Consider the following 1,153,433-nt stretch of genomic DNA (forward strand, 5'->3'; position numbering starts at 1 on the left):
TGAGAACTTCATGCCATTCCCTTCTGGCCTGTAGAGTTTCTGATGAGAAATCAGGTGTCAGCTTTATTGGAGCTCCTTTTTAGGTAACAGTTTGCTTTTCTCTTGCTGCCTTTAAGATTCTCTCTTTGTCTTTAATTTCTGGCATTTTAATTATGATTTTTCTGGGCATGGGCCTGTTTGGGGTCTTCTTACTTGAGGTTCTCTGTTCCTCCTGGAATTGTGTTGCTTTTTCCTTTATCAGGTTAGGGAAGTTTTCTGCCATTATTTCTTCAAACATGTTCTCCATTCCTTTCTTTCTGTCTCTTTTGGCACACCTAGTATTTGAATATTGTTACATTTCACATTGTCCCACAGCTCCCTAAAGCTGTCTTTCTCTTTTTTAATTGTGTTGTTTTTTGGTTTTTTTCCCCCTGCTTGGTTTTCTGATTGAGTAATTTTTTTAATCCTATCTTCTAATTTACTGATTCAATCCTCAGCTTCATAAAATCCAATGTGTTCTTTATTTGTGCTATGTTGTTGTTTTTTTATTTGTTTTCATAGTTAACTATATTTTTTCTCATGCTGTTGAGCATCTTTACTATTATTATTCTGAACTCTGTATCAGATAAATTTCTTATCTCCATTTTATTTATCTCTTCTCAGGAGATTTCTCTTATTCTTTCATTTGGGGGGGTATTTCTTTGCCTCCTCATTTTGGCTACCTGTTTGTATTTGTGACTATTTATTAGGTAAATCTGCTATGCCTCTAAATCTCTAGTCAGGACAGTGTCAACTGCTACTAGAGCAGTGGTCAACAAACTCATTAGTTAACAGAGCCAAACATCAACAGTACAATGATTGAAATTTCTTTTGAGAACCAAATTTTGTAAACTTAAACTTCTTTTAATGCCACTTATTCAAAATAGACTCGCCCAGGCCGTGGTATTTTGTGGGAGAGCCACACTCAAGGCATCAAAGAGCCGAATGTGGCTTGCGAGTCTCAGTTTTCCGACCACAGTTCTAACCCAATATCTTCTACTCCCACTGCCCTCTACAAATATTTGAAACTCTTACCAAACAGAATAACAATCTTGCTTCCAATATTACTCTGCGGCTAGTTTTAATCTCTCAAAAAGAAACTTTTCTTTAATGTCCTACTTCTGCTCCTGCCTCTCTTCAGTCTTTCTTTTGTTGTTGTTGTTAATCCTCACTGAAGGATATTTTTTCATTGATGTTTAGAGAGAGTAGAAAGGAGCGGGAGAGACACAGAGAGAAATATCCATGTGAGAGAGACACATCGATTGGTTACCTCCCACAAAAACCCTGACCTGGACTAGGAATTGAGCCTGTAACTGAAGTATGCCTTTGACCAGAATCAAAGTTGAGACCCTTCAGTCTACAAGCCAATGCTCTAACCATTAAAAAACCAGCTAGGGCCTTCAGTATATTCTTAAAACAGTGCAGACTAAAATGTAAGTCAGACCATGTCCCTCCTCTGCTTGGAAGCCCACAGTGGCTGCCCACCTTACTTAGAGTAAAAGCCATTTTTCACCACAGTCCACAAAGCTCAACACGATCAGGGCCTGGCTCCTCCCTGCCTGTCTCCTGCTCCTGCCCTTGCCAAGGACCCCCACCACAGCTGCTCCTTGCTGCTCCTTGAGCACCCTAGGCCTGCTCCCTCCTCAGGGCCTCTGAGCTGGAGTTTCCTGTGGCTCTGCCTGCCCTGCTGTCCCTGAGCGGCTGGCTCCCTCATCTCCACCAGGTGTCTGTCAATTAGGGTCCCTGGCAGGAAGAGATGGTACACCTGAATTGGGTGACTTGAGAAAAGTTTAATAAAGGGGCTACTTACAGAGGTAGGGGCAGGGCATCTCGGGAAACCACAGGGACAGTGCAGTATCCTGGCTGGAAACAGCAGGAGTCACCTTGGGCCTGAGAGAACAGGGGACGGGAAAGTCACAGGAGCCTGGAGAGAGGGAGCTGTTTAGAGAGCTGTCCCACAGGAATGCCGCCAGCCGGTGGCGACCCCACCCTGAGTGGGCAGGAAGATTGTGTCCCTCCTCCTCCTCCTCTTCTCTCAGTGAAAGCCACAGAGCCTGTGAGGAGAAGCCCATGGATAGAACACTCAGGGTCACCTCCCAGGCTGAGGGGGCAGAGAGCTAATTCGAGAGCAGGTGGAAGACATCATGAGATCTTCACCCAAAAAGTCATCTTTTTCAATGAAAATGCTCTGAAATTAGATAGCAATGGTGCACAGCTATGTGAATATACTGAAAATCACTTAACTGTAGACTTTAACGTGATGCATTTTATAGTATGTGAGTTACACATATATTTTATTTATTTTTTAATCCACAGTTGAGGATAGTTTTTTTTTAAGTTTTATTTATTTATTTTTATTTTTATTAAATATTTATTGTTCATATTATTACAAATGTTCCTCATTTTTTCCCCCTCCATTGCTCCCCTCCCGAGGTTCCCACCCCTCCCTCTTCCCTTTCCCCACCTCTCATTGTCCTCATCCATAGGTGCAGTTTATGTTCAGTCTCTTCCCACATCCCCCACTCCCCTTTTCCCTGATAATAGTCAGTCCACTCCCCTTCCATACCTCTGATTCTATTATATTCACCAGTTAATATTGTTCATCAGATTTTTTAATTCCCTTGGTTTTTAGATTCACTTGTTGATAGTTACTTATTTGTTGTTCATAATTTTTATCTTTATTTTCTTCCTCTTCCTAAAGAATCCCTTTCAGCAATTCATATAATTCTGGTTTGGCGGTGATGAACTCCTTTAGCTTTTTATTATTTGTGAAGTTCTTTATCTGGCATTCAATTCCGAGTGATAGCTTTGCTGCGTAGAGTAATTTTGGCTATAGGTTCTTGTTATTCATCACCTTGAATATTTCTTGCCATTCTCGTCTGGCCTGCATGATTTCTGTTGAGAAATCAGCTGACAATCGTATGGGTGCTCCTTTATAGGTAACTACCTGCTTTGCTCTTGCTGCTTGTAAGATTCTCTCTTTGTCTTTTGCTCTGGGGATTTTAATTATGATGTGCCTTGGTGTGGTCCTCTTTGGATTCCTTTTGTTTGGGGTTCTGTGCGCTTCCTGGACTTGTAAGTCTATTTCTTTCCCCAGGTGGGGGAAGTTTTCTGTCACTATTTCTTCCAATATGTTTTCGGTATCTTGCTCTCTTTCTTCTTCTGGGCCCCCCATAATTCTGATGTTGGTTCGCTTGAAGTTGTCCCAGAGGTTTCTTACATTATCTTCAACTTTTTGGATTCTCTTGCCTTCTTGATTCTGCAGAGGAGTGTCCTCTGGCTCTTTGTGTTCCAAATCTTTGAATTGATTCTTGCGATCTTCCATTCTGTTTTTAGGACTCTGTATAATATTTTTTATTTCAGACAACGTATTCTTTATTTCTAGTTGATCTCTTTTCATATCCTCAAAGGTCTCACTTATTTTATCGACCTTTTCTAGGAGATTCTTGAAAAACCTTATAAGAGTGGTTTTGAACTCTATATCCAGTTGCTTGTTGTCCTGTATTTCTTTCATTTGTGATGTTTCCTTGTCTCGGCATTTTCGCTGTTTCCCTGAGTTGAGTTAGTAGGGTGGCTTTGTGTGCTAAGGTGTCCTATATGGTTCTGTGGGTCAGCCTCCCAGTTACCTGAGGTGGACACTCTTGGTGTACCCCTTTGTGGACTGTGTGTACAGCCTTATTGTAGTTAAGTCTTGATTGTTGTTGGTATCACTGGGAGGAACTTACCTCCAGGCCAATTGGCTGTGAGGATCAGCTGTGTCTATTCTGAGAGACAGCTTTATTCAAATAGACATGGAAAATTGCAAAAGCCTCTGTGCTCAGCTTGGATGGTGGAGTTTCAGGGTGGAGCCTACAGCCTTGGCTTCCCCTCAGCCCCTCCCTATGAGGTTCCTGAGTCTCAGTGTTCCTCAGTGTCCTTTGGTTCTCGCTGCAAGCATCTCTGAGAGAAAGGTGCCCTCGAGTTTCACCTGCTACCAGACAGTCTAGTCTCTCCCCCAATGAGCCCAGAACTGGGGTTCAGAGCAGTCCGGAGCTTCTGTCTCCTTTCTGCTGGGGCAATCCAGTGGCACAGTCAACAGTCAGTCCTCTGCGTGCATTCATGTGCATGCCTCCAGAGCTCTGCCTTTCACCGCTCCCCTGAGCTTCCACCTTACAGCCCAGATTCCCTCCGTATGAGCCTGGCTCCCGGGGTCTGGCCTAGAACTGGGGTTCAGTGCAGTCAGAACTGGGGCTAGCACAGTCCGGAGCTTTTGTCTTCTTCCCACTAGAGCAATCTAGCAGCACAGTCAACAGTCTGTCCTCTGCACACATTAACAGGCATGCCTTCGGGGCTCTATCTTTTGCCACTCCGCTCCCCCGAGTTTCCGCCTTACAGGCCAGATTCCCTCTGTATGAGTCTGGGTCCCCAGGGTCTGGCCCAGAACTGGGGCTTAGCACAGTCTGGAGCTTTTGTCTCCTTCCTGCTAGGGCAATCTAGCAGCAGAGTCAACAGTCCATCCTCTGCTCACATTCACATTTTGCCGGTCCCCTGAGTTTCCACCTTACAGTCTAGATTCCCTCTGTATGAGCCTGCAGTTGGAACTGGGGTTCAGCACAGTCTGGAGCTTTTATCTCCTTCCCGCTAGGGAACACCAGCCAGGCACTCAGTTGTCCCTCCTCTCCGACTCTGTCCTCTCCCCACACACACACCGTGTCTCCGTACCTCAGGGTTTTATAGCTCCTCTGATTTTCCTTCTGGTTTTCTCTTTCCTTCTAGAATTTCCAGTCAGTCAACTTTCCTGTAGTTCTGGATAATGTCCATTTTGTATTTTAGTTGTACTTTTTGAAATTGTTGTGCGAGGCTGCAATTAGGCATTTACCTATGCCACCATCTTGGTTTCTCGAGGATTGGCTTTTATTGATTTTTTTAGAGAGAGGAAGGAGGGAGAAAGAAACATTGATATGAGAGAGAAACATTGATCAGTTGCCTCCTGTATACTCTCTGACTCAAGATCAAACCCACAACCTAGGTAAGTGCCCTGACCAGGAATCAAACCCACAACCTTTTGGTGTACTGGACGATGCCCCAACTAATAGAGCCACTCAGCCAGGGCACATTTTTATGCATTGCTGTTTCAATGTTGAAGCCTTGCCTGATTGTGGGATCTGAAAATTTACCTGGCCTCCACATTTCACATCCTTCTTCCCAGCATCGTTCTTTTCTTTAGTGGTTGCCATCAAACACACCACATACAGTATTTCCTTATGTCCTATGCTCATGTCCTGTTTCCTCCACTAGAGCATAACTTCTGTGAAAGCAGGGGCTATGGCCTGATTGGTTCTCTCCTAAAGCAGGGCCCAGCACAAGTAGAATGGACGACTGGGTGAAGGTGGGGTTACTCTTGTTGGAGGTGATGGTGGGGGCTCAGGCCAAGTCCTACCTGTTCCCACACCTCCCGGGGCCTTTAGACAAGTCTCCCAGTCTCTGCACTCAATCTGGAAACCACCACAAAGCCATGCAAAGGCATTCCTTTCCCCTCCATTTTGCAAATGTGTCTTCGGAGCTCATTCCTCTTCAGATGACAAAAAGGACATCCCAAAGGGCATCCACAATATTCGCACACAGGTCAGGTTCATAACAGCCTGTGCAATAACTGAAAGCTGGAAGCCATGCAACTGTTCATAGAGGAGCAATTGAATGGATCAACAGAATGGGTCTATTAAAAAGACTTAAAAAGATGAAATTCTGACACATGCTGAAATGTGGATAACCTTGGGGGCATTATGAAAGAAGCCAGTTACAAAAGGACAAATACTGCATGATTCTGCATATATGAGTTGCCTAGAACAGTCAAATTTATAGAAACAGAAAGTAGAATGGTGGTGGCCAGGGGCTGGAGTTAGTGTTTAATGGGAACAGTTTCGGTTTGGGAAGATGAAAGGGTTGTGGGGATTGGTTGCACAGCAATGTGAATGTACTTTACACTCAGAAATGAGCTGTATACTTAGGTTAAATGGTAATTTTTAAAATATTTTAAAAAGTGGGGAAAGAAGGGGAGTGTGGACCCCTGCTATGTCTTCCGGAGGTGGCCTCCATTTTAAAAACTTCCATTGCTACACAATCCCAGTCCTGGCTCGATTCTAGAGTTTGAAAGGGAGAGGAAAGGTTTAGATTCCGAATGTCTTTAATCATGGTTTGGGCAGGTTTTCCTCTTAACGAGGGAGAGGAAAGGAGAAATGAGGCCACTGAGCGAAATGCTCTGGTCTAACTCACACACACCGCCTCCAACCCACGCATACACCCTCCCTGCCGACCACAAAGAAACACAGCTTGGATACAGGTGATAACTCAGGCATCTGCTGAGTGTCAGCCTAGATTTGCTATCGTGGTTGCCGGAGGGACATCAGGCCCCTGGCTTGTCCCTTCTGCCAGGAGAATCTGAGGCACATCAAAGGCCCAGGCAGAAATTAGAGGCAACCAGGCAGCCAGCTGGCTGCAGGGAGAGGGCCCTGTGGGACCTGCTGGGTCTATAAATACCTGGAGGGTAACTCGTTAGAGGAAGTGTGTGTGTGTGTGTGTGTGTGTGTGTGTGTGTGTGTGTGTGTAAAGGGAGGTAGAGATGAGGCAGGAAGAAAGGGGAGAGGAGGCTCTGAGGGGTCTGGGAGCTGGGGGAGGCAAGGAAGGTAAAGGAGTTGGTGAATTTGCACAGCTGCCTGCATTGCTCTCTGGCTCACAGCCCAGGAGGATGTGGAGAAGCCTCAAGAGGAAATCCACATCCCAGGGAAGTGGCTTTGAGAGAGAAGGCCAGAGGAAGTGCCTGCTGACAGGCACCAGCCACAATCCAGTCATCCCCGCACTTGACCAGTAAGTGAGCCAGGCTCATGTGCTCCTGACCCTAGGACCCCCACATACACACAGGGAAATGGGGACATTGTGGCAATTTGACAGGGGCTATGCCAGAGGCTGACCAGCATCTACGGGGACAGCAGCTTCACCGGGGACCTGGATGAGGAACACAGAGGCTCTCTTCTCTGATCCGGTCCAAGTCTCACCCAGGTGGGCCGGGAGCTGTGGCACCGCGAGGGAGCTCCAGAGACTTCTGGGGAGGCTGGAGAGCCCACCTGGGAAGGAGGCCTGGCACTGGGTTTCAGCTCTGCCTTTAACTGGAGGTGACTTTGGGCCAAGCGCTTCATCTCTGGGCCTGTTTCTGCATTGTAAGCTGGAGGGGCTAACTTGGACCGGGCTGCCCTTGACCTCTTGCCCCACTGCAGATGGCCTCTGTCTCAGCCCTGGAGAGTCCCCCTCAGGAGGGGCTATCCACGTGACTAGGGCCAGAGAGGGGATACCAGCAGCTCAGAGAACAGGGGCTACTGCACTTGATTTAATACGAAGACAAGCCTGTAAGTGTCCTCTTTGAAATCTCAAGTATACTAGTAATTTGCTTAACAAACTCTTTATAGGCAATAAGAGAGCTCAGCTGTGATGTACAGGTTTCTGGATTTGAACTCTAGTATGATTTCTTCCTTACTTAGTTGTCCAAGGCATCTCGTTTTCTTATCTGTGAAATAGGGCAATGCCACCTCTGTGTCAGGCAGGCATTCGGCTGCAAGTAACAGGAAACCCTTCTAACATGATAATGACCTGTTAACACAGAGACAGGGCCTGGAGTCAGCAGTTGCTGGTCTTGGTTCATGGCTCAGCGAAGCCCCAGAGGTCCAGGTGCCCACTCTTTCTTCCCTTCTCTCTTTGGCATGCTGTCACCTCATTGTCAGAGGATGGCTGCTGCCATTCTAAACCTCTCATCCAACGTGGAGAAAAAGAAACCCTTATGCAGGGCTGGTGGGAATGCAGACTGGTACAGCCACTGTGGAAGCCAGACATTTTTTAATGTTTCCTCAAAAAATTAAAAATGGAACTCCCATTTGACCCAGTAATCCCACTTCTAAGGAATATATCCCAAGAAAACAGAAACACCAATCAGAAAGGATATATGCATCCCTACGTTCATAGCTAAGATTTGGAAACAGCCTAAGTGCCCATCAGCAGATGAATGGATTAAAAAACTGTGGTACATCTACACAATGAAATACTATGCTGCTGAAAAAAGGAAGGAACTCCTACCATTTGCAATAGCATGGATGGACCTGGAGAGCATTATGCTAAGCAAAATAAGCCAGTCAGAGAAAAATAAATATCACATTTGTGGAATATAATGAATAATATAAACTGATGAAGAAAAATAGAACCAGAAGAAAAAAATATTTTCTACAGTTACGTGATAATATACTATGTTAGCACAGTTTTGGTAATAATATTTAAAAAATATTTTTTTCTTGAAATATTAATGTTTATTGCACGTAACATTATGTTTAAAATATTTTTTCTTGAAAAAAATTAAAAACAAATAAAAGCTAAACTTCACATTCGAATTCAAGGTAGGGAAAGGAGAAGGGCCATGCCCAAAGCTTCTGTTCTTTTTAGAGTGAAGGTACAACCTTCACTCACTCAACACCTCTGCCAGCAAACCTATGTTTCTGACCCAATGGCCAGAGTAGACCATGTTGTCCCATGAGCTGCAAGGTTGGCTGGAAAATGTAGAAAGGACATCCCACCTGGTCTAAGCATGATGTCCTGCCTGGAGCTGGCAGTTATCAAGGAAAAATAAAACAATGTAGCAGGATATAAAATTAACACCCACAAATCTATGGCCTTTTTATACACCAACTAGTGTATAAAAAGACCATAGGCAGGTATGTGTGTGTGTGTGGGGGGGGAGGGGGACGGGGTCCCTCAGCCCAGCCTGCACCCTATCCAATCAGGTACTCCTGTGGGATTGAGCCTAAACCGGCAGTCAGATATCCCTCTTGCAATCTGGGATTGCTGGTTTCTAACTGCCTGCCTGATTGCCCCTAACTGCACTCCCCTGCTGGCCTGATCTTGCCCCTAACTGCTCTTTTCTGCTGGCCTGATCTCACCCAGTCTCTGTCTCTCTTTTTCTCAGCAGTCCTCCAGGCCTCCCTGCCTCCTTGTCTCCCTCTTCTTTCCTGGCTGGGAGGGGGCGGAGCCAGTGGAGGATACTCCACCCTCTACCTGCTCTTCCTTCCATCCAGGCCTCTTCAGGCCTAGTCTGTTTTGTTTCCTCATTCTGAGAGTAGCTCCTGGAGCAAGCTGGGTGGGAGGAAGGAAAGGGAGAAACTGGTGGGAGCTGTGTGTGTGTGTGTGTCTGTGTGTGTGTGCGGTTGTGAGTGTGAGTGCCAGCCCTGCCTTGCCTGTCCCTGTCTCTGCTGCCAGAAGTCCCCACCCACCAGAGCCTGCAGTGCATGCAGCCTGGGCGTTAGGTCGAGCCTCCAGTCAGCGTGGATGTGACGGACCCAGGGTTTTTAGATATTAAGATAACAAACTCACAGAAAGAGAAATGAGAAAAAAAAATCATATTTACCATTGTAACAAAAAAAAAATTAAAATATCTAGGAATAAACTTAACTAAGGATGTAAAAGACTTGTGCTCAGAAAACTAGGAAGAACATACCATGTTCATGGATTGGTACAATCAACATCATTGAAATGTCCATAATACCTAAAGCCAGCTACAGATTCAATGCAAACATTAAAATACCAACACCATACTTCAAAGACCTAATACAAACTCTACAAAAATTTATCTGGAATAAAAAAGGACCCTGAATAGCCACAGCAATCCTGAGAAAGAAGAACAAAGTTGGAGGAATCACATTACCAGATAACAAGCTATATTACCAAGCCACAGTTCTCAAATCTGCCTGGTACTGACATAAGAACAGACATATAGACCAATGGAACAGAACAGAGAACCCAGAAATTGACCCAAGTCATTATGCTCAATTAATATTTGACAAAGGAGGCAAGAGCATACAATGGAGTTAAGACAGTTTCTTCAATAAATGGTGTTGGGAAATTTGGACAGATACATGCAAAAAAATGAAACTAGATTACCAACTTACAGCATAGACAAAAACAAACTCAAAATGGCTAAAGGACTTAAATGTAAGATGGGAAACCATAAAAATTCTACATACTCCATAGGCAGTAAAATAGCAGACATATGTCCTAGCAATATTTTTACAGACACAACTCCTAGGGCAATGGAAACTAAGGAGAAAGTAAACAAATGGGACTACATCAAAACAAAAAGCTTCTGCACAGCAAAATAAACTATCAACAAAACAAGACAGCCTCCTGCATGGGAGAACATATTTGCCAATGATATTTCCCATAAGGGTTTAATCTCCAAAATTTACAGAGAATTCATACAACTTAATAAAAGGAAGGTAAACGATCCAATAAAAAATGGGCAAAGGACCCAAATAGACACTTTTCTAAAGAGGACATACAGAAGGCTGAGAGACACATGAAAACATGCTCAAAGTCACATTGAGTGATGCAAATCAAAACAACGAGATACCATCTCACACCTGTCAGAATGGCTATCATCAACAAATCAACAAACAAAAAGTGCTGGTGAGGATGTGGAGAAAAAGGAACCCTCTTGCACTGCCAGTGGGAATGCAGACTGGTGCAGCCACTGTGGAAGACAGTATGGAGTTCCTAAAAAAATTAAAAATGGAACTCCCATTTGACCCAGTAATCCCGCTTCTAGGACTATATCCCAAGAAACCAGAAACACCAATCAGAAAGGATATATTTACCCCTATGTTCATAGCAGCACAATTTACAATAGCTAAGATTTGGAAACAGTCTAAGTGCCCATCAGTAGATGAGTGGATTAAAAAACTGTGGCACATCTATACCATGGAATACTTTGCCTCTATAAAAAGAAGGAACTTTTACCATTTGCAGCAGCATGGATGGAACTGGAGAGCATTATGCTAAGTGAAATAAGCCAGTCAGAGAAAAATAAATATCACATGATCTCACTCATATGTGGGATATAATGATCAACATGAACTGATGAATAAAAATAGATCCAGAGACAAGGGGCAGGAGAGGGGGTGTTTAGAGAGCAATCAAAGGACTTGTATGCATACATATTAGCATAACCAATGGACACAGACACTGAGGCAGCAGGGGCTTGCCCAGGGTGGGAATGGTTGAGGGAGAGGGGAGGGAGGTCAAGTGAGAAAAAGGAGACATATGTAAAACTTTAGGCAATAAAAAAAAAAGAAAAAGAAAAAGAAAAAGGACAAGCAAGAGACCAGTGTTATGTGGGCAGCAGGTAAGCCTCACTCCCTCTAACAGTAAATGAGATTCTGGGTGAAAACAGAATCAGGATGTGGCACCCAAAACATTCTCTAATATTATTTGCATATACATTCTCTTCCAACGCCAAGGGATTGATGGCAAACCTTTACTCCTAGGGCACTTTAAGGGGAGCTGGCAAAGGCATGGCTCTCTTCCCCAGATGACCTGGCTGTAGGGCCATGGTTTCTGGGAACCGTTTCCTGGCCTTTGTGGTTTGAGCTGCACCATGTAGGGCTCAGAAGACCTGGCTTCGCACCCTCACCTGATACTAATCCCCTGCACCACTGGGGCCTTTCATCTCTTCATTTTGTCATCTGTGTGCAATAATGTATACGGTTCTTACTGGACAGAACCATACAAGATGGTGAAGTGAGGACATGATGTTCTATACAAATGCAAGCCATTTAAGTCCTGTGGGAAGGAGTGAGGCGCCCTCCTTGGGGAGCACAGTGGTTGGGGTGAGGAAGTAAGCACACACGCATGCACACACACCCTGCCAGGTCCCATTTCAAACACATGTATGTATAAGTGCCGGTGAGTGGAAATTCCACACATTAAAATATTAATTGTCCGCCAGAGTGGTCCCTGCTGGCAGAAAGTGTAAAGGCTTGTAAAGGACTGGGGCTGAGGATGGCGGCCTTCACAAAGGGGTCTTGGCAATTCTCATCCTGTCAGGCCAACAGGAAGTTTCCAGAGCTCTGTCTCCAGTAGAAATGTGTAAACTGTGACAGCTGCCCCTGGGAACACCCACACTGTCCTCTAGAGGTGGCTCTCTCCGTGATGACCACATCACTACAGAGACTGCCCTCCCACTGTCCCACCTCCTTCTGACGGTCTGGAGGCTGTGACTGAGCCCTGAGACCCTGAGGAGGAGAGCAGAGAAGCAGGGGGTCTGAGTGGCACTTCAGGGAGAGACCTCTGGGTGCCCTAGGAGGTCAGGGAAGGAGGAAGCCCTTGGCTACTTCACCTTGAACTTGTTCCTCTGCAGCCACTAAAGGTCAGAACCCTGAAGAGGTGGGGGCAGCCTGCAGCCCGCTTGCCTATTTTCCACCCAGGAATGTCGGAAGGAGCACCTGGCCAGGCAGCCATGATTGGAGAGGAAATAGTCCCACAGGACACACCATTGCGTATGTCTGAAAAATAACAACTTAAATTTAGAATCATTCAGCCGTATCCTGGCAATGTGGTTCTCAAAACGCGGCCCTGTCGTTAAAAATACTGGGGCCCATGCCAGCTAGAATGAAGTGTTGGAAGCCAGTGCTGAAACGTAGCAATGTTCAGCAAGTAGCACTGGTGCTAAACCCCGCAGGCCACCGAGGGCTGGAGGAGTGGAGGCGAAAGCAATTAGGAGCCAGAGGCGCTGGGCCCGGCAGGGAGCAGACTGCATCCTCGGGGAGCCAGGTTGTGTGAGGAAGCCTGGTCCAGCTGGAAGCTTGCTCAGACGTCGCAGCTCAGTGCTGCCCAGGGACAGCATTCCAGGAAGGCCAGAAAGGGCTGTGGCTGACTCCCAGGGTCAGCATTATCCAGGGAGAACAGTTGAGGAGCTCTGGCCGGAGCCAGGTCTGCTGGCCAGAGTGTTCTCAAAGCAACCTGTGAGGAGAACACTGCCTTACCTATCAACCCCGCTGGGGGTGTGCAACTCAAATGAACCCCCCAGACCTCAGAGAGCTCTCCTCTCCTCCCCACTGAGGGAAATACAGGAGTAATGCAAAGCTCTGTCAGTTTCCTCCGGTGAAGAAATTAGACCAGCACTTCGGGAGTGGTCCCTGGCACTCATCAGTGGATGCTCCTTCCCTTGGCTGGCCATCCTCCAAGGGACAGTTCTTGGTTCCAATGCACAGTCCAATCCACTCAGAGGACCGGGGAAGGAGACACTAAGTCCCAGGTCACGTGGCAAATGAGAGTTGGAGTCGCTTTCTGTTTTGGACTCCCAGTTTCCTCTTCAGTAGAATGGAGGGCAGCTCCCGCAGGTGCCAGGAGCTGAGACGATGCCCATTACATTCCTCACGCTGCTGGCACACGGCACACTCAGGAATGCTGCGGCCATCGTGCTTCCCATCACTGCCAGCACCCCCACACCATGGACCAGTCACCCGGAGGCAGGACTGTCTGCAGTCGCAGCCCTGGAGGTGGGGGCGGCGACATCTGTGCAGCCTTCCCTCTACTTGCGTCAGCAGCTATTCTGGAGCAGCAGAGTGAGAGGTGGAGTTAGAAAACCAAAGTTATTGGTTCGGATGAATCCCCAAACCAGGTTTAGGAATCACGGCTGGACCTACACTCAACCAGAGGTTTATCCCTCCAAGCCCAAGCCATGTATTCACTTGAGAGAGAGAGAACAGGTGGGGTGTGGGGTGAGGAGAGGGAGGAGGGAACAGATAGACTTGATAATGGTTTGCTCAGGTTCCTTGTATGTCTGAGTGACCACTGACCTCTGAGGCCCCTGGGCTCCATCCTTCTGCTTTACAGCTTCTGCTGGGTTCCCTGAGGAAGCCACACTTTCTCTGCAAACCATCTTAGGAACCTCCCTCCTCATTTTCTCCCCTTCCCTAATGCCGTTCACTTCTGCTAGTGCCCTCTCCCCTTCTCCTCTTCTCTTCTCAATTACTCTTCATCACTTGTCCACACTCAGCAAACCTCTGTTGACCACGTCCTCTGCACCTGGCATTATGCAGAGCCCTGAGGACTCAGAGCCTCGGGGATGGTGGTAATTTCTTGCCCTGGGGAAGCTCATGGGCTGCAGAGGAGGCCACCACAGAAAACCCCAAGAGGTGAGTGTGGGGACCCAGAGCTGGAGTAGCTAACTCGCCCTGGGTCTTTCCTTTTGTTCCACACAACTTGCTTTGTGCCTGTGACAGTAAAGTAGTGGCAGTGAGTCTGAGCACATCTGGAATGCCCGGTGGTCCTGAGAGTACAGAGCTGACTCTGAGTAGCCCCTCTCTTCAGGGAACTATCCGAAAAGTGTCCTAACACGCCGAAGGGGTGGGAATGGAGTGAATATCAATTAGTGCTTGTGGCTGAAGGTAAAAGATAACCCCTAGGCAACTGACTTAAATAATGCCTCACATAAGAAGTCTAGATGGTTTCAGGGTTGGTTAATGCAGCAGCTCATCAATATCACCGAAGACCATCTCTCTTCTTTCATCCTCAGTATGTGGATGGTCCTCAGGTCAGCGCGCCTCATGGCCACAAATGGCTACTGTTTTCCAGACATTCCACTCAGACATGACAATATCTAGAAGGAGAAGAAGGTCCGATTTACCCGTGCCTCTCCGACCTGTGGGGAACATTCACTGCAGAGATCATGCAGCAAACTTCCTTTTTTTTTTTTCTTTTCTTTTTTTTTTTCTTTTTTTTTTTTTCCAACAGCCAGATTTGATCCTATCCCCATGCCTGAAGAAGTCATGGGCAAAGAATGGGGACTGCCGTGACCAGATTAAACGAATCATGATTCCCTTCTTGTCTGCTGCTGGGCCTCATCTCCCCAAAAGAATGTGGCCACACAAAGGATACCCCAAAACTTGAGATCTGATGGAGAGGAGGAAGGGGATGGTGGATGGTTGTTTGTGACCAGCCAGCATGGTCTGGAGTGCCTGGAATGTGGGTAGCAGGATCCATGTCCAGTTAGTGGATGTCCTCTTCACACGTTTCAGGAATATTTGGGCACAGAAAGTGATGCCACAGGTGTAACCCATGGGTGAGAGGCAGAAAAGCATCATCAAGGAGAGGGGTGACAGCGGGGTCCTCTGCTGACTGCTCTTTCCCTGGATTCCCATATGGCCCCCGAAGCTCCTTCAGGTTTCTCCTCAATTGTTTCCTCCTCAGCGAGACCTTCCCTGGGACCCAATCACAGAGTGCAAACATTGCCATTTGTGGCAGCGTGGATGGATCTAGAGGATATTGTGCTCAGTGAAATAACTCAGTCAGAGAAAGACAAATGCCATATGATTTCACTTAGATGTGGAATCTAAAAACCAGCCAGAGAAAGACATATATCACACAATCTCACTCATTTGTGGAATATAATGAACAACAGTTCTGACTCTGGCACTCGAAGTTGAAGGTTCTCATGCCCAGTGTCTTCACTAGCGATTAAGACAGACTAAACCCGAGCTGTGCATTTAGCAGCCCATCCATGTACACCACGGCCAGTTTGGAAGGATCTCATACACAGCTATGTTTGGGTTTTTTGGCTAGAAAAACCCCAGCCACTGGTCAATGGGTCTTGGTATCTGAGCAGGAACATGTCTCATGGGAGTCACTCAGGCCACCAATGACAGACACCAATTAGCCGAGGAGGAACCTTGATTTGTGGAATTTCAGTAACATAGCGGTTTGGGTTGAATTGTGTCCCCCAAAAATTCAAATGTTGAAGTCCTAATCCCAATACCTCAGAATGTGACTTTATTTGGAATTAGAGTGTTGTGGCAGATGTAATTAGTTAAGGTGAGGTCCTTTGGGATTAGGGAGGACTCTGATCCAATACAACTGGCGTTTTTGTGAAAGGGGGAATTTAGACAGACACAGACAGAGGGAGAGCACCATGTGAAGATGGAGATCTCGGAGTGATGCTTCTACACATCAAGGAACTGAAGATTGGCAACAAACCACCAAAGACAATCAAGGGTCACAGAACAGACTCTTCCTCCGTGTCAGAAGGAACCAGCCCTGCTGACACCTTGATCTCAGACTCCCAGCCTTCACAACCTTGGGACAATCCATTTCTGTTGTCTAAGTCCCTGGTGCACAGTGCTTCGTTACGGCAGCTCCCGGAACCTGACGCAGTGGTCTAGCACAGGCACTGAGGTACTTGCCTTCTCAGTCCTGGCCTTCCCCTGTGGGCCTCTACCAACTTCATGGGAGAAAAAAAGGAAGGATTATTTCTCCACAGCGTGGAATATGACTTGAGCTGAAGAGGGTGGGACATTCAGGAATGGGATTTTGGGAGAGGGGAGCACAGTGTGAGGCTGTATGAGGTGGACATCCACTGGGCTGCTGGTTGGGATTAAACTACTGGGAACAAGGCTCAGGGATGCCTCAGAGATGCAGTCATCAATGGGGCTGGCAGAACTTTGTTGAGGGATGTAGCAGGCCACTGGAAATGGGTTGGTGCGTGTGTGTGCACACACACACATGTGGACACGTGTGTATGCATGCATGCACATGTATACATGTGTGCGCATGTGTGAGTGGATGTGTTCTGGAGACTGAGAAGTCACAGAAAAAAAAATAGGAGAGGCCCCCAGCAGGGGAAACTGGTCCATTAAAGAATCCTTCAAACTCTTCTTTCCTTCTCTCCCTCTTGGGCTTGCTGTGTACCTTCCTTAATTAATGCCTGTAAAAGGCTTCAAATGCTGGAAGAAACACAGCAGCTTTATAAATACACACAGACTTCTAAAGGCTGACTAAAGACTCCATGCCCTGGGGAGAGCCGTGCTGTGCTGGGGGCAGGGCCCACTGCACCCAGAGGAGAGGCCGCAGTGCAGAGCCAGGGCCATGAACTTGGGCAGGGCAGAACTGCCCTCTGGGCCTATGTCTTCATCAGGAAATGAAAGGGCTGGATTGTCATCCCCAGAATCTTTCCTCATGCTCACTTTTTATAACAGTGCCTCTGGCCAAGGTCCCGGGGGGTCTCAAGCTGCACACAAAAGGGCACAGAGAGAAGCAGGCCTGGCCCACTCTACCAGCTGAGGGAGGCCCAGCACTGGGTTCTCTGAGGCTTAGAAATGGTCTGTAACTTGCAGGGCCTCAGGAGCCAATGGCAGAGCCAAAATGGGGCTGCAAGGCCGTTCCACCATCCTTCAAAGCATCCCTGTCCTGGCCATGGAGGAGCCGTCTGCAGGTGGTAGTGGAGGCAGAGAATGTGGGGGTCAGTTTATACTCACGTGCATAGGCCACCTTTGGCAATGACCGCCCCTGAACTTACATCTTAATCAAAAGGGAAGGGCCCAGAAGGAGAAAGAGGGCTGGGTGTTGAGGCTGGAAGAAATCACATTTTGTTAAAACCCTTCATTTGATAGAGGAAGCTGTGGCTCCGAGCGTTTACCTGACCTGGCTGTAGTCACATACAGCAAATTAATGGTAGAGCTCGGCCTTCCGACTTTAGGGGTAGCTGTTTGTCTGCAGTCTGACTTCTAAGGCATGCTAGCTGAATGGCGGAACCAGCGGTTCCTCAGGGCTGAATGTTGGCAGATATGCATGGTGACACATACCATTGGTCCCCATTTGCCCAGAATGCTCCAGGTTTATGCCCACTGTCTGCTGTCCTTATTAATAGTTCATTCTCACAAGTAACCTAATCTAGATGGGCCATCCTATGGATGACAATTGGGTGACACTAAAGAAGAAAGAGGGCTTGAACCACCAGAATCCTAGGTTGTGAGAACTGAAAGGACCTTTGCCCATTGCAAAATCCCTCCGCAGCTGCAGGCCCAGCTGAGACCGCGCTGTGGGCTGCATCCTCCACTCTTCCCTAGTGGAGTGGGTCTGATGGAAAAAGGCAGGTGCCCAACCTCCCCCAACTCAGGGCAGTCCCAGACCAATAGTGGTAGCAGGCCCTCATGCATGGAACGGCCTCAGCGGGGCCTGGTTCACAGGGTGGCTGGATCTGGAACTGCAAAAGCTCATGTGGAGCAGGATTCTTCGTTGTCAAGTCTTATTTTATAAAGACAGAAGCTGACGTCCACAGAGGAGAGAAGAACTCAGGTAGCAGGTTAATAGCAAACTGTGAACTAGAGCCCAGGTCTCCTGGGCCTTACCCTGCTCTCCGCAGAAGGCTGCCTGAGTGCCCCGCTGGCTTCACAGAGAGGAGGGCACCCTGATGGCAGCTAGGCTTGGGTAGTGGGGTGGAGGGGAGAGCAGTCCCTGGCTCCTAGTCCTTCCCATACTCACCCCAGGTCCATCCATAAGTCAGGGGAATGTCTGTAGGTTTATAGGGAAGTGGCTGCTGCTGCTCTCAGAAGGCCAAGGGAGTGGCAGCTGGAGTGGGTGAGAGGCTCCTGGGGCTCGCTGAGGGGTCTGCCTGGGAAACACTGGCAGAGGCATAGCACCTTCAGCCTAAGGAGGTCAAGAAGCTTTCAGGAGAGACTTTGTGAGAGCTGTGGACACCCAGGGATGCAATAGCATGTTGGGGTCAAACCCTGGTAGGTTGTCTATCGGGGCCCATGGGACCCAGATGCCCTCAATCCTATGACCAGCCCTGTACTGCTGTCAGCGGCTCCAAGGAGGATCTGGGTTTGGGAAAGGCATGTGTAGGCCCCCCTGCCCAAAGCCCAGGATATCTGCAAATGGCCATTATGCCTCATCCTGCCCATCCCAGCATTGAGCTACGCTGATGGGAAAGAACAGCTCTGCCAATGGACCACCAGAATCTGCATAGACTGAGTAAAAAAGTACAATTAAGAAGAAATGAACTTAATTCCAGGTTCCTTGATCATAAAATATGGGACACTTTGCAGGGTTTTAGTAAGAAATAAATGAAATAATATACTAAGTGTCATGAACAGTGCCTGGTGCATATAAAGAAGTTATTAGGTGCTCTCTGTTATCAGTATTAACTCCAGCCAGCATTTCCTCAGTTCCTCTCATTATCTCTGACCCAGCCAACCAACCTAGAAGTCAGGGTCATCATTGACTTCTTTACTATTCAAGATCATGATCAACTAGGTCTTAGAAATTAAACTTCCTAAATATTTCTTCAATCTGTCTCTTCTCTCTATTTTAAATTTCAACTACCATGGCCTGAGGTCAGGCCATCATCCTTCCCCATGGCCTCCCATATACCACCCCCCACACACAAGCTGGCTGAAGATCTGACCATGGGTTCTGTGCTCAAATCGTCAATGAGTCCCCCATTGTCTACTATCTCTTCAATAAAGTTCCAGCAGCTCTACATGGCTTGAATTTTACCTCCTCACGCCCTTCCCAACTACACACACACACACACACACACACACTCCTTTGTTGTTTCTTGCTTCATATACCCTGCCATCTTTTATTTACCTTGAACACCTGCCTACCCCTCTCTTTGTCAACTCTCACCTATCTTTTAAGACCCCGATTATGCACCCTCCCTCTAGAAGCCTTCTCTCAATCTCCTGTTTGCCTTAGCTGAGCCATTATATCCCAAGCATATCAATTATTGCCCTTACCATGTTTTATAACTAGTCTCCCTCCAACCTAGACTGTGAGATCGTTGGAACAGGGACCAGGTCTGATTCATCTCTGTGTCTTCACAGAGAAGTTGTTACATGCTTGCTGAGTGAATACATGCAGAAATGAATGTATGAAGTGGCCCCCTAAAATGGCATGTGGGAACAAGTTTGGGGAAAAGCAACTCATTCCCAATGGATGGGAAAGATAGATAGGCTTTCTGAATATATGAAACCAAATGAAGCACATTGCTCTGACATCTCCCGTGAAAGAAGACTAAGAGAGAAGAAAATGCTTTGAGGAGGCTGAAAATTTTTCAGGAACTCAACACTAGCAACAGCTCTTAGCTGTCATTACTGAGTTTGGTTTAGGGAAGACAGATGCTTCTTTAAAAAAAATATTTTATTGATTTCAGAGAAGAAGAGAGAGGGAATGCTAGAAATATCAATGAGAGAAAATAATTGATTGGCTGCCTCCTGCATGCCCCCAACTTGGGCACGTGCCCTGACCAGGAACTGAACCATGACCTCCTGGTTCAACCTCTGAGCCACACCAGCTGGGGTAAGAGACACTTCTGACAAGTCACAGGCTGGCATTTCACTGCAGGACAGGGTCCTTCATCCTGTAAGGGTCTGTTATTCATGGATTTTCTGTCAACCCACAGCTTCTTAGTCCCTGGGCACGCTTGGTCAACTACTATGTACACAGAGGGAATAAAACTTCAGAAACGCATAACCCTGGAAAGTGCTATGGGCAAAAGTACAGAGGCATAAAACAGAATTCTGGACAGATTTATGACAGAGCCATAAATGGCAATACAGAGAAGCTGAGCCACACATCCCTTGAGGCTGATGGGAGTGAAGAATAAGCTCCTCCTATGCATGTTCCATAGACGACTGTCCGAAAGACAATGCCACTGCACAAAACAGATGGTCATTCTGATCCAAAGTGCCCAGTTCTAATAATTTAATAATTTTCACCCTGATACTCACTTTGTTGAGGAAAGAGACAGAAGGTGGTAGGATTAGAATCCAGATCTCTTTGGCTCTAAGTATATGTGGGATAAGGAGCTCATAGCAACTTCAAGGTTGGGACTGCCTTCTTGGTTTTTGGAGCTCCTAAGTGGATATTTAGACTCTAGCTGTGCTGAGAGAAGACATAATTGGTGTTACATGTCAGCCAGGCAGTAGGAAATGGAAAAACATTTCTCAGAGGAGCTGGGGCCTCCTTTCCCTGGGTGATGTCTTCCATAGTCGTGTGAAGACCCAGCTAAATGGGACTTGCAACCTCCATCATGGGACCCCTGCAAATATCTGGTCTCCTAGGCAATGGCCTTCTTGTGGCTCAGCATCACGAAGGGCGGCCACTTCCACCTTTCCTAAGTGTCTGTTTCAAGGCCGGCCAACTTCTGTGGCATGTTCTACAACTTTCACTTTGATATTTAGTGCCTTTCATCTTCATCCTCAGACTTGTAGGGGAATTCTGATTTTTGACTTACAACTGTGGATCTCCCATAGTTTCTCTTGCCTGTTTGGAACATCCTTTGCTTCTTTCCTGCTGTGCCCTTAGTTAATTGTCCAAGAAACCTGGCTGCATAGCTTGTGCGGTGCTAGCTGGCTCGGAGCCACTGTGTCTGTCTGCACTGTCCAGCCCCTGGAAAAGCTACTGCCGGTGCTTTGCTTTCAACCTCCCCCTGGTGTTTTAAGACCATAATCTGCACACACAGTTTTTATTTGTGTAGTTTTCTCAGGGCTCTGAGCTGTTGGAAGGCATTACTCACAATTCAATTTAGTAGAAATCTATTTGGATACTCAAGGTTGAGTTAAATTTACCAAGTATTTGTAAGTGCCTCCCTCATGCTCCTATTTATAAAGGGGGTGGGGGGAGATGGAGAGAAATTGAAACCTAAAAGTCAAGTATTCAGCAAAACATTAGTGAGACCCACCTGTCTGTGCAGGCAAGCAATTTTACGTGATGAAGTGATGCCATACCTGCTGGCTGCAAATGGTAGATGCAACCTTTTTATATATATATATATATATATATATATATATATATATATATATATATTTTATTGATTTTTCACAGAGAGGAAGAGAGAGATAGAGAGCTAGAAACATCGATGAGAGAGAATCATCGATCAGCTGCCTCTTGCACACCCCCTACCGGGGATGTGCCCGCAACCAAGGACATGCCCTTGCCCGGAATCGAACCCGGGACCTTTCAGTCCGCGGGCCGACGCTGTATCCACTGAGCCAAACCGGTCCCGGCGATAGATGCAACCTTAAAGATGGCTTGGCATGCCAAAGCCTGTGAGGCAAGCTGCTTTCTTTGAACAAGGAGGAGGCACTATGAAAAAAAGGCTTCTCTCTGGCTAGGAGGCACCATAGAGTCTGGAGACATCACTCCTAACACTGCACCCTCCACCCTACCCCACCCAGCCCTGCCTGACAAGGAACTCTCTCTGCAGTTCAGTTCTCCTTCCCTGTGTCAGCACTGGCATGTGAGGTGAAGCCTCGTGTCAAAGGCCTGGTCTTTGATTGACACCTCCTATCTTTAGCTAAGCCTTCACATGTGTTAACTGAGGGTTTTCTCTTTAACACCCAAGGAACTAAAGAGGGCTAATGTTATTCAACAGTTGAAATTTCTTTAGGAGGAAAGGCACTTTCTTCTCAGATTTGCACCCTGCTCATTCAAGAGCAAGGAAGCAGAGTCCTATCTGTCTAGAAAAGTGTTGGGCTAACAGTGTTTGAGGGAAGAGTAAAGTTACCAGATATAAATAACGTGTGCCTTCCTTGGAGAGCCTCAGCCTGGGAATTTGCTTCCCTGGCCTATCTTTTGTACAAGGGGGAAGAAGCCATTTGTGGTACCAGCAATGGTGGGTCTGCATACCAGGAACTTCTTAAAGATGCTACAAAAGTATTTTCTCACTCTCCAATTACACCGTGCCCAGCATCCTAAGTGGGAAGACTGAGCAATATGTGTATTTTCAGACCATTCAGGGACCATAAATTCTACCAAACAACATTGGCTTTGCAATGAAAATGGCACTTTACCCATAAATGTAGGGCAGTAACAATAATACTATCTCGGGTTAAACTGGCATCTTTGTCTTAAAGAGCTCATGCACTTCTTTTGGAAGGAAGGGATAAGTGTAACTGTTTTCATCTTAGTGACAAAGAAGTGAAGGGAGGAGAGGATATAGCACAGTGACCATAGATACATATCAATATCAGACTAAGCACAGGCCACAGTAGCTGGCAAATGCAGGGCAACCCCGGCCTCACCCCAGCGTCAGAGGACTGGCACAACAGATAAGGCAGAGGGACAGGCAGGGACTCGTACTCAGAGGGCACGGCAGGAGCAGACATGTTACAGATGGGGCTCCTACTCAATCCTCCTAAGGACCCTATGAGTGAGCATGGCTTTCATTCTACAAATGACAAAACAGTCCCCAAAGTTCACCTACCCAGGAACTGAAGGCAAGTTTGTCTGACAAAAGCTGTGTGTCCTGCCCCCACACCAGCAGGACTTCTGTGACTTCACAAGGCTGAAATCCCCTGCTGCCCTTAGCAACAGGGCTCCACCTGACATTCAATGAGCTTAAAACCGCTGCCTAGAGCCAGTGACACCTCAGGGCAGGGTCCACAATGGTCTCAGATTTTGGGAAAAGAAAAGTTACTTTATATATGAAGTCTAATTTGGGGTGCCTTAGTTAACCTTAATCCATTTCCTGCACTCTCTATAGAAAGCTCCTGTACAAAGAAGCTCTTATCTGCATCACCATATAAAGAATAAGCACCCATCATCAAATGTCTTTTTTTAAGACATTTTTAAAAAAATAAATTTTTATTGTTCATATTATTACAAATGTTCCTCATTTTCCCCCCCTCCATTGCTCCCCTTCATCAGGTTCCCCCCCCCCTCTACCCTTTCCCCACCCCCCACTGTCCTCATCCATAGGTGCACAGTTTATGTTTAGTCTCTTCCCACATTCCCCACTCCCCTTTTTCCTGGGAATCATCAGTTCACTCCCCTACCATACCTCTGATTCTATTATATTCACCAGTTAATATTGTTCATCAGATTTTTTAATTTCCTTGGTTTTTAGATTCACTTGTTGATAGTTACTTATTTGTTGTTCATAATTTTTATCTTTATTTTCTTTCTCTTCCTAAAAAACCCCTTTCAGCAATTCATATAATTCTGGTTTGGCGGTGATGAACTCCTTTAGCTTTTTTTTTTATTAGTGAAGCTCTTTATCTGGCCTTTGATTCTGAGTAATAGCTTTGTTAGGTAGAGTATTTTTGGCTGTAGGTTCTTGTTATTCACCACCTTGAATATTTCTTGCCATTCTCGTCTGGCCTGCATGGTTTCTGTTGAGAAATCAGCTGACAATCATATGGGTGCTCCTTTATAGGTAACTACCTGCTTTGCTCTTGCTGCTTTTAATATTCTCTGTCTTTTGCTCTTGGGATTTTAATTCTGATGTGCCTTGGTGTGGTCCTCTTTGGATTCCTTTTGTTTGGGGTTCTGTGCACTTCCTGGACTTGTAAGTCTAATTCTTTCACCAGATGGGGGAAGTTTTCTGTCACTATTTCTTCCAGTATGTTTTCAGTATCTTGCTCTCTCTCTTCTTCTGGGCCCCCCATAATTCTGATGTTGGTTCTTTTGAAGTTGTCCCAGAGGTTTCTTACAATATCTTCAACTTTCAGGATTCTCTTGTCTTCTTGCTTCTGCAGAGGAGTGTCTTCTGGCTCTTTATGTTCCAAATCTTTGACTTGATTCTTGCGATCTTCCATTCTGTTTTTAGGACTCTGTATAATATTTTTTATTTCAGACAATATATTCTTTATTTCTAGTTGATCCCTTATTATTTCTAGTTGATCCCTTTTCATATCCTCATAGGTCTCGTTTATTTTATTGGCCTTTTCTAGGAAATTCTTGAAAAACCTTATAAGAGTGGTTTTGAACTCTATATCCAGTTGCTTTTTGTCCTCCATTTCTTTTGTTTGTGATCTGTTTCCTTGTCTCGGCATTTTCGCAGCTTCCCTGAGTTGGTAGCCTTAAAAGTCTCTGTGTTCAGCTTGGATAGGGCGGGGAGTTTCAGGGTGGAGCCTACAGCCTTGGCTTCCATCAGCCCCGCCCTATGAGGTTCCTGAGTCTCAGTGTTCCTCAGTGTCCTTTGGTACTCGCTGCAAGCACCTCCGAGAGAAAGGTGCCCTCGAGTTTCGCCCGCTACCAGACAGTCTAGGCTCTCCCCCAATGAGCCCGGAACTGGGGTTCAGTTCAGTTGGAAGTGGGGTTGGAAATGGGATTCAGAGCAGTCTGGAGCTTTTGTCTCCTTCCCGCTAGGGCAATCCAGTGGCACAGTCTCTGCGTGCAATGTGCACGCCTCTGGGACTTCCTTTCGCCCCTCCCCTGAGTTTCCGGCCAGACTCCCTCCTTACGTGTCTGGGTCCCCAGGGTCTCGCCTAGAACTGGGGTTCAGTGCTGTCGGAACTGGGTTCAGCACAGTCCGGAGTTTTTATCTCCTTCCCGCTAGGGAACGCCTGCCAGGCACTCAGCCTCCCCGTCCTCTCTGGCTCCGTCCTCTCCCTGTGCACACAGTGTCTCTGTACCTTGGGCTTTTACAGCTCCTCTGATTTTTCCTTCCGGTTTTCTCTTTCCTTCTCATTGTATAATTTCTAGTCAGTTGACTTTCCTGTAGTTCTGGGTAAGTCCATTTTGTATTTTAGTTGTATTTTTTTTTTTAAATGGTTGTGTGAGGCTGCAGTTAGGTGTTTACCTATGCCGCCACCTTGGTTTCTCCCCACCAAATGTCCTTTAAGAGGTGGCTTAGTCTTTGGTCCAAATGAATTGGGCCTATCACTTTTAAAGTGTATCACTTCAGTAAAGGATGGAGAATTTCTTATTTTCAAAACGTATGGCTGTGGTATTGACCTACAAAGGCCTGAGTGAGGCCTGCAGTGCGGTTGGACTGTGCTGGGCTGGGGTTCATGGCTTTCACACCACACACATCTTTCTCATTAACTGCTGCAATTGATATTTTTTAAATTTTCTTTAATGCTGAGGTAAAAACATATTTCATGTAATTAGCCATTTCCTACCACAAATATACTAGAAATATTTAAAATGGAATTAATTTCTCCTTAACAACTCTTAACATGTAATAAAAATAAAAGAGATGTTTTTTTAAAAAAGATTGGCCAGCAGTTGAGTATATCACTGACTTTGTTCCACATTTACTGTATGTATTGCTGAAGTGAGCAGTCATTGATTTTGTTTCTCTTCTTGCCCTAGAAGAATATTAAGATACTAGAGGCCTGGTGCTAGAAATTTGTGCATGGGGGGAAGATCCCCCTCAACCCAGCCTGAACCCCCTCAAATCCAGTACCCCTCAGGGGATGTCTGACTGCCAGTTTAGGACCAATCCTGGGGATCAGGCCTAAACTGGCAGTTGGACATTCCTCTCACAATCCTGGACCACTGGTTCCTAATCGCTTACCTGCCTGCCTACCTGGTTGCCCCTAACTGCCACTGCCCCCACTGACCTGATCACCCCTCACTGCCTCTGAGTGCTGGCCTGATTGCTCCTAACTGCCCCTCTCTCCCCCCCGCTGGCCAGGTCACCCCCAAATACCCCCTCTCTGCCAGCCTGGTCGCTTCCAACTGCCCCCCTGCTGGCCTGGTCACCCCTTACTGCCCCCTCTCCCCCACCAGCCTGGTTGCCCCACACAGCCTGCTTGTTCGTCCCTCACTAACCCCCCTGCCAACCTGGTCGTAGACAACCATCTTGTGAGGGCATGATGGTCAATTTGCATATTACCTCTTTATTATATAGGATATTATATAGGATTATATAAGCAGTTACCAATCCAAAGTCTTTTGTTAGAATATCACATGGGTTTTCCACTATGTTAGTGGTTGTAGGATAAATCAAAGAGACAAAAGAAACCATCCCTTCCCAAATATAGCATGACAGTAGACTCCTCCACCTTGAGCATGGCACCTAACAGGTTTCAGTAAGAGTCACTGCCTTGCTGGTCAGTGTAGCTCAGTAGTTGAGTGTTGACCAGGAGCTCATGGTTTGATTCCTAGTAAGGACACATGCCCGGGTTGTGGGCTAGATCTCCAATAGGGGGCATACAGGAGGCAGCTGATGCAATCGATTATTCTCATCATTGATGTTTTTATCCCTCTCTTTCTCTCCCTTCCTCTCTCTGAAGTCAATAAAAACATTTTTTTTTAAAGAGTCTTTCCACCCACCTCTTTTCCTCGGAAGTACCCTCCTGCGGAAGTGGGGAGGTGGTCTTGTGATAAACCCTTTGCTTGATGGCCTAAATAAAGGTCTAAAGCCAGAGCCCCGGTCTCAGCACCTACCTTCCCCATGCCTCTTTTTTTTTTTTTATAATATATTTTATTGATTTTGTACAGAGAGGAAGGAAGAGAGATAGAGAGTTAGAAACATCGATGAGAGAGAATCATCGATCAGCTGCCTCTTGCACACCCCCTACTGGGGATATGCCCGCAACCAAGGTACATGCCCTTGACTGGAATCGAACCCGGACCCCTTCAGTCCCCAAGCTGACGCTCTATCCATTGAGCCAAACCGGTTTCGGCCCCATGCCTTCTTTTATGACCTATAAAATGAGAATAGAACCTGCCTTCTGTGCAGTCATCCAGAGATCTTTTTAGGATCCAGAATAAAAAGGGCGATAGAACTGCAAAGTTTTATTTATTACGATTACTCAGCAGGGAGTTGTTCCCAGGCCTTCCCTGGCAAGGGTTCTTCTGACTCTACCCAAGATTGAGCTAAACTCTGAACATAGAGATTAGTCTGCTACATAGCTTGGAGAATTCTTATCATTATGCTCTGAACCATCCACTATCCATCCTCAGAGGTTAAGAAAAAGCTTTAAAATCCTCTGTGACCTTCTTCGCAGCATGATTTTCTAAAAATGGTAAAATGTTCATCTTGAAACATAGGTGGGCATACTCTGCTGGTTGGGTCCAAAAGAAATAGCATGAGCTGGGATAAATGAGGTGTTGCTAGAAACTTGGGCTATTTGTGGACTCCTAGAGAACAACTGCCCTCTAGAAAATATCTATAATATCTTTAGAAATAATTTCCCTTCAAAGGCCCGGGAAAAACATGCCAACTGGACTTTTAAAGAAGAAAGGTTTATTTTGTTTGGTTCAAGCAAACCAGCATTAAATCCAAAGGCTGGGTAAGAGCTGTGCAGGTCAGTCTGTGGGGTGACACTGCCACCTTGTGGTGGGTACACTGCAGCACGCGGAGCTCAGCAATAGGAACATTATACATTCTCTCTGTTCACAGTATAACCAGAACTATTAAAAAAAGAAACCACGTTTCCAGAACAGCCCACTCTATGGAGAGGCTAATTCTTCTAGAAATGGCCCAAAGTAAGAAAAAAAATTAAGCTTGGCATTTACTGTGTGATATGAGCTAAGCACTTTTTCTACCCACTGAATCCTTAGTTGCCAGGTGTACTGAAGCATGTATTTTTTAAATTTTTTTTTTTAAAGCTTGACTGGAAAAAAGTTGGAAACATTTTACTTCATATTACACATACTTTTTAAAAAAGGCAGGAACATTTAAGGTAACAACACTTAACAGGAAAAAACCTTGAGCTGGAGGACCTTGAGAATCAGTTTTTAAATGTTTTGCTTTCACATAGTCTTTTTCATGGCTGCTTGTGTCATGTTGAAGAGATAAGCTTCGTAGATTATGTTTAAGAAGTTGTCGTCATTCTGGAAAACAAAACCAAAAGACCCAAAGGACTGTGATTGGTGGGCAGGAACAAAAGGCTCCCCCGTCTCGAAGCTGGCCTGTTGAGCCCAAGATGCTCATCTCCTTGTCTGTCTACCAGCTGGCAGCTGTAAACTGCACATTGCATGGTAAGTGGGGCTGAAGCCAGGTTAGATGAGTCCGCTGTGGTTTTTCCATGGTCAGTATGTTACACACATCACAGCCAGGCTGCCCAGCTATGTGTGTATGAACAAGGCTCACTCATGAGGAGCCTGGGTTTGTTGGCTGGATAGGAAGGACTTGATCCAGGTCAGTGGTTCTCAACATTTGGTTAGGAGATTGCTAGCAGATACTTTGTTTTTGGAATGAGTTAAGATTTTACTTGCAATGTGCATCATTGGTATAGCAAAGCCGGTGTAATTCTCCGTTGGCTATGGAAAGTTTCTGGCCTTGGCAAGTGGACAGCAGTTAGACCGGCAGTCACTGGGCTCTTCTGCCTGGCTAAGGGCTGGTGGAGAACCATGGGTCTAATCAGTGGTTTTGTTTTTAATTATGGAGACTTTTGCTTTCCACCCAAATCCTTTAAAGCTTTAGCAAGTCACCCACATTGCACATTCCCTCTTGGCACCCACACACAGAGTTAGCATTATTCTCACGCAAGGAGAGCTACATATCCCTATTTTTCTTAGCAACTGACTGCAAAGTCCCTACTGTGTCCTACCAATAGGCAAACACTAAAAACAAACTGCTTAGTGACTTCAAACAGCTCACAAGGAAAGTATGTCTAAAACGTGGGAAAAGTATGATGAACGCAGAGAGTGGAGGAAGTAACGCCTAACACTGTACAGGGACTGCTCTAGGCTTCAGTCTTGGCCCCTGCACAGAGATCTTTGGAACAACGTGATTAAATGGAATGAGCCAAAAGAAATATGAAACTTTAAAATTTAAATATTTTCAATTTATTGTTCTCAGATGGTCTATCTAAGTCCACATGAACTTATCATAAATGGCTTTAAAAGGAGGAAACCATTGGCATCCTGATATTTGTGACCTAGTAAAGTACAGTATGATCATTTGTTACCTCTCTTGAACAGATAGTCTTCCACTTTCTAGCCCAATTCCTTCCATTCTCTCTAAAATACGTCACCTTAAAAAAATGTTTTTACTAATAGAGACCATTTTCTTCTTAAGATGAGACAGCTGCAAAAGTGCTAGCCTGCTCTCTAAAAGCCATCTCTGAAGCTTAAGCCAAATATCACAAAAGTTTTCTTAAAGACTGTCTAACGAAAAGTACCTAAAGATGTTAGCTGAAGTGTGTGACGTCTGGGAAAAGCATCCCCTGTTCAAGGCCTGCCACTTATCTGTGGCTGTGCTTTGCTGGGCAGACAGCCCAGAGGCCGCATTACTGCTGCAGCCCCCACTGCGGGCAGCGGGAAGCAGCGCTCTGGAGCCAGCCTGGGGTTGGAGCTCAGCTCTGCTATTTACTAGCTGTGTGACCTCAGTTTCCTTGTCTCTAAAATGGAAAAATGATAGTGTTGCTGTATAAGGACTCGATGACTTAATGAAAGTAAACATTGTAACAGTGACTGACACAGCTCTGGGTGTCAGCTGTTATTATCTCATAAAGACAAACTCATGGCTGCCAAAGAAGTCCCATCACTCTATCCTGTCCTAATTAGCAGGCTTCGAAATTATCTGTAAAATAGCCCTAATATCACAGCCATTACTTGCTCCTCTACCTGCTGGCTCCTTGTTCAACAGTCTGCTTGAACTCTCCGCTAAGCACCGTACTTGTGCAGGCAGCATCACTTCTACTCCCAGAGGTGAGCTCTCAGTTTGGGTACCCGCAGCAGCATCTAGTCCTTCTTTTCTGACAGGTGACAGACTGGAGGACTTAGTCAGTCCTCCTCCAAATTACAAAATCCTTAAGGTGTCAAGTCACCTAAATCTGCAGTTAGTATTCTGAATCTCACCCAGCCAAGTGGATGAGGGAGAATTCTTACATCGCTCTCTTATTCCTGGGCAGTACTACTTAGGCACTCGCTAACGGAGGCCTTATCTCAGAGTGGCAACTGTCAGGCAAGCAGGACTGGCAAAGGTAAGAAGAGAGACGTGGCCTTCCTACCTGGATGAGGAACAGCAGTGCTTCCTGGAGCTGCAGCTTGGTCAGTGGGCTGAGCACGGAGGGCTCTGGGTGCTTCAGAGGCAGGAAGAGGCTGGTGGAGGCGGCAGCTGGTTCCTGGCTTCCCAGGGACAAGAGCCGGCTGTCCCTCTCCTTTGATGGGCTACAGGTAGGTTGTGTGAACACCATGGGGCTCATGAGCAGAGAAGAAGCAACTGTGGCAGAGATGCACTGAGGCGAGATGACCTGCTCGTACCAAATACATACAAAGAGGGCAGGTGTAAGCAGCAACTCACTGATACAATGGGTACAGAGACAAAGAGGCCACTCGCTTGCAAGAGTGGATATCGGTGAACTTAAATCCAAATTGTTCAAAATTTCACTAGACAGGAAAAGCTCAAGGAGAGCTGATTCCGGTCCAGTTCCCCGCATATTGCCCTCGTCCTTCCCCAGCAGCTCCGCTCAGGCCGCTCTGCTGACTGTTGTTCCCTCTGCAGGGAGTGCTTGGCCTCTGAGCAACACTTTATTTTCTGCTTTATTGTCATCACTTGGCAACATGCATTTAGGACTGCTGGCCTTTTCCTCAGGCTAGCTGTCTACTGCTCTGGCCTACAGTTCCAACAGCATGCATGAGTTGTTGGAGGCACACACATTTCCACTCCATTTTTCTATGGAGGAACCGCTGCGAGTGGTCCTCCTCACCCATTTCTCACCAGGAGGGAGGCATGATTCCCGGGTCCATCCCCATGGGATGTGCCTGCCTGCAGAGAGCACACACTTCCTGCTTCTCCGTGCTCCAGAGGCAGGAGCAGGTCCTGGGGCTGGCCATGCCAGCACTGCCAGTGACTTGTCTGTCTGGGCAAGTCTATCTACCTCCCTTGGGTAACAAACATAACACCAAGTCTTCCAACAGCTTTTGCAGTTATGCCAGTGACACTTAGATCCCTGTTTCACTGATGCCTACAGCCCTCCCTGTTTCTAACTCAGGTGAGAAAATGTTATCATCAGCCTAAAACTCCGTAAGAACATGAGGAGAGGTGTAAAGGCCAGTGATCAGGAAGCTGCTGTGATTTTTTAATCACTCCCTTGGTATTTTTTTGGGCAGAAGTCAGCCCTGAGGAAGGCAGGCTGTTTCCTATCCCACTGCTGTTCTGAGAGGGGCTGAGGCGGAGGCTCCGAAGGAGGATGTCAGCACCGCGAAGCTGACAGTGTGCGCTTTCCTCTCGGCTCCATGCCTGTGAGCACTGCAAAGCCAAGAGAACTGTGTGCAGACGTTTATGTCTAACTATCAACCCCAATTTTCCTAGTGTCCAAACTAAACCATCAAAGAGAAAACGGGACAGGATTATATTATAATGAGGATGAGTGACAAATACTGTTTCCATAGAAATAGGTCCTCAGCTTTGAGATTTTATAAAAAGTAAACACAAGCTCTCTGACTCAGCGCCACACAGACACACTTACGCTCCATGCTTATGATCCTGGTTTCGAAAGAGTGGAAGGTTTTGTTGTCTACTTGCCAAGACATGACAAACAACCAATGATGAGATATGTAATAAGGAGAACTTCCTAATTTTTAAACCTATTGCATTTTCAATGAATTTGTACCAATCCAAATGAGAAAATAGCCCAATCTCCAGATGTTACCCATGGGCAATGGAACAGCTTGTGGTTTTCTCTGTTCTAAGCTACTGATGAACATAGAGATCATCTTCCTTAAAGGATAAACAACTTCTAAAAACTACAATATTTTCCCCTCTCTGGAAATGTGTGTGTGTGGGGGGGGAAGGTGTACATGACATATTTATCCCTCTCTCCATCTTCATTAAGCTATGCAGAGGGTGTAAACTAGAACAGGCCGGCCTTTGCAGAGTGATGGCACGTTTCTCCCATTGACTCCGGCCCCAGGCCTGTGGGCTCTGCAGAGGCAGCATCTGTGCTTCTCACCACTCTGCACCCGTGTGAAGCACAGTGCCTGGGAGGGAGCAGTGCTCAGAGATATTTACTAATTAAATGAATAAGCAACAATTACTTAGACTAAAATAAAAGAGGTCAGACATTTCATATCCCAGAATGAAGATTAGGATCCCTTTCCATGTCTATGTTCTTTCCCACATCCATGTCTTCACGCCTGACAAACTGTGAAGATTTAACTCTACAAATAAAGTATCTGAAAGGAGGGAAGCTCCTAGATTGCTAAGCAAATCAGACTCTCTTTCCAGCAGGAAGTTAAGGTGACATACGATGCATAGAATTGGCTTTGCAACACTGTTCAGGACAGACATGTCCCTACAGCACAGAAGAGGACTCTGCATTTCACCGCTTCACAGTAATGACCCCGACCCAGGGGATACTTACCTGGAAAAGGGGAATCTGCTTTTCCGTGCTGGATGTCTTGTCAACCCAGGGTTCCCAGGGCTTCCCTGCTCCAGAGCTCTGAGTTAGCAGAGGAAACTTCGCTGCCAAGGCTGGGCGGTTAGATGTGTGCAGCTGCTGCTCCTGCTGCACAAGCTGAAGCTTTTGCAGTAACTCTTGAGGGGAGATCACTCCAGAACCACTAGTCTGACTGCCAGTAAGGGCGAGCATTTGTCTTGGGCACGAGGACTGATCTTTTTCATGAGCCTGATGTCCTAGTGCCTGGGGTGGAAGGGAGCCATTGAAATGTACCAGTGGCGGCTGAGCCACCGCCTTTACGGGAGCGGCAGGGGTGGCCGCGGAGAGGGCTGTGAAGTTCAGGGCTGCTGGGCCAGCAGGTGCTGGTGCACCAGGGTCGTACTTGTTCACGGCCGCCGGGGTGCTCTGGAGCTTCTCTAGCAGGGTTTGAGTTCTGGAAGCACCGTGGACTCGATGGGACGTCCCAAAGCTCTGGGGAGACCCCAGGTGGGCAGGTCCAGTAAAATCCTCCCCAGCAGGAGGCTCGCTGCCATTTTTGTAGGGCTGGTTTTCAGGCAGCTCTGACAGTGGGTGAAGGTCTGCACTCCTGACCAGGAGTTTCTGAATGGCTGGACATAGCTGCTTCTCCATGGGGGGTGAGTGTCCTTTGGGTTCCTCATAGGACAGGGAACGGATAACCCCCTGCCGAATTGGAAGTTTCTCTTGCTGCTGCTGGTGGAGTGTCTGTGGAGGCCCCACAGTTTCCTGACATGTAGCTTTGTCCTGCTTCCCAAAAAGTGCTGTCAAGGACAAGTGTTGGGGTTCAGGGTCTAAGGCCTGAAAAAATAAAAATGTCTGAAAATGGATCTACATACAATTTGGTTATATGGGGCTATGAATCACAATTCACCTAATCAATGGTTTCTTTTATTTATAAAGGATTAATTAGAGAGTATAAAAAACTTAATTATAGTAAACGTCACAAAATTGAAACCTTAAGCCAATAATTTTCACAGCATTCTTTCCTACTACTTCTAAGATAGCTGTTATATTTTAATATCTGTTGAATGATGAAATAGGAATGTGAGCCTGGGGTTCACATATTGGGAACCACTATGGTACAGAATTATATACACCAGAAAGTAAATAATCTCTTCAATAGGAAGATCTAACCCTGCAAAGTATAAGATACTGAGAATACACAGGAATATGAAGATTTCAGAATTTCTGATAGCTTTTCACACAATTATAAAAATTTAGGGTGAGAGGAAACATGTCAGTTAGTCTAACTTGATCCTTTCAACTCTGTGAACTCTGAGAAGAAAGATAACTCCTATGTAGCTAACAGGGCTCAAAATTTTTTTAGAAGGAGCCTACAAGCCATTTCTGCACAGGGACCTCTAACACAAACTGCACTTTATGGGGAAGCCTGCACTCTGTTTCTGCCATCTGAACCAGCCCTTATAAAGGAGCTCCTGGAATCCTATTTTAACCAATGGGATGGAGGCTTTCCCCATCCAATCAGAGCTATGTAGTTCTGACCAACCAGAGTGGCACTATTGGTGCTTTTGGACCAATCAAATTTCAAGGATTTGGAGTCCTCATGTAAAGGAAAGAGCAATTAGGGACCAGGGACGGAGACTTCTGTCTACATAAGCCAGCTCCCCTCTGGCTCTAGGAGCACATTCTTCTCTTTCTGTGGGAGACTCAAGACTGTTTCCCGGCTGACCTGAATTCTTGAAGATGTCTTACAGGAGCAGAGTAGACCAGCACAGAAAGAGCAAATGGGCACAGAGTAGAGCAGAGTTGTCCAGCTCTGTGCCCAGTGCTGCCTGGCCCAGGGCTGCCTCACAGCCACGCTGTACCACAATTGAGCTATTTTACATTGAATAAAGTTTCCTTCTTCATTGAACCCCAAATTGAGGATTCCCGTTCACATTAAATTGGTACAAACTATTATTGTTGACAACTATATATTAGTAGCTTTAAAAAACCATCAAATCATAAAATCTACCTTGGCCCTGCCAGTTACAAAGTTGCTTCCTTCCTGCTATATATCATCTCTGCCTCTTTCTGTTGCTTTCTGTATTATTAGGCTAAGAAAAAAGGAGCTTCATTCTTAAATCAACATATTCTCACTTCTCTATTAAAATAACAAATTTCCATGAAAAGCAAACAATAAAAGAAAGCAAAAGATAATTAGAAAAAACTTATTTTTTAAAAAAAATTCAATATGAGACTTTCATTAGCTTATCTTTGTGTCTTTTGGTTCCATTTTATTTTTAAAATTAATTTAAACCAATTCCTTGAAAAAACAAAACACCCAAAACCGTTAATGAGGCATAACTCCTAGAAATGGAAACAGCCACATTATATTTACAATAAAAAATGGGACTGTACCCTGGCCCATGTGGCTCAGTAGCTTGGGTATCATCCCATGCCCAAAAGGCTGCCTGTTTGATTCTCAGTCAGGGCACATGATGGCTTATGAGCTCAATCCCTGATGGGGGGTGTATGCAGGAGGTAGCTAATGATATTTCTCTCTCTCCCCCTTTCTTTTCTCACTCCCTAAAAATCAATTTTAAAAAATCTTAAAAAAAAAATAACAGGACTTGTAGATTAGCAATTTTGTTAATGCTTTACTATTCTGAAATATATATTAATATATGTATATACTAGAGGCCCAGTGCACAAAATTCCTGTATGGTCAGTGATCAGGGCCAATCTGTGGGGCAGCTGGCAGGGTGATCAGGGGTACCCCACCCTGGGGCCTACGGGCTGGGGGCACATCCTGCATAGATCGTATGCCCCCTTGGTGGACAGTGCACGCTGTAATAACCAGTTGAGTTGTTCCAGCGATTGGTCAATCTGCATATTAGGTTTTTATTATATAGGATTCTTTCAAAAACTGCTATCATAATTAGATGCAAATACAATGGCAAATCATCAGGTCTAAAACGGACTTTTATACCATTTCTTAGGACAGGAATCCCATTCTGTATTAACAGTGGCCTAGCATTAAACCTGGTACAAAGGAAGTGTTCAGAAATGTTAAACTGAATTTTGTTGTTCTGGCTGCTTTGGGAAACCAACCATCAACCTCCGCAGAACATGGGCCTCTTGGGTAATATTCCTGTTAACTCTAGTGATGTTATTAGTTTGTTGTTGTTTTTTAAAAAACACATTATCGCTGAAACCTGTTTGGGTCAGTGGTAGAGCGTCGGTCTGCGGACTGAAAGGTCCAGGGTTCGATTCCGGTCAAGAGCATGTACCTTGGTTGCAGGCACATCCCCAGTGGGGGGTGTGCATGAGGCAGCTGGTTGATGTTTCTTTCTCATCGATGTTTCTAGCTCTCTCTCTCTCTCCCTTCCTCTCTGTAAAAAATGAATAAAATATATTTTAAAAAAATAAAATAAAAAATAAAAAACACATTATCCTGTAGGGTAGGGGTGTCGAACTCAATCAGAGAAGGGGCCAAAATCTAAAATCCAGCCTAAATTGCGGGCCGAATGGTTTACTGAACAGTCATAAACTGTCATTGTGATGGAAACGCAGCGAAGTGCAGTGATGACAGCGCGGTGCGGGCCACATTGCAAGGCCTGGCGGGACGGATTTGGCCCGCGGGCCTTGTGTTTGACACATGTGTTGTAGGGAGTTCAAATCCACAAGAGATTATGGTAAATGCCAAAAGTAAAAATGTTAACACCTTTTGAGAAAGAGTGAATTATTAATAATAAAAGAATCTTTAACTTGAAATCTCTCTCTTTTTTTTTTTAATTTTTTATTTACCCTAAAAGATCCTCAAACAGGACCAGGCACTCCTGCTTTGACTACACTCTGGATAAAAGTTTGTTACGAACCTTATACAGACACCATGAATAAAAAACGGAGAACTGAGTACCTGGCTGGGTGGAGGTACTCGCTGCTGCTGGTTTTCACTGGGCTTCACTGGAATGGGTTTGATGAGATTGGGGTTGTCATAAATGGCAGATGAACTGGTTATCTGTTTTGGCTCAGAACAGGTTTTACACTGAAATAGAAAAAAGAACCTTATTTTTGGTATAAAAGAAGCTTTATTTTTTTAAAAAAGAACATACCTTCCTTCTTATTCTTTATTTTATTTAATTGGTAGCTATTTTTTTGGGTAGAGTTTTATGTACACACAAAAAAATCTCTTAATCTTTTTCATATTTGAGTATAAATAAAATTTAAGTTTATTTATTTATTTTTTACTTACACATTCAGTGCTCTAAAATATTACCAACAGTATCAGCCTGCAAGACCTAGAAGATCTTAGATACCTGGATACTTTAAAGGCTATCTATATATTAGGTCTAGTAATAATTAATGTCGTTTTCTAATACTTTTTAAAATCGAATTTATTTAAACAATACAACAAAATTTAATCAACAATATAGTTGCCGTTGTTTTCTACTACTTGTGCCCAATGCTCAGGAAGCATTTTAATCCCTCTGTTGTAAAATTCTTGTGATTTTGATGCAAAAAATTCGGTCAATGCATTTTTGAGGCATTCTTCATTATTAAATTTTTTTCCAAGAAGAAAGTTTTGCAAAGAACAAAACAAATGGTAATCGGAAGGGGCAATATCAGGAGAATATGCAGGTTGAGGGAGAACTTCCCATTCCAACTGGTGCAGTTTTTCAGCAGTGATTCTTGCAGTATGCGGTCGTGCGTTATCATGGTGAAGAATTATGCCCTTCCGATTAATCAGCGCGGGTTCTTTTTCTCTTAAAGGTTGGCCTAACCTTTCCAATTGGGCACTATACACTGCACTTGTAATGGTTTGGGTAGATGGTAAAAGTTCATAATGAAGAATTCCTTTAAAATTCCACCAAACACACAACATCACTTTTTTCGCATGCAAGTCAGGTTTTGGCGTGGGCTGCGGAGCCTCATTTTTGTCCAACCATTGAGGCCGCCTTTTTAAATTAACATACAGCACCCATTTTTCATCTCCGGTAACAATTTGCTCTAAAAACGGCAAACGGTTTTGACGAGAGAGGAGCGAACTGCAAATTGTGACTCTTTGATTACGGTTGTTGTCGGTCAACTCATGAGGAACCCATTTTCCAAACTTTTGGACTTTGCCAAGTGCACGCAATTGATTGGAAATTGTTTTTTTGTGAACAATTTAAAGTTGTCACAAGCTCTTGTTGGGTAATTTGAGGATTTTGCACCAAAAGAGCTTGAAGAGCTTCTTGATCAAAATTGGACACACGGCCTCGACCACTCTTGTCATCTAACGAAAAATTTCCCTCGCGAAATTTCTCAAACCAACGCTGGCATTTTCTGGTGCTAACTGCATCTTGACCAAGAGCACTACAGATGTTTTTTGCAGCCTCACTTGCTTTTCTTCCTAATTGGAACTCGTAAAGCATGCAGTGCCGAATATGCTCTTCATCCGCCATCTTCTTAGCCCTAGTTTTGCAACAAAAACCAAAGCAAACACAAACTTTTTCAAGCAAAACTTGTTAATTGCACTTCACACATTCTGTAGATACCACGTGTTTGAAGGTTATGTCAATACAAGTCAATGCCAAGCAAGATTTTAAACGAATGTTTAAAAACGACATTTATTATTACTAGACCCGATACTTAAGAAGTAATAGTTTAAAAACATAAAGTCTAGTGCTTTTTAATGATAAATAACGATAAAAACTATTCCTTAAATACCATGTCTGGATGCAATAGCAATTGATTTCAAGTTGGAGAGTTCCAACACCAAAGTAACTAACCCTTTTTGTCTACAAACCAAAAAGCAAAGCTGACTCAAACCACTGATTTAAATATTATTAACATCATCTTTATTTAATAAGTGGCTTTTTGGATAAACAGAATAATTCAAATCTGAGTATTCTCAGCCGCTCACTACAAATTAGAATTTCACAGAGAAAGAGATGAGACACGTCTCATCATTTCAAACACCAAATCATTCTCATGCACCAATCTAACCAACCATGCAATTCTCAACACAGTAGAATTTATAACAGAAAGAGCACAGCAGCGACATCAGCATCTGACTTGTTACAAATAAAATTGAGTATAAAAACACTCACTTCTCTACTACAGACTCTCTATAGCATTGTTGGTTTCAATTGTACAGTCAAGGCCCCAGGTCAGGAAATATTTCACAATGGAATGTGTGACAAATACAATCCTGTCCCTCAAAAACCCAAGGTTCCCAATGTGTCTCACAGTTATTGGATTGTATTTTATAATTCAAGGATAGACAGGTGTGGGGTCAACTACCACCATGTTCACTTAGGTTTATAAAGGTAACTGTACGAAAGACTAATTATTTTCTTTCAAGAATTCTGTAAATAATTGGGATTTGGCATTAGTATTAAATGGGATGTGAAATACGTTATGAATCATAAAACATTATTTCTAATTCTTCTGAAGTGAATTATGATTAGTGGCATGGACCAACAGGACTGGCTTTTCAAGATATGGCTAAGCAGCACAAGATTATACAGTCACTTACAACATTTAAGCATGGAAAGACTTTAACTTCTGCTTGCGTTTAAAAGAAAAGTGGATGTTTAGCTTACTTCCACCAAATGACCCTTCTGTACTTCTTCATTCTCTCTATGATCAGGGACCTTGAATTTTATACTAAGGAAAAAACAGATATTTCCCACCTTCACTATGCACATATCACGTGGGCCAACAGGCTTCTCTGTCTTTTGCTTGCATAACCCCAGGTTGACTTTTCTAGGTAAAATTTCCAGGAGCTGTTTTCTATGTTACTGCAATTGTCTGCCTATTTATGAATCTTTGCTTGTATATGAAAATAGCTCCCTATCAAATTTCTCAGAATTAAACAGCACCCACCTCAATAGTTTATAGCTCATTTTTCAGTTGTTTAATTTTATATTCCTCTTTAACCCAAATAACTTCAAAATACTTAGAAAAAAAATAAGTTCCTTAGTAAAAAATGTATAATGGATTCTTTACAGAGAACAAAAACTATGTCACATAGTTCTAATTTATCACATACAAACACACAAACATATTATCTATGCCAAGAGAAGAGTCTGAAAGAAATTGCAACCTAAGTGTATTTGGGTTTACAGGGTTGCGGGTGGTCTTCCTTTTTAATTTTTCTTTTCTTTTAAAATTTTTATTTATTTACTAGAGCCTGTGCGTGCACTAATGGGGTCCCTTGCCCTGGCCTGCGCCCTCTCGCAATCTGGGACCCCTGGGGGGTGTCGGAGAGCAGGCTTCAGCCTGATCCCCACAGGCCAGGCCGAGGGACCCCACCAGCGCATGAATCTGCACTGGGCCTCTAGTGTGCATATAAGATCTTTAGTTAATCTCTTTCCGCCCTCCCCTCTATCCCCTTCTTTCTGAGATTCATCAGTCTGTTTCTTGTTTCCAAGCATGTGGCAGGCCTCTGCCCCCTGGTGGTCAGTGTGCATCATAGTTACTGGACGGCTGGTTGCTTAGACATATATATATATATATATATATATATATATATATATATATATATATATATATATATTTGAGAGAGATGAGAGAGAAAGAGAGAGAGAGAGATCAATTTGTTGTTCCACTCTTTTTATGCATTCATTGATTGATTCTCATATGTGCCCTGACTAGGGTCTGAACTCACCACCTTGACATGTTGGGATGATGTACTAACAAACTGAGCTAACCAGCCAGGGTTATTTTCCTTTTTGTTTCTGAATTTTTTCATTGAACACCAAAAGAGACTTAATAATTTCTTTAATTTCATAAATAGATCTCAGCAATATCTAGAACTATTAATTCTTGGCTAAAACCACAAAATGCAGAATAGTCCACTTCTGAGTAGTAAGGACCTAACTATGTAGCCTACAAATCACTTCCAGCCTGGTTCCTTTTCTTCCTGAGCTTTGTTATCTTATGGTTTATCTGCATCTCGACAAGGAGGAAGGAGGTAAAGGAGATGCCACTCAAATTAATATCATTGCTACTTTACAGAAAACTCTTAGAAGGTTATTTCTTAGGGAGAAAGCATAAAATATTAACCCAAATAAGTGTTTCAAATTGTTTTTACTAACTTTACAGAAAAAGTTGTATCTGGTACCACTAAACTTCATTTATCAATATCATATGCCCACAGCATAAAATGTTTCCTCCTCAAATTTTTTGGAATTTTTGTGAATTAAAAAATTTTTGAGTTGGAAAAAAATCTCAGAAGTAATTTATTTAGTTTAACACTTATACAGAGAAGTAAAAAAAATTTATACTATCCTCAATATGTAATCATTCAGTTTCTTCTTTAATGCTTCCAATAATGAAAAATTCTCTTCCTCATAACAAGAATTCTGAGGAAAATTTTTGTTTTCTTTCTCTATTGTCCTCTTTCCATATCCCCATTTCCTCTATTTCAGAACCATTTGGCTCATGTTCACCATTTTCTAAACTGTCTGCTGGTGTGTGAGAGAGGAGGAAACACAAATGCAAAGTAAACAAAAGATGCAATGGATGTTAATGGGGGAGCACAAACATCTGGTGGGTGGATCAGAAGTAACATGATGGGCAAGGAACATGTGAAATGGGCCTTGAAAGACTGATGATATTTTATAGGTAAACGAGAGGGGACAGCATGGGAAAAGGCATGAAGGCACTTTTAGGAAGCAAGATTGTTATTCTGTTTGGTAGGAGTTTCAAATATTTGTAAGGTGCAGTGACAGTAGAAGGTATTGGGTTAGAATTATCTGAGCTCGGCTGGTGTGGCTCAGTGGTTAGATTCCCAGCCAGGGCACTTGCCTGGGTTGTGGGCTCAATTCCATATCTCATCATTGATGTTTCTATCTCTCCCTCCTTCTCTGAAATCAATAAAAATACATATATTTTTTAAAAGAGTGTGCAAGTTCACACGAGAAAACAAGAAGGATTTAGGCCAGAGCAGTACCATGATCATTCAGGTTACATTACATCATCTGGCCGTACTAGCTGAAAGAATAATTTCTTGTGTTGTTTACCTCACAGTTGAAGCAATTGACATTATGTCTGTAACATATTTGATTGAATATCTGCACTTTCTGTCAACACTGTAAGAATCCATCTATGGGAGCATAATGATGAACAGAACATTGTTTTGACCTCAACAAGTTAACACTGTTGTGGGAGAAGTTGACTTAACTGTAAAAATTGAGAAAGAACAAAATAAGTTCTAAATACTAATTGATGGTGAGTTCAATGGAAAGAATAATTAGTTTGAATGACGTGATCTGGGAAAACTCCACGTAAAAAGTGGCATTTTAACTGGGCCTTGAAAGACATATAGAGTCTGAAGGGCAAGTAAAAACCATTCCGAGTTGTAGGTATAGTATAGAGAGAAGTCTCCAAAGCCATGAGTGCATGTGAATTCCCTGTTATGAGGCAGTCAGGTGTTGCTATAGGAGGCAGCACTGAAGAGGCTCAGGAAACTAACTTTATTCTACTCACAGGTCCTAGAAACAGGAGGCACAGCCCTCTACACAGGGCCACATGGAGAAGCCTCTTGGTGGTCTGGAGGGAGCACACAGGAGCAAGGGGAAACCAAGACTAAAGCCTTTTACTGGAGCTTCTGCCCCCTAGGACTATCTCCTTTGAATCATTTCAGCAGGATGTCAACAATAGGGGGGGTCTCTAGCTGCCTGACCCGACCCTGATAGGAGGAAGGCAGAAGAATATTGCTTCACGGTATACACAGATCAGAGAGTGGAGAATGGCTCAGGATCATTAGTTTGCACATCGAAGGCATGTTTCTGGTTGTGTCCTTTGCTCCCTCTAAGAATTGGCAAGCTCAGGGAGGCACAATCTGTCCCCCAACCAAAAGATTTTAAGGTGCCAAAACATTCTATATAATAAAAGCCTAATATGCAAATTGGATGGCGGAATGACACACACTGACCACCAGGAGGCAGATGCTCAACACAGGAGCTGCCCCCATCCTGCAGGCCTCAGGACAGCTAAGGTGGGTGCCAGTGGGGGCCGTAATCACCCCGCAGGTTGCCCTGCAGAGAGAGGCGACTGGTGGCAACGGTGGGTGGTGGGGCCGGCAAGTGGGCAGTGCCAGGCTGGCTAAGGCGGGTGCTGGCTGTGGTCCCACCAGTCACCCCACAGATCAGCCCTGATCACTGGCCAGGCTTAGGGACCCTACCTGTGCATGAATTTTGTGCCCTGGGTCTTTAATTATAAAATACAAATGGTACAGTGTGGGCTGGTCCGAGTGCAGTGGTGTCTTACAACAAATGGTACAGTGTGTGTGTGTGTGTGTGTGTGTGTGTGTGTGTGTGTGTTTGAGAGAAGAGAGGGAGAAAAAGTATTTGTTCAATATTTACATTTATTATTTACTGGCCACATACCGTGTTTCCCCGAAAATAAGACATCTCCGAAAATAAGACCTACTTACAGGTTTCCTTCTGAGTGAAATATAAGACATCCCCCTGAAAATAAGCGCGCCCCACCCCCCCTGGCTAAACATGAGAGATTTGGTCCACTGATTCTGAAAGAAATGGAGTCACAAGAAATTCACCAGGAAATTCAGGAATTGGATTGTTGTGATAATGTTCCAGAAGATGATGACATGATTGTCATTGAATAAATGAGTAAATTCTTGATACTGTAGGATTCACAGTTTGTCTGGTTTGTGTTGACAACTACCGTACTACCGTACCGTATACAGGTAATAAATTTCCTTTATTTTCATTTAACAATAAATGTGTACCATATTCTTCTTCATGGAAAAATAAGACATCCCCTGAAAATAAGACCTAGCGCATCTTTAGGAGCAAAAATTAATATAAGACACTGTCTTATTTTCGGGGAAACAGGGTAGAACTGAAGTTCCTTGGGGGTAAAATTTCACTTTTTAAAATTAATCTATAGCCCTGACCGGTTTGGCTCAGTGGATAGAGCGCCGGCCTGCGGACACATCCCCATGGGAGGTATGCAGGAGGCAGCTGATCGATGTTTCTCTCTCGTCAATGTTTCTGATTCTCTATCCCTCTCCTTTCCTCTCTGTAAAAAAAAAAAAAAAAAAAAAAAAAAAAAAAAAAAAAAAAAAAATCAATAATATATATATATTTTAAAGATTAATCTATAGTGTGTCTAACATAGTACAATTAATAAAGTATAACTCATTATCTGACTAGTTGCCAATTCATTAGGCTACCTTTTAAAGATTTTAAGAATTAAATAAAATAAACAATATAGAAATAGTTATTACTGACTAAAGCTGGAATTAAAGCATCTCTTTCCAAGCCCTCTGATAGAATAATGAAACTCTGATTTATTCATATTCATATTCATATCCATTCCTTCACTCAACAAACAATTATTTGGCATTTATCATGTGCCAGGAACTTGGAAGAAGACTAGGAGCTCACAGTCTAACAATAAAGATTGAGTCAACAATCCAGTCAAAGGCATGTGAAAGACACTCAAGTCAGTTGTCCTTTAGTATGTCCCACTTCATTCAGGACTTTTCTGATTGTTTCCTTGTCGTGTCATTTGTTTCCTATCTGCTCCTTCCTCCTTCCTCCCTTTCATTTTCTGTAAGCTAGAATGTTAGAGCTCAAGTCTTAGATTCAGAATCAACTGTTTTGGCAAGAATATTTCAAAGTGGTGCTATATCTTTCGCATTATATCACAGTAGGAGGCACATAATGTCTGGTTATTCAATTTTTAATTATGTTCAGGTGGTGGCACCCTAAACCCTTTCATCAATTCTTCTCATATTACTAATATTACTGGTAATCATTGCCTGAATCAATTATTTTACTAGAGAGTTTTTAAGTTCTATCATTCTATCTACATTAGGAAGGGGAATTCTTGGAATCCTTGAATAGAGAAGGACTTCCCCTCATCAACAAAAACTATTTGGTTATTCTGAAATATAGTCCACACTGGCCAGGTAGAATAAATGCTTATTTTTTCATTAACTACCAATTTTCAGAGGAAGGAGCTGGTGTCCTAGTATCTCCAAGGATAGCCAATAATTATATTTTTGTTTTGTTTTATATTTTTGGTTGCTTGCTCTCTCTTATCTCTATGAACTCAGATTTTATAAATTCAGTGGGTTTCAATCCACTGCATTCTTTTTTGTTAAAATATTTTTATTGATTTCAGAGAGGAAGGGAGAGGGATAGAGAGATAGAAACATCAATGATGAGAATCATTGATCGGCTGCCCACTGGGGATTGAGCCCATAACCCAGGCATGTGCCCTTGACCAGAATCAAACCCAGGACCCTGCCGAAACAGGTTTGGCTCAGTGGTAGAGCATCGGTCTGCGGACTGAGAGGTCCCAGGTTCGATTCCGGTCAAGGGCATGTACATTGGTTGCGGGCACATCCCCAGTTGGGGGTGTGCAGGAGGCAGCTGATGGATGTTTCTCTCTCATTGACATTTCTATCTCTCTATCTCTCTCCCTTCCTCTCTGTAAAAAATCAATAAAATATATTTAAAAAACAACAACAACAACAACAAAAACCCAGGACCCTTCAGTCCGCAGGCCAATGCTCTATCCACTGAGTCAAACCAGGTAGGGCTGCAGTCATTCTTGTTGATGTTAGAATTCGTTACTTTGGTTGGTGGTCCCTTCAAGCTGACTACCATGCCCTTCCACATGATCCTATTTGTTTGACTTTCATATCTTGGAATTAGGAGTTTCTTTAAAGAGCCTGGAAACCTTTCATGAGGAAATAGTATTTAGAAACACTAATCTGGGGGCTAGAGGTATTTATTGCTCCTGGGTTTCACTTATTTCTAGGTCTTTTCAGGGGAAAAAGTTAATAACTACATATTTAAGGAATAAAATGTCAACTAATTCAGACATTTGCATTTAAAATGTAACATTATACATTCATTTGTTTTTTCTCTTACACTGAAGGTTTTATTCTGACATAAAGTTGACCCTTGAACAACATGGATTTGAATTGTGTGGATCACTTATTGCAATTTTTTTCAATACAGTACATGTGCCCAGACAATGTGGCTCACTGGTTGAGCACTGACCCATGCACCAAGAGGTCACAGGTTTGATTCCTGGTCAGGGCACATGCCTGGGTTGCAGGCTAGATCCCAAGTAGGGGGTATGCGGGAGGCAGTCAATCAATGTTTTTCTCTCTCTTGTCAATGTTTCTATCTCTCTTCCCCTCTTTCTAAAAATCAATAAAAACACATTTCAAAAAAATAAATACAGTACATGTATTTTCTCTTCCCTGTGATTTGTTCATAATAACATCTTTTCTCTATCCTTTCATTGTAAGAATACAGTATATATTACATATAACATACAAAATACGTATTAATCTATTTTTCATGTTATTGGTATGTCATCTGGTCAATATTAGGTTATTAGTTAAGTGCTTGGGGGAGTAAAAAGTTATACGTGGATTTTCAACTGTGTGTGGTAGGGGTGTCGAACTCAATCAGAGAAGGGGGCCAAAATCTAAAATCCAGCCTAAATCGAGGGCCAAATGGTTTACTGAACAGTCATAAACTGTCATTGTGATGGAAATGCAGCGGAGTGCAGTGATGACAGCGCAGTGCGGGCCACATTGCAAGGCCTGGCGGGACGGATTTGGCCCGTGGGCCTTGTGCTTGACACATGTGGAATCAGTACCCCTAACCCACACATTGTTAAAGGGTCAACTGTACTTATTTGTTATCTCGCAATTACAATGCTAACAAAACCACTGAATAAAGTTTGTAATTTCTTTGTAGTTCTTTTTGTCCTTAAAATATAATCCACTAGGGGTATTTAGTTCAAATATGGGGTTCTGAAGTCACTCTAATTTTTTTCTAAGTAATTATGTCATAATATATTTAATTATGTACATGTATTTCATCTAATTTTCAAATTCTAGCTTTTCTTTTCTTTTTAAATTTTATTCTTTGTCCATGTTCCTAGAGAGTGTTAATATTTTACTTCTCGATTTTTATAAAAGTGCTTTATAAAATAGGAAAATTAACCCTCTTTCTATTATCTAGCTGTAAACATTTCTTCTTAGTCAGTGCCTTTTCACTTTGTGGTTTTTTTTAAACCAAGAAACACTTTTTTTTTTTTAAAGTTTCATGTAATTTAATTAACTGCTTTTGGGTTTTGAGTCATGGTTAGGAAAAGTTCCCCTTTCCCAGACTACAAAGAAATCCATACAAGTTTTCTCCTGGTACTTGTATAGTTTTATTTTTACATTTAAATTCCTAATATATTTGGAATTTATCCTGCATATGGCATAAGGAAGAGATCAATTTTGCATTTTTCCAAATGGCTACCAGTTAGCCAACATCATTTATTTAAAAATCTATTAAAATAACTGATTTGGAATTTTCATCTTTATCGTATCCTAAATTTCATATACACTGGGTCTCATTTTGGACTTTCTCATCTGTTCCTTTGGTCTACCTGATTGTTTATGCAGCAACACCAATACCACTCTGTTTTAAGTGTTCAGGCTTTAATGTCTAAATATCAGGTAGAGCTAGCTCCCCGCATCTCTCCCACCCAGTATGGTTTTTCTTTGCCAGGGTTTTTCCCAGTTATTCTTCCTTGTATATTTTCCCACAAAACCCTATAATCAACTTGTCTGACCTCAGAAGAGGGAAAAAAAAAAGAAAAGAAATCAGTTTATATTTGTTTAGGAATCATTTTAAATTTATAGATTAATTTATGGAGAAGTGAAAATCTGAAGTTTTATCTCCTTGTCTAAGATCAGGACATATATTTCCATTTGTTCAAGTCTATTTTTATGCCTTTCAGGAGTGTTTAAATGTTTTGTTTATATGAGTTTTGCTCGTTTCTTGTTATTTTATTCCAAAGAATTTATATTATTTTATTGCTATTTTTGTTGTTAATTTCACATGAGAATATTTTATCTATTGATTTTTAGAGATAGTGGAAGGGAGGGGAAGAGACAGACAGACAGAGAGAAACACCAATGTGAGAGAGACACATTGATTGGTTGCCTCCCACACAAGCCAACCAAGACTAGGGATTGAGCCTACAACCAAGGTACCTACCCTTGACCAGAACCAAACCCTTAACCCTTCAATTCCCAGGTCAATGCTCTAATCACTGAGCAAAACCAGCTAAGGCAGTTTGCTGCTTTTTTTTTTTTTTTTAGTTTGTTGCTATTTTTATGGGGGTCTTCTGGTAAACCTTATGACTGTGTACTATTTGTACATAAGAAGGTTACTGATTTCTCAGGCTACCTTTTAACCTATCTAAAAGCAAATAGTCATAGTCTCTTAAAAGCAATATTTTCGTTTTCATATAATTTTGTTTGGTTGAAGGAACAGCAGTTAAGGCTTTCTTAATGAATGTGTTCCCACTGTGGGAATTACCTATGTATCACAAGGACAAACAAAAACTCACCTTTGTATATTCATCTTTGGCCTTGATGAGCATTTGTAAGATATCTACTTCCTTCCCCTCTCCTGAATTGAGGATCATTGGGGATATTCCTGCTCCAGCTTCTTGATGGGCTTTCAATTGTTCATACTGAGTTAGGCTAGAAAAGTAGAGGGGAAGAGCCACACAAGGAAAAACAATTCAACACATATGATTTTTGAAACCATCCAATTCTCACCCAGTTGCTTTTATCCTGTTATAATCATCCCATTAGTATAAGACTAATATGCAAATGAACCAAATGGTATAACGACCAGTCACTATGACGTGCACTGACACCAGAGGCAGACACTCAATGCAGGAGCTGGCTCCGGTGGTCAGTGCGCTCCCACAGGAGGAGCGCCGCTCAGCCAGAAGCTGGGTTCATGGCTGGTGAACGCAGTGGTGGTGGTAGGAGCCTCTCCTGCCTCTACGGCAGCACTAAGGAGAGCGGGCCTAAGCCATCAGTTGGACATTACCCAAGGGCTCCCCAACTGCAAGAAGGCACAGGCCAGGCTGAGGGACGCCCCTCCTCCCCCACCTTCCCCACCCCATGTACGAATTTTGTGCACTGGGCTCTAGTATTAAAAATAAGACTGCTTAAGAATTTAAAGAAGGAAAATGAGATTTGAGGCAGGTCCTGAGTTCACTGACTAGATATATGAATCTAGAGTAGAGGTGGGCAAACTCCAATCTGCAGACCAAATCCTGCCCACTGCTGGTTTTGTGGCGTTACAAACAGCCCCTGTTCTTAGACTGCTGCCTCAGATTGCCTGCAGAGTTGGGTAGCTGTGACAGAGAAAGTGTGACCTTGAAAAAAAATATTATCTTTGCCAACTCCTCATTTAGAGCATTTGAAAGATTCATTAATTGCTGAGGAATCCTGATTTTAGAGTTCTCAAAAACTGAGCAAACTGTATGGCAAGTCAGATTTCCCCCATCCTCCAAAGTGCCTTAAAGTCAAAGCGAGGTTAATCCCAGGTACTCAAATCATATGGTTCTCTGGAAGTTTGGAAACAGTGAAGATTCCCTTCTAGGAGAGGGGGATATAAAAAACAGCAATAAGCCATGTCTTCTGTTTTACTGAAAACAATACAGAAGGGAGACCATATGCTTTATATGTGCTAGGTGGCATTGATAAAAACACTTGTTCCTTTTTGTGCTTTGACTCACAGCTCAAATTCTTTTATAATTGCCATGAAGTTGGTCAAAAAGGTCTGAGAATGAATTGAGATGTTTAATTCTAGCTGAGGAAGGACTGTAATCCATACACATCAGCTGCTATGTGTATGGATTCCAGCCCTTCCTCAGTTAGAATTGCTAGTTAACAATCAATTTCCTGCCCCAGCTGTTAAGTTATTAGTGCAGATTGCTGGCAATTTTAACATGGCCTTTGGCTGAGCTGCAGGGTAATTTTTAATCTATATGAAATCCTGCTATTATTATCCATTGCACAGCGGACAATAACATGAATGTTCTAAGAACTAGTTGTTACAGGATAAATACTAGTTTGAACACAATCACAATCTGAAACCTGAGCTAGTTATCTATAATTAGCTATCACCACAAGCTAGATTTTCAGAAATCAATTATATTTATATAAAAACTAGAGGCCTGGTGCATGAAATTTGTGCACAGGGGTCCCTCAGGGGTCCCTCAGCCCAACCTACAATCCAGGAGCTCTCAGGGGATGTTCTACTGATGGCTTAGGCCCACTCCCCGTGGTTCTCTGCTCTCTGCGGGCCTGGAGGTTTCGCTGCAGCCATGCCCTGCTCTCCGCTCTCTGCCTGCCTCCGCCATGCGCCACACACCATGCGAAGGAAGCCCCAATGCCCTGCAGTGTGCTCTGTCTGCCAGGCCTGGGGGCTTTGCCCACACCTACACACTAAGGAAGCCCCCATGCCCTGTTGTCCTGGCTCTGTTTGAGGGCCTGAGGGTGTTCCCACCGCCACCTTGTTAAGGAAGCCCCCAAGCCCTGCTGTCTGGACTCTGTCTGCCATGTCTGGGGACTTCCCCGCCACTGCCATGCTAAGGAAGGCCCCAAGCCCTGCTGTCTGGGTTCTGTTTGCTGGCCTGGGGCTTTCCTGCTGCCACTGCGCTAAGGAAGCCTCCATGCCCTGCTGTCTGAGCTCTGTTTGCTGGACTTGGGGCTTCCCTGCTGCCACCTCACTAAGGAAGTCTCCATGCCCTGCTGTCCAGGCTCTGTCTGCGGTGTATGGGGGCGGATCAAGCCTCACTGCTTGGTCCCACCCAACCCCGATGGGGTCTGACAGGCCCAGACACTGCAACAATGGTGGAGTGCGGAGGCTGGATCCACCCCCTCCTGAGGCAGATCCAGCCTCACTGCTTTGGGGACAGGCCAGACATTCCAGTAGCCAGAGGGGCTGAGGAGACTGGGCGCTGCCATCTTGTGGCTATGGGGGGGGGGCACCATTTTTGTCGTGGAGTGATGGTTAATTTGCATATTACTCTATTATTAAATAGGATAGTCCCAAAGTTTCATTTTTGAGAATCACTTTTTAGCAATTTCATTGCCCAAAATTTAAAATTGGAAATGGTTCTTTTGCATATAGAGCTGCTTTGTCAACTCATGTGGGCAGCAGCTACACTATGTGTTCAGCTGAGTCCAGTCACAACCTGAGATACAGCACAAGTAGGAAATATGTCATTTTCTCTAAGCAGGCGGTCGCCAAACTTTCAGACCTCAAGGACCACCAGTGGTCCGTGGACCACTGGTTGGCAACTGCTTGTCTAAACCATTCCCATAAACAGCAGGGAAGTCACTGCCTCACAGCACAAGCCCTGGGCTCAAGAACTGCTCAAAGATGGGAGAAATCCCAAGGTAGCATGAGATTAGAAGAAAACAAGATGAGAGAGAGAGAGAGAGACCATCCTAAGTACTCCCGGTGTTGGAGGGTGGGGAAACCCTGACCCTCTACAACTATGGGTATGCACTTAAAAAGGAAAGCATTGAGGCAGGAAGAAAATTAAAGATCTGAGAGAATCTGGAGCAGCCTTTCAGAATGTCTCTGAACATTCTTTCTACTACTAGGTATACTGATAACTTTCAAAGAAAAAGCTGCTAAATGACAAATAAGAAAGATATTAAGGAAAATTGCCATCTGGAGTAATTCATATTACAGGTATTTCACACATGCAGAAAACAATGAGGTGAAGCCATTCCACATGACAAACGTTACCTAGTGAAAATGTTGTATTTATGTCTCTTTTTCACTTTTAAAGTAATAGTAAATGTTTTTCCTAACATCTTGAAAAGAATTGCTGTAAGAGATATATTCTGCTAAGATTATGATATAGTTACACAAAATGTAGTTACACATTTTTCTGACTGAAAAATACTACGCAGTCTTTCAGCACTTACTTTCTCATAAGTTCTGCAATTCTTTGGCATTCTTCCTTATCATAAAACCAAATTCCATAAATGGACACTGCAAAAATACATCAAACAAATTATGAGCATCTTCAAAACTACAAAATGGAAAGTCCCTCTCCATCTTGAAAGAAACACACAACTATTGAATAAATGAAACCAATAATTGCAATTAGAGCTTGAAAACCTAGCACTAGAATTTTTTTAATTTATTATTTTTCTTTGTTGATTAAGGTATTACATATGTGTCTTCATTCCTCCATTAGAATTTTTAAGCCCACAGAGAAATCTATAGTGGTCTTATGCACACATGCATGTATGCACGTGCACACACACATATACACACAGGCACTCCCCCCCCTCCCAATATAAGTCTGTTGTCCTTAAAAATATAGCACTGGAAAATAATAAGCATTTGGTAAATGTTTCTTAACACATGACTAGAGATTGAAAATGAAATTGGAATTCTAAACTCCTGGCTTTGAAACATGTTTCCATATTCCATTTGCACATTTCACACACATATTTCATCTTTATTTTCAAATATTCAGACACCTGATGCACAAATTAGGCCTAGGAACCCCTCTTCGTTCTCCTTCTCCCAGGTAAACATTAAGAATTGGCTTTTTAAGATGTAAGTTACTAGGATAGAGTGAGAAAAATTAGATTCCATAATAAATCTCTGACTTCAAAATGTCTGTACAGAAAATGTCTGTACAGAAAATGTTGATAGCTTAAAAACAACTGTGACTATCATTTAGTAATGAATGAATAATTGGTATTGATCAATATAACAATTTTCCAATAAATTATATATCTTAGTATGCGTCTATCTATATCATTTTTATAGCCAAAGCTAAATAGTTCCAAGCAATGTATAAATACCTAATTGAGGACCTGATGGTATCACTCATGTACATTTTTAAATCTTTGAAAATAGTAGTAATGTTATAAGGCAAGGAAAACCATATTTTTAAAAGGGAAAACATTTATAATTTACACTTTCAAAATATTTAATTATATGAATATTATTTGGTCATTAAAACATGTGATGTTTTATTATTATTGTTGCTGATTTCAGAGAGAAAAAGTGAGAGAGAAATATCAATGATTAGAAAGAAACATTGATTGGCTGCATTCTGCACACCCCACAGTGGGGATCGAGCCTGCAACCCGGGCATGTGCCCTGACTGGGAATCCAACTGTGATCTCCTGGTTCATAGGCTGACACTCAACCACTGAGTCACTCCAGCCAGGCTGTGATGTTTTACTCGTAACTACGAAATTTCCCCCCACTCACCAGACCAATGCCTTAGTGTAGATATCTGCTTCTTGTCAATACTGATTTAGATATCAGTAGGAATAGGAAATGTCTTTTTAGTATAATTTGAAGCAGGCATATTAAAAGGAACCTTATAAATCTGAATTACTAACTTGCCAAAAGGTGGCAACGGGCTTTTCCCTTTTTGTATGATTAGTGTACCCGGAATCTTTATCTTACCTACCTACATGTATGAAGGGGTAAAAGTGGAAGAAACCAGCTTTTCCTTGAACAGGGCCATTTTATCTGCTTAGAAATACGTATCATATCTTGCCTTTAATACAATGACAAGCTTTTGAAAAAGGACATTGGAGTTCTGAATCTAATGGGCTGGAACAGCCTTTAGGTCAAAAGGAATTCTTTCATCTTAAGATCATTAAATGTATATCTTGAAACTTTTATTCAAGGATGCTTCCAGTCCATCAACATTGTTTTACCCTGATTGCCTACCAGTATTTCCCAAACTTTTGACATATGTGTACCCCTTCTATAATTTTTGTAACACTGAGTACCCCTCATACTCATGAGAACATAGAATTCGGCGCAGCTAAGCACGGTGCAGTGCATATCCCCACCAAACTCCGGTGTAATGCGTACCCCCAGCAAACTCTTCCATTACCCCCGGGGGTATGCGTACCACACTTTGGGAAACACTGGACAGATTCCTACATACTAACCCACCTAGTTTCATGTTCTTGTAAATAAGTACATGGCGTTTGACTATTTAATAGATTTAAGTGTTTTGGTGGTCTTAATTTTAGTTACAAAACTAGGAACCCGGTCTATTTTTTGGTTACCCATTTTTTTCCTTGGAGACAGAGTCTTCCAAAACTCTCAAGGAGAAAAGGGGTAGCATGGGAAACAAATAGCACACAAGGCCCTACGGCAGAGCAAAAACAGCCATTTGGTCTCATCAGTAGGACATATTAGTAGAAATATTTTGGGTAACATTTTTTTAATGTTACACATTGTGGCATTTGACATAAGGAACTAGATTTTCATGAGGGTAGGATGCCAAGTAAACGGTTGATACAAACGGAAACACAATTTGACAACACCATTACCGTGAAGTAACTGAAATGCAAAATTAGGGAAGGAAAATGCTACAGAAACATCTTTCAGATGTCAAAGAATAAAGGGAGACTGGGTTTGAAAGTGATTATACAAGACATTGTGGAGATTATAACCATTTATCTATAAAGCAACTTGACTTTAAGATTAAAATGGACCATTTGAAATAGCTCTTTTCATTCTAGTTAATATTTAGTTTGACCACAAAATTTAAAAAGCCAAGGGGTGGGAACAGATTTACCAACAGTCCTGGCAACGGAAAGGTAGCACCGAGATAAAATGTAGAACTGCGCCTAATTTTTTTCTCCCTAAAATAGTTGTGCCACTTGAGCTGCATTCCACTGGGAAAGGGGCAGCGTGAATTACATTAGAGTGCACATTCCAACTCAAGTTTTCTGTTTCTTGGGCCCGAGGTCCACCGACCCCTGGACAAACCTATCACTCTCCTACACAAGAGCGTGTATCAGAGCAGCTCGTGGTGACAAATACAAACCAGAGATCATCATGCCTCGGGAGGCGATGAGCTGCCAGGCTGACAGAAACCATTGACCTCACATTTCAATCCCAGTTTTCCTGTAAAGCCACTGGGGGAGAGGCCACCTTACGCAGACAGTGAGCACAGCAGGAAGGAAAGAAAAAGACAAGGTTGAGAAGAAGCACAAAAGAGATGTGGCTTTTAGGATTCTAAAACTTAAAGTCATTCCTGTCAGCCTAAATTAGCAGTGATATGACACGGCCGCATTAACTTGTGCAGCTCAGATGTGACTGTGAGAATGATTTCTAGGCTTTAAAAAATTACAAGGAGAAAAGCTCACAAGCAGGATATTTGCCTATTTTAAAATTTGACCTATTAGTTCGCATCTGGATATTCACCATGCTTCGAGCCTTTGTCCAGCCTGCTCTGCCTGCATACCAGCCGCTTCCCAGTCATCCGTCTGCTGAAACAGAGGTGAAGTTTAAGGGCACTTTGGTGCATGAAGCTCAACTCAACTGTTTTTACACCCCTCCTGGAGGTAAGAAACCCAAAAATGGAGTAAAGAATAAAGAACATGTTGAAATTTACTCTAAAATACTTTAATGATGCCTAGAATGTGTGAGTCCCCCACGCTAAGGACTCGTCTTTTTGGCAGTCCTCTTCATATTTAATATAGGATCTTTAACAGAACGGTTGTGAAAGTGTGCCTAAAATTGCACTGCCCTGGTTTATGTCATGATTTGGAAATTCTCAGTTGGAAAAAAAGAAAACCAGTGTTTGGGGCAACAGGCAATGCAACATTGCCTCTACTTGTCTGCTAAAACACCAATCTTCTACTTGCCTTTCAATTAAGCAAGAAAGATTAAGGAAAGCAAAATTTCCATATTAGATTTCATGTTTGATGAGAGAGAGTAAGCTGATTATTTCATAATGATATTTTCTTCCTTTTTAATTTCTTCAGCAGAAAAATCTAAATCTGATCAAATTAAAGAGGCTACTTAAGAGGTCATTAGAGACAATATCAAATATCCTTAAATGCACATCCATTTAGAACCCCTTTTGCTTATTAGTATGTGCATTGTTCATTCTGGACATTCTTTGGGAATTTACTTCATTTAGTTTATGTCCTAGTAAATATTTCTATACAATCTGTTTTTTTAAAAGACATTTATCATTTGTTTTATATTTTACCCAAATATCTTTTAATTCCAAATCACAAATGGTAGCTTACAACCTTTTAACAAGGATTCGTGCTAATATTTGTGCAAGTTTAAAATAAGGCATATTTCCATATAGGTAGTAGTAAGTAGATAATAAATAATTACATAGGTAAAGTTTAAACAGGCAGAATAAGAATATCTGATGTGTTAATGCTCTTCTCTCTCTAAATTGCAAATTTCTCTCAAAATGATAGGAAAATATATTTTTCTTGGTCAGTATGTAGCAAGAAATAATTTAAATTCTCTTTTTACTAGGAAAGTCATGAAACAGTGACAGTGTAAATTATACAGATCTCTTCTGTGCATTTAATGAAAAATCAAAAATTTAAAAATTCCTTCAAACCCCATTCCTTTCATGAAGTCTTTCTCAAATGAGTGGACTGATAATCCCAATGTAAGGACCAAGAACATTTAACCATGTATTTGGTGTAAACAATATTTCTTATTCACTATACCATTGACCAGGTTTTTTAAGTTTGACTACATTGTTGACTTGTTACTGGCATCTGGTAGTTAGCCCACACACTCAGCTATTACTCTTGGGAAAGATCACAAGATAGTTAACAAATTGAAAAGTTAGAACTATGAAACTTTAGAGTTGGAAGTAAGCTAAGAAGTGTGGACTTCAATCACCCATTTCGCTAATGAGTAATATTTGGTCTAACAAGGCTAACTGACTTAGCCAAAGTCATTTTTCTTGGTTCAAATTCCTTTCTCTAAAAAATGCCACTCTCCATTCTTACAAATGAAATGAAAAAGTATTAAAACAATGTTTATGTTTGATTGATTTGTAGGCTTGGTTATGTAAGTTTATGTGGATTTTCAAAAGGAAAAAAGATGGAAGGAAGGGAGAAAGGGAGGAATGTTGAGTGGAGGAGAGAGAGAGGAAAGAAACAAAAGGGAATTGAGATTTCTAGTACTGGCTGTATTTTTACGGCAGAAAATGCTCGAACAACAATCACGTTGCCTGGGTTCTGCACGCACAGATGAAAAACATAGGTTGTGTTTGGCTGCTCTTTACTTCTACCCCATTTGGAATGCTCTTCACTAAAATGTTTTCTTTCGGCAGGTTCTTTAATGCCTTTAAAATAATGTTCTTTCATTCACCTCTTCCTTAGCTTTACTGACCAAACACTGGCACAATCTTATAAAACAAAATTTTAGCTGGCCTCTGAGAGTCCACATAACACTGTTATCTTTGGCCCTTGGTCTGGTTCTTTTCATATGACATAGTTTTACTACACCTCACAAATCAGCGATCCCATGATCTCAGAATATTGGAAGGTTTACAGTAGATGAAACTTCTTTTATGGGTGACTAATGGTCATGAAAATTTTGGGTGAAACAGTAGAAAACGTAAACAAAATACTGTGAAGTAAAACAACTTTCCTTTCTAAATAAATTACCTTCATTAGAAAGTTAATGTCATAAAAACAATAACAAAAAATAGCCTCTCAATTAAAACATACTTATTTGGATTAAATTAATATGTCTCTCAAATGGTAAATGAGAATTTATTATCTTCAAGAAAAAATATGGATTTATCTTTTTTAAAATTTTCATTTATAACAAATGCATTATGTCATTAGGCCTTCCGAATCTCTACAGAGGTCATTATCTTCCCACAGTGGGAATCTTGAGGTCTGCTACTACCTACCCTCAGGTGCACAAAAGGTCAGACGGAATCTTCCTCATTAACACTAACTTCCTGATTTTATTTATTTCAGGGAAAGTTCCTTTAATCTAAGAAATTTAACATTCTAAATAAACATTTTAAAAAAATGAGAAAGCAGAGAAAGCCACAGGAAATAATAAATTTAAATAAGAACGACTCATTCTATTTTGTTGGCCATTTAAATTTATATTTCCATTTTGTTCATAATCTTGGTGATTAATTTCAAAATCTCCTGGGCCACAGATAACAAACAACATGGGTTCCTAAAGTGTCTTCACCTTTCCCTGAGCTCTTACTCAGCCTTAAGGACTCAGTCTTTCTCATAATCATTCAGGATACTTTTTCTTTGCCCCCAGTTACTTGTACATCTTTTGATTAAAACAAACAAACAAACAAACAAAATACTTATTAAGTACTATGCAACCGTTCCCTCTGCTAGACTATGAGCTCTGGGAAGGTAGGATTTGGTTAATACACCCAGCATGACGACTAGCATGAGCACACATTCAACAAATGTTTGCTAAGATGAGCTGAAATCTAAGACTTAAAGATCTTATATCATCAACACCACTTATAATTGCTCATATTAATAGTTCTCACTATTCTGGCTTAATAGAACATCACAGACAAGATGTGCCTGGATCCTCTGTATGGACATTACACCTCCTACTGGGGTCACAGCAGGGGTGGACTCTCTTCACATCGCCCATTCTGTTCTACTAACTTCATTCAGAGTTTATTTTCCTTTAAACATTTAATAATTTTAGGCATAAGTAGTAGTGATGGGAATTTGTCTTTAGGGTATAAAATCCTTAGATGGTATATTTCTATTGATCCAGCACTGTGTAGGCATTAATGTACTCATTTTATGTGTATTTATTATACAACAGTTTTATCATATACTAGTCTTCCTGATACTGTCAGGCAATGGCACCTAAGAGTTCAAAGAATGCAATCAATCTGCCAAATTACATGAATTGTTTCAGAGTGTAACTAATAGTGTAACTTTAATCTACCAGAAAAAAATTGTCTCACAATAGTAATCTAAAGGTTACATTTACAAGTACCTACATTATCTTATAAATATACGATTTATATGCAATGTTATTCTAAGAATGCACTGAAAATGTATTATTTTATGTAAATCTCAATGAAGCAAATTGAGTCTAATCACATATAAACTACTGTTTGTGAGAAAGATATGTTTAAGGTAAACATAAAACAGAATATTTCTATAGGTCAAAATTTGTTCTAATGAAAAGCAGTCTTCCTCATATTTGTATCAGATTATTTAATCAAGGGTTTAATAAGTATAAGAAAAGCTTTGCCCCAAAATATCCTAACTATAAAACATAAATGATCACTAAAATTTTTCTAAGATTTTACATAGTAGTGTTCTAGCAAAAGGAGACTAACACTACTTCTTGATTGAAGAAAAGTGAGTCAGAGTTTCTGTCTTCTTTTCATTTTGACCTTAATCTATAATTATGAATATAGTAGATACCACTTTCCTAAAGTCCTTTATGTTTTAAATAGTTAAATCACGTTTGGGTTCTACTATTAAATAAGAGCTCTAAGATTGTATGTAGAATAATTCTAATACCAATTCTTAACTAAAATTATTTTCTTTCTTAAAAAAAAAACTAAAAAAAAACCACCCTAAGAAACATGAAAAAAATATAATTTTTCCTTCTGTGGGTTAAAAAGTAAATTAACCCAAAAGTTTCAATTTGATTACTTAAAACTGTTTTCTAAGTGATTTTTGGACAAAAGTCAGTAATATAAAAAATAGACTCTAAAAGAACAGACATGAACACTCAATGTAGCCAAAATTGAGCACTTACTATATGCAAAGCACCGTGTTAGGGTAGAGAAACTAAAAGGTCCTTCACTATTAATCACGTTAGATGTTTTGGAATCCAGCTTTTCTCTGCCAAAATTTAGACTTCTACCATGCCAAACTGGGTTCTCAAAAACAAAATATGAAATATACTTCAAGCCACAATATTACTCTCTGTATGTTACTCTTACATAGTATCTGTACATCACTATATATGGCTTTGCCACATGGGTTCTTCCTCATCTAAACATACCAGATTGTTAAGTTAAATAAGTTCCGAGATGCATACACATTTTCCCATTAAATTCATGTGAAGGTCCTATATACAGTGAGCCCCTAATCATAAGTTATGGAAGTGTAGAGACTGTGTAAATTAGATAAGTATTGTTTACCCGTATTGTGTATGTTTTAAGGAGTTACCAAGTATCACAACTCAACACACGGTAAAACAAAGACATAAAACCCAAAGGTACCATAGGGATTCAAAAGTGACATTTTGCTATACACGAGGCTTTTCAGAACCATCTTTAAATGATAGAATGCGACCCACAGGTTGAGAACCGCTAGCAGGGTCACCTAAGAGACCATCGGAAAACACAGATATTTACCTTATGATTCATAACAGTAGCAAAATTACAGTTATGAAGTAGCAACTAAAATAATTTTATGGTTGGGGGTCACCACAACACGAGGAACTGTGTTAAAGGGTTGCAGCATTAGAAAGGTTGAGAACCACTGCTTTAGAGGCTTCAGGAGTTCAATAAAATACCTAAAATTGTATGCAGAATGGTGTGTGTATATGCGAACAGATGTTTGTGGAAGTAGGGAAATACAAAGCATAGAGCCCTGGAACAATGCCTGGTACGGAAAACATTTGAGGGAGGCAGGCAGGAATGAAGGAAATTCATTTGATTCTTAATGGGATTTGTGGCTCAAAGAAAATTAACTACTATTTAAGGCTATCAATATACCAGTAAATATTGTAAAATAGGAAAACAAACTCTCAATTATTTGTAAGCAGATAATGTGGCTTTCATTTTCTCAGTAATAAATTCACACATCGTTCACTTTTAAACTTTCATATTGCTTTTGTAATAATTGCCGGAACTGATTCCAAGGTTAAGAAAACAAGGTCTCGAGGTCTTAGAATTTGTAGAGTTGGAAGACCTTTTATTCCTCACGTGGCCTGAAGCCTAGGAGAGGCTTGGAAAGCATCTTCAGCCATGAAAAGGGCGAAGCACACAGCTCAGCTTCCCTTACTGCTTTGCATTCACTGGGAGGTAGGATCTTCCATCTCTGCTGCCAAGTGAGAATAGGGAACAATTTTGGAAAAACTGGGCAACTTTGTGGCTCTTTCTCAATCACCCCAAGCAGAATACCTTCAAAGTTGGACAAAACATCAGACATATCTATAATAATAAAAGCATCATATGCAAATGGACCTAACGACCGAACAGCAGACAGCAGAATGACCGTCTGGATGACCTTCCAGATGACTATGCTATGACACGCACTGGCCCCAGGCCAGCCAAGGCGGGTGCGATATGATTGGCCGGGGGGAGGGGGGGGGGGGCATCACCCCACAATAGCCCCACAGAGGGAGGCCCAGGCCACCCTCTGCGGGGTGACTGATGTGGGGGCTCCGTGATCGATTGCCCCAAAGAAGGAGGCCCAATCCACACCAGTGGTGGGAGTGTGTGTGGGGTCAACAGGTGCAAGCAGTGGCAGTGGCAGGGAGGTGGGAGGGGCACGGCAGCTGGGGAAGGAAAGCTTCAAGAGGCCCTGATCGCCAGCCAGGCCTAGGGACCCTGCTCGAGGGGTCCCAGATTGCAAGAGGGTGCAGGCCAGGCTGAGGGACACCCCCCCTTCCGTGCACTGCGCCTCTAGTGTACACATATAGCACTTCTAGAATAATATAAATGATTTGGGAATTGCTTTAAGTACCTTGGATGTATCTATTTCTTATCCAGATCTGTTTGCTTTCTGTGTTTATGTGGTACCACAGAATATAAATAAGATATAAAATGTAATCTCTGTCCACACATGGCCCATAATTCATTACTCATGCCACTGCTTTCTCAACTAATTAATGGTGATATAATGGCAGAGAAAACATTTCACAAAATGCATTCTTAGAGAGCAATATTTCTCTCAAATTATGACCTATCTGTGATTGCAGTTTTGATGCTTTTACTGCTATTATTTATCATAGTATATATGGAACATTTCAATTGGTGCTTTGGAATAAAGTTACACCTTATAATACTATCTAATAAAAGAGTAATATGCAAATTGGCTATAACTCTAAGACACAAGATGGCTGCTCCCATGTGGTCAAAGATCCTGCTCCCATGTGGACACGAGATGGCCACCACAAGATGGCCAGCAGGGGAAGGCATTTGGGAGGGACCAGGCCTGCAAGGGAAGGCAGTTGTGGGCAGTTAGGGGTGACCAGGCCAGCAGAAGAGGGCAGTTGGGGGGGACCAGGCCTGCAGAGGAGGGCAGTTGTGGGCAATCAGGCAAATAGGAAGGGCAGTTAGTGGTTACTGGGCCAACAGAGAAGGGCAGCTGGGGGAGATCAGGTCAGCAGGGGAGGGCAATTGGGGGACCAGGCCTGCAGTGGAGGACAGTTAGGGGTGACCCAGGCCTGCAGGGGAGGGCAATTGGGGGGACACACCTGCAGGGGAGGACAGCTGAAGGAGGTACCAGGACTGCAGGTGAGGGCAGTGGGGGGAGGGAGCACCAGACCAGCAGAAAAGGACAGTTGGGGGTTACCAGACCTGCAGGAGAGGACAGTTGGTGGAGAGGGGGACTAGGCCTGCAGGGGAGGCAGTTGTGGACGATCAGGCCAGCAGGGAGGACAGTTGGGGGAGACCAGGCCAATAGGGGAGGACAGTTAAGGGCAATAAGGTCGGCTGGGGAGCAGTTAGGCATTGATCAGGCTGGCAGGGGAGTATTAGAGGGTGAATTGGCTGGCAGGCGGAAGCAATTAGGGGCAATTATGCAGAGGCAAGTGAGCAGTTGAGAGCCAGCAGTCCTGGATTGTGAGAGGGATGTTCAATTGCCCATTTAGGCCCACTGGAATTGGACCTAAATGGACAGTCGGACATCCCTCAAGGGGTCCCAGATTGGAAAGGGTGCAGGCTGGGCTGAGGGTCACCCCTTCCCCCATGCACACATTTCATGCACCAGGCCTCTAGTGTGTTCTATAATAGCCATCAAGAAAAGACCTGTAATTCTATTTTAAAATCTAATTAGATGTTTACCATATATTTTGTTCTAAGGAAAGAATTGCAGAATAGACACTAAGGATTATCTCTGCTAGAAAATTCACTTTAAAAAGATTGACCCTTGAGAGGGAAGCAGAGAGTTAATTCCTTCTACTCAGGAGAAAGATTAAATGGTTTTCAGATTTTCAGCAAAAGGAAATCTTTTTCCTCTGACCATATGGAGAGAGCAGATGTCCCAAGCCAGAGGAAAGGGTGCAAAGCCTTTCTAACAATCTGGAACTAAATTAAACTATTTCCATCACCTGAAATTTCTTAAGACTTTCAGTTGAAGTTATTACATGGAAGCCTTTGGTGTCATGTGATATAAAGTCCTGAAGATGTATTTTATAATAAGGATGGCTGTATTTCCAGGTTGAGAAAGCCAAGATACAAACTTGAGAAGAGTTTGTGTAACAAACTAATAAACTAAGAAGAAGAGATAGAGGTTAGATGAAACAGTGGTTAATAAATGTCAGAGTAAAAAAAGAAAGATAACACGTTATACTTAGGTATTCATTTCTTTAAAGTCTTCTTTTATAAGGTTCAACTATTTCTTTTTAAAAAATTAAGACAAAGTATTCTGTTTCATGAGTTCTGGTAATAATATACTCTCATGTAATCAATCACCACCCAAATCCTATAGAATAAAAGTGTAATATGCAAATCAACCAAACAGTGGAACAATCGGTCGCTATGATGAGCACTGACCTCCACTCAGCCAGAATTCCACCTCACACCTAGCAAGTGAAGCAGCAGTGGTGGGAGCAAGGGGTCTTGTACTGTGAGAGGGTGCAGTCTGGGCTAAGAGACTCCCCCCCCACCCCATCCCCGCTCCAGTACCACTTCCACCCCCACCCTAGCAGAAACAATCATTTCCTGATTCCTATCACCATAGACTAGTTTTGCCTATTCTTTAGACTTCATATAAATGGGTTCACACAGGGTTGACTCTTTTGTGATGCCTTCTTTTGCTCAGAATAGATTCATCTGTGTTGCTGAATAGATTAGTAGTTCATTCCTTTTTATTGCTGAGTAGTATTCCATTATATGGGTATACCAAATTTCTCTATTTATTGATGGAATTTGTTTCTTTTGTCTCAGTTATTTTACTATTATAAATAAAATTATAGCATGCTATATGTTTTCATCTCTCTTAAGTAAATACTTCTGAGTGGAATGTGTTGATAATTATGTTTAAGTTTGTTCTGTATTACTCTCCCAGCAACAATGTTTGAGAGTTTCAATTGCTCCACATCCTCATTAACACTTGGAAATCTCAATCTTGTTAATTTTAGCCATTCCAGTAAGTTATGCGGTATTCACATTCTGATTTTAATGCACATATCCACTCAATATCCAATAAACATATTAAAAAGTGCTCAATACAGTTAGGACAAAATGCAAATTAAAACTACAATGAGATATCACATTAGAACTCCAAGAATAGCTCAAATTAAATGGAAAAACATATCAAGTGTTGACAAGGATATGAAGCAACTAGAACTTTTATATCCAATACATTTCTAGTGGCCTAGTGCATGAAATTCATGCATGGGGGGGGCATTCACTCAGCCCAGCCTAATCCCTCTCCAATCAGGGACCCCTTGGGAGATATCCAACTGCCAGCAGTCAGACATCCCTCTTGCAAATGGGACCACTGGCTACTAACTGCTCACCTGCCTGCCTGCCTGATCACCCCTAATTGCTTCTGCCTGCCTGCCTGATGCCCCCAACTGCTCTCCCCTGCTGGCCTGATCACCCCTAACATCCTCTGCCTGCCTGATCACCCCTAATTGCCCTCCCCTGCTGGCCTGATCTCCTCCCAATTGCCCTCCCCTACTGACCTGATTGCCCCAAACCCCTGCCGAACTGATTTCATCAACTGCCCTCCCCTGCTGGCCTGATTGCCCCTAACTGCCTCTGCCTCAGCCTCCACCACCATGGCTTTGTCTGGAAGGGTTATTTAAAAAGTATTGTTTAATTTCCAAATATTTGGGGATGTTCCAGATCCTTCTGTTACTGATTTCTAGTTCAATTCCTTTGTGATCAGAGAACACACTTTCTATGGTTTTAATTAAAAAAAAAAAAAATTTTTTTTTTTTTTTAAATTAAGGTTTGCTTTATGACCCTTCAAAAAATTTATCTTGGGGAATGTTCACTTGAGAAGAATGTGCATTCTACTGTTGTTTGATGGAATCTATATATTTAAAGGCTAATATGCAAAGTGTCCCCTTAGAAGTTCAACCGGGAGACCAGGAGTTGGATCATTCGCTCTGAGGTGTGGGCACCTAGCAGAGGCGGTGGGACACTGAGGGAGGGAAGGGGGAAGGCTGGGGGGATGATGTGGTGGCAGCATGCGTGGCGAGGGGAGGGAGAGACGGGGAGCTTGATTGGCCCTGACCACTGGCCAGGGCTAGGGACCCTACCCGCGCGTGAATCGTGCGCACCAGGCCTCTCGTGTTGTACAGCAATAGTTTTGGAGGGATCAAAACTATTGTCGATTATGTCAAGTTTGTTGTAATGTTGTTCAGGTCTTTTATATATTCTTCCTGCTTGCTGTCCATTTGCTCATCAATTATAGAAATCAAGCACTTAAGTTTCCAAATATAATTGCAGGTCTTTTCCATTTCTCCTTTCAATTCTAACATATTTTGCTTAAAATATTTTGAAGCTCTGTTGTTAGGTATAATAGATATATTAATGATTGTAAGATATTTTGGGAGAACTGATCCTTTTATCAGTATGTAACATCCCTCTTTATCCCTGGTAATTTTGTTGATGTTGTTCTAATGTCTACTTTGATTAAAGCTAATATAGCCACTCCAGCTTTCTTTTAATTAGTATTTGCATGGTCTATCCTTCTCCATATTTCTATTCTACACTTATCTATATCATTTAAAGTGGGTTTCTTGCACTGCCTGTTTTGGCTCAATCCCATAGATTGAAGGGTCTCTGTTTCCATTCCAGGTCAAGGGCATTTATCTCGGTTGTAGGTTCATTCCCAGCCCAGGTCAGGGCACATGCAGGTGGCAACCAGTCAATGCATCTCTCTTACATAGATGTTTCTCCCCCCCACCTCCCGCTCACTTTCACTCTCTCTAAAAATTGTCCACTCTCCCTTTGACTCTCTCTAAAAACCAATGGGGGGGGGGGAATCCATGGGTGAGGATTAAAACAACAAAATAAAATAAAATGGGTTTTTTATCAGACTGATGGTTGACAGAATGGAGACAGATTGGAGGACTGGGTGAAAAAGGTGACAGAATTACAAACTGATAGTTACAAAATAGTCATGGAGATATAATATATAGAATAGGAAATACAGTCAATAATATTGTAATAACTATGTAAGATAGCAAGTGGGTACTAGAAATATCAGGGGAATACTTTGTATATTATTGTCTAACTGCTATACTGTACACCTGAAATTAATACAAAACAATATCAGATATTAAAAGAGATTGAGAGAGAAGGAATCTTAGGAATAAATGGCATCCAAGATAATATTTCTGCTCAGTTCAAAATAAATACAGTAACAGCATAGTTAGGTCACAATTTTTTGTCTAATCTGACAAACCCTTCTTTTAATCAGTATATTTAAACCATTTACATTTAATGTAACTACTGAAATGGTTGGGTTTATATATACTATTTTATTTTTTGTTTTACGTCTCCTCTGGTTTTTTGCTTTTACACCCTTTTCGCCTGCTTTTGGATTACTGGAAAAAATTTTAATATTCTATTTTAATTTATCTTTTGGTTATATCTCTGTTTTTTGGGGGGTTATTTTAGTGGTTGCTCTAGGAATCATAATACATACATTTAACTTTTCAGTCTACTAGTTATTTTATCACTTCAAATAAAATATAAAGGCTTTATAACTATACTAGAGGCCCTTTGCACAAAATTCACGCAAGGGGCTCGGCCCTCGCAGCCTCAGCTGCCTTGAATGACCCTCACAGCCCCAGCATCCAAAAGGTCGTCCAGAAGGTCGTTCTGCAGTTGGTCTAATTAGCATATTAGCTCTTTATTATATAGGATAGGTCCCTTTGTGCTCCCATTTCTGTTATAATTGTCACATGTATTACATCTACATACATTAACCCCCTCCTAACATTAATTACTTTTGTTTTCAACAGTCATATGTATTTTAAAAAACTTAAAAAAGTAAAGCTAATCTATTTACCCATATTTTTACTATTTCTGTTGCTATTCATTCTGCAGCTCCCATTTTCCCTTTGAATTCTGAAGAACTTTTAGCATTTATTTTAGAGCAGGTCTGCTGGTAAAAAAATTATTTCAACATTCTTTTATCTAACAATATCTTTATTTCACCTTCATTCTTGAGGGATAGTTTCACTGGAGATAAGAGTTCTAACTTGACAGTTCTTTTATATTTCAGCACTTTAAAATGTTGCTACAGTGTCTCCCAGACTTCATGCTTTCTGAAATCTAGTCATTCAAAATATTGTTCCCCTGTATCAGTGGTTGTCGGCAAATTGCAGCTCGCAAGCCACACACGGCTTCCTGCTCTGTTGACTAATGAGTTTGCCGACCACTGCTGTAAGGCATTACCCTTACCCAGAAGTTTTGACTTCAGGTTAACAACATTAATACATTATTAAAATGTTTTTTTTAAGTGTTTTTTCCTAAGGCAGTCATCAGCAAACTCATTAGTCAACAGAGCAGCAAACAGTAGCTTACAAGCCGCTTGTGGCTCATGAACCGCAGTTTGCCAACCACTGCCCTATATGTAATGTATTGTTTTCCTCTGGTTGCTTTCAAGATTTTAAAAAAATCTATTTTTTTTTTTTTAGCAGTTTGATTATGATGTTTATGGGCATGGCTTTCTTTGTGTTTATCCTCTTTATAGTTCATTGAGTTTTTAAATCTATGTTTATCTCATCAAATTTTGAAAGTTATAAGCCATATTTCTTCAAATATTTTTTCTAAACCAGTCTTTTTCTCCTTTTTTGGGACTTCAATGTCACAAATTCAGACCTGATATTGCCCTGTTTCTGAAGCCCAGAGGTTTTTGTATTTTGTTGAGAGTTTTTCATTATCAAGTTTACATTCATTATTTTGTATTTAGTTTCAGGAGTACAGCATAGTGATTAGGCAATTATATACTTTATAAATGGTCACCCTTATATTTCAAGTATTCATCATGCATAGTTATTAAAATATTGAATGTATTTCCTATGTTGTACTTTAGATACCCATAACTCTTCTGTAACTACCTCTTAATTCCTTCTCCTTTTCACCCAGCCCTCCTCCTCCAGTTCCCCCCTCTTCTGGCAACCTATGAGTCTGTTTCTAGTTTATTTTGTTCTTCAGATTCCACCTATATGCGAAACCATATGGTAATTGTTTTTCCCTGTCAAACTTATTTCACTTAGTATAATACTCTCCAGGTGTACCCATGCTATTACAAATGGTTAAGATTTCATTCCTTTTTATGGCTGAGTAATATTCCATTGTATATATGTGTACCATAACTTTTTATCTGTTTATCTATTGATGGGCACTTTGGTTTCTTCATATCTTTGCTATCTGGGTTTTAATATTTGTTTCTTAATCTTTTCCCTCTGTATTCTTGATGGATAATTTCTACTGATCTTTGAGTTCACTGACTTTTCTCCATCATCTCTATTCTATGAGTCAGGCCACCCATTGAATACTGTAGTATTTTAGTTCCCCAATTTCCATTTGATTCTTTCTTATACCTGTTTTTTTTTTTTGTTTTTTTTTTTTTGAAAATTTCTACCTTTCCATACATTCCAAAAATATTCAGTTACCCCTGATAGTATGGCTCAGTTGGTTGGAGCATTGTCCTATACACCAAAAGATGATGGAGTCATATCCAGGTTGTGGGTTTGATCCCCAATTGGGAAATCAATGTTTTTTCTCACATTGTTTCTTTTCTTGCTAAAATAAAATAAAATAAAAGTATTCAGTTTTACCTCATGGAGTATAAAAATACAAGTTGTCTTAAAGCTATGGTCTTATAATTACATCTAGATCATCTTAGGGTGGCCATCTGTTGACTTTTTCCCCTTAAGATTTGATCATATTTTTCTGGTTCTTTTCATTAGTAATTTTGTATTGTCTCTTGGACATTTTGATAATATTGTGAGATTTTGAGTCCTCTTAAAACTTTCCAGAGAATGCTGATTTTTTATTTGAGAATACAATCAATTTGGTTATGTTTAGACAAGTTCTGTCTTGCCTTTTGTGTGCAAAGGTTCCCATGTCAGATTCATTTTCAGAGCTGTTTGTGTCTGGAACTTGGATGGTGGTTTATACTGTAGGTTAGTTCTCAAAGTCTTTTCTATGTTTCTTTGGCTATACTTCATGTATATGAAGCTCACAAGTGTCAGTTTATGTACAGAATTAGGGGATCTTACCAGCTCTCTCCTCTAGTCTCCCTAACTCTCTAGCAATCAGGGACCTATAGCCAGAAAATCAAAGGTTTTTTTTAGAGTTTTAACTTCTCACACTGTCAGACAGTCTGCATAGCTTGGGCTGCTCACAAGGTGAAACAAAACAAAGATGAAAATATATAACTGGATTTCCCCCAAACTCCAGATCACAAGGGCCCTTGTTTGAATCCTCTGGCAGTGACAGGTTGTTTCCTGGGACTCTCATTTGCTTGTACCTCCACCATTACCGACACAGTGGTAGTTCAGCTGCAACTGGCTTCAGAGTAGGGCTAGGAGAGGGGGGGGGGGGGGGGGAAGAGGGGGCAATTCTCTTCACACTTTGTAACTCATGGGAGTCAATTTCTCTAGTCCCCAGAAGAGAATGTAGGGCTTCTCTTGTTTTTGTTCACAATTCTGTGACTTGGCCCACTCTTGAGTCAAAGCCAGGAGATAAAGAATAAAATCAGGAAACTCAACACCATACTGGTTGTTCTTTGGGTTTTTACTTCCCTCCCAATATGCCTGTTATTGCTTATTTTCAGAATCCTCAAATTAGGATTTTTTATAACTTTTAGTTATAACCAGTGGGATAGATAATGTTATATTGAACTTACTCTATCTTGGCTGGTGCCAGAAGCTTATTGTCTTTTGGTTATGAGGAGTTATGAAATGCCTCAAGTAATACGTAATGAAAGCCTGAACCAGAATGGAGGTGGGAATAAAAAGGAGAGCAATACAGAAATGCACAACCAAATAGAACTAAGGCTTAGCAATAGACTGTAAAGGCTTCGAAGTTTACATTACTATGATCATATAATTTATAGGAACATCTAGCTTTATAAATGATCTGTTACTATAAATGGGCAATACAAGTCCTCTGCCCTGCTGCTAAGGATGTTATACTATTGGGGATCTATCCAAGTTTTATTCTTGAATAAATTTTCCTACAGAAATAATGCTATACACACACACTAGTGCTACCAGTGTATTTCATAGGTACATCATTATAATGTTAGTGTGCTACTTTTAGGTAAGTATACACTGGGCTAGAAAGACTCTTGTGAGTTGACTTAAAAACCTAACCACCAATTAAAAAATTGCTTTTATGAATGCAATGATATCCAATTATATTTTTAATTTTTATCTTTATCAAAATAATACATGTACATAAGTTAAAATCAAACATTATAAGATTTGACAGAGAACTCTTCCCTAGCCATTACTGTTCCTTCAAAACAATCTTAATTCTACCCATAAGTTGTTTTTGCTCTTCATTTATTTCTTGTCCAACTTTTCTCCTGACATTTAAATCTTTTACTATATAGCATGCATACACTACTTCTTGATTTTTAAAATCTATTGAGGATTTAGTTCTCTGATAATATACACACACTCTCACAAACACACACCCTTCCAGTATAATATAATTTCACATTCAGTGTTTATAATTTAATTAAGTATTATGATCTGTAGAACCATATGGTAGACTATTACATTTCCTTTCTTATACAATATTTTGTTTTCCCAGGAATTAAGAATTGTTTCATTTTGTTACTGTTCCTCCCACCCCCACACTTTTCAATGTTCCTATATCATCAAACTTAAAAGGAACTATAAATGTTTCAACAGATTCATGCTACCAGTTATAAAATTTTCCTTGGACACTCATCCTGAAGACTTCTATCCTTTTACTTTAATTTGGCCTGAATGATCTTTAGTTTAATTGCATTGGAGTCATTATGGGATTCCTCTTTATCATGGTTCTCAAGATTCCTTTACCTCCATTCTGTGTTTGGATCCCTTTTTTCTTTGATGGCTTGTGCATCAGTCACAGTAGCCCAAGTTATGCTGCAGTAACAAATAACTCCACAATCTCAAAGGCTTACAACGACAAAGGTTTATTTCTCATACACATTACATGTTGATCATGGGTTGCTTTTACCTCTGTACCATGTTATTTTCATTTCAGGACGCAGGCTGACAGAGCAGCCTCTGCCTAGAATACTGTTAGTTATCATAGCAGAAGGAAAAGAGACATGATGAATCATGAGCTAGTTGTTAAAGTATGTGCTCATAAGTGACATATATAACTCTTACCCACATTTTATTGGTCAAAGCAATTCATTCTTATTTGAGTTCAACAGGTGACCACATAATATCCTTCTGGAGGGGTCAGTGTGGGTGGAGGGGTTGAGGGGAAACCAAAGTATATAATCAAGTCTGACATGAACAAAACAGAGATATAATCTCCTGTAAGGAGACAAAGTTAATAATTATGAATAACATAGCTATCATATTATAGCATGCTTTCTTCTCTCGTCTACTCAATCTTTTACATGAAATACATCCAACACTCTTGTGGGTTTATCTTGCCCCCCCCCCTTTATTGTCATTTCTATAGTTTCAGGAATGTGTTTAATCTACTGCCTGTAACTAAAATACCACCAAACACTTTATTTATTTATTTATTTAAATATATTTTATTGATATTTTACAGAGAGGAAGAAGGGAGAGAGATAGAGAGATAGAAATGTCGATGAGAGAGAAACATCAACCAGCTGCCTCTTGCATACCCCCTACTGGGGATGTGCCCGCAACCAATGTACATGTCCTTGACCGGAATTGAACCTGGGACCTTTCAGTCCACAGACCGATGCTCTACCACTGAGCCAAACCGGTTTTGGCCCACCAATCACTTTAAAAGGGAACTTCTAGACTAGGGGTGTCGAACTCAATCAGAGAAGGGGCCAAAATCTAAAATCCAGCCTAAATCGCGGGCCGAATGGTTTACTGAGCAGTCATAAACTGTCATTGTGATGGAAACGCAGCGGAGTGCAGTGATGACAGCGCAGTGCGGGCCACATTGCAAGGCCTGGCGGGACGGATTTGGCCCGCGGGCCTTGTGTTTGACACATGTGTTCTAGACCATGGATTATCTGAAAGATAACAACTGCTTGTAACTCTCATTTCCATTCAGTGTACCATTTCCCATTATTTAGCAAATTTTCCCAGATCCTACAAATATCAATAAAGAATTTAAATTGTATTTCTTTTTTAATACAAAACTACCAAAGCAAAGTAAATTCACTTTAAAACTGAGGAATTTTCTAAAATTCATTTGATCCTAAATATCTTGATTTTGCCTTTTATAATTTGCTTTGATCTCCAGTCTTATGTCTTCAATAAAAGCAAGCAGCTCAAAAGAATTTCTTAGCATAGACAATAATAATTCAAGCTGTTGGCCTAGCTCTGAAATCTACCTGTCATTATTGTCTGTAAATTATCTTAAATATTATTATATATTTGGGAAAATACATTTTTAAAATATATCTCCATATACCAAAATCTTACTTAGATATGAAATAGTAAAAGGTTACTAAAGGGAATAATATGAAAGAAATGGTCAAATTCAGCTTTTTGTTATATTAGTTTTTATTTGATAGTCTCCTCTCTAATAACTGGAATACAACATATACTCAACTTTTTACAAAAGAAACTTGTTTTTTCAAACACTGGAGCTTATAATAAAAAGATTAAGTATTTTTGTGAGAAGTAAACCTTGCTCAATACATCATTCATGTGTTAGTACTTTCACTGTTTGGGCCTGAGCTTTTTTTTTTTTTAATATGTTTTTATTGATTTTTTGAGACGGGAGATAGAGAAGGGAAAGATATAAAAACATCAATGAAAGAGAAACATTGATTGGCTGCTTCACACACTCCCTACTGAGGATCACACACTCCCTACTGAGGATCAATGTGCCCTGACTGGGAATAAAACCAGCAACCTCCTGGTACATGGGTCAATACTCAAGCACTGACCCATGGCTGGGCGGGCCTGGGCTTTTGAAGTTAGGCTTTCTCGGTTCAATGCAGTTTCCATTTCCAAATAGTCATGGGCCATAATAAATTACTTAACTCCTTTAACCTCAGTTTTTCATTTTTATAAAACATAAATATTAGTATTTCTAAGAAAAAGTTAAGAGAAAGTAGAATCTGTGAATACCTGTCAGGTCTGTCACCTCACTGAACTTCAGTTTGCTCATTTGCAAAATGGCAGTGAAAATGTCTATCCTACAAAGTTGTGATTATAAAATATAGTAAAGAAATGAAAATGATGAGGTCATTGCCATTCAATAGAAATGTAAGGTGAACCACAATGTGAACCATATATGTAATTTTAAATTTTAAAATAAAAAAACTAAAAAGCAGGTGAAATTAATTTCAATAACATTTTATTTACCTCAACATATTTAAAGTATTATCATTTCAACAGTTAAATCAATATAAAATTGAGAATTTTTTTTTACATTTCTTTGTATTGTCTTTGAAAATCAATGTGTATTTTACACTCATAGCACAGCTCTATTCAGACTAAGCCACATTTCAAGTATTCAACAGCCACATGCAGTTAGACTACCATATTAGCATTGGCCTGGAACAAGGTGAGGCTTAATATATGTTTATTAGATTCAAATAGTATTACCTATCAGATAAATCCTCTGGGACTTAGGAAAGTCAATTTTAAAATTAACCATAATAAAGAGTTTATATTTCTTATATTTTTGTACATAATATGTGATGCATAATATTATAATAAGAACTTAAAATAGTATCTGTACTAACTAGACTAAGCATTTATACAAAGTAAGAGCTACCAAAAATGATTACTGTAAGTCATTAATATTAATTTATTTTATATTTATTTATATGGCTATATTATTAGTATTTAAATTATATATTATTTAACATAGAACCTAATAATCTCAAAAAATAAAATAAAATCTAATGTTACTATACAAATAACTCAAACTACAAGCTACAACTGTTGAAACTATATCTTCTAGCAAAGAAATAGGAATAGAAAATAAAATATTTATCTATTTTACTAAATATTTCACTCACAGGACCTATCATTAGTAAGTCATTAATAGCTTTCATTTTTTTCTCATGAAAATTTACTCATATTCTCTAAATAATAGGATGACCACTTATCATAACTTAATTATATGCATATAATTATAAGTACCGGTAAATATAGCATTAAAAGGATGTTATATTTATTTCAAAACAATTCATTGGAGTTATAACATCAAATATCACTTGTATTACATTCCTTATTAAGATTACACTGAATAGTATATAGTGGCAAATTCTTATATCTTGAGCTCAAAAAGCAGGGTGGAAAATGAATGAAAAACATTTAACTGCAAGGTCTTTCTGAAAGGTATCTACAAGCACAGAGCATGGGCATGCACAAACACACATAGATGCTCTTGCAGTTTATATATTTTCCATCAATTTTTCTCTGGGCTGTCCAATAGTCCAACACAAGTGGTCAGATAAAATGCACGAGTAAAATAAGCAGAATATTGGCTAGGCAATTTCTACCTCATTTCAAATCTGGTAGAGGACCACATAGTTACCTAAGACTTCAACATTATAAAGTCTTATGAAATTCTTAATGACTAAAATTCTTTAGACTTTGCTATATATTCAAAAGATGGCAATTTTAGAATATTAGTCCTCTCCCCCAAACATAATATCAGAAGGCTCACACGCCGCGAAAAAGTGCCACCAGCTGAATCATTCATTTTATGGCCTCCAGCACCACCTAGGTGCCCCTCTGTAGTCTCCTGACCCAAAACTTTTCACCAGCACTGATAAGGTTTAGAAACCCCGATGGGTTCACACTGCAAAGTGGTCTCATTGCAGAAGACAGGGTTTGAATACTTACATCATTATATTCACAATGTTTTCCTGTAAACTTTCCCAAGGAAAAAAGTGGGCATGCATTTCTCAAGCTAACCAATCCTGACTCCTAGAATCACTGACACTGTACATACACTATACAATTTTAAAAACTTGGAAAAACTGCCGAAATAAAACCACCCATTCATTAAGAAAAACTCACATCTGGCATTTCTGTAGAGAAGGAAAGGGTCCTGGAGCTGGAAATCCAAGTCTTTAGTAATGGGTTCTGTCCTATTTTCCATGCTCAGCCTATTCATAATGGTGAACCCATGTTTTGGAGAAGCAGACCTAAGAATCACAAGAGTTGGGGAGAACATCAAAAAACAAGTTGTTCAGTATAGTATAGGTATTTTTAGTATAACTACATTCCAAATGCGCCTTTGACTTTTTTGTAAGTCTATATAGCTTTGTGCAAAAAGATTGTACAGCAATGATTCTTTACTAGTAGCTAATAGCACTAAGGTATTAATTTACATAACACATGCAGCATGACTCTCATTACCAATCCTTTGGTAAAATAAAATTCTACTTATCCTATTTAATAAAGAGATAATATGCAAATTGACCATCACTCCAATACACAAGATGGCCACTCCCATGTGGTCAAAGATGTCCACCACAGGAGAGGGCAGTTGTGGATGATCAGACCAGCAAGGGAAAGGAATTTGGGGGGGTCAGGCCTGCAGGAGAAGGCAGTTAGGGGTGACCGGGCAAGCAGAGGGCAGTTAGGGGTGACCAGGCCAACAGGAGAGGGCAGTTAAGAACAATCAGGCCGGCAGGGGAGCAGTTAGGCATCGATCAGGCTGGCAGGGGAGTGATTAGAGGGTGATCAGACTGGCAGGCAGAAGTGGTTAGGGGCAATCAGGCAAGCACGACAGTGAGCAGTTGGGAGCCAGGAGTCCTGGATTGTGAGAAGGATGTCCCAGATTGGAGAGGGTGCAGGCTGGGCAGAGGGACACTGCCCTGCCATGCATGAATTTTGTGCACTGGGCCTCTAGTTTAACTACATATATTTTGTTTCCCTATCTAGATTATAAATTCCTTTAAGGAGGAGATGGTAATTACATGATAGTTAATAAAGAATGTATATCACAATTACATAAAGAAAATTTTCACAGAAAATCTTAGTGTTGGCCTGAAATTAAAAGCAGTGAAACTTTTTAAAGAAATGATGCAACTCTGGTCAATAAACTGGCAAGGAAATACAGTATAATTAAAAGTTTATAGAATTTAATGTACAAAGCGATCTATTGTTCTCTTTAAAGCAAATAGCTTTATAGATAAATTACTATAAAGTTTTTCTCTATAAAAATGTGGCAGATAGTGACTTTTTATTTTTATTTAATAAACCTTCAGTGCCTACTCTCTGTTAGGCAGAATGAACCCAAGTTATACAGAGTATAAACTCTAATAACTACACTTGCATTTATCTAACCTTGGGTGACAGCCATATAGCAATTCAACTACGCAGCTTCTGTGACAAATGAAACCCCATATGCTTACAAACTGAAAGTGAAAGCAGAATTCATTTATTTACTTTAAACTAGAGTACCGGCGTTAACAAACCCACAGAAGTGTTATGAGTAACAAGGTATTTATATCTTAGTTTGATATAAGCTTGACATCTGATTTGATAATGATAAAAAAAGTAAAATACAGCATTTCCTTTTGAGCCCTCCAATTTTAAAAATTGATGGAAGCCAATCCTTGTCTAATTAATTTTACAGAGAGGTAAAGTGGTGTTAGGCATATAATCAAAACCAGACATAATCATGATAATCATTTCAACTTAAATTCTGAGGAAGAATGAAAATTGACTTCCAAAGATCTCTGACAGAGTCTTTTAGAAGTGTTAAGTTCAGAAATCACCAGTGGGTTCTCTATGAACTCTATTTAAAAAAAAAAAAAAAAAAAAAAAAAAAAGAGAGAGAGAGAGAGAGAGAGAGAGAGAGAGAGAGAGAGAGAGAGAAAGAGAGAGAGAGGAAGGAAGGAAGGAAGGAAGGAAGGAAGGAAGGAAGGAAGGAAGGAAGGAAGGAAGGAAGGAAGGAAGGAAGGAAGGAAGAAAGAAAACATGAGAGAAAAAGAAGACAAAAATTTTTTAAAATAAGATTAGGTATTTTTACACATAAACATACTGACTCTTCAAGTATTTCATTAACCTCTCAGTCTGGATACAGAGCAAAAAATATCACTGGCAGCTCCATTACCTGTACCCAAAACTCCCTTTTGATTTTTATAAGCTTTCTGCCATTCTCTGCAGAGGAAAGACCTCAACATCATAGAAACTGGCACTGGGGCTGGGGGGGATCTTGGGGAAGATGGTAGGGGAAAGGAACTCCTATTAAGGAGGAATAATATTTGAAGAAGAGATTAAGATATAAAGATACTAGAGGCCCAGTGCACTGGGGGGTGGGGATGGGGAAGGCGGGGAGGTCCCTCAGCCCAGCCTGCACCCTCTCCAATTGGGGACCCCTTGAGGGATGCTCTCCCCTGCAACCTGGGTCATCCCCCCCAACTGTCCTCCTCTGCTGGCCTTGTCACCCCTAATTGCCTTCCTTGCTGGCCTGATCACCCCTAACTGCCCTCCCCTGCAGGCCTGGTCCCCCCCAAATACCCTCCACTGCAGGCCTGGTCCCAGGCCTGTTTCCCCCCCCACCCCCAAATGTCCTCCACTGCAGGTCTGTTTCCACACCAAACTGCTCTACACTGCAGGCCTGGGTCCCCTCTAACTGCTTTCCCTTGCTGGCCTGGTCACCCCCAACTGCCCACAACTGCCCTCCCCTGCCAGCCATCTTGTGGTGGCCATCTTGTGTATTGGTATGACAGTCAATTTGCATATTACTCTTTTATTAGATAAGGATTTGTTTCCCAATTTAATGTATTTTTTTTAAAGTGACAGATCCTCTAAGAACTCAAATTAAGAAGTATTTGAAAACACAACCTTACATTTGGTTTGGGTACACTAAAAAAAAAATAACCCTACTAAAAGTCCACCCCACAAAATAAACCATTAACACATATTAATATATCTTCTTAAAATAATAATACTTATTTTCAGAAATGAATGAGAATGCATATTGTGTGCTTGGCACACAGTAAAGTTCAATCACTTGCTTTTCTTTTCATTCTTCAGAATTCTTAAGAGTAGTCTTTCCTGAACAAGCTCACTTGGTGGTGTGCTCCCATGCTTTTGGAATGTTTGGAACACAGTATAAACTACTATAGCCAACGACTCTTGAGCACTCCCACCGCTTTTCTGAAACTGAATAAACTAACCTCCTTACCTGTTCTGATGGCCTTGCCCATCCAGGCCTTTCTTCCCACTCCCACTTCTGCTTCCACCTACACACAGACTCACACTGTTCCTGGCTATGCCCACAACTGGCCTCTTTGTATTGTTCGCTCTGCTTTTACCTTTATGGCTGACTCTTCTCTGTATCCTGCAGGCTCTAAAACCAACCATTAGTTTTCCTCAGTTTCCTCTTTCTCCTTCAAAGAACCTACTTTCTCTCATGGTTTCAGTGACCAAATTAATGCAGATGTCTCTAAACTCTGCATTCCAGCCCTGATCCCACTCGAGTGACTGGACATCTCTATCTGAATGCCCTGCTATCATTTCAAAATCATTATTTCCAAAGAAATTTTCTTCAAACCAGATTCTTTATCTACTTTTCCATTCCATCAATAATTGTCATTCTCTCAGTCTTCCATTCCAAAATCTTACTATTATTTTTTAAATGTTACCATTCCCTCTATACATGCATTATTTCAATAAATCCTTTCCATTTCAACTTCCATCCCTCTTGTCCACTCTCATCATCTCATCTCCACTGCACATATCTACTCAATATCCTGCTTCAATTTATTCTAGAGTCAACACAACCTCATGATGCCTACAATGACTTTCCTCACACATTTGGTTATAATTCTATTATTCCCTTGTTCATAAACCTTCAGTGGCTCCATACTGCTAAGAAAATAAATTTCAAAATCCTTAGTCTGACATTCCAAGGCAGCAAAATTGCTTTACTCTTACTGTTAATTTCTCACTAATATAAGCCAATGTAAACTCTGCACCAGAGTTATTTCCCTTACTGTCCCTTTATCACTATAATAGGTTTCATGTCTCTGCTTATGCCATTGTTGCTGTTGAGACTGCCCTTCCCTCTCCCTTAAGCATGTTAAGATCTATCTGTATTCCTGAGGCTGACTCAGGACTCACCACTCTACAAAGTGCCCATTCATTGCCTATAACCTATCACCTGGCACTTAGGGTAATCTGTCTACATTGTGGTTTATCTTTAAATGTGAGTGCATGTGTGAAAAATATATACTTGTGTGTGTATATTTTCTGTGTCCCCAATGAAACTGTTAGCCCTAAAAGGGTTAATACAGCCCTGACTGATGTTGCTCAGTGGTTGGTGTGTCAGCTGGAGCACTAGAGTTGCAGGCTCAATTCTTGGTCAAGAAGTCATACCTTGGTTGCATGTTTGATCCCCACCCCAGCTGGACAAGTGAGAAAGGCAAAGGATGTGTCTCTCTCACGTCAATGTTTCTCGCTCTCTCTTTACATCCCTCCCTTTCACTTTCAATATTTGATATAAATTATTAATAACATGAACTTATTAAATTTATTCACAAAATAGTGTATTAAATCTATCCTGAAACGTATTCTATTAATTAAATAATGGAGGACTCAGACATCTTTAGTTTTGGATCATGCTTCTTTAAACAGTCAAGGGTAGTAGGGGAGACAGCAATAAAACCCTATTGGGTGTGGAATATTTAGACAAATACCATAAGATTTCACTTATATGTGGAATCTAAAGAACACTATAAATGAACAAAAAAAACAGGAACAGACTCAGAGATACAGAGAACTGACAGATGGTTGCCAGAAGGTTGGAGGACTGGTGAAAAAGGTGAAGGGATTAATAAGTATAAATTGGTAGTTACAAAATAGTCATAAAGAACAGCATCGTATAAAGAACAGCATCGTATAAAGAACAGCATAGGGAATATAGTCAAGTCAATATTGTAACAACAATGTCTGGCGCCTGTTGAGTACAAGAAATATTGGGTAAAGTATGATTATCTAACCACTATGCTGAACATCTGAAACTAATACAAAACAACAATGAATATAAACTGTAATTAAAAAATAAAAATTTAAAAGATAAACATCTGGCCCTTTCTAAATATTGATTAAATAATCTAATATTCTTAATAGTGTATCTCTAGCTCTTTGCTAATGCATTATATTCAAGAACTTTGTACCATTTGTTTAAACTAAAGAATAAATATTTAATACTACTTTTAGAAAATACATAGATTTAAGTTCATCTATACTGAAAACTTAAATTATGTTCTAAAATTATATTCTGAAATAGTCACACTAACCCATGTGACATTACATTATTCAGTATTCCCTTGTGTTAACTAAAAACTTCAAACTATGGCCACTTCTTTTACTTGTCTTAAAAATAAAACTACAACCAAAGAATGACTGTCAGTTCTTTCTAAAAGTACTCTTACCTTGTGTAAACAAATAAGGTTCCTTCCACATCAGTCTTCTCCTAGAACATAAAAACAAAACAAATAGCAAAATATGTAATTCTCTTCATTAATAAACATTCACAGAGGTTAAAGAACATAAACTTCTTACAGAATTGTACACAGGAATTATGCCCAGTTTCAAGTGGGACCAAATCTAAGCAACATCTAATTTAAGAGGGGTTATTCTTCAGGAAAGGAGAAAAGCAGGATCTCTGCCTGGCTGTAGCTTTGCTGATTAAGCAGCAGGAAGCAGTAATTTTTCTTTTGCAAAATAAACCATCATTATCTTCCTTTACTAAAAGCAGGAATGGCTGAAACAATAACAGTGCTCCATGGATCTCATCAGAAAGAAGTTATGTGTGTTGCCTTTCCTCTGCCCTGTGACCAGGTTCTATGGCAAGCTGCAGAAATCACTGATGAGTGCACCTCATTACCCTCCTCTTTGTTTTCTGGGTTCATTTTCTCTTGCTCTATCCTGTCACCTAGGAGAACAGATGATCTGCCAATAATTCTACTTTGACTACTACATAGAAGACAACAACAATGCCATTGTTTTCAATCACCTACTGGGTGTGGACTAGAACCAAGGTTTTGTTTTTTGTTTGTTTGTTTGTTTTAAATATGTTTTTATTGATTTCAGGGAGGAAGGGAGAGGGACAGAGATAGAACATCAATGATGAGAATCACTGATTGGCTGCCTCCTACATGCCCCTCACTAAGGATCAAGCCTGCAACCCAGTCATGTGCCCTGACCAGAATTGAACTGTGACTTCCTGGTTCATAGGTTGACACTGAGCCTTGCTGGTCAGGCCAGAGTTAAGTTTCGATTTTCTGAAATTATGTTAGAAACATTACCAAACTAGTACTCAAGAAGTTTGCCTAAGAAAAACTTGGAGAAGTGGTAAAGTTAACATGATATCATTTTAGGTCATTCAGAAAGGCTCTTTTCCATTTCAACAAAGGCAGGATCCCATCTCCTGATAAAAAGGCTCATTAGTACATTACATTATAAAAAGTATTTAAGTACCCATTTGTTTGATTAACTAGTAATCAGACTGTTATAATTCAAAAATTTAAATGTACATTTGCTATTTACATGGCTTAATTTCAATATTCTATTTAACCTTAGTATTTTATTAATATCCATTACCAAAATCATTCAAAGTGCAAGTATTCTGTAATTTTGGTGAAAACCACACTCTTTAAGAATAAAGGTATAATGTTAAAATTATAATTTCTAAAAGGCACTCAGAAAAAAATTGGAAGCATGGTCCTCTCACAAGCTCAAGTAATTTCAGCAATCTTCTTGGTCACTGTAGTTCAGTGGGTCGCAAAATTTAGTCTCACAGTTCAGTGGGTCCCCACATCTGCAGCAGCAGCATCGCTTGAAAATTTGTTAGAAACGCAAATGCTTGGGTCCTTCCCCAGACTTACAGAATCAGAAACTCTGGGGCTGATACCCAGCAGTCTCTTTTATTAAGCCTTTCAGGTGATTCTGATGCTATATGAGAACCACTGCCTTAATTCAATAACAATCTCTGTCCACAAAACTGTATTAGGAGTCATGAAAACAAAATCCACTATGGTCCAAGTTATAACAAACTGATTTTTAAGAGCAAATAGCTATCAAGAGTAAATTACTTAGCAACAAGTACAATTTAATGATTTAATATTATTTAATATAAAAATAATTCAACAAATGCTAAAACTTAAGCAGTTCAAAGTTTGAAATAAAACAATGGAAAAAATAGTGTTAGTTTACAAACTATTGGGACTTACCACACTATTTGACTCCTCTGAAAAAACTCAATGCAGTCTGTCTTACTGATTATTTTATGTTAAAATAATGAAAAAGTAGGTCTCTATTTACCCTCTAAACCTGTCTTTCTCAGTCAAGTAGGTGGCATCCAAGACACCTAAAATATCAACAAATATCAAATGCTTGGGCCTCATATCCAGAAATTGTGATAACACAGAACTCAGAAACCCTTACTAGCTAGAAAAAATAGGACACTAGTCACTAAGGTAGTTTCTCAAGCTCAGCACTTGTGTAGGATATTTAGCAACATCGCTGGCATCTACCCTCTTGATGACAGTAACACCTCTCTCAGTAAGACAACCAAAATTTTCTCCAGACACTGTCAAATCAACTCAAGAATTACTGCTCTCATGGCCAAGAGAAATAACACCAAGATTATATTTTTCCACACACAAGTATGGAAGTAGTTTTTCCTAATGGTAGGAAGTAGGTTTAGTTCTAAAATTTCTATTTCAGTGATATCTTTAATTCTAAGCAGCTCATTTCTGTTCCTTCTTCCTACTTCTTTCTGCTCTGACTCAGTGTAGTAAGAATTCCCTTCCTTTACACACCTCATTCCTTCTTACATATGCTTTCTCCTCCATTCTCAAGAATGTTCTTTACATGTTCACTAGGTTTGTATTCAAAAGGCTCCCATCCAAAAGGCCTGAGTGATGGCATATGGATACAATGGTGACAATTTTACTCCTAGCAACTGCTCTGCAGCTAAATGGGTCTCTTATTTTCTGGCTAACACAGCCTTGAAGATTAGTACTTTGAAAGAATGATCTTTTACAGAATGAATTGTGCCTTGTCTGAAGGAACAAGTCCAGGAAGCAGGATAAACATAATCTTGTAAATAACACATTATGACTCTTCTACCTTTTCATGAGGCTTTAGTGTAAGGGTCTCACTGGGTATCTAGTAAATATCTGTAACTCTTTTTAATAGGTATCTGTCTGAAAAGCCTCTAGGAAACAATTGTTATTCAAGAGGAATGATCTCTGTTTCAGGATTTTCCAGACTCTAATCCTGGTGTCAAGTCAGTTTACTGAACTATGCATCTCTGATCCTTATCTGTACTGTAGAATTATCTTGACAGAATTATAACATTATGCCTCTGGCATTTTCCTGTAGGGCAGTATAATAGCCATGAGTAGAACATGTTTTTTAAGTTGACAGAATTGACATTATGCCTCTGGCATTTTTTTAAGTTGCCATTTTTGAAACTGTCCATTATGTTGCTCAATGTCCTTTATATAAAGACCCAGGTGGCAGAACCTTTAGAATAAATTATACATTTCCTATTGTAAAACAATGAATATTAACGAGCTCTCATGCTTTGTTTTTATATTATTATTATTGTTGTTATTGTCTTGGCTACTTGGAAAGCAGCCCTAAGCCCATTTCAGAAACATTCCTTAGTTAAGAATTCAGGGCAAAACTGCTCTTCTCTCATTTTAAGACTTAACTTTTTATCTTTTTATTTTTGTCAGTGACTTTCAGATGAGTATGTTTAAAAATATATGAATTTGTTCAATATGGATGTTTTCTTGCTTACATTTTTGATACCTTCTTGGAGAATACATTTTTTTACAAATCTGAAATCCATTCTTCCAGGCTCAATGCTTCCTATTGTTTTGTAGCTTATTTGGAAGGAATGGATGGAGAGTGATATAATTGACAAATTAATATTATTTGGACAAAGATCACTAGGAGGGAAAGAGAAAAAAAAAATCCGTCTCTCTACATTCAAAATCCTCTGGTAACCTGCTGGAGGGCTCAGGTGTCTTATGCTCCTACCCGATTCTCATGGTGAGAAAACTAAAGTTCATTCTACTGCTCTTTGTTGGTGTTCTTGCTTGACAAGAGTCCTTCGGCTCCCACGTGGACTCAAACATTATCCACTGTTGGTCTTGATGGGCTGTGGAGTACACAGCCAGCCTCGCCTTTAGTCCTTTATTCCCCGATGTTCGCTCTTTCCTCGGTGCATTCCCTGAGTGCGGGGTTTCACATTTCGCCCAGCTGTCAAGGTTTGGTCTCTGGTCCCCGCAGGGAATGAAGTTCTAGAACCGCACCATCTCTCCCGCCTCCTCTACGGCCACCTTCTACCGCTGCCGCTCCGCCTCCGCCGCCGAGTCCAGTCTTTGGCCGCAGGGCGCCGGGTCCCGCTCCCCGGGTTCTCCGCTCCGTCCCCATCCGTCGGGTCTCCCAGCTCGGGGGTCGCAGGTATTTAAGTCTTGCCCGGTTCCCGATGGTTTCCCCGATCGGCCTCCCTCTCCCCCAAGCCCCGGGGCCATGGGTACAACCCCCCCCAACTTCAGCCTGGTGCCCGCGAGCCACCGCCGTCCGCCTCGATCCTCGGGGCGCCGCGGCCCTCCCCGTGGGGGATTCGACCCCGTCCCCGCCCCGCCCCGCCCCGCCCCGCCCGCCGGCCGCACGGACCGCCGCGTGCGCACGCACCCACTCGTTGGCCCGATGGCCGAAGGTGTACAGAGCCACCTGGCTGGCCACGTCCACGATGCGGTTGATGTAGGGGTCGTGGCGCTGCAGGGCCGCCAGGCTGATGTCGCGCCCCTTGCCCACGGGGCCGCGCGCCGCCACCGCCGCCATCTTCCCTCCCAGCCCGACCGTAGCCCGAACCCGCGGCAGCCACTCTAATGGAGCGCGGAACCGGCGAGCTCCCGCTGCCCCTCGGCGGCCGCGCGTTCCGGGAGGGCTTCCTCCAGCCGTGAGGCGCGACTAATCGATGGCCGAGCTCCCGCCGCTGACGATCGTTGCCACTGGCAACTGCAAGCTGGGCCGGCGTCCTGACATCTCTTCCTCCCAAACCCCCAAGAACTGTTTTCTTCCTTAAGGGAGCCTTTTGAGCTGCTCGCGATGGAATGTATCTCTTGGATGGGTTCAACACCTTGGCAAGTCTTTCGTTTGACGCTCAGTGATCAAATCTACAATAATAAATAAGCCTCAAGCATTAAATAAACGGAAAGAATTGTGATTTCTGTCTGCTCAGACACCCAGTTTTTAGTGTGGTCCAGAGCCTCCTGGAGGTTCGTGAGACCCTTTCAAGGGGTCTGCCAAGTCAAAATAGTTTTGATGACAATGCTAAGGCTTATTTGACTCTTTCTCTGTATTGACATTTGCACCAACGGTGCAAAAATGGTGGGTAAAAGTGCAGGTGTCTGTCTCATCCTGAACCAAAGCAGAGGCACCAAACTGTGAAAGCCAGTGTCACTTGAAAGAGGTCTTGATAAAGCAGTAAAAATAATCTTAGCGGGGAGGGGGGAGAGGGGAGGGAGGACTGGGAGAGATTAGCTAAAGAATTTATATGCATAATCCCTGGACACAGACAACAATGCCATGAAGGCCTGGGGTGGAGTGGGGGCTGGGTGGACATCTGTAATAGTGTCAACAATAAAAACTAAGTCATGGAGATGTAATGTACAGCACAGGGAATATAGTTAATAATATATAAACATTATTAAATCTATTAAAGTTCAACCCTTCCGTACATTTTTTAAAATTCAGTGTGATAAAATAGGAAGTATGCATAAAGCATGTGTGCTGAATACCAAAGTGCCACATTTATTTCCAGGAAAACACTTCCATGCTTGAATTGTAGGCTGAACTAGTGTTTTTACTTTTACTTTCATTGAACATGTTTTTGTCTTGAAAGAACGATGGACAAACTATGGTTATTCAGACAGGTAATTGACAGACGTTTTTCAAAAATAACCATGTACTTGCTACTTCCAGGAAAACAAGAGGCAATTATTGTCAATGGTAATTTTTGAGCCTTCAAGTTAGAATTATAAGTTTAGAAAACATGTATCCATTGCCATGAGCTTGACAGCTTCTCAGTACTTAAAAGTCTTTTCTGATGAAGTCAATGGGCATTGGAAAGTCTGTGATGAGGAATTTGCTCTTTAAACCGTGGGAGAAAGGTGAACATTTGTCACTCTGGTATATGCATCACAGAAAGTACATTTTGTTAAAAAATTTCAATAAGCTTTTAACATTTCTTTTGTAAAGGGTTGAATTGCTGAGGCTTGGGGCCTTTGGGCAAGGCCTACCTTCTAATCATTTCAGGGAGCATCAATACTCCCTCACTGTCTCCCTAGCAGTTGGTCCAATGCCTTGTGCTGAATGGAGATTTAGTAAATGCTTATCCTACTGAATTGAAACCATGAATTCGTTGAATTTTTTACTCATTAAATGTCAGCATTTAAAAAAAAAATCTCATGATTTATAAAAATTCAAGTTGGGATAAAGGAACATACAATAGCACCCTGGCTGGTATGGCTAGATGGTTAGAGTGTCCTCTCCCATGCTAGGAAGGGTCAGAAATTCATTCCCCATTAAGGGTTCATACCTGGGTTGCAGGTTCAATCCCCTGCACAGTCAGGGCTCTTGCAGGAAGCAACTAATTGATATGACTCTCCCACATTAATTCTCTCTCTCTCTCTCTCTCTCTCTCTCTCTCTCTCTCTCTCTCTCTCTCTCTCTCTCTCTCGTAAATTTAAAAAGTGTCCTCAGGTGAAGAATAACAACAGCAATACAACAACAGACAATAGCAAGTCTTGATCTTTTGAGTTCACATTCTAAGAAAGATAGGAAAGAATGGGAAGTTAAAAAAAAAAAATTCCATATTGTAGCCCTAGTTGATTTGCCTCAGTGGCTAGATAATCAGCCTGTGGACTGAAGGGTCCCAGGTTCAATTCTGGTCAAGAGCACATGCCTGGGTAGTGGGCTTGATCCCCAGTAGGGGAGGCAGCCAATCAATGATTCTCTCTTATCAATGATGTTTCTATCTTTTTCCCTCTCCCTTCCTCTCTGAAATCAATAAAGATTTATTAAAACACACACACACACACACACACACACACACACACACACACACAACTTCCCATATTGTAAAGAAAAAGCCTTGAAGATTAAAAAATCACACTCAGAAAAAAAAATGCATAGCTTTGTTCTCTTTTTAACCGCCTCTACCCGAAATTCTAAAAGTTCTAAATTTCTCAGATGAAGACAGATTTCTGTCTACTTTCTGCTTAAATAATCTGTTTGTAAAATCAAGTCATCATCACTTATTAAAATATACTAAATTGTAGGCCCTTATCAGTAAAAGACCATTTAAAATAAGCAAATTCTCTCTTAATCCTTAACACTTCAGCTTCCATTGACTTCCACAGTGCTGGCATACTTCCACTTTGTTTCCAGAAACTTTCTCATGATACTTTGAACAAATATTGGTAACTTTGGCTTCTATGATTATTTTATGATTGTGATTATGAGATAAAATTGCTGCTAACACTTGGTATTATAAAGTTGTAAACCAAAATTTAAAACAAGTTTGTAGTAAGATAAAAAATATAAATAATGTCTGGGTCTGGAATTTTTATACCACTGCAATGACTAAGATAATATTCACTAATCAATCAAGATAATTATAAGAACAAGGATGTTTAAATTGTTTGTAAACATGAGTGTAACTGAAAAATGTTTGGGTTTATAGCCACATATGAATATCTGTATAAAAATATAAACTGATTTTATGGCATAACAATCCAAAAGATAAATACACTGTCTACTTGATTAGTACTCTTTTCATTACTGTGTTTTGCACTTGTCCCAGAGTGGAATGTGTTGGAGTGCAGGGGGGAGAGGAGCTTCCTGTGAGCCCCCTAAGAGTTTGTGATTCTAAAATGACCTGTGCTGCCTGTGTGAATTGCCCTTTTTGCTAGGAAATTTACACTAGAGACGGACAGAAGTGAAGAATTCATACGCTCTTCCTCTCAGCGGAGGAAAACAGCTTGATCTGTGTGTTATCAGTTGTTTTCAGTGCAGGGTTCATTTCTTTTTTAAGCAGCAGAGCTCAGTGGAAAGGTCACCCCCTGGAAAGCGAAACAAGTTAGCTTCTTTTATCTGTGTGACTTTCAACGGATGACCTCACCTGCCCCTTGGGGATCATAATATCTGCCCTGCCGATTTCACAGGGTAAATGAGATCAAGTGAGAAAATGTACCTGAAAAATAATTTGCAATCTGTTAAATGTTCTGCAAAAACAAACAAACAAACAAATAAATAAAAAATTTAAAATACTATTTTTTAAAGAATATCATTATTTCTAATGGAAGTCCAGGAGGGACCCTTCGTATGCCATTACTTAGCCCAAGTTCAAATCATCTTAAAGTTCTGTAAAAATAACAAGGAGCACATTCATTCTCAAGGCAATTCATTATCAATATTTTTATAAGCTAAAAGATGTGAGCTAACACATAATCATCAGAAACTTCACAATCAGAGGGAGAAATTATATAGGATATAGAGCTCTGTGTTTCTTTAAGACTGCAAAGGGGTTAAGATTTGTAATAATCATCAGAGAGACTTGGAGCGAAGTGAGAAGGGGCAGATGCGGGGGAGGAAGAGGCCTATTGAGTGAGCCTTCCCTAAAGACTATGTAAATAGTCAGAATTTTTCAATCTAGGTCCAGCAGTCTAGGCCTGGACGAAACCTCTGTTAATCTGACCAGGAGAGGGCCTGGGATGAGCAGATCTTTGAAGGAGGGATATCATCCATGCACATATTCTTTTATCTGCCTTTACCTTTCTCTGCCAGTCCCATAACATATATTTATTTTACCGTTATTGGCAGGGGTCAGGTGGGCCTAGGATCTCTATAATAACAACATCTTTTTAGTTGCTTCCCAATGCCCCACACGTGCTAAGACTTGAGGAAGTGCCTTCAATGTCACAGTAAACTTAAAATGCAAATACTTGTCTGTGGAAACTAATACCAGCACCTGGTTACTAAGAGGGAGAGCAAGATGGGGGAAGGTGAGTTGAGACAGCAGAAGACAAATCTTCCTAGTTTGTGAGTGCACTGTGGAAGGGACAGTGGAAGTTGTGTAGTCAGTGTCTGCCATGTCTCTAAAAACACGAGCAGCTCTAGGTCAGATAGATGAAGAAGTTGTTATTTAATATGGCTGATTTCATATAGAAGAGTTTTTGTCCTGGGGCCAAGCAGAGGTTTGGGGTTGTTAGTAGATTGCCCCTTAGAACAGGGAATCTGTTGCCTCTCATATCAGCGAGAGGTGTGCGTAACTGGCTGGTTCGTAGTAGGAGCATTAAGGTCATATAGGGATGGCTTTATGATTATTGATTTGAGCAAAGAGTCCACTTTTCTATGCAAGTCACCTCACTTCTCTGTAGAATGAAGGGATTGGATTAGAAGGGTGCTTCCCAATTTCAAATTGCGTGACCATCTGTTGAACCATCTCTATTCATGTCAAATGTAGCTCTCTTGATAAATATGTAGATCAACCCAGAAAGAATAATGAACAATCTCTTTAATGTGCATTAAACTGAGGTCAAGGTAGCAGTCCCTTAAGGACATTTTATATATCAAAACTGAGGGTTAAATAGTTTGATTAAGAGAAATGATTTTTTGTCCTTTTCTTTCATTTGTTGATTTCTCTCATTGTCAGAGCTGAGCACTCACTTTGGGAGGACAAATGTCTGTCCTTGCCACCCTTTAGGTGGCCTCCTGCTAGGGATGATCAGCTCTCTGCAGATTTTTAACTCAGGTGAAATGCATATTCCAAATCATCTACGATCATTTAAGTGGCAATCTTAGAAAAGCAGTCTGGAAAAAGTGTTAGAGACTCCTGGGTGGAATACTTTGAATAATTTTCTAATTGCTATTATTGTTACAACTTACCATGACAACTCTTTACTTTGTGATTGATTTTTATCTTTTTAATCTGATTTATGAGGACCTGGCCCAGTAGCTCAGTTGGTTAGAGCGTCATCCCCATATGCCAAGGTTGCAGGTTCAATCCAATGCTCCTGCTACGAACCAGCCAGTTCCGCACACCTCAATCCACAAACAAGAATCAACACATTAATGCAAAAATAAGTGGGAAAAACAAATCTCTCTCTCTCTCTCTCTCTCTCTCTCTCTCTCTCTCTCTCTCTCTCTCTCTCTCTCTCTCTCTCCCCTCATCAATAAAAAGAATTTAAACTGATATATGAAGCCCCAGAGGAAAATGAACTGTAAAATACTGTGCTGAACTAAACTTCATCTAGGGTGTGACTTGGCTTGGTCAGGAGGTAGGACTCCATGGGCAAGAGGCCTGAAGGGAGATACAAAATCTGCTGTCATAATGCTAAGATTTGACATTTCCCAATTTAGTTCCCAAATCTATTTAATATCATAAGTAGGCTCTATTGTATTGGCAAACTACAGACCATAGGCCAAATCAGGACCTCTCCTGATTTGTAAATGAAGTTTATTAGGGCGCAGTCACACTTATTATGTATGGTCTATGGTTGCTTTCACCTACAACAGAAGAGTTGTGTAGCTACAACAGAAACCAGATGACCTGCAAAACCTAAAATGTTTACTATCTTGTTCTTTACAGAAAAAGTTTGCTGACCCCAAGTGTATATTATTTAAACAAGTCAATAAATAATTTATATTGGGGACCTTCTACATGCTCAGTAGACACCCAGCTTGTGCACATGGTAACCACACAATAGATTGGAAAGAGAACAAAGTCTGAAGATTACTTTGTAGTCTTGGGAATTAAAAATCTTGTTGAGGAGATAAAGTTTAGCAGGCATGAAAAAAATGGTGAACAATAAAAGATAAATATAAAATCAAAAGTTAAACTGTGAAGTATTGATAAGTTCAAGAATTTGGAGAATGTGAAGGAGGATCAGTGAGTGAGTCCTCTAACAGTTGGTGAAGGCAATCTATATATATGTATATAAAAGCCTAATATGCAAATTTTCCCCTCAGGAGTTTGACCAGGAGACTGGGAGTTCAATCACTCACTATGATGTGCACTGACCACCAGGTGGTGGCACAGAGGAAGGCTCTGGAGATTGGCCTTGATCTCTGGCCAGGCCTAGGGACCCTACCTATGCAGGAATTTAATGCACTGGGCCTCTAGTATCTAATATAAAGAACTAATATGCAAATTAGCCAGGATGCTAAACATCACTACCACTCTGTAGGAGGCTGCACATGCAGGTGGGTGGGAGGGGACTGCGTGCTTGGTGAGGAAGCCATGGATGGCGCAGGCCCAGAGAGAACAGGGCCTGCCAGCTGCCATGGCAGCGAGGAGGCCTGCAGAAAACAGGGCCTGCCAGCCATGTGTACCAGCAGTCCACTTCTGCATGTGAGAAGCAGAGGAAACACCTTTTCTGACTGCTCATTGGCTAAGCTCCCTGTACGACACTCTCAGTGTTCTTGGTAACTTGGTAATAAGAATCCAAGAAGGTGATATAGGGTTTTTCTACCTCTCTCCTGGAGGAAAAAACAAAGGCCCACTGCTGAGGGCCCAAGAAATGTCATATCCTGCCCTACCAGTTTGGCTCAGGGGATAGAACCTCAGCCTGCCGACCGCAGGGTCTAAGTTCGATTCTGGTCAAGGGCATGTACGTAGGTTGCAGGCTCTTCCATGGCTGGGCCCCAGGTCAGGGCTCATGCAGGAGGCAACCAATCGAAGGCTCCCTCTCACATTGATGTTTCTCTCTGTCTTTCCCTCTCTCTTCCTTGCTTTCTAAAAATCAATGGAAAAATATCCTCAGGTATTTTCTTTCCTAAGGAAAGAAAGAAAGAAAGAGAGAAAGGAAGAAAGAAAGAAAAGAAAGAGAGAGAGAGAGAGAGAGAGAGAGAGAGAGAGAGAGAGAGAGAGAAAGGTCATATCCTATGAAAGAGACATCGTGAAAATACCTAAAGAAAGTTGTCATTTTTTCATGGTGAAGGGACTGGAGTCTGTGTTGATTAAAATACCTTGGTGGCTGCAGTGGCCAGCAGTGGCAGCATCTGTGGGGTGATGGGGGTGGCGCCTTCCCCTGATCAACCCAGTTGCCTCCTGCAGAGGGAGGCCAATAGGACCTCCCCTGAGGGCTCCCAGATTGTAGAGAGTGCAGGTTGGGCTGAGGGGACCCCCCACCCCCATGCACAAATTTCATGCACTGGGCCTCTAGTTTAATATAATAAAGTTTCAGGACTCACTAAAAGTTTGGACGCTCTCTTGAGATCCTCTATAATTGGATTTGACCTGTATTTCTAGTATCATTTACAATATATATATATATATATATATATATATATATATATATATATATATATATATATATATGATTAAGACTGTGAGCTTTGGAGTCAAGGAGACCCAGGTTTAAATCTTGCCTCCATCTTTCTCCATCTTTTCCCAGCTATGTAACCTTTGGGTGAGGGAGGGTTCTGTAAAACTGGGTCTCAGTTTCTTCATCTACAAAAATACAGACAATGATACTGTCTATCTCTTGGGGTTGTTGTGAGAACTAAACAATATGATGCATGTGTAGTGCTTAGAATGTAAAGTGCTTGGTACAAAAATAGGGCTCCCTGAGTGCTTAGTCATTGACCCTGCTCTTGAGAACAGCAAGATCTGTGTCCTGGACAGGAGAGTTATACTTCCAGAACAAAAGTGAGTATTTTGTAGTTTATGAAGGTGCTTAAATGCAATGCAAAGTACAAAATTATGGGTCGCCATTTTTTAATTTACTATTGGTGTGATCCTTAATTTTCCACATTGTCCCCATTGCTAAGCCCCTCTTGATTTGTATTACATCCTTGAGCACCTTCAGATGGGGAGCAAAATATTTAAAAATGCAATTACAGACCTACACAAAAATGTGCTGCAGGAATTTTGGCACTTTTAGGGTCTGTACTGTCTGTCTCCAGAGGTCAGGCAGGTTGGCAGTGGGACCAGCACTGTGGATTGCCAAGCAATATCCCTAGGTTTTCACATACTTCTGTGGTTATAGAGGAAGTCATATAGAAGCCATACCAATTTTCCTTATCTGCAACAAGGGGATAATAACATTGATTTTTGTGACTATTGTGAGTATTGCTGAAAGAGCTTTTTGAAACAAACACTTTAAATGGTTTGATGTAATCGTAGGACATGAGGCTTTAATACCACCAGCATCTGAGCGTTCAGAGAGGCTCTGCTTCCTCTGTGGATGAAGCCACTGATAATGTTGCTTTTGTTTTCTGTGAGGTAACCTGAAGGTGAAAGGGCAGGGTGTTTTCTACATTTCCTGCTGAAAACAGAGCTTTGACCATTATTGCTGTTATGATACTTCTAGGAGCAATGACTGCAACTCCAGCCAGCCCTGCTCAGGTCAGCACAGGGCTGCTGCCTCTGATGGCTTTTATATTAATACATTTTTATTTATTTATTTATTTTTTAAAATATATATATTTTATTGATTTTTTTACAGAGAGGAAGAGAGAGGGATAGAAAGCCAGAAACATTGATGAGAGAGAATCATCAATCAGCTGCCTCCTGCACACCCTCCCTGGGGATGTGCCCGCAACCAAGGTACATGCCCTTGACCAGAATCAAAACTGGGACCTTTCAGTCCACAGGCCGACGCTCTATCCACTAAGCCAAACCGGTCTCGGCTATTAATACATTTTTAAACAACTGCAAACACTGAAGTCATAGTTTGGCTTTGTAATGAAAAATTATTAAGTGTAAGAATTATATGGGCTTCATAGGAAAACAAGAAACTGTCAGGAAAGCAAGTATCTTTATTTAATTCAAAGAAGCTATGTACAACCTAGGCCAGGGGAATCTTTTTTTTTTTTTTTTTTTTTTTTTTTGATTTTTTACAGAGAGGAAGAGAAAGGGTTAGAGAGTTAGAAACATCGATGAGAGAATCATCGATCAGCTGCTTCTTGCACACCCCCTACTGGGGATGTGCCCGCAACCAACGTACATGCCCTTGACCGGAATTGAACCTGGGACCTTTCAGTCTGCAGGCCGACGCTCCATCCACTGAGCCAAACCGGTTTCGGCAACCAGGAGAGTCTTGCCATACGCAGAGCAGCTCATGTCTTACAACTTCTCCATGAAGTAGACAGCAAGTGTTGCTGTGTTCACTTGTCAGATAACCTTTGCATTTAATCATTTGTTCACTCAATGAATATGTCTGTAGCTCTTAAGAGCAGACAGACATTAGGAGCTGAGGACACTGCAGTGAACAAGACAGGCCTGCCATGCCTACCTGCGGCTTACAGTCTCACTGGAGAAATGGACCCCGAAACCTGGCTTTCAGCAGTGGGGTTGGTGCTTTGTGAAAAGTTTGGAATGCTATGGAGCACATGGCAGAGACACAAGAGAGGTTTTAGTTTCTTTAAATGAATTGCCAAATATAATAAAAATAAAGGCATGGTATATCTCACATTTGTGCCTAGACCAGAGTGAAATGGCCTTAAGAGTTACAGGCTGGCCCCTGATCATTTTTAGTCCAAAAGACTTCTCTTGGGTGGTTTGAACTTTTGGTCTTAGAGAGGAGCTAGAGACTTGTCTGAGTAGTGCCTTCAGCACCATCCTAAAGCCACTTTGATCCCCATTGACCTTGGAGCATAGCAGGAGAAGACAGGCCCTCCCAGGGGCAATCCTTTCCTCCTTGGGAACTACCAGGTCTTGGCCCAGGCATTTACCTTCCGGTATGTGACTACTGGAACCACCAGTAGTTTCTACCTGGTCAGCTGTCTCTTATCCTGCTCATTGGGATTCCCTTCCTAAAAGGACAGGCTGGGTTTTCTATATTTTCACACCTGTCACTAAGGCAGGCGGAGGAAACCAGGTCAGTCCATGGTTTACCAGTCAGTGGCTCGTCTGTGCTCTCTGTCCCTTTGCCTGGGACTGAAAGAGCAAGTAGGTGTATTCACCAGTGACCCTCTTCACGTGTTGGGGGGTGGAGATGGAGCAGGGATACATTCCTCAAGATTCAAGCTCAAATTATCACCAGGGTAATTGGGTCCAGCCACCTTAGTATGGAAGACACCGAAGCTGGAGAAGTGGCTTTTGGCGGACACATCAGCTTAGAATAGAAAGAGCCTGACGTGGGAGCCGTCAACCCTGGATGCACATTGCAAGGGCTGGGAAGTGTTCAAGAAGTACTGATAACCAGGGCTCACCAGCCTAGTTCGTCGGACTCTGGGGGTGGGCCCTGGTAAATCTCCTCAAAGTGATTCAGCCTGTAGCCAGGATCGGGGGGCAGGCAACCTCTGTGCCAAGGACGAACTCACTGGGCTCGAATCTGGCTCAGCTGGTGTCGGGACTTGAGCAATGTATTTATCCTGTGTAAACCTTAATTTTCATTTCTATGAAATTAGGTTACTAATGATACCTCCATTGTAGGAGTGTTGCTGAGTATTAAATAAGAAAATAAAGTAAAGCACCTGAAACATATCAATCATTTCATAGAAACAATTATGGAAATTGTTTTTGGTAATGGCAAAAAAGGACTGAACTTTGGGTCTCTTGGTTTCTAAGCAACGCTCTTCTCTTTCTACCATGATCACTTTTAAGGTCTATGGTGATCAGCTCAGTAGAAAAATGGGGTGCTTTGTCCTTTAAAGTGATTCCCTTTGTTTAAAAAAAAAAAAGAAAGAAAAAAGAATGACCTTGTTTCATAAATAAGAAAAATGATTCCTTATTTTTAAGGCCTCTTAAACCTCACACTAGTTCAATGTCTTGTTTGATATACTTCATTTATTTATTTGTTCATTTGTTATTTTACTTGACAAACATTTACTGGATGCCTATTAGGTAACAAGTACTACCTAAATATCTATATACTAGTGGCCCAGTGCACAGATTTGTGCACATTGAGAGGAAATCAGGAGCCCATGCCTGCATGCCTGGGGAGCTTCCATGTCCTAGGGCACCTCCTATAAATCGCTAGTCCTGTGAGGAATCTGTCCTCCTCCCTGCAACTTCCTAAGAAAATATATTTCCAATGTCCCTTCTGTGGTCAGGGCTGCGCCTTACCAGCTGGGAGGTCCCCTATGGACGCCTTGGGCCATGCTGAACGATTTCCATCACTTGGAGCTGGATAAGAGACTTTCGAGGTGAACAATACAAAGTTGGGGATCTTGGGGGGGAAGGGAGGGGACGAAGAGAGGAGAGGTGTGCTCTCTTGTCCACGCCTCTACCCTTCAGATCCACCTTTCTGACTTTTACCCCGATTGCCAGTTGCCACCTTGTGGCCACTGTTATATTGCTGCCTTCCTCTGTAGCTCTGGGGCAATCTGCAGGGGATGAGTCTTGATCTCGATGCCCGATGCCCAAGGCAGAGTTCCAGGAGCCTGACTGTGATATCAGGCTCATTCCTATTACTCTGAGTGTCCGAGCTTCTTCAGTTCCCTGCAGATTGTACCTGCAGGCTAATGGGGTATAGGCCTCTTGGCAAGTTCTGGCTGAGCTGCAGGCATCCTCGGGCTGGGTTTGGCCTGGAAATGGCAGCTGAGGAAGGGAGGAGGAAGAGGCCGATTATGGTCCGGATAAGGCACATAATATGTTAGTTCCACATCCGAAAGAATACGGCAATAGCTAAGGGGTGAAACATGGTCTTGATATCTGAGGGGGAATTCCAGAGGGCCAGCGTAGGTATCAAGGTTGTCCAGGTCACATGCAAACGGTCCACGCTGCATTTGGTCGCAGTAGATTGTACTGCAGGCTAAAGGGGGTGATTTTTCCATGCAACTGCCAGCCCAAGTGTGGGGCTGCCTGAACCCAGCAGGTCAGGCCAGCATCTGCTGGTGCCCCTCCTCCCACCAGCGCCAACCAGTGCTCTGCAGGGATCCAGGAGCAGGCATTCAGTGCCAGGACACCAGCCTTTTGGGGAGATGGGGCTGGGTGATAGGTGGAAGTTAGGAAGGGCTTGCCCGTGGACACACATAGGTGTTGGTCACTGGGCTGGACTCCACTGGCTCTCACTCTCAAGGTGGCAGTCGGCCCAGGCATGTAGCGCCTCTGTGGGTTCTTCCTGAGCCTGCATCTGGAGACCCAGAGGGCAATAGGTAAGGGGTGCAGTGCAGCCACAGAGTCAAAAGGGAGAGTTCCAGGGGCCAGCAGCGGCTGATCCCTGGTCACCCCGGCTACACTCCCACCACCTGGGTGTTGGGACGGCAGGCTGTTCACTGGAGATTATGCCTGCTGGAGGCAGGAGAGGCTCGAAGCTGTGAGCCTGGCTTCTGGCTGAATGGTGCTCCAGCTGTGGGAGGACACTGACCACCAGGGGGCAGCTCCTGCATTGAGCGAGACCGGGCCAACTCTCAGACATTCCCCGAGGGGTCCTGGATTGCAAGAGGGTGCAGGCCAGGTGGAGGGACCCTATCAGTGCACAATTGGGGCCAGGGAGGGACTTGGGAGGTTGGCCAGCCCTGAGGAACCGAGGGAGGGCTCCAGAGCTTGTCTGGCCTGTTTCGCTCTGTCCCAATCTGCTGAACCCCAGCAGCAAGCTAACCTACAGGTGGGAGCGTCTGCCCCCTGGTGGTCAGTGCATATTATAGTGACTGGTTGACCAGTCAACTGTTTGCCCCTGGTGATCAGTGCATGTCATAGCGAGCAGTTGAGCAGCCTTAGCATATCATTAGCATATTACGCTTTGGTTGAATGAATGACACTTAACATATTAGGCTCTTATTATATAGGAATATGCTAAGTGTCCAGTCATCTGGCAGTCTGTTTAACCAATCAAAGCGTAATATGCTAATGATATGCTAAGGCTGCTCAATCGCTTGCCATGACGTCCACTGACCACCCAGGGAAGACGCTCTAAGCGGGAGCTGCCCCCTGGTGGTTAGTGGATTCCCACAGTAGGAGTGCTGCTCAGTGATGGGCGCCGGATGCTGGGCTCATGGCTGGCTAGTGCAGCTGCAGCTGCGCAAGCCTCTTCTGCCTCTGCAGTAGTGCCGAGTGGTGGCGGTGGCAGGTGCAAAGGGGCCAGGATGACTGGGAGCAGCGTGATGCCCAGCCACCTGCTGCTTCAAGCACTACTACATCCCTTGGCAGTCCAACATCCCCCGAGAGGTCCTAGATTGCTAGAGGGCACAGACGAGGCTGAGGGATGTGCACTGGGCCTCTAGTTATCAATATAACAGAAACATTAAATACAGACCCTGCCTTTCGGGACCTTAAAGTTGAATACAGGAGATATACTAAAACAAATTATTGTACCATGTATCCTACCTAATAAAGGAGTAATATGTAAATTAACTATCACTCCATTCCACAAACCATGCCCACAAAGCTACACCCACCCACCAATCAGAGCAAGTATGCAAATAAACCCAACCAAGATGGCTACAGCCACAGAGAACAGGAGGGAGGCATTTCCCCAGCGACGAAGGAAGCTAAACTTTCCACCTGCCCTTGTTGGCCTAAGCCTTCACTCAAAGCTACAAAGTTTTAATTATAGAAGGTAAACAAATCCAAACAGAAACGGTTGCCACCACTGAGCAAGTAGGAGGCTTGGCTGTGCTCCAGGCTACAAAGTTTCAATTGTAGAAAGTAAATATATCCCAGATACCGGGCCTCTGCTTGGGTCACTGGGAGGCATGGCCGGCCTGCAAACTACCACAGGCCCCTCGCTCAGGTCGCCTCATGCCCCAAGGGAACCCCCACCCTGATCTGGGACAAACCAGCTGGCCTCCATCTTTCCTATCTAATAAAAGAGTAATATGAGATTAACCATCACTTCAACACACAATATAGTTGCCCCCATGTGGTCAAAGATCCTGCCCCTATGTGGACACAAGACGGCCAGTAGGGGAGGGTAATTGGGAGGGACTAGGCCTGCAAGGGAGGGCAGTTGAAAGGGACCAGGCCTGCAAGGGAGGGTAGTTGAAGGTGATCAGCCCTGCAGGGGAGGGCAGTTAGGGGTGACCAGGTTGGCAGAGGTGGGAAGTTGGGGGCAAATGTGCTGGCAGGGGAGCAGTTAGACATTAATCAGGCTGGCATGGGAGTGGTTAGTGTGTGATCAGGCTAGCAGGCAGAAGCAGTTTGGGGCAATCAGGAAGGCAGGCAGGTGAACAGTTGAAAGCCAGCAGTCCTGGATTGTGAGAGGGATGTTCGGCTGACTGGTTAGGCCCAATCACGGTTGTATCAGGCTTAAACAGGCATTCAGAGATCCCTCGAGGGGTCCTAGATTGGAGAGGGTGCAGGCTGGGCTGAGGGACAACCCCCGCCCCTTTGCCCCTGTGCATGAATTTTGTGCACTGAACTTCTAGTTTATAATAATAGGTTTGAAAAAAAAAGTTCTAAGAACAGTTTCTAGTCCTTCACACAATCTGAGTAACCAAAATACCATTATATATTTGACTAGAGGCCCAGTGCATGAAATTCACGCACAGATTGGATCCCTAGGCCTGTCTGGTGATCAGGGCCAATCAGGTTCCCCACCTCTCCATCTCTCGCCTCCTCCTTCCCTCACAGTCCGAGTCTGCCACCACCCACCCTTGGTTCCCCATCCCAGCCTAGGGCCTGGCCCCAGTGGGTGATTGGGACCTGCTGGCCAGGGGGATGGGCCAACTGATATCATGGCAGGTGGGCGGCAGGCCATCAGGGCCTGGCTGCTGGGGGAGGAACATGAGGAGAGACCTGGGAGTGTGGCTGCCAGCCCCAAGGAGAAAGCCAGCTGTCAGTCCCCCTGGTAAAGGGGTCGTGTCCACCACCACCCATCCCCAGTACCCCACCCCAGCCCAGGGGCAGGGCCCCAATAGGGAGATCGAAGTCTGTAGGCCAGGGGGAGAAACCTGGAGGTTGGCTGGCAAGCCCCATTGGTGATCAGGGCCTGCAGGCTGGGGGCAACTTCTGCATTGAGCATCTGCCCCCTAATGGTCAGTGCAAGTCATAGTGACTGGTCATTCCGGTCGTTCCATCATAATGGTGGCTTAGGCTTTTATATATAGAGATGCTTCGCCCAAAGAACTGACTGGATTGATGTTGCTGTGACCTTGGCATCAGGATTTTTAGAAGCTCCCAGGTGACTTTAATGTACATCAACATTGGGAACCAGTGATGTATTAGAAGTTCCTGCTCATTAAGGATGTAACTCTGGAAAGAGAAACTGGAGCTAGCTGCTTAGGAGGCTTCTGGAACCTGGCTTAGATTTGGGATTTATTCTCTGGGCAATGGTGTCCAACTGAAGATTTTTAAAGAAAGAAGTGAAATCTAACTTTCAGAAAGATAATTCTGGCTGCAATGCAGGAAATGGGTAGGGCTGCAGACAGGGTAATCCATTAGGAGGAAGAGGTGAGCCTGAATTAGACTGGGATGGTGGAACTCTGATGCTTGGGTATGGTCAGAAACCTGGGTACACAGCAGAGATAAGGAATAAGGAAACTAAAGTGTTTTACTTCTGCTGAGTTTCAGCTTTGAGGTTTAATTGTTGCCTTTATGGTAAATATTTAAAGAATTCAGTTGATACTTATTTGGTTGGTCTTTAAGTGAAGGCAGTTCCTTAAAAAACTCTCAAGCATTTATGGATTTCAGAATGATCCAGAGATGAGTTGTCATCTTAAAAAGAAAAAAAGGACACATTTGTAATTACCCAGATAATTTTGGCAAAGTAAATCATTAAGCTTCCAAATAGTTTTTTCTTTTAGGGATAGAGGAGAGAAAGGATAATCTGGCCACTTACATTGATCCAATTACCTGAATAATTGCCAAATATCCGCTTAACATTGTGATCTGATGATAGGGTTTATATATATATATATATATATATATATATATATATATATATACACACATATATATATTTAGGGTGGTGCCTTATTTAATGCTTCTACTAATCAAAACCTATTTTTACCTTTGTTGGGTCTTTGGAGCTAATTTGAGTCTGGTGGTGAGATAATTGGATTCATTTGCCTTGTGCTCCATCAAATTTAGTTGTCAGATGAGTCCCAATGCCAGACTTATCATCTCAGTGAGGAGGTAGAAGAAGGCAGGAAGAGCCTGGTTGGAGGCACATGTCCTGGCTGGAAGGCAGAACACAGCAAATTAGAAACACCATGGGCTGCCTTCCACACTGACATAACACAGTATTAATGTCTCTTCCAAAGTGAGGCTCTGAATTTTTTTCACAATCCTAAAATATAAAAACCATTTTACCTCAAGGGTCATACAAAAATAAGCTCCTGGCTAGAGACTGAAGACCTCTGGTCTAAACAATTAAAAAAAAACACACCAACGGCTGATATGTAGTATAGCATTTCCTGATTTCTCTGCTATAAATACTCTTATTATGACTTGATTTCAAAGAGCAACATGACTATTTCATGTCAGGAAGGTGGGGTTGAGAAGAGACCATAGTAATACATGATGTACTGTGTACAGTATTTCCACTATACAGATACTATACACCAGTGGTTCCCAACATGGGCACATACCTCACAGGGGTGAAATTTGATTTTTAAGGAAGGCAATTCAAGAATGAGTTATTAGCAATGATTTTTTTTTTGTTGCATTTCTTATGGTTCTAGGGGCCTCATATGCAGTATATAAATATATATTGTGATATATTTATGCATTTCAGTTTTCTATTATATGTTTTGAAACTTTATTTGATATTTTTTCACATCACTTCGTATTACTATTATTATTATTTTATTTTTTGACAATTTTTTTTTAGCGATTTCTTTCTCAGTATTTCAAATGTCCTTTCGTTCTTTCTTTTTCTCTTTCATGGGTGCCATGTTCTTTGGAAGTTTGTTTAGACTAAGTTAATGGCCTTTTAGGCTTCCTCCAACATGAGTAGGGTTCATTTTTTTAAAATAATAAGAACTATATGTCAGAGGGGGGCCATCAGGATTTTAGAAATGCTTTAGAAATGCATGGCAAAAAAAAAAAAAAGTTGGGAACCATGGCTATAGACCTAATAACTCCAAGAACAAAGATGCTCAAATGTAGTAAAATAGTTAAGAAATGATGGATTTTGAGTATTTCTTACATGAATTGTTTTTCATGTAATTTATTTAATTGTACGTTTATATAATTTAATTTTAACACTAGTTTATGTTTAACAATTGGCTCACATAATTTCTGAAAATTTAACAATCTTCTCTGATAAACTGGTACAAGTTGGTTCCAGCACACACCACTATAGGAGAAGGGACATTAGAATGTTGAGAGGCAGTGGGGTAAAGTGAAGCAGTGAGGAATGATGTAGCTCATGGCTGTGGACAGAGATGTAGGCAAGTATGGGTATTGCACAGGATGGTAGTGACATTACAGAATTAATTTGGTCCCTCTATCTTAATAAGCATGATTCAACTAATTTTATTGGGAAAAAATCAATCTCAGTTCAGTTTGACCCAAACCTGGCATAGATAGATAATTTGACTTAATATATAATAAATCTGAGTTTTAAAACTCAGTACTCAAATTTACATGTAAAACAATCATGATAAAACAAAAGACAGAGCTTTTCCCTTACCATAATATTGTTTCCCCCAGCCTAAATTAGCTTTTTGACAAACTGCAAATATATTTGAAACCAGCTAATGCAATGGTCCCAAGTCCCTAATTTAAAAAATATTTAACCCTCCCTCAAACATTGCTCAATGAGGGAGTAAAATTTATTGCACTGACAAATGGGATTCCTAATTTCCAAGGATGCTACTGATGGGAAACATGTAGAAGCCAAACTGGGTGATGCTCAAGTCACATTACTTCAGCTCTAAACTAGGTGTCTGTAAGTGCCCTGGAATGGTACAGCATGATGCCTTGGCAGGAAAGAAGGAGGAAAGGGAGAAGCAGAGGTGGATGTGCGTGAGGATGGGAAATAGAATTGGGATGGCCTCTAATGCAACATGTTATTTTTGTGAGAGATACTCTGGAACCCCTCAGGGGATATTGGAGAGCTGGTTTCAACTTGATCCCGCAGGCCGAAGGACCCTATCAGTGCACAATCAGAGCCAGCGAGGGATGTGGGAGATTGGCCAGCTGGGGAGGGACCAGGGGAGGATTCCAAAGCATGTCCTGTCAGTCTAGTTTAGTCCCAATTGCCAGACCCCAGCAGCAAGCTAACCTACAGGTGGGAGTGACTTACATATTAAGCCATTCAAAGTCAAGCCTGGCCAGGGGGAGGGGACAGGGGCAGTTGGCCGGCCTGCCTGCTGGCCAAACTCCTGGTTGAGAGGACAATTTGCATATTAGTCTTTTATTATATAGGATATACACTGAGTGGCCAGATTATGCGTTCAGAGATCATAATAATCTGGCCACTGAGCGCATATATATATTAGAGGCCTGATGTATGAAGATTCATGCCTTCCTTCCCCTGGCTGCCGGCACTGCCTTCTCTCTGGCCTGGAGCCACCTTTCTGCCTTCTCATGCTGTCCAGAGGCCTGGAGTAGCTGGGGTGGTGCAGAATGCCTGTGTCATCACCGTGGTGACAATGCAAGTGTCCCACCCCTGGCCTCTTGATGCTTGTGTATGCAAATTAACCCACCATCTTTGCTGGGTTAATTTGCATAGCCACTCCTTATTGGCTGGTAGGTGTCATGAAGATATGGTCAATTTGCATCTTTCTATTTTATTAGTGTGTGTGTGTGTGTATATATATACACACACACACACACACACACATATATATATATATATATATATATATATATATATATATAACTTTATTTTTTATTTTCACTTTTCCCCACAGGGGATTTAATTTTTATTTAATTTATTGGGTTGACATTGGTTAATAAAATTATAAAGGTTTCATGTGTATAATTATATAATATATCAACTGTATATTGTATTGTGTGTTCACCATCCAAAGTCAAGTCTCCTTCCATCACCATTTATCCCCCTTTACTCTTTTCTACCTCCTCCACAAGACTTTCCCTCTGGTCATCACAATACTATTGTGTCTATGTGTTTTTGAATTTTAGTTTGTTTAATTCTTTCACCCTTTTCACTTAGCCCCCCTAACCTCTTCCCCTCTAATAGGTATCAGTCTGTTTTATGTGTTTATGAGTCTATTTCTATTTTGTTTCTTAGTTTATTTTGTTCATTATATTCCACACATAAGTGAAATATGGTATTTGTCTTTCTCTTACTGGCTTATTTCACTTAGCATAATATTCTCCAGGTTCATTCACGCTGTTACAAAAGGTAAGATTCCCTTTTTATATATATATATTTTACAGCTGAGTAGTATTCCATGGCATAAATGTACCACAGCTTTTTTATCTACTCATCTACTGATGGGCACTTGGGCTGTTTCCAAATCCTGGCTATTACAAATAATGTTTCAGTGAACATAGGGATGCGTATATTCTCTCATATCACTGCTTCTGGGTTTTCAGATATTATATATTCCCAGAAATGGAATCACTGGGTCATAAGGCAGTACCATTTTTAATATTTTGAGGAAACTCCATACTGCTTTCCATAGTAGCTGTACCAGTCTGCATTCCTACCAACAGTGCAGGAAGATTCCCTTTTCTCTGCATCCTCACCAACACATGTTTATTAATTTATTGTTGATAGCCACCTCAGTTGACAGCTGTGAGGTGATATTGCTTTAAGGGTTTAATTTGAATTTCTCTGATGATTAGTGATATTGAGCATATTTTCATATGTCTATTTGCCATCTATATGTGTCTTTTTTGGAGAAGTGTTTATTCAGGGCCTTTTGTGGTTCCATATAATTTTTTTAAATAGTTCTAGTTCTGTGAAATAAACCATTGGTATTTTAATAGACATTGAATCTATAGACTGCTTTGGGTAGTATGGATATATATATATATATAAATATGTTTTTATTGATTTTAGAGAGAAAAGAAGGAAGAGGGACAGAGAGGTAGAAACATGGATGAGAGAGGAACATCAATTGGCTGCCTCCTGCATGCTTCCTACAAGGAACTCGCCAGCAACCTGGGCATGCGCCCTGACTGGGAATGGTCAATGCTGAGCCACTCTGGCCAGGCAGTGTGAACATTTTAATGATGTTAATTATTCCTATTTATGAACATGGTATATACTTCCACTTATTTGTATATTTAAAATTCTTTTTCTTCAGTGTCATATAATTTTACATCTTTGCTTCAGGTTATTCAAGGTATTTTTAATGCATTTAGAAATGGAATTGTTTTCTTAATTGCTCTTTCTAACAGTTCATTACTGGTATAAAAATTCAACTGAATTCTGGATATATATTTGGTATTCTGCTATTTTCCTGAATTCATTTATCAGTTCTAGTAGTTTTTTGGTGGAATCTTTAGGACTCTGTATACAGTATCATGTCATCTGCAAACAATGACAGTTTTACTTCTAATTTGGATGCCTTTTATTTTGTTGCTGTTCTTGTTGTCTGATAGCTGTGACTAGAACTTCTAGTAATGTGTTGAATAATGGGAGTGAAAGCAGACACCCTTGCCTTGTTCCTGATATTAAGGGAAATGCTTTTAAGTTTTGCCCATTGAGTATGATATTGGCTGTGGGTTGGTCATATATGGCCTTTATCATGTTGAGGTATGTTCCCTCTTTTCTCACTTTGCCAAGAGTTTTTATCATAAATGTGTGCTGGATTTTATAAAATACCTTTTCGGCATCTACTGGTATACTCATGTGATTTTTATCTTCATTTTGTTTATGTGATATATCATGTGTATTGATTTGCAGCTATTGTACTAACTTGCATCCCTAGAATAAATGCCACTTGATCATGGTGTATGATCTTTTTAATGTATTGCTGGGTCTGGTTTGCAAATATTTTATTGAGAATTTTAGCATCTATGTTCGTCAGGGATATTGGCCTGTAATATTCTTTCTTTGTCATGTCTTTCTCTGGTTTTGGAATTAGGATAATTCCAGCCTTATAAAATGAGTTTGGATATCTTCCTTCCTCTTGAATTTTTGGGAATAGTTTGAGAAGGATAGGTGTTAGTTCTTCTTTGCGTGTTTCATAAAATTTACCTGTGAAGCCATCTTGTGCGGGACTTTTGTATGTTGGGAGTTTTTTGACTACTGCTTTAATTTCATTAGTTGTAATCTGTCTAGTCAGACTTTTTGATTCATCATGACTCAGTTTTGGAAGATTGTATGCTTCCAGGAAATTATTCATTTCATCCAGATTGTCCAATTTGTTGGCATATAGTTGTTTGCAATATTTTCTTGCAATCTTTTGCATTCCTTTGGTATATGTTGTTACTTCGCCTCTTTCATTCCTGATTTTAATTATTTGGATTCTCTCTCTCTCTCTCTCTCTCTCTCTCTCTCTCTCTCTCTCTCTCTCTTTTTCTTGATAATTTGGTTAAAGGTCTATCAATCTTGTTTATCTTTTCAAAGAACCAGCTCTTGTTTTTTAGTTTCTATTTTTGTTTATTTCTGTTCTGATCTTTATTATTTCTATCCTTCTAACTGTGTGCTTTATTTGTTGTTCTTTTAAGTGTAATATTAGATGTTTACTTGAAAATTTTCTTGCGATAGGCCTGTAGTGCTATGAATTTCCCTCTTAGGACTGCTTTTGCTGTGCCCCATAGATTTTAGGCTGTTGTGTTCTCATTTTATTTTTTAAAATATATTTTTTTTATGGGCCATAAAAGAGAGGGGAAGGGAGAGAAACAGAGAAAATCATTGATCAGCTGCCTCCTGCATGTTCCTCACTAGAGATGGAGCCTGCAACCTGGGCATGTGCCCTGACCATGAACAGAACCGTGATCTCTGGATTCATGGATTGATACTCAACCATTGAGCTAGGCTGTGCTCTCATTTTCATTTGTTTCAAGATACTCGTGTTTCCCCGAAAATAAGACCTACTTATAGGTTTCCTTCTGAGTGAAATATAAGGCATCCCCCCAAAAATAAGCCCCCCCACCCAGGCTAAACATGAGAGATTTGGTCCACTGATTCTGAAAGAAATGGAGTCACAAGAAATTCACCAGGAAATTCAGGAATTGGATTGTTATCATGATGTTCCAGAAAATGATGACATGATTGTCATTGAATAAATGAGTAAATTCTTTATACTGTAGGATTCACAGTTCGTCTGGTTTGTGTTGACAACTACCGTACTACTGTACCGTATACAGGTAATAAATTTCCTTTATTTTCATTTAACAATAAATGTGTACTGTATTCTTCTTCATGGAAAAATAAGACATCCCCTGAAAATAAGACCTAGCGCATCTTTGGGAGCAAAAATTAATATAAGACACTGTCTTATTTTCAGGAAAACAGGGTATATTTTGATTTTGGAGAGATCTTATTGTTAACCCATTCATTATTTAGTAACATGTTATTTAGATTCATGTCTATGTGTGTTTTTCAGTTTTTGGTTGTGATTGAGTTCTAGTTTTATGCCATTATGGCCAGAGAAGATACTTGATAGGATTTTTATCTTTTAAAATCTATTGAGATTTGTTTTGTGTTCTAACATGTGGTCTATCCTAGAAAATGTTCAATGTACAGTTGAAAGAATGTATATTTTGCTGCTTTAGGGTAAAATGCTCTGAAGATATCAATTAAATCTGTCTGATCTGGTGTGTTATTTAAGGCTGCTGTTCCCTTGCTGATGTCAATGGGGTTGACTGTATTATTGCTAATCTCTCTTTTATGTCCATCAAGATTTGCTTTATATACTTAGGTGTTCCTATGTTGGATGAATAAATGTTTACAAGGGTTATATCCTCTTTTTGGACTGGTTCCTTTATCATTATGGAGTGTCTTTCTTTGTTTCTTACTATAACCTTTGTTTTAAATTCAATTTTGTCATATATAAGTACATATTACTACCCCAGCAACACTTTTTAAAATTTCCATTTGTATGAAATGTAATTTTCCATCCCTTTACTTTTAATCTCTGTGTATCTTTCAATCTGAGGTGGCCTCTCCTAGACAGTTTATATATATAGTCTTGTTTTCTTATCCATTTAGCTACCCTATGTTTTTTGATTGGAGCATTTAAACCATTTATACTTGAAGTGTTTATTCATAGGTACATATTTATTGTTATTATATTCTTTTAACTATGTTCCTCTGTATTTCCCCCTTGTCTTCCTCTTATTCTTAAAGAAGACCCTTTATAATTTCTTGCAATACTGGTTTGGTGGAAACAAACTTCTTCAGCTTTTCTTTATCCAGAAAGTTCTGTAGATCTTCTATTTTAAATGACAGCCTTGCTGGTAAAGTAATCTTGGTTATCGCTCATTGATTTTCATCACTTTGAATATTTCCTGCCAAACCCTTCTGACTTGAAGTATTTCTATTGAGAAATCAGCTGACAGTCTCATGAGAACTCCATAATAGCAACTAACTATCTTTCTCTTGTTTCTTTTAACATTCTCTCTTTGTCTTTAACCTTTGGCATTTTAATTATGACCTGACTTGGTGTAGGCCTTTTTGGGTTAATTTTGCTTGGGATTTTCTGCATGTTTTGGAGTGCCTTTTTTCTTTATTTAGTTAGGGTAGTTTTCTGTCATTATTTCTTTAAATAGGTTCTTAAACCTTGCTCTCTCTTCTTCTTCTGGTATTATAATGATGTAGGTATTGTTACACTTCATGTTGTCCCAAAGGTCCCTTAAACTATCCTCATTTTTAAAAATTATGTTTTCTTTTTGCTGCTTCAATTGGGCTTTTTTTTCTATGCTATCTTTTAAATCATTGATTCAGCCCACTACTTCATCTAATCTACTTTTTATATTTCAGATATGATATTCTTCATTTCTGACTGGTTATTTTTATGGTTTCTATGTGCTTTTCCATGCTATTGTAGTCCCACTAAGTTCCTTGAGCATCCTTATAACCATTTTTAAAAACTCCATATCTGGTAAATTGCTTGTCTCCATTTCATTTAGCTATTTTTCTGGAGATTTCTCTTGTTCTTTTATTTGGGGCATATATCTATACTTTCTCATTTTGGCTGTCCCTTTGCATTTGTTTCTATGTGGTAGATAGACCTGTTATGATTCCCAGTCTTGGTAGGGTAGCCTTATGTAATAGATTACTGTGGGATCCTGTGGCACAGTCTCCTTGGTCACCTGAGCTGGGTGCTTCAGGAAGGACCCTTATGTGGGGTATATGAGCCCTCCTATTGTAATTGAGTCTTGATTGCTATTGGACTGTATGTGTGTGGGCTTGACCCTCAGGCTGGCTGGCTGTGATGATCAACCCTGACTATAGCGTAGGAGTTGCTGTGCAGGTGCCGACCACATGAAGCAGAATTTAACTCAGCAGGATCTGGTGCCTGCCTAGATCTCCCTTTGGACATTCCACTTGTGAAACTTATTGGGTCCTGCTCTGATGTTGTCTGAAGCTGGCCACTGGGTATTTTAGTTTTGGGGCTCTTCGGAGGGACTATGGTGCAGGGCAAGGTAAGACACTGCCTGTGACTAGCCCTCAGCAACCTAATTGGTACTACACAGCAATCTACAGCTTGTGGCTGCCTCTATTGGGACTGGGTGTGTGTGAAAATGACCAAGCTATGTACCAAGTCTGGCTTTACAGCCCTGGCCTGATGACAGGTTAGCAAAAGTTCCACGGCACCCCAAGTTTCAGTCCTGCCTGCCTCTACCTGCTTGCTGCCTGTTAGACTCAGTCGCTAAACAAGCCTCTGGTGGTACTCGAGTTACATGAGGTAGGTTTTCAGGGATTCACCATGTAGGGGTGAATGGTGCTCACAAGATTGATACAGATTCAAACTTAGTGCCAATGCTTGGTCTAAGGCTACTCAGAAAACTCCACAACAGGGAGTCCAGAAGGTAGGGCTATTGCACCAAATCTAGGTGTCACCTGCTGAGTGCTTGCACACCTTTGTGGTTGGAGGAGGACTTAAGGAATTATCAGGGTGAGGGCAGCAGTTTATCAGGTCCAAACAGAGCACAATTAGGTTGTGTGAAGGGAGGACTTTGTACTGGTCAGTTGTTCAAGGGAAAAATGGTCCCGTCCTAGAGCCACATAACTCAGTATGTCCCAGATTCTGTCAGGAGCCTGATCTCAGCTAGATGGGTTGGTCTCTCATTAGGAAGAAGTATGAGTCAAGCTTGGGAGTAGAGTGGAGGGGAACGGCCCAGAGCCATACAACTCAGCAGTCCCGAATTCTGCCTAGATCTCAGCAGTGCTGAGCCACCAAGAATTGGGAGGGTGGGGCGCTGGTGGCCTGGAGATGGGGCCAGCAGATCCACCAGGAGGAGGAGGTACCAATCAGGTTCATAGAAAAATGTAATTGTGGTATGGTGTCAACCCCAAAACTAGACTCACTGACACCTCTTGAGTTTGCCTAGACTGCTACACTACTCTGACTTCAGCCTCACATGGATGGGGCAATAGGGAGTCCAGAAGGTAGAGCTATTACATTCCCCAAGGCTGATGCCATAAGGAGAGCAACACCCAGGAAAGATGGCTTTTGTGGTGCAGGAGAGTGCCCCAGCACAGAGGTTCTGGTGGCTGTCCCTTTGGCTCTCTTCCCAGTGCCACAACCCTCATCTCTCCTCATATAACTGCAGTCTGCTCCACCCTCTCTTTAACAGGTTGGTGGCTGCAAATGAGATTTTGTATATTGGCCCTTTCAGAGGGTACCTGTGTCTCTAGCAGACTCTTGTCTCTCCCAGGCCGACAGAATCCTCACTGATTTTTGCAGCCAAATGTTATGTGGGCACTTCTTCCCAACGTTGGTGCTCTGGGCTGGGGAACCCATCATGGGGTTAAGATCCCATGCTCCTCAGCAGAAATTTTTGCAGCTGAAATATCACTCCAGAATCTCAGTCACAGCTTGTGGCAATGAGGCCCGTCCTTTTCACATTTCTGGCCTTCTTACCAGTCTCAATGTGGCTTCTTCTGTAAATCCTTGGTTATAAGACTTGTCTTCAGTTGGGTATTCAGGTTGATTATGCTACATTTTAGTTGTAATTCCAGTTTGATTCTGGGAGGAAGTGAGTATAACATCCACCTAATCCACTGACATCTTGAATCTTGGGATACTGTTAACTATATAGTGTTAATTTGATATGCTCATAGAGAATTTTTAATGTCTATAATATGTTAAATAGTATTTAACATAAAATAACTACCACTAATGGTATTTTTAAGATACCAATAGTAGATATTTTTATGTTTTATTTATTTTTCATATTTTTAAACTTTCAGTAGAGAGGAGCCATTTGTTAAATTTCTCTTTATATTTCTTACTATATAGCCTCATTCTATCAACACAGTGGGCAATCTTTAAAATACTATTAAAGAATTGGCATACAATTCTTTAAGAGTTCTCTCTCTGTCTCTGTCTGTATCTCTGCCTCTCTGTCTGTCTCTCTCTCACACACACATGCACACACACTGGCACACACACACACACACACACACACACACACGTTACTTTTCTTGGAAGCTGAAGAATAGGCAGGAACAGGATCTCATCAGCAAATGCCCTTTGGTGGATATCAATAAAAATAATTGCTAAGTTTGAGGACTACTTATATGCATTGTGTCATTCAAATATCAGAATAACTCTATGAAGTAAGTGCTAATATTATACAGATTTTTCACATAAAATAATGAGGGTCAGGAAGATTGACTAAGTAAGATATCAATGGTAGATGTTTTTATGTTTTTATTTATTTTTCATGTTTTTAAACTTTCCTGTTTCTTGGCTTTGTTCTATAAAAACTGTGGGCAATCTTTAAAATAGTATTAAAGTCAAATATAAAATAGCATACAATTCTTTTAAAGCTTCTCTCTGTCTCTGTCTCTGTCACTCATGGTATGTGGGAGAGCTGGTATGTATGCCTACAGCTAGTTGTCTTCAAACCAATGCTCTGAATCATTAACTTTAGTACCTCCCTTTCCAAATAATTTAATCAGGATAGGTCTCATGAAGTAGATGTAAAGGGAGTTAACTTCAGAATGAAGGAATAAAATTAGAAGGTACTGGGGAATGATAGAAGGTGGACTACTTAAGCAACAGTGAACACTGTAGAAAAGAAGATGCTTTAAAACTTACCAAATTTATAAGTATACTTGGCTACAATTAAGTGATTGAATGGGAAAGAAGGGAAGACAGAAGGGATTATTTGGTGGAAGGCCATGGAGGGAATAAAATTAGACACTGTTGTTGCAGAATTAGAAGCACTGAAACTACACAGAATCTACTGCATTCCAGGAATAGAAGAGAACTTGAATGCCATCTGCCTAATACATAAATTTGCTCTGCATCTTGACAAGATGGTTATTCCACCTTTTGAATGCCCTTGAATATGGAGAACTCATTATATTCTGTCAATAGACAGTGCATTAGAAAGTTTTCCTGTATGAAACACATACTTACCTACCAGTAACTTCTATTCAGTGGCCAGGAACTGATTTCTTGGGGCCAATCACAACAACTCTTCACAGAATGGTTCCTAGGGTAAATATAAAAATATCCACATGTGGACTATTTTACCCAGTAGTAACATTATTCCTAGTTACTGAGTTCCCTAATCACTGATTTTCAGTACATTTCTTAGTCTTTATATTAGGTAATAATAATAACTGGTCACAGCTGAATGGGTGTTTACTACATTTCAGGAGCTTTGAATGTATCATTTCCCAGGTTGTCATATTTATCTTACAGTTGAGGAAGCTGAACCTCAGAAAGCTTAAATAACTTGCTTAAGCTCACCTAGGTTACAGACAGAGGAGTTGGAATTTGCATGCAGGCAGCTTGTATCCAGAGATAATATAAAGAGAATGCTTTGGAAAGTAGGATCTTCTCAGGGCTGGTTCCATGGATGTGCAAGTTCTTCGTTTAGGAGGGCTCTGAGTTTGATTTATTGTTCTGTTGTCCTCATCTTGAAATTCTTAATACATTTTGATCAGGGAGCCCTGCATTTTCATTTTACACTGAGCCCTGAAAATTATAGCTGGTTCTGGTCTACCATTGAAAACAATCGATCTGACAAAAAAGCCAACTTTTTCTGGTGGCATGGTGATCTAGTGTTCTGTGGTTCCGAAGGTTAACACATTTTGGCACAATTTGTGGAACCCACTCCCCATTCTGTGGCTCCTGACCTCCCAACCAAAAAAGCCCTAGTGGACACCCATCTCAGCCGGGGGGCAGGGAGCATTGTGGGTGGTTTTCTTCCCGTATCTTCAGTGCCATGAGTGGGGGCCAGGCTGAGCTCTGGCAGGGAAGCTTTTACATTTGGGGAGTTTGTACTTTCTGCTTTTTTGACACTATTTTTTTTGTCAAATGAAATTTATGGGTACATTATAGGAGTTGACAGGAGCAATGAGCCTCCAGGATTTCCCTGGAAGAAACCTCCACCTGCCAAGGGAGAGCTTCCTCCTTTTGGCTAATGTGGAGCTTGGCTCTCCTCGTTCTTTCTCAGCCTGTTGTAAACGCTGGGAATGCAGGCTTCCCTAGAGCTGGCCGAGGAGTGAGTGATATGCAGCTGCAGCTGGATCTCTTAGGAACTGTTCCAGGAAAAGTCAGCTGGGAGAGGTCATGGCAGAGCTTTTTGGATGTCTGCTTTCAGTGGCTTAGCATGTCCAGTTTAACAAAAACTGTGCCTTCCTAAGTAAATGTGGCTCAGCCCATGGCTAACAAGATAAAGGACAAACAACATGTAATAATGCATGCCTCCCAACACCTTTATAACATCAGTCGCCTGTTATGATGCTTCCCTGCTGAGCAGTCTTCGTTTAAATTGTGGATGCCTTCAAAAAGGAGGTACTGTGTCTCAGAGAGACCACTGAACAGAGAGCGAGGAAAGCTGGATTTCTAAGTAGCTTTATCTTTCCCAATTAAGTGAGGGCTTGATGTAAGCAATTGCTAGGTTCTATACCTTATATCCTGCTCAGGAATTTTATAAGGCATCATATTTGGGAAATGGACAAATTTTGCTTTGCATTGGCTCAAAGTGCATTGGCTCAAAGTGCATTGGCTTTTAATCAATAAAGATATATCTTCTGAGGACTTTTTATTTTCTGCACTGTGAGTACGGCACCAGAGTAATATGTAGCCTGTCCAGGCGAACAGGAGGCTCGGTATGAGAAAATTCCATAAAAGGGTACTTTCCTGGCTTCCCACACAGGGCCATGGAATCTTGGCTCTGACTGCCAGGCAGGATCCATCTGGGTCAGGTATTGTCGATGACATCTTTAGATAGGGATACAGATTCAGCTGCTAGAAAAGAAACCCCAAAATAACGGTGAATTAAATGGAGACAGACATTAATTCCCTTTCGAGCAACCCAGAGTTTCCCAAAGTCAGACACCCGGGCCCCTTCCATCTTGTTCCTTCTCCATACTTAGACTGTTTCCCCCACCTGCCTGGCTCAGCAAAAGGATAAAAGAAGGGAGATGAAAGTAAGCTGCATCCTCACTTTCCCTCCCAGCTCAACCACCAGAATTCAGTCTGTTGGAAGAAGGGAATGTATTCTTTATTCTGGGCAGCTATGTGGACATGTGCTGGGAGATACTGGCAGATAAGTAGCAGTCTTTGACATGTGGTTTTAATCTTGGGTTTGATTAATATGAGCAAAAGGTTTGTTGGGAGCATATGCACTCCTGATCTGTCAGGAGATCCCTCTACACTTCAGTCTATACACTGACATGCAATTAATTAGGAAGACTAAAGCAGGTTAAGGCACCAACCATCCATCCATTCTCTGAGGAGTGGGTGCAAACCCTTAGCCTGGTCTCCATGCTGACCCGATCTGAGTGTCCTCTGATCTTCCTACAGGGTTCTTATTAGGATGTGTCTTTCTTTAAACCCATTTGACTTCATTTAGGTACTTGTCAAAGTGTAGTTTTTAAGCATTGATTTCTATGGGAGGCAAGCTCAATTTCCTTCGGGTATCCTCTATAAATGCCACAGTTTCCAGTTCCTTTAATGTGAATTATCTGCATGTCCTTGTGGGATTCACGTTTTTGTGATTGTAGTGAAGGCAAGGAGCCTATTTTGGTGGGAAGAGTTATTTCCTACTTTGAGTCAGAGCAGATAAATAATTTCTAGCTGTATGAAAACACGCTCTGTGGTCCCATGTTCCATGCAGCATCTGTGAGAGCTGATTCCAGGCAGTGGTGTGTCAGCAAAGTTAGGGCAGATGGAGAATCTGATCTCTGCAAGGCTGACATCTGGTAGGCCAGTAACAGGGAGCATTGAGGGTTACATTAGGGATTCCAGCAGTGACTATGGTCCCATCCTAGCTTTGTACTTTCTGAAGAATGAAAGGATCAGGTATTTTATTTTTAAAATACATTTAAAAATAATTTTTATGTTTAATTACAGTTGACATACATTATTATATTAGTTTCAGGTATATGCCCCACTGGTTAGGCATTACATAACTTATTCAGTGATTATCCCGATAAACCTTGCACCCATATGACTCCATGCATAGTTATTAGAATATTATTGACTATATTCCCTATGCTCTACTTTACATCCACATGACTATTCTGTAACAACCAATTTGTACTTATTAATCCTTAACCTTTTTTACTTATCCCCTTACCCCCTCCCATCTGGCAACCATCAAATCATTCTCTGTATCTATGAGTCTGTTTCTGTTGTGCTCATTTGTTTATTTATTTTATTTTATTTATTTATTTTTTAAATCAATCTTTATTGTTCATATTATTACAAAGGTTCCTCATTTCTTCCCCCTCCACCAGGTTCCCACCCCACCCTCCACCCCCTTCACACCCCCCATTGTCCTCATTCATAGGTGCACAGTTTATGTTCAGTCTCTTCCTCCCTCCCTTTCCCCTCCACTCCCCTCCCATATCGCCGACTCTACTACAATGAACCGCTATTATTGTTCATCAGGTGTTTCAATCTCCTTTTTGTTGTTGTTGTTGTTGTGTTTTTTTTAATTAATAAGCTTTTACACTTCTAAGAATAAATTTTAAAATCTAATAATTTTAAACCTTGTTTTTTGGTTATTTTGTTTTTTAGATTCAATTGATGATAGATGTGTATTTATCCCCATTTTATTATTCATATTTTATATCTTTTTCCTTTCTTCTTCTTAAAAAAAGACCCTTTAACATTTCATATAATACTGGTTTGGTGGTGATGAACTCCTTAATCTTTTCTTGTCTGGGAAGCTCATTATCTGTCTTTCAATGCTAAATTATAGCTTTGATAGGTAGTGTAATCTTGGTTGTAGGTTCTTTCTTTTCATCTCTTTGAATATTTCTTGCCACTCCAAAGTTTCTGTTGAGAAATCAGCTGACAGTCTTATGGGAGCTCCCTTGTAGGTAACTAACTGCTTTTCTCTTGGTGCTTTTATGATCCTCTCTTTGTCTTTAACCTTTGGCATTTTAATTATGTCTTGGTGTGGGCACCTTTGGGTTCATCTTGTTTGGAACTCTCTGCACTTCTTGGACTTGTATGTCTACTTTACCAAGTTAGATAAGTTTTCTATCATTAGTCATTATTTTTTCAAATGGATTTTCCGTTTCTGGGAGCAGGCTTTTTGTCGTTGTTGTTGAAGACTAGCTTATTCCTCCAAAAAATGGTTCCAGGATTATTTTATTTTTAGCCTCCAAACATGATTTGGGCCTTCCTGCATTATTATTTTTTTATCCTCATTTGAGATGATGTTAGGTTTTAGAGAGAGAGAGAAAGTAAGAGGGAAAGGGGGGGAAAGAGAGAGAGAGAGAGAGAGAGAGAGAGAGGAGAGAAACATCAAATGGTGGTCTTCTGTATGCACCTTGACCAGGGATCTAATGTGCAACTTAGGTCTGTGCCCTGATGGAGAATCAAACCTGTAACAATGTTTTGGTGTACGGATGACACTCCAACCAACTGAACCACTTGACCAGGGCCCTGCTTTCCTTTTCTCTTTCATGTTCCAGCCTCCTGGAATGTAGTTGCACTTTCTGTGTTCTAATTCAAATCCTCTTCATCTATTGAAGATTCAAGTTCTTTCCCATATATCAGCCTCAGGATCCTATGACACTTGATTGTCTCTCATATTTCTTTTATTCATTGAGTTCAACTGTTACTGATCTGGACTGTTAAGTATTTAACTTCACATATTTTTATTACCTTTCTCACTTGTGTTGTAAATCCCTGCATTCTTTTATTCATGCATTTATCAGTCATTTACTTGTCATCTACCTAGCCATTTACAAAGCCTGCTCTGTGCTGGGCATTGTGACACAGAGACATATGTTTGCCCTTCCTAAGATAACTAAAGATGGAAGGCGGTTATTGGAAACAACAAGATCAGAACAAATGATTATTCTTCTAGTGGACATACATGCAAATGCTCTGAAAGACCAGAAGAAAACCAGCTGGTTATAAATGCTGGGAAACTTCATGGAGGAGCTGGCATTTTTAATGGCCTATCAGATAGAAGAGAAAGGAAGGAACTGAGGGAAGCATGAGAATAAATGTCTATGTTCAATGGTTGGAGAGAAGTGAGTTGAAGGTCAGTGCTTGCTGAGTGGGGGAAAGAGGAAGATAAGTAGGATAAGTAGGCAGAAAGGATAAGGTGGGCAAGATGGTTAAAGCTTTTGGATTATCCTGTGATAATAGAATAATCTTAAAAGTTCTTAAACATGGGGTGATATGATCACATCTGTGTTTTAGAATGATGATGTTGGATTCAGCCTGAAAAATAGATTGATTGGGATTGTGGAGTGAGATTCAAGACGGTCAGTGAGGTACAAATTCCTGTTAGGTGATGATACTAGCAAGATGAGAAGCGCGGAGAGGGCCTGAATTATAACATGAACAATGGCTAGGAATGAATGAAAGAAGCACATTTGAGAGTTGGTGATGTTGAAGAATTAGATGTGGAGGAAGTTTCAGATGCAGGAAGTCTTCATTAGGCCCTGTGTTACCTTGTATCAGCTGATTTTCAAACAACACTGTGTACTAATGATGTATACTTTTATGGACATTTAATTTTTTAAAAAAATATATATTTTATTGATTTTTTTTACAGAGAGGAAGGGAGAGGGATAGAGAGTTAGAAACATCGATGAGAGAGAGTCATCGATCAGCTGCCTCCTGCACACCCCCTACTGGGGATGTGCCCGCAACCAATGTACATGCCCTTGACCGGAATCAAACCCGGGACCTTTAGTCCGCAGGCCGACGCTCTATCCACTGAGCCAAACCGGTTTCGGCTGGACATTTAATTTTTGACATGAACTCCTCAGATTTAGATAATATTGATATTTATTATTTTTAAATGTCTTTTTATTGATTTCAGAGAGGAAGGGGGAGAAAAAAATATCAATGATGAAAGAATTATTGATTAGCTGCCTCCTGCACGCCCCCTACTGGGGATGAGCCGGCAATCTGGGCATGTGCCCAGACCAGGAATCCAACCCTGATTTCCTGGTTCATAGGTTGACATTCAACCCCTGAGCCACATTGGCAAGGCTTAGTTTTTTATAGTTGATTAGAAACATTTCACCTGAGAGTTTACTGCATAAGTTCAAGATTTTTTAATGGTTTTTTTTTTTTTGAGAGATTAAAAAAAAAAAAAGATTTTGGAATGTTGAGGATCAGCCAACAACTTGGTATCAGAGATTTTCTTATTCAGCCCCGTTTGTGACATTTGGGAGCGCACAGTATACATTCTGAAAACACACAATCAAAATGTATTTTCTGCTATGCTTCAAAAGAAAAACTAAAACTGCAAAGTGATTCTTTTACTTCAGTTTTTATTGGTTAAGAGGAAGTAGAGAAATAGCTTTTTAATTCTTTCTTGCCATTCCCCAAAGAAAGGTACTGTGATGTTTTCCTAATTTCAAACAGTGATTTTTGTTGTTGTTGTTTACTACCATCTGGCCAGCAATCTGAACAAAGAAAAGAAACTGTTTCTTCATATGATCTTTCTTCTAGGATTAAATAAATGCTTTGCCCCTTGGGTGGTATATGCCACCCAAATGGCAGAATGGGGGTTTAGGAGAATGTCTTTTCCTCTTTGTTTGGTGCAGCCCATAACCACATAATTGTTAGTTAGTTAATTAGTTCAAATGCTCCATTGTTTCCAAAGGAGATCGATTTTTCTCCCCTCCACCTCTCTTCTGCTCTTTCCCTATTTGCTAAACTCCCTTGCTTTAGTGCCTAAATGCTTAACAGGCTGTCTGCTAATCTCCTCAGCTCACAGATACTCAAAATAAATTATCTTTATGTTATGGCTGCTATTAATACATTCTTGTTTGTCTTGGCCTCTGAGTTATGGGTATCTGTCTGCCTTGAATATTGCATCATAACAGTTGTATAACCTCTTCCTGGCGCTGCAGCAAGCTGGACTTTATAAATGCCTGCAGGGTGAGAGGAGAGAACGGAGTTGACTTGCTCATGAATGTTTAAAAGAGAAGTTCCCTCCCCTGGAGGTCTCTGTCAGTTGATCTTTCCAGAATTAGTATGAGAGACTCATACTCTCCCTATCATTTCTTGTCTTGTTGTTCACTGTCAAAGTTGAATGTAGGGATCCAGCAAGATATCAGTACTACGTTTTATGGAGAAAGAAGTGGTGCTACCTTGATTGATGTTAAAGTCTAGCTTAGTAATTTTAGAGCTGTTTAAAGAACACACAGATTCAGAATTGAATAGCTGGTCTCCTGTGAGGAGTCTGTTGGGCTGGTAATACTTCACAGTTAATTCAGAGTGACTTGAGCCCTTGGAAGGCTTAGTTTCTCCACATCCTTTTAATGATCCTTGGTTATGTCCTCAGAGGGGTCCACTGCACTTCTTGCCTGAAACCTTCACCAACTCTACAAAAGGCATCAATTCAAATACTGTAAGTATCTTTGAGCAAAGTGACTAGATTATTCTATCCACCCCCCCCCCTACACACACAGTATTAAAGAATGCCTAAGGATGCAATATTTTAAATTAATTTTTAGGGTTTCTCCTCCTCCTCCTCCTCCTCCTTCTTCCTCTGTTATCTTCACTGGAGGATATTTTTCCTTTTTTGGGGTGGGGGGAGCAGTGGAAGAGAGAGAGAAAGACAGAGCAAAATATCAATGTGAGAGAAACACATTGGTTGCCTCCTGCACATGCCCTGACCAGGGAGGAGTCTGCAACCAAGGTATGTGCCTTTGACCAGAATCGAATCTGGGACCCTTTGGTCCTCAAGTCTACGACACTCTATCTACTAAGCCAAACTGGTTAGGACTAGGGTTTATTTTCAAAAGAACTTGATAAATATCTATTCAAGTGGTTTTTAAATTGTGTTCCATAGAGTCACCAGGGTCCAAGAATGTGTCTTAGGAACTGCTTGTGGCATATAGAGAGAATCTGTATCCCTCCTCCTCCACCTTATGCTGGAATAGCTTCACATTTTTATGTTTAGTATATTAGGCTTCAAAATAATGTTTAATTTTAAGAATAAGTTCTGCTGCTTAAGTAATTGGAAAACTATTTATCTAATCCAACTTCTCATTTCCACAGAGAGGATTGTAAGGACTAGAGAGGTTTTATAATCTGCCTGAAGCCACAATACCAATAACCAAGATGAGTCTAGAACACTGATCTCCTGTCTACCAGTCTAGTGCTCTTTACTTTTCCCAATGGTGATTAAGATTCCTCACTGTAGCCAGAGCCAGCATGTGCCTATGTACACCAACCTCAGAACTAAAATAGAACTTTAAAGAAAATGGGTCCTGTCTATGGAGATGCTGTAAAGCACAGAGGTTAACAGGAAGACTGTGGATGTGGACTGTCTGGGTTCAAATCTCTTCATAACCTTCATTAGCTCTCTGACCTTGAATATCCTACTTATCCTTCTTGGCCTTCTGCTGCTTCACTTGCATGATGACTTCCTTGATAATGAAATAAGTCGAGGCGTACCCAAGTTCTGCCAACAGTTTGTGGCAAGCACCAAATGCTCAATAAACATGAACTTGTATTGAAAAGCTTGGTTTTTGGCTTCTGGGCTTTCTGTAACCTTCCCTTGGATGCACTCTAACCTGTTGAACTTATTATGTTTGGTGCTGAGGATGGCCAGCATGTTTCCTTGTGTCTGGTAAGATCATGCAGCAGGAGGAGTGCTGGGATCACAGGCTGTTTGAACTGGGCACGTATGTTACAGATAACTGAGGGAGAACTTTACAAATATCTATTTGTAAAGCCATAAAAATGATTTGAATAGGCTTATGGGATTTTCTAAAGGGAGGGCAGAGAAGAGGAGACACCTGATACAATTTTGGGAAGCCTGCAGTCCATCCTAAAACCACTTCTGGTCTGTTGGACCAATATATTGTATTTATGTTGCAGTTACAAACATTTTTTTATTGAGGTGAAATTTGCTTAACATAAAATTAACCAGTTCACAGTATACACTTTAGTGTCACTAACCACATTCGCATGACTGCCTATATCCAACTCATTTTCATAATTTTTAAAGGAAACACTGTACCCATTAAGCAGTCACTCCCTACTTGCCCTCCTCCTAGCCCATGTCAACCACTCATCTGATTTCTGTCCTTATACTTTCATGTATTCTGGATTTAAAAAATATAAATGGAGTAATACAATATGTGAACTTTTATTTCTGGGTTACTTCACTTACCGTATTTTTCGGACCATAAGACGCACCTTTTTCCCCCCAGAAGTGGGGGGAAAATGTCTCTGCGTCTTATGGTCCAAATATAGCCTACACATATACTTTAAAAAAAAAAGTTTTTTTACTTGCCCGGCTCTGTGTGGTCTCTGTGTGCTTGCCCGGCTCTGTGTGCTTGCTGCAGCCACTGTCCATTCCTCCGTGCCCAGAGTGTCTGCCCCGCTCTGTAAACCCCGAGTGGTAGAGGAGTTCCCATGTATGGTAGTCAGCCTCCATGCCCTCGCTGCAGCCATATCTCCATGTCAGCCCAGGTGCGGTGTACGGTAACTGCGTAATCCAAACCGTAATCATCGCCTGTACCCCTTGCTGGCCCGTACTCCATGCCCGGAAGAATGCCGCGTCTATTCCCCCAATCATTCCTCTCCGCCCTCTGTTGCCGTGCTTGACTACTGGGTAGGAGTACTGTAGATCTCCGCCCACCAGTAAACTCCGCCCTCCGCTGGATGCCCTGATTGATAACGCTGCTACGTCAGAATTTCTCTTCATACTATTATACCAGTAACTGTCAGAATGTTTGTACTGCAACAAACTTCATACTGGTATATTGTATGCAGAGACTTTCTGTGATACCAAACCAATAACATTTACCATAATGTAAAACACTCTCCAGCCTCTTCTCTCATCACTACAATGTGTAGATACCCATAAATTATGCAAAGAAAGCATAGAAAGTCTCTGCATGATTTATGGGTTTACACATTGTAGTGGTAACACTGAACTTTTTGTTTCAGAATCTTTTTTTCTTCATTTCCCTTCTCTAAAAACTGGTGCGTCTTATGGTCCAAAAAATACGGTAGCATAATGTTTTCAAGTTTCAGCCACATCGTGTCATGGATCACTTCTTCTTCTTCTCCTCCTTCTCCTCCTCCTCCTCCTTCTCCTCCTCCTCCTCCTCCTCCTCCTCCTCCTCCTCCTCCTCCTCCTCCTTTTTTTTTTTTTTTTTAATGATTTTTATGTTGCATTTTGGTTACATTTCCATTCTCCCCCTTTGCCTCTAATATGTCTTGAAGTGAGGCTAACTAGCTGTAATACAATTTTCTGTTTTACTGTTTCTCTCTTTCCTCCCACTCCAAACATCAGTCATTGATAAGGGGCTACACAGTGGATCTATTTCTTACTACAAACATGTCCCTAGTTTCTCAGGGTAGAGAAAGCTCAGTTACCTGCTATTCTTGTGGTGCTTTCTGCATTAGCCCCATCCCACCTGTCACTCAGACACATGCTCATGTCCAGGTATTTGTGAACTTGGAGGACTGGGCTGACAGCTGCAGCATGGAGAAGACATGGATGCCAGAGGCTGGACCTTTCAGCCCCAGGTGGCACCTGGGTTTTGTGCAGAAGCCACGTGGCAGCAGAGAGACTCTCCCCTCAACAGCGCCACCTCTGTCAGCTTGTCGTCACATGTCCCCAGCCTAAAATGGATGCCATGGGACACCAGAACGATACCTGGTTATCATTTTACGGTGTTGAGGTATTCCATTTGTTCATGGGTGAATTCTTTGTGTGTAAGGATGAACTCTGAACTATAGAGGAGAGATTTTTAAAAGAATCACCATACTAATTAGGAGCAATAATTCCTATTTTAAACTCAGATCTAATGCTGAGGAATTTCTGCCATCTTCCCATGGAATCAATTACAGTCAATTTCTTCACATTTTATATCAGTTAAAGGAACATTGTCAAGATAAAATCTTGCCCAACATAGTTTTTTTGTTTTAATTTCCTTACTCTCATCAATGAAAAACTTGAAAAGAGTTTTTTCCAAGATTTAGCTTTTGTCTGTTTATTGTGTGACTAAGGGCCCAGTGCACAAATTTGTGCACCTTGAAAGGAACTGTGGGCCAGGAGGAGGCTGTGGTGGGTACAGGCTCGGGTCTTGGCCCATCCTCCACACCCTACCAGGTCCCTTCAGCCAAAGCCCTTGTCCCCAGTCTGCCTGCTGCCTTGCTCCTGCCTTGCCACCACTTTCATGCACTGACATGCTGGCCCTACTTACGCCAGCTGATGGCACAGAGTAATTGGGGCTAGTGCCAGCAGTGGGTGCAAACACCCGGTGGGGACCATGGAATGCAAAAGAAAAGAATTTTCAGTAACCACCAGAGGCTTGCCCTGATGACAGCAACCAGCACCCTGCTTTAGTCTGGCATCCCACTCACCTACTCCACCATCAAACAGTGGCCAAAATCCGCCATGCTATGCCTGTGCCCCCTGGTGGCCAGGGCACGTCATAGTGACTGGTTGTTCTGTTGTTCCGCTGTTCGATTTATTTGCATATTAGGGTATATATATATATGCAAATCATATATATATATGAGGCCTCATCAGCCTCATTACCACAGTGAGTCCCTAATGTGGGCCATGGCACATACTGCAAATGGACTGTTGCTCTTGAGAAGGATTTTAAAAATGGATTAGCATTTTGATTTCTCTTCCTTTACTAAGTAAACACTAAATGCATCTTTACTTTAACTGAAGTCAAAGTTAGGACAGCTGATGAGTCTGAATAATTGACAAGCATGAAAATCTGCTGGAAACAGCAATGTTATTAGGCGTCTGTGTTTGTGGGTGTTCAAATGTGAATTAAGCCAATCCATTACACTCGTTTGGTATTCATTTGGCTGCAATATTTTTATGCAGAACCCAGGAAGGAGACACCATGCTGTGGTGTTTATTAGTGACCTTGTCTTGTCCTCTGGGTTCTGAGCAGGCAGCTCAGATCATCAGGAGGTCGTGCTAACAACTGTGCTGTGTTTTCTATGCATTTCATATCCATGAGATGCTGCTGCCATCTCGGGCTTGGATTTTGAAGTAGAGAAAGTGAATGTGGCTTTTAAAATCTGAAGTATTTATAGAACTAGGTTCTGATTTAACAATTGCTGAAGCCCTTCTGCTGGAAATAACAACACAAATCTGTAGCGAGAGAGAGAATATTTTTCCCCATAACACCCCCTACACACACACACACACACACACACACACACACACACACACACACACATGCTCCAGTACACACACACATGCTCAAAACACTAGTGTTTGCTCTTGGGGGCCTTCTGTGTGAAAAATTAAGAGTTTGCCAATCTGATCAAAAGGGTTTTAAACTGAAGGTGGTGGAGGAAAATGCCAAAGAGCCCTCTGGCACTGGCAGGAGCAGTGGATCTGGTGCAGTGATAACCTGAACAATTCCTGGGGGTGTCCCCCTAGCCTAGTCCACTTCTTGAGAGGAGGTGTGGCCTCCTCAGTCCTTGACTAACAAGAAACCCTGGGGAATGTGTGGGCAGCACCTCCCGCAGCAAGTGGAGCCCAGCGGCGTCCTCTTTCTGGCTCCCAACACAGTTGCCTGAAGCCCACTCCCAGTGGTCCTCAGTCTCGGCTGCAAACCTAACCTAGGAAGCTGTGTGTGGGCTTAGGCACCTGACACAGCAGTGGGACTCAGAACACTGACCCCTTCTCCTCCAAATCCCGGCTACGGTTACACCTTCAAAACAGAAGTTTGATTATAGCTTCTTTCTTGGAAAATTGATCTTCACCCCCATTCTTCCAGGCTAAATGTTTTCAATTGTCTTCATAGGGTCAGTAGCAATATCTCCAGGGCCTTAAATATGATTCATACTATAATCCTAAGGGCAAAGATTTTCTGGCAGTCTCATGCTAAAGCAGATGAGAGAAACAGCAAAATTCCAGCTCCCTCTCATTGAATCATAAGACAAGTCTCCAGCAATCATCGCCCTATAGAGATAAGAGTAACGTGGCCAAAGTGCCCAGGGCCACAGAAGATGTAGCTTAAAGCTACATAAAGTAATGAAGCTAAAGTAACCTTAGGCACCACGAATAGAAGTATAACATCTAAATGAAGGTGGTGATGTTTGTATTGCTCTAGTCACCCCACATGGGAGGACAGCTCAGATCTGGCAGCACGTTCAGAGGAACATTGATAAAGGAGATGAGGCTGCCAGAGGATGTGTAAGTAGCTCACATTTTGGCCTGGAGAAGAAAAGATTCATGGGAGAAGCAAGGGAGATTTTATACATATTTTTTTAAAAGATATTATCTTCATTATAACATTTACTAATATAATAACAATAGCAATCACATTCTGAATATTGGTATGACTTAGACCTTTGGGATATATTAATTCATTTTAGGTCTTCACAACAAAAATTGTGTGCTTATAATTATTTCCATTAAACAGATGATGAAAATGAAGTTTGGAGAAGTTAAGTAACTTGCCCAAACTCACACACTTAGTAAATGTCAAAGCAAAGATTCACATCCAAGTACTTCTAGATCCAAAGGTTTTGTTCCTTCTCCCATGTCTCCCTAGTATTTGAAAAGAAGAACTTAATTAGAGCTACAGGGAAGACACAAAAAGAACACATTCTACTTAACACAATGAAGAACTTTCTCATAGTCAGAGTTGTTAAGACATGGAGTGAATAACCCTATCTGGAGCTGTGTTTCTATTTCCTCAGACAACTTTGGACCTAGGCTGAGAGGCTAATGTTGAGGGTGCAGTGGCAGTTATTTAACATTATAAGGAGAGTTAGCAGATGACACTCTAATGATCTTTTCTGTTTTATTTCTCTTTGCAAAGTAAACCCCAAAACACACAATCTCAAGTAGAGGTCAATGTAATATGCTGTGCCAACATCCACTTGCTTTGAAATAATACAAGGGATACTTGTGCCATCTAGTGTTATCATATTCATTCATTCATTCATTCATTCATTCATGTATTCCACAAATATTTTTTCTGAGTGCCTCCTTCAGGCCAGGCCCTGGAGACAGTGGTGAATAACACATAGTCCCTGTCCTCAACCAGTCTGTAGGTCAGAAAGGCAGAGATGTGTAAACAGGTGGTTTTAATTCTTTGTGTAGATATAATTAGGAAAGTATAGCATGTTAAGAGATACCTAATACAACTTTGTGGAAAGCGGGATAAAGATTTGGGAGCTAGCAGGGTGAGGGGTGAAGAGGTCAAAGGTCTAGGCAGAGGCAACAGCATATAAAAGCCCAAGAGCAGTAATTTCCAACCTTTTCCATCTCATGGCACACATAAACTAATTACTAAAATTCTGTGGAATGTATTTTTTTGCCGACCTGACAAAAAAATAAGTTTGATTCACTTGCATTGGATGGCTATTGTGTTGGCTGTTGTCATTTTTTTTTATCTGACAATCTAAGGGAAAAGAAGTCAGTGCCCCTGACTAAATAGTTAGGTATTGCATGTTTTTAAAATTTGTGGTGGCACACCAGTGTGACCTAGCACACCAGTTGAAAATCGCTGTCCTAGAGGCTTGGGAAACGATGGCCAAGATGAGAAGGGTGAGTAGCCCCGTGGCTCACGTCAGGTGCTAGAACCCCCTGCTGGTACAGAAAGGCTCAGTGCCCCTGCAGGGCTGGGCCTCCTTTCCGCAGGCCCCAGGTATGGAGCCTTCCCTGAGGATGCACAGTCTGTCCCAAAGCAGTGTCCAAAACTACTATGTCAGAGTCCTGGAAGGGATTCTTTCCCCCAAAATGCTCAGTAGGCCAGAGCCGGTCTGGATTTTTTAAAAAAGAAATGGGGGACTGTTCTTCGTTCCTCTGGGTTTTATGTTCTGTCTCTGAGAAACAAAGCAGGGCTCCTGGTGTCTCTTGGTTCTGCAGGCATCAGCCGCAGTCCATTCGACTCACATGGCAGGGAGGGGGTAGGATGAAGTTACAAGGGGCCAGATGTAGGGTACGAGGCCTGGCAAATAGACATCTCCACTTACCCATCTCCCTTCTTTCCCCCTAGAAATCCCCAGAAACCTCCATGCAAACATCTTCCCACTTTATCCAACTAGAGCACTGTGGGCCTCCCACACGCTTAACGACTCAGACACATCGAGTCCCAGTGGAGGCACAACCCCGATTCAGCCTGGGATCTTCCTAATGCACCTGCATCCAGGTGCAATTTCAGAACCCCCAATGTGACAGGTGAGGGGATTATCTCATTTTCTTACCTCCAAGGCAAGACTGTACTTAAAACATCTCAGACAGATGGCTAACTGTCCTATTTTAAAAGATCTCCAGAGAGGACGATTCACAATTCCCTGTGGCTATCTCTTCTAGTATTTAATCATCTCCATTACCAGAGAGTTCTTCTTTATGTCGCATCTAAATCTCTTCAGTTGTGATGTAAGTCTTGTGTTTTTTGTGTGTGGGTGTGTGTGGTTGTTGTTTTTTTTTTTTTTTGTGTGTGTGTGTGTGTGTGTGTGTGTGTGGTGTGGTGGTTTTTTTTTTTAGGTAAATGCTGTGGATCTTCTGCTTCAGGAGAGGGGAGGATTCTGATCCTAATTTTGTAGCCTGGGAATCATCTATTTTTAACACCCTTCTTTGTGGTTTGCTACCTTTATTGGTAAACATGGGGGTTGAGTTAGGAAGATTCTCACTCTTCTAGCTCTAAAAGCTGTGTCTTCTCAAAATTAAAAGTGATGCCTAGGTATCCTGGGCAATTTAATACTCCATGGGAATACTAATGCTTTGTTACATGAAGAGCTGGTAACTGAAATTTGAAACAACGCCATACAGACCTAGCTCAGAGAGGCATGTCTCCATTAGCGGTGTAGAGTGAGACTGTAGAGAGGAATGAAAAGCTGAGGGGCTGTGGCCACTCAAAGTTAGACCCATTAGAGTCACTGCAGGGTAGACACCCTACCCATCTATAGAATGGAGAAGGGCTAGTCTCAGTTTGTGGCTGCTGCCCCAGCCTCTAGCTCCTGACGGCTGAGAAAGTGAATGCCCAGAGAAAGGGCTGTTGCATGGGAGGCGAGGTTTTCACCCTCCTTGCCCTTCCCTATTTTGAAAACCAATGACCTGGGGAGGATAATACCTTAGCCATTGTCAGATTGCTCAGTAGTGAGCTGTTGACTCATATCAGAAGAAAGGAGCTGGCACAGAGTAGCTGCTGGTCCACAGCAGGAGGGTGAGCAGAGGAGATTCAGGATGCCAGGAGATGGGGGTTTGCCAGGGACAAAATCTCCACACGAAGCAAGAGGATGCTGAAGACAAGGTTTACTTAATTTCCAGTTTCTTCAAAACATTCACTGCTGCTGCCTTTGGTATGCGTGTCCCAAGGACCCAGCTTGCATTAGATATCTGACTTTAGGGGAGAGCTGTCATGCGTGGTTCATCTGAGGCGAAGTTCCACCAGCTAAGCCGCCTGAGCCTCATCTGTACACAGCAGCGAACCCAGCTTCAGCCAAGGACCGGATCACATCATGAGACAGATTAACCTGCCACTCACTTGTTTACTCTTACCTCCTCAAGCTCTTTAAAAGGAGACAGAAATAAAGAATTCATTGTTGGGTAGGCATGGGAGGAATTTTAATCATCTACACATGTAAATTTGAGCTTGTAGACTTTTCTTGCTTTTATTACTGGTGTCATCAAACACTGCACTCCCTGTCCACTGACAGCAATTCTTATATTATTAGTTCAGTGTTAGCTGTGGGTAAAGTGTATTAAGGCTCCACTCAGTCTTGCAACTGTTTGTCACAAGACATGGAGTACTGAGAAAGCTACATGCTGTATGATTCCAACTATATGACATTTTGGAAAAGGCAAAACTATGGAGACAATAAAAATATCAGTGGTTGACAAGGGTGGGTGGGGGAGATGAATAAGTAGAGCACAAAGGATTTTTAGGGCAGTGAAAATACTGTTTGATATTGTGATGATGGGTATATGACACTATACATTTGTCTAAACCTACTGAACATACAACACTGAGAAGGAGCTCTCAGGTAAACTATGCACTTGGGGCGATTATGAGGGTCAATATGGGTTCATCCTTAGTAAAAACTGTACCACTCTGATGGAAGATGTTGATAATGGGGAGACTGTGCATGAGTGGGAGTAGGGGGGAATCTAGAGAATCTCTGCTCCTTTCTCTTAATTTTATTGTAAACCTAAGACTCTTCTAATAAATAAAGTCTTAATAAAGCAAAACAAAAGGACAACAAAAGCTGTTGGGGACACCAAAAATTGCCTTAGGCCTCTGAAGGGGTAAGAAAGAGCAGAGTGCTCCTACCTGAATTCTCCTTGGATGGGCCAGTGTTCTCCCACTGTGTGCAGATTGGAGTGGGGGGAGAATTACAGAACCAGTTCTTAAAAGTCAGGCGATGATTTAAATAAGCTCAGGCTTCCAGTTGTGCCCCACATGATGACTTGTACAAAGTTTGAAAGACTCTTGAACTTCTATTATATATCACTGCCCCCTACTCAAAGTTTGGGGACTGGCAACATGGGCCTCAACAGGGAGCTTGGAAGAGAAATGTAGGGTTCCAGGCACTATCCCAGATTTACAGAATCAGAATATATGTTTTGACAAGATTCCCAGGTGATATGAATGCACAGTAAAGTTTGGGGAGCACTGGACTAGTCCTTTTCAGGTAGATTTTGATTGCATGGTCCTAGGCAAAATTAAGAAGCAGGCAAATTTTTTTCTTTGGGAACACTGCTCTATTTTATGATATTCTTTTCTCTCATTTAAGCGTTATTTCTCCCTCCATTCCCCTTTACTCTTACCCCCCCACCAAAAAACAAACAAAACCGCCCACAAAACAACAACAACAATAACAACAAACCCCATGACAGACAATAACAAAGACTACACACTCAGTATGGCCCAAGTTCCTTACACAGAGGAGAAAAGAGACACGAGAAAGTATTTCCCATTAAAGTGTTATGAGTTAGAGACTGGAAGAGTTCTTTCTCATAGGGTATTGTACTCTAAAATGGGATACTTAATGAATCACTGTTTGACCTAAAGATGAAATTTCTGTTCATAGAAATTGAGTCACCATGGTACTTTGATCTGATGCAGACTATAGCTATCAGAGGGATACGGGGACTTTCTTAATCAGTCAGTTGACACTATGTAGGCAACCACTTATTCTAATCACATAGCAGACTGGCCCTTACTGAAAGGGTGAACCTAAAAGTTCTCAGACTCGGAAGTGCCCATTATGCTCACAGACACTAAATTGTTAGTGCTGTGTCTCAGATACTTCTTTAATATCTATGTTATTGTTGATATACTTGGCCACTTAAGATACCAAGTCCAGTTTTAAAAATAAGCATGGATTTTAGAAGGGTTTTTGATAAGCCAGAGAAACATAAAAGAAGAGAATTGCTGAGATATGACTCTGGAACTATTCTGGGAGCTGGCTGTGTCCGTGCTGAATAGGATGCTGTAGTCCGCCAGGCAGCTTTGCTTCCGTGTCCATTTCCTTCCCAGCCATTGCGGGGACAGATCCACCCTGCACGGTATTTCTCCTTTTTATTACGTATTCTGATTTTCTTTCACTCAAGTTACTTTCCAGAGATCCTTTCAACATTACAGCAACTCCCTGAGTGTCCTGGGCCCAGGTGTTTTCAGAGGTGAAATCCCTAAACCTGGATTTTGTCAGTAAGAGCTTGTAAAAAACAGATGCTGGGTAAAGGAAACCAGGTGTTACAGATGGGACATTGCCAGACACAAGAACTGCAAATGTTATGTAAGTAAACACAGCTTTCATAGGTAGGAAATTGCAAAAGACACAAGGATGGTCTGTGGGGCCAACAGTTAGCTGCTTGCACTGTATGTGGGCCTCTTACTAGAAAAGTAAGGGTCCAAACTCTGAGGCAGAGTCCCAGCCGCCTAGCACACGGCCTGTTTAGTTTGGCAGCCCACTAAATAATGATGAGAGGACAAGTGAAGCAACCTTGCTAATCTCCCTGGGTAACCGACCAGGGAGATTTTTCGGGAACATTAACTACCAGCTCAAGGCCAGCCTTTCATGTAGATTCTTTTGTGAAATGATTGAGGGAAGTAGGGCACATCTTCTAGTCCTAAAATATCTCCTCTTCTAGCCTCCAACATGCCTGAAATTTCACCATTAGCAATCATATTCCTTTGGCTTAGCTCCCTGCCACCTCCAGGGATTACTAGAACAATCATTCATTCCGTTTTCAAATGTTTCTTAAGCATGAACTATGAGCCAAATACAATTCTTAGTAAAGGAAATTTAAAGGCCAGTAGGACATGATTCTTGCCCTTGAGTCAAAGTCTAGTCAAGGAGACAGGGGTAAACAAATACACAAATGAAAATAAGCAATGTAACTGGTGCTTTGATACAGATAACCACAAGGCTCTATGGGGGACAGTCTGGGGAGGTTTGGGGATATGACTCTCTGAGCCAAGACTTACAGGATGCAAAGAATGCCAGACAGATGCCAGACAGATGCGAAGGATAGAGGTTGACAACTTGCATGTGGGAGAGAAAGAATAAGGGGTGATTTTGGACCACGTGGCTCTGTGGGTAGTGGGGAGCATCCTGTGCTTGGGCAGAAGATTACAGACCTGGATTCCCATGTAACATCATGTACGTGTGTGACACCTATGTATGTTCAGAGTGCTTTGAGCGGAGGGGGATTTATACAAAGAGATGGAGATGGCAGAGACTATTTTTTTTTGTCTATTTTTACTGTTTAAAGCATGTCAGACCAGATTTTTTCTTTCAAGCCATCCCCCCTTCATTTAATGTTTTGCCACCAACGTGCAACTTTCCTATCAGCAGAGGCTCACCATAACTTCAGCAATAGAGGATTAACCAGCAGATTTTTTTTGAGGTTCGACAAGTAAAACTTCATTTGTGTGTTGTTGTTTTTTAACATTGATAATTTGGGCATTGAAGATGGCTTAAATAAGGTCGATGTACAATGGGAAATGTGTTATCCCCATGCTTAGCAAAACCTCTGTACAATTGATCAGTCCCAGGAAAGGAAGCTTGCTCTGTCCTCTGCAGAACGATTCATCTTGATGGGGCCCTAGCGAAATGCATGGGCTTGACAGCAGTAAGTTAGTTAATATAACTTCTACCCCTACCGAATTTGCTGTCAGGGTTATAAGGGAAATTTTCAAGTAGAAAATGGTTACTTGAATGAAATTGTTAAAATTTAATTTGCCTTTCTTGAGAAATTTGGCAGAATTTGGTTAACAAAGTCTAAGTGTAGCCTGGGTAATGCAGAAACGTTGAATACTCTTGACTTCCACTTCTGAGTAATTGGTTTCAAATATCTTCTCTTCAAATAGAGAATGGACTCTTACATAAGGGATGACATCCATCTGTTCTCTTTTCCCAAAGAGAGGAAAAAAAAAAGACAAAAAGAAAAGGGTTGGAATTGCAGTTAATGAGATTTAGGTTGGACCAGGAATGATTAGTAGATGCTACTACAAATTATCAAAAGTGATATAAAATTCTATCTTCCTAATAATAAATACCCTGCTATTTATATACTTTTACTTACAGCTCCTTTTCATAGTAATATTTCATTTTGTACTCAGAACTCTCCCCTTGGGGTTTTCTCAGTTTATGGTTGAGGGAATTGGTACTGTAAAAACACAAGAGAGGGCTAAATCTGGGTAAAAATAGGAACAAGCTTTGACTTCAGAGTTCATTCTAATACTCAACTTTTTGGCTCCTCGGCTGTACATGAAAATATGACAGATTTGGGTATGTCTAATAAATCTTGACTGAGTGCCAGAACAGAGAGAATTTCTTCTGTGGCTGAAAAATATTCAATTTCAAGTCAATCAATGGGTGGATATAGGCAATAAAGTCCCAGTGTCTGTCCTGTTCTGCCTTTATGGATTAAAATATACTTTAAAAAGGAAGAATTCTGCCATGAAATAACATACAAATAATCTGGAGTCAAAAAGACCCCTTGGGAGGGTTTGATTGCCATGCTCCTAAGGATGTTCTCTGTACCCTCTGGGTATGTGACCACATGACACTTTGCATTCTTTTCCTAAGGACCTCAGGAAGATTAGAAATCTTGAGAAGGGAAGCAAAAATTGTTCAAGATCACACTGGGGATAAAAAACAGAATGAGAATGAGAAATCAGAGATTTCCCCCCCCACAAATATGTATTTATATGCCAAACACCTGCTGTCTGTAGCCTGTCCTTCCTTCTGAAGAGCAGAGCCCCCACTGGTGCTCAGAGTCAGGGCTGCCAGTGTGGGTCTTCCACGGCCTCAGCCTGTGCTGAATCAGGAGTCTCCACATTGCTTTGCTTGCATATTACCTAGGAAGAATTTTGAAAAAGTATGTGCCTCATCACACATTTTCAAGTTGACATCCAGAATTTTTCATGATACATTTAAATGGTTGTAAACGATGCAATTTCTAGTTCTTTGTAGATCTTGACAGTTTGAAACAAAACAAAGTCGCTGCATCACTCTTTAAAAAGTTCCCAATGAAATATAAACACCATAGCTATTTAAAACCTTCTATTATCCACTCAAAAATATATAAAAGTTCTCTTTTTAAAACAAATATTTTGCATAATTTCTTTTCTCCTTGAAAACACATTTCCATTCAATTTTTTTCCCATAAAATTTTGCCCTTATACATTTTAATGCTTGAAATTTTTCATTGATCATACTATCATACTACTCTGCAACAAAAAGAGGTATAAAAACTTTAAATAAAAAAATTTCCATGACTATAAGTCTTGCTGTACAAATTTCTTCTGGGTTGAATTATCATTATAAATGTACTAAAGACCCTGGGCATGGTTTCATGCATCATGGGTCCCTCAGCCTGGCCTGTGCCCTTTCACAATCTGAGACCCTTCAAGGGATGTTGGGCTGGGGGTTTTGGATGGAGCCAAGGTTTTGGACGGGGCTGAAACCCACAGTCCGATATCCCTTGAGGGCTGTAGTAGTGCATGAAATGGCAGGTCACTGGGGAAGAGCCTGAGCCCAAACTGGTGCCAGTGCTGCTCTCGCTCATCCTGGCCCTGCTGCCGCAGAGGTGGGAGAGGCTCGCGCCACCAGAGTCTGATACCAGTTGTTCAGCTGAGCAGCGCTCCTGCTGTGGCTGTAGGAGTGCATTGACCATCAGGGGGCAGGTCCTGTGTTGAACGTCTGTCCCCTGGTGGTCAGTGCACATCATAGTGACCAATCAAACGGTCATCTGGTCACTTAGGGTTTTTTATAAATAGACAATTGAGCACAATAACATAATTACATTGTGAGCTTTTAAAGTGTTCATTAATATAAAATTGAAAAGGTATTAAAATCTCTTTATTTCAGAGAGAGGAAGGGAGGGGAAGGGAGTGATAGTAACATTAATGATGAGAGAGAGAGTCATTGATTGGCTGCCTCCTGCATGCCTCCTACTGGGGATCAAACACACAATCTGGCATGTGCCCTAACCAGAAATTGAACCATGACCTCCTGGTTCATAGGTGCTCAATCACTGATCCACATTGGCCGTGCAGAAATATATCTCTTAAAAAGGTGGATGATTAGAGGGCTATTGTGGTTGATTAAATGAAGCTTCTGGACACCAGTATTCAAATGTCTCCTTTGATAGTGCCCTGGTGGTAGTCACACCAGAGGGAAATAGACTATGAAGGGAAGAGGTGGGAATGGGATATGAAAGGCATGCCTCTTATGTGTAGTGTGGAAGAAGGATGGCGGTGAAAGGTCAGAAGAGAAAGGAAAAGTGGCAGGCAGCCTCCAACCTCTGCCCCAGATTGTCTTCCAATCAGTGTTTAGATTGAGTACAAATGAAAGTTGAGGATCTGGAAACTTATTCCATTAAAACCATCTATTTACCATGAGGGTTATTCATACCCTAGTTTAAAGATGCCATAAACTACTCCAAACATTTCCTAATCCCTCTTGGGATATTGTTAATATGTCCTTGATTCTTCCATCCAAGTGTAGTTTGTATAAACTATTCAATAGAAATACAGCATCCATATTCCTTTACTTCAGCAGAGTTGGGGATATTTCATCTGTAGACTCATTTGAAGTGGATACTTGTCATTGAGTTAACTAGAACAAATAAAAGCTATTATATGCTACATAAATTATAAATGTCTCAATATTACTCCCTCATAAGCTCATACGGTTACAACCTGCTCTTTTATTAATTAGAATCATTGCCTGATTTTATGTTGATTGGAATGGAAACTTATTCCACCAATCAGAACTTGGCAAATCCCTAATCACACATGGATCACATGCACAGAGGTAGACCCATGGTCAGCAAACTGCAGCTCTCGAGCAACATGCGGCTCTTTGGCCCCTTGAGTATGGCTCTTCCACAAAATACCATGGCCTGGGTGAGTATATTTTGAAGAAGTGGCATTAGAAGAAGTTTGAGTTTAAAAAATTTGGCTCTCAAAAGAAATTTCAATCATTGTACTGTTGATATTTGGCTCTGTTGACTAATGAGTTTGCCGACCACTGCACTAGACTGTTTGTCAGGATAGGCAATGTTACATGCTGGTGATGACTTCCAAATTCTTGGAGCTTAATCCAATATAAGTTCATTTCTTGCTTATCCTATATGTTCAGGAGTCTGTAGGAGAGGTTCTGCTTCACAAAGTCATTCAGGGATAAGGTTGAGAGATGCTCTTTTATTTTGTAGCAGCATCACATGAATTATGTGGCAGATGAGAAAAATAGGAGCATCACAATGGGTCTTTCATCACCTCAACTAGGAAGTAACACAGTCATCTGTACTTATATTTCATTCGTCAGAATGATTCCAAAGACAGAGTGGTTGAGAAGTACACTTTTCCATGTGTCCAAAAAGGAGAGAGAGGCAGAATATTCTTGGAACTAACCTGTAGTAGAATTTAATATAGATGTCACTTTATAAGTAGCATTAAAATGATTTCTAAGGGTTGATTAATAACAAAATAATGAGTTTATAGTCACTTCAGAAGATGATTATAGAAGTAGGACTGTACATATGAAGGGTAGAAAATAGGTAGAGTTAGTGCTATAGGATCATATGAAGAGATTATTGGAAGTGTCCTGCCATACTTGAAAACTCTTCCAAGTTCTTGGTTCCACCAGGCTCCACCTGGCTGCTAAATTGAAGTCCTTTGGCAAGTTAATGATAGTTACAACTAAGAAGATAGGCTTTTTGTGAGCCATGTAAACCCTTTGACTTTGCTTTAAGTTGTTACCGAAATGCATTATGTGGCATTGACCTCACTGGTGATATTTAGCTGTAACTTCACCAGCTCCTGGGACTTAGATCATCTTTCAACAACTTATAAGAATGAGTTAATAAGCAAGATTCAGTATCAAGTATAATTAGTTATAGGGCATTATAGTTTGCTTTCTGAGAATATGAATATTTGGAATTATTCCTGTCTGTGTAACATACATTACTATTCTTCTAGGTTTGATATAAGGATGGGGCTGCTATAGGTTGATCCAAGGGTATTCCTATGAGGTCCCTAGCCTCTGAAATCAGAACAGAAGATCATTTTTAAAAAAAGAGAGCTGATAGAATAAATATATGTGTGTGTTTTTTCTCTAATAAGATGTCTTTGCCTCAAACAGGCAAACAGGTTACTTGACCTATGGCTGGACTAGGTACCAGAAATTTTCAAGGATAGATGATTTCTGATATTACAGAAAAGCAAGCTAGAAATTAATATCATGGAATTCCAAAAGAGATATATGTAAAGTGATCATTGAGGAAAGAATAACCCAGAGCACAAATATGAGCTGACCCATCATCCATGGGTAAGAAGGAGAAGAACTAGAGGATAGAGAAAGAAAACATTATTGATTGAATGCCAGCTGAAATACTAAAGCTGAAATTACCTTTGAAGGCAGGAGGGGATGGGTGAGTGGGAAGAGGTCACCAAAGAACTTGTATGCACACATGCATAACCCATGGACATAGACGATAGGGTGGTGGAGGCTTGGGGTGGGGGTGGGCTATAAGGGATCAATGGTAGAAAAAAGGGGACATATGTAATACTTTAAATAATAAAGATTAAAAAAAAAGAAAGAAAGGTGAAATTACCAAGAGGTATATTAACAGGAGGGATATAAAGTTAATAGAGAGATGAAAGCTGATTTCTGATTGCCAGAGAAAGGTGATTCCTCTGAGGATCATGTTTTGAAGATAACAGAGAACTTAGAATGCATTCAAAGAAGAGTAAAAGAGAAGAAAGAATGTTTATAAAGCTGGTTAAAAGAGGAACATTCTGGAAGGCATACTAAAGAGAACATTTTCCAGTTTACTTTGAGAAAACATTTTCTGTCTAGTGCCAGTGAATTTGGAATTGGCCTGGAACTGTTAAGAAGGTAAAGGGGTTAGGGGGGCTGGCTAGCAGAATGAGCTTTGATTTTTAAAGTCAGGTCCATTCTTAGCTAGCTGAGTTGGTATGGTCAAGTTATTTAACTTCTCCAAGCACTCAATTTCTCAAATTTAAAAATAGGGGATAATATTTAACTCATAGAGTTGTTCTAAGTGTGAGATTGAATACTGAGGGAAAGAAATACCTTCTATATCTAGTAACTCTGCTGGAGTTATTTATGCCCATATTTTCCACTTTATAAATGAAGAAAATTCAACTTAGAAAGGGAGAGAGGTTGCCAAAGTTTCAGTAAGTAGTGAATGTTTCACTTGAGATTTAAATGAGAATGGGGGAAGGGACATTAGTATAAGTTATGGTAGTATGGTGGGTTGAATGGCAGCTCCTTAAAATATATGTCCACATCCTAATCGCTAGAACCTGTTAATGTTACCTTATTTGGAAAAACAGTCTTTGTCAATGTAATTAACTTAAGGATCTTGAGATAATGACATCATCCTGAATTATCTAGTGAGCCCTAAATGCAATGACACACCTTTATAAACGAGAGGCAGAGGGATATTTCATGGCCACAAGAGGAGAAGAGCATGTGACTATGGAAACAGATATTGGAGTGATGTGGCCATAAGTCAAGGCATGCCAATAGTCACCAGAAGCTGGGAGAGACAAAGATTGGATTGTTTCCTGAAGCCCCTGAAGGGAGCATAACCCTGCTGGATTTTGGATGTCTAGCCTCCAAAGCACATGTATCAAACACAAGGCCCGCGGGCCAAATCCGTCCCGCCAGGCCTTGCAATGTGGCCCGCACCGCGCTGTCATCACTGCACTGCGCTGCGTTTCCATCACAATGACAGTTTATGACTGTTCAGTAAACCATTCGGCCCGCGATTTAGGCTGGATTTTAGATTTTGGCCCCTTCTCTGATTGAGTTCGACACCCCTACTCCAAAGCTATGAGAGAATAAACTGCTATTGTTTTAAACCACCCAATTAGTCGCATTTTTTAACGGCAGCCCTAGGAAGCTAATTCATGTAGGAATGGCTTCCATTCTGTGATGGCCTTTCAACACCTCAAAAGTGGGCACAGTTTTGGATTGGGTCTGAACCTGGCTGAGCGGTTCCTTCTGGGAGCCAGCAGGTCTTCTATCTGAAACTAACTTTCTTAGGGTCTTGATAAATAATTAAGAAATTATTTTAATGATTTAGCTCTTCTTTTGGTATCAGCTTTTCTTCATAAAGAGCCATAGAAGATGAGGCCACATGTCCCCATTTTACAGATGAGCAAAGAGGGTGTCAGGCTGCTTATATGACATAACATGGACCATTGACTTGCTGAGGTAGAAAGAGAGAGCCATAATTTGAATTCATACGTGATGTGTGAGTTCTCCCACCGGGAGAGCCAGTCTCAGGATCAGGTCTTTCCTACATTTGATGGTTAAGTACAGCACTGATGAAAATCACAAGGGTAGGCATTTACCACGATGTAGTTATTACTGCAATTTGAGGTTGCTGTAGCATGAGGAATGAATTCCTCTCACATGTCAAACACTCTGGTCTCCCCTTGGGATTGAAATTAGGGCTGAGCTGCCAAGAGAGTTCTCCTTAAATGCATTATATACTAGTAAAGACAGCCCAGTCAGTTAGTTGGGATCTGGTCTGTCCTGTGGCTTCCAGACAAGTAGGTGCGAAGGAGAGGTTTCAATGTGCTGTAAGAAAGGACAGTGCCTGGAGAGGTCCTTAAATGCTGATGTGAATTGTGAAGGCATCAGTGTTATGGGTCTTTCAAAAGAAGGGAGGGTTCACTCCATACCCTCTTCAGCTCTACTCTCTGAATTGTGGGGCAGTTTTCCTGAAACCATCCTCTCCCTTTCATATTAGAACATGAAATGCCTTGTGTAGTAAGGTGGGCTGTGCACAGCTTCTCGATTTGCATAGAGTTGGGTTCAAATCCCAATCCTATCACTTACTGACTGAGCAAATTTGGGCAAAAAAAAAAAAAAAAAATTAACCACTTAGCTACCTTTAAATGGGAGTGGTAAGTCTCTTTGGCAGGACTGTAGTGAAGTTAGGACACAGAGAAGACACTTGATAAATCTTTCTTATGGGATTAAAGGATGATAACAGCTAATGTTAAATGAGCACATTTTTTTTTTTTCATTTCACATACTTTCCCTGTATGATTTAATTCTCACAACCAACCTAGGGAGGAGGTACCATTGTCAGCTTCATTTTATAGAAACTGGGCATGAAGAGGTAAAGTCAAATGACAAGTTACCATAGCTTGTAGCAGGAAGAAACAGGCTCTTAATGGAGTTAAAGTTCATGTCATTGTAAATGACATTCACTAAGTGTTATTAAATGATGGCAATTGGTATGAATTCAGCAAACACATACTGAAGCACCTAGTGCCAGGCACTAACTATTTACTAATAAAAATATACAAGGAAGTAACCTGGAAAAACTGATGCACCAGCTGGTTTTAACAAGGAAGCAGTACAACCATGAGAAAGGGATTAATTGTAGGGATGATTCAACCATATCCAGTTGTGGAACCTGGTGACAAGTCTGCGGAAGGCTCTCGCCTCTGCATCTGATGATGGCTCTGAAGTTGCTATAGATCAGCAGAGTCAGAAATCCAGATGACAAGCTGGTTGTGATGTGGGAGAGAGTGCGGTCAAAGTGGAACCCCCTATTTGTCTCTTGCCACTTCCAACCTTGACTGTGGGATGGACGTGGGCATACATTTTGTCCAGGACTGAGTAGCTGAAGGGGAAGAGCTGGCAGGAGCTGAAGGAGTGGGGGCCCATACCAACAGGGTAACCAGCAGACAGGATGGTGTGTTGCATGTTGAAGCAGCCCTGTAGCCGTGCACTGACCTTCACAGGATGAAAGCTGCTGCTTCACTTCTACCTCTCAACTCTTCCGCAAATATCTTTTGTGGACACCCTAACCTGGAACCACATAGGAAAGGTAATTCTGAGAAATATAGCTCAGCTTGGGTAAGTTGACCCAATACCAAACCAGCACAATGATATTCCAGTCTCTGGCCTCTGAGCAGGAACGGTCCTGTGTGGCCCTATATTAAAGTAAAGAAGGTAAACTGTTGGAAGACACATTGAAGCAGGAAATTCTGACTCACCTCTTCCTACTCTGGTTTGCCATAAGGTTTGCCCATTAATTTTACCTCGTCTGAAAGGCCCACTTCTATAGGTACACACAGACAATCTTATGGAGCAGAAATTAAAAAAAATATGACATATTCTCAGAAGGTCAGTTAAAATATATCCATTATGTTGGTGCTCCTAGCTCTCTAGCATTAGCACAGAATAGATGACACTTACCAGGCAACTGGAAATGCAACCAGGAAACTTGAGCAGTTGTAAGAGGCACTGGAGGGATATTTTGGCTGGTGGGAGGAGGCATTTAGTGCTGGGAGGCTGTGAGGGTGAGAAGAGGAGGAGGAAGGGGAGAGACCCCTGGTGGCTTTGATGGGAGAGTTAGTCCAGAGTGATTTATTGAGATGTTTCTACAAGGGGTAAGAGCTCTTGCCTGCAGATGTGGGTACCTAAGGAAGAGAAGATCATGCCTGACAACCTGGCTTTCAAAGGAAGAAAAATGTACCTGCAGTCCCATTTCCCAGGAAAGCTATTGTCAACATTTTGGTGTGAACCCTTTGTAGGCTATAATCTAGTTCCAATACACAATTGTCTTTTAAGAAAAATAGAATTGCTTGAACTGGTGTGGCTCAGGTAGTTGACCATTGTCCTGTACACAAAAGATCTCCAGTTAGTTCCTGATCAGGGCACATGCCTAGGTTTGGTTCCAGGAAATAACTGATCATCATTTCTCTCTCAAATGAATATTTATTTCTCTTTCCCTCTCTTTCCTTCTCCCCCCCCCTCTCAAAACAAACAAAAACAAACACAAACAAAAACAAACAAAAAAACCCATATTAAAAAATTAAATGGCATCATAGCATACATGTATTTTATATAATTTTTATATAAAAGAACCTGTTTTTATTTTAATGTAAATAGCATTTTTTCATGTCATTAATATTATTTCTTAATTAGAGGCCTGGCACATGAAATTTGTGTGCAGGTATGGTCCCTAGGCCTGGCCTGTGATCAGGGCCATCTTCCCTGACTGCCTGCAGCCAGCTCCACCCCCTTGCTGGTACCCCCTCAGTTCCCTGTTTACCATCGGGCAATTGAAGTTTGCTGGCCTGGAAAAGAAACCAAGAGATGGTTAGTATGCTCATATTGACTGGTTGAACAGTCATTCTGGTCATTCCACCATTAGGGGAAATTTGCATATTACCCTTTTATTATATAGGATAGGATAGAGGCCTGGTGCATGAGTGGGGGCTGGCTGGCCTGTCCTGATGGGGGCCCTAGATCAGGGTGGGGGTATCCCTCCTGGGGGTTGGAGCCTGTCGGGTCAAGGGGTCCTGTTCGTTCTGGTCTGTGGTCGCTCTGGTCAGTCTGCTGTTTTGGTTGCTGGGCTTTTATTATATAGGATATTGTTCATATCCATGTAAAGATTTCATTGTTTGAATGCACCCTAGTTTATCTATGAAGTGATTAACAGCATAGACTGAAGTCAGACTTCTGGGGTTCAAATCCCAGGTCTTCCAACCTTTACAAGCTGTGAAAACGTGGGCAAGAGAGTTGACCCTTCTGTGCTTCAGTTTCCTCACCTATAAAATGAGGATAATGGTACTTCCCCTCAGAGGGCTATTATTTGGAACAACTGGAGTAAATAACTTTTTATATGCGAATAATCTATGTTGTTATTTAGCCAACATTTTTGTTGGATATTTAGATTGTTTCCAAGCTTTTCACTCTTACAAGTACACTATAATTAGCAAATTCAATGTTAATTGCTTCCAAAGGAAATATTTGTGGTCACATTAAGGAATCTTTTCTAGAGTGAATCATGTGCTCAACATACATTGAGTGTCCATGTGTACAAAACATGATGCTATGCACAAAGAAAAATGGACACAGTGCTCTTCCTTAAGACATTTAAAATACAGTGGGGGCAGAGAAAGGGCACATTCCTATATAAATATAATATTATGCATAAATATAACAACAGACTGGCACAAGTAAAGAACTATGGGAGAAGAGAGAGGGTACCTTCAGCTGGAGAATCACATCGGGCAATAAAGAAAGAAAGACTTCTTCCTCAGTCCCACCTCTTCCCAAATCCCCAATTCAGAATTCAGAATGGTTTCTGTTTGTCTTGTTGAGAATTTGTTACCTTGAAAGAGAGCACCAGGGGCTGTGTTCCAAAGTTAGATGCCGAGATACGGGCTTACACTGCAAGACCAAATATTTAGGAAATACCTTTTTCTGGAAAGGAAAGAGCACATTTCACAACTGAGAAGAGAAGTGAAAAATGAAACTAAAGAAGCATGAAGGTAATATTTACTTGCTAGATTTATTCAGTGCCTACCTTTAGAAAAAGCCTGGCTATAAATCCAGCATGTGCCCCTCTCCCCCTTCCCTGCCAACACATGCACTCTGTTCTCAGTTATCTAGCTATTTGTGAATTCTCTGAAGCACATTTTACAGTCATTTAACTGCCCCCCAACCCAGCTCACCCTCGGTCATTCCCTCTAAGAGGGGGGATCCTGGAATGAATGGGAGTTTGGAGGCTGACACTCCAGCCTAAGTGTAGTTTCTACAGTTTATCAGCTGGGTTACCCTGGACATGTAACTCAAGTCTCTGACTCTTAGTTTCCCATATGTAAAATGAGATTAATAATAATATTTCCTACCTTATAGGATTGCAATGAGGATTAAATGAGTGATGCTTATAAAGCACCTGTCACAGCAGAGCACTCAATAGTGTTCGTTATTATTATTATTCCTGTTCTACAGTGGATAAAGGTGATGCAAACCGATTGTAATGCTAATTGAAACAATCTAGTATATGGGTCTCTGCAATACAGGCCTATAATGTATTCTAAAGCTAAATGCCAGGGTATTTGGATTTGTGTCATTCTATTTTTTCTATTAGGTTGAAAATTAAGTATGAAGACACCAGAATGGTAAAGAGGCCAGATTTCTCTTCTAACCAACAAGATCTAAACTGCTGTTCACAGTAGAATGAAGATGACTGACAAGCTTAATGCCTCTCACAGGGACATTTATTTGCATTTTAAACTGTGGCCTAAGCCCTTGGCCAAAGGGCATGATGCTGGAGTGGTGAGGTTTCACATATGAAGCAGGGGACATAGGGGAGCATTTTTGATGCAGTGAATTGCAGCACTCCTGAAACCATCTCACTCACTCATTTATTTATTCATTCATTATTCAATACATATTTATTAAGTGCATACTATTTGCCAGACTTTGTTCAATGCACTTGGGACACAATGGTGAACAAAATGGACAAAGATTCCTGACCTCATAGGTTTACATTTTAGTGGGGAATACAATAAAGAATACAATTAATGAATAATTAGATTATATTATATGTTGGATAGGAATTAAATGCCATGTGAAAGATAGAGAAGGGGTGAGATTGGAAGTGCTGGGGGCAGGATGGGATGTTGTAGTACTAAACAGGGTGGTCAGAGTGAGGCCTATGGAGAAAATGAAATTTGAGTAAAGTCTTGAAGAAAGTAAGTGAGTCCACCAGGCGAATATCTGAGGAAAGAGTGTTCTGGGCAATGGGGACAGCTAGAGAAAAGGGCTCAAGACAAGAGAGAGATAGAGAAATAGAGAGAGAGAGAAAGAAACAGAGAGATATTCCTGGAGTCTTTGGGGAACAGCAAGGAGACCAGTGTGGCTGAAACAAGTGGGAGAGCAATAGGAGAGGAAAAGACAATAGGATTGTGCCTGGCTGTTTATGTGGATCCTCGCAGGCTGCTCTAAGGACCTTGGCTTTTCCTAAGAAATGGGGAACCATTGGAGGGCTTTGAGCAGAGGAGTGCTGCGGTGTGACATTTTCGGTTATATTGAGAACAAACCACAGGAGAGGTTAGGATGGGGGTGGGGGAGACCAGGGAGAGCAGCTTCTGCAGAAACCCAAATAAAGGACAATATTGGCTCAGACCTGGGGGCAGCAGGGGAGACACAGAGAAGAGGATTTATCTGGAGGTAGAACCAAGAGGATTTCCTGAAGGATCACGTGTAGGAGGATGAAAGGAGTCAAGAATGAGTCCAAGCTTTTGGCCCCATCACATTCGATGGGGAAGGCTGTGTGAGGTGCAGGTTTTGCAAAGAAAAGGGGATTTGGTGTTTGGATATGCTAGGTCTGAGCTGTGTATTGGACACCCAAGTGGAGACTGAGGTTGGCTGTGCAGCCTGGCATTCAGGAAGAGAGGTCTGGCTGGAGGCACAAACTCAATATAGACATCTGCTTTAATTCATGGAGATGGAGAGGATCATCCAGGGAATGAGAGTGATGGAGGTGGGGAGGTCAGAGGGCAGGGAGATGGCGGTGTTCCCAAGAGGGAGTTGTAGGCTGCCCTGGCTGTGTTTAGGAAACCCTCTCTAGAGGAGCCCGGCCTGCAGGGGGTGCCATGGAACTTGCTGTGGCAGAAATGAAAGGCGGAGAGAATCCTTCGCTTCTTTGGAAGGAGAGGGCTCAGTAGATTCCTGCCAGAGTGACAAAAATAACTAAGAGAAGCAGGTAACGATACCCTAAAACACGTGCTTCATTGCCTCCAAGCAATTAGAGAACCTGGTCCATTAATCTGTTGGCACATCTGGGCACCACTGCCTTGTCTAGGTGGCTCCGCCCTCTCGCCCTTTTTCTCTCTTCCCTTCCCCTCCCCTCATGCATCCTCCTCATTATGTCACTTCTACAACCGCTCTGATTATAATTGATCAGACAGAATCACGGAATCACGGCTCATTTTGCAGTTTTGTTCAGGGGCCCGATAGGCACAGGGACTGGTAGTTGGGCAGATGGTAGTCCCCTCTTGTTGGAATTCCGCTCACAGAGGCCTTCCCGTCGCGGATGGCCGCTCAGGGATGCGCTTGTGCCGCCCGGGATAACTGGGGCGGGTGGCAGGAGGTGGCGGGGCGCACGACGGGTGCCCGCGCGGCGCCCGCGCCCCACGCCCGCCCACGCCCCGCCCCCGGGGGGCGCCGCGCGCAGCCCCCGCCGCCGCCCGCCCCGGGCCCGCACCTCGCCCGCGCCCTTTGACGTCATGCGGGCAGCGGGGCCGGCCGGCGGCGCGGCTGAGGGCCGAGCGTGTGCTCACCGGGGGCTCGGTCCGCGCTGTGCGCCCTGCATCGTGCGCCCGGTCTCCGCGCGCCGCCGCTGCCGCCGCCGCCGCCGCGCCACATCTGGAAGCGTTCAGCGCGTCTGCTCCAGCGCGCCGGGCGGGCGGGCGGGCGGGGAGGCGCGGGCGCGGGCGCGGCGGCGGGCTGGGCTGGAGGCGGTGAGCGCGCCCGTGTCTCCCTCTCGCAGCCTCTGCAGGAACAGCTCCTGCCAGAACGGTGCTCGGCGCGGAGCGGCCCGGAGCGGCGGAGCCTCTTCCTGCCTCCGCGCCTCCGGAGTTGCGGGAGCTTCTGGACGGAGCGGAGCCGAGCCGAGCCGGGGCCTCGAGTCTGGCCTGAGCAGCGAGGCTCTTCTGCACCCACGGGCCCTCCTGGTCTGGGGTCCGTCGCTGCCCTCGCCCCTCCTCTCTGCCTCTCCTCGCGCCGCCTCCCTCGGGTGATTTTTTCAAACGGTGCAGCCGCCAGAGGTGCGGGGCTAAATTCTTGGAAGGGGCCCGGATGTACTGAGGATGCATTGCAATTTCACTCAAGGAGGCAGCAGTGGAAAGGAGCAGTTTTTGGTGTTTGATGCAATAATGGGAATCAGGTAATCGTCAGGAGGGAAGAAGAAACACCGCAGGTCCACAGCTTCCTTGAATTTTGCACGAAAGCCGCCAGCCTCGGAGGAGGGATTCATCCAGACCCGCGGAGGAGGGTGTTTTGACATTTCTGCCTCTTTGTGGCTTCTTCGCTTTTTAAAAACAATTTTTTGGTGGATGGTCAATGAAAACACGAGGATGTACATCCCAGAGGAAAACCACCAAGGTAAGGCTGGCCCCCCACAGCCTGGCCCAGGCCCTGGCGCGGGCTCCGGACCTCCCTGCCCGCCGGGCTCCGGCTCGCCGGGCGACGGCCCCTGCGGAGTTGCCCGGGGCGCCTCCGCCTCGCCGGAGCGGCGGGACCCCGGCCCGAACCCCGCGAGGCCGAGCGGAAAATTCCCGCCCCTCCCCCTCTGGTGCCGGCTTCTTCGGCGCATGTGTTTCCTATGAGATTCCAGGCGAGGGGGGAAAAGTTCCCCAAGTGTCTGTGCTCCAGCCTCGCTTTTTCGCGTTTGCCGGGAAAGCCCAACTGCCCGGCCCGCCGCGCGCAGGGAAAGGGGCGCCGCGGTCCTTCACCCCCGCCGGCTGGGGTCCCCGGCTCCGCTCGGGGCGCGGCCGGGAGCGCGCGCGCGCACCCCGCACCAGGCCGGCCCCGCGCCCGGGCCGCCGCCCGGAGTCCCGCTGGCTTCCAGGGGCTCCTGATGGAGAGGTTTGCGCTCAGGGGCTCAGGGAGCCGCGGATGCAGATGTGAGCCTGCGCCTCACCCCCACCGCTCACCTACACCCTCCCGCCTCTCCCCTGCCATTGACCCCGAGGGCGCCCACGCCCCGTGTGTGCTTATTCGCACCCACGCACAGGCTAGCACCCGAGGATGTAAGCGGTAAGAGTCGGGAGGCGTGGGGGCTTGGCTTTTTCATGCCTTAAGGAGATAAAAGGTGTGCCGGGCTCACAGGGCTCCACGCTGTAGCCCAGCGTTCTCCAAGCATCTCCATCATGGGCATCAAGTGTCACCAGCTCCCCCCTGTGAGGGGAGAAAAAGGCTTTCAAGTAACTCCCCACTTCCTGGAAACTTTCTCCCCCGCCCCCCTTATTAACAAGTTATTATTTTTTTTGGCATCACTCAGCGATTGAGGTCACGATGGAGTATAGAGGGATGGTCTGGCTGGAGGGTGGCAGCCTCAGCTCTATCTCTGTCGTTTTCCAAGGCTTTCTCTCTCTCTCTGGGTGTTGCCGCTTCCTTTTCTCTCCCAGTTTCTCAAGCCTCCCTGTTTACACTCTTCCTTTCAGTCTCTCTTCCCCCCCCCCCCCCCCAAATACCTGTCGCTGTTGGTCCTGTTACTTATTGGGGTACTTCGAGTGACCCTCTGAGGACCAGCCTGGGGGTGGGGCTGTCTCCATGTTTCTTTTTGCCAGCCTCCTTCCTTTTGCCCCCATTTCCACCATTAAGGGGTGGGGAACGACCGGCCATCCTTATAAGGCCCACGAGATCATTTGATCTGGCCCTGCCAAGCCATTAGGAGTGAGTTAATTAAATGTTTGACCAAATAGAGCAGGCTAATTTTTAAGTTGATAATTTTATATGGCCCCCTGGATGATGTTATAAATACCCAAATGGCCCATGGCAGAAAAAAGGTTCCCCGCCCCTGCTTTAGAGCCAGAGGCTGCCAGGCACCCTGCCTGCCTGGTCTCTCCCCATTGTCCATCCTGAAACTGAGTTGGGGGCTAATTGTCCCTCTGCTATCGAGTTTGGGTGGCAGTGTGGGGATTTGGGCCTCTTTTGGTGGGAAGAATTTGGTCAAGAGTCATGGGTCTTAGGGTCAGCTGGGGCTTTGGAGTCACAAAGGCAGCTCTGTCCCTGATTTCTCTCTACCCCGTGTCCCAACCCCACCTGTTCCCCTGTCCCTTTCCTAACTCTTGGAATAGTGGATGGATTAGGTGAGAGGGAATGAGACACACAAAGGAAAGGGTGATATTTGTGACCAGCCGGGGTGGTATGCTCCCTTCCAAGTTCTCGGCTCAGTTAAACAGCCTTGAGGAGGAGAGCTCAGTAGTATTGTTCTTACTTTACCAGCAATGGCAGTGCACTGTGGTAATGATGATTCACATAATGATAACCTTAACTAGTTCACAAGGTCTCCTCTTAGTGCAGGATAAACCCCTTCTTAGCCCTTTTCCTTTCCTTTGCCCCCTTGGCCCCCAGCAGCCCCCTACTCACACACACATGCAGGGAGCAGGCATTAAAAGTAGGAGCTGACCCTGGAGAGGTTTGTGCAAAGATGAAGGAGAAGGGAGAGAGCAGGCAGGGCTGGGAGCTCTCCCTTTCCAGCAACATGCCTCCGAACACTATGGCAACCTGGATTCCAGTTCTCTCCCTAGAAGCTGCAGTGATTATATAATTCACAGGAGCGATTTTGCCTCCATTCCTGGATGCGGTTTTCAGGTGAAAGAGCACCAGGATCCCGGTCTCCCTCCATTTCCCACCCCCTCTCTGCCTCTTGGGCATTGCCCTGGTGTTTTGGGGGGAGAAAGGGGAAGGGTGACAAAGGTGGGGAGAAGCAGACTTGGAAGAGTATGAATATGTACACGGAAGGGGTTGCTAATATCCAAAGGGGCAATGGAACATAATTGGGGGTTAGAATTTCAGGAGAGAGAGAGAAGCCAAATGATTACCTCAGAGTGGTGATGATGAGGAACCAAAGAAGAGAGAACTGAAAAAGTTGCCAGTGGTGGGGCTTCTCTTCCTGACAGACTTTAAGGCACGGACTGCATCAGCCCTTTCTCTCCCAGCTTCTCTCTCTCTCTCTCTCTCTCTCTCTCTCTCTCTCTCTCTCTCTCTCTCTGTGTGTGTGTGTGTGTGTGTGTGTGTGTGTTGAGAGTCCAGGCATGGAGGTGGTGGTCAGTGCATGGGAACAGCCTGGAAGTTCCCTGAAGGACTGGCTCTGACCCTGGGTTTCGGGCTGGAAATGGCTCATGTAGGCCTCACCTCTAGTGCCCTCACTGCTCTGGTCCCACCCTCGCCTTCCACTTTTCTGGGTTGATTTTCCATTTTGGTCTACAGTTAGCAAATGGGTTTCTTAATAGTCAGACATTTAGCAAATAAAACATTGGTATGTCCCTTAGCTGCTAGAGGAAGGGAAGAGGAAGAAACATGTTCTGGGAGTGGGAGACGCAGTGTGCCTTCTTTTTAACTACTTAGCAACACAGCAGAATAGCAATTATAATAAAGGAATAATAATGATCATAGTTATCTCTCTTTACAAATAAATGGTCAAAGGACAATTGCTTGCACCTCAGCTTGTGCAGGTTAAAGAAAGTATGACATTAGCTCCTCTTCCTCTGGATACTGCATGAAGGAAACTGGAGAAAAAGGACTATTGAAGTTCAAAACATTGTTCCTAGTATTGTTCAGATACTTTGCAGCTTATCGGAAAACTACATATTAGACTATATTATAAGAATCAATTATTCATCATTTCAATAGAGCACATGCTAACAGTGTTAAGGGCATACTTGTACACACACACACACACACACACAATAGGGAAAAGCTATTGTAAATAGACTACACAGTGCACTTCGGGGACCCAGTGTGTTGCAGAGGAATATTGGTAATGTGGCCTCCTAAGATTGGACATTTCTACCTCATATTAAGTGGAGAATTGTTCTCTACAGGTAGATGCTCCTCTGCAGGTATAGTATTCTGCAAATGCAATGGTGACCCAGTAGCCCTTGGAGCCATCTCTGAGCTTTGGTGATCACTTAGGACTCTTCCTTCAGTTTCCTCTTTGAGGTATAACTGCCCGAGGTGGGTTCTTCTGTGTGTGTATAAGGCCTAGAGTCTAGGCCTTAGACTGAAGGAGTCCAATGGGACTTTTGAGGCCCTGCGCATCTTTTTATCTCCACTTCCTAGGACAGGCCCTGGCTCATTCTAGGCCCTTAACCTGTTAACCAAGTGGGACCTATAAATACGTCAAACATAAACACTATCGGGAACGGGTAGGACATATGAATACGTCCTTGAAATATATGTTGCGCCCTGAGAGGGATGGTATATATTTTTTGTAATCTTTTTTTTTTTAAATATATTTTATTGATTTTCTTACAGAGAGGAAGGGAGAGAGATAGAGAGCTAGAAACATCGATGAGAGAGAAACATCGACCAGTTGCCTCCTGCACACCCCCCCACCAGGGATGTGCCCGCAACCAATGTACATGCCCTTGGCTGGAATCGAACCTGGGACCTTTCAGTCCACAGACTGACGCTCTACCGCTGAGCCAAACCGGCCTCGGCTGTAATCTTCATAATTGTTTGTAAAATTTATAATTTTTTAATTCGATGTTTCCATTTTTTTGTTGGTATTCTTTTCTATTTGTTTGTAATTTTGTATTTTACTTTGTGCTTTATATATAAATAAATGAAAAAATATATATTTCATTTATTTTAATTAAGTATAAATAAAAAAATAATAATATAAAATTACATCCGCTGGGTGTGACGTACTGACACATCCTAGTGAAAGAGTATGCGCCCATTGTACGTTGCGTAATTAAAAAGGGAACTCCCCGGTTAACAGGTTAATACATGTCAGAATGAATGCTTGCCTGCAAGAACCAATGAGTGCACACCCAGCAAGACTTAAAGGGGCTGTAGCTTCTGCCTCCCCCAGTAGGTGGCGCTCCAGTGCTTAGGAGTCAGTACAGGGGCACTCCTGTTGGGTTTGGTGGGGAAGATGTCAGGAGTTTGAAGAGAATTTCCTGTCCTCAGTGACTCGCTCATCATGCCCACATCTCCCCCGGCACAGAGAACTCCAAAGACCAGTGTGTGTTCCCATGCCACCACACACACATATCAGTATGACTGAGTCCCTTGGTGACTTTGCTACCCTCTGGCAATGAAAACACACTTTGGATTTCTCCCACTCTACTGCACACTCTTACCTCAGACTTCTGTTTACCTTTCGCACAGACAGCATCCTACAGAGCCTTGAGGGCGCCTTTTGGGCGATTAGCTGAATTTGTTATGGCTGTGTATTAATTTTCTCCCTAATTTACCATGGATGGTTTAACCAGAGGGGCATGAGGCAACCTAAAAACCGGGATCTGGAAACCCTAACCTATAGGGTTACAAAGCTTGTCAGCTCAGAGATAAGAAAACATTTCCCTAACTTCATTAAGGAAAAAAACCAAAAACAACTGGGTATACTTCACAGCTGATTTCTGTTTATGAGTCTGGCTGGTCTCCTGCTGGGGTAATGGCAGAACAGCTCTGGAGATCTAGCTTAGGAAATAACTGAGATTTGTTCTCATTTTTAGTGATGTTTTCCAACTCCTGGTGTTTTCTTTTCTATCTCTTTTTGCATTTGGCTTTTTTAGTTGTTGTGGCAAGTTCTCTGAGGTCCGAGAAACCCTTTGCCACCGTGTTAAGAGAGGGCGAGGGAGGGATGACAGCACTTTCTTCCTTTTACAGTAATTCTTCCTGCCTGGTGTTACAGCTGTTTGTCATTTGGTAGCTACAGGTCAGCCAGCGTCCTCTCAACCATTCCTTCCGGGACTCTGGAATCAGTGCTCAGCATTCAAAATCAGGGGACAATTTTATTTTCTAATGTGGACTAAAGAAAGCTGATAGATTGGGAAACACCTGAAGACTTAATGGCGAGGCTCATTAGCAAAATAATCACACTGATTTAGTCTGTAGTTAGAGTCCATCCTCACTGTTGCCTAAGAGAATGACGGGCGCAGTGGAGAGAGCAGAAGTCTGACAAAAAAGGCATGGGGATTGCTCTGAAAAATATCAGGTGCTAAATATTTGGCGACATGAGTGTTAAACATTCCAATGATGAGACAACACTCCACGCCATGACTGTCATTATTAAAATAATTTAGTAAACACCTGTTTACATGTACCTCAAGGTTAGATACTCTAAAAAAAAATGTGACAGGATCCCTTTGCAAAAAGGGAATGCTTTTCACTGCTGTTTGAGGGGTAGGCGCAGAAACTTTAATGGGACCTGTTACAGAAAAAGCAAAATGGATGGCCGAAGTCATGAATGTGATTGTTTGAACCTAAAACCTAGGAACTGTGGCAAAGGTCTTCTGCATCTTAATTTCTGGATGGGGTGCTTACTTGTTAAAGACCAGGCCTCCCTGGCCCAAGGTCAATGTCACAGATTTCCTTGCTGTTCCCTGCCAGGCTTTAGGAGCACTTGGAGGCAGCTGCTTGTGGAGGGGATGGGTCTGGAGTGGAGTGGAGTCTCAGGCTTCCAGGAGCCCTGGGGCCCTGAGAGCCTTGCTGCAGTTCCAGCCCAGTGCACTGTGTGGGTGGAGCCCAGAGGGCCGCCTTGAGGAGCAGAGCTGTGAAATGGCTGGGACTTCAGGGAGCCCGGCTGGCTGGCAGGAGATGTCTGGAAAATGCAACATAGGAAAATGGCCCAGCTGACAGGGGGTGTCTGTGGCGTAATTTGGGGAGCACAGCTACTACTGATGGAACTGAGTTAAACGTAAATGGAATTTAAAAGACATAAGGAGAGCACTTGGGGCTTAGCTCAGGAGTCAAATAGAGGTTGAAAATAGGCTCTAACTTCCCCAGCGACCAAGGGAAGTAAAGGAATAGTTAATCTGGCTTTGAACAGAGGGTGAGGAATGGGGACGGTTAAGTGGCAAGACCAAAACCTCTCAGTCCCCCTTCCCTCCTAAAAATCCCTCAAACCATGCTCTCTAGAACACGTGTCAAACACAAGGCCCGCGGGCCAAATCCGTCCCGCCAGGCCTTGCAATGTGGCCCGCACCGCACTGTCATCACTGCACTCCGCTGCATTTCCATCACAATGACAGTTTATGACTGTTCAGTAAACTATTCGGCCCGCGACTTAGGCTGGATTTTAGATTTTGGCCCCTTCTCTGATTGAGTTCGACACCCCTACTCTAGAACATACTCACTTTAAAATGGCCTTGTTGTGCTCTCCTGTGTGTGTGAGTGTGTGTATGTGTGTGTGTGAGAGAGAGCGAGAACGAGAGAGAAATATATGGGGTGGTCTAGACCAGTGTTTTTCAACCTTTTTTGGGCAAAGGCACACTTGTTTCATGAAAAAAATCACGAGGCACACCACCATTAGAAAATGTTAAAAAATTTAACTCTGTGCCTATATTGACTATATATAAAGTAATTCTCTTGAATAGGAATCAAATAAACACAAAGAAAGTATTTTATAATTACTTTATTATGAAATATTAAGTAAACAAAATAGTGAAAAATTATAAAATTCTTGTCTTGTCTGCACCTACGGCACACCAGGCAACATCTCGCGGCACACTAGTGTGCCGCGGAACAGCGGTTGAAAAACGCTGGTCTAGACTCACGTGCTTTGAAGGTTTGTCAGACAGACATAGAATAAATGCAATGTCTCTTTGGGAATTTACTTTCTAGGACCAGAACTGTATAGGGACAAACTCTGTTTCCTGTTGAGAAAAACAGAGGCTCCTAGAGAGTCAGTCACTCAGGCAGGGATGTGACAGAAAAATTCTTCATTCTCTTTTCCCATCTGCTTTCTCTTGACCACCCTTGGTGTATGTGAAACCCAGGAGAAGACACTGCTAGTGTTTCTGGATAGTAAGGCTCAACCTTTCCATGTCCTCCCTGCCCTCCCCCACAAACCTACTTTTGTACAGACTAAAATAATTTCTGAGACGTTAGATTTGGAAACAGCATGGGGGGTAAGTGGAGGTATCTATCATTGGAAGGGTTTAAAATTTTTTTTTAGAATGTAAAGTTTATACATATTCATAAGGAACTCCAGCAAAATTCAGGTCACTATTTGTCTGCAAGAGGTTATGTCTCCAAGCCTTTTTATTTGCTCCCATCCTTTCTGCCCCAATCTAGGCTTGTCTCAGCCCCTTGGGGAGAGTGGAGTGATGAGAGCAGACGGTGTTACAGGGCTTCCCTTGACGAGCTGTTGGGCGTTCTTTGTGGACTGGCTAGCTTTGCTGTTGGCCAAGGCACGGAGACATAGATTAACTACAGGATGAAAACCGTGGGGACAGTTAGGTCGCAGCTGGCCTGAGGACAGGCTGCCATGAATTTTTCTGAGTTGGAAGAACAAAGGCTTCTCCTTGCTTCCTTTTCAGGGTTGGTCTCTTGGGACGATTCTTATTTCTTCCCAGGGGACATTGAAATAAGGATCCGTGGCCTAAATTCAGCACAGGGAAGAGAGTTTATCGAGGACCTGCCTCTGTCATTCCCATCATCCTTGGAGTGTTCATGGGCTCACTTGTTGATACGTTCACACATTGTCTCCCAGAAACCAAGGGCCTTTGAGGCGGTTTTGGTCTATAGCTTTATGCAAAGGCACGAGCCAGACTTTGCTTACAGATGTGGCCTTTGAGATCCCTGGAGGATGCCACCATTTCAAAACATAGTATTGCGATAATTTCATGAAATATTCAAGCTGCCAATTTGCCAACAGGGGTTTCTAGTTTCTTTTCATACACTCAGCTACACATGGTACTGCCCACTTGAGCCAGCTAAAAGGGAAATAAAATAATCTTGTCTCCTGTCCTTTAGAGAGCCAAGCCAAAATCCAGACAGTAAATGCATGTTCTTCCCCGTATTGCCTGTGGGCAGAAATGTTGTCTTGATTACTCAATTAAGCTCTATTTACTTTGTGACCATTGTGTCATGTTCAGTCATACACACACACATACACACATATTTCCTTCCAAAATAATCCATGTTGAGCTATAACCTTTCAAATATACTAGTTAGCAAAAGAAAGAAAGAAAGAAAGAAAGAAAAGAAAGAGAGAGATAAAAAAAGAAAAATAGAGGAAGAAGAAATAAATAAGGCTATGACTAGATTCTCAGTCTCTGTCTTGATCTCTTTCTCACAGAGTTTTGAAGGAATCAGATCTCATACTTTTAATCCATAAAATGGAGACAATTGTCTTTATCCAGTCAAATTCTTGGGGCATCTTCGAGGCTCTGAATGGGAAAATAAGTGTGAATCACTGTGCAAATATCAGTTATTCTTATCAAAGAGCAGAGCACTAGAGTTTGGAAAAGCAGCACCATGAAACAACTTTCAAAGCATTTCAAACAGCTTTTTACATGTTGTTGGATGGCTGACACTCAAAATTTCAAGGATGGAAATGTAAAACAAAGAGAAACAGAATCTGAAGTGCTCTGGCCAATACCGGAGTAGTCAAGGGAGAAGTGAAAAATCAGTGACGACTCCTGGCACATATTAGGTTTTCTTGACAACTGTCAGCCTTCCTTAGGCCAGTAGGATCCCAGACTGTGGGGCCATTTGGGATGCACGGTACCCTTATGCCCAGCAGCTGTCCACTCCACGCTGCCATCTTCTCACAGCTGAGGAAAAGCTCCCTGTCTTCAGCCTCGAATATCTGGAAATAGGGCCACTGTGAGCAGGAAGGATACCACCTGGGCAAATAAACTCCCTGATTTCCAACATGAATTCCCAAATCTAAACACAACCCCTTAGTACAGAAGGACAGACTGCCTGGGAAATAAAACTTTGCTTTAAATGTAAACCTTGGCTTTGTAAAATAAACTATTTTAAAAAAAATATATAGCAAACTAGAAGCCTGATACACAAAATCCATGCATGGTGGGGATGGGGGTGGGTAGGCGTTTATCCCTCAGCCTGGCCTCTAGCCTCTTGCATCCTTGGGTGATGTCCATGGGAAGTGGGCCTAACCTGGCACTTGGACATCCTCAGTGCTGGCACGGAGGCAGGAGAGGCTCCCTCACCGCCACTGCACTCACCAGCCGTGAGCCTGGCTTCTGGGTGAGCAGCACTCCCCGCTGTGGGAGCGCACTGACCATGAGGGGCAGCTCCTGTATTGAGTGTCTAACCCCTGGTGGTCAGGCTCATCATAGCAACCAGTTGTTCGTCTGTTCCATCTATTTGCATATTAGCTTTTTATTATATAGGAAGTTTTAGAGGTCTATAGATAAAAGGAGGAAACAGTTCCATATAGCATCTTATCAGGATAGGAAAGGACTATAATTTTACATCTTAAGTGACAGATTAGCTTTTAGTTTCCTGAAGCAAAAATAACCTCGTCATCAATGAGTGTCCTGGAAAACTTGTAATTAAGTGTGCCTTGCTCCCCACACCAAGCCCCTCCCGCTCCCAGCGCCTGCTTCTATGATCCATGGAGTCATCATGTTTTCATTTTTATTAAAAAAATAAACTATATTGAAGAATAATATCTATATTTTTATATTTGTGGGGTAGGAGACACCAGGCATTCTGGAATGCCTGGTGTCTCCAGCAATATTTTTGGTGCTTCATGCATTTAGTATCAGGTTATCCTTAAAAATATTTTTCAGGTGGGGAAACTGAGAACCAAAGACCTTGAGTAATATGGCCAAGGTCACCCTGACAGTATTGGAACTGGAATTTAATCCAGGTCTTTTAGATTTTCAAAGCATATGTTCTTTCTGTCCTCATGAGGTGAAGAGGAGGAGGAACTCACTCTCTGCCCATCTTGTAAGAAACTACCTTGAGTTGGCCTCATGGAACCTTGCCTGGGTTCACTGTGTGGAAACTCTGGTGCCAGAGCCCCCTGGTCACGTGTGGTGGGCAAACAACTGAATGCCTGTTCTTCCGTTCTGGCTGCTATGTGGTCCTTTAGGTGTCTTTCCTTGCAGTCCCTTTCCCTAGCTACTTATTCATGCTCATAATTCCTGCCTGGGTCTTCTTTGGTTCCGATCCCTTGGTAGACTTTACCAGAAGACCTAAGACCAGGGGGCAGGCCTGGGCTTTGAGATGGCCACTTTGTGGGGTGCATCATCCATTCTTACAGTGTCTTCTCAGGAATTTCCTGTGGGGAAATAGACACTTTCCAGCCCAAACAAGATTCCTATGAGTCAGAGGACCATCCTTGCAAGCTGAACTCTCTGGGCTGCATGCCTTATTTATTTAGTTATTTAGTTACTGATTTTTAAATAACATCTCTGCAGATATAATTCATATACCATAAAACTCTCCTTTTAAAGTGTGTAGTTCAGTGGTTTTTAGTATTGTTACAGAGCTATGCAATCATCACCACTAATTCTTGTGCATTTTCATCACCCCCTAAAGAAATCCTCTATATACTGGCAGTCATTCTCCATCCCCTCTCCCGCCAGCCTCTGACAACCATGAATTTACTCTCTGTTTCTATGGATTTTCATGTATTATTGACAGTGATAATAATTCTACAATTGCAGTTCACCTGTATATTCCAACTGTTGATAGCACATTTTATGCATCTCAGGTTTAAGTATGTTGTGACAATCTACATGATAAATGATGGAGTTAAAAGGAAGCATATGAGATTAGTTAGGGACCTTGAAGCCATTTGCAGGTGAGATTAAACACTTTCTTTCAGTTATATGAAATGTGGTTTTAAGATTTATTTCTTTGAGCTATTTCAGGAAAGCTAAGTCTCTAAGTCACATCTATTGATACTTGAAGATGACGTGAATTATGACCCTTTAAACATTACTTTATTGTGGTAAATATATATAACAAAGTTTGCCATTTTAAGCATTCTTAATTGTAAACAGTTCAGTGGCATTAAATATATTCACAATTTTGGACAACTATTGCTACTATCTATTTACAAAACTCTTTCATTGCTCCAAACAGAAACTCTTTAACCACTAAGCAGTAACTTCCCATTCTTCCCTCTCTCCAGCCTCTGGTTACCTCTAATCTACTTTCTGTTACTGAGTTTTTCTATCCCAGATATTTCATAGAAGTAGAATCACACAGTATTTGTCCTGTTGTGTCTGGCTTATTTCACTGAGAATAATGTCTTCAAGGGCCATTCATGCTATGGCATGTATCAGAACTCCATTCCTTTTCATGGCTGAATAATATTCTGCTCTAAGTATAGTCCACATTTTGCTTATTCATTCATAAATTGAGCTGTTTCACTTTTTGGCTATTGTGAATAATGCTGCTGTACATATTAGCATGCAAGTATCTGTTTGGGTCCTTGGTTTCAATTCTTTTGGATATATATCTATTAATAGTAATGGAATTTCTGGGTCTGAATTAGGGCTTTTTAGTTAAAAAGGCCCATATCCTTGTGTGGCTCCCCAAGTCTGAATCCTATGAATATGAGACCATAGCATTAGGAAATTTTACTATGTCAGTAATGAGGATTTCTTATTTTCTTTGGACTCTCAGTGCCTCTATCAGATGTTTGACTTTAATTAGGTGTTCAACAATTTAACAGCTGCCTTTTGTTCATGAGTGACTGATGCTGCCTCCGTTTCAAAAATAATGAAGTTCTCTAGATGCAGTTCAGTGTTCACCTCTGTGCCAACTGGGCTTTGTAACGTGGGAGGAAATGGGTGTTTGACAGGACAAAGCTATTTAGTCTGTCTGTTTCTGTGTCTTCATCTGCCTGTCTGACTAGTCCAGGAGCACCCATGGCTGTGGACAGAGATGTCCAGTCTGGCATTTGTCAAGACCCTGGCAGAGGCTTGCTCCCTGCCACGTGGTTGGGTCCGGGTCCCCTCAGTGGCTGCTGTGTGTCTGTGCTGGCAGAGGGCTGCATGGCCTGGTTGGGGAGGGGTCCCTGTCTCCCAGGTTTGGAGCTGCTTTGAGCGGGAGCCCAGGGCCCTGGCCTGCTCCTCAGACATATAAAGGGAGGGAAAACGCGTAGAAAGAAAAGAAGCAGCCAAGGGAGAGAACCAGGAAAAGAGGAAGGAGTGGATGAGGAAAGCGTGGCTGAACAGGCGGAATCGTAACCCTTGGTGGGGTTTGTGTTGGCCCCGTTTGTGACTCACAAAGCCCCTTTCCAATATTGGAGCGGCTGTTTTTTTTGTTTTTTTGTTTTTGTTATAGTAATTGTTTTAACTAAAAGTAATAACATCACCTTATATTTTGACTGTTCCAGATACCTTTTTTATTATTAATTTATTTAATGATTAAGGTATCACATATTTGTCCTCAATCCCCCATTCCAATCCCCCTCCCCCCCATGTCCCCACCCCACTATTGTCCTTGACCACTGATTAGGCTCATATATGTGCACATAAGTCCTCTGGTTGATCTCTCCCTTTTATCCCCCCCTCCCTCTGAGGTCCAGCAGTCTGACCCATGGCTCCTTATCTCTGGGTCTGTTCTTGTTCATCAGTCTATGTTGTTCATCATTTCCCCCAGTTACCTTTTAAAGCCTTTTCATCTCTACTATTTCATCCATTCTTTAAAAACATCTGTTAAAATAGTGGGACAAGTTTTATTATTCTCATTTGTTCAGATGAAGAAACCCGGACTTAGAGAATTTGAACAACTTGCCTGGTTAGGGAAGGGGTGGGGAGGACTGGTCAGTTTTATTTTTTGAGTGAATATTGTATGTTAGACTTCATTGTATGTGTAGCCTTGGTGGCCTCACATATGCTATTCCATTTATTCCTTAGAGGCACTGCATTAAAGTTGAACAGCCTTTGGTGACAGAATAGGCTAGAATCCCCATCTCTTGATTCTGGTTCAACTTCTTTTTGTAGCCTCTATCAACTGTTTTTTGTAGACTCTATCAACTGTTTAGGGTGCCGTGTCCTGACTTACGTACAGATTTCAAAGCCTCGTAAATGCTGACCCTGTATGAGCCTGTGCATCTTTTCACCCATACCCAGCTCCCCGATGGGCGAATTCACCTGGTGTGTGTGTGTGTGTGTGTGTGTGTGTGTGTGTTCTTTAATACAGTGCAGTATGCTAAGAAAGAAATGCAGGTAAGGCACTTTAAAGGCCAATACGCTTAATCTAATCCAGCTATTGGTAAATTCCGCCTTTGTTGGCTCTGCCTTCACACCGCCTCCCTGGTCCTGCTCACAGCGGTGTGTTGGCCACTGTGGAGCTGAAACATTGCCTAGTGTTTCTCTCAGGTCAAAACCTCTGTCGCTGTCTGGCTGCCCAAGACTTCCTGGGGTCTGACCCCACATCCTATGGGATTGCAGTGACTCAGGTTTCATATTTGGACTACAGTAGGTAGGATCTTGCAGCTCTGTTTTTCAGTTATTTGAAAGGCAAAAAATTTGACCTCTGCCTAGCTGTCTGAAAGACCAGGAGATAAGACGTCTTTTCCCAGGATAAATTGACTGTGAAATGTCTCTGAAAATGGGGCATCTCCTGCCAGTTGTGGTGAAATAATACTAAATTGTTTGTTTCCCTCCCAGAATTGGGATCGTTAGTCATCCACAGAAAGTTACTGAGCATCTGCTCTAAGTAAGGCAGTTTGCCCACAGGAGACCTGGACTCAAGGTTGCAACACCTCAATTATTCCTTCCTTTGGGAAGTGTATAATCTAATAGGAGGTAAGATATACACTCACGTACACAGACACCTAGATTCCCACACTGTAATAAAAGTTAGAGCATGCTGATGTTACAGGCGGTAAAGAAGAGAGGCTCACAGGCTTAAGGGAGGGTGGTATAGTCACATGGAATAAATGGAGAAAGGTGGTAACATAGCTGAACCTTGAAAGTATGGACAGAAATAAGGCAGTGTGGAAGGATGGACATTCCCAACATGAAGTATAGTCAATAATGTGTTGATAGGCATGTGCATTAGATTTTAAAGGAGTAGTGAGTTTCATTAAAGCACAGGTTATATGTGCTGGAGAAATGGGAGAGAAGGTTGGAATGGCAGGAAAGGGATAATGTAGAGAGGCTTCGAATTGGGCTGAGGAGTTTGCATCCCATTTGGCAGGCAGTGGAGGGCCATTTAAAGTGAGAGAAGGACTGGTATGGTCAGAGAGTGGTCAAGCAGCAGGGCAGAGGATGAGGTGAGGGGGGGTGCAGAGACCGAAGGTAGAGGGACAGTTCTAAGGCTTTGCCACAGTCCAGCCAAGAGAGGGAAGAAGGGATTTTTCTTAATAAAAGCAAGAGAGTAAGAGAATCCTTTGCTGTTATCTAGCTGGATAGGGGGAGGGAGGGGGGTAGTGGATTTGGAGGACAAATAGAAGATACCAAGTATACATGCAGAATTAGAGTTGTTTTTTTAAAGGTGATATTTGAAGCTGTGGAAATGGATGAAAGGAAATGGTGAAGAAGCTGAAGACAGAGCACTTAAGTACAGGAAGAGGATAAAATAGAGGAGATAGAGCAGGAGTGGTCAGGAAAGTGGGAGAACCTTGCTGCTGCGGGGCCAGAGGGCAGGGAGAGGCCACTGCTGTCATTGTTGAATAGAGTAGTGGATAGGAAAGGTGGGAAGTGAGAAAACCCCTCTACATTGGATGATTTGGGAATAATCAGTAGACTCTGAAGGTGGGTTAGAATGATTGTTGTGCAGGCAGACTGTGCAGTGCTGAGGTGTGGTAGGCATGAAATGGGGCAGGGTTCATGTGGACCATTCTTTCAAGAGTTTTGACTGTGAATGAAAGAAAGAGGGAATGGATTTGTTGGCACAGGAAAGACTGGAAAGGCAAATTGGAGGAGGATATTGATAGGCAGATCTAGAAGAAGGCAGTAGGTAGTGAGGTCACAGACAACTAGAGAAGTGGAATTCTATCTTCAGAAAGAGGATGAGAGAGTATAGAATGGTATTTGGCAGGTAAAGCTTTAAAAGGAGATATTCGTGGCCTCAGACAGGGAGAGCTGGATCCTGAGAGAGAGAGGAGGGCATCTTGGAGTGGAGTTCGAGTTTGAAAAGACAAGAAGAAGTAACAGTCAGTAGAAAATTGCCAGGGTCATCCCGAAGAAATCACTAATGGTTCCTAAGTCTGAGAGAGAACCCAGCTGAGGTCAGGAGGCATGAGTTAGGAGCCAGCAATGGTCAGCATTCCTAGAGAATGGCTCCCCAGAATTGAGTTTGGCAAAGTGACATAGGTACAAACTAGGTCAAGGGGGCAAAGAGCTCCAGTTCTACAATATAAGGAGACAAGTGAAGCTAGAGTTGATATGGAGACTTGGGGTGGCTGGTGGGAATGAAGGTCCCAGCACTCAGAATTTTAGTAGGAGTTTGAAATCTGACTGCTCTAGCCTGCCTCTGTTTACAGATTATTCATCAGAATAGTGGTTGGCTCCTTCAGATCTGAATGGATACGGTATACAAAGGTGTGGGTGGACTTTTTTGGGGGTGCATGAGTACAGGAAGAAGATGGTGATCCTGGGTGGTAAGATGTTGGAAGCGTTAGGAGAGTTGATGCAGGGTGGTAGGAAAATAGTACCAGTTGCCTGCCCAGGAACAGTGTGTTGTGTCAGTCTCTGGGGATCATCATAGCCAACCCTGTGGCCACCATTTCACCCTGTCTGGCCTCATCTGGAAAACCTACCTGCAGCATCTGGCCTTATCTGGAGATACTCAAGGGCAGCGTTAACTCCAGCTCAATGTCTTGTGGGATCTGGGCAGAAAGCTGTGAGTTTTTCCCTTTTTCTTACTGCAGTGAGACTTGTCAGAATGCACTGTTTCCCTCCAAGTGTATCTGTTGTGGAATGGATTTGGTTCCCATGGATAAGTTTTCTCAGTGCCACCTGCTGTCACTTCCAGACATCTGGTCTTAGGCATTTCTTCAACATTTGACTTTGATAGAATGGAAAAGGAGAAAAGAAAATCCCCAGGAAGAAAATGACTGGAAGAAAAATGTTGTTGGGTTTGGTGAAGCAGTGGAATGGGCCTGGTGTCCCTGAAAAATGGGCATGACTCAATTCAAGACACCCACGGGTGTCACAGTGTGTAGTCCCATCAGGTACACTGGCCCATGGACAGGCACAAGCCAGTGCCTCCTACATGGTTCCATTTAGTTCGTGGTCTGTTTGACAGAGAGAGGATAAAATGGCAGTAAATGCCATCTAGCTTGTGTTTTTCAGGCTCAGAAGGAAATGAATGTAATTCAAAACCCAAGGCTTTTAGGGAAAGATTCCTCTACCACTGTGGGCCAGTGCATGTGCGTGTGAGAGAGGGAAGCAGTAGAGAGGAGGGGGAGCAGTGCGACTTGAAACCCTGAAAGATAGCATGTGTCACAGGAGCAGGCATATTTGAGCACAAGGAGACCTGTGCCTAGAATGGCTTCTACCTTTTGCTTTGGCATTTTGATGGACTTTTAACTTCAGCATGCCTGGGGATCTGCTGCCCTCAGTCCCCCAATTAAGAATCTGTTTATTCTCCCAACCCCATTTATAAATGACTATTTCTTGAACATTGCAAAGGGGTTGATTGAAATATAGCAGCAGAAGACTTTGTGTGTCTGGTCCTTTATGTATTGTCAGTTACATGGGTAAATTGTAGTAGAGGCTTAAATGCTTAAAGAGTATTTCTGAGCTAAGTTTTCTCTGAGAAAGATGTCTTTGGAGTGGGACAGGAAGCGTGTAAAACAACTCTGCTGCATGACTTCACACACAGTATCAGAGAAAAAGGGCTTTGGGGTTCAGAGGCACAGGGTTGTCCTGTGTGTGGAACTATTGAGAGGGGATTTGAATTGGTGTGCTTTATCTTAATAGATAGTACATGTGACTAAGAAGACACACCTGCTCCCAAGGAAATCTTTGTGAGGAAGCTTTATTGCAGCTTTCATACTTTCCTTCCTTCTGTTTTTTAAAGGTTTACTTGGTTCTAGTTGGTGTGATACTTGAATAATTGGCTGCATTATTTATTTGTTTATATGTGGACTTTTCTTTTTTACATTACATGACAATGTACAGGAGTGTGATAATACAGTACACAAAATCAGATCCTTAAAACAGTTATGCACATGACATGCAATATTAAATTTGTACATTGGGTTCCAGGATGTGATTGATTGGAGGAAGAAAGTTGGACTAGGCATGTTTGGTAAAGGAACCACAAGTTATATAACTCCATGGACACACATCTAGTTTGAAGGGCAAAGGTAGTGTATGCAGCATTGGCAGTGGTGCCGTTGAGGAGGTGGAACTATTTCACACAAGATGTGGAACTATTTCACACAAGATAAGGATGGTCCAGCATCAGGACACAGATGCAGGGTTTTATGAGCCATTACTATTTCTACCTTTCAGAAACTGGTGTTTTTAGTCACAGATCAAATAAAAGGGACAATATGCACATTCTCCAATTAAAATCCTGCTGTAGCCTCGACAGTGAAGTCGTAGGACGTTAGAAGACTTGAAAACTAGAGCTCTTTCTGGATCCCCCAAAGTTATCCGCTCTCTTCTTCAAACGGGCTCGTCCTCAGGTGTCAGAGTCACCTTCACAGCATCAGAGGTTCCACTCTGTCCCAAGAGGAAGGAGCACTGAGGAGGACGTCTTCGTTTATTCCGTGGAGACCCTTGATCATGGTGGGATTGGATGCTCCTGCTTAAGATTCTCTATCATACTTCCTGCCAAATCTGCCACAGTGGCCCAGGGTGTGTAGCCTTTCAGTTTGATCACCTCACAGGCAGTTCAACCACCTGTTTGTGAACTTCTTTCCACTGCTCCTTATCTGCATCACTGCCTAAATCAGGGTGCAGATCCTTTGGGGAGACATCAGCAACATTCACTCCACTCCACACAGGGACACTAGAGTTTCATTGCTCCTCAAGACCACACCCATGACAGCTTAATGGGTGAACTCCCAGCCTCTCCCCCATTAGAGAATGGAACCAGGCTGAATCCAGATTGCAACCACTTCCAATAAAATGGTTTTTGAGAAAGTCACTTATCTCCCAAGCCATATAGGTCAAGATACCCACTGGATTGGAAACAACAAGCAAATTGCAGTTGGGGTGTATTTCACATTAGGAATGATGAAGTTAAAGATATTCATCCTGTCCTAGCTACACAGGTAAAGCTAGACCCTTCACATGCTTCTTCCCTTAGCTGATTTGAATCTATATCCTTTTCCTGTAATAAATCATGATAATAACACCCTCCCCCCCAAATAATAAAGATGTTCACATATGCTGGATCAAATTAAGATGGCATTCTCCCTCGTGTTGATGTGTCCCAGCTGTGGTAATAACCAGCTTGGAGTTTGCAGTCTCTCTCTAGTCTCTGTCCGACTAGGTTCTAAGCATTCTGAATTTTAGAGGTGTTGCATTTGTCCCCCCATGGGCAATTTTAGTGGCTTCATTGGTCTATAAACAATTTTTAATATTAGCTTCTTGACTTGGAGTGTCCACAGTATAGCTGTGCTTTAATATTTCATGAGAAAGAATTTTCAAACCCAGAATCTCAGACAGAGACAAGTGGAACGTGTATATAGTTGGGCTGACTCATATAAACAGGGAACATTTTTATTTTTCTAGGATTGCAGCCTTCAGACCTGCTCTGTTGGGTTTTCTTTTTCTTGTTCACATAAACTCAGGCCTATATTAGCTTTCCACTCACATTCAGTTTTTAGAAAAGTCTCATTTCAATAATTAAGAGTCATTTTACAAATATTAGAAGTTCATAGGCTACTTTAAGTCTTAACCATGGCTTTCAGATTTATCTGGGGGTAGAAGGTCATGACCTACTTTTTTTCTTTCTTCTAGTTCTTCCATTCCTTCCCTACTTCTGGCCTTCTAGGATTAGGAAAGAGGAGAGAAGCTTAAAGGAAATGGGGCTAAAGCTTTCCTCCTTGGTGCTGCTTTGCCTGACATTGGCTGGCTGTCATTCTCTACTATGGTTTAGCCATCCCAACACTGGCTCTTTCTTTGAACATCTTTGTGGGCTCTTTTAAGGTCCCCTTGGGGTCCTTTATATCTCATAGTTCCATGATGTGGTGATGTGGTCTCTGCAAACCTTCTTGTGAATTGCATAGCCTCTTTCTGCTGGGGCAGCCCTCTTGGGTGGAATACTTTCATAGTAGCTTGAATCCAGCGATCTCGCATATCATCAGCTCAGCCCAGTAGAGGCTGCTGAGTTTAGTTAAAAGTTGGAGTTGCAGGCTGTCTTCTATTGTTGCCCCTATTCCTTGTCCTGTCAGCACAGCTGATCCAAATCTGGAGAATTTTCCAATCTCGGTTGTGTGCATCCTCCAGATTCTAAATAGCATGGTCAGTGCTTTCCCAAGAATAGTGCTCTGCTCTGGTACTCCAGGGTGGGCACTGGGTGGGGGTAGGGGGACAATGAGAGGCTGGTTTCTCTTTATCCCATCACAGTCTCCAGAGATGCCCCCCTTGATGCCCACTTCACTTGATTTGGGAGGGGGTTGGGGTAAGCACACGCCTCAGCCCATCCCTTACTACCCCCAGGATGCCTGTGTTTCTAGTCCTCTTCTTATGTAGGCTGGGTGGGGTGCTGGAGGGAGGGATCAAGGACCAGTTTGGCTGCCTGCTATTCCCTGCATCCAGTGCCTCTGTTGTTTGAGGGATACTATGTAGCACAGCACAGTCCCTGCTCATCCTGGCAGTCATGGACATACCTTGGGTGGGCTCTATGTCCCTGGAGGCCAACTTCATTGAGTGGGTGGGAGGACAATGGTTTCTCCAGGAGGAGTAGGGTCACCTGGACCCTGCTTAAAGGGAGGCTAGAATCAACTATTTACATTTTTATTTAAATTAATTTTATTTCTTCTCTGAAGTATTTGCATTTTCAAGTTTTTGTCTAATTGTGAAATGAAAGACTTGGTCTTTTCTCCAGGAATTCCAGTCATCAGCAAATAAGTTTAGGAGAAATTAGTAAGGCTAAAAACATTCTATGGATGATTTTTCTAACCTTGTGGTTTCAAATTAAATCAGGTGAAAGATACATCTGTTAACTGATGGTCATTGGCACCAATTCAGTGCCAACAGGAATCCCCAATTTGGGGTGTGGAGAAGAAAGAAACTTTATTAGTAGCACAATTATGATATAACACTACCATGAGAACAGCACAGCTAGGAACAGCTCAATTGTGTTACAGCTCAATTATGAAGCAGCATGGCTGTGAAAAAGCACTGTTGTGAGATGGCCCTGCTCTAGTCCAGCCAGGAAAGTACAATCTTCAATCTTTGGTAGAAAGGGAAAGTGTACTCCCTAAGCAAGAGGTGAACTGACTTATATAGACAGAAGCCCCGCCTTGGACCTTGATTGATTGGTAATTATGAAATGAGGAGTCCAAATCCTTGCAGTTTGATTGGTCCAAAAGGCACTGTCCTGATGTCAGAATGGAGCTTTCTGATTGGTTGATGAAGATGCTGATGGAAAATATAGCTAGGCAGCTCTGATTTGACGGGGAACACCTCAGTCCTATTGGTTGGAATATAATTTCAGGAACTCCTTTGTTAGGCTTGCTCAGATGGCAGGAATACAGAGCAGTGGCAGGCAGTTCTGTGTGGGAGGCAGGTAGTTCAGTGCTGGCTTCTCCCTGAAGTGTGGTTTGTGTTAGAGCTCCATGTTTAGAAATGGTTGCTGGACTCTGTTTTTAAATTTGAGCCCAGTTAACTACCTGGAATCCTTCTTGATAGGTATCTTTTTTTCTCAGGGTCCACACATCTAAGATGATCAATAAGTTTCAGGTCCTGTGCTGATTTAGGACTGATAATGGAGTGTCTCATGTTGAAAGGATTCTGAAGTATTGCTTAAGCTCAGGGGAAAGAGTGCAGTGGTTGATTAGTGATGTCTTCCATTGACTAGGATGGCGGTAAGGAATGTAAAGCACACCTACTACTTTGACCATTTATTTTTATTTTTTTATTGATTTCAGAGAGGAAGGGAGAGGGAGAGAGAGATAGAGACATCAATGATGAGAGAGAATCATTGATCAGCTGCCTCCTGCACACCCCACACTGGGGTCGAGTCCACAGCTCAGGTATGCACCCTGACTGGGAATCAAACCTTGACCTCCAGGTTCATAGGTTAACACTCAACCACTGAGCCATGTTGGCTGGATGGCCATTTCTTGTAGAGATGGACAGATGCTTAGGTTGTCCTTTATTCAACCAGCTGATTCAATCAGTATGTAAACAAACAACTAATTTAGTGGGGAAAAATCAGTTGGTATGTGTATTTGGTAATGTGTAATGTAGAAACAACAAAAAGAAAAAAACTTAACTTTCTTATAAATTCTGTTTTTCACTTTTTATTCTGCTAGGTTGGTACATCATAGACATATTTTTAAAGTTGAGTTAGATCCAAGAGCTTCTAAATTTCTGGTCTAACCTCCCTGAAGGAGTCACTAGATAGTACACACTGTCTTTCTAAATATTTAAAAATACATTTCACTCTTATTATTTCATGTTATTATCACTTGATCCCTGTGAGAAATTTGTTTTCAGTGCATGAATGGGGACACTGATGCTCAAGATGATTTGACTTGCCAAAGGTTGTTATGTGTAGGTGAAGGATTGGGTCTGATCCCTGGCCTTCCTCCTTTTTACCATGAACTTTCTGTGATTCCTCTGGGGTCTCTAGGAAATTTAATTATTGTTGATATCCTCTCTTATGGCAGGAGACCATTTTGGAAAGTGACTCAAAATAGCATCTTTGCTTAAGAGGTTGCCTTTTTAGCAGTAGGGTGATAAATTAGACCCCACCACTTCGATAAAATACTTTGGGATTTATAGGATGGAAAATTTTGTTTGGATATGAAAATAGCCCATAGTCATTCGTACCCTGAAGTTGTCAGATGATACTGCCTGAGTCACCCCTCACCATCTTCTGGCACTCGCTGTGGGGTGGGGCTCCCTGAGGTTCACCTAGAGTGGTCTTGGCCATATTTGGTTTTCTAGAGCTTGTTAGCTTTGGAAGTGCCTTTCAACCTGCCAACACCCAAGTGGAGACCCAGATCTGCGTGCATTTAAATGGCCTGGCTGTAGAGAGAGCTCAAGTGGAGACATCCAAGGGATGTGGGGCCATTTAGTTAACATAAATCAGCTCTCTGAGCATCAGTACCTAATGCATTCCTTTGGTTATAAACAGTTTAGTGTCTTGACAGCTAACATCTTCTCACCCCAGCCCTTCCTAGCACAGACCTCCATTTGGATTTGTTTCTTTTCACAATTGGGCACTTTGATGATTGCAAGGCATGGTAAGGAGCTTTTCTGAAGAATAATAAGCTATTGTATGTCAGGCCCTTCCTCCTAGAGTGTTTGTGCTCAATGGGTGCAAGCAGACTCTCTGCCCTCACTTATTGCTTTCAGTGGGTACTTTACTAAGTATATTACATAACTGTCTCATTTAATCCTCACCTCCAATTCATAAGGTAGGAACTGCTATTAATCCAGGAAAGAAAACTGAGCTTAGGGAACTTGTCTAAGACCACAGAGCTAATAAATGGTAGAGCTGGAATTTGAATTTAGCTTGCTTTCTGAGCCATTGCTTTAAAAAAACCCTGCCATGATTCTATTGTTTCCTTTCTAATTTGGATAGTTTGCTGTTGGATATTTGAGATTTTTCTTGATAGTTTAAATAGCAGTCCCCATGCTGGTAGAACAAGCCTGTGGATCTTCTCAGTCCTCCTCTGGCAGGTGGAAAGTTTGGGTTAGGAATGTGTGTCATCATGGAGGTGGTGTCAGCATGATGGCCTGGTCCCAATCTCAGATTTAGACCAGCGAGAACCAGGGTCCCAGAGTCATGGTTTGCACTCTGCTTCAGGTTTCTCCTGGGGGTGGTTGTGCCAGAGCTTGTGCTTGGCAGGGAATTGTTTTGGTATAAACAGGGATTGGTATATTTAGAAATAATCTCTAGGGATTGTCATATGTGTTTATCTACATGCTCGAGAGATAAAAGTCAGGGAGGTGGATCAGTAAGAAAATACTTGGATTGACATCTAGTTGACACAATGGCTCTTTCCCAGGGATACAGGGCAGCCTGATGCACAGGGCCTATTTTAGAGTCTTTCTTTATCAGTGTGGAATTGTCGCTATCTGCACTGCAGTAAAACAAGACTAGCCTGAGTCTGCCTATCTTGACTTGAAAAACATCATCACACAGGCTTGCCTTAGTTTTATTTTTTTCCTAACACATGTCGTGGGACTCTATTTTCTCTCCCCAACCTACCCGCAGATGTAACTTTCTGATTCACGGTTTCATTTAGGGCAGACATTTGCAGAGCAATGTCAAGAGGGGTTGTTTTCACTTTGGATATTACTCATACTTGATGTTCTTGCTTTGAATGTATTCCAAGAGGATACAGTAAATAAAGGAGTATGTATACATCCATGCAGGAGCTCATGGGGATAAAACACATTTCTTTTCCTGTTTCTTCCCCTCCTCTCTCCTCTTCTCCCTTCTTCTACTGTTCCCTCCCACCTTCTTCCTACCTGCTTTCCTCCCTTCCACTATATATATATATTTATTTATTTTACATCAGGTTTATTGGTGCATATTTTACATATGGTGAGGTTCACCTTTTATGTATACAGTTCTGTACACAATAGTCAGGCTATAAATAATTTATAAAGATTCCTCATACCTCATTTATTCAATACTCTCTCCAACCAAGGTCTTTGGCAATCACTGATCTGATTTTGCTTCTTTACATTTTGCCTTTTCCAGAATGAATGAACAATAAGTGAAGTCATGTAGTATATAACTGATATGAGTGAGTGGCAGGCTAGATTTGGCACATGGGCAAAAGTTTGCCAATCCCTCTTTTAAGGGGTCAGCTAGAAATGTATTCTTCTATTTTACATAGCATTTACCCAAGAGAAATAAAAATATATGTCCACATAAGGACTTATAAGAAAATATATAGTCGCTTGATTTCTAAAAGCCTCAAACTGGAAATCACCCAAATGTTATTCTATTGTGAGTGGGGAAACATTGTAGAGCATCCATAGAATGGAATACCACTCAATAATGAGGATTTACTCAACAACATGGATATGCCTTTAAACCTTTCACTGTGTGTGTGTGTGTGTGTGTGTGTGTGTGTGTGTATATATATATATATATATATATATATATATATATATATATAATTGATTTCAGAGAGGAAGGGGTAGAGAGAGAGAGACAGAAACATTAATGATCAGAGAGTCATCAATTGTTTGTCTCCTGCATGCCCTATACTGGGAACCAGGCCTGCAACCTGGGCATGTGCCCCAACTGGAAATCGAACTGTAACCTCCTGGTTCATAGGTGGATACAACTACTGAGCCATACTGGCCAGGCAAACCTTCCAGTATATTTTTAATTCAATAAACAAAACATTTCTCTAAGAGGTAGGAATGGGCAACAGAGATTAGAGCTCTAACATCATATATTTTGCAGTCATAAAGTTATTTGCCTCCGGCCTTTCTTCCAAGTTTGATTCACATTTATTCTGGGGTTAAATACACTGATATTGGGATCATTGCTGATTTTTATAAGATGATTCAATTAAAGTGAACCCCTGCTTTATATAATAGGACTTCTTAAGTGGGATATCTATTAGAAAGACCCAGGAAACCGGTTCTTGGCACATGCAGCTGCTGTGTCTGAAGGACACATTTGTGTGCTACAGTATGTAATTTTCACTGAAAGGAGAATCAAAATATGGATCCTGATTCCTAATAGCCTCCAGTTTGAGGCTGTATATATCAGGCTACTATATATTTTCTTACATGGACATAAAGGTCCTTACATAGACATATATTTTTATTTCACTTGAGTAAATGCTATGTAAAATAGAAGAATACATTTCTAACTGATAACTTATAAAAGGGATTGGCAAACATTTGCCCATGTGAAGTTTAATGTTTTAGCACCGAGGCTGATGGGTGTTCAATAAAACACTAATATGCCAACCACTCAAAGGGTGAATGGACTTAGATTTAAAATGTGAATCTTTTATAATCAATTGGGAAATTTAATTTAGGTACAACTAATAGCTGTGTGTGTGTGTGTGTGTGTGTGTTAGATTGCTGAGAGTTTTGCACATTTTGTTTAAATGTGAACAAATTTAGATTTTGTTTAATCTTCTAGGCAAGTGTTTCGTATTGGGGATATATCATATGTAAAAGTGATTTTGGGTGTTAAGGCTTTGAAATTAATTGTAGATATCTCTTTTATTTCACTTTTCTTCTGCCTTTTTCAAGAGAAAGAGGAGATATTTATGTATGGGTAGTCTTAGGTACATAATGATATATATTATCATTTTTTAAATTGTTATTACTTAAGAGGAAGGAATGCGGTTTTGACTGGGGTGCGTTTAGTTGGGGTTTAGAAATAAAAATAGCCATGATTTATTGAGTCTCTAGTGTGGGCTATTTCTTATATCAGGAACTTCATTTGAATTGTGTAATTTAAGTCTCAAAACAGTCCTGTGCCATAGATAATGTGTACTTTTAACTGCACAACAGAGAAAACAGGTTCAAAATAGCTAAGTCCATGATGAATGAGAATTATGGCCTCGTAGGATTTGGGGAAGCTGGGATGGAGCCATTGCACAAAGCCCAGAACTTTGAAGAGTTTCCTATTCAAGGAAAGGAGAAAAGCCCTGCTTATTGGTCTGGAAGACAGTAAGGAAGTGTGCTGTCTGTCCTGGAGCTTACTGTCCCATATGTAAGAGAGAAACACTGTATGTCTGTACCACTCACAGGTATGGAGTTTGACTTCATGCTATGCACCTTTCACAGGAACTTTAGGAGTTAAAGATGACATTGAAAACTATATTTTGGACATAAAATATGGCATATTCTGTTAAGAATGAAATTGTGCTCCGCTCCCCAATTTATGTATTGAAGTCCTAAGTGATGGTATCTGGAGATGGGACCTTTGGGGGATGATTGCGTTTAGATGAGATCATGATGGTGGAGCTCTCTTGATGGAATTAGTGTCCTTGTAAGAAAAGACAGTGGAGCGATGTGAGGACTTCTATAAGCCAGGAAGAGAGCTCTGGCCAGAAACCAATCAGGGTGGTTCCTTGATCTTGGACTTCTAGCCTCCAGAATTTCTTTTGTTTAAGTCACCGAGTCTATTGTATTTTGTTACGGCAGCCCAAGATGACTAAGACATATACAATGGAATGTTAGCCAGCCTCAAAAAGATGGAATCTGGCCATATATTACAACACGCATAAACCTTGAGGACGTTTTACTAAATGAAATAAGCCAGATACAAAGAGTCAAATACTGCATGGTTCCACTTATATGAGGCACCTAGAGTAGTCAAACCCATAGAAGCAAAAAGTGGAGTGGTGGTTGCCAGGGGCTGGGGATGGCTGTGGAGGGCTGTTTACTTGGTGTAGTGTTTCAGTCCTGCAAGATGAAAAGCCCTAGAGGTCTGCTGCACAGCCGTGCACATGTAGTTGGCACTACTGTACTGTACCCTTAAAATGGTTAGGATGGTAACTATTATGTAGGCATTTTTTTTTAACCACAATAAAAAAACCTAGATGGAGAATAATTAATATGCATAGGCTCCTCAAAAATAAACACGAACAATGCTAAAGCAGAGTTGTATAGTTCAGGGCCCTCAACACTTTCATAAAATGAGCAATCCTGGCTGAAGAGGTGCAAACAGCAAAAATTATAAACCTCATAACAAAATAAACCTCCATGGGGAAGAGTCAGTAGATACAGCAGGCGTGACTATTAATGCCCTAAAAACTAAAGTAATAGGATGATTTGAGGAGACTATAAAAATAATTTGTTTAAAAAGTTAAAAGAGATAAAAAGAAATAGCATAATAAAAGAATAGTACTCTCTGAAAAAGGAAATTTGAAAATAAAAAAGGTCCTAATAGTTCTCGAACTGAAAACCACAGCCATTGAAATAAATAAATAATGAGTGGGTGAAACATTAGGTAAGAAAGTAGAAGATAAAATCTGTGATTTGAAGTTAAGACCCAATGAAAATGCCCAGAATTTAGCACTGAGAGGTAAAATATTGAATCTATGGAAGAGCAATTGAAAGAATTGAAGGACAGCATGAAAAGTTACAATATATGTCAAAATGGAGTTCTAGGAATAGTAGAGAGAATGGTGAAAAAGCATTATTTTAGAAGATAATGCCAAGAATAATCCAAAATTTAAGAAAGATACTGATTTTCACATTGTGGCAGCACACTGAGTATTGAGTAGGGTAATTAAAAATATAGCTACAGCAAGACTCTCAGTGTAGGAAACTGCCCAAATGTTAAAGAAAATGAGAAAACCTTAAAAGCAAGCAGGGAGAAAAGACATCATCTGTCTACAAACAGCAGACTTCATCAACCACAATAGACAGTGGACAATGAAATAATATGTTCAAAGTGCTCAGTGAATATTAAACCAGAATTCTATACAAAGCTAGATTGCCATGCAAGAATTAGGATGAAAAGACATTTTTCATATCTACAAAGACAGAGCACTTACCTTTAAAGCAATCTTTCAGCAAGCAACACATTTAATAAAGATATTTTTCTCCCTCCCTCCCTCTCTCCCTCTCTTCCTCCCTCCCTCCCCCCTCCCTCCCTGTTTCCCCCCCCTCCCTCCTTCCCTCCCTCCCTCCCTCCCTCCCTTTCTCCATTCCTTTAGTAAGACTAAGATTTATGATTTAAGGTGATTTGAAAATAAGAAGGCTTTGAATATTGAATAACAATAAGGTCAAAGATTAGTGATAGGTGGGGGTGGGTGAAAATAAGGTCCTGATATTTTTCAGAGAAATAAGAAAGTATTATTTAAATTATTTCCTGATTTAAAACAAAAAAGAGAAATATCCTGACATTGATTCTTGGACACCCATCATTATCACTAGAATAACAACCAACATACTAAATTCTTATTTGTGCCAAGGTATTTCATTTGATCACACAGCAACCACATTAAAATGGTCATGTTCCCATTTTGAGAGGTAAGAAAGCAGGGGACATATTACCTTTGTATTCCTATTACTCACATTAATATACAACAGTAGTATGTGTTCAAAAAATGTGGGTGAGCCAAACCGAGCTGAGGTTAAAATGCAGTCAACAGTTTGCCCACGTCACAATATTAGAAAAGTGGTAACATCTCTGTTCTAACTCCAACCTGCCTAACCTTACAGTCCTTGCTTCTCTGTGGTGCTCTGCCCTCATTAGTTACTTCTCTGGATAAGTGACTTCCTACAACTCGCTTCCTCACTTTCCCCCTCTCATGCATTCTTTGGTCTCCTGTGTGACGTGTCCATTTAGACTCGATGTCCTGGCTTTGTTTTCACCCTGTGTCACACAGATGAGCAGAGCCTCTTGATCTTTGTTTTATTTTCACAAGCCTGTCTCTCCCGGTTTCTGTGTGGCACTCAGACAACATTGCTAGCACTGTGTTGCTAGGATATGCAATAATAATCATAGCATTTAGAGCATGTGCCCTCTCTCTTCACCCCTGCACACATCTGCCTTTACCATCTGTTCAGGATGCCCGCTACCACTGCTTCAGTACCTTGACCCTGTGCCTCGCTGTCGTTCCCAAACCTTGGATTTCTTTAATCAATGAATTACCAGTGAGAAAACCAGCACCTGGGGTTGCTAAGCTGCCCTGCACCCTGTTCTAGTCACACACTAGGGAATTTATCTAATCTCAAACTAACTGGTTAAATATGTGAGATAACTTTGTTGTTGTTTGCCTCTTGGTGTGTTTAATCATGGATCGTACTATTTGGTTTCCTGAATTGCTTTCAGGCTAAAATAGTCAGGTAGTTCCACATCATAGAATGGGGTTGCACATAGAATGAAAGGGGAACTCTGAATGTTTTTAGGTTCCCATTACTGGCTTCTCACACTGTCATCATCCTTTAGACCAGTTGTTCTCAACCTTTCTATTGCCGAGACCCTTTAATACAGTTCCTCATGTTGTGGTGACCCCCAAATAAAATTATTTTCGTTGCTACTTCATAACTGTAATTTTACTACTGTTATGAATCATAATGTAAATATCTGTGTTTTCCGATGGTATTAGGCTCTACAGAACTGGTTTTCGACCTGTGGGTCATGACCCAGAGGTTGAGCACCACTAGCAGGGTCTCCTAAGACCATAGGAAAACACATATATGAACATTACGATTCATTAACAGTAGCAAAATTACAGTTATGAAGTAGCAACGAAAATAATTTTATGGTTGGGGGTCACCACAAATGAGGAACTGTATTAAAGGGTCATGGCATTAGAAAGGTTGAGAACCACTGCTTTAAGAGGATTTTTTTTTTTTCATTCCTTCCTTTTTCTTTTGGTGCATTTGGATAGACCTAACATCAAATCCGTCTCAGGGGTTTACACTGCCAGAGTTAGCAGGCCTGGTGGACAGATGGTATCTTGAAGGCAAACAAAGGCTCTTGGTTTGCTGCTGATGGAGGCTGTGGGCTCCTCTGGTCTCTCTGCTTTTCCCCAGAAAGGCCCTGACTGTAGGTCCCATCAGTACCAGTTGTTGAGGCCCGTGTGCTGCTGTTTTGTGGTTAAGACAAAGCATTCCAGCTTCTAGGGTGGCCAGAGGATCAGGTTCTACCTCTCCTAGGGAGACATCTTGAGGCAGCTGAGAATAGCATCTCCCTTGCAGTTGGAGTTGTTGAATTCCTGACTCTACCACGTCAAATGTAGCCTTGGGAAAGCCTTTGATTTTCCGTTTCTTTAACCGTCAATTCAGGGCTGTAAAGAGAGTTGAGTGAAATGATAACATGAGAAAATGCTTTGTGAACCTTAAAATACAGTGCCAATATAAGGCATTATTACTCTTAGTGCTTGGGGAATGGATTGTAGGAGTTAATGGCCCTTGCTGTACCATATTTCAGTGCCAGAAATGACGAGGGCTGTCAATAAATATTGATTAATGATGAGGTAGAGAAGCTGTTGGACTCAGTGTGGAAGCCAGGGCTTTATATATTAAATGCATGCATCTATTGAATCATTCATTGAGAAAATATTTATTGAGTGCCTACTAAATGCCATGCACTGGGAATACAAGCAAACAAGACAAATTGAATCATGATTAATGTTTTCTCACAAAATTAGAAATATATGATATGTTTTTTATCTAGAAAGTTAAGTTTATTTAATACAGGGTCGGACAAAAATAGCTTTGTAGTTGTTCATATGGAAAATAATACAATAACTAATAATTCAAGAATAAACTCTGTTTTGCATACTCACAACTATAAACCTACTTTTGCCCAATCCTGTATAAAGAATTGCCCTTTATGCTGATAATATGTCTGCCATGCTCTTTAGTGTTAAATGTCATATTTTGTGATATGGTAATGATAGTAGATGGCAGTTGATTTTTGAAAATAATTTCACATAGTAAATTAAAAAGAGGTGCTACTGGCCCTTGAAATTCAAAAGCTTGGGAACTATTGCAGCCCAGTCTCCCACACAATGAAAAACTCCCTTTAGCATTGCCAAGAGGTAGGCATAGCATTTCTAGTTTGATAATTCTAGGGAAGGGGACCTCACTAACTTCACAGAACAGCCATTCCACTCCAGTTTTGAATAGCCTTTATCTTCTGAAATAAGATAAAGTTGAAATCTGACATCTTATAACTTCTGCCCATTCATCTTACTCCTTCTATCTGGAGCAAACAAAATGCATTTTTACTCCATATGATTTAACCATCCAGATTTTTGAAGCAGGCCATTTTTAAACATGTTTTCCAGAGTTCTTGTCCCCACTCTTTTTAAATCCTCACCTGAGGTTATGTTATTTTAAAATTTATTATTATTTTTATTTATTTTTTATTTTTATTTATTTATTTTAAAAAAATATATTTTATTGATTTTTTTTTTACAGAGAGGAAGGGAGAGAGATAGAGAGCTAGAAATGTCGATGAGAGAGAAACATCAACCAGCTGCCTCTTGCACACCCCCTACTGGGGATGTGCCCGCAACCAACGTACATGCCCTTGACCGGAATCGAACCTGGGATCTTTCAGTCTGCAGACCGATGCTCTACCACTGAGCCAAACCGGTTTTGGCTTAAAATTTATTTTAGAGAGAGAGGAAGGGGAAAAGAAAGACACACACACACACACACACACACACACACACACACACACATTGGTGTATTGGTGTGGGAGAGAAACATTGATTCATTGCCTCCCATACACTCTGATTGGGATCAAACCCGAAACCTAGGTATGTGCCCTGACTGGGAATTGAAGCCACAACCTTTTTGGTGTATGGGACAATGCTCCAACCAACTAAGCCACCTGGCCAGGGCCCCACATTCCTTACCCAATTCTCCTATTTCTTCATTCTTCAGCCTCTTCCAGTCACCTGCCACTTTGCCAGTGTCCCTCTTGGAGCCTGCTGCTTAGAGGGATATAAGCTTTATCTGCAGACTAACCTATGCTGAACGCTCAGCCTGCTGCTTCCCTTAGTCTGGGCTCTGAATGCAGATTAAGGGAGTAAAGATTGCATTTGCCCTTTTGGCAGCTGTGCTGTATTGTTGACTCATATTGAGCTGCAGTCTACTAAATCCTCTGGGGTCTTTGTCATATAAATTGCTGATAAGCCAGGGTTCCTCCTGCATTATGTTTAGGCAGTGATATTTTTTTCATCTAAGTGCAGTACTTTAGATTCATGGCTATTATATTTCATCTTGTCAGTTTGGACCATTGTTTCAGCATATTGAGGTCATTTGAATCCTGATGCAACCTTCCAACTTATTAACAATTTCTCCCAGATTTGTGTCAGTAGCATATTTGACAAATTTGTCTTCATCCAGATTTTTAATTCAGTGTTAAAAAAAAACTGGAGCCAAAGACAGAACCCAGGTTCACATCAGTAGAGACCTTCCAAGTTTAGGTACATTTGTATCTAAATGCATCTCTGCCTGCACCAGTCATCAACATCAATGCATCCATCTATCAGTAGCTACAGGTCCACCCTGTGTATTTATTATCCACCCCGGTGAGGCGAATTCTGTTTGTGACTCTTCCACTTATCTTTCCTTTTTCAAAAAATATACTTTTTATTGATTTCAGAGAGGAAGGGAGTGGGATAGATGCAAACATCAATGATGAGAGAGAATCATTGATTGGCTGCCTCCTGCATGCTCCCTTCTGGGGAGGATCGAGCCAGCAGCCTTGGCATGTGCCTTTGGCCAGAATCGAACCTGGGACCCTTTAGTCCACAGGCCGACGCTCTAACCACTGAGCAAAACCAACTAGGGCTCCACTTATCTTTCTTTACAGGCAATGTCAACCATGTCCATTATTGAATCTGCCAATTGGTATGATTTTAACTTTCAAATTTACTTTTTCAGCCCACATATCTGTTTCAAGTTCACATTTTTATTTTTCTACTGGATATCTTTAAAATGTTTCAAGTGTCTCAAAATTAATTTGTCTGCCCCTAAAACCTTTTTGTTTTTCTATGATCACTATTTCAGTGATGGCACTACCATGTTGGTTAATTCAGATGCCTGTGAGCCATTTTCATTGTCTTTGTTTTCTTCCCATTCCAACTAATTTTGTTAGTTGGTCTTATAAAATTTCCTTCCTTAATATTTCATAATCCACCCCTCACCCTCTAATCTCTTTATATGATTATAAGAGCCTCTGACTAGGTTCTCTATACCTGGTCTTAGTCGTTTTAGTTCATCCCCTACTATGTCACCAGAAAGCAAAAGCACAAATCATTTTACGGCATTGTACTTCTTTAAACCCTTCACTGGCTCCCTGTTGACTGTAAACGGTGGCTGGCCCTTCCTGGTCTGCCCTTGACTTGTCTTATTGACTTAATCTCTTCTCCCCTCTACTAACACTACACTTTAGGTATACTATCCGCTGCTGGTTCCCAAGCGCAGGGCATTCATTTGTACTTTGCACAAGCTGCTCCCTGTACCAGGAATGCCTTTTCACTCTTTCCAACAACTCATTTCCACTCCTTTTCCAGAACTCAGGTAAAGCCTGCTCTGCTCAGGGACTCTTTCCCTGTCCGTTCCAGAATGAGTTAGGCGTTCCTTTTCTGAGCTGCCATGACACTCTAGGTCAGTGGTTGCCAACTGGTGGTCCGAAGACCACTGATGGTCCGTGAGGGCCGAAAGGTTGGTGACCGCTGCCCTAGGCATACCCACTAGATAACTTGTCACATGTGGAATGACAACTTGTCTACATCTTCCATTTGGTTGGGGCCCTTTAGGTAGTTACTGTAGTTACTGTAGTTACTGTGTAAAGAGAACACAACTCCTGTAACCACAACTCCTAGCACAGGCTTAGTGCATAACAGGCCCTCAGTGTTTGCTGAACAAAGGGGTTGATGGGAGGCTTGACAAATCACTTCCCATTTTATCTGGACTATTAATTTCCCTGACCAGCAGTGCATTATGATTTTGTGTCTATGGCATCCCTTTGATTCTCTTCTATGGCCTTATATTCTATTTAAAAAATAAAAGAGGTATGTTGGCATCAATTAGGTTTTTCCTCCACAGGTGTTCCAAATCATCTGATTTCTCATCCATTAGTGTTAGACTCCCTTTTTACCGCTTAGTACATGTTTGCTTCTTGGACCCTGTATTAGTAAGGGAAGGCTGTCTACCATAACAAGCAGCCCCAATCTCACTGGTTTGATACAATTAAAGTTTATTTTTCAGTTGTAGCAATGCAGGTATTCCTTATCAAGTGGCCTCTCCATTCGGCTGATGTCTGGGGAAAGAGAGAGGATTACAGATGGGAGAGCAGAAACACTGTGTGGGAGGTTCTTTCAGACCAGAACTGGATGTAGCACCAGTCACTTCTGTTCACATTTCATTGACCAGAGCTTAGTCATAAGACCATGTCCAACTGCCAGGGTGGCTGGAAAATGTGGGCTGGCTGTGACCCCAGGAGGAGAGAAGGAACAGATAATTGGGAGCATTTGCAGTTTCTGCCTTTGCACTCAGTCTTAGGTTCTGACCTTGTGTGTCCCAGGCTGGATTCCAAAGCCCTTCTCATCCAGGGCTTTTTCTGTGCTTCAACCCTTTTGATCTCCTATCTTCCAACCTGAGTTGTTGCTTCTTGCTCAAACCCTTTTGTCACTTGTTACTTAACTCCACTTCGCTTGATTTTGGCTGGATTTGACCCCTCATCTCTCTAGTTTTTCTAGCAATCCTCCTTGCCTCATTCATGTGTTTGGGACTGGGCCATCTCACTCTTGTTACCTGCCTGCCATCAATTGTGTGCTCCTTGGATGAGAGTCCAAGCACCAACATAACAGAGGAGAATCCTTTCAACATGTCCAGTGCTTTGAAGTCCTTCCTATGAGTAGTAGTGGGTATGGATTGGAACTCTACTTCTAATTAGAGAATGTAAAGCAGTAAGAGCCATAAAATATAAGGCACTGGGAAATACAGCTTTGGAAAGCCAAAAAAATCAGTGCTGTGCATCTTGAAGGGGACAAGTCCAAAGAGAAGAGCCGGTCTTTATATATATATATATTAGAGGCCTGGTGCATGAAATTTGTTCACTGTGAGTGGGAGGGGGGGCCAAGGGCTTAGCCCAGCCTGCATTCTCTCGCAATCCGGGACCCCTCTGGGGATATCTGACTGCCGGTTTATTGTGGGATCAGGCCTAAACTGGCAGTTGGATATCCCTCTCGCAGTCCGGGACCACTGGCTCCTAACCACTTGTCTGCCTGCCTTATCACCCCTAACCACTTGCCTGCCTGCCTGATAGCCCCTAACAACTCTGCCTGCCTAATCACTCCTAGCCACTTGCCTGCCTGCCTGATCACCCCTAACCACTTGACTGCCTGCCTGATTGCCTCTAACCGCTTGCCTGCCTGCCTGATGTTCCCTAACTGCTCTCCTACCTTCCTAATTGCCCCTAACTGCTTGCCTACCTGCCTGATCACCCCTAACCGCCTCTGCCTTGACCCCCACTGCAGTGGCTTCATCCAGAAGGATGTCTGAAAGGTCATTTGGCTGTCCAGTCTGATTAGCATATTACTCTTTTATTATCATCCTACCTAATAAAAGAGTAACATGCAAATTAACCATCACTCTGCTACACCCACCAGCCATGCCCACCAGCCACACCCTTAAGCCAATCAGAGTGAGTATATAAATAAACCCAACCAAGATGGCTACAGCCACAGAGAGCAGGAGGGATGCTTGGGTTTCCCAGGCAACAGAAAAAGCTAAGCTTTCTGCCTGCCCTAGCAGGCCTAAGCCTCCACTCAAGGCTAAAAAGTTTCAATTATAGAAGGTAAACAAATCCAAACAGAAATGGCGGCAGCCATGGAGCGAGCAGGAGGCTTGGCTCTGCTCCAGGCTACAAAGTTTCAATTGTAGAAGGTAAATAAATTCCAGATACCTGGGCCTCTGCTTGGGTCACCAGGGGGTGTGGCTGGCCTGCAAACCACCACAGGCCCCTCACCCAGGCTGCCCCATGCCCCAAGGGAACCCCCACCCTGATCTGGGACACCCTTTAGGGCAAACCAGCCAGTCCCCATCCATGCACCAGGCCTCTATCCTATCTAATAAATGAGTAATATTCAGATTGACCATCACTCCAATACACAATATGGCTGCCTCCATGTGATTAAAGATGGCTGCCCCCATGTGGTCACAAGATGGCCACCACAAAATGGCCAGTAGGGGAGAGCAGTTGGGAGGGACCAGGCCTGCAAGGGAGGGCAGTTGGAGGTTATCAGCCCTGCAGGTGAGGGCATTTAGGGGTGACCAGGCCGGCAGAGGAGGGAAGTTGGGGGCAAACAGGCTGGCTGGGGAGCAGTTTGACTAAGGTGACCAGATATCCTGCTTTTGGCAGGACAGTCTCGATTTTTAACAATTTGTCCTGCGTCTTTCCAAAAATTGGGACTTCTTTAAAATGCCGGAGGACGCGGGACAAATTGTTAAAAATTGGGACTTTCCCGCCAAAAGCAGGTTGTATGGACACCTTAAGTTAGACATTAGTCAGGCTAGCATGGGAGTAGCTAGGGGGTGATCAGGCTGACAGGCAGTAGCAGTTAGGGGCAATCAAGAAGGCAGGTAGGTGAGCAGTTGGGAGCCAGCAGTCCTGGATTGTGAGAAGGATGTCCAACTGCCTGTTTAGGCCCAATCCTGATCGGGCAGTCAGACATCCATGATTGAAGAGGGTGCAGACTGTGCTAAGGGACATTGCCCCCTGCCCCCCATGCACAAATTTCGTATACTAGGCCTCTAGTAGATATATAAAAAGGTGGTTTAAAAATTGTTTTAAAAGTGATGGTGCTAGAGTAGATATTCTTTTGTTACACTAAAAAAGAAGAAAGTGTTTCATATTTTAGTGTGGGATTTTTAGGTAATGAAGAAAGAATTAATGACTTCCAGAATTTTTGGATCTAGGGGTGGGTTCCTTAGAGAGGTTAAGTCATATGTTTTCCTGGAAAATCCTGTGAGTGGGTGAGCCCATTGCAGGTGCCTTAGAAGTGACCTGCTGGGTGGCAGGAGGCGGATGAGCAAGCTCAAAATCTTTTCCCATTCTGTGATTCTAAAAAAGAGAGAGAATAATTTAAAAAAAAAAAAGGCTGAGTAGTCTGCTTTTGGCTCATACCTCTTTTGAGATGCTAATATTTAAAGTATTTGTTTCTGGGTAATATTTCCCAATGATTTCATAAGTGAAAGGGTTATTGTCTTGAAAGATTTCAAGAACTATGATGCCTGAATTCCATTACCTATTTCACTCTGTAGGTCAACCACTTGGGCAGGTCACTTCTCCATTCTGGTGGTCTGATAATCTAATAAGTGGAGATGGGATGGGATGGGATGAATTTTTCTGAGTTTTGGATAAGAAGTAATTCATGTTTGTAACATGCTTTAGAATACATAAGTAAAATATCTTATGTAATTATACTTTTACTAGAGACCAGTGCATGAGGGGGAAGGGGAGGTGTGTTCCTCAGCCCAGGAACATGCTCTCAAATCTGAAACCCTTTGAGGGATGTTCGACTGCCTGTTTAGTCCCAATCCCAATGTCCGACTGCCCATTTAGGCCCGATCCTGGTGGGAAATCCCTCTCACAATCCAGCTGGCTTTCAACTGCTCACCTGCCTGCTAGCCCGATTACTCCTAACTGCCTATCCCTGCCAGCCTGATCATCTCTAACTGCCCTCCCCTGCAGACCTGGTAGCCCCTAACTGCCTTCCCCTGCTGGCCTGGTTACTGCTAACTGCCCTCTGTTGCCAGCTTGGTTACCCCCAACTGCCCTCCCCTGCAGGCCTGGTTCTCCCCAACTGCCCTTCCTCTGCCAGCCAGGTCACCCCTAACTGCCCTTCCCTCCAGTCCTGATCGCCTGTAACTACCCTCGCCTGCAGGCCTGATCACCCCTAACTGCCCTACCCTACTGGCCTGGTTGCCTCCAACTGCCCTCCCTTGCAGGCCTGGTCTCTCCCAATTGCCCTCCCCTGCTGGCCTGATCACTTACACTGCCCTCCCCTGCTGGCCATCTTGTGTCCACATGGGGGCAGCCATCTTGTGTATTAAAGTTATGGTCAATTTGTATATTACCTCTTTATTATATAGGATTAGGTGCATTTCTCTGCATTTTGGTTCTTCGGGTCTTGCCTTGAAATGTATAGTTTTTTGGAAATACTATATTTATAAATAGCTCCTTAAACATTGTGTCCCTCTCCTAGTGAGGCCTGAAATAGTACCTTGTGTTGGGGAGAAGGCTGGAAGCTGACAACTTCAGGCCATGAACCTAACTGTAGAGATTGTGAGTGAACAAAGCACATGTTCTGCAGTAAAGCCTGCTTGGTTTGAACTAGTGTCTTTGTACAAGTTAATTAGTTCCTCTGTGCCTCAGTCTTCTGATATGTGAAATGGGCATAATAATAATGTTTACATTGTGGAAATGCTGAGAGGATTAAGTAAATCAATTTATGTAAAACTAGAGACCTATTGCACAATATTCGTGCAAGAATAAGCCTTCCTTCCCCTGGCTTCACTCCCAGCCGCCTGGGAGCCAGCAAGTCCTTGCTTCTATCCATAGCACCACTCCAGTAACTGCCTCCACTGCCCCCTTCCCCTTCATAGCAGGCTTCACACCGCTCTGAGCCTGCATATGCAAATTAAATTCCATCTTTGTTGGGTTAATTTGCATACTCACTCTGATTGGCTGTGGGTGTAGCAAAGTGATGGTTAATTTTATGTTTCTCTATGAGGTAAGATTGTGATAACAGGATCTGGTCCATAGTAAATGCTCTGTAAATATTACTATTGTTTTTAAGCAAAATTTTCAGAAAGGTGCCCTTGTCTCATTTTCTCCTTTGTTAGTTGCTAAAAAGGGACCCTCCCATACATTGCAAGGGCCCCAGGACTGACTTTATGTTTACAGAGAATAGGAGAAAGCTCTTTCCACTTAAGTTATGTGTCAGTAGATGACCATCAACACACAGTAATCAGTGTAACCAGTTTAGTTGAAGTGGTTATTGTATGTAATCATACCACAAGGGAATATCAGAGAATCCACTGCATGAGACAGACCTAGGAGTATGCCCTCTGTTGATATTCTTAAATGAATCAAAGATATGCTCAGTGGATAGATGAGGGTTTCCAGACCCATGTTTTTACTTCTGTGGGGAAGTAAAAAGACTTTGTGTATTTCAGTCTTAACCAAATCCAAGCTGTTCCCATTCCTGGTGAATCATTCTGCCTTTACCTGTGATTTTGTTCTTAAGTGATTTCACCTGTTTCTTGCCATATGGGAAAGGCAGGGGCGGGGTGTGTGTGTGTAGGAAAGTCATATTCTATGAGCATGTAGAGCAGGGGTGGGGAACCTTTTTTTCTTCCAAGAGTATTGGATATTTATAACATCATTTTTGGGCCATACAAAATTATCAACTTAAAAATGAGCCTGCTATATTTAGTCAAACATTTAATTAACTCACCCCTAATGCCTTGGAAGGACCAGACCAAATAATTTCATGGGTCTTATATAGCCCACAGGCCAAATGTTCCCCATCCCTGATATAGGGAATAACTATACTGTGCTTACCATAGTCTGGCCTCTTCTGTAAGCCCAGATCCACCCATTCCTGTCTCCTTAATGCTTAACCTGATGCCCCTGGCTCTGGGGTAATTCGTGGAGGGGGTGTTGAATAAGCATTGCTTTGGAAGAATAGGATTAATTTGCAGGAGGCTAAGGCCACACACTTGGAAAATTAAATTTAACAACTGTTCATCGAGCACCTCTTATGTGTAGAGTACTGTCCTGGGTGCTGTGTGAGGTACTTGGGTACTCAGACCTGCCTCCTGTCCTCCGTGAGCTCTTGATCTCTTGGGAGAGACAAACCCATCAATAAACCAGATTGTGGTGGTGCAGGAGTGATGACTTGGAATCAGGAATGACCACACCTGCCAAGCTGAGAAACATTGGGGCCCCAGTTGGCTCATATACTCAGATACTTTTTATTATGTTTGCTTGTTTTATTGTGGTGAAAACACATAACAAAATTTGCCATCTTCACCACCTTAAAGTGAAGAGTTCAGTAGTGTTAAGTATATTCACACTGCTGTGAAACAGATCTTCAGCACTTTCTTATCTTGAAAAATGGAAGCTGTACCTATTAAATAACAACTCCCCTTTCTGCACCCCTGGTAACCATTTTTATATTTTATTTTACTTTTTGTACCTCATATAAAATGCTGGATGTATTAGTTTCTTATTGCTGCTATAACAAATTATCACAAATTTGAAGGCTTAAAAGTATATATAGTTCTGGCGATAAGAGATCTAAAGTGAGTCCCCAAGGCTGTATTCCTTCTGGAAGCTGTAGGGGAAGAATCTGTTTGCCTTCTCCAGATTCTAGAGGCTGCCTACATTCTTTGGCTCATGACCATTTCCTCTATCTGCAGAGCCAGCCATGTGGCATTTTCTCTTCCTCTCCTTTACTAGAGCCTTGATGCAGGAATTCATGCATGGGTGGGGTCCCTCGACCTGGTTGGTGATCAGGGCTTATGGGGACTGTCTCTCCCAGTCCAATTGGGGCCAGGCTGATCAGGGCCTGCCATCTGGGGGGAAGGGTGGAGGAGATTGGCTGGCCCACTGCTGGAAGGGACTGCAGGAAGTTGGCAGGCTGGCCAGAAAGAGAGATTGGCCAGGGGGAGGGACTGCAGGAGGTTGGCTGGCCTTGGGAGGTTGGCTGTCGGAGTGCATTGACCACCAGGGGGCAGCTCCTGTGCTGAGTGTCATAGTGACTGGTCTTCAGTCTTGTTCTGGTCATTCAGTTGTAACAGTTGCTTAGGCCTATATATATATATATATATATATATATATATATATATATATATATGTGTGTGTGTGTGTGTGTGTGTGTGTGTGTGTGTGTGTGTGTGTGTGTATTGTTCACCATTTCCAGGGATTAGAAATGGACATTTTGGGGATGGTGGTGTCATTATTTAGCCTACCAAACTGGGCCCCTGCTAGGTAAAAGCAGTGGTTAGAACAGTTTTTGTAGCTCAGTTACTTTTTCTGTGTTTTCCAGCTTCAGACTTTAACCTGGGCTAGTAGAAACAGCATATAGGAACCTGGAGACTTGGGCTCAAGTTTTGGCTTGACCTGGACTTGGCTGTAGAAATTAGGGCAAGCAGCTTGCTTTCTCTGAGCCTGAGTGTCCTCACTTCTGGAAGGAGATGCTTGGGTCTCTAGGGCCCATCCAGCTCTGCATGGCTGAGTCTGTTTCCCTTCCTAACCCAGCTCATTTGTCCTTTCATTTTCTCATGCTGTTCTCTTCCATCAACTCATGGAGAGACCAACGCTGTGTTGAAGGGGGGAAGAGGACGGGTATGTGAGGGTTTGTGAAAATGGCTTCTGTGTGCCAGTTAATTAAAGGGAGACAGAGATAGCAGAATTGAAGGGCACAGGCCATAGCTTTATTTTGTGTCCCTTTTCTGCAGCCCTCCACATAAAGTATCCTTGAAACAAATGAAAATGCTAAATGCCATGTAAGCCTAACTGGGTCATACATAATAGGCACAGTGATTTCATATGAAACTTCAATTATCCTTCTTTTCTAATTCAAGCCTGATAAGGCCAAATATTTGTAAACTGCCAGCCAGATGGAATTTGTATCTCCCAGTAGCCGGATGTTGTGTAACCCCATCTGTGTGTTGACTGGTCCGGGCTGTTGTCTTCAAGGAAGTGAGAGAGTCTTGCCAACTCTGGATGTGGTCATTAGGTGTTGTTTGTTCTCTTTGAGACAGGTGGTCCAGCTGTGCTCTGGAGCAGGCTGGGACAAGTGTCTGGAGGACAAGCAGCATCCTCTGCTGGCTGGCAGGGGCTCTAACTCCTTGTGTTTCACCTCACTCTTTATATAATTGCCGACGTAAGAGAAAGTGTAGGCTTCAATACTAGGGAGCATTAATTGGTATTAGTGAATCTATCCTACGTAATAAAAGGCTAATATGCAAATTGTCCCTGCGGGCGGGAATTAGACCAACTGGGAGTAAAATGTGTGCTGACCACCAGGGGGCCCCAAATGGGCCCCCATAAGAGTGGGACCATGGTGGGATGGTGGAGCAGGTGAATGGGCGGCACCACACCAAGGTAGGTGTGAAGGGAGGCCCTGCCGGCAACTGCTAGGGACCCTATCTGTGCACGAATTTCATGCACTGAGCCTCTAGTTTTCTTTATAATATTATACTCATTTACTATTAACCAAGCTGATGATCAAATTTGACTAGCAAAGACCACACACCTGGAAAGTGAGAGCTGAGACTCAAAGTAAGATATGTCAAATTCTAAAATTCATCTTTTTATTATGGCAATTTGTATCTCCTGGACTCTTTCATTCCCCTAAAACTCCTTTAAATGTGGAGTGTGGGGTCCACTGCTGATGGGGTGGGAAGAGTCACAGTGACAGCGCTGAGCCGCAGCCTGGAGAGTGTGATAGCTCAAAAACACATGGAGCAGCAGAGGCAAGACTGGAACTAAAATCTGGGCCAGTTTTACATTGGCTGCTTTGGTTTCAGGCCCAAATTTAGTTACAGACTCTGAAAGAGCAAGGTCCCTGGATGGGCCAATGTTGCTGGAGTGCGCATGTGCCAGTTGTGTGGGTGAATGTTCAACTGTGGCCTCTCCTTCCTAAGGAGGCTGATGGTTTGCTGAGGCAGGGAGAGTATCTTACAGGCCTGTGTTCCCCACAGCTCCGGCAGCAGTGGGCCGTGAGACACACACCCAGATATTCTTGACCACTCACCCGTGCTTGGCACTGTGGCTGCTATAGAGTACACTGAGACAGAGGCTCTGCTCTAGGTTATGTCTGAGCAGGAGAAGAGAGGCACTTGCATACTTGTGCAGATAGAAGGAAAGCAATAATAAAGGCCATGAGTAGCACAGAGGAAGGTGACGGTGTTCTGTCAAACACCGGGAAACACATGTATTTGTACACATATATTTGTATGTATGTGCATGTGTAAGTGTGTGCTTGAGGGTAATAACTCCATGGTCATGTGAGGGATTTGCTTTTCCAGACATCTTATCCCTTTACATGATTATATTATCACTGATGATCTGGGGTCAGTGGGTGGTGGCTTTATAACTCCTTGGCTGAACTGGAAAGTTGGATCAGGCCTTTGCCATTCTGAATGAGAGCCATAAGCCCGTAGTTGTTTTTGTTTGTTTGTTTGTTTGTTTTTTAGACTGCTGCCTGGCCAGTGTTGCTCAGTGGTTGCATGTACTCCCATGCACCAGGAGGTTGCTGGTTTGATTCCCAATCAGGACACATGCCTGGATTGCATGCTTGATATCAGTAGTGGGTGTGCAGAAGGCAGCCAATCAATATCTCTCTCTCTGTGATGTTTCTATCTCTCTCTCCCTCTCCTTTTCTCTCTCTGAAGTCAATAAAAATACATTAAAACAAACAAACAAAAACACTGCCTTTCTCTTATGATGCTCAGCAAACAGGGTCTGCAGGTGCAGGCTGCCAGGGGTCACCAATAACAAAATTATGATTAATCCATCTATGTTGTATACTGAAAGGGTACTTTTCTTCAGTGGAATACTGAGTGCATTGAGCAGACCAAAGCAAATGCTCCCTTTGCCCCAAGAACCTTCTCGACGTGTTTGAAAACTAGTAGTTCTCATTTTTAGAAACATGCTTTGTGTCCCCCCAAAGATTGCCTATACATGCCTTTATTCATTGTTAACTAGTTGTGATTAGCCCCATTTCATAGATTAGGAAAACCACTTACAGGAAGGCTGCCAAGTTAGTCAGACATCCAAGGGGAGCTAATCAGCAGGTAGTTGTAATCCAGTGGCATCCTGCTTCAAATCTTGAGTGCATTGGAGAGGGCCAGGAGGAGCAGCTCAGCAGGTCAGGAGGCTTTGCAGGGGCTGGGCCCTGTGGAGGTGTAAACAATGCATGTCCCTCTTTTAAGGCGTCATAGTGATCCTGGTCCATTAGCTGTGTTTGTTGAGACTGAGGATCACGCCCTATTTCAGTGACTGACTTAGTACTAGGTAGATGCTTTTCAGATTCAAGTATTTATTATCATTAAAGGAGGGAATTCAGGGTTGGGGTGCGGGGCACTGAGGATCCACTTTGGAAGCCTGTTTCTTTTGACAGTATGTTCCAAATGGTATACTCTTCTGCCACCCACATGTGAATTCTAGAGTCAGTGAATATCAAAACAGTATATAGGACCTTAGAGATTATTTGGTGAACTCCCTCATTTTATAGGTTAGGTCACTGAGGAACGGGGCAGGGGGAGGTAAACTTGCCCAGAGTCACACAGCATTTTAGTGGGAGAGTGAGAGGGGACCCATGAATCCAGTCCTACTGTACTTCATCCTTGGTCTTCTTGACTGTAAGGAAGAGCAGACCAGGCAGTGTGAGTGCTGGAGCCGTGGCAATGGGAAGGCTGTGAATTGCTGACATGCTAGGAAAGGTCTGTATTAGGTTGCCTGCAGAGCCCTTCCTGGTGTGAAGCCCTGGGGCCCTCCTTAGGCCAGTGGTGCCTCAGACCAGTGGCGTCCCCGTTCCTTTCCTTCATTGCTGTAGGCCCTGGGGACTCAGTCACTTTAATAACAGCAACAACTAAAGCAATTCTAATTAATGACTACTGTCCACTGAGAACTTCGTAAAAGGCTGCACCATGCTAAGTGCTTATACATTTTTTAAAATCTTTGAAACAGCTCAGCGGTACCTAAGTCTCAGATATATTAAATGACTTGCCCAGGCTCTCAGAACTTTAAGTGGCTATGCAGAATATGAACTTTGGTCTCACATGACTCCGCATCTGTGCTTTTAACCTCAGACTCTACTGCTCTCTCTTGGTTGCCATTATCCACTCAGTTCCTTGGTTTGTCCCTAAGACTCAGTATTTCCACACTCCACATTCTGATTCCTACACTTTCATGACTGTCTTTATAGATCAGCACTAGATCCAATTTGTCTTCAAGATTATAACCCTCCTAATTACTATGGGGACATAGTCAGAGGAGAATAAGGTAAACAGGATGTCAGAGTTAGAAACTGTAGAGTTTTACAACATGTTTGCAGCCCTGGTTTCTACTCTGTGAGTCATAACTCCATTCTGAGGTGAAAAATGAAAATACTTTTGACCTCTGCCTTCTACTTTTGGGCTCTTCAAGATGGACTTGGCCAACTTTCCCCTTCCACTCCTTTTTGGCTTAGGCTTTAGTTGCAATTGAAGTTTGGTGATGCCCTTGGCTCAAGTAGGGAACTTGGATTTCCGAGGACCCCCAATTGAGGTGTCAGTCACTGCCCTGAGTCTGCCTCACACAAGGAGGGCACTCCTCATCAGATGTTTTTTCTGTCTTCCAAGGAGAAAAAGATGGAGTAGAGGAGCCAGGAGGGGACAGATATGACTGGTCTAGAAAGTGTCAGAAAAACCCAAGCAGAAAGAAGAGAAAAGGAAGCTTGGATCAAGAAAGATGGGAAAGTAAAGGGTAAAGGGGATCAAATATATGGTGACAGAAGATTTGACTGGAGTAGTAAACACAATGCAATAGAATTATACATTTAAAGCATACCTAATTTTAAATATTTTAAAAAGATATATTTTTATTGATTTCACGGAGGAAGGGAGAGAGGGAGAGAGAGATAGAAACTTTGAGGTGAATGGGAAGGAGATCCAGACACGGAGGACTTGGTGGGCTGTGACCAGTTGGGGAGGGAGATGGCAGCAGTGAGGTGCTGGGACCAAAGGGTTCTATAGGACCTGAATAATGAGCTCAAATGACCTCCAGTGGTGCTTGGTTGAAACTTTTCATTCTGAAGAAGAGGAAATTGAGAGCCGAAGAAGGAGTGTGATTTGTCTGAGTGTGCAGAACAAATGGATGGTGAGCTGGGACTGGGCTTCGGCTCTCTTGACTTCTGGCCTGTCTCTCCTCCCACCAACTCAGGGAAGAGTCCAGGTGGCTTCAAAGCTACTTGAAGTTTCATATTTATCAGGAAGCAAGAGCCGCGGGGGGCTTGCTTATTTTTCCTCGCCTTTCACCTTCTTGTCTGCCTGCTCTCTGGTAGCAGTTTTATGAGGATTAATGAGATAAATGGCTTTGCCTTTTCTAGATGAAAGAAGCATTATCCTCTCTACAAAGCATCATTATTAAATGGCCTCTGAGTGTAGAGGAGTAAGCTAATGTGTTCCTTTTGTTCTGCCTTAATTAGAACTAGAGACGACCAGGAGTGGGACACATAGTCTGTGTTGGGCGCATTCATGTTATGTTTTTCATGTGTAAATACGTGTGACCCATTCCTCACACAGTGCCGTTCCACTGACAATGGAAGAATTTCAGAGTCTTTCACTAATAAAAGATCCGTGGAAAATGAGCACTATTTATAAGGCTCTCTGTAGTTCTCTGTATTCTGAATTCTCTGTATAGATTCACTTTTCCACCAATCAACACTATTAATATTTGTATATGAGAAATAGGAACTTTTAAGAGGTGGTTGCTTAACATGGAGGGTGTGCTTCTGGGGAAAAAGATTAAAACAAAACAAAACACTTTCAAGTTTTATTTCACTTCACTGAAAATGAGTTATTCTTCTTTGGTGTCCTGAGGCTTTATATGTGGGCATCTTTGGAATGATTCTTATTGAGCAATATGTTCAGTTTAGGTATTACTTTCATAGACATAATCTCAGTGAGTCTTTACGATTGTCCCGTGAGGAAGGCATTATTATCTCTGTTTTACAGATGAGAAAATTGAGCCCCAGAGAAACATACATGTTAGTACTTGGTAGTGTGAGCGAGTCATAGGGTGAGGGGCCCGGACTATGATATTGCGAGGCTGGGCATGTGGAGGAAGGCCACTCCCTTCCTCTGATGTCCAGTCCTGCTGGACCTTTTTCCAAGACTCTCAGTTATGCAGATGGCCTGGGTTATGCAGCCCGGGGCCCTGACTCATAGTCCTGGTATCTTTCACTGTGAACACACACCTGTTTATCCTCAGGGGGCCAAGCTGATAATAAATAGAATTGCTGTTAAAAATTTGAGATGCTCATGCATCTCAAACACTTTTCAAATTTCACTTTAAGCTTACTTTTGTGTCACAGCTGGAGATATGGGGTGCAAATTATCCTTTGTCCAGGGTTTAGGTTCAAGTCTACAGAGAGCCACTGAGGTTCAAGTCTATAGAGGTGCGTACTGAGTTCCCAAGGGTTTTTCTGTGGTTTGGCAGGTGCTTTCATTTTTTCAATGGTGATGCAGATTCCAGGCAGGTGAGGAAGGGGGGCAGCCAGTTGCCAGGTGGATTCTGTGGGTATCTCCTCCCGATGGGTGGTCAGTATGTGAGGCTGGTTTGGCCATGGTAAATTTTGCAAGCATACTTAAAAAAACAAAACAAAACCATAACTATTTACTATCTGACTACCAAAGAATGATACGTTCTTTAGAATGTGGCTAATGCCATGAAAATAGCTAGTACTTTATAAAGTTGTTATCTCAAGCAGTATACTGAGTTTTACATTTATAACTCATCTGACTGTCACAACAATACTATGTGGTGGCCACTGTAATGATTGCCATTTTACAAATTGCCTGTCTCAGGTACAGAGAGTCCTGGCTGGTCCAGTCACACAGCCAGAAACTGGCAGAGCCAGAATTTGCAAAGTGCGCCTGGATTCTGAGTCTGTGGTCCTGTGTGGTACATGGATCTGCCTTTCTGGGAACAAGTCTAACTTGTCACCTAAACGTGACCACTAGTAATATTTTGATGTGCTTCTTTTTAGTCTTTCTTCTATGGAAAAAAGTGTCCCTTGCTAAGTTGGGATCCTACTGTGTGTGTGTGTGTGTGTGTGTGTGTGTGTGTGTGTGTGTGTTTGTATATATATATGTATTTTCTTTTTACTCTGTTTCTGTTGCTTAAAATTATGTTGTGGGATTTCTTCCCCCCTGTGTTGATTTGCAAAAACATAATTTTTATGTCTGCCTAAAATTCTTTCATATGGATGTGTATTGATTTATTTAACCAGTCCCCCAGTGATGGGCTCTTTGGTGATTTCCAGTTTGGTATTGCTATAATTCACACTGCTGTGAATACCCAAGTAGGCACATTGCTTGCCAGACTCTTCGATTAGTCCTTTAGGATAGCTTCTGAGAAGGGAGGTCAAGTGTTAGAATTACTTAAAAACTCTGATTAGGAGTGCTAAATTGCTTTTCTGACAGAGTTCATCAGCTCATGTTCCCTTCTGGTAAAGTGGAAGAGGGCTGGCAGGTTCCAGGCAGAGTGGAGGAGCCCCAGGCACAGCTAGACCTGCTTTCCTGAAGAACAGAAAGGCTCATGGCCATGAGGGGCTGAGTGTATGAGCTCTGGGCTCCAGGCCTCAGCTGGGTTAAATCTCTGCTGCAGGACTGCTCTGCCACCCCCCTGAGTCAGACTGTTGACCAGGACTGGGCATTCACAGGCATGAAGTGGAGTGAGAGGAATTACTGTTGGTTCCCAAAGGTGTCCCGCCCACTTCAGTGGCTGATAGTAAGCAGGCAGGGTGAGGGTTGGCCAAGCCTTCCTGTCACCCCATCCTCCCAGAGGTGAGATGGAAGGAGGTAGAGGCCACTGAATAGACCAAAAACTGTCCTCCCAAGATAGTACTTCCTCACTTGTTCTATTATAATTCTGGTGTTTGGGAAAGGTGCCTTCACTCTGTGTCTGTTTTCCTACCAGTGAAATGGGGCCAAAGCAATTAAATGTCAATATCATATGAGCAAGAAGTCTAAGTAATTAATATGCTGGGGCAATTACATTTTGAGCTACTCATTCATTCAACACATTTCTATTGCGCACACACCATATTCTATACCAGCAGTTGCTAACCTGTGGTCCGCAGACCACTGGTGGTCTGTGAGGTCCGAAAGGTTGGCGGCTGCTGGTTTAAGGAAACCTTTGGAGCAGCGGTCTACCATAGTTTGTCCGTAAGGTCTGAAAGGTTGGCTGCTCCACGCTGTCTGGGCTCTGGGTGTACAGCAGTGAACAAAATAATAAAGGTATCTGTGTTTTTTGGTTTCCCTTCTGAGGGGGGACAAAACAAACATTTACTTAACCTATAATAAACACCTTTAACATATGGCAAACATCATCTAAAAGAGTCGAGTAATATCATCTCTGTAAACTTTCACTAGAAATCTGTGAAGGCTAAGTGAAAATTCTACACAGGAACATCCATGTGGCAAATGTGTTTTGAAAATCTACTGACAACCACTCTGCTAGGATTTCTGAGGCTGCAAAGCTGGTTCCTGCTGTCAAGGAGCTTATGAATCACTGAGAGAATAAGAGAAGGGCCCAAAGATTGGAGTGTAGCTCCTTTCAGGCACTCACCAGCTGAAGCAGAGGAGAGGAGGAGTGGGGTTTTGGTCCCATCAGTGCTGTGCCAGGCTATGGTGGCACTCTTTCCTGTTTTCTAAAGCCCCTGTCCATCCCTCTGTGCCCCTCACCCCCATCAGCAACCTGAGCGTTTCCCATTTTTCTAGATAAGTGTCTGAGCTCAGTCAGGGCTGAATATGTTTTTACAGTGCAAAAACTACTCTGTGGTTATACTTAAAAAGAAGAAATGCGCTCACTTTTGATAAATTTGAAATGATCCTCCACTACGTTCTGTAATTTAGGTTTTCCGTCCAAGGTGGTGTGTGATTGATAGGTGCCTTAGTTCAAATCCTGCTTGGAAATAAATGAAATAACTATTATATTATTAATTTGCAATTTATTGTCTTTGTTTGGAAAGTATGATTTAGTTGTTTGTATCTGTTCACTAGTGTTCATCTCACTTTTCTTCCTTCTGCTCTCTGATGTCAGTATGACTTGAGTACCATGGGGGAAATGGCTTTACAATTAGGGTCTGGCCAAGGCAATATTTATTGGCCTCCAGGCCTCTGCAGATGAAGCTAGTTTACTTCTTCTGGAGTCTGCCCTAGGATTCCTTTTCCTCTTTTCCTCCCTTTGACTAGCTGCCCCAGGAAGAACAGAAAAAGCCCTAGTTTTCTGGATCACTAGCTCTCCCCTTCTAGTGATCCAGAAAACTAGGGCTTTTTCTCTACCAGTTTACCTCTCTTCCAGTTGGTTGGGGCTTTTGGAATGCTCCAAGTTCTCTGCCTTTGCCCCAGTCATCAGAAAGAGGTGGGATGTAGAATAGAAAAGAAACAGCTTCATTTAAGACAGCACCAATTGAATGAGTCAGGGAGATGGCCACAGATGTTCTTGGTCCTTCACTGTCTCCTTGTGTTGGAGCATCTCTGACTACTTATGGTCACAGGCCTGTTCTGAGCATCTGAACCTCTCATGAACTGTGTTCATAGCAGGATGAGGGATGAGGAAGACAGTGATAGTAAGAGAATGCTGTTGAAAAGAGTGTGAAGATAGCTTATAAACGAGACAGAAATGTCAGGGGGCAGATGTAGAGCACCATAGTTGAAAATACCTTTGGGTGCTTGCTGTGGGGAAAGGGCTTTCAGCTCAGCAGGGATGTCTTGGGGCTCTTAGTTCAACTTAGTTTAGGGGGAAATGCCAGCTTCCTCATCTGCCCCTTGGGAAAATTAGTTTCTCATTCACTTGTCAAGAGCATTAACTACTAAAAAATGACTTTTGGTTTCTATGTTGTTTGTTAGGTCTTAGAATCTATGCTTTGAAAACATGTCTTTGCACAGGTGGTTATTTTTCTGATCAGAAAATCCACCCACCCATCAGAATCTGAATCAGTTTTTGATTGCTGTTTTTAAAAGTTTTTTTTTCAGATTAGAATTAAGTGCTTCTGCTAGTACTTTTTTCCATTTCTCACACCTGATTCCTCATCATGCTTTTTCCATTATGACTACCTCTTAATATAGACCTGTGCTGTCCAATATGGTAGCCACATGTAGTTATTTAAATCTAAATTTATATAGATTAAGGGAAAGTTAAAATGTAGTTCCTTTAAAGTGCTTAATAGCCACAATGACTGTGGCTGCCATATCGGACAACCCAAATTACAGGACATTGTCAACATTGTAGACATTTTGTTACACAGTGGGACTGTGGATTGTATGGTTTAGACCTACAACAGATACTAGTATAGCCATTAAAATATATATTATTGATTTTTTTACAGAGAGGAAGGGAGAGGGATAGAGAGAAACATCGATGAGAGAGAAACATCTATCAGCTGCCTCCTGCATGCCCCTGACTGGGGATGTTTCTACAACCAAGGTACATGCCCCTGACCGGAATCACACCTGGGACCCTTAAGTCCGTAGGCATACACTCTATCCACTGAGCCAAACCAGTTAGGGCTAGTGTAGCCATTTTAATAGGAAAGATACTTAATACAGGCACCTAAGGCTTAGAAAGTAATTGGAAGGGTTGCGAGAACAGGCTCTGGTCTGGTCCTCTAGCAATGATTCCCAGAACAATACTGCAGAACTGGCCTGCTAAGAGGACTGGGACTCTGGGATAATTAGGAAGCTGGGGAATATGAAAGTTGTTGTGCCAAGAGCTGGCTATAGGTTCCAGGGATCAAGAAGCCATTGCCAGTGCCTTGCTGGCCCTTTAGTGGTGAAACAGATACCCTCCCCACCTGACTTAATTTCAATTCAGTTCTTGAATTGACCAACCCCATAATCACATCAGGAAGTCCAGCTACAGGGCAGACTGGAGACTGTAGTTTTTAGCTCTCTGCCTTTGCAGGACAGGAAGGCACAGCAGAAGGAAGTTGGAAGAGCTATTGTGTTAGTCCACCAGTCCACTCATCTGTCACATTTTGCTGAGCCAGACCCGTTTCTTCTCTGGATGAGCACTGCTAGGCCTGAAGTGGGCAGGGTCTCAGGTGTCTTCTGAGACCAAGATCAGCATCTTCCCTGTCTGAGTTTCCTGGCTATCTTTGTAGTACACTAGATAGAGTGTTTTCTAGTTATTTGGTCTTTAATGGGCAGAGAAGGCATAGTTTCTGGTTTAGGTTGACTGCCACACTCTTAAAGGAAATGCAGGCCCCTTGTCACTACAAGGAGATGACAGACAGTAAGAGCTAAATGGGCTTCTGCAAAGATCTTTGGTGACACTTGGCTTGAGTGAAAGCATTTCCTTTGCTAAGCAAGAGGATAGTCAGGACTTTAGAAGAAATGCATGTACAGTTCTCTCCTGTCCAGGGATGAACTATTGTTTCTTGCTCTTGATAGGTCAGCATTGGTTGTAGTTGTGTGTACGAAGACTGGTCTTTAGTAGTGACCTCCTTTGTGCATGGCTGAGGGACTGAGGTTAAAAAGGAGGCCATGCTGTTGAAGCAGGCCTGTAGCTCGGTGCCTTTTCCCACATAGGTGCCTAATTCGGGTTCTCTTTATGATGCTGGGGGTTTGGGATCTCTGTTGAAGAGTAGTGTGGAGGCAAGGAAATGGGAAGCACACTGGCACCCACCGTTTGAGCTATCCTTATTGAGATTGGGGAATCAGGGTTGGGGGTTTTGAAAAAGAATCACTTAAGTACCAACCTGAAATGTGAGAAGGAATCATCAAGCAAAGAGCAGAGGGAACAAGTTAGGTATGTGCAAAGGTACTGTGATAGACAAGAACTGAGCATGCCTGAGGGGTGAAGTGAGGCCAGTGTGTCAGGAGTGCATGGGACTAGGCCAAGAGACGAGTGAGATGAACTCAGAGAAGTGGGTCAAGGCTCACCTATGCAGGCTTCATCAATCATGTAGAGTTCAGATTTTGAAGAGATTTAAATAGGAGAATGACAGGTCCTGATTTATGATTTCTATTTCTAAAAGGTCACTCTGGCTGCTGCATGGAGATTGGATTGGGGATAGGCAAGAGAAATGAAAGCAATGTCAGGGGGCTACAGCAACATTCTGGGCAAAAAATGGATAGTGGCTGGCTCACAGCCTCTTCCCTCAGATATTCTTCCCCACTATCACAAGTAAGTGGAAGGGCCTGAATATCAAGTAAGTGGAAGGGCCTGAATAAGCCCATTCCTTTGGACTGTGATCCACAAATTGTGGCTCATGAGCCACATGCAGCTCTTTGGCCCCTTGAGTGTGGCTCTTCCACAAAATACCACAGCCTGGGCCAGTCTATTTTGAAGAAATGGTGTTAGAAGAAGTTTAAGTTTAAAAAATTTGGCTCTCAAAAGAAATTTCATATTGTATTGTATTTGCTATTTGGCTCTGTTGACTAATGAGTTTGCCGACCACTTCCTTAGGGCATAGACCAGCTAAGTCTACCTGTTATCCACCTTCATCTTTATCATATCACCACTGTTAATACACTTTAGTAAACAGATATTGAGCATCTCCTGGGATGTGACCCTGAATCAAGCTCATGGATACAGATGGATTAAAAGGGAAAAAATGGCCGAAACTGGTTTGGCTCAGTGGATAGAGCATCAGCCTGTGGACTGAAGGGGCCCGGGTTCGATTCTGGTCAAGGGCATGTACCTTGGTTGTGGGCACATCCCCAATGGGGAGAGAGGGGGTGCAGGAGGCAGCTGATGGATGATTCTCTCTCATCGATGTTTCTGACTCTATCCCTCTCTCTTCCTCTCTGTGAAAAAATCAATAAAATATATTTAAAAAAATAAAAGGGAAAAAATGAACCTTTTTATCATTGAATACCTTTTAGGTCCTCAGCACCACACCTTTTCCCAGGGGTGGAAGGGTGGGTACCAAGGAAGCATAAGCCAATGCTCCCTGACTTGGACTCCTCCATGGACCTTGCAGAGCAGAATGACCTGGAGCTGACCAGTTCATTCTGGGGTCTTAGAAAGTAGTTGGAAGAGTTGAGAGAACAGGCTCTAAGCTGAGCCTCCAGTCTGTTGGAGAAGCAGCAGCTACTGTGTGCAGGAGGACGGAGCTGCTGCTGTCTTCTGGCAAGCTTGGCCCTTTGACAATTGGGAGTCATTTCCTTATGTATGAGAAAGAGATCACTGCTGTGGCACCCACCTGTGTGTGTGTGGCCTGATTTTTTGAGCTGCTGCCCTGGGGCTCATTCAGGGACAAGAGCATCAGTGGAAATCGTCTGCTAAGTCAGGTGCCAGAGCAGACTTAAACGGTGGCATCTTTTCAGCTGGCAACTAGCAGGCAGAGCTTTGAATCATCTTCATAATTTGAAAATTGATCTCTTTGCATTGGGTGGTTTATTTTGTGCTTCCAAAAGCCATCAGGGACATAATACCGCTTGCCTTTCCTCCTTGGCACTGCTCTGGATTAAAAAACGTTGAGCCTGAGATGGGGATTTTTCATTCCCAGGATTCTTGTAGAATTGTGCCCCTTGTTGTGGTGGACCTGGTGGTACTCATAGAGCCTCCAGTCTCAGGGGCGGGGAAATTGCTTGGAGAAGGGGAGGCCAAGCTGGGCCTTGGAGGATAGCCCTAGTGGAGGAGCCTCAAGGGGCCACGCCTGCCTCACCTGTGTGTGGCTTTGTGTGGCAGTGTCCTTAGTCATGTCACAGCGCTACAGCAATGTTCAGAGCTGCCAGGACCAAAATACTGAAGGCTGTTTTCTTGTCTTCCAGCTGGGGAGAGGTTGAAATTCCATTTTTCCCCACGGGCTTATTCTTAAGTGCTTTCTCCAGATGGTGTGCTCCAGAGAGGTCCTTGTGCCCTGGGAACGGTTCACAATGTGAATGAGGTCACCCATGGTGAGGGCTGGCTCACAAGGCAGCCTACCAAGGCATGGCTTTCAGAACCCCTCTTGGTTCTCTGGAGCCACGACCATTTAGCCGTGGTCAGCACACTCCACACACAGCCTTTCCAAGGCTATGGATATGCTCTCGCACTGGTGCTTCCTGACTTCTTTGCAAGCATTGTCCAAATACTCCTTGGTTTTTGGGAATGGCAAGTGGTGTGAGAGGGTGATTAACAAATGCTTGGGGGTGAGTACAAATATTAGAGTGTGAAGACAGTAGGAAGGTGTGAAGTGTTGAGGGCTGGTGTGAGGAGAGAATTGAGGTCTGGGAAGAATGATGGTTGAGACATGGCTGCTTTTACTTAGGTGACAGGAGAGAAGTCAGTCCAGGAATAAAATAATCTATTAAGCATTGTCAATGCCAAACTGAGAAGGAAGGAAAAACAATATATCTCAGATTGAACGGGGACAGAGTTGCAGCCCAGTTTGGTGAACCCAGTAAAACAAGAGATGAGGTTGGCTCAATCACTCCAATGCAGCAAATAGGAACAGGGACACCTTCCACTTTCATTCACCCCAAAATTCCCAGGGGTTTTTTTTTATTGGGCTGTTCATGTGGTGGATGCTGTTCTGTGAAGATCATGTAAACATAAAGAATGTTCCTGAAGAGGGATCAGAAATTCAACCTCTTTAACCTCAAGGCCCATAAGCCAGTAGGAGGTATGTGCTTTGTTTGTGGCCACATATGTGAGCACGCATGTGGTTATGCATGTGGACTGTGTATGAGATCCGAGGAGGTGGAGGATAGTCTAGTATTTAGCTGTGAGTCCTGTGTGTGCTGCAGAAATCTTCCATTGTCTCACTTTGTGACCTTTAATGAGTCATACGCTCCTTTGTTTTCTTATGTGTTCAATGGAAACACTTGTTGGTTGTTAAAGCAGTTCTTGTGCTCCAGGTGCCTCTATTAATTACAATTCTCTTTTCTAATTTTTTCCTCTGGGATCTTATAAGAAAGGAAGAGGCACAGCCTTATTGGGGTCTTCCTAGCTTTATACTTAAGCTCGAGGTGAGTGCAGGGAGGTATGTGAGAGACAAGCCTTCAAGGAAGTGTTGGGTTCTCTGTGATTCTGGCATTCTGGTTAACATACTTTACCCTCTAGGGTGTGGCAGCTGCCTGGAGCAGCTGGAGCAGAGGAAAAGCAGAGGGTGAAGGGAATATACTGTGCAAAGGGAGTCATTGTCATGTTGAGAATATAGCCATGGATTGGGTATAGCAGAGGCAATTTTCCAGTCCTTAGGGGTTGGGAGTGGGGTTCTAATGCTACAGGGACCAGATGCAATGGTACAGGAGATAATTGTTAGGACAAGAATTAAGTAGACCAGCTGGCACTAAAGAAGACTTGATGTGCTCATCTTGGTATCATACAGGGTGGCATCTGCAATACCATTCTCTACCCTTGGTGCCCTGCAGACATCACTGATTTATCATGATACACTCTCCTGTTGTGCTCAGAAAAGTCTCAGAATCCTTTAGGTACAGCATTTTGGACAGTGATTGGCATCAGAGTGGAAACTTACTGTCTGTCACTGGTGTGATGATGGAAAGGACGTAGACTTTGGAATCTGGCACTGAGCACGCATATTAGGTCTTTTTTGGTTGTCAGGAACAGAAACGCAATTCAAATTAGCTAATCTAAGTTACTTAAGTACTAAAATCAGAAAGCTCAGGGTAAGGCTAGCATTGGGCTGGGTGCAGGAGCTCAATGAGGCTGTTGGAGTCTGTCTCTAGAATAGACGTTCTCATTGGCTGAGCTGGGCCATGTGCTCATCTCTGAACTGGTCCCTGTGGACAGGGCTGGTGGTAGGGATGATAGGGTCCCGACAGCAGGTCACACTGGAAGCAAAATTATCTTAAAGACAAATGTTGATAAATCAGCCCCTGATAAGAGCTGGGGAGAGGTGATTGGCAAAGCACCAAGTTTTCATTGGAATCCTGGTGAGTTGTAGTGAGGAGAGGTAAGGGTAACTATTTCTGGACTCAGAAGTTTCCCTGGAAGGACCTTATGTGCACTGAGCAGTTGGGGAGGTCATGATGGGGGGTACTGGAAATGATGTATGTGCAACTGGTCTGCCTGCTCCAGCCCCAGTCTTCCAGGCAGCTGACATGGCATCTGGATGCCCGGCTCTCTGCTCACAGTAGCACCCCATTCCCTTGATCCAGATGCACCTACCCAATTGACCGATCTCAAGGTCATGTTTCTGTTCTAGGGCATTCAGGTTTGGGCCCAGGCCGAGCTGATTACTTGGCAAACCTTGGAGGGTTCTGGGGGAGGCATCAGGCTGACCAGAATATGTGTGTCTTAGGGACAGTCTTGAAGGCTCCAGAGCACTGCACATGTCCCTACTCTGGACTTCACTGGTTCCTACTCAGGCGTCCTTCCTGCAGTGCCCTTCTACCCCACCTGCCAACCTGTCACAGGAAGGGCGGGCTGGGTGGTTCTGGCTTGGGGTCTCTCATGTAGTTGCAGTCAGATGGTGACCAGAGCAGCTGGAGGCTGGCTGGGAATCTGTCCCTCTGCATTCAGTCTCTATGTAGGGCTGGTGAGCTTCCTCACAGCACCCAGGCTACCTGGTAGGGGTTTGGCTTCCCCGAGGGCTAGTACCCAGAGAGAGTCAGGTGGATGCAATGTTATCGTCACTTCTGTTGTACTTTATTGGTCAAAACAATCACCAAAAGCCAACCCCATTTCAAGAGAAGGGTGTATATGGATCCTGTTTCTCAATGGGAGGCAGATGTCACAGGATTGGCTGATATGATTTAAAACCATCACAGTCCTCTACTCCCTCCTATTAAACCAGCTCTCAATGTCCTGAGGGTTTTAAGGTACCTGGATGTAACCTTACTTTAGTCCGACCCCCTAATTTTGTTATATATATGTTTTGGTGCTCAGGTGCAGAGATTTGAATCATACTCTTCAATTCTTTGGGCATTTGTCATTGATCCATGCAGTAGCTCTCTTATTCATTTCATTTGTTCATTTTTCTTTTTATCTTCATATCCTACTCCCATTTTCCTCCACACCTTCCTTAAACAATCATCTGTTCTCTTTAATGAATATCATTTTATATATTCTTTTTAAAAAATATTTTATTGATTTTTTTACAGAGAGAAAGAGAGAGGGATATAAAGTTAAAACATCAATGAGAGAGAAACATTGACCAGCTGCCTCCTGCACACCTCCTACTGGGGATGTGCCCAGAACCAAGGTACATGCCCTTGACCGAAATCGAACCAGGGACCCTTCAGTCCGCAGACCGATGCCCTATCCACTGAGCCAAACTGGTTTCAGCTATATATTCTTATATAAATGTATTTTAACTTAAATATATTACATTGTATATTTACCTTTCCTGTATCCTGCCTTTCACACTGTCTCTGAGATCTATACATGTTATAATACACATCTTATTCTTATTTCATGTCTGTTAAAATGAGCCAATAGGACTAGAGAAGGGGAATGACAAACAGAAGGTCACACAGCTGAATCAGGACTAGAACAGATTTCTGGACTCTCTTTTCTCAGCATCACACACTTGTGTTTCCATGTGCCCCTTCCAAAGTGCAATAGTTTGAAATAAGGTTTCTAGGTAATTGTGAATCTGGGATCCAAAGAGTATCACAAGCTCTATCTTTGTCTCCCTGGTGTGACTGTTGTCCTCTGTACTCTTCTCCTGCAGGTTCCAACTATGGGAGCCCACGCCCAGCTCATGCCAACATGAATGCCAACGCAGCGGCAGGGCTTGCCCCCGAGCACATCCCCACTCCAGGGGCAGCCCTGTCCTGGCAGGCGGCCATTGATGCGGCCCGGCAGGCTAAGTTGATGGGAAGTGCTGGCAACGCGACCATCTCCACAGTCAGCTCCACCCAGCGGAAGCGGCAGCAGTACGGAAAACCCAAGAAGCAGGGCAGCACCACTGCCACACGCCCACCTCGCGCCCTGCTCTGCCTGACTCTGAAGAACCCCATCCGGAGGGCATGCATCAGCATTGTCGAATGGAAATATCCTTTGTGCCCTGATCTGGGCAGAGTGTGTGCCCCAGTAGGGCCAGCCCCCCAACACGTACCAGCCAGTGGGCTGTGTTGTCCCTGCTGAGCTCGTGTTATCCGACCTGCTGCATCTGCTGGGGTGCTGTAAAACGCAGAGTTCCAGGTGCAGCTCCAGACTTGATGAATCACAATCTTCAGGGATAGGACTTGGAATCTGCTTGTATAAAAAGCTCCCCAGGTGTTTGTTTCTCTGTGTGTGTTTTCATATAATAAGCAACATTTGAGAAAATGAGCTCATCTTACCTAGCTGAGCTTGCCAGAGACCCGCGTGTTGGGTTAAGTGGTTTCATGCTGCTACTGCATAGCCTTCTTTTCCTACCATGTCATGACTCTGGCATACTTTCATGACCTCCCTCTCTCTAGGGTGAAGGAGCCTAGGAAATGCAAGATGGTGGTGGTCAGTGTCTGCAGCTAGTGTCAAGGCATAGGACAGTGATTCTTAACCTTGGCTGCACGTTAGCATTACCTGGAAAGTTGTAACAAAATACAGGTGCCCGAGCTCCAACCAGCATATTTTTTAAATTCTCCAAGTGATTCTAATGTGTAAAGAGGAGATTCTGGCCTGCAGTGTTAAACACAGAACCACTCTGTATAGAAACTAGTGACTGGGTATTTGAGAGAAAATGGCTTTCTTTGAAAGCCTGAGCTCTAACTGTGCAATTTACAGGCCCCTTGGCATCATGGGAATTGTGGGTAGAGACAGAAAGGACAGTAGGTCCACTCCTGACTTTCCCTAGTGATGGCATTGAGCCCCACAAAAGTGACTCTTAGGGTCATATGGTTGGTGACAGACAGGACTAGAACCTGGTATTATTGTTGGGCATTTTTATAGTAAGTCATTCAGGCCTGGCTACCATGGTTCCAAAGGTTCATGATGGGAGTGTTAGATTTCATTCATGAATTTCTAGGGAAAAATTTAAAAGTCTTGGGTAGTAGTTAAAAGGCCAAAGAAGATGACTCGGGGAGAGAAGAAAGTTTGTGTTTAGGAAGAAATGTTAGTTCTATAAATGTTTGAACCCCTGAACTCAAAAGTAACTTTAAGAGAATGCAGTTCAAGCCAAGTGGCTGCTCCAGAGCTAGCCAGTCTGTGGTTCTGGTTCTCAGATGACTGGGCAGAAGGCTCGGCTTTGTTGGCCCCATTAGGCCATTGTCAAAGCTGCTCTCTCAGAATTGTGGAGTTGGAGGGCAGGGGGCCCTAAATGCTGGGGTTCTTGGGGGAGAGGGAGCACTGGGGCCTGGAGAAGCTGCAGAACTTTCCCAGACCGCATAGTTAGCAACTGACAGTGGGGTTTCAAACCCAGGCTCCACAATTCCCAAATCCATGCATTTCCTACAGCCACACCCCCAAAGCACAGATGTTCAGGGGACACCATCCAGTCCCCCTGGGACACAGTGGGATCTGGATCTGGGGCCTGAACACTCATCCCATTGTGGCCTTGCCACCTGATTCCCCCGAGCTTCAGTTTCCTCATCTCTAATGCAATAACCATAGTTGCCTCCCAAAGATTAGCAAGAGCCGTAGAATCTGTGCATCTGGGAGCACCTCAAAAATCTACCTTCGGAGACATTTCAGTGAGTGCTAGTTAACCTCCTGGATTGGATGGGTCCCTGGTGCTGGTGACATATAAAGCCTAGAAAGAAGGGGAGAGAGGAAAGATGAGAGTAATATACAGGATAGGTCGGGGAAGAGTGGTCAGGTCCAGTATGCCAACTTGGGCCTCAGCTACCTCATTGCACTGCTCCCCACAAACTTGGGCAGAGGGGTGCTGCAGTCACTCTCCAAGGGAATGTTTCCTCCATCCACAGGAGAGGAAGTAGACCCAGCCTTGGCATGTGTGTTGGTGGCATTCTCAGATTGTCTTTGAAAGGTAGCTGATGTGTAAGGAGATGGTCTGGCATACTAGCCAGTCAGTGCTTTGAAAGAGTGGAATTTGACCCTGTCATTAAGAAGAGAAGGCAGTTTAAAAAATGATCTGGTTGTCTCGGGTCACTGAACACTTCCTGGGCTTACCTGGTTTTTCACAGCTAATGGCTTTTCTTATCCGCCTGATTGATTTTTTCACTCATAATCTTCCCCAGCTGTAGCCAGTACTTTTAGCATAAGATGATGGATGGATAACTGGATAGGCAAAAACAAAACAAAAAAAACAAAACAAAAAAAACCCCCAAACCCCATCCCCCAAAACAAACAAACAAACAAAAAAAAAAACACCCAACGGTAGCCCTCCTCCACTCTGGGACCAAGCTGACTGTTTGAGGACTGGATCTGTGAGGTCAGGCCTAGTTGTTAATGTGCCCTTGTCCTGGGGGCAGTGAGGGAGCACAGAGGATTAGATGATGGGAACCAAACTGACCAGCCTTTGGGCTGAATGTCACTCTCCTAAGCAGGTGGGGGAAGGCTCAGAGGAAACAGGAGTGTGTAAGAGGGCTGAAAGAACTAACTTCCCTAAATGCTCCAGGGTAACTTCAGGATAGATCAGTGTAGAGTTGTTCTTACACACCCAGACCCTGGAGCTGGGCTTCCTGGGTTTGAAGCCCATCCTTCCACCATCTCTGTAACCTTGGACAAGTTAACCTTTAACCTTTCACTTAGAAATGGGGATGATAATTGTGCATTCCACTCAGGAAATTTATGTAGAGCAGTTAGAACAGTGCCTGGTACAGAGTAAGTTCCCAATAAATGTTAGCTATGTCCTCCCTGTTGCCATCACCATTGTCCTCATTAACATCACCATCATCATCATTGTTCCTTGGCCAACCCAAGGAGCAGCAGGCGTGTTGGAAAAGATGAGTCAGTAAGTCTGGTTCTGATCTTGGCTCTGGTAGTATTTCCCAGCTTGGGGTCTGGGAGAGGTGGTTTTATTTTCTCTGTCAAGTGGGGAGGTTGGAGAGGCCCAGTGCATGCTTTATTTTTTATATCAAGGTACAGAAAATGACAACTTTATGAAGTATGTTTGGTAAATGCACCCCCTGTTGCACCCATATGGCCCAGGGGGGATCAATAACCAGCACACAGCTGGGAAGCCTGGACTAGATAGTCACTAAGATCCCTTCCCAACTCGGGGTCACCTGTTAAAGAAGTTAGAGGCCATCTATGGCAGGGGAAGGAATGCTGGACTCAGAGGGCAGGGAGTCGGGTTTTAGTCCTGGCTGGTCAGGACCTGCTGTGGGGTCACCCTTGGGAAAGTTTCTTAGGCTCTCTGGTCCTCAGAATTTTGGACCAGCTGATTTTTAAGTCTTTTCCTGCTTCAAGATATGTTAACTTGATGAATACAGGTTTCATGTCCTGGGAGATGAAGATGAAGCAGGAATTCTCATCCTCTCCTTCCTTCCTCAGACTCCATAGACTAGGCTAAAAACTTGGCAGTGTCAGGGGGTGGGGGAGGTGAGGCTGGAAAAGTATAAACTAGGAGCTTCCTCTGAAGCCTCCCCCTTTGGCCATTCCTTGTGAGTGCAGGGCGGAGGGGTAGTTTCACTGGAGCTCATTTTTCTCCCGAGGTTGTGTCCTGGGCTGATATTTAGATAAATAAATCCAGGCACAGGATCCCTGAGTGCACTGCTGCTGGTGCGTGGGTCTTGGCTTGTCCTGCTGGATCCCAGCACATCCCAGGGGAAGGGGGAGAGGACCTGGGACGGAAGCCTTATCCCTGGAAGCCAGCCCTGCTGCCTGGGGAGGCTTAGGGGTTCTACATGGAGCTGTGTTTTAAAGAAAAGGCAGTTCCCACCCTGGAAGCACAGTCCACGTGCTTCCATGCTCTTGGGGGTCCTGAGGCCTGGTCATCTTCAGGTTATCTGGAAGTTGTCAGAGAATAGGGGAGAAGAAGAAGAAGAAAAAAGCTTTCTGAACTTCAAATTAAAAGGAGTAAAAATAAAATCTCCAAATTTCAAATGAAAAATCTTAAAGTCTAGTGTCTGCCTTCAGTCCCACTCTGTCCGCCTTTCCCTTCCCAAGCTTGAGTCCCTGGGTGGCAGCATGAAACCACAAGGGGAGGGGTCCCGGGATCACAGGTCCTGGCTGGAGAGGCCCTGCTCTGTAACAGCAATCTGAGCGCACATGAGGGAAAATGAAGGCCGATGCAATCTAAATAAATAAAAGAAGGAGAAAAAGTTTTTAGAAATCTGTGTTTACTCTGGCACGCGACAGGCCTCCACTGCTTTTGACATATTAGGAAGAATTTTGGCGGGGACCCATTGGAAGTACTTAAAAAGGCATATGTTTCTTTTCAGAATACAAGGGGCTTGGAATGTATTGTTTAAACAAAATTCTTATGAATCTTTGATTCATTTAAGAATATATATATATACGTATGTATGTTTGTTTCACTTGTGCTTTCTGTAACATTAACTTCCTTAACTCCCTTCCTCAGACCATTTGAAATAATTATTTTACTGACTATTTTTGCCAATTGTGTGGCCTTAGCGATCTATATTCCCTTTCCAGAAGATGACTCCAACGCCACCAATTCCAACCTGGTAAGTCCACCATTCTGATTCCATGCTTCTCTTCCTTGGCGGAGGAGCGACTTGATCACGCGGCTTCAGGTTGGAATGTGGGAGAGCAGGGAAGCACGCGGGAGACGGGCTTGTACTGTGTACACAGTGCTCAGGTCTCGTGGCTGTTCTGTTCTTTATTGGAAGCAGCACTTGTCTTATCATAGCCTGCTTTTAGAAAGGATATTCCAACTAGGTGATAGTGCGGTTTGTGTGTGTGTGTGTGTGTGTGTGTGTGTGTGTGTGTAATCTCTGCCTGCTGCCACATGCAGCATGCATTACAGGGCAGGTGTTTGTGGAGTGAACTTTTATTCTCTGGTCATTTGTTGTATTATATTTAGGTGCCTCTGTTCATTGGTAGGACTTGGTCAGGTGGTCTGTAGTATCGCATGGTAAATAATTTCTAGGAAGCTTTTAGGGAAGTTTGCTTTTGCAGCCAAGATATATTATTTAGTTAAAAGGGTTTTATTTTCTTGGGGAAAGGCAGCTTTCCATTTGGACTGTTGAGAGGCCAGTGCTGGAGGTTTGGGGTTAGGATTTGTCCGTGGAAAAAGCATGGGGAGTGTTTACTTTTGGCTGAGCATGAAGTCATTACAGAGGCCTTTGCTCCATCTGGGCATGGGAGGAAAGGAGCTCTGGAATGCGGCTGGCAAAACGGGGGCACATGAGGATGCCTCTGCGACAGGCATGCAGGAAAGTCCTGTCCTCCTTCCCGGGCAAAGACGCCTCATGTCTGTAATCCCCATCTTCCCATGTCACCAGCATCTTCCCTTGATGAGTGAGAATGGACTGTCCTATGCGGTCGTTTCTAACAGAAGCTGTGGGGTTACAAGGTTCTCCTTTCCATTGTTGCTAGTGCTGATGACATCATCAGTATAATTCTTTTGCTTTTTAACCTTTGACATTTTCTTTAGCCCTTCAGCAAATAAATCTGATGTACACTTTAAACTTCTCTGCCGTTCCCTGGTTTTAGGGTGAGCCCCCACTCCGTAGTGGGCAAGGTGTTTGCAGTGAGCCAGGCTTTGTGCGTATGGCTTGGCTGGGGGCTATGCTGGTTCCACAGCAGGCCAGCGAGCACTGAGTGATGACACGGCCGGAGTCAGCAGACAGAGCATTACCTGCAGTCCACACAGCCTTCTGAGGTGTGACCTTTCTCTTAACAGTTGAGAAATCATTACTGTGTCAAAATAAATATAAGCAAAGCATCTCCCAAATGCCCCCTGGAAAGGCAGGCACTGATTCCATTCATGGTAAGACTTCTTTTCTGTGTGCACAAGCCCTCCCCTGCCATGGTCCTCCAAAAACCCTGTAGCTGAGCGCATATCCTGCAACTTAAAAAAAAAGAATCCGTGTGCTGTTCTGAAACAAGTGAAATTCTGAGTCTTCTCTAGGCTAAAGTAAGTAGAGGAGTGTGGTTTTGTCTCAGGCTCCAGAGATGACCCCATAGCAGCCTGCACCACAGAATTCACTGGCGGATCAGCAGGGTCACCAGGGGAGCTGCACTAGAGGGGAGCCAGGGCTGGCAGATCCATGAACTCCCTGCCTCCGGAGCAGAGGGGCCAGCTGGAGAGCCAAGGTCATGATGGATTACTCGAGCTAGAATGAGGTTGCCAGGTACGGAGAATGCTGGAGGGACCACGGTTTTTAAAATCACATCCCGGAGTGATGGAAGTGCTCTAAAACTAGATGGTTGCACAACTGTGTAACATGTAACTAAAGCAGGGAAAGAAATGTGACTAAAAATCATTGACTTGTGTATTTACCAAGGGTGAATTTTATGATATATAAGTTACACCTCGATAAAGCTGTTTGTTTTTAAAGAATAACACCAGCATGCAAACCCAAGCTTCTCAAGGCCTCCCCGTAGTAGGCTCTCTATTCCTCTATTTCTTCCAAATGAAGGGTTAGAAGGTGGAGGCAGCCAGTGAACTTTGTCAGTCACGTTGCACTAGGAATTGGGGATACAGAAGACAGTGTGTGGGATTAAAAAGGGGCTTCTAATTACCAAGGCAATTCCTACCTCTTTCAAACTATGGGTTAGGCAGTGATTTACTAAATTAAGGAAGTATGCTCAGGTTACCTCCTTCTGAAACACACACACACACACACACACACACACACACACACACACTCTGCCCTAATTCTGCCAGCTCTATCCTTGAACTTCCTTTGATGGAAATGTATACAAATTAAAAACATTATTTTTTGAGGAAGAGGCTGCATTTGCTATCCCTGCCAGTTCAATTTTGCTCTCTCCTCAGCTTCTTGCTCACTGTCTTCCATTCCATCTCTGAAATGTAATAGAGATGGGTCTCAGTTGGCAAACTCAGCAGGGAAAGAAATGTAACTTTTCCTGTAACTGAACATTATGTCTGATTTGGGACTTCAGGTGGCCCGGTGGCATAAACCTCATCTCTGTAATGCAGGGCTCTCGGGCCCTTCCCTGGAGTCATAGCTTAGTCCTAAGAACAGCTCTAGGCCCCTGCAGCAGGGCTCTTGACACAGTCAATCCACACTGTTAGAATGGCCTTGTCCCTTCATGGTCTTTGATCCATGTAGGCAATGTGGTCTCTTGTTCCCCAGCATGGTGCCTCTCCAGTTCTCAATCTCTCTGTCGCTTCTGAGATTGTGGGACGGGAGATGGGGAAGATTTCAAGTGCCCTTTTGCAAAGACACACTCAGGGTCTCATTCATTTTTGGTTTCCTTACTGATACTTCACTGTTTGCCATCTCGGGACCTTAGTTTGGGACAGAGTCGCCCAATAGGTCTCTTCCAGACTGTCATCAATGCCCTGCCCTATACTCAAATTTCAGTCACATTCTCACTCCTGTTCTCTACTTTTCCACTGTGTCATACCTTCCCTGTGGCAGTGAAGGCCACTGACTAGATTGGGGGCCACAGGGTCAAAGGAGTATTAGAACCTCCTGAAATAACCAAGCAATATCCACATCAGCTTATAGATTGGGATATTATTCTGCTCCACGGACATAATCAACACCAGTTGAACTGGCAAGGATAGCAAATGCAGCCTTGCACTTTCTCCTTCTCTCCACAGCATCTTAGATTATCAAAAGTTTCTTTGCAAAATTCTTTTATTGCTCAGCTTCAGTACATAGTTAATATTAAGTCTTCTTCTGTCACTCTTACAATTTTTTTCTGTTTCTCATAGTTTCTTTCATGCTTCTACAGGAACTTCTACAAGGGTTCTCTCTGGGCCATTATTTTCTCTTTCTATACTCTGCCCTTATGAACTCAGCTACTTTCACAATTTTATAGTCTCTTTCTAGGTAAGTTGTTTCTGGACTTAGGTCTCCAACTCCAAGGGCTCCCAAAAGGCCTGGACCAGTATTTTCTAGAGCAGAGGGGCCTGGGGACCAGTACAGTGATGCCTGGCCACCTTGGTTATTATAACACCTGGAGAGCTTGAACCATGTGGACTCCTATGCTTTAGTAGCTCTGATTCAAATTTAGTAGTTCCAGGACATGGCCTAGGAATCATCTTTTTAAAAATTCCTCATTGGTGGTGGTGGGTGTGGGTGTGAGTGGGATGCTAATGATCAGTCAGGTTTGAGAGCTACTGGTCTCTTGGAGAGAGCAGAATTTGAGTTTAGCAAATCTCTGTCCAAATCTTATTTTCTCTACTTTGTAACTGAATCTTAATCTGAAGTTCTCTAGTCTTTCTTGACCTCAGTTCCCCAGCCTGTTAAATGGAGGGGTCATTTCTTCACAAGGTTCTGGGGAAGAGGAGAAGGCAGACAGTGATCATAAGTACCCAGTTGTAAGTGCCAGGATGTCTTGCAAACATCCATGCCAAGAGTCAGGATGATGTTTGGGAGACTTAAAGAGACAGACCTCGTGTCTAACAGGGAAGATAAATATGGTCATATAAGGGTTCCAAATGTTGGGGAGACATTTTTTGCTCTTGGGAAGGGAATAAGAGAAGACTTCACATGGGAAAATAATTTGAATTGCATCTTGCAAGAAGAGGTGATTTCCAGACCAAAAGAGGCTGAGGTATGCCCATGTGCAGAGGTCTAGTTATTGTGGCCTTTATGACCAAAGGATGGGGTACCAGTTTCCAGTGAATGAAAAGAGCCAGATGATGGCCCATCCCAACAGTCAAACCTAATTGTAGGTAATGAGGAAACCCTAGGGATTTTCAGAGCTGGGGAGTGCTGGGTCCAGGGGTATATTTTAGAAAGGGTGCTCTTGGGGCTCCAGGAAGGTGGCCCAGAGGGAGGCCTCACTGTTTGTGATGAGAAAAGGAAACTGCAGAAGTCCAGACAGTAGTGACAACATGGTGAAGAGGGAGTGGTGGATTTAAGAGGTAAACTTGCCAGGACTTGTGACCAGTTGGATGTTGTGGAACAAAGGGAGAGCTGACTTCCAGGATGGTGATGTGAGTAACTAGGTGCTGTTAGCCAAGAGAATGTCTTCAGGTGAAAGGTCACAGTTGAGGGGAAGGGAATGAGGGGTACAACTTGTGATTTGTTAAGTGAGGAGTCCTTGGAACGTGCAGATGGAAGTGTACAACAGTCAGTAGATACAGGTCAGGAGCTCAGGAGATCGTTCATGCCAAAGAGAGAGACTAGGGGGAGTAGGAGGATGGATGAGGAGGAGTCACAGACCTGGTTCAGAGCACTGTGTCAGGGTGGAGAGTGCGAGGCGGTGACCCCCATGGCTGAAACCCCAAAAGCACCAATGTGTGCAGAGTGGGTGGAGGAAGAGGAGCCAGTAGAGGGCGTGAGGAAGGGCTGGCCTGAGAGGTAGGAGGGGGAAATCTAGAGAGAGGACCCTTAGAAGCTAGGGAAACCATGTGTTGAACAATATAACAAAGGGACTGGTTGCTAGTTCAAACTCGTCTTTATGACAACTCAAGGCCGCTTACAAGAGGACTGGCTTGACTATGAGGAGCAGCCGGGCTCAGGGTTTGGTGTAGGATGAGAGGACGTTGGTAGCCTCGCTGAGGCCCTGGAATAGTAGGTGCATAATGACTGTTTATGGAGCTTCAGTGATGAAACATTTGTCTTGTCATGCCATACTGTGGTCCCCAAATCATATAAGTGCCCCTAAAACGAAGCGTGAGAACTCCCCCATTGCTTTTATAATACTTCTATATATTTAAAAAAAAATAATTGCTGTTTCAGAGTCCTTCTCTGAAAAACAGCGAAGGATTGATGATGATGCACCAACAGCTGTGGTTCTCAAACCTCAGTGCACAAGAATCATATGGAGAGTTTGGTTAAAATGTAGGTTCCCAGGCCCGATCCCCAGAGCTTTCTATTCTGTGAGTCTGGAGTGGGCCCTGGAGTCCACATAGTTAACAGGCTTCCCTGGTGCATTTGATGCAGGACCCAGGACTGCTCTTTGAGTGGTGACCTAGGATGTGGCCAGCGTTATCTTCTTCCACCTCACACTCTCCTGTCTGCTCTTGTCTACCCTCCTCTCACTCTAGGAGAAAGATGAAGTGTGTCAGCTGCCTAGAGGTTTCCCACTGTATTGAGTTCAAGAATAACCTGAAACCGGTTTGGCTCAGTGGATAGAGTGTTGGTTCGATTCCGGTCAAGGGCGTGTGTCTTGTTTGTGGGCATATATATCCTCAGTGGGGGGTGTGCAAGAGGCAGCTGATCGATGATTCTCTCTCATCGATGTTTCTAACTATCTCTTTCTCTTCCTCTCTGTAAAAAATCAATAAAATATATTAAAAAAAAAAAGAATAACCTATGTAGCAAAGTACACTCACACATTAGAATTACACACACTTACAGATTCACATCTGTCCTTACCTTGACTCATGCTTTCTCTCACAGGATTTTTCTTTCTTCCACCTACTTAATATAACCCCCATGTATTTTTCTAGTACTTGCTTTCCTCTCTTTCCAAGAGATGAAAAATATTTCAGTATGGAATTTTTAAAGGTCTTTTTCTCATTATTTACATAAAAGTCTGTTTGTGTTATGCTCCGTCAAACATATGCCTTTGCACCCAAATCCATCATCTTTGTTCTTTTCTTTATGCAGATGAAGAATAATGAAACCTGAACTGGCCTGTGTCATGGTGTTTCTTTATTATTCACAGTCTTGTTGTTGGCAGTGACACTTACTATGCAGTACATCATTTATAGTATAGCAACTGTAAACCCATACTATGAATAGCTGGTACCTAGGAGGTAAATTGTATGTATGATGTCTGTTGAACAACCCCTGTGAGCAGAGCGACCTCATTGTGTGTGGAAAACTCCCAGTTCTCTGCAAACCCCAACATCCACAAAAGCTTGGCTTGAGTGAAATATTAAGAGGATATATTTGGCATTTGACCTTGTGCAAAGAACAGTGCTGTGTACTTTCTGAGCAAGAGCCAGGCTTTAGGCGGAGGTGGAGAACAGAGGGAAGGAGCAGTTTGGGCCTGGTGTTTCTTCTCCTTAGGCAGAGGAAGGAGAGAGCTCAAGGGGAATGAGTTCATTAGGGCGCTCAAGCTAGGCTAGGAAGGAGGTGGGCTGTCAGGTTCCCCCCCCCCCCTTTTTTTTTTGCTGTGAAATTGGGGCAGTAAATAAAAGTGGCATGGTAATCAGGTTGTGAGGATTAAATGAGTTGACGGAGGTAAAATGCTTAGAAAAATGCCTCGCACGGACAAACGTGTGTTTCTTTGGAACTCAAAAACCAGCCCCAAGTTCCTAAGGTTCAGTCAGGATCAGTGGCACTTCAAGCTGGCTTTTGCCTCGGAAGTGTGGGAGAGGAGACCCCAAAGCTCTTGTTTCTGGCAACTCTAACCCAGGAAGACCGGTGTCTGTGCACACCTCAGTGTTGTTATCACGCTACTACATGGGGGAGGGGGGGAACAGACATGCATTTGGGGCGAAATATGAGTGCAAAGGGACAACCCTGAGTGGCCTGTGGAGACCCCACCCCCTCCCCCACAGGTGGGACAATCCTGCTCCTAGTGTAGGTGTGCCTGAGGCACTGCGAAGATTAGGTTCCCCCTCTCCTAGACAGTGCTGGATTGAAGACGGTCGCACGGGGTCCTGCATTTAGACCACCAGAGTTCTGAGACGAGTCTGAGGCCTTCCTACCAGGCTCTGAGAAGGATATGAGGCCCCAAGTCGGAGCCTCTACTTGACAAGTGAATAAAAATGCCAGTTGGGGTGTCCCTAATCTTCCTACCATGAGCAGTGATTTCTTTTATCATGAGATTTGCCTGAGAGCACGAAATCTTTGTGGGGCTCTCATGCATCAACAATAATGATCATAACAAAAGGAGATTTATTATTGCTCTCTTGTATGTGTTATCCTTAATGCACCAGGCACACACAGTACAGGGTTATAAAATACGCTGACAGATAATTGCAGATAATAAGCCACATGGCTATTGTATCATATGCTAATTCTCTCTGCTGGGTGGTGAGTGGGGAGAGGGGGTAGGGGAAGCAGCAGTAGAGTGTGTCTTTAGATGAGAGAATTAGGTTGACACCATCTGTTGGGAAGACTGAGTACATCTCCCCTCTGGGGTTCTGATTGAACTGTCTGAGTGGGACCTGGGCTTGGGTATGTCTTAGCCATTCTGAAGCCAGGGTGGTAGGGGCTGACCTAGGAAGCAAGATGGGAAATATGTGGTCTGAGGTCAGTCACTTAACCTTTCTGTGTTTCTTCTGGCAAGTGGGAGTCATAAAACTTGCTTAGTCATAATAATTACCTTTAGTGAGTGACTACCAAGTGCCAGTGCCTTGCCTACAATATTTCTAATGCCCACGACAGTAAATTATATTATCTCTTTACTTGAGGACAGAGAGTTTACCCCTCTTGTTCACTGCTGTGGTCCAGGGTCTTGAGCGATCACTGGCACATGCCAGGCTCTTGTACATACGTGTTGCGTGAATTAATGGGTGAGTGAGTGAACCCTGCCAGGTAGTGAGTTTTTATTTCAGATGAGGCTACAGTATCCCACAGAAGTAAAGTGACTTGGTGAGTGAGTGACAGAGCTATAATTTGAACTAAGACTGTATGGACCCATTTCTTGGGCTATTGGCTCCGTTCTCTGGCATATATAGCATAGAATGAGGTAGATGTAAAAATGTTTTAAATAATTATGTACAGTGTCACAGGTATTAACAGGTATTAAATAAAAACTTGATTATGTTGCAAAATAAAATTGGCAAATGCTGAAGTAACCGAAGTTAAACAAATTACTTTATTATAAGTCTCCTCAGAGTCTTTAGCACTACTTAGGAATTTTTTTCTGTGTGCAGACTCTGTCCTATGTGCTTTGTGTAGATCAGTGCAGTTAAGCATATTATAACCCTATGAAATAGTTACTATGATATGCAGGTGAGGGCACTGAAGCTCAGGAGTGGAGCAATTGGCCCTGTGAAACGTAGCTGTGAAGTGACTCCATTGTCACATAGATGGAGGCAGTTATGTGCAGATGTATGTTCTTAGCTTTGCCTCCTGTGTGTGAAAGTGCCTGGGCTCTCTGGACCAGGCAGGGTGTGCACTCCCTTTCCAGCCCTCCCCTCCCCAGGCAGCTTGAGGAATGGTGTTCTTTGGAACACACTGTGGTAAATATGCTATAATAATGCAGTGGTTTACAGCCACAGGCAGAAGGGAAAACTGTGCCCAAGGACTGATGCCATAGGACAGGACAGAGCTGGGAGTGTGACAGGAGAAGGTGCAAGGCCAGGGTAGCAAAGGAGGCCTGCGAGGCGCACCAGGTTCCACAGGAGCTGGTGTTCCAGGCGGGAAGGCCAACTCCCTGGCGAGAGTTGTGCTTCATCTAATCAGCATAAATCCATGGAGGGCCTGGGGCATTGGTTTGACTCAGAGTTTCCTCATTAAATATTTCAGAGAAGACATTGTTTGCTCCACCTTTGCCAGCAGGTGGGCAAGAGGAGACAATGCTTTGAAGTCTAAATATGGTGATTCCTCTTACTCCTTTTGTACCCATCTGTACTAACTTTGGAGGGAAATGTTTCATATATAGTCACACTTCTTGTTATGGAAAACCTTTCATGTCCAAATACCCCTCCCCTTTTTTTTAATCAGAAAGGAATTTAATATCAGGTTGCAAGAATCTCATGGGAACCTAAGAGCAGCCAACAAAGCCCTGTCAGTACCCTAGAAACTGAAAATTTACCATTTATTTATTTATTTTCCTTTATTGATTCAGTTATTATATATGTGTCTTTATCCCCGTGTTCTTCCCCCATCTCCCCCACTCATGCCCTCACTCCCCTGGTGTCTATGTCCTTTGGTTAGGCTTCTATGCATGCATACAAGTCCTTTGGTTGATCTCTCCCCCTTACACCCACCCTCCCCTACCTTCCCTCTGAGGTTTGACGGTCTGATCGATATTTCTCTGTCTCTGGATCTGTTCGTGTTCATCAGTTTATGTTGTTCCTTATATTCCACAAATGAGTGAGATCATGTGATATTTATCTTTCTCTGATTGGCTTATTTTGCTTAGCATAATGGTCTCCATTTCCATCCATGCTGTTGCAAAGCGTAAGAATTCCTTCTTTTTTACTGTAGTGTAGTATTCCATTGATGCACCACAGTTTTTTAATCCACTCATCTGCTGATGGGCACTTAGGCTGTTTTCAAACCTTAGCTATGGTAAATTGTGCCGCTATGAACATAGGGATGCATGTATCCTTTCTAATTGGTGTTTCTGGTTTCTTGGGATATTCCTAGAAGTGGGATCACTGGGTCAAATGGGAGTTCCGTTTTTAGTTTTTTGAAGAAACGCCATACTGTCTTCCTCAGTGGCTGCACCAGTCTGCATTCCCACCAGCAGTGCAGGGGGGTTTCTTTTTCTCTGCATCCTCGCCAGCACTTGTCGTTTGTTGATGATAGCCATTCTGACAGGTGTGAGATGGTACCGCATTGTCATTTTGATTTGCATCTCTTGGATGATTAGTGACTTTGAGCTTGTTTTCATATGTCTCTTGGCCTTCCTTATGTCCTCTAAAAGTATCTATTTAGGTCTGCTGCCCATTTTTTGATTGGGTTGTTTTTCTTTCTTTTGTTAAATTGTATGAGTTCCCTATAAAATACAAATCCCTGAATCACATAATTTTTCTGAACACATTTCATCCTTTTCTTGAGAGTGCACAGTCATTAGAAATTTCAGTCATCAAAACTTCTGTAAAAACTGGGAGGCCATTGGGAGGACGGAGGCACCTCCAGATGGTCCAGGTACACTCTTTGGACACAATTGTCATACACTCCCCCTCCTTGTGTGTGTGTGTGTGTGTGTGTGTGTGTGTGTGTGTGTGTGTGTTTTGTATGTGTGTAGTGGGGGAGGGGAGGTCCTGCCTGTGCCATACTGACCCTTTTAATTTGCTGCTCCCCCTCTCCTGTGGGCTTGGAAACCAGGTGACCAAATCCATCATAATTATGTGCAAAGCAAGAGTAAATAGATTCTTAAAAAAAGAGGGAGAGAGAGAGAGTAAATAGATTCTGATTGAGGAGACACATTTATGAATAAAGTGCATTAGCTTTAATTTATGGATTTTATGACATTGATTTTGGCTTCTCAGAAGTGTTCCTCCTCTTTATTCCCTTTGTTCTTATTGGTTTCGCTATGATTGAGTAGGTAGATTAGTGCCTTCCAACTAATGATAATAGCAGCATTAACAGCCGCCCTCATGATGCCTATACTTACATTGTTGGTATTACTCTACGTGTATCACAGTGTTAACTCATTTAGTCCTCTCAACAACCCAGGAGTCCTGAATTATTATAATCATCCCATTTTAAAGATGAGGAAAATGAGGCACAGAGAAGTGAGCTGACTTGCCCTAGGCCACTCAGCTATGAAGTGGTAGAACTAGTATTCCAGCCCAGGTGTGTGTGTGGCTCTTCAATCTGTGTCCCTAACTGCTATGCTATGTGACCCTTCTAAGGTGTATAAGGGAGAATATTTTGTTTAGAATATGGCCCTTTAAGTATTGGGATCTCAGTTAATGTGTATGTAACATGAGATGATCTCCTTGCCAAGGGCCACCAAAGGAGAAGCCACAAAGAACTAAGGGGATGAAGGTCTCAGATTGTTGGTGTTTGTGAAAGTCTTTGGGCTGTGACCCCAGAGCCCCTTGCTAAGGCCATTTGGGAAGTGTGGGAGGTGGGTGAGGAAGAGGCTCATTTCCATCCATCACTGCCTGAGTGGGGAAACTTGGTTTTGAGGCCCTTATTCTCCCAGGGACCAGGGATTCATATTAGCTAATATCTTTGACCAAATAGGCCCAGGTCTCCTCCTAAATAGATGATAACCTTTGTTTGGGGTGGGGGACCCAGAATCAGCCTAACTTCCGGAGACTCTTGCATTCTGAATGAGCCTTCTTGGGACTGAGTCATTAGAGGCAGGTCCTGGGAGCTACCTGGGTCTGCATGTGAACTGGGAGCTCTCTTGGGACCCCAGTCAATACAGTCTAGTGGCAGGGGCAGAAGCATCAGATGTGGGGGGAACTCAGCCTTGGACAAGATCCATGGTGTAAGGCACATGTGTCAAACACAAGGCCCGCGGGCCAAATCCGTCCCGCCAGGCCTTGCAATGTGGCCCGCACCGCGCTGTCATCACTGCACTCCACTGCGTTTCCATCACAATGACAGTTTATGACTGTTCAGTAAACCATTCGGCCCGCGATTTAGGCTGGATTTTAGATTTTGGCCCCTTCTCTGATTGAGTTCGACACCCCTAGTGTAAGGCCTCATGGCGTCTGTTCCATGTCTGTGCCTTTAGCTGCTACACTACATGAAGGCATTGTAGAGCCTTGGCCTAGATCAGAGGGTGGCGTGATGGGCAGCGAGAGGGCCTGGGGGAAGGGGGACCATGCTTCTGCATGCTAGCCCCCAATTAGCCACCGACTCCTGGACTGGCCTTGTCACTCCACTTCCCCAGACATTAGGTTTCTTGGCTGTGAAATGAAAATATGTTCTATCTCAGACACAGAAAGGTTCAAATGAGAGGATGTGTATAAATGCTCTGGAAAGCACAAAGTACCATATAAATGTAGCTGCATCATCACAATAACTGTTATTACTGTTGTTAAAAGTAGACAGATACATTCTGTCTCTGATTTGTTTACTCCTTTTTTTTCTGGCATATTTCTAACTCTGTGAATGTTCTCCCTCAACCTCCTCTCAAGATAACAGAGATGCAGAAGAACTAAAATCCAAGCTCCAAATTTAGTTCCTGACCTTTCTGAGCTGGATGTTGAGTGGTGTGGCCATACCCTGCTTGCTGCTGAGAGCTGAGCTGGGCTGCTGGAGCCTGGGAAAGCCAGGCGAGGGAACAGCTGCCCTGCCCTTGACTTTGAGAAGGCCTTGAACCAACCAGTTCAGGGAGCAGGTTGTTTTTTCCTTCGGTCTAGTTTAACTCTGGCGCAGCTAAAATGTGGCCTGGGAAAGGCTCTCTTGCCAGTGTGTCTGAGCCCTTAGGATCAGGGTCAGACATTGAGAGTCGGGAAGGATGGTGTGTCCACAAGCAGACCTCGTGGACAAAGCTGGTGGGGCTTTGGCAGATGTGACCGTAGTGCTGTAGGACTCATGGTGGGTTAGGTTGTCACAGGACCAGGGAGCACAGACCTCAGATACTGGTCGTGTTGGGGAGGCCAGGCAGCAGGGGTGGATATCATAATTGAGAGCTGGGTATGTACACTGTGGGAAATGCAGTTGTGTTTGGATCATGGCAGTGGGACAGGGTTGATGCAATGGGCCTTACAGAGAGAGACATGGAAGGGCAAGACACGACTCTGAGTCCCACCCTCCCCAGGCTAACAAGAGAGAGAGAATGACCCAGGCAGTGGTGAGTTCCCCACCAGCTGGAGGTGGCTCCTACTTTCCCCGTCGACCGGAGGAGTATTCCCAAAGTTGGCACACGGTGAATAGCAGCTGGCCTCTGACCAACAGTGAACTCACAAAGGCTTTGCTTCAAGCCATTGAGTTTGTGTTCATTTGTCACGCGGCAGTGGAAAACCCATGTACCGCCTCTCTTTGCTTCCCTCTTGTGCTTACCCTCCGGGATTGCTGGGCTGGGCAGGTCTTTGCCCCTTCACTTTGGGGCTTCTGCCCACATTGTTTCCTTCTGGATCACCTTTTCTTCCCCTTTGCCCAGCTAAATGCAACTGGTTGTCAATGTCTCAGCCTCCTTATTGCTCTCTGGAAGCCTTCTCTGATCCCCAGAAAGCAACGCTATGCATCTGTTCTCCTGGCTGAGTATTATTCGTCCTCCAGGCACAGATTAGCATCACTTTTGGTAGGAAGCTTTCTCTGCCCTCCACGTTTCCATGGCATTCTAAATATCCCTTCTCAGCCCTTTGGACCTCCCATTTGCCCCTATGTGTCTCGACAGTGCTCATTTGGTTCAACTGCCATACAAATCACCATAAATTTGGTGGCTTAAAGCAACAGAGTTTTCTCTCACAGGTCAGGAGGTCAGAAGTCCATATCGAGGTGTCGACAGGGGTAGTTCTCGGGCATTCTGAGGCAGTGTCTGTTGCATCCTCTCTCCCAGCTTCTGGTGTTGCTGGCAGTGGTCGCCTACAGATACATCCCTCCAGCCCCTGCCCACCTGACCATCACCTCCTCCAGATGTTTGTCTCTCTGTGTCCCGATTTCCTCCTCTTCTAAGGACACCAGTCATTGCAACTGGGGCGGTCCCTAACCCATCTTTACTCAATGGCATCTGCAAAAACCCTTTTTCCAAATAGAGGCACATTTAGAGGTACAGGGTTGGGACTTGAACAGACCTTTTTGATAGACACATTTCAATCCAGAGAACTCACTAGCAGTAAGATGCATGTGAGCATGGCTCATCGTCTGCCCAGTACCCAGCACAGTGCCTCCAGCCATAGGAGCACAACCTGTGTCTGCTGAGTGCCTGGCGGTGCAGTGCGGGCAGGGTGGGCTCCTGCCGGCCTGTTATAGCAGAGCTGCCTGGTGGACAGCAACTTGGGTGGCAGAGGAATCCCGAGAGCCCCCAGTAAGGGGTCTGTTCACTGCTGCAGGCAGTTTCTTGGGGATGTAGACAAGAGGCTCCCAGTACTTGATGTGGACTCTGTTTGAGGCCTGTTGTTGAAAGAGATAATGCACTCAGTGAATATTTGCTGATTAAATAACTGTGTGTGTTTGCTAGTAAGAGAATCTGTTCATGGAGGGGGTCCTGGAGAGGGGCAGTGTGTCTGAAACAGCGGTCACCAACTGGTGGTCCATGAAGTCCGAAAGGTTGGCAATCGCTGGTCTGAAACACCAGAGGAAGAGCCAGGAGCCTTGCATCTCAGACCCTTCTCTGTTCCTCACTGGTGAGATGACCTTTGGTAGTGTCTTTGCTACTCTGATCTCTGTTCATTTTTGATAACCCTTTTGTATTTTTTTAAAATATATTTTATTGATTTTGTACAGAGAGGAAGGGAGAGAGATAGAGAGCTAGCAACATCGATGAGAGAGAGAGTCATCGATCAGCTGCCTCTTGCACACCCCCTACTGGGGATGTGCCCGCAACTAAGGTACATGCCCTTGACCAGAATCGAACCCGGGTCCCCTCAGTCCCCAAGCCGACGCTCTATCCATTGAGCCAAACCGGTTTCAGCCCTTTTGTATTTTTCACATTGTGGTGCTTTGCCTGATCAATAGACCATTTAACTCCTGAGTGCCTTCGTGTTCTAGGCTAGGGCTGGAAATACAGAATGTGCAGAAATTGATAAGGGTTCTGCCCTCCAGGAGGTTACTTTCTGTGAGGTCAGTCAGTAAACAATGAGGCAAATTAATAAATAATTTCAGAGTACTATCAACACTACAAAGAGAAATGCATGCGAGGCTAATGAGAGATTTTGGGGGAAGGTGGTTGGGTGGGAGGGTGGGTCTCTGTGAGTTGTGGTCCCTGAACTGATATGTGATGATGAGAGGGACACTAGAAGGCTTATGAGGGAGCCTATGGAGGGAGCCTATGCCAAAGCCCCTGGAGGTCTGGTGAGTGTGGACAGAGCACATGGAGTGAGCTAAGGAGGTACTGAGAGGAGTGGAGAGGTGGACAGGGCCTGGGTCCCATAGGCCACGCTGCGGAGTTCGTGTTTCATGCGAAGCATGGGGGTGGCTGGTCCTGTTAGCTCACAAAGGCCTCCAAAAGAGCAGGGAGTATTTGGAAGAGGGGTAGGGGTCAACAGAAAAAGGTGAGGGTCACTGCCTGTTCAATAGCATCCCAACAGTGATGGATGTGTTGCCAGCAGGCCTGGGTCAGTCTTACCAAGAGAAGAAAGCCCTGGAAGGTGCTGAGTCACAGAAACATGTCACAGGGACCTGTCAGAATGCTTCCAGGACAGGGAGGCAGGCTCCTCGGTAGGCAGTTTTCCTGACATTTCTGTGCAGTGTGGTCTCAGTGATCCAGCTTAGTTACCTAGCAACGTCTCTCCATCTAGATTCACAAGGGGAACCTTTTTGGCCTTTCCATGAGGGTAAGTGTGAAACCCCCTGTGCCCTGTGGGTTGGAGAGGTTTGGGCTTGTCAGTGTACTCAGCAGGCTGCCCCAGGGCATCTGGCCCTCACAGCATTTTGCTCTCAGAGGAAAAGGACCTCAGTGCTCTGGATGGCCTTGATTTCTGTATGTCTGGAGTGCACTTGGCCCTCATCCGTCAGGAGGGCGCAGTCAGCCTCACATAAACTAATCACCAGTCCATGTGAGGATCTCATGAACCAGAAGCCCAAGATTTGGAGAAGTAATGTTAGCAGGGTGTCCACTCCTGTCTATTAGTCCCTTGGCTGGGAAGTGCTGCCAGTTTAGCACATGACTCAGGTGTGGGGAGTGAGCCCTGAGGTGGGTGATCCCTGCGCTGGCCCAGGCATAGTCACCACCTGCCCGCTTGCCATTGCGATGATTCCTAGTGTGCACGAGCACTTCTAATGCACAGCTCTGCCCTGCTTGCATCACCTCATTCAGTCCTCCACCCCTGTAGGAAGTACAGGCACTCTTATCCCCTGTGACAGAGAAACAGGCCAGAAAAGTGGATGACTTGCCTGGGTGATTACACCAGACAGCTAAGAGCCCAGAGCTCATGCTCTTGGGCTCTCTTCTGCTTTGGCAAGTGGCTTCAGCTGGCTGGCCTTGGTTTGCTCATCTGTAAGATGGGTGATGAGATGATCTCTAAATTCCAATGCTAATGTTACGTGAAGTCCTCTCATGAGCCCAGCAGAATATAAATTATTGAGAGCACCAAAGTCCACATTCCAAAGGGAGGAAATGATAGCATAATCAGTGAACAAAAATTATTTTTAGTAATTGATCAGAAAGAAGGCAAATCAAGGATTTGCCCTCCTCTTCCCCTCCACAATGGGACATGCCATCTGTATGTTATAAGTTGTATCTTTAAACTTATAATAACTGGTTCTAGTGCTGTTTGAAGAAAATAACCACTGTAGGCTAGTTGGTTGTTCCATCCAACAAAGATGAACTGAGCCTTACTCTGTCTCCTGTAGCTGGCTCAGTGTGAACATTGAGAAAGCAGAACTAAGATACAAAAAAATTAGGTGTTACTATGTAGGATTAGTGGTAATATGATTAATAGAGGCCAAAAGGGACTTAATTGAAGAACTTGGGCTTGAGTGAAGCTTACAAGATTTTGGAGGAATTGGCTAAGCCCATGGTAGGAGTGAAGGGATTCCAGGTAAAAAATAGGAGATATAATTCCATGCAAGAGGTAAAATTTTGACATAGAAACATGAGTTCTCAAAGTTCAAGTTGAGAATGTTCTTGGGGTGATCTGCATTCATTCATCAATAGAGATTGAGCACCTGTTATGTATAAGACATAGCAGTGCTAAGACACACATTTCCTGTCCTCCTGGGACATCATTCTATTCAAGGAAGACAGGTATTCCACATCTAATTAAATTACTAATTATTCAAGTATAATAGGCCTCTAAAATGTTTATGTTTGGGTGTGACTATATTTGTTTTCAATTAATATTTTTCTCAAGCTATTGAAAAATAAAGCTGGAACTAATAATGGTCACTTTATTGTATGGAAAGGAGGGCTGTATCATAAAGATGCCATTTCTTCTAAATTAGGATTAAAAATATTTTAGGGTAGGTTGTGGAATTTTCCATTGTGCTAAAGTGGTTTCTAGATTAGAAAACTTGAGACTTGCTTAATTAAAAGGATGAAGTGTGAGGAGGAAATATAAATCTCTATGGAGGAAGAGATTGTTATTTGAAGCAAGGTCATACCTGTCATAGGTACTAGGAGAAGATTCCAGAAGGAAAGGAAGCATATTCCAGGGGAAAGACTTAAGCAGTGTCTGGCTCTCTGCCACCTTAGAGGCTGGAGGGCAGCGCTGCACTGGGGAGACTGTTCTGGGAACTCAGTCGGCAGCCAAAAAACGTTTCCGCATTTAAAGGGTGTGTTCACTGTGGGAAGATGCTGAGCCTGTAAGTGCTGCCTGCTGTCAACAGGATGATTTGAAATCCTGGGTTGCCAAAGTCACTTTTTCTCTCTGTATCTAGCCATTTCTAGTAAAGCTTGTTTATTTTTGAAAAAAAAATTTTTTTTTGTTATAGTCATTTTATCCTTTTGGGATCAGGAGGGTTTTCTGCCTGAATCAAATGTTTTTTTTTTGTTTTGTTTTGTTTTTTCCTTTTCTCCAATGTAGGATTCTTGGATTTGGCCTTTTGGAGCTAACTAATAAAACTCTGTGTTTATTCTGGTGGACCTTTGCTTATAGTTAGAACTGTTTTATATCGAACATTTGTAATTCTATAAATTGAAATCAGCTTTTCTTCTTTAGATATAAAACCTACTCTTGATTACATTTCTAGTGACAATATATCTCTTGTTGTAGGTTTATACACGTGTTTGCTTATTCTTTTACTTTTCATCCTTTGCTCATTCAGATCTCATCCATTCAGTATCTTCCATGCACCAGGTCCTGGGCAAGGGGCAGTCAATTATTGAATGTTGGGAAAACACTATATTAATCTGGGGTTTGTGAAAAGCTTGTATTTTCCTGGTGTTTGTCTTTCTTGCTGAATTATCTGGCAGTTCTGGCCTAGCCTTTCAGGAGTCTGGAGAGGCCCTGTAGCCTTAGAGAAAGTGCTGACCCGGGACTAGACATGCTAACCTGGCTCTCTGCCCTAGGGCAAGTTGCCTAATCTTTCTGAGCCTCAGTTTCCATCTGTTACTTGGGGCTAATTATACCTACTTAACTCACAGGCTTTTTGTGGGAGCATTATTTCATTAGAGATAATGGTTTTAAAGCTCTTTGAAAATTGTGCAACATTATGCAAATGGAAAGTATTGTTATTCTTGTTATTGAGTACCTAATTTCACACCAGGGGTGGTGACAGTGCAGGAGATAGGCCTTCTCATTACCCCTCCCTCTGTCACTGTACTGGGTATCCAGCTTGCCTTTGTAGTTCAGGGGGATGGGGATGGGGACTTCAAGAAGGGACCAGAGAACGGGTTCTGCCCTGGAGTTTAGGATTAGATTCAGTGACAAGAACCAGTTAGAGAATCATGTACTAGCAATTGAGAGAACTGAGAGGGGGCTTGTGAATTTCCCTGTGATTCTGGTCACACTGAGGAAAGGTTGCATTTGGAAAGTGGTGTTTGAGTGTGGCTGTTATCAGCATCAACATCAGAATCACCTATCATTAACAAGATAAAGACAATGAGTACGATTTGGTTGGCGAATTAGGATATACAGTACCAATTTTTAGTACTAGGGCCAAGACTGTAAAGCCAGAGGAGAGCACAGCCTGGGTGGAGGCCACCTGGAAGGGAGAATGAGAAGCAGGAAACCTTGACCAGGAGGAAGGGCGGGATGAAGACAAAAGCAGAACCATCTGCAGAGACATTCCATGTTTCTCTTTTTGATAGCATTGGATTATTTGTTTTTCCATTAAGCATGAAGAGAACACTGTCTCCTCTCAATACTTCATTTTGTTTACCTGCCCCTTAGGAAGATCAGCATAAAACCCCTTTCACAGAAGGGGTTTTGTAGTAATTTGCCTTTGATATTTCAGGCCATGAGTCATTCAAGGTAAATGTTTAAGGGTTAATATGACCAAAGAAGGGCTAGATGTGTGTGTGTGGGGGGGAAGAGGGATGGAAGCAGGGAAGAGCCTGGGTCTCCTATGAGGGGGACTGAGAGAGAAGCAGACAAGTCCCCTTGAAGAACACTTCGGCTCCTTCAATTATCAAAGCAAATTCATTTCACTGTAAGGCATATCTCTGTCCTTATGCCTATCTCTATATCTACACAATTCAGTGCTTTAAGGATGAGGCTGGGATTTAGAGAAATCAAACAAGTCACTGAGACAGGTGGCAACCTGAAAATGTTGAGATTTGCTTGTTGAGTGTTTAGAAGCTGCAAAGGAGTTAAGCATTTTAGGTTACATGTCAAGAAATGGGGCCAACCATAGGAAAGAGAATGTTAGAAACTTGCTGCAGGGGTTGATAATTATTCTCCTATTGCCAGGCCATTTTCCCTTCCAGAAAGCAAGTTTCTGTGTGACATTAATATAGTGTGAGGATTATTGACAGCTTCCTCAGGCAGCCTTGGGGAGTGAAATGCCAAATATGGACAAAGCGTTACTGCTGTTGAGCCTTCACCAAATGATCCACTATGAAATACTTTCCTGGGACCTGTTGCTTCTTTATGACACATGTTAGATGATTTCTAATAACTCCTTTACTGATAGAGAAGGCAGAGCAGTGAGGCAATGAAGAGAGAAAAGACCAAGTGAGGTTCGGGATTAACTGGAGGAACAGGGAGGATGAAAAGGGAAGTGGAGAGGAAGTATGTTCTTAGGACAATAATATGTAAAAGGAAGCCATGCAAATACTATGATCAAATTGGAAGAGAGGAAATGTGGGTTATAAAGTGAAAGGAGACCTCTTTCTACTTTCTGAAACCTTTTGGGAGACCTCTTTTGGTAAGAGGCAGCAGGCTTTCTCCCAGGTGAATCATTTTGAGAAAGTTACCCCTAACACTGGGTTTGCATATTCTTGATTCATAATCCTTGGATTACCACTGTCAGCTGTGTGGGTTCCCAGAGGAGAGTACTTCACTGTCAGAGCATCTGGTAGTAGTTAGGAGGATGCTGGAAACAGGAATATGTTTATGCAACTTTGAGGGCTTTTTATTGTTTGTATGTTCACGTGCATATGTATACAGACATGTACTCATATAAAAGCTGTCAAATCTTTCAAATATTTTTGAAGGAATTAGCATTATAAAGACATAAAGAAATCTCTGAAGGGACTTTAGCATAGAAGAGGAGGAGGGGAAAAGCCTAAATATATCACTCTGCAGCAAACCAATCATCTACACAAACACAGAAATTTCTCATAAATCTTCGGTGAAATAAACTCCCCCCTCCTGACAGTTCTCTTTGGAAATGCTGACTCTACTTTTCATATTAAAAGACTGCATTGAAAAGACCTGCCATGGAGATATTGATCCCACTTATGGGCAAGGGAGTATCTATCTTAACCTGTCTTCCAGCCACTATTTAAAGATTCCACGTTATTGTCTCCTTCCACATTTGTCTATTTAATCAAACTCTTTCCATGGCCAGGCCATAGCTCCTGGTATTTGGGAATGCACTATATTCCAGGAGTTCTGGTTCACATTTCCTATTTAGCTGCCATTCACCTTTAATCATACTAATAATGATTATTAGATAATTCTAGAGCATGTGCCCTGTGCCAGGAACTTCAGCCTTTATAACAATTCTGCAGTTCTAGAGTCTTCAGCTGTTGTTTGCAAATGAGAGGGCAAGTTTAGAGTCAAGGTAACCTAGCTAAGGTCACACAGCTAGAAAATGAGGGCTAGGGTTTGAGCCCAGTTCCGTGTAACTCTAAGCACTTGTTCTTTCCAAGGTACTAAATGTTGGCAAGTATGTCTACCCCAGATATGGTGTCATAGGGGCCCGGAGGAGAGGGGAGGGCCTGGTGTCAGAGACCACAGGACTGAGCGAGTGGTTGGAGGCGGGCCTGGACATGTGCTTCCCCGTGTGCACACTACTAGAAGCCATCCTGTGGGCAGGTGGTGGGTGTCCATGGGACTCATGTTTTGCATCCTGTTTGGATCAACCCTGAAATTTTTTTTTTTTATAGTTTTTTAGTAGAGATTTCACACAGGATTTGATTTTTCCAGAGTCATCTGGGTAAGGATGTTTTGCCTCTGGGAAGATGTAGGCTTATGGTCACCTGAGCAGCAAAAGAAATCTTTCAAGATGCCATTTGGGGCTTATGTGGAATTAGTAAGGAAACTGACGAGTTTGCTGGGGCTGAGAACTCACAAAGGGCATTTAAACATCTGAGGCTGAGGAAGAAAGGGCAGCTTTGACTAGTCTTGGGATTTTCTTCTTTGTTCTTGTGACCCTTTGGAAATGCTCAGATAAGTGCATATGTTGAGACTAGTGCCAGGCCTCTATGAAGGATCAGGCTGAGTTTTTATCCATTCCAGGCTCAAAGCCAAAGGAAAGAGAGACAGACCTGACAAGATATCATGGGAAATGTCATAGTCTCTTCTTTTAGGCTCATTAAAAAGCCCAGGGCCCATTTAATATTTTAGTTGTAAGAACTATCTCTATTAATGGTGCTTTGGAAAGCAGGAGTCTAGGAAAATCCCAGCAGTAGGAATTCTTATAGTGGTAGAGAGAAGGCTACTGTCTTTTCTGGTCTTCAACTATATGTTAATTTTCCTGACTATTGATTAACTGTCTGCCATACCAAAGGGTTTTTTGGTTCAGGATTGCCCTTGAGTAAGAGATGCTGGCCTTAAGTTCAGGGAGAGAGGTTTGTGTCAGCTGAGGGCAGCAAGTGGACCCGGACTAAGGAGAACCAATTCCCAAATAAGGAAACCCCACACTCAGAGGGCATATGTGGGTCCAGCCTGGGCAAATCCCAAAGCAGGCTGCTGGGAAAGCTGAGAGGCTGGGCCTGGGGTACAGCCAATGCCTGGGCAGTCTGAATCGCAGGCAGAGTTTAGGGAACCAGACTGGCTTTATGAGTCACAACTGGGCAGTCAGCAGGAAGCAAGGATAAAGATCGAGGATACGACAACTGGTGATGAGGTATTGGGCACAGAGATCACATGGCAGAAGCCAGGGATCCAGCAGGAGAATGAGCAACAGAGAGCTGAGCTATGACAGAGTCTGGATGGTGAGAGGAACAGCCCCCATAAAGGGGCCAGTGCCTCTGCATTAGCCCAGGGCCACTCTATACTGCCAAGAAGCTGGCACTTAGTACCAGGTCTGGCTGACTTGGGTATGCAGGTTGAGATGAGTTAGGGTCCAGATGGAATAAGGAAGGTCTTGGCCTTGGTCTCTAGAAGAACCACTGCATGACTGACCAACAGAATGCAAAGGAGCAAGGTAGCCTCCCACCTTACTGCCCCCCTCCTGGGAACAGAGCAGAGGGCATTGAGGAATGCCCACCAGCGAGGAAGAAGCACCTGTTCTATCACGGTGCCTGCTCTCAGAACTCCCAAAGAGGGTGACAGCAGTGCGTTCCCTCCCCTCTGAAAGCAAGGCTTTAAAATAGTGAGGCCAACTCATTCCCTCTGTGAGTTTTGATGACAAGAAGGGCGTTTGGTGAAAAATGTGTATGGGTTGGTATGTAGGGATACTTACTTACATTGATGTGTTGAAGACAATGACACAGAATTAAAATGTAACCCGCAAGTGTGATTTTTCAGTTTCCTCTGCTTCTCTCCTCTCAAAGGCAATCTGTCTCTATCTTTCCTATTTTCCTTATCTAATAGCAATCCCTTTCAATGCACTGTGGGTATGTCTCTTAGGAAGATAATGTGGGAAACACAGTGTTAATGTTATCCATGTCAGGTGCCAAGGGCCTGAAGCAGCCCGTGGCTTGTGTCTCATGTGGTTTCCTTGTGTTGCTGGGCTCTTATGGCTGAGCTCACTGTTGCTCTGTCTCTGACAATTGTGAGAAGTGTGCATGATAGTCATAGATTTCATTCAGTTCCACTGAACTCATGTCCATTATTCACAACAGCCTCTACAAGTGATATGGGATTCCTGTAGATACAACTAAACGTAGCTATTGGAGAAATCAAGGTTTATGGCTCATTGAAGCTAAAAGAAAACTTGAAGATCAGTTAATTTAATCCTGACTTTACAACGTGAGGAAACTGAGACTAAGTAAGATTTTTTTCTCACGTCTAAATAAGAGTGAAGCCACCTTTTTTCATAGCCAGTGTTATTTGTATACTCTGCTCGCTCACAGTTGTTAGATAGAAAGGAGTTTGGGATAGCAGGGGTGGGTGTCTGACGGAAGACCCATTTTATAGACTTAAAGCTGTGCTCATCGTTTATAAGGCATTTGCAAAGGTTTGGATAGCAGGACTCACAATCATCTTTTCCTTTTCAGGAGCGACTCCGCATAAGGCTCACTGGCTTTGGACTCTGTCCCTATCACACGCCTTTCAGTGTCCAGGCCAAGGGATCTGGCCAGGAGGCTCAATACCTCCCAGCCAGAGAACAAGCACTTGTCATAGAACGTGTTGTGAAGCTGGGCGCAGAGCCATGTTTGCAGAAATGGTTTTGTGTTGATGGAGAAGGGAGGTTTATGCCTCGTGTTGGTCTCCATCATGATGACATTGCTACAGAAAAATAACTATGACACTAGGCCACTTGGGGAGACATATTAAGCTTGTTTTCCTCAATTTTCAAATACACAGTCCAGTGGACCCTCAGGAATCCCCTCTGATACATGAGTGGATGAGCCAAAGATTGTGCAGAGGTCCATTTCAATAGCTGTTACCTGCTAGTATATCCTGAGCCTACACTGCCCCAGGACATAGCACGCCTCAGACAGATCTGAACTACTAGCAGTGGTGTGGCAACCAGTGGATGACTGTGTGGGCAGATTTTAAACTCTCATGTTTCTAGGGCATGTTTCAACTAGAGATGTTTGGAACCCAATCTTTCATTGATAACCCTGGTCAGTTAGCTTGAGGATAACAGCTGATGGACAGTCAGCCACATCACAATTGACCACATTAGGGTATGCATATTATGGTTGGGGTTATTCATACAAAACAGGACACAGCACCATTAGTGACAAAAAAGGACCCGTAGCCCTGGCCGGATGGTGCGGTTGTCTAGAATGCTGTCCTATACACCAAAAGGCTGTGGCTTCGATTTCCATTCAGGACACATACCTAAGCTGTGGGTTTGATCCCATCTCTCACAATGATGTTTCTCTCTCACTCTTTCTCTCTCTCAAATTAATAAAAAAACAAACCCAAAACAAAACCCACACACACACACACACACACACACACACACACAAACACATGACCTTAAGTGAGGATTTTTTTTTTTTTTAAAGGATTTGTATTCACCCATATCTTTTCTCTCTATCTTTTATAGTAATATAATTTTCAGCTGGGTTCATGACTTTCTGGAACAAGGAGCTGCAGTTTGGAGCCTGCCTGTGGTTAGTGAGGCTGTGGGACTAAGTTTTAGCCAATGGAATGTAAGCATAAGTGTGTGTGTGTGTGTGTGTGTAGCTTTCAGGTTTTGCTTTTAAAGGGAAAGGTATGCCCACTCTTTCCCCTCCCCTCCTTGATGCTGGCATGAATGCAGTCACAGTACTGAGCCATATCAGATCATGCTGACCAAAGTAACACCCAAGGGAGGGCGGCGCACACATGCAGAAGGTGCCTGCACTGTGGACGGCTGGCGGAGGAGAGCCCTCACAGCAACCTGGACTGGACTTCCATGTGGGAGGTGGTAATGACTCCTATGTGTCATTTCTGTTATTTTAGTCTCTGAAAACTACAAATTAATTTATATTTTAAGTTATACCTTCTTTATTGGTAGTCTGAATAAAACTTAAGATAGCAGTTATAGAAGACGGTCAAGTTGAAGTGCCATGAAAAAGGCAAGATTCAGAACCAGAATGTGGAAGCCATTGTTTCTGTTCTTCCCTTCCTAGTTCCCATCTCAGAGAGGCTGGTGTGTTTTCTGGGGAAGATTGCAACCCTTTGTACTGGGTAATACTGGGACTACTATCCACCTTTGATTGGAAGTGGTGGCAGACAATTAATATTAGGTGATAGGTGAAGGTTCAGGGAGTTAAGTTAGTTTCAGCAAAAGCAGTTTGAAGCATTCGGCTGCCCATCATGATCAGCATGGCAGAGGAAGGCTAGGAGAGAGCCTCATTTCTGATCTTACCCAGTAATGAATGCTAGTGTCCAATGAGTCAGTGGAGTACTTGGTTCCCCCCTTTAATCCCGCCTGTGTCTCTTTGTCCTGAAGTAGCCTTTTGTAACTTGTCTGAAGAACTGGCCCTTCTTCTTGAGACTAATGATAGCACCCTCATATGTGAGCATTCTATTTGCATAACTCCATCTATTTTAGGATGGAGCCTTCTTTTTTAATTGAGGTAAAACACACACAACAGAATTTACCATTTTAATCATTTAAAGTACATGCGATACATTCAGTGGCAGTAAGTACATTCACCACATTGTGCAGCCATCATCACCACCCATCTCCAGAACTTTTTCATTTTTTCAAATTAAGACTTTGTAAGCAATAAACACTAACTTTCCATCTCCCCCTCTCCCCCCAACCCATTCCTTTAGGCCTGACAACCACCATCCTACTTTCTGTCTTTCTGATATGATTATTGCAGGTACTTTGTAGAAGTGGAATTGTACAGCATTTGTCTTTCTGTGGCTGGAGGCACTTTTGGCTAAGGTGGAGAGAGCGAGAGAGATGAATTTCTTTCTGGTGGGAAGGAACCCAGGACTGTGCTTATTGGGAATATAGACTCCAAACTGTATTTCTGCCATTTTCCTCCAGTTGGACATGGCAGCCCTATGATAATTTTTCATCATTTCATCTTTTAATTTTCCTTACTGGGAGATGAAGAGAATGGTGTTTGCCTTCTTCATTTAGAGGCACACTGGCATGAATCATAAATCATGAATAAGACAGTAGGGGTGTACTTGGCAAAATATTAAATATTACCTATCTCAGAAAAGCCAAATGATCACAGAATCCCTCCAAGCTCTGCTGCTATAATTATACTTTCAGCTTACACGTTTATTTTCCCTTGCCCCCACTCTGTTCTCTAACTCCCAAAATACTGGGCAGAAGTTCTTCCAAATTCAAGAAAAATGTAAAATTTCATCTTTCTCCCCAGTGGTACTCTTGAGGCCTCTTCTCTGACCAGGGCATTTCCTATGTGAAATTCTACAGTATGCCTTCAGAGAGGATTTTTTTTTTCTCGTTAGGCTCTCTATTTAAAAATCTTGTTTTTTTTCCTGACAAAAGGAGGTTTTGTTAATTCCCTCCAGTGATAGGCTTCTTAGAAAACGGAGAAACTTACATCCCACTGCAGCCATGTGTTGCTGAGATTGGCCAGGGAGGGCTGATAGGCTTGGAAAGGTCATTCTGAGACTCAGGGTGGTCTGGCAGTGAGACAGAAGGTATCTTTCAGAAAACCAAATCTGTTGTATTGTCTAAAGGACACCACCTCAGATGTATGGAGCTCCTTCCTTCCTATGAACACTAGAGCTTCTTGCCCCCCAGCTCACTCACACGGTCATGGCTGGCTGAATTCAGCATCTTGGTGCCCACTTAGAAATAGGGACAGAGGCGCTAGAGGAAGGGACACTTCTCACTGAGGCCGAGGCCGGTGTGGGCCTGTTAAGGTCTCAGGATTGGGACTCAGGTTTCCCAGCATGGAGTCCTGTGTTTCAGTTTGGAGTCCATGGTATTTCTGACTGCAGCTCCAATGCTGTGGGAACTGCTTAGAAGAGAATAAAGGACCCTAGGATAGAAGTCATTGTGGGCTCACCAAGGAATTTTCTCTATGGGCAGAAACTAAATCCTCTTAGGATTTCTACCCAGGCTATGTCCTTCCTTCTCTCAATCCAAAGGCATAGACCGTCTGATCAGAATTTAGCACACTGCGTTCTACTGTTTTCTCACAGTTTCAGGTGTCAACCTTGGCTTGCCAGTGAGACTGAAGCTCCAGCAGGACAGAGGGCAGGTGGGTGTTTCATGATGACTGTATTTATGTTGACCCCAAAGTGGGGGTTCCCCAGACTTGTTTCCTGAGGCAGCTCTGTGTTACAAAAGAAGCCCATCCTGCCGACCTGTGGTGTAGGTGTGATCTCCCTGTTTATTGAGTTATGTGGGCAATGAAAGATCTTTGGGCTGGTGAATTTTATGTCATTGTGGGAAGAAGCTCATTTTTTCTTTTTTAAATATATCTTTATTTCAGAGAGGAAGGGAAAAGGAAAGAGAGATAGAAACATCAATGATGAGGGAGAATCATTGATTGGCTCCCTTCTGCACGTCCCCTACTGGGGATCAAGCCCACAACCCAGACATGTGCCCTTGACCAGAATTGAACACAGGACCCTTCAGTCCTCAGGCTGATGCTCTATCCACTGAGCCAAGCCAGCTAGGGCAAGATGCTCCTAATGCAGACATAATTCACTTTGCTTGCAATTGCTTAAGCGCGCGCGTGTGCGCGCGCGCGCACACACACACACACACACACACACACACACACTCACACCCTTGATGTGTGAAGGGCCTCATTTTGCAGGAGGACATAGAGCATCAAGATAGTTTTCTCTGTTGGCAGGTCCCTTGGTGTGGGATTGATTCACCTGTGGACAATAGGCCTTAGCGATCATGAAGTACAGCACCTCCACAGATGAAGACACTGTAGCTTAGAAAGCTGAAAAGGCTAACAAGCTTTGCAACTTAAATAATTTTATTTCACTTGGGTTTCAATTTTCTTATCTGAAAAAATAGGATTATTCTAAAGGATCTTTAAGGAGATTTAAAAAATTCTATTCTTAATGAGTTTTAATTGCCATTTTGTTACCATTTTTTGGCCTTCTTAAAACTGACTAAAATAACTGGATTATTATACTTGTCAAGGAATTTCTGTTTATTTTCCTCATATAAATGTTAGTCATAGAGATTCATGTCTCCTGATTGAAAAGCACTATTGAAATATTGGATTGCTGAGAGAAGATACTGACCAACTCTGAGAAAACATTACCAAGTCAAAACCAGGTGTCTCCCAATTAAAATAAGGGCACATAGACTAATTTTCACCTACCCAGGGGTGGGAGGATGAACCAGACATTCCTGAAAAGCCATTTTAGGGGAACTTTATACCTGCTTTGAAAAGTCTAATTATGTCTTTTAAGAGAGAAATAGTCTGAACATTAATATTTGAGAAATTATTAACTCCTCTTTCTCCACAACTCCTTAACACCTCTCATTTTTACCATTAATGTTATAAAGTGTTTTTCAATAAAGGGTAAAGATGAAGAAAAAATTCAATAGCCTAGACATAACAAAAATGGATCTGAAAAACAGATTGAGTGAAAGAAGCAATCAAAATAGTATGTTTGATAGAATTTCATTCATGTAAGGCTAAAGCCAGGTGAAACAAAACAATCTTTTAAGGTGCATATACATAAGGTAAAACCATAAAGAGGCCGAAACGGGTTTGGCTCAGTGGATAGAGTGTCAGCCTGCGGACTGAAAGGTCCCAGGTTCGATTTCGGTCAAGGGCATGTACCTGGTTGTGGGCACATCCCCAGTGGGGGGCGTGCAGGAGGCAGCTGATCAATGATTCTCATTGATGTTTCTAGCTCTCTATCCCTCTCTCTTTGTCTCTGTAAAAAAATCAATAAAATATATTTAAAAAAACGTAAAGAAAAGTCAGGATATGGTTATAGCAAAGGTTTAGAAGGTGATGTTGACTGGGGAGGAGGGATGAGGCATGATGTGGGAGGGACATATGGGAAAGGGCTTCTGGGTGCTAGCAGTATATGGTTCTTGATCTGGATGGTAGATACATGGGAGTTTGCTTTGTAATTATCCATTAATTTGTAAAATATATGTTTTATGCATTTTTCTGAATGTATACTGTATTTTACAAAAGCAGAATAATGATGTGGAAATCAGAAAAAACACACCTATAGCAGTTTAGAAATTGCAGATAAATATGGCAGATTGAATGCTCTCTTCCAAAACCACACTAAAATGATGGTTAAAAGAGTCTTTAACATATGCATAAACCATAAAGACAAAAATAAATGGAAAAGAAGACAGCAGCAACCACACACACACACACACACACACACACACACACACACGGTTTAGTTTTTATTTGTCCATTTTTTGCATTTGAAATATTTTTGGATGACATATTTAGCCTGAGAGTATTTGCCTTGGTTCTTAAACATGCAACTTCAACCCACTGCTTTACAGGTCTTTCTAGAGGCCTAGCTGTTCCTCTTGTTTTCGGTTATGTCCCACCTCAATTAAATTAATCAGGTGTTCAGTACACAGTTTTTCTACCAGGTTTTTCTACATAGACTCATCACAGTTGTATGGCACACACAAATTTCAGAAGCTGGTGGTGATGGACAAGGGCATTCTTTAGCACCTCTTTTAAAGCAGTTTTAATGTCCATTTTACCCCCAAAGAAGTTGTGCCTTCCTTGGCCATAGTGATTGCTTAAGGTTGGAGTTGAATCCTGAACTCACTTGAGAGGCCCTGACTCCACGTAACCCAGTGGCACAGGGAAAGACAGCAAAGGTAGTTTGAAAGCTGGAAAGCAGATGGACAAATAGTAACTGACTTTGCATATACAGTTTGCTGAATCCTAAACTTCAATGGGGAAAATTGAGACAATTAAACTTGCAGCTCAAAAACCCCCTCCCCCAAATTTGGGAATTAGCGGTATCAGACATGTTTGGAAGTGGTGGTGAAAATGGGACTAAAAAACTGGAGAATTTGGTCAAAGTGTGTTTAAAATATATTTAGATCCCAGATTCCTACTCTAATGCTAGCAGCCAATACTTTCTCCCTTTCAGTTGAAGACTGGAAGGTTGTTCTCTACTGAGGGTGAAATAGAAGCTCTCTGGAGTGGGGCAGGCTGGCACATTAAGGAGGACACTAGGAGTGAATACAGGGACTGAGACCTCTGCACTATCTCCCCACATGGATCTCACAGTGCTGGCTGGTAGGCCTATCTCTCTAGGCAGCAGATTTGAACATCATTCATGCAGAATAGACTAACCTAAGAAAGAAAGCACTGAAGATACACCATGATCTACCAAACAGAACAATCCAGCCATAGATCTCTATGGGAAGCCGACTTGACAAGTCCCACCTACTGCTCAGAATGTTCTTTTTTTTTTTTTTTTTTGGTTTGGTTTTTGTTGTTGTTGTTTCACTTTAAAATATGATTAGTCAATTAAGGATACCTAAATATTTGAGGAAGCCCCTTAAAATTAAAATAGAAACCAAAGCAAACAAGCAAAGGGTACATATTTAAAATGGAACATGCAAGGTGAAGAAAACAAAACTAAAATATACCACCACCACCATTCTTTTCTGTTTTTGGAGAATATGAGAAGATACTACATCCCTGAAACAGAAGTTGATTTCTATATAAAGGGAACATTCAAGGAAACAAAAAAGAACTATTGAAAAAAAAAAAGTGATAGCTGAGGGCTCTGAATGGTTGAAAAACAAAACTGATGAATCTTTAGGAAAGTTGGGGGCAAAATTGCAGAAGGGTATTAGAAAAAAGTATGACAGTTAGACCAGTATAAGTCCAACATTTGAATATTAGGAGTTCCAGGAAAAGAAAAATGAAAAAACAATGGGGAAGAAATAATCAGAAATAACTCTGGTACAATTCGTAACACTAGGCACTATTTGTTTCCAGTTTGAAAAAGCTCATTTAGTGCACACAAATGGGTAAGAAAGGCCTATACCAAGGGTACATTATTATGAAATTTCAGAACAATGGAGACAATTGGATGATTTTACAAGTTTCTAGAAAGAAAAAAAACACACACACACATATTACAAAGAATCTGTAATCAGCTTGGTCTCAGGTGTTTTAACATGGGAAGCTAGAAGACAATGGACCAATGCCCTCAAAATTCTGAAGGAACATGATTTCCAGTTGAGAATTTCATATCCGTCCAAACTATCACTCAGGCAAGAAGTTAGAACAAAGATATCTTCAGGTCTGTAAAAGTTCCAACAACCACCCCCCTCCCTGAAAAAAAAATATCACACACACACATTCACACACACACACACACACACACACACATTCTCTCTCTCTCTCTCTCTCTCTCTCACACACACACACACACACACACAAAACAGCCACAACAACAAAAACCAAATCACTTTGCTTTTATGCACCTGCTTTTATGAAGCTATTGGAGGAATTTCTTTACCATAGGAAGAAGGAAACCAAGAAAAACATGCAATTCAGGAAACAAGGGATCCAATATAGGAGAGCGGCAATAGAATGTCATTGTGATGAGGACATAGGATTTTGATCTAAATTAAATTATGATATAGATATTGAGGATATGTGAGTTAAAAGTGTTAAATAAATCTTCACTTACCATAGTGAGAAAAAAAGTTAAAAATCAGCAAGAAGCTATATAAGCATATTATTTTAAAATATGGAATGAAATACCTAAAGAAACAACTAAAAGAGGTTTTTGTTAGGAAGGGAGAAATGGGGGATAAGGAAGAGAAATGTAGATTTGATTGATTGATTGATTGATTGTAATGAACCTTTTAGAATTATTTGATTCCTTAAATTATGTGGATTCATAACAGATAAAAATAAAAAAAATTGAAAAAAATAAATAGCTTATTGCAGATAAGTGGCTATTTTCTTTGGAATTAGCTCACATAAAATTAAAACAAGAGTCCTATTCTGTCCATTTATTTGTTCAATAAATCTGTTTTTGAGCATCTGTTAGGTGCTAGGCATTAGGGAAGATTCTTCTTTTAGCATTTGCCCTTCTTTGCTCCTGTTCTGGATCTTTCTGCTTGGACCCTAAGTTTAAGGAAGTAGTGAGCTCCTGTTCCATACACTCCTTAGATTTCTGCTGGGTGTGGCTGTGGCTCTAATGTGGTCTCCATAATGCTTTCTTCATGCTCTCCAGTGGTAGGTTGTCAGGAGTGATACTTTTTGCTTTTTCTTCTAAAGGGAAGAGCGTGCTGTAGCCACAACTCGTGGAGGGCACAGTCTGTGGCTTAGCACAGTGCCTGACACATGGTGAGAGCTCAGTGGATGACCATGGTGGTTCTGACATGTGCCTGTTTCCTCTCTCCTGCTTCTTCTCCTCCGGGTGGACCACATATCCACCTTACTGCATCCCCAGAGCATCCCTTAGCTTGGGCAGAGTGGGGCCATTAGGGAGTCTCTGCTTCAGCCTTCCTGATCCCCAATATTTAAACTTTTGCTTCCTATAATCTTATTTCATGAGATTTAATACTTTGTCTTAAAGTATATTTGAAATTTAAGAAATTACAAATGCCTCTAAAAAAATGCTATGAACCATTATCATGGTAATTTCCAACCTGGAGTTCCCCACTTCAATGCCTCATAAAAGGCATAGTGGTGGCCAGAGAGCTCTTTTTAATATTTCAAAACATCTAATGGAAACTGCCCATTTGTTCAAGACGAAGCAATAAAGAGTAACTAAAATGTCAAGGTTCTTTGCTCTTAGTTGAAAGAGATCAACTTGGTATGGTAGCTCTAATTTTTCCCTGCTGATTAGATGCTCTGATTAGTAGCCAGCTATCTTTGATAAATAGAGGAATGACAGGGGGAGATAATAATTATCAGTACAGCTTATTCTGTTGGTAAACCCTTGCTAAAGGATGTGTCGGTATGGCGGAAGGTGAAATGGCCCTTTGGGAGTGAAGAGATGAGAACATTGAATGTTACCTTACTTGTTTGTAGGGATTTGTTGGGAGCTGGGCTGAGGGCAGAGGAGGGGATGCAAGGATTGGTGTGAGGGACCCAAAGATCAGCCTCACTGACCTGCTTCAGCACTTTGCTGATGGCTGGCCTGAAGGCCAGTGCTGCTGCTCAGCTTGTCAACTCTTCCTGCAATTCAAATGCCATTTCCCTGCAAATCAGGTGCCTCCAAGAGGCAAATGAATCCAGAAAGAACAGGAACCTCAAGCAGTGAAAAATGATGGAGATCATGGCCTACTTTCTTGTCTTACAGAAGTCACTTGCACTTCTGGGGCAGTGCCAAAGTGCTCCATGCTGGGGAATGGAGGTGCGAGTGGAGATGTGCCAGGATGCTGTTTGGCAGACAATGGTATGCTCTGGCCCCTAGCATGACTGGCTTTTGAGCCCAGACAAAAGAAAGCCAAGCTGGAGGTTATACATGAAACTTTTCCAGCCCCTTTATCTCATTGGTGACTTGGGGTGGAAGTGGTTTGGGGATTTTGATTTTTGTTTTGCTTTGAAGGAGTGAGGTTTGGAAGCAGAGGCATTCAGTACATACACCCTGACCTTGTGTGGCACTTAGAACTGCTATCGCAGACTTTGGTACTTGTTTTCTATTTGTTTAGATGTTTGATGAAATTTTGTGTTTCCTATGAGCTTGTAAGGTATGGACATCAGTTTATTTAACAGTAAGCCCAAATCTTCTCATCTATAAAATGCCTATTTTGCTGGTTTGCTGTGAGTGTTATCAGTTCAGGGGTTCAGTTTTGGTTCAAATCCTTCCATTTACCTTTCCCCCTTCCTAGGCTCTTTCAAGAGGACTACCAAGTGAGAGACATGACCGCTTTCTGGAAGTGCTCAGCCAGCACCTAATCATCACCCTCCTCCCATTGAGGACCCTGTGTCTTCCCACTGAGTCCAGACAGCTGGCTCTGAGCAGCAGATCCCAGCCCATTTGTCCGGGGGTGGGGGAGCGGGGGAGGGTAAGAATTTCACCTCTGTTGAGGAACCAGCCCCTACTCAGTTTGTTGCTTTCTACATGGAAGCTGGGAATGGAAGAGTTGGAGGAAATGAACAAGGAAAGTTCACAGGGAGTATGGTCCTTTCTTTAGCATCCATAAAAATGAATGAGTCAACATAAACTGATGAACAAAAACAGATCCAGAGACAGAGAAGCATCAATCAAACTATCAAACCTCAGAGGGAAGGTAGGGGAGGGTGGGGGTAAGGGGGAGAGATCAACCAAAGGACTTGTATGCATGCATATAAGGCTAACCAATGGACACAGATACCAGGGGGGTGAGGGCATGAGTCTGGGTGGGGTGGGAGGGGAAATGAAGGGATAGGGACACATGTAATACCTCAATCAATAAAGAAATTGAAAAAATGAATGAGTGGATAAGGAGGACATGCTCTTGATGTACACTAACCCTGCCCATTGAATATCCCTGGACATAGCTAATTAGAACAGCTACTCATCTATAGGAGACATAGAAATGGGATGGAAAGAGGGATGTAAGTGCCCTTAATTAATAACAGAGTAATAGAGGACTGGAAAGGGAGAAATTGCCTTCCTTACAAGGAGAATTAGAGATGATGAATATAGAACCCCTAGCACACTGCCTGGCCCATTGGAGGGCTTCCCCAAGGGTAACTTAGTAGTAGTAGTGGTTTTGCTATTCCCAGAGTTGCTGTCCTTGCTGCATGTAAACACAATACTTTGCCGAGATGAAATGGCTGTCATTGTCTTTGTTGACCACTGAGAATCTACACGAAGCAAGTGGCCTTCTTCAGCATTTTTCTTTGAACTGGAATAATTTCTGTCCCGTATTTGCCCATGCCTCTGGAAAACTCATGGGAGATACCTTTCTTACCTAAAGATATGACCATCGAAATTTGCATAATTCTTTAGAATTTAGGTAATTTTCTCATGTTATTTGAACCTCATGACAGCTTTGTGAGGTAACTAGTATGAGTTGCTCACTAAAGATAAAGAGACTGAGGCTGTAATGGTTCAAGCAACATGCCAAGTTCATATGCAATATTATGGCTGAGGGGACATAAGTCTCTGGACTCTGCGACCCATGCTCCTTTCTGTAATCCATAGTGCTTCTTCCGCACTGCCTCATACCCAGGCTGGTCCCTTTATTTATTACCTCCTGATGGGAGGAGGCATTATGCATAGCCTTTTCTGTTTTCTAAGAAGGAAAGGAAAATGGCTTTCAGCTTGTGGTGAAGGTTTATAGAAAAATGGGATCCAGAAATGTCTTCAAGTTTGGTCCAGGTGCCAGAAGAGTTTGGCAAGTGAGTTCACCATCGCTGAGTCAGGCCCTTCTCCCCACTCCCCCTGGATTTCAGATCGATGTTGCAATGACTCTGGCGGCTCTGTGCATTTCTCTTGGCCTCAAAGGCATTCATTCCAGTGATGATGATGGCTTGTCAGGGTCATGGCCCTAGTACAAAGCAAAGCTGTTAATGGCTGATCTAAAGCATAACTGGAGCCACCTGCAGGCAAGGCTGGCTTCTCAGGCTCAGGCCTGTATGCAGCTGTAGTAAGATATTTATATCACTGTGTGTAGCAGACATCAAAAGTACAGCAGCTTTGTCTTTAGGTTTGTTTGAGTAATTGAAAAGCTAAGTTGTCTACTGCCATGCACATTTGACCAAGCTACTCAGCTTCTCCTTCTATTCCCTGGGTCTGAACCATCCCTCTTCCCTCTCTTTGTTTATTTGAGTCCTACTTGCCTGCAAGGCCTGCCTCCTCCGCAGAGTCTCCATTCCAGAATTCGTGAGATCCTGTTGTTTGTCACCCAAGTTGGTGCTTTATTAAACATCACTGCCTTCTGATTGCTGTGTCTCAGAGTGCCTGGTTGTGTGGAATATAAGGGAATGCTGACAGATTCGTTTGGTGAAATAATCAGAGTTGTAGAAAAAGTAGAAATCTCTAATACATAGATCTGGTTTTGTTACCCAGGACAAAGCCCTTCACATTTTGGTGTTTCTGTTCTTATCTATAAAATGAGAGTTGAACCTGATGATCTCTAAGGTCCATTCCAAATCTAAAGTCCTAGTACTAATTATAGGTTAATCAAGAAAAATTCTCATTGTTTCTACCTGTCTATGTGCACACCCATTTGCACCTATTAACCACTTTTTTTTTGGCTTACCAACTGCAACTATGATTTGTCTGCATGTAATTAAAAAATTATCTTCATGTCTCAGAGGAAGGTCACAGGGGAGAATGAGGGAATACCAAGTAGTGTTTAGAAGCAGAGACTTGGAGTCAAACAAACCTGGTTTAAGTCCTAATCCCACCACTTACTACCCTGTTTTCTCGAAAATAAGACAGTGTCTTAGATTAATTTTTTCTCCCAAAGTTGTGCTAGGTCTTATTTTCAGGGGATGTCTTATCTTTCCATGCGCTAGGTCTTATTTTTGGAGGATGTATTATTTTAGGGGGAACACGGTAGTATGTAATCTTGAGCAAGTTACTGCATTGACAGCACTTTTATCATCAGAAATATGTAATTAATAATACCAATTTCACTAGGTGATTGAGGAATAAGTGAGGGGAAGCATACACAGTGTAAATGCTCAATAATTAGTGGTGGCATTATTACTGTAACTGGGAAGCTAAAGGGTATGCCTTTTCATCATTCAGTGAGCATTTTCTGATTGTGTAAACTATTGGTTATATTTTAAGATAATACTTTTATCATTTTAATAATCAGTGTAATGATTTGAAGAAAATCATTTCAATTCAATTGAGAACTAATTCTGCATATGATAGCATTTTAATAGAGTTCCATAGTTTATGGAATTGGGAGAGACTTATAGAAACATGGCTTGACTCTCTGAGTCTCAGATTTCTGCTGAGTGGTTCAAACAGACTACTCATACTTCTGGCAATTGCAAATAAATCAAATGTAAACCTTTACTTTTTTAGCCAAATTGTGAAAAATGGTACAGATTCAATGATAAGAAGCTGTTTTTAACAAGGCATTCCCTTCTTGAGGTGATTTGCTGAGGAGAGACTCTCCAATTTGTCGCTGCACTACCAAAAGCAATGGACCTACTACTGTATCTGCTTTCTCTCCTCCCCTTTCCCCCCCTCAGGCTGCTCTGGGCACAGGTAACTGAAGCTTCTCAAGTATTAATGTTGGAGGGTTGCTCAGTGAGCTAAGCAATGGAGACTAAACAAAGATTTTGCATCTGAATCAAAATTTTCTCACTGCCTTGCTCTGAGATGCTGGTCACTTACAAACCCTGGATATTTCAACCTCACCAACTGCAGAAATGACATGATGACGATTAGCACAACCTGGATTTGGAGAGTATTAATGAGGAGATGGAGTGTTAGATGATTCTTTTCTATTTAAGATAAATGAATGTGTGTTGAATGAGTGCTATCTTTCAAATAACTTTTGGACAGAGTCCAGGTGTATGTGTATGTGTGTGTGTGTTGTCATCAACCTGAAGGTCAAGTATTTGTAAAGGTTTCTAGCACACAGTGTCTTTAAGAAACAGAAAAATGTTGCATCAAAATAATGTCTTTTCACCAGTAGTGGGTGAATGAGAGTTAGCACTTCCATATCTCCCATGTCTTATATTGATAATTTATGTTTAACTGAGTTTCAACATTGATTCTCAGAGTCAGAAAGAATTCTAGAATGTAAGGAGAACCAAAAAGTCAAATTTTAATAAATACTCATAGAACAAAAAGAAATAATGGAACAGCATACATTGCAGAGGGTATTTGGCTAATGAAGAAATAGCTTTGGATAAATCAGGACAGGGTGAAACCTCAAAGAAGTGTTTTCTGCCCATTAACCCCATTAGTGCTCCAGTGACGTTTCAGAGAACCTTTATCTCTGGGGAATTATGATACATCAGCCCTCCAGCTATTTTCCCAATACAAATAGGTTCAGCAAATATTCTATGCTATTTGATGATGTGCTTTTGATCGGTGTTTCCCCACATTCCTCCACCTTGTGCCCCTCCTCACCAGTCCCAGTCAGGAGCAGAAGATGCCTCCACTCCCAGTAGTTAGCATTTTGGATTTTCACTCTATCTCCTTGAAAGGCGAGAGAACCTCAAACAGAATGGGAAGGCAGCATGTGCTTAGGTTATCTTTAGGCTGGCTGACCAATTCTTTATATGGTATTGGAAGATTTTCGTGATGGGTAGAAACACTATCTTCATTCAAAATACCTCTTTAAATTAGAAGTGAGATATGTAGGGAATATCAAAAATGGGAGGAAAATTTGCTTCTCTCGAAGACTTTCTATTTGTTTAGTATGGCCAGCAATGCTAATTGCTAATTGCTAATCTTATAAATAATATTCTCACAGTCTCAGTTTTGTAACATGTAAAAGGCAATAATAATAATAACACTTCTCTCATAGAATGGTTAGGAGAATTAAATGAATTAGTGTTTGGTAAATGTTTAGCACTGTGCCTGCCTGTAATCATAGAAGTTAGCTAAAATTATGTTAAGGGGAAGGGTTAATAGGCATGTTTGGAATTGATATTAAGAAGGAAAAAGATCCATACTGGGGAAAGTGAGAGCAGGGAGAAAACTGGCCAGAAGGCTTCTGAGCTTGGAAATATGCAGGATGTGAGCACATTTCTGTTCTCATGTATCTATATCCTCCTTACCACAGAAATAACCTGCATCAGACACAGAAAGAGAAAAAGGACTCACCCAGTTTCAAGACTGTGGGAGCATGATACAAAAGTGCTACCCATGAGTCAATAGTACTCAAACTTTTAATATCACTCTCAGTTACTTTATTCATTGCTTCATTCATTTGGTCCACATTTATAAAACCTGTGCTGCTGCACGTTGTTGCTATAGGTAAAAATGATCCACTTCCTTCTCTTAAGAAAACTGAAGGAAGAGGAAGGCAATTAGCCAGACAATTAGACCACACATTTCTGAGTGATCAGGAAGAATGTGGTACACTGGGAGCAGTTAATACCTGAGATTAGATGAGTGAGAGTTATCTAGCAAGGGGAGAGGTTTTTTCTCAGGCAGAGGATGCTGCATGTGCAAAGGCATGCATGACAGAGCACTATGTGTGACAAATCCTTGTCTGCTAATTCCAACAACTGAATCATATCAGTGTCAGTCTCCATTGATTGTCTCTTAAGTATGGACCACATTGTCTGGTGTCTAGTAATTTTGATTGTATTTTGGACATTGTCAATGATATATGGAGTAGAGGCCTCTTGTAATCCGGACTCCACTCGTGCATGATCAGGGCCAGAGAGGGACTGTGGGAGGGCTCCAGCGTATGTCTGGCCTGTCTCACCCAGTCCTGATCTGCTGGACCCCAAGAGCTAGCTAACCTACCTGTCGGAGTATCTGTCCTCTGGTGGTCCGTGTGCATGATAGCTACCAGTTGAACCTGTCAAATAGTTGAATTGTTGTTTAGGCTTTTATATATATAGATTATATTACTATTATGTTCCTGTGAAGAGTATTAATTATTTTTTTTAGCAGGCATTTAATTATACTAAACTACATCTCTCCTGTGGTGGGCAGAAGGTGAAGTCTTTGATCAGTTCTATTAATCTTAGCTGGAGTGCTTGAAATCTGTTCATGCATGTATAGCTCAGGATTCAGCTAGAGATTTGAATGGAGTTTATATGCATAATCTGGAGCTCCTTTCTGAGGCTCTTAACTTCTAGGTATTTCTCCTTTCATTTTCCAAATGCCCCAAACTCTATCTTCTGATTTAGCATATTTCTATCTGATTTCTATTCTAGAGGGTGCTTATTGAGGCTTCCTCTCAAGCTAAAAGTTGCAAAACACAGAAAATTCATCTAGTGCTCTCTTCTCCCAATTTCTTCCTTCCTTTGATTGCTGCCTTGCACACAAATAGTTATTTTTAATTTTCTATTAGTTATAGATATGAACAGAGGATTGGTTCAACATAAGCTACTTCAGGATATTGGAAGTAAAACATCCACAATTATGGATTTTTCAAAAACTTGAATAGTTGGAGGGGAGGGAGTGTGTGTGTGTGTGTGTGTGTGTGTGCGCGCGCGTGTGCATGTGTGTTTTGAAGGGATTTGAAAAGGCACACAGCACAGATACTGGTAGAGGCCAGATACTCAAGAGCTTCCTGTGTTATACTAAGGACTTTAAGCTTTATCCTGAAGAATAAGATAGCTTTAATCAAAAGAATAAAATGATTGGAATTGTGTGTAAGAAACATCTATATGAAGGATGAGCCAGAAGAAATAGGAGCATAGGAGTTTGATGGATAAAACAGAATTGTTTTCTCTTCTGTAAGATGAGGTCTCTTATAGCTCTACTATTCTGATCTTCCTGTTAGTGCCCTCACTGGCCTTACTGGAGCTGCGAGTTCTTGTAGGTGTGTGTTTTGCAAAGTACTGTACACAGCCTTTGATCTTAGACTTTAAATTACACCATTAGAGACAAATATAGTTAGTGATGTTCTATGGTCTATGAATCAATTAAGGTACAAAACATCACACATGAATACAACATAAGTAGTTAACATCCTTTAAATTTATCTGGCTCTCTCTTCAGACCTGTACCACAATAGGTATTTGTTTGTTCCATGTGATCTTAAATGGTTCACTATTAATCTGGATTTGATTGTTTTCAGATGTGCACAGTAGGAACCCATTGCATCAGGGACACCCAAATTGGGAAGGGTGAACAGATATTCTGTTACAGCCCCTAGAGGTCCTCAGGAGATGCTGGGGGCAATGTGATAGGCATGTTAATTTCACCCTTTCCTGGTTCTGAACCAATAGGAAAGTGAAACATCCCTGAGCTTCAGGATGCCCTGCACTTTCTAAAGCTTCCTGGAGAGCCAAGAACTCCTTTGTGTCGGAGATTGAGGATAACATGCTGAAAATCAACATTTGTCCTTGGAGAGAAAGGCAGTCCAGAGTCCAGTAGTTCACCTTCAGCATGACACGTTTTTAATCCGTAGTAGTAGCTCAGGCCTCTTAATGTTAAAGATAGTTAAATGTACCACCCTTGGCAAATTAATCCTATGTGAAGTTAATAAAACATTAAGTTTTAGGAGTTACAGAAGCATCAACGTAATTCTTGAATGCTGTTGCTTGCATGCAACTGTAAACAAGGTTTCCCTCCTGGGATTGCAAGGCCCGGCATGGTGACTGGTGATTCTCTTCCTGGCTTTTCATTTTGATGAATGTCATTTTAAACTCAGAGTTGACCAGTGGATAGTGTCTTGTATCACTCTAATAATTTCCTCTGGTCTGTTCTCAGTCTGAAGTGTATGAGTACATCACTTCAGATATTTACAAGGCACCTGGGCTGGCCTTGGGAATATTCCAGTGATTAATATAATTTTCCTCAGGGAGGAAAATGAGCTTGTAAATGATGAACCTTTCCATAGTGGTTCTCTTTCTTCTGGCACATTGTGCCGCTAAATTGAATTGGTGAAAATGCCAGGAAGTGGGAAAATGTGCTTGTGCCATGGGATGCTTAAGTTAGATTACACTTGACATTTTGCCAGCTTCTGTTTTATTGGTTCAGGTGTAATCAGGCCTTTGCTTAGACTCCTGTGCTATTACTGGAGGATGTTATGAAGTCTGCTTTAAACTTGTCTCCTACTTCCTTGCCTCCATTCCTGAACTTTCTGTCACTGGTATAACTCATAGCATCATCGTGGATCACCTCCTGGGTCCTTATAGGTTAAGGCATTGTCTCCAGAAGTCTCCTGTTTATAGGGCCCATCATATTGGAAGGAGTTGATGGAGGAAGCATGCTGACTTAATTATGATGTTACATCCGGGAACTATGGATGGCAGGAGTGGGAGGTAAGGGTGACTTTCAGGGGTTGAGAATGAAGCAAAAGAGCATGGAATAGGAAGTTTCCTGTTGGAGCTTGAGCACACACTGACTGATTTTTCCCCCCCCCATTCTTTTATCCCCACCACTTAGCCCAGTATTTGGCATGTTGCAAATGCTCAGAAAATGAAAATCCCAGGTCCAATTTTGGCTGACAATTCGATCTGTGATTCTCAGCCCTTGTTTAAGCCTGCCAGTATTGAGTCATTAAAGGATTCTTTGCATTTTAGGATAGTGGAATTTTTGCTTCGTCTCATTCTTTTAAACATAGGTTCATCGTGACCAGCATTGTGAGGGAAGAGGTATTTTTCCCAATGTGAGGGTCAGCCTTCTGCTCTGATTTACCCGCTGTGATTTAGGCCAGACACCCATTTTTAGAGGGAAAAGTCCATTTTGGAACAGGAGAGAGAAGGGGAGCTCAACCATGACCTAAGAAAAGGAGAGGGGCCTGCTATTCTGGTCTGGCTGCGTCAGCCAAGTTTGACTGTGGTACTGGGTCTTGGCCCAGGATGGAGAGTACCCACTAATGAGGCAAGTGACTTCAAGATCAAAATAATTAGTCATTTTTCACTGCTCTAGTGAGTCACCATCTTAAAGACATTATGTTCCAACTTCAGAATTAGGGAGCTGAGGTAGAAGACGCCTAGTTTCCACTCCCTGGGGAGTGTGGCTTGTGAGAGAAGCCTGTGAGCTGTGGGAGATGGAAGGGGATCACGTTCTTTCCTGCTGCCTCGCTTCTGCTTTCTCCCTCCCGCCTCCAAGGGGTAGGAACACGAGAGAAACAGTGTGTGCGTGCAAGCTTGAAATGGCATAACATGTGCCAAATGGAGGTACAAGAGTCACCGAGCAGAGAGGAATGCAGCTGGTATTGCTTCTAGGCCCCTGAAGTCGAGATGCTTGCCAAGCCTGCAGGGGCTTCTGAGCAGTTTCCAGGAGTAGGACCAGCCCCCAGTATTTGAGAGGGAGAAGGGCATCTGTGACTCCTGCAGAATGCCCTGTGGTGGGAGAGGTGGACTTGTACCCTGGGGCCAGTTTACAGATGCTGTTTAAGTTCTGGGCTGGAATACTGGGGTATCCTCAGACAGTGAAGTGGGATGTGGGTCTGGAAAGCTAACTGACATATGTTGTGGGGCCGGAGCAGCATGACCTGTCAGCGTAATAAGTTCTATAGCGGTTTGGCCAGAGTTAGAGGTGTCTCTGATGGGACAGAAATATCCTAGAGACTGAGCAAGTTGGCCCCCTTAGAGACTGGACCCTTGCCCTTTGTTCTCATGAGTCCCCCATTGCAACCCACTGGCAAAGGGGAGGCTGAAGAGAGAGTGGGCATGGTTTACTGCAGGAGGAACAAGTCAGGAGGCTTATTCTCTACCCTGTGCTGTGCTGTGTTGAGCACCACTTGAGAAGTCTGCCAAGAAGAGTCTGTAGCAGAAGAGTACAGGCCGAGGAGCTCTGTTCAGATTCTGCCCCTTCCTGGATCATCACTTCTGGACATCACTTAAACCTCCTTTCCGCTGCTCCTTCTTCCCCTCATTTTCTTTTCTTCACAAATACTTTTTTGAGTGCCTCTCAGGGATTGTAAGTGATGAGCATGCAGTGGAAAATTATGTAGACAACACTGGTATTCTAATAGGAGGAGAGCAATAGAAATGAGTTACAAACTAAATAAGACTATTTCAAATACTGGTAAGTACTTTAAAGAAAATAGGGTCAAGAGTTGGAGCATGCCAGGTGAATGTGCCCCCCCCCCCACACACTTTTTTTCCTTACCTACCACCCATCCACCCTCCCCTGCCTTCCCTCTGAGATTCTACACTCTGTTCCACGCTTCCATGTCTCTGGATGAGCAGCCAGGGAAGGCCTCCCTGAAGCAATGCTGTTTTGGCTTTGACATGGTAGGAAGCCCCTCACTGAAGGTGTGGGAGAAAGGTCATTATAAACAGAGGCAATGGCAAAAGCAGTGGCCCTGATGTGAGAAAGACCAATGTGCAGATGGCCACCATGCTCTGGGACGGGGACGGAGCCAGCGGTAGAGGAAAGCTTCAGAATTGTGAGCAAGAAGTAAACTTCTGTTGTTAAGCACCTAGGTCTTTACTTGTTACAGCACTTAGTGCCACCCTGACAAGTGGAGTGTAAGCCAGTTGTACCTCACAGTGCAGAGGGCCTGAAGCAGAGATGGAACCGGAGCCCAGGAAAGGAAAGCCAGGAGGCGCTGAAGAGCCAATGGGTGCTCATCTCCAACATTGCAGTCTGAGTCAGAGGCTCTGTCCTGCTCTAATGTCAGTTCAAAAGGCAGCATTTCCAGACCCTGTTCACGTTACCAGGAGCACAAATTAAACAATAAAAGTCCTTGTCCTAAAGAATCATATGGTTGCAATGAATCAAGACCAAATTATTTTACCTTTGCAGACTCACAGAGAAGTTAGGAAAATGACTTCAGACTTGAAGATCTCTGTAAAGATAGCTCATCTTCCCTAGCAACCAACCAGCATAGTGTGATAGAATTAGGGAAATTGAGTTATCTTAATATCACAGTAAGGAGATGAAACACAAATAAGGGATTGAATATTACAAAATGCCAAGACTGGAGAGAATAAAAACAGACTTACCCTGATGAAACTGTCTATGGAGAGAGGATATGGGGTGAGGTCAGGGAGCGGGGAAGGGAACAAGCCAGCTTTAGCCAGTAAAGAGGGATTGATTAAGAAGCATTGAGTTCCTTTTTGAAAAAAATATTTTTTATTTATACTATTACAGGTATCTTCCAACCCCCCCGCTCCCCTTTATCGCCCTCCTCCCAGCCCCTACCTGCCCCTAGGTCTTCATTACCCTATTGCCCATGTCCATGGAAAGAAGTACTGAGTTCTGAGTAGCAGGGGCAGTTGAGGACAAGAGACTGGCATCTATCTAAGAGAGAGCAGTGTTTAATGGGAAGGAGGTAGACGATGGATTGAGAATGTGCCAGGGACATCTCTTACTTAGGAGTGACAAAGGAAAAATGCAGAATGTTCAGAGTTTGGCTCTAACCCAGATCCACTTCTTCATGGAACCCCAAGATGCTGTGGGGTAACCCAGGGGAGTTGGGGAGAGTGGGTATTTACATTTGAGAGAAGTACTTATGAAAGGGCTATGAGTTACACAATTCAAAAGAATTGCCAAGAAAATCTTAGAGACCATCTCTTACTCAGTTCTCCATTTCCAGGAAGGTCCCATCACCTTAAGATAATTAATTAATCTTTTATTCAAGAGGTATTAATTGGCTATGATGTGCTTTTCTTATCCTGCATCTGAGAAAGGAAAGGGAACAGTATTAATAATTATGTGGATACAACAGGCACACAAAGACTGGCTTAGGCAAACTGGGACAAATATCCTGACCCCATTTATGACACATCACTCCGCTCAAACTGGGAGCCATGAGATGCCTGCTGTGCGCACAGTGCATGTTTCCACCTTTGTGTACCTATCTTCTGCTCGAAGTGGGCTCCTTTCCTCCCACTGGAGCCCATTCTCCTTGTTGTTAGGACCTACCCCCACTCACCCCACAACCATTCTGGCCAATCACTAGGTTTGTGCAAGTTACTTAACCTTTCTATGCTTTAGTTTTCTGATGAGTAAAATGGTGATAACAACAGTATTTCCCCTGAAGGGTTTTAATGAGGATGGAATAACTTAATGTAGACTTATACTAGGACATAAAATAAACTCTAAACATGTACTGGCTATTGTTATGCTTAATTCTGTGACAACTGGTGACTTACTCAATCTCTTCCATTTATTTATTTATTTATTTGTCTTTGTTTATTTTAAATATATTTTTATTGATTTCAGAAAGAAAAGGAAAGGAAGTGAGAGAGACAGAAACATCAATGATGAGAGAGAATCATTGATCGGCTGCCTCATGCACAGTCCCCACTAGGGATCAAGCCCACAACCAGAGCATGTGTCCTGATTGGGAATCAACTGTGACCTAGTTCATAGATCAATGCTAACCTCTAAGCCACATCGTCTGGGCCCCAATCTCTGCCCTTAACGTTCCTCATCTGGGAAACAGACAGTAATACTTCCTTTTTATGGGCCTGAACTTCAATAAAAGTGAGCCCTCTTCCTACTTAGAGTCAGAGGCAAACATCAGAGGTGCATTCATGGATTTATTAATAATATTTGAATGTGGTTCAAGAACATCTCACTGAAGGGACAAGTGTGTTGCCCCAGGGGAAGGAGGTAGGCAGGGAGAGGCCTTACCCGGAGAAGGTAAGCCGAGATCGGAGAACTGGATGGCCAGTCTTCATAGCACTCTCAGGTAACAGAGACTTTAGAGGTCCTGAGAGTCTGGCCTTTGTCTCGGGATAAAACTGGAGGGGTTTTCTCTACATGAGGGAGGGAGTCAAGGCACAGCGGCACATCTGCAGCCAGGAAATGACCAGCTCATCTGCTTCTCCTGCTTGATCTCCATCCAGAGTAGCACAGAATTATTCTAGGTACTCTGAATTTTGTTTTACTTCATTAGGTTCATCTATAAAACAGGAAGTTACATTTAAAAATGTTTTTGTAATGGAAAATTGCAAACAATCAAAGTAAAGAGACTTCTATGATGAGTTCCCATGCATCCATTGCCCAGTTCCTCAACCTCAACTCAAATCAGCAATACTTGCCAATTTAGTTTTATGTTTTTCTCAAGATTTTTTTTATATATTTGAAAGGAAATAATAGTTATTATGTAATTTCACCTTAAATACTTCATACATCTCTTATAGACAAGAACTTAAAAAAACACCCACATGTCTGTATCAGCCCTGACAATAATACCAGCTAACCCAGTAAGTCCTTAATATCCACTATTACTCAGTTTATATTTGAAGTTCCTGTATTATCTCAGAAATATCCTTTGACAGCTGGTTGGTTTGAATTAGGATCCTAATAAGGTGCACCCATTACATGTGTTTGTATGTCTCCCAACTCTCTTTTTTTATTTGCTGTTCCCCCTCCCATTTTGAATGTCATTTGTTTCTTGAAGAAATTACATCAGTTGTCCTGTAGAATGTCCCACATTTTTATTTGGCTGACTACCTTCTCTTTTGTCATTTACCTTGGCCCTTATCCTCCTTGTTTTCTGTGACCTAGAAGTTGGACGTGGGGTTTCTTTGTTTGGAGGGAGGGTCTGGATCTCCTGGCTGGGGTGTGTGCTCCTCAGTGTAGCACAACAGGAAGCATGTTATGGTGCTGAGACTGGCGTGTGGGTTCAGGACTGGCAGCTGCCACAGAGTCCCCACCAACTTTTACCTCAGGTCTTAGGATCCATTGACAATTGCTGCCCAGATCCATTATTTCAGTAGGGCTGATGAAATGTCCATTTAAAAAAAAATTATTGATTTTAGAGAAAGAATGGGGGGCGGGGAAGAAAGAGAAGTAGAGAGGAGAGAGAGGGAGAGAGAGATCAATTTGTTATTCTACCTATTTATGCATTCATTGGTTGACTCTTGTATGTGCCCTGATTGGAGATTGAACCCACAGCCTTGGCAAATTGGGATGATGCTCTAACCAACTGAGCTACCTGGCCAGGGTCAAAATGTTCTTTAAAACAAAAAAACAAAAAACAAAAATAACAACAAAGTTCAATCATTCCCTTTGCCTTATTAGCTAGCAGTCTCCTATAAAGAAGAACATTCCCTCATCAGCTTGTTGGTTATCCCAAAATACAGTTTGACAGAAAATGCAGGACAAGTACTTTTCTATTACCTATCAATTTTCAGAAAAACAAGTTGGTTATTTAGCAAAGGAGGATTGACCTTTAATTAGTTAATTTAAAAAATGTTTATTGAGTTCCTACTTTATGTTATGCGTGATTCTAAAATCTGTTAGTTCAGCAATGAACAAAACAGATCAAAATTGCTGCTTTTTTGGAACTTACATTCTAGTGGGGTAGACAGATAATAAACAGACCAGTAAGTTGATACTTCTGTTAGGTGATGACAAGGGCTATGGAGAAAAATAAAGCAGGATGGGGCATAAAGAGTCCTGGAAGGGGTGGGAATTGGGCTTGCAATTTTAAATAAGGTCAGGAAGGCTTATGAGGAGGGGACATTGAATTAAAAACCTGAAGAAGGTGAGAAATGAAATATCTATACGTTGGAGAAGAGCATTCCAGGCCGAGGGTCTTACGGTGTGAGCATGCCTGGAGTGTGTGAGGAAAAATGGAGGCTAGTATTGCTGGTGTGCCGAGAGCGAAAGAGGAGTCAGTAGGGATAAGGTCAGAGAGGTGGAGCAGGGCAGACCATGTGGCTAGAGCTTGTGGACCATTGTAAGGGCTCCAGTTTTTTTCATCTGAATGACACAGCCAGCCACTGAAGGATTTTGAGCAGAGGTATTGTATGACCTGACCTATGATGGGGTAGTCAGGTAAGGGAAGAGCTGAGTTTAGACTTGAAAGCAGATGCTTCCTTCCTGTCAGCTGGTGCCTGGTAAGGGGGATGGAAGGTGCTTCATTTGTTTGGAGGGAAACTGGGGCGCCTGGCTGGAAATTGGACAAGAAATGCTTCTCTCTTAAGCCATCCTTTAAAGTTCCCAGGTTTCATTTGTTGTAGGCATTGTTGAGCTTTTTATAACTAAGTATCCAGGGCAGAAACCTCCTCCCCTAGGCTCAGAGACAGAGTGATTGCATGTTCATCATTCCAGGCAGGTGTCTTCAAACTATGGCCCACGGGCCACATGCGGCCCGCAGAGGAGTCTGATCCGGCCCGCCAGGTTTTTTGGGCAGTGAGCGCAGCCGAGGTGTTACAGTAGGAATTAGTAGTTCATATAGTCCGGCCCTCCAGCTCTCTGAGGGACCGTGATCTGGCCCCCACTTTAAAAAGTTTGAGGACCCCTGTTCCAGAGAAACTGAATTCTGTCCCATACTAAAAGTATGATGTGAGGGGGAAAGGCCACCACTTTTACCCATCTTTTTAAAAAATTTTATTATCTTTTTAATGCTTGGTTACAAGTCTGTTGAACTTATCTTCACCAGTACTAAAGAATTGGTGATGGCTAACCAGGTGCATCTAGTGGGATTTCTGATGACTCTAAAGCTAGGTCAGCATTTGTGACGGCATGGGACATCCATCTGTCCAGGGTCACCACTTTAACCATGTGAGGGTTGGCTTCACTAAGAGTGACAGCTGGTTGATTTACGACATAGAGGTGCCTTACGACAAGGTGCAGATAAGCTGGATACCCCCCCCCCCTTTTTTTTTTCCATCCAGACTTTGTCAGCTGGGAGCCCACCTTTTCATCTTTGCTGCCTTCTCAGCATCCAGAGAGCCTTTCTGTAGATGAACATCTGTCTTGCCTATAACTCCCACCTACCATAGACTGCCTATGGTTTTCTGGTGCTTAGCAACCAGCAGAGGATTCCTATAAAGTAGCTGTTTCTCTCATTTTCTCATCTGGGTTTGTAAATGCAATGAAAGCAGCTAGAGAAATACTCAGCCTCAACTCAAACAATGACTTTAATTGAAAAAAATTTAAACCAAATCTAGTTCAAGCAGATCTTGCCTCAAAGAAACCTAGTAAGCATCCCTTTCTGTCATGCCTTGTCATTACTTCCGGTGCTTCTGTGTAACCTTCTGAGCTTCTTTCCCACAGCCAACATGAAGATGAGGGGCACCAAAAGGAGTGAGGAGGTTGGAAGAGGCCAGGCCTCTTCCCACGGCAGCAATTCTTCTCAAACTGCAGGTTCTGCAGAGAAAAAAGGACATGGTGAGGGAAGCAGATTCTTAGAAATGGGCTCCCTGCCTGTTATTAAAAGGAAGACTGCTTGCTGGGGGGAGTGAAAGAACATATCAAATGATGACAGTTCTTGATAGCTGCCAGTACCCATCAATGTAGCAGGACAAGAAATGGAGCCCTCATACTGGAGGCTCCTTGAGGAGCCAGAGGCTGGTTGGAAGGAAGGGAATGCTACAGTAATTTACTGAGTGTCTATAAGGGGTCATAAAGTACTACTATTAGCTGTTTTGTGTGTGTGTGTGTGTGTGTGTGTGTGTGTGTGTGTGTGTGTTTCTTTCCAAAATACCTCTAAGGAGGTATGAACCTTGCTTTTTGCATGGGATGAACCTAATTCAGAATTGATGTTGCCTGTGATATTTTTTTTTCCCCTTCAGACAATCCAGGATACATGGAAGGCTTGATGAATGATCTGAGTTAGAATCCAAGCAGTTGTCTTGTGGTATGAAGGCATCTATGCTTGGGGAACTGGGTGCTAAGACTTGGAGTTTGAGCCCCTTCCATGGTTGCTGCAAAAGGCTGTGAATATTTTTCAGCACCTGGAAAACACTCCTTTCTTAGCCCCTGGGCAACATCCTTCACGACTTGGTTCCCTCCGGGGAGTTTTTGGTGCTGTTTGTGTACAGATTCTTAGCAGGATCTGTGGGTGTCCTCTTTTTTCAGATGAATTTTACAGGCTCCAAGAGGAAAATGAAAAGATAGGAGCAATGGTTTTTCCTCCCCTGTGGTTAGAACAATCTAATACTTGTTTAATGGATTAAACAAGCATTAAAATGAATGTTAGAATACTTGGAATCTGAAATCTTTTAGTATAGTCAGAATGCTTATATCTCCAATGCTCATAGCCATTACAGGCATCCTGCCAGTTGGAGCTGGGGTACAACATAAGAATTAAGGAGTGGTACATTGCCAATGAGTTATGAAGTGTTCCCTGGGCCTGCTGATGCTAGGTCAGTGAACTGATGTTTTTGGCCAGGTTCTTGGTCAAGTGAGCTGTCTAACAAATGGAAAAAGTACAAACCTGTCAGTGGGATTAGTGTCTTAGACTCATAGATTTTTAAGACGGAAGGCCTTTGAGGTCATCCAGCACATTGTCCCATTGAATGCTTGATGGTAATTGATGCAGAAACTTTGGACTCTGCATTCTGAACATTGACCCAGGCCCATATTGTTGGTATAGAATATCATTGTAATTGCTTGAATGCTACAAGAATATTGGCTTCAGACTTGAATCCACAGATTGGAAGAGATTCAGAAACAAGAAGTAACAGACATTAGCAAAATTAGAACATAGATACAGTGAGCAAATAGTAAGTCAGTAGGTTCAAAAGAAACAATCAAGTCCTATAATAATGATCATGAATGAATATTCAATAATTAAACAAAAAGTATCCTGGTTCCACACTCATTTAATGTGAGTCTTATTTCAGGAAGAGCTCTTATCTTCCTGCCTTTGGTTTATTTACCCTACAAACGATCGTGCACATCACTGCTGGACTGTCTCCTGCAAGTTTGCTGCTTCCATGTTCCTTCACTACAATGAATGAAACTCTCATAGTTTCTCTTTCTCTAACTGGACAAAGTTAGAATTTTTTATGCTTGATCTTCAAGCCCCCAATCTTCTTCCTACACCCTTTGATACAAGCTTTGTTTTGGTCAGCTGGGTATACCCACCACCTCCTGGACAGGCCTTACTCTGACTCCTTGCTCATGCTTGCTAGAATGGAAAGCATGTTTTTTTTAGTTCCTATAGCCCCCATCAGTATCTGTGCTAAGGCTCAGAACATGGTAGATGCGTGAATGAATAGCCTGCACTCTGAATAAACAAGCATCCAGGTACAAGAACACACTTGCAGAAACACTAACACTTGTAAGCACTTTTCTCGTCCCTGCTGTCTGGCTGAAGGTGAAGTTCCTAGAGAGCTATAAACACCAACCTGAGGGTCTGGTTGATAAGAAAAGCATAAGGATACAGAGGCTCCAATTTTCTCTCCCTGGAACCAGCATTTGCTGTAGACCCAAGCACTGGCAAGCCTGGCAGGGAGGCCTTCTCCCTTCAGAGGAAGCAAAGTGTCCCAGCAAGATGAGTCAGTGGGAGAATGGAACCAGAGAGTGAGTCATTTTGGGAGAAGAGGCTAAAGGATCTTCTCTGCTCAAAGATATTTTAGGTTTTGGTTGGTTTCTCCCACTTCTCTCATTTAGATATAAATTTGGGGCATGTGACTGCAGTGGTTAAGTTCTCAAACATAATGCAGAAAGCTTTTCCCTGGCTGTCCAGGGTTCTGCATTCTATAATAGAACATGTTTGCTGACATGGTGGTAGTAAAATGTGTGGTTCAGAGGGCTGGCTTTGGAGCTACACAAACTGGATTCTAATCACAGCACGTTCCAGAAGCAGCCTGGAACCTTGAGTAAGTGGTTAATCTCTTGAAGCCTGGTGTTTATGATTTTAAAAATGAGGGCTGTTGTATCAAATGAGATCACCTGTTCATTTATCCCACACACATTTATTGAGTACCTAATGTGCATGTGGACAGTGCTGAGTGCTGAGCACATGGCACTGAGTGTAGCAGGTGCTGGCTCTCCCCTCTGGGAGGGTCACAGTGGCAGGGACCCATCTTCCTAGTGACCCAGATGGGAGCTCAGCATACGTCAGTGATTACAATGATCTTTATTATCTCTGTGGTTTCCTGTAAGACAATTCATCTTTTGCACATCAGTTTCTTCATTGATAAAATGTGGAGCTGAATTAAAACCATCCCAAATGGGAAGTCCCTGACCCTTCCCTCCTGGACTGAAGTTTTTAAAGTCAAGTTATTTAGAGAACCTCAATACAATGGAGAGACAACCTTAAGGGCAGCATCCAGGCCTTCAGTGCAGGATGGAATGAAGATCAACATGGTCACAACAGATTGTGTCTGATATTTAGGTTCCCAAACTCAGTTGCCCAAACATGTAATGGGGGAGAGTAGACTTGAGGGTAGATTTTTATTTTTATTTTGTGTGTGTGTGTGTGTGTGTGTGTGTGTGTGTGTGAGAGAGAGAGAGAGAGAGAGAGAGAGAGAGAGATGTGGGCTGCTAAAAATAGGACACAATTCTAGGCTGCATCCAAAGATGAATGATGAATGATGAATAGTGTTTAGGCTAGGGGAAGAAAAGTAACATTAGTAATAGCTAGTAATTTGAAATTATTGTAGGCCAAGAGGCATACATACATGAAATAATTTACTTACAGCTGATTATTTAATCCCCACAAAAGCCTCTGGGTAGATATTATTATTACCATTTTATAGATGAAAACACTGGAGCTTAAGTGAAGTAATGGATTGACAGGCATCCTTGGCCATGACCTATAAGGAACAGCTGTAGGATCCAGGCAAAAAGATGTATTTTAGAGGGTCCTGGAGAGAGGGAGTGAACTGGCTGTGGGTTGCTTGTTCCTGTAGAACTCACAAGTACTGTGGCTTCAGTAAGGAGCATCTTGAAATAGAACATGTTGAGAGGCCACAAGTTCTGCATCCCTAAAAGCATTCAGGCAGAGGTTGGAGGATTGTCCGAGATGTGGGAGAGGGAGTTCTGGCATTGGGGTGGAACTGGCCAGGCGATGTGTGAGTTTCTGTCCACAAAAAAGTAGCAGTGGCCCCTGCCTGAACTCACATACTTTTCTTTAATAGCATCCCCAACAAGATCAATAATAAAGTTGTACGAGCAAATGAGGTAATCCTAATGTAAGCCAAACCCAAGCACGGGTGTCCTGAAAGTGAGGGACATGAGGGCACAGCAGTGACAGGACCAGTTTTCTCACAGATGTCCTGGGCTTCTGCTTCCACAGTTTCCTCTCCCCATGCCTTCCCCAAGTCTTTCTCCCACTCTACCTTTAATTGAAATCCCCTGATATTTGTGGAGGTTTCAGTCTCCTTGCCTATTGGGGAGCCCAGTGGAGGTCATTACTCTCTTATATCGATAATATAATATTGAGGTCACAAAATCTAAAGTCATTCTGGGAAAATGGCTTCTGTTAAAGTTTTTATAGAGAGAAGTGGTCAGCTGGGCTCTAGACTCCCTCTCTCCCTTTGTCTAATTTATCTGGGAAACCTTTGTCTAGGGTCTCCTAGAGACCAGAACTGTGCTGGGGCTGGACATTCAAAGCTGACTAAGGTGTGTCCCTGTGTATTGTTCAGGTGGGGAGATAGGGAGGTGAGCAGGCAGTGATGACACAGTGTGATGAGCATTGGGACAAAGACACACAGGGCCTGTGTCAGCACAGGGCAGGGACACTTACCCACATATTACCAGGTGGGTTTTGATGGTGTTGTCTTTGTGAAGAGAGGACTTTGGAATCAAACGGGCTTTAGTTTCAGTTCTCAACCCACTACATGCTGTGGAATCATGGGCAAGTTCCTTAGCTCCTCAGAGCCATTGGCCTCCACCAATTAAATGGGGACAATATTATTTCCTTCCCATGATTTCTGTGAAAATCAAGTTAAATGTGTTCATTTAGGGAAATCATTAGCATAGTGTCTGACTTTAGGGGGGACAGATACCCTGACCCTGAGGTGCATGACTCCTTTGGCTGTGGTCCCCAAACTCCTGGTCATAGATTGGTGCCCAGTTGGATGTTCTCCTGAGCAGGAATGTTTTCTTAAATATGCATTCGGGGCACCTCCCCTAGAGTGTCTGGGTTAGTGGGTGTAGGAAGGGGCTGCACAGGATCTGACAGGTTCCCCAAGTAATTCTGAGGCATAGCTAGGTTTGGAGACCTGCAAAAGTGTGTGTGCGCACGCGTGCATCTGTGTTTGTCGATCTTTCTGGAGAAATGTCTCTCCTACCCCTCGGTTTTTATCAGATTCTTAAAGTGCCTTATGATCCCACAAAAATTATGACCTCCTCTGTGTGCTATGTGTTAGTGGGCACAGAAAATGGGCCTAGAGAACATGGGCTCAGGACAGGAAAGCTGCCCCAAGGCTAGCATGTTTGGCCCTTCCCCCTGGTCCTCCACTCAACACATGGTTGGTCACCTGACTCTCTGGCAGGTAGGTACATGGTTGGGGCTTGGGACGTCTCATTAACTCTGTCTCTAGAAGTTCTTAATATACTTACTGGTAAGTTGTAAGCAGCCTGCAAAGTTGGCATGGAAATGTTTCCGTCTGGTTCCTGTAAATGTAAAATCTGTTATGAATTATATTCATCTGAGTGAAAGAGAGAAACAGGGAGATTTGGTGCGTGCAAGAGAGCCAGCCTCGCCAGGGTCTAAAAGCTTTTGCAATTTTCCTAATTGGCCCAATCCTTTCTGTAACTATCTCCTTTTCTCTTTTCTCCATCCCATCCCCCATGTCCTAAGCATCTGATTTCCTGGCATGGCAGACAGGCACCAGAGCTGGGATGTTGTTGTTCTGAAGTGTTTTCAGGTGTGTGATGGTAAAAGCAGGCAGGAAGGGAATGTTGGCTCTAGGCTTGGCAGTTAAGGGGACTTGTTTTTCAACATGTCTTCCAAGGTTGGGAGACTTGGACTTTTCTCTTGTTTTCTGTATTCTTTGTAAGTGTCCTCTAAGATGCTCCATTAGCTCTGGGTAGAAATCCGACTCCACCTGCAATGCCCTTATGCTCACCACTGAGGGGCCGAAGTTCATGGCTGCTTCCCACCCCATGTGGGTGACCCACTTCCCTGACCATCTGAGCTAAGTTCCTGTGAATCTGCAGTCTGTGATGTTGACTTAGGGCATTCATTCCTTTGTTGCCTGATGTCAGAGCGAATTACAGACCATGTGGAGTTGAGAACTGGTTTGCCTTACATAGAATCCAGGAGACGGCCTCTGAAATAGGAAATAATCAGCGAGTGCCATATCTTTCTGTATAGTTGCTCATTTGCCTGTTCATTCTTCCTCAACAGATACTTCCTGCTTGTCTAACCCATGCCCAGCACAGTCTGAGGCACTGGGAGTCTAGAGCAGGTTAAGGCTAAGTCTTGCTCTCGTGGACCTTATATCCTGGGAGGAAACAAGCAACCAGGCAAAGTGATGAAGCAGAATCTTGTTTTCTAAGCATGGGCATTTGCTTTTAAACTGGAGTGAAAGTCTTATGTAAAGGCCGTGGAACTAACCTTTTGTGGAGCCCTGGACTCACCCTCTGCAGTAGCTCATGCTGCCCGCGGGCTGCAGCTCATTCACCATGCCCATGGCCAAGCCATGTGAGGGCCGGATGTCTCCACTGTCACCCTACAGGTTGTCTCTCTTGGGTTCCTACTTCTTTGGTTTTCTTCCCACTTTACTAGTGGCCCCGTTTCCTCTCTATTTCAGTGTGTGGTTGGCAGGTCAGACTGAGAGGCAGGAAAGAAGGAATCCTGTAGCAGGGAGAGGGCAGGTAGCTCTTCTATTGCCCACAGTACCTTCCCTACAGCCCCCTCCTCCACTCTACTCTCCAGCCCCCCACTGTGCCTTCAGGGCCTGGTCCTAACCCCTCAAGGCTGACATGCCTGCCCATCTACAGGGGCCGTCTCTTGGCACTCATCTGCTCCCTGTGTGGCCCTGGACAGACGCTGCCCTGAATCCTTGGTGATCTTTTCTCATGTACCATGTCTTCTTCATCTTATATTTGAGACCATCCCATACTTCCTGCAACATGTTAGCCATTTTTGTGGTCCTCACATGAGGAATGCGCAACAAACACTGTGGCCTGACTGATTGATTTTCCCCACCATGCCACCAGTTATAATATTTCCCAGCCACAGTCTGGCTCCTCTTTTGAGCACCTCCCCTCCGCCCCTCTCTGAGGAGGCAGTGGCCAGATTCACGTCAGCAGCTGCCCCCTCTGCGGACTGCGGTTTTTGGTGAGCCACCTTTTAGGCCTCCCATCTCTATGGGAAACCTGCCCAGTTCAGGACTGATTAGAATGAATGGTTGCGATAAAGTTTTCCCTTCCCTTCAGTGTGGCCGAGCACATAGCCTGTGTGACTGAAGTCGGCCACACTGGATAGTGGGTTTCCTTCCTGGGCTTCTGGTCACTCTCTTTAGCTGTGAGCCAGGCTGCTTAGCTCATGCTACCCAGACAGGACGAAAGTCAGGCTCTCACGGTTTAGAGCACATGTGTCAAACACAAGGCCCGCGGGCCAAATCCGTCCCGCCAGGCCTTGCAATGTGGCCCGCACCGCGCTGTCATCACTGCACTCCGCTGCGTTTCCATCACAATGACAGTTTATGACTGTTCAGTAAACCATTCGGCCCGCGATTTAGGCTGGATTTTAGATTTTGGCCCCTTCTCTGATTGAGTTCGCCACCCCTAGTTTAGAGTGTAGGTCACTGGGTAGCATAGGTAAGGGTAGGTGCCCACACTTCACCCCGCTGTGGGTAGGGTCATCTGGAGGAAAGCCAGACAGTGTGTGCAGTGGGTCCTGAAGCAGGTCATGGAGTGGCCACAGATGAGTGAGGACACCTTTCAGGGAGACATGTGCCTTTTGCTTAATTAGAACTTGGATTTCATTTTTTTTATTTTTTATTTTTTTTTTTAGCAATACTCTTTAAGGAATGAAGAAAGAAAAAGTCTAAGAACTCTAGCAGTCAGAGTCTGAGAGAGACAGAAATGGAGACAAAAAAAGTCAGAAAAGGAAACTTAAAGACACAGAGGTGTAGAGGCAGTGAGGGGCAGAGGGGCACATAGAAACTGCCCTCTGAAAATGTAGCCTCGTCCCAAGCCCCAGTGTCCAAGTCATGGCTTAGTTTGCTTATTCTAGGAGTTCCTGGATAGTCTTCCCTCTAACAAAACATAATGGTGATACCCACATTCAGAGGGAGCGTTTCAGTGACTGGCAGCCAGAGGATGGGGCGAGATGGAGAGAACCAGGCAAGGTCAAAGGGATCAGGAGCTGTCCAGGGTAGGGAAGACATCTGCCTTCTTTAAGGAGAAGTGCTAGGGAAGCAACAGCAGATTTCCCTCCTGTGGCCCCTCCTAGTGGTTGCAGCAAAAGGACCACTAGAGATGTACTGGTCTGAGAGGTGGGTCTCTCCACATCACAGGGACTCATCTGGCCCATCTGCACAGTGGCAGGAGGAGGGCGCCCACAGAGGCACCTCCCCTAATGGGAGCAGCAGCAACAACCTGCAGCATCAGCCTTGCCTTGACACCTGGCTCAGGCCTCAGGAAAGAGCGGCTGTCACAGAGATGCAGATACTCAAACAGGACAGGCAGCCTGTGGAGAAGTATTTCCATTCAGAATTATAGCAAAAAACAAAAAACATATCAACACAATACCAAGGGGCCACATAGTATAATAACCACCGTCTTCCCCAGGGTTAAGTTCTTCTAGGCCTGAGGCCTCAGATCTGGTATCTCTACCCTTCAGCATATCAACATCTTCAAATATATCTACAAACTACTTCAAATAGAATATTTCTGCTGTAACCAAATTAGAAAGAATGGTTACATTTTTAATAATGTTGAGTTTTATTAATAATACATAATTGATTTTGGTCACGAAACATAGTCTATTATATTGATAGAAAATTCTGTGGGTGGAGCTGAGCTGCATTTGACTAGGTGACACATGTTAAGCTTTGTAGAAATTGAGTTAATACTGATTTTGATTTTCAGATTTTTTTAATATTTTGGACCCAATCTAATTTGTTTTTTGTTTTTAATTTCTTTCTGTTTAAAAACAATTCTCACTCAAGGAATATACTTTTATTGGTTTTTAGAGAGAGAGAGAGAGAGAGAGAGAGAGAGAGAGAGAGAGGGAAAAGAAGAGAGAAACATTCATATGTCTCCCACGCTCTGGCTGGGATCAAACCTGAAACCTAGTTATGTGCCCTGACCAGGAATCAGACCCACAGCCTTTTTGATTATGGGACAATACTCCAACCAACTGAGCCACCAGGCCAGGGCTTTGATTTTAATTTCAAGTGATTGTCTGGGACAATGAAAATATGTAGGGTGTAGGTATTGGACCTCTTGTGCCTAATGAATAAAATATCTTCTTCCCTGGCCACCGCCCATTCCTAAAAGGAGAGAAAGAGACTAGTCTAGCAAATATATCTTGAAAACTAAATTTCAGTTATTTTTTTTAAAAAAAACTGAAAAAAATTCCATTTCTTAGCCTAAATTATACTAGTCTCTTATTCAATGTTGTTTCTGTAACTAAAACATAAGTAATGTTCAGTTAGAAATGTGGAAAGTTTCTAAGTATTCCAAACAAATCAGTTACCTCAAATCCTTTGGCAGAAATTTGGGTATAAATTTTAAATGTGATTGTATCAAATAGCTCAGATTTTCAGAAGTGGAGGGTAAAGATGTGGGGAGGGTTGGGTCTTCCTGAGCCTCCAACTAAAATTCTGTGTGGCTCAGGCATAATGTAGACATTGGATTTTTCGCCCCCTCCAAAACGGAGCCTGGCACTGGATGCAGCTGTGATGGGCTGTGTGTGCAAACACTGAGCTCTGAGGGGCTACCGAAGCACAGAGTTGACTGACTTGGGTGATAAGAGCTGAGTACTCATGAGGAGGGGAAGGCTGGAGAACGCCCTTCCAGGCAAAAGGATCTCGCTCACCCTGACATGCAGGAAGTCCAGTGCCTGGAAGATTCTCTGCCATGTGGGGACATACTGGCTTCGTAGTTAGGGACTGAAGCTGGGCCCTGGATACACTGTCCAAAATGAGGACACCAGGCTTAGCTTCTAAAGGGCAGCTTAAAGGAGAGGGCTGGCAACTGTCTGGAATCCAGAGCTGAAATATCATTGCTGACATGTACACATAAGGAACTGTTTGACATTGAAATTGGGTCTCAAAAGAACTGATGGCCCAGAAAGTAGCTCACTACAGACTAATTCATATACCTTTCAGCATAACGATTATTGTTTGTCTCATTTTTTATTCTTATAAGTATATTTCCAGTATGGCATGATCTCACTCATCTAGAGGAAATGGTGAATAACATAGACTGTTGAACAAGAACAGACCCAGAGATAGGGAGCCATGGGTCAGACTGTTGGACCTCAAAGGGAGAGTGGGGATAAAAGGGAGAGATCAACCAAAGGACTTATGTGCACACATATATGAGCCTAACCAGTGGTCAAGGACAATAGGGTGGTGGGGTGGGAGATTGGAAGGGGGGGTTGAGGAAAAATACATGATACCTTAATCAATAAAGAAATTAATTTAAAAAAACAAAACACAAACATTGTCAGCAAGCTGAGTGAGAGCTGGTGGGAAGAGGGGCAGGAAGGAACACTTGGCTGTCCTCAACCACTGTGACTTACTAGACACAGGAAAAACAAATAAAGCAGCATGAAATTGTAGCAGGCCCCTTTAATGTGACATCCTCATTAAGAGCTCTGATAAATAGTGATGGAAAAAATAAAATCAAGAAAGAGCTCAGCCAAAACCGGTTTGGCTCAGTGGATAGAGCGTCAGTCTACTGACTGAAAGGTCCTGGGTCGATTCCGGTCAAGGGCACGTACCTTGGTTGCGGCCACATCCCTAGTAGGGGGTGTGCAAGAGGCAGCTGGTCGATGTATCTCTCTCATTGATGTTTCTAACTCTCTATCCCTCTCAATTCCTCTCTGTGTAAAATCAATAAAATATATTTAAAAAAAAGAAAAGAGCTCAGATAACTAGATAAACATGTTTAAAGAAGAAAGAAGAAAATTCAAAAAAAGACCTGAGGATAGTTACTACAGGAAAAGGAAATATAGATCCCTTAAGATCACTGGTGTAAGAGAACAAGTGAGGTCCTTAAAGTGGCTGCCTTCGTTCAAGGTAGAATCTTTAGGGCTGGACTCTGGCACTTCTTGAACCCAAGAAAGGTATCATTTGGGTTATGCCTGGCATTTCTCCATTAGGGGAACAGCACACTTAACCAGAACTTGCTCTTTGTTAACGGAATGGAATCCCCTTGCTTCACTCTGAATGAAGATTCTGTGAAATCCTTTAAAATTTATTTGAAAGAGGGAAGGTGTTTCTTTTTTTTACATGAGCCATTACCATAAATGACACTGTCTTATTCCTTATTGCCTAATTAGTAATCTTGTACTTCTGTGTGAAATGGTGTGTTTAAACATTGCCAATCGATTTAAACAAAAGATTTCAAAATACTGTAGGATGAAGCACGGTGAAAAATTCCTGCCAGCCAGCATTCCCCTCGGGTGAGGTTTCTGCCATCTCAAGGTGCGCGGGTGCAGGGGACTCCTAGCAGAAGAGGAAATGTTTTCCTCCTCACAAAGCAGCTCAGCTCAATCGCCGCCCTGTTTTCTGACCTCTCCATTCCCTTCATCCAGGGCTTAGCTAGTGCTGAGGCTGTTTTTATAATTAATTTTTGCAGGGTATTATAGATATATGTTTGGGTCTGCTGGGCTCATTCATTCATTCATTCATTCATTTATATGTTATACACTTAACAGACACACAAACTATGTATCCCAAGTGTTAAGGATATAGAAGGAATATAATACAGTTCCTTTCCCTGAGGAAGTTAGCGCAGTGGGAAAACAGATGTTTTTGTAGAAAATCAAAATACAACCTGGGAGGCAAGAAGGATAGTAGGGAGATGAACAAATTTTCATGACTGCCTTGGGAAGGAGTGCATTAGTCAGAGCAGCCCATCTGTTGTAACAAATAACCCCCAACTGGTGGTGGCTTAATAGGCTAAAAGTTTATTTCTCATATCAATTGAATGAACCTGGAATGGCCGAGTGGTGAGAGGAGTTATTCAGGGACCCAGGCATCTTCTATTTAGGCTCTGCCATCCCCTGGGACTTGTAAATTTTCCTCTGGATGCTCAGAATTTAGCAGATAAGTAAGGTTAAGAAAAGAGCATGAGCCATGGCCAGTGTTCTCAGTGGTTAGAGCGTGGGCCCTTGCACCATCAGGTTTGATTCCTGGTCAAGGCCATGTGCCTGAGTTGCATTGGTTCCCTCCCAGGCCTGCTGGGCTTACTGACTCTCCTGGAAGATCTCGAGGGAACTTGTCACCGGAGGCACTGGTTCACCTGAGGGATCCTGAGGGAAGTGACTGACACAGCTAAAAGGTTGCCAGGTGCTCCTCTTGAGGTTCTGGTGTGGGGACCCCTTCACCTTTACTTCCCCTTAGGAGGTAAAGGGCCTCCTAAGCAGATGTGTGAATCGGGCAGGGGCCACTTGAACAACACTGTCCTCTCTCCCGCCATTGCCATTTCATGGTCCCCTAGAGCTAGAAGGGGCTCTGGGGTCACTCAGCAGAGCTGGCCTTCTGCAGCCTTACTAAGGTTTGGGGCTGTCCAGTCTCTGCTGTGGCACTTCCAGGGATAGAAATCCAGTTGGGGGATATCTGTAACCATGAGAAAGGTGTTTCCTAGAGCTGCCTTTATCTTCCATCTGCTGCTCTTCAGTTGCCAGCTGAAGGGGGAAGGATGAACTCTTTCTTATGGTATCCTTATTGCATTCATGGCCTCACTGTCTTCCGTTGGGTGACTATCTTGATCTCTGTACCCTCTCTTCTCAGTCCTGCCCACCTCATTTGAAATCTGTTGTTTGCCCTTGACCCACCATGTTTCAACTCCACCTGGTAGAGGGAGGAAAGGCTGTTGTGTCTGTCATTTCCATTGGTGCAGCCTTCCTTCTTCTTCCACCTTCCTTCCCCTTTTCTACCTTCTCCCCTCCTCTTCTTCTCGTCCTCTTTTTCCTTCTGTCCTCCTCCTCTTTTCCTTCTCTCCCCCTTCTCTCTCCTCCTCATCTCCTTCCCCTCCTCCCCCTTCTTTCCTTCCCCTCCTCTCCAACCCTCCTCCCACTCTACCCTGTCTCCTTCCTCTTCCTCCTCTTCTCCCCCCCTTTCCTTCTCCAGTTTCTCCTATTCTTTTCCTTCTCCCTCCTTTTCTCCTCCTTTAGCCTCCTTCTTCTTCTCCCCCATCCTCTTCCTCCTCCCTCCTCTTCTCTCTCTTCCTCCTCTTCTCCACCTCCCTCCCCTCCTTTTTCTCTTCTGCTCCTCCCTGCCCCCCCTCCTCCTTCCATGTTACATTATTTATTCATGTTGACCTTTCAGGCAGTCAGCATTCCTCAGTCTTGTTTCATATATGCTGCTGCTGGCAAGCTTTGTTTCTCCTCCTGTCTGTCCTTGGAGATTTCCTACTAAGTGTTTTTCATTGACACACCTTGGCCCTCTTTGGGTCCCCTTTCCTATTTTTGTTTCTTCCCCCTTGCTCTGTGACATTCTTGTTCCCTTTACCACTATGAATACAGTATCTCAGTGATTGGAATAGTTTCTGGTCTTACTATCTGATGAGCTTCTCACCCTGTGAACACTATTTCCTCTGACTCCATCCCATTTTCCCATTCAGGAACACTGTCCCTAAGTCCTGACCCTGACATTGAGCACCTGAAGGGAGGTGTCATGGTGTTCATAAGAATATAGCTTACATGCTACACCAAAATATTTGAAAATCCTATCACTGGAGAAACCATAAGTGCTTTCCAAACTCAGGTCCTGTGAGAGCACTGGGGATACTTCATTCCTAAGAGCATACACAGACCAGGATGTCTTTTTGGCTATAATGGGATCTGATAGAAAAGTTTTGACCTACCAAAATATACAATATGTTCTAATATTGTCTTTTAAAAAATATGTTGTTATTCATTTCAGAGCGAGAAAGGGAGAGGAGATGAGAGATAGCAACATCAATAATAAGAGAGAATTATTAATCAAGTGCCTCCTACAAGCCCCCTACTGGGGATTGAGACCGCAACTGGGCATGTGCCCAGAATGGGAATTGAATCATGACCTCTTGGTTCAAAGGTGGAAGCTCAACCACTGAGCTACCACAGCAGGTTCTAGTGTTGTCTTGCAAATGAACCAAGTACACTTTCCTTAAAGGAAGAAAGACATGTGTGGTTTTAAAATCCCTGCTAATAATAGCAGTGATGAAGGGACAGTCATTACATGCCTGGGTTGTGCTCTCTCTATGCATACCTTTGCATGTATGAGGAGCAGTGTTAGTGTCCCACTGCCTTGGGCAGGAGGTTACCAGGCCTCCCCTGCAGGGTAGACTCCAGGAACCACCTCCTGTGGAAGCAGGGACTCCCAATCAGAAGGTCATGGTTTCCCACAGGCAGGACAGGAGGGAGGGGAGCCTCTGCTGCTGCTTCTTGAGCCTCTGGGCCTTGGTTTCCCCTGCAGTAAAGGTAGGATTGGATTAGATGTGCTTCAGAGTGTTTCCAGCTCTATAAATCTATGATTTGACATCTTTGTTATTTCAGAGACATGTTCCTTTGGAAAATAGTGTTGTCACAAGAAAAATATTGCCTTCTATTCCAATCTTTTCTGGTCTTGGAGAAGGTGAATGAAGTTAGTGCCAGAGACCGGAAACCATTTCTACAGGAAGTAGGGATGCAGATGCGGGTGAGGGCCATGAATGGGTTTGCATTCTCAAATGAATAGGGAAATGAGTTCCTGGGGCCAAGAGTATGCATCTTGGATGGCAGCCTGCAGTGGAAGCCTGCCAGAGATAGCGAATGTCCAACCAGTCAGGCTCTTCCTCTCAGCCCCGAAGCAGAATCCTCATGGCAGGTCTGGAAGGGGAACCCAGTGACTGTTCAGTCCATCCCTTCATTCCATATCAGCATCAGTGGAGCTCCCAGCACTTGGAAGAAAGAGATGTTCACCTCCAGGCCATATGGTCCAAGTTCTAAGAAGAGCCCTGACAGAGAAGATTGTAAACCAGGTGGGCATGGTCAATGGAAGTTTGGAATCTCAATTGCAGGCCATGCCCCGCAAGTGTACCTCCCCACACGTGTATCTTCAAGAGGGGCCTTGGTGGAGTAAGGGTGACTGTAGGAATGAGGACCTAATAAGGCTCTTTCAGCTTGTCTTCCAACAGCTCCTGCTTTGGAGGTGATGGGGTAACTGATGCAAACTCTTGAGACTGACATGTCCTTAAAAGGAGCGGGGAGAAGTTCGTCTGCCAGGCTGTTCACTAAGTGTCCCTGGGACAGGAGCCGGGAGCTGCTCTGTGGCTCAGGAGGCTTTTGTCCATCTGACCCGAATACCTGAGGTTTGCCTGCTCACCCTGCAACAAACCGCTTTTTAGTGGAATTAATGAATTCAGGCGTGACTTCTCAGGTGCTAAAACCCAGTCAAGATTTTCTACCTTAGGTACAGTGAAAGTCTGAACAAATCTTATCCATTGGTAAGATTTTTGAGTATTTTTCACATAAAGTGTAGATGATCCCAACTTTTGAACTGCTCTTTAATTCATTGTTAAGTTGGATTTCAAACATAGAAAATTGTAAATTCTGTTTAACTCACAATGTAGCGGAAACATTATACTGTCTAGTTGCCATGAGTCACAATGAAAAATAATATTTTTGCAAATGAGCAATAATAGAGTTGTAGTTACAGATTCCCTCTGTCTTGAACCATTTTTGGAGGAAGGCCTTTAGCAGTTACAACCAGAACACAAACATTTACATTTATGCTGAAGCATAAAAGGAAATGATAAGAGGGAAATGAGGAAGGAGCAAGAGGCAGGTGGGTCTCTCTGCATTGCAGTCCTTGGGAAGCAGCCAGGGATCTTAAGGTCGTGGTTATATGCAGTTCTGGTGGTCTCCTGTCAGCATTTTTCCCCTGGGTATTGCAAATATCATATGAGCCAGTGGTCCAGGAGCAAGATGAGGGAGGGAAGACTCTAGGCTTCTAGGTTTCTTCGCAGGGCAGACAGAACCTGTTAGCAGCCTGCCTTCAGGCTCAGAATGGATGGGTTGAAGCTGCCCACCAAAGCATATTTTAGCCTTTTCTAGTCAGTGGTCTTATGTCCTGGGCTACACCAGAAGTGGCTTTCTACCAGGTGCAGGCTGGCCCAGCAACCCTTCCTCCAGGGGGCCCCATCCTGCTTTTCTAACTTGGAGCGAAAGCGATCTGGCTATCAGAACAGGGAGACTGTAGTAAGGTCCCTCTCTATCTCCCAGACTGTGCAACGTGGACCTGTAGGGAATTTAAATCCCAATAATCCCAATGCTCTCCTGGCTGCTGCTTTTCTCTATAAGGCATATGCACTGAGATTCCAAACTTCCCTGGGTAGATCTCTCCTTTTCTCTATGCTTCCTTCCCTTCTTCCTCTTCCCGCCTCCTGCTCCCTCTTTTCCCCCTTCCATCTCCCCATCCTCCTCCCTTTCTTTTCCTGTTCCTCTCTAGCTTCACTAAAGCCACTCACTGACATAAAAAAATGCCCAATTAAATCCTGAGCGCTGTGTAACTTAAATTCAAATTTTACCCATGGAAATCTGACACAGTCTGCATTTTCCATTGATATAAAAAATTAAGAGTTCATGATATAATGTAATTCATTATTATGCAATAAAAGTCTATTATGGATTGTAATTTTTCAGTGACTAACTTAATTTTACTTATTAGCATTCATTTAAACCTTAGCTTATTACTACAAGTCCTAGAACCCCCCTGCCCCTTCCCGTTGTCGTTGTTGTTGTTGTTTTTAATTAGCTGTTTGGAATGTTTTCAATAATTTAGAAAAAAACTTTCCTCCTTCCTCTTTCTCCAAAAGCATTCAGATGAGATTTTCCTACCCTGTTTCCCCGAAAATAAGACAGTGTCTTATATTAATTTTTTCTCCCAAAGTTGCGCTAGGTCTTATTTTCAGGGGATGTCTTATCTTTCCATGCGCTAGGTCTTATTTTCGGGGAAACACGTGTACATTTAAATCAGTGATTGAATAGGACCAAACTGAAGGATAATTAATTTTTAAACAGAAATGCCAAACTGAAATGAATTTTATTAATTTAAAAATCTGAAAATCTGAGGACCCTTTAATAGAACCAGGGCTTCTTAAATAACCACACAGTGAATCAGTACAACGAAGAAATAAACCTGTGTCTCATAAAGCAATGTTAAGGTCCTTTCCAAAGGGAGCCTCAATTTCTTTAGGAATGTGCCCTGATTTGCATTTTCTGGGTCTAGTAAATTCAATTCAAATGTATTTCCTCCAGAATTTTTACTGCCAGAGGAAATCCATTGTATGGTGGAAATGATCTATTATTCTGTGATTTGCCTACCCCTGAGGTGACATGAAATATAGAGTGCTGGCCTGGTTTGGAGAGGATTGCAGAGCTCCCATTCAAGGCTTCCAGCTAACGAGAGGCAGGAGCAAAGGATATCCTCAGGAATATGCCTTTTAAGATGAAATTAGAGGCCCAGTACACAAAATTCATGCACTCGGCAGGGGAGGGGGTGGAGAGGGAGTGGTCCTTCAGCCTGGCCTGTGCCCTCTCCCAGTCCAGGAGCCCCTCAATTGATTGCCCCACAGAGAGAGGCCCCGTCCACCGTCACAGGCCAGGTAGCTTGGGCCTCCCTCTTTGGGATGATCGCAGAGCCTTGGCCAGTGACCGAGGCCTCCCTCTACAGGGCCATTGTGGGGCAATGGTGGGGGCCCCCCGACCATTCACATTGCACCTGCCTTGGTGGCACCAGTCAGTGCTGGGTCACTGTGGCGCCCTCAACCCAGGAGGGACTGAGAGGTTAGCAGTTCAGCCTGCTTGCCAGTCCCCGTTCACCTAAGCCTGCTGCACACGCAGCCTGGTGTTTGGTCATCTGTTCAGTTGTTTTGGACGTTACAGATCCTGGTTCTTTATATATTAGGATGTCCTGCGTCTCTGAAGGCAGCAGGTGCCCAGCACCTAGGGGCTGCCTGCTGGGCTTCTTCTCCCCTTTACCCCTTTATCACCTTTGACTCTCCCCAAGTAAATGGCTTCTAAGGAGGCTGCTGAGATATTCCTAGGAGTCTATTTAGATGTGTTCTTGGGCCATCAGGATGATTCACTATTTAGTAATTCATTACAGTCCAATACTGTAGGCCCTGCATGTGTGTGTGTGGGTGTAATCTCAGTATTGCACAATGTTAGTGAACTTCTCCTCACTACCCAATTGTGAAGACTTCAGTTTAGAAACAAAACATTGAACCAAGTTTGGAAGAAAAGGTATAATGTCTTTGATAGAAAGAAAATCTTTTCATTTTCTACCCTGTAGCTCTCAGGTTATACCAGAGTCGGGCAGAGAGGTGATGAGGGAGGCGGGAGGATCAGACTAGGGTGCCTGGTGTTAAGGGCAAAAGGAATGGAACCAGCCCCGGGAGCACTGTTGTGCAGGGCTGCTGTGGTCCACATACAGAGTCATCAAGAGGTGATGTGCAGAGTGGTATATTTATTTTATGTTATTTTTAGTTTCAAGCTGAGGGTTGCATTTTGATATACTCTTAATTCGTCTCAGTTATATATTGTGGTCTGTTATCTGTGTGTGGGGAGGGAGGTGCGGGGGGTCATAAAATTAACTTTCTTCCCACCTTCTGTATTCTCTTCGATGGACTAATCAGATTAACATAAGACAAAGTAATAGGTGAAATGTTCAAAATTTATTAGGATGTTCACGTGGGGTGGCCATACGGCTATAAACCAAGGAGGCATTGGGTGGTTGGTTGAGGGCCATTTGCTATTCTGGACTAAGGAGAGGGGGTAGGGGTCTGCGATTTCAAAGGGAAAGCAGGCAATTCACAGGTAAGATGAGAAGAAGCAAATATGTGGCAAACAAGTTCTTGCTGGGCCACCAGGAACAAAGGAGTCCAACACAGAGGTTTACTGGATTTGTCCCTGCCCGCCTCACTGAATTCATACAAGCTAAGGCGAACATGCTAAGCTTTCCTTCCTGAAGCAGGTTTTCCATCTGCATTCCTTTAGGCAGATAAAGCATAGGATGTGTCAAAGGTTCTTTCTGGGTCATTTGTTTCTTAACATCCTGCTTAAACTCAGTATCTCAACAGTAATATTTTGTGATGGTAAACATTTTGTCCCCTTTATATGGATAAATTTTTTCTGAAGAAAATGTGTCTGATGTCTGATGTGACTTAGCCTTTGTATGTTAAGTATTGGCTGCCATAGGTCATCTCTCCTGACACTTGTTGCGAGTTTGTCCCTTTGTCCTTAGAAGAATATTCCAAGTTGTTTGGTTACTCTGTGGTGGCCATCGTGTTCTGGCCATCTTTGAGGCATCGTGGTCTTTCCAAGCTCTGCCATTTTCTGCGTGGCAGCTCTGTCCTCAGAGAGCTCTTACTTGAAATCCCAAGGTGGCCACCTCCATTTTGGAAACCACAGGAAGAAGCTATATTGTCCAGAGGAGAAGGAGATACCTCGTCCCTGAGGAAAGAATGAGGAAACCTTTCCTAGAAGCATCCAGCAGACACCCACTGTGTTTCTTGGCCAGAAGTTAGTCAGATGCTCCTTTAGCAAGAAGAATGATTGTCTTCATTGGTTTAGATAAATTAGGGTTCACCTCCATCACTGGATCCAGACCCTCCCAGCCAGGGAGAAGGAGGGATTGCTTCTAGGGAGGCAGAGATTCCAGTTTTATCATTCTTTCTGGCCAGGGCTCAGATCATGTTGACCATTTATATTTTTCTAGTCTTTCATCATGTGCAAAAATATGTGATTTTTAAAAAATTATATATGACTGTCAGCTGATTTCTCAACAGAAACTTTGCAGGCCAGAATGAAGTGGCAAGAAATAATCAAAGTGATGAATAGCAGGAACCTACAACTAAAATAACTTTACCCAGCAAAGCTATCATTTAGCATTGAAGGTCAGATAAAGAGCTTCACAAACAAGAAAAAGCTAAAGGAGTTCACCACCACCAAACCAGTATTACATGAAATGTTGAAGGGTATTCTTTAAGAAGAAGAAGAAAATAAAAAATAAAAAAGATGAACAATAAAATGGCAATAAATACATAGCCACCAGCAATTGAATCTAAAGATCAAAATAAACAAACAAGAAATCTAATGAACAAAATAGAACCAGAGGCATTGAAATATGGAACAGACTGACGAATCTCAGAGAGTAGTGGGGAGGGGGACGGGAAGAGATTAACTAAAGATCTTATATGCATATATGCATTATCTATAGACACAAACAATAGAGTGGCGAAGGCCTGGGGCAGAGCAGACTAGTGGAGGGAGGTAATGAGAAAAAAGAGGGACATCTGTAATACTTTCAACAATAAAGATTTAAAAAAAAGTTATAATGATTAGAGAAATGACAATTTGAGGGCATTGCTTTTGATAAATTAGGGTGACTTACAGGATTATAGATTTGGAGTGCCTTTAAGAACACCCAGCTCTTTTATTTTACAAATAGGGAAGCTGAGGGTGTCTCACAGCTAGTTTACGGAAGCCTGCCTTTAGTGCCACAAGTCTCTGCTGTCCTCCCCTACCACTGTATGCAGCAGCCATGGCCCTGTTCTCTCTCTCTCTCGTACAGTAGCTCTCCTTTGGCTGCAGCCAGCACTGTGACCAGGTCATTCTTTGTCAGGGCCCGTCCCACCCATCACAGGGTGTTTAGAACCCATGGCTTTCACGCCAACTCAGTGCCCTGGTGGTGACAACCAGAAGAGTCCCACTGGCTCCTAACTGCCTCCTGGGACAGCATGCTGCTTCTGGGTGGGAATATCTCTTAGATCCCAGCTCATTAAGAGCCAGAATTTGGAAGCTCCACTTGGTCATATATCAAGGTCTTCTGTCCTTTGACTTCCTCTGTTTTGAAGGCAATTTTCTGAATCTAGGGAAGGAGGGCACTTCTCCCTTATGTTCACCTGACACATTATGGCTTCAGTCAGCAAGTAAGTGAACATTGATTAACGTACATTTATCCTCTCCCACCAATGGGCCTTTCATTTACACATTCTGGAGGCTCTTTTCAACACCTAAGAGATTGCTCTTCGGTGCCCAGTGGGGCAGCTTGGGGTACTGTGACCAGAAAGGTCTTCACAGCAGGTCTGCCTCTTGCCAAATCTCAGGGCCCAGAGCCTCGGGTCCTATTCTTCAATGCACACACAGGCTGCCTGTGACATCTGCATAACTACCACTTCACAGGGAGACACAGGGTGAAGGAGGCATGGCAGTGTCCTGGACATCAAACAGCACTTGAAAACAACAATTTGGTAAGTCATGAATGAATCAGAACCAGTTACATTTCTCTCAGAAAGCATATTTAAGTTTCATACACACACACACACGTTTCAAAGAACATTCATCTCTTTCTGGGGGTGGGGTCTTGGCCACATGTGTTGGGTTTGAAAAGCCAGCGTGCTTTTCCAGTCCACAACATGCACACATTCTTGACCCTTCTCTTTTGCTGGCCACCAGCCCTCCTAGAAGGAGGCCATTCATTTGGGTCCTTCTAAAGAGTTGGGTGAAACTGGTGACAGGTTTCTGCACATTAAACTGAGAGATCAGAAACTGCCCATTTAAATACTTTATTTCCTAATGTGATAGTTTATATGATTTTATGTGATACTATAATGTGATAGTTTATATTATATTAAATTACACTATGTAATAAACATGCTGGGTTTTAGTTACATTTTAGGAAATTGGTTTTGAGTTAATGTAATACAAAACATTATAATTTTTCCTATTTAAAATACTGAGAAATACGCTAGCATTTCTCACAGAACATCCTACTTTCAGGAATGGATTACTGACATGTGCTTTTATACATATGATCCCTATCTTTAAGGAATGTAAGTTGGGGTGTTAAAACAAACAGCAAGACTTGAACTGTTGCATAAGGAACATAACACAAGATGATGTATGGTCAAGCTGGGTGTGGGAGTGTGCAGTATGATCTTGATTGTGTAGGGATTAGAACAGCAGAATGACTTTGGGCAGGGGTCCCCAGAAAGGTTTCATGGAGGGGATAAAACCCTGAGGGCCTTTTAGAACATCAGGGTCTGGACAGGATGGGAATCAACTTATAGGCCATGGCTGTTTGAATTTCAGGCTTTAGAAGTTTTGTTAAGTGAACATTCCTTAATACCTATAATATATCAGGTGGTGTGTTAACTATCTTACCTAATAATAGACAAACAATGTAAATTGACCATACCTCTGCTACGCCCACAGACAATCAGAATTAGTATGCAAATTAAAAGGCCAAAGATGGTGGCACATTTGGGAAACTCAGGATAATGGCTATTTCCCAACCAATACAGAAGTGATTTAGTATTTAATGACGATGCAAGTGTTCCCCTGTACCCTGCAGCTCCATGCCTGCTGCCCAGAGGCCCTCATTCCTCCTAGTAAAAATCAACCGGTCATATTGAACTGGTTTAAACTGTCATACACACAGTTCCCTATTAGTAATTTGATTAAGAATAAAGAACCCCTCCCTAGCTTTGGTCCAGTGGGTAGAGCATCAGCCTATGGACTGAAGGGTCCTGGATTCAGTTTTGGTGAAGGGCACATGCTGGGGTTGCAGGCTTGATCCTCAGTAGGGGGCATGCAGGAGGCAGCCAGCCAATGATTCTCTCTCATCATTGCTATTTCTTTCTCTCCCCCCTTCTTCTCTGGAATCAATAAAAATATATTTAAATAAAAGAATAAAGAATCCTTAATTATATTTTAAAAATACAATTTAAGGAGCTGAAGTTTAAAATAACTCTCTTGAGCTTCAGAAAATTCACCTCTGAAAACTATCTATGGGAGGATATTTGCACTTTCCAAGAGGGTCTGGTGGGGCAAAAAGCAAGTTAGATTTTTCTGCTTTTCAGTCCATGGCCTTCTGAAAGAGTTACTCAGCATTTCTCTAAAACAGTAATTGACTTGGTTTCTCAAGCACCCAAACCCATCCTGTCCCCCAATCAAATTCTCAGCTAAAATCAGAAGGGTTAAAATCCAGTTATTTTAAGTGCTGCCTACTCTTAAAATTTGTGACTGGTTATGTTGTGTATAAGCAGCTCATATCAGAAATGCAGCAAGTCAAGCTATTTAGTAACACATGCCAGAGAGAAGATACAGGAGAAAAGAGAAAAAGGAGAGGGAGACACTGATATTCTGATCCTTCTCCTTTTATTGCAGGAGAGGCTTGCATTTTACTTTCTAAATATGATAATTGCAAAATAATAAAACAAGTTTATCTGTTGCAAGAGGAAGGAAAGGAAGGGAGAAGCATCTACTCTTCAGCGTGGTGTGATTTATTTTTGTCATACTGCTTTTGCAACAGAACATCTGGGGGCCAGAGCAGAGTTGGGGGTCTGCCTATGTTGCAGCTGCTTCATTAGAATCATAGTAGAGATTTATTTTACCAGGACCATGATGAAAAATAAGAACTCTTTACAAAGTTGGGAGTTGAGGATAGAGCAGGATGCAGTGATGACATTTGAAATGGTGTGTCAAGTGAGAGGGTGATGATAGTGCTGCTTTAGAATTTATGCCTTTTCATTTGAGGCATCCAGGTAGCTCACCTTTGTCCCTTTTCTTAGGAAGAAGCACAGTACTTCCACTCAGAAATTTGAGGTATGGTGGAGGGTTAGGTGACTCGGGGTTAGAGGGGATTTCAGTCTTGTTTTCATGGAGCTGACATTGACCTTTGATGCTAGTGTATATGATTTCAAAGTCAGTAATAAGGCAAACTTGATCAATTTTGGACTAGTGGAATCTGAGAGAGCTGGAATCTCATGTTTCTAAGTTTGGAAGCATCTCATTAATCAAGTGAGTTAGAGAAAAATCATCATGTTAATATTTCATTTATTCATTCAATTATTCAATACTAATGTCTTGGTGCACAGATTCATGCACATTGAAAGGAAATTAGAAGAAATATTTTAATATCACTATTCGCCCTTTCTCTATAATAGAAGTGTCAACAAAATTCACAATTGACAATGACAGATTGAAACACATGCATGTGATTGGTATCAGCAAGAGCTTTATATGTATCATGCATGCATGAGTCAAGTTAGCCTTTTATAGATATAGAATAAATTTGCTTAATTAGACCTGCCTTCTGACTTAGCTAAACTTTTTCCAGCCCAGTGAAGCACCCCAACTTCTTTTTTAGGTAGTTGTCAGCAACATAGCAGTAAATATCAAAACAAAGTAGATTATTATTGTAGATCATGCAGGAGAACAAAGGGTAAAATATTTAACTGCAAAAGTGTTTGACTATATTCTGTGCAGTGAGAAAACCTGAAGTCATTTTCAAGATCCATCATTTCTTCTTTTCAGTCAGGTCAAGTTTCTAAGCTTTCTAAATCTCCATTTTTCAGCTAGTAAAAAGAAAATAGAATTCCACAGATTCTCCTATCTGCCAACTCCAGGACTTCTGTGAGGATCAAATGAGAAGGCACATGAAAATGCTTCACAGACATTTGGTTAAAGTGTAAAATGTTTTACCTGGCTATAAAGCAAGGTGTGTTCCTGGGCTGAAGGAAGCTAGTTGCTAGAGAGAGGAAGCCAGGTGTTGCTACATGATGTCATTACCCAGTGTTCACAGCCACTGTTTTTGAGCTGGGCTGGTTTTGGCAGTGTCAGCTGTGATTCGGTATGGTGTTGCTCTGGGTGGTGGTGATGCTTGGGTCCCACTTAGGGGAAGCTGAGTGTTGCTTTGTGATCACCAGGTCCACAGTGCCATTTCTCTATAAATGGCCAGTGCATGTCATGGCAGCTCCTGCATTGAGCATCTGCCCCCCTGGTGGTCAGTGCATGTCACTGCAACAGTTGGATGGTTGGACATTTACCTTATTAGCCTTTAATATATATAGTAGAGGCCTGGTGCATGAAATTCATGCACAGGGGGGCTCCCTCAGCTCAGCCTTCACCCTCTCCAATTGGAGACCCTTGGGGGGTGTCTGATTGCTGGTTTAGGCCCAATCCCTAAACGGGCAGTTGGACATCCCTCTCACAGTCTGGGACTGATGGCTCCTAACTGCTCACCTGTCTGCCAGCCAGATCACCCCCAACTGTCCTCCCCTGCTGGCCTGGTCTTGCCCCCAATGGCCTTCCCCTGCCAGTCTGATCTTGCCCCCAACTGTCCTTCCCTGCTGGTCTGATCTTGCCCCCAACTGCTCTTCTCTGCTGGCCAATTTGGTTCTGATTGGTCAGTTTCTATGCCAGTGTTAAAAGTGCCGCATCCTAGGCAGCCATTGGCTCCCCACAGCACTCAGATTTGGATCTGATTGGTCGGTTTTTATGTCATTCAGCATCTCCAGGCCTATCTCTGTGCCAGATCAGAAAGGCAGAGCTTAACAGCAGCCGCCACAGAGGTAGGGAGAGAAAGAAAAGCCTGACTACTGGTGAAGCTAAGAAAGAAAGAGGGAGAAAGAGAGAGGCAAGTACTGCTCAATAGCTGAGGCTGTGGATCAGACCCTGCCTCTCTCTCTGGGTCTCAGCCCCCTGGGCAGTCAGTGCTGGGTCACCAGGCTGCAGCTGGATTGTCAGTGCTGGGATGTCCAATCAAACCAGCGCTGACTGAAGAACTTCTGGGTTGGTGAGCCTTCGGTTGTGATCAGTTGTTACAACCCTGGCCTTTTATATATTAGATATGTAGATTTCTTGACACCGGTTAGGTGCCCAGCATAGTGCTGAAGGTGGATGGAAGCCAGGTGCAATGTCATCTTCTCCTTTCCAGTAGCTCCGTTCGATGGGATCTGCAGCTGTAACTCAGTCCTTCCTGTCATAGAGAAAGAAGGAAGCATAAAGATGGGTAATGAGGCCAAGCTGGGATTTTGTGTATCAAGATGGTGATGTAGCAATGGTAAGAGCTGTCTTTTGGGGCACATATTAGCAGAAAGGAACATAAAACTTTCAAAAGAGCCCTATTCTGTAGTCATTGCCTGTTCTGACTTTTGCATTTGTTTTGTCAGATGAAGGCCCTGCTGTGTTCCAGAGGTCCAGGTGGGAATTGGCTTGCAGGTGGCCTTGGCTTCAGTGGTGAGAGCAGAAAGTTAGTTGAGTCTTGCTGAATTAGGAGCCCTCCCATGTCTGCCGGGTCAGGGTCAGATATACTTTGGGATTCTATAATTTATAGGACACTACCCAACTTTCTCACATGTACAGAAACCCTGTGCTAATAGCATAATTGGATCGGTCAGATTGTGCCTAGCCATGAGAACATCAGCTGCTGTGAACTCAGGATTCCTCCAGTACAGGTCCTCACAAGCTTGGGGGATCTAAAGCAGGAATGGGCATTAGGTTTAATGTTAGATATTCCAGGACAGTTGAGGAACCAAGAAATGTTTTGTTCTGGATTATCTATTATTCTGAGGTGATTGTGAGAGGAATAATATCTATTATTCTGAGGTGACTGTGATTTTAGTTTCCTAAGTATGTAGTTCTTGCACAGATTTTTAAATTAGCTACTGTTTGCATTTCCAAACAGGGAGAGAGAACCCAAGGGCGAGTGCAGTACAAGGAAAGAATGCAGGAATTCAATCATTGCTCTCATCTTTGCTCAAAATATAGTTGAAGTGACCACATATTATCTGAATTAAACAAATTATACTTTGAGAAAATTAGGCTGATATACATTTAAGGAAATGTTATTATGATTATCTGTAAGGGAAATTATTGCCAACAAAATTCTGGGTTGTAATTTATCTTATCTGCTTATGACACACCTGTATGTATGAAAAATACTTTATTTTAGACTAGAGACCTGGATAGGGAGTAGGATTTTGTTTTAGAATGCTGAGCTTAGAATTTTAGAAAGAAAGGCATTTTGTCTAGATTAGATATTATTACTATCACTATCTTTGCTGTTTACCCACAATGCTGTCTGTTATGTTTGAGTCAATTGCTCCCTACTTTCTCCTCCCCCTTTTCTTCAGAGTGTCTCCTGTGCTCTGACCATGTATCTGGGATGAATGCAGATACTGAGTTATGGGGGTGACTAGTTAGATATGTTTTCTGTCTTCATGGAGCTTAGAGTCTAGTGAGAGGGACAGACCAAGGGAACATACAACTGTTGCGGACACTATGCATTTTCTCCTCTGATAGCAGAACTGACCCAGAAGACCCTGTAAACTCCATTGCCTGCCCTTGAAGGTGTTTTTTGTTTTGTTTTCTTTTTAAATTCTCACCTGAAGATATTTTCCATTGATTTTTAGAGAGAGTGGAAGAGAGAAAGAGAAAAATATTGATATGAGAGAAACACATTGATTGGTTGCCTCCTCCATGCACCCCAATCAGGGCCCAGGCTAGGGAGGAGCCTGTAACTGAGGTACCTGTCCTTGACCAGAATCAAACTTGGACCTTTCACTTCATAGGATGACACTCTATCCAATGAGCCAAATCAGCTAGGGAAACCCCCCTGAAGATGCTTAAGAACTGCTCAATGATTTTCACTGTTACAGTACATTCCTTTTTAGAATTAGTGCACTGACGGCGCTTTTGATGGTGTCATCCTATGTAATAAAAGAGTAATATGCAGATTGAGTGTCACTCCAACACATAAGATGGCCACACCCTGTGCTCAAAGATGACTGCCCCCAAGATGGCTGCCAGGGGAGGGCAATTGGGAGGGACCAGGCCTGCATGGGAGGGAAGTTGTGGGGAGACCAGACCTGCAGGGGAGGGCAGTTAGGGTGACCAGGCCTACAGGGGAGGGAAGTTGGGGGAGACTAGGCCTACAGGAGAGGGAAGTTGGGGGAGACCAAGTCTGCAGGGGAGGGCAGGTAGGGGCAATTGGGCCAGCAGAGAAGCAGTTAGGCACCGATCTAGCTGGCAAGGGGTGGTTAGGGGTGATCAGTCTGGCAGGCAGAAGTGGTTAGGGGCAATGAGGAAGGCAGGCAGGCAAACGGCTGGGAGCCAGCAGACTTGGATTATGAGAGGGATGTCCTACTGCCTGTTTAGGCCTGATCCCATCAGTATAGGGCCTAAATGGGCAGTTGGGCATTGCTCGAGGGGTCCCAGATTAGAGAGCGTGCAGGCTGGGCTAAGGGTCACCCACCCACCCCATGCAAGAATTTTGTGCACTGGGTCTCTAGTACTTATAAAAAAAAACCCCACGAATGCTCATGCTGCTTGACTTTCACAGGCATCTCTTGGGCCTGGGTCTGGTTAGGTATTTTTCCAAAAGAGAGGTGGTCAGTTAGGAGAGGCACAGCACTTCTCATTCTCTCAGAGCTAGGGAGCTGGGCAAGTATTGGAGCCTGGACTGGCCCCAGTCTGGTGTCAGTTGACCCAGGTAGCTGCCTGGGGGAAGGAAATGTGCCTCCTGGTTTTTGTGCTGTCCTTCTTTTTGGTACTGCTTGTTGATTGGCCTTCAGATGAGCCATTGCATGTCGTCAGGTTCCTCTTCCTCGCTGCCTCAGAGAAGAGACCTCTACCTTTCTGTGCAGGCTGCCATGGTGTGGGGTGGGCCTACAGGGCTGGGAGAGGGGCTGGGGTGAGAAGGGGCGGGGTTATTGCCTATTACACATGGGCATCAAGACCAGGAGAAGAAACTAACAGCTTTATTTTTAGGCTTTGCTAATTCTCACTTCTCCTAGTTCACTGCTACCTGGCAACAGCTTATTGTCATGGCAACACCAATGTTAATGAGTGAAGCTCTCAGTGTGTCTGTTTTCCCCGGTGCTTGGTGACAGCATGCTGTGTGGAGCTCGCTCTCTCTGGACATCAGAAGCTAAACATCAGACTCCCCTCATCTCCATCTCCCAAGGCCTCCCAGGCTCTGTTGGCAAAGGAAGGGAATGGAGGCAGAGATGAGAAAGGGCTTATAGTTCTGCTTACACATTTCTAGCTTATTCTGTGTTTACAGATGGGCCTGTTGGCATCACATGTTGCCCCTCCTCCCACCAGGCCACTCCCTTTAGGTTTGTGGGTGGCAGCGTAGGCTGCTGAACAGTAACCAGTTTTCTCATGTGCCAGCAGCTTGGGATTTGTAGTTTTCCTGGCCCCTTTCTGCAGTTGGTCAGCAAGCCTCTGAATCTTAGTCCTGAAGAGAGGGGAGATGGCCGCTGGGAGTGACAGCTTGAGCCCTGGCCCCTGGCTTTCTTTGACATCTGTGCTGAGGCTGCCATAGTGACCTCACGTGAAATGGGAAGGAGAGCAGGTGGTATCTGCTACAGCCTCTTCTCACCTCGGATTTTTCCACTTCTAAAGTGGTGTGTGTCTGAAACTTGATGGTCCTCACTGTCAGTCTACTGAGGTGTGACTGTGGTGCTCCAGGCTCCTGCTCACCAGTGTGGGGGTGGCTTCCTGGACCTCTTGGTGACTCAGTTTCTCGCTTATAAATTAAGGATGATAGCCAGATAAATATGTGCCAAGTGCTTAAAGCAGTGTCTGGTATAAAATAATGGTTCAGTAAAATTAGCTGCTGTCCTATCTGGTCATTATTTAATCTTCACACTGATCTTATGAAGTAGGTACTGTGATCTTCTCAATCACAAAGAAGGAAAGAGGCATAGACAAGTGGAGTAACTGCCCAGGATCTCCAGAGGGGCGGCCTGAGAAGCCTCAGCGGCCGGGCCCTGGTGAGCCTGGTGGTGGTGTTCCTCCTCCCCACTCAGGCTCCTGGTCCTCACAGCCACAGCGCTGCTCCCTTTTCCTGGGGGGCTTTGGGGCCTCAGGAATGTGCAGGAGCACTTTGCACTTCTTGAGTAGAAGGTGCCCTGTGGCCAGTGTTACAGTCATTAAGTGTCACCCTGGGGAAGTGGCTCTTACTGTTGGGGTTACTGTCAGTTTGGACTGCAGGCCGCTGGAGTGATGGAGTCAAACTGCCTGCAGCGCTGAGGCCCTGGACTGCTGCTCAGGACGCAGGGGCCCTGGTGGCCGCCTCTCTGTTGGGCTGAGGAAACACATCACCGTTTACTCCACTAGCTTGTCCAAAATTTTAGCTCCTTGTAACTGCTTAGTTCTTTTAAGTAAATCATTCTATGTAGTTTTTAAAAAGGTAACATGTATATGGTACGAAATAAAGTTACACAAACAGATACGTAGTGAAAAGTCTGCCCTCTCCCTTGCCCCGCCTTCTAGTGCCTCTCCCTGCAGAGTCCTGTGCCTCAGCGGACAGACGTACAGATAGATTCTTCATTCCTGACAGGGACACTGTGCACTCTGTCCTGCCTTATTTTGTTCACCCCTCTGTACCTGGGACACTGCTCCTTATCATACACAATCAGGGGAGGGACCTCTGTCATTTTCAACAGACAGGTTAAAAGTACCGCTGAGTTTTTATTCCAGGTAAGTAAGTATGTGAATAATTGTAATGTACTCTTATGAAGAAAGCCTAGTATTGGCAATAAGGTAATAGTAATAGTGATCTGTTATTGAGTACCACCAGGATAATAATACTAGAATTCTTTTGTAATTCCTAAACCGGGGTTTTATTACCCATGGAAAAGCTGACGTCCAAAGTCAGGGCTAAAAATGTCTCTGAGCTGCAGTTTGAACGGAAGTCTGTCTGCGTTCCCATCCCTGTGCCCTTTTTGTCACCCATGCTCCTTCTCTGATGTAAATATGCTCACACAGGGGTCTCAGCCACAGGGAAGGGCTGCCGGAGTTAGCTCCCCGGGAGTGACCATGATATTTTAATTTCGTGCTGGCCTCATGGCACCCAGGTCTCTTTCCTCTCTTCCTTGTAGGCTCAGTGATAGTACAAAGGCAGACACTTCTGGTGTGCAGACAAAATCTTACTGTTGTGTGAGTTCACTTGAACTCCATCACTTCTGCCCTATGCTTGTTTCTTTACCTATACAACGTGCAGCACTATCTCACCCCCGCCTAACGAGGTACTGAAGAAGAGATAAAAATACTGCTCAGCGTCTCACTGCTGCCTCTCCCTCCTCTCTCTGATGTGGCAGAGGGGCGCCCTCTGATCAGGACTCAGCACCTGTGGGTGGGAAGTCAGGAGGAAGGTGTCACAAAGTCCAGGGGGTGCTTTGAGAGTGCCTGCGTGCTGATAAGTAGGGGCTCACCAAGGATGTGCTGTACTAGATGAAGAAACAGACCCAGGTATGGCTGCATATTTTGGTTTTTCTGTTCAGAGAATGTCAGATGCATGCCAGTCTGAGTTCCCTGCTTTAGCTTAGTCTCTGCTATTTGTCTTATTCCACTGTGTTATTGAGGGCTTCAGTCTTCATTTTCCTTCACCCTTCCCCTCCCTTCCTTATCTATGAGTTTGCCCACTTATTAGGGTAGAATCTGGCCCTCTGTCGTGGTTCCAAGTGCTCTGTTAACCTGATTGCTCATGGCTTTGTGGGGCCAGCATGCCTGAGAGGACAGGAGAAGAGTGCATGCTCTGGTCCTGTCCCCTGGGCAGCATGTCCTCTTCCCTTCTGCTAGGCCTGGCTACATCCTCTTCATCCACCTCTCCCTCCATAGGGGCCACCCCACACCTTGCCTCTGCAGCTGCCATGATGTCTCTAGCTCACATGTGTTCTCTCCTGTGACTGCTGGTATGCTCCTGTCCCCACACAGCCTGACATTCTATTACATGAGCATTTCACATGGGCAGAGAGCATTTCACATGGACAGAGAGCCTCTGAGAACAGAATCCTGCCTGGTCCGGGGCAGGCCTGGGAGAGAGATGGGTGCTTTCTCTGGTCCCAAATGGGCCAGTCCATGGGAGTGTGGCTCTGCTGCTGTTTGGTGTCCAATATGCTGTTTGGAGGGCTGTCTCCAAAGAAGAAGAAGAGCCACAAGGTGAGGTAAAGGGCCTCAGAGTCCCATGTCTGACCCCTAGAAGAGGAGGACTGTCCTGGGAGCAGCAGAGAGAGAATCTGTTTTTAGGATGTGTCCTGCTGATGCTGCTGTCATGTCTACCTTTGGCGATGAAGTTTCTGACAAAGATTTAGGCTTAGGCTATTGGGGAAGCCACCCCGTTCCCCTTTCATCAGCATTCTCTGTTAAGAACTCCATAGTCAGCATGGCTGCATTCTAGGATGTAGGTTACAGGAGGGAAGAGAACAAATTCAGAGCTGGATGACACCACATCAGTGTCCCCAGGACACACCTCATAAGTGCCTGGGAGTCTTGGGTGAGAGTGCCTGGGGTTTCAGGGTTGGAGTGATGCAAGGATGACCTGGGTCCTCTCTTCTCCAGCAAGTCCGGGGACCTGTTCAGCAGCCTCCTCCATGGAGAAGGCCTGGGACATCTTTGGTCCATCTTCCTGTCCCTGCTGCCATTCAAGGACTAGATTATAATTACCTCAAGGACTGAGTAGGCCTAAGAATACTTCCCTACCTGCTTACCCACATCAACATTCCTTCCAGGAAAAAAGCCAACCCATTGCACAATCTATATATATAAAAGCCTAATATGCAAAGTGTCCCCTTGGGAGTTTGACTGACTGGAGTTCTATCACTTGCTATGACATATTCTGGTCCCCAGAGGGCAGTTCAGAACAAAGGGAGGCCCTGGCCTGCAGCTGGCAGCTGGGGAAGGAATGCCCTGGTTGGCAGCTGGCAGCTCTAGGGACCCTACCTGTGCAAGAATTTTGTGCACTGGGCCTCTAGTTAGAGATAAAATACTTAAGTTGGAAGAGATAATGCTGTGGAGGGAATCTTTCTCAGTTGAAATATAATCAACTAGTCGAACAACTAGGGCCATTGACTGGTTTGCAAACCCTTTAATTTCTGAGGGAGTAAAAGAGAAAAGTGATTATAGGGCAGAGATTTTATAAATAAAAAGAAGAGGCTCCCAAAAAGAGTTTATAGCAGTGATTCTGCTCCCACAGAATAATTGTGGGAGGTTGTCAGGGGTGTTGCTTTAAAAAAAACACACACACAAAAAAAAACCCAAACCAAAAATAGGTTCTCTGCCTCAACCCAGGGATGGGAATTTAGGGATCTTCACAGGGACCTGGGTATTGGTATTTTAAAAAAGCCTCCCTAGGTGACTCTATATACGACCAAGGCTGAAAACCACTGCTTTATAGGTGTGTAAAAACAGAAGGCAAATGTGCAGGCCCCAGCATAGAAGTTGCATTATTTTCCAGGCTGGAACCAATAAAAGACATATCCTGATCTTAATCTTCTCTGGCACATTCTAAAACTACACTCTAGGATTTAAGAAGGTTAGGTGCTTTAAATAAAACTATTTATATGCCTATGTTCATAGTAGCACTATTCTCAATGGCCATAAATGGAAGCAACCTGAGTGTCCCTCAGTGGTTGAAGGCATAAACAGAATGTGGCATACACATATGGTGCTATATCATTCAGCCTTAAAGAGGAAGGAGATGCTGATACACGCTACAATATGGACGAACCTGCAGGACATTTTATTAGGTGAAATAAGCTAGATACAAAAGGATGAATACTGTATGAATCCACTCACATGAAGTGCCTGGAGGAAGCATCTTCATAGAGACTGGAAATGGAATGGTGGTTTCCGGACCTGAAAGAGGGCTTTTGGGATTTACTCTGATGGGGACAGGGTTTCTGTTTTGTGAAACGATGGTGGTGATGATTGCACAGCAGTGTGAATGTGCTTAATTCCTCTGAACTGTACACTTAGAAATGGCTAAGATTTTCTATGTGTATTTTACCACAACTAAACATTTTAATTTAACATTAATAAGAATCATTTGTTTGTTTTAATATTTTGGAGAAACAGATTTATGAAGAAGAAAATTTAACAATCACCACTTGGTATTGAGAAGTGTTCTTTCTTTGGCACGTGTGTAAACACATGTACTTTGGCCCTCACTGTATGTCTGACTTCGCTACTTGGTTTTCACTTGGACTGACTTTGGTTTAATACTCATTTCTTAGAGATGTTCCCTTTCGGAAAGAGCTCTCTTTCGAGGCGATATGTTAGTTAGGCAGCACAGCCTGGTCAGGCTTGAAGTTGAAAACAATCTTAGTTCAAAATGCAGTTGTGCCATTCAGGATCTGTGACCCTGGGTCTGAGTCTGAGCTTAGTTTCTTTACTTCAGGGTCATTGTGGAAATTAAAGATAAGAGATGCCGTATCCCCTTGGGCCCTCAGGAAATGGTAGTTGTCACTGAAGAGTCACCGTAGGCCTCTGCCAATATGTTAATGTATTTGTTGGAGGCATCTGCTCTTTGCTTGCTCCCCTTGTCTAAACTTGTGAGAGGGCTGTGAATAGCCCCGACCTGAGATTTAGGAAATCACTGTGGCCACCGCCCATGCTGTGACCCTGGGAGCCCCATTGTCCTTTCTGGGTCTCAGTTGCTGCATCTATACAGTGAACACGTCAGTGTACAGGTCTTGTGGTTCTGACATGGTTTGCTTTCCTGTCACCTTTCCTTACCTGGGATGATGCAGAGTCCTCGATGGGTGTGCAATAATGTTTATGGACAACAGATTGCCAGTCTGCTGAGCTCTTTTGCTATCCTGTCAGGTTAGACAATACGCTCCAGCATCCATTTATGAACCGCTAAATGGATGCTAGAGGGCAGGCTGCTCCATGGCCTTTGCTAGGAAGTTACATTTCCAACGATGCAGCCCTGTGTTTGCGAGGTGCTTGGAGAGGTTCTTCTTGGGAGAGGGATATTTCCCCCTAAAAACAGGACATAGGTGCAGAAGGACAGATTGCCCCTTTGTGACCCTTAAGTGCTTGGACTGGGACAAAGGAAATAACATGGATTATCAAGAGCATGGAAAGAAGTTGTAAGTCCAGCTCAAAGCTGAGCAAATCTTTTAGCTGCCAAATGCAAGGTCTCTGCAGCAATGCCAGGAGGGAAAATTGAGTTAGGCTGGCTTGTTCCAAATAAAATGCTATATTTAATTTCAAGCTGGGAAATATTTGAGGTCCAGGCTACTGCAATACATAAAATATATTTAAGAAATTCTGTTTTGTTAAAACAACAGAAACACACACACACACACACACACACACACACACACACACACAAATAAATAAATTGCACACAGAAAACTAATCATTGCAATCCGGTTTGAATCCTACTGACCGTCTACTGGCAGCTTCTGACCATAGGTTGACTAGCCAGTGTCTAGCAGCCGGAACATCACTGTGTGAGTTGTATATGTCTCAATATTTTAGCCTAGGAAATGCCTTTCCAGCAAAACAAGACACTTGGCACAGAGTGGTGTGCATTTGTGTGCTTGACATGCAGGGGGAAGGGTTGCGTCTACATCTGTGCCAAATTGAACTAATCCAACAAGTGGTGTCTAGGTGTCTGTCTATTTGTTTTAAAAAAACAACCTGATGGAGTTTCATTTCCAAAATTGCTGTATCCTTGTGATCGCTTTAAGCAGGTGGCTGTCAAATGCTTCTCCCCTCAGTAGAGGACCACCCTGTGCCTTGGGGAGCCACACAGAGGTTAGGAGAAGGAGCCCACGTGACTGCCGTACTTCTCCCATGGTCCCTGTCCCTTCAGGCCTCCCTGCACCTCTGTTCTGACTGCAGTCACCCACCACTTAGAGCGTCTCACACAGCTCAGGAAACTCCTTTCTTATAGATTGCCTGGCCAACTACAAACCAAGCGTTTTGTTGTTGCTATTTATTTGTTTAAAAAAATACAGAATCAAATATTTTTGAGGATAGTGCTGCTCTGTTCACTTGTAAATAAAAATGGTCAAATATTCCTCCTGTCCAGCATCCTGTCAGACTTCCAGAGGCAGAGCTCCAGCCTCCTGCCCCCAAATTGGCTTGGCTTTATCTCTTGGCAGTGATGCAGAGTAGAGAGAGACTATTTTTTTAAATGGCTGAAAATGTCTCTGCGTCATCTGAGACCCTGGAAGCATTTTCTTTCACACATACCCTGGGCTTTATTATAACTGAAAGGGGTTTGCAGAGGTGCTGCTTCAGGGAGGGTCCTGGGAGAGTGAGGGATTGTTTGGCGCACTGACCCAGGGCTGGTCCAGAAGAGGGCTGTCCTTGGAGAGCCTGGGTAACTGGGGACATGTCACCGACAGAGGACGGTGCAGGGAAAGCTGTGCTTGACTAGGAAGGATTTTCTGCTCCCAGAGGCTGAGGGATGGTTCCTTGCCCCTCACATCTAGAATCAGCACCAGCTAGTGGAAATGGTAGGGAACTGGGAATCTGGGCACCCCCTGCTCAAACTGATGTGCTGTATGTAATCGGGGCTGCAGTGCATATAGCACCTATTTGGAGTTAGATGGGTAAGTGTTGGGATCTTGATGCAATTCACTTGTTCTGTGACCTGTTTCCTGTTCTGTAGCAGTGGGGGCACGATGACCCAGAGAGTTTGGGAGGTTTATAGATGGTCAAATGCCAGGCAGTGGGTAATTGGTATCAGCTCCGCCTCTGCTACCCAGAATGAAGGAGTGCTGACAGCTGTGTGCTTTGTGCACATCCACTGCTCTTGCTGTCATCTGGAGGTCTGATAGATACATTTTTTTATGTTTGTTTTTATTAGTACGCTGGGCATAGCAATCCTAAAAAAACAGTTGTGTTCCCTATACATGTATTATTGAAATGACAATTTAAACAACTCATCTGAAAATACCTAAGAATACATGCTCACACATTGGATTTTCTTAAGGTAAAATTGTCTTTTCTTTTAGAGGTGACTTTCTTAAAGATGCAGCCTTGTTCTGCACCTGATGCCTGGTTAGTTTCTGCTGGACCCGCCTCCTGCCGAGGAGGCGCCACAGCCTGAGCCTGGGGGTCTGCACTTCCCCACCAGTCCTGACTCCATGTTGTTTGTAGTGATTCTTGTCTTTTCCCTGGTTTCTGGAAGGCAGCGGGTGTTCTGTTGCACATTAGGTTTAGCTCTGCTATGATACTTGGTTAGTATAATAGTAAACAATTCTTGGTTACTAAAATTATTCTTTTCTGTGCAGTCACTTACAAAAAGTATTTACTGAGAATATACTATGTGTCAGGCACTCTGACGGGCACTGGTGGTGTCCAACAAATAACATTCTCTGTGCATGTGGGGAGTGCGGGGTAAAGGGAGAAGAGACAGAACATATAGAAGTAAGCAAATCCACAAATAAGAGATCTTCATATTATTGTAGATGCTGTGAAAAGGGAAGCAAAGCAGAGTGATAGGGTGGGGGTTACTTTAAGTTGGTGGCTAGGGAAGACCCCTCTGGGATCTGCATGACAAGAAGGAGCTAGGCTTGCCTTCTGGAAGAGAGAACCACAGGTGCCCTGGGGACAAGCTTGGTGTGTCAGACACAGAAGGACAAGGCTGGCACAGAGTGAATGGCCAGGAGGGTGGCAGGTGAGGAGGTCAGAGAGGTGGGCAGGGGCTAGATCATGACTGGTAGGGAGGGTGTTTTTTTATTTTTGAATGATCATTCTGCCTGTGGATTAGAAAATGGACTTGGGAGGAGGTGAGATAGGAGTTGGAGGGCCAGTCAGGTGGGAAAGATGGAGCCTGGGATCAGTACCTGCAGTGCAGGTGAGATCAAGGGACGTTATCTGTCTACTGAGAGAAGGAGATATGCTTTGGAGGCAGAACTGCCGGGCTTGCTGAACTACAGAGCATTGTAAATGTCTCACTTCAAAGGGAGGGTAGTTTGATGACATTTTCAAAAGCATTAAAAATGTTAATTCCTTTTGGCCCAAGAATTCCATAGGGTTTTTTTTTTCCTATGGAAATAAACAGAATATGCACACAAAGACTATTTATAGGTATTTCACCATAGTTTTAAATTTAACTAGAGGCCCGATGCACAAAGTTCGTGTAAGGGACTCGGCCCCCACCTCCACGGTGGCTGCCTCTACCTTGGCCCCCTGCTGCAGTGGCCGGGGTGGGCATGCTCTGCCTCGGCCCCACCACTGCAGCTTTGTCCGGAAGGATGTTCAGAAAGACATCTGGTCTAATTAGCATATTATGCTTTCATTTTTATAATAGAGTCAAACTTGAAATAATTTAATTACTCTCCCCTATTTTTCAATCTCTAGGGGACTGGTTGACAGGGTTAGAAGCCATTCATTTAATGGACACCAGGTAGCCATTCAGATATGAGGTGGAAGGATATTTAATGGCATAGGAAGATGCTGAACTTATAATGAAATGGAAAAATATATTATAGAATTTTAATAATACCCTATAAAATTTACATTTTATACAGTAGAGGAAGGCTATATACTAACCTGGAGAGTCTACTAGAGTGTACATTGGAATGTTAACAAGCCATTTCGGAGAATGAAATTATAAATTATTATTTTATTCTTTGAATAGTTATAATTATTCCATATTTTCTATGATAAATATTATGAAATCAAGGGTAAAATAAAGTGTTATTTTTGAACCTAGTAATGGGTGGTCTCACCATGCCTGAGAATAAACCAGTGAGCTAATGGTCCTTCTAGGTACCCTGCCATACCTTGGGCAGTGTTGGTATTCAGAAAGTTTGTATGGGGAAAGCACTGGGTTTGAGTCAGAAAAGTTGGAGCAGGAGTTCCAACTCTGCCTCTTACACTAGGCCTCTAACATACAGACCACTGGCTTCTTCACTTTGCAACTGATGGTAATGCAAAAAGTAATAATGATTTCATGGAATTGTTGTGAGAATTAAATGATAGGAACTGAGAACACATTTGGTAGGAGGAATATATTAATGATTACCTGCTGCTCACTAGGCACTGCTTGGGGAGAAAAATGAATAAATTATGGTACCATTCCTCTAGAAACATACATATTATTTTTGAGAGCTTAACAGCTATAGCAATAATTATTGAATCAACATTAATATATAAGTACATCCTAGGTTGGTTTACAGATAGATACCCACAATCCAATCAGATTATGATGCAGCTCATAAGAGAGGCACATGTAAAATCCTGTGGAGTTTAAAGAAGGAAAAGAATACCTCTCTTTTTGAGAAATCAGGAGAAAACAAGTTGAATGTAAGTTTTAGATGGACCTTAAAGAAGAATAGGTAGAGATGGGGAGGGTTATTTCCCATCTGACGTTGCCTTTGCATTATAAACTGAACCTGCTGCCAAAGTTGGTTTGGCTCAGTGGTAGAGCTCCAGTCTGCAGACTGAAAGGTCCCAGGTTCGATTCCGGTCAGGGGCATGTACGTTGGTTGCGGGCACATCCCCAGTGGGGGTGTGCAGGAGGCAGCTGGTCGATGTTTCTCTCCCATCGGCGTTTCTGGCTCTCTGTCTCTCTCCCTTCCTCTCTGTAAAAAATCAATAAAATATATTTATCTAAACTGAACCTGCTGCCAGCTGGTCGAATCTTACAACTGCCCCTGTGTCCCTGGTTTGTTCATCTTTGTAATTTCACTTCTCAATGATATTTACAACTGAGAACTCAGAAATGGAGTTTTATTATAATAAACATGGTTGGTCTCAAGACACCTAAATTATGATTTCTAATCTCTTCCTCCACATCGCTGAATGTGAGTAGATCACACTACTGTCTCTTTATTCTAGAATTCTCTCCTGTACTTTTAATACACCTGGCTGAGCATCTAAATTTGGTTATCCAAGCATTTTCTTAAGCTTAAGTGTAAAACAGAATTTATCATGTCTCCAACCTTTCTTCAACATGAGCTTCCTACTTCCCAACCACCTGATCTGCTTGAACCTCATGGTGGTAACAGGGAGGTCAGTTACACTGCATTTTATTGTTAGGGAAAGGATGGGTGACTCGTCTAGAGTCCTGTGTTAAAAGGTGACCTTGGAGGTCGAGATCTTTTGTTGGCTCACTTTGGAATCTTGGACAGTTGCATAATTTGCCATCAATTTCCTGAATATAAGCAAACAAATCAGTGTTGGAGATTATTAAAGTGTAAAGCACCTTGGGGTCCAGAGATGAGAGGTCTCAAATAAACATCACTGTGCTGTTGCCATTGTTGTCATGAAGGGGTGATAATTAATATTTGTTTACAATGTGGTTTCACTTGAAGGAGACAGTGTGTACTTGAGCCAACTGTTAGGGGGCTATTTTTTTTCTATCACAAAAAAATAGAGTGCTTTTTAAATTTATAAAATGTTTTTGTTACACCCAGAATTTGCATGACCAGAGAACTTGGGTGTGTAAGTTGTGGCTTTTTAGAATGAATGTATAAACAAGGGCACTCCACGCTAAAGAGTGTGAAGACTGGTCTTCGTTTCTGATTGGCTTTCTGTTCTCAGGCAAGGCATTGCGCCTCTCTGCTGCTTTGTTTCTCCATCTGTGAGACATTGCTCACGTAGCCAGGATATCTTCATTCTGAATAAGATATTTTGTGTGAAACCCTTTCAGCTGTAGTGTCATTAAAAAGCATGTAGTCAGCACTTATGTGGTGTTGTGCAAAAAAGAATTGTAAAGATGAGGTCTCTGCCTTGCCTGCTAGATTATATTCTGAGATCTTCTTAAAAAGGAAAGGGAATCACCGAAACCGGTTTGGCTCAGTTGATAGGGCGTCGGCCTGTGGACTGAAAGGTCCCATGTATGATTCCAGTCAAGGGCATGTACCTTGGTTGCAGGCACATCCCCAGTGGGGTGTGTACAAGAGGCAATTGATCGATGATTCTCTCTCATCGATGTTTCTAACTCTATCCCTCTCTCTTCCTCTCTGTAAAAAATCAATAAAATATATTTTTTAAAAAGGAAAGAGGATCAATAATTTAAATGCTATCTTTGTGTCATGCAATACAAATAACAATGTGTAAATAATTAGGAAGAATTGATATGGAAAGAAATTTGGTTATCAAGATGGAGCTCATGTCAAAATTACGTAGATAACATGATTGGGAAGTTCTTGCTTATCTGGAACTAAGTGCTATAGAAACCCTTTTTTTTTTCTGTAATAAAATTCTTAAACATTGTCCACAGGGCCCAAAGAAGGGGATGATTTTGGTATTTAGGTTTCTATTACTGCCTCTTTACCCCCAATGCAACTAAGGCACGGACATTAAGGCTTAAGATCCCGAAAGAAGAAAGGCCTGTGCTTTATAGAGGGTGCTCTGGGCAGTAGGTAATTTCCACTTTATTTTCTGAACCTTGTAGTCCTAGTTATGGGCCTTTGTGAAAATGAGCTCCAAATCAAGCTGGATGAAGCCCTGGAGAACAAGGTGGCCACACAAAGGCATTCACTGAATCCTCTGTGTGTGAATCATCTGAGGAACATTCACAGGTTTGCATATGACTTCCCCATCAAGTAAACACTTAGAAACGGAGCCCCAGAGGGAAGGATGCCATTTGCTTCCCCAGTGCTAGGAGGAGGTGATGATCTCTGGGTTACTCACTAAATTATTTCCTGTTTCTTGGAAAAGCCAAATCCCTAAGGAATGCTCTTTACACACACACACACACACACACACACACACACACACACACACACACCAGTATTTTTTATAGAGAGATTGATAGGAAATTAATTAAAATAGCTATTATTTGTGCTTCTCTTCATAGTTTATAGCATCCTTTTGCTGGTGTGATCTCATTTGACACCAAAAGCTAACTCTCAAGGTAGGTGACACTGTTATTGATGATCACCATTGTGCACATGAGGACAGTAAGACTCAGAGGTTAAACGACTTGACCCAGGTCACAGAGCCAGTGTAAATCTAAGACGGAGACCAGGTCATTGAACTCGACATTTACTTTCACACTGTGTCTTTCTCTCTAGAAGATTGTCAACATTAAAGCCACCTGTATTTAGAGGCCACCTGTCAATGACAAAGTTTACATATAAAGAATTCAAGCCCCATCTAGACATCTGAATTTCCTTTCAACATCACATACTTTTAAATGATTATTATATGTCATCGTAGCACACAGTATGGTTACAACCTGACTTGCTGCTTTTAATAATTCCATAGTGTCATTATTTCTTCCAAGGAGACTCCAAATCGAAGCTAGCAAGCCAGGAATTTGTCCTTCAATGTACTTCAGCAGCTATTAAATTCATGGAGCTTGACTCCCATCTTCCTCTAGTTCTGTTGTTTTTCAGCAAAGGTTTCAGGTATTCTGCTGGTGTGAGGAGGTCTGTTGAAAAATGACCTATTGTAGTGCAATTCTTTTCTAATGAATGCATTGTGTAAGCAGTAAATCTAAATGAGTTGTCTCTAGATTCATGTCGAAATGGAATGCGCTAATCTTGCTTAAGACATAAAAATAGACCTGTCCTGGGCTCTATTAAAGATTTTGCCCTTGCTGCTATCACTTTGGCCCATGGTGGAGGGAGGTGATCCCAGCGGACTGTTCACTCTCTGTCCCAGGCTTCCTCTTGGAGCTAATCACCTCCTTTCTGAAATTCTCTCTTCCTGACTTTGCCCATGACCTCCTCCCAGGTCCTCTCTTCCTGCTCACTAAGACCTGCTTTTTGGAAAAATTATTTTTTCCCTTCAATGTCAAATTTTCCTAAGGACACCCACATTTCATGATTTGGGTGCTAATTGGGGAATCTATTGAGCTAAAGGAGCTGGTGTAGTCTCTGCTACCTGACTATAAACAACAAGTGTCAGTTGATTTCGGTTTGATATACTGTATTTTATTAATTCAGTTAATTCTAAGACATATATTTGCCTCTAAAATTGGGATGCATTTTATGATAGATGGTGTATTACAGTTTAGTTGGTAGCATTTTTTCTTTCTTATTGGTATGTAAAATAATGGGTATGTCTTACAGTCCATGGCTTTTTTGATTTGATGAAATGCATTAGCTATTTTTTAAAATATGAGTTTAAATTCTCTCAAGTGACAAACAGCTGCTTTGATCTGGTGACTCCTGATGCTAATGCTTCCCAGGCTCTTTGTTCTGGGTCATCTGTCCAGTATCTGAGGGAAGGAGCAGCTGAAGAGTTTCTGGGCTTCTGGGAGACATTTGAATAGGGGTGATACACACTGGGGATTGTGTTCTGCATTTGAGCTCAGGTGGCTTGAAGCAGCTTTGTGTGTTTGGTCCCCAAATTCCTTTCCAACACCTTTCAAAGGAAGATCCTCTTGTAGATAATATGTAGGTCAGGCTTTTGTCAAACACTTGGTAAGCACTCACTGTGTATCAGGAACTAGGATGGGCACTTGACATATATAATTAGTTCAACACCTCTATAAAGTAGATACTGCTTTATCTTTACCTTTCAGGCAAGGAAACCCAGGCTTAGGAGTTAACTCACTTGCTTAGGCATTGAACTCAGGTCTGTCCAACTCCAGCATCCAAAGTATGGACTACTCCGTCCTGCTCTTCTTCCCCAGCCTGAGCTGGTTAAGTGCATTCCTCTGACCCTGCCTTAGCTAACAGCAAGACTAAAACCACATAGGAGCTGAATCTGAACTTGGTTTACCAAGAATCTAGTTGGCATGCCATGTGCTAAAGACACGGGGTTGGTAGGTTATGGATTATCCAGGTCAGAGAGGATAGAAAGGAGGAAAACAGTTCAGATGTTGAGCCTTCCCAAGTGAGTTGTCAACTCCTGTTCCCCAGCTTCACTAGGTCTACCTCTTTGTGTCAGCAACAGACCCCTACCTGGGCAAAATGGGGGTGGGAAGGGAGGTGGGTTCAGGTTGGGTAGGGGGGGAAAGGGATCAAAACAGTAGGTTGCATCTCTCCCTTCTGCCTTGAGTCAGATGCACCCCAGTTGCCAGGGAAAATGAAATACTAGTAAGTGCTTGATGATCTATTAACTGGTGGAAAGAAAATTAGCATTTCCAGCAGTGAGTAATTGAGACCAACTATGTCCCAGGAACATACTCTATACGTAGGTCCTGGAAAAGCAGAGACAGGGGAGACAATGCTATGACTTTTAGGAGTGCCACCCTGATAGAAAAGGCAGGGGATGTACTGGCCAATTATCATTCACAGCCAATGGTCTGAAAACTGATAGACAGTGCTGATTAGTGGAAATAATACAGGATTTGGAGTTTTAAAGTATAGCCAGCTTTGTCTTTTCCTTGCCAATTCACTTGAGCAAATTCAGTTTCCTCATCTTCATAGTGTGGGAAAGTATATTTTTCTTGCAGGCTCATTGAAAGGATGGATTAGATTTCATTTAAAGTACTGTACTTCATACAGACCTCTTCCAGTGACTGGGATGTACTTGGTGTTCTGTAAGTAGCAGCTATAATATGTAGGCATAGTAATATATGCACGTGTGTGTGTGTGTGTGTGTGTGTGTGTGTGTGTGTGTGTATGAAGATTTTATAATTCTTTCATTTATTCAACAAATATGAATTGAGCACCTGTTCTAGGTGCCAGGGATTTAGCAGTAAATAAAGCAGCCCATATCCCTGCCCACAGGGAACTTATATTTTAGCACGGAGAGACCATAAATAAAATAACTAAAATACTTTGTTGGATGGTGATGAGTGATATTGAAAAAGTAAAGCAGGAAATGGGGTTGTGGGTGTGAGCGGAGGTTTATATTGTGAATAAAATGATTAGGAAACTCTATCCAAGGGGATGTGTAAGGGAATCAGCCTGTCGGATATTTGGGAGAAAAGCACTGGAGGCAGATGGAATTGCAAGAGCCACACTCAGAGATGGGAGCAGCCTGGCGAACTCAGGGAGTAACAAAGACTGGTGCCTCTGGAGTGGCCTGAACAAGGCGAGTAACCACTGGAGGTGAGGACAGAGGGCTGACCACAGGCCAGACGGAGCAGGGCCTTTTAGGCACAGTAAGGATGTTAGTTTTTACTTGAAATAAAGCAGGAGCCACTGGAAATTTTGAGCAAAGGAATGCCATTGGCTGCATGTTATGACAGGATGACTGTGGCTGCTGTATGGAGAAATCATGTCTGGGGGAAGGATACTATGTGAACACGTGCACACATGCGTGAGTTTTTATCAATAGTTCACAGCTGGGAATGTGATTACCTTGTGTTAAGAAGGCCAAAAGAGGAGGGGGGAAGCCTGGAGAAATATGGTTCACATTGTGGGTTTGGCTCTTCCTTGCTTTTTGTCTGAATGGTTTCTCATCACTGTGGGCTTGGAACGTGCAGCAGGAAGCGAGGGGCTGTTGTTTGTATCCAGATTGTGGCTGAGTGGGCCAGGCAAGGGCCTATTGGTGTGTGTCAGAAACAAGAGCACGGAGGAGACCGAGAGTGTGCTGAAGGCAGGAGGGACTGTCTTCCCTGGCTTTCCTGCTGTGCCTGACAAGGAGGAAGAGGGGTTCTCAGCAGAGGAGGGGTGGTGAGAGCCTGGAAGCACAATGGCTGGGCAGTGAGAAATTCCAGCGGTGTGTACCTGGATCACCCCAATCCCTCAAGAAAAATCGGAGAACTGGAAAGCTGAGAAAGCGGCTAAAGTGTTCAAAAGGCTAAGTGGTGACAGATGGAAGTGGTGAATGACGTTACGCAACACCCACCCTGATCATCAACAGCACCAGGAACTGCTGACCTGTCCTCCTTCTCTTCCGGTCACTCAAGGGGACCTGGGCTTTTCCAGAGCAAGGCTTTTGTAACTAGAATTCTATTCTAGTTTGTTTTTCTCCTCACCTTCAGTCATAAGCCATAAATACATTTTCCCAAGATAAGAAGAAAGTACTAACACCAATAACTAACTCTTAAGTAGTGCTCAGTGCAGTTCTGAGTACTTGATTTGTATTAATTCCTTTAATCTTCAGCACAATCCTGCTAGATATGTAGCATTGTTATTCCATTTTTCAGAGGGTGAAATTGAGATTAAGGACCTTGCCCAAAGACCTTGCTAATAAGTGCTGGGACCACAATTTGAAATCATGCTTCTCTTTATCCCTTTTCCCTCTGTCAGTCTCATAATTATTTCTTATTCACCATGTAAAATTTTGGGAGGGAGTTTTGGGGAATTATTTGTACAAATATACACCAAGGAATTTATGCTCACCAAAAGAAAAAGGATGGATTCTTTCCCCCCATGTCTGTGTGGGTACCTGCCTGGAAATTCCTATTTCTTGTTTTATGCTATAATTTATTGACATATATGTTATCCCTCTTCTTAAGGCTGGAAACTAATTGAGGCCAGAATCCATGTAGAATTTATTTTTGTATTTAATATCATATATAAGCAATGCCTTAAACATAGTAGATGTTCACTAAATATGAAGTCATTTCTAAAGTTGAATGGTTGCATTTGGTAACCAATTCTCACTTAAGCCACTCATTCCTGAAAACAATGAAAAGGAGAACATTTAAATATGTGAATCACAGTATGGTTACAGTGAATAATGTTTTTAAAACTCTTGATTTTCAAAACTCTTCCATACAGTTTCTCTCACTCCATCCTCCTGCCAACCCAAGTAATGGGGGGGTAGGGCACAAGTTTTTCCCCCAATTTAATTTAAAAACCAAGCATAGAGACAAATGATTTACCCAAGGTCACAAACAGGGTTGTTGTTTTAAATTTTTTTAAAATTTATCTTTTATTAAATCAGAGCAGAGATCAGACCCAAATCTTCTGATCTCCTATTGTGTGAGCAATGTCAGTACATATACCTATGGGTACAAAGCTTGAACTCAGTACCTAATGATACTCATTCAGCATAACAGTAGTGGTTTTATTTCTTAATTTCTGGCAAATTGCAGACAATCTAGTTAGTGCTACTAAAAATGTGGTCCCCAGCTGGTACACCAGTGACCAGTTACCAAGTCATGCTGAGATCATGAACTTGTGGCAGAATGTAAATCAACTACGTCTAGTTGTACATGACATTTTTTCTTTTTTACATTTTATTTTGAAATAATTTTAGGCTTATATGAAAGTTGAAAAATAATACAGAGAGTTCCCATTGAATCTTCATCCAGCTTCCTCTATTGTTAACATCTTGCTCTCAACATAATATAATGATTTAAACTAAGAAATTACCATTGGTAGAGTACTTTTAATGAAACTTCAGACTTTATTTTAATTTCACTATTTTTTCCACCTATGTTCTTTTTCTGGTTCAGGATCTGATCCTGGACCCCCACACTGCATTTATCAAGCCTTCTTGATCTCCTCCAATCTGTGCTAGTTCCTCAGTCTGTTCTCCTTTTTCATGAGTTGAAGAGTACAGGTGTCATATCTTAGAGAAGGGCCCTTAATTTGGGTTGTCAGATGCTTCCTCAATATTAGACTGAAGTTATGCATTTTTTGCATACTGTATATATGTATATCACTTCTGAATATCACAGAAGTGATGTGTCCTACACATTCTATCTTATTTGGGCAAAGAATCTTGCCATGGTTTTTTTTTTTTTTTTTTTTTTTTCACTAGTGCTGTTAGCCTACATCACTTGGTGAAGGTGGTTTCTGTTGTTTCTTCATTGTAAAGCTGATTCCCCCATTTCTAATTAATGATATCTAGGGGAAAGTATTTTGAGAATATGAAAATGCCCTATTTCTTCCTCAAACTTTTGCTCATAATTTTAGCATGTATCATGGATCTTGATTATAACAGTTACTAGCTAATGATGATTTTTTAAAAATTGTCCTCTTTCCCTTAATTGAAAAATTTCTGTTAGGAAGAGCTCCTTTCTTCCCAGTCTCTCTTTATTTAACTATTAGTTACCATCACTATCAGATTGTAATCCATGTTGTTTTATGGATTACAATCCAATATATTATTTATTTTCTTGCTCAAATCATTCTAGCTTTGGTCATTGGCTGGCTCCTGTACCCTTTGACCTGCCTTTCTTAGATTTTTTCTCATATGTTTTCTTGCATTTGGACCAGGAAATGCTTCAGGATCATCTTGAATGTTTCCTGCCCCATCCCTGGAATCAAACACTTCTCCAAGGAGCCCTGGTTCCTTTTATTGGAGAATGGTATTTAAAAACCAAAATCTGGGCACTAGGTTTGCTCATGGCTATCCATTTGTTGTTGTTTTTATATCAATAGTTTCTTGATTCACATTTTGAATGAGCTCCTTATTTTGTCATGGATGAGTCACAATTTGTGAACCTGCTACTTTGAGTCTCAGTGGTTTTGTCACCATGTACATATGACCCATCTAGTGGTAATTTTAAATTCCATTAAATTAAAGTTATGAATCAGTGTTATTCTTTCACTCATGTACTAGGCCTTGTGGTCAGTGCTGGGTTTACAATGGTGAGTAAAATTCTACTCCTGAGGAGCTTATACTACTACTAGAGGCCCCGTGCACAAAATTCATGCACTGGTAGGGTCCCTGGCAGCTTCTGGCTGCTAGCTGGGTACTTCCTCCCTTCTCCTGGCTGGGCCCACCCCTTGGTTGAACTCTCAGTCAAGGGGGGAGTTTGCACACTACACTTTTATTATATAGGATCTTGTGTGAAATCCTGGAGGAAGTACTCCCTTTTCTTGGTCACTGGATATTATGAGAACTCATTTCATATTATTCTGCATTCTAAACCTTGAAAGTTCAGCCTATATGATTTAAAATTTTTATTTTAGACTCAGAAGTTGTTAGACTATGAAGAGGCTATTTCTTAGCACACCACTTCTTGGTGCCATTAAAAACTTTGCCCACAACTTGATTCTGACACATGGGTGGTTGACTCTCTTTGGTCTCATGCAAGGAGAGGACTGAAGATCTATGCCTTGACTTTTGGAATCTAACTGCTCTCTCTAACTACCATGTGAAAGGAAGTCTGCTGGCAGGAAGGAAAAAACGCTTTCTACAAGAGCCCGGTTCAGTATTCCATGCTCCCTTCTCCCACCAGGCTGGGCTAAGAGTTCTCCTTCAGATTGCTTTCAGATCCCAATAGGATCCATTCAGCAAAGTGTGTTTTCAAGGATTCTGTTGCTGACTTTAATCTACTCCATCTACACATCAAGTTGGATCTAGGTCTGGTTGAAGGAGATTAACAATGATGTCAGTTAAGGTCACTTGGACATGCATTTTCCTTATTCCCACTTCTTATACTTCCCAACTGAGTTAATACAATCTAGCATTATTCCAGTGCTTCTCAGTTAGGCTGGTTATTGGTATTTACTTTGACTTTTTTTTAATATTTATTTATTTATTTATTTATTTATTTATTTATTTATTAGTATAAATGGACTAAGAATCACTTTCACAGCCTAGAAAAGTGTCCCTGGCAAAGAGGATTCTGCTGGTGGGAAAATGCAACTCTTTCAAACAAGTCAATTATCTGGAAACATCTATTGGTCTCCTTTACGTTTGAAAAAGATAGAATGCCAAAATCTCATGTTATGCCCTAGCTGGTTTGGCTCAGTGGATAGAGTGTTGGCCCTCAGACTAAATGGTCACAGTTTTGATTTCAGTCAAGGGCACATACCTCTGTTGAATGTTCGATTCCCATCCCTGTTTGGAGGCAATCAATCAATGTGTCTCTCTCACATCAGTGTTTCTCTCTGTGTGTCTCTCCTCCTCCCTTCCACTCTCTAAAATTCAATGAAAAAATATCCTCGAGTGAGGATTAACAAAACAAAACAAAACAAAACAAAACAAAACAAAAAAAACAACTCATGCTAAGCCTTGTTCTCTCTTCCTTTGGCTCTTTCTGGCATCTATTAAATTATGAGTCTTTTATGTTACTAAACAAATGTGTGTTCTCAACGTGTGAAGTATACACACAATATAACTTACTGCTGGTTCTTGCGAGGAACAAAGCAATGGAGCTGTGGTCAAGTTGACTGCCATGCATTCTGGTCAGAAAATGTGAGGGCAGTAGGGATCACATACTTTTGCCATGAAAATCAATGTAAGATCCAGGCATCTGAGAATCCATTTGCATGAGGTGCCAAAGATGGAGAACTAGGTACATATTCCTCAACATGTAGAGTCATCATGTAAGGTGGCTGATCCTTCAATTGTCAGCCTGGAGATGATTGGGAAATAATGTACATGGACTTCAGTATCTATCTCAGTTTTTATTTGGTGCTTTTGACAGAAATTTTCTGTGTGTGTGTGTGTGTGTGTGTGTGTGTGTGTGTGTGTGTGTGTGTGTTATTACATTAAATCCAGTTTAGAGAGCAGCTTTGTATGCCCCATCCAACTTGTACTGTGGTGGTTTGCCCTTAATAATTTTAAGTGAGTTGACCTACATTGCTTAATTATTTCAATTAAAAGTAACAGAGAGTATAGATTGGCAAGAGGTGGAGGACAGGGAGGGAAAGATCTCCCAGGTAAAACAGAAGTGACAAGAGGTTGGGGGTGGGAATCATAATTGATAGCCATCATGGATGCTTTGACATCCTGCCTTGGCTGAACTCCTTGTGATGGTGGCTTCTGATATCCCTTGCTATGGATCTGCAATCTTCTTGGGATTGGGCAGGCTAATTCTTTTTAGGGGAAGAATTCTGGTATATTATTCCTTATTTTTTCAAACACCCATTCTTTCATTTTCAGCTGTCTCTACCTGTGATTTTCTGAAGGGGTGGTGTTCTCCCTTTCTTTCCATCCTGGTCCTAAGGGAAGATGTGGAGAGGAAATGCTGTTCACAGGATAGCCATTCTTGCATTTCTGTTTTCCATTTTTCCCCCTATCACTTTGATACCTGATTCCACACAAATTCCTAATTAACTCAGTTGCTCTACATGAAAGGCTAACATCTGGAGCTACCAAGTCCGGAAAACCATTTGGCCTGGATCCAGCATGCATTTTCCCCTTCGCACCCAGCTCTGCAGTTGGGCACTGCACCAACCTTGACATTGCAGTATGAGGATGCCAAGGGATGAGGCAACTCAGAGCTAATTGTTTCACTCAGAAAATCATGGATTAGATTTTTTTTAATTTATGGCTTATTTTAAAGCTTTATGTTTCTGGTAGGAGATCAGGAGGCTATGCGATCATCGGAAGGACCAGCCCTCTCCCACATGCTGCCTGCACAGTGTTCCTATGCCTGGACCATCTCAGGATGATGAAGGTTTATTTAGGGCTCTGGCCAGATGAAGTATAGCACTCTTCCGATTCTGTCTATGGCTCCTCAGGGATAGGGGGCAAAGAAGAACCATGCCAGATAGGGCAGGGGAGGACATGAATAAGTAGCAAAGAATTATCTCTTGTCAGTCCAGATGGAGACAATTAGTTGTATAGGAAATACAGAAGCCACTTCCAGGTCTATTCTTCAGTTTTGGTTTATATCCATCCTATTATCTGTCTGCTTAGCATATATAGTGCTTACTGGTGACTGGTAATATTCTAAGTGCTGTCTGTGTATTAATTTATTTCATGCTCACAGGACCCTTTGAGATAGATACTGCTATTAACCCTGTTTTACAACCAGGAACTCTAGGGCAATAACAGGTTAATAAATTTGCTCACAAACATTTGCTTTTTAGCTAGGGATTGAGGCCTGGAAATTTGGGTCAGAGTCCAGTCTGCTATACCAAAGGCAGTATCATTGGTTCTATTCTTTTTCAGCCCCAAGGGCTTTTAGAGAATTCACAATGGGATTCGAGCACTCAATTTCCAATGGTCAGTGGGTGACCTTTCCTGGGACATTATCAGTTGGGAAGGCCTTCCTGACTCCTGTGGAATTTTATTTTAAAAAAATATATTTTCTTGATTTTTTTTTACATAGAGGGAGGAGAGAGATAGAGAGCTAGAAACGTCGATGGGAGAGAAACATCGACCAGTTGCCTCTTGCACACCCCCTACTGGGGATGTGCCCACAACCGACGTACATGCCCTTGACCAGAATGGAACCTGGGACCTTTCAGTCTGCAGACCGATGCTCTACCACTGAGCCAAACTGGTTTCGGCGGAATTTCATTTTTAATGATATTGCTTTATGAAGATTGACCTGAGGATGAAATGGGCGCAACCAATGATTTTAATTTCACTCACTTTACTATTAATTTTTATATCCAAGCTTCAAGAAACCAGTGTTAGTGAATAGCACTGTTTTCACTAAGTCAAACTTCAGGAAAGCACATCCTTTAATAGAGCATTAATTAACAAATTTGCTCGCAGTCTAAATTAAGCCTGACATTGCTTACCTTTGCTCTCCCAAGTTCTATTCTTAAATACTTATATACTTACCCCAGGTCATTTCAAGTACAGAAGAGACAATTTTTGGTTTTAATGTTAAAAACCTAAAATGAGTAAGTGCAGTTTTGACTTTTCTCCTGTCCATGTGCTCTTTTATGTAGGTTTATTTTAAAAAAAACACCAGTACTGCTGCTTACAGAGACTCTTTGTTCTAATCTTCATCAAAGCCAACAGAATCAGGTTTGGGAGCAAGGCTCATGCCCATGAAACTGGGAAATGATTATGCAGAGTAATCAGTATAGATCAATGGTCGGCAAACTCATTAGTCAACAGAGCTAAATATAAATAGTACAATTGAAATTTCTTTTGAGAGCCAATTTTTTTAAAACTTAAACTTTTTCTAATGCCACTTCAAAATAGACTCGCCCAGGCAGTAGTATTTTGTGGAAGAGCAACACTCAAGGGGCCAAAGAGCCACATGTGGCTTGCGACCTGCAGTTTACCAACCACTGGTGTAGATAGTAAGTATAATGTGTATATAAATCAAGCAGCATATCCTGTGAATGAGTAACTGGGAACTAGTTAATTTTGACACGATCTTCCCATAGAAATAACGGCACTGGAGCAAATACACTTTTACTTAACTTAGGAAGATCTGAGCATAGCAAAACAGTGTGTCTCTCCCCCAGCCCTTGAACTGGTTTCTGGGCTGCAGACTGAGACGTTTTAATAACCCATTCTCTGGCTGTGATAGTGGTGAAGGATGAAAGGTTTGGGAAATGGAGACTGTGGTAGGAATTCCACCCAAATCACATTCAATCTTATAGAAAAATTGGGAGGAAATCAGTCATTCTGAGTCAGAATCAACATATATATAGTTCTGATGGGACATTGAAGGTTCAGGTGAATATGATATGGACTTTGGAATGGACCCATGAAGTGACTTAGGAGAGGGAGGGATTGAACATTCTCTGGTGTGTGTGGGGGAGAGGGGTTGAGAGAGGGTTTGGATTACTTGGTCCTTTGGATAAAAAATCACTGTGTCCAAAGGAGTTTGAAAAGGTGTTGTCTATCTTCATCTTTTTTTTTTTTTTTTTTTTTTTTTTTTTTTTTTTTTTTGAGAAGCAGAATCTGAGGCTTGTACTTGCAGGAAGTGTAGAAGAGGTGAAGTTAGGAGAAAATCTCCTTGGCTGTGGCTGAAATATGGGAATTGATAATCCAAGATTCTAGAACCCCTATCCTTTATTTTAGAGGTCAAAGTTTTTCAGTTTGACTAGTTTAGCTTCAGAGCTTATTTAATGTCTTTGATCAAATTGTATAACTACCCTCAACCTTTATTTTCTCACCTGTAAAGTGTGGATAATGTTTTGTTTTGTTTTTTTTTCCAGAAGGTTGTTAAGATGATTACATGAAATAATATAATAGGTGAGTCATTTATCTAATGTCATGCCTACCACACAGTAGCTATTGAAATTTTAAAAGTTGTTATTACTGCTTGTAGTTCTGTTATGCTAGCCTGAGTGGGAAAGTGTAATTGGGACAAGGGGAAGGGCGTTGTAGGTAGCGATATACACATGAGAGTTGGTACAAAAATGGTAGCAGAACTGTACAGGGAGAAGTTACGTACAGAACACCCCAGTTTGGTTCCATTCCCTTTTGGCCCACTGGCCACCGCGTGGTGTCTGAGTTCCCTAGGTCAGCGGTCGCCAACCTTTCGGACCTCTGGTTCTCCAGTTGGTGACCTTCGGTTGGTGATCACTGCCCTCGGTGACAGCAGGGTTGGGACAACATGGCCTCTTTCAGCCCTGAGGCTTTCCTTTCACACATGCTTTTTCTTCCACACACCATATTTTATCCTGGAAAAGGCCCTTGGTGGAGGCCACAGCTGGAGAACTGTGGGAAGAGATGGGCTTGGAAACAGTGTCAGAATGTGTTAGCATGGAGCCAGAGGGTTCATGGCCCCAGTTCCTGCCTCACAACCATTGTTCATTCCTAGTGTTTCTCTCACCAGCGTAGGGTTTTAGTTCCTTCCTGGGAAGCATAGTTTTTAATGGGAAGAGGTTATATGCCAATAGTCTCTTTTAGTTCCGTTTTCTGTTTTTGATTGTCCCTCTTTTCTCCCACCTGTCCCCCCATACACCCTGCCTTGTTTCTAAATATAACGGTGTTACCAGGGCAGGTTTTCAGAAAGCCTGCTTTAGTGCTCTCACCTGGGCCATTTGCACAGTGGCTGTGTGCTGGGTACCACTCACAGAGAGTCATTGGGCCCCATCTGTTCCTCTGGCTGCAGCCACCAGGCATCTGTGGGGTAGGGGTTGGTGGAGTGAAGGCTGAAGATGCCCAGACAAGGGCAGAGTGTACCTGGCTGCATGGTGACCAAAGCAGCAGGAGTGCCCAGCGAGAGAATAAAGGGTCCTCATGACCTGCAGCAGTGGGGGGAAAAATGGAAAATGAAAATCAAGTTAAAATTAGAATGTTTTAAAAAGTCAGTTTGAAGAATTAAACACATTTCTTTCAAACTGGTTTATTACTCACAGAAATTGTATCAATCAACAGTGAGCGCTAAATTGCTTGATCAGTTAGAAAATATTGTTGCCGCTGAAGAATCGATGCTAATTGAGTCATTAGGGCATTATTGCATGAAGCACAAATGGCTCGGGATGATAGCGGGATGATCTGCTCCATCTGTAGTCTGCCCAGATGCAGTGGAACTGTGCCTGCACCGCCTGGCCTCCTCATAGGGTTCCCTCCACGACTGGCTTTCTCACTGGAGTTCACAGTGGGTGGTGGCTCTGGGAATTTTCCCTATTATGAAAAGAAGAATAACATAGCCTATCTTGAAGTCAGTGATATGAACAATCTTGACAAGTAAGAAGGATGAAGAAGAATTTGGGTTACATTTGGAAATTTTCCAGTGGGGTCCATGATATGTGAGGCTGTATTTGCAACTTTACTGAAATGGGTGAAATCCCCCAAAAAACTATTCACCAGGACACAGTATATAGGGCAGGGCCTGCAACGGGTTGCTAGTTACAGCCTGGACACTCAGGTCTGAGTCCCATGCTGCCTGGAGTGACTCCTAGAGGAGCAAGACATTTTTAAGGTCTTGGGTGCCCGTATCAGAGTTGGGTTCACTTTCTGTCCTCCCAAGATTGACCTTTCCACATGGCAGATACTGATGGATGTTGGTCAAAGGAATGGGATACCTTCTTCATCCATGGCTGGTCCTTAGTAAATGGTAAAGTGGAAATGGCCCAGGTGAGAGCCACACTGGCCTCCACAGTCCCTCCTCTTCTGCTCCCTTTCCTTGCCCCACCCGCAACCCAACCTCTGGTAACCCTGAGTCCTGTCTGTCGCACTCACCAGGCTGCCTTTCTTGGTCAGTGGCTTCTATTCTGAAATTTCTCTCCTAGTAACTGCCCTTCGGGTATGTGCCTATGCAGCTCAGATTTCCATGGTGAGCATCTCCTTATTCCCCCATCTTAGTGCGTGTTTTGGTCAGTGTGAGAACATTTGCCTTTTAACAATGAATTATTGGGTATATAAGTCAAAATTCAAATGGAATTATGATCAAAGGGATTTCAAATATTTCTTGAATAATTCCAGAGAGATAGCTCACACAACCAGTCTTGCTGTGTCTCTCCTAACAATTTGAGGTGCCAGGGAGAAAGGAGAAGCATTTCCTTGTAAGTTTCAGCATTTTTATTTCTGATTTACAATTGGGTGAAGAAGCATAACTCCTCCCATGAGTTGGGGAGAGTTGGCACAGTGAGAAGGATGGAATTTATTGCAGACCCACTGTGCCTGATGCAGGACTGGCTGTGTCCCTTCATACAGGTTGTCATCTACTCTCATCAAATGAGTATTGCCCTCATTTTTTAACTAGAAGAACACAGAAACTTACCAATTAAGTAACTTGCCCAAGATAATGTAGAAGAGCTAGAGTTCACTTTCTATTATAGTTATTCCAATTTCAGATCTGTGCATTATGCATCATTTTTTCATTTTCCTCTTCCCTTGCCGATCAACATAGCACACTCATGTGTGCGCACACATGACTTCTCTCAGTGGATTCTAACTCTCCTATATCTGTCTGAAGTAGCCTTTCTTTCTGCTCATTCATCTGCAAGCCTCCTCTTTACCTTCCATATCCTGCTCCCCTTCTCAAGCTTCTCTGTCCTTCTCATCCGTCCTCTGTCAGGCTACCATCTCAAATGTTCTGGCCCTTGTTTTCCCCTTCCCACTCTGTTTATCATCACAGCAGCCCCAGTGGCCAGCACAGTGCCAGGCATACAGTACATACTTATGGAAGGCATTAGCCTATAATGGCTTCCCTCACTGCATCTGCCCAATTCATATTCCTTTCCTCCACATCACCAACTGCAGCAACTGCTCCTTCTTTATGTGCCCCTCTCAGCTCTGCAGTGATTGATTGTTAGAGACTGGGGAGCAAAACAAGTAGACAGTGTTTGGTCCATGTTGGATATAGTTAGCGGATGTGTGTACTTAGAGGAAGAAATATTATGAACACTTCTCTCAGCATTTCTCTTGGCCACTCTTCAGTGGAAGAAAGCTTTCATCACACTTCTGCTTTACATGGAAATACTCAGTCATGTTTCCTTATTTGCCCCAATAATTACTTTTTCTGTCTCCTCCACCAGTGGAACTAAAGAAATTATCATGAGGTACCATGAGCTGTGCTTGTGTGTTTTCCCGTTTTCTAATTACAAAATACTCCTTACATAAGACTATCGTGTCAAGATAATAAGAAAAAGCTAAAAGATAGGTGAGTGAGTGAGTGTGTGTGTGTGTGTGTGTGTGTGTGTGTGTGAATGCACACGCATGCATGCACTACAGTGGGCAAACTGAAGAGATCCCTGTGTGGGGGAATATGTATGTGATCAATCACACAATGTGAGAAGCCTGGAAAAATAGGTCAAAGGAATGACAGGAGCCAGTGTCTGTGCTGTAATTCTGAAGTTCGTCCAACATTCTAGAAGATTAATGAGTGGGATTTTGTGTTGCTTTATGCTTTCATGGGCTGAGCAGTGGCAGGCAGATCATTTTCAACCCCATATCACCTTCCTCTCAATCTGTTCAACAGTCCTCTAGGGGGAAACCATCAACTCTGCCATTTGTCTGTCCTTCCTTGCTCAAAAACGCTCATCCAAGGCACTTGGCTAATGGGAAACAATTATTAACAGGAGGTAAGATCCTTCCCAACTTGGCTGTACATGCCATGAAAGCAGGGCTTTTGTCTTGTTTTATTCTTTCTTGTTCTCCCAGTGCCTAGGATGCAGAGGATACTGTGCTTAAACTTCGCTCCAGTCTTCCCAGATCACTGAGGCCAAGCTGGTCTTCCCTTTCCCGAGTGCTCCTTAGAACTTGAGGGCCAGCATCATGCAGTGGACAGACCATCAGGAAGAGAGACCACTGACCTATTCTCTAGTCCTGGTTCTGTTGTTGACCTGTTTCCTCATTTGTAAATGGGAACAATACTAATGAACTTTTCAGTTGCTTGGCTTATAATTTCAAAGTGCTTTTGTATGCATGATTTCCTTTGACCTCCAAAAGAACCTGTGCAGTAGGCTTGGAAAGTGTTATTATTCTTAACTTAATAAAAATAACTAACCATCAAAGTGGTTAAGCAACTTAATATCATATAGCTTAAAGTGGTAGAGCTGGAACCAGCATTTGGGCATTTTGTCTCCTGAGGTTTGTGTTATGTTTTGTTTTACATACTTTTGGCTATAATGAGGTCCTCTATGTTGGTAAGCTTGTAGGTACTATGTGGGCACTTTAGGAGAAGGAAGGAGCTTATTGTTATATGGGTTATTACCAATAAGGCATATGCCATATATTTCTGCATATCTGTACACAATGGTAATTGATTTTGGATGATCTGAAATATGATTATTGTACCAGACTGTGAATACTCAGAGTCAGGTAAAAAAGCTAATGCAGAAATGCCTGTCGAGGCATTTGGTAAGCAAGTGCTGATAAACAAAATTGAAGGAAAGGGGTGATGCCACCTTAGAGAGAACCATATCCTGAAACCAAAACCCAGCTATGCCTGAGGAAAGTCAAGGCTTGGTGACTCTGAGATTCTAAACCCTCACTTCACTGTCTGCTAGTAGCCATGGTCCGATGTGTAATACAGCATATGTGGCAGCTGCCATGAATGTGCCACCATTCAAGACCAGCATATTGGGAGATGGGAAGGATTGAATGACTGTAGCATTTTGAGGTCAGATCTGAGTTTGACTAATTCCTGGCCATGGGCAATCTAACTGTTGAGTCTTGTTTCTTCATCACACAGTGAGGATAACAATGCTGACCTCCAGTGAATGTGAGGAAAGCTAATAATGTCATAGTGCTAGTGCATTGCACAGTGTATGGTACAGACGGGGTGCTCAGTGCAGTGCACAGCAGTCAGAATGTCTTTGTTAGAGCAATATTCATTAAAGCACCGTTTATCTGCTTTTAACTATGCTGGCCACTGAATTCTTCCCTGCAACTGTCAGATGAGATTCACTCAACTGGAATATTCCTTTAAAACAGTACCAGGAGGAACTTTTAAACTTGAGATTTTATGAAAACAATAAAAATAGAGTCCAGGCCAGAGGGGCTTAGGTGAGCATTGCCCTGTGCACAGGTAGGTTACAGGTTCCGTTCACAGTCAGGGCACATACCTTGGTTGCAGGTTTGATCCCTCGTTAGAGGTGGGTATGGGAAGGGATCCATCAATGTTTCTTTTTCATGTGGATGTTTCTTTCTCTCTCCCTTCCTCCCTCTGTAAAAGAAAAAAAAAAAAAGTGATGATTAGGCATACTTCTTCTTCTTTTTTTTTTTTTAAGGAGAAAATGACTAGGTCTACATAATGGAAAGAGCTATTTTCAACTTACTTAAACTTAAGGCCTATTGTACACAACTGTGGCTAAATGACGAAACTCCTGCTACTCTTTTCAAAGTCCGGTTAAAGCCTTCAGCTGGCTGAGTAAGAGAATGGTCTCTGGCTGCTCTGGAAGGCTCCACCCATCCTCTGCAGCCAAACCGCTCTGTGCAAGGATCCCCTTTTCTGTTTCAGAGCTTTCAGATCCTTTCACTGTGGCTTCATGAATCACAGTGTGGAGGTGGTGTGGACTCTGATTTCAGCTCTAAAACACTCCAAACGGTGTCCTTCACCAGGCAGGGAAGGCTTTTTCCTTAGGGGGAGTTTCTAGGTGAAAACGGCTCTCATCCTCCCATCTGTCAGCATGAGCCAGGCTGCCAGGAGCTGCCAGGACTCTGCTGTGAGCTGTGGCTCCTCCTGGAACTGCCACAGGTCCCAGCAGTGGCCCAGGATTGTCCTGCAACCACTGTGTGCTCACTGTCGCTGAGTCAGTACATGTTTCTCCCTGGGAGCTGGCAGAAGGGCGTGAAGAGTCCTGGTGTGTAGGGCTCATGAAGTGTAAGGCAATGGGCTGGTCCTGTAAGCACCTGCCCCCTGAGAGCAAAGTCATGTGCTTGCTGTGGTGTGCACGGGGGCTCTTGGTGGGCAGTTCCGAGCCTCCCGTTGAACCACCCCACAGGAGTGCGCCGAGGATTATTGGTTAATGCCGGTAAAGCTCTAGGGTTATAAATGTCAAGTTTAATGTTAATAAACAGGGAGATTAGGTTCATTTATACAAAAAGGAAGTCTCTTTACAGTGGACTTGGGGAGCAGACTGCACTTTTATCAACAAAAACAGAGTAAACTGTAAGCACAGATTCAAGTCCGAGGCCTTTCTCCAGACTTCTTACCCTGCAGCTCCCACAGGGTTCTCTCATGGCCTGTAAACTCGGTTCTACTGCGGAGATGATTGCCTAATTGTGTTTGTATTTGAAGTCTTTAGAAATGAAAGTGTCTTAGGAAAGTGTTGAAGAGCAGAGAGGACGAAATTGCATGGCTAAGTGCAGAGGTCCATGCCATTTGTGAGCAAATGCAATATGTATTACTTGGAGTTCTGCATCCTGTAAAAGAGGTGCTTCAGCTAATGGTGTTCTATTTTTCCTATTCTGTGTACAGAAGCATAAGCATTTGCTGAGTCTGTTTTCTCTAGGAAGCTTCTTAGATAAGTTCTCTGCTTAGTTCTCCTGAGGGATTCCTTCAAACTCAGGGTACTCAGCAATGTAGAAGTTTCCCCTAACCAGCTAGTAAAGGGAAGAATCCTTACAGAATCTCTGGCCAACAATTTGCTGGATGCTTTTATAAACCTCACTTTGTCAAATATGTGCCATCCCATTTCACAGACATAGCAACCGACGCTCAGAGACAGTGGTTTATAACATGCCTGAGCCTGTATTTATTTTTACTGGGCCATCTAAATGCAGCAGTTATATTGACTATTTTTATTTCAAGGCCTACTATAGATCCCTAGTGCCCACTCCCCCCCCCCCTTTTTTTTAATTCTTAAACCCAGCAAAAATTGAGTGGAGCCAGAATGGACCTACTCTGACACAAGGGAGGGTATACTCTTTATTTAACCTGCTTGGAGTGAGTATGTGATTCATGGCAGAAACGTGTTGGCTTGTGGGATCCTTCTCCCTGTTATATATAATATATGCACAAAATACCTTTCTAGGACCTGAAACATTCTCAATTCTGAAGTGCAGTTGGCCCCGAGAGGAAGGGTCTATAGCCCTCTCTGAAGCTCTATGGCGGCACACTGTCACTCTGTGAGCAGTAGACCTCAGCATCTGGACATGCCTATGCTGTGGCCTGTAGCGAGGTGCTCATAGAAGTCAGGTGACCTGTTCAGAATCTTATTTAGACACCTGTCATACGGTGGTAAGAGGAAGACGAAAGAAAGGAAGGAAGGAAGGAAGGAAGGAAGGAAGGAAGGAAGGAAGGAAAGAAGGAAGGAAGGAAGGAAGGAAGGAGGGAGAAAGAGAGAAAGAAAAAGAGAGAGAAAGAGCAGGTGTTTGGTGCAGACCATCATTCCAGGACAGTGTGTGGGTGACAGCTAAGGCGAGGTGTGTCCTGTCCTGTCAGTGCTACAGGACAAGGGCCAGGGCTGTTAATGAGAGGGGAACATCCTAAGGAAGTATAGGCCCTAACTAGGCAAGAAGAGAAAGTGAGGGAGGGGAGCCCTGGTGGGAGGAAGCTCAGGCTCAGAAGCGGATGAGCATGGGACATTCAAGGAAGGGCAGAATTCATACAATTGGAGGAGAGCAGGAAGGACGGATCCTGGAAGTCTTGACTCCCTAGCACGCCTAGTGCTGTGGATGTGGAATTTTGAGCAGAGATATCACCTGCTGAACCTTGGGCTTTGCTGAGCTTTCTGGATGTCTCCATAATGAGTTAGAGTATAAATTCCAGTTCTTGTTCCTTTCCTGAACTGTGTTTGAACAATAACAACAGACGCTGATATAGCACTTTCCATGTAATTGACTTGTTTTTCATGCTTTAGGTAATTAACACCCAGCAGCTCTGGGAAGTAGATACTATTATCCCCATTTTATAGATGAAGAAACGGAGACACAGAAGTTATAATAGATGGATGGGTCAGTTACTCTGGGTCCCATGCATAGAATATTGAGGCTATAGTGAGAATCCAGCCAGCAGTCTGTAGTTTTAAATGTTTCCCGGTTCCTTAACCTATTCTTCCACATACCCCAGAAATGAAGCTGTTAAAAATCAGCACTGGCCCAACTGATGTGGCTCAAGGGTGGAGCGTCGAGAAATTCCCGGTCAGGGCATATGCCCAGTTGCGAGCTAGATCCCCAGGGTGGGGCATGCAGGAGGCAGCCGATCAATGATTCTCTCGCTTCATTGTTGTTTCTATCTTTCTCTCCCTCTCCTTTCCTCTCTGAAATCAATAACAGATATATTTTTAAAAGTAAAATAAAAAATAAAAGTGCTGCATTCTGGGTGTGGAATAACCCATTAGCTCCAATGATTTCAGTGAGTACTTTGTTCTCCCTTGGGAATGTGGGGGTAGTGGAAGGGGGTGCGGTAGGACAGGTGGTAACCAGGGCACAGTAGACAAGGGAGGGGTGCTGTCCTGAAGTTTATGATCCCGTTGATAAGACATGTAATTTGATGTTTTAGGGAGACCAGTGCCCTCGGCTGACAGCTTTATGCCTAGAGGCTACACCTTGCTTCCCCTCTCCACCCACTCCCAGGCCTTTCTCTCCTCAAGCTCTCACTTTTTTGTGTGTGTGAAGGCCCCTGGGATAAGTCCCTGATAGGTAGAACTAAAATTCTTTCAAAATCAGGAAAAGCTAAGACATTAAATTAAGAAAGGCTACATCAATTCTGCCTTCCTTCAATCCTTTGGCTCATAAAGATCTATAGTTTCCTTTAATTCATTCTGGGTTTGTCTTTTCCATTTCCCATCCTAATTATTCCAGAAATAAATTGTATTCTTTCTTAACAATGTGCTCTGGTGGGTGGCCTTTCATAAACCTGCTTTTCACCCTCACCCGATGATATTTTCTCCATTAATTTTTAGAGAGAGTGGAAGGGAGGAGCAGAGACAGAGAGAGAGAAACATTGATGTGAGAGACACATTAATTGGTTGCCTCCCCACAGGCACCCCAACTGCGACAGGGAGTCCAGCCTGCAACCTAGGTATGTGCCCTTGACCTGAATAGAAGGCTGACACTTTAACCATTGAGCAACTGGCTAAGGCTAAACCTGCTTTCTTTACATAGGTGTGGCACATTCCATGGAAGTTGGAGCACCGACACCTCCCCCCACCCCCCCATTTTCTCAGGTCATTTTGGTCTCCCTACACCCCCTCTGCCCTGTCAACACCAGTAGGGCCCTTCTATGTATGAATCTGATGCCCTCCTGTCCTTGGAGTCCATCTTCTGGATGGGCTTTAGTTAGCCAAGTTTGCATGTGCCAAATGGCTGTCGGCTCTGTTGGGAAGTTCCTCAGGGATTTCTGGCTTTCTGGCATGAAAGCCAACCATGCCGTATTGTGATGTATCATCAGGTTTCGGGCAGGGTGACTGCAGAGTTCGTCCTCCTAGCGGGTCCTTTGTCCCTGCCCTGAGCTCCAGGCTTCCTGATCTCCCTGGTGAGCAGCCAGAAACAGGGTCCAGACTTCCTGGTCCTTCCTCAGTTGCCCTATGGATGAGGATAGCAAGGTTTTGCAAAGGAACCTTTGCTGAAACTTTGTAGGTCTTTAAACACTCATGCTTTTTTCTTCCTAAATTCCAAATTCTTGCCAAGCCTATTCGTCCTTCTTCCTTTAATTCTCTATCACCCCCACTTACCTTTCTTTTCACCTGCTGCTCTTTCTCTTTGCTCCGCTAGGGAGGGGAAAGCCATTTGGATTTTCGGAACAAAACACAATGTGGGGAAATGCGGTAAGCCCTGCAGAAGGTGGACAGATGATTGAGAACCTTTGTAAGCCAAGAACAAAAACTCATTTTCCCCTTTCCATTCTCAAAAGTTATTTCTAAAGTTGAGCTGGATTACTGGGTATCTTTGTTCACTCAGAACCTTTTTTAAACTCAAAAGTTCTATGTATGTATTTACATACATACATGTGTGAGTGTGTTTCTTTTTATTGTGGGAAAAATAACACCACAACAACTTAGGTAACCTGTGAAGTTTTAGCTCAGATGTCTGTTGTAAAGGAGTTAAGAAGCAAATCTTCTCTACTTTGTTTATACTGTACATTCTCTGCCTGTTTCAGTCAGCTCAGGCTGCCATAACAATATGCCATCGGCTGGGGCACTTAGACAGCAGATATTTCTTTCTCCTGGAGGCTGGAAGTCCAAGATGCCGGCAGATTTGGTTTCTGGTGAGAGCCAGATTCCTGGCCTGCAGACAGCCTCCTTTCCACTGTGTGTTCACAGGCCTTTCCTGGTGCCTGTGTGCGGAGAGAAATAGCTCTGGTGTCTCTTTCTCTACTGATAATGTCCCTAATCCCACCACTCATGACCTCATCCAAACCTAATTACCTCCAAATACTACCATAAACATTCACACTGCAACACGTAAGTGCCACTTCCTGGCAGATGGAGACTTCTTTACAAGCACAAGCAGTGATCAGTGTTTCTTCCTGCTCAACTCCTGACCAGCTGAATCTGGAGTCAGAGCTGGAATGCTGGGAATCTTCATGATGTCCTTCTAAGGAACATTCCTCTAGTGCTGCGCCAAGGACCCGAGGGGACATCCTTTTACTGTGAAAGAGCTGGGCTCCATCTCCCATAGTTGTAGTTAGCAGATGACAGTCCATGGGACAAGGAATCTGACAGGTGTTGTGTGTTGCTAATTGACATCCAGGACAAGCAAGAGCTGATGCTGGAGGGGGGATGGCTGCACCTCGGAACTAAAGTGGTCCTTCCTCTCTGGTGTGGCAGGTGTGGTTAGTCCCACGTCAGTGCATAGAGACACATGTGTCCAAAGCCTCTTAGGAATAGCGGCCAACTCCATTTTCTTTTAATCCTCACCTGAGGATATCTTTCCATTGATTTTTAAAGATAGTGGAAAAGAGAGGGAAAGACAGAGAGGAATTATTGATGTGAGAGAAACATTGATGGATTGGCTCCTGCATGAGCCCTTACCAGGGCCCAGGCCAGAGATAAACCTGCAACCAAGGCATGTGCTCTTGACTGGAACCGAACCCAGGACCCTTCAGTCCACAGGCTGACGCTCTATCCACTAAGCCCAACCAACCAGCTAGGGCAACTCTATTTTCAAAAGTAGGTGGGAGAGAGGTGAGCCAGAAAAGGGAGCCGATGCAGCCCCCTGCTATGGTGGCTGGTGGGGGAGCGGGAAGAGGACTGTCCTGGAGTGGGCTGCCTCAACTTCAATATGGCAGTGGCGTTTACCAACACCGGGGCTAATACTGCAGCCCACTGTTAGTGTGCTGAGGAGGCCGTCTGCAAGGGGGCAAGGAGCATAGACTCTGGAACCAGTTTTTCTTTGGGTCCCAGCTCTGTCACTTACCAGCTGTACAATCTTGAGCAAGTTAACCAACATCTCTGCCCTTCTCATCTGCCAAGTAAGTGTAAGTGATAGACACGTCATGGGGTTATGGTGAGTGAATGTGTGTGAAGCAGGAGTTGGCAAACTCTGGCCAATAGGCCCAAAACACTACCTGTTTTTTTAAACAAAGTCTTAGTGGTTCAGGGCCCTGCTCTCATTTATATGTTGTTTGTGGCCACTCTTCTGCCCGTATAGCAGATGAGGAGTCGTGACGGAGGCCGTCTGGCCTATAGATCCTAAAATAGTTCCTCTCTAGCCCTTCACAGAGAAAGTGTGCCGACTTGGGATTATAAAGGTTTAGACAGGACCTGGCACAGAGTACGTGCTGGGTAAGTGCTTGCTGTCCTTACTGCAGTTGTGGCCTCAGCAGACCCTCACTGTCATCTTGTGAAGCAGGTACACATGAGCTGTCATTCCCCTCTTACCAGTGGGGGATCTGGGATTGAAAGGACATAGGTGATCTGCTTACGGGGACCCTAAATTCATTTCATGGCTCGCTCTGCTAGTGGCACCACGCCAGACACATCTGCCTTCCTTCTCTGCGGATTCCTCAGGGACAGGGCCATGGCTTCCATCTGTACCTGCTCTTCTCCGATACACTGGCAGTGCACACAGCAGAGTCAGCTGAATCCATGCCTCCCCTCACCTGCCAGTCCCCAGCACTGAGCTTTCATATAAAGACATTTCCAACTCTGACTGCTCGCCTTCCTGGCTGCTGGAATTGCGGGGCAGGGGATGTGGGGGTCGCCAGAGAGGCTTGGTTTATTACAGCAGCAGAAACTGCCCTAGTTGCACATGTAACATGGAGTCTGGCAAGGTGCAGCCCAGACCCTCTCCCATCCCGACTTTCTGTCAGGGCCACAGTGTGGCTGGTGATAGCTGACCTGGCTCACTGAGCACCTTTAGGGTGTGATCTCATTCAATCCTCACAGCATCAGCTCGGGAGGACTAGATAGGTGATGGTGTGGCCAACAGCTGAAACTGAGAGAGACTAACCCCTCACCCATGCCCATGTGTTAATGCAATAGCTGAGAGAAATGGAGTCTTGGTCTTTCACTTCAATTCAGCTATTCTCCCCTACCCCCGCCCCCCATGCCTGTGGCCTTTTGACTTGATCACTGTGGCTGTGCCAGCACCATACCCTTCATGTACTCATTCCATTGTCTAATGACCTTCGCAGCCTGATACTTCTTTTGGGCTGTAACAGACATTCTCTGTGCTGCAGGAGCCTTTTCTGCTCTCAGTAGAGATGAAGAGAAGCTACCCAAATAATAACTCTATTTTTCAACCTTTAGCCTTAAGTTGTCCTCTGCCCAGTGAGTTTAGGCCAGCATTTCTGTCCTTTGGGGTTTGCTGGAAAAAGAGACTATCCCACCCCCTCAGAGCAGCTACTAGTGTGAGGCAGGAGGGGACTGTTTGCTCAGCGTCAGTTCAGTTCTTTTGTAGAGCAGTCATGTCACTCTGGAAAGCCCCAACTTGTGTATGTGTGTGTGAATACCCCTTGATCATTTAACTTCTATTTCATCAGCTCCAAGTTGTGTATGTGTGTGTGATTATCCTTTGATCATTTAATTTCTATTTCATCTACAGAGTGGAAAATAATTCCTGAAAGCTTCTGAAGAGCATAGGAGAAAATGGAACACATTTATAGCCATCACAAGGTCATGGGAGTGAAGGGTAAAGGGAAGTTGAGTTACCACTAGAGAATGTGACTTATCTGAGCTGTCACCTGGGAACTGCTGTTCAGCACAGAGGTGGAGAGTCAACAGCTAGTCAGACCTCCCCCCAGCTGCTATTGCAATAAGATGAAGGGCTTGCTGAGCCAGGTTGAAACCCCCTTCAAAATGAAAAGCAGTAGCTCTGCTCTAAGGGGAGAGCGCCTGTGCAGTTTCTGGCAGAAGCTTCCACAGCAGGGAGCTTGAGGGTCAGCAAGGAAGCTAGATAGCACCCAGGTCTCCTGGCTTTTACCCATGTGGACCTGTTACAGCCCTGAGTTCCCCATTACTAACCTTCGCAATTCAGAGATGTCCTTCTAGACATCGTCAATGTAGTGTAGCCGAACCCAGCCCCAGTCCCCTGTGAATGCGTACACACAACTTCCGGTGGGCAGAATAAGAAATTGCTTTATAACTCAAATACTCCTTTGGTTGTGTGTCTGTCTTAGGCAAATAATCAGAAGCAGCTGGCCTGCAGTTCAGAGAATGGACTCTTACTAGGCTCCATGAAGCGAAAACACTGGAAATCAAAGCAACGTAAGGGCTGGGGTGAGAGGGGAGGCTTCAGTGGACTCCTGGCACCACTTCGAAGGATCCCAAATCCCTTCCTTTCTCTGGCCTTGGGCTTCTACCTAATACATCTGTTAAACAAGGCCAATGAAACCTGCTTCTTCCTGCAACTCGTACTGTGAAGATTGATTCTGTCATCTTCAGCAGGCAAAGCGGCCAGCCACATAAGCAGCTTGAATCCTTGCGCATGGTGGATGGAGGCTGTTTATTGACTGAAACTGTGTAGCCTACTCCATCTGCATCTGTCCTACCATGAACATTTTTACTGTTATTTGTGAAGTAGCCACTAGAGTTCAGAAAAAGTCTGCACAGCACTAATCGAGTCAGCTCAGCTCCTGCTGCAGTTAAAATGAGTGCTCTAACCCCAATTAATAATGATTTTTCCACCAGAGATGACTGCCTGCATGAATGTATTATCTGCTCTGGAGCTCTTGTGGGGCCTGCTCCCAGTGTGTAAATATTCAGTCTGCCTAAAGAAGAAAGTCCAAAAAAGGGCTGGTTTATTCAGAGTGGCTTCTGTGATCTGGCCACAGTCAAGGGCCTCTTCAAATCATCAGCTCTGATATTATACACAAATGTTTGGGTCTCCATGATAACCTGGAAGGAAGATGCAAGAGGGTGGGCAGAGTGCTGAGTGGGAGGTGGGAGGAGACAGACAGAGAGAACCAGATGGCTGAGAGCTGAGAGGTTGGGAAGCAACTGAGCCAGGGCCTATGGCTGTGGTTCGTGGCTTGTCCTTAGATCCAGCCTTTACTGTGTATCAAGAAGAAGGGACACGAGCTCATCAGCTGCGAATGTCAAGGTTGTCTCTGTAGGTGGTAGAGGCCTGCTTTGTGCAGGAGATTATTCAAGTTCTACTTGGAGCAAATGCCAGATTGGATCAAGGTACCTGTCCTTGGACTGTGTGTGTTTTATACTGCAGACTAGTTGGGTCAAACCCCTACTTCTTTCTAAGCTTCTACTCTTCCCACTTATATTTTACTTCCCAGCACCTTCTCAGGTCCTTCCCCAACCTCTGTGTTATCGCTTAGAGGATGTCCCTTTGCTTGGTCCATGGATTACACTACTTTTTCCCTCCGTATGCATTGGAGCTAGCTTGAACGATGTAATGACACTTCCACAGAGGACTACCACTTCCTCCCTACTCCTGTGTCACCACGGGTCCCAGGAGAAGGTATGGGAGGAGCAGTTCCCACTCCTCTCTGTCTCCTATGCCCTTGGCTCTAGGGGAGGAGAAGGGACGTATCTGATTTGTGGGTTTAGCTTGAGCTCATCTGAAACTTTCTTTTGAATTTCACCAAATTGCTGGCGCTGACTCTGGCCTTGGGGAAAGTCAACAATGGTCCACTTTTTGGTTGGGTAAGTTTATTTTGGGTAAAATATTAGGTAGCTCTTTATAACCGCACATCTCAATCGTATCTTCCAATTTAGAATTTGCTCAGAATAAAGCTTTTAGCTTGATTTCAATCTGTGTGCCTCCATATCTTATTTCTTAATTGGCTCTGCACTTATAAGGGAAGAGAGGATTCTTATTTTTTGGCTACTGCCCAAAGCTTTAGACTCTGTCCTTGCTCATTGATTAATGCACATAAAAGGCAGTCTGAGCAGTTTTGGGTATGATGGAGGCAAGGCAACATCTATGGACCCTTTTCTCCCCCCACAGTACTGTTTAGAACTAATCAGAACCTAAGCTCCTGTTTTTTTGTTTTGTTTTGTTTTAGAATGTCTGCTATATAAATGTTATTATTTTCTTTATCTTTGAAATAATATTTGCTGGACAGGAGGACATAGAGGGTTAAGTGAAGTAACACACATTTGCACATAGTAGTAGGTCAATAAGTGCCTGCTGCTCCCATCCCTTGGTTGCCTATACCTTGGTTAAATACTGCTTGCTGTCAGAAAGTTCATTCTGAAGTCGAAAACACACCTTTCTTGTTGAAGGTCATTTCTTTTATCTCATTTGGAGAAGTTTATAAGCTTCAAACATGATGAGAAAACCCAATATCCCATATACTTGATTTATGGGACCATTTGAAAATAGAAAACTTCAAAACCAATAGAAGTGAGGGATGTGTGCAAGTGGGTGAAGAAACAGCAAGTAATCAGATAAGGTGAGATGTGGTAATGGGCCTTGGAGCATGGATTGGTTGATCTCATGTGGCCACTTGAGTTTGTGCCTTATTTGTAGGTAAGATGACAAGGTCCAGGTGAAGCTGCTGGAGGCATCCTATCTATATATATATAAAAGCCTAAGCAACTGTTGCAACCAGACGACTGGCCAGTAGCCATGATGTGCACTGACCATCAGGGGGCAGATGCTCAATGCAGGAGCTGCCCCTGGTGGTCATTGTGCTCCCACAGCCAACCTTTCACAGTCCCTCCCCCCTGCAGGCTGGCCCTGATTAGCTCCAATTGCCCACCAGGCCAAGAGACCCCATTATGCATGAATTCATGCACTGGGCCTCTAGTGTTAATATATACCTTTCCCACAATTTGGAATGCAAAATCAATTTTTCTGGAACTTGAGTATATATGTCCAGCACTGTACTCATTACTGTGGAGCCTCTATATAGACATCTATACTCTAGTTGCTCACAGGGAGACTACCAACCCCAAAGAGCATCTTATAGCTGCACAGAATGCCAGTCAGCAAGCTTTCTGAGGACAGGACCCAAGTCTCATCTCATAACCCTGGTCCTGGAGCAGCCCTGCCATTTCATTGCTTTCTTACAATGTGTCATGCCTCTTTTGTTCTAGCTCTGGATGAGAACTCTGTGGTCCTGCACTTTCTGATTGTCTCTTGGATCTGAGACAGCCAGTTTGATGACCTGTCTGATCCCCTATGGCTGTTGCGTGTCAGTTCCATCTCTACTGCGGTACTATGTACTGTCGATTGTCTGGGGTCAGAGCTTGTGCTGTTTAGCTTTTCTCCATTTGACTTCTGATATCAACCAGAGAATGATGGAAGACTGCTCCATTTTATTATTTGCTATGGAGTCAGGGTTGAAGTCAGTTTTGTCAACTCATCAGACTCTCTGGGGAAGGGAGAACATGTGTATTGGGAAAGTTCCTATGTGAGTCTCTATGTCCCACTACCCTTGCCCCACACGTTTGTTTCCATTGTCAAGGAAAAGATCCTGCATTATTCCTTTCTCCTCTCTTCACCTGCGTTGGCAACTGAGGAACAGTCTGTCTGAAAGAAACCCAGCCCAAAGGTCTTTTAAATGAGGGGAGACAAAGCTTAGCTTGGTATTTCTTTTCTGAAGAACATATGCTTTGTTTCTCAGAAAAACTACAACAACAAAAAAACCTTGAGCACTAGCCTTGAATTAAAGCAGCTGTGGTACCCCATAAACCCAAAGGCACTTGGCAGGAAAGCAGTGGCTTTGGATACAAAGAGCTTGGATGCTCTCTCTGGCTTCACAATGACCTGCTATGTGACCTTGGGCAAGTTAGATTTCCTTTCTGTTTGCCATCTGCAAAATGTGGATGAAGACACTTGTAGTGAGAAACAAAACCTGCTGATTAGGAAAGTATCATTTCCCAGGTGCAGGGAGTCGTGAGAACCTGTGCAGGTCCTCCCAGAGTGTGAAAGGAAGGCTCTCACTCCAGGTCTGAGTCTGTACCAGTGTCCTTGCCCATCTGCATGGGCAGAGAGAAAGGGATGTCTGAGCCGTTGGGAGCTAGTGGGGACAGATGGTCTCTGGCAGAACAAGAGGGAAGTGCCAATCAAAGGAGGTCGGGCTCCTCAATTAGAACACAGAGCAGATGGGTCTGAGGCAGTCAGGAGGGGCACTTCCCAGTTTACTAAGTGTGTGACAGTGAGCTGGTGGCCTTCAGGGAACCAGAGGAGCCCCCCTACTTCATTTCCTTTCTCTGAGGAAGGGCAGTAGTTATGATAAATTTGACAGATGAGTATCATTCAACAAGTAGTTACCAAGCTTTACTGTGAGCTGGGAAGTATGCCATGCCCTTTGCACGTAATATTACACAAGACGGACCTGATTCTGACCTCACCTCACCAAGATTACAACCACACCCACTGTTTCTTGCTACTTGCATAGGAATTGTGGATGGGGTGGGAAAGGGAGGTCATAAATGCAAATTCATGGCTTCTACCACAGAACTACTAGATCAGAAAGAACATTGAGGGGTTAAATCCAGAAACCTACATTTTAAAGAAGTTTTATAGTTCATTCTTGTGCACAGTAAAGTTTGAGAATAGCCTTTCCATCAGAGCAAAGAATAACCAGCCACTTCCTTGAGCACAGTGGTGTCTGAAAAATGAATTACATATACACTTGGAATGGTTTTTGTTAGTCTAGCCTCCTATGTCTAGGTTGCTAAAAAGTTTCTCCCCCCCCCCCTCTTATTCTGGTTGTATGGAAAATAACTGCATAATCAAATGAACTAAAGTGTTGATTAAGCTTTTATTACCTGCCTAGCTCATGCTGTTCAGAAAAGAAATACAAAAAGTATAATCTTGGTCTGTGATGAGCTTACAGGGTTCCTGGGTTGATAAAACATAACAGGTAACCACTTAGAGATGAGCAGAGGATGGAGTAAGATAAGGGACAATATGTAGATTGGATGAAGCTCCAGGTATATAGAGATGAAAACATTGATGGGGGTAGTTCTGGAGCCACATCCTGTCCAATCATCCTCTTATTCCAATTAGAAGAAAGAGTCAAAACCTAGTATAGATGTTAAAAATATTCTGGGAAAATTCAAGAGATCCAGGGTAGGAGGTAGGGGAATCTGTACTGATTTAAAAACTCCCCTGGTGATTCTATGTTGCCAGATTTGGGAACCAGCACACTATATTTTTAAAAAGTGAAAAGGGTTGTTGGCCTCTCTACTCCACATAATGTAGTTCTGTCTTCTTTGGGCACAATTCCCTTATCCATTTCTTTATTACACTAGCTGCACATACTAGTTGAACTTTGAAACCACAGCGGCTTAACATAGTTTATTTATCATTCATGTAAGCCCAATCAAGGCCTCTGTGGTTCTGCTCCTTACTTATTGAGGGATGGAGGCTTTTCCATAGTGGACAAGTGGCTTTCACGATCTCCCTGGTGTTGACACTTAGCAGTCAGCCAGCCAGAGGAATGAGCAGGGAGGATAATCGTGGTCCTTCCAGGCCAAGCCTGGAAGTAGGGATGATCAAGTCCACTGATGTCTATTGGCCAAAGGTCACTTGTGTGTCAGAAGAGGCTGGGAAATATAGTCAACCCGAGCACCCAGGGGCAACAGGAACTGGGTATCATGGACAGCCAATTTTGCTCTACCACATTCCCTAGCACAATTCCTTCTTCCATAACTCTTTAAGCATTTTTATCAGTCTCCCCTTCTCCGAATCCTCCAAGGTTCTCAAGCATGAGGTTTATAGCTGGTTACACCACTCTAGGCTTCAGAATGCCTTTATATTTATCAGAACTGCAAAGATGTCCTTGAAATTGTATATTTCTTAAACCTGTCCCTCCTTCCCCTCATTTTTCCTTTCTCCACTTCATTTACTCTTCCTCTTAGGCTAAACTGTATTGCATTGTTTTCATATTGATATTTTATATTTTTTGCCCTACAAAATGGCATTTTAAGTAGTTCAATTGCATATTATACACTCGACTTTCTCCTGGGATTTGCCTTTAGTAGAGCACATTCCCAGTGCCCAATAGACAGAGATTTCTTTGAGAATCAAGGAAAAGGGGAGAGAGAGAAGAGGTAGGCAATTTCTTTGCATTAAGTCCTATTACCTGATGTGTTTGAATCTGCCCTGTTCCATCATAACAGTGAGCTCATATCTCACCTCTTCCTTGAATCTTAATAATGGCATTTTCTGGTTATTTGCTAAAAGCTTTCACATATATTATCTCATTTAATTGTTTTGAAGAATTGGTTTGTTTTTGACTCTCAATTAATGAGACAATGAGAGTTATATAATAATTTCCTTCTTTAGCTCTACTGCCAGGAAACTTAGGCTGGCATTTGCGATTAGTCAGAATAAATTACACTGTGCTTTCTGTTAGTGTATATATATATATATATATATATATATATATATATATATATATATATATATTAAATATGCTTCATTTACTACTTTTTGATAATTGTAATTTTGTCTCAATTTTTTTTTTTATTCTTATTGATTTTAGAAAGGAAGAGGGAGAGATAGCAACATCCTATATAATAAAAGCCTAATATGCTAAGTGTCCTGTCTACTGGTTGGCCATTCAACCAATTAAAGCATAGTATGCTAATGATATGCTAAGGCCACTCAACTACTCACTATGATGTGCAATGACCACCAGGGGGCAGATGCTCCAACCAGTAGGTTAGCTTGCTGCTGGGCTCTGGCTGATCAGGACTGAGTGAGATGGGCTGGACACACCCTGGAGCCTGCCTGCAGTCTCTCCCAGGTTGGACAACCTCCTGTGTCCCTCCCTGGCCCCAATTGTGCACTGGCGGGATCCATTGGGCTGGCCTGTTCCATCTCTCAATTGGGACCACTCCGGTGTCAGAAAGCCAGTTTTGGCCCTATCCTGCAGGCCAACAGAGGTACCCCACTGGTGCCCAAATTTGTGCATCGGGCCTCTAGTCAATGATAAGAGAGAATCATTAATCAGCTGCCTCCTGCATTCCTTCCACCTCCTACTGGGGATCTAGCACACAACCCAAGCATGTGCCCAAACCAGGAATTGAACCATGACCTCCTGGTTCATATGTCAATGCTCAACCTGAGTCACACTGGCTAAGGCTCAAGTTTTTGTTTATTTGTTTAAGATATGAGATTCAAGTCCCTTTAAAAAATGATGTGCTATATAAAATAAATTTAATTATAATAATCTTTTAAGGAATACTTTATTATCTTTGTTTTACATATGTGGAACCTGAGGTTCATGAAACTTAGAAGATTTTTCCAAGCCCTCAAAGCTGTTCAATGTGGTATCAGACTGGGAGGCCCATACCCACTCCAGTGTTCCTTCCTCTCTAGGGTGTGGCCTTTCCCAGTGGCCCACATTACTTTAATCTCTGCCCTCTCAGACTGTAAGAGACTTGAATGCTTTTCTATTTTATTTGTTATTATAGATGCATGAGCATTATCTCCTTAAAAGGAACTCACTATATATTTTTAATCAAATTCTGGTTAGTTTTATTCCATTAAAATGAATTTTTAAGTTTTCAGAAGAGATGGAAAGAGGCAAAAAGCACTTTTTAGATTTGAGAGATGATTTAATAAAATAATGTTATAAATTCAGAATAAATGAACTTTTATACTCTTTTAAATTCCACTTTTGAGTAAGCATGATGATCAATGATGGCTTTTCCTAACTGTAGGTTTTACTTGGGCCTGAGGAAAATCAGCTATCTCAGTATTTCCTTTTCATCTGAAAGAAAAAAATATATGGAGCCAAAAAGATGCCAGGAAAGATAGCTTAAGCAGCAGTCTTTAAAATGTGGTTTAGAACCAGCAACATCAGAAAGTACCCAGGAGCCTGTTGGAAATGCAGAATCTCAGATCACAGAACCCCATCCGGGGCAGGACTAACAGTTAGTGTTCCAGCCGAAACCAGTTTGGCTCAGTAGCTAGAGCATCCGTCTGCGGAGTGAAGGGTGCCAGGTTTGATTCCAGTCAAGAGCATGTACATTGGTTGCAGGCACATCCCCGGTAGGGGGTGTGCAGGAGGCAGCTAATCAATGATTCTCTCTCCTGGATGTTTCTAGCTCTCTATCCCTCTCCTTTTCTCTCTGTGAAAAATCAATAAAAATATATTAAAAACAAAACAAAACAAACAAACAAAAAGTTAGTGTTCCAGCAAGCACACACTGACATTTGAGACCTTTTGGCTTAAAATGGCCTGTGAGGCCAGGTGGAAGCCACTTAATTTGAATAGGAACAAGGTCGTTAAAATATCTCTAAAATTAAAATGCTAATGAGGAAAATTAATGTCTTTGTCTTTTAAAACAAACAAAAGCAAGTTGAGATTAAAGACCTGAAGTAAGTTGCATGTTAAGATTTTTTTTTTTTTAAGAAACAAAATTTTACCCACGTGATGGAGTGAGAGCTCAGAACAGGAGACATTCTGTTCTTTTTTTTATGATCTTAAAATTGAATTGATATTTCATTTTCATTTTTTTCATTTTTTAATTAAGGTATTATATGTGTACATATCTTACCATTGCCACTCCCTGCCCCCTTATTCTTGAGGGCTTCTTGATGAGCAGAAGTGGAGGAACCTATATTCCATGGCCAGCAGCCTGGCAGTGTTGGATTGAAATTTTCTTCATATAGAGTTGTACTTAAAATTGTTTTTTAACGTGAATAACTAGTCAATTATGCTTTGATTTTATTTTTTTAGTAGGAAAAGCATTACTTAAATTTCTTCTTTCTTGGGTGTTCACACTCACAGAACTCCTTTCCCATCTGGCATCCCCCAGATAGCACACGAGTGCCCAAGAGAAAGGATTGTCCTCAGAAGCACTGGTCAAGCAACCTCAATTGGCCCAAAGGAAAGCAGGCATCCTCTCTTCCATAAGATCACTTACTCTCACCATGCTGGGCACATGTGCATGATATAGGCACTTTGTGACAATCTGGGAAGAAAAGAATGCAGATGGCCCAACCCTACAAATGCAAGGACTTGCTTCTGCCTGGGAGGTCACGGCCCATCTGGGAGTCAGTGTGGCATAGTGGTTGAGTGTGTACTGGGATCCACATGGAACTGGCTCAGGTTGTGTTTCAACCACTTGTTAATATGGGATTTCAGACAAACGATTGCTTCTCTCATCCTCAACATTCTCTATCGAAAAATGGAGGTAATAATAATATATACAGCAATATATATTTTGTGGGAATGTTTTGAGAATTAAGTGAGTTAATGCAGTAGTTCCCAGCCTTTTTGGTCTTAGGACCTTTATACTCTAAACAATTAATGAGGACCGATATGTGGGTTATGTTACTGTATTAGAACTTAAAACTTAATTCATTATAAAAGAAAACCCATTGCATGTTACCATAAACAACATATTTTTAATGTTAAAGAATAGTTGTTTTCCAAAACAAAAATAAAATGTAGTGAGAAGTGATACTGCTTTATATTACTAAAATTTTCTTTAAGGTCTGGCTTAATAGAAGACACTTGAATTCTCATATCTGCCTGTGACTCAATATGTTATGGTAGCACATGTCACATAGCCTCTGAGTGAAAAGGGAAATAACATTTTACAATTAATATGGAAATAGTTTTGATCTTGCAAGACACACTAGAAGGATCATAGGGGCTCTTAAAGGAACTCATTTTGGGAACCAGTGAGTTAATAATAAATCATGACAAGAGTTTAGTATACTGCCTTATACATAGCATGCACTGAATCATAAATTATGATTACAAACACCATCATTAGCTAGGCAGTTTCTCCACATATATGGGCTGAGCTCTAGCAGAGAATTTGGCTCTGCTTTCTGCAGGACCTTGCACAACCCACACACCCCACAGATGCTTCTGCTGCTGCTGCTGCAGAGCAGTCCCGAGACATCTCATCTGGCCGTGAGTGCCCTGACGGCACCAGAGTGTGCTTCAGGCTGCGGTGCTAGGATGTGTGCACATGTACTAATATGGGAATGTATGGGAATGATGTTAACATAACCTAAAGACGTCACAAAGCAATCTCCTCTCCATCATCTTGTTTGTATTCTCAGTGTCCCCATGGGGAGTCAGTGGACCAAGGTGAGTCAATGCCAGGGCCAGGACTTGACCCTGTGTTTCCGGACTTAGAGCCAAATCAGGGCAAGGAGTGAAAGAGGGGGATTGGCAGGGGCCTGCTAGGGGGCACAGTGTAGTGCTTTCAGGACTCAGTGGCCGGAAACAGAACTTACCAGCCTTACCCAGTGGATGGAGATGCGGGCCAGAGCCCATGACTTTGCCCTTCCACCATGAGATTTACATGCCACGTGACAATCAGCTGGCTCTTGTAATACCTTTCCCTTGGCCTTTCTTTGAGTTAGAAAGCTATGAAGCAAGCAGTGGGCTGAATGCTGTGGCAAGCTGCTGTGTTGGCATGTAACTTGGAAATCCTTTTCACTTAGCCATCTATTAAACACCTGGTGTTTTGAGTCCCTAATCTATTTTTTTCTCTCTTCTCCCACCAAGGGAAAGAATAAATGAAATTGACCAATCAATATATGTACAGTCTTTCTTGCAGCCAATGCCTGCATCTCTGGCATCAGCAATGAGTGCATGTGGCCATAGGCAGAAGGGCAGAGAGTTTGGATCAGAAATCTGACCTGCACCAATGCCCAATATCATACAGATCAGCATCTGTGGATGGGAGACCTAGAGCAAGTCAAAGGCTGGTGATGGAGAAGGCCAGGAGGTGGCCAAGAACCAGAGTGATGCTTCACAAGATCTAGGTGGGGGTGAGGATGTCTAAAGTGTGGGATAAATGGTAAAAGTCCAGAAAGTTAGTGGAGGTAGGAAAAAGTGACAGTGAATAGAAAATCAGAAACACATGGCAGATCTGGGAAGTGGCTCTGGCCCTGCCTTTGGGTACTAACAAAAGATATTTATTGAGTGCCTATTATGTGTCAGACATTGTTGTTGATATATCAGCTATTATATTGGTGAACAAATAGGAGAAAATTCCTCCCTCAAGGAACTTATACTTTATGGGAGGAAGAAAATAATGAAAAGGAGGAAATAAAGAAAAAGATAGTAAAATTTTATATTATATTAGATATAGAGGGGTAGTAAAATGCAGGGAAGGAGAGAGGATGCTTCAGGATGGGTTTATAATTTTGAACAGAGGTGTCAGAGAAGGTTTAATTGAGAAATGACATTTGAGCAAAGACCCATAGGAAGTAGCCCTGTAGGAATCTGGAGAAGGGCAGAGGGAACAGTGGGTGCAAAGGCCCTGAGGTGGGAGTATGTTTGAGGAGCAGGGAGGAGGCAGGTATGGCTGGGGTATAGCAAGTCTCTTGAGATGAGGTCAAAGAGGAATAAAGGAAGAACACTTGGGACCTTGGAGTTCATTGTGATGACTATGGCTTTTCCTCCAAGTCAAGTGTGGGCCAACTGAGGTTGGTAGAAGCAGGCAGACCAGTCAGGAGGCTAGATCAATAATCCAGAAGGGGGGACTCTTTTCCCCTCCCCCTGTGGGAGTCCTTTCTGTGGGACTCTTTCCCTCTTCACACATGGGAATCTGTGTTGTGAAATTGTTTTCCCTTCCCCACATGGGAGTCTGTACTTGTTCTTCAACAAAATTTCTACCTTTGCTATAAAAAAATATACAGAAGGCAGCTGTTAGTAGCTTGGATCAGGGTGGTGATGGTGAAGATGGGAGAAAATTGTTAGGTTCTTAATATGTTTGCTGACATAGTGAACATTAGGTACTGGAGAAAGAGACCTAAATATTGACTCTAAATGTCCTGGCCTGTGCGGTTGGAATTCTGGAGATATCCATTATCTGAGATGAGCAGGAGAGGGTTGGGAGTGGGGGAAAGTGTAGGCATTGGGATTTGGACACATTAGTTTGAGACTTCCCAAGTGGAGACATCGAGGAGATGACTGGAGAGGGCCAGGCTGGGACAGGCAGAATTAAGGAAATGACTTGGGAGGTGCCAATGAGAAAGAGAACCAGCAGCAGCTCCAGTGAAGCCAAACCCTAGCCTTTGGATGAACTGTAACTCCGAGCAGCCACTTCTCCCTCCTCCTCGTTGATGCTCCCTACTGTGCTACAGAAGACAGTGCTTCAAGTCTTACTTTGAAGAGGGCTGAAACCCAGGGAGTGGGCAGGAGTGTGAGGCTCTTCAGGGATTGGAATGGACGCACTGTGTGTCATGGTGTCCCCTAAGACTGGGGATAGCTCTGCAAGGGCTCCCAGGGGCCTTCTGAGGAGGATCAGGCTCTGTTTTTCCCAGATCGGTCCTCTGGCACTGTGGTTCTCTCTGGGCCAGGGAGGTGGACTTGGCAGATCAGAAGCTCTTGATTAGATCTGCAGAATTTCAGAATTGACAGAGAGAGCACCTTATCCAGCCCTCTCTTCAGAGAGAGCTCCAGAGAGAGCACAGTGACTTGTCCAAGTTAGAAGCTTCATGACATAGGACTTCTAAGTCATAAAAGGCAAATCACTTAACTCTTGGCCAAATGCACTAGCTTAGAGATAGCTATGGTCTCATGGTTCTTCTTGTTTCCCTTCACTCCTCTTCCTGGGTGTTTTGATGCCAGATCAGGGCTCAGAGAATAATTGGTAGCCCCGAGGTCACCCAGCCCTTTTAGCAATCCAGCTACCCAATCAGATAAAATGCTAATTCCTTGGTAGTAATTCCTCAAGAAGTGTGTTTCTTAAAATCAATGGTACCCCTTTCCCTTTCTATTATCCATGTCCAAGGTGTTCTTCATCTGCCAGAGTCCACCCCACCCCAGAGCTGTTTTCTCTGGCCTGCTCTATCCTACATCAGTTTCTTTTGTTCTCTGCAAATCTCTCTATCCTTCCAACTGTCTGAGCTGCCTTTTTCTTGACTACTCATAAGCCTCTGGATTTCTCCTTAAATATCAGCTCCAGGATGCCTGCCTGATGAGCTGAGGTCATTCTTACCCTCAAGTGACCTGGTGAATTGAGCAACAATACCAGGGATTCCAGGGCAGTGAGCTTGAAGATCAGCATCTTTGCTGGCCTGGTGGGAGGCCCGTGGCCCTTCTGGAAGTAGGTAGTGATTTTGACCTTCACCTGAGGCTTTAGGGGGGAGTGACTCATAACCATGAGCGTCTGCCTCTCTAGGGAAAGAGCCCCGACCCATTTTCGCCAGCTAGTGGTTTGAAACTTATAGAGCTGGAATCAGTAAATGGGGGCATTTGTTTCACCCCTTTTTCATGTGGAAATTCTATACCTGGGCCTCTCTCAACTTAGAGGTGCTTGATGCTTCATTCCAAGACAAGGAGGTACGGTGCACCCTCTGTCTTGCATTGTGTTCTCCTCCTCTTCCACTTTGCTGGATAGCGGGGAGGTGGGATGTGAGCAAGGATCAGGGACTTCTATGCCTCATTCTCCTTTCACCCCATCTCTTCTTCATAGATATGGAAACCATTTTCTTCCTCTGGTTGCTGAATGGCACCTCTGGAGACAATCTTGCCTGCAAATACAGGATGAGGTTGCTTCTCTACCATTATCTTTTCTCTGTTGTAGATTTCAAAGCTCAAACCCATGGAGCTATGGAATGAGACTGGAAATAAGGAGGAAGATGCCTCCGTGTGCCTATATGCTACCTCCCTCTTGGTGTCCACCTGACATCTGCATTACAGTCTCCTATAGAAAGGGGGTGCCAGGCCGCCAGCAATCTCGGAGCCTTCTTGGTTCAGACATTCTGCAGTTCTCTGTAGTCTTTTCCTTTTTAGAGTATTTTTTAAAGGATCTTGTTCTATGTCAGTATCTCTGCTCCCCTCCACTGCACAAACCCTGCAGTAATGACATCAAAACACCCACACTGTATCTCAGCAATCTGATGAGATAAATGCCTCACGCTTGGGCTCTGTGGACACAGTAGCAATCCTCTTATCCCCCTATCAAAGAGCTCAGAAAACAGGCTGCCAAGGAGGAACAGGTAGGCCTGCAGATCACCATGTGTAGATCATTAGGCAAAAGCACATTCTCTCTGTCTCAAAGCCCCAAAAGCTACCTTACTTTCCCCCTTCCTGTACCTCTAGAATAATGCTTCTGAGCTTCTTGGCTTTTGAAATGTGTTGGGAGGGCTGGTGTTTGGAACATATGGCCTTGTTTTCCTGTGTAGAACTCCAAGTTGGATGTGCTAGTAACTGGCCAGGTTTTGAAAGCAATTAAGCTGTGAATATTGATTCAGGATGGCACAGGGGCCTCAGACACCTGCTGTTATGCTCTTTCTGCAGTGACCCACTCTTGCTCAGGGTTCACCTATTAGATGGAACCTGTAAATCTTGAGGTTGGCACAGCTGGGACTGGCGTACTTCATTTGTGCCCCTGCTCCCTTTATGAACTCAGATGCTAGGATTCCAAAAGAAGTAGGAGCTGGTGTGGTGATGTAGTGAAAATAGGCCTGGCTCTGGCAGGTTGAGTGAGTGACCTTCAGCCTTAATTTTCTGATAAAGGTACATCTCATTCTCTATGCTTCATAGATGTTGGTGTTTTTATTTTTGTTTTTGTTTTTATCCTCACCCAAGGATAGATATGTTTTACTGATTTTAGAGAGAGGGAGAGGGAAGAAAGAAGGGAGGGCGCAAGAGAGAGACATTGATGTAGGAGAAACATTGATAGGTTTGCCTTCCATATATGCCCCAACTAGGAATCATAGTAATCTAGTTATGTGCCCTGATTGGGAATCAAACTGGCAACCTTTTGGTTTATGGGACGACACTCCAATCAACTGAACCACCCAGGCCAGGGCATGAATATTGTGTGTTTTACAAATTGAAGGCAAGTTTCTTCTTCATCGAAGAAATTGTGACTCCCTTTATAGTGGTGGTTTGGAACTGGCCCACAATATCTCTGAGGTTTGCCCATAAACACAGAGGAGATCATAACGAGATCTTCAACTTCCAGGAGTGCCATAGGATCTGGAGAGATAATGTGAAAGCACTTAGAGAGGCTCAGAGGGAGTGTTCATATCAAACAGTGTCCTATGTGGAGGTCATGGCATACCCAGGGAAGGGAAAGGCCTCTGGAGCTAAGAAGGCCTGGGTTGGGATTCTGGCATTTCCCTTCTGGGTATGCGACTTGGGGAAACATACTTAACTGTTCAGAGTTTTTCTTTACTCATCTGTAAACTGAAGAATATTAAAACTTCATTGACTGGTTATTGTTAATAATACCAAGAATTGCTATTATTTACAGAATGCTTATTATGTGCCAGGAGTCATTTCTTTCATTCATAACACCTCCATAGAAAAAGCAGGATTGGCAGTCACATATTACCTTGTGGATTTTTATTGGCTTGGGTGATATCTCCCTGAGGAGAGACAGTAAGTGGCATGAGAGCAGGGGTTCTGTTGAATGTTGTCAACCACTGGGTTTCCAAAGCCAAGCCTGGTGCCTGGCCCATAGTAGGTGCTTTAGAATGTTTATGAAATAAAGAGAGACTAAGGGTTTCACCCATAATCTTTTGATTCCTACAACAAATCTGTTAGATATACACTGAGTGGCCAGATTATTATGATCTCTAAATGCATAATAATCTGGCCACTGTGTGTGTGTGTGTGTGTGTATCACCTAATAATAGACAAACATGTAAATTAACCATACCTCCACCATGCCCACTACCTAATCAGACATGAGTATGCAAATTAACCCACCAAAAAATGCAGTTAATTTGCATACACAGATGCTGAGTGCAGGGGGTGAGGGACCCTTGTGTTTGTTCCACACCACCCCAGGTCTATCAGGGCCTCTGAGCAGCATGGGAAGGCAGGCAGGAGTGGAAAAAGAGGACTCTGAGGCTGGGCCAGAGTGGAAAGGTGGTGTTGGCAGCCAGCAAAAGGAAGGCCCTTTCTACAATAGCATGAATCTTCATGCATCGGGCTTCTAGTAGATAGATTGATGGATGGATGGATGGATAGATAGATAGATAGATAGATAGTAGATATTAGAGGCTTGGTGCCTAAATTCATGCATGGGTGGGTGGGATCTGGCCAGCCTGGCCAGGGGGAGGGGACATGGGCAGTTGGATGGCCTGCCTGCTGGTTGATCTTCTGGTCAAGGGAGCAATTTGCATATTAGACTTTTATTATATAGGATATATATTGCATTCAGAAATCATAATAATCTGGCCACTCAGTGTATATGATTATTATGCCCATTTTTATATATGAGTAAAATGAGGCCCAGATGTGCCCAAGGTCATATAGCTAGGAACTGATGAGGTAAGCCACATTGCACAGTGCTTGTTGGAACTCCCTTGGACATTTGGGAATTGTGTGTGGGCAGAACTGGGGCAGGGAGGAAACAAGTGAACACCCCACTCGATCTACAAGATACAACCCATAAAGATAGACCATTTATCCCTCATGGTGGCCCATAAAATGGGCTTATTCCCATTTTACAGATGAGAAACTGAGGTCCAGAGAGAGAAAGAACCTGAAGGACTGCTCAGCTCTGACTTGTAAGAGTCCAAGTGAAAGAAATGAATTTCCCTTGAGTTCTTTCATCTCAGAGCTGGATCCTTAGCCCTGCCTGGCAGCCTGCACTGTGCTCCTCCCTCTCCTAGGAGGAAGTGGGGTTGGAATGTCTGACTGCTGAGAGCAGAAAGAAGCAGGCCTAGGGTGGAATTCCTTTTGTGTGGCACATCTGTGCGGGGAGAGTCCCCCTCTGTGATTCTTGGGAAATCTTGATGCCTGGCTGGTCTTGCCAGCCCTGTTTCTCTGACTGTTCTTTTGCTCTTCTTGGAGTGCTCGCCAAACATCTGACACTGTTCAGGATGATTGCACGTAAAATGAAGAATGGATATTTAAAAACAGGATTTTTGTCCTACCCCTACCCTCACTCCCCATTGTTGTCTAAGAAACAGGTTTAAGGGTCTTCAGTTCTCCCCGAGAATAACAACCATATGGGGCCTCTAGTTACATGAACAGCCTGTGCCTTTTGCAAGGGACCAGTTTTGTTTTCATTGGTTGTTCAACCTTGATTTGCTCCAAAAATTTTTCATTGGGTGTTGACTGCAAGAGGGAGAGACTGAGGGGGGAATGATGACTTGGTCCCTCAGAAGAGAGTTTAGCCTCAAGGAGCTGGGCTGAGAGTGGGGCTGAGAAATGGTGAGGTAAGGCTCCATGGAGCAAGGGTCACTGGCGGGACCAGCGAGACCCATGTCCATCCGCTGGAACAAAGAACGCTTTGAACCATGCAGTGTTCTGGCATGTTTGTTGATCAACTTACCCAGGGCCCGGGCCAGCTGCTTTTGTTCAGACAATTTCACGGATTAACTCCCTGCACTTTGGAAAATTATTTCTTTTTAAGAAACAATATTTTTAAGAAAGGGAAGTTTTAAGGTGGCTGCAGAGGAAATGCTCCTGGGCAGGTGTGCTGGGGGTTGTGCGTTGGGGCAGGAAAGTAGGAGTCACACAGTCATTGGTTGGATGTCCAGGCTCCCTGGGCAGGAACAGTTGGACTTAGAGTGTCCACACTCTTGTGAGGGTGCTGCCAAGGGCCTTTCCAGTAACTGCTGTCTGGTGGAGAGAGGCGTATGGAGGCCTGTGGCCAGGCGTGTGCTGGGCATTAGGCTAGGCCTGGAGCAGCAAGGACTCCCCAGTGTTGAAGGTTGCTAGGCACTGAGGTGGTTTCCTAGGGAGACCACAGCTAGAAACACCATCTGCTAAAGATGATCTAGATCCAGAAGAGGCGAGGGAAAGAATGAGATGGTCCTTTTTTCTCCTAGTTAATCTTGGTTCCGTTCACTTGTGCCAAGAAATTCTTTCCTCAAGTGGAAGTGAAGGCAAACACAGTCCTGGGCAAACCAGGTATCTTGTAAAGGAAGGACCCCACCTCCTCGGCTCTCCCCCACTCTGCTCAGGCCTGGGTAGGGGAGCACCCCTTCTTTGCCCACTGTCCTGCCCTGGCAGCAGGTACAGTGAGACCACATGTCATGGGGGAGGAGTGTAACAGGCATATGATTAAACTCATACTTTGTCAAAACACTGGCAGTTACAAAATGCCTTTGCATCTACTCAGGGAAGGGTGAGCAGTGAGCAAAATGACTTCAATATGCAAAGGACATTCCATGGAGGCTGGAGGGAGTGCTAATCCTGGAGCAGGAGCAGTAACAGGGATTAGTGCTTGATTTATCGGCCTGCTGAAAGCAAGCAAGCAGGCTGAATCGCTGTTCATGTGTGTGCTGAAGGAGATGGGCTGATCTGCTTTGAAATCCTGTCTTGACTCCATTGATGGGAGTGGGAGTAAAGTGCCTGACCAAAATTGGGGGGAGGAACTCTGAACCCCTAGGCTCTGCATTTGAAATCACACGTTGCCCTCTAGACAATAGAAATGTTGTCTTGTGTAGAATTTGGAAAGGAGAGTGGTGATGGACTCATTAGAACAGGTTTGGTTACAGTTCCTCTGGAGGGAAGGAATCAGCCTCTAATGGAGGAAGCTTTGCATTTTCTCCATATACTTCCCTTGACTAATCTTAGAGAATGGGTATCACATGTCCAATGTACATTACAGTAGGAAATGGAATCTTACCCAGGTGGCTCACTTAAAAAAAGGGGCTGGTGATAGAGGGAAGCTGTTACCTGAGGTCCCAGGGGAGGAAACAGTGTTTCTGCAGCCCAGTTGAGAGATGGCTGGGGCTGCGGTGGGGGAACCATGAGCTGGAAAATGGTTATGCAAGAATGTGGCCTCTGCCAGGACCATGGCACCACCTCAGGGGCGGTGGAAAGAAAATGCCCTCCCTTGTCTTTTTGTCTGTTTGCCACTGTCCTGTTGGTGCTTCTCACTGGCCAAACCAGCCTGAAGCCAGAGAGCAGGAGAGCCTGGGAGGCACGGTCCAAGGTATCATCTTCCAGGACAAAGAGCAGCGATGGGGAGGATAGAGTGGATCTGGGGGTGCCAGCAGGGAGCAAGAGCTTATTTGTAATATTAGGTTAGTTTAGCCAATTCTGGAAAGACTATCCTGTGATGGCAGTGGAGGGCAGGAATCTGGATACACAAGTGGGAAACTGTGGAGTGTGCTTTGGCTTAAGGCTGGCCATGAGCATTTCTCTGCCGACCTGAGCTTATGGTGTCTGTGCTTCCACCATCAGATTATTCTTTGGGGTGAGGTCTTTCTCCATATATGAGAAGGTGGGGGGTGTGAAGTCATTAGCATATCTAGAAGAACCACATGGTCATTGTACTCCCTGGCCAGGTGAAAAGGGCTGGGCCAGCCTAGGGCCAGTCAGTCCCTGCTGGTGGAGTGCCAGGTGAGGTGAGAACCAGACAAACCTGTTGTTGAGGACAAAGTGGACCTGTTAGGGACAACAGCCAATCACTCTTCTTCCTCATGTGACTGTCTCTTGCTCTCCAAATCTTGCCGAGCATTGTTTTTCCATGGTCTCCGGGGATAGGCAGGCTTTGTCATCTCCAGCCTTTTTGAGGGGCTGGCTGCCACTGCTTAGGCTGGGCTGCAGTGACCCAGGTAGGGTAGAGTATGGAATCCAAGTTCATGTTTTCCAATGACAGTTTGGGCTAAATGCAAATTTTCCTCCACATTTGTGATTCTCTTTTCTAGTTCTATCCTCAATGGAAAAAAAAAAAGAATTTGTAGGTTGAAGCTGGTGTTTTGACACAAAACAGAAGATAGAGTCGGCAGTGGACACAGTGCCTGGGAGAAGCACCCAGAGAATCTCCCCTGAAAAGCCATGTAGCTTGAGGATCATGAGATGGACTGCCTGAGTTCACCTTCTGTGTAGCCAGTTCACAGCAGGTGTAAGTTATGTAACATTTGAGTTTTTCAGTGGCCTGATCTGTAAAATTGAGATGATGGATGTATCTACCTTGGGGATAAGTGTGGCAAAGAACACTTAGTGCCGAGGTTTTGCTGATGCCATCATGAGGCGTACCCTTCTGGGCGGGGCATCCCCCGGGGGTGGGGGAGATGGGGCATCTGTGGGACCTGAGGGGGAAAACATCCCCAAGCCTCTCTTCCATCAGGAAACCTTTGGTGCGTCTGCTTACTTGAAGATATACTCTGGATCCTCTCCGAAGTCTGGCTCCCAACCTTACCTGCTCCTCACTGCAAAACCTCGGCCTCGCCAGGGAGATATTAGTGGGCCTCATAAGAAATTTGCTTTTACTTCTATATTTTGAGCCTTTCTAATGAACACAGAGAAAGGGGCTACTTGGTGGATGTTACTCCTATGCCTGGCGTTACAGAGAGTGGCACACTTGGTTTTATAGGGAGTATCTTTATTCAGGCAGTGGCTTCTTCCTTGTTTCTCTCAATACATAGTTATTATAATGCAGAATCACAATAATGACCAAGGGGCCGTGGCTGCAGCCTCTGCCTCTATCATTTCCGGAAACAGAGGCAGGTCACCACGTGGCCAGTACCGCAGTGTGGCAATGTTCTTATCTGTTCTATTGAGCACATGTTCATAGGCCCAGAACTTGAATAAAATAAGTCCACATCTAACAGGAATCAATTCATAGGCAAGTAAGACTTTGATGTTGGCTCTTAAAAAGAAACTATGCATATTATATATTACACCAAATTTTGTCTCTACTACAAGTAGAATGTCTCATTGATACTTTTGATTATTAACTATAGATTAATCCTTAAGGGTCATGTACCCAAATGACTTTTTGACCTTCTAAAGGTGAACATCAGCACCTCAACGTGGTGACCCAGAGGCCAGGCCGATTATATCAGTGAAAGGAATAAAGCTGGTGGAGGAGAGCCTTGGCCCCCCAAACCTGCTTCTCTCTGCAGCCAGGGGGACATTGCTGGGTGATGGGTTAGGACCAACAGGACAGCTGGTACTTGGGGACATGCTGTTTCTTTCAGAACTGGTGAGAGAGCCTTGATTTTTTCAGGGAATGAAATCAAAATGGAACCAGAAGAAGGATGTAGACTTCTTGAGGTAACTTGGCAAATAAAGCTCAAGCAGACAGAGGAGTATTGGGGACCTGCAAGCTGTTCAGTGGGCTAAGAGAAGGACACTTGCAGATCTGAATGGCAGAGTAGTGAGTGATCCTGTAGAGAGGGACAGGGCCATCATCCTGGCTATTGAAAGCCACACATCTAATGGGAGTCCCTGAGGAGGTGGCTGGCTTACGAGAAGTGTGCAGTGTCACCTCAGCAGCCAGCCTAGCCTGCCAGCCTGGGAAGCTGGCTCCACCACTTCTTATCTGTGACCTTGAGCAAGTACCTGTACCTTTCTGTGTCCCAGTTTTCTTCTCCGTACCTGGTGATGACAATAATGCCCACCTCAGAGAGCTGGTGTAAGATATCTGAGTTAAGGCATGCTACCTGCTTAGAACAGAACCTGACATACATGAAGCTCTGAGGAAGTTATTATTATTTCAGTAGTCACTGCTTATTTGCAGTTTCACTTAATGTGGTTTCAATTACTCACGTTCAAACATGGTCTGAAAATATTAAGTGAAAAATTCCAATAATTAAAAATTCTTAAGTTTTAAATTGAATGCTGTTCCGAGAAGCATAAAATCTAGCACCATCCCATTCTGTCTTGCCTAGGACATGAATCATCCTTTTGTCTGGCAAGTACATGCTGTATACGACCCCCACCTGCATGTCACTTGGCTTTCTCGGATATCAAGTGGACTGTCACAGTATCACAGTGCTTGTGTTCAAGTAACTTTTATTTTACTAAATAACGACCCCAAAGTGCAAGAGCAGTGATTCTGGCAATTCAGATAAGCCAAAGAGAAACCATAAGTGCTTCATTTAACTGAAAAGTGAGTACAGTGTAGTAAGTTATTTTGCGAGAGACCATATTCACATAATTTTATTATAGTATCCTGGACACCCAACAGTCACCTCAAAAAGCCCTGAGAAGCCCAGGTACCACCAGATAGTAACACTCCTGAATAGTTTAGCTGCTGCTGGCTTCATTCATTCAGCTGTGAAGTATCTGAGCCGTGAGCATTCCCTTCAGTTGGGAGAGGTCCTGAGACACTCCAGCTACCGGGAAGCCTCCCACATCCTCACTGAGTGAATCAAAGGGCTCAGCAGTTGGTGGCAGTCAGTTCAGACTTGAGAGAGAGACCATAACAATCATGATGAACATGGCAGCTCCTAGTAGAGCATGCCAGTTGGGGGTGTTGTACATGCATGACTTCTAATTCTCACAACAACTACAAAAGGTGGGCATTCCTAAAACTTATTTCCTAATGGGGAAACTGAGGCTGATAGAGCTTCAATATCTTTCTTAAGAACACTTAGCTAGGAAGTGGTTTGGCTGGAATTCAAGCCTGAGTCTGATTCCAAGGCTGTGCTCTCTCTGGCTAGTGCAAGGATGCAATCTGGAGCAAAAAGTGATGGGTTTGCTGTCAAGAAGCACCAGATGGTACAGTGCAGGACTAGTTGCATGGCAGCTCCTAGCTGGGCGGGGATGCAGGCTCCTCCCAATACTGAGGCATCAGGCATGGGACTGATGTCTTTGTCAGAAGACATTGGTCCCCAGGCGGCCAGGCATGCTGGCAGCATTCCCGGCCCGGCACACCCTGCACAATTCCTTCAGCACGCACAGGCCTCTTGACAGGGAGCGACAGCTGTGATTCAACACGTGCACCAGTGGCAGGAGAAATGCGGGTGAAACAAGGGGAAAGGACTGTAATTACCTCTTAACACGTTCCCACATTTCTCTGCTGTCAGAATGGTTTTGTTTTCTGATTTATTTTGATTTGTTTGAAAATTAGTTGCTGCATTGAGTTTAGTATGTAATCGTTGTCCTAGCAAGCAGTCACCATCAGCAGTGTAAGCCCAGCAAACGTGATTTTTCTCTCCTTTTCTCAATTTGCACAGTTTGTGTGTGTGTGTTGAGAGCCAGGGGAAAGGGATGTCTGTGTACCTTGGCTCCTCACCATGACGCTAAGAGGGGTCAGTCTTGCAGGCTGTGCTTCCTCAGAAGGTTCATGCTCCTATGGATTGCCCCAGTGAACCTCCAACCTGAAGCCTTTTGCCCTAGCTTTCCCCCTGTTCTTCAGCTCCCTCTGTTCCCCACCACACAGGCACACACTTTCCATTTCATGAGCAGATCCCACAGTCCCAGTTCCTGCCCTTGACCTACCACCACCATCGGCTTCAGGTGCCCACTCGTGGAGAACAAGAGAGCTGGGCCTGACATCCCTCAGTCCACGGCACCACCAGACCTTCACATTGCGTTCCATGGGAAGGTGGCCAGTCTCAGCCAAATGGTGTAGCAGCCTTTTCTCATATGGTCAGGACAGAAGGAGAAGGGAGCTAACACACTGCCATGGAAGCTTAAGTGGGGAGAAGGGAGCCAATGCTGCTCAAGAAATGCCTGGGTTATTGAGACTGTGACTTCATTGTGCTGAGAAAACTGAGGCCTGAGGGAGGCAGCTGGTTAGCAGTGGGTCTGGCTGACTCCTGGATATCTGTTGTGTTCTATCCAAAAGTGGGCTGCTACTTTTATGATAGAAGCTAGTATCGGGGGGGCTCTCCCATTTCCTCCCTGGGGTTCCTGCGTTATCACCACCTTTTGGAATACTTCAGGTATTAAAAGCATTGTATAGCTAAAGAACCCTTTCTTCTGACAAAACCTGACACAGAACAGAAAAGAGCAGGGACACTTTGGTTCAAGTGTATGAGGATGTGTGGATGATCCAGTGTTTACCTGATTCTGCAAGGAGGCCTCTTGGGCATTTCTCTAGAACATTCAGCTCCATGGAATATAGTGAGAAGACAGTAAAGACCCCTGTAATCGGAGCATATGAATAGACAAGAACACTCAGGGCTTCCACATCTTAGCATAGGCTTATTTGTAAGAGTAATTAAAAACAGGGATCATGGCTATGAAAGAATGGCATTCCCAACAGGATTGTTTTTGAATTAAAGAGATACTTAGAAAGAGAAGGAAATGGTTGCAGCATGGGGAGGTCAAGCTCAGCCAGGGTGCCTTTGGGTTCAGGGTGGAGTAGGTCAAGAAACAGGGCTGCCTAAAGGCTGGGTGCCTGAATCAGGGGTGTAGGGACCAGAGAGACTGGAGAAAGCCTCTCACATAAATCTAGCTCCTTGATGACATTGCCTGGAGTATGCAAACACTGACACTCCTGCCACAGCTGACATTTTCTTTAGCAGGTCACAAAATCATTGAAAAAATTACAGTATTAAGTTTTCCTATCAGGACTATGCCCTCAACTAACATTGAAAATTGACATTTGCACAGCACTTCACACTTTATAAGACTCTCATGTTAGGTGATTCTGCCAGTACCACCTGGAGCTCTATTATTATTATTATTATTATTATTATTATCCCCATTTACAGATGAAACACAGGATGAGCCATTGCTTGGAACCATCATCATTAACAATTGTTCCTAAGTTATATTTATCAGTCCATGTTCTACAAACATTTATTTTTATTCATCTCTTTCTCCTTTCATTAGACAGGCTGGCAGAAAGACACACTTTTTTTCTCTGAGGATTGATAGGAAAAAAGCTCTTGCTTCTTAACATAAATATCTCTTTCTTTGCTTGCTAATAACAACAACAAAACCATCTTTAGAACCCCCAGCTTTTCCCAGAAATCTCAGGAAGCTTCAGGCAGTAGTCCCTCCCAGCCCTACTCCCAGCTCAGTCATCCCAGCATAGCGTGGCTAGAGTGCCTCACCTCTGGGTCTTGACTAGGTGGTGTCCCAGGTAGCTTTTGTTGTTGTTGTTTGTTTATTTTGTTTTGGCAGTTTCAGGTGAGAGTGTAAATTTAGCCCTGTTATCTCATTTGGCCATAAGCATAAGTCTTCAGTACTATGAATTTTGTCAAAAATGCATGTAATCACATAACCACCATCACAGTCTGGATAGAAAATGCTTCCCTCATCCCAAAAATCTCTCTCATGCCTCTTTGAGGTTAACTTCTCTTTCCAGTAGTTAGCAACCACTAATCTGTTTCTATCTTATAGCTTTGCCTTTTTCAGGATATTATGTAAATGAGATCATATAGAATTTTGAATCTGGCTTCTTTCAAGTTAGCAAAATGGTTTTGCAAGTCATTCATATTATGGAATATATCTGCTGCTGTCCATACCTTTTTTATCGCTGAGTATTTTTCCATTGCATGAATGTTATCACAGTCCTTTCAGTGATTTGTGAGTAATTGCTCCGAAGAGCCATAGCTATTAGGAGAAAAGATCAAATTCCATGCACCACGCCTAAGTTTTTATGCTTTCCTCTTTCTTTGCCCTCTGTTGTTTCACACACCCCCTCCTCCCTCCTGTCCTGCTTCTCACTTTCCTTTAAAAGTACCTAGGTTTACTAATTAGATTTACCTAATAATTTGATAATGATTATTATTTTAAAACAAACCCAAACTTTTCAATCTGCAATACACAGGCTCAGATATCTTCTATTCCTCAAACCAGACTAGTAGTTGAAGTTTCTGGAGGAGTGAAATCCAGGGTGACATTTCTGGGATTTGGTGGACTTTACATGACATCACACTTTGGAGCCTGGGTTGGGATACATCCAGTTTCTCCTGATTTCCCATTCTCTTTATTTCCTGTCTTCAAAGTAAGGACAGTCAAAGTGAGCCAAAAGGTATATGATATCCTGAAAGCCTTCCTGGATTTCAGAACCTAATGCTTTGATTTCCATTTCAACAGGAAAAGATCCTGTCTGGGGAGTGAGGCAGGACTGGTAGCTCTCTGCAATATTAGTGTCAGCTACCCGAGAGAAAACATGGGCTTCCCTGAAGGGCCTGAAACCCCTGCCTGGGACAGTGACATTAGGAGGGGGTCATCATGACCACTTCTTCCCCAACAACCACATCAGAGGGGAGAATGTGGTCCATGTAAGAGCTTAAGAGGAGGAGGAACAAGCATGTTCTTTGCATGTGTGTGCACAGTGGCAGAACCAGCTGGGTCCACTGAATGAGCTATTGAGAGCAGGTGAGGCTCAATTAATTCCTACCAGAGATGGGATGGGGCAGGGAGACCTGCAATCTGGCTGTGGCAGGTCTCTATAGGAGATTTAGCTTTCTCAGGTGTGGTCAACTCCATTAAGACTCTTCCTCATTCTCAGGGACTTAGAGTACATGTCAATTAAGAATGTTTTCAGCTTCCAGTAATAGGATGTAGAGAAGTCTGGAAGTAGCCTAAGGATTGGTCCAACAGTATAAGATGACACAAGTGACCAAGAGTCTTATATCTCTTTCCACTTCCTCACACTAAGCCTGCTCATACTCAGGCTTACTTCTGCAGACTTGCAAGATAATTGATGCAGCTCCAGGCATCATACCCACACTTGAGGCAGGGACAATCAGGAAGGTGTGTCAGTAACACTGTCCTTTTCACAGAAAACAGGCATTCCCAGAAGCCCCCTAGGATAATACACCCTGAATTTTAATGTTCATAAATATCTTGTTAAAACACAGGTTTGGCTACTGCAGTTCTGGGCAGAGGGGGAACCTAAAATTGCATCTTTTGACCCAGCTCCCCAGTATGTTAATGCTGTTAGAAACCACACTTTGAGTGGCAAGGTACCAGACTGCTTCTCCAGAATTCAGTCACATGCTTAGAGCTAGCTGCAAGGGAGGCTAACAAAATACTTTTTTCAATCTTTATAGTGGAAGGGGCAAAAGAGAAGATAGAAGGGGGGAGTTTGGGTAGGAAATCAGCAGCTAGAGTTCTTCTGAAAATGCAGGCTACAGAAGCTTCTGAAATCACAAGGCTGACTTGGGACAAGTCAGAACCTTTCTGTTCACAAGGGAGGACCAGAGACCTGCTTGTAACATGTCCACACCCAGCCCACAGAGGCAGGGTGTCCTTTGTTCCAGGCTGGGTGGTCCTGTGTGCCAGGCTGTGAGCCACTTCGCAGAGCAGGAATTCCACTTACAGAATTGCATTGCCCCGGCACCAAGCACAGTGCCCAACACACAGCAGCTCCCATAAAATGTCTGTTAAACTGAAATGTTACTAGCACATTTTCTTACTATACTGATTCTGAAGCTGTAGCCTGTATACAGTTTTCCCAGTTGAACAACGGGAACCTTGTCAAAATGCAGATTCTGATTCATTCCATCCAGTATGGAGATCCTAGATGCTGTGTTCTGAATAAGCTTGCAGGTGATGCTGCTGCTGCAGATCCTGGACCCCACTTTGAATAGATAGGGCCAAGAACATACAGAGTCAAGTCCTTTTTCCTGACTTACCAGTAGTCACTTGTCCTTCATTCATGTAACGGTGTTAGCAAATATTAGATGTCAAACTTTGAGAGGGGGAAAGAGAGTGCGGGTGGTGCTTATTTTAGGACAGGGGGCCTAATATCTTATAAATCTTATCTCTTGCTCCCCTGGGCCCTCTCTTGCCCCAAAGAAAAATGAGCAGTGCACCTGGAAAAGCCAAGACAAATCTTTCAACAACTCTTAACTTGTTGCCTCCAGCCATGAAATAGGACACTTAACCCATCTCTGACCTTCCGGAAGTGCTGGGGACTCAGTGGCTGTGTGAGGGGCCCTTGCATTTTAGATGTTTGAGCTTCCCTGGCACAGCATAGCCTTCGGGGGGGGGGGGGGGGAGGAGGAGGAGGCAGTGGGGGAATCTAGGAGAAGGAGGGAGAAATACATTTTTTTTTTTTTTTTGTGAACATTTGTGCCCTGAGAAAAAGCCGATTCTCTAGAGCAGAACTCTGGATTTAAAAAAAATTTTTTTTTTTTTTGTAATGTAGTGGGAACCGAGTTACTGGAATTTCTTCTGAATTAAAAGTCAAACAAAAAGTTTATTGCGGTTTCAGTTACACAAGAGGCTGCTGCCAAGATGGAGTGAATGAGAAAAGCTGCAGAAGGAAGAGGCGGTGAAGGGCTGAGGGTGAGGGTGAGCAGGACAGAGCTCAAGGCCATCACAAAGCAAGGTTCTTGGTTGGAATATGCTGTCAGCTTCTATGCTGTCAACATTTCTAGAGAAAGAACTGATTGTACCAGACTTTCTCCCATGATCAAAAAGAAAAAAAGGGGGTGGGGTGGTATATGAAAGTGATGTTTATGCTGTAAGACACGTTCACATGTAAATGATTATGGTGTCTTTGTAATTTACTGTAATTCAGAGACTTGTGGTCTATGGGATCTTGCTTTGTTCAGTTTCCTAATTGATTGGCAGCCAGACAGACATTCTTCTGCCCCTCACATATAAGGCTCCCAATCCAACTTCCTTCAAATGTGAGGCTGCAGTCAGCACTCGCTGCTCCCAGGGCAGGAGTAATTCTACTGGCAATCCCCAAACTTCATTTTACTCAACACCTCAAGCCTTCTCCCTACTACCTTCCTGGTAGGTACAGAATGGGCCTGGACAGCCCTGGCTGGTGTGGATCAGGTGGTTGCACTTTATCATCTGATACACCAAAAGGTCGTGGGTTTGATTCCCGGTCAGAGCATGTACAGGAAATAATCAATGATGTTTCTCTCTCACATAGATGTTTCTCTGTCTTCCTTCCTTTCTCTTTAGATCAATGAAGAAAGAATATCCTTGGGTGAGGACTAAAAAATCATAATAATACCGGGCCTGGCAAGAGCTATGTCTCCTTTCCTCTCCTCACCTTCTGGTGAGAGTACTTATAGCAGTGATCCTGAGGTCAGGTCTGCAGGATCCTGGCTAGGCCTCTTGTGGTTCCTGGCTTCTTCCCTGGGGAACAAGGGGTCACTAAAGGCTGGAAGCAGCTTGTCTCTCAGACCTTGTTCCTTTTTGATAAATATGTTTCTCTATTCCATCTGCATGTTGACTTGATCCTCTTCCTTGGATCAGATAGGTTGATCATAAGAGAACTCATAGTTCTGAACTTTGCATTCAGTGTTATCAAGCTGATAGCTCGAAGTGGACAACAGTAGGGGTTTTACACCATGGAAATTGGCAAATGCTACCAACTGAGGCTTCTCTCCCACCGTCCCAGGTTGTTAAATACTCACCAGCATACCTCTGGTTGTGACCCCTTGTCAAGGTGCTGTAGAGATAAGGAGAGCTCAGGTGGCAGAGGGAATCCTCCTTCCTTCCCCATAGCCAGTGCCAGCCACCACTGACAGCTTGGTTGAACTTAGGATCCTGTTTTCTGGTCTCTTTGGACACTTCTTTCCTCCCAGAGCGTTGATCCAGTTCTTCTGTTTGAGGTCTCCACTGTGAACATAGCTGGACTAACTCCAAGCTGAGTAGTAGGCAGACTTATTTTCTGTGTTCCTAGTCTCCTTTCCATTCCCTTCCACCATTCCCTAATACGCAAATCTTATCTTACTTTTCTACTCATCATTTCTACTTTAAAAAAAAACAACTTAATGCCAATGTGCTCATCCAAAGAAAGATGGATGCATATCTAATCAGTAATTTTGGAGGGTGAGGTAGGGGTGTTTCATTAGGGATTAAAGTTATAAGTTCAAGGAATGCCACACTCATGGTGAAGTTTAGTCATTTTACACTGCAGGTAGGGAAATGCTTTTTAAATAGCATAGTTTTCAGACTTCATAGTATTTTAAGTCATCACTATTGGGGGTTGGAAGTTACCTAAGAATCTTTAGCCCTCATTTTACAAGCAAGGAGGCTGAGGCAGAACGGTTCCCAATGGCTGAACACCGACTAAAAGTAAGCTCTCCCAGGCCCTTTGCCTGTTTCCTCACTTGAGTGTGGAAAGAGCCAACATCCATGTGAACTGGAGATAACTGTCAAGAGCCAAATACTCATCATCTGTATCTGGCCATTTTTGTCTTTCCTTGTTCTTTCTCTTTGCAAATAACTTTGGAACTAGACTGGCCTGTTTGACTTTATGTGTATAGAGTTAATTTCAAAACTCAGGCTTGGGAACCAGGTTCGATTGTTTACATGAAAAGGATATAGGAAATAAGAACCTTGATTTTCCATGGTTTTCACCTATTATTTAATAAAAGAATGCGAGGGAATGTCCTAGAGGCTGGTTTTCCTATAATATAATTTTTTTTTTGAGGTAGAGCAAGCTGATGAAAATGTACCTTGGGCAGAAGCCACATTTGAAGGCCAGTGTCTATAGGTGTATGCCAAGGATGAGCCATAGGCCCTATGGCAATGTATAACCTGATGATCTGATAACCAACTGCTGCTGCTGCTAGTTGGGGTCCACATTTGGAGAATCACTAGTGCAGACAACCCAGGGACAGTCTAGAAATTCTGCTAGTGAGATCTGGGCATCGGGATGTTTCAGATTCCCCAGGTGACTCTAGTGTACAGCCATGGCTCAAAACTATTTCAGATCCCTAGTGTATCCCATCATCTGATAACCATTCATGGTCTGATTGTGTACCAGGCACCATGTTGAAGTGGCAGAGATCTTTAGGAATGCCACCCATGACTGAAGCATCAAAGGAAACAGAGCCCTGACCAGGGTTACCAGCAGCTTGCCCTGTTCTTTGGAGAAGTGAATTTAAGCCTCTGCCCTCCCATCCCTTTCCCTTGAGCGTGAAGGTGCAGCAGGCTGCTGTCAGCAATGCCATCTGCCCTAAGCCTCCTTCCCTTCTCCAGAAAGCTCCCCTCTGAGGTTTGATGGTTTCTTGCCAAATACGTAATGATGGGCTGTTTACCTCACTCTGGAGGTAGAGACTCTTGTGTAGATTCTGCCCCTTGGGCAGCTCAGGCACCAAGCAGCCAGCTGGCCCTGGATATCTGGAAACCATCATCAATTGCTCTGGAATAGGTTGATTGCACCCAAAAGTGCCCTTTCCACTTCTCCCCATCAAGTGTGTTTGCAGTTTCATTTTCCTCTGTGAGCTGATCTTCTGGTATTGGATTTGTGTCCCTTGATGGGGTCCATGTTTTCTGAGGCCTTTAGGAAGGGCTGCTTTTACCCAATTTGGGTGCTAGGCTTAGAGCTGCCCTGTGTTCTGTGGTTTTTGTCCTTGGCAGAGCCTCCTTGGCCCAGTCTCCCCAGGACCTCTCACTGTCCCACACTTGTATCTACATCACGTGAGTAAATGTGTTTGCTGCCTGGGCTCTGGATGAATCCTCATGCTGTAGGATGCCCATGTCTCGTGGTTCTGAACGCCAGTCAACAGACTCTTCACTTAGTATAGTCTTTGTTGGCAGGGCTGCCGCTGCCAGCCACCAAAACATAGCATTAATATGCATGTGGGGACCTGAAAATTGCAATGTAAGTGGCAGGGTAACACATGTGTAGGAAGACAAATTTTAATTGAAAGTCTGTTCTCCAACTCAGCCTGCCTGTAAGGATAGAGCAAGGCTGTCAGTCAGTTTAAGTGGGTTTCCTCATGCAAAGTGGACTAAGTGTAAAAACTGAAGCTTCATTGAAATTGGATGACTTTGAGTAATTGTGTACCAAATGCATCCCATTTGGGGACTATGTCCTCCCCACCCCCGAGAATCAAAAGTTTCCTGAGGAGTGCTAGGTTTCCTGTCATGCAATATGAAAGGAGTAGGGCTCTGACATAGTACAGAAATCAGATATGTACAATGGAAATTCATTCCTGCATCAAATATTTATTGAGTTCTTACAGCATGTTGGCATGTTGGTAGGCACTGGGTCCCTGCCCTCAATGAGATTCCTGCATGGTCAGAAGCTATGAACATCAAAGGGTAAGTGCATGATAAATGTACCAGGGCCACATGATCAAAGGTGCTTATGGTTGCCCACCATGGACACCTAGATCTGAAATGACTTGTTAAGATCCTACGTGCTCTAACCCAGATAATTCATTATTTATTTGTTTTGCTTACAAAAGTACAATTTTCCTATTTTGCTTTTTACATGCTCACACTCAGCTCAAGTTCCTCTTCTACTGATAAGAGGAAGTTTGTGTCAGGTCATGTGGAATCACTGAGTATTTGCACTTGGGAAGTCACCCAGCCCTCCCCTTCTACTTTAAACGTGAGGATACTGAAGCAAGAGAAGTTAAGGAACTTGCCCAAAATGATGCAGGTGATTAGCAATAAAGCTTGGATGGAAATCTGCTTTGCTGACTGCCAGTTTAGTGTTCCTTTGACTTTGCCTCACTGTGTCACCTTTGCAAAAATGAAGCCCATTCAGGGAAATTCTTGGGCACTGTGGCCAACTGCTCCAACTCTGAGAACTGAGTTAACATTTTAATTGGCACAGCAAAGCTGAAGTCTGTATGTGGGAAGGTGTGGACAGGTGGAGAATCAACATCAAAGAGAGCCTTCTGGCCAGCACCTGGCCCTCAGCAGGTGTGAGGGTAATGGGGGGTGGGGCATCGGGAAAATGATGACTCTGGGACACTGTCTTCTGGTCCCCTGGTCTCAGCAGAGCAGATGCCTCTTTCCAGAGAGAGATGTTAATGATTCCTCTAGAAAGCCTTGCAGGGTGGCAGTCCTTTGAGTGAAATATTTGGGGATAAGTATAAGAATGCAGGAGAAAGTGCTGGTTGCAGGCAGAGAAAATGTCGTCTTTGGGGGAAAGAAATTACGTATGTCAAGGCACTTCCTTTCCCAACCATGCAGATGTATGGTTTTCACAGGCATCTGAGATGTGTGTAATAGGAGTGACATCCCAGAAATGAAATTGCCAGTGTCATCAGCTTTGGTCATAGAATCTCTGGGACAGAGATGACTTCCTGACTGCTCTAAGATAGTACATCTTTGGCTTTCCAAAATGGGTTGTCTGAACTAGCATAGAGGGAAAATGGTGGTTTCCAGCGTGAATTTTGAAGTTATGTTGACTGGATTTAAATACCTAGTTCTACTAGATGGCCAATCATGTGGGCAGTTCACTTGAACTTGCAGAGGCCTAGATCCTTTGTAATATGAGGTAATAATCAATACATCATAGGATTCATAGTCTCTAAAGCACCTACTAGTGTGCCTGAGTCATAGGAAGCACTTAGATGGTACTCCTTATTAAAACAAAACAATAAAAGGTCCTTCCTTTGAAGCCAAAATTTTTTATTTGGAAATAAAAGCAGTTTTTTAATGAGGGAGCCTCAAAATCCAGAAACACCAGCCAAAACAACCAAAATGGAACCCAGATGGTTATTTGCCTAGGGCCCCTTGCTTCCCTACTTCTCAGCTCTGCCCTCAGCCAAGAGGAGAATTTGTCTGCACCACCTACTGGTAGGTTCTTGGAACTTACAAATTCTTTCTGGCTTTGGCTTCCTGGTGAGTAGGACACCAGGGAGAATGGTGGGAGAAGAAAAGGAAGGTAACTAGTAGTTTTGCAACTGTTTTGATTACTTCAAATTGAGATGTTTGTAAATAAGATGTTAGAGTCTGGAGATTTTGTTAAGCATAAATATAGTTTTATTAAAACTTGTCACAGCTGCATGCTGCAATGGAGAAAGCAGGATTTGGCTGTGATAAGAGCTAGATGTGACTTCTGAGTGGCAGCATTGGGAAGTGCTTTTTCTGGTAGCATAGGCAGGCTGTTTGTCCCTTCTAAGAAACCAGAGAGGTAAGTGTAACCAACCCCTGAAGTTGGTTCCTTTGCTATTCATGCCACTTCTGTTTACTATGTAGGAAAAGTGGTACACAAACAGGAAGAATTTTCCAGAAATCCTCAGCCAGAAGGGAGATATTCAAATTAGGGAGCCCTGCTACATTTTGTTTTGAGTTTTGATTTGGAAGTATCTCTCCAATGAGAAGGCAAAAGAGGGTGGTTTCAGCTTTTTATTGCTCAGTTGGGTTTAATGACCTGACCCAACCTGGGACTGCTCTGTCAGTAATGTACTAGTAGTAGGAGGGTGTCCAGAGAATTGGAAACAATGGGAAATCAATTGGCAGACATCCAGTAAGCACTACTAAGTGCTAGTCCTTAGGGAGGCAAAGAGTCAAAGGACCTGCCCTTATCCTTAGCCATTTAGTAGCTCTGAAAGTGAGTTCACAGTAGTGAAGTAAGTGGTGATGAGTCCCATAGGTCTATTCTTTTCTGGAATATTATAGAAGGATGTTCCTGACCTCTAAGATGATGGTTCATTTTCATGTACGCTTATCATGTCCTTTCTCTGTATGGAGGATGTTGTTGTAGATGCTCTAAGGTATTTGGAGAAGGATAAGACTGGGCACCCTTTGTTACCCACTGTGCTCTCCCACTCCCACCTGGTATGGCACAGAGGTCAGGTGCACTGTTTCAGGAATCTCCCCACATTTGAAACCTTCAGCACTTAGCTCTGTGACCTTGACCAAGTTATTAAACCTCTCTACAGCCTCTTGTATTCAATCAACAAACATGTATTGAGCATCTACTGTGAGGGCATTGGGGTGTTATGTTGGCCAAAGCAGACAAGCTAGAGGACTTGAGGTGACATAGAAGCATAAAGGATGCACAAGTGTAGGTAAGCAGGGTGGGAAGGCAAGGGAACAGTATCTAAACACAGCTGCCTTTTCTAAGTGGCCTGGGGACCTTCTATTTCTCAGCCAAATCTCTGCCCCAAAATGGGCAGACCCTGGTGAAGGGCCACATGGGAATGCATTTCTCCTCATTCCATTTAGTCTGTGCCCTGCAGCATAGGCCCACTGGAGTGCTGGTGGGAACCTGGCGTGCCTGGTTACAGGGCACTGCCAAGGAGCTCTCTATAATTGCTTCCTTTCTTTTATTTTCTGGTGTATTTATTAGTTTGAAAAGCCCTTGGCAACTCAGGAAATTCCACTTCCCTCTGTAGCTCCTTTATACCTTCCTTGGAATATGCCCAGATACAAATACTTGTGTGTATTATTCAGTTTTTCATGGGGCTCTTGTAAAATCGGAGCCCTGGTGGTACATTTTGGGCCCAGCGATGGGAGAGGAAAAGAGTGGAAGGGGAGAAAGCAAGGGGGCATCTGGACACTGAAGTCTCAGGAGTCAGGGTTTAGCATGTCACATTGAACAGTTATCTCAGTTCTTCTTCATGTATGAGCATTCATCCCCTAAGTGTGGTCCTCTCATCTATGAAGGTATCTTACCACAAAACAATAATGCTTTAAAATCTTCTCTGAAGACCAAAAGAGAAAGATAGGGGCTCTACCATAGCATAGGTGGGCTATAAAAGACATGAGTAGTTTTTTCCTGATAGAGGTAAATGCACTTTTGCTTGTTAACAATAAGCGTTTAGTAAATATGAGTGATTTGAATGTGCCATGATGATATAAGTGTGGTCCTATCTGTAGGCAGTGGGATAAACAGAATGTGTAGAACACTTAATAAGTGCTGGTCTAATTCATGTTTTTCAATCCTGTGACTCCTGAATGCCTCTAAACTTAGACTCTTTAATGATTTGACCTTTAGAATAGCTTGCTTTGGCTTATTACATATTTTTATTGTATATACTTTCCTAACTGTATAGTAATTTATCATTTTTTTTCATATTTCTACCAGAGCCTAGAATAGTGCTTGATTGTTGTAAATAATAATGTTTGAAAGACCAATTGATTATAACCACTTCTAGATTGTGCCAGTGCCTCTAATTTATCTTTATTCCTGAGGTGACAGGGAACTCTTGTAATAACTCTAATGTCAATTTTTCTACTGTATGCACTAATATATTAATTTAACCATTTATTTGCACCAGCATTGTTAGGTGTTGGTGACAGAATGTAAGACAAGGCACAGTTGCAGCCATCTACATGGGAGACAGACATTCAAATTGACATAAACTACGTAGTCTTTTTATAATTTAAAATGAAATATCAATTAACAATATGTTAATATAGAGTATGTATTAGTACTTTAAAATTAAGGGAGTGCTTTTTACCTACTGTAAAAGGGGAATGTACAGGGAGGATATATTTGATTTGAATCTTGAAGCTAAATAGGAGCTGGCCAGAAAAAGGTTGGTGGTGGTGGGGAGTGAAAGAAGGAAGAGTTGCCTCAGAAGAGAAAAGGGTACCTGGCCCATGACCTGAGCCCTGAGTCTGGCTGGTGTTGGGGAATCCTGAGTAGGGAGCTTGGTGAAGGAGAGGAAGCTGGAGGTATAGGCTGGGCCCAGAGCATGGAGGTCTTGAATATCCTGGGAAGGAACTGGGTCTGCTCCTGTGGACAGTCGGGGAGTGCCTGGCGAGGCTTGTGAACGTGAAGAACAGGTGGGAGGAGGAAGAACAGGTGGGAGGAGTAAGAGTGGACAGGGAGGCTGGTTAAGAAGCCACCATGGTAGGTCAGGAAGCTAAGAGCACCTGGCTGGCAGTGGTGAGAGTGGGAATCCAGGTAGGAAGCAGGTCTGAAAAGAAGTGGTCCTGTGTAGGTGGGGATGACTCGGTCTCTGCTATTAGAGGACATCATAGAGTTTGAAAGGTGCCAGCAGGACCAAGAAAGGGATAAGATGGCCAGTGAGAGTAGAGCACATGCCACTCAGATCAGATAAGTCCAAGGAATCAGCTGGTGTCAGTGGCTTTTCCAGTTAATATATGATATGTCACTGTAATATGAAGCATCTCTGGTGGCTGCTGGGACTGGTTACATTGACCCAGACAAGCAGTCAAGCCAACTTTCACCATCGAACTGGGCTCACAGTTCTGTGGCATGCTCTTCCCATGGAAGGGGCTTTTTGTCATTAGTCTCCCATCTTACCATCCTTCCTTCTACTGTGTCATCTGCAGTGTTTGCTGTGTCTCCTGGAGCCTGGATCATTGCAGTAGTCTTCCAGCAGGCTCCAAGAAAGCAGCCTCACATTACCTAGTTCTCTTTGCATACCTCTGCTAGCGTTTTCTCCATAAACTCCCTTTGCACTTTAATTCTCTTTTGAAAAAGTTTGTTTTTGTTCTTTGAAGCCTAGACAATAAACATCTTTAATTTGACAGGTGGCCCTTAGCAACTCCCCTCAAATGTATTCACCATTATTCTCCTTCTTAAATTTGCCTAATGGTCAAACTGATTAATTCCTTATTTCTTATTCGTAACATGGTGCTTCCCACTTTTGTTACCTCCACCTAAAATGCCTACTTTCCTCCTTCAAGATTTTATGCAAACCTCATTCAAACCCCTCTGAAGTCCTGCAGCCTTTACTGTACACATCACACATTTGGCACATGGCAAGTGTGCCTGTGTGCTATTTTCCGAGCAGGGAGTTTTCTTATATTTCCCCGTAACTGTAAGTGCTAGACCCATTGCAGTCATCACATGATTTTATTGTTTTAACCACTGTATGTGGGTCGGCGTTCCCTCTGTTTTGCAGATGAGACTCTGGGAAACCAAAAGTCACAGATAGGAAATGGCAGATGTGGAAGTAGAACAACTGTCTGATTCTAAGCCCACACCCCTCTCTCAATGCGCACCCTCTGACCTGTCTCCTATCGCAGATTGCATAGGTCTTTTCATTGTTTTGTTTTTGTGAGTGTGTTGCCTCTTTATCACTGTGATTGAGTTTTGCCCTCCTCTGGAATATGGGAGCAGCTTGATGAGAAGTGAGGAGAATGGAAGGAGTGTCACATGCCAGAGTGGTCAGAAAAATGAGGTTGCTCAGCAGGTGTCATAAAAATGGATGACTTGTGCCTTGTGCCCCAGAGAAAAGATGGAAAAATGAAAACGGAATGGGGAAAAGAATGATGTTGACAGATGACAAGTGAGCACAAGTGTTTATCCATGCTAATGCGGTGGGGACATGATAGCCACTCCACTCTAGTGGTCATGAGGAAGCACTAGGAATATTCACTCTAGAGACAGGGGCACCAAAATCCCTGGCTGTAAACAGGGCTGAAGCTTTTCCAGAGTGGTCCAGTCTCACAGGACAAATGACAGAGTATTGGCAGTGAAGATAGTTGCTATTGAAGGAAACGTGATACTGGTCTTGGCTCTTAAGCCTCTGGGCCTTCAAGGAGCTCAAGGCCACTTTCAGCTCTGAATAGATAGAAGGCTGAGGAAGGTTATTGGGGTCAAAAGAGGTGCAGGATCATTTTTCTTTCCCTTCCAAGGTCAACTCAAAGAAATATTTGGAGTTGCTTTCAAATATCATCAACCCAGACCATTGCTGCCTACTACCACCACCACCACCACCACACTGCAGCCAGGCTCTCTGTCCCCAGCCTCCCACTCTGCGGTCTTCCACATCAAACAGAGGCAATCTGAATTCTCTACCACAGAGTGAGGGAAGGCGTTATAAGGAACATAAAGTAGTATAAAATTCCCCATGTCTGTGGTCCCAACAATATGGAAACACCCATCTGTATGGTTTGGGAATGTATCTTCCCTGTAAATGCCTGCTGCCTGAAAAGTCACCATTATTGCTTTGCTTTGCTTCCTCCAGGGAAACACAGAACTTTAACTTGCTAATACTCTTATCAGAATCTCTTAGTTCATCACAGATAGAAAAATTCACAGAACTGACTGAGGGAAATGGAGACAGGCTTAGAAACCAACTTTTTCTTTGTCACTACTTTGCCTACGTCCAGCCTTGGGGGTGCAACCCTCTGCTAGTTTGTGGGAGAAAAATATCCATGGCCAGAGGAAGGATGTGCTCAGAAAAAGGAAGCAAAGAAGTTAGTACTAAAATCAACCCCCATATGTCTCTAAGCTTCCTGAGTGTGACCCCTTTAGCCTACCCTTTAAATTTCTGTCTTCCTTTACTTTCTAAAAAGAGAGAGCCCAAAAACATGTGGCAGCCACTGCTGGAACTGCCTTATTGATAGCATTTACCAGTGGCGTTTGAAGGCTAATTGTTTCATCCACAGTACTGGCTGGGCTTTGAGACAGAAATTCTGCTGGCACAAGGAGGGTAGGACAACTAGAAAACCATCACCTAGAATCAGTAGGTTGTCATTAGTGGATAACTACACTGGCTTGATTCACTAGTGATGTTATTTTGGTTGTTATATTTAACTAGAGGCTTGGTGCATGAATTCGTGTACCAGTGGGGTCCCTTGGCCTGGCCTGTGGGATCAGGCAAAACTGGCTCTTTGACATACTGTGAGGGTTCCCAAATTTTGAGAGGGTGCAGGCCAGGCCAAAGGACCCCCAGTGCATGATTGGGGCCAGGAGAAACACAGGAGGTTGGCCAGCCAGAAAAGGACTGTGGGAGGGCTCTAGGGCATGTCTGGCCAGTCTCGCTCAGTCCAAATTAGTCAGATCCCAGCAGCAAACTAAGCTACTGGTCGGAGCATCTGTCCCATTGTGGTCAGTGCAAGTCATAGCAAGGGGCTGAACAGCTTTAGCATTCATTAGCATATTACACTTTGACTTCTTGAACAGCCGATTGGCCAACTGGCTGGCTGAATATTTAGCATATTAGGCTTTTATTATATAGGACTAGAGGCTGGGTGCATGAAAATTCATGCACTGGAGTGGGGATCTATCAGCCTGGCCTGCCCTCTCTCACAGTCTGGGAGTCCTCAGGGGATGACCTACTGATGTCCTAAGCTGAAGTCTGGCCTCCCTCTGTGAGAGGCAACTGGCTGATCAGGGAAAGGCGATGCCCCCATCATACCTCTGCTGCTGCCACAGCTAGCCGCAGTGGCTGCCTGAGCCTAAAGCCGGACCTCACAGTGGTGGCCAGCTGCCATCCAGGCTTGACTGAGCCTCAAGCAGCCACTATAGCTTTGTCCAGAAGGACATCTGGAAGACACCCATCATAATTAGCATATTACCCTTTTATTAGTATAGATTCCTCAAGAGACAATAGGTTTTAAGAAAAGGGGCTGTTGCCTCTGGCTCCAAGAGGAAAGATCAAGGGGAGAGAGATGCTAAGGAATGTTCTCTGTAGAATTCAAACCTCAGGTGCTGTATTTCCCCCCATCACTAATCCTTTCAGTGTGCTTGTGAATTTTGTGAGTGATATTTGTAACATGGAAATCATTCAGGTTGCATCTCTGAGAATTTTGGGTCCTTTCCTTCTGCTTGGTCTGCAGTTATATATATAATATATGTGTATGAATATACATATAAACATATATTTGTGGCCCTGGCTAGTGTTCTCAGTGATTAGAGCATCAGTCTGTGCACTGGAGGGTCATGGGTTTGATTCCCAGTCAAGGTCAGGTAGCTAGGTTGCAGGTGCAATCCCCAGCCCTGGTTGGGGCACGTGCTGGAGGCAACTGATCAATGTCTCTCACATATCCATGTTTCTCTCTCTCTCTCTGTCTCTCTCCCCCTCCCCTTTCTCCTTCCCTTCCACTCTCTCTAAAAATAAATGGAAAAATATCCTTGGGTAAGGATTAACAAAAACAAACAAAAACACACATGTGTGAATATATATTACATATATGTATGTGAATATATATGTGTCTATACACATCTATATTTTATATTTGAATATTTCTCCGTACCTCATGCATATACATATGTATGTAATGTGTGTATACTACTATCTGTCTCTAACAGCTGGATATATATAGATGTGTTGTAGCACTCTAACCCTTGGCCAGAAAAATACCAAAAAACAAATACAAAACCCCACATATTTAAAGAAAGAGAAGGGAGGAGGAAAAAGAAAAATATCTGAAAGAAGTCATCTTTTCTTCTTCAGGGCTCTTAGCAATTATTCTAAAACATATTTCCTTCCTGGCTTGTCCTGTCTGAAGGAGACAGTGTTCCCAGTGGCAAGGGCTTTGGAGTTGGATAGTTTGCTGCAAATCCTGAGATGTGCTGTGTGATTCTTGTCCAGGCTCAGCATCCCGGTCTGAGGAGCGTGCAGCCCTTCCTGCTGCTCATGAGTTGTAGGATGCGGAATTCTGGGAGGTGCACGGAGAGAACATGAATCCCGCCTGCCCTGTGGAAAGTGCTCAGAAAGGGTCTCAAGTTTCACTGACAAGGAACAAAATCACTCATAGATGATTAGCACTAGAGCTTAAGATGAAAGAGTCCCTTAACTGACAGTGTCTTACATTGAGGCCTTAGTGACCAATATTATTCATTTCTGCCCTGAGCTTGGAAAGTGAAAAGTAGAGCCTGGAAGCCTCTCTGGCTAACTGCCCCAAGGCCATGGTGCTGTGTGAGGCCGCGAAACTGGGTTCCAGTCCTAGGATTGCCACCAGATCTAGGCAAGTCACTTTCCTTAAGGACCACAGCTTGCTAACTGAGGGGCTCTGAAGCCCTCCCCAGCCCCAGCCTTTACTGCCCAATAATTTTAATTGTGTGGGCAGTGTGCCACACCTGTTTTTCGTCTCCCCACCTTCCCCAGACATCTGTATTTTTGTAAGTTCTCCAGGTGAGTCTAACATGCTGCTAGGGTTGCAGCCCACTGGACAACCTAAAATACATTTCCCAATGTGTGAGGGGATTAAGGGAGGAGGGAGGTTGGCATGCCAACCAGTGGTTTTCCCACTTTGTGGGTGTTAACAAGTGTTCACCAGAGGTTTCTTGTCTTGGTTTAATTCAGGTGCTGTGGATGGAAGGGCACAGACATAGTTGGTGCTTCTCAGTCCTGAAAGATTGTCAGAATCGCCCAATGACCTCTGAGAAAATGCATTCCTGGGTCCTAATCAGATTAGCCGAAGCAGAATCTCTGATGATGGGAATGAGGATTCTTTATTATTATTACTTGATTTTAATAATCAGCCACATTTGGAAATCACTGGGAGGGAAGCTTGATCCTCATTTTCTGGGAAAGAGACTTTATATCTTTCCTTTTGATCATGATAGCTCTGGGGCCACTAGATAGATCCCCTTAGGAGCTGTGGGCACCTACAGGGACTCAACCTCCCAGAGCCTCATTTCTGTACCTCTAAAATGCGAACCATAATGATATGCACTTCATAAAAATGTTGGAAAGATTAACTGAGTTAATACACTTAAAGTGTTTGGCACATGATAGATATTTTATTTAACTGTCATCATCATCATTAGCGTCATCATTTTATAACTCAAATACAAGCTATTGTCTAAAAGATAAATTTATAAGGTTTAAAGAGTATGACCTCAAAAATTCTGGCCCTGGCGTTTGCCATGCCTCTAGGGATCAAATTGGTATTGAACTTGTATCTGAACCAAGAACCTTTCTGAGTAGGGTTGAAACAAGATTATATATGTCACATTCAAGACATATATAAAGAATAAAAGCCATCATTAGGAAGCAGGTCCTGATTACCATCTCAAAAGAGTTATCATTCATTATTGAGTGCCTACTGTCTGCTCAGCTTTGAGTTTGGTGGCATAACAAAATCAGACTGTACTCCTTTCCTTCAAGCTTTTGCAGTCTGGTCTGGGAAGCACAATTAGCCCCCTTTGAAGAACAGGAGCAAGTTGAGAGGATGTGTAATTAAGTTCTAAATTGTGTCATTTGGACTCTCCAGGGCAAAAGATTCAAGGGCAGGAACTCAATGAGCCCTGAAGATGGTTAGAGAAGGCCTCTTGAGGGAATGGGGCCAGAGGCCTGAGTCAGGAAACTGCAGCTGCTAGCCTGCCTATGATTCCCAAGCCACATGGCCACTTCTAATCAGAGTCACTGTACTCTGAACACTGGACAGCTCTCTGTGCATTGTGGGTATGCACCCACTTCCTGTCCTGAGCAGGTCCTCAGGGCTAGGTCTGCCTCGCCAATTGTGGCCCGGCCTGGTGTGCCATAAGGACACCGTCTGGGCTACCATTTAAGGGGCATCGACTCAACCTTCTGTCCTAGAAGGACAACTGCCTGTCCTGATTTCCTATCTATGAGTCTTAAAGGCTTTTTAATCTTGTGAAATCTTAAAAAAGAAAAAGAAAAAAAAAGGTTATATTTTATTTTTTATGTCAGAAATGCTATAGGCTTATTTCTCCTAGAGAGTCATAGAGATGTTCATTAGTGTTTTCAAGGTTCAGAGCAGTGTTACAACAAAGAACCCAGGTCACATCTAAACTGCCTGATCCACAGAACCCTTCTTCACTGAAAGCACTTATGAACCTTCTGAGAGACTAGTATCTTAGGCTAATCTTTGAAAAACCTGGAATAATAAGGTCCTGCAAAGTGGAGCCTGAAGGAGCCTAACAGGTATCATTTTCCAAGGAAGGCATGCAGAGGCCCTGGACGCTGAAGAGATTTTCCCAAGATTGCCCAGCTGGCCGTGCAGTGGCTGGGAGCTCAGGTCCTGCTCCCACTTAATGTTCCTTAGTCATTAACCAGCTGGAAGTAAAAATGAGAGGAGACTGTAGGCAGGCTTTGCAATAGAATGAATTCATTCTATTGTGGTTAGGAGACTGTTTTGAAAATACTTTAGATTTGTTTCTGGGTCAGTACTTTTACAAAAAAGAGTATGACCCAACTGATTTCTTAGGAAAATTTTTGAAAATTTTGGTTCACTTATAAGAAGAAGTGTATGGGTTCTGAAAAGAACACAGCTTTTGAGACTGGATGACTTTTGTGACTGACAAGTGTTTACAAACTAAAATCTGACTACTCTGTGAACCTCACACAAAGAATTTCTCCCAGAGTCCTCATATGAAGTAATTTAACCATTTGCCATCCTCAGCCCTCCACCACCATGCTGGGCTTTTGGTTGAGGGCCTCTTCCCCAACTAGCCCATTAGGATGGAGATGCCTGGCCTATGTCTTGGTAGGAGTAGAGGAAGATATTAGGAACACAAGGCTTTGTGTGGTTGCCCTCCCTCCACCCTCACCTCACGAGGGCCAGGCGGGCCCAGCTGCTTAGAACAAATGCCAGGCTCATCTTGCAGAGGGGGCAGGAGGGGCGCTGCCGAGGTTTTCGGCTAGCTTGTACTCTCCATGCCCTTCAAAGGTGAGTTTCAGGAAGCCACCAATCCTGGAAGTTCCTTCTCTTGTATTTATGCCTCTTGGAAGCCTGAGGAATTTTCTGCTTTGCTGGATGGGGGCTGTTCTACCTAAATCCGTGTCCACAGACAGACGCTCTATCCATTGAGCCAAACCAGTTTCAGCAACCACGGGGTAGTTCCTTACTCAGTAGGGCTCTATCTGTCATCCCATGTCAGCCCTACCTGTACCCAGTACCTGGGCTTGGATCCCAGAATTTAAAAGCTGGGAGAAGCTCTGAGATCACTTCTGTCAACCCCATCATTCCATTCCTGGGAAGCCGAGGCTCAGAGACTTGCCCACAGTCACAAAGCCAGTTCATGGTGCAGCCTCAAGAGGAGGCCGGCTCTCCTGATCCCCTTCTGGAGCTTCTCTCCTATGGGACAACATATTTGTCTTATTTTGGACGTTATCCCCACCATCATGCCTTTCAGCTCTGCATATTTGTAGAGACTCAGAGACTACTCAGGCTGGGCTATCCCTTCTCCGCCACCCCAAAACAGTTTGCCAGTAAGGCCAAGTTGTGATATAATGTTAATAATAGCACACTTCTAGTGCTTACTGTACTGTTTTAAGTCTATTACTTGTGTTAACTTATGTTAAGGAACTTGCCAGAAGTTATGTTGCTCTGGGTGGTAGAGCCAGGATTTGAGCCCAGGTATGCAGTCTTGCTCTAGATCCTGTGTTCTTAACCATACCTGTCTCACCTATGAAGAGAGGTCCACTGTGTCACTGTCTCCTGGGTGATAGGCTGCTGAGATGTGTATAGGACTTTGGAAACGTCCAGAAGCTGTGTTTGGCAATGCAGGTTGTTCTATGGTGGGAAGCCTGGAATGAACTGACAGCACACCTCCAGCCTGTGCACGCTGCCGTTCGACATGGATGGCGCTGCAAGCAGGACCAGCAGGCAGCCTTCTAGGAAATAGTGGTGCAGGCACTGATGGCCCTGGTCATGTCTGTACCTTTTCCTGAGATTCTGTCAGAGAGAGCATGTGCTCTAGAGGGACCTACAGATGTCTCATAGATAGCTAGTTTGTCTTTGGACTTACTTCTTCATAAGATTAAGTCCTGTAGTCTTTCATCCCACAGAATATAAATTTAAAGGGGGGAAAAACCCTAAAAATCATTCCATCTCTCCCCACCTCTAAATTCTCAGAATGTCAGGTTTTTTTCCCCCCAAACCCACACTCAAATACTTCTGAAACTATATCTCTGTGTCTCACAGACCATTTTCCAAAGAATGTTGGACAAATTTTACTTGTAAAAAGAGTCTGTCAGCCAATAAAAGTTTGGAACTTAATGGCTTAAAAACATGTTAAACAGGTTGATTTGCTATGGGACTTATCAGGGGTCTTGAGTATGCAAACATGCTTTGGAGGAAGTTCACATACAGTGAGTTTCCAAGGCCTATTTTTCTGGGAGCTGCTTCTGCTTGGCAGCGATAGGAAACAAAACAGTGGCCATTTGCTGTCAGGGGAATCAGGCTATGGCTTGACTTAGGGGGATGGGACCTCCTTTCCCAAACCACCACCTGCTGCCCAGAGCCCTCTCTTAGCCACCTGTGGGATACCTAGCTGAACCCATGAGACATCTTCCTGCCAGCTGTTCACATCTGTTCGTGGTTGTGCTAATGCCTTCCCTCTCATCTGTTCCTGGGGTGGAGTCTGGGGATATAGAAGCTGCAAGTCAGACCTGGGCCTTAGTTAGATCAAGTGGCCCAGAGGATTCAGGATCCTGCCGAACAGCACCAGGGCTGCTGTGGGTGGTACTTGTCCCTGCACTTTTACCTGCTTTCTGTACCCAGGTACTGGGAAGGCTGCTTCTCCAAAGGATTTTACTCCTAAACCAAAATCTGAAAGCTGCTGATTTAGTTTGCCTCCCATTATTTAATAGCTGAGACAAGTTAAGGCTCCAGGATGCTCAGGAGCATCTTGGAAGATCACTCGGAGCCTTGGGAACAGCAGAGTCAGAACTGGAGCCCAACTTCCAGATTTCCAGGGTTTCTTGGTCTTTTCTCTGCATAGCGCTGCCTCTCGATAGAGCTAAGGGGGTGGAGGCGCGTGGCCTTAGGCTGTGGTTTTCCAGTTTTCCCGTGCAGCACAACCACCTAGGTTACTTTCTAAAAATTATAGAGCCATCCATCCTGACGGATCAGCACCACGCAGGACACACCCAGGCACATTGCCTGGGAAGGATGCTCTATATTCTGAGGCTCTGGACAGAGTTTCCCATCTGTACTGCCCATTCTGGAGCCCTGAGAGACTGTGCCTGCTCTCTGGTGCCTTGGTTGTGCACACTATCTTGACAGGCAGGAGATGCAAATTCCTCTGGCGTAAGCCCACATATGTAACTAACTGGCCACACCCTGAATTCCCAAAGAACAAATGGAACTGTGGTAGATTCTAAAAGGTCAGGGTAGAAACAGAATTGCTTGGAACCACAGAGGCTATGCCAGGTGGGTTTATTTAAAGGGAAGATTTCTGGCTCTGTCCCCACAGATTATGATTCAGGAGGTCTGGGATATAGGCCAGGAATCTGGATTTTTAATAGCACATCCTCTTCCCACCTGAACCCCATGTGGTGAAATGCTAAACTACATAGTGGAGACCCCAAATTGCTTAATTATAGGAATTATTTAAACATCCACAGCCTAGAATATGAGGAACTCGGCCCATGATTGTCCAAGTGGATTAGAGAGAGAAGCAAGGCAATTTAATTTTTAATGTGGCGAACATGTAACAGTGATGTCACCTTGATGACCATTTAAGAAAGTATTTATTAACCATCGCATTGCAGGTGGCATTGTAAGCACTGTACTGCCCCCGTAATCTACAAAGTATGGTTCCTGCCTTTTGGCAATTTACTGGAAGGAGGGGACTATGAAGTGGAGCTGCACCAGCCTTGGAATGCTGGATCAGATAGCAACACGGTACACGGGACAGCTGAGGTCTTGGAGTTTCCAGGAGGGAGAATCTGGGTGTACCCCTGCCACCCGTAATCAGTACATTGGTCTGGAAGCCTATGAGTGCTGCATGGTCCTCAGAGCCACTCAGATGCCAGGATGGCTCCATCTAGGGAGTTCTTAGCCTCAAAACCCCTTACAACTCATTTAATACTTTAACAACCCCATCAGAGGACCTTCATATTATCTCCACTTTACACACACAGAAACAGAGACTCAGAGAAGCTAAGTTAACCCAAGTCAGGGCCTCAATCCAGGTCAGTTTGACTCCATAGCCCACTTTTATTCCCTTCAGTTCCTGCAATTGGGAAGATGGGGCGGCATCCTGTCCCCTGCCTCACAGGGAGAGGGAGATAATGTAGGACTCTTAAGTGTATCACCGATAAATCTATCTTGAGTTTTGAATGAGTGGGAGGCAAAATGACTGACAGATAATAGGATTTGCATGAAGTTTTGACTTGTTTAGAGAAATATTGTAAACCCTTTACTGCTATTGACTTATTTGGAAATTTGACTTCCAAAGGAGCAAATGCAAAGTAGTTTTCATAACCCAGCCCTCCTTTCTTAGATCTGAAGGGAAATGGTAAGGTAGGTGACTGAAAATCTAGAGTGGCTTGTATGTAGCTCAGCCTAAAGGCAGGGGGATGGACTAGCTTAAATTTGCGAGGCCCTTCTGCTCGCAGGATTCTTTCATTCTGTGACTCCAGCTCTCAGTACATAAGAAGTGCCTAAGGGCCTGGTGTGTTTTAGGGATATCATGCAACCAACTTGTAATGTTCAGAAAAACCAACTGTTGTCTCCAAAAACCCTTATTAATGCAGATGGAATTTTCTGTGAAGCCTGAAAGGGGCCCTTGGGTGGGAGGTAGAAAAGGAGCAGGGAAAGGAAGAAAACCCACAATTTTAGCAGACCCCAGGACTGGTGTCTGTATCAACATGAAATAATTTCTAGAAATTGGATCCTGATATAAGTAACATCTTTCCCCCCAGGCCCTTGTCCCAGACTTCCTTTCACGCTGATGTCAGCAAATGGTGGGGTTTCTTCCCTCTGCTCAGAAGCCATAGGACATCACACTTTTACTCTTGCACTAGTCTGGTTCTTTCCTTATGTCAGCAACTTAGGGGAAAGCCAGTGTCACCTCATCTCTCTCAAAGCACATTTAACTTTTCCACATAGCAAACTCTGTCTCTTTTAGCAAATGACTTCCAGATGCGAGAAGCAGCGGCCAGTGGAATTTTATTGCCCCAAAACTGTGGTTCTGGGCCACATACTTCTGACTTGAAGGTAATTTGGAATGTAAACATGGAAAGGCATGTACTGGAATTAATTAAAGCTACCCTGTATTCTCCAGGGCATATAAGCCTGCAATTAACTGTTTACATTAACACCGAGCCAGGCAGATCAACTGGAACACTCCAGGAACCCTTGATTATCACTTTCCCCCTTCACCTTCAGAGAAAAGTGAAATCGGACCAAAGCTGACCCATTTCCCCAGGGGTGGTTGTCAGTCCCAACATTAAAAAAAAAAGGTTTCTGAAGCTATCCTCTGTACCAAAGCAAATAGAAGACAGACTGTGCATGGTTTTCACATGTTCACCTGGAATCAGTGACAGGCATGACCCTCTTTTCTGCTGGATGGAAAGCTTGTTTAACTAGGAATGCAAGTGTGCACAAAGAGAGGGATGCTAATGTGCCTGTGGGCCTGCAGAGAAAGTCATGGCATCTAGTATGTGGCTGATAATACTAGAAGCAGATTTTGGGAATAATTTTTTAACTTTATGATGGCATTGAAAAGTAGGATGAGCCCTTGCTGGTATGACTCAGGGGTTAGAGTGCCAGTCCAGGCATCAGAGGGTCTTGGGTTTGATTCCTGGTCAAGGGCACATAGCTGGGTTGCAGATTCCCCTACTTCTCCTGATCAGGTGCATGTGGGAGGCAACCAGTTAGTGTGTCTCTCAAGTTGATGATTCTCTCTCTCTCCCTCCCCCCCCCCTCTCTCTCTCTCTTCCTCCCCCCTCATCTCTTCTACTCTCTTTGAAAAGCAATGGAAAAAATATCCTCTGGTGAGGATTAACAACAAAAACAACAAAACAAGGAAAGTAAGATGAAAGTTCTGGAGTTGAATGGTAGTTGTAGTGCATAACAATATGAATGTACTGACAGGATCTAGGGATTTTATTATCTTTTCTGTTGACCACCATATGTCCAACATGTTAGATTTGAACCATTATATGATTTTCTTGTCCTTAAAAAAAAAGCTTATGGTTACGCAAATCTTTCCATTTTTTATATAAATGACTGTTGAACAAGGCTTCCAGTCTTGAAGTTAGGTAAATTTATTAAACCTAACCCCAGAAATTTACCATAAATCTTATAATTCATTATGTTGAACCAAGCCATTGATATTGAGATTAAGCCCTGATCCCCTCACCCACTCTATTTTCTTAGCTTTGTGTGTGCTTGTATCTTCATCTGAGTCCTAACTCTATGTATCGTATCACTGATATAGGAAATGCTGCACAGGACCGGCCAGGAAGCACGGAGACCACCTTTCCCATTTACAGTGAACCATGAGTCATGGCTCTGGGTGTGATAAAGCAGCTCTGGTCCATATAATCCCCATCGTTCCATCCGTGGTTGTCCACTCTGTTCCCAAGATTGATGGCGCCTCTGTACAGTGGCGGGTTAAAGGAGGTGCTTCTGTATTAGCCAGGAGGCTCAAAGGGGAACACGGTCCTTGGCACATGGGAGGTGGGTAGACGGTACATTCCCCAGTACGTTCTGGGGGGTGAGTTAATCAGTGATGATGCTGGTAAGAAGTCAGAACAGTGGTCACAGGAGAGGGGGATACAGGCAGGAAGGTGACACATGGGGTGCCAACTCACCAAGCCGAACTACACATTTTGAATACACAGTGCAGAATAGATAAAAACACTGTGGTCTATTCAAACAATGGGATACTATTGAGAGGCATCTCTTGGTAGGTGATAATTCAGACTCCACTTCCTCTTCACCCAAAAAGACTATCTTCAAAACTGCTTACAAAGTAAAGTGGGGGCTTTGAGATGTTTTCTCCTGATGCCCTCTGGTAGGAAACAACCTCAGAGGTCTTTGGAAGGAGAAGTAATGCAAGACTGATGGCCTAGAATGTCCCCAGATCATCCCTGTAACACAGATCAGAGAGGATAAACTGAAACACAGTTTGAGAGGACAGTTATTCACTGGCTCATTTAGAGCACTGACTCCGCGATTTGAGGAGTGGATTCTCCTGACTGAGAGAGGTGGAGGCCTTGCAGGGCCATGGGACACGTGCTTGCTCCCTCTCCCTCAGGAGACAAGCCTGTCAGGCAGGAGCTAGAGAGGATCCAGAGGGCCCTTCCTGCGGGAGCCTCATTAGCAGGTTGGTCCAAACACAAGCAGACAGGGCGAAGGAAGCCAGGCTTTCAGCTGAAGAAGCTTTTATCTCTATCTATTGACACTTTTTCAATTAAGGAGCTTCCCCTGAGATGATCTATCACCTCCCTGTCTGAGCAGGATGTAATTACCAGCAAAGCAACTCCATCCCATGCCAGGCTTCTCTTGGTCAGGAGGCTGAGGAGAAAGCTATCAGCCTCCCACGTGCTCTGTGGCCTCAGGGCCCAGCTCTGAATGCCCGTTTGTCTTTCTGGAAGACATCCCTCCGCTTTCTGCTCTGTTCTCCCCTTGCTTTGTTTCTTGGGGCTGGTGGCCATATGTTTACACCCTGTCACCATTAGGAACCAGGGCCATGTTACCTGCTCTCTCTGAGGAGCCAGTGGTCTCTCGGGGCTGGGAGCCCCCACTTTGCTCATTCCTGGGACCGGCAGGGCTGCTCATCTCTTCGGATGTTTAAAACTATGATCCAGTAGGGTTACTTCAGGATTATATTTTTATCTTACAGAGGTGTTTTCTTGTGTGTTTTTTTTGTTTTGTTTTGTTTTTTGTTTTTGTTTTGTTTTGTTTTGTTTCAAAATTCCCCAGGTCCATGATTTGATATTTTAAAATAAATCCATTAATTATAAATGTTATTGAAGTATAATATGTGTATAGCAAAATGTCTAGTTCAGCTTGGTAAGTTGCCCCCCCCCCCCCTGTTTCACCTTCCTGCTTTTATCCCCCTCTCCTGTGATCACTGTTCTGACTTCTTACTGTGTAGATCAGTTTTGCCTTTTTTGCTACTTTATATACATGGAAGCATATACTTTTGGTCTAGCTTTTTCTATTTAAATTATTTGTGTGAGATTCATTCATGCTGTTGCCTATAGTTGTTTGGTCATAATTATCACTTAATAGTATTCCATTGTTTGAATAGACACAGTGTTTTTATCAATTCTGCTGTGATGGCTTTTGGTTGGCTTTTTAAAGTAGTAAACATATGCATGTGCTTTAGTTAAGCATAATTCCTGGGGTGGGATTACTGAGTTATTGGGTGTGTGTGTGTGTGTGTGTGTGTGTGTGTGTAGCTTCATTATTGCCAGCTTCGCAAATGGTTGTCCCACTAGGAGTTTTACCAATGCAGGAAAAAACTAAGAATAGTGTTCTACCTGAGCCCCCACCCACCACCCTGCTTTTACCAAAAGAAACACAGAGGTATGGTGGCATGTTCAAAGTCAGAAAGGTCAGATCATTTGAACCTTCACCTGATAACCTTTCCATTAGCCTCTAAAAGACTTCCTTTCGATAGGTGTGCGGGAAAAGGATGCAGCCTCCTTATCACCCTCAAACTTTCCCTCAACCCATTCTTACGCATTTATAATTTTTCACACGGTGCCTGGATGGAACTCCGGATGTTGAAGCACCACAGTGGTCACATTCTCCTTATATTTTGGGGATGATTTGGGCAAGCATGAATCCCTGTCCCTGCCTTGATGGATCTCACTTGTAATTATGTGCTTTTCATTTTGTACAAATGATGTGAGAAGTAGAGAGAAATGAGTTTCTAATTAAAATTGAATTCATGTCAAGGGACCAGCCTCTGTCAGCTAGATTGATGGATGCCCAGGTGAGCGTGCCACATACTTGTGGTTTTCCTTCCAGCTGCCCTCCTTTCTTGATGTATTGTCTGTGTTTGACTACTGAGGCAAAGGAGTGGGCTTCAGCAGTCCCTTATGCACTGTGATTTTCTTAAGGAAAGCACACAGGCAGAGCTTTGTGCCCTGTGCCAGCACGAAGATGCAGGCTCACCCCCATCATCCTCTGACTTCCTGATAAGGACTTGGACCCTGGAAAAGGGAAGAAGAATATTTTGTTTAGCAAAGATTAGTTCTGGGCATTATTTTAGGCATGTGGATACAGTTGATTGGTCAAATGAATGAAGGAAACGTTAATTTTAAAAATCAATGAAAAGAGCTTTTGCTCACTTGCCCATATCAGAAATCTGAGCTTTTACTTAGATCTAGGAGTAAGAATGATCTAAGAATATATGTGTTTTTGGCAAAAGTCCCTTAATGTTCCCCACTCCTGGAAATCTCATTAGGCAAAAGGACAACAGCAGCAACAGAAGAGCAGTATTACAGTTCTTTGTATAGAAGGTCCTCCTACACTCTACAGAACCAGCTCTGAGCATGAGAATCATCACAAGCTGTTGACAGAGGACAGGGCTTTGTGGGGAGAGAACAGGTGACTGGGGTGTGTGCCCCCACGGAGGAGGCTATTGGCTCTACTCAGAAAACTGGGTCTGAGACAGTTCACCTGCCACCACTAATCTGGAGTAGCCCTCATAGCTGGATACCTCCAGAAGGAGGCAGGTCAGAGCAGTTGGCAGCCTGGGCTCTGGTGTCAGATCCCAGCTTTGCCACCTCTTAGCTGCAGGGCTTTGAAAAAGTGCCCATGTTCCTCCTCAGCTGTGAAATGGAGATAATCACACTGACTCCATTGGGTTCTGAGAATTAAATTGGTCAATGATGCAATGGTCAGGGTGCATGATAAACATTCAGAAGTGTTGGCTATTGTTGTTGTAACAAGTGTTGGTGAGGATGTAGAGAAGTTTGAACCCTTGTGTACTATTGATAGGAATGTGAAGTGATATAGCCTCTATGGGAAACAGTATGGCAGTTCCACAAAACTTAAAATAGAGCTACCATATATGGCAATTCTATTTCTGTGTATAAATCCAAAAGAATTTGAAAATATCCAAAGAGATATTTGTACACCCATGACCATAGAGGCATAATTTAAATAGCCAAAAGGCAGAAGCAATCAAAGTGTTTCCAATGGATGCCAGGATGAACAAAATGCAGGTTATCCATATGGTGGAATATTATTCAGCCTTAAAAAGGAAGGAAGTTCTGACATATGTTACAGTGTGGATGAGGACATTAAAACTAAATGGAATAAGCCAGTCACAAAAAAGACAAATACTGAATGATCTAATTTGTATTAGGTGTCTAGAGTAGTGGAAGTCATAGAGACAGAAAGTAGAATGGTGGTTGCCAGAGATGGGGAAGGGGTGGGGTTACTGTTTAATGGTTACAAAGTTGGTTTTGCAGGATTAAGAATCCGGAGATGGATGGTGGTGATGGTCACACAACAGTGTGACTGTACTGTACACTTACAATGGTTAAGATCGTACATTTTTTGTTTATGAGTCTTTCACCACCATTTAAAAATAATTTAAAATATATAAGAAACTCAATAAATCAATATTTGCTGCATCCGAATCCAGCTTACCAGGAGAAATGCCCTGGTGTGTGTAATCACCACAGGCCAGGGCAGTTGGGAGGGTCTGGCTAGTGGCAGGATTGAGGGACCCAGAAGAGAGAAGTGCATTCTGGAGGGATGGCTGCCACTCCTCAGGTTCCTTGCTCTCTCAGGAGAGCGGAGAGAAAATCGCAGTTGCCTTTCATTTAATAATTAAATGAGAACCAGCCCTGGGAGAGGTGAGAACGCAGCAACTTGAACTCATTCTAAGGAATAAATAACTGACATCCTGGTGTAATTAGCGGGCAGAGCTCAGAGGGCTGGGCCATGAGGAAATGTGCCACCTCCACGTGCCTCAGAGGCGGTAGGGCGGCAGCATCAAGGGCTGGAGGTCCTGAGACGCACTGGCAGGTTTGCTTGGTTGGGAGCAATGCTGGTGGCCGGCCATGGCTGGGCTCTGACTGGCCGCTGGGCAGGAATGCGCACAGGTATCGGAGGCCTAATGGGCTTCCCTGACAAACTCCTGAGGTGTCTGAAGAAGTATCCCTGGGCCCTCAGTTGAGTCTTTCTCCTTCCAGAGCTGGAACTCACACAATCGGAAAAGGTTTTGTTAGAACCATGAGGTGTAATTACAGACCTGACAGGGGCTGCAGTCAGAGGAGCTGAAACCAGTCTTTATTCTCAGGATTGCAGCTCAGGCCAAAGAGAGGCACAGTCCATCGTCCCACCAGCCAGCCCGCATTCTTCAGGTAGCTTCTCTGTGTGCTAGCCACTGGCCACACAATCTATGCGGACATGGCTCCTGCCCTCCAGGGGTTCTTAGTCTAGAGAAGTCCTTGCTGAGGGTCTCAGGAAACAAAGGAATCAAGGTGGCTGCTTGGATACAGGTGGGCACACTTGACTTGGTCAAGTTTATAGATACCCCATGGCAGGCAGGCACTCATACAGCCACACCTAGATCAGTGGCTGGCAGGGGGTACCTGCCAGAAGAGGGAGAGGTGGAGAGAAGGAGACTGGGAGGCAAGGAGGGAAAAAGGAAGGGAGGGAGGCAGGCAAACCTACTCCGCTGAGCTACTCAGGAACAAGGACTGAGAAATTGAGACCTGAGCTCCTTTCTGACAGTAGCCATGTCTTCCAGGGGACTATCCTGACTCCAAAAAGGTGCTTACAAGCCTCTTACACCGGCTCTTTCCTGTACCAGGTCCACACGACCCCTCCTGAAGAAAAGAAGCATGTTTATCCCAGGGCGTATCAACCGCTCTGAGCCTTTCCTGGCTTGGCAGTGTCCCCGTGGTTACTGAGATCTCATGGGCTCTCTCCCTTTGTCACCCCAGCTGCCGTCGATATGCAGCTGCCACGAACCACACAGGAGTGGATCGTACTCCCACTAGCAGTCAGGAAGCTGATGGCCCTCCTTCGTGGCCCCAGCTTCCTGACACCCCTGTGCCCTGCACTCCCTTGCTCCTCAGAAAGAGGGCCTGGCAGCCTGGTTGTCTGGGTGTCAAGGTCCCATCTAAGCCTAGAGGTGAGCCTTGGGGGTGGGGGCATGGCTGCTGCTCATTTCCCCAGGTCTCCACACACAGCTGCACTCCCCACACACGCAGGCCTTGTCTTCTCCTTCCACTTGTCAGGCGCTCCTCAGACATTGTCTTTACTCTGCCTGTGCTGTGAATTTTAGTCCGATCTGATGCACCTACAGATATTGGGGGCTCATAGGGTGCTCTGGGCTGGGCTGAGCATTCTCCGAGAAGGACACCACAGGGGCACTTGGTGGAAGGGGCCAGGCCCTGAGAAAACTCAGCAAGGCACGCCTTACACGGGAGGGACCCCCCTGGACATCTCAGTTCCTCATGCTTGAGTCATTTGGACATTTCAGGGAAAATGCGAATGCTTCCCAGGGCTGAGGAAGCCCTAGGAGCTATTCTGGTCTTGGCTCAACTCCCACCCCTCCAAAGCGCCCGTCCCCTCGGGGTTCTGCTGCCGGACAGTCTCTTAACTCTGCCATCACACGCTTCCCTTCCCTTCATAGACAGCCAGTCCCTCCACTCGCCCCTCTGGGGATTCTACTTCCAACTGACCCTGAGATCAAGCCACCGGGTGTGTCCCCTGCCTGGGGACAAGCCACATTGTTACTGACCCCTGGGCCTCTGGCTCCAAACTGAGCAGGAAAATTGGATTTCCAGCGGTGAGCCTGTGCTCAGATCCTGGCCTCTGGTCCTGTGGGATCCAACCTCCTTCTCCCCGGCTCGCAGCCTTGACCTTATTCCAGGCAACCGGAGCAGCCTGGGGCTCTGCCCTCTGTGCCTGTCTGTTGTTCTTGCTTTCATTTATTCCCCATGTATTTGTTGAATGTATATTTAAAAAAAAAAAAAAAAAAAAAAAAAAAAAAAAAAAAAAAAAAAAAAAACAGAAAAGAGAAAACAGCAAATACCCAAACACCAACATATCCTAGTGCCACATATGCACTCCCAGACTGAGGAAATACACACAGAGCATTAAATGGCAATTATTGTCATTAGTGGCGTGTGCACGCGATCAGTCACCCTTGGGCCCCCACTCCCTCTCTCTCTATGTCTCAGTATCCTACAGCATTAAGGATACCGGAAGGGACACAGAGGAGGGAGAAGGGGGCTGGTTCCCTGGGCTTTTCTTTCCTGGGGTGGGTGCACAGGTCTCTCTAGGTTGCCACAGCTTCCCTCTGAGGCTGCTTTTCTGTTACCCACCCTCAGGACACAGCGACCCTCCAGAGAATTACTGTGTTAATAAGCACGCCTCTGAGGTTTGCAGTCTCAGTCAGGCATTGAGGAAAGGCAGGCCAGGCAGGAGCAGACGACAAGAAGAACGATGCTCCTGACGTGCTTGAACCTCAGGCTGTCTGCACCCACACCCTCCCCCACTAATGGCTGGGCGAAAGCCAGACCTGCTCCATCCCCCACAGCCCTGGAGGGAGGGCTCCAGAGGCCTTGTCCGCTGCAGCAGCAGCTGTTTAAAGCTACGGATGGCTGCGGCTGCAGCCCCTCATCACATATTTACAATCACTTCGTTTTTGGGAATTAAAGGTGTGTGAGGCTCAGCCTTGTCCTCCAGCCAGCAGGGGCCTGTCCTTTGGGTTCAGCTGGCACCACTGACCTGGCTTCAGCCCAGGTGGCTCTTCAGACCCTCCCACCTTCCCAGGAGGACCTCATTCTAGCCAGCTTCCGGGGGTGTGATGAGGGAAGGAGATGGTGCCTGTACGAGGAGCCTTGGCCACTCTGCCCCCAGGGTCTGACATGATGGATCTGTCTTCTGTCCCCTGGTTAAGGCAGTGTAGGTATGGAGTCGGGTTATCAGCAAGCCAGGACCTTAGGCTCCTCATCTGTAAAATGGGGGCACATACCCATCTCATAAGACAGATGAGATGATTAAAGGCAATACCACTCAGCCTGTCCTTGACGTTAGTTAGTTAGTTAGTTAATTCTGGTGATTCACTAAATATTGAGCACTTGCTGAGTATCAGCTATGAACTCTAGGTTCTAGGGATAAAGCTGGAAGAGCGTTCATTCGGTGGTTTGTGTGAGTTTGGCAGGCAGTGGAGGGAACAGACAAGCAAGTAAATAAATAAGGTTATTTCAGAGAGTGTATGTGCTATGAACAGAGTAAAATAATAGTGTTGTATCTGAGAAAGTAACATTTGAGTCTGGACCTGAATGAAGAAAAGAACCTGAAGGAAGAGCATTCCAGGCAGAGGAAACAGCCAATGTAAAGGCCTTGAGACAGGAATGAACAAAGTCAGATAATGCTGTATTAGTCACTGGTTCCTGCTTTAAAGGAATAGTCCAGCTCACATTTGCTTTAAATCCAGACTGGGACATGTGCATTGAGAGAACCTCCACCTGTGATGGGCTATGTCCCGGGAGGTGTCCCAGATTGGCCAGAGGTATCTTAAGAAATTAATTAAATCTGCTTCTGGTTAACTGGCCTTACACTTGTGTGTCCTTATTTCTTACCTCAATGAGCTGCTTGCCATGCAGATATGCCTGCTCTGGATGAACAGGGAGCAGTGCTTGGGAACCTGGGAAGGATCCTTTCTTACCTGGCTGTAGCCTCGGTGGGTCTCAGGTGCCTCAGGAGCCTCTTCAGATCAAGGTGTCTTTAACTAAAGTAGTAATGCTTTTCTAGATGCCGGAGCTAGAGGACTGACTGGAGCCTAGAGGGGCTGGCACATTAATTCCAGGGCTTATGTATTCCCACCACCTTGAAGTGCTCCATGGTCCCTGATGGTCACGATGCCTGCTGTGCCTGTGGAGCTGTCCAGTCTCGAATCACTTTCCCCTGCACCCCATCACCTGAGCTCTGAACAAGCCTGTGAGAGGCAAAGGACAGCTCCTCTCCATTGTGAAGATGAGAGAAGTGAAACAGTGCTGTAGTTGGGTGTCCAAGGTAGAGATGGGACTCACACTCAGGAATTCCTCGCCTCCTGCTCCCTCCCTTCCTCCCTTCTTTTCTTCCTTCCTTCCAGCCACCCCCACCCCAAACCCTCTCTGGAGCACCTGCTTACCATACAGCATCTCTCTTCCCTGGGCCGAGGCGTAATGGCCACACCTAATTGCACACCAGCCTGCCCTGTGACATCTGAGCACGTGCCGGGGGAACCTGCTGTGTTGCATAGTGGTTACGAGTGTGGTGCTGGTGCCGGCCAGCTAGCCTGGGCTCAAACCTCAGCTCTGTCATTTAGCAGTTATAGGAGTGTCTGTCTACAGAAGTAATTGTGAAACTGAGCTGATAAAAGCGCTTAGAGCAGTGCTCGGTCCATAGCAGGCAATCAGTAAATGTTTCCTGCTTGTATCATATGCCAGTAATTGTGACCCCTGCACTCGTCATCCACAAGAATGTCTGTTTGAAGGTCCTCATCACGTTCCCCCAACTTTGAACCAAGTCCTTCTCGATTCTCTCCATTTATCTATCATTATCTATTACTGCCCTCAAGTCCACTGCTTGCCTCCATCCCCTTCGTCTTCTCATCTCACCTCCACACACATACAAAAAACAGCCAGGCACCAACAGCTACAGCGTTTCCAGCATAACTGGGCTCCTCTTTCTCGATCTTAGTGATGGTAGATCCCATCACTAAGTTTGAACTTTAGAAGTTGTTCTTAAGCTGACAATCAAAAAATTAAAAAACACCTGAGCGGCCTTCGTTGGCAGTGAAGTGCTTGGGCTCTGCTCTCCCAGAAAGGGCCAGGTGGGTTTGCTGTCACCACCTTCATCGCTCCTGGTAAGGACCCTGCAGAGGAGTCCAGGCTTCTCTGTGTGGAAAAGGAAAGCATCAGCAGAATGGGGTGGGGCGTGTTGGACGCCGTGGGCGAATGGAGATGGGCCATCTAGAATGGGACTGGATAGAAATCACACTGGAGGAAGGATCTCAGGCTGGCCACCCATCACCCTCCCATGCTCGCCATGCCCTGCAGTTCCCCACGCTAACAGTTCTGCCCTGAACCTATCCCCTTCCAACCCTCAGGGGACCAGACTCTGCTAATTGACAACCTGCTCACCTCTCAGGTTCTGAAGAAAGGTTGTATCTTAGCAACAGGGGCTTCGGGGAAACTGCACTGATTCAAGAGGGACTTTAATGGGGTCAGAGGGCATGGAGGGCAGGGAGTTGGTTTTGGTAAGTTTTTGGAAGATCCCTTCAGACCCTCTCTGGGGGTGGGGGTGGGTAGGAGTGTGGACCTTCTGTCTCTCTCTGGGCCCAAAACCTCCCCTGTTTCCAGCAGAGGAAGATGCATGAGGGTCAGGAGTGGGGGTGGGGGGGGGGGGGGGGGGGGGGAGGATGGTAAAGGAAGGGCACAGAGCAAATGAAATTGGAGGCCTTCTGCCCAACCCCAGGGCCCTCACCCTTTTTGTTTCTCTGGTGAGTATGGGTTGTATAGTCAGTCTGGACACTTCCATTTGAGAACAACCCAGTTTGGCTCTATGTATAATCTAGATATCCAGAAAATTATCAGCCTTTTTCTTCAAGTCTAAGAATGTGAGTGCCAGTTCTGATGCTTAGAAATGACTTACCCTAGCCTCAGTTTCCCTCAACACAGCAGCTGATGGGCTGTCACCCCAGGACCTCCTTGCATAAGACGTGAAGCACCTCACAGGGTAGTATACACTGACAAGTGTTCATTTTTTTTATTATTTTGCCTTTTGGAGGTTTTTTTTTTATGTTTCATATTCTCTCTTCTTTGAGCCAAGAAGGAAATAGCTATGACCTTTCTGCACACACCCCTGACCATGGCACTGAACATGTGCCTGGATGACACGCAGGATTTGCCCCACAGTTTCATTTGTGCATGAGGATCACCCCACCCTGCTGCTCAGGCGCCTGCCCAGGAGAACACGCGCCCGCAGCCCACAGCTGCTGGAGGAGGAGTGGTTCCAGGGTCCGATGGTTTCAGCAGCCTTTCTGCTCTGCCCTCCTGTCTGAGGCAGGGAGCAGGGCAGGCCTGTGTCAGGCTCCAAAGGCCACTAAAATGTGAAAAGAAAATAAACAGGCTCCATAAATCAGCTCCTGGACAGGCCCGCCTGGCAGGGCGTGGGGGGGGGGGGGGAGGTGGCCCTGCCAGGGGCCCAGCTGGATCTCTCTCTCCTCTCCTGCCTTTGTCCTGTGCTCCTCCTGATGAACCCCATGGAAAAGCTGTGAGAACCTACTGTGCACAAAGCGCTTTGCATTAGCTATTTAATCCTCACCACAACCCTCTGAGAAGGGCACTTCATCTCCATTTTCACAGGTGAGTGAACGGAGGCTCAGGGAAGTTAAATGACTGACCCCAGGTCACACAGATTGAAATCCAGGTCAGTTTACAAAGCTGTACCTGGGCGTGGACTCTCTTTCCAAAAAGCTTTGCCATCTGCACACCCTCTTTAGTGCTGTGAAGTGCTCTGTCCTGCTCCAGCTCCCTTCTCTCTCTCGGGGACCCTTGGGTTGCAGAGATGCCACACTCATCCCTTCCTGAGCAGTCACTGCCCACTACGAACACCGTCTAGGCTCCAGTCTCCTGAGCTCCTCTCACATTAGAGATTACCCACTGAGCTCCCTGGACAGTACTAGTATTTGGTCAGGAAATGGTAGATTAGTTCCCTAATAGGGCACTTCCTTAGGGGCATTTGTTTTAACAGAGGACTCCTAGAGGCAGTCCCTAACAAGTAACTGCCTAATGGTTGAATTGTCTTTTTTTTTTATTTTGGATCATGATATACTGTATGGTTTATTGGAAGGAATATAGGCTTGGAGTCACATACCAAATCCTGACCCTCACTAGTTGTGTGAACGTGGCTGCATTACACAAACTCTCTGGGCTCTCCACTGTATCGCTTGTAACATGGGGATGAAGTGAAATTGTGCACATGAAGTATAGAGCACAGAACCTGGCACACAGAGAAACCCTGGAGACACGTTTGTTTCACTTTTATCCCTTTTGAGGGCAGGCAGGTTTTTTCCTGCTTTCTTGCAAGTCAATAACAGCTGCCAACTTCACTTGCGTAAGACCATTCTGGCCACCTGCATGGCGTGGCATTGCCCTAACCTCTTACCTGGGGGCACTCAGGCTGCCAGCTCTGCGGTGGCGGGCACTTTCTCTAGAGCAGGAAGGAAGTGGGGAACTGAAGGGAGATCTTCTTCGGACCACCACATCAGTCCCCACTGCATCTGCTCCTGGCTTTTCCCAAGGGTCCTCCCCACCATGTAGAGTAGACATCCAGCCTGCTTGCACCCTCTGCTGGTCATCGTGGGGGAAGGACATGTGAGGGTGCTCAGAGGCTCTGAGGCAGCGAGTGGGAAGCCAGGCCTCACCAGAGGAGGAACATTTTATTCTTCATTACTAATTTTTAAGAAGGGATTTTGAGGAAGGACTAAGAAAAGCAGGGAGAGAGAAAGGATAATGGAGAAAGAGGAGAGAAGAGACTAGAAGTGGGGAGATTATTTATGGTATGTGACCTGCCTTTCTTCAAAGGGAGCACTTGTTTCATGTTCATTAATATCACCTGGGAATTTTGTTAAAAATGGCAAATTTAAAAATATTAGTGCACATTCTGGAATTTAACCTGATTACATAAGTCTGAACTGGGGCCTCAGAGTCTGCATTTTGACACACTCTTCTGGAAATTTTGATGCAGATGCTTGGAGACCACACTTTGAGAAGCAACTGATGTTTTTGAGGGGTAACCACTGTGCTTATACTTCCTTTGCAAATCTTACAAAGTGAAACATACTGCAGGCGTATATAATGAACCAAACAAAGACTTGGGTTGATTGAGCAATTGAGTTATTAGGTGACTGTCCTCCATTCCTTCACAAAGAAGGTCAAGTTCCTTGATAGAGTCAGAAGTCCTGATTCTGACAGTAGCTAGCTCTGTGGAGCTAGCCGCAGTCCACTGTAGAAGGACAGTTTTTGACCAGAGGACCTCATGCTCCATCCCCTTCTAATGTACCATGAGGATGACCTCAGTTTAGTTCTGTAAGTCGTTTGTATGGTTAGACAGGAGTTCAGAATGCATGAACCTGATTGGTTAGCTTACCTTATGACACTGCTGGTTGGAACATGACTAGGAAAGAAATGAAATTGGGGGATAATTCAACCGTTTAGTTGGAAGGATAGTGAATTGGAGGGTTGTCTTGTCAAAAGCAAGATGAAAGTTCATTTGCCTCATTATATGTACTCATAAAGAAGAAGGAATCTGAAGAAAAAAATTACACCTGACTAGACTTGGTGATAAGTGAGGACATGGCGAGAAGTTTTAACCATGGGAAAGTTCTAAGCGTGGCCTATATGCACTCTATGAAGCTTACTTTGAAGAACAGAATTGGACAGGGGCAAGACATGAAAGCCCTGGGAGGTGAGGTTATGTCTGAAAACTGGCACCCTGGGGGAAAGCCCACGGATGGCTCCTCTCGCCTTATCTTCCTTCTTCACCTATGGGCTGTCTTCTTGAATATCTAATCCAAAAGATAAGATTATGTAATCACTTCTTAGGAGAACACATCTCTCATATGCCCTAGACAGGGAACCAGTTCTTTGCAAAGGAGAATTTTGATAAAACCTCAGCCAAAAGAGCAATCTTGTTAGATCCATTAAGGAGGCAATGCTGCTTGCTTCTTTTCTCTTCAAGTACTGAGAGCGCAGAGGGTGCTTACTGTGACATCTGTTGCCCCTAAAATGATAGCTGAGCATTGAAGGTTCAGGTAAGCAGCATGGATCTCTCAAACTGATCTGCTCATTCTTATTATTGTACGGGCAGCAGAACGTCCCTGTGTATGTTCAGTTCCCCTAGTTGGACAGTGTCTGCCCAAAGGGGCATGATGTTATTATAGCAATAAATCCATCATGATTCTAATATTTTAAAAAATCTCTTTCTCTTTTAAATTGTCGAAAGTTGTCTCTTAGTTCTGCTCCCAAAATAGGTAGTGACATGACCTGGAGGTGGAGATGGATGGGTAGGCCCAGATTGTCAGGTGTGTGCTGTTGTGTGTTGTGGGTCAGCACTCTTCAGACCAGTGTGAGCTTCTTTGGTACAGAGAACCTAGTCGGGCAGGTAGGATGATAACTTTCACATAAGTTTGGAACTGAGTGAACGAACACCAATGGGTCTGTTCTCAGGCCACTTACTTGCCATTCTCTTGTGACTAGAAAGTGATGACTAGCTGGGGGTTTTATTGTCAGCCCAATTAGAAAGTCCTTTAGTTACTGTTAATGCATCGTCTTTATGGTGCCATTGGTTCCTGTAGTGAGGTAGACAAGGCCATCAGTGCAGACTCTCAGAATGACTCGGGCAGTGCAGCATCTCACCTGGGACCAAGTGGGATCTGTCTGCAAAAGAGTCAGGTGAGATAAGTCCTGTTCAACACGCTGTTCTAATTTTACCTCTCAGATGGATTTTTGTCTGGAGCAACAACAGTATGGGTGTGAGCAAAGTTTGCTGCGAGCACCTTCTGTTTTTGTGACAGAGAACTAAAAAGTGCTCTTGATAGTGAGGGTGTGTAATGGCTTCTGGGTCCCTTTGGCCACCTAGTGGGTGTGCAGACACCAGGGTCCCTGGTAGATGCTGCCGTTCTAATGACTACATTGTAGTCTCCATGTGTTTTCTCTCCCAGAAACATGTACTTTTTGTGTAATTTCACAATGGTTTTGATTAGTGGAATAATAGGATCAACATTTTCTACTCTTTAATTAGTTTAACTTTTTAAACACATGCAACTCTATAGTTTATTAGCCAGAATCACATCCTCTGTCTTGATAGTATGATAGCTGTTTGCTCTATTCAAACCAAGCAAGGAAACTTGCTCACAAGAAAGGCTCAGGGCCTCTGCAGTGGTGCTGTACCCATTGGTGTGGGCCCGTGTGTCTGCCTTCAGGAACGAATTCAGTGTCTTCAGGCTTGGCATCAAGTAAGCAGTGCTTTTCTGCATGTGCCACACAATCTACCTTGACTTGTTACCTCAGACTCTGATTCTAAAAAAAATAAAATAAAAATTTATGTTTAGCATATCAACAAGAGGAAGACATTTTTGTTTACCCGCTGTGGAAGCCGTGTGGCTGTGTGAAAGTGAGAACACGGTGAGAAGTTTTAACCATGGGAAAGTTTTAAGCATGGCTTGCATGCACTTTATGAAGTTTACTTTGGAGAACAGAATTGGACAGAAGAAAGACATAAGACAAAAAATGTGTGAGATAGGTGGCTATGGCATTACTGTCATGGTCTTTGTATTAATAGTTAACAAAAAGTCCCCCACAAATCCTACAGGACTCTGCCAGGCTGCAGAATGGCTTTTCACTTCCGCATAAGGCCCAGCAGCTGGGTTTGCTTCATACAGATTAAAAGTCTGTAGTTGGGGCAGTTGAGGCCCAGATGGAAGTACAGAAATTGGTTTGCATTTAAGGCCATGCTGTTTTTAAAAATACATATCTTTGCCCTCCTGATGTGGTTCAGTGGTAGAGTATTGACCTATGAACCAGGAGATCAAGGTTCAATTTCTGGTCAGGGTACATGCCCAAGTTGTGGGCCTGATCCCCAGTAAAGGGCATGCAGGAGGAAGCCAATCAATGATTCTCTCTCATCATTGATGTTTCTATCTCCCTCTCTCTCTCCCTTCCTTTCTGAAATCAATAAAAATACATGTATTTTTAAATAAATAAATATATATATATATATATATATATATATATATATATATATATATATATTTCTCTGCCCTGGCAATATGGCTAAATGATTAGAGTGTTGTCCCATGCACGAAAGGATCTCAAGTTTGATTGCCAGTCAGAGCACATACTGAGGTTGTAGATTCAATCTCTGGTGGGGGCAGGTATCAAAGGAGGAAACCAAAGGATGTTTCTTTCTCACATCTATGTTTCTCTCTGTGTGTGTCTCAATAATGAAAAAAAAAAAATCCTCACAGGATTAAAAAGAAAACACATATTTAATGTGTTTTTGGAAATCCACCCAACTTGGTGAGATGATATCTCCTGGAAAGGGTCATTGGAGCTAAGGAATACTAGGTGAACAGCTGGAATTTTTCCTATTTGCAGAGGGTGTACATGTGCTGAGTGTAGGGGTAGATGGTATCACACACGCTATTTGAATTGCATTTTCCCTTCTCCCCATCCATCTCCATCCCCCTTCCTCTCTGAGTATAATTTGCATAAGCAGGTGATGGTCCTCTGCCAGAGTAGGAGATGAGAGAGGACCTGTCTTTTTTACTTTCTTGTGGGAGATGCCTCAGTATGGGAGGGCTTGGATGTGTGACTTGGAAGAGTCAGGATACATTTCTGAGCCTCAGTTTCCAATCTAAGACATAAAGGGGTTAACATAAAAACAACAACATAATTATAAAAATAATAATAAATGACTAACATTTACTGCTTTAAGCACTGTAAGTGTTTTTGGCTCATAGTTATTATAACCATTTTCCAGGTGGTAAAGTGGTAGACCTGGATTTGAGTTCCAGAAGCTTGGCTATAGGTGAGATGCTTAGCCAGTGTTCTCCTTTTTTCCAAGATTCTAAATTATGTGAGCTTAGGAGAGAAAAACAGCTTACCCTGCAACCTTTCTAAAAACCACTTGACCAGATGGAGATACAAAGAGCTATTTCTAAAAACAACAATGATAAATCAGTGATGAAGGGAAGGATTATATAATAAATGGTGCTAGGACAATTGCTTAGCTACTTGGAAAAAAACGTCAAAGCAATTTCTATCCTCATCGCATACAGATTGCCACAGTATATTCCAAGTTTATTAAATAAATTAATGGAAAAAGAAGAAAATAGAAGTGAGTGTCAAATCCCTGGTTGGGGGAGAACTTTAATAGCTCAAAACAATGGAACAAGTTACAAAAATTGATGATACTTCTAACTTCAATAAATTAGAAATTCTACATCAGAGCCCTGGCTGGTTTGGCTTGGTGGACAGAGCGTCAGCCTGCAAACTGAAAGGTCCCAGGTTCGATTCCAATCAAGGGCATATGTCTGGGTTGTGGGCTCGATCCTAAGTAGGGGACTTGCAGGAGGCAGCTGATTCATGATTCTCTCTCATCATGGATGTTTCCATCTCTCTTTCCTCTTCCTTCCTCTCTGAAATCAATAAAAATATATTTTTAAAAATTCTATATCTATATAAATAAAATTGTAAATGTTTGTTCAAAATCTTAAATCTTTGAAAGTTCTTTATCGATTGCTTTGAAATTTTGACACAACATTGCATTTAAATAGGCGTGTGTTTCTATATACAATATACCTACTATTATATAGATGTCACACCAACATCATGTACTTCCTGATATGACACTCTAAAATGGAGACAATTTCACTACTGTGTATTTCTACCTAAAATGCATGACCTTAATCTAGCCATAAGCACCTATCAAACAAACCCAAAATTACTATAGTAAGGGACATTCTACAAATATCCTGGCTTGTTCTTTTAAAATAATGTCAAGGTCATGAAAGACAAAGGCTGAGAGAACTATTCCATATTAGAGGAGACTAAAGAGGTATGATCTTGAATTGAATCCTGGACTTGATTTTTTTCTCTACTATTAAGGACATTGGGTGAAATTTAAGATCTCCAGATAAAATACAGAATTTATAGATGTAAATTTTGTGAATTTGCTAATCACACTATGTGAGTATGACGTTATTCTTATGAAATACATACTGAAGTATTTAGAAAGATCCATTGCCTTTGTTAGTATCAGATTATTTGGAAAAAATTATACATATATTTGTGTGTGTGTGTGTGTGTGTGTGTGTGTGTGTGTGTATTACATATGTACATCAAGCTCTGTATCTTTCTATCTTTCTATCTATCTAGAGAGGATTTCTAAAGCAAATGTCGCAAAATGTTAACAATTGGGTAGTCTGGGTGAGGAGTATATGAGTACCTTTTATTATTTCTGTAATTTCTCTGCAAGTGTGAAATTGTTTCAAGATAAAACGTTAAACAATAGCAAGTGCCCTGTTTGGGCCTCTAGAATTAATTAAGGATAAGGGATGAGACAAGAAGGAACTCCTGAGCCTTGTTGGCAGGGATGGCTTGGCCCAATTTTTCTGGCATGCAACTTGGCAACGTGTATTAAGAACCTTAGAAATATTCATAACTTTAAGCCCCACTTCTACTCAAAGAAAATATATAACTATGCAGAGATTTATTCACAAATATCTTATTACAGTGTTATTTTCGAAAGTAGGATGTTGGAGATAGCCTAAATATTAAACAACTAGAGGCCTAATGCATGAAATTCATGCAAGAGTAGGCCTTCCTTGACCTGGCTGCTAGCACCAGGTTCCCTCTGGCATCTGGGACCTGGGCTTCATTCGCAGCCCCGGCTTCATCCAGAAGGTAGTCTGCAAGGATGTCTGGTCTAATTAGCATATCACGCATTTATTATTATAAATAGGGACTGGTGTGACCCCACTAAATGATGTCTCTGAAGAGTTTTTAACAATATGACCAGATGCTTATCTTACAATGTCCTATGAAATACCAGAATATAATGTACATACAGTAGAATCTCAATTACATTAAACATATTAATTTAAAAACCTGGCATAACATATGTCAACATCTTAAGGGTGTGCTTCTTGGTGCAGCATTGCCCTACTTTTTAATAGTTTTAAATAATATCACATTTTTTATCATGTGCAAGTATTCTAAAATCAGAAAACAGGAACAACAATCAAAGTAGCAATGAGAGTTTGAGCCTTTCTGTGGCCACATGAGTGAAGTCTAGCACGTGGACAGTCCTGAGCCCCTACTTGCCCCACTCCCAGCTCTTGAAAAAAGGGATGAAGATGGAGAAGCAGGAGGACAGGTTGATGTCAGGTGACGATGTGGAGGGCAGCTCTCCGACGCCTCATGGTGGTCGCTACAGAATCTTCTTTCATCCCCAAGGGAATGAGGAAACTGAGCCTTGGAGAGATGAAATGATTACGCCAGGCCAACATTAAATGAGTTTTGCCAGGAGTTCCGAGTGAGGTCTAATGACTCCAAAACCTGTGCTTCTTCTTCCCAACCTGACCAGCCCCCAGGCCTCACCAGCAGCGGAAAGTTGGGCTGCTGGTCCTGCATTCCCATCCTGACTAGTCCTCTTGCTTGTTTCCTTCTCTCCATCTTCGTTTCCTCAGGCTTGTTATTAAATAACAAGCATCTGTCTTTCTTCTTTTTCTGCTGGAATTCTCATCCCAGAGTGATCTGAGTGTCAGGAGCATTAACCTAATGTCCAGTCCACTTCCAAAGCTTATTTACTGAGCCCTCAGGAGCAAGGAGCCGGTGCTGTTAGGATGGCGCTGACCCCATGTCCCCTGTCACCTCAGAGGGCATACCTGCAGGAGCCATTGCAGGGAGAGGTTGAGTTTGGCATCCAGAGCACTTTATAAAGAGTGGATAAACAAAAATACATGGCATAGCGACACCATTCACTCTGTTCAGAGAGCCCTCAGAAGAAATGCCTCACATTTGGGCTCTCTTTTTGGTGTTCAAAGCACTGTTCACCCAAATTCCCACAAGACTGCCATGAGAAAGTCAGGGAAGGAATCATGATCCTTAGAGGAGGGACAGAGACTCAGACAGATCACGTCACATTCCTTTGGGTCATTGGTGATTAGGTCAGTCCAATGGCCTCTAGATCCTTATTCCTTCTACCCCATGGGTTATCCTTGTCAGCTCACCCTGGGCAGGAAGGTGAGGTGGTTTGTTCCAGCACTGCTCCTGCCCGGACAGATGAATTTACCTCATGGAGGTGGGCTCTCCATGGTTATACACTTTTTTTTTTTTTTTTTTTTTACAGGTTGCCCCCAAATAGTCAAAAAGTTTTATCAGGGGAGAGAGGGTGGAAGTTCCAATCTGGCCCTCTTAGTCCGACCTACTCTGAGGAGAATGAAGACACAGCATTGTCTTAGTGATCTCGCAGCACATGTCAGCCCTCGCCAATGCGGCAGGATTGTGGAGAGCTAAAGCGGGAGGCAGGAGACCTCCCTCCAGGCTTGAAAAGCCTGTGGTGTTGGTTCATTAGGATGATTCAACTTCCGCTTGGCAAACTGGGCGAATGTTTTAAGAGAGGAATTGTGCTATCATGAGACAAAAGTGGACTTTGAAGTCTGACAAGTCAGGATTCATGGCTTCACTTCTTAGCTGTGTGGCTTCCAGCAAATTCTTTAACTTCATTGAGTCTCAATTTCTTCAGCTTTAAAACAAAGGCAAAAATTGACTATCTTGTGGTATGATTGCAAGGATTAATGAGATGGTGAATACCAAAGGCCTGGCACAATTGACTCTCATCAATTTTATTTCACTCCTAAATTCAGTGGAAATGTTACCTTTTAGGGTGCCTATTGTGTGTTTGAGAAAGACAAGCCCATGACTCATTTTTAAATATCCGAAGCTGCATTCCCAGGACCTCTGTCGCCCTTCTTCAAGCTGCACCCCCATGGGTCTTTAAGATACCTCTGGTGTGGCACCTGAGAGCCTGACTCAGGGCTCTTACACATGCCACCACGCTAGTGATGGCCCAGCCTTGTCTGAAGATGTCTAGATGTTGGCAGTCATAGTGTGTCAGTCCCCGAAGGCCAGAGTGTGACTGTGACTACCGCCATTGCTGTCACTCACCCAGCAGTCTCACCTGGCTGCCAGAGTTTCAGTTCTTGCTACACAAGTGGCCTCAACAGTTTAGGCCCCCTGGCCTGGGCCTGCAGCCTCCTACCTGCTGGAAGTCATTGGGAATTAAAACAAACAGCTGCAATTTATTATTTCCAGAGCTGTTTCCTTACTCTTGAAGAGTCTCCAGAGGTGACGTTCTTTAGGTCACCTACTCTGTGTTGAGCCCATTAGCTAAAAGGTGACCTGAAATGAAAAAAGATATGGGAATGTAGAAGGGGGAAATGCATTTTTCTGTGGTTAACAGCCTTTCAGACAGAGCAAGATGTCCATATGTCTCCATCCCCGGAAAGCAGGTCTGCTCTATTCTCTTCTTCCAAATGCTTCTCCTGTGTGGGCCTCCCAGTGGGACCCTGGGTTAGGACCTACTTTGCCACTTGCTATGGAGTGACCTCTCCCTCCCAGCATCTGCTCCTCCAGCATCGGAGTCTCAGCTGTTGACCAGAGTGACGACTACCTCTGGACTTCCTTCCGGGTGGTTGAGAGGTCAATGAGGCAGAGAAGTGGTAAATTCCAGAGTGGAGATTCAGAATGAAGTCAGTTGTCACCAATTTTGCCCAAAAGAACACATGACAGTGGTGTAGATGGCTTTGCCCGAAAAAGTAAAGCTGAAATAAAATCAAGGTGTGTCCAAAGGCCACTCGAGTACAAATAGTTTGTGAGGAGTGGGAAAAGCTATAAGATTTTAAGAAAAAGAGATCTCAAAGCTTTGAAAGGATATATAAAACTACTCAAAAAAATAACACCCCCCAAAAAAAACAATAAATAAAAAGCCTCTGCAAGCATCCTCTTTGTTTCTCAGTGACAATTTCCTAAACTATTTTAAGCCACATTGATTCTCAAGGGAGAAACTACCATCAAAGCATGGATGTAGAAGTTTCATTTCCCTACCACTGCTGTGAAAATACCCCTGTGCTAATTTAAAGATCTAAATTTTTCTAATAAAAACAAGTAGGATGTGTTAGGCATAATTACTTCATCTTTGTCCTGCTTTCTGTCTGTTGTATCTGTCCACATAGCCTGTTGATTCCCAAAGGATTCGAGGTCGCTTTATTAAATTGAAGACCACGTGGGAGAAGACAATGATAGTCCCCATTGGGTTTTTATGGTACAGGTAGGGCAGCAATTTTTAAAGACCCATATTTGTCTTGGTCCTATGTGGGGGCCCAGGTACGTGGTGTCTATTTTTAGCAGCTCTGTGGTATTGGGAATCCAGAGATTTCAATACCAGTGAGTCAGGACGTCTGGCTGCCCGGAGATGTGTGACTCAGATGGGCAGGAATGGTCTGTTTACCAGAGATGAGGGTTTAAAGGGGATCTCTGTGCTTTGTGAAAATGTAAATGAAAACATAATGTGTAAATAGCAATCTATTACCTCCCAGAGGGTTTTTCTCTTCAACCCTGAATGTTCTCATCCCACACCCAGGGAAGAGCCCATGCCAAGACATTAGCCATTTTCTCCTCTTTAGGAGCCTCCAGGGTGTCCAGGGGAGGAGGTTTCTGGATCCCAGCAGCCCTCAGAGTTCACAGACCTCCTCACAGGCAGAGATGATGGAAGAAAGAAGCCGATGGGGTGGAGCTGTTGGGTCAGGTGAGGCTCACAGGGACAGGTTTTTCTCTTTTTAAGAGTGAGAAACGGGAAGAAAAAGGTGGCTTCCTCTGAGAGAGGGAAGCAGCAGGTTGGTATTTTCTTGATTAGAGAATGGGTCAGAAATGCAATAGAACTACTTATTCATTCATCATGCATCTATCTGTCCATCCAGGCATCTAGTTATACAAGCACCCAGTATCTATATATTGAAAGCAGACCATGTACTGGGCTCATTGCTAGATACTAAGAAATGATACCGCCTGGTGGAAGATACACAGGAAGAGAGACAATCTTGCTACAAGCCCTTCCAGCGCTAAGATCTATGGCTCCAAGTCAGGAACTTTGGTTCTTCCCGTGGTCTCTGTAGACTAGGTTCTGCTCCTGTAGAGGCAGATGAGCACTCAGGGTAAATCACTGGACAAGCAAACCCAGAGTGAGCCAGGATCATTGGCTGGGGCCATGTGAGCACCCCTGTCTTCACACTATTTCCCCAGATCCTGGCCCCTCTTTGGAGCTCAGCACCCTCAGGCCAGGTGTAGGCTCTCTCTGGCTGCAGGGTGTCCCAGTGATCAGGAGCTCACAGCCCCATCCAGTGAAGATGCTTTTCATGGAAGATGGGATAGTTGTGTTTTTAGCTGCTGTTTAGATTTTCCAGTGTTCCATGAAAGCTTCTGAATCTCTTCCCTAAATAATAAAGTCCTGTTTGGTATTTGGTGAGATATTTAGAGAGTAGTGTTCAACCAGGCAGAACTAAGCCACTGACAAAATACTGTCTCAGCCATTTAATAATAATAGCTAACATTTGTATAGTGCTCTGCAGTTTAACAAAGCTCAGTGCAGCCTCCCTGCGAGATCCTTCTGAGGGCAGGTTGTCATGTGGTGTCACCCATGGAAAAAAGCTGCCCAGAGGAGCTGAGGACCATGCTGCAGGGCCATGGGGTAGGAAGGTCAGATGCAGGACTCTGAGTCCTGAGCCAGAATCTGGGCCCTTGGTTACTCTCTCTGAAAGCTTCAGTGACCACACCCTTCCTCTGACCCCTGATTTGGTCCCTTCTTCTAGGACCCATATTGTAGCTACAATATGCCACAGACTGCCATCAAACTCTCCTTGATTGTGCCCTTGTCCTCCTTCAACACTACACTCACTGTCTGAGGATGAAGTCCAAGTTCTCAGTGTTGGAGTCCCCTCCCTGCACAGCCCACCTTCACCACCACCAGCCACTTGCTCTGAGCCAGTCTGGGCTTTCCTCCACTGCTGGAGCATGCCATGGTCAGCTACAGACCCCACTGTTGGTTATATACAAATTGATAGCACTCTGCAATTTAAGGGAAGCCATAAATCTTAGCATTGGAAGGGCTTGTAGCAAAATAAGGTGGCAACTCTTTTTCCCCCTCCTCCTCCTCCTCCTCCTCCACCACCTCCTCCTCCTCCTCCTCCTCCTCCTGCTCTTCTTTTTCTTTTATTATTTCTTCTTCTTCTTCTTCTTCTTCTTCTTCTTCTTCTTCTTCTTCTTCGTCGTCGTCGTCGTCATAGCCTCTTTGGTGTCTAGCAAGGTTAATGATCCCCTTACTTACTTACTTCTAAGTAAGTCAGAGAATATGAATGACATGGGCATCTGTGTGGGCATGATAGCATCACCATGGAATCAAGAGCAAGACGAGGCCCCAAGGTGAGCCCCTTGTGGGCAGGGACTGCCAAAAATAGATGCTGAGGAGGGGGAAAGGGGAACATTGGTTCAAAGACCAATGGACCAGTACCTTCAGCAGGACTGGTTGTGTTTAGTGGCCTGCAAGCCATAGTTGTTCTCTGCCCACCAGTAGCACTTAGTGTAGCTGGAGTTCCTTCCAGCTAGTGGGCAGTGACCACAGATGGTTCATCTAAGCTGTTCTTTGGACATAAATCATTCTGTTGCTGCTCCCAAGAGACTGGATGAAACCTGAGGGAATAATTTTGGTGGGAAAGGAGACTTTCAAGTGAGTGAATTTGGAGCAGACAGGAACTTGGTTAGTGGGGCCCAATGAGTGATCCAGTGTTCAAGGAAGCATAAGGATTTTGGATGCCTTAAAGTGGGTGCCCTTGGATGTGGAATAGGGTTATAAAGGCCTGAGGAAATGAGAGGACTCCCCCATGTCCCTCCCCCCATGGATCTGTCTCCTCCTTGCAACAAATCCCCAAATAGAGCTATTAAATTTATTACTTTAAACCAGTTTTACAAATTGTATGGGATAACTTGATCATCTTAAGAGTTACAATATTGGTTTACAGGAAAAATGCTTCCTTCCCTCTTTCTCCCCCCCTCACTCCCCAGATTTCAGTAATAGCCTTTATTTTAATGTAAAAAATAATTTTTATATTATAATTACACAAGTAATACATAATCATCATAGAAAAATTAAAAGACATTTAAAGTAAAAAAGAAAAATCCATTGAAATTCCCAGACCTCAGAGATATTACATGCATATATCCTTCCAGCCTTTATCATATAAACACATCTACACTAATAAAAGAGAAACATGCAAATTGACTGTACCTCCACTATGCCCACAAGCCATGCCCACCAGCCAATCAGGAATGAGTATGCAAATTAACCCAACCAAGATGGCTGTGGCTACAGAGCAAGCAGGAGGTTTGAGTTTCCTTGGAAATGGAGGAAGCCAAGCTTCCCACCTGCTCTGGCCGGGCCTGGCCTCTGTTCAAGGCTACAAAGTTTCAATTATAGAAGATAAACAAATCTCAACAAAAATGACAGCAGCCATGGAGCTGGAGAGAGCAGAAGGTTTTGGGTTTCCCCTGGTGATGGAGGAAGCCAAGCTCCCACAGCCCTGGCCAGCCCTGGCCTCCCCTCAAGGCTACAAAGTTTCAATTATAGAAGATAAATAAATCCCAGATACCAGAGCCTCTGCTTGGGTCACCAGGGGGTGTGGCCAGCCTGAAAATCACTACAGGCCCCTGGCCAAGGCCACACCATGCCCCAAGTGAACCCCCCCACTCTGATCTGGGACATCCTTCAGGACAAACCAGCCAGCCCCCACCCATATACCAGGCCTCTCTATCCTATCTAATAAAAGAGTAATATGCAAATTGACTGTCACTAGAACACTCAAGATGGCTGCCCACATGTCACTAGAACACACAAGATGGCTGCCACAGGATGGTCAGCAGGGGAGGGAAGTTGGGAGAGATCAGGCCTGCAAGGGAGGGAAATTGAAAGTAATCAGGTCAGTAGGGGAAGGTAGTTAGGGGTGATCAAGCCTGCAGGGGAGGACAGTTGGGGTGACCAGGCCTGCAGGGGAGGGCAGTTAGAGGCAATCAGGCTGGCAGGGGAGCAGTTAGGCATCAATCAAGCTGGCAGAGGAGTGGTTAGGGGGTGATCAGGCTAGCAGGCAGAAGCAGTTAGGGGCAATCAGGAAGGCAAGCAGGAGAGCAGTTGGGAGCCAGCAGTCTTCAAGGGATCCCAGATTGGAGAGAGTGCAGGCTGGGCTGAGGGACACACCCATGTGCATGAATTTCATGCACTGGTCCTCTAGTAAATACATAATTAAAAAATCCTGTGACACTTACTTCTGTGTAACCTTATTTTTCTTTAATTACATACCATCCTTTTGTGGCATTAAATAAGAATCTACAGTATCATTTTTATATTTACTCCTTAACAAAATATGGCTAGACCCTAGCCAGGGGAATCCTTATATAGATAAGACAAGCAAAATTCTGACACAACAAAGGAATTTGGATAGATCCTAGAATATTAGTGAAATGGGATTGATTTGATCCATATCTGAAATGTCCTTGGGGGAAAAAAGATATTAATAAATGTTTGATAGTTTAATTTATGCCACAGGACCTTGGTTTCCCAGCCCTCTTTGGACACTGAATGGAATTCAGTGTAGGCACCTTCAAGGGAGTGAAGAACGCACTGGACTCAGTCAGAGCCTGGGCCTAGCCCGCTGTGCTGCCCTTCTGGTCCTCACCGGTGGAGGTTTGGCACAGGGAGGAAAGAGCTTGGGCATTTGTTAAACAGTCCTGGGTTCCTCACCACCTATGAGCTGTCTGACTTTGAGCAAATGATCTGTGAACGATTATGTTCTGTACTTCCTGGAATTATTGTGAGGATTAATCAAGGACATGTTAAGAGCTGGCACCTGATAATCATTCTCCTTTGCCCTTTCTCTTTATCATTTGTTCAAATGAGTGATTAAATGATCTGATCTCTAGGAACCCCTTTAGGTCCAATTTTCTTAGGATTTCACGTCAGCACAGGTGAGATCCTGCCTTTTTCGGCATATTTTGGAGTAGCTATAGAATCTTCGTACAGGGAGATGATGTTTTGCTAGGTTTGCATTTCACATAGGTTGCCACAAGCCTTATCTCGAGCCTGAGACATTCTCCTGCTCAGTCCTCTTTTGTAATGGCATTGTCAGGGTGCTTCCTTAGCAAGAGTCTGTGGTTATCTTTTTGCCTCTGTGGGTTTTGTTGCTGGTTTAGAAATGAATTTCCTGAGCACAAGCCCCTCTTGGTCATCCTCTTTGACACTCTTCCCCCCACTGCCCCACATAATATATCACCTGTTTGATGGACTACATTCAGGCATAACTAATTGTTTAATAGGAAGTTTGACAGGTGAAATTTTATTTGAATGGGTTAGTCTTGCTGGATTGGCTTATTTCAGCTCACCTGTCCAGCCCCAAGATCCCCATTAAGCTCAGAGTTGCATGTAATGCTCAGGAGAACCCTTTTAGGGGCTAATTCCCTGTTGCTAGGCAAGACTGTACCTGCCCTAGTGGGTTAGAACCATTAGAGTGGTGAAGGGGCATATCCACTGTTAGGAAACCAAAACAAATTATTTCTAAGTATAGAGAAGTAGGATTACTCATTAAATATTAACCACTTAAATATTATCTTCAGAAATGTCTTCCCTTTGGTCCATTAACCCATCCAATCTGGCAGATTATAATAGGAACATAATTGCTGAGTTGTATTGCCAACTACCTCCTTCTACCTCGAGCTGGGTGAGCTTCAGTGATGGAGCAGAGTTCTTTTTGTATTCCCACCTGGTCACATATGGTGCCTTTTCTTCTTTCTGCCTTGTGCTGTCACCAGCCCGTCAGGAGAGTTAATCCAGCCACAGATATGTCATGTTTCCAGCACTTTATAACTTCACCCTGGGAATTCATCCATCCACTGCTGCATTCCCTCAGTGAGTGTTTACTAGAGAGATGATAGCCAGTTGGTTTGAACAAAGCTCATGTATGTGGATATGCCTGGCACATGGTAAATTATAGATATAATTTACCATGTGCCAGGCATATCCAATAATTTAAGTGGTTAATATTTAATGAGTCATCCTACTTCTCTATACTTAGAAATATTTATATGTATTAAGAAAGTATAAAAAAATATATATATATATTCAGAAAGCAATTCTCATGGTTCCTGAGGGACCATATCAAATACTGAAGCCCCTGGGTCTAGATAGATTTGCCTGGGTAAAACCCTTCACTGCCTTTTAAAACAGAATACACTGAATATAATCTAATCTTTCTTGATGCCCCGAAGTTGTGATTTTGAACATCAGAGCCTTAGTGGACTGAAGTGACCGTGCTGTTTTACTGAGGCGTACAGGTGCTCTGTGCCTACATTAAACATGTTCAGGGTGCTATCTTTGTGGCTCTGTGTTTGATTTTTATGGTTTGATTTTTTTCCTTGCATGATTCATAAGTCAGTGTCAAACCATACCAACTTATTCTGTTAGTGTCTCTTTGTGATAACAAGTATCTTATACTTATTTAGCATTTTTCATATGCATTGTTTTATTTAGTCCTTATATCAACTCTGTAAGGTAGGTAGGATCATTGCCAATTTGTTGATTAAAAGGGGGGGGGAAACCCCTGAAACTTCTAAGAGTTAAGTGGTGTATCAAAGATCCCCTGGCTAGAAGGGGGACAGGAGACTCTTAACCAGGTCTTCTGCTTCTCAGCCTGGGGTTCCCTCTGTGGCAGCATCATTCCATCTTCCTCATGCGCTGGTAACCTGCCACAGTCCTCATTAAAATTGGTGTAAAAAGACTGGGTGAAGGGTTAAAAGGCTCTCCCTCGAAGAGTGTTTGAAATTGAGCTCATGGACTTCATGACCTCTTTTTATTGGCCATTCACAGACCCTTTCCTTCTTTTTCACTGATGTGTAAGCAAGGAAGATGAATAGCAGATAGAGTTGCCAGATATAGCAAAAACAAAATAAAGCAAAAACACCCTGAGATATCCCCTTAAATTTGAATTTCAGACAAATGACAGGTGTGTTTTTTAAGTATACATAATTCCTATGTAATATTTGGGTCATACTTATTTTCAAAAGAATTATTTTTATTTATCTGAAACGCAAATCCATCAGAGTGGCCTGTATTCATCTGCAGCCCCAAGAGCAGAGCTCTGGCTGCGTGCTGGGTCTCGGCACAGTGAGGACAGAGGGTCTTGAGTAAGAGCGGGCTGGGAAAGCAAGCTGGGGTTGCAAAATCTATAGTGTGACGTAGATAGTGCTTCCTGGGAAGGAGGGCTGGGACTGCTGTTTACATGGCAATGGGGAGAGGGTTTGCAGCCAGCTGGAGAAAGAGCAACTCGCATGAAAAAAGAACAGCAAACTGGGGAGGGGTGAGGCCAGAGACAAGTGCACAAACCAAACAAGGGTCAGTTTACATTGACTCAAAGTAAATTACTTTTCCAGTTCAACAGTGTTTTGTCTCCTGCCTAAGGTAATGACCCAGAGTCGGTCCCTGTACTAAGAATGCTGGAAACATGCCTCCTTCCCCAACCCCCGTTCTCAAGTTGATCTGACGGTGATTGTTTGAAAATCTCTGTTTCCCTCAGGAAGTAAATTTAAGGAGCAGCCAACCTTAAAAATGGAATGAGTTTACTCAAGATATCTAGGCAGTGCAGAATTTATTGAAATCTAAGATATCATTTTCCCTCCCAACAATGTCTCCTTGAAGTCTCAGGAGCCCTCCTTTGGAGGCTGTTTGCTGCCTGCTCTTAGGGAGTTTGCCTGTGAAGTGCTCAGGTGAAGGAAGTTTGTGGGATTCGTTGAAAATGCCAGCCTGTCAGATCCAGCAGGACATTCTTTGCATGTGTTTCACACACGGTGTTTGCCGGTGTCTGCGAAGGTTCTCTGGTTCTCTGGTACTCCTGGGAGCAGCACAGGAGCAGGAACATGCCTGACTCGGGCCCTGACTGAGTCTCTCTCTCTTTCCCTTTTTGCGTGGTTTACATTACAGATCCCAGGACCAACCAACTCCCACTTAAAATTTATATTCAAGTATTTTTGAGTGTCTTTCTTCCACCAGATGGACATGGAGGGGCACAGTCCAAACCTCCTTCCTCAGGGGGGTTTTAGGTACCAACTAGGCACCTGGCCCTATGGCAAGCTTTCCACCTTTCCTTCCTTCTACAGTATCCCCCTCCAGAGGGGACACGGGTGTGGAATTGAGGGAGTAGGGACTTGCCTCATGACCCACAGCTAAATAATAGCAAAACTGAGATTCGAACTCACGTCTTCTGACTCTGCTGTCACACTTGTTACCTGCCCTGTCATCAGTTCAGACAGTGGTTACAGACTAGGGGAGGTGGATGGTGCACAGTTGTGGTAGGACTACAGGGACTGAACTCCCATTTCTTTAACAAATATTTACTTTGATGAGTCTGTGCTGTGGCCCCAAGAGACTAGCCTTGGGGGTTCCCTAACTTCACAGAAGTGTGGACATTGATTCCAGACATTTAGAAATGAAGCTGGGCATCACGCAAGGCCAAGCTCTCTGGCTGTGAGCCTGTGCCTCTGGGTTTGCCCAATCTGGGGAGGAACCGCGTGCTCAGAACCAGGAGAAAGCCCTGCAGTGCCCTTCTCACCAGTGGACTGCGGAACAGCTGGCACTCACAGAAGGCTTGTTTCCACTGAGAGCCCCAGGAGGGGGTGTTGTGAGCACTTGTGGAGTGTACAGAGGCAAAGAGGAGTCACAGAGTCTATGGAGCAGGGGTGACGTGCAAAATACGGAGCCATGCTGGGCACAGGCATCACCTCGACACAGACACAGAGACAGACACAGACAGACACAGACACAGACAAACACAGACACAGACAGACACAGACAGACATAGACACAGACACAGACAGACACAGACATAGACACACACAGACACAGACACACACAGACAGACACAGACACGGACCAACACAGACACAGACACAGACACACACAGACACAGACACGGACCAACACAGACACAGACACAGTCACAGACACAGACACAGACACAGACACAGATACAGACAGACACAGACACAGACACAGACACAGACACACACACACACACACAGAGAGACACACACAGAGACACAGACACAGACATGGCCCTCTCTCCTCCCTCCCCATCCTGGCCTGCCCAGTGTGGGCTCCTTAGTAGCCGCATCACGGACGTCCTGGAGCCCCAAGGAAGGGCCAGGGATGAGAGATGCTTGAGGACTTAGGGCAGTAGCTATTAACCAACCAGATCTGAAATATCTTAATAGTTTACATTCTTAGTTAAATATATAAACTTAGGTAACCTTCACAAATAACTCTAGGAGTCAGACTGTGTTAACATCGCAGTTTCATATATATTGATGCTGTTGCGCCATCCAGCCGTGTCCTCAGGAACCCACAGCTGGAAAGTAGCAGAGCTGGGTTTGAACCCCTTTTAAAAATCATGCTCTTAATTACAAGGAGATTTTGTATGCAAGTTGTCACGCCCCTCCCTGGAGGCTGATTAGACAAGCCACCAGAAGTTGTTCATTTCAGAACAGTGACATAGAGGTGACGGACTAGGCTGGGTCACAGTGCCATCTCTCTCTGAGCTCCTAAAAAGAAATAAGGTGTGATGTTTAGGTATTGGAACTTCCATGGAGTTCCCTTCTCCTCTCTTCCATGCCAAATTCCAAGGTCCTGGACCTGGAAAAAAGGGGGAAATCTAGCTCACCCCTCAGGACCCTGCCCGGGACAGCAATCCCACTGATCACCCCGAACATCTGCTAAGTATGTGAAGGAGCTCGGGCCATGTGGTAGCAATCAGAGGAAACGCAGAGAGCATTTATGATGCCCAGCGTGTCTCTGTGCTCCACCTGGAACCACTGATGCCTCAGGGGGCTCAGGGAGCCCACCCCCCAGGCTCTCTGCAAACAGACCTTGTTCCCCTGTAATGTGAAGGCCATACTCTGGCTATCTGTGGGTGGAGCCAAGGAAAGCAGGGTTGTGTGTGTGATTATGTGTGTGTAAAGAGTGTGTGTGTTCTGTGTATGCGTGCACATGTGTGCCCCAGGCCTGGGGCATCTCACATGTCACAGGTCCTAGAGGAAATGAAGGGCTTGCTATTTTTAAAATCCGAGGCCACAGGAAGAGATGGTGCTGTGTCAGGATGAGGCTGTGGCTCAGCTTATCACTCCCAGCTTCTCTGAATGCCCCGGTTCCACTCAGACTCACTGCAGGGCACAGGGCGGGCGTGCCCTGGGAGCACAGTCACACATTCCCAGCCTGAGATTGGCTCCTTGCCTCTTCTAACAGGATGAGGCACCCGTTTGCTGGGTCTCAGCGGGGGTGTGGGCAGGCCTTATAAGGTAACGTTTAGAAATCAAGCTTATTTCTGACAAACCTGGACTCTGCATCCATTCCATGATAGGAATGTGTAGGTATATGCACACATATACACAAAATAGTGTGTGTGTGACAGTCACCTCAATTTCTCATTCACTGCAGAGGTGCCCCAGGAATCTCTCTCTCCTGGATTTGTCTGTGCCACCCCTCATCCCTCCATGCAGCCCTGTTCCTCAGGCTAGTGCCACAGGCCCTCTAGGACTCGGGACGTCTGACTCTGTTCCTGTGAGAGGAGTGCCCCCCTTGTGTGTAGCATATCCTGTTTTAGCCATCTCCCGCCTCCTTGTAATTCTTTGTTTCCCTACGTTTTCCCATGCCTTGGGAAGCCAGCCAGCCCTGTGTGTGCAGCTAATATCCAAATGAATGAGTGAGTGCTCCCTCTCTCACCTCCCCACAAACCCTGCACTTTCCCCACATTTATCAGTGAGGAATGAACTGAGACTTACCAGCACTGTGGGTGCCCATCTTTCTGATCATTTCATGTTTATTTCCAGTTTAGCTGACATCTGGGTGCTGTGTGCTAGGCACACTCACAGAATTATTTCATTCCATCTCCAAGGCAACTCTGTGAGGCATTGGCCAGCTGCGTAAGATTATACTTTCTGGAGGTAGAGGAAGGAAAGAAGGGAGGGAGGGAAGGAAGGAGGAAGGAAAGGAGGATGAAAAGGAGGGATGAAGGAAAGGGTCCAGCCAGGCTACACATGTTTACTTGTGGCTTTAGTAAAACTCCACAGGAAAGGTCCTATATGCAGCCAACTCAGAATCATCAATGTTAGGGGCTTGGACTTGACATCCATATGCTGGCAATTCAGTGACTCCTCTGACCTTGTGAGTGGGGTGCCACTCTGAGATCTGAGAACCTCAGATGACAAAAACCCACGAGTGAGCAGGACCAACCTTACAGCTCCTGTCTATATGGGTGCATTAACCTTCTGGGATCCTGATGCCTGCACCCCAGCCAGGCCTGTTCTCTCTGTGCTTCATTCAAGCCCGGCCAGATGTGCCTAGTGATTTTCTGGTCAGCTTGTGCAGCAGGATAATTTACTCAGCCCCTTCTCTCCCTGGGAGCAGGTCTCAGACCCAGGTTGCACTCCCTCCTCCCCCACTCCTGCTTCAGGGGGCTGTGTGAATGGTGGGATGGAGTCTCAGATCTCATACCAGATCCCAGAGGAGGGGTTGGGAAAGGGCTGTTTTGCCCTCTAGCTATTTTCTCCAGGCTGTTGGAATATGCAAAAGAGCCACTGCCAGCCCATCTCCTGTGAGGTCCTAGGGAGCTCAGCTTGTCCTAGAAACAGCAGTGAGGTGACTCTGCAGGCCCACTCTCAACTGGGAAGAACCTCTCCTCCTGCAGGGAAACGGGGAGGGAGGCCGAGTGCCACAGCCAGAGGTGCCCTAGGTGCTGAAGCCCAGGCTACTTCTGACTCCCCAGGCTGCTGGCAGGTGGAGACCAGGTCTGCAGACCCAGTTCCTGCCTCGGGGCAAAGGCAGGCAGTCCTCCTTCCTGGCCACACTGAGCCAGACCCTTCAGACCCAGTGTGCAGGGACCTCCAGTTGTTTCCAGCCCATAGCTGAGTCATGCAGCTTCTTAGCAATTTAGTCAACCCAAACTGGAGGTGATTTGCATATTTAAAAGCCCCTTTCCTGCTGGCATGTTTGTTGTCTTCTCACTGAGCAGCAGCATCTGGTGAAGGGCCACAAATAGTTTCCCCGAGGGAGCGGGACTCACAGGCTAGTGGGCCAGGATTTCAGGCGAGTAGTGGGCACAAGAAGAGGCACTATATTAAGGCCTGGTTATGTTTAGAAGCCCTCCCGAGAATGCTTGGTATGCTGAATATAAATTTGTGCTTCCGTCTGCTTGCCACACTCTCTGATTTTTCCCGGATGGACCTGGAATGTGGGTGCCCTTGGGAGGAGCTAGGAGTGTCTCCAGGGAAAGGTTCCTTTCTCAGGAACAGGGGACGCTGGGAAAGTTATTACGGAGCTTGCTCCTCTCCTGGACTTCCCAGATGTGAGATGGGGATTTGTGTGGATGTGACCCAGTAATGTCAACATTCAGATTCCATCAGGAAGAGGCCTTTGAAGTCCACCCAATCCCCAAATGCCTCTGTAATGGATGTCTTCTTAGAGACAGATGGGTCTTAACTGCAAGGATTATGCTTTGGAGTGGAGTTCAGTCAGCCGGGAGCAGTGAAAAAGGTGGCTGTCTCCCGACCTACATTGGGTTAAAGGATGTTGGCTGAAGAAAGGACTGTGTGTAATCTTATCCAGTCCCCTCATTTGATAGATGGGGAAACTGAGCCCAAAGACAGATGCTAACCTGCTCAAGGTCACGTAGCCTTTCAGCCCGGAGCCAAGGCTCTGGGCTGCAGGACTCGCTTGCTCCCTCCCAGAGACTATTAAACCACTGCTAGGGCAGAAAATGAAATAAGCCATCCTTAAGGATTGAGATGTCACCAAGATGCAGCTCAAGAGTCCTGCATGAACTAGAACTTGGTTTGGGAAGTGGCCTGTAGCAGGTTAGGCTGGGTTTCAGCCTTCTGTGAATTTCAGCAGGGGCGTCTCCAGCATGGTTTCAATTGGAACCATCTTTTAGAAAGTTAAGTAGAAAATGGAAGAGCTCACATGGGATAAATTTTGTACAGGCAAGTGCCTGGCTCTGCCAGGTCAGGGCATTTTAGTAGGGGCATCATGTGAAGGGAGGAGGAGCCCTGCACCTCCACCCTGCCCTCTTCCTCCTCCCGTGCTGGGCATGGTCATGGTCATGGTCATGTCATGTGGGAGCTGGCTCAGGGGGAGGAGGGACTGTGGGCTGCTGGGAAGGGCTCTCTCTCTGCACGCACATGTGTCTGTCCATAAACCACAGACTTGCTGCTGAGTTGCCTTACAGAGACTGGAGATACTGCAGTTCTGGAGCCTGCATCCCCTCCATAGAACAGGGACAGGACTGTGTGTGCATGGTGCCTCCACACGGTATCCTCTAAAGCACATGTGTCAAACACAAGGCCCGCGGGCCAAATCCGTCCCGCCAGGCCTTGCAATGTGGCCCACACCGCGCTGTCATCACTGCACTCCGCTGCGTTTCCATCACAATGACAGTTTATGACTGTTCAGTAAACCATTCGGCCCGCGATTTAGGCTGGATTTTAGATTTTGGCCCCTTCTCTGATTGAGTTCGACACCCCTACTAAAGTCTCTGCATACAGTAGGTGCTCAGGAAATACTGCAGTCTGAATTGGATTTGGAAATTTGCTATTTGCTTGGTCTTAGGAGGAAAGAAGAGTAATTTTCCATGAATCAGGATATGTAGATACAATGGTTGCAAGAAGATCAAAGAAAGACATGGCAAAAATAAATAAAAAAAAAGGGATGGCCTCAGGGGTCATGAAAGATTTCATAATTCCTTTTTGGGTAATTATGGAAGCTCTAATGAATTGACTCTTTTCTTCTAGTAACATCCGTGTGTGTGTGTGTGTGTGTGAGAGAGAGAGAGAGAGAGAGAGAGAGAGAGGGAGAGAGATTATAAAGAATTCCTTCTTGTTGATATATGCCTTCTCTCACCACTGAGTGAGACTAGAGACCCCACTTAGCCTCCATCAGCCAAGGATGCAAGGTTGAGAGAAGTCCCTGACTGGACCTTCTTCAAGGATAGGTTGTGATACTATTGATACTAATCCACACTAATTGAGTGGTCACTGTGTCAGCTAGTGTCCTGAATACTTCATAGCGGTCTTAGATGGTAGGACACTATTATTCTCCCATTTTAAAGATGAGGATGCTAAGGCACTAGAAAGGTCATATAACTTACCCAAAGTCACACAAATAGTCAGTGGCAGTACTAGGATTTGAACCCAGACACATAGCTCTAAAGCCTGTGTTCTTACCCGCTATACCATACTGCCTTTCAGTAACAGAAAGATGAAGGGGAGAGGATGGGGCTGAAGGTAGTAAATGGAAGAGGAAGTACCCTGGATTTGGTGGCCAGTTATTTCAGGGACCTGAGTAGCCCAAATGCTCAAATGTACAAATGGTTTATTGAATGACTGGACAACCCCTTAAATAGGTAACAGTTGCACTCTGCAGGCTCAGTTATTGTTGGCCTGAAAGAACTGTGAACTCCCCTTTCTCCCCATCACTTTTCCACTGAGCAATAGCTGAACTCTGCCCCCTCTACCAGGCAGTCGGCCTCCCAGCCTGTTCATCATCTCCTGGCCTCAGAGCCTCCTGATGGCTGAACACTAGAGTCTCCAAGGTCAGAAAGGACTAGGGAGTTCACCCAGTTCTTTCTCCACCCAGATCAGTAGTCTCTCTGTAGTTTTCTTGCAGGACCTATGGTACATCTAAGGATCCTGGAGACTCCTTCACATACCCATCTAATCGTCGGAACACTCTTGGACATAAATGTAAGCCAAAGGCTGCCTGGCAATGGGTTAGCTGCTAGGTGGGCAGGCCCTCTGGTCTGCCCCTCAGGGCCTGCTGAAGGAACTATCAGATGCTCTAAAAACTAATCCAAGGTTTCTCACCTTGACCTTATTGACATTTGGGGACAGATATTGCTTTGTTGCCAGGAGCTGTCCTATACACTATAGGATGTTTAGCAGCATCTCTGGCCTCCACCCACTAAATGCCAGTGACATCACTCCTCCCCACTGTGACAACCCAAATATTTTCAGATACTGCTCAATGCCCCTGAAGGTAAGGAGGACAGATCTTTCCTGGCTGAGAGTCACAGCTCTCATTCTGCCTCGCCAGCTGCTCAGAGAACGCCCCCCCCCCCCCCAAGCTTCTCATGTCCATGGCTAAAGAGAACCACCTTTCCATCCAGCCTCTGCTCACGTGCTGACCCTGGTGACAGCCAGGAGTCTGTGGGCTACATCCTGGCCTGAGGTGGTTTGGTGTCCTCAGTGCCCCTGTTGGGAGTTGGAGGTGGGATGGGTGAGTCACTCACTCCTTGGGCCTGCCCTGCCTCCTCGGTCCTTCCCTCCTCAAGGGAGGCTACTGTAGCTTGATGAGTGAGGACTTCCCAGGGATTGAGTGAGTCTGAAGTAGAGAGGCCCATCATGGGGGTCAGGTTGATTCTGTTTCATTCCCATTTGTCCTCTCTCACGAACTTTTCTGCAGTGACCATCTCATGCAGGTTGCTGTCTCCAATGCTGAGGAGTGGAGATTGTTGTGAGCATTTCTGTCCTGGCTTGGCTGTAGGAGAACACGTTTCCTCGCCATAGGCTCAGTAGTTCTACATTGCCTTGGAGTGTTCCTTCCCCACCACAGCCTCAAGTCCACAGCCCCGCCTCTCCCACACACCCTGGGCCCAGGAATTCTCCAGCTGGGAAACTGGAGCAAGAAAGAGACGGTCTCCATCTCCAGAAAAGCCTAAGAACGGAAACGGGGTTCCTGTCTTAGCAGGTGTTCTGAGCACCCCGTGCAGAAGGCCCAAGTCACCTGCGCTCTTCCTTGTGGCCTGACTTAGGAACGTGTTGGCTGAAATGCCTGGCTTTCACCCAAAAGCAACCCAATTGCCGTGTCCCCAGAGCGACACGCCCTTACTTGGTAGCAGCTCGGTGAGAAGATGGGCAGTGTGTGGCATCATTAGATTAGACACTCATCTAATGTCCCAGAACCTCCAGGGTGGGCCTTTGGCAAGAGACTCCTGCTGAATGCCACCTCATATGGCTCTGTCATCTTCTCCCCTTCCCTGCTCAGCTAATGAAATCTCCTTGGCTGCCTGAGGTTGTCAGAGGTCTATAAGGTGAGTCCTCAACTCACAGCCCCTCTGGGAATGCAGTTCCCCTGTAATTAAATTCTTATGTTAAAAAAAAGAGTCCTCATCAGTCACATAAAACTAGCTGCCTGCACTTGATGTGTGTGGGTTGCAGCAAGAGTTGATAAAAAGTGTTTGAAGACCTTCAAACCAGGTGAATTGCCAGTTATCCCGCTTTTGTCAGGACCAGCCTTAAACCCTGTCTTGGAGGGTGGTGCTGGTTATCCCCAAGGACCACTGACTCAGCACCAGAGCATAAGGGAAACACATTCTGTGGATAGTTGAGTGTTCAGGAAAGGGAACTAGTTTAGGGTTAACCTTGACCTCGGGGAGGGCATGTTATGGGAGAATCTACTTTAAGCAAATCTAAGCCCAAAGGCCCCCCAATGGTGCTGGGGATCAGGGAACACACTCTAGTTTGGAGGGCTTCCTGGAGGAAGTGGAGCATGAACTTTGGACAGGATTTGAAGGAAGGATGTTCAGGGGTGGAGCTGGGATGCACAAGGCCTGCCTGGGGGATTATGACTAGATCCGCATGGTTTAAGCAGAGCCCTGTGGAGAGAAGTGGAGAGCAAGGCCGGCAGGTGGGCAACCACACCTTTCAGCTTCTAAATGTCGATTATGGTGCTTCAGTGCCACACTATAGACAGTGGGCTCTTCTGAGTGAGGAGGGAAAGGTGACAGAAGATGATGCTGGGCATATTTTCACGTGATTGATCTGGCAGCTGTGTTCATGGGAGTGGAGAAAAGAATCTGAAGACAGACAGCCGTCAGGAGACAATTTCTGGTTCCAGGAGCCAAGGAAAGATGACAGACTTGGGGGTTTGCTTCTGAACTGCAGCTGGGGAGGGAATGAGGAAGAGATTGTTTGGAGGGAATTGATGGAATCTATTTCCCAGAAACTTCTAAAGTGATAGAAGCCCCACCTTCCATATCAGTTCTGCACATGGAGCTGGCAGTCCCCGCCTCAGACTGTGGCACCCCACTCCCCTGTGCCCCTGGCCTCAGCTGTTGCAGCAGCCACTGCAGAGCAGGGGATGGAGAGTAGCAAGCAAGGCACAGAGCTGCATGTTCCCTCCAGGGTCTCCAGGTCATTCTTCAGCCACCAGCTTGCAGTTTTGATCAGCCAGATCTTTCTTTGGAAGAGCAATCAAACCAGCTAGCCAGGCATGCTGTCCCAGGGTGTGGCCAACACGGAAACACTGGTGGGATGAGAGATTGCTTTAAAAAGAGACTGAGTCTAGTTCACAACTGAACTGGACCCAAAGGGGGAACTGTCTCCCTGGCTGTGGTGCACATTGTGTGTGTGTGTGTGTGTGTGTGTGTGTGTGTGTGTGTGTGTGTGTACACGTGTGCACACACGCTTGCTGGGCCACAGGGGTGGTCCAGTATTGGTACAGAGGCCTGTGATGTGGAAGAGACCAGAAATGGAATCCACTTCTTCCTCTCCCAGGCAGGGACAGCAGGCACTCATACCCACTGGATGGATTCTGATTTAATTTTTCTGAGCATGGCAAGAGAGTGCCGAATGGTAGCTGTTCTGTCACCCTTGTACTGTCCCTCCAGACACGAGGCTGGCCTTGACTTCTGCTTCAGTCTCTTTTCTCTGGTTTGCCCTCCACCTTCAAATGCATTTCCGATCTGGTTTGTCCAGTTTTAGCTTCTGTTTTGGTGAGGAACTCCACATAACCCAGGTTTGCACATTTGTAACTCTTCAGTGATGGGGAAGGAACACGCTGAGGCACATTTCTCAAGGAACCTGAAGGAAATGAAGCCAATGCTTGGGACTCTGAGGGTAGAAGAGAACTGGCCAAGGAGCTGTCACATTCTGTGAACTTGGGTATTAAAACTACAGCATTAAAATGAGCTTTGCCCTCCCCCAGTGTTTATAGTATTGACTTTCTGTTGACTATGCCATCAGCATGAACTATTGAATTGGAAAGAGCCTTTTCAACATTGTCAGACCACACCTGTTTTAAGCCTTCATTTAACACCAAGAGTGGAATAAGTTTGGGGTCTGCCCTCCTCCAGAGGGGAGAGCAGGCTGCCATTCAGGGGATGGGTGCCAACAGGGCCATAGCAATTGTTAAATTCTGGAAATGTTCAGAAGGTCCTCTTACCTCCCCGTATTTCAGTAACTAAAGGTTGATGCTGTGCAGGGCTCTGTTGCTTTCTACCCTCAGATCCTGTCCAATCAGCGGATGCCACAGTGGTTGTTAAATATTTTCAGAAGCTCTCTATGGCCTGCAGGATATATTAAGTTCCTCGACACTGGATCCTAGCATTTCCTGCTGCTTTATTTTCCCCTTATTAAGATAGAATTGTACTTAGCAAAACCCAGTTGCTATCTTAGGCACAGCCCAAATGTCACTTTGTCTGTGAAGTCTGCCCTGGTCAGAACAAGTCACCTGCTTCATCACTCACATTACGCTTGGTTTATACCTTTTTTACAGAAGTGATGATTTCTAACCTCAGATGACTGCAATGGTTCACATCAGGGGCATTTTGCTCCCCAGGGGATGTTTGACAATGTCTGGAGACATTCTTTGTTGTCACAGCTGGAGGCAGGTCCTGCTAGCATCTCATGGGTGGAGGCCGGGGATGCTGCTCACCATGCTACAGTGCCCAGGGCTGCTCCACAGCAAGGAGTTATCCAGCCCAGCATGCCGGAGTGCTGAGTGGAGAAACTTGCACCAGAGACCCCTCCCTGTCTCCTTGTCTCCCAGCTCCTCCCACCTGTGAGCTCCTTGTGGGCAGGATACTGCTGTCCAACCCACTCCTCCCTACCCCATCCTCAGGCATAGGGCAATCCTGCGCATTTAGCTGGACACTCAATAAATGCACTGAATTGAATTCATTTAGGTAAATTGAATCAAATTGAATTGAACCTAAACTACCCTGCCAATCATCAGGCAAATGTACCAGTTATCGTGCACACTAGCTCATTGTTACTGCTGCTTCATACTCAAGCCCATCTCGGAGCCCCAGTCCAGGCCCCAGAAGAAGGTGGACATGGGACTTAGTGACAAGTGTGAAGACTTGAAAGGCTTGTAATCTGTGACAGTCAGTGGTTTTAGCTCCTCAATTATCATGCCTCTTGGTGACCTCATCACCTCAAAAAAGATGGGGCTAAGAACTACCACTGCCCTGATTCTGTTATGTAGGAGCCTTTGGAAAAATTCAAGACTGACCAAAGTCTGTACCAAGCCCTGGCTGGGTGGCTCATTCGGTTGGAGCGTTGTCCCATAAACCGAAAGGTGGAGAGTTCAATTCCCAGTTAGAGCACATACCAGGTTGTGGGTTCGGTTCCCAGTCAGAACACTTGTGGGAGACAACTAATTGATGTTTCTCTACTCTTCTTTTTCCTCTTTCTCTGTAAAAAAATAAAATAAAATAAAATTATGAGCTCAAAAAATCTGTACCAAGGGGCAGTATGGTATGGAGCAAAGCAGCATTTTTGCCGGATTGTAACCCACAAAGAAAATGTTCATACCCATGCCACGTTGGCAACCTGTGGGCTTAGTTCCCTTATATACAAATGCTTTGAGGTGGGAACTAGATTTGATGTGCCTCCAAAAATATACTAAATGTTCCCTTTACATTGCTTTATTTACCCCTCTATCAATATTACCATTCCATAGATGAGACCATGAGGCACAGAGAGGTTGCATTGCTTGCCTGGGTCACACAGCTAGAACGTGGTAGGGCCTGGTTCCAAACCTATTCTCCACACCTCACCCACTTTAGACACTGCTTTAATCTTTCCTCCTACTTCTCAAAAATTTAGTTTATACCCATCCTTCCATTCTCTTCATGGGGTCTTAAAAACAAGGCCATTCTGCCTGGGTGTTTTAAAACCATCCTTGAAATATATACAGTGATTTCTGAGCTCTTTAGGTTTCAATCACTGACTAGAACCAAAATTGTCAGGGTTAGAATTGGAGCTTTTCCTTCTTTTCAAGATTAAATTTTCTATTCCCATCCAGAGTAGCCTGTTGTTCCCTGGCACAATACCTGGTTTCAGGCAGATCTAAAATTTAAGAGAACTAGAGGCTCAGTGCATGAAAATTAGTGCACTGGGGGAGGTCCCTCAGCCCGGCCTGCCCCGCTCACAGTTCAGGACCCTCAGGAGATGTCCTACTGACAGCTTAGGCCTAAGCTGCAGTCTGGCCTCCCTCTGCGGAGGCGATCAGGCAATCAGAGGAAGGTGCTGCCCCCATCACCCTGCTGCTGCTGCCACTGTCAGCCACTGATCCTCCTTGGCCCTCGCAGCTGTCAGGGTTGCCTGCCCTCCTCGGCTCTCACAACTGCTGTGGCTTTGTCCAGAAGGACATCCAGAAGATGTCTGGTCTATCAGTCTAATTAGAATATTATCTTTTTATTAATATAGATTACCTTGCTTGCAGGCAGCTGGTGTTTCTCCTGATGTAAGATGAGAGAGCATGGAACTACCCAGAATCCAGGGGTGGCATGTTGGCCACATGGGACACAAATAAAGCTTGCTTTCTTTTCTTGGCCCTCTTAAAGTTATATCTAGTGTGGGGCCTGTTCAGTTTCATCTTGTAACTGGAGAGGTACTTTTCCCCCTAAATGACATCTTGCTTGAGCACACAATTCCCTCTTCTCAAGGTGAGCAATCTCTCTCCAGCTGTTCACAATCACTATCTAGTGAACAAAGAAGCTAACAAACAAAATTGGCTATTGGGCCATAGTTTTTGAACCAGAGGAGGAAAAAGGCCTCAGTTTTGCTTTTTCTCCACCCTAAAAAACACTCTCTCTCTCTTTTTTTTCAAACTTCAATATATCCACTCCAGAAAGGGATATAGGCGTTCATATTCACTTGGCATGTAATTACATCACCTCTTAAATCCCATTACAACCCTTTCCATTTATTGAATCCAGAGATTGCATATAAGACTTGAAGACTTCCTCAGGGACATGCCTCGTAAGTAGCAGTACCAGGAATTAACTGTGGTCTCACTTTCAATGCTCACAGTCTCATGAATTTCTCACTAATAGATTCCAATTTTGCTGGGAAAGGATTAAAAAAAAGTACTAAATTAGGAGATTGTAAGTGCAGTTGGCCTCCTGGAAGCTGCACAATTCAGGTTAACCATGGAGCAGCGGGCGGTGGTGGGAACGGGAATAGCACACTCTCCCATAGGCTGTCCTGTGAGATCACCTCTCGGGAAATATTTAGAACCTGTGCCACTTCCTGGCTCTCTCAGTGAAGCTCCATGGTCACCTCCTTGCTGGGTGATGCAGCGATCCTTTCTGGCCACTTGGGCTGCAGAGACAAATTCTCTCAATTTCCCTGCCTCTGCTGCCCCTCTCCCCTCATCTGTGGACTTCCTTCTGCTTGATCTGTGGAAACCACTGAACTCTGCCCCTTTTGCATTCTACTCTTTATGTTGCTTCCCTTTCTCCTTCCTACCCGCCTGCTGATTTTTTGTATTATACACAGTGGAACATTTTAAATGCATCCCTTAAAAATCTTCCTCAAAGTGACCTTGTGCTTATGACAAATGGATGATGTTATCACCGGGATTACTGATGACCCACCACCTCTCACACCCCTTCCCTGACTCTCTGCCTCCACATTCCATTCCCTTTTTGCCACTGGCTCTGTTGCTGAAGCCCAGCCTGCCCCGAGTTTCCTCACTTGGATCAACTGGAAAGCTCAGCAGTCCCTCCTGTCTTTCTAGCCGGCCACGTGGTGGACCTTCAGCCCTGTAGACACACCTTGCCTCTTCAGCAAGCACCCCGGGAACTTTTGGGGTGCGTTGCCATGGAAATGATGGAGTCTTTCTTTCCTATAGGACCTTCCTTAGATTGTCTTATGCAACCTGCCCTCTTTCTAGATTGCTGTGGTGCTGCAGGGAGGTTTCTTAAATTAATCCTGTCAAAATAGCCTTCGAATTCTTTTGGAGCAGGGATTTTTTTTTTTTAATCTCACAAGACACAAACTGTTCGAGGGAAGAACTGGGAACAAAGACAACTCAGGAGGACTAGAGGAGCTTGGAGAGCATTTAGAGGAGAGCATGGAGATGATTGATGGGCTGGGAAATGGGACCACGGATGAAGGGTACGATGAAGGGGGTTATTTAACTAGGAGAAGAGGAGACTGACAGATGACCCAGTAACAGCTTCCAGTGTGTGAAGGGTTAGGATGTGGAGGCTGGTGATTAGCTGGTCCCCCCTTACCCCAGAGAAGGAAAGATGCTTAAAGTGGGAGGCAGGGGAGTCTGAAATGCAGGAGGGACTTCTTACCACAGAGTGGGCAATGCAGCGGGAAGTGGATCGGGCACCTCCCACCAGACAGTGTCTCCCCCAGTGAGACGGCGCTGCAGTGGGAAGGAGCTGTGCCCACGAGCCCTCCGGTGCAGAGGATCCCACCACTGTCCGCACATTAGTGCCTGCGTGGCAGCAGCATCCTCAGGGCACCTGTTAAAAGTATTTCCTGGATCCACCCATATCTCCTGGTTCAGAGGGAAGTCCAGGAGTGTGTTCTTAGCCAGTTCGCCCAGGGGAGTCTCCGTGACTCCTTAGCTCATTGAGAACCAAGGGCTGGGGTATGGCGATACCTACCCAAATGCCTCTTGCTCCATTTAGTGCCCACCAAGCTCTTACACCAGAGCCCAGGCCACAACTGCCCAAGTGGCTCCATCCAGTGTCCATACTGGCCCCCTGTGGATCACAGCTGCCAGCAGCCCTGAAGGAACCCTGCGCCTCTCCTTAGGCAGAAGCACAGAGGGGCTGGAGAACACGCCCATTCCTCACTCCTTGTGTTAACTTCACTGGCCACCATCTGAGGTCTTCGGTGCCAGCTTTGTGGAGTTTGAGAAGTCCCCCGGCCCCCAATCCCTGCTGCTGGCTCAGCGGGGCTAGAGTAGAAAGAGCTCGGAAGCCGAGAGCCCATGTCTCTTGCTTGTCTGCTGATCCTTTTATGTCTGGTCGCAGTTTCTTCCCTGGAATTGGAGGAGGCTGGACAGATTATCTCTAAATTCCTTCCAGCTCCAACCCTCTGCCTCTGCTGGCCGCTTGAAGGATTGCAGTACTTGACAGACCTTGAAGATAACACAGTCAGATGCAGTGCAGCATTTCATAGTGGAACATCTTTAAAAGTATATATTTTTATTGATTTTAGAGAGAGAAAGGGAGAGGTAGAGCAAGATAGAAACATCAATGACAAGAGAGAATCATTGATTTACTGCCTCCTGCATGCCCCACGCTCCTGCACGCCCCACACTGGGGATTGAGCCCACAACTGGGATCAAACCATCAACCTCCTGGTTCATAGGTTGATGCTTAACCACTGGGCCATGCAGGCCAGGCCCACAGTGGAACATTTTAAATTCAGTGATTTGTTTTGTTTTGTTTTGTTTTTCCATTATGTGTCTTGGGAGAATATATTACTCTGCCTGCATCCAGTTAGCTCAGTTCATGTGTGAGCTTGCTGCTTACCACATGAGAACATGGATGATCTTTTCTTTCACTTGGTGGCAGCATACCAAACTGCAGATCCTGTTCTTTGGCCTTGAGACACTTTTAGTATGTTTTAAATGTGGAGCCTGTAATCAAAGAGTAGGTGAACAGGAATGTTTTGGGGAGGGTCATTATTTCATAGCTTTATTTGCTTTATCCCTGCTGTGTTCCAGGCTGCAGTGGTATCAAAAGAGGAAGAAAGAGAAGGAGAAGATGGGGAATAGAAGAAAGGAGAAGGAGGTGAGGAAGAGGTAGAGGAGGCAGCTCTGATGGCAATTATTAACTTTATTTCTGAGCTATCAGAGACTAGCCACACCCTTAAAAAAAAAAAAGAAATGAAATTTTAAAATAATAAAAATTTATAGTTGTCTACCCCAGCATCGAATCTAGCCTTCTCCTGATTTCCAGCTTGGCACATGACTACATAGACTAGATTTTCCAGTCTCCTGGAAGGCATGGTGGCAATTTCTGGCCAATGAGCAATATAAACTAAATTATTGTGTGTTGTAATTTAATGAAGGCTTCTTAAAGGGAAAAAATGAGCCTTTGTCTTCCTTTCTTAGTCCATTCTGCTTCCTGGAATGCCATTGTAATGCCATTGTAATGGCTGGAGTTCCAGCAATCACATTGGACTATAAGATAGAATCCAAGTGTTGAGGATGCCAAAACAGAGAGATGAGTGCCTGAGCCTTAATGAATATGGAGCTGCCATCCCACCCATCACCCTGCAGACAGCTTTATCTGAGAGAATAATAAAGTGACTATTAATTATGTTTTATTTATGCAGCTGAACCCAATATTAACAGTTACATAGAGATTCCAGGCAAGCTGGCTTAGATGGTGAGAGCGAATGTCAAGGAGCGGCCTTGATAGCAGATGCCACAGCTGAATTCTTCTGAGCATGGACTTCAGACTCAGCAAACACAGGAACAGGCCCAGGTTTTAAAGTCAGCCTGGATGTGACATTCCTGCTCCGATTAACCATGGCCTTCAACAGATTATCCTCTCAAGTGTCAATTTCTTCATTTGTAAATTATAATAATAATTTATACCTATAGATTCTTTATAAGTATTAGATATCATATTTATAAGGTATCTTCTTTAGTACCAGCATATTGTATCTAAAAGTGGTGGCTACTTGTGTGTGTGGTTGTGTGTGGTTGTGTGTGTGTGTGTGTGTGTGTGTGTGTGTGTGTGTTTATTCTCTCCAGCTGGACTATAATCTCGAGGACAGAGACCAGATCTTACAATATTTTTATGTGAAATATAGGGTAGGTGCTCAGTATTGTTATTGAAAGGCAAAATTTTACAGGTTAAGCATATTTTTCCTCTCTGAGAGAGATTACCAGGCCTATAGTTCTTCTCTGTCTCCTGTCTCTGCAAATGGTATAATGAGGCAGAAAGGGAAAGAGTAAGCAGAGCAAGGGACGCTTGGTTCAGAGGCACACACATTGCCAGCCACTCCTGGGTGAGCCCTCCTTCTGCCCACGTGTGAACTGAACCCTGAGCATGCAATACAGTGAGCAGATGGTGCGCTGTGGAATAAATAATAACTAACTAACTAACTAAATAAATAAATAAATAAAGTGAGCACTAAAAAACAAAGTGGTTTGTCACCCAAAGGACACCTATACATAAAAGAGCTTCCTGAGTAGTATTCCATTGTATATACATACCGCATCTTCTTTATCCATTCATCCATCGATGATGCTGTTGTAGATAATGCCAAAGGATAAAATATTTCCATTTGTGACAACATGGTTGAATGTTGAGAGTATTACGTTAAGTGAAGTAAGTCAGATGGAAAAGGACCAAAGCTGATGATTTCACTCATATGTGGGGCATGAAACAATTGAAGAAACAAAACAAAAACAAACTCATATGCAACAGATTAGAGGTTACCTGAGGGGAAATGGGGCAGGGAGAAGATGAAATGGGTAAATGCATGTAACAGATGATAATTAGACTTTGGGTGGTGAACACATTATTGTGTATACAGATGTGGAATTATAATGTTGTACAACTGAAACATATACAATATAATGTCATTAATCAATGATATCTTTAAAAAAATGAAGAAGTTCCTTCATCAGAACCCTCCCAGTGCCTGTAACACACTGTCAGTTGTATGCCATACTGGCCTGAGTAGGTATCAGGCAGCCAAGATGAACTGCCTCCTTCTGTTAGGAGTGAACTCATGAAATCCCACACAGTCACATCTCGGATCTCAGAGGGACCACAGCCCTCACTCCAGGAGCCACCCCTGCCTCTTCTGCCCCTTCTCATGCCCTCTCTGTGGCTAGCTGATGGAATTTCTGTCCTCAGGATTACTTGTGAGGATCAGGAGACAAGCCACCTTGGCCGGCTTCTACTTTTCCTAGAAATCCACTTTGGCTGATCTGATAATACACTGGAAAGGCCTTGGAATGTACTAGAATGATTCTCCCCACCCCTGCCTTCGTATTATTTCTATATTTCTCATTTTGTAAATCCCACATTATTTTGATCTGACTCAACTTGTATTGTATTCCATTCCACATAACTTACTAACCCATACCAACAAAACCAGTTAGAGCTGGCAGAGGAGTGTGGCTTATTGGGTCCTTCTCACTTCTAAGTCACTTCTTTCTGGTCTGCTGGCCTCAGTGGAAGAGTACCTGCTAGTACAAGTGCTCACTGCAAGCCCAGCATGGGCCCTTCCCTGCCCTCCAGCTTCCTGGTTTCCAGCACCCCTTCCTTCCTTACCTCTACATGGACCTCTGTGGACGGGCGGGTGGACATGAGGTACATGCTGGATGTTGAGGACGATAACCTAGTAATTCTCTTTCCGCCCAAGAATTCTCATCTTCCTAAGCATCTTGGTGAGAATAGAAGTGTGTGCTAAGGTTCTGTAAGGGGGCAGGGAAGATAAATGTGAACTGCCACTGAAGTATGGTTTGTGTGTGATCCCAAACTTAGTGGCATGCCTGGAAGCCAGGAGGCCAGTGCCACCACATGCTCCATGCCTGGCCACGACCAGGACTCAGAGCAGTGAGTGCTTGATTAGCGAAAGGTGTGGAGGAGTCCTCAGACTCCTTCAAGGGCAGCCCTAACTCATCAGGCAGCTTTCCCAGTCCCAGTCCCAGCCCCAGTGTCCCTGCTTCTGGTATGAGTTTTCAGACCTCAAGGAGAGTCTAGGTCAGAGTAAAGGCTGATACCTCACCCTCATTTTAGCTTTTTCTTCCACAATCGGTGTAATCTGAAGATATCTAGGTGAATGGATATAAAAATAAAGAAAATAATTAGAAATGCTCATACAAAAGGAAAAATGCAATTTTTACAGACTTTTCTGATCGTGGGTATGATTCAAGACCGGGCAGTGGTGGTCCTTGTGCACAGCTTTGAGAGGTGCAGCTGCTGTGGCAGAGGTTGGGAGTGATGCTGGATGTTTCAGCGAGTGCTGCCTTCTTACATAAAGCCATCACCTGAGCATGGCGGCTAGTGCAAACCTAGCAAGGATCCAAAGAAGGCAGAACGTAAGTTATGTGGAAATGTACCAAGGTATGAATAATGATTTCTTAGGAGAGGTCATAAAATAGCTGCAGAGGCAAAATAGTCTCATTTACTGCTAGGAGACTCATTGGGCCAAAAGCAGAGCATCTAAATATACTCTTGCCATGGATTACTGAGAGTCCCAGCTTTCAGAAAAAAGGGAGCAGCATAGAGACTGCCATGCTGGACCTGATTCTGAGTAAGGAGAAAGACTAGCTGGAGGGAGGACACAGTGGAGGAGAGTGGCCATTCTTAGGGTTCCTACTCATAAAAGGAGAAGCTGCTGCACATAACACAGCCAGTTGATGTCAGGAAAGGATGTTTCAGAAAATATCGAGAAGAGAACAATCTTGTGATTCCAGGAGAGTCTCTGAAAGAGAAGCTGGTTCAGTAGAGCAGGATGAACAGACGCTAGAGGAGAATGCTGAGACGGCAGGGGCTCCTGCAGTGACCAGGGCAAGAAGGAGAAAGGGGAGGCCTGCAGACGAGACGCAGAACAACAAATATGCTGACAGAGGAATTGAACAAATGCATTTACAATATTTATCCATTTTTAAGGGTGAAAGTCTGTCTTGACTAATTTTATCTGAAGGAGGAGAAAAGCCTCCTAATATATTCTTAGTGCTTTTGACAGTGATTCCACTGAAATATGGAACATTTGTAGGGGCCAAAGAAATCAAACATTCTGATTTTCTAAAGTCCAGAGGCTTTAGAAGAGTAAGCTTGATATTACTCTTTGGCAAATTCTTAGAATAAATTCCTGAAAAGATGGCATTGTGTGCTTTAGAAAGAAATCAGTAGTTTTAGGAACATCAAATTAACTGAATTTTCCTTTTTCGTGGGGTTACTAGGCTTATCTCAAAAGTATATTTGAGATAGAGTTTATTTAAGGCATTTAGGAACATCTATTATGATTTATTTGTGACAAATACTGAGAAAGAGATTTTTATTAGCCAATTCTGATCAAAGAATGTGGATTAACAGGTTGATGTCTGTCTGGAGAGAGATCCCCATTTTAATGCCTTGGGGCTTAGGCCTACTCGCCATGTTTACCATTGAAACTGAAAAAAGGAAACTTAGTAAATTTGTTGAAGACACTAAGTTGGGATAGATGACTAAGGCCGTGATAGAAAACAATATTTACAAAATTCATGTTAGCTTTTTACTTAACAAGCATCTACACTAATAAAAGAGAAATATGCAAATTGGCTGTACCTCCACAACACCAATTAGCCTATAAGGAGTGAGTATGCACATTAACCCAACAAAGATGGCGGGTTAATTTGCATATGCAGGCATGGAACGAAGACTGAACACTGAACACTGAAGAGGCTTGTCTTCTCCGCTGCAGCTGGAGCAGAGAAGCCAAGCCTTGCTGCGGCTTGAGTGGAGAAGCCTAGCCTCGCTGTGGCTGGAACGAAGGCCTGGGTCCTGGGTGCCGGAGGAAAACCAGTGCTGGCAGCCAGGGGAAGGAAGTCCTATTGCACAAATCTTTGTACAACAGGCCTCTAGTATTTAATATGTTTCTTAATAACTTCCAAAATACCCATAAACATAACATCTTTAAAATTGACAATCACATTATAAATTATGGAGCAGTAAAAGAGCATACATCAAAGAACAAATGGAATGGATGGGTTGAGAGTCACATTCCTGGCCTGCATTCCACATGGCTACCAGTTGATAGCCCACAACGAACTGAATTGTTAAATAAAATGTAATTCAAACAAAAAGGTCTTATAAAGACATATTAAGATATGCAAGGGCTCAGCAATAAGCCATTGAAGTTGTCCTCCTGAGACAGTGAATCAATTAATACTAATGTTCCAGGTGATTGAAATCCAGGGCTCTGGGACAGTATAAAATGAACTTGAAACCAATTAGAGCAAGGGTATAAGAGCACCTGCCCCAGGATCAGAGACCAGTAAATGAACTGCAGCTCTGCTTCTTGCTAATTGTTGGACTGCACAGGAGGTACTTAACCTCCTGAACCTCACTGGAAAAGTGGGATTTCTATAATGATTAAGTAGGAAATGTAGGTAAAGTGCTTTATGTAGTTCCTGACACATAGCAAATGCCCAATATATTATAGCTCTTATTGATGCTGTTAATATTATTAATAAAAATAACTATGTTTACTGTGGTTACAAAATAGAAAAGTAAAATTTATTTTAAAAGTACTTTTTTTGATAAATAATTATATGATAAGAAATTGCATATGTAAATATGATTAAATTAATAATGACAAGGAAATAGTGGGCTAGAAGAAAGCTGGTATTACATGTATTTAATAAATTAAATATACTTGTCTTAATGAGATGAGGCAGAGTTTTATTTTGGACTTCTTAATTTATAGAAATTTCTGCTGCATATGTATTAATAAGTAAAAAGGTTAAAAACTAAGTTATCTACTTTCAAAAATAGCAAGAGGATAAAATATAGTCTATGAAATAACAAAAAAGAGAAACTAAATACACAAAAATATCCAGAAGCATAAAACAAAATGGCAAAAATAAGGTCAAGTGTCTCAACTATGGTAAATTATATAAGTGGGTAGATTAAATTATTATTTAGACTTTCATTATTAAAATTCTAAGATTCTCAGATTTAGCTTTAAAAACAAAGCATAGTTGATATGAAACATTAAAAACAAAAGGCTAAAAGTAAAATTAATACTATAGGAAACAGTATAAGAATAGATTTGATAGCCCAGCTGCAGTGGCTCAGTAATTGAGCTTTGACCTATAAACTAGTATTCCCAGTTAGGGCATATGCCTGGGTTGCAGGCTCAATCCCTAGTGTGGGGCATGCAGGAAGCAGTAAATCAATGATTCTCTCTCATCATTGATGTTTCTCTCTCTCTCTCTCCCTCTCCCTTCCTCTCTGAAATCAATAAAAAAAATTTTTTTAAAGAATAGATTTGATAAATATACCAAAGAGCTAGTGCTATGAAATAAAAACAAATTAGGTGACTTCTGGCAATTTTAGAAATAAAAATATAAAATTAATAAGGAAACATAATAACATATGCATATGAGAAGATTTTAAGGTTAAGAAGATGAATATTCATATTTGTATGCTAAGGAATTTGAAAATCTCAGTAGTAATTTTCAGGCAAAATATAAATCACAACTTAAAGAGAATATGTTCTAAAACACAGAAAGAGATAAAAACTAGAAATTTATTTAGCAAAAGAAGTATTATCCCGACAAAGATATTATGAACACACAAAAATGTACAGTAATCTTACATACATACACATAAAAGAAAAACTGAGTCCAATTGATTAATAATTAGGTAGGATATAGCCAATGAAATCAAGGACTATTTGAGAAATTTATTACTATATCACATCATAAAATCAGCTAAAAATGTAACTTGCAATAAAATCCAATATTTGTTTTAAATAAAAATCTTAGGATATATCCAAAATAGAATGCTACCCAATATGATAAAGACTATCCATCTGAAACCAACAGCAAAAGCATTTAGTGATGAAACCCTGGTGGCATTTTCCTCAAAATCAAGAACAAGAAAGAGATGTACACTGAACCATTGCTAGTTGGCATTGTGAGAGGTTTAGAGGTATAACAAAGCAGGAAGTGGGAAGGAAGAGATCAAAATGTCAGTACTTGCAAACAATATGATTTTAGTCCAAGAAAATGTAATTCAGAATGATTAGGCACTAGCTGGTTTGGCTCAGTAAATAGAGTGTTGGCCTGTGGACTGAAGGGTCCCAGGTTTGATTCCGGTCAAGGGCACATGCCCGGGTTTGGGGCTTGGTCCCGTGTTGGGGATATGCAGGAGGCAGCCAATCAATGATTCTCATCATTGATTTTTCTATCTCCCTTCCTCTCTGAAATCAATAAAAATATACTTTTAAAAAAAGAATGGTTATGATTATAATAAAAGCACCCAAAAAGCTGGCTGGATATGACATACGTATTTTTAAAATAAATAGCTTTTTTAAATATAAAAAGTTAAATACATGAGATTATATGACAAAATTTAAATTTAATTGAAAGACATAGAAGAACAATTTGAATAAATGGAAACAATCATATTTTTATAAGGAAGACTGACCATTATGAAGATGCCACATCTTTCCAAATTCATAACTTAAATTCCAATCAACATCCCAGGGTATTTTGGGAGGAGAGGGGAAGATGAAGGGTACTTGACAAAGTAATTCTAGAATTTATCTGGGAAAATAACAGCTAAAATTTATTAAGAAAAACAGTTAAGAATACTAAAGAGGAAATAATCCTATTCTATATAAGAAAATGTAGTATAGGTAACAGAATCCACAGGTCAAGCAGTGAAACAAAACAGCTAGGAAACAAACTCTAGTAATGATATTTGCTGGTGTACAAAATAACATTTTTTAAAAGAAATGTGTGTCCAGGGTAGCCTGTGTGCAATAGTACCATTTTCAGAGAAGAAGGTTAAGAGCCCTAAATAGTGGGTCAGTTGAAAGGCAGAAGAAAATTTGCCTCATCCCACTGTGTACTAGAAAACAAAAATTTGCTCTCCCTTATAAAATCATTTTAAAATCACCTCCAGTTATGTATGGTAAATTTTTGAAATTTTTATTAAAAAATGAAATTAGGGTGTGTCTTATTTGGTCTCAACTATGGCTCTTGTTAACCTTCTAGTATAATAAAAGAGACAATTAAGTCCAGTGGAAGATGGGTGAGGGAAAGGGTGAATTATTAATTATTTGGGGGGAAAAGTTGCTTTACTTTTCTACCTTACCAGTATACTTAGGCAAAACAAATTACAGATGCATTAAAGAGTTAAATGCAAAATAATATACCTTAAAAATGGGAGTAAATGAGTATTAACTGCTCTCAGAATTAGAGAGGACTTTTAAAACATAAAAGTAATGAGAAAAAAAAACACTTAAAGGGAAAGATTAAGAGATTCAACTCATAAAAACAGAAACATTTTTTAACATTTTTGAAAAATATTTTTTACTGATTTCAGAGAAGAGAGGGAGAGATAGAAACATCAATGATGAGAGAGAATCATTGATCAGCTGCTTCCTGCTTGCTCCATACCTTGGATCGAGCTCACAACTCGGGCATGTGCCCTTACTGGAAATCGAACCATGACATCCTGGTTCATAGGTTGACGCTCAACCACTGAGCCACACTGGCCGGGCAGAAACATAAAACCTTTATAGACAGAAAAATCATAGGAAACTTTAGAAGGCAAAGACAAACTGGGGAAATGTTTGTTTTAAAAAATAATCGCAGGATCAATATTTCTGTTGGATTAGGAGATCTTAGAAATCAGTAAGGGAGACACTGACACCTCCATTAGAAAATTGGACAAAGAACATGAACAGATTTGTTCACAAAAAGGTAAACTAAACATTGGTCATATGTACTTTAAAAATAAGCCTCACTAGTGAGAGAGAAGTGCAAATTAAAATGAGATGCCATTTTCATTTATTAAATTGACAAATATTTATTTTAAAACATAATATATTAGTGAAAGGTGTGATATATGGGCTGTCATAATCTATGGTCAAATAGGAAAATATATAACCTTGTTGCAAACAATTTAGTAATATGTATCAGGTCTTTGAAATGTTTATACCATTTTACCAATAATTTTTCTTTTAGGAATACTGGCTAAGAAAATAATTAGGTAAAGATTTATATTTATGTACAGTGATGTCCACAGCAACATTATGTATAGCAGCAGGAAAAAAAAAAAAAAAAACACTTTTAAAACAATCTAACGTCAAGGAGAATGTTTAAATCAATTGTTATAATTCATATAATGACCTAATAAAATTTATGTTTTTGAAGCTTCAAGTGAAAATGCTCATTTTACGTTAATAGTGGGATATAAAACATATAGTCAGCATAACAAAGTTTAAAAGGAAAATAAATAGTCACAATGTCACATAGTTTATACAGTATAAAAATAAATTCAAGAGTCTATGAAAAAAAAGTTCTGGCCCCAATCTAATGGAATAAATTTATTATTAGAAGTGTAAAATGCTGTGCTCAGGCTAAAAATAGAAATGGAAGAAGACTGACCTAACGCATTTTCTTAAAAAGCCAGGGGCCGTGAGCTGTCCACAGGCTGGGTGATGTGAGTAGCCTTGCTGTTGTCTGTGGTGTCCAGGGGGGAGGCAGCAGTCCCCTGTGCTCACGCAGGTCAGAGCACATCGTGGGCAACGTTGTCCACGTTTCTAGGGGATCAGGAGGCTCCTCATCTCAGCTTGGTCACATCTAGTGAGGGAGGCCAGGGAGCCATCTGAAAACCCTGTCATAGAAGACTAGGTACTTTCCACCTGAAAGGAGAAAATGTAGGGGCAGCAGCATCATAGCCGATTTCAGTGACCTGAAGGGCTGTCACAAGGAAGAGAAATGTGGCTAATTCTGAGTGGCTCCGGGATCAGAACTAGTTCCTGGGCAGGACTTAAAAGGAGGCAGAATTTAGAGCATGCAAGGTTTGGTTTCTAACAATTAGATATGTTAACAAGTTAACAAACCAGGGTTCATCTTGAAAAGTGGTGTCTCACCAGGACACAGAGCAGAGGCTGAGAGGCCCCCTGGAGGAGTGATAATGAGACGTTTTGGGACCTGTCTTTGGTATTCTATGTAATAAACTACTGTGATCACAGCAAGGTGTTTAACTGAGGAAGGTTAACTGGGGTGGGCAGAAGACCCTGCAGTCACAGCCTGCAGTTAGGGAGAGAAAATGAAGGTTGCATAGATTTTCAGGCCTGTGCTTCTCAGCTTTTGCTGTGCAAGAGTCACCTGATGAGCTTGTGGAAACACACACACACACACACACACACACACAGGAAAAAAAGTTGCAGGGCTCCAACCCCATTTCTGATTCAGCAGGTGGGGCCTGATAATCTGCATTTCTAACAAGCTCCTGGTGATGCTGTCTCTGCTGGTCCAGGGACTACACTTTGAGAACCACTAATTTAGTTCAATACGAACAAATATGGCAGTTTTATTGAGCCTATAGCTCATGAAATATTTTCCCAGTTTATGTTTGCTTTCTACAGAAAGCCCAGAAACAATATATGGCATGTGGCAGACACATACTAAGTAATAACGGACTTTGTCTATTGGCATTGGACTACACTGCTGAAATTTGTGGAATTCAATTACAGGCTGTTCAGAGGTCTAGATGAGCTCACATTTCTACCCTGATGATAGGACAGTCATATCAACAGATCAAATAGATTGATGCAGATCATTAAAAGTCTCTAAGGGAAGCAGTTGGGGATGTTCATTGCCACTGACATTTATGAAGGAATGTAGTATTTGGTCTTAGGCTTTAAGATGCACCACAATTAAAGTTTATTTTTGGGGGGCGGTTATTTTGTTGGTGGGTTTGCCATTTATTGTTTGTTCTTTTATTTGACCTAGAAGGAACCTTTCTCAGTTAAACACCTCACTGTGATCACAGTAGCTTATGACATAGAATACCAAAGACAGGTCCCCAAACTTTGATGATACCCTTGGTGTGAGTAACTCTAATGAGGATGCCCTCCTCTTGTGATTTCTCAATTCAAAATGATCCTCATTTATTTGAATCTTTAGCTAATTGGTTTAGGAAGAAACTGCCTTCCCCCCACCCTCTCCCAACCTCCTGCTGCTCTCTGCTCTCTTCTCAAGCTTATGATGTGGAGTGTGAGCAGACTGTGAGCTTAACACACTCTGGAGTCAGTTGCCATGGAGCTGGGGAGAAATCTGGTTCCTATAGCAACATCAGGTTGACTATTTTCACCTTATACCACAGACAAATCTCAAGCAGTGGTATTTGATCTCCAGTTTATCTGGGAGAGATGGGCATATGCAGTACTGAAAAATATTCCATTTTCCTCCCTACCATCCACCCAGTCCATCCTGCCTGCCCTCCCCTCCCCCATTTCACCAAAATTAATAACAGTAATAATTTCACACACCCTTTCTTTAAGCCACAAAAATAAATCAAAGTATTACTTTAATGTCTTTATCAGATTAAGGTGTAGTTTGGAGGGTCAATTTCTATTATCCCATTTTCAAGGCCAATTTTCTTTTTCACCCATCAGCCTGCCATCCCTCTAGGCCACATGTGTCAAACACAAGGCCCGAGGGCCAAATCCGTCCCGCCAGGCCTTGCAATGTGGCCCGCACCGCGCTGTCATCACTGCACTCCGCTGCGTTTCCATCACAATGACAGTTTATGACTGTTCAGTAAACCATTCGGCCCGCGATTTAGGCTGGATTTTAGATTTTGGCCCCTTCTCTGATTGAGTTCGACACCCCTACTCTAGGCCTATGCACCAGGCCTGCAGGCTTCCAGGGAGATGTCCTCTCAGCCACAGAGATCCCTGGCCTGGGTCCTGTTGGTGGTGGCAGCTCTGAGCAGGCCTCAGAGGGCAGGCTTTTTCTGCATGAAGCTTCATTCCAGAGGTTTATCAGCAACATCAACAAATCGATGGGGGCACGGCCCCAGGAGAGACCTTCCTGCCTCATCTCCAAAGAAAGGACTTGTCAGCCAGTGTGTTTTACATAGGGACTTGGCCTGAAGTTCTCAGGAACATTCATGACCTGGGCTTGTGGAAGGCAACACGGGATGTTTGCGCAGCTCATTTCTAACAGTGCAAGTCCACAGGCTTTTAAAGACCTCATTGAAGGAGGGCCCAAGATTTCTCACAGCCTTTATTTGAGTGCTTTACAGGTTTGCTTATGGAAAACATCCCATGCTTTTCTACTTCAGTTACTTGCATATCACCATTTATTCACGCAGCAAATGTCCATTGAGCATCTACATATCCAGTTCTGTTCTAGACTTGGAAATACAGTGTTGAATAGCACCAACAGGTATTCTCTCTCCTGGCACCTACATTCTAGTGGGGAGACAGACCATAAACAAAGAAAGAAAAAAAATCAGGATTGTGAAAAGTGCTCTTCTGGACATAACATAGGGTGGCATGATAGAGAATGGGGGGAGGGGAGGGAGCAAATTGAGTGGTCTGGCAGAGGTCCTTGGAGGTGACCTTGAGACCTGACTGCAGGAAGGAGCCCTAGGACAGCTGCAGAGACTAGAGGAGAATTGTGGAGTGAATCTGGGGGAGCACAAGGAGTAGGAGTGGGACCAGGGGCCACATGGGTAGGGTTTGTCAGCCATGGGAAGAGATTGGATTTAAATGAAACATATGAGAGTATTGAAGCAGGTACAGAATCAGATTCATATTTTCAAAATTGCTTCAGCTGCCTCTTAATGCTATTGATGCCCATTTCCTTGCTTTCCAATGGTGATAATGAAGAAAAGCCACTTCCTGCCCTCCATATGCTTGAACATGATCATGATCTGTGAGTCAAATTTGGGCTCAGTAAATTCAGTCCCATCATTGTTCCCTGTGCATGCTAAACTTCCTTATGCCAGCCTTCCAGGGGCATCCTAAATTCCTTTGCCATAGAATTCTGGAGCCAACATGGTCCTCAGAGATTACCAGGTCCAATGCTTCGATTACAAACAAGGAACCCCAGTCACTAGGGCCTAAAGTAATCTGGCCAACATCACCCAGCTAGTTAGGGCTGAGCCTCTGGGAGCAGAGCCTTCTCATGTGTGTTTCTGTATCACTTATGTCTGTTTTCTCCTTTTCTGCTTAGTCTTCTCCACCTTCTTCCAGGGCATGCCGTTCTTCCTTAGTGTGCTAGAACTTTCTAGAATTGGGATATTGAGAAGGAATGGGCAGTGGGCAGGCAGGACCCTGTGCCACGCTCCAGTGCCTGGGCCTGGCACTAACGGGCGTTGAATTCCCAATTGCTCAGGAAGAGGAGAGGCTGAGCCCCGTAAGTCTGGGCCTTGGGTGAGTGGTATTTGCCGTAGAAAGCATGCTGCCATCCGAGTGCTCTGGATTGTAAAGGTCCAGGTTGGAGCCCCAGCTGTGGACCTGAGGCGTGACTTTGGGCCAGTCATTGAACTCTGAGCCTTGGTTTGCGAGGACAAGCACCCCTTCTTCTCAGATTTATTGCAAGTCCATACAAGATGTGCCTGAGCTTGGGAAGGGGGAGGAAAGAGAACCGGGGTAAGGTCTTACCCACCTTTGCATCCTCACCTGGCACAATACCAGGCCTTACCAGGTTCTCAACAGAAAAGGGTGGTGGGTGGATGAATAGAAGGAGGGACAGATGGACAGATAAATGGATAAGGAATGTTCTGAGAGCCGCAGAAGATAAAGTTCACTTTCCTTGAAAGGGTTTTTCTTATCTCTCTGTAAAGGCCAGGGGGTGGTGCCTGTTGTCTATTTCTGCCCAAAGCCCACTGTCCCTTTGGGGGAAGTGGGTAGGGCCGGCCCAGCCCGGAGACACTGGGCACCAGGCTTTACCTGGGGATCTGCTACTCTGGGTAAGTGATCCTTCATCTGTCACCAGAGGAGTGTGTTGTGGGCACACCTTTTTGCACAGCACCTGCCCCCAGCTGCTCAACAGAGAAGGGGTGGAAGGCAGCCCGAGTGCAGGAGCAGTGGAGCCAGCACAGAGCATGCTCTCTGCCTGCCTGCCTGGAGATGGATGACAGTAATCACAGAGAGGATAATCTGGCCTTTTCTGCAGGGCACACCTGCTGCTGCTGTTGTCACATTCTGTGCTGCTGCCATCCCCATGGTGGAGCCTGTATCTTGGCAACCCAGGGTAATAATTAGGGGTGGGGCAGCTCCCCAGCTGGGGAGAGGGGGCTGCTGGGACCCAGCCAACGAGTGGAGAAATTACATGGGCTGTCCCGGGAACCCACAGTTAGCATTTCAGTTTCAGCATGAGCTGTGGGCTTCACCAGAGAAGCAGGGCCCTGGTGAGGGTTTGGTGCCAACCCTCCAACAGCCCCCCTCCTCCCTGCTCCTGTTTGTGAGTACAGTTTATTCCAATGAGGTTGGAGCCTCTGACATATGATGCTGTCATGCCCAAGGCTCAGGGAGCCAGGCCAGGGCTTTCAAGGCGTCCCGTGCAGTGTGAGGACAAACAGTGCGGCAGGAGACAGACGAGCCTGGCCCCCGCAGCAGACCCCGCACAGAGGAACTGAGAGGAACACGCCTCCTGCCACGGCCCAGCCCACCGGAACATACCTTCCATGAAGGCCTCAGCCAGTGCCCTCTGACTGTGCTCGACAGGCCATGTGTAGTGGGCCCCGAATTCAGAGTGAATGAGGGTTTCATTTTGTTTACTGTCAGTACTGCTCAAATTGACTTTTTGGTCATGGGAGACAGCAAGGAAATATGGACAAAATCCAACCACAGGTGTTGTAGGCTGAGCGCGCCCTGTGTCTTTGTCTCATGCACCCTGCAGTGCACCCTGGAGAGACAGCGTGTATCATCTGTCCCCTGTACAGCTGAGTAAAGGGAGCCCCAGACACTTCATGGCTGGTCCACCTTCGCTGTTACTGTGAAGGAGACAGGATGCACACTCAAGTGTGCCTGGCTCCTGGACCCCTCTGTTTCTCCATGCTGCCCTGCATACAGGGTCAGCAGCTCCCTTCATCAGATTGCAGAATTTCCTGAGAAAGAAGGCCGTTTTGAGGCCTCCACGTGAGCTTTTGAGCTTAAGAGCAAGTGTACTTGCCAAGGAGCTGGTGTCCGACGAGCAGCGGCTGGCAGGGGTGGCGTCCTCCGCAGAGCTGGGTAACCTCTGCTCCGCTGGAATGACTTGCCGTTTTTTGGATTTTAGTTTCTTCCAGTAATCAAGTAAGAAGCAATACTAATGATCACAAGAGAGTTACTAACTGTTTGGGAATGAGTGAAGCAGTGGGTCTTGGGAATGGATTCCAGAGGTAGAAACAGCCTCAAGAAGGCAAGCTGGGAAAGTAGAAGTCAGCTTGCAAGGAGGGATGTGTCCCAAGGACTGGCTGGGCCCCACGTAAGGAGTGGTTTGAATGCATTGTGCCCAGGTGGGTGGACAGAGTGAGCCACCTCTATGGCCTCCAACCTGTAGACTTTTGAAATTATTTCTTTATCAGAACCCCCCAGGGCTGGACGATGCCTTCCATAAAAATACCCATCTTTATTACCTGTGATCCTTCAAGCCATCAGACGTCGGCACATCTGTGTCAACCAGTGTATCAGGGGGACATGCCAAAGCAGGCGCTGGGAGCCATCTGCCCTGGCTGGGCAGTGAGTGGGCGCATTGTCTGTGCAGAATTTTAAAGTGACATAAGCCAGTCTGCTTTCTATTACCATCCTGCCCTGGCAGTGCTCAACAGCACCGGTGATGGAAGACCCCCCCCCCCCATCTCCCCTGTGTGTGTCCTGGGATCTCCATTTCCCAGTCAGCCATTTGGTTATCCTCAGAGTTTGTTTGTTTTGTTTTGTTTTGTTTTGACCAGTAGGCCTCAGCAATCTGTTTCATTTGCCTTCCTGGTCAATCCCCTGTTTACTACACAATTTGAGGTTTTTTTGTGGTTGTATTTAGGCAACTACCTCAAGAATGGTGGGAACCCCGGGAGTGGAGAGAGCCGAAGGAAAATGCTACATTGCTCCTTTTGTTGTTTACTTATAAATGTCGCAGAAATATTTCCATTCATTTTGGGTTTTTGCAAAGTGCTTTTTTAACCGAGGCCTGCATCCAGGGCTTCTCCTGGCAGTGCCCCCTTTAAGCCGCGCTGAGGGGGCCGGCGCAGCGGGGATGCCATGCCGCAGAGGTGCTTGCACTGTACAATTTGCCGTCCTGACTGGTAAATTACTGCGCATCTTCCGCAGGCTCTGACACACAATGCAATTTGTCCGTGTAACCGTGATGATAGGCTGTCCTGGGCTCATAATCACGGGCCTTTTATTTAGCTCCCTCAGGCCTTTAGAGAAATCTTAAGTCACCGTTCACATTCCTTTATCAGTTTCCTCGTCCATGTTTTAGCATAAGTGGGAAAAGCTTTTAACTTTGAGAATTTTACTCACATGGGGGTGGGGGTGAGGAGGAAGATGTGCTGTTAAAAGGGTAAGGAGGTGGGAGGATCCTGACACCCTAGGCTAGGATGCTTTTCTTGGCCTCACAGGGGCATGAGAATGCCTGGGTCCCAGAGACTATCCAGTCCACCCTTCACTTTACTGCCGAGCTTTTGGTAATAATGATGACAAAAAAAGTAATACAACTAATGATCACAAGAGGGTTACTAATAAACAAACCCCGAGACAAGCAAACCCCAAGTACCCAAGGTCACATGGCAGATCGGTGGCAGGTCCATCTGGAGGTGTGATGGAGTTCCACTCACCCCCACCGCATCACCACGCTTTTGGTGGGCTTTGGGCACCTGATTCTGTCCTCTGTCCCCTCCCCCCAGTACTCATCAGTGTAAGCACGTGTTTAACTCTGCCCGCATGGCTGCGCATCCCTCGCACACTTTTCTGTGTCAGAGTTTTGGTGGTAGATTGTGTACTCATAGAAGCAGGTGTCGTTTCTTTTTCTGTGTAAATTGCTGTGTGTAGCATCTGTGTCGTCTAATCCTTCTTGCTGCAAAATAGGCTTGGCACGTACATGGCATTTTGGGGGCTTGGTTTCGAAGCCTTACACATGAAGCTGCCTCTTGCTTTCTAGGTACAGTGCAGTTTGGGCAGCTGAAAAGCAGGACTGGGACAATGGTCTTGTGATTCAAATATAGTTTCCAAAAAGATGGGACAACCGTGAGAGGACATGCAAGCATTTAGTTCGTGCATCCTGAGGGTACCAGCCAGGACGGCATTCGTGTATTCTCTATCCCGTTACAGTAGCTGAGTGTCTTGCCTCCCTGGAAGCCTTTTCTAATAAACGTGGCCCCCAGTTAGATTGCAGATGTTTCCCCTTCCCTTTTAATCCCCATAGAACTAATCCACACGCCATTTGGGGCAGCTTTTGACACGTCCTCCTGCCCCAATGAGGTGGAACACCCTGTCCTCAGGCCCTGATCAGTCTAGCTGACTGAGCACTCTGGGTGGGCCTCGGGGGGGCTCCTACACTGAGGAACTCCCTCACAGCAGCCCTGCCTGCCAGGCCCCTCAGCCCCAAGGAAAGACACTTCCCCTTTTATTAGAAGAAAAGCCCTCTTGGAGAGGGATTTGTTCGACTGGTTTGTTCTGGGCTGAAAGCTGGCAAGAAAGGGCCCTGCCAGTGAACAACCTTAGAGTTAAAGACATAATAGTACTAATTAAGTTGCCCAGACCCATGTTCTCTGCACTTATTATGTGTACAGAGATGCAGCCTTAAATAACAGGGCTGGCCTCTGGGAGCCCCTCTCTCGGGGGAGGCAGGCAGTGTCCTCATTACGGCAAACAAGATGGATGGTGTTCTCTGCCTGTGACGCATCTTCCAAGGACAGCCTCATGGAGGGGCAGCTTCCTTTGGAGCCAGGCCCATGTCCTTGGATGTGTGCTTTCTCCTGGCTCAGTGTGGGAGGGGAGGGGGCTGGGGCACATGGACTAAGAGGAGCAATTTCCAGTGACTTGGCCGTCTGCCATGTTGAGCCTGTGCAGATCACGCTGCCGCAGCCCTTGCTGGCTGTGGGAGGGTCCCCGGCCTCTCTGGTCCCAGCTCTGGGCTGTATGAATAAGGGAATGGGAGGAAGGTAAAAATTCCTTAACCCGGCCGAAACCGGTTTGGCTAAGCGGTAGAGCGTTGGACTGCAGACTGAAGGGTCCCAGGCTCAATTCCGGTCAAGGGCATGTACGTTGGTTGCGGGCACATCCCCAGTGGGGGGTGTGCAAGAGGTAGCTGTTCAATGTTTCTCTCTCATCGACGTTTCTAGCTCTCTATCTCTCTCCCTTCCTCTCTGTAATATATATATATATATATATATATATATATATATATATATATATATATATATATATATATATATATAAAATTTCCTTAACCTGGACAGGCTTCAAAGACTCCTCAAAGTTCGAAAAACTATATGCAGAATGAGGTTGTGTTTGGATAGTTTTCAGGGATTAAAAGGCCATTGCTTACATCTGATTCTCAAAGAGGCCCCTGAACCAAAGGTAAAGGGCCAGTGAAAAAGGTGCTCCCCAAGGATTCATCTCATTCTTTCAGACCCAAAGCATCGGGGTCATGGAGATGGTGATGGACCCTTCGGTGAAATGCCCCAAAACTATCTGCTTTAAAGCAATTGACCAAGTGGCCTCCCAGGAACACTCTCCAAATGGAGTGGCTCTGGTGTCCGACAACTCTGGGAAGCTGGCTTCTCTTCCCAGGTTATCCGCAATGCAAACCTCCAGACGAGGTACCAATTCTGGGGTCCCTGATTCCTCCTGTTTGGCAGAGCAGTGCTTTCCTGTCATACAGAACAAAGCCCTTCTCCCCAAGCTCGCCCCCCTAATTCCTCCATCATCGCTAGCATCCCTCTCCTACAGCTTTCTCTCAGGTTTGTCTGCAGAGCAATGGACAACATATCTCATTTGAAATTTTACTAATAGATTAGTAAGAATGAGTTTGACTATGGGAAGGCTTGAGAAAAATCTCCCAGAGTACTTGAAGGTTTCCTGGGAGAAAGTAGAAACAACTTTATTTGAGAATGGGAGCATCTGGGAAGTGTCTGGGAGACTGATTCCCAGGGACTTTCCAAGACTCAGCAGCCCTCTCTCCCATCTCAGCTCTCCTCCAGCCAAGCGCACACAGGTTCCTTCGCTTCTGTTTCCCAGGCCCTCCTAGGCTGTGAACAGGTTTTTAACCCGGACACAAGGGTCTGTAGATAGAATTCCAAAGGCGCCAAGTATTTGGAAATAATTAGATTTTTATTTTCACAGACTTCTTATTGAAATGTATAATGCTATTTCTTTGTGACTATAGGCAACAAGCCACAGCCACATTAGCGTTTCTGTGACACTGTCCACCACTATAGCCATGAGTGTTTTCCTCTCACCGTGGGATGGGTACACATACCTTGGAGGGGTTGTTTCTCTCACTACTACCTTGAAATTCTGGTGTCCTGCTAGATTTCTTTTTTAATTTAATACATTAACAAAGACGCACATATATTTTCATATTGCAAATTTGTCTTTTAAATATTTTTGGTAACTGTTTCCAGCATAATTGGATTTCTTTGCAATCCTTTATTTCCTTTTTAAAATGGTATCTCAGAGGAGATGCCCAAGGCATCCAGAGCATGACAGACTCCCATGGACAGTTCACTTTCAATCCTCTGCTACTTACGTCTGCTTCATAAGATGGGTCGAACCCTGGGCTTATATGAGTGTCGGATGGGAGAGACAGAGTTTGGGGAGGGGGTGCTTAGGAACCAACCTTGTACATTTTAAGAATTGAAACCAACCATACACCCTACAAGGAAAGGTTTCAAACTTGGCAAACCCCAGAATGATTTCGCTCTGGACACTCTTTACTGCCTTTTTCATAAGAAAATAATCCGAAGAACTTGGATTGAAAAGGAACTTGCATCAATGTGGGACTGACTTAGAGCTCATTAAACTCCTTTCATCTATTTTTTAGTATCAGCAGAGTCAGGGAGCCTCTGTCCTCATCACCTGCATCAGAGCTGGGCGCTGGCTTAGGCAGGGCTTGCCAGAGGCCTCCAGGATGTGTGTGTGTGTGTGTGGGGGCGGGGGGGCAGTGTCTCTAATGGTTAGATCATGAGCTCTAGGGTCAGCTTCACTAGTTTCCAGTCTGAGATGCAAGTCCCAGCACCATCACTAACTCTGTGACTTAGGCCAGTTGTTTAGTCTCTTTGTACCTCAGCTTTCTCACCCACAGAACGGGATGCTCGGTCATTGAGTTGTGCCTGGCCTGTCATTAGCACTGAACACGTGTGGCTCTCACGCTGTCACAATGGACATCTCCTGCAGCATTTGGGAGGCTCAGAAAAGAAGGGTGGATGGGGAGCAGTGGAGACTGAAGCAGGGAGTCTTGTGGCAACAGTTAGTTTGGAACTGTCCTTTTGCCTGCTCTGTCAATGTCATCATCTCAGCTCCTGGGCAACCAGAGACCAGGAATGCGCCTTTCTCCTTGGTTTCCCAGGGATGGTACCTTCACGTCCAGTTGACTGAGGGGTCAGCTGTGACTCTGGAATAAACCCATGGAGTTATAAATAGAAGGCACAAATTCCCAGACAGAGAGGAAGGGAGTCAATGAGACATCAGAATAAGTTGGGATTGTCACTGCCTTGTCTGTAATGATAATGTTAATAGCAATAGTCATCTAGATGATTTTGTGTCAGAGCCAGAGCAAGGGAAAGAGGCTTGTTCCCATGCCTTCCTGAGGGGGGTTAGACACTCAAACCTCAAAGAACTAAAAATACAGTTATGTACCCTCTGCCCTAGTGGCCATCACAGAAGCAAGACAGCACACTGCAGAAGGAATGGGCCTAAGGGACAGCAGAAGCCAGGAAGCCAGGTTCTGAAATTATCTGCTGGCTGTAATGTCCTCCTTTAGTCACTTCAGAAGAGCTGTTCATGTGCCGGATTAGCATTTCGCCTCCTGGCTTCTCTTCCTGTCACAGGTGCTGGTGAGCAGGGACATCACAGGTCTTTGGTGCAAGGTCCTTAAGAGGCTGTGGATTGCCATCCTTACCTGGAGGACCTCAGCTGAACCCCAGCAAACTGATAAGGACTTCTAGTGTTTGTAAAACTCACAGATAAGCTACTTTTTGGCCTCTTTTGATGGCATACCACACAGCGTTAACAGCATTACCAGGGACACGTAATTTCCCAGCTTAAGTTCTCTTGTATAGGACCCTCTGCTTTTTCTATCAGTGGTTGCCTTTCTGTAAGAGTTCTTCATATTCTCGAAGATGGTCTTTACATCTGATTCCCACTGTCTCTCCTCCAGCTGCACAACTGTGCGCCTCTCACCCTCTCTGGGCAGGTCGTCCTTTCTGACCCTAACCACTGGGCACAGTTCCAGGCAGTCTCCCAGCACCAGGCTGACTACTTTTTGTTTTATAATAGAAGAGGGTGGTTCTCCTGCCTGGTATACAGCCCTTCGCCCACCCCAGTCTCCCTCTCTTCTATTGCATGCATGCCCTCTGTTTTTCTTCTCTTAATAGACAGTTCTGCTCTTTTCCTCATATGAGCAGCAAGAATGATAGGGAAGGGAAGCTAAGGAAAAGTAAGCAACATGGTCAGTCTGAACCTGAGTTACCAGCTTCTCGAAGACTTAATTCTCACCTTGGCCGCCTCTGGTGCCAGTGAGGGGCACTAAGGAGACAGGCACTCTCCGGAGCAGGGGCGTTTCGGAGGCCTGCAGAGACACCCCTTTGCAGTCTGAACAAAGCCCGCTCCTCATCTTAGCAAACACTTCCTACTTCTTGGTTCTTTGGGACTTACTGCCAAAGCATTTATTCAGAGGACATGCATGTGTCCTGTTCAGCTTTAATAGTCCCTGCTTGATGCCATCTGGAAAGGGGTCAGGGAATGATCAGCTTCTGGCCTGGGAGCCAACCAACTGGGAAAAGAAATGAGATGGAGCAGGAGACAAGCCAGTGCTCATTCCTGGGGCTGGAAATCACTTCTGAGGTGCCGAAGGCTTACAAGGTCACCATCTGGATTCCCAGAGCAAAGTGTCTTCATAGCCATGACAAGTGGTAGGTAGGGTCAGATAGGAAGTTAAGAAAGTGAAAGCATGAGCAAATACCAATGTGATGGAGTCCTCATCTGCAGGCTGGAAAAGCCTTTAGAGAGATCTGCTTGAACTCCCTCACTTTAGAGACCAGGAAGTCGGCCTGCCAGGCTCACGGGGCTGGTTACAGCATGGGACCCACCTCTGAATTTTCCGACCTGCTCCCACCTCTGTCTCTCCGAGACAAGTGAACCTCCTCCCTGTTTCAGATACAAAAAAGGGAGAGCTATTTGATAATAACTCCATCCACTTTCTCAGCATTCACCTTAGCTTGTTCCCCAGGGCAGCTAGAACCAGGGAGCTGTGCTCCCTGGCTTCCCACACACTCACCCCTCCCTCTTTGCCCTCCACCATAGCCTCCTTTTGCCTGGAAATTGCAACAACCTGTGGACCAGTCTCCCTGCCTCCCTCCAGACCTAATTTAGCTGCCAGTCTGTAGCTAGAGTTACCTTTCTAAAACGCAATTTCGATAAAATTACTTCTCTAATTAAAAGATTTAAAATTCTTCAATGGCCCTAGTTTTCCCTTAAGGTAACTATCAAATTCTTTAACGTGGCTCCCAAGCCTGGTTTGTGCCCTGGTGCATGTTAGCGCCACCTGCAGATGGTTTACAAAGCACCTGGGCCTGGGCTCACGCTGGGGTCCCCCAGCATCTGCGGGTGGCCAGTGCTGTGTTGCCCCTGGCTCAGGAGAGCCACTTGGTAAATTTTCAGGAATTTTGCAAGTGTTTTTTAACACAACTGTTATTAAACATGTAATGATAGCTTACAGCTTAAAAAATCATAATTTAAAAAGGTCATAAATACTCAGAATTCATCACTTCCTAATGATTTTACTACATTTCTGTGTTACTGTTGCCCATGTTAATGTGAGGAACATTCAAACTAGTGAAGAATTTTTTGTAATTTTATTTGAGCCAAACTGTTGACAATTGCTGGGAAACAGAATCTCAGCAGTTAGAGATAATGCTCCAGAGAATGGCAGTTTTGCACCCATTATAATAAAGGAGGAGAGGTAACTAGGTTACATGAAATCCATTGGTGATAGAATAGTGAGGCGGGAAAAAGCAAAGTGAGGGAAATCCCTGGGATTGATACGAAGTAAAATGACAGACACATCTTTCACTTAAGCGGGTGCAGGATCATTAATAGTCAACAATGATCTCGATAACGATGAGGGGATTTGTGGTCTCCGCAGAGCAATGCCTGTGCTTTGAGGGGTCCAGAGAAAGGAGAATCACTTAGACATTCCAATGATATGTTACTTTAGATGCAAAAAGTCAGGAGGCTCAGTTATGGTAAGATTGACCTTTGTTAGGGAAGATTCCGGCCTAGGACATTGACTACCCACCATAAACTGCTTTTTATTTTTATTTATTTATTTTTTTTAAATAAATTTTTATTGTTCATATTATTACAAATGTTCCTTTCCCTCCCCTTCTCACCCCACCCTCTGCCCTTTCCCCACCCCCCATTGTCCTCATCCATAGGTGCACAGTTTATGTTCAGTCTCTTCCCACATCCCCCTCTCCCCTTTTCCCCAAGAATAAACAGTTCACTCCCCTTCCATACCTCTGATTCTATTATATTCAACAGTTAATATTGTTCCTCAGATTTTTTTTTTTTAGTTTCCTTGGTTTTTAGATTCACTTGTTGATAGTTACGTATTTGTTGTTCATAATTTTTATCTTTATTTACTTTCTCTTCTGAAAGAACCCCCTTCAGCAATTCATATAATTCTGGTTTGGTGGTGATGAACTCCTTTAGCTTTTTTTTATTAGTGAAGCTCTTTATCTGACCTTCAAATCTGAGTGATAGCTTTGCTGGATAGATTATCTTTGGCTGTAGGTTCTTGCTATTCATCACCTTGAATATTTCTTGCCATTCCCGTCTGGCCTGCATGGTTTCTGTTGAGAAATCAGCTGACAATCGTATAGGTGCTCCTTTATAGGTAACTACCTTCTTTGCTCTTGCTTCTTTTAATATTCTCTCTTTGTCTTTTGCTCTTGGAATCTTAATTATGATTTGTTTTGGTGTGGTCCTCCTTGGATTCCTTTTGTTTGGAGTTCTGTGCGCTTCTTGGACTTGTAAGTCTAATTCTTTCAACAGGTGGGGAAAGTTTTCTGTCACTATTTCTTTCAGTATCTTTTCGATATCTTGCTCTCTCTCATCTTCTGGGACCCCCATAATTCTGATGTTGGTTCGCTTGAAGTTGTCCCAGAGGTTTCTTACATTATCTTCAACTTTCTGGATTCTCTGGCCTTCTTGCGTCTGCGGAGGAGTGTCTTCTGGCTCTTTATGTTCCAAATCTTTGACTTGATTCTTGCGATCTTCCATTCTGTTTTTAGGACTCCATAAAATATTTTTTATTTCAGACAATGTATTCTTTATTTCTTGCTGATCCCTTATTATTTCTAGTTGATCCCTTTTCATATCCTCATAGGTCTTGTTTATTTTATCGGCCTTTTCTAGGAGATTCTTGAACAACCTTATAAGTGTGGTTTTGAACTCTATATCCAGTCGCTTTTTGTCTTCCATTTCTTTCGTTTGTGATCTATTTGGTTTAGGCATTTTCGCAGGCAGCTTTCCTGATGGGGCGGGGTTTCAGGGTGGAGCCTACAGCCTTGGCTTCCGTCAGCCCCGCCCTATGCGACTCCTGAGACTCAGGGTCCTTCAGTACTTGTTGTGAGTGCCTCTGAGAGAAAGGTGCCCTCGATTTTCGCCTGCTGCCAAACTGTCTATGCTCTCCCCCAATGAGTCTGGTATTGGGGTTCAGTTCAATTGGTAGTGGGATTGGAGGTGGTGTTCAGAGCAGTCTGGAGCCCCTGTCTCCTTCCTGTCAGGGCAATCCCGCGGCACAGCCGGCCGGCCCTTCTCTGCACGCAGTGTGCGCGCCTCCGGGACTTCGTTTTGCCGCTTCCCCGGAGTCCCGCCTTACAGCCCAGCTCCCTATGGATGAGCCTGGGTCCCCGGGGTCTGGCCTAGAATTGGGGTTCAGAGCAGTTGGAGCTGGGCCCAGCACAGTCGGAGCTTTTCTCTCCTTCCCGCTTGGGACCGCCAGCCAGGCACTCGGCCTCCCTCCTCTCCGGCTCTGTCCTCTCCGCGCGCCGTGTGTCTCCGTACCTTGGGCTTTTACAGCTCCTCCGCGCTTCCTTCTGGTTTTCTCCTTGCTTCTTGTTGTAGAATTTCCAGTCAATCGACTTTCCTGTAGTTCTGGGTAATGTCCATTTTATATTTTAGTTCTATTTTGTTGAAATTGTTGTGTGCGGCTGCAGCTAGTTGCCTACCCGAGCAGCCATCTTGGATTATCTCCATAAACTGCTTTTTAATTTTAAAAATGTTTTCATTTCAGACTATCTTTTGTGGTTACTTTAGGTCTCTCGGTTTGCAAAGCCACCACGCAGGCCTTCCCTGAGCTGGTCAGGTTAGCATGTGGCCCCTTTGCATCATTCACACCGATTGCGCCTTGGGGTGGAAATACTGTAGAACAGCATGCTGTATGCCTCCTCCTCACTCTGCCTTCGCTGACACCTCATTGGCAGCTTGAAATCAGCCACCCTGGGAGTGTTCACACCACGAAAATTGGTGAATGCTACAAATCAGGGCCCCCTCCCTGACCCAGTTAAACGTTTCTGTCACTGGGTGGGGCTCGGGTATTGACAGAATTTTTTCAAGGCTCTCCCAGTAGGTCCTCAGGAGCAGCTGGAGTTGAGAACCCCAGCTGGGACCTGGCTCCGCACTGCCTCTCCAACCTCATCTCCGAGGGGACACCCTCCCCAGATCCTTCTGTCCAGCCTCACACAACCATCTGTAGTGGCCCAAGGAGGTCATGTTATTTCTCGTTTTTGTTTTTACTCCTCGACACACTGCCTGGAACTCCTGTTGCTTCCTTGTCTGCCTGGCCAGCACCTCCAGGCTTTTCAGAACTTGGCTTGATAACATGTTCTTTAGGAAGCCTGTCCTAGTGCCTCCCCCTGCCTAGGGCTACCATCCTGCCTTTGTGACCTGTACATATTCCCATCACGGTTCCTAGAGAATTTTGTCACCCTCTCTCATGACATTTGTCTCTCCTCTTCCTCCATTAGTCCAGTGAGCACCTTGAGGTCAGAGCCAGGACTCCCAGTCTGAGGCTAAGTGGGAGTGAGTCCACAAGATGAGTGAGTGAATGGGTGGACGAGGCCAGGTCTCTGGCCCTATGCAGGGCTCTGCCCAGCCAGCACTGCAGCTGACCTGCCCTTTCCCAGCTCCACACCTGTGACCAAACTATGCTCTGTCCTGCTGCTGTGGCGCATAGTATAAGGATGCTGCTCCCATTTATTATTATTATTGTTGTTGTTGTTATTATTATAAGATGTGTTTTATTGAATGTAGTCAGATTTAGATTTCTCCCCATTCATTATTCACTGGGCCTTGGGGTTTGGTGGTGCCCAAGGGTTAAAATGGCTCACAAAACTCCCATTTGAGGGTGACTCCGAGGAGGAAGGAAGCACTTTCTATTAACTGGATAAGTGCTAGATACTGAGAGTGCCTGGCTGCAGGCTTACCTCCTGGCCTGTGGGTTACATGAAAGCTTCCCGGAGTGGGTGAAATCTGGCCAGACACCTGAGGAAAGAAGAAGGTGGAAAGATGCTTCAGGGCCAGAGAGAGCTTAGCAGGATTAAGGAACTGAAGGAAGTTGGCTCATAATATATGAGGGGTGAATAGTGATTGCTGAGGCTGGAAAATCCATCAGGGGCCAGGACCAGGGAGGTCTGGATTGTCTTTGAAATATGATTCTGTAATTTCTAGAAGTCATCTTGAGAGGAGCTTTAATGGAATACCACTGGATACCTCTGAAACCACAGAGCAGGGAGCACACTACCAGTAGGGCACCCACTCACAGTAGTGGTTCAAGAGATACCAAACAGGACAGGAGACTGTGCCTTTAGTAAGGGATAAGGCTGCAGGGATGAATAGAGGGGATGGATTCAATAAGAAGAATCACGGAGCATAGTGACAGGAAGTGGTTATGGAGGTGAAGGAGGGATGAAGGGTCTGACTGGAGAGGCAGGGAGAGCTGATCAGTTCATGGGTTCAGTTTGTTTATGGTGTTGGCAGTGTCTGTTACATATTCAATGTCATTACCAAGGAGGCAGTTAAGATGTTTGGGGTCTGCAACTTAGAGGAGAACTGTGGGAAAGAAATACAGACAGAGGGTCATTAACTCATAGATGGTAACTGGAGCCCCAGGCACAAAGGCCAACCTTGAAGAGGAAGAATGGAGTAGGAGGTGTAGAGAACACCAGGCAAGTGTGGGGCCACGAGAGCTAGGGAAGACATGTTTGGAGGAGTCAGTGGTCACAGCCTCATGCTCCTGCTGATAAGCAAAGTCACTAAGCTAAGGACTGAAGCATGACCATTGGATTCAGAACATGTTTGTCAGTAGTGAGCTTGGCAAGATTGTTAGTGGAGTGATGAGCAGAGGCCAGGATAATACATGGAGTAGGTGGGAGGTAAGATGATGGAGACAAGTGGATGAACTCAGAAGACTGGCCTGGGAGAAATGGGTGAGAGAGGGCAGTCTATGGAGGGGAATTCTTTGGGATCAAGAAATGTCTTCAGGTTTCATTGCTTGTTTTTAAATAAAATAAGCAAGCTGATTAAATTTAGAATAAAAGGAAGACTCTGACCTGTCCTCTGAACAAAGGGGAGTGATTTTTTTATATGATCAGTGTTATTCTGTAACCCATGTTTGCCTGATAAGCACTTAGAATTGTCAAAGACATTTCCGTGCTTGGCCCAATTTCACTGATAACTGCTTCGTTGCCTCTAATTGTCCACACTTTGGGCCTTCATTTTTCTTTTCCTTGACAGATATTTAAATGAGCCTCCTGTCTCCAACCTTTGCCGGCATCATTAATTCCATGTATTTGTGCTCTGCTCTGCCCACCCATCCTCGTCTCTTTAACCCTCTGGCACTGAGTCACTCTGTCCCTTCCTTTCTTTTCTGGGTGAGTTCCAATGGGTTAGAATGTACTCACGTAGTTCCTGCCTCCCTTCTTTCTCATTATCAGAGCTTACAGAACACTGCTTGGGGTGCCCTGAATTTCCAGGCTGAGGACATGAAAGTGGCTGATTTTCATTACAGCTCTTCTCAAGACTACTTCTAGAAATCACAGAATCCTAGAATCTTATTACTGGAGTAGAGGTTGAGAGGTCTCTAACCTATTCTCTTACTCTTAAGCAGCACACTTTCTAACTTTGTAAGTGGACCTTCTTCTTTGATATTTCTGTGTAAAAGATTACAACCCAGGCCTTATGATTAGGGTGACCATATAATTTAGCATTCAAACATGGGTACTTACATGCAAACAAAAGGGAGCCCTCACCAAATAGGACACCAGGACAACTGAGGTAAATTGTGACTGTCCTGGGCTAGCCACGTTATTCAGTCACCCTACATATGATGAGTATGATGGACAGAACTTGAGAGAATTTTTTTTTTTTTTTTTTGCTAATGTTTAACATTAGAAGATAGTTATTGAGCATCTACTATAGTACAGGCATTGTTGTAGATACTGGAATCAAAGTTGAATGAGATATAACCCTTGTCTTTAAAAATTGTTGGGGAAGAGATAACACAGACACATTTTGGCATAATTCAGTTTTACGAGTTTTGAATTCAGTTTTGATAAAGAATAGCTCTATGAACTAATTGCTTTGGGAACACAGCAAAAGAAGTGACTAGATTGGCAGGGTGAGGAGTCGAAAGAGGTGACAAAAAACAGGCTTTGTGACTGGTCATGATTTCTTTGGGATCAGGGTTACAGAGGGAGGGGAACGTGAAGATGTGAAGACAGTGTGTGACCAGGTAAGTGTGTGTGTAAAAGACAGAGGCAGGAGATAAAGCTGGGAAACACAACTGGGCCCTGCTAAGGATTTTTAACCTTTGGAGGCATTAATTCCATGCATTTGTGATTCCGTGCATGAGAACAAGGCTGTGGCATGCTGAGTTAGTAGACACAACAAGTGAAGATGTGGAAAAGGCCAGAGTAGGGAGTGGCTGGGGTTGGGGAGGCCAGCTTGAAGACTCTTCACTCAGCAAAAGGGATGGATGGTCCCGAGCTAAGGCAGGGTTAAGGAGGATAAAAAGGAGGAGAATTTGACAGTAGAAATGATAGGATTTAGTGCCTGGTATGGAAGGTGAGGACCACTAAGGCACCAAGATGCTAGGAGTCTACTTTGAGGACAAAGACAAAGCTTCCATTCAATGAGACATGGAGTGATAAAGGGGGTGGGAGGAAGGGGGCTTGTGTTTAGGCACTTACAGTGCATCCACAAGGAGATTGTATCTATTGTATCTCTGGCCTTGGCTGGGGACTCCGATTTGTGCTGTAAATACTGATTCCTAAGTGGACTGATTGAAGACATGGTGATAGATGAGGTTAGGCATGAAACAAGTATGAAATTGGAAACCCAGGATTGGTCTTTAGGAAATGCCTAACTCCAAGGAAAGGGAACCATAAAAGGCTCTTCAGAGGGAAAAGCTAGCAAGGCAGGAGAGAACCAAGAGGAAGACTGTCAAGAAAGCCAGGAGAGAAAGACACTCAGTGACACCAGTGGTGACCAAGGAGAGACCACTGCATCTTAGAACTTTAGGATCTTTAAAAACGCAGTTTTAACAAAGTGATTGGACAGGAACCCTGGCTAGAGTGGGGAGGGAGATGGGGAGGAGGAAATAGCAAAGTGTAGCCTGCTCCTTTAACATCGGAGTTGAGGCAAAGGATAAAGATTGAAGTTTGAGGGTGAGCTAGGTCAGTGGAATCTTAAGGCAGTCCCTTCTTACAGAGAATTCTTAAAAACACCCACTCTGGGCTCTTTGGTATAATGAAGCCTTCACTCTGCCCTCTACACCTGAGCTCTCCAATGTATCACCCACTACGGTAGCTAGCTATGGCCATGTAAATGTAAATCATTTAAAATGAAATAACATAAAAAATTCAGTTCCTCAATCTCACGGGCCACATAACAAATGCTCAATGAGCACATGGCTTGTGGCTGCTGTACCGGGCAGCACAGGTGCAGAGCGTGCCAGTCGTTAGGAAGTCCTGTTGGCCATCACCGCTCTAGACATCTCCACATTTGCTCAACTTCTCACTCCTGCTTTTTAGAATGCTCTGTGCTGTCAGTATTATCTGTTTTCCAAACCTAATTCTAAAGTGAAGAAAGCCAGATGATGTTTTTTTATCTGAAATGCTGAAGAATTGTTAATAATGTTAAAGTCAACATTATCCCCTGACACCATCCTATAAAAAATTATTTCTTGATGTTAAACAAAAGAGAAGGGGAGAGAGAAATATAAATAAGTGGGTTATTCTTTATGAGACATCTTTTTACAGCCTTTTCGTAGTTACCATCAAACTATTTCCATCTGATTGTTAGCCTTTGTGCATCCACAGTAACTTAATTTTTCTAATATTTTTACAGTTGTGTGCAACATAGCCTCTTCCTTCCAGGAAGCTACAGGACCCTGCTAGCTTTCCACCTGTCTGGGCACCTTCGAGCAGACCTTTAGCTGTGGGCATTGAAAGCATCTAATGTGCTGGCTCCTTAGGTGTGTGCATCGGATGGTAGCGGATTTCTGAGAAACCACTGTGTCTGGGCACAGGCCCAGAGCATACTTCTCATTCTCCCTGAGCTACTTTCCCTTTTATCCTTCAAAGGAATTTGTCTTTGGGCAATTTTATACCTCCAAGATGCTTGTGCTTGAAAGGTCCTCTCATTGTTGTATATGCGGAGGACGTGGACACAGGCTGGAGAAGTGCTGCTGATGCCCAGGTGGGAGACAGAAGGTTGTAGCTGAGGAGTTGCCCAGTGGCCATCACCTGGGGAGGAGAGCATATTGGCTGAATGTTCTGAGGGTCAGTCCCACCCCACGTGGATGCGTTCATGGACACATTCAGCAGAAATGTGGCAACTAGGGAGCTTTACTCTATGTCCACCTGGCCTTCATTAGTTTGCTTAAACTCCTAGGGCAATCCTTACATTTAATAAGACACACTGCGTCAATGGCGACCTTTAACCCTCTAATTTTCATCCTAACAGCAAAGTACGGCCCCTCACTTCAAGCCTGCAGACAGACCCATGCCCTTCAGCCTAGCCACTCCTGGATTTAACAGCCCATAAAAGTGCACGGCCTTGCTTCCTAGCCTGAAGCTAAGGCTGCAACTTCATCTTCCCCAGAAATCTGGGCTCAGCGGGAGAGATAAGATCCCCAGACCAGGACATCACAACAGAGGCTGCCTGACAAACAGCAGAACATGAAATCTGGGCTGAGGAAGCCTCTTTACATGATTGCTAGCTGAGCAGCAGAGGGTCGGGCATTGTGTGAGTGACTTCCAGCTCTAGACCCAACAATGGGCTCCTCCCAGCTGGCCTGGCCTGCAACACCTGCTTCTCAGGGATGACCATGGCATCCCATGGTAGAGGTAGAATACAGGCTTCCAACTGCTGGATCTTCGTTTTCTGGCTCTGTTGTTAACTAGCTGTGTGATCTTAGACAAGTGATGAGTGAAAAGCGCTTTGGAGCCTTATTGCCCTGATTGGACCCTTTGCTGGTTATACAGTTTGGGGCAAACCATTGAACTTCCATAAGTCTCTGTTTCTAGTCTGTAAAAGATGATAGAAATACTGACTTTGCAGAGTTGTTGTGGAGATTAAATGATGTATAGCAGATGCCTAAAATTGATGCTCAGTCGATATTGATTTATCTATTCTCTCAGGTTAAAAGTCTTGTTGGGTCCTGGCTTTCTTAACCTGTAGAGCTTATAAGGTCTAAAACTATCATTCCAATAACCCATCATGGTAGTGCCTACATCTAAATCAGACTGAAAAGGGAGCCTGGCCAAGAAACTACTCAATTTGCTCAAGGTCCCAGGTAAGCCACAGGTGGGCCAGGTGGAGACCAGTTTGTGTGGCCTCATGCTAGCTTCTCACTGCCCCTACTGTGGCTTCTCTCTGTACAAACGCAGGAGCCAGGTCAACCTGGACATAGCCATGATAAATACAGGCTTCGGATCATCAGGGCTCAGAAAAAAAGGTGACTAATAAAATTTAAAGATATATTTCTTGAGGCTTTATTTTAAAGGGAAGAGGTAGAATAAACCTGAGGCCTCCCCTCTCCAAGCAGGCCTTAAAGCATTAATCCTTTTACTTATAAAATAAACAGATTCCCTGCTGCCTGCAGAAAATGGACATCTTCTCTCCTTGGTGGAGATGACAGCTTCTCACTTACTGTATATGTAAATGTGAAGTGTTTCTAATACTGTAAAACCAGGGTGTGGTTCTGGAAAGCTTCTCCCCAGGGAGAAACAATGGGAAAAGGGCAGCTGAGCAGGAAAAGTACAGGAGGGGGATGCGAACCCACCCCCAGAGAAGACACAGTAGGTGGTGCCCACCTAGTCTGTCTCTGGTTAGAAATCTGAGTGGCATTTTTCCCACTTATAACTAGGCTAAAATATACTGTGAGCTGCATCTGCAATGCCAGTCTGAGGCCAGACTTTACTTCAATTAGGATTCAAGTTCTTCACTGTCAACTTGTCTAATTCCAAATGTTTGTAGTTTGTATTTGTTGTCTTTTTTCTTAATTTTCTAATGAAATTTTCATATAAAAATTTCCAGCTTCATTTTAGCTAAATAAAGGAAGTTTTTTCCTGACTCTCTTTAAAATAGAGGGGATCAGTGCGCCCCTACTGGCCATAGGCAGTAATGACAGGAATGTTTAGCCTTCTCCAGAGTCCCCAGAAGAGCAGGTTCTGGAGGCAGCAAATTTTCTAGGCTGGAGCAGTTTCTTTCTTCCTGTCTGAAGTTTACCAGATGCACCTTACAGAGCAGGACCTCTGTGTGTATCTCTGAGTCCTATGATTTGAGAAAAGGTAGGCAGTGGAAAGGGACCTCTTTTGCATTTGTACAGCCCAGATCTGAACCAGGTGAACAGTTACTCATACTTACATCTGCTTTTAATTGAGAGATTAGAATGTGCTAGGACTGATGTGCATTATGTCATTTAATTTAAGCCAGGAATAAATATTAGGGTCCCCAGTTTTCAAAGGAAGAAACTGAAGCTAGCAAGATTAATCTGTCAAGATCACATAGTGAGTGGATACTGGTCTCACTCAATGGAGCCTGAATGCCCAGCCCCATGGCCTGCTCTCCTGACATTGAACTTCAGCAGTGGACGGCCCTGGCCAGTTGCAGAGGTGCATCTGACATGGGTAGCACATGTGAATGGTATGTTTGTACAATCTTGGCCATCACATCCAACAATAAATAGAGCTTCTGCAAAGCAGGGTGCATTTTAGGGGGATGAGTTATTCCCAGAGGTTCTGCCTGTGCCAGTTGGGTGTGTTGTGCCTCTGCTCTCTGAGGCTTCTGAGATAGAGAACACCAAAAAGAGGTGAAGACATGGGTCCCACCAAGAAATGTGGAAATATTTGCAGCTTGATTATTCCTGAGACTATTAATAGCAAAGCTGTTCCCCCTCCTTTTCCAAGTCTGAGGACAAAAGGGTCTATCCAAGCAGAGGTTTTTGGTGTTCTTTCCTGTGGTTGAGGGGGGGCAGAAAGACAGACCAGCCCAACCAGGTTCTTAGGGAAGGCCTGAGGGGGCCTGTGGCCTGGGGAATGTGCTGAACTTTGATTCAGCTGAGCAGAGCTTGCTGCCCAGGCCTGTGGTCCTCCGAGACACTAGCTGAGGATCCTGAAACCCAGGCCCCTGTGAACAGGGTGAGTTGTTGTCACCAGGACTTGCCCTGTCACCACCTATTAAATTTTCTGAAGACCCAGCAGCCCCCGGCCTGTGGCCACACAGCAGCCTTCTCCTGGCCAAGAACTCTGGCATGAAGCTAGGCCTCTCTGATTATTTAATGTTTCATTAGTGGTTTTCCAAAGGCACGGGTCCAAGCTTGGCTAGGTCACGCCATTCGGAAGTATGTGAACACTTAATAAAACCAAACTGTTGAAGGATCCCAAACCCAGGAATCTGGTCACTTAGAAGTCCAGGCTGGAGGTCCAGGGAGGGCTGCTGCATTGTCTCAGTTCTTTCTTCTTCTGGATGCTTCTGCCATACATCTGTCTCTCTGGAGTTATTTAGCCTGTTTGCAGCTCTTAACTATTTGGGGTTCACTAACCCTCTTATATCTGATGAAAGCTTGAACTCTCTCCCCAGAAAAATGCAGGGCCCATGCCCACAAAATGCAACATTTTGCTTGGAATCACAAGGTGCTCACAAGCCCCTGTCTGAACCAGGTCCCCATGGAGAACAGGTCCTTTAAGTGTTTGGGAGTAAGTCAGGTGCAGCAGCATAGGACAAGGCATGGCTTGCAGCCAGTGCTAATGGCAGATACTGAGGGAGACACAGCTTTGCAGGGGCCACAGCTGCATTCAGATGCTGGTTGCTGTTGACTCTGTGGTTCTGGGCACATTCAGAGCCTCTGACTCTGTATGGTACCAAGCTCATGGTTGCAGAGGAATTACATTGTATAAACTGTCTGGCACAAAGTAGGAGCTTGGTAAACTAAGCAGGGCTAATGGTAAAGCTGGTGGGGGTAGTTCCAGGTGAGCGGTGTTAATGTCCACAGAGAGCTGGCTTCCTGGTGGTTTCTCAAGCCAGGAGCCTTTTGAGAAATCTTATGTACGTCCCTCCACCACCTACCTCAATGCTGCTGATTTGGGGGAGGTGAGGACAGTGGGAAGAAAGCACAGTTAGCTGTTTGAGCAGCTAGCTGTGGCAGGTGGCATGATTTATCCCCCAAATGAGCTGCAGCAGGTGCCCTTGAGGGACAAAGGGCTCTGTAGTGTGAACACGCTAAGGCAGTGCTTCTCAACCTTTCTAATGCCGCGACCCTTTACTACAGTTCCTCAAGTTGTGGTGACCCTCAGCCATAAAATTATTTTCGTTGCTACTTCATAACTATAATTTTTCTACTGATATGAATTGTAATGTAAATATCTGTATTTTCTGATGGTCCTAGGCAACCCACAGGTTGAGAGCCACTGCTGTAGAGCCTAAAACCATTATATCTACATCATTAACAGTAGCAAAATTATAGTTATGAAGTGGCAACGAAAATAACTTTATGGTTGGGAGTCACTACAACATGAGGAACTGTATTAAAGGGTCGCAGCATTAGAAAGGTTGAGAACCACTGCTCTCAGGGCTGGTTCCGGGGCCTCCTGTCCCAGTCCCTGAGTCTGCAATTCCCCAATCTCCACTAAGGGCCTAAGGACAGGCTCATGGTTGGGAAAAGCTCAGGCTGAAGAGGCAGGTAGGAGAAGAGGCTGTTTGGTGTTTTCTGAAGGGCGGGAGAGGGCTTCTCATTTTTGTACCCTAAATATGAATGCACTCTTTCAAAATCATATTTGTATCTTCCGAGTACCCTGGTCCTCGGGCAGACCTCAGTAATAGAGCTTACTGAGTGCTCTGAGGGCCCATCCCCAAAGAACCCCCAACACCTCCAGTCCCTGGGACAAAGAAACTATACTGAGCCTGACTTCGTGAAGTTTGTATTAGAAAAGCAGTAGGCATTTTTTTCATCTGTACATATAAAGTTATCACTCTGAATAAGCTTTTCCAAACTGCATGCCCGTATTTGGATAGGTGCCTCTGAAGGAATGTATCCCTCCCTTCAAGCATCCAAGATGCTTGGCTGCAAACAAGGGCCTGAAAGGAAGGCACGGCTGGGGCTCGGGGAATGAGTGCGGGGACCTGGCTGTGTTTAATTGTGGGGAGCACATCAGCCTTTTCTTTCTGCCCCTCATTGTCTCCTGTCCTCAGCTGAGCAGGAGTGGCCACAGCTGGTGTGCCACTGTCTATGTGAGTGACGTCGCTGCTTTTGCGAGCTGCCTCCAAACATTAGATTCTCAGGAATATTTTGGTGGGTGATCTGACTTGTATTGATGTTTTCTAATCCGGTGGTCTTGACTTTGTGAAGGGAAGGGCAATGAGGTGGGTGGCTCTAAACAAAGCAGTGCTCTGGTCTGTGAGTCAGGAGACCTGCTACTTGGGCGCCAGGTGGCCTCTGTGAGCCACGCCTCCTCCTGTGCAAGTGGGGCAGCATCCGTCCTCCCCAGCTTCCACCAGGCTGGCATCATGGCTGGAGTTTCTATCTGAGGAAACACTGAAATGTGCCATTTCAGAACTCCGGGTCTGAAGAAGGTTGCCTAGGCTGTTCCAAAGCTGTGGACAGAAGCGGGGAGGTGTCGGGTCCAGGGAAAAAGGTGAGCAGGCTCCAGAGCCAGCTCTGGGTGCCTGTGTCAGTAATTGGCCTTGTGTGGCCAACTGTACTCTGTCTGACTTATAGGGTCTTATTTCTAAAACACATATTTAATGGTGTCGTCTCCCTTTAAGAAGCCTTCCGTGACTCCCGTGGCCCAATGAACAGGCCTGTGCTCCTAAGCACCACAGTCAAGTCCTGGGCCAGAGGCTGGCAGAGCGCACCAGGTCAAAACACAGCGAGGAGGAAGCAGCCTGGGCCCTGTTGTCACTTAGAAACTTAAGAACAGAGAGGGCTGTGGTGGTGAAGCCAGAAGAGTAACTCTAAGGGTAGGCAGAGGAAGAAACTCCTGGAGAGAGGCAGGCCAGCTCTGGGTGCCTGTGTCAGTAATTGGCCTTGTGTGGCCAACTGTACTCTGTCTGACTTATAGGGTCTTTTTTCTAAAACACAGATTTAATGGTGCAGTCTCCCTTTAAGAAGCCTTCCGTGACTCCCATGGCTCCTAAGCACCACAGTCAAGGCCTTTGGAGTGCTGGCTTGCTCAACCACTGCCCTGCACACAGTGAGCACCTTGCAGCCCTTCAAAACCACCACCGTTCCTCACCTCCCACTCTTGGCACAGACAATGCCCTGCCTCCAAGGCCCTTCTTCACCACCCCTGAGGGAGCAGCTCCCTTGCCAGCCTCTGGCCCAGGACTTGACTGTGGTGCTTAGGAGCACAAGCCTGCCGGCCCCCTGGCCATGCGTGGTGGTGCTGTTCTCCTGAGCACAGATCAGAGCTCTCCTGCCCAGGTCCTAGCTGCACCCGAGTCCCCAGCAGGGGCCACATGGGTGCACTGCTGCTCCGAGCTCTGTGAAGGAAAGCATCCTGACCAGCTGACTGCTTACCTTGCCTCACCCATGATCTGGGCTCTGGGCTGACATCCGTGTCTCGCTTCCATCTCCAAACCTCTATTCTTCTGAGGCCAAATGGTCATTACTTGCAGCTGGAGACTCATACGAACCTTCAGTGTCTTAAGTAAGTCAGCAGGAACCCGCAGCCTGATGCCCCTGGATACTGCAGTAGTGGCTTAGCTTGTCAAGGTGGGCCCAACACCCTCCTATCTTGGAGGTTCCAGGGGAGAAGACAAGGTGAAGGGATGCAGTGAGTGAAGGATTAATTGAGCTGGAAGGAGCCTTAGGGCTAGTGCCTGGGACCAAAGGGGCAGAGAGACCTCTAAACCCCGCCATCTCTGCCTCCTGCCATCCTGTCACTCTCACCCACCATCATTGTGGGCTCTCCTCTGTCCTGACAAATCATAAACTGGCATCAGTTTCTAATCACTGGCTCTGTCTCCCATTTCCCGGCTGAAATGCTCAGGAAGAGCGAGAGACAGCTGGTTGGAACCAGCCTCTGTGAGGACCTCAGCCGTCCCCTAGCAACTTGCCTTCAGAGCCCAGGAGTAAACTCTGCCAGTCTCGGCCCAGCTCTTCTCCCACGAAGCTTAAAGGCTTAGGGCTGCATCGGTTCAGGGGGAAGAACTTGCACAGGGATCTGAGCAGACAGGGTGGCAAAGGGAAGGCTATGTGTTTTTTTTTTTTACAGGAAGCTAAATAGAAGAGTGACTCGGCTCCAGGACTTGTCAAAGAACAGAACATGAAAATCAGGGGAACAGACAGGGGACAGGCTGCTGCAGTGAAATGTCTTGAGGAAATGGGAGAACAGAGGTGTATTTAGCCAGTTTTGTCTCTACAAGCAGGGCTGTTATTAGTAATGTTGAATACATTATCCCAGCACCCCCCGGGGGGTGAGTTATGTCACAGCTGAAGATGATTAGATTGGGGATTAATCATGCAGTTGGCAACAGGCCCTGAAGATGTGCCTGGAGCAGTGGGTGGGCAGCAGGGCCTGCAGCCATGCAAGGTGGGCGGCGATTGTGGCCAGGGAGGGCAAGTGGCTTTGAAGACAGAAGCCCCACTGCTTTTTCAGGAAGTGCTAGGCCTGCACTGTGGCTCAGAGGCTGCTGTGGGGAAGCGAGAGCTCCTTAGCCCAAAGAGCGTTCACAGCACAGATGTTTGACCGTGAACAAGTCACTTGACCTTGATGGCCTTCAATTATCTTTTTACAAAATTTTTAATTAAATTTATTGGGGTGACATTGATTAATAAAATTATAGAGGTATCAGGTGCACGATGCTATAATACACCATCTGCATATTGTATTGTGTGTTCACCACCCCGAGTCAAGTCTCCTTCCATCACCATTGATGCCCGCTGCTCCACTTTCCCTCTGGTAATCACCATACTGTTGTCTGTGTCTATGAGTATGTTTTTCTTTGCTTAATCCCTTCTTCACCTTTTTCATTCAGCCTCCAACGCCCCTCTCCTCTGACAGCTGTCGGGCTGTTCTCTGCAGGGATCTTTTCTGAGGAGGAAATGGAGTCTCCAAGGGACAGTTGAGAAGACAAGGGAGATGAGTGTGGAGAGCTTTGTGAACTAGCAGTGAGCAGGAGGCCCCAACTCCTCACTGAGAACTGGGAAGTCACCAGCTTACCCTAGCCCCTGACCTTCCCTCTGATTCCGGGACAGAGTGGACAGAGTCCTTATCATTAGGCAAATCATTCCTTTCTGTCTTTAAAATATTAGGCCTCATAGAGCCGAACATTTAGCCCTAGAAGTAACTGTTAGGAGCCAACATCTCAGAGTTGGTAACTCAAAAGCAGAGAGCGATGTCCTGGGCGAGGTTGCCAGACCTCAGCCTGCTCTTCAGCTTCTCCTAACATCATGCGCTGTTGGTCTTCCAGGATCCACTCTGAACTCCCCTGGCTCTTCTTGTCACCAGGGCACAGTGACTTGGCATCTCAGTTCAGCCAGGGCAGTTGGAGGGATCAGGTGGGCAAACATCCTGTGGGGATTAGGGAGGCTCGGTGGTTTTTAGACTCCCAAATTAATCAGTAACGACTCTGAAATGTCATCTCAGAAAAATGGAGCTTTTTGTATAATTTGACCCATGCTTCCCCAAGAGAGTTTACTCTCTGTTTTAGAAAGAGTTGCTCACAATGACCTCGGATCATTAAGGACTTGGAATAAGATAACTTTTCAGAATCTGAGCCCCAGCTTTCCTGACTCTTGGAAATGTTAATGCAAAAGTGTCTGTCTTTCAGCTCCAGGGGTTTGGTCCCCCTTGCAAGGGTTTTAGGGGGTTCAGACAATGAGTCTTAACAGCAGCAATGGCTCATTTCTTTTCTTTTTTAAAACATATTTTTACTGATTTCAGAGAGGAAGGAAGAGGGAGGGAGAGAGAGAGAGAAACATCATTGTGAGAAAGAATCATTGATTGGCTGCCTCCTGAATGCCCCACTCTGAGGATCAAGCCTGCAACCTGGGCATGTGCCCTGACCTGAAACTGAACCGTGATCTCCTGGTTCATAGGTCGATGCCCAACCACTGAGCCACACCAGTTGGCCAATGGCCCATTTCTTAACATTTCACCTCCTGAAAGTGAAAGCAAAGGGGCTAGATTTCTTCAACTGTGTCACTGAGCATGTGTGAAGGGCAGAATCTCATTTATTCCTCATAACAGTGCTGTGAGGTGGGTAATGTTAAAACCATTTAACAAGTGAGAACTGAGGCTCAGAAAAGTTAAATAACTTGCCCATACAGTGCACCACTGCTAGAGTAAGACTCAAACTCAGCCTTATTTAACACTAGAAACCAGGTCCCAGAGGCTAAACCAGAATCAGGAACAGCTCACTGAGAAGCAGGCTTCAGATGGCTTCTATGGAGCCGGTGCTTACTAGTATGTGCTCCATACTATCTCCATCACCTGCAGGCTGTTGTCATGGGTGATAAAAGCATGGTATTTGGAGTTAAAGAAACCTGGGTTTGAGAGCCTGCTCCACCACCCACTTGCTATTTGTATGACCTTGGCCTCACTGAGCCTGTAACATCCTAAGTCTCATTGGGCTGCTCTGAATATTGAACAGAATAGTGCAAATAAAGTGCTCAGCGTGGTCTCCTCTCTGCCCACCCAGGTCAGTTTAGGGTCCCTCTTATGCACCCGCAGCATTCTCTGCTCCCACTTGAGGCACTCTTCCCTCTTGTCCATTTGCCTCGTCCTCAAGCTACCTAAGACCTAGAGTCCCATCTGGCCTGTGCGCTGCTGAGCCCCAGCTGCTGACTCAGTGCCCGACACCTGCTCAGAAGTCAGTAATTATTTGGTGGCTGGGTATAGCTACAACTATCATTGCTGCTGTCCCGTCTGCTCGGAAACCCTGCTTTTTGCTTGAACCTGATGCCTCCCCTCCGGCCCTGCCTACCATACCCAATACCCTCCCGCTTCTTGGCCTTTTCTCACAGGTTTCCCTCCCAGGAAAGTGAGGACACACTGCACACTCTCCCTTCCTTAGGTCTCTCCCAGCAGCTTCCCCATGACCTTCTCAGGGCAACTGGGATGCTCTTGGTGACACCTCCGGTTCAGAATAGGAGAAAATTATCCTCTTACTACCACATGTGTGTTTTTGTCTCTTCAGCCCTGTGGGGTCTGTGAGCCTCCTGGTGGAGCATGAGGTGGGAACATGTTCTCCAGCCTCCACCATCAGACCCAGTGTCAGGAGAAATGGGAGGAGCCTTCAGGAGCACTGAGTCTATTGGATGGGAAATACGAGCACTTACAACTCAGTTTTAAGGCATGTTACGTGGGTGTGGGTGATTGCCTTTTGGCTTCTTTCCTGTTTATTAGAAGCTAACCAAGGTGAGAAGAGTGTTAAACTGTCTTTTTTTAAGAAAGGGCTAACGTTTGCCTTTTTATTTTTCATGCTTCATCACCATCTAACCATGCACCCCAAAATATTTGGCTACACATGGTCTTCTGGTAGGCTTGGAACCAAATAAAATTAACAAACATGTTGATTAATTCCATATTTAAGATCCCAAAACAGATACATCAATTAGGACTTCAGCTCTTTTTAAAGATGAAGGACATAAAATTTATTATATTCATATTCGTAAGACATATGTGAAATAACAGGTACATTTTCATGTCTGTGATCTCATCTAACCATCATAACAAGCTTATGGGGTTGATAAGCAAGTAGGACAGGTCTTCCTTTGACATATGGGAAACTGAGGCATGAAGATAAAGCTAGAAGACAGAAGCAACTAGAATTTCTGTCCCTGACAGGGTGATGCATCTGTGATGGTGAAAGACAAACTCTGGAGCCAGACTGCCTGCCAACTTTTTAATTTTGTTTTCCTGACAAGTTGTTTAACTCCCCTATGCCTCAGGTTTCCCATCTTAAAGTGAGTATAATGGTACTACTTATAGGATTATTATGAGGATTAACTGAGTTAATATCTACAGAGCAAGTATTAACTTACATACCTGGCGTATAAAAAACATGGAATGTTTGTCCAATAAAACCCCAAATCTTGATGTGTATATGGGGTTCTTTATACTCTGTTCCTCTTCTCTTATCTATCTCTGAACATCTCTATAATAAAAAGGAAGGGAACTAAATGCCCTTTAGTTTTCTATTAATTAAAGGAGGCTCCAGATATGGAGTCCTCCTGAGGATGAGACCCCATGGTTTGAAACCCTTGCCTAAAGCATCATGGATGTCCTCTATGGGTGAATATTGCTTGACTGTGCCTCTGGGCAGAGAGCAAAAACATGGGCTGAGTTACCATGTCTCAATAATAAGATGTCAGTGTGAATTGCACATGCTGGAACATCCTGCTTGAGAAAACCGTGATTCCCAGCCTGGTTCTGTGACTTCACCAAAGCTAGATAATTATCCAAGCAGTACCTGACCTTTCCGACTGTTTATCTTATTGGCTGGCAGCACTCCAAGCTTTTAATGTTAAACCTCTCCTCTTGTTCCTGGCACTTCGAGGATGATAATGAAGTGAGGGGAGAGTGCCGTGTGCAACATGGCTGGCGAGGATCCTGGGCTGGAGAGCTCAGTTTGAAGGTGGAATGACATGTGCATCTAGGGGTCAGAACCAGGCCCCATGTGGAGCTCTGGAGAATAGGAGCCAGCCAGCTGGAAGAGGAAGGCAGGAGGTGCATTGTAGGCAGTGTGGATGTGGAAAACAAGGAGAATGGTTTCCCAGGCCTCGATCTGCGACTTATTGCTGTGGTCCTGAAGCAAGGCACTTACCCTCTCTGAGTCTCAGTGGTCCTATCTGGGAAATGGGGATATTCATACTGGCTCTGACTACTTCACATGTGAAATTCATAAATCTTAAGCACTATGCTGATGTTGTTCTAAATTGGAGATAATGAGCAGTGTACTAGCAATGACTTTCTGTCACCCATCAACCTTGTGGATTCCAGCACCGAGACACATGGAGCCAGGATGCAGCACTGGAGTAATAAAGGACATGCCACAGTCTTCTCAAATTTTCCTAGAGGTCTACCTCTTTCCAACACTCTTCATTGCTTTCTGATCAGTCTTTTAGCCCCCAAATCAAACTGAAGCAGGTATAACTCCAGGCCAAAGATATGTCTTATACTATTAACCTGTGGTCTTGCCCCACAGCTAACCAGCCAGGCAAGTTTCCATTTGCTCCTCTGTGGAGGGAGAGGGTGGGGCTTCAGAGTGAAGGTGTCGGAGGCAGAATGAACATTGTGTTTGCAAAGACATGAGAGGAGGGATTTGGAGCCACTTGGTGATGGGACAACGGCACAGCTCCCGTGCTGGTATTACGTTTCAGACAGCCATTCCCAGGCTGCTTTCCTTTCCTTTCCTTTATTCCCTTTAATTAATTTAAACTTTTTTGATTAAGTGACAGCTTTCATCACTTCTGGCAGTTGCTGAGAGACAAGATAATTTATAGATGCATTGACACTATATGATTAGGACAAGTACAGTAAATAACAGATGAGAAGATGATTGTCAGCAACCTGAAAGCCCCCTCTTCTCCCCCCTTTACCCCTCATCTCCTTGGCCTCCCTCCCATCTCATAGCCAAGCCCCAGATAGATAGATGTCTGCTGCTGTCACTCAGGGACCCCTGGAGCATAGGATGCCTTTCCCCACTGGACAATGATAAAGATAATGGACATGGAAGGCTGCCATTGCCCCAGGAGCTACAGCGCTGCCTTGATGCCCCTGGGGCTTTCTCATAGCTGCCCATTTCTACCTGGAGAAACACACAATTCTCAGTCTTGAAAGCTTCTTTAGAAGTTCTCTAGTCAGAATGTCCTTGCTGGTTTCAGGGGCACACCATGGGCTTAGTCTAGGTAGGCTGGGTCTAGGACACAGGGTCCCTAGGCTGGTTACTGGCTGCTGGCCAGGAGCACCTCATCCATGGCATCTGGGAGGTGCCATGAAAATGCTATCATTTTCTCTATGTGCTCACTGCAAAGGAGGCTGAGAATGTTGAGAATCACTGCTAGTCTACTTCTAGGCCTGTAGCAAGGATCTTCACTGAACCAACCCAGGAAATATGGGCATCTGTCCTCAGCTCTTCAGAATTGTCAGGGCCGCAAGCTCCTGGGCAGTGCAACTTGTCACCTCTTTCTTATATCAACCAGAAATCTGCACGAGGGTCCACCGAGACCTCTCCTCCAGGGTAGAGCATGTTTCCCCTTCCTCAGCCTGACATTCTCTGTGTTACTTTCCTTAGGATGAAGTAATGCCCTACCCAGGGCATATGGGGCCCACATCCCATGCATTTGCACATGGGAGGTGTGCCCTAGGTATTTATAGTTAGTATTTACTAAGCAAAATGAACTCAGGGGCTCAAGCAAGTACAACCCAGAACAATTAGATGTTGAGTGGGAAGGCAAGATTCTGTTTCACCTCAGAGGTCCGGCATACTGTGTGAGCCCCTCCCAGTGTGGGCTCTTCCCATGGGGCTGGGAGGAAAGACCAAGCTCCCATCCTGATCGGTGCAGCACCTTGGATTTCCAGGAGATTAAGTAAATAAACATAGCTTGTCAGCGTCAGGGGGATTGCTTGTTGGTGTGGGAAGAAACGAAGCAATGGAGATTCCCATTCAAAGATTACAGTTTGTGGCGGATATTTTTTGTGAGTGTTCTTTATAAAAAGCCAAGCATAACAGACTGAGAGGGGGAGTCCAGAAAAAGGTGAGCTTTGGGATGATAAGAAGGGTTCCATGTGGTACTTATTCTTCATTTTCCTTCAGTTGCCTAGCACCGTGCTCAGAACACAAATAGGTGTTCCCATAAAAGCAGTGCTAAATTGCTCTGGGGATCTTATTTTGTTGTTTGGGGTGGGGGTGGGGTGGTCACCCCCTGCCTGTTTCCCCACTTGACAACCGAAGCTTGCTCGTTTGGATTGAGGGAAATCAGGAAAAATTGGGGAAGGGAGAAAGAACTACTTTCTTTCTACTGCCCCAAGTCACTTTATTATTATTATTTTAAAAATACTTAAAGATTTATAGGAGCTTTCAAATGTAAACAAATCCAAAAGGCATTGGAGTAAAAAAATGTAGCGTCTTTGATTGAGGTAACAGTTTTCAAACTAGCGAGATGAAGCCTCTTACAGAAACTGAAAGTATGTACCTCTGAGAGAAAGGGGAGGCCATCTTTTATACAGAAAGTTCCTGTCCAGGTTCCCTATTAAGTCTGTTTTATATAAATGAGGCATCCACATTTATGATTCAGATTAGTCTGAATAGCGCAGTCCTGGTTGGTCAGTATAGCTGCAAGTGAGGATGCAGTTTGTCGAGTTCTGATTGCACAGGGCTGGTCTCAGTCTGTTGGTGGAAAGATGAGACCATGGTTAACTCAGATGGCATAGTCAGACTGCACCCCCTCCCCCAGTGCCAGGTCAGGGGACCTGAGGGGCTTGACAAGGGTGAGACCAGCCGGGTCTGGTTCTAGCCCAATGAGGGGGAGGCTTCCAGGTCTGGGTCTCACGCGATTTTGAGGCGCACATGTGTGGGCGGGGACTTTACTCTGGATCCCATGACACGCCCCAGACTCCGACAGGAAGAAGATTTTCATATACATTTTACTAATTTTCTTTCATCTCTGACACTTTTATTATAGAGAAAGGGCAAATAGCAATATTAAAATATTTCCTCTAATGAATCCCCTTTTAATGTGCATGAATTTCATGCACCTGGCCACTAGTATGTGTGAGTGTGTGTGTGTGTGTGTGTGTGTGTGTGTGTATAAGAGGATTTTAGATACACTTCATGGTAGGAATAGGAAAAAATATGTCTACTCTACCATTCTAGAAATTGAAGTCTCCAAATCACTTTATGGAAAGAATTCTGTCCAAGTTTCATTTCTTTCTGTAGCTAGTGAAATCTCCTTTATTTCAATTTAGCATATAAAACTATGGCTGAAAAATTCTTTGTTACTTCTGAAACCTTATGTTAGCTGCCCTCTTATATTTTTATTGGCATATGTGATCCAACATGCTTAGGTTGGACTTGTCCTTTTGTCCTCATTATAACTGCCAGTATTTTTAAAGATTTTTTAAGAGACAGAGGGTGCGGAGGGAGAGAAACATCAATTTAAGAGTGACACTTAGATTGGCTGCATCCTGCATGCCCCGTTGCCCCCTACCCAGAATCAAGCCTGCAACTTGGGCATGTCCTTACTAGGAATCAAACTGGCAACCTTTCAGTGCCCTGGATGATGCCCAACCAACTGAGCCACACCAGCCAGAGCATAACTGCTAGTTTTTAAAATACTCATTGGATTAAAAAAAAAAAAAAAATCCCTGAATGGGTTTCTCAGTAAAAGTAATGGGTTTGAATTTGGACATTTGGGTACTAGTCCTCATTGTGCCATTAACCAGCTGATCATTTTATTTCCTGAGCTTCAGATTTCTTTATCATTAAAATGAGAGAAGGAAAATTGGGTCATCCCCATGGGGACTTCCTGTATGAGCCAGCTTTATGTTTGAGCTACTCACCTCTAATAAAGTCTAAGAGATTGTCAGAATGTGGTGGCGGGGATGGGGGGAGGGAGGTTTGAAAACACAGATGTCACCATAGCTGGATCTCCTTGATGGTTGTCTGCTGATGGGTAGGGGCCAGCAGTTGATGGACAGTATGTGTAGACTTTCTATTAAGACTCCTGTTTGTGGTTTGTCACCACAATTTTTTTATTTTCATTGACAGTTGCACTTGGAGCAATACCCAAATTATGAGTGATTTCCATTTTCCCCTTTAAGGTTAGGTGCCTTAATCAAGTCTTCTTTCTCTTTTGCTTCTTCCATTCTGTCTCCTTGCAATCCTCTTCCATTCCTCCCTTCCTGAAGCAGAAGTGTTCGCCTTAGCAAAGTAAGTCCCCTGTGTTTTCTCCATGCCTCCTATGGCTCTTGTACCAAATGAAGGAAAGAAGATCCAGCCCAGGGCCTGCTGCCCACAAAGGGAGGCAGGAGCAGTGCGCATATGATGCACAGAATCCCTTCCAGGCAAGAGGAAGAAAGAGCGTGAGGAAGAAAATGGGGCAGAAGGGACAGACACGCATGCAGGAGAACTAACGGAAGGGCGAGATGAATGAGTGGATGGCTCAGGGAGGCAGGAATGCAAACAGAGGAGAATTTTCTATGGGGTGGAGATGAATCATTCTCACCTGCCAGCCGCCAGGCCTCAGCAAGCTGGCCGCCTCCTCTTCTCTCAGACTAGGTTGTTTTTAGCTGCCAGTCTTGCATTTGACATCCTGTTCCGGAGGGACAGGCAGTGGGAACCCTGGGCCTCTGGGGACAAGGTATTTATTAGGCCACAGAGGGTCACTCTCCAGAGCAGCATGGCTGGGCCAGTCACAAACCTCCACGTTGACTGCAGAATCTACTGTATATGACCTTCACTCTTGCAGGCACATTTTAGCAGGGGCTAAGACAGTGCACCACCCATTTTCTGGAAGCGAGCCCCTGGCTTCCCATTGTCCACAACAGGAAAGAACGTCAAGAACCAGGCCCCCACCCCAAATCACTGAGGCATCAATTTAAGAGGTTTTCAAGGGCCAAAATCAGTTTGGCTCAGTGGATAGAGCGTTGGCCTGTGGACTGAAAGATCCCGGGTTCGGTTTCCGGTCAGGGGCATGTACCTTTGTTGCAGGCACATCCCCAGTGGGGGTGTGCAAGAGGCATCTGGTCGATGTTTCTCTCTCACCGACATTTCTAACTCTCTATCCCTCTCAATTCCTCTCTGTGTAAAATCAATAAAATATATTTTTTTAAAAAGAGTTTTTTAAGAAATGGACCCTTGCAAGGAACTTGGTACGTGATATAGTTTTCATTTCCAAAGGACCATGATATCCATGGACCATTTTGTGTAAAGGACGTCAAACCCAAACATTTAAAGTGAATGAGAGTAAGCATGCCAAAAAGCACCTGGACCGTGTGTGTGTGTGTGTGTGTGTGTGTGTGTGTGTGTTCTCAGCACAGATGTTCTACAGGAGATGATACAAGCTATGAACATGGCTCCCACCTTTTGTTCCTCCTTGCTGCCTGTGCTTCAATGTGGAGTATTTCTCTCCCTGCTCTCCTCTGCAGGGCAGAGCCTCAGCCCCGACCATATGAGGCTAGGCTCAGTCACTCTGTGGAGAGACTTCTGCTGGATTGGGAAGGGTCTCAGTCAGCACACCTCCCACCATCACAATGGCCCCCACACACCAGGTTTCCCCCAGGTGGGTGTGTTGGGTATTACAGCTTTCCCCAGCAGAGCCCACCTCTCCCGACCTACTGAACTCAATGGGATAGTCAAGAGTTTCCAGCACTTGGGGGGAGGGAAGAAGGAAAGAACAGAATCCCCATCCCAGTGTGAGTCTCCATCCCAGAAAAACTGACAGCAAGGTGGGAGTGAGGCATGGAAAGGGGAACTCCTCAGAACTCACAGCTCACAGGCAATGGGAACTCTGGGCCTTCACAGATAATTACTACAGAAGCCTGGGTCCTTCTGGGGCTAACCTGGTTCAGCTTGCCGGCCGTATTCTGAACCACAAAGACCCTTGAGATGCAGAGCATTGGACTTCCCCTGCTCCCTTCCAGCCCTGCCTACCATGGGGTGGCTGGGGGGCTCACTGTGGCCACCCAGCTATGAGGGAAACCAACCCCGAGATGGCCTGGCTGCCCTTCACCTCCAACAGGGATCCCAGAGGTCTCCATCTTGCTGAGATGCATTGAAATGGCAAAAAGACTGCAGAGCCCCTGGCACAGAGGAGAGGGTCCATCAACCAAGCAAGCTTCCCACTCATCCTGAGGCTCCCTCCCATGACCCCCACCACAGTGCCTTTAAGTCTGTCCTTGTGAGGAGAAGCAGGAGAAGCTGAACACCTGCTTGCCTTCCGTGGTGGTAACCTGAGGTCTCTAGAAGGTGTCTCATTTCAGCTGGACAGCCTGGGGGGCTGTGAAGGGTACAGGATTCTGACCTTGCGTGACTCTCCCTCCCTTCGGTCCCTCGGAGCTCTCGTTTTGGGGTAGGAAAAGCCCTTTGGGGGACCAGAGCCATCTTTTTTAACAAGCTTGGTCCTTTCTCCCCATCACCAGGTTCACCCCCACCAGCCTGCCCCTCCTCAGTCCTCTCAGCTGCATGTGTGCCACTGCCCTCCTTGCTGCAGCCCGAGGCCAGTGCTGGACTCCTAGAGTACCTCTCACCTGGCCTTCCTCTGCCCTGGTGGGGAAGGCAGGCCCAGGCTGAGAAAATTAGCAGGGACCTAGAACTCAACTCAAGTATTGGCACATGCTGTGTTTAGGGCTGGGACTCAGCTTCTGACCAGGCCCCCTCAGGGGCATTTGGGGTGATTGGTGGCCTTGGCCCATCCCCGCGCATGTCAACCTCCCCAGTTAGCAATCAATCCAAGCAAACCACTGCTGCAGAAGTCAGCCTGAGCTAGTCCCACAAATTCTCCATAAATTGTGGGCTTAGATGGGGGAGAGGGAAGAACCAGGAGTCAGAGATCCTAGGTTCTCATCCCATTTCTGTGACTAACTTTCTGAGTGTCCTCAGTGAAGTTACAAACTTCTGGGAGATGTTTTCTTCATTTGGAGTAACAGTAATCACCATTTATTGAGGCCTTATTAGACACTATTTCTTTTAAACATTCAGGGAGTGATACATATATAACAAGCCTGGGAAGCTCACTGACCAATCAGAATAAACAGTCAAAACGACCTGCGTGCTTATATGCTGGGCGTCCCAGATGAATGTCAGCTCAGCACTCATCTCTAGCTCACACACAACAAATGTAAACATCATTATCTTATTATGATTATTATTCTCTTTACAAGTTAAGAAACCGACACTCAGAGCAGGTCAGTACCTTGCCCAAGGTTACACAGCTAGGAGAAGTATCAGGAAGGATGACAGGGAGTGAGGGTGCCCAGTGGAAAGGATCACCACCTTCTCTGACTTATAGCTGTAGCAGCATGGTGCTGTCCTGGGTAGGAGGCTGAGCAGCAACACTCCCACCCCCTCCCCACCAGGTCGGGGCCTTTGTCTCAGGACATGGGCAGAGCCCAGATTTTTAAAGGCCACCTAAATTCAACACCTGCTCCTCCTGGGGCCACCCTCACATAGCCTGGTCAGCGGCTGTGCAGGGTTCAGGGAGAAGATGAGCTTGGGGTCTGCACAGGGCATGTCTGATAACCCAGAGCAGCAGGGCCCATTTGCTTCCCAGCATCATCACTACCTACTCCAGTCTAGTGCAGTTCAAGGGAACACGGGATCCGACCAGGTCAGCTTGGGGGCCTGGAAGGAAGAAAAAGAAATGTTCCTAGTTGTCTCACACAACTCCCCTTCAGAACCAGGCATCTTGTGGACAGGCAGACACACTGTGTCTGCTGGCATTTGTCCTTAGATGCTTAACTGACATGGATCACCTATATAGCATCGCCACGTGCCCCGTGGGCACCAGGGGACACATTTGTGGTGACGAGGTTTTGGAAGCCTGGTTCTTGGTCACACAATGGGAAGAATGCCCCGGAGGTGGAGGCCGTGAAAGGGATGTGGCAGAAGCTACCTCAGTGAATGTGCTGTGGCTCAGGAACTGAGTTCCTTAGGTAACACATACTACAGAGGAGGTTCCTCCGCTCAGCACCTGTTAGAAAGCCTCTGGTGCCAGGCAGTGTGTTTTGTGATGAGTTACTCCAACAAATGCCTTTCGGCCCTCTCTGTGTCTTTTGAGGTTCAGGAACCAGGGGGCAATGCCCAGTAGACCTGGCTATCCAGACATGGGTCTCTGTGAGGTAAAAGGCTTATAAAGACCAGAGGTCAGACAAGCACAGGCCTGGAGACTCTCATTATGTAAGGAAACTGAGGTCTGGTTCTCTTCCTCCCATTAATTCATTTCAATTTGGTTTAGTCCTCTCCAGTCCATAGTAAGTGCTCAATAAATCACCTCACATTTTTTGAACCAGGGAATAAATAAATATTTTCATCCATTCGTCAATAAGTAGATATTTAGCAGATGCCTATAAAATGGAATTAATGCATTTTCAAACTACTGTGTTGGAAGAAAAGACAATACCTGTACCCAGGTTTTTATCATCTGTTGAATGCATGCCAACATCCCTGTCCTACACAAAGGCATTGTAGAATGAGTAAGATGAGAGTCACTGAGAAAGGCTCCAAAAAGCATACAGTTATCCAACTCCATCAAATTAAAATATAGGGGAAATTCATGATATAAATCTTGGTGAATGAATGAATGATTGAAGAAATAAAAGTAATCTGATAAATTGTGAATGACTCCTACTCATCTATGCCCTCCTTTACCCTTCCCGTTTGCTGCTTCAATTATCATATGAATTTATTGCTCCTGCCAAATGCATTCAGCTGAGATGGAAATGTTAATTTATTGGAGCAGACATGTGTCAACACAGCTCTGATAAAATGCTCCTGCATGCCATTCCAAAGCCCACTTACTGTGCCACTGCAAAACTGCTGTGCTTGAGGTCTCGTAGCTGCTCTGGCTGGGTGTGGCCCCCACCCTGCCATCTTTCCCCCTTCACAAACTTCATATGAGATGAGCCACATGGGTCCGCAGAGCCTCCTCGATGACTCGGTTCACAGTATTCCTTCCACCTGAAAGGCCCTCTTGCCATTTAGGCCATCAGAGCCCCACCTGTCCTTCAAGTCCCAGATCACCTGCTGGCCTCACCGTGCAGCCTTGCCTGCTCCTGAGCCACAAGCTCTCATTTTTCACCCCATGGCACCTCCCACACTCCGCATGTTCTGTCAGCACTTGAATATCGTTGATACTTGAATAATGCAGGTTTGAACTGCACGGGTCCACTTACACATGGATTTTTTTCAATCAACACTGAATGTATTTTCTCTTTGTTGTGATTTTCTTAATAACATATTTGCCCTAGTTTACTTATTATAAAAATACAGTATATAATGCATATTGCATAAAATAGGTGTAAATCGACTATGTTCTCAGTGAGGCTTCCAGTCAACAATAGGCTATTAGTAGTTAAATTTGGAGGAAGTCCAAAGTAATATGTGGATTTTCAACTGCGTTGTTCAAGAGCCAACCATAGATGATGTGCTCTCCTGCTGGACCATAAACCCCTTAAGGCTGAGCCTGCCTGACAAATACTTAGGTTGCCCCCGAACCTGTGTGACCTGTGCTCAGTGCAGTGCCTCACATCAGGGTGATAGCATGGTGAGGTGTTAGGAGAGTGGAAGAGACCAGCTCCTGGATTTTGCTTGTACTGAATTTTGATTGCCTGTGCTGAGTGAAGGAAGGTAGAGGACTTCACTCTAAGGAGTTTGTTTAAGTATTAACCAAGTTCAGCTCAAGGCCTTAAGTCTGGATCAAGCTTCCCACCCGCTCTCAGAGGAAAGCCACTGTCATTTGTGATGTTATTAGCTGTTCTGAGATAGCAAGAAACAAAAGGATTCAGTGGTCCCATGAGTGTCAGACATGGTGCCCTCTTTCTTTGTGGTGTTAGGGAAAGGGGGCCTTCCAGTTTCCCGGGGAACCCCTCTTCGGCACACACCTCCTTGTGTTGAAACAGCCTTGCCCTCTCCAGACCCTTTCCAGACTTAGACACATGGAGACAGGTACTGTTCTTCACTGTGGGTCCAGTGCCCAGCATCATTCCCTGAACATGGAAACAACAGGTGTTTGTTGGAATCATGAACACAGTCCCCTGGGCATCTGACTGAAACTGGTCAGGCACGTGGAGTTCATTTCCGCAGGCCATGGAATGGAGAGTCAGGAGTCAGAGGCAGCAGTGGGGTAAAGTGACATGGAGGTGGGTGCTTGCACTAGAGCAGACTCTGCTAGTGCTCTGGCCTCTCACTGAAGGTGACCAGACTCCTAGTCAGATATCTGCGGGGGAGCCTCGCTTCCATGGGCAAAGGCACTGAGATCACTGGCTTTCTTTCTCCACAGAAGATGCTCAATAGCCAGCTCTTAACCGAGAGGAGCCAAAATGGTGCTCCTCCCCCTGCTGTTAGGCTACCTGTGGGCTCTTGGAGGCAGGGTGGACAAGGACATGTGGATTCATGCCCGTAAGGCTCTTTCTCCAGCGCACATTGGTCATGGTACCTGTGTGTGCCGTGTGTCTGTTACACACATGCCCAATCCCTTCTGCTGGGCAGACACCCCTGGGGTGTTGTGATGTGACCAGGGGAACCATCATCCTGGAGGTCCATCTAAATGGTAAACAGACTCTGATGGCTTTCCTTCTGGTTTTATGCATTTTCTCTTCCTGGCTGTTCTGCCTTCTAATCCTCCATTTTATTTTTCAATTTTCCTCTCTAACAGTTTTTACCTGTCTTTCACCTCTCCTCTCTTTCTCCCTCAGTGAGCACACTCACCCCCTGCCTGTTGATGCTTCGGGAACCACATTAACACTCTATCCAAGTTTCCAAATTTGGCTCTGGCTTCTCCTTCCCTCCTGGGGCCGAGGCGGTCCCCCTGCTGTCCCGCAGCTGCTGTCCTGAGCTGGGATCATGAAAATGAAATATTGTTTTTCTTCCATGTAAAAATGCTTTGCACTATTTTCTGCAAGCCCACAAAATAAATAAATAAATAAAACAACAAAAGCAGCAGGAACAACAAAATCGCCGTAAGATTAACAGTGGTAAGACTCTGGAATCCAAGATCCTCTAATGTGATCAATCCCTTGGGCATCAGAGGGCAGCCCTCAGTGTGTGGGGCCCAGACCGAGCACTAGGTCCCAGCCATGGTCAAGGCTGGCATGTCTGCTCTCACTAAGGAATGGCGGCTTAACTAATGGTCTCCACCCCTGCTCTTTCTCCCTTCAGCCCCTTCTCCCCTGATGCTCTTCTCTGCTTCTCCCTTTGCCTGCATTCCTCTCCTCCGGTGTCATCAACTGCTGTTTACCGACCCTCTCTCTGCTCCTGACCCCCAGCCCAGTGCCTGCCACCCTTCGCTGCAGCTTAGAGTCTTCACTGTCCAAGGTCGGCTCCTCCTCTTGCCCCTTTCTTGACCCCTTCCCTCTGTCCTCCCAGGGGAGTTCGGGCTCAGGCTCATCTGGGCTCAGGGCTTCAGGAGGCAGACGCCTCCATGTGCCCAGAGCCCATTCCCTCCTGTCCCTCTGGTCCTAGCACACATGCCTCCTGCCCAGAGAGCCACCCCTGTTTCCCCTGTGGATTTGTGTTTACAGCTCATCACTATGAAAAATTCTTCTTTCCCCCTCATTCAGTGTCTGTCTTTTCTTCCCAGAATGCAGACTGTGTGAGAGCAGGGCTTTCCTTATTGGCCACCTTTTCTCTCTTTTCTTGTTCAAAGCTACATTCCCAGGGCCTGGGACAGTATCAGGCGCATTAGAGAAACCCCTTGGGAAGGAAGAAATAAGAAAAGGCAGGAAAGAAGGAGAGAGAGGAAGAGAGGAAGGAAATAAGGAAGGAAGAAAAAAGAGGAAGAGGGAGGAGAAAGGAAAGGAGGGAAGGAGAAAGGGATAATTTGTAAAATTTACAATATTAACCCACTGAATATAACAGCTTCAGGGGTAGCTATGTTATCTCACCTTAGAGATGAGGAAACTGAGGCACAATATTTAGGGAACTTGGTCAAGGTTAAACAGCTAGTACGTGGCGACACCTGGATTCAAAATTAGGCAGTCTCACACCAGAGCCTGGGCTCTTAGCCACCATGATCTGAGTCTTAAGATGTACAGGCAAGCAGTACTTGGGACCCCTCCTGTATTTTAGGGCACATGTCCACGGGAGCAGGGGGGAAGGCTGTTCTTGCTTGGCACCTACTTTGGGAGTCAGGGCCACATGCAGGATTTCCTTCACCTTCACCTTCACATTCACCTTCATCACAACCCCTGAAAAGGGTGTTAGAAGCATCACCTTTCACAGATGAGGACCCTGAGGGTCAGAGAGCCTGAGGGACTGGCTGCAGTCACACAGCCAGTAGAAGGGGGCCAGGCCCACACCCAAGTCTCTTGGTTCCAAATCCAGTGTTTTCTGTGTTCCTCCTGCTATTCAGCTGCCCATGAGAGATCTCCATCAACATTGGTGAATGCATCTCCCTATTTTGAAAGCTCTTATTCCATACACACATGGCATAAGTGTGTTTATAGTTACCTAAATATGGGGCATGGTCATTTCTATAATATCAGGCAAGGATATAACATGATCCGATGGTGAAGATGATGAAATCGTGTTCAGCTCATGCCATTCAGATGTGGAAGAATGGTCTGGGTCCCGGCAGATGTGAAGAGAGAGGTGACGATGCTGCTAACCACAGATACTTATCCGTGCTAATGTATTGTCCATCCCAGGTAGCAGCATGTTCTAATTCAGTTAAAATTCAAATCTTGAAAAGGCCCTGGATGAGTGCTGTGAATGCCAGGGTGTCAGGAACCTGGCTGGGGAGTTGTTTGGGGAGGAGAGTTTCTCTGTGCTAGTTCCCCCTGTAAGCCGACACCTCTCCTGCCCGTGACAAAGGTTAGCACAGGAAAGGCAAGGAGATCCTGCAGGGTGGACGTCCTTCTGGCCACGTATTCCACAAGTGCAGCTCTAGGCCCCAGCCGCCATGTGCAGCATGCACAGCGAGCCTCCATGGACAGCAGTTGTGTGGTTAAGAAGGAAAATAGGATTCTCAAGGCTGCACACTGCATCTCCTCTCAAGAGACTCTGACTGCAGTCCAACTTCAGCCAAGCTGGAGAGAGGGCAGCTGGTGCTGGACTGAAACTGTCCTGTGAGGGTCTCTTCCTCCACCTCCACCTCCTGCCTGGCTCTAGCCTGGCCCACATACCACTTGCTCAGCCTTGCCCTGGCACTGCCAAGCCTTTCCTGACAAGGCCACTTGGCCATCGCCCTGCCCCTCTGTGTGACAGGAGAATTCATCTGGACATGGTAACCAGTGTCAGGCAAAAGCAAGGGGAGGGGTGGCAGTAAAGGGGAATAGTGAGTGCCAGAGGATTAAAGAGCTACAGAGCCCAAAAGGGGCATGGAACCACTCCCTCTAATTGCCCCTCCCTCATCGCCCCCTCTGGCTCCACCCTGGGAAGTGGTTTTTCTCTCAACTGCCACTGTTAATTCATGTGAGAGATTGGACCAGGGCGATGCCACCCGTGCCTTCCAGGAGACAGTGGGAGGGTTGGGAGGGTGGACTGGGGCCATCTTCATTAGACAGAGCTGATGTCCTGCTAAAGGAGAAGCTTCTGCTGAGCTGTGTCCGCCAGCTTCTCTCCCTCACTGCACCATCATTGCTCCTCTCAGGATGAAGTAGGGATGGGGACCCAAGGGGAAAGGGGAGTGTTACTGTTGGGATCTACATCACCCAAGCCCCTTTAAGTGTACCCTGTGAGGAGAAATGTGATTTTTTTATCTACCCACTGTCTCTCTGAACAGGGTTTCTAGAACATCATGTGAATTTGAACATCATCTCAAACACTGGAACGTGCGTTTGAGATGGGCAGACACAATCTGTTCAACATTGAACCTCGGCTTAGTGTGTGAACACAGCCAGGATGCAGGCAGGAATCGGGGCTGGACTAAAATCTGGCTCCCCCAGTCACTGACCCCTCTGCGCTCAGGTCTTACAGTTGTTGAGAGGGTTGAATGGTGATCTGTGTGTGAAGCTCATGCGCAGTTCTGAAGCCAGGATGTCCTGGCAGGAGCCCTAACCCTCTGTCCCTCCCTCCCACCTAAGTTAGGAAACGCTCTTTCAGCCAGATCCTGTGAGTTACATTTAAATGGAACGGTAGCCAGAGGTATACTGTATCTGGTGACTAACACAGCTGAGGTCCCAAGAAGACTATTTTATTTGCCTTCAAATAAAATTCTCAAGTTATTTTTTCTCAGACTGTCAACCCAAAGAGTCAGAAATTCAAGCTTAGCAAAACACTCTAACAGGAAACTTATAAATATTTATAAAATGTGTTGTAATTGTAATATTTTCTGTTAACTGGCTTAGCAATCATTTATCTGCTCAATTAACTCAATAAGTTGATAACTTTTGAAACTTTACTTCACAAATGAGAAAACATGAGAATAAAATAAAACTTACTTGGTTGATTTCCTAAAGCAAACTGGAGTTCACATCTGATTAGAATCTTCCACACTTGAAGTTTCATTTTATTAATTAAATCTCTTAGTCACAGTTTCTTGAGGAACAGGTGGGTTTTATCATAGGGAATTGAGTTATCTGAGAGGAACTTTCAGGGGTTGAGAAGGAAAAGACCACATAGCCTAACTAGGCAGTCTAAGAGTTTAATTCCATGTTGTTACAGATAAGATCTTATCTCTATTGAACCTCAGAACTTCTTTTTCTCCCTCTTAGCTGGTCTTTAACAGCCTTTAGTATCATTGTAATTCTCTACCCTTTATGGCTGTGCTAAGACACAGTGAACATGGCAATGAATGAAATATATTTCTCTGTTTTTCTATTGGAAAAATCCATCAATAATGAGATAATACAATTTTTATTGCTATCTAGAGATAAAATGCCCATAAATATCCCCAAACAGAAATCAAATGTAGCACATTTAATTACCAACAAATAAACTAAATGATTCTTCCTTCATAAGATACATGAACACATTCATAATTGGCCAGTAAAAGTACCATAGAAACAATTATTCAAGATAAAAAGGGGAAAGGGAGAGAAGGGGGAGGAGCAGCAGTATTCACAGAGCCAATGGAATCCAAGGGCAGGGGTGGGGGTGTTGGAAGACAAGCCCATGATGGCAGAGGTGCTTCCATAAACAAGTCCATGAACCAAAGGCAGGCTTTTGTTCTTTCTTACCAAAGGGATCTTTTCTTCCCTTGGACATCTCCCCACCACTTTGAGAAAGTCACTCCCAACAATCCTTCCCTCAAGTCAGTTTCATAACAGTTTTACTCTGCAAGGAGTGGGGGGTGCCCTGGGTGCTTTGGGAGACTCACTGCAGTATAATTAGGGTACCCATAGTTTCTAGTTCACATGTGTGTCCCCACGTAATTACTAATGGTTCCTCTTTTACGCTCAGAAGTGTCCCTGTTTGAATGATCAATTATACGGTTGCTCTGTGTATAGTGTGGAGAGAATGAGGGTGCCACCTTGTGAGTCGGCACTGGTAGCTGACAGTGGCTGCCCAGAGTGCTGTGCTGAGAAGGGGTCTGAGATCCGGTGCGGCTCAGCAAAAAAAGCCCTGGAGATCGCTAGGCAGTGTGCTGCAGGCTTGATTGTTACCATCCTCATCTTATAAGTGAACAAATTAAAGCTAAAAAAGGAAAGGCAATGGCATTCTGGGCTCGGACTGCCCGAGTTCAAACACTTGCTGTAGAATTACAACCTGCTCGGTTTGGGTGAGTTGGCATCAACTTTCCATGTGTCAGTCTCCTCATCTGTAGGATAATGATGTTGTGAGGAGCAAAGGAAGTGATAGGTGCAGGACGCTTGTGCTCCGATGGTATTTAGAAAACACAATCAAGTTAGTTGATGGAAGCAGTAGGTGGATGGGGCGGCTGTAACAGCAGCAGAGATGATGGTGTTGGTGACTAGCGAGTTAATGGCATAACCAGGACTCTTCTCAGGCCCATATAGGACCTCTGAATTCATTGTTCGCTGTTTGCCTTTGGATTCATAGTCACAGGTCAGAAGTGGAAAGCGTGAGGATAAGAAAAATGAAGACAGTGGAGATACTTACTCAGCTAGCACCGAGAGCATGTTAGCTGGGGAGCTCCAACTTCTCCTCAATTCAGATCATTCCAGTAAAGAAAGTGGTGCAGGGTGAGGGTTGCTGTTAGGCCATTGCACTGTGGGCTCGCAGTGGTCCTGTGATTGGGCCACACTCACTTTGTCCTCCTCCCCCTTGGTCAGGTCTATGTAAGAGGGGGTGTTTCTTTAGTAACCTGGTTACTGGTGCTACACTGGTCAGGAAATTTTCCCTCAGCCATACCTGTCAGTGTCTGGTGATTTGTTAATGGCACAAGCCAATGTTCACGTCTGCATTTTTCTCTTTTCAGTGGGTCTGCACACATTTTAAGTAATATGCTTCAATTAGCTGAACTCCTGTGTGACTCAGCAAATGCTGGATGTGCACAGCTGCCCATCCCTCAGGTGGAGAAGGAAAATCTGACTAGTGAAGTGAAGAAGGGAATAGAAGAAAATCAGGCTAGAGAGGCAGCAGGGAGAGGAAAAGTGAAGAAGAGCAGGCGGTAAGGCGGGGAGAAGGAGAACGGAAGAAGGAGACCCCGCCTGCATGGGGACAGGAGATGGGAGGACAGGCTACTTTACCGAGCATGAGGCAGATGTTTGGTGTCTTGGCTAAAAGTATGTCAACTGAATGGTGCCTTAGGGACAGGGAGACATTGCAGGAAGCTCAGGCCTGGAGCTGTGCTCACAGGGCGGTGGGGCAGGTTCCTGCGCCTTGTTGAGAATGGTGATAACGACCCCCGTCCACCTGGGAGCCAGAGCCTAGTCCCTGGGAAATTATGTGTTCTCATGATGGGGAAGGCTCCACTTTCTATGGGAGCCTCTCCATAAAAGGAGAAAGGGATCCCTGTGTGGAAGGGGTCTCCCCGATACTCTGCAAGGATGGAAGGAGGGCTCCGAGTGTTCCAGGAGAGTATGAGCCAGCGGGTGCCGCTGGGATCCACGGGGAGGAGCAGGGAGGGAATGTGAAGTCCTGGTCCCAGGTCTGCTGCCTCCAACTAGTGGTAAGGATCCAGACAAGTCCTTCCCTCTGTCTCACCTTCATTTTCCTGAGCTGTAAAGTGGGAGACTTGATAAGATGCTCACTGAGATCCCTTCCAGCAGCAAAGCTTGATCCTCAAGGAGCTCTAAGGAAGGACTGCCTGCAGGGACACCCAGACCTGTCAGCCAACAAGGAAGCAGGTGCTGGACTCACCTGGGCACTCCTTTCTGGGGGCAGGAGTGTCCAAGGAGGTGCTGGCCCTCCACCTCCCCAAGAGGGGCTTGCCCAGATTGTGTGTGGCATAGAAACATAAAGCTCCAAACCCACAAAATTAGGTAAATAAATGATGGTGTGCCTATCCATGCTACTAGAATGCGATAAGGTTATTGAAAGTGATGGTGGAAATAAAATTGGATAACCTGTTAGATGTGTAAAATCTATTGTTAAGCAAAAATAAACAAGATTATAAAATAATATGAACAGTGTGATGACAATTTGGAGAGACAGCAATATACACAAAGGAAATAGGACAATGCTGATTTTTATTTTTATTTTTGCCTTAGAATTTTCTTAAATTTCTAAAATGATTCGCTATTAGAAAATAAAGTGATCAGGATTACCAGAAAGGCAGGGGTTCACATAGGGGAACTGCGGGGGGCACTGCCTCGGGCAGGCAGGATCTGAAGGAGGCTGGTGCACAGCAGAGCTCACGTTGCTGACCTGCCCTGGGCTCTCTGAGAAACCGTAGCCTCAGGGCTGAACCAGGGGAGGGAGAAACCTTGGCCTTTTCCTTCCCAGTTTAACCTTTAGCAGCCAGTCTTTAGAGCTCTTTGGAATTCACCCACCTTTTTTCCAGCCCGGGTTAAGGCTGTCCTCATTTGCAATGCTCAGCTTTTTATCTTTTTTTTTTTTTCTTTCTCTGGAAGCTTTGTAGTTCCCTTTAAAGACCTTCCTTAGTGAAGGCTGAAAGGCACCGGAAGCCAAGATTATCTAATGCCAGTGCCTGGGACAAATGAAAGGTCACAGAAATGAGAAGGGAAAGTTTCCGGAGAGTGCTAGAAGGTCCCAGGAGATTTGGAAAGTCAAGTAATAATTTGTCAATGGGGTTTTGCTCATTTCGGTTTGGGGGCACCTCTCTGACTTTCTGCGCTATTGGTGTGAGGGAGGGGGGGCGGGCATGTCTCATGTTCTAGAAAGCATCTGTGGAGAGACTGAAACAAGAGCTCAGACCTCATAAAAAAGCAGGAGGATTGGGGACCCAGCTCAGAGCTGCTTGGAAGGTGCATTGCTAAAAACTGACTTGGCGTGGTTATTTTCAGATACTCGTTGAATTTCCAAGTCTCATCAATCAATGAGTAATAAATATACGTCTGCATAAGACATTGGGTTAAAAGTTGAATCTAAATATAAGACAAGCTTTTGCCCATGATGGTCTGTCAATCTAATTAAGAAAGAAAGATATAAAACACGTGTAAAGTTAACACACAGTATATAAGACATGACACAAGTTATGTGTATGTCTTTGTGGCACAGACAGTGAGCACTTCAGTTCTGAGAAGTATTTGAAGAAGAGGCAATTTACCTGAATCTTGGAGAATGGGTAAAATCTGAGGAGAAAGGAAACAGATATTTCTAGAGGGGAACAATTTAGGCAAATTCTTAGAGTTAGGGAAGCCCACGGTGTATGTAAAGGCACTAGAGGGTATAGAAGACCCATGCAAGTTGTGGTTGAAAAGGTGTAGCAGGTAGCTGATGCTGCATAACAAAAACCTCAGCGTTTAGTGGCTTTAAACCACAACCATTCCCATAGCTCACATTTCTGCAGGCTAGTCATGTGGATTGAGCCCATTTGGGTGGTTCTCCTGGACCTGGCATTGGTCAGCTGGTCTAAGTTAGACTTGTTCAAGTGTCTGCAGTCAGATGCTGGGTCACCAGAACTGGGTCCTTCATAGCAGCTGTGGCTGGATAGGCTGGTATGACAGTCCTTTTTGTACAGGGTCTCTCATTCTGAAGCAGGCTCTTTTGGGCTTGTTCATGAGGTGGGAGGAAGGCCCCCAGTGTGAGAGGAGAAGCCGTGAGGCCTCCAGAGGCCTAGGTTGCACAACTGCCACTGTCCTGGTATTCTATTGTCAGAGCAAGTGACAAGTTAGCACAGGTTCAAGAGATGGGAAAATAGACTCTGACTCTTGATAGGAAGAGCTTTAAAATATTGTGGCCATTTTTTGCCGTCTCCCACAGATTGGTTGGCTAGAGCCAAATCCTCTGGCCTTGGGGGCCAGAACAAAGAACACCTTAGAAGGAAGGACACAGAACATATGCAGTGAGCTGGAGAGTGGGAAGGACCTAAGCTTCTGATGCGAGCCAGCACCCCCTCCTCCCCTCATACCCCTCACCCCCCCTACCCCCGCTGACCTACAGTGAAGGTTTGCCTGCTGTATCCAATGAGAAAAAGAAGCGGGGTGCAGTGTGTATAGTGATGGCAGTGGGGATTGCCAACCATCCTTTATTCTGCTGTTGTTTCTCCGTCCTTTTATGAAATGATAATAAATGGTCATTGTTATTTTTAATATTTCTATTTGGCAATATAAAAACTTGGCAACCCTACTTCCGTCCCTAACAGTTTTTTGCTATTTTACTGATCCATGAAATCTTGACAGAGCCTGGGAATCACTTGATGAGTGATTAAGGTGAAGAATTCTCAGAAGGGAGAGACCCAAACAATGAGGAAGGCTTCCCTGTGCAGAGGCAGGGGAGGGGGTCATGACTGGGCCTAGAATGGCTTAGCATTCTGGGAGACAGGTTTTTATAATCCAAGTAATGTCTGCTTTGGAATGTTTATAATATATTCGTGTCTCCTCATCAGATCAAACACGGCCCCATCACTTCAGGGATTCCAAGCTGAGAAAACTTTCAACGGAAAGTCTACATCATGTATTATTTGCTTAGAAATTCAAATCTGTTGTAATTCTACCTGAAAAGTGCTTTCATAAGATTTACTTCTGCATTATTGGTTCAGCACTGCTGGAAGCCCTCCTGGAGCCTGCAGTCAAATGCATTGTGCTTGAACCACTGCATTGTGCTAGAATGGGCATATCTCAATCTGGGATCTTCCCCTGCAGGTTGATGGAACAGAGCAGGCCTGACGGCCCTGCCCTCACTTCAGCTCACTTTGCTCCTAAACCTTCCACCCAGGAAACATCCCTCCCCACTGTGGTCAGTGATCTGCCTCTCCCTGCCCTTTACACCTCCTGTCAGGTGTGACGGGTCTAGGCTGTAAGGATAGCTTTGAGGATAGCTTTGAGACACCTGGGATGTGAGGATAGCTCCTGGGACGTGAGGATAGCTTTGAGACTCTTGTAGCTGAAAGGAACCATGGAGACCAGTTGACCTGTGGTCCCCAACTTGGGCTCTTCAGATTCGGGGATGAGGAATCCAGACTCCTAGGCCCATCCCAGAATATTCCAATTCAGCCCATCTAGGATAGGGGACAGGGGGTTATATTTTTAACAAGTGCCTATGACCTTTCTAGGTAGCCATCAGAGAACGGAAATTCAGGATCCACTGATAAAAGCCAGCCTCTTCCTTTGGATGTTGTGGATGAGAAAAGTCAGGTTCACGGAAGCTGTGCAGCCTCCCACGGTCACCGGCTTGATAATGGCGGAACTAAAATTAGAGCCCAAGATTCCTGAGTCCCAGGATGGTGCTCTTACTGCCACAGCGTGCTCAGTGCCCTTGCTCTAGTTTTCAGAGGGAGAAAAAGCAACAAGAGGCTGTATGCAACCAAGGGCTCACATGTGTGCTGTAGGCTGAGTGGTCCCTACAGCCAGCGTGGTGCCAGGCAGACCATGGCCCCATCCTGTGCTGAGAATGATGGCTATGAGATAGCCTCTGGAAAGCATCGTGTCAGGACCTGGCAGGTGACAAGAACTGTGAGCTGTTCAGGTCCAGTTACTCCACTTGCCTGCCGTGAAAGGGCAGGAGGAGCCAGCAGGCCTTGTGTCCAGCTTCACGGTGCCGCTGCGCAGTGAGTGCTTTCCAGCAGGGCTCAGTGAGTGTTGGGTGAAGGAAGGCAGGACCCTGGGCCCCGGGGTCAGATCCTGAGATTCCCATCCTCCTTCCCACCTACACAAAATCCATCTTCACACAGAGACAGCTCACCTCACTCACCCTTGCCGGGGTCCCCAAAGAGTAAGACTGTTAATCACTCTTACCACGCTCCCCTTTTAGGGCATGTCCCCATTTTTTATTGCTCTCTGTTTTATATCATTATAATTGAACTGATCAGCAAGGAGAACAAGCTCCTTTTTACAGGGGAAGGAAGACAGGCACAAAAAGCCAAAATTATGACTGTTTGCAGCTTGCAGGAAACACGTATTAAATTAGATCTGCCTTTGGCATAGGCGTCAGCCAGTTCCCAAGAAGAGCTTGAGTGTGAGGACCGAGCCTGATTTGGAGGACAGCGAGTTAGCCCTTTTTTAGGTGACTTGTGCTCAGCAGAGCAGCCAGGAGCAGTCTTCAGGGACACACTCCCTGATACCTAGAGCAGGAAGGGGACCATGGGTTCCTGCGGGGCAGAGACCTTATCTTCGAATCTTTGCATGGCTGGTGCCCTGGTACTCACCACAGCACCAGCTGCCATCAATGTCTAGAGCCGTGGTCGACAAACTGGCTTGTGAGCCACATGTGGCTCTTTGGCTCCTTGAATGTGGCTCTACCACACCCTGGGCGAGTCTATTTTGAAAAAGTGGCATTAGAAGAAGTTTAAGTTTAAAAAATTTGGCTCTCAAAAGAAATTTCAATTGTTGTACTGTTATATTTGGCTCTGTTAACTAATGAGTTTGCCGACCAATGGTCTAGGGTGAAAATAGCTTAATCACCCTTTCTCATGGCCAACCTGGAGACCTGCTCTAGCACCTAGGGGGAAAGGGGCTCCAACACTGGGGTTTGCTTTCTCCTGCTCTCCACCCCACAACACTACACTGAGAAATACCAATTCTGCATCTGTGTTCTTTAACTCCAGACTTCTGCCACTGGACTGTGGGAAGAGCTCCTTTGTGCCTCCCACCCACCTCTTATGACGGTAACATTACTGTCTTATGCAACCATGCCTTTTGTATCAGCATCCCTGTGGTGGAGCAGGAGGCTAAGCATAGCTTACATGGCTACCCTCTGATTGGGATTTGGGCTGATTTTCTAGATCTAGTCTGAGACAGTAATCTGAAGTAAACATCTCGCACCCAGGCTAAGAGATAACCAGAAGACAGGAGTACGTGTCTGATAGTGTTTGAGAGTTCCTGCTTTTCCCATTCATGAGACTAAGTTTGATATTGATGTGCCCAAATGGCTGATGAGGTATGGAAGCACTGAGCAGGAGTGGGATAGCGGTTGAAGGAGGTGTGATGTGTAGAGAGAGCAAACAGGGACTATCAATAAGGACACCTTCAAATGTAAGTGTAAGAACCTTGAAATGGTTGTTATAGTAAGAAAGCTTTATGTCACATAAAATAAGCCACAAATTAGGATGGCACCAAAGTTGGTTGAGTTAAGTCAACAACTTTATCCAGGATGCCAGTTCTTTTCACCCTTTCTTGTTGCCACCCTCAGCATGTAGATCTCTTCTCATGATGGTTGCCATGGATGCAGGCTTTATTTATATAGACATGAGCATGTCCAGCTAAAGAAAAGATTACAGTGGCTTGAGTCACATGCTCCTTCTGAAGCCAGTGGATAGTGACAATGGCAGTAGTGTTGATGGTGGTGGTTGGTGATGAAGATGGTGATGATGATGATAATAGTGATTGTGGTGGTGGTGATGACAATAGTGGTGACAATGGAGATGGTGGTGGAGGTGTTCATTGGTGATAGTGGTGGTGGTAATAGTGGCAATGGTGGTTTTCTGAGGAGGAAAAGAAAATGGGAGTAAGAGGAAAAGAAATATATCTGCCCTTCCTGCTTTACAAATGACCATGAGACACAACATTTGAATGTGTGGCAGTGCCCTGTGAGCTGTAGAGCACTCCCCCGTGAGTTGCGTTGTGGGGGTTACTGCATGGCTAGCAGTCTATAGGCCCTCTGCTCCTGGGAGCACTGACTGTCGTCCTTCACCCTTGTCCACTGTAGCTGAAATAAATCACTCAGGGAACAAAGGATTGGCAAGTTCCCAGAGACACAAGGAAAATGCTTGCAGCTTTGGGACTGGGGGTTATTAAAGCCAGAATAGAACCTATTACTGTAGATCTAAAGAATAAGAGGGATGTGGGGCATTCAGAATACAGGGAACCCAGCAAATAGAATACAGATAAGTTTTTGTTTTGTCTTTCTTTGATAACAGATGTGAGGCCTCAAGTCTGTAGTTTTTGTTAACGTCAAGTGGATCAAAAGAGGCACAAAAGTGAGTTGAGCCATCTGCAGAGAGGCCAGGAGAGCTGATGTGGCCAGGGCAGCAGAGGAGACAAAGAGGCAGCAGGGCTAGTGCCGCTGACAGTGTCCACTGCCCAACAGGGGCGCCACGGAGTAGACAGAGCCAGGACCTCTGGGGAGGACACAAGGAGCCACCGAGAAAAGGAATGTCCACTCCTCAGACACGGGCAGAACACCTACTGTGTGTAGGTGCTAGGGCTGCAGTAATGTCAGCAGCTGCCATTTGAGTGATGACTGTGTGATTTCTAATTCTCAAAATTACCCATCAATCTGTATGACTGTCCCCTGTCTACTGGTGAAGAAACCCGGGTTTGGAGAGGTTACATAGCTTGCAACTGGGAAACAATTTGATCTCAGGTGTGTCTGACTCCAAAGCCCTCTTTCCTCTGTCTTTTTACCTTTCATTTAAAGACACCCCTGAACCCAAAGTGAAGAAGGAACTTGCTTCTGCCCTATAAGCACTCTGTCCCAAGGGGAGGAGTTCCTAGAAAACACAGTGTGATAAGTGTTATCACTGTGATCTGAAAGAGGGGTGGAAGCTGGGAGGAGGTGCTAACCAATAGGTCCCTTCTGGGGCAGGGCAGCTGGGCAGTGAGAAGGTGATGACTGGGAGCTGTCCAGGAGCCTAAGGAGAAAGAGTAGGGCGTGGCAGGGCTTGAAGAGGAGTGTTGCCATGACAACCAGTCTGGCTTGGGTGAGGTGAGTAAACATGTAGTATGGCAGGGGTGCAGGATGGTGGTCAGGCATGAGGCCAGAGAGACTGGTGGGGTCGGCCTATGGCAGACCTGGGAGCCAGGCTTAGGAAGCTGGATTCCATTTCCAGGCAGAGGAGCCTTTGGAGGTTTTAAAGAAGTAAAACAGCCTAGATGTCAATGCAACCAGTTAGGAAGCTGCTTTGCTATCTAAACAGCCAGTGATGGGGGCCGGGAAGGAGACAGACAGAGGGGATGGACAGAAAAGATGGGCTGTTTCCCTGGGTCAGGTGTTAGTCTACTCCTCAAAGAGAGTTTTGAGGCCAGTGCTGCATCTTCCTTCTGTTTGGGAAATTACACACCAGCCACAGGTCACTAAGCATATGCCCCAGTGTGCCCAGGAGTAATTCAGCCCTGATTGGTGAGTGGTAGTATCCATTACCCCCAACAGAAAAGGCAATGTCCCTGAACCAGAGAGCTCCTCGGAGGGGACGGGCTGGCCACATTCTGACAGTGGAGCTCCCCAGTGACAGGACGAGCAGCTACATAAGGAAGTTACCTCCTAGGGTGAGGGATAGCAAGGCCAAGACTCCTGCTGTGGGCAGAGGCTGGCTGTGTAACAATGGGCTTCTTTTGAATCCAAGAGAGCAATGCAAGTAGCATGTGACAAAGGTCGCTTGTCCCCTCTGTACCGCTCATATGCTAGACTCCAGATAGAGAACGCCAGCAGGCCAGTCTCTGCCCTGTGGGAGTTGATAGTTGAGAAATTGAGCCTAGGAGGGGCCCCATGGATGACAGATGCTCTCTCAGGGACGGGGCAGTGAAGGGCCCAGAAGGAGTGGGCAGGTAGCATGCTCCGTGCACTTGGGATCTGAGGCTGGTGCCAACGTGCTGGGGCAGTTGAGGCTAGTCCAGCATCTAGAGAAGAAGACATGAATGTGAGAAATTAATCAGTGGATAAGTCACTTCAACTTAGTATCATGGGCAAGCGCAAAGAAAAGAGACCAGTTGAAGGGCAGTTTTTATTTTTTCTAAACTAAGCTACTGTAAAACATTGCCATACTTTTCAATTCACTCAACCTTAGTTGCTATTTGGACTCGATAAATAGATGAATATTCTTTTTAAGGCTGCTTTACTCTTAGGCTATTAAATGGTTTGTCCCTTCCATTCTTCCTTTATAAAAAGTATTGAGTCTTAAGGCCACCACCACCTGAACCACCAGCCACCTTCTAAATAGGCTTCTATATGAAGCCCTTGGGAAAGGCTTGCCCTCAGAAATTGAGAAACCGAAGCAGTTGTCTTCAGTGGGCTCCCCACTCCCTGCCCAGCCCCCTTCTCCTCAATCCAGGTACCTAGACATCTGGCCAGGATCTCACCATGAAAAATTATGCTGTCAACATTCTGATGAATCAGTCCCTTCTAGGGTGGTAGCTGATACAGGTTTAAATATGACCTCAGGTAGTTTTTAGATGGAGACCACTAAAGCTAGAAAACTTTTAAGGTCCAAAGGAATGCTTCTTTTTTTTGCATTGTAGTAAACAACATAAAATTTTCCTTTCTAACCATTTTTAAGGGTACACTTCAGTGACATTATTTATGCTCACAATGTCGTGCGACTATCACCACTATTTTCCAAAGGTTTTTATCCCCTGAAACAGTTTCTCCTTCCAGCTCCCGGAAACCTCTAATCTGTGTTTTGCCTTTGGGTTTGCTCATTCTAGGTATTTCACATATGTGAAATCATTCAGTATTTGTCCCTTTGTGTCAGGTTTCCTTCACGTAGCACAATGTCTTCAAGGCTCATCCATGTAGCACGTGTCAGAATTGTTTGTTCTTTCTGCTAATATTCCATCCTGTGTGTATATACCATATTGTGTTTATCAGTCATCCACTGATAGAAGGAAGGCTTCTTAATGGCTGCATTTCAAGCACCAGTAGGGACCCCAGAAAAAGGTTTTTAGGACCTTGCTACTCACCCTTCTAGCCATACCATATAGATGGCCCTTTACTGCCCAGTGACCGATGGGCACAATGATTCAGGGTTTCAGTCAGTCCACATACAGAAACAGCTGTGCTGTGTCAAAAGGTTCACCAGCCAGTTGTTAGGAAACCTGAGTGTTCATCACATTGGGTAGATGCTCAGCCTCAGTCAAGTCCCCTTACTTCTGTAGAATGAGGAGCTTGGAATGTGTGTCCTTATTTCTTATTTCTGTAAGTCCATCAGTGTCCTAAGAGGGCAATGTAGCAAGTAGTGTGATGGAGCAGACACTCAGGAAATATCTCTGACTTGAATGAATGAACGCATGAATGAATGAATGAATGAATGAATGAATGAATGAATGAATCAGAGAAGAATTGGAGAGTGAGGAACTACGGTATTCCAGTTTCTTTGTTTCTTTTCATTAGAGAATAGGCAGACGGCTATAGTTTGAGGTCAGATTGAATGGTACTTATGTTATGAAACAGTCCAGAATCCAGGGTGCTGCTTGAAGCATTGTTATCATGTTTATTGTCTTTGTACCTTGTACTGAGATGAAATTCTATGACTGTGCTTCTTATCAACTTGTTTGGTGTAGAATTTTTGGCAGCTTTAATAAATACACTTGCCTAAATTTAAGAGGGTGCATAGGGGCTTAGTCCCAATTCTCAACCCAGGTCTGTTATATAGCAGATGTAAGCTGTAGAGTGTTCAACATGGACAGTGGGCATCGCCAAGAAGTGTCGTGTGTGTGTGTGTGTGTGTGTGTGTGTGTGTGTATACATGCAGTAATGTGCATCCATGAAGATACAGTCTGTCCTTGTCCTCGGAGCTCTACTTTGGCATGACTCCTGCTCACAAGAAGTCTATGTTCTTCTAAAGGACAAATAGTACTAATATCTTTAATGAAGGATTTTTTATTATAAAATCCATTTGTATTCATGGTGATCATCAGACAAAGAGGACGGGAACTCCTTGTTCCTTTCCATGTCTTGGAATCTGTGCTTCAGGAGGAACTGCCCGCAGACCGGGCATCAGCATCCCCACTCCTCACTTGTCATATAATTTTGGAGAAAATTTATACTCCTCTACCACTTTGGAAGCGGTGTTGAAAATTCTGGGAAAAACGCATAAAGCAGTGATTCCTCTTCTGAAATAAAATCTTATGCAGAACCCAGCATATAAAGCCAAATGAAAGTCTTCCAGGCTGGTCAGGAAGAGATGACTAATATATTCTCTGTCTACCCCCCAAACAAATTGTCCTGAATGAATGACATTCCACTGTGTTAGGACTTTTAAGCAAGAGCATGTGGGTTCCAATGGCACTGCTCTGGTTCAGGGGTGGGCAGCCAAAGCTTCCCACCCACCTATAGCTGCTCCCAAACAGCACTGTAGAAACCGAGGGCTCTCTGCAGTGCTGTATGATTTTAAAATGTTTAACTAGTTCTTTTAAAGGTAAGGAAATAGAGCCAGAAAAGTAAAATGACTTGCCCAGAGACACAGAGTCACTTGGTGCCCAAATCAAGATTACTGTTGAAAAATAACAGAGTCTCTGTCCTCTGTAAGTTTAAAAAGGATACCTACACATGAAAAAATAAATGGAGAACTAAGGTAGCCAGTACTCGTCAGTGTCTCATTGGCTCCACGGGTGTTTAGAAGATATCATGACTCCTGGGAACTGAACACTCTCCCCACTGAATTCTCCTAAATGCTTCTGACATGGGTGTGACCATGGGTCCCCATTGCCAGTGTGGCCCTAAGAAATGAGCAAGGAGAGAGGAAAGAAAGGGAAAAGAACATGGAAATGAAAAGGAAGCAGTAGGAGGAATATAGCATTGGAGAGGAAGACAAGTGATAGGAAAGAAGAAGAAAGACAGGAACATCTGCCAGGGCCAGGTCATCACACTGCCCCAAGGAATCCAGTCCCCACATTCAAAGCCTTGAGAGTATGGTGTTTCCCTGACTTGGTCCTGTGGTTTGTTCTCTCTTCTGCAGTTTTTCTACCTCCTCCACCCTTTCCAACCTCAACACGGAATAGTGGCAATGAAAATCTTAGTCTGTTCCAGGTTGGCTTCCATAGTTCCCTGGTTCCCAAGAGCACAGGAAGGGCCATTCACATGCTGACTGTTGGGTGCGTTCTCTGAGAGCCCTGTGGCCCCTGCGGACTCCGGAGGGCACCGGAGCTCGGGCCTCAGAAGGAGGCTGCTCAGCAGTGTGTCCTCACAGGACCGGAGACACCGGGTATCAACAGCAAGAGAATAATCTGTGACAAAGTTTTGTTCTTCTTTACTCCATTCATTTTCATGCTTAGATGTTTCTATAGCAGTGTTGCACATATTTTCAAAGGATCACTGAAGCTGTTTCATTTACTTAAAGGTTTTCTGTTTTTGTTTTTGTTTTTTTAGATTAATTCTGTAAGGATATTCATGCCCCTAAGGTCAGAGTGAATATAATGCTTTTCCCAATGGCAGTTAGCACAGATGTCTGTGTCCAAATCTTACACCCACAGGCACATACCCTCCTCTGGGTTCTTGTTCACACCCCTTTCTTACTGTCTCCCTGGACCCTGTTCACTCCTATCCCAGGCCCTTAGCAAGAGCAGTGTGACCAGGGAGGCCAGATGAGAGGACTTGACCTTTGGATGGAGGGTCAGGAAATCTGGTTTCCTGTTCTCAGCCTGTGCCTCCCTGGCCTTGGTATCTTATTAGTACCCTAATTTTCCAAATGAGGAGGTTAATTGGATAACTGCCAAGATCCCTTTCTCTCTCACATGCCTGGTGTGAGGAAGGTCCTATAGTTTCTGCCCAGGAGATAAGTGTCACAATGAGGAAATGCTTTCCTGTGGACGAGGTTGTCCTTTACACGGTTGGGTTCAGCCTCAGCTTTTCTCTCCGTAGCCCTCACACTCTCCCAGGGCACCTCCTTCAGCCCTCCTGCAAGCTGCACTCTCCTCTGCCCTGCCTCTGCATCTTGATGTTCCACAGGTGCCCTAATTCAGCAAGTCAGGAACTGATGTCTCCCCCTTCCTCTTCCTAGTCCCCTACTGCAGTGGGAGGCATCACCGTCCAGAGTCACCAAATCAGAAACCTCAGGGAGGGGACAGGGCACTTCTTTCACTGCCTCTTCCTCCATCCCCTGTGTGTATCCAGAAACCAAATTACATCTTTCATAAAGTATTGCCTACTGATCAACCAGTCCCTCTGTCTCTACTGCGGCTCGAGACTCCTTGACCTCTGTATGGGTCACTCTCCTACCCTCCCCACCCCGTCACCACTACCATGCTCTATAGCAGTGCCACACTGCAGTGCACATCTGACCCCATCATCCCAGTCTCCTCAGAATGGACTCCGAGCACCCAGGTGTGGCCACACTGCCCCTGGTCACCTTACCCATCCCCCCTCCTCCATTTTCTCACAGCCTTCACTCCAGCCAAATCAAAGGTTTGCATTTCCTGAAGCTCCGCACACTTCCCCCTCCCCTTAGTTCTCCTTCCATTTGGAATACCTGACCCCTACCCCCGCCTGCACCTACACAACACTCATCCTTCAAGCTTCATCTTGGAGATCCTGAGCTTTGTGAAGTCTACCCAGCACATAAATGTGTGTGTGAATGTTTGCATGGCTCACTGTCATGTCAGATGGGTTCTCTGAGTCTCCGCATGTTATGTGCCAGGATGTGGGACAAATGTCACATAGTTTAGACTTTACTGGAAGAATTAAAAAGGCCAAAGGTCACAAGAGAAGCCACAGACATGCTCCCTTCAAGTCCCCCATCCCACAAAGAGGTGTTCTAGGTCCAGGAAGCCACTGGTCTACAGTGTGGGGCTGCATTGCAGCAGAGGAGACGTGGACACTCTGCCCCTGGCCCTTCTCTTTTATAAGGAAATCAAGCAAGGCAAAAGCAGCCTGTAGATGAGGGAATAAATAGACTGCTTGGTGCCAGGCAGTCTGGGTTGGGGGTGCCAGCTGTTTACAGGAGTTGTCTGGGAATTCTGGCTTCCCAGCACACAGGGCCCAGGGAACCTTTGGATTATATTACTGTTCTCCCTGCCCTGGGGAAGAGGTGGTCTACGCTCGGGTGCTGCCTCTCTCCAGAGGCTCAGACACCCCAGAGGGAGCGCAAGTGTTGCTTTAAGATAGTTCAGCTGGTTGGTCCACACTGAAAATGAATGACTGGATGGATGGATGGATGGATGGATGGGTAGATAGACATGTAAAAGTAATTAGCACATATGTGAACATATGAAAGTGCCTGACACCTAGTGGGTATCCAGCTCATGTTTATTTCCCTTTCCTTTTCTTCCCTTCTCATCCCATGATTTCCACAGAGGTTTCTGGGGTGCAGAAGAGGTGGTTCTGTCATCTGGTATAAACATGAAAGCTCTGACCATCATGGGGATGGGCCTGTGTGGCTGTCTGACAGCCCCCATCCCCTTTCCACAGGTTTCCTCAGCTTGCACTATGCCCTTTTATAATATGTTTCCTTTTCAACACTACTCTGATGTTCATTTTAACACAAAGTAACCTAATTTTAGAAGATTGGAGGCTCCCACACATTGTGATTTGTACCGGGGTCACAACCCCTAGGCAGTCTCATCCGCAGGCTATATGATGCTCCAGGGGGTAGAAAGTAAAGGATGGATGCCTGCCTCTGAGATGCTGATTCAAGCCGATCTCTCCATTCCCTTCCCACAATTGCCGCCTGACCTGGGCCTGCATCTGCACACCAGCCAGTGGTTCTTAAACTTCACATGCCTCAGAGACACCTGGTAATTGTCTGCAATGCACAGTTCCAGGCTGCATAACCAGGAGATCTACTTCACTAGGTCTGGTTGGGGCCCAGAATTCTGCATTTTTTAAACTTTGCATCTTTAAGCTGCTTCACCCCAGGGGGAAGGCCAGTACCCACTAAATGTCTAGGGCACATGTGTCAAACACAAGGCCCTCGGGCCAAATCCGTCCCGCCAGGCCTTGCAATGTGGCCCGCACCGTGCTGTCATCACTGCACTCCGCTGCGTTTCCATCACAATGACAGTTTATGACTGTTCAGTAAACCATTCGGCCCGCGATTTAGGCTGGATTTTAGATTTTGGCCCCTTCTCTGATTGAGTTCGACACCCCTAGTCTAGGGGATCCAGAAAGAATGAAGGGGGCACAAGGACATGCATGGACTGACCTCTTCCTGAAGAGCTATCCATCAGGCCTCCAATGCCCCCGTCTTGGGGCACCTTCCAGCAGCTCAGTGGAAGGAGGCTGGCCTTCCCGGGCGAAGCTCACTCTACAATGTGGGTGGGACTGCAGATATTCAGTGAGCTCCACCTGACCTGGTAGAAGATGGGAATATAGGTCTGGGTGTTCTGAGTTGAGTGCTTCCTGGAGGTTATGGACAGGCCTATCCTGCTGCTTAGAGGACCTGTGGGCCTAAGGCCACATGGACTGTTGTTTTGTGGCTCCAGTGAGAGATGGGCTGAGGGTGCTGTAGAGGCGAGCAGTGGAGTGTGAAGAACCAGGCAGCAGCCGTGGCTTGATGGGTGCCGTTAAGGATGTGCACTGGGGATGGTTGGGGGAGACAGCAATTAGTGGTGCGGGAAGCTGGCCAATCAGCCCAGCTTGCTCTAATTCAGCCAAAGAATCTGTCTTGTTCAGTGTGGGCTCCCAGGGCCAGGAGCTGCAGCCGTATATGCGGAGGGAGGAAAAGACTCCCTCTCTCCCACCCCTGAGAAAAGAGACAAACCTCTTCCATCCCCTGTCCCCATCCCAGTGCCTGTCTCCATCCTGGAAATGCTGATTTTCACTGCTAACCTGCTCTGTGTCTTTGGACAGAATTTTGTTTTCTGGAGAGAGAGAGAGTTCAAATTTTTTGACATTTGTATGTGAGCAGTTATGCCTGTCTCAGCTGCTGTTTAGAGATCTTCAGTGTCTCAAACACTTCACAGCTGTGTGCTTGCTGTTTTGGAGAGCTCAGCTGGTACTCTGCCAGGACTGTGTTGTCTCCATGTTTGTTTCCTTAAATCATGGCGCACCCCTCCTGCGGTCCTGTCTCACCCCTTTCTCAGCACCCTCTCCTCTGTCCAGGCATCGTTTCCCTTTAGATCAAGGCATTATGGGTTGTCTCCTGAGAAGGTACTATGACATGTTCTCTGATTAAGTAAGATGTTTTCCAAAAATGTTTAATTTTTTACCATTATAATATTTACACTGTAACAGAAGACATTTAAAGACTTAAAAACAAACAAAAACCCAGTGCCCAGTGCATTGGAATTCTAACCATGAAACAGACTGTGGAGTTACTAATTTGTCTTGGGGGTCCTACCCAGTGTCCCCTTAACTCCTCCTATGGGGTCGGGACAGCATTCTCCTCCACCTTTTGTGAGAGCTGATGGGGCAGAACTTTATAAAATCCCCAATCTAACAATTTTCTTTTTCTCTCTCTTCTATTTTTGTTTCCTAGGAACGAGTGGAGTATCTCTTTCTCATCATTTTTACTGTGGAAGCATTTTTAAAAGTAATAGCCCATGGACTTCTCTTTCACCCTAACGCTTACCTCCGCAACGGGTGGAATTTACTAGATTTTATAATTGTGGTTGTAGGGTAAGTACAACTATCCTGCTCTCCCCCCTCCCCTCACCCCTGCTGCCAACCAATACATATCTCTCCTTCTGTGTTTATATTCCTTTTGATCTGGTCACAGTGGCTCTGGGCTCAGGCAGAACAAGAGGACCTACTAAATATCTTTTTGAATTCAGACTTTCTCCAAAGGTAGAGGAACAATTATCTAGGAACCTCCTCACCACTACTCGCACATAAATGCACGCACACACACGCATGCATGCACAAGTTGAACCTGAGGGCTTCTGATGGAACCCAGGGTCCCACATGCAACTTAGGACATTCCTCTGCTTAAGGTGTTTTCTTCCGTCTCCAACCACGCCTGGCCTGACAGCACCTCTGACCAATCTCCCTGCTGTGTCACTGAGCAGATTTAGTTCAGCTTGCTGTGAGCATGCAGTCCCGCGCCTGGTTGGGGCTAGCACACAAGCACTGTGGATGCCTCCTCTCACCTCTTCAGTGAGCTTTGTTCGGTGGCCAAGGAAACCAGGCTGCTTAAGACAGGTGCGTGAGAAGAAAACAGGGAACTATGAAGGACCAAGATGATAAGCCAACCCCAAATCAAACACAGCCTCCCCCTGACATACTGCTGGATTTTAACATCAGATAAGGCAAAGTCAATCTATGCTTTTTCTTAAAAAGCATTGTAAGAAGTTTTAAATAAAATTTTGAAGTGATCTCATCAAGGAATTAGTAACTTCAAGAATGATTCTCTAGGAAATGTTTCTACCTAATAAGCTTACATCTGCTGTGCGAGATGTAACTTATTAACACACAGTGGTTGAGTTTCCTACAACTCAGCTGTTTTCTAAAGGGAGGGTCCCTTTGCAGCAAGATTTCACTTTAAGAATAAACTGCTTCTTTGAGCCCATAGAGTGGTCAAGTTGTAGCCACCTTGGGTTTCCACTGCATTGGAGTTCCGACAGGCTTCATTGTCAAGGTCAATATGTCATTTGGCTCTTACCCCAAGAAACTATTTTCATGAATCCTTTGTACTGTCCCAGTGAAGACCAAGGCCTTGCAGTTTCTCCAGAGCACTCGCTTCTTGTGATCTCATGGGAGTGTCTGGTCTTTCCTGAAGGAAATAACACAGGGGCAGATCGAGGTCAATTGGAAGTTATGTCCTTGTCTCTGGCCATCTGGATGGCTTGTGAGGGTTATTTGGAAGTGTTTTAGAGTTTTTACTTGGTTGTCCTTTTTGCCTGACCCATGAGTGACACACTTCGGCCACATTAACATCAAGGATATTTGGGTGGCTTGAGGAGCACTAAAATCAGAATATTTGCCAGGAATATATTTGGGTCCAGAGGACTCAGAGTGAGAAGGCAGTTATATGAGAGATTTTGCCAGAATTTCATGCCAGAATACACGAGTGACTCCACAAATGCCTTGAATTAACTCAGTAAAACATAGCAGAGGTCTTTAAGGTGGGTTGTTCCAAAAGTCCCTGGATCCTGTTTAAGTCCAGCATTGCTCACAAGGCCTCAGTCTCCTGGGGACTTTTCATAACTGTGTGGAAAGGAGCTCCAGGCTGAGCTCGGGTCCTTCTGGGAGCCATGGAGAGACCAGGTATCTTGCTGGGACCAATTTTGTTTAGGCAAAGACACTGCTTTTTCTCATGTTTATGAATGAATCGAAGTTGACCAGATACAGTGCCGTGCTCAGTTCACGGCCTTAAATAGAGCACAGGAGGTGAGAACAGGCAGCACCAGTAGCATCCAACAGGAGCCCTGAGGGGGAGGGGGGAGGAGCAGGTGCCGGCTGCACCGGTGCACTGGGCTACCCTGCTCATCTCTAGCTTGTTTAGAGGCCCTGCGTCCCTTGTACTGCTTCTTCTCACAGCCACAGAGGGTGGACTTTTTGTGGGTCATCTAGATTCTGGTCACATCTCCCTGGGGTCTAGACCATTGAGTCCAATGGAAAAGGCAGGCATTCTTCTAAAAGACACCTCTCGTTGACTCTGTAAGCTTTTTGCTCACCTTATGGTTCAGCATGACCCTTTGAGATTTCCCCCATCAATTTCACACGTGGCCGTGTTTGGAACCTAGTCTCTCTTCTCCATGGGCACTGGTCCCAGGGGCTTTCCATCCAATCTAAATCTCAGCCAATGCTACTGACAAAAAATAGCACACATCCCCCCACAGAAGGTGTAGCTCAACCACCTCTCTTCAGCTGTGCCTCCCATTCCTACTCTCTTTACACTATTAAATGGGTATTCCTGTTTCCCTCGCATCTCCTGGTAAATATCTGCTCTCCTTGGCACAGCTATTTAGGGGAAGGTCTATCCTGGCCTCCTTCAGGTCAGGAGAGTCTGCTGTGAGTGCGCCCAGGGAGGGCTAAGTTAAGAGCCACTATCTCACCTCTGCATTGCCCTTCTGGTGGCCTGTGAGGAGGCATTTCCATCCTAAAGTGGGGTTAGCTCCTTGGTATGATGGGAGATGCTGCTACTGAGTGAACACGGAGAGAACTCCAGAGGCCTCTGTGGGCTACCCACCCCCAGCCTACCCCTGAGAACTGGAGACTCCCAGTAGCTCCATCTGCTCCAGACATGCTGTGGCAGCCACAGAGGCTTCTGTCTCCCTCCTCATGTGTTGGTCCTGCATCACTGAGGCCTATGGAGCCTCACTGCCCTGTTCTTTTAAAAGCTCTAATGGTCAGCTAAGGAACAGCCAGACACACCTCCTACAGAAATTCACATGGGCATCTGAGCCTAGCCCTTAGGACAGGTACGCACCAAGCTGATTCCACCTTTACAGTGTCTAATGAGGAGAAACACAGCAGTCCCCACAGGCCAAGGCAAACAGCCCTAGGCCCGTCCCTGAATTTCCTACCCCTTCAAAACTAAAGCCAGACCCTTAATAAAGAGTCTGCATCAAGTTGGAGCAGGGGTTAAAAGACAGGAAAGTTGCCTACTCTCTGCTCCTTTCATGGAATAATATATGGTGAACATCTTGTTCTCCGATAAACATATTGCTTTCTTTCAGGAAATACTAGCAACCAAATCTGGTGTGGATTTGGAATGCTATCTAGCCAACTTGTGAATGGGTCTCCATGATCCAGACCTCAGTGGAAAAAACGTTTCTCTTTGGAAAAAGGAGCCTGTTCCCTCACCCTGGCAACCACTGCCTGGGATTCCAGGAATCACGAGCTAACATGTGAAGCCATCAGATCGCCAAGCTGAGCTGAAAGAATCATGGAGCACAGAGAGACTTTAGATGTGGTCTGGCCAGGGTCATCTAACTCTTTTTAGCTGCAGAACCCATTTTCAAACAAAGCCTTACTCAGAGGCCCAATGCAAAACACAGATCAAAGGGAGCCCATTGTTAAATATGGGGAAAGGATTCAGAACCCAATCTGGAGATGTCCCCAAGGAGTTCCATGGAGCACAGTTTGAAAATCCTTAACCTAGACCTGTCTCCTCATTGCTGGGCCCTGCTGGATCTGAGCTTCTGCAAAGCTAAGCCTGCAGCTATAGCCTCCCATTTCCAGGTCCACTGTTCTAGGCGTGAGTTATTTAAGTCTAGTCCAAAACAAAGTTGCCCTGGCCCTGAGTTCATGTCTGGTGAGAGAAACCAGTTTTCATACCTGGACTTTAATCTTGACCACAGGCCCTGGCCCAGCACACTCTGTGCTGGCAATGAATCAGTAGTCATCTCCAGGTACAAAGGACGGAAATTGTCCCTGTGTACCCTTTTCTCTATTGTTCTTGGTCACTACAAAAAGTCTCAGTATCTCATCCCATGTAGGTTTTGTGTCCTCTGATCTGCACCCATCTCCTCTCCACCCCACTCCTGAATCCTGCCCACTGTGCCCTCTGTTCCCCACAGTCCATCTCCACTCGGGCAGTAGACATTTCTTTATTTGACATTGAAATTGGGTCTCAAAAGAACTGGTGGCCCAGAAAGAAGCTCACTACAGACTGATTCATATGCCTTTCAGCATAACGATTATTGCTTGTCTCATTTTTGATTCTTAGAGTCAGGTACAGCCTTTCAGCTTCGTGAGCCCTGCAGTCTCTGTCCCAGCTGTTCAACTCTGTGGGGAGAACACAGCAATTATGTAAGGGAAGGGTGTGGCTGAATTCCAGTCAGACTTTATCTTCTGACCCCTCTTTTCACTTTCTGGCTTTAACCTGAGTGTCCTGCCCCCCTTGCAGTCTCTAAAGGTAGCCCATTGCCCTCCCAGATGCTTCATTCCACAGCCCAGAGGTCAGGAGAGCGGCCCCTAATTTCCCCTTCTTTCTGCTTTCCGAACACTGTTCCTCCCACTAAAAACCTCCACTTCTGATATTTGTGTCATCGGACACTTCTGTGGCCCACATCCCCTATTGCTGTCCTCGGCAGACCTTTGAGTCACTCCACATTCCTTGAGGAGTGAGCTCTTGGCTCACTCCACTCTCCAGCACTCACTGCTCTGCTGCTGCCACCACCTTCCCCGCTCTGGGAGCTTCTTCCCTAGGGATCCTGACTCCATCCTATTTCAGCTGCCCACTCCCATGGTTATACCAATATCCCTGTCGTTCCCTAATAACTACACCCTCCCTATACTCTCAAACCAAACATTCTACTTTAAGCATACCACCGTCTTTCCAGCTCGCTCCCTCTGGGACTTACTCCAACAATTTATTCATCCTGCCACATCTGTCTGCTCCTCCTCCCATCATGGGCACTCCTCCTTCCAACTGGCTTAGATGCCACATCCCATCATTATAATTCTTCACGTGCATTTACTCTCAACTTATATTCCTCTCTTCATTTGTCTTGCTCACCAGTCCTGATCAAATCCAACTAGATGGAGATTTTTTGGTACCTGAAGCTGTGCCATCGAAAGGGGGAGAGACATATGCAAAGTTAAGCTAATGGGTCTCACTTTACACTCGTGATCACCAACCTCGAATAGGTCAGCGGTGATTCCTGGCAACCTTCCTACTCACTCTTCCACTTGCTATATGATTCTTTAATGCCCTTGCCTTTCTCTTCAATCTTCTAATACCTCTTCCCCTTTCACATTTTTAGCTACCTGTTTCCCTGGGAACACAGATGCAACCAAAAGAGAATGTTCATACATTCCCACAACTATATCTGTGCACCTATAATGTGCCTCCTAACCTGAAACATGATAAACCTCTCCACCTCTATATAAGGCCAGCATCCCTAAATGTGCATTAGGTCCCATCCTGCCTACTGAAGGACATTGGCCCTTTGAGTAATTGTTCCCTCTGTGTCTGCATCATCAAATTATCCGTATCTGTTAGATAAGTCCCATCACATTTAAAAATGCTATTGTATTTTAATTTAAAAACAACAAAACACTTGATTCATCCCCCCTCTGAAAACTACCATTTTCCTCTAATCCTTTTTATAGCTAAATTACTCAAAGGAATTGTACAGTAGCCAACAGGCAAATGTGGCCATTCAGCACCTGAAAAGTAGCTAATCTGAATTCAGATATGCTGTATGTGTAAAATATACAGTTGAGTTCAAAAATTTACAACAAAAGACAAAGGGACAACTATATCATTTAAAATTCTTTACTTACTCGTATATTTATGTCAGTTAAAATATTTTGGTTACGTTGGGTTATATAAAATATATTGCCAAAGTTGCCAAAGCTGGTTTGGCTCAGTGGTAGAGCATCGGTCTGCGGGCTGAAAGGTCCCAGATTCAATTCTGGTCAAGGGCATGTACCTTGGTTGCAGGCACATCCCCGGTAGGGAGTGTGCAAGAGGCAGCTGGTTGATGTTTCTCTCTCATCGATGTTTCTAGCTCTCTATCTCTCTCCCTTTCTCTCTGTTAAAAATCAATAAAATATATTTTTTTAAATATATATTTCCAAAGTTAATTTTATCTTTTCCTTTTTTATTTTTTTTAATGTGGCTACTAGGAAATTTAACCTATATATGTGGCTCACATTTGTGGCCTGTATTATATTTCCATTGGACAGAGCTGTCCATTCTCTGTTTCTAGTGCTCCTCCTATTCTCATATCTATTAGGTTTTTGTATCCATCATCTATCAAAACCTGTTCACATGGTCTCATTGGTCTTCGTATTACTAAATTCCATGACCAGTGGTCCATCCTTGTATCTGTAGCACTTGACAGTTAGCCACTGTCTTCTCATGACCAATTCTTTCACAGCCCACCATTCTAACTACTTGTCTCTTTTACTGGTCTCTCCTCTCCTTCACCCCTCAGTGTTGGAGCCCCAGGATTCAGTCCTATTACATCCTCACTTTCTACACTAGGCAATCTCATTGGATTTGATTTTAATACAATCCATACAAGTATCCAGTGTTTGTCTCCATCCTGGAGTTCCCAACCCCCAGAAGTCCACACCCAATAGAGCCTACTAAGACATCTGTTCAGATGTCCAACCCACAGCTCAAACTGCACAAAGTTCAAAATGGAACCCTTGAGGTTGCATTCCCCTAAACCTCATCCTTCCAGTTGCTCAAGCCCAAACTCTTGGAATGGTCTTGATTCTTCTGTATTTCCTCACAATTCACATCTGGTTGATGAGCCCATCTCATCACATATTTCTTAAAATAAATCCAGAATCCGACTCTATCTCAGGACCTCCACCACCACCACCACCTGGTCTATGCCTCCCCACCTGGATTCATACAGCAGCCTGCCCTGGTCTGGTCCCACCATAGGCTATTCTTCCCACAGCGTCAGAGGGATTCTTAAAACTTTAGTCAAATCAGGTCACTCTCCTGCTCAAAATCTCCCAGTGCCTTCTGACTCAGAAAACCGGTAGGGCTCCTTGCTTCCTCTCCCACTGTGCTGCGTTTACCTGCTTTGCACCAGCCACCCTGCCACTTCTTGTCCCTCTAACGTACTGCCATGCTGCTCCCTCAGGCTCTTTGCATGGACTGTTCCCTCTGCCTCTTCCCATAGCTCTGTGTCCACTCCTGCATTTTATTTATGTTTCTGCTCACATGTCAGCCTGGGAGTGAGTTCCTTTCTTAGCCTTTTGATGTCAAACAGGAAGGCTCCCCCCCTGGCCCCGCCAACCCCCCCCCCCTTCATTGCTTCATTTGTCTTCTTAGCATTTGTCACTCTCTAGGTCTGATATACATTTATTGATTATTTGTTTTATTGTCTGACTCCTTCACTAGAACATAAGCTCCAAAAGGGGGTAAGGGCTGTCTATTTTGCTGTGGCCTGAGTGTCTAGAACATTACCAGGTGTGTGGGTATTTTATTTATTGGAGGGATGAACATACCAGCAGAAACACAGAGCAGCAGGGCTGCAATTTCCATGTCTTGGTTGCATGCCTTAGTGTGTGGTTTGCTCCTGCTAGAAACTTGCTCATTCAATCATTTATTCACTTGCTCATCATATTTCCTTGACGCATCTGTTGTGTGCCGGCACAAAGTAGATTTCTTTGGGACACTTATTTACACCCAGGTACAAATCAAAGATGGGGAGGAGAAAGAATGTGGTTCCAGGCCACATGAAGGCAAGAGCTAGGATATCACGGATGGGCCAGAGGGCACCGCAAGGAGATGGGGGTGGGGGTGGCGGGGCATGGCAGCAAACTTCATTTGCTTTTCACTCTGTCTAGGGCTGCCCTGCTCATAGATCCAGATGTATTCTCATAGCTTTATTATGGCAAAGTGCCTGCCTGTGGCCTCGCTCAGACTTCTCTAGGCAGTGGCCCTGCCCTGTATAGGCACGTGATGCATTGTCACCTTCCAGTGGCAAAGACTCTCCGGGCACATGCCTCAGCACTTGCTCTGAGGTGGAGAGGGTCACAAACTGCTCTCCCAGGCCTCCTTCAGAGATTCAGAGCCCGGCCGGGCAAAGAAACACTGTCTGACAGCTCCTTCTCTCCTTCCTCTCTTTTAGGCTTTTTAGTGCAATTTTAGAACAAGCAACCAAAGCTGACGGGGCAAACGCTCTAGGAGGGAAAGGGGCTGGATTTGATGTGAAGGCGCTGAGGGCATTCCGCGTGCTGCGCCCCTTGCGGCTGGTGTCTGGAGTTCCGAGTAAGTAGAGCCATTCTTATGTTGTCAACAACCTCCACTTTCCTTCGCCAAATTGCCAGGAGCACTTTGCAGAGGAACCTGATTTCCCAATAAATGGAGGTTTTGCCTAAATGAGATCCTTTGCTTTTAAAAACCCAGCTCCGATGTGAGTCCATTAAAACACACTGTGGTCCAGCTCCTATAAATACCTGAAAAACAAAACAAAACAAAACAAAACACACACACACACACACACACACACAAAAAAAAAACAAACAAACAAACAAAAAAAAAACCCACAGCTCTCACAGCCAAATGAAGACAGCCTGCACAGACCAAACAGTCCAGTGGCCAGCTGAGCAGCACTCCCAGGCTCTGGGCTGGGAATTTAAATACTTTTGTGGCAAAAGCACCTGGTGAGCAGAGACAGCTAATCCCCACCGCTCGAAGGATATTTGAAGCAATGGGATTAAGTCTAGTCTCTGTATTTTGCTGATGAACAATCATAAAAGCACCAGTGAATGTTCTAAAAGTTTAATTTTGTCATTTATTCCAGTCCCTCCTTCTTTTATGTCAAATGAGGCATCTCCGGCCTCAGAAACCCTATTAATGGACTCCGCCTGCCGTGATGAGAACTGGCTTCACCCGAGGGGTGGAGGGTGTTCAGTAATCTCAAACAAGCAGAGGGTGTTAGGGAGAAGACACCAGCCACATGGACAGCCCCCTTTAATGTGCCCCCAGAATTCTGTCCCATCAGGAATGAGGCCCAGTCACTGAACACAGCAGCTTGGGGCGCCTGCATCAGCTCCAGCAAACCCAGCCCATGTTGCTTCTGGAGCCTAAATCAGCTTTGGGGGAGCTTATCCTTCTCCTCATTGTTTGATTTGTGGTATCTGAGCATAATTCTGGACTTGTTTTCAGAGAGTTTACTCAAGTCAACTCCATCAGATCTGGCTAAAGACTTAAGGCAGAGGAGGTCCCTCTGACCAAGCTGGAAGCAAACTAGTTTAGGTGTGGGGGCGGGGTCAGGAAAACAAGGAGGTCCTCCGAGCACACAGCCTTTACCACCTACACCAGGGACAAAGCACTTAGTGACATTATGCTGCTTGGTGATATATCTTAGAGTCATGAAACCATAGAATGTGAAGGACCTCATATTAACCTGTTCAGTCCTTTGTTTTTTTCTATTTGTTTGTTCAGTCCCTTTTGTACATGCACAGAATAGTGAAGAGATCATCTCCAAGTAACTTAACCAGCAGCAGATCATGGCTAGGACTAGGTCTCCCAACTTTCTAACCAGCTCTTTCCTACCACACCCCAAGACCTCCTGTAAAGAATTAACTCTTGATTGTCTTAAACTTATACACATATATCCTCTCTCTTCAATTACACTATAAGTCTCTTGAAGCCCAGAACTGTGCCTAATATTGTCTCTAATTCCTGTACAATGTCTATGGTCTCTATGCAAGACAGGGAAGTTTACTTGGTAAATGAAATAAGAATTTGACTGTTTTCTTTGCAGTGAGGCCCCCTGGGCAAGGCTTGCGGCCTGTCTTAAACTGGACATAGAGCTAAATCACACAATACATGCAGAGCAGATTCTTTCTACTTGGCCTTAACCACTGGGGCATGTAGGGGTAGAAACATTATATATGATGGCCAAGACCCAATCCCCTTTTCTGAAGCTTAAATTATTTAGGTTTTCTTGGTCAACAGCCATAACTCAGTAGACCAAAATCAAGGGTGAGAAAGCAGGGTGAGAATGACTTTGAACATGACTTTAAGGAGCTTATCATGAAGGTGCAGCCAACATGCCAGTGATAGGAATCATGCATCGATTCCAAACTTAAGCTAAACAAGCTATAATGGACGTATTGACTCTTACCTATTGTGTATGTGCTTATTAGAGGCCCACAATTTCAGAGCATTGTGGTGGGTCTGAGGACAAATCATAAAGAATAAAAATGGTTCTAGCCAGTTTGGCTCAGTGGATAGAGTGTGGCATGTGGACCAACGGGTCCCGAGTTCAATTCTGGTCAAATACACGTACCTTGGTCACAGGGTTCTTCCCAGCCGGAGCCCTGGTTGGGGCTTATACAGGAGGCAACCAATCGAAGTGTTTCTTTCACATCAGTGTTTCTCTCTGTCTTTCCCTCTCTCTTCCACTCTCCCTAAAAATCAGTGGCAAAATATCCTCGGGTGAGGATTAACAACAACAACAACAAAAAAAAAAACCACACACACACATAAAACAACAACAACAACAACAAAAGAGAATAAATATGGTTCTGTCACTTGAAGAATATGATAGTCTAATAAAGAGGATTTCAGTCAATTTTTACCACGGGAACAAACAGTCCCAAACTCACAGTGATTTAAAACCAGGAACACGTGTACCTGGCTCATGGCACGCAAGAATACTGGCCAGCTGAGCTGTGCTGGGCTCACCAGGTTCTGCGTGCTGTCTGGTTGCAGCCCAGGCTGAAGAAGCGTCCAGCATGCAGGACAGGTTGTTTTCATGGCAGAGAGCAGACAGATGCTCACAAAGGGGTCATATTAAATGCTAAATTAAATAAAGCTAAACCACACAAGCATATTTTGTTTTTGCTCAAATATGGCTTATATCACAGCTGCTCACATTCCCGTAGCCAAAGCAAGTTACATAGCCATCTTTGTCCTAAAGATAATGGGACAAAGAAATATATCGTACTTACAGAGAAGCATGGGGGCATAATTGTGAGCAAGCAGAACAATCTGTCACAAAGGGATTGAGCAGAGTGTTATTAACAGAAATAGTTACACTAATTACTGTAGTACAGAGATTTGTAATTAGAGATGCATATGGCTGAGAACCCTCATGCTTTAGTGCATGAAAAGGGAGAATTTGATAGAATAGTGGAGGCTCCACTATAGAAGAAACTTCCTTAAGAAGGTGTCTTGCCGAAACTGGTTTGGCTCAGTGGATAAAGCATCGGCCTGCAGACTGAAAGGTCCTGGGTTCAATTCCGGTCAAGGGCATGTACCTTGGTTGCAGGCACATCCCCAGTAGGAGGTGTGCAAGAGGCAGCTGATAGATTATTCTCCCTCATCGATGTTTCTAACTCTCTATCCCTCTCTCTTCCTCTCTGTAAAAAATCAATAAAATATATTTTTTTTTTTAAAAAGAAGAAGGTCTTGTCTCCACATGCATTTGCATACTAGTAAAGGTGGAACTGTACTGTGGTCAAGAAGAGATAACACTTTTTGGAATTCTCTCATCAGGAAGATGAAGGCATGATAAAGCCCCTTAAATACAAGGCCCTGGTTTTACCTGCCATGCAGTTAAGGGCGATATTTTTTTGCCATTAAAGATGATGACACTGAGATGGTTTTGCAGTTGTGGGCAGCCTTGCAGTTGACAATGTGTCTTGTTTTTTGTAGATCACCAATAAAAAGAGAATGGATCTTTTTTGGGCTTAAAGAAAGTGCCAATCCAACCTTCCACCATTTCTCATTGGAATAGTGTCTGTGTGACTTGTGAGAAAGTATGTAGACCAAGGTGGAGAGGTGTGCTGTACTAGTTTAGATGATATCATCTAGGAAAATATCAGCAATATCTCTTATACTACAAACCTAGACAAATACCTCCTTCTCCCATTTCTCATAACAAGGTTGTCTCCTTTTATACTTCACCAAAACTCTTAAAAAACAAACAAAACAAAAAACCACGCCCCACAGTTGCCTTTACCTGTTATCTCCAATTCTCATCTTTCCATTCTCTCTGGAATCCCGTGCAGTTGGGCTTTCTCCCTCCTACTGTCCCCAACATCTCAGCTGAGGCCCCCCATTTCCATGTTACAGAGTCTGGTGATCACTTGTCTGGTGCAGTTTTGCTTGATCTATCGGCAGCTTATCTTGGAACCACTGTGATCACTAGGCTTTTGGAATACTGTTGTTTCTTAGTTGTACCCTTGCTTCACTTGTTTTTCCTTCCCGGGCATTCGAGGAAATCATGACTGCAATCCTGGTTTTGTGCACATGGTTTAGAGGTTGATTTCACTGTGGATATAGAAATCAGTTGACTCTTTTGATGAAATTCTGTGTAATTGCAAGATCTGTTCGTTTTCTTTCATTGAGACTCTTCCACATAAAGAAAATCAGCTCCACTGTCTGTGCAGCTCCACTTGTGCACACGCAGTGCTGTGAGCACAGGTGGCACCCAAGGACACACCATATGGAACAATAAACACTACACAATGAACATGAACAATAAATATGGAAGGTTGTGAATAAATATTTGCCTTGTGTATACATATAAGGAGTGCCTTTGCTTGTGTAGCAATAAGCAAGGGGTCATTTCCTCCTTTCCATATAATCCCATCTGCCCTTGAGAGAAGAACTCTCAGGAGTAGACCGAATAAAGGGAGCAGGGAGAGGGAGGTGAGAAAGTGTCTTTTGGTTTTGTGAGTTCTTTGACAAAATTCACAGTAGCCCAGACTGGATCCAACACTGAAGAGGATTGAAGGATCAGTTACCTTTATGCAAAATCAGCACCAGCCTTGGAAAACACCATCCGCTCACCAGGAACACTTGTCGAGCACGTTCTGTGAGCCAGGCATGAGGCAAGGCACTGGGGCTCAGAAATTAATAGGACACTATCCCCATCTGTCAAGGTACTTAAATGCTTTGGACTTTTCATGGGATACGTGTTTTCCTATGACGTGAATTTTTTTAAGGTTAGCTTCTTCTCAGATAAAAGTGTTATTTCTGGAAGCACACACAATAGAAAACAGCTTGTGATTATACAAGGGTTTGCTTCCTGGTTGAAAAGTGAAAAGGAGCAGTGAGGACCGTGTGTGGAGAGGGGTCAAACTCTTTTTTTCTGTTTTTCTTGCTTATGTTAGGACTGTTTCCTGACAACAAATCAGCACCGAACAGTTGACAAGTAGCTGATGAGTGGATACCAATAGAAGGCACCAGGAGAGACTTAAGACAGTTGTGAGCATGAGCTCTTGAAGCAGAATACCTGGCTTACTCTGTGGCCTTGGAGAAGTTACTCAACCTCTCTGTGCTTTAGCTTCCTCGTCTAAAATGGGAATAATAATAGAACTTATTTCACATGTTGTTAGAAGAACTAAATGAGTGCAATGGCAGTGTTAGCTAATGGATAACTAGGCCTCGGGGTGGGGGGCTCAAACATTGCCTAGCATATGGTGAGCACTCAGTTAAATGGTGGCTGTTACATCCTATTACATTATGCATGTAAAATAGAAATATATGACAATACCACTACCAAGACCAAACATCCTATATAATAAAAGGCTAATATGCAGATCTACCCAGTGGCAGAACAACCAGTCACTATGACATGCACTGACCACTAGAGGGCAGAAGTTCAACACAGGAGCTGCCCCCTGGTGGTCAGTGCACTCCCACAGGGAGGAGTGCCGCTCAGCCAGAAGCCGAGTTCATGGCTGGCGAGCTCAGAGGCAGTGGCCGGAGCCTCTCCTATCTCCAGGGCAGCACTAAGGGTGTCTGATTGATGGCTTAGACTTGCTCCCTGCTGAGGGCTCCTGGACTGCAAGAGGGCACAGGCCGAGCTGAGGTACCCCACCCCCAAGTGTACACATTTTGTACACTGGGCCTCTAGTAAAGAATAATCAAGAGGTAAATATCAACCTGAAACAAAACAAAACAACAAAAGAACAACCAGAGTGGCATGTGCATGATTATTTGACTTAATAGAAAATGAAATGGATTCAAGGGGCAAGTTTCCCAGTGTTTGAGATGAGCCTTGAGGCTTGTGTAGAAGAGGTAGAGATGGAAGTGGAAGGGCATTTGGGGTGAAAACCTCCTTTGTTTGTGTCACCAATACAGGCCAGTCCAGCCCTGCACATAAGGCTATGCGTGACCCAAGCCACCATGGAGGAGGAAGGAGTGAGAACCAGACTAGAAAAGTCAGCAGGGAACAGACTGGTGGATCCAGAATTCCAAGCCAAATAGGCAATTTTCTAAACAGCCACTGATGTTCCCTATCCATTAGAAACATTTATAAGACTGCACTGTAGAGAAACAGAAAAATGTCTCAGAAATCCCCTAACCGGTGTTAGAATGGATAATGGGTCTTGAATTCTAGGGAGATTCATTAATTCACTCTGGATACAGCGAGCTGGTTCAGAGCCAGAGCCAGACCAGCTCTCCCGCCCTGCACTCCTCCCTGTGGACTGGGCTGGACACCCTGCTCTCAGAGCACTCTGCTAGCTCCAACGCTTCAGGACACCTGTCACTCTCTCTTTATTGTTCATGAGGGCGTGGATCCTTCTGCTGCAAAACGGAAAAACTCGCCCACGTACTTAGGTGACCCATTCTCATCCTGCATGCAGGTTTTCCTCCAGAATGGGTTCTCCCCTCCCGGGGCTAGTAACTGTGAAACTGGCCACGCTGATTAGCTAACACTGCCATTGGGGGCATATGAGAGCTGCCAAAAACAACTTTTCTGAGTGTTTTCACACTTTGATAGTTCAAAAGTAGCCATGCCATCCTGCCTGAAATTTGCTCTTCGGTAAGTTGGGCCTCCGTGGATTCGCAGGCACCATTACTGCTGCCAGGACAGTGTCCTGTGGCCCAGGGGAAGCCCGCAGCGCTGGGAGGCCTTGAGCACCAGAGGTGGTCCCTAGAAACAGTTGGTCACTCTCACTTGTATTTACAGACACCTCCCCATGCAGATTTGAGTGGAGGGGGGAACATGATACTCAGCTGATACTCAGAAATCAAGTAACTCAACCCCCCAAAATTTACACTCTGGAAACTGAGTTCTGGAGAGGATCTACACTGCTTCTCTCCTCACCCCTGCTTTTTCCACGGCCGGTGTCATCCTCCTCTCAGACCAGCCTTCATTCCGGGTTAGTGTGACTTAACACCCTGAAGCAGGGGTCCTCAAACTTTTTAAAGTGGGGGCCAGATCACGGTCCCTCAGAGAGCTGGAGGGCCAGACTATATGAACTACTAATTCCTACTGTAACACCTCGGCTGCGCTCACTGCCCAAAAAACCTGGCGGGCCGGATCAGACTCCTCTGCGGGCCAAATGTGGCCCGCGGGCCGTAGTTTGAAGACGCCTGCGGCCTGAAGCATCCACGTGCTGCGGGTGGTGCAGTGCCTGTAAGTGAAGGGAAGACTCCAACCCCAGCCCTGCTTTTCCTCACAACCAGCGCTGTGGCCGTGGGCAGGTTCTCTCTCGGGACCTCTGTTCCACACCTGTGACTTGAAGGGCCTGGACTGGCTGGCTCCGCGTCCTCTTCCTTGCCCACATCCTCTCTCCACACCAGCTAACACCCCATTGCCTTTGGCAGCCTTCTTGCCTCTCCACCCTCTGCTCTTTACCTCCTTTCATTTCCTTGAATCTGGCCTTCTTCTCCCCCGCACTTCCTATTTTGTTTCCTGTACCTTTTCATCCCTTTTGTCCTCAAGAGGTCTTAAATGTCAGGGGACCTGAGACCAAAATGAGGGGACAATTATAAGGCTACTTGCAAGGACAGGGGCATGAGCAGAGGGTCACCCATAGGTCTATCCCTCACTCTACTTCTCAGAGGGCCACAGGCTGCCTGCTCCCATTGTGCACCCCTCCAGAAACTCTTTCTTCTAGGCCCACTTCTCTACCACTTCTTTCACTGACATGGGAAGTAATAAAACCTTGTTCCCTACATTCATCTCATGGTGCTGTTCCTGAAGTAGAATGTCTGATACCTGGTCCGACCACGTTCCCTTCCCACAGACAGGAGCATTGGGGCCCAGCCAGTTAAATGGCTGCTCAGGGTCACACAGCTGCCTGGTGGCAGGCAGGACGATCCCTGCACCATGTGTGGGAGACTGATGGCAGTCACGAAGGGACCCCCTGGCTTTGCGGTCTTTGGAGGTTGCAGTGCTCCCTCTTACACACTGGTTCACCGCCACTGAAGAGGGAAGCAAGCCCGGGAGTGTCAGTGTTTCCTCCGCCTTCCCGCCCAGGGCAGGCCTGAGTTGGTGTTTCCTAAGGCCCCTGCAGAGCCCTCTGGGGCAGATGTGAACAGCATGACCTCTTAACATTCCAAATAGGTTGCTGGCTGGTTTTGCTGCGAAGAGTCTGAACTATATCCCTGTTGTGGGCATGCCTTGCCTGTCAGACACAGAACAGGATTTAGAATAGAATAGAGCCCCACAACCCCTGCCCCAGTCTCCCAACCCTTCATATTCCCTGCACCTAGTGGTGCTTGCCCTCTCCCACTTCACCCAGCAGGATTCCTGGTCTTCCACTGTACCCCTTCTCTCCACTGACTTGCCACCTCTTATCCCCCTCCCTTCCAGGTGCCTCAAAAGGGGCTCTAGACTGGATTTCAGAGGCACAGGTGTAGTCCCAGCTCTGGCATCCTTTCTGCCCCTGCTTTGTGCTTTGCCTCAGTTTATCTACAAAATGAGATTAATAATTGCTATTGTACACACAGGAAAAGTATTTCACCTGTGAAGTCTCATGAGCTTCTATCCTCTTGAAGAGACATGTTATGGATTGTGATGAGCCACAGTATGAGGTAGTGAGAAAAGAAAGACACTCAAATGTAGCAAAGCAAGTTAATGTAAATAGTGGGCATATTTCAGAAGTTCCAGTTCCTGCCATTATGGAGTTTTACTGAGAAGTTACTGACTATCAATACAGACTGTGACTAACCTGGGAAAGTCTCTATTACTGGTTCTCTACTTATAGCAGCTTACAATATGGTGATAACAAAGAATGCATCCAATCACACAGTAATTTCTCAAATTGACCAAAGGGCACAGATATTCCCCCAGAGTTGCAAAGATCCCGTTTTGATTTGAGAATGAAATGTGGTGTTGATAAATGTTAGGGAGATCACCAATTAAAAGCCATAGTCAGCGTCAGTGCCAGGCTTTCAGACCTTATTGGTTGGTTAATCGGCCCCGCAGTGCAGGAAGACGGAGACATTACCCCTGATTTATAGATGGGCACAGACAGTGGCCAATTCTTCTCCTAGAGGAGAGTACTGCAGATGGGCTAACAGGGTAATGGAGATGGGCTCAGACTCTTCCAGCCAGTTTCCCCCTGCAGCCCCCCCAACCCTGTTGTTTGGAGGCGGACAGAGCTTGCTCAGCAGGGTGTCCAATTGGCTTTAAGAAGTGGGGGCAGTTGATATAGTTCCAGCCTTGGTTCCTTTATGTTTTGAGGGCTCCTGAGCCCCTTTGCCACAGGATCTGAAGAGAAATGGTATTACTCCACCTGAGGGATTTGTGATGACGGTGGAGGCACTCCAGACCTGCCAGTGAGGAGGCTGGGGCTCTAAGTCTGGCCTGCAATGTGACCTTCCCTTTTGACCTCTGGCCCTCAGTTTCCTCATCTGGGAAATTAAATGGGTTAAACTGTATTAGCCCTAAAATTCTTCCCAGCAGTGTCAGCTGAGAATTTCCAGTCACTAATTCTGTATGTAATCAAGGCTAAGGTGTGACCTTGGACAGATGCCTTCACTCTTGCAGAACCTCAGTACAGTAGCAGTCAGTCCAGAGGTGGGAAAATATGTCACATAGTAAGTCAGTAATGTTTGCTAAGCACTGACTATGCACCTGGGCCCCGGAGGAGAGAGCTTCTTCAACTCAGGAAGCTCCATGATGGATTCTGCCTCATGCCCCATCCTTCCCTAGAGACCCTCCAACATGAAATAACAGCCAGCAGCAAGCTCACTATAATTTAATTTAAAATAATGGTTAGGAAAAAGGCCACTTAGGCTCACCAGTGACCCATGCTTTATAAATGTTGGAGAGAAAGACGAGGGGAGAGGAAGTGCAGATACAGTGAGGTCAGCGTCCCATGAAGTGATCAATACACAGACATGAGCCCCGTGCACCTATTATTCTTGATTCATTCCCTCACTGATCCATGGCCCCTAGTGGTTGAGGACATAGGTAGTGGAGTCCTATTAGCGTGGCTCCAATTCCAAAGCCAATTATTAGCCTCGGTTTTCTGACCTTAAATCAGAGTTAAAATTGCAATTAGCTCATGGAGTTGTTGTTGTGAGAATTAAATAAGTACGTGCTTGTGAAGCATTTAGAATTGTGCTCAGCAAATGTAAGATGTTAGTATTCCTATGGCTACAACTTCCTTTCTACCTGCCCCAGGATCCAAGTTAAACTGATTTGAGGAAGAGGACTTTTACACTTGATTTTTTAAAAATTAACCTTATTGAAGTATAATTCAAATTCAACAAAGTGTGCACATTTTACCTGTACCGTTGGATTTTTAATAACCTTACAGCAGTGTAATTTCATTTACCCAGTCCCTTCCTGTGTGATGGTTACACATCTTTCACAAATACATGTATTATAAACCCCACCCGACAGTGTTAATATTTTTTGCCTTAAACAGTCAGTTGTCTTTAAAGTAAATTATAGGTGGGGTGGGGAATAAAGCAGTATTTATATTTACCGACTCATGTACATTTCTTTTGCTCTCTGTCCCTTTCTGTAGATCCAGGTTGCCTTCTGGTATCGTCTCCCCTCAACCTGAAGCCCTTCCCCTAGCGTTTCTATAACACAGGTCTAACGAATTAGCTCCACTTTCATTTCTCTGAAAATGCCTTTATCCCATCCTCTTTTTGAAGTAGATTTTTATTAAGTATATTGGATGACATTGGTTAACATTATCTACATTTCAAGTGTACAGTTCCATAATGCATCATCTATGTTGGGAGCTCACCATTCACAGTCTAGTCTCTTTCATCACCACACATTTGACCCTTCTTCATCCTCCCCACACCTCCTCTCCCTCTGGTAACCACCATTCTATTGTCTGTGTCTACAAGTTTGTTTTTTTGTTTTATATTCCACATATAAGTGAAATCATGTGGTTCTTGTCCTTTTCCATCTGACTTATTTCATTTAGCATGATCCTCTAAGACCTATACATGTTGTTGCAAATGGCAGTATTTCATCCTTTCTTATGACTAAGTAGTATTCCATTATATATATACTGGAGGCCCAGTGCAAGGATTCATGCACTGGTGGGTTCCCTTAGCCTGGCCTGCACCCTCTCGCAATCCAGGATCCCTCAGGGAATGTTGGAGGCCCACCACATGGATTCAGCCTGATCCCCACAGGGGATTCGTGCACTGGGCCTCTAGTATCCATAAGATCTTTGGTTAATCTCTTCCAGCCCTCTCCTTCGCCCTTCCCTCTGAGATTTATCAGTTTGTTCCATGTTTCCATGCCTGTGCATTGAGCATCTGCCCCCTGATGGTCAGTGTGCATCATAGGTACCGGTTGAACGGTCGAATAGTTGAACAGTCACTTAGGCCTTTATATATAGAGAGATATATCACATCTTCTTTATTCAGTCATCCATCAAAGGAAACTTAGGTTGTTTTCATATCTTGGCTACTGTGTATCATCCTGCAATGAACATATATACGGGTGCATATATACGTGTTTTCAAAATTTTCAGGAAGATACCCAGATGAAGGATTGCTGGGTCATATGGTAGCTCTAGTCTAAAATTTTTGAGGAACCTCCATACTCCTTTCCATAGTGATTGTTCCAGTTTTCATTCCCCCCAGTAGTGTATGATGGTTTCTTTTTATCCACATCCTCTCTAATATTTACTTCTTGTCTTCTTGATAATAAACATTTTAACAGATGTGAGGTAGTATCTCATTATAGTTTTTATTTGATTTTTCCTTGTAGCTAGTAAAGTTGAGCATCTTTTCATATATCTGGTGATCATTTGTAGGTCTTGGGAAAAGTGTTCAAGTCCTCTGACCATTTTTAAATATGATTATTTATTTGTTTTGTTGTTGAGTTGTATGAGTTCATTATAGATTTTTATATTAGACCCTTATTAGAGGTGTTGTTTGTGTATATCTCCACACATTTGGTTGGTTGCCTTTTTGTTTTGTTGATTCGTTTGTTTGTTTATCTGTGCAGAAGCTTTTTAGTTTGATACAGTCTCATTTATTTATTTTATTTATTTTTAAAATATATTTTATTGATTTTTTCCAGAGAGGAAGAGAGCGGGATAGAAAGTCAGAAACATCGATGAGAGAGAAACATAGTTCAGCTGTCTTTTTTTTTTTTTTTTTTTAATATATTTTATTGATTTTTTACAGAGAGGAAGGGAAAGAGATAGAGAGCTAGAAATGTTGATGAGAGAGAAACATCGACCAGCTGTCTCTTGCACACCTCCCACTGGGGATGTGCCCGCAATCAAGATACATGCCCTTGACAGAAATCGAACCCGGGACCTTTCAGTCCGCAGGTCGACGCTCTATCCACTGAGCCAAACCTGTTTTGGCTCATTCATTTATTTTTGCTTTTACTTCTCTTGCCTTTAGGATATTCATAAATTTAGTACCTGTTTTCTTCTGCATTTAGGTCTTTGAAGAGGGTTTCTTTTCTCTATTGTATGTTTTTTGCTTTTTTTATATATATAAGAAATTAGTGGTCCATATACATGAAATTCTATTTCATTGGTTTATGTGTCTATTTTTCTACCAATATCATGCTGTTTTGTTTATAATAGCTTTGTAGTATAATTTGAAGCCAGGAAGTGTGATATCTCCAGCTTTATTCTTTTTTTTTTTTTTTTCTTCAGCATTTCATTGTCTGTTCAGGGTATTTGTGGTTCCAAAAAATTTTGACGATTTTTTTGTTCTATTTATTTTTTAAATGCCTATGGGATTTTTTTATGGGGATTGCATGAAATCTATGTATTGCTTTTGGTAATATGGCCATATAGTATTTCAAAAAAGAAGAGATCTTAGACAGCACCTATTATAGTTTCTGGCAGATTGAAACACAGACCCCCAGGCATTAGCTTTTAAAATATGCAAATATATACAGTCTTATGGGAACACAGTGGTAAGATCTGCTGGACTCCAGACCAGACAATCTGGAAGTGTTCCCTGAGCAACTTGAGACTGGTGTATAAGCACCTTTTGAGGAGGTATCAGATGGCTGTAGTGAGCCAAGGGAGACCACAAATATGGCACCCACCAGCCTGTGTTTCCTGAGAGCATATCCATGCCTCTAAATGCATAACAGACATGAAATCTGCTGCTTAGGCTGGAGCTCCAGGACAAATAAATAGCCTTTCTCACAGAAAGACTGGCGGTGGGTTTTAGTCTGCTGCCTGTGTAGTGCCTTGGGGGAAGTGGAGGAGAAGGCTGGTTGCTAGCCTGCCAAGAACTGCCTTTCTGATTATTATAGTGCTAACCCAGAATGCAAGACCCCCTGGCCACCAGTGCCAGGCAATCAAGGAGCATTCTCTTTGTTGAGCCTTCCCTCCACACAGCTTGCAGGAACAGGTGGGCACCAAATCAGAGCTTTCTGTTAACTGGACTAACACCATTCACTCTGCTCTGATGATTCCTTTGGGACCTTCCCCACACAGGCTGGTATGAACCTCTTCCAGCAGCTTTTCTACACAGCCTGTGTTGGCTCACATTGAACACTTTCTGAAAATCTCTCAAAGGTTCACAAATTCCTAACAAACAGCATCTGGCCTCAGCATGTCCTGTACCTCTTGCTAAGCATCCCCAAGTCTGACACTAGTAGCAGCCAGCCTCAGTTCACAGTTTAGCTTTCTCCCATCAGGCCTCCAGGCTCAGAACAGGTGACAACCTTCTACTGATCACTTTGTAGCTCCTATCAGGTGGTCCTGACTGGACATAGGCAGTGGCTGCCCTTGGCTTGCACCAGAGTCCCTCCCAAGAGGCTCTAGGACCAACAAATTGGTAAATGGCCACACCAGAGTACCACCCAATCAGCTCCATGAACAACACATCCAAATAGTGGACTCAACAGGCACCAGAGCTCTGCTAAAGAGAATCCTGCTTCATGGACTCAGCCCCTTGCACAATAGCTTGTCTGCTGTAGTCACTCATGCCCATTTCTAATAGCCAGTCAGCCTGAGGGGAAAATTTCTCCCATTGACTTGGCAACAGCAATCAAGGCTCAACTATAGCAGGAAAGTACACATAACCCACACAAGGGACACTCCAATTCAGACAACCAGGGAGACTGCACCACTGGGTCCCACAGGAACCAGAAGATGTGGAAAAGAGCCATATGTAAATTTTGGAAGTTAAGAATATAATAGTAAATTTTTTTAATGCAGCAAATGGATTTAAAAGAAAATTTGATACAGCTGAAAATATTGACCTGTATAGAGGTGGTGGTGAAGGGACAGAAGGATATTAAGAATCAAGCATAGAGAATCAAAAGAATGGGAAATACAAAAAAGAAGTAAAAGATTGGGAAATAAATAGTGAATTTTATGAAATGTTCTCTAAATCTATTGATAGATTCATGAATTTTTATTAATGTGGTGAGTTACATTTTACCCTGTTATTTAAGTGTAATATTGTGGTTTATGCATCTTTATATTTCTATCTCACACATCTTTTATTTTTTTAAAATTTTAAAAGAAGGTTCCGGTCTAGGCATCTATATCATTGCAGGTACCAAAACAAGTCTGTTTTCTATTCTGCCATTAACTGAAAGATGCAGTTTATCACCAGTATGGAAGGGGCACACAGGGTGCCAAATCATGAGCTAATCACTTCCAGTGAATTCATGTTTGCATGGGAGATACACTGTTAGAAGAATTGTGAAGCCCTTTATGGGAGCAGAGAAAGAGAGGCCATGATTAATAACAGTATCTGCCATGGCACAGGGTCAGAAAGTCATGGAATGTATTTGCTATTTTTGCTTTGGATAGTGGCTAAGATTGGAGGATTTGAAGTAAGGTTCTCTTGACTTTTAATTCCCTCTCCAGCATTTACAAGGTGTGTAATCTTGGACAAGTTTTCTCTCTTACCTAAGTCTCAGTTCATTTATCTTTATTAAAATAGTCAACTAATTAAATTAAATGATATATGTAAAGCATATCCTGAGTCCTCAAGAAAGGGAGCTGGTATTATCATTATTATTGTTTGCTTTGGATCATCTTATCTCCATTTTGCCATAATTAGTTTTTTTTCTAATATCAAGATGTCTCTTATTTCTTCTCATCACAAACCCTATTGCTAATACAAAAAATAACAATTCAATGTGAAGGTTGATATTCTAATTACTCTCATAGTTTTTAATTTATTAGGCAACAGAGTATACACCATTTCTTTCCTGGGACAACAACCTCCTTTAATGTTCATCAAACCACTTGTGGGATGCAGAAATTTATTAACATGGAAAGGTTCAATTAAGCATAAATGAAAACCTCTAATGAATAAGGACATTTTAATAAGAACATGATTTAAAACACACACACAGTCACACACACACACACACACACACACACACACACACATACACACCCCTTGAGACTGCAGGAATGCAATCAGGCAAGAATTCTTCTCCCTTCATGGAAACACTTCCAGTAAGAAAATGTTTCAGGTACCTTTGACCCTCAATGTGACAAACTTACTTTTAACCCAAGAGAGACCTACATACTTTGTAGTTATAGATCTATTTTCTTTTGAAAGTCATTTAGCCTATAAAACTATTAAAAGTGTATGCTGCTGCATTATTTGAATGAAGGTATAAGACATGATCCATGAATTTCTTCTTAATTCCAATTTATAGCCAGTCCAAACTGGTTCATGTATGTCAGAAGTAAGCATGGCCGAAACCGGTTTGGCTCAGTGGTAGAGCATCGGTCTACAGACTGAAAGGTCCCAGGTTCAATTCCGGTCAAGGGCATGTACATTGGTTGCGGGCACATCCCCGATAGGGGGTGTGCAAGAGGCAGCTGGTCGATGTTTCTCTCTCATCGACGTTTCTAGCTCTCTATCGCTCTCTCCTCCTCTCTGTAAAAAAAAATCAATAAAATATATTTAAAAAGAAAGAAATTAAATATTAAAAAAAGAAAAAAGAAGTAAGCATAAGTCAATAGTCACAATCTGATGATGGTGATGATGATGATCACAACAATGATGATAATGATAGTAGTGACAATCACACATGCTGGTAAGAGAATTAATTTGTAGATTCCTATCAAGTATAACTTTGGAAGATGAGGACCCAGAGTTAGCTAGTGAGTTAAACATTTATCTGATCACCCTCACAAGTTGGGGATTTCTTGCTCATAAAACTCAGAAGCCTTACAAATAGGATAATTCCACCTAGTTTAATGGAATGAGGATGGTGGCATATAGAAAGCCAATGACACTTTGCCAACTACTGTAAGTTCATTGTTCTGTCTGCCCTACATTGTTCCAATTGCCCACCATATCCACTCTCCACCCTTCTCCACTAGGCTCTCTGGCCAAAGGACCTAATCATATAGACCAGTGTTTCCCAACCTTCTCTCATGATGAGAATCACCTGGTGGAGTTGTTAAAACACAGATTCCCGGATCCCAACTAAGAAGTGCTAAACTAGAATTTTTGAGAACATATAGGTAAAATTGCATACCTAACTTAGTGCTCTGTATATAAAATCTGTCTTAGAGCACTAGTTAAGTATACAATTTTACCTATATGTTGCCAAAAATTCTAGTTTAGCACTTCTTAGTTGGGATCCGGGAATCTGTGTTTTAACAACTCCACCAGGTGATTCTCATCATGAGAGAAGGTTGGGAAACACTGATATAGACTACATTAAAAGACTACCTTGCACTATAGCTTTCAGTTGATTCATTCAGTGGGGAGCTCGGCAGGAAAGAGGAAAGTGAAATCAGGGTTTTTTGTCCTGAGATCCTCTCCATGTCATCTTGGGCTGGAATCATCACAACTTCTCTCCAAATGGTTTCTTCAACAGATTGCTCTCCTTCCCAGGTGTTTCTACTATCTTGATATTTGGAACTTGGTTTTATCCTTTTCTTACAAATTAATTTGAGTACCTATTATGTGCAGATCATGTAGAAGGGGTTTCTGAGTAGGGCAACTTTAGGATGAATAATGGCCTAATGGTGCAGAATGGGTTGAGTGGCAGGAACTGGGAGCAGAAAGCCCACTCTACCAATCCAGACGGGCCACAGTAAGGACAGCAGTGGCTGCAATGGGAAGAGCAGATATGACGGATGCTATGGATGAAGAATTGCTGGCATTTGGTGGAGAAGTAAACAAAGGTGACTGCCAAGTTTTGACCCTTGTTGGGACCAAGGAAAGACTATGATTTCAGGTCTAAATGTATTGAGTATAAAGAGACAGTAGAAAATCTCAGTAGAAATATTTAGTAGCTTATGGAGATGCACGGCTTGAACTCAAAAGAGAGGGCAAAGAAAATGTATTGCAAATTTGGATTCACTTATAATGGTGACTATTGAACCTTTAGGAGGGAGTGAAGTGAATGAATTTCCTGAGAAAGGGAGAGTATAGACAGACACAAAAGGATAAAAGATTAACTGTAAGTGGCAGAAAGAAGCTTATCCCCTGACATACACAGTGCACATGTCCATCCCACTGGCACTTTATTTTCCTAACTCTTCCAGGTTAGGGTAGTCTCTCCTTCCTTCATGCTTTCACAGTTCTTTGGACAAGTTCTTAGGAAGATTATCACCTCCTTCTTCAATTAGCTATCTTCATGTCTGCCTCTCCATGTAGCTGAAAGTTCCTATCGGAAGGGACTTCATCTCTTTTATCTTTGTAATATTCCTCAGATTAAAAGAGGTCCAGAAGAAAGGGTGGGAAGGAAGGAGGCAAAGAACTAATTATGGAGTTGAGTAAACTAAAATTGTACACTGTCATGGAGACAAGGAGAGTTTCATAATTGATGGTCATGCAAAAGCATAGATTGGCCAGTTGGAGGCCAGAGGAACATTTGGGGATGCAGGCTTGGTAAGAGTGGTAATGACCCAGGCCCACTGTCAAGGGGGGAAAGGAATGCCGAGCTACTCCTACCATCCGTCACAATCATCAGAGCCCCTTCCACAAGTCTGTTGAACAGCTCATATTGTAGCTGGGTGGACAGACCCAAGCATACATGTCTCCTGCTCTCCAGTGTTGCAGTATAGGCAAATGCCCCTATCTTGCCTTCTGCAATAACCAATTGTTTTTTTTAAGTAAAAATAATATTAAAAAATTTAGTGTATGACCCTGTAGGACCCTCATACCAGTTAGAGCATGGCATTTTCTGCAGCCAGCATTGGGTTCACCTACTTTACCAGTTTATACATTACTGACAAGAGTGGTGTGACAAGGTCATCAGCGGCAGTGAAAAGCCAGTAACTGCTTAAGAGTGCCTGGGGCCTCAGGTGACCAGCTGAGATTGTGGCCTCCCAGCATGACTCCTGGGAGCTCCTCTAGGCCTTGCTTCTTAAAGTTTGGCCAGTGGAATGGCAGTTTTGGTATCATCTGGGGTCTGGTCAGAAGTGCAGAACTGGGATCCCACCCCAGAGAGACCAAATCAAAGTGCATTTTAACAGAATCCCAGGTAATCCATCTGCATTATCACTGCTTTAGGTTCCACTGATAGTGTCACCACACTTATAATAATGGCATTAATGTGGGCCAGATATTTTTCTGAGCACTTGACATGAATTAACTTGCTTAATCCCGATACCAACTTTATAAGGTAGGTACTATCATCCTCCTGTCCTGCCCTTCCTCCCCTGCTTCTCATGGCAACTGTCCAGGGACTTCTTAGGTGCTCAATAAGCTCCCAAGTGGGGCTGCAAAGCTGTCTGTGGTGCTGGAGGAAGGCAACCTTAACACTTCGATGAAGAGATTTCTACCATCTGGGTACACCTTCTCCCTTTAGGGAAGGGGAGCTCCTCTGAAGGCACCTGACGAAAGAAAGAGTCATTTTAGGTTTTCCTCGAAGGAGAGGTTGGTGTTTCACATGCACTTTCTTAAAGTTAGCGTCCAGGTTCAAGGTGAATGAGGTCTGGGGGAATAATGGACATGGTAAAGACAATGTTCTTTACTTGAGCACCTATTCTAAGGGGAATACATTCCTTTCTGAGAGCATCCAAGTCCCAGAAGGAGCTGGTAAAGAAGCTTAGAGTTGGCTCACCATGTACTGCCATTTTGTTTGAATTTGGTTAATAATGAAGGCATAACTCACTTCAGTGAGGCCAGCCTCTCAGATAATCATCATTCAGCTCATCAGACCTCTGGATTAGCAGTGTATTTTCCTGGCCGCCATTCTATGAGGAGAGGGCAGCCAATTTAAATCAAGAAGTTATCTAAACTGCTGGCCTCATGAGAGCAGTCCTGAATCTTCCCTAGTTCTGGACAGAGATGTGTCTTCCTAACCACAGCCCTGGTGCCCTGCAGAGTCCTGAGTCAGCACCAAAACCAACAGTTATTTCATCAAAAAAAACTGACTGCTTTAGGAATGGGGTTTGTCCCATTTCAGAAGAATTTTTTCCAGGTTTGAGATTGGTGGGACAACTCTAAATTTAGGCTTGCTGTTTGGCAACCTTTTAGGCAGAGCCACACTCTCAAGTTGGATTGAGTCATCTGAGAGCTTGGTGATAAAGGACCCTGGAGTCAGCAGAACAGTAGAGGACTGTTGACCCAGTTCTCTGCCTCCCTCCACTCCCTCGGTGGCATAGGGGATTATTTTCTCCACATCACAAAGGAGACTATCAGGAGAGTCAATATGATTTCTGCTTCCTCAGACTTCATACAGAAGTGGTAAACTAGTTTCCCAAATCTCATTTCAGTTGTTTTTTTAAAAAGCAGAAAAGGAGCGAAGGGAAAGCATGAGGCCAACAGATGGAGGCTATGGGTCTCCCATGAGTCTCCAAGATCAGCCAGCCAGGTTACCTTCTTTGGAACTTTCAGACGCCTCTGCTTAGACCCATCTTCCTGCCCACTCACATGGCCAGGTCCTCTTCATCTTCATTGTTCAGCTTTAACCTCAAGCCTTCCTTTCTGGGGAAGCCTTCCTCTACTCTACATGGTACTACACTTGATCTTAGCCAAAAGGCCGAGAAGCGATTACTCTACATTAGGGGTGTCGAACTCAATCAGAGAAGGGGCCAAAATCTAAAATCCAGCCTAAATCACGGGCCGAATGGTTTACTGAACAGTCATAAACTGTCATTGTGATGGAAACGCAGCGGAGTGCAGTGATGACAGCGCGGTGCGGGCCACATTGCAAGGCCTGGTGGGACAGATTTGGCCCGCGGGCCTTGTGTTTGACACATGTGCTCTACATGGTAAATGAGGAACCTTATGATACCCATCTGTTCCATGAATGATCTTAGCAGAATTTGCAATCATCTGTCATTTTTGTGATTATTTGATTGATGTCTGGCTTCCATTACAAACTCTATGAGGGTGAGGCCTGAGGGGCTTTTATTCACCACTGTATCCCCTGGCCCTAAGACAGCAGGTGGCCCATAGAACACAGCTCAGTAAATATCATTTAAAGGAGTGAAATTTAAGATATTGAGTTAGTTGATTCCAAAGTCCTCTTCCTGTTCTGACAAACTTTGAGTCCATCTATGAGAACCTACCACCACCCAAATTTCTCTTCTCCCAGTTCAGTGATTTTTAGTATCGTTGCCTTATGGATTCTGTGATCAGACCTCTTTGATCATTTTTATTGCTTTCCTAATGCTTGTCTGGAGCCAGGGAGTCTGAAAAGTTAGGAACATGAAATGTACATTCCCATCAACCAACAAAAATGTTATATCAATATAGAATCCAAACAGTGAATTAAGCTAACAGTAAGTATCTCCAATTTGAAGTCTTCAATTCTCCCTTTTCCCCCTCTCATTTTATACAAGAATGGCTTAAAATTTGAGTTCAAAAGCGGGAACTATGAAAGTAGAGTTTGCATGAAGAGAACAGAGTGCTTGATCAGATAACACTTCTATGTACTACCTTTCAGTGCTAGTAAATTTTCATTCTTCTCCTTTCTCAGGCTCTTACTCATAAAGTAATTTTAGGACTCCTTCCTGATATTTCCTCTGGGCTCAGAACAGAACAATGCACCAACAAAAGCAGGGCTTGGTGGGATGCTCTATAATAAAACAAAAGAATATGGTGTGTCCTTGACCATGCACCCATTGGTGGACTGTCTGTAACATGTGTGGAAGCATCAACTTCTGTCAATCTGGGCATTTTCAGGGTAATCTCAACACTTTCTTACAGAAAAATGCCAGGTTTTGCTTTCTATAATTGGTAGTTTCTCTTGATATTTTAAGGAAAAGCAATGATTTTATACTATGTTAATAATGGGGATTTTTTTTTTCAATAGGTGGAATACACATGTAGATATATGTGTGATTTGATAAGTATGCTATTTTGTGGTATTGATAGCAAGCTTCAAACTTCATATGTCAAATTTGCTGAAGGTGTTAACATCATAGATATTTTTATGCTTAAAAATGTCAAATTTCATGCCAAAAAAAAGAGCATTTGTGGGAAGTTTTAATTCATTATTTTGAAGAAAATGTTATCGTATACTTGGGGAAACTTATGGTGAACATGCTTCATCTCAGAATACTTGTGAACGCTGGTTTAAACACTTTAAAAGTGATTATTTCAATGTGAAAGACAAAGCACATCCAGGTCAACCAAAAAAGTTTGAAAACTAACAATTACAAGCATTATTGGATGAATATGCGTGTCGAACTCAAAAACAACTTGCAAAAAGATTAAACAATGCTCAGCAAACAATTTCTGATTGTTTACAAGCAATGGGAAAGATTTTAAAAGAAGGAAAATGGGTGCCACATCAACTGAATGAAAACAAATGGAAAAAGGAAAAGTCATCAGTAAAATGTTGCTTCAATAGCAAGAAAGAAAGTCTTTTTTGCATTGAATTGTGACTGTCGATGAAAAGTGGATTTATTTTGAGAATCCCAAATGCACAAAATCATAGGTTGATCTAGGTCAACCATCAACATCTACTGCAGGGCTTCAGAAAGAAGATAATGCTCTGTGTTTGGTGGGATCAGGAAGGTGTGGTGTATTATGAGCTTCTAAAACCAGGTGAAGACATTGATACTGATCACTACCGACAACAAATAATATGAACCATGCGTTGATGGTGAAATAACCAGAATGTGCCAGAAAACCCAGCAAAGTAATTTTGCTTCATGTTGACGCACCATCACACACTTCAAAACCAGTTAAAGACGCATTAAAAGATATTGGCTGGGAAGTATTAACCCACCGCTCTATTCACCAGACCGTGCTCCTTCAGATTATCATTTGTTTCAATTGATGGCACACGCACTTTCTGAGTAGCACTTCAAAACATAACGAAGAAATGGAAAATTGGGTCTCTGAATGGTTTGCCTCAAAACAAGAAAAAATCCTATTGGGACAGTATTCACAAATTACCTGAAAGATGGGAAAAATGTGTAACTAGCGATGGACATTACTTTGAATAAAGCACTTTTGATGTTTCTCTTAAAATTATCATGTACAAAATCCACCAGTATTAACCAGTACACCTAGTATATGCAGATCCTTGAAGTCTTTCCTAACTTGGAATTTTCAAGTTGGAATATATTTGACCAGAAGGAATACATTACAGCGCTCTAAGTGGGGGAAAAGTAGTCACACGTGTTAGCTAAACTCCATCTCTGTCCTTTTCCTAATCCCAGCATTTAATGATACTACTTCCTCAAGCCCCTTCTCCCTGAAGGTTGGGCAGCCAGGCATGTAGATAGTTTTTTCATCCACAGAAGTGGTCACCTAACATGAGGTTGGGTTTCTAGATTATTTGCTAACCTCTGTGGGACTATGTATTCCAAATTTTCCAGAATACTTTTCACATCAAATATTCTATCCATAAGTACTCATGTTATTTGTTGGATCTTATATCCTGATTTCTGGTGAAAAAGAAAATCATCATAAATGTAGGCCTTATGATCTTGTGTTCAGAAGGCATTTTATAACTGCTTTACCAGGCTTATCTAGGGCTCATTTACTTCCACCGGTGTGATCGGCCAGCTCTAAAGAAGGGCCTAGCAGTTGTTTATCAGCCATAAGCATGGTCTATCTGAGGAGAACACTTGGGTGGAGAAATGTTGCTATGTCTTCCAAATGTGAACTTGAACTAGAGGAGCTGTTTGTGGGACAGAGGTGAGCCAATTCCAAGAAGAAGCTATTAAGCATCCAGGCCTTGAGTGCCAAGTTCTCATGATGGACTGGAGAGAAGGAATCCTGGTGCCATGCCTTCACACACCAGCCTGGCTATAGCTGGTTGTGAAGAAAGCAGCAGAAACTAGAAGTCTTTCCTGGGACTCACCTTGGAAACATCTAAGCTCTCCTGGAAGCAGGGACTAGGCTCCTACACTTTGATGGCAGGTGCTGTAAGCATGTGTTACTGCTCCATAGACATAGATCATGGAGGCTGAGAACCACACTCTTGGGGCATGAGGAGGCACTTAGCAGTGGTGAAGCCCATAGGCTCTAGAGCCAGGCCACCTGGCACTAAACTCCATGCCACCAGTCACCAGCTATGTAACCGTAGACAGGCCATTGTACCTCTCTAGGACTCACTTTTCTCAGCTGTAGAGTGTGGTTAATAATATTACCTACTTCATAGTGTTGTTGCCAGAAGGAAATGGAATAATTCAGGTAGAGTGTTGAGAACTGCATGTGGCCCATGGTAAGTATTCAGAACATGTTAGTGAGGGTACAGGGGGTTTTGGTGTACCAGGGAAATCTTTTACTCAATGGCTGAATTCCTATCAATGCATCTCCTTCAAGAGTTTATTTAATCAAGGTTTGAATGCCTCTGAGGATGGAGCACCTACCACCTCTTAAAGCATCCCACACCACCTTCACATAGGTCTGTTTCTTGGACATATTTGTATTGAATCTAAGTCCATTCTGAATCCTTCCTGGTTGATCCTAGCTCCATCACTATGGTCATACAGAATTCATCTAATTCAGTTTAAATCATGTAAAAATTATTTATATCTCCCTCCCTACCTATCCTTTTTCCCATTCCATGAGTCTTATCTTTTCCTGACCTTTGAATGTCATGGTTTCAGATTATTTTGCCATTTCTGTCTTCTGAAAGCAGCTTGTCCTTACAAATGTGATTTACTCCTTGTGCATTGCATCACTACTGTGCACTGATACAAAGATGAGATCAGGCTCCAGCGGCTCTTAGTTAGGCAGGGAATGGCATTCTAGGCAGGGGGAATAGCATATGCTGGAATAGGGAGGCATGAAGCCACAGGAGTTCATACAGTTTGGTATATTACTGGAATTACCATATAAACTAGAATCAGATGTGGTCAAGCTGGCATGAGGCAGGTGAATTTCACCCGTAGGTGGTAGGAGTCACCTGAAGACTTCAGCAGGGAGGAACATGTTTCAATTTGTGTTTTCATAAACCATTCTCACTATGGCATGAAGATTGGGAAAAACTGAATGGAGAAAGTTTGTTAGCTGACTGATGAACACCAAGGGGATGAAGAGGAGGAAAATGAGTCATGGGCCAAAATGTCCAAAAATTATACCAAGTGGCTAACAGGTTATGTCTGAGTGATGGGTGATTTCTTTCTTTTTTTTGTTTCCCTGAGTTTTCTAATTCCTCTATCATAAGTATTTTCCATGTTCTGTCTATATAGCACAGGTTATTTATGTAGTAGAAAAAATTTAACTGGTCTAAAATACTTCAGAATCAAACTGGCAGGACTTGATCACTGATGGAAGAAGGAGTCTGGGGGATCAATCTCCTGACCTGGATACTCAGGTGGGCAGGGTGGCCGCCAACTAAGCCCAAAAAGGGGCTCTTAGGAATTCTGTGGTATCTCTGTGACCGAAAGGAAGCCTCCAGGCTGCTATAACTTTCTTTTGGCCTCTTTGCATCCCAGTCAGTAGTCTCTGCCTGGGTCCGTGGCACCTGAAACCTCTCAGCTATGCATATCCCTTCCTGTCTGGAAGACTCATTGCAGCCAAGCCCACCAGAGCTCCATCACAGTGGCAGTGTTTCCTTAGACTGTAGACACTTACTGAGCCACTGTGTGCTCAGCACCAAGCCAGGCCTTAGCCATAAAATGGTCAGAGAATGGACAGTGCCGTCTTCAAAAAACTCAGCCCGATGTGAGAGATAGACAACAATGTTTAAAAAAAAAAAAAAACTATTTAAAGAGCATATGATTCCAAACTGAGACTAGTGCTCCAAGGGAAGGAAATGCTTCCAAAAAGACATGTAAGAAAGGAAACTTCTTTGGTTTGGGAGATTGGGGAAGGATCCCTAGGAAGAAAGATGCTTGGGCTGAGAGCCAAAGGGTTAAGTAGGAGGAAATATTGGAAAAGCAGTCCAGCTTTGTTCACCCGGGGAGGAAGGTGGTGGGTGAATACAGAGGAAAGTTCCAAATACTTAGAAAAGTAGAGTCATGCCCAATGTCCCTGGTGGGTGGGGAAGTCAGACAGCGACACTGGTGTGATTCAGCAGTGGGGGTCCTATCATACCTGTGTGAGAGGCAGCCCACAGAAGATTTCTGCACAGCTGGCCTAGATGTAAGGCGGGCAAGCCTGCCCTTCCCCCACATCTCTCCTAAGATGTGGAGACTTGGTGCACTGATGTTGGCAGAAGCTTTCCTGGGGCTAATCTGGGGTGACTTGCTGGTGACCACCTCTTTGGCATTTGCAAATGAAAACTTGCCACATCCCCTTTAAACAAAGAGCATTCTTGGTGTGTTATTTGTGCTTGAACTTATAAGTGAGGGGGTCCTTCCCCCTATAAGTCAACAGTACAAACCTATAGCATTTGGGGTGCACTGACAAGACCCGTGTGCTAAATAGTTTTTTTCATTTACTTCTCTTTTTTCCTTAAAGGGATCTAGGTACCTCAGTTGTCCTGTTTTTTTGTTTTGTTTTGTTTTGTTTTTATTGTGGAGATGAGAGAGAGAGAGAGAGAGAGAGAGAGAGAGAGAGAGAGAGAGAGAGAGAGAGAGAAATTTACCATTTAACCATTTTTAAGTGTACAGTTCAGTTCATTTACATTGTGCAGCCACCACCAAAATCATCCATCCCTAGAACTTTTTTTCATTTTCTCAAACTCAAATCCAGTACCCATTAAACACGGACTTTTTTCAATGCTGTTTTTGAATGAAAGGCTATAATGTTCTTCAGACTTGGGTCCTGAAGGAAGGTGGCCTGGTAAGAAATCTGTAGGAAGATTCCCATGTAATCCAGAGAAGGTGCCCTCAAAGCTACTTCCTCAGCCCTCTCATGGAGGTCTAACCGCCCAGAGGCATCCCAAGGTATGAATCAGTTTCAGCAAAGGAAGTCCCACCCCCTTGTTGCCCTACTACCAGACTATGGTGACCCACGTGTTTTAGAGCATACGGGTCACCCATAGTCTCTTGAGGCATCAACATGTCCTTCCATGGCTGCTTCGAGTCAAAGTGAGCCTCCCTGTAGGGAGTTGCTGTTCCAGGAGAAGAGGAGGGTAGGTTGTCTCTAACACAGGGTGTTAGGAAACTGCATAATTCTGGGTGAAACAACATGTTCTTTCCCTTGGAAGGATAACCCTTCCAGTCTTTTCATCTGGATATAGCACCAGAGAGATTTGGAGTCAGGCCAGCCCGGGTGTCACTGCTCTGTCACTCAGCTTCTTCACCTAAAAAAGGGGATTCATGGTGCAAGGAATATGCTAAGAAGATGGCATAAGATCATGTCAGTATGGCATCCAAGAGAGCATGTGGTTCAATAAATGGAAGCTGGTGTTCTCACTGTTGTCACTGTCTATGATTTGTCATTGTAGGTCTCCAGGTGGTTCTGAATTCCATCATTAAGGCCATGGTTCCCCTGCTGCACATCGCCCTGCTAGTGCTGTTTGTCATCATTATCTATGCTATCATTGGCCTGGAACTCTTCATGGGGAAGATGCATAAGACCTGCTACAACCAGGAGGGCATAGCAGGTAAGGGAAGATGCTGACTGGCCAGCTGTCAAGAAACTTTACTGTGTTGTCACTACTTTTCATTCAGCCAGATACACTGCCTTCACCTGACCAATAAGTGCCAAGGAAGGCCTCCATTCCAGGAATCATTTCCAAACCATGGTTAAAGGAGAGATTGGTCATCTTTTACTCTTGATAATTTTTGTTTTTACTAAAATAGATCTCAGTTACAAATAGCTAAATGCAAACTTTGTGCAGCACTACTAAACACTGTTTAAGTGAGCTGTGCAATTCAAGAAACATCTCTTAGCCAACCTTGAATATTTTAATTTAATAATCAGAAAGAACCTAAGGATGTATTAATAGATCTGTGCTCTATGGTTCTTCAGTATTGCTGGCCATCGAAAGTCCTTTCGGGAAGGTGACGTTGCCTGTCACCAGCAGGTTGGGTGTTGGGGCTGATCCTGGCTCCTCTACTTCTCCACTCTAGGCAGAACCCCAGCCTTGTCTCACGCTGAGAAGAGGTCAGCCAGTGTGAAACCTCTTTTCCTCCAGGAGAAGGTTTCTCTCTACCTCATGACTTCACAGTCCTTCTTTTTTTGAGAACTTAGCTTTTGTGTTCCTTCAATAAATCAATCTATTTAACAAGCAATGCTGGCTCATTAAACACTTCCTTGAGTAGGTCTAGAGTTTCTGCTTAAGGAGTATGCTACAACTACTGTCTTTAGTTACTAAAATCTCAACTTGACATTAAAAAAAAACATTCAAACAGAAATTGACAAGGCTTTTTAACAGACATATAAAGTAGTTCAACATAAAAACTTGTTGAAAAATATCCCAAGGGGTTAGCAGTGTTAAACTTCCATGATTTATTATTTTTTTCATAACAACCTCATTCGTCTTAGTTTTTGGCATCTTGGTGAGGAAAGGGGAGCATGTCTGAAGCATTAAAAGATTGTGCACATCTCTCCATCTACTGCCCCTCATTTCTGTCAGCCCAGTATTAATCCCGTGTGACCTCTCTTGCTTCGGGAGCTGACCTACAACAGGGAATAAAATGGATTATTCATATTCAGAAACCAAAATGGGTTGCAGAATCTGGATGATCTGATTTGATTGGCTATATTGGGTATTTGCAAGGTCGCTGCCATATGGCCACAGTCCCTAAACAAACAAAAAGCTATAAACCCATAAGCAAAGATTCACACAAAGGTTTCTACTTTTCTGATGGAGAGTGTTTAATAAGAGGCCATTTTTTCACTCTTGAGAGAATTTCCAAATTACTGGGATCATAATTGTATAAAATAAACTGTCATGTTAAATAAAACAGAAGTTCTTTAGTATTAGAATAAACAGGCTTGCCTTTAGCTAAAATTTTGAGGTTTCAGCCTTGCCTAAAGAAATACCCAATAATGCAATGATTAATATTTTCCCCTTGAATTCAAATCCTTCCTTATGTTCAGTTTAATCTGTAGCTAGCCCCAGGCCAGTAAATTTATATTAATTCTGTGGCTTTGTTAGAGCTCATTCTGAGTCCTACTTAAGAGCTACTGTAATATGTCTAAAGTTTGTACTAGTATTGAAGTGATCAATGACCTGATTGGCCCAGACTCTCAGGCAGTCACTCAGGAGCTCACACACCTCCTCTTTCTGATCCTGCTATCGGATGGCAACCCTGGGACCCACTCCGTCCATCTCTCCCAATAGCATACGACACAGCTGAGAGTCTGAATCTCAAAGATCCCCATAAATTCAGCAGTTGATGCTGGTGTGGCTCTCACCAACCACATATCAAATGGGAAAGAGTAAAATGGTGAAGTTTTGCCATAAAGCCAAAGATGGCAGTCCTGCCCTGTGCACCGCTGAGCTACAGGGCACTGTTCCCAGCACTACACATGGTTCCCATAGGGGGAGTGTGTTTTCTACGGGTGGCAGGGTCCTGTAAGGGCTGTGCTAATAAGCAAACCTGAATATTGGTTGGGCCTCCTCACTGGGCTTTGTTGAGGCCTGCAGTGGCCTCAAATGGCAAGAAAATGGTGGGCGTGGTAAACCAGGGAGAAACAGGATGGGATACTCTGCCCCATGCAGCTGGACAGTCTGGAGAAACAGCCCTGCAGGCCTGCTCAAAATTTTAGTGGCCTCCTTGCTTTTAGGATCAAAACCTGAACTGGCCTCACCAATTGCAGTGGCCAACTTAGGGCAATATTATTGTCCATCCTCAGTAGTAATCAGGAAAAGTACCCAAGACATTGCCTACTTCCTACCATAGATCATCAGATTATTTATGTGGTGGGTTTTACTTTCACCTCCAAGTTCAGAAAAGAAGGTTAGCTCCCATCACGGAAATAACCATCAGCCCTGGGAGCCAGTTTGTCAGAGGACAGACACCAAAGAAGAGAGGGGAGCCATGTGAGCTCCCCCAGAAGGTGTCCTTGTTCTCCATGTGGAGCCAGACTTCCTGCTGGGAAGAGGACAGAAGATGTGTGGCTTCAGGAGCCTTTCCTCCCAGTACTGCAGTCAGAGCTCACACACCTCCTCTTTCTGATCCTGCTATCGGATGGCAACCCTGGGACCTACTCCGTCCATCTCTCCCAATAGCATACGACACAGCTGTCATCAGTGCCTCTCCCTCCCAGAGTGATGAACCCTGATAAAGAGGGAACATGTACAGGAATTGGGGCATACTTGATGCAGCCAGAGTAGAAAACTAACCCTGCAATCTTTGAAACAAATCACATGTGTTTTGGAGAGTTTTGTACCACCTTTGGAATGGGTATTTTTTTAAATTTTCAGTCTTTGGATTGAATTACCATGTTTTCTGCAAATTTAGATTATTTGGAAGTGTCTGTGAGCTCTTGTTAGAATATTTAATGGGTCTGATAAGTGTGGCTCAGTGGTTTAGCATCAACCCATGAACCAGCGGGTCACAGTTCCATTCCCAGTCAGGGCATATGCCTGGATTGGGCTGGATCCCAGGTGGAAGGGTGAGGTTGTGGGAGGTAGCCAATCAATGATTCTCTCTCATCATTGATGTTTTTATCTCTCTCCCTCTACCTTCTTCTCTCTGAAATCAATAAAACATATCTTTAAAAAAGAAGAAAAAAAAAAGAATGGTTAATGGGATTTACATCCAATTCTTTTTATATTTTGAATTTCTTTTTCAAACTGAATTTTATGTGCTTGTAAATTTTAGAATACATTAGATTTTGAGCCCTGTTTCCTAGAAAATATATAAAGAAGCCCTCAAGCTGGCCAGGTGAACCATTATTCTGCTTCTAGGGTACTTCACCATTCCTGGGAGAGGTGGCCTCAGGAGAGACAATGTCCCTCCAGTCCCCGGGGCACCTGGCAAGTGCCCTGCAGGCCCCTCCACAGGTGCACCAGCATGTACTGGCTCCTTTTGTTTCTGGCTCCCATCTGTTTGATGGTGCTCTGAGCCAGGTCACTCTGAATGGCTCTCCCAAACACAATAATTACCCCAGAGGCTGGCAAAGAACTAGAAATGAAATCATTTTCATTCTATTCACTCTTAAAATTGGGGCCTAAAAAAGTAATTGGTTTTGTGTCTGGTATTTCTCTTTGGAACCCCTAGCTGGCGCTGTCCCAGAATGTCAGGCTCCTGTTGGTATTGACAGCATTTTAAAAATCTCCCATAATCTGGCCTCCATTATTTTTCTTCGAACTTAATTTGGACTTTCCAGAATGACTTTACCACACTTCACCCACATTGCTTTGTTTCTCCTCTTCCCTCATGCCCACCCGCCTCACCAGGACTTCATGACTCCCCAGAAGAAATCCAACACATTTTCTCAGTAGATCTCATTTCCCCTCACCCTCCAGAGCATGTCACAAGGATCTGCTGATTTGTGTGCTCACATTTTTCAAGTGTTCCCTTTATTGCTTTTTATAGATATCTATTTTTATCAGATCATCACTGCTTCTTAATTGTTCTCATATCTTTTTTTTTTATTGTTGTCCAAGACAAACTTAAATTAAAATAGCAGAGTGGCTCTTGAGCTTTTAGATAATCTTTCTGAATCTCAACCCTTTCTCTTTTATTAATGAGATCATTTCCCCTTCATGCTATTTCTTTTCAACATACATTTGTAAAACCCAAACTATGTTTTCCTTTCTTGAGGACACTCAGAACTCACTCTCCTTATTTCTGTTTATGTCAGGGATTGAGAATATAGGAAAAACTGTCAGATTGGCAACCACAGTCAAAGATTAATGCCATCTTAATTGCACTAAAAAGCAAAACGGAAAACAGAGATGCAAAATTTCCCTCTATTTTCCCTTCTCTTTCCACCCCATCTCTCATATTACCCCAGCCCTTTCATAACAGAGACTGAGCATGTCCTTCTAGGAAGCCATCACGAGCATGGGCAAGAACACAATTGAGTTTATGATCTATTCAGTCTCTAGGCTCTGAATTTTTTACATATTTATTATCTACTTTTTCTTTAACTCTTTAGGTTTGGTATTCACTTTTTCGTTCCCCTCCTTTCACAACCTCCCCTTGTTTAAGCTCACATTCAAATCTCCAAGGGTTTTGAAATTTGAAGTCACAAAGAATTGGCTGGAGTTCAGCATATGAGCGGAGTCCCCTGGGAGCCAGCGCCTGGAGGGGAAATGATGAGGACACTCGTTTTCTGTGGCAGCTTGGGGACCGGTGATGCAGACCTCTTCACCTGGGTCACATCACAGACTCCCACGCGCAGCCTAAAGCACCAGGCCAAGAATAAGCCAGAAGTAGCGCTTTTCACAATAGCCAAACCTGGAAACCATCCTGCTGCCCATCAGCTGGCGGATAGACAGACAGTGAAATGAACATATATATGCAATTTCTAGAAAGGCAAAGCTATTGAGAGGGAATGCACACCAGGTTGGTAGGGCAGGAGCCGGGCCTGACTGCAAACAGGCACACAGGAATTTTGGAGAAGGATGGAAGGGTTTAAAAATGGATGTGGTGATGCCTGCACAACTACTAGTATGCAAATTTACTAAAAAATAATTGAACTGTGCATTTACATTCATAGACTGGGAGAAATGTCAATTATATTTCCATAAAGTAACTAAAAGGAGAGGGAGAAAAGAAAAAAAAGCCAAGAAGACACATCCAGCATATATTTCCAGCCATGCTGCTCAACTCCATTCTCTTAAGAATTATCTTAGTTATGGATTGATATTACTCAATATCTTCCTGTGTTCCTCTTGGGAGTGAAATTTCTAATCAATCAACCACGAAACAATCAACCAACCATCTTCAATACTGAAGTACTGGACACTTATGATTGTTTTGATACATATAGAGATCTCTAAATGAAGAACTGCAAGTAAATTCTCTCTCTGGAACCATATTTTCCTCATTGTCAGAAGCAATCATTTGGTTGTTAAGTCTATCCTGCTTATTGCTGTTACTTTCTACAAGCATGAGACAATGTCCTTAAGTTCACACAGTTACCTTCCTCAGCTGGGGCCAAGGCTTTCTCAGCATTTCTCTATTTTACTACAGTAGAAATTCTTAAATAAATCAAGTCTTACTTTAATTTACTAATGATCTCTGTACCAAAAATATAAACATCACCTTAATTTACTGGGGTTTTTAAAGCAGCTGTTCCCAGCAAATGGAATTAGCCCAAGCACTGTCTGTAGCCACAGATGTTAAACTTTTTCTGAAAAAGCCCTGTCCACACCTACTGAGTATTCTCCCTGTCGCCCACTGCCTCTCTATCTTGAGCAGAGGTCAGAAAATGATTCTTTTTTCTGAAAGGAAGGCATGCTGGGGAGCGAGGGCAGTGGTGCAAGGTTCCACCTGAGCTGCATAAAACACAGGCCACAGCGTGCGCTCAGGTCATAACAAAGATGGCTGCAGGCTGTCCTCTCCCTGCAGTCGGGATTTACTTTATCCTTCACTAGATTAGGTTGCACCATAAAGTGACTGGCATCCCTGCTGATGCATCATGTAACACCTATGGACTCTCCCATGTTCTCAAAGTGTGACCGAATGAGATCTGTTGGCTAATGATGTGGAGTAGTCTTCCAGTCAACATGCTGTCACTTGAAACTCTGTTATTCCTATGGAAATGCCCCCAAAATAAGAAAACATGGACTTCCTTCATTTTCCAGGATATCTTCCACTCAAAGTAGTTCCATCACCATTATTTTTTGATTAACCACTTGACTATGATGCTGATGTGCTACAACAGAACGTGCAATATCCCTACTCTCTTTACAATCAATTACTGGGCTAAAATGCCATTTTACAACAATTGGTTGAAAGTACTAACATTCTAAACCAACAGCCTTTATGTTGTTTAATGCATATATAGGAGATGAATGAAAACTTTTTTTGCATTACCATTGTGTGGTTGTTTTGCCTATTCCATCAATCTTATCCTGTAACTTTCCTCTCTAACTTCTCAATTTTTTTTCTCTGCCCATCTCTCCCTTCCCTCTGCCCATCTCCACTCCCTCTATGTGTCCCCCTCTGTGCATCCCCTCCCCTCTGTGCGACCCCTCTCTGTCCATCCCTCTCTCATGTGCCCTCCCTCTGTGCAACCCCCATCACTCTGTGCATCTCCCCTCTCTGTCCATCCATCTCTCCTCTGTGCATTCCCCTTCACTCTGTGCATCTCCCTGTTCTGTGCACCTCCCCCTCTGTGTTTCTCCCCCCTCTGTGCTTCTCTCCCCTCTGTGCATCCCCCCTCTGTGCTTCTCACCCCTCTGTGCTTCTCCCCGCTCTGTGCATCTCCCTCTCCTCGGTGTTTCTCCCCCCTCTGTGCTTCTCCATACTCTGTGCTTCTCCCCCTCTGTGCTTCTCCCCCCTCTGTGCATCTCTGCCCTTTATGTGTCTCTCCCTTTCCCTCCTCCTGCCCCCGCCCCCCGTGCATCCATCTCCCATGGCCATTTGAGATGTTCCAGCAGAAGATGATCCCTCCCCTTGTGCTCTGGAGACAGGACATGGAAGGCAGTGTCAGAACGGCACTGTGTGCAAGCCTGGGTGGGATGGGCCCAGGCATGGCATCACCAACTTCGACAACTTTGCCTTCGCCATGCTCACGGTGTTCCAGTGCATCACCATGGAAGGCTGGACAGACGTGCTATACTGGGTATGTAGCCTGTGATGGGCAGTGGCAGGGAGTCCGGGGGAGGGGGTGGGAGAGGGGACTTCAAGACTTCCTTCCCTCGACATTTCCCTTGTTTACCTCCCATGACTATGATGGAGAGGCTGATGAATGCCTGTGATTTTTTTCAGGCCTTTCCTGAGAGACAAAGCAAACACTCACACTCGCCCTGATGAGTCTCTCTCTGCCACCAGCCTCAGAGAAATACCACCTTTCAGGGTGCTACACTGTTTCTAGTAAGAAACATGGCAGACGTAATATAGGATCCCATTCGCTCCTCTCCTACTGTTGGGTTTTTCTCATATTGTCTTGCCTCTGTCCCCAAAAAACAGATCATTTGTAATTTTTAGAGAGATAGTGTATAATTAAAGAGAAACATCAGGCCTGGTCTTCTAAAAAGAAGCCATTTTTTAAAGTATATATTTTTTATTGATTTTAGAGAGAAAAGAGAAGGAGAGAGATGGAAACATCTATGATGAGAAAGAATCGTTGATTGGTGGCCTCCTGCATACCCCACACTGGTATGGAGCCCACAACCCTTCCATGTGCCTTGACCAGGAATCAAGCCATGATCTGGTCAACACTCAATCACTGAGCCATACTGGCCAGGCAGAAGCCATTTTTATTCAATGGCGTAGTGTTATTATGTTCTTATTCTCAGAGTAATCTTACATATCATATGAGAATAGTCCAGATGAATGCATTCCTAGTGTTAAGAAAGCCCTCTGGTGCTTACGTGATGCACATTTAGAAAATACACTTCTTAAGTGTCAGCCAGTCGACAGCAAATCTTTTAAAATCTTTTGCCCCATTCCTTGTCCATCAGCCAACACTACTTTGCCACCTTTGAGCCACTGAGGGGATTTTTGTACAGTCTGTCCTCTACACACATCATGTTTGAGCTGTCTCCATTCTGGCAGAGTTAAATTCATTATTTGTAAAAACTCCAGAAAACATAATTCTTTAGAGTATCTACTATTTTAGCAGGAAATGATTCACCAGAATCCAGTGTTGTTCTCCAACATTTGAGTGAAAAATGCTTGTTGCCATTCTTGAAAATACCACCTCACCTAGCATTTTGCAAATAGTCATGAATTTGGCCATCCTGAAAGCCATGTGGGAGCCTGCTTAAGGAATGTGTCCACACACTAAAGCATGAAATAGAGGGGTGATGCCTCCCCATCAAGCAGAGCTGCCAGACAGGCAGGAACTAATGCCATGAGAGGTGCTAACTTCTTTCTGAATTAGAAAAGTTTGTAGCAACATGGAGATGTGATACAGGGTATTGTATCCTCTATGTTTTTTATAAGCATCATGTTCTATTGATTAAAAAACCCATTTCCCCAGTTTTTATGTTATAGCAGACATGCTGAATGAAACCCAATGCTGCTATGAATTGCACCTCTCTGCAAATGACTACTTAAAACTTGCCTGGGCACCTTGTACCCAGCAAACATTTTATTGAGCATTCCTTGCATGCCAGGGGTGTCCCTAGGGACTGAGAATTCAGACAATTGGATGATGGCCACACAGCCAGAACATGCTGGGAAAGTCGCTGTGTTTTCATACTTTCAAAAGAAGATGAAGGCCAAGTCAACCCTTCCTCAAACTAAAATAAAACTTTGAAAATATTTTCTAAGGCCCATACTGAATAAAAACTGATTTTAAGTGATTTGTACAAATAGAGAGGGAATTGAACTTATTATACTTAGGCAAATTTATTTCATTTAGCAAAGCTGATCAAATGCCCAAGTGGCCCTAACTGGTCCTTTTGCCTCGGGTGGATGCTTGGCCAGCCAAGGACAGAAGCAGCCTTTTTCAGATGGGCAGTTCCTGCCTATGGGCCACGAACATAGAGTTGTATGGAATGGTGCTTTAAAGCCTCATCAGGTGGAGCTTCAAACCCATGCCTTAAGTTGCTATGAAAACACCTTCAATGCCTGCAAATTGAGAGCAGGGTAGTGGTGGGTGGGTGTGGGATTGAGGGGAATAGGTATAATTTACTTTGCTAATGGCCGTGATGTATTTTTGTGATCTTCCTTCATTACTTCTTCCCTCTCCCCAACCACAACTCATTGATACCCCACCAGCCAGATGTGAACCAAAGAGATACTATCATGATGACAGCAGAGTAGGGAATGAGAAAAAGCACACAAATGCAGCTACCAATTTTCAGCAGCTGTGTTGTGCTTCTTCCTCTGTGGGGGTTGAGGGGGGGGGGGGTGATAGAGCACAGGCTGGAAATGGAAGAAGTGACAGAGGTGAAGAAACAATCTCAGGCTAATGGGACATGCCTCTCTCTGATTTTCCCAGCACCTTTTTGAAATGGCCACATTATGTGTGTGTGTGTGTGTGTGTGTGTGTGTGTGTGTGTGTGTGACTGTGTGTGGGGGTCACACACACACACACACACACACACACACACACAACACACTCACCTAAAGCTGAAATAGAGCCTCATTCTTGGGTATTCATGATGGAGGCATCTCCCAGCCCAAAGCTCCTGGCTTTCAGATAATATCTCTGATTGTTTTGACCTTCCTATGGCCATTTCTTTCTTCCTTCCTTCTTCCTATTTTTCTCTCTCCCCCTTGAGCATTCCTCCCCCTTGAGCATTCCTCCTCCTTGCCTCTACGCTGTATCTCTAAACCCACAGCATCTCAAATCTCAATGTGATTTAGTATAACATGGAGCTTTCTAAAATAAAGATGCCAAAACTTCCCTAAAGCCATGAGGTTAGAAACTCCAAGTTAGACCCCAGTATATGCATTTTTAAAGCTTCCTGTGTGATTCTGATGCTCAAGCTGGAGTTTGAAATCCCCTAGAAGTCTAAACTATTGAATTGGAATGGTGCTGCTTTGGTGCCCTGATTTGAACCAGTCTAGGGAGCCAGTTTCCATACTAATTGGGGAAGTAGGGTCTTCTACTCAGAAGAATGCATTTCTCTTAAAGTCCAAGGGACAAGTCTAGAGGATATGGGAAGGAGCAACCCAGATTTTCAAGTATGGTAGTGAATGGAGACCCGAGGGCTGGGTTCCTTCTGAACACTAAACAGCTGGTTAGAGGTTCACAGGGAGAGACTGGATCGTTACAGCACTAAAGAAGCCATTGATTCAGTCACTAGATACTACCTTGGATAGGAGGGAGTTGGAAGGTCACCAGTACGATACAGTAGGCACCTGCCTTCTGCTAGGGAAGATCCTGAGTCTGTTTCTCCTTTTCTCTGACATTCATTATTTTATCTTGTTGTTGTGATTTTGAAGAGTTAGTGCACTCAAAGTGAAATCAAACTTGAATATTTCCTCAGCTATTAAACTTTGGCCTTACACTAGGTCAAGGCCCCAACTAGCTGAACAATTAACTTAAAACATTTCCTCTACCTAGTACCCCGTGCTAGAGGTTTGTAGATGGCTGGGTTTGGGGATTTGGAAACCAAGACAGAACTCAGGTCGGGGTGTGGTTTCCTTAGGAAATGGCTTCTTAAGCCAAAGCCTCTCCATTTCCTCCCAGAATGTTCACACCTCTTATGAACTTGAGGGCAGGGGAGAGGACATTAATCACATAAAAAGTGCAGCAGGGAGGAATTTAGGGTTGTATGGATGACCACTTGTATCTGATTCTACTTCCAGGTGTGTTTGTTTTTTTTAACCTAACGTCCCTAGCCTTCTGCATATAATTCAACACTACTTTTCTTATATGGTTTAGCCAAGTTCCTTCCTGAAGATATAAGAGACTGCTAGATCAAGATGATCTGTAAGGGTCTCCTATTAGGGTCAGTTTGAAACTCTGAGCATTATCCCTTCCACATTGTAGCGAGGTCACGATTAAATAGATAAATATCAATCAGTTATCTGCTCAGTGCTGACTTTGTGCCCAGCACTTGAAATAGCTCCATCTATGCTCATGGCACACAGAATAACATGGGCACTGAACTGGAGTTTGGAACCCTCAGAGAGGTCACATGAGAATTGTGCAAAAGGGAGGCAGCAGTGAAAACAGGCACCAGAAAAGATTACAGAATAATTCTTCATCAAGAGGATAATGTTGACTTCTGCTCCCCCAAAGCCCTTCTGAACTAGAGCCCCTAAGAGGATGGCAGACTGTGTGGCACAGTAGAAAGCACTCTGGTCTATGTTTTCCAGACTCCTGCTCCTCCCACTATGCCACCATTGGGGTCACCATCTTCCCACCACCCATTGCCTTTCCACTTGTTTCTCTATGATCAGTGCAGATTTAAAAATATTAGCAATTGAGCTTTAAAATAAGATTAGAAAGAATACTTAGTGAGAAATCATGTTAAGGGAATATTTTAGAATCACAAAGAGTGTCTTCTGTAGGGTCTGGATTAGCTTGGGTTCAGCAGGAGACCTTGGGAACAAGTATCACCTTTTGACTTTTCACAAGTCAGTTGTTGACACTGCACTCTGTCTTGTCATTTCAGTATATGTCTGCACACACTAGGAAGATATTCCTACTTATCTCTCTCTCTCTCTCTCTCTCTCTCTCTCTCTCTCTCTCTCTCTCTCTCTCTCTCTCTCTCTCTCTCTCTCTCTCTCTCTCTCTCTCTCTCTCTCTCTCTCTCTCACACACACACACACACACACACACGTGCCCATCAGCCACACATCTCTGGTCTCTTATCTCAGTGCTGCTGAAACATCCCTTGTTTGTGACAAAGTCCTTTTGCATTCAGGCAGGTTGTAACTCAGGTTTTACTTTGTTTTTCTCCCCTCCTCCATGGCTTCTTCAAAAGGCCACCTCTTTTCACTAAATATAGAAACTGAGTCTCTGGAGACAGAAAGCCGAAAGGTGGAGCTGAATTCTGTTGATGACCTAGTAGTCATTCTAAGTCAAGAGTTGAGAAAAAAATCCTCAAATGATCCATGATCAGCATTCTTGGCTCTAGCGGGTACCAGAGTAGAGAAGGTGGTAGGTCCTACTTAGGGCCCTGTGGTCTTTAATTTGGAATCTTTGTCAGAGTGTTACCCACTTACCCAGCTTTAATCCGAGAATCTGCTATCTAAACTGTAAACTGTTGGTTCATAAGCATATCAAGAAAGAGAATTAGCATCTCTCAAAGTTATCATTTATTTACTTATTGGATTTCATTTTATTCATTTCACTGGTGTAAGGCCTGAGCGGGGCCTGGAGTGGGGCTGGTGGGGAGAAGGCCTGCCCTTACGGAGTCTAGGATCTAATTGAAGAGACAGGGGCCACACAAAGAAATGTGTCCTAACAATACAGGGCAACGCAGAGAGCAGGAAGAGCATCACAAGGGGATCGGAACCAGGAACAGGTGGGATTTTGCTGGCCCTGAGGCTGAATGAGGAGCATGAGGCTGAATGAGGAGAAACTGGGTTTCAGCTTCTCTCAGCAGACCAAGAAATAGCTCTGCTGCCCAGGGTGCTGTCACCAAGTGTTTAAAGGATCAATTAGGGATCTAGTCACAGGCATCAGACTTGGCCCAGGCCTGGTGGCTGCTCAGGACAAGCATGTCTTCTGCCCTCTCCATGGCACCTGACTTCCCCTGGAAAATCAGTGCACAATCCCATCTGAGTTAAGGGATTTTTAAAAATAAATTGTAGATGGAGGGGTTAGTTTTGTGGGTTTGCCTTCTCTGTGTTAGGAGCCCATTGGTGTCTTTAACGTGCAAACCAGGAGTTTTACTATGCTCCGAGGTTTTCTGTGCAGAACAATGAGCAGGCGTAGGGGCAGAAAGGAGTCAGGTGAGACCTGTTATCTGCTCTGCTGCTCTCTCAGTGACCTATGGATGGGCACTCCATGTCCCAGCAAGCAAGGTGACAAAGATCACGAGAAGTCACAGATTTATCGAGTCTTTGCTCAGGGCACAGGCATTTTTGGCAGCAGCAAACCCTGTCCTCTAATGACACTGTATAAAGTGCTGTGACTTTTATGGGTTTACACCTCCTGCCTTTGTTGGCAAGTGACAGCCTCTTTTGGCATTAGCTATACCAGTCGGTCTCTTTAGATTCATGGTGCCTATGCCAAGCCTTATGGCAGAAAGGCACCACCTGAAAACCCAGAGAAATCAGCTGACCTCGAGAGTGGCCTAGAGGGAGTAGGGGCCAAGAGGTGTTCTGCTGGTTTTTCTTTGGGGATAAAAAATATACATTGATTTAAGTTTGGATTCCCATCAGAAATTAGATTGAGTGGTTTCAGAAGAGTCTTCTGTATTTTCATTCTCAGCCTAGCGAGCTGTGTGTTTCAGCAAAGATGGGGTCATGTGTCACTGTAGGCCCCAGAGGTGCGATGCTGTGGACGGTGCACAGCTCTCCACACTCCGTCCTGGGAAAGTCAGGACACCGCTGTGCTGCAACCTAGGAAACAGCTAGCTTTCATGGTTAGAAAGGACTTCTCCTTTTTCACCTTTAAATCAGGTGTCAGCCATCTGGGTCATTTTTTGAAAATGTGACTGTATTTATTCTCTCTTCTAAATATCTCCATTAGAGCCGATTTAAGACTTCGATCTCATCTCCAAGCATTGCCCTACTTCAGAGCCACCCAGCATTGTCAGTGCTCTACCCAGGCTGCCCCAAAAGTAGGTGGCCTAGAATACAGAAGAGAAAGTAAGGGGAAACAAAGGAGCTCTCTTCTCTCTGGCTAGAGCCAGGCGGCCAGAGAACCGCTCTTGTGGCTTTTGAGCATTGCCCACTAAGGGGGTGCTGGGCTCCTAAAACCACCTTGGAAGCTTGCAAATCTCTCATTTGTCCTCCTGCCCCTCACCTACTATCCCAGCTGAACCTCTGAAAGAACTCCCCACAGCCTAAGAAGAAGCCAAAGCAGAAACAGAAGGCAACGGGGAAAGGTTGAGACCCGGAGTCTCCAGATGTGACCCTGAGCGTGGGTAATCTATGGGTCTTGAGGCCAGCTGTGCGATTCCTGTGGATGATGTAGTCTGTAGCTCCATTCACTTGAGGTTATTAATTATTTTGAAAGTCACTTACCTTGTGTATGGCACAGAGAACAAGACATCCAAACTAAAAACAGGAGCCCAAGGACATTTCCAAGGCTCCTGGGTGTGTTGACTCATCAGAGCTGTGGGGCCTGTAAGGTTATTTTCTGTCAGTTAAGGAGTCAGGAGAGATTTCATTTCTAGGAGCCACACAGCCATGCTTCCCTCTCACCCTCCTCCCGGGCTCTGGAGGCAGCTCTATAAGGGTGAACTGGTGAGCATGCCATTGCTTCCTGGAACTGCCTGCTCCCAGCGGTCCTGTCCTGAGGGAGCTGAGGTCTGGGATCCAGGAGGAGCACGGGAACTTCTTCAGAACAGAGCCCTGATCCCCTACCCCTGCTTGGGGAAGCACTGCCCTAGGGTTAAGCACAGAACAAGCTGGTTGGTCAGTCACACGGTCAGAACAGCCATGAGATTGTTCTCTAAATTCTCTAAATGCTGGACCCATTAGGAAGGTTTCCTTCCCCCACATCCTGGAAGTTTCCAGATCTCTGACTCTAGCAGTAAGAGCTGAGGCACGTCCAACACCAACCTCAGATGCAGTGGAAGATTTACTGTCACGTAAACCCAAGTGAGTTAAAATCATTCCTTGTTGAAGAAATTATTTTTTTTTGAGACAACCCTCCTTCTTTGACAAGTGGATAGAAAACATTGGGGAATTTTTTTTTGTTCCAGAAAATAAAATAACAGAGAGAAGCAGACAATATCTCTCTTAAAGTAGAGCCTGCAAAAGTCCCTGACAGTTCAGGTCAAGGCCATAAGTATTCTGAAAATAGGTGATGCATGGGTAGCAATGGGCTATGACCCACCTAGACAGAGGAGATACCAAGGTCAGCCCCATTCATCTCCTCCAGATTCTCTCCACTGCCTCTCTGCCTGCCTCCTCGCTTTGACTCAGTTCTGCTTTCCTTCTTTCCTAACTTTCCTTCATCTTTCCAGATGCAGGACGCTATGGGCTATGAGTTACCCTGGGTGTATTTTGTCAGTCTGGTCATCTTTGGATCCTTTTTCGTTCTAAATCTGGTTCTCGGTGTGTTGAGCGGGTAAGCTGACCGTTTCTATGTCCTCCTTACAATGCAGCCGAGCAAGGTCCCAGGTTCCACTCTGTCCATCGCCAGGATCCTCAGGGATGCGACCCTAAGAGGCCCAGGAAAACCAGGGGGAAACCCCAAATTCTGACCCATTGGCAGGCAGGCTGTTTGGCCTCTGATTTTCACCTAGAGGACCGGGGTCCTGGCGCTGCATGGGTCGGTGTCTGGAGCCAATGATGGGTGCTGGGCCATGCTCGACTGCTGTGTGCACCTCACTAACTATCATTCCGTTCTTCCAGGTCAATGATGCCGTAGGAAGGGACTGGCCCTGGATCTATTTTGTTACACTAATCATCATAGGGTCATTTTTTGTACTTAACTTGGTTCTCGGTGTCCTTAGCGGGTAAGCAGGACCAAGGAAAAAGGTCTTGATTTTTCCATTTTATTTACTCTTTCTGCTATTCCTGGCTTTATTCTTTTACTGGCTCTGATGAACCTGGGATAAGCGGCCACCTCAGGAGCCTTGAAGTGAATGTCCTTGGCCTGGCTGGGCAGGGTCAAATGTACAAAAGATAAATTATTTGGTTCAGGCTCCACCATGAGATACCGAGGCCCACCTGTCTCCTGCCAGCTCATCCAAGCCCCTCCCTCTCTCAAGCAGCTGCTCAATAGGCAGGTGCTTCTCCTTGTACCCGAGGAGCAGCATGGCGACACCCTGGCCCAGGGAGGCCTTGGCAGCTGGATTGGAGGGAATAGTCACAGACTGTGTGCTTCAGCATATGCTGCAGTCTTGCAGATGCGTCCTTGCCTGACCATCGGGCCAGTCCCAGTGTGTGCCCGGCTCACAGTAAAGACGAGAGAGCCAGGCTAATAAGAGTTTCACTGTTGATCCAGGGTAATAAGAGTTTGACTTAAACTACAAATAAACAAATGCAGACTAAAAATGGAATTCCTTTTGATTCTAATTCATAGACTGAGTAATCCATCTCTGAATGAAAAGGGCACTTAGCTCTTTAGAGCCTTAGATTATTTGAGAACTGAGGAGAAGCAATGTAGTTTCCTTTCAGTTTATCTACTTGGCTCCACGTCTAAAGTCTGCTTGATTTTGGCTTTTACTCAGATGAAGTTAGAAAGCAATAGAAGCAGCAGAGGTACGGGGCATGGAGGAGCCCTGGGGCTGGCCGCCTTTGCCATGGGACTCACTGGATTTCCTCAGCCCACTTTCTTCATAAGCCCACGCCAGCCATGCCACGGCCTAACACCTAAATGCTCCTGGTAGCCTGCTCCTGGGTGTCACGCTCTGCTGTCCTGGTTAGGAGGGAGGAGTGCAGTCTATTTCTGCTCTGCTCCAGGCAGGCCGGCTGCTTTGAACAGCCTATCCTAGATCTCTAGGGACATTAATTCTGGGGGAAAGTCGGGCATAGGGAGAAAGATTGATCTTCATTTTTACTCAGAAATAAACCAGGAATGGCTACTCCTACCTCCTGCCACAGCCTAATGCAGTGCAGGAGCATCAGGTTTAGTCTTAAGAACTGGGTGAAGGGAGGACTCTGCTTCCACCCTCACCCTTTCCCCTGGTAGGTGGCTTATTAGAGACTTTGATGATGTCATGCCTCTGCCAAGGTAAGACCACACAGGAAACGAGGGTATTCCCTCAGGGTAAGAGTGATTAGGACAGCTGCCTGGAAGGTGGAAAGACTTATGTATTTGTGTTCCAACATGAGAAAATGTCCCTGGGTTTCTATGTAAATCAGTAAGGAAAGCATTGAAATCAGCCTCATCCCCCACTGAAGACAGAAATTTAGATATCCTAGCTCTGCACTTTCTAGAATGTGTGACATAATGTGACATAATGTTGAGCAATGTCACCTCTTTAAGCTTTAGTTCCCCAACAGAAAACATCAAGATAACAATAGGTTGTTGGGATGATAAAATAAGATCATTTATGTGCAATACTTAGCATACAGTAAATGCTCAGTGATAATGCTATCATTACAGTGGTTATTGCGTACTTGGTGCCTGTCATAACTGGAATTAAGTGAATAGAATTATCAAAAGTTAGGTTTTAAAGATGAGGAAAGTGAGTGCAGAGGTGTTAAGTGACTGGTAAATAGCAGAACAAGACTCCGTCTTCCCATCATTGCCCATTGGGCCCACAATGAATTACCTAAAACTGAAATACAAGCCAGAGCTCTAAACCTCTAGAAAAATGTCTAATAATTCCATTTTCTTCCCCCAGAGATTAGAAACAAATTTAAGGGAAATACCTCCCCCTCACCCCTGGAACTAGGTTCACCTAACCCCTCCTCAAGCAGGGAACCTGCCCATAGTCCTTGCCCCACAAGAAAACTCATCAACTCATCTTCCTTGTGGTATCAGAGCTGAGATGTCAGCTGTCAGCAGTTGCTGACCTGAGAGAAAAGCTGTTGGAGACCTGGCCTGGCTCAGCCCCAGTGAGAGGGTGTGTAAAAACACCAGCCCAAAGCCTGGCAAATAGTAGCACTCAGAGTATGTGTGGACTCTGAACAGAAGCACCAGGCCTTCAGACCTCGGCACCTTGATTCCTTGGTCTGCAGTGGTGTCCTGGAGGCCTTCCCCGCACCTGCTCCCTGACCTTCCCCGAACAGTGCCTGCTGCTCAGAGCTCAGCAATGTCTGATAGAACATCACCCAAGGCCTCCTGGGCCCCTGGGCATACCTTCTGCTGGTACAAAGAAGTGTCTATGGATGAGCAGCTCCCCTTCCTGGGTTAAGGAACCCTTTCTAACCTGTCAAGAGGGCCAGCCAAACCTGAATGGGCCACCCTGAGTCCATGAAGTGACAAAATCTGGACTCAGGCTCCTGCTGCCTGACTAGCTGGTGATGGCAGTTTGGAATTTGAATCAGTGTCTTGATTAGGCAGCTCCAGGAATGCAGCAGAACTCCCACATATTCATTCTGGAAGCATTCAGAGAAGTCTCAGAGCCCATGAAACTCATTGAAGCAATGAGGCTTGACCCAGGGCCAGCATTCTCTGTGCCCGCAGCATCAGGTGGATTAGCTTATGCAATGCCCCCAACAACCCTCTGAGCTAGTGCTGTTCACACCTCCATCTTAGAAGAAAAGTGAGCTGTCTGTGAATTCCTACCTCACTTCTGACAGGTGAAAAGGGGAGGATCCAGGTTAAATCCAAGCAATGTGAACCCATAACCTCTATTCCTGACCTCCATGTTATACTGTCCCCCAACCAATGTGGCCAGTTAATCCTATGTCCTGAAGTTATAGTAAAAAGGGGGGAGATGAAGAGTGGAACTTCCCAGTGAGGAAGGACGAGACAGCAGACAGCAGCCCTGGTTCATGGCTGGCTCCTGGAGCAGCCAGTGGGAGCAGAGTCCCAGGAGGAAGGTGTAGAACCAGCACCATAGGCTACAGCCAGGCAGGGCTGTTCAGCATGGGTTGGGCAACCAGCAGGTCTTAACAGTCCCTCAGAGAGAGCAGCCCCCACTCAGCAGCACTGCAGGTGTGGACCATTCTGGGACTGGGGCATGAAACCTACAGCTGTCAGTTAAGAGTAACTCACATTCAAATTACGTCCCTCAGCACCAAGAAAAGGTTAAAGTGTGCTTGGAGCTTGCTGCTCATGAAGGTAGGGAAGATGACACTCCATGAAGCTTCCACTTAAAAGTTGAGAATCAATAATGTTGGTTGTCAAAGGGTCCTTTGGGTGTCCTTCATCTAGGATACTCATATCCTGACAGGGCTGGATAGGGCCATTGGAAGGAATATACGTGTTCATTATCTATTGGTCCTCGCAGGCCTGGTATTATAGGTATGAATCAGTTTACATTTGTGTTCCCCTTGAGAAGGCTCACCCTCCAGCCTATCAGAATTACAACAGCAGTGACAGTGAGAACTGCACTGGACGCTGTAATCAGGTGCAAGTCCCTGGACTCTGGAATCCAGTTTGTTTTGTTTTTAAGTGATTGTGAACAGAGGGCTTCAGGCATGTGCCTCCAACTGACAAGGGGCCCACTACCTCTAGGCATCCAGTCCCCCCCCCCCCAGGGAGATGTGCATGTCTCTCTCCCCCAAAAGCAGAGAGCTGGGTGGGTAAGCATGTTACCTCCTGAAGGCATAATTGGACCATGGCACAACACCCAGGTCCAGACGGAAGCAAGAGAAAAGCCAGGGTGAACATGCCTTGTGGGTGGAAGCAGAATAGATGGCAGCATAGACAGTTGATTCTTATTAATCTGTGATGTCCCCACAAATGCTGAGTATCAATCCCAAATCACTGGTCTCAACAGAAATACAGGGTGAAGTTTCTGCGAGTCTCTGATCGCACCATTTTAATCAAGTGATCAATACATAACGATGTATTTTGTGTGTTTCTCTTTAAATACACTTTATTTAATACACACTGTTGATTCATTAACATTGAACTTATGGCCAACAGCGCTGTAACTCATGCTTGAACAAAGCTCATCTAGCACACGTATTTTCTCCAGGAGGCACCTCACAGCCTTCTTGCACTTAGGACCCTGGACAGCACTTCGGCACCATGCTTGGGGGCCATTTTAAACAGCAGAATCACCAACAAAAACACGCAAGTGGCAATAAGCAGACCATAAAACTGTGGCAATAAAACAGGCCATAAAAAGGACCTCTGCTCATAGTCTGAGAGCTGAAACAAGAAAGCAACGGGTCATCTTGTCTGACCTCAGATGGGGATGTGACTCCAGTTTTCTTCCATTGTACAGATGTCTGCAGATGACCTCACAGGCACACGAGTAATTGACTTGGGGTTACAAATAAATTTTAGCAAGTAGGCAAATTTGAAAATACAGAATATATGAATCATGAGGATGGGCTGTATGCATCATAGAGGACCTAGAGCACCAGCCATCGGAATTGAGGATTTTCCACTTGCACGTCCCTATGGTTGCATTACATTAGTGAGTGCTGGTCCTCTGGCTCTCCACTGCACCCTCATTTTTCATATTGGCCCCTGCTGGCCAGAGAAGTGCTTCTGCCTATGACAAATCCCACAGCTGTGACTGATTGTCTAGCCGACTCGGTCCCTGGGCCCAGCACAGCCCGACAGGCTGGAGCTTCATGTCTTCATTAGCTCAGTCCCCAGGGCAGGTGCCTGGCTGGCATCCAGGCAAGGAGATAAAAGAGAGCCAGGCACTGCCACCCAGAAAAATCCCTTACTGCGTGGGGTCTGGATAGGGAAACCTGGCTCATCTTCCATTGGGCTGCAGTGTGATTGTGTCCCATGACCCCTGGGAGCCAAAGGGGTCTGACCCTGCCACTTTTCCATCTCCCTCATACTCCCCACACACCTCAGTTTTCCTTCATCATAGGGGATGTTTGATGTTTACTTTGAGTCCCCAGAAGGTACCGATGGTGAGTTTTATTCCACAGGGCAGATCTGTTACAGATCTGGGTCAATTGTCCCTACTCCAGTTGGGCCCCAGTCCTACCCTTCCAACCCTAGAAGAAGGATGGGTAGTTGTTTTGTAACTAGAACTTGAACTCTCTGCAAAATATTCCAAAAGAGCCTAAATGAACCCTTAGCTATTTAGTCACCTTACAACCCAGCCCCCACTCCACGGGAGAGGGACGGGGGTGCAATCGCATGTGGGCGGAAAGGGAGCTGAGAGAGGGGCTTTGAAGTGTAGTATGGGAGTTGATTTACACAGGGAGGGAACTTCTATATGAAGTTACTCTCTCCAGAGAGCAAGCCTACAGCCTTGGGGCAGTGTGACTAGGTACCAAGGTTTGGGGTGGGTGGCTGGCATCTTTCCTTGTCCACCTCAATAGCAAAAGGATGGTGGGGCAGCGCAGAGCAAGGCTTCCATCGTCACTGCAAGCTGCTAATCTGGCCCATTTTCCCTGGATTAAACTCCCTGGGAAGGAAATGAAGGTGCCCACCAGTTGGCCGGAAGCCCAATGAAAAGCAAGTTCAATCCAATTAGAATTCAATCAGATTTAGGGAAGAAAATTCCATCCAAACCAGACCATCATTAAGGCAGCAGTTGAAGAGAATTCGTTAGCTTGAGAGCTCCCACATCTCCCAATTAAGAAGTTCCCTAGACCACTTCCAGCCCCAACCCCATTCACCAAAGAAATGGTGAGTTCTAAAACCCCTGCTCTCCAAAGCAGCACTAGCAAAATGCACATACTAGCCAGTGGGTGTGATGAGAGAGCCAGCTAATGTCACCCTGTGAATTCAGGGGCTGAGCCTGTGCCCACTAACGTTTGTTGGTGTGTCCTTCCTTCTCTAGAGCACATGTGTCAAACACAAGGCCCGCGGGCCAAATCCGTCCCGCCAGGCCTTGCAATGTGGCCCGCACCGCGCTGTCATCACTGCACTCCGCTGCGTTTCCATCACAATGACAGTTTATGACTGTTCAGTAAACCATTCGGCCCGCAATTTAGGCTGGATTTTAGATTTTGGCCCCTTCTCTGATTGAGTTCGACACCCCTACTCTAGAGTGTCTGGCTTGTGCAAGGATTTCTTTCAAGGTGGTTTCTGCAGCCGCCTGCCGCGAACTACACCTTCACTGGTGAGAGAAGGAGGAATCATACACACACACACACACACACACACACACACACATCACTGAGGGCCTCATTCCCCATAGATTATCAAGCGAACTACACCTTCACTGGTGAGAGAAGGAGGAATCACACACACACACACACACACACACACACACACACACACACACACATCACTGAGGGCCTCATTCCCCATAGATTATCAAGCAGAGAAATGCTCCTGTGTATGATTTGGGAAGAAAAGACACACTTGTTTGGCAAGTTAAGATCTAGCCTTCTTGATCACCACCTTCTGCTGCCAGCCCTGCCTTGCTAGGAAAGTTAATTAGAAATCAGAGAGAAATAAGGACAGAACCATAGAAAATAGAAAATAAGTAGCCATGCTGTCAAATTTTCCAATAGGCCCTTCTTTTGGCAACTCAATTTCCAATTTCTACTCATTATTACTTTAAACTGAGTGCATCATTTAGCTTTTATATCTTGATTTTATGTATTTTTCCATTGTGATTAGATATCTTTTTTTAACCTTAAAGGCAGCCCCCAGGACATTTTCTTGTGTTTGGAACCCTCATTGTCTCCATGTGAGAAAGCACTTTCTCTAGATTAAAAATCCTTCCAGGCAGCTAAGGGAGGCAGAAAGAGCCCTATTCATAAGAATAAAGAAGGAGGGGACTCATTCCCCTGGGTCTCAAATCAGTGGCGGACTGGTACCTTTTTAACAATCAGATCTTTAGGGGAGAAATCCGTGATTTATAACATTTGCCAATTTCCATGGTGTAAATATTCCCACCATGGCCAATTTCAAGCCACCACAGAGACCTCACTGAAGCCAGAGTTGGGAAGAGCCATGTGCAGGTGGCTCTCGAGAGCCACTGTGTCTGAAAAGGCTTCAGCACACCCGGCTCCTAACATCTTTTCTCACCCAGAGGCTCTTGAGACTTTTCTTCTGCCATCCTATGCTGGGGAAAGGCGAATGCATGTTCCAACTGTTGTGGAGGCTTTTTGGTTACTAATCAGAAGGAGTTTCCGGGTCATTGGAGAACAGTTGTTACTGAAGGCAAAGCCTGCAATCATGATCCAGGAAAAAGGGAAACTGGTTTTATCCCTCCCATTCAGTGACTCCTTCTATTTATGTGAGAGCCAAGACAGCCTGGGATGGCTAGAGAAAGCTATCTGTGGAAGTTGGGGCATGTGGGCGGGCTTCCTAGTGCAAAGCCATCCTCACTTTTGTTTCCCTTTATCTCCATCTCTCCTTCATGCCCCACCCACACCCTCCTTCCATGTGCTCCCTGCCCTGCCCACTCCACTCTCTTTCCAGAGAGTTCTCCAAAGAGAGGGAGAAGGCCAAGGCTCGGGGGGATTTCCAAAAACTGCGAGAGAAGCAACAACTGGAAGAGGACCTGAAAGGCTACCTGGACTGGATCACACAGGCGGAAGACATTGACCCTGAGAATGAGGACGAAGGCATGGATGAGGAGAAACCCCGAAACAGTGAGCAGCATCCTATGTCTTGGCTGGGTTCTCGGAGAGGAAAGAGATGGTGGGAGTACAGCAGAAACCTTTTACCACCAACCTTTCTTTACAGTTGTATTCCTGGAACAACATTGGTCTCATTGCTTGCAATCATTTGCTACTCATAGAAGTTAGTGAAATAATTATGATTGATCTGTAAAGCCTCATTTTCTTTCAGAATCTTGGATCTTAAAGACAGTTTAGACCTTGCTAAGGGGCACTCTTTATTTTTAAACCAGACATCCCCCTCTGGGCTCCATCTCTTTGGGCAGAGGGCAGGCTCCTGCACCAGGCTTGTTACAAAGATTACTTTCCACCAAGCAGCTCCCTGGAAAGCAGGAACCTCGCCCCCTTTGAAGCAGACTCCCAAGCACCATGTGCTTTCTCATAGGAAAAGCAGCCAAAGGTTTCTCTAAAGGAGGTTAGATCCAAATTACCAAATGGGGAGACTGAGGAAGAGAGGAGGCATTTGACAGGGTTATAGAAACTGAGCTAAATTCCTTCCTCTGGGCTTGCACAGGGCAGGCTTTCACCAAATAAGCCCAGTGGGTCTCAAAGTGTGGTCCCTGGACCAGCAGCACCTGGGAAGTTGCTAGAAACTCAGGCTGAACTTCAGATCTGCTGGCTCAGAGATCCTGGGGTGGGGCCCAGCAATTGGTTTGAACAGCCTGCAGATGCTGGTGCTGCCGGGTGCATTTGAGAACCCTGGGTTAGGTCCGACTATTCTCCCTGTTTCATTGGACCTCTCTCTCTCTCTCTGATGACCACACAGTTGCCTTTTCTCTCTGTGTGCACTCTTTCCCATTCATTTTGCATGTTTGAAGAAGCAGTGTTCCTCAAGCTATAGTCTAATTGCTAAGCGTTTCTTCTTCAAGCAGCTTAACTTGAAAACATGCTCCTGAACCTTGAGCATCTACAGTAGTCAGGAACCAAACAGATTAAAAAGCCAACAAGATGGTTGCTGTATGGAGACAGGCAAGTAAGGTGGGAAGCCAAAAACAATCCCTGAGTGGACAGAAGGTGACAGTAACCACCGAGTCTCAGGGAGGCTGATGGAGGGAAGCAGGACGCTGCTGTGGATCAGATGCTTCTCTCCTTAAGGAGCCAGGAAGGCACAGGGCTGCCAGGCCAACTGCCCTGAGAAAAGCATGGTCTTCCCATCAGCTGTGAAATCCCTGTGTTCACAGGCGTGTGTGTGTGTGTGTTTCTTAGCACATATATGTAAATATAGTGAGTCTAGTTTATTGCCCTTATAGTAGGCATTTGTTATGTCCATGTGTTCAAACACCCAACTGGTTTCTGTGAGTTTCTGCTCACAGAGGAGGATTGGGTGGAAGAAGTGGTGTAGGATACAGCAATGGTTTAGCTGCAGAGAGCAATAGAATCCTCTACCAATGCTCCCTTTCTGATCGCTGCTCAAGAGGCAAACACAAAATTAAAACACACAAGCAACAGGGACTGGTAATGACTTAATTTAACAACCTAAGGAAGCAGGTTGGAAGACAAGGCCTTCAATGGATCATATCAGTGAGCAATGGTTCCAGTGGGGTCTTTCTGGGACAATGCTTGGCAGATTCTATTTATACTGTTGATGGAACTGTGGTGTAGTTAGTTTGTGGCATGGACTTGTACGGTAGGTAAGTACCACAGAGAAGCTTACCTCTGAAACACAGAAACTGGCAACTTGGCCCCTCTCCATCCTTAGTCAGGGCAGAGGCCCAGGGTCATAGTTAATGCTGATGAGCAAGTTTCTTAACATATTATTAAAAATGAGCAACATCCACTACTTAGCAGTCAGTTGTGGTCCACAGACACACGTAGTTATTCTGTTCTCTGCCTAAAGCAAGAGCTTCCTAGAATTGTGCTGCTTTCCTGTCCTAAACATTAAATGAATAAATTCCAAGGCATGGAGAATTCTTTGCTGCTGGACCAGATCACATGGACAAGGCCTGTGATCACAACTCTGGCCAGGCTTTGGGATGAGCATGATGAACTGGACAGAACCTCTGCCAAGGTTTTCCAAAGTCCGAATATGGATGAAATCAGACTCTGGAGACTGCTGTTCCTCCCACCGTGTGCTCCTTCCAGATGGCTGGAGGAGCCTTTGCTGTCTGCTTCTGGTCCTCAGCCAGCCTTGTCCTAGGAGAACAGAGTGGGAGCCTACCACCTTCAATTGTTGAAATGGTGCTAGAACAGTCCTACTGGGTGGGCAAGGAAATGAGTCTATAAAAAAGCAAAATGAAGAGTAAAATAGAGCCATGCAATGAAATGGATGTGAGAGATGTAGTAATGGAGCCAGGAAACCAGTCCAAAGAACTGTGTCTATTGGGGAAGTCCAATAAAAGCAGTGATTAAATTATTAGGGAATTGGCAACCTAATAAATTTGCAAAAAAAAGGCAAGCTTATGGCTCAGGAACTATATTCTTGTCTTCAAAACTTTATAGTTTGCCCTTTGAAACAAACACAAAAGGAGAAATGCTGCTATAATTTATATTTATGTTTCAATTAAAGTAGTATCTTAGCCTTTGAAATTGCTAAAAATTTACAATATAGTAAGCTCTGCCAGTTCTTTTCAGCTCAAAAACAAAGTAGTCTTTTAAGGGGGAAAAAAAAAAAAAAAAGGCATCATCACTATTGATCAATGGCTCTGGCAACTTCTGTTCTCCCCTGGGCGCAGGCAGGTCAGCACAACCAGATGCTGCTGGAGAAGGACACGGTGACAGAGAGGTGGCACCAGGGCAGGACAGTGAGCATACCTGCAAGAGCCCAATTATGCACTTTTCCTAGGAAAACCTACAAACCTCGCAGAAAAAATAGAAAGAGCAGTGGTAGAGAAGACAGAAAACCAGGGCACAGTTAGGAGGTACTTCTCTGAGTAATTAGAGTAATGATGTAGCTGGTAAATTACATCCAAAAACATGTTCCCTTTTATGCTTCCACCCATCCATCCACCCATTAAAATCTGCTCCCTGCCAGACACTGTTTCAGGTGCAGGGGGTATAGCAATGAGCAACGCAATAAAAAATCCCTGCCCTCAGGGAACTTACCTCCTAGTGGGGAGACAGCCAGTCAATTAAATGGTATGTCAGAGAGTGATAAGTATCATGGAGAAGGTGAAATACAAGAGGGAAACAGAAGTGCTGATAGGCTGTAATTTAGGTAGGGTGCCCAGAAGTACCTCACTGAAAAGGTGGCATTTGAATAAAGACTTAAAGGCAGTAAGGAAATATGTAGATATTTAGGGAAAGAGCATTCTGGGCAGAGGGAGCAGCCGGTGGAAAGGCCTCAAGGGAGGAGCAGGGCTGATGTATTTGAGGAGCATAGAGGAGGCTAATGTGACTGGAGGGGAGGGAGTGGGGCGGGAGGAGAGGAGAGAGGTGGGTGATGAGGTCCAAGGTAACCAGGATGTGAACCATGAGAATCACTGTAAGAACTTGGACTTTTCTGAGGAGTGAGCTAGAAGCCACTGAGAGTTTTTAGCTGAGAAGTGATATGACTTTACCCATGTTTAGCAGGAACTCTCTGGCTACAATCTGCAGAATGGAATGGAAGTGGGCAAGGGTGAAGCAGGGAGCCAGGGGTGTCCTGGTATCAATGAGGTGACACAGTGAGGCTCCATGTTGTCCTGGTAACAATGAGGTAATACAGAAAGGCCCCAGAATGACATCATTTGCTGACATATCAGATATAAGATGTGTGTATGAGAGAAAGAGAGAAGCAGAACTTTTCCAGGTGATTGTCTAAACAGCAAAAAGTGTGGAATCCTCATATACTGGTCCATGGGAGGCTGCTAGAGGAATAGGTGTCAGGGCAGGAATATTAGGAAAAGTCTCACACCCAGATGTTTGAAATGTCTATTTGATATCCAAATACAGATGGTGAGTAGGCAATTGGGAATTCATCCGAGGTTGGGGGAGAGGTCTGGAACAAATTATATTTTGAGAAGTCAACAACATATAGAAGGTATTTAAACCTACTTGCCTGGATGAGATCACTTGGGAGTGGTGTGGAGAGAAATGGGAGAGGCCAGCACTGCCCTGGCTTTTCTTACCTCTATCAATGTGTGGAGGTTGGGGTGTGAGAAAGAGCCAGCAGCAGAGACTAGAGGGGCATGGCAGAGGGGAGGTGGGAAAGGCCAGGGCAGTGCTGCTGAGAGGCGAGTATAGATAGTGGGTGCTGGGAACTCATTACCAGCTTTAGCAGTGTGGAGTCACTGGTGTCTTAACAAGAGCTGTTGGGTGTCATGGTGACACCCAAAGCTTGAGGGCAAACAGAGTCTTGTTTCATGAGAGTCTTGAGTCTGGAGCCTTCCAGGATAGCATCACGCTGCAGGCCTCCTGTTTTGGGTACAACCTAGCTGCCAGTCATCTGCAGGTTTCAAACATCTTCCCAGTCAGGGAAGGAGAAGCACATGGCCCAGCCTACCTGGACCCTGAGGGGTCAGCATCCAGTCCTTCATCAGCCCCAACCTGCAGCTGGTTACGGACAGCCTTGGAGAAAAGGACAAAATGATACTCAAGAGCCATTTTAAGGCCCAAAAAGACAGAAAAGAGGCAAGAAAGAGGCATGTTTGTACCTGTTGCCTTTTGTGCCACTTCCAGAGTGGACAGCCTCAAGGTCTTGGCTCCACACCCCTCTGTTCTCTGGGGGGAAAAAGGGTAATATTGAGGCCTTTCCCCTCCCTCTGAGCAGTAATGAGCATCCCTTTTAAAGGCACCAACTATAAAACTGTCGCTGCTGCACAGGTAATTGTCATCAGCAGAGAAGCACAATGGCAAGGGTCAATTTCCTGGCTCTAATGCTGCATCTGAGAGAAGGCCAGCCATAAAAAAAGATAAAGATGGAATTCTTGCTTGCTTTCTCTCCCTCAAGATAAGAAAGTGCATTTATTAAGCATCTATCCATATAGGAACTGCTCTCTCATGTCATTAAGATAATTTAAAGGCTGTCCCAGCCCTTTAAAGTTTATAGTGTAAGACAGATGGTTATCAATTCCTACATTCAATCAATTGCTAAGTCTTATCAATTGACCTCCTAGAAAATCCCTCTCGCCTGCTTCCTACTCTCTTCTCCTCCTCTGATCCCCTAGACCAGCAGCCACCTGCCTGCCCTGCTCCCCAGCACTTACATATATCTAGTACAATGTAGACAAGCTGGCCTTCCTAGAGCTGACATGCCATTCCCTTGTCAAAAGCTTTGGCTGTCTCTCCATAGCTACAAAATAAAGCCTGGCAGATGGCAATACCTGGTGTGTAAAGGGAAAATTAAATGAACCTCACCTTGCAAACAAACTCCCCCATGGTGGATCCCATGGTACAGAGAATTTTAGAACTGGACACTTATTTAGGGATCATATAGTTAAATTCCCCCATTTTACAGGTGGGAAAAAAATTGAGGCTTGGAGAAAGTAAGGTAATTAGCCAAAAGAAACTCTGAAACCAATTATAAACTTCATGTCTTTTCATAGATGTGTTCAGCATCACTAGTCATTAGGGAAATGCAAATTTAGACCATCATGACACCTATTAGAACAGATAAAAAATAGTGACAGCACTAAACTTGGGTGAGGGTGTGAAGAACCAGGATCACTTATTCATTATTGGTTGGAACAGAAAATGGTACAGGCATTCTGGAAGAGGCCATTTCTTTAAAAATCTAAATATATACTTACTTAGCAGTTACACTCCTAGCAATTTACCCCAGAGAAATTAAAAGCTATCCTATCTAATAAAAGAGTAACATGCAAATTAATGTCACTTCTCAATAAAGATGGCTGCACCCACAGCCAATAAAGAGGGAATATGCAAATTGATGGGCCAAAATGGTGACACAGGCCAAAGCCACAGAGCCTATGGAGAGCGGGGGTAGGGGGTGGAGAGGGGAGAGGCTTGGCATCTTGGGTCATCCCAGCGATCAAGAGAGTGGAGGGAAGGCTGAGCAGGAGAGTGGGGGGAAGGCTTGGCATCCTGGGTTGCTGGGGAGGGTAGTTGGGGGGACCAGGCCCACAGGGGAGGGCAGTTGGGGGCAACCAGACCTGTAGGGGAGGACAATTAGGGGTGACCAGGCTGGCAAGGGAGGGCAGTTAGGGGTTACCTGGACCAGCAGGGGAGGGCAGTTGGGGGTGACCAGGCCTGTAGGGGAGGGCAGTTAGGGGCAATTGGGCTGGCAGGGGAGCAGTTAGGCACCAGTCAGGCTGGCAGGCAGAAGTGGTGAGGGGCAATCAGGTAGCAGGCAGGCAAGTGGTTGGGAGCCAGCAGTCCTAGATTATGAGAGAGATGTCCGACTGCCCATTTAGAGAGAGCTGGTTTTGGCCCAATCCCCATAGGCCAGGCCAAGGGACCCCACCAGTGCATGAATTAGTGTGCCAGGCCTTTGATATGCATGTAAAATCTTTGGTTAATCTCTTCCTGCCCTCCCCCTCTCTCCTTCCCTCTGAGATTCATCAGTCTGTTCCAGGTTTCCATGCCTGTGCATTGAGTGTCTGCCCCCTGGTGGTCATTGAGTGTCATAGGTACTGGCCAGTTGGCTGGGCACTTAGTAGTAGTAGGCCCTTTGTCTTGTCCTCTCTATATTCATGGTAGGCCTTTGGAGAGTGTGTTGTAATTGATGGAGTGGGTAGAAATGATTTCAGAGTTTAAAAAAGTGAGCCCAAAGGGACAACCAGAAGGAGGTAGAAATATATCCATTTGATAGTCAGTGGGACAAGAGGCAAAGCCTTGTTCACTCTTGCATTCTCCCTTTAAGGGGAACCATTATTTCATAATCTGTGTGGAATTGCTTTTTGAATACTGAGGTTGGACAGTGAACACTTATCAGCCTCTGTGGGCTTCCCTGGGCTAGAAGGCAGAGCCAGGACTGGGGCAGGAACTAGGTACAGATGATCTCATTTAATTCTCCAGCTAAGATCATTCATGTGGATACTAATATCCCATTTTCCAGATGGGAAGACTGAGGCTCAGAGAAATTAATTTGTGAAACACAGCTCAAATTTTCACCTAACTTCTGGTAGGTAGGCCATGAGTTCAGTTCTGTGGACTGTGTAGCACACTCCCTGTACCACAGTTCCTCCCTCAGTAATGTTCTGACTGTCCTCCTCCAGCCAGGGGGCAACTAAAAGAACACCCCTCTGATCCCTCAGCCAGAGGAGCCTCTTACCTCCCTTGTTATGGCATTTTTCACCCTCATTTTAATATGCAACGCAAGATGGATAGAGATAAGGAGAAGTAGGAAAAAATGGACCTTAGCCCTGGCCTGGTGACTCAGTTGGTTGGAGTGTTGTCCCACACACCAAAAGGTTGTGAGTTTGATTCCAGGTCAGAGCTCGTATGGAAGGCAACCAATCAATACTTCTATCTTACATTGATATTTCTCTCTCCCTTCCTCTCTCTTTACAATCAATAAAAACATTTCCTTGGGTGAAGATTTGAAAAAAAACAAAACAAACAAATGCAAAACACACACATACTATATGGATCCATTTCTATAAATTTCAATAACAGATAAAATCAAGCAATAGTGTCCATGGATTGTACATATTTTTAAAACTGAGCTTAAATGTGAACACAAAGAAACATAAGTTTGATTTTTTGGTTAAGGGGGAGAGAGAAAATATAAGATTTATGATTATAAGAACTATGTTTGAAGCATAAAAGCAGGTTATGGTATTATCTTCCTCAAGCAAAAAAAAAAAAAAAAATAGAAATAGAAATTTAACAGATCAAAACCTCCATTTGGAATGGTTTGAGAGACAATCTTACACAGAAGAAGGCATATCAATCATGTGACCTGTCAGTTTCTTTCTATTTTCAGCTGCTTTTGAACTTGATTAGAGGGGTTCAGTGGTCAGCCAGCATGCTCAGGACCCGGCTGTTCCAGGTCACAGACCATCCCCTCCCGCCTTGGCAAGTTCACCGCCCAGAACGTGTCTGATCTGACTTTGCCGACGCAGGATTGTGTGGCACTACAGGGCAGTGGCTCTGAGACCCTGATGCTCCCAGGTGCCCAGCACAGAGGACCCCCAGGGAATCTGTACCAGGGACAGCCTCGCAGAGAGTTCATTTGTGTCACTTACCTGAAGCCAGAAACCCCTATGACAAACTGATCTGCCCCGGGCAGTCTCACCCAGGGTAGGCACCCATAAAGTGCTAATTTGATTTTAATTTGGTGCTTTCCAAACAGATCAGCACACTGGAGAGCTGAGAGTAGCTAAGGCAAGGGGGTGCATGGGAGATGAATCATCCTAAGATTCCCTTTTATCCATTTCCTCCAATAACCAGTGCTCAGTCTCTAAACAGAGCACCCCAGATACAGTTGCCCTTGACTCCCTCCACCCTCCACCCTCCACTCCCTTCCACATAGATAGGAGATAAAAGCCCCATGTCACATCAAGATACATTATTTGTCAGATACTGTTAGTGGAGGAGTGACAGCCCCTGCCTCTGTCATTGCTAATGTGGAAAGTTATCATTTGGTAATGGAAGAAGATTGCCATGGACTGCGTCCCACCATGGAGTGCGTGCATGGGTGCCAGTGGAAAGAGCAGAGAAATGGGGATCACTGGCCTCAATAGGAGGCCGTTGTGGGGAGACCTCTGGAGTATACATGCTTGTGTGGGAGAGACATTTGGGCACCCACTCAACACATATTAAATACCAACTGGGCACTTGCAGTACCAAGATACATGACAGTCTGTGTTCTAAGGGGACCTATGCCAAGCTAAGGAGACAAAGGTGCCAATAAGCATGTTGCAGCAATGAGTTAATGGCATGAACAAGGCACTGGAGGAATACAGAGGAGAGAGAATAGGGTTTGGAGGGAAGTGGAAGGGGCTTTCCACCCAGAGAATGATTTCTGAGGAGGACAGAAACAGTCAGGACAGGCCAGTTGTAATAGCATCCCCAGCTCAAATATCGGTCACTTGTTACAGTGAAGATTGCTTCTACTCCACAGTTCACTGTGGGTTCAGTGTTAGCAGGAGGGGAAGTGCACCTCCACAGTCTCCAGGGACCTGGACTTCTTCCGTCCAGTGTCCGTACCACCTCCCGGCTGCAGAGGTCTCCCCAAGTTCCCGCAGCTGGCCAGCAGAAGGGGAAAGGAAGCGGGAGCATGGGGCAGGCAGGAGGGTTTGGAGACCAGGTCCCGCAGTGTGGGCATCACTCCCACCCACAGTCCACTGGCGAGAACACAGTTATCAGCTCCACCTAGCTTCTAGGACTGGGAAACAGTCGACAGAGGTAACACAACTGAGCTGGGTAGACATGTAGCCGTGTCTCTGCTGCCTACAGTTGGTAGCAGTTTACAGACCAAAAGGATGAGAAAGGTCATTGTAAGCTGAGGGAGCTGCATATGGAAAGCATAGAAACAAATAATGGGAAGGAGTTGGAAGGAGGCAAAGAGGAAAGGAAGGGGATGAGGGAGAGGGTGCAGAGGAAAGAAAGCAAAAACCAAGCCAGGAGGAAGACAGAGGTATAGTGTCAAAGGGCCTCAGAGGTGGACTTGATCCTCTGGATAAGAAAGAGCCACTGAAGACTGAAGTGGAGGTGCAAGTTCACTGTCACAAGGTCACTGTGTCCCTGGTTGTTGACAATCGGTCTGAGGGAGGGAGAAGTTGGAAGCAGGGGTATCAGTCATTTCAGAGGCTGACAGGGCTGAAATGAGAGTCATGGTAGGAACGCACTGCCAAGATGCTTCTTGGTCATCTGCTTCCACCAAGACGGAGTCCTGGGCTGGTCAGCCCCAATGTCTTTGGGACCAGCAGCTCCTGCCGCCCCAGGCCAGGGCGGGTGGGTTGGTTGCAGCAATGGCCTGTCTTCCTGAGAGCTGGCTTGTCCTTTCTGCTTAGCAGTGGGAGCCCTGTCATGCCCTTTGTCCTTTGCTGTTCAAAGGCCTGTTTTCTGTCTGTGACCATAAACACACAACAAGCCATCCTTCAGCCTGAAAGGTACCACATGTAGAATTCCAAATAACTCTGCCTCCTTTAATCCTTGTCTGATGTGGCTTATGAAAAAGTAAATTAAACAAAACATGTTGAGTAACAGCCCCAAATCTGAGGCTTTGAGGGCTCTGCTCTTCAGGATTACAGGAGCGGGCGGAGAGTCGCATGCCTCTGGTGACAGCCACAGGGTTCCAGAGGAGGCTTTTGCTCTGTGTGATGGGGAAGAGTCTGTCCTCTTAACAATCCTAGCGCCTGCCCTGAGTCCTGGGCTGTTCTGCATTCGGGTCACTTTGCATGCAAGCCTCATGGGTGGGGGTCAGGACGGATGCCTGGGCAGGAACAGCAGAGTTTCCTAAAGGGAGTTGCTTAATGGAACAGGGCTCCCCTGGGGAGATGGACAGAATTCTTAAAAACAGAAGGAAAAATATCTGTTAGGCTGTGCTGAAGGCAGTGAGAAGAGGGAAAGCTGGACAGGGGAGGGCTGGTACATTTAAGATTTGTGTCTGTCTTAGTCTGGGCTGTTCTGACAAATTACCAACGACCTCATGGCTTAAACAGCGGATAGTTGTTTCTCACAGTTCTGGAGACTGGAGGTGAGAACCAGCGTGGTCAGGTTCCTGGTGTGGGCCGTCTTCCTGGTTCACATCTTCCCAGTCTTCTCTTTGCAGTCTCCTCACACGGTGGGAAGGGTACTAGCCAGTCTCTGGCCTCATTTAGGAAGGCACTGATCCCATTTGTAAGAGCTCCTCCTCATAACCTAAGACCTCCCAAAGGCCCATCTCCAAATACTACTGTATTAGGATTGGGGGTTCCAACATGGGAATTTGGGGGCAACACAAACATTCTGTCCATTGCATTGATCTTTCCATATCCCTGTTCTGGGCCCTGGATTCCCTTGTAGCAAGGGGGTGGCTCCATCACATCAGAGAATCTGGGTACCCTAAAGCTTGGAACAAAGGGATCCCCAGGCCACTGAGTCCATTTCCCAGCCTCTGGCCAGAGCCATGTATCCCCCAGGCCTGCCTTGCCCCTGTCAGCGTTGCTGGGACTATTTCTACAGGCCCTGTCCCTTGTCAACTGGTTTGTTTTCTGGGGAAAAAGGGGAAGATCCTCCCTGCTCACAGTTTTTACAGGATCACTGTCTCTTAGGGGTACGTGCAGGTTTCGACATTGTCTCAGGACCGATCACAGGGGTGGTGGTGGGGGTGGGGGCGGCGGGGCCTCAAAAGCAACATAACGGGAACTGGGAGAAAAGTGGGCTCTTTGTCTAAAAGTCTTTGGAATTCTGCCACTGGGACAGATGAGAGGGCCTGCCCTGTCACTGTGTCAGATCTAAAATCAGATGGGGGTCAGATCTGGTCCAGCAGAGAGTGTATAATGAATCAGACACACAAGTTAATGCTTCATCTTCTGTTTCTTGTCTGTCAATACAATTTTTTTCTAACTTCTGAGAGAGGACAGGAATATTTCACAATGTTTTACTTCATGTACTCGCCCCTTCTCCCCTTTCTTCTTCAAATATATCCAGAGAAATGCCAGAAATATTCTATTTTATGTCTCTTTCAGTGAGGCTAGTAGCCAGCTCAGCATGAAAGTCAGCAAATGGTTAAGAGAGAACCAAGAATAAAGCCCCAGCTGCTCTGGAGGACCAGAAAGCTGCATACGTTTAAGTCCTGAAAAGGTCAACTGCCTTCTACGGGGCAGAGGTTTGATTTGATCCATTATGTGGTCTTTGGCGTAATGCTCATTTCATTCACTGGCTGCAGTGGAGATTTATGGAGTAAATGTTATCACAAGCTGAGACTTAATGAGATCTCAACTGTATCTCCTGGATGTCGTGGAAGGCAACCATTTTGTTAATAAATAGAGAATGGCATCTAATTTGTAAATTCCTCTTTCCGTTGCTAAGTTTAATCTGATCAGTGAAACTGAAGAGAATCGTTGATGACCCCATATTATTTCCCATGCCTTCCTCTGGCCAGGAAACATTATTCCCTAATGGAAATGGCATGTTTCTCTGGCGAAGGTAGGGATGACATTTGTCATGAGGCTAACCCAATTGTTGCATATTATAAACCATGTTTAGACAAAAATCTATTTAAAACCAGAGTGGAACTGAGGCCCCATATTGCTCTGTTACTAGTGTCACTGGTTCATAGAAGCAAAGTTGTAGAAATCAGTAGCAGTGGCCATCCTGAAGGGGCCCCTGTGGATGTGATTTTATCTTAACTCCTGCAGCATTCAGGCTTAGGCTGGAAGAACCACCACGGTGCCAAGCTTGCGGTCACAAATGACCTTTCCTGAGATGGCATAGAGCAAGTTAAAGGGACAGAACACAATTTTTCATGGGCCCTTTTTTTAGTTTAGGGTTCATAGAAAGAATTAAAGTGGCATAAAAGGGAGGCTGATGCAGCTCCCTTGTTTTTCCAGTTGTGCTTAAATAGTTTTTCATGACCAATTCTAATTAAAGATTTTTACAAATTATCTTCTCACAAATTGCTAAGCAGGGACCATGTCACAATAAGTTGCTGGGCACACAGGAGTAACTTCATGAATATTTCATGAAAGGACTGGCAACAATGATGAAGACATCAGGATCCTGATGGCCCCCCAAGGAACATGGTGGACTTAGCCATATAGGCCTCGAAAATACATAGATCATCTCCAATCAGTGTTTAGATTCCAGATGATCTTTTAGATGCAAAAAGTGATCCTGAGGGTCTTCTCTTTGGCCTGTGTTTTGCTTTTTCATTCCCCAATCTATACTAATAATAGAGGAATGTGAAAATTGTCCAGGATGCCACAGTAATGACCGAACAGCAGGCTGCATGGGGTGACCAGGCCAGGAGGGGGGCAGTTGAGGGCAACCAAGCTGGCAGGAAGGGCAGTTGGGGGGTGACCAGGCTGGCAGAAGGGTAAGTTGGGGGTGACCAGGCAGGCAGGAGGCCAGTAGGGGAGGGCGACTAGGTCAACCAAAGGGCGGGAGGTAGTAGGGCAACCAGGCCAGCGCAGGGGGGGGAGAGGGGGAGAGAGGGGAGAGGAAGGGGGCCTGCAGTTAGTGGTGACCAGGCCGGTGAGGGGGGGGGGGCAGTTGGGGGTGACCAGGCAAGCAGGCAGATGAACAATTAGGAGCCAGTGGTCCTGGATTGTGAAAGGGATGTTCAACTGCCTGTTTAGGCCCAATACCAGGGATCAGGCCTAAACTGTCAGTCGGGCATCCCCTGAAGGGTCCAGGATTGGAGATGGTACAGGCTGGACTGAGGGGACCATTTCCCCTGCCTCTGCACAAATTTTGTGCACTGCCCCTCTAGTAAATATATATAGTGCCCAGGCATTCTACACACTCTTGAATATTGCAGATGACAGCTATCACTTACTAAGCATCTCCTCTAACTCACAGTATCTTTAATTTTAACCCACCAAGATTTGTATTATTAGTTCCATTTTTTACAATATATTTTATTGATTTTTTACAGAGAGGAAAAGAGAGGGATAGAGAGTTAGAAACATCAATGAGAGAGAAACATTGATCAGCTGCCTCTTGCACACCCCCTACTGGGCATGTGCCCACAACCAAGTATATGCCCCTGACTGGAATCGAATCTGGGACCCTTCAGTCCACAGTCCAACGCTCTGTCCACTGAGCCAAACCAGTTTCGGTTCGCTCCATTTTTTAGTGTGAGAAAGATGGTTCACATCTGGTTTAGATAATTTGTTCAAGGCTAGACAGCCAATAGTAGGGCTATCTAATGATAAAGGCAACAAAGAGGTGACATAAAATACCTGCTGATAGGAATGTGGGAGATGGGGGTGAGAGGGGAAAAGAAATTGGAAAAGAAGTCAGAAGACCTGTGGTTGGTTCCTCAACTCAGCTCTAATACTCTGTGACCTCTAACAAGCCCTTCCCTCTCTGGACCACAGTTTCCTAACATGTAAGAGTAATACTCAAGTAATCTCTGGTTTTCTGTAAATTCTTTAGCAGTCTTATCCTGGGACTCCCTCTGGCACTGTCTTTGTCTTTGGGTTCTATAGTCCAGAAGTGATGAGTGGCTGGGCCAGGGAGAGAACGTCCTCGTTTGCAGACACAGGCTCTCTCCTTGTGGCCCGGCAGCAGGTGGTGACAAGAGAGAAAGTGTCCTCTACAGAAGTACTCTGGACGGCCTCTCTCCAGCATCCAGCAGCCTGCCTCTTCATGCCCTGATACGTCTGCCTTTTTCCCAGAGCCCATGTCCAGAAAGCTTTGCCTTTGCCTGGAAAGCACTGAATGGGAGAATCTCTCCTCATCTCAGGTCTCCATTATGCATGACCCCCCTTTACAGCCTGCCCCCTTCTTGGACACTCTGTGGTAGGAACTCACCAGGTCACAAAAAAAAAACCCTCCCATTTTTGTGCAACTCCAGTTCTTAGGAAACTCCTTGTTTTCTTGAGCTGATACCTGGGACTGTTCAACTTCCACAAGCTGGTCTGAGGTGTCATGGGTGCAACGGTGTTCTCCCAGGGGCGCTGCTAATTATCCTCGCTTGGCTAACACTCCTGCTAATTGCTCCTCCTCTCTGTTCTCCCTCCTGCTTTATATTCCCTTTTGAGATCATTGTCCATTTCTTCTCATTGGTCCTCCCAGTGACCCAGGAGGAAAGCACTGAGCTGTTAAAACAACGTGTCCTTCCCAAACATGGAGTCAGTGCTGAGCAGGGCCTTGCCACTCAGGACTCCTGACTGGAATGTACAGCTTCCACACCAGCTCTGTCCTGCCTCTTTCCTCCCCAACCCCTGGTGATGCTGCTCCCTTCCCTCACCAGTGCTGACCTCTGTGCTTGGCCTTCCCATCTGCAAGGAGGCTCACTCTCCCACTTTATTACTAGAAGTAGAAAAAGACCACTATTCCTTTCTGCTTTCCCTAACTCAAAGGCCTTGTCTTCATACCTTTTCAGCTGCCAGATAAGGATTACTCCTGCACTGCTGACAGCAAAAGAGTAGAGTTGCTCAAATCTGCCCAAGGGCCCCACACCCCTGCTATACAGACCCAGTCACACCTGTCGTCATGCAGTCCATGCAACCAACAGTCCCCTTCCTCACAAGAAGAGCCTGTGCAATATCCCACCTGCCAGGACCAGGACTCCACTTCATCACAGCCTCTGTGTCCTTTCCTTCCTTCTGGGTTTCCTGAGTCAATGAGCCTGCAGCAAGAATCCTCGCAGGCTCTCGAGAAATCAGGGGGAGCAGTCACACAGAGGCAGCCTACACCCTGCTGGAGGCCCAGGTGAACCCAAGGTCGGCCTCCCATCCCAATGGTTTCTGGAACATTAGCATTCCCACTTCTTGCCAGTGCCTCCAGGCCTTTTTGCCTGTTGAAGACTGTGTCCCTATTCTCTATATTTCAAAAAAACTTTTCTCTTCTAAAAATAGAACAGTCAGCTTCTCCAACAAGCCCAACCCTCCTGAGACATTATGGAAGAGTTCTAAGATTAAGGAAAAGAGGAAGGGGAGGGGGAAGTATGATTTAAACCTTTGATTCAGAGTCAGTCTAGAGAGGAAGAATCTGGAGGGATAGCTGTTCAATAGAGAAATACTGTGTCACAGTTAATAATGCGGACTTTTTTCAATAGATGGAGTTACACATATGTTGATATATATGTGATTTGATATGTATGCTATTTTTTGTATTGACAACAAGCTTCAAAACTTCATATGTCAAATTTTCTGAAGGTGTTAACATTATAGATAGTTTTACACTTAAAAATGTTGAATTTCGTGCCAAAAGAAGAACACTTGCGGAAAGTTTTAATTCGTTACTTTACTAGTAAAAGAGACATTGTCCTGCATTAAAATCCACCGGTACTGGCACATTTCTTTTGGGGTTGGTTTCTCCTTCCCTGTGCCTGGTTCAGAGTCCCCCCAGCAGCTGTGGGCATGAGCAGCCACTGCCCACCGTGGTCACAGGTTGGCCTTTCCACTAAACAGCACAGGAAGGAGAAAGGAGCCTGGAGGTGGCTGACTGCATTCCAGTGCCTGCTCCGGTGAAACAGTGAATGAATGAAACAATTACTAACCCTGGCCCCAACCCAGACATTCGGAGTCCTCCCCCTCTCTGAGGGTAAAGGAGTAGAAGAAAGCTGAATGAGGTGTGTGTGCCTGAGTACCCTCCAATATTTGTGGTACATCTCCTGTGTCTCCAACAGAAGTTATAAATCCTGATCCAAGCCCTGGATCACTTCCCATTTGGTTGCCCAGGGAGGTCAGCTTGGTGCCAGAGAGTGGAACAGAGAAGGGCAGGTGTCAGTGGGGTGATATCAAGAGAGCCTTGACTCACCCACCCATTTCTAAGCGACAGTCAAAGGTACACATGGCTGGGGAAGCAACAGGGAGCAGATGACAGGGACCTACATACTTGTCCTGGCTCTGCTCCCTTGGCCTCAGTTTCCTCATCTACGACTTGTGAATGAAGACACCTTCCGGCTGTCTCCCCAGGTGGTTGTGAAGGTTAACTGGGGTGATTTAATGAGCATGCTCTAAACCACACAGTGCTGTACCCTTTTCTAACGAGCAAAGAACTCTGTGTACAGCAGAGTTCTGCATGACACCGCACTAATGGTGCCTGTTTCTGGAAGAAGAACGCTCTATGGTTTATGAGGCTTCGTGAAGACAGGGGGCTTGCGGAGGAGCCCAGGGGAGTTCTCAGCCAAGCAAAGATCAGAGGGAGGTGCACAGTCCCTTGCAAGCACCATGCATGTGTCAGGTCCTCCACAAAAGGCGGTCAAACCAACACTGACCAAGTATGGCATGTTCTGGAGGCCATGAGTAGAGCTGAACGCCTGATCAGAGAGTGAATGCTGGGTGGAAATGAGAAATAGTTGGATGGGTAGAGTGAAACCGAATTTCGAAGGGCCATGGGGAAAAGCTTGAGCATTCTGTGTGGTGACAGTGACATGATACAAAGAAACAGTGCTAAGGGGAGACTCATCATCCTATGAGAGAATTCAGTAAGGTCCTCAAGAACTGCTTCTCTCTGGGCCACATCCCTGACCCACAAGCGATCAGCAGTCTGGGGTTTCCTCATGCAGAGCTCCTTGCTTGTAATGCTCAGTTTCTTCTTTTTGCCCAAGGTAAAAGAAATCTTAGACATCTCCTCTCAAACCCCCAGCAAATGCTGGGAAACTTTCAATAATGAGCAACTCCTAGTCTCTCGAGGCAGTCAGGCCATTTGGAAATGTTTCGTATATTAGGGCAAAATTCTCATTCTTCAATGCCTATTCCTTGTAGAACTTCTCTCTCCTTCCTCGTGGAAAAATGAGATGGTGCTGAGGTCGCCCAGACTACCGTATCTAAATTAAACCTCTCCAGTTTCTTCCTAGACCATGATGTATAGCTCTTCACCGTCCCAGAATGTTGCCTCTAGCTGCTGCCCCTCTCTGACCGTGGTCCCGAGTGGTGACCATCTGCCCTAACACTGTTTGGCCGATGGTGAGGAGAGGAGCACTGCCTCCCTGGGTCTTTGCCAGTTAAAGGACCTCTCAGTGAAAGATACAGACCAGGCACACTGCATCCTTGGTCTTGCAACCAGGGGGAGAAGGAGGAAAATAACAACTGCAAGCATCCAGCATGCAGAGTTGGGAGATTAATGACAGGACAGGACTTGCAGCAGAAGGGGACAAGGTGATTGGTATTCTGACACCTGCCCATAAACTCATTCATGAAACTATGGAGCTGAAGAGGCACCATGGGGCTGGAAGCTAAAATGACTCACTTCACATAAAAGCCACTAATGGGAGCAGCCTAGAAATTTAAGGCAGCAATTGACTTGGGTGCCGGAAGGGAGGGCAAGGCTGAGACCCTGCTGAGGAAAGTACTGCTGCTTGCTCCAGATAACTCCCCGTGTGTACTTTGAGACTGTGCTGGGGCCTTGTAGAACCTCCTTGCTGAAAATGTGACCTGGGCCAAAATTATCTTGAGCAGCAGAAAGCAGTGAAGTAGAAGACAGAGCCCCCCAAAAAAGAGAGAAAGAGTGGACCGCGAGCTCTATATAGCTGTTGTCAACAACTCACCCACTGTGGAACTTCTGAATTCCAGACCAGGGAGGGAGCCCTGGACCTATGCTCAGCTGTGATGACTAAGGGTGGGCTTTCAACCTCTCTGTGATATAAGTTAGTGACAAGTGTAAAAAGGAGGGATCACTGATGGTGTAAAGAGGGCTGGACCTCTACCGCTAGCCACGTGTGACCCTGGCCCAGTCACTGAGCCTCCCTAGACCTTCACGTTCTCACCTGTAAAATGAAGGGTTGGCCTCCCCCTTCCAGCCCTGCAGTGCAGGCTTGATGGAAATCAGTTTTGCAGTGGGGAACCTGAGCTACAGAGGAGTGATGTGACATACCCAAAGTGGCAGAACCAGGATTCAAATTCAAGCCACCTGGCTCCAACCCCTGTTCATAACCACACTGCTTCCTGCCTCTCCCTTCCTGGCAGGGAGGTCCTGGGCAGGATTATAAAATGAGCGGCTTCCCTCCAGACCTCCAGCTGCACCTTCTGCCCCTCTCCTCCGCCTACAGGTGCAAGCACATCTGCAGGACTCTCTTGTGATTAGGAAAGGCTTTTATGAATTTATCCAGTGTTCACAGTAGCTGAGAGGGTTGACTTGGCATAACATCCATTGCAGTTCAAATGCTGGATCTCATTAGTTGCTCACTTTGAGGAGGTAACTCGGTTCTCTAAGCCTTCATTTTTCTGATCTGTAAATTGGTCACATTATATAATGGGGACAGATGACCCCTCACAGGGTTGTTTTGAGGCTTCAATCGTTAATATGTGTTTAGTGCATGGAGGAGTAGTTGGCATCAAGCAAGTGATCAAAACACTGAGCTGTTGTTGCTATTAAGACTGAAGTAACTATATTTGCACTCTGAGGGACAAGACCCTAATATGAAGGGGTTAGCAGTAGATGTCACTGGATTGGGTTGGAGAGGGATTTGGGACTCAAATTGTTCCTGTTCCTCTCATGTCATACCACATGGGTGACCATCTACTGCTAGCCCTGGCCCTGCAGATCAGAATAATGTCCTCTCTCCAACCTAAAAGTTGTTTTGTGCCTAAAAATATTGGCTTTCCAAAGGAATTCTGCATATAGAAGCACCATCATCTATACCTAGAAGCCCCTATGACATCCCCAATGGCTCCGGGGAGCTGTTTTCCCTTGGAGGTGTCAACTCTCCTGTATGGATCAGATGTGCTCTTTGCACCTAGTCCCAAATAGTCCCAAGGGCCTGAGTATGTCCACTGTCAACCCTAGTGAAGGTGAGGTGTGGGAGGAGGGACTGTTTATTTGATGCAGCCAAACCTCCTTCCCCTGCCTCCTCCTGCCACTACCCACCTCCCCTCGACTCCTGTAATAACTGAGGTGGCCTGACTCGCTGGTGCCACAGTTGTGGGGAGACGTTTTCTGCTTGGGAGTGAGCACTAGCTGTTTATGTCCTGCTGAGAGCACAGCCACCCTCATCTTCTTCTCTGGATTATAGCTGCAGATCAAGGGCAGGCACACTCGCCTTCTCCCGTTTATAGCAGTAATAATAATTGTGGTGATGGCACATCATGCTTATATTGTGCCTTTTTAATGAGGCCACTTTGTTTGGCTTTTTAATATTTAATCCTGTTTTATATTTACTTTCTGATGGCTTAAAATCAGCCAGGTTTTAATTGCTTATGTGAGGACACCATGCTGGGCCTGGGCTGCAGCAGTTGATGAGCCGGCTCTAAGGCTGGTGGCACCTTTCTCTGTGACCTTTCACCCAGGTAGGCTGCCATGCTGAAACCATTTTGTTCTCTCCCTCTCTCTCTCTCTCTCTCTCTCTCTCTCTCTCTCTCTCTCTCTCTCTATCTCTCTATCTCTCTTTCTCTTTCTCTTTCTCTCTCCTTCTCTCTCTCTCTCACACCATCTCTTTCCTCCCCTTCCCCCCCCCCCCGCATTTGCTTTCTCCTTTCCTGCTTTCTTTCTCTTATAAGAGACGAGATCTATAATTTATTAGCTGTTCAATCTTACCTAATAATGGACAAACATGTAAATTGACTGTACCTCCTCTATGCCACCAGCCAATTGGGAATGATATACAGAATAACCCAACAAAGATGGTGGTTAATTTGCATACCCAGGCACCCAGTGATAGGGGCAGGATGCTTTTGTCATTGCCATAGTGATGAAGCAGGCATTCTGCCCCACCCCTGTCTCTCAGAACCTCTGGGCAGTGTGGGAAGACAGGACTAGAGCAGAAAGAGGTGGCTTCTGGAGCTGAAAGATGCAGCGCCTGGAGCAGAAAGAGGTGGCTCTGGGGCCTGAGCCAAAAGGGGCTGGGCCAGAGTGGGAAGGCGGTGCCAGCAGCCAGAGAAAGGAAAGCCCATTCCAGCAAGAATCTTCATGCTTTGGGCTTCTAATTTATTTATATAAGAGATGAGGAAAATGAGAACCCAAATCATCATGTGAGGTGGAGCTATTTATTGGCAAGGCCAAGGAACAGACTACCTGGCATTTTCTAGACCCCAAGAGAAGGGAGATTCCTGAGACCCTGAGCTGGCTTCCCATAACCAGGGGCTCGATCTAGCAAACTGTGGGAAAGTAGTAGGAATAACTGCTTAAGTTGGTTTTTCGGCAAGAGAAAATTAAATTTGATGAAATGTGGTACAGTTCCTTTGAAGAGAGTCTCCTGGGACCGTAACCAGAATGTTTGATCTGTCCTGTCATGGGACTGAAGCAATCCGTGTGCTAATATCCTACCTCACTAGTTCTTACCAGTAATCAACCTGCAAATATGGATGTCAGCCAAGTTATTCTGGAGGCTGATGTAGCCGGGAAAGCCTGGACTCCAGGCAGTCATTCTCTACTGTTACTAGCTGCCACCTTCAACTGTTAGGGACTAGCCTTCACCTGTCAGTGGGCTAATACTGTCTACCTTGCTCATACAGGTAGCTGTGGAAACTGGTGATTTTAGGAAAAGCTAATGAAAATGTGGGCAGGGCTTAAGGAGTCAGCAAGGGAGGCAGAACCCTGAAGGCAGCACACAAAGGGAGCTGCTATCACCACAGGCCTAAGGGACAAGAGGAAAGAGCAGTTTTCAGAAGTTAGAGAGGTGGTCATGATAAGAGGGTCACGTGGCGGCCTGGGGCCCTCGGCAACAGAGGCAGCCAATCTGCAGCAACCCGCAGGCAAGCACCAGGGGAGGGAGCACCCAGCCTCACTCGCCTCAGGCCTTGATGACATCCATCCTGTTGGTGCTCCCAAAGGCCAACCCAAAAGGGAGCTCATTAATGAAGTTTACAAGCTCAGCTGCAGGATTCAGGGCGCGGGGACGAGGGATGGAGAGTGCATCTGAAGGAAAAACCTCGTGAGGTCCAGGATACAGGAGTTCCTGTAAAACTCTGTGAAGATATAGTGCTATTATTGTAGCTTCAAAGTCTGTATCACTAGAGCTAAAAGGAAGTCCAGAAAATTCTGATATAAAGTCTCCAGCCTTGAGGAAGTTAAAATTTAGTTAGGGACACAAGGCTAATACTTGCTCAGCAAACTATGATAAAAACAGATCAAAATTAATTGGTAATATTAGGAAATATTCATAGCACTTATCATTATACAAAGTTATTTTATAGGTATTTCACTTAATTCTTGCCAGAACCTCTCTAAAGAAACAGTATTGTTACCTTCTTTTTGCAGACAGGAAACCTGACCTCAGAGAGGTTAAATAGCTTCTCAGAGTTACACAGCTGGGAGAGGTGGGACTGAACCTTGAATTCAGATTTTTATTTGTAGTTCCCATGGGTCACCGTATTCTTGGAGCTCAGAGGACTCAGCAGCAGGTGGTACTGAAAGCCCCACACACCGGACCCATTTTGACTAGCTCAGGAGCTAGCACACTCTTTGTCTAAAGCAGTGGTCAGCAAATTCATTAGTCAACAGAGCCAAATATCAACAGTACAATGATTGAAATTTTTTTGAGAGCCAAATTCTTTAAACTTAAACTTCTTCTAATGCCACTTCTTCAAAATAGACTCGCCTAGGCTGTGGTATTTTGTGGAAGAGCCACACTCAAGGGGCCAAAGAGCCGCATGTGAATCAGCAAGTATTGTAGACTTTAAGGTCACATAGAGCCACCACTGCAACTATTCAACTCCATGGTTAGAGGGTGAAATATGCCCAGAGGTTGGAATAAAGATGGCACATTCAGGGACAATGAGCAGGGCAATCTGCACCAGCCCACATGCCAGCACCAGGGGAGTGCACACCCAGCCTCACTCACCCTGATTCATGAGAGTTTCTCCTGGAAGTAACAGGAAATAAGAATGGATAGATAGCACTTTAGTCAGCAGGGCTGATCACAGAAATTTATTCTCTGCCAGTTCTGGAGGCCAGAGTCCAAGATTAAGGTGTCAGCAGGATTGGTTCCTGCTGAGGGCCATGAGGGGAGGGTATGCCCCGGGTGTGTCCCACAGCTTGTGGATGGCCCTCTTCTCCCGCTGTCTGCACATCGTCTTCCCTTTGTAAGTGGCTATGTCCAATGTTTTCTTCCAATTAGGACACCATCCTATTAAATTAGAGCCCAACCTCATAGCCTCATTTTAATTTAATGGAAATTATCTCTTTAAAGACTCTATCTCCAAATGCAGCTCTGAGGTACAGTAGTTATTACATCGCCATGAATTTCTCAGGGGGCACCTTCAGCCATCACAGATAGGATGGAGCCAAATTTCAGGGAGTTTTAGATTCCAGATTAGAGTCAATAAGGTAGGAAATTAGGAATCCTTTTGCTTGTTAACTATATCTCTGATTATTACTTTGAGGAAATGAATGTTATTAAACCACTCATGTGCCAAAAACGATAATAAAATTGGCATTTTCCAGTAAATGGCAAAATAAGTGCTTCAGTCCCATCTAAGAGTGCACAGAAGCCTGAGCAGTAGGTCCCAGCAGGCTGGCCAGCCTGGATTCCGACCCTCGGCTCCCCACAGCACTCCACAGCACTGGAGGAGCACAGGGTGGGCAGAAAATGCCTTCCTTTACTGCCTGGGTGTCTGGCCCTGATGCTCTAACCCTCTTCCAACAAGAGGAGATAAATGATTGACAGCAGTCAGTGAGCTCTCTGACCTTGGCTAATGAAGCTACCAGCTGAGTTCCAGGATGAAGATGGCAAATCTCAAGAGAGGCCAGCCATTCTCGCTGACCGTCACAACAGGGCACTGCAAAGCCCCATCCCCATGACAAAGTCAAAGCTGTTTTGTGTGACCAAAGATTTCAGAAGGAAGTGGATTCCTCCATCTCTCCCCGCATTCATTCCTCATTCCCTCAATGGAATTTTATTCTACCATCACTCAGCCAGTTATGATGGATAAAAAGATTTGAGACAGATGGCCTCAAGAAGCAAGGCCAGATATTGTACATGTGGATGGTTTTCACATATCTCCTCCAGCCTCGAGGATGGGGAAGATAGGAAGAAGGAAAGGAGAGGAGGAGGAAAAGGGAGTAAAGGACAGAATACCTAAGAAGATTTTGCTTCCTGTCCTCTGTAGACTGATTGCTAAGTAACCTCATGGCTTGCATTGAGCTTATCAATACTGAAGGTGCTCCTACTCTCAAACCTTGGGCCCTTCTAAAGTCATTTTTAATTAATGTAAATGAGTTTGGTCATCTTTGGGCACATGTTGCATCATGTTTGCATTAAGATGGCTAAATTAGATCTAATTTATTTTTATGGGAAGCATGAGTGTTAACATAGTGCAACAGAATGGAGCAGACCCACCCCTTGGAGATTTGTCTTAAGCCCCAGAAGGATCTGACTGGAGACAATCGTTAGTTTTCTGGAAGATCATGTACTGTGAATCTTCTTTTCTCTGTGGACCACAGCAGCAGAAAGGCTGGCCAACTGATCATTGCAGCTGTGTTTTCTAAGCATTGCCTGGTATTCAGCAGAGGATTCCTAAATTTTAGTGAAGAAACCCTCAAAAAGTTTGCAAACCCAAATATACCAGAAAATACCAATATTCAGAGCAGTTTAGACCTATGCTCCTCTCCCAATATGAGTCATGTGACTTTCAGTTTCAGGAGATTACCTACTGTCAGAAGTGGCTTATTATATAACCCCTGGTTTCCACACAGCTGTTCTCCAAGCAGATCAGGGAAGACAAGATCTGTGCACCTCCCATGAGACACAGAAATTGTCCTCAAGAGTAGATGTTTGGGGAAAAGATGACATTAATTCAAGATGTAGTCAGTTTTTGGCAAGATGGTGTCTACTAATATACTCATTGTAGCCATTGGTGATATCCTATCTAATAAAAGGGTAACATGCAAATTAACCATCATTGCTCACAAAGATGCATGGTGCCTGTGGCTACAAGATGGAGGTGCCCAGTCCTCTCAGCCCCGTCAGAATCTCCCAGTGCCCAGGGTGGGGGCAGCTGCTGAGAGCAGGTAGCACGAGCCGTCAGCAGGATGCTTGCTTCATCACTGTGCCTGGCTCCGGCCGGCCCTCCGGAGCTGGAGCGGATATGGACGGGGACAAGGGGGCCAGCCCGCAGCCGCTGCAGCCAAGCACAGGCCCTGGGGAGGAGACGGCAAGCCCGCCTCCCTCAGAAGCAATGTGGGTCCCTCCTGCCTCCCTCAGAATTGGCACGGGTCCCCTGTAAGTGGTGTGGGTCCCTCCAGGCTCCCAGCAGTGCGCTGCAGTTTTCGCTGCCTCCCACGGAAGCTTTGGGCGGCCTACTGTGCGCGATATCACGCAATGGGCTACTTGTTATCAAATATATAATTATGTATCCACCCCCTGCAATGGCAGCTGTTAATTACTCTTTCATGAAAATATCATTTTCTTTTGGAAACTTCTCAGCAGAAGCCAAGGGATAGGAGAGCCCAGAGACCCAGATTTGATCCACTGTACCTACTACAGTGAAATTAGAAAGTCAGAAAGCTGGCTTTTTCTCTAGTGGTCTTCCCTGGCATTTTTCTTCCTAAATCCACCCAGTGATGCACATTTCATTCCACAGAGGATGTATCTTCATCGCATTATCTGCAAATGAGCAGGCTCAGACTTCACTTCTCAGGGCGTACAGAGGGCTGCCTTTGGAGGAGAGTGTCCTTGGGCACGTAGGTTCTTTGCCATCTTTTTGCCTTGATTTCCCACCAGTTCAGAGGAGGAGTCAGGTTGTCCGTCTTCTACCAAGAATTCATGTCCAGTGTTTATAATTCTCAACTTTCAACTGTTTGGGAACTCCAAGAAGGAATCCAAGTCTCTCTCTCTAGGATGGCAGGTCCCTCCAAGAAGCAGCTTTGATCCTGCTGTCTAATCCCTTAGTAATAGGAATACAGTTGCATCCTCACCCTCTTATGGGATGAACTATCATAGGCACTAATATGTTATTGTACTGTTCCTTCCAGGTGAGGTATTTTCATTTCAGCAAGAAACATTCAAATATAACTTCACCCAAAAGAGCAGGTCCGGTATAGTGAGATGATTCATTTTTTAAATATATTTTTATTGATTTCAGAGAGGTAGGAGAGAGAGAAAAATATAAACATCAGTGATGAGAGGGTATCATTAATTGGTTGCCTCTTGCACATCCCCCATTGGGGATAGAGCCTACAGCCCAGGCATATGCCCTGACCAGGAATCAAACCATGACTTCTGGTTTATAGGTTGACACTCAACCATTGAGCCACCCTGGCTGGACAAGGTAGATGATTTAAATGCTCTTCCAATCACTCACCAACTTTGCCTGCATGAGAGACCAACCCTGATCAAATTCAATGATTTTATCAAGCTTTTTCTCTTGTTTTGAAAGTTATCATACAGTTATTTCTGAAGTTGAACAAGATGGGACAATATTGATGCCAAAGCCAAAAGGTGGATGATGCTTCCATATAATAGGTCACAATGTTCTTGGCTTTTCATCATTGGTCAAGGTTCCTGTCCCCCCACCTCCACCCCAGACAACTGGGTGAACAGAGACTTGGTGACTGGCAGCCTCAGTTTACCCTCTCTGAATAGAAGACTCCTCATGAGATGTTCACTTGAGTGATTTTATTCTAAACTGAGACATATCTTCTTTTCCAGAAAGCAGCCAAGTGTCACAGACCTTCCAGAAGTCATTCATGTCAGCTCCTAACTCTCAATGCTTTTTTCAAATGGGATTTTTTAGAAGTTAAAATGCTACAAGTTATGAAGTTTCTGCTTATTTCAAGTTTTATCTTTTAAATATTTGTTTGGGAAATGGACCTTTACCTAGATTAAAATAAGCCTGACCCTTGTCTGTCATGAGCCAGTCTTCAGAATTCTCACTAACAAAGAGCATTCAAGGATGTTCGCTGAACATCATCCAACTTTTGAGGCAGGGGGACGAGATAAAGAAGCATCTAAGTTTGGATTGACTTTCCCTTCGTGTCTTTTCCTGGAATGGATGAGGCCACCCATTCATTCCTCATCAGGATGCTGCTTCTGTCCAGGAGTGGTTGGGGATTTCCTGCCTCACTAGTCATCAGTGACGATGCCTCACTCCCCTCTCATCCCTAGCACCCCACTTGGCACCATTAATGCCAGTTCTATCAAAGGTGTGGGAAAGCTCTCTTTCTTGGAAATTAGCTAATGCATTTGATATCCAGATCTCAGAGTCCATTGCAGAATACAGAACTCTCCCTGTTCCACTTGCAACAATCAGTGTCTTCACACTCTCACCAGCACCCTCTCATCAACTACAGCCCAGGCCCGAGAGAAGCTCACATAATTCTTTCTTTTATAAAAACCACCTCAAAAGACAACCCATTGACAATTGAGCAACTTCTTTGCTTGTTTAAACCCATTAAAAACTGATATATATATTTTTGGGATGTGATCAGGTCTGTGGCACTTGGTAGGTCTTTACTGAATGGCATTGAATGATTGAATTGGACAAAGGAGCAAGTAGATCCACAGTTGCTTTCTACCTGCATGTGTCCTGGTTTTAAGTGGTGATGGAGCCCTGGAACCTAATACAGGTGGTGGAGGGTGCTGTTGGGTGGGGGTGAAGGAGGACACCAATGCTATGGTTTGATTTTAGCAGTTACCACTAGAGCCTGTACAAGGGCACCTTCCACAGAAGTCAACTGGGATGCATGGTGACCCCTCCCTGGAAGCCCTCTCCTCAAAGCCACTAACCAGACACACCAGTTAGACTGAAGCCTCTGCTGCAGTAATTCCTTCTCCCCAATGTCTGTCATTTGTTTTGTGTCATTAGTTCATGTGATTTGGGGGTTTGGTTCTATTTTATTATGTGTTATTATTTGTTTTGGTTTATTGATTTTTACAATTTTCAGTTTATTTTTGGAGAAGAAATTGATGTTCTTTGTGAAAGCTGAGTTCTTTGTTTCTTTCTTTTGCCCGTGGCTGACTGCATGCTCGCTATTGATGTCTTGTTCCTGGTTCTTGAAAATGACCATCTTGTCTGTGAAAGAAGGAGCTGCAGCAGGCTTGCTTGATCAGAAGAAAGGGAAGTTTGCTTGGTTTAGTCACTCCACAGAAACCCATGGTAACGTTCCCTGTGCTCTGTGTGTTAATGTGTGTTGCTACATACTGAACTGGATGGGAGGGTATTTTTCTTGATGGCTTGTGATGCTGTGGTCATGTGTGTTCATATGTGTGTGTATATATTTGTATGTATGTTTGTGTTTTTGTAAGGGGTGGAACTCTATCTCACAGCTACTGCCTTGTCATCTCTTTGTATGAAGTCAGCAGATATAATAGTCAGCAGCTAGTCCTTGATGGAATCTTTCCTTTGGGTAGTGTCAGCCAAGATTAAGGTCACTGTAAATGCAATCTTGGAACTGGTACAGGCGGTGCCTTGATTTAGAAGATAATTTGGTTCTTCCTAGTGCCCAGGCCTGCCTACTCCTAATTTGGTTGTCTTTCTATGCCCAGCACCACCACCATCACTCCACTTGACACCTAAGGGGCTCTCTGGGATAAGCATGTCATGGAAAGTCAGAGAGATTTCTGTATACAGCTCAGCTCTTTAAATAATGATGTCAGAAGAGTTAAAGGAACCTCAGTAAGAAATATCTGAAGAGAGATGGATTAAAAGACTGAAAGCTCTTCTATTATATTACTTCTTCACTAATGTGGATGGACTAAGGAATTCTCAAAATCTTACCTTTCCAGTTCCCAGGGCTAAAACCATCCCTGAGGTCTGGCCTTGCTCTCCAGCTCCCTCAGGCCTTGGGCTCCAAGGAGAGTAAAAGTGCTGTGAGTTTCAACACTATCCTTTGGCTATTCACCATGTTCTGATGATGTCCCCATAGCCCGATTTGGCTTTAAGAACCCCATCTGGTCCTAGAGTGTAGGAAAGAGAGTTGGTCAACATGGGGACCATCTAATGAGCATGGTACAGAGGGTCTGACTTGTGCTCCAGTCCAAATCCCACCCCAAACTGTGTGACCTTGGGCATTGGTCCCTTCCTTAGACCTCATTTTCCTGTCCTGTGAGGTAAAGGGGACAAGTTAGAGCCAGATAATGTCTAAAGTTCCATCCAGCTCCAAGTGTCTATAAAATGGCATCTAGATTTCCTACTACCCAACTTTATTGAAAATGAGCCCTAATGAGGATAGGTTGCTCAGATGTGACAGTCAAGCACATGGTAAGTCATGGGCTTTCTCTTTGTATCTTCGGTGGTCTTGAACTGAGTTTCTTCCCACTCGCCCATCTTGTGTTCATCCACAAGAAAAGAAGTGGGAAATCCATATAACAGTAGAAGTCTTTTCCTGGGCGGTTGTGGCCCGATGGGGACTTGTCACATGGTGCCACATCACCTGATGCCACACCCTCACTAATGCAGATTCTCTGGCTGCTGAGGGCTACTGGTTTTCTCCCCACATGAGGAGTTGTGTCCTGCAAGGAGAGCTGAACCAGGAGCCATGCTGTGAACAAAGGGTAGTAGAAGGTAGAAAATAAATCTCTTGAGTTACATTTTTACTTGTAGTAAAAAATAATAATGAAAGAAATGGCTCCTTCTAAACCATCAAATGTGTTCCAAGGAGAAAACTCCTGCTGGTTTCAAAGCTCAGCCCCCGCCACCTCAGGGAGAGACTGGAGATGGCCAGTAGGTCAGCGCTGGTGGAAGTAGATGGTTGATATACTGAGTCAGCCTGTGGAGTGGGAATGTCCTGGCTGGGCTGCTGGAAGGGAGACTGGGTACCTGCAGCCGAGCATCAGGCCACAGTAGGCTCCGTGTGGCGGCTCCTCCTTCCTGAGGGCTGCAGTGCCAGTTTGCGTCTCAGTGCATGGTCCGCTCAGCTCTCTGTGGCAGGTACTGTCCCAGATAGAAACGCCGCAGCACCTCCTATGCACAACAGAAAGGGGGATTTCCTCTAAATCTACCGAGCAGTTCATGCAGGCGGCAGAAATGCCTTTTCTACAAACAAGCAGGACTCTATGTTTGGGAATGGAACCCTTAGAATTGGTGGGAAAAGGTAAGAGAAATAAAATATTTTTCTAGAAAGATCACCTTTTATGGCAAGTAGTGGATACAAATGGAAAAGCTTGCACAGCTTCTCTGAGGATGTCAAGTTGAGGGTGGAGAAAGGTTCAATGGTGAGTGTTTCGACCATGTCCTATAGGGTAAATGATCTGACCGCCAGGTTCCTTCCACATTCTCACTGTTTAGAGTGTCTGCAGCAACATGACCTACCCTCGATAAGCAGCAGGCATATAACTCCCTCATGAAAATCCTGAACAGTGCAGGGCCTCAGCCTGCTCCCAGCAGCACCCCCACCCTCACCAGTGGGTGCTGTTGGCTCTCCTCCTGAGCCTGCGATACTGCACACTATTGCTCTTCTCTCCTCTTCTTCTCCCGCCCTCATGCCTTGTTCTGCATCCCTTTGACTCTTGCAGTGAGCATGCCCACAAGCGAGACGGAGTCTGTCAACACTGAGAACGTGGCTGGCGGTGACATCGAGGGAGAAAGCTGTGGGGCCAGGCTGGCGTGAGTAGGCACTTCCAGGGAGCACAGGGGCTGGGCTTTTCTGGGGGTAGGGGAGGAGGAGAGGGGTGTGGGGCGGTGGGGAAGCTGTGTCCTTAAGTCAGGATGGGGCAAGGAAAGCTCATCACTGCAGGGGATGGCGCTGGGGGAGGGGGCAGAGGTCAGAGCACAGCAGGAAGCAAAAACCTGCTCAGGGAGCCAGAGCAGAGGGCTGGGGAAAGTACAGCCCTAGGTTGGTATTGAGTCTAAATCGAGACCGCTCCTCAATTGGATACTGAGCTCCTTTCCCTCACATCCGAGAAATACAGAGAGCGTGTGGGGGGTTGAGGGTGGCTCTGAAGCCTCTCTCTTCCCAGCCCCTCACCACTTTCACAAGAGAAGGCTGTTAGGCCTCTGGGGCCGCTCACCTTTCTTCGTTCTGATAAAAGTGACCTGGAAGGAAAGCATAAGAAAATAAGGAGGGAATGATAAACATGGTCCATGTCTGCCTCTCCAGGTTACTCATTAGTGAGTTTCTAAACTCACCTGTGCTCAGTCTAGACTGCGCTGGCTCCGCTAACACCAGCCCCAGCCTGCATGTCCAGGACTTCCCTTCCCCTGGACAAGCCCCAGAGCAGACTTGGGCCTGGGATGGGGCGGGGCCAGGTGTGACAGAAACAGCTCGCAGGTGAATTATCACACTCACCCATCATAGTTCACTCTTTAAAATGGAAACTGGACAATGTGCCCCTCAAAAAAAAGAAGAAGGGGAAAATGGTTTACCTACTAAAAATAAGTAATCTGCTGGTTTCATTACTACGTAGTGTCTTAGAAAGCAGAGTTCAAAGGTTAAAGGCGTATTCTTCAGGGGTCGCAGTGACCCTGAGCATGAGGCCTCCTCGGGGCAGAAGGGGCTTCACTGTGGGAAGTGGGGACACCTCCTCTGCCTGGGAGGCACAGGAGCTGTCAGCTCCACGGGACACTGAGAGGCACTGAGAGAGAAGGCGCCGAGAGGATCTTCTCAGATAAAACGAGTTTCTAAACCACTCCCTCACGCTTTTTCTCTGAAGTGGCGCAGTAGCCACATCCTCCTTAAAAAGTTAGTCTAAACACAAGAATGACCCCTGAGCCAAAAAGAAGGGACTGGAGGCCCAGACACAGGCAGCCCTGTGACCTCTGTCTCCGGGTTCGCGGGGCCTCCCGAGTCACTCGCTGTGACAGCGGCAGCGGGAGTCTGCACCGCAGGTTTCTCAGCATTGCTGGGGAGCGCTTCTCGTCCAAATGTTGTTAAAATATGGTGCTAATTATGTCTTAAGCTGCAATTTAAGCCTTTTTTCCTTCTCTTCTTTTGGAATCGTACAAAACAAGCAATTGCTTGTCTAACGTGGGCCCAGTCAGCCACACTAGAGCAAGGCAGAGAGCAAGCCTTCGAAATCCCTCCACACTAGGCTTTTCTGAGGTCTTGACCCCAAGGGGGCAAAGAGAAGGTGGTTAAGGACCCTACAACTCCAGATTGGGGGCATAGCCCAGGCACAGGCCAGGAGGGACGGCCATTGGAGAGCTGAGCTCTGTTGGAAGAACACGATGACCCCCACAGAGAGAGCTGGCAGTCCCTCTGGTGCAGCATTGCCTTGAGGACAGGCTCTGCAGCCTTCAAGAGCTCTGTAGAAACGGTCCACATTTATATACCTACGCTGTGCGTGTAAAATATCTGGTCACAGTACCGGACTTATAACATGTACTTAATAAATTATGGTCTTTCCCCATCTCTCACCTCCCCACCTCCCTCAGACAATGATGGAAGGAGGCTTTGTGGTGGAAGAGGCAGCATGAGGATAGGCCAGCGCCTGAGAGTGGGTGGTGGTGCGGAGGCAGTGAGAGGCTAGTTGTGAAGGAAGATGAGGTCTGGGCAAGGATTTACATGTAGTGAGAGGCTGAGATAAAGATGGTTACTGAGGGGCAGTGACAGAGAGAAAGGACCTGCAATATGATATTTGAAGAGAGAAGGCAGGAGGGAGGATAAGTGATGCAGAGGAAGGAGCCATCAAAGTTTGGAGCCAGAACCTTATAAGGATGCTGAAGTGCCCTGTGAAGCAGGCCAAGTCGAGGGACCACACAGGCAGCAGAATATGGAGGTCTAAGGTCCAGTTCTGGCTCTGGGCAGGGAGGAGTCACACGTTTGAGGTTATCAGGATAAAAACTATTCCTGAGTTCATAGATCAGAGTTGTTCTTAGGAGAATGGAGGCAAAACCTTGGGACACAGGCACATAGAAGAATAAGAACAAGGTGAAGTGGTGTTAGGGGTACAGATATTAGCAGTTGCTTGGAAACCACTGGAGGAAGAATTTCAAGACACAGCCACCCATCTGTACACTCTGTCAGTAGTGTGCCGGGTGTGGATCTAGCAATGGTGATGCACATCAGTCAGTAGAGCAAATTGACACCCTCTCACTAGAGCTCATAATCTGGTGTGAATTTGACATTCATAAGTAAATAAACCATTAACATTGGAGTAAGTGTTAAGAAGGAAGAGTAGCTGGAGTTTGTGCTTAATGACAGGGAGGGACTTGACTTAGACTAGCAGGTTGGGAACAGCTGCTGGGGGGTGAGGGGGAGGAGGGAGATAAAATTTCAGCTCCGAACTGAAGAGCTGAAGATGCATTACAAAGGTGAAGAATTTTCCAGTCAGAGGCAGCAATGCATGTCAAGGCCCTGGAGTGGAAGAACTGAGAGAAGGCCAGCTTGGACAGTGCAACCGAAGATGGAGATAAGGCTGGAGATGGGGCAGGGACTGGGAGACCCCTTGATGGCCCTGGTCTTTGTCATAAGACTGTGAGAAATCATGGGAAGAGGAGCTGGTTGATTGGTTAGGTTTGCATTCTTGACAGGCCACTTTAGAAAAGAAAGTTTAGGAGTGGGGCCCATGGGGAAGCAGCACACATATGCACAGGCCTCCCTGGCAGTTACCCGCAGGTGAGATGATGGAGGGGCAGGCTGGAGTCACATGTGGGGATGGAAAGGAGTGGAGGACTCTGTGCTCTGTGCGGTGGGCGCTGAGTCTCAGAGTGGAAAGGGGGTGGAAATGAGCCAGCACAGAGCACTGACTCCACCAGTGGGGCCATGGAAGGGAGAGAGGAGAGTAAGATCCTAGAAAGAGGGAACTTGTTTCATCATAGTAGAGATGATCTTTAAGGCAAAAAAGAAGTCCGGGAGAATGGAGGGGCTAAAGGCTCTGGAATGGAAATGGGAGCACCTACTTAAGAAGCGGTAGTTGACTTCAAAGACAGTATGAGACACCAGATTCACACAGGAAGAAGGAGCTCCTGTACCTCTGGGACTCACCAGGAGATGGGAGTCCTGTGGTCCAGCACTGATCTGCCCTACCCCTCAGCTGGCACTTCTGCTCTGAGTCTCGATCTCCTCCTCTAGGAAAGGAAGGGCTGACCGATGGTGTCTCGGGGTGCTCTCAGCAGAGGCCAGGGGTCCTGGGAACCACTGCAGGGCTAGAACAGGAAACCACTTTCGTCTCTTTCACATATTGGGCTTCCATGTAAGATTTCTGGAATAAAACACCCTATGACTTGATATTTGTGGACCATAGATCCAGCTCTCAAAGCCAACAATCCTATAAAGAATATAGAATCAGAAACGGGCTCTGCTGAAGCGAGTCAGTGATAGGAGTCATAGCAAATGATTTGTCAGCAACTCCCAGAAAGTGAGCGTTAGGTGTCTAGGCACCTGCAGGACAGGACATTCAAACTAGTGAGTCACCAAGACGTCACAAACAGATTGCTGAGCAGTGCGAATCCGCAGTGGAGACTGACATCATAAATGTGCAATTGGCCTGCAGAACTATTTGACATAGTTTTGGTAGGCTCTTTGGCCTGAGGGCAGCACTGAAAACATGACAGTGGTATGAACCAGGGTGGAGTTTGCCAAGCGGACCCAGCAGAAGACCCAGGAGTGGGGACTCTGCATGGTGTAGAGGGCAGCCCTTACGTGACCATGGAGCCAAGCTGAGAACTGGATGTGAAGTGTGCATTGACCTGGGAGCCCTGGAAGAGTGAGTGGTTGGGAAGACCCAGTGAGGGCAAAGAGGGTTCAGTGAGAGAGCAAGAGGGGTGATAGAGAAGGAGACGCTGGCCAGGGATGGGGAGCAACTGCTTTCAGTTCCTACTCGCTCCAGTCCTAACAGCCATGGGAGGTGTTGCAGCTACAGAGGTGAGGAGGCAGTCAGATGTGTGTCAGCCTGGATAGCGACTCCAATGCCCTCTGATTCATGTTAAAGGCAAACTGGGGCAATTCTGGCAAATGCTACTTCACACAACAGGGAGTAAACATATGGTGCTCATTACTCTAAGAAGGGGAGAGAAGCTGAAGATATAAATAGCTCCTAAGAAGTTCAAATATTCATCAAATAATGACAAATGCAACTTGAGTAACTTAGCAAAACAGAGTATTGGAGTTTTCTCCAATTTTGAACTTCGATATCAAAGAAAATCATAGTTTCCTAGAAGGCTTCTCTTGGAAGCCTGGGCAGAGAAAATATCTTGGATTGGGTGTACCCCAAGTCAAATCCACTGGAACTGTTCTGGTGGTCTTACATGTAAATTCTAACTTTCCTCACCTCCCTGCTCTTTAAGAATCAACTTCAAATGCTAGATAGGGTTTTTAGGATAGGATGGGATGGGATGGCATGGCATGGCATGGCATGGCATGGCATGGCATGGAATGATGGGAAAAGCCATCAAGCTTTCTGAACAAGCTGTGTATACCTCATTGGGGTTTGAAGAAGCTGGAGGCTCTACTGTTCAGTAGGAGGAAGCATTTGCCACATGAGAAACAGCCCAGGGTATGGAGTGGTACACCCTGGCTTACTCACCTAGGGGACCAGTGTGACCAGCTTTCCAAACCCTAAGCCGGTGGTTACCTCCGAAGAGGTGAAAGGCTGAAGAGCAATGGGGTCCTTGTGTTTTTGTGGAGTGAGTCCCACTGTCCACTCACACCTATCAGGGAGAACGGAGACATCAAGGCACTTGGGCTTTATAAGACTTCTAACCTCAGCTCTCCAAGGGCTGGGTCTCCCTGGGTCTCACACACATGCCGCTGGAACAGCACTCTCCCTTCTCAAGTGCAAACACTTCTTAGGTAATATTGTGCTTAGAAGGGGATGAATGATTCAGACTCAGAAAGCCTGAAATTAAGCTCACAATCCCCCGAAACAGCAACAACACGAAAATCAGTCTCAAAGTGTGGTCCAGGGTTATACATGGGAACATGTAACTAAGTGGAAAAGAAAGTCCTGCTCCATTTCCTCCTCCTCAGAATGTGCCAGAATGCCACGTGAGGACCCATAGCTGATGACCATGCCTGAGCTCAGGCCTGACCTTCATTTCCAAGTCACCCAGCCCCAATCCTCCCCTGTGTCCAATCCCCAGAGTCACTTCCTTGGGAGATGTGAACATTCAGGTTTCGGTTTCCATACATGGTGAATTTAAGAACCTTATTTTCTTATGACTCCCTTGAACTGCCAGAGAGAGCCTTGTGGGGAAGGGGCTGTGGTCTGTACTGACGGGCACTGCAGAGGGTCATGGAGACGTTTCAGAAAGAAGGCCGAAGGCTGGCCAATTCTAGGGACAAAGCCTCGGAGATCATGATCATCTGCATTGGCTTCTGCAAGAGTGAGAACTGCCCAAAAGCAAGCCCGGGAAAGGCTAAAGGTGCCACACTCAGCCCAGCCCTGCTGGAGAACAGAGCGCCCTGGACGCCCTGCCACCCAATTAGCACCTGGAAAACATTTGTTTCCCCATTAAACTGTGACTCTAAATAAAATGCTGCCCAGGCTCCCTCTCCCCCTCCCACACGCTTTGTTAACATGTGATTAAACCCTCCAGCCCTGGCAGGCAGTCTTCGGAGGCGGGAAAAGGTTATTAGCTAACGGTTCAGAGCAGTAAAGGCACTTGGCTCAGATTCTCGGTGCCCCAGAGATATAATTATCTCATGCTCGATGGCTTTGCCACCTGTCACATCTTCTGGTTTAATTTTTTTAAATAAAAGACAATGAGAGGGGTTGTTTTCTTGCTATGCGACAGAGCGTGCTTTGTGCTGAGCTGCATGACACAGGCCTGCAGCAGTTGCCTCGCAAGTCCCTGCTCCTGTTTTCTCTTGGCATCTTTCTGTCTCTCCTGCTCTCTCCATCCCTTTTGCCACCTCCAACTTGCATTTTGTGTCTCTCTGTGCATCCACCTGCAAGCTCTCCAGCGTTTGTTTGCTCCCTGGACACCAAGCCTTTCTGACCCATTGCCTTCAAGTTTTTGTCTCAAGTGCTTACACTGTCCCTCTCCCTCTCTCTCCATATGTTTATCTCCCTTCCTTCCTCTCTTTTTCCTTCTCTCTTCTCCCATCCTGCCTCCATCCAACTCCCCTGAACTCCCATATGTGAACTAGGTGGTCTCAGGACCTCCTTGAAGGTTCACCTTTCAACAGACCCTCCCATACAGTGACCCCAAGTCAGCCAGCAGTACACCTGCCCGGTGCTCCTGTCCAGAGTCCCCCAGGCTTCAGGGCTGCACCTGGCTGCCAGCATGCTGCTTTCTCCTCGGGGCCCATGGATTCCTTTAGGCCCTGGTTGCTGCCCTCGCCAAGACTGTAATGCGTTTCAGTGCCCAGCTGGCTCTTGTGCTCCTCTTCACTTCATAGCCAGTGTTGGCCAGGCTCCTGTTCAGATGGCAGTGGGGTCTCCCCAATGTGGATCTGCCATGGCCTCTGGCTGGTGAGACCCTCCACCTGCTGGAGAGACTTCCCTGTCCTGTACGGCCCTTCCCAAGGTGCCTCCCTGTCCTGTAAAGCCCTTCCCACGGTGCAGCTTTCTAACATACTGTCTGACCTGACCTCATGGAACCTCGTGGTAGATGCTGGTTATCTGAGAGAACGGGGCTCTCTCGCTCCACTCAGAAGAAACTGGATTTGTAGACTTGTCAGTGGGACAGGCCTCAGTCTCCACATTCAAACACACAAGCACACCAGAAGATGCTCACAAATAGGTTCTCTCTTCAGAGTTGTTCTAAGTCACAGCACACATGATCGGGTCCCCACAGATAGTCAGCAAGGGACATCGACTTCCCTGGCATGGCTGAACACCTTTGAAATGGGAGGAAACATGTGTGTCATCTGCTAAAGTCCCCCTTTTCTCTTTCAGCCACCGGATCTCCAAGTCGAAGTTCAGGTAAGTGCAGTACATGCGGCTCTTCCTTCCCTCTGCAAGCCAGCTCTATCCCAGTGCCCTTCCAGGGGGTGGACGAGTCGGGAGTGTTCTTCAAAGGAGGAACAGCCTGCTTTTGTATGGCTGTCAAGAAGAGGTTTGGGGTTATATCAAGCAAATAATCCAGGGGTTGATATGTGTTGAATTATCTTTATCCATCAGGCTTTTTGGCAGTGCCATCCCAAGGAAGCTGTGAAGCCTAGTGTGCCGCCTCCCTTATAAGATGAAATCTAGTTAAAATCACTGTCACGTGGTTGTTTGCTGCTGCTCTGATGCTTCGGGTCCAGGGAGCACAGTGAGATATGAGCTTCAAGGGTTTGGGAAGCACACAGGATCACCACACGGCTGGCTCAGAACTTTCCACAGGGACTATGGTCTTCAGCTCCCTCTGCCTTTCCCATCTCACCTTCCTCACACCCCTGCACATAACCTTTGTTCCAACCCATGGAACTTGCATTTACTGGAATGTTCCCTGTCCTCTCATACATCAGGGCCTTTGCCTAGAACCTCTCTTCTACCTGAATCACTGTGTCCCCAGGTCTTTATTTGGAGAACTCGGACTTCTTAAGAGCTTCAAGTGTCAAACTGCAAAAATGTCTGCAAACTCCCCAAGGGAAGTTATTCGCCTCCCTCCATTCCCACAGTGCTTTGCTCATAACTCTATCACAGCACTTACCATACTACACCAGTTATTGGCTCACAGGCCTGTTGCCTTCCATAGGTTCTGCATGCTCCAGAGGTATTACTTCCAGGGAGTAGCTGAGTGCCAGCCCAGTGGTAGGCTGTTCGCACATGTGTATACTAAGGTGCAAGAAAAATGTGTCTGCACTTCCTGGTGTCTGATTGTGGCAGCCAGTACTGAATGGAAGAATACAGGAGAAGAGCAAGGAAATACAGGGGAAAATGGAGAGAGAACTTTTGCAACTCAGAAGTAACCTTGTAGACAGTGAAGAGCCTGTTTTACTCCGGAAAAAAAAAAATTTTTCTCTAAATTTTGAGTTTTACAAAGATCAAAACATTCCTGATCGTTTACTCAGTTTAACAATGACAAATAATGGAAGTTGAGCTTAAAAACTGGCCTACTCTATTTGCAAAACTGAATATACAAAGTTACAGTTTATTTAAAAGAAATATTAGAACAGAGCTTTTAGGGAAAATTCTGCAAATTAGTGACTTATAATATTAGGAATTAGTTACAATAAGGAATTTTGCAACATTTGGGACTTACTGTCCAGAATAGGGTTTAAATAGTTATGGAACAAATGATTCAGAAAGTCTTATGCAATTTGAAGGGATTTATCAGATAACCTGTTGGAGCTTCCAGATCTCCATTTTGCAGAGTTCTGAAGTGGGTCCCATGGGGTTTCTAGAATTTTGGAGGACTATCTGCCCCATGTTCAGTGAAATGTGCCTCCAATGTTTTCTTTACTTCTTCTGTCCCAGGAGCATCAAGGCACCCATATTTGTCCCCATCTCTAATAGTCCATTTTTAAGTTACTTAGATATAAAATAATTTAATTTAATGATTTTTCTGTGTTGCTTGTCCTGTAGCCACTAGAAAAAGCCTGAAGTGTCCATCATTTTGACGTTATCTAATATTCTTGTCAAAAATTATGGGCCAAGCAAACTCTCAGGAGCACGGCCTTCTCACACCCTCCCTCTTCCCTGGGTCTCAAGAGCCCTAAGGCCCAACGCTTGTCTCCAAGGAGCTTGTCTCCAGCCTGTAAGAGCTTGTAAGATGGACGGCGTGTACTGTGAGTCTACAACAAAGTGCAAGACAGCCCCTTCCCCTAAGCACTGCTGATCCCATTGGAGATACATGCAGTGCCAGATAACTGGGAAGGCGTTTCCTGTGGGAACCATTTCTGGCCCCTCTGTGACTGGCTAGGATGCCCATTGATGTGCTCTGTTGACCCACCTTGGCACTAGTCACGTCTGTGATTGCTTGCTGAGTGCTCTGTGCACAACATGGGTTTTATGCAGACAGAGGCCGTGTCTATCATGCTAACTGTTGAATATCTAGTGCCTGGCCCACGTAGGTGTTCAGTAAGTACTTCTTGGATATATAACCAAACAGTGATGCTGACAATGAGTCTGACAGGAGTTCTAAGCCTGAGAAGACTAGAAAAGTACTCCAGGGAGATGCTGGGACGGATATGACATAGAAAGGGAGGGGTTGGCCGTGGGGTCACAGTCCATGTGGAAAGGCCAGAGCAGGGCGCATCCTGGGAAGAGGTGAGGATCTGAGGTGAGTGAGCAGAAATTTCCTAGGGGAATACAGTGGAGCAGAAGTGGGTTAGACACAGTCATAGACATCCTTCTCTCCTAGGTCTACATATGGAAAGTTCTATATCTAGAGAAAATGACTTTCCCAGTTAATGCGAAGGGAACGTAAACAGGCAGGCACATTTCTCCTCCCTGTTTTATCATTTAATTTCTATATCCTCCAGGCATATGTAAACACAAATAAATTCACACATTCTAATAAACCATTGCATTTATTATACACTAGGAAGCGTTGCCAGGAAACCAGTTGTCAAGCAAAGCTATATTTTGAAGAGTGGGAGGTGTATAATTATCTTTAAATACTTTCTCGGGTTAGTAATTACCCCACCCCCACCCCAGCTCAAATCCACGTGACTCTCGTGAATGGCTGTGCAGGGGAACCGCACGACTTAGGGATTCCACCTGCCCATGGCAGCCTCTCCTTCAGGGGTTCGAGCAGAGCAGTCCCAGACCCGTGGGCAGGCCTGACCATGCCACCTCCGCAGCCACTAACCCCGATCCCCGGGGAAAGAGGAATTTAATCTAAGTTCTCAGCATAAACTGACTCGGAGTTGGCTCCTAACATGTAAAAGAAAGCATACTTGATTCCTTTGGTCTCTGCATACAAGCATCAGTGACTTCTGTAACATGACATGGTATCTAAAACATTTTTTGAAACTATGGTTTAAGCTATTTAAGATCCGATATGACTCTGTCCTAAAAATTCATTACTCAGGGGGAAAAACATTGTGTTACCAAATTTCTCCACAATATTAATAACCACAGTAATGGGAGAATCAGAGTCCCACCCAGGTGAGAAAGACTCCTCCGTACCGAGGTCTGGCCGCCTCCAAAAGTGGCAGCTCTCTAAGCACCAACCACCTGGGATTCAGGCCCCTTCCTTTGCCCCTCTGTTCGCCCTCTCGTGTCCTCCCACTTACCCAGGCTGGGAAGTGCATTTGGGAACTATAATTTTCTGACCCGAGCCATTTCTTCCCTGTGTAGTGACTTTTCCCTAGGTAGCAGGTAAGTGTCCTCCACAAAGGTGAGGTGCTCACTGGAGCGGGCATTCCAGCACCCACAGTGATAATAGGGGCCAGATCAGAACATGACCCAGTGAACCCTCCCTGCTTTTCCCTCCCTGCTCTGCAAGGCAAAAAACAAGGTTCTCCCTGTGGTTCTGAGGAAACCACACCCTTCCCAGAGGCGCTGCCCACATCTCTAATCTCGTTGTATCAGGATTTGGTAAAGGGTTGTTGAGGGACAGTAGGTAGAAGTAATCTGGGATGAGTGAAGGGATCATAAACAGCAGAGGTCTCCCTCCCTGGAAACTTAGAATACAGGTGTGAGTGCAGATGTTCATGGACATTGCTCCACGATTCTGCTGTTTCTCACCTGCCTTCTCTATGACCCAAACCATCTTCATTTCTTCCCATCTTCCACTGCCACTGGCTCTCTCTACAGTACCTGCCAGCCCCTCAAGTGGATTTCCAGAGCTGAGCTCCCTAAGCAACCTCCCTGCCCAGAGCACTGTTTCTCTGTGTTGATACCTTCCTGGCTAGAAGGACCACTCTATCAGTCACCCTAGCTAAAAATGCCGGCTCTCCCTTCCATACCTTTCTCCACCCCTTTCTCTCTTATCCTGCACACCCAGGCAGGCTCAAAGGCCTATTGGTTTTGCCTCCAAAATTCATATTAATTCAGTGTCCTCTTTTCCATGGATAAAGCTACTGCCTTCCTCCTCTTCAGCCTGGACAGCTGAGAGAGCATTCTTCCCACTGCTCTTTGAGTAGAAGTTGGCAGAGTTGTTGTTTGTGTTCATTGTTTTATTTTCAAATCAAACCTCATCATATCATTCTCCCTCTCGAAGTCCTTAGCGCGGCCCTCTGTGTGGCCCTCCCAAGCATCCTCTGCCTTCTGTCAGTTGCAGTGCAGGCACTTGTTCAACGTTTGGTCTCAGAGTTACACATGCAGCTGCATATTTTCTCTGCATTGAGAGGATGAAATTAGGGGTGCGCTTTAAACACGCCACCATGGAATTACAAGATGTGATGTGTTTGCTAGGGTTCATCTAGCGTAGTGATTCTCGGTCATGCTTACACAGTGGAATAATGTAGGGAAATCTGAATTTCATAGCCCTCCCACCCTTCTCTCCTCACCACCCCGCCGCCCCTTTCCAGTCGCTACTGGCGCCGGTGGAATCGGTTCTGCAGAAGGAAGTGTCGTGCCGCGGTCAAGTCCAATGTCTTCTACTGGCTGGTGATTTTCCTGGTGTTCCTCAACACGCTCACCATTGCCTCAGAGCATTACAACCAGCCGCACTGGCTCACAGAAGTCCAAGGTGAGAAGCAGCCTCTGGCGCCATCCTGGTTTACTCTAGCACAAGCATGTCAAACTCAAAGGCTAACACGGGCCAAATAAGCAAGGCATGCAGCCCGCGGGCCGAGAGTTTGACATGCTTGAATCCCAAAAAGTGAGCCATCACATGCAGAAGATGGATGGGAAAGTGTCCAGGGGCCGGGACTCTTTGCTGGGGTCACCAAGGGCCTGGCAGCTCAAAAGCCCCACAGTAAAATACACACCTCATGGTAAACAAGCGGGGCTCACCTGGCTGGGTCCATGCCATCTGCCTGCCCCACAGGTGACATGGACACATGCTACACCTGGTTTGGCTCTCTCAGACCCTTGGCTGCCGACTTCCCAGAATGAGTTTTCAATTCTTTAGCTTTCCTGTTGCCTGGAGGTATAGGTGGCAGTAAGTCCAGGTGCGCTGCACACGTGAGGATGAGGTGAGCAAAAACGTAGGGTGAAGGGCAGCAGTGGCCTGAACACGGGGAGCCTCCTCGGCCGGTAGTTAGTGCCCAGTCCCCAGAGCAACCCCTCAAAGAGGCCCTCGCTGGCCAGGGCCTCACAGGCAGACCAGGGTGCACTCCAGACTCTGATGGCCTGGCTTCGCCTCTTGGCTTATTAGTTGGGGGGAGTACCATCTCTCTGAACCTCGCTTCTTATATCTGAAAAATGGGCACTAATACCCTCAGAGCTGCTGTGAGGAGAAAGAAAGGCTGCAAAGCTTTTGTAGTAGATATGGTGCCCCCCGCCCCCTTACTCTCAGTTTCACTTTCTAAGGTTTCAGTTACCTGTGGTCAATCGTGATCTGAAAATATTAAATGGAAAATTCCAAAAATAATTGCAGCTAGGCGGTTAGAGCATCACCCCATGCAATGGAGGATCGCAGGTTAATTTCTGGTCGAGGGCAGGCATCTGGGTTGCAGGTTGGATCCCCAGCCCCAGTGGTAGCATGTGTGGGAGGCAACCAATCAATGTGTCTCTCTCACAACAATGTTTCTCTCTCTCTTTCTCTCCCCACTCTGCCCCCCTCCCTTTCCACTCTCTATAAAAATCAATGGAAAAATACCCTCAGGCAAAGATTAACAAAAATAAAAAAATAAAATTGCACACTGTTCTGAGTAGTATTGTGAAGCCTTCACTGTCGGAGTGTGAATGTACAGGAAAAACAGTGAACATAGAGTTCAGTACTATCTCCGGTTTCAGTCATCCATTGGGAGACTTGGACTATATCTCCTGTAGATAAGGGAGATGGTGTATTTGGTAAATGGATACCTCTTTCCCATCAATTTGGCCCTGCCTGTTCTGTCTTGCTGGCTGTGGATGGGAGAGGTGTCCTGGCTGGGAAGGGAGAATTTGTTTTTTCAGTGCTGATTATCACTGTGTTTTCTTCCTCCTCCTCCCCATATCCCCTCCTCTTGCACCTGTTTGGATCCCATCCCACTCCCGGACCTGCCAGACACGGCCAACAAGGCACTTCTGGCCCTGTTCACCGCGGAGATGCTGCTGAAGATGTACAGCCTGGGCCTGCAGGCCTACTTCGTGTCCCTCTTCAACCGCTTCGACTGCTTCATCGTGTGCGGGGGCATCCTGGAGACCATCCTGGTGGAGACCAAGGTCATGTCCCCGTTGGGCATCTCTGTGCTGAGATGTGTTCGGCTCCTGAGGATATTTAAAATCACCAGGTATTGCCCTCCACTCACGGGACTCGAGGAGACAGCCTGGAGGGCAGGGAGGCGGAAAGGCCTGGGCGGGAGAGCTGCTGCTGTTCCCAGAGGGGTCCGCCCTTGGCTCCATCAGGGAGGCAGCTTTGATTCACTGTACATGGCATATCACTTAGAAGGCCTTTTGACTGAATCTACCAGAGACTCACTCATTGCTCTAAGCAAATTAGGGATTTGCTCAGCCACATACAGGAAGCCCAGGAGGCTTCAAGATGGCATCGGGACCCCGTCTCCTGTTTGCTTTGCCAACCTGAGGCCTGCCCGCCACCCCAAGGTCACAAGGTGGCTCTTGGCGATTGAGCCTTCCTATTGGAATCTGAGGCAAGCTGGAGGGGAACAACGGGGACACCCACCCCATTCAGCCAGCTCCCCCGGGAATCTCCCCCAGCTCTGTTCTCGTGACCCCCCAACTGTGAGAGACAGAAACACTGTCGAGCAGGTGCAGGCTTGGTTCCAAGGGCCTTTAACTGAAGAAGGGCCGTGGACATTGTGCTACAGAGGGCTTTCATCCCTCCTTCCCCACGCTCACCCCCTGCCTGTCTGTCCGTCCGCCAGGTTCCGCAGTGATTCCCATGCAGATGACAGGCAGGGCAGGGGTCGGGAGTGGGAAGCATATTCTAGGACAATCATTTTCAACTGAGTTTTGACCCATTTGGGATGTTGAAATCAGTTTATTGGATCACAACCATCATTTTTAAACAGCTTTAGTAAGATGTAATTAACATACTTATAAATCACCTCTTTATACAATTCATTTTTTATATATGTTCAGAGTTTTGCAACCATCAGCACTGTCTGGTTTTAGACCATTTTTATCACCCCAAAAAGAGGTCCCATACCCATTCCTCATCCCTCACTTTCCTCCCAGAAGCAATTACTCATTGACTCTCTGTCCCTGGAGGTCTGCCTATTGTGAGCAATGACCTGTGTGGACCATACAGTGCATGGTGTTTAGCTTCTTTCACTTGGCGGGATGGTCTCCCGTTTATCCCACTTGGTAGGATGGAAAATACTCCATTCCTTTCTTGGCTGAATAACATGCCAATATATAGACATATGCCCCATTTTGTGTATTCATTCCTTGCTTGGTGGACATTTGGTTTATGTCTACCTTTTGGCCACTATGAAAAATGCAACTATGAGTAACTGATGTTCTAGTTTTTGGTATGGGTGCATGTTTCCATTTCTCTTGGATATATGCTTAGCAGTGGAATATTCAGGTCATTTAAAAACTCTGTGTTTAAGGTTTTGAGGAAACACCAAACTGTTTTCCAGAGACTAGGCTGTTTTACATTCTCATCAGTGATGTATAAAGGTTCCAATTTCTCCACATTCTCGCTTTTCATGAAAGACTGAAATAGAGTAAGAAAACATCAGAAGGCCTCACATGAACACATGTGTTTTTCAAAATCTTTGAGATCTACACCTGAGTTGCAGTATAATATATATTCCTCACTGTGGGTTGTGGTCAGCCCATGTCAGAGCATGTGGAAGGAAGCAAGTCCCTCTCCGGAAGAATCTGCTGTGGGGCCTGGCTGACAGCAGGCGCATGGTGACCGTCATCAGGATTGTGTTAGGAAGCGAGCGTGGGCGGGAAGGAGGGGCGTCTCTCCCATTCAGGGCCCTGGAGTTAGGCAGATCCTGCTCAGAGTGTTCTGAACAACATCCCGAGGTGTTACTGTTCTCTGTAAAGGGTTCTCAGCAAGCACCTCGCACAAGCTTGCTTGTTCCTGTGGTGGTGTTGGGGTCAAATGGGAGAAGGATGTAAAGTGATCACTTCAGGCAGAAGAGTGCCAGGCAGAGGAGACACATCCGGAGCATTTATTATTAACCTAATAGTAACTGTTATTATCAGAGAACACAGCCTACACATACATACTCTCTTACTTTTGTTTCTCCACCATGTAATACTGTGACAAGCCCTGCTGTGGAACCTGGGAACAGGAGGGGAAGGTTTAGTACCAGACAATAGACTGAAAGTGCATGCAGAATTTAAATCCACAAGTTTGACCCTCCCGAGCAAACAATGCCCCTCTCCCCCCTCCCCCCCCAAAAAAAGAACTCTTTATAAATGTCCTGAATGTCTTGGCATTTCAAAAATTCTTGGTTTAAAATAAAAGTAAAAATATAGTAACAATCATTGTTAACGTGCATCGAGGCTGGCTCTGTGATGAGAGGGTGACTGAACTCAAGTGCATTTGCTCCTCACAATTACCTGTAAGAAAAGGTGCGGATACGCCATATGATCATTATTCCCATTTTGCAAATGAGAAAACTGTGGCTTAGAGTTAACTCACTTTCCCAAGGCCACACAAACTGCTCAGGGGCAAAGCGGGATTAAAAGGCATGCTGGCCGGCACGGCCCAGTGGTTAGAGCATCAGCCTGTGTACTGGAGGGTCCTGGGTTCAATGCCTAGTCAAGGGCATTGAACCTGAGTTGCAGGTTCATTCCCTGGCCACCATCAGATCCCGCATGGGAGGCAACCAATTGAAGTGTTTCTCTCACATCGATGTTTCTCTTCTCCCCACCTCTCTTTCTCTTTCCCCCTTCCTCCCTCCTTTCTACTCTTTCTAAAAAAATCAATGAGAAAAAATATCCTCAAGCGAGGATTAACAAAACAAACAAACAAAAAAGGCACCTCTGTGTGCCTGGCTTCTGGTTCTGTGCAGTTCATGACCATGAACTCAAAGTTGACAGCTAAACTGTCTTGTCTGTGTCCCTGAGACAGAACTTATGGGACTTAGCATACTGATACTTGTTATATAGTTGCTGATTTTAATTTCTTCTCCTGGGGTCTGGTGATAGCTATTTTTAATTTGCAGTTTCTAGGACCTCTTAAATAATTTTCAAAGTCCATGTGTTTGGGGGTTTTGTTTTTGTTTTGCTTTGTTTTAATTTCTATATAAAAGAACTTTGCTTTTAGATATTGTCATAGCATCTTCAAGAGATTTAACATTCATTCTATTTTTAATCAATGATTTATCTATTTATAATCTGGCACTATGGCCAAGAAATTATTTTTTAACTCTATCTTTATTGGAGAGCCTCCATAGTTGCTCCATGAGAAAGATTAGTGTTATTTTCAGATCTCTGTAAACAGAATAATTTCATTATCTAATTGGAAGCTTTGGCAGGGGCCATCATCTTCCTGTTTTCCAGTCTCCAAACCCTCTGGGGGCTTCTGGAAAACAACAACAAGACTAACTATGCAGGGGAATCCCATGATCCCTCTGAACCTTGTCCCTAATACACTCCAGAGGCCAAGAAAAGGCATATGACGTGGCCTGGGGTGGGTGCTGGGCCTTGAGGCGGGTCATCTGTGCGTGGTCCTGCCACCAAACAAGATTCTTTTACCATCTCTCAGAGAAGACTTTGCGATGTCTCACTACTGTTCACAGTGTGTTCTGACCAGTGATTGTGATTCTCATACTTAGTTGAACTCGTTAGGAGGTCTCATTAAAGACCCACCTCTAGGGATTTTGACCAGCCAGTGGACAGTTCGTGCTGGTGGTCCAGAGACCTCGCTTTGAGAAACACTGGCCTAATTTTCTGCTGCTGTCCCTTGTCCACTTTTTGCCTAAAAGGTAAACCTTTCTATGTAATTGGAAACGTTGATTTATTTTCCCCCCTAACCCAAGGGTATCTTTTTATTGATTTTAGAGAGAGGCAGGGAGAGAGAGAGAAACATTGATGTGAGAGAAAAGCATCAATTGGTTGCCGCCATCCATTTAAGGATACTTGTATCTCCGTCCCTCTCTTGCTCTGAGTCTGTCTCTGGCTTGAGTCCTGTGGAATTCTCCCTTCTCTCCAATGACAGAAAGTGGCCTGAGCCTTGTTTGAACTGGAACTTTCATCTTGTGATCCTTTAGTTCAAATAGCTCAGGGCTGGGACTTTTTCATTCTAGGTACAGAGCAGAGCATCAGGCTCGCTTTAAAGGAAAGACCTTCCCAGTAACAGTACCAATACTCTGCATGCTTTGCAAACACTCTACCCTACCTCCCCTCTGTCTCACACAGGGCCAAAACTAAATTTGTCCTGAGTGGTAAAAATAAATAAATAAATAAATAAATAAATAAATAAATAAATAAATAAATAAAAGAAAAGAAAAGAAAAGAAAAAGAAAGAAAGAAAGAGAGAGAGAGAGGGGGGGGGGGATGAGGGAGTGGGGTGGAAGGAGGAGAGAAGGAACGAAGGAAAGGACTTAAGGAAGGAAGGAGGACGGAATTCATGACGTCCGGGTAAGTAGCGCTAGCGCTAGCGAGCTGATAGATAGATAGTATCTCCAGAGAGAGAGAGAGAGAGAAAAACCAGAAAAAAGACAAGAACGAAACAGACCGAAACGCAAGAAAACAGAACCCCTTAAGGAAGGACTCCGTCATTCCAGACACCCTCCAAACATTAGATCTCCTTGTGTTGGTGGCAATGATCTATTGTGGCATGTTTATAAAGCAAATTTCAGTGTGTAGTATGGGCATCTGTACACCATCTCAAGAATGGGAGGGGCAGGCAGGAAAGGGGGAAAGGATTCAGTCATGTGAGAAACCCTGGGGAAGCAGGTTCATCAGTGAGGAGCTCGGTGTTGCCCTAGCCTCTCCTTGCACCAGCCACAGGGATATCAGGACTCAAACCAGGAACAGGCTCGGAGCAGGAGAGGGAGGGAGATACAAGTACCCCTGAACACATGGTAGCAACTTAAACCCAGGGAGGTAACAAAGGTGAAGCCAGGGTCAGCAAGTGAGAGAATTTAGGTAAAGAAAAAACGGTCAGATCGGGGGGGGGGGGGGGGACGGGGGGGGACGGACGACGACACGGATGGACGGACTCCTGTATTGTTACATGCCCCAGCTTTAAGGGGAAGGGGAAGGCAGTGGGCTGGGTCTGGCGGGGGATGGGTGGGCAAAGACACACTTTGGAGGCAGTGATTCAGAGCCTCCGAAGGGCTGAAAAGGAAAATTGACCCCAAGGATATCTGCGCAGGTGGCATGTCTGAGGATGGGTGGCATGTGCTTTGGGGCTGTGTCCCTGTAGTCTGGTGTGCGGTGTTCTTGGAGGGAGGGCGCTGAGTTCTCCTGGGCTCCTCTCCGAGGTCCAGGACATTCACACTTGGTTCTGCAGCTGCTCTTTCCTTTTTGGTGTGTGAGTATGTTTCATACTTGTAATGAATTATGATAAAAGCCGCAGTGGATTGTGAGTATGCCATTAACCTCTCTAGTTTACCACCAGCTAATGTTCCTCTGAGCCCGCACAGCACCAGACCTCAGGCCAGGGCTGTAATGGCTGTCAAGAACCAGACTGACACTAAGGAGAGGGCCTGAGGGTCTGGAAGGGCTGCCTACCACTTTGCCTAAATGGTATTTCATGCCACCCTTCCCGGAGGCTGCCCGGGCCCTCCATATCTCAGCAGATAAGATGTCTCTTACATCTTACCTGCTACCAGCTCAGGCATGCCCAGCCCCAACTCTGCTTCTCTTCTGAGCCCTGGGTGTCCTTTGCCACAGTACCTCATTCGCAATCTCTTTGTCTTGGTCTCAGAGCCCCTCACATGCACATGAAGGACGGACAGGCTTCTGTTCAACATGCTGGGCACCCTCATGATGTTTGAAGGAACAAAGGTGCAGGTGGCAGCCCAGTACGGGCGAACCCCACCCTGCCCGGGTTGAACGGGAAGCAACAGGGGTTTGAAGGCAAACAGCACAAACATGATCTACATGAATACATTTTAGGGGGACATCCTACAGTTTGACATGTGATCTGGCAGTGGAACCGTCAGGAATCTCAGACACTTGACCCAAAGATTTAGGGAAAGAAATGATATGGGGGAGGTATTAATACAAATTGCCACTTGTAACTGTTGGGCAGTCCCACCACCACCCCATCTGTTCCCACCACACCCAAACCTCGTCCCCCTGCCTTTCCCACCTTAATCTACATCGACACATTCCCTTCTGACCGCTGGAAATTCTCATTATAAATATGCTCTAAAATTCTGGTTTCTAAACATTAGTTGACCCAACAAATGCTGGAGTGGTCGCAAGAGAATCACGCGAGACCAAGAGCCAGAGAGTATGATGTCATGGTTCCCGGGGGTCCTGGAAATCAGTGTTTAAGGAACACGTCACTGTTCTCAGTGGTTTCCTCTCCAGCACGTTTGGGAATGCTGCTCAGGCATAAACGGGATGGGCAGTCTAGCCCTAGAAAGGCTCTCTCACTTCTTGTTTAAACAAAACAATGACTACAACTTCCAGCCTATGGGGACCCCAGGCAGTCCGCCACATGTCCTGGGTTACACAGACTTTATCTGGGGACAGTGATGGAGAAAATAGGAGAACAGAACTTCTGGTTCCAGCCCTCAAGAACTCAGAGCCAATTCTGGTGAGACGAGACTGTCACAATGAAAAGACTCATTGCATTTGTAGAACAGATGCAACTAAATGTATGATGTTCTAAAAACAGAGGGTGAATGACTGGCCCAACTTGGAAGGAGAAAGGAGCATCAAAGGAGTTCATATTGACATTCAAACTGTAGTTCCATTTGTTTATTTTTTCCTTTGTTTCCCTTGCTCAAGGAGATATAGCAGAAAAATATTGCTATGATAAATGTCTGAGATTTTGCTATGTTTTATGATTTGGGGGCGGGGGTAATTTATGGTTTGAGTCTAACATTTAAGTCTTTAATCCATTTTGAGTTTATTCTTGTGTGTGGTGTAAGAAGGTAATCTAGTTTCATTTACTTTGCACATTATCTGTCCAATTTTCCCAACACCATTTGTTGAATAGATTATCTAATTTGAAAGAATATATGCACCCCAATGTTCATTGCAGTGTTATTTACAAAAGTCAAGATTTGGAAGCAGCCCAAGTGTCCATCAGTAGATGAGTAGATAAAAAATCTGTGGCACATTTACACAATGGAATACTACTCAGCCATGGGATAGCATGAATGGACATGGAGAACATAATGCTAAGTGAACTAAGCCAGTTAAAAAAAGACAAGTGCCACATGATTTCACTCATCTGTGGGATTTAATGAACAAACTGAATTAACAAGCAAATGGAGACAGACTGGTAGGTAGATAGCAGGCAGACAGCTCTGGTGTGAGAGGGGGATGTTGTCAGAGTGGATGGATTGAGCAAAAGAGAAAGAAAAAGAACTCATGGACACAGACAACAGTGTGATGACTGTTGGGGTGAGGGGGAGAGGAGTGGGTAGAGGTCAAAGAGGGTACAAGGAGGATAAATGGTGATGGTGATGAAAAAATAAAATAAAGAAAACATAAAATAAATGCAGATGTCTGAGCCTCAAATTGCAGCTATTGAATCAGGATCTTCAGAAGAGAGGCTTTAAAAAAACAAAACACACTTTTTGGGCAGGGTACTCTTGGGAACTGCTAAGTGATGCCCCCTCTCTTACCTGTGGGTGACCTAACTCTTGCCTGTGCTGGACAGCTGCTGAGGGGAGCATTCCTGGGGGGTGGAAAGTGTTTTTTCTATTTAAAATCCCCAGTGGTAACAATACCAGTATAACTATCCTTTTCACCTGTGCACCAGCCACTATACTGGAAGCTTTTTATTTCTTAATATCTCATGTAATCCTCCCAATAACTTGCTGAAGTGTGGGTTATTCTCTCTATTTCCTCAGCGGGAGGCAGAAGGACAGGAGGTTAAGTGGCTTGTCCAAAGGCACACACAGCTAGCAGCAGCAGAACTAGGTCAGACCGTCTCTTCTCCATTACACGTCACCAATCCTGGAACCTTGAATCAACTAGCTGCACGTTCCAATTGGGAGCTTGCCAGCCCAATTCTGAACACCACACCAAGAAAGGGGAAACGAGGAGGGAGCTGAAACTTACCTTAAACTCTAGCGGGTGTGTGAATGAGGAAAGAAGTCCAGGAAAGCACAGGAGAAGGGTGTTGATTTCTCATTTGGTCCTCAGGTACTGGAACTCCTTAAGCAACCTGGTGGCATCCTTGCTGAACTCCGTGCGCTCCATCGCCTCCCTGCTCCTACTGCTCTTCCTCTTCATCATCATCTTCTCCCTGCTGGGGATGCAGCTCTTTGGAGGAAAGTTCAACTTTGATGAGATGCAGACTCGGAGGAGCACGTTTGATAACTTTCCCCAGTCCCTCCTCACCGTGTTTCAGGTATGGACTCTCCTCTGCTGGGCTTATGACCTGAGGTGGGAGGCGGGGGCGGGGGTAATCGAGTGGTGGGGGAAGTGGGGAGCAGGATGAGGAGCCTGGCAAGGTTGGGGGAAGCTTCACCCTTGTACGGGCAGCCAAAGCCAGCTAGATCAGCCACAGAGGGTCCATGCCAGGGGAACCTTGAGTTCCTTCTATAGTTTCCCCCACCTGCAGGCCCCTGTGGAATGTCCCTGTTGGGTGAACCATTGAAAAAAGATCTAATTGAGAGGTTTAAAAACTTTTCCTAGCCTTGAGAACCTTTATTCAAATAGATTCTATATGAAGTCCAAAATATAAACAAATAAAAGCAGACTACTCTGTTGTGAGAGGGAAGGATGGAGCTCTGTCTGTCTATCCACCATGGTTGCCCCTAGAAATATATAGCTAGCCTATCAAATTTGTGCTTTCATAGATATTTTGGTTTAGGGCAAATCTAAAGTAGCACTTGTTTAAGTTTAAAAGTAGGTTGATTTACAGATAAAAATTAATAACAATGTGGATGTTGCCAAAATCTTAAAGCTTGGACCCAGGTGACTAATGTTTGGAGAGAACTGGGTTGTGTGTTATTCTCCCAATGGACGACATTCACATTTGTAAAGAGGCCATGCCTGAACCCAAGGAATGGCTAGCGGTGGCCATCTCATGCACCATATGTGGGCAGTGGGAGGTGCTTTGACCAGGAAGCCCTGTGGGTCACTTCTCAAATAATAGTGTGCCGGTGGCCATGCACTTTGAGGTCAGGGTCAGCCTGCCAGGTCCAGCTCAGTGGCCCAGGGAGGAGAGCTGGGGCAGGAGGGCCAGAAGTGGAAGGAGATTTCAGGCGTTCTTGTTAGCAGAGCGGGACAGGGCAGGGGAGTTTTGGGTTTGCTGTTGGTCTAACACTGTGTCCCTTATTGGTGGGAATGTGTCATTCAGATCCTGACCGGGGAGGACTGGAATTCGGTGATGTATGATGGGATCATGGCTTATGGCGGCCCCTCTTTTCCAGGGATGTTAGTCTGTATTTACTTCATCATCCTCTTCATCTGTGGAAACTGTATCCTTTGCTCCTGCCTCCCCATCCCTGCCACCCACCCTCCCTCAGCCTACAGCCCGATGTCAAATAGGTGTGCCCGCAGGTCATGACTCAGGGTTGAAAACTAGTTGCCTGTCCACAGGGCCCCCAGGCAAGTGGGGAGATGCATCTTCTGGGGGAGAACGCAGTTCCCAGCCCAGACCTCCTTAGCGGGAGAGGGGCTCAGAAGGAGCCAGGAGCTGTGGCACAGGCGGGATGTAAGTTTATCTTCCTGTGCTGTTCTGCCCGTTTCCAGGAGGCATGTCCTCCTCCTGGTTCAGGTAAACAACATCCTCCCCTCTCACAACAGAACTCCCATGTGAGCCACCCAGGTGTGAACGCCCTCGCTGCCCTGGCTGCCTGGCCTCGTGGCGATGGGAGGCTTTGTTGACTGAACCTCGTCCTTGACATGACCATCACCTCTCCCCCTGCCTTCTGGTCAATGCTCCTCCCTCTGAAGCCACTCTCCCAGCCTTTGGTCACAGGGAGAATTGGACGCGCCTCACTAGGCAGGTCCACGGGCAGTATTTTAGGGTCTCACATGTGGGTACTCTTCTTTCCCCTGGTGGTAACCCTGTGAGGCTCTGTGCTGAGGTGGGCGGCCAAGTAGACCGGGGTCTAAATCACAGCTGAATGTAATGCAGAAAGCATGGCCATGGCCCCAAAGACAAGCTGGGTGACCGCTGCTGCTGATACACTGGGGTGATAAAGTGACAGTAACTGCTCCTCAATGGGTCCTTGTGAGGGTCAGTGGGGAAGGCCCAAGGGCAGGTACCCAGCAGCCTCTTGGACATACCCCCCATCCCTGGTTGTGGTTTCCTGTGTGTGAAATGGTATGACTGTCGTGCCTGGAGCAGGAGGTCAGACTTAACAGACGTTAAGTCCCTGCTCAGCTATCCTTTCTTTGCTTCTACAGTTCTCTGACCCAGTGTTTCCATTCAAAGTTGGGGGTAGAGGGAGAAGACAAGGGCAAACAGCCACTTCAGTCAAATTTGCTGAGCTCCACCGCACCCCTGAGGGCCTCTGTAGGGGCGGCTCACATTAAGAGTTGGCAGGGATATCAGACCACCTCCTCAGTGCCCTGTAATGAACAGCTCTTAAGAGCCTTCTGCGTTGTTAGAAACAATGCTCTTTATAATGTCAATTACAGCCAGCCATCTCTGTGGGGAACCAGTGATGAAGCGCAGCAATTAAAGAGCGAGGCAGAGCACTGCCTTCCTCCCTCCCTGCTCTAGCCTGAAAGCCAGCCCACTCTCCACCCCTTAGAAAACTCCAGGTAGCTGGTAGCATGGTGGGAAGGCAAAGAGATGGAGGAGAGACACTCCTGAGCTCAGCACCCCTGGGTCACTGTTGAGCTCCCTCTGTGGGGAACTCTATCTCTGCATGTCCTGCACGCCCCCCAGCCCCCTGTGCCCACCGAAAAGCCCAAGGCCAAGGGTCATTTTCTTTAAGAATGGACACAAACAGATATCCTACTGAATGTGTTCTTGGCCATTGCTGTGGACAACCTGGCTGATGCTGAGAGCCTCACATCTGCCCAGAAGGAGGAAGAAGAAGAGAAGGAGAGAAAGAAGCTGGCCAGGTAACCCTCTAAGCTGCCCCATGCCCAGGACCCCAGGGCCCAGTTCTGGAATGCCATTCCCATTGGTGGTAAAGAGAGGTGTGAGCATGGCCTCTGCTGGCCTGTGTTGCTACCAGAAGGGCATTGGGCTTGGGACTTCCTAGAATAGGTTGGGGCTCTCCCCTAATTCCTAGGCATTGCTCCAAAGTGAGGACTAGCATGAGTCGCAGCCTCTGTGAAGGTGTTGCATTCCCCCAGCAGTGTGGAAAGTTGTGGTTTTCTCCTTGGAGAAAAGAGGTCATCTTAGGTGAGGGGAGCAAAGGATGAGAAGGAAGGAGGCAGCCACTCAGTGAGGAATTGCAATTCCAGGTGAAAGAGAGATTCCTCCTCACTGTTTTGAAGGCAAAATTGGCCCTCCATTGTCTTGTCATTGTCTAAGATGGGACTGTCCTAGGCCACAGATCTGCTGGGTTCTGGGCCGAGTTCTCAGGAGCCAAGCCTGAATGAGTTCCCAGAATCTTTCTCTGACTTAGACGGGGCCTGGGAAAGGCCAACTGAGTACAGGCAGCGACGTGTGGCCAGCTGCCTGGATCCTGGGCCCAGCCCAGTAGCATTTGTGGAGTTGCACCTGCCTGTGTCGGGAGAAGGAAGATGGACACAGGCACAGGAATCTGCTCTCATTGTCCCCAATAGACCTCAGGGCAGTTCCCTACCCCTGTTCCCTGTCACTCCAGTAAACATCCTTTATGGTTTTCTCCTGCTGACCGGCCAGGACTGCCAGCCCAGAGAAGAAACAGGAGGTGGTGGAGAAGCCAGCAGTGGAGGAGACCAAGGAGGAGAAAATTGAGCTGAAATCCATTACAGCTGACGGAGAGTCCCCACCCACCACCAAGGTGAGCACTGTTTCCTTCCAGGACCTGGGAGGGGAGGGACCGTCTCCCCAGGTCAGACACCCACAGAAAAGAGCAAGGAGGGAAAGAGATGGGTGGATAAGAGCAGTGAGGGTGGATCAGGAGAGCAGGAATGTGAAGAGCAGGCAGAGTGAGTGAATCCCACCTCTGTTAATGTCTCGGGGGTCTGTGCAAAGTCATGAGGATATATTTTTGAATCAACAACTCAGCCACTGATGCTAATGCAGCCTCTAAAAGTTGGGTCATGTCTGACTGGATTCTTCCTTCTCTCTCCCTTGGCTGCCTAGATCAATGTGGATGACTTCCAGCCCAATGAAAATGAGGACAAGGGTGTCTACCCAAACCCGGAAGCCACAGGTACTGTTCCCCTGCCTGCCACGGGGGGCAGTTGGGGGTGGGCAGGAAAGGAATGGAGGAGACCTAAATTCTAAAGCCATGTGAAAGTAACCATGTGTTAGGGGCCAATGGTTCCAGTCTTCCTCTACAGGGACCTTGTGCTGCTCAGTGTCTCCAGTCTGCACTGAGCGTTACCCATGATCATCTGGGGGAAACACTGCTCCTGGTTTGCTCATAATAACAGTGTGAGACTGAGTAAATTAGGCTTGAGCAGTGCTGGCGTGTCCTTTGGAAGATGGATTATGTATACATTTAAGGTTTTATTATATCCTATGTTGTAAAATCATCATTAACATTATATAATCCATTAGTCTAACATATGTCGCAGCATCATGCACACTAAATAATAATAGTAAATTCCAAATCTGCCTTGTCCTTACTCAGGAGGCAGTGCTGAGTACAAGGACAGCTGCCACCACAGATGTCCCACTTGTCACTTTGTAAACCGCTTTCAGGTCTCTTATTATGAAAAGAGCTAGTGCCACTCGGCCTTCTCATCTTCTGTCTGATCTGTCCATGGCAGGCAGGCTCTGCTGGGAGGCTTGGGATGTGAGAGTTCCTTCCGCCTCCCTCCAGGGTTCACCTCTCTGCCTCCTGCAACCCCACATCCTGTACCAGCCCTGGGTTTGCCTCCCTTTTACCTACAATCGAAGATTATTTCCACCAGTTTCAAGCTCGCACTCAATTCCACGCAATAAGGGACTGTTGATGTGACTGACATTTTCTGCTCTGTGTAGGCTAGGCTATATTTGAGTTGGTGGCCACTTACAAGCAGAGCTAGGTTTTCCTTTTGCTTTCCCTCCCCGGGTTCTCTGCTGTGTTCCCTGCAAGGGCTCCAGCAGCCAAGTTGTCCCTGGGAGCAGGCTCCTGGTGGTCATTCCCTTCTCTCACCTCCCTCTACCGGGGAAATGGGGTGGCTCTGGGCTGGGAGGAGGGCAGGGAAGGTGTGTCCAGGTGCAGGCACTAAGCTTTTTGAAGTTTTAAAGCCCATCTGGGTGGAAACCATCACAGAATTTCAAAGACAGAGAATTATTGGCCAAATGCAATGGAAGGATTTTGTCTTGATCCTGCATGAATCAATAAACTTTGAAATGACATTGTTTTAGATAATTGGGGGAAATTGAACATGGACTGGGAACTAAACGATTTAAGTAGTTTTTGTTAGTCTTATTAGTATAACGATATCATTATAATTCTATTTTTAAAATGCTGAAGTGTTTATAGCTGGAGTCTGAAATATTTAGAGGTTTCTTTAAAATAATCCAATATTTTTTTAAAAATGGGAACAGAAGTAAATGAAACAAGATGGGCAAACTATCAATAGTTGTTGGAATTGTGTATGGAGGTCCACCATGCGAGGCTCTGTACTCATAGGATTATTATAAGGATGATGATTGTTATTAATGTTTAAGGAGAAAGACAATAAAAAAAACAAATCCCTCTGGGCCCTAAGGTGTCTGTCCTGCCTGCCTGAGCCTTCTGGAGGCCCTGCACACTGCCATTCTCCCTCAGGGCTGGGGCAGACACATACCTAGGACAATAACCACAAATTCCATTATCCTAAATAGACTCATGGCTGTTCTCTTCTTTGTTACTCTAATGAAATAAATAAATAAATAAAAAGCAGGTGGGGGGCGTGGGGATGGACTAATAAGGATACTATTGTCCCTGCATCAGTCATCAAAGAAGTGTCTCTGTTGACTGGCTTTAAGGATTCTTGGAACGGTTTTGCTTTTAAACTGAAAAGCTATTTGCAACTGAAAAGCTGACTCCTAGGGATTCTTTAGATGTCTTTAGGATCTATTGTTTTTCCTGATCACATGTACACCTTTTTCTACCCTGTTTTCTACCCAGGCCTTTGTTTCTTTGGGCCCCACACTTCTCCCACCTCTGGTCCATAACCAAGGCTGTCCTGCCTCAGCTGCTCCCCATCACCACTGCTCAGGCCCTGAAAGCAGCTCCTAAGCCCCACCCCATCCCCCTCAAGGCTAACTCAGCTTCTCTTCCCAGCTCCTGCTCCCCCTTCCTGCCTGCGCAGCTCCTGGCTCCCTGAGTACCAGGTGCGGCCACACCCCCAATGTCTCCTCCAAGGTCACTTGACCTGTTTTCTCTGCTCTTGTCAGTGCCTCGTTCCTGCCTGCTTCTCCTCTGATCAGTTGTCCTCCCAACTGCTTTCACAGCTTTAGGGCAGCTGGCCCTGCTGTGTCCCCAGGGGGGCAGCACTGGTGAGCGTCCTTGTGCCCCACTTTCCACCAGCCTTCCAAAGGGAAAGGTCAGAGCTGGAGAGCAATCCTACACGCTCTTCCCTCCTTGCTTCCTCCTGCTCACTTTGCCACCACCCCTCTCTGTAGGTTGCTCTGTTTATTTGTCCACGTTGCACCAAAGGTGTGCATGGAGACGCTGAGCAGGGCTGAACTGCAGCCTGCACTCTGCTGGCTATGGCCCCTGCCCTCTCAGGAACACCCAAAGGAGGGGCCTGTTCCTAATCCACAGAGCAGCCTCAGAGGCCAGAGGTGGCCAGTCAGTTCTTCCCTCTCAGTTTAATCTCCAGAGCTCACCGGGTGGTGTTAGCCTCCAAGCTTTATATGCACTCAATGTTAGAAATGTCTACTTGCCCAGGAAGAAAAGCATTGTGCCAAGATTGTGCTTTTATGTAACTTTAATTTATTTGAGTGAACATACGCATGTTCTTAAGAGTCACTAAGGACTTTGAATTAATGAGTACAATGAAGAAGAAATGTGAAGGGCATCAGGGGATGTATAGTACAGGGCCAGAAGCGGGGGTCACTCGAATTGCTACAAGGGGCTTGAGGAGGAGAGCAGTGAGGTAGGGGGTGCCAGGGAAGCTCATGGGCAAGAGTGGCCTTGAATGGACTTTGAGTTCAGAGAATTGGAGAAGAAAGAAGTTATTTCAGGACCACTGTTCTCAACACACAAAGCTGGAGGGAACCTCAGAGACATTCGTTCACTAACTACTTAGCAAGCGCCTACTGTGCGCCTGGCACTGTGGCAAGCACAGGATACTCCTGCTTTTCTGTGCTGACATTTCAGTGGGGATACTGACAATGTGCAAAAATACAAGCCAGCCAGGTGACATCAGATCCAGAGCCAAGGGCTGTGCTTGAGCAATGGGGCTGCTGCTTTGCTGTCAGGCCCATGAAGACCTCTTTGAGGAGGCAGCACATGGACTGAAGCCTGAAGAAATCATGGGGAAGCCTGAATCACACGTGTGGACATCATAGGGAAGAGCCTTCCAGGTGGAGGATCTGGCAAGTGCAGAATCTCTGAAGTGGAATGCCCTTTTCTGATGAGGAGCCTGAAGGAGCCTGTGACAGAGAGAACACAAGGGCCGGCCAGGTCAGAGCAGGTGCCGGGCGGACCGTTACAGGTGAAAGAGCACAAGGAATTCCTCAGGAGGAGATTAGGAAGGCATAACACTAGTAAATATGTTTTTCTATAAATACAAATGATTAAGATAATCATTAAATTACCTGTTATCAAATTATCATGAATAAGAAAGTGTTGGGCTATTTGGAGCAAAAGTGAAAGGAAAACAAACAGCTAGGCAGAAACTTAAGATCCTTACTTTAATTTCACTTGCAAATATCATGATTTAGGTCAACTCGGGTTTTATTTATTTTGCTTTCAAGTGTGAGATTTTACCTTTCTTTTACATACCAGGTTCAGTATAAAAACTTCTACCCTTGGCCATACACATTTTTTCATTGTGTGCCTCTCTTCTACTGAAAATATTCTAAGAAGAGAATCTGATTTATTTAATCTATATTCTGCTGATCCTCAAAAAAAAAAACAACAACAACCTTGGGTCCAAAATGCTTCTTGTTTGATAAAGAGCCACACTGTGTGCCAGGCATTTTCCCTCTGTCTTCGCTTTAAGCTGAGGAGAGTATGCAGGGCATGGCTGTCTCTCCAACCAGCTTGGTCTCCATCTGCGCTTCTTTTGTACGTTCTTCTTTTCTACAATATAAAGCTAATGTTCATGTAGAAGTTTAATCGCCAAAAAATAACCCTGGCTGGTTAGTTGGAGAATTGTCCCATACATCAAAAGGTTGTGGGTTTGAGACCCTGTCAGGGCATATATCTGGATTACAGGTTTGATCCCCAGTTGGCACATATGAGATGCAATCTATGGATGTTTATCTCTCACATTTATGTTTATTTTATCCTTCCTTCCTCTCTTTCTCTAAAATCAGTAAAAACATATCTTCAAATGAGGATTAGAAAACAAAGAAATGAGGGCTACTCTATACCATCATGGTTTCTCTCTCCAATATTTTCAGCACAAAGGGAGATGGAACAGGTAGAAGGTGAAGGGATTAAGCAAAAGAAAAACATATTCATAGAAAAACATAGTCAGAAAGAAATAGGGCCAAGGCATTGACTGAAGGGTCCGTGCTCTTAGCGCCCAACCCCCTTCTCAGCATGTACTGGCCCTCTTCCATGGGTAGTGAGCTTGTAAGTCATTTGCCTTTGGTCCATCTTAAGTGTGGCCACTAGCTGGGAAGACAAAAGAATGTCTAGACTCTTGAATGAAGGGCCTATTGAGGTCAGCATTATTACCCCACTGTCTCTACAGTACATGATGTTTCATAGTTTCAGGAATAGGCAAAGTGTTGATTTTAAACTCTTGGAACCTGCAAGGATGGAGCTGTTTGCAGGGGATCCCACAAGCCAACTAAGCCATCCCCTTCCTTTACCTGGTAGTGCCCTCAGCTAACCTGGCCTCCTTTTCTAGAACCTTACAACTAGGATGATCCACCATCCCAAAGTGCATGGAACTGAGGCGTTTCCTGGAATGTGGGAATTTCAGTTTAAAAACCAGTAGAGTTCTGGGGAAACCGGGTGCTGCCAGGAAAGTATTTCTAACCTAGATGAACTCCCGTGGTGCCCATGGGGAAAAAGCTGGGAGACTGTCTTGGTTGGTGCCTTATGTTTTCAGAAATGCAAATGATGCCTTGATTCTTGCCCGTAGGAAGGTATCTGGAAGTAGACAGCGCAGTGGTGAAAGTAAATGGAGTTATTTTAGAAGGTGCTTGCTTTCTTTCAGGAGAGGAGGATGAGGAGGAGCCTGAGATGCCCGTGGGCCCACGGCCACGCCCACTCTCGGAGCTGCACCTGAAGGAAAAGGCGGAGCCCGTGCCTGAAGCCAGTGCATTTTTCATCTTCAGCCCCAACAACAGGTGTGTGAGAGCAGTGGGGAAGGTGGACTCCGCTCCCTCCAGGCACCAGGACCACCGCTCCCCACAGCTTGTGTGCAGAGAGGGACTGGTTTTGTCCCTCAGCATGTTAAATGTGCTGTTCCACTGAACAGTCAGCTGGCATTCCTACACTCATTGTCAGTAATCTGCCCCTTATTTCCTTTTAGGGAAAGGAGTTCTGGATTCCAAATCAGACGGCCTGTGTTTGTCACTTCATTTTTTGAAACACGTAAACTCTATTTCTAGTCTTTTGGTGATTATTCTTGGTAATTAGGAAATCTATTTAACTTAAACTCTAAAGCAAAACAAGAGCTTTCTTTTTTTAAGGGAAAGGTTCTTTTTCTTTTTTTAATATATTTTATTGATTTTACACAGAGAGGAATTGAGAGGGACAGAGAGTTAGAAACATCGATGAGAGAGAATCATCGATCAGCTGCCTCTTGCACACCCCCCACTGGGGATGTGCCCACAACCAAGGTACTTACCCTTGACTGGAATCGAACCCGGGACCTTTCAGTCCGCAGGCCGATGCTCTATCCACTGAGCCAAACCGGTCCTGGCGCAAAATAAGATCTTTAACTTTGTGCAAGACATCCTTAACGTCTTGCAAAATAAAAGGAAGTTTGATTATTTTAACTCTTCTCAATCCCTCCTGCCTTACATGTTATTGTTGATTAGTATTTAATCCTGACCTGTATTTTTAATCCAAGTTAGACATTATTGTCAATATCAGTATTATTATATAGACAGTATATGTTTGGATTTACATACAAACTTACCAACCCATCCTTCTGCAATCATTCTTTTTCTTCCTAAAGTACATTCTTTTCTTCTCTTTTTTTTAAAATGTACTTTTTTTTTTTTACTTTTTTTTTACAGTTGACATCCAATATTATATTATATATTATATCAATTTCAGGTGTCCTAACATACATTCTTTCGAAGTTCCTGTAGTTCCTGTATGATAAATTCATTTGGCCTTTGTTTATCTATATAATTGCTTTCATTTTTTTATACTGAAATTTGATACTTCTATTTTATTCTTTAAGTTTTTAGTTTTCATCCATGTATTTGGACATGTATACATGTTAGTTTTCATCAAACAGGTTTTTTTTAACTTATCTTTATTGTTGAAAGTGTTCCAGATGTCCCCCTTTTCTTCCTCATTGACCCCCTCCACCTCGTACCCATTCCCCCCAGGCCTTCACCACAGTATTGTCTGTGTCCATGAGTTATGCATATATGCATATATTTCTTTGGTTAATCTCTTCCCACCCCTTTACCCCCCTTCCCTCTGAGATTCTGCAGCCTGTTCCATGCTTCTTTGTCTCTAGATCTATATTGTTCATTAGATTCCACATATGAGTGAGGTCATGTGATAATTGTCTTTTTCATTTCTTATTCTTAAAAATAGTTTTGCTATGTACACAATTTTAAGTTGACAGGTTTTGTCACTCAGCATGTTAGATGAATTATCCTATTGTATAATTAGCTGTTATTCCTAATTCCTCTATCAGTTCTTTGTAGGTAATCTCCCCTTATTTCGAGCTGCTTTTACCATCTTTGGTTTGTTGCCTTAATGTGCAGATTTACTACTGTGTGTCTAGACATGGACTTTTTTTCATTTATCTTGCTTGGAATATGTTATGCTTCTTAAGTCTATGGATTTATATTTTTCTTCAGTTCTTGAATGACATTGAAGATTAAAATAATAATTGCTAATTCTTGAAAAATTACAGCCATCATCTCTGAATATTGCCCCTCATCATTCTCTCTATTCTCTTTTCTGTTGCTCTAATCAGACTTATGTTAGACCTTCTCATCTTCCTACCCTATCTCTTACTGAGTCTTGCATACCTTTGATCTCCTTATCTCTATTTTGCTATCCTGGTAATTTTTTCAGCTGTATCTTCCAGTTTCTTAGTTCTCTCTTCCACTTTGTCTATGCTAAATTAGTTTTTATATTGATTATTATAATTTTTTATTTCAAGCAGTTCCATTTGTTGCTTGATTTTACAGATTCATTTATCTCTAACACTTAACTATCAATTTATTATCTTTGTGATCAAGTCCTTTATTTCATTAAATATTTCTAAGATAGTTGTCCTATATTTTGTTTCTGATATTTTTAATATTCAAAGTTTTTGGCAGGGGGGAGTCTAAATCATTTATTTATTTATTTATTTGTTTATTTATTTATTTATTTATTTTTCTGATTTTCCACTTATCTTGCATGTTTAATGATCCTTGATTATGATCTCAATAGTTCATATTAATTGGTGACCTTAATTACTATTGGGGCAGCTTAGTTCCAGAAACTCCTGGCTTGAAATGAAGTTTCCTGATAGCAGTGCTGCTACTGGCATCTCTCCTCAGGCAGCTCTGCCCTCCTACCTTACCTATCACATGACCCCAGATTGGAGGGTTTGTTTGTTTGTTTGTTTTTTTGTTTGAAGAGGATGGTCATTGCAGGCTTCTCTGAACTCTCCTGAAACCAGAATTATCTGGAAGAGCTTGTCCTTTCCAGCGTTTGGTGCTTCTGTAGCAGTAAGGTCTTTCAGAGCAGTTAGTCAACCACATGCCAGGAGCAGAGGGCTGAGGCCTAGTTTCAATCCCTCATTCTATAGGTTACATTTCTGGGCAAAATGCTTCTTCTTGGGTTTCATTGTTTTTATTTACCAAGTGCAAATGATGATATCCCCATATCACCTTTCTATTAATATACCGTCACAATAAGATAGAACACAAAACACCCTTGGCACTGGAAGTTTAGCATTTGTGGTACTATCAGTGTGAGCCCAGAGATCCATGTATGTAGTAGTTCTTTGTAATTGTCCTGAGGTATGGAATTGAATTATACGCCATGAAGCTATCATACCGAGTAAATCGCCTCAGTAGAGTGTAGGTTCAGCCATCAGCATCCACGTCTCTGGGTGGCTCTGTTGTTCCCTATACATAAAAATATGAAGTAGATCTCAAAGTGGTTGTTGTTGTCTTTTAATGATGGGAAAAGAAGTCCCACAACAAAAATCAGTTGTCAAGGTCACAACAACATTGAAAATTTAGAAATTCACAGGGGTCTCAGATGTAACCCTATAAAACGTCAAAGCCTCCTATCAATGAAAGAGCTTCAGAAGGCAGCATTCTGGGCAGATGTGCCTCGTGGTGGGGTGCTGGGGCTGCCGTCACCCAGCGCAGGAAGACTTCAGGCTGGAGAGCCCACTCCCCCAACTGACGCGCACCTTTCGCACATTGAAAGGCCCCGGGAGACCCAGGGAGCTGCTTTCCTTGCCTTCCTCACATGTGTCTCTTCTCTCCTCCCTATGCAGGTTTCGCCTCCAGTGCCACCGCATTGTCAATGACTCCATCTTCACCAACCTCATCCTCTTCTTCATCCTGCTCAGCAGCATCTCCCTGGCTGCGGAGGACCCGGTCCAGCACACCTCCTTCAGGAACCATGTATGCATTCCCGTTAGTTTTCCGCACCCCTTCCTCCGGAATGTGACTGAGCCCACAGCTTCTGTCACTAACCTCATTGTCCAGTCAGGAGCCCAACTCCAAATCTCATAGTCAGATAAACAGTTCTTTCACTAGAGTAAGGCTTTCGTAAAAACCATATAAGGACCACAAGTAAGAAAACATGTACCCAGATACCTCAGGCTGGTTTGATGGGCAAAGGTGGGGACTTTCATTGCCTGTGGATGTCCCCAGGACACACTGGTTTCCTGTAAACTTAGTAAAAGGATATCCACTGATCCTGACTTGCTCTCGGATACTCTGGCCAGTCCCGATCATTAGGGAGACAGGAGCACTGGCAGACAGCTGCCAATGATAAGACTGAGCTTGAATAAAAGTGCGTTCCTGTGGCCTCCTGTGAACTTGGAGACCCACTCAAGGCTCCGATGAACAACATTAGAATAAAAAGTAAGAATTGCTGTATTCCGAAGCCTCAAAACAAGTCCCAACCAAGTGGACTTGAAGAGAGGCGCCTACCAATCTAAAGGCATTCCCTGCAAAGCACTTGGTGGTCCTGCTTGGTTCAGAGCATTTTTACTGAGACAGATACTGGCCCTCGCTCTGATCCTCGGAGATAGATTAAACTGAAACCACCTGCCCCAGCCTGGGTGGCCTCCCTCCTGTGCCCCAGAGGACACAGCTCCAGTGTAGGTTCCCACCAACATGGAAAGCTGGCCGAGCCACACCAATGTCAGTTAAGCACTTTGTATCTTCCTGCAAAAGCAAATCCTATTTTCTGTCCTTTTGACAAGTCGTTATCTCAGCGGACTGATGTGGATTTGTAAGGATTGGATTAGTCAGAAAAACATCAAGATGCTGTAGGGATTTGGGGCCAACCAAGGCCTGCCTTCAGCTCCCTTCACACATTGGGGACTCCACCCAGAGCCACCAGCTGCCTGAGGCCAGCCCACTCCAGGGCCCAGTGCTGTGTGTGTGCCGCTCAGCTAACTTGTTTCCCTTTGTCTCTGCGTGGAAAGGCTTACATGGCGTCTGTCGTGGTTTTGAAGTGTGATTCCTTTTCTGGTGAACAGCGACTGACCTCTCCCCCGTCCTGCCTTCTCCCTTCCCTCCCCGTACCCACTGTTTCTCTTTGTTTTACAGATTCTGTTTTATTTTGATATTGTTTTTACTACCATTTTCACCATTGAAATTGCTCTGAAGGTAAAACCCGCCCCTCCTGCTGCTCCTCTTGTCCTCCTCCTGGGCACTAGCTCTCTGCCGCTGTCTGTCCCTAACACACGTGCACCTGTTGCTGTCCGTTCCCTCTCTGAGCCACTAATCTAATTATGCTTATTTTTCAGATCCTAGGCAATGCAGACTATGTCTTCACTAGTATCTTTACATTAGAAATTATCCTTAAGGTAATGCAACCTGAGAAATGCATTCTCTCTCTTTCTCTATCTCTGCCATGCCTGCCTCTTTCCTCTTGTTTCTTTTACTCTCAAGCCTGAAATCAGAAGCATTAGTGCCCCTGACATTGTGCTAGTGCTTTACTCAGGCTCAGAAGCCAGGAAAAAACCCACCCTCACTCCCACACCTGCCTCCTCTCAGCCTGGCATTTGGCTTCCAGTGTCACTGACGGGGGCTGTCCTGTCACCAGGTCTGGCCCTGTGCCCGCCAGCAGTGGCCCTTCACCCACACACCATCTGTGGGCAATTGATGACTGACCCTGCTTGGACCTCCTCCTGCCCAGAGGAAATGCCACACAAACTCCAGTGATGGGGAAGTTCAGGGTCATGGCAGGGTCGCTTTGGCTACCTTCTTTAATGCCCATCTTCAGCTCCTCGGTACTGGCAGCAGACATGTGGGCCCAGCACAAGATTTGGGCCAGACTCCCCACTGAGTTCTGATTGACAACTCTAGATTAGATTACTCCTGAAACCTCGGTTACCTGCCAGAAAGCTTTGTGGCAATGCCCCTTGCCCTGAGGAGGGAGAGTTGTACCGGAGAGCTAAGTGCAGGGGGTGAGAGCCAAGTGCTGAAAGAAGCGGGAGCACCCAGGCCCCAGGTCCCAGAGGTGAGGGCACAGGCTGTGGAGCCGCCAGCAGTTCCAGGATCAGGCAGCTCGTCTGCAGAACCCACAGCCCGCCTCCCAGCAGCACTGGGATGAGGCACATCACTTCCAAGTTTTTTTCTGATTATTTATATTCATACATAACTAATAGATTACTTATGTTTTATTTTATTCTGATTTCTAAGTTTACCCAGTATATTTCTGAGCCTCTAACCAATGCATTGCCACTCCAATTCATCCCGGACATAGGGGATTTACTCTGACCCCAAACAGCCCCCCACCGAAGGGTCAAAGCCTCCGGAGCGTCTTTCTGGGATAGTCCCCTGGGATGCTTCTCCCCCGGGCCAGGCTCCCTTTCACCCTTCAGGGGGCTGGTGCAACCAATGTCCAACCAGGCCCTGCGTGGGCAGCCCAGCCCCCACTCTTCCTGGTGGAACTCCCACGTCCTGTTGGGAATTGGGCAGTTTTCTGCCTTTTTTTTTTTCCCCCCATCCAGATCCAGCTTCAGTCCCTGGTTCCATCTTACAATACTGTTTCTGGGGTTTTCTCTCTACTCAGCAGAATGGATCTGCCAGGTCCCCGTTCTGAGGGTGGGGAAGGGGCCCGAGGGGTGCTGGCTGCACTCAGAGGGGTGCTGCAGAGCCCCCTTCCAGGAGGAGCTGATATTTTCAGCTCAGGGAGGCACTCAAACACCCCAAATCCTTTCCTGTGACAAGAAGTTCTCAGCGCCCCCTGCAGAGCCTCCCTGGGGTGTCAGTGGCGCTGTTGTGCCTCAAACAGGAGTGAGAGCTCCCTGCACAGGCGATGTCATGGCAAGACCTTCCTTGTCTTCCCCTCTGCCTCTTCTGCTCTCTACCCAGTGTGCTTCCAGATATAAACCCCAGCCCCAGCGCCCTTCCCTGCACTTCCTCCCACGGGCCTCTGCCTGGCTGAAGGCCTGGCGTCCTGCCACTGGCACAGACAATGACACTCATCAAGAGGGACATTTAATCTCAGGAGCAGGTGAAGGACTGGGGAGGTTTGGCCTTAAAGAGAAAAGGCTTGTAGGACATAACAGTTGGCCTGAACTATGCAAAGGCCTGTCACACAGAGGAGGGAAGAACTGGAACCAGAACACATGAGCAGAAATTACAAAAGGTGAGACGCAGTTGGTAACTAGAATTGCTGGCTGCAGAAGTGGTGGGTCGCCCGTGGCTGGACAGAGGGGCCTTCCTGCCCGTCCAGCTCAGAATCAGTGGTCCTGTGTCCCACTGCTTTTCTCTCCTCGGGCTGAAAATGCCCAGCAGTGGCTTTTCCCAAGCAATGGCTCTGACAAAACAGGAACCCAAATCAAAGGACAGAGCTGGCGCTGAGCCCAGAGGGAGCATGCTTTGCCCTGGATGCAGGTGTTCTGTTGGAGCTCAGAGCATCCTCACAATGCCCAGCTCCTTCTCTCAGAGGAGAGGGGGTGGCGAGAGAGGTGCTTGGCCTTCAGCAGGCACAGAGCTCTTTGACTAACATGAACCATGAGAGCCACCCAAGTCCGCTGTCTGGTCCCAAATCCTCACCGAGGAGGACAGCGAGCCCCTCCAGATGGTCGGCCTCCAGGGGAGGTCTCCGACTCTATTCCCCCGCCACCTTTTATATAACCTGCCCATTTCAAGAAACTATTGCAGGACACAGGTGCCTGCGTCCCCTGTGACCCCTGTGGCAAGAGATAAATGGAAAGAATTAGGTTGCAGGAGCTATTTTTGCTCACTCCCCCTGTGTTCGCTTGGAACCGCTCTGCCCTGGGCGTGCTCTGATCCAAAGGGATGAACTGGACCGGTGACCAGGGAGCTCAGCCTCTCAGCCGGCAGCTTCCGAAGCTTCCCTTTGGCTGACGTTTTGTGGCCCATGGCCTTTCACAGCCCTTCACCTGGAAACCCCTAATTCAGGTCAACACAATGGGAAAGGCTATTTGCTGAGCACCTACAGGGCTTTACACCGAGCTCTGAGAGAGGTAATAACAGCCGATACTGATAATACTCATCAGTCCATGTGTCCCCTTTGGTTTCACGTGGTTTTCCATGTGTAGTATGTGCCTCAGGAAGGCAGGGAATCATGCACCCACTTTATCAATGAGGAAACTGAACTTCCATCGTGCAGAAATTCACGAATGCAGAATTCAAATCCTGATCCCAGCGTGCACACGGCACTGACTATTAGCAGGATACTGTTCTAAGTGATTTACATACAATAACTCAGCTGGAACTTATAGCCCCAGAGGAGAGTTGTTATCAGTCCCCCCATGGCTTAGATGAGGACACTGAAACACAGAACAGTTAGTAACGTGCCTGGGCTGAACAAATAAAACACGATAGGACTGAGATTTAAACCCAGGCGGCCTGACTTTAGAGCCTGTGATCTTCAACGCGCACCGCACGGCCCCTCTGGACGCAGCTCTGGCCCTTAGAGAACACACCCTCTAGCAGCAAGACGGCTACTGAGTTTAGAATCCGTGGCCCAGCTCAGAGGCACTGTTTGGGGGAGGCTACGTGCCAGAGCTATGGGCAGAACTTCTCTCTGGGCAGTAGAGGACCACCTATTCCAATTTGCCTGAGACTGGGGGACCCATTCTTTCAGAACTGAACTGGGAAAGTCGCAGGAAACCAGGATGGTTGTGACCCTACTGGACACCTCTTCCCCCCGCGTCCCCCCTCCCCCAGATGCCTAGTGTCTTAAGCTGGTCCTGATGTCAGTGGAATTTTGAGAGGAGGTTGGACAACCTGGTCAGCATAGCATCAGCAAAGGGCCCCTCAGGGCTGGAGCCACGGCTATGCGATGAGGAACAGTAGAAAATGGGAAAGAGCTGGCGGCCTGATTTGAAAGGGCTTCAGATATAGGATTGAGGAGTCTGACATTGCTGGCTAGAAGGAGACACGGATGGATTCTGGGCTTAGGGTTCTTTGGTGGTTGTATAAAAGGTTGCAGAACCCTTTTCTTGACACTGTATCTCCTTCTCCAGTCTCACCTGCCCCCCAGCCCCCTGTCCCCTCACTGCTCTTCGGGGTGCTGTGGGAGGGCAGGGCGGGGGGGTGGGGGGGTCTCAGGAGCTCGGACAGGCACCACTCATGTGGGTGTTTCTCTGCCCCGCTGCAGATGACTGCTTATGGGGCTTTCTTACACAAGGGCTCCTTTTGCCGGAACTACTTCAACATCTTGGACCTGCTAGTGGTCAGCGTGTCCCTCATCTCCTTTGGCATCCAGTGAGTAGGACCCCTCAGCCATTGGGGCGTGCGAGTAGAAATGGGTGTCAGGACATGAAGAGTCTGCCGGGCCCCCCTGCACCCATGCATGGATCTGTGGTGTGAATGGGGTGGGGCCTCTGACTTGTACAACATGGCGGCTGTGATTTCTTGTGCCCATGCCCTGTCCTCATGGTGTGACACTTGGGGTATGTTGATCCCGCAAGAATACATATAGAGGTCTGAAGATTTCCATGGCCCCGTTATAATGAGAAGAGAGGCTCCAGAGCCTTCCTGTCCCTCCACCATGTGCCCAGGGCCTCTGGGTGCCCTCAGCTCCAAGGGCCTGCTGTTGCCCTGATCTGCCCTGGTCTCTGCCCATTCCCCAAAGCACCTGGTGAGAGAGAGAGAGGGAGGGAGCAAAGGAGGGTTCTCAGTCTTGGCTACACAGTGAGTCACCTAAGTAACTTTTAAAAAACATGTACCCCAGAGTTTTTTATTTAACTGTTTTGGGGTTCAGCCTGGGCTTTAAGATTTTTAAAAGCTTTCCAGGGGGTTCCACTGTACAACCAAGTTTTGAACTAGCTCAGGTTTAGAAGAATCTATGACACGTTTCCCTCACGTGTGGCCGCTGATAGTGCTAATCCTGCACTTCAGCCTCCCCGGCACTTCCACCAGCATTCTCCTGTGGTCCCCACATAGACCTGCAAGGTGGGCAGGGCAAGTGCTGTTACCCCCAGTTTATAGACAGCAAGACTGAGGTTCAAGACATAGTGAGACATACCCAAGATCACACTGAAGGCAAAGAAAACGGCCCTGAGTGTCCCCTCCCAAGGGTGTTTTCAAGGTCAGCCTAGAAAGCATGGATGGGGTGTTAGGCGTGAGACTCTCCCCTCTGATCATCAATTACCTGACCCACCACCCTCTGTCTGCAAGCCTGCGGGTCTGGATTCTGACCCTGCACTTCCACGTAGTCACCGTTTAACCTTGAACAGAGGGCTCCCTCCTTTAGTCCCTGCTTTTCCCATCTGACCTTTAAATCCCTCCCGTTGTGATTCAGTGCAAACTGACTCCTTTGGAAAGAAAGAGCTGAGAACCAGAGAAATCAGCTCTCTGCCGCCTCCTCCTATCCCCCCTTCCCCCCCCCCCCCCTGCCCAGCACATCAGCCTGACCACCTGAAGGATGAAATGAACACTTGCCTGCCTTGTGCGTTGCTTAGGTCCCAAGGAGAGTCTAAGGCTCCCAGAAAACCAGAGGGATTATTTCGATCAGACGGTTAGTGATTAGCGTGTGAGGGTTAGGATTCACCTCAGAGTTGCTCACCGAGCTATTGAGCAGGGGTGATGAGCGGGCCCCCTGGGTTAGTGGAGAGCCCAGCCTGCTGAGGGGCTGTGGGGGGTTGGGGCCCTGGGACCTCCTTTGCGTTAAGGAGCAGCAGTGGCCGGAGGGACCTGCTGTATAGAAGTCATTCCTCCTGACTGCTAGGAACCAGAAGTTTTACAAATAAGTGTACCGGCAGCCACCTAGGACAGGGGTCAGCAAACCGCGGCTCGCGAGCCACATGTTCTTTGTCCCCTTGAGTGTTCTAACGCCACTTCAAAATAGACTCGCCCAGGCCGAAAACCGACTCTGTGAATGGGTGAGGAAGTTTCGATCGCACTGTACATGTGCGCCCGCACGTGGTATTTTGTGGAAGAGCCACACTCAAGGGGCCAAAGAGCCGAGCCGCAGTTTGCTGACCACGGACCTAGGACATGTTTAGAGATGAGCATGATATCTCCTGCCACGCCCTCCACCTCTTGCCACACGCCTGAAGTGCCGCCGTTTGTGAGGTACTTCTTCAGGCTCAGCGATGTCTTCCCCGCCCTCATAATAGAGCTGCCATGTATTCAGTTCATACGCGGCTACACCACTCTCGCCTTTCTCAGTCCTTGCAACAACCTTATGAGGTGATTACTATCCAGTTTTACAGGTGGAAAAAAAAAAACAAAAAACGAGTGCCCAGAAAAGTTAGGGAAATAGTGGCACGGCTGGTGCATGGCAGAGCTGGGTGTGACCCCAGGTCTGCGTGGCCCACGCTGTGTCTCGATGGCTCTAGAGGCCCCTGGGTGCCACGTGATGTTGCTAGTGAGTCCTGGTGGGTTGCTTTTCATATTACTTCCTCCCCCACAGGAAGCCCAGGCAGGCGAGTCTCAGGTCCTCATGGGGTGGGAGCCGGGGGCCGGGCGTAGAGAGTAGAGAGGGTCCCAGGATGAGAAAGTCCCCGTCACAGTAACAGGTTTGCTGGGTGACCTGCCAGGACACTCCTCACCACATTCTCTGCTGCTTTGCCAGAAACAGGAAAGCTTACTCCCTGCCCTGCTTCTCTCCCAGGTCCAGTGCAATCAATGTTGTAAAAATCTTGCGAGTTCTACGTGTACTCAGACCCCTGAGAGCCATCAACCGAGCCAAGGGGCTAAAGGTGAGAGGGGGCTGAGCTGGATCCACCAATTCCCCCCCTCACCCCCAGCCCAGCAGCCAGTCTGTGGGCTGCCAGGGAGCTAAGCTGCAGTGGGGGTTGGACTGCAAGGGGAGCTAAGCTGCGGTGGGGGGTGGGCTGCAGGGGGAGCTAAGCTGCAGTGGGGGGTGGGCAGCTGGGGGAGGGTGTGTGGGGTCCAGTGGCTGCCCTGTTGGAGCCTGCACTCTCCTGTGCTTCTCCACTCCCCCTGAGAGAACAAGGACAGGCAGCCACTCAGACTCTGAACTCCTAAGCAACACTTCTGCAAAACGGAGACCCACACACAAACCCAGTGCCCAGATGGTGATGAGGTCCCTATATTCCCACCCTACGAATTGGGGAGTTAGTGGGGTTTATGTCCCTGTGGGTACCTATCACCCAAAGGGGCCTTTGTGTCCCACTGGGCTCCCTCCCAGGCGGCCCTGGGAAGGGGAAGATGCTTTGCCTCTGAGTCTGAATTCCTCACTGGCAAAGGCGCTACCATGCTGCCTCCTCGGAGAGGCCTGTGCTTTGCCAGAGAAGCCCAGGCAACAGGCATTTCCCACACCACTCTTCCACCCGCCTTCTCCCCATCTGCAGCATGTGGTCCAGTGTGTGTTCGTGGCCATCCGCACCATCGGGAACATCGTGATTGTCACCACGCTGCTGCAGTTCATGTTCGCCTGCATTGGGGTCCAGCTCTTCAAGGTAAGACCCCGGCTCTTCCTTCTCCTGTCAGCGTTGCTAGGAAGGGGCCTGGCAGATAAGCCAGAAGAGGACCGTGGCCTGGGTCAGACTTGGGACGAAGGTCACCTGCCCTCAGCTCCCAAACCCGAAAAGGGACAGGCTTGGACAGAGGCACTGCCCCACCAGGCGAAGACCCTTCAGCCTCTGGGTGCTGCCTGCCCTTCAGGTCCTGCCCCTGCTCTGCAGTAAAGGGAGACGGATGCCTAGGCTCAGAAACCTCCATGTGAGGCATCCCAGTAAAAAAAAAAAAAAAACCGCAGTGGTTCCCTTTTCGGCAGCATCAATTGTCCTGCCTCCATCCACGTTCTCTCTCACTGCTTCCTGACAAGCACCCCAGATCCGGGAGCCCAGTGTCTTTGGTTTCCACTGTTTTCTGCCACAATCCTTTTATCTCTGTGATTCTCCCATTGGAAGCATTCTTCCCCCTGCCCTTTCCTACCCACCAATTAAACGTCCACTGATTTCCTCCCACCCAGTCATCCCTCCAAGCCCAGCCCCACCACTCTCTTCCCCATGAGACCTCCTTCAGAGTCCGGCACTCATGACTGGAGCTCCCTTTTTTGAATTCCAGTGGTTCTCGGGCTCTGACTGCTTTATGTCTGTGACTCAGTCTGCCCACCTGGACTCTGCTCCCCTCGCACTTCTTGTCCCAACTCCCTAGCACGGTGCTGGGGTGATCAGTTCTGATTAATTCATTGGTTAATGAACATCTCCAATCCCCTCCTTCTTCTGCCTTCCAGGGAAAGCTCTACACCTGTTCAGACAGTTCCAAGCAGACTGAGGCGGAATGCAAGTGAGTGCGGGCTGGCGGGAGCCAGCACCTAGGCTTGTTAACTTGGGAGGTTGCGGCTTGGTGTGAGAGAAGGGACAGCCATTCTTCCTCAGATAGCAGTGGAGCTGGACTTTTACCCAGGGATAATCTGATCCCACAGACATAGTGAACCGGGTTCTCCCCCCTGAAGGTCCTGCCGATGGCTGAAACTGAGGGGGTTAAGCCTAACTAGTTCCATCCCACCCAGCATGCCAAAAGTCATTGTGGATCAGGTGTGAAAGAAGAGACCCCCACAACTAACTTTCTCCTTTCTCAGGGGAAACTACATCACATACAAGGACGGCGAGGTTGACCACCCCATCATCCAGCCCCGCAACTGGGAGAACAGCAAGTTTGACTTTGACAATGTCTTGGCAGCCATGATGGCTCTCTTCACTGTCTCCACCTTTGAGGGGTGGCCAGAGTGAGTATGCAAATCAAGGCCTGAGACCAGAGGCCAGGACATGGTCCTCACACACAGTCCCCAAGTTTTGTTACTGTCCCATACTCCTTCCTAGAGGTCACTTACCAGAGTCCCCCCAGGAAGTGTGGCTGTGTTTCTAGAACAATTTGTAGGCCATCATCACTGCTGAAATGCACACTTTTCTTTTTCTAGAGAGGCCAACATTTCAGAAACTCCAACCAAAAACGAGCTTCATTTAGTTCTCCTTCTCGGCCTCAGAGTGAAGCCCTAATGATAAGGATCGGTGGTTACCCTCGTGACACCTGGGAGTGGGATGTGGGAAAGTTTCTCCACGGTGGGCCCTTGAGTCACCACAGGATTCAAGATCATCACCCCCAGCATGCACTCACAGTGCAGGTGAAGATGGCAGAGCTGTCTCTGTTTTATGAGACTCTACCCAAGCCTCCTTAGAGCAAGTGTGTCTATATTTATAGTGGAAAGTAAGAAAGGGAAGGAAGTGTGGGTCCAGACTTCGCTGCAGAGGCAGTGTCTTCATGCCTAAACCACCAGCTAATCAGCCTTTACACTATATCACCCATACCAGGCAACTTGTCCATCATGTGCTCCCTACATCTTTATACAGACATCTGCTCCCCCACTTTCGTATTCCAGTGAAATTATCATCTAACAGTCAGAAAGTTATATATATTTTAAGTTAACAATAGCACATGATCTTAGATAAGAGTCACCATTATTATATGGTAAAATATCGATAATACCTGAAAGATAACCAAGTACTATGCTGGGTAAGAAGAAGGGGAAGAGGAGAACAAGCATGATGGACATAGAGCCCAGGCCCCAATGGATGGCACACATATGTAAACCCCCAAGTATAAATCCAAACGATTGCTGATGAGCTGAATAAGCCTGGGTCCTTGTTCTCTACCCTTTTTATCTAAATGGGTATTTGATCTCTGATAGATTTATGTTCATTGTAACATTCTCTGAGTCTATGTCAGTTTGCAAAGCTGTTTCAATATTTACCAATATTTATAGTATTTGAAATCAATGTCCATGATTCATATTACATTAAAATATTAAAATAATTCTGACAGTTTCAGAACACCTTCAAATATATTATATCAACTATTTTGCCAGTTAGGAAAGTCAGGAATTATATTTTTTATTTTACAGATGAAGAATCTGAGGCTCAAAGAGGTTAAGTAATTTGCCCATGGTCACAAGGCCAGTAGTGACATAGTTGGGACTTGAACCCAGATCTTCTGACTTCCAGCCTAGAGCTGTTTCCAGCACCCCTGAACTCCTTAGGAGCGGCAGTGCTATCATTCCGCAGAGGTGGCACTGCTTCTCCAGTTTCTTCTGTGGGACCTGTCTCCTCCTGCAGGCTGCTGTACCGCTCCATCGACTCCCACACGGAAGACAAGGGCCCCATATACAACTACCGCGTGGAGATTTCTATCTTCTTCATCATCTACATCATCATCATTGCCTTCTTCATGATGAACATCTTCGTGGGTTTCGTCATCGTCACATTCCAGGAGCAGGGAGAGCAGGAGTACAAGAACTGTGAGCTGGACAAGAACCAGGTAGCTCCCTAGGAAGGAGAGAGCTGAGGCATTGAGGGGAAGTGGGGCCACATGAGGAATGACAGCAGTTGGCCCACCCAGGAGAGAGGCTATGGTCAGGAGAGAGATCCATATGGATACTAAGATCATCTGTCTGCTCCTCTAAATGAGACTAGGGCTCCCCAGTCTTCTGGAGGAGGCTGAACAAAAGAAATGCTAATCCAAGATCTACCAAATTCATTCATTCATCCAACAACTGTTCATTAAGTATCTTAAGGAGGCTCTGTGATAGACTTGGGGAAGGGAGGGGAGTGTTAGGGGGTAGAAACCTTATGTCATATCTAGAAATTAACAAATTAGAACATGCCCATGGTAGGATAGTCTCATTGATAAAAAGGAAAGAAATTGGAACAATGAGGGACTGAGAGTTTTGAGGTTTAGGAAGAGCATGGCATTAGAAAATCACTAGTAAATGGTTTCTTCAAGTAAAATCCAGAGACCTGTGCATGAAGTAGGGGCAGGAAAAAGACTTAAGTAAGAGTACTGTGGTAATGTCCAGTACTGTGATGTATTCTCTTAGCCTATGAACAAGAACTGGCAACTCCATTTGGTGAGGAATGAAGCTGTTAAGGTGGAGTGCAGCGTACAGTCACCAAGGTCAGGTACACTGCTAGGTTCCCCCATGGGAAGAGTACATGCAGTAATATACCCATATGAGTGACTTCAGGTGGAAAGGAGACCTGAAGTCTCTACCCATTATGGAAAGGAGACAGCTCTACCCGTTAGGCAAGATTTTTATGTCAACATCTTGGGTTGAGACTCATCATTCTGGCTGCTCTATGGACTTTGGATTGCTAATAAGACAGGGAAGAAGGAGACCAGTTAGAAAGTATAGATGAAATGCAATGAGGGGCGAATTGTTAATCTGGTAGTAGATGAGAGGCGAATCTGTGTCCTGTCCATATCAGCCATGTTCCAGACCATGAGCTGAGATTCTACTTCAAAGACTTGACCTAGTCCAATCTTAGTAGGTTTAGGAGTTGGAGCATTTATCTGTCATCAGAGAAGATATGGTCCTTCACTGGTTATTTGATCCTTCTACTTCAAAGACTTGGCTGCATGAGGAGATATGGACATGCTGATATGGACAGGATACATATTCGCCCCTCAACTACTACCAGGTTAACAATAGTAAAGATAAAGAGACTAGCAGGAAATAAGGTGGATCAAGCTTAGAGAGTGGACATAGGGGTTTGGGGTGTGTAAGAGAAGAGGCTTGAGTGACTCCCCAGTTCCAGACTTGAAAATCTGGGCACATTGCTGATAAATGAACTGATTCTTTGCTGGAGTCCCAAGAACCTAGTTAGTCCAAGATCTCATCATCAACCATGATCTGGGTCTTCTGATCTGTGGACACTGGTATTAAGGAAGATTGGTTGAGGACAGGAAAGAAAAATTGAGCAGACAGGTGCTCCAAGGATAGTCTGTGGCATAGGAACTATGTGGCAGCAGTGTAGCAGGTATTGGGAGTTGAAAGGAGACATATACTCCTCAGCTAAGCCTAATAAAGAGATTAACTAGAAGATATGATCTCCTTGATTAAGGGAAAGAAAAATTCAAAAAAAATGTTCAAATAATACCTCAAACTTGTATGAGTTGGAGCAAGAAATTATTCTCAGATTCCAGAGAATGCTACCCCCAAGGGATATAGTTTCATCAACATCCCACCTTCCTCTGCACACATCCAAGTAACTAACCACACTCTCTCCCCATTTCTGCCACCTCCACCCCCCACAACCTCCCTCCCAGCGTCAGTGTGTAGAATATGCCCTCAAAGCCCGGCCCCTGCGGAGGTACATACCCAAGAACCAGCACCAGTACAAAGTGTGGTATGTGGTCAACTCCACCTACTTTGAGTACCTGATGTTCATCCTCATCCTGCTCAACACCATCTGCTTGGCCATGCAGGTTAGTCCAGGGGGGCCTTGGTCTCTTGATGCCTGCATGGGGGAGAGTGCTGTGGGAGAAAATGGAGTGCAAAGGGGCTGACAGGCATCTCTGGTTTGTCACCTCCCTGGTGGCCAAAGTATGTTGAAAGACCAGAAGAGCCCTCCTCTTCTCCAAGGTAGAGAAAGACAAGTTCCCTTTTTCAAGGAGGAGCTCCCCTCTGGGACCCTAGGAATCCATAGGCCCCTAGGTTGAGAAAATGGAGAGAGTGGAGGAAATGGAGAAGAGAGGATGAGCTCAAACTGTTCATTATGGTCAGTAAGGCATGGTGTGTGGAAATTGATTCTACATCTACCTGTCTTCAGGGAGGTCAACTTTTTTGAGTGCCAACATTCTCCATAAAGTTGTCATAACCAATCAAAGCAGGAACGTAGAACTCTGCCAACTTCTGTTTTTGGAGATAGCAGAGAAAGAAAGAACTTGAAAGGTTTCCTGAATCCACTTGACTGCCCACAGAGAATTGGATGGACTTCCAGGAAGTGGATGGTTCAAGGAAGACCTCTGTTGAGATGAGGGTGGTGAGGAGTAGGGATACCCCTGCCTCGTTTTCACAGTTCTTCCCTCCGCTCAGCACTACGGTCAGAGCTGCCTGTTTAAAGTCGCCATGAACATCCTCAACATGCTCTTCACCGGCCTCTTCACTGTAGAGATGATTCTGAAGCTCATTGCCTTTAAACCCAAGGTAAGCCTCTGAATAAAAGACATCTGGTGTGCAGGCACTAGAGGGATGGAGTGCCAGTATCGAAAGAAGGAGAGTGAGGGGCAGAAATAATCAGTGAAGGACCATATCTTCTCTGATGATAGATAAATGCTCCAACTTCTAAACCTGCCAAGATTGGATCAGGTCAAGTCTTTGAAGTAGAATCTCAGCTCATGGTCTGGACCATGGCTGATATGGACAGGACACAGATTTGCCCCTGAGCTGAGCCTTACCATCCAGTGGAGGCAGATGATGCTCTTCCTTCTCCCATTTCTCACTTTGTCTTTGGCCCCAGTACATGAAGAAACTGTGCAAACCAAACCTCTCCAGGCCCAGCGCCCCAGATCCACTCAGGCCTCTTTTCTATCCTCCTGTTTCATCAACCACCAGCCTCATTGTAAAATGCCCAGCCAGGGCTCAGTGTTCTAGCCCATGGGGCCTCCTGTTCCCCACCTCAGAGGCTGCATCATTGCTCCTTTGAACCTTCCAGCACCTGAAGGGCAGTTACTTGCAAATGTCTGTGCTTTGCTTCTTAGAAGCAGCTCCTCAAAAAGAGTTTGAAGGACAAGAATAGATCCCTTGGATGAATGAGGCAGGGTAGGGAAAGCTGGATTACCAATCACCTTGGATTATCTGTGCCCTCTTTAACGGCCGCACCCCATTGTCCTGGATAATGGAGGAGCGGATTGGTTTGAGCAGCACCTTCCGTCTTCCACCCCTGAAGACCAGCCAGAATCACTGGCATCCACTGACCTGGGATTCACAACATGGCAGCTACTTCTGAGGGATGGTCTATAGCAACTCAGTGGTTCTTCTGGCTACCCTTACTCCTGTCAGAGAGTGATGAGAAAGAAAGATTTGGTTCTGATAGAATTGTTCCATACAAACTTGAAAAAATCTCTCTGGCTTTCTGTTACTTCTCTTCCCCTGCTTTGTTAGTTTCCCCAGATGCATTATAGATCAACAGAAGGCCAAAAGGAGGAGTCCCTGCCCATGTATTCTATTGCTATTCAAAGGTGGACTTGTCCCAGGACTAATTGGGGTAGGGGTACTCCTTAGCTCTTGGATCCATGTTCATTGACAAGCTATCCATCATCTTTTTAAATTAATATTCAACCAGCATTTCTGGATAACCTACCATGTGCTACACATACCTCATTGCATGTAAACCTCTAAATGCCCCTAAACGTTAGTTCTTAGCACCCCCATTTTAGGGGAAGGGGAAGTGAAGTTCAGAGCAATTAAGTTTAATATTAATTACACCAGTACCAAGTGACATAACTGGGAACAAAATCTAACACCTCTGAGTTATAGTTAGTGTATTTCCACATTAGCTTGTTAGCATCATTCCACATCAAGTGTTCTGCTGGATATGTTTCAGAAAGAAGGAAATAACCTTTGAGATACTTCAAAAATAAGACAGACAATATTCTTAAAATGCTGATTCTTCTTTCCACTCAAAGAATGCCTAGGTGTTTGGGCTGATTTTCAGAGAATTTTTCTATTGAAGGTCATCTGATGATGAGAATGGTTTTTTCCTGCTTCCTCCAGGGCAGCAATTATAATCTTTTCCCCTTCCATCCTAATACCATTAAGGGATATAAATTTTTGTCCTGGCCAAGAGAAGACCACAGATATCCCTGGCCACTTTCTGAAGGGTTCACGGTACCTCTGCCCACCGGTGGGCCTGGAGTACTGACAGGTTCACAGCCCGCAGCAATACGACCGAGGGAGGCCAGGAATCAAGGTCATTGCCGAACTGAGCTTCAGTCTCAGATGGCTGCCCCTAGGGAGGGAAACTGGCATCACTTTCATCTAGTTTCATGGGACATATGGTTTAAATATTTCAAAGCCTTGAGTCATTTCACAGTTGACTCAGATGTGTTTCTGATGATGCCTGACGCAATCTGCAAGGCCCTGCAGTGGACTTCCTGAGTCAGTCTAGTGAGCACTGGAGAGGTATGGAGCAAACCTGCCCCAGGGAGCAAATGAAACTGACACCTGCAGGAGCCTCCACCTGAAAGGCCCTGTGCCCAAATCCTGCAGATCCAGGAACAAGCCAGCCTCCCCTAACTAGCCAGCTGTGGTCTAAAGCATGAAGTGCTGCCTACTTTCCTCAACCCCTAGTTCTCTGTTGTGAGAATATGGGGAAAAACAAGAGAGACTTTTCCTAAAGAAGAAAGAGAGCCATCTGGGGCCATTTGCATTTCACCTGCCAGGGTCAGTCTGTAAAAAGAAAGGAGGATGGATCCTTCCTGTGGGCACCTCTAACATGTCTCCTGGCAGGAGAGGGTGCCGGTCCCTGAATGGCTGGCCAGAGAAGGTCAACTAGTTTGGAGGAGCATTGGGAAAGCAGGGCTCCCTGGATTCTTACTAAGTGATATTCTTCATTAAGGAATAGACTTCAGGAAAAGCCTCCCCAAACATTTCAGGCAGAAAACCAAGCCAGAAATGACTTGAAGCTCTGGTGAAAATATCGAGCTGAACGTGCCCAAGAACCAGGGCTTCTGACAGTGACCTGGAGTTAATCCCATTCGCTGGAATTCTGCTGTATCTTTTCACTCCCTGGATGATTGTTTACGTGTGATATGAAAGGGTTTGCACTTGTGAGCAAACCCCAAGGGGAAGACTCTGGGGGGAGTTGACCTAGGCAGGTCTCTAGCATTAAGGACTTGGTCTCTCTGGCTTTCTTTCAACCTAAGAATAGTCCAGAGAGGTGAATAGGCCCAAAGTGAATTCACTCACTGCCTTTCCTGGCGCCCAGTTTTCTTGAATAAAAGCAACAGAACCTCGGGACCCACCTTCCTGTTGTAGGACACATTAGAGTCTAAAGGCATTTCCAACCTGAGGGATGAGTGAGACCAGCATTATGTAAGAGAGGGTTCTGCAGTAATTAAAATCTCCCATACACACTGTCTACGAAATAGCCACTAGCCTTCCGTGCCTAGTGAGCACTTGAAATGTGGCTAGTGTGGCTGAGGAATAGATGTTTTCATTTTATTCGCTTTAATTAATTCACATTTCTTGGGCTGCGCGTGGCCGACAGCTGCTGCACAGGACAGCATGGCTCAGACATGGCTTCTGCCCAGGACACTCCTGTAGCTGCCGCCCTCTGTCCATCTTGGCTTCCTCAGCCCAGCTGCTTTGGCTGCATGAAACTGATGGTTTCTCTCATCCTCCCTACTCTTTCCCAGCTGGTAATTTTCTACCAGAAATCAATTCATGATAGCGGAAGCCCTTTTGACAGGGTGAGATAGCCTTTTGCCCTGGAGTCCCCAGTGTGGATTTTCTCCTGAGTCCGTCAGCCCTCCCACTTGTCTCAGGATCCCTGCAGGCTCGTCAGTGTGGAGGCTGTTCCCTGCGGACCTTCCTCACCCAGTTCCTGAACTGCTCCTTGGAAGGCAGAGGGCCCTGGCAGAGTGGTCTGGAGTTGGTCTCGCTGCTGTGGCTGAATGGGGGAGGGGGCTGTCCCCGGTGAGCACAGCCATTGGACTTCTGACCAGGGTTTCTGATTAGCATGTGAGTGCCTCAGTGAAACTCAAACCTGTGAGCCCTCCCCCTGCCCAGTTCTTACACATCCCTTCCTCAGGACACAGCACCTGGCCTGCACACCCCAATTGCTGGACAGAGACTTGCTGCCTGATGGCTTTGACACCACTGCCACAGTGGGCTCCAGACTTGCAGCTGTGCGGCCCACTGCTCCTGGCATCTTCTCCCGGCCCACCGGCCTCTACAGCAAGGCTCCAGCCTGCCTCGCTGCATGCCCTCTAAACTGTCTGGGCTGACTCCTGCCACCTGCACTCGGGGGATTTGGCTAACATTCTATAGTGCAAGCTAACAGTGGTAGTGATGCAGCTGACACCCTATTTTCTCAGCTTCAGGGGCAGTTTGAAGCTCCTGCTATCTTTGAGGAATGAGGACATGAAACCTTGGAGATCAGAGACAGAAAGCAGGTGGCATTGGCAGCAATGGCTGCCTCTAGGCCTTGTCATTCTTCATTATATTATCTTAAGAACTCTTGACTATATGCTATTTGGCTAGTGTTTTGCTGCAGCCTAAAGTTAACCAATAACCCACAAATACTGTATTGAGTTTCCAATACACCAGGCAGTGTGCTTGATACCGGGGACACAATGGGGACTATAAGCTGGTGAGCCCTAGTGTGGGTTTTAAGAATGGACTTCCCTGACTCTGGCCCACTGTTGAATCTTGTAGAGTCCCCACTTCACCATCACATTATTCCCTAAAAAACCTACTATTTAGCCTGGTACTCCTATTCCTATTAAAAAGAAGTGATGAATAATTACATTAACTGATTTTGTATCAATTCTTAAAATTAAGTAACATTCAGAAGCAAGGAGGGAAGGAAGTAATATATAGAGTATTACAAAAAATGTATATACTTTGAGTAATTATAAAGACAGTGTTTATTAAAATGCATTTCATTTTCAGAATTGAGCTATCAGCTGTTAAAATGTATATACATTTTTGGGGGGACATCCTGTATATTGTGTTTATAAAAAATCAGACATTTTTCATTCATTATCTCAGTCAATCTATAAGACAAATAAAATAGTCTTTAGGAAGCTGAAGAGCAGAGAAGAAAGCTAAGTAATGGATGCAAAACCAAAGAGCCATTTTGTTGTTGTTTTGGGGGATTTTCATGCAGGTTTAGGCAATTTAAAAGTCAACCTTTTTAACTACACCCTCATTGAAATAATAAATGTGAGCAAACTGATAATGTTGCTTTGCACTTAGTGGTCCTCAGCAAGTATAAGCAAACCAGAGACTAAATGAAAGCAAGCCATTCTCAAGTAGCAACTCTATGGAAACTAATAATAGTCACTCCCTTCCTATGTCCCTCCGCCTCCTCTGAGGCCCCATTCTTTGGCCCATATGCTCTCCTGGAAATCTTTCTGATTTCTTTTCCAAATATGAAGTGACAGGTACTTTGAAGATATGGGACAGTCACCTGATAGGTGGGTTCAGGAAAATGAAACAATAACCTAAGGTACCCTGCTATTCACATGTATGTATGCACACACATGCACATACACATACATGCATGCACATGCCATGGAAGACTTTCAAGTTGCGAAGACAGAAATTATATTGCTGGACTCCTTGAAGGCAGAAACTGTTTTAAATGCATTTTTGTGCCATAATAGGCATTCAGTGAGCATTTAATGCATGCATGAATGAATGAATGAATGAGAATTATAGAACTAGAGAACAAGGTAAAGTGTCAGAATATTAATGTTAGAAAATACCATTAAGATCCTGGATCTTCAGCACCACAGAAATCTCTACACATTCCTGTTTCTAGAGGCAGCTGTGTTGGGAATTTCCTTTACACTGAACTGAACGGCCTCTCTGTAATTTTTGCTTATTAGCACTGCTTTTCCCATCTTCTCTTTCTATAGTTGTTGAGCATTTCTTGATGATGTTGAGACATGGTACCATCTTTACAAGGCTCATGGTGTCATGACACCAATAAACAGAAGAAGCAAGGCCATGCTGGGGGTATCACCACAGGGAGAGCCGTGGGGGGCATCTGTTTGAGAGAGAAGGAGGTCAGGAAGGTGCCAGTTAACTGAGCCCTGGAGGTGGAAGAGGGATCAGAGAAGAGCATTTCAGGCAGAGAGAAAAGCAAAGGCCCCGAGGCAGGGGTGAGCGCAGCTTTTTCTGGGCCTGAAGCAGTGCGTGAAGAGGGGGTATGGCAGGGCAGTGTGCAGGCCCTTTGGGACGGGGCCGGAGTGTGGATGTACTCTGACTGCCCTCAGAAACCACAGGCAGCAGGGGCCTGAAGTGGGCCATGATATAATGTGGTTAGGGTTTTGAACCAGCATGCTGAGTGCTGGTGAAGAGCGGACAGTGTGGGTTGGGGAGCAGTTAAAGCCTGCGGGTGGCAGCAGGAGACACGCAGAGAAGTGGGCAGTCATGGCTTTATCTGATGGTGAAGTGGGTGTGAGGGTGAGGAAGAAGGATCGGGGATAGCTCTGGATAGTCTGAGCGGGACCAGCGCTTACCCATCTTTATGTTCATCTAGACCCAACACAGTAGCACCTGCAGCATCAGGTGTTCGTAAATGTCACCAAATGAGCAAACCAAAGCCAGTCTCTGCAGACGCATCCCTGGTGACCCCACCCACTCAATCCTAAAGACTACTTTTGCCCCTGCATCACAGTGGTGCCCTGCAGGGTCCCAAATACCAGGATCCCAAATTGCCTGGCCACCTGGCAATGCACTCCCCACACTGAGAACCTCGGCCTTAGGCTAAGGTTGGACTTCAGCCTCTTGTTTAATTTTCTTTGAAACCTCTTTATCCCAGCTCTTAAGAAACCAGTGTCTCCCACCATCTATGGAACCCCCTCAGCCCAGAAACTCAGCACATGTACCTGTCACATTGAAATGATAGGAAAGGGAAGGAGAGGAGGGAGGCTGCAAGGGGACGCCAGGGAGCCTGTCAGCTACCAGGCCAGGGCGTCAGCCTGACTCAGGAGCTGCGTGCTGTGCCAGGCGGAGTTCCTGCCTGTTTCTCAGCAGCCTGGTTGGTAAGTGGGCATCACTCTGGTTATTATATATCAGTGGAATGCCCACGGGGTACCTGTTGGAGCGGCACAGGCAGACAGGCATAAATGGGCTTTGTTGTGGGGCCTCCCGCCTGCTCCTGTACCCAGGGATTTGCGTATTGTTGCAACACTGTGACAGGTTTCCTTCTTGCCTGGCACTTGAGAGCTCAAGCGTCACTATGAATAATAAAAAATAATTATATGACTTGCATAAAGCCTTGTGTGGGAAGGGTAGTATTAGCTATTACATTTAATTATTTAATGTGGAAAATTATCCACACTGTATAAAGAAGCCCGGTGGGAGAGTGTGCTGGTTCCATCTCCATTCCTGTCACTGAGAAAGAGACTCGACCACACCAAGACTGGGAGGGGAAGAGGGACCCAAAGCTGCGGAGCTGTGTGCAGAAAGGAGGCCCCGCCAGCGCTCCCGCCAGTGCTGCGGGGAAAGGAGGGGCCATCTAGGATGCAGCTGTATTGGGCAGCCTGGCTCAAACCTTGCGACAATCCCAGGGGCAATCTCAGCCACCAGCAGGCACGGCACAACCTCAGGTCCCTCTATCTGACGGGAAGGAAGCAGAGGCTGAGGTAACATGTCTGCACAGCTCAAGGCTCTCCTCTGGAAGTGAGGACAGCTGCTCATTTTGTTCACTAAAGTGGGTGTAGATTGCATCTCATGATTGCAGTAGGGTCACACGTGCCTTTGCTAAATAATGGTCCGCTCATCATGTCAGAAAGGGCACGGAGATGGTAGGATGGGCCTGCCAGGGCTGGCTTTGGAATAGCTGGACTGGACAGGAGAGAATGTGAGACAGGCAGGTCACAGAGGCTGCACGGGCCAAACTCCTTGGCTGCTCCTCCTGTCCTCCCCGCTCGCAGGGCCGCCTGCTCTCTGCCTTCCCTGCCTCTCCACAGTGTTCGTGCTGTTCATTTTACTATAAAGTGGCCTGCATACCTGCAGGGCATCTGCTGGCCTTTTGCATGGGCATACCCTTGCCCACCCCAGGGGTATGTCCATGCCACACCCTATCCTGGAGGAGTCCTTTGCACAAATCAGCTCAGGGCTGGCATTAGCACGGAGCACCTGCAGCTTCCTGAGGCAGAGATGAACTTGCGAAGGTTCTCAAAGATGCTTGGTCTATAACCAGCAGTTTTTATTTGCTCCCAGCAGAGAAGACCGAACGTGCCAGGTTTGGCCATGTCTGCAGGCCCACACCTGGCACCCAGGCACCTGTGAGCACTCATTGATGAGATAAATGAATGAGGGCCTTTGAAACTTTTCTGGGGAAGGAAACACTTAATTCCAAAGGCAAATCAGAGCAGATGGTGTCCAGTTCAGAGTTTACATTCCTATAAAAATTTTGAGAGCAGCCCCCATCACCACACCACCTGGGCCCTCGCAGGAGAAGGCCCCAGGCCCTGACCACACCCCCTGCTCCTGCCCTCTGTCCCCGCTGTCCCAGGCTGACTGTGCAGTGTGAGCCCTCGGGCATTTCTGAGTGCACACATTGCAGGGTGGGAGCCCACAGACAAGGCAGAGATCCTCGCTGCCTCCCAGGCAGCTAGGGCCGGGAGCAGCTGTGTGCTCCATTATGCCTTCTCCATGAGACACCGCTAATTTCCATGATTACTGTTATGCCTAAATGGCATCCTAATGTAATGCAATTTATATTATCTCTGCTTGGTGTCAGTTACCATTGTGTTCCATGATATTCCCTGGCACTGACTCTTCACGAGCACGGAGGCTTCACCACTGCGCCTCCCCAGCTGCATGAAGCTCTCCTCCCTGTCCCCCAAGCCCCACCCATCCCTCAGCTCCGCAGCCTGGAGCCCTGAGAGGACCTGGGCACTGCCTCCTACCCACACCAACCCCTCCGCTCAGCCTCCTGGCACAGATGCTTGCTCACTCAGGCTGGGCTCTGCCCTCTTTCAGGAACCCCTTCCCTGGGTTAGGTACAAGCCATTTGTTACCCCCTCCCGTGCACTTTAGGTCCCACCTCCCCTAGGGGGCCCTGACCCCTTCTTCCAGCTTCATGGATTCCCGCTGTTTCCTGTCCCACTTGCATGGTCACTTCAGCGGCCCAGGCCTACTCTAGGAGCTCTCCATCCTGCCTGCCTCTCCTCTCCCCTCCCCTCCTCTCCTTTCCCCCATATCTCCTCTCCAATTCTATCTCTCTCCCTCTCTCTCTCCTGTTCTCTCCCTGATGCCTTCTCCCCATTTTCTACCCTCTGGGTGGGCTTTCCTCTTTTCCTCCTCCTCTCCTGTCTTCTACCTGAGTGGCCTTTCCCATCAATATCCTCTCAGCTGTTCTCCTCACATGATTTCTGTAATCCCTCTTCATCCCTTCCATCCCCATCTCTTGGCAGTTGGGCTCCCCTCCCCCACCCTCAGAAACTCTTCCTCTGTCAGTTTTCCTATCTATTCCCACTCTCTGCCTCAACTCCAGCTGCTCCATTTCTAATCTCAACTCAGGTGTCCCACTTCAACTCTCTTAGACCTCCTGTGTCCCTGGAAGGGAACGGTCTTTGGGGAGAGACCCCCAGACAGACTGAAAGTCCAGAGTCCGCTTTCCTCTCAGGGCCACATCATCTCTGTGCTCCTTCACTTCACCTGTTCTCTGCTGGACCAGCGGAGGTATACACGGACGGTAGGCAAGAGGAATAGAAAAGAGAAAAAACAAAGTCATGGCAGTGAAACAACTTTTGCGTCAAAATTACTAAGAATACACAACACAATCCCAGGGGTGCAGATTTTCTATGGATTCCTTCTTACCACCAGCTTGCTTTAAAGCTGGCATTGCCTCTGTGATATCATAGTGGTGAACTCTGCTCTGAGTAGCAAAGGAGCTGAGAATCCAGAATTCAAGGGCAAAGACACAAGCCTACCACCTGCACAGGAAACAGCTCTCTGGGGTCAGCATTCGGCTGCTTAGGCCTCACTCCCCAGCCCTCCTGGCAGAGGAGCGGAAGCTGGTCTTTGCTGGTATGAATAGTGATTTAAGAACATGGCAGTTGACTGTCCAGATGAACTTGAGCCTCAAAAGTTAGCCATGATAACTTGCATACTGTCACTAATCTCAAAATGGTACCAGCCAGAGTGAGTCTCAAGACAGTCCCACTACTCAGCAGTAACTCAAGATGAGACAGACGAAAGGTGAGCTCAGGATTCCAGAACCTTTGGCCTCTTCCCTCCTCCTTCCACAGACACCTGGGCTTTGCCTTTCCCCTCTGCTGTCTCACCCCCAAAATTAACCCTGTCGGTCCTACCTAGCAGATTCCCTCTGGTTAACCAGGACAGTAGCTAATGCTATTGTCATTTAATCCTCACCAGGAACCTATGGTTATCCCACTTTATAGGTGGGAAAACTAAGGAATGGGAGGTTATGTCATTTACTCAAGGTTACCCAGATAATAAGTGTCAGAGCTAGGATTTGAACCCAGACACCTCACCCCAACCCTGGAAATCAAGCTCTTAACCACCACGCTGACTCTTTCAACTTGGAATAGCTCCAATGATGGTGGTGCATCAGGACACAGATAATCCAAAAGAGAGGAAAATCCAAAATTCTTGTGCGTGGGAAATGCATCATATGGACTTTTGCAACAATTTTTGCTTCTTAATCATGGTTTGCTGAAGCTGGCATCAATTTGGTCTACATTATCTCAGCCACGTAAGCCCATGAGTGGAGGGCCAGCGGCACTCGGAGAATGGGTTACCCCTGGGGTGTGAGCAATCGCAGGGGTGCTGCTGCTCAGCCTGGGGGGAGAGCACGAGACCTGAGGATGGCCAGGGGAGAGCCCATCTCAAAAGGGGGTAGGGATTGCAGGGAAAGACATCCATCCCTGAAAGCACCATCCCATCTGGGCGATCAGGCCCACATGGCTCTGAGGAGCTGGACATGAAGAGGTTTGGTTTACCATTCAGGGAGATCCAGGAAAACCCTGTCCCTAGCCCTGGTATCTTCCCTGCCGTTTGGGACCTGTCCCCAGGGAAAGAAGGAGTGGCAGGTATAAGAGAAAAACACCTATGATTTTTTTTCATCCTCCTTCTTCCATTATACCCCCGAAATCCACATCTCCAGTGGTTTCCAGCAAATAAGGAGGTGGGCAAAAATAGATGTGTGTGGGGGGGAGGGGGGGTTAGGGGAGAATAGGAGAAGGGGAAAGAGCATAAGAGAGCACTAAGCTCTCACACTCCAGAGAGTTTAGGGGGAAAGTAATTTTCCCAGGCCCTGCCTGCTTAGGGGTTTGGCCAGGTGTCCCCCTTGGACAACCTGTTGACCTAATGGAGGCGTTGGGCCTTGTTTCTGGTAGTGGGTGTGAATGGGTGGGAGGGAGGGACAACTGAAAGAGTGGGAGGAGGAGGCCGACCTGAGCGCTAGATCTGAAGCTGTCTTCAGGGAATGGTTGGGAAGGCTGATGGGCTGTGGGACAGCAGGGTGGGATGGTGGGTGGAAGGGTAGGGTTAAAAGCCGCCTCTTAAAGGGATCCTGTCAACAGCCTCCCACAAACATGGTCCCTCGCCCCTGCATTCTGGCTAAATGCAAAAGATCTCCTCAGGGCTGGGTCCCCAGAAACCCTTGGTGACAAGGGCATGGCTGGTTTCTGCAGCCAAGGGAGGCCCAGGCACTGGGCCCACCAGATAGCTTGCCATAGACCAGAGACGTCATTCAAAAGCCTCCAGCAGCACAGCCTGTTGAAGGCAAGGGCAAGGCATAAGGCATAAGGCATGAACCCAGCCATCCCAGTAGCAGGCAGCCATGAAGCTGTGGAAGCAGCCGTGGTCCTGGAGGAATTGACTGTGGTGTTTCCTTCTGTCTCTGCACACAGAGACCCAGGAGACATGGTGACACGTGATGCACACCCAGGAGGTTGACAGGGTCCCTTTAGGTCTTGGCCCCTGTCCTGGTGCCCCAGCTGATTAACCTGTGTGTTAACCTCGCCTTTGCCTGTTCTCTGCCTCTCTTCCTTTCCCTTTTCTCCTCTCAGAGGTGTTGCAGACCAAGGCCAACTTACCCATTTTGTTTCAGGTCTCTCATGGATGAAAGACTCCAATCATCCTCCTTTCTGAGCCCTGAGCCTTCCACCTTCCTACCTCTCCTCCTGTCCCCACTTTCAAACCGTGTTTTGTTGCCATGTTTTCTAGGCTGGATGCAGAATATCCTGGACTCTGCTCTCATTCCTGTTTCTCTCCTTTCTCCCCCTTGACTTCTTCCCTTCCTTTCTGAAATACCTCTACCCACAAAGATGGTGTTCCTATCTAGAGATAACCCCCAATATTTTCCAGATTCTAATTTTAAAACATATGCATCTTTATAGTCCATTTGGGGCCTTCACTCTTTACCTTCCTCCCTTCAAAACCAGCCCTCTCCATTTGCCCTGAGAATGACATCTGAGAACCTGGGAGGGAATTGGTTGTTTCCTGCTCATAACATCTGATTTAGATGAGAGAGAGAGGCCCCTCTTTGCCTCAGAGAGTCTAGTATGTTCAGAAAAATATTCTGGGAAGCCAACAAGAAAGCCATGTATTCAGGCTGACCCTCACCTAACCCATGCCCTGGCCAACCTCTGCTTCCCCGGCCTGACCATGCGAGGTCTCCACAGTGGCACTTCTGTTTTCTTTTGGCAGAAATGCCTGGGAACCGAGAGGCCCCTTTCCCTGTGACCTGACCTCCCACACTAAGAATAACAGCCCTAGGACAGCGTGTCTTGCGATCCCTCTGGAAAGGGCATGGCTGGGAAGTGGGGAAGTTAAGGGAGCTGGATAGAGCCAGGAGGAAATGGAAGACACAGACTCATGGCTCTTGTGAGTAAAAAATAAAAAGGGAGCCGAAACCGGTTTGGCTCAATGGATAGAGCGTCGGCTTGGTGACTGAAAGGTCCCGGGTTCGATTCCGGTCAAGGGCATGTACCTTGGTTGCGGGCATATCCCCAGTAGGGGGTGTGCAAGAGGCAGCTGATCGATGACTCTCATCGATGCTTCTAACTCTCTATCTCTCTCCCTTCCTCTCTGTACAAAATCAATAAAATATATTAAAAACAAAAAATAAAAAGGGAGAGTTGGCAGCCTTCTAGAGGGCTGGGGAGAGAGACCTGGGAAATTCTCAGGAGAACTTGAGTGCTTCCAGACCCACTCACCAGGCTCTGGAATTCCACCTCCCGGGAGCCCCAACCGGTGGCTAGAGGAGAGGAAAGGTCTGGTGCTGCTCAGCAAAGGGGCTCCAGTCCTGTTTTGTCCCCTTTGCAGACATTTCTTTAAAAACTGAAAGAGCAAATGTCCTTTTTTAAAGAAGACAAATGTCTTTAGTACTAGGTCCTTTCCTCTCCGTGGGAAATGTGGCTGTCCTGTCCCTAGGGTTTCCTCACCTGTGAGCAGATGCCCATGTGGTCACAGCACTGCTCTCTAAATCCCTCACCTCACAGAGAGGCAAATGGTCTACCCAGGACTCCTGGAATCCTCTAGGGAACCTGGGACCACCTATCCTTTGTTGACCAGTTGTCTAAGTACCTTGAAGTCTTTCAAAAGGATTCATCTCTTCCCTTTTCTAAATATGGCAGAGATAAAATTCCATAGGTGCAGGGTAAAGTGGTAAAAACGGGACACTGTCCCTCCTCTTCCATGCCAGAATCTCTCCTTCCTAAGAATCCTGTTCCCTTCCATACCCGCTACCCAGACTATCCCTGTCAACCCAGTTCTCAAGAAAGGCTTTGATAACTTCATTCACTTTGGTGGCACCTGCATTTCAGTGGGATCCTATGTCAGAATGTCACTGTTGGGACAGGAGCCTGGGCAGGTGTTGCTTAGGAGAGCATAGGGCCATGTCCTGCTCTCCCCAGCTATGAGACCTACCTGGACAATGTCTCTTTTCAGTCAGGAAAGCCTTTGCCACAACAGAGGTGCCCCTGAAAATTCTTGGACCTATCCAGAGCTGGAACAAGGTGACGGCCATTCTGTCTGCATAAAGTCCAGCTCTTTATAGACATTGTTCAATGATGTGGTCCCCTTGTCATTGCTGAACTTTACATGAGGCACCTCTGAGCTAAGACGACCTGGCCACCCTTCCGGACCACACTGGTCGCTTCTCTTTAGCTCCCAGATCACCCATCGGCCCACAGCCTGTTCTCTAAGGAGTCATCCAGCTGTGGTCCCTCCCTGCCTCCAGACAGGCCCTTCTGAAAAAGAGAGCTGGGGACATGGGAGATGCTGAATGTGGACTGAAAAGAGAGTCCAGCCACACCCATGCCCCATGGCAGCTTGTGCTGCCTGGGAAGTAGACAGGGCTTCTGAGCAGGAGGGCGGTGAAGCGGAATGGTCTGGAGGAAGGGGAGCCGTGTGGCCATGGGGAGGCAGGGCAGAAGGATTGGACTAGTCGCCTTCTGACACCTCCTTTCCCCCTGGGCTCCTGGGCTCTGAGAGGGTGTTTGGAACTCCAGCAGCAACACTGAGGTGCCGGAACGGTGATTCTGATGCTGATTGTTGCTCTGTTCTTGTCTGTCTAATATTCCTTTTTAATCCCCATCCTGCCTGCCCCTCCCTTATGTAGGGTTACTTTAGTGATCCCTGGAATGTTTTTGACTTCCTCATCGTAATTGGCAGCATAATTGACGTCATTCTCAGTGAAACTAATGTGAGTATGACTCTGCCCTCCCCAGGAACCTCCTCCTTCCTCTTCCTCTGCCTCCTGTTTCCCTCTTACTCTTTCTCTCTCTCTTTACCTCCTTTTATTTATTTGTTTTAATTTCCCGTTTTTACCCGCCTCTAGTCATGCTTTTTATTGAACCTGCCGTCGTCCTGTGAGGGAAAAAAAGTGGGAGCCTCTCCTCCTTTTTTTCCACTAGTCCCAGCTCGGCCCTGTGTGCCAGGCCCAGGAGCTTGGCCGAGTGGAGGGAGCAGGCAGTGGGAGGCCGCCAGCTGCCCTCCCACGTGGCCACAGCCCGGCGTAACCTTTGAACTAACCTAGCTTTTGTCAGGCCTCTCCACCCTGCGAAAACCAGGTGACCCAGGTTTGAGCCACCAGGACTGTAGAGTGGTAAGAGAGTATTTACTATGCCCACGTAACCTCTTTCTTTTCTCATTTTTTTCTCTTCTCTCCTTTCTTTCATGCTTTGTTTTGTTTTGTTTTGTTTTTCCTCTTCCTTTTTGTTTTGTTTTTCTCCTTTGTTGTTGGTTTTTTGTTTTGTTTTTTTTCTTCTCTCTTTCCTCGGCTTCTCTGCCCCATGCAGCACTATTTCTGTGATGCATGGAATACGTTTGACGCCTTGATTGTTGTGGGTAGCATTGTTGATATAGCAATCACCGAGGTAAACGTAAGTACTTGGCGTCTGGACCTGACTGTCCGTGCCTGCTCTAACACTCATTGTCTTTCCCCGGTTTATTGTTTTTCTTCCTATTTTCTCCTCCCCACCTCCTTATTTTCATTTACTGGTTTTCATTTGTTTGTTTATATTGGTTTGGAGGATTTTTTTTTCTTGTTGCTTTATTTTGAAAATGTTATTATTTATTTAACCTTGGAACGAGACAGGTCTCCCTTTCCTTTAAGTTTTGATTGCTGCATCCTTTTCTCTCTCCCTTTACTCTCAGCCTGGCATGACTCACCCTGTATAGGAGGATGCAGCTATGGGGAGCACGGAGTGAGAAAATCAAGGGACATTTGCTACATCTGGGCAGCTGCTGGGGCGGGGACCCAAACCTCTTTTCACTCCACTCACCCCCAGGCCTCTGCCTCTCCCTGCTCGCCTTCCCGCCCACAGAATCTTGGGAAGGAGCTCTCTCCAAGTGGGACGCTGGAGTGAAGGCTGGGTCTTCGCCTGCATTATCAGCCCCAGGCCCGGCCCGTGACTTTCACACTGAAAGGGCTTTGTCTGATTTAACAGCAGCCCATGCAGGCAGCCCGGCCCTTCCAGGCCCATTTGGGAGAGAAGAGAACTGGTCATGTGCAGAGCCCTGCTTGCACCCCTCTTCTCTGGAGTGGCCGAAGAGCCAGGTGGCTGGTGACCCACCGAGAGAGAGCCCTTCTGAGGTCTTTCCTCCCTCTTGCTGGGGCAGCAGCACCTCCCTCCCACATGAACCCAAGGAATGGACTCTTGTACCCGCCTGGTTCTCTCCCACTCCCGCCCCTCGCCCTGCCCTGGCTCCCTGGCCCCAGACAGAACCCCAGCCCCTGCGCTCCGAGGCCTCCTGCTGCCTTCCCCGAGAGTTGCCTCCTCCTATACAGCTCCTACCAGTTCCTGCACATGTCTTTTTGTTACCTGGCATGTTTAATTAAACCTTCTCTTTATCTATAGGCAAGCCCTCTGCAGTAGTCTTAAAGATGTATTAATTTTTTGTCATAGTTTTTCCTTAATTAAGAGACTTGTTAATGTTTGCACAAAACCCTGATGCACTGAACCATGAATAACAGCATGGAGTAGATGCTGTCCGGTTTGGATCAAAAATGTTTGAAACTGCCCTACCAACCGCCACCATCTCCCCACGGTGTTCCACATCCCCTCTCCTCCATACTTTGCTCCCCATCAGTGGAACTGACGTGTCATTTTATCTGCCTGACTTCCCTGATGAAAGCCCTGTCTGCCCCCTCCCAGCAGATGGACATTGAAGGAGGTTGTAACGCTTCCCATACACTCCCTCAACCTCTAGCACCCTCCCACGCACCCCTGGTTCAAGATTTGGTTGCCTCTCTGTTTCCCAGATCCCCCTAGTTGTCTTTGTCGTGTGTGTGTGTGTGTGTGTGTGTGTGTACACTTGCCCTTGACTTCTTCCAGTGAACGACAGGTTATATTTTTTAAAAACCAGTCCTCCTACACATGCTCTGTGTCCCCCTCCCTTCATACTCTGCCTCACCTCTCCTGAGCACACTCCCAGTTCTGCAGGCTGGATGGCCCACGTTGTATCTCAGATGCTATTCAGAGCCATGAGTTGGTCATGTGTCTGTAAAGGCCAGCGCTTCAGGCTCGGAGCTGGCGCCATGCAGTGCCCTGGACTGAGGGCGAATTCAAGGAGAGGACAGGGAAGAAAGCAGCAGTGGGCCCTGCCCTCTGAGGTTGTATTTTCAGACAGCAGTGCAGGAGCTTATGAAGCCTGTGCCAGGGACTGGGAGCCTGAGAGCCAGCAGGGAAATGCCAGCCGGTGTCAGCAAGCTGCTCCTTGCATGCAGAGAGAACCCACTGTCGGCAAGGCCCACATCAACACTCAACCTGCCAGTTCCCCCCAAACTGTTAGCGTTTCTAAAAGAAAAACAAAGACAAAGCAAAAGAAACTTTTAAGGTGTAAATTTCCCTCTCTGCCGATACATGAAGTGGTCATGTATCGGCAGAGAGGGAGGGTGCAGGACAGGGAAGGAGCGTAAGGCCGCAGACCCTCCATTTGTACGTGGTTTTCTACTGACGACTCACCCTTGCATTTGTCTCATGTAACTGAACTACCCTGCGAGTCTGACAGACAGAAATTATCATCCGCAATCTGCTGTCGCTGAAGATGCTGGTGGAGAGGTTAAGTCCTTTTGTGGCGTGCAGCTAGTCCAGCCCCTCACTCATGGGGCCCCGCCCGAGTTCTCTCTCTAATCCATGATGCCCTTTGATAAGCACATGCATCTCATATGTCCTTCCACCAGCAGGTTTGATCAGCCCTTATGTTCTGTGATTTATATTCAAAATAACCATACGATTTTTGATAGTCTACACAAAAAATGACACATCAGCCCCCTTGGAGCTGGGATGCAGCTCTCACCAGCCTCCCTTACCCCAGGTTCAGGCTCTTCCTCCTCTAGACCAAGGTGAAGAGTCACACTGAAGGGGGGGTCTGGTGACGAAATGGGGACAGTATGTGCGATGGAGAGCAAGGGGCATTGCCCAAGACACGGCACTTATTTCCCTCCACACAGTGAACGGCTTGTAAACCAGGCAGGGGCGGTGTGGAAAGAGGAGAGAGGGCTGACCTAAGTCAGAGCTGGCAAGTGGCTGAGTCTTGCTTCTTTTTTTTTTTTTTTTTTTTTTTTCTGGAAAAGAAGATGCGTTTCCCCCAGTCAAAAGAATGTGATCCTCTTATGGAACTATGTTTTGAAGCTCAACTAAGAGCATCTATTTTAAAACTCTATGTAAACCATAAAGTGCTGTGGAATGGAAGAGACTGTGGCACCCAAGCAAATGACATTTTTTTGCCAAATGCCTGCTGGAATAGCTGGGAGGTCCTCAGCTCTAGCCAGTTATCTTTAGTTATAACTTACACCCCACAGGCACTGTTAGAGCCCTCTTTCCCAGATATGGTTAGATTCTTGGAGATGGTCGACAGGTGGGGCCAGACCAAAGCCAGCACAGCTCACTGACCACTGCCCATGCCCACGCCTGGGCAGCGCTGTTCCCCAGCACATTGCCCTGCACCCGGAGACAGTCCGTATGTGGATGACAACTTGTATAAGCAATCATGCTTAGTCTCAGAGGTAGGTCCCTCTGCCCATAGGTTCTGCCTCAGGCCACTGGCAGCTCCTGGGTCCGAACACTCCCTCGTGCAAGAGGTTTACAGCTCCAGGTGTCCCCTGGGGCCGCTCCAGGTCTTCCCAGAATTTTCTAGTCTTACTTGTCATCACAAGATACTCATTCCCAGACATATGTCCTATTTGGCAGGAATCTATCTTTACCTTGGCCTCAGGAGGATCCATGAGGACTTTTCACCTGTAACTCATTGTCTTTGACTCTTAAACCTACAGAAATTAACTCTCACTTCCCTCACATAATTGCCATATTCATCATAACCGCCCTCCAAACATCTCTCACATCTAAGCTCATCTCCCATAAATGCCTTCTCTGTCTTCCTTGCCTTTACAAGCCTATGACACCTCTTCCTCTGGGAAATGGGTTTCCCACCCATCCCAGGAGCCAGCATTCATTCATCCCACCATATATATCATCTCCTCTTCTGTGTGCCAGCTACCATTGTAGGCACCTGGAGTACCTCAGTTCACAGAACAAAAGCTCCCTTTTCATGAGCTGGCAGTCTAGGGTCAGGATAATCCACCCGTGAGCAATGCAAGGAGTACAGAAAACAAGGAAGTCATAGTCCTTTGAAAGCTGGTAAGTGCTTTGGGAAAGAAGAGTGTCTTGTGAGGTGGTCAGAGGTGCTAAGAGGCAGTGAAGGAAGGTGCTATTTCAAATAAGATGGAAGTGAGGAGTTACCCATGCACATACCTGGGAAGAGGACTTTGGGGGCAGGAGGAAGGGCTGTGACTGATGCAGAAGGAGCAGGGGAGATGAAGAGGGGAGGGGACCAGAGAGGAGGAGCAGGATTTGGCTTTTACGCTGAGCAAGAAGGGGAGACACTGGTGCCTCTGAGAAGAGGTGTCCCCTAATCTGACTTACTTTTCCCAAGGCCAGCTGGCTGTCTATGGGAGTCAAGGTGGAAGCACAACACCATGAAGAAGGTGCACATGATCACCCAGGTGGGAGGGGACCGTAGCCTGCAACAAAGCAGCAATAACAGAGGTGGTGAAAACGGTCCAATTCTCGGTCTGTTTTGCAAATAGAATGACAGTATCTCCTGACAGACTGGATGTGGGAGTGGGAGAAAGAGGTGGCCAGGATGGCTGTGAGGTTTGGGCCTAAACAGTGGGAGGATGGAGCTGGTATGAACAGGGAAAGACAGGAGGTAGAGCGCGTTTGCACGAGGAACTCGTTGGGATCCATCTATTTCACCTTCCAGTGGGGATGGCAGGTAGACAGTTAGACATAGAGTCTGAGGGTGGGGCTTGGAGTTGTATAGGTAGTGTTCAAAGCCATGACAATAGTGAAGAGCTCCCAGGGCAGAAAGAAAGACAGGAGACAGGACTGAACGGGGCGGGACCTCCAGTGAGGAGGGCGGGACGTTTGGTGCTCAGAGCCAGCCTGGGGTTCACTTTCTGTTCCCCCTGGGAGATGCCTCTGATCCCTGCAGAATGCACCAGGAGGGTGATCAGAAGTCTCCACCATGTGGAGCTGTACTGATTCTGCTCCCACTGCTCTTCTCCGAGGCCTCACCTCGTTCTCAGTCAGAGGCTTCCTTCCTCCGTGTCCCCTGGGAAGTCCAAGGGCAGCGTCTTGTCACTAAGGAAGCCTCTGGTGTTCCTTTATTTCTTGGGTCTGAAATTATATTTCCCAGAGGGAAAAGCCCAAGACATAGGCCATGTGATTGTTAATGGAAGTTCCTGGAGCATCAGAAACTGCTCCCTAACATCCCAAGTTGGAATCATTTTGGGTCCCTGGTCATTCAACACCTTTCCCAACACTGTTCTTTATCATTATGTATTTTAGAGATTATTGCACAATAGAGAGTGCTGAGAGGCCTGGGCTCTTACATTATGGATACAGAGAAATATTCCCAAATTGCAAATCAAGAAGCTTGTGTTCTGTTTCCATCTCTGGCATTAGTAAGCTTTGTGACTTAGAGTAATTGACCCCATCCTCTGGTCCTCAGCTTCCTTGAAAGCAAAAGGGGCAAGGGGCAGGTGGAGATGGCCTCGGAGGGCCTTTGCGACTCCAGCACCCCTGGGTTCTGGATGGGACATTCTCTGGAGTGTGAGGCAGATTTCCATTTCCTCTCACTGCCCTGCGGATTCCAGCTCTGAGGAGGAGTTCCTTTCATACGGCTCCAGGGCTGTGTGGGGATCTGCTCCCTGTCTTTGGGTGGCTCATGTGGAAATTCTCCCGGGAGGAGGCCTGGAGGGACCTTCAGGTTGAGGAGCAGGTCAGAGGTTGTGTGAGGCCTGGAGAGCTCCACAGAAGGTCAGCGAGAGTAAAAGCAGAAGGATTTGCTTAGGAGGCAGCACGCTATCCACTGAAGTGACCGGAGCAGGAAAACAAAGTAACGCTGGCCCAGGCTATGATCTCAGTTGATGAGAGGCAGGGAGGCAGGGAGGAGAGGAAGGGGAAGAGGGAATGGCAGCTTTGATGAGCATGTGCCAGGCAGCCTACTAGGACATCACACACAGTCAGATTAACACTTCCAGGTGCTTAGTGTCTGCAGAAGGAAACCAAGTCTTATGCAGGATGAACAGTTTGCCTGTAGCCAATGGGTGGAAAGACTGGGATTCAAATCCATTTCTGTGGTAGAACTGCGTTTCCACAGAGTCCATTAGCTAACTGCCTGGGCCAGTCTGGCCTGGGCATGAAGGACCCCTGTCACTCACAGGCCTTCATTCAGTGCACTCCCAGCATCACAGCCTGGGGCAGAGAGGCTTAACCTAACTCTCTGTGCCCGCTGATGCTGCCAATGCCCGACCAAGGGGCCCCAGCTGCCCTGGGCTCATGCACCTAGTTAATGGGGCTCTGAAGAGGAGGGCAAAGCTCTTGTAAAGCAGGCCCAGCTGGCACTTGAGAAGAAAATGGGAGAGGGTACAAGATGGGCCTGGGACTCAGTTCCGGGGAGTGTCCATCGATGAGCACATGGAGGCCCCAAATCCTCCCTCCCCCAGCTCCTGAGCCAGTGGCACCTATTCACCACAGCTCTGAGTAACTGTCTCTTACCAGCTCCCCATAAAAATAATGAAGCAACTTTGGCTCCTGCTCAGGCTTCAGGGCCTGGAATGATGGGAAAAGCAGCCATTCTGAGTCACAGAGTGTTTGCTGCGCACCCACCCCCCGGGGTTGAGTCAGAATGCTCAGCCTGCATGCGCCAACCCTCCCTCCACATTTCAGCCAGGATGCCTGTGTGGGCTCTCAACCTGGCTCTTGGTGTGCCTTTTCCTGACCCTTCTTCGGCAGAGAAGGGAACAGGTGGCATGAGAAAGGCAGGGCCGGGTGCCCCCCGAGGTGTGAGGAGGGGTAAAGGCGGAAAATGGGGTCACACAAAAACGTTAGAACGCAGCTTTGGAGACCATCCATCTCCACTGACTCACAAGCACCTGCTGGGAAGCAGCCCCAGATACACAGTTTTACAGATGAGGATGCTGGAGGAGAGGCAGGAACAGCTCACTCATCCTCACATCATTTAACAGCAAGGGCAAGCCAGAACCTGGCCCCTGATCTCAGTCCTGCGTGTTTAGTGCAGGGGCTCAGATAGAGACATCGCCAGACATTGTCTGAATGACGGTGCTCACTGTGGCCTGGGCTACTTCTACGGTAAATGAAAGCCTGATTGGTGGTGTCAGGCCAAGCTGGGTGAGGCTCTCATACACCTCCATTTCCCTTTGCTGGGTCCGTCCTGTCGCTGACGGAGCTCCCTCCAGCCTCCTCACATCCGTCCCCACAACAAGACGAATGCGACCAAGGTCTCTTATTTCCAATACACTAATTCATCCTAAGGTGGGGGTGGCTCAATCAGCTACCTTTTCTGTGAAGAAGAGAGGGTAATGGCCACCCCAAAGGTGGAATATCTGTGTGTCTCATGTAAGACCACACCGAATGAGGAAGCAGTTCCCCAGCCTCGCCCTCCAGGTGTGGGACAGGGCAGTTTCCTCCTCTGCTTGGACGTAAAGCTGGCCCTGGAGACAGTGGCCGAACCCACTCTGCCCAGCAGGGAGCTAACACCGTGACCATCGGCAGGCAGTCTGGCTGAAAGGGAAGAGCCACTGCAAAAGCCTCTGGAGGGTGAGGCTGCTGTGTGGGCAGCGAAGGAGCGCAGGAGGCAGTGTGGCAGGACAGCCAGGCTGGCGAAGCAGCCCTCAGCCAGTTTCCCAAAACTGTGCCTTGAGATGAGGCATGGATGCTCAGCCCAAAAGGTCCATGGAAACCTGTTCGCTTGTTTGTGACGAACAGCCTGATTTGGATTCTTAATTCAGCTGTCAGATCATCTGACAGTTTAGCTCCCCGTGCCCTCTGCCTTGTAACCAAGGCCCCTTCTCTTTTGGTTTCCTCGAATTTTCTCCCCTTCTTTATTCTCTCTCTTCTATCTATATACAACCCTCTCCTTCATCTAAAACAGAAGAGTGGACGGAAGCTGTCACAACACACTCCTTGGTTTGCCCAGACAGCCACCTGGGCCTGAGCAGTGTCTGTCACTTCAGGTCTCACAGGCTGAGCAAGTTCCTGTTCTGTGTTTGCCAGAATGCCTCTAAGGCGAAGGGGCCTGGGATTTTCCAGAGCCAGTGGAAGAGTGAGAGAGCTGGCCTCAGGCAGGCTCAGAAATGCCCCCAAATCATCGCCACTTCTGTTCACACCCATTTACTCTTCATATCTGTCCTTCCTTGGGAATCATCTGCTTCCTCTTGTTTCCTTTATGGGTCTCTCTGTCTTCACTCCTACTCTTCGTCCTTTGGGATGCTCTCACCCCCCTCTCTCCCTCCTTCTTCCCCTCCTATGGAATTCTGTCATGCTGGTAGCACTGCTGACAATTGATTCCATCCATTTATTCTTTATGGGCTTCTTTTGTTTGCATGACTGGACATGGGCCATCCTTCTGCAGAGAAGATAAAGCTGCCCTGGCAATTTGGTAATCAGTCTCGTTTAGCGTGAGTACCTGGCAGGTGACAGCAGCATCCAGGCCCTGCACCTCTCACCAGTCCCCTCGGGGCCAAAAGTCTCCAAAAGAGAGGTTCTGAAGGGGCGTTTCATCCGGATGCCTGTGGCCACAAAGACTCATGAGGGATCATCTCTGGCTAGAAGTTTTCCTTGGAGAAACAGATGCCAGCCAGGGAATTTTCAACAGGGTGGGCATGGGGCAGGGTTGTTGCTCTTTCCACTCTCCATCTTGTCATCTTTGGGCTTATTATCTTCATTTCTTCCCTGCCCTGTTGAATCCAATGTTTTTGCCTCCCTCATAATGCCCCATCTTCCTCTTCTTACCACTCCTCCTCCACAGATCTGTTTACATCTCCCATTCATTCCAGACCAAAAAAGAAATTCTGTGTAAGAACTACTTTCAAGTGTCCATTTTTCCTTCATTTGCGCTCATATCTAAAAGCCTTTGGCATCTACCCTCAGCGTCTGTAACCCAGTTGACTTATGGTTCTTTAATCTTTGCATCTTCCTTAGCAAGGAGGCTCCAAATTCAACTTTGGAAGGTTACAGGTTAAAACATATTTACTTTGGCCTCCTAAGCACGCCTTCCCTGCGGCCATCCCTGGTGGCCCTGAGGGCAGCATCTCCCAAATCCCTGGCATCTGCAGGCCACACTAGTCCCTGCGTGCTCCTTTCTCCTGGTGGAAAGAGGAGGTAAAAGAATAATGAGGACCCCCCACCCCCAATTAACTGACACTTGCTGGCTCCTGGCCACCACACTGGTTTCTAGAAGCCCCTGCTCTGCCTTTCCCAGTCTTTTCTGTGTGGTATCAACCTCATAATGGTCCTCTGGCCACAAATTAACTGGGGTTCCACCAACAGAGCCCCGACCCCTCAGCCCTCCACCGCACCACGGTGTTCTCACAGCTGAACTAACCATCCTCTCTTGCAGATCAAATTGAGATGAGAGTAGAGACAGCAAAAGCAGAGACGCAGAGCTTGACATGGGGTGGGGTGGAGGCATTGCCAGCTGGAATCTGCCCTTCAGGTGAATGGAATAACATTTCTATCACAGTCACCCTCTAAGTTTTAGACAAAAGATTTTAAAAAAGAAAAGCAAGCTTCTTCAGCAGGGTGCCCAGTAAAAGACTCACACACTCCAGTAGCATTGCCCTTGCCTCCTGTTCAGAGGAATGAGGAAGCTTGGTGGCCATGAGATTATAGCCATCGCCTCAACAGCAGCCATCGGAATTGGCATCCCATCTGTGGGCCTTGCTCCTGACTCAGCGGGGAGCCAGCCTGCCCTGGAGGGAGTTCCTCTGAGACTCCTCTGAGGAGTCTGTGCCTTTCAAGGTCAACATGGCCAGGAGGGGGCAGCGGAGGCTTCTGAGCTCTTTAAAATGTTCTCTAATCAACTGATCTCAAGAGAATTATGGAAGACAACTTTGTTGGGTATTCCAGCTTAGATATCTACACCTAGCCCCTAAATCCCTAGTAATCTCCCCCTTTTTGGCTGTGCAAAGAGGAGGAAGGATGGGGGGAGGGAGAACATCTTTTTTTACATGGATAGGAGCTATTTTCAACAACTTTTAGTTCTTGAAAGAAAGGTAATGTTAACAACTGGGAAACATGCCACTGATGTCATATTCCTGGGAAATCCCTCCACTAGGAGAATCTCTCTGCCTCTCCTGTGATCCCGGGGTTTCCCAGGCAGCCTCTGTGTGGTCTAGAGATAGTGCCGCAGTGAGCAGGAGCAGTGAGTATATTCCAGAAACTGACTCACCCACTGAGGCAACACTTCTGATTTGATCCTAAACTTCACTCAGAGATTTTCTCTTAATAACTGCCCTGTATCACCCCTATGGCCTTGCCAGTTATACCAAACCAAGCTAATCTGCATATGTAAATTGTAGCACATTAACTGGCTTTCCCTCTCTATTTGCCCTTAACCTGTTAGCTGGAACCACTAGCCAGTACTCTTTCTGAAAATGTCCCACCTCTGCCTCACTACTATAGTATACAAATTGCATGAACAAGTTTAGTTAATTGGCCCAATATCTTTAGCGCCTTGAAGGTTACCAGATCATTAGAAAACAAAGATGAAAAAATTGGTTGCTTAGACATTCACTCCACACCTGCCATTAGTGGATACAGCACAGAATTCAAGCTCAGCCAGAATGTTCGGGGCTGGGGCGCAGCTCCGTTGCCTCGTAGGGGAGGGCAGTAGGGTCTCCGGGCCCCTGGGCGTACATCTTCAGGGAGTCCTACCACCCCCCTCCCCAGGAGACCGTGGATGGAGCTAACTCAGGGAACAAGGAGCAGCTCTGGAAAAGGGTCTGTGATGGATGGCACAAGGACTCCAGGCTACCAACTAATTCTAAGTTTAGCTCAAAAAGTAGAACCTATGCCAAGTAGTTCTTTCTCTTTTTTTAATATATTTTATTAGATTTTTTACAGAGAGGAAGGGAGTGGGATAGAGAGTTAGAAACGTTGATGAGAGAGAAACATCGATCAGCTGACTCCTGCACACTCCCTACCGGGTATGTGCCTGCAACCAAGTTACATGCCCTGGACCGGAATTGAACCTGGAACCCTTGAGTCTGCCAGCCAACACTCTATCCACTGAGCCACATCGATTAGGGCATCAGGTATTTTTTTTTCAAGAGAACTAGGGAGTCACAGAGAGTAGCCAACAATAAACAGTTGGCTGAAAGTGCAGGTGCCCGGGTCCAGCTGGCCCAGTCTTCCCTTCCAGCTCACAGCTGTGTGTGTGTGGGGGGGGGGGGGGGGCGTTCCATTTGCAGCTGGGCAAGGGACCAAAGACAGGAATGACCTCACCAGGTCATCTAGGAATGTCCTTTGGGGGCTGGTGGTATGTCTGTGGACTGTGGGTTCTCGAGAGCAAGGGCTGTGTGTTAGGCTTCTTCCTGTTGGTTCCACTTAGATTCATTCTGTAATTGCTTTGAGAGTTTATTATGAATGGTTAGTTTTTGAGTTTTTGTTTTTTGAGACTGTGCACTTTGTAAACAGAACAGGCTTGTGTGAGGCTCACAGGCAACACTGCCCCAGCAACTCAAAAATGCCCTCTGACCCTAGTGCCCATCAGTAGATGAGTGGATGAAAAGGCAGTGGTACATGTACACTGTGGAATACTAAGCAGCAATAAAAAAGAAGGATCTGAGTCAGCATGGAGGAACCTGGAGAGCCTTATGCTAAGGGAAATAAGCCAGTCAGAGAAAGACAACATGATCTCACTCACATGTGGAATCTAATGGACTAACAAGCAAAGTAGAGACAGACTCATAGATAGAAAACAAGCTCATGGCTGTCAGGGCAGGAGATTGGGGGGCTGGGTTGTGGGGGGTGGTAGAGGGACTGAGCAAAAAGAGACAAACATGCCTTTTAGGAAGTATTGTCTAAAGCTGGAGAAAACGTTTAATCTGTGTGATTCTCCCACAGTGCCGGTCTCATTAACCGGCTGGGGACCCAATGCAGGATCTCAGGCTCCCGTCCTCCCACTCCCTGCTGCCCTCACAGCTCCCCTGTCTGCTCCTTGCCCCCCATTGCAGAGACGTATCATGAGGATTCTTAAATCAATACATATTAAAATAACAAGATAGGATCAAGGTGATTAGAACAAACCTAAACTACATTTTGAAATAAAACATGACTTAAATAGATGAGATCTTAAGTGGGAGCTATAAGAGGCTAAAAATCAATCATAGAAAAGCAGTTAAGACCTTTAAACATTCCAAATGAAGCATTCTATCGTGTTTAAAAGTAAAATGAAATAAAACAAATAGTTTAAATTCTTTAATGGCTGGGGTTATTCACTTGGACCAGATGACTCAGGTGAGTTCTCTAAATTGTTTTCGTTCTGGTCCTATTTGGGATGTGAATGACCCAGAGGACCTTCAGGCTTTGCCCAGGGTTTTTAGCAGGATGGGATGGGGAGGAGTTTTCAGGGTGGATCCAAGCTGCTGGGAACCCTGCCTGGTGCCTGGGCATGATGTGTAGAATAGATTGACCTCTGTATGACCCTCCCCCTCCCTTCCTCACTGAAGCCTCAGAAACACAGAACCATTCACGCAGGTGCACAAGCACTTGACCCTCCTGAATTCCCTCCGTGTGTGTGTGTGTGTGTGTGTGTGTGTGTGTGTCCATGTTCTATCGCAGCCTGCTAGTCAAATTCTGAGCCCAGCTTCCAGGCCTGTAGGTTGGCCGGCAGCTCGTGCTCCTCCAGAAGCAGAATGGAGATGGGACTGTTCTGCAAATGGCTAGAGAGCATCCCTGCCCTTTCCTTCCCTGGCCTCACCAGCACCTCCATCCTTCCCCAAAAGAATCCTACCGATTTGCTATGGAAAAAGGAACTTACCAACACATTTGTTGCCAAAGGAGTATTTTAAGTCTGCAAGCAAATGTCTGGTTGTGCACATTTTTATCCTTCAAAAATCCATTACAACGTTTCTTTGTACCTTAAAGACAGAAACACAAGAGCAGCCATCTGAAAGCAGAGGGTAAAAGCAAAGTCGCCACCTTCTAGAAAGAGTTAACAGCTCAGGAGGTCAGATCAGGCAGGTGTTCGGCTCTAGGAGCTGAGAATGGGGGTGGGGAGAATGGGAGGGTGTCTTCAGGACCAAACTCAGGAAGTGGGCAGAGAGCTGTGTGGCACTCAATGTGGCCACTGTCTTCAGCTCCTGCCCCAAACCGAGCTCAGCAGTCTGACCCATGAGAGCAGCTTCTTGGGTGTTAGCAATCATATTTTAAATTGTGTGCAGAGCTTTCCAATTTACAACACAACCCCACACATCGGTCACACCTATAGACTAGTAGCTAAGCGGGACAGCCTCCCGCCTGAGCCTCAGCCTGAGGACGAACCCCTGCTATGGAGGGAGGTGAGGCCACCTCTTTAGACCCTCCACAGTGAGAATTAAAACCCAGTCTCCCCCGAAACCCGAGGGGTCATTGCTTGCCAGCTCCTTCGGTGGCAATGCTGGGTAGAGCTAGAGTGAGTGAAGCTATCTTAGAACAAGTGGTAGGTTTTGCTGAGTGAAATAAGCCAGTCAGAGAAAGACCTCCATCCACAGAGTCCAGAAGATCTCACTTGTACTGGGTGTGAGCTCTTTCATGTGTGGTGGAGATGGGTCCTTGGTAGACGTGAGACCCAGCTATGCAGAGCCCACACTCACGGTGCAGAACCCACCAGGCCTGTGGTTGGTATTTCTGTCACTTGTTACCTTTTGCCCTCTCTTGCCACTGTGTTGCTCCTGTTAGCCAAGACCTAGAATACCGATCTCTTCGTTGGAGACTCATTACAGCTTATCTCTATCTGCCTTTCTTTAAAGCCATCTGAACATAGCCAATGCTCTCCCCTTATGGTAAGACCAACCCTCCAGACCACGCTCTGAGCTTCTGTGACTCCTCTAACACCCCCCACTCTTACCACTGGACCCCAAGTCTCCCAGAGCCCAGCCTGGCTCCTGCTGCATGTGGCCACCGTGTCCGTCTTGCACCTTGCCTGCCTGGTCTCGTGGCGCTGTGACGTGCTGTCTGTGTAATGGTGTCCCCCTCCCCTCCCTGAACTTCCCTTTGGGTGATAATTCACTGTGATCTTGACTGTCTAACCAGCCACTGGGAGAGAACTGGACCCAAGGGCAATTTCCTGTTAAACACCCTGAGACCCACTAGCTAAGCCTCTAGCCCTAACCTGACGTGGGAACGTTGCACCTTCAAGCGTTTTTCCCAGGGTTCTCAGCGGTAATGGGGTGGACAAATGCTTGAAGGTCTCCATAGTAAGACCTCCTGGGGAAAAGGGAGGAGGGAGATGATCCAGCAGGAAGCCGGAAAGCAGGCGATTACTTTCTTCTTTAATCGAGTTTCTGAGCTCCTTTGTACTGAGTTTAAGGCCACAGTAGCAGGTTTGAGCTGGGATTTGTTAGTGCAAGTGCAGCTGAATTTCCGGTCACTTCCATAGTGTTACCTGTGGAATTTTCTGAATTCCTGAGCTCATTGAAATTGGGCTATTCTATACCCACCCGCCCTCTGCAGCATGCTGCAAGCAGAAAAGCTCCACTGTGACTGGACCAGTCCGATTCACTTTGACTCAAGTGATGGAGAGGCCACTTGGTGTGGCTTTGAGGTCACACATTTAGTGGTAGGGTAATTCCCTGAACCCCGAGAGTCAGCAGACGAGATGAGGCTGGGGGGGGGGGGGGGGCGGCTGGTGGTGTTTCCTGGTGGAGGCTGTCCAGGGCAGGGCTGCACTCGAGCCTGCTCCCCACTTCGCAGGGATGGCCACTGGCTCTGCTTCTTCACTGCATGGTCATTTGATTTCTTAGAAGAAGTTGTCATGCCCACACAGGTGTTTATTCCCCACTAGAGCATTAGGCTCCTAGTCCCAGGCTGGCACCCACCCTGCAGGCGCTGGTTTTACTTTTCCCTTGTCAGACCCAGGTGCCCCTGTGGCCAACTTCTCAGGCTCTGACACTCACAGCTTAAGTTCCCTGCATAAGTGTGTTCTTTCCTCTGTCCATTCTCCCTGACCCGGTGGAACTGACAGCTGTTATAAACCCCGAGCCTCTGCTGCATACTCCTCTGGGGCACACGATCTTCTCTTAAGGAGAGAAAAATAGAATTTCCAGTAGATGCACAGGTGATAGAAATGCAGAGATTAAGGGCATCAAAGACTTCAGAATTGACCCAGAGCAGAGTGTGGGACAAGTCAGGGACGCTGCCTGCCCTTCCTTCCTGGCTCTTGGGGCAGGAGCGGGCTCCCCGCCCCACAGCCGGGCCTGCCTGCGGGAACAAGCGCCCCGGAGGCCTGGGGAGGGCTCTGGCTTGGAGGTAGAAGTAATGCTGTGACTCTTCCCCTGTCTGGAGAGTCCAAACACCAGAGGGACTTCCTGCTGGTCTCTGTGCAGCCCTCCCAGGAGGAGCAAAGGCTGTCTCAGGGTTCTCCGCCTCCCCAGGGCCTCCCCCTCTGGCCTCTGGAGCCAGCAGCCACATCAGTGACAGTCAGCGGGATAGGCCACAGGGCTGGGGGAGCAGGGCGGCCATGCTGGTGGGATGTGGGGATGGAGAGGGCCAGAGAGGTTCCACCTGAAAATGATTAAGCCAGAGATGCAGATGGAAAAACAGGGAGGCAACGCAAGGTCCCAGCGAGGACCCAGAGGGAGGCAGCAGTGGAACCGGTAACAGGAAGCCCCAGGGTCCATTCTCTCCCGGTGCCCCCAGGGCTGGGTGAGCTGCACTAGCTCTGGGAGCAGGCAAGGGGCCACCACCCCCAGCTCTTTGGCCCGGGTGGCAGGAGGAGGGGCCAGGGGGTCAGTCCATGTTTGCCTTGGGTCTGGAGGCAGATGGTGACAGGGAAGTCTTTCCTGTCCCCTGAGCCCTGCCCGGGCCTGTGCCCACGCCCCAGGACCCTCCAGGTCCAAGATGCTGAGTGAGCCCTTGGCCAGCGGCCCCAGCAATGCAGCATTATATTTCCATGTCAGCAGCTGTGGCTGCTCCATTTTCTGCCCTTTGCCCTCGCCCTCACCCTCCTGGACTCCTGAGGAGTTATCTGCCCTGAGCAGGACCCCTTGGTCCTCTCATTCCAACTGCCTTCCCTCCCTCCCCTGGAGAGGGGGTGCCTCCTAGAGGCTCAGGGCAGAGAGGAGATGGGGGTGTCGGGGGAGACTAGAACTCACTGCTGCTCGTTTCTGAAATGAAAAGGCAAGGGCTGTAAACCAGATTACTCGCCCAGCACTAAGCAACACCAAAGCCATGTGGGACAGGCTGTGAGCAGTAGGAGCTGACACAGCAGAAGTGCTGGAGGCCTGAGGAGCCGTGAGCAAGCTCTTCAGTTGGCAGCCCACAGCCTGCCCACCGGCCCCGTGCAGTCACCGGCTGGGAGAGGCCCACACCCACCAGCCGCCTTGCAAACCCACCCCACTCAGGATGCAGGCCCCGCAGCCACTCCAGGCGGGAGGGAGGCCATTGCTTCCTCAGCACCTGGCCAAGGCCAGGCGCCCCATCCCCCGTGGCTGGCTCCCCGCCTGGATTACAGGGCCTATGGAAGTTCCTCAGGGACTCTCCTGTCGCCCCACCCAGGCGCTCATGGGCTAGGAAAGAAAGTGAAGCAGGAGAATAGGATAAAGGACGCGGGCTCAGGGCCTGGACACAGCTTGGCTCTGCAGAGACCTCAGGGTCGGGCCGTCCACCTGGGAAAGGTGGACGCTGCCTGCCCCTGTGCCAGGGAGAGAGCTAGTGCAGCCCACCCGCCCTGCGCTGGTCCCTCCGGGCCAAGGGCTATGTCGCTGGAGCAGGGCCCACCCCGCTCTTGCCCCGCCCCTCTGTGTCGCTGTGTTAACTACCGCCTCCTGTTGCCAATGGATTCCAGAATGCAGAGGAGAACTCCCGCATCTCCATCACCTTCTTCCGCCTCTTCCGGGTCATGCGCCTGGTGAAGCTGCTGAGCCGCGGGGAGGGCATCCGGACGCTGCTGTGGACCTTCATCAAGTCCTTCCAGGTAGCCATCTCTGCTGAGCCCTGGCGGAAGGAGACCCCCGCTTCTCCTGGGCTGCAGGGCTTCTCAGGGCTCCCCCACCCAAGCTACCAGGGGCTCCCTGAGTGGGAGGAGACAGTCAAGGAACAAGCAGCATCCAGGGGTCAAGACGGAGCTCGCTCTGCTGCTCACGTCTGAAATGAGTCCTTTGGGCTCAGTTTGTGGTTCTCAAAAGCACGCTCTGGGTCCCCAGATTTCCCTAAAGTCAGGTGGGGAAGGCTGGAAGCAGAGGGGGGCTGAATGGCTCTGCTTTCTTCTCTCGGGTATTTTTCTGCAAGAATTGATTAGACAAAGGGACTTCGTGGTGAAACAAATTTGAAAACCGTGCCCCCAAGACTGTCCCAGTTCTGTCATTGCCGCAGTGACTGCTGTCCCTACTTAGGGGCGTGGCCAAACTCTCCAGGACCCTGTTGCCACTGCTCTCGAGGCGAGATGGCCCCTCAAACGAGCACAGGGTTGCCCAACATAGAATTGGTTCTCTTGGCTCAGCCATCATTTTCCATCTGTAAAAGCAGGATAACGATGGCCTCTGGCCATTTCTGAGAGGCTTATATTAGCTTAAGCAAAGCCCTGTCAGGTCACCGAACCCCTGACAGGTGGGGCGCTGCCATCAGGCACCTGCTTGCTGTGGAGCCTCACCCCAAAGGCATACACTCCCTCCACAGAGAGCCACCTGCCCTGGTCAGCGTCCACAGGGAGGGCTCCAGCCTGGCCCAGGCTGACTGCCTGCCACCCCTGAGCCACTCTTAGTCCCTGGGAAGCCGGAGATTCTTCTGGGAGCAGACTGGCTGACGCTGTTCAGGGGACACCTTTGGAGACCCACAGCCGTGGGTGACCATATAGGCCTGCAATGCTCCTGGGCTGGGAAGAGGCACGGGGCCTGTGAGGAGCAGCACTGGACTGTGAAGCTGGGGCGCCCATGACACACAGCGTCCACATGGTCTCGCAGTGCCATCTAGTGGAGTGCGGGCACCTGGCCGGCATTTCCCCAGGGGCCTCCCCAGAAGTGGCAAGGGCTCTGGAAAATTCAGTTATCTGGGCAGGTAATACCTAGAGTGAATAAAATGTGTGCAAGGCAGTGCAGGAGGCATTTGTAAGCCTTACATCACTTAACCTCTGCAAAAGCCCCGCGAAGTCATCGTGGCTCTTCTCGTTTTTCAGACGAGGAAACTGAGCTCAGAGAGGCCCAGGTTATCATAGCTGGAAAATGGCCGAAATAGGGTTGGGGCCATCATATTTCTTTTGGTTAAGTTTTCCTTAGTAAATGTTTCTATTACAACGAGTGGAACAACAAAGTTATACAAAGGAAGGGCGTGAGCTGCCTCCACCTGCGCCTCCCAGGGAGCTTTGGTGTGTGTCCGAGACTCTCTCCTTGCTGAACAAAGACATATGTCTACTCAGAGGACATTTTGTTTATTTTTTATTGTTTTTACTAAGTAATACCACACTGTTTTCTTTACTCTGCAAGCTGCTTTTCTCAATACTGTACTGCTTCTCAGGTGATTAAAAACAAGTAAAATGAAGGGCCAGGGCCATCACTCAGGCCTTCTCCCAGGTGCCCGGAACTATGGGGCTCTTGAAAATGCCCCCCAAGCCAAGCAGCTGCTGATGGCAGGTGCAGTGCCCGGGAAGGGGTCCAGCCAGCCAGCCGTCTTCACTGCCTCACGAGGTCTTTTTCTTCCTCCCAGGCCCTGCCCTACGTGGCCCTTCTGATCGTGATGCTGTTCTTCATCTATGCCGTGATTGGGATGCAGGTAGGGGCTCCCTGGTTTCCCAGCCCGCACTTCCTGGCGCCCTCTGCCTTCTCACCTCCCCCATGCTCCTGCCCACCCCTCCCTCCTCTCTCACCTTCTGAGGCCCAGAATGTCACAGGAATTGGAACTTGCCTCCAAATGGTATTCTACAGGTAGCAGGGTGAATGGGATTTTCAGAGAGTTTCTCTCCCCATTTTCCCAGGCCTGGTTCTGCTCTCAGAAAAAAAACACTTCCAAATTATGCTGTGAGCTCAAGAGACATGGGCCCTTCTCAGGAAACCACGGGAAAAGTGTGTCAGACACCATCCCACCCTTTGTCCAGGTCTGATGGGCCTGAGAACTATCCCAACCAGTGTCACTCAGGAGAGAGGGCGGGAGAGAGGCAGGCTCTCCCCATCGAACACACAGCAGTTTCCAGGCCCCCCACAGGTGCCACTCACCTTCTCCTGCCCCAAACCCGAGTTCTGCAGCCACGCCTCAGGGTTCCAGAAGAACACCCAGCCACCCGCACCCGGGCCAGGAGCTTTTCCTCAGCAGCTCCTTGAGCATGATTCTCCTGCTTGCTTATTGCAGAAAGACCCTAAGGATCATAGGCCAAAACCTTTGAGGTGAAAAGAGCTACCTTGCCATTGATCAAGGCTGGCAGTTTTTAAGATAAGAATTGCTTTGAAAGTTTGGGGGATGGGGTGAGGAGGCCTCTGATTTCAAGGATGCATTAAATTTGTTGAAGCCCCAGATTGCTTCTTCCACATCATCCCAGAGTCCAAGAATGAAATTTGGAAGTGTGCTTGGGCATATGGAGTTGAAATGACAAAGAAATTAATAAGTTCTGTGGATCTAATGGTGACAGTAGTTAATAGTGATACAGTATTGTAGCCTTGAAATTGCTGACAGACCTTCAGTGTTCTTACACAAAAAAACTGTGAGATGATGCATGGCAATTGTCTTGATATTGACAATGATCCTAGAGTGCTGTGTACATCAAATCCTTACCACATTGTACACTTTAAATATGTACAATTATATTTGTTAATTATTCCTCAATAAAGTTTTTTAAGAAAAAATATTCTTAAGAATATGCAGTTCCCTCCCCCCTGAAAACCAGGGAGCCTGCTCTCAGCCTCAGCACCCACCGGGCCACCGGGCCTCCTCTGAGGGCCCATGGGCACTCCTCTTACCTGTCCGTGTGGGGACTACACAGGGAGGCAGGTGCCTGCCCCCATGAGGCCCCGCCAGGTCGCATGAGGGCACTGTGCTCAGTTAATAGGCCAGCCTGTCCCAGGTCAGCTCTGACCCTGAAGGGACCTTTGAGTGATGGGTGGGAACTAGGGTCCTCCTGGTCCATGCTTCACCGAATCCCTTTCCTCTCCCCTTTTAGGTGTTTGGGAAAATTGCCTTGAATGACACTACAGAGATCAACCGGAACAACAACTTTCAGACCTTCCCCCAAGCCGTGCTGCTGCTCTTCAGGTGGGTCTCTGAGGACCGTGCACACAGAAAGAGCAGCACAGTGTAGCCCTGTGATCTGGATGTAGAACGAGAGGGGACTCTCTCCAGGAGAGTGGGCAGGGAGAGAACTGGTGCTGGGTCTCCCTCCACAGACAGGGAAGCAGTCGTTTCATTGTTATTTACAACCATCAGGCAGCCCGTGGACACGGCACAGCTGCTGGTAACCACCTGAAAACAGTAGGGGATCAAAAGTCAAATACCGAAAGCACCCTAGTTTGGAAGCTGAACAGGCTCAAAGCTAAGCTTGTTCTATGACCCTGAGTAAGAATTAACTTCTCTGAGCCTCAGTTTCCTCATAAAACGAATACAGGTGCCAGTGTTGGTGCCATTGCTGTGCTGGGTGGGTATGTCCATGTGCGTGGTTCCTCCTGGGTGAGGCAGCCACGCACCTTTACTTCTTGGAAAGCCACCCTCGGGTGCAGCTGGGGAGGGCAGGGTTCTCATGCCTGCCCGTGAGTGAGTGAGTCCCTGCCGCTTGCAGCCGGCTTCTCCTCCTCTGGCTCCTAGCCACCCTGTCAGCCCCCTTGGTTCTCATCACTTTCCTAGGATACCCCCTAGTCCAGGGCCGGGAGGTGAGAGCTGTTAACCCTGTCCTGGGCCAGATAATTGCCAGTCATTGCCCTTACCATCCCCTGGTGTTCCTTTCCAGAGGATCCAGGGATTCGAGCATCCTTTCTTCAAACCCACACCTAAGTATCATTGTTGCTTAAATGTCTTAAATCAAACGACAGAGCCCTTAAACATCAGTCTGACATCACCACCTTCCTCAGACTGTGGCTATGAGAACACAAGAGCCATTGTCAACTGCGATTTAACAACATCTAAGCCTCTGCCACATTTAAATAGGGGAACTAGACACGTGACAGAGCAAGAACATGGCTCTGTCTCCACTCCTCTCCTCCAGTCCTTGATGACAGATATTTTTAAAAGGATAAACCATAACAGTACTAGGAAGAAGAAAAGCAAACATGAATGGGCGCTATCGGTGAACCAGAAATATTGAGAATTTCCTAAGTGGAAGGAAGCAGATAGGATTCAATTTAAAAAAAAAAGAAGAAGAAGAAGAAAAAGAAAGAAAGAAAGAAAGAAAGAAAGAAAGAAAGAAAGAAAGAAAGAAAGAAAGAAAGAAAGAAAGAAAGAAATATAATATATACATTCTAAACCACTAGAGGGAAAAATGGATGCACACACATAAACTATTGCAATTCAGCAACAGGACAGAGATGCAAAGAACGGGGGAGGGAGGGAGGAAAGGAGGAACAGATGGAGGGGGAGGAAGGAAGGAAGAAAGGGAGAGAGGGTGAGAGAGGGTGGGAAGGAAGGAGGGAGGGAAAATTAGAACATAAATTAAGATGGTTGGAATAAGAACAAAAATTAATAATCATGAAAAATTAAATTTGTTTATTAAAAGATAGATATTCTAATGTTGGCTTTAAGAAGTCTAGCTCTAGACTGTTTATGATATGTAGAGTAAAATAAAATGACCTCAAGAGAATAAAAATAAAGGAATAGAAAAAGAATACCAGACCATGCTTACCAAAAATGTAGATGTAGTAATAGCAATATCAGAAGAAATAAAATTTCAGGTGAAAGAAGGATATTTGATATTGATAAAAGATATAATCCATCAAGAATATGTAACAACCGAAACCGGTTTGGCTCAGTGGTAGAGCGTCGGTCTGCAGACTGAAAGGTGCCAGGTTTGATTCCAGTCAAGGACATGTACCTTGGTAGGGGGTGTGCAAAAGGCAGCTGGTTGATGTTTCTCTCTCATCGACATTTCTAGCTCTCTATCTCTCTCCCTCTCTGTAAAAAATCAATAAAATATATTTTTTTTAAAAAAGAATATGTAACAATCATAAAACTACTTGCATGTAACAATGTATTTGGAAATAATCAATCAGACACTGATAGAACCATAAAGAGAAAATGAACACACACACAGTGGGAGACTTCTATATAGCACATAGAAACTGACAGACCCAACAGAACATCTAAATAATATAATTAACAAACTGAATTGAATAATTCTGTACTGTACTCAATAAATAGCAAAAACAAAACAAAACACTACATTTTAAGCACCCAGAAACATTTACAAAATTAGCCAAGATGTAAGTCACAAAGAAAATTTCAATAAATTCCAAAATTTCTCTTCAATATAGCAAAAATTAGGAAATAACCATAAAATTAGTAGTCTCCCCAAAATCTATTCAGTTAATTGTGTTCTGAATAACTCAGAGCTGAAACTACAAGCTACTTAGAAATGAGAGAGAATAGCCAAAGCTGGTTTGGCTCAGTGGTAGAGCGTCGGTCTGCAGACTGAAAGGTCCCAGGTTCGATTCCGGTCAAGGGCATGTACCTTGGTTGTGGGCACATCCCCGGTAGGGGGTGTGCAAGAGGCAGCTGGTCGATGTTTCTTTCTCATTGACATTTCTAGCTCTCTATCTCTCTCCCTTCCTCTCTGTAAAAAATCAATAAAATATATTTAAAAAATAAATAAAATATATTTTAAAAAAAAGAAATGAGGGAGAATAATATCTTAAATTTATTAGCTGTACTAATCAATGCAAAAAAGAAATTTGGAGCCAAGATTAATTATTTTTAAGTTTATAATAATTAAACTAACAGATGGAAAAAGAACAGCCATATTACCCCAAAGGATGAAGGAATGCATTTATTAAAATAAAAGCAGAAATTAATAAAACATCTTTAAAATATATTAATAAACATTAAAACTGAATCTTTGAAAAAAGCAATAAATAGAAAAACTTTAATCAAATCTAAATTTTTTGAGAATTTTTCAAGAGTTTATTTGAGCCAAACTAATGACATGCCAAGGAGCAGGATCTCTAATGCTCCCAAATTTTCCAGCTTCTTTTATTCACTTTAAACTAAAGAAGGAATTTAGAGAAGATTACATAGAAGTAGGGAAAAGCAGGGTAGGAATTGGATTACAGGATTGTTAACAAGATTATGGGCTTGCTTTTTTATTTGCTTTTCAATTACAGCGTAATTCAATATTATTTCATGTTAGTTTTAGGTGGACAGCAGAGTGGTTATACAATCAAATTATATAATTTATAAAGTGATCCTCCCAATATTTCAAGCACTCACCTGGCACCATACATAGTTATTATAATTCTAGAGGCCCAGTGCATGAAATTCATGTACTCAGAGGGATCCCTCAGCCCGGCCTGTGCTCTCTCAGTCCAGGAGCCCTGGGAGGAGCAGGCCTAAGCCAGCAGTCGGACATCCTTAGTGCTGCCATGGAGGCAGGAGAGGCTCCCATCACCACTGCTGCATTTGCCAGCCATAAGCCCGGCTTCTGGCTGAGCAGTGCTCCCCTTGTGGGATCAGGCCAAAACCCACTCTCTGACATCCCCCAAGGGAGTCCTAGATTGAGAGAGGGCACAGGCCAGGCGGAGGGACCCCACTGGTGCATGATCGTGGCCAGGGATAGATGTGGGAAGTTGGCCAGCAGGGGAGGAACCACAGGAGGGTTTCAGGGCATGTCCAGCCCATCTCTCTCAGTCCCAAATGGCCGAACTCCAGCAGCAAGCTAACCTACCTGTCAGGGCATCTGCCCTCTGGTGATCAGTGCGTGTCATAGCAAGCAGTTGAGTGACCTTAGCATATCATTAGCATATTAGCTTATTACGTTTTGATTGGTTGAATGCTGACCAGTCAACTGGACACTTAGCATATTAGGCTTTAATTATATAGGATTATTAACTACATTCTCTATTCTATACTTTACATCCTCTTGACTATTTTGTAACTACCAATTTTTACTTCTTACTACGTTCACCTTTTTGACATAGCCCCCAACATTCCTCTGATTTGGCAACCCTCAGTCTGTATCTATGAGTCTGTTTCTATTTTGTTTGTTTGTTTATTTTAGATTTGGCATGTAAGTGAAATCATATGGTATTTATCATTTTCTGTCTGACTTATTTTACTTATAGTAATAGGTCCATCCATGGTAGGATTTCATTCTTTATTATGGCCAAGTATTATTCATTGTATATATATGGACCACATCTTTATCTAATCATCTATGGATGGGCACTAGGGTTGCTTTAATATCTTGGCTATTGGAAAATCTTTAGCTTTTCTTGTCTGGGAAGATCTTTATTTCTCCTTCAATTTTAAATGATAGCTTTGCTGAGCAGAGTAGTCTTGGTTGTAGGCCCTGTTTTTCATCACTTTGAATATTTCATACTGTTCTCTTCCGGCTTGAAAAGTTTCTATTAAGAAATCAACTTAAAGTTTTATGGGAACTTTCTTCTAGGTAACTGTTTTTCTCTTGATGCTTTTAAAATTCTCTCTTTGTCTTTAACTTTTCTTATTTTAATTATGATGTGTCTTAATATGGGCATTTGGGGGTTAATCTTGTTTGGGACTCTCTGCACTCCCTGGACTTGTGTGCCTTTTTTTCTTCAACAGGGTAGGAGAGTTTTTAGCCATTATATCTTCAAATAGGTTCTTAATCCCTTGCTGTCTCTCTTTTCCCTCTAGTACCCCCATAATACAGATGTTATACTTGATGTTCTCCCAGAGGTTCCTTAAACTATTCTTATTTTTTTATTCTTTTTTCTTTTTGCTGTTCTTATTTGGTGTTTCTTGCTATCTGGTCTTCCAAATCACTGATTGGATCCTCTCAGTGAACCATAAAGAGAAAATGCACACACACAGTGGGAGACTTCCATACAGCACATTGATTCCTCATCTGCTATTGACTACTTCTAGTGTATTCATCATTTCAATTACTGTATTCTTTATTTCTGACTGGTTCTTTTCCATGATTTTTGTGTGTGTTTTTTAACGCTGTTGAAGTCCTTACTAAGTTTTCTTTAGCATCTTTATAATCACTGTTTTGAACTCTGTATCTGGTAGTTTGCTTGCCTCCATTTTATTTAGTTTTTTCCCCCTGGGGCTATTTCCTGTTCTTTCACTTGAGATACTTTTCTTTGTCTCTCTATTTTAGCTGCCTCTCTGTGTTTGTTTCTATGTATAAGGTAGGTCTACAATGTGTCCCAGTGTTGGTATGTTGGCCTTATGCAGTTGTTTCCTTTGGGACCTAGTGGCAGTCTTCTTGATCCCCTAAGTTGGGTGCTCCAAGAGTTTTCTTTGAGTGGGTTATGTGTGCCCTTCTGTCTGATTGAGGCTTAATAGCATGTAAATGGGTAGGGTTGACCCTCAGGGTGGCTTAGTTTACAGATTGGCCACAAGCAGAGTGTATGAGCTACTATGTGGGGATTGGCCCCATGAAGAGGAATTTTCCCTAGTAAGGTCTAGTGCCTGATCTGGAGCAGGTCAGCAAAAGGCTGAAGGCACCCTGAGACCCACTGTCACCTTCTGGCTACCCCCATTAGGTTCAGCCACTGAAAGAGCCACTGATGGTACACAAATTGTGTGAGGCAGGTCTCAGGGAGTCACCAGGTAGGGGTGAGTGGTGTTCACCATATTAATACAGATTCAAAGTTGGCACCACTTTGAGGCCACTCAGCAAAAGTCTCAGGGTACCCCGAGGCCAGTAGCCACCAGCCTGGGGCCTGTGGAACTTTGCAGTAGGGTGGAGTCTTGGAGTCATCAGGATGGAGCTAGTAAATTCATTTGGGCTACAGCAGATTTAGATATGGCCATATGGATAGAGGGCTTAGCACAGGAAAGGTAGTGCCTGTCAGCCATGCAGGAAGACTGCCCTCACCTTAAACAACACAGCTGAGTTTCTCCCTATGTGTCTCTGGCAACCCCCTCCAAGCTTGCCTGGAATTACACAATATTTTTTTTAAACTAGGTTGGCACCTAAATGATATCATAGGTTGATTCATTTACATAAACTCTCTTTTTGAAGCTTCGAGAGACCAATATGTATGTTTTTCATGCATTCTGCCTAATTTTATAGTCAGCTTTTTCTAATTATGCATGCAAAAGATTAATTAGAAGTATCAAAGAATCCTCGTGATGGCTATCTTAGTTATGAATGGGAGGCTGACTGTTGTGGGGCCTGTTACCATGTTAATTTTGAGATCTGTAGAATCTGAACAAACTTCTAGGGAAAATCAGCGCTTATGTGCACATCTCCAGATGAGCCAGTGCATGGATATCCCTCTAGGACTGCATTATGTCTTACAGGAAGTTTTCTGTCAGGCAACAAAGATTGTTAGTCACCTAACAATACCTGATCCGTGCCTCTGAAGGCTTCCTGGATGCTGCTAGAGCCATGGCACTTTCCAAAGCCTGGGCCCTTCTCTTGGGCTCCTTATTCGGGGTGAACCCATTCCAGGGTGCCCTATGCTTCTCCCTAAGGTCCTGCCATCTTCTCGAGGATTGGCTGCATCATTGCACTGGACAACTCCCAGCATCCATCTCTGCCACTCTGGGTTTGGAGATCTGAACTACTATCATCCCCCCATTGACACATGGGGAAGCAAGTGTCCTTTTTCTTTCAGAGTTCAGTCTCTCATATAACCACCAATGATTTTGTGCACTCTCAGTACACAATCCAATTAAAAGCAGCAGCCCATTTTTTCCCTTTCCCTGGATTATCTCCACCCTTATCTATCTCAAGAATTTTCTAAGAACAGCTCAGATAAAGTCATGACTGCTACTTAAAGCAAGGAGGCCTGCATTCACCCAATGCAAAGTAGGGAGCTGGTGGGGCATAATGGGCCCTTGCTTGTACCTAACACTGAGTCCAGGTCTGCAGGGTGGTCCTGGGTGGGCTTCTTTGGAATCTTGACAAGTAAATATTGACATAAGAAATGTCTAAGAGATTTTTAATAGGTTTTAATTGAACCAGGCTGATGACATGTGCTGGGGAGCAAGGTCAAATGCTTGCTCAAATCCAATTTTTAAAAAAGACACAACAACCAAAACCGGTTTGGCTCAGTAGATAGAGCATTGGCCTGCGGACTGAAGGGTCCCTGGTTCGATTCCGGTCAAGGGTATGTACCTTGGTTGTGGGCACATCCCCAGTGGGGGGTGTGCAAGAGTTTCTCTCTCTCATTGATGTTTCTAACTCTCTATTCCTCTCTTTTCCTCTCTGTAAAAAATCAATAAAGTATATATATTTTAAAAAAAGACACAAAAACATCAGAAATAAGAAAGCAGCATAATTACAGATGTGGAAGATGTGGAAGTAATTTTTAGAATGATAAGAGAACATTATTTTTTCTGATTATTTTTTATTGTGCAGTATAGCATAGAAAAATGCTTAAAACAGAAATATGCTTCTCAATGAATTTTTCCAAAGCAAATATCTATGTAGCCTTCATCTAAGATAAGCAATAGAACATTACCAGCCCCTTAGACATCTCCCTCTAATCATTTTTCCTTCCTCCTCCCCAAAAGTAGCCACTACTCTTTCCTTATAGAAATGAAAGGAGACAATGTAATTTTTTTTTATGTTGCCTTGTTTTGTTCAGTACTATTGTATTTTGGAGAAATTCAAACATTATTTTTAAATACATATTATAATTATTGATTTCAGAGAGGAAAGGAGAAGGAAAGAGAGATAAAAACATCAGTACTGAGTGAGAATCATTGATTGTCTGCCTCCTGAGTGCCCTCTATTGGAATCAGTCCCACTCCCAGGCATGTGCCCTGATCTGGAATGGAACCATGACTTCCTGGTTCATAGGTCGCTGCTCAACCATTGAGCCACACCGACCACGCTCAAGCATGTTTTTTAATGTATCAATCATTAGTTCATTGTCATTGCATGTAACTTACTGATTGGATATGCTTCAGTTTATTAATTCAGCCTACTGTTAATGTTCACTTAGCTTGTGTTTTTATTTAATGAATATTCTAATTCATACTCTTAGTATACTAATTTATATTAGAAAGAGTCTAACTCAAGGGTCATAGGGGTTACATGTTTCATTTAGTAAATACTGCTAAATAGGTGTCCAAAGTGGTTTACTAAGTGGTTGCAATATATAAACATTCCCTGCTTTGCTTCCTTGTGAGAACTACTATTTTTCAGTCTGCTAGCTAATCTGAGGAGTTTGTAGTTGTTTCTCATTGTAGTTTCAATTTGTATTTTTCTAATGCCTAAAGAGGTTTATAAATTTTTGTTTTATGAAGTGCCTGTGTAGTCTCTTTTTCCATTTTCTTTTAACAAAAGTTAATAGTAGTTTGACGGTGAGCCCGTGTGCATTATATGTGCTGTAAATATTTTTCTCGCTATATGGCTTTCCTGTTTCCTCTCAATGGTGTCACTGATGAATAGAAATTCATAATTTTATTTGAGCAGTTTAATCAATCTTTTTATCTTGTGTCTTGTTTAAATTTCATACTCCCAAGTTAATGAAGATATTTTTCTCTATTATGTGCCACAAGTTTTTTGTTTTTTATTTACATTTGGATCTGCAACCCATTTGGAAGTGATTATTAAGTATGGCATAATAATGGATGTGGATATCTGGTTGACCTAAGATCAGTCATTTGAAAATACCATCCTTTCTTCAGCTGTCTGCAGTCCAACCTTCCACAAATCAAGTGTCTATATAGGCATGGCTCTTTTCCTTTTGCATTGATTTGTAGGTGTAAGTCCTATACCTATATCACGTTGTGTTAATTAATGTAGTTTTGTAATGAATCTTAACACTGGTTTTATTTCTTCCTTAAGTATTTTGTAGAATTTAGCAATGTGGTGATCTGGGCCTGACATTTTCTTCTTGAGGAGGTTTTCAATTATGAATTTAATGATTTTAACAATCAAAGGCCCACTTAAATTTTCTTTTACTTCTGGAGTCAGTTTTTATAAATTGTATTTTTCTAAGAAATTTTATTGCATTTAAAATTTCAAAGTTATTGATGTACAGTTATTCATAAATAATATCCTTTTATCTTTAGTGTCTATAGTGGTGATGTCCTTTTTTTTCATCCCTGGTTATATGCTCTCCTCCCTCTCTTCCAGCATTTAATCAGTATTGCCAGAGGTTTATTAGCATTATTATTAAATGTTTTCAAAAAAACAACTTTTGTTTTACAATTTGAAATTTGTATATATCTTTTTGGTGATTTGAGCTTTTTGTTGTTAATCCTCACCTGAGGATATTTCTTCCATGACTCTTCAGAGAGAGTATAAGGGAGTGAGAGAAAAAGAGAGAGAGAAAAATCCATGTGAGAGGGACACATTGACTGGTTGCCTCCAGCACACACCCCAACAAGGGGTGGGGAGCAAACTTGCAACCCTTTGGTGCACAGGCCGATGCTTTAACCACACAGCAACACTGACCTGGTGTTTTATAAGGTTAAATTTGAGCCATTTAACCTTATAAAATATGTATGCCTACTACTAATTTTATTATAAATTCTACTTTGTGTTATATTAATGCATCTATACCAGCTTTTTGTTTATTTTTTTTTAGTGTTTATATGGTATACTTTTCCCACACTTGAACATAAACCTTGCTATATTCTTAAATTTCAGATATATATCTTTTCTAAGCAGCCTTTATTTTAATCCAATCTGACACATTTGCCTCTAATTTGAGGGATTTTTTACCCATTCTTTTACTTTCAAGCTGCTTGTATCTTTGAATCTAAAGTTTCTCCTATAGACAACAGATAGTAGGAACATTTTTTTATTAATTCAATCTGACAATCCCAATAAGAGAATATTATTACAAATTTATGTCAATATATTTGAAAATCTAAATAAAGTGGATGCTTTTCTATAAGAAATATATGCACTCCTATGTTCATAGCAGTGCAATTTACAATAGCTAAGATTTGGAAACAGCCTAAGTGCCCATCAGCAGATGAGTGGATAAAAAACTGTGATACATTTACATAATGGAATACTAGGCAGCTGAAAAAAAGAAAGAACTCTTACCATTTTCAACAGCATGGAGGGATCTGGAAGTATTATACTAAGTGAAATAGGCCGGTCAGAGAGAGATAAGTATCACATGACTCACTCATTTATGGAATCTAATGAACAACATAAACTTATGAATAAAAATAGATTCAGAGACATAAAAGCATCTGATTTCTTAGGATATATTCCTAGAAGTGGGATCACCAGGTCAAACGGGAGTTCCATGACTTTCTGTAGCCCTTTAAGTGGTGCCAACCGAAGTCCAGACCTGTGCTTAGCCCCACCCAGCCGTGTGCAATTGTTTACTCTCTCAGTGATTGGTGAATGCATGCACTTACTGAACCTACTCCAGTAAGTATATATTTAAAATTGCAGTAATACATATAGAAAACTTTCCTTTGACATGAAGCTTTTTCATACAGACTGAATTTTGACATAAATATGTCTACATAAATAAAACCAGGTAAACTAATTTGTCAACTTTTTAACATACACATTTGGAAAACCCACTTTATTATATAATAGACTTTCAGCTTTAATAGACCCCCACTCCTCTTGAATTAATTAATTATATTGAGGTTTTACTCTATTTCCTCTACATTAGCTACAAACAGAAAAACTTTTTAAATATACCATTTATAACACTATTTATAAATATACCATTTATAATAGAATACTTTGTTTGTTTTAAATAAGATACCTAGAAGTAGTCTAACAAAGATGTTTTTGGGGAAACTATAAAATATTATTACAAAGCATGAACTAGGACCTAAATAAATGGTGACATGTGTCATATTCATGGCTAGGAGACAGTATCACAAAGATGTCAAATTCCCCAACTTAACCTATATTTTAATGCAATTTCAGTAAAATGCTCAACAGGTTTATTCATGAAAGTTGATAAACTGATCCTACCATGTCCATGGAATAGAAAAGAAAAATGAATAGCCAAGACAGTTTTCAAGAACAACAAGTTGGAGCCACTCTCTGAGACAGCAAGACTTAACTATAAATTCACAGTGGTTAAGACAATGTGGTCTACTAGGAATGGAATGAAATGGCTAGTGTGAGACCCACACATGTATGGGAAAACAGTTATATCAGAAGAGATATTTCAAATCAGTAGATGAAGATGGACTATTCAATTGTATGAATAAAATTGTTTATCTATACAGAAAAACAAAGCATATTTCTACCTCAGATGGAGCACAAAAATATATTTTAGATTCATGGGTTATTATGAAAAACAAAAGTTTACAACTTTTAGAACAGAAGAGAATTTTTTATGACCCAGAATATAGAAGAATATTTTAAACAAGATGAAAAAAAAAAAACATAGAGGAAAACTTTATAAAAGTATTATAAATTAAAAATTAAAAATCAGAAAAAAAATTATAAATTTGGCCACATTGAAATTTAAAATTCATCAAAACATACCAGAAATAAAGCTAAAGAAAAGTTAGCCACAGACTGGAGGAAGGTCTTGTGATGCATATAACTGAAAAAGATTAATAGGAAAAATATAGGAAAAAACCTACAAATAAGACAAATAGCCCATGAGACAAGAATACGAACATGCAAGTCGACAGAAGATGAAATAAAAAATCTCAACACATTAATCATTTTTTAAATAAATTTTACCATTTTATTTTATTTTATTTTATTTTATTTTATTATTTTTTAAATATTTTATTGATTTTACACAGAGAGGAATTGAGAGGGATAGAGAGTTAGAAACGTCGATGAGAGAGAAACATCAACCAGCTGCCTCCTGCACACCCCCCACTGGGGATGTGCCTGCAACCAATGTACAATACATGTGCCCGCAACCAATGTACATGCCCTTTACCGGAATCGAACCTGGGACCCTTCAGTCCCCAGGCTGACGCTCTTCCACTGAGCCAAACCGGCTTCGGCTCAACACATTATTCATTTTAAAACCTAATTAACACAGCAGTGAAATATTTTTTACCCATCACATGAGCAACATTTTTTTTTTAATTCACTAATAGAATTGAAAAATCTAAACACATAGAAACAGGGAAGGCAAAAGTGGTTTCCAGGAGAGGAATAGGAAGAAGTTGGTAAAAGGGTACCAACTTTCGATTTTAAGGTGAATAAGGTCTAAGGATCTGATGTGACTCATGGTGACTATAGTGATAATACTGTGTTGCAAGGAGCCGGGGAAGGGGCCAGAGCTGTGGGCTTGAATCCATGGGTGTTGGGTTCTCTCGCCTCTCTGCCCCAGGTGCGCCACTGGGGAGGCATGGCAGGACATCATGCTGGCCTGCATGCCAGGGAAGAAGTGCGCCCCCGAGTCCGAGCCCCACAACAGCACGGAAGGGGAGGCGCCCTGTGGCAGCAGCTTCGCCGTCTTCTACTTCATCAGCTTCTACATGCTCTGTGCCTTCCTGGTAAGCTGAGGTTGGGCCAAATAGTCACAGGGAATGAGTGAGGAGGTCGGGATAGCATGAGCCTGCCATCTCCGCAGCTCACGGCCAGGGCGATCCCCGCAGAAGAGCTGCCGCGGAGAGACTGAGTTAGTAGGAATGTCCAACCACACTGAGACAAGGACAGAAAGCCAGAGCCAGAGTGTCCGCAGCCAGCACACTCTTGTCCATTCTTGGCTCTTGTCGTGGTGGCATTGTCCCAGAGGACAGAGGAGGTGCCTGTGGAGGCCTAGAAGCAATTTTTGACCCTTTGGAGAATGGGGTAAAGGTGTAGATAAAGTTGCCCTCTCTCCTTGGCAGCCCTGCCCAGCAGCCTAGGAGGGAAGCTGTCCAGCCCACAAGTGGGTTCAGCGCACACAATTCTGAGGGGAACTGTGTCATGATCATATCCAAGAGGCCCAAGTTTCAGGGACTGGTGGTGTAAATGGTGACACATGGCTGGTCTTTAGAAATGTCAGCTTCTGCCGTGCTGGCAAAGCGGATTCAAGTGGCAGGTGTGTAAGAAGGTCCTCTTAGGCAGCTCATCATACTCGCTGTTCTCTGCAGATTATCAACCTCTTTGTAGCTGTCATCATGGACAACTTTGACTACCTGACAAGGGACTGGTCAATCCTTGGTCCCCACCATTTGGACGAATTTAAAAGAATCTGGGCAGAATATGACCCCGAAGCCAAGTAAGTTCCCAGGCGGAAATTCTGAGCCCCAAAGCCAAGAGGGAGGATTGCACAGCTATACCTACAGAAGAGGGTCAAGACGGGTTAGCGTGGGGTGGGTCCACTGGAAACACTGAATTGTGCCAGACCCCAGGGTCAAGGGTCAAGGACCAGCAGTAGGAAGCCAGGCATTTTGATTAAGTCATGAACATATCTGCAATTTGCAGTTGAATGGAAAGATAGGAGATCCTTGTGTTTGGTACTGGTAGGTACTCAAGTTAGGATGAATAGGACCAGGTACATCTCAACTCCTTTCCTGCCTCAAGTCCAAGGATACCCTTGTCAATCAATCATGTTTGGTTGGCACCCAATAAGTACCTTTTGGTTAGTTGACTGAAGCAGCAAATACATGTTGAGAACTTCATTGCACTGCTAAACTCTTCCATTTTGAACATTCACCACTGGATGGCTCACTGAAATCTAAACATGTATACATTGGTTTTGGAGTTTTGCCATGCAGTTCTGCAGCTCTGCACTGAGTTTGACCAAAAGGGCTCCAGATATGGAGAGTCCCTCCTATAGTGATAATGCTGTGTTGGGGCTCACCTCTCAGGAACATGAGTCCTGGCCCGCTGGCTGAGACCATGGCTCCTGACTGACCTTTCCCTCCTCTTTTTCCTCCGCTAGGGGTCGTATCAAACACCTGGATGTGGTGACCCTGCTCCGGCGGATTCAGCCCCCACTGGGTTTTGGGAAGCTGTGCCCTCACCGTGTGGCTTGCAAAGTAAGAGACAACCTGGGTTCATGGGAGGAAGAGAGAAAATAGGAGAGAAAGATGCCTTGTAACCTTGGTCAGGCCAACACTTTAAGGAAGTAAAGACAGTATTTTATGTGCCTAGAGAAATGAGCCTGAGCCAGGTTATATTTTAAGGTTCCTTCCAGCAATAAGTTCTCAGCCTCTATAAAGGAAAAGCGAAGTGAAGGCCTCATGTCCCAGTGAGCCCTGTGCCCCATCCTGAGTAAAGGCCCTTGTTCAGAGCACACTGTGCCATTGAGGCAACCTCACAGACTTCCATCTAGGACGGTGGGTTAGGGTGCTCTCCTAGGATCACAGGGCCAATGGAAGGTCCATGTGTCAGCTTCAGGGATCCATGAGGCCCTAAAATTGTATATGAAGTCACTGAGACACTCACAAATAGTACAGGGAGAGACTCCATCGTGCTCATAAGATTTCTAAGTGAGTCCATGATGTTTAGGACAGACATCCTAGGTTCTGTTAGCCCCGACTCTTGCCTATGTAGCCCTTGCAAGACCCTGAGAGTGAGCGCTCCTTTAATTCACTAGCTTTCTATCTTGTGCCCTCTCTTGCCTCACTGGAATCCACCGTGTCATCTCTTGCCACCATGTAGCCCAGCACTTGCTGAAGAGCCTAGTTTCCACTCTCTCCCGTCTTTCTTTAATTCTCATGCTTACCCTTCTGGATTCCATGTTGAAATAGTGACAGATTGAAAAGAGATTGGGGGAAGTGATGTCAGAGAACTGTACAGAGGAAGAAACACAAGTAGAAAAATTCAGCTCTGTGGGTAATTCACTCATAGAAAATGAGAATTGACAGAATATTGAACTTTCTACTTGTGCTCTCTTTTACTCAGTTTTTCCTCACTTGTACCTCCACTTCATTAAAAAAAAAAAATTTAGAAGATTTCCAAGGGTGTAAAAGATATGAGAAACAAAGAGCACAAATTAAATGTCAGTGAAGCATAGAGGGAAACAAGGGTGGCAATGAGTGAGGCTGCAGTGTCCATCGGGGCCTCCAGATGGGCCTGCCCTGGCTGCGGTGGAGCTGGCACTTCCCAGAGACTGAGGAGAAGTCACTCAGAGTAATTATACCCCTTCTCGGCACTACGATTGATAGTAGGACACCATGTGATCTAACAAATAATACCCTGAGAGCAGATGCCAGAATGAATTTCATGGTTCCTTTTCTCACAATGACCTGGTATATGCGGAGGGCCCCACACTGAGCACAGTGCCAGGCAGCAGTGTTGGGTAGGGAAGGAGGGGAGAGGGCAACCCAACCCTGTCCAGTGTCAGCAAGCCTCTGATCCAGCCTGATGTAGAGGTAGATTTTCAATATACAGAAAAGGGACAAGTGCCTCTCCTGCAAGCATCCTCCGTTGTTGTCTCTCTGATCAGGGCGTTAGATGAATGTGGGTTGGCAAGTGGCTCCCAGCAAATGCCTGTGCACAGCTGTTCTCTGTTGCCAGGCGAGAGCACCACAAATGCATGCGCAGCATTTGAATGGAGAAGAGGTTGGAAGCAAGGATCTAATAGGGCCAACTTCCATCCCTCCCTCACTCTGTGCAGCTGGGTGAGGGTATCTGTGGCAGAGCCAAGATTCTCCCAGAACAGGTTTTGAATGCATTTCAGTGGCTGCTGCTTCTACATGCCAGCCCACTCCAGACACATGCACACATGTTTAGAGGCTCCCTCCCAGTCTTCTCCTGCCCTGGTGGTTCTGTGGGTCCTTTGAGAATCGTTTACTGTAATCACCAGCTCTGTCTTCCCTTCCCCTCCAGCGTCTGGTCTCCATGAATATGCCTCTGAACAGTGATGGGACGGTCATGTTCAATGCCACCCTATTTGCCCTGGTTCGGACAGCCCTGAGGATCAAAACAGAAGGTAAAAATCACCCACATGCACCGAAAGAGCCACCAGAAGACCCAGCATAGCAGCCGGAGAGGCGGTCAGCACCTGCAGAGGCCCAGGACCTTCCCGTCCTGCGTGGAGCTGTGGCTCAGCAATAACTCCTCCACGGGGTTATAAACAGGCCTCCTTCTGTTTCCTTTGCCTCTTCAATGGCCTCTAGCCTATTTATTTTGAGCTCTAGCTTTCCATCTTGAAGTCATAGGGTAGAGTTCAAACAGCAGAAAAAGATGAGTGTTACTTGAAGCAAGAGCAAGCCTCACCTAAATGAAGGCTGTAAATGGGCCTCTCAAATGTTCAACATTCTTTTTAAGTTAAAAAGATCTGTGTGGGCCCTGGCTGGGTAGCTCAGCTGGTTAGAGAGTTGTCTTGATATGTGAAGATTGCAGGTTCGATCCCCGGTCAGAGCACATACAAGAATCAATCAGGGCCTGGCCGGCATGGTTCAGTGGTTGAGCATCAACCCATGAACCAGGAGGTCACAGTTTGATTCCTGTTCGGGGCACATGCCCAGGTTTGGAGCTTGATCCCTGGCATGTGGAGGCAGCTGATTGGTGATTCTCTCATTAGTGATGTTTCTATTTCTTTCTCTCTCTCCCTCTCTCTCTTACTCTCTCTCTGAAATCAATTAAAGAATATTTCTTAAAGGAATCAATCAGGGCACATACCTAGCTTGTATGTTTTATCCCCAGGGTGGCATGTGCTGGAGGCAACTGATAATGTTTCTCACATCAATCTCCCGCTCTCTCCCCTCCCCCCCATCTTCTTACCTCCCCTCTAAATATATATATATATATATATAATTTTTAAAAACATATCCTTAGGTGAAGGAAAAAAAAAAAAAAAGCCCAAAAGCCCTGTGTGGGGAAGGGATCATAGTGGCAAACAGCGACTGTGGTTGAAGTCATCACACATAGCGGCCATAGGGCTCAGCCAGCTCCCTGGGAGGGTTCAGATCTCACCTGTGCTCCACTAGGTAGGCCACGCCCCCTGGGCCCGTGACCACATGGAGGGACACCTTCTTCTAGTTTGCACAAAAGCACCCTGTGGGCTGCAGCCGCTTTGGCTGCAGTAATCGGCTGTCTGTGTCATTGATACGTTTTCCTGAAGCACTCTGCGGAAAAGGCTATGTGGAATGTACCTAAGAGTTGTATTTGCTGTAAGACCTTCTAGCCTATTGTATAGTGTTTCCCAGAGAGTGAACAAAAACCACCTGCCTCAGATTCAACTCCTGGAGTTTGTTTAAAATACTGAGTCCTATGTGCCCACCCTGATCTCCAAATCTGAGGCTCAGAGCAGGCTTGGGTATCTGCACGTTCTACCCACCACATTAGAATTCAGACAGGAAGTGAAGTTTGAAACCCTCACACAGAGAACAAAGAGAGCACGGAGAGAAGCAGCGTCTTCTTTCCCTCCTCGTGCTTCGGTCGGAGAGGTGCGGGCTGCCGGCGACGCGTCCTGGGTGCAGCAAAAGGAGCTGGCAGGGAGAGGGAGACCTGGCTCAGATCACACCTGTGATAAGTTGTGTGTTCTCTCTCCACTTAAACTTCTTCATTGTCAAATAGGAGGGGCAATGGGCGATATGAGGGGAGTCACTTCAGTGAGTATCTCAGAGAGGTGCCTTCTCTCTGTTAAAGCCTTCCAGAAAATAATAGGAACATCCTAAATTAAAGAAAACAAAAACAGGCCATCAAAATGCATTTCACAATAATGAGCTAATCTTTAAAAATGGTTCAAGTTCTGCTAAACTAAAAAGAAACAACGAATATACTCTCAGTAGCCAATGCAATAACTCAATCTGAAATGGATGTGAGTAGGCCTGTTCTTCACACTGGGCCAACTGAGCACACATTTAATGCACTGTGTGAACATAGCAAGGAGGAAAACTGGAAGGACATTTATTATGTTAACGATTATTCCTGAGTCGGATAATGAGCAGTGATTTTTACCTTCTTCCTTTACTTCTGTTACTTTCCAAATTTTTTCAATGACTATTAATGACTATTACCTCCAGGAGGAAAGGCTTCCTTCCCGAAGGGAGAAGATGTAATGACTGTGAGAAGGAGTACTGTGCAGTACTTTCAGCTTGAGGAAAAACATTTTCATTCCTTGGAGGACTAAATAGTGCTGGTGCACGGAGGCCAAGAGTGCTCACTGTTGAAGATACGCGTCAGCACAAACCAAACACCAGCTAAAGAATACCCACCACTGCTGACAGCGCCAAAGGCCACTCCAAATACCCAGGACTCAAGGCCAGGCTCCAGGAAATGAGCGCTCGGGGGCGGGAGAAGCCAGCCACATGGGAACTGCAGTCAGCAATTAAAGGAAACTTGACACACCAATACATTTATCTTACTGCATAGCATGTACCTATGGCTCACAGCACTGTCTTGTATGCTTAAAATTCTGTCTGGTGAGTAGATCTCACGTTAAGTTTTCTTACCATAATAACATGAAATTTGGAGAAAAAAATACACACAAAGGGATAGCTACTAAAGAGCCCACGGTGCCAGCTCAGGGGCAAACCTTTATCAGAGACAAACCCTCCCCCAAAGTGTTCATCTCCTAAGTCTAGAAGACAAAGGCGAGTTCTTAGAAGCCACCAGAAAGAAATGTGAGAAAGCATCTCAATTTGTGAGGATAAAGTCTTCACCAGTCATTACCCTTCAGACTTTTGAGCATGGAAGGAATTGGACAGAAATAAACACCTTCTTCTGAGAACCAGTCCCAAGCCGCACAAAACATTGGGATGCAGAAGGAAGATCTGTTTAAATACTTAGATGATGGGTAACAACTGTTAGTGATGTTCCCCAGGTACACGGCTAATCATGAGAATAAACTGAGGCCTGAAGAAAAGTTAAGAGTTCTTTTGGAAGGTGGCAGGCTGTAGCAGACGGACAGAAGTGTTTCCTCTCACAGTTCAGGTGGCCAGAAGTCCAAAGTCAACGTATCAGCGGGGGCCCTGCTGGCTCTGAGGGGGAGCTGTCCATGCCTCTCTCCTGGCTCCTGGTGGCGGCCTCACTCCATCTCTGCATCCGTCCTCTCCTGGCCTTCTTCCCTGTGTGTCTCCGCATCTGATAAGACACCATCACATGGGATTTGGGGCCCACCTAATGAGTACAACCTCATCTTAACTAATCACATCTGCAAAGACTGTTTCCAACTAAGGTCATATGCCAAGGTTCCATGTGGACATGAATTTGTAGGGAACACTATTTAACCCTCTACATAAGATAAATATATTTGAGCATTGCATTAATTTGGACTCTTAGATTGCATATGTCAGAAACCACTTGCTACCTTACCAGGAAGGGAGCATAACCACACAGGACTCCCTCCACAACTAGAATGCCAAGTCTGCCCTTTGGCTCAGGTGCTGTTTGGACCAACGTTCTCACAGGGGATTCAGGTGTCCGCCACTCTCCTTGCCACCTCTGCTTGCTCCTGTTGGGCTTCCTTCCAAAGGAGCTTCTTGGCAGGGCCACAGGGCGGATTCCAGCACAGGCAGCCTGACCAGCTCTGGTCCCTGCTGCCTCTCTGTGGAGTAGCACTAAGCAATTCAGAGCACAGTCCTCGCTTTATTGCTCTTTGCAGATAGGGCAAGACCCTCTGCCAGCAAAAGGATTAGGACTTGCTGAAGGCTCAGCTGATGAGTACCATTTTTTAGCAATATTTTTTTGTTAAGATATTTACATTGTTTATATAGACACCAGAGGCCTGGTACACAAATTCATGAACTGGTGAGGTTCTCTCAGCCTGGCTGGCAATCAGGCCAATAAGGGCTGTCTCACCCAGTCCCAAAGGGGGCTGGTGGGGGGGAGGGACCACGGGAGGTTGGCTGTGAGAACTCACTGACCACCAGGGGGAGCTCCTGCATTGAGCGTCTGCCCCCTGGTGGTCACTGTGCACCATAGCTACTGGTCAGTCATCTGGTCATAACAATCACTTAGGCTTTTATATATAGAGATAATGCTATTGTACAATCCATAAACTACAGTATAGTATAAACATGATGTTTGTATGCACTGGGAAACCAAAACCATTGTGACTGACTTAATTGCAACATTCGTTTTATTGCGGTGGTCTAAAACATAATATCATAGAGGTCTGCCAGTATTGGTTTCCTATCGCTGCATAAACAATTACCACACATTTCTTATCTTAAACAACACCCAGGTATTGGCTCCCAGTTTTGTAGGTAGCAGAGGAGCCATGGGGTAGCTGAGTTCTGTGCTCAGGGCCTTACAAGGCCAACAGGATATTGGTCAGGGTGTGTCCTCTCCCAGAGGCTCCAGGGAAGAGCCTCCTTCCAGCTCATCCAGGTTGTTGGCAGGATTCATTTCTTGCAGTTGCAGGGTTGGCTCTCTGCTGGGACCACTCAGCCCCAGAGGCTGCCTCTCTCAGTTCAGTTCATAACACAGGTGCCCATGCCCAGAGGCTGCCTCTCTCAGTTCAGTTCATAACACAGGTGCCCATCTTCCCGGCCCATGCCACCATCTCTCTCACTCCTGCTCCCAGCTGGAGAGAACTCGCTACTTCCACCTTTTGACCCCCTTCATATATTTATTTTTTGTTTGTTTTGTTTTTTATTGAGGTACAATTGACATATAACATTATAACAGTTTTAGGTATACAACTTAGTGATTTGATATTTGTATATATTGTAAAATGATCACACAATAATGCTAGTTAACATTCATTACCATGTATAGTTATAATATTTTTCTTGTGATGATAACTGTTTTTTAATCCTCACCTGAGACTATGTTAATTGATAAGAGAGAGAGAGAGACATTGATTGGTTGCCTCCCATATGCACCTCAACCACAGACCAAACCCGCAACCTAGGTCTGTACCTTGACTGGGAATTGAACCCACAACCTTTTGATGTACAGGATGATGTTCCAACTAATTGAGCCACCCATCCAGGGCTTGTAATGAGAATTTTTAAAATCTACTTTCTTAGGAACTTTTAAATTGCAATACAGTATTAACTGTACATTATATTCCCAGGACTTACTTATTTTATACTGGAAGTTTGTACCTGAGAACTCTCTACCGTTGAAGAGCTCATGTGATTAGGACAGGCTCACCTAGATAACCTCCCCATCTTAGGGTCATATGTGCCATGTAATATAACCTACTCACAGGGTGAAATCTGTTCTGGTCACAGACCAGGGATTGTGCCGGAGTGCATAGATCAGTGGTGGTGGGAGGAAGGTTGGAGACATCTTCCATCCTGTCTTATGGCTGCAGGTCTCAGCTTTCCTCTCATATGGCAAGAAGGCCGTTATCCCAGAGGCTGCATGGGGTAGGCCCCTCATTACCCTGTTTTGCCAGTGGAGAAAGGAGATCCAAAGGACTCAGTGTCTTCCGATTTCTGCCTCCACACTGAGACTGTGCCATCTGCTCCCCTCAGGAGACTCAAAAAAGGCTTTGACACTGGGGAGACTGCTCTTCTTCCAATCACCCCTGTCTCCCTGGTAACCATGGGGGCCCTGAGAAATGCCATCCAGGAAGAGCCCCTGTGCTCTCCCGCCAGATGGCTGTTGAGCATTGTCCAGCACCAGCAGCCTTGTCAGTCCTAAGTGCTGCCCACAGGGAAAAGCAGTGTGTGAGGTGAAGGGTCACCTTGGCTGGCTGAGTAGCAGACTGAGAAGGAATGGCATTGGACAGGGCACAAGACAGGGGAGAAAGAAAGAAGAAATAAGGGATCAGGACCATCTGTGGGCATTGATGCTGAGGGCATACCCCAGGGGGACCTCCAAGGGTCGGATGATCATTTCAGCCTTGTGTCTGCCTCCGTCCCCTCAGGAAACCTGGAACAAGCCAATGAGGAGCTGCGGGCCATAATCAAAAAGATCTGGAAGCGAACCAGCATGAAGCTGCTGGACCAAGTGGTGCCCCCCGCGGGTGGTAAGTGCTTCCCCGTCTCCGCACGCTCACCACTTGCCTGGTTCTTGAGTTGCCAGGCTTGTGGGAAGCCCGTTACCCCTGGACCCTGCCTGTGGGTTGAAAGGCCCTCCTGGTTAGAAAGGACAGGATGCCACGCCCTCCACAAAGGCAGATACAGGCCGTCGGGTTGGAGATCGAGTCCAGTCCTGCATTTCGCAGATGAAGTCAGACAAGGCCTCTCCAAGCTTGAGGTTTGGCAGAACTTCAAGGAAACTTTTGGTTTCTCCCATAAACCCCCAGGCTGATGGCTCTAGTCATAAATGGGCCCGGAGAGCGCCTTCTGGTGGGAGCTGTTTGTGTCCTTCCCAGGGCATGTTGCTTAGCACTGTGCACCCACAGCCCCTACTGCTGTCCTGAGTCATAGGGAAAACAGCCTTACCACACATGTAATTTCCAAAATATTAATAGAACACTTTACTTAATATAAGATGTATTGAAATCTAATGGCTTTCAATAGATAAAGTTATAACTAAGTGAAGAAATGCTTGTATGCACTCACGTATAATGAATAAGTGTTTAAAGGAAGTAAGATGATTAAATATTGTCAACATCTTGTTTTTGTCATTTTGAAGTAAGGGCTAAGTATATTTAAACAACTTTACATACACACATATGTGCACATACACCTACGTATATGCACATGCAAAGAACACATGGCTGCTGAGACAGGCAGGTCAACGAAAGCGGGGGACTCAGATTCCATCGGGGCAGGGGAAACAGAGTTTTCTGTCAACTTACCAAGCAGTTATGTTCCTGGAAAATTCTGGATATATTAAAACTATGTAAAATGAATTTAGGTTCTTAGCTTGGATAATTATAAGCAGGTTGTCCCCGACATGGATGTCCTATCATAACAGTTGAAAGAGTATGAAGCTGTTATTTATTGTGCAAAACACGTCTGTGCTTTAAGGGCCACACCTAGAGCCATTTAGTACAAGTAGCACCCAAATCACCGTGTCAACTGAAAACGACCCGCAGCCTCAACACACTTTTAACAGGTGACACCCACCCCTGTTGAGAGCCACTTCCTGGAGGGAAGGCAGGACCGGGACTAAGTGGGGTCACAGAGATGGACGGGCGGCACCTGACAGCTCACATGCAGTATTTTATTTCCTCCTTATAACGTTTCTATGAAGTTTGCTCAAAGAATCAAAGTTCTTAGAAACTAGGGAGCTGGCCCAAGGCTACAGTGTGAGGACCTAGCAGATTTGGGATTTGAACCCAGGTCTGAGGGACGCCAGAGCGCCAAGCTCTTTCCCCTGCAACACTTCCTCCCCAACCACCCTGGATAGGGGCTTAGGGTCTTTCCTTCCAATGGGGATGAGGCCCTTGCCAGGGCGAAGGCCATCGCTGCTGTGGATTTGGCTCCTCTTTGAAGACAACTAGAAGCAGGAGAACCATCACTATCCCTTAGATCTGACCCAACCAGCTGACTCCCAGGCCCATGCCCTGTCCTTCGCAGAGACCTGAGAAGTGGAGCAAAGGGGCTCCTTATAGGGCATAACATATTCTCATTGGAGACTTACAGGCTTCTCCATCACATGGTTCATTCCCAAGACAGAGACTCACTCAACCCACTCTGTCTGGTTGAAAGAAAAAACCCTGAACTTACACAGGAGGAAGGTGCCCCTTCCACCACCCCTCCTACTCACTCACCTTTAAGCAGAACCAAGTTTGCACTTAGGGGACTGGTTGATGGGGGTCTCAAGCTTCGGAATCAAATGAGAGAACATTAGCAATGTCAGCTGCTCAGTAAACAGAGCAAGGTGGGAAATAATTTTAACAATATGGTATTTTTCTTTTAATGAGGGGGGCAATAAGAATATATTGCTCATTTACAGATAGCATTTGCATAAAGAATCTTTGCAAAAATATTCAAGAAACTAATAAAAAGCTTATCTATTAGGAGGTGGTAACTTCACAGATGGGAACAGTGGGAAAGAGACTTTTCACTATACAGTTTTTACATAATTTTGTCTTTTTGAACCATGTGAATGTACTATCTCTTTAAAATATAAATTGAAAAATTTTTTAAGTTTGGATGCTGAAAAATCTATACTAATAAAAGGGTAATATGCTAATTAGACCAGACAGACATCCTTCCGAACAAAGCCATGGTGGCGGGGCCAAGGCAGAGACAGTTAGGAGTGATCAGGCCAGCAGGGGAGAGCAGTTCGAGTGATCAGCCCGCAGGTGAACGGTTAGGAGCCAGCAATCCCAGATTGCAAGAGGGATGTCCAACTGCTGGTTTAGGCCCAATCCCGCAGGGGGGTCCCGGATTAAAGAGGGTGCATACTGGGCTGAGGGACACCCGCCCACACACACATGAATTTCATGCACCAGGCCTCTAGTAAATTAATAAAGTCCAACTGAATTCCCTTTGTTCATCTCCAATTCCCTGTTCTCTCTTTGAATGTCAGATGATGAGGTCACAGTCGGCAAGTTTTATGCTACTTTCCTGATCCAAGAGTACTTCAGGAAATTCAAGAAGCGCAAAGAGCAAGGCCTCGTGGGCAAGCCCTCCCAGAGGAACGCCTTGTCCCTACAGGTGAGGGGCGAGTGGGGCCACACCCCAAGGAAAGGCCTGGTCACCTTCCTCTGATCTCTGGCCAGGGTCCAAGTCTCTCACCAGTGGGGTGGAGGCCAGGTCCCTTCAGAAGGTAGATGTGTGAAGGGAACATAGTCCTTTTCCTCCGGGTTCTCTCCACACACACTGCCTGCCACAGTCCTGCCTGCTCCTCAGTGCTCGGGCTCTCTGGGGAAGGGCTGAGGTTCCCTGGCAGCCCCTGCTACTGCGCCTTCATCTCTCCTGGGTACGAGCCTGGGTCTTCCACTCGGAGCCCCGGTTAGCACACACAGGGTGCCTTCTGGGGCCCCCTGCCTGGTGGAGACTCGGCGGGTGAGGGGCTGGGCGGGGAGCGCTGGGCTCACGCGTCCCTCTGGCTTCCAGGCTGGCTTGCGCACGCTGCACGACATCGGGCCCGAGATCCGACGGGCCATCTCCGGAGACCTGACAGCCGAGGAGGAACTAGACAAAGCCATGAAGGAGGCTGTGTCTGCCGCCTCTGAGGACGACATCTTCAGGGTAGGTGGCTGCTCAGCAGCACCCCCCCACACCTTAATCAGGTTCCGTTGAAGCAGGAGGGTGGACGGGTGTCCTGCTGAGAAAACGCAGGGAGAAAGGCCCGAGTTCCGTGGCAGATCCCAGCTCTTCCCACCAGCCATGTCCTCCCCTCCCCTTTTCCAAGCCCAGCTCCCTCTCACGCCAGGGCTCCCAGCACCTGGCAGCTCTGAGGGCATCGCGGGCTCTGGGAGGAGAAGGAAGGATCCGTTTTCTGAGGGAGATGTTTCCAAGGAGAAAGTACATTAGAAGCTGCAAAGTGATGGCCGTTGGGCCACAGCTAATCTGCAGGCCCATTCAGTTTGCCCACATTTGAAAATGGGGCCCATTCAAATAAACATCTAGACTTCTGGCTTCTCTTTAAAGCATGTGAAGCTCTGTCGGTGTTGGCCTGTGACCCGCCTACTCCACCCCCACCCCAGCCATGGCAGCAGAGGGCTGGAGCCAGTGGCAGTGTCCCCTAGATGGGACATGTGTTCTCCAGGTCACAGGGTCCCTCCAGCCTCGCCCTTCCTCCGCTGGGCCGGAGGCTGAGCTTCAGTGTTCACAGTAGAAACGGAACATGACGGGAACGCTTGGGTTCTTACAGCCAGCTCTCTCCGTCCATCTGTGGGACCTGCCTAATCCCCAAGGCATCTAGCTGGGTTTAGCTCCAGCCAGGGCCAGCTCACATTGTCCCTCCCAGCCCGGTGCCCGGGTCCCCAGGCTGTGGACACAGGGAGGCGAGAGGAAGCGGTCCTCCTTGTAGCTGTCCTGTCATCACATCCTCATTCTCATCACTGCGTAGCCTTTGTTACTGAATGGCCAGCAGCAGGTTAACACGGCCCTGCCCAGCCTTGCCCATAGCTGCTTGCCCACTTGCCCAGCACAAGGGAAGAATGCTGGGGAAGAACCCGCTTCCAGATCTGAAATCTCTAAGACCCTCCCATAGGAAAAGAGGCCATAATATAATAGAGGTAGTAAATCCGTACCTTTATTTTTAAAGCTGGCAGTGGGGCCACGCGCGAGGCTGACCTCCTGGGTGTGGGGCCGTGCGTGAGGCTAACACGGTTTCTGGCCCAGGGAGCCCATTGGAGTTCCATTTTGTAAATCTCATTGGAGCCTCTGGCCCTTCCCGCCCCGCAGACCTCGCTGCCTCAGCTGCCACATCCCGCAGGTGCCGGGGAGGCTGGGCGCCCTAGACACGTCCTTGAACCTCAACCCCAGCCTTCCGCAGGCTCCTTAGAAACTCCCAGGACAGCGGCTTCCCAGCCTGGCTGGCTCCCACAGGATGTCCTGTCCCTTGCTGTTCCCCCAGCCCTTCCAGGGGGGACTGAGGGGCCCCTGCCACTCCAGCTGCCAGGCCACGTGTGTGAAGAATCCCCGCGTGGCTCTGCTCTCGGAGGGCAGACAAATTTCCTCGCTTGAGGTGTCTGCGGGGGAGAGGCTGCTGTGGAGATGTTCTCTTCCACCCACCCCTCCTGTCTTGCCTGCAGAGAGCCGGTGGCCTGTTCGGCAACCACGTCAGCTACTACCAAAGCGACAGCCGGAGCACCTTCCCCCAGACCTTCACCACCCAGCGCCCGCTGCACATCAACAAGGCCACCAACAGCCCCGGCGGCACCGAGTCCCCGTCCCACGAGAAGCTGGTGGACTCCACCTTCACCCCCAGCAGCTACTCATCCACCGGCTCCAATGCCAACATCAACAACGCCAACAACACTGCCCTGGGCCGCTTTCCCCGCCCCTCCCGCTACCCTGGCTCCGTCAGCGCCGTGGAGGGCCACGGGCCCCCCTTGTCTCCCGCCATCCGGGTGCAGGAGGCGGCATGGAAGCTCAGCTCCAGGAGGTAGGCAGGAGGGCGGGGCGCCCAGGACCCTGCAGGGGCCTCACACACCCCAGCTCAGAAGGGTGGGGAGGAGAGTCTGGCCCCAGGCCTGCACTCACCCCTCACGCTGAGGTGGAGGCTGCTGCCCTGGGATCCAGGGAGAGAGCAGGCTGCAGGCCGCCTCCCAGGTCCTGCCCTTGACTGCAGGCTTAGGGAAGGCGCGTGGCCCCACTGCCAGCAAGCGTCCTGAGGAGCACACCTCCGGCAGAGCCTGCTCTGTGCTCTGGGCCTGGCCCGCCCATGCAGAGGCCCTGGCCACTCAGCCCCAAGATGCTTGCATCCTGGCTACACTACAGACACCGTTCCCCAAGTGGAAGGGGAACAAAGTTACCACCTCCTCTTTCTACCCCTCTCACCGCCCTCCCAGGGATGGGCCTCTCAGTGGCAGGAGGCCCTTCGCTGTAGCAGTTGCCCAGGGCAGCGTCATTCCTGGTCTTGGCTGCTCCTCCCACCTCCTGACCGGCTCTTTCTCCCTGTGCTCTGCCCCCTGGTGCTCCAGGCGCAGTGCTGGGAGAGCCTGCTCCCTGCTGCTGTGCTCTGGGCCTCCGGGAGCACCGCCTGGCCCAGAGGGTCTGCCTGTCTGTGCCGGAAGCTCCGGCTCCCCAGGCCGGTGGGCGAGGCCGCACATCTGCACCCGGCCCCCTCACCCTTATCTGCACCGCTCCCCCGGAGCAGGGCGGCAGATCCCAGCGTGCCCGGTCCTTGGGCCAGCCTCCTTTTCTGCCCTTGAGCTGAGAAAAATTGTAAAGTCCCATCATCTTTCTCAACCCATGGGCACGTGTCCTGAGCTGCTGTCCTTCAAGGAACCAGTGGCACAAGTGTATGTCCACGTGGCCTATCACTGACCAGTGTCTGATGGCAGACAAGTCAGGCTGGCCACCCGTCTGCATTGCTGCCTACGGTTAGCTGGCTCGCCACCCAAGCAGTGCTGGGCGAGTCCTGCCCACTCACACTGATGCCTCCTGGGTGCAGGCTGTGAGCCCCCATTTGGTGTGCTGATCAGAAAGGCTGGTTTGCACAGGAGGATGTCAGGGACCAGGTGGCTGGCCCACGCCTGTCTTGGCGGCCCCTCCCTTTCCTGCAGCCCGCCCCCCTTTCTGTGTCCTTCAGTGACTCAATCCGAGTACCTGCTTCTCCCTGCTCCCCTGTCCTCCTCAGGAAGGCGTGCTGTGTTCATCACCAGCGCCTCCGTGTAAATAACGCCCCCTCCAAAGGAAATTTCCATGTAAGGCTTTGTTCTGTGTTCAGAAAGGAAGGTAAAAACCATTCTAGAGAGGAGGCAGGGAGGGACATTGGGGACTTCTTCCTCTCCCCACAGATCCGTTAGTGACACAGGGTTCAGGCAAGGCACCTAGCACATAGTAAGCGCTTCCTAAATGTCAGCGCCACCTCCAGTTACAGTATGGAAATCAGCGCTCAGGGCAGTAACTTTCAAACTGCGAAGAGGCACAACTTAACCAAAGATCCAGCTCTGGGACCCTGTCCTTTGTGTCACAGCTCAGGGCTGCGGTGGCTCCGGCACTGGCCTTGCCTTTGCTGGGGACAGACCAGCACACCTCGCACACAGGGCCCCCGAGGGGTGATGTTGCCTGCCTGCTGCCATTCCCCGTGTCCAGCACATCCTGTGTCCCTCTCTTCCCACCCCATCCAGAGCCTGGGGCTGTGGGGTGGGCAGCCACCGGTGAGGGCCTCACCCAGACAATGGCCCTGACCCTTCTGAGTGGCGCTCAGTGTCAGGGCCAGAGCTGGGCCCAGCACTCAGTGTGAGAGGTTGAAGGGGGATGTTTCTCTGACGCCTCATGAGTCTGAGGATAACGTGGGCCCTGGATCTCTGGATCTAGAGAAAGAATGATGGAGGGGCTACTGGCCCGGCACAGGCAGGAAAGGGGAGCTCAGGAAGGCGGAAGGCGTGAGCAGGTGAGCAGAAGACCGGCGGAGGGAAGGGGTAGAATCCCAGGCAGGGATGTGTGCTGACCGGCTCCATGGAGACTCAGCTCATAGGGCCTCAGGGCCCTCACCCTGCTTAGGAGAACAAAGCCTCGAGCTGAGCCTTCCTCTCCGCGCCTTCACTCCAGGGAGCCAGCGCCAAACAGGACACCAGGACCTCTCAGCTCTGCCCACCCAATGCCCGAAGGCCCGCCTGCCTGTCGTGTAGGAAAGAGGCAGCCCACTCAGCGGCCCCCACCCTGTCAGGGCAGCCAGGACACTGCCTTAAAGGCGGATCCTCTCCTCCTTTCTGAGCACCATCTGGTGTGTAGCTTCATTTGTTCTTCACAACAGGCCTCTGGGTCAGGCAGGGCATATGTTAGTCCAGTTTATTAATGGGGTCCTGAGGCTTATGCCAGAGGGTAATGGAATGGGGTCAGAACTCAGGTCTCGCTGGTCCTAACCCCCTTCCCACAGGGAGCCACAACCCCAGGCCTGTGCTTCCTCCGCGGTCGGCCGCAGGAGGGGCCTGGTGTGTGTGTGAGCGTGCCTGTGGTGCCATACTGCCGAGGAAGGGGAGGGGGCTGGCAGCTTCTGACTTTTTCTCCTTTTGGAAGCTTTAGGTGCCACTCCCGGGAGAGCCAGATAGCCATGGTGTGTCGGCAGGAGTTTTCTCAGGACGAGACCTACGACGTGCAGAGGGGTGACGACGCGGAGTACTGCAGCGAGCCCAGCCTGGTCTCCACAGACAAGTGAGCCCTGGGCCGGGGCCGCGGCCGGCCCGCGTGTGCGGAGGGTCTGGGTGGAAGGCAGGCCCTGGTCCCTCCTCTGCGGGAGATCTGGAAGGGGAAAGAGGTCACATGTCAGAAGAGCACCTGCAAAGCACCTGTCACCTCGTTAGGGCAGAAGCCCTAGACCCACACAGACACACACAATCCCAGGTTGGCTTGGCCCTCCTCACAATTCAGTGCTTTCAGGGGGAAAAAAAAATTCCAAACACTGTTTCTTAAGTTGTTTTCAGTGCAACCAACTAATAAATATATGTTACAGTGAGACTCAGTCACACACAGACATGTATTGAAACATTAAACAAATGTCTGTGAGACTACTTATAATAAAGCTGCCCAGCAGAGGGCACTGTTGGCAAATGGGAGCTGAGATTTTTGTCAGAGCTGGAATTTTTTAAGAGAAGGGTTTTTTTACTGGAGGTCAAGACCAATTAGGAGATTGGGACATTTACTTCATTCAGCACTTTTAAAAGAAAGTTTAGCATATCGTAGCACAGACTAGGATAAAATAAGAGGATGTGAAATAACACATCCAATGTCACAAAGCTAAGTATCATTTTGTGAAACATTTGTTTGATTGCCAGTGTATGTGAGTGCAGAGTCCCATAAAATGTATTTATGAGTGTGGGTTGCATTAAAAACGTTTAAGATGCATTGTTTTAAAGGCTTTCCTGAAAGCACTTTATAATAAAGAAGGGCCGTTAGATTTTTAGAGAATGCAAATTAATACATGGTCACATAGTTTGAAATCAGGAAAATGCTTCCATCTGTTTTGGCTCCTATCGGGTGCTCTGCTAGATCATGGATATACTGGCCTCCGCACTCAAGGAGAGTCTGCAAACTCGTTAGAAGCTAAGACGATCTCCGAAGAGGAAAATAACACAGAGATTTTCTAACTAATTGCTCACAGAGTCGCACAACTGTGAGAAGTACAGGCATTCTGAAAAGGTCAATGTCAAGGCGACCATAGGGTGCCAGGCACAAGGTCAAACAGAAGCAGGGTCCTCGAGAACGGGTACGATTTGGGTCAGAAGAGAACATAACAGGGAGGGCTTACCAAGCTGGGAACGAGAGGCAGGGCTTAGAGGTTTTGGTTCAAAAACGTCCCTGCACACCTGCCAATGCTGGAAGTCAGCGAGCTAGGAGCAGAGGCGCACGGTCTCTGCCTCCGGGGACACGGGGCCCACAGGAGCAGAGTCGGTGGCCTCCTCGGTGAAAGGACAAGGACGGGCCAGAGTGTAACCTGGGAGCGACGGCTGAGTCCACAAGGGGTAGTGAAGTCAACGTAGTGGCCTGGAACTGATGCTTTAAAAGAAATAGGATGGACCAGAGTAGAAGGGAAACTCTCAGAGTGCCTCACAGTGAGTGTGGTTCCTGATGTTTAGTTCGGTCACGTGTGTGTCTGCACACTGGGACTGTGTGGGATACCGTTCCTGGGAGCCCCTCAGAAAGGCGTGGGAACCACTGACTGATGGCCCGGTCCGTGATGGCCTGCTGTCCGCAGGGTGATTGTGGTGCCCTGGCTGATGCAGGGGAGGGCAGGCCGGGGAGAAGGGGGTGGGAGCTGGGGTGAAGTCATGGTAAAGAGCATCAGCATGTGGGAGAGAGGAGCCCGGGCCATGCCTGGGAAGAACCTTGTGGGCCTAGAACTTCTTCCCAATTTTCTCAACCACTTTCACCCAAGAGTACCCTCATGCCTCCCATCAGAGGTGCGGGGCTCAGAGTTGACGGGCTGCATGTGAGCTTTGTGATGCCGGAGAGCAGGGCCCTGGGTGGCGCGTCCCTGCCGCCCCTCTCCAAACCTTCCTGGGAGCACAACGTGGGGCTCCCTTCCCTGAGGAGCAAAGGGAATGCCTTCTGGGTTGGCAGCTGCCCTGTGGGGTGCCTGTCTCAGCCTCCAGGAGCAAGCCCCAGGAGTTCTCTGTTCCAGGCTCTCCTACCAGGATGAGGAAAGCCGGCAGTTGGCACCGCCAGAGGACAGGAGGGACACCCGGCAATCTCCAAAGAGGGGCTTCCTCCGCTCGGCCTCCCTGGGTAAGCCGCCACCACCTCGCTCTCCGATGTGGAGCCAGGGGCACCCCCAAATGACTGGTCAGCCACCCAGGGTGACAGAGACCATGGTGGCCTGACTGCAGCAATCCTAGACAGTAGGCTGGACAGATTTCCAAAGTGACGAGAGGGAATCCCAAGGGCAGGGCTTGTTGGCTTCGGACTTGGACTTAGGCTGCGTGGTGTGTGGCAGGGGAAGCTGAAGGGTAAAGAGGAGGTGTATACAGACCTTTCCCCTCCCTGGGCCCGAATCGGCCCAGACCCGGGCTCCTTTCCCTGCTCTGATCCGGTTCTTTGGCTCCCTTGCAGGTCGGAGGGCCTCCTTCCACCTAGAATGTCTGAAGCGACAGAAGAATCAAGGGGGAGACATCTCTCAGAAGACAGTCCTGCCCTTGCATCTGGTTCATCACCAGGTAGCCCACACTTCGGCCACTGGCCACCCCCAGTAGGCTAGGCAAAGTCCCCGAGTCACCAGTCTTCCCTTTCTCACACCACTGCTGCATCCCCACCCGCCTGGCAGCCCCAGGGGCGGGGCTTTTCCTACCCAAATGAGAGCCTTACCAAGTCTGCCATTTCCCAAGGCGGAGACCTAGAAAATACTGGCAAGCAGGAGCTCCCCACGGTCCCCAGATTCCGCCTGAGCTTTCTTCTTACAGTAGCACAGGTGTCGCCCACCCCCAAGACATTGGCTTACACCACTCAAGCAGATGTGGTTCTACCTAGAGTTGCTAGACACCTGGAAATTGAGCGGCACACAAATCCATCCACTGAAATACAGAAATGATCAGAGAACCAGCCAGCTACATGGTCAGGAGAAGGAAGTGATTTCCCAGGAAAATGGGTTCAGGGAGAGTTGACTGTTGACATTTTTTTTTTCTTCTTTTTTTAGCACGGATGACTCTGCAGTGTAAAATCCAAAGCGCATCAAAAATGCTCTTAGTATCTCAGAACTAATGGAGTCCTCAAAGAATTATCTAAGGCAGTCTCTTACCTAAAGTTTTTACTTCTTTAATTATGCACTCCCTTACCACAGGCCTATGTTTTCCTTTTTTCTTTCTTTCTTTCTTTCTTTCTTTCTTTCTTTCTTTCTTTCTTTCTTTCTTTTTTTTTTTTTACAAAAACATTCAACTATTCAACTGCTGATTAAAGTTTATGATTTGCACTAGAGGCTCAGTGCACGAAATTAGTACACTGATGGTGGGGGGAGAGGGGGAGGTCCCTCAGCCTGGCCTGCGCCCTCTCACAGTCTGGAACCCCTCACTCCTTACTGCCCATATACTCGCTTCTCCTTACCACTCGGCTCACTGCTCCTTAGTGCTGCCATGGAGGTGAGAGATGCTCCCACCATCTCCTCTGTCCTTGCCAGCCACGAGCCCAGTTTCTGGAACAGGCAACTGGCCACCCCCCAGTAGGCTAGACAAAGTCCCCAAGACTTTGGAGGCACACTGACCACCAGGGGGCAGCTCCACCATTGAGCATCTGCCACCTGGTGGTCAGTGTGCATCATAGCAGCTGATCATTCTGGCCATTCCACCATAATGCTCACTTAGGCTTTTATTGTATAGAGAAGATGGCCAATGTGACTTGGCTAAGTTGACACTATTTCATCTTTTTTTTAAAAATGCACTACTTTGCTTAGCTTGTGTGGCATTGTCCAATTGCATACTCTCTCCCAGGGCCCAGGGCCCAGGCTGGGGACCATCAAGAGCAGTGGCCAAGGACATCTGGCAGGCGGGGAGGGAGGTGGGGGACACCATATGTGATAGTTTCAAGGGTTTCTGAAAGTTTATTTCACTCATCTGTTCGATCATTTTGGAAGGCAAGAAACTCCTCTTTATTTACTACCTTCCACCCACATGGCAATGCCCCTTCTCTCTGCCTCTCGGGGTGGGCTCTCCCCCACGCTGCCCTGTGGATGGCATTACAGCACCTCACATGGGGGCAGAGGACACAGCCATGTAAATTGGCAAGACATCATTACTGGCCAGATGGATTGTAACAACTGAAACAGTGCGCACTGGTTTTGGCCAGCTCTTTGGATGCACAGTGTGCTTTCCCGCAGACCCTCCTTCACTCGGACCTCACATCAGCCCAAAGGGCTGTGTGTGGCTGTGCAGGTGACACAGGCACATCCTCTCGGGTCAACTGACAAGGAAGCCAAAGGGGGAGAACTCACAGCTGACAGGGTGGGGCCAGTGCTGATGGGCAGGTGAACCTGCCAACTGTCACAACTTTTGGAATTTAGAGGAGACAGGGTTACTTCAGACTGAGGTCATCAGAAAATGCGTTTTAGGACAGTTTACGTTTACTCTGGGACTTGATGAGGTAGGATTCAGGTGGGTGACATGGTGGTGTATGAGCTCCAGGCAGCTGGGACCAGCTGCGAGCAGTAGCTGCTGAGAGGCCTGCCCCGGCCTGACCATTGGGTAACCCGTGCTCCTTGTGTGTCCACAGGCATTGGCAGTGGCGGGTCTCAGCCCCCTCCTCCAGAGAAGCCATTCCCCCACCACGTTCCCCCGGCCCTGTGCCACGCCCCCGGCCACGCCCAGCAGCCGCGGCTGGCCCCCGCAGCCCATCCCCACCCTCCGGCTGGAAGGAACCGAGTCCACCGAGAAGCTCAACAGCAGCTTCCCATCCGTCCACTGCGGCTCCTGGTCGGGGGAGCCCACGCCCTGCGAGGCGGGCAGCAGCGCCACGCGGAGAGCCCGGCCGGTGTCCCTCACTGTGCCCAGCCAGGCCGGGGCCTGGGGCCGGCAGTTCCACGGCAGCGCCAGCAGCCTGGTGGAAGCAGTAAGTGACCCCGAGCACGGCACAGGGGGAGGAAAGGCCCGAGGCAGCAGGGCACTTTGCATGGAGCATCAAGAAACGGGTCCCCGGCTCTCTCCCAAGTGGACTGGGTGTCAGTCTCCTGGCCTGAAAGGCCCTGAGTGTCAGGGGGAAGAAGGGGGGGGAGGTTTGGAAACCTATGACCAATTAAATGGGTATTTAAAAAAACAAAACAAACTCTTTGATGATTCTAATTCCCAGCCAGAGTTGAGAGCCTCTAGTCTAGACCAAGAGCACCTTCGGGTCCACCGTGCTCGGCCCTGGTCAGAGCACAATTGCAGTCCTGGCGCCATATCTCGGGGCACCTCTGGCAAACTGGAACAGTCCCGAAGGAGGATGACTGGGTGGCAGGGTCCCTAAAACCACCACTCTGTGTGAGAACTGGTTGAGGGGTTGGGAAAGGAAACCTAGAGAGGAGGTGACTAACGAAGCCCTGATACCCCGCGCTGGCCTGTTGGCACGTCCTCCTCCCACACACCAAAGGGCTGTGGGCTCACTCCCCAGTCAGGGTGCATATGGGAGGCAGTCAATTGATGTTTCTTTCTCATATCAGTGTTTCTCTCTCTCCCTCCCTTCCGCTCACTCTAAAAATAAAAACATATCCTCGGGTGAGGACCACAGTAAAGGAGCGCTGACCTGCATCTCAGTCCTGTGAGGCTTTGTGTCGTGGACAAGAGTCTTAAATGCAGCACCGGAGTGCCTGGGCCAGCCTGACAGGCAGGCTGTAGCTAACAGGCAATCTTCCTAAACCAGGGCTTTCCTGTGCAATTGGGAGCCCCGTCACTGACATGTGTAAGCAAAGGCGATGCCTGTCCAGTCACCAGGCTGCCGCAGGAGCTGGGCGCTAACCCAGGTGGCTTCCCACGTGCCGTCTGACTCAAAACCCTGTGCTTCAAGCGCCTGTGTTGCCCCTTATTAGACCGCACATCTCCACTGAAACCTGCCGTGTGTAGACTGTCCTAGGTGAGGGGCCACCTCTAAGGAATAGGGTGTCTGCTCTGATGAGCTCACATGCTGGTGAGGAAAGACAGATAATAAGCATGCAGGGCAGGGGTGGAGCGATGGAGAAAAATTAAAAAATACACAAGATAAAGAGTAATGGGGGGAGCAGGGCCTAGAGGACTTAGAGAAAAGTGTTTTGTGCTTCCCTCCACTGCTTCCCCTGCCCACTGGCCAGCCTCCAGGAAGGAGGGAGGAGTTTGGCTGTGCCCACTGGCCCTTCCTGGCAGAGGCAGCAGAGGAGGCAGGGGCAAGTGCGGTGTTTGCACACATCACACTCAGAATCCGCACCCACAGACAGGCAGCGGGCAGTGGGCAAAACAGTTTCACCAAAGGTGAATGAAGGCTTCTGGGAAAGAATAAAATGGGATGCCAGGGAGGAGAACAGCCAGGGCAGAGGGTAGAACCCACTGCTCTGAGACTACCCCCTGCAGCTCCTTGGTGAGCCAAGTGTTCACGTATTTGTGAGTTTTTGAGGACGCCAGCCTGAAGGTCTCTGCTCCAGCCTGTGCATCCGGAACCTCCCTCCTTTCCTCTGAGCACCCGGACACGCTCCTGCCCTCACTCGCGCACGCACTCCCGAAGTCTCCAGTCGAAGTCCTTTGCTCTAACCCTAAACAGAAGGGTTGAGCTGCAGGAATAATGTTCCTCTTTGATTTTTCCTCATGGCCCTCCCCCCTTCAGGTCTTGATTTCGGAAGGACTGGGGCAGTTTGCCCAAGACCCCAAGTTTATCGAGGTCACAACCCAGGAGCTGGCTGACGCCTGCGACATGACCATCGAGGAGATGGAGAGCGCCGCAGACAACATCCTCAGCGGGGGCGCCCAGCAGAGCCCCAACGGCACCCTATTACCTTTTGTTAACTGCAGGGACCAGGGGCAGGACGGAGCAGGGGGCGAGCAGCCCGGGCCCTGTGGGCCCAGCCAAGAGCCTCAGCAGAGCCAGGAGGAGCTGCAGGACAGCAGAGCCTATGTCAGCAGCCTGTAGGAGCTGGGCTGGGAGATGCTGGGTTTTTTATTTGTCTCAATGTTCCTAAAGGGTTCGTTTCAGAAGTGCCTCACTGTTCTCGTGACCTGGAGTTAACGGAACAGCGTCTTCATTCATTTCGTTGGGACAAGACACAGAGTTGGGTGGTATGGAGAGTCAGCTTTTGGGGGGAAGGAAAAGCAGCAACCCCAGTTTGTGTCCAAGGAGGTAGAGTGGTGAGGAGAAGGAAGAGGAGGAGGAAGAGGTGAAAGGGTCAGGGAGGGAGTGAGAGAAGGCCTCCTGCCCTCCTGTGGTTTGGCAAGCCCTGTGCCAGGAACCAGCCTTCACCTTGGGCACTGGAGAGACCCTCTCAGCTTCCTGTGGCAGCCCCCACCAAAAAGGACCTTTGTCAAACGGGTGTCTTTCAACTTTGCTTGTACAAAACTCATTTTGCACATATTGTGTACGAGCCTCACTGTCCCCATAGAGCCAGGGCCCTGTGGATCTGCAGAAGGAGGCAGGCGTGACTCCCACCCCACCCCTACCACAGAGGGAAGAGCCAGCAGCAGGGGGCCAGGAGCTGGGAGCCCGGAGGGAGGGCGCTCGGCAAGGAGGCAGCTGCCCCGCCCCCACTCCCAACCGCCCGCTGCCACCCACCTACATCAGGATCACCTTCCCCTCAGAGGAGACCAGCCCCAGCCCGGAAGTCCAGCCTGCGGCGAGGGGGGCGGCACTGCCCACAGGAAGGGGCAGCCAGCACTGGACAAAGCCAGGAGGAGCCGGTTCTGTTGAGCGCTCCTCTGTCCTGTGGTTTGACATTTCTCTTGACAGCATGTTGCAGTTTTCATTTTGTTGTTTGGGGTTTTTTACTTTATTTTCCTGGGAGGAGGGAGGAAGAGGAGTGTTTGCGAAGTTCAGTAGCCGCCCCCTCACTGTTTCCCTCTTGCAAATGTAAACCGGGTCTAGTTGGATGGTGTCATTAAACGGGTGTGGCTTCCTTTTCCTACCGAGGGTCCTGGCAGCCACGTGGGAGAGTTTTACCGGATGTTGTGTATGCCCAGTAACTGATATGGTTTCCGTAGGTAGTAAACATGGTTTTCGATTGGTTTTGTAATTTAAAGGTAATCAGCAATGCACTTCACAGGGTCTTGCACAGATGGGTGAGTGAGGGGTGAGGGGTTCTCTCTCAAGCTGGGTGTATGGGTGGCCGGAAGAGAGGAAGCGCGTTCGAGAGTCTCTGAGTGTGATCCGCATGTCGTGGGTTGTCTGTTTGCGTGTGTCAGCGTGTGTATGTGCGCCCACGCAGGGGCCTGCACCCTGTGAGCGTGCAGCGCCCCGTTTCTGGGTTAACTGGGGGGATCTGAATCCAGGGCCATTTGAGAGCAAAAACAAATCACTGTCTCTGCTTCTGAAACAGGAATCAGTAACTTTGCATTTTCTGTCCCACAAGATATGCAAAAACAATGCAATAATATTCATTTTAAAAATACAATTGTGAGTCTTGTTGGCATTAAAACTGTATTTTAAAAAAACACAGAAATTTAAGGAAAAACTCAAGAAGGTGTTTTGCTTCTATATATTCCGTGTAATGTTTTATTGCATTGATAATGTTTCTGTTGAAGAAACCGTTATACTTGAATTCAGGTCAGTTTCAGTATTTTACAATTATTTTTTTAAAATTGAATTGCAATTGTGCCAAGCGAATATAATGAATTAAGTTTGTTTTTGAATTCACCTCTTGTATATTTTGCTGCATGTAAGTAAATCATTTTGTATTTGGAGTGTGACAAGCTTTACCTTTGAACTCTTAAGTGCTTTTCTATGTGTGGTTGGGGGAAGGGAGGCTTTTTTTTTTTTTTAGTTTGTACAATGAGCAAAGGTTTCACCAGTGTAAACCATTATTCTGCTACCCACCAACAGGTTTGGACATTACTGTTTTGCATATCTTGTGTTTGCTTCTGTTTCCCTCAACTTTCCCAAAACTATATGACAGACATATTTGTACTACATCTCATTTGAGAGACCAGGCCATATCTCACTCCAATCGTCACTCCATCTACTCTGCACCAGCTCTCTGTTTGGGTATTTCTCTGGGAACAGCCCTTGCTGTGAGGGGTCGTGAGGCATTCTGACTGGCTCTGTCCTCACTGCGCTAGCCTCTACATACCCCAAAGGAGAGGAGGGGTGGCTGACTTTCCACTCCCACAGCAGTTTGCTCAATGGTTTTTCAGAAAAGTATCCACTGACCAAGAGGACAGGAGGAGAGTTGGGCTGGCAGGAGGGGAAGGACATCCTGGCTCTGGCAACTGGTCTACCCAAACTCAGACAGCAGGGCCTAGAAAAAATGTGTGTCCTTCCAAAAGTCAGCTCTGTCTTGCTCGTCTCTCCATCTTTTCTTCATTCTGGGACAGGACTTCCTGCCGAGCCCCGTGGTGTGTGTGGCAGCTGTGCAGGGGACCTCACATAAGAGATGCAGCATCAGGGGCTCACAGGGGTGGTGGAACCAGGGGTTTTGTGGGAGCTTCTCTCATGCCAGTTTGCATCACCCTATGATGCTGCCCTCTGAGTATATTCCAGGAGTGATGGTCAAAAAGGGGTGGCTTGGGGGAAACAGGACTCAACCGTTCATCTGGCCTTTACCCATCGGATCTCTTCCAGTCCATGTGCTCTCAGCCTTCTTGGCACTTAGATACGCAAACTAGATGTTCAAGTTGGGAAAGTCCATTCCTCAATGAAGATGAGCTTTGTTTCCATGAACTGATTCATGAACACATGGAGAAATGGGCCAGGAGCTCCCAGTTTAATTCTAGTCTAAAACCAGAAGAGTTTCTTCCCGTTTCTCCAAGCCCAACCCATCCAAACTTTCTTGATTCCATCTCAGTGCCATTAACGTCTTCTAGACTTTAGGTTTAGGGGTTACCCTGTGTCTAGTTTCCCAAAATGCCTGCCACTGTGCCCCTAAGATGTCAGTTATGATAGAGAAGGGAGCCCTTTTAGATTGATATCTGGTTCTTACTGTACACTTGATCCCTAGATAAAATTTGGAATATTAATTCACACACACATATACACACACACACACACACACACACACCCTTTTCATGCTGCACTCTATTTTTTTCCTTTTGGACTTTTCATCTGCATCGCCACAGCTCATTGGCCAGCAGCATGAGCCACAGGCTGGCTTGTTCCAGCTACTCCCAGGGCCCTGCCTAAGTATGGCCCCTTGTTTTTCTCCACTTTCCCCAAAGGCTCCCTTCTTTACAGTCCACTTTGTTCAGAAGACCAGCTGGCCTTTCTCCCTGCCCCATGAGACCAGTGCCAGCATCAGCCGTAACCAGGGCACCTTGCCCTGCGCTGCTGTGAAGGAAAGGAGCTTCAGAGGACAGCGCCCAGTCTAGGGTCTTTCTGAACCTGACCTCATGCTGGACTCGTGCAGGATGGACATTTGGTGCCTGCCATCATCACAGACTAGTAAAATCTGTTGTGAAAGCAATGACCCTCATCCACCGTATGCTGGCTGATGTAGAACTTTCCCCATGACCTTGTGAAGCAAAGTGGTAGAATCTTCTGAAAACCTTGGGGCAGCAAGAGAAAAGCAGACAGTGCTGAGTGAGGACTGGAAGGGCCTCTTAAGTTCTGGGTTTGGGTGCACTTTGTTTTTATTTTCTTCTGATTAGCCCAGCCTTTTTTATATCCAGACCTTGGTCCATTACCAATTATTACTCGTGTGCATGGCTCCGTTAAGCAGAGGGGTTAGAAGATTCTTTTGGGTCTGGAGGTAAAAGGAGACTTTTCCCCTAGATTTTGGCTTGATTCATGAATTTTTCTCTGCTTTGCTTTAGAAGCTATTAGTTACAGTCCCTTCCTCAGCCTCTAGTCTGATAGACATCCCTCTGGACAAAGGAGCAAGACTTCCTTACTCAGTCTCCTTCTCCTCTGAGCCCTGCTCTCCAGTCTCAGGAGGTTGTTTGCAGTGCAACTGCCTGTCACTTCCGCATGGCCATGGCCTTGGGATCCTGCTTAGCCTGCTCTGGGCATAGTCGGCAACCAGGGGAGAAGTGTGCCTCACTACCTCAGCAATGACTTTCTGAGAAATAAGCACCTGAAGAGGAGGAGTTTGGAAGTCACCAAAAGGGTGATGGTTGTTTTACAGAGGCCCGTCCTTCCTAAAGGCCAAGGAATAGAACGAGAACTTGAATTAGGCCTAAGGAGCCCAGGCAGTCAGCGTTTTAGCCAGAATCAGACCTGTTGCTAAGGAAGATGACAGCCTCCATCCCTACCAGGCCCGGAGAATTGAAATATCATCATCTAAGTGTTAGAAGCAGTTTAGCAAAGAGACCAAGAGAAAGGGCAGCTGGTTTTAGAAGGACCTCTTTCCACGCCAGGGGAGTAAAAAACGTGCTGATAGAGGCCAGGCCAGTTCCGATTTTAAAGACATGGCTCTGGACTGGGGAGAGTGTAAGCACAGAGAGAACTGGAGGAGAAATGGGGCAAAGGGGCATGTTTTGACTTCCTGTGTCTGTTCCCATGTTATGGAAAGAAGTGTCCAATTCGGCCACTCACAATGGCCACAGAGAGGCCCATGTCTTGAGGATCTACAGTGGAAGAAGATAAAAGTAGAAATTTTTTTCTCACATTGTTTCCCAACCAAATCAAAGTAATCTGGCTAGATGTGGGGTGCCTGTCACCCTGTCCTTCCCTCTCTGCAGATGTCCCCACCCTCGTGTTAGCCAGTGCACTACTGAAGCAAGCCCCAGTCAGAGGCAGGGGTGAGACTCGCAGTCACCACCGCCCAGCTTCTCCAGCACACAGCTGAGGAGGCATGAGGGAAGGCGGTGAGGGAAGGATGTGTCCTGCAACTGTTGGGGGCTCTGTCCCCTTCCCTACGCAGCTCTCTCTGTTTCAGCCTCCTGTCCCAACCCCCTAGGCCCTCTTCTCCCCCCCTCCCCACAAGTCTATTGAGACAGAATAAAAGGAGTCCCGAGAGCAATTCTCACATAGTTTTTTTGTGAAGCCATTTCTGGTGTTCACTTTATTTATTTATTTATTTGTGTATTTATTTATTTATTTTTCAAAGCAATGAAGCCAGATACCAACACAACAGGCAAACGGATGCCTGCCGGGTTTCCACATTGTCGGGAAGACATTTGAACACGTACACATACATACACAAATACACATACACACACAAATATACTCACACACTCATATACTCACACACTCATATACTCACACACATATACACTCACACACACACCAATATCCTTGAGGGACAAGTGCTGGTGCCAGGGCTGAGCGCTAGACAATGATTTGTCTCTGCCCAGAAGGGGAGAGGGTGGAAATAGTGCCATCTGAACCTAACATGACTGGGAATGTAAACATCTTAATTCATCTACGCTAGGAAAATGCTGCTCCTCCTAGAATCAAGACCTCTTCCTCACAGGATTTTAAGAGGCTCAGCTCCCATCAGCTGAGGGGAAAGACCTCTGCTTTTTGGTGGATTGGGAAAGCACGGACTCTGTCTCTGGAAGGGAACTCAAGACCACGCTAGACTCTCCCTTCTAAGTTAAACTCACAACCAAGAGTAGAGGCAGAGTTACGATTGTTCTCTACTAAATTAAGGAAGACAACGACTGTATAATTAAACAAAAGCTTGAAGTGTCACACCACCAGAGTCAAATATCCTTCACTCCAAGGATGCTGGCCTTTTCACAGGTGTGCTCCCTGCTGTGGGCAGCCCATGCTCCTTGTTTTCAGAATCTAAATCATCTCATTTGTATCAGGCTCCTAGAAAGGGCCATGACACTTAATAACCATGAATTGGTCATTTGCTACACATCTACCATCTAAAAGTCACTCGCACGACTCATAAATAGGAAAATGCCATTATCAAACACAAAGTCCTTGGAGGGAAAAGTGAGGTGATTTCTATGTGAGGAAATACAGAAACGGACAGAATAATTCCTGTTCACAGTTTGGGCCTGAGAACTCGTGCTCTGATGTTTGCACCACCCTCGTGTTTAGAAGCTGGGAGTGAGGAACGGGTGAGCAGACATCAGCCTTGGCAGTGGCGCTGCTACAGGAGCCTGAGGACTGCACATTTCAAAGCCCCTCCCCCTTCCTACCCCCAGGAAGTCCCCCGAGCCTGCAGCCGGAGGAGAGGAGAGAAGGCCACTTGCTATAGAGCCACAGGAAGAAGTAGAGGATGCGCACTGAGCCCTGGCCCAACCCCTTCCTCTAAGGACTCCCAACATGGAGAAACTTACTGAGGCTTGAAAGGAGAAAACAAAACTTGAAAGCCACGGATAGATGGCATTAAGCCAATAATCCTGTGCAAAGGGCTCCTTCAGAAGGCAACTCAACGCTGTGGGCGCCTCTCTGCCTGCTCAAGCCACACATCACACATTGGCCACGTCCATTCCCCACACGTGGACTCCATCTCTGACTCCCCACCCAGGATATGCACCACCCAGGGCATAGCTGGTCTCCCTGTGCCTGGGGGAACAGGGCCTAGCACACAAGTAGGCTGTGGGTGTCAAAGGCATACACAGGATTTGCAGCCTGGGATGGAAAAACACACACATTTATTAAGAAATAGGGTGGCAGGTCCCCAGTTGGTGAACCACTGGAAAGTCTATTACTCTCATAATTTTCCCATTTTATTTTAATCCCAGCGGTACCAAGCAAGACTTCCCTTCATGTAAGGAGCTCCAGGTCCAGCCCGCCCATCCATCCCTCTTCTCCTCACATCCTCCATCCTCTCGCTCAGGCCAACCTTCATACCCCCAAACCAAGCTGTGTCATGCTTGTTCTCAGAGAGATGCAGAAAGATGGACAGTGCCTCCATGGTCACCCCAATGCCTGTCATCACCCCCGCACATCTGCACACCCCACCCCTTCCCCTCCAGGCTCCACGGATTTGCAGTCTTACTATTGTAAATACTGTTGTACAGTTTGTAATCATCAAATAATCCCGTTGTCAGAGGCCTCGCCTGCTGCGCCTTCTCGCCCTTGAGAAAGGCCAGGGAATCTACAAGGGGCGACCTTTCCAGAAGAGCTTCAGGGTGATGATCTCTGTGTGAGACGCTATGTATATTCCTGTAAGATTGCATTTTTATCTGAGGAATAATGTTATTTAAAAAAGCAAAAACAAAAACAAAAAAATAAGAATTGCAAATAAATTTCTTAAAAACATCTACACTGGTGTGTTGTATCTTCCCTCTTCTATATTCCTTCTCTTCTCTTGTTTCCTAGAGGTCACGAAATATACTTACCTCTCAAATTACCATCTTATTCTCCAAAGAGGAGAGGGTTGTGGAGAACATGGGAAACCGGAATATGATGGAAATCTCTAACCTTATTTCTGGGTGGATCTCTTCCTCCCAATGAAAGGGTTAACAGGAAAATGTTCAAAAGTTGACAAGACAGAAACGGAAGGATTAAATGGATAATCCACAAAATAGAAGAGGTGTCCCCCCAAATATTTGGAAAGGCACAAAATTGGTTTTTGAATGAATGAAAGGAAGAAGAGTGGAAGGAAAGAGGGAAGGAAGGAGGAAGGGAGGGAAGGAGGGAGGAAGGGAAGGAGGGACGGATGGGGGAGGGAGGAAGGGAAGGAGGGAGGGAACATATTCAAGACCTACCCTAGGATGAAGTTACTCTATCTTGGATGTGGCTATGCCTTCTTGAATGGCAGTAAAAGGAGAGGAGGTACAGCTGGGGGCAGAATTAAACAAAACCAAGGGCGCATGTCACCAAGGAAGTCATCCCTTGTGTGTGTGTGTGTGTGTGTGTGTGGCGGGGGGAGAGGGGGCTCACTTTTGCTTTCTAATTTGGTGTCAACTATTAGGTCTGGCCTGACCTTCAACCTCTCTCCCAACATTATATCTGCTTCTGCCCATCTCTCCCTTTCTCCCCTCAAGGGAACATGGTAATTTATCTGGTTGGTTAGAGCAGTGGTCAGCAAACTCATTAATCAACAGAGCCAAATATCAACAGTATAACAATAGAAATTTCTTTTGAGAGTCAAAAACAGACTTCTGCGCATGGGCCACGAAGTTTCAATCACACTGTATGTGCACTCCCGCACATGGTATTTTGTGGAAAAGCCACACTCAAGGGGTCAAAGAGCCACATGTGGCTCGAGAGCCGCAGTTTGCCGACAACTTGGTTAAAGTATTAGATATTAATTGGGCCACAGTTACTAATAGGCTGATTACTGCATGGTCAAAAGTCCATATATAGTGCTAGCTGGTTTGCTCAATAATTGTTGGCCCAAGGACTGAAAGATACATAGGTATTTGGTTGCAGGCTCAATCCTCAGCCCCATCAGGGAGCATGCAGGAGGCAACCAATCTATAATATGTGTCATTCTCACATCTATGTTTCTCTCTGTGTCTCTCTCCTCCCTTCTAATCTCTCCAATCAATGGGGGGGGGGGGATATCCTCTGGTGAGGATTAATAACAACAAAAAGTCAATATACATACATGACACTCTCTTGTACTTTATTTTTCCTGCTTCTTTATAGTAAGCAGAATGAAGGATTCTTTCTCTATATCTCTGCCTCTTTCTTTCTCTCTCCCTGATTCCATATGGCTTGCCAGCCACCTGGGCTCAGAAGTTGCTCAATCTCCTGCTCTTCACAAACACATTTAGAGACATCAGCCCCAGAATTTTGGCTGCGGGAAGTGGGGGAGTAAAAGACCCTAAACTGACGATATGAGCCAAAATGATGGGGTCCACACCAGCCTTCACAGAGCCCCACACTGTACATTGTTAGACATTATTCCGGCTAACAATAAAATAGCACTGGTATTTGTAATTGGCTACAATTGCATTTATACGATTTCCCAGGGAATCCTACAGGGAGGAGAGGCAGAGCAGGACCTGCACTCTTGAATAGCTTAAGTAGCATCCAAATCCCATGTTACCCCATCAAATAGGTTGGCCATCTAGCCCAGGTGCTCAATGAGGCCTCTCACATACAGCTCCACTGGCCAGATGGTGCTCATCTCAGTAGCCCTTGCAGACCGGCTCCAGCTGCTGATGCCCTCCAGTGAGTTCTCCACTGCCCCGCAGGCCATGTTTTGGACCAGCCTGGCCCACGCCCTCTGGCAAGTCTCCTTAGCAGCGGCAGGCATTCAGCAATGTGTGCCCCTGGGGCAGCCAGGCCCCTCCAAGGAGGTCTGAGTCAGCCTTGAAGTGAATGGTGGGGAGAGCTTTTCTAAGTTCTTAGTTCGTGATTTCCTCTTCCTGGGCCCTAGAAGCAATAACTGTTTTTTTACTTACTGCTTCTAGTTTGCTAGTCACCGTTTATAAGTTACAACTCTTTAGATTGTTTTCTGTTCAAATAACTGGTGTGGTGTCTGTCTCCTGATTGGGCCCTGACAGAGAACTGGTGCTGGGAGTAGTCTGAAGAGACAGACACTCAGAGTTGGGATTTGAGAGTGGATTTGGTCTCCTGTCTGGGCCTGAGTGCAGAGCAGAGCTCCTGGCCAATAGGAAATTGGATGCCAGCTATTCCTGATATACAGTGAAGTGCTAATTAATTAAAGTATTAACTGTGATTGGTTGTGATGAAGTGCTAATTAAAACAAATGCCTTGGGAGCCCAAGTGGCTGCTATACATGGTTGTCATTGACTTTCCTGAGTACATTGCAGACAATACCAGAAAGAAAGACAAGCTCAAGATTATAGTCTGAGAATCAGAGAGCTTCCGTGGAAATCCTATTATAGCCTCTTTATTTCTTGTAACCAACCACAGGGCTAATAATGAAAAATATCAAAATTACAATAAAAAATGCAGGTATTTAAAATTTTGCTTTAAGAAAGATAGTAAATTACATAGAATTGGTTTTAAGAATAACATTTCTGATACAGAAGGGAGGATCCAAGATAGCTGCACAGGTAAACACCTAACCGCAGCCACACACAACAATTTCAATAAAATACAACTAAAATATAAAATGGACATTACCCAGAACTACAGGAAAATCAACTAACTGGAAATTCTAAAACAAGAAGGAAAGAGAAAACCAGAAGGAAAAGCAGAGGAGCTGTAAAAGCCCAAGGTAGGGAGACACTTTGTGCACACAGAGAGGACGGAGCCAGAGAGGAGGGGAGGCTGAGTGCCTGGCTGGCATTCCCTAGCGGGAAAGAGATAAAAGCTCCGGACTGTGCTGAACCCCAGATCCGACAGCACTAAACCTCAGTTCTAGGCCAGACTCTGGGGACCCAGGATCATACAGAGGGAGCCTGGGCTGTGAGGCGGAATCTCAGGGGAGCAGCGAAAGGCAGAGCCCCCAGAGGTGTGCACATTACGCGCAGAGGACTGACTGTTGACTCTGCTGCTAGACTGCCCTAGTGGGAAGGAGACAAAAGCTCTGGACTGTGCTGGGCCCCAGTTTTGACTGCACTGAGCCCCAGTACTGGGCCAGACCCCAGGACCCAGGCTCATACAGAGGGAGCCTGGGCTGAAAGGCGGAAACCTGGGGGAGCCGCGAAAGGAGGTCCCAGAGGTGCACACATTGCACGCAGAGAACGGACGGTTGGCTGTGCCGCTGGATTGCCCTAGCGAGAGGGAGACAAAAGCTCCAGACTGCTCTGAACCCCACTTCCAACCCCACTTCCAACTGAACTGAACCCCAGTTCCAGGCTCATTGGGGGAGAGCCTAGACTGTTTGGTGGTGGGCGAAACTCGAGGGTGCCTTTCTCTCAGAGGTGCTTGTGGCGAGTATCAAAGGACACTGAGGAACACTGAGACTCATGAGCCTCATAGGGTGGGGCTGACGGAAGCCAAGGCTGTAGGCTCCATCCTGAAACTCCGCCCCATCCAAGCTGAACACAGAGACTTTTAAGGCTACCAACTCAGGGAAGATGTGAAAATGCCGAGACAAGGAAACAGATCACAAACAAAGGACAAAAAACGACTGGATATAGAGTTGAAAACCACGCTTATAAGGTTTTTCAAGAATTTCCTAGAAAAGGCCGATAAGACCTATGAGGATATGAAAAGGGATCAACTAGGCCGGGACCGGTTTGGCTTAATGCACATGTGTCAAACACAAGGCCCGAGGGCCAAATCCGTCCCGCCAGGCCTTGCAATGTGGCCCGCACCGCGCTGTCATCACTGCACTTCGCTGCGTTTCCATCACAATGACACTTTATGATGGTTCAGTAAACCATTCGGCCCGTGATTTAGGCTGGATTTTAGATTTTGGCCCCTTCTCTGATTGAGTTCGACACCCCTAGCTTAATGGATAGAGCGTCTGCTTGGGGACTGAAGGTCCTGGGTTCGATTCCGATCAAGGGCATGTACCTTGGTTGCGGGCATATTCCCAGTAGGGGTGTGCAAGAGGCAGCTGATCGATGACTCTCTCTCATCGATGTTTCTAACTCTCTATCTCTCTCCATTCCTCTCTGTACAAAATTAATAAAATATTTAACAAAAAAAAAGAAAAGGGGTCAACTAGAAATAATAAGGGATCAACAAAAAATAATAAGGGATCAACAAGAAATAATAATGGATCAACAAGAAATAATGAGGGATCAACAAGAAATAAAGAATACATTGTCTGAAATAAAAAATATTATACAGAGTCCTAAAAGCAGAATGGAAGATCATAAGAATCAAGTCAAAGATGTGGAACATAAAGAGCCAGAAGACACTCCTCCACAGAAGCAAGAAGACAAGAGAATCCAGAAAGTTGAAGATAATGTAAGAAACCTTGGGACAACTTCAAGCAAACCAACATCAGAATTATGGGCATCCCAGAAGATGAGAGAGAGCAAGACACCGAAAACATACTGAAAGAAATAGTGACAGGAAACTTCCCCCACCTGGTGAAAGAATTAAACTTACAAGTCCAGGAAGCACACAGAACCCCAAACAAAAGGAACTCAAAGAGGACCACACCAAGACAAATCATAATTAAAATCCCAAGAGCAAAAGACAAAGAGGAAATATTAAAAGCAGCAAGAGCAAAGCAGGTAGTTACCTATAAAGGAGCACCCATACCATTGTCAGCTGATTTCTCAACAGAAATCATGCAGGCCAGACGGGAATGGCAAGAAATATTCAAGGTGATGAATAGCAAGAATCTATAGCCAAAAATAATCTACTCAGCAAAGCTATCACTCAGAATCGATGGCCAGATAAAGAGCTTCACTGATTAAAAAAAAAAGCTAAAGGAGTTCATCACCACCAAACCAGAATTATATGAATTGCTGAAAGGGGTTCTTTCAGAAGAGAAAGAAAATAAAGATAAAAATTATGAACAACAAATACGTAACTATCAACAAGTGAATCTAAAAACCAAGGGAATTAAAAAAAAAATCTGATGAACAATATTAACTGGTGAATATAATAGAATCAGAGGTATGGAAGGGGAGTGAACTGATGATTCTCAGGGAAAAAGGGAGTGGGGCTGTGGGAAGAGACAGAACATAAACTGTGCACCTATGGATGAGGACAATGGGGGGTGGGGAAAGGGCAGAGGGTGGGGTGGGAATCTGGTGGAGGGGAACAACGGAGGGGGGAAAAATTGAGGAACATTTGTATTGTAATAATATGAACAATAAAGATTTATTTTTTTAAAAAAGAATAACATTTCTATTTTTACCTTTCTATGATAATTACAATACGGAGAGTAATTAATATAGAAAAACCACCTACTGTGTCTTCACAGAGCTACTAGTCAATCTGATGGACGGCAAGGCAGATTTATAAGCACTCCCCATCACGGGCCGCTGAACAAAAGGAAGCCCGTGAAAGTTGTGTCATCATCCTCATCCGCAAACAGGCCGTTAAACCTCTCCCCTCCGGCCACCTGCAGCCACACCTCGTCCCCCAGCTTCAGCGGCAGCACCAAGCCGCCCGAGGCCTGGTCCTCGGAGCTCATGTAACCGTCCTTCGTGTGCAGTATTTTCACCCCATTTTTGACCAAAGACACCTGCACGTTCCTGGAGAAGACAGTGATGTGGTAGGTGAAGTAATAGACCCCTGCAATGTGGCAAGTAAATTTCCCCGTAGCTATGTCATAATGGTTGAATTCATTATACAAGATCTTGTCGAATTTAATGGGTGCGTCTGAGGAAGGAAACTTGCTCAGCACCGTGAGCCCCACGGTGAAAGCACTTTTTGGCAAGACTGGAGTCTCGCCAATTTTTCCTTTTTCTCCTCGATCCCCTTTCCAGCCTCTCATTCCCCGGGCTCCTGGCTCCCCTTGAGGTCCCAAGGGCCCAGCATCGCCCTTGGGACCAGGCTTCCCCAGGGGGCCCATGGGGCCCTGCACACCAGTTGGGCCCACAGGCCCAGTGCTGCCCTTTAGCCCCGCTGGGCCAATGGGACCCACATCACCTTTCTCCCCCTTTTGCCCTTGAGGACCAGTCTCTCCTCTGAGGCCTCGCTCCCCTGTGGAGCCAACAAATCCCTTTGGCCCATGTTTCCCTGGGGGCCCTCTGGAGCCTGGATCTCCTTTGATGCCTTTTGCTTCAACTCTTCCATCTGCTCCTAGGTAGAGAGAGAGAGAAACAAGAAAAAAGTGTTTTGTGGAACATCACCTGTGAAATCAATTTATTATGGTTTTTCTACTATTGAGTATACACGTGTGATAAAACAGTGTACTCCCCACACAAAACACTACTGAACTAGTGTCAGGACTCTCATCACAAGGTCCAACTCTTTACCATCTATTTGACTGCTAAACAATGCCAATCCTTGAGGAAACGTCTTTGGAATTAGCTCAGGTTACTTTCAGGAAAGTAACCTGAAAAGCTCCTCATGGGAGTGAGCATTCACTGCTCTCTGCTGCCCGGCCCAGCCTGTCCATTGTGCCAACTACATTGCGTTACTTGCCAATGTGCATAGTAGCTCCGTGCTTCCAGGTTCCTTCGCCTTGCCTGGAGAGCAATGGTTGTGAGCATGGACTCTAAGTTAAAGCCAGAATTCAATCCTCACTCCACCACTTATACTCGGGGGGATGTTAGCCAAGCTGACTAGCCACCTCTGTTTCCTCCCCTGTACTATTGGGCTAATAATATTACTTCCCTTACAGGCTGTTGTATTGAGTCAATACTTAGAACATCCTCTTACAAAGTGACCATTATACAACTATTCTCCATTCTTTTTTGCCAAGGTTCCTCCCTTCCTTTCTGGGCCCAATTCAATGCCAGCTTCTCCATGAAGAGGCACTGAGTCAAAATGCAGTGTCATTCTTCAATGCTCATGCTCTAACTGAGGCTGCAGCAAGCTATCATCAAAGGCCAAATCCAGTGCCTTATCTGATTCTATCTATCTATCTACAGTATCTATCTATCTATTTAATATTTTTATTGATTTCAAAGAAGAAGGAAGAGGGAGAGAGAGATAGAAACATCAATGATGAGAAAGAATCATTGGTCAGCTACCTCCTGCATGTCTCTTACTGGGGATCGAGTCCGCAACCCGGCATGTGCCCTTCACCAGAATCAAACCTGGGACCCTTCAGTCTATAGGCCAACGCTCTATCCTCTGAGCCAACCAGGTAGAGCCTGTTTGATTTTAAATGGCCCACAACTAAGAATAATTTACATTTTTAAGTAATCACAAATAACGTTCCATAATACATGGAAATTATATAAAATTCAGATTTCATTTTTCATAAACAGCGTTTCCCAGAAGCACTTCCTCACTTATATAAATAGAGACTACAGCTGCTTTTCATTATGATGGCAGAGTTAAGTGGCAGTGGCAGAAACCATATGGCCAGCAAAGCTGAAAATACTATCTGGCCTTTGCAGAAAAAGTTTGCTGATCTCTGCACTGAATTATGAGCTTCCGGAGAACAAGAACTGTTACCTTTATTGTTGGGTCATTCCCACAGCTTAGTGAAGTGCTTGTCCTTGGAAAGAACTTAATATTTACTGCGCAGTCATTAATGGTTCAGAATTAGAGCATGGTCAAATGGAACACGATTTCTGACCTTGTTCTCCTTTCTGTCCTCGCATTCCATCCTTCCCCGAACTGCCAGGATGTCCTGGTTCTCCTAAGTGGGAAAGAGAAAAAAAAGACAAGAGTTGAATTTCCAATTTTCCTAGATACCGGTCTCAATCAATGATGCAGACTGGAGAGAGGCAGATGTGAGGGAGCAGTAAGGGTGCTGAGTTGTGGAAAAGAAGTGAATTATTATAAAATGAATTGGACTTCTCAAGCACTCAGCTCCAAAACGCAGGACAAGAAGGGAGCATGTGCACGGATAATCACAATCGTGTTTTCTCATGTGAGGAGCACTCATGACGTGAGGAAATGTCTGAGGCACCCTTGCTGGTGTGGCTCGGTTGGTTGGAGCTTTGTCCCATACATCAAACAATGCAGGTTTGATTCCCAGTCATGAGGCAATCAATAGGTGTTTCCCTCTCACATCAATATTACTCATTCTCTCTCCCTTCCTTTCTCTAAAAATTAATTTTAAAAATGTCAGAGGCATTGGATGACTTTCTCACTTCTCTTTTCCTGTATTTCCTTTTATGTTTTGAATAGAACATTTTATTTTTCATTTACGGTTTACATTTAAAATTATTTTGTATTAGTTTTAGGTGTACAGCATGGTGGTTAATCATATACTTTACAAAGTGTTCTTCCAATATTTCCAGTACCCACTGGGCACCATACATGGGTATTACAATATTATTGACTATATCCCCTATGCTCTACTTTACATCTTGGTGAGTATTTTGTAATTACCATTTTATACTACTTCTTCTTTGATTTTTGTGGTTAATCCTCACCAGAGGATATTTTTCCCATTACTTTAAAAAAAATATATTGATTGATATATAAAAAATTTATTGACTTTTCACAGAGAGGAAGGGAGAGGGATAGAGAGTTAGAAACACCGATGAGAGAGAAATATTGATTAGCTGCCTCTTGCACACCCCCTACTGGGAATGTGCCAACAGCCAAGATACATGTCCTTGACTGGAATCAAACCTGGGAACTTTCAGTCCACAGGCTGATGCTCTATCCCTGAGCCAAACTGGTTTTGGCTTCCCATTACTTTTTAAAGTGAGTGGAAGGGAGAGAAGGGATGAGAAAGAAAAAGTGGGAAAGAGAAAGATCAATATGAGAAAGACATTGATAGGTTGGTCTCCCACACATGGCCTCACCGGGATCAAAGATGCACCTGAAACCCTGAGACGTGCCTTTGACCAAGAATTGAACTGGAGACTCAGGTGCATAGGCCACTGCTCTAATCATTGAGGTATCCAGCCATGGACAAATTTGTACTTCTTAATTCCTCCACATTTTTTTACCCAGTCCTCAAACCCATCTTCCTCTGGCAACCGTTAGTCTGTTCTTCATCAATGAGTCTGTTTCAATTTTGTTTGCTTATTTATTTTTGTTCTTTAGATTCCACATATAAGTGAAATCATATGGTATTTGTCCTTCTCTGACTGACTTATTTTACTTAGCATAATGCCCTCTAGGTTCATCTGTCCCAAATGGTAAGATTTTATTCTTTTGTATAACCCAATAATATTCCATTTCATATATGTACCATAACTTTTTTTACCCACCAGTCTATTGATTGACACTTGGGTTACTATCATAACTTAGCTATTGTAGACAATGCTGCAATAAACATAGGGGTACATATTTCAAATTAAGGTTATGGATTTCTTCATTATATAGAAGTGGAATCACTGGGTCACAGGCAGCTTCGTTTTTAATTTTTGAGGACCCTTCATACTATTTTCCAAAGTGGCTGTACCAATCTGCATTCCCACCAACACTGCACTAGGGTTCCCTTTTCTCCAAATCCTCACCATCACTTATTATTTGTGGATTTATTGATGACAGCCATTCTGATAGGTATGAGGGGATATCTTACTGGGTTTTAAGTTGCATTTCTCTGATGATTAGTGACACTAAGCATCTTTTCATATGCCTGTTGGCCATCTGCATGCTCTTTTTGGAAAAGTGTCTATTCCAGTCCTCTGCCCATATTTTTAACTAGATTGTTTGACTATGGTGTTGAGTTATATGAGTTATTTACATTTTGGATATTAACCCCTTATCAGATGTATCATTCATGAGTATCTTCACCCATTCAATGGGATGTTTTTATGTTTTGTTGGTATTGTAGTTTTCTTTGCTGTGCAAAAACTTTTTAGTTTGATGTAATCCAATTTGTTATTTTTTTTAATATATTTTTATTGATTTTAGAGAGGAAGAGAAAGGGAGAGGAAATATCAATGATGAGAATCATTGATTGACTGCCTCCTGCATGCCTCACACTGGGGATCAAGCCCGCAACCCGGGCATGTGCCCTGACCAGGAATCAAACCATGACCTCTGGTTCATAGGCCAATGCTCAACAATTGAGCCACACTGGCTGAGCCCATTTGTTTTTAGTTTGTTTCCTTTACCTGAGGAAAACATATCAGAAAAAAAGTATTACTAGGAGAAATGTCAGAGATTTTGCTGCCTATGATTTTTTCTAGGAGTTTTATGGTTTTGAATCTTACATTTAAGTATTTAATCCACTTTGAGTTTATTCTTGTATATGGTGTAAAAATAGTCTAGTTTCATTTTTTGCATATAACTGTCCAATTTTCCCAACATCATTTACTGAGTAGTCTTTTCCCCATTATATGTTTTTGCCTACTTTGTCAATTATTAATTGACCATATGGTGTGGGTTTATATCTGGACTCTCTATTCTATTCCATTGAACTATTGTATTTATGCCATATTATGCTGTTCCAAGACTTTAGTTTGCTGGAAGTTTCTTTTATTATTACTTCAATTTCATTAGGTTTTCTGGTTTTTCCGATTGAATTTTGGAAGATTGTATGTTTTCAGATTGTATGACCTTACAGTATTGTTTGATATCAGGTAGCATGACACCTTCACTTTGTTCTGTTTCAAGATTACTATGGCTATTCAGGGTCTTTTGTGATTCCATATAAATTTTTTCATTATTTTTATTTATGTGACATAACACATTAATTGATTTGCAGATGACGTACCCAATTTACATTCTAGGAATAAATCCCATTTGATCATGGTGTATGATCTTTTTAATGTATTGCTGGATCCAGTTTGCTAATATTTTGTGGAAGATTTTAGCATCTATGTTCATCAGGGTCATTGAACTACAACTTTCTTCCTTTGTATTGTCTTTAACCTGGTTTTGGAATTAGGATAATGCTGACCTGTGGGATCGGGCCAAAACCAACTCTCTGACATCCTCTGAGGGGTCCCAGATTGTGAGAGGCCACAGGCCAGGCCCAGGGACCCCACCAGTGCACAATCATGGCCAGGGAGGGATTCGGGAGGTTGGTCACTCAGGCAGGAACCACCCGAGGGCTCTAGGTCATATCTGGCTCATCCCACTCAGTGCCAATCCTCCGAATCCCAGCAGCAAGCTAACCTACCAGTCAGAGTGTCTGCCCCCTGGTGGTCAGTGCACGTCATAGCAAGCGATTGAGCTGCCTTAGCATATCATTAGCATATTATACTTTTTAAAAATGTATACTTTATTGATTTTTTACAGAGAGGAAGAGAGAGGGATAGAAAGTTAAAAACATCGATGGGAGCCGAAACTGGTTTGGCTCAGTGAATAGAGCGTCAGCCTGCCCTGTGGACTGAAAGGTCCCAGGTTCGATTCCGGTCAAGGGCATGTACCGTGGTTGCGGGCATATCCCCAGTAGGGGGTGTGCAAGAGGCGGCTGATTGATGTCTCTCTCTCATCGATGTTTTTAACTCTTATCTCTCTTTCTTACTCTCTGTAAAAATCAATACACCTAAGTGAACTAGGTATAAGAATTAGAAATAAACAGGGTTTAGCTTGTTAATTTGAGATATTCTTGTTTCTTGAAGTATGTCTGTAATGCTATGAATTTCTCTCTTAGGACTGCTTTTGCTATAGATTATGTGTTTTCATTATCATTTATCTCAAAAAATCTTTTTATTTCTTCCTTGATCTCATTGTTGAGCCATTTAATTGTTTAGCAACATGTTATTTAGCCTCCATGTGTTTGTGAATTATTCAGGTATGTGTTTTTTTCTTATAATTGTGGACAGAGAAGATGCTTGATATAATCTCAATCTTCTTAAATTTATTGAGACTTGTTTTGTGTCCTAAATGTGGTCTTTACTAGAAAATGTTCCATGTGTACTTGAAAATAATGTATATTATACTGCTTTGGGATGAAATGCTCTAAAAATGTCAATTAAATCCATCTGGTCTAGTATGTCATCTAAGGCCTCAGTGTCCTTGTTAATTTTCTGCCTGGAAAATATATCCATTGATGTTCAGCTTGTCTTCACTGGTTTTTCAGGTTGATTGTTCTACAATTTAGTTGTAATTCCAGTTTGGACCTGGGAGGAGGTAAATATAACTTCCACCTATTCTGCTACCCTCTTGGGTCTTATCCTCCTTTTCTAGCACTCTTGTGGAGAGTGGAGTGGAAGGTTTACTAGCCTACTACAAAAACACAGATGACTATGGCTATACACATGATTTGGGATAGAAGGGAGGGTACTGAAAGGATCTCTCTAGTGCTTTAAAGTAATGGAAAATGTCACTGATCAATTGGCATGGCAGACCCCATTAGGAACATCGAGTGAGTGAGGTTTTGCTGAACATACACAAGATCTTATTCTGGAAACAGGTTTCTATGAGCTCCACCCTCCATGTTATAAGTTTAGGAATGGCAGTAGAAGAACTTACTAGGATGTGGTTCACTCCAGATGGCTTCCCTCATAGCAACAGACTCCCCAGACTTCAGGTCCATGGACCCAGCTGTAAGGTGACAGGGACAGGGAAGGCCAGTTTCCTGGTCCTAACATGGGCATATTTACATCAGTGATGTCTGGTCTTCTGGGACTTCAGGCAGACCCTGGCTACTGGGGAGTCTCTGAGCAGCAGTCCCCCCTACATTTCCTTCCCTTTCCTTTCTTCTTAATTCCCTTCCCTCTCAATTCCCTACCCCTGAAGTATAAGTCTTCCTATTCTTCTTTTTTTTTTTGTTTCTCTGCTTAAGTCTCAATTCTTCCATTGTCTAGAACAATGGCCCAAAGCTTTCATGATGTACACTTCCAAGTCACAAAGAATGGACATGTACTCTAATATGCACTTATGTGTTCATAAATTACATGCAGATAATGTTCTTAAAAGTATTCATTATTAAAACACAAAATACATTTGAAGAGAGTAAGAAAAAATGAAATTAATTATTAGTGTGAGAAGTATGATTAAATAAACTTCTGAGAAATGTATGTATATATTACATGTATGAACTCTGAACAAAACATATGTGTATATATGCTTTGAAGAATTACGAAAAACTCAATAGAATGAATAACATTGAAGAATAAGGAGAGAGATTCAATAAGGGAGAAATAGACAAATTTGGTGCTGGATATATAAGCATTTGTCTTTGTCTACTTATTATCTATCTCCTCTGTATATAAAATATTTTAAAATTAAAAATTAAAATTTCATATATTTGTAAATAAAACACACATGCCCACTCTTGAATCCGAGAGGGGATGAGTTCCCAAAGGTGAGACTCTCACCTCACTCCACCACAAGTGCTGAGCTGCAAAATGTTGCCTTGAGACTGGAACAAAGGATACTCGGATTTTAGAGAAAGCTGATGTAACCCTGGAGTTTGAGGTCATGACTGATGCCCAACTTTCAACTGGAATAGTCTAAAGAGCAAGGCAACTAGAGCAAGGTCTCTACCTGGCACTGGAGAGTCACAAAGCTGCAGACGTTCCAAGAGGTTTTGTTGTGAACCTGGCAGCTGAGGGCATCATGGTAGGAGGCTTGAAGAGGTAACACTTGGACTTGGAGGAGGAAGTGGAGGATGAGAAGTGGGACTGGGGTCCAGCAGACCTGAAAAGCTACCAGCTAGCCCTGCTCCACACCTCCCTAGACCAGCTATTTTCAACTGATGTGCTGAAGAACTTTTAAAACATGCAACTATTAGTCAGGGGCGCTGAGCTCTTTTCCCTTTGATTGTTAAGTACATTTGAAAAAGACAACAGCCAACACAACAATAGCTGTCCGATTTGAATGCCCTGTCTTGAACCATAAATACATAGGTCATATAATAGAGTTGCAACTTATTGGTCATGTTGCATATGGTTGCATCCGACTGGTTAATTCTGGTACCAGAAATCCTTATATAAAAGTCTGGGGACCAGATTTTTTAAAAAGCCATGTTGAGGTAAGCCCAGCTGGTGTTGCTCAGTGGTTCAGTTTTAACTCATGCACCAAGAGGTCACTGGTTTGATTGCGGGTCAAGGTACATACCCATAAAAGCATTAAAAACATTTTTTAAAAAGGATATGGAATTACTATTACTATTTTTTTTGCAAATCAATCAAAATTATACCTATTTCTTATTAGATCAGTAATATATGTGTGTGTGTGTGTGTGTGTGTGTGTGTGTGCTGCAGAACTTTAGTAATTATTGTATGTGGTCCATGAGATGAAAAAGGTTGAAAATCTCTGTCCTAGAAAAGCCCACCTTGAGCACCAGCCTCTGCAAGCCTTCCCTCAGCCACAACCTCTCCAGCAGCTCCAGGCAGCTCCTCGCCTGGCTCAGGCACCCTGTCCGCTCCCCTGAGTCCCTCATCCTGGGCAAGGCAACTTCTCCTGCCCACCCCCACCGGCTCTATCTCAGGGAGCTGGGACACTGCCATCAATGAGGCTGAGATCCTCTGAATCCGGGGCTCTCCCAGGCTCCCGGAACAAAGTGCTGCCCCAGGTCGATCCAGGCTCCTAGAAGCTCTGAGCTCTGGTAGTTGATGGACTCTGGTCTGCATGACTCTTTTCTAGATGTCGACACATCCAAAGTGGAGAAGGAGCCTGAACCGGCCCCACCAGAGCCTCCTCACGGCCTCTTTTGTGCCCCAGGTCCTGGGAGTAGAATGAACTAGGTCACCATCATGGAAATCAGTCTGGGATCCTAAAACTTTGACGGGGGCCAGGTGCTCCCTCCACATCTCCGCCTCAGTGGGCTGGGTCCCTGGATGCAGCTCTGTGTGTTTTGGTGGTGGCTTTAAGCAGCGACTATGGCTTCCTTTCCTCCCGTTTCAGGGTTTCACCCTCCTGCAGCATGTGTCTGGTTACCGCAGCCTGTGAAGGTGGGTCTTCCTGAATTAATTTATCTGTTCCTAAAGCCTCAATGAGACTCCGTTTCTGGAAGTCTAATTTCCCACCTTCGCATTTATGTGTCTTCTCCTCCAGTTCCTGCTCCCTTTGTGACCACTGGGACCTCATAAAAGATAAACGGGGCCTGCCAAAGGATGACAGAGGTGTGCTGCCTGGTTGCTATGGAAACCCAGGCTCTGCCTTTTAAACTGTGAGGAGACACCCTGCCGACATGGCTCAGTGGTTGAGCATTGACCTATGAACCAGGAGGTCATGATTTGATTCCCAGCCAGGGCACATGCTTGGGTTGCAGGCTCAATCCCCAGTGTGGGGCATGCTGGAGGCAGCTGATCAATGATGGACCTGAAGAGCATTATGTTAAGCAAAATAAGTCAGTCAGAGAAAGATAAATATCTCATGATCTCACTCATATGTAGGATATAATGGTCAACATAAACTGTTGAACAAAAACAGATCCAGAGGCAGAGAAACATCAATCAGACTGTCAAACCTCAGAGGGAAGGCAGAGGAGGAAGGGGGGGAGGGGAGAGATCAATCTCAGGACTTGTATGCATGCATATAAGCATAACCAATGGACAGACACCTGGGGGGTAAGGGCATGAGCGGAGAAGGGGTGTTGGGGAGGGGAAATAGGGGGATAAAGGCACATATGTAATATCTTAATAAAGAAAAAAAAAACATAGCAATTGGTCTCTCTATAGCCCCATGTGCCAAAGATGCATCACACCTGCCCTGTCCTCTGGGGCAGGAAGATCTATGGCATCATGCTCTCCTGATAATGGACTGCGGCAGCAGAGAGGATGGCTAATAACCCGTTCCCCCACTAGGTGAGAAAGTCCATGAGGACGGAGTTTCTGTCACTCTTGTCCTCCGCTATACACACCCAGGCGTTTGGCCCAGAATCTGGTGTGGAGTGGCTTTCAGGAAGTGTGTGCTGAGCAACCGGTGAGTGAGCAGTAGGTGATGACCACACAGGTGATGAACGAATGAATGAGGGAAAAGCAATGAAGGGACAAATGGAACAGCAGCTAACAGCCACCAGGTGGTAGTACCTGCATCCCCTTTGTCACCCTTTCCTCCATCGCGTCCGTCTCTTCCAGGCAGACCATTGTGGCCGGGATTCCCCGGGACACCTGGGTGGCCTTGCCGGCAGATGTCCTGTGAGTTCGCGCTCCCTATGCAGACTCCAGTGGCAAGCAGGAGCCACCAGATCCTCATGGTCCAGATGACAGAGCTGAGCTGAAAGAGAGAAGCACGGATCAAAAGGCGGAACGTTTGTCCGGGGACTGTGGCACAGCCTCTGCTCCTCACCTCTGTGAGGCCTGCCCAGATGGTCAAGGTGGGTCAGGGTAGAAGCTGGTAGCAGACCAAGCTTCTTACAACCAGAAGGCCATCATCCTTGGAGGGGGCACCTGTGATTGGCACCACTTTTAATGGTGAGCGATCCAGGAGAAAGCCAGGTTCCAAGTCAGGGCACTTCCCTTTACTGTGCCACTTTGGGAAACCACTTTTCAGAGCCACAGAAGATGGTAACGCCTCCTTACCCCAGAGAGCTGCTGCAGAAACAAAATTTGGTCCCAATGGAAGCACAGTATAAACAGCACAGCTGCCAGAGTTAGCATTTGACTCAGCAACCCCCCTGGGTGTACAACCCTCGGGGTGTACAACCCCCTTGAGTGTACAACCCCCCTGGGTGTACAATCCCCCTGGGTGTACAATCCCTCTGGGTGTACAACCCCCTAGGTGTACAACCCCCCTGGGTGTACAACCCCCCTGGGTGTACAACCCCCCTAGATGTACAACGCCCTGGGTGTACAACCCCCCTGGGTGTACAACGCCCTGGGTGTACAACCCCCCTGGGTGTACAACCCCCCCGCCCCTTGGTGTACATGCAAAAGCACTGAGAGCAGGGTCCCCAGCAGCTGGTTCTGCCCCATGTTCACAGTGGTGTAACTCATGGCAGTCAAAATGTGGAAGCAACCCAACAAACATATAGCAAATACGGTCTGTGCATGCGGTGGAACGTGGCTTAGTCCTAAAGAGGAAGGAAGCTCTGGCCCTGACGATTACGCTGCTGCACAGCAATGCCAGTGTCTCTAAGGCCACCGAACTGCACACTTAGAGCGATTAAATGGTGTTGTGTGTATTTTACACAATAAAATTTTAATTTAAAAGTATTACAGTGTTTCCAAGTGGTCCTACTACGATTAGATGTCTCCTTTGAGTCAGGTTTGGTTTTTGCAGGAACTGCTGTGAGAAGGGTCCCGTGCTCACACACACCTGGGCATGCAGTGTGAGAAGTGCACTTTCAAACCACCCCTCCACACTACTGATTTGCTTTCCAACCTTATCAGAAACTAAGACAATGCTGGTTGGTGAGGCAGGGGCTGAGATCTGAAGGCATGGTCAAGACAAAGAAAACGACACCGGCAAGTCCCCAGCACTGTGAACACTGGGGGCACGTAGGCCCCACCTGACCAGTCAGTCTCCCCTGGAAGAGGCACATAGCGCCCGCCCCTCTCTTTCATGGCACCCGGTAGAAGGTTACATGTGTTTAGGTAATTGTGTAACAAAAAACCTGGCTCCCATCTGACTGTTTTTTCTTCTTTTTTGTAGTCCCAGTGCTCAGTGTTAAGCCTGGAATAGTAGGATGAATGTACAGAGTGGCATGAACATGTTACAGTAGATAACTTCGGATATAAAAAAATAATAACAGAAGGCTAGTGCAACTGGTTAGAAGCCAGAACCTCTGCGGAAGGCAATGGACATCTACACAGCCTTTAGAGTAGGGGTGTCGAACTCAATCAGAGAAGGGGCCAAAATCTAAAATCCAGCCTAAATCGCGGGCCGAATGGTTTACTGAACAGTCATAAACTGTCATTGTGATGGAAACGCAGTGGAGTGCAGTGATGACAGCGCGGTGCGGGCCACATTGCAAGGCCTGGCGGGACGGATTTGGCCCGCGGGCCTTGTGTTTGACACATGTGCTTTAGAGAGTTAAAGAGAAAGGACATCATGTTTAAGACCCAGTCATCTCATCCCCCAGATTCTTCTCATTCCCCAAAGTGTGTGTGCCATAGATGTGAGCCCCAGTGGTACCTGCAGTAGTGAAGACGTGGCTACTACACAATGTGAAACAGTAAGTAGTTTAGATAGTAGAATATTACGTAACCACTGGAATGATTATGAATGTCATGTAGAAATATGTAAAAGACATCAGCTGTGTAGAGTTAAGTTTTTAAAAAGTAGACTAAATGCCATGCACATTATGAATGCGCCTCTGAGAGTATGCATATTAACAAAAGCTAGAAGCAAACAGACCCAATTGAACATGGAGGTTTTGGAATGGTGGATGCTTTTTTCTTCTTTTAGAAAAAATGCTGTTTTTACAGTGTCTATAAACATATCTCTAGGTATGTATATTTTAAAACCGGACAGACTGCCATGCAAAAAACTACATCAGCATCTTATGGAGGCCTCTGAATGCCACAGGACTTGAGGCAAATGGAGTATTTCGGGGAAAGGAAATACAGATGTTTCCCTTTGAAGTACAGACATACGCCTTTTCAGGAAATTGAGTTGTTTTCTTGGAGCCCAATTCCATAAATAATCTCCATCAGCCTCTTTTGTTTAACTCAGAAGTGACTGGTAGTGTCGGGACTGGTTTGGCTCAATGGATAGAGCGTCGGCTTGGGGTCTGAAGGGCTCCAGGTTCGATTCCAGTCAAGGGCATGTACCTTGGTTGCGGGCATATTCCCAGTAGGGGGGTGTGCAAGAGGCAGCTGATCGATGACTCTCTCTCATTGATGTTTCTAACTCTCTATCTCCCTTCCTCTCTGTACAAAAATCAATAAAATATATTAAAAAAAAAAAAAAAAGAAGTGACTGGTAGTACTCAAATCTAAATCACACAGGTCAACCTCTATTAAAGGGTATTTTTTTACTTTCTAATTTTTTAAAAATGTGTTACAATCGTGCCAGTAAAAGCTTACAAAATAGTAAAGGTATCAAATTGTGATAAACTCCACTTTGTTTTTCAGCTAGAGAAGAGCTGAGATAGAGCAAACATTTATTCTTCTCCATTTTTTTCACTAGTTTTGGCATACTTCTCACAGGCAGGAAGCATAGCTAGCTTGCTTCTACCTCCTGCCTACCCTGTAAACAACCTTCAGCAATTGGTTTTGAATAATTGAATATACTTAGGTGCTAACTGAGCAGTGAAATAAGTCTCTAATAAAAGGGACAGAAGGATTTGCATAAGGCATGTGATAGAATTTGTATTAATGTGTAACTTGTAAAAAATAAAACAATTACATTTATGCTCTCACAAAGCCATGGTTTGGATCCTGTTTCGTGAGTTCAACCAGTTCTTATACTTGAATTTTATTGTCTGTTTATCTCTCCAAAATGCATTAGAGCTAGGACCACCGTCCAACCCCCATGCTTCCCTCCCTCCCCCTCCCCCTCTCATCTGGGTCTCTGCCATCTTCACGGCCTTCACACGGCATCCAGAGCAGGGTTCTCATCCAGCACCAAGCGAGGTTATAGCTTTTTGAACATAGCGACTGCATTTTTCCCGTTCTTTTTTTTCCAGTATATTGCAGTCAAATATTTGTTGAATGATACAGAGAATAAATGAATGAGTGGAAGGAAGGAAGGAAGAGAGGCAGGGAGGGCCGGAGGGAGGGAGGAAAGAAGGAAAGAAAGAAGGTTGTCTTGGTTCTAACTATATAGACACTGTAAAAAGAAGTTTCTAAAATCGAATCCTGACAAGGATTTGATTTCATAGCCAGTCACCTCAAGTGACCTACACATAGTGACTGGCTATGAAATCGAATCCTTGTCAATGCTTCTGGTGAGGACTGCCGCGAGGAAATTACCATGGAACTAGATTTTGGCCAGTGAGAAGTGAGCAGAAGGAATGTGTGCAACTTTTGGTCCTTAAATGGAAACGGCATACCCTCCCTTGCCCCTCCCCCTGTCCCATGGCTGACATGAGCCTGGGACACTGAGCCATCTTGAACTCCTCAAAAAAGATAGAAAAATCCTGATATCTAATGGCGCCACAGACAGACCTGTCCTGCTAGCCCATCTTTGACATGAGAGAGAAATATGCTATTAACTGAGCTACCGTTATGTGGGGCCCTTCACACACAGCTAAGCCTGAACGCATGCAAGGTTTCTGTTGTGGAAGCTGCGGTCACTCATGGGGGTGAGGACGGCATGGACTTCCATGGCAGCAGCCTGACAGCCCAAGCACACGGCTGGAAGCCGACAATCATCACTGCCTTGAGCAGATAAATACAATCCACATGAATGCAGAGATCTCAGGAAGCTGCTGCCATCTCACAGCCTAGCACCCTGGGCACAGGACACAGGCTGCAAATGACTCTCTAGTTACTGTTTTGTAATCCCAAATAAAATAGGTGCTTACTCAGTTAACTTCTTATTTCTAGATTGTTTCTTCTATGCTTGACTTAGATTTCTCTTTCAATCCTGAATTTCTTGATAAAAGGTTATTCAATCCTCAAGGACATGGTGACTAATTCATGGCCAAGGCTAAAGGTTTCAATACTAAGATTTCATAGGCTGGCCGGAACCATGCTGGGCAGCTGCTGAGCCCCTGCTGCTTTGGGCAGGGAATCCCCACATCGCCCACCCGCCAGCCCCCTGCCCTAGAGCTGGCAGTTAAGAATCTAAAAGTCTCTGAATTGCCTTCACTGAATAATCTTCTCCCATGTGCTCTATATGCTATACTCTTTAGGTATTCCTTTTTCAACATATGTGGAGGGGCTTTAAAAAAAACACATATTACAGTGTAAATTAAGATAGCCATAAATATAAATGCACACATTAAAATTTGTGCAAAATTATCGACCAGCTGCTCTAGAAAAGTCTGCTCATTCTATAGCTTTCCATGGTTTCAGGCCTCCGCCCAGCCAATTCAGAGTTCTGGCAGAAGAATGTCAAAATTTGCTTCATCTCCTGTTTTGCCTCTTCCTCACAAATGAATTTGGGAACTGGCTCACTCCTTTCCTACCCAAAACTCTGCAGACATCTGCCTTTTTACTTTGCAAATAACTGAGCAGGGTTGCCACACGCTAATAATAAAAGGGCAGTTAGAGGACTCTGATGCTGAAATTGAATGTAAAGAATTGTTTCCTAATGCACTTACCTGCTCCCCAGGGCTGTGGGCTGCACACAGGTGCTGCACAAACCAGGACTCAAGGACAAACTAAATAAAATCACACCTTCCTGACACACAATTCCCTGGTGGATGTATCTGCAAAACAGCAGGAAGGGGCGGGACAGAGAGGCACAATCGTCTTGGAAGAGTGTCAAAACTGAAGCCACACTTGAGTCAGGTAGCATCCTCCACCAGCTGCACTGAGTTTAGAAAACGGCTCCTTTCCCGCGCCCCCACTTTCCTCATCTCGGTCCATCCCGTTTAATGAAACGTGAGACAGTGAGGGCACCTGCCAGCGGAGTGTGGAGGAAGCCCCCAGGGCTTTGTATTCCTTAAAGCGATTCGGTGCCTCTCTGATGGCCTGGGGGCAGCTCCGGGACCAGAGGACAAAAGTGAAAAGCCCTGCCTGGTCTCACTCGGACTCCAGCCCATTAGGACTGATGTAACTTCACTAGATCTTTCAAGCTTCTGTGAAAATCCTTTAATTTTAGGCATTTGTGTACATAAGGACTCAATGTCCACTGCTTTCCCCCCCCCCCACTCCACCACCCCCACTCTCTCACACACACAACCTGCCTGAGAAAAGTATGATGGAATTTTCAATGCCATGTAATACTAACTTACCTCTTCCAATCCGTGTCTACTAACATTGACCTCTGACTTAAAAATGGCATCCAGGGGACAAATACATCCAACACTGTTTCTCAGAGGTGCTGAGTATGGCGCTGGTATGCAGGTGTAGGTAACTGAAGCAACACCATCCCTACTTTCACCATGCCCCAGCTTCCTTGGCTGTACAGCGGGCAAAACAATGCCAAAGTGCCAGGGCAGTGGCCGGCATTAACTAGGTCAGTAAATGCAGCCGGCTTCTCCTCCACATAGGAGCTGCCTTGCCCTCTTAATCCCTGAATCCACCCAGGTACCTGTAGTCCTTTCTCAGTGGGAGCAATAGCAGCTTTGGCCTGCTGACCATTCCTGCCCCCTCTGCTTTCACTGTCCCTCCTTCACCCCACTTCTCCATGCCAGGCTGTAGAGGGCGCCCTGGGAAAGCACATGGGTATTCTTTAAATTATTGTCACCACGCCCTGGGAACAGCTTTGCCAAAAAGGCAGAAGTGTTATCAGCTTGGCCTTCATTTCAGCCCAGGTGTCAGATAGTGTGCTTTGATATGTAAATCCAGTCTAGCACAGGAATGAGAGAATGGATAGGACCTGAGCCCATCCAAGCTCCTTTGATTCTAAGTTTTCAGTGAAACCCCCTGGTATTTGGAATATAAACAAACATGCTACATCGGCTCTGGGTCCCCGTCCCTCCATCAGAGAGGACAGTGGTCCCACCCGGCTCCTAGCTCTTTCCTTCTATCTTCATGTTTTATCTCTTTCTTTTATTTCTCAATCCCCAGCTCCTTACTCAGGAACTAGACCTGCTCTTTTTCCGTGCTGGATGTGGGAAGAGAGAAACACCTACACCAGGCCTCTTCCCCTTCTCTTCCTAGGCCTGTGCATTCTTCCTGCTGACCACTGTCTGGCTCAGATCCACTCCCACAGTTTAACTCATGGTTGGAGGTGACTAGTCCAGTCTCCATCACCAGCCCTGACTTCCCTTCTGGGCTTCCCTCTGTTCATCTCACTACCCACAGGACAGTCCTGACTCAAATCCAAACACGGAAGTCCTGCCCTCCCCCCCACCTCCCCTGCATGCTGTATTTTCTATATCTGTTTATGGCACTAGCACCCACTGGTCACCCCAAGGCAGAACTTGGAAATTATCTTTCTCCCAACATCTGGAGCCAATTGAGATCTATGGTTACCACTGAGCATCCTTCACACCCAGCCCTTCCTATCCTGTAGCATCTTCACTGGACACTGTCTCCCTAAATCAGCTGTCTCCAACTGGTGGTCCAGAGGTCTGAAAGGTTGGTGACTGCTGTCCTAAATCACCTCCCTGCCTCTGCTTTCCAATCCACCCTTTTCTCTGCCACTGGAGTGAGCTCCTCAGCAGATCTGCCACAACATCCCTTCCCTACAGCCTGTGCTTACAGAGTGAAATCCCAGCTTCCAACACTGGGGTCTCACAACTCACAGCACACTGGCCAGCAAACCTCCCGCCCTGTGGTGCCCTGGCTTCCTGTGAGCTGCCTTCCTCCCGCCGCCAGTTAGGGACCCCGTCCTGAAGGCCTTTCGCAGCATGCACACACTCCTGCTGGGGCACAGCTCGCTCAGTTGTAATGGTACCTTGTTTGCCTTCCCTTTGACCATAAGCACCTCTGGAGGATTCACACATTCTGGTGGTCTTTCCCGGGCACAGGGCAGGTGGCTCAGGCCACCTCTCCCGGACTCTTCAGAGGAAATGGCCACAGCCCTCCATTTTCACTCCTGCCTATGGTAACAGCCTGAGTCCCTGGGAGCCAGCCTTTAGAGGCAGACTCGGTTCCTGGTGCTTTCACTCTCCCCTGTCCCAGCCTTTCCCCCACCCCCCTCCAGTTAGCCCCCCTCTTTCTGCCCAGCTCCAGGAGGGAAACCAGTTTGGGAAGTAGGCGGTTATTAGAGTAAACAAACAAAAAGTGGGAACTGGCTGCCTGGCAACCTTTATAGGAATCCTTTTCTGATTACAGTCACGGCAAACAATGGGCTATTTACTCCTCTTCTGTGCGGTAAATTAGAGGAAATCATGTACCCCACCCCAGAGGGCAGGCCAGCCCAGGGCACCGGCAGATCTCCTGGGGAAGGGGCTGCCTATTCCTCGGCCAGCAGCAGGGAAATGCAAGGGGAACACATTCTGTTCATCCACTTTCCACCGTCTGTGCAAAAGCTGCCACTTCAAAACAGGACTTCTCATTTTGGGTGTTGGCTTTATCAATCCCATTCCAGCATTCAGTGACGTTTCCATTCAAGTGGCCCCTATTTGCTTCTCTTCAGAGCTTCTTTCTCATAGCTGTCCATGGTCTGAGCCAGCTCATTGGTGGACAAGTTATTACTGAAAAGAAGTCTATCAATGTCCAGGCAGGAAATGAGCTATGAATCCCATAGACCCTACTGACACACTCTCTCCATTAAAACAAAAAAAAATACATACATATATATATATATATATATATATATATATATATATATATATATGCTATTCTAACATGGAAATGCATTGCTAGAACCAGTTTGGCAAATTAAGTTTAATATACAGATACAAAAAACAAATATAGATTCACAGCATTTACAAGAAATCATTCAAATAACATTGTAAATAATTTTTTCTTTTCTTACAAAAACTTCATTCTACAAAAATACATATCAAGTTACAGCAACCTGTACATTTTTCAGCTGTCAACAGCCAAGTCATCAGTTCGGAAGCCGTCACAACTTATACAGGTAATGTCATCTTGACATTGATGAGTTAACATGAAAAGGTTACCCAAAGCTTTGCAAAGTAGGTAAGTCAAACACGAACAATGCTGACACTTAGAAAAATGACCAATTATGAAATCACAGAATCAACTCAAATATTTTTCTAAATACAAATGTTGGAACCTATGGAATAAGTAAAGACAATATAGTTACATGTGTTGTAGCTCAGTATGTCTGCATCAAATATTTAAACTTTTTGGTTTTTCAAGATCAGATAGTTTTTACTTATTTCCCCCCCTCCACTCCCCAAAAATCTTTGGAATCCCACTTCTACCACATCCACCCTGAGGGAAACATTGGCAGGTGAGTCTGACCGGGAGAACAAGCTGTAGGTAACGCTTACCACAGGGATGGCTGTTTCTGTGCCGTCAGACCTTGCTGGTTTGTGTCCTGTAGCCTTAGAAGGACATTTATTCACGCTGCTGGCCCTGGCCTGGGAGGAACACATCTGTTTCTCTCCTCAACAATCGCCACCACCCCACCCCCGCCCGAGCCCCAGGTAATCAAGCTGATTTTAAGTAAGTTGATTTTTATTGAGGAATATCAGCAATTTGGGCACATAAAAGATTTCCAACTGGTAAAATACTACGTCACAGGGCTTTTACAAAAGATTTTACAAAAGGATAGGCATGGCGTTAATCTTCCTCTAGATCAGGTTTGCAAAGACACAACAATATTCAGAACTAGCAGGGAGATGGAAGTGAAATGTCTCCAACTACAAAATCAGATCTACCAGGTGAAAAGATCAGAGCTCCCGAAAACAAACTGTGCAGATGGTTCTGTCTACCCGCTGGCCAGCTGCTGCCACTCCTCCTCCAGTTTGCAGGCCAAAGACAAAGAATGCTGCTTCTCCAGGGCTTTACAAAAATTCTACTTCAAGTCCTTACAGCTACCACAGGGCTGTCCTAGTTTTAGGCATGATCAACATCGAGAAGGTTGCTCTTCACCCAACTATCTTTCAACAGAGTTGGCAAATTCTGAAATATGAGTAAAAGTAAAATTCATCAGAATTCTCTATCATCTTTTCTTTTTTTGGGGGGGAGGGAGGAGTAAGAGTTTTCACCGTATTATGCAATGTAGGGTTAAAAAGAGAGAAAGACAGAGAGAGTGAAATTCCCAATGAAATTCATACACACTCTGTATAGAAGGCTCTTAGCTTTTTCTCTATTTTCTGAGTAGAACAAGAAGGAAGTTTGGCAAACCAAAATTAGAATACTTGAGCCACCTATTCTTTATAGAACTCAGGCATTTGATAAAACAACTGAAATTGGACATACAAATTTCAATTCTAACATTTAAAATCTACGTTAGCAGTTTTCAAAATCACCAGGATCTACCAGAACAGGTATTGATCAGATGCTTCTCACGGGTACAAAGCTGACAGGGCTGAGGGCCGCATCCTGGTGCCCACGCCTCCTGCTCCTGTTAGGAGGCCAGGTGGGAGGTGGGACCAGAGCTAGGACTCAGCTGGGAAACAAACCAGGACTCGTCACAGAACTTAAAGCATTTCTTCATTGATCATTAATAAATATTAGTAAATGGAAGCCCTCTGAGTGGTTCTTTACTTGCTGAATCCTTACTGAAAATATAACCTAAGCAAATAATTCTCTTTGCTACTTTAATGTAATTCTCTATTATTATAAAACACACACATACCATAGCCAGCCATTTAAAATTGCTGTGTATATGAACAACTCTTTTAGCACAGAGACCCCTATAGTTATTCCCTAAGGAAAAGCATATTTAGTTTAGTTTATAAATATATAATTTTTGTTAATAAAAATGTCAGCTATACAAACACAACTAAAATTGAGATGTGTATTCAAAAACGAAGCACACATGCAGGCACACGCTCGTGCACGCAGTCACAGCACCTCCTGAGAAGCTTCCTCAAATGCAGCCTCTCTCCTGGGACACCCCCCATGAAGGTCCACGGAGTAGCCCGAGGGCAGCACCACCTTCCGGCAATACTGCCTGGAACTGAGCACATGGCGGTGCACAGCAGGCTCAAGAACAGGTCAGAGTTTGCTTAGCATACTAAGGCTCTCCAGGCCCTTCCATGCTGTTGCAAATAGTAAGAGTTCTTTCTTTTTTTCCAGCTGCCTAGTATTCCATTGTGTAAATGTATACTAAGTGAAATAAGCCAGTCAGAGAAAGATAAGTATCACATGATCTCACTCATATGTGGAAAAATGAACAAAATAAACTGATCAACAAAACAGATCCAGACAGAGAAGCACAGAAACAACAGTGGAATCTCAGAGGGAAGGCGGGGGAGGGTGTGGGGGTGGAAAGAGATCAACCAAAGACCTTGCATGCAGATATGCATAACCCATGGGCACAGACAATAGGGTGGTGAAGGCCTAAAAGGGGACATATGTAATACTTTCAACAATAAAGATTTTTTTAAAAATGAAAAAAATAAAATAAATAAAACAGCTCATAAAAGATTAAAAGAAAACAAAAAAAAGCCCGGTAAGATTTCCTGACCATCACATAATGCTGCTCTAAGCCTCACAGAGAGGTCCAAGATTGCCTCTTCTTGTTGCAGGTCATCATCTCCTTCGGGAAGAGCTCTGGGTGTGTGGGTGTGTGTGTATGGGGGAGGGGGGGGGAGGGATACACACTCCCAGAGACTCAGACTACGCCTCTGTGATCGACAGTACAGGTTTGTTTATTCTTAAGCATGGGCCTAGTAGAAAAACAAACGTTCCAAGAGTAGCATACAAAATGGAGATTTTCAAATAGAAAAACACAAATTGAGTCATACAATACCCTCCCGCCCATCCAGTGCACGAAGTAAATTACAATGGCATCGCAGAGCCTGTCTTCTCCAGACACATTCTAAAGCTCTTTTTTCATCAAAATTTACAATATAAACAAAGACTAGGAGAAAACTGTTGCCATGTGGCTCTCCTTAAAGGAAGGCTGCTATCTCTGCGTCTAGATATATTCTGCTCCAGCCTCTTTTGAACCTTCAGGAACCGCTGACATGCTAATAATGGCATGGTTGGCATGCTGTTTGGATTAATGTAACCAAGTGGGCTCCTCATGGAGCTGATGGGCTGCTTTGAAGCTCAAGCTTCTCAGGGGATGTCAATGTCATTATAACTTCATTGGTGAAGGCGCCAGGAACAACTGATTGAATGAGAATGCCTTTCAATCAGTGCATTTGCATATTCACTTTATCCTGAAACTGAAGTGAATGGGTTTTTATATTGCAAACGGCTGTGTTTGAATAGTTTTTAGGTTAGGAACCAGCAGACCAGGCTCTGCTCCTGGAGTTACCAGGGTGGTGGGAGAGTGCCTGACTAGAGAAGGATCTGTCTAGTGCCATCTAGCCTGCCACAGGATTTCCCGCCTCCCTCCTCCCTCCCTGGAAGCAGCCTCCCCCTAGGAGGCGAAGTTACTGCACTGGAGGTCTCCCTGCTTCCAGACAGGCCCAGCCTGCGTTCCCCACCAGCCTGTGTGGGAGGAGCCTACAAGATGAAGCTGCTAATTACCATGTGGCCACGGTGTGGGCTCAGATGACACCAGGGGACACTTCTGCTCTAAGTCCCCTAACACTAAGGAAGAGAGGAACAGATTACCGGGCCAGTGCCGCCCCAACCAGGACGACCATTCCCTTCAACCCGAATGCAAAAGCGCCCAGCCATCCTGTCCTGGCAGCACCTGGACCTAGGCTGCCGCACGGGCACTCGTCACCAGCGGGGCTGGCAGCGTCACTGCTCAGCACTCGCTTCAGAGCACGTCGCCAGTTCCTCAGTCCGGGCCACCTCGGCACAAGTCACAGAAGCCGCTGGGTCCCGGGGAGCTTCCTCACCTTCTCCGCCTTCCACGCAGCAGCTGTGTCTCTGAGCCGGAAGGCGAGTCCAGGTCCTTCTCTTCTTTATTCAGCCCCAAAAAAGAGCGCTGGGTCCAGCAGGCTGCCCTTGGACCGAGCACAGAAGAACAGAATGGTCCTCTTCGCGGCCACAGCCAGCCGACGTGCGGCTCCCGCGCTCATTTCTTGAAAGGGGTGAGTTTGGTGAAGGTGTGCCAGAACGGCGACGGCTTCCGCTTGGGTTCTGCCAGGGCAAACACCTGCTGCTGCGGGACGCTGGTGGGCACCGTGACGTGGCGCTGGTGCATGGGGTGCAAGCTCTGGTGTGGGGGGGGCGCGGGGCATCCATTATAGCCTGATGCAAGAGAGGAGGAGGACGACACATGGAACGAGAGTCACTTATTAACAACAACAACAACAAAAAGTGCCAAGACTTGAAGTTCTTAGCCGATTCTCAATTCACATTCACTGAAAGTATATCTGACAGCTAGAGTAACACATTTAGCCCATGCTGTGTGTGGAGACGGGACATAGTTTATCTCACTGAATTCTCACGAAAATCCTCCCAGGAAGGTACCATTATAGGAATGTGACTGAGAGGTTATGTGAAGCTACAGTCACACAGCAGTAAGTGGAAAGATTAGAACTAGACTGTTACTTGGGATGATAGGCAATAACGTACTGCTCGGCCCAGCGCCTACTCTATCACTTACGAGCTGTAACTATTTGGGAAATCAGCTGACTTTCCTGTGCCTCAGTTCCCTAAATCTAAAGCAGGGATACCAGTGCCTTCTGGGGTATGAGAAGTAAACCAGTCAATGTAAGTAATGTGCCTAGATAGTGATCCGGATACCTCATCAGTTTAATCAAAACTGCTTTATTAAAGTTGGTATTTTAAATTTGTGCAGAGGTCATTAAAAAGACGTATTAAAATTAGCTATTAAGACCACACTGTAACTGTGCAAGTCAGCACGATAAGAGGGCAGAGCGTGGGTTTTGGAAGGAGCCAGGACCCCAGTTCAGAATCCATCCCTGCCTCTGAATGCCATAGGCTTTCTTTCCATATCTGCCAGGATGACAGGGAGGATGAAGTGAGGTAGCGCATGAAAAGTACCTGCCAGGTGACCATCAGTTGCATTTTCGGGGGCCTCACTGCTAAGCTAGTGTCTCTTGGAAGATAAAGAAATGAATAAGTTCTAATAAATTGATATTTATTTGTCACTTGATATTAAAGTGAAGATGTAAAAAAAAAAATACGGTGAGATTTTCTGCCTTGAACATGTTTATACATAGGAGGGAAATTCTGCATTTGAGTGGTGGGAGCAGGAAAATGTTGAGAGTTATTTTGGTAATGAATTTGTCTTGGTGCAGCAGTTGATGGCTTATCACAGTCCTAGGCTGAAATGATCCTTCTTTTTGCATTTTCAGTTAGGAAAATACTGAGTAGGATAAATGTCATAGGGTAATCCCTCTTAGAGTCCATCTGAATTAAGTAGTTTATAAAATCCTAGGGGCTTGGTGCATGAAATTCATGCATGGTGGGGGTGTCCCTCAGCCCCATCTGTACCCTCCCCAATATGGGAGCCCTCAGGGAATGTCCTACTGATGCCTTAGGCCTTCTCTCTGTGGTTCTCTACTCTCTGCAGACCTGCCTGCTTGACGCCACTTCAGGCCCTGGTGTCTGCTCTCTGTGGGGGCCCTGCTTGCCCCTCGCTGACATGACCACTTGCTGCAGGGGACTGTTTGTCTCTCACCACCATGGCGAGGGGCAAGCAGTCCCCAGCAGTCTGCTGTCTGCTCACTTGCTATGGCAGACATTCCCACCCCACCCCCGGCTGCTTGTTCTCACCCCATCCCTGGACACTCGGCGCCTGCAAGTGGCCTATACGCAGTCCTATAGGCTCAGAATGGCCTGCGTCCTGAGGACACCCATCCCTGGGACTCAGGCTGCTTGGTGCCACACATGCACAATGGCCGCCCCACCCCCAGCTGCTTGGTGCCTGTGTATGCAAATTAACCCACCACTTTGTTGGGTTAATTTGCATATCAACTCCTGGTTGGCTGGTGGCTGTTGTGAAGTGAGGGTCAATTTGCATCTTTCTCTTTTATTAGTGTAGATAACATTTTTGGAATAAAGATGTTCAATGTTTCTGTTGGGCTAGAATATTAATATTACCTACTTGAGGAAACTCTGCCTGCACATTGGAAGCTGGGTGTGTGGGTGTGTGTGTGTAGGTGGGGGGTGGGTGTGTGTGTGAGTGACCTGGGCCTCTGGTATTTTTAAACAGCTGCCCAGTCATTCTGAGGTGCTTGCAGGGTAGAGAATAAAAGCTCTAAACAAGCTACTCTGTCTTCTTTTTCCTTAAGCTCATTGCATGATGTACTGGACTTTCAGATCTTTCTTCTTACTTGAACTAAAAATGTAGCTTGCAGGGACACACAGTCGGGGTTGGAGACTCCTCCTCACATGCCCCAAAGATACAAGAGTGGCTGACCTGCCTCAGACTCAGAACGCTGACCTGGCCAACACATCACCCCTCAGTGGGGGATCCAGAGGGGTTGTGGGCAGCAGAGGGAAGTCTGGAAGCTCTTGGCTACCAATTCAATAGACCTTTTATAAACTCATATGCAAAAAACAGAAGTACTAGTACATTCAAACCAAATGCTCATTATGGTAAAACCGTCTGCTATTTTGGATCTATAATTTAGAGTTTGATCCGCACTCTTCTCGTTCATTCAGAGTCGGTCATGTGCTAACTTTGAGCCTTCCCCAATTTTAATTCCAATGCTGAAACACATTAGAGCACATGTGTCAAACACAAGGCCCGCGGGCCAAATCCGTCCCGCCAGGCCTTGCAATGTGGCCCGCACCGCGCTGTCATCACTGCACTCCGCTGCGTTTCCATCACAATGACAGTTTATGACTGTTCGGCCCTCGATTTAGGCTGGATTTTAGATTTTGGCCCCTTCTCTGATTGAGTTCGACACCCCTACATTAGAGGGATTGAGGCTTCTGCAGAACTTACCTTTTGACTTTCCATGTCCTGTCTTTTGAGCATTTAACATGGCAAGTTTCTTCTGATTTTCGGAAATTTCCATTCCTGTATTTAGAAACAAAGGTGTAACATGTATTCAAAACAAGTGAAAACATTTTAGATTAAAACTCTATAACCCATAACCCATAACCCATATTATCCCGAGATATTCACCATAACCTCAAGCAAGGAACCTTAGTCCTTGAGGAACTAGAAGAGGTCAAAAGACTGGGTAAGAGAAGAAAGGCACCAGGACTGTCGCTAGGACACCGGAAAGGCTGGAAAGGGCTGATGGGAAGGATGCAAAGACCCCTGTGCAAACCCAGATGTGTCACGTACAGTCCCCCTGTTCTCTCCCTAAAGAATAAGGCTCTGGGAGGAAGGACAAATCAAAGGGCCGCAGGTCTGCTCACTCACTGTGAAAGCCGAGTGAGTTTTGACTGTCTCCTAAACAAAGGTATCTGAGTAATGGGAACTGAATTTTGTACCCCAACTGTACAGAGCATGAGAAGAGAGGCAAGGACAGAGGCAGAGGAGGCACAACTGCTGGACTGGGGGAGGCCTCCACCTGGTGGAAGGGGACCTGGGCTCTGCGCTCAGCTGCCTGGGGTCACTCTACTCTCTATGCCTTGACTCCTCAACATGCTCAACATCTGTCCCTCATGAGTCCTGAGGCCTCCTTCAGGCTCCACACACTGGCCTCCTGACTTCTACTGCTCTGAGGCCTTCTCTGGCCTTGCCTTACTCTCACCTCCATGATCTCTAGGACCAACCTACACACAATGTACTTGGCACGTAGGCTGACAGAATATGCCAGGCAAGGTTCTGGGTCAGTCCCATTTTTGTCCACTCTCATCCATATCACAGATTTAATGGTTCTAGGAATGCCACGTGCATGCATCCCTTCATTCCTGTATTAATTAATTAATTCATTCATTCATTCCTGTCTTTCTTTCGAGCACCAGCAATAGAGAAGTGCTGAACTGAGAAGTAATATGTGGTTCAATCTGAGGAAAAACCAAAACACTCCAACTTATGATTTCAGGGTCTGCACTACACAACATGACATAGCAGGTAAGATTTGTGGCTCTCTCATTTTGCATTTGAATATATGTGGCCTTCAACTATCTGAAGAATCCTCGGCATGATGGAGTGATGAGCCTATTCCAATGAGGCCTGAGAGTCAAAAGCTGCACCAATACATGGAATTGGCTTGGGATCAGCTTTCCTCTCAGAATAAATACAGGGTACTTCCACTTTGCGGAAGGGGCCACTTACAGCAGTGAGCTCTGGGTCATTAGAGGCCGAGGTACAGACCAGTGCTCAGTTATTAGGAGTGTTTCAGAGGAGATTCCAGCTGTTGGTGAGTCAGCCTGGCTGAGTTGTAAAGCCCTTTCTACTCTAATAGTAGTATATGATCCAGCCCACGAAACCTCCTCTGGTGAGAGCAACATTTGTGGCCCAACCTGAGCCAGTGCTGGTGACACACACCATGGGCGTCAATGGAGCACCTGCTGGTTTTGTCCTGGCTTTCCTCATGGCAGAGGGCAGGGAAGACGAGGGGCAGGACCTTCTCCATCCTGTACCACAGCCTGGGGGTCCGGGCCCAGGAAGGCTGCAGAGAGGAGGATCCAGGGCCCATGGTCTCTGTGGCAACCTGACTTCCCTTCAGCAGTTTGTGCTTAAAACCCTAATGTGCCAGGGAGGCATCGGAGCCCGGCTGAGACTGTGCCCCGCCATAAACACCAGGCGGGAGGGTGTGTCCCATAGGCCAGTGAACGCCTGGAGGGGAGCAGCAGCTGGGAAGAAGACAGAGTATGGAGAGGCATGGCCTTCACTGCAGTGCAGGGCCTTGAACCTTGATTTTTTTCATTTGTAAAATGTGTACAGCAACAGTATCCACGTTTTGAAACTAAATGAGATGCTCTCTGTAAATGTGTAGCAGAGCATCTGGCACGTAAATGTTACATGTAGTAATTACATCTGCCACAGCCTGTTTTGTGAGCAAGTTTAGAAATGTTTAGAATCTGAAAATCCTTTTCTTTTCCCAAAGGTGGGAGAGGCTGGGGGATGAGGTTAGAAAGCAGAGGCCAACGAAAGCCGGTGGCTCTGAGCGCGGCTCACCCATTTCCCGGTCCTCCTGCACCCGTCTCCGTTCATCCGCCCACGCCTGCAGCCACCTGGCCTTGTCTTCCTGTTTCTTGGCACAGAACAGATGAGCCTCGTCAGTGGTTTTGCTGACGAGCTTGAAGGCGTTTTTCACGCTGAGGTTCCAGTCCTTGTCCCGCCCATCCTCTAGGTCCACGAGCTCCATGTCATCCATGTCCGTGCGGCCCCTGTAATAGAGCATGTCCCTGCGCAGCAGGTCCTTCTTGCAGGACACGAGCTGGTGGTCAAACAGAAAGAATGTCCGCTGCTGGCTCTTGCCTTGCTTAGTGATTCTGGTCAGCTCCCCAGAATGGATCAGTTCGGAACTTCGGTCTAAAATGTCCTGTCCCTGGAGGATGAAAACACACTGTGAGACCTTCCAATTCTTACCTCCAGGTGCCGGAGCCCTGAGCCCTGGCCCAGAAGCCTCCCCAGATCTGCCAGGTGCCTGAGGCCCATTCACAGGCAGCCAAGCCTCAGAGGCTATCTGAAACCTTGGTTTATTAGTCTTCTTTCGTGTTAAGGGTTTTGTGTTTTTTTCCCCCTACTAAATGGGAAAATGTTACAGGGCCTCTGTTATCTGAGGTGTCTTCCTTATCAGAAAGAGCAGTGGAGAGCCTGCTGGGCTAACGAATCTGATCAAGGTCAGATATGGCAGCTGACCAAGGCCGATCCTTGGAGAACAACCACAGAGGGACAGACTGCAGATGCTCTGGCTTTAGTCAGGCCTATGGCAGCTGCCTGGACTAACACGTTTAGGATCTTTGGAAACAAAAGGCCACGTGGCAAATCAGCAGCAAGATAACTAGTAAACTTCTGACAATAAATAATCTCCTCAGTGTCAGAGTCCAAGAACGGAAGGAAAACCACACTTTTATCATATTTAGATTTGGGTCTAATTCAATGGAACTTTATGATATATGGCATGACACTGGCTTTAAATTTTACAAATTGAAGATTTTATTCTCCTTTAATCTCAGTCATAGACAACATTTTTTGTAGGTAAAAGCTCTTGACTCCAAAGTACCTCTTCTATTTACCTGCCTCAAGCAATTCTGTGCCCTAGAATCTTCACTTACAAAATAAGAGTTAGACTAGTGATCCCTGAGGGCCTGTCTAGGTTCCAGAAGTCTGTAAGGCCTTGAAATACAAGTACTATAGTATTTCTTTCCTATAGATAGGAAATCACTATTATCTACTTTAGTTGAAAACCGAACTTCTCAGCCCAAACTTTCACAAGCCTTGGGGAAAGTGAGCTTTACCTATTAGTTTGATGTAGGATGAATCTCGCATGTTCTAAAAACTATATGAACAGCACCAATTTATCATTCTTAAGAATGGCCATAGAGCCTAGTGGTTAGCAGCATGGACTCTAACGACAGGCTGCCGGCCTGGGTTTGAATCCAGTTTGGCCACTTTCTAACCCTGTGGGTATGACAGGCCACTTAACTGTTATGTGCTTTAGCTTCCCCATATGTTAAATGGGTGTGATATTTCCTACCTCATCGGACTGTTGAGATGATTAAAATGAGTTCATACATGAAAATGGCTTAAACCATTGCTAGGCATGTGGTAAACACAACACAGCTACTTATTATTGTCATCATTCCTGTTTTTAGAAATAAGTGTGTGTGTGTGTGCGCGCGTGCACACGTGCATGCATGCTGGACTATTATTACAGGCTGTATAAGGAAATTGCATTTTCTTTCTCTTATATATGTCTCACAATAGACCTACGAGATAGGGAATATTTTCCTCTCTATCTCCTAGATGAGAACAGTGATCATGCCCAGGTCACAGGGTATTCACACACAGGCAGGGTGGCTGCATAGTCCATACTCTCACCAACTGCAATTTATATTTTAAATCTTCTCCAGCTGCTTCATGAATCTCACACTCTAGCAGGAGAGCAGGCAATACATTAATTACAGACACTTCTCCAAGTGTTTCTTGGTGGAAGTAAAAGGTAAAGTAGTTGACTTCAAGTCAATCATTTGCCTCAAAATATATACAGGTATCCCCTGCTTTTTGAAAGCTCTCTTTATACTACTGTACTTTTACTAAAGACCTACATTAGTACCTGTTTTTGCTAATGGAAAGAAATCCAAAGAGAATTTTCATTTTTTCCAAAAAAGGAGAGAAGCGATAAGTGTTCAGTGTTGGCTTTGCAGGGAGCCATTACAGAGGCAGTGGCACTGGAGTGTCAAGTGTCAAGCTTGGCCCCAGGAAGCTCCTTCCCGGAAACCACACCCCACATCTCAAGTCCGGCGCAAGAACCCAGCTGCATCTGTGAGCATCTGTGCAGTGAAAGCTGTGAGCCAGGACCCAGTCACGGACAGGCCTCTGTGCATCTGTTAGCAAGATGTGTCCTAAGGTGTTGGTCTTTGGCTTTGCACCTTTTTAGCATTTGAACATTTCATAGGAACACGCTAATTCCGGAAAGCAAGGGAACCCTGTGCACCATTAAGCCATGAGTATAAAGCATCAATCATAGGACATCAAAGTCTGTCATTAAACTAGACCAGAGGTAGGGGAGGAGGTGAGTGGTGATGCATGATGTGGGGTGAGGGGTGGTATCCACTTACCTCCCAGCCTACGATGGATACTTGCCAACGTGCTATCTTGTCTATACTCTCCAGCTTGCGTTTGCGCTCATTGATCAAACAGGCTACGTTCTTCATGGCCTCGTAGGCTGCCTTTATATTATTGTAATCACTGAAAATAAGAGGTGAATTTTAACCATATGGCAGGCTACTCAACAAAATAATACACTCCTTTCCCAATTTGTATATTAATAGTCTAGACAACATGACATTTAAACAGCAGCCATTGTTCCCTTTTTCTTATTCCTCCATGAATAGGCGATAGTCTGCGGAGGTTAAGGGAGCTGACCAACGCAATCCAGAATTCTTTGGAATAAGAATGTTGTCCTCATTTCCCAGAAATTACCATGAATGAAAGTAAATGCCACAAGAAATGTCTTTATCACTGTGACAATGAATGATTTTCATTAATAAAGGGCAGTCTGGCCGAAACCGGTTTGGCTCAATGGATAGAGCGTCAGCTTGGGAACTGAAAGATCCCGCGTTCGATTCCGGTCAAGGGCATGTACTTTGGTTGCGGGCATATCCCCAGTAGAGGGTGTGCAAGAGGCAGCTGATCTATGATTCTCTCTCATCGATGTTTCTAACTCTCTATCTCTCTCCCTTCCTCTCTGTACAAAATCAATAAAAATATATTATTAAAAATAAATAAATAAAGGGCAGTCTGTGATTGCTTTGGTTCTGATATAGCAAGTTGACTACAGAAAGTACTTTAACAATCACTAATCATTTTCAAGAGTAATAATTTGCTCTGAGTCCCATCTTTCAAGGTGTTCAGGAAAGGGCACCAGAGGACACAGCCACAGAAGGTTCACCTAATGAGTCATGTAAATGCCAATGCGGCATTTACTTCATCAACAGATCTTCATTTCTGGTGCTTTCCATATGCTACAGTCAAATCAAACTAAAATGCTGCCCCAGCAGGCTCCTGCTCCCAGGACTTCTAAAACTGTCTTACCTAATAAAAGAGAATCATGCAAATTAAGCAACATTCCACTACACCCACAGCCAGAGTGGATATGCAAATTAATCCAACAAAGATGGAAGCCTGCTATGAGGGGAAGGGGGTGACAGAGAGAGCTACAGAAGTGGTATGCTCTGGATAGAAGCGAGGACTCGCCGGCTTCTGGGCAGCAGGGAGTGAAGCCAGGGGAAGGAAGGCCTATTCTTGCATGAATATCGGGCCTCTAATAGGTAATAAAAGAACTAAAACTGGAGTTCTAATCCGCACATAGGCTAAGAGATATCTGCTATTGGAAACTCTCACATCCAAGTTTTGCTTAGCATGAATAACTTGGGGATATGTAAATCAATTGTCCAGTAGATGAGCTGAGTTTTTTTACTTTCTAGCACTTTCATGCGTCTTACAGGGCAGGAGAGAATCCTCCTGCAAAGCCCAGAAAAAAGCCTTGGAAGCAGGTCCTATTGTTTATTTACCAAACACAAGGACATGCAGCTCCCAGGAAGTTTCTGGCCACCTGCCTAGAAGGCAAACTTGTGTCTCAGACAGGTGATTCACACAACAGAGCAGAAGAAGAAGATAAATGATTTAAGGGGCTGCCAAAATCCTGGAGCACAGCGCCCAGAGAGCTCTCCAACAAGGAAGGAAGAAAGCAGCACAATTGTTTTCTTCTGCAACTTTTCATTTTATTTTATATATACAATTCCAGAAGAAGAAAAAAACAACCAAAAGCAGTGTAATTAAAAAAAAAATGTTTTGTTTCTCTTGAGACAAAGAAATGGGCTTTATGTTATTTCCTTTCAAATGATTAAAAAAAACAAAACAAACAAAACAAAAACACACACATACACACACAGACCAAATCTGCAATTTCCTTACAGTGAACATTAACTGCTAAAAGGTGATGTGTGAACTTCTGGCCACAGCTTTCCCGTCTTGGAATCTAATCTGCTTGCCTGGGTCTTTCAATATGTCTTTGCTTCTTATTTATTAGTTTCTCATCATGATGAGTTTTTATTCTTTTTAAAAATTTTCTTCAAATTTGTAATTCTGATGACTTTCTTTCCAAACTTTTCCATCAAAAAGAGAAAATACATAGTTCTTTCAATAAACTCCCTTCTCTTAGTTTGGTAGTCCTAACTCTTTAAATACTCATATCTAGAATTAACTGTTCAGTGACCAGTGGCAGAGCAGGCAAAGAATGATCTATTCTGGGCACCCTGCAGGCCAGGCACTGCCCTGGAGAATGTGATTGCTTCCGATTAATAGTTGTTAAAACCCAAAACAGTTGTGTTTGCTCCAGCAGATTTCCTCACCATCCTCTCCCCCCCCACCCAGCCCTCCCCCTCCCAGACCCTTCCCTCTAAAATCCTTCCAGGCTGTCCTCTCCAGGCTGCGGGTGCAGTGAAAGCTGTGCCGGTGACACAGGTGTCACGGACAGGTATGACTCTGGTCAAACATAAGCAATGACGTTCTCACCAGGGCAGAACTGAAATGCCAGTGGGGACACCACCATTGCAGGCAAGGTTTTAGGATTTAGATTACTTTTCCAGACCAGAGTCAACGAGGACCTCTGTGAAATGTGCCTCCCAAGTGGACCCCACACGCTCCCCTAGGCCTTGAGATTCTGTTTTTTATAACTCGAATTTTTCTACGTCCTCACCCCTTCTCTAGATAACATTTTGTTGGCAGTAAATAACACTGCTTTAAGGGTGAGTTAATGGGAAGCAGCTATAGTACAGGAGAGAAAAGAAATATTTCTTACACTGTATTCAACTTGTCTATTTCTTTTTAAAAATTGTCTTTATTAATGACTGAGTAGCTACAATGAGTATTTATAAATATATGCCAATGATAGGACCAACAACACAATAAAAATCCCCATGTGCACAGAATATAGTGAAGAAATATTATTTTATTAAAAACTGATTTAGAGAGAGATTGGAAGCAGGTGGGGAGGAATAGGGAGAGGGAAGGAGAAAGAGAAAGAGAAAAACAACGATTTGTTGTTCTACTTATTTATACTTTCATTGGTTGATTCTTGTATGTGTCCTGACTGAGGATTGAACCTGCAACCCTAACATACTGGTTCGATGCTCTAACCAAAAACCATATATATCTTTTTTTAAAAAAATTTTTTTTTATTGATTTTAGAGAGAGAGATTAAGGGAGAGGCAGAGAAAAAGAGAGAAACATCAATCAGCTACCTCCTGCACACACCCTACTGGAGACTTAGCCCGCAACCTGTGGATGTGCCTGACTGGGAATTGAACTGGTGACCTTTTGGTGTAAGGGATGGTGCCTGACTGACTAAGCCACACCAGACAGGGCTATTTTTTTGATATCTTTAGGAATGGATATTCTGGAGCCTCCATAAACCCATTTCAGAAGTAACAGAAGCCTGACACCCGAACCCTCTGTCACTGCCATCCTGGGAAGCTGGGAGAGCTGAAGGCCTCTCTCACCTGTGCTCCTGCGTGGTGTACTTGAGCAGCTCAGCCAGCTGCAGGGGGTACTTGCAGATCTTCTGCACGGGTGTGAGCAGGAAGCCGTCAATGGCGATGTCAATCATCTGCTGCAGCAGGCGGCAGGCCTCGAAGAAGTGCCGGTACCTGCTCTGCTTCATCAGGCTGGACAGCTCTGCGCAGGCCCCCGGGTGGTTGTTACAGTACTCGGAATAGATGGCGAAGCCCTCTTGCTGGGAAGGGGAAAGCACAGTATCATCAGGCTTTGGGGGCTGTGGGCTGAGACAAGGACAAGCTTGTGTGAGGGGGTATCCCTGGGAGGAGGGAGAGGGTGCCCCAAGTCCTTCTACTGCGTTTTTCCCACCTGGGCAAGAAGCCCAAATCTTCTCTGTGGTAAGGGGCCATACGCAAACTCTCCAGAGGGTTCTTATCTCTTGGGGGCGCAGGGAGAGACTGCTCTAGGACTCAGAGCCCTGGTCCCTTCCAGGTAGCCTCCCACAGACCCTGAAAGGGTGAGCCATAGGTGCACTGGGCTTCCCCAGAGAACAGCGCCCTCTACTGTCACCCTCCTCACCCCAGCTCTGATCTAAGAGAAGGTGCTGTTCTTACGCCCAACTAGCTCCCTCCTCGTCCTCTTTACTTTTCCTTTAAACTGGAAATACTGAATTGTTGAACAGACTCCCTGTCTCTGTGTTCCCACTGCCATCACCTTGCCCAGGCCCAGAAGTAGCAACCCCTCTGCTCCTCAGCTGAACACTCCTGTCTCCAGGCGAGGCCCACCCACTGGGGCTTCGTCCCGCTCGGGCACTGCCGCCTCTGCAGCCTGCCCTTCGGTGACTAAAAGCTTCTCTTAACCTCCATGGACCTTCTGCTCTGGCCAAACAGGTCTTTTACAAAGTCCCAGACAGGCCCAGTGCTCTCATGGGCTGGACCTTCCCACGTGCATTCCCACCTCAGCATTATTTTCAGCTATTTGAAAGCAACCACCTTGGTACCTGCTCCACATCACTGCCTCTAAGAAGCTACTGGCCCCGCACCCAGCCTGTGCTGCAAGGAGGTGGTGGTCGTTGTCATTGCTGTTGTTATTACTATTATTAGGCCCTGGCCATTTTGGCTGCGAACATAACTTTCCTTCTCTGAAATCTTTTGGTATTAAATAGTGGCAGTCAATCCTCAGTTATATGATCAGCTCGTGCCATCATCTCAAGACTGGCCTGAGCATTTACACTGGTCATAAGCCTGAGTCCCAGAGCCACAGGCCTCAGTCAGTTTTCCCTCCTGCCACTTACTACTGTGTGGCCCTGGGTCAGTTACCCTATGGCCTTCAGAGTCCTCATGTAAAATGAGGACAATAATATACCTCCCTCACAGCAGTAAAGGTATACAAGGAGATCCTGAAAACAGTGCTTAACATATAATAGACAATTAACAGGTCTTATTAAAAATTACACCAAACTGCATAAAAGTGGGAAGATTTTTAAAAAATGGACTTAGTATATTTAGCTAAAGATTAACCACATAAACTAATCAACTTACTTTACAAGTGACATCTCCATTCTATGGGACATTAATCTAGCAAACAAAGAAACAAAAAGGACTCCTATTTTTGAGAGAGAGATAAGGACTCCTATTTTTAATGAAGAAATGCTGCAAAATTATTTAACCAGATGTTATTAATAAAGAAGTAGCAGGTGACGTACATGTTGAAGAAAGCAGGATCCTATTTCACTTAAATGAGGCTCCTCTTTATTGTACTGTTTCTCAAGGTCTTTCAGGAACTTTCTTTGGAATTTATAAATATCTTCAATGTTTCCAAAAATGGTGGCTAGCTGTGCAACAGTGAACATTCCCGTGTGCTTGCGACACTGTCGAATATAGCCCTGCAAAAGGGAACATACGCTTTTGGAAATTTGGAAATTCATAGAAATTATTTCTTTGAATAATACAATATTTTGCATCCAAAGCCATTGTCTTAGAGCATATTTTAATTACAGGAAATTACTTTAACATCTATGGGTCTCTGTTAGGAGAATCCTACTTCCATGACTAAAATGTGCCATGTTTTAAAAACAAAAGGAAAGAGAAAAGATGTATGTGTCTGGATTTATCATTATACAGTTTCTACATTATATTCATGAAACAAGTTGCTCGGTTTCAAATACAAGCTCAAAAATTGGCCTTGTTATATTTTTTTCTAAACTTTTAAGATAATCATTCTCCTATTGCTGATTCTATTTCACAGTCAGTAAGACTTGTTAGAAACTACTAATTATGCACCCTGTTTGTACTACAGCTTAGGTAAGGAGTTAGGGAGGTAGGAAGGAAAGGCCACAAATATATGTAATAATTATTCCCAAATTAATTATAGGCTAGACTGACTCTATGGTAAAATCCCACCACGGACTAGTTGGAAATAATTTTATCAGAAAGTCAATGTAAAGGTTCAGGGAACAGGCTCTGGGCAGACTGCCTGGTCTAAATCCCAAGCCCACCTCTTAACCTTTCCACGCCCCCGTTTCCTCACCTGTACACGGGTTGAGACCGAGTGAGAGTGCTGTGAGAGTAAAATGAGTTAACTCAGGTAGAGGGGGTGGCACAGAGTCAATGCTCAACAATTATTAGCAATTACTTTCATCTTCATAGAATGTCCCTTTAAAGAAACTCCTTTAGCCATGTATCCCTACTGAACAGGGCGGCACAAACAAAACAGTGGTGTATCTGCATCTGGCCAGTTAATCCAGTTACAGATGTGCGGCTGTCTCACTTCAGTTTGTCTTCAGGGATGAACGTTCCAGCCAAACTAAGAGTGCAGAGGTCAGCACTCGTTGTAGGACAGACTGGTATAAAACAAAAAATGCCACGGGAGGAATAAAATGTATCACGCAGAACTATCATGATGCTGTGGAATGTAGCTTTGGCTATCTCTAGTGTTTTGTTTGTTTTTCTACATCTAAATGACTCAGTAGCTCGCCTGTGAGACAACATGGAGGCAGTGGGCTGTACAATGCCAAACCTTTGAATTTTTGTCAAATTAAGTGGGTTCACTGACAGGTGTTGCCCTCTCTGACAGGTACTCGCTCTGAACAGTCTCAGGGTTCGGTGCTGACAGAGACAGTGGTGCAGGGCCCCGAAAGAGACTGGCTGCAACAGCCGGGCAGGTGGCCATGACACTCACCACTCAAGCTCACCGAGGTAGACGCGTATGTAATGAGTGAGCAGTGTGTTCAGGAGCCAGAGGTGCATAGGAGGGTGTGACTGGGAACAGAAGAGAGCCAGGCGGACATATCATAGTCATGTGACCACCTCAGTGAGGCCGCATGTCTGGAGCCCTACCTCACAGATGTCCTTGAGGTGCTTGATGTACACCCGCTCAGTGTTCATGATCTCCTGGATGACGTTGGTCCGCATCTGCTGCTTGCTCTCAGCGTGTTTGTGGCGGGTCTTGCCGGCATCCTCCTGCTGCTCCTCGCCCTGTGTGCTGCTGGAATTCTCCGACAGCTCTTCCTGGTTGACACGCAACTGCAGTGCACACACAGGGACGGGGAGTTGGGAGGTGGCACTGGCACAGGCAGGGGCCCCCCATGGCTTCTGACTCTCACCTGTCTTATGTATGGCGCCAGTGGTTCAAACACAGCAGCAGTGCCAAACAACTAGTTAGTTACCTTGGTTAAAAGTTTTCCTTTGACCCAGTTGAATTTCTAGATTTGATTGAAACGATTATAAAAAACTGAATCTGTACAAAGAGTGAGTTTGGCCTGAACCATTCTACCTGCCGCTCCCCAGAGACAGATGTGAGGTGTGAGGGGGCCAACACCTACCCTGACAAAGCTTGCCGGGAACCAGGCTTCCTTCTCCTCATTCCGGCCCCACCACCAGTCCTTGTTAGAGGCTTCCAGAACCTGGATGACATCTCCTGCCTTGAAGCCCAGTTCCTGGTCATCCATGGTCACGTGGTCCCACAAAGCTTCTGCACAGACCACACTGCCATCACTGATCAGCTGAAATGGAGACATGCAGATGTGCTTAGTGTGAAAGTCAGGTGGGCAGAATGGGCGGGCGGGGAGTCTGTGTGGTGTCTCGGCGAGATGCACATCTCCTAATTCTCATTTGTATACGCCAACCTTTGGGTCAGTACTTACTGATTGTTACACAAAATGAACGAAGAAAAACATATTAGGGAAAAGAGAATTAGATGAGTCTTTCTCACATGATCTTAAAGCCCAAATTCACTTAAAAAAAAAAAAGTATAAATAGCTCATTTATCTGTAGATCAGTTAACTAACAAATCTGAATATCTTGAATATACACAGAGAAAAGCTTTCTGAGCTGCCAAGCAAGATGTCGCCGAGAGGAGCCTCCGAAGGTCACACACGGGGCTTAGCTGTGAGACCCACAGCTTCACTCAGAACTCAGCATTCACACTTCACAAACTTGCAAACACTTTATAGTTCACTGCAACCAAAGAGAACACTGAATGATCTGTAGACAGCCTACAGTTCAAGATAAAAGTAAAGGACAGACGCAGCTCATGTGAGTCCAGTGCAGGGGCAGAGGGCGATGTCTGCTTAGCTCCCGGGAGCACCCTCACAGCCTACTCACTGAGGTGTCAAGAACTCCAAAGCTAGCCGTGCCTTCTAGAAAGATTGCTGTGAAAAAGGCTAAAGATGCAGACTGGTAGAAAGAATACTGGTAGAAAGAAGATTCGCAGTGAGAAATATGTGGCTCATGCCAGCTCTGCCATTTACCAGCAAGTAATTTAGCCTCTTACTTTCAGAGTGTTGATTACAATATGGACGCTAACTGTAACATTTACCTCTTAGATCAGCTGTGAGATTTATGATAAAGGCAGAGCTTGTCAGAATGAACCGCTGCCCAAGCTAATGACTGCTGTTCTTATCACATAAAAGGAGGAACTTCATCACATAAGTTGTCCTTGAAAATGCCAGAAACTATTTAGTCAAAGTTCTAGATTTTTGAACATTCAATAAGAAATAATCAGCCCTAACCAGTTTTGCTCAGTGGATAGAACATCGGCCTGCAGACTGAAGGGTCCCAGGTTCGATTCCAGCCAAGGGCATGTACCTTGGTTTCGGGCACATCCCCAGTAGGGGGTGTGCAGGAGGTAGCTGATTGATGTTTCTCTCTCATTGATGTTTCTAATTCTCTATGCCTCTCCCTTCCTCTCTGTAAAAAAATCAATAAAATATATTTAAAAAAAAATAATCAGTGAGCAAAGTCTGAAGTGATGCTGGCCCTGGTATCAAGTGTCCACCACTGGTCACGTGTGGGATCCCAGTACCTCGTTGATGGCCAGCTGCTCCCCGCCAGGCTGCAGGTATCTGGGGTTGGCCTGACAGAGGTCTTCATAGCTGTAGTCCTCCTCGCTGCCGTTGTCGTCCACTAAGGCACAGGACTCAGTACCGCCATCTGAAGAAACTTTAAAAAAAGTGATGGCACGGTTTAAAAGACACAGCTAACAAACATTTTAAAATGACAAAACCATTAGAAAGTTTCTATTGATCCATTTAATCCAGAAGTAGCAGTTGATGCTAAAAAGGGCTGGGTTTAAGTGACACATTAAATAGGAAGGGGAACAATTCAAAGAACATAGCCAATGTTAACATCGTGTTATTTCATGAGCTATGATACTGCATGAACTAGGTGTGATTTAGTAAGAAATCTGTGCTGGAAATATAGATAGTGTTTCTAAGCAACATGTTGATAAAGCTTGAGAAGTAAAAGAAATGAAAAATATAATGATTTTTTTAAAAAGCATTTTGTTTCCATTTTTTACCTGTAAGGCAGTAGCACTACTAACACCAAATGGTCCCAGTAGTATATAAGTAAGTGAAAACATGTAGCCATTTTTACTATTTTTTCACATGGGAACTCACACTATCAGAATTGGGAATTTACCAAAAAAAGAGAAAGACCTTTTAACGATGGGTATAATGTTTTAGATTAACCACCTTGGTATTCAGATTTTCTTTCTTGGGACAGTGGCTTATTCTCACCAAGGCTAACCTGTCATCAAGCAAAGGGGATTTAAACAATAACAGAACATCCTGGTGAAGGGGACAGGAAAGGTTTCATGGAACGAAACGTGGCCAGATCTGATGCACCAGCAGCACATCTACCGAGAGATGAGCCTGGAAGAGCAATCTGGGAGCACACTGCCTGTCGGGCTTCAAAAGCCAGTGCTGGCGGCCATGGGCTGCTCTTTCAGGCTGAGTATGGGAGTGAGGGGTTTAGAGTCACAGGGCCGGGTTTGAACTCTGGCCCTGCCCCTCTGCAGGCAGGCGGCCCTAACCACACAATTTAATATCTCTGAACTTTACATTCTGTTGTAAAAAGTATTTTCTTTCTTTTTAGAGAATCAAGTGAGATTATGTGTGTCAGGCTCCTAGCAAACTCAATAAAGAGAGTTAGTTATTGTGGTGATGGCAGCGAGCGTGGCGGGAGCAGGGCTGGTGGGGCAGAGGCCGGATCCGAAATGGCCATGGGAAATAAAACTCAGAACACGACGGGCAGGTTGAGCAGTGAGAGGGGGCTGTCTGCCTTTGTTTTCATCAAGGACTTACGATTCTGAATTTCTAATAACAGGTCTACTTTCTAAACAGAACAACTTTCTTTAAAAGTAATTATTTTTAAAATCCTCACCCGAGAATATGTTCTTATTGATTTAAGAGAGAGAGGAAGAGAGAGAAACATCAACTGGCTACCTCATGTAGGCACCTCACAGGGGATCGAACCCACAACATAGTACGTGCCCTGACTGGAGTCCAACCTGTGACTTTTTCATATGGGATGATGCTCCAACCAACTGAGCTACAACGGCCAAGGCAGAACAACTTTCTTTTTTTTAATGGTATCTTTTTTATTGTTTATTTTGTACTAAGCCTTCAAAACTAGATGGACATTTTACATTTTCAGCCCAGCCCATCTGGATCGGCCACATTTCAGTTGCTCAGCATGCGCAGCCAGCCCTGTCCATGCCCCGAGCTCTGCGTCCCAGGCCCTCACAGCTCTCCTCCCTCCCAATCACTTCAGCTATGCTATTGTGGACAACTTTTTTAAAGCAATACGCTTTGTAAACAGAGACTAGAATTCTTACTAGAATGCTTATTGGAATTCCTACAGCAAATTGAAAAAGAATTGCAACAATGGAGGGTAATAAACGTGAAAACAAGCTCCATAAATGCATTTTTAGCGCTGAACAGACAGACAAACGATGATGTCAAGAGACACGCTTAGCACACAAAGTGCAATGGTGGAAGGAAGACGGCCAGCGCAGTCCACAAGCTGGACGCACTCTTTCCTAGTGGCCGGCCTCTGGGCCCACGCTCTGGACAGAACACTTCTTGGCAATGCCCAAGCCAGGTCTCTACAAGGGCCCATGCCTTACATGTGCTTTCCCACAGCCTGGGGTGCTCCTCTGCACCTGGAAACCCCACACCCCAGCTGCAGTCACTCCCCTCAGAGCTGCTCCCCAGTCCTTCCTTCTGCAGCAGCTCCAACGGTGAAGCACAGCCTACCATTCGCATGTCTGTGTCCCAGTTAGGCTGACGGAAGGTCTGTTTACAGTGAGGATGGTCTGGATATTGGGCAGTCAGTGAATTTGGGATGTGCTGGTGACTAAGCAGCGGAGGTGGAGGACAGGAGGGTGCTGGGCTCAGACCACATGGTGCCTGGCACCCTCCTGCACCCCACTCTCTCCTCCCTGCTCCCAGCCCATCTCACTCAGGAAAGAGCAGGGCCTGTATCTGAGAGGTAAAAGTGAAAGTGAGCTGCCTGAGGGAGGGAGGAAGAAATTGTAGCAAACAAATGTTCCTGAACTTGACCATAAAGCCAAGAAGCAGATAAAAGCTCTGCAGACACCTGGCACTGCCTTCTAGACGCCAGCTTGACTGCTGACACACTGAGAGAGGCAGCACCTGGCCCCCAGCACTGCTAATGGGCCAGGTGAGGGGACTGCAGGCAGAAGGGCAACAGAGCCAGCTGTTATATGTGTGTGTGTGTGCACATGTCCATCCCTGATAGGGGCTGATGCACACGCCAGGACCCTCTCTCAGGGGACTTCCCTCAGGACTACAGAGCTAGGTGCTCCTGTTGTCAGCGATGGAGGTTTTGGGTAGCAATCTGAGGAGAAATTTAGGCCGCCCTGTCTGAGAAGGGCGTGTGAGCCTGAACAAGGCACAGTGCCTTCTACCCCCTATGCTGTGGAGGGTGCTTGCTGGCAGAGGACACAGGGCCACCTGGTCTAGTGCACTTTCCTAGTGTGTGTTTGGGTGAGGGTGGGAGAAGGTGTTAAAGAAGCAAATTATAAAGTTTTTCAAAGACAAACAAGTCTGTCTTAGACTACAGAGGAGATAACACTGAAGTTGAGTCTTATCTATCCGGAGTCATTGGAGCAGCTGCCCAGATTATCATCCTGCAATGAGGCAGGTCGACAACAGAAGTGTCCCAATGGACCTGGGAGAGGAGGGTACACACAACCCCTTGGGCTGTATGGCCCAGAGTGGTAGGAACCTCCAGCTTTAGCAAGCACTGATCGACACAGCCTGGCTCCAGCCGCATGGCTCCTCATGACGTGTCAGCTGCAGCTGGCCCAAAGAAGAAAAGCTCAGAAAAATGGAGGCATCTGGGCCTCTTACCCACAGCAAAGCCCTGAAAACGGCACTTTCTCCCTCAGAGACCCACTGAACCATGTTTTCCTAAGGAGATTTCCTTTTCATTGGATCTGGCTATTGCTGTGATAATCAGTCAAGGAGAATAAAAGCCAGCAGTGATGATGTACAAATCCGCAATTTACAAGTTTAATGAAAAAAGGATACCACTGAAAAACAGGCCAAACCTTTACAGGAGGTACTGGAATAAAGTTCTTTGGAAACAGATTTGGACTTCACATATTGAATGATCTCTGAGTTGCTATTATAAACACTTAGAAAAATGGCTTGGGCTGGTGCTTCCAATGATTACAACAGTGAATACTTCCACACAGATTAGTAATCCGCTGAGCACTGAAGAAACCGAGGGTTCTAAGACTGGGGGAAGGCCGGTGGCAGGAGGCCCAGGGTGGGAGAGAGGCGATGTGCACAGGGAAAGGCTATGGAATTCTGACTGGATACCTGCGAAATCATCCTAGCTTTATGAACTTTCCAGCAAAATGATCTTGGGCAAGTCACTTATCCTTTTCCAACCTCACTTTTCCCATCTGTGAAATGGGAGTAAGTTTAAATTTTATCTCTTTAGAGGTCATTCTTTTTCTTCTGCCTTTCACATCCCAGGTCCAACTCATCAGCAAATCCTTACTCTCCCTTCAGAATGTGTCCAGAATCCAGCCACTTCTCACCACTCACCAACTACTCAAGCCTCATTCACCTCAAGTTGTTGAATGCCTTACTGTTCTCCCTGCTGCTCCCCTGTTCCCATATCATAATTCTCATCAAAGCAGCCAGAATGATCATGCTAATCCATTCAGAAGTTGGATCATTCACTCCATCTCCCACCACTCTCACTCAGCTCTGGCCCTGGTGGTGCCTGCTTCACACACCAGGCGCCCTCTGCCAGGGCCTCCTGTGCCCTGCACCCAACACCTTTTCCAAGCATGCAAACGCTCGGCAAGTCCTTCAGTGGCCATCACATTTAAAACTGCAATTCTCAACCCCACCATGCCTCTTTCCTGGCTTATTTTTCTCCATTGCATTGATCACCATCTAATATATTGTGTTGATTGTCTGTCTCCCCCAACTAAATATAAACTACATAAAGAGAGTGTTTTTATCTGTTTTTTCTTTTTTTTTAAATCTTCACCAGAGGATAACCTTTAATTGTTTTTAGAGAGGACAGGAGAAAAAGAAATATTGATTTGCTGCCTCCTGCACATACCCTGACAGGGATCAAACCCTCAACCTAGGAATATGTCCTGACTGGGAATCAAACCTGCAACCTTTTGGTGCTTTGGGCATATGGGACCATGTCCCCATCAACTGAGCCACATGGCCAGGGTTGTCTGCTTTGTTCTAAATTGTACTCCTAATGCCTAAATCACTGCCTGGCATACACAAGTATAGTAAGTGTTTACTGGATAGATGGCCAGATGGAAAAACAGCATATGAACTAATAACAGTGCTTTGTGGTCAAACTAACCTGGCTTCAAATAATCATGCTGCACAAATTCTTTTTATTTTTTTTATTTTTTATTTTTATTTTTAGTCCGAGTACTTTGTCAAGTTCCTTTCTCAGGTTTTTAATCTGTTGAATGTGGTTAATAATGCCCACCTCACGGGTCATTTATAAATTCTCAATTAGTAATTGTTATTTGTTTGTTGTGAGCCACAAATGAAATGGGTCTATAAATAATGGTATATGCAAACTGTCTGTTACTCTGTAACATCACAACCGATTTGGGGGAAGCTGCGGGCATGTGTGCAGTGTTGCTTTGGAGACGGGGAGATGGGGCGAAAGCAGGGTGGTGCCAGGAGAAGGCAGGACCATCCTGTGGCGGGGAGGGTGGGGGTGAGAGCCTGTAGCACCCCCTTCACCACCCACCGCTGGCACTCACGAGTGCCCCGCTGGCCACCTGCCAGGGGAAGGAGTACAGCACAGCAGGCGGGAGGCTTCCACACTCTCCTCCGGCGCCATGACAATGCAGAAGCGGGGAGGTGCCCGGAGAAGGTGGGACCAGATCCAGGTGACTCAAGGGAGTTGGGGCAGGGCTTGAAATGGCCAGAGAAGGCCAGAGGGGTCGGGGCTGGGCCAGGCGCACTGGAGTTCTGCATGGAGAGGTTCCGGTATCAAGGCAGGACAGGGCTGCATGATTTCACGTGCTGGGCTCCTAGTGATATATAAAAGCACTGAAAAAACTTTAAAGAAATGCAAGACTATTTTATGGGGCACTTAGGATGTGCCAGGCATTGTTTTAAGCGTTTTTTGCATGACTCAAGCTCATATAATCCTCATGACTCTGCTCCACGGAGGGTACTGTTTGTTTCTCCATTTACAGACAAGTAGAACGAAATCCCAATACCACATGGCTGTGTGCAGAGACTCCAAGCCCAGGTCATATAACTCCTGCCCACTGGGCGCCACTGCCTCTTCTAATATAGTACTAACTCTGTTACTACTGAGAGGGCAAAAGCTACTAGACAAATATTAAATAGAGCTTAGTATCCCAAATCTAGCACTTCTACATCCTTTTGGTCCTCCGCTGCTTTTACTATAATAACCTTTTCTTCCTACTCCTGATCCCTGTCAAGGATCTCATCAACTTCTCTTGTACTCTTTGCCTTCATGACCTTAACTATTTCATAACTTTATAGACCTCTCTCCATTAATAAATCCTTAACTCCCTGCCTGTGATTTAGTGAACTTTATGGAGCTGGATTTTTCAGTGTCTGGTGTCTCGCTGGGAGGGGCCTCAGAACTACATTTGGACACTATGTGCTCATCGCATAATTTGCTCTCATTCCCCACACTCCCTGTCTTCACGTGGGTTTCCTTTCTGAGACCCAGGGAAGGGAAGGCTTTTTATACTTGCATTCCCGCCGCTGAACATAATACCTGGCATATAGAAGGCACTCATGAATCTTTTTCAACTGAACTGCAAATTGCTGATGGGGAAACTAAGGTCCCAAGGAGCTTATTTATCTGGGCTACACAAGTGCTGGGTCCGAGGCAGGATGCACACCCAGGTCTCCCTGCATCCCAATGAGGACTCACCAACTTCTAGCAGAAAACTCGCCTCCTGTCTCCACAGCCCCCGCCCCACCCTACACGTTACTTCCAAGGTAAGCCTCATAAAACAGTGGTTTCACCATTTTCACAAGAAACTACACAGCAGTTATCTATTGCATCATGACAAAATTCTTTTTTGGTATTTCAAAGCCCTCTATAGTCTACTTAAACAATCTTTATCTCCCACTGGGTGCCAATCTTCCACTGGGCAATCCCCTTCACCACGGCCCAAACCACAGGCCTGCTCACTGCTTCCTCATGCCTTATGTCACTCTTCACATGGATGTAGAACCACTAACTTCAATGGCTTCAAACTCTTCAGCTATAGATCAGAGTTAATAATGATGACTTTAATGAAATTTTGCATGATGTAGAACTACTATAAATTCTCAAAATGTACTTTAGCAAAATTAGGGAAAATACATTCTCAAAATACAAAAGTAAATTTTTTTCATTCCTTCTTCCTATTGTGGAAAAAAAAAACACCAAAAAACCCCATAACATTAAAATTAATTATTTGAACCATTTTTAAGTATACAGTTTGTAGTGTTATTCACACTGTTGTATGACAGATCTCTTTATATCCATTAAACACCAATTCTCCCTCCTTTGTCCCCATATCCTGGCAAACACCTTTCTCCTTTCTGTTTCTATAAATCTTGCTACTAGTTACTCCATATGAGTAGAATCATACAGTCTTTATCCCTTTTGTATCTGGCTTACTTCCCTTAATATACTCAAGGTCCTTCTACATGGTCAAATGTATCAGAATTTTCTTGGTCAAGTGTACAATTTTCTTCTTTTTAAAGGAATGGTATTCTATTATATGCATATACCATGTTTTCTTTATCCATTCATCTTTATATATATATATATATATATATATATATATATATATATATATATATATATTTTATTGATATTTTACAGAGAGGAAGAGAGAGGGATAGAGAGTTGAAATCATCAATGAGAGAGAATCATTGATCAGCTGCCTCTTGCACACCTCCTACTGAGGATGTGCCCGCAACCAAGGTACATGCCCTTGACCGGAATCGAACCCGGGACCCTTCAGTCCGCAGACCAACACTCTATCCACTGAGCCAAACCGGTTTTGGCTATCCATTCATCTTTTGATGGAGATCTGTGCTGCTTCCACCTCTTGACTACTGTGAATAATGCTGCTATGAACGTGGGTGCACACCCATCTCTTCAAGATATTGCTATGAATTCTTTTGGATATATATCCAGAAGTGGGAATACTGAATCATATAGTAATTCTATTTTCAACTTTTGTAGGAGTACCCACACTGTTTTCCATTATGGCTGCACCATTCTATATTTTCACCAACATGCACAGGGTTCCAATTTCTCTGCATTCTCACCAACTGTATTACCGTGTTTCCCCAAAAATAAGACATCCTCCGAAACTAAGACCTACTTACAGGTTTCCTTCTAAGTGAAATATAAGATCCTCCCCCCCCCCCCAGGCTAAACATGAGAGATTTGGTCCACTGATTCTGAAAGAAATGGAGTCACAAGAAATTCACCAGGAAATCAGGAATTGGATTATTATGATGATGTTCCAGAAGACGATGACATGATTGTCATTGAATAAATGAGTAAATTCTTGATACTGTAGGATTCACAGTTTTTCTGGTTTGTGTTGACAACTGCCGTACTACCATGCCGTATACAGTAATAAATTTCCTTTATTTTCATTTAACAATAAATGTGTACCATATTCTTCTTCATGGAAAAATAAGACACCCCCTGAAAATAAGACCTAGTGCATCTTTGAGGCAAAAATTAATATAAGACACTGTCTTATTTTTGGGGAAACAGAGTATTACTTGTATTGAAAAAACCAGTGTGGAAAATGGCCCTGTGAAAGACTCTGAATAGCTGGGTCTTTCTCAATAGCAATTTTGAGAAAGAAAAAAAAGTTGGAGAAATAATAATACCAGATTTCATGTTATACTACAAAGCCACCGTAAACAAAACAGACTGGTACTGGCACAAGAACAGGCATATAAATCAATGGAACAGAACAGAGAACTCAGAAATTGACCCACGCCTTTACACTCAAACCACCAACTTACACCATACACAAGAATAAACTCAAAATGGATAAAAGCCCTTAAGTTGTGAAACCATAAAAACCCTAAAAGAAACTATAAGCAGCAAAATCTCAGACATCTCTCATAGCAATATGTTTACAGATACATTTCCTAAGGCAAAGGAAACTAAGGAGAAAATAAACAAATAGGACCACATCAAAATAAAAAGCTTCTGCACAGCAAAAGAAACCATCAACAAAATGTAAAGGGAGGAGATCCAAGATGGCAGCTTAGGTAAACACACCTAAACTGCTGCCTCGCACAACAATTTCAAAACTACAACTAAAAACAAAACGTCTATCACCCAGAACCACGGGAAAACTGGCTGAAAGGAAGCTCTACAACTAGATTGAAAGAGAAAGGAGCATTCAGGGCACAAGAGCTGAAAAACTGAGGTACAGGGGTGGGACCATGATATGGGAAGGCTTGGATCCCAGCTGGCGGAGGGCATTGCTTTCTTCAACCCGAAGAGAGACAAGCTCCCAATCTCTCTGAAATCCATTCTATATGGAAAGAAGCTAGACTGTTTGCCATCGGGTTGGAAAGTGAGGGTGGCTTGCTTGTAAGAATAATTGTTTGCTTGTAAGAATAATTGTTTGCTGTGCTGGGGCGCGAGACGCAGGGACACTGTCAGAGAGGCAGAGAAGGCCATCCCTGTTTGCCACGCCCTAGCCTAGAGATGCCCTGAGATTCCACCCTGAGACTCTGCCCTGCACAATCTACAAACACACCAAAGCTCCAAGGAGCGGCTTTTGCATATGATAGCCTTCTCTATTGCAGTTTAACCTAGCAAACTTGCAACCTGGTGCAGATAGCTCCAAAGCTTCCAAGCTCCAAGCAGGGAGGAGATGAATGTGGTTCTCGCTGTTGCCCCTGCAGGGTAGCCTCAGACAGTAGCTGAACTGCATCCCATTGGAGATTCAGAAACTAGTGTATATCTACTGGTTGGTGTGAGACGACACCAGATTTCAACTACTCTCATAAGGGACACATTCAAGAGACAGACTCAGTGAGCACCAAAGCCATACGGAAACAAATCCTCCCCATAAACGTGTCTCCAGTACAGCAATTCTTCCGTTTTAGACACAGCAAGTCCTCACAGCCAATTGGCTTGGAGGTCAATTCCTCCCAGTGATACCAACAACAATCAAGACTTAACTACAACAAGAGTGTACACACAGCCCACAAAGGGGTGCACCAAGAGTGTCCACATCAGGCAAATGGGAGGCTGACCCATTGAACCATATAGGACACCTAAGCCCACAAAGCTACCCTACCAACTCAGGGAAGCAGTTAAAGTGCTGAGAAAAGGAAGGAGACATCAGACAAAAGAAATGAAGGAGAACAAAAGGCTAGATATAGAGTTCAAAAGCACGGTTATAAGGTTTTTCAAGAATTTCCTAGAAAAGGCTGATAAATTTAACGAGACCCTCGAGGATATGAAAAAGAAATTAAACCAACTAGAAATTAAACATACACTGACTGAAATAAAAAAATATTATACAGAGACCCAACAGCAGACTAGAAGAACGCAAAAATCAAGCCAAAGATTTGGAATACAAAGAGGAAAAGGACACTTCCAGAAAAGCAAGAAGAATAGAGAATTCAGAAAGTTGAAGATAGTGTAAGGAGCCTCTGGTACAACTTCAAGCATACCACCATCAGAATTATGGGGGTTCCAGAAGAAGAAAGAGAGCAAGACACTGAAAACCTATTTGAAGAAATAATGACGGAAAACTTCCCCCACTTGGTGAAAGAAATAGATTTACAAGTCCAGGAAGCTCAAAGAACCCCAAACAAAAGGAATCTAAAGAGGGCCACACCAAGACACATCATAATTAAAATGCCAAAGCAAAAGACAAAGAGAGAATCTTACAAGCAGCAAGAGAAAAACAGTTACCTACAAGGGAGCACCCATATGATTATCAGCTGATTTCTCAACAGAAACTATGCAGGCCAGATGGGAGTGGCAAGAAATATTCAGAGTGATGAATAACAAGAACCTATAACCAAGATTTCTCTATCCAGCAAAGTTATCATCATTCAGAATTGAAGAGTAGATAAAAAGCTTCACAGATCAGAAAAAGCTAAAGTAGTACATCACCACCAAGCCAGTATTATATGAAATGCTAAAAAGTGTTCTTTAAAGAGAAAAAAGAAGAAAAAAAGTAAAGATAAAAATTATAAACAACAAATATCTATCAACAAGTGAATCTAAAAGTCAAGTGAATTAAAAATCTGAGAAACAGAATAAACTGGTGAATATAATAGAATCAGGGGCATAGAATGGGAGGGGATTGATAATTCTCAGGGGAAAAGGTGTGGGGGGTATGGGAAGAGACCGGACAAAAATCATACCTATGCATGAGGACAAAGTGTGTGTGTGTGGTGGGGAGGGGTAAGGGCAGAGGGTGGAGTAGGGACCAGGTGGAGGGGAGCTATGGGACGAGGTGGGAAAAGGAGAAACAATTGTAATAATCTGAACAATAAAAATTTATTTTAAAAAAATAAAGTTTAGAATTCAAAAACTCCAAATAAATAAATAAATAAATAAAATAAAAATAGATTTTAAAAAAATGTAAAGGGAGACCACTATATGGGAGAACATATTTGGCAATGATACATCTAATAAAGGGTTAATATCCAAATATATAAGAAACTCATACAACTTAACAGAAGGAAAGCAAACAATCCAATTTAAAATATGGGCAAAGGACCTAAATAGACCTTCTCCAAAGAGGACATACAGATGGCCAAAGACATGAAAAAAATGGTCAAAGTCATTATCATCCGAAAGATGCAAATGAAAAAAACAATGAGGTATCACATCACACCTGTCAGAATGGCTACCATCAACAAATCAACAAATGACAAGTGCTGGCAATGATGTAGAGAAAGGGAACCCTAGTACACTGCTGGAGGAAACTGACTGGGGCAGCCATTATGGAAAACAATATGAAATTATCTAAAAAAAATTAAATATGGAACTTCCTTTTGACCCAGTAATCCCACTTCTAGGAATATATCCTATGAAACCCAAAGCACCAATCAGAATGAATGTATGCACTCCTATGTTCATAGCAGCACAATTTACAATAGCTAAGATCTGAAAACAACCCAAGTGCCCATAGACGAGTAGATAAAAAAGCTGTGGTACATTTATGGCATGGAATACTATGCAGCATGGAGGGATCTGGAGAGTATAAGTGAAATGAGTCAGAGAAACGACAATTATCACATGATCTCACTTACATGTGGAATCTAAATAACAAAATTAATTGATGAACAGAGTGGATCCAGACCCACAGAAGCATGAAACAGAGGAATCTCAGAGGGAAAGTGGGGGAGGGTGGGTGGAAGATAATCAACCAAAGACCTTGTATGCATGTGTGTATAATCCATGGACATAGACAATATGGTTCTGAAGGCTTGGGGCACAGGGGAGGCTTGGAGGGAGTCAATGGGGGAGAAAAAGGAACATATGTAATACTTTCAATAATAAAGAATCATTGGGGTGATGGGGACTTGCCTGGGGTGGGAATGGCTGGGGAGAGGAGGGGAGAGGAAAGGAGTGTCAATTGGGAAAAGGGAGACATATGTAAAACTTTAGACAATAAATAAACAAAAATTTTTAAAAGTTAAAAAATGATAAAGAATTATTGTTGAAAGTATTACAAATTATTATATATTTTTGGAAAAAATAAGAAAATGGACCTGTAAACATAGAGCAAAGACTATTTCAAATTGAAATCATGTTTACAACCCCAAATTCCTAGATATAAGAGGGTAGACAAGCTGTAGTCAAGCCCAGTGAGAACATCTTTTATCATTTTCATATGGATTTTTAGCACACACTTCTGGCTATAGACAGTTCTGAGACAATGCACCTTTTCCATAGATAGGTATATATAAACTAGAGGCCTGGTGCACGAATTCGTGCATGGGTGGGGTCTGGCCGGCCCGCCCCAATGGGGGCCAGTCAGGGCTGGGCTGATGGAAGGAAGGGCCATGGGAAGCTGGGGGGAATAATCAGGGCCCAATTGGACCAGCTGGCCCCTGCAATGCAAGTAATAGCCACAGATCATTCTGTCGTTCCGATTGCTTGGCTTTTAAAAATATATTCTAAATTTGTAAAAAGTGAATTTTTAACATTTCTATTTAGTCATCATAGTTAACAGTGTTCCATAAAGGCTTCCATGTCAGGTCTCCTAGACACTGTATTTGGGCACCTTCTTTGTGTGGCACCATTTATCCTACTAGCCTCCTGCTCCACACAGTCCTATCTTAAGATTCAGCCCTCAGTTCTCCTCTCACCTCCGAGCTCAGTATTTTTCATTACTCCCCAATGACCTGATCACTTTCCAGGCTGCCGGCAGCAGCAGGAGCAGGTGCCCGCCCACATTTCCAGCCCTGGAGAGAAATGCCCATCCAGAGGAGATAGGCCAGTCTTTCAGTCAGTAGCACTGTTGCAAATACAATTAGAGATTGTTTATGTCTTTAAAAATGCCAGCAATAAAGAGCTTCTACAACTCCTCAGAAAACTTAACGACATCCTTCTGTCTGAACTGAGATTGCACATTTATGAATTGATGAAACTTGACAACTGACTATGAAGGTGAATTTTTATGACAGGAAATAGCAAATATCACCAACAATGGACAACTATTACACAGCACGTGCCAAAGGATAAGGACTTCCTATAGGAGTCACGCCCATAGGAAAAACTGGCCCTCAGCTCAGGTCCTGGAGGCAGTTTTTCTCAGGACATACAACAGGTCTCTTTGCTGTTTGGTTTACTTTTGCTCATTTTAAGGGCTTTTGTTCAATGACAAAATTTCAAAAGCACTGGACTTCAAAGCCCTGGGTTTGGGCCCCAGGGAGGTGAGCTGGAAGAGGCCCTGACCTCCTTGTCTCATGTGCCAGGGTAGGTGTGGAAGGGTTTTGTAAAATAAAAGTAAGGTAAGAACTGGCACCCTGGATTTCACAACCAGGCTGTTGGCGGGAAGGCAATATGGACGTTGGCTGTTTTCATGAAGGGCCCGGGCCATCGCCAACACTAATGACCTCAGAGCAGCATCCTCAGCCCTGTAGCTCCTCCGTGGGGATTTCCCTCACTAAATCTAGACTGGCTGCAGGGAAATTCCCACACTTAGAATAATCTGTTAAAAACATGTCTTTCTTTTAGAAAACCTTCTGACAGACTTCCTCAAGTTTGAGATAAGCCATTCATTCTCACTTCCCATCTTCAAACGGAAATGGCAAACGCAGGCAGAAGGCAGGCAGCTGGTGCTCAGGGCCACGGGCAGCTTTCACAAGGCACTGCTGTCTGGGCTGAAGCTCTGAGCCTGATCACCACATGGACTCTCAGGCCATGGTGATACACAGGGGAACGAACTGGTCACAGGAGGGCGACCTTCAATGGCAAACATGCTACACCACTTCCAGTGGTTCCCAAACTCCCCGGGCTGATGGCCTCCAACTGCATGGGGCACATTTAGAAAAATAAAGATTCCTCTCCCCATTGGACACGAGAATGAGGTTCTCGAGGGGAATGGGGAGGCTAAGGGAGGGAGGAGATAAAGTTTGCTGAGAATGTATTTTCAAAACCTCTCCCAGGATTCTAATGCCTCACTAAGCAAGGGAACTTACATGTATTTTCCGGCGTATAAGATGACCTACTAATTTTTATAGTTAAAACATAGATTTAGGCCTATGTTCACTGTATAAGACTACCCCCCACTTCAAAGAAAAGATTTACTTTGCCGTCAAGATCTGCAGGTAATTTTTGTGCAATTTTAGTCTTTTGCCCCCGATTTTCGGTTGACTTTTTTGTTTCAAAAGTCGTCTTATACGCCGGAAAATATGGGCTAAGACCACACTTAAACCTACCTGCTCAAATGCATTCCAGGACATCTTCATTTTTTTGCCTGTCCCTGCAGCAAGCCACGAGTTGGAAGGCAATGGATTCTGATCTCATTGGCTGAAAACCTCTGCTTTAGCTGCCCATGTGCCACTGAGTTCCCAGTGTTAATAGAAAGGACAAAATCCTTTTATCCATGCTACCTCTTTCCCACCCCAAACAGGTGATCAAATTCCGACTCCTCCTCCCAGTCTAGCCAACACTTCTTGAGATAGGATCCTCCGTTATTCCCAGATCCTCTGTGGTCATGATCTGTTTTTAATGTCCTAGAAGCATGTTGGACTTAACTCTTTAAAAATATTTACCATAATTATGTTGCTATTATATGTAAGCTGTTGAACTAAAATGTAAAGGGGCCCCCTTGGGAATGCACATGGATGATCTTTAATTATCATCAACTAAGGCGGAGCCATGCCCTGGGAACATGTTTCCCCAAAACGTGGGAGACTATTTTCGGTACAGATTTCTTATCTTTATCCATGTGCTTGGAATGAGGAAGGAATAGGACCTTGACTTACCCAGGTCTTAATATGCTAAAATCCCAGGAATGAGGGAATGAATAAGACCTGGGCACACCCAAAACTTCTTTGACCTTAAACCCCCCTCTGGAAATCAATAAATGCGCCCTGTTGTCTGTGGTGGTTGTTGACTGTCCCTCCATCAGAGTGACAGCATCCACCCAGCACCCAGCTTGATGAATCTATTTCTGCCTCTTGTCTCTTTCTTTCTTGTATTTTCTTAATTCCCAGCTCCTCCACTCAGGAACCTGTCCTTCTCCCTTTCCGGGCAGGACACAGAAAAAGGAAAAGCACCCACCGCACTAAATATTCTCACTAGCTGTTTATGTGTCTAACTCCTAATATCCAACCCCAATGCCGAGGCTCTCAGGGATAAGAACTTGTGTGTCAGTCAGGGTTAGTTGGCTAAATTAAAGAGTGAAACATCTTTCACACTCTAGAATTTAAATGGACACTGTCAGGAAAGTCACGATCATGCCTAATCTAGACTTTCAAATCACTTTCCATACAGTACTTTTGAATCCTTTCCTAGAAGTGAACTTGCTAACTTTTACTGATAACGTGTCTCTTGTCTAAGGGTCTTCTGGATATAATTCCCTCCATCTGTGCTCACCTTAGGGTCGTTGCTGACTTCTGCTGCCCAAAGCAGTGGGAGTAAGTTATCTCCTGACTGAGCTTAATTTACATCAAGCCTGAAAATGTGTTTTGTTTCTATAAAGGGTTTAGTGACTTTTATTTTAAATTGCCTATAAATAATTTTCCCTCTTCTCGAGTTAAAGCCAAAACTTGTCTTAGAGTTGTGTCATACAGGCCTGTAAAATGGGTTCAGGGCCTTGGAAAGGCAGGAGGGTCGAGGCCATGAGCCCTGGTCAGTCATCCACCCACAGTCTTCCCTCCACTATCTCCTGGGAGCACAATGGCTTGAGGGCCCTCAGTCAGTAGCTCAGCTTCCTCCTGTTCTGGAATTTTGCTGTCATTTCCATTTTTTAAAAATTCCTCACTAGAAGATATGTTTCCATTGATTTTTAGAGAGAAAGGAAGGGAGAGGGAAAGAGGGAAAGAGATGCAGGATAAAGGAGAGGGAGGGAGAAAGAGAGAGAAACATCGATGGGTTGCTTGCTTTCCATATTCACCCTGACCAGGGATTGAACACACAAACTGGGCATGTGCCCTGACCGGGAATCGAACCCATGACCCTTCGGTGCACGGGATGATGCTCCAACCAAACTGGCCACACCGGCCAGGGCTCATTTCTATTTTAATACACATACGCCTAGTCTTAGGAACAGACTGAACCGGTCTTCCAAGTCAGAGAAGCAGCAAACTCCTTTCTCACAGCCAGGCTCTTCAAGGGAACAGAGCCACTTACGCTGGCAGGGCCTGAGCACAGGAGCCGATGGTGAGGGGGAGTGTGCACAGCTTTGCACAGCAGCTTCTGACATGCTGGGTCTCTAGCTCCCAGATCATGCCACTCAGAGCCAGAGGCTAGGCCAGCCTTCCCTCGGCCTGTGCTCAAGTGTGGAAAGAATGGAATCATGCCCTGCAAGTGAAGGAATGCTGGGGGAGGAGCAGAAGGATGGCGGGGCTACCATCACTGTCTGCCTGGCTGCCTCTGCTCACCCCTGCGCTGGTTTGCTCACTTGGCTGGAATAAACACAGTTACACCAATCAGAATGATGATAAGCCCACACTCCTCCATGACACTGGGAGCCATGATAGACACTGGGACGATATACCCAGTTACTCAAGTCCACAAGCACAGCTACTCTGTAAGCAGGCTTATGTTCTGCATGCAGACATCACTCGGCAACTTTGTTCTCTTTTTCTAACTTTTGGTTAGTGAAATAGAGTACATGCTAGTCTTGTTTTTAATCTGCCATATATAGAAGCCATAACCACATCCCTGTCTGTTCTCAGCCAGCACTGAAAACCAATCAAAACAAGGAAGAAGCACAAACTACCAACTGGACTGCTCCGGCAAGGTCCAGGCTGCCTGCAAGCTGTCAGCTACAGTTCTCATGTGCTCAGAGTTATTGGCATTGATTTAAGGCAAAAACAGAGGCAAGACTCTTCAAAGCATATATTGTACCCATGTGCAGCAGTCAGCTAAAGTTCTTTCAGTGAAGTATTTTTCCTCACTTCTTTTTAAGAACATGGATTGCAATTTACAATTCCCTAGTGTGAGGAGAGTACCACATTCCTCTCACATTTAAACAGAAACCAGTATAAATGACAATAGTCAAAAAACATTGCGGAAACCATGGAATAAATGAATAATGGGCAATGTCATTTTTGAAAACAGTATTTCTCAAAAATCAATCCATAGCCATAAACCCTACCCACCCCAGATTAGCAAGGCACATTTCTACAGAATCCGACAGTAAAACTTGTACAATGAAATTCCATGTAACAGAAGCAAAAACCAGCACAATAAAAACCAGATCCATTCTTATTATTCTTTATATCCTTCTAACTGCTCTGCCATAAACAAAAACATTGTCTTTGCTTCACTATGTCTACAAGTAAAACTATGCTCGGGAGACTTAACTAGAACAAATGAGCTTTCACACACGCACACATCTGACAAGCAGCAGCAAAGGCAGACAGCACTGCAGCTCAGAAAGGAAAGAGTCAAATCAACAACAAAACAATTCTTTCTCTGAACACATACCCATGTGAAGGCTTTCCAAACTCCAAAATCTTGCTATTTCCCCTCTAGCTACCATCCTTCTTCTGGAAAAACAGCCTCACTCAGAGCAGGACTGGGGTATGACTGAGCATCCCAAGAATCTCACAGGCTCTCGCTCCGGAACTGCAGAAATTGCTTATTCACAGCTTTGACGCTGGCTCCCTGTGACCACGCCAGCCAGAGCCTGCTGAGCGCTCACCGCTCAGTAACTCCGAGGCTGGCGGTTCCAGACATCTCCGGATGCCAGGAGGAAATTCTAAACTAAGGCAATCCTGCACATGCCAAACCCACACACTCACACAGCATATCAGGTGCAGTCAACAACCCTCCGAGAAGGTGGAAAGAATGCGTTTGCTGCTTTTCATTACAATTTCAAAGCCCCAGTTAGATTTTCAGAGAGCTTTTAAAAAGGTATCTGTTTACTGGAGAAAAACTGCAGGGAGGTTGCTAAGTTCAAAAATGGAGTTGGGATTGCACACTATGTATGGCATGACAAAAATCTGAGTTATGATACTGCATTATGTTAACTGTTAATTTATGAAATCACTTTAAAAGGGGAATTTTATTTAAATTCCCCTTTTGTTTACCTTTTATTATGTGAAAATGATAGGTATATCATTTACTATATAAAGTATATATATAGGGTATCCCCCAAAAATGTATGCACACACTTTGAATAATTATAAAGCAGTGTTTATTAAAATACATGTCATTTTCAAAACTGAGCTATCAGCTTTTGAAGTGTGTATACATTTTTGGGGGGACACCCTGTATACTCTATAATGAAGAAATTGTTTTTGCTTTTTTCCTAAAATAAGTTTCCTTCAGATAACATAGATTATTTACTTCCTTTATATTTTTTTGGTAATTTCCAAATTATCTACAATAAGCAAGTCTTTATGTTATGAAACAATTGTTAACAAACTGTGTTTCCTTCAATTTGTTCTTAACTGGAACTTTGCGAACAAGATAATATATGCAAAGTAGTGATCACATGATCATCCCTCAATAAATGTTGATTTAAAAAAGATAGTGCCACTAGTAAATGCATCTTTACTGTGATGGGCTGTGGAGTGAGTCAGACCAGCTAGGTTCAAATCCACTCTACCACAGCTTCTTAAGGGAAAGTTTCCAAATCTCTAGGTAGCTGTTTCCAATCTGTAGAATGACCAACAGCCGTTATTGGGTTATTGAGAACATATTACGAAGTATTTAGGACAATACTCACACCTCATTAGGGATTAATAAATGTTACCGATAAGCTGCTGCTACTCTGAAAAACCCTCGGTCCATAGTATGTGTCAATTTCCACAAAATTCACAGCGTGAACTCAGCAGGTAAAGCTACTATTAGTTATCATATCTATGTTGACAAGGTGCTGTACTGTAAACTTTTCTTACCATTAAATATTTGTGGCTATTTCTATTGACTGGGTACGTCCCCCCTTCAATCCAGCTGAGGGGGGTTTTCTGGGGGAACTCAGGGCTTCAACAATCTATAACAAATGTGTGCGCATGCACACAATCATTCGCAAAACCAGATTGCCTTCAAATCTTTCCTTTGGAACTATTTTTTTTAAAGTACTTAAAAGAGCCAAATTTTTTTAAATGGTTAGTAGATCATTTGATAGGAGCATATCTATTTTCAATTAAGGTGGTACTTAAGTAAAGGGTCTTAAGGCACAGCTCCTCAGACTGTGGTCACAGATCCGCAGCACTGGCAGGACCTGGGAGCAAGTTAGAAGTGAAGGTTCTCAAGCCACACCTGGCCTATTTTATATGATCTAGGGCATGCAAATGCACCTTCAGGTTTGAGAAGTGTTGTTCTAGGAAAGTCAAGAAACTCTTTGCTCTGAGGTAACATCTTGAATGCTGCTAGACTTTTTCATCAAGTCAAAAGCTAATGAAGACAGTGGAATGAATGGGAAGAATTCAGGATGAAGAGGTGAAATGCTGAACATTGAGAATCAAAGCAGTGGAAAGTGGAATTAATTGTGATGGGTATCCTTTCTAACAAAGCTTAAATTCCAACAGGAGGCAAATAAAACCCACAGTGCTTTCTTTTGCTTGCTTTCCTCTTCTCCTCCTCTTCCTTTTTTGTTAAAATTGCAAGTGTTCACAAAGAAAAAAATCTCTTTGCCACATACCCTTAGTATCATCACCTCAAAGGTTTATTTTCACTTTTCACTGGCAGCTGTTACACAGAAACAGCTTCTGTCTCCCAAGGACTTTTTCTAAATCCAGAGATGGGGTCAGGGCACTAGAGTAAGATCCTGTGGATTTTAAGATCTTAAAAAGAAAGCATTCATTAAATAAACATACTTTACATACACCTAAAACAAAATACAGATAAAAAGTGGAAAAGTAAATGCACCAAAACTGTATTTAAATCAGGCATCTTCTCAAAGGATGTTGATCCAACAACCCTTGTAAGGTATTTTCCAGGTTGCTGCAAATGATGAGAATTCCTTCTTCTTTATGGCAGCATAGTATTCCATTGTGTAGATGTACCATAGTTTTTGGATCCAATCATCTGCTGACGGGCACCTAGGCTGTTTCCAAATTCTGGCTATTGTAGATTGTGCTGCTATGAACATAGGGGTGCATATATCCTTTCTGATTGGTGTTTCTAGTTTCTTGGGATATATTCCTAGGAGTGGGATTACTGGGTCAAATGGGAGTTCCATTTTCAGTTTTTTGAGGAAACTCCACACTGTTCTCCACAGTGGTTGCACCAGTCTGCATTCCCACCAGCAGTGCACGAGGGTTCCTTTTTCTCCGCAACCTCGCCAACACTTGTCGTTTGTCGATTTGTTAATGTTGGCCATTCTGACAGGTGTGAGATGGTGTAAGGTATTTTTGGAAGAAGCTACAAAAGTTTGACTTTTAGCTTTAAAAAACTTTTAAGTGAATAGAGCCGACAAAATTCGTAAGCATACATAGTTGAAGTCTTAAACCCCACCCCCTCCAACATATGCACTAATCTCTTCTCCTTTGATAAGATACCAACCACTCCACTATCCAGATAGAACTGGGAAGTCACAACCATTGGTTATTGGCAACACTGAAAGAATTAAGCAAAGGCATCAATCCCAAAAGAGAGTGAAGAAATCCATATTATAGATTAATATCAAATATTTAGAAATTAGACAAGATAAAAATTGAAAACAAACAGATGTTACAATCATTTTTATTCTATAGATACAGAAATTATCCTATAGATACAGAAATTTTCAGCAAAGTAGCCCTAAGACTTATATGTTTTTATACAAATACATATGGAAAGAAATGACCTAAAACTGTCAGTGAGTTAAGTTAGTAATGGTGCCTCAAACACAAACCGCTGGACCTATCTCTCCAGGACTGCTTCTTGAGATTGACTAGGTAGTCATTAAAATTCCATTTAGGGGGTTGGGGACTCTGTGGCAGAGCCAGGATGGCTGTGGTTTCGCTGCTGTTGTTCGGGGGCTTGTGGAGCGCCGTAGGAGCGTCCAGTCCGGCTGTGGTCACCTGCGGGTCTGTGGTAAAGCTACTCAATACGCGCCACAACATGCGACTGCACTCACACGACGTGCACTACGGGTCAGGTAGTGGGCAGCAGTCAGTGACAGGTGTAACTTCTGTGGATGACAGCAACAGTTACTGGAGGATACGCGGGAAGACCTCCACAGTTTGTGAGAGGGGAACACCCATCAGATGTGGCCAGCCCATTCGGCTGACACATGTCAACACTGGCCGAAACCTCCATAGTCACCACTTCACCTCACCTCTTTCTAGAAACCAGGAAGTGAGTGCTTTTGGTGAAGAAGGTGAAGGTGATTATCTGGATGACTGGACAGTGCTCTGTAACGGGCCCTACTGGGTGAGGGATGATGAGGTGCGGTTCAAGCATTCTTCCACCGAGGTCCTGCTGTCTGTCACTGGAGAACAATATGGCCGGCCCATCAGTGGGCAAAAAGAGGTGCATGGCATGGCTCAGTCAAGCCCGAACAACTACTGGAAAGCCATGGAAGGCATCTTCATGAAACCCAGTGAGTTGTTGAAGGCAGAAGCCCACCATGTGGAGCTATGAGTCTGGAGGCTGTGAGCCGCTGTCACCACACAGTGTTCATAGACATCTGCTGCTGCTTCGCCCGGGGACGCCTGCCACAGGTCTCCCGGCATTGGCCATGTCACCACGAGATGAAGATGGTCGGCAGAAAACAGTGACTGTGTTTGGAGGCTTCAGCCTTTTACAGTTGAAATGGTTGTTCTCTCAGACTTGGATCTGTTCTTTTTTGAGTACAAGACTTGTTGGTGAAGGAGCAGGTGTTTGTAATTCCTACTGATAAAACAGAAACCAAGGGAGCCATCCTTCCCAGCTGGGAAATTTTTACTCTTCAAAAACTTGGCATTGTGGATTATTAATATGTGTGACTTTTCCCCTGCTTGCTTTCTCCAATGATAAAAAAAGAATTTCATTGTTTAAAAAAATAATAATAATAATAATAAAAAAATTCCATTTAGCTCCGAATTTCTATTATTGTCTTATTTTAAGTACAATGTGGTATGGAATTTTTCATATGACCACTTTGCTATTTTATGGAGAAAGACCCCAACATTTGTTATCTGCTCATCAACCAAAGTTTCCCTCCCAGCTGCCAATGCTTCACACCAAAGCAGTAACCTCTCTGTGTGGTATAGAGGTGTCCTTAACCTATGAACAGCTTAGGAACTTTATGTCCCCACTAGGTTTGGTCACAGCCTCACTGCCAAAAGCTACAGGACAGGCACAACATAGCAGGAATAATCCTACTCTTTGGTACAGCACTATTGTCAATCTTAGAAAATGGGCTTAAGGACAGATACCACATCAACCAAGAACCAAGGTCCCCCTTACCCTTGGCTGGACTGAGCCCCAGTCCAAGTTCCCATATACATCATGACTACCCAGAATCAAGAGTTACATAGTAAGGGTTCTATGTACACTCCTGTGCTGCCCCATGGCCAATATGGGGCTGGAATGGGAGATTCCTTAACACAGTGGTTGGCAAACTCATTAGTCAACAGAACCAAATATCAACAGTACAACGATTGAAATTTCTTTTGAGAACCAAATTTTTTAAACTTAAACTTCTTCTAACGCCACTTCTTCAAAATAAACTCACCCAGGCTGTGGTATTTTGTGGAAGAGCCGCACTCAAAGGGCCAAAGAGCTGCAGTTTGCTGACCATGGCCTTAATAGGACTTGGCCATAGTTATTCAGATCAAAGTTCCCTTGTTCATTAGCATAAATAATTGTGTATGCAGAGCTATAACTTTCTTCCTGAATAGATTAAAGACAAGCCTTATTAATTTACAGGTCAAAATTATATTATTTTCCAGAAAAAATATTACACAGACACCTAACATAACATACATTTTCTAACACACACTGATGTTCAACTGCACCCCGTTTCAGAATACTGCCTACTCATGTATGGGCAAGGCAGGCTCCACTTAGGTCTTTTTTTTTTCTTCTTAAATATATTTTTATTGATTTCAGAAGGGAGAGGGTGAGAGAGAATCATTGATTGAATGCCTCCTGCAACCCCCCCCCCTCCTACTTCCCCCCCTACACACACACACACACAAAGGGGATTGAGTCATAACCTGGGCATGTGCCCTGACAGGGAATCGAACCATGACTTTCTGGTTCATAGGTGGATGCTCAGCTATTGAGCCACACCAGCTAGGCAGGCTCCACTTATGTCTTACTGAAACCTCAGTCAGCAGCCAGGCGCCTTACCACAAAAGGGGAAGGCCCAATCACAGAGCACACAGGAAATGGGGCAGGGTTACAAGGATATGCTGTGTGAAGACCATGCAGTGTGCACTTGAAACCAGAGGATGAATGTGCGCCTCTCTTTGTATCTTCAAAGCTATTTCTTTCAACCCGGGGTTATGTGAGCATGAACACAGAAAATAATTTGTTCTCACTGACTTCAGTGCACCCTCCCATCATTTTTTCACACCTTCTCTGTGCCCCAACCACCCTAAAAATGACTCCAGAAATGACACTTTTCCTGGGCACTGACTAGAACTTTTAGATAAATTCAAAAGCAAATATAAAGTCATCCTTTAAAAGACAGGTGCCGCCATAATTATCGGGCCATGGCTTTTCCTGGGAGCACAGGTGGCTCTGTCGCCCTCAAGGTCTAGAATGCAGTTCACCTTTCCTGTATCCATTTGTCTTTGGGTCCTTAGGACTGAGCATGTTTCAAACACAACAAAAACAAAATGGGTATTAGATGAGTTTCACTTTTCTTTGTTTTAATAAAAGGCAATTGTTAAGGTGTGATCTTTGCAAAAATGAGATATAACTGACATATAACTTTAGTTTCAGGAAGACATCTTCTTTAAAACTGCCAAACAAGTATACTTTTTGCAGCTAGGTGGAATAATTTTGTGGTTTGTGATGGGAAAGCACAGCACCTCAACGACAGTGAATGGAAACCAATCTGGGCTTTCGAGCCATTCTGATCTGGTTGGGACGCCAGCTCACTACTGTGACTTAAATCTTGCTTAGCAGAGAGAGGAAATTTACTGCACATTTTTAAGTCTTGGATTGCTGTCTGTAAGACAAGTAAGATGTACAGAAAACGGGCACTTGGTGGTTGTCAGTTGTTTAGATCTCTTACTCTCCTTCCTCTGAGTTTTAAAATCCAATTTCTGGAATGTAGTATTAGACACATGATATTTTGAAGACTCTAGTGGTTTAGAAAGATAAGAACAAATACAAGTTTTAGGACTGAGAATGTTTTAACTGTTAGGAGATAATAATGTCAAGAGTTTGCTGGAAAATGCTCAATGCTTTATTTGTAATACTTGTTTCTATACATGGAACCCTTCCTACTAATTTCTAAGTTCCCGGCTATGGGATCCACACTCGTCTCAACAGCGCAGTCAGAAGGGAGTGATTTTAATGTGCACAGTGTTAGCAGTTAGGAAAACATTTTTACCAAAGTACTTGCCTAAAGACAAGCTAACTGAATTATCTTGTTTTACAAATAAATACGGCCAATGACGCCACTGCTTCTTGGTATTAGAATATAAAGGGAGATGGGAAAGGGAGAAGAGAAACTATCCGGTCCGAACCTGACAATCTAAGAGTTACCGTATGTCACCAATACTTCAACCAGCTTTCCCAAGAACTCTGTTACTATCACTCTCAGCAGGGTGTAAGTTCTTATTTCCTATTTTCTCTGATTCATTATTGAAAGAAAATGTTTGAAAGTCAAATGCAGAGCCTTGGCTGGTGTTTAGAGTATCACACCAAAGGGCTGCAGGATCAATCCCCGGCCACCGTTGGGACACATGTAGGAGACAACCAATTGATGTCTCTTTCTCTGCTTCTTTCTCTTTCTCACTCCCTTTATCTATCTTTCTACCTCCCTCCCTTCTTTCCACTCTCCCTGGAAAAAATATCCTCAGGTGAAGATGAACAAAAAAGGAAAGAAAATCAAATGTAGAAAGAGATAATCCAAGCATAAGAGATCAAACAAGAAGGTTTTATGTTGTGTTTAAAATAATTTCAAAAACATTTTGGGTCAAGAGAATCAACAGAAAAGATTCAGTTGAAAATTTCCCACTATAATAACCTCAGTGTATACATTTTAAATCTGTTTAATCTATATTGGGATAATAACAAAATAATAACAGAATATTGTTCTATGTACACTCCTGGTGCCCTATGGCTTTTAACTCATTAGATTAAGTGACTCATCTGTGATTAAATGGTTAGTGCGGTTAAATAAATAACAGTACTCTGGCTGTAAACATGGCTCACTGCTCACCACTGCCCTGATCCCTGTGAGATTAATGCTTCCCTTTAGTTCTTTGTAGTAATGGCAGCTAATATTTACTGCATGCTTACTGTGTACAAGATCATTCTCACTTATCTGTGGGTGTATAACATAATATCTCCTAGGACAAAAGAGAACATTGAGACTCAGGTTAAGTAACTTACCCAAGGTCACAGAGCTAGTCAGGAGAAGACTGGCATTCAATTGTGTTTTTTTGACCCAAAGGTCTGCTAATAACAGAATTAACTTTCTTAACAATAACTGGAATAGAACAATGCCAGAATCATTGTATGAGTCCCCTTCCTTTTCTAACTCATTAGGTCTAGCAATCAAGTATTCTTAACATATTATTCTATTGATCATACTAAGGAAAAAACAGAACTATGTTCTGAACTATTTTTAACTGAACTATCTATAAATTTGTTGTTTCCAACAAACTAGAAGTAGGATCAACAACAAAAAATACTAAGGCAAATGAGAAAAACCCAGGGGTGGGAGGTTAGGGGCAAATGGTTAACGGGAAACTTATGTGCATATATGCATAGCCCATGGACAAAGACAATAGAGTGGTGAAGGCCTGGGAGGGGCGGGTGCAGGCTGGAGAGGGTCAATGGGGGGAGAAAAAAAATCAGCCATCCTTTTCTTGGGGTTGTGCTACTGTCCAATGAACATATAGTGAGGACAGTACTGCTAAAACCTAAAAAAAACCCCACAAATCAAAGGGGACATCTGTAATACTTTCAACAATAAAGATAAACAAAAAAGGGGAGAAAAAAACCTTTCTTTGATTTGACTAAGTAAAAGCTAAACTTAAAGTGTTTTTAATAACTTTATTTTGTTGTAGGACTTTTCAAAAAAATGTACTCCAATAATTTATTATAATTCAATTTACTTAAATTTTAAAAATCAAAGTTGAAATGGCATAAATACTTGGGTTTAAATTTCCCCCACTTCCTAAGTGTTGAGATATTACATCATGAAGGAATAGAACTTTCTGATGTATATGTAACATTACTGCTTTTTTCAAATATATTTAGTAAAGGCTCAGCTGGTGTAGCTCAGTGGTTGAGCATGGACCCATGAACCAAGAGGTCATGGTTTGATTCCAGGTGAGACCAGAGCACATACCCGGGTTGTGGGCTTGATCCTCAGTAGAAGACATGCAGGAGATAGCTAATTCTCTCTCATCACAATTCTCTCTCTCCCCCTCTCCCTTTCTCTTTCTGAAATCAGTAAAAAGATATTAAAATTATTTAGTAAAATTAATCCACAAGCATGTTGAGCTTTCAAATATAGTAAAATAAATACAAAATAAATGTTTTTTAATATCCCAACTAAAAATATCATTTTTATTTAGTTCTATCTTTTATGGGAAATGTTTCGCTATAAAAGTCAGAAAACCAACATAGCTAAGCAAAATAGACACCTCTCTACTAAACCTAATGTCCCAACTTCCCCCATGACCGACTGCGCAGACACCCTCACACTGCATGCTGGCTCTGCCCTCCTGGTGAACTGCAACTGCTTTGGTCGGGATCAGCACTCCTGGCTGCTAACTCCAATGGTATTTTTCAAGCAGTAAGTATCTAACTTGACTGGTTACATCTGACATTATCAACCATTCCCTCTCTGAAGCCTGGCTTCCTCTGCCACCTGGGACACTACTCACTTGGCCTGGCCATGCCTTCTCTATCTATCTCTTTGTGGATTTCTTTTCCTTTAATGTCCCCCAAAATTGTTGATCCTCTTCTCATCTTTTACATACACCCAGGATGGTAACATTCCTTCCTAGAACTTTAAGAACAACCATCCCTTTGCTGATGCCTCTATACCTCTAGTCTGGGTCTCCCTCCTCAAGTTAGACCTTATGATTAAGGGTGTGGTGATGATACCTCCTTCTAGCTGTCCCACCTAGATTTTATTTAATTTTTAAAAATCAAAGTTGAAATGGCATAAACACTTAGGATTAAATTCCCCTTACCTTCTAAATGTCGGGATATTACATCATCACTCCAATTTAAATGCTTGGGATGGGCCGGGACCGGTTTGGCTCAATGGATAGAGCGTCGGCTTGGGGACTGAAAGGTCCCGGGTTCGATTCCGGTCAAGGACATGTATCTTGGTTGCGGGCATATCCCCAGTAGGGGGTGTGCAAGAGGCAGCTGATCGATGACTCTCTATCATCGATGTTTCTAGCTCTCTATCTCTCTGTACAAAATCAATAAAATATATATAAAAAATAAAAAAATAAAAAAATAAATGCTTGGGATGGGACTGAGTCCCCCTTTTGTGTTCTCCTCTCCTAGGCTTCCTAAAACTCAGGTATCTGGGCAGCAGCACCCAAAATATCTAGACAATCAGCTCGACCTCCAAGTTTTCATTTCCTCAGTACTACTGTCACATTCTTAGTTCAGGGCTCTCTCCTTGATGAAGCAACAGACTCCTCCTATCTCTTGGAAATCTCACTCCATTTAAAACCCTCTGTGGTTCCTGGTTACCTCCAAGATAAAGTCCCCTTAACGGGAGGCCCTAAAAGGGCAGCCTCCTTCTTCCCTCTCTCAGTGGGATCTCTAGCCCAGACTCACCTCTCAACCTTTCAACCCTTCCCCTCATCTTCATCCTGCTTCAGCCACCTGCAGCAGAGGCGCAAACAGACTATCTACAACTCCTAAATCAGAAAAAACAACACATGCACTGTGCCATAAATATCTTAAGTTAAAAAATATAACAGAGCAATTAATTCATGTTTGCTATCATACAGACCAGAGCTCTTCGTGTACGATCATGTAACTGGAATTCTGCCTTGTCTCTTGCGCAGGCCACACCCAGAATGTGTCAAGCATGAGTTCCAGTTCTAGCTTCTTTAAAATACAGTACTAATCACAAACAGTGTAAAGCATTCTGAGTACAGATTCTTTGATTTTTCAAAATTTTGTAGTTAATTCTCATCTAATTTGACAGAAAATACTTTTTTTTAGCAATTCACTTTTATTGAATCTTTCCAAGTGTTCAATTTAGTTTTCATAGACATGACTCTCTTTTTAGTCTTATATTTACATTTAATTTGTTTATATAGCTAATAAGCTTCATAGTTATAATAAATACAACTGCCATAATAAGGTTTGGGGTCATGCCTTCACCATTGACTCTGGATAGGATGTAACTCCATCGATGAGAGCAGCAGCCAGTGAGTAGCCTACTGAAGCAGGCACTCAGTGGCCGTGGCTTCAGTCTGCACATGGAGGATGTCTTTAATCTGATAAGCATGTGGATGGGCTAAGACAGTTTATGTTGGGCTATCCTACCTTCGGTTACTCAAATGTGCTCTCCTTTCTATGGTGTTTGCCCTTTGCATACGCTCTTCCCTTCAGCCTGGAATATACCCTCCCTACCAACAAATGGAATCTAACTCCTATTCATCCTTCAAGTCTCGATGTGAGGTCCAAGAAGTCTTGGGATCCCACAAATCAGATTTGCCTGCCCTCTGTACACACTTCACTCCTGCACTGTCATAAGGACTTTACATGTCTGTACACCAGACTGGAGATTCAAATGGGCACATGTATATATTATACAGCATCATATATATTTGTTACATGAATCAGCACAGATGAGGTATGGCCTAGACCAGTGATTGGCAAACTCATTAGTCAACAGAGCCAAATATCAACAGTACAACAATTGAAATTTCTTTTGAGAGCCAAAAACCGACTTCTGCGCGCGGGCCACGAAGTTTCAATTGCACTGTACGTGTGCACCTGTACGTGGTATTTTGTGGAAGAGCCACACTCAAGGGGCCAAAGAGGTGCATGTGGCTCATGAGCCACAGTTTGCTGACCACTGGACTAGACCAAAGGCACATTAAAGGAAGGTTTTAGAATCCTAGAAGCATTTCCTGAAATATCACTGTTTATGTCCTAATGTCCTATATCATCTCCCAGTGATAGGACTGACTTCATAATACAGTTGAATAAACTTGCTTTTAAAACCAATACTAGGTTCCTAAGTGGGGGAAAGTAAATAAACACATGCTTAGGAAATACTTTTCGTTTTTTAAAATATATTTTTATTGATTTCAGAGAGGAAAGGAAAGGGAGAGAGAGAAACATCAATGATAAGAGAGAATCATTGATCTGCTGCCTCCTGCACGCCCTACACTGGGGATTGAGCCCACAACCCAGGCATGTGCTCAACCACTGACTCACACCAGCTGTACAGAAAATATTTTCCATTTATGAAAAAGCTCATTTCAATAGATAATCAAATTGAAAGGGAAGTTGTAGATATGGAAAGAACGTCATTTCTGAGTGATATCGCCTAATTGCACTTTGAAATTACTGGGCTTTAAAGAATATCTTTGACACTTTTTCTCCCCCCACTTTAGACAAACCAACTTTAAATCTGTACCAGATTAAAGCAAGCAAGGTCTGTGGCCATTGTGGGGGTGCCTCTCTGGGGACAGCAGATGCTGTAGTTCAGTGTGCACAGCCACGTGGACAGAGGCCACCTCACTCCAGCTGGAGATTTCCCTGGGCTGGCCGCTAGGGACACAGATGGCAGCTGCACTTGCCTCGGTTTAAAAGGGCCCCTACTAGGATCCCTCAAGAGGTTGCCCCACCCTCAACATTTTTTCAGGTCACTGGTTCAGCAAGGAAACTCCCAGTGCTCCCATGGTTCATCTGGCCAATCACCTGGTAGGCAATCCTCCGAGGGGACGCTCCTAGGAGGAGAGGTCACAGATGGGGCTGACCAAGCTTTAAGACACTGGGCAGAAGCCAATGCCTACATGCAAATTGCAGATGTTTATCAAAATTATAGCCACACTATAATGGCCAAATGGGTCCATTCCAAAAGCTGATAACTGAGCAAACAAGGATATGCTCTAGCTTTCATCTCCTGGCCAGGATGGATACATGCAGCCATGGTAATTATGGGGAAGCCATGAGATTTTCAGTGGTGGACACTTACCAGCAACCTTTTCAGTTAAATGTTTCTCTAAATAGCAGTCCCCAATTTGTTCTTGTGGCAAAGAAAACTTGCAGTAGGTTGGATTTCTTATTACTAAGTAATTTATTTTGGAAATGTAAGGTATCTGAGCTCTATTATGTCTATTTCACTTTGTTGTCTACGTGGTAGACCCTGGTTAGCTCAGTGACCAATTTCAGTGCTTTATTCAAAGTAATGTCCATCACTAGCTACACATTTCCCCCACCTTTCAGGTAATTTGTGGATACAGTCCCAATATAACTTTTGAGGCAAACCATTCAGAGACCCAATTTTTCACTTCTTCCTACATTTTGAAGTGCTGCTCAGAAAGTGTGTGTGTCATTGATCAGAACAAGTGATAATCTGAAGGAGCAAGGTCTGGTGAATACAGCAGGTGGGTTAATGCTTCCCAGGCAAGATCTTTTACTGTGTCTTTAACTGGTTTTGAAGTATGTGATGGTGCATAATCATGAGGCAAAATTACTTTGCCTTGTCTTCTGGAACATTCTGGCTGTTTTACAAGCAAAGTATGGTTCAAATTGATTATCTGTTGTGGGTAGTGATCAGTATTAATGGTTTCACCTTGTTTTAGAAGATCATAATACACCACACCTTCCTGATCCCACCAAACACAGAGCATTGTCTTCTTTCCAAAGCGATTTGGCCTTGCAGTCAATGTTGATGGTTGACCTGGATCAACCCATGATTTTGTGCATTTGGGATTCTCAAAATAAATCTACTTTTCATCACCAGTCACAATTCAATGCAAAAAAGCTTTCTTTTGTGCTGTTGAAGCAACATTTTACTGATGACTTTTCGATTTTCTATTTGTCTTTTGTTCAGTTGATGTGGCACCCATTTTCCTTCCTTTAAAATCTTTCCCATTGCTTTGCTTGTAAATGATCAGAAATTGTTTGCTGAGCAACGTTTAATCTTTCTGCAAGTTGTTTTTGAGCTTGACACACATCTTCATCCAATAATTCTTGTAATTGTTGGTCTTCAAACTTTTTCGGTTGACCTGGATGTTCTCTATCTTTCACATTGAAATCATCACTTTTAAAGCATTTAAACCAACGTTCACAAGTATCTCGAGATGGAGCATGTTCACCATAAGCTTTCCAAAGTATGTAACTTTCAGCAGCGCTGTTCTTCAAAATAAAGTAATGAATTAAAACTTCCCGAAAATGCTCTTTTTATGGCATGAAATTCGACATTTTTAAACGTAAAAATATCTATGATGTTAACACCTTCAGCAAATTTGACATATGAAGTTTTGAAGCTTGCTATCAGTACAACAAAATAGCATACATATCAAATCGCATATATATCAACATATGTGTGACTCTATTGAAAAAACTGCACATCAACTGGTACACCTAATATTGTATACATTTTCTGATTTGGAGATTTTTCAGAGCACTTGACCAGGGAGGAGGAAACTTATTTTCATTATTTTTAAATGCCTTTACTATGAAACATTTCAAACAAAAATAGAAATAAAGAAATTATATAATGAACCTATAATTACCAATATTTTACCAACTTTTCCAACTATTTCCTATTTTTTGGAGCATTTTAAAGCATATTTCATGTATATCATTTCATACAAAAATATTTAGTATGCACCTATAACAAATAAGGACTTAAAATGTTACACTATCCCAACTAACAAAGTCAACAATTCCTTCACTGAGTACTGAGTTCATGTAAAAATTTCCCTACTTAGCCCTAGCCCAGTGGTCAGCAAACTCATTAGTCAACAGAGCCAAATATCAACAGTACAACAATTAAAATTTCTTTTGAGAGCCCATTTTTTTAAACTTAAACTTCTTCTAACACCACTTCTTCAAAATAGACTCACCCAGGCCTTGGTATTTTGTGGAAGAGCCACACTCAAAGGGCCAAAGAGTCGCATGTGGCTCTCGAGCCCCAGTTTGCAGACCACAGTCCTACAGTTTGGCTCAGTGAATACTCGCAGGGGTCCTCAAACTTTTTAAAGTGGGGGCCAGATCACGGTCCCTCAGAGAGCTGGAGGGCCGGACTATATGAACTACTAATTCCTACAGTAACACCTCGGCTGCGCTCACTGCCCAAAAAACCTGGCGGGCCGGATCAGACTCCTCTGCGGGCCGCATGTGGCCCGCGGGCCGTAGTTTGAAGACGCCTGGTCAATAGAGCATTGACCTACGAACTGAAGAATCCCAGGTTTGATTATGGTCAAGAGCACATACTTGGGTTGTGGGCTCGATGCTCAGTAGGGGCATGCAGTAGGCAGCCAATCAATGATTCTCTCTCATCACTGATGTTTCAATTTCTCTCTCCCTCTCCATTCCTCTCTGAAATCAATAAAAAAATATTTTTTAAAATTTCCCCACTTGTCTCAGATGATCTTTTTACAGCTGATTTGTTATCAAAATCCAAATAAGGTTTGGATTTACCAAACATAATTTAGATTAAACGACATTTGTCCATTTGGGTGGCATCTACTAGAGGTTTTGCATTCACCACATAGACTAGGGGTGTCGAACTCAACCAGAGAAGGGGCCAAAATCTAAAATCCAGCCTAAATCGTGGGCCGAATGGTTTACTGAACAGTCATAAACTGTCATTGTGATGGAAACGCAGCGGAGTGCAGTGATGACAGCGCGGTGCGGGCCACATTGCAAGGCCTGGCGGGATGGATTTGGCCCGCGGGCCTTGTGTTTGACACATGTGACATAGACCAATAAAGCACCACCACTCATTCTGGCATATCAATGGAATGTAAACCTGGACCCACTCTAAGGCAGCCGATGGGCCAGCTCCTGGCATTTAGAAAGGAAGGAGGGTAGAGCCCGGAGACAGAAAAGCTGGAGCTGGTCTATTGTGTACTCACCCTCCCCTGGCTTTACCTCCCCAGTGATGGAAGTGGCAGCAATTTTTATAAACAATGTACTGCTCCTCTCTTTAGTCGAGGGAAGCCAGTGAGAGGTAATTCTGTTGCAATGAGGTCGAGGACCTCCATGAGGTGGAGCATCTGTCACAGGAAAAGTGGACATAGTTTCAGAACTGGGCATGGTCTGACCCATGTGACCTTGGCTGTGCTTAACTTATCACTGGGAATGTAGAAACAAAACTGATAAGTAACTTCACTAAGGTATTACTTGATTCTTGTAGTAGGACATCTCTAAATCTGGTGAGGAGAAGTATGACACAAACTACCATGGTAGAGAATCAAGGGCCCTCACACAGCTCCCAGCTCTAAGTCAGCTCCCAGACTATGTCTCCTTGGGGTAAATATCACACTATTCCAACTTTCTTCTAGCCCTCCCCAAAGGAACTTTCCACCCTTTACCTGGTAACTGTTCCCCAGAAGAAGGAAATCCCACTAGTGAAATCTAAGCAATGCTCTTCCTGATGCTTTCTGACGGGAAGGAGAGATAGCCCCACAAGGGATTTAGCTTGTATGGATTCATGGGTAGAAGCAAATGGCTTAGAGGAATTTGGAAAGAACAAAATGGTAATGGACTGGCCTGGGGAAGATGTGTGACTAGATAAATCAAAATACACTCAACGCATGAGAAAATGTCCATCTATGCGAATGCCCAACTGTGTCATATGTGAATCCTATTGCAAAAGAGGCTGTTGAATAATTGTGTGGATGTTATGTCCTACTTTGTAAATGTCAATCCTTGTTCCCAGTCATTTTCATGCTCACTCAGTGGGTTTAAAAAAATGGCCATTGTGGCAGAAATGGATGCCAAGCCTGGGCTAACCACCATAGGGTACCCCTCAACCAAGTTAATGATATGGTTCCTTGAAAGAACCAGACATCTACTTGTGGAAAGTTGATTACAATAGACTCTTTTCATAACAGAGGAGTAGATGATTTGTCCTTACAGGAAACGGCACTTATTCTAGATTTGGATGTGTTTCCCTCGACTGTTAGACACCTACTGGAATCTTGCCAAGGCCTCATACACGATTACGGCATCTCATAGAACACTGCTTCTACCTGAGGACTCCCCAGTGAGAGGAGTGCCCACGGGTGTCACTAGCTTTCTCATTTGTGTCACCCAGAAGCATGGAATCATATCAAACTGAATAATGGTGTAACTGAACCTAAAGATCAATAAATATATATTTTTTAAAAAGGCATTGCAACAGAAGAGGAGAAGGAGTGGATATTATGCAGAGGCCCAGACTCAGAGGTGTCTGCAGTACCTGATGATGAGCCTTTGGGTTGTCTTCCTCGAGAGGAGGAGGAGTTTTTAATTATACAGGGAATAAGTGCATTGTGCTAGAATAATGCTCTTTTAAAAATGAACACTCTCACCGAAACCGGTTTGGCTCAGTGGTAGAGCATGGTCTGTGGACTGAAAGGTCCCAGGTTTGATTCCGGTCAAGGGCATGTACCTTGGTTGCGGGCACATCCCCAGTAGGGGGTGTGCAAGAGGCAGCTGGTCGATGTTTCTCTCTCATCGACCTTTCTAGCTCTCTATCTCTCTCCCTTCCTCTCTGTAAAAAGTCAATAAAATATATTTTTTTAAAAATGAACACTCTCTACCTTGCTGTATTTTTCTTTATAGTACTATCTGTTGTATCATACAGTTGCTGGTAAATTTATTACCCCCTCACTAGAATGTAAGTGATTTAAGGGGCTTTGTTATGTTCACTACTCTCAGGTGGCACATGGTACACAATCAATTGTTAATTAGGAATGAACAAATGGAGAATCAGTCCAGAATCTATTTCTATTTCTACCACCTGGATTTTCTTTGGGGGAATGACCTCCATTCCACTCCACTGCGTTCCACCTTAGTAGACAGGGACTCCATGTGCCTGCCTCTTACTATGAGAGGCAAAGGGTCCCTGGAGGCACCATCTTCTTCCAGCTCCAGTGCCACCAGGTGGTGGACGCATCACTAAGCTTTCAGAGTTGATCCTCTATTTGGGGCCTTTGACTCGTGACTGAGTGACCGGGGAACAGAAGAAGTAGTTGGCGTCCCTCATTCCCAAGGGTAGCACTATGGCCAGTATTCCTGTTACAAGCCTTCCTTGGCTCTTTCCTTGTGGTTCTTTGGTTCCCAGAAGCAACCCTGACTGTGTCACCCGTTTTCTCTATTGGCTCTCACTATTAATTATGGGAAACCTGACACTCTTCTGCTAAATTTTCTTTTTGCTAAGCTACCCATTTTTTCCCCCTCAACAAAAGAACACTAAAATCAAAACAAAAGAGAAAGTACAGAAATAAGCAGTCTGTATGTGTACAGGGTTGGAGGAGAAATCACTTACAGTCCTGACATCTTTCTTAGAGACGGGCAGATTTCACACAGCCCTCAGAAGGAACCAACCTTATAAAAAAAAACTATGGTACATCTACACAATGGAATACTATGCTGCCATAAAAAAGAAGGAATTCTTATCATTTGCAGCAACCTGGATGGAATTGAAGAACTTCATGCTGAGTGACATCAGCCAGTCAATGAAAGAGAAACACCACATGACCTCACTCATTTATGGATAATAAAGAACATTATAAACTGATGATCCAAAAGATAGATATAGAGACAGTAAAGCAACAAGCAGACTGTCAAATTACAGCAGAGAGGGTAGGGAGATCTGGGGGAGATAAGAGATCAACTGAAGGACTTGTATACATGCATATAAGTACAACCAATGGACACAAAACTCTGGGGAGGGAGGGCATGTTTGGGAGGAGTGGCAATGGTAAGATATGTACACAGATAATAATTTAATTAAAAAAAATATACACAATAAGGAAAAAAAAAAAAAAAAGAAGGAACCAACCTTGCCAACACCTTGATCTGACTTCCAGCCTCCAGAACTGAAACAGTACATTTCTATTGTTTGTGCTACTTTGCTATGGCAGCTCTGGCTAACTAACACATATTGTGTTTCCATTTTTCTATCCCTTGGTTTTCTTAATTATACTGTTTTGAAGCAGTGACCCACACATGACTCCAAATCCATAGTCCACTGTAATGACTGACACTGCAACTTTTTGATATCACAAATAATATTGTGAAGAACATCTTGTGCATGTAGCTTTTTTCTTCTTTTGGATAACTTTCTCAAAAGACATCACCAGAAGTCAATGACTTGACCAGAGAATGCTTCACAGCCTGTGGCTAAACTGCTCTGCAGAAGCATGACAATGAACTTACTGTGTTGCCAAGGGTAGATGGGAATGAGTTTTGAATCTTAAATGGAAAGAACGCTTAAAGGAAAGGAAGGAAATTCTAGGTGAACTAAAGCCAAGCGAGTGTGAGAGTCTGGAGGATGGTGGGAACACTGAACGAGGAGTGAGAGACACAGATGGAATGTCAGACTAGGGTGGTGGAGAAACCTGTAAACTCAGTTAAGGAACTAAGATGTTACTTCAATAATGATGGGGAAAGTTTGCAAGGAAATAACAAAAAGAGTTGATGTCCCAGCTGGTTTTGCTCAGTGGATAGAACGTAGGCCCTTGGACTAAAGGGCCGTGGGTTCAATTCCAGTCAAGGGCATATAACTTGGTTGTAGGCTTGATCCCCAGCTCTGGTAAGGACACATCAGGAAGCAACCAATAGTGTGTTTCTCTCACACTGATGTTTCTCTGTCTCAGTTTCTCCTCCTCCCTTCCATAAGTCAATGGTAAATATCCATGGGTGAGGATTAACAAAACAAAACAAAAGAATTGCATATGAACGGTATCTCTGACTAGAGTGATAAAAGCCCCGCCCAAGGAAGCCATAGGGGAGGGCAGTTGCTGAAGGTCAGGGTTAAGGAGGCTGAGAAGCAGGAGCTGCTGAGGACTAGACTAGTGACCAGGGATGAGGGGAATGATTCCCAGGTGTTTGGCCTGCTCCCTTGAAAGAATGGCAAAGGCATCAGTGATAGGAGGACATCTGAGCTTGAGATGATCATAGATTTCCTCAACATCCAGCTGCCATCTAATTTCCCTTTGCCTCTGCCTCCTGTTTGATGAAAGAGTCTCGCCTCAATTCCTCTAATATGTGTGGCGTGAGTTAGAAACCATGCCAACTTACTGCACAAGTCACTAATTCTCTGACCTCTTACATGCTAGCCCTCCCAGGACACCCTCTTCAACAATGTCTGTGTCCTTATTGCCCCGTCTAAAGCAAGAAAGAAAGAGAACAAGAATTCCACACCTCCTTGTTCTCTTTCCCTCCTCTCTCTGAAATTTACGTGTTCTCCAAGTAACACCCTTAGTTTCTTTCAAGTCTTTTGAAAATACATTACTTTAACTCTCCCTGCTTCTTACAGCTCCCACCGCCAGCATCGCCAGCATCGCGGTGAGCAGCAGTGCTGCAACCAGAGCCCAGGCCTAGGCTGCGACTCCTGCCGCCCAGCTCACCACTCGCATGCCTACCCCAACACATTCATTTTTTAAAATGAGACAGTAAACCTAGCAATTGAAGCTAATCATGAGTAGTTTGCTGCATTTTTAAAAATGCAGCATAGTTCAGTGGTTACAGCATGGGCCTTGCTATTGAAAACTCTGTGTGACTTGAGGTAAATCCCATTTCTGCCACTTCCTGAGTGAGTGACCCAGGGCAGCTCACCTATCGAAACCTAGGATTCTTTCTCTGTAAACAGAATAATACAGTATCTACCTGGCACCGAGTTAAGAAGATGAAATATGTGAATACATCCAAGCACACAGGATGGTGTCTGCCATGTGGTAGGTTCTCAATAAAAGTCGGCTCTCTCCCAGTGCCACCAGGACAATGCCAGTATCCACCCAGCTGACTGGCATGGACATAAATGTTAGTACAGGGAAAGATTGCCTTTTTTAGGAGTTTAAACATCTTCCCAAAACGTGGTATTATTTCAAATCAACAATTGGGTAAATACTATGGCGACATATTAACTACCATATTAGATAACTTTTCTTTGGTGTTCAAACAAGTATTGGTGAATCTTAAATATACAGAAAGAGCTTCAAAAAGGTTAAGGCAAACCCCTGGGACTGCATTCTGGGTCGGCTGTCACTCTGCAGGACACGGAGGTACACAGAAAGGAGCGAACTTCTCATACTCAGGGCCACTGTAATGACGCACAGCACCCACCCGGGACAGGACAGCTGATGACAAACGCAATTCCTCAGGTGAGCCTTCCTCACAGTCAGGAAACAACTACCTGGCCCAGAGACAGGCAGAAAGTCCACAGTGACCTGGACACCTTGGTTTAACTGAAGAGTCAAAGCAAGGGTTCCACACCAGTTGCTGAAAGCGGAGACCCCGAAAGGGAGGCCTGTGAGACTTACTATTGGATGCTCGCATCTGCCGCCGCCGTCCCACGCGGTCCAGCCCAATGGGGGTGCTCTGGGAAAATGTGAACGGCCGGAACCGGGCCGAAATCGCTTTGTAGGGTGGCACCTGGTGAGCTGGCACAGGCGGCCTGGCTGCTGGCTACAAAAGGAAAGCAAGAGGCTGTGAGACGATGCCAGGAAGTGGCAGCTCAGCAAGCTCTTCACATACACAGCTGCAAGGAGCTCAGCGTTCTCACCTCAAAGCTCCTCGCAGATGTGACATGGTTTCCCCAAAGCATGTGAGAAGCTTGCAGCTGCACTGAGGCTCAACTGCAATGAGTTATTCTGACGTTTTAAAAAAATCAGTATCAACCCACTGGCTCTTACCTCGCAGCATCATGTTTCATCTTATCTGTCAGCAACATACCAACAGGCAACACTCAGTAAAAGGAAAATGTTAGTTAAGAAGAGGAAAAGCAAATGTAGGAAGTGGTGGCTTTCTCAGAGATACAGGGTCACAGGTTAAGAAGATGTGTTCCCAGCAGCAGCCTTCAGAAGAAGCAAATTCAGTGCCAAAGACCATGGCGAGGGTGACCAACTGTGGCTCAGCTATTTACTCTGGTCTCTACATATCCATGTGCAGGGTACCAGCTCAGTATTTGTGGAATCCAATTCTTGTTTACCTAAACTAACAAGACAACTGAGCTTTGTTTAAAAGAAGAGTTGGTTTTTCAAACATTTGCCCTTGTCTATAGAATCATCTCTATGCCCTTTTGATTTTCTACATTATCAGTCCCTATAACTGCAACACAGGTCAAGCTGCTTAGTGCTTTCCTTAGGGTTTTCACCGAGTTCCCTAAATGAGCTTACAGTGCAGAAAGTTATCTGCCCACACTCCTTTTTGATGTTCTAAAGTGAAATAAATTTTAAGTGCTTTACATCTTCCCTATTGGGTGTATTGTGAATTAAGAGGTCACCGTTTGTTTTAGTTCAGAATTATTTCTCAGCATGCAGAGCATTTAAACACAGCAAAATGTTTGTGGTATTCTTCAACTTATTTTGTTTTTATCTTAGGAATTCAATTCAATTTAATTCAATTAAGCAAGGGAGTTTTGCATGTTCAATGTATAGACAAGGTGCTGTGCTGGGCTTTACAGGTGGAATGTAAACAGAAAATCTATGCCGACATTGACTTTCCCTTTTAGGAGAATTTTATGGTTCTGATATCAGCCAGCAAATTTAAAACATAAAATTGGGCACTCACTCATGTACTGTTTGGTGAGCCCTGGGCCATGGCTGGATATTGCCAAGTAACAGAAACTCCTCCTGACCAAGGCCTTTATTTAAATGTTTTGTATCCTCAAAGAGCCTTTTGAGTAACTGATAAATATTTGCTGAATTAATAAGTGAATAAAATTAAGATTTTAATCTATTGTTAAAGCAATTGAAAAACTGCAACACAAAAGCAAGAAAATGGTAGAAAAAATTATTTCCTAATAAAAACAACTTCTTTGTTCTCTTCTCATCTTTACTTGTTAACAAGGGATGATGCTTTCTTTCAGCTTCTTCTTTCAGGAAGCTCACTAAATATGTACTGCTATTTTCCCCTTGTTCAAATCTCAGATGATTTGGAACAAACATCAAACTACTTTCACACATCATTCAAGATCCCAGCAAAGACAGAAGATTAGTAAAACATCCAAATGTCAGATTATTAGTTCTAATATGTGCAGTTTGCAAAGTCCAGAAGAAAGGTTGTGAGTAGATGACATCATCATTGAGTCAGGAAAGAAAGGAAAGCAGCATCCCGTTTAGTTTGCAGGGGGAACAAAGGCCAGGAAGCTGAGGGCTCTGCTGCTTTGGTAGAAGCACACCAGATCTTACTTGGGTTAGAAGAGTCTCTATTGCTTCTGTCTGGCTGTTCCCATAAAAGCTGACCCCGCCTATCACGGAGATGGGGCGCCTTCTCTGGCATCCTTTGGGGCAGCCCGTGGCTGCATTCTGGTCTGCGGGGACCGTGGAGGCCATGCTCAGCTGGTGGTCACTGTCCACAATGTCCTCCTTCTGGGGGTCCACAGCAATTGAGTCTTCAGGAATAGACAAACTTCGGCAGGCAAACTGGCCATAGTCTGAGAGCGGTCGAGGCCGGGACCTCCTCCCAGAGCCCCATCGCCTCCTGGGGGTCCTCTGAGCCTCCTTCCCATCTTCCTCCAGGGATGAGCCCCGCCTCCAGGATTCCTCAGTAAAAACCTTTTCAAATTTGAACAAGTCAGGTGAGAACCAATATCAGGAAGGTATTAAAAAAGAACATGCTACACATTCCCCTCTACCCTCCCTCAGCTCCACCAGGAGGCTTTCTAGATTTACTTGTTTTTGTGTAACAAACGTAATTGAAATGTGGCTTAAAATAAGCAAGTCTATCTTCAACTGTAAGTTGAATTAAAATTAATTTAAATAGTGATGTTTGGTGACTAATGAGCCTTGATAAAAGATATTTTAAAAATCAGTACCATTAGGAGTTATAAAAAGAACTTTTAGGTATGATAGGAGTGTCACCCAAAATACACATGACAATAGCATAGGAGAAAGGCAGGTCTGCCAGTAGAAGAATGAATGCCAGTGCTACCCACTGCTACTCTAAGGTACTGTATTGCAATAATGTTTAAAAATAGAAGGTGCTTTCAGAAGATCAAGTCTGGGTTGCTAGGGAAGGAGGGGAAAGTACTGAATTAGGATTCCAAGAACCAGATCAGGCTAATAACTAGCTGTGTGAGCTTGGACATCTCTCAAGTGACCCTTCAGGATCTCAGGTTTCAGAGTAGACACTACCACAGCTGGAGAGACTATGATCCTAAATTAGACAACACGTTCTAATTTTTCAAGTAACTTTTTCAGAGGCAATGCAATATACTAGGGGAAAAGCCATAAGGCTTGAGAATGAGCAGACTGGGCCCCTAGCTTTATTAACAGGCAAGCTATTGTACTTCTATGGAAGTGGTTCTGTAACTGCTCCCTAGGGAAAAATGGATCCTAGTGCGGATGAAATACAATGTTAAGAGCCCTATCCGCCATAGTTAATCATTCCTCTTAAGAAAGCACTGCCACACAATTACAATCCCCTGACTGGCACAGCCTGGAGATGAGCTCCACCTCTAAGGACCCTTGGAGCCTGGTCTCCAAGCTCTATGGGAGGGCAGTGAGAGGGGTCAGCCAGCCAAAGTCTGCTGCAGGTCTGGGACCTGGGTGCCTCCAGTTCCTCCATCCCTATTCATTATTTAAAATACAATAAAAGCATATGCAGGCACCAGAAGGGGACTAATTTACCCAGAAAACACTTGTGATTGCAGGGCATCTCCTAACGAAGATGGCCAGAGGAGCTGCTGTGGCATCCCCTGGCAAACCAGCCCCACCCCGTCCCGCCCCGCCCCGCCCCGCCCATGGGCACTGCTGGTCCAGGAAGTCCCACCTATTGCTAATTGGTGGCAAATGAGACCTGAAATGCAGGTCCCGTAATTTCCAATCTGGTGTGTCCAAGCGTCCCCTAAGATCACATACCACGGGAAATGTTCTGAAGAGCAAAGCAAGCAGGAAAGGACTTACAGATACTCTACCCTGTGCCCATCCTTTTTTAAATCAGGAAAACTGAGACCTAGGGAAGTGATTTACTCAGGGCCACACAGCCAATGAGCAGCAAGAGACACACAAATGTGGGCCTTGTAATTTCTGTTTCCACGATATCAAGTCACCTCTGCTCAAAGGAAGATGGCTTCTAGCATTCACCAATGACCTTGCTGATAGTAAGTCTACTGCCCAGAATGCTACCTCTCATTTAAGTCTCCACTGAAGGGGTCCAGAATACACCACCAGGGCCTTCCATCTGTTTTGAGCTGAAGGTATTTAAGAATGAGCTTTTTTTTTTTTTTTTTTTTCCTTGAATTCCCTCATCTGCCTTAATGCAGGGCCTCCCAGAAGAACTCAGTTGTCGTGATCTGCTCCTTGAATAGAGTTTCTTCCAACCAGGGAAGATGCACTCTTACCGCTGCAGAGGAGAAGCCCTCACCTACACAGACAGGGTCACAAAACCATCCTCTCTCTCACCCACTCTTCACAGTCCCAGCTCCTTTCCTAAAAGTCAGCTGTTTTCCCATCAGCACCCCTCCCCCTCATTAAGATGGTATATAAGCCCCCAATTCGAACACTTCCTGGAGTCACACTTTTTTGTGAGCTCCCACTTACCTACATGAGTAAAAAATGCCTTTTATCTCGCAAATTTGCTTTTTGTCAAATTTAATTCTAAGAACCTCTAAGCATAAACCTAAGAGGGTATAGGAAAAGTTTTTTCTCTGTGACACTGCCCTGGGAAAGAGAAGTCATGGAAATGTTTATATTATTTTATTACATTACATATGAACAACAGGTTTTTATGGATAGTTTAAATTACCACATCAAATGGCACAGACAACTTAAGCATGAAATGAGACTAAACCTATTTATTTTATCACCCTGTGATAAAAAGGTTCAGAAAGAATGTGCTAGAAAAACAGAAGTACAACAAAATTACAGGCAATGGGTAGTCTGGTCATAAATCTACATGAGGTTTTGATTGCTCTTATGCAACATGCAGCCTGCTTTTCCTCACTGATGCAAACAAAATAAGAAAATGGGTTTAGGAAAACAAGGAGTTGTCTTAGCTGTTCAGGTAATAAATCTTGAGACCAAAACACACCCCCGGAAGTGATGGAGGCTGAGAGCAGGGAATTAGAGGGCAGGAAGTGGCCAGCCAGCACAGGCTTGACTCCTCACGCCTCAGGCCTCTGGGGGCTACCAGCCTGCATGGGAGCACCCCCGGGAAGCAACTTACTTCCACAGTAGCTATTTATACAGCCCAAGGAAGACACCCCCTCCAAGTGGTACCAAATGTTCTGCAAAACTTAATTAACAGAATAACATATAAAATTGAAATGTCCCTTTTACTCCTAGCAAACATACCGAGGGAAGGAGGGAAGGAGGTAGGAAGCAATGTAAAGTCCCTCAGCGTTAAGCTCACATTCAAATAAGGATCCTTAGCCAGAAGTGACTTACATTCCTCACAGAACAAATCTGATGCATATTCCAAGACTAAATCTTCTTTTAGCAAAGTGTACCGACTTTCAAAATACGACCTACTTTCATCCTGGGAAACACTCTGAGTGTGATTATACCTGGAATTACAAACCCAGCACCAACAACAACAACAACACTCTCCACTCACCTACCTCGGACTCTGCTACAGGCAGTGGTGACCCGCAGACACACTGAAGGAACAAGCAATTGACTACATCCATGCTCTCTGAGACTTCTTCCCACTGTTAACACTCTCAAATCAGGGGATAAGAGGCCAGAGATCTGCTCAGTCAGCTTTTGCAGATCGGCAGCCTGAGCTTGCAGGGTTCTCTTAGCTTGAATGGCCAATTCACACCCAAGTCATAAACTTTTGCAAACACACTTTTCAGTTTAACTCTTGCTTCTCAGTAGTTTTAAAGCACTTTCCCTAGAGAGCTATTCTTCCCATACAAAATTCCTTTCTTTACAAAAGTAAAAAACCAAGATAGATTTCATTACCTCTGATTACACTTTAAAACATTTTTTTGAAACCATAGCGAGATTAAATTACTACCTGGAGGTAAAAAGGAAGAAAAACTCTGGCAGAAAAACTGATGTTGCTTGTGTCTGTTCAGAAGCCTGACTGGCAAGTGCTGGGTTGAATTGTATCCTCCTGTACGACATGTTGAAGTCTTGACCCTCAGCACCTGTGAAGTGATCTTACTTGGAAATACTAAGCAAAGATTAGCTCATACTGGATTAGGTGGCCCCTAGTCCATTGGCTGGTGCCCCAAGAAGAAGAAAAATCTGAACACAAAGACAAAAGGAAGAAGGGATGTGAGAACAGAGGCGGAGATCAGAATGATGCATTTATAAGCCAAGAAACCCCAAGTCTCTCCCCTAGGGACTTAGAGGGAGCTTGGTCCTGCCCACACCTTGATTTCACACTCTGGCCTCTACAACAAAGAGAATACATGTTTTGAGCCAACCAGTCTGTGGTAATTTATTATAGTAGCTCTAGGAAACTAACACAGCAAGGGAATTCAGAAGAAAATATTCTAGGCAAAGAAATTAAGATGCTTTGTGTAGATTTAAAAAATAAACTAAAGCAAAGAGACTTTACTTTGAATAAGCCAAGGTACTTTCAGGTCTCGCCCTAGCCAGTTTGACTCAGTGGATAGTGTATGCTGTGGACTGAAGGATCCTGGGTTCGATTTTGGTCAAGGGCACATACCTTGGTTGCAGGCTCGATCCCGACCCAGGTTGGTTGGGGTGAGTGCAGGAGGCAACCAACCATGTTTCTCTCACATGGATAATTCTCTGTCTCTCTCCATCCATTCTCTCTAAAAATCAATGGATAATATGCTCGAATGAGGGTTAACAAAAAGGAAGCCTCCTTAGATATTGAGAATCCTGGATTCTGTAAGGAGGGAGGTACAGTCACCAAGCTGGAGGGGAGAAGAAAGAACATCTAGACAATGCAGAGGACACTAATGAGAACTATATACCAGGCACGTGTTTCGTTATTTAACCTCCACAACCACGCTAAGGATGTCTTATTTGCCACATTTTATAGTTTAAGGCTTTGAGGCTAAAATAAATAAAATTACTCACTGAGATTAATAGAGCCAGAAAGGGGAAGATCCTAATTTATAACAACTTATTCATCTCATTGCAGAATCTCTGTCTTTTTCACTCTGCAGCCCTGGTGCAGACTTAAAAAGTCTTTATTTTTTTTAAATTATAGATCACAAACAATATTGTATTAGTTTCGCATGTACAGCAGTTATTTGATACTGAAATACCTTATGATGTGATCACAATAAATATAGTATCCATCTGTAACCTACAAAATTATTATATTACTAGAGGCCCTGTGCATGAAATTCACGTATGGGTGTGTGTGTGGGGGGGGGGGGGGTGAGGAGAAAGGGGGTGTCTCTCAGCCCAGCCTGCACCCTCTCCAATCTGGGACATCCTTCTCACAATCCAGGACTGCTGGCTCCTAATCGCTTGCCTGCCTGCCTGCCCCTAACCACTTGTGCCTGCCAACCTGATCACCCCCTAACCACTCCCTTGCGAGCCTGATTGATGCCCAACTGCTTCTTTGCTGCCTGATTGCCCCTAACTAACCTCCCCATGCAGGTCTATTCTCTTCCAACTGCCTTTCCCTACAGGCCTGGTTGCCCCTAACTGCCCTCCTCTGCTGACCCAGTCACTCCTAACTGCCCTCCCTTTCCAACCTGGTCGCTTCCAACTGCCCTCCCCTGAAAGCCTGGTCACCCTCAACTGCCCTCTCCTGCAGGCCTAGGTCCCCCCAAACTGACCCCCTCTGCAGGCCTGGTCACCCCCAACTGCCCTCCTCTGCCAGCTCGGTCACCCCTAACTGCCCTCCCCTGCTGGCCATCTTGTGTCCACATGGGGGTGGCCATCTTGTGTGTTGGAGTGATGGTCAATTTGCATATTACTTCTTTATTATATAGGATTGACTATATTCCCTGTGCTGTACATTATATCCCTGTGACTCTTTTTCCCTTCATCTTTTTAAAAAATATATATACTTTATTGATTTTTTACAGAGATGAAGGGAGAGAGAGAGAGAGAAACATTAATGAAAGAGAAACATCAATCAGCTGCCTCCTGCACACCCCCTACTGGGGATGTGCCCACAACCAAGGTACATGCCCTTGACCAGAATCAAACCTGGTATCCTTCAGTCCACAAGCCGACGCTCTATCCACTGAGCCAAACCGGTTTTGGCCCCTTCATCTTTTTTACCCCCAATTCTACCCCCTTCCCCACCCCTCTCCTCTCCGGCCAGTTTACAGAAGAAAACAGAACTTTATAGGTATCCTGGGAGGAAAGAAGCAACAGGCAGTTACAAGAGGCTCTGATAATGGTACATGGGGACCCAGAGACCCCTTCTCAGAATCACATTTTTCAATACATAAAATAAAGCAGATAGGATTATAAAGTAAGCTGATTACTTTGAAACACACTTATCGAAATAGTAAGATGACTGTGATATTATAAAATATGTAACATATGAATTAAAAGGACTAGTGACAGGTCTACCAACAGTCACACTTCTGAAGAAGCACTGATTGAGTATGAGATATTTTAAGGTACAGCAAAGACTGATGCATGATGTGAATAAGATCTGTGAATTCCACTGGTCTGTTGCCTACATTCATAATTAAAGGAAATGCTACATTTTAGCTAGAGGTTAGTAAAAATAAAAATAAATTCCCCACTTTTTGATTTCTGTCTATTGAGCCCTTGAATGTACATACATTAAAATATGCCAGTCTTATTTATCCAAAGAAGCCAAAAAAACTAACTCACAAAGACATATGCATGTATATATTCTACTGCAGCATTAGTTATAATATCCAAGATATGGAAACAATTAAATGCCTATCAATAGATGAATGGATAATGAAGAAGTGATGGATATATACAATGGAATATGACTCAGCCATAAAAAACAAAAAGCATGAAACCTTGCCATCTGCAACAATGTGGATGGATCTGGAGGGTATTGTGCTGAATAAATAAGTCAGAGAAAGACAAATACCATAATATTTCACTTATATGTGGAATCTAAAAAAAAACACCCAAAAAACAAAAACCCCACACAAAATAAAACAAACAAGCAGACCAGAAACAGGTTCATAGATACAGAGATCAGACAGATGATTGCCAGATAGGAGGCAGACTGGAAAACCAGGTGAAAGAGATGAAGAAATTAAGAAGTACAAGTAGGTAGTTCCAAAATAGTCATGGGGTTGTAAAGTACAGCATAGGGAATATAATCAATAATATTATTAAAAAAAATGTGTATGGTGTCAAGATGGTACTAGATTTATTGGGGTGATTACTTCACAAGTTATATAAATGTCTAATCACTGGCTGTATACCTGAAACTAATGTATTTTATGTCAGCTGTAACCCTACCTAATAAAAGAGTAATATGCAAATTAGCCATATATCTGCTATACCCACAAACCACACCCCCCAGCCAATCAGAGTGAGTATGCAAATAAACCCAACCAAGATGGCTACAGCCACAGAGAGCAGGATGGAGGCTTGTGTTTCCCAGGCAATGGAGGAAGCCAAGCTTTCCGCCTGCCCTTGCTGGCCCAGGCCTCCGCCCCAGGCTACAAAGTTTCAATTGTAGAAGGTAAATAAATTCCAGATACCAGGGCCTCTTCTTGGGTCTCCAGGGGGCGTGGCTGGCCTGCAAACCACCACAGGCCCCTCACCCAAGCCGCCCCACGCCCCAAAGGAACCCCCACCCTGATCCGAGACATCCTTCAAGGCAAACCAGCTGGCCCCCAACCGTGCACCAGGCCTCTATCCTATCTATTAAAAGAGTAATATGGAGATTGACCATCACTCCAACACACAATATGGCTGCCCCTATGTGGTCAAAGATCCTGCCCCAATGTGTACACAAAATGGTCACCACAAGATGGGCAGCATGGGAGGGCAGTTGAGAAGCACCAGGCCTGCAAGGGAGGGCAGTTGGAGGCGATCAACCCTGTAGGGGAGGGTAGCTAGGGGTGACCAGGCCAGCAGAGGAGGAAAGTTGGGGGCAAACAGGCTGGCAGGGGAGCAGTTAGACATCAATCAGGCTAGCATGGAAATGATTAGGGAGTGATCAGGTTGTCAGGCAGAAGCAGTTAGGGGCAATCAGGAAGGCAGGCAGGCGAGCAGTTGGGAGCCAGCAGTCCTGGATTGTGAGAGGGATGTCCGACTGCCCGTTTAGGCCCAATCCCACACTGGGGTCGCAGATTGGAGAGGGTGCAGGCTGGGTTGAGGGACACCCCCCTGCCCCTGTGCACGAATTTCATGCACCAGGCCTCTAGTAGAAAATAATTATTAAAAACAAACAAACAGCTGAAACCATTTTGGCTCAATGGATACAGCGTTGGCTTGGGGACTGAAGGGTCCCAGGTTCGATTCCGGTCAAGGGCATGTACCTTGGTTGCGGGCATATCCCCAGTAGGGGGTGTGCAAGAGGCCACTGATCGATGACTCTCTCTCATTGATGTTTCTAACTCTCTATCTCTTTCCCTTCCACTCTGTACAAAATCAATAAAATATATATATTTTTTTAAAATCTCCCAATGTAAATAATATCATTTAAGAATAGCCTGTGGTACCAATAGTGTGCTCCAACTCCAGAACATAAAATTTTAGGCCTTATAAAAAGCTGCCCCCTCCTTATCCACAGGGGATACCTTCCAAAGTTTCCCAATGGATGCCTGAAACTACAGATAGTACTCAACCTTTATGTACTATATCATGTCCTATACATACATCCTCACTTAAAAGAAGCATTTTATGGCCTCTCTTTGGCATAGCCAAATTGTCAGTACCACTAGTCTTGTACTTTGGAGTCATTAAGTAAATAAAATACGAGTTACCTGAACACAAAACACTATAATACCCGACAATCAATCTGATAACTGTGATGGCTATTAAATGACTAATGAATGGATAGCATATCCAGCAGGGAGACGATGGACAAAGGACTAATTCACATCTCAGGTGTGAATGAGCAGGATGGTGTGAGATGTGACCACACTACTCAGGACAGCACAAAACTCAAAATTTATAAATTCTGTAATTTTCCATGTAATATTTTTGGTCCACAGGTACCTAAACTTCAGAAAGTGAAACTGTGGATGGTGTGAGGGAGACAACTGTATATTATGAAATAGAAATAGTAGCATCTCACTATTTAGAGTTAAATATCATTACCTATTTTCCCTTAAATGAAAAGTTAATGCATCATAATAAAAAGGGGTATCCTACATAATAAGAGGCTAATATGCAAATTGTCCCCTTGATCCAGAGTTTGATCAGGAGTTTGACCCAGGGCAGGGCTGGCCATCCCCCTGCCAGCCCTGCCCCCAATCGTCCCCCACCCCCGATAAGGGGAGGGACAACCTCCTGTGTCCCCTCCCCGCCACCAGCCCAGTATGGCCCAATTAGCCCCAATTGGTATGGGCCAGCCATACCTCACCCATGCATAAACTCATGCACTGGGCCTCTAGTGTTATAAATATATGTTCTAGGATTTTTAATTTTTAAAAATTGATTTTAGAAAGATGAAGTGAATGAGAAAAAAATGTTAAATGTGAGAGAGAAACATCAATTGTTTGCCTCCCACATGAGCTCCAAGTAGGAATCGAACCCATCAGCTTTTGGTGACAAGATGACACCCCACCCAGAGCTGTCCTAGGATTTTAAATGAAGAGCAAATTCAGAAGATCGCAGATAAACTACCATTTTTAAAGAGTTGAAGGTAAGGAACAAGGAAATATTTTATATGTTATGTTGTAAAAATATTTAGAAAAGTTTGACCCTTAACATTTTTTGATGAGGGGTATTTTTAGCACCATATAGCTTAGATTTACTTAAAAATATTTTTAAAGCTTTATTGAGGTGTAATTGGCATAAATAACTATATAATTTTAAGGTATATAGCATTACTTGACTTACATATATTGTGAAATGCTTACCACAGTAAGTTTAGCATCCATCATCTCATAAATACAAAAAAAAGGGAAAAAAGTTTTTTTCCTTGTGATGTGAACTTTTAGGAAATACTCTTAGCAGCTTTCAAATATACCACACAGCAGTGTTAACACTACATCATGTGTACACCACAACCCAGTACTGTTTATCTTATAACTAGATATGTGTCCTTAAAAACCTTAAATTTTCATCAGCTTGATTTAACATCTACCTAACATTGTATTTATCAGATAAGTAAAGAGGACATCATTACACCCATTTTAGAGATGAGAAACCAGTCATAGAGAAACCAAAGAAGTTAATGAAAGAGCACATGAGAGAGTTCAGGAAGTTCATTTAATTTTATATTTGCAAGAAAATGCCAAGTGGTTTTATGGTTTATGGAAAAAACCGTAAGCAAACTTCCAAAAATACTAGACTGTGTGTTATTGCTCCAGAAAAGCCTCCATATACTTTTTGGTGTCTTCTCTGTGTTAAAGCTCATGAAAACAATAAATACTGTTAGTCTTATTCAATGAGGATAAAGAGAAAAACAATAATAATTATGAAAAATTCTGGCTGATATGCTTTCCTCCCATAGTCTTTGTAAAAACCATTCATGGGCCGGGACTGGTTTGGCTTAGTGGATAGAGCATCAGCCTGCGGACTGAAGGGTCCCAGGTTCGATTCCGGTCAAGGGCATGTACCTTGGTTGTGGGCACATCCCCAGTGGGGGGTGTGCAGGAGGCAGCTGGTCGATGTTTCTCTCTCATCAATGTTTCTAACTCTCTGTCTCTCTCAATTCCTCTCTGTGTAAAATCAATAAAATATATATTTTTTAAAAATCATTCATGGAATATCATTTTCTGGACTTAACTAAAAACCTAACTATCCTAGCATCTCAAAATCAATAGCAACACAACACTGAGTGTGACACCCAGGAAGAGAAAATAGAATTGTAGGTTGTAGTTTTATTCCTGGACTTGTTAAGATTAAAGAGATAGTTTAAAAACATCATATTAAGAGAAAGAGAAAAGAGAAAGAGCCCTATCTGGTTTGGCTTAGTCGATAGAGCATTGGCCTATGGATTGAAGGGCCCCAAGTTCAATTTCAGTCAGGGGCACATGCCTGGGTTGCCGGCTGGATCCCCAGTAGGGGGGTGGGCAGAAGGCAGCGGATCAATGATTCTCTCTCCCTCTCCCTTCCTCTCTGAAATCAATAAAATATATTTTTACAAATAATAAAATGTTTATTTTAGAGAGAGAGAGAGAGAGAGAGAGAGAGAGAGAGAGAGAGAGAGAGAGAGAAAGAGAGAGAGAGAGAGAGAGAGAGGGAGAGAGAATGTGATAAGGAATGGGGCAGAGAGAGGAAAGAAGAATGGGAGGCAAGAGGAAGCTGGTCCTGACTTATTCTTTAATGGAACAAGATGGAGGAAAGTGTCTGTGTTCAAAACATCCCCGGCATTTGAAGTCTTAGTTGACAGCATATCAACATTCTAATCAGTAGTCCCAAGTGCCTTTAGAATCACAAAAATGAAGATTGTAGATTAGAATGCAGAACAGCATCTTCATGAATCATCCCTCCCAGCAAATGGCTTTAGTTGAAGTCATCCAATACACACAGTCAGCCCCACTAAGCATCCTTAACTCCTTCATCCTCACAAGACACAGCCACCCAGTCACCAAAGTCTGTCAATTATTTCATCTCAGAAGGAATCTGTTCCATCCTTCCACCTAATGAAACCGCCGGATAGGTTCTTAACTCACTTTCTGGTCTTAGATCCATTCTCTCTACTACTACTAAAAGACACTTCTAGATCATAGCAGGACATTACCTAGAACAAACACAAGGCCATTGAAAATCTCATCTAACGTGTCTTCCCAGCTCTGTCTTCAGACACAATTATTCTGCAGCCACACCAAACCAGTCATCATCTGCCACATGTTTACTGCAATTGTAAATATGCTAAGTCACAGTCCCTCTTTTTGCCCCTTGTCAACCTGAAAAATGTATCCTTCAAAATTCAAGTAAAATATCACCTGTAGGAAAACTTTGTACACTCCCCTGGGCTTTGAGTTATTTGCTTCTTTCTATGTCTCTATTAAAACCACTACAAAATTTACCTAGTATTTAATTGTTTGCCTGGTATCATACAAAGGCAGCTAATTACATTCTTTCCAAACTATCCATGACTATGGTAATGCCCTAAGAGTCTACACTGGAGCTTGAGAAACAGGCAATTAAAAATGTTTCACAAGCTGAAACCGGTTTGGCTCAGTGGATAGAGCGTCAGACTGCGGACTGATAGGTCGTAGGTTCGATTCTGGTCAAGGGCATGTACATTGGTTGCGGGCACATCCCCAGTAGGGGGTGAGCAAGAGGCAGCTGGTCGATGTTTCTCTCTCATCAATGTTTCTAGCTTTCTATCCCTCTCCCTTCCTCTCTGTAAAAAAATCAATAAAATATATATATTTTTAAATGTTTCACGAATGTATCAAGGGATGAATGGGTAAGTTGGAGCATAAGTAAGTGAGCAAATCAACGAACAGTCTAGATCAGTGTTTTTCAACCGCTGTTCCGCGGCACACTGGTGTGCCGTAGGTGCAGACAAGAGAAGAATTTTATAATTTTTCACTATTTTGTTTACTTAATATTTCATAATAAAGTAATTATAAAATACTTTCTTTGTGTTTATTTGATTCCTATTCAAGAGAATTACTTTATATATAGTCAATATAGGCACAGAGTTAAATTTTTTAACATTTTCTAATGGTGGTGTGCCTCGTGATTTTTTTCATGAAACAAGTGTGCCTTTGCCCAAAAAAGGTTGAAAAACACTGGTCTAGATGACAAGCTCTTCTCATTCATATGTGATTTTATCAAAATGAACTTACTTTAAGTTATTGCTTAGTTATTATAACTAAGTCTCTGGCCAAGTATTCAAACAGAGATGTAAGTAGCTCATAGCCAATAACCATGTTTTGGATCAGTAAATGAATCATTCTTTTTCTGTCTTCTTCATAACCTATTCAAATTCTGCACTATCCTCAAAACAAACTGACTGAAATTTTCTTTTGCCAATTATCAACTATCCTGTTTTGAAGGTCTCCTATTTATCTCAGATATGTGAAGAATGAGGTAATGGAATCTTTCCCAACAAATAAGTTTCCAGTGCTGGCAAGGGAATATAAAAGGACTTTTTTAAAAAATGTCTTTTCTGTATTTAAAGTTTAAGCTTAAAGCAGTATGATATTAGAAGGAGAAAGTGGCTTGGAATAAGATCAAGGAAACACAATGAATTAAGAGGGCATAGTGACGAAAAGTTGAAAAACAAGAGTAGGAGAAAATAATGAATGACCACAACTTCACTTGGATTCTTTCTTTTGATGACAGATTGTTTTGCCCCCTCCCCCCTTTAACTTGTACGAGTCCAGCCAATGAACTGAGTCAAGCAAACACTGACTCTGAATTAGCTCTGCTGTTCACCAAGAGCCCTCTTATAAGAGTCGCTCAGAATGCATCACAAAGATAAGGCAAGACCAAGAGATAGCACTAGAGCATTTTTTCTTGAGAAAATCTTGTCAGAGACTCGAAAGACCACTGAGTTGTGTGGCTCCATTTCTTCCTCCCTGTGAGCCATTGGTGACCAGCCCCCTGTCCTTCCAACTTCCAGTGGCCCACCCTGCTGAGTTCACTCACATCCTAAAGAAAAGTCTGCTGGCTGCACCTAGCTGGCACATTAGGTGCATTTTTTTTTTTTTTTTTTTTTCCTGGTGGAGCTCTTGTTGGAGACTTGGACAATGAGTTTTGTGGCTCCGGAGTGGGGGTCACCCTCACCCCTGTGTGCTACCAGTGGCATGCCCCAAAAGGAGACCCACTAGCTCACCGCCCTCCCCAACCATGGCCACACTGTATTAAGCTCAGCCCTGCAGAAGACTGCTGGCTATCCCCAGCCCACACCTGTTCTATGCTCTTTCTTGAGAAGCTAGTCAGAAGAGACTGAGTGGTGTGGCTCTGGAGTAAGGGCTGCTTTCCCCTGACTGAGTGCCTGACCAGCACCATCTCCAAACAGGAGATCTACTCTGTCCTCCCAACCCAGGTTGCCCTAGCCTATAGACCTCACACCTGGTGGGAGAGACTGCAGGCTGTGGACAGCCAGACTTTGTTTGGAAAGATTTTGAGGAAATTCAGCAGCCTCAGGGAATGGGTGGTAGAGCAGCCAATAGGTGAAGGTAGATCTCATGGTACCTTGGACCTTTTACTTATCTACCCCTAGACCTGGAACTGGTGAAGCCAACCTTTGTACACAGCTTGGTCACATGCCCAATAGAGGCAGCCACAAATTGGGACTAGCTTGATAGCTCCAGACAGGTAGCCCAAGGCTGGTCATAGGCAGCTTCTGACATTAATCTACACAGTGTCCTTTCCAAGTGGACTAAAAATCAATACAACCAATGGTGGGCATGACCCAACTAGCCACCCAAGTAGAACACCCTAAGGGTGATCCTGGCAGGCACCAGACTTGCCAGGACCAACTCCTCTTTGGAAGGCAGTTCCCAAACAGTGACTCATACACTATGGTCGAGAACAATTTGCACAACCAGCCTGTGGTTAACCCCACAAATGGGTGGGCCAACAGAAATCAAGACTCAACTTAAACAGAAGGTCTCAACCCATACAAGAGACATTCCTAGAGCACCTAGCTCAGGTGACCAAGGAGATTGTGCCACAGCTCCATAAGACACCTACTACATAAGATCTTCATACTAATATTGGGAGACATAGCAGATCAATATCTGAACTAAAGAATACATTAGTAAGTACAGTGAGTTCCAATCAAGATAAACCCAAAGAGGCCCACACCAAGACATCATACTTATTATAAAATGCCAAACGTTGGATCCAAAATGGCAGCTGACGGGACAGCAGGCTGCAAGATAGAGAGAGAGCGAAAGGAGAGTGCGTGGATGTGTGGGAATGTCTGTCTGTAAGTGGGGGACAGCCATACTCTCAGGACTGCTGGAGACTGGTGGACCAGGCTCCCCTGGCCAGGCAGTCTCTACTGCTGCTGAAATCTCTCCCGGAGTGGCCAGCCCTGCCGCAGAAACTGTGCCAACTTGAAGGGGAGACAAGCTGTGATCAGAAGTCCAGCCTTACCTTCAACCAGGGAGACCTCGGATACTTCCCAGGACCCCACAACCACAACACCCAGGGACCAGCTGCCTCAGCTGTGAAACCATGAACACCAAGACTCCCTGATTGCGGGAGCCTAAAAAGTTTTTCCGGGGGGTGGGGGCGGCGGGGGAGACAAAGTGGTGCCAAATACAGTTGACCAACAGACATATGAAATGTTGCTCAATATCACTAATCATCAGAGAAATGCAGATCAAAACCACAATGTGATTTCACCTTACATCATTAGAATAGCTATCATCAACAAGTGTTGGTAAGGATCTGGAGGTAAGAGAACCCTAGTGCACTATTGGTCAGAATGCAGACTGGTGCAACCACTAAGGAAAACTGTTTGTTCCTCAAAAAATTAAAATGGAATTGCCTCATGAACCAGTGATTCTATTTCTGGTAACATATTCAAAGAAATCTGAAGCACTAATTCAAAAGAATATATACACCCCTGTGTTCACTGCAGCATTATTTACAATTAGGGGCCCAGTGCACAAATTCATGCACCTTGAAAGGAACTGTGGGCTGCGGTGGGCACAGGGGTGGGCCTCAACCCATCCTCCATGCCCCCGCCTGGCCCCTCCTGCCTCAGCCCCCAGTCCCATCTACTGGCAGCCCTACTTCTGCCACTGCAGCTCCCACACGCTGATGGTGCCAGTCCCGCTTACACCTGCTGACAGCACAGAGCAACTGGGGCTGGTGCCAGCAGCAGATGCGAGCAGTGGCTGCTGCCCCAATTGCCCCTCAGGAGCAGGGGGAGGTAGGAAAGCCCTCAGGAGCAATCAGCACTGAAAGCACTGAGCAATCGGGATCAGCACCAGGCACTGGCATCTCCAGCTCCAGCTGTGGGTGTGAGCAAGGCCAGTGCTAACAGTGGGTGCGAGTGGCAGCTCCGGCACCGGCAGTGGGTTCAAGTGGGGCTAACGCGACAGCAGGTGCGAGCTCCAGGTAGGACTGTGGTGTGTGGAAGCGAAGAATTTTTAGTAACCACTGGAGGCTCACCCCAATGACAGCAACCAGCACCTGGCCTTGGTCTGTCGCCCTTGCTCACCTGCTCTACCATCCCACTGCGGCCAACACCCACCATGTTCTGCACTTTGCTGCTGACATCCACCATGTTCCATGCACGCCCCCTAGTTGTCAGTGCACATCACAGCAACTGGTTGTTTGGTTGTTCGATTCTGCCATTCAGTCTATTTCATATTAGCATTTTATTATATAGGATAGTCAAGACATGGAAGTAACCTAAGTGCCCATCAATAGATGAGTAGAAAAAAACAAACAAACAAACAAATAAAAAAAAAAAACTGTGATATTACCCAGCAGCAGTGGTTCAGTGGTTGAGCATCAACCTACCAACCAGGAAGTCATGGTTCGAATCTTAAGTCATGGCATATGCCCAGGTTGTGAGCTCAATCCCCAGTGTGGGGAACACAGGAGACAGCCAATCAAGATTCTCTCTCATCATTGATGTTTCTATCTCTTTCTCCCTCTCCCTTCCTCTCTGAAATAAATATAAATGTATTTTTAAAAAGAGGCTGTGGTACTTATACACCATGGAATACTACTCAACCATAAAAAGGAATGAAATCTTTACTTTTGTGACAGCATAGACCAGGGGTGGGGAACTTCCAGCCATATAAGACCTGAGAAATCATTTGGTCTGCCCTTGTCCAAGCATTAGGGGTGAGTTAATTAAAAGTTTGACCAATATCAGGTCAATTTTTAAGCTGATAATTTTATATGGCCCACAAATGATGTTGTTATAAATATCCAAATGGCCCTTGGCAGAAAAAGTTTTTTCACCCCCTGGCATAGATGAACTTAGAGGATATTATGCTAAAATAAGTCACAGAGAAAGACAAATACCATATAATTCTACTTATATGTGGAATCTAAAGGACAAAATAAAACAAAAACTTAAAACAGACTCAGATATAAAGAACAGACTGGCTGAATATCATGATAACTATGTATGGGGGCCATGTGGGTACTTGAAACATCGAGGGAACAACTCTGTAATGTATAGGATTTGCTAACCACTTTTCTGAAACAGAATATTATTCAATGTAAAGTTTAACTGAAAAACTAAAAAATAGACAGTGCCAGTCATGTTTCTTTTTTAATTGCATAGAGGAATAGCAGAATCTAAACTGTACTGCTCCAAAATATCTTTAAAATGTTTAATGCAAAACTTGGCAGTAAAAGAATTACAGATGAATAATTGATACCAAAAAAATAGTGAAGGTATAAAGCCAAATATACAATGGAACATTGGTATAATTATATTAAAAATTTATATTGTACATTGGGAAATAGAACTGAAACACTTCACCTTCATCACAAACTGTATTAAGGTGCCATGCCTCCTGTCTCCCCACCTGTGGCACTGACCTACTAGAAATGGCAAAGCTCGGCCCTGGAGTCACACCACTCTGTCCACAGTAGTTTATTTCCTGGCCACCAGCTGACCCACCAAAAGAGGATTCCAGGAGAAGGGGTGAAGCTCTTTAGCGGAGCTGCCTAGCCGATCCCAGGCAGCCAAAAAACGAAGAGGAAGAACTCTGATTTGGACAGGAACCAACTGCGGTAGAAAGTGGTCCAAGCTTAGTAGAAAGAATGCTAGACTTGGAGTCAAAAGGGAAAATGGAATGGAAACTTATCAAATCACTACAATGCCACCATTAGATATGTGGTCTTTAGTACAGATCCCATCTCATTTATTTTCAAAACCGTATGCATTAGATACTTTTAATTATTTCACAGATTTTTAAAACAGACTAAGGGTCCACCAAAGATCAGGTAACTCGCAGATTGTTAGAAATTAACTCGGAGTGTTAGATACCAAGCAGATGCTGTTTCTGGAACTTCTTACCCATTCTGAGACTTGGCTCTATGCCCAGCTCTGCCACTCATCAGCTGTATGACTTTGGGAGGGTCCTGTAACCTTCCAAATCCTCAGTTTACTGTTTTAAAGCAAATCCAAAACTGCTGGCCTACTTCATTGGGTGACTATGTGATTTGAAGGACCTGTATTGGCTGAAAAAGCATCCTGTAAGTGTGAGAAGTTACTAACCACACTTTGATTTTTAAGAGACTATACATCCTTCAAGTTTCCAAATGAGTTAGTAAAATTAGTTCCCAGCAGTGGGTGCAGCAACTGCTGGGATCACACTCCTCTATATATTTCAGACCAAATGTTATATTCCATCATTTCTTGCTTGAAAAATTAAATTTCATTGCTTTGCCAATGGAATTTTGTTAGATTTCTATAGTATTTCATATTCAATTGATAATACACTCCAAGGGGAAAAACAGGATTACAAGCTATCTTTAACCTTTCAGGAATAACTCTCTTTTCTAAATCAAGAGTTATTGGAGTTGGGTAGGAGTGCAAGGGAAGTAGCACAGATCTGAAAGAGAAGTGGCCACGCCTAAAATACAGAATACTTAATGCAGGCATACCTTGGAGATACTGGAGGTCTGTTTCCAGACCACTGCAAAAAAGTGAGTTGTAATCCTTTTGCTGGTGGAGGGTCTTGCTTTCAATTTGTAAAGCAAGTTAATATCTGTGTAACACAACAAAGCAAAGCCAGGACAGCAGATCTCAAACTTTACTGTGGCAAAAAGAATGTCCCTGGGTTGCATGTTAAAAGTCCAGTTACTGGGTCTCCACCCTAGTGACTCCAATTCAGTAGCTCCAGCTGGGGCTCAGGGATCCCTGGATGGTCTTCATTCCAAACTTTGAGAAATTGGCTAGAACCGTGGTCGGCAAACTACGGCTCACGAGCCACATGCGTCTCTTTGGCCCCTTGAGTGTAGCTCTCCCACAAAATACCACGGCCTGGGCGAGTCTATTTTGAAGAAGTGGCGTTAGAAGAAGTTTAAAAAATGTGGCTCTCAAAAGAAATTTCCATCATTGTACTGTCAATATTTGGCTCTGTTGACTAATGAGTTTGCCGACCACTGGGCTAGAAGATTAATTCTGTAAGGTTTAACTGGTCTATACTAGAGTATCTAACCAAATGCTGTACTTACAATGACAACAATTAAGATTATGATAAAAGTCAACACTTATTAGATTTACTATGTTCCAGGAATTTAAGTATCTCATATCTATTATTTCATTTAATCCTGGTAAGCACTGTTATCTCTGTTTTTAAAGAAACTTAAACTTTAAAGAGGCTTAAGTAGGCCAAGCACCTTTCTTAAGGATAGAACTGGCTAGTAGTGAAACTAGGATTTGAACTCAGGAAGCCCTACCCACAAAGCCCATCTATTTTTACACCTTGGACCTTCCTGACCACTCAGAAATGCTGGCACTGATGGCTGAAATTTTAGAAGCGCCCTGACGCTGGCTTCCTAGAAAGTTACAAGCTTGAGTGCTCTTTCCTCTCCAACCAACCTGAGGATCATGCCCCTTCACCCTCGCCTTTACTATGATTATTCTACATGAACAAAGCATTCCACATTGCTGTCTCAGACTGTCACTGGCAGGAGAAACATGGGTAACATTCCGTTTAGAAAGTGACATGTGGCAACTTGTATGCCCTCTGCCAACTAAACCATGGCAGACATGGCAAACTGAACGTGTGTCACTGAGCCAACTGGAAAGTGATTCTCAGAGCATCCCCAACTTTGGATGCTCTGTGATCTAATTATTTTAAGAAGCTAAAGATGCAAAAATAAAGACCAGGAGAAAAACATACAACCTGGAATCAGTTTATTTCCCCCAAAGAATACTGATACTACATTTTTTGTACTTTGTAACTTCAGTATGGTCTATCATGACTTTGTTACCTACAAAGTAAAACAAGTCACTAAATAAGAGAATATTAAAACCAGCAAATACACTATTCATATCATTGCACTTAAATATTTCATATACTTTAGAAAGCTTAATAATATGATATAGTATGTCATTTATACTTGACTAGAGGCCTCAGTGCATGAAATTCGTGTGCAGGATGGGGGGGAGAGAGGAGTCCCTCAGCCAGCCTGCACCCTAGTGGGATCAGGCCTAAATGGGCAGTCGGACATCCCTCTCACAATCCACGACTGCTGACTCCCAACTGCTCGCCTGCCTCTTCCTAATTGTCCCTAACAGCTTCTGTCTGCCAGTCTGATCACCCCCTAACCACTCCCTTGCCAGTCTGATGGACATCTAACTGCTCCCTGCCAGCCCGATTGCCTCTAACTGCCCTCCCTGCTGGCCTGATTGCCTATAACTGCCCTCTCCTGCAAGCCTGGTCCCCCCCCAACTTCCCTCCCCTGCAAGCCTGGTCCCCCCCAACTTCCCTCCCCTGCAAGCCTGGTCCACCCCAACTGTCCTCCTCTGCAGGCCTGGTCTTCTCCCAACTGCCCTCCTCTGAAGGCTTGGGTCCCCCTCTGCAGGCCTGGTCCCCCCCAACTGCCCTCTCCTGTAGGCCTGGTCTCCCCCCCACCCCCCACAACTGCCCTCACCTGCAGCCCTGGTCCCAGCCCAACTGCCTCCTCTGCAGGCCAGGTCACCCTTAACTGTCCTCCCTGCTTGCCTGATTACCCCCAACTGCCCTCCTCTGCTGGCCTAGTCACCACTAACTGCCCACAACTGCCCTCCCCTGCAGATCATCTTATGGGGGTCATCGTGTCCATATGGGGCAGCCATCTTTGACCACATGGGAGTGGCCATCTTGTGTCTTGGAGTGACAGTCAAATTGCATATTGCTCTTTTATTAGATAGGATTACAATTGGTTATTATAATAACCTATAAAAATTAGGATCTTACTAAGATATATTCTATATAATAAAGCCTAATATGCAAATTGATCGAACAGTGGAACGACTGGTCACTATGATGTGCACTGACCACCAGGGGGCAGACGCTCAACACAGGAGCTGCCCCCAGCCCACAGGCCCCAGCCAAGGAAGGTTTCAGCAGAAGCCCCCTGATCACTCGGCTGATCACCCCACAGATCAGCCCTGATCACCACATAGGTATAGGGACCCTACCTGTGCACAAATTTCGTGCACTTGGTCTCAAGAGGGTATATAATTCTCTCCCTCTCCCTGCTTATTTTTAATGGGAAAATCCTATTGGACATTTCACTAGAGAGAAACTGTTCAAGAAATGAGCCACTGTAAAGTTCAAAAATTATATACCTGTATGTACTTTTTTTTTTAGCTTTCACATTTTTAGTAATTTTAGAAGTGGCTTTTTAATCTTATAGGGCTGGCTTTAGCTCAGTGGTTCCTTCGCAGCAAAATCTTATAAAGTTCTGTTGCCTATCAAATGTTAAGCATTCATTCAGAAATACTTTGAAATTTTCCACTGGAAAAGAAATAGCTGTTTATGTAATAACTAGAGGCCCAGTGCACAGATTTCGTGTGCAGGTATGGTTCCTAGACCTGGCCTGTGATCAGGGCCATTTTCCTCAGCTGCCTGCAGCCAGCAGCCAGCCCTACCCCTGATACCACCCACCTCCAGTTCCCCGTTCACCATCAGGTGATAGGTGCCTGATGGTCAGGGGAAGGGACTGAGGGGTAGGCTGTTCCCACCCACTCGCCGGCCCCACCCCTGCCATGGGTGGCCATCAGGCAATTGGAGCCTACCAACCAGAGAAAGCAACCAAGAGGTGATCAGTGCACCTCACAGTGACTGGTTCAGCAGTCATTTTGCCATTAGGGTCAATTTGCATATTACTCTTTTATTATATAAGATTATTATATAGGATGAGCATAAACCTTTTCAGAGCAAGTAGAAACTTTTTAAAAAGGCTAAGATTAAAAAGTACAATTCCACAGTAAAGCAACAAGCAGACTGTCAAATTACAGTGGGGAGGGGAGGGAGATCTGGGGGAGATAAGAGATCAACCGAAGGACTTGTATACATGCATATAAGTCCAACCAATGGACACAAAACTCTGGGGAGGGTGGGTATGTATGGGGGGGAGCAATGGTAAAATGTGTACACAAATAATAATTTAATTTAAAATAATAATAATAATAATAATAATAATATTATTATTCTATATAATAAAGCCTAACATGCAAATTGATCGAACAGTGGAACGACTGGTCACTATGATGTGCACTGACCACAAATAAAAAGTACAATTCCAGTTATAAAATTAGTCATGGCGATGTAATGTACAGCATACAGAATAGAGTTGATAATCCTATCTAATAAAAGAGAAACATGCAAATTGACTGTACCTCCACTATGCCCACAAGCCAATCAAGAGCGAGTATGCAAATTAACCCAACAAATACGGTGGTGGCCACAGAGTTGGAGCAAGCAAAAGGCTTGTGTTGTCCCCAGTGATGAGGGAAGTCAGCTTTCCGCCTGCCCTGGCCAGCCCTAGCCTCTGCTCAAGACTACAAAGTTTCAATTATAGAAGATAAATAAATTCCAGATACCAGGGCCTCCACTTGGGTCACCGGGAGGCATCTCCAGCCTGCAAACCACCACAGGCCCCTCGCCCAGGCTGCCCTAAACCCCAAGGGAAACCCCACCCTGATCCGGGACAAACCAGCTGGCCCCCACCCATGGACCAGGCCTCTATCCTATCTAATAAAAGAGTAATATGCAAATTGACCATCACTCCAACACACAAGATACAAGATGGCTGCCCCCATGTAGACACAAGATGGCCACCACAAGATGGCCAGCAGGGGAGGGAAGTTGGGAGAGACAAGGCCTACAAGGGAGGGCAGTTGGGGGCAATCAAAGCTGCAGGGGAGAAGAGTTAGGGGTGACCAGGCCAGTAGAAGAGGGAAGTTGGGGGGACCAGGCCTGCAGGTAAGGGCAGTTAGGGGTGACCAGTCCTGCAGAGGAGGGCAATTAGGGGCAATCAGGCTGGCAGGGGAACAGTTAGACATCAATCAGGCTGGTAGGAGAGTGGTTAGGGGCAATCAGGAAGGCAGGCAAGCAACCAGTTGGGAGCCAGCAGTCCTGGATTGTGAGAGGGATATCCCAGATTGGAGAGGGTACAGGCTGGGCTGAAGGACACACACCCCCATGCACAAATTCCATGTACCGGGCCTCTAGTATCATAATAATTATGTATGGTGTCAGGTGATACAAGACTTATCACAGTGATTATCTTGCAAGGTATATAAATGCCTAATCACTATGTTGTATACCTGAAACTAATATAATACAGAATGTCTACTACAATTTAAAAATAAATGAACAAATACTGAATTAGAAAATGTTGAACTCAGTTGTTAAAAGATAACTTCCACATTTAGATGCATGACTCATATTCTTACAATTTAATAAAATTTCTGCAAGAGATTTTTTTTCTATTTGTGAATTTTTCTCCTGCAAAAAGGAAAGTGAAAGTAAATAAATCACAAACACCTCAGGAGAAACTAAACATAAACTAGCACAACGATGACTAATAGAAAGTACAATGATTCTTGTCTCAACAGAGGAAAAAATACCTGTTGGGGGGAAAGTCTGTTGAAGGATGTGCACCCAGGATTGTTACTTAGAGAATATTATAAAACCTTGACAGTACAGCAGATGTCCCTGTAACAAAACATTAACTTCATTAGAAATATTTACCAAAAGTACAATTAATGGCATATTTTCAAATTATGTTTCCAACTGTAATTTCAATTCTTGTCAAAGATGCCCTGTAATTTCATATACCTAAACGTGAGAACCAAAACTATAGAAGTTCCAGAAGATAGGAGAAAGTCTTTATGACATTGGGATAGGCAAAGATTTCTTACTCGAATACAAGCACAATCCCTAATAGAAAAAAATGTATTGAATTTGCATCAAATGAGATAATTTTGCTTTTCAAAAGACACAATTAAGACAAAATGACAACCCAGAGACTATGAGAAAATATTTGAAAGTTTTACATCCGATAAAAATAAAGTTGTATCCAAAATATATAAAGAAACCTTACTACTCAATAGTAAAACAAAAATGCAGTAAAATTATGAGCAAACAATTTGAATAGATACCCCTAAATATGATAAATGAATGGCTAATAAACACATGAAAAGATGCTCAACATCACTAGTCATTAGGGAAATGATAATAAAAATAACCAGCCCTTGCCAGAGACTTCAGTTAGTCAGAGCATCATCCCAATACTCCAAAGTTGTGGGTTTGATTCCCTAATAGGGCACATTCAAGAAGCAACCAATGAATGCATAAATAAATGGAACATCAAGTCTCTCCTTCTCTCCCCTCCTCCCCCTCTTCCTCCTCCTCTTCCTTTTCCTCTTTTTCTGCTTCCTCCTCCATTTCCTCTATCTAAAATTCAATATAGACAAAAATTTAAAAGGAAATATAATATATGCCAAACTTAACTGCTTACTAAAATATTCTATTTTTACCCTGTGAATTACAACTAGTGCTGTAATTGCACATTTATATGTGTGTTTAGTACCAACTAGTATAATATTAACTTTTCTTTTTATCATTAAGGACTCATGACTTTTCATAGAGTCAGATTGTACTTGTACAATAGATCAACAACTGTAGATCTAGTTATTCTTTGTGACATGCATATTGTCACAACCTGACACCTTTCAGCTGACTCTTTTGTCCTTTCAGCAAAAGCCCAGCATTTTTTCACAGAATCCTGGTTTTCTGGCAATAGCAACATACTTCAGGCCATTCTGATTCCCCCCCACCTCCCAAATAGGGACTCAGCATCTTTGAAGGAGCCCTGGCTACTGCTAATGAAATACACTACTGAGCTCAAAATACACTACTTGTGCTGATGGAACAAGCGGATTGGTGATAAGGTGACCTTCTATGGACACTCAAAAAAGACCTACAGAATATGGTGCTTCCTAAGGTCATAATTATGTTCATGGTGAGACTGCTCATATCTTTCTTATATTACTATACTTTCTTTTTAAAAAAAAAATATTTTTATTGATTTCAGAGAGGGAGAGAGAGAGAGAAACATCAATGATAAGAGAGAATCATTGGTAACCTGCCTCCTGCGCGCCCCCTACTGGGGATATAGAGCCCACAGCCTGGTATGTGTCCTGACCTGGAATCAAACCATGACTCCTGGTTCCTAGGGTGATGCTCAACCACAGAGCCATACCAGCCGGGCTATCCTCTTTCTTCATACAATTTTAAATGGACTCTACGACATACCTACTTAGATTTGTTGTTGTTGTTTTTGTTACTCCTTACCCGAGGATCTTTTTCCATTGATTTTTAGGGAGAGTGAAAGAAAGAGGGAAAGACAGAGAGAAACATCAAAGTAAGAGAAACATATCGATTGGTTGCGTCCTGCACACACCCGGACCAGGGCCCAGGCCAGGAGGAACCTGCAACCAAGGTACGTGCCCTTGACTGAAATCGAACCCAGGACCTATTAATCTGCAAGCCAATGCTCTAACCACTGAGAAAACCAACTAGGGCTATTTAGATTTTTAACACTTCACTCAGACTGTGATTATCCACATCACCTCTGATTTTATCACTGCTGTGTGACTCAAGAGTAATTATTTCTGAGGATGCCTGTATGTATCCTTTACCAAGAAAGCGTCTTATAGCCCACCTGGTGTGGCTCAGTGGCTGATTGTAGACCTATGAACCAGGAGGTCACAGTTCGAATCCCAATCAGGGCTCATGCCCATGTTGTGGGCTTGATTCCCAGTAGGGGGAGTGCAGGAGGCAGGTAATTAATGATTCCCTCTCATCACTGATGTTTCTATCTCTCTCTCCCTCTCCCCTTCTCTCTGAAATTAATAAAATTATTTTTTAAAAGAAAGCATCTTATAAAAAATGTATAAAAGTATTCTGTTTTCATGTAAATGCATATTTATCATATAGCTGTTATAGAATTATAAAATTATTTATATACACATATACATTCGATTATGTAAATTTTAAAAATCAAAATAAAATACCACTCACTATAAACCCTCTTGAAGGGCTAGGATCTAAAATACTGACAATACCAAATATTGGCAAAGAAGCAGAGAAACTGGAAACCTAATACATTGTTGGGGATGATTACCATGGGATGACTACTTTAGTAAGCAATTTGGCAGTTATAGTTACACACAGAATTACCATATGATGTAGAAATTCAACCCCTAGTTATCTACCCAAGAGAATGAAAACATATGTCCACAAGACTTGCATGTGTATGTTCATAGCAGCATTATTCATAACAGCCAAAAAGTGGAAGCAAGTATATAAAAACTGATGAATAGATAAACAAAACATGGGTATCCACTCAACTGAATATCTGGCCATAAAATGAAATGAAGTATTGATACGTGCTACAACATGGATGAATCTTGAAAAAAAAAAAGATGCTAAGTGAAAGAAGCAAGACACAAACGACCTTATACTGTCTTACTCTATTTCTATGAAATATCCAGGAAGATATAATTGCCAGGCACAAGAAGCAGATCAGGTTCTAGGAATAGAGCAGGGAATGCCTGCAAATGAGCATGAGTTTTCTTTCAGGGGTGATGGGAAAGTTCTAAAATTAGTTAGTGGTGATGGTTGCATAACTCCAAAAAATTTACAAACAACCTTTGAGTTACTACATTAAAAAAAATCAAGACAGAATGCTGACCCATAGTTGCCGAGGCCTTCAGTGGGAGCAGGGACTGACTGCAGAAGGGCAGGGGGAACTCTTTGGGATGTTTTCACATGACAGTGATGGTTGTTGCACAATTCGACAAATTTCCTAAAAATCACTGAACTGCAGACTTACAATGGGTGAATTTTATGTTATGTAAATTACATCTAAACAAAGCTCCTAAAAAATCTTGGGCAGATTTCTAGGGTCACTATATTTACGTCTATATATGCAACCCCATCTTTTTGGTTCTAGAATGGCTCTGTGAAATAAATGTGGATAATTTCTAACTTTCATGAGAATTGTCTGAATCTCCCAACTAGCTATTTGAGTAATCCAAAGAGTAATGTTTAAGTAATCTCCAAAGTCAAAATTATGCAATGTATCTGTCTCTCTAATTAAATTATACCGAGACAGCAAGCACCTTGGAGCTATCATTACGTATGAAGTACCCATCATCATCATCATAAAACTCCACAATTCATAATTCACATGGAAAATAGGCTTCCATTTAGCCCCTGCTCACCCACTGAACTATTTCAATAGCCAGCTGGAAGGACGCTTTGTTTGTGACACTGTACCTTATGGTGCCACAGAATTCCCCTTCTCTTTCTTTCCAAGGCTGGGATGAGAGCCAGTGGAGTAATGGGCAACCTAAAATCAGCACCTCAGACTGGAGAACACCATGAGCACCTGGCCAGGGCCAGTCGCTGGGTGCGATAACACCCATTTGTATTCTACAGAACTGGAACCTCCTACTCAAGCACTCACACCATTTTAACTTTGTAAGTACAATAGCTTCCACCAATTTTAAAGCTACAAATCTCTGTGGAAAAAAATTATAAGACCCTGAAAAAATTTTCAAGTAGACTGAGGCTCAAAAAAGTGATTTTCCACAAGGTGTCATCAGGTTAGCAGGCTGGGATAATAACCCCAATTCAGCTCTAGTCCATTGTTTTTGTGGCCTGTTTGATTATTGATCCCAAAACAATAATATCCTTCCAATCACCCTGTCATCTTTGACTTCTCACTACCTAAAACATTCAAATGCTAGTTCAAAATATAAATTGTGAGATCGTTTTGGAATCATCCCCTCCTCTCCATTTCCATGGCCTTACTGGAGATTTCCTTACCTCTGAACCAGACTACGGAGGAACAGTCTCTCCCCAGGGCCACGCCCCTCCCCATCCTCTCTGCAGAGCTGGCCCCCCCTTACAGCTGCTGGTTAAACACTCCTTGGGGTTTCCACTGCCTGCAGGGTAAAGTCCAAGCTCCACAGGTCCAAGCAAGGACCTTCCTAATTATGTACAGACTTATGCTCCAATCTTCTCTCACTTCTCCACCCAGCCACCCTGTACAAAAGCTATGCTGCGCAATTTGCACTTCTCTCAGCACAACAAATTAGCCTCTTTGTGGACCCTTACTATTTGCAAAGCTCAGTGCAAAGAACTCTACATGTATCACCTCATTTAATCTTCACAGCAACTCTATGCCGTATTAGGGGTGTCGAACTCAATCAGAGAAGGGGCCAAAATCTAAAATCCAGCCTAAATCGCGGGCCGAATGGTTTACTGAACAGTCATAAACTGTCATTGTGATGGAAACGCAGCGGAGTGCAGTGATGACATCGCGGTGCGGGCCACATTGCAAGGCCTGGCGGGACGGATTTGGCCCGCGGGCCTTGTATTTGACACATGTGCCGTAGATAGATATCTCACTCCTCCCAGTTCACAGGGGAGGAAAATGAAGCTCAGATAACTCCTCTGCCTGACAGTGCCTGTTTACAGTACCCACCTCCACCCCCCAGGCTGATACAGTTGGCCTGGAAGGCCCTGCTGCTCCTCTACTGCTGCCCTCTATACCCCCACCATATCTTAGAGACCTCACTCAATTGACCTCCCCCAATCATGCCATTCTTCACCCAGAGTTAATAATTCTATCTTTGGAGCTCCCATGCTACTTCTTACATTCCTCATTAGAAACTCAACACATTGCCAAAACCGGTTTGGCTCAGTGGTAGAGCGTCGGTCTGCGGACTGAGGGGTCCCGGGTTCAATTCCGGCCAAGGGCATGTGCACTGGTTGCGGGCACATCCCCGGTGGGGTGTGCAGGAGGCAGCTGGTTGATGTTTCTCTCTCATCGACGTTTCTGGCTCTCTATCTCTCTCCCTTCCTCTCTGTAAAAAAATCAATAAAATATATTAAAAAAAAAAAAAGAAACTCAACACACTATATCATAATTATTTGTATACATTCCAATCTAACAGACTATGAACCCAAGAAAATAGTAGCTTAAAAAAAAAGTCTTTCTTGCCCTAGCCGGTTTGGCTCAGTGGATAGAGCATCAACCTGCAGACAGAAGGACCCCAGTTTCGGTTCTGATCAAGGGCATGTACCTCGGTTGCAGGTTCCTCCAAGGTCCCGGTCCTGGTGGGGGCATGTGCAGGAGGCAACCAATCAATGCGTTTCTCTCACGTTGATATTTCTTTCTGTTTTTCCCTCTCTTTCACTCTCTCTAAAAGTCAATGAAAAAATATCCTTAGGTGAGGATTAAAAAATAAAAACAAAGAAAAAAAACAAACAACTTTTTCTTGTTCCTATGTCTGACATACTGTAGCCAGGTAATAAATGAATAAGGAACATTACTATTTATTATGTGTTGTTTCATTTACTCTTGTTTCTTCCTTAGTCTATCTCAGAGCATTATTACCTCTGAGTTCTTACTGGCAATACATTCCTGATAGCTTTCCCTCTGGTTACCTTTCTTTCCAGTGGTGGACTGATTTCTCCAAAACACAGATCTGAGCCTGGTTCTTCTTTACTTTTTGTTCTCAAATCACACAAAATCTCTGTACATCTGACTACTGAAATGCCCCAACTTTCCCTCATAACTACCTGCAAAAATCTCACCTTCTTCAAATCAGATTTGATCACCCTTATTAAGCATTCCTTCATTTGGTACAAGAGTGAAAAGTACAAGTCTTCTGAAATCCTAGAGCATTATGGTTTTACCTCTTTTGGGGGATTTAATCCATTCTGCATAATTCTACTGTGATTTAGATATATCTTAGCTCATCTATAATTTCCTTGTCAACATCACCTACTCTTCCTTGTAGAGCTGCTCCTAACTGTTATACCTGGCAGGTGCTTAACAAATTTAGTTTGGGGCATTATTAAAATAATATAAAGACTGGGTTATGGTAAAACCTATTTCTCAGGCATTTAAAAGAAATTTAAATTTAAGTGAAGTCAAACTAATTAAAGAACAACACAATCCTCCCCCCTCCCCCCAAAGCTATATTACACAGTGGCATTTAAAAACCAGTTTTGGAAAAAACTGGCCTTAACTGCCCATATCTTAAGAAGTCAGGTCAACCTAAGATGGAAAAATCATCTAAACTGATTGTAATCATCAGAGTGACAGTCAGAGTCAAATACGAGGCATGTTTAACATGCCTAATTTCCTTAGTTTTTACAAACTTCCAAGGCAAATAAAGCTATACCACATTCTATCCTTGAGCAGATTGCAGCCAACAGAAGTTCAACAGTTTGCACAATGTTAGTAGGTATCTTTTGAATGGCAGAACCAAGATCCCTACCAAACTAGAAACATTTACCAAGAGACTAAAACTCCCTGTGAAAGAGTTACAGCAGAGTCTCATTATTTTTAAAAAAATATATTTTATTGATTTTTTACAGAGTTGAAGAGAGAGGGATAGAGAGTTAGAAACATCGATGAGAGAGAATCATCAATCAGCTGCCTCTTAGACACTCCCCACTGGGGATGCGCCCGCAACCAAGGTACATGCCCTTGACCGGAATTGAACTTGGAACCCTTCAGTCCGCAGACCAACGCTCTATCCACTGAGCCAAACCGGTGAGTCTCATTATTTAAAAGGGCTTTATCAATGGCAGCAAACCAGAGTGCTGCAGAAGTTTTAAATCATGCACCTCTTTTCTGTTAGACTGTCAAATAAAAAACAAATGACAACAGCCAATATAATAATAACTGGTGTGAATGAATCAATAATATACATATACTTTTGTCAGATCAGCAAAATATATTTTTTTTTTGTGCCACAAAACTTTAGTTATTAGATTATGTGTGCCGTGAGATGAAAAAGGTTGAAAATCACACTATCTATGGCATAGTTCAACACTATCACCAATTACTGAATCTATACTGCATAACTAAGGACAGAACCCCGTTACCCATGACCCAATCCAGCCAAAGGCATTACTGTGTGACTGGGTAGGAAAACCAGCAGTAACACTAAATTCCTGTGCCTGTACCTGTAAAATGTTTAGGAAGCACTGTGTACAAGTATAAATGCTACACTGCATGCTTAAACCAAATAACAATTTTAGGAATTCCTTCCATTGATCTTTGCTCTCACAACAAAGTTTACCACTAGGTGGCAGAAGTACATTAAGAAGGTGATGTTTCTACAATGCTTTATAAATAAAGGTAGACTGACATTTTCCAACCCCTTTTTATAGTAATAAAAAATGTGTTAAACTGCTTAGAGTTTAAAAATATATATATTTTGTTGCTTTCTGAGTGGATAGTTACAAATAAATGATTTTAAATAAAAATTAATCACTTGCTGAAAATACATTATATATTAAATATCATAAGCAGATTTCAACTTTTTTGTACTCAATAATAGCCACAACTTAAACGAGCTTTGCACATGAAAACAGAACTATACTATCAATGCATTAAAAAATACACTGTACATTAAGATACAGTAAAGATTGAAATTTAATTTTGTGTAATGCTATCAAAGGTAAATAAAAACTGCTTTTAACCCATGAAGGTTGGAATTCTTGCGTTTTGCAAGGTGTTTTTTTATTGTTTTTACTTGTTCATTTGTTTCTAAATGTCAAAATCAAAAAGAAAATCTGGGTCTTCTAACCTCTGGAATTGCACCAAATAAATTTGTTGTTTAAGCAAAAATAATAAATAAATAAATAAATAAATAAATAAGAGAAAGTTTTAGGTTATATTTTACAAGCACTTCTCTTAAAGTAAAACTAAAGATTACGAATACATAAAATAAAAATTGGGCAAAATTATCATTTTTTTTCTCCTTTTGACATTTACATTAAAAATACAAGAGGAAGCTTGATGTGCTATATAAGAATTTTGAGGATATGAATACAACTTAAAAATGTGATGACTATCTTGAGGCAATTTGTAGAATTATCTATCTATATATGGTATTTTAATAACTTGTGTCCATCTGCTTTCTATATTTGGTGGTCCCTTGTGGATAGAAATTAAATCATATGTAATTAAGAATAACAAATATACTGATCAAATCACTGGGGAAGTAATTGAGAAACTAACCCTTGCATGGCCTTGGCCGAGTAACTCAGTTGGTTAGAGTATTGCTCTGATACACCAAGGTTGTGGGTTCAATCCCTGGTCATGGCACATACAAGAATAAACCAATCCTATATAATAAAAGCCTAGAGATGCAAATCAAAACAACAATGCGGTACCATCTCACACCTGTCAGAATAGCCAACATCAACAAATCAACAAACGACAAGTGTTGGCGAGGTTGCGGAGAAAAAGGAACCCTTGTGCACTGCTGGTGGGAATGCAGACTGGTGCAACCACTGTGGAGAACAGTATGGAGTTTCCTCAAAAAACTGAAAATGGAACTCCCATTTGACCCAGTAATCCCACTCCTAGGAATATATCCCAAGAAACTAGAAACACCAATCAGAAAGGATATATGCACCCCTATATTCATAGCAGCACAATCTACAATAGCTAGAATCTGGAAACAGCCTAGGTGCCCGCCAGCAGATGATTGGACAAAAAACTATGGTACATCTACACAATGGAATACTATGCTGCCATAAAAAAGAAGGAATTCTCATCATTTGCAGCAACCTGGATAGAACTAGAGAACATCATGCTGAGTGAAATAAGCCAGTCAATGAAAGAGAAATACCACATGACCTCACTCATTTATGGATATTAAAGAACATTATAAACTGATGAACCAAAAGACAGATATAAAGACAGTAAAGCAACAAGCAGACTGTCAAATTACAGGGGGAGGGTAGGGAGATCTGGGGGAGATAAGAGATCAACTGAAAGACTTGTATACATGCATATAAGTACAACCAATGGACACAAAACTCTGGGGAGGGAGGGTACGTATGGGAGGGGAGGCAATGTTAAAATATGTACACAGATAATAATTTAATAAAATAATGATAATAATAATAATAATAATAATAATAATAATAAAAGCCTAAGTGGCATCACACCCTCTTGCGATGCCCTTGCGTGATGTCGCCACAAGATGGCCGTGCGCACAGCCTGGTGGCTGCTCCACACAGTGAGGCCTGGGGGTCCCACGGGTCTGCACAGGAGAGGAGTCCAGTCCCGGTGTCTCTGCCACCTCGTGCAGAAAAGGCAGGTGGAGGCAGGGAGGGCATTTGGGGGTGATCAGGCCAGCAGGGAGGGATTTGGGGGCAATCAGGCCCCTGTGGGGGAGGGCAGTTGGGGGCAATCAGGCCAGCAGAGGAGGGCGATCAGGCCGGCAGGGGAGCAGTTAGGCATCAATCAGGCCGGCAGGGGAGTGGTTAGGGGGTGATCAGGCTGGCAGGCAGAAGCGGTTAGGGGCAATCAGACAAATAGGTGAGTGGTTAGGAGCCAGCAGTCCGGATTGTGAGAGAGATATCCAACTGCTGGGATCGGAGCTAAACCAGCAGTTGACATCTCCGAGAGGTCCCAGATTGGAGAGGGTGCAGGCCACAGCTGGTGGGAATGCAGACTAATGCAGCCATTATGGAAAACAGTATGGAGTTTCCTCAAAAAGAAATTAAAATATGGAACTGCCATTTGACCCAGTATCCCACTTCTAGGAATATATCCTATGAAACCCAAAACACCAATTAGAAAGAATGTGAACCTCTATGTTTATAGCAGCACAATTTACAATAGCTAAAATCAGGAAACAGCCCAAGTACCCATCAGTAGATTAGCAGATAAAAAAGCTGTGGTACATTTATATCATGGAATACTATACAGCAATAAAAAGAAGGATCTCTTACCCTTTGAGACAGCATGGAGGGACCTGGAGAATATCATGCTAAGTGAAATGAGTCAGTCAGAGAAAAACAAGTATCACATGTTCTCACTCATATGTAGGATCTAATTAACAAAATAAACTAATGAACGGAGTGGATCCAGAAACATGGAAGCATGGAACAGAGCTATGAATCTGAGGGGAAGGTGGGGAGGGTGGGTATTAGATGGGAGCTAATCAACCAAAGACCTTATATGCATGTATGTATAACCCATGGACACAGACAATAGGATGGTGAAGGCCTGGGGCTGGGGGCAGGGATCGGCTGGAGAGAGTCGATGGAGGGGGAAAAAGAGGAGGGACATATGTGATAGGTTCAACAATAAAGATTTTTTTTTAATGGACAGTCCATAAGCTGTGCAGCTTGCAAACGATGTAGCACAATCATTTATCAGCAGCATTAAGCCAAAACTGAGTTCCTCTTTAGGAATCAGGGGGAAGAAACAGTTGCTAGGGAATTATTTTCTATAGCAAGCACCAATTTGCACCTGCAAAATAGTCTAGAAATATATGTGAAGAATAATTTGCAATATATACACATGAATGCATTTGCTCATCTTTCAGCTCTGTAAGGTAATATTACCGAATGCATTTATAAAGTGAAAATTATACAGTGAGGTAAGCTGTCTGGCTTGATAGGATATGAAAAGAACATTGCTTTTGTAGCCTTGACAGTTATTAGTTGATTCAATTCATGAGATGCTTATGTTCTACTCTAAAAATAAGTTCAATACCATCATATAAGTTGCTTTGAACCAGCACTGCTAAGGGCTTGACTGGTATCAAACTGCACATTTATAATTCATTCCTAGGAAATAAAAAAGACTTAGAACACATAACGGTCTTAGCACAAAGAATCTCATTTATATGCACTCAGTTGAAAAGGATACAGAAACCATTTAAAATATAAAGAGGAGAAGTATGTGGGTAATAACAAATGTAACAAAAATAAAAATTCTGAGAGCCCCTGTTAGCTGCTTGGAATGGAAGACAGGTCTTTTTCAACTACCCCATCCCCACCTTCCAATCTAGCCACATAGTTGGTTCTCAATAAATATCTTTTGAACAGATGGTGTGGTAAGTGCCATCCCAAGAAATTTCCTACATTAGTCAATCATTTCAAGAGATAAAGATGATCTCTGAATGTGGTAAACAGCAGGATGACAAGAATAATTGTAGCCCTAGCAGGTTTGGCTCAGTGGATAGAGCGCCCGCTTGTGGACTGAAGGGTCCCAGGTTCGATTCCGGCCAAGGGCACATACCCGGATTGTGGGCTGGATCCCCAATAGGGGGCATGCAGAAGGCAGCCGATCAATGATTCTCTCTCATCACTGATGTTTCTCTCTCTCTATCCTCCCTTCCTCTCTGAAATCAATAAATATATTTTTAAAAAAGAATAATTGTAATGGTAGGACCATCAGCACAGAGTCCACAGGCTCCTGCGGTAAGTTAAAGAGTCAACGCCAAGGAAAGCACCTGTGCACATGAGCACCCTCCGGCGAGGATAAAGGGGGCACTGTCACCAGCACCCGTCCTGCCTCAGGTTGGGTACAAGAGTGCCCTGCCCTGCCCTTACCTCCTCGTCCTTCTCCTCTGGCCCCTGGGCCTCGCCAAGGCTCAGCTGAGGGTGGCTTCTGGACCCGCTGTCCTCACCGCCTTTGTCACACGCGTCTCGCACCGAATCTGGGAAGGGCCCGGCACCTTCCGCCCTTTCGTTGCTGTTACTGTCCGCTGAACTCAGGGACAGTGCGCTGAGGCTGTTGGGGTCCTTCCCTGTGCCGGGGCTCTGCGGGCTGGGGGGCTTGGGAGCGGTGGGCCTCAGGGGTGTCAGAGACTGCTCGGGTCCCAGTGTAAACTGGCCGCCAGGTTTGGGTTCCGGGGAGTCTTCGCGTGCTCCGCTCTGGGCCTCGAGAGGAAACACCGCGGTTTCCACGTCCACGTGGGCGCCCTGCGGCCCCGCTGGGCCGAAGTCCGGGGCCGGGCCGGGCCTCCTGGCCTCGGGCTCCGCGCCGCTGGACGCCCGGCGCGAGTAATCGTCGTGCAGGCGGCTGCGGGGCCCGGGCCGCGGGGCGGCATCGCCGGGGCAGGGCGCCTCGCCCTTGGGCCGCTGCTCTCGCTTCCAGGCGGCGTCAGTGGCGCTGCTCACCAGCCTGAGCACCCGGTCCCAGTCCTTGGCCCGGATGGGGCTCTTCCAGCGTTTGGTCCTCCGCTCAGACCCGGACCCGCCGAGCTTCTCGGAGTCTGCAGAGCAGCTGCTGAGCGTCCGGCGGGGCGCGGGGCGCTCGGGCGTGCGCAGGTCGGAGAGGTTGGAGGCGGACTTCCGCTTGAAGGAGCTCTTCCTAAGGAAGTTGAGGTTGTCGGTGCTCTTGCTCCTTCGATAGGCGACGCCGTTGTGCTCCGCGTCCTGCACGGGGACGGCGCACCCCGGGAGCTCCGGGGGGCCCGGGGGCTCGGGCGGGCCCAGCGGCTCGGCGTCCCGGAGGCTGATGCGGCCCAGGCCGTAGGCGCGGCGCAGGCTGCGGGAGCGGTGCGTGCTCCTCTGGAAGGCGTCGTCCGCCTCCTCGGGCTCCGAGCCGTCGGACGCGGGCCCGGGCTGGGGCTGGGGCTGGGGCGGCCCGCCCGTGGCTCCCGAGGCCCCGCGCCCGCCGCCCGCGGGGAGGGCCACGGCTGCGCCGTTGGGGAGGGCCGGGCCCGCGTCAGACTCCGAGGCCTCCGCCTTGGGGGCATCGCACCCCTCTCTGTTTTGAATTCCTTGGAAGACGGAGGACCTCAGCTTTTTAAAGGAGCCCATCTTGCGGAAGGAGGCCAGGGCGTTCCAGGTGGAAGAGTGCCCCATCAGGACCACGGAGCGAGGCCGCTCGGCGTGGGCGCCCGCCCGCCTCCGGCTCACCGAGAAGAGGCGCACGAACTTGGCGGGGCCCGACCTGGCGTCCTGGGCTTCGCAGTCGCCGCCGCTGCATCCCCCGTTCTGACAGGCCGGGTAGGTCACCGCGCTGGGGTCCGCGGGATCCGAGGCCGAGCAGGGGATGGCGGCCACTCGCCCGTGGCCGTTCTGGGCTGTGGTCATGTTCCCGGAGCGGGAAGCCGTGGCCACAGGGCGGCGCGGCTCAACCCCGCGTGCGCACCGGTGTCCCCGGGTCCCGGGTGCAGACCTTCATCTCGGAGGCCGCTGCCCGCCCGGCCTTCACACCTGCTGCGGACATCGGGCTCCTCCTCCGTTGTGGCCACTGCCTGCAGCAGAAAACAATGCAGGATTTAGCCTTTTCCCCCACAGAAAAGCCTTTAAAACAGGGTCTAGTTATTTTGATTAATAACCGCTAATATACAAAAAAGGCATGCCCCATAAATGATCAAACGAAAAGTTATAAATTAAGTTCGAATTTTTTTCTAATTCATTTCACAAATTAAAGGGGAAAATGCAAATATACATTCCTCAAAAAAAAAAAAAAGATAATTATGGGTTGTGCATTCAATATAATGGTAAACTCCTGAATTTATTTAAACTTGTTTAAATAAAAGTTTTGAAAAACTGATGGAATAAAAGAGCCAAGGCATCATTGGCTCTTTATTGAACAAAGAAATTTTGGCCAGGCTGGTATGGCTTAGTGGTTGAGCCTTGACCAGGAGGTCATGATTCAATTCAGGGCCAAGGCACATTCCAGGGGTTGCTGGCTCAATCCCCAGTGGAGGTGTGCAGGAGGCAGCCGAACAATGATCCTCATCATTGATATTTCTATCTCTCCCTCTCCCTTACTCTCTGAAATCAATAAAAATGTATTTTAAAAATAAATAAATTTTGAGTTTAATTTATAATTTTAAAAGCAATGATTTCAAAACGTATCACAGCGAAATGTCAACTTAAGTATATCGATAAAACAGCTAGTGGGCAGACTGAGTGCTTAGTATGTACAAAAACTAGTGCAAGATGCTCTCAGCTGCTTACCGTCTACAAAATACCCCAAAAGTCTAATTAGAGCTACAAAATGCTACAGGAACATGAGTGGGAGGGACCAAGTTGAGGTTGCATTAGGTCAACTTTATGAAAGAAACCACATTAGTGAGGGGCTTCTGTCAATGGTATTCTAACTGGCTAAGGAATGGAGAGAGACATGCATATAATACTGAAGTACTAGAAATTCAGAAACAAAAGTTCAAATTAAATACTCCACCTTCTTCCTTCTTCCACATGTCCTGGAGCCCACCACACACCTGGGTCCATGTTGTCTGCCCCCCACCCCAGCCCCAAGTGAAAAGCCTGCTTTCCTTAACTCTTTTCATCTAGCCAAATCCTCCACAGCCTTCAAGAGCCAGCTTAAATGGTACAGTCCCCCAGTTCTCAGTGACTGGTGAATGAATGATCATAATAATAACCATAAAAGGCTACCACTTATTAAGTACATGTCAGGCCCTTGTACTAAGTGCTTTAAGAAACAACATGCAATCCTAAGAGGTCAATAGAATAATTTGCATTTCATTGATAATCAAATGGATGCTTGGGCAGACTAGGTAATCTGTCAAGGGACCCTGCAGCTGCCCCTCCAAAGCCTATGCTCTTCTCCTTTGCTTCAAACTCATGAACAAACGGAAAGGCAGAGGAGGGATGTGCAATGCAGATGTCTGACTCCAAGTTCAGTGCCTCATGCCATAACCCTGCTTTAAGTCAAATCCCAGAAGTCCTTATGGGACCGGTCCTTATGACTCCAAAGGTAAAATTAAAAGCAAAAGCCCTCGCTTGTTTTTCTCAGTGGATAGAGCATCAGCCTGTGGACTGAAGGGTCCTAGATTCAATTCCGGTTAAGGGCACGAATTTCTAATAGGGGCAACATGCTTTTAAAAGGGCCTCTAGTGGAGTAACAATGATTGTCTTATGATTTGTACTGGATTGTAAACAGGCAGGAACCCTTATTGTGTAACCTGGCTGGACAAAAAGAGATCACTAAAACAACTAGAGGGCACTAGGAGACCTTTTATAACCCAGGATGAAACTGTGTTAAGCTGATCCTTAGGGCTAAAGGGGTACAGGCAAGTGCTTGATCTAATGTTGGGTAGTTTGAGAATGTTCTATGGAAGACCTGAGCCAGGCCTAGGTTCTACACTCAGTTCTGTCACATGAATCTTAAGTAAAGTCATTTCAGGAATCTGTGCTTCAGTGTCATCTATAAAAGAAGAGGTGCCAACATTTATGTATATAACAGCCAACTAATCAATTCCTGAGCCGCTATTGGGCACAATGATCTTGCAGGCCCTGTGATAAATCCAAGGCAATGACAAGGTGATGGTCCATCCCAGATAGGAAACTGGAATGAGCAAAGAAGAGTAAGGAATATAGGTATGACTGGGAGACGGTATATTTGGGTGGCCAGCTATCCCAATTAGCCGAGGAGTGAGATATTTTCCAGGATGTGGAACTCCCATGGCTGAAACTGGGAAAGTTCTTAGCAAACTCGGAAGACTGGCCACCCTACATTAAGTAAAATAATATAGTTGGAAGGCTGGCTTGATGTAATATAGTAGAGAAATAAAGGTGAAAACAGGCTAAGCCTACACACCATTAGTCTATCTAACACTTTGAGACTGCCTGCAGGTGTCACCTTCTTTAGGAATTCCTTCCTGATCTCACTCAAATTAATTAAATCCCTTATTCTATGGGTTACAGATATCTCCCCAAGTTGCTTTACCCAAACATATTTCAATGATAGGTTTATATGGCTGCCTTCAGAACAAGACTGTACTCTTAAATAGTAAAAACGATGTACTTTGCACACTTAGATTATTTAAAATTATCTTGATGTGAAATTGTATCAAATTCTCCTGCCTTGTCAATATCTGTACCAAGGTAACAATTCATTACTATAAACCACTATTATTTTTCCACTGTGAAGATGTTTAGATTTTTACAATACTAAGAAGTCTAAGTAAAGCTTAAGTTTTAGGACAGAGATCCAGTAAAATACATGCAGAAAATCTGTTTCTAATAGGGGCAACATGCTTTTAAAAAAAAATCATTGCCTTACTATTTCGTTCATGTAGCTGAACAATGTGATTGTTGTGTGCTACTTGGAAAGAAACTGAAAATCACGGAAGAAAGCTTTTCCTGGAATTTCCAATAACACCAAGTTGCATTATTTAGAACTAACACTTTGACCTCTATTAACAAGGATTGCAATTCAGTCAGTGGTTTTGTAGCAAGGCTTGTAAATTGTGGGAACTCTGCCAGAGATATTTATGAAGAGAACTACAAGAAGGACTTTTAGATGGGAATATTGTGAAATCCATTGTCTAACAAGCTAGGTTCTGGGGTGTATGAACTTTGGAATAGAACATTTTAGTCATAATGAGAATTCTCTGAAAACAACTATGATCAGTACTTGTTAAATAAGAACTTGTACTTGAATTTGAAATTCAGGAATATATATCAAGTTAAATGTACAAACAAGAAGGTTTTTGTAATATGTTGGTGTAGATAAATTATAGGAACTGTAACACTGAAAAACAAACATTGAAATCTAATGCTGAAGGATGAAATCAGAGATGCTAAAGGAGTGAAAGTATAGATCCTTGAATCACAGCACTACAGAGCTAAGGAACATGTGACCACTAATTGTAAACATTAGGATACTGGGGCCCAGTGGGTCAGCCTACTGTAGGTGAAAGCACAGTGGGCTGGGAATCAGAGGGACCAGATTCTGACACAGCAGTGCCACCTACTGGCTAACACCTGTTGGTGGTCCTAGACTTCCTTCCCCTCCCTCACTAGTCACCAAGTGTAAGAGATTCTGGCTCAGTGTGGGCTGCCTCCACCTTAATTCCAGCCTTTAGGACCTTCACCTGAATGACTGCATTAACCTCCTGACAAGTCTCCTGTCCTCTGGTCTGACTCACCTCCAAGCCACAGTGAACTTCCAAACTGCAAATGGAGTGGTGTCACTTCATCTACTGTCATCGACTACCCTTGGAGATGTTGAGATGTCAAATCACCTAAGCCTAGCACTCAAGACAGAGAGCCTTTCTCATGTAACTATGCTCTGGGATATTTTCTTGTTTGCTCCGGAAGTTTTTCTCCAGCCATTTTTGCCTCTCTGTAGTGAAGGCCCTACACTGTAAGGAACCACAATCCCCAGGCTCCTGTAACAAGTGGCTTCTGGCCAGGTTGGCCAGTGAGCAGCACTGGTGGGACGTGCCAGGGTGTTTCTCCCTGTGTGGGCTGCTGCAGGGGCCTTTCCAGCAGCTCTGAGGCTATTCCTTGGTTCCAACTCCTGCTGGGCAGCTCCTCCTTCCAGGTGGCAGTGTCCAAGCTCAAGTAACACCAACTCTTCCCTGTATCTCTCCAGGCTACGGGTGGCAGCATCTTCCTGCTATTGCTATCTGAGCCTCACTGTCTTCTCTTTTGTTTCTCAGCTGTGTAAAAATAATCTCTGGATTAATTCTCTTTGTTTGAAATACCTAGAGAAGTTTCTCTTTTTCTGACTGATAGATATGTGCTTTGCCTAACTTTCATTAATTCAAATAAACTTTTCCCTAGAAGAACTCTTTCCTTCCTATCCAATCCAGATGCCCCTTCTGCATGGGCTCACAGCACCTCCTCAAGCATTTATTTTAGCACTTACCACACTGCTCTGTAATTCTGGTTTTTCTGTCTGTTTTCTCCACTAAATTCTAAAAAGGTTGAAAAGTTCTTTCATAGCAGAAAGCAAATCTTATTTAACTCTGTTGTCAGCAGTCAGTTTTGATCAGCTGAGGATAACACTACTTCTTTAGCATAACTTAGCTGTGTCAACCTAACATTTGGGACCAGATAATTCTTAGTTGAGAGGGCTATCCTATGCATTGTAGATATTTGGCAGTATCCCCAGCTACTGCCTTAAAATGATGCTATTAGGAAGAAGAAAAATGAAGTATAGAGAAAACCATGGAAGTGCCATGAGTTAGTTTCATGGTGGTTTCTATAAAACTATTGAAATTTATTATTTTCAATCATAAAACAGTGTTCTAATTTATTCTTTGATGGTACTGATAAAAAAATTTAATGATAATATTGTTAGCAGCTACAGTTTCTGTGGTCAAAAGCTCAGCCTAATAAATGTTTATATTTCATAATTACAATAGTTGTGTCTAATTTCATAAATGTTTTTTTATATATTCTGTTAAAAAAAGAAAATTTGATAACATAGGAGAGTAAATACCAACATATCAATAGTTATACTAATTGATCACTTTTTAACTATCAATGCAGATATTTCATTTTAATAGGTAATCAATTTATCTATTGTACAAAAGGTTAGTAATTTAAGTGCTTAGATTTCACAAATTGTATCTGAATGAAGTTAATATGACAATTAAGAATACTATAAATAAATGTTTCATAACATACTTAAAATATGGTTAATATTAATGTTCAAATGTAGGTTTTAGGATCAATTTTTATTCATTTGTCTCAATGTTAATCAACAATATTTGAATAAAAATGTTTAAAGAGTTTCCTAATGTACTTGTGATTATTAGGAATGTGATTTTCTTCAATAAAATTATATATTCCCATTAAAATATAAAATATTTCTTCTCTAAAATATATCTTGGAAATACTCAATGCAAACCATAACTTAATATTTTTCCTACTCTTGCCCATATAGAAGATGCAACTGGAGTGCCCAGGTAGAGTGAATGGGGAGGCTGTGCCACTGGACCCTTTTACATAATTCCGCTGTACCAGGCCTGGGAGGTGTAGCAGCTCTGTTTAACACACAGAAACAAACACAGAGAAGTAGCCAAAATTAGGAGACAAAGAAGCATGTCCCAAATGAATGAACTGGGCAAAATGCCAGAAAAAGAACTAAGTAAAGTGGAAACAAGCAATCTAACTGATACAGAATTCAAAACACTGGTTATAAGGGTACTCAATGAACTTGTGGGAAGAGTAGAAGAACATAGTGAGAACTTCAACAAAGAGATAGGAAGCATAAAAATAGATATAGAAAACATAAAAAAGAACCGAAATGAAGAATACGTTACAGAGAATCAACAATATACTAGATGAAGTAGTAGAGGATCAGCAAGTTGGAAGATAAGAAAGCAGAAATAACCAATCAGAACAGCAAAAAGAAAAAGAATTTTAAAAAATGAAGGTATAAGAAGCCTCTGGGACAACTTCAAGTGTAGCAACATTCCCATCATGGGAATGTTGAGAAAAAAGAGAGCAAGGAATTGAAAACCAATCTGAAAAAATAATGACAAGGCCTGACTGGCTCAGTGATTGATAGTCATGGTTCGACCAGGAAGTCATGGTTTGATTCCCAGCACATGCCTGGGTAACGGGTTCAACCCTCAGTGTGGGGTGTGCAGGAAGCAGCCAATCAATGATTCTCTCTCATCGTTGATGTTTACATCTCTCTCTCCCTCTCCCTTTCTCTATGAAATCAATAAAAATATTAAAAAAAAATAATAATGAAAAACTTCTCTAAACTGGCGAAGAAAATAGACACACAAATCCAGGAAGCACCGAGAGTCCCAAATGAGATGAACCCCCCAAAAAACAACACCAAGTCACATGATAATTAAAATTCCAAAGATCAAAGACAAAGAGAATCTTAAAAGCAACAAGAGAAAAGCAGTTATCTACTAGGGAGTTCCCATAAAAGCTTCCCAACAAGAAAAAGCTAAGAAGTTCATCAAACCAAACCAGTATTACAAGAAATGTTAAAAGGTCATCTTTAAGAAGAAGAAGGAGGGGGAAAAAAAGATAAAGATATGAACAATAAAATGGCAATAATACTTATGTATCAATGATTACTTTAAATGCAAATGGATTAAGTGCTCCATTCAAAAGACATATGGAGGCTGAATGGATAACAAAACAAGACCCATATATGTGTCTATATATATGTCTATAAGAGACTCACTACAGATCCAAAGACACACAGAAACTGAAAGTAAAAGGATAGAAAAAAATATTTCATGAAAATGGAAACAAACAGTCCTGGCCCAAGTTGCCCAGCAGTTAAAGCATTGATCCACACACCAAAGGGTTGAGGGTTCAATTTTCAATCAAGGGCATGTACCTGGTTTGCAGGTTCAATCCCCGGTCCTGGTTAGGGCACATTGAGGAGACAACCAATTGATGTGTCTCTCTCACATCAGTGTTTCTCTCTCCTATCTCTCTCCCCTCCTTTCTTCCTTTCTTTCCACGCTCTCTGAAAAACAATTGAAAAAATATACTCATCTGAAAGAAAATGGAAACAAACAAAAAGCTGGGGTAGCAATACTTATACTAGACAAAATGCATTTTTGAACAAATGCTATATAGGAGGGATAAAAAATAATAGTAATAAAATAAAACAAAGGTTATATGAGACAAAGAAGGAGGACCCAATAATTCCACTTTTGGGTATTTATCTGAAGAAATCCAAAACAGACATATGCATCCATGTTTACTGCAGCATTATTCACAATAGCCAAAATATGGAAGCAACCTAAGTGTCCATTAATAGATGAATAGATAAAGAAGTGGTACATATATATGATGGAATATGATTCAGTGATAAAAAAGAATAAAATCTTGCTTTGGCTGATGTGGCTCAGTTGGATGTACATTAACCTATGCCCAGAAAGGTCACTGGTTTGATTCCCAGTCAGGGCAAATGCCCAAGTTGTAGGTTCTAACCCCTCCCCGCCCCACCCACAGAGTGTGTGCAGGAGGCAACTGATCAATGTTTCTTATATCAATGTTTCTTTCCATCTCCTTTCCTCTCTCTCTAAAATTCAATAAAACATATTAAAAAAATGAAATCTTACCATCTGCATGCATTTAACTTAATTTCTTGGATAAAGCGGTTTATAAGTAACTTTAATAGTTTAATTTATATACAAATTAACTTTTATATTACTCTGATAAAGTTAAAATAGTTCCTTCGGACTAAGAGTAGGGAAAATATTTTTTAATGATCTCTTACTTTTTAAACTTGAAGTATTTTTTATTTTTCAATTTAGTTGACATACAAAAAAGTCAGAGAAAGACAAATGCCAGATGATTTCACTTATATGTAGAATCTAAAAAATTAAGACAACAGACTCTTAAGATACAGAAAACATTTTGATGGTTGCCAAATGTAAGGCGGGGGCAGGGCAAAACTGGGTGAAAAAAGATGAAGGGATTAGGAAGTACAAATTCATAGTTACAGAATACTCATGGAGATGTAAAGAACAGCAAAGGGAATATAGTCAATAATATTGTAATAACTATGTATGGTGTCAGATGGGTAGTAAATTTATTGGGGTTGATCACTTAGTAAATTATGTAATGTCTAATAACTGGGCTGTACACCTGAAACTAATATAATATTGTATGTCAACTAAATTGAAAAATAAAAAATACTTCAAGTGTAAAAAGTAAGAGATCATTAAAAAATATTTTCCCTACTCTTAGTCCAAAGGAACTATTTTAACTTTATCAGAGTAATATAAAAGTTAATTTGTATATAAATTAAACTATTAAAGTTCCTTATAAACCGCTTTATCCAAGAAATTAAGTTAAATGCATTCAGATTTGGGTTAAGAATAAGATTCTTCATTTCACACCAAATATTAACCTGCTTTTATTAAGTCAAGATGGCAGTGAAGAAAAGTACAGATGTCTAGCTAAAAGACAGATGGGTAGTAATAGTAAAAATATTTGCCAATAGTACATTATAATAATTACATAAAACTTCATTGTGAGTAAATTATAATTTGGGGATTAATAGGAACAAAGCACCATGGTGCTAAGTCTTTCTAATTTGCTGAAATTGCCTATTTTATTCTCCCGTTTGCTTCCTGTCAGGTACTTTCCTTCTATTATTCACTCCTGTACCTCCCCTAGAACCTGTTGAAATCAAGACTCTGACCAGAAACTGGAAATTCTAGTGCCCCACATTTTATGAACAGATTGTATTTTAAAGGGTTGTTTACGGGCAATCCATTTTCCTATAGACCCTGTCCATCAAACTGACTTTTACTGGTAGTATAGCTATCATTGAACTTAACCATAATTTATCACATTTTCATAGGAAAATGCACCTACAATTCAACTGTTTTAGTTCCAAGGGTGAATGAAGTTCCTTTCCACACACCCCTGGCCTTAATACATAACCCTCTTCTCCCTTTCAATCCCACTTATCAGTCAGGGGGAAGCTTCTCAAGCCTGGATCTGGTGTCCTCAAGGTTCACTTTTGTTTAAGGATGGGGAGGATACTTCAAGAGCCAGTAGCTCTGGCTTCATTTAAATAGCTAATCACTTAAGTTCGGTGTCTGCAAATTTAAAGTATACATAAAAACGTAACTGTGGAGAGACTGAATCACTGCATCTTTGGGAAAGGTGTCAATTTTATAAAAGTATATGATTGTCTTGGCTTGCCCTATGTGGGTTACTAGGCTAAGCCACATTCCTGTGGGTGAGAAGGGAGTTTCCCTATAGGATGGAAGTTTGCCTTGTCAATATATGAGGCAGTGCAGGTAGAGAAAGTGGATCTACAAAGGCAGGCCTGGGACCAAAGCTGGGAACCAGGCAGGTCTAACAAGACATGGTAGGGTAGGTCTGGGTCTGAGCAACAGCAAGCCTAAGTCTCTGCACTGTACTTGCCTGTCATTACCCCAAGGCTCAACAAAATTCCAGCCTCTGAACTTCCTCTTCCTCCACTCCAATTTAACCACTGCGGTAGGAAGAGCCTTGGAACACCTCGGGAGTTCCAATTAAAAGTCTGAAGACAGCTAGCTCTCATCCCCTGCCCACCATGTTTCTCATGGTAAATAAGACTGTAGCAATAACCGCCAAAGTTCACAGTTAGGACGACTACCTAATGCCGGCAGCCGATGCCAAATATGATGTTACCACAGAAACTGTGCCTCCCCTGCACTCACCATTCACAGCAAAGAAAGTTTTCCAGATGGATGGCCCTAGTCTTGAAGGCACTTTGAAGGTCACTGGAGCAAAAACAATGTTTCTGCTTGCTAGAGGCAGATTTGTCAGGATCGGGCGCTGTATGTTATTGGGCTCAGGGTCTAAGTAAGACACTCGGTGAGGGCTGCACAGAAAAACCCAGCAAAGCATCTGTGTGGCTTGTGTATCCAGCTTTGTCCAGAAGAGTATATAATTGTATTTCTCTGCATCAATTTTACTGCTCAAGTTTTTTGTTTTTGTTTTCTTTGCATAAAATTTGTTTCTAAGCATAAATAACCCTAATTCATAGCACTGCATTTTGAGAAAACAAGATCAATTTTTAGCACACTTTCTATCCAGGAGCCAATTAAGTCTGAATGTAGGGAATGTCATAGCAGCCCATTCTACCCTTGCTAAACAGAGGTCCAGAAAATGCATTTCCCCTGTTCTGCTCAATTAGGTATCCCACAGTCTCAAATTGTGGTTCACATTAAGCAGCTGCTGAAATGCCTTCAGTGTCTAATTTAAATTGTCTTCCAATTGAACTGACATTTGGATATTGTTTCCTGTCAGCCCTTCACGCCTCTTGGCACAGCCACCCCTTTAGGAGACACAGTGGACAGAATGTGGGATGACGCCACCAATGAACAAAGCCGGGGGAGACTGAGCTGTTGTTCCTGAGCCGAGGTCCCCTACCTCATTCCTCTGCCCTGGGGACTGCAGGCGGGCTGGCAGGGGCTGATCTGCGGCCACTTTGTTAGAGGAACACGCCATTGTGATGGGCCATCCTCAGGGGACATCAAACAAAGAAAACTTCCTGCAGCTTGTTAGGAAGCCGCACTCTCACATTCTCCCAGGGCTCAGGAAAGCAAGCTGGCACAACTACTGATTACGAAGGAAACTTGAAAGAGGGGCAGGGGAGCAGAATCCTGATGAGGAAAATTAGAGTGGAGAATAACATTACCTGTTTCTCAGGCTTTTGCTGTAGGTACCTATTTCTCTGCATTAATTTGTCCTTCAAAAAGGGGATCATTAGGCAACTCAGGAGACTCCTCAGCAACTTCTTTGGAGTTTGTTGTTGTTGTTAACCTGAATCTGAGGATATTTTCCATTGATTTTTAGAGAGAGTGGAAGTGAGAGGGAGAGACCAAGAGAGAAAAACATCTATGTGAGAGAGACACATCGGTTGACTGCCTTCTGCACATGCCAGACCAGGGCCGGGGATTCTGCAACCAAGATACGTGCCCTTGACATGACTCGAACCTGGAACCCTTTAGTCCGTGGACTGATACTTTGTCCACTGAGTCAAACTGGCTAGAGCTGGAGTTTTCTCTTTTTACCATTCTTTCTACACAGAAAGATTTGTGGCCAGAGCTTCCATGAGATCACATGACCCACCCCATCATAACTTGGCTTATTGCTTAGGGGACCTGCTATGGAGAAGAGCCAGTTCTGGGTGCTGTGCAAAGGGCCTCATTGCAGCAGTAGTTAATAACACCCATTGTATGGATACAATCACAAGCGGGGACTGTCGTGATCCACTCGCTCTATCAATACACTGCCTTCCAGGGGGGCAGGCATGGAGGTGACAAGCTTTATCCCTCAGACACTTCACCCCTCCAAATGCCCCCTGGAGCATTCTCCTTCCCTGCCATTTCCCTCTGACCTTCTTCCCAGTTGTGCCCGTCAACCTCACCCAAACCTCCAGCATGGTGCCTCCACCAAGGAGACCAGGCCAGCATTCAGACACATCATTCACCTGACATGGTTCTGGTTCTCAGAAGCCAAAAGGTTCTGAAGCCTAGCAGAACCCAACTCAGGAATACCCTGGCAAGGCTACTGACAAGGCTCCTTTGACACATAGCATAATAATGTTTCAGACATTTGGTGAGGCCTGAAATAAAAGAAATACTATATTCTGTCTTTTGTAAAAAGTTCAAAGCCAGTTTAGTTTATGTGGTAGGAAAAACAAACAAACAAACAAAAAACACCTAAAGAATAATAAAGCCTGCCTTGGCCAGTGTGGCTCAGTTGGTTGGGTGTCATTCTTTGCACGAAGAGTTGCTGGTTCGATCCCCAGTAGGGGGCCTGTAGAAGGCAGCTGATCCAGATCTCTCTCTCTTCCCTCTCCCCTCCTCTCTCTCTTAACAACAACAAAAAATCACCTACTGCTTTAGAAAAAAAAAAGACTTTAATATCTTGAAACTAAAAAAAGGTTTATCTTTTGCATCCAGAATATAACAAGAACTCTCAAACTCAATAACACAATGACCCAATTTTTTAATTGAATATACTGGGTGACATTGGTTAATAAAACTATATAAGTTTCAAATGTACAACTCTATAATTGTAAATTTATTCATCTGTATATTGTATGTGTGTTTACCACCCCATGTCAAGTCTCCTTCCATCATCATTTATCCCTCCTATTCCTTCTATCTCCCCCATCCTCCTTTCCCTCTGGTAATCATCATACCATTGTCTGTATTTACGAGTTTTTTTGTTTGTTTTTTGCTTAATCCCTTCACTTTCTCATCAGTCCTACAACTCCCCTTCTCTCTGACAACTGTCAGTCTGTTCTCTACTTAAGAGTCTGTTTCTATTTTGTTTGTTCGTTTTCTTCACTAGATTCCACATGTGCGTAAAATCATATGGCACTTATCTTTCTCTGACTGGCTCATTCCAATTAGCATAATGTTCTCCAGATCATCCATGCTGCTGCAAAGAGTAAGGGCAAGATGAGCCAGGAGATCCCTCCTATGAGGCAACAGTATATAAAAGACGAGTCCCCAGGCAATTAAGAAACAGATTAGCTTTCTGAGAGAGCAGCTGGCAAGAACCCAGACAAGACTAGGAGAGCGTCCCTCTTAGTAAGGCCTCGCCTCAGAGTGACAGCTTACGGCGGTTCAGTGAAAGAGAAAGGCTGACAGCCGAGGCTCAGAATTCCTGGGCTTGGGTCTTTGCCTTTTACTGGCCTTGGAAACCTGGACCAGTCACACCCCATCCTTGACCTCAGATTTCTGAATGTGATCCTAACACTTACTTGAGAGTATATTTCAAAGGGTAGTTATAAGAAGCAAATATACTATAAACAATATTCTTGTTGAAATATTAATTATGCTCACAGCATGACACCTTTCTTTGTAAAGTGTAAACTTTATGGTTACGGGTTAATAGAAAATTAAAATTTACACCACAATTTCTAGATCAAAAATAAGTGAAATACTGGATTGGAAATTTAATGGATTTAAGCTTAGTAGATATGCATTTGGACTTATGCAAAAGCCACACATCCCACACAGCCTGTGAGGGTGCAGAAGGTGCCCACGTGCACAGGTCACAGCTGTGTGACTCGCAGGTGGAAGCACATTCCCTCCCTAGAGCCATCCTGACAGTTCAGGGGTCATTGCTGGATGGAGCCTCCGCAGTCTGCAGGGTGAGGGACCAGCAAAGGAATGTCTGCATTTGGATGGGAGGGAATATGGCCTCTGAAACTAAATAAATATTAAATGCCATTATTTCATTTTTATTCAGCTCTATTTTTTTTCTATGTATATGAGTAATATATGCCTTAAGACTTTTCAATCCTGTGAGATAAAAATAACAGAGGTCTCAAATTTTTGACAAGTAGTACTCTAAAAGTCAATTGTTCAGAATGTAAAACACTGTAAAACACGTTGTCCTGTAAGATTCTCATGTTATTTGCCCAATACCACTTAATCCATAACGCAAATTAATGTTACTAATAGCAAGTAATGATCAAAAACTAAACTGATAATAGCAGTTAATAAAAAGATGAGCCTGATTTCTTTGGCTTAGGGGTTCCTATGATAGCAAAAGAAGAAGAACTTTTCCCCTTTACACTGTATTTGGAAATAGATGCCTTGAGCTCTGGCATCCTCTGACCTTCCTTTATTTCCTCTCATCCTCCTGAGCTGCCCTCAGCCTTCTGCTTGCCTCACCCCCCACAATGTTCCATTATGCAAGGTCACTTCTGCCTCTGGGCCATCGTCCTCCCATTACCCAGTCCAAGCACGTCCTCCATACTGTAGAGAGGGCAAAGCCACACAGGCCTTGTTGACCGCCGTTTGCTATTCCCAATGGCAGGGATTTCAGGGCTCAGGGAAGGAGTGGCAGGGCTGTGAGTCTAAGCCTGCCCCTCCAGCAAACAAAGCTCACCTTTCATGTTTTCCAAGACATGGCAAAGAAGCTGTTCAACTGTGTGCTCCAAAGTGACCAATTTAACTGCATTCAAATTTCATTTAAAAAACAACCCTGCTTCACTCTACCCCCACCCCTCCCCCCTCCACAAAAAAAAAACACACACACACACACACACAAAAAAAAAATCCTGCCAGTTTGCTAGTTCAATTCTTTTCTAATTTAATTTCAGAACTATAATGATATTTCAATAAACTCCATAGGTCCCAATAGGTCCTCCTAGACTAACTGTTCTGACACAAGGTTGGTGGTTTGGCAATAATCACTGCCTCAGGTCCCTCTGGTTACTCAAGCAGAGCTGGGCCATGTGCAGGTAAGAACACCTACAAAGTCACATCAGACTGCCATCATTTGAGTAAATGTAAATTAGAAAGAAACATTCATTGATTGAAATGAAGTTCCTGTGGCTTGTTTCAAAATTTCTTCTTTTAACAAGAAAGAACTTCATATGAAGCATCATTTGTTCATTCATTCAGCAAACGTTTCCTCAGTTCCTCCTGCCTGCCTGGTGTTGGGGTAAAGCCTAGGAATAGAATGATGAACAGCAGACATGATCTCAGCCATCGCAGATCTTCAGCCAAGGGGAGAAGGATATCTAACTAAAGAAGAAATTGTAATGAAGTCTGTGCTGTTTTGATACCTCAGTAGGCCTTTTTCAGGAAGTGACATTAATACTAGGACCTGAAAAATAACGAAAGGTGGGGTGTACTAAGAGCCTGGGGTACAGACCTGGCTGGAGGACAGTGGGCAGGGAGAGACTAGGAACTTAAAAGCCATGGGAAGGGTTTTAAGGTTTACCCAAAGGCAGCAAGACTAGAAGCAGCAGAGGCAATTACGAGGCCATCACAACCCTCAACAGCCGGAACCAGACAGTGGTGGCCGGGATTCATGAGGTGGCTGTGAGACGCGGAGGTGATGGGAGATATAGCCAACATGGGCCTGGTGACCAACTGGATGTATGGGATGAGGGAGAGGGAAGATGAAGGAAGACAAAAGGGACGTGTGTGACTCTAGGTGAGAAGTTGGGTCAAACTGGGATGAACTACCGAAGCCCAGAGGGGAGCAGATAGAGAAGAAAGATGAGTTCTAATGTAAATATACTGACTTCACATCATGTCCGGGAAGGCAGCAATGGGTTATGCTGGGCCTGGAGATGGCAAGCGAGGTCTGGCTGGAGACACAGATCCGAGGTTATCTTGTCACTCTGGAAAGTGATTAGCACGAGAGGGCACAGGCTGGTCACAGGCCTGAGAAGCACCTCTTAGGCACAGCTCGAGCCAAGCAGTCGGGAAGAGGGATCCTAAAGGGAAGAGCCAAGCAGGGCGCTGCATACCTGTCATTCAGGCCACTCCTGAAGTTCCAAGAGCATGAGGCTGATGTGGGCACCTCATGACAAACGGCCTCTTTTCACTTTACCAAATAACTTTGACAAGAATTATCTTTTAATCTTCATTCCCTCACCCCACACTGTGTGACTGAGACGCCGACCTTTTAAAATTAAAAATTAAATGAAGTTTTACTCCTCTATCCACTTGAGACAGCAAAAGTATAACTGGGTTTAAGAAACAGGAATGAATGGGTCCTTTAAAACACTTACTGTTGATTTATTGTGACCTCATGGTATTTTCAAGCTGAACTCCTACGATCCTCTTGATCCTAAGTATAGTCTCACTAAGTTGGCAGCACCATTTCTCACTGTGTCACTGTTAAAATGGATCCCTGCCTACGTGCTGAGCTTTCCAATACTGCCACGGGGTCCAAGAAACAACGCTGGACAGGGGCCTGTTCTGCAGGACATCACTATCACGTCCAGAGACAACAAAAGCATGCGTAGAGATTCCTATTTTCCATGAATTTTGTGTTTCCCACATTAATTTAGTAAAACTTTCGGTTAAAAAATATCCATTCTTTGATGGAGTGAATAGTCATGTCTTGAGATTTCCACTTGGAACAAATTAAACTGAGCACACTGATTTCTGAAGAAGCAAAGCTTTTCTCAACTTTCTTCCTTTTCTCTGCAATTAGAAAAATCCCTTTTTAGATGAAACTTAATAAAGCCTGGCCAGAGTGACTCAATACTTGAGTATTGACCTATGAACCATGAGGTCATGGTTGAATTCCCGGTCAGGGTACATGGCCATGTTCTGGGCTGAATTCCTAGTAGGGGGCGTGTAGGAGGCAGCCGATCAAGGATATTCTCTTATCAGTGATGTTACTATCCCTCTCTTCTTTTCCCTTCCTCTCTGAAATCAATAAAATTATTTTTTAAAAGACATTTTTTTTAAAAAAACTACTCAATAAATAAAATATTTAGGCATTTCTTCTAGTTTAGGGGCTCACAAACTGAGAAAGTCTGTGGGCCCGCTGGGCTGAAGGTTAAAACTATTGGCAGCAACAGATCCATCTGGAAGGTACTCCACCCATCAGGCCTTTCCTGACGGATGGACATGGAGCAGCTCATTGAGAAAAGCCAGTGAGATGGCCATCTGGACATCTAAAAACTGGGCTCTACTGATACTGCCTCCCTGAAACTTGGAAGCACTGGGAGATGATGGAATTAGGCTTTTAACACCAGTCTTTCTTGGGCATGTGCTATATTCTGTGTTTTATTCCACAGAAGAACAATCGAATTGGAACCACTGTGCATCATCTAACCAAAAGGAACATGGAACACATGTTTGGGAACTGAACCCTATTCCAGGTAGTTGCCGGTATAAAGTTGCTTCCTCCCCGTTCTCTCACTATTCTGGGAGGCCACTAGGTCCTTGATTTTAAACAGCAATCAGAGCCCCACCTACCTCCAGCTTGCTAACAAAGAAATCTCACTCTCAAAGTTGTTGGCAGCCAAATTCCCAGCTGAAAGCTCTTCAAGATGATCTCACTGGACAGTGCTACTCAAACTTTTCCTCTGAATTACTTCTGACAGTACAATTGGTAAGAGGTATATATAGAGAATCTATATACCCAGTATTCTCAGCACTCATAATCACCTTCAATTATTTTTTTTATTTCTTTATTGATTTTTTACAGAGAGAAAGGGAGAGGGACAGAGTTAGAAACATCGATGAGAGAGAAACATTGATCAGCTGCCCTTGACGGGAATCAAACCTGGGACCCTTCAATCCACAGGCCAACACTCTATCCACTGAGCCAAACCAGTCAGGGCCACCCTCAATAATTCCATTTCACAGATGCAAAATCTGAGGTTGGGCCCTAAGATCACACAGGAGAAAGGATGGAGCCAGCATCTGCACCAGGCAATCTGGCAATCTGACACCTCTGAAGTCTTAACCCACTGCAGCCACCCCTCCTGGTGGCTCAGGAGAACCAGTTACAATTGGGGAAAGGCTGAGGTAGCACGTTACTGAAAGCAGGAAGTTTAAAGTTCCAGTATTTAATTTACAAGTTGATACAAATTTGGCATTCTTTTCGTAAGGTTTGTTTTTATAAAAAACAATGCTTCCCATGTCACACCCATTAAAGACAGTTATTTTCCAAGAGACAGAAAATACCAAGAGTTGGCTAGAATGTGGAGAAATTAGAACTCTTTTGCATTGTAGGAGTGTAAAATTGTGCAGCCATCAGAGAAAACCATATGGAAATTCCTAAAAAATTTAAACACACACATATATAATACCTTAATGAATAAAGAAATTAAAAAAAATTAAACACAGAATTATCACATGACCCAGCAATTAAATTTCAGGATATATACCCAAAATAATTGAAAGCTGGTCTTGAAGAGTTATCTGTACACCCATGTTCATAGTAGCATTATTTACAATAACTAATGGTAAAAACCCAAATAACCATCAACTGATGAATGGATAAAGAAAATGTGATATATGAATACAATGGACTATTATTCAGCCTTTAAAAGGAAGGAGATTCTGCAATATGCTACCACACAGGTGAATTTTGAGGACATTATGTTGAGTGAAATAAGTCAGAAAAGGCCAAATACTCTATGATTCCACTTCTATAAGGCATCCAAAGTAGTCAAACTCATAGAGACAAGAAGTGAAAGAGTGGGTGCCAGAAGTTGGGGGTACAGAGTCTCAGTTTGGGAAAGACAGTAAAGTTCTAGATGGGTGGTGGTGATGCCTGCACAATAATGTAAATGTTGTGCAACTTAATGCCACCAAATTGTAACCCTGAAAATGGTTAGAAACGCTAAATTTATATGTATATTTTACTACAAAAAAGTTCTTGCTAAAAATGTGAAAAATAATTAAAAATCACAATGCTTTTAATAATTTATCAGTTAAATTACTTTAAATTTTCCAAAGTATATGATCCAGGAAGACTCATAGTTATTCTATAGTTTCAAATATCCCTGAGCACTAAGCTCCCTCAGATATTTTGTCTATACAGTGGGATGATGGCACCAGAAACCTTAGAGGACTGCAGTGAGGACTCAATAATGTTATTCCTGTGCCAGTGCCTGACGGTAGCAGGTCCTGGCCATTAGTCCACACAAGGCCCTCTGTGATCTGCCTGCTGCCACCATCACCTACAGGCGTCTTCAAACTATGGCCCATGGGCCACATGCGGGCCGCAGAGGAGTCTGATCCGGCCCGCCAGGTTTTTTGGGCAGTGAGCGCAGCCGAGGTGTTACAGTAGGAATTAGTAGTTCATATAGGCCGGCCCTCCAGCTCTCTGAGGGACCGTGATCTGGCCCCCACTTTAAAAAGTTTGAGGACCCCTGATCCTAGGAGATTCAGTTAAGGAAGTGAAATGGCTTCCCCAAAGTGACAAATCCTGTGCTAAACCATGAAGCTGTGCAAGTCTGCATCTAACACACACCCACACGTACAGTGATGTTTGTGCGTGACTGTTGCACCTCCCACCAATACAAACTCCTTGAAGATGGGACAAATCTTAGTTATCCTTACTCATACAGCATACATACAGGGTGGGGTAGAAATAGGTTTATAGTTTTGAGTATGCAAAACAGGTTAATCTTATATTTACTAATTACTGTATTACTTTTCATAGGAACAACTATATTTGCTCCACCTTATGTGTGAGTGTGCACATGCATGCACACATGTACACACACACACACACACACACACACACAGTGTCTGGCACCTAATAGCAGCTCAATAAATATTTGATGGGGGGGGATTCATAAATGTTAGATATGGATGTCTACAAAGTAAACATCCATCTGTGGGGAACACTACCAAATTCTTCTGTAATTTATAATACCAAAAAATTTTTTCAGCTTCTTTTCCTACTTACTACCAAGAAAAAAAGAGAAATAAGAAATCTGAGAATTGGAGGGGCCACAGAATTTAAGCCACAGGAAATACCTGATCCCAACTCTTGCCTTCAGGAATCAGCCATGGAATGAAGGGAAGGCCCCATATTACTGAAGTCACACACTCTCAATACACATGTGGAACTTCCCATCTACACGTGACATACACTGGCCTACATACATGTCTAATCCTCAGCAGCGATGCTTAAGGGGACAATGTGAAAGGCCACAGGAGTTCTGTCCCTTTATTTAACTTGATACCCGACTAACTAACCCGTCATCAAAACAGATTCTGTGGGATACAGCTAGTGAGTTTGGGGCTTCTTTTTGTGGAATTTAGAGCAGAGACACGAAAGAAGCTGAAGTGCTATGGCTGGTATTTCTGTGAAGTGGCGGTTACCCAGGCAGCACTAATTTACATCCTCTATAAAATGGCCTTTACATTTGGCTGTGGGGAAGCTTGGAAAGAGGCACTCAAAAGATCTGTTCTTCAAAAACCTTCACATAATAACAATCACAGCACAATTCTAGGAGCTATTTCTTACTTCCTCAGTTAGGTCTTACTATTTCCTATCAGCTACTCCACTGCCAAACTGGGCAAGCACGTGGAATGCTTCGGCTTTACACCATTCTGTACTTCACAAAGTAAGTGGTATTTATAACAATATTCTGATCTCCTGTGAGTGCTTTGCTATCTTTTGCTGAGTGAAAAAAAATAAAAATTAAATAATAAGAAATGTAAGTGGAGAATCAGAACAAAAGGGGGAAAAAAAAAAAAAAACCTAATGAGAGAGTTGTCACTTTTTTCTACCTATGGCTTCTGAACAGGATTGTTGGACCTATTATCTATTATTATCCAAGAATCTTCCTCCTACTCCCTTCAGGTATTAAACCTCAATTTTAATGTTCCTCCCTAATTTGAACATGCACAAAAAGACACAGGAGCCTGGAGTCCACGAGCTATGCGTGCTGGGAGCTCTGCCCAGCTCTGGTGTAGATAGAAAGTACTCAAGCAGACATCTGTCCCCAGGCTAGTCTCAAGAATATGATGTTCTCGTGGGAACAAGTGCCCTTTTTGATCATGGGCAAATATTTATGTCTGCTGGGCTGCCTATGTACTGTGCTGGGCAGCTTCCCATCAAAAGCAGGCGTGGGGCCCCAATCACAGGAAGATAACTCTTCTACACAATGAAATTATGAACGTCATTCTGAAAATAGGTCCTAGAAGAATTTAAAACAAACTCACGAACACGCTCAAAATTGTATCCTAATCTATTATCTTTTTTTTTCTATATTTCTGGCATTTTAATAGGAAAAATCATCAAACATACATAATAAAGGAACTGCACTGACAGAATACCAAAAAAAAAAAAAGACCTTTTTAAATATATACCTGGAGATTACATAAGACCAATACAATATTTCTTCAGTGAAATCTGTAAATGAACCAAGTTCTCACTGAACTTTAGATTTTGTTTGATTCTTTCCCAGGATCAGAAATTCCAAAATTAGAGTAGGGGAGAAATTGGGAAAAATAAACATTGCATGACAATGAACACTACGTTCATAAAGAACCTTTCTGTAAAGAGAGAGAGAGAAACAGAGAGAGATAGAGATATTATGGAAAAAAAGACCATGAAAATAATAATCCTATGAGAACTGATTTTTAAACACTAAATTTGAGCCTTGGTCTTCATGAAGATACTACAGCTTATATAGAAAACTATAAACATACAAGACTCCAGGGGGGGAAAAGTCAAAATACATATTATTTCATATTATGTAAGGCCTAAACTTTTGAGGGGAGGAAAAAAGATGGCTAACTGAATCTCAATACAGAATCGTTTTCTGGCCATGTGGCTCAACGGTTGGCACATCATCCCATACACCAAAAGGTTGCAGGTTCAATTCCCACTCAGGGCACAAACCTAGGTTGCAGTTTCGACCTTAGTCGGGCCACATACAGGAGGCAATCATTGATGTTTCTCACATTGATGTTTCTCTCTCCCTTCTTCTCTCTGTAGAAATCAATAAAACATATCCTCAGGTGAGATTAAAAAAAAAAAAAAAAAAGAATCCAAAATTCTGAAAATCCCTGGGTCAAAGAGTGCTCCAAATGAAACCATACTTTGTAACACATACTACTTAGATATATTTTTAAAAGGAAAGAAAGGGTTCTGAATAACTATAGTCCCTTCCAAAAAGGAAATCTTAAATTAAGGGGAAAAGATTCTAAGAGTATAAACGAGGCTGGCTCAGGAAGAAAGTTGAACAACATATCCAAGATAGTGTCCATAAAAGTAATGATGGTACATCTTTAATAATAAAGAAATAGGCTATAAAAAAAGTTCATTATCCAGACTGGTTTTAGTAAAAGCTCATTTGTGCTCCTTTGGGGTGCATAATAAAGTTCCATGGGTTTGTTCACTTTCCAGTATTTCTCCCTGACCAAGTCCAAAGAAAAAGAGCCATTTAATACAGTGAACTGCCCACTGGCTGTTGCTATATAAATGGTATACTACTTCTCACTGGCTGTATCAAGGTTCATCTGGTTTGATTCTCCTTTGCTTCGAAGTTCTTCTAAAGCTAACCTCACAGCCAGATACTTGGATAAGTGATCAACGGTGGCATTACCAGAAGTCTTTATGTATCTTGTCTGTGCACTGTCATCTTTTTCCATCAGTGTGGGATGAGGCCTGAACACTAATTTCACTAGCACCATCCATTACTGGATCAATTGCCACTGTTGCACTATTGTTATCAAGCTCAAGCCCAGAATCATCTGATGTTTTGGTCCGTTTGTTGCTAGGCCCTGCTTCCTGATTGCTGTGTGTGGATGCATTTACTACAGTGAGTACTGTCACCATTGTTTTCTGCTCCACTGCCATTTTCAATCTGTTGTTTCTTGCCTCGCTGTAATCTGTTCATGGCCTGTATCTTCAGTCCTTTCTCAATGCTGTGACTTAGTACTTGCTGATTATTGTGCTTATTGATCCTGGCTAATACTCTCTCTTGATGAGCTTCATACTCATCACGACTTGGATAAATTTTGCTGATGAGTGCATCAAAGTTCAGATCTGGCCTTAGTGATCTTTTGGAAACTAGCTTTTCCCAACATGTTGGACATTCTTTATTGCCACTTCTGGGGGCTGTGATAATGCAATCTGCACAAAAACGGTGTAAACACTCCTTTGTAGTCATGGTGTTCTTCAACATATCCAAACAAAATGGGCACATTAATTCACTGTGTAGACTTGGAGGTGAAATCACAATTTCCAAGCCATCTGTTATTGCCTCCTGAGGTGTTTGTTGTAATTCATATAAACTGAGTTCCCATGTTTTGCTTTATGGTTGAGTTCCATTCGTCTGCACAGCCTGAGACATTGCGGCTCCAGGTCCGGCCCCGACTCCGCTGTCCGAGGCCAGAGCGAGACTCAGGTCAAAGTCGGCAAGGCCGCTGGCGCCTCCACACAATATGGCGAGCCTGGGCTTCCGCAATGGAGCTGGGGAACTACAACAGGGACCGCTCAATATTCATGAGAGACCGAGGAGGAAGCTGGCTGGGCCAGTGCTGAGGGGAGGGCCAGAGCGAGCAAGGGGGCGGAAGCGCAGGACAGGGTCGGGGACAGGGACAGAGAGACTTGCTGGAGGCCCGAGCCGCCGCCACGCCCCCTAATCTATTATCTTTTAAAAGCAAGAATAATAATACACTCAGCTGTATCAAAGAACACAGGAGTCAAGTAGTATAATCATTTAGTCTAATTATATAAAAACTAGAATTATATAAAAACTATGAAATTTGTGCACAGCGGGTGGGGAGGTATCCCTCAGGGAATGTCCAACTGCCAGTTTAGGCCCAATCTCACAATCTGGGACTGCTGGCTCCCAATCACTCACCGGTCCCCCAGCCTGATTGTCCCTAACCACTTCTGCCTACCAGCCTGATCACTCCCTAACCTCTCCCCTGCCAACCTGATTGATGCCTAACTGCTCCCCTGCTGGTCCAATCACCCCCAACTGCCCTCCCCTGGAGACCTGGTCCCCCCAACTGCCCTCCCCTGCAGGCATGGTCCCCCACAACTGCCCTCCGCTGCAAGTATGGTCACCCCCAACTTACTTCCCCTGCCGACCTGGTCGCCCCCAACTGTCCTTCCCTGCCAGCATCTTGTGGTGGCCATCTTGGGACTACATGGGGGCAGCCATCTTTTGCAAGGGCATGATGGTCAATTTGCATATTACCTCTTTACTATATAGGGTAAATGCTGCTACAACATGGATAACCATCAAAAGCTAAGTGAACCTTAAAAGGGCAAGTGAAAGAAAATAGCCAGCAAAACCACATACTGCAAGATTCAGTGACTTAATGAGACATCTAGAAAGGGCAAATCTATGGAGACAGAAGGCGGAGGAATGGTTTTGGGGGCCAAAGGAGGAAACAACAGTGCCTACAAGTGGCCATGAGGTTTTCTTTTTGGATGATGAAATGTTCCAAAGTTAGATGGTTGCAGAACTTTGTCAATTTACTAAAAATTAATGAATTATACAACTGAAGTAAATTTTATTTTTATATCAGTAAAGCACTAAAAATTTTTAAATTAACCATAATTTCCAAGTGTATAGTCTAATAAACATTCTGAAGAGGATTTAGACAACAGATCAGATAATTCAAGGTTAAGTGTCCAGGTAATGAATTTCAGTCAAAAGAGCCACAGGATAGTTCCCAAATCCTCCTCAGAAAATCCTGTACCATACCTCACAGCTCTTCCAGCCTCATCACCAACAACCTCAGGAAAGAGCTCCCTTGGTGATTTTCCTAGCACTCTTTTTAGGGCCTTGGAAACGAACCTTTTGACTTCTTAGTATTCACCTGTTTGGACTTCAGCTTTTCTCCATGGCACAAGCCTACACTACACAGAAGAGAAAACCTGGTTCCCGTGACTGGTATCCATCAGTCACAAAGCGAGGCCTTCCACAGCCAGCAATCACGAGCTCTCCAAAGAAATGACCTTTGGTAAGCACTAGGGATGTACTGCACTGCGGGCTAACAACAGCCAACACTGCCATACAGTCTATAGGAAAGTTGTCAGGAGTACATCCTGAGCTCTTGTCGCAAGGATAATTTTTTCCTCTTTTTCTCTCTTCTCTCTTTATTGTATGTATATGAGATAATGTATATTAACTAAACCTACTGTGGCAATCAATTCACAATATATGTTAAGTCAAGCCATCAGGCCATCCATACACCTTAAACTTATATAGTGATGTATGTCAATTATTTCTGAATAAAACTGGAAAAAAGAATTTTTAACATTACCTTTGGGATATATCCCGGATGTGATCCAAAAGTTAAAGGTTTCTCATTTATAAGCAATGCTTCTAGGGCTGCATTCTCTATGCACCTCCCTTCTGGCCAGATTCAGAACATAAAGTCTATCTTAGCACAGGAGTTAGACTTTCTATTGAGAGCTGGCCCACGTGAGCTGCGAGCAGAGCGCCAGGGTCCTGACAGACACTGTGTGCTGAGGGTCCCCGTAAGCCAATCCTTGTTGCTGCTGGTGTTTAAAGCTGTATTATTCAGGCATCGATGTTTGCCACTTTTCAGTCCTCCCTTTCTAGCTCCATGTGCAGATTGGTTATAGGTTGACAAACTCGCCAGGTAAACCAAACAAGTGTCCTGGACTCCACCCCTGGGCCCTGTGGGTCACCTTCCCACCTTCTCCCAGCCAGACTGCAGCCACCTGCCCCTCTACTTTCAGCTGCATTGTTTGTGCTCTTAGTTTTGCTTTTTGTTTTAAAACAAATAATCACTATGCTCATGCTCTCGGTTCCACCCAGGCCTTCTCATTTGAAGCTTCTTTTTCATCTGAAGGCTACCCTTCTCCTCCTTCCTCCCTCCCTCTCGCATCTCCTCCGCTAGGGTACCATTTAGGCCTGACTTCAAAATGTCACCCATCTTCCTTTTCCAGTTCCTAGCAGTTCGTATTCTTCACCAATGGCATTTGAGAGTGTTAGATACGATAAAGACTTCTGTTCAATGTCTCATTTTACAAATGAGAATAGGAGAGACCACTAAATAGCTAAAATGTTTATAGCAGCTTTTCTTATAATTGCCAAAACTTGCAAACTACCAAGATGTCCTTCAGTAGGTGAGTGGATAAACTGTGGTTCATCCAGACAATAGAACATTAGTCAGCAATAAAAAGAAATGAGCTCTCAAGCCATGGAAAGACATGGAGAAAACTTAACAGCATATTACTTAGTGAAAAAAAGTAAATTTTTCTAGTTTGGCTCAATGGATAGACAGACTGAAGAGTCCTGTGTTTGTTTCCAGTCAAGGGCATGTACCTGGGGTGCAATCTTGATCCCTAACCCTGGCTGGGATGTGAAGAGGAGGCAACCAATCACTGTGTCTCTTTCACATGGATGTTTCTTTCTCTGTCTCTCCCTTTCCTTTCCACTCTCTCTAAAAATCAATTTAAAAAAATATCCTCAGATTTGAAAAAAAGCTAACCCAAAAATGCTACATACTGTATGATTCCAACTATATGACACTGTGGAAAAGGCACAACTATGGAGACAGTAAAAATACCAGTGGGTATAAGGAGTTTGGGGGAGGGAGGAAGGAAGAGGCAGAGCACAGCAGATGTTCTAGGGCAGTGAAGTTATTCTGTATGATACTACAATGGTGGATACACGTCATTATATATTTGTCCAATCCTACAGAATGCCCAATACCAACAGTGAACCAACTCTAAAGTAAACTATGGACTTTAGCTAATAATAATGTATCCACGTAGGCTCATCATTGTTAACAAATGTGCCACCCTGATGTAAGATGTCAATAACAGGGGAAATTATACCCAGGGGGTAGAGATATTTGGGAACTTTCTATTTTTCCATCACTTTCTCTGTAAACTTAAAACTGCTCTAAAAAACAAAGTACACTAATCTGAAATCTAAATAAGAGCTAAGTGGCACGGTCAGACGAGCGACTTGGGAGCTCTGTACGCAGTACAGATAAGTACCCAGAAACCCACCCCTTGTGTTAATAATCACACTGACATGACTCACCTAATGGAAAAACTAATATCATTACATCATCGAGATTCAGAAACACCTCCAGTCCAAATCCAAATTCCATACATGTGTAACCTCGGCTAGCTGATTTTAAAATTCATGTGGAAGAACTTGGGATTGGAATACCTGCAATACTTCCAGGAAGGGGTCAGGGCGTGAGACCTGCCCTGCCAGTGTCAACGGCCTCCATTTTAAAAGCATGAATAATACATGGAATTGAGCGTTTGAATTGCAGAAGTGATCATTTGTTTTTTTAAACTTGAAGTGATTGTGAGATTTTTATGACCCAAGAGTGATCAGAAAAGTCATGGGACATGCCTGGGTTTTTAAGGGGAGGGAAGAACGAATTACAGAGCTCCATTAAGGGAAGCATGGGGAGCAAAAAAAAATAAAGCTGCTTTATGTTCACATCTCTCACATCTTGCTTATTCTTTTAGACAGCAACATAAAGGAAAACATTGCTTAGGAATATATTTGTATGAGGAAAACTAATAGAAGAAAATTAACAAGTGATAATCCTAAGATTAGTGATGGTTACCTCTTGGGAGAGGTTTGCAGGGCTTGAGGACAGGAAGGGACATTTAAAGATGCTGCTGGAATTTTATATTTCAGGTTGGGTAGTGCATATGGTATTTGTTAAGGTCTGAACTTACTCATATGTTACAAATATTCTTTGTATACTGGTAAATTAAATATTTAACACAAGTTTTTAGAAAGATAGTCTAGTCTCAAAAGGATGGGTCAGAAATATTAATACAAATAACATGTAATAAAAATGGCATCAAACAGATGTGTGTTCAAATTCCACCGCACCGCTCAGCAGCCACAGAGCCCTGGACAAATGACAAAACTACTCTGACCTCAATTCCCGCATGCGAAAGAGGAGGGATAATAGTATTCCTCAGGTGTAGCTGAGTAAAATAGGATAGTGCTTAATGAAGAGCGCAGCGGGAGTCTGGCAAAGAGAATAGTAATAACAGCTCTCATCTGTTGTCTGACCATGTGTCCGGAGCATGGGAAGGACCTTACAGGCACAATCACATTGACTTACTTCAAGGTCACGTAGTCACACCCATAGGAGATAGGATTTGAATCTGTAAACAGTCTGATTCCAGTGCTAGGCTCTTAACTACAATGCTGTTCTTTCTCTCTGATAAAACATTTATTAGTAATGGTGTTATTATAATCACTATAAATATTCACAGCTAAGGCTTAAAAATTAGGTTAAAATTTACCTATACATGGCTTAGATGGGAATACTTGACACAAAAGCAATTTACTTAAAAAAGAACCCAAAGAAGTAGTGAACCAGATGGCCAATGTGATCTGACATTTGTCGTATGACTCTCAGGAATTCCTTAGGTCCAATACTTTAGGTCCACACAAACAACAGGAGTGCAGCTGAGATCTAAAGTCTTTCCCATCTCTCCCCAAACAGCCTGTTCATTCAGGTCATCTAAATGGTTCTAAGCACCGCATCTAAAAAGAAACACAGACAAATGTGAATTTGGACACCCATATCCTTTCACAACTGTAGGATTCTGGGATACTAACTACCGAGCTAAAAAAGACCACTTTTTAGGGGAGGAAGCATAGCGATTTTCCTATGGGAGGAGGAAACATATTTATTCTGATGTGCACCCTCTGAGAGAATCTGAATACAGTGGGGTGATTTTTCATCCTGGGACAGAGAATTCACTTACAATCAAAGAAACAGAACATGCCATCTAGCAAAGTTCAGGCTTTCCACCAAAGGAGGGCTCAGTGGCTGGGCCACAGATTGGAGGTGAAATAGGGGCTGATGCATAATCTCTGAGGTTCCTCCATTTTTATAGTTCTATGATCCTGAAAATATATAATGCATATCCTAAAAGTACAACCCTTACAACAAAGAGCAAAACAGTTCCTTTTGGAAGGGGTACCACTATCCCAGACTCCCTGGGGTTATCACTTAGCAACGTGCTGTTGATGGTACTCTCTAATTTTGCTGAGTGGATCCTTTGTTTCCACGTCCTAAGGATAAAATGTGGACAGGCCAGCCACACAACAGCCGAGCTTTGCAGAACAAGGTGGAGAGGAAAGACTGCAAGACAAAACTCTCCTACTTAACCATATTTTTCCATGTATAAGACACTATTTTTTTCTAAAATCATTAGACTGAAAATCAAAGGGCATCTTATACACGGAAGTCAGCCGAGGAGGGAGCTGTGCAGGTGCATAGCTGCCCACACCTTGTCAAACAGGCTTTCTCCAACCACGAACCTTATTGTTACTGATGTTAGCTGATGCTGTAATTGGAGGTGGAGGTAGAGATGCAACAGAGACTGGAGTGTTCTGAGCCCATAAAGATGTCAAAAAGTAAAAAGATAAATACAAGTAATTTTACTCTGCAAAATTCAAACGGAATGTAATGAGCTATGCAAAAGACCACAGAAAAAGAGCTGCAGAGAGACAATTTGGACCTCCTCTCACTGCGTATATGATCAGACAGTGGAGAAAACAGGAAGAACTCCTTAAGATACCAAAAAAGAAGAAGGCCTTAAGAGGAAAACCAGCAAAATGGGCAAACTTGGAGCAGAGGTTTAAGACTTGGATTATGAAGCAGAACCAGAGTGGCTTGTGTGTGTCAACCAAGCTTATTCAATGTCAGGCAAGAATGCTTGCAAGCGAAATGAACATTGTTGATTTTACAGAAAAGGCAAAATGGTACTTCAATTTCATGAGGAGAGAAGAGTTGGCCATGAGAACACGAATAAAGTTAGCTCAGAAAATGCCACCAGTTTACAAGGATGTTCTCACATACATAGACAGTGACTCAAAAGACAGCAGTGTTATAAGAGAATTTGAAGAATTTGACATGTCTGGAACTAATAGTGATGAAGAAAGAGAGCAATAATTACTAAATAAAAATGTGTTCTATTTTATGTTTAAAATGTTGATTTCTTAATTTTGGGTTGGAAAGGGGGGCGCGTCTTATACACGGAAAATACAGTAGTTGCTTAAGCATACATCCACTTTTAAAATCCAAAACCACTTACTTAGTAAACTGATGTAAATTGCCACAAAAGTGAATAAGAATAATACCTGGAGCCCTGGCTGGTGTGGTTCAGTTGGTTGGAGTATTGGCCCGTGCCATACACCAAAAGGTCAGGGGATTTGATCTCCGGACTGGGTGCTTGTAGGAGGCAATTGATGGATGCTTCTTTCATTGATGTTAGTCTGTCTAAATGTCTCTCTCTCTCTCAAATCAATAAAAAAAATAAAAAAAAACCATTGGGGGGCGGGGGGGGGAGAAGAATACCTCTATGGTAACCTCAGGCTAAGTCTAGTAATGCAGTAGGGGACAACTCCCGTGGTTTTATTAATTGGGTCTCAAGGATTGAATGGCAAAGAGTTCAGAGACCTCTAGACTGACTTATTTTATTCCTGGAACATCCAGCAATGTGTATCTGAAATAGGCTTGCTGCTTTATTAAAAAGTGGTTTTCTATGAGCCTATGTCTATTGGAGGAGGGAGAAAGCCTTAAGGGCCTGACATTTTTAGTACAGTCCATTTAGAAACAAAATGAGCCAACAGGGAAGGTGGGAAGGTGAGTTGTTGGAAGAGCAACAGCTCTGCTTTTAAGAAACCAAATTCACGGCACTGTGGGACGTAAACCAAGGACAAAAATCTGCTCCGGGAGACTGGGCACACTGTGTGACACAGGGACCAATGGAAAGTCCCAGCATCCCAGTCACTGCAGTGGTGTTGATGGCCCCTCTATACATTTTGAAGAATTAACCAGAAATGGAAATGAGGCAAAGGCTGGCCACCTTTCAATAGCATACCACAGCAGGTGTTAGGCGTCCATCCCAAAGATTATGTCATTCTCTAGAGTAGGGGTGTCGAACTCAATCAGAGAAGGGGCCAAAATCTAAAATCCAGCCTAAATCGCGGGCCGAATGGTTTACTGAACAGTCATAAACTGTCATTGTGATGGAAACGCAGCGGAGTACAGTGATGACAGCGCGGTGCGGGCCACATTGCAAGGCCTGGCGGGACAAATTTGGCCCGCGGGCCTTGTGTTTGACACATGTGCTCTAAAACATACCTTATTTTGAGGTAAATTATAGGTTAATTTGTAGATTACTTTGGTCTAGTAAAGATACAAATAAATTCTGCCATGCAGAAAAGATAACCCCAAAAATCATGATTTTACTGTCCCAAAGGAGATTAACCAATTTCAACTAGTTTGTCTCTAACTCAGCAAACATTTCAGTGTGGCTTTCCTGACAGAGTAAAGCTCTTTCCCTCAGTACTCTGTTCACCAGCCTCAAAATCCTGCTGGCTCCCTCATTCATGAGCTAAATCAATTTCGGACACATGATTACAAAATATCTGGGAAAGAGAGTCACGTCTTAACATTTTAAAAACTGGACTTTGATATATGAAATCTATATTCAATAACCATTGTCCCATTTACTTTTTCAATCTTTATAATTTTTCTTATCTATATATATAAAAGCCTATGTGACCTTTATGTCCAGTAGACCAAATGACAGGTATCTATGATACACACTGACCACAGGGGGCAGACACTCAGTGCAGGAGCTGCTCCCTAGTGGTCAATGCACTCCCTCAGCTAACCTCTCGTGGCCAGCCAACCTCCCAGCCCAGATCAGCCCAATTGGGACTGGGTGAGAGGCCCCCAGCCAGGCCAAGGGACCCCACCCTGCATGAATTGGTGCACCAGGCCTCTAGTGAGTCCATATTGTCACAATTTTTGTCACTATTATTGCACACTTAACTATTTTATCAGATAAGTAACAAAGATATAACAGTTTAAAGGAATCTTGGAGAGTAGAATTAAAGACATACATCTTCCTCTAAATTATGAGTCTTTTCTGAAAAGATTGAAAAATAATAATAACCAAAAGAACAAAAATTTTATCACAAAGTTAAGATTTTGAAATAAGTTCTACTTTTCCAATATATTTGATCACTACTTATGCACACCTGGCAGCTGGTTGCTAATTTCAAACTCAACTCTACCTTCTCCTTAAACTGATTCTCCTCTTCTAGCCAATCAAATAGCCTAGTCTAATTTAGAAACCATGCCTAATATTGTCTCTTGAAATATACCACTCTACTAATCTGCATTTTCTTCAGAAAGTAAAAAATATTTAATGAACAGTAAGTGCCAGACACTGCAATAGTCTATTCATATGTATAAGCAAAGAAACAAGATGAACTGCAATCTTTACTTGACTATAAAAACATCATACCCCATAGTGGTGATCCTTAAAAGCCTCTGTCTACTCTTTATTGTTCTAGCCTCTAAATACTCTCTAGCTTTTCTATCTCTTTTTGTTTTCCTGTATATTAATACAGATATTATATTACAGCATATTACATAAACCTACTTAGATGCTATAGGTTTTAATTTTCTTCTCCTTGCCCTATCACTTTCATTGAATTTCCTAGCACCAAAGAATTAAACTCAGCTGCAAATAAGTTGAGAATTATTTTGAGAATTAAGTTGCAGTTTTCCCTGTACAGTGTCATTAATTAGTTTTCAGTATTTTCATAACTGAAAGTACAAAATTTACAAAGTATATATTTGCCCAGTTCTACAGAGGGCTACTTTTGCCATTAATCCAAAACATCAAGTAAGCTGATACATGTGGCCTTTCCCTCAAACCTTTCCAGCCAACTTGTTAACAGGTGTTAATATGTACCCACATTAACCAACTGAACCTCTTCCACACTCTTTTCTCCCTTTTCTCCCCAGGGAAGTGAAACTAGATGTTATTAAGGCAAAACCAACAAATTTAGTGACTTGGGAGCAAGAGAAAGAGAAACCAAAATGCTAGAAAATGCACCTTATAAATAACCAGTGCACCTTATAAATAATCGGAAGTTAAGAGTCTGCTACAATACTAATCCATTCCAGACAAGTATTGACAAGAATGTGGAGAAGTCAAAAGCCTCTTACATGGCTTCTGGGATGTAAATGGTACAGCTACTTTCGGAAAGTTTGGCAGATCCTCAAAATATCAAATATAAAGTTATCATACAACCCAGCAATCCCTAAGAGAATTGAAAATATATGTCCATGTAAAAACATCATTGCTGCCGAAACCGGTTTGGCTCAGTGGTAAAGCGTCAGTCTGCGGACTAAGGGGTCCCAGGTTCGATTCCGGTCAGGGGCATGTACGTTGGTTGTGGTCATGTCCCCGGTGGGGGGTGTGCAGGAGGCAACTGGTCGATGTTTCTCTCTCGTCGATGTTTGTAGCTCTCTATCCCTCTCCCTTCCTCTCTGTAAAAAATTAATAAAATATATTTTTTTAAAAAAACATCATTGCTAATAGTTAAAAAGTAGAAACAAACATTTATCATCTGATAAAGGGATAAACTAAATATGATATACCCATGTATTTGAATATTATTTAGCCATAAAGAGTACTAATACATGCTACACATGGATGAACCTTGAAAATATTGTCCGAAGTTTAAGAAGCCAGTCACAACAGGCATCATATCATATGGTTCCGTTGATGTGAAATGTCAAGAATAAGCAAACCCCTGGAGACAGAAAGTACAATGGTGGCTGCCAGAGGCTGGATAAGGGTGCAATGGGGAAACTTTTAAAAAGCTGTATTGTCCACTTCTCATGAATTTAGTTATAAATCATCATTACGCACTTCCTCCAATAAAGAAACATTTTGCAACCATCCTTCAGATAAGAAATCCATGATGAGCTCTTGTATATGGAGAGATTAAATCACTGATTAATGTCCTGCTGGTGAAAACAAGGTTTTATATACATTGAAGCACGGAGAGTTTTTAATAGCAGACAGCTGATTCAGCCACGGAATAAATTAGTATTGGAAAAGGACATCCTTGTCCCTTCAACTTAATGCAGCAGACCAAGCCAATTCATAGTGACACAATGACTATGCAGCTATGAGCAGGACCACAGTTCTAAAATAGTTAAGAAGATGTAAAATGATCATCTTTTAAAAGTCACTTAAAGGGGGGAGGTTAGATGAAGACTCAGTAATCCATTTCCATGGGCCACGGATTACTCAAATGTCCACAGGAACCAATTACAGGAAGCATCTACGCACCCATTCTCCCACCCACTGCATCTCTCATCTCCTCAGGCCTGGTTCTCCAACGTTCCCAACAAGGTGCACCTCCTGCAAAGAGCCTGGGAACTCTCCTCTCCAGTCCCTGCCCTACTCTTGAAAGCAATAAGGAAAAGAAAAATCTCAAGGTAATATTAATTGCAAGGACTTAAAAAATAAAATTTAAAAAAAGTTATATATATATATATATATATATATATATATATATATATATATATATATATATATATAAAGATAAAACCATAGGTTTTAGATAATGCAATGTTGGGGGCACCTATAAATGCACATTTACATCATTTTATCTGTCGGCACTCATCTGACACAATTTGCATTTCAGGCCCTTCCATGTAGAACTGAAACCTCACCCCTCCAGAATCTCAGTTCTACGAGGACCCTCAGTGTGTGTGGGTGACGCTGCTAGAGTTCATGTAACTGTGAGGTAGCAAAGATGAATGAGGTACCATCAGGGACTTGTCTGCTGAAATATATATGCAAAAATGCAAAGATGGACCTGGAACTTGAACAACTGGAAGTATAAGTCTCCTCTATAAACTCTTTTCAAGTATCTGCTTCTCTTCTTGTTTCTATAATCCTCAGAACCTGTCTTCTAGGCTTACCTCAGTGTATTACAGGTTTCTGATTTCTTATCTTACTGTGCACTACCCGGAAACTCTATGAGGGACAAGACCGGGTGGATCTGATTCAGAATCGTAGTTTCTTCAGCACCTAGCTGATGTGCGGTAGTACACTGAATGAATGAGCAGCTAAATTTTTACTCGTGCTTCTGCCTCCCTACACTCTTGAAGCCGCTCTTGCTATTGTTGCCAATGCTCCACTCAGTGCCAAATGGAATGTACACTTCTCAGGAGAAAAAAAAAAAAATCAAACCTAACATCCCGTGGCCTCAGACCCTGAAATGGTGCATTCTTCTCTAGGTTTACGAGATGACACTGTCAGCTGGGTTTTCTTATTCCCATCTGGTTACTCCTTCATCTCCATTCTTCACCTCATTTCTCTGCCCATCCCCAAGGTTCCAAATGCAACTTTTTTCTCCAGCTATTTGTACCTGAGAGACCAACCACTCCCATCCCCCATTCTTCTCAGCTCCAAGGCTTAACTCTCCTAACAGTGGAGCACCTTCACCAGGATTCACCTGTAACACTCACGTTCAACCAAGTTCAAGTCTGCCTCTCAGCTGTCCCCAATGCAAACAAAACCTCAAATCATCTTCTGTTAACATTACCTCCATTCTCCCAGTTGTCCACATCCACAGCTTTGGGAATACTGGACTTCTCCATGTCTCTTCATGTCCTCCCCTCTCCCACCCCCAATTGCCAGGTCTTTGGAATCATTCCCTCACATCCACCTCCTCTGCCACTGCCTACCTCAGAGCTATTCCTCACCAAGACCTGTTACCATTTTTCTATTTTTCTCCTTGCTTCTCAAAATCCTATGGGATTGTCAAGATCTGCCTCAATGACACCCTCCCCTACAATCAAACCTTCCCTTTGCTTCTCCACCACCTGACCCCACGCTCTGTCCTGTGGAGTCTATGGCAGGGGACTCAGTCCTCGTGAGAGGAAGACAGCCACCCAAGGCTAACAGCCACAGAACTTCGGGTCTTGGCTCGAGAGGCCCAGGTGTACACAAGGTATTTGGAGAGCGTGGGGACAAGGCGAGTGGGAATGGCTGGAGTTAAGAAGAAAGAGGGTGCTGGAACCAATACCCACAGTCAGTGCCAGAGGAGGACGAGGACCTGGCACAGGGATGGGCCGGACAAAAGGAGACCAGGAGAGCAGGTGCCACAAGGGTCAGTTTCAAGGAGATGGAGATTATCAATGGTCAAGGTTGCAGAGAATTAAAAAAAAAAAAAAAATACCAAGAAAAGGCCATTGGTTTGACAATTGAGAAATCACTTTACCTTGGAATGTACTTCCATTACTTGGATGAGGTTCATCAAATTACATCAAATGCCAGGACTTTCGAAATAAACGCACAGTGAGGAAGAGGGTTAGCTATTTTTCTCATCCCGCCAAACTTGTGTAAGAGGACGGGGCAGAAGTACAGAGCAATGATTGTGTGTTAACAAGGCGAGCTGGGAACTGGAGAGCACTAGGGCTACTCAGACAAACAGCACCTGAGGATGGAGAGCTGTGAGGACTTCACTGAACTCTAGGAATGACTCATGGAGAACGGGGGAGGGGGGAGGACGGGACAGGGATGATTCTGCATCAGAAAAGGAGGTGTGGTTTGGCCAGTTCCTTCCCTCTCTCCGAGTACAGTGAAAGAATTAATGGGCTCCGAGTGCCTGGCAGTGCATGACCAGTGATAGTACAGGTAACAGCGCTTTGAACAAAGTAGTTTCCTGCCAAAGTGTCATCCACAGAATGTGGTGTTTGTTGGAACAGACTCCTAAAGGAAAGGGATGAATAAAAGGCTCTTTGTCATTCTGCTCCATTTGCATAAGCCCGCACCTACCCATCTAACTCATACTGAGGCTCTTTTAACTAAACCAGCATGTGAGACTGTAGAAGCGAAATCGCTTTCTCGGTAAATTAGCCATTTAAAATTCCCTGAAAATACACAAAAGCTGAGTGCACCATTCTTTCCTACCCTATCTTTGGGTACAGATTTCTTCCTTTCACTCTTTTTCTCTCAGTTTGATAAATTTTTTTCAACAGTGCTGTTGTCCATTTTCAAACAAGCTGCCCTGCGGAGCGCTTCCCTCTTAAACCTGAATTTTCCGTGCAGGAAATAGATGCACCTGCTATGTTATGATACTGTGTTTCCTGTTTCAGAAATCGGAGGCTGAGAAACTCTGAAAGGTAATGTCTCTCCAGCTAGTGGGCCTAAAACACCCTCAACTCTGTCCTGAGTCACACTGTTAATTTCTGAAGGCTGGTGTGGCATCTAATTTTTCCTATTGTTACTCCCCAACTCTCTAATTTCCAGTTTTATCTTGTAATTCACGGTACACTGTGTGAGCAGGCAGAGGAAAGGTGACTGCCCCACATCCACAGGTAAACTGTGACAGCCATCTGGCCTCATTTGGTGGAGGTGGTGGCTGATTTATGTGTGAACTTGGCTGAGCCCTGGTGCCCAGCTGCTTGGTCAAACACTAGCTGCTGTGAAGGTATTTTTAAGATGCGATTAACAATTCAGTCAGTCTGAGTAAAGCAGATTACCCTCCATAACGTGGGTGGGCCTCATCCAGTCCGTAGAAGGACTTAAGAGAAAAGAAGGAATTTCAAGACAGCCTTTCTTGGATTCAACACTGCAACATCAACTCCTGCCAGAATTCAGCCTGCCCAGCTGGCCTGCAAATTCTGGACTTACCAGCCCTCACAACTGCATGACCCAATTTCTTAAAATCTATCTATCATCTATCATCTATCTATCTGTCTATATATGTATCTTATGTTTCTCTGGAGAAACTTGCTAAATCCAGATCATTAGAAACCTTCAATACAATGCATCATATAATCTTTAAAGTATGATGCCTATTAGGTTAAAACCAATAATCTGACTCTAGCTGGTGTGGCTCAATTGCACCAAAAGGTAACTGGTTCAATTCCCAGTCAGAGTACATACCCAGGTTGTAGGTCTGATCCCTGGCCAGGGTGCATATGGATGTCAGCCAATCAATGTTTCTCCCCCCCACCCCCCTTTCATCTCTCTCTAAAAGAAAAAAAGTAAAAAACATATTTTTTAAAAATTTAAAAACTAATGATTTGTTTGAGGTTTCTGAAATGAGACTAGATATACCGAATTATCAATAATCAATAATCATAATGCCAACAATTATACCAGTAGAAGATTACTAATGGGTTTTCAATTAAAGAAGAATTATGTCCAGAAGTAAAATAAAAGTCATAACTTAATTTTGCTCTTTCAAATCTTGGTCCTTAATTCTCTGCCTTGGTTTGTTTCTTACAGAACAGATCTCCAGGTAGCTTTAAAGTAAATTATAGCCTTGAATCAAGAAAATGTAAATTATAGACCCTTGACTCATGGCTGAATGTTGCCAATAAATAAATCCCTTGTGAAAAAAAAATATTTCATAAAACAAGCAATAAATTTGTATTGAGTGCCTACCAGGGTTGTTGGGAATTATTATGAACAAAAGCACTTACTGAATGTCTTCTGTAATACAACTATCATCTACTCAGTACCACAAACACAGGTCACAGTGCGGTGCACTGGCCTCCAATATCAGGAATGGCTTGCATGAAGTTACATAACGGGGGAAATGGCGAAATTGGTAATACAGTTACATAGTAGGTCTATCAGAGAAACAAAGCAATGCCAACGAATGCTCTTTTCAAATGACTGATTCCTAAGGAATGACTAATATGTCTACTCAAATTTCTGTTATAATAAAGCAATGGTCGGTCACTTCCTGCAGACTCTGCCACTTAACCTTAAATTCAAACCAATAATTTCCCTTGACTATGATTTTCACTAAGATAATCAAGGAACTGTTTCATTTTAAAACAACACCCTAAACCCCATCCTACCTTTCCCAGTCTTCAAAAGGCCACCGAAGAGGTCACACCACAGTAGGTATGATTTTATTTTAGATATAGTTGCTCAGCAGGAGCTCAGACCAGAAAATTATCAGAGCTCTGAACTTTGCCCTGCACAGACTACCCACCAGTGTGATTTGTAAGTTCGTGTTGTTGCCTGGCATTAAGTTAATGTATAACAACAAATACACATCAGAGAGAAAAAAATCAACAAGGTAAATATAGAAAAACCCAAACTGGCAACAAGAAGAAGAAATTAGTAAACTTTGCAAGTTGGTTGCCCCTATCTGTATGCTTCTTCCCCATTTCCCCACACACGTGAGGACATTCGTTTGTGATTAAGCAGTTAATGAACTAAGGATCGCCAGGCCCATCTCTGATTTTCCTTTCATGAGAAAACAGTCTGACAACTTGGGTTCTGATAGAACCCAAAATCCATCCCAACAAATTTTTTATGTGAAAATTCAACATCTAAATGACTTCAACATTAATTTCCCAAAATAAGCCATTCTCAGGAAGCACTGGCACCAGATAGCTATTTATCTAAAAATCAGTCATTCAAACATGGCAGTCAACATATGCCACACATAAAGGAGGAATCCACACTCTTTCCATAAGCAGCCTGAGGTGAACTCTGAAAATGGTTTAATATTCAGCTGACCCAGATAATCCCACAAAATCATGCAAATCAAGAGGTTCAATTCTTCGTATCCACTTTAAGATTACCCATGAAACTGCCCAGGCCATCAAGGGAATGCATATCCAAAAACTACCAAGTACCAGAAAGAGGTCACTTTACAGAAGCAACGTGTGCCATTCTGTCATTACAATGGTGGGTGGTAGGTGTTCCCAGGCCAAACAGAGGGGCCGGGCCCAGGGTCAGTGGCCCAAAAGAGTGCTGAGTCTTTGCTGCCCATGCTTAACAATGCAGAGAGCGATGCTGAACTTAAGAGTTTAGGTGTAGACTGGTTTCTGAGCTCCTCCAGGTGAACAAAGCTTCCAAGACGCGGCTCAGAACTTACAGCTCGTGGGCGGATTACCCGCATGGGCTCTCCCTGCCACACTGAGAGGATCCTTCCTGAGAAAAGCAGGTGGTTCTTAAACCAGAAGAGGAGGTGCACAGAAGAAAGGGGTTCCCAGAAGAAATTGAGGAAACAAAACGTATGGCCTGGGAGTAAATTCAACATTAAATAAATGCTAATAAAAATTAAAAGGAAGAAGAGCCGAGACCGGTTTGGCTCAATGGATAGAGCGTCGGCTTGGGGACTGAAAGGTCCCGGGTTCGATTCCGGTCAAGGGCATGTACCTTGGTTGCGGGCGCGTCCCCGGTGTGGGGTGTGCAGGAGGCAGCTGGTCGATGACTCTCTCTCATCGATGTTTCTGGCTCTCTATCTCTCTCCCTTCCTCTCTGTACAAAATCAATAAAAAAAATATATTAAAAATAATAATAATAAAAAATAAATAAATAAAAGGAAGAAGAAATAAATAATCTACAGAAATCTAATCTCTTCACTTTCTGTTTCTTCTCACAACAATCCCATGAAGGAAATTAACTATTCTGGGTAAGTTTTAGCAAGTCACTAATCTCACTGAGCTTTTCTCTTTTATACAGTGGGAGTAATAACGTCTGCTCAATGTGTGAAGTATTGTAGGAAGCAAACCAATAAATGGAAAATCTCGGTAGCACCATTTCAGAGCAAACTTACATGATTATTTTTTAAAATCCCACAGAGCACAATCAGAATTAGAATGAATGCTCCAAATTTCTAACCCCAAGGTACACAGGACTGCAGGTCACCTCCCTTCCTCTGTCAGCTGAAAGATAAGGCCAGTGTTAGCCAAAGGAGAATAGATACACAAAGTAATGAAAGCCTTGATTTGGATCTCTATGAAAACTTTCCACATAGAAAGAGTTCCAACTTTGGGGCGTTATGCTTCCTTTGTGTACTAAGTTAAAGCATGATGATGCCCTAGTCAAATGTTTTCATCCCGCAGTCAATCTTGGTTTGCTTCCATAGCAGTTTCCCAAAGGGAAGTAGTATAGAATTATGTCTATCCTAAAGGAAATTTATATTCATTCTATCTGACTTACATTTAAAAACTTATGTTCAATACATGTGATGTTTTTATTTAAAACATTTAGCACTCTGCTAAAACAAACTCAACCTGCAAATGAAAGAAAAGTAGACAAAAAAATTTAGACTTAGTAAGAGACATGTACCTAATAGAGTACTAGAAGTAACTCAAGAAGAGGCTTTAACCTAACTACTTTGAGGGGCTGCACATTTGTAGCAATCTTTTTCTCCTTTTCTAGCAACCGAATAAGGAACATATGTGAGTAGATATCTTTCTTCAGAAGCTTCATACACTCTGTTCCCAAATGCAGCAATAAAAATAATGGTGCTGTGATGAGCCACTAATCCACTGAGCGCCAATGCCAACAATGCCAAGATGCCATGCAGTAGCTCCTTTGGATTTCATTGGATTTGTTTTAATGGACTAGACTTTGTTTAATGGACCTGGTTAATAAAGTAGAATAACTCAGTGAGTTTTCTAATGCTGATAAAATCTGTACAGCTAACTATAACCCTCCTGGAAACTCAGAAGTTACTAGAAATGAAGGTTTTTAAAAAGTAAGCGATATAGCTTATGGTATTAGGTCTAGTAATAATTAATGTCGTTTTCTAATACTTTTTTAAATCGAATGTATTTAAACAATACAACAAAATTTAATCAACAATATAGTTGCCATTGTTTTCTACTACTTGTGCCCAACGCTCAGGAAGCATTTTAATCCCTCTGTTGTAAAATTCTTGTGATTTTGATGCGAAAAATTCGGTCAATGCATTTTTGAGGCATTCTTCATTATTAAATTTTTTTCCAAGAAGAAAGTTTTGCAAAGAACGAAACAAATGGTAATCGGAAGGGGCAATATCAGGAGAATATGCAGGTTGAGGGAGAACTTCCCATTCCAACTGGCGCAGTTTTTCAGCAGTGATTCTTGCAGTATGCGGTCGTGCATTACCGTGGTGAAGAATTACGCCCTTCCGATTAATCAGCGCGGGTTCTTTTTCTCTTAAATCTTGGGCTAACCTTTCCAATTGGGCACTATACACTGCACTTGTAATGGTTTGGGTAGATGGTAAAAGTTCATAATGAAGAATTCCTTTAAAATTCCACCAAACACACAACATCACTTTTTTCGCATGCAAGTCAGGTTTTGGCGTGGGCTGCGGAGCCTCATTTTTGTCCAAACATTGAGGCCGCCTTTTCAAATTAACATACAGCACCCATTCTTCATCTCCGGTAACAATTTGCTCTAAAAACGGCAAACGGTTTTGACGAGAGAGGAGCGAACTGCAAATTGTGACTCTTTGATTACGGTTGTTGTCGGTCAACTCATGAGGAACCCATTTTCCAAACTTTTGGACTTTGCCAAGTGCACGCAATTGATTGGAAATTGTTTTTTGTGAACAATTTAAAGTTGTCGCAAGCTCTTGTTGGGTAATTTGAGGATTTTGCACCAAAAGAGCTTGAAGAGCTTCTTGATCAAAATTGGACACACGGCCTCGACCACTCTTGTAATCTAACGAAAAATTTCCCTTGTGAAATTTCTCAAACCAATGCTGGCATTTTCTGGCGCTAACTGCATCTTGACCAAGAGCACTACAGATGTTTTTTGCAGCCTCACTTGCTTTTCTTCCTAATTGGAACTCGTAAAGCATGCAGTGCCGAATATGCTCTTCATCCGCCATCTTCTTAGCCCTAGTTTTGCAACAAAAACCAAACCAAACACAAACTTTTTCAAGCAAAACTTGTTAATTGCACTTCATACGTTCTGTAGATACCACGTGTTTGAAGGTTATGTCAATACAAGTCAACGCCAAGCAAGATTTTAAACAAATGTTTAAAAACGACATTAATTATTACTAGAATAAGTACATAACCATAAAATCCTAGCCTCACAGCCTCGCTAATCTCATCTTTAAACCAAGCATGGTGGAAAAAGATCCTTCCCAACTCTAAGATTCTCAGCCTATCTAGAAACAGCTTTGCAACTCACCTAGCCAGGCCTCCTTCCCAATGCAGAATTCTTCCTAGAACAAGGACGGGGGAGGGAGAGGGAATGAGGGAAAATAAAACAAACCTTGGGGAGTTTTCCACAAGTAAGTGAAAAACATAACTTCTCAATTAAACAGTTACTGAATACTGAATATGATGACTACAAAGAGCACAATTACTTATATTCAGCACTTACTAATAAATGCCAGGTCCTGTGCTAAGTGCTTCTCACTGAATATTTTTCTAAATCCTCAGAAAGTCCTAAGAAGCAATACACATCCCCGTGTGAAAGAGGAGGAGGAGGGGAAGTCACACAGCTAGTGAATGCCAAACTTGAGTCCAGGCTGTCTGACTCCAGAACCCATGTTTTTAAGTACTTCCTTAAGCACTTATGGCCATGAAAAATTAATCTTTCACAACAGTTTCCAAAGACATTCCAAAGAATTAATTCCTCTGTCAAGGAATTTACGGTAATTAAAATTTTTTTTCAGTTAATCAGTATTAAACAAAATTTGAAGACTTTGAAAAATGTATCTTTTATTTCAAATAAATGTTAGAACATAGTTAATACTAGATAAACATTAAATGTAAATATTTAAAAATGTTACTATCAAATTCATTTTTTAAAGCTTAAGTTATCAATTATAATTACATTTATTGGGTGTACAAAGTATTGGACTAAATAATTTATGTATTTTATTCTAATCCTCATACTAATTTCCATATTATATATGAGAGAACAGACTGAGGGAAAGATGTAGTTACATCAAAGAGCCAAGACTGGAATCCAGGAATACTGTCTCCCAAATTCTCTTTTAACTACACTTCGATCTATGTTTAAAATAATGTACAGTTATGTGGGAATGTATATACAGACACAGAATGCATACACACACGCACACACACACACACACACACACATACACTGAGTGGACAGATTATTTTGACCACCCCACAACATCAGTACTTCGTTGGGCCACCTTTTGCCTTCAATATTGCGGCGATTTTTCTTGGCATTGATTCCACGAGATGTTGAAAGGTGATGCGAGCAATGTGACACCATGCCTGATGAATAATAGCACTGTCCAGTTCTGTGAGGTTTGATGGCTGTGGAACCAGCTGCCTGATGGCTCTTTTAACTTCTTCCCACATATGCTCAATTGGATTGAGATGTGGTGATTGTGGGGGCCACCTAAGCAAGGTAAAGTCTCCCTCATGTTCTTGAAACCACTCCTTGCACAATATGAGCACCGAGATATGACACATTGTCTTGTTGGAAGAAGCCATCTCCATTGGGATACGCCATCAACATGATAGGATGAACTTGATCAGCAACAATACTTAGGTATGTGGTGCTATTCACAAGTTGTTCAACACAAATTAAAGGTTTGGCTCAATGGATAGAGCGTCGGCTTGGGGACTGAAGGGTCCCGGGTTCGATTCCGGTCAAGGGCATGTACCTTGGTTGCGGGCAATAGGGGGTGTGCAAGAGGCAGCTGATAGATGACTCTCTCTCATCGATGTTTCTAACTCTATCTCTCTCCCTTCCTCTCTGTACAAAATCAATAAAATATATTTAAAAAAACAAAAACAAAACAAAACAAAATTAAAGGAACCAAATAATTCCAGGAAAACATGCCTGAAACTATAATACTGCCCCCACCAGCTTGAATGGCTGTACTTATGCATGTGGGATCCATGCTTTCATGCTGTTTCTGCTAAATTCTCACTCTGCCATCTGTATGATGCAACTGGAAACATAATTCATCGGACCACATGAGTTTTTTCCAATGCCCGACTGTCCAATCCTTGTGTTCCTGTGCGAATTGGAGATGTTTTATCTTTGTAACTGCAGACAGCAAAGGTGTTCCAACAGGCCTTCGGCTTCCATATCCCATTCGATGCAGTGTACGGCTAATTTGCCTACAAACGTCAGGTGGTCATAATAATCTGGCCATTCAGTGTGTGTGTGCATGTGTGTGTGTGTGTGTGTGTGTGTGTGTGTATACACACACAAATACTAGAAAATCTTGAAAATACACACTCATAAATACTAGAAAATCTTGAAAAAGGAATTTTTTTCAGAGTTTTTATATAATTGGATAAAATGTTCCACTTCTACTTATTGCAATGTGATGGCTATTTCAGTATAATGAATGAAGTTATTCATTCATTATGAGTGAATAATGAATGTAGTAAGAAGCCAATGAATATGCTAGGTAGGAAGCCAATGAATATGCTAAGTATCCAACTATATGGGCCATGAAAGATGGAAAAGTTAGAATGATGAGAAAGAAAGAAGGATGTGAAGGCATTTTTTATATATATAAAAACCTAATATGCTAAGTATCCAATTATCTGACCATTTGACCAATTGCTATGACACACAATGACCATCAGGGGGCTGATACTTCAACAATAGGGACTGGGTAAGACGGGCTGAACACACCCTAGAACCCTCCCGCAGTCCCTCCTCAGCCCCAATTGGCTCTGATTAGCCCCAAAAGGGAATAGGCGAGACAGCTCTGATCGGCGCTTATCAGGACTGGGCAAGATGGGCCAAATATGCCCAGAGCCAACCTCCCATGGTCCTTTTCCCGCCGGCCAATCTCCCTCGGTCTCTCCTCAGACTCTAAAATGCTTCTTCTAATTAATTTCCTTTCAATGTGCACAAATCCATGCACTGGGCCTCTAGTAATAATAATTACACATCACGACCAAATGGAATTTTCCCAAAAAATCAAAGCTGGCTAAACATTCAAAAATTATTTAGTGTAATACACCATATAAACAAGGACAATTAATACATGATCATCTCAATAGATATGAAAAAACATTTGAAAAATTAACTCCCTTCCCTGCTAAAAGCACTCAACATGGGAGGAGTGGAAGGGAACTTCCTCAACCTGACAAAAAGCATCAACAAAAACCCACAGCTAACATATACTTAACGGAACAAGACTAGATGCTTCCCTGCCAAGATTAGAAACCAGATAGGATTCCTATTGTCACCACTAGCCAGAGCAGCCAGGCAATAAAGTGAAATAAAAGGCATCTAGATGGGCAAGGAAAAAGTAAAACTATCTCGAATTGCAAATGACATGATCTTATATGTATACTGTCCTAAGTAAGAATAACACTAAGAAAACTACTGGAGTAATAAAACAATTTCAGGAAAGTTGAAGGATAAAAGATGAACGTGGAAAAAATAAATTTAATTTCTATACACTTGTAGTGAAAAACAAAAAGGAAATTAAGAAAGACATTTTACTTACAATAGCATCAAAAAGAACAGAAGCCAGGCTCACAGCTGGCAAGTGCAGCGGTGGTGGTAGGCCTAAGCTGGCAGGCCGACATCCCCCGAAGGGTCTCAGACTGCGAGAGGGCACAGGCTGGGCTGAGGGACACCCCCTCCAGTGCACAAATGTCATGCACTGGACCCCTAGTTAAAGAGGGCATTGAGTTAATAATAAAAACCTCTCAAAGTCTATAGTCCTTCGACCTATTTTTTTTTAAAAAGTTACCAGTCAAGTATATTTCAATAGAGCTGTTAAAGAAACAAATTAGGCTAGATGTTTTGTTGTAGTGTCAATCATTCTTACTATAGACAGAAGGTGGTAACAAGCAGGAATGATGCAGTATAAACTATTGGGTTATAACTTCAGCTCAGTCATTAGATAGAATGAGTCAGCTAGGGCCATTATTTAAACTTTCTGATCTTCAATTTGTGTGTCTTTCTTATAGGAATAGCTCCCCAACAAAGCATGGCACACAGTAAGCTCATTTATTATAGTATTTTGTTATTGGAAGTAGTATTAATAACTATACAAATGATGTCATAATTGTATAGTAAAAAAAAAAAGCTATTACTATAAAAAGACAGATGCATCTTCCTCGGAAGTATTAAAATGATTTATATTCATGAGGGTAAAAAGGGACATATGTAATACTTTCAATAATAAAAATTTAAAAAAAGATCTCTATTCATGGCAGCCATATCATAATGGAGATCAATAAATTGCTGTTATTGAGCATGATATGTTCAATTGGCTTTTGGATTAAATTTTATAATACTCATACCTTGTTTGGCCTACATAGGGAGTTTTGTTTTTTTTTAACTGAATTTATTTTTAATATTTAAGAATAGATAGATTGAAATCCAGGTTTCTAGACTCTCTTGGAAAATAAGAGAATTTGCTAACATTGGGCCATATTTCCTTGTAAACTTTATCGGCAGAACCTATGGAGCAATGATCTCCATCTACACTGCCAAGTTCCTCTGTTACCTCCATAGCCCCCAAAGCTGGGCTGTCAAAAACTGGAGTGGAGATACAAAGACAATCAGGCCACAGCGCTCAGTCCTATGGAACTCACAGACTAGCTGCAGGTGACGGAAACAGCCACACAAAACTGGCGGGGTCACAATATCAATCCAATTCATTTCATACAGTGGGAAAGAATAAGGTCAAAAACGTTATCTGATTTATCTAAGACAAGCCACATCAGCCAGACTACCTGATATATGCTTGAATTACTATAAAAGTATTTGATCCATTTCTTCCAGTTATCTATAATACGGTAACAGATACAAGTAATGGTGAATGGAAGTAATTTTCATGATCACCACACTTAGATTAAGAAATAATAAACACATTGAATAGACAGTATAATTTTCAACTTCTTTTTATACTAGGAATAAAGGAGGAAGCTCATTAATAAAATGATATAAAATAAAGCAGTACCTTGTTACCTATTAACAATTAATAGCTTATCAACCGATCACCTATTGCTTATTTCGATATATGGAACTTCTTTAGAGAATTACCAGGCTCCATTTTCACAGAAAACAGTAATTAAATTAAACAGCCCCAGGGTGAGAGAAAGACGACTAAGGACCATTTCTAGGCCTCTTGCCAGGATCCTGTGTGCTTAATCTGTCCTTGGACTGGCCTGGCCCCATTAATCAAAGCAAATGGTTTTCTGGGAAAATAACAAGTTTTCACGATCTAAAAAACAGATATTAAAGGGAAACTATGATGTCATGAGTAAAAGAGCAAATACTGTATGTAGCTGTATTTTCTCACTTTTTGTCATGTTATGTGAAAAGCAAGAGACCAAAGTCTTTGCTGCACTTGTGAAATTGTACCTGGTTCAACAGGTTAAACTAATGGTGTGTTTACAAGTCGACATGAAGTAACTTCAGTATTGATACCAATACAGGACTTGTTGGTATGAGGTTCCACATGACTTATGTAGGTATTCTTTCTAAAGCTGAGTTGCCCTGGCTGGTTTGTCTCAGTGGTTACAGTATCGGCCCAGGGACCAAAGGGTTGTGGGTTCAATACCAGTAAAGGACACATACCTCGGTTGCATGTTCCCTAGCCCCAGTAGGGGTGTGTATGGGCGGCACCAACTGATGTTTTTCTCTCTCTCTCTAGCTTCCCCTTCTATCTCCTTCCACTCTCTCTGGGAATCAATGGCAGGAGAAAAAAAAATCCTCAGATAAGGATTAAAAAAAAAAGTTAAGTCATTGAAAAGACAACGTAAATAAATTTTCCAGTATACATGGAAGTTTCTATTTCTCAAGAAGTAAAACATAAATATTAATATGAAGTTTAAAAAATGTATACTTGGCCTCTATCTTTATAACAATCAAACTTAAGAAGTATACCGGAGCTGAACAAACCCAGACACCCCTGAACCCACTTCAGTGCCTGGCACCCAAAGGAGACATGCAAGAAACGACAGGTTTGGGATTGAAAGTGACTATGTGACCAGATAATAAAACAGTTTCTATGCAAGCACTTTGAACTTTACTTTTCAAAGTTAAGCTGCAGCATCTGAAACTAAAATAATCTTCAAGGTTGAATTTTCTCTAGTAATCACTATGGAAGGCATGGAGAGTCCTAGGTTTTTCCAGTGTAGAAGGATAAAAGATACTTAAGTCCATGACTCACATTGTTTTTATGTTTTTATTGATTTTTTTTTAAGAGACTGAGGAAGGGGAAGGGATAGAAAGATAGAGACGTTGATGAAAGAGAAATATGGATTTGGCTGCCTCCTGCACACTCTCTACTGGGGACTGAGCCCACAACCCAGGCATGTGCCCTGACTGGGAATTGAACCAGGACCTCTTAGTTCATGGATCAATGCACAACCATTGAGCCACACCAACCAAGCTCACTAGTTTATTTTTATATACTTGGAGATAAGCATCATTTCTGAAATAGAGGCATTATTCAACAATGTTTTTAGAATAGATGAATAATTAGCTTTTATATTAATAACCAATTTCTCGGCTCCTGACCTAATTAAAGTAGAATGAATAAATACTTCATAAACAGAAAATTAGTTAACTCATAAATACTACTCAATAAGAAGTAATCTAAACAACCTTGAAACATAACCTTTCCCTCCAGTCCCGGATGGCAAGTTTAACTACCTGACTCTGATTTTGAGATCAAGCTTGATTTTCTTCAGACTTTGCAATTCTAAAAATGATGGGATGAAATGGTCCTCCAGTACCTATATCTTCAATTGATAATATAAATTCTATTCTCCTTAGTTGATCATCAAAATTTATCTGAATTGTCAATACAAACGTTTTGTTGCCTTACTTTTGCCAAACAATAATGGCTTCAAATTCTGTCTTTCATTCCTCATTCCCATTCCCCTACCAGAAAAAAAAATAGAAAGAAAAGAAAACAAACAACTGTAAATATCAGTACAGCAAAATACTCCGTTCCAGGATTAACAACATCAACCAATAGGATTAGACAGTTACCTAACACTCCACCCTACAACAGCAGACTATACAATCTTTTGAGTACATGTGAAACATGTATCAAGATAGATAATATCTGGTGCCATTAAACCAACCTCAACAAATTTAAAAGAACTGAAATACAGAATGTATTCTATCATTATAATGGAATAAGCTAGAAATTTATAACAGAAAGATAACAGGAAAATCTCCATATACTTGAAAACTAAACAACACACTTCTAAATAATCCATAGAAGAAGTCTAAAGGGAAATTTTAAAAGTGCATTTAACTGAATGAAAATGACAAGGCAACATATCAAAATTAGTAGGGCACAATTAAAGCAGTGTTGAGGTTAATTTATAGTATGAAATGCATATATATTTAAGAAGAAACTTCTCAAATCAATAATCTACGCTCCCACCTCAAGAACATAGAAAAAGAGCAAAATAAATCCAAAGCAAACAGAAGGAAGAAAACAACAAAGGTAAGAGAAATTGAAAACAGAAAATGGGAGTTGAGGAGAGGGTGAAAATTAAAGCAAGACTGATTCTTTTAAACCATTTATACAATTTATAAATTTCTAACAATACTAATAAAAACAAAAGATATGTCACAAAATACCAATATTAGGAATGAAACAAGGCATCACTACAGACCTGGCAGATCAAAAGGATAAGGGAATACCATAAACAACTTCACAGACATAAAACTGACAACTTAGACAAAATGAACCAATTCCTCATAAAATACAAACTGCCAAAGCTCCCACAATATGAAATAGATCGATAACATCATCAGCCATTAACCATTAAAGAAATTGTATTTATAATTTCAAAGTTCCCCCCCCCAAAAAAAATTTTTTTCAGGCCCTGATAATATCACTAAAGAATTCCACCAAAGGTGTGAAAAAGAATGAATATCAATTTTATTCTTTTCCAGAAAATGGAAGGAAGACTTCTCTATTCATTTTATAAAGCTACTAGGGGCCCGGTGCATGAAATTCATGCACTGGGGAGGGGCCCTCAGCCCAGCCTGCTCCTCTCACATTGTGGGAGCTTGTTGGGAAAGGACCTAAGCCACAGTCTGGCCTCCCTTTACAGGAGGCAACCGGGCTGATCAGGAGAAGGCACCAGCTCCATCACCCCACTGCTGCAGCCACCAAGGTATTTCCATCAACACAGACTCCAGTCCCTTCACCATGAAAAAAATGACAACTTTCTTTAGGCATTTTCAAGATGTGTCTTTCATAGGATATAACATTTCTTTCTTTATTTTTCTTTTTATCCTAACCTGAGGATACATTTCCATTGATTTGTTTCCCCTTCCTTCAATCCCAGGCTTTAGGCTTGGGAAGGATTTCCACCCCTCCCCCGCCCCTCTGATAGCCGGCTGGGAGTGACCTGGGTGCCAAAGAGGTTCCCCAGACCCAGGAGTATATGCAAACTAACTACCATCTTTGTTGGGTTAATCTGCATACTCATTCTGATTGGCTGTAGGCATAGTGGAGGAATGGTCAATTTACATGTTTCTCTATTATTAGGTTAAGATTATTACCACTCTGGCCAGTGTGGCTGGGTTGGTTGCAGCCTTGTCCACTAAGGGGTGGCAGTTTGATTCCCTGTCAGGGCACACACCCAGGTTGTGGGTTGGTTGGGACACATATGGGAGACATCTAATCAATGTTTCTCTCTCTCTCCCCCTTACTCTCTCTAAACACACACACACACACCACAAACCAATAAAGCTATTGTTACCATGATACCAAAACCAGATAAAGATTATATCAAAACAAAGTGAAGACCAATATAGACACAAAAATATTTAGCAAAATAGAATGGAATTAAGCAATACAAAAACTAGAGGCCCCGTGCATGAATCCATGCACCGGTGGGGTCCCATGGTTTGGCCTGTGCCCTCTTGCATTCAGAACCCCTCAGGGGAGGTTGGAGACCCAGTGCACAGATTTGGCCTGAGGGATCTCACCAGTGCATGAATCTGTACTGGGCCTCTACGATGCATATAAGATCTTTGGTTTAATCTCTTCCTGTCCTCCCTCCTACCCTTTTCCCTCTGAGATTCATCAGTCTGTTCCATGTTTCCATGCCTGTGCTTTGAGCATCTGCCCCCTGGTGGTTGGTGTGTGTCATAGCTAACGGTAGAACAGTTGCTTAGGCTTTTATATATATAGATAATTATACACATGACCAACTAGTGTTTATTCCATTTAGGCTACTCCAGGGATTGAAGACTGATTCACTATTTGAAGATTAATTAAATAATCCACCACATTAATAGGCTAAAAAAGAAAAATCACATATGATCATATCAATTGATAAAAAAAAGATTTGATAAAATTCAACACCCATTCATCATTAACATTTTAAGCACCCAGCCTGTTTTGTCTTCTGGACAGAAAGTATGGTGTCAGTCACTGGTGACTGACAGGGCACTTAGTGTGCTAAAGAAAAAAGCTCTCTGAAATACAGAAATAGAGGGGAATCTCCTCAACTTGATAAGGAGCATCTACCTAAAGCCTACAGCTAACATTATATTTAATGACAAAAGATGGGATGCTTTACCCCACCAAGATCAAGAAGCAAGGATGTTTGCTCTCATTCTAGCAATGTAGTGCTAGCACTAGCCAGTACAATAAGCAAGAAAATAATAAAAGACATAAACCATCACTAATTTGCAGATGACATAGCTATCTACATGGGAAATACCAAGGACTTTACAAAAAAAAAAAAAAAAAAAAAAAAAAAAAAAAAAACTCCTAGAATAAATGAATGAGATCTACAAAGTTGCAGGATACAAACTAAATATACCAAAAAAAAATGTATATGTATGTACAAGCAATGAACATGTGGACATTGAAATTAAAAAGCCAATACCATTTCCAATTTTAAAAAATTAAATGCTTAGGAGTAAATCTCAGAAATTGTACAGGAATTACATACTAAAAACTATACAATACTGATTAAATAAATACAGAGGACTACTATGTTTCCTGATCAGAAGATTCAACATAGTAAAGACATCAATTCTTTCCCAAGTCACAGCAAAAATTTTTGTAAATATACGATATTCTATAATTACTACAGAAACAGAAGTGGCCAAGAAATGCTAAAATAATTTTGAAAAAGAAGAATAAAGTGAGATGATCAGCCTACTAATTTTAAGACTTATGTATAGCTATAGTAATCAAGACTTGATATTGGCTAAGGAATGGACACAGCTCAATAAAACAGCAAAGAGAACTCAGGAACAGACTTACATAAATAAGCCAATGGATTTTTGACAAAGGTGTAAAAGCAACTGAATGGAAAAAAGTCTTGAAGCAATTAGACATGAATAGGCAAAAAACAAACAAACACACACACACACACACACACACACACACATAAAAACATGACCTAACTCCCACACTTTATACAAAAATTAACTCAAATGGATCATAGATTTAAATGTAAATTTTTAATTTAAGCTATTAAGCTAAACTAAAATTAAATTTTAATTTAAGCTATTAAGCTAATTTTAAATAACTTTTAGAAGAAAAAATGAAAAAGAATCTTCAGAATCTAGTGTTAGGCAAAGAGTTCTTAGACTTGACACCAAAAGCATGATTCATAAAAGGAAAAGTCAATAAATTGGATATCATTAAAATAAAATAAAAACTTTTGTTCCTCAAAAGACCCTGTTAAGAGGGTGAATAAAAAACTAGAGTCAGAGGACCTATTTTCAAGCCAAATATCTTTAAAAAGGACTATTATCATCAGAGAATTATGGTAAATGAAAAAGCCAATCCTAACATACCATACAATTCCAATTTTATAACATTTTTGAAATAAGAAAATTATATGAAGAAATAATTAGTGATTATCAGAGATAAAAGAAGGGCAGACAGGAGAGAAGAGAGTTTGGCTATAAAAGGACAATGTGAGGAATCTGGTGGTGATGGAAATGTGTCTTCACTAGATCAATATTAATGTCCTAGCTGTGATACTGTGCTACTATATTATGTAAATATCATTGTGCTAATCCTGCACGTGCATCTACAACTGCCAATCTACCACTACTAAAATACAGTCTAATAAAAATTAATAAACCAGAATTTTTAACTCTTCATGACACAATTATATGTATATTGTCTAACACTGAAATCCCCCCTCTCTTCTTTTACCAACTCTGGCCTCTTCTGTGACAGATGTTGACTTTTACCAACGTTACTCCAGCTAATTAAATCAGTCTACATACACAGCACTGCTGTGTCTTATGCACAACCAATCACCAGGATTGAGGTATGTCTTTAAAGTGGAAGTTCAAAATTATGTTAAAAGAGATCTTCTCTTGAATATCCAAACCTCACAAATGATATAGATACATTCAGTAATAGACCCTACGGCTTAGTGCCAGAAGTCTGTCTGAATTCCAGGGTTGATTACCCAGTCATGCACCAGCAAGCATGTGTGGCTCCTCCCTATTAGGTCATTGATAATTATCAGCCATCTATATCACTTCCTTTGAAACCATTCACCTAACTCTTGTAACATTCCCACGGTTATCTGCCTCAGACTGTGGGAGAAGTAGGATGCACTGTAATTCTAAGACCATGCGTAAGCTACATCAGTGGCACAGCACAGCCTTCCAGCTCAGTTCTCTGTGCTCTATCCTCCACATGGAAACAGCAGGTTCTGTCAGATCTGTTCTGCAGGTTCTGAGATGAAGGCCACCACTTCACCATCTTCCTCTGCCTCTTACCAAATGGCATGACTACATGAGGCAGACAGTAGGCAATGTTTCAAGTGTATCTGCACTCAGATGGCACAACAACCACTTCCCTGGAAATCTGAAACCACCCAGAGAGTGAATGAATCCTGACAACGTCTGAACTCCTCGTTCTTTCAAAGTGATAGCTATGGGATCCTCCCAATGAGGAAACATCTTCCAACTAAAAATCCGTGAGCAATGTGTTCCAAGCTAATTCTTTCTGAATCCTGCAGCAATGAGTTTGTACAAAGAAAAGACAGACTCAAAAACCAGGGACATGTAATATCTGGTCATTGCATGATCCAGTTCTCTTTAAAACAATCACAGAGTAATACAAACATGGGCTTTAGAGAGTTTTGTTTTGTTTTAAATCCTTTGTCAATAATGACTAAAGTCTTCCCAGTCTTTTCAGTTGATCTGCAAGTGCACAGAAGGCAGCTGTCCAAGTTCAGAAGGACAAGGGCCCAGGAGCCCTCCTGCTGAACCAGGCCTCCCTTCACAATGTTCTGTTTATCCCAGGCTGATCCGCACAGATACCCACTATCTTTATCTTGAAGGAAAGTGTTCCAATTAGCACTAGGTGTTCTTAAAAATCCCCAACCCAAGAAAAACAGATGTATTGTGTGGAGAGTTAAGACCTGGCGTCTACAGAGAACTTTCTAGGAAAGCCTAGAAAACCGTCCTGTCCTGCTGCCACAGCTGTTTCCTTCTTCCTTCAGACTCCTCATCCCAGCAGAAAACAAAAACAAGAGATTAGTAGGATCCACCCACAAAAACATAAGGGACATTATTCTCCTGTAGCAGGAAATCAACAAAAATGTAATCATCTACTTGAACAATTTAAATTCAGTCATCCAGCATGCTCTGAAACAATAATAACCCACTGTGCTTTAGAATAATTGTTGCATGGGGTTTGACTTAATTAATCTCAGCAGGTTTGAAAATAGCCCGTGTGATCAATTTCCCTTGGATGCATGAGTATGAAAACGAAAGCTGGCCTGCCCAATCAGACATATTCAGACAGTGGCAGCAGGATCCCATGGTTTGACCTATCCATCTGTAAGCATTGACCTTGGAATGCTAGAGTGTTCACTGCCGTTTACTGCTGGAAGGCTTCAGGATCAGCACCCATTCAGGATAAGTAGGCACTTTGTGTAAGGGGTGTGATTAGAAATAAGTTTAGGAAAAGCAGAAACAGTTCTTGCTTCCTCCTACGAGAGTCCCTCTGTATCAGCAGGAAGGCAGATGTCATTCCCTGAGCCTGAGTATTTTTCCTAATGTTGGTTAGGCCACAAGAAGCACAGATGGTCTGCAGGCAGGTCAGCAGACAGGGACTGATGAAGCACACAAACCCTCTCACTTCTCCTGGGCCCTACCTCGTGGAAGCAGAAGATTCTAGCCTAGAAAGAAAAGACTACAGGAAGTTAACCTTCATCAGTCTCCTCCCATCCAACAGAGATCAAATAAGAGAAGGTGAGACTACAGGGCAAGAGATAAGTTAGGCACTGCCTGGATTACTATTGAGACTGGACACTATAAGCATGTGCTAAGCAACCGTGCTTCACCTGACCAGACGCATCTGTGTTTACGAACAAACAGTCTGTCCCTTCATCTCAAAGAGCATCATCATTATCCATGAGCCAACATGACTTGTGGGAGCACAAGATACTGCTGGACACATGGCATCTCAAGAACCAAGTCTGGCCGAAACTGGTTTGGCTCAGTAGATAGAGCATCAGTCTATGGACTGAAAGGTCCCAAGTTCGATTCCGATCAAGGGCATATACATTGGTTGCGGGCACATCCCAAGTAGGGGGTGTGTAGAAGGCAGCTGATCGATGTCTCTCTCTCATTAATGTTTCTAGCTCTCTATCCCTCTCCCTTCCTCTCTGTAAAAAATCAATAAAATATATATTTAAAAAAAGAAGAAGAAGAAAAGAACCGAGTCTGAGATGGTGTTATGCCTTCAGATGGCTCAACACTGAGCAGCTGTTTAGACCAATGTTCGATGGTGAGGACAGTATTTGGGAATACGACCATAACCCTGAGTCACCCTGATTCCACAGCTGCAAGTTTATAATTCAGTCTTCTTATACCTTGCTGTGACCTGTCATTGAAAACTAAATATTTTTAAAAAGTTGCCACTTTTTTAAATTTTTATTTTTACACTTACCTGCAAACATGTATACTGATTTTAGAGAGAGAGGAAGGGAGGGAGAGAGGGAGAAAAAGAAAAACATCAACATGAGAGAAAAAATTGATTGGCTGCCTCCTATAAATGCCCCGACCAAGAATCGAAACTATAACCCAGGTATGTGCCCTGACCAGGAACCTTTTTAGGATACAGGATGAGACTCCAACCAGCTGAGCCACCCAGCCAGGGCAATGTCATTTTCTTATTCAGAATTCTACGGTCTCATTTACTGAGTGAGGACAGGAGTCTGAGACTCAACTTGTATTAGCATCTCATTCCATGTCATACTGATGTACCACAGAGCATACCACTCTGCCCCCATCACACACACACACACACACACACACACACACACACACACACACCAATAGATCATGGCCAAGAAATGGAGAGGGCACAAAACAGAGGAAAGAACCCAACCCTTTTCTGGGAAGTGTAGCACTCCACAGCTCTGACAGAGTGGCCTAAGGACACAGAGAGAGACACTCTAATGCCAGAGCTGACCTCGACTTGGTAAAACAAGCAGGCTGTTCAGTAAGATGAGCCACGTAATCCACTCTGGGGAGTTTAGATTTGTGTCAGAAAAGTGAAAGGTAGAAAAAGCATAGAAAGCAGGTTTAGCAGATCTTAAAACATACCATTTTAAAGATTATTTTGCTTCCTTTTCTTAATGTATTTTCAATTATTCGTTAATTTTAAAAATTAAAATGCATCTTTAACTTTTCTTCTTGTAAATATGTAATCCTTTTGAATATATATTTATTTTGAATGGGGTTTGGGGGATGTTATTTCAGAAGGACCCATGGAACATTTAGGCAAGGGCAATTCCTTTGAAGGCCTGTATTTCTAAAGCCTATTCAGTCTGCGGGTAGCCTGAGTGACAATGGTGAGAGCACACAATGGAAGCTAGTCTTTACCATAATACTGAGCCACTTGTGTACTGGCCATACAAAGTTCCCCAGCGGTAGATTTTCACTTTGTAAATGGGCAGCAGAACAAATATAGTGAATCAATTATTTCCATTTGCAACACACATTTAAATGTGCAGGGCCTGTCTAACAGCAAGCATCAGTTTCTTGCAGGCCCTGCACAGCAAAACACAAAACCAAAAACATCCCCTCACTTTTCCACAGAGAGTAAATCATAAACTCAAGCTAGGAACACACTGATTTTTCCTTTATTTAACTAATTTGGCCATACTAGTGGACAGATCCTGTACTAAATCAAATTAGAAACCCCCAACTCTAAACTGGATCACAGATTGCATTTTAAAGGTACTGACTGTGAATTATATGCCTGGTCCCAGGCAAACTGGATTTTAATAACTTGTCGGGATATAATCGTTGCATAGGGATTTGATTTAATTAATCTCAGTAGGGTTCAAAGAAGGCCCATGAAATCAACATGAAAAATGTCCTTCAGATGTTCTATTATTAAAGGTTGGGTAATTATGTCACAAAAAAAGACAGGTGTAGAGAAAGCTGCAGTTACAAATTCAAGCCAAAAGAAATATTTTATTCATGCTCACACATACACACACACACACACACACACACACACACGTGAAAAGAAGGGCTAAAATTGCTTGCTCGGTGTTTGGTGCAAGGCAGGTGCTCATCAATACTTGTTGAATTCATAAAACTATGAATGAAGGTTGAATGAGTACATGTGACAGGGCAAGGTATGCAAAAAAAAAATACACATTCTTTCCAATAATGGTTAGAATATGCAATTTATAACATGATGAATTTAGATTCTTGAAAGATAGATCAGGTGCCAAACAAAGAGAAACCAGTTCAAGGGATGTAGTGTGTACTGAAAATTAGCATGTAGGTACAGTAACAGACTAGAGCAGGTAGAGAATCCCACCCCATTCCCATCCATACTGCGAAGCATTCGGACATCACGATTTTAGAACCTGGGTTACATGCCACAAATTCAATTGTTTACTGTCAGAACTAGGGAACAGGTGCCCGGTGCTGGGAAGGCCAGCCTGGGGTGGGGGGAGAAGGGGTCTGTGTGCTGTTTCTGGCATGATCTTCTGCATCTCTGCGTAGAGAATTAGGTATGGAGATCTACCACCTTAGGGCTCTTTCACCTCCCAACTCACAAAAAAGATGAAACCAGGAGATCTCCAAACCAACAGGCATTGAACAAGGATTCATCAAACAACTGAAATGGTGCCACTTTCTCCTCCTCCCACCACCAAAACCACCAGCGCCGCCCCTCTTGGACTCAGTCTAAGCACTCACTATGTACTAGGCACTCTGCTAAGCATTTCACAAGAATCGACTCATTTCAGCCTCTCAATAGCTCAGTGGTTCCCAAACTTTACTGCGCCTGGGAAGATTTTTAAAAGTCCAATGCTGCTGGCTGGCATGGCTCAGTGGTTGAGCATTGACCTATGAACCAGGAGGTCATGGTTCAATTCCAGGTCAGGGCACATGTCTAGATTGTGGGCTCAATCTCCAGTTGGGGGTGTGCTGATGTTTCTGTCTCTCTCCCCCTCTCCCTTCCTCTCTGAAATCAATAAAAATATATTTTTTAAATTAAATCTAAGAGATGGGTACCATTACTATCTACATTTTTCAGATAGGCAACTGAGGCACAGAGAAGCTAATTTCTTCCCACAGTCACATAGCTGGCAAGACACAGAGCTGGGATCTGAACCCGGGTTATTTACTAGAATAAAACTGAGAAATCCTGTCAGGTGGAGGGGTCGTAAAATTAATACAAATTACTGGTATGTAATGAAATGAGTGGGAGGGCAAAGAAACTGTGAGATGTGCAGTATCGAAGAAGTACGAGAAACGTGGATGGCTATCACACAAGACCTTACCCAGCCCAACCAGCTAGGAGCACAGTTATTTGTTCTCCGAAAAGATTATCATGTCGCCACAGAGGGAGGGGCTGTCTAGGGCTCCTGGAAAGCTCACGTTCTAGAACAGCAGTTCTCAAACTTTAGTGTGCATGAAAGTCACATGGAAGGCTGGTTAAAACAAGGTTGCTGGGCCCCAACCCCAAATTTCAAATCCAGTAAGTCTGGGAGACAGTCCTAGAATCCGCATTTCTAACAAGTCCCCAAGTGATGCTGCCTCAAAAGCACTGAATGCCCAGCACACCGTAGGGGTCACACAGGATGCACTGGGAGTGGCAGCCACACACCCTCTGGGAGGGCCCCTAGTCACCAAGTCTCCGCACCTCTGCTTCTCCTGTTCCCAGAGGGCGAAATGCCTCCCTCTCCAGCTCCTCCCCACCTGCTCACTCCTGTCACCACTCGGCCTAACTGTAGCTAGCTCCTCCTCCAGGAAGCCTTCCTGGACCCTAGGCCTCCATGTGCTCCCCTAGCACCTACCCACACACCTGCTGTGCGCTTCTCCCACCAGACAGGACTGTGACCTCCTCTTGGGGCTGTTTCTGTTTACTTTCCACCCTGGCATCCAGCACAAGGCCGGGCACATAAAAGGTACACAGTTAGTGTGTACATATAAGCACTCCACCCCACCAGGAAGAGGAGAAGCAGAGCAGAGTTCTGAAACAGAGCCTGCATTTCTTTAGGCCACAGAGTCCCAATAGATAAATCAGATGTGCTTCAAAGTACATAGGTAAGTTTTTGAGGACCAGGAACTCATTTTTCTCTCTATCTATCATAAGGGTGACTACTAGTAAGTACTAGGGCCTAACCTCAGAAACTTGCTTAATGTGACTGAATTGCAATTTTAACTCTCAAGCACAAGACTGTTACACAGAACAATGATTTCTATGAAAGACTGTGGTCAAAGTTCCCATATTAGGAACACATTGCATTCCTGGCCTTCTGCCCCCTCTGCTGTAAGACAATAAAATCCTAGGCTGCCCTCCCCCCCTGCACCTGCCCCAGATGGTGAGCGAAGGTCCCAGTGTCCTGCAGTCTGTCTCCCTCTGTGACACTTTCCAGACCTGTGTTCTACTTTCCTCCAGAGACAGCCTGTCAGTCTGAGGAAACAAATTCTGCCTCAGTGTTAATGGGAGCTAAGAGGAAAGGCCACCCCTCGCCCCAGGTTACTTGTGCAGATTCCTCTTAGAGACCCCCAATCCCTTGGCTGAATCCAGAGTGAGGAGGTTGCGGGAGAGGGGAATGTTCCTGACAAGCTCTGGAGGGCTAAGGTGGAAGATATTTTCAGTCCCGGGTAAACTTTCATTTCTTTCACGACAGAGTGGGCTTCCCACAGGAGAAACAGACGGAGGTTATTTCTGACCAGGAAACCAGGTTCTCTAAGGTTCTGCCTAGATGAGGTCACACTCCTCTGTGTAAGACATTTGAACATTATGACCTCGGGATGGGTCAAAAGTGTTGCCACCCCGACCACAGCAAATTGCCACAATCAAGTAGCAGCAGTGTATGCCATTCTCTTTCCATTCCTGGCATTGCCACAGCTCCCTGGTGTCCTCCCAGTCAGAGAGCGCCTCCCTCCCTCCCACTCCCCCTCCACACACAACAGAAATGAGGCTGAGGGAGGCCTGGCCCTCCAACTCCTGTGAGGCCTCATGCTCACAGCGCCTGGCCCCTCCTCTCGTGTCTCATTCCAGCAAGAAGGAATCGTCTAGTACATGAAAGGCTCTGTGGGAACATTGCTCCCTGAACGAGTGACAAGCTCTAGAGCAGAGAGACACGTGGAAGTGCGTGGGTCTTCTGAGCCAGACAGCCCTATGTTCAAATCTCTGTCTTTGCACTCACTGCGGTGCGCTGGCCACAGCAACATCCCTGAACCTCGACTTCTTCAACTGAAAGGAGAGCAGTGAAGCCTGTCTGTGTCATGATCTTCATCTGAACCACAGAGTACAGACAATGCACTGAGCAAATGTTTCCTCAGTTCTACCAAGGATGGTACATAACCACCCATCTTATTCTAGGGGCGTAAGAGTGAAGTTAATTACACAACATATACTTGGGCATTTGGGTTTAATTCCATCAAGAAAGGCTGACATGGAGTGAGATTAGCATCATGGGTAAACAACACCCTCCAGGTTCCCCAGGGTTTCAGAAAGGGATTAAACAGACTGGCAGGAGCACAGCTGGGAATCAGAAGAACATGGGTGGGGCCTGAGACCAAGAGAAGGGGGCGGGCACAGCAGAGCCAGCACAGAATCAGCCACTCCTGACAGGCTCTCCCCTCACTGCTGTTACATTTGAGATGCAGAGATGAAGCAAATCATGTAATCACTTTGTACTACTGCACTTCTCTCCACAAATGGAAATATAATTAAATATTACAATTACTAATTCTCAAACTGCCATGTATTATATGATTTGCCTCTAGAAAGCCATGTCCATTTGGTGTTCTTTCCTGGTGTTTTGGAAATAAAAATATTTCTTTTTAAAACATTTGAATGCATACATCTGTAGTTTATGGTTCCATTGATGCTATTACATGTATCAAAAGCAAACATTTTGTAAAATGCTTAACTTTCAGACCATAAAAGAAAAACTAATGACACTTTCCAGTCTAAATGAATCCTTCCAAAGCCTCTGAGCTCAGGAAAGGAAGGGAAAGAAGGTTCATTGCTTCAAGCAGCAGGCGGAGAGGTCAAGGCACCAGCTGAAAGGCGCAGGGACAGGCCTGAGTCAGAAGACCTGCGATCTAAGCACAGGTCTAATGTCCTGCGCTTCTCCCTCAGATACGTCCTCCATTTCTCACAAGTACAGTTTCCTCATTTGTGGAATGTAAGGTCCCTTCCAGCTACTAAAGTATAAAACTTTACCAACTCTACTTTAGTGTCTGCAAAAGTAAAAATACTTGCCTCCGACTTTCAGGAAGGTGAACATTAAAAGGAAATATGTAAAGGACATGGCAGTTTAAGATCATATAATGACACGGAAATAAACAGGACTCTTGAACTCACAGGGCTATGAGGGACCCTAACGGGCTGGCCAGCTAAAGTGAACCTGAACTCTCCATGCACAGAAGCAGGCGGTTGGCAATGGCCTTTCTTATGAAGCTTTCTTCTGGGTTTCCTGTGGCTGAGAGGGCCAGCGCATCCTCCTCAGGAAAGCAGGCTGGAAGTGACCCGGAACTGACAGCCCAGGCAGGTCCCCAGGCTTTCCGAGGGGCAGTAGGCAGTAGGTTTCCCCCATACACCATCCTACAGGGGAGACACTCTGTAGTCAACTGGTGTAAATTCCAGACTAAGTAAAACGTGCAAGTAATGACCTCATTTCCAAAGCGGATCCCATGTCTGAGTGTAAAAGGTCCTCTGGTGAGAAAGCCCAGTCACCTGGAGAGAAGAGGGACTCCAGCACTATATGCACAGCCGTGAGAAGCCAGGCCTATCACCTAACCCAGTGGTTCTCACCCTTTCTGATGCCGTGACCCTTTAATACAGTTCCTCATGTTGTGGTGAACCCCAACCATAAAATTATTTTTGTTGCTACTTTATAACTGTAATTTTGCTACTGTTATGAACCATAATGTAAATATCGGTGTTTTCTGATGGTCTTAGGTTACCCTGCGACCCACAGGTTGAGAACCGCTGCTATAGAGCCTAAGACCATCGGAAAACACATATATTTACATTAAGATTCATAACAGTAGCAAAATTAAAGGGATTAGAAAGGTTGAGATAACCACTCTAAGCCTCCCTTTTCTCATCAGTAAAATGGGGACAGTAAGAGTATCTGTGAGGAGAATTGATGTTATCATTGCACGTAAAGCTCTCAGAAGAGTGCTGGGCACTGGATAAATGCTACCTAACATTCACATTAATATCGATATTCACTTTATTGAAGAACTATGTATATGATACTACTTCAGTAAGAAAACAAACAGGAGCAGATGGGAAGGTCCTGCCGGGGAAATGCAGGGGCTTGCTGCCGCCTCCTCTTGACACTCAAGATATCGTGCAAGGTCCGGGAGAACTGACTGGGGACGAGGAAAAGGAGCCTGAGATAATGCTGGAGTAGGAAAAATCACAGCCACGGGAACTGATACAAGGTGTGGTGTGGGCGCACACAGGCTGCTGCTGGGGAAACTCAGGTCAGGGAGAAGTAGGGAAAAGGCTAGAAAGCCCCCACGGGGGAAAATGTGGGGCGAGAATGAAGACAATTGCCGGTGCCTAGGAGCACAGAAAGGAAAAGCAGAGTCAAACCTGGTGGGAAGAAGGTGGGGGCCAAAGGAGGAAGGTGGAAATGGGAATACTGGATAACAAAAAATAGCCACCAGAACTCTAACTGATGGCAGGGCCGCACAGAGAGCAACCTTCCTCAGCACATGGAGGGCTGTAATCTAACAGGCACCCGGAGAACAATGTAGGGAGAGGTTTGGAAGGTGGGGGAGGGTGTGAACATCAAGAGAAAAGACGTATTTGCTAGTAAAGGTGGAAAAAATAAAGTAGAATGAAATGCCTAAATAAAGTGGAGTGAAATGCCTGTGCCTGTCAGCAAAGGACGGCAAAGAACTAATAGATCTGGAGCACTTAACAGGGAAAAAACACCAGTCAACGCAGAAAACGAGGTGGTGTGCGGAGAAAACCCTGGGAGCAGGGCACGGGTGACACGTGAATTTGGATAGCCTAGGTAACAAGTGCTAAATAAATCAAATTATTCTTCTATTTTTCAACATGATTACCCAAGGCTGGAAGGAAGCAGCTAACCGAGGGTTAGGTTTATAATTTTTCGCACTTGGCGGGAAGGGACATTTGCTCAGGCTCTGTAAGTCCGCCGGCCCCGCCACCTGTCACCTGAGTTCTCCCTGACGTGGGCAGCAGCGCTGGCTCCTATCCTCCTGGGGCTAGCGTGGCAACGTCCCCGTGTCGTGAAGAGAAATGAATCAAACTCAGAGACCACAAACGCTGGTCCCCTGTCTTTGCCCTGAAGAGACCCAGGTGGGACCTGGGGAGAGACTGGATGCCGAAGCTAAGTTCCCCAACCGTAGCCTTCTCGGTCCCGGGGCGGCCCGGGCCGCGCAGGGGGCGCCTGGTGGGAGCTGAGCGGAGCGGGACCGCGGCACCGCGCCCGGCGCCATCCGCGGGGCGGCCGGGCGAGCGGAGCGCGGGCTGAAGTTTCAGGGTCCCCCCTAGACGGTCCCGCTGGGGACGGCGCCTACACGCCTCTCCCCTTCTTGTCCTCCCAGCCACGCCACCGGCCAGCCGGCCAGCCGAGGGCGCCGCGCCACCACCGCAGGGAACCAACAGGTGGGCAGCGGGCGGCTCCGGGAGGAGGAGGCGGCGGGCATCGCCGGCTGCGAACGCCGCGGTGCGGAGCGGATCCCTCTCCCGGGTTCCCCGCTAAGAGCCCGGGACACGGCCCCACGCTCCCCTCGCGCAGCCTCACCTCTCCGGCCCCCACTCGGCGGAGTCTCCAAAGTGAACGGATGCAAGACTTCCCGCGACCCAGGGCCGGGCCGGGTCCCCCGAGCTCGGAGAGCCTCCGCGCCGGTGCGCCGCCTCCAGGCTGCGGCGGGCGCGGGAGAAAGCGGCGCCTAAGGCCGCCTGCGCCGCCGCCGCGGGGCTCCCGGCCCCGCCCCCTCCCTCCCAGGCCACGCCCACCGCCTGCTCGCCCTCTCAGGCCACGCCCCCTGTTCCCCTCCGCCCAATGGAGCCAGGCCACTGGGCGGTTCGCTCACGCCACGCCCCCAGCCGGCTTTCCCCCCCCCCCCCCCCAACCCCAAACTCCCCCACTTTTATCACACAGGTTAAGCCCGCAGCCTGACTCCCGCCCATTGCACCCCATCCAGGCGGGCCATTGGGTCCCTGGTCTCCACTATCCTCCCAGCCATTCTCACCTCCGCCTCCCTTCTCCATCAGGGTGCCCCCTTTCCACCGGCCACCCCCTGGCCCCGCTACACTTCCCCCCTGGACCTCAGCGCCACTTCCCTTCAGCTACACCCGCCTCCCACCCCCCACACTGCCAGCCGGTTTCCTTCCAGCCACAGGACTCCGGTGCACCACACCCCATCAAACCCCCAGCCTCGCCCAGGGCGGGAGGGGCCTCGGCGTCACCCCGGCAACTGCCCCCTCCCCCACACACACACTGCCCCTTCTCCCCCACCCCCCACTGTGCACTCGCGCGCGCCCCCCCCCCCCCCATTGCTCACTTTCACCCCCATTGCGCACTCACCCTTCCTCACCCCCACTGCGCACTCGCCCCACCTCTGCCCTGGGGAGATGTTTGCTCTAGTCTAGGCGAAGGTTCCTTGGCTGCAGTTTTCTGAGCAAAGGAAAAGCTAGGTAAGGATTTTTTAAGCTACTGGTTTCCTCAGGGCCTACCGAGGGCAAGCCTAATGGGGACTGTATTGGTGGATTCACTCAAAGAACTATCAGGTTGTGCGGCTCAAAGCTTAATCATGAATTCACAGGGAAAGCGCAGAGACAACGCGGACTCTTCCTGCGCTAGGATCTGGGCCACAAATGTTCTGATTGTTTCCCGATATGCAACTCATGGAATTCGTAAAATAAACACATTCTTTTTTAAAAGTGTCTGTTTTTTTAATATGATTCATTTGAGTGGTTATTATGTGCCAGCACTATTGTTATAAACATATAATACTTTAATAATTAAAGAAGAGCAATAACCACTATTTTTAGACTGAAGAACATATAAAATCATTATCCAATGAGAAGTCAAAATTCATCTTGTGTATGCTTTTTTTAAATAGTAAAAAGAAACTCTTCTATATGATACTCAATGGTGGATTCTTTGGTCAAAACCCACAGAATATACAACACAAAGAGTGAACGCCTTCATAATCATGTATCAATTTTGGCTCATCATTTGTAACAAATGTACCACACTGGTGGAAGACGTCAATAATAGGAGAAACTGGAGGGAAGATGGCGGTGAAAGAGTATATAGGAACTCTGTACTTCCCACTCAATTTTTCTGTAAACCTAAAACTGCTCTAAAAAATAGTCTATAAATTAAAGCACCCACCAAAATATTAATAGCAATCTCTGGGTGGTGGAAATATGAAACTTTTTTATTATATTGTTTGAGTCTTTATTGAAATTCCCCAAAGTTTGGACAATGAGCGTGTATTTTTTTAAAGCAGAAAAAAACATTATAAAAATAAGCTATGGAAAATTTTAGAGACATGGCATGAGAGGCTAATGTTTAATGTCTCATTTCTACTTGATATAACCAACAAAGTCTGCATGAAACTCTCATAAATGTTAAAAAAGGGAATATTTTAGTATTGTTTTAAAAAAGATTATCAAGGGCTACCTTGGGAGGTTTTTAATTTTCTCTTTAGAATTAGCACAGATCTGAAAAGAAAGTCTGTGTCTCAAAGGTTCATTCCTGCCTGCTTGGAAACCATTATTACTGTTTACATAACACTTTTTCTAGTGTAGAGACACTATTTTAAAAAATTGGCCTGCCCAGTAAATAAATAGATTTCTGTAGAGTTGTGAGAACTCAGCCTAGAGGCATCTGCTTCCCCGGGGAACCCTTTTACCTTTCTGAGCTTCTGCTTCCTCTTAAGTGAAAAGGGAAGCAATGGTACCTTTCTCTCTCTCTCTTTCTGAATTGGTTAGAAAATACAAAACTTTAGCACAAATTAGATTCTTAGTATTTATTGCCCTAGCTTGTGTTGCTCACTGGTTAGAGCACCAGCCTGCATACCAAAGGATCACAGGTTCTATTATGGGCACCTGCCTGGGTTGCAAGTTTGATCCCTGGCCCTGTCTGGGTGTGTGGGAGGCAACCAATTGATTTTTTTTTTTTTCTCCCTCTCTTTCTACCCCCTCTCCTCCCTCCTTTTCACTCTATCTGAAAATAGAAAAATATATCCTCAGGTGAGGATTTAAAAAACAAAAACAAAACCATTAGTATCATCTTAGCACGTGTAGGTGCTTAATTATTGGTTCCTGTCCTTTTAAAAATATAGTTTTCAAGGTATTATGGGAATCTGAGCTCCTGAGATAAAAGATAGTTCTAGTTTTAGATTATTAACCTGGGTTGGAGGGAGGCAGGATGATTCTGGAGGGAAATTGGTAACCCTACTTGGAAAGACAGTGTTCTAAGCCCAGCACCATTACTAGCTATGTGTATCAAGTCATTAAATCAGAAAACTTCTCTGGGTTTGACTTTTCTAGCCTGTCAAAAGAGAGATTTGGACTAGTGGTCTCTAAATTTCCCTCAGCATCATTCCATTCCACAGGGAAGTAGTGACTGTGAGTAAAAAAGAAGCCTAATCTCCTTTAGTGGCCCCTCTCTGCCCACAGGACCAGCCATCACTCACTGTCCTGCAAACAAAGCTGACATCTGCATTCTGTCCTTCCTCTCCAATGGGAACCTCCAAAGGTTTCTTTGAACTTCTCCCACCCTCCCCACCCCCATCTGCTGGTGCCCAACTCTGACCAGCAGCTTAAACTCCAGCAGCATCACTCAAAAGCTTTCACCAGAGAGGCACTGCAGCACCACTGGTGCTTTCGAGGATGGCATCCAGGGGTAGAAACAGCCATCTCTCACCAAGTCTAAAGTGCACCTTCTTTTCACAAAATTACATCTCCAAAATTATGTGTCTTTCTGTTGATATTTATTGAGCACTTAATATGCTATGTCCTTTACATTCATCATCTCCTTAAAGCCCCCGAGGCACTGTTCTCCTTTTAGAGATGAGAAAATAAAGTTCAGAGAAGCTGAATGCACTGCTTAAGGTAACACAGCAAGTAAATGTTGGAGCCAGGATTTGATGTCAAGCTTCTGCTTTTAGACACTATGACGAAAGAAAACAATACTCTGAGTTCCTCCAAGAGCCTGAAGCAGCGCTGTTGTATTCAACCTGTTAAAAGTCCCCTCTTCTCAGGGATGTCTCAGGAGAAGGGACAAGAGAGGGAAGTATTGTGAATGAGTGTGCCCTCTTACCCCCAATTCATATGTTGAAGTCTGACCCCTGAATAAGATGGTATTAGGAGGTAGGCTTTTTGTAAAGTAAGTATAGTAGATTTAGATGAAGTCACAATGGTTGGACCCCATGATGGGGGTGGGGGAGTCAGTGACCTTGTGAGGACACAAAAAGAAGGTGGACGCCTGGAAGAGAGTTCTCATCAAGAACCAAATATGCCAACATCTTGATCTCGGATCTCCAGCCTCTAGTAATGTGAGAAATAAATTCCCTTTATTGAAGCCACCCCATCTGTGGTAGGTTGTCATGGCAGCCCAAGCCAACTCAAACAGAAAGGAAACTCCTTTCTCTTCATTTAAAATTGTTTTCCTGCCAAGACCGGTTTGGCTCAATGGATAGAGCGTCGGCTTGGGGACTGAAGGGTCCCGGGTTCGATTCCAGTCAAGGGCATGTACCTTGGTTTCGGACATATCCCCAGCAGGGGGTGTGCAAGAGGCAGCTGATCGATGACTCTCTCTCATCGATGTTTCTAACTCTCTATCTCTCTCCATTCCTCTCTGTACAAAATCAATAAAATATATTTTAAAAAAATAAATAAATAAATAAATAAATTGTTTTCCTTTGAGGAGCTTCCAATGGTACCCCTTCTGGTCCCAGGCTCCACCTGTTTACCTACCAGGATAGAATAGACCTGATTTACTAATAATTTAAGAGTAATTTACTGGGTGGGTAAAGGGGTGGAAAATGGAAAATAGCTGTAATACTATCAACAATAAATACATATTTATGTTACCTGGGTAAGGTGACTGGAGGTCTACACCTCTCTGAGGAATCAGGGGCAGGAGGGGGGGGGGAGAGACACCCAGGGAATACCGTGTTTCCCCGAAAATAAGACCTACTCACAGGTTTCCTTCTGAGTGAAATATAAGGCATCCCCCGAAAATAAGGCCCCCCTAGGCTAAACATGAGAGATTTGGTCTACTGATTCTGAAAGAAATGGAGTCACAAGAAATTCACCAGGAAATTCAAAAATTGGATTGTTATGATGGTGTTCCAGAAGATGATGACATGATTGTCATTGAATAAATGAGTAAATTCTTGATACTGTACGATTCACAGTTTATCTGGTTTGTGCTGACAACTACGTACTACTGTACCATATACAGGTAATAAATTTCCTTTATTTTCATTTAACAATAAATGTGTACCATATTCTTCTTCATGGAAAAATAAGACATCCCCTGAAAAATAAGACCTAGCACATCTTTGGGAGCAAAAATTAATATAAGACACTGTCTTATTTTCGGGGAAACAGGGTATTAGCAAGAACTTTCCACACAGACCTAAAGTCATGTTCTCTGATTGACTTTATCTGTGATGTCACTGACATTTCTTTTTGTTGTTCTTGTTATTTATTATGTATTTTACTTTTTTCACTGACATTTCTTTAAATCTATATATTTTTATTGATTTCAGAGAAGTAAAAGGGAGAGAGAGAGAGATAGAAACATCAGTAATGAGAGAATTATTAATGGGCTCCTTTCTCCATGCCCCCTACTGGGAATCGAGCCTGCAACCTGGATATGTGCCCTGACTAGGAATCGAACCATGGCCTCCTGGTTCATAGGTGGAAGCTCATTCTCTCTTCCTTATGGCTGCACTGCCTGCCACATTTCCTCCAGGCCGGGCTCACTGACATTTTTATCCTCACCTGTCAGTCTTGCTTCTTTATTGGATGTGCAGGGAAAAGGGGAGAACTGCTCCGGAAGCAGAAGGTAGATCCTTAGAGAACTTGAGCCGCTTCCCTCCAGCCCAGTGCTTTTGGGAGAATAACCTAAACTCACTATGACTTTCTCCTTATCTATGATGTTCTGTAGTAGATTAAGTGTGATAATGCATGTAAAGCCCTAGCTCAGTGCCCAGGAAGCTGTGGTTATTGATTAGAATGGATAAGAAGGATTTGCTGTCTTTTATTCTACAGTTTATTAGATCAGACAGCTCTACTTCATGCTTCCTAGGATAAAAGTATAATGATTGGCATTTTTCTAATTATTTTGGCATACGTATCTGTTTGGGGGAGGGTAGTGGGAGTCCAATTATTTGGGGCAGAGAGAGAAGAGCAATTTTGTCCTCTTTGCCCCAAATAATTGGACTCCCACTACCCTCCCCCAAACAGATACTTATGCCAAAATAATTAGAAAAATGCCAATCATTATACGTTGAGGCTGATGGGGCTGGAGGGCATGGAGGACACGGGCCAGGAGCCAGCTCAGCATCCATCTGCAGTGCCTTCCCTATGTGCTCAGCAAAAGGGATGCTTTCCCACTGGGAACTGGAGGAAATGTGGCGGGCAGTGCAGCCATAAGGAAGAGAGAATGAGCAGTGAAGCAGTGTCCCCAGCTTGCCTACCAGGCCACTTGAATTTGCACAGCATCATTGGGATGAAGGGCAAATAGCTGTCTCTGCATCAGCTTGATTCCAAAGTGATTCTGAAAGCCCTGTCAGACCTCTCAGCCCCTCTGTAAACTGTGAAGCTAGGGCTCAAGAGCGGCACTGACCAGACTGAAGAAGAGATTTTTCTGGAGTTCTCCACAAGCACAGGCTTTCTCTTTGGCTTGATCAAGCAACTCCTGAAATCCCATCTTTATTAAAATGCCATGAGTGATACCATCACCTCCTAGCTTTTGTTTTCTCACTCTGATGCCTTTGGTGACATAGAATGCCTTTATAATCTTCTACATAATGGATTTTTACCCTTGGTGACAGAGCACTGGCTTCTGAGGCAGGCAGATCTAGTCTCCAGTCTTCCTTTCACCTTTCATTAGCTGAGTGGCCTTGGATAACCTCTTTTGAACCTTAGTTTCTTCCTCTGTAATAGAGAAATAGCAATATCTGTTCTGTGGTGGGGACTCAGGAGATGACTTCTGTAAAGAGTTTAAAGTTGCCTGACCTGTAGAGAGTAAGTAATAAAAGTGTCTACCAATACACAACACACCTATGTCTGCCTGGTGAACTCCAATGTCTTCTTTTTATTTTTTTAATATATTTTTATTGATTTCAGGAGGAAGGTAGAGGGAGAGAGAGAGATAGAAACATCAGTGATGAGAGAGAATCATTGATCAGCTTTCTCCTGTATTCCCCCGCACTGGGGATCCAGCCCGCAACCTGAGCATGTGCCTTGACCAGGAATTGAACCGTGATCTCCAGGTTCATAGATCGATGCTCAACCATTGAGCACACCAGCCAAGCCAGTGTCTTCTTCAAGGCTCGCCTCAAGTTCATTCTTTGACGCCTTTCTGACTTCCCTCAGAAGGGCTCGTTACTTCATATCAATGACACCCTAAGACCTCAGACACAATTCAGTTTGAGAGCAGAACAAAAAGATTGTGATCTCCTTGAGGGAAATTAATTAATAGACTTTATTTTTTAGAGCAGTTTTTGGCTTACAGAAAAATTTAATCAGCAAGTACAGAGTCCTCACATATCCCCCTAGGCCCCATATGTCCTTTATTATTGACATCTTCCATCAGTGTGGCACATTCATTATAAGTGATGAGCCAACATTAATATATTGTTATTAACCAAAGTTTACAGTTTACACAGTTGGGTTCACTTTTGGTTTTATAGGGTCCTATGGGTTTTGACAAATGCAAGATGTCATGTCATGTACCCAGCACCACAGTATCATACAGAATAGTTTCACTGACCTCAAACTACCCAGGGCACCATCCTGCTCTCTTCCCTCCAACCAGCGGCAACTGCTGAGCTGTCTACCATCTCTATAGTTTTACCTTTTCCAAATGTCATATGGCTGGAATCATACAGTAGGTACTTTAGGTAGTTTTAAATGCTCCATATTTGGTGGCACCTTAAGACTTCAGATATACATTAGTTTTAACACTAATCAAAGAGGCTACTTTTAGGGGCAGTAATTTTTTTCTTTTACTTTGTTTATTTACTTTGGAATTTTCATAATACTAAATGCGTAGCAGGAACTAAGAATGCAGTAAAATAATAACATTGATAATCACCATACACCATTAATTCTTATTATTATGCTTTAAAGTGTATTACAAACATGAAGAAGGGAATTAAAAAAAACAAAACGCAATTCCCAAAATCAGAGATCTGATAGTCTAGGCAAGCTGCCAGGGCTTTTTTTTGGCTGATTTTTAAAGGTCCCATTAAAACAATAATTCCTTTCAACTCTAAAATTCTAAGCAAACTCCTAATAACCACCATAGCCCACAACTATAATTTGAGATGAACCATGTGACCAGTTTTGAATTTCAATTCTGACCAAACTCTTCCATTTTAAAACCTAAGTTAACTCTATTTTTTCCCCCCTACTGACTTCAAAAGTTCAAGAGAGCAGCCCTAACTGGTTTGGCGCAATAGATAGAGCATTAGCCTACAGACTGAAGGGTCCCAGGTTCAATTCTGATCAAGGGCATGTATCTTGGTTGTGGGCACAAACCCCAATAGGGGGTGTGCAGGAGGAGGCATCTGATCAATGATTCTCTCTCACTGATGTTTTAACTCTCTATCCCTCTCCCTTCCTCTCTGTAAAAATCAACACAATATATATATTTTTAAAAGTTCAGGAGAGCAGATGGGAGAGAACAAGATGATTACTTATCAATGGCCTTTGAATAATGAGGCACAAGTTGAGGAGATAGTTATATTATAGGAAGTCTGAAAACAGAGGGTTACTTCATAGATCAGAATATTAACTAAGGACTATTTAGAGTACTAGGTAAACCTCTAGACTTTAGGTGAGGGGGCAGGGTGAGTAAATTGATGTGCCAGAGAAATAAACTATAATAGCAATGGAATCTATACATAGATATATAAGAAAACACTGGTAAAGTCATTCACTGACTCAAGTTGACTAGAGAAGTCCTTAGAAAGTCAAGGGTTCTGGCACCTTCTCAGGCACATTGCACTGTTTGAGAACTAGAAACTGTTCCCTGAACATTTTCCTGAATTAGACTGATAATGTTTACCAGTGATAAAGTGGAAATGGCGGCACCATTATGGCAGCTGCCATTCTCCTAGGAAGCTGTACTCTGGGCTTTTACCTACATCCTTTCTTTGGGTCTGCATAATGAGAGCACAGATTTTGGTACCAGACAGAGCTCAATCTGAATCCCTCCCCTGCCACTTTGTAGCTAGGTCACTTAAAAGCAAGTTACTTTATATCTCTTATCTTAGCCTCAGGTATTTGTTATGATTATAGATGCTGTATAATTGGGATACTGTACATAAATCAAAGTATAATTTAGATACTGTACATAAATCTTGCATGTACAGCTAGATAAATGTGTGAGTCTCAGTTTTCTCTCAGAAAAATGGGGATAATACCCACTACAGAGATGTCATGAACATCAAGTGAGAACATATACAAATGTCGTCATAAAATAGTCCCAAGGGACAAACTCCAAACTCTGTCCTCTTTCAACCATACCCCCACCAGGCCACTTCCCAGCCCTTTGTCATGGACATCAATCTCCACAATTATTTCAAAAGTATCTCTTCTTTTAGACTACGTTCTCTGCATTAACCCCCAGGAAGTATGTGTATATGACTTAAAAGATAAGAGAATTGATGCCCTAACCGGTTTGGCTCAGTGGATAGAGTGTCAGCCTACAGATTGAAGGGTCCCGGGTTCGATTTTGATTAAGGGCATGTACCTTGGTTGAGGGAACATCCCCAGTATATGTAGGAAGCAGCTGATTGATGTTTCTCTCTTATCTATGTTACTAGCTCTCTATCCCTCTCCCTTCCTCTCTGTAAAAAATCAATAAATATATATATATATATATTTTTTAAGATAAGAGAATTGCAACTCAACAATGTCAAGAGTATTTGTGATTTCTTTTACAGAAAATGGCCACATTTTTTATTGCAGTTTACTGGGGAGCGTTCCCTTCGCCAAGTATCTTCTGTGGGAAGTGGCCTTGGCTGCCTTTGCTGATTTCTTCATCTAAAGAGCCTGCTTTCTTCATGATTAGTCCTAGATTGTCAACGTCTTCACTTTTCTGCCATGTATTAGCAGACCGATTGCTGCGTCATCTATTCCTTGTCTACAGGTCAAGAACCAGTCTGTTCACAAAAAGGCAGCGAAGGAGACACACACTAAAGGAAGGTTGGCTATGTGGGCCGTGTGACCCAAAGACAGGACAACAGATGGACGACGTGGCTCACGCGTCAGTCAGAGGCCCTGGGACCACACAAGCGCCTGTTTGGAAATCCTGAAGACATCAGGCCAGTCTAGCATTAAGGCTAGCTTGCAAAAAGCTAATGTATTTGAAATGCACTAGAATGTTATAATGTTGACTTAATTTTTGAGGAGGTGGGGATGCAGATGAAGTCAGACTGAGGACAGCGTTGAGAGAACATAGTCTTAGCTCAGGAACTATCATTAGACCTGAGCACAGATGTAATGCAGACTTTTTCAGGCTCCTGCTCAGTATTGCTCTTTGTGTTGCTCATTTGTCTTTATTATATTTGACTACATTATGTATTCAAAATACATGAGAGTTAGAGGTGAAAATTGCAGTTACAATGTAAAAGGTAAAAGTGAGAAAGGAAAGAGATAGCATCCAGCCCTGAACTCAGGGATGAGAGAAAGAACAGACCTGGATATGACCCGGACAGGAACTTTGGATCATTCATCATATCAGCCCTAACACCTTGCTCAGGCGACCATAATCTTGATAAATGAACAAGTTGGGTATGAATACAGAGACATCTGGCGATACACAATGTTGAAAGGCCCCGGTACAGTTCTGTGAGGGACGGAGCTGTGGTACAAGGTGCTATGAGCCCAGATGCTGGTCACTTGAGGCGAATGTTGGGGAGATGTGTCTGAGACATGTGTGGCTGGAGCACTTTCATGAATTTATCCTGTCATAGAGACAAAGCTCCAACCAGGCAGACAGCTGGGGATGTGAAAATGGCGTGGATACAGCCGTCCCCTGAGGAGCTCACAATCCAGTGGAGGCAGAGAGGGGGTTGTTGCATAAGATGTGGCAGGTGCTGTTGAGAAGGGTGTGGGGGCAGTGAGGCGCTGAGAACAACGGCATCAGATGTGCTTTGGGGCGGCAGGCATCACACTTGGCCTGCGTTTGCTATAATACTTCCAGAGGTCTATCTCCCAAGGTGACAGAACACGGTGTTCTCTGAGAACTGAACCATGTCTCTCCAGCAGCAGCCCCTCTTCTCTTCCCACACGGCCCTCTTCCTGGGCTGGGTACAACATCAGCTCATTATTATCAGTGGAAGCACTCAGCATTGCCTAGAATGCTGAGTACTATAAGGATAGGAAAAAGAGCAGTGTGTATTCATGCCTATTTAATATTCAATAATTGTCAGGTTGTGTTTTAAGTATTTACATGTTTTTGCTCGCTTAACCCTCACAGTAACCCTACAGGATAGGAACTGCTCATTGTCCCATTTTACAAGTGAGGAAGCCAAAGCTTCTCTAGGGAGGTTGGCAACTTATCCAAGGTGACCCACAGCTGGGACTTGAGCTGGAACAGCTGAGCCCCAGGCCCCACCCTCTCACAACACGGTGCTTTCTAGGAGATAAACAGAACAAAAACCATGGAATGGGAGGCTAAGTACAAAAAACTGTCCAAGAAAATTAGATGTTCAATAGACTAGCAGAAACACAACTGTAGAAATGTACATGGAAGTAGGTGAGGAGATATTAGTAAGGTAAATAATAAAGGCATGTAAAATCATTTATTAAAATTATGGAACAATCTGGGATTGTACATATATGTATGTATGCACAACTGAAAACATTTATTATGAAATCTTGGAAGAGACAGAACTTCCAGGTTAATACACAGATATTTCCATTCTCTCCGAATAAATAGGTTGTGAAAGATGTCGATTTTTGCATTACTGCCATTATTATTGTCTAGTGCGTGATCACTATGTGCATATTTCACCTCATTGTTAAAACCACCCCAGGGAAAGTGTATTATTATCTTCCTTTTGCAAATAGGGAAACTAAGGCACAGAGACTTTAAATAAATGACCCCAGGACCTCAGCTGCATGTGTTTGTCGGAATTAGGATTCAAACCGAGTTTTGTTTGGCTTTGAAAGCCCCTATGCACCCAGGATGGAGACCTCACTGCTCGGGAGGACCCGTCAAGTTCACAGCACAGACATTGCCGGGCGAGAGCAGGAAGCACCAGAATTCGGAGGCCATGGCTTCCTTCACTTTCTTTCCAGAACTGTGTGACTTGGGGCAAATCTCTTAACCTTTGTGAATGATAATGTTCCATCTGGAAAATGATGAGAATTATATCCTTCAGGATTATTGACAGAAAGAATTAAAATAAGTGAAGGCCTAGACAAGAACTTGTCAACACTTTAGTGAGGTGGGGCTGGGGAATGAGGGAGAGGTTGTGATGGTTAATTTATGTGCCAATGTGGCTGGGCATGGTGCTCAATTGTTTGGACAAACACTAGTCTAGCTGTTGCTGTGAAGATGTTTTAGATGAGATTAACATTTAAATCAATAAAGATTACCCTTTACTGCTGGATGGGCCTCATCCAATCAGCTGAAGATTTTACTATTATATTTCTAATAATTATTGTTGAAAGTATTGCATATGTTCTCCTTTTTCCCCCATTAAGCCCCCCAACTTACACCCATCCCTCACCCCAGGCCTTCAACACCCTATTGTCTGTGTCCATGGGTTATGTATATACGTATACAAAGTCCTTGATTGATTACCTCTCCACGCTTGTGCCATCCCTCTGCCCTCCCCACTTCCTTCTGAGATTCTTAACTCTGTTCCATGCTTCCATGTCTCTAGAGATCCACTCCGATTATCAGTTTATTTTGTTAATTAGATTCCACATATGAATGAGATCATGTGATATTTGTTTTTCTCTGACTGACTTATTTCACTTAGCATGGTATTCTCTAGGTCCCTCCATGCTGTCTCAAAGGGTAAGATATTCTTTGTTTTTACTGCTGCATAGTATTCCATGGTATAAATGTACCGCAAATTTTTTTTTATCCACTCATCTACTGATGGGCACTTGGGCTGTTTCCTGATCTTAGCTATTGTAAATAGCATTGCTATAAACATAGGGGTGCATACATTCTTTCTGATTGATGCTTTGCGTTTCCTGGGATATATTCCTAGAAGTAGGATCACTGGGTCAAATGGCAGTTCCATATTTAATTTTTCGAGGAAACTCCATACTGTTTTCCATAATGACTGTACCAATCTGCATTCCCACCAGCAGTGTACTAGGGTACCCTTTTCTCCACATCCTCACCAGCACTTGTCATTTGTTGATTTGTTGATGATAGCCATTCTGACAGGTGTGAGGTGATACCTCATTGTCATTTTCATTTGCATTCTGATGATCAGTGACTTTGAACATTCTTTCATTTGTCTCTTGGCCATTTGTATGTCCACTTTGGAAAAGTGTCTATTTAGGTCCTTTGCCCATTTTCTAATTGGATTATTTGTCTGCCTTTTATTAAGTTCTATGTGTTCCTTTATTAGATGTATCATTACCAAATATGTTCCCCATGCAATGGGCTCCCTTATTGTTTTTTGATTTTTTTTTTGTTTTTGATGGTTTCTTTTGCTGCACAGAAGCTTTTTATTTTGATGTGGTCTCATTTGTTATTTTCTCCTTAGTTTCCTTTGCCCTAGGAGATGTCTCTATAAATGTATTGCTACAAGAGATGTCTGAGATTTTTCAGTTGAATGTTTTAAAAGCAAAAATTAAATTTTCCCAAAGAGGAAGGAATTTGGCCTCAAAACTGCAACATACAAACTTAGTTGCCTTAGTTGCCAGCCTACCAGCCTGTCCTGCAGAATTTGAAATTTGGACTAAATCTCTCTCTCTCTCTCTCTCTCTCTCTCTCTCTCTCTCTCACACACACATACACACACACACACACACACCATTACATTATGTTCATCTGTTTCTCTGGAGAACTCTGATTAATACAGGGGTGGGGGTGGAGGGCAAGTCTGGAAAGACTTCAAAAAGGAGATCCTGCCTGAACCAAGTTCCCCCCAAAGAGTAGACACGTACCAATCAGAGACAACTAATGGGATCCCAGTGCTCAGGATGCTAAGGAAAGCTAAAATGCAACTAAGGCTATAATCTGCTTTCTAGCTGACAGGCAGAAGATAAGTTCTATAGGATGCCAACTGAGTGATGTGTGGAGCAAGGGTGCACCTGGGGTGGGGGGGTGGAAAGAGGAGGAAACTTATGTGGTTTAGAGAGACAGATGCAGTGGTGTCAGAGCAAGGAGGAGAAAGAAGCCTTTTGAGAGCTGAGGCACCTCGGCGAAGGAAGGGCCTGGATGATCTCCTCATAACCTGTGCTTCTCATTCACCATTTTCTGATTTGACCATCCATCCATTTGTCTACCTAAAATCTCAGCATTACCCAGGCCACAATCTCCTTCAGGGCCAATGCTAGAAGCTTTCCCCAAGCCTGGGACCTACTTCTGGTGGCCAGCCCTGCAGTTCTCTACTTGGCTGTCTAAAGCTATTCCCTCTTCAAGATTCAGTTCACACGTTACACCCTACCCTTCCAATGATGGGATTAAGTACCCCCTCATCCTCCTTTACATAGTTCTTTTAGAATTATGTGTTTATCTAGATTAGAAAGTTCATACCCAGTATTTAGTAGGCATTCAATAAACATTCATCGAAAAGATTGGCTTAGATTAGAGAGATTTTTTAAGCAACCATGTCTGTGGTCATATGACTGATCACTGGCTGAACTGAAACTCTACTTCAAGTTTTTAGCTCTAAATTCAGGAGTCTTTCCACTAGGATATGGGGCACCCTTGGGGAAGTTCCCAATTCCTGAGTAGGTGATGGTAGAAAGTTAATAAGCATCAGCATCTAGAGTTTACCATAGCCAAATTTGGACACAAAATTCATTCTCATTGACTGAAAGGGAAGGTCCAGGAGCAGAAGACAGGTGAAATGTCAGAATATGTCGCAAATTTCTGACCACAATCCACAGTAAGAATCATCCTTTACATTATAATGCAGTAGATACATTTATGAACATAGACATGTGGAGAAAATATTTACAAGCAACGTTGACCCTTGCCACATACAATGTGTTCTGATATTCTCTATTCTGTCTTATATTGTTTTATTTGGTTCTGGTGGACTGTAGCATTTTTCCATCCCATAGTTGGAAAAACACTACAGTAATCAGTAATGTGATGTGCCTTCCTCCTGGTTCTTCTTCCTTCTCCCTTTTTGCCCCCTCTCTTCCTCCACTAATGCAATGACAGTTGGTTCCAGCTACCCATCCTCTTACACCTGCTTTTCAAACAAATGGATGCTATTTCCCTTTTCCTGGTAAATTCTAACTGTAACTTTAAGTTACTGAAAATTTTATTTATACAATAACACTGACAATATATGTTCTATGTTATCATATCATTGACAAACCAAAAAGGGGCTCTTTTTCTCTTCCATTTTAATTCTGTATCATAAAAGCCCAGCGACCGAATGGCAGAACAACCAGAATTACCAGGCAACCAGTTGCTATGATGTGTATTAACCACCAGGGGCAGATGCTCAACACAGGAGCATTACCACAGTGAGAGCACCGCTCAGCTGACCAGGATGAGTGGCTGCTCCTGCTGTGAACCCCTGGCCAACAAGGAACCCAGGTTGCAATCATTGCCTCCTTACCCCAGACTCCTCCTCCTCACTCCCTGCTGCCTCCTCTGGACAACTGCAGCTGTGCAGTGCCGCTTCCAGGCTCACAGAGCTGACCCCAGAGTCTGGGAGGTGGGTTCATGGCTGCTGAGGGAAGGAGGCCGGCTCCCACAGTCTCTCAGTGCTACTGTCCCTGGGCCCAGCCCAGCCCAGTCCCCTGGAGAGGTAAGTACTTTGGCTCCACCGAAGATGCTGGACCAGGGAGCAGCTGCTCAGAGGCCAGGATGAGTGGCGCTCCCACAGTAGGCTGATCCTGCAGGCCAGGCCCCCACCAGTGCATGAACCGGGCCTCTAGTATTTCCAGAAAGCCCAGGAACTCAGTCTGGTGATTGTTAGGCCTAACTATGCTGAGGACTACATGCTAACATTCTGAATCACATGTGGGTCTCTGAGCCTCTTCTCAGTCACACATAAGTTTACTGAGTGGTCAATTACAACATCCGAATCCTCATTCTACTTCTTTGTTTGTAGGCTGAGTTTACATTTTCTGAGGCTAGTCACCATCACTGCATCACAGCCCTCTCTGTGGCACGCTGAGACGAGCCTTTCCCTACTGGGAGAAATGCTCACGGAAACCAGAAGAATAAACAAGCAGGCCTACTGACAACAGCTCCCGTGACTTCCCTTCCCTCAACCACCCTCCCTGGCCTCCTCAAGCTTCCCAAATTTCTCTGTACACACACTCATGCTAGAATAGAATGTTCGTGCTCATGCGTTTTGCTTATCTAATTTATTTGGTCACTCAAGCACGTGTGGGATGCAAACAATTGTGGGCGCAAGAGAACAGCTGAGCCAGTTGGTTTCAAAGCTTCTCAACTCTCCAGTCCAACCAAGTCCCCTGTCCAGTTTTCAGTCTCTGCTCAATCCGATTACAAATGGCAACATTTGAGCTCCCATAAGGGTACACCAGGTGTTTGGATTTGGACCAGGTACCTCATATCAGCTCCTTCTCTCTGGCAGGCAGAGTTATTGAGGAAAAGCATGGGCTTGGTTAAATTTCTTTTTCAAATTATGAGAGAAAGTTTATTTAGAGGAGTGGACAAAAAGAGGGAGGGAGTGACCGGGCTTGGTTAAATTTCTAAGTTTGCCTAGGTAGTTAGGTAGTACAGCACACAACTGGACTCCAGCTTATTTTCTTTCAATTCTGTGGGCATTTCTGCTATGACATGATGTATACATGCATTTCTAAACAAACACACACCCTCTTGTTCTGTAAAATTGTGCACAAAAGACTGCAGGGTTCATGGGAGAAGCAGGGCTGAGGCAGACCACTCAAACCCTTAGAATTTTATCACCAGAGCCCGATTGAAATAATAATCATCCTAATAAAAAGGCTACACAGTGAAAGGGCATGTTAGATTCCTAGTTTAAAAAAAAAAAAAGTACAATAGCAAATATAGGACTTCATCTTTTAAAAAAGAGGGAGGGTAAAGTGGGGACTTGAACAGATGTTTACACAACCTTGTGCATAGCAGCACTGTTCCCAATAGCCAAGTGGAGGGAGCAACTCAAGTGTCCATTGATGGATGAATGGATAAACAAAATGTGATATATCCGTACAATGGAATATTATTCAGCCATAAAAAGAAGGAAATTCTGATATGTGCTACAACATAGATGAGACTTGAAGATATTATTGCAAAGTGTTAAGCCAGACACAGAAGAACAAATATTGTGTTATTCTACTTCTACGTCAATGGACTCAGGATACCCAAAGTCTGTTGCTTGAGGCTCATGGAGATAGAAAGTAGAAAGGTGAGTGCCAGCACTGGAGAGAGGGGAGAATGGGAGTTAGTAGGGTTGTTTTTTTGTTTTGTTTTTTCGTGTTTGTGTGTGTGTGTGTGTGTGTGTGTTGGGGGGGTACAGTTTCAGTTTTGAAAGTTGGAAAGGGTTTGGAGATGATGGTGGTTGCACAAATGAACTCTTTTAAAAATAACTTTCTTTAGGTTTGGAATTTCTTTCATCAACATGCACCGAGTGTGCTCAGTGTTACAGACTGTGGAAGAGAAAAAACTCATCTGGAGGCCTATTGACATAAATGAGGAATCGCCAAAATGTTTCCTTCCCTTTATTCCATGTGAAATGCATTTTTGCTAGGAAGAAAACATTTTATGGCTGAATAGGTCTCTTCAAGGAGGAATTTGCACAAATGCACAAAATTAGGGGAAGGGCTTAACAAATATCAGTCCACCTGGGGGATGCGACATTCCACAGTATAGACAGCATAGAGCCAACTGCAGTGGAAAGTGCTTTAGAAACAAAAGGATATGCTAACTGGATGTGGAACATACTAGTGACATTTAAAAACTCCTGTGGGCAAGGAAGAAAATTATTAGTGACTTAAAAAATGTCTGTGCACTTCTTGCAATGATACCATCTAAAAACATTTTTGAGGTTGCTTAGAGCCTGCATTCCTCTACGTTAACTATTCCAGCAGTTGCTATGTTGTTTCTTATCTCATTAAGGTTATGTAAATAAGACGCTGGACTACCTAGTGGAGTACCTCCTTAAAAGCAGTTTTAGTTATCAATGCCTACCTTGAAATGGATATCCTGTAGACCCGCCTACATGGAAGCCAATGCCCCATTCCATAAGAGGATCCACCTTGCCTCTGGGGCTGGGATATTCACTCTTAATTGGCTGTAATCTCTGTCAAACATCTTTGAATTTAGTACAGGCTTTGTCAATGGACTCAGATTACCCAAAATCTGTTGCCTGAGGCTCTCTCTATCCTAAACAGCATGCAGATTGGTGCTGCCACGGGTCACCTTACAGTCTAATCAGCCAAGGTTTCCAAATGCATTTTCTCCTAGCTTCCACACTACCTGTCCAGTGGAAGTGTCGCAGGCTCCCTGTACTCAGCTCCAAGCAGACCAGGCCTCACATTTGATGGCTGTGTGCCTACCTTCTTCCTCCCATCTGAATAATCTCCTCCTCCCCTGCCAACATACAGCTTTCTCCTCCAAGACCAGCTCGTGCTCTCTCTTCCATGAAGTCTTAGCCAGTCCCTTCTAGGATTTCCCCTTCTACGTCTTTCCACCAGCACCCCCACTTGGCAAGTAGCCATCCTCTGCATTCTGTTTCTTGCACGTTTCTCTCCGCCTGGATTACGAGTGAGGCCTTCCTGCACTGGACAAAGAACTTTCGGAAATATGTATTAAGTCACCTATAAGTACTCTTGTTGGGTTAACTTCCTCTTCTTTATTCCAGTGCGTAATATAACAGGCAAAGCCATGTCCTGTTCGTCTTTTAAGCACACAGTTCTCTAGCACTTTTTCCTCAGCATGCCCTGGCTTCCTACTTGCACCAGACAGCCCCTCCCCAAAGTCCAACAAGCCTCATCCTAGCCACTAATCCTTCATCTCTGGTCTGTAAACTGAGAATCGTCAGAGGAAGTCTCTGCTAGTCCTCCTCTGCCGTGGCTCAAATCTAGCTCCACAAATGATGTCGGGCAGGTGGCAGCCTCCACCTCTGGCTCTTCTTACCGAGGCCTGTGATTATTCTCATTACATCTGTTCACATTCCCTCAGTGCAGGTCTCCTGTGTCCTCAAGTTAACTGAGAACCCTTAGAGCGACACACGAGGAGGGAGCCAGCCTCTGGGCATGGACTCTTTTCCTCTGAAGGGACCTGTGTGAAACCTTGTCCAAAGACCCTGCAAAGTCAGCGTCTGGCTGGAATCGTCCAGCGATGTCACAGAGCCACAGCTGTTACAGAGACGGCCCTAAGACCTTCAGCAGAAAAAGGGAGGTTACTTCACACCTGCCGTCCCGTTAGTTGGTATTTTGTGGCCATAGTAACAAATCAAATTGTTAAAGAACCAGAAGAGTTAATTTATACATTGATGCGTTTTAACATTTTAGTATGTATTTATACATTTATACATTTTAATCAAATAACCTATCCTTGCCTTTCTACACTCTTTCCTCCTGACATCACCAGCACCCAAATTATAAAGTGATAACAGTGATGCCAGGGAGTCGAGAAGAATGTGGTGGGCACAGGTTTCCTCTGGTGGGCTTGGCCCATTATGGTGAACTGCTGCAGCCTTTCGTTCTGCCTATGCTCACAATGCCCCTTTCCCCTCCCATTCTCTTCCCTCATCCCTGCCCAAAGGACATCCATGTCCTCATCCTCAATGAGGTCAAGGTCAGCTAAAATCTTAGTCCCAAATTTGGGGAGGAACGAAGAACTTGGGGAGAAGGGTCAGCACTGCGAGTGTGAGGGAGAGCTCAGGGCAGGACCTGGGAGACAAAGGCAAATGGGTGGATATCTAGAAACTAGCTCGTCAGCCATGTTCTATTTCTTGCTGCTGCCACTGGGACCCAGAACCAGTCTCTGCAGCTCCTTGCCCTGGGAATGTGGACTAGAAGCTGGCTGGCATTTCTGCAACCGGGAGGGAGCAGAGGGGCAGGACCAGCAGCCTGCAGGGACCAAGGAACCTCCCAGAGTGCTCTCCACGGCAGTGGTTGGCAAACTTATTAGCCAACAGAGCCAGATATCAACAGTACAACGATTGAAATTTCTTTTGAGAGCCTAAAACCAACTTCTGTGCATGGGCCACGAAGTTTCAATCGCACTGTATGTGCATGCCTGCACGTGGTATTTTGTGAAAGAGCCATACTCAAGGGGCCAAAGAGCCGCATGTGGCTCAAGGGCCATGGTTTGCCTACCACTGCTCCAGGGTGTTCAAGCACATCCCGCACAGTGTGGCCCCAGAACGAAGAGCTTTGTCTCCCCCCACCCTGACTCCTCTCATGCTGGATGCCTCTCAGGTCAGCCTTGTTCCTGGGATTAGTGCTGAGTGAAAGTGCCCCGTCTTTCCCCCTTGTCTTTTTGGCAAAGGATGTGGAGCTTACAGGCATTCTCCATCTGCCCATCTGATGTGGAAAGACGAGGTGGGAGGCAGGGGAGAACCTGCTCTTCACTTTGGTGTGATGTCCGTAATGCTCGTGAGGCGTGTGATGAAGTGGGTCATGAATCTGGGTTCAGATCCTGCTGGTGTGACCAGATAGAGGTCAGGACATGCCTCTCTAGGAACTGTATCCCTACTCTGCAAAGTGGGGGTGATGATAACGACCTCACAAGGCTAGGCAGGACAATACAAGGTCTGAAAGTCACTGGGACATTCCCCACCCCTCACACTCTGGCCAGCCCTGGACCAGGCACTTCTCACTGACGTGACCTTATCTAATTTCAGCACAACCAAGGAGGTAGGTATGATTACTCCCATCCTACAGATAAGGAAATGGAATAAATGACTTGCCTAAGGACATCTGGCCAGAGAGCCAAGTGTGGAAGAGCCACATTTCTGTCCTATCTCAAGCCCTTTCTCAGCCTTTGGGACTCTTCCACTGCAAGTCTCCAGAAAGTTTCTGAAAAGGGTTAACATCTCCCCTTTTTCTTCCCCCAGTGCTAGGTATTCTGTGTCTCCGTTTGTGGGGTGTCTGAGTTAGGGTGACACCCCCAAGCGCAGGAAATGCACCATCTCTCTCATCTGACCTCAGAGTTCCAAAGCCTGGGGGGAAAGACCAAGCTTGGAAAACAATGAGTTTTTAAGTTAAGAAAGCACAGGTGTTTTTTTTTTTTTCACCTGGGTCATTCATCTTCATACAACAGGACTGTACATCAATCAATCCAAAAGTGATCCATATTCACCATGTGATGCCAGTATTTGAGAAATTTACCAACACCAAACTTCTATTCTGATGCCTTCACATCCCAACCCCATTCCAGTTGCCACTTAGAATTTTTTTTAAGAATTGGAAACAATGGGCAAAGAAAAAAGAGAAAGAAGGATGGGGAAGGCAGAAAGCGCACTGTGGTGTCCCTCCCAGATCTCTGGGCACGTCCACCGGCCTCACACACTGAGAACTTTGCAGCCATGCTACTGCAGGCTCCTGGTTTGGAATGGGCTGGAGCGCCAGGGAAAGCATGCTTGGAGCAGCCCTCATCATGACCGCGGAGGCTGGAAAAGAAATGCCTCTCCTGCCGGCTCTCTCACCTGGGCCTCCTGGGCTCACCTCCCACGTGAGTGACCGAGACTGGAATCACTGTCTCAGGACCAGCTCTGGATGAGCCTGATCTAAGAAACAGCTTGTAATCAGTCAAAGGCAGTGCTGGGCTGGGAGCTGCTTGGCAGGGAGAGCAGGCCCTGGTTGATGACATGTCTCTGCCAAGGAGAGAAAGAGCAGGACCGCCCGCTCAGTCTTCCCTTAGATCCCCAGAGGCAGGGAAATGAATGGTCCTCAAGGGAACCTTGGGCCATGAATCATGGTTCCACACTCTAAGTCAAGTGAGTGAGCTGCCACCTTCCTGGGAAGTATAGAGAATACTAAATGCTAATAAAAGCTAATGAAGTAATTCTCTGTTAAGAAACAATTCTTAAGAGCACACACAAAGGGTCAATGTAAAGATTTTTTACATGTACCAAAAAGAACACAATATCTCTTCTGTGGCACTTCTGCCCCAAATGCATGTTTCCAACGTGAGAAAACACCAGACAAGTCCAACTGGAGGGACTGGCTGGCTGGTGTTCTCTGAAAGTACACATACCGTGAAAGACAAAGGCTGAAGCACTGTAACCACTTGGAGGGAATAGTTTAATTTGACAATGAAATGCAGTGTAGACCCTGAACCTGACAGAGGACATTTTGTGGGGGAAGTGGCAGATTTGGAATAAGGCCTGTGATTAGCACGTAGTATTGTATCAATATTAACATCCCAGTTTGGATTATTACACTGTGGTTATTTCAGCTGTTAACATTAGGGAAAGCTGGGGGAAGAATGTCCCATTCTTACAACACTTTGGAAGTCTAAAAGTATTTTAAAGTAAAGGCTAAAAACATATTCCCTACAAATGTTTAACCTGACTCGAGCTTGCTGTAACATCAGGACTGTAAATCATAATTGGGGAAATCTTATTTGATTGTTGCTGGTAAAAATGCAAAAAGCAGGGAAATGACACTGTCTGGTCTACTTTTTATCATCACCCAAGCCAGAGAATTCACATAGGATAGCAAAGTCCTGGTTAGCCCGTTCTGGGAAACACTGTTTTTTAAAGTGTTGTTTCTACAGGTTCATCTGAGAGGGCTGAGCCAGGTGAATAAATAACTACATGAAGATCTAACACCCCATTTGCCAGTCTAAGTTAAATGGCAGTTTTGAAGAAAAGGAAAATACCAGACTTGCCCAAAGTGGTGGTTAGTCTGCCCTGAAACAGCACATTATTGCCCTTGAAGTGATGCGTGAATTAGAAAAAAAAATTGACAATGTTCACTAATAACATATTTGGATCTCCTTTCGTACCCATCTGAGGCTTCCTAGCTAGTGCTACCAAAGGCAACCGTTTTTATAGGTTAGCCTATTTCTTACTTACTTAACAAACATCCATTAAGTACCGCCTATGTACCAGGCACTAGGGCTGCAAGGATAAAAAGCACTCCAACCACCCCCTCGTGAAGTATTCCTATTCGAACAAAGACTGCCCTTAAGCAGGGCATATTGACAGGCCCAGTGGTAGAGTCAGGTGCAAAGTATTTTTGGAATATAGGGGAGAGAAGGATTAGCTCAGATGGAAAAGTCAAATATGACTTTGAGGAATAAGTAGTTTGTAATAAGAAAATAACAGAAGAGTGTGTGGACTTGTGAAATCTCATATGTTCAAGACTCGGGTGTGGCCTGAGTGTATAGGGAGGTAGGAAGTGGCTGAAAATTCCAAAGCACTACCATGGCCCAAGGTTAAATAGTGACCTTCATTAGAATTCCTCAGGATACTTAATAAGTTAATTTTTAAAATATTAAATCTCACCACACCCTTTTAAGATTTTATGAAACAGATAAGCTTTGGTGGTCATGATGTTATGAATGTGGCAGAGATTCAACTGAGAAGTGAATCCTGTGCTCATCAATACAGAGGCTAGAAACTGACCCAGATTTCATGGACCCACCCACCTCATTATATAAATATTCTCAGCTTTTTTACTTAAGTGAACTGCAGAGATTCATAAACAATACCTAGCTTACTTGTAGTCCTGAATGTTTAATAAACTACAGATAGTTGTTTCAGAAGGACTTACCACAAATAGAAATACACATAAAATCAAACTTTTGAACAAAAACATTTGACCTCACCAGTGAGGGATTAACTCTCTCTTTCATCTCTCTCTCTCTCTTTTTTTTTTTTTAATATATTTTATTAATTTTTTTACAGAGAGGAAAGGAAAGGGATAGAGAGTTAGAAACATCGATGAGAGAGAATCACCAATCAGCTGCCTCTTGCACACCTCCTACTGGGGATGTGCCTGCAATCCAGGTACATGCCCTTGACCGGAATTGAACCCGGGACCCTTCAGTCTGCAGGCTGACGTTCCATCCACTGAGTTAAACCGGTTTCGGCAAGGGATTGACTCAATGCAAAGAGTTCTGCTGCTACATCTGATCCTATTTGTTTAGGTCCCACAAAATCTCTTACTTATAAAGGGCTTTGAGGATGAAGACTATAGTTGAATCAATGAGTTTCACTTCCAACATCAGTGAGCTTTTATATTTTGAAAACATCCTCTCTTCCTGTAGGAAGAACAATCTGGATTGATAATGTGAGCATCTCAACATTTGTCAGAGCTCTTGACTTACCTAAATACAACACAGCATTCAAGGAAACAATGGTTTGAATATAAACTATCTTTCACCTAAATTACTAGGTTTTTGTTTACTAAACATGAAATTGAAGAATTATTTACCCCTACAAATATACATGTGAAAACTGTAGCAAATGAACTTACCATCACATTTTCAGACACAGGTTAATAGAATTGGAAAGTGCCTTAAAGGTTGTGTATACCCTGCATGTTACAGATTCTGGAACAAAGGAAGACATGTCAATTAAGCAAACTGTCCTAAGACACACAGCTGAGCCATGCGAGGACCAGGGGAAAACAAAACAAAACAAAACAAAACCGGGTGCCCCGATGCTACCCAGAATGTGCTCACCACCTTTTCCAGTTGCCAGAGGTTATTTTTATCATCCCAGTGGTTAAAAAACAGTATTCTGAAATCTTAACAACTAATTCATATGTTTCTAAAATCCAAATATTTTAAAATGTGAAGAACACGGTTTTCTGTTGTATGTTGATGCAATAAGCCTACACAGATTTTCCTTTGAGATTGCATCACTCACCTGTCAGTTGTTTGTTCCTGCCCCATCAGATGAACCTACTGCATATATATATTAAATATTAAATCTCACATAAATATATATACATATATATTTATTCACACACACACACACACACACACACACACACATAAATATATATATATATCTTTGTGGGCTCAATTGTACCCTTTCCCCTTAAAATAGGTTAAAGTCCTAAGTCCTGTAAATATGACTTTATTTGGAAACAGGGTCTTTACAGTCGTAGCCAAGAAAAGATGAGGTCATACTTGGTTGGGGGAGTTCCCTAATCCAATTGGTGTTCCTGTAAGAAAAGGGAAGCTCCAATACAGAGGCCCACAAGATGATGCTGTGGAAGAGGAGGCAGGCACTGGAATGATGCATGTACCGTGTAAGCCAAGGATCGCCACGTTTGTTGGAACCAGCAGGAAATGGAAGTAGCACCCCTAGAGGAAGAATACTTCCCTAGAACCTTAGTGAGAGCGTGGCTTTGCTGATATTTTAATGCAGAACTCTAGCCTCTGAAACTGTGGGTGAATAAATTTATGTTGCTTTAAGCCATCTTTTAAAAATATGTTTTTATTGACTTTAGAGAGAGAGGAAGGGAGAATGGAAGAGAGATAGAAACATTAATGTGACAGAGAAACATGGATTGGCTGGCTCCTGCATACCACCCCCTGGGAATCCAGCCCCAAACCCAGGCATGTACCCTGACAAGGAGTCAAACCAGCGACTTTTTGGTGCATGGGGCCACACTCATTCAACAAAGCAACACCCACCAGGGCTCAGCCATCAGTTCACAGTAATTTGTTAGGGCAATCCTCTAGGAAATTAATAAAAATATGGTATTAAATGAGATACTAAAATCATGAATATCCCAATGGATAAAAAATTTAAAAAGATATTTTATGACCAAAAAATACAATTATTAAACAACTGTACAGAAAATATATATTAAACTTTGTTTTTTATTAGAGAAATGCTCATTAAAATACCAATGATGTAGTTTTTCTTTATTAAAGTTGCAAGAATTCAATATAATGAAGATAGTCAGCACGCCCAGCTGTGGGAAAGCTAACCCACTAACACATTATTGGAGGACACATAGAACTGGTACAACCCCACTGAGAAGCAATGTGTCAATACTTATTCAGTAGTGCCTTCATACTCCCGGTGGGCATCTGACCAGGTTCAAAAGGCAGAATAAAAAGAACACAGTAACAACAGGCAGTCAGACCCATCCCTGAGTGTCACACTTGACCAACTGCAGCAGTGTGGGTACCGGCTTCTCTGGCCCTCCTGGACCTGACCCACCCACTTATGCCGTACATAAAACTCTCAAACGACAGTCTGAGAGCACAAGCACTTCTTGATGATCCTTAATATTATGTATTGAGAACATTATCACTTCATATCACTTCTTTTTTTTAAAAATAATACATATTTTTATTGATTTCAGAGAGGAAAGGAAAGAGAGAGAGAAATAGAAACATCAATGATAAGAGAGTCATTCATTGGCTGCCTCCTTCACATCCCACACTGGGGATCGAGTCCACAACCTGGGCATGTGCCCTGACCAGGAATAGGAATTGAACCGTCATCTTCTAGTTCATAGGTCAATGCTCAACCACTGAGTCATGCCAGCCAGGCCCACTTCTTTTTTTTAAATTCTCACAAGAGGATATGCTTAGAGAGAGGGAAGGGAAGGAGAGAGAGAAAGAGAGAGAGAGAGAGAGAGAGAGAGAGAGAGACATGAATTGGTTGCCTTCCGAACATGTTCCAGTGGTGATCAAACCCACCACTCAGATACTAGTATGTGCCCTGACTGGAAATCAAATCAGCAACTTTGTAGTGCACAAGACGACACCCGATCAGCTGAGCCACTCCGGCTGGGCCACATATCTTCTAAATCACATGTGTCAAACACAAGGCCCGTGGGCCAAATCCGTCCCGCCAGGCCTTGCAATGTGGCCCGCACCGCGCTGTCATCACTGCACTCCGCTGCGTTTCCATCACAATGACAGTTTATGACTGTTCAGTAAACCATTCGGCCCACGATTTAGGCTGGATTTTAGATTTTGGCCCCTTCTCTGATTGAGTTCGACACCCCTATTCTAAATAATACTTAAGTTGAATTTAAAGAGATCTTATTCCAAAATCCCATTCCAGTCTTAAAAATTATAATACATACTGCATTCTACAAATCTTTTCAGGAAAATATGTTATCTCTGGTAGAGAATTAATTTCTTAAAGAAATCCTGAGGTATGGTCTATCTTCCCAATTTTACTGAAAAGAAATCAGGCTCAGAAACAGCAGGCAGCTTGACCTCGGCCCGTGGGCTAATCGGTGGCCCACCCAGGACTGGAACCCATGTCTTCTCACTTCAGTTCAGTGGTCTGACACTCCTCTGTGATGCTAGGAAAAACTTTGCACAGACCTTTTCCAACTTGGAGGAGATGTAGAAGCCAACTTACAGATGAGGAAACTGAACCCCAGGGAGGGTAAATGATTTTGCCACATGCACACGGCAATTACAAGGCAATCTTGTCTTTGAGCTCAAGGACCACAACTCTCTCCCATAAGAAACCAAACATCTTTAATTTATATCAACAGATTTATTTGCATCCAAATCTATTCAGCATTCCATAAACAAGTATTTTTGTGGGCCTACTATATACCAGCCTTGTGCTAGGGGCTTTCAGTCCAAGACCAGCAGGCCCAGAATTCAGCTACACTGGTGGACAGTCTATTCCCCAAAGATGAGCCCATCAATTTAGCTTTGGAAGAATCAGAATTTATCTACTGAGTTTTCTGTATTTCCTAGTTATTTCTGCCCACAATTGTTTATTTAAAATAAGGAATTTTTGTGGCCTGGCAGTGAAAGACCATTCAGAACCTAGACAAATAATTTCCTGTTAATAATCTGCTTATGAATATTTCTCTCCCACACGCCAGCCCAGCCGAGCTTAATGCTCTCTGCACAGCTACTGAGGCAGACTGCTGCTCCAAGGGCAACCCAGAACTTCTTAATACGGCTCGGGACAGTGAACACATTGTGTTCAGGAGACCCAAAGACTTATCTCAGAAGAGGTACTCCCACCCCCATCTTCTTTCAGGTTGTGTCCAATTTGCAAATTTCTGGCACATGAATCACCAGAGAGGACCCCGTGAGCATTTACACTCAGTAAAGACCATTAGCATTCCATTATGCTCCCTTCACACAGCAGTAATTCTAAGGATTAGGAAAAACGTCCTGGCTGGGGAAAATGAATTCTACCTAAAATTACTATTTAAGTGTGAGTGAAGCACACGATAGAATTTTCAACCTTGAGTGATGGTCTTTTGTAAAAGGAATTAAACTCCTGACTGAGGAGATAATTTTAACCTTGAACAAGCATAATTTTGTAGGACACACAGCCTTTAAACATACATTAAAAGTCCATATTTGTTGTCTGTTAGCCAATTCCTGAGGGAAAGAGAAGGAATGTAGCGTTTTAAATTTTGTTCTGATGACAATGCGTGTATTAGTTTGTTAAGGCTGCCGTAACAACGTATGACAATGCGTGTATTAGTTTGTTAAGGCTGCCGTAACAACTACCACAAACTGAGGGGCTCAAAAATTGATTATCTTGCAGTTCTGAAGGCTAGACGTCCAAGATTAAGGTGTCAGCAGGGCTGGTGTATTCTGGAGTTGTGAGTGAAGTACCTGTTTCAGGCCTCTCTCCTCATCTTCTCTGTGTCTCTTCCCATCATCTTGCCTGTGTGTGTCTGTGTCCAAATGGCCCCTTTCTCTAAGGACACCAATCATAGTAGACTAGAGCCCACACACTTCATTTTAATTCCCTGCCTCTTTAAAGACCCTATCTCCAAGGAAAGTCACATTCTCAAGGAGGTTAGGACTTCAGAATATGAAGTTTTAGCACATCCAGTAACCCAACTGATGTTCCGCTGCCCCTCTCCCCCTAAAAGCTGTCCAGGTCTCCTCTCTCCTGACAGTGTTTCCCAGTGTGGGACCCTGTGATGACCACGGCCTGGCTTCACTGCTTACGGAGATGTGCTGCTCTGGGTGTGCGGCAGGTGCTTCCCCATCCCTTCTGTGATGAGCCTTACTGAGAAGTCAGCCTCGAGCTTATTCCCTCCCCTGAGCCTCACATTGGATCCCCGGGAAATCCCAGAGCAGACCTGCTCACTGGGACGCGGCTCGGCTCTTGGCTTTTCGTGACTTGGAAAGGCTCCTGAGACCACATGACAACTCCATCAGGTGCTGTCTCCATTACTCCGTGGATAAAGGCTAAGACATCCTCACGCCTGGGAGGGAAACTCATGGGACTTGAAACCACAGTGAATCACAGAACTTTTGAGTTCTCTTTGCTTATTTTGCCTGGCAGGATCCCACCCAGGCACCATGCTACCTTCATCTTCATTTGGACCATTTGATACCTCTCCCTAGCCAGTCCCGGCCTCCTGCCAGCAACCACAAATCCCACATGTTCCTGGATGGGGTGGGGATTCGGTCTGACACCAGCTTCTGGAGCCAGCCATTTCCAAAGATCAAGAAAATGAAGAAGTTCTAGTCAATAGGCTGTCTGTCTGCTCCAACACTGGACTGCCCCCTCTCCTGGAAACCACATCCACATCAACTGTAGTGTTAGTGTCAAATTACCCTGATTTGGTAACTTGTGCTGTGCCATCCCTTTTGGGCCAGAACTCTGCTTTCTTTTGCTATTTTCCATTGCAAGGCCCTGGGAGTACTGTCTGCCCTGTGCCCCAGCCCTGCAGGTGTGGCAGCCTCCCTGCCCGGCCATCTGCTCACATCTCTGCACCAGCCTCTGCCTCTGCTCACACCTCACAGCTCTCTGCACGGCCCCCTGTGCTGCACTGCCCCTGCCCACCTGGTAAGGAACCCTAAAACACCTTTGGCCTACCTCCTGCCTGGTGCTTGTCTCTGGCTGTTGTATTGTACCTGCACGACCTGCTCTTCTTCCCTCACCTTCAGGTGCATCTAGCACCTGCCCCACCTCAGCAGCAGTATGTTTCCATTTCTGGCTCTCTGTCTTCCCTGAGCCCACTGAAACGACGAACCCTTCTGAAGCTGTGAATGCTGGTGTTGAAATTTACATACAATGTCACAGACATGCGGAAATATAACTTCATTTCATATAATTGATCTCAAGTGTCCCATGAACTGCTATTTCCACTTAGAGGTAGAAAAAGACTTAGCAGAGTTATTGTAGTTATAAATAGTCTCTACCAGGTTAATTCAATCTCTTTGGGGGCAAGTAGTCTTTCAAGTTTCTCTTTCTCTTTCCTTGGGCAGCATCTGGGTGGTCTCCATGCTGGCTAGTCTCCTTGCTATCGTCTGGCTCCCACAGGCCTCACAGTCTCATCCCCTGTGTCTCTTGGTTACACCTGCTAGAACCTCCTGTCCCCCAAAATGTGTGGGATCCCATCACTGATGCTTGCTCCTGTCCTCACCTCCTTTGTAACTTTCATGGGTCTTCCTTGTCCCAACAGAGTTCCTTTGGTCTCATCAACTCTCTTTGCCTGTCCGCCTGCCTTGGTGCAACAGGAGAGATTTCTGGATCCCCTTCCTCTCCACAGGAACCTGCACAGGACACGAGGGAAGCATCACACCATCTCTGCCCTGAAGCAGCCACACATGGGAATTGGGACCTCACCCTCTCAGCTTATTGGATCCTCTCAACCTCTTTCAATTTCCAAATATCTCCTCCTCACGCTGAGAGTGAAATAGTCATGCTCCTACTTCTGGATCTGTGGTTCAGCAGGAAGCAGACTCCTGAATTGGAAGTGGTCATAGCTTTGACCAGGTCTGCAGGCAGTGGGTCTTCTGGGAGTCAGCCTGGCTGGACCGGCACCCATCCCTGGGCTGGGAATCAGAAGCAAGGTTTCTGGCCTGCAAGTGTTCCAGTGCTTGGCTAATTACCAACATAAAAACTTAGATACAAGAATTTTTGTTTCATAAAATTGGAGTACAGTGTGAACCCTGGGTCTCAGGATGAAGACAGAAGGTCTGTTCCTAGAACTGAGGCCCAAGAATGGGGCCAGAAGATCAAAGAGCATGATTTGGGTCTATCAGTAACTCTCCCTAGATCTCAGCATCAAAACCAAGCTACATCCATCCAACCAACCATAAACTTAGTTTTAGGTAACAGTTTACCTTTCATACAACACAGATGAATAAAGTGTGCTTTTTTTACCTTCTGACTTAACCCCTTTCTCTGCTCTCACTAGGATCTAGATTGTATTTCCAAAACATCATTTTCTTTATGTCATATATATACTCTTTTATTAGATAGGATATATTACTCTAATAAAAGAGTAATATGCAAATTGACCGTACCTCCGCTATGCCCACAAGCCACACCCACCAGCCAATTAGGAGTAAATATGCAAATAAATCCAGGATGGCTGTGGCCACAGAGAGAAGCTTGGGTTTCCCAGCGACAGAAGAAGCCAAGCTTTCCACCTGCCCTTGTTGGCCTAGGCCTCCACTCAAGGCTACAAAGTTTCAGATAAATAAATCCAAACAGAAATGGCGGCAGCCACGGAGCTGCAGAGAGCTGGCCCCCACCCATGCCCAGGCTTCTATCCTATCTAATAAAAGTAATATGCAGATTGACCATCACTCCAACATAGAAGATGGCTGCCCCCATGTGCTCAAAGATCCTGTCCCAATGTGGAGGCCTCTCCCCTGTAGCCCTGCCCCTGTCCCTGACATTGCAAGTCCCCATCCACCCATGCTTACTTCACATGCAGCCTGCTAATAGGTCGTTACTGTGATGGCGTCCCAACTAATTTGCATATTACCCTATTATTAGGATAGATAGGTCCTTCGAATTTCCTCACTGAAAACTCCATGTCCTTTATTTTTTATTTTTTAAAGTATATTTTTATTAATTTCAGAGAGGAAGGGAGAGGGAGAGAGATTTGGAAATGTCAATGATAAGAGAGAATCATTGAGGTACTGGGGATCAAGCCCGAAACCTGGATATGTGCCCTTGACTGGACTTGAACCACAGACTTTTCTGTCTGCAGGCTGACATGCTAGGGCAAAAAGTCCATGTCCTTTAGAATGGGTTTTATTTCTGAACATATGGAGGCAAGGTGTGGATCGAATAAAGCAGGAGGGCTCATTGCTGAGAGCTCACCAGAGCTTTCTCTTAAGCAATTCACTGGCTGAGTTTCCCAGCTCCTTACAGTGCATATGGAAAGTCTACAGGGAAAAAAGTAAAGAATTTAAAAAGCAGTCAAAATTTGAACAGGCTTTTATTTAAATCCAGGACAATTGTGTGTTTATAGGTTCTGTCACTTTCTGATTTCTCAGTCCTCAGATAAGTGGTTCCTTTTTCACCTGCTGTGGGTACTTGCTCCAGAGAGACTGTTAAACCTTTAGCATGCTATCAGCACAAAGAACTATTCACTTATCTGCTTAGAGACCGTGAGCCTGGAATGATTAATCTGATAAAGCTGGCCCCTTTAAGCTTCTGATCTTGTCTGATAAACTCCTTGCTCTAATGACATTGAATAATGAGTTGAAATGTAGCCAATACATCATGAAAGTTATTATTTTTCCCACGGGCTTCTAGAATTCTAATCAACTCCACTTTTACCTTTATCCCATTTTCTGACCTCTTAGCATTTTCTCTCTTCTTTTGTTTCATGTTTTCTCCCCCCCCCCCTTACCCCCGCCCTCCCCCGCTCCCCCCAGCTGGATCCCGGGACAGTGGTTTGATTCATGTTTGCTAAGCAGTTTCCGTTTTAATCCAGTTATAGCTTGGTGTCCACATTGGCTCAAACTGGATACTGGAAGGACTTTTTCCTCTGACCACCTAAGGTCTGGGCTCTCTGCTCACTTAGTCACCAGCACCTGTGTGTGCAGAGCCGCCCTATATTGCATCAGCCAGGAGCTCTCCAGCGAGGGCTCCTGAGGACATACAGAGACTTACTTCTCTGGCACTATTCCCTCACAGGAGGCGCTGGCACATATGGAGCGAGGTGCAAACCCGCCTCGACAGTCCTTAAACAGGGGATGAGGTCAGCCTGGGCAGAAAGAAAACATCCTGAAGGAAGGGGTGGGTGGGGCAGGCCACCCCACCCACTTTTTGCACTTCCCTAAAATGCTGGGGAGTTGGAGGGAGTCCCATGTGACTTTATGAATCAGGAAAAGACAACAGATCCTCCGGAAGCAGCACAGGGAGCCACAGGCTAGGACTCCAGGGTGCTGACCTTTTGCCCAGGGTCACATGATTTTTAATCCGCCACCTTGGCTCCAGAGCTATTGTGTGGTCCTCAGTCCTGAGGAGGCGGGGCGGGGCCAATTCCCAGGAGGTCTGCCTGACAGAAGTTTGCTGTGGGTCCTGAATGAGAAGTCTGCTGCCCTCACAGCCTGCTCTTGGTCGCACTAAGTATATAAAGTAGAAGCAGCCAGAAATCCTTGGAGGGATCAAAAGCCACTCGCTCTTCCTGTTCTCCCAAACTGGGAGTGCCCTCCGTCTCATCTAGCTTCAGGCATTTGCAGGGAACCAAACAGACCGCTATCAAGCAGAAGCTAGGGCTAATTCAGCTTGGGTCTCCATCACATGCCAGATCTGTAAGACCAGTTGTGCCCCAGCATTCCCACCTCCAGAAGGCTGCGGCCATGAAAACCTTAGGTCTTAACTTTCTGTTACACCTTTAACATTGCTCCGGGCCAACCTCAATCTGTGTTTTTAGCAGGTTTTAAACTCTTTATCCTGAAACATAAAGGGTTAAAGAGTAGACGAGGGGGTTTAAGGATTAGAGTTAGGCCCTGATTCCTGTCCCCTCCCTCCCACACTGGACAGGAGTTCTCACTCAGTTCTTTGGTCGCTGGATATTCCCTCTGACCCCCAACATTGTGGCGTGGGCTGTGGAAAGCAGCCCCTGGCATGGAGGTCCAGACAGGCTCTCCCTTCAGCTGGCACCACCGGGACTTCGGATTTGAGGAGTAATTGCAGAAGTCACCTCTTTTAGAAAAATGGTCATTAGAGGGTCTCAGGAGATTGATGACTTGGAGCCTCAGGCTGACTACAAAGGAGGAGGTTGTTGAGTTTCTCACAGCATTTGCAGCCTCAGATTAGATTAGGTGGTTGGTCTACTAAAACTTTACTGGGACTATTATTGTCCTAACTAAAGAAAATACTTTGCTTTTGGAGATGTCAGAAGAAAGTATAAAAGGTTTTAGTCTACTTGTTTTCTAACAAATTTTAAAGATCAGCGGGTAGCAAAATGTCATTGTATTGAAAATATAAGCACTGACTTAATTACTCCAGAAATAAAATAAACAAAAGGCTAACATTTAGTTTCTATTTTTAGTGGGAAGTAAGCAATTTCTTATAAAACAAACTAGGAATATTTTTTGCCTATTTGCTCCCTAAATATATTTTTTGTTTCTCTTGCACCCAGCAATCCTGTTTCCACAACAAGGCTGTACAGCCAGCACTCTGCATCTGAGGACTCAACCAACCACAGATGGAAAAACACTCAGGGGAAAAAATCACAGAAAGTTCCAAAAAGCTCTTCACTGAATCCCAGGGAATAAAGTGATGTGCAGGCAGACCCTGCTGTAGCCTCTACCCAAATGTAAGTTGCAAATTTTATGACATTTTAGTTTATTTAAAATTATTTATTGATTTTAGAGAGAGGAATGAAGAAAGAGAGAGATAAACATTAATTTGTTGCTCCACCCACTCATGCATTCATTGATTATTGTATACACTCTGACTGGGGATCGAACCTGCTATCTTGGAGTATTAGGATGATTCTCTAACCAGCTGAGCCACTGGCCATGGCTAATACTATGCCATCTATACTAATAAAAGGGTAATGTGCTAATTAGACCAGGAGACCTTCTCGACATCCTTCTGGACAAAGCCATGGTGGTGGGGCAGAGGCAGAGGTGGTTAGGGGAAATCAGGCAGTTGGGGATGATCAGACTAGAGGGGGTGGGGAGGCAGTTGGGGGTGAGCAGGCCTGGAGGGTGGGCCAGTTGGGGGCAAGCAGGCCGGTGGGGGGGGGGGCAGTTCAGAATGAGCAGGCTGCTGGGGGCGGGGAAGTTGGGGGAGATCAGGACAGTGGAGGGACAGTTGGGGGCAAGAAGGCTGGGCAGGCAGAGTGGTTAGGGGTGATTAGGCAGGCAGGCAGGTGAGCAGTTAGGAGCCAGCAGTCCCAGATTGTGAGAGGGATGTCCAACTGCTGGTTTAGAATGGGGCCTAAACAGGCAGTCAAACATCCCCAAGGGATCCCAGATTGGAGGAAGTGCAGGCCAGGCTGAGGGATGCCCCCACCCCCACCCCCGGCCCATGCACAATTTTGTGCACTGAGCCACTAGTTTTATATAAGGACTTGAGCATCCAAGGGTTTTGGTATCCACTGGGGTCCTGTAACCAATTCCTCCAGGACACGGAGAGATGACTCTATGTCCACATCAGTGGACAGCCTTACAATGCAGGTTCCTGGGCCCACAAACAGCTGGTTTCCAAAGTGTTAGTCTGAGACAGGGAAAAAGAGGTTTATTGGGACCTATCTGCCTAAGGCCAGAGCAGCACCATTCAGCTCTATGGACCTTTCTGGTCGCTCTGTCCCACTATTGAATTACCTCTAGGTTTTACCCTTCTCCTCAAACACCTAACCAGGAGCCAGAAAAATCTGATCAGGTGTGGGGGTTAGAATAAACTAAAGCTGATGCTTTAGAATGGTTTGAAAATCTTTAAAAGCAAGTTAGGCAGGGTCGGTCCCCAGGAAACGGAACAGGCAGAGGCCATTTCTGAAGAGTCCAGTTCCAAGGTCAAAGGACCTGGCTCTGGACCAGACCACTCCAGTGCTGCCTGTGAAGACATTTACTCTCTCAACCCCAGGACCTGGAACTTACGACTAACATGTCAGAGGTCCCATCCATCGAGAGCCTCCAGTGCAAGCGAAAAGCTCCCCTACAACCTCAAAGACCTCAGACCAAGACGGTGGGCATCAGGGTTAGGCCTCTGTTTACAAAGCAGTTTACAGTAAGTGCTGTTCATTAGTTATTCTGTCATTTTGCCAACAGGAGAGTTAGAAGTACTTGGGTGCAAACTCAACTCAGGAAGAAAAAATAAGAAATTAATAAAACTGTAACAGACTTGATGCTTTTCTGTTTTATCTCCATCTGTGATATTCAATTTAAGTATATAGCATCATCATCTTTAATATACTGTGCTTTAACATTACATTAAACTCAAGTGTTACACTTGCTCACAGGTCAGTACCTTATGCCCTTTCCAGAACACAATTACTGTTCATCAGAGACCAACTGGCACATACTGTATATGCAGGGATGACTAATGGTTTGTGGAAAAACAAAGATTCCTGCTCTCAAGAAACTTTTCAGTTATGGGCTGAGAGGCTCTATAATAAATCGAACCTGAAGTAACATCCCAATAGCTCTCATTTCTCCAGCCCTTCCTGTACAGCTTATCTCCTGACTCCTGGACTCGCTCTATAGTCCCCCCTTCTCTTCTGGATCCCCAAAGGCTGTCCTGTATGGATGACATGCCCAGGGTCCCATGCCCCCGGCTGTTGATTGGGTAGCACAATGGGGAGCACGGCTGCACTGGAAGGAGGGACGCAGGAAGGACTGAGGTCAGGCTGGACTCACTATGGCCTGGCTGCCCTGGAGCAAAGGTCAGGACACTTACAAGGCAGCTCCTTGCCTGCAGTACCCACAATGCAATGCGCGGAGTCCCTCCTCAGGCCTGGAGATGCCCCCAGTGTTCCAGGCTGGGGTTGGCACTATGCCTCTATTTCCCTACGCCCGTGTAGATCACTCCTTTATTAAACATTCCTCAGGTCACCCCCGCCCCCCTTCCCTCCAGGCTGACTGGCATTTCTACCGTGACTTCGGTGTTATTTAATTAAATCCTCAAAACAACACAATGAAGTAATTTTATTAACTTCATTTTACAGACTCTGTTACTGAGTCTCAGAGGGACTAGGGTATTTCCCCAAGATCTGGACACGCAGGATTTCCAACCCATTTCTGAACATTTGATGGAGACTCTGGTGGAAAGCGAGTGAGAGTGAGAGCGAGAGCTGCCCAGTTAATAAAATAGTAACTTACGCCTATTTGGGAGGCTCTTCCCCCTGTTCCTCTCCAGGGAAACTCCAGGATGAGCGCAACTGACACCCACTGACTTCAGAAAGGACTCAACTCCAACAGTCACGGAGAAGTGACGCGTCAGTCAGCCCAGCTGGTTAGTGGCAATAATGAGACCAAGACCTGACTTTGAGTCCCTCTTTCCTAGTAAATTAAATGTTGCCACGAAGTACTTCCTAGGCCCCAGATTGTGCATCACCTTCAGATGCCCTTGCCAGGCTCCTGGTGACCCCGCCCTCGTGGCTTCATCCTGTGGGCAGCCCTGGAGCACTCAGGGCAGCGAGGGACGTGGAGCTGCAGCAGGCCCACACAGTGGACCTGAGGGCGACGAGAGTATGCCCTCCCCTCACTGCTAGCCTGAGTCTGAGACAGGCACCTGGCTCACCTGCTCCACCCTCCCTCACCAGCTGTCTCAGCTGCTGGAAGATTTGTCTCTGGGGAAAGGAACACTGGAAATCCACATCCCAGAGTGAGCTCACTCGCACCCCTATTCATCCTTATTTACACCCCTATTCACCCTTCATTGACCCTGCCAATTAATTGACAAGATGTTTATTGAGCATCCATTATTTTTCAGAGCAAGGCTGGGTTTCCCCCGTCCTTCTCCTCCCTCCTGGCAATTTTCCTTGGGTTGCCCAAAGCACTTCTGCTCTCTTCTTTGTTCCTCCTCTCAAAAATGACCTCTCTCCTCCTTCCTACTTCTTAGCAAGAAAAACATGCACAAAAACTTCCATCCTTTGAATCTTGAAGATCTTAGTCAAGTATGAGAAAAAATTTCTTGGTTATTAAACCAACTGGGTGTGGGGAGATAGAAGAAGATAAATGGTGATGGAAGGAGATTTGACTTGGGGTGGTGAATACATATGCAATATACAGATAATGATTATAGAGTTATACACCTGAAACCTATATGATTTTATTAACTAACTAGAGGCCCAGTGCACTAAAATTGTGCACGGGGCAAAGGGCAGGGGAGTGTGGGTGGTGAGGGTGGGCCAAGGGGGGAGTTCCCCTCAGCCCCTCCTGCACCCTATCGCAATCCAGGACCACTGGCTCCTAATGGCTCACCAGCCTGCCTGATTGCCCCTAACTACTCAACTGCCTGCCACCTCTGCCTAGGCCCCATGTGGCTTCGTCCAGAAGGACGTCCGAAATGATGTCCAGAAGGTCATTTAGCTGTCCAGTCTAATTAACATATTATGCCTTTATTATTATAGATGTCATCTTAATAAATTCACTAAATATCGAATAAATAAATAAATAATCAACTGGGTGTACAGACAAGTCTCCTTAACCCTCCCTTGGTCCTTTAACCAACTGGATCTCTAATTGGGGAATTTTATGAAGTGTGGGGGAATGTTTAGGCTGCTCCTCATGTCCACCCCATGAGATCGTTTGTGTCCTCTATCTGTGCTGAAGGAGAAATGGAAAAGGAGAACCTTGCAGTACCCTCTCCCACCCCCAGCTTGATCATTCACCAGCTCGCCTGGTCTGTTAAGAGGCAAACAGATCTTCCTCTCATCCCTGTCTCCACTCCGTCCCTTCCTGGACCCTGAAGCTCTGGGTGTCCCTTCCAATCCTCTTTTCCCAGTGCAACGAGGAGACACTGGTTGGGCAGAGGAAGTCCAACTTTGAGTCCGGATCCTCTCTCCTGCTCCTTTGGAGGAAACAGCCTCTTCACTGGAGCCCACAGAATTCGCTCCTGAAGAACCCTAGAGTGGCTTGGAGCCAATACTGGCTCCAGTCAGTGCCTCCGTCACTGCCGCTCCCTGCCATGTGAGCTCAAGCTCTGGGGGAGCAGAAAGTAGGAGCCGTACAGGGGACTCGGGAAAGGAGGGAGGGGAAGGGAGAGATAGGTGAGCCACGTGGAGAAGGATGGAGAGACCCTACCTGCCTCTGCGTTCTCCAAGGCTTCCTGTTTGCTTCCACCCCTCCCCCTGTGAACGAGTTTCCGTTCTTTTCAGGTCCTTGGCCCCCAACGAGGCACTTGCTCTCACAAATCTGGGCAGGCAGGCTGTGATGGGGAAAAAGCTGATAATATTCTAGTAACATCTGGTCCCATTGCATATTTTTTGGACAAGTCAGTAAGGAACATTAGAAACTAGTAAAATGGGCTGAGTATTAATTATGTAAAAGTACATATTAAAATACAAAAACTGGGTTAATTAACTTCCTCTTGTTCATTACAGGGGACAAAAGTAAGATCTACACAAATACAAAACAGTGAACTTTGGAAGAAGCTGAATGTCCAGTATTCAGTTCGACTTGTTTGATGTCCTCTGAACAAATCCATCCTGAACTGCATTTCCACCCAAGTCCCCAGGAGAGCAGAGCGTGCTGAGGTGAGATCTGCCTGAGCTTGAAAAGACCAGGTATTCTGCTGCTGCCAAAGGCCGGCCAGCACTTCCTACCCACTTGCGCTGTGTGTTCCTTCAGATCGCTAGGACTGCACCTGGGAGAAAGGAGTGTGGTCATGGTTCCCTAATCTACACATGGGGGATGAGAGAGAAAATACCCAGAACAAAGCAAAAATTTAAAGACCCCCAAACAAATTTTTAAAAACAAAAAAAATCAGTTTATTATCATTGGTTTTCTCTATAAGAACACAGATAACTACTTTCTTAGGTGAGTTTTCATGTTATTTGATATGTATGTAACAGCCCCAAACAGGTTGTGCTTGGCAAAGGAATAAAGGGGGTGATTATGATTCTGACAAGTCCCTGCCTCAGTGTGCTCACGGGTGTGGACTCAGGGCCTCCGGAGGCCTGGCCAGGCGGGACGGGGCTGTCTCAGAGGGCACTTGATTTTCCTTTCCCATGGCCCTTTTGCACAGGTCACTTTGAAAGCCTAAAACAGGAAATTTGTTAAGGAGTTAACAATGGTTATCTCTGGGTGGAGTTTTAAGTGACTTTTTTTTTTCTGCTTTAAACATTCCTGTATATTCCCTAATGGGCCTTCATAGCGTTTGTTGTGTGTGTTTTTTGTTTTTTTGCTCTCACTGCTTTGTTTTAAAAGAAAGCAAGTAAGCATGGAACATCTCTCACTTCCTCCTTATCATTTGTTATACTGCCTTCTTCTGCCCCAGGAAGCTTCCCACAATCCGCAGCACCCATTCCTTCCTGATGGGGCCGTACCTCGGTCCCCATTTGTAAGTGGAACTCAGAACTTTTCTCTCAATACATGCCTGGTCCCTCTTTTCTATTAAACTCCAAGTGCCTGGTAGGCAGGGATCCTAAAACACTGGCAGCAGTTCCTACCCCTCCCCCCCCCCCCCCAACCATGCACAAGACCTTTTTAAAATGATACTTTTTTGATTTTAAGCATTTGCAGTAGTAACAGCAACAAGCATTAATAAAGTATTTGCTTTCTGTCAGATTCTGTCTAATCACTTCATGAGCATTAACATATAATCCTCATAGAACTCTGGGGTCTGGAGACCAGTATTATCCTCATTCTGAGAAAACCAAGGCCCAGGGAAATGCAGTAATTTTCCCAAGGTTACCTAGTTAGTGAGTGTTACAGCCAGAGTTTGAATCCAGGCAATCCAGACCATGTTCTACAAGTGGAAAAATGTAGATAAACCTAACTTACTTGAGGCTCCTACTGCTGCTATGCATGGCAGGGACAAAGGCAAGTTGGCTAAATAACACAGGAACAAAGCGGGTAACCTAGGCGACCGGTCCAGAGCGTCTCCTTTGCTGAGGCAGGAGGACTTTTGCATTCTGCAATGTTTCTTGATACTCATTAACTACAATAGAAATTAAGCAGGCACAGTAGGATGCTGACTTTTTCAGAGGAGGAAACAGATTCCCAGGAGTTTTTGAGGAGGGAGGCACTGAGGGAGGTTGGGGTTCAGGATTGCTTTAGAGCAGATACGGATCACCCTGGGGTTGGATCTGATCCATTGCCCACTAAAGACAGCTAGAATAAACAAATCCAACAACAACAAGCCATTTGGTGACTGTTTCCCTTGCTGTGTTGGGTGAGGAAGCAGCTAGAGGCTGCAAGCTGTTGTGAGAGAATGTCAGCGTTTGATCCCTAATGGCAATGCTAATGGGAACTGTCACAGTGCTTCACACCAGGGCATTTTCTCAAAGCATTCCCTGGTTACCATAGACTGACTGGGCAATTAGTCTAGCTGCCCTGAAGGCTCTGCAGGGTCTCGGGCTTTGTGAGGGAGGTCCCTTTCCTGGCTTTGATCAGTTGATAGATAGCATTTCAGCTCTCAGTAGAACTCACAGTGAAGACAGGAGGTAAGACTCTGCAGAACCATGACTTTGATTCTTAGCTAAATTCGAAGACACAGACTGGGAAAACCTTGCAAAGGGGCTCTGCTTTTCTGAGTGAGTCATCAGTTGCTTTTAAGGACCTTTTAAAAAAAATTTTTGGTGACAGCTGCTCACACCAAGCAAAGTTTATTATAACTATTCACTTCAGTTGGAGCACAAGGAGTATATAGAAGAGACTTTGATAAGTGCACCATGAAATGATTTTTTAGGTCTCCAGGCCCATGAAAACGCCCTGCAGCCACTGAGAAAAAATAGTATTTGCAAAAGCAAGTTTGGTCAGTATATATTTTTACCCCAATATTAATTTGAAAACTTTTCTGTTGAATCCTATATAATAAAAGCCTAACATGCAAATTGTCCCCTCGGGGGTTTGACTGCTTGCTATGATGTGCAATAACCATTGGGCCCCAATAAGAGTGGGACTATGGCGGGATGGTGGAACAGGTGAGTGGGCGGTGCCAGGCCAAGGCGGGTATGAGCGGGGGTCAATCGCCCTGCTGATTGCCCCACAGACAAGGCAACCAGAAGCGAAGGTTAGGGCAGCAGCAAGGCTCCTCTGCACTGTGGGAGCCAGGTGGGGGACCCAGACCCAACCAATTGCCCATAGGCAGGATGGTGAAGCAAGTGAGGGGGCAGTGCCAGGCCAAAGCAAGGTGCCAGGTGGGCCTGTGAGTGCAAGCTGGGGCCCAATCCCTGCAGGCCACTTCAAGGGACCACACCCATACACAAATTTATGCACCGGGCCTCTAGTTGGTTTATTAATATTCTTTGAAATTATTTCTGGATTTATCCTTGGCAAGGATTTAAGAACTTGAAAACAATCACAAAAAGAGAACATTGCCCAGGGATCTTAGTTTTTCAGTTCATCCCCAAACATCTTTCTTGGCCTCATTACCTAGTGGCCAGGTGACTGTGGATTAGTTACTAAGGCTCGTTGTTCTCACTGTAAATAGTAATATCAATCAGAGTTGTGAGAATTAGATGAGATGATACTTGTAAATTTCTTCACAAACATCAGGTACTAGTGCATGGTGAGTACCTTCACACAGGGACTAGCACATGATGAACACCAAATAAAGATTAGTTCTTGTTATTATCAGTTATTGAGAGGTAATTATGTGTCAGGCACTATGCCAGGGTTTAGAAATGGGTAAGAGTATATGGTAATGAGATCCTTCCCCCTGACAAACACAGGGATTCTCAAATCTAGTTCCCAAAGCAGCATCGATGGGGACTTGGTGAAAAGAAAATTTTCAGGTCCCACCCCAGACCTACCAAATCCGAGCTCTGGGGGCAGAGCCCAGCCACCTGCACTTCACAAGCCCCACGTGACTCTGGTGCCACTGAAGGTAGAGAACAGGGACCAAACATCTGGTGTTTTGTAATGATTCTAAATGTGGGCGAACTTATGTGCTGAGACCCCTCACTGTCTGAATACATCACGGGTGAATAATCCACATGCCAAGAATTGCCCACATACAATCTTTGTAACTGTCACACATGCATAAGTACATTTACGCCAACTCTGTGCGTTTTCCTGATAATACTCAGAAACAATATGTCAATTACTGTGGGAGAACTAAGCCGGGGTGGGTAAGAAGACAGGACGATGGGCAATGAGCTCTCTCAGGCCTAAAGACAGCTGCGGTGGGTGAGGAAGGCAGCGCAGTTCTTTCAGCACCTGGCTTCTTGGGCGAGCGGGGTCTGCTCTTCAGTTCAGATTTGCGTGCTGTTCGGGATTTCCTCACCATGTCTGGTCTTCTGTTTTTCCCTTTTAGAGTTTCCATCAGCCAATTTATAATCTGTAATTGTAGCAAATTTAACGGAGAGCCATAAAAACAGGTTGCCATTGAGACTCCTTTGGGATCACAAACATCACTCAAGGTTTTCCATGTCCCCTATGAAAATTGAAAAGGAAGTAGTAAATGCTGCAATGTGATTTTACAGTGCGAGGTTTTTCAGGAGCACAATAATGTTGAAGCAGAATAAAATATGCATTACCTGTACTTTTAAAGGATGTAAACAAAAATTGTTTCTTTACATAACGGCACTCCAATGCCAAGCTCTGTCTGTGTAACACAAAGATAAGGAAGTGAAATGAGCGGACACCCTTGGGCTGCGGCACTCATTGTGCAGTTATGGCCTTGGGATGGGTTCTCATCTCATTTTTAAAAGGAACTTAAAGACCACTTCAGGGAGCCTCCTTCTGAGGCAACAGGCTCACAGAAGCATGACAATTGGGCAGTTGTAGAGAGCCAGAGGTGAACACTCCTCCTAAACGGCTACAATTTGCTCAAATCCGTGAAGTTGTGAGTCAAATTAGGTAAATACTAGAGACAGAAATATGTTTGACAAAGTGTTTTACTGCCTAAACTGTGAGAAATTGCAGGCAAGACTGAGAATTATCTTAAGATGTAATGATCCCAACCAGATGCAGTGTGATCTGAGTCAGCAAAGAGAGCAGCTGTGGTGGAGCTGGCCGGAGAACGAAGAAAACCTGCTCGAGGCCAAAGCAATGCCATTTATTTATTTTCTTTTGTGCAAATAGTCTACGGGTTTCACCTGTATGTTGACAGAGGGTTCAGAAGTAAGCCATACCACACACATTCTCTGTTATTAAATCTATGTTTATTTTCCAGTCCAATCTATAATGTAGGTACAATTGTTACCTTGCAGCAAAAGTCTTGTGCTGTCCTTGGAATAAGCAAAAGTAGAACATAGGCCGAAACCGGTTTGGCTCAGTGGTAGAGCGTCGGCCTACGGACTGAAAGGTCCTGGGTTCGATTCCGGTCAAGGGCATGTACCTTGGTTGTGGGCACATCCCCGGTAGGGGGTGTGCAAGAGGCAACTGGTCAATGTTTCTCTCGCATTGATGTTTCTAGCTCTCTATCTCTCTCCCTTTCTCTCTGTAAAAAATCAATAAAATATATTATTTTTTTTTTAAAAAAGTAGAACATAGGTGAACAACTCATGTTTCCTAGATATACCCGGGTGGGAATCCTACCTCTACCACTTGGTATTTATAAGATACTAGTGGCCCGGTGCACAAAACTTATGCACAAGGCGGTTGGGGATGGGGTGGGGAGGAGGGTTTTCCCTCAGCCGGGCCTGCACCCTCTCCAATCTGGAACTCCTTAGGGGATGTCCTACTGCCTCTCCCAATCCGGGACGGCTGGCTCCTAACTGCTCATCTGCCTGCCTACCTGATCACCCATAGCACTCTGCCTGCCAGTCTGATCGCCCCCAAGAGCCCCACCCCACCACCACCTGATCGGCCCAACTACCCCCCCCCCCCACCTTATCACCCCTAACTGCTCTCCTGACAGCCTTCTCAACCCCAACTGCACCCCCCCTGCTGGCCTGATTGTCCCTCCCACCCCCCGTCATCCTGCTCACCCCTAACTGCCCCCCCACAACCTGCCTGATCACCTCCAACTGTCCTCTCCTGTCCTCTCCTACTAACCTGATCACCCCTAACCACCTCTGCCTCGGCCCAGCCAACATGGCCTTGCCCGCAGGACATCTGGAAGATGGGCCGAGGATCCCGCCTGCTGGTGCTCAGCCCGGTGTTCTTCCCACAGTCTATGCAGCTGACCTGTCACATCAACAGGACACTACAGACATAATAATGTGTGGCTTTTGCGACTGTGTCATAGGAGATATTGTAGCTCTCACCTTGTCCTCTCTTGGGTCACTCATTCTGAAGGAAGCCTACTGCAGTATAGTGGGGACATCAAACAGCTTGATGGAGTGATCTCTGTGGTAAGAAATTGAGGCCTCCTGCCAACCAGCACGATTCTGCCAGGCGAGCAAGAAATCCACCTTTGTGATAGATCTCCCAGCCCAGTCCAGCCCTCACGGGAGTGCAGCCCGAACAGCATCTTGACTGCAACCTCATGAGAGACTCTGAACTAGAACCCTCCACACAAGTTGCTCCTGATTTCCCCACCCATAGAAACAACACGAGGTAAAGGCTGTTTATTGTTGAAAGCCGCTAGGTTTGGGGGTAATGATGACCTACATGATCCAGGTTCATTTTCTTTTCCATGACCCTGAATGGAAAAATTCCCCATCTTCTCCCGAGACAATGTCTCTGTAAACTCCTGTCAGTCTCCTGAGCCCAACCTTGGCTGCATTCAAAAACAAAGCAAGAAGAGTTTGACTGATGCTCGAATATTTAACTATCATATAGGAAAAAACTGTATCCATATCTCATAGTATAAAAAAATAATCCTAGCCCAATAAAGACATAATTAAATATATAGGACTGTAAACTTTTAGAAGAAAGTAGAAAGTATGTGACAATATGGTGAAGATTTTTATTTTTATTTTCAATTCTCAACCAAGGCTTCACTTTCACTGATTCCTGAGAGAGAAGGAGGGAAGGAGGGAGGAAGGGAGGGAGGGAGGGAGGGAGGGAGGGAGGGAGGGAGGGAGAGAGAGAGAGAGAGAGAGAGAGAGAGAGAGAGAGAGAGAGAGAGAGAAAAGGGTATGAGAAAGAAACACTGATTATTCAAAAAACACTTCAGTTGCCTCCCATACTCACCCTGACCAGGGACAGAACCCACAACCCAGATATGTGCCCTGACTGGGAATCAAACTTACAGCCCTTTGGTATTGGAGTTGGTAGACAATGATCTAACCAACTGAACCACCTGGCTACTGCAAGGAAAGTTGTTTGTGTTTTGTGGGTTTTTTAAAATTAAATTTATTGAGGTAACTTGGTTAATATTACTTAAATTTTAGGTGCACAACATTATAATTTGTTATCTGTATACTTTCTTGTGTGCACATCACCAAAAGTCTAGCTTCCTTCCATATATTTTGCCTCTTTTCCCCAATTCGCTCTCCTCCCATCCTTCTGGCCCTCTGGTGACCACTATTCTGTTGTCAGCATTTTTTTAGTTTGTTTTTATTTCTTTTGTTAGTTCATTTGTTACTTTTTAAAGTATTTCACATATGAGTGAAATTATATGGTTTTTGTCCTTTTTTTTTTTTTACTAGTATATCTTTATTGATTTCAAAGAGGAAGGGAGAAGGAAAGAGAGATAGAAACATCAATGATGAGAGAGAACCATTGATCGGCTGCCTTCTGCACATCCCCCACTGGAGATCAAGCCTGCAACCCAGACATGTGCCCCTGAACAGAATTGAAACCGGGACTCTTCAGTCCACAGGCGGATGCTCTATCCACTGAGCCAAACTAGCTAAGGCGTTTTTGTCCTTTTCCATCTGACTTATTTCATTTAGCATAATACTCTCAAGATCCATTCATGTTGTCACAAACGTCAGGATTTCACCTGTTTTATGGCTGTATAATATTCCATTGTTCACATGAAAAAATATAATAATTAACAAATAATAATACAAGAATAACTGTTTCACATACTCACAACTGTATACCTACTTTTCTCACCCTGTATGTACAACATCTTCCTTATCCATTCATCCATCAATTGACATTTAGGTTGCTTACATGTCTTGGCTATTGTAAATAAAACTGCAATGAATATAGAAGAACATATATCTTTACAAATTAGTGCCTTCATATTTTTAAGATAAACACTCAGAAGAGTAATTGCTGGATCATATATATAATAGTTCGATTCTTAATTTTTTGAGGAATCTCTGTACTGTTTTCCATACTGGCTGTACAGATTTATATTCTTACTAACAGTGTATGAGGGTTACCTTTTCTCCACATCCTTGTCAACAATTGTTACTTCTTGTCTATTTAATAACAGCCAGTCTAACAGGTGGTTTTGGCTTTCATTTCCCTAATAATTAGTGATGTTGAACATCTTTTCATAGGCCTCTTGACCTTCTGTATGTCTTCCTGGGGAAAATTCAGATACCCTGCCCATTTTTAATTCAGATTTTATTGTTGTTGTTGCATTGTATGAGTTCTTTATATAGTTTGGATATTAATCCCAATCAGAAATATCATTGCAAATATCTTCTCCCATTTAATCAGTTGGCTATTTGTTTTGCTGACAGTTTCTTCTGCTGTGCAGAAGCCTTTTAGTTTGATGTAGTCCCATTTGTTTGTATTTGCTTTTGTTTCCTTTACCTTTGGAGTGTAAAATTCACAAACACTCTCCTGAGAACACTGACCAGAAGCTTTGCACCTATGCTTTCTTCTAGACATTTTATTGTTTAAGATCTTACATTTAAATCTTTAATAGATTTTGAGTTAATTTTTGTGTGTAGTGTATGATAGTGACCTAGTTTCATTTTATAAAAGATGGCTGTCCAGTTTTCCCACCACATTCATTGAAGAGACTTTCCTTTCTCCATTGTATGTTCCTGGCTCCTTTGTTGTAAATGAGTTACCTGTATATGCGTGGGTTTATTTCTGGGCTTTCAATTCTGTTTCATTGGTCTGTTTACCCATTTTTTTCTTCCAACACCATAATGTTTTAATTACTATAGCTCTGTTGTATAGTTAAAAATTGGGGAATGTGATGCCCTCGGCTTTGTTTTTTTAGGAAAGTTTTTTGAGGAAGACAAACACAGCACAAACAATAACGGGAACATAATAAACTTAGTTACATAAAAAATATGGAGGCAAGAAAAGGCCCTAGGTGAGGATGGATTTCAGGAGGCAAGATCCATGTTAGAGCCAAAATAATGAGTATCTGAATTAAGATTCTAGCAATAGATGTGGAAAGGGTGGAAGATGTTATACTTTAGATTTTTAGAATTAGAAATATTTCTTCTCTAGTCTCTTAATATTTTTATTAATAAAGGAATCAAAATGTATTATAGTCACAGGTAACAAAAACATATTTTAGCCTTTAGCAAAGGTTCAAAAACCTTGATGTTAGCTCACCCAGTTCTCCATAACCTTATCTGAAGTTGGTTATTAACTAGAAAAATTTGTCCCTCCTCTGTGTAAACTGATTTATGGGTTACAAAATCATCAAATCATCACTCTACTGTCATAGATTAGACATTAATTTCATAAATAGCCTTCAAGTATCTCATCAGCAGCGATGTGTTTATTTCACTTCTATATCTCTAGGACCAAGCACTGTGTTTGATACATGGTGGGGGCTCAGTAAAGGCTTGATGAACTAATAATAAATGGTCATTTAACCCCAAACCCTCTTCTCTTCCACATTCCCTGGTATTAGCAAAGCTTAGGCCAAGAACAGGGGGAAACAAGTCTTTGGGGCTGATACAGATTCAAAGGGAGTAAGTAGTCTCTATGGCAGCTCAGAGGGTCAAGGGATCTGGGGTTGACCCAGGTACTGATTTCAATATTAAGTGAATTTGCATGTAGTTCCATCAGTGCTGGCCCTCAAATGCAGCTCACTGTTCCTCAGGTTTGTCCTCACTTTTCCCTGATTCCCAATAGAATCCACTGGACAAGGGAATATGAGGTCAGATCTGGAACAAACTTCCTCGCCCCTTTTCCCACTTGATCAGTGCTCCCGAACTGAGAGGGAGGCATGGCCAACAGGAGATCACGGCTGCACTACTCTGCATGCTCTAGCTTTCACTCCTCTCACTTCCTCTTCCATCAGCCAGTAAAGGAACCAAGCACCATGTTCCTCCTCTAGCTGGAATTATATTGTTAACAACGAAGTCAGCAAACAACTAAAATTAGAAGACATTTTTGCCTGTCAAATTTGATAGTTTAAAAGTATAATATTCAGGGTTAAAAAAAATTGGTACTAGCTTTGAAGGAAGTAAAAATTTATATAAGCTTCCTATAAGGTGATTTGGCAATGTGTATCAAAAGCCTTAAAAATGTGAAACTTTTTAACTCAGTGATTTTATTTCTAAAAATGTATCCCAAGGAAATAGTCAGTGACATGCACAGATGATATTAATGAAGATATTCATGGTAAATTAATTTACCAGAGTAAAATGTACAACCTAAATGCCTAGTATCAGGGTGTTGGTTAAACGAACTATTCCATATAATGGAATGCTATGCACACATTTTTAAAAAATGATAATGTGGTACAGCCACTATGGAAAACAGCATGGAGTTTCCTCAAAAAATTAAAATGGAACTTGCATTGACCCAGCAATTCTACTTCTGGGAATATACCCTAAAAATTACAAAACACCAATCAGAAAGACTGTATGCACCCCTATGTTCCTAGCAGTGTTATTTACAATAGCTAAGATTTGGAAATAGCCCAAGTGTCCATCTGTAGATGAGTGGATAAAAGAAACTGTGGGACATTTACACCATGGAATACTATGCACTTGTGAAATAGAAGGGTCTCTTACTCTTTGGGACAACATGGATGAGCCTGGAAAATATTATGCTAAGTGAAATAAGCCAAACTGAGAAATACAAATATCTCACAACTCACTTATTTGTGGAATCTAATTAACAAAATGAATTCACCAATAAAATAAGACCATGAGCAGGGAGGCATGGAACAAACTGACACACCTCGATGTGGGAATGGGGGGACGAGAAGAGCTAAACCAAAGAATGTATGTACTTATATGCATAGCCATGGGCATGGATAGTAGGGTGAAGACCTGGGAAGGGGTGGGTATGGGCTGGGAGGGTGGGTGAAGTAGGGGGGATGGGAGATATCTGTAATACTATGAGCAATAAAAAATATATTTTTAAAAAAGTGCAAAGCTTAAAAAAATGATAATGATGTAGGAGACACTTTAAAACATATAGCTAAATAGAAAAAGACTCCAAAAAATATGTATCATAAGCTCTCTTTGTTCTTAAGTTTCCATAGTTTCTAGCTCTGATTAAATATAGACAAACACACACACACACACACACACACACACACACACACACGACTTATAATCAGTGAAGGGAGATTTTAAACACTTTTGGAAAATGAAGCAAATGCAAGTATAGTGATGGTTAAAACTGAGTGGAGTAAAGTGCAGCCCATAATACTTATAGGAATGGTGTGAGGGGAGGGGGAGCTAGTCTCTGGCAAAATCCCAGGGACTCTCTGGGCTTGGGGCCAATAGGCTTCAAGAATAAGAACAAGAAAAGGTGCAGAAAACCAGGAACGAATTGGAAGTCTGCCCAGGGAAACACAGCACCCGTCTCCCCACAGCCCTGAGTGCTATGGAAAATAGCCAGCATTTACTCCCAGGCCCCAAACTGGAGGGTTCTCCTAGTGAGAAATTAAGCAAACTGCTCAGGGAGAATTCTCGCTTTAAGGGTGAGTTTCTCTACATAAACTCACCAAAAAGCCATCCTTCGTCCCTAGATGCAGCCAGTCTGCCTCACACCAACGCAGAGTCCCAGGCAGACATGCACTGAAGGAAGGCAGCAATTCACATCTCAGGCACTCAAAGCATTAACCTGCTTATATTATTCTCTTTTAAGTTTTTATTTATTGGAGAAGGAGAGAGAGAGAGAGAGAGAGAGAGAGAGAGAGAGAGAGAGAGAGAGAGAGAGAGAGACAGAAGAGAGAGAGAGAGAGAGAGAGAGAGAGAGACAGAGAGAGAGAGAGAGAGAGAGAGAGAGAGAGAGAGAGAGAGGTGGGAGAGATCAATTTATTGTTCCACTTATTTACGCTTTCATTGGTTGGTTGCTGTATGTGCCCTGATGGAGGACCAAACCCACAACCTTGTGGTATCAGGATGACACTCGAAGCAACTGAGTTACCGGGCCAGGGCTGTTTATATTAGTCTGATATAAACAGGCTACCTGTTACACTGAGGGGGGAAGGGGGAGATCAAGTCTAATGTCCAAAGAACAAGAAATAGAGGTTTAACTCTAGATACAAAGCAAGAATGTAACTAATAGAACTAAAACATAGTTTATCAAAATTGGGAGAAGGGCTGAGGATAGTGCAAATGGCCATCTTTCATACCAGAAATTTAAAAGATATCACCTAAATGGATATATTAATATATCAATAATGAACAACATAAGCATCTTATTTAGAGTTCTGAGGGTTACCACCAAAAGGTCCTAAATAGACTAAAAAAAACTATAGGATATCGAAGAAAGAAATAGAGGAAGATGCAAACAAGTGGAAGCATATGCCATGTTCATGGATTGGAAGAATTAACATCATTAAAATATCCATACCACCCAAAGCAATCTATAGATTTAACAATATTCCTATTAAAATACCAACGGAATATTTCAATATCTATGACCAATATTCCAAAAATTTATATAATATGAAACCATAAAATACCCCAAATAGTCTCAACAGTCTTGAGAAAAAAAGTTGGTGGGGTCATAATACCCATATAAAGCTACTATAACCAAAACAGCCTGGTACTGGCACAAGAACAGGCATATAGATCAATGGAACAGAATAGAGAGCCCAGAATTCAACCCATGCCTTTATGGTCAATTAATATTTTTTTAAATTGAAAAATATGTTTTCATTGATTTCAGAGAGAGGAAAAGAGAGGGAGAAAGAAATAGAAACATCAATCACCAGAGATAATCATTGTTTGGCTGCCTTTTGCATGTCTCCTACTGGAGATTGAGCCCACAACCTGGGCATGTGCCCTGCCAGTGTAGACCTGGTTCATAGGTCTGAGAGGGGTGGTGAGACTAGGTAAGGGGATTAGGTAAAAAGGATGTGTGTTGACCATGGACACAGATAACAGGGTGGTGAGGGCTAGGGCTGGGTGGAGGTGAGCAAAGAGGAGGGAAATGGAGGACATCTGCAATAGTGCCAACAATAAAAGATTAAAAATAAATAAAGCATATCTTTGCGTTTTTTAATTTCCCACGTGTTTCAGAAATACACACACACACACACACACACACACACATATGTTGTCATAAGCATTGAGATAAATTTAATGAGATGATTTTTTTTTCTATGAATTTCTACAAACACAGAATTGACATCACTTGTTTTTAATATTTTCTGAGCAAATCAGCCTACTTCAACCAAAAACTAGTGTATTTGCTTTTACTTTTATGCCTTAGAACCTCAGGGTTTTTGTTTTCTGATTTTTGTTTGTTTGTTTGTTTGGCAAACCATTTTCCTGGCTGCTTAGAAGAACACGGTGGCGATTTTGATCGCTAACGCTCCTCTCTAGGGGAGACAGCCATCATTGCGTCACTAGGCCTATGTGCACAGGAAATCTTCACCAGTGTCACCCAAGTAACTGACTGAACAGAGTTAAAGCCTTAACATTTTTTGTTGTTAAAAAGAGACTTCAAAAGGACATTTGAACACTCAGCCATTCTGTAATCATCTTGAATTTCACTCCTCTCCTTTACTTACTATATCTACTTCAATTTCTAGTATTTCCTCTCCAGATATAGTTGTAAAAGCTTTATTTATTTCCTCCACCACTCTGGCAAGCATAAATTCCTTATCCTCTTTTTATCTGTTTTTATCTTCCCTTCATGTTGGTGCCTAATCTGAAGGTTCCCAGAAATATAGTTTTCAGAGAGGAAATGCAACTAAATCCTATCAGTCAATTCCTCAACTGTGCTAGTCCACAGACATTAGCACATGGTTACCTTTTGAATTCACGTTCCCACATTTGTTCAAAGGCACCTGATCTGCTTTATCTGGAATCCCTAATGAATTTAGGAACAAGATTTTTCTTTTGTTGTCTCTTTCTTTACAAGATTACCTATTACCTCATTCCTTTTGGCAGGTCCTTAGTTTTATGCCTGCAATATGGCATCTCTGTAAAGTGGACACGGCCTCACCTGGAACTTGTTTGTGACATTCGCTCTGGAGTAAGAGCCAACTCTGGGGCCCCAACACCAGAGATTCCATGCTGGAAGCAAGTTGTTATTGAACTGCTGGTACTGAGAGCCAGCGTAACACAATGTGGGCGCTGTTCTGTGACTGCCACCAGCCGGCCGACCACTCTGCCGCACAACCGCTCACCTGAAGGGAGAAGAAGGACGGAAACAGGAGATCCGCCACGATCCCCTTTCACTTCAGTCATGGAGTAGTTCACATTTTCATATAAAGAAGAAGTTGACTTCAGGGGAAAAAAATAGCTCTTGGTTTCTAGCAGATGAGAGATGAAAGATGGGGGAAAATTTCTATTAATTTATATTAACCACAAACTGCGGGGCTTAACCAACAGAAATTTATTTTCTCACAGGTCTGGAGGCAAGAAGTTCAAGGCCAAGGAGTCAGCAGGGTTAGTTTCTTCTTAGCCTCTCTCTCTGGGGCCCATGTGGCCTTTTTCTCCTTGAACCTAAAGACCATGTGCCTTTATGAAGTCTCCTGTGGGTGTCTGTATCCTAATCTCCTTTTCTTATAAGGACTCCAATTTTATTGGACGAAGGCCCATCCTATGGTCTCATTTTAACTAACTGCCACCTTAAAGACCCCGTCTCCAAATACAAATATATTCCGAGGTGCTAAGGGGTTAGGATTTCAACACAATCCATCCGATTACAGGGAACTTCCACGTTCTTTACATTTCTAACCTTCTAAACCATATTCTCTGTAGGCTTATTTTTAGTTCTTACTGCATATAACTAGCACTAGAGGCCTGGTGCACATAATTCATGCACTCAGAGGGTCCATCAGCCCAGCCTGTGCCCGCTGGCAGTCAAGGAGCTCTTGGGGAAGATGTCTGACTGATGGCCTGAGTCCCCCTCCCCCCAGGGAATGGGCCTAGGCCATCAGTCAGACATCCTCAGTGCTGTCACAGAGGTGGGAGAGGCTCTGACTGCGCTCACCAGCCATGAGCCCAACTTCTGGCTGAGCAGTGCTCCTTCTGTGGGAGCGCACTTATCACGAGGGGCAGCTCCTGCATTGAGCATCTGCTCCCTGGTGGCTAGTGCACATCATAGTGAATGGTTGTTCTGCTGTTTGATCAATTTGCATACTAGCCTTTTATTATATAGGATACCACTTTTGCTTTTACACTCCTTCAACATGTATTTATTGAATTCCCTAAAGCTGCTGTCCACTGTGGTTGGGGCTGGAGGTCCCAGGCTGACTCCTGCCACTGTCCAAACATTGATAGGCAAAAAATTGTAACAGGCCAATAAGTAGCCTAATGAAGGTTTGAGTAATGTTGTGTGGGAGTTTAGAAGACCAACACACCCCCGCCTGGGAGCAAGTAAGTCTGGACAGAGATGACAAGAAACAAACTCTGAAAATGATGGATATGAGTTCACCAGGAAAAGAAAACAGAAATAACATCATTCTAGAAAAGAGGAACGAAAAGTACAAAGTACAGAGTATGAAAAGGTCTGGCACAGTCTAATTGTGAGCTGTCGGCCAATGACAGGAATGAAGCTAGAGAATTAGGTAGGTGTCAGGCTAAGAAAATAGGACTGCAGCCAGAGCAAGCCAATTGAACACTTAACAGATTAATTAACTACTAAATTAATATAGTGAAATCTAGATTTCTGAACACCTTCTATGTGCAGAACACAGTTCTCATGTTATTTAGATAGATCTTCAAATAATTTTGCTTTACCAACAAGATGCTTAGCTCAACAGGACCATTACTAATTATGTCCCATGTGCCCCTATCCTTGTCATTACGAGCGAATAAATGAGTGAACGGAAAGGAGTACTTTTCTTTCTAAAAACTATTGTCTCACCGGGACCGATTTGGCTCAGTGGGTAGAGTGTCGGCCTGCAGACTGAAAGGTCCCGGGTTTGATTCCGGGCAAGGGCATGTACCTTGGTTGCGGGCACATCCCCAGTAGGGGGTGTGCAAGAGGCAACTGATCGATGATTCTCTCTCATCGATGTTTCTAACTCTCTATCTCTCTCTTCCTCTCTGTGAAAAATCAATAAAATATATTTTAAAAAAATAAAAAATAAAAAACAAAAAACTATTGTCTCAATGTCAATTATCTAGCCATGAAGACAAAGATACTTACATATGTACGTATATATAAAACATGTTTCCTTGCGTGTATATTAAGGGAAAATGTTGTAAGGACTGGTAGATTTATGCCTGCTTTAAGAATTTTCACATCAAAACCCTTTAAAAATGGTGCCATTCATGTCTTTATTTTACAGGTTGATGGGACTAGAAGCCTTTTAAATGAACATGAAGTAAAATCTACTGATTCTTTTTGTCAAACACCAAGCACTCTTGAACTCTTCAACAAAACAAAACTATTCACCCTACAGTGACCTTGCATGATGAGGATTTTCTCAGTATTTACATATATGGTGAGCACTCTCAAACATGTTATATATTGCTCTCTAATAATATTATATATGTCATTTCCTTTATAAAATCATTGAGAGCATTACAGTGCCTGGCATATAAGATATAATAATAGCAAAGACAGTGTATGATGCCAAAAACTTTATGCATAATTAACTCATTTCATTCCTATAGTCATCTGTGAGTCAGGTACCATTATTATCTTTACTTTAAATATGTAAAAACTGAGGGGCAGAGAAGTCTAGCAACTTGCCTGAAGAGCCATGACTTGGAAGTGACAGTGAGATTCGAACTGAATCTGGGTTTAGAATCTGAAGTTTTAATCACTGTTACACTAGTTAAGAAGGTTTAAGTTTATTTATTATTTTATTTTTAAAAAATATTTTTATTGATTTCAGAGAGGAAGGGAGAGGGAGAGAGAGAGAGGAACATCAGTGATGAGAAAGAATCATTGATTGGCTGCCTCTTGCATGCCTCCTACAGGGTATCGAGTCCACAACCCAGGCATGTGCACTTGACCGGAATCAAACCAGGGACCCTTCAATCCACAGGCCAATGCTCTATTCACTGAGCAAAACCAGCTAGGGCATAAGTATTAGTTTATTAGTACACCATCTGATCCCATGGACTACTCATGGACTGCATTCCTTGTTTAATTTATTCAGCTGCTGGATAAGAAGGCAGAAGAGTGCCTGACTCCCACCACAGAGCCTGGCAATGCGCTCCCCCAGCCTCTCCCCTCAGCCCTGCTCCTCCAGCACAGCTGTGCAAGGTCAATAGACCTGTGTGTATGGTGGGGCAGAGAAGGGAATAGACAATGTCCCACTTTCTTTTCCCTGTGCACCAGCAGATACATTGCAAAAAAACTTCCTCTTTTATAAACATGGCTCAAAGAGAATATGAATTGAGAATGATGGTTATCAATATGCTGTCCAACTGAAACTAATCTATAATAATAAAAGCATAATATGCTAATTAGACAAGACAGCCGAATGACCTTCCGGACATCATTTCTGATGTCCTTCTGGACAAAGCCTCTGTGGTGGGGGCCAAGGCAGAGGTGGTTAGGGGTGATCAGGCAGGCAGGCAGGCAGGCAGGCGAGCAGTTAGGAACTAGCGGTCCTGGATTGCAAGAGGGTGCAGGCCGGGCTGAGGAACCCCACCCCCCATGCACAAATTTCATGCCGGGCCTCTAGTTAAAATAATATTGAATGTCAACTGAAATGAAAAATTTTTAAAAAGAATGGTAGTTATAATTAATTTTAATTTTTTTAAAACCATGAAAGATAAATATAGTTAATAATAACTTATTTATTGCACCCTTGATATATAGCAGTTACAGGGCCAAGTGCTTTATTGCATTGTCTTATCTAATCTCCCCAACAGCCCTCAGCAGCAGGAACTCTCCACTCACTTAAAGGCAGGAAAGTGAGGCTCAGAGGCTGGGCCACACTGCTGTGCAGGCAGAGCCTCCGCACCCTCTTCCCACATCCCTTTTGTCCCCTCCACTCCCACCTCCCAACTTGGCTCCCATCAGTTTCTCTTCTTTTCCTTATAAATCAAAGTATAAGTAACACAATGAAAAACATTTTTGTTTCATTGTTAATTTTGCTTGGAATAAAATAGCATTGAGGATATATATATATATATATATATATATATATATATGATGACCAAAATATATATATACATACATACATTGAATAATTACTAAAACTGTGTTTATTAAAATGCATTTCATTTTCAAAATTGAGTTACCAGTTGTTAAAGTGTGTATACGTTTCTTGGGACACCCTACATTTCCTTTTAAATCCTTATCTCCTAGACATGGACAATATTACAGTGACACTGTAAGACAGCTGCCCTATGTAAAAATGAGGGTCAAGATAAAACTAAAACAAACAACTGATAAAAGGACAAATTTTTATAGTACAGCTTTGTCCCCAGATCCAGATGGGGACATGTGTGGCCCCTGGAGGAGCTAGCTCTCTGTGTCCTCATTCACTGCCTGGTGGGAATGCCAGCAAGTCCTGGTGAAACTCAGATCAAAGCGAGAGCTTCTGGGGTGAAGATTCTCCTGGAGCATCAGATGTTAGCAAAGCTCTCTGTGGCTCTGAATCAGCTGAAATCAGAAAAGTTCCTCTCCCCTCCACTCCCCCCTGCCACCCCGTCATATTTAATTTAGACTGCTGCAGGCAATTCAAATTTAATTTGCCAAAAGTGATTTGCATGACATTCTCCGTAGGAGAACATGCATTTCATGAAGTAAGTTGCCCAATTTAGTCTATGTTTTGATGGGACCCAGGACATAGAAGAGAGCCCTTTCTCCAGTCCTTCCTGCTTACGTCTGTGTGTGGAGGTGACTTGAGGAGGTCACAGGGATGATGACCATCACATGCTCTATGATTAGTGTTGTGCTGTAAACATAGTAAAAAAGTTGTTCCTAAACACGATTGAAAAAATTTTAAATGCCTTAAAACCTTCTGTAAGTGTTAAGTAGAATAATGGGCTGCTTAAGAGTGTATGGATGCTCTTTTTGGGGGGGAGGGGAGGAAACTGGTCTTTTGAATTCTATCTAATTAGGCTCTATTCTAGAATAAAGATTCTTTAAGTGATTGGTTGTTTCTTAGGTAAGAAAGGTGGCAAGTTGATGTTGCAGAATAAAAATAGCAGTAGCTGGTATTGGACGTGCTATGCAGAATTCCTCTAAAAGGGAGGTCCACTTCCTGTGTGTAGATTTAATACAGCAGGATTACCTAAGGCCACTGCAATTCGAAAGGCTGCAGGAAGCAGTAATCACTGGAAAGTGCTGAAATCGGCCCTACTTAGGGTAACTCCTACTCAGCTAATAACCAGAGTGACACGCTGCTCATGCGGCAACAGGATTGCACAGGGACCATCTGTATTATTTTCCCCCGCAGGAGTAACGAAATGGCAGTTCCGGATACTGTGCTGCAAGTATGAAAAAAGGATGAAAATTCTCTGTAAAGGGACATGTATACCTAACATGTGAGCTTCTCTACAGGGTAACCTTATCTCATTCCTCCCTTTATCCTTCCTCCCTTCCCCCGCACACAACACACTCTCCCATCTGGAGAACAAATGTACCTGTTTCTTTGGGTGTAGGTCACAGAGTGGCCTCTCCTGGAGCCCTGGGCACTGGAAGGAGGAGTAACTTAAAAGGGATAAATTTAAGTTGGCACAATATATACATATATATGGATACAAGTTATATATAAATACTAGAGGCCCGGTGCATGAAATTTGTGCATGGGGGGCCCTCAGCCTGGCCTGCACCCTCTCACAGTCCGGGACCCCCCTTGCTCCTTACACACACCTCTCGCTGCTCCTTGCTGCTAGGCTCACTGCTCCTTAGAGCTGCCATGGAGATGCGAGAGGCTCCTGCCCCACCACTGTGCCTGCCAGCCTTGAGCCTGGCTTCTGGCTAAGCAGCGCACGCACTGTGGGAGCACACTGCCCACCAGGGGGCAGCTCCTGCATTGAGCGTCTGCCCCCTGGTGGTCAGTATGAATCATAGCGACTGGTTGTTCTGATCATTCCACTGTGATGGTCTCTTAGGCTTGTATTATATAGATATCTAATTATAATTATGTATGTAATGCATGTATATATTTATATATGTACATAATTATATATAACCTAGATGTTTAAAATATATGTTGGTGCTCTTGCTGTCTGTCTTGTACTATGTGTGACAGAACAAATAGTAAGTATTGGTATTTTAAAATAATCTCTATATATAAAAGCCTAAGCCATCCTTATGACAGAATGATGGGAAAGACCAGAACGACTGAAACAGCTGGTCACTATGACATGCACCAACCACAGGGGGCAAACGCTCAATGCAGGAGCTGGCCCAGCCTGCAGGCCCCAATTGCCAATGGTTCTTGGGTCTCATGGGTCAACACTCAACTACTGATCCACACAGGTTGGATCAGAATTATTTTTAAAACAAAGTTCATGAGATTCTCCTTCCCTAATTATGCCTTGCAGTGAAACCTGAAATGCTTTAAGATATGTGATTTGTGTTTTCCCCCCCCCACTTTATTTCATTAAAATAATTTAACTGGGTGGGTGGAGGTGGAAGAGGATTTAAAGGGGATAAATGGAGATGGAAAAAATAAAATTAAAAAAATAAAATAAAAATAATTTAACTGATCTTTTCAACAAATGGTATGGAAAACTGAGGGAAAGGGCATCCAGGCCGGCAGGAGGGTTAGTGAGGGACGACCAAACAACTGAACAAGCAGGCTGCGTGGGGCAACCAGGCCCATGGGGGGCTAGGAGGGGAGACCAGCAGGGGGGCAGTTGGGCATGATCAGGCTGGCAGGGGGACAGTTGGGGGTGACCAGGCCAGCAAGGAGGGCAGTTGGGAGTGACCAGGCTGGCAGGGGGGCTGTTCTGAATGATTAGGCTGGCACACAGAAGCAGTAAGAGGTGATCAGAGCAGCAAGGAGGGCAGTTAGGGCAGGTAACTGACCAGGCAGGCAGGTAAAGGATTAGGAGCCTGCAGTCCAGAACTGTGAGAGGGATGTGTGACTGTCAATTTAGGCCTGTTCTTTAGGCCTCTAGTACATATATAATATCACCATGTCATGCACCCTAAATTTATACAAAGTTATATGTGAATTATATTTCAATAAAGCTGGGGGGAAATCTTCTGTTCAGAGAAGGAAACAATAAATGGAGTGAAAAGACAACCTATGGAATGGGAGAAAATATTTGCAAACCATATATTTGATAACAAGTTAATGTCCAGAATATATTAAAAACTCTTAACACCTCAACACTAACAATTAAATAACTCAATCAAACATGGACAAAAGACTTAAATAGGTCTTTCTGCAAAGAAGATAAATGGCCAACAAGCATATGAATATGTGCTCAAATTCACTAATTATCAGAAATGTGAGTCAAAACTACAATGAACTATCACTTCACACCTATTAGTATGACCACTATCAAAAGAACCTGAAAATAACAAGTGCTAGGCAGCTATGGAGAAATTGGAACTCCCGTGTACTTTTGATGGGGAATGTGAAATGGTGCAGAAAACAGTGGAAAGATTCCTCAAAATATTAAAAATAGAATCCTATATAATAAAAAGCTAATGTGCTAATTAGACCAAACAGCAGAATAACCATCTGGATGACCTTCCTGATGAAGCCGGGCTGGGAGGCCGGCCAGGGCTGCGAGGGGCTGTGAGGGCCAAGCCCCTTGCATGAATTTCGTGCATTGGGCCTTTAGTTGCCATATAGTCTAGCATTCCCACTTTTGGATTAGATATATATATCCAAAAGAATCAGAAGCAGAATCTCACATACATGTCCACTCCCACTTTCACAGCAGCCAAGTGATGAAAGCAACCAAATGTCCATATTAGATGACTGGGTCAACAAAATGTGGTGTGTACATACAGTGGAACATGACTCAGCCTTTACAAAGCAGAAAACCCTGTTTATGCTCAACATGGATGTTGTCTTGAGGATATGATACTACGTAAGTGAAATAAACCAGTCACAAATAAATATGTTGTGATTTCACTTCCGTGAGTTAATTGAAGTAGTCATGGAAACAAAAGATTCCATGTGGTTCCTTGGGGTTAGGTGGGGAGAGGGGAATAGGGAATGTTTAATGGGTATAGAGTTTCAGTTTTATAAGAAAAAAGTTCTAGAGATCTGTTGCATAACAATGTGGATATAATTAACAGTACAGTGGTAAATTTAATATACATTTCCGTGGTAAATTTAATATTACATTTTGGTGGTAAATTTAATTTTATATGTTTTTTGTCGCACAAAAAATAGATTAGCTGAATACATAGCATTATTAAATAGGGTTAAAAGAACAAAAATAGCTAAGTTTTACGGCAAATATTGGTTAGCACTAAAACATGAAAAAAATCCCACAAGTATAGCAGTGGTTACTGAGCTGTAAAATTGAGAATAAACTACTTATCCAAATTAGACAATGTTCAAATTACCTCTGTACGATGAAATACCATCTATAAAGAACTATTTTCTTCTCTACTCTTGGTGATGCCATACATATTTCAATTCTGGCCATCAAATGTGAGCTGGGGGAGGGACGGGGGGTTCTCCCCAACGACCAGTTCTCTTCTGGCACTATCTAACTGGAGTGGGGAAGACACTACACATTAAGGCCTCTGCCTCACAAGACTGCCCCCAACCCAACTTCAGATGCCAATGCCAAGTTCAGGTTGTCATCTGTGCTTCCGACTAATTGTTTATGAATGGGAGGACTCTATGACACTCTCCTCAAGTGTGACAATTTCCTAAATGACTCACAGAACTGTGGGAAAGTTTACTTATTAGATTATCAGTTCATATATATATATATATATATATACACACACACACACATATATATAAAGTTCATATACTGTATATATATATCTATATAAAGTTAATATTATATATATATATATATATATATATATATATATATATATATACACACACACACACACACACACACACACACACTCTCAAGAAAAGCCAGATGGGAGAGATGCCATAGGGCAAAGTATGTGGGAGTTTCCATGCCAGCACTTCCACCAACCTGGAGGCTCTCTGAACATCATACTTTTTATGGAGGCTTCATTGGGCATGACTCATTACATATGACCATGGTGATTAACTCAACCTCCAGTCCCTCTCTCCTCCCTTCAGGTCAGAATAGGGGGCTGAAAGTGTCTCTGTTCTAATCAGGTGGTTGATCTACCATGAGCCCCCATCCCCTCATCATCTTATTAGCATACTAAGACACTAGGCAATGGTGATTTCAAGGGCTTTTGGAGCTGTGTGCCGGGAGAAAAGGGTGCACAGAAACCAAATATACATTTATTATTATACCACAAACTCAATTTTAAGAGCATTTTGAAAAAATGTGTGTGTGTGTGTGTGTGTGTGTGTGTGTGTGTGTGTGTGTGAAAGAGAGGAGGGGGCAAGAAGGGGACAGATGAGAAAATGAAAGGAGAGAAGAGTGGAGGAAGGTGGCAGAAAGCAAAGGCAGGTATCAATCAGCAAAATGATGTTGGATATTAACAGTGGGTCTTTGTATTTTTCAAGATTTTATCACAGGCATGTAATTTGACAGCCTGAACAAAAAGACTTTTAAATTAAGAATCACACCACGTTAACTCTTTAGGGAAGGAAGCACTGGATGGAAGTCTGAAAACGAAATGCCTAAGTTGACAGAAAATGGAAAGCTGTTTTTTTCTTCTTTAGAGGGCTGGCCTGGTGCCTTAGAGTGAACAGATTAACCTTAGATGTGGATGCAGTGGGAGTACAGAAATCACTTGGTAAAAAGGTTTGGTAAGAAATTAGAGATCATGAATCATTAAGAAATTATTATTCTTTTTCTTTTTTCAGAAAATCTCAGTCTTTAATGGTGGCAGGGCCTCCGCCCAGGCCCAGTGCTTGAGCTTAGGTCTCGTAGAAAGCAGTAATGCCAGCGCTCAGCACGTGCTCTGCAAACTTGGTGATCTCCTCTTCCAGCAGGTGGGTCCCTGCCTTGTCCTCCATGATGCACTGAATCTGTAGCTTGCAGATGCCATAGCCCACAGGCGCCAGCCTGGAGCAGCCCAGGGTCAGCCCGTCCAGCTGGACAGAGCGCACGCAGGCCTCCCGCTGGGCCACGCCTGTCTCTTCATCCCAGGGCTCAATGCCCAGGAGGATGGGGACTTGGCCACCAGCGCCGGCTTCTTGGCCTTCTTCTCTGCATATTGCCGCAGCCGCTCCTCCCGCAGCTTGCCGGCCTCCTTGTCATCCTCATTACTGCCAAACAGATTGATTTCGTCCTCATCATCCTTTGCAGCGGTGGCCGCCTACCCGGTGGGGGCTCCACTTGGCTCACGGAGACATGCGCTAGTTCTGCGGGCCTATGGCCCCGTGGGCAAGTGCGCTCTTCTTCAGCACCCTCAGTCAGGCCTCAGCTTGGCGATGGCCTGCAGCAGGTCCTGCACCCGCCTGGCAGGCTCTGGTTCTCCATTGCCAGGCTGGAGATCCGCATGATGAGCTCACTGTGGGCCTGCTGGAGGCCCCAGGCCCTAACTCTGGCACCAGGAGCCAGTCACAGGCCCATTCATCTGCTCCTAGAATTTCCTTCCTGAATTGTGGTATTGAAACTTGTCAAACCAGATCTCATGCACTAGGAAGTTTGTGGCCATTTTCCTGACGCCAGCCAAGGACCGGGCCACGGAAGACAAGAGCTCAGCGGTTCGGGCATTAAGAACTATCTTACCTCACATTTTCTTGCCTTGAAGGCCTTCAACATAATCTACTATTCTCTTCAGACATAAAGTGTTACGGTGAAATGTCTGATAGTAATGTAATTTTCTTTCCCTCAAAAATCACTTGCTAGATGCTCAAATATTTTTTTTCCTTTTAAAGTCCAATAATTTTACTAAATATGCTTCGGCGTTCGTTTTGGGTAATATACTCAGGCAGTGTCTCAGGTCAATAAGTAGTACAGAAATTTGCTTTTGCTTAAAAGATAATTTTTATTATTTGTTTGGTTCCCTTCTTTGCCTTTCTTCTTCCAAGATTTGTAAGTTGTATCTTCTTTGCTTATTTAAAAATATTTGTCATTTTCTCTCAAATCCTTTTAATCTTTTAAAAAAAACTATTTAAAATGTCTTCCTTCTTTTACTCTTAAAGTGTATTCAGTTTTGTTTATTGATGTTCAAATTCTTTTAATTTAATCTTCATTACTGAAATGGCTTTTTTTATTTCTAATTGCTTTTTGTTTTGTTATTTTACTTTTGAGGTTTTTCATTTGGATTTTTAAAATTTCTTTATTGATTAAGGTATTACATATGTGTCCTTATTCCCCATTACCCCCCTCCAACATCCCCTCCCCCATTCATGTCCTTACTCCTTATTGTCCGTTGGTTAGCCTTATATGCATGCATATAAGTCCTTTGTTTGATCTTTCCCCCTTACCCCCACCCTCCCCTACCTTCTCTGAGATTTGATGTTCTGATCATTTTGATTTCCATTCATTCATACTTTGGATCATTTTCTTAAACATTTTTTAGGTTGTTTTGATATTAAAACTCCCTTTTGAATTTATTCTATGATTATATTTTCTGTGGTGCTTCTATATTTTCCTGTAGTAACTTTGTAGTTGATATTTATCTACTTCCTATTTTCATGCAGTATTCATTTTCCTGCACTAATAGGAGGGATGGCCAAGGTAGCTCTTCTGACTTCATGGAGCTTCTATTTTTCCATGCAGAAATAAAAAATGTTGACTTATTCTGACATCCTCTCCCCACTTTTATCCGGACCTTCTCTTTCTAGCTCCAAGAGGGCTCTCCTCCGTGCGGTGCCCTAATATGCATTTAGACTGGGAGAAACCTCCTCTTATTTTTAGCTGCACTTCCTGGCCTGGCCCACCCTGCTTTCTGCTGAATACCTGTTGGCTATATTGGAGTTCTCCTTTCCTGAGCTCAGTCAGGTGGCATGTGGTCCCCTCTCCTTTTTCCTCCATAGACACGGAAACTATGCAGGTCTGTCTCATTTCTGTTAGTGGTTTGGCTCCATGTGCATCTCGAACCTACTTTTGTTGTAATTGCTGTGCATAGAGCAGGAGCCAGTGGAGTGAGGTGAGTTAGGGAGGGGAGATAAGAAATCTGGTTTCTTTATCTGTTTTCATGTCAGGATTCAGAGAAACTTGTTGCTGTTGCTGCCATCTCCCCCGATTTTTTTGAGCTAGGAAAAAGTGGTCATCAGGTGTATGTTCAAAACTGAACTTTGGCTCTTTTATTCCCAATCTTATTTTCTTCTATTTTTTCTATAATCTCTGGGTCCTAGATTTAGTAGACCATATTCTGGATTTCCAGAGTCATTTACCATTAAATTAATGTTGTTTAATTTCTCAGTTGTAAACAACTATTCCAATGGATTAAAGGGATAATGGAAAGCATCTAGCACAAGGCTTGGTGTAAAGTAAACTCTCAATGTCTGAGAGCCCAGAAACTCATCTTGAGAGTACTCTCTCCTTCACCCTCCCTGCACCGTCCGCAGGGAGCCCTGTAATTCTGGCTGCCCTGCAGCTCTGCAGGCACCATTGCAGTCTGTGCTGCCACGGGTCTGCTGGGACTCTGCAGCAGCCTCCTAACTAAATTCTGTGACTCCTCCTTTGCTTCCCTTTAATCCAGACCCCAAGGCAATCTGAGCAGCTTTTTAAAAATTAAAATTTGACATGTCATGCACTTGCTTACAGCTTAAAGGAGACTTTTACTCTTGGGATACAGTTCAGAGTCCCACACGTGGATTCCTAGGCCCAGCACGATCTGACCCCACACAGTCCTTCAGGCTCCCCGCCTCGCCTCTCTGTGTTACAGCCACACTGGCCTTTCTCCCAGTGCTCTCCCCTGCTGGGTGTACTGCAAGGCACACTGCCTCTTTGTGGAATGTTCTTCTCAGTTTACTTCATTCACCCATATTTTGTCCATTTAAAATATATATATATATTTTATTGACTTTTTACAGAGAGGAAGGGAGAGGGACAGAGAGCTAGAAACATCGATGAGAGAGAAACATCCTGCACACCCCCTACTGGGGATGTGCCCACAACCAAGGTACATGCCCTTGACCAGAATTGAACCTGAGACCCTTCAATTTTGGCTACTTTGTCCATTTTAAATATCACTTCATTATTGGGACCTGATATGGCTCAGTATACACATCTACACTAATAAAAGAGAAGCATGCAAATTAACCATCACTCCACTTCACCCACAAGCCACGCCCACCAGTCAATCAGGAGTGAGTATGCAAATTAACCCAATCATGATGGCAGCTGGCCATGGAGCTAGAGCAAGCAGGAGGCTTAGGTTGCCCACAGCAATGGAGGAAGCCAAGCTTCCTGGCCTGGCCTGGCCTCCGCTCAAGGCTACAAAGTACTTGCTTCCAGACGGCTCTGGCCTCTGTTCAAGGAGACACTGAAAAAATAAAACATAAAAAAAGGAAAAAAGGGGGCTGGGACCTTGGGTCGCCAGGGGGTGATCAGGCCAGAATGGGATGGCAGGGGCCATTGGGGATAAGCAGATCAGCAGAGGGGCCAGTTGGGGGTGAGCAGGCCATCAATGGGGATCAGTTGGAGGTGATCAGGATGGGAGGGGCAGTTTGGAGTGAGTGGGCTAGCAGGGGGCAGTTGGAGGTGAGCAGGCTGGCACAGGGGGTAGTTGGGAGTAATCAGGCTGGCAGGGGGGCATTTGGGGGCCGGCAGGCTAACAGCAGGGGGCAGTTGGGGGTGAGCAGGCCAGCAGGCAGAGTGTTTGGGGCAATCTGGCAGGCAGGCAGGTGAGCGGCTGGAGCAGTCCCAGATTGTGAGAGGGATATCCAACTGTCGGTTTGGGCACCATCCCTGTAAATCGGAAGTAGGACATCTTTCGAGGGGTCCCAGATTGGAGAGAGTGTAGGCTGGGCTGAGGAACACTCGCCTCCACTATGCATGAATTTCATGCACCAAGCCACTAGTGTGGGATAGTAGAATTGGAAAGGCTAACGTATGGAGCCAAATTTTTTTTTTATAATATATTTTATTAACTTTTTACAGAGAGGAAGGGAGATAGAGAGCTAGAAATGTCGATGAGAGAGAAATATCAACCAGCTGCCTCTTGCACACCCCCTACTGGGGATGTGCCTGCAACCAATGTACATGCCCTTGATCGGAATCGAACCTGGAACCTTACAGTCTGCAGACCGACATTCTACCACTGAGCCAAACTGGTTTCAGCAGGAGCCAAATTTTTTTATAGGGAAAAAACCTCATAACCCTCACACCTATCCAAAGTAGGTTATATTCTTGTTATATTCTATTGTAACACTTTCTTTTTCCTTTACAGCACTAATCAGAATTTTAAGCTATATATTTATCTGTTTAATTTCCAATCCTCCCCAAGACCATAAGCCCTAGGATGCCATGGTTATGTATGTTTAATTCTTTATTTTATTCCAAGGCTCAGCCTAGTGCCCAGCACACACTAGTTCACAGTAAAAGTCACTGAACAAAAACATTAACTAGGCATGGCCAGATTCAGTGACGCAGTAGACGGTGAGATTCTGAGAGATAAAGAGACTCCACCCAGGCAAAGTAGGAAGTAACCCTCCCAGCTCTGCAGGGGCAGACATAGTTGCAGTGTTATACTTGTTCTGGAATAAAGAGCGCTGGATGTAGCCCTCATCTAGGTTCTTGTCACAAGAACCTGGTTGTGGTAAAGGGGGTCTGAGAGATGCAGTGTTGTGGGTCATACAAGGCACATTTCAAAGACAGATTAGATGTGAGAATTTTTATAACTGAACCGGTCAAAGGAAGAGTCATTTGGGATAGTATAGCTGAGAAAGTTAACCTAGGAAGCCAGATTTTTATGCATGGAAATGAAGGGATGTTTCATGTTCACTGTTTTGAGTTTTCTCAGAGAGGAGCTTGTGGATACATACAACATACAAAACCCAGTATAATTTTCTTAATTATCTACAGTGGGTTTTTAAAAGAAATTTAAATGTGATAAAATATACATAAAATTTACCATCTTAACCATTTTTAAGTGTATAGTTCAGTAGTGTTAGGTACATTCACATTGTTGAGCAATTCAGAACGCTCTTTGTCCTGTAAAACTAAAGCTCTATACCCACTAAACCCTAACGCCTCATCCCTCTCTTCTCCCAGCCCCGGCAACCACTGTTCTATTTCCTGTCTCTAGGAGTTTGACTACTCTAGGTACCTCATCAGTGGAATCACATGGTGTTTTCTCACAGCACAATCTTTTCAGAGTTTATCCATGTTGTAGCACATGACAAGATTTCCTTTCTTTTTAAGGCTGAATAATATTTCATTGCATAATACCATATGTTTATTTGTTCATTCATCGATGGACACTTAGGATGCTTCTACCTTTTGCTATTGTGAATAATGCTGCTCTGAACAGGGGTGAGCAGATATCTCTTCAGGACCCTGCTTTCCTTTTTTTTTTTTTTTTTTTTTTTTTTTTTTGATAAATACCTCAAAGTGGAGTTGCTGGGTAATATGGTAGTTCTACTTTTAATTTTTTGAAGGACCGACCACCATATTGTTTTCCATAGGTGCACCAGTTTACATTCCCACCAGCAGTGTGTGAGGATTCTAATTTCTCCACATCTTTGCTAACATTTGTCCTTTTCTCTGTTTTTTGGGTTGTTTTTTTTTTTATAATTCTAGTGCATATGGGTTGGCAATGTGGTTTTACATAATGGGTTTGAAAAGGCTATCACAAGCATGAACTTTATTTATTCTAAAATATTTTAAGCAAACTGAAAGAGTAGGAACTATTACCTATACCAAATATATGTGCATCCAAATCATCTCTTAACTGTCAGAGAGCAGATTTTTGTCATATCCTACTCCATTCTCCCCACTCTGCTGTGTGCTAGCATTTTGTGGTAAGAGAGTTTTCAAGTTACTTCATTTTCTTAAAAATTGTTCATGTGTTTGTTCTGGGCAGGCGGAAATATTTATTCAGATTCACAGTGGAAAACTGTGGGCAAAACCTGGGTTTTCTATGTTAACCCCAAGTTCCTGTCCATTAAGCCACCATATGTTCCCAAAGTCCTCATGATCATATTACCTAGAGGCACACAGACATTTATGTGATTGAAAGGCTGCAATAAAATTGCACTTTAGGATAGATTGAAATAATTGTTGGGCAGCCAAAAAGTGCCCATGTCAATCTTGTTTGTACTCTTATGCCAAAGCTTACAGCATGGATCTGTTCCAGAACTTTCCAGGAGCACAGGAGTCTGGCTCATGCCAACATCCACTAGGAACATTTGTATTCAAAGGAGTGAACCTGCAGCACTCTCACAGCATGATGGCTCCTAAGTTTACCCCTGGGGTAGAAAGACTCAGTGCTCTCGAGGCCGTATCAGGTCCCTCCGCCTCCACCTCCGCCATGCCTGGCCTACATGCTCATCAGGAGGGAGCCCCACACACTGTGAGCACCAGACAGGCACATGCACCACAGGTGTCCCAGGGCCTGGTGTGGACATCATCACTGATGATCTGCTAGGGTAGGACAATAACACAGCTCTTCTTATTAAAATCCCTGCAAAGAATAGTTATAATCTTCTTTTTTTTTTTTTTTTTTTTTTTTTTTTTTACATTTCTGTTAAAATCTCAGTGCAGACAGTAAACCTGCCACATTTTTTTTTTTTTTTTTGGCATTTTAACTTAAAAGTCATTGTTTCTTTAGTATTCACTGAATTACAAAATATACTTTTATGATAGCTATAATTATACATTCTACTCTGTCCCCATCTTCCAAGCATCAGAAACATTTACTGATGCACCTTCTCCATCTGCTTAAAATCAGAGCTCTCAATGATACCTTTCACTTTAAACTGAGAACTATCAAAATGCCATAGAGCATGTGCGGTTATCATGGGTGTGCGGGTGTCTGGGAATGAGGTCAAGAGTTGGAAGAGCCAAAAGGGAGGAGGAGGAGGAGTACTTTTGTGAAAAGTTCTAGAAGAATATTAACCACAGATTTTATTAGAGTACTAATACATCCAATTCGTCGAGTAAATGCTTCCTTGCCACACATATATTTATATCAGCAACAGTGAGATACATGCTTCACTAACTCACATTTAAAAATCACCTATACTGTGAGTCTCGAGTCAGGTCTGCACCAAGAGACCCGTGTGTGTGGACTGATTCTCCTTGTGGATCTGTTCTTAGGTGGCTGTTGGCTGTGTAAAGCTGATTCCTTCGGCTCCCCTGCAGGTTTCCAATGCTAGATTTGGTACAAACTACAAAGTTATTCTTGAATATAGGAATTCGATTTCTCTATGAAATTTTTTCTCAAAGGTTGGCTCAAGACTCCAGAATCACCTGGGGTGGGAAGTGCATTTGATAGAAAGACAGATTCCTGAGTCTCGCTCCACATTTACTGACTCAATCTCTGTGCTTGGAGCCCAGGGCTGCCTACTTTTATTTATTTATTCATCTATTCATTCATTCATTCATTCATTTACTTACTTACTTACTTACCAAATCCCTAAGTGATTCCTATGCTTATTAATGTGTGAGGACCAGTGATCTGGGTCTTAACTCCCCACTTCAAGTGGCTGCTCTGAGGCAAAGGTAATGTAGGTGATTATGAAGTGGTTTAAATGCAGTGACTGAGCTCAGTTCATACAGGGATCATTGAAAGAGGAGAGGACCTGAACTTAGTCCTTGTCCTTTTTAAGATCATGGAAAACAGAAATGTCCCCCACTCCAGCTCCAGGTAGTTCTAGAACTGACCTTAATGTTTGTTGTGAGGAATAAAGAGGTCCCCCTCACCCCCCACCCCGCCTAGTCTGAAAAGACAAATGAACTAACAAAAAAAGAAATTTATGAAGAAGTTGACATTTTTATAGGGAAGACCAGCCAAGAGTGACAAATAGAAGACACATAATGAGAGCTGTGTAAAGAAAACATTCAGGCAAGGAGAGATTATGATAGTTAAGAAAGGAGAGAAGTAAATACTCAGTATTTAGTGTGTATTAGAAACCAATGTTGTTTTTAACTCCTGTGTTAACTGGGTATTAACTTGTTTATAAGTGGAAAATAAGAGTTCCATCAAGTTCTTAGTGGGTGGTTCTCAAACTTGAGTGTACACAATTCTGGAAGAGTGACTATTACTGCTAAAATTAAATTCCCAAGTTCTAGATTTCAACTTATTAGGGCAAGATGAGACCCAGGACCTGCATTTTAAAACAAGCATCCTGCCTGCCTCATCCGGTTCAGGAAGTCATTTCACCTTAAGAAAAATCTATATCACAAACTATAAGAGCCTTTTTAAATTTGGCAAATTTCTATAGAGCAATTGAATCCCTAATGACACACAACAGTGGGATACTGGTGACTGGTAAGTGAACTTCAGCATTTCCTGACATTTACTCAATTCCGGAAAGATGAACAGCTTGAGGGAACCCAAAGATGCTTATTTTCACCCTTTATAAAATAGATTTGAAACCAGGCTCAGTCACAAAGAGAAACAGCAGATACCCACTGATGTTTCTCAGCGGTGCTGACCTTTTAACCCTATGAAATGTAGGGCCTCTTTATTAGGGTCAGGTGGGAAAATGGATGGATTGTTTATTGCTTTGCAAATATTACAAGTGAAACATAACCTTGCTAACAAAATGTAATCAGTCACACTATTTACCAGGATTCTCTGGAAAAATAAGATTAATTATCCTAGCTTGCTATTCTGTTCTGATTCTATTTGAAAGGAAATGATCATCTTTATTGTCACTGAACAGATACCAAACATTTTAAAATTCAACTTGATGTTAGTGCTTCAGGCTTTCTCAAGAAAAAGGTTCTTACTAGCTTTTTCAGTATGCCTGCACAAAAGAGTCTGTGGAATATGATAACCTCACAAAGAAATACCCAAATGAAATTACTGAAAACGGCTGCCTTCTTTTTAAAATACAACCCAAAAGGATAAACTATTAAGCTGCCAAACATGGCAGTTTAAAGGGCAATAACTAGTATATCAATAGAACAATATGTTAGTGGTTTTTTAAAAATTCCATTTTCAGATTTAAAAAAAATATTTATTGTTGAGAGCATTACAAATGTCTCTCCTTTCCCCCCATTGCCTCCCTCCACCTGGTTTCTGCCCAGCCCCATGCCTTCTCTTTTGTTGTGAAATAAAGTAATATGCCCATTCTTAATGTATCCTATCTAATAAAAGAATAATATGCAAATTGACCATCACTCAACATACAAGATGGCTGACCCCATGTGGATACAAGATGGCCACCACAAGATGGCCCGCAGGGGAGGGCAGTTGTGGGTGATCAGACTGGCAGGGGAGGGCAGTTGGGGGCGACCAGGCCTGCAGGGGAAGGCAATTTGGGGTGACCAAGCTGATGGGGGAGGGCAGTAAGGGGTGACTACAATGGCAGGAAAGGGAAGTTAGGGATAATTGGACCAGCAGGGGAGAGCAGTTAGGCATCAATCAGGTTGGTGGGGGAGTGGGTAGGGGGTGATGAGGCTGGCAGGCAGGCCAGCAGTTGGGAGCCAGCAGTCCTGAATTGTGAGAGGGATGTCCGACTGCCCGTTTAAGCCTGATCCTACCAGGACCGGGCCTAACAGGCAGTCAGACATACCTCGAGGGGTTTCAGATTGGCGAAGGTGCAGGCTGGGCTGAGGGACACACATACACACACACACAACACACACACACACACACACACACACACACACACACACACACTACATGCATGAATTTCGTGCACCAGGCCTCTAGTATATGCATAAAACATCTTTGGTTAATCTCTTCCTACCCACCCCCCTACCTTCTTCCCTCTGAGATTTGTCAGTCTGTTCCATGTTTCCATGCCTCTGATTCTATTTTATTCATCAGTTTATTTTGTTCATTAGATTTCTTGTTCACTTATTTTGATTTTTAGATTCAATTGTTGATATATATTTATTGACATTTTATTGTTCATATTTTTTTTTATCATTTCCTTCTCCTCCTCCTTCCTCTTCTTAAAAAATATCCTTCAACATTTCATATAATACTGGTTTGGAGGTGATGAACTCCTTTAGTTTTTTCTGCTCTGTAGCTCTTTATCTGACCTTCAATTCACAGCAGTCAAATTCAGAGAAGTAGAATATATAATGGTGGTTACCAGGGACTGGGGTTGAGGGAAGGGGGAAATTAGGAGTTGTTTAATGGGGACAAAGTTCCAGTTTTACAAGATAAGGAGTTCTGAAAATTAGTTGCACAATAATGTTAATATACATGATACTATTAAATTATAGTTAAATGGTTAAGAGAGTAAATTTTATATGTATCTACCACAATTAAAAATAAAAAAGTAACTTTAAAAGTTCAACAATAAGAAAACAAACAACTTAATTTAAAAAATAGGAAAAAGACCTGAACAGACACCTTACCAAAGAAAACATACAGGTGGCAAATAAGCATTAAGATCATGTCATTATGGAACTGCAAATTAAACAACAGTGAAATACTGCTACACCTATTAGAATCACCCAAATCCAAACACAGACAACACCGTGCACTGGTAAGGATGTGGAGCAACATAAACTCTCACTCATTGTGATAGGAATGCAGATGGTACAAAACTAAACATGCTCATACCAAACAATTCAGCAATCATGCTCCCTGCTATTTACCCAAAGGAATTGAAAACTTATGTTCATGCAAAAAACACACACGGATGTTTACAGCAGTTTTATTCATAATTGCCAACACTTGGAAGCAGCCAAGACATTCCTCAGTAGACGAATAGATGAATGTGCTGTGGTACATCCAGACAATGTTACATTATTCAGCACTAAAAGCAAATGAGCTGTCATTTCCACAGAAAACCTTAGAGGAAACTTAGATGCATATTAGTAAGTGAAAGAAGGCATTCTGAAAAGCTACATACTGTATGATTCCAACTGTATGACATTCTGAAAAAGGCAAAATATGGAGACAGTGGTTGCTAAGGGTTAGGGGAAAAGAGGGAGGACTAGGTGGAGCACAGAGGATTTTTAGGGCAGTGAAACTGCTTTTATGATACTACTATGATTCATGCACTTGCGGGGGGAGGGGGGGTGGGGTGGGATGTCTCTCAGCCCAGCCTGCATTCTCTCACAATCCAGGACCTCTCAGGTAGGATTCAGTCCCATCGCAGCATGGTTCTGGTTCCCTGGGCCTGCGGGCCGGGGGTAGGGACCAAGAGGCCAGTCAAATGGCAGTATGGCTCTGTTCCCACAGCTCCCTCCCACCGCTGCACCATGGGCAGACTCCCGTCATGCTGGCCGGGACCCAGGAATGACTCCCACAGCCCTGGTTGAGACCCAGACTCACACCCGCCATGCCAGCTGGGACCCTAGCCTGATGTTTGGTAGTCCATTTGGTCGTTTAGATTGTGACAGACCCTGGCTTTTTATATATTAGGATAATGATGGATACATGTCATTATACATTTGTCCAAACCCTCAGAATATACACCACCATGAGTGAAGTAATGTAATCTATGGACTTTGGGTGACTATGATGTGTGAGTGTAGGCTCATTTATGTAGCATATGTACTGCTCTGGTGCAGGATATTGATATTGAATATGTAACAGGGGGCATTAATAAACTGGACATTTATTTACTTTTCACTCATTTTTTTTCTGTGTACTTAGAACTGCTCTAAAAAATAAAGTTTATTAAAAAATAATAAGTAAGTACAGCTGCCATCCTGCTAGGATGATACTCAGATCTTATCTTCTAGGCTGTTGGCCGAACAATCAATGCTTATTACCTAGTGTATCAGTTAGAAGAAAGAAGCAATGAATGTCCAGTTCCATGCTCAGTTTCATATGCATTTTTATTTCCAGGGGAAGAAGAATGAGACTGGAGCTTCAAACTGGAGTACAGAGTGTAAACAGTTTCAGAGCTTGAGTCAGCTGGGTTCAGGTTCTCACCCCAAGTCAGACAGTTAGCAGTCACGTGACCTTGGGTACATTCTGTAGGGCTCCGAGTCTCAGTTCCTCATCTGTAAAATAAAAACGCTATCTACCTCAAATATTGTGTGGGGAATCCAGTGCCACATCGGTAGCATTTAATACATGAGAGTTCCCAGTTTCCTGTGGCCATGTCTCAGCATTAGCCTTCATATGGCAATCTGCCATTACTTAACGAAGCAAGATCACAGGCCAAGAACATGCAATCTTAGACATCTTAATCTCAGGTACTGGACTAATGCATAAAGGAAAGACATTATAAAATTATTGTTCAGTGTGGTTGGGCAAAGGGAGCCAGGAGAGAAGCTGGAGAAAGGCCTGAGCCCCGAGGGGCTGGCTCTGTGGGATGTGAGTGCTCACCTCAGGGCCTGCACATGGCCAGCCAGAGGCAGCAGCCTGATCAGTATGCTCCACCTCAGCTGAGTCTCAGCAGCAGCTCCTGGGGGCGGGGGAGCTCTGGTGGCTCCCAGGACACCACGCTGGGCGGGAGACTTGCCGAATGGGAGATCAAAGAGCTTCCCCGGGTGCCCAGAGGCCTTCCCAGACCCTGTGACCTGGAGGCTATGTGTGGGGGAAGGCAGGGGCATTTCTAACTTCACTCCCAGAATGCCTCATTTTGTCCTGCTGTTCACTGACTTGAAAACTGAATCACTTAAAACCTTTGACAGTCCATCAGAATATCAAAAACCCAAAGATTTTTCACCTGAATGGGAGCCAAAACCTTCAGGATTTCATTAAGATTCCAAGAAATTAAACTGATTTTAAGTGCCTGGATGCTGTCCATGGTGAGGGGTGACTCACAATCTATTTTCTCCCAGGGTCCCTGAGAGGAAGCCAGAGCTCTTGATTCATCAGCGGTGGGTCCAAACCCTGGTCCTGGGAGCGGAGGTGGAGGTGGATTGGGCTGGACAGCAGTTGGCTGTGACTGAGAAGCTTTGCAGATCCTCAGGGTCGGGGAGCAGGGCTCATGCCTGGACTGGGAGGACCTAGGCCTCCTGTCTGTAGGTGCCCACTCCACCCTTTCCCCCCAGATCTGGGCTGACGTGCACGGGGGCCTGCTGCACGTACAGGTTTCACTGGTGATTTTTGGAGCATCAGTGCGAGGTCAGAGGGAAAGCCTTTGTGGGCATGGAGAAATGTAAGAGGCCCTCACCCCACTGTGTTCACCAGAGAGAGACTGTTACAGCAGCTGCCACTATTTCTCCATGTTTCCTTTTTGCCTTTATTGAAAATGTTCAGAAAATATTTTGAAATCAGACTCACTTGTTAGCTCAGATTAGAGACTGGAATTGTTTTGTTTTGTGTCTTTGTTTTTTTGTTAATCTTCACCCGAGGACATTTTTCCATTGATTTTTAGAGAGAGTGGAAGGGTGGGGAAGAGAGAGAAACATCGATGTTGCCTCCCACACACACCCTGACCAGATTGAGTCTTCGAGGTACGTGCCCTGGACCAGAATTGAACCCACGACTCTTCAGTCTACACTCCATCCACTGAGCCAAACCAGCTAGTTCGGCAAACGCATTAGTCAATCGATTGAAATTTCTTTTGAGAGCCAAATTTTTAAAACTAAAACTTCTAACGCCACTTCTTCAAAATTGACTCGCCCAGGCCGTGGTATTCTGTGGAAGAGCCACACTCAAGGGGCCAAAGAGCCGCATGTGGCTAACAAGCCGCAGTTTGCTGACCACGGAGCTAGGGTAAGACTGGAACCTTTATTGTGCAGTAGGCTTGTTTTCTCCTGCTCTCGGCTGCTACTTGATTCAGCCTCACTTCACTGCCTTTCTTGAAACGCATCTACTCCTCAATTTGCTTCAGCTGCCACCACAATCCAGGCAGGCGTCTTCAAACTACGGCCCGCGGGCCACATGCGGCCCGCAGAGGAGTCTGATCCGGCCCGCCAGGTTTTTTGGGCAGTGAGCGCAGCCGAGGTGTTACAGTAGGAATTAGTAGTTCATATAGTCCGGCCCTCCAGCTCTCTGAGGGACCGTGATCTGGCCCCCACTTTAAAAAGTTTGAGGACCCCTGATCCAGAGGCTACCAAACCAACAGCTCTAACCCGCTCTCTTTTCTGAAATTTAGTTCTGCAGCTCCTGTTTGCTGAAACTTTCTAGTTGGTGCCTACCCTGAGAATGTCTTTAAGAGAATTTAAAATCCCACCTTTGTTTCTCCTATATTATGCTTTATCTGAACTATTTCTTCTCCAGGCCCTACCAGTCTTAAACCTTGAACTCATTCTTGCTGCTGCTCTGCTCCTTTGCCTCTGTCTCTGAATTGCTTCTCACTAGTCACCAAGTCCTATTGACTGAACCCCTGAGCTTGCCTCTTGAATCAATCTATTCTTGTGTGTTCTTACTATGATATAGACTGAAGTTACACAGTCAAGATTAAACAGATGCAATCCCTTTCCAATTGATATATGATTTATAACATGTGATATATGATTTATAATATTTTTTTCCTTTATTAATTTTTAGAGAGAGGAAGGGAGAAGGATAGAGAGATAGAAACATTGATGAGAGAGAAACATCATTAATCAGCTGCCTCCTGCATGCCCCCTGGGGGATTGAGCCCACAACCCAGGCATGTGGCCTGACCAGGAATCAAACCAATGACCTCCTGGTTTATGATTGATGCTCAATCAGCTGAGCAATGTTGCAATTGATAATAATCCATAATATATATTTTTGTCTTTGTCCAAGTTCATGGTTCTAAATGGACACATGGCATAGAGTTTCTAAAACCCTGTAATCTCCTAAGTGGGAGCATCTGTTATTACAATATTTGTTCTTTTTTCCCAATGGTTCTTGAAATAACTCCAGAGTAATAAAGGTGAAAGGAGTGTCTTGCTATTTATAAGAAGCCCTTTCAATCTGAGTTTATGTTACTGAGACAATCTTTGGAAAGCCCCTTGATAACCACAAGAAGGGACCTGGTTGCCAGGGGAACCAACCACGTGATTAGAGGGTTGAAAGTTTCAGTCTCCACCTGGGACCTCTGAGGAGAGGAGGGCCTGGAGGTTGAGTTATGTACCAATGGCCAAGGCTTTATTCCATCACGTCTACCATGTAATGACACCTCCACAAAAACCCAAACCAAAGGGGCTCAGAACACTTTCCCGCTGGTAAACATGTGGAGGAGCTGGGAGGGTCGCATGTCCGGAGAGGACATGAGACTTCCACACCTCCTCCCACACGCCCTGCCCTCTGCATCTCTTCCATCTGGCTGTTTCTGGGTTGTATTTTCTTTTAATAAACTAGTAATCTGGTAAGTAAGCTGTTTTCCTGAGTTCTATGAGCCATTCTAGAAAATAATTGAACCCAATGAGGGGACTGGGGGAACCTCTAATTTGTAGCCAGTTGCTCAGAAACACAGGTGATAATGGGACTTGACATTGGCATCTGAAGGGGGCATTCTGCTGGGACTGAGCTCCCAACTGGGGAATCCAATACTGTCTCTAGGTGGATAGTGTCAGAATTGAGTGAAATTGTAGGCCCCCCAGATGGTGTTAGATAGAAGCACCCTCCCCCTCTTCACATCTGGTATCAGAAGTGGAATACTGAGAAGAATATAGAGCGTTTTCCTTAACCCCTACTCCCCTCTCTTCCTCCCCTAATTCAGCTGTTACACAGCAGTCGGATGACTCTTTCCAAAACTTGACACAGAGGATTCCCTGTTATAAAAGTTTAGTGATTTCCTTTTGCAAAAGTTGTCGGATAAAAGGACAGGATGTCCAATTAAATTTGAATTTCAAATAAGTAACAAAATTTTAATAACTTTTAGTATAAGTATGTCCTAGATTTCTATGATACTGAAGGGTTGGTAGAGTGCCCAGGAAAGGGAGTCTGGATGCTGCACTATTTGCTTCTAAATCTGCCCAGCCATGGGTGGCCGGCCATGGATTCCAGTGCACTAAGCACTTTCTGCACCTGACTCGGGCCTCTCCTCTGAGCACCACTTGCTCTTCTTCCCACATGTCAGGGAAAGTCTGTTTTCCCATGTAATATGTAGGACATACTTATACTAAAAGCTATTAGTTGTTTATCTGAAATTCATATTTAACTGAGCATTATATTTTATTTGCCAAATCGGGTGGTCCTACTCCTTAACTACGTAAGAGAAATCAAACGCACTCATGTGGCATTAAAGGCTCTCTGCTGTCTGATCTTTGCCTTCTACTCTTGTTAGTCAAACTTGTCTACTCCGTACTTTGGCAATAATATTCCTCTAGCCCAGAGTTGTCTTTGCTGAGGTAGCATTTGTATCCTATCTGGCTGCGATCTGGTTAAGACGCATTGCAATATTAATAGTGCCCTGGGACTCCGGAACATTGGAGAGCCAGGAAGCACACGGGGCCCTAAATGGCGCTGCTCCTCACCTGGGCAAGAGCACAAATGCTAACATCCCCACAGCTCGGCCAGCTGCAATTGTGCCAACACTTGGTAAGCAGCGGGCTGGGTTTCCTAATCCTGCAGCGTGGAGGAGATCCCTCCCTGCAAAGGCAGCTGGTGCACATGGAAGGGAATACAAGGTCAGGGAAGGGCAAATCCAACATCCATACAAGGCACCCCATTTTGGACAGGGGCCTTCCCTCTTGAACCTAGCATCTCTCTGGCCTCCTTATTTGGTCCAAACACTCCTGACTCCCTTGGCGGTCTTCACGTGAGAGGCTCTGCCAGCGCACAGTCTCAGTGAGTCCGCATTGCTCCATAAGGCGCTCTCAGAGTCGGACCCGCCTTCTACATTAAGGTCTCTGGATCAACAATAACAACAAAAGAACTGTCTTCCCTTCACCTGACGCCCATGCTCCTGAAAGTGCACATGAAATCGAGTCAGGTGCTCACCACCCCATCATCCCAGCTTTCACACTCAGTTCATGGGTCAGCAAAACCCCAGATCTTTTTCTCATAAATTGTCAAGCTAGATTGGCTTATCTGACCTTCCTCTGTCCTAGCCTTGACTTTTCACATGGGAAGCTGTGCTGTTGTATGTCTGCTGGACTTCAGGTCAGTGTTCAAAACTACTTGTAACCTGGCTCTGACAACTATTCCGTTGGCCACCATTCCATCTTGGGCTCCCTGAGCCTGTGGTATACCATGGGAGAGCCCACAGATGGGCACGGGCAGGTGGTGGAAATTCTGCTTCAGCTGAGAAATCATACAATGTATTTCTTCCCATAAGAAACTCAAAGTATCCCGGACATGTGGGAAGAAGAGAAAGTGGTGCTCAGAGGTGAGGCCTGAGCCAGGTCAGAAAGTGCTTCGTGCACTGGAATCCATCGCCGGCCGCCCAGGCTGTGTGCATTTAGAAGCAAATAGCGCAGCATTCAGACTCCCTTTCCTGTACACTCTACCCACCCTTCAGTATCATGGCAACTTCTCTCTCACGTGGGCCCAGCTGTTCTGCCTTCCCTTGTTTCTCCAAAGAATCAGAACTGTGAGCACAGGGCTTTCCCCACTGAGCCAAAGCCTGGGGCACCAGAGGGTCCCAGTCCCCTTTCCACCCACATCTTACCAACGAATCTAAATTGTTCCTCTTCTTGCTTCTCTCATCCAGCATGTTGCTAAGTTACAGAAGATAATTAGGAACAGGTTTGGGAGCTCATTACAATTCTAAGCATGGTTCTCCTCTCCTCCCACTCTCCCCTCTCCCCCAGCCCCTCCTTTCTCTTCCCAAGATGCTTTGCAATATTAATAGTGCCCTGGGACTCAGAGAGGAGGAGGAGGAGACCCCTCCGGAGCAGGAGGAGCAGGAGGAGCAAGAGGAGCAGGAGGAAAATGCTTGACAAATACTTGTTTAACCGAAAGCAAGAAAAACCTTCAGTTTTCAGAGCAGGTAACAGCAAGCTGGGCATGGTGAGGGCTGCACAAATAAATCCATGCTGCAGAAACCCATGAAGTACTTGGTTGGCCCTTGCCCTGCTTCAAGGAAAATATTAGAAAAGTGCCTATGCCTTTAGATAGAGGTTGTTGGCCCTGGCTGACACCTGGAACAGGTAGGAAGTCAACAGTCAGAACTTGCTCATTCTTAAGGAGCAAGTGGAATCTTACTACCACCATCAGGTGAACATAGTATTTCAAACCAGAGGTGCAGTTGTTTGTCTGAAAGTGGTCACTCTGATTTCCCAAGCAGCCTTTGCAGGGCAGAGTAGAAGAAAGCATGTTTTAATCCATTGGGTTAATGGTATAAGATAAACTCGCCTGACATCTGTAGCATTGTTCTCAGAGCGAATGATGAAGAAGGACCAGCTCAGATCTTTAGGGAAAACTAATGGAATTCCCACACCTGCCAGCACAGAGTTCACCATTCTCCCTCCCTGGGCACTCGGATGAGCAGGCACCCTCTGGCCTAAGCCAGCCTCATCCTACTTTGACCCCACCAGCTTGTTTTGATTTGCAGGTCCCAGGAGGTAGACCTGAGGCTGATGCCTGGCCACCCCACCCTTTGCTAGGTGCCAGGGGCTGATGCCACCGCCATTGCTGCTGGGTGCCTGTTTCTATTCTGCCTCCCTGGGAGCTCTCCCTCCGCTGGTGCAGAGCCAGCTGGGTCCCAGCACGGTGTGTGCATGCCTTTCTCTCCTTAGATGGTAAGCACCCCAAGGCTAGAGAGGGTGCCTCATCCAGCTTTACACCCATAAAAGTTTTCTAATAAACAAATGGGTTTTCACCCTCAAGTGAAAGCTGTCATTTCTAGTCTTATCTTAGCAGGCTCTGGCTATTCCAATCATGAAGCATTTACTCTGAATTGTGAGAACAAATTGTATAATTATACTCTGAATTGTGAGAACAGATTGTACAAAAATTCCATTTTTGAAAAATTAAAGATGCCACCAGAGGAGACAGCCCTTCTACCCTGAGACTACTTGGAAGTGTTAGTTTTTGTTGTTGTTGGGCTTATGTGCTAATGATGCCGAGACCGTGTTTTTACTTCAGCTGTAGTTGTGTATAAAAATTCCATGGCTCACAAAACTATGCAAAGGACTACTCACTCACCACCTGGTGAGTTCCCTACCAATGTCACCATCCCCATCACAGTTAGTTTTGCTATTTTAATAAAACAAACCCAGCCCATTTGCTAGTACATTGTTTTCAAGTCACACTGAGCTCAGTACCACTGACTGATGTCAGTTCAAGTCCTGCCTCTGCCACAGGAGAGCTGTGCTTCCCTGTAAGAGGAAGTCGCCCTTTCTGAGTCTCGATATCCTTACCTGTTGATGAGATATTGACATATGCCTTGTAAAAATGTAAGCTGTTTGGATTCTTCACGTGAAGTAACTAGCACACAGCTTGGCAGGTAGCAGATGTCCAATGAATGGCAGAGGACATGATGGTTGTTATTCTGGATATAACCTGTAAGTATGGAGAGGGTGTATGACTGCTGGGAGTGCAAGTGGTGCGAGCAACACAGCTCCCAGTGAAGTCAGAGGAGTGTCCCGCCCATAAATCCCACCCCTGGAAACAGATTCTCAGGCACAAGGCTCAGCTGATTTATTGCAGCGTTCTTTGTGGGTGTGCAACGTGACAGGCGACCTGGGGTTTAACTCAGCGGGATGGGTGAGAAAACGGCAGCGCTGCATCTGGCAGAAGACTGCAAAGAGCTGATAGGAATTGGCCAGAGGTGCCATCAGCAACACCCAGGGGTCTTCACAATACAGTGTGGTATTAGGAAGGAAGGAAGGAAGGAAGGAAGGAAGGAAGGAAGGAAGGAAGGAAGGAAGGAAGGAAGGAAGGAAGGAAGGAAGGAAGGAAGATGAAATCTATAGCACAATACCACTGAGATAAATTTAAAATATCTACATACATGTAACAATATATTTCTCAAAGATGCACACACATTCAAGAACCTGTGCCAAGTGACTGGAGTGGGTGCTGACAGGTCTGGGAGAAGGGTTAGTGGGAAAGGGGATTGGTGATGAAGTGGAGAAAAGGAATGAGATGAAATAAAACAAGAGCAGAGCTATGTACCGGCTATTGGTGAACTTTGCATGATTAATGCATCTCTTCACTTTATGTGAAAAAGTAAAGTGCTGGTCTCTGCTCTGTGACTTGGGTAGATTTACTCAAAATGAGTCAAATCATCATGTCCGTCAGTCCAATGGCAAGAAGAAAATGGAGTTTTCTGCAAGTAACGCTAATGTCTTAACTCATCTTTATATCCACAATACTTAGCACAGCATCTAGAACATAATAGGCAGAAAACAAATACTTGAATAAATGAATAAAACAAAATCTACACATATATATTTATGTATATACTAGAGGCCTGGTGCACAAAATTTGTGCACGGGGGATGGGGGCGTAGTGTCCCTCAGCCCAGCCTGCACCCTCTCCAATCTGGGACCCTCTCGAGGGATGTCCATCTGCCTGTTTAGGCCCGATCCTGTAGGGTTAGTTGCCTCCAACTGTCCTCCCTTGCAGGCCTGGTGCCTCCCAACTGCCCTCCCCTCCTGCCCATCTTGTGTTCACATGGGGGCAGAATCTTTGACCACATGGGGGCAGCCATCTTGTGTGTTGGAGTGATGGTCAATCTGCATATTACTCTTTTATTAGATAGGATAGAGGCCTCCTGGTGTATGGGTGGGGGACAGCTCATTTGCCCTGAAGGGTAACCTAGATCAGGGTGGGGGTTTCCTTGGGGTGTGGGGCAGCCTGGGCAAGAGGCCTGGGTGATTTGAAGGCTGGCCACGCCCCCCAGTGTCCCAAGTGGAGGCCCTGGTATCTGGGATTTATTTACCTTCTACAATTGAAACTTTGTAGCCTGAAGTGGAGCAAGCCTCCTGCTCGCTCCATGGCTGCCACCATTTCTGTTTGGATTTGTTTACCTTCTGTAATAGAAGCTTTGTAGCCTTGAGTGGAGGCCTAGGCTCACTAGGGCAGGCGGAAAGCTTGGCTTCTTCCATTGCCTGGGAAACCTGAGCCTCCCTCTTGCTCTCTGTGGCTGCAGCTATCTTGGTTGGGTTTATTTAAATACTTGCTCTGATTGGATGGTGGGTGTGGTTGGTGGGCGTGGCTGGTGGGTGTAGCGGTGGTATGGTCAGTTTGCATATTACTCTTTTATTATATAAGATATTAAAATATGTTTTATTGCATTTTTTAGATAGAGAGGAAGCGGGGGGGGGGGAGAGAGAGAGAGAGAGAGAGAGAGAGAGAGAGAGAGAGGGAGAGAGAGAGAGAGATCAGTGAGGTGTCTTCTGCTTGTCCCTTACTGGGGATCAACCTGCAAACCAGGCAAGTGCCCTGACTATGAATTGAACCAGCCACCCCTGAGTGCACAGGGCTCTACACCAGCCAGAACAAAACCTAGCCCCAATCGAGGCAAATCAGAGCTGGGCCTGTTGGGAGACGAAGATGGCAGGATGTTGGCTGGCCAGCCCACCCAGATCAGTGCCCAATCAGGGCCAGGCTGGCTGGGAGAAGGGGATGTGGGCAATTGGATGACAGGCCCTGCCCCTTGGGGTTGGAGGGCTGATTGGGGTGGGCTGGCCATGGGGAGAGGCTATGGGTGGTGGGCAGGCTGGCCCTGCCCTCAAATGGGGCGGAGGGTGCTAATCAGGGGCCAGCAGCCTGGGGGAGGGGCCATGGGTGGTTGGCCAGTTGGCCCTGCCCCTGATCAGGATGGGGTAGCCAATCTGCAGTGGGACCAGGCAGGGGGAGGGGCTTCAGGAGACTGGCTAGCTGGTCCTGCCCCCTTTTGGGAAGGGGGTGATCAGGGGAGGGGTGGCCACTGGGAGGGGCTGCAGGAGGTTGGTTGTCCAGCCCCACCCCCTATTGGGGTGGGAGGGTGCAATCAGGGGAAGGCCTGCTGGGGCTATGGGATTATCATGGTGGGGCTGGCTGATTGGGGGTGGGACTGGCAGGGATGGAGGGGGAAGAGAGGGGATATTGACGAGCGGCATGCTCTTGATCGGGGTGGGAGAGTCCAATCAGGGGCAAACCTTCAGGGGGGTGAGGCTGTGAAGTTGGCCAGCTGACACCACTACCTGATCAGGCCAATTCACTGCCCACAGGGAGCATCGTAGCGATTGGTCATTATGGTCATTGTGGCCCTTACGGTCGCTGGCTTTTTATATATATAGATAGAACTTCCTTTACTTATTGAGGCTGACAGAACTCTTGGAATGACAAAGGGATCCTTTGAGAATTACCAAGAGCCAATTATGTTTCTTGGAAATGAGATGAAAATACAACAGGTGTGCTGGTTTTCTGATCCTCAAGAAGGTTGGTTTAATCTTTGGAGGAAGACAAGATTTAAATAACAAAATCAAAACCAACCCACAAAAGCATACAGTAAAGTGCAAAATTAGAGTGTGCTGTGAGCTCTGAACTCTACATAACCCAAAAGAAGGTGACTCTGGATCCACAGTGTTACAGGGTAAGCTATACGAATGCCACCTCCCTCACAGTATAACTGATACTCTGTGACACCAAGGTCATATGCCAAATCCCAGACCTAACTGCAAAATTAAGGGGAAATTACCTTCCGAAATGACATATGGCATGTCAAAGCTAATGGATTCCAGAGTCTGACTGGGCTCAAATTCCCATCAGCAAATGTACGCACAATGACCCTGATTTGCCCTTCCCACCTACCCCTTTGTGTATATAGGGTGAGAATGTGCCTTCTATTCATTTTGAAGCAATGAGGCATGTCTGGGTGGCAAGAGGTTGGGATCAAACAGTATATCTAATCCTTTATTTTGGCTTCTAATAAGTCATTAGAACCTAATTAATTCCTTCACAATCCATTCATTCCATGGCAGGAGACTTTTCAATTTCCTGGGATGTCTCAAGTTGTTTGTTTATAGCAATAAAATGCACTGGGGTATGTTGTAAGAATCATATCCTATGTATTTCTATTCTGACCTATGGGCAGTCAAATGAGATAGACTGCTGTTTGGCCAAGAGAAATATTGGTGTTAAGAGGGGTTTAGATTTAGATTGGCTTGTTACCCGAAAAACAGCATGCTCACCTGAGAGTCAGAAGCAGGGGCCAGGAAAGAGGGGACACTACACTTGAGAGGAAGGGCCTCTCCCTCAAACCCTCAGAAAACCCCAGAATCAGAATTATGGACACCTGTGCTTCTTTCTGAGTCTCAAGTCAGGATTATCAATTCAAACTACTAGACAAGACACCCTGAGAGCAACCAGCAATCAGGGCAGCAAAGAAAGCTCACCCGAGCCTCCGATGGGAAGTGCAGACCGGAAACATGGTCTCTCTCCATCTTGGCCTCCCTCCAATCATTTTGCATTGCAAAGCTAGAGGGATGTTTTTCATAGTAACTTGGATTATGTCACCCCCTCCTCAACCTTACCTCTGTTTAATGCTCTCCACAGTTTCTCAGTGTTCTTGGCGTAAAGATAAAACCCCACTGTGGCCAGAACTATGCCTGCCCAGCTAGACCTCTTACCCCAGAACTGTCCCATTCTAGTTGTTTGCAAATACCAAAGGCCTTTAGCCTAGACTAGAGGCTTGGTGCTGCCAGCCTCCAATCCAACAGGCCAAGAGACGAAAGACTTTAGAACTAGACATATCTCAGTTTGAGTTCTAACTCAGCCATTTACTAGCTGTGAGACTTTAAATCAAATGTTCTGATCCCCAATATTCTTATGTTTGAAATGAGGATGATAATAATAGCGATGTTATTTTTAGTGTTTACGACATGCCAAATCCCATTGTATGATCTGGTCCCTGTTTACTTCTCTAATCTCATTTCACACCGTAGACGTTCTGCTGTGGCTGCACTGGCCTTCTACACATCATTCTCCCACATACCTCAGGGCCTCGGCATGTTCTCTTCTCGCTGCACAGGGTACTTTCCCTCTCATTTTCCATTGCCTCCTACTCATTCGTTGGTTAGCAATTAAATATCACCTTCTCCAAAACCCCGTCCATGATAATCTGGTTAGATCAAATGCAGTGGCAGGTTTATAGTACTGTACACCCTCCTCAGGCACTTGTCAGTTGTAATTTTACATTTTTTGGGTGACTATTTGGTTTGTTTTCCCCCTGAGTTGTAAATACCAAGAGAGCACAGGCTGTGTACACCTTGCAAATTATTGTATCCACAGTATCCAGAGGATATTTAATAATAGCCTAAATAGTGAGTGAATGAATGATTGAATGAATGAACAAATCAGGGCTGAAACTCACTCCCATGATTGGGATTGTGGGCTTGTGGAAGAAGTGAGAAAGCTGTGTGTACTAATGTCAGGATTACAGATTTAAAAACATGACTGTTGAGTGTAGGATGATGATTATTTCATGAGCACACCCAATGGGAGATGGAGAAATGGACTGACAGTAACAGCAAAGAGCAATCGTTTGCTGATGGAGGCCTGCTGCATGCTGGGCACTGTGCTGGGACGTCACACATTATTCCCAGAGTTTAAGAGTATATATTTGAATCTTGGCTCCATCACTTACAGAAAGTGTTTCAGTGAGCAAATTACTGAAGTGCCAGGTGCCTCTCTTTCTTCATTTGTAAAATAGGATTAATAATAGCATTTATTTAAGACTGTTATTGTGAGGTTTAAATGAACTAACACATACACAGCCCTTACAATGGTATTTGGCATGTAGTGAACACTAAAAATATCATGGCTATTAAATTCTCATTTCAAACCAGAAAACTGGGACTTAATTAATTTGTTTCAAGTCCCACAGCTAGTAAATGGCTGAGTTAGAACTCAAACCAAAGTATACCTAGCTCTAAAGTAGTTCCTTTCTTGACCAGTTGGGTTCTGGGGCTGGGCAGCACCCAGCCTCTAGGCTGAAGGTCTTTGGCATTTACAAACAAGCTAGAATGGGACAGTTCTGGAGTGAGAGTGAGCAATACACAGCGCTCCGGGTGGACAGGCATGGTTCTGGCCACAGGTGCCCAAACAGAGCCTAAATTTCAGGGACAGGAATAGTAGGGACCAAGTGATAAGACCAGGAACCTCCCTCAAAACGCACAGTGGGTGGGACAGTTTGCAAAGTTAGTGTAGATGACCAAGATGGCTGGTGACAGCAAGCTGGGCCTTAGAGGTTGGGATTATTCCCAAATCTTGGGATGGTCTGGGCCTGTAGGAGGGAAGACTGTGAAACCAGCTGAGGGAACAAAGAATTCTGGGGCCTGGAGAAGGCCAATCATCAAAGTGGTGGTGAGCCACATCCTGAGGCCTCAAGCCTGTGGGTAGGCATTTTGGGGCATCAGCAGCAGGAGGAATGTGATCCCGATGCCCATTGTTGGAGCAGGACATGCATTTTCCTATAGAAACTGTTATGCCTGGTGTTGTGGTCTGCAGTTGAGCATCACAGTACTACCATGCAGTCCATCCTGGCTCTCCCAGCACAAATCCAATTTCAATAAGCGATTCTTCTGTTTCTGGGAGAACATGTGTACTTGTCAAATCGTGGATCCCAATATTGGGTTCAGAAATATGGCCCCTCTAATTACCTATAGTTGAGCTATATTGTGAATTAAACTAGCTCTTGTGGACTGCAACTGGGATTCTCATTCCTATTTCTAGTTTCTGGGGGGAAATTCATTCTAAGTTCCAAAGAACTTTTGGGACAGAACACACTCAGAGGGTGGGCACTGCCTACCCAGTGGAAAAACCCTTTTGCTATTATTAAGTTCAATTATAATGACATGTGCTCTTCCTTGACATATTCCACTTTCTTTTTATCCACAAGAGACAGTATTTTAACAAAAAACATATTGAAAACTGTGGCTTGACAAAGAATCAGGTTCCCTCAACAACATATAAATTAAAGGAAAGGGGTTGGTCAATTTCTAATGAAAGCTTAAAACATAACAAGGTCGCCCTAACCAGTTTGGCTCAGTAGATAGAGCGTCGGCCCAGGGACTGAAGGGTCCTGAGTTCAATTCTGATAGGTTGCAGGCTCAGTCCCAGGCCCTTGTTGGGGTGTGTGTGGGCAACAACCAATTAATGTGTCTCTTTCACATCCATGTTTTTCTATCTGTTTCTCCCCCTCCTTTCTACTCTCTCTAAAAAAAGAAAGAAAAAATCAATAAAAAATAATATAGCAAGGTTAATGGGGGTCATTCTGCCATAATAATGTTTGCATCAGCCCACCAGGCCAGCTAGTCCATACAGACTTGAGAAATGTTGCCTGTACTTCAGGGGGACCTCACATGAACTCTGCTCTCGTCTGCCTTCTGCTTGGCTTCTGTCTTCTTTTCTGATTAAGTGTGACATTCAAGACTTGTTTTGTCTTTGTGAACAGAACTTCCCCCTTTCTCCCTTCCCTCCATCTCACTGTATTACCCATGGCCTAGTTCCTGCATTTTGCATCCACTGCAGAATCAAACCAAACCACAGGTAACCAGAGCACAAGAACCTGTATGGCCCTGAGTTTTAATGTCCCAGATTTGGCTCATTTGTTGTATTTAGGGTTTTTTCCCTTAACAAAATGCTTTGTTTCACTTTTATATAAAAAATATCAAAACAATAATAAAGAAACAAAACAGAACCTATAAATTTCACTGCCCTTTGGAAGGTCTACCTTCCTCTTCTGCCTGCCCAGCCCGGCCCTGGCACATACTTCCCTGGGGTTCTGCTTAGTCACTCTTCTCTCACTCCTGAGGCCTGACAGAGCGACACCTGGCACCAGGCTGTCACCGGGCGCACCAAGATGAACCACCCTCTTCCATGAGAAGTTCCTTCAACTTCAGTGAGGGAAACTGAAGACACTTCCCTGTGGAAGGTGCTGCTTGTCCATGACGCAGCCCGGGGCTAGCCATGCTTCTGGCCAGCTCCTGGGAGTAGAAAGCGCCCATTCTGGGCCTGCTAGCAGACAGCTTTTGATTGAATATTTGGTTTCTGTCTCTGAGTTACAAGGTCCGTACTCTGCTTTCTGACTTAGTGGGTCCTAGTTTTCCACCTCACTGCGTTAGTTAGTTATATACTCAGTTTTGTCACGTACCCCATTGATGGCAATTCTAAAATGGCAGAAACATGTAAAAAGCTGTTTCTTTTCTCATTCCTGAGAGTCTCTGAGAATTTCCAGTAAAAAATATACAACAATGGTGCTTACTATCTTAATGAATTCCAAAGTAAATATTTTCTCTGTTTTATAGGTGGGAAAACATATTGAGCTGAGAGAGAAAAAGGTCAGCTTGGTTTGGGAAGCACATTTTAAAGGTATTGTAGGAACAGAAAATCTTATAGAAAACTGGGTGTTTTCTGCCACATTATTTCCTAATTTTTGGTATATTTTTTCTACTCTACATTACTTTTGTTCCTAATTCTTTCATAGAAATTTTCTTCTATAGGAATTTCTCTTCTACGGGGAGAGAAAGGTCATCAAAAGTTGAACAATGTGAGACCTTGCTTTCCTTTTTACTGTGAAGTGGTGCATGAGGCACAGAAAACCCCGGATCCGCACAGAGTGAGTGGAGCTTCAGTCCAGGCGCTCTTTCGCACTCCTGGGTTGGAAGGCAAAGATGAAACACATTCACTCGTTTTGAGTCCAGCTGAAATTAGACAATCTTCAAGTTTCTTTGAACTAAATACTTAACTTTTGCAAAGCTGGATAAGCAAAGTTGTCATAACTCTCACCCCCCCTCAATTCCATAAAATAGAAACAATGCCAGCATTATAGTTGCTCTAATCAGCAAACACAGCCAGAAGGTATCAGAATATCAGGCGGCCATTCAGAATAACATATAATTTTAGCAATTCTCCTTAACTCTTGAACTCAGTGGAAAGATCTCCCTTGTAGTAACATTTGCTTAATTTTTAACTTTACTATTGAAAGATTCTAAGTTGCCTACACTCATTCATTTGTGCATTTATTCTTTATTTTTGCTAACTAGCATTCCAGGCACTGAGGATCTGGCAGTATAAAATAAGCACAGGCCTATGCTGTGCGGGAACTTACATTTTAGAGGGAGAGCGGAAGTGAACAAAAGGTAAATGATTCCTAAAATGCTAGAGAGCAATAAGCGCTCTGCACGGATTTTATACAGGCACTGTGATCAAGAGAGTCTGGGTGGTCAAGAAAGGCCTTTGTGTGTAAGATACTAAAAGTGGGATGGAAATGCCAAGAGGAACCAGGTATGAAGGTCAGAGGGACACCAGACTCAGCAGCAGGAAAAGCACATTGAGCAACAGTCACTGTGATCCTCCCAGAATGTGACCATGGTCCTCAAAAGAGGCAGCGCAGTGGAGGGTCTAGACTCAACAGCCACACTCAGGCATTTAAATCTCAGTCTAATGCCAGGATTCAGGTCACAGGGTTTTGTGGCCCTTTGCTTCCTCACTGGTAAAATATGAATAATAATAGTTCTTAATTCATAGGGTGGTTGAAAATTCCTTTAAAGGAATTAATATGTTAAGTAATGCCTGATACATAGTAACTGCTATAGAAAGAATAGTCAGATTATTAGTATTAAAAGTGCTAAGTATACACATGCATGTTCATATCTGTATTACTCACAATAGCTCAAAGGTGGAAGCAATCTTCATGTCCACTGATGGATGACCGATAAACAAAATGGGACCTTTACATACAATGCAATATTATGCAGTCTTAAAAAGAAAGGATCCTGCTTGTTTTCTCACTTCATTTTTTTATTTTTTATTTTTTAATATATATTTTTATTGATTTCAGAGAGGAAGAAAGAGGGAGAGAAAGAAACATCCATGATGAGAGAGAATCATGGACTGGCTGCCTCCTGCAAGTCGCCCACTGGGGATCGAGCCCACAACCTGGGCCTGAATTGAACCTGGGACCCTTCAGTTCCCAGGCCACGCTTTATCCACTGAGCCAAACTGGCTAGGGCTCTCATTTTATTTTTAATAATCAACCCAATCTCTAGTGCTATTTGGTAGGTGAATGTGTTTATTAGAATTTGATGCCGGTTTAGATCTGAGATTACTTTGACTGAACTTGGAATATGTTGCTGTTTTATAACCTTAACATGTTTTCACATGTTTGAGAGTGCTGCTGCTGCTGTAAAAAATTTTTTCTCTATTGATATTATAATGAGTTTATGTGTTCAGCCAAAAACTGCAGAATACTATGATTATACATTAAATATTCTAAAATCCTTAATGGGTTAGTAAATCCTTGTTAATAACTGTACTTTTATAGAAAAATATTTTTTTACCTTTTCAACTGCATAGAAATGTAGTTTGTTATTTCTTCTAAAGTTGTTATGAAATTTCTTTGTTCATAAGAATATTGAAGAAAAGTTTCTTATTTAAAGTTTAAAAAAAAAGAAAGAAGAGTCTTGGCATTGTGGTTCAGTTGGTGGGAGTGTCATCCATCTACTGAAAGATCATAGGTTCGATTCCCAGTGAGAGCACATACCTGGGTTACAAGGTCAATCCCTAGTCATAATGTGTACAAGAGGCAACTGATGGATGTTTCTTTCTCACATCACTGTTTCTTTCTTTCCTTATCCTCTTCACTTCCTCTCTCTCTAAAAATGAATTTAAAAAAATCCATATCCTCAGGTTAAGAAAAAAAGAAGGAAATTTTGACATGTTACAACATAGGTAACCTTGAGGACACTATGCTAAATGAAGTAAACCAAAGACAAATATATGGTTTCACTTAATACAGGGTATCTTAGGGTAGGAGCTGGAGGGAGGAATAAATGGAGAGTAATTGTTTATTGGATTCAGAGTTGCAATTTTGCAAGATGAAAAAGTTCTGGAGACGGATGGTGGTGATGGTTGTACAACAATGTGCATGTACTTAACTCAACTGAATGGTGCACTTTAAAATGCTTAAGATAGTAAATGTAATGTTATGTGTATTTCACCAAAATTTTTTTAAAAAAATGCTAAGTATAAAGTACAATGTGAGCCCTGGCCAGGTGGCTTAGTTGGTTGGAGCATCGTCCTGTAGGCCAAAAAAGGTTGCCAATAAATAAACAAAACAAAACAAAAAGATTGACAGTTCGATTCCCAGTTAGGGAACATATCTAGGTTCTGGGTTTGATCCCAGGTCAGGGTGCATAAAGGAGGCAGCTGATTGATATTTCTCTTTATCTCTCTCTTCCTCTCTCTCTAAAAAAATCAATAAAACCATATCCTCCTGTGAGGATTTTTAAAAAGTACAATGTGAGGTCACATTAGCATAGAGACAGAGCAGCCGCTATACAATGGTTATTGGGGCACAGAAAGGTCACACATCTCTAAGAGTTTCCATTCATACTGAAGTCTACATAATTGGCAAATCAGAGATATCCAGTTCACAGCCTGCCTGGTGATTAATGGTGATCCTGAATGCATTCCACCCCCTAGCTTTCCAACATCATACTCTCCTTCTACATGTAAACTTAACAACCACAACATATCTAGAAAAATGACAGAGAAATTCCCATCAATGTTCTGGATAGAAAAGCTTTACATTGTCAAAATATCAATGATCCTCAAATAAATATTTAAACTTAAGGAAATAAGAATGGGTTTGATGTTGGGCAGGTTCTACTGAAATGCTAAAGAGAAAGTCAATTCTAGAATTCAGGAGATGATCTGGTTTGGGCATGTGAGTTGAGGAAGCATTTGTGCAGTGAGTTCAGTGTTGGATGGGATTTCCAAGGTTGAAGCCTTGGGCCACACTTACAGAAGTGGTACAAGAAGAAGAGCCAGCAACAGATACTGAGGAGGAGCTTTCAAAATGAGGAGAGCCAGGAGGAAACTGGTGCTGATGGAGGAGAGTTTCTGGAGCAGCCTGGAGCCCCACAGGCACAGGGCGGTGCAGAGATTGAGAAAGAACAGAGCTCTATCTAGTTTGGCAAGCAGATGTTTCAGAACAGTTTCAGCCGAAGCATGGGATCGAAGCCAGAATTCAGGGGACCAAGCTGTGCATGAGTGGAGGGTGCAGAAGAGGAGGCAGCAAGTCCATGCAGCCCTATAATGAAGTTCATCTTTAAAGCCAAGCCGAGGATGTGACAGAAGCTCCTGTGTATCAGGGTGGCTGATGTTCAGTCCCCATATGAGCACACACTGTGAACATCAACCTGTCCAGGGTTCAGTTTGAAGATTAATCATCTAAGTGCCTGCTCACACATATGCTTGGCTTTCCATCTATCTTTCTGCAAAGGCTCCAGTGAGTTAACCCAAGCATGAAGATTCTAAAGGTTGTTTCAATTCAGAATCATTCTGCAAATGGGTATTTAAATAGAGACAATGGTTTTGGCAAGCATTTGGGGACTTCAAAAAAAATGATTTGCACTAGTTACTCCAGATGTTTTTGTTTGTTTTTCTAGGGTTAGTTACAAGCCATTTTCTATGATTCCAAGAAAACATTCACTCTATGACAGAGAATAACATTTTTCTCACATACTTGTGTGTTCAATTTTGTAGTTTCTCCAATTCGCTCTTACTTAATATCATGGATTGGATATATGCACTGTTTTTATTTTCTATAAAAAATGAGAAAGGGATATATGAATAAAATTATTAATATAGCAAGCACATGTTACAGACATAACTAAGCCAACAAAACCATCAAAAACCTGCTGTAACCCGCTGTAAATCCTCATTTTTAAAAGGTTTCCTAGCTACCAGAGCACCCAGGGACAGCTTTTATACAGTGAACAAGGAGAAAATCCCCTTACTCAAAAATTCTTTAAAGCCTTTCAATGCTAAAACTTTTGCCAACATGGAAATAGAGCTTACGGTTTCAAAAAATATATAACAAAGTGGACAACAATGCCAAGAACCTCCCTCTAACCAAATGCCATTGCATATGGACCAATGAAAAATGTTAGCAGCAACAATACCAGCACTGAATATTAAATCCAACTCAACACAACACATGTGCAAACAGGCATGCGCAATGCAGAGATCACAGGTCAGTGAGGCCTGAATCAAACGGATGTTCACAACTCAGGGTGTCTGTTCTCCCCAGTTCCACCTTACAGAGCAACTAAGCATGTAAAGCAAAGTACTTGATCTGTAGGTCTTAGCCTCTTTTTAAATTATGGATAATCAGAGCCACTTCACAGGTTTCTTGTGAGGACCAAATTTGTCAATGCAGACAAAGACTTACTCCAATGTCTTACACAAAAAAGACAGTAGCATCATTATTATTTCACTTCAGTTATATCCACTAAAGTTCATCATAGCAGGCTAAGCTCCATCTAGCTTCTGTGTCAGTTCTGACAATGTCTGGCTTCCTGCCCTTTGGTCTTGGTCTTGCTGCCTCCATTCCAATGTGGCTAGGATGAGTCTTGGCTCCTGTGAGTCTCCTGAGTGGCAGACTTCCCTTCTATGAAGAAATAATACTGCCTGGACAAGAAGTTTATGACCAAGCTAAGGCATTAGTTTTCTGAGTGTCCTTAGATCCTCTGATTATACTAAAACCATTCCCTGGATCATAATGCATTAGTCAGGGTTCTCCTGAGAAACAGAGCCAAGAGGATGTAGAGAGAAAGACGGGCATAAAGACAATACATAAAGGCATTGGTTACTGCAGATATGCAGGTGGCCAAGTCCCAAGATCTGCAGGATGAGTCAGCAAACTGGAGACCTGAGAGAGCTGATGGTTTTATTCGGTCCAAGTCTGCAGTCCTGAGAACCAGGAGAGGCAACGATGCAGGTCTAGTTCAAAGGCTGGCAAGTTTGAGACTCAGAAAGATCCATTGTTTCAGTTTGAGTCCAAAGGCAAGAAAAAAATTGATGTTCCAATTCTTAGGCTGTTAGGTAGGAAAAATTCTTTCTTTTTCTGGGAAAGGGCATCCCTTTTGTTATACTCAGGCCTCTCCACATTAGAAAGAGCAATCTGCTTTACTTCGTCTACCAATTTAAATATTAATTGCATTCAAAAAGCCCTTACAGAGACACACCAAATGATGACTGAGCAAATATTTCGGCACCCTGTGGCTTGGTCTAGTTGACCATCATAAGAAGAACATTGTCCTGAGGCTCAGGTCTAAGCTAATCAGTAACATTCAATTGGTTCAAGGTAGACACGTGACAAAACACTATGGAATCAGACCGGAGCAGTTGAGTGGTATGGACTTCTGGGGAAGGGCATCCTTTCTCTCTCTTCCTTTCAATCGGAGGCCTAGAAGTGCTGCAGCTGCTCACTATCCTGTGGGAAGTGAGAGTAAGGAGGGCAGACAGGCCAGGAGAATCCCAGAGGAATGGTGCAGCCCTGATCAAACCATATATAAAGTCTGATTCTCTCAGGTCATGTCAGTTACCCAAGCAGACCCATCATCTCTACTGTGTAATTCAATGTGGTTAGGTTTTCTGTAACTTGCAACATGAAGTCTTACTCCAACATGAGGACCATCTTGTCAGCAATCTGCCCCAGTCCTTGAGTTCTACAAGCAGTGAGTATTTGGAACACTGTCTGAGCTAAATGATGTACTAGAGCTGTGATCATGTCTCATGACCAATCTAGTCTTACCATAGACCAATGAATTGCTCACCAGAATGCCCCCAAAATCTCAAGCAGATAGGAATTCTGTCCAGAGTGATACCACCTTTGAAACATTCCTGAGATTTGTATAGTCACCTTCTGAGGGTCGGCCTCTCAACGCTGTCCATTCCCAACTTCCTCCCTTTCACATGAGCCAGTACCATTTGGTCATGGATTACAGCCAAATGTTAGAAAGAATTATTGAACTGGTAATATGACAGGAATAATAAAACAAATGATTAGAGAATCGTTGTTGGCAAGTATAGTTGTTGAAATAAAAATAGTATTAGATCAAATCAGTAGCTTTTTCAATCCCAAGGTTCTTTTCCTGAGGAAAGATACAAGAGATAGTCACTGGAAGAGGACAAAGGTTGCTTTCCATGCTGCTAATTTCAAAGAAAATAATATACTTAATTTCCCAAAATAATGAATTTTTAATTTCATATTTATTACAGAACTGTCAGCTATGAATTTATTTATATAACATTCCTCAATCTACTTATATTTTTTACCAATACAAAGATTTAGGCTTAATATTGGGTATTTATTGATATCTTGTTTTTAATTGAGCCAACTAGTTTTGATGCTCTCAAATCTAATAAATAAATCCTTATTCAACTTAATCATAATACATCTCAATATACAGACTATTTTTATAGCTCAAGAATAGTAAACATGAAGCAAGAGTTAGGGGTCCAGGCTTGGTTTCCAAGTGTTTGGATTCTACTATTTACTCAGGAAAGTCATAATTTACTTAAATTCTGACCAGGGATGAGAAAGGTGTAAAGATTTAGAGGTTTTGTCTGGGAAGGGGCAGTGCCTGGGTTGGGGAATCTGTACAACTTGGTGGGGGTGGGGAGACGTAAAGAAGTACAACCAGTTTTATCAGTTCGCCCTGAACACCTTTCTTCAAGATGGCATGAGAGGCACTCGATTTGTGAGGTTGGCAGAGGCTGCTTTAGCTACGATCTTGCAAATGGCAGTCCCAGGCCTCTGCTTGGTTTGGCTTGGCCTTCCCAGTTCAGTGACTGGCCAGGTCTAGCTGAGTTTCTAAATTTGACTGTGCAGAGGCCAGTGTTTGCTGGAGTTTGAAGGCTGACTGTGCAGATGGCACTGTCAGCCCAAACATGGAGAAGTGGCCTCCCTGGGACTTCTCACTGGTGACGCTGAGCTCTGCAGCAGCAGAGCGCTGTGTAAAACAGTGAGGCAGTGGCCAGAGAGGGAGAGGGGGGATGAAGGGTTACAGCAGATCCTTCTGGCCCCTGGAAAGAAAGAGCTCATGTGGGCGATGAAAGGGGCCCTTGTGACCACAGCCAGGCACCTGCTGTCGCCCTCCATGCATGGGGCACTTCTGCCTTTGAGAAATGTCTCTGCTTTGATGAGCAGTTTAAAGGCAGTTCTGTCCCAGGAGGCCCATAATGGTGGGTCTGTTTGGCAGCTGGCTCACCATGGAGAGCCCTGGGCTTGGAAGCAGGAGACAAACGTTCAAGTTCTGGGACTCCTGACTCCTGCTGTGTGACTTTCTTCATCCGCAAACTGCGGAAAGAATACTGATTTCTAAGAATTTTCATGAGGATTCAATGAAATAAAGTTTGTGAAAGATGCACATGTGACATACCTGGATAGGAATAAACCTACTTAAGTTACTCTCAAGGAGGGACAGGAGAGGGGCAGGAGTCATAAACTGATTAACACCACTAACTGTTATCTGGGTCCTTTTTGTAACATAAAGATATATTATAGGTACCTACCTCTAATGATACATAATGAAAAAAACAATAATAGATTACATTTTTTTCACACATACTATGTACTCAGTATTATGCAAAATGCCTCATGTGTGCTATCTAATTTAATCCTTATAACAACCTTATGAAAACCATAAGAGTTTCAAGTTTACCTGTGACAAATTTAGGCTCAGCTTGCATAAGTGGTTGAGACCACCCAGGTTGTAACTGGAAGAGCTGAGATTCAAACCGAAATCATTTGACTTTGGGAGTCCAGGCTTTACAATTTGCAACTATTATGTTTTCAATGAGTTAAGAATAATGGAACCCTCTGCACCATGTAAAGAACTATGGATGCTTTTCAAGCTCTTAGCTTTATCAGGTGCTTTGAGTGTAAATTTCATCCTCTTAACACTAAGAACTGTTGAATCTTTAGCTAGGCATGACTTAGGGAATGTCTCTCTCAGTCAGTCCTATGAGCGTCATATATATATTTTTTTGTCCTGGTTCTGAGTTACCTGTTAATCCTCTTTTGTGCTCAGGCTGATTTGAATAGTGGGTTGACTTTTCATTGTTTTTCCGAGATAAGAATTGCTCAGAGGCCAGCCTTTGGTTCAGGGCTATAGTTGAGGCTATTTCCAGAGCTGTAGTCCTGCCTTCGCAAATCTGTTACCACACGGGGTTGTGCAGTGATGGAACCTGTGCACCTGCAGCACCAGCTCAAACTGGTCCTGTCCTGTTTCTAACAAAACCCGGAACCAAAGTCCACCCCACTCACGAATAACACTTGTGAACACCACCCACGAGTAACATTCATGAACCCTTAACTGCTCCTCACCCCACAGTGCCGAAGGAAGGACAGGGATGTCACCAGAGGCTGAACACTGAGGCCCTTTCAGAAGCAAAAGGCCCAGTGTCCATGAAGATCCAGTGTTGAAGCCCCATAAACATTGCCTCTAACCCTGAATGGGGAGGACAGATTTGAGCATTGCCTCTTGTCTTCTTGGTGGCTGACCTTGAAATACAAGCCTCCCACACACACCCATTTTCCCCCCTCAAAAGCCAGCGCCGTACCATTGGCTTCTCTGTGCACATGGCCGCAAGCTCTTGCTGGCACCAGGGAGGCTCATAACCCTCCTACCATGCTCTGCCTCCCCACGGGCACACTGAATGGGAAGCTGAGTACATGGAAGGGACCACCTCAGACTAGATGGGCAGCCTCTGGTTCTTGGATTGCCGCCTAAAAGACGTATTTCCTACACGGTTGTCATTGAGTACATTTATGGCCCTTATGCATTATCGAATAACACCCTGACAGGTACAGAGTCCTAGAGTTTTACTAAATGATGTATTAACGTTGAAAATTGTAAAGCTGTATATGTGTGATTATTTACATAATAGATGTGTAGAAGCTGCAAAGGTAGTACAGAGAGTTTCTGTGTGTCCCTTACTCAGTTTCCCCTATTGTTAGCATCTCACATTGCCAGCGTGCATTCATCACTACCACGAAACTGAGATCGGTGCAATTTACTAACTGAACCCCAGCTTCTGCTTAGATGGAGCCAGCAAAGTGCTCTTTCCTTTGTTCCAGGACCCCATCGGGAGACCACATGCATTGAGTTGTCATGTCTCCTTAGTCTCTTCTGGTCTGTGACCGTTCCTCAGGTTTTCCTTGTTTTTCATCGCCCTTTTAAGGAGTACCGGTGAGGTACGTTATAAAATTGCCTTCAATTCGAGTTTGTCTGATATTTTTCTCATAATCAGACTGGGTTTGGGTTTTTGGAAAAAATGCCCCAGAGATGAAGTGTCCTTCTTGTCACACGATGACAGGAGGTACATCACTGGTGATTTTAATCTTCACCACCTGGGTAAAGTGGTGGCTTCCAGGTAGCTCCACTGTGCAGTTACCATTTTTCCTTTTGATTCAATTGTCATGATTTAGATCTGAATATAATCATATCATGAGGGCTTGAAGGATCCTAAGACATGAGTCATTTTAAGTGGATTTTTGTTGTATGTTTATATGCTAATGAATTATGACCTTTAGAGCTTATTCAGTTATCTATGACAGGATGGTCAGTTCACAGGGGGAAGTGGTAGGGAAGTGGGATGACCTGGTGAGGTTGAAGAATGGTCAGTAAGGGTAAGTGTTGGAAGGGAAAGAGGTCATAATCAGAGAATGGGATGACTGAATTTGGGACTCCTGAGGTAGAGCAGGTCTAGGGTGTAGCAAGCTCCAGGTATGGCCATGGGAGAGCATGAAGGCCACACAGGTAGAAGAGGAGGCCCTTAGAAAGGAGGCAGGGAGCCGAATGGGACATTAAGTTGTTCAAAAAGCCATCCATTTGAAATTTTCTAGAGTAATGCTGGAACTGTGAGCTGAGCAAAGGAGTGATTAGGACACCAATTTGGGACAGCACTGGAGAGGAGTAGGCAGCTTCATATCCCGATGATGTGCCCTAGAGAGCAAGTTTTTGTTTTGTTTTGTTTTGTTTTGTTTTGTTTTGTTTTGTTTTGTTTTACAAAAGGCAAAACAGAAGCAAGGGGATGCTGCCCCCTCTTCCTGACCCTTAGGTGCAGAGGATGTGGGAGAAGGAGCTGTCTCTACTTGAGTGGGCTTCAGGGAAGCTCTGTTCTTGGGTGGCAGCCAGGGTTCAGTTCAGGCGAGGAGTTGGAAGGACATTTAGTAATGATGTAGGGGAGTGTGTTTTCTGCAAAGGGAGCCCTGAAGGGTAGGGCAGAAATGCTTAGGAAGGAGGCAGATGAGGCTGTTGGGCCCTGGGAGAGAAAGCTCAGGTCAGCTTGGACTCAAGAAGAGAGGATGATGGTTGGCCAGGGGGACTTATTTCTTGGGCATGGATCAAGAATTACAATAATTCACTCATTGATGATTTAATGATTGACCATTTATTGAGTGTGTTCTTTGTGCCACATGGAAGCTAGGAATTATAACACAGACATGAATAACATGAAGTCCCTGTCATTGGAGTGTAGTGTTAAGTGGGACAGACACAGGGCCCTGGGGAAGTGAAATAAGGAAGAATCAGGCAGGGTAAGAGAACTGATTGAGACAGGGGCTGCTATGTTAGGTGGGGTGGTTGGCAGAGGCCAAACTGAGGGATAGCACTGAGCAGAAAGCTGAAGGGAGCAGGGAGAGCAACAATGGGAGCTTCCTGCAGAGGCCATGCAGCCCATGGGGTATGTGGAGGAAGACTTCCCTTTGGTGTAATGGTTCCCCATACACTGTTTCCACCAGAGACACAGCCAACATCTGTAAGACCAAGGAAAGTAAGAACAGCTGAATAGAAGCTATTTGGTCACCTGATCCAACATACTCTGTTTTGCAAATAAGAAAGGTGACCTCCAGAGAGGTGAGGTGACCTGACCAAGGAACAGTGACCTCGGGAAGGTGGAGCCCCCATGCTCATGGCTCCGTGCCCCATCCTCAATGCCACATGGAGATCAGCCCATCAGACTGAGAATTCCATGATGGTGGATCATCACCTCGATCTCATGCCTCAGGTTCTGCATGTCCTGATTGACCCCCTCATTGCCTTGCCCCTCATCTATCCCTCCAAAGATCACAACTTCATCCAGACACACAATGATCTGAGAGGTGCTCAGAGCGTTGGGACCATGAGAAAGGTGTGTGGGGTTAAAAGTTTGCACTGTTCTTTACAGAACAGCTGCAGCATGAGGAAGCAACGATGTGCCTGATTACAGTAACGCACTCTGAGATGTAACCACAAAGAAACAATATAGAGTGAGCCACTTTAAAATGGAGTGGACAAAAATTGTACACCTATGGATGAGGACAATGGGATAGGTAAGGGAAGAGGGTGGGGTGGGAACCAGGTGGAGGAGAGCTATGGGGGGAAAAGAGGAACAACTGTAATAATCTGAACAATAAAGATTTACTAAATTAAAAAATAATAATAATAAAATAAAAAGAGAAAATTATAGGACAAAAAAAAAAAAAAAAAAAGGAGTGGAGCTGCTATCCCAGAGGACCTGCCTTGCACGTCTCAGGCCTCAGATTCTGGAAAGTTAGCACTGAGCGAAACAACCTTCCAACGGGGCCTAAAGCAGCATTGTGTCCACAGCAACTGTTTGCAGAAATAACAAGAAAGCAGATATACTGACAACTGGACTGATGACTGCCAAATGCACATTAAAAACATCATTTAGAATTGGGATGTTGTGTTAGCTTATCTGCACCAATAGAAATGCCTTCTCCCAATTGATGTAATTATCCCCCTTCCCTTTTTCATAAACACATCTCTCCTTCACCTCCTACTCAGAGCACTATCTGTATGTTTGCCTGAGTCAGTGCTTCCGAATAGCTGTTCTTTGGAATCTCAAATAAGTGCTTGTTGCCTCTCACTTTGAAAGGCCTTGCATTTGTAGGACAACAAATCAGACATGTGAGCACTTACACGTGCAAATAAATGTGCTCTTCAAAGTACTCTGGAATCCTTCAAGATGGCAAGAGTTGTAGAAGGTAGGCTTTGGCTCAAAGGCACTTAAGTTAAATCTTAATTCTAAAACATTCTAGCTAGCTGTGTTACTTTGGGTGAGTTATTTAACCTCTCTAAACCTTAGCTTCTTTCATTATAAAATGGACATGAAATTATATTTACTTTATAAAACTGATGTGAGGATTAAGTGAAATAATAGAAATAAAGGTGACTGTGCTTGGTATATAATAGACTCAGAAATGTTTTCTTTCTTCACCCTTAGAAAAATGCCCTTAGAAAGGGAAACACTAAAGGAAACACAGTGCCAAATCATTGTCTTCAGAAGGTGAGTGACCTTTGAAAATGGTCAAAAGCTATTAGAATTCAAGTGTGAGAAATAAGACAATTAAGTGGACAATGTAAGGGGCAGCCCTGCATTAATGTTTAGATGAAAAGCAGTGACATTGCTACTAGAGTAACAAAGACATGGCTGCCCAAGAGGGGTGGTTTTCAGAAATAATGTGTGTGGGGTTGAAGCCATTCTGGAAACTGTCTAAAAATGTTTTTCTGCCTCATATGTTAACCAACATCCCTATAGCACCTCTACATAAGTCATAGAGACACGTTATTAGATAATTCCCCACATAATTAGCTATTGTTTAATAACCTGGCATGGTTTTAGCAAACAAAAATAAGCAATGAATAAATTAGTTGAATTTCATAATTATGTAGACATTTTCCACACTTTGGGTTTTAAACTAAGAAAGTTATTGATAATTCCCTTTATGAGAATCTCTACTTAGGCCATTAACTAATACTTTAAATAACATGTAAATTTTATAACATCAGGGCTAGTCAAACTTTAAGAACTATTTTTTTCATCTTGTATACAACAAACATCCTAGATAGGAAGTTTAAAGCCTTTTATTTTTTAATCTTTACTGTTCAGATTATTACAGTTGTTTCTCCCCCCCCCCCCCCCCATAGCTCCCCTCCACCGGTTCTCATTGGACACCCTGCCCTTACCTCTCCCCCCGCCCCATCCTCATCCATAGGTGTACGATTTTTGTCCAGTCTCTTACCACACACCCCCCCAAGAATTGTCAGTCATTCCCTTTCTATGCCCTTGATTCTATTATATTCACCAGTTTATTCTGTTTGTCATATTTTTTATACACTTAATTTTTAGATTCACTTGTTGCTAGATATGTATTTGTTGTCACTTTGTTGTTCATAATTTTTATCTTTACCTTTTTCTTCTTCTTCCTCTTCTTAAAGAATACCTTTCAGCATTTCATATAATATTGGTTTGGTGGTGATGAACTCCTTTAGCTTTTTCTTGTATGTGAAGCTCTTTATCTGACATTCAATTCTAAATGATAACTTTGCTGGGTAATGTAATCTTGGTTGTAGGTTCTTGCTGTTCATTACTTTGAATATTTCTTGCCATTCCCTTCTGGCCTGCATAGGATCTGTTGAGAAATCAGCTGAGAGTCATATGGGTATTCCCTTGAAGGTAACTAACTATTTTTCTCTTGCTGCTTTTAAGGTTCTCTCTTTTTCTTTTGCTCTTGGGATTTTAATTATGATGTGTCTTGGTGTGGTCCTCTTTGGATTCCTTTTGTTTGGGGTTCTCTGCACTTTCTGGACTTATAGGTCTATTTCTTTCACCAGGCATGGGATGTTTTCTATCACTATTTCTTCAAATAGATTTTCAATATCTTGCTCTCTTTCTCTTCTTCTGGAACCACTATAATTCAGATGTTGGATTGTTATCCCAGAGGCTCCTTACACTATCTTCAATTTTTTTTGTTCTTTTTGCTTTTTGCTTTTCCAGTTGGGTATTTTTTGCTTCTTCATAATTCAAATCTTTGACTTGATTCTTGGGATCCTTTCATCTGTTTTTGGATCTCTGTATATTATTCTTTATTTCAGTCAGCGTATGCTTAATTTCTGATGGGTCCTTTTTAATATCCTTGAGGGTCTCACTATATTTCCTGGAGGTTTCTAGAAGATTCTTGAAAAACCTTATAACCATGGTTTTGAACTCTACATCCAGTAATTTGCTTTCCCCATTTCTTTCATTTGTGACCTGTTTCTTTGTCTCTGCATTTTAGCTGCTTCCCTGTGTTGATATAGTGGCTTTGTGTGCTAGGTGTTCTATAGGGCCCAGTTGCTCAGCCTCTCTAATTATCTGAGGTGGACACTCTAGGTACACCCCTTTGTGGGCTGTGTGCACAGCCTTGTTGTAGTTAAGCCTTGATTATTGTTGGTATCACTGGGAGAAATTGGCCTCCAGGCCAATTGGTGGTGAGGACCAGCTGTGTCTACAATGGGAGAACTTCTGTGCTGGAGACACCCTTATGGGGCAAGATTTGCTTCAGTGGGGCTTTGGCACTCACTGAGTCTGCCACCTAACTGTGTCTCTTATGGATGTGAAGAGTTGTAATCTGGATGGTCTTACTCTGACTTCTGAGTACACTGGCTCTTAGATCTCCAAAGGAGATGCAAAGTCAGCCACTGCCTGAGGCCACACAGCAGGAGCTACAGAGTGATCTGCAGATTCCTCCTCATTGTTTGGGGTTTGGAGATGCCCAGATGAGACCCAGCTGTGAAGCAATGCAAGGTGCTATGGAGCCTTGGGCCTTCTTTTGGAAGTTCTGGGGCTCTCTGATCCAGGTTGTTAGGCTTGGATTGCAAAAGGCCAGGCCATTCATATGCAAAATCCTCTGCAAACAGCTTGGGTGGGGTTGTAAATTGGGTGAGGTGGGGTCTCAGGTAGTCACCAGCACGGAGCAAACAGCAATGGTTGACCATAAGCATTACCCCAAAGAGGCCCCACAGGTCTCTATGTCCCCTGGCACCATGAGGAACAATGATTGCTGCTAGCACCTCTGAGAGAAAGCCACCCTTGTGTTCTGGCTTGATGCCAGACAGTCCACTTTCTCCTTATATGAGTCTTGGTCCCCAGACTCTCACCCGGAACTGGAGTTCAGAGCAGTTGGGAGTTTGTATCTCTCTCCCAATTGAGAAAGACAACAGAGTACCCAATTGCCAGCCCTTTCCACACACACCTCTGTACCTCTACACTTCCATACCTCCGCACTTCCTACTGGACTCAATGCATTTTTCTCTTTCCTTCTATTTGTAGAATTTCCACTCAGCCAGCCTTCCTGTGGTTCTAGATGATATTTGTTTTGTCGTTTAGTTGTAGTTTTGATATGGTTGTGCACGGGAGCAAGTTCAAGTGTTTACCTATGCCACCATCTTGGTTGTCTCCTAAAGTCTTTTTCTTTTGCCTTTATTTCCTCAATTGTGAAATGGAGATATGAGAATCACCTACCTATCATAACGTTTATGAGGACTAAATCAGTCCTATACTATAACAGATTTAAACAATGCCAGGAGCACAGCAAGTGAGTTCATTATTACTCTCATTATTCTAATCTGATACCCAACCAATAACACTAGGTCATGTGCTGCAGACAGTTTCCTACACTGGAATCCTTTATTTCCCTTATAATTAAAAGATGTCATCCAAAGTCAGGTCTCTGGGTTTTGTCTTTTGGACAGCAAAAATTCACTTTTTGTAGCATCATAATTATGCAAAGAGAAGTAAATGTAAATACATGACCCTCCAGTGTGTCATCAGGCATGGAGGCCCCAAGCGGTGAAGGGGAGTTTATCTTGTTTCTGTCATGTGAGGCACTCCTGTGGCTGTGCTGGCAGCAGCTGGCCAAGTTAGAGTTTGACCTTGGACATTCCTTTCTGCCTTGTGCAGGTCTTTGCTACAGTGATCACGGGATGAAGATATAACATGGGGTTTGGCAGTCATGCCAGGTGCTGAGACCATAAGAAACCATGGAAGGGCACATGGGGTAGCAAGCCTCAATATGACTTCCTCTCATTAGTTCTCCCAGTCTCCCGAGGGGCAACTGAGCTGTAAACCTCCTCTCCAACCCCAAAAGAGCCTTGGTTTAGGGCCACAGCTCTCAGAGAAGAGGAAAGAAACCAATGACATCCATGGTATAGACACGGCACCTGGAAAACACTGGCTTCACTCTTACCCTGTCGTAAATGAGATAGAAAACTCAGGACTTCCTCAATAGGACCTGAGTGGCAGTGGGTGGCAAGATGCCAAAGGCTAAGGATGTGCCAAATGAAGATATTCCATTTCCACTTCTGTGTCTGTCCAAGTCAAGGATTCTGGAAGCTGGAGTAGATAAGGAAGACCATTCACCTTTTATCTCAGAAAAATCTGAGGAACCAAATTGGTCCTGTGATCTGATCAGTTTAGATGTCCTGCCAGACACACTAAACAACTTGTTTATTCTGTTCCTACTCCTGTCTCAAACTAAAGCCACCAAAACACACAGAAATAGGTAACCGCCTTGTAAGTACTGAGTAGGCACAGTTCAGAAGATGAGTCTTTTTCACTTCTTCAAGATATACACTGTATGCATATCTTCTTATGTGCTGGACACTGGACTGGATGCTGAGAGTACAACAAACAACCAGACAGCACTTCCACCTACACACACTGAAACTGTAGAAGGGAATCAGAGTTACACAGAGATTAGAGTGACAGAGTGATTATGATTAGATTTAGGGCAGAAGAACAGAATGCCGTGGGAGTGTGTAGGAGGAGGATTTAATGCATCATGTATTTTATATAGAAAAGGAATAATTAATCTATTCTTTTACTTCTTTAAAAGTCCAAATGCAGACCTAGTTGGTTACCACAGGTGTAAGCTTTGCTGGCCTGCCCCTTTCCAGACTCCCAAAGCATCTCTAACTAGTTCCTAAAGCCCTTCAAGTGGGCATGTAATCCTCAGTGCATTGAAGCAGTTCTGGGCACTTCCATTCCTTTATTAACTTTATTTATTTGGTTTAAAAAAAAACTGGCTGAGATCCTTTATTCCACTATTTCAACATCCATGAAATGTCAAGTAGCTCCCTCCATCCCATCTCCCCACTGCAAACCCACCTGGAATGCCTTAGAGATTTTCACAAAGAGAGGTACTGGTTCCTTACAGCAGTACAACCTGTTAACATGCTTCCTAATTGTTCATACCACTAATGTTTATATGTGATACTCTTATATCTCCTTTTACATTTATTGATTTGTGTATATTGTACCAGACTTGCATTCCTGGAATAAATCCCACTTGGTCATAGTGCATGAACTTTTTAATATATTGCTGGACCCATTTGGCTAATATTTTGTTGAGGATTTTGGCACCTATGTTCATCAGGTATTAGTATCTTTAATTCTCTGAGTTAAGAAATTTGCCTAAGATAACACAGGTACAAAAAGACAAAGACAAGATATGAACCCAGGTCTTCTGACTGAGTTTGTAATATATTTTTATTTTTATTCTTGTATGTGCCTGATTGGGGATTGAACTCGCAACTGTGGCATATTAGGAAGATGTTCTAATCAACTGAGCTACTCGGTTAGGACTAAGTCAGTGAACTTAAACATTGTGCTGTCTGGATGATGAAGAAATAGATGCATAATGGCATATAACCCTGAGGGAAGAGGATTGGGGGAACAGTTTAAGGACAAAAATAAAGTAGATAAATATATAGTATTACCACAAACATATATGCTTTATACTAAACACACATAAACCACAGTTTGATACTCCTTCAGACTGCTAGAGAAGGTGGGTTTGCTGATTCGAACTTCAGAGACTATGCAAAATAAGATAGGGCATGATATGTGCTTGCTTGGCATATATATTTTCAATTGTAGCATCTGGAATTATGCTGTTCATAAACAATTTAATTATACACATAAAATAATAGTTATAATAACCACTTTCTGAAAGTTAACTAGCTAAATCTACTTATTTTTAAGTGCCAGAGAGAACAGTTTCACAGGAAGTTGGTGCCATTGTTGCATGGTTAGTCAGTATTATGATTCTTGCACTATCATGCTAACTTGGAGAGTAACCTCTGGGCGAGCAGATATTTCTAATGTCTCGCCATGGACACTTCCAATAGTAAGCTTGGTGGATATTAATTGGAACCCTCCTACTTAAAGACTCACTTGGATAGAGCTAATTTTGCTAAACTTGACATTTGTCCATGATTACTGCAAATGGATTTGAAGTTCACTTTAATCCCCATTGAACAACTTTCCCTCCTTTCCTGGCTAAATGAGCCAGTGGCTGGCACTCCTGGGCTGTGACTGGAGAGGGGTGACTGGAAGACTGGACTCCCCCACATTGGGAGTGCATAGGAGGGGTCTGTCCTGCTGTCCTTAAAGTGATGACTGTCTCTCTGTGGGCTTCTTTCATCTTCTTCCACATCTTCCCTCTCCTCTGCCAGACATCCCCTCTTCACAGCCCACCCCTCGGCATGGGGCACCTATTATACAGCTCTCTGCAGAAGCCTCCATTCTGGACACTGAGGGTAGGCTTAAAGCTGTCTACATCTTTTTTTTTTTTTTTTTAATAAATTTTTATTGTTCATATTATTACAAATGTTCCTTTTTTTTTTTCCCCTCCCACCATTGCTCTCCTCCACCAGGTTCCCACCCCACCCTCTGCCCTTTCCCCACCCCCCATTGTCCTCATCCATAGGTGCACAGTTTATGCTCAGTCTCTTCCCACATCCCTCTCCCCTTTTCCCCAAGAATCGTCAGTTCACTCCCCTTCCATACCTCTGATTCTATTATATTCAACAGTTAATATTGTTCATCAGATTTTTTTTTTAATTTCCTTGGTTTTTAGATTCACTTGTTGATAGTTACGTATATGTTGTTCATAATTTTTATCTTTATTTACTTTCTCTTCTGAAAGAACCCCATTCAGCAATTCATATAATTCTGGTTTGGTGGTGATGAACTCCTTTAGCTTTTTTTTATTAGTGAAGCTCTTTATCTGACCTTCGATTCTGAGTGATAGCTTTGCTGGATAGATTATCTTTGGCTGTAGGTTCTTACTATTCATCACCTTGAATATTTCTTGCCATTCCCATCTGGCCTGCATGGTTTCTGTTGAGAAATCAGCTGACAATTGTATAGGTGCTCCTTTATAGGTAACTACCTTCTTTGCTCTTGCTGTAAAGCTGTCTACATCTTAGCATATAAATAATTCATAGTGGTGCTTCCTTGATCCATTTATGTTTGAAAAGTCCTTGTAAATTCCTATTCCATGGCACACATAATAATCCATTCTTGAAAAGGTTACAGTTTCCAGTCAGGTTTCAAACAACCATCACTAAAATGAAGGGACTGTTTTGATGTCTCTTAAAATTCTTACCTGAGTCTTGATGGCAGAATGGCCAGCCCTTCAATATTATAAACATGAACCAAATCGTTGCCTGCCTCATATCAGCAGAGCTAAGGAGCGCCCAGTGGTGACAAAGCCAGTAGAGGCAGTGACAACGGGAAAGAAGGAGCCCATGGATCTCAGAAACATAAGCCCCTCATCTCCCCCAGGACAACTAGTGGCTGTAGAGAGAAGTCCTGTCCTGAACTCACCTCCCCCACAGCAGGACAGGCCTAGAAGGGTGCTCAGTATCAAGCTAGTTGACTCCTCAGTTCCGGGTAAGAAAGCTGAGGTCCAGGCTTAGAATGGCTTGGCCAGTTTCAAATCTCTAATAGGTGATGTTAGTGCTTATTCCCTACAGATCATTCCTATCTGAATATTAATAAGCAGTATCTCCAGGCGAATCACCATGCAATGGGAAGTGGTTCAGAGGTAGTTTCAGTGGCTTATGGTTCACTAGGTATTTACATATAAATGCAGTGATTTTCCAAATTTTACCATTTATCTTTCATCAATTGCAGCAATGCTTTATGAAAAGAAAAAAGAATTAAAACTCACACCCCTGGCAGAAGATAAACAGGTCAAAACAGACTTAGAGGAAGCATATCAGGAAGTGTCCTAGCTCTGAAACTCTATGCAAATATAACTCACACAAGAAACAAAATATTCTTGTTTCTCAAACACCACATGCTCTGAATCTCAAATAAAAACATCACAGAGGTAAATAACTATGTGATGCAGGTATGACTAGGTCCCATAAACTTAAAATAGCTTGGTAAATGGGACTCTATTTTTAGCCTTAAGAGCAACAGAGGGGAGAAAATATTCAAAAGGATTAGTAATCAGAGCTATTCTACAAGGTAAAGAGGAAAAAAATCAGAAGCCAAGGTTCCTAGTCCCAAAATATCCTTACAGGAAGCTCAATAAAATAATTTTCCATGGAAAACAGGAGACACATCTTATAAATAATAAGCTGGGCAGGGCTGTGACAAGGAACCTATGGAGGAAGGAGGAAACCCTGAGAGAGCACCCTGTGCGGCTGGCCTGCCCAGGCCATAGGAAAGTTGTGGGGTCTAAGGCCAAGACACTAAATATTTATATTCTTCTTATAAAATGTGTCTTTTATGGAGAAATTGAGTCAGTCTACTGTGTCCAAAGAGTTCCTTAAAGTAAGAACTTTTTATACTCTCTCTCTTTCCTTGTAAAACTGTCATTTGGAAATAGAGGAGTCAGTCAGAGCTGCTGTGGCGAAGATTTCTAGCAACCTGCCTGGGACATTGATTTCTCTTATAATGGATTAAAAATAAAAACAAATACAAAACAGCAACAACAAATATTATATATCTTTTTAAAATTAGGTCTCAGGTCTATATACCTGAATGTAAGTGCTGCCCCATCCTAAATTTAAATATAAGGTCATGTGTGGTGGGCACACAATGCAATATACAGATCATGTATCATAGAAATATACAGCAGAAATCTATATGACCCTATGAACTAATGTCATCCCAATGAACTTAATTAAAATCATTTTAAAATCAAAGAACATATAAAATCAATTGTTAGTGATAACCAAGAAACAAAACCCCTAAGATTAAACTGTGGCAAGACCCCAAGATCCTTCAGTCACCCTCCCATTCTTCCGTGTGGGATGCATTAAGAACAGAGCCTTGAGGAGCCCTGAATGCCCAACATGAATGAATCAGTGTGAAAAAGCCAAGCTATGCCTACAGCCCTACTAACTCCCCAACAGTTAGGAAGTGTCATTTCATACAGGAGAGAGGAGACAACCAATGAAGAGTACACGTAAAATGAAAAAGCTAGAGATAGGACATCTGAACCTGGGCAGGAGGTAGGTGAGAGCTGCAGGGGTGGACTGAAAGGTCTGTGAGAAAGATCAGGTGAGCCCCTGAGACTCCCTTGCTGTCCTTGTATGTCCCCCTCACATCCCTTGCCAGCAATTCTCCTGATCCTGGTGAACCCAACATCATCAGGCTCTCTCACCATGAATTTGATAGTGCTGCCTCTTTGCCTCTCATCCCTATCCACTTCACCCATCTGCCCTTGAAATCACTCACTTCTCTTAAGATTCACCTCAAATAAAGAAACCCAAACAAAGTTAGTAAACTATCGGGAAACAAACAAGAGAAGGAAGGAACAGAACTATAAAAGATAATAAAAAATAACAACAAAACAATTGACAAAATGGCATTAGTGCATACATTACTAATTGTTTTAAATGTAAATGAATTAAATGCTCTAGTAAAAAGACATAGAGTGGCTGAACGGATTTAAAAATATGATTTATCTACATGCTGCTTATAAGAAACTCATTTGAAATTGAAAGACATACAGACTAAAATTGAAATGATGGAAAAAAGTATTCCATGCAAATAGAAACAAAAATAAAGCTGGGGTAGCAATATTTATATCAGAGAAAATAGACTTTAAAGCAAAAAATGTAAAAAAGAGAAAAAAGGACGCTGTAATTATTGAAGGGTTACTCCAAGAAAAGGACATAATAATCATAAATATCTACACACTCAACATAGCAGCATCTAATTACATAAAGCAAATATTAATGGACATAAAGGCATATTCTAACAGTAATAAAATAATAGTAAGGGATCTTAATACTCCACTCACAGCAAGAATAGATCATCCAGACAGAAAATTAGTAAGGAAATAATGGCTTTAAATGTCACATTAAACCAGATTTAATGAATAGATATTTATAGAACATTTCATCCAAAAATATGCAGAGTACACATTCTTTTTATGTGCACAAGGAACATTCTGCAGAGTAGATGATATATTATTTCACAAAACAAGCCTGAATAAACTTAAGAGGAGTGAAATCATATCAAGCACCTTTTCCTACCACATGGCATAAAACCAGCAATAACTACAGAAAGAAAACTGGAAAAAACACAAATATGTGGAGACTAAACAACCCATGGATTAAAGAGAAAATAAAAAACCATCTTCAGACAAATTAAAATGAAACACAAGTTTTAAAATTTATGAGGTGCAGCAAAAGCAGTTCTAAGAGAAAACCTACCTCAACAAATAGAAAAACAACAACAATCTAACTCCACACCTAAAAAAACCAGAAAAGGAAGAAAAAAACAAAACCCAAAGTTAACAAAAAGAACATAATTAAGATCAGAGTGGAAATAAACAAAATAGAAGTTTAAAAATAATAGAAAAGATAAATGAAACCAAGAGCTGGTTCTTTGACAATAATAAATTGACAAGCATTTAGCCAAACCCATCAAGAAAAAAGAGAGAACCCAAATAAATAAAATCATAAATGAAAGCAGTTATAATCCACCCACAGAAATAAAAAGATTCATTAAAAATACTGTAAATAATTATATGCCAATAAATTTGACAATCTAGAAGAAATGGATAAATTCCTAGAAATATATACCTTTCCATGACTGAACCAGGAAGGAATAGAAAAAGTAAGCAGATTGATAAGTAGCAATGAAATTGAAGTAATAGTAAAAAAAATTTCAACACACAGAAGTCCAGGACCAGATGGCTTCACAGGTGAATTCTAACAAACATTTAAAGAAGAATTAGTACCTATCCTTACTTTAAAAATTAGAAGGAATACTTCCAAACTCATCTTACAAGTCCAGCATTATCCTGATACCAAAACTAGACAAAGACATTACAACAAAAGAAAATTACAGGCCTTGCTGAACATAGATGGAAAAGTTTTCAACAAAAGATTAGCAAACCAGATTCCACAATAGTAGTACTTTAAAAGATTATACATTACTAGAAGCCTGATGCATGAAATTCATCACAAGGGGTACAGGTGTGTCCCTCAGCCCAGTCTATACCCTCTCCAATCTGGGACTTCTTGAGGGATGTCTGACTGCCCGTTTAGGCCCAATCCCAGTAGATAGAATGATCAAGTGGGTTTTATTCAGGAATGCAAGGATGATTCAACATCTGCAAAGTAATCAATTTGATATATCACATTAACAAAATAAAGAATAAAAATAATCTCAATTGATAAAAAGCATTTGATAAAATTCAACATACTTTTATGATAAAAACTCTCAACAAGTGGGTATAGAAGGAACATAACTCAACATAATAAAGGTTTTTCATGACAAATCTATTACTAATACCATAATAAGCTTTTCCTCTAAGATCAGGAACAAGACAAGATTGCCCACAATCACCATTTTATTCAACATAGTATTGGAAGTCCTATCCATGGCAATCAGATAAGAAAAAGTATCCAAATTATAAAGAAAGAAGTACAATTCTCATTATTTTCTATAGAAAATACAGAAAATCCTACAGACTCCACACACACACACACACACAAAAAAAAAGCTATTAGAACTAATAAATGAACTTACTAAAGTTGCAGAATAAAAAATCAATATACATAAATCAGTTGTATTTCTACATGTCAATAACAGGTAATCAGAAGGAGAAATTATGAAAACAATCAAGTGTGAGGCGGAGGGACCGTCGGGGGGCGCCGCCGCCGCCTCCGCCAGCAGCACCCGTCGCCCCGCGTGCTCGGGTTTGCGTCGAGTCCTCCGGGAGCGCCCCAATGAGCGGCCCAGCGCCCGTCCCTGCTGCGTCCGCGGCACCTCAGCGTTCGGCTGGGCGGCCAACTTCCCGTCGCCCGGCTTGGCTTGGCTGGCTGGCTGGCTGGCTGGCTGGCTGGCTGTCTGCTCGCGCTCCCAGCGCCCGCACACTCCCCCCCCTTCTCCGCTCAGGCCCTCGGAGCGGCGCTGGCATCGCGGCCACCGCCAACTGTCCGGTAGTGTTGTATTTTGAAACTTTAAATCAACGCAGAAGGAACACCACATAACCAGACATCCTGAGAAGAGAGGCCATGGGGAGACAAAAACATAGTCCGCACATGAAAGAAAAGCAGGCATCACCAGAAAAGGAAGTAAACGAGCCCGAGGTAAGCAGCCTACCAGGGCAAGAATTCAGAATAATGATCATAGGAGGGCTAAAAAGAATGGAAGAGAAATTTGACAATAACCAAGAAGAAATGAGGAAGAACCATGAGGAATTGAAGAAGAACCATGAGGAATTGAAGAAGAACCAAGAAGAAATGAAAAATGACATCGCTACCATGAAGAACTCAATAGAAAGCATCAAGAGTAGACTAGATGAAGCAGAGGACCGCATCAGTGAGCTAGAAGATAAGATGGAAAAAAATACCCAATTAGAGCAGCTTCTAGAAAAAAAGATTAAAAAGCAGGAGGAGAGCCTATGGGAGCTTTGGGACAATACAAAACAAAATAATATTCGAATAATAGGGGTTTCAGAAGGAAAGGAAACTGAGGTAGACATGGAAAAAGTATTTCAAGAAATAATGACAGAAAACTTTCCTGAAATAGAGAAGAAAAAAACCACACAAATCCAAGATGCTCACAGAGTCCCAAGCAAAATGAATCCCAGAAGACAGACTCCAAGGCACATTATAATTAAATTGGCAAACACCAACGACAAAGTAAGAATCTTAAAAGCAGCCAGAGAGAGACAGAAAGTTACATATAAAGGAACCCCCATCAGACTAGCAACTGATTTCTCAACAGAAACTTAGCAGGCCAGAAGGGAATGGGATGAAATATACAAAGTCATGCAAAGGAAGGGTCTGAATCCAAGAATACTGTACCCAGCAAGGCTATCAATCAAAATTGAAGGTGAAATCAGGAGCTTCACAGACAAAAAAAGACTGAAGGAATTTATCTCCACCAAACCAGCAATGCAAGAAATGCTAAAGGGTCTACTGTAAAAATAAAGAAATAGGAAGTGAAGAAGGAACACGGGTATAGAATAAAAATGGCGTCAAATGTGTACCTATCAATAATAACCTTAAATGTAAATGGATTAAATGCTCCAATCAAAAGACATAGGGTAACAGATTGGATAAGAAAACAAGACCCATACATCTGTTGTCTACAAGAAAACAATCATATTTACAACTGCACCAAAAATCAAAAAATACCTAGGAATACATTTAACCAAAGAGATGAAAGAACTGCACTCTGAAAACTTAAGACATTAAAGAATTAATAGAATACAAATAAATTAAAAGATATACCTTATTCATTCATTGAAAGTATTACTATTTTTAAAATGTCCTTACTACCTTACTATTTGTAAAGCAATACACAGATCTAATGAAGTACCTACTAAAATAAAAATGGCATTCTTCTCAGAACTAGGAAAGCTAATCCTAAAATTTATGTGAACCACCAAAGACCTCAAACAACCAAAGAAATTTTGAGAAAGAACAAAGTAGAAGATAGCACACTCCCAGTTTCAAACCATACTACAAAATTACAATGATCAAAACAGAATTATTCTGGCATAAAACAGATATAAAGTTCAGGGAAATAAAATAGAGAGCCCAGAAATAAATCCTCATTTATCTGATCAATTAGTCTATGACAAAAGAATCATGGATACACAATGGGGTAGAGATAGTCTCTTCTATAGGTGGTGTTGGGAAGACTGGACAGATACATGCAAAAAAATTTAAATTGGACCATTTTGTTACACCATATACAAAAATAAACTCTATTAGATTAAAGACTGAAACCATAAATATAAGATCTGAAACTATCAATATAAAACTCCTAGAAGAAAGTATAGGCAGTAAATTCTTTAACATTTGTCTTAGCAATATCTTTTTGGATATGTTTCTTCAGGCAAGTGCAACAAAAATAAACAAATGGGACTACATCAGATTAAAGTTTTTGTACAGTAAAGGCAACCATTAGCAAAACAAAAAGACGGCCTTCTGAATGCATGTAGATATTCATCAATGATTTACCCGATAAGGAGTTAATATCTAAATATATAAGGAACTCTATAACTTAACACCAAAAATTGTTTAAAGTAAAATCCAATTAAAAAGTGGGTGGAGGACCTGAATAGATATTTCTCCAACATACACAAGGCCAGCAGACAGATGAAAAAATGCTCATCATCACTAGTCATCAGGGAAATGCAAGTTAAAAGCACAATGAGGTATCACCTGACACCTGTCAGAATGGCTATTATAAAAAAATCAACAAATAATAAATACTGTTTTACACTGTTGGTGGGATTGTAAAGTAGTGCAACCACTATGGAAAACAATATGAAGATTCTTCAAAAAATTAAAAATAGAGCTGCCATACAACCCAGCAATTCCACTTCTGGGTTTTTATATGAAGAAAATAAAAATGTTAATATACACCCTTATATTAATCTTGCAGCATCATTTACAATAATCAAGACATGAAGTGACTTAGATGTCCATCGATATATGTATGTATATGTGGTATATACATACAATGAAATATGCTCAGCAATAAAAAGAATGAAAATTTGCCATTTGTGACAACATGGATCAACCTAGAGGGTATTGGGCTATGTGTAGTAAGTCAGACAGAGAAACACAAACAATGTATGATTTCACTTACATGTGGAATCTAAAGAAAGAAAACTAATAAAAAAACAAACAAAACAGAAACAGACCCACAGATATAGAGAACAAGCTGATGTTTGCCAAATGTGAGGGGCCTGGGAGATGGGGAAAAATTAACTTCAGATAATCTTCTCTGTGGAGTCTCTTCCTAGCCTCCCCTTGCTTCTAAAACACCCTGACAGGCACCCATTCTCCCCCTGGGCTCCACTGTTCTTCACCCGTGGAGAGAGTATTTGTTTATCTGCTTCTCTCTACGGACCATCCCACTGGGGTTAACTTCCCCCACCTTCCTGGTTCTGTGTGTGTGAATCGAAGTGCCTCCCAGAGTTCCACACCTGGGCATCCTCCAAGCCCCTGTGCAGGAGGCCTGTGACTCTGAGGCAACCCCATCAGTTGCACCTGGTAAAGCTGGTCACAACCTGCACAGGTAAGTAGCCTGTGGCTGGGACAGGCTGCAAACTGGAGTGCAGGGTGTTGGGGAAGTGTGACAGGTATCAACATGGCCACTGGGCAGAGCTGGGGGAAAGGGTGGGCAGGAACAGCAAGGAACAATGTCTGGCTTCTGAGGGGAGTTTTTTCTTCACCCCCAGGCATAAGGTCATTCACCTGAAATATCAAGGCAAAGACTAGCAATCCTGGTTACTGCAGGCACAAGTTGTCTACCATGACTGAGTTAGTTCTGCAGTTTACATCCTTAAGGCAGATCAGTAGGCCCTGCAATAATGTGCGTGCAGTGTGGAGAGAGAGAAAAGGGAGCTAGAGTCTCTGAAAAAACTAAGGTTAGCACAAAAGTGTTTGCTTATGGGTCACATACTCCATCCCTCTCAGATATGTTAAGGAAACCCACAGAGGAGGCCTTCCCAAAGCTACCGGACTAGTAAGTGGCAGATCTGGGTCTAGAGCACAGTTAACTCCCAGCACATTCACCTGTAGGAACATGATGGGAACAAACCCTTAAGCAACGCAACTTAGATGCTTTAATACAAAAGTACAAGAAACACATTCCTGAGAAGTGAAAGTCCCCCTGGGACATTACAGCAGCACCAGTTCAGGAGGCTTCCCCTGGATTTTGTACCTGAGTGCTGCACAAACCACTGCACTTGCCAGGCACAGATGGTTGGCGTCGTCTCCCCCCCTCTACCCCCCCCCCCCCCCCCCCCCCCCGAGCCCTGACAATGCCGGTGCAGCCCAGACCAACATTACACAGAAGCCTTCACCTGGAGCTGGACAAAGGCAAGGTTTATGCAACATTAGGAAAGGACACTACAGTCCTCGCATTTGAAATTCTGGCTGAGACACAGCCCAGAAAATTGCGTCATGTCTTGTGGACGCTTGCCCAAGGCTGAGACCAAGGCACGGCCTCTGTGGCCCAGGTGCCGCTCGCTTGACACCATCCTGAGTGCCCCTTCCTCCTTTCCTATGTGTTACCCCCAAGTGATGGTCAGGGTCAGCCTCGGGTCCAATAAAACACAAAGCACCTCAACTATCCTGCATGTGTTTGCTGTTGATGGTGGCTTATTTATTTACTTACTTATTTTCAACATTCTCCTCTTATAATAGGAATGTTTGGTTTCTTGGAAGGACTGGTCAAGCAGGTACATTTAGCTCTAGGTAACTCACCAGTCCGCATGATCAGATTTCAAGGAAATGGAGAACATGGAAGATTTTATTCTTCTGTTACCAACCAAGGTCAACTTTACATCTGTTTTCTAATATTTACTATATACAAGTAACTTTACAACAATTTCTCATAAACTCACAGTTAATACCCATCTATGACTTCTACGGATGGTTCAGAAGAGCCTCAAAGTGTCTGCAAACGAAAATAATTAGATTTGCTGAAACCGGTTTGGCTCAGTGGATAGAGCGTTGGCCTGCGGACTCAAGGGTCCCAGGTTTGATTCCAGTCAAGGGCATGTACCTTGGTTGAGGGCACATCCCTGGTTGGGGGGGGTGTAAGAGGCAGCTGGTCAATGTTTCTCTCTCATCAACGTTTCTAGCTCTCTATCACTCTCCCTTCCTCTCTGAAAATAATTAGACTTGCCTCTTCTTGGCTTGTAAAGGCCTCTGCCAGTGACGAGATGGTCCCCACGGAAAAGGGGCTTTTTTAAGTACTTCCTCCAGAATTCCTACATCTGTGGTGCAAAAGCGCCCATGGCATACAAAGCTCCCACTCTTCCTTTACCCACATATCAGTTTTTGTCTTCAATGCTCTGAAGTGAGCATGATAGCAGATGTGTGCAGGAAATCTATACTGCCTAAATTGTCCTACAATAATATATTACATTTTAAAAACTTCCCATGGCCATTTATACCACGTTAGGTATCATTATTATTATTACTGATGCTACTATTGTAATTTTACAGAGCAGAAAAATGAATAACCAGAGAAGCAATACATTTGCTTTTAGTCCCCTCCTCTTGTCCAGGGTTAGATTTCAGTTATCTCTTAACCCAAATTCTGATTTTAAGTGGCCAAAGATTTAATAGTCCTTGTGTCTATTTCATTATTATCAGCACCTACCTTAATTCATTTCCTTTTCTTAGGTTCTTTTTGTTTATTTGGTTATTTTTTCTTCCAGTGTCTTAAGATGATTTCTAACCTGTATTTTAAATTTTCCTTCTATAGTAAAGAAGGTTTAAGGCTATTTCTTCTAAAACACACTTTTTCATGGATCCCATAGATTTGGCATAAGCCTTCTAGTGTTAATGCTTGCTAGATGTCTTATAATTTCACCCTCGACCTCTTTTCTGTTCTAAGATATTCATGAGAGTACACCCAAATTACTAAGTATTTGTGACTGGGTCTTTATACAATTAATCTAATTTTACTGGGTTTCAACTAGAGTCCAAAGCTCTAAAATGTCTACTTGCTTGAACTATTTGAAATGTCCTTCGTCATCAGGTACCAAATTGAATTTTATAAATTTTAAAGGACAAACTACATAAGAAAAAAACTAAATATTCTCTATTTATAAGATGTAAATATATATTTTTTCCTTTTTATCGAGTCCATTGGGGTGACACTGGTTAACAAAATTATACAAGTTTCAGGTGCACAGTTCTACAACACATCATCTGCACACTGTGTTGTGTATTCACTGTCTCAAATCAAGTCTCCATCCATCAGCATTTCTTAATCCTTCACCTTCCACCCCCCTCTTTTCCTCCTCTCTCCCCCTGGCAATCACCACATAAATGTCCATATCAATGAGTCCTTTCTCTCTTGTTTTTTTCTTTTTAGCTCATTCGTTCCACCCCTGTAAGATGCAAATTACATATGTATTATTACATGATATTATGGATGTGGGAAGAACCTATTTATCTGTGATTATTTAAAGTTTGTTATATCTGCTTAATTATGAAAATAAGAATAGTCAAAATTATTCATTGTATTTGTGCTTTATAAAATTCTGTTTGTAGTACAGCTTTTGCCTCATATGTTTAGGTCCATGTTGTTACGTGCCTACAGATATCATGCTTGGTTTATGCAGCTATCTTATTTTATCTAAACAATACAAACTAATGTTAACAATACAACAGATGTGATAGTCTCTTGGTCTATCCACACAGCTGTGCAGTGAGAATGCAAAAGTGAGAAAGAAAGACAACACCAAGCGTTGGTGAGGAGAAAGTGGCACTCCCCACTGTGTTCGGTTATGAATTGGCACAACTATTTTTAAAAGCTGATAGGATTTACTAAGCTGATCAATATACACACCCTCAAGTCAGCAGCACATTGTGAACAAATCTGCTGTGACCATTCTTGTAGGGGACTTATAGTAAATATATATGTATACACATGTATAAGAAGAATGTTCATAACAGCTTTATTCATAATGTCCTCATACTGAAAGTCCAAATTTCTGTCAATGATTTAATTAATACTTTTTTTGTGTGTGTGCCCTGGCCACCAAGGTATGTGCCCTTGACTGGAATCGGACCCTTCAGTCTGGGACCCTTCAGTCTGCAGGCCAATGCTCTATCCACTGAACCAAACCGGTTTCGGCTAACATATATATATATATATATATATATATATATATATATATATATATATATACACACACACACACACACACACACACACACACACACACAATATATATATATATAAAATTATTATTTTTGTACATATACCAATGCCCCCCAATCCCGTACATACCTTCCCTCCCCAGAGTTTTATGTCTGTTGGTTGTACTTATATGCATGTATACAAGTCCTTCAGTTGATTTTTTATCTCCCCCAGATCTCCCCAAACTCCCCGCTGTAATTTGACAGTCTGCTTGTTACTTTACTGTCTCTATATCTATCTTTTGGTTCTTCGGTTTATAATGTTCTTTATCATCCATAAATAAGTGAGGTCATGTGGTGTCTCTCTTTCATTGACTGGCTTGTTTCACTCAGCATGATGTTCTCCAATTCCATCCAGGTTGCTGCAAACGATGAGAATTTTTTCTTTTTTATGCATAATATTCCATTGTGTAAATGTACTGTACCATAGTTTTTGGATCCAATCATCTGCTGATGGGCACCTAGGCTGTTTCCAAATCCTAGCTATTGTAAATTGTGCTGCTATGAACATAGGGGTGCATATATTCTTTCTGATTGATGTTTCTAGCTTCTTGGGATATATTCCTAGGAGTGAGATTACTGGGTCAAATGGGAGTTCCATTTTCAGTTTTTTGAGGAAGTTCCATACGGTTCTCCACAGTGGTTGCACCAGTCTACATTCCCACCAGCAATGCACGAGGGTTCCTTTTTCTCCACAACCTCACCAACACTTGTCGTTTGTTGATTTGTTGATGTTGGCCAATCTGACAGGTGTGAGATGGTACCGCATTGTTGTTTTGATTTGCATTTCTTGGATAATTAGTGACTTTGAGCACGTTTTCATGTGCCTTTTGGGCTTCCTTCTGTCTTCTTTTGAGAAGATTCTATTTAGATCCATTGCCCATTTTTTAATTGGGTCATTTATCTTCCTTTTATTAAATTGTGTAAGCTGTCTGTAGATGTTGGAGATTAAACCTTTATCAGTGATAACATTTGCAAATATGTTCTCCCATACAGAGGGCTTTCTTGTTGTTTTGTTGATGGTTTCCTTTGCTGTAAAAAAGCTTTTTATTTTGATGTAGTTCTATTTGTTTATTTTCTCTTTAGCTTCCATTGCCCTAGGGGAAGTATCAGTGAAGAAGTTCTTTTGGCATATGTCTGAAATTTTGCTGCCTGTGGATGCCTCTAGTATCTTTATGGTTTCCCGTCTTATGTTTAAATCCTGCATCCATTTTGAGCTTATTTTTGTGTATGGTGTAAGTTGGTGATCCAGTTTCATCCTTTTGCATGTATCTGTCCAATTTTCACAACACCATTTATTGAATAGACTGTCTTGACTCCATTGTATGTTCGTGCCTCCTTTGTCAAATATTAACTGAGCATAGTGATTTGGGTTGATAACTGGGTTCTCAATTCTATTCCATTGATCTATATGTCTGTTCTTGAGCCAGTACCAGGCTGTTTTGAGAACAGTGGCTTTGAAATACAGTTTGAAATTTGGTATTGAAATCCCTCCTAATTTACTCTTCTTTCTCAGGATTGCTGTGGCTATTCAGGGTCTTTTGTTGTTCCAAATGAATTTTTGAAGAGTTTTTTCTAGGTCAGTGAAATATGCCGTTGGTATTTTAATTGGGAGTGCATTGAACCTATAGATTGCTTTGGGAAGTATGGACATTTTGATGATGTTGATTCTACCAATCCATGAACATGGTATGTTCTTCCATCTGTTTACATCTTCCTCTATCCTTTTTTTCAGTGTCATGTAGTTTTCCATGTATAGGTCTTTTACCTCCTTAGTTAAGTTTATTCCAAGGTATCTTAATTTTTTTGGTGCGATGGTAAATGGGATTGCCTTTTTAGTCTCTGTTTCTGCAAGTTCACTATTGGTGTATAGAAATGCCATAGATTTCTTGGCATTAATTTTGTATCCTGCTACATTGCCAAACTCATTTATTAAGTCAATTAGTTTTTTAATGGAGTCTTTTGGGATTTGTATGGACAATATCATGTCATCTGCGAATAAGGATAACTTTACTTCTTCTTTTCCAACTTGGATGCCTTTCATATCCTCTTCTTGTCTAATTGCAATGGCTAGTACTTCCAGTACTTTGTCAAACAGGAGAGGTGAGAGTGGGCAACCCTGTCTTGTTCCTGTTCTTAGAGGGAATGGTTTTAGTTTTTGCCCATTGAGTATGATGTTGGCTGTGGGTTTATCATATATAGCTTTTATTATGTTGAGGTATGATCCTTGTATTCCCACCTTGTTGAGAGTTTTTATCAGGAAAGGGTGTTGGATTTTATCAAATGCTTTTTCTGCATCAATTGATATGACTATATGATTTTTATCTTTCAATTTGTTTATGTGATGTATCACGTTTATTGATTTGCGGATATTGTACTATCCTTGAATTCCTGGAATAAATCCTACTTGGTCGTGGTGTATGATCTTTGTGATGCTCTGCTGGAGTCGATTTGCTAGAATTTTGTTGAGGATTTTGGCATCTATGTTCATAAGGGATATTGGCCTGTAATTCTCTTTCATTGAGTTGTCTTTATCTGGTTTTGGTATTAGGGTGATGCTGGCTTCATAGAAGGAGTTTGGAAGTGTTCCTTTCTCCTGGATTTTTTGGAATAGTCTTAGGAGGATAGGTTTTAGTTCTTCCTTGAATGTTTGGTAAAACTCTCCTGTGAAACCATCGGGCCAAGGGCTTTTGTTTGCTAGAAGCTTTTTGATGACTGTTTCAATTTCTTCCCAAGTTACTGTTCTATTGAGATTTATAGATTCTTCCTGATTGAGTTTTGGAAGGTTGTATTTCTCTAGGAATATGTCCATTTCCTCCAGGTTGTTCAGTTTGTAGGAATAGAGTTGTTCGTAGTATTTTGTAACAAGCCTTTGCATTTCGGAAGGGTCTGTTGTTATTTCACCTCTTTCGTTTCTGACTTTGTTTATTTGGGTCCTCTCCTTTTGTTTCTTAGTTAGCCTGGCTAGAGGTTTTCATCTATCTTGTTTATCCTTTCAAAGAACCAGCTCTTGGTTTTGTTGATCTTATGTATTGTTTCTTTGGTCTCTATGTCGTTTATCTCTGTTCTAATTTTTGTTATTTCCTTCCTTCTGCTTACACTGGGCTTTTCTTGTTGCTGTTTTTCTAACTCTTTGAGTTGTAGAGTTAGATCATCTGTTACCATTTTTCTAGTTTTTTGCAATAGGCTTGTAGGGATATGAACTTCCTTCTCAAAACTGCTTTTGCTGTGTCCCATAGATTTTGGATTGTTGTGTTTTCATTGTCATTTGTTTCCAGGATGTTTTTAATTTCTTCCTTGATTCTCTGGTAACCCAGTCCTTGTTTAATAGCATGCTGTTTAGTCTCCATGTGTTTGATTTCTTTGGATTATTTTTATTGTAGTTAATTTCCAGTTTTATGCCATTATGATCTAAGAAGATGCTTGATATGATTTCTATCTTCTTGAATTTGAAAAGACTTTGCCTATGTCCCAAAATGTGGTCTATCTTTGAGAAAGTCCCATGTGCACTTGAGAAGAATTTATATTCTGTGGCTTTGGGGTGGAATGTTCTGAAGATGTCAATTAATTCCATCTGGTCTAATGAGTCATTTAGGATTGATATTTTTTTGCTGATTTTTTGTTTAGATGATTTGTCAAAGGGTGACAGTGGGGTATTAAAATCTCCTACTATGATTGTATTGCTATTAATCTCTCCCTTAAAGTCCTCCAGCAGTTTTTTTTATGTATTTGGGTGCTCCTGTATTGGGTGCATATATATTTACCAGGGTTATTTCTTCTTGTTGGATTGCTCCCTTTAGTATTATGAAGTGGCCTTCATTATCTCTTGTTATGTCCTTCACTCTGAGATCTAATTTGTCAGATATAAGTATTGCTACCCCAGCTTTTTTTCATTTCCATTTGCCTGGAAAACCTTTTTCCATCCCTTCACCCTCAGTCTGTGTGCATCTCTTTTTCTGAGGTGGGTTTCTTGTAGACAACAGATGTATGGATCTTGTTTCCTTATCCAATCTGTTACCCTATGTCTTTTGATTGGAGCATTTAAACCATTTACATTTAATGTTATTAATGATAGATACTCATTTGATGCCATTTTTATTCTATACCCCTGTGTTCCTTCTTCGCTTCCTATTTCTTTATTTTTACAGTAGACCCTTTAGCATTTCTTGCATTGCTGGTTTGGTGGAGATAAATTCCTTTAGTCTTTTTTTGTCTGTGAAGCTCCTGATTTCACCTTCAATTTTGATTGATAGCCTTGCTGGGTACAGTATTCTTGGATTCAGACCCTTCCTTTGCATGACTTTGTATATTTCATCCCATTCCCTTCTGGCCTGCTAAGTTTCTGTTGAGAAATCAGTTGTTAGTCTGATGGGGGTTCCTTTATATGTAACTTTCTGTTTCTCTCTGGCTGCTTTTAAGATTCTTACTTTGTCGTTGGTGTTTGCCAATTTAATTATAATATGTCTTGGTGTCGGTCTTCTGGGATTTATTTTGCTTGGGAATCTGCAAGCATCTTGGATTTGTGTGGTTTTTTTCTTCTCTATCTCGGGAAAGTTTTCTGTCATTATTTCTTGAAACACGTTTTCCATGTCTACCTCAGTTTTCTTTCCTTCCAGAACCCCTATTATTCGAATATTGTTTTGTTTTGCATTGTCCCAAAGCTCCCATAGGCTCTCCTCCTGCTTTTTAATTTTTTTTTTTCTAGAAGCTGCTCTAATTGGGTATTTTTTTCCATCTTGTCTTCTAGCTCACTGATGCGATCCTCTGCTTCTTCTAGTATGCTCTTGATGTTTTCTATTGAGTTCTTCATAGTAGAGATGTCATTTTTCATTTCTTCTTGAGTCATCTTCATTTTCTCTTGGTTTTTCTTCATTTCCTCTTAGGTCTTACTCATATTGTCAAATTTGTCTTCCATTCTTTTTAGCCATCTTAAGATCATTACTCTGAATTCTTGCTCTGGTAGGTTGCTTACCTCTAACTCGTTTACTTTCTTTTCTGGTGATGCCTGCTTTTCTTTCATTTGTGGGCTGTTTCTTTGTCTCCCCATGGTCTCTCTTTTCAGGATGTCTCTCTCCTGCGTTGATTTATCTCTCCTCGCGGTTCCTGCCCGGTGGGTCCTGCGCGCTCCGGCTGCGCTCAGGCAGCGCTCAGGCTGGGGGGCCCCGTCTGCCTGGGATTCGGAGCCCGCCTCGGCCTCTGGGTCCCGGGCCCACGCTTTCCTCCTTCTCCTCCTCCTCCTTCCTCCTCTGGGCCAGGCCTCACCTGCCAGAGGGAGTGCCAGGAGGGACCTGCCCCGGCGGAGACGCAGCCCCTCACGGGGGCAATCACAGAGCCCACACCACGGAGCCTCCACCCGCCCAGCCCAGCTGCGTCCGCCGGGGCACACACAGGGTTACGCGCAGTAATTAACACATTTTTAAATTACACAACAGAAAGACAGAAAAGGAACAAAGTACAGCTCAACATACATAATAGATGAATCTTGCAAGTGTTATGTTGAATGAAAGAAAAGAGTATGCACTAGAAAACTCCATGTATACAAAATTCCAGAATAGGGCAAACAAATCTATGATGGCAGAAGTCTGAATAGTGAATGGATCCCTACCGAGGGTGGAGTTGTGACTAGGAGGGGACAGGAAGGGCCTGCTTCTACATCTAAATGCTGGCACATGCACGCGTTTACTCTGTGACGATCCCATGGCAGCTGCCGCACACTTATGACTGTGCAATTTGTGTGTGTGATATATTCCAGCAAACACCTGTACATATAACACAGAATTCTCTGCAGGACTTCATGTGGCACAGGAAGTGCAACACTTTCTCCTTTTTACCAGGTAGAATTCAAACTTCAAGGGGAAGTGTGTCAGGCACTGTGTTAATGTCTTCTCAGAAATCACCTTGTTAAACTGTCAGCACTGCCCATTGAGGTGGGTATTGTGATCCCATTTTACAGACTAGCAAATGAGGCTCTGAATGGAAGCATTTTGTCCAGAATGACACATCTGCTAAGTGGGTTATCGCTCTGATTAGGGGCCGGTGGTCTTTAGTTCTGTGTGATTGTGACAGGATGACGAGGACAGCCGCGTTGAAGTGGGAGCCTGGCATTAGGACAAATCACTGGAGCCCTGTGTGCAGACGTCTTCTCTGTGAGTGTGAAGTGCAAAATCTACCTTCTCTCGTGCTAGTCCATATGAACTCATCACTCCAACTAAAACTGAACTCAGCATTCTCCCCTCTAACTCCTCCGCGTCCCTCACATTGGCGTTATTTCTGTACACTTTTTCATAAGGCCTGGCATTGTTTCCAGTGTCATTTCATACACAAAACTTTGTCCACAGCAGGGTTTACTCTTACAGCGTTTGTAAGGATAAAAAACTTGTATCCTGTGAACCACCAATTCCATTTAATAATTTTACAGCTTTACTTGGGGCATTTGATGTTTTTACTTTATAGCAAATTAAACTCAGATCAAAAAATGTTTATTCAAAATATATGCACCCTGCCTAATTCCAAAAAGCTTTGGCTCATAATAAAAAGTACACATGAAATAAAGCTGAAATACACAATCTGCAACCTCATGGAAAGAGGAGGACCTAATTTAGGATCACACAAAGGCCATGGTTAAATATTAAATTTAGCTCTAAGCTTTCAGGAAGACAAGAAGTACATAAATCTCCTTTCCTGATAAAAGGAAATAGAGCAGTTTTTCACAGAAGACAATTTTCTAGATACCAATTTCCAAGAGGCATGCCAAAGAAACTTATACAAAAGGTTTATAATAAGGCATGCAAATTACATATCAATGTAGAGTGATGCAGAAGTGTCATTTAGGAGGGAAATCTTACAAACTGAGCAGCCTGGATTTTATTTTTATAGAAAGAGTTCCAAGGAGAAGAAGAAGAAAAAAAAGAAAACAGAAACAAAGAGAGATTTGGGATTTTTAAAACGTGGCAGAGAACAGGAGGTGTGGTCAGGACAGCAGGTCAGCCCTCAGGAGTCAGACAGCAGTGAGGGACCAGGCAGACCCTGTGCCGTCTGTGCCTTAGTTTTATGACCCAGAAAAATGCTAATAACAATACTTTCCCTGCCTACCTCACACAACAGCATTCTGTGCATGCATATTGCTCTACTGATGTGAAATCATCTAATCTCTAGCAGTGCCACCAAAATGGAAAAAAACACACCAGGCTTCCAAGGTTGAGCAGTAAAAATTTGTCATTCTCATTGCAACCTTTGCCTTGAGGGAGATTTCATTTGTTCCATTTACTGTCCTTTCCAATTTTTTCAGGAAGGGCATTTATTAGAAAATTTCAATGTGTGATGAATCAGCACAGAATCACAAAAATGTGACCTTTCATTATGAGCGGTGCTTGCCCAATATTCTGTCCTTCCCCTGTGGCACAAGGCCATAGCTAAATTCCCCACTGAAAGTTGCAAGAGACAAAATGTGGGAGCAACTCTCTCGGGTCTTTATCCTCCAAACTGACAGTCCTGTCTCTCAACCTAGAAATTACCAGTGAACCCAGGACTCTGTGTGTGCGTGTGTGACATGTATACGTGTAAATGCGTGCTCACGTATGGGTATGTAATCACCAAACAAGCAAGGCTCAGAATCCAGGAGATGAAGCATTCTCTCTTCCCTGAGGAGCCAAAGGCTTGTCCTTCAACTGGGGACCAATGCAGAGACCACTGCTGCTCAGATGGCAAAAGTTGGTGCCATGTTTGATTACAAACAAGCCAGTATTTCATCAATGAGCACCTGTACTCCTGTGCCTACCTAACCGTTGGCTGCACAATCCCCTATCCATGTGTCATTGCCCAACCAAATGTCCATCCTGAGGCAGAGGAGCAAAGCACCACTGATTAACAGAGGGGGGACATGGAAAAAGGCCACCGAGGCCACAGGCATCTCTCTATGAACATAAGCTGAAGAAGAGAAAGACCATGCCAATATTACAGATAAATACTTAAGAGTTTGAGTTTATATGTTCCCTAAAACTGAGCCGAACACACATTGCAAAGGGATTCATTGCCAACTCAGACCAGTTTAAAATATATTTACACATAATTTTTCTTTAAAAAAAAAATATTGTTGAAAGTATTGCATATGTTGCTCTTCCCACCCCCTCACCCCCCACTGACCTTTTTTAGGCCACCCCCACCCCTGCCCCAGGCCTTCATTATCCTATTGCCTGTGTCCATGGGTTATGCATACATGCATACAAGTTCTTTGGCTGATCTCTTCCCACCCACTCACCATCCCCCTCCTTCCCCTTGAGAGTTAGCAGTCTATTCCATGCTTTCTATGTCTCTGGATCTATTTTGTTCATCAGTTTATTTTGTTCATTGGATTCCACAAATGAGTATGATCATGTGATACTTGTCTTTCTCTGACTGGCTTGTTTTGCTTAGCATAATTCTCTCCGGGTCCCTCCATGCTGTTTCCAAGGGTAAGAAATCATCCTTTTTAACAGCTGCATAGTATTCCACGGTGTAAACGCACCACAGCTCTTACCCACTCCTCTACTGATGGGCACTTGGGCTTTTTCCAGATCTTAGCTATTGTAAACTAAGATGCTAGGAACATAAGACTGCATACATTCTTTCTGATTGGTGTTTCGGGTTTCTTAGGATATATTCCTAGAAGTGGGATCACTAGGTCAAGTGGCAATTCCATTTTTTTTTTTTTTTTTAAGAAACTCCATACATGTTTTCCATAATGGCTGCACAAGTTTGCATTCCCACCAACAATGTACTAGGGTTCCCTTTTCTCACATTCTCACTAACACTTGCCATTTGTTGATAATATTCATTCTGGCAGGTGTGAGGTGATACCTCATTGTCATTTTAATTTGCATCTCTCTGATGATTGGTGACTTTGAGCATTTTTTAATGTCTCTTGGCCTTCTGTAGGTTGACTTTGGAGAAGTGTCTACTAGTATTTAGGTCCTTTAACCATTTTTTAATTGGATTATTTGTTTTCCTTTTGTTAAGTTGTATGAGTTCCCTATATAGTTATTTATCAGATGTATCATGCCAAATATGGCCAAATATGGCCTTCCATACAGTGGGCTCTCTTTTCATTTTGTTGATGGTTTCTTTTGCTGTACAGAAGCTTTTTATTTTTATGTAGTCCCATTTATTTCCTTCTTAGTTTACTTTGCCCTTGGAGATGTATCCATAAACATATTACTATGAGAGCTGTCTAAGATTTTGCTGCCTATGGTTTCTTCTAGGATTTTGATGGTTTTGTGACTTACATTTAAGTCCTTTAGCCATTTTGAATTTGTTTTTGTGTATGGTATAAGTTGGTCGTCTAGTTTCATTTTTTTTTTTTTTTTTGCATCTATCTATTTAATTTTCCCAACACCATTTATTGAAGAGACTGTCTTGACTCCATTGTATGTTCTTGCCTATTTTGTCAAATATTAATTGAGTTTAATGGCTTGGGTTAATTTTTGGGTTCTCTGTTCTGTCCCAATGATCTACATGACTGTTCTTGTGCCAGTACCAGGCTGTTTTGATTACAGTGGTTTTATAGTGTAACTTGATATCTGATATTTTGATTCCTCCAACTTTGTTTTTCTTTCTCAAGATTTCTGCCTTATTCGAGGTCTTTTTTTGGTTGCATATAAATTTTTGGAGTATATGTTCTAGATATATGAAATGTGCCATTGGTATTATAATAGAGGTTGCATTGAAACTATAGATTGCTTTGGGTAGTATGGACATTTTAATGATATTGATTCTACCAATCCATAAAAATGGTATATTCTTCCAGTGGTTTATATCTTTCTCTATCTCTTTTTTCAATGTCCTATAGTTTTCTGAGTGCAAGTCTTTTACCTTCTTGGTTAAGTTTATTCCTAAGTATCTTAATTTTTGTTGTTGTTGCAATGGTAAATGGGATTGTTTATTTAGTTTCTCTTTCCAAGAATTTATTATGGGTATATAAAAATCTTCTGATTTCTGGGTGTTAATTTTGTATCCTGCTATCATTTATTAAATCTAGTAATTTTACATATATTTTTTACATAGCATTTGCAACATCCATGAGTTGTCAAACTGTTCTTAATGCTTTGAACTTGTATTCTAAACACAGTAGACCTCAGAAGAACCATCTTTTTAATGTAAGCTCCCAGTGGTGTTTTTATAAGCACTTGCATTAGAATCAGCTGGGAGGGCTTGATAAAATGCAGATTCCCTGGGCACTACTACTGGCCTACTGGGGCAGGCTCTCTGGGATGGACACTTAGGAGTTTCCATTTTGATTAAGCTGCTAGATTATATTTATGCACAATGCATTTCGAGAAGTTTATCAGAGTTAATTCAGAAAGGCTTATATCTTGATGGTCAGCACACCAAATGACAACTGGTGAGCCATTGGGGGAAACGGTGAGAGTGCACAAGGTGTGAATGTGCACTCTGGCCTTTTGATATACATGATTTGGGAGAAGAAAGGACAATGGTCTCATTGGCCAACCAGTGAACCTTAGCAACTTCAGTATTATAAACATGCAGCAATGAGGTAAACTAACACTTCATTGCCCTTCCCATTTGTGTTTTAATTCTGTTACTTTTCCCTTCTTATCCTATTCAGTTAGAGTTTAAACTTCCCACTGAGACCAGTGTTGCTTATACATAAGCCTTCAGTATTAATAATGTCCCTAAAATTTGGGAGTACCGAGAAAGTCTTCTGACCCTTGCTTCCTCTCTCATAATCCATCGGAATGACTACAGGCTGTGCTCCTGAGACAGGGTGCCATGACATTTCAGCAAACATGCCTGAAAGAAGATCCACCTGCTGCTGCACACGCCTCTGAAGGTGAGACCCACACAGTCTTCTCCACCCCCTTTATCTTGCTCCTCCCCTCCTTCCTTTCCTCTTTCCTTTATGACTTTATTTCACAGTGTGAGTGTACCCATCTCCTTAAGTGACATTCCTGATCCACCATCTATCTTAATACCAGCCTTCCCCATGCCCAGCTCTCCTCTCCCTTCTTTTTTACTTTCTGGCACATATATTCCCACCAGATTTGAAGGCATGAGAAGATGAGCTATGGGGGGAGAAGGATGGGTAACAAAAAGACTAAAAAGAAAGCATATCTGTTTCTAGTGTCTTTAAACTTTTGACCTACAAGCTATTTGACAAATCTGATACTCAGACTTATCTGTTTCTAGTGTCTTTAAACTTTTGACCTACAAGCTATTTGACAAATCTGATACTTTTTGTTCAAATTTTTACATTATGTATAATGACATCTATTATGCCATGACTCTTTACTTGTGAGATTCTGATTTTGAGGCATTTAACTTTGACATAGGCAGTGAAGATTATGCTAATCTGCTCTTGGTCAAAATTTCTCAATTGGGAAAATGAGCATTAAAAGTATGTTGTTATTAGAGAGAAAGAGAGAGAGATAACGAGAGAGAGACAGAGACAGAGAGAACAAAAAACCTCTTTATATCTAACATTCAGATCAAAAGCTTTTTATTTTAAAAATCCAGGGAACCTCTAAAACAGTGAAATTGCCAGGAGATACCATCATGAAAAGCAAATTTTTCAAAATTTTCTGTGTGACTTAAGCATATGTGGATTAAATCAAGTGGATAGATTTGCATCATTTTAGCTCCATCCAGCCCCATCCATACCAGGTTGGGGCTTACTTTTTTAAATTTAAATTTGAATTCTTTATTGTTTAAAGTGTTACATAAGTCTCTTTTTCCCCTATTGATCACTCCCTATCTGCTCCCACACCCCAGCACATGCCCTCACCCCCCTCCCCTGTCTATGCCCATTGGTTATGCTCATATGCATGCATACAAGTCATTTGGTTGATCTCTTACTCTCTCACTCCCCACCTTCCCTTATAGGTTGGACAATCTGTTTGATACTTCTGTGACTCTGATTCTATTTTTGTTCATCTGTTTATGTTGTTCATTATATTTTACAAATGAATGAGATCTTTCTTTGACTGGCTTATTGCAAAGTTTCCTGCAATTGGCCAACCATAGTCTCTCATTTAAAAAAAAGAAAGAAAGAAAAAACAAGAAAGAGCTTTATAAAGGAATCAAACAATTAACAAAAGCCAGAGGGAAGAGATTTACATTGCTAAAGGGTTTAAAATTGAAGTACTTTGACACCGGTGTGTGTGTGTGTGTGTGTGTGTGTGTGTGTGTGTGTGTGTTTCAATGGCAACATTTGTGTTCATAACAGATAGATCCTTTAAAAATATTGGTCTTGCCTGGCTTTGCATGAGACCTTCATCTGTACTCTTTGGCTATATCCAATCTTCCAATGTCAATATGTCACAGTTGTGGACCTTGAGGAAGAAGATTAAGAAAGGCTCCTGGTATCTAACTGGGTGCAAATAAAAAAATAAAATAAACAAACAGAAAAAAACAAACAAACAAACAAACAAAACAGCCATTTCCACACAGGGGCCTCTCATGCAAACTGAACTACCCGCCTCTGCAGTGAACTGCCTGCTGCCTGCACTGTGATTCTGCCCCCTGAGCCGGTCCTTATAAAGAAGTTCCTATTTCAACCAATTGGAAGCTTTTCCTATCCAATCAGAGATCCACAGCTATATCCCCCCATCAGCTCCTTTACTAACCAATTAGAGCAGCTCCATTTTGACCAATCAGGATAGTGCCCTTTGGATCAATCAAATTGTAAGGATTTGGAGTCCTCATTTGCCTGAGGATAGACCAATCAGGGGTGAGGGGCAAAGACTTCTATCTATATAAGTCAGCTCCCTTGTGGCTCTGCGCACACATTTTGTTTCCACCTAAGCTTGAAGATATGCTTCCCTGACAGGAGCTGAACCACTGAGACTGAAGCAGAGCAGAGCAGGCCAGTGAGCAGCAGAGCTGTCTAGCTGGAGAAGGGCCTGGTCTCACAGTCATGCTGTTTTCACAGCCAGGCTGTATCACAGCTGAGCTGTTTTTCACTGAGTCGTTTCCTTCTTCACAGCACCCAAAATCGGGGATTCCTGTTGGCATTGAATTGGCACCAACAAACATCAGTTGGCATGATGTTATCTCCCCCAGAACACAAAGCACGCTTCCGCCCAGCTTCTCTTCATGACGGTATTATTAGTTTCCTCCCCATACTAAGTTACTTCTTTGTGCACTCTTAAAGGGGGAATGGACAGACAGACTTTGCTTCATATCGTGGCTCAGCCACTTACTACCTGTGAGGCCTTGCAATGTAACTTCTCAAAAATCTCAATTTCTTGATTGGTAACAGGAAAGTAAGGTTTGTGGTGCTTAAATAAGATTTGTGCCTTGTTCAGAGCCTGACAGAAAAGGTTATTTCCCTCCTCTGCACCCTCTCCAGGACCAGCGTCCTAACGTACACTCTCCGTCCAGCTCACTGGAGCAGTGGGCACTTGCTATTTGGTTTGGACACTCAGCATCTCAACCCTGTCTGTGTTTGGGGAATTCCTGCTGAACGGGTTTTAGTGGGAGTTTTGCTGCCAAACATGCTAATCTAACCACAAGATGTGTAGATTAGTCTAGTCTTTGGTATTTCTTGATTCTATAGCATACAGCCTGGGCTCCCCTGCTCAGAAAGACCATCACCATCCTTTGGCCCAGGAAGGGTTAGGGCCCAGTCTCTCTGGTGAGGAACAGCACCAGAGGTGATTGGAAGGGTGCTTTCTTGGGGCACAGGAGGCATCAATGATGATGGCATTACTAATGCCAGAAAACCAAGTTCTGACAGAAGACATAGGACCACAGCCAACTATAGAATCCCCTCCCCCACCCCCATTCCTGGTTCCAATCACATGCATGAGAACAAATGGCAATTTACTAAAGGCAAAAAAAAGAGAATGTAATTTACAGATCCTCTAGTTGATAGAGCAGCAAGATAAAAGAATGATCAATGCAACAACCTGATTGCTTTTGAATAAAAAAGTACCTTTTTATGAAAGCTAATAATAAAAAAGAATATCAATAAGTCTAAGTATTGCCATGTTTTTAAATCCTGATTTGCAAGTGAACTATCTAAAACCCTTTCTATGTTTTCAGAACATGTAACTTGTAAGAAGTTGTGAGTCAGCTTCCACTATTTGTGTTCTCTTAGGAATGACACCACCACATCTCTACCTATAATCTCCACTCCCACCAGGCTTTCCTCCTGCCAGGAAAGGCTGTAAGGGGGCAGCTGAGAAAGCCAGTTCGGTCAATGAGTAGAGCTAGTACAGAGATGACTAGCAGCTGCAGCCTAGCCGGGTGCAAAGGCAGAATTTAAAGTGGAACAATCAAGAGATTGTTTTTAGAACTGGGGTGACATCATACACCATGGACCTTTTATTCATCATCTGTATGGAACAGAGAAAGAAAGGGTCACTAATTACAAAGAAACAGATCAGAGTGCAGTCCGGATTTTATAGCAGGAGCCTGCCCTCTCCTTGTTTGTGATGGTGTAAACAATGACCTTTTTATTGTCTCTGATAAAGGGTGCATGGGAACCGGAACAGCAGCGACAAAATCACCCTTATTTCTGTCTCTACCACTGGGCTTCTTGTCTGAGCCATTACCTGGGATAAGTAGGTTCCTTTAGATTTGTATGCTTTGTTTGTTTGTTTGTTTGTTTGTTTGTTTGTTTTTAGCCAAATTTACAATTACATCCTATGTTCTGAAATGCAGAGTTCTGAAAGACCTGCCTAATTATTGTGTTGTGCTTTTTAAGTACAGCTGGGATTCCCTGGGTCCCAGTGAGCCATGAATTAGATCAGAGGTCAGCAAACTCTGGCCCATGGGCCAAATGCAGCCACTGCCTGATTTCGTAAATAGAGCTGTACTTGAACCTAACCACACCCATTGTTTACCCAGGCTATCTTCTGTGGCTGCATTGGTGCAATAGGGATAGAGTTGAGTAATTGCAAAAAAGACTACATGACCTGCAAAACCTAAACTATTTACTGTTTGGCCTTTACAGAAATAGTTTGCTGACCTCTGAGTTAGATGCTTGTTTTGCCTCTCAGCAGTAAGGTGCCACTTTGCTTAATGTTGTAGTAATTTCTCCTGCTTCCCTGGCACTAACCACATGTTTGCATGGGGCAAGACAGAATCGAGGAGCAAATCAAGGGATGTTTCTCAAACACAGACCCCCTTGGAATTTCAGAGGTGACCACATGAGTGGAATTCCAACGTGAACACACATGGGGGGAGGACTAAAAACCCACTGGCACAATCATGGAAGGATGTCTTTCACAGTTGAGGGTCTGGGACTGTCTGTGTGACCACATTATAGCAGATCTCTAGTTTAAAAGTCCCAAAGTCCAATCAAAGTATATTGGTTGAGGATTTATCTCGGTTGTTGTTAACCCTCCCATTTTGGGGGGGTCGGGGAGAGTGTGACATATACACAGACTTCTACAATTCATTTGTAATTTCTGAGGGTTCTTGGACCCCCAAGAAGCTAATTCATAAACCCCAGATTAAGAAAAACTGATCATTGTGGGGGGTTTTTTGCTAGTTGTGGGACAAATTGTAAAATGCACTAGTCAAAGAACCTGTTTTCAATTAGATTAATTAACAATTAGCAAGTACTTACTTGAAATTAATTTAAAATTAACAGCATCTACTCAGTGCCAGATGAGGGGTACAGACTCTACGTCATTGGAATTGAGAGAAGAAATAGACTATTGTTCAGTAAGGTGAGAGAAGGGTTCACAGGTAAAATGGGTCTGAGACCCAAAAGAACAACTAGGTTTTAGACAAGCAGGAAGTAGGAGGGAAGATTGGACTGCAAATGTCCTCTAGGCTCAGACAGGTCTCATTTTCTCACTGTGGACCCAGGAAAGGGAGCACCTACCACATTCCTCAACGACAGTCACCTTAGAGCAGCTCCGGGTACAGAGCTTCCGAGGGGATCTCTGAGAACCATCCCGTGTCTCACACCTCGTCCAGCTAACTTATCATTGCATTTGGGGCTACAGCCTTTCCTGGTCCTAGTGGGCTGCATGGGAGCTTGGCCTAACACTCGGCTATTGCCTTCTTAAAATCTGTAATAATTTTTAAATTAGAAAAACAACAACAGCATTTTCATTTTACACTGGGCTCCACAAATTATGCAGCCAGTCCTGATACTGGGGAAAGAATGAAGCCAACATTAACATGATCAAATATGGATGAGAAAACAGGAAAATGTGCCCCCTGCCCCCACCTTGAAGCTGGGACACCAGGCTAGAGTGTAAGAGAGCGCCAATCCTTTTTATACCCTATACTAAGAAGTTGCCACAAGTACTTATAAGTCAAGTTACACTTCTTTAGATGAATAGCATGAGGCTAATTATACTCTTTTAACTTTTCACATAAAAAGGAATATCCAATTTTTCACTTATACAATTAAAATTTGCTTTTCTAAATTTTAGAATTTTTTTAAGGTGACTTGTTATCTTTATTTATTTATTTATTTATTTATTTTAATTGGGTCAGACTGAACTTTATTTTTTTTTTCATCTTTGTTGTTGAAAGTATTACATATGTTCCCTCCCCCACCTGCAATGATCTCTTCTAGCCAGCCCTCACCCCTCCCGTCCCAGGCCTTCACCACTCTATTTTCTGTGTCCATGCATACAAGTTCTTTGATTGATCTCTTCCCACCTACCCATTCTCCCCCACCTTCCCCCCTGAGATCCAACAGTCTGTTCTATGCTTCTGTATCTCTGGATCTATTTTGTTCATCAGTTTATTTTGTTCATTGGATTCCACAAATGAGTGTGATCATGTGATACTTGTCTTTCTCTGACTGGCTTGTTTTGCTTAGCATAATACTCTCCGGGACCCTGCACACTGTCTCTAAGAGTAAGAGATCCTTCTTTTGTATTGCTGCATAGTATTCCATGGTGTAAATGTACCACAGCTTTCTTATCCACTCCTCTACAGATGGGTACTTGGGCTTTTTCCAGATCTTAGCTATTGTAAATTAAGCTGATATGAACATATAACTGCGTACATTCTTTCTGATTGGTGTTTCAGGTGGATATATTTCTAGAAGTGGGATTACTGGGTCAAATGGCAGTTCTATTTTTAATTTTTTGAGGAAACTTAAACTAAAACTTGTATGGACAAGTTTTCCATAATGGCTGCACAAGTCTGCATTCCCACCAGCAGTATACTAGGGTTCCCTTTTCTCCACATCCTCACCAGCACTTGTCATTTGTTGATTTGTTGATGATAGCCATTCTGACAGGTGTGAAGTGATAACTCATTGCCATTTTAATTTGCATCTCTCTGATGATTAGTGACTTTGAGCATTTTTTCATATGTCTCTTGGCCTTTTGTAAGTTCACTTTGGAGAAGTGTCTATTTAGGTCCTTTTTCCATTTCTAATTGGATTATTTGTCTACCCTTTGTTAAGTTGTATGAGTTCCCTGTACCAGTGGTCAGCAAACCACAGCTTGCAAACCACATGTGGCTCTTTGGCCCCCTGAGTGCAGCTCAGCGTTAGAACCACTTCTTCAAAATAGACTCGCCCAGGCCAAAAACCAACTTCTGCCCATGGGCCACGAAGTTTCAATTGCACTGTACGTGCGCGCCTGCACATGGTATTTTGTGGAAGAGTCACATTCAAGGTGCCAAAGAAACTCATGTGGCTCTCGAGCCGCGGTTTGCCAACCACTGTCCTATGCATTTTGGATATAACGCTTTATCAGATGTATCATTGCTAAATATGATTTCCATTCAGTGGGCTCCCTTTTCACTATGTTGATGGCTTCTTTTGCTGAACAGAAGCTTTTTATTTTGAGGTAATCTCATTTGCTCATTTTCTCTTTAGTTCCCTTTCCCTAGGACCTTGGTCGGCAAACTGTGGCTCGCAAGCCACATACGGCTCTTTGGCCCCTTGAGTGTGGCTCTTCCACAAAATACCATGGCCTGGGCGAGTCTATTTTGAAGAATTGGCCTTAGAAGAAGTTTAAGTTTAGAAAATTTGGCTCTCAAAAGAAATTTCAATCATTGTATTGTTGATATTTGGCTCTGTTGACTAATGAGGTTGCCAACTACTGCCCTAGGAGATGTATCCATAAACATACTGCTATGAGAAATGTCTGAGATTTTGCTGCCTATGGTTTCTTCTAGAATTTTGATGATTTTGTGACTTACATTTAAGTCTCTTATCCATTTTGAGTTTATTCTTATATACGGTGTAAGTTGGTGATCTAGTTTCATTTTTTTACATGTAGCTGTCCCTGTCCAATTTTCCCAATACCATTTATTGAAGAGACTATCTTGACTCTATTGTATGCTCTTTCCTCCTTTGTCAAATATTAGTTGAGTTTAATGGCTTGGGTCGATTTCTAGATTCCACTGATCTATATGCCTGTTCTTGTGCCAGTACCAGGCTGTTTTGATAATAATGGCTTTGTAGTATAACTTGATATATGGCATTGTGATTCCTCCAACTTTGTTCTTCTGTCTCAGGAGTACTATGGCTATTTGGGGGTTTTTTTTGGTTCCATATAAATTTTTGGAGTATATGTTCTTAATCTGTGAAATATGCTGTTGGTATTTTAATGGGGATTACATTGAAACCATAGATTGCTTTGGGTGTTATGGACATTTTAATGATGTTAATTCTACCAGTCCATGGACATGGTAAATTCTTCCAGCTATTTATATTGTTCTTTATCTCTTCTATCAACATCCTGTCGATTTCTGAGTGCAAGTCTTTTATCTCTTTGGTTAAGTTTATTCTTAAGTATCTTAGTTTTTTGTTGTTATTGTTGTTGCAATGGTAAATGGGATTGTTTGTTTAGTTTCTCTTTCTGAGAATTCATTATTGGTATATAAAATGACTCCGATTTCTGAGTGCTAATTTTGTATCCTGCTACATTGCCAAATTCATTTATTAAATCTCATAGTTTTTAGTGGAGTCTGGGGTTTTCTATGCACAATGTCATGTCATCTGCAAATACTGAGAGTTTTACTTTGCCCTTTCAAAGTTGGATTTATTTTATTTCTTCTTCTTCTTGTCTGATTGCTGTGGCTAAGACTTCCAGCACTATGCTGAATAAGAGTGGTGAGAGTGGACATCCTTGTCTTGTTCCTGTCATTAGGGGAAATGCTTTTAGCTTTTGCCTATTGAGTATAATACTGGCTGAAGGTTTGTCAGATATGACCTTTATCAGATTGAGATATGATCCCTCTATTCCCACTTTGCTGAGAGTTTTTATCAAAAATGGGTGTTGGATTTTGTTGATTTTTCTGCATCTATTGATATGATAATGTGATTTTTGTCTTTCAATTTGTTTATGTGATGTATCACATTTATTGATTTGTGTATATTGTACCAGGCTTCCATTCCCAGAATACATCCCACTTGGTCATGGTGTATTATCTTTTTAATATATTTCTGGGCCTGATTTGCTAATATTTTGTAGAGGATTTTAGTATCTATGTTTATCGAGGATATTGGCATGCAATTCTTTTTCTTCACAGTATCTTTATCTGGTTTTGGAATTAGGATAATACTGGCCTCATACAAAGAGCTTGGAAATATTCTTTCCTCTAGGATTCTTTGGAATAGTTTGAGGAGGATAGGTGTTAGTTCTTCTTTGAATGTTTGGTAAAACTCCCGTGTGTAGCAGTCCAAACCAGGGCTTTTGTTTTCTGGGAGTTACTTATTACTGCTTCAACTTCATTGTTGTTATTGGCCTATTCAGGTTTTCTGATTCTTCCTGATTCAGTTTTGGGTGGTTGTGTTTTTATAGGAAATTTCCCATTACATCACATTGTTCAGCTTGTTGGCATATAGTTGTTCATAGTATTTTCTTACAGTTCTTTGTATTACTGTGTTGTCAGTTGTAACTTCTTCACTTTCGTTTCTGATTTTATTTATCTGGGTCCTCTCTCTTTGTTTCTTGATGAATCTGGCTAATGGCTCATCAATCTTGTTTATCTTCTCAAAGAACCAGCTCTTGGTTTCATTTATTTTTTTTTTTTAATTTTATTTTTTAGTCTCTATGTTGTTTATCTCCACTCTGATCTTTATTATTTCCTTCCTTCTGCTTACACTGGGCTTTTCTTGTTTTCTTTCTAATTCTTTAAGTTGTAGAGTTAAATAGTTTATCATTAATTTTTCTTGTGTTTTGGGGTATGTTTTTTTCTTTTGTTTTTTTGTTTTTTTTGGTTGTTATGTGCTCATTTTCATTTGTTTCCAGATATTTCTTATTTCTTTCTTGAGATCATTGTTACTCCTTTCATATATATAAAATAGAGGAATATCCCCAGGAAAGGGATCCACAAGCTGTGGATTGCTGATATCTCCAAACAAGTTACTCAGGGCAAGTTACAAACAATGCCTGACATTGCACTTGAAATTGGAAATCATAGCAGATCTACTTAAATCACAGACACAAACCCAAACAGGGCAACCAAAATGGGGAGACAAAAAACAAGCCCCAAAAGAAAGAACAAGAGAATTCCCCAGAAGAGCTAAACAAAATGGAGATAAGAAATTTATCAGATATAGAATTCAGAATAATGATGGCAAGGTTTCTCAACAGCATGAGAAAAGGTAAAGTAACTATGAAAAAAGACCAGTCAGAAATCAAGATGTGAGAGTGACACATAGATTGGCTGCCTCCTGCACATGCTCTGCTCAGGGCCAGGTATGGAGCCTGCAACTGGGGTATACATCCTTGACTGGATGAAACTCAGGACCCCTCAGTTCAGACACCGATGCACATGGGGCCCAAACCTGTGTTCTTTACTAGGATCTACCATTCTTGATTTCTGACTGGTAACTTGCCCTGAGTAACTTGTTTGGAGATATCAGCAATCCACAGCTTGTGGATTCCTTTCCTGAGACTAGGTGCCTTTAGAAAGGACCAAGATGTGCACCTGGGTCATCTTTTTCCTAGTCTCTGGCCCAGAAGGAGATCAAGCAAAGACTCAAAGCCTCCCGAGACCACCTCTGCCTGCAGTCCAATTGACACTCAGTCTTTTTTTAATTTTAATTTAATTTTATTGTTTAAAGTATTACAAATAGTAGTACATAAGTCTCCTTTTTTCCCCACTGACCTTCCCCCAGCCTTCTGTACACCCCAGGCACATGCTCTCAGGCCTCCTGACCCCTCCCCCCCCCCATCGCCTGCCCAGTGTCTTGCAACCATTGGTTATGCTTATATGCATGAATACAAGTCCTTTGGTTGATCTTTTACTTCCCACACACACAACCCTCCCCAGCCTTCCTGCTGTACTTTGACAGTCTGTTCAATGCTTCTCTGCCTCTGTATCTATTTTTGTTCATCAGTTTATAATGTGCTTTATTATCCATAAATGAGTAAGATCATGTGGTATTTTTCTTTCACTGACTGGCTTATTTCACATAGCATAATGCTCTCCAGTTCCATCCATGCTATTGCAAATGGTAAGAATTCCTTCTTTTTTATAGCAATACTAGAGGCCTGCTGCACAAAATTTGTGCATTGGGGAGGAGGGGGGGGGGGGGAGATAATCCCTCAGCCAAGCCTGTAACCTCTCCAATCTGGGACCCCTTGAGGGATGTCTGACTGCCCATCTAGACCTGATCCCAGTGGGATCAGGCCTATACGGGCAGTTGGACATCCCTCTCACAATCCAGGACTGCTGGCTCCCAACTGCTCACCTGCCTGCCTTCCTGATTGCCCCTAACCACTTCTGCCTGCCAGTCTGATCACTCCCTAACCACTCCCCTGCCAGCCTGATTGATGTCTAACTATTCCCCTGTCAGCCTGTTTGCCCCCAACTTCTGTCCTCCACTGGCCTGGTCCCTCCCAACTGCCCTCCCCTGCTGGCCATCTTGTGTTGGCCATCTTGTGTCCACATGGAGCAGGATCTTTGAATACATGGGGGCAGCCAGCTTGTATATTAGAGTGATGGTCAATCTGCATATTACTCTTTTATTAGATGGGATAGAGGCCTGTGCACAGATGGGGGCCAGCTGGTTTGCCCTGAAGGGTGTCTCGGATCAGGGTGAGGGTTTCCTTGGGGTGTGGGGCAGCCTGAATGAAGGGTCTGTGGTGGTTTGCAGGCCAGCCACACCCCCTGGTGACCCAAGTGGAGGCCCTGGTATTTGGAGTTTATTTACCTTCTACAATTGAAACTTTGTAGCCTGGAGTGGAGGCCTAGGCTGCCCAGGGCTGCAGAAGCTTGGCTTCCTCTATCGCTGGGGGCAGCCCTAGCCTCTCTCCTGCTCTCTGCGGCAGCAGCCATCTTGGTTGGGATTAATTTTCATACTCGCTCTAATTGGCTGGTGGGCATGGCTGGTGGATGTAGCAGAGTGATGGTTAATTTGAATATTACTCTTTTATTAGGTAGGATAGTATTCCATTGTGTACATGTACCATCAGTTTTTAATCCACTCATCTGCTGATGAGCATTTAGGCTGTTTCCAAATCTTAACTATTGAAAATTGTGCTGCTATGAACATAGGGATGTATATATCCTTTCTGACTGGCATTTCTGTTTTCTTGGAATATATTCCTAGAAGTGGTATTATTGGGTTAAATGGCAGTTCCATTTTTAAATTTTTGTTTTCCACAGAGGCTGTGCTAGTCTGCATTCACACCAGCAGTGAAGGAGGGTTCTTTTTTCTCTGCATCCTCTCCAGCACTTTTCGTTTGTTGATTTGTTGATGATAGCCATTCTGACAACACTCAGACAGTCCAGAACTTCAGCTGCTGTCTGTGGGTGCCCATCCAGCCCTTTTGCACTTTCATACTTCATACCAGCCTCCATGACCACGCGCTCCGCGTGTCCTTGCCTCTCTTTCCCCTCCGCCCCCACGCCGTGACCGGTGTGCCCCAGCCTGCACCCCGCTTCCCGCCGCAGCCCCTCGCCCGAGGGGCCTGGGCCGCGGGTGCGGGGCCGGGACTCGGTAGAAGGAGGGAGGAGGGGATTTAGGGGTTTTGGGCCCCGGGGACGAAGTGTGGTCGTGTCACGTAGCGCGGCGGTGGGCGGTTCTCCAAGTTCCATCCTTGTTTATCAGGGTTCTCTCCAGCTAGTCTTCAGATGATTAGTCAGGATGGTTTTTCTGTATTTTAGTTGTAATTCTAGTTTGGTCCTGGGAAAGTGTCAATGTAGCTTCCCAGTACTCTGCTGCCATTTTGTAATCACTCCTAAATTTTAGGATTTCTAATACACATTTTTAAAACAGAAAAAACAACTGATATAATGCTATCACTAAATGAGAGGAGAAAAATAATTAAATGTATTTTCAATTTCATTGTTTATGTCTCTTATTTTATATTTTCCAAATTGGTATAACATTTTGGGTTGTTCCCTTTCATGTACACAGAGTCTTTGGTTCAAGAGGCTCAAATCCTTTGACCTGAATGAAGGACCAGCCTTTCTACCCTTGTAAGGCTCATGATTTTCCTTGTATAGTTGATTCAAAAAAATTTCTTTCAGGACTTCTTTGCTATTGGAGATTTTGTTTCTCTTCTGAGAACTAGGAAATTTAAATTTGAATATAGTGGACTACTAGAACTGTCAAGGCTTGAACTTTATTTAGAAGACTTAGTATTTATTCAACAAACTAATGCAGTGTTTCTATTACTTTAAAGTAAATTTCAAAATAAATGCAAAATATAAAAAATGAGCAGAAGGAAAATGATGTTATTAGACCATATGCCTTAGTGATACCACATTCAGGGAGCTATCCATTTTCTATAAAAAATATAGTAATTGAATCTGACAATAAATTAGAGCTTGGTTAAACTAAAAGTGTGCAGGAAGTTCTTGAGTCCACTTCAACTTGTTTTGATGGGAATGATTAACCATGTAATTTGAATCCTCCATAGTTAGACAACATGGAGAAGTTTGTGTGGAGCAAGAATTGAGATGTTTAAATCAGTGGAGTCAAGTAGGATCTATAGACCCCAAGAGTTCAAAGATGGTTTCAAGAAGATCAAAATTATTTCTGTAACAAAATACTAAGATATCATTTGACTTTTACCATGTTGACACTTGTACCAATGTTACAAAAGCATTAATAGGTATAACTGCTGGGCCCTTGGCCTCAGTCAAGGTCCCCAACTGTACAAGCAGTACCATTAAAATCATCACTCTGCTTTACAGTGGTGCCTCACACAACGAACTTAATTCGTTCCAGGAGCAAGTTTGTTATGCGAAAAGTTCGTTATGTGAAACGCGTTTTCCCATAACAATACATGTTAAAAAAAATAATTCGTTCTATAGCATAAAATATGCTAAGACGACATAAAAAAAGATAAATTTTTTGTTATTATTTTTATTTAGATACATCATGATATAAAAAAAATATTGAGTTTAACTTAAAAGGACGACTGCTGTGATACGTGCGTGATTTAATTTGTAATGAAGAACGATTGCCGCGATACGTGCTTAAGTTAAGCGCAGTGACTAACGACTGCCTGCAGTGCCTGCGCGGAAGGATGCAATACATCGGCAGCGATCGTGGAAGCTCGGGCGAAGCAGTCGTGGAAGCTCGGGCAAAGCGGTCGTGGAAGCTCGGGCAACTTCGTTGTGTGAAACGAAGTTCGTTGTATGAATCATGAAATGAAGTTCGTTGTGTGCAGCGTTCGCTGTGCGAGGCGTTCTTTATGCGAGGCACCACTGTATTTGTAGTTTAAAAAAATAACAACAGCCTGTCTCACTTAAGAATGCCCATTATAATGTAGAAAAACTTTACATTTTAACCTTTGAGTGCATATCATTTTAATGTTTTGTATGACAAAATGGAAAGTACCAAGAAAGCACTTCTGTTGTATGCAGTAGCACAATGATTATCTCAAGAAGCACTTGTGTAATAGCTGAGTTGCAAGCCTTTTATTTTCATGGTACACTATTTTACTTGAAAGAATGAGTATCATAAAGACTATTGTTATTCAGACGAGGGTTTTAAGAAGCAATGCGTGTCACTCTGGCCAGTGTGGCTCAGTTGGTTGAACATCATCTTGTGCACTTAAAGGTCACTGGTTCAGTTCCTAGTCAGGGCATATGCCCAGGTTGCGGGTTGGGTCCCTGGTCATGGGTGTGTACAGGAGACTACTGATTTAATGTTTCTCTCTCTCTCCCTTTCCCTTCCTCTTTCTCTAAAACACACACACACACACAGAGAGTAATGCTTGTCAAGAAATGCAAAGCCATCATTATCTGAAAGAGCTGTTTAAATGCTCCTCCTTTGTCCTCCTACATATCCGTGTGAGGCCAGATTTCCTCACTTCAACCAGGACAACATACTATAGTAGGTTCAGATTCAATGCAAAAGTAGAGATGAGAATCCAGACATCTTCTATTAAGCCAGACACTAAAAGAGATTTACAAAGTTCCAAAACAATGCCACTCTTATTACTCATATTTGTTTTATTTGGGAAAATAAACATATTTTTGTAAATATGTGTTATTTATGTAATGGGATTACTACAGTGTTTTTAAATAAAATAAGCATTTTAAAACTTCTCAATTTAATTTTTTAATATTATAAATATAAGTCATCTAGCCCATCATAAAAGCTCTTCAAGATCCTCAATTTTTGTGAGCAAAAAGGGGCCTATGGCCAATAAATTTGAGAACCCCTGTCTTATATGAACTAAATACAAGTCAATGACATGAGTCCCATTAGTCTTGTTCTCTGGCATGTTTTTCCTCATGTCTGTTTCTCTTTTCTTCTAAGTTAGGCTGTGTGCCAGGACTCTAGGCTTCTAAGGTCCCTACTCTGTTTCAAGTCTCCACGGCCAAAACTAAACCAGGTGGCTGAAGAATGTCCTTTGGGGAGAGAGTGCCTGAACTGAGGGAGAAGTGGACCAGCATTCCAAATCACTGTATCTATCAAGACCTGTCAGAGTTCATTCGACATTGACCAACAATGAGTGCTACAGATTCTGCAGTAAACATCAGCATGAAACAATTGAATCCAAGCAATTTTATAGAGAATTTTGTTTCCTATGTTATATTTGGTCAGAAGCATAAAGGATGTTAACTTTTTTTTCCCCCTGAACTCTGCCACTCTGCAGCAACTATATTAAGAGGAGCAGATTAGTAGGTTATATAAAGAAGGTCCCCTTGGGTTTAAAATTTAGATTGTTATACTATTTACTTTTCTCCGCCTTGAGTTCCTATCTTGCCCAAGACCATAAGCCCAAGAATTTCCAGTATCATCACAGAAATCTACACAGTCTTTTAAACAGCTGCTGAATGTTGATGGTCTCACGATTCCTTAAAGGAATTTCTCTGTGGGTGGGGGAAGTCATCATCTATGACTCAATTAAATATTGCAAGCTCGTCCACAAAAACTAAAGAAATACTGTGGATTCTCAGAATCTCGGAGTAAACTATTCCCTCTTTCATAATTAAGAACTTGGTGAGAACAAACTCCCTATTGCCTTCTTTCAGTTTATGTTTAATGAAAAGACCCCTCTTGGTAAATGATAAAAGTAAATGGGTGACTCCAAAAACTGCAGTGCACCAGTCTCCTGATTCCGCTTTCACACATTTCTCCTGGCTCTGACTTCCCAAGGAGATCACATTGGTTGAACTGTAGAGCTTTCCTCAATGTGACAGATGGAAACAAAGCCAGAGCAAAAGTGATTTTCTCCATTGACACACTAAGCAATACCCTAAACAGCTTCACTTCGCTCAGTGTGAACCCACGGAGAGTACCAAGCATCATAGCTCCTTACCGCTGCCTGGCTTCCATTGCAGGCTGGGCCAGGGAACCAGAGCCTAATGAGCCCCATGAATCTAAAGCTGGAAACTGCTTTGTGTCCAGTTTGTGCTTAGTCCCTCTTTCATGTCAGGGTTTATTACAATAGTCAACTTCTAGTCTGAGTTGAAACCAGGAGATTAGCAGAAAACTTTGGGCTGGGGAAGGTGCCAGAAAGATTTCTGTACACAGATCAAATTAACATACACGTTAATGGAACTGAGTTTACCTCTGATACTATGACGATCCAGTCATCAATAATAAGAGAGGGAAAATCATGTACCCTTCTGGCCCAATAAAAAATAAATAAATATGAAGGATCTGCTTTTTAAATCTTTCTCAAATTGACTGCTTTTGGCCTTCAGTTTTATTAGATTATTGAAATTCTATTGAGCAGTTGTGTTCAATTTGGTGGCTTCAGACATAGGACAGAGGTTAGGTGAGTGGTCCTGCTCCCAAATAATAAGTCAAACCCTGTGGTCCAGGGGACTTCCATTCACTACCTAACGTCAAAAGACTTGCTGCAGGCCCCTATGATCTTTTCTAAGTTAAATTAATATCTTTTCTAAGTTAAATTCATGTCTTATTTATCTACATAAAAATGTGAATTTCTTTTTATATTAGTTAACATTCCCAACCTACCCAAATTGAATCAAACAAATAAATGAGTCAAACACTGCGTGAACATACCTCAAATGTCCCAGTATTCCCAGTTTTGTTGACTCCCAAAACAAAGTTACTCTTAATGTGTCAGGCTCACTGACTCACCTCATCTGAATTGTAAGGCTGAAAAGCAGACCCTGAACCTTGGTGACCCTCTAGGGCAGGGCCACCATGATATGTGACTGCATTTAGGTTTGCTCCTCTTTAAAAGTTTGCCTATATTTGGAGGCAAACTTAACTCTCAAGTGCAAAGTGATTTTGAAGTTATTCTTCTAATGAACTAGGTTTTCTCATGCTCCTGAAACTCGAATGCCTTATTTGTAAGCAAGGCCTCCCTCCATACACTCCATTACAACAGAAATAAGCAAACAGCCTTTCCTCACAGTCAGCTGCCCCTGTGAACAAAAACAAGAGGAGATCCAAGATATTTGTAATCATTTATTGGGAAATCTCTGGCAGATGCATAGGTGGACTGATTCCAACAGCATTCCACTTCCTGCTAGTGCCATATGAGTAATTAATTGTTAAGAAATATGCCCTGGCTGGTTTGGCTCAGAGGATAGAGCACCGGCCTGCAGACCCAAGGGTCCCAGGTTCGATTCTGGTCAAGGGCACGCGCCTTGGTTGCAGGCTCCTCCACGGTCAGGGCTTGTGTAGGAGGCAGCCAATGGATGTGATGTGTTTCTTTCACATCGATGTTTCTCTGTTTTCCCCTCTCCCTTCCACTCTCCCTAAAAATCAACGGAAAAATATCCTCGGGTGAGGATTAAACAAAAATGAAACAGCAACCTCCTGAATACTCAGCCCACAGAGGACAACCATGGATTAAAAATTATCTAAAAATGGAAAAGACTGACTCAAAGAAGCAACTTGTCTAAAAGATAGCATGTAAAGATATTACTGAGAACACCCTGGAAACACAGAAGTCTAGCCAAGTGATTATAAAATCCATTTTTTCAGGTCTGAAATGAAAGGAAGAACTTTTCACATAGGTATGAAAATTGTTGATTGAACAGTGCTTAAGGGAGAGGGAAGAGCTAAGATTATTAGCTCCTCAAGAGCAAAATCTTAGGACAACAAATGGGTCATCAAATTACAGAAACCTGAATGGAGTCCAGTCCAAGGTCTATCTGATCACTCTCCCTTAGCCACCCTTCCACCAATGTGTGTGGAAATAGATTGCTCTCAATGAGAACTCAACTGATTCATAAAGTTCTATGGCACACGATTCAGAAACCTCCCAGCACATTGGCAGTTTTGATCTCTTCAATTCTAGTTATCAAAGCTCACAACTCACATATACCAACATGGGCTGAGTTCATTACAGATAGTGGGGAATTATATTGTGAACTGGCTCTGATATTAAGAAGGGTATATATAGTTCCTAATGCTGCCGTAACAAATCACCACACAGTGGACTGAAAACACAGATTTATTACCTGCAGTTCTGCAGGTTGAAAGCCCAGCAGGGGATTTCCTGGATAAAATCCAGGTGTCAGCAGGACTGCAGTCCTTTCTGGGGGAGAATCCATTTCCTTGCCTTTCCTGAGATCCTGGCCCCTCCTCATATCCCATCACTCTGACCTACTCTTCTGCCTCCCTCTTCCCACTTTGAAGGACCCTGGTAATTTCACTGGATGCACAGAATAATCCCGCATCATCTCTTGTTTTAGGATCAATTGATAAACTCTCTTAATTCCTCCTTGCCATAGAAAGTAATATGTTCACATGTTCCAGGATTAGAACATGAACAGTGGAGGGTGGAGAGGATTCTACCTATTGTACTATGAAACATTCCTCATTATTCCTTAATTTTATCTCTAAATTAGCTATTTAGAAAGCAAAGTATCAGGATCATGTCAACTACTCTCCAGAGAAATTAATTTCCAGAAAGCCCCATGGACCACAGTGCTGCCCACACCTGGCTTCCAGAAAACTTAGAGCTAAATCCATCCCACTTCCTGTAGTAGTTTCTGTTTTGTTTTAGCTTTAAATAAAATTTCCTCAAGTACTCTAAGAAGTAGTCAGTTCTATCTTAATAAGCATAATAAAAGCATCGAACTTTAATTATTTTTAAAAGAAGATAATTTTAGAACTACTTTTGAACATTTTTCAAATGCTTTATCAGGTTCAGAATACTATAATTTAAGAATATTAAGATTTTCTGGAAACTTATGCTTGGTATGTACTCAGTAGATATTTGGTACATAATGCATAGCGATGGCTATAGTATTTTATGTAAATCTAGACCCAGTGATCTGGACACTATGAGGATGTTCTCTGAGTTTGAGGCCTTGAACTGTCAGAGGTGATAGAGGAAACCATACCCAGTAGAGGATGTGCTTCCCACTCCCACTCCTGCAATTACAGGGAGTAGGGGTGTCCTCTGGCCAAACTTTGATCTTCAAAGCAATTAGGTGCAAGTAAGGCCTCCAGCATTTATGCAGATTCCAGTGCAGCCAAACTTGCAGGATTCCACCTGACATTCTCTCAGTCATCTTTATGTAGCCGTGCACAAACAACCCAGGTTCTTCAGGGTTCTCCGAACTTCCTTATGCTGTACTCTGCACTTAGAGCACTTCCCCAGCTCCATTTGTCACACTCCCAGAAGTCCTACATTTCCATTCTTAAATGTCACCTCCTCCATCCTGCCTTTCCCAGTGCCATCTCTCTCTTTTAAAACTTCAAAGTATTTTGTCTTTTTCTTTATGGTGCTTATGTGTTATATCGATTTTGTAATGCAAATGTACATACATATATACATACACACATGCATGTTTATGGGCCATAGGTCTAATTTATCTTTATATCCCCTGATAGAAGAAAAAGACTTGTAAATAATACGCACTCAAATGTATTCATTGAATTTAACTACAGTACCTCTTAGTTATATGAATGACTTCTGTTGGAATAGAAATAAAAACCTACACTATTGCTCATCACATTGCATTATATTTTATAGGCCAGATAATCTAAATGGTTTACCCAAAAGTTTGTTGAAATTAAAATGCACTTATTTCAAGATTCAACAGCTCCCTCCCATGGTCTCAGAGGGAAATTGGACTTATTGGCTATAAAGCGTTGAGTCAAACCACAATTTCAATTTATTTTAGAACTTAAATTTGAAGTGGTTCTGAATCAATTTTAGTTTTAATGTTAGGAGCCATATATCACCAAATGATAAATCTTATTTTGTGTCATGTTTATGCCAAGAATAAAAATAAGCAGTTATGTGAAATTTAGGTCAATGGTTTCCATCTCAAATGACTGTAAAACTATTTTTTAAATGTATTAATATATTTTAACTGAAATGTTAAGATATTTGATTAAGTTTAGAAAGTAAGTTTTCAGAAAGTCATATATTTTTGCAGTACATGAGAATGAATATATCTGGGAACTCAGTGACAATATAGAGTTAGTATATATATGTTTTTCTCATAATTTGGAATAACAGCATTGTTAGGGGCAGAAATAGAATAGTTGGGACTAGCTATAGTTATAAAACATATTAATAATGCTCTATTAACTGTGATTGTTCTGTTCCGATTAAAGAAAGCATATTCTGACTTGTACGCCCTGGGAGATGGGAGTCAACCTCAGAATATGGCCCATTCTCCTAATCGGAGAACTACCTACCATGGGGGGGGGAGGGGAATTAACAACCATGTTGCCAAAACAATGGAGCCCCAGAGGTGCCCGCCCTTTGTGACCTCTCAGCCCACATTGCCTGTAACCTGTAACCATTATACCTTGCCTACTTCCCTATGCTTGTAATTCCTACTTTCCCATGTAATCTTTGTCCTTCTACCCAATATAAGCAGCTGACTTATGGTGAGGAGTAGAACAGATTTTCATGGATGACCTGCTGCCCTCCCATACTGCCTGCTTTATTAGAATCAACACTCATACATAATTCAACCCTATCTCTGTTGTATTGGCTCAAATGGTGACAGGCAGCCCAGAGCTATTCATTGTCAGTTTCACAATTACAGACAAGTTAAAAAGTTCAAGCATTTTAATTATACAATCAAAGGCTCAAGATTGAAATGGAACAACTTAAAACAAGAAACAAAGTAATTGTCCACAACATTAAACCCAAAAGTATAGCTCTCAATGAGGTCCAAATTTCTTAAGTCACCAAGCCTATGGTTGGGAGTTTCATGCCAACAGAGAAAAACTGTCTGAAGGAGGTCAAGTTCTAACTATTGGTGACTTTCCGTGCTCTGAAGTGGACTTCCTAATGGAGCAGCTGGAGTCAACTCATTGCACAGTGAGGGCTTAGGCTTCATAAAGTGAATTCTGACACAAGATTTCTGGCTGGTCAGAAGACTCTGTAGAAGCACTCCAGGGATAAGTGGAGGCAAAGGGGATCTTAACCTCCACCATTGGCTCATTGGCTCCAGGAGAGCAAGAAAGAGGCAGTATAGAAATTTATACCTGCAGTTGCTAACCCCACCTCATTTGGAAAAATAAAAAGTCTATTTAGACTACAGTTGAGGAACTGCTGTGCAGGAATTGACCCTGACTTGCAGGACTTGCTTCAATGGGGTTTTAGTGCTCACCAAGTCTGCCCCTTGAGTGTGTCGCTTGTGGAAATGGTAGGGTTGTAATCCAGTGTGATCTGAAGCTGTCCACTAAGTACACTGGCTGTGGGCCCTACCTGGAGGTACAAGGTCAGCCATCTCCTGTGCCCTGCCTAGGGCCACTTGGTACAAGCTACAGAGCAATCTGCAGATAGCTGCTACTTGTACTGGGCTCCCATAAGACTGTCAACAGATTTCTCAACAGAAACTTTGCATGCCACAAGGGAGTGGCAAGAAATATTCAAAGTAGTGAAAAACAATGGCCTATAACCAAGATTACTCTACCCAGCAAAACTATCATTTAGAATCAAAGGACAGATAAAGAGCTTTCCAGACAAGAAGAAGTTGAAAGAGTTCATCACCACTAAATCAGTATTATATGAAACGTTAAAGGGTCTTCTTTAAGAAGAAGAGGGTGAGGACAGATAAAAAGTATGAACAATAAAATAGAAAAAATACATATCAACAAATGAATTAAAATAAACAAACAAGCAGGACAGAAACAACAGATCATAGATATAGAGAACATTTTGATGATTGCCAGATGGGAGGGGGCTTGTGAATGGATGAAAAATATGGAGAGATTAAGAAGACAAATTGGTTGCTACAGAACAGTTATAGGAATGTAAAGTAAAGCATAGAGAATATAGTTAATAATATTCTAATAACCATGTACAGTGTCAGATGGGTATAAGATTTATCAGGATGATCATTTAGTAAGCTATATAATGTCTTATCACTGGAGTCTACCCCCAAAACTAGTAGAATATTGTATGTCAACTGTAAATTAACAAAATGTTATTTTTAATAGTCTATTTAGTAGAGGCTTTTCCTGTATATAGAATGCTTCCTCCCCCTTAGACTTACATTGTTGCATAACTTCTATCTAAGCTGTCTAGAATTCCAACAGCTATTTCCAAACATCTATGGAGTTTTCCTCCTCTAGTTGTGTTTTAAATGAAATCTCTCCTCAGAGAAGCATTTTCATTAATGATATGGATTCTAATTGTAAAGGATACACAAGTGAAAAAAGAGAATAAGCTATTTGATAAATTTGATAACCATTGTGCACACGTGCTTAAAAGAATATTAAATATATAAATTATTGCTACATAAAATATTTTTAAATAATGAGTCTACCAAAAGGCAAAACAAAACAAAAAACATGTAAAATTGATTTTCTACTACTATCTAATTTGTAGTGATTAGATCACATGTGTCAAACACAAGGCCCGCGGGCCAAATCCGTCCCGCCAGGCCTTGCAATGTGGCCCGCACCGCGCTGTCATCACTGCACTCCGCTGCGTTTCCATCACAATGACAGTTTATGACTGTTCAGTAAACCATTCGGCCCGCGATTTAGGCTGGATTTTAGATTTTGGCCCCTTCTCTGATTGAGTTCGACACCCCTAGATTAGATAGTATGTTATAAAAATGCATAGTTTTTCTCATAAAAATCCTATGACTTTCAGACTCTTCTTTTTTAGAAACACACTCATTTTGCCTAATTATTACTCAAAGTGTAAATACATACATTGAACTCCATCCATTCAGAGATCCTTAAGTTTTCTCCTTCATCATAAATATTTAAAACAGTATTAAAAATACCAGGTAACTTTTTAACAGTTTATCATAATACCTTTTCACTAAATGATTTTAAAGATAAAAATATGTGACAGCCCATCACATAATATGCAAAACTTTGGAACCCAAATGTCATTAAGTGATTTTTCCACAAATACAGTCCACTAAATTTTTTTAAAATACATCAAGTAAGCAAAATATAGGAAAATAGCCTCTTTATTTCAGGTCAATAGTATATGGCAAATGAATGTTACTGTCAAGGAAGGTCTATGGGATACCAAATCAATTCATAATCCTCTTTGTGAACTTAAACAAGCCAGCCAATCACATGGTTAATAAGCTGTACTTTACTTATAATCAATGACTATTAATGGATACACCTCTTTGGGTTTCTGGTGCGCGTACATGTAATCTCAAGCTTAATTTCCTACATTATGCATTGTCTAGCTCTGTTAAAGCTGTCCGTAAACTGTCATTCACTTTAGTTGGAAAATAGGAATCAAAAAAATATTTTATTCAATGCTTAAATACCTTCTGTAGACTCTTTACTGGTTAATCTTTAGGTAGGCCCAGTAAGTAAATCATGGCTATAGATAAAGCTAAATGAATAAAAGTATCTTCTGCAACACTTTTCTCTATTCATCAGAAAAGACATTTTGACCTCATAGCTGTGAAGTGTGGTTGGTAATACAATTTAATTTATAACAAGACATAAATGTCAGATACACATATATGTATATGAAATGTGTTAAACCCTAAGCTTATATTCATCCAATAAGCAAGCAAACTCAAAACACTCCCATGGTTTTATCACAAAAATCTTTAAAATGTCAGAATCTCATGTCTGGTTTTCCATTGGTGTGAGGTGACTGATTTTCATTTGTTTCCAAAATAAAATTATTCCCAAATTTGCTCACAAATGGCAGTCCCCAATAGTCAAATATTGTATTTAGTTGCAATACTGCAGTCCAATAAATTTCACTTAAAATTATGGTAAGAGGAGGCTTACCTTCAAAAAGGAAGATGTCACCCAAAGGGCCTGACAGAAGGTATATCTTGAAAGTCAAGAAAAGCATGAAGCTGTCAGCCTGAGGATCCAAGTAGGACTGACAGAGAATCCAAGTAGGGTAGGAGAGGAGAGGGAGGGATGCAAGCTCTTCTTACCAGGCCTGGAGCATTGGCACTCTTGATGACAATTTCTAAAAAGGGGGGAAAAAGGATGCGCTGTTAGGGCAAAGATCTATAAAAGCAGGCTTTTGAAGTTAACTTAGAATAGCAGATAGTTCAATATAGTGTGTGTGTGTGTGTGTGTGTGTGTGTATTCAGTTTTAATAACACTGAGAAAATTATATATTCTACCAGCAAATTTGGGTCAAACTTTAGCCCAAGGCTATGGTTAGTACGTATTTTATTACTATCAAACCCTGTTTAAGTGCATGGATCTCTAAAGTCAGACTATATTTTTGGGTCAAATATATAGTCTGACTTTATATTTGGGTCAAATCCTGGTCCCCCATTTTTTTTTTATTTTTTTTTTGCATGACCTAGGGAAGTTATTTAATTCCCTTGCAGCTAACAACAGAATCATTGTGAGAATTAAAAGGGTTGATGAATGGAAAGGGCTTAAAGTAATGCGTGGCACCTTGTAAGCATATGTAAATGTATGTTGTTTATAATATTTAATACCCATCTCATGGGGTGTTTTTTTTGAGGATTAAATAAAATAACACCCATGAATTACTAATTCTGCTGATTTTTCAGAGAGTAATTTTTAGGGCAAAAAGAAGCTCAGTAACTCTCAGTTTGTAGGGAATCAGTGAGCAAGTAGTGGTAAGGAATGGAAGCAGTGGGTATGGATCATACCTTCAAAACTTTTTTTTTTTTGAAAATGGTAAATTAAAGAGACATAGACTTTAAAGGATTTACAAGGTCAAGGAAATATACTTTTCAGTATAACTAGGATTTAAGCTTTTTGTAGACATCTTGTCCCCATTCTCTGAACAGGTAGAACCCTGGGCACGTCCCTAAACCATATCCCAGGGTGTAGGACAAGATACATGGGCTGGCCATGCGCTCCAGAGCCCAGAGCTGAGAGGCTGAGAGGAAAATGGAGCAGCAATTTGGACAGCTGCCAATCTGAAGAGGTCAGATGGAGGAAGAAGAGCCAGGTGGAAGGAATGGGACGCATTAGAGCTTAAACATGAGAGTTCCACCCAGTAAGTGGGAAGTGAGACCTGGAGAAATCCTATGGGAAGGAGCACAGGACACAAACAGTGGGAACGGGGAGAGAACATTACGTGCTCTGAGTGCTTCTTAGAAAACCGGCTGCCCCCTTTCAGTAGGCGGACAGAGGGGAGGTTTCTCCGGGTTTGCACAGGTTTGCCCTGTGACCTTGTGCTGCTCTCCCACTCTGGCTCTGGGCTCAGACGTGTAGGCTGTTGCCAATGGGGCACTGGCAAATGGGAAATGGCAGAGGCTTGGAAAGCTCTTGCACAATGTGGACTTGATGCCTTCCCCCTCTGTCAGCCCACTGAGAACATGTCTGGGATGGCCTGCCGGATGAGACACACCTGGCCCAGTTACCCCATCACCCCAGCTAATAGCCTGGGTGCTGGCTCTGAGAGTGAGCCCAATAAAGATCAGAACCTCCCCCCCCCCCCCCCAATCAAGCCCAATGAATTCCCTAACCTGTAGGCTCCTGAGCTACATAAATGCTTATTACCTTGAGCCACAAGGCTTTGGGGTGGTTTGTTATGTGGCATAAGTGTGGGAATAGTTGACTGATAGTGCCTATGACTGCTAGGCAGCTATGGTAATTACTCTGTTTGAAAACCAGAGCTCCTCCCGCCATAACTCTGGTTGTGTGTCTGGTTATAGGAGACAATAGGGAAAACTCTAAGAGCCCATCCTGGCAGAGAAAGATTAACCAAGGGGGTCTACTAAGAGTGGAGGGCCACAGCCTTGATCTCTTGGCCTACTTGAAGGATGACCAAATGGGAAGCCTTATGGACATCTTTCTCACTCTGTAGAGCCAGTAGGTGTAACCTTTGTATCAATCCTAGTCACACTGGAAGATACTGTGAAGGGCTCCTCCAGATACTGACCAGCAGGAAGCATCTGAAGCCAATGACCTGCCCAGGGTCAACCTTGACGACAGCTTCGTTTTCTTCATGAACAACCCTGTGCCTCCAAGTCTAAAAGTGTTCTTGGTCTTAGAGCAAAAAGTTCTCTACTCTGGAGTGGTCCATAGACCCTTTTGCCAGGGTCAGAGGTTCTGGCTATGACACACGGTGGAGGTTGCAAGATTTCCAAGCAGGCGACTACACCCTCTCTGTGAGCCCAGCAGCAAGTTTGATTTACAGACACAATGGTAGGTGGGCAAGATGAGGTCCTGTCCCAGGAAATCTCACCATAAATGTATGAATAAGGGCAAAGAAGCCTGGGTATGCCACCTGGTCTAAGAGTTCTGACCCTGCAAGTTAAAAAAAGACCCGGGTTTCACAGCCTCTGGTCAGTTCATCCCCCATGATCTCCCTGAGGCGTTCCCAGAACTATTATGCAAGGAGGGCCAGCCCTCAAGCTCAAGGCCATCCACCTCACTCTGGGCCAGGGCCTGCAGTTGCCATCATTGGCTGCCAGACTAGGACTGTGAGATGCAGACAGGCAGCTGGTTGGCCAGAGGAGGAGGGCACATGCCAGTATGTTCCCTGCCAGGCAGCATGCTGGAGACTCAGCGGGCTCTGCTCCCCCTGTATAGTTAGAGCCACACCTGAAGAAGAAAGCAAGTTAGGGTTAGTTCCTTGTTGGCAAATCTAAGGGTCCTGGTGCCACTGGGTGTGCTGGCATAGTCTGCCAGTTGCATGTGCAGCCCCACAGCTCAAGGGCACTGCCCAGCCTGGGCACAGGCAGCAGTGGAATGGTCCTAGAACTCCTATGGCTCAGGCCTCTGTCCTCATCAGCAGCTATACTCTCAGGCACTGGCTGCAGGGCCAGGCTCCAGGCTGAGACTCTCAGGAAATCCTGAGGGGTTCACAGCATTTGGGCTCAGAGCAACTGATGATCAAGTTGGCTTTGGCTCAGAAAAGGGGAGAAGACAAATTCCTAGACTCAAGTGCTCTGGAGTTATGCTCATTTCTCTTTGTGGGGGAGAGCTGGGATCCTCGAGTGCTGATTAAGGCTGAGGGCAGCACCCTCAAAAGATGGGCCCGGCCTAGAGCTGAAGCCCACCTGACCTCCTGCAGAGGCTGGCATTGTGGGGAGGGGCCACAGCTGATCAGTCAGGCCAGGAGAGAAACTAAAATCAAGGTCTCAGAGAGGTCAGCCACCTGGAGAGTGCAGACACATCACAGCAGGATGGGAACTGAGAAAAAGACAAAAGGGAAAGTGGTAAGGTGGAGAGGGAAGGCCAGGCTGGGAATTTTCTTTAGGAAAAGCCAATGTGCTTTGCCCTTGAGACCTCAGGCATGGGCACAGCATTCAGGCACCACTGGCGTAGGAGACATTAGCCAGTGGAGGGGAAAAAGGGAAGAGATGGTGGATGTGTATAAATATTTGTGGAAGGAAGTGAGGGAAGGAGAGAGGAGGTGGGTCATGGGAGAAAGAGCAGATCCGATTCATGTCTCAGGTGGAACAGCTTCCCAGGCAGAGGATGGGGACAAGGACAGCGGGGAAGGTGGCCCTGCTGGGCCAGAGGGCGGGAGAAGAGAGAGCAAGAGACCAGCAGAACAATGACACTTCAGCTCTTGCCGGCATGTTGGTAATGTCCATGATCCACCAGACTACATTGTCAGCTGCTAATGAAACCAGAAGCAGAGTTCAGGTTGGGAAAGCGAACTGGTTCCCACTCTGCCCTCAGCAGGGCTAGCCCAGGTCACTGGCACCTGCAGCAAGAAGGAAACTCAGCACCCAGACCACACTGCTCTAAGCAGCAGAGCACTCACCTGGTTCATTGTCCTAACTGCCCTTGAGCTGCTGGCTGCTCTCAGAAGCCACATGACTTCTGCATTCTGTTCCAGGAGCAGCCTCCACCTCCTGGGTCCCATTGCTGACTTTTTGCCACCTTTCCCCTTTTTTTGGCCAGTTAGGTTCTGGGAGCTGTCATGTTCTTTCAACTGGAGGCAGGAAGACTTTTTCATAGACAGAGGCCCTCTGGGATGTGTGAGGTGGGAGCATGCAGGGTGGGGGAGGCAGGACTCGGAGCCCTGGGAGGCTGTCCAGGTTGGACTCCTCTGCTCACTTGGGCTGACATCCTGGACGTCAGTGTCCCTGCTCTCATATTAAGGACAGCTTTGTGCCAGTGTCCTCCAGCAATGTTCTTTCTCTTTTGTTCCTTCCTTTCTTGATAATCTCTCTTTCCTTCTCCTCTCCTGCCCCCACCCCAGCTTTCTTGGAAGGCACCACCAGCGGGCCCTCCAATAAAGAGATGAGGAGGAGATCTAGGAGGACAAACCTCTGTCCCGGCTGCCAGTGCTGCCACTTGTTCTGCAATACAAGGCCAAGTGCAATGTGGAGCCCGGCCAGGGACACCGAGGAGCAAGGAGCCAGGGCTTTGCTTCTCTCTCTCTCTCTCTCTCTCTCTCTCTCTCTCTCTCTCTCTCTCTCACACACACACACACACACACACACACACACACGAAAAACTGAAAGGCCCCTCAAACCACAAACTTAATTCCCTTAAGATTTACAAATAATCAGATCTAATCATTAAGAGCTGCTTGGTATACAATAAAGATCAACCAGAGAGAAAATGGTGCAGCCACACTTTCTCTCATTGCGAGCCCAGAGGGCTGAGGAGAAGAAGTCTGGAGCAATGACCTCTAGGGACTTACTAGTCTTATTAACCTTAACTTGAAGGCCTGGGGATGAAGAACCGCTACTTCGGCTTCCCGTTTTGTGGGGCAGGCCGTTTGCTGCAGCTTCGCCATTTCCCCCAGAAAGTCCTGGTGCGCTTTCTGGAGGCGCACGTGCACGCACAATGATAATAATAAAGAATAAAGTAAGTCTTATTATGTATCAAGCACATAAGTATATGCTTGATACATATATCATTTATTTCTCACAATGACACATGAGAGATAAGTAGTACATTACTCCTAAATTTAAGTGAAAATCCCTAAGCTTTAGCAGTAACTTTCCCAATCACATAGCGAGGGCAGGGTTTGACCCACAGTCACCCAGGGCTCCAGGTACTAACCACAGATCTGACTGCCACACACAGGCAGCCGGCTTCCTCCCCACAGGCAAGCTCTGACCCTGGCCGCTCCAGGAAGGACCCGAGAAAGCAGACCAGCCTGTCTTTCTTCCCCTTCCCAGAGAAGGGGCCACTCAACAAAAGTTTATTCTACGCGTCTCTGAGCCAGCTCTGTGCTCAGTGCTCCAGGGGACACCCAGAGGCCCAGACAGGGCCCTGAGCTGCTGTAAGCAGGTAAGATATCAGCTGTGTGACCACAAAACCAGCTGGACAGCGATTAGTCTTAAGAGGCACAACTAGAGGTGGAGGCAGGAGAGGCTTAGGGGATCATGGAAGGCTTTGTAAGGAGCTGGTATGTGAACGGGATCTGTGAGGAAGGAGGGCTTGGGTCATGTAAGGGCAGGGTGGGGGCGGACACGGGGAGAGGCTGGTCTATACAGCAGAACAGGGAGAGGCAGCTTTATATTTATCACAAAGCAAGAGCACCTTTTCCTCACCAGCTGCCATTCACACTAAGAACAAATCCACAACCCTTACTGTGAGCTCCTAAGGCAGAATAAGTGGGAAGAGCTTGGGCCGGACTGGGTGCTCTCCTGGAGCCACCTCTTGCCAGCCATGTGACTGAGGCCCAGCTCGCTGAGATTCCCTGCCTCAGTTCTGCAATGGATGGCAGCTGTCCACAGGCCATGGGGTCATTGTGAAGATTCCTCACAGTTACTGCTCCATAAACCACACTGCTATTCTCATTCATTATTACTAATAGTAGCAGCAGTGTTACTACAGGGCCTGCCTGGTCTGGCGTCGCCAGAGCTTCTGCCCCACATTCTGCCCAATGCCCCCTCAGATTGCCGAGCTCTATTCTGGCCTTCTTTCAGTCTCTCATGTACGTGACATGGGAACATGCTGGGAACGAGGTTGCCATGTGGTTGTCTAAAACTGTCACTTGTGCAATACTGAGGATGCTGTGAAGGCCCAGCTCAGGAATTAAGCATCTCCTAAAGACTTGGAGGTTGTGGCTCATAGATATGCTGGGCAAGGAAAATTATTATTAAAGGAAATAACTTTTAATGAGTGCTAATATTAACACTTAACCTCTATATCCTCACAGATGTACTTCACTATGTCAATTATTAATTTCTCACTTAATCATTGACTGATGGATGGTTGCTTGCTGTATTTGCTCTGCAGTTCACACTGAAAACCAAAGGAATGTAATAGGTACCTACAGCCTCTTCCAACTCAACACCCTCTACCCAGAAGTGTGGGTCTAAGTATGGGTAACTGTAGTGAAAGGTGATGATCATGCAGGAAATAGTGAACTGTATTTTGGAAGGTCAACGCTAAAGGTCAGGAAGTCTTTATTAAGGAGAGAGGAATGTCAGCTATGTTGCTGTGTGCAGAAAGGGAAATGCACTCCTCCATTGACAAAAATGCTGAGGCTGCCTCTTGAACCTCGGATCCAATTTTTCTGGCATGTTCGCAAGTCCAAAAGAATGTGCATTCTCCGGGAAATGTCTTTGTGTACTCAGACCCCTTCACATGACATTTATCAGCTGTTCTTCATGAACTAAAGTCTTTCCTATCCCTCTCCTTCACCCCATCCCCAACACCCACAATGAGTAAAATGCCCAAATTCATCCCTTCACGAGGCCAGAAAGCTATACAGTTGCACCTTTTCATCTATATTCCCTGTTTCCCAAGCATCCTTAAAATTATTGTTTTCATTTTATATCTGCATAAACTAAGTCTCCCACCTGAAATCTAGTTCCTGCCCCTCAACTAACTGCTCAGCACTCGAGAGCCTCTCGGTGAACTGCTCCTACGGTCTCACTCACTGGGCAGCTTTCCAGTTGGTCTGAGGCCCCTGCCTCTAGCCTCTTAGGAACAAGATTCCATCCATCCAGGTTTATTAAATGTAAAAATGTAAGAATGAAAATAATTTTGAAATGTGAGCATTATATATAAGTTGACAAAGAATAGGATTCCTTTTCAATTAAATGATAATGTCAACTTCCAGCATTTAATTCCTTCTCTAGAGATGCAGAAAAAGCTGTCCTTTTAAAGTAAGAACCCTTGAAATATTTACTTTGAGAAAATCTTAGAGTTTTTGAAATGGAAAGAAAGTTGGTAAAGATAATTTATATTTTAGTAAAAAGTAGTGATATAGAAGGAATTTGTAGATGTATTTTCAGACATAGCAATTAATTCCTTTGATTTATTATCACATACAGTAGAATGTAAGCACAATAGAGAAACTAAATTCAGGAGATGAGCTTTAAGTTTTCACTGGGAATCTGATGGTGGGTAGGGGTTTAGTCTAATTTGGACGGGTCTCTTGGCAAGTGGAATTTTGTTATCTAAGTGCCCTTTTCATTTTATAATTCGCTTTATTAGATTGTACACTCTCTGGCAGTTTAATTGGGATGATGTGACTGAACATAATTTTGGATGATAAATAGCATGGAAAGTAAATATTCAGCCCAGTGTAACAGAGTGCAATTCTTGGCACTGCTATAACTGATGTAGTGCTCTGACCCATCTCAGAATCTTCCTGGGTAAGCTCTATACTGCCTGGTACCTGTCCCAGGAGGAGACCTCAAGGAACACCTTCCTACAGAGGCAAGTCCCTTTTTTAATGACTGTCCCTTTTCTCCCCTGAGGGGAGCATCACACCTCTGGATGGCCACAGAGTTAACAAAACGAAATCCTGGAGAACTGTATGGCCTGAAACTAAATGATCCATATTGACTGAATCTCAATATATGTATGTCAGTTCAACCTAGATTAGATTGGCATGCAAGAATTAAGCATATATTCCATGTTAAAAACTTTGAACACTGATATAAATGGTATCCATTCAATTTGCATTCATAAGCTATTAGTATAAGGAAGTACTATTTCACTCTTAATTATTTAATTATGATTGCAGAGCAGTATTTTGTGTACTGTTTTTAAATTTCACTTTTCTAATAATTCGTCTTTCTTTTTTGTAATTTGCAAAATATTGGCTCTTTGGAGATTTTGAAAAGCAGTCCTTTACCGACCCACAAAGGCTCTGCCCTGGAAGGGATGATGCCACTGTGTGTGCCCGGAGGAGCCCACAGCCCTGTATGGTTTTGACGGGTAGACGAGAATTCCAGACTACTCATTAGGAACTACAAAAGAACACAAAAGAAAGTTTCTATATCTGGAAAACAATAACAATATAGACGGTTTGTGTGTATGCATAAGTGCACCAAAGGTACAAAACGATTCAGAAGAGAAGATTGTGGCTGGAAAGGGGCTTCAATTGCGTTGGTTCTTCTTGCAGGTACTGTGTACATACACATGCATTTTTATAAATGTCTCTAATATTGTAGTAAACTTATAAATTAAAACATGGACTGACTTTCTGCATTCATATTATTTGTAATTTATATCCTGCTTTAATTCAAAATTTCTTGAAATGCATTACATGCAATTAAGCTTGTGTTAGGGTATTACCAATACCCTAACTACTAAGGTGATTAGATAATGAAGATTTGAATCTTAATTATTAACTTTTTAATTCTAGGTTCTCTCAAAAGCCTCCCATAAATACATCAGTGTGTGTATGTATATGGCCTAGCAGCCTGCTTAATCGAGGATCTTCACAAAGATACACACAGCACTGTCTTTCCTGTGTGCATCCCATTCACTATTTGTGCTTTTCAAAGTCTAATTCACCAAACCTCTTGTAAACCTGCTGTTATCTCAAGGCCTACTAATGAAACTAGTCGTGTGTCATAGATGCAATCCTTAGTTTGAGCTCTGTTACTGAGACGTCATAATGAATTAATTCAACCCTTTCCCTGAGTTATTTGATACAGGTGCTCGCTTCTCTATCTACATGTGCACATCTGTGCAAACACACATCTGTGCGATCTGCATTTATAGACTAGTGTAAGGGGAACCCTATAAACAGAAGAATGCAGAGCCTGACAAACAGGATTTTGAGTAACTGTGCCAATGCTGCAGTTTTTAAGACTGAACCATGGGCCGCAGGGTCTAGATCTACCCACACACTCCTGGCCTGAGTCCACAAGGGAATCAATGGAAGAAGTGATGGAAATTTTCTCTGCTCACCCCCACGTTTAGAAAAAGGAAAATATTTACAACTTCTAGGATCATCAGAAGCAAAGGTTCCAATAGGGGCCCAGCTCCTAAAAGGGATGGCAGGTGAACACTATGACAATCCTGCACACAAATGTTTATTGGAAGACGGAGGTGTGGGTTCCTGAGGAAGCGGAGTAGGATCTGGTAGGAAACTTCATCAAAGGGCAGGGCCAGCACCTCACCTGCAGGTGGTTCTAGGGGGGCTGAGATACTGATTCCCTCGCTTGAGAAGCCAGACAGGACTTGGGACAGTTTCCTTTCATGTTGGCGGTTTCAGTACATCACTTTCATGACATCTAAGACCTTCTCACTCTAAGGAAATCAGGGACCTGGGGGAACTCTTCACTGGCTTCTGATTCCTGTAGTCAGGCCAGTCCAACAGGGAGGGATTGAGGAATCCCAAAGACCAACACAATCTACCCCTTCTATTCGCACCTCAAGCCACTTCAGCCAATCTGTGTTTGCCCAAGCCCCGAATGCTGTTCTGCCCGTCCCCAGCTCCTCTCTTTCTTCCTCCCAAATAAGAAAGTCTCCTCTATGGAACATGGTCCAGAATGATATTTAACCAAAATTGGAATTCATTTGTTAATATATCATTCCTGCTTATGCCTGTGAATACCCTGAGAAGAGACTTTCATTTATGCCTGTGACTGAAGTTTGGTGTATTTTTGTTATTAACTAACTTAAAGTTTAGTATATTCTTGTCACTCAACATATTTCACCCAACACATTTTTTGAAAGCTTTTTTTATCACAGATCTGATTCTCAAGTGAGCTATTGAAGGGATAACTGACATTGATTTTAGACCTTTTTTGGTACAACCACCTCATGTTCAGAGGAAGAAAATGATAACGCTGCTATTTTGCAACTCATGCGTCAGACATGGCCCTGACTCCATCTTTGCCATTGCACATTCCTAACCCCTCGCCTGGACTCAGTCCCTCCATCTCTGGTCCCACCATCACCTCATGGGAGTTCCAAGTCTACTTTATATGAATGATTCCCGGCCTCTCAGTTCCCTCATCTCCTCAATTCCCATCATCTTTTCCGTTCCCACCATCATTCCCACAGTCACACCCTGGGCCTGGTCCACTCCCAACATCTATGTCCAAATCTCTGGAGTAAGCACCTCCTATCCTCGCCCCCAGCTTCCTTATTCAGTTACTACCACTGCTCCTCCCAGGAACTGCTCTGTTACTAACTCCTTCACTTTTTCCAAGTCCCCGCTTTTCTACAGTTCCCTCCTTACCCAAGGACCAGCATTTAAATAACCTCCATGCCACTGTCCTAACCTACTCAACCCTCCATCTTCCCATCAGACTCGCCTTGACAAATTCAGTCCCTGCTTTGGCTGCTACTGGGCCCTCCTATCAAGCATCATGGTCAGGATGGAAGAGATGACTCAGGGTCATCAACCTCAGCAAGAACATTAACCTGCCCTGTGACCCTACTAACTTTTGCTAGTAAACTCACTCTTCCTCTTTCTATGGTGACTACTCCACACTTTTTCTACCTTCCTCAAACTTTCAACTGCTCATCCCTCCCAACTTCTGATCACTCAGTAGATCACATGTGTCAAACACAAGGCCCGCGGGCCAAATCCGTCCCGCCAGGCCTTGCAATGTGGCCCGCACCGCGCTGTCATCACTGCACTCCGCTGCGTTTCCATCACAATGACAGTTTATGACTGTTCAGTAAACCATTCGGCCCACGATTTAGGCTGGATTTTAGATTTTGGCCCCTTCTCTGATTGAGTTCGACACACCTACAGTAGATGGACTTACTTGCTGCTTCTCAAAGAAAATAGATGTCATCAGACAGAAACTCCAGTAAAGCCCCTTGGCCGTACTTATAAACCCATTCACATCTACACATATCCTCTCTCCCTTATTCCACAGTTGGAGGCCTTTTCCATTTCAGAGCCATTCACTCTCCCGTCCTTCCATCTCCTCAATAACTTTATGCTATTGTTTCTCCCTCGTTGTTCTTGCGTATTTGAATACTTCCTCTAAACTCAGTTACCTAGCACCTTCTACTTCCTCAGTGAAAGCTTCTCAACTTCCAGACCAGGTCAGGCCCCCTGTTGTACCCTTTCCTGGCCCAATGTCCTTCTCCTCTATAGCATTCACAGTTGAAAATTTAAGTTAGAGCAACATCTAACTCCCCAACCAGATTATAAGCTCATCAAGTGGTGACAACAAGCTCAATCAGTTTGGCCACCACTGTATTCCATTGCTTGGCACAGCATTGGTACACCACCGCTTTTATTTATTTTTAAAAAATATATATTTTATTGATTTTTTTACGGAGAGGAAGAGAGAGGGATAGAGAGTCAGAAACATCAATGAGTGAGAATCATCTATCAGCTGCCTCCTGCACACACCCCACTGGGGATGTGCCTGCAACCATGGTACATGCCCTTGACCGGAATTGAACCCGGGACCCTTCAGTCCGCAGGCTCTATCCATTGAGCCAAACCGGTTTCCGCATATCACTGCTTTTAAAATGTATGTTTGATGGAGAGATTTGCTCAAAGTTACACACCTAATTCCTAGAACCCAGGACCAGACCCCTAGTGTCCTAACTCACTGTCTCATGTGAATACGTTTGCAAAATGCACCATACATTAAAATGTATAAAATGCAAACATATGCTTTAAAGAAAAAAGAAAAAATTACTCATGTCTACTCAAGCTCAACAGTAGAATATCATTGTTATCTTAGAAACTTCTTATACACCTTTCCCCAGAAGACCTCCATTCCTATTCTCAGAGATAACTACCATCCAAACTGAACTAACTATGCTCTTGCTTTTTGCTATAAGGTTGTATCTCTAAATATACATTATTTAACTATGTATAAAAACACACTATATAAATACAGCATACTGTATATATTCTTCTGTAAATTGATTTTTTTGTTGTTTAACATTATGTTTTTGAGGCCTGCTCCTATTAATGTGTATAGTTGGAGGCCTTTTCACTATTGTATGGTTATTCCATTTTATGAATACACCACAATTTCTCTATTGTTTGACTGTTTGTAGACTTTTGGGGTGTTTCCAGTTTGTGGCCGTTATGAACAACAGTGCCTAAAGGCTCCCACAGTTACCTCCTGGAGGTGTGTGTGCTTCTCTGGCATATGTACCTATAGGAGCACATGGTCACCTATGTCGGTGCATCAGACATCACTTTCATGGCACCTTAGAATGATCTCCTCAGCCTCAACGTCTCTGGGAAGCCTCAGAGGTCACATTGAGGAATTTGAGTTTGATCCTATGGGCAACAGGGGATAATGAAATGGTTTTGAACAGAGATGTGCTGATCTGATTTGCATTTTATTAACTTTACTTTTGGCTACAGATCAGAGAACTATTGCACAGGGACAATCTGAAGCAAAGGATCTGTTGGAGGCTGCACCTAGAAGAAATCGGACAGGAGCTGGACAAGGTGGTGGTGATGGGGGCCAGGGACGTTTAGTACATTGAAGTGGCTGGTGATATGCTGGATGCAGAAGTGGGTGGGGAGATGTCCTAGAAAATCCAGACAGGAAATACAAGAACTGACGTGTTGTTCTGTAGGGCCAAGGAGTGAGTTCAAAGTGGAGCATGTTGAGTTTGAGGTATCCAACACGTATTCCTATGGGCTTAGCAAAATGAAATTTAATGATATGCTATTATTTTGTTACTGTTTCAGTACCAAATTGGTTATTATATTGAGTTTCTACCTCTACCTTTTAAAAGATGAGTAAAGACTAAATAACATGAGAATAGAATTTTTTATAATGTCTCACAAAGATATTCTTCCTTCTGACTATAACCACTTCAATGAAGCCTCCTACAGCTCCAGTCAGATTATTGTCATGGAGCCAGTATTTGGTAACTGAGGTTGAAAAGCAGGTTTCACTCTTCTTAGACAAAGCTCCAGTTTCAGAGCAGAGCTCCAAAGTATCCCACAGGTGGCATTAAGGATGCCAAACAGAAGTGGATTTTTCAACAACAGTTAATATAAAGAAGAGGGAGAACAAAACCTTAATAGCCCAATTGAGAAATGAACAAAGGAAACGAAGGCAGTCTCAGTTTAAAAAAAAAAAAAATGCAATGGCCCTGGAAATACTCTGAGTTCATGCAAGTGAGAGAATTGTAAATTGCCACTGTACTGAGACACCATTTTCCACCCAAGATGAGCAAAGATGAAGGACTTTGGTAAAACACTGTGTGGTGAAGGTAGGAAACAGTCTCTACAGGGTAAGTGGGTACTATCCCCATGGAGGGAAATTTAGCAATAGCCCCCAATTTAATATGCCCATAATATTTTTAAAGTAAATCCATTTCAAGAAATGTGTTTACCGATTATACTCATACATGTGTAAAATGGTTTAAGTTTATAACTACTTATTGAAACATAGAACCTAAACATCCATCAAGAGGGAACTGCTTAGGTAATATGTTACCCCATGGAACAGAATACTATGCAGCCATTAAAAAGAATGAAAAAGGGTGGAAGCAACCCAAATGTCCATTGATGGAGGAATGGATTAAAAATGTGGTATATACATACAATAGAATACTAACCAGCCATGAAAAGAAAATGAAATTCTGACACAGGCTGGCAGGGAAGGTTAATGAGGAATGACCAAACGACTGAACAACAGGCTGCATGGGGTGACCAGGCCAGTGGTTGGCAGGGGGGCAGTTGGGGACAACCAGGTCAGCGGGGGGGGGGGGGGGGGGGGGGGGGGGACAATTAGGGGCAACCAGGCCAGCAGAAGGGGTCAGTTATGGTCACCAGGCTGGCGGGGGATGTAGATGGGGGTGACCAGGCCAGGAGGGGGTGCAGTAAGGGGTGACCAGGTAGGCAGGCAGGTGGGCAATTAGGAGCCAGCAGTCCAGGATTGTGAGAGGGATGTCCGACTGCAGGTTTAGGCCTGATCCCCAAAATTGGGCCTAAACTGGCAGTACGATATCCCCCAAGGGGTCCCGGTTTGGAGAGGATGCAGGCTGGGCTAAGGGGACCTCCCTGCCCCATGCACAAATTTTGTGCACCAGGCCACTAATTTAGGAAAATCTCAAAAATATGTCATTAAATGAAAATAAAGTTTCTAGAATACCATGTGTACTCTGTCACCATAGAAGGGAATAGAAATATATATATATATATATATATAGATAGATAGATAGATAGATAGATATAGATATAGATATAGATATAGATAGATATCTATATATATATATATAGATATATATTGATATATATATATAAAATTATATAGACACAAAGTTTCTCCAAAGTATATGAGGAACCTTGTAATACTGGTACACACCATAGGGGAGCTGGGCGGCCCGGGAATGCAGTGGGTGGAAGGCAGGATAACAGAGAGGCAACTTTTCAGGAGATGCTGTTTGTACATTCTCATTTTATAGCGTATAAATATATTTCATACTTATCCTATCTAATAAAAGAGTAATATACAAATTAACCATCACTCTGCGACAAAATGGCGGTGCCCATAGCCACAAGATGGAGGCACCCAGTCCTCTTAGCCCTGCTGGAGTCCCCAAGTCTGCTCAGCGGCAGCAGTCCAGGGTATCTAGCTGGGAGATGCCTGTCCCCCACGCAGCAATCCCTGCCCAAATGACGGCAGCCCAGGGTGTCCAACTGGGAGGCACCAGCACCAGGAGCAATCCTGGCCAGCGGCTGCAGCATGGGCTGAGGTCTTAGGCTGGCAGGGCCATGCACCCCCCCTGCGCAACTTTCAGGCCAGCAGCAGCAGCCTGGGCTGCGGCCATGCACCAGCACTGCATGATCCCCCAGCCTCAGTGACAGCTTGGGCTGGAGTCTCATGCCAGCAGGGCTGCACCCCCTCACAGCTGTGGGATCACCTGGCCAGTGATGGCAGCTTGGGCTGGGCTTTCAGCCTGGCCAGGGTGTGATCCCCTTCCAGTGGTGGCAGTCTGGGGTCTCAACCATTGAGTCACACCAGCCAGGCAGATATGGAGGAATTTTAATGTTTTTTTTTTTAAATACATATTTTATTGATTTTTTACAGAGAGGAAGGGAGAGGGATAGAGAGCTAGAAACATCTATGAGAGAGAAACATCGATCAGCTGCCTCCTGCACACTCCCCACAGGGTATGTGCCCTCCAGCCAAGGTACATGCTCTTTACTGGAATCAAACCTGAGCCCTTGAGTCTGCAGGCCAGTGCTCAGTCCACTGAGCCAAATCAGTTAGGACTGTCCAATATGCTAAAGAAAAAAACTCTATCTAATAAAGAGGAAATATGTAAGGGAGGGCATTTAGGGGTGACTGGGGTTTCAGGGCAGGGAAGTTGGGGACAATTGGGCTGGCAGGGGAACAGTTAGGCATCGATAATGCTGGCAGGGGAGTGGTTAGGGGGTGATCAGGCTGGCAGGCAGAAGCGGTTAGGGGCAATCAGGAAGGCAGGCAGGAGAGTAGTTGGGAGCCAGCATTCTACATTGTGAAAGGAATGTCCGATTGCCTCCAAGTGGTCCCAGATTGGAGAGGGTGCAAGTTGGGCTGAGGGACAACCCCCCCCACCTCTCCCGTGCACAAATTTCGTGCACCAGGCCTCTAGTTATTCATAATTATCTTAATGTGTGGCCTACAGTGTGGTTTTTAAGATTGGACAATTTGAAATTTTAAATGTTGCTTCTATTATGGTTATGAGAAACAAACTGTTTATACTTTGATCATCATGATACCAAACTTTCCAAGTGTAGAGCTTTGACCTCCTAATTAACTGCATAACCCAGAAATTTTCAACCAGCATGCCACAAGAATTCTTAAAACATGCAATACCTGATTATTTAGTCAGGAGCACTGTCCTCTTTTCTCTTAGATTATCAAATGAGAAAAAAAATGACAATAGCTAACAGAACAATAGCCATCCAGTGTGAATTAATAAAAACTATACCTTTTTTTGTTAGATTGTCAAAAATATATATTTTTTGGCATGCTACAGAATTTTAGTAATGAGTTTATGTATGCCATGAGATGAAAAAAGGTTGAAAACCATTGGCATACCCGGATTCTTACTGGCCAAATCATGTTGTTTAGAGGGAAAATGCCCCATTCAGGAGCTGATTGCCTAAGTTGGCTGAACACAAACACTGTTGGAAGAATGATTTGTTTGGGCAGATTCCCAGAGCTAACAGTGATTAATATAATATTTAACTTTGCAGGTGCTTTATGTTTCTCCAGAGAATGTTCCCACAATCAGGGGAACTGTTGATGCTCACATTATTCCAGCAACCTTTCAACTCTCTAAAATATGGACATCTTATAAGCAGTGGCTCCCTGCTTTCAACAAACGTATTTTAAGGCTGAACAGAGAAAAAAGTTTCTAAAACACCACATTTACTCCCTACATAGAGATATGATCACTAAAAGGAAATCTGACAACTAAGATTCCACGATGACAAATTCTATAAACTAAGGGATCTATTTTCATTCATCACACAGGTTCAGTGCAGGTTTCATTTAATGTGATCTCCTAGTTCATTTAAAATATAAATCCAGGATATCAAAACTGTGCTTTCATATCTTCATGTCTGTTTATCCTGAACTAGAGAATCGGCTACTGGAGGAGAAAGCCCATGACACGCCTTTTCATGTCCTGTTGGTAAATAGTTGTGACGGCCTGAGAACTTTGAAGCCTCTTCAATGTCCTCTTCTTCCTCGCTTTTTGTACATCTGTGTTTTTTTCCCCTAATTTGAGGAGAGTGCTCTGAAGCAATCTCTTAATCAAAAGGCGTTATAGAGCTGCTGCTGAACAGATCAACCACCTCCTGGACCTGTGCCAGCCAATTTGTACAACTGACCATTTAGATGAATGTCTGGTTCAAATCAGAAGGAGAAATATAAGTTCTACACTTCAGAGACTTGCTGACTGTCAAGCTGATTTTTCAAATTCCAGGTGCTGGCATCAATCCCTTTACTAATTAAGGAGGCATGGCTCTGAGAAATAGTCATTCTTTTTTTGGTTGGGATGACAGTAGCTGTTCTACCTAAGAACCTGTTTCTGAAACCACTCATCTTGGGAAGCTGCTGGATCACATCCAAAGAGTACATTTCAAAAGCTTTTTGTATTCCTTGGAAAAGCTCCACCAAGTATATCGGATGCACATCCTTCAGTGTGGATATTTCAGAATATAGCCCATGGCCTCACACTTAGAAGTAAATAGGATGGTCCTTAAGGGGAACGGAGGGAAGTGCAATGAAGACTAAATAACCCTCCACAATCCAGGGTGTGGAGGGGGCGTGAGTATGGGCTGTCATAAAAATCAGATTCCTAAAACAATGGATAGAGCTCTGATTCAATTTACAAACAGAGCCAAGGGTGGGGGAGTGGGGGCTAGGGGGCTGGAAGTGATTAACCAAAGAACTTGTATGCCTATATGCATAACCCATGGACACAGACAATAGGGTGATGAAGGCCTGGGGAAGGTGCAGGAGTGGAGTAGAGGTGGTCAAAGGGAGGATTGGGGGGGCGGAGGGGACATCTGTCTTTCAACAATAAAGATAAATTTAATAAATAAATAATAAAACTTACCTTTCAAATAAAAAAAACAAAAACAACAAAAAACATGCCAAGAAGTGACTTACTAAAACTCTTTCAGCATCTCTTTTAACAAAAGGCAAAATTTAGAAAATGTAGAAAAGTGGACAACTATGCTCCACTTTTTCTGGAGGCAGAATACGAAGAACATCAAGGAGACAAACAACAGCCCTTTGAGATTCTGACAGTTGTGAATGTTGGAACAGTTATTGCGGAAGATTGGAACACAGCATTGACTCCTTCCTTTACAAAGCAGGTCCTATAAACTAAGCCAAGGGCAAGGCATTGGCCACAAGACTTGCAGGCTCCCACTTATCCCTGTTAGTCTGTGGCCACAGCATTTCAATAATCTGCATCTTTTGACACATTCCAATTATAACTGTTAGTTGTTCAATGCCTCAGAGAAAACCTTCAAACTCTTCCGGCTCCCTTTCATAATCTGAAATACTACTAGGCTGAAAAATCTTGTTAGAAATAAGCTTTGAAATGCCATCCAGCAAGAAGGTTGCCAAGCTTATCTTCCTGGCTCTGAGGGTTGTACAATCTATGCTTCACTGTCCTTTCAGTGTCATGGTTTTGTTTTTATTGGACTTATCATGCAGCACAGGCAGTGGATATGACTCAAACCACTCCGCAGTTCAAAAAGAGAAGAAAAACCGGTCATACCTACTGGAAATGGGTTGTCATCAGCTTGGTCTGCCCTTGTCAAAACTTGGTAAGGTATGGAATAGCCCTACACTAGTTAGAGTGACAATAAAGTATAAGGCAAGCTAAATATAGAAAAAATTCAGTTCTGAATCTTTTTTTTTTTTCTTAATACATCCAGGGAATATACAAGAAATTGCCACAACCCACTCAAACATTTATTTTTGCTGCGAGAGAACACTAATGGGGATAAAGCAATTGAAATAGGTCTTTGTCTTCAGAATCATAGACAAGTTCATTTTCCTTATTCTCTATTATCAGCTAAATTGAGTCCCCCCAAAATCTGTATGTTGAGGTCCTTACCCCAGTACCTCAGAATGTGACTATTCAGAAGGGCCTTTAAAGAGGCAATTAGGTAAAATGAGGTCATGCTGGTGTACCCTAACCTAATATAACAGGTGTCATATGAAGAAAAGATTAGGACACAGACAAATACACAGAAGGAAGACCATGTGAGGACACTGCAGAAAGGTGGCCACCTGCCAACCAAGGAGAGAGGTCTCAGAAGAAATCAACTGTAATGACACCTTGACCTTGAACTTCCAGCCTTCAGAACTGCGAGACAATAAATGTCTATTGTTTAAGTGAGCTCGTCTGTGGCACTTGGTTATGGTAGTTCTAGCAGGCTCACACACCTCAGCTTCTGGGTCCTAATTTTGAACATTGCTTTCTTCCTTTATCGACTTCATTTCACTGTTTTTCCTAACTCTCACTTTCTTTTGCTCTGCTTTCTTCCTTTCTCCTACCTGCCTCTTTCTTTACTTCCCTCACCTTCTTCACTGACAGTGGTGTCACCTTGAGAAGGTACCTGAGAGGGAGAGAAGGCATCTTGTACCCAGCATCCCCAGATGTGTTGAGAGGCTCAGTTCCCCAAAGCTCCCAAGTGCACCTAATTTGCAAGGATATAACGCAAATCATGCAACATCATCAGAAGACGTGCCTCTCCATTTTTAGGTGACTCAGACCATGCCACTCAACTCTGTGAATTTCTGTTTCCTCATATGTTAAAAAAAAATTGTGATGCAAATTCTTGCATAGTTGTTGTGAGGCTCACAACAGCAAGGTTGTTACCTTAAGGTAACAATAATACATTGGGAAATACTTTATATGCTAATCACAATAACTCAATTTTACTACCTGTAAAAGAGGTGCTACCTACAGCATTATAGCTTAGTATTATAACAACAGTCAGCAAATAACTACAACTTCTGTGACTCTGGATAGTATCTGTGTTTTTTTCTGCTTTGTATTTCATTGGCCTAAAAAGTTTATTTTTGCTTTTCCTGCTGGTCAATATTTATGAAGAGAGTAATACTAACAGGTGGATTCCAGAGACACAAAGATCTGGTTTTGCCTGCACATTCTTGCAGTCTATTTGGAAAGATAAAACTTTAACAGTAAAAACAGGTATAAAATCAGTTCAAAGTGGTTTTCAGAGCTGCAATGAGGTATATGTGGTCAAATCATACTGCAGGTCAAGCCACATACCTACCTGAACTTTCTAGGACAACTTTCCAGAAGCAATTTCCAACTTTCTCCTACTAAAGCCACTCCAGCAGAAGGTAGCAAATCTGGCTAAAAAAGATTTATCGGTTAAGGTAATAAAAACTTGAATGCTAACTTAACAAAATCTAATTCTATAACAACTTATAAAATAAAAGCCTTTGATAGACAAATACCTCTAATATTCTTAAAACTTGTTTCATTTATTTATTTATTTATTTATTTATTTATTTATTTTTAGTCTATATGGTTGACAGTATTACAAATATTTCCCTCTCCCCCCATTTTTTCCCTCCACCCAGTTCCCACCTCACCCCAGACTTTTACCACCCAATTGTCTATGTCCACAAGTAATGTATATCCTATCTATCGAGAATAAAAGAGTAATATTCAAATCAACCACCACTCCTCTACATCCACAAGCCACACCCACCAGCCAATCAGGAGTGAATATGCAAATAAACCCAACCAAGATAGCTGCAGCCACAGAGAGAGCAGGAGAAAGGCTTGGGTTTCCTCGGCAATGCAGGAAGCCAAGCTTTCCACACACCCTGGCCAGCCCAGGCCTCCACTTAAGGATACAAAGTTTCAATTATAGAAGTTACATAAATCACAACAGAAATGGCTGCAGCCACAAAGCTGAAGAGAGCAGGAGCCCAGGGTTTTCCCTGGCAACAGAGGAAGCCAAGCTTCTGCAGCCCTGGCCAGCCCAGGTCTTCACTCCAGGCTACAAAGTTTCAATTGTAGAAGGTAAATAAATCCCAGATACCAGGGTCTCCACTTGGGTCGCCAGGGGGCATGGCTGGCCTGCAAACCACCACAGGCCCCTCGCTCAGGCCACCCCACACTTCAAGGGAACCCTGATCCAGGATACCCTTCAGGGCAAACCAGCTGGCACCCACACATGCACCAGGCCTCTATCCTATCTAATAAAAGAGTAATATGCAGATTGACTCCAACACACAAGATGGCTGCCCTCATGTGGTCAAAGATCCTGACCCCATGTGGACACAAGATAGCCACCACAAAATGGCCAGCAGGAGAGGGCAGTTGGGAGGGACCAGGCTTGCAAGGGAGGGCATTTGAGGGTGATCAACCTACAGAGGAGAGCAGTTAGGGGTGACCAGGCTGGCAGAGAAGGGAAGTTGGGGCAAATAGGCTGGCAGGGGAGCAGTTAGACATTAGTCAGGCTGGCATGTGAGTGGTTAAGGGGTGATCAGGCTGGTAGGCAGAAGCAGTTAGGAGCAATCAGAAAGGTAGGCAGGCAAGTGGTTGGGAGCCAGCAGTCCTGGATTGTGAGAGGGATGTCCAGGCAGTCAGACATCCCTCGAGGTGTCCCAGATTGGAGAGGGTGCAGGCTGGGCTGAGGACACCATCCCTTGGCCCCCATGCATGAATTTCGTGCACCGGGCCTCTAGTATGTATATAAGTAGGCATATATGTCCATAGGTAATGTACATATGCATAAAAGTATGCATATATGTCCATAGGTAATGCATATTTGCATATAAGATCTTTGGTTAATCTCTTCCTGCCCCTCCCTCCACACTTCCCTCTGAGATTCATCAGTCTGTTCCATGTTTTCATGCCTCTGGTTCTATTTTATAGCAGTATATTTTGTTCATTAGATTCCTTGTTTGTTTGTTTATTTAAAACTTGATTTGAATAATAACATTTTTATTTTCTCATTAACTCTTCAGGAACCCCTGAAATTTTTAATTAAAAATGTTTCTATATTCCAGTAGGAAAAATATATATGTAATTGATATCTGATTTTAGAAACATCTCAACCAAAAAGAAAGTCATATGATGGTGTTTTTTGGGGTTTTTTTTTTTTTAGAAATTCACACTCATTATTAAGAATGGTCAAAATATGGTAATTTGGTTAGTAAGGACATAGGGATAAAAGGGTTTAGTATTTCAGAAGCAGCATGTCATAGCTGTTATATTTGGATATAGATCCTGTCTTTACCACTTACTAACTATCAATATAAGACCTGGCACAAATTACTGTACTTTTCTGAGAGTCGTCTTCCTCATATTTTAAATGAATACAATAATGTCTGCCTTGAAAGGGCAAAGGAAATGACACAGAGGAAGTGAAAGCTCATCTGTGATTACTGCACCTCACCTGGCCATTAGCAGGATATGTCCTGGGTGTAATTTCTAAATGAGAGTATCTTAGTGAATTATAGCTACTCCCTAACCCTTTCTTTCTCTATTTCTTTTTTAATCCTTACTTGAGAACATGCTGAGAGAGAGAAGCATTGATGTGAGAGATAAACATAGATTTGCTGCCTTCGCCACACTCCCAGATCAGGAATTGAACCCACAACCCAGGTATGTGCCCTCACCAGAATCGAAACCAAAACCTTTAGTGCATAGGATGACACTCAACCGAGCCACTATGACTGGCACCCCAAACTGAGAATATTTCTAATTCAACTTTGTATGTCTCACTCACCACTTATCTCTCTCTTCCCAAACTGGCACTGTACACATCACATAGCAAAGCCTCAATAAATGCTTGATGAATGAATACATGAATAAGTAAATTAACATGATAATTTCAAAATGAAAGCAGAGGGAGAAATAAATTAGTATGTGGATACATCTTAAGAACTGGTAACAGGTTAATGTCTTTGGCAAACACAATTAGAATTTGGATAAACAAAAGATATATTTAGCTATCCTATATAATAAAAGGTTGATATACAAATTGCCTGCACGGTCAGGAGTTCCGCCGACTGGGAGTTAGATGTGTGCTGACCACCAGGGGGCGGTGTGGTACATGGCAGACATCAGGGACACAGTGCTGGCAGTGGGCGGCAGCGGCCCCATGGGCCCTATTGAGAGCAGACGGAGGTGGGATGGTGGAGTAGGTGAGCGGGCAGGGCCAGGCCAAGGCTGGTGTGCAGGGAGGCCCCAGTCTGCAGCAGCAGCAGGCAGCCGGGGCAAGAGAGGCCCTGGCCAGCAGCTGGCAGCTGCTAGGGAGCCTACCTGTGCATGAATTTTGTGCACTGGGCCTCTAGTATTATAGTAGGATAAAGGAAAAATTGGGGGGAGTACTACTAGCCACTGCTCCATATAAGATAGCTCAAATTCCTTGCCAATATTTTTCTGTAGTGTATGACTAAAATAAATAATCTTCGAGATAAATATGCCAAAAGTACTTGGTACATTTACATGTAAGAAAATATCAGTGAAATATTGTAAAATGGAGGATGATTCTCTCCTATACTTTGTGAAAATCATATCTTTCTAAAACACTTTAAAATGCACCTGTATGGGTTCTTAATACTATACTTGCTTGTCTTTTCTAAAGGTTTTGCAAAATATGTTGGAAAGGCTGAAGACCAAGTTGTTTTCATGGATCCAAACCTACTTCTGTATTATATATTTTAATATTAATAATTAAGGAATACCCATCAGCAGATACTACACTGAAAAGGAGTAAACAAAATGATGTTTGTATTATATTTTCCTTTAGAAAAAGTATCTTCTGATTTGCCATGTCTTCCATCAGACCACAATCCAAATATTCTCAAAAGCAGAATATTATGGCATTAAGTAGCTGGTAGCCTAGAAGCCAGCGTCCCTAACCAAAGGACAAATATTTGCCAACAGACTTGCGTTAATCATCCAAGCGGCAAGTGTCAAAAGACACATCAGACTTGTTGGCTCATCCTGGGGAGAAGCTCCCAAAAAATCTACCACCCTTATTCTTTCACTCCTCCGTCACCCGGCAACCCTGGCAAAGCTCAGCTCGGCCCGCCCCCGCTGCCGTGCCAGGATGCCCGCCCGCGGGGTGGCAGCGTGCGCGCCTGCGGGCCCGGCACCTTCTCCAGCCTTCTCAGCCCGCTCCGCTCCGCCTCTTCCTCAGAGCCCCCGATCCTCGCCTTCTCTCACCCTGTTTCCGAAAAAATGGTTCCTCGGACACAGGATTTCTGCCACCTGCTTCTTGGAAGTCCCGTCTCCAAAAGTGACAACCGGCCAAGGAAAAGCACTCACCTTTCCCCGCATTCTTCGCATTAGCAGGGTCTCTCCCCGGCGCTGCTTACCCCGCACTGAGCTCACCGGGAAGTGAGGCGCGGAGAAGCCGCAGGAAACTTCGCCCCGGGCCAAGGAACGCTGCTGGGACGGAGCCCTCCTCATTTTCACCACAAAAGACGGGACCTTTAGGCACTGGGTTCTGAGATGTTTAATCTGTCCGACTGGTACCATGCTGGCCAGAGAGGCCACATTTCCCTGGTGATGAATAATTTCACCCGCCCTTCCTGGTGGCCATTCCGGGCTTCCAAGACGCAGGCAGCGCTATTGTTGGCTGGTTTCAGAAGGCACGGGGGAGCGGGGATGGGACCGCCGGCGTGAGCCCGCTGCAGCCCAGCTCAGGGGGAATGCCTTGCAGGGTTTCTCCTGGCTTCCTCTCCGCCCCTTGATTTTGCATATTCAGAAAAGGTGGAGTGTCTTTCCATCTCTCAAATCCCCAGGCTTGAGAAAGCCTGAACTAGAAGGGATGATTTGATTAGGAAGGAAACACTAAACGGAGAATAGGTTGGGGAAATAAGTGGTAACAAGAATAAATAGGCAAACGTGGAATTCCTATTTGACAGTTTCTTCCCCTACCTTCAGGCGTCTACACACACACACACACACACACACACACACACACACACACACCATTTCTCAATGCCTGAACTGAGCAAAAGAAATTACAAGGAAGTTCTGACTAAATCCTTTGATCCTAATTATAGAATTAGACTAAGTAGGGGGATTTTTTTTGTTGTTAGGGATTTTTTGTTGTTAGGGACATGTTGACAGAATTGTAAATAATGCTGCTATGAACAAAGGGGTGAATATATTCTTTCTGACTGGTGTTTCTGGATTCTTAGAATAATATTCCCAGAAGTGGGATCGCTGGGTCAAAAGGCAGGTCCGTCTTTAATTTTTTTGAGGAAACTCCATACAGTTTTCCACAGTGGCTGCCCCAGTCGGCATTCCCACCATCGGTGCACGAGGGAAACCTTTTCTGCATGTCCTCGCCAGCCTTTGTTTGTTGGCTTTTTAATGGTAGCCATCGGAGCAGGTATGAGGTGATACTTCATTGTAATTTTAATTTGCATCTGTCTGAGGATTAGTGATGTGGAGCATTTTTTCCTATCTCTATTGGCCATCTGTATGTCCTCTTTGGAAAAGTGTCTATTCAGGTCTTTTGACTATTTTTTAATTGGATTATTTATCTTCCTGCTGTTATTATATAAGTTGTTTCTATATTTGTAAATTAACCTCTTATCAGATATTTCATTGGTAATTATGTCCTCCCATACATTAGGTTCTTTTGCTGTGCAGAAACTCTTTAGTTTCAAGTAGCCCCATTTGTTTATTTTTGTCTTTGTTTTCCTTACCCTCTAGGAGATATATCACCAAAAATACTACTACATGAAATGTCTGAGATTTTACTGCCTATGTCTTCTGCTAGGATTTTTATGGTTTTCTGACTTACATTTAAATATTTTGTCCATTTTGAGTTTATTCTCATGTGTGCTGTAAGTTGGTGGTCTCATTTCATTTTGTTGCATGTACCTGTCCAGTTTTCTCAGCACCATTTATTGAAGAGACTGTCTTGACTCCATTGTATGTTCCTGCCTCCTTTGTCAAACATTAATTGACCATAAACACATGGGTGTTCTGTTCTGTTCCATTGATCTATATGCCTGTTCTTATGCCAGTTCCAAGCTACTTTGATTACAATGCCTTTGTTTGATATCCGGTATTGTGATCCCTCCAACTTTGTTCTTCTTTCTCAAGATCACTGAGGCTGTTTTTGTTTCATATACATTTTTGGAATATTTCTTCTAGATCTGTGAAATATGCCATTGGTATTTTAATAAGGATTGCATTGAATCTATAGATTGCTCTGAGAGGTATGGACATTTTAATTATTTTAATTTTTCCAATCCATGAACACAGTGTATGCTTCCACTTGTTTATATCTTCCTCTATTCCTTTTATCAGTACCCTATACTCTTCCGAAGATAGGTCATTTACCTTTTTGGTTAAGTTTATTTCTAAGTACTTTAAATTTGTTGCTGATGCAATGATAAATGGGATTGTTATTTTAGCTTCTCTTTCTGAGAGTTCATTATTGGTATATAAAAATGCAATCAACTTCTGGATGTTAATTTTTTTATCCTGCTACTTTGCTGAATTCATTTATTAAATCTAGGAGTTTTTTGGTAGCATCTTTAGAGTTTTCTATATGCAATATCATGTCATCTGTGAATACTAACAGTGTTAGTTCTTCCTTTCCAATTTGGATGCCTTTTATCTTCTTGTCTGATCACTGTGACTAATATTTCCAATATTTTATATATATACATATATAAATAACAGCCTAAGTGACCAGAACAACCAGATGACCAGAACTGGTTTACCAGTCACTATGATGTGCATTGACCACCAGGAGGCAGATGCTCAACACAGAAGCTGTCCCTGGTGGTCAGTGCGCTCCCACAGCCCCTCCCCCTGGCCAGCCACCTCCCCACTAGGCCTGGATTGCCAGCCAGGCCAAAAGACCTCACCTATGCTCGAATTCGTGCCCCGAGCCTCTAATGTTGAATAAGAATGGTGAAAGCATACATCCCTGGCTTGTTCCTGAAGAAGGAACCCATTTTTAATTTTTGCCCATTGAATATGATATTGGCTGTAGGGTTGTGATATATGGCCTTTATTATGTTATGATTCTCCTATTCTCACTTTGCTGAGAGTTTTCATCATAAATGGGTGCTGGATTTTGTCAAATGCTTTTTCTATGCCTTTTGATATGATCATGTGATTTTTGTCCTTTATTTTATTTATGTGATATGTCACATTTATTGATTTGCGAATGTTGTATCAACCTTGCATCTCCAGAATACATCCCACTTGGTTGTGATGCTTGAGATTTTTAATGTATCGCTGGATCTGATTTGTTAATATTTTTATGAGGAATTTAGCATCTGTGTTAATCAAGGATATTGGCCTGTAATTTTTTTTCTTATAGTGTCTTAACCTGGTTTTGGAATTAGAATAACGCTCTTCTCATGAAAAGAGCTTGAAGTCTTCCTTCTTGAATTTTTTGGAATAGTTTAAGGATAGGTGTTAGTTCTTCTTTGAATGTTTGATAAAATTCATCTGGCCCTGAAGCCATCTGGTCCAGAGCTTTTGTTTGATGGGAGGTGTTTTGTTTTGTTTTGTTTTGTTTTGTTTTTAATGACTTCTTCAATTTCATTAGTTGTTATCAGTCTGCTCAGGCTTTCTGATTCTTCCTGATTGAGTTTTGGAAGATAGTATATTTCTAGGAATTTGTCCATTTCACCAGGTTGTTCAATTTGTCGGCATATTGTTGTTCATAGTTGCCAAGGATTTTAAACAATTATTTGAACTATGTGTGCTTCATACCAAAAAGAGCGGTTAAAAATTAACATTTGCAGGTCTCACTAATTGCCTCGGGTGAGTAGCTGCAAATGAAAATTCCTATGCTCTGGGTTTAGAATTTAAAAAAAAAAAAAAAAAAAAAATTTTTTTAAAAAAAAGAAAGAGAATCAAAATGAAACTGGTTTTTTCTCCAACCTTCTCCAGACTCTGCCAAGGCCGGCAGCCCTGCCACTTTTCACAGCTAGATGTTACATGGGCCTCCGGTGGAGACTCTAGTGCTCCAAGCTGTGGAGCCCAGCCTGGGTGCAAGCCTCTCTCTTTTGAAGGAACAGCCCCTCTCACAGCCCAGCACTCCCTCTTCCCTAAGCCAACTAGACTGCTGCCCCAGGGAGCTGGGTCAGCTCCTCTTGAGATCTCATCCTTCCCACTGGTCTCCAGGTGTTTCTGTCCTTCCTCAATGTCTCCTCCTCAGCTGGACTTCAGTTGGTAATTCCAGGTGGATGTTGTATTTCCAGTCTGGCCCTGGGATGAGGTGCCCAACAGGTCTGCCTATTTGGTCACCATTTTCTCCCCCATCTTCCACTTGTGAGAAACACAGAAATGCATTGTGTCCCTCTCCTACGTAGATCCCCATGTTAATATATACATAATGTTAGACTATGTGGGAAGTTCTTTGTTCTAAGCTGCATACAGACATGAATATATACTTTAGAATCTCTTCCAAATGTCACATTATTCCCATGAATTGCTCTAGTGCATTATTGGGGCTTGAATTAAATGAAAGAAAATCAAGGCAGAGGTAGGTAGCACTGAAGACCCACTTTTGTCTATTGTCCTAAATTCTTCTAAGCACCAAATAAGCATTTACCTTGGGATCCCAATTAAAGTCACTTTTGATCACTTTCAGTGGATACCCCACAGAAATGGCATCTAAAGAAAACGGACAAGGTCTGACAATGTTATTAGCCACCAACATCAAACCTGACCAGTGTGACACAGAATCCCCTCATGATACACTGATATATACAAACACCTCCAGGCCTTCAGTTTTCTAGGTAGATGTGGAAGGAGGGTAAATGAGATGGAAATTGTTGTGTTTGTTTTTTTAAACAAATTCACTCTTTAGTAAGCCCTTAAGAATTCTAATCACATTTTCCCAAAAACATTTCATAGTGATGGACTATACATATTTCTCTGTTGCTATTGAAGAAATAATAAACTGTTATTCTTCACTTTGAATTTTGTTCATTCATTAATTCAGCAACTGTTTGATAAGTAACTATATGAGATAAGATGTGAGACGCTTGGGAAGGTTTTTTTTAAATGCTATAGTCATAAGGACATTAAAATATGAAAAGATAACATATGTGTACATCTAATTTCTATAAGTTAATTTGTTTAAATGTGGCTCTGAAAACACAATTCAAAGAATCCAATTTTAATATGAAGAACAGTGTTTACTTAATTTGTATGTTGAAATTTGGGTATAAAGAAACACATTTCTAAAATTGAGAAGTTGAGAGTTCTCTGAGGAATGGCAGATTTCTTCATGAAAGATTCGCTAGATGACAGAAGTAGGAAGGGTGTTGGAGACAGTGAATGACAAGAACATTGAAAGGGAGGATGAAGGGGGGCCTCAGAGTGGGAAATGAGGGCCCCAGAGAGCTGGGAGAAGCGATGGCACCGGGGGAAAGACAGAGACACATCAATTGGTCGCCCCTTCCCGCCCTCCTGGCAGGATCAAGCCTGCAGCCAAGGTATGTGCCCTTGACCCGATGGAACCCGAGCCCCTTCAGTCTGTAGGCCGATGCTCTATCCACTGAGCCAAATTGGCTAGGGATCCCTTTTTCTAAAATAAATACAGATAGTAACCACCTTAAAAATGTCTTTTACTATAATGAGGAAGTGGACTAGAGAAGAGATAAAAGTGAGATACAGAGCCAAGAGATTCCAAAAGAAAAGCAGCAAAGAGTCTCTCCAGGGAAAGCCTGAAGGGGTGCAGATGATGGCCGATCCCCGGGTGCAGAGGCAGGCAGCCCAGACTGCAGCAGAGGACCTCAGGGGCTGGGGTGGGTGCTGGATGCCATGACTCTGCCTCTGTTCCAACTTTCAGTGAGTGAATTACTGGGAGGATGGGCTCCTGCAAACAAGGGACCAAAACAAGACAGAGGAGGACAGGAGATCCAGAGAACAAGGAATGCCCACAGGACATGGGCTGAGAATGCTGCTGCAGCCTGGAGGGCAGGCACCCTTACCGCTAAGTCCTGAAAGGGATGTGGCCACGAAACAGTGGAACTTCATGGCAGTGGGAGCGATTGATTATTGGAAGGTATGAGGAACATTATTAAGTGATTGATAAGCCAGAGGATTATTGACTTTCAGAAAACCAAAAGTAAGACAGAAAATCATCATGACACACTAAATATTGAACTGTTAATAAGCACAATCATGTGAACACTTAAGGTAGATTTAATTTAAAACTGTAACTATTTTGAAAGAAAGGAAAGACAGAGAATATGGTGATGAATAAGAAGTATGGGAAATATAGAAATCATGTTTAAATTGACAAATAAAAATAAGACAATATAGGTTCCCTGTTCAGAACTCTGGGCACCTTTAAGTGTCAGAAGAAATCAGCTGAAGTTGACCATGGTTGTCTCTGAAAATAATGGAAATGGGGAAAGGTAGGGGCAGGAGACTGCTGTTTTTTATCATGAGTTTCCATATTTTAATTTTTAAGTTATGTGCATACATTACTCTGATAAAATGAAAACCAATTTAAAATACCCACTTTACAAGATTGCTCTATGGGTTATTAACAATATTTGCAAAGTACTTAGCACAGGGACTAGTACAGAGAGGCACTTAGTAATGGTGATGGTGGTCGTCATTGCTATTGCTTGCTTTAACTCAGGAGGTGGCCCAAATAAATACATAATTGATTGCTTACTATCTGCCACACACTATTCCAAGTTTTTTAATGTGTGTGTAAAAGCTGTTTACAGAGAACTCTGAGTTCTTTCATAAAAATTTTATGTCTAAATGCTAATGTCTTTTATTGTGATAATGTTTGCAAAGTTGACAATGTTAATTATATATTCCTTGGTAGAAGTTAGATCATCCTTGAAAAGGGAATTTTATCATAAGATCTTAGGTGTCAATGAATAAACTTCAGAAGTTTTGTGATCCTCCTGAAGCTGTAAATAAAATTTTTGAGAATGTGCATAAGTATATTTTTTCCAAAGAGTTTGAAATCTTACTTTTCATAAGATTTTAATGAGGTCACTAATAAGATCTAAAATAATTCATTAAAATGTCTCTAGAGAATATAATATATTGATAGTTTAATAAATTTTGAGTGTTGTAATAAAAAATTTTATGAAACCTAAATTTTACCCAAAAAATTCCCATTTGTGATTAAATTCAATATGTGTAATATATTTCCATGACTCTAGTGTTTTCTTGAGTCATATAAATCAAGAAAAGTTAATAAAGTTTTTTTTTGAAAGGAGCATTCATTACAGAATCTTTTGCTACCTTAAAGAAGAAAATGTATGACAAGTACCCTGTGTACTTGTACATGTAAAGGGAGAACAGAATGGGGGAAATTCAGAAAGAAAGAACTTGAGAAGAGAGTTTCACAAATGTAAAAGCTCATGTCTTAATTCTTCTCTCCCCTTTTCTCTTGGAATTAATCTGCTCTTTCTTGGGCTAAGTGTTCATTTGCTTTTAAAAAATCTTTTTTCTGCGTTTTGATTTTCATTCTTTATGAAAGAAAAATCTGTTGTGGGCACTCTTTGAAGAGGAGTGGGAGGTAGCTTAACATTGTATTTAAAAGGGGAGCTTGTGTATAAACCACTTAGGAGGCTTTTAAAATAGTCCAAGAGAGAAAATTTCATTTCTACCTCCTGCCAATCCCCAGGCAGAAGGACCACCACATTCTAAGAAGACAATTTGCTCGAGAGAACAGAACATCAAGAGCCTGTGAGATGTCTTTGATACTTGGGGGGGGGGAAAAAAAAAAAAAAAAAGGCTGTGAGATCATTCCAGATGCCCTCCAGGATTTTTTAGAGTCAAGACTCTATCCTTTGTAAGTTTAAGAAAAATGCAATGCACCTGCCACCCTAGCTGTATACTGGGCTAGCTACCATTTATTGGTCACCAACTATGCATACAGTAAGACACACAAATATTAAATGTACAGTTTGATCACCTTTGACAATTGTATACAGCCCTGTAATTATCACCTTAATGGAGGTATAGCACATTCCTTTTACATTAGAAAATTCCTTCATGTTCATTTCTAGTCTCTCCCCTTTCCCACCCAGAGGCAGCCACTGTTTTGGTTCCTAGCCCCATAGATGAGTGTTGACTGTTATTGAGCTTCATAAAACTGAGTCCCACAGTTTGTGTTTCTTTCTGTCTGGCTTCTTTTGTTGAGCATAATGTTTTTGAGATCCATCTATGTTGTGTATTAGGAGTTTACTCCATTTTATTTCTGAGTAGCAATCATCTTTGAATGGATAAATATATTTTAGTAGGCCTTTTCGTGTCATTATTAATATCTTTGCAATTGAAAAAAATTTATATTTTAAATTTCTCATCTTCTTGCTGTGGTCTTGTTCCTTTTAGACATCATAGGCCATAGATTTAAGATATAAAATATCCTCTTTCTCCCAGTCACTCAGCAATACACTGATAATATCCTGTGCCAGAATTGCTGGTACCACTTGCTGGGTTCAGCTCCCCACTGTTGGTAACTCAGGTAATCTGGTTTAAATTGTTACTTAAGGAGAGTAAATTTCAGTTACAAGGTAAAATTTCTGTTAGTTTGCCTGACTAAAAAGGTCTGTTTGCCTGTGTGAATCAAAGCCCAGAAAGACACAAACAGGAGTTTGCAGTCAAGAAAGGAAGGACTTATTAGTTGAGGAGATGGTGCTACACCAGTCACAGGTGAACTAATGCTCAAAGAACTGGCTCCTCGGTGGCTTCCAGAGGGTGGGTTATATAGGGGGCTAAGGGAGTAAGGTTGTGGTTAGTGTCATGGTCTCTACTGATTAGCTGGCACTAGGGTAGTGGGTAGTTGACCCACTGGTCCTGATGTAAGCTATGTTGTTACTTCATCTGGTTTCTCTAGGGTGTGATTGCTGGGTTCATTCTGGAGCTGAAACATAACTGAGACTAAGATGTTATTATCTCTAGTTTTCCTGAAACTCTGTCTCTGGTCAACAGGTCCTGAGACTTTATTCCTGAGATTATTTGATGCTGACCAGAACCTCATTGTCCTGAGGACTTAATGATTAAGATAGTGGAGGTGCAGGGGGGAGGCAGGTGAGTCAGGGTGCTGGATGAGGCCAGTTTGAATCAAAAGAAAAAGGAGAAAAGGTCACATTAAAGAAATTGAGTTTTTGTGTGGTTACAGTCCCACTCTCTTAGGAGCAATATGATTTTTTTTGGGGGGGTGGTATTTTAGTCCATTTACTTGTTAAAATTTTTATCTTTATTGTTAAATGTATAACAGATGTGTCGTCATCGCCCCCCGCCCCCATTGGCCTCACACCATTCCCACCCACTCTCCAGGCCTTCACCAAATATTTTCTGTCCATGGGTTATACATACATGCATATAAGTTCTTTGTTTAATCTCTTCCTGTCCCACCACACACCTCTCCTCTGAGATCTGTAAGTCTGTTTCCTGCATGAATAGATCTCTGGACCTATTTTGTTCATCAGTTTTCTTGATTCATTAGATTTCATAAATGAGTGAGATCATGTGATACTTGTCTTGCTCTGACTGGCTTATTTCACTTAGCATAATACTCTCCAGGTCCATCCAAGCTGTCTCTAAGGGTAAGAGATCTTTATTTTTTACTGCTGCATAGCATTCCATGGTGTAAATGTACAATACCACAGCTTTTTTAGCCACTCATCTACTGATGGGCGCTTAGACTGTTTCCACATCTTAGCTATTGTAAATAATGCTGCTATGAACATAGGAATGCCTATATTCTCTCTGATTGGTGTTTTGGGATTCTTAGTATATATTCCTAGAAGTGGGATCACTGAGCCAAATGGCTGGTCCATTTTTTAATTTTCTGAGGAAACTCCATACTGTTTTCCATAGTGGCTGCACCAGTCTGCATTCTCACCAACAGGGCTTCTTTTTCCCCACATCCTCACCAGCACTTGTCATTTGTTGACTTCTTGATAGTAGGAACATTTTTGCCAATATTTCTCCTAGGGCAAGGGAAACAAAGGGAAAAATAAACACATAAACAAAGTAAAAAGATTTTGCACAGCAAAAGAAACCATTAACAAAATGAAAACTCATCCAACTGTATGAGAGAAGATATTTGGTCTACGGCCATACTACTGTCTCTTCAACCACCTCACAAACACTGAGACCCTGCTGTCAAGAGACATGTCAGCTATCAATAAAGTAGATAACCCTTTTTTGGTGAAAGTATAACAACTATTATCTAGTTTCCTAACTACTAAGATATGTCCATCTCTTACAGTAGTAAAACACATTTTATTTCTTCTAAAGACCTCATGAAGTTAGCAAATCTAATGAACTCTTAGTACCTATGCAATATTTCTCTTGACTTTTAGAGTTTCTAAAAACAGCTTTGAGACTTAAACTGCTGAAGACATTGGTCTTTGAGCTCTTATACCTGAAATCAAAGGAAAGCAGAGCAGATATAATAAAATGGGCTGCATGGGCCACGTTCATTTTCCCACAGGGTATTAGGCCGCATCAGACATTAGTCTAAGAAAATCCTGAGTGAAACCAGCCAACATTTACTTGATACCATCTGTTTTTAGTCTCCTAATGTATGCTGTTATCATGTAAATAATCTAGATATCCCCGGGATTACTATAAATAATGAGCCTTCAAGTACATTCTATACAAATGGTATTAATGGTTGCTGAGTGATTGTGGTCCATGCATTGATTTGGTGCTTTTATACACAATCCTCAGTTTAATGAAATTTGACAGCAATAAGAAAGAAATCACTTTATCTCCCAAACAAATTCAATCAATCTGTGTTCATTAAACAGAATCTAAAACAATACATATACATATTCCAACATTTTTCTTAATACTGGTTTAAGCTCTCCCAGAATTACCATAAAGGCATCAAAATCCACCATCACAGTTCTGTCCTAATTTTCCCTCTGAAGGACAAGAGAATAAAATTCCAAATCTGTCATCTAAAAGCTATTAGTAACGACTTTGGCTAAGCCTTGAAACTAAGATGTCACAGATTAATTACATAGGAATGAGCTGACCCTGGCGTCCTGCCAGGAGCAATACACACTGATATAGAGACTTGCTTTTCTGAATATAGTTCCAGAAAACACAATATTTACCTTTGTAGATATCCGAGATTTATGAAGCTAGTGGTAAAAGCTGTACATTAAAAGTAAGAACTTGGGTTTCAGGGAGCCAGTGGAAGTGCTGGTTTCCTTGGTGTGATGTCCCTTTAGCTGGCTTATCTGAATGTGCTGAAACAAAGGGAATGTTCTCTCTTACTTCTGGCAGAGTAGGGCAAAAGTAAGGGGCAGAGGTAAATCCTAATCCTCTCCCAATACTTCCAGAAAAAGAAACACTGAAATGTTGTCATTGAAAGAGCCCTTAAAACCATGTCTTCCACAGCCCTGATTTCACAGACAATAAAAACAAGGGAAAGACTGAATGTGAGCTTGGTTAAAGCTCCTAGACCTTGTGCCATTCCTATTCTCCTGTGTGTCATTTAAGCATGATGCCCAGAAGCTCTGCTGGTGGGACTAGGACATGGGTTCTCTGCAACTGAGTTGAAAGAAATGCAAAACAATTTTTCTTAGTTGTATGATAACAAAATAGCAGAGGATTGTTGACACTAAGAATCAGCATATTCCATTCTCAGAACAACTGATGCTCTGCACTATGGCCCTCGGAGGAATTTCAGGTTCACCCAAATGAACTGGCATTACTCCAAACCCACGTCCCATCAGTGGGCAATCTACAAGGCATGGTGCCTTGTGTTTCACAATCAGTTTTAGGATTTGTCAGCTACAAATGGCTAGACACAGACTGGCTTGCTTTTAACAATGCACTTAGCTCAAACAGTCTTCTCAAGTACAAGTCATCTTCAGTCTTCATAAAAATGAAATTAAGCTTAAAAGAACCTTCTTATTATGTGAATTGTGATCTATATATCAGAGATTTAGGGCAGATAATATATCTCTTAAATATTTTTAAAGTAGAAAATTATATATATATATATATATATATATATATATATATATATATATATACTTTTATATAGACATATTATTTAAGAAACTTTGGGTTTAGGGTGGGGAAATGGGGAAATGTTGGTCAAGTGTATTAACTTGCAGCTATAAGATTAAAAAGTTTTGGGATCTAATGTACAGCATGGTGACTAACATGGTGACTATAGTTAACGATACTGTATTATATACATAAGTTGTTGTTAAGAGAGTAGATCTTTTTAAAAAATATATATTTTATTGATTTTTTACAGAAAGAAAGAGAGAGGGATAGAGAGTTAGAAACATCAATAAGAGAGAATCATCAATCAGCTGCCTCCCGCACACCCCCTACTGGGGATGTGCCCGCAACCAAGGTACATGGCCTAGACCAGAATCGAACCCGGGACCCTTCAGTCCGCAGGCTGACTCTATATCCACTGAGCCAAACCGGTTTCAGCAAGAGAGTAGATCTTAAAAGTTCTCACCACAGAAAAAGAGAAATGGGAATTATGAGAAGGGGTGGAGGTGCTAGCTAACTGCAATGGTGGTGATCACTTTGCAATATGTCAGTGTATCAAGTTGTGCACCTTAAAACGTTGTATGTCAACTATATCTCAATAAAGCTGAGGAAATTTTTTTAAAGAAACTTTGCATTTCTTTTTCAGTAGTAATTAGGGTGCTATTTCAGCCTGTTTATATTAACAAGAAGAGTAGCAATCCGTCTAAATGAAGTCTTTCTAGAAATAAAATTAACTTTTGAACTATTACTAAAACAACCAAATTTAATCTTCCCTTGTCTGAAAAAAAAATCTAGTGTCCTTTTTGAGACACTTTAAATATTGAGAACCTCTCTTACCAAAACTCTGCACTAGATAAGAGACTTCTAAAATTTCAGTTTTTCAGTTTTTGGAGCAAAAACAAATTTCCAAGAAATAGATATTATTCCTTGTTGAAGCAATGAATTTAGACAGCATGTGCAGTAATTATTTTCTGGAAACTGGGATATAAACACACAGCACTTGGATTCGAAGTTGAGGGAAAATGCTTTCCCCTATTTCTCTCATTTTATGATTCAATTATTGAATGAAAGGCTCATTCTGTTATTACTATTCTATATTTAGTGAATATTTTTACTGCTGGTGAGTAATAATTCAAGTTCTAATAAGAAGCATCTGTTTGCTCAAAATGTGAATGTTTGCTCCTCAGTCTGTGACTATGGGGTGATAATGTTTTAGTGCTGCCATCTCCTGGAGGTTCCAGTCTCTGCAATATTGATGAGATGGTTTTTTTTAAACTCAAGCTATTGAAAAAGTCAAAGGACTTGTATGTATGCATATAAGCCTAAGCAATGGACACAGACAACAGGGTTTTGAGGGCATGAGGGAGGGGGGGGATGGGAGAGGGTAATGGGAGAATAAGAACACATATGTAGCACCTTAATCAATAAAAAAATTAAAAAAAAAAAAAAGTCAACACTGCTACATTTGTTGCTCCAGATGTGTTAAAGACAGGGGGTGGGGTGGCTGGGGGGAGGAACACTTGGTTTCCAGAAATGAATGAAAGGAAAGGAAGTGAAAGGTAAAGCATAAAGGACTGATTATAAAAAGGAAGGCATCATTTCTACTCTGTCTTATAATTGACTGCATCAGGTAATGAGTAGAACCCATCTTGCTATAAAAACTCCATTCTATCTTTCACCTTCCCTTTGGTCATTTAAGTCACTAAAAGGGTCCGAGCCAAGAAAACCATTTCCCCAGGCCCCCTGACCTGCCTCTGGTCTGTTTCCATGTACAGCAGCTAGAACAATTCACCACCACCCATCCACCGCAAGGGGAAGCATGCTCTATGCCTCAATGCTGCTTGGACTCCCAGCATGAAGGCAGCCTGATAACTACAGGATTGGAGTATTGGTCATCTACAGCAGTTCTCATGGGGTCAAATTGCTTAGGGTTCTGTTGTCAAAATCATCATCGTCATCACCATCATCATCATAGTCATCGTCATTGGTGCTTTGTCGTCCTCCCTCTGTGCAGGTTCAGAGCCCATTCCAGGAGTGCTCACCAGGTAAAGCACCCTATTCCTGCTCCAGGGCTCAAATGACTGTCCCTTTCTTCTCTCTGGCCCCTCTTAACTCAGCAGCAGCACAGGACACATTCTCAGAGGCCCAGCACGTAGTCACCAATCCACCTTGTAAAGCCTCAGCCATTGCTAATAGCAGATCCTCCAGCGAGGTAAGTACTGGGTGGAAATCCCATCATGGGAGGTTGCACAAGAAAGAACTTGCCCTAGAAATAAACAGAGAAATGCTTCTTGATCAATCAAGTTATCATTCTCAAGGTTCAGATCCCCAGTGACCAAGGGAAGCATATGGGATGGCAAAATTTATCTCTATCCTAATTCCATCTCCTCATGCCATTTGGCCTCACCATAATTCCAGCCACACGCACACATACACAGTGCACAAAGAACACACACTTGCTCCTTTCTCCTCTGACTTAAACCCAAATATATCAGTCCTTGAATGACACATGATGGAAAACTGACATTTTTGAAGAAGGGAGAAACCTAGAGTATAAAATAGTTATGCAAGTTTAATAGGCTGGACTAGCAGGCAGAGGCTGGAAGAAAAAGTAGGTAGGAGTCTTTCTATGCCTTTGCCTTCTAACTCGCATTCTGTCGGCCTGCTCAGAGGGGTCACTCCGTGCCAGGCCCCTTGCAGGACGCCAGGGTGATGGAGGCATTGTCCCTGCCTCCCAGGAAGGCGTGCAGAACCCAGACTCTCCACTGTTTCTCCCAACAGACATGTATTGACCAATGCTGTTCTTTGCTGAACGTGAACTAATGTGAGGGTCTGGATTTTCTAGGCAATTTTGTTTCTAGAAAAGAAAACACAGACGTGAGAAGACAATGGGAGGAAGAATCTGTAGGGCAAACACTATGGTTATAAACCTAGAACACCAGGAAAGGGGGGTGCCTGTGATGAAAATAGAGAAGTGAGCAGAGCTAGTTCGATGGAGAAGATGGCTCGTTCACTTTAAAACATAATGATTTAAAGTGACTAGAAGACATAAATGGAATTGATGGGCAGACATTTGGATATGAAGGGTCAGACTACAGGTGGTATTTGGGAACAATCTGTATGCAGGTGAATTAAAGCAGTGAGAGATGAAGAGATAAGATAAGACACCAGCCCTGGCTGGGTGGATCAATTGGTTAGAGTGTTGTCTCATACACCAAAAAGTTGTGGGTTTAATTCTAGGTCATGCATACACCTAAGTTGTGGGTTTGATCCCTAGATGGGGCATGGATTGGAAGCAACCCATTGATGTTTCTCACATCAATGTTTCTCTTTCTAAAATCAATAATAATTATTTAAAAAATCATATCCTACAGTTAGGATATAAATATATGTATGAAAGACAACCATGATTTTAAATAGGTCGCAAACGTCATTTCCTCCAAACACCATAGAAAGTCATGGAAAGGAAATCATGAGGCAAAGCATGTGGTCAAACCCTTCCTCCTGAGCCATGCCCATGAGCCCTGAGGCTAGAGAAAAGGGAGACAGGTTTGAAAAAACAGGGATGGTGGGTCCTGGTCAAAACTGGGGCATTGTTTTAGTTTAATTCAGGACGGGAGGTGGCAGGGCAGCCCCTCTGAGTCCCTCAGAAGCCTAAAGCGGTTTTGCTTTCTTGCCTTCTCTTTCTGGGAGCCCTCAGCCAGGCACAGGCTAAGGTCTCACAGGCCCTCAGCACTGAAAACATAGAGGGACAAATTCCTCAACCACGCAAGACACAAAGTACGTGTATGCTGAAATCAAAACAGCCATTTTACATATTTTTATTGCAAAATCGGGTCTTCTGTGAGTTATTTTTATTTCTGTGCCTCTGTTTTGCCAATGCCCCAAATGCAAGCCTCATCTGTCTTCTAGAAAGCAGCACTGCCCTTCGCACGTGGCCCCGTTTTCTCTCATTTTCCTTAAGAGTTGGCAGATTTTGGCTTGGCTCTTCCCCGTTGCCCTAGGCTGTGCTTCGTGCCTTCATTACTGGGCTCTGCATTTCAATCCAATGCTATTAGTGCTCTCTGCATCCCTGAGCAAGCTCAGCATGTGGGGCGTGACACCAGACCTGTGTCTTCGCAGATGTGACCTGCATTCTTTGTCATACAGGAGCTGCCACCCTGCTGCTCCAGTTCTGTCTTGCTTAGGGCAACTGTCCCCTGCTCAACCCACTTCCTGCCTTCCCTACAGCAGGACTGAGCACCAGCCCCTGTAGCCCTGGAGGCATTTGTCCTTCAACTGCCTGATGGCCTCACTTGGTCTCGCCCCTCCTCAGGAGAGTTTTCCACTTTCAATTCAATGCTCCAGAGGAACTCTGCCAGTAGCACAAGTCCTATGTCAGGCTTAATGCTTTCAGGTCGGGACTGACTGTTTCTATAAATGCTGATGATCTTGTTTCAGCAACATTTATTAAGTGCTCTTTGTAAGCAAAACTTGAAAGTCTCAGGCTTATAGGAATGTCTAGATATATATTTAGAAATCACAAAATTGATAATTTTCCAGCTAGCTTCTTCAGGGAAAGCAAAAGCATAGCAGAAAAAGTCCAAATTAAGGATTCAAAGCCCAATTCTGCAACTAATGGGCTCTGGAACTGGTGATGGGGCCTTTCACCTGAAAATAAGGGAGTTGGACTAGATTTTTCCTTTAAGTTATACCATGCTGGGGGTTTTTGTGTTGTTGTTTTTTAATTGCTACTTTCTTATATGATATGGCTCAGCAATTTAGAACTTCCAAGTTACTATTTGTCATTGGTGTTTGAGGTCTTAATAATGAAAACACTGTCTGGCCAGCATGGCTCAGTGGTTGAGCATCGACCTATGAACCAGAAGGTCATGGCTGGTTCCTGGTCAGGGCACGTGCCCAAGTTGAGGGCTCGATACCCAGTGTGGGGAGTGCAGGAGGCAGCCGATCAATGATTCTCTCTCATCATTGATGTTTCTCTCTCTCTCTCCCTCTCCCTTCCTCTCTGAAATCAATTACAAAATATACTTTTTTTAAATAATGGGAACACTGATTCACTGCAGACAGTCTTGGCAGATAAACTTGTATTTTAGGGAGATGCCAAAGCAGGAAGTATTTTGCTAGAACATTGCAGGCAGCTTCGTCTCTTTTTGCAAAATCATGATTTCTAGGTGCTTCTGTGGCCTCTTATTTCACTCTGTAAAAATTTTATTTTTATTAGTCAAAGGTAATGTGGTAAATTCCATGGAGACTTGCCCTTAATTCGAAGTTTGTTTTGTTTTGTTTTAAATCCCTGCTTCTTTCCCCACCAAACTCTCTATGCAGATTTTGTAATGGGGACTTTTTAGAATAAAAAGCAATCCTACAAGTGAATTCCAGAACCAGGTAAGGGAGTGTCTGCTCCAACGCACACAGTGCATGGTCTCCAGAAATACCATGAGGGTGACCAGGTGGTAGAGCAGCAAAATTAGCCTGGGGCTGGGCCACATGCTATAATAACCAACAACTTCTACACCAGATATCACCATGAGCACTGGCACAGGCTTCCCCTTCAAGCTGTCCTCCTGGTTCCCATGCAGGGCCATCTCTTGAGCTTAACTCAACATCTAAGAGCTGGCTCAGATATGGCTCAGGTCTCAATCACTTCTCTCCCATCTCCCACCCATTCCCCAAGTTTGGGCAGCTTCTCTTAGAACCACACCCCCTTCCTGGACAGAGAGACACACACACCCTCTAAGGCAGTGGTTCTTACCCTTCCTAATGCCATGATCCTTTAATGCAGTTCCTCATGTTCTGGTGACCCCCAACCATAAAATTATTTTCGTTTCTACTTCATAACTGTAATTTTGCTACTGTTATGAATCATAATGTAAATATCTGATATGCAGGATGTATTTTCATTGTTACAAATTGAACATAATTAAAGCATAGTGATTAATCACAAAAACAATATGTAATTATATATTGTGAAATATTTATTTCTAGCTACAAATGAATGAAATTTTGTCTTGAAGCATGGTGTAGCATGGGTAACAGTCTTAATATAACAACAGCAAACTACATTGCTACATTTTGCAATGGTATGCGTAAAATGCCAATGTCAGTATGAAGGTTGAGATTGCTTCTTTCTCGCCAGATCAGAAGTTCTCAGAGCTGTCTTTGCAAGAGCACAACGAAGATCATCTTCCACAGTAAGACTACTGTTTTTAGACTTGAAAACCATCGAGCTGGAAAACCCTGTTTCACAAAGATATGTTGTTGGAAATGGAAGAAGAAAGCGCAACACAGTCTCAGACAGAACAGGATGTAACTGCGAACACTTGATCCAGAATTTTGTAACTGACATTGTAGAGAAATCAGTTCTTGATGCATCGCTGTTAATAAGTTCAGTGAACTCCTCTTGTGCTGTCTCAGGAACATCTTCAACTTTGACTGTGAATGGGCTTCTGGCAAGAGCAAATGGAGTTTCAGGCAGATTTGGAAAGTTCTATGAAATTCCGTGCAAGCATGTGCAAGTGTACTTTCACAGAAATTATCATTGTAATCCTTTAGTCTGGTTCAATGTCATTTTCCTCAAAGAAAACAGATAAGGTAGGCAACATGTAAATTTTATTTTCATCCAATTTTTTTTTTTTTGCCAAAGTTGAAGTTTCATTTGCAATGACTGGATCTTTTCAGACAAATCGAGGCAGGTTGCATTTGGTCCTTGCAGTGATAAATTTAACTCATTCAAGATGGCAAAGATGGCAACCAGATAAGCTATTTTCTGTAGTTCACTTTTATCGCTGAAAAGTGCTTCAAACTGCGGTCTTGATTTCTGATTAAAAAACATTTTTAGTTCATCATGAAACTCAAAAACACGTTTTAAAACTTTTCCTTTCAACAACCATCTCACTTCAGTGTGAAATAGCAGAGCATTGTTCAGCTCATCCAACTCGTTGCACAGTTGCAAAAACAATCGACTGTTTAAAGTGCTAGCCTTTACAAAATTGACAGTACTTATAATGATTTTCATTACTTCTTGTAACTCTTGTGGCAGCATCTTCATTGCTAATATTTGCTGATGAATCATACAGTGAGCTCTGATGACTTTTGGTGACTCATTCAGTACCAAGCGTTGAAATCCAGATCCACATCCGAGCATAGCTGGAGCACCATCTGTGCAAACACCACAAACCTTTTCCCAAGAGACCTTATGCTCTTTCAGAAATGAACCAACTGTGTCAAATATATCGCATGCAGTAGTTGTCGTTACAAGAGGTTTGCAAAAAAGAAACTCATCTGTAAAGTCGCCATCATTAATATACCTCACGTAAACCAGAGACTATGAACAGTTTACAATGTCTGTAGATGTGTCAAGCTGGATACTAAATATTGGAAGTGGAGCAGATTTAATTTCCTGGTTTACCTGATCAAGAATATCATCCGGCATGTCATCTATTCTTCTGTGGACAGTGTCATTAGGTAAGGAAATTGCACTCAATTTCGTAACAAATTTATTTCTGATCATAACTCGAACAATCTCTTTGATCGCTGGCAACAGTAAATCCTGTGAGGTTTCACAGCTCTGGCGATTCTGAGTGCCACCAAATATGAAGCTTCAATGGCTGCTACGTTTTCTTTGTGGTACTTGCCACCAGTGTCAAGTCTGGCTTTCTTGAATCCATCAGCTTTGCTTCTAAAATAGTTGGTATCTGTGTCTGCAAAGCTCGAATGCTTGCTATCAAAATGGTGTTTTTGTTTGTTCGGCTTCATAGATGCGGCTGATAGAACTTCACAGCAAATAACACATTGCGGTGTCTCAATTCCTGCTGTAATTATTGAGGTAAAGCCATACTGTAAAAAATCCTCGCTATCTTTTCTTTTCTTAACAGTCTTCTCTACACGATCCATTGTCATGGGATGGTATGCTAATGAAAATAATATATAACAATATCTTTAATAATACAAAAGATGATATATGGTATGGCATAGTTCAGTCAATACAGTTCATTCAAGTTTCCTATGGTTTACCATTCTCTGTTGTTGTTTTTGCATACCTGTTACTGTCACAAGGGGGCAGTATTCACATCAACCACAGCTGAATATAAAAAGACCAATCAGCATCCAGATTAAGTTCCCATGGCACAGATTTTTGTGGGGATTTTTGTTGCAGTAGTTGATGATTTTACAGTACATGATTTTACATTTACCCAGTAATTATAATTCATGAAGTGTCATTTTACCTCCAATACTGCTGCTATCAACACAGCAGCTGCTTTCTGCACAGTAGCTGCTCTCTACACAGTAGCTGCTCTCTACACGTGTGACTGGTCGGCATAAGTACATTATGGCACCAACCCTGTCACATACACCTGTATCTGTATGGGGTGTATGTAATGGGGTTGGCGCAATGATGTCATCACGCCGGGTACTTGTATGTGGGCGTATCTGCATGTAGGCGGACCCGCCTGGAGACGAAGAGAGGACCAATGTCTCGGTTCCTAAAACCATGGGAAATATGTGTTTTCCGATGGTCTTAGGCGACCCCTGTGAAAGGGTGGTTCAACCCCTAAAGGGGTCGCGACCCACAGGTTGAGAACCACTGCTCTAAAGGCTATTTCTCTCAGGAACTTCTAAGGACCCTCTTTCTCTAGGTCAAGAAATCAAACCCACAGGTATAATACTCACCTTTTAAAAAGTGACTTCTAAATATTCAGAATTCAACATATGAATTTGAAGACCTCTTCAACAAAGCACAACAAAATACATTCTAGGCCCAGTAGGTTGTAGTGTACCTTGTATATTCCTTCTCTCCCTCTTCTCATGTTCATTTATTCACTCAACAAACATTAACTGAGCACTATCCAGAGGGTTCAAAAACAGAGAAGAGTTGATGATGGGCATATACATCAATCACACTACCAATTACTGGCCATGGTACTACTGGGCAGAAGTAGAGAAGTGGTCCCAGCGGCCTGGCTTCCGGTACTCCCTAAGTCCCACATTCTGCAGTTCTAACAGAATTATTGTCCCCTTTTACAGAGAATAAAACTGAAACTCAAAGGGGTTAATTCACTCCGTACATGTCCTCAGATAGAAAGTAGTAAATTAGGTTTGTCCTTCTGTCCATAGCTAACATTCTGCCTCCCAACGCTCTCTGATGCAGGAAAGGTCAGGGCAACTACTATTGGCCTCAAGATCGCTGGATCCCCTTCACCTGCCCCGGGGTCAGAGCGAAGAAAGGAGAGGAACCCAGGGTGTCTGTGCATGGCTTCTGCACCAGGCCTGGGTAACACCACCTGAGCAATGAGTTTGACACTAGGAAATTTGCCCAGTTCTTACATTATTCAAAAAGAAAGGAAAACAAAGAAAGCCCCCAAAGCTTTTGTAATAAATTGACCCATTTCGCCTCTGTGAACATTCATTTATTGAACACAGGCTTTGGGAACAGAGAGATTAGTAGCACATCTGCCATCAGATAGAAGACAATGCAGGTCACCAGTGAGGCTATGGACACAGCCCAGTCAGTCCACACCCCACATTCTGTTTCAGACGCTGAGAGCCTGGTCCACTGGCTGAGCCAGGAGGTATCTCTTCAGAGCACAGTTTGGGATGGGAGTCCCCTGACAGCACTCCTTGATCCCCCTATCTCTCCAAGCCTTGGGACCAGCATTCCTGGCAGATGAAGAAAACAGCCCTTTGAACTCAGAATTGTCACCACCATTAATCTGAGGTAACACTCAGAGGCTGTGTTTGAAGGGAAGGCAACAGGAGGGCCTATGGAGGTACCGGCCATTCAGACACACTGTGATCCCCCCACCTAGTGCAAACCACGAATATCATCTCAGACATACTCTCAGAGAGGATATGAAGCAGACAGAGGGAACGGGAGGCATGTTCCCTGGGTCCTAAGTCACTTCTCGCCCTTCCATGGGTTGAGAAAATGAAGGTGATGGTCAGGAAGAATCATTAAGGAAGGAACAGGAAGTGGAGCCAGCAGGATCTGAATCCTAATTCTACACCATGGCACTCTGCAGTCGGGACAGGGACTGCAATGTTCTGCATCCGGGGAGTTGAAGCAATGCCTGTTTTATTTTCATGGAAAGGATTGTAATCAAAACGCAGAGTGCTCACTTCAGCAGCACATACACCAAAATCGGAATGATACAGAGAAGATTATCATGGTCCCTGGGCAAGGATGACACGCAAATTCGTGCTGTGTACCATATTTAAAAACAAAACAAAAACCAAAAAACGCAGGCACTACTTGTACACTATAGATCGTCAGTAAATATTTCTGGGTAAAAGATTAAATAAACTTTTTCACAGATTTTAAACAGTGTCAAATTAACAAAGCAGGGGTTAATTTAAATGCTAAGGGATCCCAGCGGTAAGAATGATTATTTCCAACATAGTTCAGGAAGGCTTCCTAGAAAAGAGATAGCATTTAAAATAGGTCTTGAAGGATGAACCAAAGTTCACCACATGAATAATGGAGTAAAGACCTTCCAAGTAACAGAAGCCACATGTGCAAAAGCATGAACTGGAAAAGGCATTAGTTTATAGGTTGGTGAGAAGTTAGATATAAGGAGGAGATAGATATGGGATAGGGACAGGTGGAAAGTGATACTAAAACAAATGAGTTTTCAATGAGAAATTCGGGCTTTTTTTTCTATAACAGCTAGAAGTCACTCAAGGCTTTCAAAGAAAGAGCACAATTAAAATTTAATGCTTTTCTTTTAAAATAATTTTACTTTTTAATTGCAGTTAATATACAATATTATATCAGTTTTAGGTGTACAACCCTGTGAGTAGACATTTATATAATTTACCGTGTTTCCCCAAAAATAAGACATCCTCCAAAAATAAGACCTAGCACATCTTTGGGAGCAAAAATTAATATAAGACACTGTCTTATTTTCGGGGAAACAGGGTAGGTAATTAGATAAATCTAATACCCATCTGGCACCATACATAGTTATAAGAATACTAGAGGCTTGGTACACAAAATTTGTGCATGGGGGTGGGGAAAAGGGAGGGAAAGAGAGAGTGTGTCCCTCAGTCCAGGCTCCACTGCTGGCTCCCAACCGTTCGCCTGCCTGCCTTCCTAATTGCCCCTAATTGCTTCTGCCTACCAGCCTGATCACCCCCTAACCACCCCCCTGCCAACCTGATTGATGCCTAACTGCTCCCCTACCAGCCCAATTGCCCCTAATTCCCCTTCCCTGCTGGCCCAGTCACCCCTAACTGCCCTCCCTTGATAGCCTAGTCTCCTCTAACTGCCCTCCCCTGCCAACCTGATCACCCACAATTGCCTTCCCCTGCCAGCCATCTTGTGGGAGCCACCTTGTGTCCACATGCGGGTGACCATCTTTGACCATATGGAGGCAGCCATCTTATGTGTTGGAGTGATGGTCAATTTGCATATTACCTCTTTATTATATAGGATCATTGACTATATTCCTTTGTTATACTTTATATCCCCATGACTATTTTGTATCTACCAATTTGTACTTCTTAATCCCTTCACTTTTTTCATCCATCCCTACTACCTCTCTTCCATTTGGCTTTTTCTTTATATCCTTAGTTGTTCAGGTAGAAGTGATTGAATGATGAGTGTCAGAAGTTTAGTTTTAAGTTTTATGTAGTTGTGGGAGAAGAAAGTATTACATCTACCAACTCCACCAACTTGACTGGAAGCCTAGAATTTAGTTTCAGGAAACTTACTCTGGTAGCAATGTAAAGGATGGACCCAAGAGCAGAGATCTATGGCGATGAGGTGAGTTCAAAGGCTGCTGTCCTAGGAGGTGGTCTGGTAAAACAGAATAAGAAGTTGGGGACAATTTTGAGAACAAATCTGAGATACAATGTTATAATAGGAACAAGTTGGATAAGGAAGGTGAAGCATGAAATAAATTAGAAGATTTTTTTTAGGGAGAGGAAAACAGGTTACATTTTTAGATTTGAAATGCCTGAAGATATCTTTTGGAGTAAAGAAATACAGAAATGTGACTCTAATTCATTTTAAAAATAAAGCTTGAGATACTGACATTGGCTAAGATCACTCAGAAGTGAATAAATAAGAGGAAAGAATATATTATAGGTAGTAAATTAGAAGGAAAAGGGTCAGGAAAGAGATGACGACCTATACTTAAGAAAAATCAAGAAAAAAGGAACTCATCAAAGGAATGGAGCTTTCTTCAATCAATCTATACTAATAAAAGTCTAGGTGGCCCTCATGCCCTCGTGTCATCACAAGATGGCCACCCCAACGTCATTACAAGATGTCCACCTCAAGATGGACGGCAGGGGAGGGCAGTTGGGGGTGACCAGGCCAGCAGAAGAGGGCAGTTGGGGACCATCAGGCCAACAGGGAAGGGCAGTTGAGGGTGATCAGGCCAGCAGAGGAGGGTAGTTTGGCACAATTGGACCAGCAGGGGAGGAAAGTTGAAAATGATTGGGCCAGCAGGGGAGCAGTTAGGCATCAATCAGGCCAGCGGGGGAGTATTTAGGGGCTGGCAGGCAGAAGTGGTTAGAGGCAATCAGGCAGGCAAGTGGTTAGGAGCCAGCAGACCAGGATTGTGAGAGGGATGTCTGACTGCCAGTTTATGGGATCCGTCCTAAACCAGCCATCAGACTCCCCCAATGGGTCCCAGATTGGAGAGGGTGCAGGCTGGGCTGAGGGACACCCTCCTCACCCATGCACAAATTTCATGCACTGAGCCTCTAGTGAAATATAACAGAGAGAAAGCTATACAAACCCTATTCGGGGATGACATGACTAGAAGGTGACCTCTTCAAGGCAGATGGGCTGCCACCTTGCAGGCACACGTGCACGCGCACGCACACACACACAGGGAATTTAACCATGCAATGCAGCCTTGCTGGACATTCTGAGGGGATGGGCTTCCATCAGTTTATCATGGCCGTGAATGTGGCCATCTAGACTCACAGCCAAAAATGCACTAGTCACAGTCCTCTGAACAGAGCTCACACCTGACATGTTGGGAAAGTCAGAGACACGTATTAGATCTGTGTTGAGGACAAGGCAGGTGGCAGGCAACTGCGTTCTCTTTCCTAAATGCCTACCTTCATTACACCCACCTTCATTACACCCACTCCACAAGGCCAGTTCTGAAAATCTTTCTCAAAACACTAGTTGACAGAGTCCTTCCCTCTAAATCACACAGTATTTATTGCCATAATTCTCTTTTTACTCCTGTTGCTCGCTGATCATGCTCTGTTCCCTCCATTATTATTCATGCTTTGTGCCCTACTCTAGTTCTCCAACCAGAATGTGAGCCTATCCCACTCAGAATCTGGCATATGCACACTCGTAAACTCAGATGTGCGTTGAAATGAATGATTTCCTGGACATTTACATCCTATGAAGCTTAGACAATGCAGCCTAGAGTCTCTGACCTCCCAGTGGGGTTTCAGACTGAGCATGACAGACCCCCAGAGCCAGCAAAAACAATTCAAACACGTGCTGTGCTTGGAAAAATTAGAATATAGTACTTGCTTTGATTCTAGGAATATTGACTCTGTTATTTATCTTGTATCACAACCTTACCAGGTACTCAAATGTCCTGAATTTGTTAGCATAATTAGGAGACTAAATGACTTTCTAAAGTTACAGAAGATTTTGCATTCTTAGCTTCTTTATATCCTTAGTTGTTCAGGTAGAAGTGATTGAATGATGAGTGTTATGGAGGAGGAGGAGATGTTATGAAAAAGCCGGTTCTCAGACCACCACACACAGCACTGCACAAGAACGGTTCAAACCGTGGCTGCCATCTTTGGCCTGGACTCTTGGACTTTTTTCCTGTCAGGGCTATTGCTGCATGTTCTGTAAACAGGAGGGAGGTTCAGAGCTGTCACAGTTCTGCTGCCTTAATAACAGCATATAAATGGGAGAGCAAGTCTTGCCCAGCTAAAGGAATTCCTTGTTTAACTATATTCATTAAAACAGATTACACAGTTGGGGCCTTTCAAATAACCTAGTGGGGCAACCTACTGTTTTATCTTAGCTCTGGAAAATGTATAGTAGAAAAAAACAAATATTTAATTAAATATAGGTAATTCAATTCAAATAGTGAGAGTAAGGCCAATCGACACAAAACTATTCCTTATATTGCAGACTAAGCTATTACTGAATAAAGTGGTTTATGCCTGTGGAAGACTTGGATTTCTATGCTTGCCCCCAGGATGAGGGACCTGGGCCCACACTCTCCAGGGAGGGATGGCCCACAGATGGCCTCTCCCAGACAGGCCTGGCAAAACCTGCACATGGAGGAGCCCTGGAGAGCATGCTGTCTCACCCAAGAGTCAGCCAGCTGGGGAGGACAAGAGAGGACTGGCTGCTCCTTTCCACCTCTGCCACCCACTAGCACCAGAGTGGGCATTGAAAGGCTTTCACATTGCACTTCCTCCACCAAGAATGCAACATCGTGAGTGAGAAGGCCCTCATCAAAACATATAATATGCAGGTTTCATAAGTAAAGCACGAATTACATTACAAACTTACTGCTTAAATTCTCTGCACAGCCAGCCTCTTTTACTTTGTAGTAAAAGATGGAAGTAGGGACAGGTTCTAAAGTTCCCAATAACCAAGACTGCAGGGTCATTTTATTTTATTTTATTTTTTTAAATCAATCTTTATTGTTCATATTGTTACAAAGGTTCCTCATTTCTTCCCCCCTCCACCAGGTTCCCACCCCACCCACCACCCCCTCCCCATCCCCCATTGTCCTCATCCATAGGTGCAGTTTATGTTCAATCTCTTCCTCCCTCCCTTTCCCCTATAGTAAATCCCTTTTCAGATAGTAAATCAGTTACTTAGCATTTTCTCATATCAATAATACCACCACATGCCCAATGATACATTTCACACAAAAGACATTTCCAAATAGGTCAACCAGCCTCATCCAGGTCCCACCCAAGGCACTCACAGGTCAACACCCCAGCCCTATACTAACTCAACACATCAAGTGATGATTCAGCAGACCCTCAAGTTCCCACAAAAGTTTCCAGCCATGTCTGAGAGGCAGCCGTGGGGCAGGGGCAGGCGAGGAGCGAGCTGTTCCGGGCCTGGCTGCTCCGGGCTTGGCCTCTGTTGCTCTGGTTCGTTCCACAACCAGCTGCTCCGGGTCTGGTCACCGCCACTCCCAACCTAGTTGCTCTGGACCTGGCTGCTGCTGCTCTGGGCCTGGCCGCACCCGACCCGGCTGCTCTGGGCCTGGCCGCACCAGACCCGGCTGCTCCAGGCCTGGCAGCTCCCAGCCTGGCAGCTGCTGCTCCAGGCCTGGCCGCACCAGACCCGGCTGCTCCGGGCCCGGCTGCCCCGGGCCCGGCCGCTCCAAGTCTGGCCGCTCCCAGCCCGGATGCTCCGGGCTTGGCTACTGCTGTTCTGGACCTGGCTGCTCCCAGCAGCCGCTGCTCCTGGCCTGGCCGCACCAGACCCGGCTTCTCCGGGCCCAGCCACTCCGGGTCTGGGTGTTCCTGGACTGACCTCCCTGCGCTTGGCTGCCTCTGCCTCAGGCCTGGCTGCCACTGCCCCAGGTCTGGCTGCTCCAGTGCTGGCTATTGTTGCTCTGGTTCTGGCTGCTGCTGCTCTGGGGCCTGGCCGTTGCTGCTCCAGGCCCAGTTGCCATTGCTTTGTGCCTGGGCACTCTAGGCCTGGCCGCCGCTGTTCCAACTTTCTGTCCTTTTTTTTTTTAAACACATTTATGTTGCAATGTTGGCTGGTGAGTTGAGTCCTGACTTAGTCTTTGAATTTTCAAGATCTTCTTTGTATTCTTTCTTAAGTAATTTTACTATCTTTTGCTCTCACTTGATTTCTTCACATTGAGAACTTTGGTTTCTTCCTCCTTGTCCTGGGAGCTCAGCAGGTTGGCCTGTGGCACCCCTTTGTTCTCCATGGGCTCCCACGCTGCTCCAGCCTGTTGCCAGGGTCGGCGCTGCCCAGGAAGCAGCCCCCGGCCTTGGCTCCGTTGCCCACGCTCAGAGGTCGATGGCTCAGGGGCACCCCCCCCCTGGGGGCCCCGTCGCCCGGCTCCCTGCCGGTGCCTGGCTGGCTGGTGTCCGGCAGGGGCTCCTGCTCCCTGTCGCATTCCTCCAGTCTGGAGCTTTTTTTTTTTTTCTCCTTCCCGCTAGGGGAGTCCAGGATCAGAGTCAACAGACTGTCCTCTGCACGCAGTGCGCGACTCTGGGGGCTCCGCTTTTCGCCACTCCCCTGGGATTCCGCCTCACAGCCCCGTCTCCCCCTGCCCGAGCCTGGGTCCCCAGGGTCTGATCCAGGACTGGGGTTCAGAGCAGTCCGGACTGAGGCTCAGCACCGCCGGAGGCTTTGTTTCTTCCCGCTAGGGTAATCCAGCATCAGAGTCAACATTCAGTCCTCTGTGCACGAAGTGCGCCCGACTCAGAGGGCCCTGCTTTTCGCTGCTCGCTTGGGATTCCGCCTCACAGCCCCGTCTCCCCAGCCGGAGCCTGGGTCCCCAGGGTCTGGCTCATAACTGGGGGTCAGCGCTGCCGGTTCGGGGGTTTAGCCCAGGCTGGGGGTTTTATTTCCTTCCTGCTAGGGAACGCCAGGCAGCACCCAGACCTCTCCTCCTCTCCAGCTGAGACCTCTCCGCGCGAGTATGCGTGTGAGCGTGCAGCGTGTCTCTGTACCTTAGGCTTTTTTTCAGCTCCTCTAATTTTCCTTCTGGTTTTCTCTTTCCTTCTTGTTGTAGAATTTTCAGTCAGTCGAATACCTGTAGCTCTGGGCGATGTCCACTCTACATTTTAGTTGTATTCCATTGAAATTGTTGTGCGCTGCTGCGGTTAGGTGTCTACCCGAGCAGCCATCTTGGATCCTCCTCTCTCCTTATATTTGCAGGGCCATTTTAAACCAATGGAGATATATATATATATATATATATATATATATATATATATATATCCTATATAATAAATGCCTAACATGCTAAGTGTCCAACTGTTTGACGGTTCAACCAGTAGATATGACACACACTGACCATAAGAGGACAGATGCTCCGACTGGTAGGTTAACTTGCTGCTGGGGTCTTGCCAATCTGGACTCGGTGAGATGGGCCAGACATGTCCTAGAGCCCTCCCATGGTCCCTCCCTAACCCAGTTGTGCACTGGTGGGGTTTCTCAGCCTGACCTGAGCCCTCTTGCAATCCAGGACCCCTCAGGGGTTCTCAGAGAGCCAGTTTCAGCTCAATCCCTGCTTGCCAAGCTGAGGTATCCTACTGGTGCAAGAATCAGTGTACCAGGCCTTTAGCGTGTGTGTGTGTGTGTGTGTGTGTGTGTGTGTGTGTGTGTGTGTGTTTTAATTGATTTCAGAAAGGAAGAGAGAAGGAGAGAGAGAGAAATATCAATAGAAGTATCAATGATGAAAAAGATTCATTGATCAGCTGCCTCCTACATGCCCCACACTGGAGATCAAGCCCACAACCCAGGCATGTGCCCTGACTGAGAATGGAACCATGACTTCCTGGCTCATGGGTCAATGCTGAGCCACTGAGCCACACTGGCTGGATCCAATGGATTCTTTTAACACACTAATCTTTGGCTTTTAAGCCCTTCAAAAAGCCATCTAAAGAAAACAATAGGATTTGAGTTGTGATAAGCCTCTTAGAAACCCCAGTGTGCAATGGATGGAGACAGGCACCCCACTTTAGTGAGAGTGGAGGGGTCAGTGGGAAAGCTGACAGGTCAGGAACCCGATTTTTAAACATGTGTTCACTGTGTGATTATATCGTGGATAGTTTGTGGGCTATAGTTTGAGGAAAAAACTACCATTGGTTTTTCATGGGTTAACTAATTTAAGATAAACCTTCCCTGTGTTCCTCGTGGGGCCGCAGTACACATGAAAGGAGACAATCTATTTAAAATCACGTGGTAAATTGAGTACTGTACCATGACAGGGTCATTCTATGAGTAAAACTTTTATTATTCCCCATAAACTTCCTGTATCCTCCACTAAAAGAGTCTCCATTCTTCACTAGGTATATAGAGTATGTGATAGAGTTTTTTGTGATTTTTTGTGTTACTCTGCATTCTCATTTTGACCATATTTATGTGTTGTTGTTTTTCTTTTCTCCCCCCCCCAAAAAAAAATCAATATTTCATTGCATTTGGGGCTCCATGTGGTATTTGTCAGTAACATCTCAATCCAGATACATTTCCCTTGCAAAAGATTCTCTTTGTGCCCCTGCTCTGTGCATCTCTTTGTAAAAGCTTCACTCAGCACAGAGCTGTCAGTAGCAGAGGTTTGTGATTGATTTGGAAGTTGCAGCCACATAGGATTCCCACTGGGACTTCATAGGCTCCGGGTCTTGTCCCGTCTTTAACCAGTGGTGCCCTGACCGGGAATCAAACTATGACCTGCTGGTTCATGGGTCGAAGCTCAATCACTGAGCCACTGCCCTGTGACTGCCCCTGACCTTTGGTTGACACTATCATTATCGTTCTCTCAACTTGGGGTAAGAGGTGCACCTACAGGCTGGTCTTCTGGAAGGCCCTTCCCCCAGGGGCTGGCTGGGGAGCAGGGTTTACACCAGACCTCACTTCTGTTCTCCCCAAACTTTCCAACACACATCTGTCTTTTTTTTTTTTTTTTTTTTACTTTCATTTTATTTTATTCTCATCCTTTCTTCTGGCTATAATTTCAATCTGCTATTTGCTCTCACTTGTCAGCCAAGGAATAGGCTGAAATGAATATTTGTTGAAAGGACAGGTCAGTCAATAAATAAGTGATACTAATAAAAGGAGAGGACCACTGATGTGATAGCTGGTTCCTAGAGCTGTGTGGGTTCAGAGTGGTTATGAAGACCGCCCAAGAATGCGTCCCCTAACAATGCCCTCAACCCTAATACAAAGTAGAAAGGGTACTGGAGGCTGCTGCACTGGAACTTGGGATGTTACTGTGCTCTAAGCAATTGTTGTTTTCCCATTTTAAAGTATAAATGTACAGATTTTTCTTATAATAACACTCCTTTCTGCTCTTTGTGGCTGGGATGCTTGCAAGCTGCTTAGTTGGTGCCAACATACAGACAGGCCTAACGGTTCTATATTCCTGGATTTGGGGAAGAAATAGTAGCCAAGAAAACTGTGACATCCTCATAAATTAATGGGATATTTGTGGTTCCAGCATCTTGGAACAAAAATGTGGTTGTGGAATGTGTCCAAATCACACATGCGGTGAGGATATTCATTCACATCCTCCTCACACATCTATTGAGGACTGACTGAATGCAGGTGTCCAGCAGAGCAAGGTGGCAGGGGGCCAAGAGTGAACAAGATGTCCTCGCCTTTATGGGACTGTTGTCTCGAAAGAAAAGCAGACAAGTCCATAGGCAAATACAATGGCCTGTAGCATAAGGCTCCATTTTGTTATCTGTATGTTCTTCCGAAAGAAAGGAGGGGGAGATGGAGAGAGAGAAGGGCTCTCCTCACAGTGTCCTGACACAGAAGAATAATTTTGAACCTATTCATAGTGGACTACCTACTAGAACACAGAAGGAGATATAACCATGATTCATCTAGAACAGGAAGAGGCAGAGGAGAACTGATAAGAGCTGGAATGCTCCACAGCTGTCGTGCAGAGGGCTGGGCATTGGGGAGGGAGGATGGCTTCATAAGGGGCTCAAGGAATCTTAAAACTGAGTGCAAGATATGATATGAAACAGTTTGGAATAGGATGTTGAAACAGCGTGTTAAGTTCCTGACTTCTCAAAGTTGGTAAAACCTAGAAGCTTATTAGAAGTATAGAATCGAGATCCCACCCCAGATCTACAGAATTAAAATATGTGTTTTAGCAAGATCTGCAAGTGATTCCTATGCACCTAACAGTTTCAGCATTGCCAGTCTAGATCTGGAAAGGAGCGATAGCCTAGGATAGAGCTGGACAGTCTAGATCTGCTGCTGGGAAATCCCTCTCCTCTTTGGCTCAGACTCCATGAAGTATTCCATGGAAACTTGCCATGTCCTATCAAGTCACTGATTTCTTAATAAGCGAACTCACTTTCTATCCTTTATTCTCGCTCCTTCATTCACCATCTGCCTTTTTGAGGATATAGTCATGGACCCCTCCTAAGACAAGCACAAGGTTTGAAGTGGAATAAATGTGTACAAAAACACTTCACTGCCAGGGAGATGTGCTCTGCTCCTCTGGAGAATAAGCATTAGCGATGCATCAACACACGCTAAAACCAACCTCTGAAGGCGTGCTCTCTGGAAGGCAGTGCCAGCAATGTGGGTTGCTGTTGGAAAGACCTGTCTCCATACTTTCCCTCCAGTTGAATTCTGGAATACAGTTACAATAATAAAAGATTTAACATATTGGTTACCGGTAACTAAATTAGAGAAACAAATCTCCACTTAAAGCAAATGGTTATTTTAGTTCACTTGAGAGAGTTATGTAATTCTATTAAATATACTTGCAACTCTTTTTTTCTACCAGGAACATGTCCATAGAGAAAATCAGAGTCCGGTTATCATTTCTGGAAGAAAGAAAAATGAATTTTTCTGTTGTTTGACTAAATTTAGACCTTTGTTGAGCCTTAACTGTGAAATGCTACCATTTCTCTCAGTCTCTCTACCTCCTTCCCTTTCTCCCTCTTGCTTCTTCCTTACTCTCTCAAACTTGCTCATTAAGCTTTAAAACTTGTACTCGTTAACATTTATTCCATCTCGTGTTATACCTTTTAAGGTTCCTGTGCGGTAGCCATGCTGTAGCATCCCAAACATAACTGACTGAATTGCCACTGTCCTGGCCTTCACCAGCTCCCATCACGACCTCTCTTTGCTGGCTAGTTGCTTCCTATTCTTACTCTGAGTGGTTTAAAAGAACATACAAAATCATTTATTGTTGGTTTTCTTAGGTGACATATCATGTTAATCTCTCTGAAAAGTATGGGTATTTTTAAAATAATAAGAATGACAGAGCCAGACCCTATTTTGAATGTGTCTGCCTTATGCCTATCCTAGAACTTTGTGTTTTAAGCTTACAAGCCAATTCAACAGGAATGATATTTTAAAATGAGTTTGTCATCACACAATTCTGAGAAATTTGAATAACTTAATTATCACTTATTTTAATATTCTTTAAGGATGTATATAATAGGTGATATATCATCACTTGCTTTAAATGGAGATTTGTTTTTTGGATTTAGCTACTAGTAACCAATATGTTAAATCTTTTATTATCACAACTATATTCCAGAATCCAGTGGCCAGGTGGAAAGAATAATAATTCACCTTCCGGTAGCCATCATCATCATCATGTTCAAACAGCCACTTCCATAGCAGTTTAGAATCGCTAAAAAGGTTGTATATGCTTAACCTCACTTGACCTCCCAAGCACCCTGTGAAGCAGGTGCAATTATCCTCATTTCATGGAGAAGGAAGCTGAGATGCAGTGAGATAAAGAAAGACACTTACATGGGACAAATTTCTGTGTGCTTCCTCACAGGGTAGAGTGTTGAGATATGGGCATGGGTGATAGAGCCAGAGATGTAGATGTAGATGATATGGTATAGACCCGGGAGCCCCAAGAGCCCATGCCAGCCTCCAGGCCCGCGCAGCCCTCGGCCCCCTCGTTGACCTGGTCTGTATAGATAATACCGAGCTTTACCCTGAGACTTCCTGGATGGGAATTCTGGCCCTGCCATTTACTACCCAGGTAACCTCAGGCCAGTTGTTTAACCTCTTTGTGCTTCCCCAGTCACCTGTCAGATGGAACTAATATCTACACCATAGGGTCATTACACAGATAAAATAAGTTAACACATGGAATGGTACGGAAAGCACCACACGGCAGTGTCACTATGGACATAATAATATGCTGCCTCTCAGAAACCTGTTACTGCTGGTGAATATTATAAAAGTCGGTGTCCACACCAGAACCATACGATCAGGTGTCCGTATCTGAGTGAGTAGGAAGAAAAGAAAACTCAGCAGGATTGTGGGTATCAGTTTTCCTTAGCTCTTTTCAAAATGTCACCCAGGCTAGGAGCAGCAGTGGTTTGAGATTCAAACGTTTAAAAAGCTGGTGAGGGTGTCCTGTTAATTGTTCGTAGAAAGAGCAGTGGATGGAAAGAGCGTCCATTATTGCAGGCGCTTATCTCTTGCAAGGTTAAGGCGTTCTCTCTCCTGGCCTCATCATTAGCCGGTGGAATAAAAGGCAACGATGGTTTACATTTCCACCTCAATCTCCCCACAAAGAACAGCTACATCTGATAAGGCAAAATGCTAGCATATTCCAAAGCTCCCATTACATAATTCAAAGAGAGTTTAGGAGCTTTTTTTATTTCTCCTTAAATTATTCATAACATAAATCTTTGAAATATTTAAACTCCTTTCTCCAGTCGCCAAAGGAGAATGCTGATGGAAAGCTCTCTGCACGCCTGAGAGAGCTGCGAAGGATGCTTGGGGCAAAGGGAAGGGCCGGAGGAGGCGGGACGGCCTCCCCATAGAACCTTCAGAGGCTTTCATTCTGCACGCTCTACTTTCCGGAACTAGGAATGCTTTCCCTTTGAGATCAAGGTTTTACCAAATAGGATTTCTTTTTTCTAATGTTGTTCTCAAGGAATAGCCTTTAACAAAACACAAGCAAACACGTGAGGACTTGGAAGTGTCCTCCTGTAGCAAATGAAAAGTCGCTCATTAGCAAAACCCCGGGGTGCTACTATCTAGACGGGAGTGCAGCTGGCACCAATTCTGAGAGGAAAATAATTCATTACCATGGTTACTGATGCCAGAAATATTACCTTCTGCAATCAGTACACACAAAGATCCTTTAAAGTGAGTATAAAAATTAGAGCACTGTAAACAATTAGGGAAAATTGCCAACAGGCACGGAAGCTGAACATACACAATGCTGCTTTCAGAGCACAAAAGCCGGGGGGATGCACCACGGCCACGCCAGCAAATCTTGCTGATGGCAAGCCGGGGGCATTCGGGTGCAGGGAGTGCTGAAGGCCCCACCAACAAATGTTTCTGCACAGATTTGTCATTGGGCACATGGACAATGCTAGTATCTACCCATCTGACTGGTAATATTTGCATAATCAAGTTCTGATTCATTAAACCCACATTTCGTTTTTTAAAGTGTGTTTTTTTTTTTAATCAATAAACTTTACTTTTAGATCGGTTTTAAATTCACAGCAAAACTGAGCAGGAAGTACAGAGAGCACTAAAATACCCCTGCCCGCACACATGCACAGCCTCCCCCGCTATCAGCACCCCACCGGAGTGATACATGTGTACAATCTGTGATCCTACATTGATACACCATCATCACCAAAGCCCATGGTTTACATTAGGGTTCACTCTTGGTGTTGCACATACTATGGTTTGGGGCAGAAGTATAATGACATGTGTGCCCCGGTATAGTATCATGCAGAGTATTTCCACTGCCCTAAAAATCCTCTGCGTTCCACCTATTCATCGCTCCTCACCGAACCCCCCTCCCCAACCGCTGGCAACCACTGATCCTTTTATTGTCTCCATATTTTTGCCTTTTCCAGAATGTCATATGGTTGGAATCATACAATAATGTAGCATTTTCAGATTGGCTTCCTTCACTTATTAATATGCATTTGAGTTTCCTCCTTGTCTTTTTTTTAAATTCTTTATTGTTTAAAGTATTACATATGTCTCCTTCCCCTTCCTTCCCATTGACCTCTCCTCAGCCATTTCCACCCCCCAGCACATGCCCTCATTCCCAACCCCTAGTGTCTGTGTCCATGGGTTATGCTTATATGCATGCATCCAAGTCCTTTGGTTGATCTCTTACTCCACCCACCCACCTCCAGCCTTCCTCTGAGGTTGGACAGTCTATTCGACACTTTGTCTCCTTGTTTTTTCATGGTCTGATAGTTCTTTATTTCTTAATCACTGAATAATATTCCATTGTCTGTATGTACTATTTTAGTTATCCACTCATCAAAGGACTTCTTGGTTGCTTCCAAGTTTTGACAGTCAAAAACAGAGCTTCTATAAACATTCCTATGCAGGTTTTTGTGTGGACATAGTTTTCAACTCCTTAAGGTAAAGAGCTTTTGCATTTTGCAACATAATTGGCAAGGAGCTCATTTGCTGGTAAGAGTATGCTTAGTTTTGAAAGAAACCACCAAAGTGTCTTCCAAAGTGGATGTACTGGTTTTGCATTCCCACCAGCAATGAATGAAAATCCCTCACAGTCAGTTTTTTCACTGTCTTGGAAATGAAGTACATTATAGCAGTATGTTTTTATAACCAGTGCTGTTACTTCTTAGTAACAAAATACAAATAAAGAAGTTCAAGAAAAGGAAATTTGATTGTTAAATGATAGCAGTTTCCTTTTCAACTACAGTGGATTTTCCCCTAGGTCTTGAAATAGGAAAATGGAATATCTTTCATCAGAAACTTTTGACTGAATGGGTGTCATTTCTGTCCATATTTTCTAGTTAAAGAATGTCAACACCTTGAGGCAATCCATGCTTTCATAAATTCGAGTCCAAACTCAATAAAATCCCAAAGCACGCCCCTTCCTGTCCCCAATTCCCAGCTCTGCTGAAAAAACTGAACTGCAGTAAAACCTCAGTCGTTCAAAACTCTTTTTTTTTTAATTTTTAAAATTATTTTGTTAATCCTCACCAGAGGGTTTTTCCCCATCATTATTATTATTATTATTATTATTATTATTATTATTATTATTATTATTATAGAGAGTGGAGAGGAGGGAGAGGAGGAGGAGAAGAGAGAGATACATCAACATGAGAGAAACCACTGATTGCCTGCTGTACATGCCTGCCGACTTGGGCCAGGGATCTAGCCTAAAAGCAAGTAAGTGCTCTTGATCAGGAATCAACTCTCTAACCACTGAGAAAACTGGTCAGGGTGAAAAACTTGAGTTTCTGTCATGATCATTTGAGCATATAATGAACTGAAGTTTACGTTCTGCAGCATAGTTTTTTCATAAAAAGCTTGTTTAATCGATTAGTAGTATAAACAAGGTAATAACCTAATTACAGAAACAAAGTGCTTTTACATTTTGCAACACATTGGCAAGGTCAATGAAAATGTTCTCTCACTATCTCAGTTGTAACTTTCCATTTATCTGCGATTATTTAATTAACTGGTCTCCACCATTAGAATATCAGCTTCCTTGAATATCAGTGACCATGTCTTTTTTTTTTGGGGGGGGGGGGGTAGGTGGGGGGGTGTCCCCATTATTTCTCCAGTAGCTAAAATAGTATCTAGCACATATGTGCTCAGTGAATGAATGAGCTCTCTCACAAAGTTTTGTGATGGTGGGAACCATTGTTAAAAGGATTGTTTTTGCCTAAAACCACAACCAATCCTGCAATACCATCTACTAGGTTCTCTGTGCGGGATTAAATAAATCTCAAACAATTGAACTACCCTGTGAACAATGAGAAATTTGTTGGACAAATCACCTTTAATTCATTTGTAACTGACCACATCATTATGGAGAGTGAATGGCCTCAGGGACTTGAACAAAGGCCTCCCAAAATACCAGCGCCTGGTCTTGCCAGACAGAAAATCCCCGGCTAATTAACTGAAGCAAGGCCAGCACTGCCTCCTCCCCCAGCACCGATGTGCTCTGATTTCAGGAGGACACGGCTCAAGTTCAATGGTGAGTAAAGGGGGCTTTTGATGGAGAACTTACCAAAGACTAGGAATGGTGAGGCCGAACTTTCACGCCTCTTTTATAAAAGATGATATCATCTTCAGCATTTGTGATGCTTCTTTGAATTTTATGTCTTAAAGTTTTCTTAATTTATTAGAAAAGCAATGTATTTATTTGGAATACAACTTAGCAATTAAAAGGAAAAACTATCTTTGTAACAACTTGGGTGAATATCAAGGGAATCATGCTGTTGTGTGGTTTTATTTATATAACATTCTCTAAAGGATAAAGTTATAAAGGTGGAGGACATATTAGTGGCTTCCAGTGATTGGGAGTGAGGCAAGGGGGAGGGCATGATGACAAAGCGGCATAAGGGATTTGTGGTGATAGAACAATTCTGTATCCTTTTTTCTTAATCTTTATTGTGGAAAGTATTACATATGTTCCCTTCTCTCGCCCATTGATCTCTTCTAGACTGCCCCCAGCCCGCCCCTGGTCTTCACCACCCTATTGTCTATGTCCATGTGTTATGCATATATGCATACAAGTTCTTTGGTAGATCTCCCCCCGACCCCCACCTCCGCTGCCTTCCCTCTGAGATTCAACAATCTGTTCCATGCTTCTATGTCTCTGGATCTATTTTGTTCATTAGATTCCACATATGAGTGAGATACTTGTCTTTCTCTGACTGGCTTATTTCCCTTAGCATAATAGTCTCCAGGTCCCTCCATGCTGTCTCAAAGGGTAAGAGACCTACTTTTCAGTTCTGTATCTTGGTTGTAGTGGTAGCTACATGAATCTACACATGTGTATAAATTGCACAGAGCATTACACACATGTATGTATATGTCTGCATATAAAACTGAGGAACTTCCAATAAGATCCATTGATGGTGCAAATATCTATTTCCTAATTTTGAATGTACTCTTATTAAGATTTTTACCATTGGGAAAGCTGGGTAAAGTGTACATGAAACCTCTCTACTATTTTTGCAACTTCCTCTGAACCTAAAATTACTTCAAAATAAAGACTTTTTAAAAAACAAATAATAACAATAATAATAATAATAATAAAATAACATGTTCTATATTTCATGTTATCATCTACTCTTTAAAGAAATAATAACACCCTGACCAGTGTGGCTCAGTTGGTTGAGCATCATCCCATGCACCAAGAGGTCACCTATTTGATTCCTGGTCAGGGCACATGCTCAGGTTTCAGGTTTGATCTCCAGTAGGGGGCACGCAAGAGGCAGCCAATCAATGGCTCTCTCTCATCATTGACATTTATATCTCTTTCTCTTTCTTTTTTCTCTCTCTGAAAGCAATAAAAATAATTTTAAAAATAATCACTAAAAAATAAAAATGTTTTCCCCAGAAACTATTTTGACCTGCCAATTCATTAGAAACTGCCAAACCATCCAGTGTGTAAAATAGAATCAAAGCAGAAAAGTAGGTCAGAGGGGAAAATAGTGCTTAAATTACCTTCTCCATTAGAGGACATATAACAACAACAAAATATGACATTTGTAATGAAATGAAGTAGCTCGATATCAGAAGACATTATTAAATTTAAGTGGAAAAAAGATTCCAACATATAACACAAAAGGTTAAGTAGGGCAAGGCATTTAAAAGTCTTGCTCACTCAAAGCCAAAGAATGGCTTTGATCCCAAAATACTATTGAAGAGTGACTTAAACCACATTATTTTTTTGTTAGGTGGCCATGTGAGACACAGTAACTGCTCTTCATCACTGTGGAGGTAATTTCCATATGATTTACATACAAGCAAATTATGGCATTCACAAATTTCAACTTTTTATTATATTTTTCAAAGACAGGGATCCATTAATGAATGGTGTCGATTTCTTTCAAATATATTAATTATAACAGTTTTTGTTGTTCCTGCCTCTAACCACTGTATATTAGCAAGCCCCTCAACTATTCTTTCTATATGTTAACATTCCAATCAAGGTGAGGGAACATGAAAATCTAACCTTTGCTCTTTGAGATGCTTAGATATGAGGTTGAGCTTAGTTTTCTTGTAGAAAATGCCAGAGCTATGAAATTATAAACCATATTATTTATGAAAGGGAAATGTGACCTGGGAAAAATTATCTTTAATGTATATTCTGTAATGGGTACAGATTTTTTTATCTGTCCATTCTACCTTTCCTAGTCTTGCTGTCTTGCTGTAATAATGTTTATTTATTCATTAATTCATCTATGCTGCACTCTACAAATGCTTCAGGGAAGCATGCGCACACATAGGGTAGTTGAAATGAGAGAGCTGAGGAAAAAGAAGTAAGCCAGGGAGAGGTTAGAACACAGAATACATACCCTGCAATACTATAGAGTTCCCAGTGCAGCCTACAATTTTGGTGCCAGGTGTCTAAGCAGCCAAAACAAAAAGCACATCCCAATTATTAAAGGTTCACAGAAAGAAAAAGAAAAAAAAGAGTTGTTCAGTGTTTCTTGACTGTGAAACCTGAGAGAAAATTATCTGTTTGCCTCATGATGGGAGTTTCTTGAGGGATTTGTTAAATAATAACAACATTTGTGTTTTCTATTTCATTACTTTCTGCACTAATCTGTATTATTTTCAAAATATGTTAATTGAACACGATTTTGAAAAACCACACTCTAGAGAAACTCACATATGCACAGAAGGAAGCATGCATAAAAGCTCAATAGAAACAAAATAAACGTTCATCACTAAGAGCATGGATAAATATACTTGAGATATCCATAAATGAGAAGACAATGCAGCAGTTGAAATGAATGAATTACGTAGATCTACATTATTAACATGAATAAATCTCAAAAAACATTTAAATTAAAAAAGCCAGTGGGAATATGATACATATAGTATTTAATTGATATAAGTTTAAATAGCCTTGAATAATACTACATAGTATCTATAGATACATAATAATTAACAAGAGGGGAGAAACCAAGATAGCAGCATAGGTAAACATCTAAACTGCAGCCTCACACAATAATTTTAAAAATACAACTAAGAGACAAGACGGACATCAATCAGAACCACAGGAAAGCTGACTGACTGGAAATTCTACAACTAGAAGGAAAAAGAAAACCACAAGGAAAATCAGAGAAGCTGTAAAAGCCTGAGGTATGGAGACACGGGTGCGTGCATGTGACAAGGACGGAGCCAGAGAGGAGGGGGTGGCTGAGTGCCTGGCTGGTATTCTCTAGCGGGAAGGAGATAAAAGCTCTGAACTGCACTGAACCCCTGTTTCAACTGAACTGAACCCCAGTTCTGGGTGAGATCTTGGGGACCCAGGCTCATACTGGGAAGATCTGGGCTGTAAGGCAGAAGCAGAGCTCTGGAGGCATACATGTGAATGCACGCAGAGGACAAAAGCTCTGGACTGCTATGAACCCCAGTTCTGGGTGAGAATCTGAGAACCCAGATTCATTGAGGGAGAGACTAGATGTCTGGCAGTGGGTGAAACTCAAGGATACCTTTCTCTCAGAGGTGCTTGCAGTAAGTACCGAGGGACATTGAGGGACACTGAGACCCAGAAACCTCCTAGGGCAGGGCTGACAAGAAGCCAAGGCTATAGGCTCCACCCTGAAACTCCACCCCATCCAAGCTGAGCACAGGGGCTTTTGCAATTTTGCAAGTCTAGTCGAATAAGGCTGTCTTCTGGAGTAGACACAGCTGATCCTCACAGCCAATTGGCCTGGAGGTAAACTCCTCCCACTGATACCAACAGCAATCAAGACTTAACTACAACAAGGCTGGGGATGCACCAAGAGTGTCCACCTCAGGCAACTGGAAAGGCTGAGCCACTGGCCCATATAGGACACCTAGCACACAAAGCTACCATACCAACTCAGGGAAGCAGTGAAAATGTGAAGACAATAAAACAGATCACAATTGAAAGAAATGGAGAACAAAAGACTGGATATAGAGTTAAAAACCATGGTTATAAGGTTTTTCAAGAATTTCCTAGAAAAAGCTGACAAATTTAGCAAGACACTGGAGGTTATGAGAGAGACACTCAAGGATATGGAAAAGAACCAACTAGAAATTAAACATACACTGACTAAAATAAAAAATATTATACAGACACCCAACAGCAAACTAGAGGAATGCAAGAATCAAGTCAAAGATTTGAAATACAAAGAAGCAAAAATCACTCAACTGGAAAATCTAAAAGAAAAAAGAACTCAAACATATGAAGATAGTGTAAGGAGCCTCTGGGACAACTTCAAGAGTACCAACATCAGAATTGTGGGGGTGCCAGAAGAAGAGAGAGAGCAAGATACTGAAAACCTAGTTGAAGAAATAATGACTGAAAACTTCCCCCACCTGGTGAAAGAAATAGACTTACAAGTCCAAGAAGTGCACAGAACCCCAAACAAAAGGAATCCAAAGAGGGCCACACCAAGACACATCATAATTAAAATTCCAAGAGCAAAAGACAAAGAGAGAATCTTACAAGCAGCAAGGGCAAAGCAGGTGGTTACCTATAAAGGAGCACCCATACTATGGTCAGCTGATTTCTCAACAGAAACTATGCAGGCCAGACGGGAGTGGCAAGAAATAGTCAAAGTCATGATTAGCAAGGACCTACAACCAAGAGTACTCTGCCCAGCCAAGCTGACATTCAGAATTGAAGGTTAGCTAAAGAGCTTCACAGATAAGAAAAAACTAAAGGAGTTCATCATCACCAAATCAGTATTATATGAAAAGCTGAAAGGTATTCTTTAAGAAAAAGAAGAAGAAAAAGGTAAAGATAAAAATTATGAACAACAAATACATATCTATCAACAAGTGAATCTAAAAATCAAGTGAATAAAAAAATCTGATGAACAGAATAAACTGGTGAATATAATAGAGTCAGGGGCATAGAAAGGGAATGGACTGACAACTCTCAGGGAGAAAGGGGTGTGGGGGGGTGCAGGAAGAGACTGGATGAGGACAGTGGCGGGTGAGGTAAGGGAAGAGGGTGGGATGGGAACCAGGTGGAGGGGATCTATGGGGGGGAAAAAGAGAAACAACTATAATAATCTGAACTATAAAGATTTATTAAATTGTTTTTAAAAAGAAAACAAAACCATATAATAAAAAAAATAACAAAATAAGTTTTACTCCATGGAGATGTAAAGCAGGGTATAGTCAATAATATTGTGATAATTATATTTGGTGCCAGGTGGGTACTAGAAACATCAAGGGGAATACTTTATAAAGTATATAACTGTCTAACCACTATGCCGTGCACTTAAAACTAATACAAAATAGTATTGAATATAGTGCTTGCTTCGGCAGCACATATACAAAATAGTACTGAATATAAACTGCAATTAAAAAATAAAATTAGTCCTGGTTAAAAATAAATAAATAAATAAATAAATAAATAAATAAATAAATAAATGTTCTTACTCTTGTTCAGTATAAAAACATGAAAATTTGTTTACCTCCATGGAAATCAATTTATTTACCTTTGGTTATTTCATTTGACATTTTCAAAACATAAGAAATTACTTCCAAGAAATTTAAAGAAAATGGATTGAACAGAAATAATAATAATTAACAAGAAACTCTAAACGTGGATAGAAAGGACACAGAACAACTTCTAGGTAGTGATTCCTAGGGTGGTAGAGAGGAATGCAGTGCTCTGGCATTATCTGAACTTCACGAGGGGGTGCAGGGTGGCAGGGAGCCCCCTCTGTATGTGTAAGATTTTCTCTAAACCAAGATATAAAACAAATATGGCAAACCAATTAACAGTCATATATTGTAGTGGGCATTTGGATGTCTATTAGTACATTCCTCTTTGAACTTCTCTGTGTATTAAAATATTTAATATTTAAACAAAAATTTTAAATGATGAGAGAGAAGCTTGAGGACAGATTTTGAAGGGTCTAAAGCGCCATTGTGTAGGATACGGAACTTTTTAGGCATTAGGAATGCATGAGCAGAGGGCGGCCTTATCGGGGCTGTGCCCTGGAAAGAATACTCCATCAGACACACAGAATGGATATGAAGGAGAAGGGCTAGAGGTAAAGAGAGCTGCTTGGACGTTTTTGCAAAATGCCTCTTATATTGTACAATATACGGTGTAACCTACCATATTAGTTAGGAAATATGCACATACTTGCTTGGAGTATATATGGTTAACCTTGGACAACATGAGAGTAAGAGGCACTGACCCCCATGCAGTTGAAAAATTTATATATAACTTTTGACTTCCCAAAAACTTAGCTACTAATAGCCTACCATTGACTGGAAGCCTTAGCAATGACACAAACTGTTGATTAACACATAATTTGTATGTTACATGTATTATGTACTGTATTCTTACAATAAAGTAAGCTAGAGAAAATGTTATTAAGAAAATCACAAGGAAGAAAAAAGACATTTTCAGTATTTATTTTAAAAATCAGCTTGTAGGTGAGCCAATGCAGTTCAAACCCACATCCTTCAAGGGTCAACCATAAAAACATCACTCTCTTGCCTTCTTATGATACATCCTTAACTTCATCTCTATCCTCTGATGTCAGATTCTCAAAGTTGTCCCACAGGGATCACTGGAACCCTCACTGCCCCATTTCACTGCCAGGCTCCATGTTTCTGGGCTCAGCTGTAGATCTGTGGCAGAGATGATTTTGGTAACTGTAGGGTCTAAATGAGAAAAATTGAGAGTGACAGTGAGGAAGAGATCCAGAATCAAGAAATATTATTGCTGCCATGAAGAATACCCTAAGGGGAGCAACATAAAATTAAAACTGAAAGCAGATTTTGTGCAAATCACAAGTGAATCCACGGGTGGCCCAGCTACTTTAAATACTGGCTTAGTTACATGTGATTAAGACAAGTGTATCAAACCCAAGCAGGCACACATCTCCCAGACCCTCACTTGTTCCTCCTTGTTGGAGGATCATTCCAAAGCATGACGTTATATTTCTCCCAAGAGTAAATTTGCCTGCACAGGAAGCTCTGCACACTGTCTGCTCCTGCCTGTGATCTATGGATGCCCCAACAAGTGCCTTCGAGGGAAGGTCAGGAATTTCCCATGAATCATGTGCTGCTGCTGATAAAGAACACTTACATCCTGGCTATACCTCTGTCTGCAGCGGGTATATTCCTACCAACATTTCTGCTTATTCCCTCACATGCAGGGCTGGCTACTAAGTGCTGATGGACTCAACTAGGTGTCGGTACTTCCTCATCTCAGGGTGCTCCTTACAATCCTTTTATTCATATGCCTCTGTCTCTTCTCAGTCAACAGGGGGCTTTTTCAAACTGCCAGTCACCTTCAGTTCCTCCCTCACTCAGGCCCTGGTGGCAGAAGGCTTCCCTTTCTCCTTTACTGAGAGCATACCAGGGAACCCTTCTGGTCCTAAAGCCAGGTCTTGGTTAAAATTTACTTCCCCTGCCGAAACCGGTTTGGCTCAGTGGTAGAGCGTCAGTCTGTGGACTGAAAGGTCCCAGGTTCGATTCTGGTCAAGGGCATGTACCTTGGTGCAAGAGTCAGCTGGTTGATGTTTCTCTCTCTTCGACGTTTCTAGCTCTCTGTCACTCTCTCCTACTCTCTGTAAAAAATCAATAAAATATAAAAATAAAAATAAAAATTGACTTCCCTTGCCACGCCTATATCAATTTCCTCATATTCTCTCCCCACCCTCCACCTCCAAGGGGAAATTTGGTTTGAGTTATTGTGCCAGCTCAGTCTTTAGGATGTAAACATGTGACCCAGGTCTGGTTCTCTGAAATCCCCTAGCCACAATAATTGGCTCAAAGGCGATCATATTTCCTGGAGCTGGCCAATCAGAGTAATTCAAATCCCTGGGCTTGGTGATTGGTTAAAAGATGACTTTAAGACCCAAATTAGTGTAGTCTAGGTCAATGCCAGGACTAAGGCATGACCTCCAGGAGGAAATGTTTGTCTCTGTACTTCATCCCAGGAGGATGATTCCATTGTTGCCAGGGACTGAGCAGGGGTACCTAAGGATTAGAGCCAACCTAACTGAGAGGGAAAGAGACTGAGTGCTGATGGCATCATGGAAACTCCTGGATGCAGCCTTGACCTTGGAATTTTCACTGCTTGAGTCCAATGGCTTTCCTTTTTCGGTCCAAGTCCATGTGAGCAGGGTTTCCAGTCACTGTGGACAAGCCTGATCCTCCATTCCCTGCAGTTCTTCATCAGGCTCCACAGACCCTGCCCCACTCCTGCCCGCCATCAGCAGATGACCTGCCTCCTACTGCATATAGAAAAAAGAGTCCCTCGGGCACAAAGTCCATGACCTCTCATCTGCACCCCCATCGTTGTGCGAATATCCTCAAATCTGTACTTCCTCCTGTCCATGGGGAGCTGGACCAGCTCTGCTCTGGATCCTGTCTCCTCTGCCTTCTTCTGGGACTTAGCTTTCTCAAGTGCTCCCTCTTCCTTCTCTCTTCCATCTGTCCTGCTTCCCTGGCTCCTTATCCTCAGCCATGAGGAGAGATAAGAAAGGAAGGAAGGAAAGACGGAAGGAAGGGATGGAGGGACCGAGGGAGTGAGGGAGGGAGGGAGGAAAAGAGGGAGGGATGGAGCGAGGGAGGGAGGGAAAGTGAGAAATCTTCCTTCTTCATGGAAATCAATGTCATCCTTTTCTGTCTTTCCTTCACAGTGTCTTTGCTTCAGAAGGACTCTATCCTCCCCAGACAGTCTCATCGGTCCACTCACTCCTCATGCCTCAATTAGGATTCTGCCCTCCACTTTCCTGACAGTGCCAAGTGCAGTGGCCTAATTTCAGCCTTTCACTCTTCTGCTTTATTCTGCTGAATTGTCCTCCACAAAATGACTCTTCGAGCACGTCCCTCATAGATCTCACTGCTCCTTTTCAGTGATTCTTCCTCCGCTCTCATCCAGTGAGCCAGCAACGTGCTGCTCTTTTTGGATTACAAAACTTGGCGAAAACTTGACGAAGCCGATGACTTGTTTCCCTAGAAGTGCGTACTTCACGTGGAATCGGTCACAGCTGCTAGACTCACTCCACCTGGTTTAATCAGAAAGGGCTCCTTGGGGTACAGATAGATCATGGCTAAGAGTGCGAAACTTTCAGGAACTTTAAACCACACCAAAGAACCACTCTGCTTCTGCTGCTGAGAAAGCTTCTAAGTTAAAAGGCACCACCAAGATGCTGGCACAAAAACTATACCAGCTCCAGCAGGAACTGCGCCAGTTGATGGGTGCCCTGTACTCTACTCTCCTCTCCTCCTTTAACTTCATCCCAGATCAAATCTCACATGAGGTTCACTGTCTGCAGGTGACCCAGTTTCTAACCAAGGTCTCTCATAAGCTCATCTTACTGGCAGAACCTAAATCTCATCCAGAATCCTAGCTTCTGAGGAGAATGGGAACTGCAGTTTCTACCTCCCCAGCTCTGCACTGCAGAAAGGGCCGAACATGCAAGTGGTGGGCTAATCAGTCTCCTACATCACCATGTGCTGACGTGCGTGCAAATGCAAAATTCAGACTGAAGTTTAACCATTTTTTAAGTCCACATGTTAAAAGTTAATGCTCCTAAGCACTTCAGTCAGATCGTTCTGTTTGTTTGTTTAAGTCAGATCACAGTAGAAATTGCCTTTTGCAGAGGGAGAAAGATCAAAAACAGAGCCAGCATTGTCCCACTGCATCCAGGAGCTTGGGCATCGGGATTTGCTCACTCAGGTCTCTCTCATTCTCTCAACTCTGCTTCCCACTGACTATATCTCAGGCAAGATCACCCTGCAGCCACCCAGCAGCAGTTCCCACTTCAAATTCATACCAGGCCAGTAAGCTCAGCAGCCAAAAACCCCTTTCCCCAAATAGTTTTAGCAGAATGCCTAAGCGATGTCTCACTGGACCAGTCAGTTGCTCCTCCTGAGTTAACCATTGGGACCAGGGCGCAGAGTGTCTGAGAGGTATGGCCAGCCCTGTGTCTCCCCATGAACGAGTTGAACAGAGGGGTGGGAGCGGACGTGCTCCTCAAAGGAAACAGTCTGTTGTTACCCACAGGAGGAAACATGGTCCTGGGAGGCAGAGTTAAGAGCTGTCCATTCCACCGGAATTCCGTCTTCTGCCTTCTGTTCCAGACTCCACCGGCATGACCTCAGCTAAGTGATTTCCAGCATTGCCTTGACTTAAGACCCTCTTTTCTGGGATAAATCTTACTTTATTTTTATCCAATGAAATGGAAATTTCAAGTCACTGAAAGATATTAGTCACTTGGAAGAGATTTTTTTAGTAGGAGGCTATTGCTTCTGGTCTTCTGCTGAAATGGAATTGTTCACTGTTGATTAATCAATCCAGCTCACCTTGTCAAAATGGTGGACACAGACATTTTTGTCCAAAAAGAGAATTTTTTTTAATGTATTTAATATTGCTTCTCTAGGGACAAAATTCTTGATCCTGGGGATATTTAATTGAGATACTCAATTATTCCTTTATCTCATTTAAGGAAGGTTCAATGGTCATATCTAATTCTAATTCTCATTCCAAGCAAGTATTATTATTATTATTATTATTATTATTATTATTTTGCTAATCCTCACCTGAAGATATTATTTTCCATTGATTTTTTTGAGAGTGGAAGAGAGTAAAGGAGGGAGAGAGAAACATTGATGTGAGACATATAAATTAATTGCCCCCCACAGGTGCCTAACGGGGGTCAGGGATTGAACCTGCAACCCAGGTATGTTACCCTCAATCGGGAATTGAACACAAGACCCTTCTGTGCATGAGCTGACACTCTAACCACTGAACACATTGGCCATAGTGTAAGCATAATTTTTTGAGCAATTTTGTTGGTGGTGTACTTTCTCTCCTGAGTACAGTTTATTTTCCAGGAAAGAGGCACACAGGTTTGAGTGGGTGACTACCTTAAAACCAGTTTCTTAAAACATGTTCCTAGGACAGAGGAAAAGAGATTATGGCATGGTATTCAATAATATTCCGTACTACTATCTCCACCCAAAGTTTCCTAATTTAAGGGCATACTTTAATAAAGGTCCTGAAGACATCACAACTCAACCTTCTTCAAATTAACTCATTTTCAACATTTTCTTTTTATATTCAACATTTCCTGTTTCAATTAATCACCATCTACCTTTCATCAAATTAAAAATTTTTGAGTCTTCTGTTACCTGTCTCTTCTTTCATATCTAGTTGGTCATCAAGTTATCTTATTGTCTGCTCCATCTCTCTCAAGTCTTATCTTTCCCTCCTCCTTTGAACGTGCCTTAACTAATAAGGCCCTTTCCAGAATTGTGGACACTGTATTTGGAGTCATAGCAAAAGCCTGCAAACTGATTTTACATCTCCTTCCGGCCTTTCTCCATCCCAGGCATCCCTGGCAAAGAGAACCAGGCATGTACTCTCAAGAAAATCATTTCTCCTCTTTGGATTTCAGGTTCCTCATTTGTAAAATGAATGGGTTGGAGTACATAATCCCAAGGTCCCTCCAGCTCAAAAGTCCTGGAATTCTAGTTCCCACAATTCTGCCCTGCCCCACTTATCTTACAGGGTTCCAGTGAACATCAAGTGATCATATGTGTAAACTAGGGGCTCAGTGCCCAAATTCATGCACCTTGAAAGGAAATGTGGGCCATGAGGCTGCAGTGAGCACAGGTGCAGATCTCAGCCTATCCTCCGTGCCCCTGCCCAGCCCCTCCGGCCACGGCCCCAATCCAGAGCCCCTGTCTGCCTGCAGCCCAGGCCCCAACACTGCTGCTCCCACACACTGCCAGCACAGAGCAATTGGGGCCAGCGCCAGCAGTGGGTGTGAGTGGTGGCTGCTGCCCCAGTTGTTTCTTAGGAGCAGGGGGTGCAAGTGGCAGCTCCATTGCCGGCAGTGGGTGCCAGCAGGGCTGCAACCACTGTTCGCACCCATTTAACAGTGCCAAGCGATAGGGATCAGCACTGGGCACCGGCAGCAGGTGCAAGCTGCAGCTCTGACACCGGTGGAGCAGGTGCCCAATGGGGCCTTGATGCGCAGGAGCAAAGGATGTTCAGTAACCACCAGAGGTTTGCTCAGATGACAGCGACAGGTACCCCACCTTGGTCTGGTGCCCCTGCTCACCTGCTCCACCACCCTGCTGCGGCCAACGCCCACCATGTTCTGTGTACACTCCTGGTGATCAGCGCGCGTCATAGTGACTGGTAGTTTGGTTGTTCTGCCATTCGGTCTATTTGCATATACAGGTTTTATATATATAGATGTGTTTGAAACTTCTGATGTATTGGATTTTACATATCTAGGAATAATATTAATTACTATTAATTCATCAATGTCACCTCTAACTGGCTCTCAAGGTACAATAGATTATTGAGTGCTTTCTGTGTGCCAGATATGGTGCTATGCCATTTACATTCATTTAATTAACCAATATAAAAGAGGGAACCTATCAACACATACTGTAACATATGATCTGCCTGGTAGAGATAAGCCACACTTGCTGATCAGATCTCCAGGTGAGTGGAGGCAAGAAGGCAGAGCATATGAACACAAACTGCGGGGAACACGTCTCTGCAGACTATCATGGACTCAGGCAGAGAGCCCTGACTGTGAGCAGCTGTCAGTAACCACGTCTCAGAAACCAAAGGCCAAGGACGTGACCACAGCATTCCCAGGTCCCTCAGAGATGGTTCCTACTGTGTCAGTGGGCGCAGGAAACCACCACCCGTGGTCTTTCTCAGAGGCTTTATTATGCCCCCTGAGGCAAAACCTGCACGTCTCTTCTTTCCGTTACTTTCAAATTTGACAATCCCACATTCACATTTATTCATTTTCCTCATCACCTTTCTTTCCCTCTTTCTCCCCCAAATCTAGCCCAGGAAATCTCAACCTCAGGAAAAGTCCGTCTTTGCCCTGCGTCTCAGGTTGGGGCCTCTAGACGCAGGGCCGCGGTGGGGCCTCCCCAGCAGGTGTGCTATCACAGAAGGGCTCCTGGGGACGGGCCATATGGGAGTAAAGGAAGAAGGAAAGGCCAGAGGGGAGCGAAGCCAGATCCGGGGAGATCTGGAGCATATAGTCCACTACAAAGTCCGTCCTGCCTACAGCCTGGGGAGCAGGGCTTTTGGATCCCTCTCCAGCCACTGGGGAGGAGTGGGGTGGAGGCAGCTGGAGAGGTGGCGCCAGTCAAGCCCAGGCCAGACTCCCAGAAGGTGGTGAGTCTGGGTCACAATCCACAGCCCCTGAGCAGCTCTAAGGGCTCCCCGGGGACCTGGGCAGAGCTCCTCACCTTCGTCTCTTTAGTGTTTCCTCTTATGTCATTACTTAGTTAGCAAGGGTGGACAATTGCTTTAACAGCTGGAGCCATATTCCTACCAGGGAAAGGCCAGTCTAGAAAAGCCCTGAGCTGGCCTGTGTGGGGAAGGTGTGAGAGTGTGGCCATGTAGGAGCTCGGGAAACCCAGGGGGAATGCGGGCAGGCAGCCTCCGGGGGAAGAAACCCTAATGGTCAAAATACAGAAAAAGATGCTTGGCCTCCCAGCCCCATGCTTTCCCTGTCACAGCCCTCATAGTAAATGACAACATGTACACAGCACCGTGGAGCACACAGAAGGAATTGGAAACAACTATATAGGACTTGATTTTTTAAATTACGCTTTCTCCATGTTACATCCTATAAGCATGTTGAGAAATAAGATAGGACCTATCAGGGGAAATGTTTGCTATTGACTTTCCATGACACTTTCCAACAAAACCTCTTCCAGAAGCTGGCTGAGAGGTGTGAGCTTGTTCTCTCAGCTCTTCCATGGCCCCACGTTCCTTTTCTTGCTCTTCGTAGTCACCGTCAAGGAGAAAGCATACTCACCCAAGTGGGTGATAAAAAATTGAAAACCATTTTTGCAAACCTTTCAAACATTTATAACAGTTGAAATTAGGTTTAAAGAGTCTAATGGCTCTTCCTTTTCTTTCCTGATGGAGTTCTTATAATGAGAGCAAATGGATTGTGAACCCAATTGGCCTTTGACCCCAACTCCGATTCGTGGAAGCTCTCCTCCATTTATCTCGAGTGCCTGGGAGCAGACACTTCGAGGGCTGCGGCTCTGCTGAAAGCCCCTCCCCCCCCCCACCCCCCCCCCACCCCCCCACCCCCCCCCCCACCCCCCCACCCCCCCCACCCCCCCACCCCCCCCCCGCCAGAAATAGCAGGAGCGTGCCGACTGGGAAGACAGAGCGTGGGGTCCAGCCCACCTGGCCTCCCACAGCTCCCCAAGAGCCCCTCCACCCCTCCCTGGCTGCACGGCCACGGCGTCCTGCTCCTGGCACATTTCCAATGCAGCCTCTGCTTGCCGCTCTGCCTCTTGTCCAGCAAATGGACTGCAGGCAGCTGAGGTGGATCTCCAGGTGCTGGGTCACCTTGCTTTCCTTTTCTAGCACTGCAGGTAGTCCCACCTTTTCTCGTTCATTCTCTGGCCTGTGGATACCAGGGGATGATGTCCGGCTCTCTACCCCTGCCCACGCCCCTCTCTAAAGATCCCCAAACCAGCTGTGGGGGATCCACAAATGTCCTCCACTCCAGGCCCGGCCAGGGAGTAGCTGCTAAGCAACCTAAAGGTTCAGAGAAACAGCCTCATAAAATAAGTAGACATGTGTAGCTGGTAGATCCACTGGGCATATAAACTATGAGACTATAACATCAATTTTTATTCCTTTATTTATAGATACTATAATAAAAATAATTTTTTTTAAAGTTTTATCTGGCCTTAAAAAAAGCAAGCCTTTGTTTTTACCCAATCCAATTCCGATGCTAGCCACTGGGAGCCAGGATACATTCCACAGGTCCAGGGCACACTGTCTCTGATGGATGTCATTTCGGATGCAGGCCACAAGGTCTGGAGTCCCCAGGTCACCCGCACAGATCGCTAACTGGCTACAAACTTAGGGGTTCCCAAGACTCCATCAGGTTTAATAATTCACTAGGAGACTCAGAAACTCAGGAAAGTGCACAATTACAATTATTAAAAAGATACAAATCAGGACTAGCCAAATGAAGACACACTCAGGACTAGCACAGAGCTGTGTCCTCTCTCACAGCTGCTAGATCCTGTTCTCTGATAGCCTGTACGGAAACGTTAATTCCATGCAGAGGTGTCTGTGATTTTCCTCAGCCACGTGCATTGAGAAATGGCTCATCTTTCTCTTAAAGAGGTTGTGCTGGGTTGGACTCGCCTGATCATTAGATGTTTGGGAGGACATTGGTTCTGCCATCTGGTTTTACTGCTTTGTTTTGTCTGGAGTGAGAGGGAGAGTTTTAACTACCAATTTATGTTTTTAATAGTTTTAGGACTCTTCAGGTTATATATTTCTTCTCAAGTCACTTTTGGAAATTTATACAGTCTTTGGAATTTGTATATTTAGTCTAAATTTTAAAATTTATTGGAATAACTTTATTTATATTGTTCTTTCTCTTTATCTCTGCTGCCACACTCAGTTATGCCCACCTACTCATTCTAACCCTTACTTGTATCCTCTCTATTAATACAGAGCCTTAGATGTTTTTCCAAAAGAATCAGTTTTCTCTTATTTGATCCACTGTAGAGTATCTTTGTTTTCATTCTCATTACTTTTTTGCTCTAATCTATATTATTTCTCACATGTGCTTTCTTTGGGATTATTCTGTTATCCTTTTTCTAACCTCTTAATTTGATTAAAATAGATTCTTAACTCATCCATTTATCTTTGCTAATCTAAGCATTTTAGGCTGTGAAATTACTTTGAAGTAGCTTTTAGCTATAAATTCATGTTTTAATACACACTGAGTGGCCAGATTATTATGATCTCTGGATGCATAATAGTCTGGCCACTCAGTGTATATCCTATATAATAAAAGGCTAATATGCAAATTGTTCCCTCTACCAGGAGTTCAACCAGCAGGCAGGCCAGCCAACTGCCCATGTCCCATCCCCCTGGCCAGGACCCCACACATGCACAAATTCATGCCCCAGGCCTCCTACACACACACACACACACACACACACACACACACACACACACTGAGTGGTCAGATTATTATGTGTTCAGAGATCATAATAATCTGGTCACTCAGTATATAGTGTTTTTATAATTATGCATTGAAAATTTTTACAAATGAATGGTGTGGTTTTAGTTAGCTTTTTAATACGAAGTTCTGATACCATTGCGTTTCGGTGTTAAAAAGAAACAACAGACCCAAAATGGAGTCACTGTGCTAAGCCTCAGCAAGACTTAAAGCTTAAATGCTTAACCTAATTGCAGTTCCAGCCTCTCCCAGGAGTGGAATTTTAACTAATCAGTTTGGGACCTCCTGGCAACACTAGTCAGATAATCTGCCTGATAAAACCCTCCGATTTCCCTTAAGGAAAAGTGACCTTGCCTGAGGTAATCCACTCTTTCAACTTTCTTGTCCCTCTAAGTTCCTACCTATGAAAGCCTTTCCTTTCATACTTCAGAGTTTCTGTGATTTACTAGCCTGGATGCTGCTGGATTTGTGAATTGTTTAAGAAAACCAATTAGATCTTTAAGTTTATTGGGTCAATATTTGTTCTATAAGACAGTGTAAGAGAGCATATTCTGCATAGAACTGATTTTTTTTTGAAATGTGTTAAGACTTCATGGCTTTGAATATAGTCGATTTTCATAACTGTTTTATTTGCGCTTGAAAAGAATGTGTATTCTCTAATTGTTTGGTCCAGTGTTATATATGGGTCCAAATGTGTTGCTCAAATCTTTATCGTTACTGATATTGTGCCTGCTTGATCTTTCATAAGATCTACAAAACAGCCCTCTAGTCTGATGGTGGGTTTAGCTATCTGCAGCATGGTCCCCAGCCTGTTATTGGGCCAAAGAACTCAGAGTTCTAGGTCTCCAGACATCAATTCAGAGACTTCTGGTCTCCCTTCTTTGATGGCTTATTAATGCAATTTAAAAAATGAAAGTTAATTTTGTCTGGAATTTTTAAGTGTACTGTACAAAAAAGAAATTTCAATCCCTTCTAATTTCATGTTTTGCCAGAAACACTTAAGATCTCTAAGCCTCACCCTTTCATTAAAAAATGGAAATAATTCCCCTGGCCAGTGTGTTCAGTGCTTAGAGCCCATGCACCAAAGTGTGGCAGGTTTGATTCCTGGTCAAGGGCACATACCTGGGCTGCAGGTTCAATCCCCAGTTTAGTTGGGTGAGTATGGGAGGCACCTAATTGATGTGTGTGCAGGGTGTTTATTGGGAAATTTAAGTGGCCTTAAAGGAGCTAGTGTTACATCTCACTCACTCATACCTACCATGCTTGGAACAGAGCCTGACATATTACTTGATATTTGTTGAGTTGAACCAAATAACATGAATCTTTAGTGTCACATGTAATGGATATGAGTTTTTTATCACATGGAAAGATGCAACAAGAATATGACATAGGACCTGGGACCACCCCTTGAGCTGTCCACGAGAACCAGAGTCCTCCAAAAAGTGCCCATGTCCACTGAACAACGATGCCAACACAGAGGCAGCTTCTGGCACTGAGAGCAGCCACAAGTACTCTGGATTGCTTCTAAAAAGGCCACCTTTACCCAGGTCATGGGGAGTATAAAAATCTTAGGAGTTGAGAAGGACCCAGAAATCAGGAAAACATATAGGGCTGAACTTAAATGGGACCAATTCCCTGATGAAACATAATACAAACTTTGCTGCTTCCACCTGGGAATAATGAGGAGCTCAGGGTGTGTCTGCAGCCATGGACCCCAGCCTTTGCCCATGCTTCTGTTCTTTCTTGGGAATAGCTATTTCCCCACCCATCACCTGTCACCCAACAACCCTGCTGATTCATAAGCATCTAACATATCCTAGAGCTGCAGGAGTTTGCCAGTACATGACACAGGTGGATGGAAAAAAGTCAAGGACAGTTTTCCATTGCTTTGTTCTCAGTTTAGATTTATGACATTAAACTCTTCCATGGGAGACACATGTTTTCACTACCCTTTGGCTCTCAGTTTCTTCCTTAAAATTCTAAACCTTCAGCTGAGACCAGTTTGGCTCAGTGGATAGAGCGTTGGCCTGCGGACTGAAAGGTCCCGGGTTCGATTCCAGTCAAGGGCATGTACCTTGGTTGGGGGCACATCCCCAGTAGGGAGTGTGCAATAGGCAGCTGATCGATGATTCTCACTCACCGATGTTTCTAACTCTCTATCCCTCTCTCTTACTCTCTGTAAAAAAAAAAAAAATCAATAAAATATATTAATTAAAAAAAAATTCTAAACCTTCAGCTTAAAGTTGTCTGTACAGTGAGAACAGCATAGAAGTTAAAAATTGTGTATATACTGGCCGAAACCGGTTTGGCTCGGTGGATAGAGCGTCGGCCCACGGTCTGAAGGGCCCCAGGTTGGATTCTGGTCAAGGGCATCTATCTCGGTTGCGGGCACATCCCCAGTGGGGGGTGTGCAGGAGGCAGCTGATATATGTTTCTCTCTCATCAATGTTTCTAACTATCCCTCTCTCTTCCTCTCTGTAGAAAATCAATAAAATATATATATATTTTTAAATTGTGTATCTACTTAAAACTCCCCTGTGAGGGCTCACACTGGAGACTGACATCCATCCTCCAGAGGGGCCCACAACTCCTCAATGTGAGAGTTGCTGGTGTTTCTCTCACTAGCACTGGATGAGATTGCTTTGAGTTTGAGGGCCCTGTAATATGAAAACGATGCCATCGTTAAGTTCCAGAATACCCTATCCCACTCAGGGCAGAGGGATGCTCACTCTGTAAGAAATGTTTGGAAAATTAGGGCTCATTCAGAGCCTAAGCCTTGCTCATTCATTGCTTACAGTGGCAGAAGAAATTGCCCTCTCGCTTAAATTGTTCTCTATCTTTTAACACCATATAGTTACTTTATTTTTTTTTTTAGGCTACATGCACTAATGATTCCTCTCCACTGTTCTAAACCACCCAGCTATCTGCTTTCAGTTATGGTTGTGCTATCTTACAGCCCGCTGTTCAGTGTCTGGGGGAGTGTAAACATTCCGGTTTGACCATCGCTATGTTTGGTCACCATTGCTCTATCAGCTGCCAACTAACTACCCAACCAACTCAGCTGCCATCCTTCATTTCTCTCACCAAGTTTCCCCCTAGGCTCTCCTAATTATATGAAGACTTTTAATTTCAGAATGTCTCTCAGAATAACACACTTAAGGCCTCCTCTACTCCCATTCATTCCCCTGTTTGTATCTAAGCACCCACTGCAAGCAAGAAATGAGCAAGACATATGCTCTGCAACTCCCCCCAATCCAGTCAATGCTCGTCTCTAACCTACATCAAGTTCTCTGTTCAATGATATTTCAACTCCAGCCTATGAAGTTTTAATTTTTATAGATGCCTCTTTTAAAACAAAAGAAGCTAAATGAACGTATACAAAAACATGATATTTTAAATTCTTATCTTTCTGAAAATTAATAGTAGTACTTTATAAATGGAATCTCATCCTCATTTTCTAGAGTAGCTCACAGAAGTTAGGGAAATTGCCTGGATTCACAGGGCCAGTAAGTGTCCAAATCAGAATTCAAATCCAGATTCTTTTTTGGGTCTCAAACTTGGTCTCTTTTTGCCATACCTTATGGCTTCAAAGACTTTAAGGTAAGTCTCTCAGAGTCTCTGAGTTTTAGTCTCCTCTTCACTTCATTAAAGTAATATTGGGTTTAGTTATTTTAAGGTTCTTCCCATGTTAGTTCTAGGAAAAAAGAAGAGGAGGGAAGACAAAGGGGCTGGGAGAGGCAGAACAATGGGAGAGGTTTTATGGGTTTCTATCTCACTATTTGTGGTTCTACTAATGTATATTTATTGGAATTATTTACTGTACTAATTAAATTTCTCTTTGGACATCTATCCTGATTATGTTCTACAGGTAAATATAAATTTTGTTGGTGTTTAAGAGCAATGTAAGCAACTGCAGTGGGAACAAGCCTATTTTTTAATTTTTAAAATCTTTATTGTTGAAAGTATTACAGATGTCCCCTTCTCCTTCCCCCTCCCCCCACCCCCGCCATTGTCTCCCTCCATCCTGCTCCCACCCCCTTTCCAAGCCTTCCCCACACCATTGTCTGTCCATGAGCTATGTGTATATGCATAGAAGTTATTTGGTTAATCTCTACCCATCCCCTTTCCCTCTGAAATATGCCAGTCTGTTGCATGCTTCAATGTCTCTGAATATATTTGTGAACAAGCCTATTTTAAGGGAGGTATACCTCAAAATAATTTATGTGGTCTTCAATTCTGATATTTCAAACATAAAATGGCACAACCTCATTATTCTTCACACTGAGTTTCAACATACTATGGATTTTGAAGTATTGTACATAAGAAGTAAAAAGATACCCCAAAACCAAATGAAAAATAGAACACAACCCCTTGGAAAAACTCCCACTGGCTGCTCCCTAACCGACATGGGCAGGTTTGCCAGCCTCAAGTAGGATTATAAGGAATGGAGATTTTTCTGAGTAAAAGGCTCAGAAATCAGATCAGAGTCAGAATAATGAACAGCTTTTCAAAAGGAACTGCCCAAACCAAACAATATTTTTTCACTTGTTTACAAAATGTGGAAAGAAATATGGGCCTCCCATTGGTCTTTCCTCTACACATCACATCACACACATCACATCACATTGTCACCACCACCACCACCATTTGTATAAATTCTAAATATTGAAAAGGCTGTAAATAAAATTCATTCTGAAAACGAATAACAACAAGTTGAACTCACTTTAAATGTAAAGAAGCAACAAAATTTATTGACTGAATTAAACACAACCGTTAAAATGGCAGTGTAGTATTTTCATTTTAGGATGTTTGACAAGAAAAGTGCTATTAGTCCAAGCTTCTTACATTCATTAAGAGTGACTATCAAAACCAGAAACATGCACAATGATACATATGCACAAAATGGAATTATATCAACAAATATACAAAATACTCAAAATAAAATATTTACAAGTTTAAAAATATAAACATTGGTTCATTTATCCCATTAAATCATTGGAATGGAGACAGGAGAAAAGACTACTGTTATTTATAATCTTTTCTTGAAACAAGTTTTAAAAACAGAGTAGTTCTAGGAGACAATGTTTGGTGTTGGGGGGAATTTAACATTCTATTATAAAAATAATATCTATAAACCTACTAACAATTTTTCCTCCTGTGCACAAAAATAATATAGCCAAAAGCTTGTCTTCAAAGACATGCCTGACTTTTGGGAAAACTAATTATAGAATGGAGTTTCTCATTGGGTTTTCTTTGTCATTATTTTCAAATAACCTGCAATTCCCCGTATTACACTGAGCTAGTTCACATAAACAAGTTGGACAAAACCTGAAGTTAGCAATGAGCCTGGTAGATAGCTGGAGTCAAGTAAAAATGACAGGAATTTACCTTGCCTATAACACTAAAACCATTTTCCCTGATATTCTTTATAAAACTACCACTATCAATCAGATCATCTATGCTCAGTTAAATTTACCCTGCGAGCAACAAAAACCTTATGTATTAGTTTGTTAACTTTCTCCTCCTTTATTTAGAAATACAGTGTAGTTGGGGGAGGACAGTGGTAATTCCTATAGGCTCTCTAGGGCCATTTCATGACAGGTTAATGAGTATTTACTGTGTGTCTACACTATGCCCATCTGCAATTTGACCAGATATTTTTAGTATTTCTGTTTTAGTTTGTTAAATGATCCATGTGTGTATCTGAGCAAGTTAAATTTCTCTAATAACAAGTAACCTGAGTTCTATTTTGTTAAATAATGTTGTCTTTTCCCATGAAGCAGAAACTCTACCAAATTATTGAATAATTTCCAAAAATTACCCCAGTTCACTATGCATTAGAATAACCACCTGTTATTGAAATATTCTACTGCATCTCATTAAAATGAGGTCTATTTTTTTTTACCAAGTGTAGGTAGCCCTTATATTAGTAAAATAATTAATTATCATTGTGATGCAATTTCAAACAAATTTTCCCTAAATACTGAGAGTGGCATCTTAATAGAATCAGAGCAGAAGAAAACTCAGGTTGCAACCTGCCAGGTTTACTATTGAAATTATTCTTTGCTTTATTATTGACAAAGCAATTGTCATATAATAATAGCTATATGTAGATTGGTTAGTATGTAACTCTAATTGGTGAATATAATCTAAAGGTAGGCTAACTAGGTGAGAAAAAACCTGATAGATTCTGAGTTCCCATTTAGATTACATGTATACAGCCATCAAGTAATTTTTTTAAAATAACAAGTTCGCTTTTAACTAAAAGTCATCATTTTAATAGTATCAACAATCATAAATATCTGGCTTGGCTCTTGCAGTTCAGAACTTTGCTCAGTTTTTGCTTAAGTTATACAAAAACTGAATCATGAATAAAAAAGATTTATAGCCTGGCCGGCATGGCTCAGTGGTTGAGCATCGACCTATGAACCAGAAGGTCATGGTTGATTCCCGGTCAGGCACATGCCCAGGTTTCAGGGTCAGTCCCCAGTGTGGGGCATGCAGGAGGCAGCCAGCCGGTCAATGATTCTCTCATCATTGATGTTTCTATCTCTCTCTCCTTCTCCCTTCCTCTATGAAATCAATAAAAAAAATATTTTTTAAAAAGATTGATAAAGCATGAGCTACAGAGTTAGATTTCTGGTCCAAATTCTCCCCACTAGGTATTAAGTGGGTGACTTGAACAAGATAATTCACCTATGTGAGCATAATTTTCTTCCTCTGTAGAATGGAGATAATACTCACTCGCCTGTTTCTTGTGAGCACTGGTGATCACAATGGGAAGAAAAGCACAGAGCACCATCCCAGCACAGTATGTTAGTTATTTTAATATAAAATGCTCAAGTTCACAGTGATGGGAAGTAAATATACAATACTTATTAGTTGAATGAATGAATCAGAAAATATAGGCTAGGATTCAATGGCTGTAGACAGAAGGGGGGATACACTACTTTTGAAAAAGCCAGCTTATCTCTGAAGTTCAGAATTATATAAGGGATTATTCAGCTAGTTATTATCTAAACAAACAATAGAGAACATTCAGAACAAGTGAAACATGCTTGGAAAGACTGACATCCTGTCAGAGAAGAAGTGTCACCATGACAACAGAAAAGATTTCTGTCCATACTTCTGTCCAGAAGGAGAGGCTCTCTCCGAAGGAAGACAGACTGCACAACAGGGGCAGGTTTCCCAGTCAGTGACCTGAGCACCATCATCTCAGACACAAAACTGATCTCCAGCTTCTTGGCATGGGCTAGCTTTTTTTTCTATTGAAAGTAAGTTGGTAATGACACTAAGCAGTTCTTAGCTCTGGTATTATCATAAATCTCTAAAGTATTTAGATCCTTGTCCCGGAGACCAGAAGAAATTGGAAGAGGAGAGATGGAATGGAATAGAAACAAACAAAAAGGATGAATTAAAAGCCTCATATAAGGGAGATATTATTACCTAATCTATATGGCTCTACAGAGGCCTAAATAATGACTTTTAAAGCTCCTAGCAGTCACTGGCACTCAGTAACTACTCAACAACTGTTAATCATTGTTATAACTACTATGTGGCTTAATACACACAAGCCTTGTTCAACCTCACCCCATTCTGCTTCACCCCACAAACTATAGGCAACAAATACAAAAAAGAAAAGAAAAAAATGTTAAAACAAAATAAAGGTATTTTTAATAAATAAGTCCAATTACAGTATAGTTACGTGTGAACTCCAATGGATTTTTACTACATATTTGCTGCAATATATGCCCATGAATATGTGTTGCATTGAACTAACGTAAATATCCATCATAAACTATGCCCAATTTCAGGCTTTGTGACTATTTTAATCTTTCCTTTTTTCAGTTCAAGAAGAAACTCCCTTCCATAATCATCAAACTATCATTCTGAATCACTCTTTAAAAGCATTATCTGCAATGAGATAATAATATTCCATGTACGTAGTTATCATTGCAACATACTGTCTGCTTTAAATCATTATCACAGTGAAAAGGCTTTGAGAAGCAATCCATGGCAGCAGTGAGAAAATCTTCAGAGCAGGAAGGGGTAGCAGAATCAATGACTGCCCTGGGGAGGGACCACACTTGCCAATCACCTGACAATGTTACGTAGTTTTTAATAAAGAAAATGTTTGCTTCTTTTGTTGCCCACACTTGCTAGATTAAGATACCAGTCTCACCCTAGCTGGTTGGTTCAGTGGCTAGAGCATTGGCTTGTGGACTGAGGGTCCTTAGTTAGATTCCAGTCAAGGGCACCTGCCTGCGATGCGGGCTCAGCCCCCAGTAGGGGGCGTGCAGGAGGAAGCCAGTCAATGATTCTCTCTCAACATTGATGTTTCTCTCTCTCCCTCTCCCTTCTTCTCTGAAATATATATACATTCTAATATATATATATTTTTTCTGCCATACTAGCCTTTTGGTTTCAAACTGTTTTATAAATTTTTTCACGTAATGAATTGAAAATCCCTAAATACTGTGTTGTTCATGCCTTGGTCTGACTGGAGAAGGGGGAGGGAAACAGGATTAAATCGAAGCATTTGGGTGCCTCCACTCATTTCATCCAGGAACTTTGAATTGTCCATCCTCAGTGATGATAGGAGGTGACTGTGATACTCTTCTTCCTTATTTTTAAGAGTATAACAATTCCTAAATTAACTTCATGATAATAAGGGGAGCAAAGCATATGTGAATGTACTAGAACATGTCTCAGTAGCAGCCAAGCGCAGGGGCCAAATCCAGCTAATCATCATCAGGAGAGAAATCTAGAATAACTAAACCCAGGAAATGAGTTCCACAGCGCAAATGTGAAAGGCGCTAAACCTTGAGAAAGATCCCATCACTGTTATCTGAGGGCATGAAGCAAACAGGATGGAAACAAAGGGAGAAGACAGAAAGTTCCATTACTCAAACTCCCCCTACAAAGTTAAAGTTAGTCTCTGAAAATTAATCTAAGATATCAATAATGAAAACTCTTAGAAAGTTCAAAGAAATCTTGATATCTAATATAGAATTTTACCTTGATAACTATGTGGGAAAGGGCGATTTTAATTTTCATTTAAATGCAAATACTTGAAAACTAGTTCTGCAACTAATTAGTAAACTCTTTAAACTCAGTAAGTTGTCACCTTCATAGATGTTAAACACTTTATATTTAAGTAGGCAAATAATTTGTGGGAAAGGTATCCAAAAAAAATTCTAATGTCCTATATTCCATTGTTGTTGTTAGGTGAAATAATAAAGATCTACTTCCTCTTGTAATTATTCAAAATGCTGCAGTAAAATTTCTCCCTATTGGTTCTAATGAGAGAATAAAAGCATAAACCACTGTTAGCACCAATCACAGGGGTTCAAGTAACACTGTGTAATGTAATAACAAAATCAGGCCATTTTTGTGCAGAGCTATTACATTGACCAATGAATTCAGAGCCAACAATTGATTTGACTTTTTGCTTTCCAATTTGGCTAGCTCTTTCACCACAGGGACTTAATCAACCAAGCATCTCAGAATCATACTCAGGAAAGGTGTCATCAGCCCATATCCAATCCTTTCCTTAAATAAAAAAAAAATAAAAAAATAAAAAAATCAGGAAATATGGCCAAATTAGATAATGCATTAATAATAATTGAAATGAAAATCTACTAAAATTCTTCTTAAAAAGTCCACTCTCCATGAACATGAAAGGATAAAAGTAGCCCTTGGCACCAAAAACAAACAAACAAACAAACAGAAACACAAACAGCTATGATCCCTCATCTATGGTTAGAAAAGGTTAAGAACACAATTCCTACACTGGTCCTGATTTCCCATCAAGTGACTGAAGGCATTTAATTCATTGCCTGAACCCATTTGACTGGTGCACGTGGAATTCTTAAAGATATAAAGGGAAGAAAAAAAAAAAAACATAGAAAAAAAGGAGTAAGAAAAAATATTTTCAATCTTGTATAAATGGTTAATGAATAGGCCAGAGGAAATCAAGGTACACTTCGCTGACATTTTCCTTTACTTATATAAAGAAGACACAGAAGAGCAGTGTAAATGCAGAAATAAGCCCCAAATCTGTGAAAGTAAAAATAGTTTGTTCCAGTGCTTATAAAATAAATAGATTGCCTTTACTATTACAGTATATTCATCAATACTTCGGGAACTTCCAACTTTCCTATACAACTGAACAAACGAACAATCATAACTCTGCCATGGATTCACACTGAGGAAATATAACCCTTGCAAGAAAATTCACAAGAAGAAAATAAAGATGCTTCATTTTACAGTTAGAAATAAAATTTATGTTCTTTCCATTCACTAGGGGAAAATGAATGTATTTTTAGCCTAAATAGTACTATCAGCATTAAGTCAAATTTAAATTCATTTCTCAAGACAGAAATCATTTAAAATACTTCAACTTCCAATTTTACAGTAGATGCCTTTGTCTGTTAGTTGGTGCACAGTTGAGTGCATTAGCACATGTGAGTGTGAGTTGCTTTATGAATTCCTAATGGTGTATTCAGAGTTCTTAAGGCCATGCCTGAGAATAGGACCTCATCTATAGACACAAGAAAATCAAACATTACTTTGAAATAACACTAAGAATCTGACACAATGCAATAAAAGCCAGTGATCTGACAAATAAAGAAATTCGGCAAATCTCTACCGCCTCTTCTAACCGAATGGTTGCAGATTTAAAATGGAGAACAACCTGCTTTTTGCTACTGCCTCAAATTTGTTTTCCTTTGATGACTATTTATTTTGTTACCTCATTCATATTATTCAAATAGGTTTTTATATGTCTTATTCTTTCCTTTACAGAAAAAACTTTAAAAAACAAAACAAAACAAAACATGTAATATCAGTTCATTACTTAGGCAATCTCTCTGGAAAAATGGGTTATATAGAAGTGTTGATGTCATTTACATGTGTAGTTTCCCTTGAATATATCTATCTTCCTGGCACCATGAGTCACCTCCTAGTAGAAACTCTGGCCTTTTGATTAAACACTCTGAAGTGCATTTCAGACAACGTTGTAGAATCATTAGACTCTAACAGCATTCTAGGAACTGCTTCATTTCATAATTCAAACTCCTAGGCATATGGAACCCTTTCTGAAATAAAGATTTCCTCTCAAATAATAGAGAATGTACACAAAGTAAGCCACTTTTCAAAAAATCTTGCCATAAATAAGATTATATATAACACTGACAAGCTTAACCTGTCTCAGTCATAAGTCTATAAAGCGTAAATCAAATGACATGAAAAACTATATTTTTCTATTGTTGTTTGTTATGTGTTTCTCACTTTGGAATCCCCATATTGAGGGACAGGTGAATCTAAAATTTTTTATAACAAAGGTAAAATCTCTGAAAAATCAAGATTTTGTGTAAGAAACAGACTCCTACCAAGACAAGGCAGAACCAATGCTCTGGAACAGCAACATAATAGTTTTGTATATTTGTTTGTTTGTGTATTGAGAGCCAGAGAACCCATATAAAACAAAAACAAAATTGCTGCAGGTAACAACACATAAAATATCAATAGTTTGGGGACAGTTACCATATTTAGCTATAAAACCAGGTTATGAACAGATTATAAAATGTTAACAGCTGAATAAACTGTAAAATATGCATTATCTACACATGAAAAAGTGACAGTTTATAAATGCTGAATTGTTGGGTCTGTTGGCATTTAAGACATCTTTCCCCAGTCCTGATTTCTGCATGGGGTGGGAAAACAACAAAAAAGAAAAAACCTGCCCTAACCGGTTTGGCTCAGTGGATAGAGCTTTGGCCTGGGAACTCAAGGGTCCCAGGTTCAATTCTGGTCAAGGACATGTACCTTGGTTCTGGGCACATCCCAAGTAGGGGGTGTGCAAGAGGCAGCTGATCGATGTTTCTAACTCTCTATCCCTCTCCCTTCCTCTGTAAAAAATCAATAAAATATTAAAAAAAAAAAAAAAAAAAAGAAAAAAAAAAAAAAAAAAAAGGAAAAACCTACTCTGCTGAGCATTTTTCTCCCCAAGCAAATGATCAAATCAAAACTCTTCTTTCTTGTCCTAGTGGTAGATATTTACCTATTTGCATATCCAGCAACTGAAAGTAGGAAAATGTTCTGCCAATCAGTGATGCCCTCTGCCCATCAGGTAAATACCTGTTCTGGTTGTTTGGGGGTGTTTTTTTCTCCCAGCTTCCTAGGTGTTTTCCATAAACCCAAGGGTCTTCCCTGTCCTCCCCCCCGCCCCCATCCTGGAAGGGGAAGCGGAAGGGAAGGATCATGGAAGAGGAGGACTCTTCTGGTTCTTGCAGTGGCTCCTCCAGACCTCTTCTGCAGTGGCTCCTCCAGACCTCTGGACCCTGGCATGGCCAAACATCCTGGCCTGACACTTACTTCGGTTTGGTTAAGTCCCCTTTCTGCAAAGGCAAGTAAAGATGACTTCCAAGTACTCAGTGCATTAAAGAAAAAATATATATATATATTTTTAAGAAGAAAAAAAAAAAAGTGCTTGAAAAAAATTCCCAGGGACTTATCTTGGGGAGGACAATCCCATGTGCAGTGTGGATCCCTTCTTAGTGTGCCCTGCCCTAGCCGGGAGAGACCCTCGGTCCAGGCTCTGTAGCAGAGTGGGTCCTAAAAGCCTTTCTTTAGGAAAAAGCAAAACTTATTTTAGTGGTTTCCAGGGAAAAGTTGTATTCCTTGACACGTGGTCCATCCATCTTGGCCTCAGAGACCTCACAACTTTTTGGCACTGTCGTGGCTCACTGCTGCCCGGATGGTGGTCCCAGCCACCCCTCGGTTGCTGACCCTGCGGACGAGCACTTTGGACACGGGGATTTTTGTTCTGGGCACCTCGCTCCTGGCCGGTTGCTGGTGCGCCACAGGATGGCTGGATGGGAGGTTGGCGAGGTGCTTGACGCTGATCGGAATCTTAGAGTCCTTCAGCAAACTGCCTGGTGTCCGCAGGGGGCAGGTGATGGTGCCCGGAGACACGGGCTTTAACCTGGACACACTGGACGCCTCCTCGTTGGCAGGAGGGGCTGCTGGGCTTCCATCCGGGTCCGCGTAGAGGTCGTAGAGCGCGTCGCCGCTATAGCTGTCCCTGGGGATGGCCGCCTTCTTCCCGCCGCTGCTGCCCGTGCCGTCCTCCTCGGGGCCTGGAGTGGTGGAATCCCAGTAGCCCTCGTCACTGTTGGGGACCCCTTCTTGCTGCTCCTTCTGCAGGTGCTTAGGCTCCTCCTTGGGGTGGGCCTCGATGGGAATGCGGTTGAGCCTCCTGCGCTTGACCGAGGACACTTCCTTGGCAATTTCCCCCCTGGCGTCTTTGGAGACCTCGGGAGCCGTCTTGGCGTCCAGGGCTGCTGCGGCGGCCTTAGCCAGCCCCTCCTGGGGCCCCTGTCCTTGGTCCTCCGTCTGGGAGAGCATGTCCCAGAATTCCTGGAGACAGGTGTCATCCACCCCATCCGGGCTCGCCATCTCCTCCCCGCCTCCTTGGTAGGCCACCACGCTGGGGTTCTTTTTAGAGGCCACCGGCTTGCCTGTCCCGGGGGCATGCTTGTCACAGCTGGGGCCTGCCTCGTCCTCCTGGTCTGCAATAATATCTCCACAGCCTGTAAGAGAGTCAAAGCTTTTCAGTGAAGTCACGTCAGAAAACATCAAACAAATACGATCGGTCGATGGGTCTGAGGGCGGATCGACAGAGGAAGGGTCAGGGACGGCCGACGCCCGGCCGCCGCCGCAGTCGGAGTCGACAAGGGGGACGGTCTGTGCCGGCGCGCCGCCCGTCCTGGAAGCGTCCGCGGCCGTCCGCACCTGCCCAGCGCCCCGCTCGGGGGGTGCCCGGGCGTCCTGGGCGCGCCGGCGCCCCGCGGCGTCCTCTCCCGGCGCGGCGCTGGCGGCGGGGACGCCGGGGCCCTCGGCCTCTGGGCAGCGGGGCCCTTCGGGGCGCTCGGCGGGGGCGGGGGCCGGCGCCGGCTCCCCCGCTCCTCCGGGCTCACCTGCTGGCTCCGGCGGCGCGTCCCCGCGCGGGCTGTCCGGCGCGCGCGCGGCTCGGGGCGCTTCCTCCGCGACGCACTCCAGGCTGGCGGTGAGCGACCCCGGCGGGGCCAGGCCCAGGCCCCCCGCGCGCGCCCCCTCCTTGGCGCGCTTGTCCTTCCTGTGCCAGCGCACGCCGCTGAAGAGCCCTCGCAGCCCCCTCTTTTGTTTGCCGCCAGCCTTGCCGGCGTCCGCCGCGTCCCCTCGGCCGTGCTCCGGCCGCCCGTTCTTCTTCAAGAGGGAGAAGAAGCTGTGCGACTTGGCCACCGAGCCGCCGGCCAGCGAGCCCGCGCCGGGCCCGGCCGCCCTGGGGGGCGCGGGGGTCGGCCGGCCCCCGCCGCCGTCGCCCCCTCCGCCGCCGCCGCCGCCGCCGTCCACCCCGCCGCGCGGCTCCTCCTTCCGGCCGCCCTCCAGCACCGCCACCTCGGCCAGGCCGTCGTGGGTCCGGCTCCTCACCATGCCCGGCGGCGGACCCGCGCCTTTCCCGTCCCCTTTGTTTTTGACCCCGAATATGCTGGGCATGGTGCCGCCCGATTTCCTCTTCTTGAATAATTTGAAGGCGGCTTTGTTGATCTTCCCCGACGGCGGCTCGGAGGCCGGCGTGCCGGCGGCACAATCGCACGGCAAGTCCATGTCTGCCGCCGCGAGGGTCCCGGCGCCGGCCGCCTCCTTCCGCCCGCGGACCCCCGCCGCCGCGCCGCCGCCGCGCGCGCTGACAGCCCCGCCGCGGCCGCGCTCGCCCGTCTCCATGGAAACCGAGCGGGAGCAGCAGCTTCCGTCAGCCGTGGGCTCGCGCCAGGCCGCTGTCATCCGGATTCTAAATCAACCTGGCCACTCGGTGCTGGTGCTGCTGGTGCTGCTGCTGCTGCTGCTGCTGCTGCTGCTGCTGCTGCTGCTGCTGCAACACACAGAAAAGGAAGGGGGGGGGGGGGGGAAGCACATTTCCCCGCCCGCCTGGGGCTTATATAACACCCTAACCCACTAAGGATCCATCAGACTCGGCTCTGCGCTGTACGGTGTGCGGGGGAGGGGGAGGGAGTGCCAGAGCAGGCAGCAGAGCCCTGAGCTGACTGCAGAAATTAGAGTCGTCATTATGGAATTCAAATCCCATCCAATCTTACCCACCTTCAGATTCTGCCTCCAGATTTACTCTTTCACAAAATGCCCCCCAAATGGACAAAAAAAAAAATTTTAAAAATCCAAACAACACAAAATACTTAGTCTTATTACCTATCCTGGACTCCATAAATCTTTGTGCCTTTCCCAAGCCCTGCTTGTGTGTCCTTAACATTTGGGCGCCAAGCCCATCAGACATGGAGCTTTACATCCTTGTCTTGTCCCGAGCAGAGCACATTTCCGGATGTTGAAATCTCATTGTTGTTGCTGTCCTGATTCTTGCTGCAAAGACAACAGCCATCAAATACCCATTAGCAGCTCTCTGCAAGGAAAGTGCAACAGTTCCGAGGATGGAAGTTGACTGGTCCTTTGGGACAAGCCTGGCTTTTATCCCAGACTCCTGCTACTGGGGCTGAGGTCACAGAATCCACTGCCCAGTCAGTCTGCATGTGGTCGCAATGGAGTGAGCTGAAGATGGAATCTCAGGTCCCCTCCAGGGGTGGTGCTTGGAATCCAGAATCTACCCTCTTTTCCATCCAGCAGGTCATGGATGTTACTTTTGACCTTGTTCCTGCTACCTCCTTCAATATTCATGTCCATTCTGCAGCTGCCTTCCCCTAGAGCCCGTGAGTCTCTGCAGCTACTGGATCTGAGAAAAGGAAAACTATCCCAGGGAACCGCCCAATCTGGAAATCTCTTCTCTGTGCTACTTGCATTATACCCAGAAACCCTAGTTGCTATATCAGTTGAGGCTGAAGTTTGCTAATAACCTGTTGGCCATTGCATGGAACAGTTGGTTTGAATTTTGGCCTTGGGGTTATTATCTATATACTTGCCCTTTCCTGCTGATTTTTATCAAGAACACTGTTTCATAAAATTAAGAAATCAGTGAGTTTAGGTTCAGGAAAGGTTTTTATTCCCAGCCTTGGAACCCCATCAGCTCTCTCCCACTCTTAGCCGGCACCTCCCAGACGAGAGAGAGAGGCTCCCCCCAATTCTAGCTGACCACTCACCATGACAAACCAGGTGCCTCCCTGCCTTGGGGGGAGATCAGGTGTTAGGAACTATAAAGAAAACTCATTTGTTATCTCTCCACAACCTTTTGAGACAGTTGAAATTTTTTCCCATTTTTTTATACACACCATACAATTGCTTAGCTATGTGGGTTACTCCATAGCTGTGTCGTCTAGGAGAGTTTGTGCCTGGGATCCAGGAAAACGCAGGAGTCTATAAATATCTCCCCTCCTCCAGCCCAGAGCGGAGAGCTGGGAGAAGGTGAACCTGCCCCTCCACTAGGAGCTCCGACCTAGCAGGGCGGGTTATTTGCATGAGAATCCTTGAGCCCCTGGGGAGAAAGTTGGCGAGGACTTAGGGATGAATATCATTCCCAGGGGACATAGACATCCAAACAAAGAGAACCGGACAAAGCAGTCTTCATTCTGGGGAAGGTGCGGGTGGCAACGGGAAGTCACTGGCCCGGAGGTAGAAGAATGTGAGGATCCCTGAGACCATCAAGACTTGGAGGCACAGGCAGGGGGAGTTTAGAAGCTGTCGTGTGAGTGGGGACCCTTCTGTGTCCTCCAACCCCAGGTCCTTTCTATAGAGACTATCATAGAAAAGCCAGTTTACAAGGACCTTTCCAGAAGAACCCTACAGTGCCTCTCGGCCCCACCCCAGGGGCGGTGGGGGTAGGGTAGGGGAGGACGGGGGGAGGGTTTCACTCAAACTTCGGGTGGCAGATTGATGTAAAAGGCTATTGTTAGAAACCAGTGCAAAGATTGCTCTTCACTGCCAGGCATGGGGAAGCAGATTGCATTTGCACAAAATGGTGATTTCTTTTTCCCCCAAAAAGACATCATGACAGTGAAAAAATTTTACCAGAAGCGCCTCCTGTTTTGGGTTACAGTTTCATCTTTCATTCTTCTCTCCTCTCCTGCCACTGCCCCACCCTGCCCCACTTTAAACAGCGGACAGAAAATGTGAGTAGAAATGGCTAGAGAAAGGGGCTGAGGGGAACTGCTTCAGGAAAAAGCTGTTCTGAAATGACAAGATGCTTCACAGATGCAGACAGCAAGCGGGCTCTGCTGGAGACATGTGCGTGCTTTCCTTTTTGGCACAAGGGAGGGTTTGTTGTTCAGCTGGGCCTTTCTCTCTGGGAAGCTAGTGTCTCTGGAGGAGGATAAGCAAAGCAAGAAAAGAAAAAAAAGAAACACAGGAGGAATAATAGAAGCTTATCACCATCTATTCCTTTTCCAGGATGTCTTCAGCCAGTGTGGCCCCTGCCTGTGTCCTGAGCCCTCTGAGCCGAATGTCCTGGCTGAGGGAAACCACTCAGAACCTAATGGGCAAAGGCGTGGTGAGCAGCTGCCGTGAGCCATGGTGTGGCTGCTGCTGTGGAACTCCCCATGTCACAGCATCGCCATAAGGAAGGCTGCTGGCTTTCCTAAAATTTGCCTGAGGTCTTTAAGGGGATAATGCTTAATCGGTGAAGTTTGGAAAGGATACTTGAATTGGGACCAACACCGCCTGTCTCCAGACCTCTCCACCTGCTCTGGACTCCAGACCAATGTAATGCCAGCTCCCTGTTCTTGCCCATCTCCACCCTCCTTGCCATGATTATCATCCAAGGCCAGTGTAGACACTGTGATGCCAGTGAGGCTCCTCAAATGTCCTCTAACCCAGGGTGCCTGCTATGAGGACTGTCAGGAAGAGCCGCTTTGCTCACCTTGACCCTCATTCCCACGTCCACTCTGTCTACCTAACTGAGGCCTGTCTTGCCCCTGAGGGAGGCTGTGGGCCTCGTACAAGCTGAGACCATAAAGTACAGTGCACAGTTGTCAGGAGAGAAGTGTGTAGATGTCCCTTGCAGGGAGCCTAGCCCAGCCGTCAATGTGATGACACTTTCCTACACCCTCTGTTCTGGAAGGCTCTAGCCCACATGTGTCAAACACAAGGCCCGCGGGCCAAATCCGTCCCACCAGGCCTTGCAATGTGGCCCGCACCGCGCTGTCATCACTGCACTTTGCTGCGTTTCCATCACAATGACAGTTTATGACTGTTCAGTAAACCATTCGGCCAGCGATTTAGGCTGGATTTTAGATTTTGGCCCCTTCTCTGATTGAGTTCGACACCCCTACTCTAGCCCAGGGTGGGCAGGGTGAGGACAAGAGAAGTCTAAGCACAATTAGCCCTGAGCTAAATTGAAGTTCCTGTTTTCTTTTGCAGATTTTGATTCCTGATTTTTCCTGCACCTCAGCTTCTCTGTGGGCTAATAGCTGTTCTGGGTGTGTTTTCTTCAGAGGAGAAATTAACTTCTAATTAGTAACATGCAAGTGTAAAAAGCTCAACACGACTTGTAAGTTTACATGTTAACCCCGAGGCACAGCTGAGGCTGCTGAGGGGAGAGCTCATCTCAGAGAGACTTTCCATGCTGGCTCTGGGGTGGGCGGGAAGCCCCGGACCTGAGGTGTTCTGGTTCAGCAGGTGTCACCACTCACAAGATGTCACTTGGCCTGGCCCCAGGAGTGTGAACTTGAATCCTAGGGCAATGGGGTGGGCAATAAAGGACCAAATAAAGGCAAAATGAGCATTTCTCTGTAATGCTGGGGCGGGGGTGGGGGAGGGCACAGGCCATGCAGCAGCTGGCGGGGCTGGCACCAGGCAGTCTCCATGCCTCCCTGCCAGCTTCTGTTTCATGCCAGCAATGCTCAGTTTCTGCATACATCCTTCCAAACTCTACCGTTGTCTTCACATGATGCTCTCCCCCACCCCCCGCCCATGTCTATCTTACAAGGACAACAATCATATGGGATTGAGGGCCCACTCCATTCCAGCATCATCTTTTTTCTCCCGTTTTTTAAATTAAGGTATTATATGTGTACCTATCTTACCATTGCCCCCCCGCACTTCACTCCCATACATGCCCTCACCCCCCAGTGTCTTGCGTCCATTGGTTATGCTTATATGCATGCATACAAGTCCTTCCTGTTGATCTCTTATCTCCCCCATCCAGCATCATCTTGTCTTAATTTACATCTAGACACATCTGCAAAGACCCTATCTTCAAATAAGGTCACATTCACAGGTACCAGGGGTTAAGATGTGATATATTTGGGGGCACACAATTAAATGCCCAACTAGCATCATTGCCAACAATGGAGTCAGCACTTCACCTTCATTCTTTCAATGCAGTCAGCAGTGCCCCCGGCACAGACATTAATGTTGGTGGGTTCAAACTTGCTCCAGCAGGTTTCAAGGTCATGGATGGCACTTCCAGGTTGTCAGCAATGAGAGGACAGTATCAGTGCCAGCCAGAGTAAACAAGAAGGAAAGTGGTGGTCGCCAAGAGGACTAGATCTTGGATTACATATCTCTCCCAAGATTGCCCGGGAGGAACGTCAAGGTGATGTCAGAGTTCCCATGTAGTGGATAGGATACAGCAAAAGAACCACTGTGGATATTGTAAGTCAGAGTGGCCTGAGAACCATGTTGCTTCATAATCACTGGTCTGCTATTTGACTAGAGCTACCCTTACAATATACTCTCAAGCTGCAGACTGAGCTGGGGTCTCTTCAATCTGTCAGCACCAGCGTGGGCATAGGGAAGCCAAAAACGGAGCAGCATGAGGTCAGCTAGCAGAGGGCATGTGGAGAGGATGCCAGGGCTGTGGGCATGGATGAATGCACAACAGGGAGCAGCCAGACCCTGCAGTAGGGATCGGCTCATCCCAGCAGGGATGCAAAGCAGAGCTGAGTCCAAGAGGAGGGCCCACAGGTGTCAGTGAGTGGGCAAGGTGCAGGAATTCAAGGGTGTGAGCCTGGCGGGGGCTGTGGAAAATGACCCAGAGCCCAGGGACCTGCTCCCTTGGTGTACTTTTGCTCGTTTTCGAGGAACTCTATTCTGTATCTGCTTCTTGACATGCAGCAGCAAGTCTGAACAGCCCTCCCAGCAGGTAGTGTGTGTCGCTAAGTCCCTAAGGCAGGCCCTCTGCCTCGGTTCCTCCTTCCCGGTGGTCTCCAGCCACAGGAGCAGGCTGCTGTGGGTCTCATATCCTCTCCTTGAACCACGAGACCTTCTGGATCGCTGGCTCCCTTCCTCGGTTACTTCAACCTCAGTCTCAGAGACATAAGAAAGTCCCCTTGCTCTCCCACACCACTCTGGCTCCGTCCCTGCCCCATGCTGTAGCATTCTCTCTCCTGTCCCTGCCATGATGGTACAGGAAACATGATGGTACAAAGCTCAGACAGACAGAAGAATTGTCCTTTTTGCTCTCAGCCACTCAAGCCCCTGGAGGGGAGGTGTTCCCCCCCCCCCCCCCCCCCACCCTTTGGAGCTAACCCAGGCAGAGGCGCAGGGAGCAGAGCCCCTTCCCAAAGACCTTCTGTACTCTTTCTTCCTCTCCAACTTCCATTCACCAGAGTGTTGGGGTCTGAAGTAGTCTGGGCCAATAACAAAAACACCTACACGATCTTTCAAATGTATCGCTTACTTTGGGAGCTTGTCTCTTGAAGTTTAAAGACCCTGTTTTAAGCAAATTAAAAAAATTTAAAAACCACCTTATAGGTTAGAGCAGACAGCTAGCAGACTCTGCTGCTGACCAGACAGCAGGAAAAGCACTTCCTATCCCCGTGGTTCCCTTCCCTTCGTGTCCCCCTCCCGCAGGTGGCACAGTAGATCCCAAGACCTCTGTGTTCCAGGTCCCAGCTCTCTCCATGCCCTTGGTAGCCTTCTCCTTGGGAAAGAACTTCGTTTGTTTGTTTGTTTGTTTGTTTGTTTGTTTAAAAGAAATGCATCGAGTGAATGTTTAAATTGAGCACCTGACTGCTTACTGCCACCTCCAGAATCTCAGAAAGGGCCTCTTTGTTGCCTTAGCTGGGGCCATTAGCATTTACGGAGTGTCTACTGTGTGCTGGGCCCTGTCATGAATGAACCATGATGCCGGCCTGTGCCGGAGGCTTGTCAGCGTTGAGACTTGGTTCAACATGAAACTCTCCAGCTGAAGGCTGACACAGCCTTGGCTCCACCCAGCCCCGGTGCTAGACCAGTGTGATCAGGCCTTGGCAGCTTGGGTGTGAGTTTTTTCTCCTTTGAAAAATATATCCATGTTTCCCCCCATGATGGGTTAATCCCCAAAGAGCCAAGCTTACTTCTGTCACAGATCCTGACCCCTACGGGGCTTTCTTCTTGTGCTTTAGGTTCAGGCCCTGATCTGGTTCCACACAGCTTTCATTTATGTTTCAGTCACTATCCTCCACCACAAGGTGCCTTTTTTCAAAAGATGGAAATCTCGGCAGATGTATCCATTCTGGGATGTTTCCTGGACACACACCAATGAGCTCATTAGCCATAGCTAACCATGAAGCTTGTTTTCTTTCTTTCTTTCTTTCTTTCTTTCTTTCTTTCTTTCTTTCTTTCTTTCTTTCTTTTTTCTTTTTTAGTTTGCTGCAGAAAAAAGCAGAATCATGTGGTTTCCTCCTAGCAGCTCCCATTCCTGCATGTCCAGGGAGCAGTGACTGAAATAACCCTTGAGAAGGAGGGCTGTGCTTGCTGAACATTCATGCTTCTTACGAGTGTCTGCTTTTGTTTAACGGAAGACTGAAGCTCAAACAGGAAATTTCTAGGTCAGCTATACTTTGCTCCAATAAAAGAAAAGTCTAGCCAAAAGAACAGCCAAACTATGGCCTGGGCTTTGTGGAGTGTCTTGTCTGATTACCCAATTATTACAGCTCAGATTAGGAAGGGATTAACTCTGAGGTTGGACAGATGGAGAACACTATTAAAATACCCCATGTGGGGCTTCAGAGTGAGTAGCAAAGTGACCACCTGTCCCTGTTTCTTGGGTTAGTCTGTCCTAATTGAGAGCCCCAAGATCACACATCTGAAACCATGGCAAGGACAGCCAAGTTGTGGCTATTGCCAAATGACTAGGTTGTGCTTTTCGTGACACCTGGACCCCCAAAGCAAGCATTTCAATCAGCAACGGTAAAAGTGAAATACCTGTTAAGGCCCAGATCCAGAACTTATACAAAAGCACATCCACCAAATTCTATTGGTCAAAGTAAGCCCTAGGGAGGGCCAGCTTAGGTTCAAGGGGAAGACACCTAAACTCATCTCTTTATTGGAGAATGGCAAGATCATAACACAAAAGAACATGGAAGATGAAGAGATCACTGTAGCCTTCTAAACCACAACACCATACTGCCTCTCTCTCAAAACTAAGTTTATACACACTTCCAAATGGCACCTCTCCAGATGCCCAGAACTGCTTCTCCAGTATCCCTGGGTCTTCTGTCCTTCAGGTGAGCCTTCTTGTTCTTTCAACTGTTCCCTGGGAAGTCTGAGGCCATCCTGTCCCTCTCCGGTGGGCCCAGAACCGAATGTCATATAACGGGGTGTGCTTGGGCTGGCACAGAGCGGAAGGGCCACCATCTCCTGTCTTCTAGATAGGGTTGGTGAATCAAATAGGAATTTTTAGCTGCCACGAAGTGCCACCTAAAATTTGATGTCCCCCATTCTGTACTTATGCAATTTATTTGAAAGACCCAAAATTAAGTTCTATTTTATGAAATTTGGCCTGGCACTCTGATTCATTGGACCTTTCTGGATCCTGATTCTGTCTCCCACTATATTCACACCTCTTCCCAGTTTTTAGTCAGACCTTCATTTGACCATGATTTACCTCCCCTCCTTTTACACATTCTTCCAAGTGACTGATAAAACTATGAGCCTATTCAGAGATAAGAATAAAGCTTTGAGGAACACCATTAATAACCTCCAAACATTATAATCTAGGCAGTGATCTATAACTTTGCAAACTTAGCCAGCAGAGTTGTTCAGGCAGCTATGGATTCACCAACTGGCATTTGCATCTAATCCCATTTTGCACCTCATCGCAGGAGTGTCATAAGGACCATTGCCAACACTTAGCTGAGGTTCCAGAAATTCCCTGCTGTTCGCATTCCCCTGATGTGCCACAACCATGATCTGGCAGCAGAAGAAATTAGGTCAGTCTGAATGGAGCCCCTGTTGATACCTGGTGGTGACAGCTTCCTCTTCTCAAATAATTTCCTCGCCCTCCCCCAAGCTAGAATCTTGCCCCATCTCAGCCACCTTCTGCCAATTTCTGAGCATCACACTACTGCACCCATTTACAGCCTTCCAGAATTCTCCAGAGATAACCTCAATTAGTCACAATACCTCTTAGAACCTGATTCTCTTAGGAGTCTGGGTCAGGAGACATAAGGTTGGAGTGGCAGGTGCCCACTCTTTTCAAGATATGTGAACTTCTGCCCTCATTCAATATTTATTGCACAGCAAGCAAAGGACGCACAGATTCTACCTGTAAGCTGCTTATGGTCTAGTCCAAAGGGGAGATAAGTATACTAAGAATGGTAATATAAAACAGAATACGGTCACTGCCTTTACAAAGGTGAATGTGGGACATTACACGATTTGTAAGACAAATTACTTCACTTGAGCAGATAAAAGGTTCTTGGAGGCAGTGGTATATGGGGTTCATCCTAGATAAATAGCAGGTGAGTGATGCCAAGGGTATAGAGCAGTGGCTTTGTACTGCTGCCTCTAGGCCTATAAATTCACAACATTCTTGAGACAACCAGGTGTTAATGTAAGAGATTCCTTCAAAATGCTTGTACCATTTGACCTAGTGCTTTCAAGTCCAAGGATTTAATCCAAACATAAAGTTGTTCCAAGTCTTATTTAAATGGTGCTGCTGTTTACTGGAACACTAGGCCACCAAAAGACTGTCATGAATGTAAACCTGATATCGCTTAGGGACCTTAAGAGGCCCTTCCCTGGGTCTCTCGGGTATCTGATTAACATGCCCTGATCCTTCCTTTATGAAAATGCAATTCTGTCCCATTAATTGTGCAGATGACCAAGAGCTTCCTTCCCTGTCCTGGGCTGCCTAAACCCAGCTCCCACTTCCACTAGGCATTTCATGATTCAGATGATTTACTGTTGTTGTGAGATTCTGCAAAGGGTCCAGACTCTGCAGCTCTACTCCATCTCACTCTCACAATCTTTCTCCCTCAACCTCAACCCGCTGGAGCAACTGACAAAGTTTTCCCCATGCTTCTGCCCAGAGATTTTCCTAAAAAAAAAAAAAGCAAGCTTTTCCCTAAAATGGATTCTTGCATCAGTAGCTAATAATATACATTTCCTCTCACATTATTGCATGAGGAATTTTTCACAATATGGGAAAATGCTTATGACAACATGAGCTAAGTAGGAAAAAAGAAAGATGCAATCTTAAAATTATACCCAGTATAGCCTCAATTATGAAAAAGAAAGAGGAAATTTAATCAAGCAGTCACCCTGGCCCTCTGATAGCAGGATTCTGGGTGACTCTTGTTTTCCTATATGTGCATAGCTAGGTTTTCCAAGTTTTCAGAGATAACTAAAATGTTTGGAGACCAGGTACCTTGGTGATATTACCATTTGGAAAAATAAAAGTCAGGAGTCAGGAAAAGCCAGTCCCTTCCCTACTCAGGTGCACACAACCAACTCCTAACTGATGCTCCTGCCCTCTTGCCTTGGGCTGATAGCCACCGGCCTCCAAGTGAAACCTTGACAGTTCCATTGTTTTTTAAAAAGCAGATCTAGCCCTGACCAGTTTGGCTCAGTGGATACAATGTTGACCTGTGGACTGAAGGGTCCCAGGTTCTTCAATTCCTGTCAAGGGCATGTACCTTGGTTGCGGCACATCCCAAGTAGGGAGTGTGCAGGAGAAAGCTGATCATTGTTTCTCTCTCATTAATGTTTCTAACTCTCTATCCCTCTCCCTTCCTCTTTGTAAAAAAATCAATAAAATATATTTAAAAAGAGAAAAAAAGCAGATCTAGTTTTCTGACTTTCGTTCATACTGTTGCCAGGCTCTGAGTATGGTACACAGGCTGCTACTGACACACACACACACACACACACACACACACACACACACACACCCGCTGTGAGGCCAGGCCAAGTGTGGTCTGGATGTGGATGGGTCCCTTTTTTCTCACCCCAGCAAAGCTCTAGTCTTATTACTCCTGCTAAACATTTAGCTTCTGACTTATCCAAAACCGTCTCCCCAATGCAAACAGGAAGCCTGTGTGGCGGGCAGGCCTGGATCCAGAAAAAAGCATGAGGATCCATAAGGATAGGGAAGGGCAGCTAATATTTCAGTCTGAAACACGTTCACTGAATTGCCATAGAAACACCTGGGAGCCACACACAAATGTTACTGTCTGGATGTCTCAGCAAAGCAGCTACTCATGGCTCGTCTTAGGACAGACAGAGCTTGGAGGTGGGTAGCACTTGAATTAGCTTCTCTCTTCTCTTCCTCCCTCCAACATGAAGCATGAGAAACAGATGTTTCTCCCGGTAACAATGTGCACGGAATTCTTGTAGGTGGTGTGTGTAGACACTGTTCTTTCATTCCTTTAAGCCCTTA

General features: G+C 44.1%; 6 protein-coding genes, 2 long non-coding RNA genes, 2 other non-coding genes and 4 pseudogenes across 53 annotated transcripts; 6 read left to right on the top strand and 8 right to left on the bottom strand.

Annotated features, from left to right (window-relative positions):
• Positions 1-27,964: 27,964 nt before the first annotated feature.
• Positions 27,965-84,544, bottom strand: DCP1B (decapping mRNA 1B). 5 transcript variants are annotated; one of them, XM_036457710.2, is made up of 9 exons: positions 84,299-84,542; positions 80,017-80,057; positions 74,642-74,769; positions 51,427-51,493; positions 48,030-48,165; positions 36,553-36,681; positions 32,637-33,488; positions 30,282-30,524; positions 27,965-28,158 (listed from the first exon to the last, which is right to left on the bottom strand). In XM_036457710.2, the coding sequence occupies exons 1-9, from the start codon at positions 84,446-84,448 to the stop codon at positions 28,078-28,080; spliced, it is 1,827 nt and encodes a 608-aa protein (XP_036313603.1). In that variant the 5' UTR covers positions 84,449-84,542; the 3' UTR covers positions 27,965-28,077. The 5 variants fall into 5 exon arrangements, with proteins under 5 accessions (XP_036313603.1, XP_045444398.1, XP_045444395.1 ...); XM_045588439.1 differs by having other exon boundaries at positions 28,094-28,664; positions 84,299-84,544; XM_045588441.1 differs by lacking the exon at positions 84,299-84,542 and adding an exon at positions 83,639-84,198 and having other exon boundaries at positions 28,094-28,664.
• A 61,262-nt stretch (positions 84,545-145,806) lies between these two features.
• CACNA1C (calcium voltage-gated channel subunit alpha1 C) lies at positions 145,807-708,619 on the top strand. 33 transcript variants are annotated; one of them, XM_036457707.2, is made up of 49 exons: positions 145,807-146,413; positions 204,678-204,999; positions 209,415-209,520; positions 494,120-494,259; positions 502,131-502,270; positions 528,900-529,058; positions 535,953-536,149; positions 544,468-544,571; positions 552,032-552,204; positions 582,044-582,134; positions 589,310-589,336; positions 593,818-593,978; positions 595,443-595,668; positions 603,644-603,851; positions 604,806-604,926; positions 606,412-606,526; positions 607,278-607,398; positions 607,704-607,773; positions 612,881-613,013; positions 616,361-616,490; positions 617,649-617,708; positions 617,849-617,908; positions 621,682-621,788; positions 624,142-624,229; positions 624,845-624,952; positions 625,732-625,784; positions 626,080-626,226; positions 627,611-627,812; positions 629,601-629,759; positions 630,370-630,480; positions 644,612-644,695; positions 645,291-645,374; positions 658,814-658,846; positions 661,849-661,977; positions 663,702-663,767; positions 665,146-665,237; positions 677,363-677,528; positions 678,111-678,238; positions 678,905-679,001; positions 680,797-680,899; positions 686,738-686,839; positions 689,299-689,426; positions 689,829-689,963; positions 691,475-691,827; positions 694,416-694,544; positions 696,511-696,614; positions 696,939-697,042; positions 699,084-699,419; positions 701,139-708,619. In XM_036457707.2, exons 1-49 carry the CDS (start codon positions 146,365-146,367, stop codon positions 701,439-701,441), a joined length of 6,564 nt encoding a protein of 2,187 aa, XP_036313600.1. In that variant the 5' UTR covers positions 145,807-146,364; the 3' UTR covers positions 701,442-708,619. The 33 variants fall into 33 exon arrangements, with proteins under 33 accessions (XP_036313600.1, XP_045444363.1, XP_045444359.1 ...); XM_045588407.1 differs by lacking the exons at positions 544,468-544,571; positions 617,849-617,908; positions 645,291-645,374 and adding exons at positions 544,077-544,180; positions 579,612-579,686; XM_045588403.1 differs by lacking the exons at positions 544,468-544,571; positions 617,649-617,708; positions 644,612-644,695 and adding exons at positions 544,077-544,180; positions 579,612-579,686 and having other exon boundaries at positions 694,410-694,544.
• On the bottom strand, positions 164,289-165,642 carry LOC118728470 (annotated as a pseudogene).
• A 5,401-nt stretch (positions 708,620-714,020) lies between the features above and the next one.
• LOC118730033 (complement C1q and tumor necrosis factor-related protein 9A) lies at positions 714,021-729,888 on the bottom strand. Of its 2 annotated transcripts, none has more exons than XM_036457714.2 (4): positions 729,769-729,888; positions 724,646-724,832; positions 716,386-716,448; positions 714,021-714,935 (listed from the first exon to the last, which is right to left on the bottom strand). In XM_036457714.2, the coding sequence occupies exons 2-4, from the start codon at positions 724,809-724,811 to the stop codon at positions 714,163-714,165; spliced, it is 1,002 nt and encodes a 333-aa protein (XP_036313607.1). In that variant the 5' UTR covers positions 724,812-724,832; positions 729,769-729,888; the 3' UTR covers positions 714,021-714,162. The 2 variants fall into 2 exon arrangements, with proteins under 2 accessions (XP_036313607.1, XP_045444399.1); XM_045588443.1 differs by having other exon boundaries at positions 724,646-724,827; positions 729,769-729,852.
• A 5,704-nt stretch (positions 729,889-735,592) lies between these two features.
• SPATA13 (spermatogenesis associated 13) lies at positions 735,593-830,939 on the bottom strand. 6 transcript variants are annotated; one of them, XM_045588434.1, is made up of 12 exons: positions 829,308-830,939; positions 794,146-794,499; positions 792,277-792,421; positions 753,516-753,652; positions 752,035-752,214; positions 751,550-751,735; positions 749,917-750,096; positions 748,217-748,449; positions 744,773-744,902; positions 742,164-742,536; positions 740,031-740,105; positions 735,593-737,359 (listed from the first exon to the last, which is right to left on the bottom strand). In XM_045588434.1, the coding sequence occupies exons 1-12, from the start codon at positions 830,796-830,798 to the stop codon at positions 737,184-737,186; spliced, it is 3,660 nt and encodes a 1,219-aa protein (XP_045444390.1). In that variant the 5' UTR covers positions 830,799-830,939; the 3' UTR covers positions 735,593-737,183. The 6 variants fall into 6 exon arrangements, with proteins under 6 accessions (XP_045444390.1, XP_036313601.2, XP_045444392.1 ...); XM_036457708.2 differs by having other exon boundaries at positions 794,146-794,511; XM_045588436.1 differs by lacking the exon at positions 829,308-830,939 and adding an exon at positions 797,517-797,675 and having other exon boundaries at positions 794,146-794,511.
• On the top strand, positions 774,597-775,660 carry LOC118730035 (stromal cell-derived factor 2-like). The gene has a single exon (XM_036457716.1). The coding sequence runs from the start codon at positions 774,632-774,634 to the stop codon at positions 775,265-775,267; it is 636 nt and encodes a 211-aa protein (XP_036313609.1). The 5' UTR covers positions 774,597-774,631; the 3' UTR covers positions 775,268-775,660.
• Positions 779,650-779,764, top strand: LOC118731104. Its single transcript, XR_004991797.1, has one exon. It is a non-coding gene; the product is annotated as a U4atac minor spliceosomal RNA (small nuclear RNA).
• Positions 830,940-851,553: 20,614 nt separating the features above from the next.
• LOC118730032 lies at positions 851,554-853,524 on the bottom strand (annotated as a pseudogene).
• Positions 853,525-869,498: 15,974 nt separating this feature from the next.
• Positions 869,499-870,074, top strand: LOC118730036 (annotated as a pseudogene).
• Positions 870,075-957,369: 87,295 nt separating this feature from the next.
• LOC118730034 lies at positions 957,370-958,451 on the bottom strand (annotated as a pseudogene).
• Positions 958,452-1,026,247: 67,796 nt separating this feature from the next.
• On the top strand, positions 1,026,248-1,043,128 carry LOC123653228. Its single transcript, XR_006742905.1, has 3 exons — positions 1,026,248-1,026,727; positions 1,039,199-1,039,260; positions 1,041,557-1,043,128. It is a non-coding gene; the product is annotated as an uncharacterized LOC123653228 (long non-coding RNA).
• A 53,197-nt stretch (positions 1,043,129-1,096,325) lies between these two features.
• On the top strand, positions 1,096,326-1,096,432 carry LOC118730969. Its single transcript, XR_004991694.1, has one exon. It is a non-coding gene; the product is annotated as a U6 spliceosomal RNA (small nuclear RNA).
• Positions 1,096,433-1,138,171: 41,739 nt separating this feature from the next.
• Positions 1,138,172-1,140,153, bottom strand: LOC123653229. The gene is made up of 2 exons (XR_006742906.1): positions 1,139,830-1,140,153; positions 1,138,172-1,139,588 (listed from the first exon to the last, which is right to left on the bottom strand). It is a non-coding gene; the product is annotated as an uncharacterized LOC123653229 (long non-coding RNA).
• Positions 1,140,154-1,140,180: 27 nt separating this feature from the next.
• AMER2 (APC membrane recruitment protein 2) lies at positions 1,140,181-1,143,686 on the bottom strand. 2 transcript variants are annotated; one of them, XM_036457668.2, is made up of 2 exons: positions 1,141,828-1,143,686; positions 1,140,181-1,141,440 (listed from the first exon to the last, which is right to left on the bottom strand). In XM_036457668.2, exons 1-2 carry the CDS (start codon positions 1,142,672-1,142,674, stop codon positions 1,140,566-1,140,568), a joined length of 1,722 nt encoding a protein of 573 aa, XP_036313561.1. In that variant the 5' UTR covers positions 1,142,675-1,143,686; the 3' UTR covers positions 1,140,181-1,140,565. The 2 variants fall into 2 exon arrangements, with proteins under 2 accessions (XP_036313561.1, XP_036313560.1); XM_036457667.2 differs by having other exon boundaries at positions 1,140,181-1,143,686.
• Positions 1,143,687-1,153,433: the final 9,747 nt, after the last annotated feature.

The sequence above is a fragment of the Pipistrellus kuhlii genome, unplaced genomic scaffold, assembly GCF_014108245.1.
Source record: "Pipistrellus kuhlii isolate mPipKuh1 unplaced genomic scaffold, mPipKuh1.p scaffold_m20_p_3, whole genome shotgun sequence".
Taxonomy (NCBI): Eukaryota; Metazoa; Chordata; class Mammalia; order Chiroptera; family Vespertilionidae; genus Pipistrellus; species Pipistrellus kuhlii.

Excerpts from the sequence above, each read along its gene's own strand:
- DCP1B (XM_045588439.1), bottom strand. The coding sequence starts at position 84,448 with ATGGCGGCGGTGGCGGCGCGCGGCCCCGTGGGCAAGGGGCGCGACATC. Across the intron at positions 74,770-80,016 it reads ACCTTATTTGTTTACACAAG|GTCTGCTTCTCCAAAACATG; the intron begins GTAAGAGTACTT and ends TGTGATTCTTAG. Across the intron at positions 33,489-36,552 it reads GAGTACCTCCACCCAGCCAG|GCCTTAGACCCTGAACCCCA; the intron begins GTACTCAGTTCT and ends TTATTTTTTCAG.
- SPATA13 (XM_036457708.2), bottom strand. The coding sequence starts at position 830,798 with ATGACCACAGCCCAGAACGGCCACGGGCGAGTGGCCGCCATCCCCTGC. Across the intron at positions 792,422-794,145 it reads TAGAGACTCTTCTAACCCAA|CCAGCAGCCAGGCCGCCTGT; the intron begins GTAAGATCTGGT and ends TTCCTTTTGTAG. Across the intron at positions 744,903-748,216 it reads TACACCACGCAGGAGCACAG|TGATTACAATAATATAAAGG; the intron begins GTGAGAGAGGCC and ends TCTTATTTTCAG.
- LOC118730033 (XM_036457714.2), bottom strand. The coding sequence starts at position 724,811 with ATGAGGATCTGGTGGCTCCTGCTTGCCACTGGAGTCTGCATAGGGAGC. Across the intron at positions 716,449-724,645 it reads GGGTGACAAAGGGGATGCAG|GAGAACCAGGACATCCTGGC; the intron begins GTACTACCACCT and ends TTTCCCACTTAG. Across the intron at positions 714,936-716,385 it reads AGGACAGAAAGGAGAACAAG|GAGCAGATGGAAGAGTTGAA; the intron begins GTCAGAAATCGT and ends CTCTCTACCTAG.
- CACNA1C (XM_036457707.2), top strand. The coding sequence starts at position 146,365 with ATGGTCAATGAAAACACGAGGATGTACATCCCAGAGGAAAACCACCAA. Across the intron at positions 689,964-691,474 it reads CTGAGGACGACATCTTCAGG|AGAGCCGGTGGCCTGTTCGG; the intron begins GTAGGTGGCTGC and ends TCTTGCCTGCAG. Across the intron at positions 697,043-699,083 it reads TGCATCTGGTTCATCACCAG|GCATTGGCAGTGGCGGGTCT; the intron begins GTAGCCCACACT and ends GTGTGTCCACAG.
- AMER2 (XM_036457667.2), bottom strand. The coding sequence starts at position 1,142,674 with ATGACAGCGGCCTGGCGCGAGCCCACGGCTGACGGAAGCTGCTGCTCC.
- LOC118730035 (XM_036457716.1), top strand. The coding sequence starts at position 774,632 with ATGGCTGTGGTTTCGCTGCTGTTGTTCGGGGGCTTGTGGAGCGCCGTA.